The 964,158-nt window shown below is 44.7% G+C and overlaps 2 protein-coding genes and 5 long non-coding RNA genes across 13 annotated transcripts; 3 read left to right on the top strand and 4 right to left on the bottom strand.

Annotated features, from left to right (window-relative positions):
- The first annotated feature begins 131,992 nt into the window (after positions 1–131,992).
- On the top strand, positions 131,993–153,220 carry Gm32007. 4 transcript variants are annotated; one of them, XR_001785428.2, is made up of 7 exons: positions 131,993–132,420; positions 134,872–134,920; positions 143,771–143,861; positions 145,241–145,349; positions 147,412–147,590; positions 148,039–148,132; positions 153,075–153,220. It is a non-coding gene; the product is annotated as a predicted gene, 32007 (long non-coding RNA). The 4 variants fall into 4 exon arrangements; XR_001785430.2 differs by lacking the exon at positions 131,993–132,420 and adding an exon at positions 133,804–133,831; XR_001785431.2 differs by lacking the exon at positions 134,872–134,920.
- An 872-nt stretch (positions 153,221–154,092) lies between these two features.
- On the top strand, positions 154,093–190,962 carry Gm46956. 4 transcript variants are annotated; one of them, XR_001785218.1, is made up of 7 exons: positions 154,093–154,264; positions 154,720–154,885; positions 155,256–155,330; positions 170,453–170,626; positions 170,714–170,849; positions 190,576–190,745; positions 190,888–190,962. It is a non-coding gene; the product is annotated as a predicted gene, 46956 (long non-coding RNA). The 4 variants fall into 4 exon arrangements; XR_001785216.1 differs by having other exon boundaries at positions 154,093–154,885; XR_001785217.1 differs by lacking the exon at positions 155,256–155,330 and having other exon boundaries at positions 154,093–154,885.
- Positions 190,963–201,023: 10,061 nt separating this feature from the next.
- Plxna4 (plexin A4) lies at positions 201,024–644,673 on the top strand. The gene is made up of 32 exons (NM_175750.3): positions 201,024–201,912; positions 271,452–272,721; positions 292,321–292,503; positions 478,624–478,755; positions 538,047–538,147; positions 549,679–549,802; positions 551,397–551,550; positions 552,822–552,921; positions 554,593–554,707; positions 565,073–565,273; positions 573,487–573,583; positions 573,955–574,145; positions 578,100–578,251; positions 582,985–583,102; positions 586,991–587,127; positions 588,242–588,406; positions 590,852–590,945; positions 591,313–591,552; positions 592,047–592,193; positions 592,858–593,092; positions 596,827–596,969; positions 603,654–603,922; positions 606,462–606,528; positions 607,282–607,428; positions 610,706–610,865; positions 623,355–623,458; positions 624,057–624,156; positions 625,626–625,816; positions 627,037–627,206; positions 631,172–631,384; positions 636,265–636,415; positions 638,632–644,673. The coding sequence occupies exons 2-32, from the start codon at positions 271,537–271,539 to the stop codon at positions 638,725–638,727; spliced, it is 5,682 nt and encodes a 1,893-aa protein (NP_786926.2). The 5' UTR covers positions 201,024–201,912; positions 271,452–271,536; the 3' UTR covers positions 638,728–644,673.
- Positions 273,640–278,075, bottom strand: Plxna4os1 (plexin A4, opposite strand 1). Its single transcript, NR_040277.1, has 2 exons — positions 277,771–278,075; positions 273,640–275,243 (listed from the first exon to the last, which is right to left on the bottom strand). It is a non-coding gene; the product is annotated as a plexin A4, opposite strand 1 (long non-coding RNA).
- Positions 644,674–671,690: 27,017 nt separating the features above from the next.
- On the bottom strand, positions 671,691–677,114 carry Gm13850. The gene is made up of 3 exons (XR_868947.1): positions 676,903–677,114; positions 676,121–676,441; positions 671,691–671,876 (listed from the first exon to the last, which is right to left on the bottom strand). It is a non-coding gene; the product is annotated as a predicted gene 13850 (long non-coding RNA).
- A 53,039-nt stretch (positions 677,115–730,153) lies between these two features.
- 1700012A03Rik (RIKEN cDNA 1700012A03 gene) lies at positions 730,154–738,928 on the bottom strand. The gene is made up of 3 exons (NM_029587.3): positions 738,845–738,928; positions 737,486–737,883; positions 730,154–730,733 (listed from the first exon to the last, which is right to left on the bottom strand). Exons 2-3 carry the CDS (start codon positions 737,579–737,581, stop codon positions 730,437–730,439), a joined length of 393 nt encoding a protein of 130 aa, NP_083863.1. The 5' UTR covers positions 737,582–737,883; positions 738,845–738,928; the 3' UTR covers positions 730,154–730,436.
- Positions 738,929–748,285: 9,357 nt separating this feature from the next.
- Positions 748,286–771,218, bottom strand: Gm31894. The gene is made up of 3 exons (XR_377515.2): positions 770,502–771,218; positions 751,263–751,341; positions 748,286–748,712 (listed from the first exon to the last, which is right to left on the bottom strand). It is a non-coding gene; the product is annotated as a predicted gene, 31894 (long non-coding RNA).
- Between the last annotated feature and the right edge of the window lie 192,940 nt (positions 771,219–964,158).

Below are 964,158 nucleotides of genomic sequence, written 5' to 3'. Positions count from 1 at the left end.
AACAAGAGAGGGGTAAGGGCTCAAGGACTCACTGTGCATCCTTAAAATGCAGTAATGGTCAATGTATCATTTAGTTCATTACTTGTTTGTTCATTCATTCATTCATTTACTCATTTATTGACAGGGTCTTGTAGACTCACTGTGAAACCAGAGATGACCTTGAATGTCAGATTTTCTACCTCTACCTAAGGTTACAGGCATGCCCTACTGTCTTAGTCAGGGTTTCTATTCCTGCACAAACATCATGACCAAGAAGCAAATTGGGGAGGAAAGGGTTTATTCAGCTTACACTTCCATGTTGCTGTTCATCACCAAAGGAAGTCAAGACTGGAACTCAAGCAGGTCAGGAAGCAGGAGCTGATGCAGAGGCCATGGAGGGATGTTCTTTATACTGTCTTGCTTCTCCTGGCTTGCTCAGCATGCTTTCTTATAGAACCAAGACTACCAGCCCAGGGATGGTCCCACCCACAAGGGGCCTTTCCCCCTTGATCACTAATTGAGAAAATAACTTACAATTTGATCTCATGGAGGCATTTCCTCAACTGAAGCTCCTTTCTCTGTGATAACTCCAGCTGTGTCAAGTTGACAGAAAAATAGCCAGTACACCCCACTTTGGACACTTTGAGTGGTGCTGGGATGTAGTCAACCCAGATTCCCCCACTTGCTAGGCAGGCCCTCTACCAACTAAACTGTTATCTAGGAGCAAAAATGTCTGAACAATCCCAACTTAGATGCTTCTTGTATGTGGTCCTTTGACTGTTGTGACTCATGAACAACAGAGCTGTTCAGGCTCAGTGCTGAGGGAAGCCGCTGCAATCCCTGTGATGGGGGCTTCTTGGAGAATCCTGTGTCTCAGTTGACTGGCTGAACTGATACACCTAGGTAACGGTGGTTTTGCTGTCCCTGACCCAGGTGTGAGTCCCTTACCACAGGAGGTGTGTGGCCAAAGCATAGACAACTAACGTTCCGTACCTTCCAGGGTCCCTGGGCCCTACCCGTGTTTGGAAGAAAAACAGCCAGCAAATTCATTCTCCTCTGTCCAGCCGAAGTTGAAGTGACAAAGATGACAATTTATCTTCCACGTTGTGCTCTCCCTTTCTCCGGCCTCCAGCTTCAATATTGCTGGAGAAACAGGAAATTGCTTCAGTGTAGGAAGAGAAGCAAAAAACTCACCCATGTCAAAGATACCTCCCGCCTTCCCAGACCCACAGTCCTCTCTCGACCATGATAAAGTGCATTTGTATTTTAGAGGGTAACACGATGTCAAATCCATGTTAGATTCCAGGAAATCTGACCAGCGCTTGCTTTCAGTCTAGAAAGTTGGAAATTAAAACTGTTCCCTGAAACTCCCCCAAAGCAAGTCAACCCTAAATGGAAAACAGCTACACTGAGATTTAATGAAGTGCTTGGAGCGGCTCACAGTTTGATTAGGCCAGGCCTCCCGCACACTTCAAAGATTTTTTCCTTATGCAGGAAAATTTGACTTTCTTCACCTCTCTGCCCACCCTTCATGCAGCCTTCTCTACCTTGCCTGTGAGGACCCATCCAGCTGTGGTCTTTGTCACTTTGCTGAGAAGGCTGTGTGCTTTGAATATAACCCTGCCTCCCAAGGAAATTACATTTCCATCATGGCTTTTAAATGCAAATGTGCAAGCCAGAGGTCAGAGGTCCTTACTGGGGACCACTCTACTCTAGCTGTGCCTTAATGGACAGGGGCACTGAGTGGCTCACACTTGAGGAACCTCCCACAAGGTCCCTTCTTCAACTGTCAGGCCTGCTGGGGACCTGGCTACTGGGAGCCTTTGTTAGCACCCACAGTAGGGGTTGGAAGCCTGTGCCCACTTGCTCCCACCCTCTCCCTGCTGATATATAAAATCAAGGTCAAAGCCAGGTTACTGTAGCCACCTGCTTATTACCACAGCCTGTGCCACCCAGGAGTCAAGATGCCATTTTTTTCTGCATCTCCCAGCCCGGACCTCAATCTTAGCATCAAGCCAGGCTATAAAGCACATTTTCCTATGACTTTGCCCCTCACTCCCAAGAAGCGTGAGCACTAACCAAGCCTTAACAAGGAGCCTCACATACCACGTGGACTTGGAGCAGTGTTCATGATTTGTGTCACACACAAAGGGGGCGTAGTTGGGTGGAAGGCAAGCAAGACAGTGGCTAGCTGGAAGGTGAGGATTCATTTTGAGTTGCCTCTATGTTTTTTTTTTCAGCACCCACATGTTTTACTAGGAACCTAGAATAAAGAAGTACCCACTCCTCCCACACTAAAGTGCTTTATGTAGAACCTGAGGATATCATAGATCAGTGCCTGGAGCCCAGGGAGGCTTCCTTGCCACTGGACAGGAATGCTGTTGTAAACATTAGTGGAGAACAGCTGCCCATGATACTTTGGAGTTCCGGGCTAGGCTCTCCAGTATGGCTAGGTGCTGCCCTGGGATGGGCTCCTACCACTTGCTTCCCACCATTCTTGCCTCTGCTTACATCTGAGAGAAGTGCCATCCAAACCCTGCCACTGCCTTTAAAGTTCCTATGTTAATTCGGGTCTGCATAACGCCCACCCCCACCCCCCCCCACCCCCACCCCCCCCCGCCCAGAGGACCCTCCCTATCCCCAGGAAGGATTGGGGAGACAGCACAGTGAGTCAAGTGTTGGTGTGTAATTCCTTTGCTGGGAAGGTTCAGGCAGGCAGATCTGAGACTTGCTAGTGAGCCAGCCTTGTCTAACTGAGAGTTCTAAACCTTGACACTTTCCTAACATCCCTAGTTACCTACAACAAATGAATTAATCCAGTGAAACCAGGATCGCCTGGCCAGGGGACCGCGCCCTCTGGGAGGTGGAACCATTTCTAGGAAAGGCGGCTCACCTTAAGGCATGCTAAGGAAGCAGGCATGGTTAAACCTTTAATGAGGCACTGGAGGTTTCTTCCCCAGGATCCCTACCTCCAACTGAAGTCTCTTACAGAGCACAGCCATGCTGTTGTGTGAGTCCACCGCTTTTCCAAGTTAGAGAAGTGTAACCCTCCTTTCCCTCTTCTCTCTCCCTTCTAGGCACGCTTTGGCTAGCACTTTGGGCTTCACTCTTTGTCTCTGGTCTCTCTCTCTCCCTGCCATGTGGTTGCCAGCCATGCTGATTTAATTCAAAGATTATGGCTTCCCCAGCCCACATCTCCATTTCCCTCCTTTGGGCAGCTGTTGAGATTTACACCCTGTAAATCTTTTTTTTTTTTTTTTAAACTTTAATAAAAGTGTTCTCTTCAGATAAAACTTTGGATTTGCTTGACTTTCAAAAAAAAAAAAAAAAAAGTGGACAACCTCCGGAACACACCACCTGGGGTTGTTCTGAACTACACACATGCACAGACACATGCAGTGCGCAGCATACTCCATCCCCCTCGACAAGGTCTTGGCCTTGCAGATACATTCGCAGGGAGGCAAACCATAACATAATGTCAAATAATGATGAGTGCTGCATAAAATATTAAAGGCTAGAGGAACAGAGAGCTGGAGAACGGAAGAGCAGGCAATGGCGGGGGTGTGCTAACCTAGTCAGGTGCCAAAGACAAGACCCGAGAGAAGAGTCTTGAGTGTGGAAAAGAAGAATCCCGTGAAGACCTGGAGGAGGTGCGCTCTTAAGTTGGGAGAAGAAAGCACAGTGGTCCCGAGTCAGGAGCAAGTGTGATGTGTTGGGGGGCAGCAAAGAGGTCATCATGACTAGTGGTAAAATGGAAGCATAGAGAGGTAGGCAGGGTCACATCAAGGACAAGCCTCTGTCCCTGATAAGAATTGACTTTATTCTGAGAGTGACTAGTTCATGTTAGGGTTTGTACTCAGCCATCAGTTGATTTGACTCAAGTGTATAAAAAGGTCCCTCTGGCTCTGTGAAGAGCCATCAAACTACAGGTTACATGGGAGTAGGGCAGGTATTGGAGGTCCTTGCATTAGCCATTCAGACAAGAAGTGCTGGCCTGGACTAGAGCAAGAGCAGTAGAGAAAACCAGAGGTCAGATTTAGGATAATTATAAACAAGATCCAATACTGCATTAGATGTAAGGTGTGGGGTTTAGAGAGAAAAATGCAAGGACTCCCCCAAATTGGCAGAGTAGTCAACTAAGTGATCCTGTCATCTAATGGGCAGAGATGAACAACACCAGCAAGATGTGGGGGGTTGTGGGCAGGGGACAGGGATCCTGTTTGAAATGTCTGATGTTTAACATCCTGCCTGCAGTCCTGGCAGAGAGGCTTCGAGGCTGGTAGATACATATCAGTCCAGAGAGAAGAGACTAAGCTTTGGCACAAGGTGTGAGGGCATCTGGACAACCTGCCAACCCAGACAGGTGGGAGAGGATGACAAGACAAGGGTACAGACCAAGGGAAGAGCAGGACTTGACGGGGAAGAAGAAGCAGCCATGCTGAAGGTATCTGGAGGCCTGAAGAAGGTGAGTCAGCCAGAATGAAAATCTGGTCAGAACAGAGAAGAGGGGAGAGGTGTGGGCATCCAGGAAGTTCTTTTGGAAGGCTAAGGAGCTAGCCAAAGACAGCATGTTTGTGGGGAAAGTCTTTGAGCCACAAGAGAGCCCAGTGAGCACTAGAGCAGGGGGCGGCCCAACCATCCATTCTCATGCAGGCAAGGGGAGGCCAGTGAGAAGAGATGCAGGGGAACCAGTGGGCGTGGCCATGAGCATTAAAGGCCATACTCCTCTGATGAAGAATATCCCAGGCAAAGGCAGGCTAAAGGTCCCTGTACCTCTCCCTTCTTAAATAATTGGTCCCAGAAATCAGTAGTAGGGACAGCCACTGTGAGCCTGAGCATAGGCTGGAGGTGTGCTAAGTTGTAACTGTGGCCAAGAGTGAGATGCCTACACAGGATGAGGAGGGCGCCTTGGTGACACCCAGGAATTAGGGTTGTGTTTAACAGTGACAGTAATAGTGAGAATGTGGTTCTATGTTGAGGGCATGGGTCCAATAAATAAATGTATCACAAAATAGTGAAAGTCAGCTTTCTGGGTGTCAGAATTACAAATATGGAAAGGGAGAAAACTGAATTCTGGTTTGGAAGAGGAATTGCACATATTAATGTAAAATTATAGTTTTAAAGCATATATAGACACTGAAGTAGAGCTAGTATGTATATTTTGTATGCATACTCATATATGTATATTTATTCATATATGTATGCCTTGGCTCTGTCACTGAGGTCTGCTGGGAACACTAGTACCCTAAAATCACACAGCCAGATCTTGATGTCTACATAGCACTCTTCCCTAGAAAGAACCATGACTTCTTGAAGAAATGGCTAATCACAGTGCCTGGGCAGGGCCAACACAATCTGAGACCATTTAAGTCTTAAAATAAATTACATCAACAGGACCCATATGGATACCATGAGCCTGCCACAAACACACAAGCAAGTTTCTCCTAGGATTTACAGAATATTATAATAAAATGAAAATTAATGATGTTAAAAGGAATGATAGAATTATGAAATCATTATTTGGCAACTATCGTCATAATTCAACCCAGAAATACACAGGGTGTATTAAATTGCCTTCTATATATAGTCTGTTTTCTGTTGCTATAACAAAATCCCTGAGGGTAGGTAAATTATAAAGAAAAGAAGTGTGTTTGGCTCACAGATTTGGAAGCAGAAAGTCCAAACAGCATAGTGCCAGCAGTGACAAAGGTGTGGTGAGAGCCTATGTAGCAGATGGCATCATGGGTAGAGCACGTGCAAGAGAAGGAAGACAGAGCACAGAGGGAGAGGCAGCCGCCTTCTACTGATAACCCTCAGAAGAACTAACATGGGTCCCATGAGAAGCACCACAATTCCCTCTAAGGGCAGTGACCTCGGTGACAGCTCTTTCTCATATCACTGTACTGGGGACACATGAATCCTGGAGAGCAGACTCAAGCCACAGCCAAACCTCCCAGCTTAGCAGTGGCTGCAGCCCAACTGACAAGCCACAAAAGAAACAGGAAGCTTGCAATGAGCTGAGTGAAGCCAATAAATTGTAAACCAAGTGATCAGCACTGTATGGCAGTCAGGGATCCATTCGGATCTCCTCAGGTGTGTCCCTGTGACCCCTGTAAGAAAGCATCCAGTCTGGGGACACATCAGACCCAGGCAAGTGAGACACTGCTGCCAAAATAACTGCCCTGCAACTTCCAAGGCATCACTATCATGAAAACTGAGAGGAACACAAAGCAAAGAAACCCAAATATTGGTTTAAAATCAGAATTAGCAGAATAGAGAGTAGGTAAGTTAGAGGTCAATAAATACAATTTTTTTCTCATTTTGATGACAACTGTCGGTTAAATAAGTATTACAGCTTCTAAAATACACCATAGAATAGTACCATGGTCTCAGGGAAGAGAAATGCTTCTTTTGTGTTTTCTTAAATCATAAAGGAAATGGAATTAGTCACAACCCTGAGACTGTTGTTCATCACGGCACCATGAAGAGAATGAACAGGCAAGCTTAACAGAGATATATTTGTGAAACACAGCCAACAAAAGACTCATATCCTGAATATACAAAGAGTATTTATAAATCAGGAAGAAACAGAGCTGAGCAGAAAAATGGGCAAGAGGCTACCATGGGCATACTATGAAATGTTAAAATGTTAGGACTTCTGCTTCTTTGGTCAGCTGGATTTTGGAGACAAGTTTCATGTAGCCCAGGGGGGCCTCAAAGTGAATATGTAGCCATGCCTGGTCTTGAACTCTTGAGCCTCCTGCCTTAGCATCCAAGTGCTAGAGTTACAGATGTGAGCCACCAAGCCTAGCTACAGGATATAAATAAGTGACAAGCATATGAAAAGCATTAGCAACATTACTCATTAGCTTCTGCTTATCCTTCAGAATGGTAGAAAGAAGATGGGAAATGCTGACTATTGGCTGGGATGTGTGAAAATGGGGGGTCGGCACAATCAATGTGAGCAACTCTATTAAAACAGGACATATGTGACATCTGATCTATGAGTCTCCTACCTGGCACATTCAAGTAGCACAAGTCACGACAGCTAGCTTGCAAATAGAAACTGGAAGGGTAGGAAGACCGAGGTGTATGGAATATTATACAGTCACGCACAGTAATACAAATGGGTGGACTATGGCTACACACATACACACAGACGATGCTGTTGAACACAAGTCCACTGCTGGAGCTGAGAACAGAGCTCGATTGGTAGAGTACTTACTAATATGCTTTAGGCTCTGGGTTTGAGCCGTAGCACCGTATGAAACCTAGTGATGCACACCTGTAATCCAGCACTTTGGGCATGAAGGCCAGAGGATCTAAAGTTTCTTACCCTTGGCTACACAGCTAAAGCCTGGGCTATGTGAGATGCCCCCCCCCCCAAAGAAAAGACAAACTCTGTAGATTTGTGGGTAGTGTGGGTAAAGGATGCTTTTGTAGCAACTCTATTTCAAAACCAAAAATCATCACTAATGAATAGCAATGACCTTACTGTGTGTGTGCAGTTTCCATCCATGGGAGTAAGGGGATGGGGCTCCAGGTCCTGCTGATGGTTCAAGTCTTTGAGTACTCAGTCTGTTTGCTTGAGGTCTCACTACTCTCTAGGGCTGTCTTGGAACGTCTGGATTTTATGAGTGTGAGCAATTCCCTCCCCCCTGCCCAGCCTCCCGAATAGCCAAGGTCACAGACATGCATTTCCATGCCTGGCTGGTATATTTAATTTCTAATAATTTGTTGAGATTCATATTTACAGCTTACATTTTATGATAACAAGGATTGAAAATAAATATGCACAAGTTTGGGTTGTTCCTACATCAAGGATTGCCACACTCGATGACAATTTCAGTAAGCCCTGCTCCAAGCCATCTCTCTGCACAGAATATTTATGTCCACCACCTCCCGTCCCAGTAATCCTATTATTCCCATTTTCAGATAGGGAAACTGGGGCTTGGAGTTTACATAATTTGTTCAGAGTCTCACAGCTCGTAAACTGGACCTTAATCCTTCCCTCTGCAGAAGGCTTTCTCCCACCTACTTTCAAAGTCCCCTTTTGCGCAGCCCAGCCTGGTTCTATTCTATAGCCCTTGAGAGTTCCAATTGCTTAAACGCCGCTCCCCTGCCCCCCACCTCTTGTCTAGTACGCGTTTGTAGAGTATAATTCTGTGGGCCGAACCAATCGAAGCCCCTACTCTTCCTCACCTTACCCTCTGTCATGAGTGCTGCAGCAAACTTCCTGAGGTTTCAGGCAGAGGGAAAATGACTGCAGAGCCTCCAGCCTGTGGCTGATGCTAATTTTGCTCGTTGGGGTCTGTCAGACAATTTCCCTACTTCCTTTTTTTACTTCCCTTGAGTTCCAAGACATCTGTGCGACTGCGTGGAGCTCCCTCCCTCCTCCTGCCACCCAGGAAGCCAGAGACTGAGAGGCGGCTGAGCTGTGCGCCCACTGTGTCTGCCACCGGAGGGTGTCCCAGGTGCAGCCACTCAGCGGGCCCCAGGTGGGCCACTGGGGTACCGGGCCCAGAGCCCAGCCGTGCTAAATAAAGCTCTCAGGGCCACGTGCCTGCTAGGTTCTCAAGGTCTTCTGAGGTGAAAGATGGGAAGGAATGTAGCAGTTGGGCTGGAATTTTCCGCCTCTACTCTAGCAATTTGTTACTGGTGTATTGGTTTTCGAAGCTAGGCTGCTCAATAACACAGATACAAAGCAGCCCCGAGTAGGGCTGCGTGAAATATCACCAGCGCAGCTTCGGCCACCTGCCTTCAGAAGGAAGGAAGGAAGGAAGGAAGGGAAGGAGGGAGGGACGGAGGGAGGGACGGAGGGACGGAGGAAGAAGGACGAAAAGAAAGAAATCGAAGTCCCATAAATCTATACATTTTTCCTGCGTAATTGTGACCACAATCTCAAGTTGTCCTGAACTGCTAATTATTTGTACCTAGCCTTCAAACCTCCCCAACCTATTCCTTACTCTTGGAACATTCTGTTGCCCAAAATGCCACCATCTTCCTGTTGCCCGAGCCTGGCTGTCCATGGATTTCTCCTTCACCCTCTAATGCCCCCAGACTTCTAGAACAATCTATTTGGCCCTGACAGCCTTTTAGAGTCACGAGAACATAAGCCAATCCTTTGTTTTATAGACAGCTTGAAGACACATAAATAATGTCCTATGTGAGGATTACAGGGCACTAAAAAGGTTACAGGCAGTCTATAATATCCTACAGGGAAATCTCTATAAATCTGTAGGGGGTGGGGTGAAGGGCCAAGCTCTTCCGGTTCTTTCCATAATCTCTCGCTGCAGGGTGCAATAAATACTGTTCATTGTCACCTCCCTAAAAGTTAACACTTTCCCTCCTGACAGATCTTGAGTTTGTGAGGGTGACTAAGTCTCTTAGGAAGCAACCACCTTTCCCCAACCCAGCAAAGAATCTTCATTACGATTCTAAGCCAAAATGGTAATTCTACTTCCCTTGCCAGTGATTGGCTTGGGGCCGTGCATGTGATATTATGCTAGCCAATGAGGAGGGAGGGAAGTCTGCCTCATGTTTCTGGAAATGTTAAAAAAAAAAAAAAGAGGTGTGAATGAGGTTGGAGTCTATTTCCTCTCGTGGCCACAGACATCACAGCGTGAGTATACAAGATCTGTGCTTCGGTGGCCACGTTGTGATCCTGAAGACAGAAGCTAGACAAAGAAGGCAACAGGGAAAAACGATGGGAACCGCTTGCTGTATCATGATGTTAAGCTACAGAGTTAACAAGGCTTGCTTGGGACTTCCTGTTAGAAGAGTGTCGCTTGTTTTCCTTCTCTTTCGTGTGCTTGGATTGGGTTTCCTGAACCTTTCCTTGGAAAGTTTTTGACTGATATGGACCTGTGATAAAGATGCAGTGTCTCCCGTCAGGGCATCTGCCCCGGGCTAGCTTCATCCTTAGCAAGGATCTGGGGCTTACTAGCTATGGCAGTGACTCTTTATGGCCAACTTGACAAGATGTAGACCCATCATGCAAGCACATCTCCAGGCACGTCAGTGAGGCCGTTTCTTGAAAGGTTTGGCGGAAGAGGGAAGGCTCGCCTTGAATGTGGATGACGCCATCCAGGGTGGTTGGGGGCCCAGACTGAATCAAAAGAGAAAGAGTTGAGAATCGGTGTTCAGGCTCTACTTCCTGCCTGGGCAATGTGTGCAACATTGACCAGCTGGTTCATGCTCCTGCCGTCATGCTTTCTCTGCCATGACTAGTACACCTTCAGACCATGAGCCAAAATTAACCCTAAGTTGCCGTTGTTAGATATTTTATCACAGCAACACAAAAAATAATTAAAACACCAATGTTTAGTAATCTCCCTGGTGAAGTTTATCATGTCCTTAGTCAAGATTAGGCCTTTAATCTCAACACAAACAGTTTGTTAAATATAGTTTCCAGTCAGACACATGAGAAACATGAGGTGTGGGAGATGGGTGAATAGACATTTCTTCACGGAAGATGGACTGAGGACCTAGGAGCATGAAAAAAGGTGTTTGGCATCTGTAATCCTTAGGAGAATGCAAGCAAAAGCCACAAGTGGGTTGGGTCTCAGTGCTCTGAATGCATGGGGACCTGAATTTGAATCTCCAGTGTCCATGTACAAAGCTGGGTATTGTTGGTATTAGGACCTCCGAAATCCGAGACATCACATAGGCAATAGCCACAGTATTCCCAGAATCCACTTAGCTCCCCTCCCACCTTTACCTGTGTTACATCATCACCCACATATAAAGAAAAGGCCCCCTTTGATCGCTCTCTCTCTCTCTCTCTCTCTCTTCCCCTCTTCTATTTCTGCCACCACCTTGCCCCTCTCTCTCCCAATAAATCTCTTACACGTGGAACTGCTTTGACCTGGTGTGCTATGTTTAGACATTAGTCACTATTCGAACACATCAGGTATGGTGGTGTGTACCTGAGATTCCTGAAGCTGGCTGGTCAGCAAGTCTTGTCCAGTCAGTAGCTCCAGGCTCAGCTTCAATAAGGTAGCGAGAATGGTAGAGGAAAACAAATGATGTTGCCTCCTGGGTTACAAACAAACACAATCTCACACGAGATGCTATTTTACACCCACTAAGGTAGGTGTGAGATAGGAGAACTTGGGAATGGTAGGTGTTAGTGGGGACACAGGCAAATTAGAGCTTGCACATGCTGTCAGCCAGCAGATTGAATGGCGAGGTTCTAAGACTCAGCATTTCTACCCTCAAGAATATGCCCAAGGGAACTGAAATGTGAGTCCCTGTGAAACTTGAAGGCAGGTATTCAGAGAGCTGTTCTCCCTAACAGCCGTGGAGTAGGGGTATGACGGTGCTTGAGCCCTTCCAAGCATGGGCAAGGCACTGGGTTTCATCTCTTTCCAGTGGAAACAATTCAAAGCCTATCTGCTAATATGTAAACAAAATGGGGTGTATTCATACAGAGGAATATTAGTGAAAATGAATGAAATGCTGTCTCACGCTAGCACATGCACCATACTGTCCATTCGTTTTCTGTGAAATGTCAGAATAGGCAAATCCACTGAAGCAAAGTGGAGTGGTGCTTGTAGGCAGGATGGAGAGTAACTGCTGGAAGACACAGGGTTTCCTGGACATCAAATCAGGAGTAATGATGTGACCATAGAGGACACCCATTAGTCCTCACTCTTGCTCTACCTCTTCCAGGCTCAGCTCCAGAAGTATCTGTGCTACTTCTGCCCGGCCAACCCCAGCCAACATCAGCCAACCCCTGCCAGCCCCGGCCAGCCCCAACCAGCCCCAGCCAGCCCCAGCCAGCCCCAACCAGCCCCAACCAGCCCCTGCCAGCCCCGGCCAGCCCCAACCAGCCCCAGCCAGCCCCAGCCAGCCCCAGCCAGCACCAACCAGCCCCAGCCAGCCCCAGCTAGCCCCAGCCAGCCCTAGCCAGCCCTAGCCAGCCCTAGCCAGCCCTAGCCAGCCCTAGCCAGCCTGAGTATCTTTCCTCCAGAGTGCCTCCAAGGAGATTGCCAACAGACATCCAAATTGCTTTGAAATGGAAGGGTCTGGCTAAGGCTGTTGGCATGTGCTCTTGATAGCCTAAGCAATGACTCTAACACATAAAACCCTTCCTATAGCCCTGACCCATCCACTTTGCTAAAAAAATATTTTTTCTTTAAAAAAAAAAAAGATTAAATTTTCAGTGTAAGTGTGTGTGTGTGTGTGGGGGGGTAATGTACACAGGAGCACGAAGTGCCCTTCGTGTCCAGAAGAATGGGGGTGTCAGACCCTCTAAAGCTGGAGCTACAGATAGGTAGATGTTAGCTTCCAGACTGAGCAGGTGCTAAGGCACTAGACCCGTGTCCTCTGCAAAAGCAATATGTGCTCTTAACCTCTGAGCCACATCTCCAGCTCCTACTATGGATTCCTGCTACCAGTCCAAGTCCACCTGTGGGCCCCCTTGGCCAGCCGTGTTCCTATGCACACATGCGGTGTCTCAGCTGCCTCCCTTGCCTTACTTTGGTCTGGGTTACGAACCTCAGCCTCCACAGCTGCAGGCTTTCTCTCCTAGTACTGGTGTTGCCCACACCTTTCAAATTACTGTCATCTGTGAGTTTCATCGCTGGCTGTTTAGCTCTGCGCCTCCCTGCTCATTAACGGGTGGAAGTGCAAGACGCTCGCTCGCCATCATAGCAGGCAAAACAGAGCCTGGCTGCTATGAGCTCTGAGGGGGGCTGCACCCCGTGCCAAGAGCAGCAAGCCTCTGCTGAGATGGGGTGCTCCGACTATACAGGAAGAAAGTCTCAGCGTGCTTTTGAAGCTGGCTGGGAGGCAGCAGAGTCAACAGCAGAGAACTCTGGCCCTTTGGGTGGTCTTGCTCTTCCCCTTGGGCTGAAGGGTTCTGTCCCAGCCTATGCTAGGGGCTCTCTGTGCCCTCACCTGTCTCATTGTCTTCCTGGTCTACCGCATCCTTCCTAACTCTGAGCCGAGGCTTTGCAATGCCCTGGAGTTTCTGATGTTGTCTAGCAACCACTTGCATCTTAATGCAGTCCTTTATCAGTTTATTTCACTGTTGTGAACACAGGCTTAGCAGGTAGTTTAAAAAAAAAAAAACAGTGTCTGAGAGAAAAGTATGCTGAAAAACTGTGGCTTATATGAAACCATCAATATTAAAAACTAGGAGCTCCCTGACAAAGCTAACTTGCTGGCCTGTTCTGTTTTTAAATTGAGTCCTACCAATTTCATTAATATTTTTGCTTTAAACTGTTCTATTGGTGTACAATCTATATCCCACACCGTTGGAATCCCGCATCTGAAGCAGTTTGGAAGTGCCATTCAAGTGTATATATTTCAGCCTTCTTCACTGTTTGCAGAGGACTGCCCATCACCACCACAGCAGTGCTTAAATTTTACTTTTAATTGGCGCGCAGTGTTACAGTTTTCCTTATGCTACCCCCTCATTGTGTCATCCCCAAAAGAAACCCCCTGGTCATCAGCCATCCAGTTCTGTTTTCCACAAGTCCTCAACTGTTGGCAACCATAAGTGTGATTTTGGGCTCTTGCCTTTTCTGAGAAGTTCATGTTAATGGATTCATAAGATCTTTCTGTGACATCTTTCACTTAGTGTGACGGTCCCAAGGTCCGTTCATGTTGTAATGTTATCAGATCTTCATTCCTTTTTCTTGCCAGATATTCCACTAAATGGACACACCATATTTCATTGGTAGGTATTTGGGTGCTTTCCATCTTTTGGCTATTATGCATAATATTAATATGAACATTTGAATGACTGTCTTAAAATATTTATTTCCTTTTTGACATCTTAATTATTGATTTTATGTATGTGTTTTGTTTGCATATATGTATATATGCACCACATGTGCACCCACTGTCTATAGAAACCAGAAGAGGATCCTAGATGCCCTGGAACTGGAGTTACAGATAGTTGTGAGTCACCACATAAGTGCTTGGGACCAAACTCAGGTCCTCTGCTAGAGCTCTTAACTACTGAGCCATTTCTTAAGCCTTTGAGGACAAATTTATTGTGCAATTTTAGTTTTCATTTCTCATGGGAGTAAATTCTTAGGTACTTGTAACTTTGAGGATCACCAAGTAGTTTTCCAAGGCAACTGCACCATTTTACATTTTACCCCACCCCCACCCCAGGACACGAGAGTTGGAATTTCTCTACAGGCTCCTCAGTACCCACTAGCCTTCATTTCACTCACAGCCACCTAACTTGGTATGGAATAGTATTTTTGTTTACATTCCTCTGACTGCTAGTTATGATAAGCAACTGTGTGTTTAGTGGCCACTTGTATGCCTTCTTTGGAGAAATCTATTCATATCTTTTGACCACTTTAAACAATTGAGTAGCTTATATTACAGTTCTTTATATACACACTAGAAACTAATCCCTTATCAGATATGGTCTGCACATTTTTCTCCCATCCTGTGTGCTAACTTTTCAATTTCTTGTGGTCACTTGCTGGTCAAACACTTTTAGCATTTATAAATCCCAACTGTTCTTTTCTTCTTGTTTGTATTGCCTCACTCAAGACTGCCAAGACTTACTCTGTAATTCCTTCTAAGCCTTGGAGGCTTTTAGCTTTCATATTTACCTTAGTGGCCTGTTTTAAGGAAACCTGTATATATGAAATCAAGAACAGTCCAAATTTTGATTTTGTGTATGGTGTCTTTTGAGAATTAATGGAGACCCCTTTAAGTATTGTACTGTCAAGTTATAACCAATGCTCTGGCCACACACCCACCTCCTTGTTCATCTTATAGTGAACACGTACTTCTTGAGATATTGTTCCAGAAAGATCTGGGAAGAGCATGAAACCCAGAACTGACAGACCACAAGGCCAGCTTTGCACTGATCTGGCAGCATCTGTTTGTTAGCTGTCCTTTTCCCTCCTGGCTGGCAAATTGGGACGCCACTACACTGGGGGATACATTAGCTTTCTAACTGACACTAAACATAGGGTTCTTCCTCTGTGTTCTTGTTCTGATGAGTACCATCTTGGGACAAACGACTAAGTCACAGTGCTCCCCAAGTCATGAACACTATCCTAGGGTTGGTTGGTTGTTATTTTTAACCTGGGTCCTCCACTCACCAGTGTTTTCTAACACTGCTTATAATCACATTCAAAGGTTGTTAGCAGCATCCTCCAACTCTGCTGGCTCTGGGAAGGTTTGTAGCAGCCAGAGGCAAATGAATGGGGTTGATTGCAGGAGAGGCAGGAAGATGGTATGGAAGGGAAGACTGAGCCAACAGTGGATCTTTATAGAGTGATGCAGAACTTGAAGAAGTCAATGCTGGTCCTGCTGTGTTCCTCCTCCGCTCAGCATCTGACAAGACAAACAGAGCGAGTACACCTCTGACCTCTTTATGGGTGCCCCCAGGCTGCTACTGCTGCTACTGCTGCTGCTGCTGCTGCTGCTGCTGCTGGTGGTGGTGGTGGTGGTGTGTGTACCAGATATATGATTACTTCGATATCATCTTCTTTATTGTGCCCTGTCCTCTGATCTTGGCATGCACTTGCTCTGCCCAGTCCTTCAGGGAGGCCCATCAGCAGCCCCAGTGATCTGATCATACCAGTTGTAAGTCACCCAACCCATTCAGAGGCATTTTAGATAATCAAATGTTCATGTTTCAACTTTAGAGAAAGCTATGAGGATATCTCAAGGATCCTTTCTGTGTTAGGCTGGAGGGAGAGACAAGGCAAAAGAGAGATTCTATTGTCTATGTTACTTAAACTCATGCTGGCCTTTCTAGTCCACAGACCCCAGCCAGGCTCCCAGATCTGGGAGGGAATCTCACTAAGGTGCCTGGACTTGAACCTCTGCCCCAGTCATGGCGTTGTCCCATGCAGCCCAATCTAGACTTGAACAAGGAGTCATAATGGATGCCAAGCCTCAGTCAGCTGGGCAAAGGAGGGATTGGAACTAGGACCATTCCCTGCCTTTCTACGACATCACCCTCCTGTTCCTGCATGAACAATCTGCACTGCCTCCCCCTTACTTTCCCAGGCTTTGCTGTCTGCCTTTCTACTCTGCACCCCATGTGTTTGTCAGGAAAGCCAGACACACTTGGGATATACTTGTGGTCCAGTCATTTCCTAAGCTCTGAAATTGAATGAGCTCTGTCTTGCCTTAATCTCCCCATGCCTAAAAGGAGACTGGTGTGCAGACTGAGTTACTGAGAAAACCCTGTAGATAGTGTTTATAGGCACAAGTTTCTGTTTCTACTACTACCTGTTTCTGGCTGGCCTTGTCTACTCTGGAAACATCACCAGTCAAGCTCCCTCCTGCTCTCTATCCCTTTGTGGATCCCAGCTTCTACCCAGAGTCTGCTCTTGGACTTGTCGCTGTCCTCTCTCTGTTCTCCATCCATGGAGTGAAACAGAGGTCAGATCTTGGCCCTGGTGCCTCCCCACTGAGAAGTCCATTGATCTAGAAACCAAACTCCCATCCCTACAGATTCACCGCAGCTGCCCCTGGTTTGAAAACCTTGTGTGACACCTCACTGTAAGTAGTCATTGCTGTAGACCTGTGTAGTGAGCACAGTTTGAGTGAACACAGAAAGTAAGAGATAAATGTAATCCATGTTTTGTTTGTTTAGTGTATTATAAGGAAATAAGGAACAATAAGCAATTTAATCAACTTATGCACTAGAGCATTTTAGTGTCAGGTTTTGGAGTCAAATGTAGTTATGACAATGGTTGTGGCTTTAATTCTCCTTGCTTCAATGCTCACTTACTCTGGCTTCATGAGTAAGTATCTACTCTTAGGCATTGACATGTCTCCATCCTGCATCACCTGCTCTCTAGACCAGGATAGTTAATGGAATTAAATTTATATTGACTTTGTTGCAAGATTTCTCAGAGTTTTTTACTGCTGGTGTAATTGTTGAAGTTGACTGTGGGATACCCCTACCCTTCACACACACAAGTATATTCTTGAATATCTTGCTAAGAGCTGGGAAACCCTGCTTTACATTAAGCCATTTGACCGTTCACTTGACACTCCAGAGCCTGCGGTATAATATGAGGCAGGGGTATAAAGTCGAGGGATGGTCTGTAGCTATGGCTCATTTCTGTCTGAGGCAAACACAGGATGAAATTGAATGCTGGGTGTGAGATGAAATGTGGGTCAATGCTGCGTGAATTTGGTCATTCCAAACCCACACTGTATCCGTGATTACAAACTGGAATAAGCTGCCATCTCTCAGGGTAGCAGTAAAGAACCAGTGGTACGCAGAAAAGTGCTTAAACAGAAGTGCTTTAGTCAAGTAAGTGAAAGTGTTTATTTCTATAATAGCAAATTCAAAACTTGGAAGCTTATTAACACCATGCTTTGCCAACTGCTTCTGTAAGAATTTCATCTCTGTGACCAAAAACTTGAGGAAATCAGCCTAAAGGAGGGCAGGTTCATTGTTGGCTTACAGTTATAAAGGTCCCAGTCAATAGCTGACCAGGCCCATGGCCATGGCCATGGGGTGAGGCAGAGCAACATGGCAGGAAGGCACTATAGGGCGAAGCTGTTCTCCTCATGGTAGCTGGGGAAAGAGAGATAGAGGATGAGGCTGGAAACAAGCTGGTCTCACCATCCAGGGGTCCCACCATCTTCCAACAGACTACTCAGTTAGGACTGTTTCAGTGAACTAATCCATTGATTGGGTGAGAACCTCATGATCCAATAATCTCCTGAAAACTCCACCTAACCACTGTATGGGGGGGGGCAAACCTTGAGTTCAGAGATTTTGGGGATACTTCATGTCCCCCTTTAGTCTCTCCTTCCCCATCTCATATGGGTATCAATCCTATGAGCCCAGAAGTCCAGCCTTATGGTCTTATTTAACTCTGGTGGCAACCAGAAATTCTTGTCCCCATTAACAGACCCATTGGTTAAGACTTCAACATGTGGATGGAAAGAATCCGATTCAGCCCTTAGCTCAGTTCCCCATTCTGGCTAAGTTCCAGGTGCTCCATGCAGGTCTGCCTCCAGGGTGGGAAGGGGGGCTTCAGTGCAGACCACTGGGATGGGGAAACCTCACACTCATAAGCAGAATCTAGATTACCCATCACCCCCAGAGATGCAGACTCACAGACCCAACCCCAGAGGGTCTTGGGGATTAAATATGATTTCTGCACTCACTGTGCCACCTTGAACTAGATCTGAAGCTGCTTGTATCCTTATCACAGACATAAATCCTCAAAGGATCCAGCTCAGTGTGATGCTTAGCCCCTGATGTCTAAGAGGCAGGGTTTCATGCTTCCCAGGCTGGCCTTGAACTCCTTTTCCTCCTGCTTGCTTCTACCCACTCAGCGCTGGAATCGGAGACCTGTGCCATCATACCCAGCAAGAGCTCTGTTTGACTCCACCTAAGAACCAACACTACATCCCAGAGCTCCAGGTTATGTCTGATCCCATAGCTACACTGGGTAGATTCTTCCAGAATGTTCCCCCCACGCATTCATACAGGTGGAACATGTGCGTAAACAACAGGTGCAGCCAGGCGATTCCACTAATTATCACCATCTGCATGAATAGACGGAAGGGGGAAAAGAAGCCCGTGTGATAGAATTTCCCCCTTTTTGTTTTCTTATTTCTGGTGGCTTAAATATTGTGTTTGGTTTAAATACAGACATGATCCGACCACAAACATTACGGGCAGAGAAGCCAACACAGCCCACTCGTGGAGAGACTGTTGCTTGCAGGTACAAAATAAAAATAGCGCTCACTGCTTCTCCAGGTGTTCCTGCCTCTTCCTGCCATGTGTCACCTTCCTCCCACATAGGACTTTCTTGGAGACTGTTCACTCTCATTTTGGAGAGGCAGTCCTTGGAGGAGGAGAGGTCTGATGACTCCAAGGTCACAGAAAGTTAGTGAAGGGGGTGAGATGAAACCAGATCTAGCCACTGCTTCTGGCCCCGGGGCCAGCTGCACCGAGATGGTTCCTGAAAAAAGAAACCAGGAGCCAAACTCCAGGTCTCAGAGGCATCTTTGATCAGGTGATAAAGAATGAGCTTGGGAAAGAGATCCTCTGGATGAAGGGCATTCACACCTTCTGGGCCCTAGGTTTTGACTCTCCTGCCCTCAGGGATAGCAGGTGGGAGCCACCTGGGAACAGGTGTCCCTGCTCCGCTTTAGGGAAGTTGACATTTTAATCCGGTGGGTCCTGGGCAGATTTGCATGGGTTCTGGTGTGTTTACAGTTCTTTGCACCTGTTGTCTTCTCAGGTTGCCCAGGACAGACTCACCACTCTGCAAGGGCACAGAGAGGGGCTGGGTGTGAGGCTCAGCTGTCTACCGCCTCTTCCCCTGAAACCAGGAAGCCAAGATCAGGTGTGGTGCAGCTTGGGATGGGTATGCTGCAATTCTAGTTTATGCAGACTTGGAGGCAAGAAAGACAGACCTTTCTCTCTCTCACCTCTTCACCAGCTTGAGGGGTGGTGCCAGGCACAAGGATACACAGGCTAGGCCTGTTCATACAGACTTTTGAGAGAACAGTGAGAGGAGAGAGCCCTTTGCTGTGCGCAGCAGGGGTTTGGTGTACAGTAGGGGTTTTGGTAGGGGCAAACCCATCTCTCTAGAATCGGTGACTCCTGGAATGTGGATGGCCCATGTTCCTTAGAACCTGAGTCCTCAGGGTGGAGACAATGCATAGAAACCCTGAGCTGACCAGTTCGTCTGAATATGTTTAAACTCTTTAGAGCCTTGTCTTAGTCAGGGTTTCTATTCCTGCACAAACATCATGACCAAGGTGCAAGTTGGGGAGGAAAGGGTTTATTCAGCTTACACTTCCATACTGCTGTTCATCACCAAAGGAAGTCAGGACTGGAACTCAAGCAGGTCAGGAAGCAGGAGCTGATGCAGAGGCCATGGAGGGATGTTCCTTACTGGCTTGCTTCCCCTGGATTGCTCAGCTTGCTTTCTTAAACAAGACTACCAGCCCAGAGATGGTACTACCCACAAGGACCCTCCCCCCCTTGATCACTAATTGAGAAAATGCCTTACAGCTGGATCTCATGGAGGCATTTCCTCACCTGAAGCTCCTTTCTCTGTGATAATTCCAGCTTGTGTCAAGTTGACACAAAACCAGCCAGTACAAGCCTAAAGGACAGAGTTGGTGCAAGAGACCTGTGAAAGCACAAACATCTCTGCCTAGTTAAGGACCTGGAGCCTTATTAAAGGGTGGTGCCATCTGGTGATGGTACCCCTTGTTTTTGTTGATGTTGTTGCTTTCTTTTTTGTTTTTTAGTACCCCTTGTAATGAGACAGATTCCCCACCTCCACCCAGGGCAGTGGGAGAGCACACCTTGGAGAAGTTGCTGTTTTCACTGGGCGTGAGATGAGGAAGGAAGGTGACCAGCAAGGCAGTCTCACCAATGACTTGTTCCTTATGTAGGAAATCTATTAGCTTGAGGACATGGGCAGTGCTTCTCTGGGTCTGGAAGAACCCACATGCCTTGCCAGGTATGCCCAAAGCAGTGCCCTTTGGAGGAACTAGGCTGTAGTGCCCATCCCTGCCTCTTCACCCTTCTACCTGGACCTGCTAGATACAACTCCAAACACTTGTCACTTTGTTCTACTTTGCACTCTCTCTTGCCACATCTCAGTCAGGAGTCCTGCCTTTTCTCACACGACTAGAATCCCCTCTTTAATCTTTGGTGATAGGTGGAGCATGACTGGAGCGCCCAAGATTTTCATTTGTAAAATGCAGATGTCCACCCCTGTCATTATCTCTTCATCCTATGCTGTGGCCACAAATGCTAACAGATTCCCTCTACCTCTTCCTGGAAGAAAGCAGAGAACTGGCACAGTGGTGCGTGGTCTGCAGTTCCAGCTTCTTGAGAGGCTAAGGCAGAAAAATCAGTAGAGGCTAGAGGTTGAGAGCAGCCTGAGTAACAAAGTGAAACTCATCTCAAAACACACACACACACATACACACACACACACACACACACACACACAGAGAGAGACACACACATACATTCAGACACACACACACACACACACACACACATATATATATATATACACACACACACACATATGCACATACATACATACACACACACATACAAAGTGAAACTCACCTCAAAAAGAAACACATATACACATATACATATCCAGACATATACACATATAGATACACATGCATATATATGGACATATATACATATACATACATACATACATACACACACATATACACACATATATACACACCACAGAAATAAAGCAGAACTAATTTTACATCTACATGCAGGGGCAGAAAACTTGGCCACCTTTGAGGCTACCAGTCCTAAGCCCTGAGCCTTCCTATTGGCATGTGCGCTTTGCCCCTGCTGGGGTGTGGAAGCCAAGGAGGCATTAGAATGTCAGTGATCTGTGGGTTTTGCTACCTCAGCAAGGTGGGAAATGAGAACCAATTCCTGACTTTACTCTTTAAAAAAACAACAAAGGTCAAGGATAGAGTTTTTGCAAGAACTTTAAGCTCAGGACTCTGGAGACTATCCTGGTTTGCAGTGCCTGGCACATAATTCACATATTCTTTTAAAGTAATATTTTGATTAATTCTCTGGAAATTTTATGCATTTAAAAATTATATTCACCGCCAACTCTTCCTATATCTACTGTTATTTATTTAACCATTCAACTTCATATCCTTTTTCTTTTTTGTCATTAAACTCATCAGATTCAATGAGAGTGGAACCTTCGCTGGCGCTTGGAGTATATTTGACCTACGAGGAGTCATACCCTTAGAGGAGACAGCTAGAGCACCCTATCACAGAAGCTATTAATCACATTAGCTCCTCCTGGCCTACCCATCTCCACCACCATGCAGGGATTTTGTCCAGCTTCAGGTTTTACAGATCTTTCTTGTGTTGCCACAGTGCTGTGAGTTTATACGTGAGTTAACACTACCCTGTTGTGTCTGGAAAACATTGTTTTCTTGTAGCCATCCACAGCCTCTACTCTTGAAATCTTTCTGCTCTTTTGCTGCAGTGATATTTGCATCTTGGGGCTGGGGATGTGTTATAGGTGTCCCATTTAGGGATGCACGTTCCACATCTCTAACTCTTTATGTATTGAACAGTTACAAGCTGATGTGTTGACTTCTCTCTTCTGCAAAAGGAAATGTCAGGTACACTGATCTATGGGTACAGCAGTAAGCCACTAGGACTCAGTTTAATGATCATTTAGCAGAACAATAGTAGTAGGTTCTCTAAGGGTCTATGACCTATCTAGACAGAGGTTCTTGGCCTTGATATCAGTGTTGGGAACATGTTTTGTCTTGTGGCATGGGCCTTAAACCCAATGGGAAGGGTTTTACTTACTCCGTAACACTGAGGCTACTGTTGTACTGGTGGACATATTATTCCAAGTCAGTTGTTATTGTAGCTCACAGGGTTCAGAGATGAGTAAAAGTGATGATTCTTTTTTTCTGGTAGCGTGCATAGCACCTTCCAGCACTGTGAAAGCTAGCCGGTAGGAATGAAGTTTCAAGGTCAGTGCCACCTTAAGTTTTCCATATTCTCTGGCTCAAATATACAGTGTCATCAGCAATAGAGACTTCCTCTCACGTTCTGGAGTAGTGATTCTCAACCTTTCTAATGCTGTGACCATTTAACATGGTTCCTCATGTGCTGACCTCCAGCACATAAAATTATTTTTGTTGCTCCTTCATAATAGTAATTTGGCTATGGTTATGAATCATAAATATCTGTGCTTTCCAATGGTCTTAGGAGATCCCTGTAAAAGAGTCATTTAACCTCCAAAGAGGTCATGACCCATAGGTTGAGAACCACTGTTCTAGAAGGAACCAAAAGCAACGGCAGTATTCTGAAATGTCTCCAAACATTACATGAGGTCTATGGGACCCTACTAGTCAACAATTCAAAAGGAGGTAACCCATTCGTAGTACTGGGAGTTTTATTTGCTAGAGTGTAATGTCTAATATGGGCGTGGACTTCACCCTGTTACAAGGCAACTCCATTTAACCTCTTCCTGTGTACCTGCCTGTGTATATTTTAGGAAGTTTGTACAGTAGTATGTTTCTATTTCACTTTCCCAAAGGCCTTCAGTGTTCATTGTTGCTCCCCATATTATTCTCTACCTTATCCTTCCATCTCTCATTTGATTTAACCCTTCCAGGTCCATTATCCCCTTACAGGACTGCATTCTGTCTCCTCTCCTTGAGAGCCCATCTCCCATCATGGCCCATCACTAGTATCCTACAAAGAAGGTAGGACACTGGTTGCCCTGGTGATCTGGGACTGCCAAATCAGATATTCTTTCTAGGGGGTGTTAGCACTGTCTATAACTATCAGGAAGGACATTTGGAAGCTGCATGAGTAGAAGGCTCCTTGGGTTCTACCTTATGGTCTCCTCCTCCCTTGTCTAATGTGAGTTGCAGCCTGTAGCTGTAATAAGCCATACTTGACAGGAGTCCTCAAGTTTTGCCTTGAGTGTGTCAAGGGAACCCCTCGGATCTTACCTTTTTCAGAAATAAAACTGTTTTTGGTGGGCCACTGTTAAAACATAATCAGAGAACTGTGAAGGTGGGCAGGTAGAATCATTTATTACCTGAATGCACTTTCGCACTTTAGTTTCTATTTATTTTCCTCTCTCTCTCTCTCTCTCTCTCTCTCTCTCTCTCTCTCTCTCTCTCTCTCTCTCTCTCTCCCTCTCTCCCTCCCCCTTTCTTTTTTCTTTATTTCATTCCTCTTTTATTTGACAGGGCTTCATGTAGACATATCTATTTAGCTAAGGATGACCCCTAGTCCTCCTATCTCTACCTCCCAAGGGCTGGGTTTATAGGTGTGCGCCAATATGCTTGGTCTCTGGGCTTTTTTAAACGTTAGCATGTGACTTCAGTGAATTGACCTAAGACTGACTATACTGATCATGCAAATCAGGTGGCTCTTGCTAGGGATGTAGGATCGGTAGCAGACATTGTAGCAATTCTCTATAGAATGTGTCATGTAGGCTTTGAGCAGAGAGACAAGCCAGCTGGGTGCCCAGGGAAGTGTTACAGGTGGGAGGAGGAGAATCCTAAGTGAAGAGTGCACAGTTTATATAACTGTGGTTCCAATAGGCCTTCTTTGGAGTTGTTGGTCAGTGGGGTCCCATAGACCCCCAAACATAGTAGCAGTGGATCATAAGCCCTTTGGGTTTGAATGAACCTCTCACAGGGCTTACCTGAGATCATCGGAAAACACAGATATTTACATTATGATTCATAACAGTAGCAAAATTACAGTTATGAAGTAACAACAAAAGTAAATTTCTGGTTGGGGTCACCACAGCATGAGGTTCTAAAGGGTCACAGAATTAGAAAGGTTGAGAACCACCATAAAACTATTGCCATTGCTTTTACGTTACCTTTGAGAACTTGACGGTAAGAGTCCATTGCTGAAGACGTCTCATACAGGGAGTATGAAAAAACGAAGCTGGTAGTGCTTTGGAGCTTCATCCCTGCTGGCTAACTCTCGTGAGGCTTGAAGGTGCTGCGCATGCTACCAGAGAAGAAACGTAAATGCCTTGCTTTAAAGCAACTCCCCAGCTTCAGCAGCCACAGAAACAGAGTGAACTGGAGGAGTGGCCAATGGGTAATAGCAACAGGAAGCAGAAGAAGCAGATGACTAGGGTTTGGATGGCAATAAATTGACTATGACCTCCGGCAAGTTACTGATGATGATGTGTTTTTCCCGAGTTTGGTACCTTCTAAGTAGTCAGGTGTATATTTGACAAAGAGGTGGCTCTATGCAAAGAAAGGGCAATGAGAAAAAAAAAATGCACAATACCATCTCTGTCTAATGCCATGCTAGGGCTTAGCTTAGTGCGATACTAGTTTTCCATAGAAACGGTCTAGCTTTGTTATACTTTATTATGTAGAAATCCCTTACCCACAAGAAACCTGTCTTTACTCTTAAGATCTTCAATTGACTAAAGGATGCCCACCCATACTATAGAGGGTAATCTTTTTATTTAAAGACTACTGGATTAAAGTTAATCATACCTAAAAAATCATAAAATTCACCCTGGCCTCATTTTTCTTATAGTCTCCACACCCCAAAAGCTTTTATTATTGTACTCCAATCTATTTTAATATGAGGTAATGATTTATCCCAAACCTGGGAAGCCTAGTAGTGGCCAGACTTGGCATTGAGTTTGACTCTGACATTTACCATCTCCAAGATGGAATCTTCATTGAATGGTTCAGGATAGGGGACCATTCCATTAGCCAAGTCTGTGAGGGATGTGAACTGGGGATAGAAGATGAGTAAGAGACGGGTTGCTCAGAGTAGTTGGTTTTGAGATTATAACTAAAATCAGGATATATTTGTGAGTTGTTTTATAGTATGAAAGGCCAGTTCTAAGTTTCTGCTCAACGCACTAGCTTCCCATGATCCCACAGACATGAAGACTTCACTATCAGCATGTTGGCTCTATGAGCTTGAAAGCTTTCTAAAATATGTTAATTACTGAATTACTTACAGGAGCTAAGGCAACTCAGAAGAGACTCTAATGAAAACTCTGCACTGAAATTCGACAATGAACTTCACCAAAGAAATGAAAGAGTGACTAGGATTGATGGTATCATTGACCCGCACTGAGTTTCTACAAGGTCAAATAATAAAGGTCAAATAATAAAGGTCAAATAATGGTATTCAGACTTTGACCTATAGGGAAGGACACGGCACAGAAAACGTTATACCAGCAAACTTGAAGGCTCTTCCTATGCCTCAGTGACTTCCATGTCTACAGAGCATGCTTTTATTCCAAGCAAGATGAGCTAGTCAGTTAAATTACTCCACAACTGGATACACACACACACACACACACACACACAGAGACACACACACACTGTGTCATCCATGAACTTAAGATGTCATGGAGGTTTACAGCCAAGAGAACTATAACGTTTAGAGTTCACATACCTGGTGCTAGCCAGATATCTAGGTTAGACCATTTTCTAGCTAACACATGACCAAAACAAACGCCTTTTAAAAAGTATTTGATAGCTAAGAACCCAAGTAAGCTTGCACAATTGGTATCCCATTTAAACTCTGCCCCTGGCATCATCTCAGGATTCTGTTTGTGTATTTTATTTTCATGTGAATGGGTGTTTCCCTGCTTTTGTGTATGGATGCTTTGCCTATTTTATCTTGCGATTGAAGTTATAAAAGGTTGTGAGCTGTCATGTGGGTGCTAGGGACTGAACCTGGATCCTCTGGAAGAATAGAAACTGCTCCTAACTGCTGAGCCATCTCTCCAGCTCCAAGTTTGTTACTGTTTCCTAAATATGTAAAATGTGTATATTTTAAAATAAGCAGTTTTAAAGTTCTTCCTGTCTTTCTAGCCTATCCAGAACAGACCAATCACAGTGAACACTATTCTTGAGACCATCTAGATTGGTTAGTGCAGGTGCAGGAAGTAAGGATACCATTGTTAGTTTTGCTTCGTCTCATCTCTGTGGTCCTTGGATGTGCCTGGGCTTGTGGACAGGGAAGGACCTGGGCTCCAAGAGCAAAGCCAGATCTAAAGGCTTGCTTTCATCTCTTAGAGGTATCTCTGAGATGGTGAAGATACAGGAGGATATGCAGGAAAGGGGTTACCATAGCAACCCTTGTCATCGGTATGTGTATCTGGCCCCACTGACTACCTTTTTTGTTGTTGCTGTTTTGACCTCCTATTGCTCCTAAATTGCCTTTTCAAATAGGAGGAAAACAAATATTGGTGGTAACAAGGGTATATGAGCATGTTCTCATAAATTATACTGCAGCTCCTGGCCTGGCTTCAAGACGAGGGCCCAGAGCCTAGGCAACAGGTAGCACTTGTACACATGCCATTCATCATCCATGATTTTCGTGTGCCTCTTGGGCAGTCTGTAAGGCCCTGCTCATACCCATCTGTTCCCTGTGTGTTTTGATGCTGCTGTGTGTTACAGGTTACAGGGCTTCTCATTGGTGGAAGCCCACACTCCAACAGAACAACCAAAACAGAAGTTGCGCATTTGAGAAATCACATGTGGTGTTCTACATCTGTAGCATGGGACGTCATTGCTAAACCTGGCCAAGATCTGTGCTCAGGTGTGTGCTGTGGATGGATACAAAGGGAAGAGAAGGTTAGAGTGGGGTTATCCCAGGGAAAGGCAGGAGCTGAAAAGGGAGAGGAGAGAAGAATGGGGACTTGGAAGGAAAGACAGGGAGAAAGCAGAGAGGAAGAGGGAGAGACAAAGTCTGGGGATAAGCAGCATGCAAGGAGGGAGGGTTGTTCTAGGAAGGAAGAAGAGAATTTGCAGCAAAGCCAGATACAATTTAGTTGGGTGTGGGACAACAAACTGCAAACTGCCCTTACTAGTTTGTATAAGGAAGTAATTTTGATTTGGGCTCCCAAGTGATGGGATCTCACAGGTGGGTGACTGCAGAAACCCTGCCCTGTGGTAGTACAGCCTTTCTGCTTTACCATCCCTTTGGAACCATAGAGCCTGTTGGTCCTGTCTGCTGCCACTGAAGGCTGGAGAAACTGTGACAACCTGCTTGAGGCCCTATTTCCAGATGAAAGTTTCCACTTGGAGAAATTCATGAACAGATTCTCGGAATGGCCCCAGCTTTTTCCTTCTTCTTCATGCTAGGCCTGCACACCCTGAAAAGATTCTCATGGTCTTGACTGACCTCTGCCACTGTTCTATCAGCACAGGATCCTGTGGGGACGGCTCACAGACACATGTGAGCTCATGGGAACTGGGTGTGTTTGGCAGAGATGTTGCCAGATTGAGATACATCCTCTTCCATACTGTTCCCTCCGCGTTTTAACTCAGACTCAGGCTTGGAAGAAGGTTCTGGCAAGAACCTATATGCCTGATATGAAAACAAGATTCTGTGTGCTATATATAGGCACACAGGTGTTACATAAGAGATACATGTGTTATGAGCGTAAAATGTTCTCAGAGGGTCCAGACACATAAATCTATTTATCCATGGCTATGTGCATCTGTTTGCAAATGACCTGGTGGTCCCAGCCCTGGTATAGAGATTTGCTTAAGAGCCTGAAAAATGAAACACACTTGTCAACATGTTCTAAAAGCCAGTTAATAAAAAAAGAAAATGTCAAATTGCTTCCAAGTCAATCTAAGAAGAGTTTTTAAAAATGTACCCAGTGGAAGTTATTTGGGGAATTTCTATCATTTTATACTTAAAAACCCTTAATGACACCCTGTTGCCTCCAGTAAAAAGAAGTCTGGAACTATCATTCGAGGTGGTTCAGAGTCTTGACCTAAGATCATCATTCTTTACGATGGTGTCTCCATCACTCACACTACAGTGTTTATTTTTGGTAGCATCTTTTTGACCATGTTAAAAAAAAATCAGTTTCTTTGACAGATATGATTGACATGTACAACTGATTTTTGTATATGGTCCAATGTTGGGAGAGATAATGAACCTATGTATTTAACTGTTATTGAACAGCTAGTGTGGACTTGATTCTAGCCTGGAGATTTAGCAGAAAAGAAGACAAAGCCCCTTTCACATGGAGAATGTGTATCCTAGAGAAGAAGGCTCAGACTGGTACACGCTAAAAGAGATGTCAAGTGAGGATTTTGGATCTCCTAGGAAAGGTGGCTTCTCTGCAAAGGCAATGATGGAGTACAGACCTATATGTAATGAAGAGGCTGCCAATGAGACTGGAAGAAGCTATATATGGGGTTGAGGACCTTGGTTACTAGACAAGCCATTCTACAATAGGATGGTCAAAGAGGTCATACTATGACCCTGCCCATATGAAAGTCATAGGTCTTCCAGATGGGTCTTCTGTCTGAAAGAGACCTGACGGAACATGGAGGGAGTGTCACTCTTCTGCTTCTGCATATGAGAAAGGGAGGAATAAGCCTGAACACCTTTAGACATTTTCAATAGCGAAAATTTGTTGAAAACTAGGAAGACCCAGGAGGGTGAGATCCAGCCCGGTGAAGGGTTGCCTTGTGCCAGAAGGATCACACTCATCTCACAGACTGAAGAAGGGAGTTACAGAGTTTACCTATGATGACCACCCCCTTCCTAAAAGATGTGGCTTCAGAGAGTGGCTTAGTTCTCACCAATTGGCAACTTGTCTGGGGTGACTTTTTGTTCACTTGCCTGCACTGCTATGACTGTACCCAAGGTGGATGGGCAGCGCTCTGTGCTCAGCTGGTCTCCCGCCCCAACCCCAGACCACGTGGCCTTTCATACTCAAGGGGACAAAACTGGTTTATTCTTTGTGTGATGGCAGTGGGGTGAGCTAAGTATAAAACTGGCATTAAGTATGTCCCATTGGCCAAGGCACATGAGTCACGTGGCCACAGCCAGGGTCAAATTGAGAGAAGACGATGTAAGAATATGGACAGCAGGTTGTATAAGTACATGAATGTTGGTAATTGTTACCTTGTGTTACATATGCAAAAAAAGACCTCAGCTTCACTCTCCTGCTCTGAGGGCTGACAAACCCTGTCTGTGTGACCTCTGAGGTGTCTCTACAGAGTTTCAGGTAATAAGAATCCCATTCTGCTTAGACTATGGGTTGGTTGGTTTGTTTCTTTCTCTAGTCTCTTCTATGTGTGGCTTTGGGTGATTCTTAAGGGAAACACCTTGGTAGCTTACACAGACTTGTTGAACTCCACTCTGTATTTCATCTGTTTTCCTTATTCTCCTGCCAATTCCACTGTGATCAAAACATTACATAGCATTTTCTCCAGCACTTCCAGATGCTCTGCACCGGGAGGGTGCTCTCTCCCACTCTCCCTCCTAGTTTGATGGACATTTGTGAGAGATTTAGCAAAAAGTCATTTCTGCTTTGAGCAATGTTACCCGCATTGTGGTGTTAACAATTGTCCTCATTCTCAAAGCCTTAGAAAGCAAAAATCACTGCACATGAGGGATACAAACCACTGTGAGCAAGGATCAGAAGAAACAACCAAGTCCAGAAACAGAACCAGAACCAGAGGGCCCGCAGAGATTGAACTACCAGATAAAAATTTCAAGTAAGTAGGTTCAGGTTCTTGCTAGACAATACAGGGCATAGTCAGGGTTCTCTAAGGGAACATAACCAATAAAAATTAATATATATGTATATAGGCTTATATGAGTCAGGATATCTATGCATTACAGAGGCTGCGAACCCAGTATAGCTGCCCATTCCACACAGTTCTGGAGGCCTGGACAGAGAATGAAGGCCCAGAGCTGCAGGTCTTCAGTCCCTACTGGAAGGCTAAAGAAGCTTGGTTCTAATAGCAATAAAGAAAGGGAATAAGCCATTGCAGCATCAGAGTAGATGGACTTATCAGCAGGGAGATAAAGAAGACAGGCAAAACCAATAGCTTTTCCCAGGAAGCTGCTTGTATCTGGGAAGCTGTTGGAAGGTGCCACCCCTGGGGGAGGGTCTTTTCCCCTCAGTAGACCCTTCTAAGATGGACCCTTATAGACCCATGCAGAGGCATGTCACTTAGTTGATTCCTGATTTAGTCAACTTGACAAGCAAAATTAGTCATCATAGGATGATAGGAAAGTTAGAGACAATGATTGAAATCAGCTCATGAGAGCTTTGTGGGGAGTGGGTTTTATTCTACATCCACTGGGAAGTCAAATGGAGGCATCAAACAGAGGAGAAGTGAAGCCATTAAATGGGAAGGTTGGAAACTGGTTTCATTAAAAGAAAGCCAGACTTGGGGGTGGGAGGGAAGAATGGTAGATTGTCAGAGATCAGAGCAGAAGTGGGAAAGGACTTATTAGGCGGGTGGTGAGGTCTAGATAAAGTGGAAGAGGCTTGAGTGTGTGGCAACACAGCTGGCAAAATCCTGAGTTGGTAGATATGATCTTGCATCACCAATCTACCCCAAAGGTAGCTTCTTAAAATGATTAGCAAGCTATCACAATGTTTATGGTGGTTGGAAATCTACAGCAGTTAAGCTGGGTATTTCAGGGTCAGGGTCTCTTGTGAGATCATCAGCCTTCTGGCTGAGGCTGGAGTCAAGGCAGCTTGCTTCCCTCAGAGTGAGAAGAAAATGTCTGTTTATTTGCCACTGTGGAGGCAATAAACAAAACAAAAATAATAAAAAAATAAAAAATAATAAAAAAAAAATCACACAAAGAAAAAGTTGACTAACTGCCCCTGTGTATTGAAGAGCAAACTCTGGACCTTATATAGACTGGGCAAGTGTCCCACCCCTGAGCTGCAGCACAGTTCATATGCTGCAGAACCCCTGGGGTTCAGATATGTCAATGAATCAATTCTCCCATGTGCTATTGGTCACATAGACCAACTCTAGAACATGTGGAAAGAGATGACTCACAGTTATGAGTCCCCAGAAGTGGGGACAATGGAGGCCATCTTGGAAGCTAAGATCTTTGGTTATATAATCACATTGACTTTGCTGATTAATCTGATGTACAGGAAGAAGTGTATTTTTAGGCTTTTGGTTTGAGCTACAGTGGGAACCATTGCAGAAGCATCATATTGAAGGTGTGTGTTGGGGGAATCAATAATCCTAATTTCAAGCTCCTAACTCCATGATAGAATGCTTGACTAGCACACACAGATTCTCGGGTTCCAATTCAGTTTCTGCCAATAAAATAAAATAAAATAAAATTCTGACTACAGCTTCTGAAAGAACTCTAAATATACAAGAAATGTGAGAGTCACAGCCATGGGTAAAAGGCAGCTTGGGAACTGATAAGGTCATTCAGCTGTGGTCCCTTGGCCTTAATTGTTCATGTTTTGTTTTGTTTTGTTTTGTTTTTTAAGTCCATTTTTCCAAATCAGTATGTAGGAGGCAGTGCTTAGCCACTGGGATTTTCAAAGCTCCCAAGTCGTGCTGTGTATCCAAGTTAACCGCCAACGAGGGAGAAGGGAAGAGAGCCCAGAAGCCCTCCATGTGTGTGCGGATGGAGGACAACACGTGGTCCCAGAGGAGGAATAACATGCAGTATGGTTTCTTTTGCAGGGCTTGTGGACAGGCTGGTCTTGCAGCTTGGTTTGTGTGTGTGACTTTGCTGCAGGCCCACTAGATAGAAGAGTTTGTGCATGTCACATTCAAGCTATCGTCTGTGGTCGTGGAGAGCAGAGAGAATTGCTTTGGAATTTCAAAATGTAAAAAAAAAAAAAAAAAAAAAAAAAAAAAAAGTCTGATTCTATTTCATAATGCAATCAGACTTAATTAGACCCAAAGTATTTACTGAGTATTCCTCTGGCCTTTTTAATTACGGATACAAGTTAAGCACATTTGAGTCTGACACTCTTTAAGGCTGGCTGATTCTGTGCCGAGATGTAGCTGGCTTCCAGCTGGAAGAGCCGGAAGTCAGGCTGAAAGAGAGAAAGAGTGGCCAGTCCCACTTAGCTTCACAGTAACTCTAAAAGGTCAGCTTTTGCATGCAAAACGACTCTGGGCTGTCCAATATTAAATAGGTACTTGTAGATATTTTTTTATACTGTGGGCGTTTGTGCATTCACAGATTCATTTTCTCATCTGGAAGGCTCCACTGGTAATCCTACATACTCAGAACTTCCAGGAGAAGGTAGCTGGTAAGCTAAGAGATCAAAGGCTTTCAATCAAGTCCTCAGCTCTGCCAGCTGAGGCACTGGAACCGTGATCCACCCATACATTGTTTGTGAACCTCGATCCACAAATCTACCAAGTCAACTTTTTTTTTTTTTTTTAAGATTTCTTTATTATTACATCTAAGTACACTGTAGCTGTCTTCAGATGCACCAGAAGAGGGCATCAGATCTCATTAGGGATGGTTGTGAGCCATGTGGTTGCTGGGATTTGAACTCAGGACCTTCGGAAGAGCAGTCGATGCTCTTAACCACTGAGCCATCTCTCCAAGTCAACTTCTAAAGGGCTGAAAGATCTAGCACGTTGTCTAAAACATACCTGCACACCCTGGGCACATTCAAAAGCTGTAACTTGATCCAGATTCCTATCAAAAGAAGCCAAGATGCTCTGCATTTAAAGTCCAAAGATCTGGGTTCAAGATTCAGCTCTACTGACTGTCAGCTGTGAGCCTGAGGGCTGGCTGGCTGGTCTGTACACTGTGAAGTGCAGGGGATATGGGTCAGTCTTCCCTCTTTGGGAAGTCATTGTCTACCATGGATACTATCACTTTTGGTGGGGCAATGTGGGCTGGGGGGAAGTACACAGTTGTAAAGTGCCTCGTTTTGCTAATGTACACACTTGCTATCCCCATTAGCCCTCATCTGTGGTGGTTACACAGGTATCACCTGCCTTGGACATCTGTTGAGTTGATTTTTCACCATCAGGGCTTCTAAACCCCATAGCACAGGCCTCCTCTTTCTCTAGTACATTAAAAAATTTTTTTCTTTGTTTTTGAGAATTTTATAAATGTATACATAAAATGTATACAATGAGATATCCACCCTCTCTTTCAAACCTTCTCTAAGTACCCCCGCCCCCAATAACCCCTCTCACAATATCATCTTCTTGTTTGATGACCCATTAAGTCCAATTAGTGCTATGCATATGGCATGAACATGGTGCCATCAATAAAAAGAAATGATTCTACACCGGCCAGGCACTCTCCATTGCTGATAGCACCTCAGTAAGGTCTGGGATTTTGGCTGGCTTGATCTTGCATAGATAACCTCAGCTGCTGTGCATTCATGAATATGACAGTCATGCTGTGTCTACAGGACAGCATCTCTTAGCACTCCTCCCATCCTCTGAGTTTTAACGTGCTTTCCAACTCTTCCCTGATATTCCCTGAGCCCTTGTGTCCTGTTTAGGGCTAAGCACCCAGCCGCACATTCTCAGCACCTTGACCAGTTATGCGTCCCTCTGCTGACTCCTGCCTGCTGCAGAAGGAGCTTCTCTGACCAAAGCTGAGAGCAGCCCAGGTCTGTCAACGCTGAGAGCTTGGGGCATTCCTCTCTAGACAATCTTGACTGATTAACTCTGTCTTGCTTGGAATATCTGTTTTGTTTGGCATGTGGTTCTTTTTTAAGTTCAGTATCATGTTCTTGCATGTTTACCCATGGGTGTCTGGGTTTGTCCTCAGTGGTCACTCCAATCTGTATTGCATCACAAGTTTTTGGACTGCAGACAGGTGGCAAATTCTTTCAGCCTTGCTGAACAGATTGGAAAGAAAGTTCTCTCCATCAACGGGGGCTGATGGAGACTTCTTTCCACAGGGTATGGGTCTGAACAAGTCAGCCTCACTTATACAGCAATCTAGCTTTGGATGTTTGCACATGCTCTCCCTAGCCAAAGTGGGTATCAGCTACTGGGGTAGCATGTGTGTGTGTGTGTGTGTGTACACGCGCCCGCGTGCGCGCGCGCGTGTGCTCGTGCGCACACGTGGAATGGAAATATCCCAGAAACATTCCTTTTTGGTCTTTCATTCGAAAGAATATGTCTCCTTCAGCACACGTGCTGAGAGTTCAACAGTTCCCTCCTGTTCTAAGCCCAGGGACATTTGAGAGGATGAGTCATGGTCTAAATGCAGGAGCCGCCATTCTGCACTGTGCACACTTGGGTACCATCCCAGTCTGTGACAGTAGGCATGACTCTGGCCCCACAGGGAGGAATTCTGAGCTTTAACGTGGCATCAATCACGATCAGATATTTTTGGAATACTAGAAACTAGAGGAGTCACGTTGATGCTTCAGGGATCTGCATAATGAACACAGTAGACATGACGCTATTCTAGGAGACAGAGTCCTGAGTAGTAGTACTCTTATCTTTCACTAAATAGAATCCTGATTTAGGGCAAACCCTGTTGCCCTTCTAGACCTCAGAGAGAAGCAGGCTAAACTAGATCACCTTAATGTCCATTTCCTTAAAGATCCAAGGGGTAACTGGGAAGACAGTATTGGCCCAGTCAACAGGACTTAAAATTTTTATTTATCTTTCAATGTTTTCGCTTATCTGGAGAAGTGGAGTCGAGAAGAAAATATCCTGGGATAATTTTCTGGGTGTCTAATAGACACAGACATAAAGGGCAGTCAGAGTCAATCAGAAACCAGATGTGGGAATGGGAAGGAGAGGAAAGGAAAGCAGGAAGTAAGGCATCCCATAGTTCCTTCTCTAATCCAAGCTGGTGGATATTTGGAAAGGGCCTATACCCACACTGGGCACATACTAAGTGCTATATAAATATTTGCTAAATAAAATATAAAGCAGTGAAGTTATATTGGGCAATAAGGCAACAGAAAGCTGCTTATGGAAGATCAGTCTGGACGAGGAGGTTGGACTGCTCTTGGAGAGCCTGGGATGCCAGGATTAGGGCTGGGAGAGCCTGGGATGCCAGGATTAGGGCTGCCAGGGCTAAGGAGAAGGTGCAGACATTTCAACAGCATAGGTAAGAGAGTTGATACTCTAAGTTTGTTCTAGAGGTGCCACATGGGTGAGTTGACAGAGAGGATCCACAGAGATGTCATAACCACCTAGAGCGAGGATACTAGGCAGCATTAGGCATGACAGAGGAGACATAGAGGGCTGACTTTCACCGTATGGTGCTGTGTGATACTTACCTGCCAGGACCTTCTGCTCCCTAGTAGGGAAAGTGCATGAGGAAACTTTGCAGCCCTGGTTAGGGGTGGTGGTGATGAGGAGGTGGTGCTGGTGATGAGGAACAATTCCAGGAAGAGAAAGGGACAATGTAGACTCCTGGGACAGAGGCTCCCTAACGCCAGATAAGCGCTACAACATAGGTGGCCGCATTTTTCTCCTTCTCAGCAAAGTCACTGTATGGGAGTAAAAAATCTCACCTTCCGAGGGGCCATTCTTAGCTATAACGTTAAGCTCTCACTTTTCTTGTGGATAGGCTGAAATGCGTCTCCTACACTTTGTATGCACTTACTTTTTAGATTTATTTATTTTGTGTTTATGCATGTTTTGCTTTCAAGTGTGCATGTGTCTGTCCCACATGTGTGCCTGGTATCCTCGGAGGTCAGAAGGAGTCAGATCCCCTGGAACTGGATGGTTCCAGATATGGATGGTTGTAAGTCACCATGTGCGTCCTGGGAATTGAACCAGGATCCTCTGAATGAGCAGCCAGTGCTCTTAACTACTGAACCATTTCTCCAGCCACACCTTCACCTTTTTATAATAAAGCAACAGAGCAGGTGGTGGCAGACTCTGTTTGTCTAAATGTCCTAACAATAAAATAAGGGGTTGGTAAGAGTGACTTATAATCTAGATCTTATGCCTACAAATTCCAAAATGTCTAAGGAAACTGAAGTTAAACTAGCTACAAAGGTATATCTCTTTTTCTCCCCAAGTCCATATAAATAACAAAAGGTATTAAAATTTTTTTCATCCAGGCTGGTGGAATACAGTCAGGTTCCAATTATTAAAAGGTTTTGAAGCACACTAAATTCCTTAGGGTATGGGTGAGTAACATACAGCGAACCATCAGAGCACGGGAAAGTACTCAGCTTTCTGACTAATAAGGTGCAAATTAAGATAATAAAAATTGAGCCTGGTGGCGCAGGACTGTTATTGAAGCTATTCAGGACACTAGGCAGGAGAATCACCAGCTAAAGCCTGCCTGGGAGGCTCAGGCAGCTCTAGGCCAGCCTGGGCAACTTAGTAAGACCCTGCCTAACATCAAAAAGCAAAGGGGAGATCGCCTAGCATCAGCAAGGGCCCAGGTTCAGCCCTAGGACCCGAAGGGAAAACAGCAAAGGGCGGGATTCCATGCCATTCATGTTTAGAGTAGCAAACCTTTTGTATGACTAATAAAAGTATAATTGCTCTGTGTGGTGAAGGTGCAGAGGAATATTCAGATTGTTGTTTTTAAACTTCGGAAGGGAGACTGGACAATATCTCTCAAGTAAACACATAGATGACTCATCATCGTCATCAACATCATCACAATCATCATCATCATCATCAACATCATCACAATCATCATCATCATCATCATCTAGCAGTTCTAGCCTCTTAATTGGCTTCTGGTCTAGTTTCTCTTCTGTTGCAGTGGTAAAATGATGGAAACAACATAGGGAAAGGGGTTTATTTTGGCTTGTGGTTCCAGAGAGACAGAGTCCATCAGAGTGGGGAAGACATGGCAACAGGAACATGAAACTCACTCACCGCAATGCATCAGAAGTTAGACAGCAGAGAGAGAACAGGAAGCCAGCTCAGACTCGGAAGCCTTAAAGCCCACCCCCAGTGACTCACTCCCTCCAGCAAGGGACTAGCTTCTAAAGGGTTTCAGGACCTTCCCCCAAAGCACCACCAGCTGGGGAAGTACTCAGACGGGAGCCTCTGGGAAGACTTCATATTCAAACCTCAGCCTCTCCAATTACCAGCTTCTCACAGAGAGGGCGTTGAGACGCAACGATAACACAGGCATGCGCAAAGGTTGTAGGGAACTTCTCTACCAGTTGAGCTCTGCTCTGCTTGCTGTGTTTGGTGATCTTGATATTTAACTACAGTGATGATAAGCGGGAAACCTTTTTTATATTATGTTAAATGCAGTTTTGTAAGGAGCAAAACAAACTCTTGATGTTCAATGATAAAGTGATTTCTGAAAAAAATGCTGATTCATCCACGAAATGAAGTAATATGCTGCTAATGATATTACATCGCCAAAGAAAACCTATCAAATAAAAGCCATAAAGACAAGAACGATGTTTCAGTGGATTCTAATGAAAATATACATACTGGTCAACAATGCTTCTGGATGTTAGCAGTGTGCGTAATTTTCCTCTTGATATTCATATTCTCTGAAGTAAGGACATTATTTGAGTCATCACAAAAACTCATTTTCTAACCCCACAGAGAAAACGGTAAGCGCAACCACACAGGAGGTAAAATTGGAAACCCACACAGGTGCAACAAAAACTTCCTGGAACAAGTCTAAATCTTGGCATCCTCCTCAATCTAGCCTTAGGAAACTGGCACTGCACGACACGTTAGTGGAGGGTGGGAACCCTTGTATCTGGGTCGGATCAGAGACCGAGATTATGGGCTGTGAGCTATAGCACCAGGGTAGCTTAGGCATGTTGATAGAGCCATTTCTTTTTAATTTAAAAACTACACTGTGTGTGTGTGTGTGTGTGTGTACATATATGTAGGGAGGTGTGCATGTATCATGGTGTACATGTGGAGGTCAGGACAACTTAAGAAGTTGGTGCTTTCTTTTCCACTAAATGTAAAGGATTAAACTCAGGTTGTCAGATTTGGTGGGGAGCGCCTTTACCTACTGGGCTATCTCTCCATCTAGATAGAGTATTTTGCTTTGGAGCTTTTGTTTTGTTTTGTGACAGGAGCAGTGTATCCCTGGCTGACTGGCCAGGTTGGATTCAACTCACAAAGCCCTGCCTGCTCTGCTTCCTGGGCGCTATGGTTAAAGGCATGTGCCACCACAAGCAGCTTGCTGGACTATGTTATATCCTATGCTGTCTCCATCACTACTCTTTATTTTAAACTATTGAATATTTTATATGTGAATACTTTCCAAATACTTATTTAATGAGTGCCATGTAGCTTTAACCTAACCCTAGTTACCTGACTCTGAGATTCTGAGTTAATGGTTTCATTTCCATGAATATCCTTATACTCTGGATCTATGCATGCTTTGTGTGTGTCGGACTTCCTATGAGACGACTTCCTTCCCCCACCTCCATTATTGTGCACTGTCCCTTTGCAAAAATGAATTCAAATCATTCTCTGTGTATTTCTCTGCGAAGGAACACGAATGTTGTTTCCAGTCTCTTTCCTAGTCAAGGCAAAGCTACAATAGACATTTTCGATCATTCTGGAGTTCTGCTGAAAGATAGATTGTTTTAGGTGCTCTTACTGCACCCACACAGTAAGTAAATGTTTGGAGTGGATATGTTAATTTACTTGAGTACAGTAACTCATAATAATTTCTCTCTCTCTCACACACACACACACGCAGAGCTATCAAGGCATATACACTAAATAAATACAACAAAACTATAAGAAAACAGCAAAAGGTGCATAGATGTGTGTCAGGGGTGTGCATATGCCATGGTATGTGTATGTAGAGGTCAGATAAAGGAGTACTGTATTTAACCATAAAAATTAAAGGCTTTCAAGAAAAAGGGATTTAGAAATTAAAAGGTAAACATAATATTGAATTGAACTTTATAGCCAGTAAAAAATATGTTAAAAATTTTTAGAGATTTTTATGTTTAAAGTATGTGTTCATGTGCTTGTCTGAATGTGGGTTTGCGCATATGAGTGCAGTACCCATGGAGGCCAGAAGATGGAGTCAGATTCCCTACAGCAGCAATTAGGTCCATTGCTTGTTAGCTGCTATAGTACATGCTGGGAACTGAATTTAACTCCTCTGAAAGAGTAGGCTATTGTCTTAACAGTGGAGACATTACTCTAGTCCCTTGCAGAAGGGACTTTATACCCCTCCAAGTCTTTGGTTCTGCATATTTGCAAGTGATAACCTAACATTCTAAGCAATCTTGCTGATGACATCAGAACTGGGCATCTAAGTCTGACGGAAATCTGTGAGATGAAACAATGATTCCCATTACAGTGTCACCCTCCAGTAGGGCATTTTAAGTTGTCTCCCACAGTCAGGATGGAAGGGAGGCGAGTGTAGCCACATTCTGCAGGAGGGTAAAGGGTGTGCACAGGATTGCTTTTCTAACGGGAGGCTGCTGTTACACGCCGGGAAGGAGGGGGACACCATGCTTCACTGGCTTATTCCAACAGTATGTGGTTATTATGGTCCAGTGCCTGGGGCTTGTATATATTTTTGTTAAGGTGAAATTTCCTTTGTAATAGAATTGGTTCTAACAGACTTTGATCTATATGCATCTCACTTACCCATTCTCCCTCTGGCAATGTTGATAGCCCTTGCTCCCTTTCCAGCCATCAGCCCAGCCTTGTCTAAGGACCTTAATGTGCCTCTAATTTGTGACCACAAGCTCCCCAACAGGAATGTGCCCACGAGCCCCGTATCATGTTGATTTACCACACCCCCATCTATCACGGATGGCCTTACCCAATCCTCGTTTCCCAAGGTGTCCATTCTGTTGCTTTGGTTATCTCCTTGGAACTCTCCAGGTCTGTTGAGACTCAATTTTGACACACATTATAGATGATGAACCATTATGTTCTGGAACATTCTGAGTATCTGTATCTGTCTGACATGAGTGCTGCATCTGGCTGGACCGGGTAGTAAGTCGGAGTAAGAGAAAACTCAGTGTTTAAATGGGAACAGCTGCCAGCCACCTCGCCACAGTGTTTAGTGTTTAATGAATGTAGCCTAAAAGGAGCGTGTGCATGGTGCAACCCACTAAATCACCGCCGTAGCCTGCACAATGGCTTTTCCTAGACAGAGTCTCTGTAAATGGATGCTTTCTTCTCCAGAGTGCTTTACACATAATAAACACTGGCTGGATTTGTCTAATTGTTTTCCTCCCTTTCTTTTCTATTCTCATTCTGCAAGAAGGCACACCATAGGCTCCTGCTTATAGTGTTTCTCAAAATAGAAAGCTCTCTCTTCTAGACCGTTGTGCCTGCCTCGGTGCCTGGGATCCTGTTCTTCATAACTTCTATGAAAATATGACTATAACAGCTGGGGATATAAATTATTATCATTAATTAGCTTAGCCAGCACTTCGAGGTCCACAGGAAGAACAATAGAATGGCCATTCATCCAAGCAACACTTAACACATAACGATTTTAGCTTGAGTGAGGTTTGGGCTAAAGTTGCTTCTGTATATACCTTGCTTGGCCTAAACCTTCCTGTGTGCTGGTTGACCATGGCTTAACCTGATGTATAAGCCCACTCTTACAACAAGCTGCTGAGCCTCAGTCAATCCCTGCAGCTGAGCTTTAGCCAACTAAGTGCCCCCAACTATTCAAATGGATTCAAACAAGGTAAGGGCCAACCAAGCCTTAACATGCAGAGCTTTCTAAATCTCACATTGATCCCCTTTCTCTGGCCTTTGACACAATCTGCCCACGTGTCGGTGCAGAATATGTGGAGCTGTTTTAGTCCATATTGCTCCTGAATTCCATAATCACAAATCACATGTGAAGTGAGGTAACTGGGCTGGCGAGCTGGCTTAGCAGCTAAAGGGTGCTTGTTGCTCTTGCAGAGAACCAAGTTCAGTTCCTAGCATTCGTGTCTGGTGGCTCACAACCACCTGTAACTCCAGCTCCAGCTCTGACTCTGTCTTCTGGCCTTAGCAGGCATCCACCAACACACAGGCACATAAATACAAATAAATCTTTAAAAAGAAAGGAAGAAAATGCACAGCGCTGGCTTTGTAGTGATTTTTTTGTTAGCGTGGGAGCTCCGCTTGCTCTCACAGACTACTGGCTCAAGGCCATTGTCTGAACTCCACATCAGAGAGGTATATATTCTGGGGGGGGGACCTCCACAACTGATCTGGGGGGCAATAGCCTTGGGTTCTGACAGCCATTCTGTCCTAGCTGTGAGGCGGCTGCCCAGGTCACTTCCTGACCATCTCCATGCCTTTGACTTCAGTGTGAGAAGAGGGTAGAGGGGGTCTCCAAAAGAGGGGATGGACAGGATCTCCAAAGGCCTGAAAGAATGCAGGATTTTCATTTTTTTTCTTGAATAGTACCACGTACTATGCCAGGCAGGGGTACGTGGAGGGCACAGGATCTCTGTCTGCTGCACCATTGTCCTTTTTCCCTTAGCTTTCCATTTGACTGTTCCTGAGTTATGTCCTCAATAAAACCCAGGGCAGAGTTCTGTGAGTCTTTCTAGTGAGGAATCTTCCAGCTGGAGACTGGGAGCTTGTTATAAATAACAAGACACTCCAATTAGGAAACACAAAGAATTTTAGGAGTTCAGCTAAGAAAGGAGAACAAGGCTGTGTGTGTGTGTGTGTGTGTGTGTGTGTGTGTGTGCATGTGTGTGTGTGTGTGTGTGTGTGTGTGTGTGCATGTGTGTGTGTGTGTGTGTGCATGTGTGTGTGTGTGTGTGTGTGTGTGTGTGCATGTGTGTGTGTGTGTGTGTGTGTGTGCATGTGTGTGTGTGTGTGTGTGTGTGTGCATGTGTGTGTGTGTGTGTGTGTGTGTGTGCATGTGTGCATGTGTGTGTGTGTGTGTGTGTGTGTGTGTGCATGTGTGTGTGTGTGTGCTGGTGAGCTTGCTTCCTGAACCCCAGAAAGATACAGTGCAAGGTTTTTTTCTTTTTTCTTTCTTTCAAGATAGGATCTTAATACATAGCCCTGACTGCCCTGGAACTGACTCTGTAGACCCAGCTAGCCTCGAACACACAGGGATCCACCCGACTCTGCCACTGCTGGGGTTAAAGGTGTGTACCACCACTGCCCAGCACAGTGCAAATATCTAAAGCATTAATTGGCTCTTCTCATTCACCAGTCGTAACACTGTGCTTTTCAAACTTTCAACTTTTTTTTTCCATTTTTTATTAGGTATTTAGCTCATTTACATTTCCAATGCTATACCAAAAGTCCCCCATACCCACCCACCCCCACTCCACTACCCACCCACTCCCCCTTTTTGGCCCTGGCATTCCCCTGTACTGGGGCATATAAAGTTTGCAAGTCCAATGGGCCTCTCTTTCCAGTGATGGCCGACTAGGCCATCTTTTGATACATATGCAGCTAGAGTCAAGAGCTCCGGGGTACTGGTTAGTTCATATTGTTGTTCCACCTATAGGGTTGCAGATCCCTTTAGCTCCTTGGGTACTTTCTCTAGCTCCTCCATTGGGAGCCCTGTGATCCATCCATTAGCTGACTGTGAGCATCCACTTCTGTGTTTGCTAGGCCCCAGCATAGTCTCACAAGAGACAGCTACATCTGGGTCCTTTCAATAAAATCTTGCTAGTATATGCAATGGTGTCAGCGTTTGGATGCTGATTATGGGGTGGATCCCTGGATATGGCAGTCTCTACATGGTCCATCCTTTCATCTCAGCTCCAAACTTTGTCTTTGTAACTCCTTCCATGGGTGTTTTGTTCCCAATTCTAAGGAGGGGCATAGTGTCCACACTTCAGTCTTCATTCTTCTTGAGTTTCATGTGTTTAGCAAATTGTATCTTATATCTTGGGTATCCTAGGTTTGGGGCTAATATCCACTTATCAGTGAGTACATATTGTGTGAGTTCCTTTGTGAATGTGTTACCTCACTCAGGATGATGCCCTCCAGGTCCATCCATTTGCCTAGGAATTTCATAAATTCATTCTTTTTAACAGCTGAGTAGTACTCCATTGTGTAGATGTACCACATTTTCTGTATCCATTCCTCTGTTGAGGGGCATCTGGGTTCTTTCCAGCTTCTGGCTATTATAAATAAGGCTGCTATGAACATAGTGGAGCATGTGTCCTTCTTACCAGTTGGGGCATCTTCTGGATATATGCCCAGGAGTGGTATTGCTGGATCCTCCGGTAGTACTATGTCCAATTTTCTGAGGAACTGCCAGACTGATTTCCAGAGTGGTTGTACAAGCCTGCAATCCCACCAACAATGGAGGAGTGTTCCTCTTTCTCCACATCCACGCCAGCATCTGCTGTCACCTGAATTTTTGATCTTAGACATTCTGACTGGTGTGAGGTGGAATCTCAGGGTTGTTTTGATTTGCATTTCCCTGATGATTAAGGATGTTGAACATTTTTTCAGGTGCTTCTCTGCCATTCGGTATTCCTCAGGTGAGAATTCTTTGTTCAGTTCTGAGCCCCATTTTTAATGGGGTTATTTGATTTTCTGAAGTCCACCTTCTTGAGTTCTTTATATATGTTGGATATTAGTCCCCTATCTGATTTAGGATAGGTAAAGATCCTTTCCCAATCTGTTGGTGGTCTTTTTGTCTTATTGACGGTGTCTTTTGCCTTGCAGAAACTTTGGAGTTTCATTAGGTCCCATTTGTCAATTCTCGATCTTACAGCACAAGCCATTGCTGTTCTGTTCAGGAATAATATTTTATATTATTTGTGACTATTGAGAAGGGTGTTGTTTCTCTAATTTCTTTATCAGCCTGTTTATTCTTTGTATAGAGAAAGGCCATTGACTTGTTTGAGTTTTTCCCCTGTGCCCATATCTTCAAGGCTTTTCCCCACTTTCTCCTCTATAAGTTTCAGTGTCTCTGGTTTTATGTGAAGTTCCTTGATCCACTTAGATTTGACCTTAGTACAAGGAGATAAGTATGGATCGATTTGCATTCTTCTACACGATAACAACCAGTTGTGCCAGCACCAATTGTTGAAAATGCTGTCTTTCTTCCACTGGATGGTTTTAGCTCCCTTGTCGAAGATCAAGTGACCATAGGTGTGTGGGTTCATTTCTGGGTCTTCAATTCTATTCCATTGGTCTACTTGTCTGTCTCTATACCAGTACCATGCAGTTTTTATCACAATTGCTCTGTAGTAAAGCTTTAGGTCTGGCATGGTGATTCCACCAGAGGTTCTTTTATCCTTGAGAAGATTTTTTGCTATCCTAGGTTTTTTGTTATTCCAGACGAATTTGCAAATTGCTCCTTCCAATTCGTTGAAGACTTGAGTTGGAATTTTGTTGGGGATTGCATTGAATCTGTAGATTGCTTTTGGCAAGATAGCCATTTTTACAATGTTGATCCTGCCAATCCATGAGCATGGGAGATCTTTCCATCTTCTGAGATCTTCTTTAATTTCTTTCTTCAGAGATTTGAAGTTTTTATCATACAGATCTTTCACTTCCTTAGTTAGAGTCACGCCAAGATATTTTATATTATTTGTGACTATTGAGAAGGGTGTTGTTTCCCTAATTTCTTTCTCAGCCTGTTTATTCTTTGTATAGAGAAAGGCCATTGACTTGTTTGAGTTTATTTTATATCCAGCTACTTCACCGAAGCTGTTTATCAGGTTTAGGAGTTCTCTGGGAGAATTTTTAGGGTCACTTATATATACTATCATATCATTTGCAAAAAGTGATATTTTGACGTCCTCTTTTCCAATTTGTATCCCCTTGATCTCCTTTTGTTGTCGAATTGCTCTGGCTAATACTTCAAGTACTATGTTGAAAAGGTAGGGAGAAAGTGGGCAGCCTTGTCTAGTCCCTGATTTTAGTGCGATTGCTTCCAGCTTCTCTCCATTTACTTTGATGTTGGCTACTGGTTTGCTGTATATTGCTTTTATCATGTTTAGGTATGGGCCTTGAATTCCTGATCTTTCCAAAACTTTTATCATGAATGGGTGTTGGATCTTGTCAAATGCTTTTTCTGCATCTAACGAGATGATCATGTGGTTTTTGTCTTTGAGTTTGTTTATATAATGGATTACATTGATGGATTTTCGTATATTAAACCATCCCTGCATCCCTGGAATAAAACCTACTTGGTCAGGATGGATGATTGCTTTAATGTGTTCTTGGATTCGGTTAGCGAGAATTTTATTGAGGATTTTTGCATCGATATTCATAAGAGAAATTGGTCTGAAGTTCTCTATCTTTGTTGGGTCTTTCTGTGGTTTAGGTATCAGAGTAATAGTGGCTTCATAAAATGAGTTGGGTAGAGTACCTTCTACTTCTATTTTGTGAAGTAGTTTGTGCAGAACTGGAATTAGATCTTCTTTGAAGGTCTGATAGAACTCTGCACTAAACCCATCTGGTCCTGGGCTTTTTTTGGTTGGGAGACTATTAATAACTGCTTCTATTTCTTTAGGTGATATGGGACTGTTTAAATGGTCAACTTGATCCTGATTCAACTTTGGTACCTGGTATCTGTCCAGAAATTTGTCCATTTCATCCAGGTTTTCCAGTTTTGTTGAGTATAGCCTTTTGTAGAAGGATCTGATGGTGTTTTGGATTTCTTCAGGATCTGTTGTTATGTCTCCCTTTTCATTTCTGATTTTGTTAATTAGGATTTTGTCCCTGTACCCTTTAGTGAGTCTAGCTAAGGGTTTATCTTTCTTGTTGATTTTCTCAAAGAACCAACTCCTGGTTTGGTTAATTCTTTGAATAGTTCTTCTTGTTTCCACTTGGTTGATTTCATCCCTGAGTTTGATTATTTCCTGCCGTCTACTCCTCTTGGGTGAATTTGCTTCCTTTTTTTCTAGGACTTTTAGATGTGTTGTCAAGCTGCTAGTATGTGCTGTCTCCCGTTTCTTCTTGGAGGCACTCAGAGCTATGAGTTTCCCTCTTAGAAATGCTTTCATTGTGTCCCATAGGTTTGGGTACGTTGTGGCTTCATTTTCATTAAACTCTAAAAAGTCCTTAATTTCTTTCTTTATTCCTTCCTTGACCAAGGTATCATTGAGAAGAGTGTTATTCAGTTTCCACGTGAATGTTGGCTTTCCATTATTTATGTTGTTATTGAAGATCAGTCTTAGGCAATGGTGGTCTGATAGGATACATGGGACAATTTCAATATTTTTGTATCTGTTGAGGCCTGTTTTGTGACCAATTATATGGTTAATTTTGGAGAAGGTCCCGTGAGGTGCTGAGAAGAAGGTATATCCTTTTGTTTTAGGATAAAATGTTCTGTAGATATCTGTCAGGTCCATTTGTTTCATAACTTCTGTTAGTTTCACTGTGTCCCTGTTTAGTTTCTGTTTTCACGATCTGTCCATTGAAGAAAGTGGTGTGTTGAAGTCTCCCACTATTATTGTGTGAGGTGCAATGTGTGCTTTGAGCTTTACTAAAGTGTCTTTAATGAATGTGGCTGCCCTTGCATTTGGTGCGTAGATATTCAGAATTGAGAGTTCCTCTTGGAGGATTTTACCTTTGATGAGTATGAAGTGTCCCTCCTTGTCTTTTTTGATAACTTTGGGTTGGAAGTCGATTTTATTAGATATTAAAATGGCTACTCCAGCTTGTTTCTTCAGTCCATTTGCTTGGAAAATTGTTTTCCAGCCTTTCACTCTGAGGTAGTGTCTGTCTTTTTCCCTGAGATGGGTTTCCTGTAAGCAGCAGAATGTCGGGTCCTGTTTGTGTAGCCAGTCTGTTAGTCTATGTCTTTTTATTGGGGAATTGAGTCCATTGATATTAAGAGATATTAAGGAAAAGTAATTGTTGCTTCCTTTTATTTTTGTTGTTAGAGTTGGCATTCTGTTCTTGTGTCTGTCTTCTTTTTGGTTTGTTGAGGGATTACTTTCTTGCTTGTTCTAGGGCGTGATTTCCGTCCTTGTATTGCTTCTTTTCTGTTATTATCCTTTGAAGGGCTGGATTCGTGGAAAGATATTGTGTGAATTTGGATTTGTCGTGGAATACTTTGGTTTCTCCATCTATGGTAATTGAGAGTTTGGCCGGGTATATTAGCCTGGGCTGGCATTTGTGTTCTCTTAGTGTCTGTATAACATCTGTCCAGGCTCTTCTGGCTTTCATAGTCTCTGGTGAAAAGTCTGGTGTAATTCTGATAGGCCTGCCTTTATATGTTACTTGACCTTTCTCCCTTACTGCTTTTAATATTCTATCTTTATTTAGTGCATTTGTTGTTCTGATTATTATGTGTCGGGAAGAATTTCTTTTCTGGTCCAGTCTATTTGGAGTTCTGTAGGCTTCTTGTATGATCATGGGCATCTCTTTCTTTATGTTTGGGAAGTTTTCTTCTATTATTTTGTTGAAGATATTAGCTGGCCCTTTAAGTTGAAAATCTTCATTCTCATCAATTCCTATTATCCATAGGTTTGGTCTTCTCATTGTGTCCTGGATTACCTGGATGTTTTGAGTTAGGATCCTTTTGCATTTTGTATTTTCTTTGACTGTTGTGTCGATGTTCTCTATGGAATCTTCTGCACCTGAGATTCTCTCTTCCATTTCTTGTATTCTGTTGCTGATGCTCGCATCTATGGTTCCAGATCTCTTTCCTAGGGTTTCTATCTCCAGCGTTGCCTCGCTTTGGGTTTTCTTTATTGTTTCTACTTCCCCTTTTAGTTCTGGTATGGTTTTGTTCATTTCCATCACCTGTTTGGATGTGTTTTCCTGTTTTTCTTTAAGGACTTCTACCTGTTTGGTTGTGTTTTCCTGCTTTTCTTTAAGGGCCTGTAACTCTTTGGCAGTGCTCTCCTGTAATTCTTTAAGTGACTTATGAAAGTCCTTCTTGATGTCCTCTATCATCATCATGAGAAATGTTTTTAAATCTGGGTCTAGATTTTTGGTTGTGTTGGGGTGCCCAGGACTAGGTGGGGTGGGAGTGCTGCGTTCTGATGATGGTGAGTGGTCTTGATTTCTGTTAGTAGGATTCTTACGTTTGCCTTTCGCCATCTGGTAATCTCTGAAGATAGCTGTTATAGTTGTCACTGTTAAGAGCTTGTTCTTCAGGTGACTCTGTTAGCCTCTATAAGCAGACCTGGAGGGTAGCACTCTCCTTAGTTTCAGTGGGCAGAGTATTCTCTGCAGGCAAGCTCTCTTCTTGCAGGGAAGGTACCCAGATATCTGGTGTTTGAACCAGACTCCTGGCAGAAGTTGTGTTCCACTCACTAGAGGTCTTAGGATCCCGTGGGGAATCCTGTGTGGGCCCTTGCGGGTGTCAGGCGACTCCGCTGGCAAGGTAGCCCGGGGCTCGAGTGGAGCGGAAGGGGCTTGTGCCCCAGATCAGGCCCGGGTAGCCTGCTTCCCTATGTACCGCAGTCTCAGGTTCCGCGCGATTTGATTGGGGCAGGCGCTGTGTTCCACTCACCAGAGGTCTTAGGATCCCGTGGGGAATCCTGTGTGGGCCCTTGCGGGTGTTGGGCAAGACTCTGCTGGCAAGGTAGCCCAGGGCTCGCTTGGAGCGGAAGGGGCTTGTCTCAACTTTTTTAACTTGATGGTGATAAGCAGATTCTCAGAGAAGTCCTCATTTGTGTTTCTCTGTTTCTGAATAAGTCTGTGTATTCTTTTTATGTCCCAGAGAGCAGTCTCTAGTTGGAAAAGGTAGGGTTTTTAAGAGATGAGAGTGGACAGGCCAGGAAACTCCGACCCCTTGGGCAAGGTTGGAAGAAGGATGACACGTAGGTTGGCCATGGACAAAAGGCTACTGATTATATTTTTCTTGGGTATTTTTGGCAGAGTCAATCCCCCTTTCTTCATCTCTTGCCCACCCTTAGGATCCACACTTTACCCTCTGGGTACGTCAATCATGGTCTCACTCTTAGGGGCATCTCTGGCTTCATCCAAGGGAGATTCTCTAGGACCACCGTTAGGGTTTACATCTGAAGTGCCCCCAGGCACATGTTTGAATGTGGGCCTCTAGGACAAGGCTTTTGCCTATTCCTAGCTCTGGCTCCAGGCTTGCTTCTGATCTGTTTCTTTCTTCCATTTAATAATAAGGCAGTGCTCACATTTAGGGTGAGTGTTCCCTCTTTAGTTAACGCTTTCTGGAAACATTCCCAGAGACACACCCAGAGGTGTGTTTCCATAGTGATTCGAAATCCAGTCAAGTTGACAATGGGATTTTACCATCACCAATGCGGTTTAGACAGTTAAAAATTCCTGAGTGAAGGGGTCCTTGTGTAACCTCTGCCTCTGGAGGTAACAGCTGGCTCTGTGGAAGATCTGTCCCATGGAGTTTCAGTGGGAGTGAGAATTTCTGCAGATGCAAGACAGAAGAAAAAGTTCTCGGAACTGTAGGAAGGTGTAAGGGTGGTGGTGATCTCCTGGTAGTGTGATTTTTCCATCAGCCAGCATGGGTACATGTAAGCAGGATGGTGCTGCTCATACGCGTCAGGAGTAACATGGTGATTGTGGGCATCTTGTCTTCTGGCAGAGTATAACAAGTGCTTCTGGCAGGCCCAGAGGGTGACGTGTGCCTGGGAGGAGACTCTCCTCCCCCACAGAAGGTGCCGCATCTGCGTCTGAGCATGGAGGAAGGGTGGGAGCAGGTTCCTTGGAGCAAGATGCTGCCAGATGAATGACTCATGGATTTTTTTTTTTTTTTACCAGTATTGGAAAGTAGTTACCACCCCACCACTAATAGCACTAGACATATGCTGGTACCCAGTCACACGTTTCTATTGGGTTCCTGCTGTGTACAGAGGCGTCTCCTGCTTTCAAGTCTACAGTGATATGGGTGTCAGTGATGTAAAAGAAACAGAAGAAGGGATGCCTGTTCTTAGTGAGGTGGCAGCAGTGCACTCTCTAAAGCAGTTGGGCGTGTGAGATTTCTATTGTGACAGATGTGGTATTGTTCGTATAGAGAAACTGAGGCCCAGAGAGGAACAGATGTCAGCAGGATGCTCCTCCCACCATGTTGCATCAAGTACTTGGTGCATCCTGCTTATATCCTACGCAACATAAAATTAAGGAGTTAGAAATCCCAAGGCACCATGTCTGTGCCTGCAGAACACAGGGAATCCTGACTTGTCAGGGACAGACTCTCTGCTGTGTGTGTCAGAGAAAGACAATAACATCTCTGCAGAATGGTCTCACTCTGGTTTCCCTTGGCAGCCTGTCCTAGGGTTCTCTTTCCTCTTCTGCATAGTCAGCTTCAGCTTCTACAGAAGCCCCACCCCTTAGAGAAGCTGCAGAGGTGTACCTTAGAGATATGGGGATGCGCAGAAAATTCAGTTTTTGAAAGAGCTACATTCATCAATGTCCTCTTTTTTTTCATTAATTTATTTCTTTATTCATACTACAACCCAATCAAAGTCCCCTCCCTCCTCTCCTCCCAGTCGCTTCCTCACAAGCACCTCTAGCTATTACCCCTTCCTTTCTCTTCAGTGAAGGTGAAGCCTCCCATGAGTACCAGCCTGCCCAAGTGCATCCTCTCCCTCTGAGGTCAGACAAGGCAGCCCAGCTAGGGGAAGGGATCCAAAGGCAGTCAACAGAGTCAGAGACAGCCTCTGCTCCCATTGTTGGGGGACTCACATGTAGACCAAGCTACACATCTGCTACATATGTCCAGGGGACCTAGGTCCAGCCCATGCATGCTTTTTGGTTGGTGGTTCAGTCTCTGTGAGCCCCCATGGGCTGTTATGCTAGACTCCTGTCTGCAAGCATAGCAGAGTATCATTCGTAGTGTCAGGGGTTGGCTCTCTCCCGTGGGATGGGTCTCAAGTTGGGCCAGTCATTTGTTGGTGTCTAATTCCTTGAGTTCTTTTTGGATATTAGTCTTCTGTCAGAGGTAGGGTTGGTGAAGAACTTTTCCTATTGTGTAGGCTGCTGTTTTATCCTATTGATGGTGTCCTTAGTTGCAAAAGATTTTTAGTTTCATGAGATCTTATTTAACAATTGTTGATCTTTGTGTTTGAGCTATTAGTATTCTAATCAGAAAGTTGTCTCTTGTGCCGATGTATTCAAGGCTGACCCCATCTTTCTCTTTCATTAGATTTAGTTTGTCTGACTTTATGTTGAGATCTTTGATTTACTTGGACTTGAGTTTTGTACAAGGTGAAAACTATAGATCTATTGCATTCTTCTACATGCAGACCTCCAGTTAGACCAGCATCATTTATTGAAGATGCTTTCTTTTTTTTTTTTTTTTTTTCTGTTGTATGGTTTTGGCGTCTTTGTCAATAATAAAGTGTCCTTAGGTGTGGTGGTTTATTTCTGGGTTGTCGATTTAACTCCATTGATCAACCTGTCTGTTTTTATGCCAACACCAATCAGTTTTTTATTAATATTGCTCTGTAGTATATCTTGAAATCAGGGATGGTGATACTTCCAGAAATTTTTTTATTGTATAGGATTGCTTTTGCCATTTTTTCTTTTTTGTTTGAGTTTGACTCTCAAATGAAGATTCTAGCTACCGACTCTACATCCTGGCAATAGTCAGGGAGATCTCCCTGATGGCTGTGTCAAGAAAGGTCCTTTATTGGAAACATTTGTTTTGTGTGTTGTAGGACGTGATGTTCTTACTCAGCTCTGCATGTTCTGACTCTCTTTCTCAGTCTTGGCCAGGGATGGAGGGTGAAGAAACACATGTCTTCTCACCAAGGCTGTTTTCCACACCTGAGTTAGTGATTGGTCTTAAAAGGGCCATGCAGGGGAGCATCAGCCAAGGGTTCTAACCTCATCTCCAACTTCCTTTATGATCTGCTGGCTCACCTCACTCCTCAGATTTGTGGTTTCCTCAACCGGAAAGATGGAAACTTGTGGTCAGGATAGCTGTCTGATGGCCTATAGCACCCTCCTATCCCTGGTATGAAAGTACTGCTGGAATGCAGATATGTATGTAGGGGTGTGTCCCCTGATGCATGCATGTATAGCACAAAACAAAGTGTGCACAGCACACATGGATGGACTATGGGAGAAACAACAATACTTTCTGCACCTGGTAGTAAAGAGAAAGGAAAGAGTAAAGGCCCTTGCTGCATCCTACTTTCTCCTTTTGGTTGTTGGCATCAAGAAACTAAAGTCCTGCTACAACCAGGGTTAGTAATATTTTCTGTGATGCTGAAACAGCTACATCTGCACTGTCCAATATGGCAGCCACTAACAACTGGGGCCATTGAGCATTCGAAGTCAAGCTGGTACAAATGAGAACTGGTTTTACATTTTATTTATTTTCATTTATTAATACATGAATCCAAAGAGAACCATGACTTATCATATTGGACTATGGGTCCCTAGGGAATGGTTAAGCCACAGGTGAGAAGGGGGCTGAGTCACTGTGAGGAAAATCATCCATTTTCCTCCTTGCGAATTTCTCAGTAAACTTTACTTGTGTAACACATAACACTAGTATATGTAACTGGGCTCTTCCACACGATACCTGAGTCTGCATGGTGCTGTCACTGGGAGGAAGGCATTGACTGTCCCTACATGTGTACACTGGACTGTTACAAGGATTGAGAGCCATCCTCTTGTTAAGCTGTAACAATACAGCTTTCATTCTCATGGCATCCAGGATCTTCGCTAACATCCTTTTCAGGAGGATGAATGGAGGCAATTTGATGGTGATAATGGGAAACCCCAAAAGCACTGTATAAGTGTGTCAGGTGGACTGGACAGTGTTGGCTATCCCTACTGCCCTTGAGTATTTCTAGACAATGGTATTTCCAGGCAGCAGGAAAGCAGCAATGTAATATGAAAGCAAGAAAGTGCTTGTGGACGACTTTGGAGGGAGAAAGAGGAAGGAGAAAATGATGTAATTCTATTTTAACCCATGTATTTAAACCATGCTCCTTTCTCCTGCACCCTCTGCAGCTGCCTCACTGACTTTGGCCATAATGACTGCTCTGTCGTCCTTTTGGCTTTCACTAGACAGTGTCCCCAGTCTTCTGTCATTGACTCATCACCAGCCACTTCAATGTGGGCACAACAGGAACGTTCTAGTGCAAGTCCCAGAGAGGCAGTGGCAGGGTGGCAGGGAGGGGCAGTTTGCTTTGCAGAGTGGAACTAAGGGTTGATGGAGATACACTGTAAGCAGAAAAGCCTTACTCTTTGTAACTGCCATTATCAAAATGTCTGATGCTGGGTAACTTTTAAAAAAGAGATTTATTTAGCTCACAGTTTTTGGACAGTACCAATTCTAACAAGAGGTCCCCTGGTTGCATCATGATATGAACATGTGGGAGAGGGAAAGATACTGCAAGACAGAAAGCCCGGGAGGGGCATGAAGTGAGGCTTGCTTCTTTATAACAGCCTAGGGGAATTATGTTAATCCCTTCTAGGGCAAGCGCCACCACTGACCTTGTATCAGAAGTTCCATCATCTCTCAATATTGCCACACAGGGACCAAGTTTCCACATGTGAACCTTGGGGGAGGCACCATCTCTTGAGCACATCTGTGATTTGGAGGCTGCTGCTCTAGTGGGCACTTGGAAATGTTATTTTCTTTGTATCTGTGCACTATTCTTCCTCTCAATTTCTCCAGGGAGGGCAAGGAGGTGATAAAGTGGTGAGTGGAGGAAAGGGTTGCCTGTTCGGACCTCACACTCACTGTCCCTTGCCTCATCTTCAAAACCATACAGTCACAGTTTTGGCATAGACATTTTAGCATTTAAAGAAGAAAGTGTCTTGCTCTCCACAGATATTTCCATCTGTCCATTTCACATCGCTGGGAAGAGGCAGCTAGCTTTATGCTTGCTCAATTCCACCGTGCTTGACTCAGTTTCCCGATCTCTGGACTAGCTGTGTGATAACCTTCTTGTCTCTGGAAATGTTAAGAATCCTAAACATCAATAGCCCAGATTTCCTTCAAGGAGCAGAATGAGTTGAAAGTGGAACATGGCTTCCTCCCTGTGAGTTTTATGAGATCCGAGACAGAGTGTTCCCCACACTGTGACTGATTGAGGTCCCCTGCAGCAGATCTCTTGGCAGTGGCCTGCCCCGAGTCTGATGAGCAGCCAACTCAGAATGAAGACAAAGCACCCGCGAGCTTTGATGGACGATAGGCAAAGCTTCTCTTGAAATTGGTCTCTCAAAACAATATACAAACTAATACACAAATCAATGCAAAGTGTTTAAACTGCCAGGAAAACTCAGCCCATCTATCACACTTAAGAGGAGCTAGAGGCCATGGAGTTGGGCGATTGCTTGAATCCCCAAGGTTCCAGGGAAGGAATGCTTGGTCCCTCTGCACAGATGCCTGATTCAGCAACTTTCTCTTGAGTGTGGACCTCAGTAGGATATGAAATGGGAAATGAGAAAGAATTCCCATCTTCATCCATCATCCTCCATTGCTGTTTATAAAGATCTACATCTACTTCACCTGTGTGTTCCTCATTGGTTATTCAAGGGTAGGCCTAGACTTTGGGTATTTCCATGGAAACAGGGTCCTGGAACTGATGCCGGTGAATGGTTTGGGCTTTGATCGATAGCTGATATTGTTTGATTCTCAGCAGCTTCTTCAACAAGAATTCAGAAAGGTAATGAACCACAATCATCCTCTATATTCACAGATTTCACTAACCATGGACTAAAGATATCCAGAGAAAAATCCAGTCACCATATTCTCTCTTAGCCCTTCCTCTAGGAAATCAGGAGAACGGAGGCCGCCATATATACTTTTTTCTTATTTTCATTCGCAAACTTTATATGCCCCAGTACAGGGGAACGCCAGGGCCAAAAAGGGGGAATGGGTGGGTAGGGGAGTGGGGGGTGAGTATGGGGGACTTTTGGGATAGCATTGGAAATGTAAATGAGGAAAATACCTAATAAAAAAAAAGAAAAAAAAAGAGATATATTTTCTTCCAAGATGGCTGCTCCAACTTCTCCTATTTGAAAGATTGATTTTTTTCTATCATTCTCAAAGTGATTATCTTGCCCACCTTGGATCACATCTTCTTCCCTTGATAATCAGATTCATAGATTTACTTCAACTTTATATACCCTAGAGATTTCTCAGAACTTAAATTCATACCACACCTCATAGCCTGCAAAGCCTTTTGTCTGAGTGATTAACAGTAGCATCTCTGTTTAGTGGAGATGAGACAGAGGCTCAGAGTGGCCAAGTTGCCAGAAAGAAATGTTTGGAAGCAATGTGGACTTGTGCAGTTGTTCATTTTGGTCACAAATCAGGAACTATATGACTACTGCATAACAAAATCTGTGGTGCCCAAGGTACTTTGTAAAATGATTGTATGCTTGCACAGAACCTATATAATCCTTCTGAGCATCTCTGTGTGTATGTATATATGTGCGTACATATGTATGTATGCATGTATGTGTATATGCATGTGTGTGTGTATGTATGTAGTATATACGCGAGTGTATGAGCGTGAGCCCCTTTGCATATTCATGCAGTTGCCAGAAGAGGAAGTCAAATGTTTTTCTTAATTTTCCTTCACCTTCTTGTCTTGAGAGCAGTCTCTCACTGAACGTAATGCTAGTTATTTTGGGTAGGCTGGCCAGAGAATGCCTGGGATTTACATCTTTGTCAGTGCTGAAGTTATAGGCACGGGTAGATGTGCTTGACATCTATATTTTTTAAATATGAAGATTCAAATGCAGGCCTCATTCTTGCAAAGGAAGCCCTCTTTATCTACTGAGTCATCTCCCCAGCCCACCTCCTGTCTGGTTTAATCATTCCAGATCCTTATACTACCTACATCAATAGACACTGTGCACATACTTGTTAAACCACACTACTTGGGGAATACTGACAAGACAAAAGTCTGTACTCATTCCTCACAGACTAATTTTTTTCTCAATATCTTCAATAGGTAGGGGAATCTTTGGATAGGGAGAGCTTGTTGTTTTCCTGAATTCCTGTTAACGGAAGCTTGTCTCTGGGAAGGCCTTTACTAATGCCAGGCTCCAAGGAAAGATTTAGAATGTCAAAATTTCCTTTTTTTTTTGAGGTCACACAATGCCCCATTGTATGAATATTACAATCTTCTTGTCAGAAGGGCTTTGATTACATCTATACCCTGACAGTATGAATACTACACATTCCCCTGAAAGTGTGAGTACTACACATTACCCTGACAGAATGAATACTACTGCAGTGAATGTGGAGACACAAAGATTTGAGACCCTGATTTCTCTTCCACTTGGGTAGGTATCTAGAAGTGGAATCTCACCACAATATGGCAATTCCAATTTTAACTTAATATTTTTTACATTTTATTTATTCACTTATTTTGGTTTATTTACTCATCTATCTTTTTATTTATTTATTTTATGTGCATACAGTGTGGATACACACCTTCCATGAATGCATATGAGTAAATCAGAGGATAACTTTCTGGTGTTCATTCTCTGTTGCTACAGGATAGGTCCCTGGGGAATTAAATTTTGATAATCAGGCTTGGTGGCAGGTGCCTTTTCCTACTGAGCTATCTCTCCAGCCTTCCAGTTTTTAACTTACTGTGGACCCACAATACCTTCTTTCATAATGTCTATACCATTTTGTAATTCTAAAAACTGCTACCATGGGTTTACAAGGACTACCTGTAAGCTACAGGGCTACTATGGGAGGCAAAGATGCAGTCTGGGTTATACCATACTGGGCTATTGTTCAAGCCTTAACTTGCTACTTAACACCCTCTAGTATGCATGATCACTTGAGTTCAAGTTCAGAACTGTAAATTTAAATGTAAAAAACAAAACCCACCACCACCACCACCAACAACAACAACAAAGAAACAAACAAAAAAACCCAAGCCAACCCTCACTTAAATGCCCACATAAGAAACAATACACATTTTGAAGTAGTTTCCAAAGCCACAGCCATTCACAGGGCTGATTGTCACACACATTTTATTCATTTCCTTTTATTTAATTATAGTAAAATTCAGAATGTCTCATTCTGAAAGAATTTTGTTTCTGAGGATCCCAGGATGCTTTTAAGGGTATTTAAGATTCTCTGCTATATAAGATTACCTCCCAGTGAGAACCAAGACTCCTAATTCATGGCTTCTATATCAAGGTGTTGATATAGTGATCCCTACTGATGCTCACTCTCTGTGCTGGTTATGTTTTGCCAACTCGATACAAACTGGAGTCATCCAAGAAGAGGAAACCCAAGTAAAAGAAATCCCTCAGTCAGATTAGCCTAGAGCCATGGCTGTGTAACATTTTCTTCATTGCTAACTGATGGCAGTGATTATATAGTGATTATATAGATTATATAGTGATTAGCCCACTATAGGCAGAACCACTTCTGGGAAGGTGGTCCTGGGTTATGTGAGAAAGGCATATCTACAGGCCAGGGCAAAGAATCCAGGAAGCAGCACTCATTGTTGAGATGTGTTCTATTTCAGTTCCTGCCTCTGGATTCTTGCTTTGGCTTCCTTTGCTGATGAGCTATAGCCTATAAGGCAAATAAACCCTTTCCTCTCCCACGTTGCTTTTAGCCCGTGTCTTACCACAGCAACTGAGAGGCAAACTAGGATGGAAATTGGTACAAGTCGGGTGTGGCCACGAAGAACCTATCTCGTTTCATGGGAGTATTGTGGAAGTGTTTTGAACTTTGGGCTGGAAAAGCCATTGAGTGCTCATTCCTTAATGGGTTGTTCTATGGGAATTTAGAAGGTAAGAGTGCTGAGAGGCATGCAGGTAACAGATGCCTGGACTGTGAAGTTGCAAAGCAAAGTGAAAACTCTACTGGGGCTTTTTATGTGATATATTTGGGTTTAAAATCTTCAGATGTGAAACCTGTACTTCGCTGGGACCATCATTGGTAATCGGCTGGGGCTCAAGAGTCTGCCAGTATTATTGAGGAGGAATCTAGAGAGTATTTTCTCTTGGTCAGCACACAGAAGTTACAGTCTAGTAAGGGTGTGTGTGTGTGTGTGTGTGTGTGTGTGTGCAATGCTGTACATCAAGCTCAAAGTACAACTTAGCAAATAATGTATAAGAGTCTCCCATGAGGTGCTCATTTTGAAGGCATGAAGGCATCATGGAGAGCAGCTGAGACTTGGCACTGTGAGACACCAGCAGTGGCCCCTGGTGGGGATGAAGCTTCAATGGCAGACCCTAGGGTTGAAGGCATCATGGAGAAGAGCTGGACAATGACACTGTGTGGCAGGGTTGGAGTCCCTGTAGAGAGGCCAAGAGGCCACTCAATCTGAGTTTTAGTGGAGACTCCAGCGTATTTGAAAGGTTAGGGCAGTGGGATGAGCTCCACAGAAGGGAAGTGGAGCTTGCCTGAGCTTGTCAGGAAAGCTATGTGTGCGTTGAAGATGGCAGAGCTAGAAATGCAAGGCTTCTCAATCTCTTTGGAGTCCAGAATATCCTGTGTGAGCTCCAGATGCCACAGGATTTTATGTATACTGCTGGATTCTTGGTTTTTCCTTGGTCTGATTGTAACTGGGTCCTGATTCTTCCATCTTAGAATAACAAATTCTACAGCTTGTTTTTGATTTTGTAGGACCTCACAGTTAAGAGACTTTGAATTTTAATAAGGGTTTAGACTTCTAAAATGTTGGAGCTTTAAAAAAAAACCCCACAGAACTTTTAAAGCCAGACTGTGTTATATTGAAAGATTAAAATGAGCTCATAGGGACAAGGAAATGCTATGGTTTAATAGTGATTTGTGCATCAAATGACAAAATGTTGTGCTATGATGGCTAATTTTGCTTGGTAATTTGACACACCTGGGAAGAAGGACCATCAGTCGAAGAACTGCTCTCATCAGCTTGGCCTATGAATTTGTTTGTGGGAAATTATCTTGACCAATGATTTATATGGAAAAGCCTAGCTGACTGTGGGTACTATCACCCTCAGCCAGGTAATCCTGGGATGTATTAGAAAGCTGACTGAGCATGATCAGGGGAAGCAAGCCAGCAAGCCATGTTCCTCTCTTGTGTCTGCGTCTTGCCTTAGCTTCCCTTGGTGATGGACTACATAATTTGTAAGCCAAATGAACCATTTCCTCCTCACATTTTTTGGTCAGTCTCTTAATACAGCAGTTGAGAAACAAATTAGGACACACTCTGTTCTCTGATAAGTACATGCCCTACCTCAGGTTTTACCAAACGGTGGCCATGTTTCTCTGTCTTTCATTTACTGATAACTGATACATTTTGAGATACTCAGGTTCTTCTGAAGATTTGGGGTTGTTTGCAAGTACCAAATATGGCCCGCTGTCTATCTACTTTTGTGAATAAAGTTTTATTGGGACCCAATTCCATTACCACTTCATTTTACCAATTGGCTTTAGCCACTTCGTGATGTAGTGGTAGAGCAGGGCAGTTGCATGGATGACACAACTCACAGTGCAGGTCCTGCTAGGTTTCTAGCCCCCTGTCTAGTCCAAAGGAAAGTTGGGCTCTGTAAAAGGCTGGACCTATATAATGCAAACCACAAGCCTGATGGGAATTCACATTTTACTAGGAAAGACTGTGATTGTTAGGGTTAATTGTCAAGAGGCTCTAGGATCTTTTGGGAGATGGCCAACTGAGCAGGCCTGTAGGGTATTATCATTATGAATGGAATTGATGTAGGAAAACCCATCTTAATGGGGGGTGGGGGTGGGTGGGACCATTCCTGAGGCAAAAGATCCTGGACTGAGTAACATGGAGGGAGGAAGCATGTATGTGCTTACTGCTCTTTGTTGGTTATACATGTGATGTGACAGCTGCCACAGGCTCCTGCCTCTCTTCCCTGCCTTGATGGACTGGACCTTGGACAGTGAGTTAGAATAAACTCTTTCTCCCTTAAGTTGTTTTTATCATCCTGAGACACTCTAGATAAAGACTAAGTGACAAGTGAATATTTAAGACGAGAGAGGCATGGGGGCAAAGGACTAGAAGAAGGGAATTTGTGACAGTCCCCAGAGCCCCCAGCCCTCAGCTCTGCATCCTTGCTGAGGCTATCAGGCTTCTTTGATTTTTTTTTTTTATCAGCTCTTTCTGACAAAATTGCCTCTTAGCACAAATCACTTTCTATTTTTGTCCTCTGGAGTCCCAGATAATACTTTGGGAAGGCTCTTCACCTCCTGTGACTCACAGAGTGGTGGTGGATCAAACCTACACCAGAATCTAGCTTTCCCTCCTTTGTGCACTCGAAGCTGCTGGGTGTCCTGGCACCACCAGGAGAAGCAGGTGTGTGCTAAGGGGGCAGCTGAGCTGATTCAGAGAAAAAGTTGGTGAGAAGCCCAGGATCAAAGCCCCAGGGCGTGGACTCTGGCTCCTGACTGACAGCCACTGGCATCTTCCCAGCAGGAGCTCAAGTGGCCTCCAACCCTTGCCTGCTCCTGCAGCTGCAGTGAGGGGAGCTGCCAACCTTGGCCTTTCAGCCCCTTACACCTTTGAAACAGTTCTCTTAAGTCCACCTTGAATTTCCGTAGTAAATTTTTAATAAAAATAGACTCAGCATAATCTTTAGTCTAACACTTTTACCAGTAACCTATTAAAGGCAAACAGAATGTTTGGCACATCGTGGAATAGCATTTGTAGATGGAATTCGTAGTCGAATTCAAACACGTTTTCGATGAGAACTTCTGGCTCAAGATGATCGGCGAAACACATACTCTCACCTTTGCTACTGACGAGATGTCTGTTGTGGCAAGGAAATCAGGAGTGTGGCTCCTGCGCAAGAAAGGTCAACACCTTTCTGGAAGATGAAATAAATCAGGTATTTTAATGTATGCTGTAGCTAGGAAAAAATTAGAATATCAAGCCATCGTCAAAAAACAAAACCTGCAGCATGTAACCAGACATCAGTTCACACTTCATACCGGGGGATTAGAATCCTTGGGAAGAGATACAACGAGAAGCAAATCCAGGTCTTGGATTCTGTGTAACACAGAAGAGCATGCAGCAGCTGTTTAGTCCCCTTTTTAGCCATGAAAGGGTAATTAAGGACCTCAGGAATTAAAGGAATGAAAGGAGAACAGACCCAAGATAAACAGACTGACCTCCTCACCCCTGGAACCAAATTAGATCAGAAAAGTCGTATGTAATTTATACACTTGATTCAAGGGTATAATGCATCTAAAACTGTACATGGCTGTGCAGGCTGTAACTCCAGCCCTGGGGAGCAGAGCCAGGCAGATCTCAGGAACTTGCTGACGAGTTAGCCAGCCTAGCAGAAGCAGTGAGTACCCAGCTTAGTGAGAGAGCACATCTCAGTGTAATAAGGCAGCAGAGAACAATACGGAAAGACTGACTATTCTTCTCTGACCTTGACCTCCACATGTGTGTAAAGGTACCTGCAGACTCAGACTGACACGGTCCCCTCCCATACACACTACTGCATCCATGTAATGGAGAAAAACCAGAAAGGAACAGTTCTCAGAGATTTAAAGAATCTTGATCACTGAAATAAGTTTAGAACAAACTTGGTTTATAACATCAACAGCATATTTTAAAATATAGGGCAAAATCTATAGAGATATTGGGGAAAAGGTAAGAGACATGAGAATTCATCCTCAAGGACAAACATGCAGAAAAAGAGCTCCTAGACATTCAAAACAGAGGAAAGAAAAGTTTAAAAAAGAAACAGCATAAGGAAGTTTTCCAAAGAAAAAAAGGACCTTAATTTTAAGAGGACCTACCATAGTAAAGGAAAGACCCAAAGGAGACAAACGGACACTAGACACTTTCTTGGTAAATGCTGGAGTACCAAGGATAGCGTGACCAAGGAGCTGAAGCTCTGCCAGAGAGATGGACTAAGTCACAGTGATGGTGTTACACCCGCGGGACTGCTGTGATGAATGGCTTGGAGGTTAGGAGCCTGTGCTTCAGTTGTTGAACAGAGCGTGTCACCAAGACTCACCCTGGCAGCCTACAACTGCCTGTAACTCTAGCTCCAGAGGGTCCAGGCCCTCTTCTGGCCTCCACAGACACTTGCACTTGTGTACGCATACTCCCCTGCCCCATAAATGAAAACAAATTGAATCTTACGACGACAACAACAAATAAATTGGCAATTGGTTAGCTGCAGTCCTCAGTGCTATAAGACAATCCTATAATGCTTTCAAAGTTCAGAAATAACAGGACCTGTCTTAGTCACTGTTCTATTCCTGTGAAGATAAGAGACACCATGACCAAGACAACTCTTATAAAGGATAACATTTAATTGAGGGCATGCTTCTATAGGGTTAGTCCATTTCTGTCATGGTGAGAAGCATGGCAGACACAGGGCTGAGAGCTTACATCTTGACCTACAGACAGGCAGGCAGAGAGACAGTGGGCCTGGCCTAAGTTTTTGCTCCTAGGAACCTGCCTCCTTCAACAAGGCCACACCTCTTCCAACTAGGCCACACCTCCTAATCATTCCCAAATAGTTCACCAACTGGGAACCAAGCATTCAAATGAGAGCCTATGGGGGGGCATTCTTATTCAAATGACCACAAGACTTAACTTTGTTTTTCTATTCAGCTCAACTGTCAATCAAATATCTAGTCAAAATAATAGAAACATTTAATTTCCATTATCAGAGGCCAAGCCCAGTTCTGTACACATGGTGGGTCAGTGTTCTATATCCCTGGCCTCTCCATCTACCTTTCTCAGGAAGTATTTCATGATGTACCCCAGAAGAATAGGGAGGTAAAGAAAGAAAAAGAGAATCCAGGGAACACTTAAGAGGTAATAAAGCTGAAAGACCACCAGACCGGCCTGGGATAGTTAAGAAAAGTGGCCTGCAGTGGTGAGCACCTGAAGAAAAGGGGAATGTTGCCCTGCATCTGTGTGTGTGTGTGTGTGAGAGAGAGGGGGGGGGGGAGAGAAGGAGAGAGAGAGAGGTGGAGGGCATAGGACAATCTTGAGTGTCAGTACTCAGCCCCTACCTAACTCAGGAGCTCTCATTTGCTGCTGGCCTGTGAGCTTTGGGGCATCCTCCTGTCTCCTCCTCCCATCTCTCTGTAGGACTACTGGGCTTACAAAATGTGCTATTCTGCCTGGCACTACATGGGTTCTGAGGATTTGAACTTGGGGCCTGGTGATAAGCATTTTATACACTGAACCATCTTCCCAGACCCCAAAGGGAAACTCTTAGGGAAACTAATATCCTTGAGAGGATGGGAAATCTCAGGATCATAAAAAACTACCCACTAATCAAGCAACAAGAATTTGAAAATGCCTTTAAAAAAAAAAACCAAAAGATAAAACAAAAACAAAACCAAAGTCCTGTCCCAAAAGTCATTCAAAGAGGAAGTAAAATGTTTTATGATGCAAACCACTGCTGGACTGTCTGAAGGGTAACTCATTGAACTTTGAATGTTGGGACCATTCTTCTCTGAATGGTCTGGGTATTAAACTCTCAGATATGTCGAAAGGTTGCTGCATTAGTCCTAAGTGTTTGGGCAGTGGGCACTATGTCTATGTGATTAAGTGAATGCTAAGAAACAACTCAAAGCAGGGAGAGCAAGCCCATGAAATCCTAGAGGATGGAGAAGGACTCACAAAATATAAACCTTAACCTTATTACTTTCCTAGGAAAATTTGCCTGTAAGTAGGGACCAGCAAGGGAAGGAGCATATAGATTCCCACTCCACAGTAAGGACATCAAAACACTGACCAAAGGTCAGTGAATGAAGATATAGGATGTTTAATGTTCCAAAATATTGCCTATATGTAATGTTTTAAAGTAGTACATATCACTATCTATAAAAGGTAACATGAGACCACAGACATCGATCTAGGTTTTAAAGCAGGGAAGTTTGAGTTTAAATCCTTATATTTCATACAGAGGAGTCAATAGATATTGTTTAAAGTTGATAGAGCAAGAAATAGGGTTGTGAATGTTGTTTATGTTCAGCTAATAAACGCCAACCCCCACCCCCACCCCCGAGTTGGAGGGCCAGGAGTGAGTGACCTGAGCTCCAAGTTGGTCTCTGGTTTCATGACCCTCTGTGCTCTGAGCACAAAAATCAGGGAGTGGTCTTTAGAAACCCTGCCTGGCCTTCCTACCTCCCATATCTGAACTGATGGTCCAGTTGTCCTTGTTCTAAGATCCTTATTTGTACTGGAGACAGAATATTCCATGGGGTTCTATAGGGTCAGTGGAAGCCTAAACAATACAATTAAACAGTGTCAAAGTACAGGAGCTTTTAGACCCAAGGAGGGTCTACTGCCTGGCAGCAGAATATCTTATAGTAGCTGTGGAGTGATAGCTCTTAGCTCTCCTTGACTTTCCCAGGATGCTCCTCTCTGTAAGCTCTGTGATGGTTGCTTCCAATAAAGAACCATGGGCTTTACAGAGGGAAGAAGATGAACCAAAGGATTCCTCTGGTTTGCACAGATTGAAAAGTCAATGAGGAGACTGGGATGGTATTTCAAGCCTCTTAAGTCACCAGGGTGGAGGCATTTCACATAGTCTGTACTTAGAGTCACACTGTGAACCCCCAAACAGGCCTTCACTTGAGGACATGGTGGGCTTTCTTGGATGAGGATGGAAAAACCATCTCCCTAGACTTAAAATTTGTGGCTTGAAAATAATTCACTTTCAAGGATAGACCTGGGCCTTCAAAGATACAATGCAACCTCCTCCCCAGTCTAAGGTGATCCATGTACACCATCTTACAACAATCCCCAAAGCAATGGGGAATGATGTCAGAGAAAACAGCAAATTGCTTGAATAAAAACATTCGTCTTCAGGGGAGTCTAGAACTGTCATTCAGAAAAGACACAGTGATGCACAGGGTGTGGAAACCGGAGGAGAGACAGCAGGCTTGAAAATGTGAAGATGTGCATGAGACAGGCTCTGGGGGACAGAAAGCCAGGTGACATGCCCATGGGAACTGAGCAGAAGTTGGCAGGTGTCCCCAAGCTCTTGTCGAGCTCACATGGCTGATGGCCAGTTAGAGCAAAAGGAAAGGAAGCAACAGGGAGAGATGCAGGTCACCCAGTCCTGCAGTCAGAGTTGCCTTGAAGAAGCTCACGAGCACTTAATGTGAACTCAAGTGTCCTTCAGAGGACTTGAAGAAGAAAACCAAAAAAATAACTCCCAGTATTACATGGAAAAAAATGAAATGAGCTGATTCTTGGAAAAAAAAAAAAAAGAAATCTCCAAGCTAAGTGAGCATCTTTGCCATCTGAAGCTCATAGCCCAGTAGTGGGATAGGGAAAGTTTGGGGCAAAACTTGAGGTCCATCAAGTGTGAGTAATGCAACACCAGGGAAAAGTCTACAGAGGAAATTCCCTGCCCAGGACAGCGAGCTGGACCTAACAGCAGACTGTTGTGAGTGGCATCTGTCAGAAGGGCCACAGGAAGATGGGACAACATGACCAAAGAATGGAGAAGAATATTTCCTTCTACTAAAATAAGGATGTTTCGTGCTCATGAAATCTGGATCATAACTCTGTCAGTGGAAGGTTCAACAAGTCAAGAAAAGAAAATTCTAGCAAGAGTCTGGGGTATGTTTTAGTCTCCGTCTCTCCCAAGTGGCCCATTGGCTCTTACTAGCCCTGAGGCTCGGGGTCTGCTGTCTCTTCTCTTGTTGTCCCTTCAGTAATCTCATTTTGTAGCCACTCCAACTGGATCAGCATATCCCTTTGCATGAAATGGCTTCAGAAAGATTTTTCTTGGTGATGGTACTTTGGAGAAAACTGAAATTCTGAAGAAAATTATTAAATTTGTACAGTGGCACTGATAGCAAACTAGGTACCGAGTACTGATGACAGGAAGCTGACAAAAGCCACAGGACCTTTTGTGTGACTAAAGTTTCATAGACTTCCTGAGCACCCATGGAGGCTGTGAATTCCAAACTAAAAATTTGATTTTTTGTCTCTCCAGGGCCCTCTGTCTTCCTAGACTCTTTCCTTAGTGTCTCGGGATGTTGGAGCTTCTAGATAAGATTTTCCCTGTGTGTACAACTCTGACCAGCTCCAACTAATTCCTGGTCACGGCCAGAGATCTTCTTTCACTTAATATGCTCCAAAGTTCTAGCCCATGATAAGGCACTAGGTCTGGATTGAAGAAGGGCTTTGAGAAGTAACCTGAAGGCAGACTTTGGGTTGCCTTTTTCACTAATGGGCCTCCTGTCCTTCTAAGTTTTGAATTTCTTTTCGAAGTCAAAAACAAATGAAAACCAACCATTAACAACCTGGCCCAAGTAATGAATTAAACTCTGTTCTGTGTCTTGGCTGTCTCAACCAGGCCCTTGGAGGGCAAGGGCTGTGTCTCACTCACCCTTGAGCCCCTCGTGCTCAGGGAGTTGATAGACACATGATAAGTGCTCACATATAGTTGTTAGATGAAAAGGTAGTTGTGGACAGACATCTCGCTTGGTAAAGTGCAAGATTGGGACCCTGGGTTTAATTCCCAGAACTTGTGTAAACCAGTTCAGTGTGGTAGCATGTAATTGTGATCTCAGTGCTGAGGAAGTCGAGACAGGCAGATTCCTGGGGCTTCTGGCCAGCTAACCTAGCTAAATTGGCAAATTTCGGGTAATATAATATCTCAAAAGAACACTCAGACAAACACACAAAGCATCAAGATGGACGGATCTCAGGCTGACCCCTGGTTTCCACACCCACGCCCCACATGTATTACCCCTGACTTCACACACACACATACATGCACACACTGAAATCACAAATGCAACAAATAATTCACTAATAAGTTTAGTTCTCTGTTGTCAGTCTTGGTCCTGAGTAGATGAATGGAAGCTGCTGTTTTCAAATGAAAATTTGCCAGGAGAGTGCAGAAGTGTTCGCCCAACCTGTTCTCCCCTGTGGGTAAATCCATCCAAGGCCTTGCAGTGCAGAGGGAAACAGCAACACTATATTTATACATAAAAGGGCAACATCTATTTTATTGTCAATACCGCTCCAACAAAATTAATTTCCTTTGGGATTTTTGTATTTTAATGTTCTAATATTCTATCCGGCACACACTAAATGATGGCTTTCTTCCCTCTCTCTCTTTTTTCTTTATCTTTTTTTTTTCCAGAATGCCACTAATTGATAATTGCATGCTGGCCTTCATTTTATTTATTTATTTATTTATTTATTTATTTATTTATTTATCCCTCATTGCCACAGTTTTCTACCCTTCCCCTAGCATCCCATTTTAATCCTGTCTCCAACAGAGACAGACTCACAGGAACCCAAGAAAAATAGCAATACAGATGGAGCTGTAGCCAGCTCTAGAGAATGGCACCTGGTCCTGAGAAAGAGGGCGGGGAGGCTATGAATCTGGATGAGGCAGTGGGCTAGGCAAGGCATTTTAGGAAGGGAAAGAGAGAGAGATAACTGGTCCCCTTCCTGCCTGGAACACAGAGGCTACACAGTTCCCATTTTCTTCTCACACACTCCTGCCCACAAAGCTGAAGAGAGACATGGCAGAGCTTTCTGCAATTGAACACGAAGACTTGTTTAGATTCTATCTCTATGGACTGACAGAAAAGATTGACTGTATGGGCCTTCTGTTTCCCTTCTTTTGCAAAGCAAGACTTGCTGAGGCTGGCATAAGAGGGTCCTCTAAAACGCCAGCCTTGCAGGATCTCGAATCCTATAGAAGACAAGCCTCTGGGCTGTCCGGAAAGGATTATGTATGTCAGATTAATTGAGGTGGGAGGATCCTCCTTAACTCTGAGGTACTGTTTCATGGGTTAATGCCTTGGACTGAATAAAAATGAGAGGGTTTGCAATAGCCATCGTAGCTGTCTCTTTCCAAACTGCAGATGCAATGTCACCAGCTGCCTCATGCTCCTGCCACTGGGGAAGGAGGTGCTTCCCCTTCAGAGGAGAGCTCATCTGACAGATGTTTTATGGGTCTTGCCGAATATGTAGCAGGTCCATGAAAACACAGACACAAGTGCTTTGGGATACAGAGTCCATCCATTCTGTTTAACAGACATAAATTACTGACCAGAAGCAGCCATTTCTCCTCTTGTTCATCATCTGATGAAGGGGAGAGTTTTTATTTTCTAGATGATATATTGAGCCAAATGAAATGATCATTACGTCATTTCTATTGCCTGTCACCACTCACAATGAGATGGTTTTATAAGAAAAATTAATACTCCCACTGGAAGGGAATAAAGGGGTATGTGTGTATGCACATACGTGTGTGTGTGTTGAGGGTGCATGTATATAAAGGGTCTGTCAGAGAAAGATAAGGAGTTTTATTAATATTAGTTGACTGAGCCCCAGTATCATATACAGCACCAGGCATCCTTCCTTGGACTCTTCCCCAGGAGTGGCATTCTTGGGGAATGCAGTGGAAAGGAAGGGACTTAAAGGGTCCTTTTCAAACTCAATATATCGTCTTTAAAGACTAGGTAAGGGAGGGATAGCATGTCTAATGGAATAACAGGCATCTGGTGTTTGCCACAGCAGAAGGGAACCAGAAATGATATGGTTCAACAGGTTTTTTGGTTTTTTTTTTTTGGTTTTTTTTTTGTTGTTGTTGTTGTTTTTTTTTTGTTTGTTTGTTTGTTTTTTTTTTTTTTGGTGTGTGTGTGGGAGCTTTCTTGATATTTCAATGCAAGATTCCCAAATTCTGGGAAACCGTCTTCTTCTGGGGCAAGCCATTGGTGGGTTAATGACCTTGAGTTGAATTTAGAATGTAGATCTATGCCTCTTTCTGATGGCAGAGTGCATAGATGGTGAAATTATGAGTGGACTACGATGTTCCTGGCCTTAACCACATTAACTCTGAAGATGGCATTGTTCTTATCCTCCATTCCCGTTCCTGCTCTGGGACCTGAAGAGTGGAGGATCACTTGGAAATGTCTGTGACTTAAGGAGGGAGCAGCTGCCCCAGGGAATCCTTGTCTCTTGGGGAAATGGATTTTCTTCCCAAAGCGTGGTGGCAGCAATCTGCAGAGGAACCTTCACATGCCAGAACTTCTCAAGGCAGGAGGGCACAAGCACAGAACCAGTCTTGAGCAGTCTTCAGACCTGGAAACACAGAAGACAGACAGACAGACAGACAGACAGACAGACAGACACACACACACACACACACACACACACACACACACACACACACACACAAGATTTGAGTATTTGAAAGTAAAATGAAAAAAAAAAAGAAAAAAATCTAAACCACCTTGAGTTTCTTGCTGTGAGAACTGGATTGAATTATGTCTTACTGGACTTGGGGCCTCGTGGAGTTGTTGCATGATGTCTCGTCAGGGATAGATCTCATCTGCTGGCTTCTTACCAGTCAGCCTTTGGTTTAAGATTATAGATTGAGAACTGGATTATGAAATTTAGAGGAACAGATCAACTTATCTCAACCTCACAAGCTTCTTTTCAAATTCTGCCTGTGTTTACGAAGAGACAAGAGTACAGTAGGAGGGGAAACACCTGGTCTAAGTAGTTCTCACTATCTTAACACACAAATGCACTCACACTCACACACACACACACACACAAACACACAAACTTACACACATACTCATACACACACAAACATACAAACTCACACACACAAGCACACACACACAAACTCTCTCTCTCTCTCTCTCTCACACACACACACACACACACACACACCACACACCACACACATTGACTCAATGCTCATAAATGGGCTCTTTTTAAAGGCTTTGCTATTGCATACCCCTCAGGAGGGCTTCTCTCAGTCGACACCAACAAACAGAAAATAACTGTTGACAGGGTGTGGAAAAAACAGAAACCTTCCACCCTGCTGGTGGGAATGTAAAAGCAGCTTCATAGCTATGGAAAATAGCGAAACAGCAAGTCTGAAAAATTAAACAGCGATATGATTGATCAGTCCTACCTCTGAGTGCATACCCCACGTAAATAGGCTCTGAATGCACTTATGGTCATAGCAGCCATTGTCACAGCAGCCAAAACGTGGAGAACAACTGTAGGGTCCGCCCACAGACGAATGGATAAAATGTGGCATATCTGTAAAATGGAATATTATTCAGCCTTAAGAAGGAAGGACATTTTAACATATGCTGCAACATGATTATATATTGAGGACATTATGTTCTTCAAAAGGAGCCAGCCAAACCATATGATTCTACCAACTAGAATAGTCATCTCAGACACAGAAACGGGAGGAATGGGAATTGTTGTTAATGGGTATAGCGTTTCACATGAAAGAAAGAGAAGGAAAGACAGGAATTGATGATGGCTATACAGCGACAGTGTAGTTAAGGCCACTGGATTGTGAACTTCAAGCAGTTATTAGGCTGCTAAATTTTATACATATATTAACATATTCTGAGAACAATGTCTTTGGAGTTCATCAACTTGTGCTGGCCCTGGGATTTCATCCATGTGCCTTTCCCTTCCCTCTGTGCTTTCTGGATTTCCACATGGGAACAAATTGTCTCCTGTCTCTCATGGTGAGTGCTGGGGCGAGGATCTAAAGGCCCGGAACGTGCATAGTATATTGGGGAATGTGATGACAGAGACTTGATGTGGACTGGGAACAGAATGTGTCTAAGGTGACAATAGAAGCAAGCTCTCTCAAGGCTGCAGAGCTTTTGCTAAGCAGAAACCTGTGCTGGAAAATGCAGGCAGCTTTGCTTCCAGCATGGAGAAATTAAATATGGGACATTCTTCCCAGCTGGAGCCTTTGAGGAATGGAGACTACTACTGTTGCCCTGGTTAGTTGTGAGGCTGTGTCTCTGAGAGAAAGGGACCTCCCTCATATGACCAGGTCTTCAGAAACCACAGGGAGGTGGGAAACATTGAACACAGGCAGACCACCGTCCTCCAGCCCTTTGGTGGCATGAACAAGCGGGAAGCCAAAGCTAACTGGATTTTGGGATAGATATGCTCTGCTCTTTTGTATTGATGCCAAGAGGATGCAGGGCCTTTTTGAGAATTCCTTTTCAAAGTTTCCTCCTACACTTCTTCCTGGACCTGATTCTCAGAGTTCCTGAGCAGAGCTGGGGTCCAGCCCCAAGGAGCTAGAATGCAGTCAGGAGCGGAGTGGTGAGGTCACAGAAGAGAGAGCTGAAGTCTAAGTAAGAATGGTTCTTTGTGGCTAATGCACTTCCTCAACCCTGAGCCTGTCTGCCCAGAGGAAGCGATAGATTTCGTGGTTTGCCCCCGTGATTCCTTTGCTTCTGCTTTTGTCAGCTCCATTCATAACTCTGCTACCAAAATGTTAACGTCAGGAAGCCACCAAGCCTGAAACCACTGCCTTCCTAAAAGGTGGTTGGTGTCTGCTGAAGTTATATCTGTTTCCTAGTGGAAGCCTGTTATGTAGAAGGCTCCCTGGAGGAGTTTCAGGCCAGCTAACTGACACTTCTTGCTATGGTCTGGCTGGGATTTGCCTCTCCCCTCAGCGGTTCATGTATCAGAAGTTTAGTCCCATGTAGCATCATTAGCAGGGGCAGGGAGAGAAAGGGATTACTGACTTCTGTCCCTGGAGATGTTAAGGAGGAACAGGGCCCAAGAGTTCCTGAAGCTCCCTCACTGGAGGAAGAAGAAGAAGAAGAAGAAGAAGAAGAAGAAGAAGAAGAAGAAGAAGAAGAAGAAGAAGAAGAAGAAGAAGAAGAAGAAGAAGAAGAAGAAGAAGATAAAGAGAAATATCATTTTCAGGAAAACCCAAAGATACATCACATCCTTCCTTAGGGCAAATGAGCATCCTGGCCCTGACATTCGATCTGGGATAAGGACAGCCTAGAAGGCACCTGGCCCTTCTTTACGTCCACCATGCCAGTCCCAGGGATTGAACTCAGGGCCTCAGGTTTAGTGGCAAAGCCTTTTATTTACTAAGTCATCTAGCTGGCCCACGTGCTCTTTCCCTCTGTCCCTGTTTTCCACTCATAGGTCTTTCTTACTGATGACTGTAATTATGCATCATCTTTTTTTCCGTGGCTCCCCTGGGGACAGAATTTGGTTAGTATTTAAATGGTGGGAGGTCTGATCTAGGTCTGATCTAGATTTTGTAGCTGGGGTCAAAGCCTGGGAATGATATAGAGAATGCTTTTGATGGACTTTTGAGTAAAATATGTTAAGTTCATTTGAAGACTGGAAGGCAGGCAAGAGGAGGGGGTCTTCAATGTTAGGTTACAAACATTGTCAACATGAGAACAGTATGAGAGGGGTCTTCATGAGATAAGATTAGCCCCAAGGGTTCATCTTTGTGAAGGGAATGTGTGTCCTTATAAAATCCTCTGATGGGAGTTTAGATATTAAATGTGCACACAAGCTGTGTACTTGAACATATGGCCGTCAGCTCATGGCACTGTGTTTGGGAGTGGGAGAGGGTTGCTTGTTGGCTCCTTGATGGTTCTGACCTGAGCTCTCTTCTTCCTAATCCATCAGTGTGTATACAGGTCACATGCTGTAAACTCTCACTGCCCTTATTGCCATCCTTTCCCTCTATCGTGGTATCCCTTGAATCATGATCCCAAATAAATCTTTCTCTTAAGTTGTTCCTGTGGTAGGAAAAAATGACAAGTAACAAGGCCTTGGTGGAGGGATTGGGTTCCCCTTGAGATTTGACTTGGTCTTTGGCCACAGGTGAGTATAACACTCCTCCCCTCTGGTGAAGGCATCATCAAGACACCATTTTGGAAGCAAAGAACAGCCCTCGCCAGACAGCAATGCTTGCCAGTGCCCAGATTTTTTTGCTTCTCGGCTTCCAGTCCAGTGAGAAAGGAATTCCTGGTCTTTGTAAGTCACGGAGCAATTCGACTGTAGTTCTGTGTCTATGAATCGTGTTGGTGAGCTGCTGGTGGCTTTCTGAGACAATCTATTTCCTGAGGAGGGGTTTGAAGCAGACGACTGATCACGTTCTGCAAGCACAACCATTTATATATTAATTTCCTGGGTAACAGTGAAACCTCTCAGGGCTTTGGGTGAGTGAAAGATGCCTCCCACTTCTGACCACCTTAGGCAGGGCCAGATGACAAACAGGACATCAGGACAACAAAACGACTTCTGTCCCCAGGCGCAGCCATTACCCCTGGCCAGCTAGCAGAGACCCCTGAGTCAGAGGTACAACATAACTCTCCAGAGTCTATGCCCAGCAGAGGGTGTTGTGCTGGCCCCTTCATGGCCCTTGGATTGGTCTTTGTGATAACTTTGACATTTCTTTCACCCTCTATTTTCCTTCCTGTTGTGGTCATTAGTTGGACAGGCTACCACATGCTCTAAGGGATTTATGTCTTCAATCTACTTGGCTGTGCATCTTGGCTCATGATTTGCCAGCTGTGTGGGCTTAGAAATGTCTCTTAACCTCTCAGAGCGTCAGATCCTGTGTATATACAGCTAGATACCAGGAATTACAATTTTGCTGGGTGTAGTAGTGCACACTTGTAATCATGGAGCTTGGGAGGCAGAGGCAGGAGGATATCCCTAAGTGCAGAGCTAGCCTGGTTTCCATCATATGTTCTAGGCCAGCCAGAGCTACAGAGGATCCTGTCCCTAAACAAATAAGCAAGACTATGGCCTACATGTGCTCAAGGAATGCCTGTGTCTTCATGACCTACTCAAAAGGTGTCTCTGTTGGTCCGTTATTCCATCATTTTCAGGTTCAGGCAATGTGCACCTGAGGGTCTGGCCTTCCTACTATTGGCACTTCTGGTATAAATCCTCAATTTAAAGGCTTCCCACAGGCACTGCAAGGGATAGAAGGAAGACAATGTAATGTTTGGGTCACCTCAGGACTGCATCTCTAACTTTGCTTACATGTGCTAATGAATGCCAGAAATAAAATTTCACTCAAAGTAGGAGGCAGAAAGCAGGAGACGGGGCCAAGGAGATAGAGGGTGTCAAGCAGATGTGAGTGAGGGAGGAGATGGAGACCTTTCCCAAACACCCAGGGCAGTGGGAGGGAGAAGCCATGTCCTCCATCTGTCTCCACAGAGAGGCACATGTCCCTGCTCCCTGCCAAGCAGCAGCCTAGACAGACACAGTGGGGCCAGCATAGTGAGTAAGCTTGCTCCTTTTAAGACTAAAAACTTCAGACAGACAAGATGTTCTGAGACCCTTGGACTGGCCAAAGGCTTTGTCTGTAAATCTCTTTTGTCTTCTCCTAGTGGCTTATATTAGGAAGCCAGAAAAAGTGTATGTAAACCAGGAGCAAGAACAGGCAGAGCCTGGCCTGGTGGGTGTGGCTGTAATCCCAGTGTATCAATTACTTTTCTTGTTGTTGTAACAAAATACCCGAACAAAGCAACTGATGAGAGGCTTAACTTGGACTCCCAGTTCAAGAATACAGTCTGCCATGACCGGAAAGTAGTGGTGACAGGAGTTAGTCACATTGTATTTATAGTCAGGAGCTAGCAAGTAATGGGTTGCCTGTGCTCAGCCATCTTTGTCCTTTCTATGCAGTCTGAGACCCAGCCTAGGGAATGATGCCTCCCACAGTGGGTCTTCCCACCCCAGTCAATCTGATGTCTAAACTCCCTCCCAGACATGCCCCAGGTGTGTTTTCATAGTGGTTCAGGATCCTGCAACTTGGCACGTCAATATTAACTATCACACCCTTGAGAGGCTGAGGCAGGAGAACTGCAAATTTAAGGCCTGCTTGGGCTATAGGAAAAAAAAATAGGAAGAGGCTCTAAATCCTCTGCCAGTCAGCATCCTGATTTTACCCCAGAGCACAGCTTCCCCTACCTTTTCTTACCTCCTTACACTGCCCTCTCTCCTTTCCTTGGGGACTAAAGGAAAAACGTTCTTGAAATAAACGTTGCAGTGAAGGCTTCGGCAGACACTGAGTTCTTGAGTACTTGGAGAAGTTGCTTCACTCAGTTCAGAGACATTAAAGGGGTTCCTTCCCCTTCACTGGGTGGCCAGGCCCAGCCCGTGCCTTTCTGAGGATTTGAGGGGGCATAAATCAGATAGTTTTCTCCCTCCCCCCCACTCCCCAATTCTCTGCACCACCTGAAGCCAGACTTCAGGCTGAGGCCTCCTCTGGGTCCCAGAGTTGGGCATTTCTAGCCCACATCAGAGCTCCTTGGAAAGGAGTCTGGGCAAGGAGAGCTCTATCCATTTCTGCAGAAAATAAGGGTTCTTCTCGCATGGAGGAGCTTTACGCCATGAACAGTGAAGTGTGACGGATGCCTCCACTCATCGCCACCCTAAGCACCATGCATGCAGATGCCTTGGGGGACAACACATAAAAGGGCGTTTCAGAGAGGGGCCTAAAATGATGGAGGGGACACTGAGGGAGGGAGATGGCTTGCTCTTCTCAGCATTCCAGAACCTGGCACTGCTGGCTGGAGGCAGAACCAACCTGGTCTACTGCCAGCAGCAGATTTTTATTTGGTTTCTGACAAGCCCATTCCACTTCAGGGTAGCGAGCCTCAAACACAGCATCTTATTTCTTGAAATTCTCATCTGTTATGAGTCAATAATTATTTACCTTTTTAATACAGTTATAATCACTGCATACATAGTATTTTGCACTGTTTCCCCACTTAACACGATTTAAAAGTGAGTGTTTCCTGTTTAATGACACGGTTTTGAGTCTTGTCATTTAGGTATAAATGCATGTTGCTCATTAAATTTATCCCTCTTAATTGGTTTTGCCAAGCAATTCCCTCATTGCTGGACATTTGGGCTGTCTCCAGCTCTCACCATTATAAATAGAACGAGGAATGGCACCTTAACACAGAGCGATGATGATGAAGAGCCGAAATGCAGCTGACTTGATTCTCACTGGCAACCAAATTTAGAGTGCTTCATTGTTGTTCCTCCCTGAAGCTAGAGTAAACAGCTGCCTTGAAGGACGGCTGGATGATTTATAGGGAACAAGATGTGTTCAGCGGGTTTGTCAGTATCCCACGGCATTAAGGATATGCTTGTTAATTATCTGTGGTTAATATGATAATTTAGGAAAAACAACACTATTAGGAGTTCTCCATTAGGCAAAAGGCATCTCATTTTTGAGCAAACAAAGGCTCCAAAATGAATGACAATTCACCTCTGATCTGTGACTGGGCAGGGAGAACAGAGTGAATCTCATGTATTTTGACTTTCTTGCAGCACCCTGGTTGTTGTGGGTTAACAAAAGCTTCCCTTCTGGAAAACCCTCCCAGGCCCAGCCTCTGTCTCTCTTGTTGCCTCTGTACAGAGCCAGCCAATTCACTGTTGTGGGGCCAATCAGATTTGCAGGTGTCTCCACAGACCTTTGTTCCATTGGTTCATCTTAGGACTTTGTGGGGCAAGTGATAGTATTCTTATTTTTTAGGGTAAGAAACAGAGGTCCAACAATGGTGGGGAACTTGTCTGGGTTCCTACTGCCAGGTAGAAAGGGAGGATGGACAAAAGGACCAAGGTCTTTTAACTCCTTTCTCTAGTTTCCTTCCTGTTGTCTATTACCTAAGGTAAAGCCACCAGACAAGGACCAAGACATAAAGAGAGACTCATATTCATGTGGAAACATTAAACTCATTTTGGTCCCTCTGAGGGAGGATGTGTGAGCAAAGAGAGAGGGAGTCACTGGATGTCATGCTGGAGCCAATATCTGGAAGAGCCAAGGAGGAACAGCCCATCTGCATCCAACCTCATCGCCGTATTTCAATAAGTATCGAATGTAACTCATGGGCTGTGTTCAATCACTACCGAGTGTCACGAGTCATCCCCCTTCCATATTTCATTTTGGCTCGGACAGTGCAAACTCCGTCGAAGCCATAAAGAATACTTTTTATGTAGAGGTCATCTGCTGAGCCAGCATTTGCTGCACAGACTCCCAATTATCCTGTTTGGTGAGAGGCAGGAGTCATAGGATAAGTGGGGGATGGAGAAGGGTCCTCAAAGGGGCGAGGGCCCCACTCAAAGCCACATAGGATTAAGTTGTACAGTGAGAGATTGTGGTGTAGATGTGGCTTTCATATTTCATCTCCCCTCCCCTGTAATCTCCAAAATGACTTAGTCCTCTGTGTGCACGGGGAAGGAGCAGGATAGCACACGTCACAGCAGAAGTGGTCAAGGGTGCCTGGAGGTACAGCCACAGCCCACTGGAACTGGAGCTCAAATGTGTGGGATGTCACACTGATGGTGGTGTGGCCCCCGAGGACAAACAGAATAATCCTTTTCATAAATCAACCTCCATCCATGTCTAAGTGCTAAGTTGTTTGACGAGGCCTTGGTGAAGTTAGAAGAGAGATGGATTGGTCCTTGCTTCAAGTCCCTACTGCTGCATAGCTAAATAGATGGTCATATAAATAGATGCTGAAGAGCGTTGCATACTGCCGCAAAGCTAAATACATAACTTTGTACAGAGTCCCTTGTGCAGTGGGGGTGACTGTCATGTGCTATGTCCTTGCAGACTGGGAAGATCAGATGAGATGAATGCAGAAGTGTTTCAATTTGTTTTCCTTTTGAAACAGGGTATCACTATGCAGCCCAAAATGGGCTTGAAGTTGGGATGCTTTTGTCCCAGCCTCCCAAAAACTGAGTATCGGGATTAAAGGTTCACAGCATCATGCCCAGTCAAATGGTTCGATTTTAACCTTGTGAATCCCTCTTCCTTCCTGATAATTTGCTTTTGGCTAGTTCATGTAATCTTCTCGGCAGGGTTTTTCAGCTAGGTCCAGGGACTGACTGCTTCACCGAAGTCAGGCGTTGCTAAGCATGTTGACCTCTAGGCCCTACCAAAGACCTATGGAAATAGAAGCTGGGGGGAGGAGGGCGGTCCTGGGGCTCAGGGGTCTTCCCTTTTAATCTCATCCATGGATAATTCTTGGAGTGCTTTCAGTGATCTTCCTCTCTCTCTCCCTCTCTCTCTCTCTCTCTCTCTCTCTCTCTCTCTCTCTCTCCCTCTCCCTCTCCTTCTTCCTCTCCTTCTTCCTCTCCCTCTCTCTCTCTCTCTCTCTCTCTCTCTCTCTCTCTCTCTCTCTCTCTCTCTGTGTGTGTTTGTGTGTGTGTGTGAGAGAGAGAGAGAGAGAGAGAGAATATGTAGCTGTAGTAGGTGAGCTAAATGAAAACTTTTGAGTCAAGCCTTCTCAAGGGGCTTTAAGGTCTATGTTTTGGGGCTCCCCATACAGTGTAAGTGCACCATGGCTCTTTACCAGAGAAGCTTACTGGTGACCCCAGTATCTACCCACTGCTAGTTTTGTCCATTAGCTCCTGCACTGTCATTCCAGTTTGTTAGTCTGTATCTTTCTGGTGCGATCCTGTGGCTCCAGATGCCCTATCATAGAGTTAGAGGCCCCTCCCCGTAATACAGGGCTAAGTGAGTGTTTTCCCCCTTTGAACTAGGGGGCTCTACCAGACACCTCATTGGAACTTATTTTTGCAAGAAGGGCATCTGTTTTCAGTCCTGAGCTAGAGGAGGGAGACAGGCAGGCCGGGCGTGCTCGAGGGTCATAAGGAATGCCTGTAAGACAGTCTAGACTCAGGCTTGGGTCTGCTGAGAGCACTTCTGTGTGGAACAAACACAGACACTGGGTTCTTGGCTGACACTCACTCAAACTGACAAGACCCCATCAAAGAGCAAAACAGGTGAGGCTGGAAGAAGTCCAGCAGGCAATGAAGAAGGGGCTACTGTGCCCTTCTACTATCTCCAGGCTAGTGATGAGGAGAACAACTGGCTCATTCACCAGATGGGTTAACCTCTTAGTCTTGAGAATCCCATCATTCCTGAGAGTTTAGGGCCACCCAGGCCTTTCAGCTGAACCCCAGCCACACACAGAAGGCAATCCCTACTGTACCCCTAGCTCGCCAGCACCACTCTTCCCCCTCCACCCACAGTGACAGGCAGTGAGCGGCAGCGGATTTCAAGGCGGCCCTATGCAGTGCAGCCAGGGGAGGGTTGATTTCACACTTCGCTTAGCTCGTCGCTCTCCATGGTCCTGCACCACATTGGTCTTTCATTCACGGGGCTTTGTTCACCCTTGGCTGATCTGGCCCTTACCTAATTCTGAAATCTATTTTTCCTCTCCCCACCCCCGATTTACCATTGAGTTGTGTCAGTGTTACTGTCGACTTCTATATTTCTTTTACAATTCAGCCTTTTCTTTCCCTGTCATGGCCTTTCGGGTTTCTGAATGGCAGAGATTGTGAGAGCCGTATGTTCGCTCTCTCAGATACCCCAAGACTAGGGTCCACAACCGAAAGGGAATATGACCTGAACTAGGCCCTTGACTTTTTCACTTTTTTTTGTTTCTGTTGGCTTGTTTTGTTTTGTCTATAAAATTGGATAGTCTTAGCTGATGGCATCTCTACTCCTCTTTGTTGTTCCTGTTTCAGAGAAAAGGTCTCATGTAGCCCAGGCTGACCTTGAACTCATTACATGACTGAAGATGACCTTTGAATTTCTGATCCTTCTGCCTCCACTTTCCAAGGGCTGGGATTGTAGGCACGCACCGGGATTCGTGTGGGATCAAATCCAGGGTTCCATGCATAGCATGCAAGCATTCTACCAACTGAGCCAGACTCCCAATTCTCCTTCAGCTTTAACTTTCGTCAGTTCTGTGATTCATAGCACTGGACTGACGACGCGTGCTCAGTTTATTTTAACACATGTGAGAGCACTGCTATTAATCTGCTTTGTAGCAATAACAGAAAACCCTGGGTAGTTAACTCATAAGAGACAAGAAGTGAGGCTTAACTCCCAGTTCTAGAGATCACGGTGCAAGACTTGGAAAGCCCTTTGCTTTGGGCATCTGGTGGGCATTAGAAAGCAGTGATGGAGCACGCAGCAGAATGGAGCACGCAGCAGAATGTACTGTTCAGTGCATTGCTAGGAAGTGGGAAAGGGAAGGAGCATGGTGCTTAGTCCGGATCATCTCCTTCAAGGACATACTCCCAGTGATCTAAGGACCCCACACTAGGTCCTACCAAACCTAGGGACCTTTGGGAATATACAACATACAGATGATAGAAATAGTCAACTCATAAAATCTCTGCACAGAAAGCCTTTAATCTAATTTTACATTTAATTATGATAGTCCTGAGGGTGTCAACCATGCCAGCTCAGTGGATACCTGGGAGATTTAAAATACTAGCCTAAATTCAAGCTAAGCTTGAGATTAACAATGGCTGAAGCCCTAAATACTTGATCATTTTCTTTGTTTACCTGAGTGCATACCTCCCTTTCCTTTACAACATCTTCTGCTCTTTCTACTCAAGCTCCATCAGTACAGAGTGGGGGTTGGGACCCAGGTATGCTTGGCCCTGTGCTCTTGGCAACACAGACTCATTCTGAGACCCTTGTTGGCCACTTGTGTGCTTTTGAGTGAATTGGACAAAGACACACTTCTGAATTGCATGTACCTTTTATTTACAGCTTAACAACTCTACTTGGTGGTGCTGATAAAAAAGGAAGGGGTTGTTTAGATGAAGGTCCTCTATCCCTTTGTCACTGCCTGAGATAGCTGAATTCTCATATTGCCCAGGGGCCTAACTCATGAGACCATCCAAATGGCTTTGTATATCACAGTCACTTTACCGTGGCGACTCTCAGATAGAGCCTGAGCTGGCCTTTGTGCTTCTCTGGATCCCAGTCACGTATTTATATAGTGTTTTAGAAATGGATCGAGTATAAAAAAAATATGTCTATGAAATACACTCTGAATGCTGCCAGATTTCACAGCTGGAGCTGTATGTGGGAAGAGCCAGGCTATTTTCTGTGTGATTTTAATCACCAAACCTTGCTTCTTTTATTAGCCTTGGTCCTCTTTCTATTAGCACAGTCTTTTCTTTTTAAAACCCTGCATTCTCATGGTTATCATGGAGCAGCAGTTGTAAATGTTCCTGAACACATGCCATTGGAAGAAAGAGCGTCTAGACTCGGTCTTAAGCAAAACGTCCAAGAGCCCATCACTGCTAACAGCAGCTGTCTTCTGTCTTCCTGTGGGCTCCCCCCTCACTCTCTGAGCTCCAGCACAGGTCTGAAAGCCTTCTTGGTGGGTGTTGATCTTACTGCCAGAGAAAGTGGATAATGTGCTAAACAGTGACCTCTTGGGTATCTGACCAACCACTTTCAGCATTGAGGGGTTTTTCCGGATGGATAAGAAAGGAGATGAACAACTAAGAGGTTGTTTCCCCTGAAGGGGTCTTGACAGCTCCTGGCAGCCACAAGCCCTTTCTTTCCTTCATTGCTCTTTGCTCTCTGCCAACCACTCCAAGTATCTTTGGCAGGAGACTGCAAGGGGATGATGACCTCTGTGGCTGGAGAAAGAAGAGGGGTGCAGGGAAGTGTCTGTGTGAGTCACAACCACACCCTTCTCTTTCTCACTCCTGTTCAGGGGACTTGAAACATCCTGGTCCCAGGTAAATGTATCTTTTTAATGTATCTTACAGATGTGACCACCTCTACCCCAGGTAATGAACTTATGAGAGAAAAGGATTACATTAGAATACTAGGGCTCAGTGGGTGGGGGTCATCAGATAGTCATTTCTTGAAATATGCCATGGCAGGTTTACACCACAAAAATAGTGTTTTTGTGTGTGTGTGTGTGTGTGTGTGTGTGTGTGTTGTGTGTGTGTGTGTGTGTGTGTAAAATGAGACTAGCTAGTCTGGCTAGCAATGCCACATGATCAGATCTGCCTATCCCCCATTCTCCCTCCACAGTTCTGGAGTCACATGACCAGCTCTTAATGTGTTTGGGATCTGAAGTCAGGTCTTCATGCTTACACAGCAAGCACTTTCTTAATCAGTATACTGAACAGTCTTCCAGGCATGGGATCTTTTTTATCTTGAGAACTTGTTTGCTATGAAAACCACTCACATCCAGGCTGCACAGCCAGAACAATGAAATTCGAATCTGTGTGTGTCTGAGGTGTGATGATTTCAGAACTCAGGTAGTTTTAAGATTCAGCTAAACTTGGACCTGGGGGCACTTTCTAAGCTAACTCCTCATTTTACACAGCAGGGGGTGGGATCAAAGGTGTAGATTAAAGCTGCCCCCCACTCCCGCAAGAAAACAAAACAAAACAAAAAACCCCACACCCCCAAACCAAAAAAACTCTGGTAGCTTCCAGGGTGATTTCCAGACCCTAGGACAATTCAACTTTCTCCTACAAAGTTAAAGGATGTGCAGCCTCATCTCTGTACCATTTGGCCTCTTTGGCTCTCCCCTCTGTCCCACATTCCTTTACCTGACCCTTCTTGTTAGCTATCAAGCAGCACTTGCTAGGAACTGAGGCTCCACATAAGGCTCCTGTAGGAAACAAGAGTCCCTGCCCTTACCATGCAGAGGAGCAACATTTCCGATGGTTCAGGATTCCTCAAAGTTGGGAATTGGGCCTTCACTCCTCAAAACATCCTGGTCCTTCTGTCCCAGGGAAGCCCCTCATCTGTATACAAAAGGATGGCCAGAGAAGGCAGCGGGCCCTTCTCCTAAGAGGGGATGAGTAATGAAAATACTTTACAAAGTACTTTCACAAGCATGATCTCATTTGGGTTGATGACCCAGGGGCTCCTGAATGGAGAAAGGAGTGGGGGGCTTGGGAATTCAAATTGCATCTCCATTGTCTTGGGAAACCCTTTCCGGCAAATAGGAGTCAGCAAATCCCCACCTTCCCATCCCTCCTTCTCAGTCCAGGAGCATTTAGAACTAATTGAATCACCAGCTCAGCTAATGCAGCCTCCATTAAGACCACAATGTCCCTAGGGAGAAGCCATTGAAGATAAGTAGAAAGAGCCACACCCAACTCCAGGATCACCCCAGCCCCCCACTGCCTTAGTCATCTTAGTGCCCCATGGACCTGCCTGTCTGACCCCTTAGATGTGTGGTGGGAGGGGCTGAGAGCAGGAATAATTTATGTACTCCATTTATTTCCTTATCCCAAGGAAAAAAATGTAATCTTAGTAGAATTGATAGATATACATTCCTAATAGGTGATGTGTTTCTCTTCTTGGTTTTTCTCTTGAAATAAACTCTTTCTCTTTTGGGGAAATTGAATCACAAAGTAAATAGCTGACTGCCCAAAGGTCGGGGGCAGGGGTGGGGGGAGCTGGAAAGGTAGCAATAAAAACTTGGTGCTCTGACTTGTTAACACTCAGACAACAGCAACTTTTATCTGAGGTAGGATGTTGGTTGGGTTTACTTACTGAATTATGCTAGCCGTTGGGTGGGGTTAGGAGATGGGGTTAGAGATGGGGTGAGGGGTTAGGAGAGGGAAGCAATCACAGCAAGACAGGCAGTCCAGGTTCTGGGAGTTGTGGGTCTGATGGCCAGGGTTAGTGTGGGAATGCTAAACTCCTATGTGTAAACGAAGAGAGGGAACTGGTTAACTTGGGTCAAGTGTGCTTTATCTCCCACCAGTGTGTTGGTGTACATGCTGTAGTTCTGTAAAGGCTGAACACTTACCAAGTCCTTCCAGAGCTCTCTTTCCATGCTCAAGTCACCATGACTATATCACCATATACACACTGCACACGGCAGGGCTCCCAGGGCTCCTCTCCCATCCCCCACGCAGCTCTGTGCCAGGGATGAAAGCGTGTCTGATTTGTAAGTTGGCCTTTCAGTTTCACCTGGTCTGTCTGCGCTCCATCTCCACTGTCTGGATTTCCTGGGTGATGATAGAGCAGGCAGCCATCAGCCAAGTCAGTCCAGCGCTGCTGAGGGCCCTGGTGATTAACGGTCAGTGTTTAGGTCAGCGATGAATTCTTTCAGAGAGGTTTGAGCTTTCCCTTTTAAAAAGAGAACAACACATTTGCATGTTGCATCACAGTATCTTTTTCTGAGAAAGATTGAACAAGACAAAAAAAAAGCACACAAAAATAAAAATATTATTTGCCACCACCCAGGAACAAATACTGCAAGTGTTTCTTGCCAACTTTTTAACTAAAATGTGAAACACACACACACACACACACACACACAATACATGTATTTATATTCACACATATATCTACATAAGAGTACAGTCTCCATGATCCAAAGTGTACCCTCTTATCCAGAGTGGCTTTATTTTGGCTATATACCTATATATCTATTGTTTCACCAATAGAAGGGCAGTCTCAGAGATTAGAGTGGAGTTGAAAAATCAACTAGTGATGTCTCGGGTGTTCTTCATTGTGTAAGGACACTCTGTGACACCCACACAACACTGAAATTATCAAAGACACACTCATTAGAACATGTCCCTGAGTTTATTAAATGATGACAATGGTGTCTGTGTGTGGACTCCTTGCTACTGGAGCAAATCTAATCCTAAACCCCGAATCCCAGTGCTCCCAAGGCCTGGACTTTCTGTGTATCATATCAGTATTCAGAAAGTTCAGATCTGGGGGCTTTTAGATTGTGAAAACCCAACTGATATATTATATATGCAGTATGTGTGTGTGTGTGTGTGTGTGTGTGTGTGTGTGTGTGTGTGTGTGTAGGGGGTGTGTAGGGTGTGTGTGTAGGGTGTATGTTGACAAAAATGAAAATGAGGTGAAACTTTGAGTGTAGCCATTTTCAAAGAGAACAATACAAGGGGGAAGAACGAGAAAGGGACTCAGTTCAGTTTTCTTGTGGTCACAGGGAGAGGTTTTTCTTGAGTCAGATGACATTCCAGGTCTCAGACATGCTTTGGGAGGTGTGAGGGTTGTGGGGGTGGGATGCCAGCAACCTCAGTGAACATGGGCAGATTTTGGGCATCCCTGATGGACCTACTATCCCCTAGTTATGCAGACACATGACCTCATTGTCCACATCTGTAAAATGGGGCTAACAATGACATACCTAGAATGTTTATAGGCAGAGCCTCAGTCAAGGAGCAAGGGCAGGTATTTATTTGGAAGGTAGCCCAGGAGGTGAGGGGATGGGTCAGAAAAGCAGGTCCAAGCAAGGAGGAGGCATAGTATTCCTGGCATCTGCAGCCCGTGGTTGGGCCAAAGGCTCGAGCCATTGATTTGTGGCTAGAGTAGGACTTCTCTTAGGCTTAATTTGTAAGAAGTTTGTAAAATGGGCACAGATTCAGAATCAGCTCCAACAGAACCAGTGAGGTGAAGCTAGCAACTTAGCCCACCGAATGAACGCATGGAGGCCATCTTCCCTCAATCTTGCAATCGTTGACTTCTCGTTGGTGGCTTAGAATTGGCAGTGGGAATATTTACATCAGGTGCATGGGTGATTACCCCAAGTTGGATACTTGGAGATTTGGGGATTAACCGTTTGTCAGCTGCCCTCGAGAAATCATGCTGGGAATGGTGATCTGTCCTTCATATGGGCTCCTGTTTGGGGGTTGGTCAGTGCTGGGCCCACCAGGAGGCACATCATAGTCTAGCTAGACCAAGCCTTCTAAGGGGTTGATATCTCTCTCTCTCTCTCTCTCTCTCTCTCTCTCTCTCTCTCTCTCTCTCTCTCTCCTTTAATGTATGACCCCCTCCCCCACCCCAATCACTTAACTGCCTTTTACAGATATGGGCCAAAGTGTCCCCTTGGTCTCTTGCTCCTTCCCCATTTCTCCATGCCCACCCACCAGGAGCTGCCTGCCACTAAATTGCCATGCCAGCAATTTTCTCAGCCGCTTAAAAGGCCATCAAGACAGCATCAAACTGCCTGTACATGCTAAACCCAAATGGCTATGGAGCAGAGCCCAGAGAAGGATGCTAAATTGGATTCTATCAAATCAACATCAGCTGCGTGCAAGCCGCCGATAATGAAAGGCTCCTAACGATGGCGTTCATCTCTCTAAAGAGATGACGAGGAGCTGAGAATGGATGGCTGTTGGCTCTTGCTGAAGAGAGGTGGAGGCACCCAGGATGGGCCCTGTGATCGATGGCCTTTGGTGGTTACCAGCAGGAGGGAAGTCTGTAGCACAGGAGGAGGATCGTTCTCCATTCTCAGAATGGGGACAGATGTAGGAAAGGTATTGGAAATCCTCTGCACATTTCACACACACAACGCACCCCTCTCCCATCATGCCCTGCTCCCACTGGCCCTTTACTTATCCTCAGGCCTTCGATGGTGACTACAGTCAGGAGGAGAATAAAATGAATAGTCTAGGGTCTAGTTTGGGGTCTTTCATTTTCCACTTGAATCTCCAGCTTTGTTCTGGATTATATCTTCTTGACCTGTGTGTTCGTCTCCTATAGCTGCTGTAGAAAATGGCCACATACTCCTGGCTCAAAACAACATAGATTTATTAGCATATAGTTCTTAAGTGAGAGGCCTCATGAGTCCCGCCATGTACTGAATAGCATGTGGATAGGGCTGTGCTCATCTCTGAGGCCTCCAGGAAGGGTGGCTTTTTTGTTTTTATTTTCTAGCTCCCAGAGATCACCATCATTGACTCATGGCCCCTCCTCCATTTTCATTGTAAACATGACATCATGTCCTCCCTCCCTTCTATGGTCACTTCTCCATAATCTAGCTAGGAACGGTTTTAAGGCCTCTGATGATGAGGATGGATCAACTCGGACAATCAAAGGTCATTCTCTATGTCAATGGCCTTGTCTTCGACAGTATTGGCCACTTCACTTTGTGATATTAGGGGACACCTATGTGTGGGCATGTTTCAGGAAAGCTCTTGATTTTTTTTTCCTGTGTAGTGTGCTGAAGCTTTTTTGTTCACATGTTCACATTCCCTTCTTTTGGCTGAAGCGCCTGGTGATCAGGCAGTAGCCAGATGGGACCAGCATTCCCAGCCTGAGCTGCCATGGCCACAGCCAGGCAGCACCGAGGAAGTGGCATATGTGGTTATCGCTGCCAAGGTCTGTGCCAGCTGGAATGTGGAGTGAGAGGCCTGCTGGATGGGGCTGTCTTGAGTCTCCTTCCTGACAGTAGGGAAGCCAGTGATGGTGCTATTCAGTCGATGACGCTTCATGCTTTCAAAGTCACATCGACGAGGGGGCGTGTGCGGCTTGGTGGACCCATGCTGTAGACGCTGGCTAAGTCAGGATTAGTCAAGGACTGCCTTGTTACTGGTGGTTTCACAGCCAGATCTGGAACTCTGAATTTCTACCAGTGCTTTGCTCGTCTGCAGGAAGCATCTTGAGATGGTGTAAATGGCTTAGCTTGGTAGAGGGCTCAGCAAGATAGCACAGCATCTGTGCAGACAGCAGACAGACAGCAGGAAGCCGCACGTGCCTGGGTGTCTTAGTCAGGGTTTCTATTGCTGCAATAAAACACCATGACCAAAAAGCAAGTTGGGGAGGAAAGGGTTTATTCAGCTTACACTTCCACATTGCTGTTCATCTCCAAGGGAAGTCAGGACAGCAACTCAAGCGGGGCAGGAACCTAGAAGTAGGAACTGATGCTGAGGCCATGGAGGGATGCTACTTACTGGCTTGCTTTTCCTGGCTTGCTCAGTCTGCTTTCTTATAGAACCCAGGACACTAGCACAGAGCTGGCATCACCCACAATGGTCTGTGCCCTCCCTCACTGATCATTAATTGAAAAAAATCCTTGCAGCTATATCTCATGGAGGCATATTCTTAATTGAGGCTCCTTCCCCTCTGGTGACTCTTGCTTGCATCAAGTTAACATAAAACCAGCCAGTACATTGGACTTCTTGTCACAGGTAGTACTCTGTGCTCCAGGCTTCTCACCTGCTTGTGCAAGGTAAGATTTCTGTATACCACCAGTCACACAGTACTGTGTCTGGCAGGGTCTTGCAATGTAGTGACTGGTGAGTTTGTAGGACATCAAGAAGCCTACTTCCTACGAGTGTCCAAGGTCTCAGGCTCACCTTTGCTATTTTCTGACCAAGTCAACTCTTGACCGGTGTTAAAGGTGCTCTCCCTCCTGCAACTGGCAGGGTGAACCTTTGTGAGCAAGTCCAGGCTTGCTACTGAGAATCTTCAGAACTGCCTCACAGTAATCAGGCTAATGCTTGTGAATATGCGGCTACACTGGATCACAGGAATAAAAGCCATTGTCCCGGGGACTCCTCCAGTGAGTGAATGAGACCCCCCTCTAGTTCTCCTTTTGCAGGTGTTATTTCATAGGTGCATCTGATCACTGGCAAGTATTTCTAAGCACACATGATGTACTCACAGGGAACACTTAGAGCCTGCCATCTGACTAGCTTGTGTCCAAACTCCCACCTCTCCTACATTCTGCCCACAGGCAGCAATTCCTAATCACTAATTGGCCCCAGGAGCTGTGGGGAGTATGTGGAGAGAAATTGGCAGTGGAGTCTCTAGCAGAGGGGGTTTTGGGCAATTTACTCTATTTGTTTGAGTCCTAAGCTCTTCGTTTATAAAGAGGGGTGATGGTCATTGCAAGTTCTTATCAAGAGTCTGTTTCTGTATCAGGTCTAGAAGGTAGGGTCACAGAGCTCTCAGGCGTGGTTTGCACAACAGCATCACAGGGGTTAATTGTACATGTTGGCTCTGCCAGCTCTCACATGTGTTTGGTCACACATCAGTCTAGGTTTTGCTGTGCCAGTCCTTTTTAAAAAGACCTGATGGGCACATCAGAAAGCATGGCATAAAGGAGCTTACCATTCACTGTGATTGACAGCAAGGGGTGGCTGAACCCCACCAATTGAAGGGCCCCCAATAGGAGATGATTCTCTAAACTGCCCTTGGACTCGAATCTGCAACATGAACTCCTGGAGTTTTTTATCCTGACACACAAATGTACAACCTGCAGCCCTTATAATCATGCAAGTCAGTTCCGAAAAGCAGCCTCCCCCTCTCTCTATCCTTATCTCTAATATGGACATTATACAGCAGGGATATGATCATGCCAGTGACATAGATGGGAAAGTGAGAGAAACTGCCACCACAATCAGAAGCAAATATGTCCATTCATCTATATGCCCTACATTTCCCAGACCTCTGTGCATTGAGGTTGGTCATCTGACAGGACCATGGGCATAGGGACACATTAGAAGTGTGTCTGCCTTGGGACTGCCCACTCTCTTTGTGTTTCCACCGAGTGGGTAAGTAGACCTGGAGGAGGTGTCTGAGAAGAAGCCTTTAAATATCAGGAGCCTTGGTTCCCAAACTGTTCTACGGAAGGCCAGCTCCACGGAAGTAGGCTGTATGTACACAAGAAATACATCCTTATGGTAGGAAGTCGATTAGACTTTGAAGTAGTTGGTAGCAAATGGTATACATTGACAAACCATAGTCTAAAGTATCCCAGCCAGCAATGGGCAATTGGGAGTCCAACTCCAGAAATCTGGCTTGTTCCTTATAAGTTTCTCTACCAGGCAGCTTACTGGGCTGGTGTACTGGGCCTCAGTGAGACAGTGGATCACAGACTTGGCCCTTGGAAGCTTCCCCAGGGATGATAGTTACTTGTCTAGCAAAGGTTTTATTTCAGACAATGACTCAACAGTGACTCATAATACTGTTGTGAGCAAAATGGAATATCACAGATCAGCCGATGGGTTCCTTACTGGTTGCAAATCATCCCCAAGATATGTTGATTAATGAGTGGATGTCAACTAGAATGTCCCTTGTGCTAGGTCATAAAAAGCTTGCCTGTTCCCCCAAAGATCCATATGACATGTCTGTTTTCTTTGACTTTTTTATCCTGATACATGAAGGCATAAGAGGAGTGCTTAGCCAAGTGATAGATGAAGCAACGCTAGATAGGCGAGCTAATATGCTAGATGACAGAATGAACATTCAAAAAAGGTCTGGGCAGGCCAGAACAATGGGCTGAAACTAACAAGATAAAATGTAAGAGGTATAAATCAAAGCCCTGCCTTCAGTTTAAAAATTGAGTAAAGACTGGGTATGGGCTGTTCCGTACAATAGCAGCCCATGTATGAAAGAGTCCTGGGACTCTTGTTGTCTATTAGATGGATGTGAACCAGGAGAATGGCAGCCTTTTTAAAAATGATGAGCACTGGAGGCTGCATTCACGGAGTCATTGTGCCCAGACCCCAGTCTTGCATGGGAATGTATACTGATTGCTCAGTATGTGATGGGCATTGTGCTGGCTTCTGGAATAGACCAGTGAATGGCACACATCAGCCCTGCCCTCAGAAAACTGATGTTTTTCTTTTTAGTGATAGAGTTATTCTTTGAGCTGCAAGTAGGTCATAAGATCTCACAATCATGTGATGTGAGGAATGGTCTGGAAAACCAGGAATGAGAGAGATTTAGGGACACTTTAGAAATACAAAGAATCGCATCTTCTTACAAGCGTTACATACATTGAAGAGGGAGAGAGAACAGTAGTTAAGAAAATAGGGTGGGCCTAGGGGGTTGGGACTATCTTCTTGTTCTTTCCATTCATCTCCTCCAACAATTCCAAAGGTAGATATTATTTTTCCATTTCAGACATGAGCAAACAAAGGCTAGAGGCTAAGCCAGTTTGGATATGCTTTCAGAGCAGACAAGTGTCTAAGACAGGATCTAATGGCATCTCCGCTCATCCAGAGCTCCTTGTTCTTTTCTGTTTATCACCTGACTCAGCTCCCACCTGTGATGGAGGAAGACATTTCTAACATCTGCAGTGCTATGCTTCCTTCCTTGGGGATGTTCTCTGCAGAAGCTGTGAGTCTCCTGGGACCTCCCACAAAGGGTTTCTCCACTGATGCCTAGGGGGTAGTGGCAATGGAGGAGGCAGACTTGTGGATCATGACCTAGATGCTCCTTTAACAGAGAAGCTACCTCTAGCAGCTACACATCACCTACTTCAAATAGCTGATGCCTGCTCATCCTTCTGGCTTTAACCCAATATCACTAAGAAGTCTTTCCTTCTTCTCAGCATGCATTAGGTGCCTCCATGATGGACTCTTACCACGCCACTGGCCAGCTCAGTGTCTGGCTGAGGTTCTCTTAGGATGGAGCTTGGGTCTATCTTATAATCTCCTTTACCCTCATTACCCAAAACACAATAGGTACTCAGTACAGGCTGTGATAATTTACCCAGTCTCCTAAGATCTGGGGATTGTTTCGATGCTGCAAAAACAACCCGTGGGTCTTATACTTTGACTCCATGCCTGGCTTGGGTGGAGTTCACTGTAAGACATGGTGTGAGGACAGGACAGAGAGATGAAGGGGCTGCTGGGTCTCTCCCTAGAATCTTCTCTGCATCACTAGAAAATATGCTTTGCTGACCATGGAACCAGGACAGGCCAAGTGAGCCACCCTAGTGACCTTAGGGGTCACTTGGGCCTCTTTGTAGATTCTAGGCTGCCCTATGTTTCTTTCCAGTATTCTCAGGAATAGACCGTCTGGACCTAGGGACTATGAGTCATCACTTGGTTGCTCCCTGCGTCTCTGGCTTGACTCCATAACCATAGAGAGGTCTGGGTTAATGATAGGCATGGAGGGTGATGTAAGCCATACAGTAGAAACAAAAGCTCCCAACTGCTCTTTTCCTTCTTGTCAGAAAGCACAGTGGTGGACTTCATAATTACTGTCATAAAGGACCATGCACAGGGAAGGTCATTAGTCTCATGACTAATGAAACTAATATGTGAGAAAATCATTTTTCAGTGACAAGGGAAGTGTCAGATGAGGCAGGCCCAGGTCCCAAGTAGAGTTCCCAGAAAAAAGAGGGGAGGAATTCATTGGGTCGCCTGCCCTGGTCTTAGGGGAAAGGCTCAGCAGGGGTGGTGGTCAGGTTGCATTTTAAGTTCCTTCAGTGTGGGAGCTGCCAGTTAGGTCCCCTCTGCTGGGCAAGAGTTCAAATACCCCACTGAGAGAATGATCTGTGCAGAGGCAACTGAACTGAGTGGCCAGACACTGGTAATCGGCAGGATGACATCCTTCAGGGGACAAACTGGGAGCCACTCTGGATGCAGAGTCACCCTTTCTTCTCTTTTAAATGTATCATAGCATCTTTCACATGAAGAATCCTCTAGAGCCTTCTTGGGGCTCAGAGGGGAGATCTGTTGATCTTTCGGGTGTTGTTTTCTATTTGCTTCATCTCTCAGCAAGACAAAGGGATGCAGATCTCAGTAACTCGCAAATTCCTCAGTCAGCTCATCTCCATGTTCCTGACATGGAGCTTGGATGGAGCTTTCTCACCCTCAACCTTGACTCTCACACACGTGGTTACCTCACTCCTCTCCTCTCAAAATCCATTTTCTACAAGAAAGCTTCCTGTATAAATGGATGTGGTATATCCATGCAGTGGAATATTATAGAGCCCCTAAAAGAAGGTAATTTGGACACATACTCTAGTAGATGCACTCAAGACCAGTCTGAGTGAAGTAAGCCAAACCCAAAGGGATGAAGGGTGTCATTCCACTTATATGAGCAACCCAGAGTGATTGAATTCATAGAGACAAGATGCAGAGTAGTGGTTTCCAGAGGCTGGAGAGATGGAAATGGGAAGCTGGGTCTGGGTACAGAGTTAGCTGTGCATGGTGCCAAGAGTCTAAAAGTAGCAATGCTAGCTATACAATACCAAGTTGATACATTTTACATTATGTACATTTGCTATAGTAGAAAAACAAGGCTTTCATCTTCTAGTTTGAATCTGCAGTGTGAGTGGCCCAAGCTTTGATTAAACAGGTTGCGCTGTCTGACTTACTATCTCTGTGCACTAGGCTCCCACTTCTCACCCAAAGAGAAAAGTTTAGTGCCGTGTGAAGATTCAGACTAGAAGAATTTCATTCAATGGATAGCAAGCACACCCTGAACACTAAGTACACAGCATTGGCGTAACTGAGTACCAAGCACTTGGGTGACTAGGTATTCATCTCGGAGTAAAAAGACAAAGACAAGCAGGGTTTCTGAGTTAATCCAGTGTGTTGGATTTCCACTTCTTAGAACATTAAGTGGGTGGCCACATGAGGAGGACAGGGTGTGACCTCCAGCTGTATTTGCAAACACAAGACAGATGGAAGGCACACACTGATGTGGTTCAGGCCGTGGGACATCGAGGTACATCTTCACCTAACCCCTGGGATACCCTATGGATATCATAGCCTGGATTGAGCTAGCTAGGGCTAGGGCTAGGGATGGGATTGGGGTTGGAACTGGGGCTATGAGCTGCTCATTCCCAGCTTAGCCTTTTCTTCCTGTCTCCATCCTCCACTCCTTCCCATATTAAAGGCTCATTTGTCTCCTGCACTTCCCTGTTCCCTTCCGCACCCCACTCAGCCCAAGTGCTATAATTTATTCACAGTGCACATCTCGAGCCTGCTGCTCTCAGTCACTGATGCCATCCATATTCTGTCTTGCATTATTTAACTCTGGAAAATGTTCTGGCCCCAAAAATAAAGAGGGAGAGACTCATTAGTCTAGGCCACATATATTTCTAAGTCTTTGAAACTTCAGAGAGCTTCACAACCATTATTCCAAAATTTCTTTCTTTTTTTAGAACAGTGGCCCACGTGAAGTAGGAGCATCTTGGTTCCCAATCCATACCAGTCTTACCGAGTGGGCTCAGTCAAGGTTCTGATCCTTGCCCTGCTTGCCATTTGCTGAGCATGTACTTCATCATGACCCACATCTGATCAAAAACAGACTCATTGCCTTGAAGAGTCAGAGGCTCTTCCCCTTCGGTCTCAGCTAGATGGGACTCAGGCTATAGCTCCTGAACTTGGCTGTCTTAGTTAGGGATTTACACTGTGAACCGATACCATGACCAGTGCAAGTCTTATAAAGGACATTTAATTGGGGCTGGCTGTTAACAGATTCAGAGGTTGAATCCATTATCATCAAGGTGGAAGCATGGCAGCATCCAGGCAAGCATGGTGCAAGCAGAACTGAGAGTTCTACATCTTCATCTGAAGGCTACTAGCAGAATACTGGCTTCCAGGCAGTTAGGTTGAAGGTCTTAAAGACCACACCCACAGTGACACACCTGCTCCAACAGGGCCACACCTTCTAACAGTGCCACTCCCTGGGCTGAGCATATACAAACCATAACATTGACTCAGGTTTTTAAAAATCTATTCTCCAAAATTTAAACTCTACCTACTCACCACCCATTCCCTCAGCCCTCACCTGCTGGTTCAAAACCCTTCTAAAAATCTTATTGCTTATTGGATGGAGTCCTATTTCCTGCTATGGTGTCTATGGCTGTTGCCTTCTTCTCAGCTGCTTATCTGCCCACATGTTTAGTCCTGTGGAATCCTGGGCTGACAGTGATTCTCCAAGTAAGCCAGGTGGGTTTCCAGCCCCACGATTTTCCTCCTGTTGGTTTTTTTTTTTGTTGTTGTTGTTGTTTTTTTTTTTTTTTTTTTGGACACCTTTTTTTTTTCATTTTTTGTTTTGTTTTGAGACAGGGTCTTATGTAGTTGAGCTCAAACTGGTTATGTAGTTGAGTATGACTTTGAACTTCATGCCTCCACCCTTCAAAGTGCTGGGATTGTAGGCATACACTGTTAACTCCATTTGTGTAGTGTTGAGGAGCAAAGATTTGTCCATGCTAGACATGGAAATTCACATTCACATGCCAACTAAGCAATACCCCCATGTTCTGGTCTTTATGGTTCTTCCCTGTTCTTTGTCTGGCAGGATGTAGCTCACATCATGCCTTGGGGCAGGATTGGGTACCATTCTTCTTTGCTCCCATAACACCCTGCATCTACTTTCAACACAGTCTTTTCCGTGGTACAGAAAGAAATGTGTTTGCTGATCTATCTCCATTATAAGACATTTTGTTTCTTAAGAGCAGGAAACCAGCCTTCAGTCATTTTTATAGCAGCAATGCAGCATCTACAAAGCAGAACAAAGTATATGTGTGGTGGGAGTTTGAGAGAAAACACTATCTTTGATTTTATTCTCAGAACAGTGGAGGGAAGCAAAATGCCTAAGGATACAGGGTGTCCTAATAAAGATTGTGTTTCTTCTATCTGTATCGATCCCAGGAGCCTCTTCCAAAAATGTTTCACTGAGGTTAAGATGCTCAGTCAAGGTCACACATATCTGCCCAACATCTCCTTTAGTCCCAAGTTCAAGACTAGGGACACACCTCTGAAAGCAAGGTGTTTACTTGACTTAGAAAAAAATACTTCATCCAGGTATGTCCAACCTTTGCTATTGTGATATGATGTCATCTGTAGAGCTCACATTTGAGAACTACACAATCAAGTGACAGAAAAATGGCAAAAAAAAAAAAAAATCCCAACCCGATTCACAATGCTTTAAGTAAGCTTGTGGTTTTATGTTGGTCTATCTATACTCATTGCTATCCTTGATGATCACAATGTGACCTGGCTGGTAGGCCATAGGTTGGATACACTGAGCAAAATCACAGTTATTAACAGGACTCTGGATGACCATTTTAAAAATTAGTGTCCTTGTCCATATGGAATAGCTGGTGACGGATTAGGGAGGGATCAATGCAAACTCACCCCTTCTTTTCATCCTGGGGAGGAGAGAATGTGAATCTCTGAGATGTTCAGTGTCATCACTTGCTTCCCAGAGGTGAAGGAAGCAAAGGAACTGTGGGCCAGTGCCCAAGACCATCCCAGGAAGTGCACATATATGCTACAATTGTTTTCTCTGCTGCTCAAGGAGAAGGAGCAAGTGTTGGGACAAAACCTGCCACAGCCAAGGTCGACCAGAAGTACCAATCATCTTTCCCTCCTGCAAGGACACTTCATCCCTATCTATCCATAGACCTAACAAAGCAATCACAGCCACCCACTGGTTCCATCTTTTACTCAATCACCAACTGATTTCTCAGGTCCTGGTGGCAAAGCCACCGCCCCAGTATTAACACAGACTGTAATTACCCATTCTATTCCTCACCACCGCAACTCCGGTTTAAAGTTCTTAAATGGGCCAGATTTTACCATCTTCTTGCTGTGGGCATAAAAAGGACTGAGGTCCTCTAATCACTGCCTGGGGCCTCAGAGCAGCCAGCCATAAACTGCAATATCTACTCATTTATTCCTGTTCATTCAATTGGGTTCAAATTGCTCTGAACGAATTCTTGGGCTGCAGAAGAAGCTGTGCAGGCTTATTTTCATTAGCAGGGGGACAAGGAGCAGGGGGATGGGGAAAGAAAGGGAAGGGCAGTTCTCTGTGCCTCCAACCTTTCCCATCAGTCCCAAGGCTCATACCTCTCCTTCCATGCAGGAAACAGGCTACCCCAGGGTGCCTGAGTCTTATCTGTACAGAATGCTCACTTCCAATAAACTCCTGATTGAACAGGACAAGCATAGGAAGGAGAGCTACATCTGTGCTTTCCTCCAGCAGAGCTGTGTCTGACCATGGTTTGCTTTTTGTTTTGTTTTGTTTTTTGTTGTTGTTGTTGTTTTGTTTTGTTTATCTTTTTTATCTTTTTCCAGGAGCTGAAGGAGTTTTCTTAGAAGAAGAGTCAGGGTCCCAGTTAGACATGGCCTTTGAGGTTAACTGTGAAGTGATTCTTAAACACAAGTGGATTTTCTCTCTTACTTTCAATAATGTTCTCATTAGGACCACTCCATCCTAGCATCCTGGGCTGAAATGATGCTTCTGAGGTAAAGCCATTTGGTCTTTCTGCCTTGTGTTCTCTCTTGATATTCTATTTTGGTTTTACTGTGTAGGGAATCTCAGACATGACTTCTGTGGATTTCCATGATATAGCAGGAACACTTTACTTACTTCTCCTTCTTCTCCACCTCCTCCTTTTCTTCCTCCTCCCCATCCCATTCTTCCTCCTCCTCCTCCTCTTCTTCCTCTACACCCCTGTTCCATCTATCTGGTCCTCTCTGCCTATGACTTAGACCATTAGGAAGTCCGATCTTCAGGTCAGATGACCCTCATTCCATGAGTTCCATGAATCCTAAAAACATATAACTTAAGAGCCAGAAGAATTTCTATTCACCAACTTTCCACTTCTATTTAGGCAAGCAAATGACTTCTTTTAGATCCTCTCCAATTTCTCCACAAGGACTTCAGAATGCTTCTACCCATGTCACTCTGACCACTTTCAAAAGGGTTTGTTGTTCTTTTGAAGTTTTCTTCCAGGGAAGTGGATTGAACAACGATTGATCACACACCATTTTTCTCTTTCCCTGGCAACAGTGTGAGATTTTGGATTCAATACTCCCAATCCATTCAGCTTCATGAAGGAAAACCTGCAGTGGAGGTGAGGCTATGCTAGGAAGAATGCTGGGTTTGTTCCCAGAACACTTGCATTTGGGGCATGGGCATAGCCAGGTAATGAATGGCTGGGGTGCTGACCAGGGACAGTACTACAGGAGAAGCATAGTCCTAATGGGAACAAATGAAGCAACCAAGAAAAAGTGATGAAGGAGGATGGTGAGAATGGGATTGGTTTGAAGAGCCAATGTATGATGTGTGAAGTGGGGAGGACATGGTCAGGATCAAGAGTGTTGGAATGGCATCAATCTCACTTTTGTTCTTCTAGAAGGTACAGCTGATTTTTTTGTCATTTTATTTAATTTTAATTTAATTTTATTTATTGGATATCTTATTCACTTACATTTCAAATATTATCCCCTTTCCCAGTTTCCCCTCCACAAACCCCCTACCCCCCACTTCTATGAGGGTGTTTACCCACCCACTCACCCACTCCTGCCTCAGCACCCTAGGTACAGCTGATTTTTAAGGTGCAATTCATGGAACTGATTTCTGATGCTTTTCTCTTGAACCAACAGTTCATGCTTGTAATCACTGGCTCCAGACCTTACTGAGAACCCTGGATTTTGCAGGTTTCCTTCGTTTCGTCATCCAGCAGATAGAGAAACCTATCTAAAGAGTGAGCTCAAGGTTGCAGAGACAGCTCACTGTATAAGGCACTTGTAGTACAGGTGTGAGGATCAGAGTTAGAATTCCAAGTACCTTGGGAAAGTAAAGATAGGGGGACCCTGGGTAAAGCTTGCTAGCATAGTATATAAGATGAAGGTCAGTCTAGGAAGGCACATGCTGTCAGCCTCTGGCCTCTATACTAACATCTGTTCTTGAACACATATACACACATGTGACCATATACACACTCAAATTTGCATATACACATACTTTTTCACACAAAGGCATACAGATTGAGCTTATCATCTGGACAGACAACATGTTTCTGCCAACTCCAAGCCAGCCTTTATAAACAAAAAGATCTAGCTACTAATTTTCTACTATTTTCTACTAATACCATGTCAATAGTGCTGTAGATAAAAATGGCTGAAATGATTTCGAATGATCTCCTCTTGGCTTCCTTGGCATGGTTGAATGTCTTAATCGCTCAAGCACAGAGAAGCAGGGTCCAGCAGTAGACTCATCTTTTTGTTGAATGTCTCTTGGGTTCAGCCCACTGCTTCGACTAACAGCAAACACAGCTTTCTAGTGGTAATGGAGGCTGGAGCAGGCTTGGAGCCTTGTAGCTTGACGGACAGAGCTGGACACAACAGCAATCAGAAATACATCCCAGAGTGGAAGGCAGTGGGAAGACTTTGTTGACTCATGTTTTCCAACGCTCCAAGACTTCCTGGCAACCAAGCCTGCTTGGGCTGGTAAGTTGGGAACAGTGGCTTCCCAGAAGGTCCATTCCTGACCTCAGCAGTGTGCTCTGGGTATTAGACTTACGTCTCTTGGGGCAATCTTCATTGTCAGTCACTTTTCTTCTATTTTCCCCTGAATGTCTTGCTGAATTCCCCTTCTCATGGTTAATAATAATAATAATAATAACTTCTACTTAATGAATGATCTACATCCATACCTTCTTTTTTATAGTCTACAGAGAAGGTGGTTCCTATCATCACCCCATTTCACAGAAGAGGATACTGAGGATGGGGAGATAGTAAACCATTTATCTTAGATTTCTTAAAGAAGATAAAAAGAGTTGAGATCCAAATTTGAATTGGTTTAATGCCAAAGACTGTGGCCTGGCCATCATAGTAAAGCAGAATGGGAACCTGTGTTGCGAGGGATCAATGACAGATTGTGGGAAGCCGCCCCCACATTCGCCGTCACAAGATGGCGCTGACAGCTGTGTTCTAAGTGGTAAACAAATAATCTGCGCATGTGCCAAGGGTATTTCTCCACCCCATGTACTCTGCCTTCCCCGTGGCAACAACTCGGCCATGGGCTGCAGCCAATCAGGGAGTGATACGTCCTAGGCGAAGGATAACTCTCCTTAAGAGGGAGGGGGTTTCGCTTTCGTTTTGGGGCTTTGGGCTTGCTCTCTTGCTCCTAAAGATGTAAACAATAGAGCTCTCGCTCTGGCGCTCTGGCGCTCTGGCGCTCTGGCTCCTAAAGATGTAAACAATAGAGCGCGCTCTGGCGCTCTGGCGCTCTGGCGCTCTGGCTCCTAAAGATGTAAGCAATGGGGGGTTTGAGGCTTGCACGCTTGCTCCTGAAGATGTAAGCAATAAAGTTTTGCCGCAGAAGATTCTGGTTTGTTGTGTTCTTCCTGGCCGGTCGTGAGAACGCGTGTAAGAGTTGGTGCCGAAATCCGGGACGAGAAAATCCGGGAAGAAAAAACCCGGGACAAGAAAACTCGGGACGGGAGTTAACCATCACCGGCGCAAGGAAGATTCCTCATTCCGGAACCAGAACTGCGGGTCACGGTCATAAAGGTTCCCGCAAAACAGACTGTTGAGAAGGACTCAACTGCGTGAATTCAGAACTCTTCAGCTGGGGAATGGTGGTAATGAAGTGTTCCCACAACACAGACTGTTGAGAAGGATTCAACTGCGTGAATTCAGAACTCTTCTGCTGGGGAACAGGGTACCCGTAAGTATAGCTTTACAAGGTAAGTCTGGCCTTGAACTTTCTAACGAAATTCAAGACGGTCTATCAGAAGTAAAGTGGGAAATAGCTTTACAAGGTAAGTCTGGTCTTGAACTTTCTAACGAAATTCAAGACAGTCTATCAGAAGTAAAGTGGGAAATAGCTTTACAAGGTATGTTTGGCCTTGAACTTTCTCTAGTGTTAGAAGCCCTTTTGTTCCTTTTCACATGTTATCAAGTGGTTAAGGCAGGGCGGATTCTGGACGAAATTCGAGACAATCTATCAGAAGTAAAGCGGGGAGAGAGAGTAGGAGCAAAGAGGAAATATGGTACACAAAATAAGTATACAGGCCTTTCCACGGGTCTTGAACCCGAGGAAAAGTTTAGGTCAGGTAAGAATACCTGGGGAGAGATTAGAAGGAAGGAAAAGAAAAAAGAAAAGAAAAAAGATCAATTAGCGGAGGTCTCTAGGAGAAGGAACCTATACTCATCACTAGATGAGCTCAAGGAGCCAGTTCTTAGTAGTTCTGAATCAGATGAAAAGGCTATTAGGGCCTGGAAAGCGCTCTCCCGAGCAGGTGAAGCCACTGGACAACTAACAAAGATCGTCCAGGGACCTCAGGAGTCCTTCTCAGATTTTGTGGCCAGAGAGACAGAGGCAGGCTCTTGCAGCCTACAAGGTCTTATTGTCCACCCTGGAGTTGTAGATCAGGATTATAAAGGGGAACTTCAGGTTCTCTGTTCTTGTCCTCAAGTTGTCTTTTCTATATCACAAAGGGACAGAATAGCTCAACTAATAATTTTGCCAAGCCTACATGGCTGTTTTCCTTCCTCTGGTATTCCTTGAGCTGCCAGAGGGATTGGTTCTACTGAAAGTGATTCTTATTACTTAATAATGCCTTTAGATTGTTGTCAAATTTTATCTACTCATCAGGCCATTACAGGTCTGACAAATGGATGTCACGCATATTTCCTCCTTTGGGAGAAATCAATGTTTACATGTGTCCATTGACACCTGCTCTGGTGTAATGTTTGCCACACCTTTAACAGGTGAAAAAGCCTCACATGTGATTCAACATTGCCTTGAGGCATGGAGTGCTTGGGGGAAACCCAAACTCCTTAAGACTGATAATGGACCAGCTTATACATCTCAAAAATTCCAGCAGTTCTGCCGTCAGATGGACGTGACCCACCTGACTGGACTTCCATACAACCCTCAAGGACAGGGTATTGTTGAGCGTGCGCATCGCACCCTCAAAGCCTATCTAATAAAGCAGAAGAGGGGAGTCGAGACTCTACCCCGAGTACCAAGAGTGTCTGTGTCTATGGCACTCTTTACACTCAATTTTTTAAATATTGATGCTCATGGCCATACTGCGGCTGAACATCATTGTTCAGAGCCAGATAGGCCCAATGAGATGGTTAAATGGAAAAATGTCCTTGATAATAAATGGTATGGCCCGGATCCTATTTTGATAAGATCCAGGGGAGCTATTTGTGTTTTCCCACAGAATGAAGACAACCCATTTTGGATACCAGAAAGACTCACCCGAAAAATCCAGACTGACCAAGGGAATACTGATGTCCCTCGTCTTGGTGATGTCCAGGGCGTCAATAATAAAGAGAGAGCAGCGTTGGGGGATAATGTCGACATTTCCACTCCCAATGCCGGTGATGTATAGTGCTCAAGTATTCCCCTGCTTTTTTACCACTAACTAGGAACTGGGTTTGGCCTTGATTCAGACAGCCTTGGCTCTGTCTGGACAGGTCCAGACGACTGACACCATTAACACTTTGTCAGCCTCAGTGACTACAGTCATAGATAAACAGGCCTCAGCTAATGTCAAGATACAGGGTGGTCTCATGCTGGTTAATCAACTCATAGATCTTGTCCAGAAACAACTAGATGTATTATGGCAAATAGCTCAGCTGGGATGTGAACAAAAGTTTCCGGGATTGTGTGTTACTTCCATTCAGTATGAGAAATTTACTAGGGCAGCTAATTTGTCAAAAAGTCTTTCTCAGTATATGTTACAGAATTGGACGGCTGAATTTGAACAGATCCTTCGGGAATTGAGACTTCAGGTCAACTCCACGCGCTTGGACCTGTCCCTGACCAAAGGATTACCCAATTGGATCTCCTCAGCATTTTCCTTCTTTAAAGAATGGGTGGGATTGATATTATTTGGAGATACACTTTGCTGTGGATTAGTGTTGCTTCTTCGGTTGGTCTGTAAGCTTAAGGCCCAAACTAGGAGAGACAAGGTGGTTATTGCCCAGGCGCTTGCAGCTCTAGAACATGGTGCTCCCCCTGATATATCTATGCTTAAGCAATAGGTCGCTGGCCACTCAGCTCTTGCACACCACGAGGCTAGTCTCATTGCACGGGATAGAGTGAGTGTGCTTCAGCAGCCCGAGAGAGTTGCACGGCTAAGCACTGCAGTAGAAGGGCTCTGCGGCATATATGAGCCTATTCTAGGGAGACATGTCATTTTTCAAGAAGGTTGAGTGTTCAAGTGTCCTTCCTCCAGGAAAAACAACATGGGACCAGACCAGGACCCCTCTAGGTGATGAGCCTGGAAGGAGGTTATGTGTACGGCTCCTTTACCTGCACACTGGGGATTTGACCTCTATCTCCACTCTCATTAATATGGGTGGCCTATTGCTCTTATTAATAGAAAAGGGGGAACTGTGGGAAGCCGCCCCCACATTCGCCGTCACAAGATGGCGCTGACAGCTGTGTTCTAAGTGGTAAACAAATAATCTGCGCATGTGCCAAGGGTATTTCTCCACCCCATGTACTCTGCCTTCCCCGTGGCAACAACTCGGCCATGGGCTGCAGCCAATCAGGGAGTGATACGTCCTAGGCGAAGGATAACTCTCCTTAAGAGGGAGGGGGTTTCGCTTTTGTTTTGGGCTTGGGGCTTGCTCTGCGCTCTGGCGCTCTGGCGCTCTGGCGCTCTGGCTCCTAAAGATGTAAACAATAGAGCGCGCTCTGGCGCTCTGGCGCTCTGGCTCCTAAAGATGTAAGCAATGGGGGGTTTGAGGCTTGCACGCTTGCTCCTGAAGATGTAAGCAATAAAGTTTTGCCGCAGAAGATTCTGGTTTGTTGTGTTCTTCCTGGCCGGTCGTGAGAACGCGTGTAAGAACAGATGAATCCTTTCACTGGTCCTCATGTATAGAATGTGGGATCCTAACGTCCAGCTAAGTTACATGTCCATCCTCTCAGTGCCAACTTTTCTAAACACGAATTGCCATCCATTCAAGCAAGGCAAAATTGTTGAGAAGCAGCTGAGACTACAGTTTCTAGAGAGATTATATTTGGCTCTTACCCCACTATAGCATGTGTAATATACAGCATGTGTAATATATAGCTTTGAATAAGTTGCTAGATTCTTGTCTCTTTACAAAGTGGGAACATCTTGCCAATGGCTACCTTCTGTAGGGTTCACTTGTGAAGGTATACTTTCCTGTAAGGTATACCTTCCTGAAAGCATATCTTTCTATGGCCATATCTTTCTATGAGGAATGCCTTCCTGTGGGGAAATATATTTCTATGGTTCGTGGCTTTCTACTGGGCATATCTCTTTTTGGGACATGCCTTTCAAAGAGCATGACTTTCTATGGGGCATGCCTTCCTGTGGTGGCACACCTGTGCTAATTATGATTATGATTGTGATGACGTTAACTGGACACAAACTGTAGTCATTTGGGAAGAAGCAACCTCAATTGAGAAAATAACTCCATTGTATTAGTCCATTGAAAATTTTGTGAAATATTTTCTTGATTAATGCCTGATGTAGGAGGACCCAGATCACTGTGGGTTTTGCCAAACCTGGGGTAGATGTTTCTGGGCTGTGCAATAAATGTACCTGAGCAATCCATAGATAGTAAGCCAGTAAGCAGTATTCCTGCACAGTGTCTGCTTCGGTTCCTGCCTCCAGCTTCCTGCCTTGATTTCCCTTCATGTTGGACTATAGCCTGTAAGTGGACATGAACCCTCTCCTTCCCCAAATTGTCTATGGTCATGGTCTTTATCAAAGCAATAGAAAGGAAACAGGGACACCTTTCTATGGGATATATTTTTCCTTAAGGTATACCTACCTGTGCGGTATAAGTTCCTGTAGCATATACCTTCTCCAGCAGAAAGCATCTTGGAACTGGAATCAGATATTAAGATTCTATTTTCAATAATGACACATGACAGCAGCCTTGCTCAAACATTACCACTAACCCATCTAAGCTTCAATGTCTTTACCTGTAAGATAAGTCTACTAATTCTCCCAAGCGTTGGGATTTCATTAGAATCAATGAAGACAGCAATGCTTTAAAGAGGAAAAAGATCCATGCAAGAGCAAAGATGGGAACCAATGACTCATTGGGTCTGCTAAGTCCTCATGGAGTCACTCCTAAGCCATCTCTGTGAGGACATAGTGGAGAAGAGAGAGGAAGGGAGGCTTGTCTGATTGTAGAAAGGAGATGCACGCATGCAAGCGTGCATTTCTGGGTGGGGGTGGAGGACAGTCTCCACTTGGATGATGTTTCAGTTCTTATCCGGCAGAATCAGCTTCTCATCAGCATCTTCTCAGAAGGCCCTCAGCTGCAGTGGGAGGGCTTACTTCCTAACAATGTCTGGGTGCTGCTGGGTCACAGGAGTTGTGTAGATGTTGTGCTAGGGTTGACTCATGTAAGGACAATGCATTGGAGTTAAGTGTTGTAGACATTTTATACAGAACAAGTCCTAAGCTAGGGGCTTGTGTGGGGGCAGAGCTGCTTTTTAGGGCACTGTGGTCTTACAAGAGTCATGTGAGAGTCTATCTGTGTCCTCACCTGCATCATGTGGGTAGGCATCTACGTTATCATTTAAATCTTCTGGAACATGTTTTGTGGTGACACCTTTAACCTGAACACTCAGGAGGCTGAGGCAGATAGATTTCTGTAAGTTTGAGGCAAGCTTGGTCTACATTTTGAATTCCAAGCCAAATACACAGTGAGGCCCTATCTCAAAACAATTCTCCAGGGATGAGGATTCCAAACTTGTCCTAGGAAAACCAAACAAGCTTTCATAAATTTAATATTCCAAAAGCTTGGGTCCCCATCTCTTTTTAAAAGCTTAAGAAAAATGTTTTAAGTTTTTTATGAAGGGAGGAATAAAGTTTATCAACCTCTATCTGAGAATAGGATTCTTTTTCATGAAAGTTATTCTCACATGTATTAATGCCAAAAGTCGTGAAGTGACAAATTACTACATAAATTAAAACTTGACAACAACCTATTATAGTTTCAAGTTGGTGGAAGTCATGAAATTCTGGACCAAAATGTGGTAGCTAGATTCCCATATGAGAGAATGAAGATGGCCAGATGACATCATGATCAAAGCAGTGTATAGCTGAAAGGTTTTATTGTGACTGTGGTTCCAGAGGGACAGTTCATAATGGTGTTGGTAGGAAGGCATGGTGGTAGGCAGCTAGAGCAGGAAGCTGAGAGATCCTATTTTTAAGCACAAACAGGAAGTAGGGTGGGTAAACTGGAAGAGAGGCTATAAATGCCTAAACCCTGCTCCCAGTGACTTACTTTTTCCAACTAGGCTGTACCTCGTAAAGGTCTGATAACCTTCCCAAACAGTGCCATCAACTGGAGAAGGACCATGTGTTCAATACACGAACTTATGTGGCATGTTTCTCATTTAAATCACCCGATCACCTATACACACACAATGAATTCCATTGTAGGAAAGAAGCCTGTGTTAGGGGGCCCAAATCCTTTATAATGGGCAGTAGCCACTTATATTCCACTTATTACCTTCCAAATCTGTCTGCTACACAAACATTCTTATAAAGTGATTGGAGCAGTCACTCAGTACTTTGCTTGTAAAACATGGAAAATCCCAAGAGTTCCATGGGAAAGGAAGGTTTCTGTTTTGCTGTGTGTTTCTTTAATCTTTGTCCCTAGATTCTATTTCCTAGCTCCGTCATTTTTCATGCAGTAAGCTGGGGAGGGTGGAGGCTAAGACTTTTATTCTTCCTTGTCCTGCTTTCTGGGAAGTACCATTTATACATCTAGCCCTGGGGACACCCATGATGAAAAAAAAAAAGCTTGCCTCCTTCTTCTAGGGTCCTCAAGGAATCTATACATGGAAGGTACATGATCTCATCTCCAGTTCTAGAAGCATGAAGACAAATTGCATGCAATTTAGAAGAAAGCAACTTAGGTGATTACGAATGATGTCAGGGGAAAGAGCTGCACATAAAAGTGTCTGCTTAGGTTGTGGAGAAACAGCAGAAGGCAGGACTGTGGGAGGCGTTCCTCACTTGTGTGTGCCAGGCATGGAGAGCCTTTCCTGATACAGACCTCTAGTTGTTCTCACCTGACTTGGCCTCCCTCTGTATCAGTACATCAATTGCTTTTCTCATCACTGGGACCAAAATACCCAAAAGAAACAACTGAAAGGAAGAAGAATTTCTTTAAGTTCACAGTTCAGAGAATACCATCTATAATGGGTGGCAGGGGCATGGGAGCTAGAGTGGTTTGGTACATGACAGTGGAAGTCATCTCTCATGGAGTCAATCAGGTAATAGAGTTGAGTCAAGGCTATAGTCAAGGTATAACCATCAGGTTCTACCTACAGTGGCCATATCCACAACTAGGTGCTATTGCCCAAATTCCAAAATAATACTGCTGGCTGGGGACCAAGTATTTGGAAACATAAGTCTATGGGGGAATCATTTTATATTCAAACTGTAACAGTTTCCTCTCTTATAAACTTGATGAAATGATTATTCTTGTTGCTGGAGATTAAAGACATACTATATATTAATAATTGACTAGCAGGGTGCCTGATTATATGCTAGTTTTGAAATACAATAAATGAGAACCAGAAAGAACCTTAGCCTCATCATCAGTGCTTTTGCAGAGGCCCTGCATGCCATTCTATTACGCCTTTATGTTCATGTCCATACATAAGAAAGAAGAATGGAAGGCTATCGGATTCTAGGTCTTTCCTTGTTCCTTAAAAGCTAGTGCATTGGTGGCATGAAATGGAACATTCTTATAGCAAAAACCTTCCAAAGGTTCTAACTGACTTTGGATGTTGACATCAATGTGTAAAGACTTGTTATTCTAGGGGATGACTAGAGGCAGCCATAAATTCCTTAGTTCCTTCAATTCTCATTAGATATCTCTAGGTTTATGTGAAGAGAACTTATTACAACTTCCCACAGGTAAATTAATCTCCCTTCATAACCCCACTTGTGGATGCCAATGCTCTTCACTTCTAAGGAATCTCACAAGACATTTTTTCAATCAACTTCTATTGAGTCAATAATGATTATGTCTCTACCTTCTATTAATAAAAATCAACTGCCAGTCAGAGCTTTTGATTAGTCTCTGACCATTGTTTTCTCATTGGGCTATAAATCAAAACATGATGTTTTAATATAACTAAGCAAATTTATCTCCAACAAACTATTTCTGTTGTGTTTTTGGAAATACTGAAAGTTGCCCAAAGATTCTCCTGAGTACTGCCAAGAAGCACTGGAAACCATTAGGCACAAGACCAAGAAGTAGAGATGAGCTATGATGATGGCTTAGTTGGTAAAGCACTTGCCATGCAAGCATGAGTTCCCAAATCTTGCCTTTAAAGAGCCAAGTGAATGTGTGGTGGTGTGAATTTGCACTTCTAATATGGGGGAGGCAGAGAAAGTAGAGTTCTTGGGACTAGGCAGACCAGTAAGAGACCTGTCTCCAAACCAAAGAACCTAGATGGACAACCCCTGAGGAACAACACCTGAAGTTGACCTATGGCCTCCACATATACATGCACACATCTATATAGAGATGTACATGCATGCACATACATAGAGAAGATGGTGAGGATGAAGAAGCAGCAGCTAGAAGGATCTTAGTAATAACATGGTCCAATTTTTGACTTTAAAAGGAACCGAGGATTGAGGCATTTATCTATGTGAATGAATTCTCTTAGAGTTGGCCTCTAGACTGTTAACATGTCACTCTTTTCTGAGAATGAATGTGACATAGGGGAAGAATTCCTAGTCACAACTGAGCTGTCATCAAACCAGTTTGACCTGAAATGCCTGGAGCTACCACTCACATTTCTCATGCCATCCACCCTCTGCAGCTGGCCTGCAAAACTGCAGCTACTGTTCATTAACTCCCCTTAGCTCCATGGAATGGAAACACTAGAGACTTATATTATACCAGCCAGATTTATAAAGGTAAATAAATCTCCAACCCCAAAATGACCATGCAAAGAACACATTACTCAGTTAATATAAATACAAGCTGCATGCCTAGATTGGGCAAATATACCCTACACTACTCTATTGTCCAAATATGAAATCCCTAGCTACTTGAAGCTCCTCCAGGAAATGTGGGTCTGCTCCATTTTCAACCTCTTCTTTCTCCATCTTCTTTCTCTGTCTTCGGTCTCATCCTCTTTCCTTCCTTCTCTTCTCTTTCTAAAACTTTTGACTCTGCCTTTTTCTTCCACTGCCCAATCAAGGCTCTAGTCTTTATTTGGCCAATTAAGATTTTACCTGATATCACCCGAGTACATAATCTACTCCTCATCAGGGCACCCCTCTTGAGGGAGCAGAAAATACAAACAGCAATCCACAACATTTCTCTCTTGAGCTCCTCATTTAGAACCCTGTGACAACTAGCTGTCTTTCTCTGGGTAATAGTCTGAATATGAAATAATGTCCTAGAGGTGTGTTGAATGTCTGGTGCCCAGCTGATGGCACTATCTCAGGACAGGTTCTGGAAAGTTTAGGAGAGAGGATGTAGCAGGTGGAAGTAGGTCATATGGGTAGGGTCTTGGAGATATTTTGTCCTTGGCCCTTTCCTGTTCTGTTTGTTTCCTGGGTCTTCCTCTTTATTTCCTGGCTACCATAATGTGAAAAAGTTCATGTCACCAGGATGTTCAGCTCATCCCAGGCCCAAAGTAGTGCAGTCAGCCAAACACAGATGGAGCCCTCAGAAGCCATGAGTCAAAATAAATATTTTTGGCCAAAGTGCTGAGAAAGCACATGGTCTCTGTCATGAGTCTGACATTCAGAAGAGATGCAGACCCTGGTATTTTAAGGTTAGGCTGCACCATGGGGAGGAGTCTGAGCTCTGGAACCAGTCCCTTGTTTTCTAGTCACATAAGTTCCCTGATGTAGGTCTGTGTCCTTCTAAAGAATTATTATTAAGATAAATCCTATTTTGAGCTGGTGTTTGATGCTAGCTACCAAAAGAATCTTAACTAACAGGAGCCATAGGATTCATAAGTAGTGATATTGCCATGAGAACCCAGACCTTGGAACCTTCAATTTAGTGTTCTCTGTAGCATAACGTGCTGCCTCTCAAATATACACATATGTCCTTGGTGTAACTCTAATTTGAGTGACACAGTAATTATTAGACAGTGGAAGTTCTAGGGGAAAAATCAATCTTTTGTGGTTTTTATTGAAAAGTCTGTCTTTTAAATTTTTTGAGATGGAGAAAACAAAACCCACAATATACCTAAATACACTATTATATTAAATTAGAATAATGAATCCAGTTTACTTTAAAATGTGATAGTATAACACAATTTCTAAGGTGGATTTGCCAAAACTTCAAAATACAAAATAGACATTCTGTAGATTTTGAAACAACATTTACTGATATATTTAATAATACCACTTGGTTTTTCTTTGAGTTCTTACTGGGGTGCAAATGAATATGTATCTCCAGACAAAAGAATACACATTTTTTTTTCAAGGTGTAAGAGGGAAAATAAGGCTTTTACATTTTATGAATAGTTGTATTTTATCCGTAGAGATACTCCATGCAATTACTTGCAATCTCCTGAGAGAAGGAAATGGAAGGGTCAAGGGATGTTTGTATATTAGTCAACTTTCCATTACTATAGCAAAGTACTTGAGTTTACAACTTTTAAATAGAGGAAAGATTTGCTTTGTCACAGAGCATTGGAGGTTTCAGTCCATGGTTGGTTGGTGCTGTTGTTTTGGGGCTTGAGCTTGTCCATCATGACAGAGGCATGCTGCTCTTCATGTGAAGAGTAAGAAGAGGAGGAGCCATATTCTTTAAGGGTGTGTCCTCCTGTTACTAAGCGTTTTCTAGCTAGGTCCTACTTCAAAGATGTTCTTTTATCTCCCAACAGAGCTGTGTGTGGATTGGGAACCAAGCTTCAAACACAGGGACATTTGCTCCATACTCATTCAAACCATAGCAATGGGCTAGAGTTAACCCCGGGTGTTTGCTGCTCTCTAACCTTTAGCTTTGATTTCCAGGTAGATTTTGAACAAAAGAAAAATAATGCCTTGGTTTATGTGTTATCTTTATAACTTCAAGAACCTTGTACACAAATAGGTGTTTAGTAAATACCCACAGGAAGAAGAACAAAATAAGAGAAGAAAGAAGAAAAGGACCAGGGAGGAAAACATCGCTAGAATGAACAGTGTCCATGGGCAGCTTATTTGAAAACTGTCTTATCAAGAGTCCCTGGAACACATGTCCCACGAATTTCTGTGGTAAGTTGGGAGATTTGTGGCCATCTAGGCTGGAGTGAGGGGTGGTGGACTTGCCAGTGCAGAAAGGGAGAAGGATAGAGAAGGAGAGCAGGAGGAAGAAAAGGAGAAACTAAAGCAAAGTGAAAGGGAATGGGTAGGGTTGGGGTTCAGAAGCACATGGTGGGGAGCTCAGAGCCCTTGGCCCCAACCCTGCTGGCGCCTCCCCCCTGGCTCACAGTGCCTCCCCCCCCCCCCGCATCTGTCTCAAAACTTCCTCAAGGAACCTTCATAGCCAAAGAACACATCAGCTTCCTTTTAATATGTTATCGGGGCATTTGTACTTTAGTAGATTTTTTCTATAGGAATGACTTTGTAATGATGGATTTTTTTTTTTTTTTTTTTTTTTTTTTGCCACCAGTCAGCGATTGGTAAAGGTTTGCTTCTTGAAATGACTCTTGCTGAATGCCTTTCACTGGTCTCTTCCCGTTTCTTCTCACTTTCTCCTTCTTGACTCACCCTCTTCTGTGCATCATGTCTTCTGTCTGTTCCTTTTTCTTTACATTTACTACTTGATTAGTAAGCCAAGAATTAAAGACACCACCACCACCACCACCACCACCACCACCACCACCACCACCACCACACACATATAAAGTTCAATGATCTTGGTGACTGGGATCCAATGGGAATGGTTTACCAATAGGACTACAATGAGGGACAAATAGAGCAAAATAAACTGAGGGTGTTGGGTGTGCTTCAGACTGGTGGGAGGCTAACAACCAGTGGGAGTCATTGTAGAAGAGTTCACTATATCAAGAAACTACTACATTTTAATAAATATAGATAAGCATCTGTCCCCACCTGCCTGATGTTTCTGTTGCGGTTGGATGTAGTTGGTGTCTCAAGGGTTCACACACTGGAAGTGTGGTTCCCAGGATGGCAGTGTCCAGTGGTGTACATGGGTTAGTGGCACCAGAACCTTCATAGATGTCCAGTGATCTCCAGCAGGAGTAGTTAGCTTTTGTGAGGCTATATTATTTCCTCATGCTAAGCCAACCCATGTGTTGGGTCTCTTCTGCATGGGCCTAGTCCATCCTAAACTTCACTACCATGTTAGATTACAGCCAGGGAGCCCACACCAGAGGCTGAACAAATGAAGCCACTTGATCACAGCCTTCCATGAAGCCTCTTTTCATTCGAAATACCAACCCCGGTCTTTAATTTTAACAATGTGAGACAGACCAGAGATCCAACTTTCTCACCTTGGGCTAGTGCCTCAGTTTCCCTTTTAAGCGTGCATTTTATAGTCAACATACCCTCTATTTTGTTTGGCCTTGTCAATTACACTGCATAATTAATCTGAATGCATGCCTTGATAATATTGTAGATGACTCTGGTGACTCTGGTGACGGATTGGAGTCAAAATAACAAATGTCAAGTCTATAAATACCAAGGTATGGAACAGAGTTCCAGAGAGAGGCAGTTTGGTGGAGTTCCCTCTTGCCTCTTGTCCCTGTAAAGCTCAGAGAAATCTGTTTTGAGATGCAAAGAATGAAATTCTCTACAGAGATGTAACTGTTTGAGATAGTCCATCATCAAGTGATTGCTTCCAAGGTGCCCCATGGAGGTTGTTCAACCAGCTGCCCATGGCTTCTGCCCTCTCACCCTGGGCTTTGGCTGAGCTGGTGAGAGGCTGGTGTTGGTGAAGTTGATGGTAGGAGCCCTGCCTGCCCTGAGCTGGAGAAGGTAATACACCTGCTAAGTTGAGAGCACACTGTACAGAGATCTTAAAATCATTGAACGCATGGACAGAGGGCTCGGTAACACAGCATCCAAGGGAAGCAGTTTATCTCCTCTCTGGTTTGATTCCTGGGAGCATCTCAGTAGGATCAATATCATTCAGAGAAGGAAGTGAGAAGATCAATTGTTTTTATATTTATTGATCTGAGTCAATGCATGGCTGAGGTAATGGGATGGGAGGGAAACAGAGGAGAAAAGGTGGCCCTCAGGAGGTGGGAGAGTAGCCATCTATTGGAGCAATAGAAAGGTTAGGGAGGCCAGACCTTGCTCTGACCCCCTTAGAGGATGCCATGAGGGGCAGGCTCCTGTGAATCTGGGCTCGGGAGAAGCTTCTTTCTGTCCTGGGGGCTGGGGTCTTATTCAGATACCACAGAAATTTCTTTTCCCTGTTTTCTTCTAGTTTAGAGAATAATCATGTTTAATTTCAGAAAAGATGGCTTACAAAAGAGTAATACAGTAGAAAAATTAATTTCATTTGGTTTTAACTGTTCCAATCTTTTCTCTACATATGATTTAGGTAACTTTGCTAGAACTTACATGTATGATATCATATCTTGCTTTCTGGCTTAGTAATAAAAATATATTTTCCATGTTATTTAAAGCTCTTCAGAACATCATTTAAATAAGGCCCTTTTAAATGTAGAATAATCAGTATAGAAAAATTGGAAAAAAATAATACCAGAAGTATAGAAGTAAAATTAAAAAAAAATTGCCACCCAGAATGACTGCTATTGATATTTTAATGCTTCATTTTGATATGTACCCCAACGGAATTGTCAATCTTGCTTTTCACTTATGCTTGAAATAATATGCAGAAACTTAATTTATGTACTATTTGATCTTACCTACCCAATCCACTATCACTGAATTTATAAAGAATACAGTAATGACTTTATTTATATTTGGCTTTGACCTCTTGGGACATGGGAAAAAATAATATTCTATACAGCTAAATCTCAAGCGCTTAGAAGACACATACCCACCTCAGTGTGGGTAAAGTATGGGGAGGGTAAAAGTTCACAGCTGTCATCTTCCAGGAAGATGTGGAACATTGCCACTGTCACAGAGAGTCCTTAGCACAAGCGCTAGAGAAGAAAGGTGACTCCACGTCCTTCATTTCTAGTTTGCTTCTGGTGATAAAAAAAAATACCCTAGCAAAAACAATGCAATGGAGCAAGGGCTTATTTCAGCTCATATCTAAGGGTGCAGTGAAGCCTGGCAGAGAAATCAGGTAGTAAGAACGTCAGCAGCTGATTGGATTGCATCTACAGTCAGGAAGCAGAAAGGGATGCTGATACTCTAACTATTCCCCCACTCTCATAGCCCCAGATCCCAGCCAGGGAATGGTGCCACTCACAGTGAGCAAGCAGTCTTCCCACCTCAATTAACACACACACAAAAATCAATCCCCAGCAGCCATACCTGGCGAACCACAACCCAGGTGATTCTTGAATCTATGACACTGATAATTAATGCCAACTATCAAGATATGGTTTCAGACTCCCATTGCCAGTCTTTCTGTCCCCTGTTATAACCCTCAAACACCTCTTCTTAGGAAGTCCTATCCTTCAGTTTTCCCTTAGTCTGGTTCAGAATTAGGTTTTGTATCTAAAGTCGGAGTTTAGGAAGGGTTTCCCCTTAGCATGGGGGAGCGTAAAAGTTCCCTGTAGTTTTGACAGTAGAGCGAGGCCATCCATCACCACTTCCATGTTCTGAGGCCAAGCTTGCTATCATCAGACCCTGACAGGCAGGGACACAGAGGCCTGGTGCATAGAGGGAGATGAGTTATTCGTTTCATAAACACAGCAGAACCTTGAGAAGGAAACAGCCTGGGACGCATGTCACATGCCAAAGGCAGTTTAAAAAATTAACCACACCTTAAGTCATTTAATTCCTATTTCAATGATGACATCAGTATTCAAGTTCTAACAGTCATATTATCAGCAGATAACTTTACAGACAGTTCTCTGGGCCTTAATGTCCATAGGGAACATTTCAGTGGTCAAAGAAATTATTGCTAAAGAGGGACATGTGTTTGATGGGATGACCCTAGACCCTAGAGAGGATTGTATTAAAGTCCCTTCATCCTTGTTCACTGTCTCTTCTCATAAGGCTTAGAACAAAAAGGGAAGAAAATGTATATTTCTTGCTAGAGAGGAATGGGATCGGGGAGAACCTCATGCTAACTAGACTCCTAGTTCTATAAGAGCAAGAGATTGGCTTGTTCTGCCCCATGGCCAGTTTCCAGCTTAGATACAGGATAATGTGCAGGCACAGGGGATATCTTCCTTACCACCACAATTCATCTGGCCTTATTCAGCTTCAACACCCTTTTAAAGGACAAATGTATTTTAGGAAGGATAGTGAGATTTGGGACTGGAGCTAGTATTTTTTCATATTCTTAACATATTAATTTTGCTAAGTACCATTTAATATCCATATTATATATAAAAATGGGATATCTGATCTATATAATAAAGCAGAGTGACAGGATACACGCTGGTATGATCTGCCATCTCAGTGAAGAGCCAACATTTACCTGCATGGTGGATGCTATCTGCACTGTTTACTTATCTTTTGTGAAGTCTCCTGTTTGGTAAAGATAACCAATGTTGAACCAGGGCTGTAGTCTAGTGTGGGTAAGCCCCTAGATCCAACTCTCCTCACTGGAAAATATAAGATAACCACTGCTTTGTGAATATCATTCCCTAGACTTTGAAAGAATAAGTTCTTTTCTCTTTCTGAGAAGCACTGCACAGCATGCTGCTTCGTTCTCCTTGCTTTTGAGCACAAAACAAAAGACATATTGATGATGATTTCTGAGACTTGCTTCTTATTCAGCATATGGGTCTTGGATTGTCCTCATGGCTGTGAATAGCGGTATTACATTCATTTTTCACTACCTAATATTCTATTGTGTGGAATATACTGGAATTTATGCATTTGCTTTTCCCATCAGTGGATAGTTGGATATTTCAAGCTTCACTATCATTGTGTCTGGGAACATCTTTCCTCTTCTGCATGCCCAAGGATCTCTCTGGGATGTGTGCCTCGAACAGAGCCACTTGGCCTCTCATAGGTTCAGTTTTAACTTTTAAGATGTCTCTGTTTGTTTTTCAAAACAACCAAATAACATCATCAATCTTCTTTTTAAAAAAACTCCATTAACAGATGGGCATGGTGGCGCACACCTTTAATCCCAGCACTCGGGAGGCAGAGGCAGGCGGATTTCTGAGTTCGAGGCCAGCCTGGTCTACAAAGTGATTTCCAGGACAGTCAGGGATATACAGAGAAGCCCTGTCTCGAAAAACAAAACAAAACAAAACAAAACAAAACCCCAAAACCCCAAAACCAAACCAAACCAAACAAAAAAACTCCTTTAACCATCAGTGTGCTATGGTTTATTATGACTACTTACTGAATATAATATTTGACACACTGACCCATTTAGAAAAAATTATTTAAGAAACAAACATTTGTTCTGGGGGGCCATTAAAGAAGGGTTTTGTAATCTAAAATTTTCCTTTTTCCCCTTCCTTTTTATAGACGTTAGGCCTAATGCCAGATGCCCAAGGGCGTTGAGAGTAATATAAGGGAAAAATAAGAGGAGCTGGACTTACCACTTATAGAAACTCAGTTTGAAAGTTAAAGTGTAGGTAGTGTGTGTGTGTGTGTGTGTGTGTGTGTGTGTGTGTGTGTGTATTGAGACAGAGTTTATATCTGCCAAGCCCAGAGCTTGCTAAATCTCCACACTGACACCAGTCATTCATATTTTCCTCTACCTATTTCTATTTCTTTATTCCACTGCTCCATCATCAGAGAGCTGAAGCACAGCAAGCAAGCTAGATAAGGAGAAACGGAAGCATTGGCAGAAGTGCCATAAGAAAGCATATGTCCCTCCCATCTCCCAGAGTCTCAGACAGTGAGCAAATCAGAGGAGTTTTAGCCTAAAACCAGGATCAAAGGTGTCTTTTACAAAGACCTAAACGATTGATTCAAATGGAGGCATGCTGTTTGAAATAACGACAATGAAGAGCGGTTTGTACTAATCAAGACTAACAAGATAAGTCTTAGAACATACTCCATGTTTCATCCAGCAATAGGGGAAAGCTCTGACAACAAACAGAGTGTGCTTAAAAAGATTACAGGAGACAGGGAATTCTTTGATGACACTACTGAGCTCCATGTATTCAATGTTGGGGTTGATTGTAGTAATAATTAAAAAACTATATCAAGTACTTTATTATGTTATTTAATATGTAAATTGTACAGGTATATATAAAATCAAGTGTGCTAAAAGAAAAACAACAACATAAAACTTGGACTGGAGAGATGGCTTAGTGGTTAAAGTGCTTGCTGCTCATGCAGAGGACCAGAGTTTGATTCCCAGCACCTATGTTATATATGTCTCCCAAATGCCAGTGACTCTAGCTCCAAATGAGCCAACACACTTTCTTGAGATCTTCAGTCACCTGTGTGCAAGCGCGCGCGCGCACACACACACACACACACACACACACACACAATAAAAATAAAACAAATATTTAAAATATAACTGAATTATTATATGCTTTCCCTCAAGACGGCAATCAACATGGAAGGAGTAGAAAGACTATATGAGCCAGAGGTGAGAGAGGATGTCAAGGAGACAGTGTTTTCCTGACTCAGCAGGTTTTAGACACACATGAACTTAAAGAGAATGACATCACACATCAGACCTGCACATTCTCAAGATTGACAAAATCCCAACACCAAGGAGAGGAAGAGGACACAGATTACACACCTAGGCAAGAGGCTATGCACAAATAATAGCTTCTGGGAGAGGAAATCTCAGTTTTCTTCAATAGAACAACACTGGGTGTATCAACCACTCCCCAGGGCAGGCTCCATGCTCAGGAGTAGATGGCCAACACAAAGCAGACTCCATGTTTTCCAGTGGCTCCTTCCTTCCTTCCTTCCTTCCTTCCTTCCTTCCTTCCTTCCTTCCTTCCTTCCTTCCTTCCTTCCTCCTTCTTCTCTCTCTGTCTCTCTCTCTCTCCCTCTCTCTCTCTCTCTCTCTCTCCCCCTCTCTCTTTTGAGAGAAAGAATATGAGTTTGTTGGAAGGTAGGATCTGGGAGGAGGTGGGGGATGGGAAAGAATATTATACAAATATAGTATATGAAACTATCAAAGATCAGATTAAAAATGACCATGCATTGTTAATGCGTGAATGCAGAGTTCCAGGTGCCCCTTGTCTCCATCCTCTGGGCATCCTCATGTTCCTCAGCATTTGTTGATCTGTGAGTGTCGAGTGGTGCTTCCCTGCCTTCATAATTTGTAGTCTCATAATGGGTAGTAAGGGTGACGTTCCTGTCATATCTGCTTTACTTCTTGTATTTCTTATGGTTAGTATTTCTTTTTGTGCCTTTGCCTTTTTTTTCTGTTGAGTTTTATAATTTTCTAAACTGACTTACAAGAACTATTTCTATGAACCCCAGGCCAATTAGAGGGACTGTCTCAAAAAAACAGGGTGACTGGCATGGTGGTGCCTATATTTAATCCCAGCATTGGGGAGGTAGAGGCTGTGATCCCTGTGAATTCGAGGCTGGCTTGGTCTACATAATATGTTCTAGGACACCCAGGGCTACAGAGAGAGACCCTGTCTCAAAAGCCAAAACAAGCAAGAAAGCAAGCAAGCAAGCAAACAAACAAACAATCAAAACCATAATCAAAACCCAAGGTTGATTATATATATCCCAAACACAACCTCTCAGTCTGTAACATGTTACTTGATTGTATGTTTTCAGGGATGAGCATTTGGTATTACTTAACCCACTGGTGTACTCTTTCTTGGAGAAGGCAATTTGTCCATTCTCAGCATTCCTTAGTTGCCTAGAGTTCTTTGTGTAAGGTTGAAGCTCTGAAACACCCCCTTCTATTGTTCACACGTGCAGCCTATTGGTGTAGTCTTTATTCAGTATGTAATAACAACTAATGAAAGCAGAGGCCACGAATTTAAAAGGAATGTAAGGGGGGGGTATATGGGAGGGTTTGGAGGAAGGAAAGGAAAGGGGGAAATTATGTAATTATAATCTCAAAAAACAACTTAGAAATTAAAAAAGAAGCACTTACCAATGGATTGAAGCTAATATTGCACTCTTATAACATTTTGTAGCGGGAAATTACTGTGTATTATTAAGTTAATGATCAGAGAATTGATTTAAACCATCAATTCATGTTATGTCCAAACAACTTTACATTTATCCTTGGAGTGATACTTTGAGTCCCATTGGTGTAAAGGAAGTTATGATATTACAATAGAATCAGTTAAACTGCCGAGGAAACAAGGTGGATGACTTTGAAGGTAAGGCGCCTAGGGTTGACCTCTAACCTCCACCCCCTTTACAGATATGTGTGTGCACTCAGATATGTGCACCCTCGAGGACACATACCTCAACCACCATCACCCAACATGCAAAATGAAGTAGTTAGCATTTTTCTTATGCCTGTCTGTTTTTCCATTGCTTACTTTGGTTTATAAAAATAACCCTCCATATAGGACCTCTGTTCACCCTGCCACTGGGCACAGCCACTGCAGAAGTGAAACTTGGGGAACTTGACTGTGTTTATCCCAATGTTGCTGGATAAGTGCTGGGCTTCAGGGCAGCACTGAGGCACTGCTTCAGGGGTGGGAAAAACACAGTCTGAGATGTGAGAAAACTGAAGCTGGTGTTCCCTAACTTCCAGGTATCTAGTCGCTGCTAGAAAACCACATAGGGAAGTCGAGAATGAACTGTCGGGGATCCATGGGCCCATGAAGAGGTGGGGACCATTGGGGGCTGTCAAGCTGAGGATTGCATCTAGCCCAGGGCTGGGGCTGCAAGCTCCACCTTAGCTCATTGGCAAAGGTAGCATCAGTTTTCTGGGGTTGCAGATGGGCCTTCTGCAGGAGGTGTAGGCAGCATCTCTATAGGTGAAGGTCTGCTCCATACTCCCCATGGTGGATCTTGGTGAAAGAGACAGTCCTTGCCTCTAAACTGTTTATTGGTTGTTCATCGTGGGAAATGGATGCATACCTACCTCTCAGGGTGGGCCTGAGGTTAAATACCTTTTTCAGAGAGGAATGTCTGGGAAGAGAAGCTTATTGGCTAAACCCTCAGGGCTTCTAGGTACCTCATTAGCAAGGAGAATTCTGTTTTGGGCCTACATGATCACAGGTCACAATTTCTTGTGTGGGAAGTGTGCCATACATTCCAGGAAAGGAATTTGGCAGGAAGCAGGGAGCTGCCTACCATCTCAGATGTGCACCCCGAGTTTCTGGGGACTTAGACCCGCTCTACCCACCAAACTTCTTGGCATAGTTTACCGTCCCATACCTCCATGGTTTCTCCCAGATGTTTCTAACTTTGCCCACCACAGCTTAGTCCTCAGTGAACCTGGAATTTTTACATGTCCCATACTTCCCAGTTTCTCTTCATCCTTTTGTATGCAGCCAGTTGACTCTGGACTGTAAATCTATCTTTTCCCAGTGAACCTGAAATTCCATCTCTGTGTCAAGAATATGGATCTATGTAACAAATCTGGAAACCTGGTTATGCAAGTTCTCTATTTTATTTTTCTGCTTAAGGAAAATCTTTCTCTCATTCTTCGGAATCCGGTGGAAAGATTGTGGAACCAGTGTCCTAAGTCACAAATACCTGGGCCTTTGAGCTCTGACAATCTGTCTGTGTGAAGCTTGCTTACAAAAGAGGGTACTCCCGGGACTATGCCAAACCATCTGTCTGTGATGCCCAGGCTCCCCGTTCAATGTATGAAATGCCAAATCATTTATAGCCCGAGGCTATACTTCCAATATCCTTGTAAGTCTTGAATTCCCTAAGACAGAAGAACCATCTGACACAAATGTTAGAGTTTACCCAAGGACGAGAGAAATAGCAAGGTTGGCTTCTAAACCAATGCACTGGATGTGACGGTCCCAGGAGGGAAGTAGCCTAGTGTCAGAATGTTTCACAGACCACAGTGTTTTGTGCTGTCACACAGTAGGAGGAGAAAATGAGGCAGAGGAGAGATCATCTGTGAGATACCCCAGTGAAGTGTTTTCCCATCTAAACGTCTGCTTTTTGACAAACAACTTTTAGGATGCTTATAGGAAAGGTTGACAAGACTAAACTCAAAGACAGATGTGTCAGGTATGGGGAGAATCTACTCATTTCTCCTTATGACAGCTGCATATTGAGTACCTACTGTGTGCTGTTTATTATCCTAGGGGATGAAGGACACAATATTAAGATAAGTTCTCAACATTCTAATAGGAAGATGTAAGCACTTAACCGCTGGACATGGTCATATGAATAAAGTAATCTTAGGAATTAGTGATGCACTTGTCTAGAAGAAAAACTGATGTTGCTTAGGGGTTATGCCTAGAGAAGGGATGGTACAGCCCTGGGGAAATCTGAGGGAATAAGGTTCTAATTCTGAACCAGTCAGAAAGTGGTCTTATCATTAGATAAGGGGTTACAGAGGTGACCACTGGGCTGATGGGTGAGGAGGAGGAGGAGGAGTGACAGGAGGGGAAAAGGCAGGCGACCACCTACTACTTAAATGCTGTGCTCTGGAGTGTGGGCTCTGGTTTAAAGCATGGAAGTCACCAGAAGGTTTTAAACAGGGAAGTGAATTATGAGGGCTTAAAATTGGAAAGTGGTTGGTATTGTTCAAGAAGATGGAACAGTTCTGTGGGGACGTGGAAGACTAAAGCGATCTCTGTCAGCACATGTGACCCAGAGTCATTGCCTTAACGGCTTCTCTATTTGTTGGTCTGTGCGTTGATTGCTGTTTTTGTTGCTGTAATAAAATAATTGAGCAAATCAATTTCAAAAGAGGAACAGATTTGTTTGGGCTCCTGGGTTTAGTTCATGGTCACTCGTCCCATCTCAGTTGCTTTGGATCCTTGATAGCATGACACACTATGCTGATGTCCGTGCATGGTGGGGTAAGATTGATCACTTCATGGCTGCCAGGAAGCAGAGAACATGGGAGACAAAGCGGCCAGGGTCCCTAGATAGGCTTAAGTCACACCTTCAGTGACCCAACTACCTTTTATTGGGCCCCACTTCCTAAATTTTCCACTACTTCGCCAGGAGAGCCACAGACTGTCAGCCAATCCAAGTCCTTAACACATGAGCCTTTGAAAGACATCCAGAGCCCACAGCACAGCAGCCTGCCTCTAAAAGCCAGATGCTCTCAACAGTGAACTTTCTGCCAAGAGGGGCTTGGGGTGAAAAGAATGGAGCTTTTCAGGCTTGGGTGGAAGTGGAGTTTGCATGCCTCTGTGTAGTCTATCATATCTGCTTTACGGAGGGTATGTTTTGACCACAATATTTATCAGAGGATTATCCAGCTTTGTGTAGACTCCAGACTGTGGTTTCCTGTGGACTACCGATTACTCTCTTCTGACACCAGTGGTTCTTTCAAGGTCTCCCACTTTTCTTTTTTTTTCTTTTTCTTTCCTATTTTCATGTTGGGGATTGTGTCTAGGACCTGGTGTATGCTTGGTGCATGATAGGCCAGAATTCTACCCTACGCTAGTTCCCCAGACTCTGGCTTTTCCTGAGAAGCTGGCCATCATGGTCTTTCATTTTCTCTGAGCCAAAAGTATCCAGCAGGCCTCAACCCAGGCCCTTCAGATGAGCAGCCGGGACCCTGCCCCATCCAACACCCTCCTGGGTCTGTGATGCTATCCTCATCCACAGCCCCAGAGCAACTGGGCAGAGCTTTCTGCCCAGCATTCCTTTCCAGAGCTGCTCACTTCTTCCAGAAGCATCCTGCCTCTGCCTGAGCCACAGGATCAAATGCTCTCAGCTGCTCCAGCCAGTTGGCCTTCCCCTTCGTGTTACAATGTGCCAGACCTACTCTTGGACTGTCTGTGGTACAGAGGAGCCATGACAGGAAGATGGGAGACTTGAGTCCTCAATGCAGACTTGCTGTGTGACCTTGAGTATCCTTGTCCAGATGTTCACTCATGAAACCAAAGGATTGTACCATGAAGTTTTTGACTGTTGTGGTACTCACCTCTTCTCCCTCTGATGAAGTGATCTGGATACCATTCAAAAAAAAAAAAAAAACAAAAAACAAAAAACATTTTTCTAGATTTACTCGAAGGACTCAGCTCCAGTGGGTTATATGCCACAGAGCAGCATATTTGAATGCAACATGTTAATTTGTTTTGCTAGGCTTACTCATTTGACACAGATCTTAGAATAAAGCTCTTTCTGCCATCTGTGTATGTGTATGCTCAAACCATTTATTAACAGGCTATTGATTGGTAAGGATTCGCACTGATTTAGCATGTCGGCATCCAAGAAGCAGCACCAGCAAGGGTACTACTGAAGTGTGCATCTTTCCCGAGCACTTCCCTCAGAGCTGGCATAGATGCAGGTGTCTTCAGCCTGCTCCTGGCATTCTCCATTGTCAGGTTCACAATTGAGCCTGTAATGTACTGCTTTTTGTTAATAATCCTTCCTGCTTTTAGACAAACATTTTTATTTAGAAATAATTTTAGATTTAGGGATTCAGGTTTACTACAGCTTCCCTTAACCTCCTCCATACTTCTCTGACCATTGTCCTGGTGGAGAATTGGATACAAGTGTGATGCTCTTACTTAAGTACAGACTTCACTCAGAGGTTATCTTCTAATAGCATCTTAATATGTCTTAAGAGCCACTCCAGGAGCCATTTGGTACTCTGTTGTCCTGTCTCCTTCATCTCTTCTCATCTATGATGGTTTTCTTCTCTTTTCTTGTTTGTTATGTATGACCCTGACCCTGAGTACTGATAATGTACATAGAGTCTCAGTTTGGGTTTGTCTGATATTCTCACATGATTAGAACAGAGTCACAAGATGTAGTGGTCGTAGCCTGCTTGGACTCATTGTGTTCATATGTAGTAATCTTGCCCCCTTGGAGTCACAACCCTAATAGTGTTTGGAGACCCAACTCAGTCCCATTAGCATTCTTCCTGTAGAACAAGATCTAGGAGTGATGAATGTAGGGCCCCAAACTTGACTGTTCTTGCCTTCATTCACCTAAGTGTAGGGGAAGGGTTTGTTGAAACAGGGCTCTCGTTAAGAATCACTGGGGCATGAAGCAGTGTTACCACTGAGAATGTAAAGCAAAAAGAGTGAATAAGAAGCCGTTCTTACTAAGGATCTTGGTTGAGGCTCTGTGGGAAATGGATGGATTTTATTTTATGTCACTGAAAAATTGCCAAGAGTTGGGCAAGGGTACATTAGTCATCGTCACAGGGAAGTATTATTTGAGAATGTTGGAAATGGACAGCAAGCCTGTGACCCAAAGGACAGCCCAAGGATATATGTGAGTGAATGTGTAGATAATGTATGACTGTGTGTATGTGTCTGCTTGCAAGGCTGAGTATATGCATGTGAGTATGCATGTTTGTGAGTGCACTAACCTTTGCGTTTGTGTGTGTGTGCGTGCGTGCGTGTGTGTGTGTGTTTGACTGCTCAAGCACAAGAGGGGGGGGAAGAGTAAATTATATCCTGAATTTTGTGTATTCAATGAGTATGTCTCAACTCCCTCTGTGGAATGAGCCCATAATCCTGAAAAGGAAGAATTAAGTATAAGCTTTCTTGGGTGAAATATTAAGTGGTATGCCTCCAGAGGATTGTAACACTGGGGCTAGCAAAATTAGTGAGAGAGAGGTGCTGTTCACAGGCAGGAGGGCTGGACCTGAAGCTCAAGTCTAGCTTTGGTACAAGGTTGGATTAGTCTGCTGTGTAGATCTGAGGGACTGTAGACTTGAGCATCCCTGCTGCCTGTCTTCACACTTGCTGCTGAGGTACAGTATATTATACACTAATTAAGGCTGTTAATGATTATGGCAATCTAGTAAGTAATCTACAGTATTATCTTGATCTATCTCTGTCACACTCCCTCCATCGGGCCATTAAGGTGACAAGCTTCATAGAGCACAGTGTGCCCCTCTGTCAGCCTTCCTGGTGCTTTCCTCTCAGGAAGAGCTGGGAAGTCTCTGGGGCTGAGTCACTCAAGAACACAGCTGAAGGATGAGACTGACTGAGTTCCTCTGCCACCCAGAGATAGTGCCACTCCTGGAGCCTGGGCATAGGTGAAGGCTCCCTTGTATTTACTCCCTGGATTGATGAATATTTGTATTTCCGTTAGAATTCATATGCTAAGGTCTTTGGGACATAATCAGGCTTAGATGAAGTTGTGTTTGCTACTATCCTCATTGTTTTGACAAAGCAACTTAAAGAAGGAAGGGTTTATCTTGGCTCACAGTTTGAAGGTGCAGCTCATTATGGTGGGAAGGCATGGCGGTAGCCCCAGGAGACATCTGCTCTCACTATGTCCTTTGTCAGGAGGCAGAGCAGGATGAATTTTGGTTCTTGGTTCACTCTCCTTTTTCTTTAGTCTAGGTCCTCAGCCCACATGATCGTGCCACACACACTCAGAATAGGTCTTCATTCTTCAGTTAAGCCTTCTCTGGAAATGCTCTCAAGGACATGCCTACATGTTTGTCTCCTGCTCCAAATCCAGTGAGGATTACACTGAAGAGTGATGAGTACATGGTCATAAAGGCTTCCAGATGAGGTTAATATCTCTGGATTGGAGAAAGAAGAGACATCAGAGCTCTGAGTCTGCCCTGTGAAGATATAGGCAGATGTAAGCCTGGGAGATGGCCAACCCCAGGAACCAAAGCTGCCTACCCTTGAATTCTTAGCCTCCTGAAGTTACCCAAGCTACAGGACTTTGTAGTAGTAGCACTAGCCATCTAGGATATCCTGGTAATATTCATACACTGAAGGGGGACATCAAGTGAGCATGAAGAAGGTAGGCATGGATTCTTTATGAATATCCTTAGCAGCAGGTGGGTTTCTACACTTGGTTCTTTAAGTCAAGTGACACATGGCTCAGAGACGATACTGCTGTTTTCTGATATTTTATCCAACAGCATCCTCAGGCTGCTATGACTACTTGTCCCTTCTACCCTTGGGTGGTCATACAGTTTTGACAACTGATTTGGGAACCATAAATAGGAGGGAAGTAGGCTTCAGGATTTTTATCAGTCAAGAAGTCATAGATAACCTCACTATGGCTCAGAAGCTGAAGTTGGGAGCTAGAGCAGGGATGTCTTATGACTCATGATCCCAGTAGAAAGCATTTTCTCTTCCTCCCAGACATTGATTCATCATCTTTAATTTTGAATGGGGCATGCATATTGTATATCCTTTCAAACCACAAATCAACTTCCATCTTTTTCTCCATCATCTTCATCATTAAATCTATCATGAAAGAGCTATAGTGGCCAAGGACCATCCATTTCCCTGACACTCATGCTTAAAAGAGGATGGGATAACAAATGTCCTACTAGGGCAATGTAATGCCCTCCACTGAATGGGGATGTGCCTGTGTGGTCACCCAGCTTCTCTGCTGGGGAAGAAGCAGGAGGCTGGGGAGACCATTACTGTTAAGGCAGTAGTGAGAGGAGGCCAGGAGTAGATGTTGCTCTGGAGGGCTCTGAGACAACCAGGATGGTGGACTTTCTATAGCTGCAGGCCATTGTGTACTCTGCTCTCAGCCTGGCTAGATCTGTGGTCTGTGCCCGGAGCTGAGAGGCACAGCAAGCTGTAAGGAGTGTTTCATGTATGAGGTAGTACTAGCATCCATTTCTTAAGTGCAGAGCACATTTCTTGAGTGTGTTGACCACAGGGCAGTTCTTACTGATGCTTCTGCTTAACCACAGGGGATGATTAAAGGACCAGGGAGGAGGAACCATACCACTGAGATTGAGCCAACCTTGACTTGACTCTGGAGTCTGATGTGAAAAATCACAGTGAGAAATGTATTCTTATCTCAGGGCAGACTCTCTAAAACGATGATTCTCAACCTTCCTAGCCATCACCCCTACCCCAACCATATGTGTTGTGTTATTACTACATAACTGTCATTTTGCCACTGTTATGAATTGTGATGTGAACATCTGATATGCAGGATGATCTTAGGCAACCCCTGTGAAAGTGTTGTTTGACCCTGAAGGAGTCATGACCAGCAGATTAATAACCACTGGTCTACATTAATTTGAAGTGATTTCATAAACTAATACATGCCCTTATCTAAAGATGGAACACCTTGATTTTTAAAAATCCCTCTCCCTTTTCAAAGGCTAGTTGGACCCACTACATTGGTTATACAACTTACTGATGGATTGTGAGCCCTTTGTTTGTAGATCTTTCTTTCTAGATTCTGTGAACATTATTTTAATCACACATGCATGTGAACATACATATACACAAATGGATACAGAGACACATACACACAGAGGCACATACACAGACAGACATAGACACAAACACACACAGACACACAGACACACAGACACACAGACACACACACACACACACACACACACACACACACACACACACCAGTTCTAAACACTGGATTATCCAGAAAAGAGAAGTCCCTCAGCTTGACTGTGCTAAACTTAGTATTACAGTAAGGGAGGGTAGGAATCAACCAGACTGACTGCTATAATCAAGGTGTCCTTTTGGAGTAGATAGCATGTTTTAGATACCGTGGGAAAGAATTCTAAAATTGCATATTGAGGTTCCTGCTCTTAAGGAGTTGAGTTTTTGGGACCAGGCTCTCAGTATGTTGAATGTCAGGAGTGGGAATCCATGTCCATGTGTGCCTTTGAAAGCAGAGGCAGAGCCCTGGATGAGCTACTCTCACTCAGGGGAGATCTTTGTTCTCTATCCTGCTCTTTCTTTCCTCCCCTTACTCCTCCTCTTCTTTCTCCTCCTCCTCATTTCATTTGCTTTTTCTCAGGCACGGCACACCTACAATATTCAAGTCTTAAAACATTTCAAAGGGCAGGGCATCAAAATTCTCCTTTCCTATCCCTGGCCATTTAGTGCCCCTCTCTGAAGGTAACCAGCTTGTCAAGTCCCTTGTACATCCTGGTACAAATAGTCTATCACATATAAATATAAATAGTTTTTCCTTAATTTTTCTGTTAGTGACTAGTTAGTTCTTATTTCTTTTAGAGTTTCATACACAAATGCTATATTTATGCCATTCCCCCTTCTTTCCACCTCACACCCATCTCAGGCACTCTCATTCCCCACACTCTTTCTCAAATTTATGCCATCTTTGGTTTCGCGACTGGAGGTGTGTAAGTGTAGCCTTCTTGGGCATTTGCTGTTGCTCGTGTGTGTGTGTGTGTGTGTCTGTGTGTGTGTGTGTGTGTGTGTATTTAGGAATGATCACTTGGGAATGGATAACCGTTTGGAGCACATGCTGAGAGAAACTTCTTCCTCTCCCAGCAGTTATTCATTTCCTGTAGCTCTTCATCTAGGAATGGAGCCTTGTGAGAGTCCCACTAGCCACATTGGCATAGCAACTTGTATTTTGGCTGTATAGGTCTTGTGTAGGAGATGGTATTGATAAGATTTCATGGGTTCAACTTTCCTGTCATATGAAGAAGAGACTGTCTCATAGCATATAACCTGGTCCTTTGGTTCGTAAACTTTTCTGCTCCCTTTTTCAAGATGTTCTCTGAGCCTTAAGTACAATTTCCATTGTATCGCATTATACCTGCCATTTTACACCTAGTACTTTTCATCACCTGGCACTTACTATACCTCAGAGATCATTACACATCAGCAGAACGCAATGGCCCTTCTTTATAACCGCCTACAACAGTGGTTCTCAACATGTGGGTGGTGAACCCTTTGGGAGTCAAGTGACCTTTTCCACAAAGGTAGTATTTCAGATATCCTGCATATCAGACATTTACATTACAATTCACAACAGTAGCAAAATTACAGTTATGAAGTAGCAATGAAAATAATTCTATGGTGGGGGGTGGGTCACCACAATGCGAGGGATTGTATTAAATGGTTACTGCATTAGGAAGGTTGAGAGTCACTGGCCTAAAACTTCTTGTTTGGGAGCACAGAAGTTTATTTTGCTAGTCTCTTACTGATTAAACACTTAGATTGTATGTAGCCATTTGCTTGTAGAAGAAATGATAGTGATGAATTCTGTATTTATAGTCTGTGATATGTATAAGCATAGCCCTAGGTGGGACCAAGCATGCCCCCACCTGCATCCTGCCGTATTCAGACTCCCTCCTCATCAGCTTCAAGTCTTCATCTTTATCCTTCAGGCCTCCAGTCCTCCATGCAGGTGGTTCTTCGCTTTGGAATTCTCTTCCCTGGCCACTTTCAGACCCCTCTTCCAGCTCTCAGTTTAAAATTCTCCCTTGGAGAAGCCTTCATCCTCCTAGCATGCTGTATATGGGTAATCAGTCATTTCCTAAGATGCAGGTGGCCCCAAAGCCTGTATACAGCTTGGAATTGTAATAATTTTACTTCTTTACATTACATAAATTATTTACACAATGGAATTTGGAAAATATTTGATCATAATTTATTATGTTTAATTACAGAAATGTTGGCTTTCAACATCTCTGACATAATTTTAGATACATTTGGATGTAACCATTTCATATTGTGAAGGGATTATTACATAGAAAATTAAAGGGAGAAATTACAACAAATGAATCATTAAAATTTTTGTTGAATCTTGAGAAAACTTCTTTGTTGCATTTTGAAAATTGTGTAGCTATTTCATAAAAATGAATTTATTAATTTATAAATACGGTATACTTCAGCTAGTCCAATGAAATGTATTTTGCCATAGTTCATCTGATGCTCACATTCTCTTCTCCACAGTGAGATTTTTCTGAGGTTGATGGTGCATCCCACTATAAATTTTGTCTTGCAGCATGGGCTAGACCGTGGTCATGACTGCTGGTATCCATTGTCTGAAGAATCACACATCATGGTTGTTTGCATCAATATCTCTTTGGCTGAATTAGGTGTATGATTGACAATGCATATGAGAGGTTGAGTTTATATTTAAAATAACTTCAAAATGATGTCAGTCCAGTTTCCTCCTGAAACAGAAATGTTTGTGTGCAAAGGATACAGACTAGAGACTGTTGGTTTGATGTTAGCAAGGGAAGCAGGTTTTAAAGCATTTAAAAGACATTACTTCAATATTTTATTGCAAAGCAACAATGAAATGCTTTACAGGGTGGTTGTGAAGTGAATTTTGTTCTCCTAAAATTTCTGTATTGAAAATCGAACCCTGTATTGTTAATCTAACAGTAACCCTCAGAGTGACTGCTTTTGAAGTTCAAGCCTTTAACGAGGTCATTTAGGTTAAATGAAGTTATGCGGGTAGGCCAGAATCTAATAAGACTGATGTCTTTATTAGAACAGGAGGAGACACCAGAGTTGTATGGCACAGAAGAGAGGGCAGATAAGGACATTACAGGTTAGCAGTCACCTACAAGGCAAGGACAAACTCCTCAGGAAAAATCAAACCAGGCCTCATCTCAACCATGGTCTCCCAGACCTGTGACACACTAAAGTCACTGTGCTGTGCTATTTTGGTACAGAGGCCTAAGCAGGCTAATATTAGAGCCCAAGAAAGAAACACTCACAAGTGGGTGAAACCTAGAGGACAGTTTGTTGCTGACATTAGTGTAAAGGAATTGTCTATGTGGGCATGTATGGGTAGATGAACATTCATCTTCAGTGACAGGTGCCAAGTGCTGGCAAGGAAACCTTGGAGACAATCATGGGACACTTTTCAGAGTTGCTGCCTCTCCTGTCATCCATCTGAGGTGCCATCCTCAAGTCCAAGTTGGAAAGTGACTGAGCAGACTTGGACTCTAAAGTGCTAGGAAACGCGTCATCTACTTACTTTGCTCTTATTTTCCTCCTGCACAGCCCTGCATAAGATTATCAAGAAGGGATCTATCTTGAGATTCTTTAAGAAACAAAGCAAGACAAACTGAAAAAAATTTTCATTAAGTTTGAAACTAACGCCTGAGTCTAGTGTAGTGACAAGATTGTATTTAGCCAAGAGCTTTCAAGGTGGAACAGAGATAATGGTCGCAAAGTAGTGATGGTCTTGGTTTTAGAAAATAGGAGGTATTAGTCAGCCCAGGCTTCTGCAACAAAATACCACCAATTAGGTTATATAAAAAGCAGGCATTTTTCACATACTTGGAGGATAGAAATCTATACCAGGATGCTAGGAAATTTGGTTCTTGGTGAGCCCTGGCTTTCCTCTGTGTCCACCCAGGAATGTGCCCATTCAGTTTCTTTGTATATGCAGAGAGAGAGCTCTGGTCTCTTCATCTTTGAGGAACATTAGTCCTACTTAAATAAGAGTCCACTTCTGTGTCCTTCTAACCTTAGTTAATATCTTCAAAAGCTGTCTCCAAATATACAGGTTAGAGGCAAAGGCTTTAATGTGTTAATTTTGGGGCACACAGTTTAGTTTATAATCTCTAGTTACTTCTTTATTTATGTTAAGTCTCTCCTACCAATTGAAAGATCCCAAAGAATGTAATGTGTTTGCTTGTCAGTTTCATGATGGCCATGGCACTTTGGTCACTCGTATAGTTTGGACCTTAATTATCCTCCAGATGTCTATATGTTAATATCAGTTCCCCTAGGTAGAATTATAAGATCATCTAACATGGGGTCTAGTAAGAAGTCTTTAGGGCGTACTCCTTGGTAGTGTGCTCCTGAAGCAGACTGTGGGGCTGTGGCATCCCCCTTGTCTTTTGCTCTTTGTCTTGTGAAATAAGCAGTTTTACTCAACTGTGTTCTCTCACCATGATGGGCTTGCTGTCTTTGTACATGACTAAAAGTGATGAAGCCACCCAGTCATGATACACAACCTCAAAACTCTGAGGCAATGTGACTCCTTTTCTCTTTGTAAGATAATTATCTCAGTTTGTTATGGTGAAAGAAATCTGACCAATATATTGTTCTACCCCATCTACTGTGTGATCTAGCATACCATAGCTACTCCATGATATATATTGACTCATTGATATTGTTTGCAAGATAATTATCTCAGATGGTTTGTTAGAGTGAGAGTAATCTGGCAAATACATTGTTATAACCCATCTACTGTGTGTCTTAGGGTTTACATTGCTGTGATGAGATACCATAGCCAAGGCAACTCTTACAAAGAACAGCATTTACTTTGGGGTTGCTTACAGTTTTAGACGTTCAATCCATTATCATCAAGGCAAGAACCATGGCAGTGCCTAGGAAGGAATGGTGCTGGAGAAGCCAAGAGTTCTATATCTTGTTCTGAAAGCGAACAGGAGAAGACTGGCTCCCATGTGTCTGGGTGGAGGGTCTCAAAGTCTACTCCTCCAACAAGTCCATATCTCCTAACAATACCTGTGGGTCAAGTATATTCAAATCACCACACTGTGTCACCTAGCATACAGTACCTGCTCCATGATAAGTATTGGTTTATTGATATCTCTTTGTATCCTCTCCAATAACTGAGCAGTTTTTGATTTGTGAAACAATGCTAGAAATGGGATCTCCTACCTAAATCCCTGACACTTGTGTCAAAATACCAAATTCTTGGGAGGCTGAGGGCAAGAGGATTGCCAAAAGTTTGAGGCCAGTGACTACTGGGACATTTAGGGCTACTGTATAGCAAGGCTCTGTTTCAAAGGAACAAAAGCAAAACAAAATAGCAAAGCCTATACCAAGATGTTTGAAGGAACAGCTTCCTTGGGGTGGGGTGGGGTGTTGGAGAACAGGGTGAAGTAGCATTTGCCCATATCCTGCCTCCTGTATCCTTTGTGTTCATTTGTCTGTGGCCTTCAAAACCCTTTCAAATATAAAAGTTGAGGGATGACTTAGGTGTTCCTGAGGAATGTCAAGTCACTGCATACCTGAGGTCAGCTGCATTTCCAGAAGAGAATGAATCACAGAGAGCTGCTGACCTCAAGTCTCTGCTCTGCTCCAAGTGTACTTCCCTATTTGAGTGCAATGTGGGGTGACATCATGTAACTCAGAGCCTCTTAAAGCCTTTGAATGATGCTAGACTTGCTGCTGCTTCCCTGAACCTCACATTGCCTTACCAAGAAGCCTCATTACAAGGGGACTTTTAGACATTTGCTTAGCAACTTTGGGATAGAGGGGATGGTATGGGACAGCAGCTGGGGTGTGAATCTGTGATGTGGCCCCTGTATTCCACAGACTCCTAGAAAGCCCATTCTAGAGGTTCCACAACCAACACACTAGTCTTTATGGAGTGGCCCAATCCATGCAGTTATGAATCCAGGCTGTGAACCTCAGCTCCCATCCTTAGCACATCGTCCTGCCTCTAAGCTTCCTTTCTTCTTCATCAAATGGCCAAGGCAAGCCTAGAATGCTCTATGTCATCCAGAATGATCTCAAACTGCTGATCTTCCAACTTTTCACTTTTGACTGCTGAGATCACAAATGGTCCCCACCCTCCATTGTTAGTTTATATGATGCTGGGGATTAAACCTAGAGCTTTACCCATGCTAGACATGCATTCCACCAACCAAGATGCTTTCACACCCTGTGCATCCCCTGGTCTGCCCAGCCAATTTGTTTATTGTTGTTGTTTTGGTTTTGTTTTTCTTTTCTTTGGTTTTGTTTTGCTTTTGATCTATCTGCCCCTGAATCCTCCATCATTCTGAAGAGGAAGGCCAGCCTTTAAAGTAGTGGTTTTCACCTGTGAGTCTCTACCTCTTCGGGGGTCAAACAAACATTTCACAGAGTCACTTAAGACCAACAGAAAGCACAGATATTTATATTATGATTCATAACTAGCAAATTATAGTTATGAAATAACGACTATAATAATTTTATGGTTGGCAGTCACAACAACACGAGGAACTGTATTAAAGCATTGGGAAGGTTGAGAACCACTGCTTTAAAGCCTTTAGGAGGCTATAAATTCTTGAATAGACAGAGCCAACCTTAAATTCAGGGCCCTCTTGTAGCCATGCCATAGTTTCATTATATTTCAGTTTTATTATATCTATATTTCTGTTGCTTAGACCATAATGCCACCAACTAGGTATATTATTAGAGAGGTTTCTATTGGCTCATAGTTCTGGTCCAAGGTCAGGGTCTATATCTTGTGATTGCTGTCTTCCTGGCAGAGTTCCAAGATGGAGCAAAGTATCACATGACATATTTGTCCCTATGTCTGCTGTTCTTTTTTTGTAAAGCCTTAAGAATTCAATCATAGAGGCTCTGTCTTAATAGGCTTGTTTAATTCTAATTATCTCCCCCAAAGTCTTACTTATGAGTAAGCATTGTGAAATTGCATTGTTGCATTTCTTCACAGAGGGGGCTGAGATTTCAACAGAGAAAAGCCGGAGGGGTGTGGTCAAGCCACACCAAACCACAGCACCATCCTTATCTTGAGACAAAGATGGACTGTCTTCCTGGCACCTCACTCTGCTCTAGAGCTTTCCAGTAGTGATGATGCCTTCTGAAGCTCGGGGACCTCAGTGTCCAGCCAAATGGTCACTTGCTCTCGGATCTCAGAGGCTCCTCATTCCCCAGTGCCCCACCCCCACCTGCTTCCTTTCCTGTTATGCAGAGATGAGACGTGATCTTCCTCTCTTTGGAAGGTGCCATGAGCAATCATTCAGACTTTCAAGCTTATTGAAACTGGCCCTCACAAAATTCTTGCAACGTTAAATATATAAAAAATATTTTTGTTCACCCTGGTTGGATAAAGGTTGGAGAACTTGCCTGGTGGAGTCTTGAGGTGAAGTATGTGATGCTGGTTTTAGAAAGAGCCAGTCCTGGGAGCTGAGGACAAGCCTACGTATTTCTTCCTCCTTAGTCTTCTAGAAACCAATGTAAGCAGTGTCTACTTGCCAGTTTCTTTTCCTGCTTATTGCCCGAGCTTTTGTCCCCGCTGGCAAGAACACACTCAGGACAACCGGAATCTTCTGCAGCAAAGCTTTTATTGCTTACTTATCAAGAGGGAAGACCCCGAACGGGGAAAATGGCGCTGCTTATATAGCCTGCAGCGTGACGTTTCAGCACCTGATGTGGCGTGACAGCTCCTGATTCGTTGCTCACCCATCACCCCATTACTATGCCACGAGATGGGCAGTGACTAGGCGTGAGTTCACTCTTGCACTTGCGCATAAGGCTTATTTACTAGTTAGGCGCAGTGGAAGCCAGCACCGTCTTACAATGGTGATTGCTCACGGCACGCACGTGATTGCTCGCGGCATGGCTCTCCACACCTGCTTTCTGTGAATGATCTCCATTCTGTATTCTAGCTCAAAATGGTTTTGAATCTAGCACAGGATTGTCTCACACCTGTCAGTGGCATGTCTCCAAATAACTTACCAGTTCTTGAGGATAGAGGCCATGTCTTATCTGGCTTCCTAAGTCAAAGAACACAGTTTTTTTTTTTTTTTTTTTAAATCTATTTGAGTTTGAGCTGTGCTGCTTAGAGAAGGAAAATGTGAGTATAACATGACCTTGTCTCCAAAACATAAGCATCAGAGACATTTCAGTGTGGCACAGTGGTGGCCAGAATGAGGTATGAATGCCCAACTTAGGGACCCAGCTCAAGTAAGAGGCAGGTGGAGAGAGGAAGCCTCACAGAGCTCCCTTCAGAAGCTTAGACCTCCCTCATCAAGGTCTGCAATGTGAGGTAGGAATTAGGCAGAAAAGGAGAGTTGTCTGTACACAGTGGAGCATGGTAGAGGCCCAGTGGCACACATAAGGCAAGTGTGATTAAAACAGCAGCAATGCTCTGTTGGAGAACCCCATCTTAACTGCTGGTGCGGTTTACCTAAGGGAGTAGGGGACGGGTTAAATCTGCATCTCAGAAAGCCTCCTTTAGGGAAGTTGGGTTATGGAGATACCTGTCAAAGCTATCTTCCCCTGAGCCCTGATGAGGGTCAGAAGCAGAGAGCAGCTGGGGAAAATGTGTAAAGTACCTCAGAGGGAGAGAACAGGACCAGAACAAAGCTGTAACTTTCGCTGCTCAGTTACAAATAAACACTTTATGAAAGTCAAACCAAAGAAGACACAATCCACAAGGAACAGGATGCCAGGCCCCAGTTTGCTCAGTCACCTTGGGCAGATGCTATTTGTCTTCCTTTGTCTTGGGCAATTAACTGCCTTGGCTCATTTTCTCATTTTCAGATCTCTGAGCTCGGAATACTGTCCTCAGACCACTGGTCTCATTGTTTTGGTATGTTCCTCCCCTCCCTCCCTATCTCCCTCCTTCCCTCCCTTCCTATCTCCCTCCCTCCCTCTTTCTCTCTGTCTCTCTACCTCTCTCTCTCTCTCTCTCTCTCTCTCTCTCTCTCTCTCCATTTCTTTACACACCTCACCTTACACACTGGCTCCTCTCGGGCCCAGGATGATCTGTAGCTAAATGGAGGATGGGAAGTCTACTTGGGATGAAGGCTGTCTTGGCAAAGAACAGATATGAGTTTTCCCACCTTGGAATGCTCCCTGTATTGGGGCCTAGGGTCTCTCATTCACCCCCACTTCCAGTGAACCTAGAAATTCTGCACTGGGTCCTGAGCAAACAGATCTGGGGAGATGATTGGTGACTGCAAGGCACCACAATGGGTCCCAGATATTTCTCCCAGATCTTCAGCAAAATCCAAAAAAACTGAGAATATACAGCTTTCTGTAAGTTTGAATTTATTCTGCTTAAGAACTGACTTTATCCTGAGATTATTTCTTCCCATTTTGTGGTGTTAACAAGTCATTTTAAAAATGAAATGATAGCGATAACAGGATTTATTTTTAATGTGCTTATGTGGCAAAACAGAAACTTGGCAATCCTGTGTTGATCTACCCTCCCCCAAATTATTTTGAAATTTTCTTGACGTGCAAAGTCTGGAATCTGGGAGCCTTTGTGGTAGATGCTCTGCTCTTGTTTCAGGGGTGGCTAGCAGAGCACAGCCTGACCTGGAGCCAGGGACAACACGGGTTCACACCCAGCCCCAGGATTATGAGCTTTGGCTTTCTAAGCCATAAAATGGGCCAAATGTAAAACCTACCTATAGAGTTGTGAAGATTGAGTGAAGAGTGTGAGCTTTATTATTAACATGTGATGTAAAACCAGGGTTCTCTTCAAGGAGCCTGGGATGCTTTGCCACAGTTGAGTCATCCAACATGCCTCCCTCTTCTTTTCCACGTAGAGTCTTATAATAGGCAGGGACAGAAAGAGAAGGAGACCAGACATAGAAAGGGTAGTGAGCGTTTATAGAGCATGAGTAGTTGTTTCTGGGAACCAAGGAGCCTAGTAAATGCCAGCGTAGGACCACAGATACTCAAGTCCCTAATATAAAATGATACAGTATATGATTTGCACATAACCTGTGATGGTGGTATGCTTTAATCTGTTTCCAGGTTATACCGTAAGGAAAAGATGTATTTTATTTTTAATTATGTGTACATGCATGACTATATGCTCACAAGTTCAGGGGTCCATGGAGGCCTGAAGAAACCCTCAGATCCCCTGGACCGAGAATTCAGGTGGTTGTGAGCTGCTGGATGTGGGAGCTGGGAACTGAACTTGGGTCTTCTGCAAAAATAGTGTGTGCTCTTCCCACCGAGTCATCTCTCCAGTGTCCAGATTGCTTTTTAATACCCAATAAAATGTGGAATCTGTGTAAGCAACCATGCCTTTCTGTTTAGGGAATAGTGCCAAAGAAAATGTCTGTCCATGTCCATTACTCACATACTTTTTACGTGACGATTTTGATCCATTGTTGGCTGCACCCAGAAGACTAGAACTTGTCGATTTGGAAGACTAAAATGATGGACTCTAATAGGAGAACCAAAAGCAACTTCAAACAGCTGTCTCCACCCCTAAGAAGCTGCTTAGCTTTCTGTTTCTCCTTGTTATTGATAGGCCTGCTCTGAGCTGTGTTGGAAAGTTGGGAAAGTCTGTGTTAACCCCAGAGGAGTTCCTCCCTGCAGAGCCCCTCCCTAGCTGCCTCTCTATACCTCCTCACTCTGGGATGGAAGAGAGCTCCTGTGACACTCCAGCCTTGTTCCTGTGTACAAGGAAATACCACGAGATGGAGAGTCTTGGTGGCCAACCCAACTACATCTGGAAGGAACTACAATCCAGAAATGGAAGGCACACCCGTGAGATGTTTTTGCTTGGTTGAAGAGGGTGAATCTACTTCCAGTCAGAACCTTTGAGGTGGGAAGACATTAATCTACGTCATACCTTCTGCTGAAGGCTTATATAAGGACATAAAGGAAGCTTTTGCACTTTGCCTGCTTGCCCTCGTCTTGCTAGCACATCCATTCCTTCACAGACATTGGAGACCACTTCTTTAGGATTTCAGCATATACTAAAGACCAGCTAAGACATCCCACCCTGTGAATTGAGCAACTACTGGATTCTCGGACTTTCTATTCACAGCCAGCCATTGTTGGACTAGCTGGACTGCAGCCTGGAAGTCATTCCAATAAATCCCCACAAAAGTATATACACATATATGTATATATGCATATACATGTGTATATATGTATACACATATATGTATAGATATGTATGTATAGATACACAGATCTATACATATATATTAATTCTTTATATTAATTACACACACACACACACACACACTCACTCTATAAGTTCTGTTTCTTCAGAGAACCCTGACTAATACAGACCAGTAATTCATAGAAAGTTTTGGGACCTCAAAGGGAGATTGCTTTAAGTTTGAGGTTTGCCCTGCAGTGCTTACAGCTGACTTATCTGTATGTTGAGACGGGCCCTGCTTTAAGAGTGTAACTCTTCACATCGGCTCAGGCTTGTATCATGGATTCAGTCTTTTCAGGTATTGTGGTTTGAATGAGATGTCCCCACTACGCTTGGAAATTTGGGTACTTGCTTCCTCATTAATAGCATTCATTGTTTGGGGAAGCTTAGGATGTGTGGCCTAGCTGGGCGAGCTTCAAGGTTTCAGAAGCCACCACGTCATTCCAGGTTTGCTCCCTGCTTCTGCTTGAAGCTTGGAATGTGAGCTCTCAGCTGTTCTTGCCACTTTGGCCACCTGCTGCTGCCATAGTGGTGACAGACTCTTATCCTCTGGAATTATAAACCCCAAGTAAACATTTCATTCTAAAGGCTGCCTTGGTTGTGATGTTTTATCACAGCAAGAGAAAAGTAACCAACTTACAAGACAAAGAAGGGACACAATAGCCTGAGGCTTGAGACACAGCACCTCAGGATCTCAGGGAACACTCAGAAAAACATCCCCACTGTCTTAGTCAGGGTTTCTATTCCTGCACAAACATCGTGACCAAGAAGCAGTTGGGGAGGAAAGGGTTTATTCAACTTACATTTCCATACTGCTGTTCATCACCAAAGGAAGTCAGGACTGGAACTCAAGCAGGGCAGGAAGCAGGAGCTGATGCAGAGGTCATGGAGGGACGTTACTTACTGGCTTGCTTCCCCTGCCTTGCTCAGCTTGCTTTCTTATAAACCCAAGACTACCAGCCCAGAGATGGTCCCACCCACAAGGGGCCTTTCCCCCTTGATCACTAATTGAGAAAATGCCTTACAGTTGGATCTCATGGAGGCATTTCCTCACCTGAAGCTCCTTTCTCTATGATAACTTCAGCTGTGTCAAGTTGACATAAAACTAGCCAGTACACCCACCCAGAGAACCAAGCTGAACCAATGAGAGACCACGCCTCCTTTAGCATGAAGCTCAGCTCAACCACATACCTGATTAAGGATGGCCCTTCCCCCCGCATCCAGATGATATTCTTTCTTCAAGATTCCATCTATTTACTTCATTCACCAAACCCCTGAGGTAGCTCCCAGTGGCCCGTGCTGTGTCTGCTGTTGGAGATAGGATGAGAAGGAGGCTCCTTGAGACCCAAGACTTGGTCTCTTAAACTTAAGCGTGTGCCTCACAGAGATGCAAAATAATGAGAAAACACGATCCATCTTCCAAAGGATCATTTTTACTTGTTAATTAGGGAAGGAAAGGAAACAAAGCCACCTAAATTCTCAGTAATTTAAAATAATATTCTTATAGTAAAATAAACAGAACTATTACAGAATTAGGAGTAAAATTTGCATGTAGTTAAAAATTAAAACTTGAGATTTCAAAGAAATTTCATGGAAGTGGTTTTTGTCGTTTTTGGATACCATCCCAGAAACTTGAGAGTAAACATGTTAATTCTCTCCTGATGATGGGCACATTGGTTAAAAGTTTAAAAGTTCTTTCTGTGTATCACAGAAGGGGATAAAATAGTTTTAACAAGAGAAGAGACCTAATAAAGATGGAAGATTAGAAATCTCACGCTTGTGGAATACTGAATTTATAGATTAAACACTTGTACTCATTTCTGTTGCCTTCCCCGACTCCACTGAAGTGCTCATAAAGTTTTTTTTTTTTTTTTTAAGGCAAATAATGTTTGCAAAATTGTGTGAGGTAGAAGGCAATGAGCACATGACAAGTGACTTGACGGGAACAGAATTCTGTAACTATGCCAGGACAAGAAGAAACACATTTGTTTACAGCAAGAAACAGACCATAGGCATCCTTCCTGGAAGTCTATTTTTGCATACTTATTATGGACATGTGTGGTGGCTGCCCCTCATTCATATGCAGAGGCTTTATCCCTAAGATTATTGTATTTGTGCCTAGGAACTTTCACAATCAAGGTTAGATAGTGACATGAGGGTGGAGTCCTATGTTAGTTAATCTTGACTGTTAGCCTGACCTGTTTAGGATTACCATGGAAACACCCTTATGTGTATCTATGATGGCATTTTCAGAGACTTGAAAGGGTTGGCCTCTGTGTGGGTGACACTATTCCATGGGTGGGGCTACTGGGCTTTATAAAAGAGGAGAGCAAGTTGAGCACCAGCATCCATCTTCCTGTCACCAGCCTCCTCAAGCTCCAGCCACAGTGGTTCTCCAGCCATCATGGACTGTACCTTCAGACTGTGAGTCAAAATGAATCTTTTTTGAAATTGCTTTTGTTAAGGTATCGTGTCAGAAATGAGAAAAGAAACTAGAGCAACTCCTAATCAGATAAAACTACTTTTCTTATTAACAAGAGATAGTGAACTCTCTAAAGAAAAGCCATGTGAGGACAAAGCCAGAATACAGCTTTCTGACCCTCATTGGAAAGCAAAATGACTGCATATTAGTTACTTTTATATTGCTGTTATATGCTGCCACAATAAAAGAACTTATAGATGAGTTTATCTGGGCATATAGCTCTGGAGGGCTAGAGTCCCTGATTGTGGACCAAAGGGAGTAGTTGGAGTTCACATCTTGAACTGCGACCGAGCTACAGAGAGAACATAACTGAAATTGCAGTAGTTTTTAAAGCCCCAAATCCTGCCTTCAGGGACATACTTCATCCAATACCGTGCCACACCTCCTAAACCTCCCAAACAGGTCCATCAATTGGCACAAAATCTTTAAATTGCAAGACTATGAGGGGCATCTCATTCAAACTACCATAGGCCAGCACCTTAATCTTTTAGCCCCTAGAATTCTAAGAATGTAATTTTTCGTTGTGTATATCACTCATTCTATGATGTTTTGCCATGACAACTTAAGCAAAGTCATTGTGGTCATTGAGAGGAGAAATGGCTGAAAGTGTTTATAAGGAACATTTCAATTCATAATTCTCACTTCTAAGAATGCATCTATTCCCCAGAGCACATTTCATCATGGAATGATTTTTTTTTTCTGTCTATTGGGATTGATAGTTTTGTTGAGTATAGTAATCTGGGCTGGTGCCTATGGTCTGTCAGAGCTTGTAGAACATCTGTCTAGGCCCTTCTATTTTTCAAAGTCTCCATTGAGAAGTCAGGTGTTATCCTAATAGGTCCATCTTTATTTTATGTGACTTGGTCTTTTTTCCTTGTAGCTTTTTAAATAGCCTTTCTTTGTTCTATACATTTAGTACTTCGGTTATTATGTGTCATGGGGGGATTTTTGGTCCTGTTTGTTTGGTATTCTATATACTTCTAGAACCTGGATAGGCATTGTTTTCCTTTAGGTTGCAGGAGATTTTCTTCTACTATTTTGTTAAATATAGTTTCTGTGCCTATGACCTGGGTTTCTTCTTCTATACCTATTTTTTGCAGGTTTGGTATTTTCATGGTGTCCTTGATTTTCTGATTTAACATATTTTTTGACTGAGCTATCTATTTTTTCTACCTTGTCTCCAAGACTTGAAATTATCTCTTCCATGCCTTTTAGTCTGTTGGTGAGGATTACCTCTGAGAGACAATATCATGGAAATGAAAAGTAAAATAAAGGAAATAAATCTAATAGTGACAAGATAGAGTTGGGGGTGATCTTCAATATATTAAATGAAAATACTTAGAGATCGAAATGAAAGAGAAAAAGGAAATTCACAAGACTTCAATTTAGATTAAATATATTTAGAAAAGAAGACAAAATAAAGAGTCTAAAATTCTACATTCAGTCAAATTCTTAGACATCTCAAACATCTTAGGTATGTGACCTTTATCAGGAATTCAGAAAAATGGGCAAACTTATGAAGGTCATGTCTATGGCCTAGTAAGCTACTGTGCTGGAGGTGGGAATTCTGGAAAAGTGCAGTATCTCATTAAAAGACTGGAAAAGTATAGTATCTCATTAAAAGACCAATTATTCTACCTATCTTTATAGCATGGCTTAAGGCAAGTCTGACTTCATAGAGGTGGTCCCTCGGCCAGGTCAGTGACCCTGTGCCACTGGAATGTGAGTTCTCCATCCAGGCTAGAGATTTGAGTCTCTTGACCAGAAAGGATTTTTTTTCCTACTCTAATATCACCCTCTCTTAAGAGATAGCCCTACAATTACTTGGGAGCCAGAACAGAGACCAGACTCCCCAGATCCTTTGGCATCTCTGACCTCTAATCTCACAAGGAAGAGGGTGCCAAGAGGCTCACTGGTTATTCATAAAGAAGGTGATTTAAGGATTGATGGTGAAACTGACTCTGAAGCAGTGGATAGGGTGTGGAGAATCTAAGTAGGTCAGCTTTTGCAAAATTTGCTAGGAGCAGGGATCCTGATGTTCAATCTGTGGATTGCAAAACATCAAATCAACAACCCGTGAGTTATGTGGACCAAGTTCAAAACTTATACCAGGACTTACAGTTTCCAGGCTCATACATTCTTTCCAAAGACTGACTAACCCTCTGATTGGGACTTTGCATGAGAAATGGGACCTGAGTTTTGAGTCATTTTCTAGGCTATGAAGACAAGTTTGTGCCTGCAGTGATCTCTGGGATAGACATTTGACAATTTGCAGGGTTTATGATATGTTTCTCAGTGTGATAAAGACTTTGGAGAAATGTGGGCTCACCACCCTGGCATATGCTTATAGCCAGGAAGTAGAGAAGCCCATACTTTGCATATTGCTATAACTCCAGTGGGTGCTATTCCATGATCATCTCAGCATTACAGTGACAGCATTACAGAACCTCAGGGATGATGAGAAGGAAAAGCATTGGAACTTGGAAGCTCTGAATAGGATTCCAAGACTGCCCCACCCTTGATTATCTGTGCCATCTTGCCCATCACCTAACCTCTCTGCAATTCCATTTTTTTATTAGGAAGATGGCAATCTTTGACCTGTTTCCTGCGCAGATGCTCTGAGGACTGTGTAGGACAATGCAGGAGCAAGTACTACATAAACATTGAAGTTGGATGTGACCATTTCTGATGACAATATAAACAAAGAAGCCTCTTTCATTCTCTCCTAGCAAGTGTCTGCTGTGTGCTGGATTATAAGGCATATTCTGGAAGGCAAAAAAGCAAAAAACTGGCAGAAAGCAACTAAGCAGAATACAGAATGTCTTGGGTCTAAGGCAGGCATTTCTACCTCTTCATTTTTTGGTGTCACCTTTGGGTGTGGAGCCACGCATTCCAGAGATTGCTTCCTGCCTGATCTTTGGATGGCAGAACCTTTGCATAGGCAATTTGTTTACTGTTCTCAGGAGAGCCTAAGGATGCAAAAGCCCATGGATGAAAGAGACCAACCAGAAGGACCCTGGTCCTCCCTGTTTATTCTGTGGGACTTACTTCCCTTGGTCTTCTTTGATTGTTTGAAGGCCGCTACTTTGGTGGCATGAGATGGGCAGGCTGTCTCCTTGATCTTTCTGAACCTTTGCATCTGACTCACCAGTGATTGTCTTTTGAAGTCCATTTCTCCACCCCGCTTCCCAGTGGTACCCAGAAACATAGACAGCTGGTCATCATTGATGGAGTGAAGCTAGGGCATAGGAGCTTTAATTCTAGTTCCTATATATAATGAGAAAGGGGCCAAAGGGGTGACAAGCCACCTAGAGGTATGGGTTGGTTTTCTTTTACAGACACAGGACAGAAGGCTGCACACATGGCTTGTGATAGCCTCCCAGCTGGATGACTGTGCTTCATGAAATATGCTGGGCATATTCCTGAGGATTCTGCCTCAGAAAATCTCTCTGCTCCACATAAAGTCAACCTCAACATTTAGCCATGCAGTGGTTTCATCACTGGCCCCGACCTCATAGGCAGCATGCTAACAGCAAATGTTATTCCTATAGTCTCTGACCTCTCATGAAACAATGCTGCAGCCATTCAGACTCTGCAGCAACTGATGCTGGTGGTGGATAGGGCATTTCTAAGGGAACATCCTCCAAGCCTGATGTTCAGTGACCAGAGTCTCCCAGTTAGAGGTACTTCTGAAGCTGCTGTGGAGAGCAGGAAATTGATAATGTGTGTTTCTTAGCCAAACTATAGAATATTCCAGAATCTTATGGACCCATGTAGCTCCTAATTATTTAGATGGTTTCTAAGATGGATTATTCCATCCTGAGACATATACCTAACTACCCAGGGGACTGACCCTGAATTTCTTCAAGCTCTTTATAACACCCACAATAATTTTAATAGATAATTCTCATTACTGATGATGGCTATGATGAGTGGATACTTAAGTGCTCATAGTTTGTTTGTGATGTTAAATCAGAATAGGTGGTCTGGATTGGTGGGTATCTCTTTTTCAATAGACTTATCTTTCATTTGGGTTTCTGCTATAGCTTCCAGGTTCTTCATAACTATTTGCATCAAGGTAGCTGAAGGAAAAACATGGACCAGTCCCAGAACTTGGAAAAACCATTCCACTTCAAGGTCAGTGGCTGTGCTTAGAAGCTAGACTCTACTAAACTGATCAGAAGCAAGCCAGTTATTCGCAGTCATCTCAAAGATCATGGGAGTGGATGAGGTTATGAAGTCATGCATATTGAATGCTCTTTAATTTTAGATGATAATGTGGTCCTATAGTTTGAACATAGTAACCATCTAAGGAGCTTATCAAGAAACCCTGGCAACAGAGTGCTGCTATTGTCCTATACTTCTCTAATTATATTCTCTATATAGTAGTATACTACTATATATAGTAGTTTAGCAGTAAGAGTGTGGCTCCATTGTTTCTGGAATATTCTAGATCTTCTAGGAGTAGAAATAGAGTAATGAAAAAAATCACTATTTTATTTGTAGAGATTGCAGTTCTTAAATAGTTTCTATTTTCCTCCCTCCCTTCCTCTTTCATCCTTTCCTCCTCCCTCCTTCCTCTCTCCTTTGGCAAGATCTGACACATCTAGGCTGGTATGTAGCTTGCTTCGAATCTGAGGCTAGCCTTAAACTTCCAAACTTTCTGTCTCTATCTCCCAGTTTCTAAGATTAAAGACACGCACCATCATACCCATTTATAGGTATTTTTGTTAACAAAAGTAATTAATTCATAAACTTTTAATTTTCAGTATTTTTTTTCTATAAAATTCTCTTGAATTTTGATGTTGCTTACACACTAGCAAGCACAGATAACAGCAATAAAGCCAATGAACTAGAAGCTTGTAAGAACTAGCAGGAAGAACCAGAGACACCATTTTGTGTGTGTGTGTGTGTGTGTGTGTGTGTGTGTGTGTGTGTATGTGTGTGTGACAGCTAATCTTTTGGACATATATATGTATAGTAACTGTATTGTAGTTTACATATGTGATAAAATTACATTGTCTTCAGTTAGAATGGTTGGATTGTCGTTGCAGTGAAGACTACCAATGTCTCCTGAGCTATTCAGACACTATAATAATTTCTGGTCTTGGTATTATCTGAAAATGGTTAAGAACCACTGACATATGCTTCGCTCTTTTATAGAACTGTTTATTTTTCCTAAGGTTACAAAGCAGGAAAAGAAATCTTCATGAAGAAGGCTTTTTGGGACTTATTCCTTGCTGACATTTTCCCAGTGTTCTGAGTCATTCTATCTGAGCCATAGCTTGATAAACCGCCAAGCTCAGCAAGGCCCCAGAAACACAGCCTAACACATTTTTAACTTTTTCTAAATAATTCAGATCCTTTTCATGTATGCTTTGATATGAAGTCCACAGTGATACTCCTTAAATACATTCTTTCCTACCCACTTCTTTCATGTGGTCTGATTGCTCAGAAACTGCCCCTTACTTTCAACCTCTACTTGTCTTTTTCTCTCCTCTTTTGGCCACAACAAGCATCCAAAGGGCCCAAACATCATCTGGACCGGATGAGTCTGGAGGAGACAAAGACCTTGATCTAGAGGCAGGAGAAGCCGAGAAGAACCAGAGGAAGAGGGAGAGAAAGGTTAGAGATTGATGGTGGTTGTCCCATGTCTCTCTTGTCATCCTACTAACAAGACTGAAGCCTCCTGCTGGACCATGTCTCAGAGAGGCCATCCCTGGTCCCTTGAGTAGCTAAAATGAGAATCATTATGGATTCATAGTAGAACCATCTAAATAATTAAGAGTGACATGGATCAGAAGACCCTGAAATATTCCACACTTTGGCTAAGAGAAGGGCTATCCATGTGCTGGTCTCCATGGCAGCCTCAGAAGCATCTCTTAGGTGTGGGCTCTAGGCATTGGTTAGTGCATCAGGCTTGGAGAACTGTTCCCTTGGAAATACCCTATCGACCAGCAAGGTCAATTACTGCAGAGAGTCTGGAGGTTGCAGAATTGTTTTGTGGGAAGTAAACAACTACCAGGCATACTCAATTGTCAAATGATTCATTTAGCCTCCTTATCTACAAAGGACATTTTCCACAGCATCCAAGATGCCTAAAAGTGGACCAGTATTGAACCCTGTCCTACTATGGCTTTTCCTACGCATAAATACCTATAATAAAATTTTATTTCTAAATTAGAGTAATTAAGAGTAAGAATAAAACAGATTATAAAAATGTACTATAAGAAAGCTGCACGGGTGGTCTCTTCTCAAGAAATCTTATTGTAGTTTGCATAAAGGGTTTAGCACTAGCAGGGCACTAAAATGGTAGACAGAGACAAGGGAGGCTACTGTGCACATCTATAAAGTGCTATATAGGTATAAAGTGATGTAGCCTGTGACACTAAGAAACAGAAGGAATCCAGCCTATGCCTTCATGAGATACGGAGAAGAGTAAGCGGTTGGTAATGTGGTATCTTGAGCATCCTGGACCAATTGTACAGGTGAGTAAGGAGCTAAGTGACATAGCAGAAAAGCTTCCTGAAGGTCTCATGTTGTACCAGAGGCTGCAAATTGTCCCCCAATATTCCTTCTATTCTTCCCTTAATATGGGTGACTACATCTCCCAGGAGTCCTTGCAGTTTAGTTTGACCACATGACAAAATTTTAATCAATGAGATATGAGCAGAGGTAATATATGCAATATTTGGTTTCTGCCTCTAAGATGAAGCGTGACCTTCCTCCTTTTGTGCTGATATCTAGAATGTGTACCAGGGGTGATAACTGGATCAGCCATAGGTGGCCATAAGCTATTGATGTTGAGTTTCTCTTTGTGTATATGGAGACCAAGATACCAACTCATAAAAGACTGAAAAGAGCAGTCCAAATTCCTTCATCTACTAAACTACTTTAAATCCCATAATACAGTTCACTAGCCATCTTTTGGTCAGATAATCTGGAAGGCATTTGGAAAATTGCCTGCCAATATTTTAAATTTCATGAAGACAGCCTTGGTTACCTATAGGTACTCTTCCTATGTGATACTACTAAAAAACTTCTAAAAGACAAGGTGCAACTGCATAGGGGAGCTAAGTCAGCCTTTAAATAAAAGAAGTTATGTTCTGGCTTAAAATCTAACTTGTTTCTATTAGGTAGCCAGAGAACATGCAGTCAGGATTATCTTTCATCCTGGCATAGTGCTCTCTAGCCCAGGTCTTTGGGTTACAGCAGAATCTACCCTTCAATTTCTTGGCAAGCCTTTCCACATAGGGCCAGAATACTCAATCTCACCCTTAATGTCTAGGTTTGGTCTTCAGAGAGGGGCCATTTCGTACATCTTGACCTCTTCCTTAGCTATCCTTCCTTCTTCATGGTGCTTTGACTCACCGTCACTGTCAAGATGCATCTGCTCAGCTCAGTGTGACTCTCGGAGAGACCAACCATCAGGAAATAAGCTGATGCTGATGGTGGCATTTAGGATCCATGCATAATAGTGTCACTTGAGACAAGTCACAATGTGCTGCAGTAACAAAACCTTCTAGAGCACAAGGCCAGCATGATTCAGCAAGGTTTCTCATTTTAGCCATTCAAGGCACCTGGGATAACCCTCTCTAATGTGTTGACCAACAAGAAGGTTTGGGCTACTTTGTGAAATGAGAAACGAAACATGGAAAGTCATTTATTTTTGCCTTCTAATCAAAAGGACTCATCGACTGGACAAAACAAGTCATGAGGTCACTCCTGACTTCAAGGTGAAGAAGGATAGGAAGTACTGATAAATAGTGGTGGTGTCCACCACAGAGGTCATCTGAGAATGGGCTGAAGGTCAAGCATGCTGCACAGGATCATTCAGAGGTACAGAGAAACAAGAAGGATGGCTAGGTAAATTCATTATTTTCCTCTCCCTTTACAACTTCTATTTTCTGAGTAGATCTGTTATTTCCATTATAATGAGAATGTCTATTTATAATATACATAATTTTGGACATGTGTTGTATGTGATTATAATTACAAGTAAACAAATATGTATATACTGGGGGTGGATGCTCAAAAAAAGTTTTATGGGTAAGGCAAGCAATAGAAAATATTTGAAGACCATTGGCCTTGAAGAATAGAAGCCAGAAATTCTTAAGTGATAAGTGCTGAGGGACCTTTGGAAATAAGGCACCCCTTAACCCCTAACATGCGGTGCACATACTCTCATTTTCCTTGGCCAATTCTGAATCTCTTTTCAGAAGCTTTCAGGGTCAATACCTGAGATGTTCTTATAGAGCAGAGGCTATGGCAAAGTGAGATGGGGTGAGTAACTGTTCTTCCCGTTTGTCTACAGCAAATGTACAGGTATCTGTAGCCCTGAGCAGAGGCATCATAGGAGCAGCTGACTGCAGAATGTGGGGCAACCAGAAGAAAGGAGGACTCCTGAGGTGAGGAGGAAGACCAAAGAAAACAGAAGCAGGAAATCTGGACTGCTCCTGCCGCTACAATGGCTGGAAGCCTTTGAATGATTCACTTAAAAGCAGTTGCTAGCTGAAGCTGGCTATTGTAGATAGTGATGGGGAGGGGGAACAGAGAGGGGTCACTAAAAAGAAGAGAGAGGAGTGGGAAGCAAGGGAAGGATTGGAGGGAGAAATTAATATTAAAAAAGTTAGTGAACCTTACCATGGCAGCTATGTTTATCTTAGTCGAGGCTGATGCAGGAGGGTCCCGTGATTTCAAGGCTACCATGATGAGACCCAATTTCAAAGGACTAAGTGAGAAAAGGAAAACCAACTGATACCTTGAGGATAGAGAGTAAGAGGGAATGAATGAGTGTTTATGCATACGTGTGTGTGTGTACATACATGTGCATTTGTATGTTTGCTCACACATTGATGGGAGATGCGGTGGTTTTTCTGGTCACAGTGAGTGAGGCCTCCCTCATTGGGGACATGAAGAAACACTTTGTATCCATTTGTATGGCTGTCTGAAAGGAGATCAAGGAAGAGAGAGGGACAGAAGGGGAGGTGCCAGTGGGACCCATGTGAGAGATTGTATCAGGAGACAGGTCAGAAAGTATACATTGAAAATGACTCTTTATTCTATTCAAAGCCTGGTTCTACTGATGGGCAGTGTCCAGGGAAGCTGTATTATTCAGTATCACCCCTCTTATAATAAAGGCTGATCTGCCCCCAAATATCAACAGTGCTGATGTTGAGAGACAGATGGAATACATATTTTTAGACAGAGAACTGAGTCCATGACAGCCTGCCTGATGCCCCCTCAAATCTGTTGTCCCCTCTAAACTTAATAGAAGACCACGTTTTCTAAGGCCAGAATGCTTCCAGCTAAAAGCATTATTTCTCAGCACCTCATGAAATTATGTGGCTAGGTCCTGGCCGCTGAGATATAAGGGGAGAGATCCTATTTGAGGAGACAGTTGCTAAAATGGAGCCGACTTGGCTTGCAGAAGCAACAAGGGGCCATTTCTCTCTTGTGTTCCTTACTTTCTACTGCCGATAGGTGCCCTTGTTGATGGCAGAGCACAAAGTCAGAAAGAACCTTGGTCTATAATGGTTTCATGATGCCTGCAAACTGTGGACTCCCTCTCTTCTTCCAGATGAGAGAGTGCACCTGGACTATTAACATCTTTGTTGCTTGAGATTCCTATACCTAATTCTTCCTCTAGTGTTCCCAGGAAGGCTAAGATCTAGTTACCATTCACCCACCACCACCACTGTCATCTATCTATCCTGTCATCTATCTATCTATCTATCTATCTATCTATCTATCTATCTATCTATCTATCTATCTACCTACCTACCTACCTATCTATCTATCTATCTATCTATCTATCTATCTATCTATCTATCTATCTATCTATCTATCTATTTTAGATAAAGTCTCACTGAGTTGCCCAGGCTGGCCTTGAACTCACTCTGTAGCTTACACAGGTCCTAAAACTCATCACTTTCTCACCTCAGTTGAGACCACAGACCTGTACCACCAGGCCTGGAGAAGGGCTCTTTCCACTGCATCACACCTCATCTGGAGGCTCTATTCTCACCACAGCCACCTGTGTATCTCTGTACCGGTCACCCCCTCCTGCTAACCTGTCAGCCACCTTCACACAGTTGTCACCATTTTTGAAATACTAGGCCAGCCCCTGTCTTTGGTGCTATTGGCATTTAGCTCAGTCTCCCAGGTTGACACCCTGGGTTGTTTAATGAATTCTGCGCTTTGGAGGTTCACTATGGTGTGGGAGCAATAGTCAAGCTCTTTGCACTCTGATCCCTCGCAGAGACGTTCTGAAGTCATGACGGAGTGGGTCCTGAGGAATGCACGTGGGGCCCGCTGCTGTTGTCACTTTTGAAGTCTGGAGTTTTGTGGCGGTGCTTGGATTTGGAAGCGTTAAGACGTGTTTGCCAAAGGCTGGAGTTTTGATGTAGAGCGAAGGAGCTGTTACTTTGAGGGGGAGGGAAACACCTTTCATTTCTTTAGGGAAAGATAAGTAATGTAACTTTGCTGGTTCGCACTTCAGATCTTCTGGAGAGCAGCTGTTCCTTCAGGAATGGCTGGTCCAGAGGCGACATATTTAAGTTCGCAAACACCACACATTTCGATGTTAGACATTTCAGTGTTGCTAAAGAAAACCAAAGGAAACAGCCAACTTTCCCTCTTAGTTTGTCAAAGAGAGACTTTATAAAATTAAGTTGGCGGCTGGTAGAGAAACTGGCTCATTTGCCAGTCTCAGAGATGGGCAAGCAGGGTGGGTGTGTGCTTTGGGTTGGGAAGCCCGGTGATTGGAGGAGGGGCTTCCCCAGTCAGCAAGGAAGTGTCTCTCCCCCTCTGATGGAGACAGAGTGCAACTCCTGCAGGTCCTGCTTGCTACTGCTCACCCACCTCTCTAGTAGCCCAACTCTGCTCCTTTAGGAGGCAGTTATCTTCCCAAGCAACCAGGAAGCCACTCCTTCGCCATATGGACCGCTAATGCTTATAAAGATGCAGAAGGGGGTGGGGCAGGAACGGGTAGGGAGAAGAGCCTCCGGTGAATGAATGGAAAACTCTCCTTTGGATTTGGATGAATGATACCTGGGTTTGAAGGATTGCTTAGTTGGGTAAATTCCTTCTCTTAGCCTTATGCCCCCTGCTATCATTTATGCATGTTTTGGTTTGAGAATAGCAGAAGGCTGGATGCTGGCACAGAGATCTTGGATATAGTTTCAAGAAGCCATATCCAGCATTTTATCTTTAGAGGCACAGGGAGGGACAGGGAGAATCTTTTAGAAGAATTTAAAGGTCTTCTTTATGACTGTGAAGATGAGAAACCTGGAGATAGTTTTTCCCAATACGTGTCCATGGAGCAGCTATAGGGACAGTCTGGCACGTAACAGCAAAACGCCACTTACAATTGTCAGGGTCTGGTGGAAACTGAGGCAAAGAGAGTTTGTAAGGACTTGTTTCCCCTCCTCCATATATTCTAGGGAGGAGCAGGCTCAGTCAGGTCTCCTAGCATCTTGTTGAAGGGCTCTGTCAGTAGAAGAGTGTTGGCTACATCCTATCACTTTCTGTTCCGGCTCTTGGAAGTGATCCACAAAAGCCCTACTCCGTGAAGCTCTTTCTTAAAATAGTAAGAGGATGAACTTATCTGAAGGAATGGAAGGACCTTCTCTTAGAACTGGGCATAATTAAAAGTCACCCTGGTTTGGCTGGTTCACACAGGCAGATGGTAGAGAGAACAGAAGCCAGAAAATACACACTAACCAAATTAGCACTCCACTCATCTGTGCTACAGAGGAAAGGCCTCTCTCTTTTCACCATATAAGGTAAACAAAAAACAGGGCTCACTGAGCTTTGGCTCTTCATACTGTGCCATTCACGCTACACCCCCATAGGCTGCAGGCTTCCCCTTTTCACTCCAGGAAGAGGCAGCTCAGCATAGTAAGAAGCAACAGGGTTCTCTCCAAACCATTAGTCAGAGGTTCAAATCCCATTGCTGATACTTTCTAGCTGTGTGAAATTTGGCAAACTAACCCCAAAGATATTACTTATTCATATATAAAATGGAGCTGATGGCATTTATTAATTGGAGAAAACAAGAGCAAATAAACAATAAGTGGGGTACTTCTGCAGCCAGCACTCTTTCATAATATCAACCAACCCCATTCTGATGCTGTCCAGCTTTCAGCTAAAATGACAGTGGCCACAGGAGGGAAGGGGCCAGGGAGAGTGACTGTTCCAGGGACTATCCCCTTCACTTTGTTATTGTGTATCACCACATGGTATTGTAGTCAGGCCATAGGTGAAGGGAGGCCAGAGACATCATGCTACAGGGCTCTGATCCCATGACAGATCAGCTCGTGCACTGACAGGGTTGGGTAGGTCGTTGGTACAATTTGGAAGAAGGAAGTTTTGTTCTGACTATATATTTTACCAACCACTACTGAGTTCCCCCTACTCTGTGTCAGATAATGAGTTGGCTCTTCTGTCAAGGAATTCAAAGTCTAGGAGAAGAGAAAACCCACATATTCTTGGCACAGTTGAAAATACCACAATCATGGTGTGCCACCGTCTACTTGGAATGAGAGAAAAAGGATTGTCACTCCCGTGGATGCTGAGAAGGCCCAGTAGAGACAAGGGAGATTTTAGGAAGTAACTGAGGGGAAGAAGGAAGAGTCCAGGCAGAAGGGACAGCATAGGCTAAAGCTTTAGGGTGTGGTCTTGTTAGGTTGGCTTTTCAGGAAGGTGTCAGTGATACAGGGCTGCAAATATCAGACTCATCATAGAATGAGACATGAGTGATGAGTGAGGCTGGATCCCACTGTTTTATGAAATTTCAATATGAAATGTCCCTCTGGATCATGTTTTAACTGTGTGGTCCCAACCCGGTAATGCTATTTCAGGACATTCTGGAAACTTTAGGAGATGATGTCTATCTGCAGAGCGCTGGTAACACATCCCTGGGAGTGAATATTACTCCTGTCTCTTACTGTTTCTGTGTCCTGTGTCCTATCTGCCACATGCCTCTGCTGCTGTGACTTCCAGCCCAAGCACCCTTAGCCAAGTGACCATAGACTGAGCCTTTTGAAACCGAGAGCCAAAATAAACCCTCTTCCCTTTAATGAACTGTTCTGCCAGGTAATTTGCTCATATCAATGCAAAAGTGACTAGTATGTACCATGATGGGTGGGCATAATGTTTCTGTGTACTATGTAAAATTTATCCGTGAGTTATTCAAATGCTGATTTCTCCGCCTTCATATCTTGTTTTAATCCTAACATGGCATTGTAATGCTTAGGCCAAGAATCTCCTGTCTCAAGTTTGTGTAAACAATTTTTACCATTTATTTCCTGCTTGTCAATGAATGCTGATCACCCAATGACTGGGTAGAAGAGAGAGTAGGACTCGAGCTTCCACCAGCCAGAGGAAGAAACGAGAGAGAGGGAGATTGAGATTGGTCACCAGGAAGAGTGGGTCCAAGAGAGCACCATGGGAAGAAACATCAAAAGCAGAGAGAGTTAGGACAGTTTTAAACTGCAAGTATCATGGGCTGGGGCTGGGAGGTAGCCTGATGAGCATAGGAGGTTAAGGTAGATCATTACTGCCTAGTTATTGAGGTGAAGTCATAGAATAAGTGAATTTCTCTGTGTGGTTATTGGGGACTAGCAAAGGTTAATAAATATAGCTGCCAAATTAATCTACTGATCAAACTTAAATTAAAACAACTCATTTTCCAATGAGGACCTTTTCTGAGCTCAATTCAGTCCTGGAGACAGGAGAAGTTTCTGTCACTGGGTAAATGGTCAGGGGAGCTCCCTGGAGTATCTACTGGGCTACACCAGAGGGACTGGATCACAAGAATCTAGATTTTAAGGAATTCTAAAAGCTCAGAGGCAGCAGCTTGAAGGGCAGGTTGAAGCTACGATATGTGGAGAGTCTGGGAAGTCGTGGTGATGGGCGGCGATTGGCAGCAGGCCAACAGCAATCACCTCAATGCCTTCTCAGGTAACTAGAATCTCAGGCCACCTTCCTCCTATGGCACATAAGGCATAATACTTGCAGTTTGTTTCTTCTCTGGCCACTGAACTGGGTGATCCTTCAATGCAGAGACTATGTCTTAGTCATTCTCCCTGCACTTCTCGTGCTTATAGGGAAGAGGGGCAAACAGCCACAGACCCAAGACTGGTAGCCCAGATGCCTATGTAAAGGAACGATGTTACCTCTCTCTTTGTACGTTCCTGCAGGATAGTATGTGTCCAGCTGTCTTGTTACAGCCTCCAGTGTGGGGTGTTATGAATGTCTATCATGCCCCTTTGGGGGGGGTGCTGCTGCTGCTGATAGTGATGATGATGATGATGATGATGATGATGATGTGATAGATTACATATTTTCCTCTTTTCAGAACACAATGCATCTGAGCTTTACTGGGAACACAGGAGGCCTAATCAATAAATGTGAGTAAAGTGCCCTGATTGGAACCTCAGGCTAAAAGTGGCCACAGGCTCCAGGGACATTCCTACTACATAGCAACTACAGCTATTATAGCTATGAAGAGCTCCATGAAGACTCTTCCATCAGAGGTAGATACAATTCCTATCTCCTAGCCCCGTCATTATACTTTAGAACCAGCCATCTCTCCATCTATTAAATCCCCTCCCCCATTTCCCAGCCACTCAGATTTATAGCTGCTTTTCAGTTGTGTTATTTGCTGTTTCTAGAGAGTTGGGGTGAGTCCTGTCTGCCCCAGTGGAGTGGTAAGAGACCAGGGGTGGGGAGTTTAGTGATGAGAAACAGGGAAAGGTAGCAAGGCTGCTTTCCCTTAGACAAGTTGAGGCACATGGGCAACTTCTCCAGACTCTCAAGCTGGGATGGACTGCTCATGCTTCAAAAATCCATCTGCTGTGGGCAGGGGGAGGCCAGCTGCTGCTAGCTGAAGTGCTCCAGGCGTGGGATTCCCCACTGGCTGGATTACTGAACATCTTTGCTTTGGTTAGCCTGCTTACACTCTTCCTTTCAGTCTGCTTTCTCTCCTCAGCCATCTGAACATCGAACATCCTTTTCCATTGAGTTGGTGATTCAGAAATCGTCCAGGATCCTGACTGATATGAGGTTCACACCATCTGAAATGCCAACTTTTATCACCTATAACCATAGATGTGAGAGTGGATTTCTATATAAGCTCATCCCACGACACATTCTTGGTGATTTTTTTTGTCTAAATCTTTATTTCTCATAGTATTTATTTTTAAATATTTATTTATGATTTTACTTATGAATATGAGAGTATATGTCCACCACAGGAATGCAGCTGCGTGAGGAGTCTAGAGGGCACTGGGTCTCCTGCAATTGGGGTTCTAGGTAGTTGTGAGCATCATGATGTGAGTGCTTCGCAACAGGACTAAATGCTTTTAACTGCTGATCTCTCTCTCCAGACTTTATTTATGTCTTTTAAAAGTCACTTTATAAAGTCAATGACGGATGATTCTAAATATATGAGGATTTAGGAGTTGCTTTCTGATTAATAACACTTTGCCATGTAGCAAGCCCTGTCTCTTCCCTAATTGATTTCAGACTAAAGGGAGGGCTTCCTTGTGAATCAGGATGGTTTCATGTCAGCGGATTCCAGGCCCTCTGCTGACAGCCTCGGTGAGTTTGGATGTTCGGCTTATGCTGCAATAATGCTTGTTTTATAACATAAATCTGTTCCAGCACAGCTGATGGATCGGGGAGTGATTTGAGCATAGCACGATTTTCACGTCGACTCATGTGTGATTTAGCCTGTGAGAAACACTAGGTGAACAGAGAAAGTTGCAAACAGCTGAACCAAACGGCATCAGGATGTATCCGAGGCACATAACTGCTTCAGATACCAACCCGAGACCTCAGCTCGCTTGGCACTATAATCTGCAACCATCCATAACCAGGTTTTTTATTTCATATTTGATGTCAGGTAAATTTTCTCTTTAGTCAGGATCTTGAGTATCCTCAGGGTGGATCTATTGAGACATTGTGAAATCTTTGAGGGGTGGGGCTTAAGGAGAGGTTCTTAGGTCATTGGCAGCATGCCTTAGAAGGACATACTGTGATCCCAGAGTCTTCTGGGCCATAATGAGAGCACTTTTGCTCCACGATAACACTTGCTCTGGTATGCAGGCCTAACATGAATGAGACCAACTGATCATGGACTGAGACTTCCAACCAGAGTAAGTTTTGAGAGGTTGAGTGTTTTGGGTATTTGGCTGTGGTTACAGCAATCTGACTTGACTCCCATACATTGCGTTGTGGTAACCCACAAGCTGCAGCTGTTCTCGCACCCTTTCTATTAACAAATTAAGACTTTGCCAGAACAAATTGCTATCTTTACTTATCATAATATTTATGGATTTTTAAAGGCTACTTTAAATATACATTTTATTGATTTTTATTGGGGATGGGGCCCATGGTACAGCATGTGTGTGGAGGTCAGAGGACAACTTTGTGGAGCCACTTCTCTACCTCTCCCTATCTTTATGCAGGTTCCAGACATTGAATTCTAGTCAGTATGTACCAAACACATCTTAATAGCCCTTTAGAATCAAGTTTTGAAGACCAAGCATGGTGGCATATGCCAGTAATCTTGATACTTGGGATGTTGAGGGAGAAGGATCACAAATTCAAGGTTAATCTTGGGTCCACAGTGAATTCAAGGGTAGTCTGGGTTACGTGATACTCTGTCTCAAAAAGGTACCAGTTTATAAGCATAGGAATGTGTCATGATGCTGAGGTATTTCCATAGCGGAGTGGTCACCATGCTTACCAACAAATGTGTCCCGATGAGGTTTTTGAGTGTTATACCTTATGCTTCATTCCTCACGTAAGAATTATGGTTCTCAGCTCATAAAGTTTTGCCTGATGACTATGAGGAGCTTTCTATGTTGCATTATAGAAAAACTGAATGTAACTGGGGGGAGGGGGCCCCTGAGCCTCATTCTAATCAGCTGGGAGAGTCAAATAGTTCTCATTATAGAGAGAAGGGATCTTACTGAATGCAAATGATGGCTGATCTGACCACAGACAAGGCGATTTCTCACCAAACATGAATTACTTACAAAGAACACTTCTAAAAGCTGCCTCCTACTTTAAAGAACAGAAACCTGACAATATTTCAAATAGGCATATTGGGCTGATACACAGACCACGTTCTCTCTGTATGGCATGTCCTGGGATACATTGGCTGTGTTCAAGGACACACAAAGGGAAGGACTGGTATGTACTCAGTCTTTAATATAGAATATGTGGGCTTCAAGCCTTGCTTTATTTGGCATCCATGCCCCACTGCTCCTGTACCTCCATGTACCTCCTGAGTCTTACCATGTAGAAGATGCTTATCTGACACTTGGGAGACATCACAGACTCCCTGCTTCCCTGAGGGATCAGAGATTCTGATACAGGGAGCTAGACAGTAAACAAGCAGATCAACGTGCTTTCTGTCAACAGGATTACTGCTCTAGAGAAACACGATGCTAGAAAGAGGTCTTTGGAACAAGGGGGACAAGTGGGGGCACCCAGGAGAAAATAGGCAGTGCTCTCCTCTTTGTTTCTACAGGAGGGGTAAAGGGCAGAGGCTCCTGTTGCTCTGATTGATTGGTGAATCTGCTAGGGGTTGTTGGAGGGAGGGAGGCTTTTGTTCCCTGGCATTTGGGGAAAAGAAAACAGTATAGACAGGACTAGGCTGGTTTTCTGTAGAAGCCCATCTTGCTCCACCACCATGTAGCTTCCATGGTCTGAACATCATCTTCCTAATCATAGTTTCCTCTCCCCGCTCCTAGAACCCATTCAGGGGCCTGAGAAGGTTCTCTGAGGAGTCCTGTGTTATTTTCACAGGCTGGTATATCAAAGTACCAGGAACTGGATGGTAGGAAGCCATAGATGCCTATTATCATCTAGTTCTGAAGAGTAGAAAGTAGAAATCAAGGTGTCTGCAGGACCATGCTCCCTCTGAGACGCTAGGTAGATGAATCCTTCCTCTTTGACATAAGCTTCAGTGAGAGTTGTCAGTTCTTATGACTCTTGGCTTTCTCTCTGTACAGCCCCATCTCTGTCTCTTTGTACATATGACCTATTTCTGTGTGTCCCTGCCTGTGTCCTAACCTCCATATCTGAGTAAGAATACTAGTCATGTTAGATCAGGATTCATAACCTAATCTTGATTGTATCTGCAAAGATTTTACTTCCAAATAAGGTCATAATCAGGTACTCAGGGCTAGGACTCCAACACTTAACCTCCAACCATGGACCACACCTTTCTCTTGGTCCATCCCTCTTCCTGGCCCAAATATACTAGTACCACTCACACAATTCTTTTTTTTATATATACTTTTTATTAGGTATTTTCCTCATTTACATTTCCAATGCTATCCCAAAGTCCCCCATACCCTCCCTCCCACTCCTCTACCCACCCACTCTCACTTTTTGGCCCTGGCATTCCCCTGTACTGGGGCATATAAAGTTTGCAAGTCCAATGGGCCTCTCGTTCCAGTGATGGACGTCTAGGCCATCTTTTGATACATATGCAGCTAGAGTCAAGAGCTCCGGGGTACTGGTTAGTTCATAATGTTGTTCTACCTATAGGGTTGCAGATCCCTTTAGCTCCTTGGGTATTTTCTCTAGCTCCTCCATTGGGGCCCTGTGATCCATCCAATAGCTGACTGTGAGCATCCACTTCTATGTTTGCTAGGCCCCGGCATAGTCTCACAAGAGACAGCTACATCTGGGTCCTTTCGATAAAATCTTGCTAGTATATGCAATGGTGTCAGCGTTTGGATGCTGATTATGGGGTGGAACCCTAGATATGGCAGGCTCTAGATGGTCCATCCTTTTGACACAGCTGCAAACTTTGTCTCTGTAACTCCTTCCATGGGTGTTTTGTTCCCAATTCTAAGGAGGGGCAAAGTGTCCACACTTTGGTCTTTGTTCTTCTTGAGTTTCATGCGTTTAGCAAATTGTATCTTATATCTTGGGTATCCTAAGTTTTGGGCTAATATCCACTTATCAGTGAGTACATAATGTGTGAGTTCCTTTGTGATTGGGTTACCTCACTCAGGATGATACCCTCCAGGTCCATCCATTTGGCTAGGAATTTCATAAATTCATTCTTTTTAATAGCTGAGTAGTACTCCATTGTGTAAATGTACCACATTTTCTGTATCCATTCCTCTGTTGAGGGGCATCTGGGTTCTTTCCAGCTTCTGGCTATTATAAATAAGGCTGCTATGAACATAGTGGAGCATGTGTCCTTCTTACCGGTTGGAACATCTTCTGGATATATGCCCAGGAGAGGTATTGCAGGATCCTCCGGTAGTACTATGTCCAGTTTTCTGAGGAACTGCCAGACTGGTTTCCAGAGTGGTTGTACAAATTTGCAATCCCACCAACAATGGAGGAGTGTTCCTCTTTCTCCACATCCTCGCCAGCATCTGTTGTCACCTGAATTTTTGATGTTAGCCATTCTGACTGGTGTGAGGTGGAATCTCAGGGTTGTTTTGATTTGCATTTCTCTGATGATTAAGGATGCTGAACATTTTTTCAGGTGCTTCTCAGCTATTCAGTATTCCTCAGGTGAGAATTCTTTGTTTAGCTCTGAGCCCCATTTTTAATGGGGTTATTTGATTTTCTGGAGTCCACCTTTTTGAGTTCTTTGTATATAATGGATATTAGTCCCCTGTCTGATTTAGGATAGGTAAAGATCCTTTCCCAATCTTTTGGTGGCCTTTTTGTCTTATTGATGGTGTCTTTTGCTTTGCAAAAGCTTTGCAGTTTCATGAGGTCCCATTTGTCAATTCTCGATCTTACAGCACAAGCCATTGCTGTTCTGTTCAGGAATTTTTCCCCTGTGCCCATATCTTCGAGGCTTTTCCCTACTTTCTCCTCAATAAGTTTCAGTGTCTCTGGTTTTATGTGTAGTTCCTTAATTGACTTAGATTTGACCTTAGTACAAGGAGATAGGAATGGATCAGTTCTCATTCTTCTACATGATAACCGCCAGTTGTGCCAGCACCATTTGTTGAAGATGCTGTCTTTTTTCCACTGCATGGTTTTTGCTCCCTTGTCAAAGATCAAGTGACCATAGGTGTGTGGGTTCATTTCTGGGTCTTCAATTCTATTCCACTGGTCTACTTGTCTGTTGCTATACCAGTACCATGCAGTTTTTATCACAATTGCTCTGTAGTACAGCTTTAGGTCAGGCATAGTGATTCCACCAGAGGTTCTTTTATCCTTGAGAAGAGTTTTTGCTATCCTCGGTTTTTTTGTTATTTCAGATGAATTTGCTGATTGCCCTTTCTAATTCGTTGAAAAATTGAATTGGAATTATGATGGGGATTTCATTGAATCTGTAGATTGCTTTTGGCAAGATAGCCATTTTTACTATATTGATCCTGCCAATCCATGAGCATGGGAGATCTTTCCATCTTCTGAGATCTTCTTTAATTTCTTTCTTTAGAAACTTGAAGTTTTTATCATACAGATCTTTTACTTCCTTAGTTAGAGTCACGCCGAGATATTTTATATTATTTGTGACTATTGAGAAGGGTGTTGTTTCCCTAATTTCTTTCTCAGCCTGTTTATTCTTTGTGTAGAGAATGGCCATTGACTTGTTTGAGTTTATTTTATATCCAGCTACTTTACAGAAGCTGTTTATCAGGTTTAGGAGTTCTCTGGTGGAATTTTTAGGGTCACTTATATATACTATCATATCATCTGCAAATAGTGATATTTTGACTTCCTCTTTTCCAATTTGTATCCCCTTGATCTCCTTTTGTTGTCGAATTGCTCTGGCTAGGACTTCAAGTACTATGTTGAATAGGTAGGGAGAAAGTGGGCAGCCTTTTCTAGTCCCTGATTTTAGTGGGATTGCTTTCAGCTTCTCACCATTTACTTTGATGTTGGCTACTGGTTTGCTGTAGATTGCTTTTATCATGTTTAGGTATGGGCCTTGAATTCCTGATCTTTCCAAGACATTTATCATGAATGGGTGTTGGATTTTGTGAAATGCTTTTTCTGCATCTAACGAGATGATCATGTGGTTTTTGTCTTTGAGTTTGTTTATATACTGGATTACGTTGATGGATTTCCATATATTGAACCATCCCTGCATCCCTGGGATGAAACCTACTTGGTCAGGATGGATGATTGTTTTGATGTGTTCTTGGATTCGGTTAGTGAGAACTTTATTGAGCATTTTTGCATCGATATTCATAAGGGAAATTGGTCTGAAGTTCTCTTTGTTGCGTCTTTTTGTGGTTTAGGTATCAGAGTAATTGTGGCTTCGAGAATGAGTTGGGTACAGTACCTTCTACTTCTATTTTGTGGAATAGTTTGTGAAGAACCGGGATTAGATCTTCTTTGAAGGTCTGATAGAACTCTGCACTAAACCCATCTGGTCCTGGGCTTTTTTTTGGTTGGGAGACTATTAATGACTGCTTCTATTTCTTTAGGGGATATAGGACTGTTTAGATCATTAAGATCAGTCTTGATTTAACTTTGGTAACTGGTATCTATCTAGAAACTTGTCCATTTCATCCAGGTTCTCCATTTTTTGAGTATAGCCTTTTGTAGAAGGATCTGATGGTGTTTTGGATTTCTTCAGGATCTGTTGTTATGTCTCCCTTTTCAGTTCTGATTTTCTTAATTAGAATGCTTTCCCTGTGCCCTCTAGTGAGTCTGGCTAAGTGTTTTTCTATTGTTTATTTTCTCAAAGAACTAGCTCCTGTTTGGTTGATTCTTTGAATAGTTCTTCTCGTTTCCACTTGGTTGATTTCACCCCTGAATTTAATTATTTCCTGCAGTCTACTTCTCTTGGGTGAATTTGCTTCCTTTTGTTCTAGAGCTTTTAGGTGTGTTGTCAAGCTGCTAATGTGTGCTCTCTCTAGTTTCTTTTTGTGCTAATGTGTGCTCTCTCTAGTTTCAGAGCTATGAGTTTTCCTCTTAGAAATGCTTTCATTGTGTCACATAAGTTTGGGTATGTTGTGGCTTCATTTTCATTAAACTCCAAAAACTCCTTAATTTCTTTCTTTATTCCTTCCTTGACCAAGGTATCATTGAGAAGAGTGTTGTTCAGTTTCCACATGAATGTTGGCTTTCTATTATTTATTTTGTTATTGAAGATAAGCCTTAGTCCATGGTGATCTGATAGGATGCATGGGACGATTTCAATATTTTTGTACCTGTTGAGGCTTGTTTTGTGTCCAATTATGTGGTCAGTTTTGGAGAAGGTACTATGAGGCGCTGAGAAGAAGGTATATCCTTTTGTTTTAGGATAAAATGTTCTGTAGATATCTGTTAGATTCATTTGTTTCATAACTTCTGTTAGTTTCACTGTGTCCCTGTTTAGTTTCTGTTTCCATGATCTGTCCATTGGTGAAAGTGGTGTGTTGAAGTCCTCACTATTATGTGAGGTGCAATGTGTGCTTTAAGCTTTACTAAAGTTTCTTTAATGAATGTGGCTGCCCTTGTATTTAGAGCATAGATATTCAGAATTGAGAGTTCCTCTTGGAAGATTTTCCCTTTGATGATTATGAAGTGCCCCTCCTTGTCTTTTTTGATGACCTTGGGTTGGAAGTCGATTTTATTAGATATTAGAATGGCTACTCCAGCTTGTTTCTTCAGACCATTTGCTTGGAAAATTGTTTTCCAGCCTTTCATTCTGAGGTAGTGTCTATCTTTTTCCCTGAGATGGGTTTCCTGTAAGCAGCAAAATGTTGGGTCCTGTTTGTGTAGCCAGTCTATTAGTCTATGTCTTTTTATTGGGGAGTTGAGTCCATTGATATTAAGAGATATTAAGGAAAAGTAATTGTTGCCTCCTACTATTTTTGTTGTTAAAGTTGGCATTCTGTTCTTGTGGCTGTCTTGTTTTAGGTTTTTGAGGGATTACTTTCTTGCTTTTTCTAGGATGTGGTTTCCATCCTTGTATTGTTTTTTTTTTTCTGTTATTATCCTTTGAAGGGCTGGATTCTTGGAAAGATAATGTGTGAATTTGGTTCTCTCATGGAATACTTTTGTTTCTCCATCTAAGGTTATTGAAAGTTTGGCTGGGTATAGTATCCTGGGTTGGCATTTGTGTTCTCTTAGTGTCTGTATAACATCTGTCCAAGCTCTTCTTGCTTTCATAGTCTCTGTTGAAAAATCTGGTGTAATTCTGATAGGCCTGCCTTTATATGTTACTTGACCCTTTTCCCTTACTGCTTTTAATATTCTATCTTTATTTAGTGCATTTGTTGTTCTGATTATTATGTGTTGGGAGGAATTTCTTTTCTGGTCCAGTCTATTTGGGGTTTTGTAGGCTTCTTGTATGTTCATGGGCATCTCTTTCTTTAGGTTTGGGAAGTTCTCTTCTATAATTTTGTTGAAGATATTTGCTGGTTCTTTGAGTTGAAAATCTTCATTCTCATCTACTACTATTATCCGTAGGTTTGGTCTTCTCATTGTGTCCTGGATGTCCTGGATGTTTTGAGTTAGGATCTTTTTGCATTTTGTATTTTCTTTGATTGTTTTGCCAATGTTCTCTATGGAATCTTCTGCACCTGAGATTCTCTCTTCCATCTCTTGTATTCTGTTGCTGATACTTGCACCTATGGTTCCAGATTTCTTTCCTAGGGTTTCTATCTCCAGCGTTGCCTCACTTTGGGTTTTCTTTATTGTGTCTACTTTCCTTTTTACGTCTTGGATGGTTTTATTCAATTCCATCACCTGTTTGGTCGTGTTTTCCTGTAATTCTTTAAGGGATTTTTGTGCTTCCTCTTTAAGATCTTCTACCAGTTTAGTAGTGTTCTCCTGTATTTCTTTGAGTGAGTTATTAAGGTCCTTCTTGATGTCCTCTACCTTTATCATGAGATATTCTTTTAGATCCAGGTCTAGCTTTTCGGGTGTGTTGGGGTGCCCTGGACTGGGCGAGGTGGGAGTGCTGGGTTCTGGTGATGGTTAGTGGTCTTGGTTTCTGTTAGTAAGATTCTTATGTTTACCTTTCGCCATCTGATAATCTCTGGAGTTAGTTGATTTAGTTGTCTCTGGTTAGAGCTTGTTCCTCAGGTTATTCTGTTAGCCTCGATCAGCAGACCTGGGAGACTAGATCTCTCCTCTGAGTTTTAGTGGTCAGAGCACTCTCTGCAGGCAAGCTCTCCTCTTACAGGGAAGGTGCACAGATATCTGGCGTTAGGACCTGACTCCTGGCCGAAGATGAAGGCCCAAAACACGACCTGTCCCGCAGATGAGTTGCTTTGGCCTGTCCCAGAAGCTGTTAGCTTCTGTGTTCTACACTCTTACCTGTGCAGAATACTCTCAGAGGAGTCCTGAAACCAAGATGTCTGCAAGCGATGCTCAGGCCAAGTGCTCCCGGCCCAGGCAGACCCCTATCCTCTGGCTGGGAACGTGGCCGGATGTCTGGGGCCTGAAAAGGGGGCTGCCTTAGAAGTTCTGTGGCTCCAGTCTGTCCCAGAAGCTGTTAGCTTCTGTATTCCACACTCTGACCTGTGCAGAATACTCTCAGCGGGGTCCCAGAACCAAGATGTCTGCTGCCGGCACTCAGACAATGCGCTCCCGGGCTGGGCGGATCCCTATCCTCTGGCCGGGAAAGTGGCCGGACACTCACACAATTCTTAACAAACATGTGCTAGCCAGACTCCCTAGGAGAGCAAATTAGAAAGAGAGAGGTTTCCTTTGGCTCACAGTTTCAGAGTTTCAGTCACTGTCATTTGGCCCCATTGCTCCAGGCCTGTGGAATGCCAGGGTCACATGCTCAGTGAACTCATGGGAGAGTTCAACCTCCTGGTGACTAGGAAGGACAAGAAGGATTGAGGTTCAATCCAGATCTCACTGGACCTTCTTCCGCTAGCTAAGTCCCAGCTCCGAAAGTTTCCAAAACTGTCCGACGTGTGGAGAGCCAGCCTTCAACAGATGAAATTCTGGGGATGTTTGCCCTCCAAACCTTGGAGTACAGCTCTGGCTTCAGGTCTTTGTTGCAACTCCATTGCACTTCTACTTCAAGGGTCAAGGTCCTCTTATACTTTGCTCCCTGAGCCCTTGTTGAAGACTCTGAATTCTTTGTTTTTAAGATTTATTTGTGCATGTGTGCATATGTGTGGGTGCTCCTGGAGGCTAAAAGGAGGCTCCTGATCCCCTAGAGCTGGATATGAAATGGTTGTGAGTCCCTCAACATGATTACTGGGCACCAAACTCAGGTCCTCTTCAAGAGCAGTATGTGTGCTCTTACCACTGAGCTATCTTTCCAGCCCTTGAATTCATTCTGGTCTCATCTATAGTAAATTATCTAACCAAAGCCTCATCTAAAGGGTCTAGTCTAAAGTAGCTTAGCCAGGTAAAGGGCATGGCTTTTATGAGACCCAGTGTGGATCTGAACTTTCTTTTTGCCATTTTCTAACTGTATGACCTTGAATGAATTCCTTGTTCCTTTAGGGCTTCTGCCTCTGCATCAATAAAATGTGTATAAGAACAGCGCCAAACTCTTAAGTTGTTGTGAGAATTAAATGAAGCAGCTCCCGCGGAGTGCTCAGCATGGAGCTTGCACATTTGCTATTTCTGTTGTAAATACTGAGGACTTCGTCTTTTTCAAATATCTCTTTTTCAGGTAGTGCTGGGTCTGAGTTGTGGGTACTTCCAGAGGAACAACCATCAAAGCTGGGACACTATGGAGGGGCAGGACCATGTCTATGGCCAGAGGTAGACCCTGACACATAAAGGCATGTCCAGGGACAAGGCTAAGAGGTATTATCATCTGCACATGAAATTAGAGGCATATTGTGGTACTCACCTACCATTGTGCAGAAAAGCACTTTAATAAACTGACTGTTGAGTAAGTGTAGATTAAAGAAGTTTTAGGAGGAGTGACAGATAGTGTAAATAATTATGTAAAGTCAGTGGGTGGGGGGGGAGGGCAGGTGAGCATAGAGAGAGGTGGAAGAGCATGTAGCATATTTTGGCCAGTTCTTTCATTTTTTTTTCTTATGATAGTTACTGTTTATCAAATAAGAATTACTTACCAGATTGAGCCTCTATTATGGCTAACTAGAACCAGTTTAAGCTAACTTTAACAGGAAGGGAATTTTACTAAGAGAATACTGTGCATATTGCTCTTGAAGAAGACCTGAATTTGATGCTCAGAGATAAGAGTTTCATGGAATCCAAGACCAGAGAGGAGTAAGAAGGCTTCCAACTTCATTCTGCTCTGTCTCTTGTCTCCTTTCCTTCGATGTTTGTTCCTTTTCCAGACCTCCATTTTAAGACTAACTTGTTTCCTGCTCCCATCACAGCATTCGGTCTTATCAGCTCCTGATCCCAAGAGGAGAGAGATTAGCATTCCTTAGCACCCATCTAATGCTGAATCCTTAGGGGAAACATTGACATCAGCCTCTTGGTCAGCTGCCCAATCTGGACCATAAAGAAGTCATGAGCTAGTACTTTAGCTCTCACCTCTGCATATATAAAGACTAGAGATATAGAGGAACCTCACCAAAGAGGACAAGGATGGAAGCATGACAGCGAATAGCCCAACTCAAGTTGTGTATGATGTTAGATTGCTGTGACAAAATGCCAGGCAGAAACCACTTTATAAAGGCAGATTTATTTGAGTGCTGTGTCAGAGTGTTTAGTCCAGCAAGACAAGGGACGCAAGGCTGAGCAGCTCATCTGGTGGCAGCCTTCTGTGGTAGAGGCATCTTTTGGAGGATTGGAAGCAAAGAGTGCTTTAGGAAGCTGCCAGGGACAGCACACCCATAAGGACTAATTAGTTGCCTACTTTCTCTAACTGGGCCTCAACTCTCAAAGCCCCTAGCACCTCCAAAACTAATGCCACCCATCCAAAACATGAACCTGCAGGGGACATTGCAAATCCAAACTGTAATGAGCCTTTCACAATAAGGTGGTTTGCTATGTGTTTTGATAATGGTATTTTAAAAATCTTCACCACAATCCTACAAAGAGTTCATCAGCTTTTTCAATACACTGGTTTAGAAATTGAAGCTTTGGGGATGGAGAGATGGCTCAGTGGGTACACAAGACTGAGAACCTGAGATTGGATTTCTATTCACCACAAAAAAGGTAGTGGTTGCCATGGATGTCAGTAACCCTAGTGATAGAGAGTGGAGACAGGTGGTCCCTGAAGCTCCCTGGTTAGATAGTCCAAGCAATCAGGGATCTCCAGCTTCAGTAAAAGATCCTGTTTCAAAAATAAAATGGAGTGTGATAATGGAAGATATTCAATGTTGTTCTGGCTTCCACATGCACACATATACAAGTGCATGTTCATCTGGACACATGTGTGCAGATTTACATGCATGCATCATACACAAGTACACTGTTCTATGCATGCACACCTATATATACTAAAAGAATATGAGACTTGTAGTGACATCATTTGCTTAAAGGTGTTGTTATATAGGGGGTTTAGGATATTAATCTATGATTTAAGATGTTTTTAAAGCGCCCTGCATGAGTTGATTTTCCAATGCCAGTGTTAATTGGTGACTAAAGATGAGATAATTAATTCTATATTTTCATTTATAAATACAGAAAGAAAGAAGTTGCAAAGAAGTCATGCAGAGTCACACTAGCCTTCCCTGCTGTGAGTGTAGTGCACTTGACTGCAGTTGGCTACCCATCTCTCAAGTTCTACTCCACATCCCTAGTGCCCAGCTGAGACTCCATATAGGAGGCAGAACCTTGCCTCCTATCCTTGCCTCCTATACTGAGTCTTAGCTGGGCACTAGGAATGTGGAGTCTTATATATACCAGTATTTATTTGCAAGACATTTGTCTGTGAGGCTGAATCCCAGCCTGCAGATGGTCAGAAGAATACATATTAGGGACCAGCTCTCCTATTTTATCCAGTAGCTGATAATGGTACCAGAATCCTCAGAGGGAAGGTCACTGATGCTTCTGCTTAGAGACCAGACACAATCACTGGATTATCTGCAACTCAGGTCTGCCTGCCGAGTAGCTGGGCAGAAGTGATTTACAGAGGAATAATTCCCAACAAGGGAATCTGGTGACCTTATAAACTAAGAGACTGAAGCAAGCAGGCTCCTCTTTTTTCCAGGGTGGAATTAATTCCACCTAATTCTTTGCTGTACATTTGATATTTTTTCTAAGAAAGAAAATACAGATTCTAGCTGTCTGTGCCATTTCTTTGAGAGATTAAAACTACTAGTTTTAAAAGTATAGGAGCTACTTGAAGGAAAATGGAAGCCAGCATACTGGCTATGCGAGGAAGAGAAACAGTGTGGAAAGGGAGGGAAACTGGGAGGCTTACTTTAAAAAAAAATCAAAGCAAAGCAAAGCAAAACAAAACAAAACACTTCGATTTCTAGGCACAAAGCTCTTTTTTTGGGTACTTTTGAAATGTAAAATTTGTATTGGTGTGTGTGTATGTGTGTGTGTGTGTGTGTGTGTGTGTGTGTGTGTGTGTGTATGTTCATGTGTGCTGTGCCTGTAGGTGTGCTGTGCATATGTGTGTTAATATGTATGCCACGGCATATGTGTGTCAGAATGTCAGAGGAGAGCTGTGGAGAGTCAGTTCTCTCCTTCTACCTCTGAGTTCCAAGGATTGAATCAAATTACTGGGCTTACGTGGCAAGAATCTTTTCCCACTAAACCATCTTGCTGATCTTTGCAATTAAAATTATTATTTTATTTGTTATGTTTGCAGTGCAGCAGATCAACCCCAGGGTCTTGTGTATTCTAGGCAAGACACTCTAGCATTGAGCTATATCCTCAGCTTTTTTCTATTCCTTGGTGATTTGTTATAAACGGTTGATGGGATATGTATAGGAAATTTGGGGGTCATTGTAGAGAGAAATATGACTTTTCCCTGTGTTGTTGTTGTTGTTGTTGTTGTTCTGGAGGTTTCACAAGTACCTTCTGGTAGTATCAGGGTTATCACCTCACACACTGTCAAGCCACTTTGAGATCTCTTTGTTGGCATTTCTTCAGAGCCCAAGACTTGCATCAAAGGCTGATTCTACCTGTCTTGTACTCTGTTCTCTGGCTAAGATAGGAGGCAAGTCCCTGTCCCCTATTCTGTAACTACCCTGATAGCTAGGCATTTGGAGATCAGGGTTAGAGCTTGGAAAGAAAAAGGTACTTGGTCTTGAGTCTGAACTTGCCTTATAGTCAAAACAAACAGAAAAATAATACCTCCTGTACCGGCTAGTTTTGTGTCAACTTGACACAGGCTGAAGTTATCACAGAGAAAGGAGCTTCAGTTGGGGAAATGCCTCCATGAGATCCAGCTGTAAGGCATTTTCTCAATTAGTGATCAATCAGGGAGGTCCCCTTGTGGGTGGTGCCATCTCTGGGCTGGTAGTCTTGGTTCTATAAGAGAGCAGGCTGAGCAAGCCAGGGAAAGCAAGCCAGTAAGGAACATCCCTCCATGGCCTCTGCATCAGCTCCTGCTTCCTGACCTGCTTGAGTTCCAGTCCTGACTTCCTTGGTGATGAACAGCAGTATGGAAGTATAAGCTGAATAAACCCTTTCCTCCCCAACTTGCTTCTTGGTCATGATGTTTTGTCCAGGAATAGAAACCCTGATTAAGACACCTCCTAATATTTTCATTCCCTTTTAATGCATGTCTAACAATTTTTATATCTCAGTGCTGGGTCTTAAAAGCCACACTACGACCACAGGATCATTAAATGGTGGAGAAACAGAGATCACGAGGCCTTTGACTCTGAGGATTAAAGAGCTTTACAAGGAAGCTTTCTCTGTTCAGACCCTAAAACCTCCCTGTGGAACTATAAGAGATATAGACCCAAACCCCAGGTCATGTGAAGGAGATAGAGTGGCTCGTTGAGAGCCAAGCCCATTCATCACAAATGATAGACTAGGATTTTATACTTTTATCTAATTGTCTTTGACCATCTTTTAGAAAGAACTGAGACTCTGATTAGGTATAAAGGCAGAGGGTTAAACTAGAGAAAAATCATTCTACATTCTGGAGAGCTAGATTCTCTTGGACTTGGCCTAGGCAACTACTATAGCTACAAACATTTGAGTTTCTCCTATTCTTTTAAGGTAAGATGCTTTGGAGCCAGCCTTCTTGTTGATTTAGTTTAGAAGGGGTAAATTTGTCCAGAGGTCAATTTTGAGGTCTGTGTAAGAATAAGAGACTGTCAGCTCCATCAAGATTTCTCCGATGCATGATATGAAGTCTCTTTTATGCCAGGATGACCTCCAAGAAAGGGACATGTCGAGTCTCTAACCTAATTCTATTCTAATCAGGTAATATGTTCAATTACATGTCAAAGGTGTTTTCTTCCCCCACCACCCTCCAATGACCCCAAACAGTGTCTTAAAGGAAATAGGAATTCATAATAAAGTCCAAAAGTGATCATTGGGGACAACCAAGGATGCTTCCTGACACAAGGAATCTAGGTACTATTTATCTTGCTCTGCTGTCATAGAGAAGAACGTTACTCCAAATGTTACTTTCTGGTCTATAGCCACTGGAGCTCTGTCCATTATATACATACCACACAAAGCAGGACACAGAAAGGGAAGAAGACATCCCTCCTGCCTTCACACTTTTAAGTTGACTTGCCATTATCATTGGTATATCCTTGACCAAATGTTAATTGCTTTATTTTGTACATTAAGCCAAAATGAGAGACTTATTAGTAAGGGGACAGAAAAGAATGCGAGAATCAGTTTTTTAAAACTATACTATCTGTAGGGGTTGGTTCTGATGCATGGTCCTGATTCCCAATTGGTTCTTGTTTTGTCAGTAAAGAAAGCCATGGATCAATTGCTTGACAGACGGTATAGGTGGTACTTCTGGGTCCCTGTTAGAAAAGAAGCTGCAAGGACAGAGAACAGAGATTGCCATGCTTTGGAGAGAAGAAAATTGGGCAACCATGTGAGATCTCAAAATGGAGTGGCCACACAGGCCACTCTTATAGGTGGGTGATCAGGGAAGATTAGCAACTGAAGTTTAGAACAAGTGGGTAAGACTTAGATAAGATATTAATAAGGGCATGCTTTTCCAGGTGGTAGATTGTAGCACCTATCAATTGTGCCAAGAAGGCAAGTGAAATTGAACAACTGTGTGTCTGTGTCTTTTATCTGCTGATTCAAAGAAAACTGGAGGAGGACTGGTAGTGTGGTCTCTTCCCAGAGCTAAAGGTGGGTAGAGTATAAAATTACATGCAACAGCTATCAACAACGAATTATTAGAAGTGTCTGAAGATATATTTTTGTTTTGTTCTCTGATTCAAATATTTCTAGATAATTCCCGGAGGCTCCTTAATAGAGCAAAGGATATATCTATTTGTATTTAAATTGTTGGTAAATATTCTAAGCATTACTTGGGTCTCTCATTGTAATGTACATAGTTGGATTAAAATGGATAAGATAGTCTGTCAAATCTTAGGGTGTTTACACTTCATCCCTTTATTCAATGAATATTTGATTTAAAAAAAAACCCTTCTGTATACTACATATGTGCTAATTTCAGGACATATAAAGTCAAAGCACATTTATGACATTGAAACAAATAAACAAGAATAAATGAAATAAATATAAGAACAGATACCAATAAAATTGAAAAAAAGAGAAATAATACAGAAGATTGGTGAAACAAAAAGTTGATTGGTGTTGTTAATAAAACAGAGCTCTGAAAAGATTAATCAAGAAGGAAGAGAAGATATAAATAAATAAAATACAGACTAAAGAAAAAAAACCTTAAAATCAGGACTAAAATAATGACCACTATGAGTATATATATATATTAGGAAATATAAAATTCCAAAATTGGTCCAAGAATCTAGAGTATGGGATACAATTAGACCAATACATGACAAAGAAATTAAAATGGAAACAAATACCTTTTATTTATTTTCAATTCAACCACCTAGGACCAGATAGTTTTATATCTCTATTATAAGGAACTGTGAATTTTTAAAATACAAACTATATATATTTTAATTTTTTTCAATTTTTTTATTAGATATTTTCTTCATTTACATTTCAATGCTATTCCGAAAGTCCCCTATCCCCTCCTCCCACCCTGCTCCCCTATCCATTCACTCCCACTTCTTGGCCCTGGCGTTCCCCCTGTACTGGGGCATATAATGTTTGCAAGACCAAGGGGCCTCTCTTCTCAATGATGGTTGACTAGGCCATCTTCTGCTACATATGCAGCTAGAGACATGAGCTCTGGGGGTACTGGTTAGTTCATATTGTTGTTCTACTTATAGGGTTGCAGACCCCTTCAGCTCCTTGGATACTTTCTCTAGCTCCTCCATTAGGGGCTCTGTATTCCATCCAATAGATGACTGTGAGCATCCACTTCAGTATTTGCCAGGCACTGGCATAGCCTCATAGGAGACAGCTATATCAGGGTCCTTTCAGCAAAATCTTGCCGGCATGTACAATAGTGTCTGCATTTGATGGCTGATTATGGGATGGATCCCCGGGTGGGGTAGTCTCTGGATGGTCCATCCATTCATCTTAGCGCTAAACTTTGTCTCTGTAACTCCTTCCATGGGTATTTTGTTCCCTATTCTAAGGAGGAATGAAGTAGCCACACGTTGGTCTTCCTTCTTCTTGATTTTCTTGTGTTTTGCAAATTGTATCTTGAGTATTCTAGGTTTCTGGGCTAATATCCACTTATCAGTGAGTGCAGATCAAGTGACTTCTTTTGTGATTGGGTTACCTCACTCAGGATGATATCCTCCAGATACATCCATTTGCCCAATAATTTCATAAATTCATTGTTTTTAATAGCTGAGTAGTACTCCATTGTGTAAATGTACCACATTTTCTGTATCTATTCCTCTGTTGAGGGGCATCTGGGTTCTTTCCAGCTTCTGGCTATTATAAATAAGGCTGCTGTGAACATAGTGGTGCTTGTGTCCTTCTTACCAGGAACTAATTCCTGAAATTAACATAATATTTATTTAAAAAGTAGCAAGAAATAAAACTGTAACTAAAGTCTTAACTGACAGAGTTCACATAGCAAGGTCAAACAGGATTTATTCTTAGAAAGCATGGGTAGTTTAACTGCAGAAAATCTACCAATATTACTTACCATATTAATAGTTTAAGAAGAAAATTTGCATCTTATCTCAATTGATATAGAAAAAGTAATTGATAAAGTTGAACTATTCATGAAAAACTCTTAACAAACTAAGATGGTAATGGAAATTTCTTTAACTGCTGATTTCATAGCAAAAAATATGTAGCAAACATTGTCATTTTAGATGTTAAATGTATTTTTCTTTTAAGATTGAGAATAGAGTGCAGTTATCATTGCCTTGGTCTAAGACAATACAGAAAGACTGGCTCTGTAAACAGGGGAAAATCAGAGGTTTAAAGTCTGGAAAGAAAGAATTGGACATTAATGTTGGACGTCGATATCTGTCTAGAAAATACAAGACAAATGATTAGTATAAAGAAAACATTTGTGTCTCAGATCTACCTCGAATGAATAGCATTTTCTACAATAGCAATAGTCAAATTTAATATATTTTACAATCAAGCATTATCCTCATTAACAATAAAGCCAGAAGTAAACTTAAGAATAACTGAGGATTCTACAGAGAAAATGTTAATACTGATAAAATGTCTAGAGCAGTTGATGACATATGACACATGCTATGTTCAAATATAGAATTCAAATCTAGGATTTCAATATTTTAAAGATGTCAGCTTATCTATTACTAACCAATAAATGTATTGAAATTTTGAATAAAAGCTCTAATTTGTTTAAGAATGTCAATACGTCTGTATTCTACAACTACAACAACTCAAAAGAGGGCAGAAATAGATCTCTCCTATTAGGAGGGGCTTGAGGGATGTAATTCTATTTTTAATTAACAACATTTATAAAAATATAATAGTAAGAAAAAGTGAGTGTATGGTGTCCTGTGTCAGAATGGGAACTAAGATATTCAGTTAAGGTAGCTCAGAAATCAGTGAGGTCAAGATGGGGGATTTAATTAGGAGATGGGTAAGGCCACATATAGTGTAGAGAAGCAGTAAGCTTGATTCCTGTTAGTTCTGCATACAAGTAAACTAGACATAAACTAACAGAGAAGGCTACTCTATAAGGTCAATAGAAGGCTACTTTGAGACCTAGGTTAAGGAAACACTTCTACAGCAAAATTTAAGATAGTAGGAAGTAGGATATTTAATTATGATCACTTCAAAATTTCAGGGTTTGTCTTGAATGAGGGACACCACAGAGTTAACTGGCAGTGATAATTGAGATAACTGTGTCTAAAATTGATGAAAGCCTGTTATCCAGAAAGCATGTGGCATTCTTGTAAATCAATAAACAATGGATGACAATGTCAAATGAAAGATGGATAAGGTTATGGATAGACAACTCACAGATTTGGAAACCCAAAAATGCTAACCAGTACATACCAGGATGAACCAAATCTATCTTTTAAATAAGAATTAAAATATCACTTTAGCCTATGAGATAGAGGCAAATCAAGATGTGAGAGTATGTCCTGTGACCTGCACAGCTTGAGTCTAGAAACCCGACTGGCCTGGTGAGGGAATGAAGAAAGGACAGACACACAGACAGAGAAGCTGGGGTGAGGCAGGCTATGCATAATTCTGGTCAGGTAATAACAACTAGCACAGCCACACAGAACCTCAGCTTATATATTGCACAACACCATGAAGAGGAGTTAGCTGGTCTCAGGGGGAGGTCCTTCTAGTTGGCTAGTCTCAGACTATAAACATCAGGAGGAGAAAGTTGCAATTACTAGTTACTAGGTTTTTATTTTACTTATTAGTTAACTGTTTTATAAACATAGGTATGTGGGCCAAAGAAAGACCTTGCCTTTCTAAGCCTGACCAAGGCATTGTCAATTTTTCTTGCTCTGAGGCCTTGGTCCTTGATATAGTTGGCTCATGTCAAACAATATGCATTCACTCAGAGCTTCACTAGCTCAGCGACTTTACTCACTCCCTACAACTATGGAAAAATTAGTGTTCAGCTGGTAGGAGTGTATATTGCTACAGACATTCTGAAGGACAGCAAGCATAGCTTACTCATAAACATCCTACTTCTAAATGTATATGACATAGATTTCTAAGGGAACTCACAGGGGATCTTGGTGCCTATCAATGGGAAGAGAATACACAGAAAATGTGGCAATACTCTACATAGTAGTTAAAGCTTGTAGGTTGGCTATATATTTAGCAATATGGTTGGATATTCAAAAAAACAATGTTAAGGGAAAAGACTAAGAAGCAGATGAAACATACAATATTGTGTGTTTATACAAATTAAAATTCCAAGTGTATAAAAAGATTGACACTTTATAAGAATGCATATAATAAACAAAATAATTTCATTAAATGCATAGTAATAGTAGTCACTGAGTAGTGATCCCTTTGAGAAAAGGGAGTAAAGGGAAATAAGACACGAAGGAGAATAATAGAGAGAGACAGACAGAGAGACAGAGGCAGAAAGAGACAAAGTGATAGACACAGGCAGAGAGATGATAGAAAGAGACAGAAAAAGACAGAGATAGACAGACATACAGACAGATAGATAGTAGATAAATAGAATCAGAGATTGGCAAAGAGAGACAGAGAGAATGCTTGAATGAACCTGTCAGGAACTAGGACTATGGTTGAGTCAATTCTCTGACCCAATGTCTAGTAGACTAAAAAAGGAAAAAGAGATGATTAAATAAGGTCACCAGGACTTAGAATTTTGTAAAGGAGAGAGATGTACAATGATTTAGATTCGATAGAACAATTTTGCTCTTGGTAGAATACTGACATAAATGACAACTTAGTGACTACAACTAATGTGGGGTCTGGGAAGGTTAGGAGTGCACTTGTAGACAAGATATGAATGGGAGAGATAGAAACAATAATCATATATAGACATATACTCATAAGTATATACATAACATGAATAATACAATTCGCCAAAGAATAAGGAAGAATTAAATATGAATAGCTATGAATATATCTGATAAGAATGCAAAGGGCAGAAATGATCAGTCTTGAGAAAAAACATCTTGATTCGAGGGTAAGCTCATAGCACTGGGCAAGTGACACAGCCAGTGTATGGCCACATCTAGTTTTAGAAGTAGATACCATCTGACTGTGTAGGAAAGCATATTGAAGCTCTGCACAGTCAGATTGCAACATAGCTAGTACAACAAACGAGCTAATCAACAGATGAGAACAAATCAGAAGCTATTAGAAAATGTAAACTTCTAATTTACATCCTTAGAGTGGAAGGGAGTCCCTTTAAAACCAGCCCTGCCACCCTTTTTGAAAAGAACCATGGAATTTACATTCTGCCTCCAACTCTGAGGTGTAACGAGATGATTTATCATAGAAAATTATTGCTAGATCATCAAAAAGTAATGGAAGTTGTCACAGCTTCCCTTCTTAACGGTATTTCTCACTGACCTCCTTCCTCAACCCCCCCAAAATGAGCTAAAGGATGAGCAGGGAGCCAGCCCAGCCTGATGCTTGCTAATTGACAGAAGCAACCAACCATAAACACATTTTTCAGAAGTAAAGATAAATTCTGTAACTTTTTAATTAAAGCATAAAAGCCCATCGTTAAAGGTGCATAAATCACCAAGAAGCCTTTAGATCTTCACACTGTTTTGTGAGGTTGCACGCACATTTCCAGCTGGATTCACTCCAAACTCAAAGGCAACAGGCTTGGGAGCGGTAGCCAGGCAGGGCTGGGAACTGTGCTGTAACTGGTCCTGTGGCTGCACTCAGTGGGGAGAAACATGTGAGGATTCAGGTCTGTTTCCCTCTTAATCTCAGTCTGCCTTCAAAGCTTCTGGGAAGTTAACAAGATGACCAAGTAGCAAGAGACAAGACAGCTCTACGGAGAAACAATCCTATAAGGCGAAAACATTAAATGTCAACCCATTAGCCTGGGCTCCTCAAACTCGGCAGAATGTAAGAAAGACACTTGGAAACTATACTGATTCAAGAATTATAGCCAAATGTATGAGCTTTGGTTGGATCTTGGTTTTCCAAAAGCAAAAGCAAACCTAAGGTGACCAATGTGGTGACTTATACCTATAATCCCTGCACTCAGAAACCAGAGGCAGAAGGATTGCCACAAGTTTGAAACCCGGCTCGTCCACATAGGGAGTTACGTACCTGGTGAGACTGTCTCAAAAAAACCAAACCAAAAACAAAAAAACCAACCAAATGAAAAACTACTCTTATATTTTAAAAAATCCATAAAATACATCCCTATAAAAATCACCATAAAACACACTAAGAATAAAACACAAAAAAAAAATCAGATAAAACGTATGGAATTGTGCATGAAAATGATACTGTGACTGTATGGACAGCGTTTCATTCAAATTAGAGGAATGCTAAAATGTCTAAAGTAAGTTGTGTGACGTTTATAAAGGTGGAAAATAACAATTATGGTGTCTGAATAGCAATCGTGTTCATCTTGCTATTTTAAAAACTGTGTATGGACTCATTTTATAACAACGTGGGGGAAGGGACTAGCTTTTTCCCCTTGGAGTAGTCATCTGTCTACTGGTATTGTGATGGACTCCTTTTGGACAGATACGTCTGGATGAATGGTCTTCTGCTGTAACTTAGTGTCTAGATGTTATGAAACTATGCTTTTCCAAGTTTTGAAATAATATGAGCTTTAGGAGAGAGGTTGCTATTCAGGTCTTCATTCTGGGGCATGTGTGGTTTATCTATCTGTGTCCCAAGATTCAGATAACAAGCGTATAGTTCCAGTTACTGGGACCTCCCCGCCTAGCATGGGAAGCAGATGAACAATCGGTCAAATGGTCCCCCCAGGACAGTTGTCCCATCGAGAGGCTTCCGACCCAAATGTAACTAAGCTCTGTGTAGTGCCTAGGGTCTGCAAATGTGTTGAGAAACAAGGGCATCGTCTGTATCTCAATGTGATACCTACTGTTCTGTTCTGTGTGGGCAGCACCACTGAAGCTCTGCTGCAGGCAGTGGATATTGGAAGAGAAGGAGTGGTCAAGTCATGGAGCTGGCTGGATCAACTGTAGAACTTGATATGATAACTGAAGTCTAGACTTCAGGATCTAAACTCAGCAAAGATTTCCCTCCCTCCCTCCCTCCCTCCCTCCCTCCCTCCCTCCCTCCCTCCCTCCCTCCCTTCCGTCCCTTCTTTCCTTCCTTCCCCTTTCTTTCTATCCATCCATCCATCCATCCATCCATCCATCCATCCATCCATCCATCCATCCATCCATCCATCACCTATGACAATGTTACATCACTAAGTCAGAAAATTCCACACTTTCCAGCTCTTGTCTTTAAGGAGAGAGAAGAAACGTGGGAGATGGAGATCTATATTGGGCCCATCCCTGGATTATTAAATCCTCATAGGTGGAGAGGAAATCGTCTTTAAAACACCGTTATCTTTTCTTTTCTTTTTTGTTAGAAAAATTTGATGTATTTAACATAAATAATATTTAATATAAATAATGTAAAAAATTCACCAGAAAACTGCTCAGATTTTTCTTAGAAACAGTAAAAAAACCAGGCTAAAAGTAATATAATATATAATGATGTAGCACATTACATGATTTGCTATATATGTTATTTATGGCAGCACTTCCACTTCCTCCAGGAGCCACCAACTTCCTCCTTTCACTTCCCATAGGAAGTGAAGTGAACTCAAATCTTTTTTTTTTATTTCTTATTTTCTGTTTATTACTGCTATTTAGTCACAGAAAAGATTAATACTTTACAAGAAATGTCCTTTATCATATGCCATATAGGTATAATTTTATGTGAAGAGGAACTATGAGAGAACAGGCTATTTTTACAAGAAAATAAAGAATCAGAAATAAAAGAATTCTTCCACATAAAGATTTTAAACCAAATTATTCGTTTCAGAATACAAAACTTTCATTGTTGGAAGGAGAGAGGAAAACAGCAAAGAAAACAGTAAGACAGAAGATCAAGAATAAAGAACTCTTCTATAGAGATGCAATGCATATGTAGTATATACATATGGGCTGAGTTATCACAAAAGTACTCACGGATTAGAGTCAATTCTCATATAGTTAGAAACAGCACTTTCCAAGCAAGTGCAATTGGCCCAGCACTTTCTCAGTCTCCAGCTACATGACCAGTTAAAGTTGTGTAGCAGTCACTGCTGATGAGCACTATCAAGACAAAGGTTGGACAAGATGTAATTTTTCTCCTTGCTCACTGTAAAGATCGGTGCCTTTTGTAATGTTCTACAAGTTCCTCCATGGGGCTGAATTTCCACTGCCCAATGCAGTGAACAGTCTCTTTCAGCTGGACTTTAAAATGCCTGTTTTTCCCCTTGTACTTTTAGTGATTCTGAGAAATCATTTGGCGAAGATTCACTGTCACAAATGAAGAAGTCTCCTTCATGCCCTCTTTCTTTTACTTTTTTTTTCTTTCTTTTTTTTTATTGGATATTTTCTTCATTTACATTTCAAGTGCTATTCCTAAAGTTCCCTAAACCCCCCACACCCCCCACGCCTTGCTCCCCTAATCACTCACTCCCACTTCTTGGCCCTGGCGTTCCCCCCCGTACTGGGGCATATAATGTTTGCAAGACCAAGGGGCCTCTCTTCCCAGTGATGGCCGACTAGGCCATCTTCTGCTACATATGCAGCTAGAAACACGAGCTCTGGGGGTACTGGTTAGTTCATATCATTGTTCTACTTATAGGGTTGCAGACCCCTTCAGCTCCTTAGATACTTTCTCTAGCTCCTCCATTAGGGGCCCTGTGTTCCATTCAATAGATGACTGTGAGCATCCACTTCAGTATTTACCAGGCACTGGCATAGCCTCATAGGAGACAGCTATATCAGGGTCCTTTCAGCAAAATCTTGCTGACATATGCTATAGTGTCTGCGTTTGGTGGCTGATTATGGGATGGGCCCCTGGGTGGGGTAGTCTTTGGATGGTCCATCCTTTCGTCTTAGCTCTAAACTTTGTCTCTGTAACTACTTCCATGGGTATTTTATTCCCTATTCTAGGGAGAAATGAAGTATCCACGAGTTGGTCTTCCTTCTTGATTTTCTTGTGTTTTGGAAGTTGTATCTTGAGTATTCTAGGTTTCTGGTCTAAAATCCACTTATCAGTGAGTGCATATCAAGTGACTTCTTTTGTGATTGGGTTACCTCACTCAGGATAATATCCTCCAGATACATCCATTTGTCCAATAATTTCATAAATTTATTGTTTTTAATAGCTGAGTAGTACTCCATTGTGTAAATGTACCACATTTTCTGTATCCATTCCTCTGTTGAGGGACATCTGGGTTCTTTCCAGCTTCTGACTATTATAAATAGGGCTGCTATGAACATAGTGGAGCATGTGTCCTTATTACCAGTTGGAACATCTTCTGGGTATATGCTCAGGAGAGGTATTGCTGGATCCTCCAGTAGTACTATGTCCAATTTTCTGAGGAACCGCCAGATTGATTTCCAGAGTGGTCACACAAGCTTACAGTCCCACCAGCAATGGAGGAATGTTCCTCTTTCTCCACATCCTCACCAGCATCTGCTGTCACCTGAATTTTTGATTCTAGCCATTCTGACTGGTGTGAGGTAGAATCTCAGGGTTGTTTTGATTTGCATTTCCCTGATGATTAAGGATGTTGAACATTTTTTCAAGTGCTTCTCAGCCCTTCGGTATTCCTCGGTTGAGAATTCTTTGTTTAGCTTTGTACCCCATTTTTAATGGGGTTATTTGAATTTTTGGAGCTCAACTTCTTGAGCTCTTTGTATATATTGAATATTAGTCCCCTATCAGATTTAGGATTGGAAAAAATTCTTTCCCAATCTGTTGGTGGCCTTTTTGTCTTATTGACAGTATCTTTTGCCCTACAGAAGTTTTGCAATTTTGTGAGGTCCCATTTGTCGATTCTTGATCTTACAACACAGGCCATTGCTGTTCTGTTTAGGAATTTTTTCCCCTGTGCCCATATATTTGAGGGTTTCCCTCACTTTCTCCTCTATAAATTTCAGTAAAACACCCTTATCAATATGTTGAGTAGTCTTTTGAGAAAACTGAAATGGCATTTGGTGTAGAATGAGATTCGAAGTGATGCTGGAGATCACTTGACCATAGTTTACAGAGTGCCGACAGGCTGTTGGAGGACTCTGAGCTCAAAGTTCAGAGGCAAGTCCAGACTAAAATAGTTGGGAAGCCCAAAGCTCAATCCCACTCATCCCATGAAAGACAAGTACATCAGTTTCCTCAGACTGCTGTAGCAAAGTGTCACAAATGAATGGCTTAGACCTGTGTTGACTCACCATGAAGGCTGGAAGCCCAAGCTCAAATGTTGGCAGGGGGAGGATATGTTTCAAGCCCTTTCTCTTGGCTCATGGTGGTTCTTTGGCTTGTGACAGTGTGCCAGTCTCTCAGTGGGAGTGTCTGCATCTAAATCGCCATCATAATGACTAGAGTGAGAGGGGAATAGGAGCCCATCCTCTCCAGTATGGCATCATGTTCGCCAAATAAATAGACCATAACCTCTGTTCCAAACACTCTGAGGTACCGACTGAGAACTTGAAAATATGAATTTTGGCAGGGAGCAGGGGAAAGGGAGAGAGGGCAGGGCAGGGCATGGTTAAACCCATAATATTGAGCATGTAAGTGATGTCCTCTCCTGAGGTATCATAAGAAACTCATTGCAAGCTGCCTCCTGCCTGATGCTTGGAGCAAGCACAGGGCTCTTGGGCATGCTTTTCTGAGCCCTGTTAGTGTTCATTCAGTTTTGGAGTGTTCCTGATTGAACTTCTTTGTATGAGTATCTAATCTGGTTATGGGTAGTCCCCTGTTGTGTGCCCCTTGCTTGTCTATCTTAACAACAGAAAGAGCAGACCAATCTCCTGGGAGGAGGGGAAGAAAGGATGGGGGAAGGTAAAATAGTGGCTTTTTATCCTGAGGACCATGGCACATGCACAGGAGGACATGCAACTGGGGTGGCAATGGGAATGCGTTGCCTCTGGGCAGCCAGTGATGACATTTCTTGTTGCCGGGTGTCTTGGGACTGGAGGTGCCTGCTGATGGTCCCAATGTAGCCAGGTCACTCGGGGCTGGGCTGGCCTTGGAAGTGCCTGATTACAAACACCTATGACTTAACCTCTTGACCTTATCCTCCTGGAATATGGTCCCTTAGTGAAGGCAGTCACTTTGTGCTCCAGGCCTGTAGAAACACAGGAAACAGCTTGTTTGTGTAGCCTCATCTTGCTTGGAGTCTTTCAGCTCAGAAAGCTAATAGGCTTTCCCTTTTGAACCACTGACGGTCTTTCAATAGATTCCATCTTTACCTAAGAGGCAGGTGGAATCCATTTCTGTGACTTACACAACAATGTCTTGCTGGTTACCTAGGAAGGTGACACTACATCCATTTTAGTCTTAGAATGAGTCAGGATGTATCATAAGATCTAAAAGATGGCACATTTCTATAAAATGGATGTTTTTTTCCTCTTTCTATGAGTAAGACCTCAGACTTGTTCTCTGAGGCTGTGACTAACCCAACCAGGTTGGAGCTGGGGTGGGCAGGAAGGAGGTGACAACCAGCTGCCACACACTAATTTATATTCCACAACAGCCCATGTCGCGTGTCAATTGTGTGGGTAAACAGCTTCACTGGTGACAGATCACAGGGCCTGGAGATTTTTATCTTGTTAAAATGGAGCCTCAACAAAACAGATAAACTCTGTGCCATCTCTGAGAATTAATCCACGTGTGTTTGGTTTATCTTTTGAGATGTTTGCTATGGTGTCATTTGGGTCTCCATAAACATAGGTAGGATGCGTAACTCTTACTGATTTAATTTGCTTTCAGATGTATCTGGGTGGAGGACCGCCTCCAAACCAAATTATTTGAAAAAAAAAATAGCATCAGGGCAAATGAAGAAATATATATGACTAACTGAAGAAGGAAGGGAAAATGAGAGGGGAAAGCATGCTGGTGACGGGGGTGGATGGGGTGGGGGGGGGTCATTTTTGATTAAGTGTCTTAGCTTGGCTTTTCTATTTATCTTCCCGTGGCAGCGCCTGATCTAGTCAACAATGTGTAATTCCGTTAGCGTTATCTCTCGATTCATTTGAGAGGGGCTTCAGCCTGGACAGGCCACATAAAGGACAATAGTGTTCTGCAAGCTTCTTTTTTATTTCTTCGGCGAGTTCATTCCTTTATCGGCAGCTGACTTAAAGGCAACTAAAGGGGAGTCAGCTAAATCCTTAAGTGAGATTTTTAATGTAGGTTTTTTTTTTTTTAAGGCAAACCCAAAGCTTTCTGAGGGGAAGTTTCAATTAAATAAATGAACAATGTCTCCACAGCACGTGTAACTGATGGCTAAAAGTACCGTGGAGGAGCCTTAGTGTGTAAAGGAGCCTCAGTATTTTCGATTTATTTATGGAGTTTTAATGAGTGGGATTTTCATGAGGAAAGCGATTTGGGTTGAATGGTAGGATTCCTGGGTGTCTTCTAGCTGTGCCCCTCAGCATCCTTGTGACTCTGTTTCTCTGCCTGTACTCGAAGTCCTTCCTTGTCTTTAGCCCACCACAGAGATGATGCTGAGAGGAAGAAAGGCATGAGCCTCCTCAAGTGCCAGACATACCTGCGGAGGCTGGAGAGGGCAGGTGGGAGGTAGATACTGGCAATTCTCATTTGCTCATGCTAATGGGACACAGGGCTCCCAGGGAGAAAGGAATCCCAAGGATAGAGCCGGGCTCTTCAGTTCAATCCTTGCCTCCCATGGGGCCTTTTGCCTCCTGTGCTTGCCCTGTGTGGTTAGCTTAGCTTTTCTTCCCTCCCTTCCTTACCCTTGTGAACTGTTCCTGGAAATGCCTGCCAGTCAGAAAACAGGAAGGATAGACAGCAGGTGGAAGGAAAAAATGCTAGGTGTGTTGTAATAGACAGGTCTGGGAGTGCCTTGTATTCGAATATTTGTATAGAGCACAGGGAGCAGCAGTACTGATCCTACTTTCTGGGAGAGGGGTTGGGAGGTGCTGGAAAAAGCCCATGCTAGGTAACTTTTTTTTTTTTTTTGAGAGTGGAGCTGGGAATGACCGTGACAGATGCCTGTCCTCGCCATTACAAATTGTAAGAGGTATCCAAGGGATAACAGAGGCAGCCTTTTTTGAGGGTCCAACATGTGCCCAGTCTTGTGGCAAACCGCATTCTTTTTAAAAAGTGCTTCTAACTTCCAAAAATTGGGCCTTTATGAGCAAATTTTCTGAGCACGCCTAACATATGTACATGTATTTATTTATGAGTTATATATATATGCTATTGTAATGTATTATGTATAATATATGCACAACTGTATATATTTTTAAAGAACGAGGGACATAAATAGGGACAGAAGTTACACTTTCTCCCTGCATCCCCACAGAGCCGTGGGCAGGTGCTAGGTGCTCATAGCTCACTCTGGCAGTTTCCGTCCCCACAGGCAGCCTGCTTCACATGTAGGTGTTGGGGCTTCCATTTTGTAGATGAAGAACAGTGGCTGAAATTGTCTTAGGGATCTGTTTCATAAGGGGCAATAGCCTATGTCTCTGATGCCTGATTTGGGGTCCCTCCCTCAGTGTTGTTCTGTCCTTTCTACCACAAAGGCCCTGGAGCTCAGACATGAGTCCCTGAAGCCCACAGTTCCCCACCTTCTACATAAAGCGTCCACATTGGTCAAACCTTCAAGGAATAGCTGAGTGTTGACTGGCTCACATGGGTGTTAAAGAACCCCCATTCCTTTTTTGCAGGCATTCACTTTCCAGCCTCTCTTGCAGCATAAAATGGCCATATGACCCAGTTCTGGCCAGTCAGATACACAGGAGGTTTCTGAGATGTTTTCTTTGGCTATTAAGTGGGAGACCTCCTCCAAGAGAGTACCCCAATACCCCACTTCTCTTCCTTCTGAGTCTTAGATAATAATACAGAGAGGGGAAGGCTGGAGCTCAGGGCAGCCATTTTCTGGCCCTGAGAAATTAAGTATGAGAACAAAAACTTGTCAGGAATAAGTACTAGACAATCAGATGGAAGCTGCCTCTCGGTAACCGCAGAGTCCCTGCGCTAGCCTAAGGGACACCACGACCTTGTTGCTGCATGAGATGTAAGATGCTATCATCAGCTGAGCATCTGGATTAGTACTTTGTTACTTACCAAGAGCCTTCCTAAAGGATACAGCCTCTGTCTGTGAACTTCGTCTTCCACCTCCAACCCATTTCTTCCATTTCTTTCTGTATTCAGTCTACCAGTGCCATGATTGCTCTTGATGGCCAACTTGACAGGGTCTGGGATCACACAAGAAAAACAACTCTAGGGTATGCCTGTGAGGACAGTTCAGGAGCTTTAACCCCAACCTGGGTTTCCAGGTTGAATATAAAGGAAAGAGAGAGCTGAGTGCCAGGAGTCATCTCCTTGCTTTTTGGCTATGGATGTGATATGATTGCCCTGTCTTTCTTTTTATGATAAACTCTACTCTCAAAGTGTGAGCCAAAATAACGCTTCTTCCCTTCTTCTTGGAGTCACTTTTGTCAGGTGCCTTGTCGCCACAGTAAGAAACGTAACTTAATATAGAAAAGTTGTACTGAGATGTGGGTGGTTGATATGATAAACCTGATTGTTTGGTCTGTAAGCTTCTGGAACTACTTTGTGGGAGGAATGTGGAAAACTTTGGAGCTGTGGGCTAAATAATCCTTAGAGTGCTCAAGGCAGAGCTCAGCAAAGCATTCTGATTGGAGTGCAGGCCACTAGGATGCTGACAGAGTGGCAAACAGTATAAATTGTTCATGATGTTTCAGAGAAATGCAAGAACTATGTTGGGAAATGAGCTGGGAGCCAATTTGTGTTGGATTCTGGCAAAGAATCTGGCGTCGTTGTACCCATGGCCTGAATACTACAGTGAGACTGAATTCCAAAGAAATGGACAGAATTATTTGGTGTAGGAAATTTCAAGACAGAATAATAGATCATCTCTGTCTTGGTTATCGATTGCTGCATTTACCTAGATTTCCACAAAAGAGGAGCACAGAGTGAGCCTCAAAGATGCAGAACAGGAATTTGTGCCCAGTGAAAGATAAGGACAGGGTGTATTCAGACAAAGCATCTATAACTGTTAAGGAGATTAATGCCACAAAAGAGAAAGCTTACTTTTTAGTTTGTTTGTTTCATAGGAACAATAAGAAAATTGTTCTGGTGGTGAAATCCTACCTGTCAAAGGCTCCAACTTGTGAAAAGGCAAACTTGTTTGAAAGAAGAGAACCTGAACTGGTAATGCCACTGAAGGGCTCCCTGATGGAGAAGAACTGGTTAGAGAGAAGTTTCCCAAGGCCCATTCCCCAAAAGCATGGAAGCCACTCTAGTTGTAGTAGAAGGGGCCAGAGTACATCTTAAATTAGCACAGTGCTTGGCAACATTGTCTAGAATTGTAATGCTGGTCTTATAGATATTCAGAATTCAAGATTTCTAGATCATAGAGGCTTACCCCAAGGTTCCAGAAAGAACTGAGACCAGGTAACCTGTGTGAGGTTGTGTTTCCTACGAGAAGGCATTAACATTGCATTGTGCACAAATATGAAGGTAAATCCCAAATTATACTCGAGACCCCAGGATGTTGGAGGGAGGTACCAGGCCTGTGGAACAATGAGGAAAGCTGCAGGATTGGAGCTTGCCCAAGTAAGAAGCGCTGTGTGTTGCAGGTGGCAAAACTGGAGAGGCACAGCTACCCAAGTCTGTAGGAGCCTAGAGGATGTTAGCACAAGCCCAGATGTCTGGCATGGAGCTATTATTGTATTTGGGTAGTATGTTATTTCATAGGGGCTTGTAGTTAAGATCATGTATTCTTACTTAGAGGAAACATTGAACGTTACTCTTAAGACTTTGGGGACTTTTGAAAATGAACCAAAAATGAGATTTTTATTGTAAAATCAGCATGAGACTTTAGGGACCAGGGGTAGAATGTTAGGATTTAAAGTGACATGTTTGGGTGCCAGGTTGACAAGGGGTGGACTTGTGATGATTGGTCTTGATTACCAACTTAACATGATTTGGAATCACCTAGAAAACACTTCTCTACGAATGTCTGTGAGAGTCTTTTTAGGGATGTTTAACTTTAACAAGAAAACCCATTGAGAATGTAGGCAACACCACCTCCTAAACAGGGAGTGTGGGAGTGTGTCACAGACTGAATAAAAAGAAGAGGAGGAGGAAGCCAGCTGAACTCTAGCATCCATCTCTCTCTGCTTCTGACAATAGACACAATGGGACCATCTGCCCCCTGTTTCCATTGTCTTCGCTACAGCAACTCTTGCCACCATGCTTCCCCCATCATGATGGACTGTGTTCCCAAACTCAACTCCAAATGACTCTTTTCTTAGATTCTATTGGCTAAATGTTTGCTATAGTAATGGGAGATTGATGAATAGAATGGATTGGTTTTTAGGAAACCAGGCTGGGTTCACTCAGCATAAGAAATATTAGAACCCAATGATCTTTCTAGTATGATGGCTGATTTCTCCCAACTCAGCTCTGTGCTCTGCAGTTATGGGACTCTGTGTATTTGTATGTCTCTTATGGCTGTTTTGTTCCCTTTTCTTTTGTAGTTGTGCCTATACTGACCCTCTCATGGGTCCCCTAATTTTCTTCCTTTGGTACTATTATTTCCCTATACATCTTACCTCAGCCTTTGTGCCAGTTCTACCCTCTATTTTCTGTGACCTTTCCCCAGCTAATTCTTTATTATTCTTTAAGTCACAGCTCAGAGGTTGTCACTTCAGAACCATTTCTCTACCCTGAGAACCTCTTCCCTTTCTCTATCTCTACCATGCTTTCTTTTTCTTCATAGAACTTACCACCAACAGAAGATGCTCACTCGCTGACCAGTGTCTCTTCTACCTAGAATGTGTAACAGAGGAGCAAGGACCTTGTCTGCTATGGGTTCCACTTCATTCCTGGTACAAACACTTGCCACATCACAGGTTCTTGGGCATATTTCCACAACAAACAAATAGAAGAAAGGATGAATGGACCTGCTTCTGTGAGCCCTTGGCTTCATTCCACAGAGGAGCATTTCAGTGTTTATGAAACAAGGGTACTCAAGTACAGCAAATCCGTTTCCCATGCCAAGAGCTAAAAGTGCACTATCATCAACTTTCCACCATTTCACATCTTAACCTTAGAAGAGCACACATCATTGTCATGATTTCTTGTGGAGGTGAGCCTTATTTTTCTTTTTTAAATACTGGAACAACAGAAACAGGACTGGTAGGTTTTTCAGAAGGAATAGTTACAATGTGAACATGACTGTGTGACAGCTGTCTCTTACAGTCCCTCACTCTCGCATGGGTCCTCACGTCTCAGTCTCAGGACACTGTGCTTACAAGCTTACTGTCCCTGCCACCGCCCCTACTCACCTGAAAACCCTGAGGGGAGTGACTATGGCTGAGACAACTTTGATCTGTAGCACAGCGCCCTATGGTAGGCATCCCATGAATGTTGCTTGAGCGGATGATTCTGAACATGATATGAGTTATGCAAACTGTCCTGTTGGCATACTTTCCTCTACACTGACAATGAAGTAAAAAATCCTTATGGCCCCATGAAAATCTGTGATCTTTGGAAGATATTTTTATCATTGCCACCACTTTATCCTCTCTTCCTTTCCCTCAATTCCTTTCATCCTCCTTATCCCTTATGCCTTCCTTTCTCACTCCATTCTTCCCTCCCTCCCTCCTCTGACAAGACAGTATCATCTATCACTGTAGTGTCAATGTGCGGATAAACATGAAGACTCAGGAGGATGAGGATGATAGGGCCTGAAAAGAGAAGTTATTGGGGAGGAAACAGTGATGTAGCTCAGTGTTTCTTTCAGGAGAAGAAGTTGATGAGGGGCTGACAATGCTCATGGTAACACAGTGGAAGCACAGTCAGGAATAGTAAAGGGACATTTGGACTGTCCACTTGGAACTCCCGTGGAAGAAGCAACTTCAGATTCTTCCCAGAGAGGTTCATTTGATGATAAAGTAATTTCCCCAGGAGACAGGTGAGAATGTGACTTTTCAGGTGCTGAAGGACAAACCAGAGGAGGAAAGAGCAGCTGTTATTTACAGTTATCACAGTGTGGTCAGGTGTAGAACAACACCGACTCAGCTCTCCAGGCTTACAGAGTAAACTGGTATAAAATTACCTAGTTTCCATTACCAGAGTCCTCTCTGAGATGCTACGGTCCTCAGCTTGGTTCTTAGGGCTTTGTTGGCTATCGAAAGCTCCTAAGGCTAAAGGGAATAGGAGTATAGGGCTAGAAAGGATACTCCCTGGGAAAGGAGAGGATGCCAAGTAAAAAGGAAGACAAACCCATTTGGATCCTTACAGAAGAGACTGGACTTGAGTTACATGAAATGGAAGGTTGGTTTAGAAATTGTCTGAGCATAGTTTCCTGATCCTGTGATAAAATACCCCAACAAAAGCACTTCAGGGAAGAAGGGTTTATTTGACTTACAATTCCATGATTCTAGCTAAGTCAAACTTGCAAGAACTTAAAGAAGCTAATTGTGTTAAATCTACAGTCAAACACAGAGAGCCATTGATCAATGTGTGCATTTCAGTGCTCAGTTTACTTTCTTTACTCATACAGTCAGGGCCATAAGCCTAGGGAGTGGTGCTGCTAATGGTGGGCAGGCCTTCCCTTGTCAGTTAATGTAATTAAAATGTTCTTCTACAGGTAATATTACAGGTCAATTTGTTTTCCCAGCTTGTGTCATGTTGATAGTTAAACTAGCAGTCACAAAAACTATTACTTGAGAATTTAGAACCCTAGGTTATATAGGTATTTAGGGGGAATTGATGAAGAAGTTATTTCATACTGAGCAGCATTGACCGAGCACAGCTGGCATCTCTAAGGAAAGAGCAGGACAATTCATGTGGGGAAGAGACAGGCTTTCCTGAAGTGAAGCTTCTCCCTCCCTCCAGCTCACTCTCTGGTACTGTGCTTCTGACCCCATGCCTGAGTTCTATCCTTAGTGGTGATCTTGGGTGAGCTAATGGTTAGCTTCCTTAGATGTGACCTCATACAGATTGTACTACAAGTCAGTAGATATCTACTGAGCCAATGCCAAGCCTATGGCACTGTGACAGATACAAAAGTAGACACAAAACAATTAAAATGTCAGAGTACTAGAATATCACTTAGTCCAAATTCCAATTCCTACTTCATCATTACCCGCTTCCTTCCTGAACATGTCAAATGATGGAGCGCTCAGAGCCACTGCAGGGAATCTCTTCCTTCAGAGAGATCTGACTCTTAGAAAGACATTCCTCCCATGGAACCCAAATGGCTCTGCATAAACAAATTATACACATTGATCCTGCTTACATAGCTTATAGTTCTATGGAACTGATATTTCAAGTCACCCCTTGGCAGCCCTTCAAATATCTGAAACTTCATGCTTCCTTGAGTCTGACTTTCTTGAACAGTATTGGATGCTTTTATTGTTTCAAATACATAGAGATTTTAAATTTCCTTTTGAGTTGGGCCACTCTCCTCTGAATGTACTCTAATCTATTATAAAGTAGAAGGCCTTGGGCAGTGTGCATTAATCCATGTATGATCCATCTTAAAATGAAGCAGTGGTTGCCACTCCCTTTGGGACTCCACTCTCCATTAATGTACCTTACACAGTACTGACCTTGGCAGCCTCCTGTGGTGACTCATATTGAATGTATCATAGGTCTGTTTGCTGTCACATCTCTTTGGTACTTTATTTGCAAAGCTCTTCTCTACACCTATGTATAGGACCTTGGGTATATTCATATCAAGTAGTCAGTTTCTAAAAGCTTCCTCTAACAACTTAAATGCAGAATGTATTCTTCATTGCATATTCTGGTCAAATGCTTGCAGGATAAAGATAAGACTTTTTGTGGCAATTTGACAATGCATCCAAAAGACAGCAAGACCATTCCCTCAAAGGATTAAAAATTAGAATTCTTTGCTGATGACTTCTCTAAGAAGCATGGACTAAGGACACCCAATCTATCATTGCTCACTGTGAAGGACTACCTAGTGATCTGGTATGGTTGTTTGAATACGCTTGGCCCAGGGAGTGGCACTATTAGGAGGTATGGCCTTTTTGGAGAAAGTGTGTCACTGTGGGGGTGGGCAATTAGATCCTTCTCCTAATCATGTGGGAGCCAATCTTCTGTTTGCTTTTAGAACTAGATGTTGAACTCTCATTTCCTCCTGTATCATGTCTGCCTGGATGCTGCCATGCTCCCACCTGTAGTCTCCCCTCCCCCAGCCTGAAACCTGCTTGCTCAGGGGTGGAGCTTCCTGCTCATTCGTTCTGCCACGCCCACTGCTGGAACCTGCGGAGCCACACACATGCACCTTTCTACTGGACCAGAGATTATTCGGCGGGAATCAGGTCCCCTCCCCCTTCCTTCATAACTGAGTGTCGCAACAGTAAAATTTGAGCTTTGATCAGAGTAACTGTCTTGGCTACATTTCTTTCTCTCGCCACCTAGCCCCTCTTCTCTTCCAGGTTTCCAAAATGCCTTTCCAGGCTAGAACCCAGGTTGTGGTCTGCTGGCCGGACACAACACCCACCTTGATAATAGTGGACTGAATCTCTGAAGCCATAAGCCAGCCCCAATTAAATGTTGTCCTTTATAAGAGGTGCTTTGGTCATGGTGTCTGTTCACGGCAGTAAAACCCTAACTAAGACATCTGGTGACATACTGATGTCTCTCTGTCCTCACAGAGCTTTTTCAGCCTGGAAGGTCTCACTCTCCCCTAAGCGTCCTTTCCTGCCTCTTACTCCAAACTTCTCCCAGTTACCAAAGTCCATCTTTCTGACACTCTGTGTTTTCAAACACAGAAGTGCTTAGCTTGTCTTGGTTTTCCATTTCTCAGCACAATGTCTCCCACCAATGCCAAACTGCCCAATGAACACCGAATATCCCCAAATCCAAAGTTTCTCTACAGAAAGAAAAAGATTAAAGTATGTGTGTTCAGTATTTTTAGTGTAGTCCAGACAACTTTGATAACCATATCTTCTTTCTCCTCATCAAAGTCACTAGTCAGTGTATTAAATAGGATCAGTTCAAAAATTTGTATCCAAGGAAACATTCCTTCATGCTACCTATGATGCATCTGTGAATATTGTGGCAATCTAACCATTGAGTCCATTTGTCTCCCAGCCCATATCACCCCCATATTCTCTAGACTTTTATTCATCAACTGCCTTAATGCAATTCAGAAATCCTCTCTCATATTTCCTTTTTAAAAATGTTATTTTTTGAGGATTTCATACAATATAGTTTGACAATAATCTTTCCCCATGCCTTCCTCTCAGATAAATTTCCCCTACAACTTTGTCTTTTAACTCTTAATTTGTTTTTATTTCATGTGGATAGGTGTTTTGCCTGCATGCCTGCATGTACCACATATGGGCCTGATGTCTGTGGTGCACAGAAGGGGGTATCAGATCCCCTGTGACTGGGGTTAGGATTGTAGTTAGCCAACAAGTGGCTTTTGGGAATCAAACCTGGGTCCTCTGAAAGAAGAGCCAGTGCTCTTAAACTCGGAGCCATAGCTCCAAACCTCTCTTATTTTCTTTATCTCCAAGCATTATAGCCTTATTGGATCATGACATGAGACTAATGTAACAAAGTTTGCTTTTGTAACTGCTTTGGAGCAGATGTTAAGCAATGTTCTTAAATTCATGTGTTGCAGCCTAAAGCCCTAAACCCTGATGATACTTAGAGATGGAGTCTTTATAGGTGATAGGGTTTGAAATAAGGTCTTGTGTGTGTGTGTGTGTGTGTGTGTGTGTGTGTGTGTGTGTGTGTGTGTGTGTGTATGTGTATGTGTGTGAATCCACTTATGGTGGGATTAATGTTCTTATAAAAAAAATGAAGAAACACTTAAGATCTTCCTCTCCCTTTCTTTTTCTCTCCCTTTCTCCTCTCTCCACAAACCAAAGAAGAGACACATGAGGACATAATACAGAGTACTGTCATCACCAAGAACCTACTCATGGTAACCAGATCTCAGACTTCCAGCCTCAGAGTGTTAGGAAATAAACATTTGTTTCTTAAGCCCCCTAGTATGTGCCAAATGATAGAGACAACAATTCCAGCCTTACCTAGTGGCAGACCGAGTCTTGCCCTGAAACACTATGCTCCAGCCTTTGACTGAGGAACTTGTCAATTTCTAACCCATGTTTCTGTTTGTGGATTTTCAGAATTTACATTATTTTTCCTTTTGCAGCACTAGAACAATAGAGTAACATTTACCTGTCTTTGGTTTTCCTTCACCTCTCCCATTGGAAACAGTGCAAAACTTTCTTCCATTGTTATTGTTATTATTATTATTATTATTATTATTATTATTATTATTTTATTATTATTATTTACTTTGTCAAGTTTTTTATACCCATACATATATGGGTGTTACTTTCTTTGAGTTTACTAACCCTGGTAGAGAAGAATAGTTCTTTTTCCTTGACCTAAGATGACTTGCTCTGGTGTGGGAAAATGTCCTTCTGAAGTATCTACAGAGTTGATTCATGTAGTATCAAGAAGAAATCTTCAGGCCAAATTTACTGCTGCCTGGTCTTTAGGTGAGAAGATGAAGACTTCCTTACTGGGGTGGACGGCCCACTGTGTGACCTCCACTAAGGAAGAGCAGCTCAGAGCAGAGAGCAGGAGGGTAGAACAAAGGCAAGCCTGAGAATGATACAGATGGGGTGGAGGAGTGGCTGGCTGGGCTCGAGAAGCGAGAGAGCAGAGGGCTGGTGGTGTGATAAAGATGTTTTTAGCAGCAGTATTTTTTTGTTCATTTTTAAATGAACTGTTTTAAAAAAATAGAGAATGCAGTTCTTGCACATGGTAAAATTCCACAGAGAACAAAGGATATGCAAGAAAACAATGAAGTATGTATCCTCATCTCCCTGTTTGCTTTTTGGTGCAAAATTTCTGAATGTTCTATGCACATGCAGACATATATAGAAAGGCACACACTCTTCTGTATACTTAAAAATATGCAAATACATATACCTAGTCATTTTTTTCATGCGGTACAGAAACACACGTTTACTGCAATTTATTCAGTATTTGCACAGTATTCTATATCATGGAATTCCATAATTTGAATAGTACTAGTTAAAGTGGAAAAAACCAGAACTGATGCCAAACCCAGGACATTAATCATAAGTTTGAGTGCAGGGAGTAAATGAGAGGCGCCTGTGGAGCTTTGGATGAGACTGTTCCCCATAGACGCAGGCATCTGAAATCTTAGTTGTCAGTTGGTGCTGCTGTTTGGGGAGGTTTAGAGGATGTGGCCTTGCTGGAAGAAGTATGTCACTGCAGGGTGGGCTTTAAGATTTCAAATCCACATACCACCTAAAGTTGCTCTCTGCTTTCTGCTTGTGGTTTAAGATGTGAGTGCTCAGCTTGCTGCTCCATGCCTGCCTGCTGCTTAGCTTTCCCTACATAACGGTGATGGACTCTCAGCCTCTAAAACCATAAACTCCAATAAATATATCCTTCTATAAGTTGACTTGGCCGTGGTGTTTTATTACAGCAACAGGAAAGCATCCACGAACAGATTTACATGTTGGTCTTCCTGGGTAGCCTGAGCCAGGTAATGTCAATAGGCTTTGCTTTGATGTTCTGGTTGGAGAAAATAAGTCACAATCACTCGACAGAGCAAGAATACAGTCGCTTAAATATAGAACTTGGAAAAATAGCCTGTAGAAAAGTGTATATTAATATTCTCTCTAAAAGTGACACGCTGGCAGAATAGAAGCCATGAGTTAGGCTGGTGCTGTTGGCACCTCTGATAACTGCTGGATTCAGTCTGAATGGGTGTTGGAGGCTTGGTCCCCAGTAGATGGACCAGTACAGTGGTGGCACACCACTGATAAGAAGTGGAGCCTTGTGGGGAGTCCCTAGGTCACTGGAGTCTTTGCCCTTAGGAAGCATTGTGACTGCTCTCCCGAGACACCTGAATTAGTTCTTGAAAGAGTGTTGTTAAAAGAGAACAACTATGGTTGTTCCCCAGTCTCTTTGGCTTTCTACAGGTCATGTGACCTCTCCTCTTTGAGTGCTCTGATGATTACGGTGTTTTCCCCGTGGGACCCTTTCAAAGGCTGGGATAGTGCTGCCATTGTGCTCTTGAACCTACAGAACCAAGAGCTAAATAGACCTCTTTTCTTTATAGTTACTAGCCTTGGCCACTATATTATAGCAACAGAAGATGAACTAATACAGGTGGAATTTGTCACCTGAATGGCTGGCAAGGTGATATGAACCAAATACCCTTTCCCAGGCCTGTCATTGGGCCTCTCTTGTGCTATGCCAGGAGATGCTTAATAAAACCGTCCCTAGTTGTAATGTGTGCTTGTTGTGCTGTACATATTTCCACGGTGTCTTATTTCCAGGTGCCACCATGGCGTCACCGAATGCAGTGATGGGGAGAGATAGGCATGATTGGCTCTCCTCCATCCTTACATGGCACCACACATGATTGCAGCCTTGGGCCCTTGTTCCCCTGAATTCCATGGAATGTGTAACATTTGCAAGTCTGTCAGGAGGGGAATTTTAGGAGGGACTCCTCTAAAAACAAGGACTGGAAATGGACCTGGTCATGGGAACAGAGGCAGGAGAACAGGGCCTGTCACCGAGCCCTAGAGGGAGATATCGAAGGGGAAAGGACTAGCAAGGGTCTCAGAATTGACCCAGAACCTATCTGAGGGAGTTGTCAGGGCTTTCTTTCTCCTCTGACCCAGAATAGGCACGGTCTCCTTTTCTCCTGCTCATAATTTCATTTCTCCCTTTCCCCCTTTCCCCAGCCTCTGGGTTTTGGTATACATTGGGAGTAAGGGGTTGAAGAAGGGTCTTGTTATTTAGTTCCAGTTCATTCACTGGGTTGTGTTGTCCAGAATGTCCTTGAATTTCCCACCCTCGTGCTCAGCCTGCTGAGTGCTGTGCTTGCAGATGTGTGCCGCCACATCTAGCTCTGGTCTCATCCTTGTGCACGACTGGTGCAGCCTCCTGAGATCTCTACAAGCTTTCCAGGGCCGAGCAGAGAAGGCATAGGGACATCCTTGTGGAAAGTTGTGGGAAAGAAAATGAAACTACTGGCCGCTAGCCTTGCTCCCTGCCTCCTCCCCATCTTTACTATACCTTCTAGCCACAAGAAACGGCTGGCCCCCCAGTCTGTCCCTTTCACTTGTGGTGTGGTGAGCACCAAGATCATCTGCAGGTAAAGCTTGGAGGGAGAGGCCGCGAGGGGAATAGTGTTCTGCAGATGCAAGGTCTCACACTAGGGTCCCACTCAAGCTGGTTTCCAGAAGGCTCTCTCGGTCAGGGGCTGGAGCCAGACAGCTCATTAAAATGAATAGGACCTAGCAGGCCTTCTGCATCGCTCTTGGACGTCTCTGATTGCTGACAGTCTGGAACTGATGACAGCCCACTTCAAGTGAACACTGGACTCGAACGTTCTCCGTGTTTTGCCTCCCAGACCCTTGGATGGATTTTGCCATTTTTGTTTAACACATTGAGAGGTGCTGAGACCTTAACCCCAGAGTCCTGCAGGGAGATCCCACCAGGGTGTGAATAGGAGCTCAGCCCTGCCCCGTATTAGGAGAGCAGGCGTGAAGCATGCCCCCCTCTTCCTTCTTATCCTAAAGCCAAATGGGCTCAGAAAACAAGAGTAAAAGGCTAATGAGGCCAGAGCAATGATTTGTTCTCCATGACCTCACTGCATTGGATGCGCATTGCTGCGTGACACATCACCTCCAAAGCACTACCATAAAGCGCCGTCTCACCCCTGCTCTAGAGTGTCTTGGACTTCACTGAAGACTCCAAAGGCTAGATTCAAGTGTCTATACTTTCTGTAGAAAGCCATGAGTCCTGACACATCTGGACTCTGCTGTTTCTGGCCGGTAGACTTAGGCCATTTCTGTCCTTCTCCTATCTCTGCTCACACTACCGCATCCTCTAACAGTTCAATTTTACTACTGGAACAAAATGTCTGCCAGTCGGTTGAAAGAGAAAGAAGAATGCTACAGAGTAGAGAGTAGATCAAGGAGGTTATGGAGGAGAGAGGGAACACTGGGACCCTGGTTGAGGGACATAGGAGCTGTTTCTAAGCCCAGAGGACAAAGATCCCTTGTGTCTGTGTACACATGCGGCTAGATGAGAGTCATTCTCTTTACCTTTGTATATCTCCCTGTGGTCTAACAATCCATGGCAGAGCTGCAACACTGGCTGTGAGCAGCAGTATAGACAGGCAGAGGTGTCCTTAAGAAGCCACTGCATAGCTGGTAATACCAAGATGTTTTTTTCCCCACCAAATGACTGATGCATGTAATGAGGAACCCTGTGGAAAATAACATGGTCATCTCCTAAGTGCACTAACCACAGGTCAGAGGGCAGGGAACCCTTCTCATGGAGGAGACCCAGAGGGAGTTGACAGTGATGGCCAAAGCATGAGATGAGTAGAGAGGAGTTAGGGTCAGATGTTAATATCTGCAGTCATTTACACCCATGGGCTATGAGGCAGGGGCAGTTTGGGTCCCAAGACTATCACAACTATGCTAACAGGGATGATCCATCCTCACTGTCACAAGGGAATCCATTTCTCTCTGCAATGGCTCAGTACCTGGAAGATAGACCCATGTGTTCTAGGCTTAGTTAACCTCTTAGTGATGTGAGGGAAATATTCTTGAATGGGCTGAGAATCTGTAAATTGGCTGTTGATCTTTGAAATGGCAGTTTCCAAGAAATGCTCACATTGAGAACTGCTGGAGTGTCTGGAGGCCATCTGGTGACACACCTTGATAGCAGGGGTCCATTCTGTCTGTCTGCAGTTCTGTCCTGGCCCGGGTAGTTTGGGGACGCCAGAAACTGTTCTCAGTTACATTTGGGATAAAGTCGATAATTATGCTCTCCTGCAGGTGGCGCCACAATGTAGGTTTTCAAGCAGCCTTAGGCCAGAGGGTTTTTTATCCAGAGCACAGAGCAGGACCCAGGTCTGGGACTACTCTTGTGGGAAAGAAGTCCCTGCAGCGCTACCAGGCTCCAGCAATTTGTTTAATAAACAACCCTGGCTTTTATCAATGAAAACTGTGACCCTGTTCCTGAGCTGATGAAATGGTGGAAGCTAAGTGAAGGGGAAGTTAGGAGTCTTCTCTCGCCCTTAAACCTGGCTCTTTTAGTCAGCTATCATGAGAGATGAGCCAGTATGTTTCTCCCAAAATCTGGCAAAGGACCACAGCCAAAATCTCACAAAAATAGCTTCTTTAGAAAACAGGGCTCTAGGAAACAATGTGCCATTTAACTTCTTCCTCGGTGGCCATGGAGCCAGACACTGCCACCAGGCCAGTATGGTGAGTGACTCACAGACCCGTGGTGAGCAGAGAACAGCCCGACTGCCCAGTGTATATCTCTCTTCACCTTCATCAGCTGGTGGGGGCGGGGCGGGGGGAGTGTGAGAGCTCGGAGGGCTTGCAGCAAGTGTAGAAGAAGCGTGACCTGGACCACTACACAGAGCTGCCTTTTCCAGGCTACTAATTCATGGGAAGAGCCAGGGAAGCTAAGGGCTTGCCTCCCTGTATTGTACCCCTGGAGAAACAGATACTTTCCTGAGACAGGGAATGCAGACTCCTTTCATACACACTGCATTAGAGTTTCAAATCAGGCTCATAGGGCTTGTATTTCTTGTGAATGCCACTGCAATGAGAAGGTATAAATGTGGCGGGCACGCAAGGGAAGGCCACTGAAGCGCACACCTGTGCGAATGATAGTGGTGGTCAATAGTAAAGTCAAGGAGTAAGACAGTCGACCTTACCCATCCCCCCGCCCCCATCCTAGAGTTGAGGAAACCTTCAATAGGCCATCAAGTCTCTTGCTGTGGCTAGTTTGACCCTTTCTGCCATTCTTACAATGGTGGGAAGCTGTAACTGTTTCCAGCCTGCCTTCCCCCTGTGGTATTCAATAGAAGTCAAGAAAGGCAAAGGCAGCGTGAGGGAAGGCCCTATTAAGAAGAGGAGGACAGGCAGGGGCTGCACCTGTCCTTTGTTGGTCCAGCTTTCTGCACATTCTTTCCCTGTCACTGGCCTCTGTCATTACTCTTCAGGTACCACACAATGCTGACTCCTCTGAATGAAAACAAATGATTGCACACACTAGGCAGGAGATAAAGAACAATAAGCACATTTTGTTTGCTACCTCTAGAAAAAAAAAAGTCTGACTTCTGGTCCATCCATCAGGACACACACACACACACACACACACACACACACACACACACGCACTACAAGGGGCAGAAAAGACATCTAGGCAGGGTGACAAAGACTTGCTTGGATGATTGGCTGAGAAGGGCTTAGAGTAAGTTCTTACTTCCTCTCCCTTTGAGCATTTTCACATAAGTCCCCTACAGCCAACTGACAATCGGATCTCCTGTATCCTTTAGTGAAGTGCATTATTTAAGCAGCCTGGTGGGTTTTCTGTGGGGCTTTTAGGCTGTCACTTCTGGGGTGAGCCTGTTATGAAGGTGTCATGTGCCAATTTCAGGAGACTCTTCTGAGTGAGTTTAGGCCCTGGTGAGGCAAGCCTTACTAAGACCTGTGGGGACAGCTTCCTTTGATTTTGCATGAGTGTCTCTGAGGCGTCATGTCAGACAGACACTTGGCCCCGGGGCTCCCTTAGTTCTGGAAGGAGGATGTCAAAGCAGCAGCAACATGGAGTTATTGTTCTGTGTTTCTCTGGGCTTGTGAAACTAACTTGATATTGTGTGCTTATCTTGGGTCTGGGATCCAGCGTTTCAGAGAAGAGAGGAGCCAGATCAATGTATTACAGGGAGCTAATAAGATAACCCTTGCTGTCTTCTGGGCCATGCGATGCTCAGCAGACAACCAGAGCCTAACAGGGCTCCATGCTGTCTCCTGGAACACCCTGTAACTAGAGAAATGTCTGGCTGGCTGGCTTCTTCATGCTTACACTTGATTCATTGTGTCCTTCTGGTGGGAGCACTTTCAACAAGGTCCTGGGTGGTAAGTCCAACCCGACCCAAGTGTGCTACCTGCCCGGAAGCTTGTCCAACTTGTCACCTCGAAAGTCTACCGAGGGTATAACTTTGATGTTTGTGAAAACATTACCCCTATAAGAAGGGGAAGGAATTTATACCACTGTCAACCTTTTCCTAGTAAGCAGATTCTGAGAGGTTTTGGTGGGAGGGACAGTTATGCGCAGGAAGTGACTGAGGTTGAAGAAAGTGTCATGGGAGAGTGGGTCAGGAACCCCAAACCATAAGCTCCTGGAGAGGTCTTTCTTTGATGAATGGCTAGTCTTACTGAACTTGGCTGACAGAGCCATTTCCTTGAACTTAGCATGCAGAGTTGGGTAGACAAATAGGTGGGCATCCTTTTGAAAATTGTTTTATTTTTATTTATTTATTTTGGTCGTTGGGCTCATTAACTGGAGGGGGTCTTTGTAGAGATATTCTAGATAGTGCAGCCTCACCTATTTCCCTGCCTGCCAGATGCTCTCTCAATTTAAGCAACCTCTGGATTTCTTCCTTTGGGCTTCTGAAACTATTCTGATGTTGGCAATGTCTGGGTTATGTTTAGGACATGGCCCAGGACCTAGGGCTTCAGAGACAGTGAAGCAAGGTCAGCCTCTGGACAGATCAGGTTACCTAACAAGCTCTGTGGCATTGGCCATTCATTTCTGTCCTAGGACTAGAAGAAACCTTGGGTTTGGGCATCCTCTAGTGCTCTGTGTAGGATTACCTTGGTTGGTGGGGCTGGACAGGGATTCTAGGTTAGGAATGGATGTATGTTTGGCTGGTGTCTGTTAGGAACACCCAGAAGTGCCTCTGACCGCCTGCACCACATGCCTGCTTGGGAGTATGCCCCGATCCAAGTGCACTTGGTGGCACCATATATGCACCACTCTGCCCTGTGTCTCCACCGCCAGGGTGACTCGAGGAAGCCAAGAAGACCCAGGGGGTGTCTGCAAACGTCCACACTGGGGAAGAGCAGGCGGGCCAGTGGCGGCAGCGTGCGGGGAAGCGCCCCCTGCCCCCTCTGCCGGCCGCTCTACCTTGGTCTAGATGTCAGTCGCGAGCTCCGAGCCAGCTAGCGAGCCAGAGAGGGAGCGGCGGCGGCGGCGGCAGCGGCGGCGGCGGCGGCGGGCCGCGGGCGGCGGGGAGGGGAGGAGGCGAGGAGAGGGAGGGAGGAAGGGAAGCAGGGAGGGCGGGAGGGAGGAGAGGAGGACCCAGAGAGCGCCAGGCAGCTGGAGTTTTTGCAGCGCTTGGCCGGGCTTCAATGCACAGCAGCAGCGAGCCGCGGCGGCAGCAGGCAGCCCGGGAGCTCCGGCGGCGGCCGAGCCAGCGGCGGCCCCGCTCCCTGCCCCCTGCAAACTTTGCGAGCAGCCCGCCCGGGGGGCCGGGGACGCGCCTGGGAGGCTCGGCTTGGACTACGGCCGCGCTCTTGGCCGCCGCAGCGCTAGCCGCCGCCGTCGCTGCTACCACCGCAGCTCCGCGCCTCCCCGGGGAGCTGCCGGCGGCTTCCGAGGCCCCCCAGCCCCGGCCCCTGGGCACTGCCCGGCTAGTCCCCGGCCAGGGTTGGGGGCGACAGCGGCGCAGCCAGCCCCGGGCTGCCAGGGGGTGGCCGTCACTGCCCAGGGAGGCGCGCAGAGGATCGGAGAGCGCTCCCCGGCGGGTCCCCAACGTACTCGCCGCCGCGCCCGGGCAGCGGCCCGACCCGGCTAGCATGGGCGGCGCGGAGTGACGCCGCCGTGCCCGCTTGGCATCAAGGACATTCAGCCCGCGGGGGTGGGGACGAAGGGGGGCAGCCCCGCGTCGCCGCCGCAGCCCCTGAGAGCCACCGCTGTCGCTGCTTGGGCTCCGGGGCTGGATGGAAGCTAGGGGTGCTTGGAATTGATCTTCATTTCCTGACCTTTTTGTTGGACATTACGCCCACCTTGGACGCTGCAAGAGGAGCTGTCAAGCCCGGCAGGCTCTGATTTGGCCCCCTCCGTTTTTCTCTGCTGCTCGTGGCTTCCCCGTGCCTCGGTGGAGTATTTGCGTTCGGGGCTGGGGCTGGAGGAGGCAGCCACACGCGCGCACACGCACACGTTCAGAGGAGGGCGAGAGGCAGCGGTACAGGCACCATCTGCAGTGTCAATGCGGCGCTGGGGCTGAAGGAGGGAAACGCCGCGCTTCCAGGTAAGGAGCCGCCGGCCGGGCACAGGGCCAGCTGGGCAGAGCGGGCGGAGGTGGCGAGTCCGGTCCCGGAGTCCTCGCCTGCTCTGAGGCAGCCCACTACACACACACACGCACACACACACACACACACACACACACACACACACACACGCAAAACACAAATCGCGTGCGCGCACACACACATACTCACACACAGGCACACACTGCGCTCACGCACCTGCCCACGTCCCACCTGGACACCCGCGTAGGTGCATCGCAGCCGGAGCAGGGATTTCCCGTGTTCTTCTCCTCTCCGGACCTAGACTTCTCTTCCCCAGGACTTTCAGGGTGGGATTCAGTAAATGACTGACTCTCCTATCCAGCCTGGTAGGATGAGGGAACGATTTTGCTGTTTCTAGCTCCTTTCATTTCCTAACTGGTTTTTATAAGACAGGAGAAGTCATGGGAGGTCTTATGAGACCCGCCCAGTGCAATTGTGCCCCTTAGCTTTTTGGACACCCGGAGATTTTTTGCTTTTAAATAGGAGAAAGGCAGAGAGATATTTAAAGGGCAGAGAACTGGAGATCTTGGTGATCCGGTGCCTGGGAGGAGGCCACATAGGCAACTGGGGCTGCAGTTCTGTAGGGCGGCGCATATGGAACAGACTCTGCGATTCCCCAGTAAAGGCAGCACACACGCCTTTCCGAAGCGTGGCACTGCTTCCCCGGAATGCGCCGGGATTTCAGTCAGGGAGGGGCTTTAACATCAAAGCTAGAGGAGTGTTCCTTGTCTAGGGAGGATGCTGCGGTCCTTTAAGGAGGATCAGACCTTATTCATGTTGCCAGTCACCGGTAGACAACAAGGAGACAGGGCTTAAGGGACACATGTTTGCGGCCAACCCCTCACTTCCTTATCCTTCTGTGTGTATGTGAGGCAACTCCCCCCTGCGCCTTTAGTTAACACCTGTCACATGTCTTTTGGGGTGTGTGTCTGAGAAGTAGGAGGGAGAGTAGAGATGGATTTAGACTAATGGAGAAAGGACTGTGAAGACGATATCCACTTTATAAGGTATTTGGTCTATTAGTGTATTCTAGGTACCTTAGGCTACTAGTGTAACCCAGAGTCTAGATCCTCTGAATGCAGGACTGCCCTCCAGAAACCAATGGTTCAAGTTGTACTTCCCCAGAGTTCCCTGCCTCCACCGCCCCAGTTTCAGAGCCTGCTCATTTTGAAAGTTCCTAGAATGGATGGGAGTGTGTGTGTGTGTGTGTGTGTGTGTGTGTTGAAGTTCCAAAGGGCTTTTTTTATGGCTCCCCTATTAGAGTATCAGACAGACTTCTTTTGGGGCTCAATTATTGCAAGGAGAAGAATGGAAGAATCAAATAAATCATTATTTTAGGCTTGAATACATATATAACAAGTTTCTATGTTTCTATAGCTGTCCCTTTGTGTATTTTGTTGTTGCTTGTTTGTTTTTGTCATCCTGGCAAAAATGGAAATTGTTTCTATCCTCTTTATAAACGAGTAGAACTCCCTCCCACCCCACCCCACACACACCTGGCCAAAGTCTTTGGTTAGGCCTATGTGGAAGAGCAGATGCCCCCCCCCCCCGGGAGAGAAGCAGAATTCCTGTTGTGTGTGGTGTAAGCTGCCCTTTGATTGATTGAAAAAGGTATAAGCCAGAATAAAGGAAAGCTCTCCACAATGGGGAGAACCCAGATCGCAAAGAGACACTATTTTCTTTTTAAGAATGGTGAGTATGTACACATCTAGCTATACACTTGCATTCTTAGAGCCTTGCCAAGTGCAGTCAGCTTGTACAAGCTCAGGTGACAGGGGGTGTCCACTTCTGACTTCTGGGCTGTGACAGACATTGGCACATTTTGGCATGCCCATACTTGGAGTGTGTGGCTGGGAAGGACCCGTGTACACATACATATGGCTGTGGCACATGGTTTGTAACAGACAGTGAATTACAGTGACGGGGAGTATCTCTCAGAGAGGCATCCCCCCACCTGCCTGTGAGGGCAGGAAGCTAGGGTGCAGATCATCCCACAACAGACTTCTGTTTCTTTCTCTGCCTCCCTCTTTCCTTTTTCATACATTTTGCAGCCTCAGGATCTATCTGTCATTCTAATGCAAAGACAACTGTCATTATGCTGGTTATAAGCTAAGCACTGGAGCTCAAAAGAATCTGCACACTTTCTGCACTTGCTATTGGTTTCTGGGAAAAGATCGACGGTAATTAACATCTGTGTACGTTTGTATGTTTTGTTTTCATTTCCTGGCTCTTTTGCCCATCCCTGGAGTATACCGTATACTACAGTATCACTGCTCCACCATTCTTCTGTGGGCCTTTAAGTTCTCTGGTCTGCACCGGAGGGCACTCAGTTGCATGGTTTAGAAAAGGCCCAGGCACAAATGCTTCTTTTCGATCAACCTCATTAAGCTGGAGATTGTTCTGGAAGCATGCCTGCGAACACCAGGCCTGGATCACCCATGATCTGATCTGCTTCTTCACTAAATCCTGCATGGCCCCTCCCCCCTCCGAAAATGTTTTAGGGAGGAATTTTGCTCCTAGGCAGCCAATTCGCTCCGCTCTCCTTCCCTGTCTCTATTCTCCTGCTTCAGCTCTGCTCCCTGCAGACAGGCAAATCTGCATGGCAGAATCTGCCTACACTTGGCCTACAGATCCTTTTAATCACAAGGAGGGATGCTGGCAATTAAGTGGGGGTGGGGGGCTCCTGGGGTGGTAGCATTCCTACCTTGGGGAGAGAGCTCAGGGGGTTGGGTTAGTAACTGCTCTGAGCTCCTAGGTATTACTGGGCTTTGATGGAAAGAAATTATAGCAAGCGTCTCTCCTCCCAGCCAGCTAGGGGGCATTTCTTAGCAGCTTTAGCCCAGTCTTACCAGAGAAGGCACTGTACAGACAATGCACAGTGGAGACCTGTTGGAGTGGCTCTTTGACTGTGATGGGGTGGATGCTGTGAACCTACTGTGATGTGATCTTGGCTTTGATTACTCTGTGCCCAGAGTGTCACCCTCTCCTTTCCTCTTTATTTGTGTCCAGGGCTCCCTGATGGGAAACCAGTTCAGACCCTGGGCAACTGTTCAGGGTTCATTTCTTTCCCTTGACACCCCCTTTCCTCGTTCAAAGCCTGTTCCTCCCTCTCCATGAGCTTGTGAATCCACCTTTCAGCTTTGTGTTTGTATCCACCAGCCCATTTGTCCTCAGATGTGCAGCACCCCATGAAATCAATATAACATGAATTTAATGACAGCTGGATGATTAAATGTTATTTATATTTAAGAGCGGTATTTAAAAAAGACATCGTGCTAATAAATCAAAGGGCTGTTTGGGAGATGCACATGATAAGGGTAATTGCCCTAGAGGCTCCAATGAGCAATGCTTGGTCCACACAGAGCCCCGCAGACACTGTCTCTGTAAAGGCTAGTCCTTGCTCTTCCCTCCCCTAACACCCACCTGATCCCCTCTCACTGTCCTGACTTACTCTGGGTTTCCCTCCCACCCTCGCTTCCCAGACTGCAGACATTCTAGTTGTGACAGGAAGGTGGAGCCAGCAAGGAGACTGGAGCTGGCTCTGCCGCTAAGTGGGAAGAGGTGGATCTGAAAAGGGAAGGCAAGCAGGGGTCCAGATTCCCCACTGGAGGCCAGGTCCAGAAGAAGGAGGCTGCTTCTCCACAGAAACAGAATAGCTTCTAGAAAGTCCTGAGTGAGAGCCCTGTCCTATGATCATGCAGCATCAGCGTCCTCAGGGAAGCAGTTGTGAGAATAGTAGTTTTGGTTAGAGCCCTTATGAAAATTCAGGAACAGAAAATAATACTAATTATTTGTGAAGCGTTTGTGCAGCACTTCCTTTGAACTCAAATGATTTGAGTGCTCTAGATGGGGTTGCTCCTTTAATTCCCATGAGCACCCTAAGAGGCAGTGGCTACTGTAGTCCCTATATCCCCCTGAAGTGCTCTAGATGGGGTTGCTCCTTTAATTCCCATGAGCACCCTAAGAGGCAGTGGCTACTGTAGTCCCTATATCCCCCTGAAGGAACTGAGATGAGGGAGGTTAAGGACTTTGTTCCCAGTCACACAGCCACCAAGTGGTGGAAGCAAGTCTCAGTGCTAAGCAGTCTGACCTGGCTGCGAGGGTAGAGGTACTCAGTATGTTTCCTCCCCTTGCTAAGTGAGTGGGGGAGTGTAGTGAGAGTTGTACCTTCTCCTTTGGATTATCTCTGACCCCAAGCAAAATTTCCTATTCTTTGAGCTTCAACTTCCCTATTAGTTAAGGGGATAGAGTCTTACCCTTGGCTGATGGTAGAGTAGAAAGTTTCATGGGCTCTTTCTAGCAGACCATTCAGGTTGACTGTTACTTTATTTGGAAATTTCTATTTTTCCTTTGTAGAAAACACAAAAGGTGTGGCTAAGGGAATGAATGAAGTCTCTGCCTTTGCTTTGGATTTGGGGAATCTCCAGGGATGGTTGGGGTCTGGCTCTTTCTAGTGAGTTTTTCAAATTGCTGGTATTGTGGAAATGACACTCTCCCACTGAATGCTGAAAGTAGCCTGTAAGGTGGGGATTGCGGATTGCCATTTTGATGGCATAAGAACTTAGGCTGAGATGACAGTTAAAGATGCCTGAGGCCCCAGGTTGCTAGGCAACAGATGGCCAGTTCACTCTAAGGCCTGGATTCAGGCGATGACACTGCTCACAGGTGGTGCTCTGTAGTTGTTCTTTCATTCATTCATTGGCTCTCAGGATCTAAGCTTAGGACCTAAGCAGGAAAATATCATGTAATCGTAGGTGGAGGTTTGTGCCAATGGCCTGCATAGGGAGGGTAATCCTATAGCTGTAATGCAATTTGGAATTTAGAATAGAGAAGAAGTCGAGGAAGAAGAAGAGGAGGAAGAGGAAGAAGAGGAGGAGGAAGAAAAGGAAGAAGAAAGTGGAGAGGGCACAGGATGAGTGGAGACACTAGGAATCATATTAAGATATTAATAGATATACAATAGGGCCCTGGGAAGCTAGGTACCATGGTGGGTACATCCCACCCCAAAGTCAGAACTCTGCAGACTTGGCCTCTCTGGTGTGTAGACTCTTGGGCACCGAAAAGAGAGTGGTTGTGGAGTCCTTCTAACTAAACTTTTATTCCATGCATGATGTAATTTGCTTTCCCCCTCCCAGCGCCCCCCCCCCCCGCAATGTGCAGTGTAGAAACTTCTGATAAATTCGGGGTGTCTAGAAGATGCTTAGAATTTTTCACTCTGGGACCAGAGTGGGGAGACAGAAAGGACTCATATTTAAGCCAACAGGTGCCCGTGAGTTCAGAAGCACCCTAGGAGCCTGGGGCTATAAGCTGGAATATCCACTCCCCTCCACGGTGGCTTCCCCATGAACCAGGATTCGTAACAGCAAATTGGATTTTAGGATGTTTTGTCACTCCAACACAAAACACATCACTAGCTAAGAGGATCTTGTCTCCACAGTCAATGTGCCGACCCCAGCCTAAGCACAGTCAATTCCCCAGTTCTCACAAGAAAAAGTCTTTCATTATGAAGCAGGAGGAAAGGAGCCATTGAAGCCTGGTCACTGAAAGTACAGCAATTGTAAATCTTTCCTGCTCATCGCTGCAGACCAGCACTTCCGGGCGGACTGGCCCATGAAACCCTTGTAAGAACCAGACTCACTTCCCGCGGTCCAGGGAAGATCCCAGAACCAGAAGGTGAACAAACTCACTCTTGAGTTCGGCTCAGAGGCCATGAGGGGGGAAAGTAAGCAAAGCAGAATTGGTGGGTTGTTTTTCTTCATTTGGGTACCAGGCACTGGACTGGTTCTATTGAACCAGTCCACGTGGCATGTCAACATGGCAGATGGCAGGAGGTTCTTTTTCTCACTCTTCATCTCAGTCTTGCTTCTGGAAGGTAATACCAACAAGAGAGCAGATATTCCCAAAGTCAATTCTGTGGATGTGTGGATAGATGCTTTAATGAACCAAAACTTGCTAAGTCTAGTAGTTGGAGACACGAGGTATAAAACGAGATGATTCCTGCTGTAGGATGTCTTAGAGACTTTAACATACCGGCATGTCCCACTGTGGTGTAGCCCTGGAATCCATCAATATAAACACTGTCATGTGTGTACATATGAATGTCTACATGTTTTTTGTGTATGTGTGTCTATAAACATATACACATATACATGTTCATATGTATGTTTATGTATCTGCTTGTATATGTGGAAGCCAGAGGTTAACCCTGAGGATCTTCTTCAGTGGATCTCTGTGATCTTACATTTTTTTTTTTTTTTTTGAGACAGGGTCTCTCACTGAACCTTGACCTTTCCAATTTGGTGGGACTAGCTACCCAGCAAGCCACAGGAACTTCCTGTCTGCAGCCCTAGTCCTGAGATCACAGCGCATGTTGCTATGTCTGGCTTCTTTATGTGGGTACTGGAGATTGAACTCAGGTCTTTATGCTTGCATGTGAGCACTTTACTGACTAAGCCATTTCTGTAGCCTATGTTTTCTTGTGTCCTTTTTATTAAATAAATAGTTTCAGCTGAACTTTTATAACCAAGTCTTGGGTTCTGGTGACTGTGAGGTCTCCAGGTCCTCAGAACTGTATCTGTGGCCTCAGCATCTGCTGAGATATCCCCATACCTGCCCTTCCCTTTGTCCTTCCAAGGCAGCAGGATTTCTCAGGCATGTGGACATGTAGATTCATAAATGACCCCTATGTGTTCTTTTTGCTTAAAAGCCACTGGTGTTATAGGAAAAATAGGCTTTGGATATAGCAAAATGTAAATCTCAGCTTGATCATCTACCAGAAAAGGGACATTTGGAGAGACCAGCTTATGTTCAGTGCTACCAGTTACAAAATTAGGGGGTTGTTCTAGAATGGTAATTTTAAAAATATTTAATATAAAGTAGAGGAACTCCTTGTTCAACTGAAATTTTATATAAAACCATAGTGCCCAGGAGAAGCACAAACAGTATTGTTCTGGTTAAAAATGGGGATGCTTGGATTTGCCCCCTAGCCTGTTGTCCCTCACCCCTGATCTCAGCCTAGCTTCCCCTGAAGCTGATGAGACATCACTTTATTAAGGGATGGTCAGGCCCAGGAGCTGGACCTCTGTGGTTCCTCCTGCTGTGTCTGACAATAGAACCCGACCTTTGTTCCAAAGGGAAAAAAGCCAGTGATACCTTTAGGATAAGAAGGTTGGCATGAGTTGTCACATGGACAGGGGTAGGGAGATCGGGACAGAATGGCTGAAGCTGGAAACTGTGGGATAGGACATATATGGGAAAATGTATCAGATGAGTCTTCTGTAAAGAACTCTCCAAATTCAGAGGGCTGTGGCAGCCTTAGCCAACCACACTGTGGGACCTAGCACCACTCCTAGCTGAAGCCACATTAAGAATGAATGCTGGTATTCCTTAGGGCTATTGCTACATTGTTTTTGCTCTTGTCAGTGAAATCATTTTATGACTTATAATTAGATAACACTGATAAAATTATCGAGTTGGTCATATTAACGATAAGAGGAGATACTGGACAAGTATCAATACCTTTCCCTGATGTTGAGATATATTAGCCCCAGGAGTGCCTTCTTCAGTGGGATGTGGGGATCACAGGCACTTCTGCTCATGTGAGCTGATGGCACAGCTGCTAGGAAGGCCAGGATAGAAACAAATGACCTGTCTTCCCTCTTAGATTTGAGTACTGTGGTGAGTATTGACGTGTGGTACAATTGAGGGTATTTCTGCATAACCTATTTCTTTAAGTTGTCGCCACTAGTCAGCTCTGTCCTCTCTGATGTTTATTTTATTTTATTTTTTATTTTTTTAACTCTTGCACTTTGAAGCTCTTCTGAGGTCAAGCTGGGCAGAGGCTCAGTGATCACACAGTGCTTGTGACCTCTCTCTCAGCTCTCTTCCCCATTAGAGGCTGACCCGTCTTCCTCCCCTAAATGCTCTTGCCTTTATCTACGGACTGCTGTGAACAACTCACTGGCACAGACTAGGGTCTTCAGAGTGGCCTGCCTGAGGGCTGTGCTCCACCCCTGCTTGAAAGCACATCTTGTGCAATCAGGAACTCCATTCGTTCTCTCCCACAATGACAAAGAAGCTGTTGCCAGCAAGGGCAGTGTGACAATTGAAATCATGTACAACCTGCTCTCTGTATCCATGGGTTCCACATCTGTGGTTTCAACTAACTGTGCATTGAAAATATTAAAAACAATTGTATTGCTGCAGTTAGGCGAACAGACTCTTTTCCTTCTTATTATTTCCTACACAATGCAGCATAGCAACCATCTATGTGGCCTTCCCATTGTATTGGTGTTCAAAGTGATCAAGAGATGATTTAAAGTATATAGGGCTATAGGCCTATGCTGCATGTATGCAAGTATTACATCACTCTGTAGTCTTGAGTATCCGCTGAGGATTTTATCCATGAAGTGTGGGGTTGTCCTTGAACCAACTACTTGCGGATGCCAAGGGATGACTAGATTTCTTATGTCCTAGATTGAAAGGAACCATTTAATACTTCTCTTATACTCAGCCCAACCCAGAGTATCCTCTTTAGGTGATCAGTAAGTATTTGCTGAACGCATAGAATGAGGATAGATAGGGTGAGGTGGGTTCTTCATGTTGATGGGCATGGAATCAAAGTATTACTCTTTGTGTGAAACTCACTATGGGTTAGAGGCTGATAGACAGAGAGGGATGGCCAAGCTATTTTACCCAGAGCCTTCTAAAGACTAGTCCACTGGCTGTCCTCTCTTCATGTGTCAGTGAAATAAGTACACGGCCAATCATGTTCTGCAGATACCTTCTCTTGTGTCCTCTCTATCTAGAGATGCATAGCAAGTATATTAAAGGTAAAGGAGAAACCTGTATTGTTAACCAAATGTTTTCTAGTTTCTTTGGCAGAGGCTTTGTGTGGATGTATTTCAACCTGCTGACATCTCCTGGAATGAGGGTTTCATTGGATAGCAAACATTTTTGGGATGGGCATGTACTTCAGTGTTTGCTTAGCATGTGAAAGATGCAGGCCTTGTTCCATAACTAGAGGAATTGGAGAGAAAGATGATGATGATGATAATGATGATGATGATGAGGAGGAGGATTATGACAATGAAGGGGAGGCAGTGGCAGAGGCAACATTTTAGGAGATGCTGTCTCCTAAATGGAACACTTGTAAGTTCAAGGTCATCTTGGAGGGGACCATATTAGCAAGAGGAATCTACTGTATTGGAAAAGTAAAGACTAGTGAAGTCCAGATGTCAGAGATGCCACCCACCTCTTGTTCCTGTCATTTGCTTTTGAGAGGCTCGAAATGAACAGATATTTGGAGAACTAACTTTTGTGAGCATGACCATGGTCTGTAGGCAGGTGCCCACTTGTGCAGGGATTGTTTTCAGAAGTGGGAAAGCAGCCCTGGCAGATGATGGGCTTGTGTCCAACAAGTGGTACTCTCCTGTTGCACCTCATTGATCAAGGTGGATGTCTGCAAAGCGTGTGAGTAATGACGTTTACCTTTTCCATCTCCCTCAACCCCAGCTGCACTTAAGGAAAACAGACCTTCATTTGTATAGCTGGCAAAGAGAAATGGCCTTTACTAACAAATGAGGCTTGCATTAAGGCACACATCTCTAAATTGTGAATAGTTGAAAGCAGTTTTCTCCTGGGATATGTTGGGGAGCCTTGGTCATCCTCAAGGGGAATGAAGGTTTGTGATTGGACTGTAATTTTTGTGGCTTTAACCATGAAAGTGACCCAGAGGTTGTATTTCCTATAGAAGTCATTTTTCACCTGTTATTCATCTTACGTAGGTAAATGGTGTGTGTATACATGTGCACACAAGTACACATGACAGGGAGGGGGGGCGTGAACTGAAGTCCCTGGAGATTTTATAGTTTGACTGGTGAGAACATGATGATTTCAGAGAGTCAGAACATTGCAGTTAGAGAACCCAAATCATCTTGGTTTATCTTTAGATATTTACTGCCCACCCCTCTATCTGACTTACCATCCTTCTGACTAACAAGTAAAAACATTCAGAATATATTCTTAGTAAACCATTAGCTTCCATCAGCCCCAAAGCTAAGGATGTCATCAGATAGCATTTAAAACCTATAGTAGAGTTCCTCCCACGTTGCTGTATCCCACCTGCCGGTGGTCTCAATTGTAGTTGATGAAAGCTCTGATTCATGACTGCCTTTTGATCTGTGTTCATACCAGTTCATGTAACCATTTCCATGATAGACCATGTCAACCGAGGCCATGCAAACCTGTGTTTCCAGACCACACTCATATGTGGGTCGGTGTAAAGTATCTCTTTTAGCCTTGGGAGGGAGAGTTGTGTTTTGCATTCACAAAGGTACCCTTCCAGTGGTGTTTGGCCAGGGACATCAACTAACAAGCCACTTGCCCAATTGTTGGGCCTGCAGTACTCCCAGTCTGTATCTAGTTCCAGAGCGAATAACAGTTGCTAACACATACACACACCGCAACAGAACTCCCCTGAGACCCATTCATAACGCACCACACCAGTGATTCTATCAGCGTTAAACTGTTTGGTGACTGAGTTTAGAATTATAGGAATCGGGGAAATGAATTAGCAGTAAATCAAGTCCCAGCTGAGTTCAAACCCAACTGCGGTGAGTTTTAAATTTAAACTATCTTGCTCTGATGAAGCAGTTGTAAGTCAAGCGCCGGAGCTCTGTTGCTCTCGACCTAGGAGAAGCATGGCAGCCATCCTTTGAGGGAAAAACCCTAAGAACAGCTTGTATTGATTCCTAGTCATGTTGGGAAATTGCCACTTCATTTTTTTGTTATAAACTGTTGGCGCTTTCTCTCTCTCTCTCTCTCTCTCTCCTTGAAGTAGGAATCCTATTTGCAGGGACATAGCAGATGGGAGAGGGGCTTAGGCTCACAGGGGGATCATTCATCAGTTTCTTTGGCCCTGCCCATGCCAAGTCATACAGAAGGGGAATCCGGGGCTGAGGATGGTGTCATGTGTCTTGTTTTCCTGATTGGGACATATTTGAGTCTTCTTTCTGGGAGATTCACACAGACAATCAACAAAGAGAACAAACAGTCCGAGGGAGCAGCAGACTGCCATGTTGCTGGTGTCAGTTGTGGTATAATAAGAAGTCATTTACGTAAGTTACAAGGTCCTCTGACTGGAGCTTGTCAGAAATGTGGCTACAGTTACTTCAGGCTGATTTTTTTTTTTTTTGCTCTCCTGCAAAATAATCCTGTGTTTTCCATTTTCAGAGCAATTGAAGAAGAATTATGTGCTGGTCAGGGAATAGGGAGGCCTACTTTCTAAACCGATGTTACTGAGTATTCTCCAGTCAGTTCTACCTGGGCGACACCTCTCTTTCTGTCTCTTTAAAGCCAGGAACAAGCCCTTCTGCCCCTCACCTGAAGCCCAGGAGGATGAATATGGTCATGCATATTAAAGGCCCGACTTCAGGAAGCAGGATCTCTTTATACACAAGGTCAAGAGAAAATCAAGAAAGAGTGGTAGAATTAGACTTCTCGCCATGATTCCTGGTGAGATTACATGAAGTCTTCCATTTGCTGATCTGGTAAAGAGCTATAAAGGATTAAACAAACCCATTTGCCTGGGGCCAGAAAGAACAGTGCAGTTGAGACAGCAGGAGAAAGCAGGACTGGATGGGTTAGCATCAGAAACAGGGGTCTGGGCAGGGTGGGTCAGAGAGTTGTATCTAATGTCAGTCATGATCACTGGAGCTTGAGCTGGGCACTTTGGAGAAGGAAAGGGACAAGGTTTCCCTACAATCTCACTTCTCAGTGCATCCCATCCCAATGTGTGTTGCTATTTTAGCTGGAGAACTTTGCTATGCTGTTATAGGAAATGTTCCCACCTATCCTATGAGCCATTCATTCAGCCAGGATCTGCTGAGTGCCTACTATGTGCTAGAAACTGTGGAAGAATTGGTTGCACAGGAAAGGGCTTTTCCCACGTCTCTAGGGAACAGCGTATTATGGATATAGCACAGTGTGAACAGAATCTAGACGGATTGTGGGAAGGATGCGGGCAGAACGTGATCATAGAAATGAGGAGGATGTAGAGAATACCCTCTGCCAGAGGAGATGCTAAACTGAGTCTTGAAGGGACAGTAGAGCGGTGAGCATACAAAGGGAGGCCTGAGGTGGGCGGAACAGCATAGGGAGGCAGGGAGAGGATGTGAGAGTGCAGCCCTGGGGTCCTATGAAACAGTTCAGGGCAAAGTGGGAAGGAGTGGGGAGAAGCTAGGCCAAGACCTGCATAAATGTCCCAGGGAGGGCTTTTCCCTGTATGCAAAGGGTCAAGCTTTGGGGGACAACCCAAGGAAGAGAACCAATATGATCAGATTCTCCTGGAGAAAGGTCTCAATGGGGACGATGTAGAGAATGGCTTGAAGTCATGGTGCTCTAGTAACTCAGGGGAGACCTGAGCAGGAGCTGGTCAAAGTTAGTGAACCACATAAGAGAGAGGTGTGAGGAGGTCAAGTTAGTGATGGTAGCCACGGTGGCAAAGAGGAGAAGAACAAGAGAAGGAGAGTTGGGGATCCCTTATAGCTGTCTCGCTTGAACAGCTGGTGTCAAGTGAGATCCTTTATAGAGCTGAGATTTCTAGATTGGGGCAGGGCTGGGTGAGGGTGGAGGTGACCAGGACCCGTGGATATGAACGTCTTCTGCCTACCCGTGCTGGGCTTGTTTTTACCTGTGTGACTGTGGACTTTAAGAGCTCACTTTGGGGTCTGGAAGCAGCTTGGAAAGCTAGGAAGATGATGCATGGGTTTGTACATTTTTCGAATGATTCATGTTTTGAGTTAAACATGCTGTCTCGAGCACTTTACTTGAGATGCTTCTAACAGTTCTCCAGGCACCCACCTAGCTTGAGGAGAGTCCCACTATTTTTCTGTAGAAAAAAAATGACAGTCCTGGGAGGTTGAGCAGTACCCACAGGATTAAAGAGCAGGCTTGGAGGGAAGATGACAATGGAGAATGACAGGTCTTTGTTCTGCTCATTTTCTTGTTCTGTTTCTTGGTATACACCCACCTCCCCCATTGCTGTGAGTCTACATTCCAAGCACTATGGTCTAGTCAAAGAAGTTTCATTGACCTAAGAGATGACAAACAGATTTTGACCTTGCCCCTCAGGAATAATGGCTTGTCTGTCTAGTCCAACCTCCTGGGTGATAGTGAAGCATGATCAAGACAGGGTAAATTAGAGGGGTATGTGACGAGGAAGAAGTCTCTCATCCTGGGTCTAGTTTGCCTTTCCTGCTGAGAGTCAGGGCATTTCAACACTACTTAGAAAATGTGTGTTTTCCTAAAGATATCTCCAATAAGAATGTTAAAAGCCACAGACTACACTTATGTCCAGAGTGTTTGTGGCCCTGAGCTTAGTCTTGCCAACAGTCCACTCTCATTCCAAAATTCAAATGATGCACCTTGTAACGTCTCGTATGATTTCACTTACAAGATCAAATTCCTTACGTTTGGAGAAATAACTAAGCCAGTTCCTATATTTTAACTAAACTAGTTCATATATTTTCATTTAACTTTTAAACTTGGCTTTAAATTTTATTGTAAATTATGTAAGAATGTAGCTTAGAAAGCCACAAGATTATGTACACACACACACACACACACACACACACACACACACACAAGATTCATAAGATCAGGCTGCAGGCAGGCCTACGTTTTCTTACTTAGCATAATTGTGATTGATGGAAGACGACCCATTCTGTTGTGGGTAGGGCCACCCCTGCCTGGGCTGGTTGCCCTGGGTTCTATAAGAAAGCAGGCTGAGCAAGCCTGTCAGCAGCAGCTAATGGAGGCATGGAGTCTCCATCCACTCTTGCCTTCAGGTTCCTCCCTGCTTGAGTTTCTGTGCTGACTTCCTTTGATGCTAACAGTGATGTGCAAGTGTGAGCCAAATCAGCCCTTTCCTCTCCAGGTACCCTCCTTTTCTTAAGCATCTCCCTCATTCTCTAACCTTCACACTTACCTTAATAAAGCTACTCAACTTTGTTTCACTCTGGCCTGTCCTAAAATTCCCTTCTACAGGGAGTCCATGATCCAGCTTTAACTAAATGGTGGACCCTAAGGGGGAAACTCCTCAAGCTGCTATTGGTAGGGCTGGGTTGCAAATCATTGGAACCACCACTAAACAGTAGAAGCAAGTCTGCATAGTCAAAGTGACAGGATAGGTCTGGCTTGTTCTAGAGTGTTAAAGAACATTTTTTTATTGCTAAAATGCCTTTTAGGCAGGCCAGTTCCCATTCAAGGAGCTCAGGAGCTACACCCCCTCTGTGCTCTTGCTTCACACTGGTATAGTGAAGGCACTTGAATTAATATGCCAAGGAGAGCTTGGTGCCTAGTAGGTATTAAAACAGTGTTTGTTCCCTGTCATGTGCTCAGCATTCTACAGGAAGGGTTCCATTCTGTGGTCCCTATTCTCTGCAGGAGATAAAAAAAAGGGCTGCCGGTGAGATTCTGATTCTGTGTGTGTTCATTCTGAGGGCTCAGCGTAGGAACTGGAGAGAGCATGTCATTTGCTTTGAGTGGAGTTCAGAGAAGAAAAATACCAAACTTTTCGAGTCCCCTGTGCCTCCGTGGAAGATGATTGATCAGTCTTAGGTGAGAAGTGAAGGGCTCAGAGCAGGGTGCCCGATTAGCACAACCACTGTTCAAAACAATTCTTTAGAGCCAGGCTTCCAAGAGTTCAGCCCAGAGGTCGCCTGTAGCTGCAGAATTACAATGCAGCTGAAGAGAGGATGAAGGATCTACTATCTGCTAGATTACTTCTGGTCATCTTAGTTGATACTAAACATGGCTGACCTATGGGCTTCCTCCTGGAATGGAGCTGGGATAGGATCTGGGGTAGGGGTGCAGGCAGAGTTTTGGGGTACTCCCCTTTCAACAGGTCCACAGAAGCAACAGGATTTCTGGTCCTATCTACTCACGCCTCTGTAACCAGTTTTGTGCATGCTTAACTGTTCTCAGTATTTTGTGTGTGATGTGGCTGCACTTCGGTCCTTGGAAAAATCATTGGTTTCTCTGGTTTATCTGGTAGCACACGCTTTCCTTTCTAGGGGGCAAAGAGTAGGGCTTGAGACCCTGAGAAGGGAAGTAACATAATCGCAATGCTTGTGGTCAGAATAGAAGGAAAGCAGTGGACACACCCAGCTCTCCTGGGGAACTCTAGACGGCTCTTATGCCTCTAGAAGTGGGCATCTGAGTCCCACCTACAGCTCTCTCCAAACCCTAACAAAGGTACGGATCTCCACAGTTCCCTCTTTTCTTACATTGCCTTCTTATACTTCTTTTTGGAAGCTTCTCATTAACTAATGTGTAACTGGACATCCTCAGAGGGGAAACTGGTCATCTGGGGAAAGGAGAAGACTCAACATGAGACATTTAATGGTCTGGATCCAGTGTGCCAACCATGTACATCGTGTCAAATCGGATGGAGACTCTGGGCTGACACTGAGTCTCAGACTGTGTTGGTTGGAAGTGAAGAGAGCTAGTTTTGTTGATCCCAGCCTTCTCAGTGTTAGCTCCTTACTCAGTCCTCCTCATTTCCATTCCTCCTTCCAGGACTTAAGCAAGACTGGCCTTTCTTGGCAAATACTTACAAACGGTCTCATTAAATAATTTGTATAAAGTGTGTTTATGTTACTGACTGTCATTATCCAGTGAAATACTATTTTATTTGCATTAGGATTTACAGTGATGTAATCGCTCTTAGTTTTAATTTGATGGGGGCCCGTGTTGGTGCATTCAAGAGAGCCAGAGTAAAAGTGTAAGGCATATCACACAGCCAAATATAGAAAATGAATTCTGCAACTGTCAAATAAAATTTCCCCAGCACATATTGTTTTGAAAGAATGGCATTTTCGCCTAAAACTTATATTTGCAAACTTTAAAATACTGCCAGGCATGGAAAAGACTTTAACTGGCTAACCAAGGGTTTGAATGCTCTTACATTCCAGCCATTTCCTGGGTCCAGGCCTATTATTTTATTTATTTATTTTTCCCCGTGGCAGCAGTAGCTTACTTAGAGACTCTCTGCAAAGTCAGCCTGCCAAGAGTTTCCTGGTAAATTGCAATTTATTGACTTTATTTTGGGTATTTCCATTTACTTAATTGCACACTTCTTGAGAGCAACCATCTTCACACACACATTTATAATTCTCGCTGGACCCAACATAATGTTTGATTTTCTTCTCTCTCTCTCTCTCTCTCTCTCTCTCTCTCTCTCTCTCTCTCTCCCTCTCTCTCTCTCCCCCACCCCCCACAATATACTCACTGTGTTTTCTGAGCTTCAAAAGAGGAATATCTTTTTCTGTTGGCTTATTCTTTTATTTTTTTATTTTTAAGATGGGATTTTTTCTATGTAGCCCAGGCTGTCCTTGAACTCCCAGTAAACCTCCCGTCTCAACCTCCCGAGTTTCTGGGATTATAAGCATATGGCTAAATCCTGACTAACAGGAGTGTTTGAGTGGCCAGATGGTAGAGGGCACTGGCCCCCGGGAAACAGTGTGTACACAGGAAGTGGGAAGCAGTTTCCTAGGGGGATCTGCATGTGGAGATAGCTGCGTGCTAGTGTGATGAATCTATTAGTCATCCTTACTTCCCAGTGGATGGTGAGTGGGCATCCAGTGAGCTGGGGCTTGATCACACACTTACTGTATCTCCTTGGGGGTACAGGGGTGGGGGTGGGGCTGTTAGTTCTTCCTTTCCAACATGAAAACACCACTAAACTGGGCTGATTTCCTGTTGTCTTGAGCCAGAAAATTTTGAGCTTTTATAAACATCAAACACACACACAGACACACAGACACACACACAGACACACACACACACACACAAATATATGTGTGTGTGTGTGTGTGTGTGTATATATGTGTGTGTGTGTGTGTGTGTGTGTGTGTGTGTGTGTGTGTGTGTGTGTATGATGGTTGTAAACATCCAGGAAATAAAGAGATCTTTCTTAGAGGGCACAAACAGCTGCCCTTGGTGGCTGCTTACCTATTTTCAAGCCTTTCCTTCCCAACTCTTTTTATCTTCGGCTAAGAAAATATCAAGTAGCAGGCCTTTGCCAACTCACTTCCTATCTGTCTTGTCTGAGTCAAACACCCTGTTGGGGTTGGCAAGTTGGGAGCCTTTGCAGGGGATGATGGGAACACCCCCAACTCTGGTAGTGGTTAGGAAGGCTTCCTCTTTTTTCGGTTCTCCCTGTTCATTAGTTAGGGGTGACCCTACCTCTGACAGGGTAGTCATCACATGCAGGGGGTGAGTGTAGCAAATCCCAGGGTCAAATTTATGTGCATGGCGGGCTGCTGCTCAGAGGCATCAGGAATTAGGAGTAGCCCTGCCCACCTTCATTTTGGGTTACATGATCCATCTGTAGTCTGGTATTTTTTTTATCTATCTATATATGTATGGATATATGATATATGTATAGATATATGATATACATACACACACATATATATGCTTGAAATTTAGAATCTCAGCTTATTTTTATAATATTTAATTTGGGGTGGAGGGACTTTTTTTTTTTTTTTTTGATGGATTGCTTCAAACAATGGGTTATGCCCATCAGTGGGTTGAGCTTTACTGTAATATCACATGACTGCTCTTGCATTGTCTCATTTGACCTTCCCGAGTCCTGGAATTTGTCACCTGCAACTTTGATAAATGTGATTCTGAGTCTTCATTCAAATTGTTGATAAAAATGTGAAGCAGCCTAGCACCAAGGACAGAACCCTCGCCATGACATTTCCTGTAGAGCATCCCTCCGGAGTTTGACAAATAACCATTGAGTTACTGGTCCTGGGTCTGGGAGTGCCGAGGACCCAGCATACACTCCAGAGGCAGACAGACCCATCAGTGCAGCTGACTTATGCCTCACGGCCACAGGGACAGATTGTTTTCAGTAATGACAGATAGGTGACAGTTGTAGGCTTTCTTCCGCACTACCTGACACTGAAAGCAGATTATGAACTCATTTCTCCCCCTCCTGCCAACCTTTGTCTGTCACCAGACCCACCCCACTCTTACAGGTAAGAAAGGACATACTGTCTGTCTCAGCTGCTCGATCAGGAGACAGATTGCTAAGGCAGTAAGTCCTTCACCTCTCACCACCACCACCACCACACACACACACACACACACACACACACACACACACACACAAGAGGGTGTGGGAAATGCAGGTGCCAGAGGCCCCTTCTTTTGGTCTTGGAGTGAGGCAAAAATATTTTCTGCATGATCCACAGATGAGAAACTTTGTAATACACTGACTCGTGACTCTGATGAGCTTATCTGAGGCAGAGGCAGCAATACTTTAGATGCAGGTCCCTGTTCACCTTCAAGGGCAGTGGTTCTCAGCCTTCCTAATGCTTTGACTCCTTGATACAGTTCCTCATGTTGGGGTGACACTCAACCATAAAATTATTTTTGTTGCTACCTTATAACTGTAATTTCACTACTGTTATGAATCATAGTGTAAGCATCTGTGTTTTTCAATGGTCTTAGGCAAAACCCCATGAAAGGGTCACTAGATCCCCCACCCAAGGGGATCATGACCCAGAGGTTGAGAACCCTGTTCTAGTAAGATCAGTGTGTAGACTGCTCTGAAGGCTAGAACTCAGACATAATGGGAGTCCAAGGTACAAAAACAGTTACAAAGGGCTCTGTGCAGACACTTATGCCCATAGGGCAAAGATTCCTGAAGACAACTTCTAACCTGTCTTTGACATCAGTTTCCATTGAAAAATTCTTCCTAATACCTCTCATGCTCATTAGCAAATCCAGTGATGCCTGCTGAGACAGTGCAGTTGGAACTCTAAGTGTGGGCTCTGAAGGAGGCTTTCAACCCTTAGTTCGACAGCTGTGTGTGTGTGTGTGTGTGTGTGTGTGTGTGTGTGTGTGTATGCCCCTCTCTGATCACAGTGGTCCTGATGCCCATGAGTTAAAGTGGAAAGCTGAGGTAGCTTAAAACATCCTCTTTTTGCTACCCACAGTTTACACTACAGTCAACTATGAGTCAAATACACTAAATAGAAAGCTCAAGTTTAAAATCATGCAGCATTGTGTGTAGCATGAAATCCATGCCCTCAGGTGACTCATACTCAGGACGTGAGCAGCCTCTTTCTGCATTGTGTCTATACTGTGTACGCTGCCCGCCCATTACTCAGGGCTGCCTTGATATGGTTTTCATGGTATTAGAGCGCTTGTGTTTAAACACTACCTAAGCAGTCGTCTGATAGTATTTCACAGTGCTTATAACATTCATCTTCAGCTTGTCTCAACACAGAGGGATTGATCACACAGCCATAAGTAGAGTGAGTCACTACAGTTAGATATCAAAGAAGAGAAATATACCCAGGTGTATACTATATTCATTGTAATATATTGCTATACTTGTTGCATTTTATTATTACTTATTGTTGTTAATCACTTATTGTGCCTAATTATAAAACTGAAGTTCGTTATGGGCATGATGTACATATGCGAATAAGCAGTGTCTATGGAATTCAGCACTATCTACAGTTTTGGGTACCCAGTGGGAATCTTTAAATGTATCATTTATGGATAAGAGGGAGATTACTGTAATTTACAGATACCATGTTAGCATCTTTGGCTGTGTCCTTAAGTGTGTTGCTTATTTCTGCTGCTATCCAATTTCTCTATCCCTCAAAGGTTAAGTAATACATTAAGTACCACTGTGACAATTAAAGGACACACACGGGAACTAGTTTGTGTACGGTTTGGCATATATTAATTGTCCAATTGGTAGAAGCAGCCACAATGTTGTGCAAAGCTATTCCCTTCTCTTCAGACCTAAAGTTTGCTAGTTCTGCTTCTTGCCACCTTTTGTTTCATAGTCGCATCTATTTTTGCGCCAGGCTCCAGCAATCCTTGAGTTTCTGTGAACCATTGGTAAGAGGAGCACAGGTAGCTGTTCTTACCACATCTATTCTTGCTCTCTTCCTCTCTCTGAATACGACCTCTTAAAAAAGGACTTCAGATATTTATAGGGATTCCTTCATTTATGGAAGAGTCAAAAATTCCCCAAGAGTCTAGATTTAGCAGCCATGTTTACACAACCAATCTGGACTCCGCTTGGCCATTTATTTTGCCAGTACCAGCATGTAAGTGTACTTTATTTTTATAGCACTCACAGAGGTGATACAGATAATGCCCCCTCTCCAGCCATAGGGATGCTTATTGGCCTTTTTTATTCTGTTTTTCTACCCAAGACTCTAAATGTGGTTTTAGGAGAGAGAACACAGGAGACTCTTGGCAGTGTCTAACCACTGCTAAGTACTGCATAGACACGAGGCCAAGCATTGAAGGACGCGATCTGCTAATGTCTGCCTACAGTGAGTCCCAAGCCTGATACGGTGCACTGGAGACCAGAGAGGTGTATGTTCAGTGCGTGTGGCATCTAAAGACTTGTATGTGCTCAATGGCACCCAACAGGGATAATTATGAAAACACCCCATTTCTACTGTGTTCAGCCCCAGGTCCTGGTTTCCTGCCAAGATAACCATAGACCACATAGCAAGCCCCCCTGAGATTTTCCTGCACGGTTTTCGCAGCCTGTGGCCAGCTATCCAATCAGAATCCATTGCCCCGAGGCATCCTGGTTGTCAGAGAATGTTCAGTTCTCCCGGGCACCTCAGCTCTGAAAATAAGTGCCATCTCTTCATGATGACACACTTTTCGGCTTGGAACATTGGGCTACTCCCAGACACACTCTTACTGGCAGAAGAAGGAACCATAGGTTGACTGTGGAGAAAGATGATTAGCTGTGTATATTTGGAACGAAAGCTTGGAGAGCCTGATAACTCTCTCTCTCTCTCTCTCTCTCTCTCTCTCTCTCTCTCTCTCTCTCTCTCTCTCTCTGGTGTGTGTGTGTGTGTGTGTGTGTGTGTGTGTGTGTGTGTATGTTTTAAAGGTGATGAGCCCTCTATCTACAACAGTATAGCCAGATCTGAATAGGATAGTTTTTCCACTGCAGAGCATACCGTGTAGGAAAATTGTCCCTTCCATGCTCTGTTCTCCAAAGAAAACTAGGCATCTCCGGTACATGCTTCTCTTTAGAACCCCGCCCCAGGATTCTCGTCAGAGTCGTCCTAATATTCAGCCATCTACAGTGAGAACAGAAGAGCCCATGGCTCAGATAGCGCATTTGGTTTGAAAATAGTCACCATCTCCATGTCTGTCTCTATAGTCACCTGTCATCCAAATAGGGATCCTTAGACAAAATCAAGGAGTTACGTTTTGCTGTAAGCACACCATACAGTGTCCCCTTTGCACCTCTTCTTCCCTTTGTTTAGACAGGGTCTCTAATATGCTATATTGTCGTTTATTTGTTTATTTGTTTTACTTGTTTACTTTTAGATAGGGTCTCACTCTGTAGACTAGGCTGGAATTGAACTCACAGAGAGCTTCATCTGCCTCCTATGGTATACTGTATCCACCCGTGTCCCACGGGTGAGAAAGACATTTTCACACGTGCCATTAGCCGGTCTTGCCTCTTCTTGCACAGGGACGTGTTTCCTTTCTCTTCCACCACAATGATTTCTGCTTACCGAGTGCTGAGGGACCAGAGGGGACAGAATTCCCTAATGTTCAGTTAATATTCAGGTAAGCCTGTGAAGACCTCAATGTCACACCTTCCTTTTCTCTCTTCCTCTTTAGTGTTCTCTTTAGCATCTTCTGATCTCAGAGACAGACGTAAGGGAGGATGCCCACGAGGGCAGGGACTCTTACCCTCTCCCCCTTTTTACTCCTGGCCCTTATTGCCTGAGAAAGTCTTAGGTGATTCTAATTTTATAGTTACGTGAAGTAGGCTTATAACTCAAACATTTTCTGACTATAAATCCTAAAGGAATTTATTTTAAAACATCTCTTCAGCAATTATGTATAGTTTTACTACTTATTAAAGATGAAAGTAAATTGGTCACACTAGTAAAGTGGGCACACATGTTTATTTTTTTCAGAGAGAACTAAATCTTGGCTAAATATTTGATACTGTCAGACAAAGACCATTTTCAGCCTCTTTCAGATTTTATCAGTATTTTGATTTTATAATTAGCAGTGCAAAGACTGCCCCTTCCTACAGACACGCAATACAGAATGTCAGGAGTACACCTAGGCCCATTTTAGAAATTGTTGGAAATTCTGTCCTAATCTGAAGTCAAAATTCATTTAATGATTAAAAAAAAAAAAGAAACTTAAACTGGCAACTCAAACATCACTTTTAATAAATATTTATTTTTATTTATGGCTATGAGTATTGACATATGTACCATGTGCTTGGCTGGTCCCCACAGAGGCTGGAAGTGGGTAGTAGGTCCCCTGGAGCTGGAATCACAGACAGTTGTGAGCAGCCACAGTGTGGGTGCTGGGAACTAAACTCATGTTCTCTGCAAGAGCAGCAAGAGGGCAAGTGCCCTTCTCCAGTGCATCAAACATCGAAGTGTTTAAAAACCTGTATAGATTACTTTTAAAAAATTGTATTTTTTCTTTTTTGGGATGATAATATAATTACATTATGTCTCCCTTCTTACCCCCATCTCAACCTTCCCTTATATCTCTCCTTACTCTTAAAAATGTTTCGAACACAACACAATCCAAAGACAAACGAATTTGGCATTTATATGCTGAGGGTTGAGCGCCAGGAAATATTAAGTCTGTATTTTCCCTCAGCAGATTGCTGTGTTTTTACAGGATCAAAAAATGTTGTGGGCAAGGTTCATACAGCCCAGTTCATCATGCCCAGGACTCTTGACCCTGAGCTGCGATGCTTCTCGCAGCTCCTCCTTGGTGTCGCTGGACAGAACAGCATGGCCAGGCTAAGGTTTACATGCTGTGTGTTCAGACCCAATGCTGCAGCGAAGCTGCGTGATTTAACACAGGGAGCGCTGCCCGGCACACCTCGGATTCATTACATGCTTGATTTTGAATTAATTTTTGGTTGTTATGCTTCCGGAAACCTCTTACTGCTGCCAAGGTCTCCTCCACCTCCCACAGTCAATTATGTGGTGACCCACAGCACAAGAAGCTGGGCAGCAGGAGTAGCTTGTTGAGAAAAGCACAATGCTTGACTCGAAGAAGCAGCACGCCAACGTGGCGCTTCCGAGGGTGTTGACTGGTCCAGGGAGACTTTGCTAGAATTTCTGGAAGCTGACCGGGAAGTGACGTGTATCTCTGCTGATCCACCTGCCACCTTATGTTTCCCACTAGGTCAGCTGTCTCTGGACCCTGTGCATTTCACTTCACATGGGGAACCTGACAGGAAGTTCTGCCCCTGAGCTAATGGCTGTCACTCCTTTGCTCCTCTAATGTGTCAGGCCAGGTCTAAACCTGGAGATCTTTCCATAGTGCTGTGAGCCTCTTGGGAAAAGGCCTGACTAGTCATAATGTGGCAAATCGCTCGAGAGCCACCGAGAGCCGCCTTCTCCCTGTTCCCATGCTTCCTTTAATATATGTCCTCACTGCCATTTTCAGGAAATGTGGGCTTCAGGGTGAGTGGGTCACAAGCCACAGCTGGTGCCAGAGACAGAGCTCAGGATGGAGGCCCTGCTGGGTCATACATGTGCAGAGACCGGTGCCAGGGGAGAGGCAGGCAGACAAGAGGTTAGCTGTGTGTGAGCCACACACTTAAAGTCTGGCTTCTCCAGCAAGCAGAATGAAAAGGAAGCTAATTTCCATATACCCTCCCGGGGGAGGGGGCGTAGGAGTTGGGGGCGTGAGCGGTGGGGTTGGGGGGGCATTGCTTCTCAGTAGTCTTACCCAGGGCTAAGGAGCCAATTTTGTCCCCTGGCAAGGTTTGCCACGGGTAACGCTGGGCAAGTCGGGAAAAAAATTCTTGATTTCTAATTGCCTTCCAGCCTGCTGCATGGTCCACCTCTACTGGTGTTCCTTAGCTGGCTTTGGGGGCAGGGCTGAGGCACCAACGCACTTCATACACATAGGCATCTCTTCTAATGTTTAGCTCCAAGAAAGTGAAAACTAGGCGTTTGCAGCTGATAGGAGTGGGCCCCCAGCTGGAGTAAATCACGTTTCAGAGCTCACCTGAACTCCAATAGAGAGGCGAGTGGGTAATCAGAGCCCAGTTCATCTCAGACTTGCAAAGCCTTTCCTCTCAACAATTTCTAGAGCCTTCCTGCTCTGCTCAGAGGTGTGTCACAAGAAATGTGGAGCTGAGGAAGAGGAATAGGGGTCTTAGAGCCTCTAAGGCTGCTTTGGTCAGGCCCTCCAACCAGGCACCTTGGGGGTAAAAAGCACAGACTTTTGGGGTGACTAAGACTAAACCCCCAAACAAATGACTCTACTACAGAATCTTTTGGAGAGCGAATGTTCATTGAGAATTCATTCGGTTCTCAAGCTTGGTCTTAGTATTTTGAATACAGGTCTAGGAGTTAGGCCTTTGTACTGAAGTCCTGGGTAATTCTTCCAGCTGCGATCTTGGACACCATCTCTGAATGGCTTTCCCAACACCAATTAACTTCTGTTCTCCCTGCTGGTCCCATTAACTCTCACCAGTAACTTCTCTGTTGAAGGGAGGAGGCAGGGCAAGCACTTAGCTTCCCACCAAACTGTCAACTTTTGGCTGTGTCTTCATTGCATTCCGGACATTGATTTTACGTGTCCCCTCTCAGCAAACCTGTTAATAAGATTCTTTTCCTTCATCTCTTCCCTTCAGCCTCTTCAGCCTGGCCCCATCTCCCGATCAGACCTTGATTACATGTCTCATTGATTCCATTCAGCTATTTATTAATACACTAATTAGTATGTTCGTTTAAAGGAGAGTGACACTGTGTGCTTTTACAAAGTAAACGCACAGAGGTGCAGGTTAATGGGGGACTTCTGTTTATTTAACATTGATGGTTGGTGTGAAGAGGATTCGTTTTGGATGTTAAAAGGACACGGGAGGGTTTTTCCAGGGCTTAAATCACTTTAGCTGACAATCAGTAACACCCTTTGAAAGGTGACACCTAGAGTCATATTTCACTTTCCTTCTGTGATCTTAGTCTCCATGACTCAGTTAGGGAAACCAGGAGAAGGACAAAATGGGGCAGATCTGGTTAGACAGTCTTCTATAGACAGGTCTGATCTAGCTGGGTTGATCTAGACAGGTCTGATCTGTTTGTTCTTGGGCTGCTTGGTGTTATCAGGGCAGGTGAATTCTCTGACAACTGCCAACTCTCACTGGATAGTCTCTTATGGCTTACTATATATGTGATTTTGCTTCATAAAGATTCAGGATCCCAGCCTCCTTCTATCTTGTTGCTCTGCTATCTCTGGGGCCTCGTAATTCAATACTGGTTCCTCTGCGTCCTGCCAAGAGAGGAGGTACAGAAGCCCCCATTCCTATGCTTTGGAGATAAATTCTAAGACCCCTTGTGGATACCTGAAAACAGTTCTGAACTCTCTCTCTCTCTCTCTCTATATATATATATATATATATATATACTCTATATATACTCTATATATACTCTCTCTCTCTATATATATATATATGTATATATATATATATGTATATATATATACTCTATATATACTCTCTCTCTATATATATATGTATATATATACGTATATATATATATATGTATATATATATATATATATACATATATATATATACTGTGAGAGTGTGTCAATCTATCTGATAACTGAGATGGCAATTAAGTGGAGGTTACATTGAAGAAGAAAAAAACACATGATGTGACTTTTTGTCATATGTTTTATGTACTCGATTATTTAAGTCTGGAGAAACTTATGGATCAACACTGGATGCTAATATTTCCCTGAAAGAAGTATGGTAATAAAAAACAGAATGGAGAGAAGAAGAAGAAAAAAAAAATGGATTTGGACCTCTTTGGTGCCATTGGATGTTGGTAGCTAGGGGTTGGATTGAAACAGAAAGTTAGTTAGGCTAAGTTGTTTTACAGCTTAGATCCATCTAGGTGGCATGCAGACAGATGGAGGAACATGACCTCCACGTGAGAGGGTTGGTTATGAACTGTCACTCTGGTTGTCTTACTTAGGGTTGCTATTGCTGTGACAAACACCATGAGCAAAGCAGTTTGGGGAGGAAAGGCTTTATTAAGCTTATGCTTCCACATCACAGCTCATCATCAAATAAGTCAAGACAGGGACCCAAACAGGGCTGGAACCTGGAGGAAGGAGCTGATGCAGAGGCCATGTGGGATGCTGCTTACTGACTTACTCCTCATGGCTTGCTCAGCCAGCCCAGCGATGGCACCACCCACAATGAACTGGGCTCTTTCACAAGAATCACTAATTAAGAAAATGCCCTACAGGCTTGCCCCACAGCCCAATCTTATGAAGGATATTCCCCCACCCCTACCTCCAATTGAGGTTCCTGCCTTTCTGGTGAATCTAGCTTGTGTCAAGTTGACATAAAACTAGTCAGTTTAAGGGTGACAGAATAAAGGAGTCAGTGAGAGGGATGGAGAGGAGATTTAGAAGTGGGACTAAGTGGTAATTAGTGCAGCTGAGGGGCATGAGGAGCCAATAAGTAGCCAGGCTCCACAGAAGAGAGAGGTCAGCAACGGAGAACAGAGGATGTGGGAAAATGTGAGCTCTTTTTGCCAATTTGACTTGGAGATAGCTGCAAGGCCTGGATAGATAGAGATCTATAAAGTATGGGTATGTGTGCAGCCTGGGTGTCAGGGCAGGAGAGAACAACTGATGTCTAGATTAGGGATCTGTAGCCACCCAGTGAGAAAGAGAGAGAGAGAGAGAGAGAGAGAGAGAGAGAGCCAAAGCAATTTTGGGACCCTTGGCAGACAGAGTGGCTAGACTGCCCTCCTCTTTTGCTCAGTGACTGTGGGAAAGTAACTGTGTATAGCAGGCTTTCAGTGCCTTATGAGCACTAAATTAAGTCACGTTGTAGTTAAAATTCAAACTATGATTTTTCTAAGCTGGTTTGCTGTTCTTGGATATATGTGTCCCACGAAGCTTTTGCCAAGCAATATATACTGACCAATGGCTGCTCTCTTAATCTGACTATGCAAAATCTCTTACTAGCTCCAGGGAGCTAGTTCTCACTTAACTTTGAATAAAACTTCTCTGATGGGTGAGGGATAATAAAAGGACCAGGGGTGTAACAGAGGAAGAAACTTACCTCATGCTGTAGCTATGTCTGCATCTCTAGGCTTGGCCTCTCCTCAAGGGAGGGTGTTAAGAACCAGTGCCTTGTGGCTCACTCCTGGACATTCTGTCTCTAGAGGAAGGATCCTACAAGTTGGAGGCACTCTGAGTTCAGGTTGGTAATCCAAATTCCCTCACCTTTTCTCCTAGAAAACGGCCTCTCCCTTCTGAGGAAAGTCCTTGAGGAGCCTCCTGGGCATCTGTGGCAGAGCTAGGCTATCTGACATGGCATGTTATCCAAAGTCTGGACAGGATTCCAGCCTGCTCCTGGATCCTAGACTCAAACCCCACTCCTCATGAGGAAGTGGTCTATCTTCTTGATTTTTTTTTCCTTCTTTACCTAATCTGCAAACTATAATTCAGGTGTAACTCCGTAAGAGTGAGCTGGGAGTTCCTTTTTGAAAATACTGAATTATTTGGTTAATTAGTTAATTGAGTGTGTGGGTTTATGCATAGCACAATGGATACATGGAGGTTATAGTACAACTCACAGGAGTCAGTTCCCTCCTTCTACCATCTGGGTTCCTGGGAAGAAACTTGGGTCATCAAGCTAGGTGGCAAGTGTCCTCTGAGTGGTCTCACCAGACCCATGAGCTGTGAGTTCTAAAATCATTTTAAGAAATAAAAGAGTTTCCTAAGTCACACACTGCTCTACAAACAAAGCAAACCCCAAGGAGAACCTTAAAGATGTAGCCCCACTTAACTCAAGCGCTAGTTTGCATGAATGATAAGGAGGCCTCTTTGCAAGCTCATTTTCTAAGACAATAGGGCGGGTGAAGGAAACCTGCCCCAAGAGGTATTTCACAGTCCATTTATTTTGAATGCTTTATTTTCAGGGTCTGTGGACCGGAGTTTCAAAAAATCCTTGGAAGGGCCAAATATATCACCGTGTCTGTGTGGACTGTGTTGGGCCCCAGGGATTTACCAACAGTTACCAGGCGCCTCTCCTGGGCAGCCAAATTCAGAACCATTTCAGCATCTGAACTCAGCCGTGCAGTTTAGACCTCAAAGAGAGTTATAGCTCACTAAGTGTTCTGTATATGGGGTGATGAGGTTTTCTTGGACTGAAGTTTTCTTAGGTGTGGCGAGGATGTGGATACATGCTATTCATGCAGATTAGGAAAGAACAGATTGATCTTTTGTTCTCCGTGTCTGGCTGGGTATTTATTGGGAAGTGTTATCATGGAATTCTTGGTCTGGGTCGTTGGCCAAATTGTGACTGGCTGATTGGGATGGATGGAGGAGATATCAAACCCCAAACATCTGCTGCCTTTCAGCTGCAGTTCTCTGGCTGATGTTTCTGTTATCACTCTCCGTGGCTGAGCTCCCTCCTTCAGTTCTCTCCATCCAATAAACCAGCCCCAAATGCATGTAAAATGGTAAGACATAAACCATGATAACAAATAAATAAGTGAGTGAGTAAGTAAGTAAGTAAATAAATAACTACTTGCATTTGAAATTGCCCCTGGCTCATCTGCATATCGAAGAAATCGTCTCAGTCATCTCCCAATTAGAATTAAACTCTACTCTGAATTAATTTTGCATTAGAATTTAACTTGATTAAAGACAAGGACTGGGTGAGTCTTGAGCTCTGTTTCCTCCTGTAGCAACCAAGTGCATCTCAACAACCAGGGCTCTCTAACCCCTTCCCAAAGTCCACTGGATATGGAACGTGACATTCCTAGAAACTCTTTTGAGGCTTTCCAAAGCACTGCTTTGTCTGTCTCGTCTCTCTCATTCCCAGCAGCCCTGGAGCAAAGCCACCCATTGAAAGGGCTCTGTGTGGCTGGGTGTTCTCTTCAGTTTCATGTTTTGTTCGACAGCATTGGATCTGTTTGGGCTCAGACTCCCCGGGGCCGTGTGTACGTCAATGCAGTCTTTTTGTCCCAATTTGGTCATGGTGATCCTGGGCTCTGTAGTGGTGGCTGCAAAGAGGTGCTTTTGACTTTCTTGTCAACCCAGGGCTTGTTTGCAAGATGCTGCATAAGGTTGGGGACAGAGCCACACAAAGGCCAAAAATGTAGGCAAATCATTTGTTTCCTCCAAAACTAGGGATTGGATTCTCCTGGTGGTTGGGTTGGTGGAGTCTTGATGTCTACTGTCTCCTCTAGGCTTCCTGTTTGAATGTGTGTCCTTTGGTTCTTCTGTACTGTAGAAAAGTAGGAGGAATCCCTGGTAGTTCTAGGAGAAACCCTACACCCAGGTCCCAGCTTCTCTTCCTGGCTTCTGCCACCTCCTGGGTCCTCAGCAATGTCTTCATGTAGTCAGAAGAAGTAAATGAGATTACACTATGATGAAGGAGGACCTTGGTTAAGTGTGATGGCTAAACTTAATTATTAATTTGATTCCTAGAAAGAGGAAACCTTAGTGGAAGAATTCTTCATCAAATTGGTCTGTGGGCATGTCTATTGGTAATTTTCTTGATTGTGATGTAGGAGGGTCCAGTCCACTGTGGGTGGTAACATCCCTAAGAAGGTGGGCGTGAGCTGTATAAGAAAGGTAGCTGACTATGATCTTAAGAGTAAGCCAGTAAAAGCAGCACTTTCTCATGATCTCTGCTTTAGCTCCTGCCACCAGGTTTCTGCCTTTAGTTTTCACCCTGACTTCTTTTCGGTGATAACTGTTGTCTGGAAATGTAAGAAAAAATAAATAAATCATCCGCCTGCCTCAAGCTGCTTTCAGTTGTGGTGGTTACCACAGCAACAGAAAGCAAACTAGAACATTTAAGCAGTACTCAAAGAACCAGAAAATAAAGCAAAGGTGTACACAAGGAAGGTTTAAAAAAGCATTATCCTGGAGGCTAGAGGTGAAAACTCTGGAATCAGATACAGACTAAATTCACAGCTGGCCACTCTTTAGCTTGGACATTGACTTAATCCCCCTCACCCCACCTTCCTATGATGAGTACTTCTTTTGCGAAGTGGTGATGGTTCTACTTTCTTCACAGGTGAAGCAAGATATCTATAAAAGGTCCAGCCATGATGCTTGGCCTAGACCATACAGTGCTAAAGACAATGCTCTTGTACATCTTCCAACTTGAAAAGACATTGAACTTTAAACTCCTTCTGGTACTGGAATCAGGGAAACTACCACCATAGAGCTAGTCTGCTGTAAATTCAGTTTACCTTTGCAAGAGAGGAAATACTTAAAATGAATGCATTGGTCAGGATACTTGTAACTAATTGCCATCCATTCAGGCTCCCTTCCCTGAATCATGGAACCAGGTGGTCCACTTTGGCATTTGACTTGAATATGTTCAATTTGTGGGTGTCATGGGTTAGACCTATGATTTTCAAACCCTGCTTAGCTTGGGATAGCTGGTGAACTTTGGAAAATCATTCATTCCCTAGCTCCATGTCAGACTGAATGAATTAGAAGCTCCCAGGAGTATTAGTAAAATGTGAGCATGAAGAGCCTTCACAATATATATATATATATATATATATACACACAGAGAGAGATGTATGTAACAACAACAACAACAACAACAGACTGAATTTGAAAGAGAGCAAGGGTGAGCACACATGGAGGTTAGGTTTAGGAGAAGGAAAGAGAAGGGGAAATGACATAGTTACACTTTCAGAATCTGAAAAATTATTTTTTTAAAACGGGAGGAAGGTGAGTTTGATGATAAACAGTTTGGGAAGCTCAAGGCAAGGTCATAGTTCAGTATAAGGCAGTTTGTTTCCGTCGTCTCCATTAATGGTGTTTCTTCTTCCCTCTGCTCTCCAGAGTATCATTAAAAAGCTGAGTACTCAAGGGACGCTCAGCATCTGCCCCCTTCTGTTCCTGAAGCTAAATGAGTGTCTGGTTGGGAGTTAATGATGGCCCCTATTGGCCCAGTAGTACTGCATTCTGGAGATATTCTTACAAATGGCCTCCTCAATACTTCTACTTTCTTTGAATCTTTGAAACTTGACTAAGAATTGCATTCCTTCCTCTTGTATTTCCTCCAGCTCTGCTCTATAACTCTCTGGTACTGCCAACCTGTTTACCAACCCTACCAGGGCTGGTGAAGAGAATGGAAGATCAAGTTCATCTTGAACAATCCCAGGGAAGTGGCTTTCCATGTCTCTTCCCTTCATCTTCCTACTCTCCAAACCTCTGTATGAGGGTTCATGCCAGCTGTGTCCAGAGGCAGATATTATGTGGGTTCCTCTCTCACTAATTCCTGATTTTCTTCATTTCTTTCTACTTGGTGCTTGTTACTTTTGCTACGTTGGAAGTCACTGGTGTCTTCCAATCCTACCAGACAGTGTTACTGGAGGGTCTACTTCATTTTTGAATAACATATTCTAGGAAGCATTGTGCCCCACCCCCTTTTCTGTATCTCCTGGATAGGATTTAAATATTGTAAGTGGTTATATTCTGGAATCATGACAGCTTTGTTTCTACTAGATGCTGTGGGACTCAAGGGAAGGACTAGGGGCATTGAGTCTGTTCATTTCTGGAGATCTTCCAGGGTTTTGATAACATGGGTCAGGGTAGCCAGGATGTGTCTCCTTCTTGGCAGATAACACTCTCAACCAGGAGAGAGCAGTCCTTTGTGATAGGAGCTGTTGAATTGGCAGTCGGTGACCTTGGAGAGGGAAACTAGATTACCTTGATAGGTCTTTCATTCAGAGTTTGTTTCTTCCTGCTCTCTGGGAGGAACTAAGGTCTAAAGCTTAGCAATCTAGAAGTCATTGGTTCACATTGTACTTGTGTGCACTGTGTAAAGGTTGTCTTTGTTTTACTCAAATGCTGATTTCTATAGGGCAGACATCTGAGTATAGGCAGTCTTTGGTATTGTTATTTTTATGAAGCAACACCTGTCTCAGTGTTTTGTAAACATTCTTCCCCATCACCTTCTGATTGGTCAGTAGAAAGCTGATTCAGTCTATGACTGGGCAGATGAGATAGGTAGGTTGGACATCCCATCCCTGCCCAGGGTCCTGAGGTAGAAAGAGGGAGGAGGAGGACCACAAGAAAGGAAGAAAAGAGGTGGTCCCAAGGTAGAGGACCCAGGAAGAGTTGTGATGGACAGGTCACCAAGGGATTATCCAGGAGGACACACATGGAGCAGAGCAAACCAGGGCAAGACTCAAACTGCAAGTAACACGTGACTAGGAGCATTAGAGGGTTGGAAGAGCTCAGAGCCTGCTCAACTTATTTGGGAGCAAAAGCTGGGTTGCAACCCCCACCCCCTGAAAATTCTTCTACCCACATGGGCTGACTGATGTCCTAGAGAGAAACATGGCTAAGAGATGCCCTAAAACCTGGTGCCCTTCAATTTGATTCAAAACTAACCACTTTCAGATGTTCCTATTCATCAGAGCTCCAAGAGCCAAATCCTATTTTGTGTTTTGTTCATACCCATGGACTATTTTGGTGTGGCCAACATTTAAAGGTTAGAAGATTGCACGCCAAGTGTAGTTTGACAATTTTATAGAAATGCAGGCCTGTCTGAGAATACTGAGCTTTTAATTCTGAATCAGACCTCTCGAAAGACCTGGAGCCACTTCCTGGGGGAACAAGCTCTCTGCCTGCAGGGAACACAGCTTCCCCAACTTACTTGAGAACTTGGTATTCTCTGTCTCTCTTTGTCTTCAGCTCTGGGTTGGCATTTGAGTCTGAGTGCTGTCCATGTTGGAAGAATGACCTGAACATCCAGAGAAGGTATAGGTTTCCAGGCCCTATCTCCCAGGAACTTGGCTTCCTCATATGGGTTCCTGCTATAAGAAATTGTAGTGGAGAGCTAGTGGCCTAGAGCCCAGGGCATGGCTTGAAATGAGGAGTGAGTGTGTGTTCTCCACCAGGACAATCAAGAAAATCCCATTGAGGGCAAGGACCATACATCTATTTAGTACAGGGTCTAGAGTCCCATGTTTTGTGTGGACTTGGAAGATCCCATCAGCTGGGTTTACTCTCACACTCATGTATGTGGTCTGGAAAGTGCCACCTTCTTTGTGGTTGGGATGGGTGGGTAATGTTGACCTCACAAAAGCATCTCAGAGAACCAGTGGCTCTTTTTTTTTTCTTGGCTCTTTCATAATGGAAGCCCCCTGTTAGAGCAGTTCTGGAGTGGTTGGAAATGATTCCAGAGTCAGAAATGAATGCAGAAGTGTGACCCTGAGTGGCCAGAGGGAGCCAGGGCCTGAGAGAACATCCCATAGCAGGAGAATTCCTAGTACTTGGACTCTCTTGGATGTTTTATGGTCCTAGAAGCATCAATTTCCTCTGCCTACAATCTAGTCTTTTGCCTGTGGTGCTACCATTATATTTCAATCTGAATATTAGCTTTGGATATAGACAAGGTGCTGTTCCTGAATCTGTAGCTAGAGTAAGGCACCCTGTGCTTTCTGTAGAAGGCAAGTGTCTATAGGTCTGGCTCAGCAGGTTCATCACTCTGGAGAACATCTATACATCTGGGATAGTTGTTAAAGCAAGGACTCTCTTGGATGAGCTATTAATAACTGGAGTTATTAAGGGCAATTGGCCACATACCAAGTTTCAAGGTTTGTCTAGTTATAGATGATGTCGCTATTCTGCCCCAATCTCCTGCTCTAAAGTGATCCCACCAATCAGCAGAAATAGAACAATCTCCCTCCTGCTGGGTTTAGATCTAGCAGGTACCTGGTAACTTTGTAGTGGATGGTGTCCAGCAATCAACCAACCTTTCCCTACCTAGTAACACTGACTTTTCTTAGCTTCCCCTGCCCTATCACACATTTTCACACCTCAATTCTTACTTATTCTTATCTTCACCTTTCTTCTCTTCCTGTAAGAAAGGCATACATGGAGCTCTTCCGACCCCAGAATCACAGAAATTTAGCCTCTGCTCTCCTTTCTTATGGAAGAAAAGCTTTGCTAGGAAAGAGATCTGGACATGTTCTCTTGGAGGAGCCTTCTTGAAACTGTGATGAAAGAGACAAAGAAAAGATCTTGGGTCAAGTCATGGCTGTGCTCTCGGTTAGCAAGTATTGGAACCAGGTACCATGGCGAACATTAGGGATTCAGCAGTGAATTGGCAAACTTGACCTTACCTCCAGGAACTTAGTATTCTATTTCTGAGACAATTTCCCTCCAGTCTTCACTTTGCTGTAGTAAGGTTTTCAATCGACTCACTTCTGTGTTTTAATGTTCATGAGTTACAGTAGGGCCATACCCAAGATCTTATGAATTGACATCAGGAGACAGGGTCCTTTGGGAAAGAGTTACGGGGGGACTTTCATACAACTTGAGTGCACAGGATATCGGGAGATGGGTCTCCACTCTCTTGAATTCCAGGTATGAAGATTGAGAGGAGTCCTGGGATTGGATAAGGGAGAGGCTTTCTTTGTAAGTCTTATTGATTTGGAGCAGACAATTAATAAAAGAAGGCAGAAGCAAACAGGTCCTGTGGTGAGCTTTGCCGGATGTGGCTGGATCACTCTCCTCAGTAGCTCAGCTTTAGATCGATGCCAGGCTCTGTAATTTATTTATGAAATTATATAGCCCTTCTTCTAGTAACATTTTACTTTTATTTTATTTCATCTTCCAGTTCCCTACCGTGGACGCAGGAGTTATTTCCTCATAGGAAGTCGCCTTTTGACACTTATTCATATAAATGGAAGAGCGGATGGGGGAAAATAGCCATAGTGTATGGTAGACGTTTAGACCCAGAACGATGTGATTATAGTTTAAAGGTTTACATTTCCATTGAATCCACTTCCTAGAAACCTGGCAAGTTAACCCTTGTGGGCACGGTTTTATCCCTCAGCAGAACCAGTAATGACAATCCACAGAGTCCTTTAGGATCACCTGTCTACAGGGATGGAATGTGTCCCTCTTATTCTCTGCACACGTGAGTTAATTTCTGTGTGTCCTTTCTTTCTTATAGCACATCCTGGCTCATGTTTCCATAGCTCAGAACCTCTGTGTATTAACAAGCATCCTAGAGAGATTTCTCTCCAAAGGGTAACAGTGCCAACCGACCTCGCTTAGAGAATGTCTGCCAACACAAAGTAGGGTGTGCTCTCCTCAGGAGGTTGTTCTCCTTGCCTGATCATAGTGATGCCACATCTGGATGTATCCTCACACGAAGTCATCCCTCAGGGAGTTTTCTGGGTTAGAGAGAGGCCATTGTTACTCATTTCAATCTGAGATCTTTCACTGGAGCAGTGTCGTGACTAAGGGAGAGCAGGTGGACCTTTAGACCTCTCCCCTTTGTGAGTTATTCATGTTCAAACCTCAGTGTCACCTGACTCTTTTCTATCAGCTCTGTGCTTAGTCATTTGGCAAATCTATCATTCTGCTATTTGATCTCATTTCTGTCATCTGGATTTGTTTCCATTCTTGGACTCCTGTCTTGGTCTTCTGTTTGGGATGCCACACTTAACAGGAGTTCTGCCCTCTGATCCCCATTTTTGGGGGGTGGTAGAACAGTAGAATTTGGTTTTACTTCAGGTCCCTGGTATATCTAGGCCACCCGAGCAGTGTCAGGTGTGGCTTCCATCTTATGGAGTAGACTTAAGTCAAGTCAGATATTGGTTGGTGACTTCCATAAGCTTTGGGCCACCATTGCATTAGCATACCTTGAAGACAGGACACTCTTCTTGATCCAAGGGTTTGTGTCTAAATGAGTATTTATGTTTCTGAAAGACATTACCTTTCAAAATAATTTAAAATATTTTAATTTTATTTTATGTGCATCAGTGTTCGGCCTGCACATATATTTGTGTACCAGACGTATGCAGTATCTACAGAAGCCACGGTCTCTTTTCTCATTATTTGTTACATGTATATATGTATATGTATATATATTTATATTCCTAGATGTAACCTGCTCAGCTGTATAATGATTCTGGTATGTGTATGTCTTGAGGGCTGACTCTATGGCATTAGGTAACCAGTCAGTGTCTTGTTCCTTAGGGATGTTCAATACTCAGTTCAAAGCATTGCTTAGCTGCCTGTGGTTCTTGGCATGAGGTTGAGGCTTCATGGGCTTTTCTGCATTGACATTGACATGTCTCTTGGTTTCTTCTTTGCTCGGTTCATGTTTGGACAGTCATGTGTTTACATTTTGAAGGAGGGTTTATTTGAGAGAGATAAAAAAAGTCAGAACAGAATACTTCTCAGGTACTTTACATGAGAAAACAGGCAATAATGATAATGTGTCTTTGCACGAATAAACCCTAAGGTATGCCAGTGGCTGTGAATAATGGCCGTGAGTCGGAAAACCACATTCATGAAGAAATAGGCCATAAACCAAAATGCGTAAATGCCTGTCACTGTGGTTGGTAATTGTGGACAACCAGTTTTATAAGTGTGGGGTTCTGAGGCCTAGTCTTTAATAAGATCAATCAAAAACAGCAGAGGGTCAACACTTGCTTTCTCTGTTTCCTGAGCATTCAAGATCTCAAGAAATATTTTTTCTTTCCCAAATACAGATGCAGACAAAGGATAGCTCTTCATTTATTCTGCAACTTTCACTGTACTTGTATATAAACATGTGCTTACACACAGTGTCAACATTATGATAATGAACTTGCACAGATTTAGCAAATTTAGCAAGAAAACAATTGATAAATTATGCTGAAAAATTAAGTGGGGAAAAAACTTTTAAAGAGTTTAGTGCCTACCGAGCATGGGAACATTTTGTCTCAGGACCATAAGTGGCTGGCCCTTGCAGGGCCTGCTGAGAACTACATCAGTTCTTAAAATGAGGTGAGAATTATGCTGTGTTGCAAGAAGTTACCAGGTGCAAGAAACCCAATTCTATCAGGTAGAAGATGCTTTCTCTTTCTCTTCAATGTTTTCATGCAGACAACTATTTGGATGCAATGTCCAAATACAAAGATGTGCCATTATAATGAAGCACTAAAGCCACATGAACTAGAACCAGCTAAAGAGATAGATTTACAGGTCTTCTAGATACTCCATCTTGGAAGCACCTGCTTCTAAAATAATAAGACTTACTCATCCCAAGTTGAATTGAAGCAAAGCTAAAAATGTTAGCAGCAAATAGGGAACTACAGAGATTATATAGTAGGATTGAAACAAAGACTAAATCTAGAATGGACGAATACACCAATTTAAGTCTGATTTCAATAGGCAGATATAAAAGGATTCAGAAACAACCAAACAGGTAATAGAGAAAGTGAGAAATAGGGCAAAAGACATAGAGGCAACATTGAAAATGTCTTATGTATTTAATTGGAGATTTTCAAAGAGAGAGAAGTGGGAAATTGTTTCTTGAACAGGTAATAGCTGTATATTTTTGCAGAACTGAGGAAAAATATCAATGCAGACTTTCAAAAGGCTTACAGACTCTGTCTTAGTTAGGGTTACTGTTGTTGTGATAAAACACCATGACCAAAAAGCAAGTTGAAGAAGAAAGGATTTATTTTGGCTTACATTTCAACATTGATGCCCATCATTAAAGGAAGTCAGGACAGGATCCCAAACAGCACAGGAACCTGGAGACAGGGTTTCACTCAGAGGCCATAGAAGGGTGCTGCTTACTGGCCTGCTTTCCATGGCCTGTTCAGCCTGATATATTATAGAGTCCTGGACCACCAGCCCAGGGATGGAACCACTCACAATGGGCTGGGCCTTTCCCCATCAACCACTGATTAAGAAAATGCCCGACAGCCTTGCTTACAGCTCTCTCTTATAGAGGCATTTTTGCAACTAAGCTTCCTTTTTTAATAAGTGACATAAGACAGATCAAGTGCTACATGCATCCACAGAAGGGTTAGTAACCTCCATTTTTATGTTAAAAACCCAGGCTTTGTTGTAGAGTTAAATAAAATGACGTGTGTCTGGTGACAAAGACTAAACCTGGAGCTAATAGCAAAAGGATTCTGAATACATACTGACCAAAAATTAATTTAAGATCAAATGTCTAAGTGTCTTAGTTAAGGTTTTTATTGCTGTGAGGAATCACCATGGCCGTGACAACTCTTATAAAGGACACCATTTAACTAGGGCTAGCTTACAGGTTCAGAGGGTCATTCCATTATCATCGTGGTAGGTGACATGCGGGCTGACAGTGCTGGAGAAGGAGCTGAGTATTCTATATCTTGATGTACAGGTAGCAGGAAGAGAACTGAGACACATTTCCTCCAACAGCACAAGACCTGTCCCAGCAAGGCCACACCTCGTAATAGTGTTATTTCTTTTAAACCGACACAGTAAGGAATTCTGGGTGTTTCTAGCACTGCTTACCCATGTTTCAAGACATGACTTCACCCCAGCCTTGGTTCTGAGCTCACCATATGTGCACACACCTTCACGCCACACAGTGCTATGCCCACAGATGATGTCCACAACACCTTGACTCAGATTTGAAACTGTTCTATGGTATAGATTCTAGCACATACCAAACTTACCACTTCTTAGGAAACGTAATAATTTAATTACAGAAAACAAAGACCTACTGTTTTCCTTCCATCATCCCTCAACATTTAAATATCAAATTAGTATATTGTTGGATTGAACTACATTAAACAAATGAGCACACCAGTTCATTAGTAATACATTTCTTTTATCTTATGATTGGTAAAATTGCACATATGTTAAAGAACTCTTTTAAAGTTTTTGTAAATGATTTATTATCAGTAAATATTTGATTTGTATACCTATTTTTATATACTATAGTCCTGTATCATGCAAACACTTCTTCATTAAGATAGAGTCATTAGTGAAAAAAAATTTAAGATGCTCTGTGCTGAGGGGACATGCCTAGCACCTGGTGAGGCTCATACATTGTAGGTGCTCACTCATGTTCCAAGTAGTCTTGCAGGTGGCTCTACTCCACAATGCTTGTAATCTGTTAAAAGTCTGAACAGATACAAGCAATGGAAAGTGTGACCTTGTCCCTACACCTGCCCTGGCAGCTCCTGCTCACACTTTAAATTGAAAGTAGCAACCAATGCTCTATTTAAAGTGCCGTCGAAAACGGTACTCAAGTGTCTAACAGAGCTATTTCCCTGATGTGGGCAAGGTATTTATGGAGAGGTTGTTTTTCCTTTGGATAGGGGCCTTTATAACCAGAAGCCATTATATGACACCTGTATAGATGTCAAAAGAAAAACAACAGGAAAGAATAAAAGAAAAAATCCTACCAAACTACTAGTTACCTCCAGCTCTATCAAGACAAAAGAAAAAAAAATCTCCCCAGTTATTTTCTCCGTCAGGCCACGTCTCTCCCTTCAGCATCCAAGGATCACAAAATATGACCTGAGGCCAGGAAAGCCGAAGTAAGAATTGTCCAGTGCAGAAAGAATAATTGCAATTTCGCCATTAGCATTCCAGGACTGTCTCTCTCTGGGTTTGTTGCACCACCTCGGCTTGACAGCTTAATGGCTTGCAGGACAAGGAACATTTTAGCAGTCAGTTGCTACTCTGAGGGGGGGGGGGAGACTGTGGAGAGCATGAGGTAGAAGTCCCTAGAGAGGGGGTGGCTTTGCCTGGGAACAGAGGTGTTAAGTCAGGAGAAATGGTCACCAACTTCATCAGAGCTGTAGGTCATCAATGCTTCAGGAGAAGGGTGATTTGTGTGTGTGTGTGTGCCTCTAAGTGCTGTTGTGACTGCCTCCCTCTGGTCCTCTGTCTGGACAACTTTACTTTGGGCATCCTTTGAAATAAAGCTTTATTGCTTCTACTGATTAAATCCCCCCTCCCCCTGCACTGTTGACTCACAGAAAATGTTACCTTCTGAACAGTACTCAAATTCAGCCTTCTTCTTGCCTCCCTTGTCCTACTTTGAGTCATAAATAATAATGGTTGCAAAGTTTTAAAGAGATGCCTACTATACCCATTCTTTTGACCCAACGGCAGTTTCCTGTAGGAGCTTTTGGAGAACATGGGGACTCCTGAAGGCCCACAACATTGGGATATGTTTATGTATTCCTATGGGAGTGGACATCTGGCCTAGGTTGTCAGAGAGACAATGGAACATATTGGGTGGAACCTAGCAATGGCACCCAAAGTAGGAATTCTGCTGACTACAGCAGAAATGTGTCTAATGACATTTGTCATTCCTCCCTGATATTATTGTGATTTGTTTGCTGCAGGGTGGCCTATGGCATAGGGTTCTGCTTTGTTTGTCAACTCTGGATGGTCAAGATTTTAATGGAGGTGCTGGAAGTGTTCTTTATGATTGAGGGCCATTTTGCACCATCTGCAGGAGGAAGAGGATGCTCTGACTTATTGTATCCTAGAAGCCAGGTATACCCAGGCAGCCCCTGACACTTCTAAGTGTTTCTAGAGACCCATAGCAGAGAGGACTTGGTCCTGGCTGAGAACTCTTGGAATCAGAGAGGAAGAAGAGCATGGCTGATCCAGGTATGGTGACTCATACCTGTCATCTCAGTGCTACGGAGGCTGGGGCAGAAGGATTGTTATGGGTTCAAGGCCAGCCTCTGCTACAAACTGAGACCTAGTTCACAAGACCAGAAAAACAAAACAAAGAACAAAGGAGAGAACGGTCGACACCAGTCTGTTGTTGGAATCTCCAACCCAAGAAGCCTACCTAAAAACGCAATCCAGTTATGATTATAAGTGATAAGCCTAGATTGGGCAGATCTAACACTATACTAACTTATTCTCCATCTATAAGACCCTTTGCTATTTGTGGTTTTTCCTGGCCATGTGGTTCTGATCATCATGGCTTTCTCCTCCTCTTTTACACTCATCTCTCCTTCCCCTCTTGTCTTCTTCTTCTTTATACCTGCCCTCACTCTCAACCTCCAGTCCCACCTTTGCCCTCCACAGGCACTGGCCTTTATTGACCAGTTAAAATGGGGAGAAAGTTCACATGAGATCACCTGAGTATGTGATCACTGCTCCTCAGGGGCAACCCCTCTTGAGGAAGCAGAATTAACATCAGAATCCAAAAATCATCAGGACAACCCACAATACCCACTGGTCTTCTTCCTGGGGACATGGGCAATTCGGATATATTTGAGAGCTCAGTGACCTTGAACAATTCACTGCCAAACTTCTAGGATCCTTCACTAGGATTGGAATAATCTCTTAGATTTGTTAAGAAGATGAATCTAGCAAAAAATTATACAAATATGCAAGGTCCCTTCTACTGTTTGTAACCAATAACACAAGGAAGCAGCCACCATTATTAGACCAATTTCAAGTTGGCAAAATTGCTTTGAGTTTTACCTTAATGTGTTGTCTTAGTTAAGGTTTCGATCGCTGTGAAGAGACACTATGATCAGAGCATCTCTTGTAAAGGAAAACATTTAATTGGGGCTGGCTTACAGTTTCAGAAGTTTAGTCCATGATCATCATGGCAGGAAGCATGGTGACGAGCAGGCAGACGCAGTACTGGAGAAGGAACGGAGAGTTCTACATCTTGAAACACAGGCAGCAGGAAAAGAACTGTGAGCCACTGAGCCTGGGCTTGAGCATCTGAGACCTCAAAGCTTGACATCACGGTGACACACTTCCTCCAACAAGGCCACACCTCTAATAGTGTCACTCCCTATGGCCAAGCATTCAAACACTCGAGTATGTGGGGGACAGTCCTATTCAAACCACCACACATGTTAATTAAAGATATGCATCAAGCTGGCCTACCACTTCAGTCAGTGGTTCTTAAACTTGGGTATACTTCAGTTTCCTTGTAGACTTGAGAGATTCAGATTGCTGAAACTTGTGTCCAGAGTTCCTGACTCTGAAAAGCTTAGTGGGTCTGAGAGTGTGCAGTCCTAATCAACTCTCAGACATGGCTGCTCTGCACATGTTGAGAACCACTGATTCGAGCTTTGCAATGCATGAATCCTAGTAATTTACAATCCATGTCCCTCTCCCCTGCACACACAACCCCAGAGATTTGTGTGGCCTTAGATGCAGGGCCTATGGCTGGGAAGCAGCTAGGCTGTAGAGTTGTTCTACTGGGACTCCTGGATCCCTCAGGCCCAGAATGTAGGAGGCTGAGGCCTCAGTAGGCACTAATGAGGCCCTTGAGCCTTGTAGCAGAAGAGAGATGGGCAGGCTGGTTGCAAGTAGCAGCTACAGGGAAACAGATAGGAGCTAGGGAGGTTGGAAGGTCATACAAGACGTGGATCATTATAGGCCCAGAGATCTGCACTCAGAACATACAACTATTTCTGTGATATTTGTGGTTGTTGACACTAGCAGGTTTGTATTCTCTTCAGCAAGATGTCATAGCTAGCTTCAGCTGTCAACTTGACACACCTGGGAAGAGGAAACTTCAGTTGAAGAACTGTCTCCATCATTGGAGGGGCCAGCCCTCTGTGTGTGGCAGCATCCCTAGGCTTGTGGGCCTGAACTGTATAAGAAAGGTAGCTTGAACAAGCCAGGAAGAGCAAACCATTAAGCAGCATTCCTTCATGGTCTCTACTTCAGTTTCTTTCTTGGCTTTCTTTGATGATGGACTGTAACCTATAAGCCAAATAAACCCTTTCCTCCTCAAGTTCCTTTTTTAAAAAACAATTTAAATATCTTAAATTATTTGAGAATTTCACATATGAGTACTGTAGTTGTATTATTTCCTTCTCTTGCTTTCTCCCCTCCAACTCTTCCTGTATCTTCCCACTTCCTCCTGAATTCATGACCTTCTCTTTAATTATTTTCGGACACACACACATGTATATATGAATATGGTCTGCTGGGTCCATAGAGTGTTGCTTGCAGCTGTATTTGATATTTGACCAATATCAAATTGCTATTGGTCAATGTTTAGCACATCAAGAGAGACACAAACTGGAACACAAGGTCAGCTGGAGCAAAGAGGAAGCAAGGAAAGATTTTCGTTCAGCCATGCTTAGACTAGAGTGTGAGGAAGGGAGTTACTTGTCTCAAGAGTCACTTGTTAGGGTGACAGCAGGAACCAAGCAAGGTTCAAGAAGGGAAGCAAACAAAGGCTAGCCCTGCTGCCAACACCACCTGTGCATGCCCTGGCAGCTCCCCACCAAACCCAGAGACGCTTCCAGTGCTAGCAGTAGACCTACTACCTGCAGTTGTTAATGGCTTATTAAATGTACTAGGGATTATGCGCTCCACACTTGCTGGAGTTGTAGGGATGGATACTGTTTTCAAAATTTGTTGTATAGATCAAGAATATAAGTTTGAGAGATTTAGAGATGTGCTCAGAGTCATACAATGAGCAAAGGCCAGCCAGGCCAGCAAAGCCTTAGGAAAACTCCAGGCCTGTAATCCATTTACTCCAATGTTTACTGAAAACTCTGGCTCCTGCTTGGCTTGAATCAAGGAAGAGATTTTTTTTTTTTTTTTTTTTTTTTTTTTTTTGCCCTAGGGACACTGAAGTTGCATTCAATAGTCAGAAGCAACTATTCCCGGAGCTGAGCCATGTGTTGGCTTTAGATTAGCTCTGTCCAAGGCACTGTCCTTGAACCTAGGCTGAGTACAGAACTCTTGAGGCCTGAGTGCTTCCTCTAGGTGAGCACCCATTTCCTTTCTCTTTGAGCTGCTATGTGGGTCTTGATGTGGCTCTTGGATCCCAAGATGAAAGGTAGTGGCATCCTCCCCTCAACCAGGCTGGCAGAAGCACCTTGGTGAGCCTGGCTTTTCCAAGCCTGCTGCCACACACGCCCCCTTTCCATGTGAGTGACAACTGGGGAGAGCTGGGGAAAGGGAAGGCGAGGACAGTGATGGTCAGACGTCTCTCCCTGGAAGACCTAGAAGCAAGCAGCTTGCACTGGGGTGACGCCATCGATGTGCAGTATCCCTGCAGAGGCAAAGCTCTTTGATGAAGGGTTTTCTTCTCTGCTGGCTTGATAAATGATCCCTGGCTGTGGGAAGAGCTAAGCAGGTGGGGTGTGGTGGCCCCCACTGCCTGTGCGCCTCCCCATGAAATTGACAATAGAGCTCATTGCTTGGAGGGGGTCTCAAGTCAGATAAAGACCTTTTCATTGTTTTTTTTAGTTTGAGGCTCCCAGGCTTACTGGTGCTTTCCCTGTCATTATGGATTTGACCCCTTATTCCCAGAGGGCCTTTGGCTTCTATTTCCTTTTCGCTCTGTGCCTTTCTCTTCTCTGTACAGCATGAATTCTGAGGAAATGCACCCACCCTCTGCTGGGTCCTATAGCTATCCTATGCTATTTCATCTCAAGGCATTAGAATCCTGTGTCTGGCCATCTGACCAAAGCAGAAAATCTCCAAGAATGCCTTTAAAGGGGTCTTGGGCAAGGGAGATGGCTCAGTTGGTAAAGGTCTTGCCTTGGATGAGGGAGAACTTGAGTTTGGATCTCCAGAACATCTACAAGTCTCAGTGATGGCAAGAGACAGGCAATTCCCTAGCAATTACTCAGTGGCCAGCTATCCAAGTCCAAGTTCCATGTCTATGAGAGATCCAGTCTCAGACAAACGGTGAGATGCCTGAGAAAAGGTGCCCAATGTTGTGCTCTGACATCCACATGTCTATGTACATGTGTGTACATGCTTTCCTATGTACACCTGTATACTCACTCAGATATGAACATATGAGAGCATGTGTGGGCACAGACAGACAGAAGGACACACACACACACACACACACACACACACACACCAATCTTGATTCACAACAATGAATACATCCAAAGAATTAGAGTATCTTCTCCCAAAGCTGCTTTACTATTTCTGTTCAAAGAGATCCCTTCTATCTTGTCATTCTATTAGTAATTCCTAGGAAGTACAGTATCCTGCAATTATGCCGAGCATTTAGAAGGTGCCAGATACTGCAGAGTGTTCGTAGTAGGCATGACCTGTCCAGGCCAGAATGGAAGTCTGTTTTCTGACTGAAACAGCAGCAGCCTAACCTATAGTTCTACAGTCCCAGGCACTGCAGATTCCGAGAGGATAGAGATCACCGTCTTCTGACCTCTGTGGGACTTCTCTGTGGACTGGCAAGTTAGGGGAACTTCCTGTGTAGCAAGCAGCCTGACACCTGCAGGTGTGGGTGGGGCTTCCTGCTCTTTTGAAAAAAAAAAAAACAAACGGGAGTGAAGGGAGGATTCATGATGGAGCTCAATTGGCAGAGTGCTTGCCTAGCATGTATAAAACCCTGGGCTCAGTCCCTACTACTGCCTATATGCGCACAGGGACATATGCAAGTGTGTATGTATTTGTCAGGTCTTTTCCACCTTTTGTCTGAGATGGCCTGGAACTTTGCCAAGCAGGCTAAGCTACCTGGCTAGTAAACTAGTTCTAGGGATTTGCCTGTCTCCCATCTTGCCATCACTGGGGTAAAGAGAGCACACTTGTGACCATAGCACTTAGATGGAAGGTGGAATGGGAAAAACTGAAATTCAGGATCAGCCTTGGTTACAAGGTAATTCAAGGCCTACTTAGAATACACAAGGTCCTGAATCAAATACATAAGAAGCAAACAAGGACTTTCTTTCGTGGTTCTCACTGTCTTGATCTTGGGATCCTAGGATCTTGGACTTGATAAACCCTACTGCTATTTTCTAGTAGCATCCGATTTTGGAGATGGCGTAGAAGTCACTGCTGTTGTAGGGGCCTCTGGACAAGTTAATGTCTTGTGTTGACTGTGTGCTCACAGCCTGCCAGCCTCTCTCAGCAGCTAGCTGCCTCTCGTGTGGAGCCTCTGGGCCCATTTGCCCAAGGACCAGCAGCCTAATTAGTCTCCAGGTGTCTGCAGTCCCTGTAGGACAGTCTATATCTGGCAGGTTGACGCAGAGGAGAAGGTGTGGTTTGCCAGGTGTGGGCCCTGCAGATGCTGAAGAAAGCCTTGTCCTGCAGTTACTTCTCTCTGATGCTCCTCCATTCATATCCTGGGTCTATTCGCTGCGGCCAGGGATACAGCTGTGGGTGCTATGTGCAGAGATGATGGTAAGGGTCCTTTAGACTTCCCCTCTGTAATCCACAGTGTCTCCCTATGTCAATATTGGGTTAAAAAGTAGGATCATTAATCATACATACAAGAGGACAGAAGAAAGCAGTACAGTGGAGTAGTTTAACAACAGTCCTACCTGCTACCACAGCACTACAGTTACTCTGAAAGCACTTTTTGAAGCCTTTGTACTTGTGATTAACTCATCGAAAGCCTCATGCAACATGCCCTAGAAGAGCCTCATGTGACACCCGGGAGATCTGAGGCTCAGAGTGAAATTTGTCCAAGGACAGATGCCAAGTGTTTCTTCAACTTCTTCCCAGACTACTGTGAGAAACAGTAGAGAGGTAAGGTCAGAGATCCTGGGCTGAGCTTGAGTCTAGCTCTCTACTCTAAGTGATCCACCCTCTGTAAAGCCCAGTTCCTTCCTCTGTTGAAGGATTTAAATGGGACCTAGTTACTGTGGAGCTCAAGGTGAGGATAACTAAAGATAAGAGTCAAGTGTGCAGCCCAGGTTTAGAGTGTGGAGTGGCAGTTAGCTCTTGTTCTGTAGAGGAAGATGCTTTGGTTTCCAATCACAGCCAAAATGCCTTGCCTGTGGGGTCTGTAGACAAGAGATCAAGCAGGAATGCAGGGACAAAGAGACCGAGGTTCTAGTTCTGTGGTGTACTAGCCTTTGGGCTTCCTAGGTGAACTGGTAGGGCATGGCATAAGGAAATGATTGCCATTTAGGTAAGCGAGGCTTGTGGTTTGCTGACATATCAGGGAATCCCATCCCCCATGACCTCTGAAGTCAAAACTCTGCAGCTGGTGTGAGGAGGAAGGATGGTATGAGAAGGGATAAGTCCATTGAATGGTCTCAGGCACCACAAGTCTCTACAAGGTCCTTGCTCTGCGGGTGCCCCCCTGAGGCCTACCAGCCAAATCTCAGTCCTCCTGTGCCCTAATGAGCCAGGACAACCCTCAGCAGAGCAGGGATAGGGAATACGGTCCATGGTGCTGTGGAGATGTGCCTCCCACCAGGAGGAGGCTGTATCTATAAGCGCATCAGGACCTAAGGGGAAGTCCATCCTCCAGGAAGGCAAGCCACATCTAGTTCTCAAAATAGCCTCCTGAATGATTTTGATACCTTTTGAGAGAGACAAGTGTTGATTCACGTTGTGATTTGTTGATCCTGGCTGGGGCTTGTGGTGCAGATGATGAAGAGCTTGCACTAGGAGTCAAGGGTGACCTCTTCATTTTCTTATTGATTAATAGTGTTTATGTTATTTAATTTTCTACTCACACTGCCCTTGTAGGGATCTCTTACAGCCACTTGCTTGTTTTTAAAACCACGGGATGGTTGAGGTGGACTCACTCAATAAATCATAAATGGTCTTAATTAGCTGAGTTCCACTGTTGTATCTTATAAAATACTAGTGGCCAACCGAGAAGTGAGGACACTGGATCAGTCCCTCAGTCTCATGGTGCTGCCTACTCTCAGGTGTCTTTAGGGCACACATGACCCTGAGTATGTCAACTCAGCCAGGGTATAATTTTGTATCTGGACTCTTAGATATGGTTGCTTTCTTTCCCTTGAAATACAAGTGTATTTAAATAGAATACAGTAGTGTATTGTTTAATGATGGTGTATGTCCTGAGAAATGTGTCCTAAGGCAATTTTATCATTGTGCATGTGTTGCTGTATATACTATAATCCCAAGGCTACACAATAGACATAAACTACTTCCCAAGGCTACACAATAGACATCAACTACTTTATGTGGTATCTTAATGTCATTAAGAGACATGGTGGACATTGGATAGCAAAGGCTGCTGCTGACAAACATGGCATGCTGTTTTACAGCCAACTCAACATTTAATAAGTAAAAGGAATATACACTAATAATAAAAAGTATAATGAACACATAAAACAGGAACACAGTGACATCAATATCAAGCCTTCTGTCTTGTGCATCACTGGGTCATGGGAGTTTCTCAGCTCCATTTCCATTTTCATGACTCGTTGTCATCTGATAGCCTGTCATTGATGGACATGACTTTATGCGGACCATGACTGCTCTTTCTCCCTACATCCTTTACTATGGACATCACTGTGTTAAGACATCAGTGCCATTCTACCCATTTGTCCTGCAGGCAGGCTCTTCTCATATTCGATTCACAGTTCTCCCCTCGGCTGTCTCTTATCCCTTTCTTTCTGCCATGGCTACATTTGATGTGTCCACACCGGTGGATGACACTCCCAGATGTGCACATTATGACAAGGAACTTGGCTTCTGCATTGGGCTGTAGTAAGTGGGTACCAGGGATGGGACTTGGCAGGAGCGCTTCCATCATTAGACCTCCTTAGGCAGCAGGTCTAATGATGGAAGTAGGTGGTAGGATATAGACTATGTAGCAGGTTGCTTGGGAGCCCTGGATCAGGGTGGGAAAGGATGACACTGTTTATTGGATTTATCCTCATTTCTCTGCTCCAACCAAGAAAGAGAACAGTCCTCTATCTTTTCCTCACTCTGCCAACCATGTTTATGTTTCACCAGGAACTCCTGTTCCCTGGCATGCCTCGAGCCGTGGTATCCTTTTGCTTTTTTCCAGATAAGTGGGATAAGCCCATGAAAAGGCAGCCAATTTTTATTCCCCAATCCACTTTTCTCCAGCCCCTACCTCACCTCAAGGGATATTTTTCAATTTCTTTTTCTTTGTTGCCTGTATAGTTGCTCAAACAAACAAACAAAACACTGAACCCCTTATTTTGTTCTACTAAACAGTAGGGCACTGGGCTGAGGGAAGTGAGCTCCAGACTTCTGGCCTTATTCAAGGTTATGAGTTTGTGTGTCCTGATGGTGACTAGGCAGGCTTTGAGCAAAGGACCAGAAAGTGGCAGCCAATGGGGGAAGGGCTATTGAACACTCTGAGTCTACAGCCTGTGTGCTGAGAAGTTGGCAGCCTCTACCAAGTCCAATTCCCTGTGGTAGACCAGTTGTTGCAGTTGTTGCAGCTTCATGGACTAGCAGCACAAAGGAGAACAGATACCCTGAGTGTCTAATAAGAGAAAAAATGGTTTTCTTGTGGAGCCAACTTTTTTTTCTTTTAGTTTTGTTTTTGTTTAAAGTAAACACAGGGGAGTCCTGGTTTAAAAGGGATCTTTGAATTACTGGAAGATGTTTGGGGCTGGAATGCTGGAATGAGACCAACCTCTGTGGATTTGGGGGAACCCTTTGAAGAGAGGATGTCTGGAAACAAGCTAAATCCGTGCATGCCAAAGCTTTACACCCATCTAATTCCTAAATTCATGTCCTGCCCCAGCAGTTAGCTCCCTTCCTCTGGGGTTCCAAGCACTGTAAGGGTACTCCAGGGGACAATTTAAAGTCATCCAACACTGATCATTTGTGCTTCTCGCTGTGGTTGGGCACTTACACTGCTCTGTGCACTGGGCTAAAATTAGAAGTACTGCTTCTCCTCTGTGGGGTTTCCTTGGCTAATGGAAGTGGACCCAAACCAGATATAAACATTTCTGCAAACGCCAAGTAGGCAGTGATGAAGAGCAATGCTTGTGCCTTTTGCCCTATTAAGGGAAGGGCAGACTCCTTGGGCTTAGAAGTCAGGAATGCACAGTGGTGGTGGCTACCAGTTCTGTGAATTGCCCTATTTAATTTTACTCTTTACTACAACTGGGAAGATGGGTTTCATCACCATTTCCTTCTTATGGATCAGGAACCTGAATCATAGAGAGAAAGTCAATTTCACAGGCTAAAATCCTTAAGAATAGAGATGGAGAAGGAACAAGGAGAAAGGAATCCCAAGCAAAGAGGAAAAATATTAAGTCCTGCAAGCTAGAGGGCATAGGATGTCACTGAGCAATGGAGTGTCATTCTATTGGAGGCCATATTTGAATAGGTCATCAGTCCCTCTCTCTATAGGTGGCAGGGGTCATCTGAGTCTCTTATATGGGAAAGTGTTATCATCAGATAGCCTTTTGGAAAGAGTGGACTCTGGAGATGCCAAGATCGTTGAGAGCTGACTTCTACAGAGTGTTACAGGTGTGCTACATGTACGGGGGAGGGGGGGTGCGTGCATGATATGATGTTAATTTGGACAATGTAGAGAAGAAATGTTCCTTCATTGGTAAGAGGCAATAAACTTCCAAAGAATAAAGAAAAGCAGTCCACATTCCAGTTCCTCCAACTCTTGACCCACGAGAGAGCCTCTAGGCATTACCATCTCAGCCTCTTCTGTCTCTTTACCCAATTTCTTTGGCAAGAATGACAGTTATCTTGTAGATTGTTCTCATGCCAATTTTCTAGCATGGGTAAACATCTTTAATGCCTTCATTTATTGACTTGAGGGGCGAAGTTGGCACATAGGAGCATCTAGCTGGATGAAGCTTTATAGCAGAAAGTGCCCCGGCCTCAGGCTCTCAGTCCCATCTCACTCCACTTGTTCTTCTGTGCTGTGCGGTCTGAGAATTTTGAGTTTCTTCCTCTGAAAAAGGATTCTCTTTATCAGTGGGCTCCCAAAGTGTGGTCCTGGCTCCCCGTCCCAGGGTTAGCTGAGAACTTGATAGAAATCCCAAATCATTTCCCACTGTGGCTGTGTGGTTTTTACAGTCACATGACAGTATTCAAGGGTTGCAGTTTTCATTTCCTCAAAGGAATAATAACATCAAGCAGGTCTTTATGTGACTGCTGGACACTGGTGCATCTTCTTTGGACCAGTATCTCTTGAAGTCGCTTGCCCACTTTTATTTGCCTTTGTGCTTTTGTTGTTAAGTTGTAAGAAATCTTTACATGTCCTAGCTTCTGCTTCTTGATCAGTTATTTGATTTGCAAATATTTTCCCTCACTTTGTAGGTTTTCTATGGGTATTTCAAGGTGCAGTATCATTGAGATATAGTGACTTTATAGTTAGCTGCATTATTAAATAATGAACTTTAATAGATTTGCTCAGCATCACCAGTCAACTCCTTAATGTTTCCTCATGGTTTGGGTAATTCCTCAATCATGCTTCTTCGCTCTTTACTGATTACAAACAACACTGGGAGGGCCCTGCAGTTGTCACTGGAGCATAATGGGACATATCTAGTCGGAAACTCGGAAGACCAGGTCTCCTGTGCCCTGGCTCAAGGTGAGCAAATGTGGGGTTGTGAAATCTCTTGGCTTCCCCAGGCCTGTGTTCTCATCTACACAGGACAGGACTTGGCTGTCACAGCTTCCCATCCACTCTCGCTGAGTGGTAGAATATTTCACACGAAGAGCATTTTAAAAAATACGCTGCTATCCCCTGCAGACCACTTAAATCAGAGTCTCTAGCAAAGGGATCCTATTACCTGTATCTCTTTAAATTCCTACACCCCATGCATATGATGATTTCCAGCACAAGCTTTGAATCCCAAAGCCCACGCTTTATACATTATATTATATACTTCGTATTGATTTTATTTCAATCTCTGAAAAAATAGGAAAGGAAGATGTCCCCTTCTCAGGGCAGCAAATGAATTTATAGGTTCCATACTCACAGATTCAATCAATTCCACATTAAAATGTTTAAAAAGTCGTCTGGACTGAATATGTATAGACACGTGTGTCACAGTTGCCTAAACAATACAGTGTAAAAATGATCGACATAGTGTTTACATTGCAGTAGGTATTGTAAGCAATCTAAAGATGAGGTCAAGCATGCAAGAGATTGTGAGTATGTTATGTGCAAATGCTGTGCTACTTTGTATAAGGCACTTGAGCATCTCTGGATTTTGGTATGGGGCAGGGATCCTGCAGCCAAGTCTCTGCATGTGAGATTGCAGGTGACTTCAGTAGATACAAGGTAACAGTGGGGACAGGAAAGTAGCATAGATTTTCTGCTGTTTCATTAAACTTCTGGTACAATGAAAGCTAGTCACTGGTGCTGGTGGCATTATCATTCATCAGGGTCTGTCTCTATTAGTGTTCCCAGAGTAGAACAGATTTCCAGAACCAAATTCACTCAAATCTAAGATCCTGATGGTATTTAAGGAAGAATTCTTGATTATCCACTGTGGTGTGTCTTTTCTTATCAAATCAATGAAAGAATGGGAGTGTGTCCTTTTAGACCCCTCCACAATCTTCATGTGAACATGATATCTGATTTGTACATCTGTAGCCCAAAAACTTCCCAAGAGACCCAGTGTGGTGTTCTCAGCTGCTGCCAGAACCAGTGGCAACGAGAATATAGGAACCCGCAGAATGGGCCGCTGCAGGATCTGGTCATTGCCAGCACCATCACACTGCTCAGCCATTGTAGGCACATCATTGGCATCATTCCTGGGGGTCACAGAAGTCTCCAGCAGTGCCAGACACCACAGGCAGGTAGACAGTTTAGGGAGAAACCCACTTTCTTTGTCTAAAGGGTAACAGCTGAAAGTCTCTAAAGTCTCCAGCAGGCTTCCAATCACACCCAGGTTAGGTTTCTATGACTGCTCTTAAACTGTCAAGGAGAAAGAGATCATTAAGGCTGGCTATATCCAGCCATGATTAGTGGACCGAGATGCACACCACAGGCTTATTCCAACTGTGTTTGAACAACTCTTCGGATGTGGTCCTCTAGAGGATAAACACTTAAATAAAGCTGGAAAGATACTAGCAAGGGGGGGGGGGTGGTGAGTACTGGTAGATGGTTGCCTGGCAGAGCATGAGATCAGAAGCAGAGATTGCTTGTCTTTAAGAGGAATGTCACCTATTGGATGAAGCCTAACAAACCACTGCTATCACTCAGACTATACCTCTCTGGTGAGCCAGTTACCACAGTGTTCTCTCTCTCTCTCTGTCTCTGTCTCTCTGTCTCTCTCTGTCTCTGTCTCTGTCTGTCTGTCTGTCTGTCTGTCTCTCTCAATGCTGGAAGCTTGAACCCAAGCACTTCTTGTTACTTGCTCTGCACTCCAGGGCACCACCTTAAGCTAGTTAAGACTGTCTGTGTAGCCCACTGTCTCCATTACAGCTTTCTTGAGTTACATTGTTGTGCTGAGGATAAAGTCTTGTCACCCTGACTGGACTCTCGTTCCCTACTCTTTCTGAAGCAATTTGGGGTGCCTTGTAAGGTGGCTTGTGCTGATATCTGGAGCTTCCACATGGATGTCTTGATTGTGACTAAATTAGCTCTCAGAAGGCCACCTTATCTCCCTGTTCCAGAGGCTTTCTTTCTCTAGCCTGTGTGTGCAGGCTCCACCTTCCAGGGCCGTTTGAAGATGTTCAGATGGGGTCAGCTGAATGTTCCCATAGATGTTGGCTCTGCTACTCAGGCAATATGCTGGCAGGTGGGGTATAAAGTTGGTTTGGGTGAATACAAATATAACAAAATATGATTGGGTATCAATTCAAGCGGAAGTACAGGCCATTGGTTGGTTGCCTCATCGATTTTCACAGGTTGAGCGTTTGCCTCATTGATTTTTTTTTTTTCCTGTAAAATGAATCTTGTTCATCTGCTCTCTGGAGATTGCTTCATTTCTTTTTCTTTCCTTGTACCCGCTTGGCACTTTACTACATTGGATTGCTCTTACTTACCATCAATGCCAATAAGCTCTTTCTTAGGAGAATCTCTGTGACCTTAAAAAAGATCTTTAACCTTACTGAGCCTTGTTTTCCTTATCTACTAAATGGAGGTAGTAATTTCTATCTAGACTGTCTAGAAGCTCAGTCAGCTACCAGAAAGAATAGTTAGTGCCTGGTAGGTGGTAAGATTTGGTCAGTAAGAGAATTATCACCTTGGACATACATTAATACAAGGCTCAGAGCTTAGGCTCTACAATGGGGAAAGGAGTTCCACTTGAGGGGTGCTAAGATCCCACAACCTGGACCCTTGTCTAAAGATTGAGACACCCACGGTCTTGACCATGTTGCTTTCAAGTGAAGGGATACATCGTCATGATAATCCTCAGCCAGTGTGTTGATAACTGTCCATTGATATCTGATAGCACACCTCAAATAGGCATCTTAACTGGCTGCTTTCCAGAGCATCCGGGGAATAAGGGAATACCTAGAGTTGTTGTAACAAGTCCCGCTGTTTTCCAGTCATACCTTATTTCATTTTATTGTCACTTATAGTGAGGACACATTTTGCTATCTGCTGGGTTCCTGTGTCCATTTTTGATCTATCAGCACACCCTCAGTACCCCTGAAAGTTTAGGCTTAAAAAAATCTGGAGGAGATGGAAACCTCCTCTCACACCTGTAAAGGTGTACTGCCTTCAGTCTTAGTGATCTTCTGGGAGCCACTTTTTACCTGGATAATGGACACCCTGAACGTTTACTCCTTCATAGAAAGCTATGGCAACCTTAACAAACAAGCCTGTCTCATAAACCAGGACAGGAGTGAGTACTCTTCCCAAGACGGTCACTGCAGCACAGACACAAGAAACACCTTAGTGAGGCACTGCTGATGCTGAAGCCAGCTCTTTGGGTTTGTAGCCAGGCAGAGCCCTTGAGTTTGGGAGTGAGACAGAGAGATGTTCATCTTTTGTTCAGACAGACTCATTTGTTTCTGCTCTTTTCTCTACGTTTATTTTGTTTTTTCTTCAGGGTCTCATATAAGTGTGGAAGACGGGCCCCTCTCACAGGTGCTAAGAGAAAGCAGAAGTGGGTTGTAATAGGCATTGGGCTCTGAAGGGCTTGTTCCTTGGAGCCATGGTGATGGAAATCACAGAACTTCCTACATCACTGCTTTCAGGATCAAAACCAACATACATGTAATTCCCAAAGTGTTTATCATGAAATGGTCTTCTTAGAGATTATAGTAGGTGTGAAGCAAGAAAGGGGTTCCTTATACTTGCAAATTTGAGAAACCTCGGCTCACAAATTCACAAATCTTAAGAAACTTAACGTATATCCGTTTCCCAAGTCGAACAGAGGTTTTTTGTCTTTTTGTTTTTTTTTTTTAAGGCTGAGCTGTGAAAGGACTGTGGTTCTTCTTAGCATTATATTAGGATCATGTGGACTGACAGAAGGACATTTTCCCCACTCATTATGTGTTGACATATACATTTTTCCTAATTCCCCTATCCTTATTCCCATAAAATGGCAACTACAGGAGTTATTTTAAATGCAGGAATTTCATTGGAGGGAGAGCCTCAGTTATTTAAAATTAAAAATCAAATTACCCCATGTTGAATTAAGATGGAAGACATTATGTTAAGTGAAATAAGTCAGATTCAAATGCTCTCATCCTGTGTTCCTGAGGTTTCTGGAGCACCCAGACAAGTGGTGATGGGGACTTGGGTCAGGGAGGGAAGTGTGCCTGTGTCTTACAAGGACAATTGGAGTCACAGATGAACGGGTTCTGGAAATGGATGATGCTGTAATTGTACAATACAAGTGAATTCAAGACCTTTGAGCCACACCCTTAAAAGTGGTTGAAATGGTAAATCCTACACCATGTGTTCTTTAACCATCGTCTTTAAAACGATGACACAGGATGCATCCCTCTCTTAGCCTGAGTTCTTTTGACTTCTGTTTAACTTTCTTCAGCGTGGCCCTTGGGCTGACACTGTTTTCTACAATCCAGGCTGCTGTGCATGGGCTGAAACAATGACTTTCTGTAATGAGCTATATAATAGAAGCTGGGCACCTCTGTCTTTTTTTTTTTTTTTTTACATTTAATATTTATTTTGTTTGGAAACGTACAAAGTTTACAGAAGAGCCCGTCGTGCAAGGACATTTTACATTTATCTCTGATAAAATGGGAGTTTTACTATTCTTATTTCACAAGATATAAGCATAAAATTCTAGGTTCCTAAGTAAAGGATTATAGTTGGTGTCACTTTCTTCCAGCATAGAATGCTTAGTGCAAAGTCTGTTGCTGTCAGCCCAGGTGAAAGACCCTTGCTTCTCCAGTCTTTTGGTAGTGTAGGTTCACATGCCAGCCTCAGCTCATCTCAGTTAAGGAGAGTCAGTTTCTGACCTAGAAAAAGTGATGATGTTAGCACCATCCTCTTGGGAGCATTATATGCCATGCCTTCCACAGAAGTCAAGCTCTGCTCTTTGTAACCCAGTCCTCCTAGATGATCCTCGTAGGCACCACTGAGGATAGGATAGCCTCTTGAGACAACCTAGCTCTTGAGTTCCCAAACAGAGCTCTTGACTTCCTTACCCCTATGGCCTGTTCTTCCTCAGTCTTTTCCTAATCATCAAAATGACAGCACCATCCACTCAGATAGACACTCAAAGCCCTGGAGGGAAGATGAATGCCCGTCTCTTCTTCTCCTTTCATCTCCACAATCCCCATGCTTCATTTTCTTCCATGTCTTCTGGCTTAGGTCTGCCAACACTCCGTACTGAAACTCTGCAGGTCTCCTCTTCCATCAAAGTCCTTCTGCACATTGCAGCCAGGCAGAGCCAGGCAGAGCCAGCCAGCCCCACCCCCTTACTTTGCCCCTTCTCAGGGCTTCTCATGCTATTTGGGATAAACACAAACTCCTCTCCATGGTTCAGCCCTTCAGTATCTGCCACCTTCCTCTTGGGTTTCACAGTCACACTTCCAGGCTAGGTTTTTGTCATCTGGTCCTTAGGCCGTCTACTTTTTCCTTAGTGGGTTTTTAAAATTTGTATTTATTTATTTATTTTTTATTTTTCTTGGTCTTTATGATCACTTCTTCATTGGCCTAGAAGAATCTCCAAATCTTTGTATGGCTCTTACCCTCTGGTTATGAGTGTCTCTGTGAGCACTTTAGTGAGACTGTTTAGCTGATTGAGACCCCATGACCCCGACTGTAGAATTTTGTGTATAGAAAATAACCCTGCTCCTTTTCCTTTTTTTTTTTTTTTGTGTTAATATTATCTAAACCATCTATGTTTGTTTATTTTGTTTTCTCTTTAGGATGTGCACAACACGCATGTGTATATGGTGTTGGAAATGGGACCCAGAGCCTTATACATGCTAGGCAAGCACCCTACCATGAAGCTACATCCTCACTTCTGTCTCTTTCTTAAGGCATATGTTTGATAGGATCAAAGGCCTTGTCTCACTCATGCTTCCTCTTAGAAGGCAGGGTACTGGCACACAATGTGCAGGGCTGCACACATGTTGTTGAACAAATGTGCAAATAGACATGAAACATTGGTCCTACTTGCTGGTTGGCTTTGGCGTACCACCTGCTGTCTTCCTCCAAACTTGCACAACTGTGGCACCTCACCAGGTTCCATGACATGCAACCACCAATACATGCCAATGAAATAACACTTCTAAAGATTTCAGTATGCTAAAATGGTCTTCTCTCTTCTCAGGTAGGGCCTTGTAAGACTCATTCCTCCTACTTTTGATGTATAATCTCCAGTGATGACTCTGATCATTGCTTTGTATCATAAAGGAAAATAGAAACAACAGAAGCATTAATATGGCATGTTGGTCAGTTTTATGTCACCTTGACACAAGTTAGAGTCATTTGGGAAGATGGACTCTCAATGGAGAATATGCCTCCCAAAGATTGGCCTGTGGGGCATTTTATTGATTAGTGATTGACGTGAAAGGCCCAGTGCATTGTGGGTCATTCCATCCCTAGGCAGATGTTGTAGAAGAAAGCAGGCTTGGAAAGCCATGAGGACCAAGCCAGTGAGCAACACTCTTCCTTGGTCTCTGCTTCAGTCCCTGATTCCCCAACTCCCCTCAGTGATGGAGTGTGACCCGAGAGTTGTGAGATGCTTTTGGTCAGGGTGTTTTATCACAGCAACAGAAACCTTAACTAAGACACATGGGAATTTAGTGAGCCTTTCTGAGGCTCAGTCCCCATCTACACAATAACCAGAATGGGTTGGATGGGGACAATGACATGCTTTTGGAATCACGTGTGTTCAGTGTTCTTGAGTTACTTGAAAGCAAAATGTTACACCTATGAGTGGTGGCAGTCATGCAGTGGGTAGACTCCTGCACTACATGGGAAAGACTGTGAACTGGCATGTACTTCCTCCCTGTCTAGAAGATACCGTGCTTCTGCACATGGCGGTTGTGCAGAGCAGACTCAGCAGAGCCACTGGAAATACAGTGAGACCTGGTCAGCAATCTTGACTTTCTGTGCATCTGGCCTGCCTCTTGTGCCTCCTCCACTGGCACAGCTCTGAGCAGATCTTCAAAGAGAGAATTGACAGCATCCAATATCACCAGATGTGCCTGACCTTGCTCTGGGGCCTTCTTTAATTGTGAATTCTTGTCACCCCAAAAAGGGGAAGGGCACAGTCTATTCACAGGGTTGTTGCATGAGGGGGCTAGTAAGGTGGGAATGTTGGAAACAGAGTCTGGCCCTGACTTGGTGGTATAGGTTAACATTAGAGGTCTGGAGTATGCTGGCCTTCTTCTGATACTGGCACCTGAGAGGATGTCAGAGCTACTTGCACTGGGTTGGACATGAGTGTTGAGGTCTTGAATCAGAGCAGCTGTGATGACCACAGGAGATCCTCATGAGATCTGGCCTATTGATATCCCCTACCCCCACCCCCAGCGCAGGGAGGCTTACAAGATCTTCATGAGGTCTCACCCCTGGATTTATGTAAAAGATAAATGATTGTCTCAGGTGGAACTTCTCAATGGTGGCGTTGCCAATGAGTCACCAGTGTACCTGTGAGTAATGCCTGGCCACTAGATCGAGCACTGATGGAATCCCGTCTTTAGTTTGCCAGTCCCTCTTTACCTAGGGTGCAGGAATGCTTTTAAAGTCTCCCCAGGCAACATCATGCAGCACCAATCTGGTTTCATGTTTGAATGGGAGCAGGACAGAGGACAGGAGTTTCTGCTGCTTGTTCCATGGTGGCTTGATAAAATGTTGTGTCGGTACAGTGGGGTTGACAGGGAGAACGCAGCTGGGGGCGTGGGAGGGGGCAGGTAGGGAAATGTTAGATAAGCTGGAGAAGTCACTAGAAGCTGTAGGTTTCAGTTTAAGGATCTGTCTCTCGTGTGTGTGCCCACTACATGGGGAGAGGACTGGTGTCTTCCTGTAACTGGGGACAGAGCTTTAAAGCACGTGTCAGTGCTTAGGAGTAAGGAGAGGGTGAGTCCAGAATGACTTTACAAGGAAGTGACACACTATGCTGGCATTACTTAATCAATAGGAAGTGTTTTTAAAAGTCACTGTCGTCATGGCAATGGAAATGGTTTCCAAACTTTAGGGACCATAATCCACTGTTCTTTCTCCTCTGCACATTGCCAGGTAGTAGCGGTGCCTCGTTTCAAAACTTTGTTGCCTCCATTCGGAATTTATTTAATTTTTTTTTTTTTTAGGGAGCAAATATAACTTCGTTCAGCTTCCGGATGCAGTGGGGGATTTCTGCCAGGATTCGAGGCACACAGCTGAAATATATTTTGTGTCTTATGAGCTTTGCCTCGTCGTGGAATTAAATAGCACTAATTACACGGCTATAGACCGGCAAGGCAGACAACTGTTCATTTCCTGATTTCCTCTAGGATTGAAAAGGGAAGGGATGGATGGAGTTGGGGACAAGGAGGACATACGAGATCATACCACCAGACTGGGGGGGGGGGCAGTGGAGGCGCCGTCATCTGGCAAAGTGTGCCCCACTCAAGTCAAGTGCTCCTTCGCGGTACTTCTGTTTGGTGGGGCTTTGGAGTCTTTGCTTGAAGACTGTTGGGGCTGGAAGGCCAGTGGCTGTGTGACTCTGATAGAGGTGCCAGTGGCAGGGATGGTGGCAGTTTCAGGGGTGATGACTGGATTATCACTTTGAGAAGCTCTAGGGCCCAAGAACATGAACCCTCAGTTTTGAGTTCCTAAAACTCTGCATTTATTTTTATTGCTTCCAAACCTGACAATTTTCTTGAATTATGAAAGTTTACTTAAGGGTCTATGTTGTAGCTTGGTGGCAGAGGGATTGAATAGCACATATAAGTCACTGTGCTCAGTACACACACACACACACACACACACTCACACACAGTCTAGTTGGAAATGTGTCTGTTTGAGGAAGGGAATGTCTGTCTCTTTCTTACTTGTTAAGGGGATGTGAGTAGATGGGCAGAATCAAATCATGTGGGGTTTTATATTAGACCCACATGTGGTTCAGGACTTGCAGACCTCCTACCCACTTTCTACACAGTTCCAGAGCCAAAATAAAACAAAACAAAACTAAACAAAACAACAGGATGAACTCACAACATGTCCTTTGGAGCAAAGTAGAACTGATGAAGTGTCTTACCCCTTGGTCCGTCCTCTTGGAAGAGAAAAAATAAATTCCAAGGAGAGTGACATGGACCTACTTGACAGAAGAGGGCCCTGAGCTCTCTGCGTGTAGGCTGCAGGATTAAAGCATAGTTGGCATGCCAGGCACAACCCCAGTTTAGTTCGGGCAGCTGGGCAGCCAACTAAAGAAAGGTGTAGTCTCAAGAGAGTGACTCCAGCACTCGCCTGCCATCTGTAAAAATCACTCCTAGTCGTTGCAGGCACTACCATTGCACAGCTCTGCCTGGCACCCCTACAAATATGTTCTGAGGACCCCACCTCAAATCCAAGATAACTTTTGCTCTGAGAAGTCTGACCTTCCTCACTTCTCCTGGAGTTCACCAGAAGAGCAACTTGGGCACACTCCTTACCACCTGCTTCTAGAAAGACCAATTTACAGATGGGTGGAACTGACACATCAAGCAAAATAGGCAGACCATGACCTGTGAGGGCAGCTGTTCCTGATGTCTGCACTGTCCTGATTCATGGTGATTCAAAGAGGCTCCGGGGAATGTCACTAGCATGCACGTGGATGTCTGTGAGCTTAGAACGTCCAGCCTCTTTCTCCACCTGTGAGAGGAGATGAGGGTTTTCAGAGTGAGTTCTCATCCAGCAGAAAACCAGTAGACGTGGCTCCAAACAACCATAGCCAGATAGGCTGTGAGCCCGAGGCTTGAGGCCCATGTGGGCCTCCTTTCCAAATGGAAACCACTCAGCCATACAGGTCACGTGCACAGGACAAGTGGGCCTCAGGTCCCTTTCTGAGACCCAAATGTCTGCCATCTCTTACAATAGCAAAAGTGACACCACTTTGCTACCTGTCAGGATGTGTTGGTCACTTTCCCAGAATGTCACTCTGTTTCTGTGCATCCAGAGGCCAGTGTCAGTCTCTCTCTGAGGATGGGAAACCAACACTGGGATCTGGATAGCCAGGCAAGGGCATTCCTATAAGCTGTGCTGAGCAGCTGGGGTGCTGAGCAACTGGGGCAGGAGGCAGCCATCAGGTAGATGTCAGGCTTCAGCCGTGGGGTCTGAACCTCAATTCCTGGCAAGCCTGTGTCTTTAAACAAGACACTAGAAAGAAGCTGGCAGTCCTTTCCTGTCTGGATCAGGCTTTCTCGGCAAGTTCTGTGTTTTAAAATCTTCCCAGCCAGGCCTGGAGTAAAGAGAGCCATTGCTTAGTGAGCCCTCACTTCTCCTTAGCGTCCTGGTGCCTGGGATATCAAGGGCCACCACCAGATCTTAAGGAAGAATTTTATCAGAGGGGCCTAAGCCTTTACTGTGGATGCAGATGGGTTTGCAACCTGGGAGAGCCCCTCCAGGGGGTGGGGAGGAGGTGGCAATGAAATCCAGAAGGAGGCCTCAAGGTTAGGCCCGCTCTAGTTCTTCCCTGAGTGGGACAACTCCCCTCTGGTGGGGCTGAAGCTAAAAGCCCTGTTCATGGTAACATTTTCTAGAGCCCTGTCAGGGAACCCAGCCCTAAGGATTGAGAGAGAGAGAAAGAGAGAGGGAAGGAAGGGGAGAGAGAGAGAGGAAAAGGAGAGAAGGGAGAAAGGGATGAAGGGAGGGAGGGGTGATGGGAGGGAGGGATGAGGGGAGGGAGGGAAAGAGTCTATGAGCCAGCACAGAGTACCATGAGAGCTGAGCTTGGTGCAGAATTTCCTGCCAGGTTGGGACCCTCAGTCTGTGCCTGGCTCTCCATGACTCTTCCTCCTTCCTCTTTATACCTTTTACCTGTCCTCCCTTTATAATGTAGTTTTCATTTCCCCCTGCTCCAGAGAAAGCAGCTGAAGGAAGAGTGCAGCCCTGGGTGGGAAGCAGGCAGACCTGAGCATCCTGGACGTTTCCTGGGTTCTGGGTATACAGTGGTGACAGTTCAGGGAAAGTACTGTGACTTTCTCTTGAGTGTGCAGTTGCTTTGACGACCCCCATCAGACCCCAGGGATAATGATGACTGTACGGTGGTACCCACCTTCTCTGTCTTTTCTCACTTTATCCATGGGACAGTCACTTCTGAGATGGCAACAAAGTGGGGGGACAGGAAAGGTCAGGACTTGTCTATAAGCGAGGCAAACAAACACATGCAGCCTGGCTGGCTTGTAGGCCCACTGCAGACACCAGCCCACAACCAGCTGCACACCTGCATGTAAATATAGTTATCCTGGAAACAAAATGCTACAAAGTAACAACTTGTGGGCCCCATTTCTAAAAACCCAGAACTGGAAGGGAAAATTGCAGGTAGAGAGAAAAAAATTACTGCTTAGAGTAGATTAGAGATTGGAGAGGGCATCTCAAACAGATATGTATTTCTCTGTATTAGACTTGAGATCATTGAAGAAGGGCTAGCATTTCTTGCAAGCACACACTGCCTCACTGGGCCTAGAATTTGGGAACAACCATTAAGGAATATGGAAGGGTTTTTTTTTGTTTTGTTTTTTGTTTTTGTTCTTATTAGATATTGGCATAGTAGCCTGTCATCTCGCTGAACTTGGAACTTACAGGCTAGTTTTGGGAGAAAGGGAGGGAGCTACCATTATCAGAAGAGGTTGTTCCCTAGGATCATCAGCCCCATAGGCTACCTAAAGCAGAGACCTTGAGGTTCAGCATCTGGTGTGAGCCTCAGCTTTCTGTATGTAGTGTCTTCTAATTATAGTGATGTGAATGTGATAATAGACAGATCTACATCTGCTATGGAGATAGATTCCTGGTAGGCCAGGGACCATCCACACTCAGGCTCTACCCCATATGTCCTTAGAGTCCTATTTATCTCACTGGGTGGTTCAGACCAAAATAAAGGAACCAAAAAACCCCTAACAAAGTGCCTTAGTCCATTTTCTGTTGCTATGGTAAAGCAGCAGAGAGTGGGAAATTTACAAAGAGCAGGGGCTTAGTTCTTGTGGCAAGGAGGCAAGGGCGTCCAAGCATGTGACACAATGTGATGAAGGACTTATGTGCAGAGGGTGTCACTTGGTGACAAAGAGTAAAGCATAAGGAAGACTAGGTCTTGGTTCCTTTTCTTATAAAGCCTTGGTTGTTATAAGGGTCCTACCCTGATGACCTCATTCAATCCTGATTACTTCTCAAACACCCTACCTCCAAACGCCACCAACATAGTAATTTAGGGATTAAATTTCCAATTCACGAAACGTACACACATTTTTCAAACTATAGTGAGCAGACACTCATTGTTCCAAAGGTTGGCATGGGAATATCACCATGAAAGTGGCAGTCCATGAGGTCTACCTGAAATGTCACCAGGATAATCACTGACCATGTGGTCTAAATGGAGACTGTGTGAAAATGTAGACAGCAGGAGATGTTCACTGTAGCTGACAGGACACTGACATCTCCTGAACAAGTACCACATATTTTTGTCACAAAGTTAGCTTTCTTTCCATGTCCTTCCTGCATCCTGAAGATGCAGCTTCCCGGAACAATACTGTCTGCAGGGCTAAAGGAGGAGGTGGAGTTCCTGGCTTCTAATAATGGCTGAGTAAGTGGAGTTCTGCACAACTTCTCCAGGGAACAGCTACAGGCTCCTCTAGGAGACCCTCAGGCACTGGAGATCATGGTCAATGTGTCTTACTCTAGGGGAAGCTACCCTTTGTTCCCAGCTCAAGATTCTTCTTATGGCTCATACTCAGTTCAATTAGCAATCCCTTGCTAGGAAAAAGTAGTTACCAGGTGAATGAGCTCATAAATGCTGGCTTCTAGCAACTTGTGTCTGCTGTGCTCTTTCTTCCAGTGCAACTTTCTCAGGCCCTGATCCTTTTCCTTGACAGGGACTGCACTGGATATCTTGACTGAGTGAGAAAAGTCTAATTTGTAGGCCCAAGGTGACTTGTGACAGTATTCCAGCTGTGGACTGCTGGTCCCCTTCTAAATCATGTATGGACGATGTGGCTTCTCAGATGCATTTGCGCTCACGTTTTAAACGGACAAAATGGAGTATTTTAAGTATTTATAAGCCCTGGAATAGGTAGGGAAAACTAACTTTGTCAATCCAGACCTTTTTTGACCTTGTTGGCACAGCACCGAGATTTACTTCGAATTTTATCCATAATTGATGCCAGCTGCTATCTCATAGACTCTGCTGGCAAAGAGTCATTCATTTCTTCTTTCTTTCCTTCATCTTCAAACATTTATTACATACTTCATGTGTCTCAGGATCTAGGCTAAGAACTGGAGATAGTCAGTGACAAAAAAGCCATGATCTTTATTATTTAAAACATTTACTACATTTATTTATTTATCGTGTGTGTGAGAAAGTATTATGTACCATGTGGAAACAGGAGAACAATTTACAAGCATTTGTTCTCTCCTACTATGTGGGACCTAGAGACCGACTAGGGTGGCAGACAGTTAACCTGATAAGCCATTTTTGCCAGCCCATGATCCTTGTTCTTAAGAGACTCAGGATATTAGCAAGGACAACAAATAGGGATGAATTTAACCTTTTGTCATCAGAAAGTCTATGATGGGCACTGGTTACTGTACTAATACATGATCAGGGCATCTTAGATTCTTCCTGGGGTCAGAGAAGGCTTCAATTGAGACGTGAATGAAACCATGAACAGGTAGAAACCTTGGAAGGTTTGTGGGGGTACAGCCTGAACTTAGGGGAGCTGCATGTGGTTATGAAAGACTGTATACTCATGCTTACCCCCAAATCTTACTTGGGATATTTATCACCATGTGAATGGTCAGGGGACACATTCTCTTAGGCTTGTTACTTAATCTCATAAAAGAAGAGTCTGGTAGAGATATGTAGCAGTAGACATTTTAGATTTCTCTCTTTTTTACTTAGAATTTGCCCTGGTTAGTTTTGTCAACTTGACATGAGCTGCATTCATTTGGGAAGAGGGATAACAATGCCTCCACCACACTGGCCTTTGGGCTAGCTTATAGGGTGTTTTACTGGTTAAAGATTGATATGGGAGTGCCCACTGTGTATAGTGCCACCCCTGAGCTGGTGATCCTGGGTTCTAAAAGAAAGTAGGCTGAACAAGCTATGCCTTCACAAACCAGTAAGCAGCACTCTTCCTTTGTGTCAGTTTCTGCTTCTAGGTTCCTGGTCTATTAGAGTTCCTGTCCTGATTTCTTTCTGTGATAGACTGAGATGTGGAGACATAAACTGAAATAATGTCCCACCCCCAACTTGCATGCGGTCATGGTATTTCATCACAGTAATAGAAAACAAGATTCTTTCATTAATGACTCCAGAAAATGAAACCTGAACTAGCTTATGGAAAGGGGAAAGCTTTTGGCTCATGCGCATGGGTAGGACAGGCACCCAGATGGTGTCATGCACACCACCTAGATATCTATACTTCCTGAGCTGGGACCTGGGCAACTCTGCTTACTTCTGTTCTCTAATGGCGTCATTCTTTGATTATCTTCTTCATACCTACCCCGTTGGGTTACAAGATAGCCCCAGCAATCCATAGTCCACATTGAATGGTAGCTCAACAGGGTCATGGCGAACAATGAAATCAAAGCTAGGTAATGTACGTGAAGACAACTTGTAAATTCTGAAGGAATTTTGTGAGCTAATTGCTATTTTAAACTGCTCTATAATAACTTTCTTCCTGGCACTCAGGAATCTGAGAGGATGGTAGCACTTCATGAAAATTAGTTTGAGCTCTTCAAAACTTGCTATATAAAACAAAGGCAGTCCCAACTGCTTTAATCAAAATGATGATAAGCTTCTAAAAATGAGTTCCATCTCCCCTGAGACCACTCAGAGCTAAGGGGATGATTTCACAAAGAGGAGATAGTAGTGTGTTTGGGTTTGATTTGGACTGTGGGGTGACCTGTCCTCAGTCCCCTCACCCACCCTGCCCGGTTCAGGAGACTCTTCAGAATCTTCTGAAATGATTTGATTTTGTAAGTGGAAGAATCAAGGTTGGTACTTTTTAATTTTAAGATTATTTTAAAATCAGCTAAATGTCTTTTTGAATGAGAGTAATTAGAAGTATCAGACAGTCCTTTCTAGACCTTTTTTTTTTCCTTTTTTTTTGACTAGGAATACCAATAGGGCATTCTTGGACTAAAGACACCATTTACATGGTTAATATCTTAGGAGAGACACTCTCACCCTTTGGAAGACCCAGTTTTTCAGTCTTGTGAGATCAGAATAACCTTAGGTGACCCTAAGAGGTGGCTGTTGGCTCTGCCCATCTGTGGGTTCTGAGATGTGGTGGGAAGATTGGCATTGGCCAGGCCCACAGTGGTGTCTTTAGTGAGTTCAGCTGGTGCCCACATGCTTATCCATACCATGTCCACTTCTCTTTCTCTGTTTCTTGTTTTCTAATCAATCATTTTCCTGGGAGAGAGAGAGAGAGAGAGAGAGATAGAGAGAGAGAGACAGAGAGAGACAGAGAGAGAGAGAGACAGAGACAGAGACAGAGACAGAGAGAGAGAGAGAGAGAGAAACACACGCTCTTCATTCCCAGCATGCATTATTGTTTCTTGTGAGTTCTGCTCCCCTCCAGGAACAGTAATTTCACCATCCCAAGATAGAAGTGATAAGTATTTGAGATGCATAAATGTATCTTTTTTGGTGCCTAATAGAAGATGGTGAATGAGCTCTGGACCCTTCCAGCCCAGTATAGTCATGACTACAGTCCTCCTTGTCTGACCTGGCACTGATTGGAGAGCTGTGGATTGGCTGTGGGTCTGCAAGTGTGTACAGTAAGATGGGCCAAGTGGTTGGCACGTGGCATGCTCTGATACAGGCTCTGCTGGAAGTCCTCTCCCAAAGGGCTGGTGGCTGTGCCCCAACCTGCCTGTGCCTGTCTGTAGTGAGCATACCAGCCCCTCTGGAATTTGGCTCTTGGCAGAGCTGCAGTGAGAGCCCTGTTAGCCAGCAGAGCATATGGTGCCCGAATAGCTGTCACTTTCAAAGGCTGGGGAACAGATGTTGGAACAGGTTTCGATAAAGTCAGAAGAGGCCAAACGTGATAGGAAGAGCACTGAATGGGGAATCAGTGGTCTGAGCTCCCTCATCACCATCTTTAATTTATATTTCATTGATGGATGGATGGATGGATGGATGGATGGATGGATGGATTGTGTGTGTACATGTGGGGGTGCACATATATGTGCCAGAGTTAAGAACTTCAGTTCTTAACTCTCCTCCATGAAGATGAGGGCGTGGAGGGGCCTCTCTGGGAAACTTCTCTGTGTTTTAATTAAGTTTTTACTCTTTCCTCAGCTCTGGGCATTTTAGTCATGACTTCTCAGTAATTCTCTCTTCTGCCACATCTTCTTCCTGATTCGTGAGCGGTGTTTTCCAAACCTTATCTCCCTCATCCCCACTCTGGTTGGATACTTCCATTGTGGACACTCTCCCAAGAAGGTGCTTTTCTCCTAGCTTGGCATATCCTCTGCAAGTTCATGGTGTGGCTCAAATTCTACTCCCCAACAAGGTTTCTGATAGATAGCCTGCTCCTTGTTTCCTCTTCTCAAGTAAGAACTCCCAAAGTGTGCTGTCATATGTCACAGAACTTCATACTTCACCTTATGCAATAAGTCAGGCTCTACTGCCTTTTACATGACTTGACACGAAACTGACAACAGCCTGACACAGAAGTCCTACAATAGCTTGCCTGTGTTGTACAGGCTCTGAGTGTACTTTTGAACTATGTGGGTAAATATGAAGGCCCTCAGATTACAGGGCTGCTGTTAGGGTGGGGTTTCCTTCTGCAAGGGTCTTCTTCCTCTAATGTCATGCTGAGGTGCTCTTTCACAGAACTTTGGCTGATAATGTAAAGTCTTTATTGTTGTATTTTTTCCCTCTTTTCTGGGTGTTCAGCTAATCTGTGCTTTCTTCATGCTGGGGTGATTTCTATTATTTTAACAAGTTCTCTCATCTTATAACCCCATTGTTTTAAGACCTTGGGAGAATGAGAAATCCCACAGAGCAGAGATGCCCCTAAATAAGGCATTGGCTATCCCATCCCTTATTTCATCCAATCTGGAAGAAATGGGATTGCTGAAAGCTCATGCAGAAAGTACAATGAATAGAAGTAAAGGGAACTGCTAGGATGGATGGCAATTTTGTCCCTAGAGATGATTTGTTTGTTTGTTCGTTTGTTTATTTATTTTTAGATGGTTTCTGAATTACTTTTTCTCTTGTTTTGAAGAAAATTGTAGGAGGCAGAGGAGTCCACATTATAGGAGACAGAGGAGTCCTTAGCATTGGGGGCAGCCAAGATCTATCTCATTAAAATGATAGGAGAGCTCAGAGCTGGGTCATGTACCCAGGGGCGCGGGGCTGGTGACCTCTGCAGCTGGGAGGGCTAGGGGATATGGGCTTTTAATTTAACCTCACTGTACCTTCTTGTAGAGGAGGCAGGAAGGACAAAGAGGGTCTGGGACAGCAGTTGCAATGGGTGGCCCACAGAAGGGGGTCAGCCTTGGCAATTCTGTGTGCATAACAAGAAGTACAGCCCAGCTCTTGAGTGAGAGGCTGGGATCAAATGAGATGGTTAAAGACCGACTATCGACTACTTTGGCCACTCTGCCCAGTTTTGGTGGTAAAGTCCCATAAGCTGACATTCCTTAGGTGTAAAATTTTATACATTTATACAAATGTATAAAATGATCACATGCTTCTGTTGTTAGTAGTTACAGTTCTGGCCGGTAACAGTATGTGCAAATTAGGTATTTTGAGCAGAAGGTAATAAGAGTCTTCTTAAAAGACTGCTTTCTTCAGGGGGTAGAGCTGTATTTTTTCAGTTAATAACAATGAGATCGCTGTTACTATCTCTTAGGCCTAAGGGAGTGGGCAGGAGTTGGTCCAGAGACTGTGGAGACAGAGAACCAAGAAAGACCCCAGTACAGATGGCTCCTCCCTCTAGCTTTCTGTGAGTGCTGCTCACCTGGATCACTAACTAGGGACCAATAGCAGAGAACACTAATGCAGGGACCATGGGTGTCAAGTCTGTGGGTATAGAAAAGTGTAGACCTTAAATCTAGAAGGTCAGTTGGAAGACACTCACCGTGGAAGAGTTGCTAAGATGAAATGAGACAGTACCCAGAGATATTGGCCAAGGTATTGATGCAAAGCCAGACACTCAGTAGGCAATATTGCTTCCTATCAGCATCACCACCATCATCCTCACCATCCCCATCACCATGACAGTTATCAGCATCATTATTATTGATGAGGAGTACTGTGGCTGCCAGCTACCAGCTCCTTCACCTAAGCTGGCCTCTGGCTATCCCACGACAGGTCAGTTCCATATATGTACCAAATTCAGGCCAATTTGAAGTCACCATGATGCCCTGCCATAGAACACTCACAATTAAATCTTTTTTCTTTACTAGGGGAGACAGCCCTGCTGAGTCCTGGCCCCCGCGAAGGGACAGTTGTGCTGGAGTGCTGCTGTGTCTGCGAGGACCTGTGTCTGAGATGAAAGCCATGCCCTGGAACTGGACTTGCCTGCTCTCCCACCTGCTGGTGGTAGGGATGGGCTCCTCCACTCTGCTTCCACGACAGCCACCCCAGCTGTCTCAGAAGCCTTCCTTTGTGACATTCCGAGGGGAGCCTGCTGAGGGCTTCAATCACCTTGTGGTGGATGAGAGGACAGGGCACATTTATTTGGGGGCTGTCAACAGAATCTACAAACTCTCTAGTGACCTCAAAGTCTTGGTGACTCATCAGACAGGGCCAGATGAGGACAACCCCAAGTGTTACCCACCTCGGATTGTTCAGACCTGCAATGAGCCTCTGGCCAGCACCAATAACGTCAACAAGATGCTGCTTATAGACTACAAAGAAAACAGGCTGATCGCGTGTGGGAGCCTGTACCAGGGTATCTGCAAGCTCCTGAGGCTAGAGGACCTCTTCAAGTTGGGAGAGCCCTTTCACAAGAAGGAACATTATCTCTCGGGGGTTAACGAGAGTGGCTCAGTCTTTGGGGTGATTGTTTCCTACAGCAACTTTGATGATAAACTCTTTATTGCCACAGCAGTGGATGGCAAACCTGAATATTTTCCTACCATCTCCAGCAGGAAGCTGACTAAGAACTCTGAGGCCGATGGCATGTTTGCTTACGTTTTCCATGATGAATTTGTGGCCTCTATGATTAAGATCCCTTCAGACACTTTCACGGTTATCCCCGACTTTGACATCTACTACGTCTATGGCTTCAGCAGTGGCAATTTTGTCTACTTTTTGACCCTTCAGCCAGAGATGGTGTCTCCCCCAGGCTCCACGACAAAGGAGCAGGTGTACACCTCAAAGCTTGTGAGGCTTTGCAAAGAGGACACAGCCTTTAACTCCTACGTAGAGGTGCCCATTGGCTGTGAGCGCAATGGGGTGGAGTATCGCTTGTTACAGGCTGCCTACTTGTCTAAAGCTGGTGCAGTGCTTGGCCGGACCCTAGGAGTCCGCCCAGATGACGACCTCCTCTTCACCGTCTTCTCCAAGGGCCAGAAGCGGAAGATGAAATCTCTGGATGAGTCTGCCCTGTGCATCTTCATCTTGAAGCAGATCAATGATCGCATTAAGGACCGCCTGCAGTCCTGTTATAGGGGTGAGGGAACACTAGACCTGGCCTGGCTCAAGGTGAAGGACATCCCTTGCAGCAGTGCGGTGAGTGAGAAGGGATCTTGTGGGCCTGGACGGTGGGTGATAAAGACCCCAGCTTTGTAGCCTCTAATGGCATTTCAATGGGTCTCCATTTTGGGTCTCATTAATTTGGACTGTCACCAGCAAAGCATCTTTAGTATGAAGGCATCAGCTAGAGCTAAAATGTGTATTTCTTATAGGCACCTCATTCTGGTCTCTTGTTGGCTATGAGCAACAGGACAGCAGTGTTTGGATGGAAACGTGTGAGGTTGATGTTCTTTATATTTTGACCTGGTGGAGAAGCTTAGTAAAATGATGGAAGATTCAAGAAAGGCAGTTGCTAACATGGGAAGTCTTTTGTATTTGAGATAGACATGGGATTTCAGAGAATTATGGTTTTATTTAGCCCCTTGCATGTCTCTTAAAATGGCAAATGAGAGTAAAGGGGAGATAAAATGAGATCAACCAATTTATAAAATATCTTCTTTGCTCATAGTGCCATGGAAAAGAGGTCTTTCTTAGTTAGGTTTCTATTGCTAGGATAAAGACCACAACTAAAAGCAACTTGGGGAGGAAAGGGTTTATTTCAGCCTACAAGTCACAGTCTTTCAGGAAGGGAATTCAAGGCAAGAATCCTGGAGCCATTTATTTTGGGTGGTAGATGATATAGTCAAGAGGGTCTATGGGGATGTTATGAACTTGGGGAACTCTGAAGTGTTCCTAAGTGTAGGTGGTCAATGATAAACCATATTTGTGCTGTGCTCTCTCTCTCTCTCTCTCTCTCTCTCTCTCTCTCTCTCTCTCTCTCTCTCTGTGTGTGTGTGTGTGTGTGTGTGTGTATTGAACACTTAAACACAGGTTAGCTGGGGAAAACAGTAGAAGATAAGTATAGAGAACCCTCATACTTCTCTAGTGGAATGACAAGACTGAATCACTAATTGTGAGCAGAAATATATTTCAAATAGTTTCGGAGGTTGCCATAGTCTACAACCAAGTGTGTACATTTGTTGAGGTCCCACTTGCTGCATCACAACATGACAGGAGGATGCAGGCAAGGCAAGAGAAAGAAATAGACAGCTCATCTCATTCTTAACCCACTCCTACAATAAAAGAATTAATCCAAGCCAGGAGTGGTGGCACATGCCTTTAATCCCAGAATTTAGGAGGCAGAGAGAGGTGGATCTTTGTTAATTTAAGAGCCCAGACTGTTCTACCTAGTGAATTCTAGGACATCCAGGGCTATGAAGAGAAACCGTGTCTTGAAAAACAAAAGCAAAATAAAACAACAACAACAAATGAACCCACACACTAATCATCTCTTAACTATCTGACCTCTTCTTTTATTTTTCTATATATTCTGGGAGAGGCTATAATTGTGTAGACCCAGTGTATGTATAGGTCCCAAGGTTGATATGGGAAATCATTTTCAAACACCCTTCCACCTTACTCTTTGAGATTAGCGTCTTTCAGTAAAACACAGAGCTCAGCAATATGGCTAGTTTTGCTAGCCAGCTTGTTCAGGGGCCTTCAAGGCTGGAATCATAGGTGGGCTGCTATGTCCACCCAGTGTTTACATAGGATTCTGTAAATCCAAAATCAGGGTTCACACCTATATAACAAGTGCTTTAACCCCCGAGCTCCTCCCCAGACCTATTACCCAGGTTCTCTTGATGCTATTAAAATGCAATCAAATTTAAATCTATATTTGCATTTGGAAGGGAGAGAACTTCAACCCACAGTGCCTTCTTTAAAGATTCATTTTATATTTGAGTTCTCTGACACACTTGAATACAATGCAATACATATCTCCACCAATGCATTTACACACCCATGTGCAGACATTGCTCATGCCTGAAGATTGCATGGTAGTATAATCACCAAACAGATAGTTCTTTTGAGATCAGAGGGTTTGGGAAGTTTTCTCTGACAGTTTTCTTTAGAAAACTTACTAGAAAATTGTTCTGGGCTTGGCTTTGGGAAGCAACAGCATCTGTAGGGGTCCATTTGACTGGTATCTATCCTGTTCTCACTTCTGCCGTAATACAAAAGCCAAGTTCACCACAGAGGCCTACAGAGCAGTAGGTCCTAACACTGCACGGTATCCTTGGAGCAAACAGAGGGAGTACAGCTTGGCGAGGCAGACCAATGCCAGGACTGGGAGTAATGGAGCCAGATAACAAGCTTTTGATTTTTTTTTCTTTTGGCTTTAATTAGCTCTTTCAAGTTAGAGGAGAGTTCAGAGCTGAGAATAGGGAGGGGGAGGCCAGAAAGCGCACAGGGCTAGGGCTGTCTCCCAGCCAGGCTAAAGGAGGCCAGGCCAGCTTCTAATGCACAGTATCGGTTTCCTTTGATTTGCTTGATACCCACGTTCCTTTGCTCAGGCTCTCTGGTTACAATTCATTTGGGCTCAGCTCAGACCACACATGTCCCGGAGGGCACACAATGTCAGCATCAGCCAGACAGTCCTGCCACACTGTCCCCGGTGTCAGCTATGTTGGCATCCTGCTTTCCTGTGACCCATCTCCAGTTCTGTTGTTTCTTCCAGTCTAGAGACAGAAGGGACAAGGTGAACTCTGGAATCTTCTTTTGGCTCTGAATCTGGAGCTCCCTCAGGGTCTGTAAAGTGGGAACCGAGTCTCAGACCGTGTCTTAGTTAGAGTTTCTATTACTGAGATAAATGCCACAATCAGAGGTAAGTTGGAGAGAAAGGGGTTTATTCAAACACACAGTTCCATATCATAGTCCATCACTAAGGGAAGCCAGGGTGGAAACAAGAGCTAATTCAGAGGCCATGGAGGCGGCTTGCTCTTATGGCTTGCTCAGATGGCTTTGTGTAGCACCCAGGACCACTAGCCTAGAAGTGGTGGTAGGCCCTCCCTTATCAATCATCAACCAAGATAATGCACTACTGATGTGCTCACAAGCGAATCTTATGGAGGCTTTACTCTATTGAGAATTCTTCAATCTAGCTGTGTCAAGCTGACATAAAACTTATCATTGCAGTTGCTGTTGCTGGAGATAACCAAAGGAGGCTACAACTTAAGAGGTTGACTTTAAGGGTTTGTGTTTGGAGGGTGGGAATACCTGTGGGTTTTATTGTAGTTATAACTTGGAGAGTTTACAAAGGGGATATGACCAGAGATTTGTTTTGATTATACACTTTATTCTGATTATGAAAATTAGAATGCCTATCAGAAGATATTTATTGAGCTTATATGGCCTTTTCCATTTCCTGACACCTATATTTCTTCTCCTGAACTCAGAGCTGAGAGTGGTCTGACCCTGGGTCACTTGCCTAACTCATGAATCCAGAGCCTTCTGATTGCAACTATCAGAGAACTCAATGGTGCTTCTGCTTCTCCATGGGCGAGGAAGACTGGCTGTATTCATGTCAGAAGAGAGGCTGGGAACGGCCAGGAGTGGTCTCCTATGACTGAGTGGCTATGAGTATAGAAACATTTGCAAGTGTCAGTGCCTGGGCTGTGTTGGATATAGACACTGTGGGAGCTGGTGAGGCATCTTTAGGTGTTTGGGGATGGAAGCATCCTCCAACTTTGCTTTCTGAGCCTTTCTTTTCCTGTGTCCTGTTCATCTCTAATCCAAATGGAAAAAGGACCTAATAATGAAGGCAGTAGAACCTATACAATGCTCAGAAGATCTCATTGAGAGCCTAGGCATAAGAGAGCTAGAAAGATATGGCTGGGGTCTTAGGTTGTGCTGGGACTCAAGGAGTCTAACCTGAGGCCAATTTGTTAGGAAGGCATCTAGGAGGGTTAACCAATTTGATTTAATTTGTATTTCTGTAGCTTCTCACCACTGATCCTGGCTCTGGCCCCCTTTGTAGCCTACTTCAAAGGGTCTCTGCAAATCTCTGCTTATAGAGCACACACCTCTAAGGCTATGGGACCGAGAATCTACCTTTTCTGTCTTATGCTAGGACTCTGTGATGGCCAGCCTTTCCCACAGAAACTTGACAGTTCTAATATGAAATAGACAGCCCACTTTGGGGAGGACATTGTTGCGAGCTAAGGGTCTGTGTCCTTCATGAGTCTAGGGGTTGTCCTAGACGTGGCTCCCTACATTCTTCTCCCTCTTTAGTTTGCTGAGTTCCCTTATAGAGCCCTAGCCTCTGGCTCCAAGTAAGTCAAGGAGTAGAGAAAACATCTTAAATCCTGGGAATGTTTTAGGCAACTAGGCAACAGACTGGCCAAGATCAAGGAAAGACCTCAGTCTCCAGGAATGTGAAAGGGAAGTGGATCACTACACCCTGTAGATGGGACAAAGGTTGTAGTCAAGGGAGTGTCTATCACTCCATTTCCTGAAGTCTGAGTTTGAAACCAGCTGAGAAGCACCCGGCAGGACCAGTCTAGGGCTGATAGTGGGAAGCAGACACAGAGTGGATACAGACCACTTCCTCTTCTCTGTGAGTTTTGACCTCAGAGTGACCTTCTGCTAGGAAAAAAAAAAACCCAAAACCAAAAAACCCAAACCCAACCCAACCCAACCCAACCCAAACCAAACAAACAACAAACAAGTGGGTCCATGGGGCAGGGACTCTTACTTTGAATCATCACCAGTCACCTATCAGGCCCTCATACTGGGGGTAGACGGTGAGGACCACCACAGCTTTGCATAGCCCTGCCCTGCCAGTGTGCAATGTGCTTCATGCCCCTCTTTCATTGTTCCCAGAGTCCTACAGAGCAACAGAATAGTCAGGCTCCAATCCCCAAGGGCATAGAGGGACAGAGAGTCAAGCACTGAGGTTAGTATTATGTAATTAATGCTAAGTATGTTCTACAGTCTAGAGCATACTGTGTGTCTGAATCTCAAGCCCACTACTTCTCCCATAGCATGTCTCAGTGCAAGGCCAGTAGAACTTGTCTGGGTTGGCAAGGTTCCTGTGCAAGGACCATCTAGGAATGTGTGGTCCTAGACACTGAGTATTGGGTACAAATGGGACTCTCCAAGTTAATGCAGTCTGCAAACTTCTCCCAAGATTCCAGAGGCCTTTCTGGAAGAACTATGGCTGGGCCAAGCTCCCATATGACTTGAAGGTTTACCCACTGGCCTTACCAGTTCCATGGGGGTCCCAGAGGTACAAGAACAAGCTTCATTTTCACTTTCTGCCCAACAGCATACACCGTTGATATGAAGGAGGACTCCATCCCTACATGCTGTGTGATTCAACTGATTCCCAGACACAGCAGGTAGTCCTAGGAAGTAGGCAGGGTTATCCCCTTGCACTCATGCTGGCCTTGTGTCCCAGCATAGCTGGTCACTCAGGTTTGCCTGGCGCCTGAGATCCTGAACCCCGTGAAAACGAGCATCCGGAATAGCCAGGCAGCTGTCCCAGGCCAGCCTCAGCCGGTCTGCTTGTGCTGTTTTCGTTTCTCTGTCAGCAGGAAGCTGGACTCTGACTACATGGGTTTGTTTCCTGTTATGGTGAGAGGCAAGGGTTCCTCTCTTTGCTTGGCACTCACACTCCCTTGGTCCAGGAACTCCTCCTCTTCCACACCCTGCCCCCCTTCTCATTCCAACCAATCTTGTCAACACTACAAACCACTAAACAAGTTCGTGAAATAGGTACACATTGCAAGCCCTCACTCCTTGTAAGCCCTTTGAGTACACAATTTCCTTATTTAAACTTCAAATGCCAGTGGTAAGGCAACCCCAAGACAGAAGTTCCCTCCCTGCCCACCCCCATGTCTCCCCACAATGTAGCTCCAGTACTAGGCATCCAGGTCTAAAGGCATTCTTGGTCAGGAGGAATTGCAGTAGAAGTCCCATCTGGATCTTTTGAGGTCATGTGATGATGGCCAAGTCCTGGGGGATGAGCTAGATCTGGTGGGAGGAAGTCCAAGGTTGGCGTATGGTGTTCTCCCAAGATGCCACTTGGGAGGCCAGCAGGTCAGTGTGTGTGTGTGTATTGGGGGGGGGGGACCCAAGAATCACACAAATTTTAAAACAGACACATTCAAGAGACTCAGTCTATAAGTTTCTGAGCTATGACTTAAGGACATGGATCCTCACCCTGCTGAGACATTACTTTGCAGGTTCGGCACAATGTCATGCACACTGGTAAATATGCCCGCATGTGCACACAACTTCCGTGTGTCCATCTCCCCTCTTGTTGCTTCTCCTTGTCTTGCTCTAAACCACTATCTTCATGTTTCATCACCTCTGTTTTATCTTTGTGGCTTCTTTCCTCTCCTGCTCACACAGGACCCTCAGCCATGAACACGGTGATATTTCTCTCTCATACGTATACAAGTGTGTATGTGTATTTGTACACATGAGACTCATTCAGTGGGCATAGCACAGACTGAAATGGGATGTTGGACATCTTATCCATCAACACATGAATGTACCTCACCAATCACCCCAGATGTAGAGTTCCCTTTAATTCATTTCATCTACACAGGGTGGTATCTTGGCAAGGATGCTGGCCAGGGAGTCCTGACCTTTGGGCCTCAGCCAGCACCTGCTCATGAACTATCAAAAGGCCAGTAAACAGTTCCCCTTCTGCTCTAATTTTATGCTAAGGAAGGAGTTGGTGAGACAGTATATATTCCATAAAAAGCAAAAAAGAAACACACCGATGTTATTAGAAAGTAAGGGAAGGCCCTTAGAACCCCTTGATGAATGCAAATGATCCCAACCCCACCCTGCACCCCCACTTCTGGTTATACTGTCCCCGTGGTTTATTGATGGATTTACACCATCATTATCTTCTTTGGAGAGGTTTGGACTGTATATAACTGAGGTTGCATTCGGTGTCTTAGTCCCTAGGATGTGCTTGTTTGCTGGCCTGTCTTCCTTTCTCTATGCACACGTGATGGGGGCTCAGACACTGTGCCAGGAAAAGACATCTTTTAAGCTACACTCTTTGCTTTGCCTCTCCAGTGTCCTTTAATTTTGTAAGGCTGAAGGGAATGATCACACATCCACACACTGGCAACTGCTCTCATTTCGTTAACAAAGTTAGAGAAGGAAGAGACAACCAAGGGCACTTTCCTCATTCTATCTGTCCATTTAGGTCCTTCTCCCTAGTGAGTCTGGCCCCCTATGCTGTCCACAGACACACATCGGCATCCCTGAGAGCAAAGAAAACCAGTATCGTTCTCCGTGTCATTACTATGTCTCTGTCAGTGTTCCAAAATATAATGGGATCTGTTCTCCTGATTTATCCTGCATGCAGGCGACATTACCCAGACACACAGGCCGGAGGAGCAAGAGAGGAAGATACACGGCAACATGAGTGGAGCTAATAAAATTTATCCCCACTAACAAGGGAATGACCTACCCCATAATTCAGCCTGGTGAGCAGGGCCACTGCTTCCCTGTACCCGCCAGGAAACACACAAACTTAATCATCGTGGCAATCCTCACCTCAATTATAGTTCGAATGGTGGCTGTGGCTGCCTGCCTTAAACTCTGGGAGGGGGAGCAAGAGCTGGGATGGATGGGTGGTTTTGTATGGGATTTATCTGCCCCTGACAGGCAGCTGCTAGGGGCGGGTAAAGCTAAGGTCTAGAAGGGGATGGAAGCTTCCTGGTGGAGTTTGGCTGGTACTGCCCACAAGGCTGAGAAACTTCTCTGGGAGTCCCCAGGGGTCCGGTCGTTGGGGGGGGGGGGAGAGGCCACTAGATTTGCTCCCAGCCTAGTTGCCACCTGCAGAGATCTGACTCTCTTGCCAAGCTGGTTCATAGCTGTGGCCTGTGCAGACCTCCATTGTGCCATTCCCTGGCTACTTATTAGAGGGAGGAACTTGGGGTCCTCAGCAGCTGGGCTAATGAGGAGAAGGTCATGGGTCCAGCCCCCAGGTTCCTGACTGAGCTGCTCTCTGGTGGTGCTGCTCAGCAACCCTTTGGAGGGGACATGGCAAACACTTGATGTTGGCTATGGCCTGGCTTGCAGAAAGCATGTCAGGGTTACTGCCCCTCTCTTGGGAATATATTAGAAATTAGTAGTCATGCTACCCTATTAGAAGACTAGCTTGTTATCATGACTATCAAAAGACTCCTCGGATGCCCGATGACATTGGGCCACAGTTTGGTACCCAAAGATACCGAGGTTTCAACATTAGTATAAAAAGAAACCTTTGCTTTCTTTGGTTGCCTTGGTTTGTGGCTTCCATTGCTCCATAGGTACAGAAGTAGAATAATTAAGCTTTGGAAGCTGCCCCTACTCCCCACGGAGCTTCTGGGACACAATTGGCCTTCTTCTGCCCTGATATTTAGCCCCTCCCATCCTTTATGAGATTCCTGAAAGCAGGGCTCTTGATTCTTGGGAACCTTGGCTACAATTTGTTGGGTTGTTTTTCCAGCCCCCAGACACTTTGCACTGAATCCTTTCAATAACATATTTGTCTAACTAGGTTACTGTGGCTGTGTCTTGCTGCCTCTCCCTCCATTCCTCTGTACACATTCATTTTCCCTACAGTTCCATTAAAAAAGGACACAATAAAGAATCACTCTGAGATGATGCATTAGTAACTAAGTGGATGACTACAGTCTCCCCTTTCTGTTTCTGCTCTCTGTGTTCACAGCCTGGGTTCAGGGGCAGCCTTCACCTCTAACCGTACTTCTCTGGCTTCCTTCTGAGAGTCCAATGCAGTAGGAGACACAATAGAGCTTTCAGAGAGGGTTAGGAATTATGAAGGAGAAAGCAAAGGTTATGCAGATCAGTAAAGCCATCAAAGGGTTGGAGGTGTGTGTGTGTGTGTGTGTGTGTGTGTGTGTTATATCTTTGTTAGAGAAATGATCACTTAAACACATTTTACAGAATAACAAACAGCCTTCTCAACAAGGCTAAGCCTAAGCCTACCATAGTCTCCTAGAGTTCTTTCTAGGCTCCTGAGAACCCGTGGGAGCCCTCTCTGTTTACCCCTGAGGAGACAGAGTAGAGCACACACAGCCTCATCTCTAGGGGCCCATGCATGCAGTGCTCCAGGCCCTGGTGTATTTATGAGCACCTGAGGGGTCAGCAGCCATATTTGAGATATGGTTCCTAATAAGTGGGTGATCATTATCACCCTGTACTGCCGAGCTCCACAATCGGAGTCTGTATTTAGACATGAGCTATTACAGCTTATCTGATCAATACCTCCTTTAAAAAGAAATCCCACATGCGTAATTCACTGGTGCTGGGTTTCTAGCAGAGGCCTGCTATGGGCAGCTCCTGCTGTGTGTGTGTGTGTGTGTGTGTGTGTGTGAGAGAGAGAGAGAGAGAGAGAGAGAGAGAGAGAGAGAGAGAGAGAGAGAGAGAGCCCTCCCTTGTGTAGGTGTAATTAATGCAGAGGTTTATGGCTTGTGAGGATTCAGAGTTCCAAAGGTCTTCCATCCTAAGCATCCTAGGCAGCGGCTTACAGATCTCCCTCCTTTCCCTCCTGTCCTGTATGTCTTTATAAAGCTTCCACTTCCACCACTTCCACATTCTTTGGCAAATGTGGGCACAAGAGAGGAAGAACTCAAATTTGATCAATGGCCAGGGACTGTCTCAGCAGTGTTTGTTTGTTTGTGTCCAGGTTCTGGAAGTGGCAGACAGCAGAAGTCCTTCTTCAATGGTGAGCCTTGCTGTCCCTGAGACTGAAAGATGCCCACTCTAAGGCTGTGGCCTAGCAACACAATAGATGTGAGGGTTTTGGTTGTTGCTGTTATTTGTTTGTTTGTTTTGTTTTTCTAGACTAGAAATATGACTTGCAGTTTTCCCTGTAGCTTAATAGGTTACTAGGGCAGCCATAACCAAGTCTTGATTTTGTTTCTTGTAAAATGGGTTGGTTTAGCCTGGTAATCTTACTTTCTTCTCTGGTGTAGTACAAAAGAATGGCAGTATACTGTGTTCTACACCAAAAATAACAACAACAACAATAACGACAACAACAACAACAACAGCAATAGCAAAACACCATCAAGTGGAGACCAAGTCACCTCTGCATAGAGTCTCTGACTGTTTCTCCTGCATCTGGTGGCCCGGCCCTTCATTTTCTCCAGGGACACCTGAAATAAGATACATACTGCTTGTCTAAACACAGCCTAGGTCTGTTTCCAACACTAGAGGAGGACAACTTGGGGAACATCAACTGAGACTCTTGCATCTCTATATTCCTGGGACTTTCTTTAATGCTTGGTCTTTTATAAATATCTTGACACAACTTAGTAAGTGAAGATCTGTCAGTAGCCAGAAGCCTCCCCTTTTCTCTCACTCAAAATGAGGAGTTCCTCTAGGCTAAGGGACCCCAGTGCAGGCTTAGATGGACCCACAGGAAGAATTCGGGCAGCTTTCCTCCGTTATCTAATGGACAGGGGTGGTATCCCAGGGAAGGAGGGTGCTGTGGAGGTGCTCAGAACTTCACATGAGGTAAGGCAACACTTCTGGCCCCAGGAAGGGCAGAAGGGCTGGTTTGCTGCTTGTATAAGGTCTCTTCTGTTTGCTGCCTTCAGAAAGCAAGTGTAGAACCAGGTCTGGCCTTTCATTTTTCTCCCTGGGATCCAGAGCAGCCTGGCAGGTATGTCCATGGTCAGAGTAGCCGGCTGCATTCATCCATCACACTGGCTCACCTGACCTGCGCGAGTTTCTAGGCCAATGTGGGCTGTTTGTAAGCAGTGGCTGCCTGGGGTTAGAGGGGAAGCCTGTGGCTATGGAAAAGACCATGTCCCAGAGCTCAGCTAATTGGCCCACAGGGGCATGGACCTTCTGACCCTTACCTCGTTAGCACTGCCTTTGGACCACTGAGCTTTGGCCTAGTTCTGACCTTTCTGTAATAAGGGTTCACTGGGGTTCTGATAAAGGTAGGGCAACTGTGGGCCAGGGAAAGTTTCTCTGTGTGGCAGGGAAGGGGCTGTGAGGAGTAGACCAGGGGCCTGCCAGGGGTTGGCAGCATCTGGATCAGGTGCCAATCCCCTTCTTGCCTCACGGTCTTCAAGAATGACTGGGTTGGCTGCCGGCATGATGGTTGGGTCCTTGAGAGCTGATCTCTATACCTGAGGCTGGAAGGTGATTCTAAGGCAGTGGCTCTCAACCTTCCTAATACTGTGACCCTTTAATACAGTGTCTCATGTTGTGGTGATCTCCAACCATAAAATTATTTTTGTTGCTACTTCATAACTGTAATTTTGCTGCTGTTATGAATCCTAATGTAAATATCTGCTATACATATGGTTTTAAGTAACCCCTGTGAAAGGGTTGTTTGACCCCCACCCCAAAGGGGTCATGACCCATGTGTTGAGAACTGCTATTCTTAGGGGCTGAGGGAGAACCCCCACAGTTCCCCAGGTCTGCCTCCTCTACCAGCTCTTCAGTCTGGACTCCTCAAGTGGCTGCCTTGTGGTTCTGTCCCAGAGCCAGGGGACATTGACAGAAGAAGGAAGCTGGCAGAGTTTTCAGTCCCCTCTCAGTGGTGATGATAGAGCTTTTCAGAGTGCCAGTCTCTGCAGAGTGAGAGCAATTTCCCTGTAATTGGTAAAGTAACCGTAACTGCTCTGTCATTTGTATGTAGCGACACGTAATTGCACGGTAACCTTTGCTGCTGTGTGTGAGGGGAGCGTGGTAGGCTATTAGATTGTAATTTGGAGTGTCAGCTATGGCTTCCCATGCCACCTTACCATGGCTGCTGGTGCTCTGCAGGCCACTGGGTAGCTGTTGGGGGAGGGGGGCTTTGGCATTTAGGTTCACCATGGGTGGGGTGCTGCAATGTAATGACCTCTGTGAGATATCCCCAGGGTGCGGATTCCTTTTCTCCCCTTAGTGGGGATAAAGACCATTCTTCTATCTTTGAAAACACAGAAACACTAAGAAGGGAGTGAAGATGTGGTCGCCTTGGCCTTGCTCAGGCTTTTAGAGGACTGGGTTTGATTGAGACACAAGGTTTTGCTTTATGAAGAAATTGTTCCATCTTCTGGATCCAAGAGACCCTTCCTTTGCTTCTTCATTTAGCCTGCTGGGTCTAGTTTCTTACCCGAAAGCCATTTCTAGTCCCTTAGTCTGTGCAGCATTCCTGAGGTAGAAACCACACATCTCCTTAGCACTGCTGAGAAGATTCACCAAAGTTAGCCAGTTTGTCTTCAGCTGACAAGTAAGAGCGAGAGCTCTCACTCTTGTAGCATTTGCTGGGTGGCAGACTGAGTTCTGCATGGGTTAGATGACTGAGTGGTGGACTGTGTTTTGCATGGGTTAGGTGACAGAGTGGCAGACTGTGTTCTTCATGGGTTAGAGGACTGACTGAGTGGTGGACTGTGTTCTGCATGGGGTAGATGACTCAGGGGTGGGCTGTGTTCTGCACGGGGTAGATGATTCAGTCTTCATCAGCACTATGGAATATGTACTATTATCACAACTGCTATGTTATAAATGATGCATCTTAGTTAAATGATTTGCCCATGGCTACAAAGTTCAGATAGGCCAACCTAGTTCTAAATTGTTAACTACTGGGAAACCAAAGCTTTTACTTGGTCATCTATCTACCTGTTTGCCATTCTGCTGTCCAGCCACCAATCTGTTTACCTCATGTGTCTTACTCTGGCATGAAGCAAGCGTGAAGCTGAGAGTACAAAAATGCATAAAGCATTATCCCTGTCCTCAGGCTCAGAGTTGCTGTGATACAATGAGTCATTCTTCTTAACTTACAGCCTACATATTAAAAAAATTTAAATAAAACCTATTATAAAAATTAATTGCAAATAAATAAAAAGTAACAACAAACACCAGAACTAGCCAGAGGCAAAGTCTATACAACTTAACGAACTCATATCCTATTAGAGTTAGTATTCAGGATGGAAGCTGGGAAGAGTACATTAAATTTCTCACTTTCAGTATCAGATAGATTTTATGCACTTATCTACCACCAAAACCAAAGATCCAGGATGGAATTAGAACTATAATAACAACTGACTTTATATTCTTTTTCTTAAATTGTCTCATTCATGAGACATTCATCTCAGTCATTTCTCATCTTCTAACACTTAGTTTTTCTTATTTTCTAGCCTTCATGTTATATGGTATCCATGTGTATATTTGTTTATATCTATACAGGCATTATTGGCTGGATTCTATGCTGTTAGCTGCTGGAAAATCAAAGCATTTTTTTTGTCATCCACCCACCCATCTGTCTGTCTATCCTTCCATCCATCTACCCATCTGTTTACTATATATGCCTTATCTATTATGAACAAGGCACTAAGCTAAGGGTCTAAAGATGCTTACACCATGTTCCCTGGCCTCACTCTCAGCATCCCCAGAATGCACTGAGTCACTCATCTTAATTTATATCCCATGCATTCTATGAGGATTTTGGGGGACAGTAGAAAGAAAATAATTGTCCCTTTGGTCTTGAGATAGAAGACACAGGCTGTCTGTGTGTCTCTGGTCTGCCAGCATCGTTCCCAAGCAGCACCCACATTTATTCCCTTGTGATGGACCTTTTGATCTTCCTCTGTAAGAATGGCGCTCATTGGCTGGCCAGCCTAGCTGAATTGACCTACTAAGACCTTTATCTAGATATAAGGTGAAAAAGTGATTGAGGAAGTTACCTGATATTGACTATCGACCCCTGGCTTCTACATGCTGTTTAGTCCTATGTGCACATGTATCATGTGCATGCAAACACACACACACACACACATGCACACGCACACGCACACGCACACGCACACGCACACACACACACACACAATGGGGTTTCTGAAGAAGATATATCATGCTGGCTTGCAGCTGTAACATGCTATGGGCATTTTTGGAGTGACCAGAGGGAGAGGCCAAGCCTGGGCCTGCAGGCACAGCTAGACTCCTGATTACAGCCTAGTCCTGGCCCCAGGGACTGTGGCTCTAATAATACTATTAATGGTGCCCTGGGGAAGATCCAGCTAGGGTCAAAGCAAATACTCTGACCCTCATCATGCAGGAACTCAGGAATGCACACTGTTCTCACCTGCCCAAGACGTTGCCAATCAGTCGGGAGCCCGGCATCTGCACTGTATGAGAAGATGGAGGTCTTAGGACAGGGAGAATCTTCCAGATCCTTTCCTTGTGCCACAATTATTCCAAAGCTGCAGCTCAGGAACCTGCAGGGGCTTCTGTTCCCCACAGCCATCATGGCTCCAGGCTGAATCTTTACTCACAATTCCACAGAAGATAGCTTCCTTCACCAAAGAGCTTCCAGGTCAGAGGCTGCCTTTTTCTTTTTAAATGTTTTTTTATTAGATATTCTCTCCATTTACATTTCAAATGCTATCCCAAAGGTCCCCTATACCCTCTCCCCGCCCTGCTCCCCTCCCCACCCACTCCCACTTCTTGGCCCTGGCGTTCCCAGTACTGGGGCATATAAAGTTTTCTAGCCCAAGGGGCCTCTCTTCCCAATGATGGTCGAGTAGGCCATCTTCTGCTACATATGCAGCTAGAGACACGAGCTCTGGGGGTACTGGTTAGTTCATATTGTTGTTCCATCTATAGGGTTGCAGACCCCTTCAGCTCCTTGGATACTTTCTCTAGCTCCTCTATTGGGGCCCCTGTGTTCCATCCTATAGATGACTGTGAGCATCCATTTCTGTATTTGCCAGGCACTGGCAAAGCCTCACAGGAGACAGCTATAACAGGGTCCCTTCAGCGAAATCTTGCTGGCGTATGCAATAGTGTCTAAGTTTGGTGGCTGATTATGGGATGGACCCCCGGGTGGGGCAGTCTCTGGATGGTCCATCCTTTCATCTTAGCTCCAAACTTTGTTTCTGCAACTCCTTCCATGGATATTTTATTCCCTATTCTAGGGAGGAATGAAGTATCCACGCATTGGACTTCCTTCTTGATTTTCTTGTGTTTTGTGAATTGTATCTTGGGTGTTTTAGGTTTCTGGGCTAATATCCACTTATCAGTGAGTGTATATCAAGTAACTTCTTTTGTGATTGGGTTACCTCACTCAGGATGATATCCTCCAGATACATCCATTTGCTCAAGAATTTCATAAATTCATTGTTTTTAATAGTTGAGTAGTACTCCATTGTGTAAATGTAACACATTTTCTGTATCCATTCCTCTGTTGAGGGACATCTGGGTTCTTTCCAGCTTCTGGCTATTATAAATAAGGCTGCTATGAACATAGTGGAGCATGTGCCCTTATTACCAGTTGCAACATCTTCTGGGCATATGCCCAGGAGAGGTATTGCTGGATCTACCAGTAGTACTATGTCCAGTTTTCTGAGGAACCGCCAGACTGATTCCAGAGTGGTTGTACCAGCTTAAAGTCCCACCAGCAATAGAGGAGTATTCCTCTTTCTCCACATCCTTGCCAGCATCTGCTGTCATCTGAATTTTTGATCCTAGCCATTCTGACTGGTGTGAGGTGGAATCTCAGGATTGTTTTCATTTGCATTTCCCTGATGATTAAGGATGTTAAACATTTTTTCAAGTACTTCTCAGCCCTTCAGTATTCCTCAGTTGAGAATTCTTTGTTTAGCTCTGTACCCCATTTTTAAATGGGGTTATTTGAATTTCTGGAGTTCAGCTTCTTGAGCTCTTTGTATATATTGAATATTAGTCCCCTATCAGATTTAGGATTGGTAAAAATTCTTTCCTAATCTGTTGGTGGCCTTTTTTGTCTTATTGACAGTATCTTTTGCCCTACAGAATCTTTGCAATGTTATGAGGTCCCATTTGTCGATTCTTGATCTTACAGCACAGGCCATTGCTGTTCTGTTTAGGAATTCTTTCCCCTGTGCCCATATCTTCAAGGGTTTTCCCTACTTTCTCCTCTATAAATTTCAGTGTCTCTGGTTTTATGTGGAGTTCTTTGATCCAATTAGACTCGAGCTTTGTACAAGGAGATAAGAATGGATCAATTCGCATTCTTCTACATGATAACCGCCAGTTGTGCCAGCACCATTTGTTGAAAATGCTGTCTTTTTTTCCACTGGATGGTTTTAGCTCCCTTGTCAAAAATCAAGCGACCATAGCTGTGTGGGTTCATTTCTGGGTCTTCAATTCTATTCCATTGGTCTACTTGTCTGTTGCTATACCAGTACCATGCAGTGTTTTTTTTTTTTTTTTTTTTTGTTATTTTTTAATCATAATTGCTCTGTAGTACAGCTTGAGGTCAGGCATGGTGATTCCCCCAGAGGTTCTTTTATTGTTGAGAAGAGTTTTTGCTATCCTAGGTTTTTGTTATTCCAGATGAATTTACAAATTGCCCTTTCTAACTCAGTGAAGAATTGAGTTGGAATTTTGATGGGGATTGCATTGAATCTGAAGATTGCTTTCTGCAGGATGGCCATTTTTACTATAATAATCCTGCCAATCCATGAGGAGATCTTTCCATCTTCTGAGATCTTCTTCAATTTCTTTCTTCAGAGACTTGAAGTTCTCGTCATACAGATCTTTCACTTTCTTAGTTAGAGTCACACCAAGGTATTTTATATTATTCGTGACTATTGTGAAGGGTGTTGTTTCCCTAATTTCTTTCTCATCCTGTTTATCCTTGGTGTAGAGAAAGGCCACTGATTTGTGTGAGTTAATTTTATATCCAGCTACTGCGCTGAAGCTGTTTATCAGGTTTAAGAGTTCTCAGGTGGAATTTTTAGGGTCACTTATATATACTATCATATCATCTGCAAATAGTGATATTTTAACTTCTTCCTTTCCAATTTGTATCCCCTTGATCTCCTTTTGTTGTCGAATTGCTCTGGCTAGGACTTCAAGTACTATATTGAATAGGTAGGGAGAAAATGGGCACAGGTTGCCTTTTCATCGTCTCATTCGGTTCTTACGTTGGCCCTGTCTTGCTGTTTGACAGCCGAGAAAGGTGAACCTCAGAGGACAGTAGGAATAAGTTATACCTCAGAAACAGCCTAGTGGCTAGGCAAAGCCTGTCCTTTGACATTTTCTCAGTATGTCACCGTGAAAGCATCCCCTCCCTGGTGCTCCAGCTTTGAGGAATCTAAGAGAGGTCACGCCTCAGGACTGCTGGACAACCCCAGCAACCAGCTTGGTTAAAGGCCTGGATCACACCCTCATCACCTGGGGTCTCATCCAGGGGAAATAGCTCAACCTTGGGGAAGCCAGCCGTGGAGGGTGTAATTTTCCATTATGTTACCCATGAGCCCCGCAGCTGCATCTCCAGTCTCCTTTGAGCTGAAAGACAACACTAAGGCACTGAATGTGGATGCTGAGTGTCACAGGTACAGGTGAGGAGACAGAATCCTGCCTCCTGACAGGACCTGGCAGGGAGTCTTGTGATCCAAGATGAGCAGAATCCCCAGCTCAGACAGCCAGGCTGGTTTACCCCAGCTTCCTTCTGGTAAAAACATTTCCCACCTGGATGCCTTGCTGTGAATCGCTGCAGAGGAAGAGAATCACAAGACAGGGCACTTTCTGCCTCTGACTTCATGATGCAGTTGCCTGACTGTTTTTGTAGGTGGTTGTTGATTTGTTTGTGTTTCGCCCAGCTAAGGGGACAACTGTTTGATAATCCTGGCCACTCCAGTGCTCTTGTAGATGAAAGTGGAGAAAGCCCAGAGTTCTCCTTGCTCCAGGTTAATTAGGGGTGTGTGGATGATGGCAGCAGAGCTCCCTCTTTCCCTGTCTCAGGTTCCCTTGTGCCAATTAGATGATCATTCAGCTTCAGCTACTTGGAAGATGGGTCAAAACAGGCAGAACACAAAGTTTGCTGATAGCAGAGATCTTTGTAGCCTAACTTACGCTCAGAACATTAGGGGCGCAGATTCTTTGTGAACTGGAGTCAGCAATGTTTAAGGACTACGAGGCTTCTAGGCACCCCAGGCTGCCCTGGAAACACCTGGCAGGTTGCCATAGTTACATCTAACAAGGACTAGGCATGATATTCCCTTAAGCTGGATCTTTCTTCCTCCTGTCTATCCATCTTTTACCAACCACCTGTCTCCTTTTTCTCATTTTCTCATGATAGGCAGGAAGATGCAGGTGGGATACAATCTTGAAGTTTTTGTCATAAATATCGATGTCATGCTTTCTTCTTCTTGTTGTTTGTTTTGTTTTGTTTTTAATAAGGGAAGAGGAGAGTTTTGTTGCATCTGAGCTGTTGGGCCATGTAGCAGAGACTGGAGGTGACCAAAGGCACGGACATTTGTTCTCCATGTGGAAGAAGGGGAGACACTAGGGAACTTTTGGTGTTCAGTATATTCTCTCTCTATGATGCCTATTGCCACGCCCCCTCAGGAAGGGAATGAGAGAGCCCTAGGCCCTGGAGAGCTGAGTTGGCCACTTTCGCAGGGTTGTGTTGGCAGGAGCCTGCCTGCTGTTCCCCAGATGCCTCTTGCTTTGGCTGGCTTTAAGCCTTTAAAATAGCAACACCTTGTATTTTATTTCAGTCCCTTCTCTGGAAGGTCCAAAGACGTTTACAGGCCCAAGCGTGATAGGTTTTATGGTAGCCCATCAAAAGGCAGGGACTGTGTCCTTCATCTTTATAGTTTGAAAAATAAAAAAGCACAGGAAGACAGAGTAAGTCTTTGGAGGCCACACAGTGCTTCCAGGAAAGGAGAAGAAAGCCAGTTAAGTTCCCAGCACCTTCGAGAAGCCCGAGCTAACCGAGAGGTGCTGGAGAGGAGTGTGAGAGCGCTCACTAGCCACTGTAGAGGTCTTTACCCTCCAGGACACGGCAGAATCCAAAGGGGGAATCCATGGTTGGGTGGGGTCACCTATGTTGGAAATAACCGGAAGCCTGGTATGAGAAGAGTAAAGGTTGAGTGGAAAGATGGAAAAACTGGCCCAGGAGTTCTTCCTCTTGACCTTTGACCCCTAAAGGCTGTATATCCTGGAATTGGAGATGAGTTGGGTCATTGGCGTCTCAGGCTGTTGAAGAGCTCAGAGGTGTAAGTTGGTTTGAGAATGATGTTTGGGAAAACTTGAGACCAGGTGCCTTCCTTAAGGACTCGTCTATGACTGAGTATTAGGCTGTTTCCCAGGAGTTTATCCAAGGGGTTCGTTTATGTGAAACATGTTGGGGAGCTTGGTCCACACATCATGTTGTGGGAAAGGCTACCACAGGCATGCCAACTCTCTAGCTGCCCCTCTTTACTGTGCTCTGGGAGACAGGAAAACTGACAGCAACAGCATGAGCAGGTTCAAACCTTTGAAACCTCCTTCTTTGCTGATCATCTGGCCATGTCTCGCTGATCCTGCTGGCCACACTTTAAGTGTCCAGATGCCATTCTATCCCTTTGAGCTCTCATTCGCACATCGGCTCCAATGCCAGTGTGTAGACACAGTCTCGGAGGTCACTTCTCCCTGACACCAGACCCCAGGTGTTTGGGGCCCCTGAAGGGCGCTAACTCAGACCTTTTCCATGTGGCAGTGAAGATGGACAGTCAAACCCATCAGGATGGCATTCAGCAGGGTCGGAGGAGATGCTCTGATGCAAGGTGAGAGGCACCTCCAAGGACCTGTGCTGCTGCTATGGCCTTGCAGCTGTCTACTTGGAGGAATTTAGACCTTCTCTACAGCTGAGCTTCTCATGCAAGACAGAAGAAAACAAAAAATTAAAACCCGAAGGAATCAGAATCAATAGTCCATTGCTAAGGAGTCTTCTGGCTCTGGACTTCTCTGGCTTCACACTGGTGCAGTTTCCCACGTTGTTCTTTTCTAACTTTTCTCTCATTTACTTTTCAGCTCCTTACTATTGATGACAACTTCTGTGGCCTGGATATGAATGCTCCTCTGGGAGTTTCCGAAATGGTGCGTGGCATTCCAGTCTTCACAGAAGACAGGGACCGCATGACTTCTGTCATCGCCTATGTCTACAAGAACCACTCACTGGCCTTCGTGGGCACCAAAAGTGGCAAGCTGAAGAAGGTAGGAGTGAGATGCCACTGTTTTAGTTATTGTGGAGACAGTCAGTCCCCCACGGTATTTCACTGTCATGGGCCTGGCTCGAGCTGAGGAGATACGCTGTTGTGGAGGTGATGACAGTTGCATGTCCTTTCTCTGCCTTCAGTTGTAGGCTGTTGTGCGAATCAGGCTGCATGAGTGGATTGATTTACCCTTCCCTAGAGCTGGCATGCACGTGAGAATTGTTAGCCCAGCCATGCTAGGTGGATCCAAATGGTGTAGTCTATTCTACTTGGCCTTGTGCCCTTAGGCAAGGGCTCTATTAAGTCGAGGTGGCTGGAGAAGGTGGACTGGGGGAGGGCTGTGCCTGTTCCTCTTGTTCCAGCCCTTATGGGCCGGTGCATCCATCTGGAATTCATTCAGGGAACAGATGGAGCAATGTGCAGACCTGCTTGGGAGCTGCTAATGGGGCTAAGAGCCAGCCTGTGAGAGAGGGACACCATTGCTGAAGTAGAAGCAAAGAAGTGGCTTATGGATGGATGAAATCAGATGGTCTGGAGAACTTGGCGTGTGACCCTTGTCCTGGCATAGTGGGCAAGCTTGGCTCACTGGCAGTGTCAGGTGTGTTTGCCCATTCAGAAATGTTCTCAGCCATGGGTTCTCAGGGGGATTGGAAGTGGCTCTATTGTGTTTATCTCTGATGGGGTTAAGCGTCTTTCTAGCTCTGGAAGCCGGAGTCCTGCCTGCTTTCTGTTGGCTGGTTATTTGTTGCTCTTTACCTTGTCTTATTTAGTTTCCCTTGGCAATTTCCAAACACTATGTGTTTCAGACTAAGGGAAATGATGAAGACCGGACCTTGATCCCTCCTTTCCCTTTGATATGTCTTGGCATTAATGCGGAATGATCATAAGTGAGAACATATTCTATGTTAAGTCCAGAAGGCTGTGTCTATCCTACCATCTTATTATGTAAGATCACAGCAATCACTTCCTTCCTTGATATCCATGCATAGGTTGCAGTGTGGAGGAAGTGTGAGACAGGATCAGGAGAGAGTGGTGGGTGTCTAGAATAATTACTGAGTATCTGGACAAGAGAAAGAATCTGCTGGTAGAGTGCCATGGTACCCAGAAGAAAGCACACATGGACTGTGTGTGTGCTTAACCTCACACTCCATTTCCATGTCCTGTCAGTGGTGCCACATCTGAAAGAATTTACCCATTATCTGCACATCATCAAGAAGTACATGTCCTGTCTCCCTGCCCTTTTCACCACTGTGCCTCCTTGGGATTTCTATCCATGTACTGAACTGAGTTCTGTAGAAGCCCAGAGAATGTGCAGCAATGTATTGGTCCTCAAACAGCTCCAGTGTCTAATTGCTGCCACTTGTCTGCTTCTTCCTCTCAGGCTCCCTCCTGACCCATGTCAATCACTCTGTCAATAAGGGAGATGTGGCTAGCTTTTGGTTCTTTCAGACTGAGCCTTCAGGTTTTGACTGAGCTAGGAATTCAGACCTCCAAACTTGTTAAGTTCAGTGAATCCAGCGGGCCTGGGTATAACCAGGAAGAGAAGTCTATGACTTGTCCCGCAGTCAGAGACCCTGTGGGTGTCTCTGCTGGCTGGTGAGGACCCTGCTTTCACTATCGCTCACTTTGCAGGAAACGTACATTCTAAATCCCAGGGGCATGCTACTTCGTGGATCATCTGTGAGATGCTTGGCGTTACTGGGAGAAGGGGAAACCTTTGGGAGGTGGGACTGGTACAAGGCTTGACGTCATCAGGTCTTATCCTTGAATGGAATGACCCAGTCTCATCCCTTCTTGTTTTTTCTTTCTCTTTTGCTCCCTGACTCAAGTTGTAAAAATTTCCCCCATTACACACTGGTGCTATCATGTTGTATCAGCTTGCCAATGGCCCCAAATGATAAAGCCAAATTAGACTGGAACCTTCTAAATTTTGAGTACAAATCACCCTTTCTCTCTTAATAAGTTAATTGTCTTGGGTATTTTGGGAGAGTGATAAGACACTGTCCAAAACAACCACCATACACAATTCACACAACGGAGTGTCTATTGACTAGCTGCACTGGCTCCCACAGGGAGACTAAACACTGTTGAGGGTAAGTACACAAGCACTCTGTGTTGCTTTGACACTTTTTACTGGTGAGCTTCATCTTAGTACAGTGGAGAATCGACTTTCTTCATCACCCTAAAACATTGTTATCCATGGAATCTCAGACTAGCTTTCCAGACAGAGTAGCCCAAGAATGAGGAGTAATTTTATGTCATTTCTAGAGCTGTTTAGAGGATGTTGCCAGTGTCAGGAATGTGGAGAGTTCTTTGTGCATAATGGAGCAGTTATTCGGGAAAAGACACTTTTTTTTTTACCTTGGCTGCACTGTAAATCTGAAATGGTTTAGAACAGTGCAGAAGCCTGTCCCCCTGCCACTAAGGCTCAATGTCACAGAGCCCCATGAGGAACACAGCGGATGAGCAAATGCACAGAACCCACTCTTCTGGGGGCCATAGAGGGGCAGAGCCATGCATAGACAACAGTCAACACCTAATGGGAAACTTGGAACATTCTCAGCCACACGCAGGCTGGCATTTCCCATCTTCCCCTTGGATGCATTTGTGTAAGAACAGTCCAGCTTCAGCCACCTGGGATGTTAAATTTAATATCTACAGCAGTGGTGGGTCTGGTGAGGCATACTTATCTGAAAGCTAGGAGCAGGGGTGTCGCATGGGGGGAGGAACGAGCTGACTCTTCTGGGGGAGGGGGCGAGGGGGCTCACCATTCAGGCAGCCAAACTTTCTGCTCCACAGGTTCAGAATGGCAGCCACTTAATAGCTTTGCACAAGCCTGGCCCGTGCTTCTGCAGACTCAGCACAGTCAGCCCAGGGGACAGTCTGAGTTGGGAAAAGGAAGGTAGGGCTGCCATGCCTGTTGTTTGAAATAATAAAAAGTGAAAGTGGCCCGTTTGTTTATTTTCCTAGACAATAGAATTTCCCACCCCCAGTAGCTCAAGGTCACCACGCCCCCTTCTCTGCAAGAACTCTGATTTGCTTTTCCCAGAGGTTATCAGACCCACTGCCACCTTTCTGGGCAGAGACCCAGCCATAGCCGGCTGGAGGCTGCAGCTGAACTTTGCAGCAAGTTTTGTGAGCCACCGAGCCTGGGGTGTAGGAATAATGACAATCATACAGCAGCCATAATTATGGAGTTGGCGTCTTCCAGCCCTATAATAATCTCCGGAGTGTACAAGGGCCTTTCAGAGTTCTTTGCAGTATGACAGGGGACTCGAAGTGGGCAAGGTGGGCGGGAAGGGCTTGGACGGTTGCTGAGAGTAAGGGAAGTTGGCTGTGGGCTTTAGGGACCTGGGAGCTAGACTCCAGCTATCCATAGGCTGCCCTCGAGATTACTGACTTTTCATTTTGTTTGAAAGGTATGAGTTCCAATTATTTGCAGCCTTTGATGACCATAATTTTGTTCCTTGAGTGCACATCACATGAGGCAAGGGGAAGGGAGGTGAGAAAAGTGCCAATTTGGTTGTCTTTGTGTTTTCTGGTGTGTGTGTGTGTGTGTGTGTGTGTGTGTGTGTGTGTTTGTGTGTGTGTGTGTGTGTGTGCATTTGGCAGACATTCCCATGGTGAACATAAAAGGCATGTTCTGTTAAGAAATCTGGCATATAAATGCTGAAATCATCAGGAGGTGCCCAGGAACTCAGAGGAACCCACAGCCTGTTAAAATTTCATCTGCAGGCGAAATCCACGAAGCAAACACCATCTTGACTTGCTTTAGGTTGTCTGCGTGAAGGCTGGGGTATCTAGATTAAAAATCTGTTTGCTTAAATATCTCTGCGGCAATCCTTTCTGACTCTTTCTCTCTTTGCACCAAGCGATCATATTTTATAGCTGCTGATCAGCAGTGAATTACTGCCTGACAACAGGAGGAGAGGCTGACGTTCATTGTGAACAACAACATCATAAACTTGTACTGGAGGTGTGAGTCTGTCTTTCCCAAGTGCTTTCTGCTGCTGCGTGTTATACTGATCTCAGCTAAGGGGTGGGGCACCCGCCAGTGTTGGTTAATCAGAGCCCTGGCTCTTTCTGCTATGTGTGTGTATCCAAGTTTTCCCCGGCTGTGATCAAATACCTGCAAGAAGCAACTTGAGGGAGGAAAGATTTCATTTGGCTCATGGTTCAGGGAATACAGTCCACTGTGATTGGAAGGCATGGCAGCTGGGCTGGCTCTGTCCATGGCAGCAGGTGACTGCTTTCTCACATCTCTGTGGAACGGGATACATAGGAAGAGGAACACTGAAGCCCAGAGGTTTTCTCTTCTTCCTTTGTATTCAGATGAGGACCCAGTGGGCACTCAGGATTAATACTAGCCTCCTCAGTTAATCCCCTGTGGGGACACAAAGGTGCATATCACTAACATCCTAGGCATTTCTTAATCCTATCAAGTTGACAGTTAAAATGAGCCATGTTGGAGCCTGCAGCAGGATGTGTGTTTGAGGAGTGCATGCTCCAAGGCAGCTAAGCTGCCCAGAATGGGAACTGAGTGTGTGTGTCCATGTGGAGTCAACATGAGTGTAAAACACGCAATGCAACCTTCATTGCACTATCCCACAGATTGACTTTGTTATCTTACCTTTCTGTCCTGTATCTGTCTTAAACGGATGAGCTTGCATCCCCTGGGTCTATGGGGGTGAGCCAGGCCCAGGTTGAGGTAGCTCATGGTGTCTCACACTAGGTGTGATTCAGAGCACAGCTTCTCATGATTGAGCAAGTCAGGATGGTGTTGGCTTTATGGATTTTGCTGCAGATGACTTTTTTTTTTCCGAACAGGCCACGGTTTCCTGAGTTCCTGGGTACCTCTTGATGGATTCAGAACATGCCTTTTATGTTCACTAATGGAAAGTTTGTGTGGGGGATGCACACAGACAGATGCGCGCGCGCACACACACACACACACACACACACACACAGAGAGAGAGAGAGAGAGAGAGAGAGAGAGAGGGAGAGAGAGAGAGAGAGATGTATCATCTTAGGCTCCAGCCCTGCTCTGCTACTCCCTAAATACATCTGGGAATTCTTTTCAAATTCTGGACTCTGGAAATTTCGGTCTACTTTAATTAAAAATAAATCCAGGGGTTGGCAAGTTGTCTCAGAGGGTAATGGTGCTTGCAACACAAGCCTGATGACCCGAGTTCGAACCCTAGGAACCCACATTAAGGAGGAGTGAACTAACTTCAGAGCATTGTCTTCAGACTGCCACACATGTACCATGACACATGCATGTAGACACACACAGATACACACATACACACGTACAAACACACACACATTATAATCAATAAAATGTAAAATGAACCCATGTCCTATAGAGTTGGGCAGGTGGGTAGAAGTGTCTGGAAATCTAGTTTAGGGCTGGGGCTTTGGGCGTTGACCAGGAGCAGAGCAGAAATGATCCCCTGCTGATTCAAGTTTGAGCATTCAGCTTGGTTGTGCTGTGCACTTCTCCAACTTGAACTGCTACTGTGAGTTTGCATAAGTTAGGAACAAACAGGAAGGGAAAAAGGGATCAGGCCTGAGCTACTTCCTGCGTGGAGACAAATCCTCCTGGTAACTGTGTCCACAGTTCTGTTTTGCAGGTCTTATCCTGTTGCTAGTGTTAAACCTTCGTGAGTTTTAACCTAACCTATATACTTTCTGTACAAGACCTGAGGTTGAAGTGGCTGCAGCCTAGGATCCTCCACTGGGTCCACCTAACTAGGAACAGAGGCCATTCTGTCACCAGCCTCTGAGCCCTTAGCATCCCAAGCCCGGCTCTTCAGGATAATTTCACCTTACTTTGACATGCCTGCTTCTGGGCATTCCTCCCACCTCATCTTGATCTTCTTTGGTATGTCTTAAGCTTTCTCTTCATGTTGTACCCAGTCAGTAAGGAGACTAGCCAAGCTGGGGGAGTGCCCTCTCTGACATATTTTATGTGCTTGATACCATGAAGTCCCAACCATCCTTTTGTTATGAATATTTCCCCATTGTTTTTCTTTTCTTACCTTCTCTTATTTTTTTTATGACTTTGCCCATGGGCCCATCTACTTTCTCCGAAGGGATCTCAAGTGGTCATTTGGAAGTGACCGGGACAAGCATAGCATGCCTTTACTGTGGTCTCTGCTACAGCCTCCTTCAAAGCAGCTTGACAGCCTTGTCTGGATTTTGACACCTTCTCTCCTGGCTTCCTGAAAAATCATACATTGGGATCCCCAGCAAACAGTGCCTCAGGGGCACCTGTCACTCTCTTCCCCAGGGGATCAGTGTTAGGGTTCATGATTGAAAGACGGTGTTAGAAATGAGTTTTGTCAATTCAGAATGTATTGGTACACATGCCACTTGTTTGAATTGTATGTGTGTCTACACATTGGTGTGGGAAGATCCTGACCATCCATTAAAATGAAAAGACATTGGAATCAAAGAAAGTGCCACTGAACCATCCCAATTCATAGCACACATTCAGACAACTGATACACAGATGTCAGGCACACCGGTGACACATGCAATTGAAGAAAAATATTATGCTTTACAACAATATATCATTAGAAGGGAAACTAGCAGCATACCAGGAGTCTGACCATGTAACCAAGACAACAAAGATGGGAGCAATACATGTGCAGAGAAAGAAGAGAGAGGGGGCAGAAGTAGAGAGAAGCAGGCCCTCACCTGCTGAGGTTTTTTACTATCAGACTCTCAATTGAAAGAGAATAGTACCTAGAGGTTCAATACAGTGGAGGGTCTCAGCAAGGATGGAACCAGGAAAGAGCTTCATCTCCAGAAACTGTTGTATTTACTGGACTGAGTTGTAACCCACCTGCTGTTGCTTTCGTGGGGGCTCTGCTTAGCATCTCCTTGTTCTCTGGATGCATCTTTAAATGTGACCACCAGGCTTGCTTCTTGGCTGTGTTATGGGGCTTCTTCCTGGGAGCTTTGGTTTATTGTCAAAACATCTACAATGACTTTTAAAGCACCTTCTCCCACATTAATCTCAAACTTTCTCCACCCTCCTTTTTTCAAAAAAAAATTATTAGATATTTTCTTTATTTACATTTCAAATGCTATCCCAAAAGTTCCCTGTACCCTCCCCCCACCCTGACCCCCTACCCACCCACTCCCACTTCTTGGCCCTGGCATTCCCCTGTACTGGGGCATATAAAGTTTGCAAGACCAAGGGGCCTCCCTTCCCAATGATGGCCGACTAGGCCATCTTCTGATACAAATGCAGCTAGAGACACAAGCTCTACGGGTACTGGTTAGTTCATATTGTTGTTCCACCTATAGGGTTGCAGACCCCTTCAGCTCCTTGGGTACTTTCTCTAGCTCCTCCATTGGGGGTCCTGTGTTCCATCCAATAGATGACTGTGAGCATCCACTTCTGTGGCTCAGCCATTAAAGACTAGGCTCACAACAGAAATATCAAACTTTCTATCCCAGTCCAGGTGACAGAAGCATATTTCTGGCCTATAGTTGTGTAGAAAGCTGTCCCCAAACCTAGAGTCTTAGAACAGTATTGGTTACCATACAGTTTACAAGGATCAGGAAGCTAGATAGAGCTTAGCTGAGTCCTCTGGGTTATGCCTACTCTCAGGCTAATCACTGCAGTCATCTCATGACTCAAGGCCTGAATGGCAGAGGATCCACTTCTGGGGCCATTCAGATCCTCACTGGAGTTGGAGATGTTGGCTCTATTGTGTGGACCTCTCCATGAAAGCTGTTTACACAGGAATGAAGCAGAACAGTGAGTGCTTCATTGGTTCTCCAGATTGAGAGGAGAGAAGAGGAAGGATGGGGGTGGGGAGAGAGAAGAGAGAGAGAGAGAGAGAGAGAGAGAGAGAGAGAGAGAGAGAGAGAGAGAGAGAGAGAGAGAGAGAGAGAGAAGATTACTATCCCTTTGGAATCTGACTCAGAAATGACATCTTAGGTTGTCAGAAGTCCACCACTTGGGCTCACATCCAGGAAGAGGGTTTTCTATTAAGCCACCGAGTACCAGGAGATAATGGGGATTCCCAAGGGTCACTGTGGAGGCCACTTACCACACTAACACTGAAGGCTCAGCCACGGAGGGGACTGGAACCAATACGTTGACTCTTCAAGTAAAATTTTAGTGAAAAATGGTGGCCCAGGCTCAGCTCTGTCTTCTGGATGCTGAAGCTCTGACGGTACACACATAGAGAGTCAGAGAATGAGTGGCAGGGGAAAAGGCAAGTGTGCCACACTTTCCTCACAGGGGAGGAGAGGAGGGCCTAAGCTCATGGGGCAGTTCACCTAGGGGAGGGCAGCACTTTGGGAGGGACTCAGCCAAGAACCAATCTTCGAATCAACAACTCTGTTGCTCATAAAGATTTCAACTACTTGACTAGGGCTTCTGGGTTCTAGTCAGGTGTGTGATTGGCTGACAAGAAAGAACATAGGATGGGCACCTTCTAAGGACCAAGCACCATCCATTTACCTGTTGCCCACATATTTATTATCTGACCCTCAGCATTTCCTTTTATGGATACAGAGTGTAGCCTCCTTCTTGGTCATGTTGAAGGGTCTAACTGTCCCTCCTGTGGTCATATGATTTTATCTAAAACTTGCCCCTTGTCTCGTTTACATGGAAAGACCCTGAGCTTTATCCAGAGTTGGCTCTGATCTGCTTTAATTCTTGGCTGTGGGATGAGTCTCACTCTAGGACCCTGAAGGAGGTAGCCTGAAGGAGGCTCTTGTACCTGGTCCATATGTGCATGTTTACCGGAGGCTTGCACTTTCTCTCTGTCCTGCTCTGGTTTAGGCATCTGTAATTGATTTTCCTGCCTCTAAATTCTTGCCTCTTTAATTCAACCTGTAGAGTATGGCAGATGTGTCTTCCTGAAGCAACCCATTCCTCTCATTCTCCATGTTAAAAACAACAAACTTCACCTCATCTACTGCCCCTGGCCTGAAGCCCTGCAAAAATGGCCAGACCCAATGAAAAAAAAATGTCCTGCCTGGTGCTTTAGTGTGTCTCGGCTGGACTCATGCTTTGAGTTCACAAGGGCCCTGGCTAAACGTCAGTATTGAGGAAGAGGCTCAGTCCTGAGATTCAGCTTCTTATGCAGGGGATGAGTGGCATTCACATCCCGTTTCCTCTCTCCTTCCACTATGACTTCCTATTTAGGAGCTACTGTGCCCTAGCTCAGACCTTCAGCAGGCTGTGGTCGGCTGCAAAAAGGCTGCAAAAGGCTGTGGGAGGCTGGGGTGGGGAGGCTGTGGGAGGCTGGCAGAGGCTGGAGGAAGCTCAGGGAGGAGGCTCTGGGATAGGCACAGTTTTAAACAGGCAGCAAGCTCTGCTTTTCCTCTTACCACTGACCTTTGGCCTGAGATGTACTCAACCCTTGCTTGGTCTTTGCTTTCTTAATAAAACTCCCCCTCAGCATTCCATGGGACACTACGCTATGTGTGGCTCTTGCTTGTTTTGCCTGTGGCAGGTCATCCAGGGTCTCTTGTCTTTCCTCCTTTGGAAGTTGGATGCTTCTACTTAGTTGTGGCAGTGATGCAAGGATCTGATGTGTGGTCCTGGCTCCGTGTGACTGCTGGTCATTGTGAGCATCTCTCCTCATTTAGACAACCAGCTTCCTTGTTCTTCCTAAAGGCCCCACCTGATCCCCAGCTTCTTAGTATTTCTCCACACCTTTCAGGCTTTCCCCACTTTCATCTTCTACGCCCCACCATTCTGTTGCATTGTTCTGTTGCATGGAAGTCTACACAAAGGCCTTATCTTCACCCATCTGTTGGGACTTAAGTGGGATTATCAAAGTCTGAGACAGCAGTGCATGCTCAAGGTCTTCACAGACTGTGTGCCTGGAGGGGACGATGCAAGTCGGTGGGAATGAAAGAGGCTTCATCTAAGAAATGCATTTGTACAATCTGTTTTAAATGATCTATCTATCCATCCATCCATCTAGTATCTGTCTGTCCATCCATCTATCTAGCTAGCTAGCTTATCTATTTTGAGGCAAGATCTCAAAATGACTCAAACTTACTATGTAGCTGAGGGTGGCCTTGAACTTCTGATCCTTCTGCTTCTACTCCAAAGTGGGGGGATTATAGGCATGCAGTATCATGGCTGATTTATGCAATGCTGGGGATGGAACCCAGGGCTTTGTAGTTGCTAAGCAAGTATCCTACCAACTAAATTCCATATCCAAAACTTCATAGTTATTTATGTAAATATTTTTAAAGTCAACTGTATAGTTTTTAAGACTGCAGAGGATCTGAAAGAGCAATACAGTTTCCCACAACCCACTCTCACCGTCCTCTCAGGAAGGCATGACTGCCATCACTCAGGGTGGACTTCTCACACCCTCTGTTTCTGACCCAGGGCTGTGTGATTGTATTGCTGAGTCCATCTAATGCCCTTAAGATAAGTCAGTCAAAGATCAGGTCGATTAGAGTGGTAGGTGTGGTCACAGGGCTTACCTAGTTCCTTAGCACTACTCTCTGGCTACCAAACCATGGCAACCCTACTGCCTTTCCTGATCCCAACTTCTTTCTGAGGTCTTTCTCTCTTGAGTGTCCTTTCAGAAGGCTCTACCCACCCAGAGAGAGCTTCTGAGACTTTGTAGGCAGAAAACGCTTGCAAAGGAAAGGAATAGATTTCTGCTTCTCTACCCAGGAGGTCTCCTCCCCACCAAGATTGGTGGGAGTGGCTAGGGCACCGCTCACATTTGAATATCTTTAGGCATAGCTGGGCGGACATGGGAATACAGGATGGTGCTGAAGCCACCTTGCCACTGGCTCTCGGTGCTGTGTGTAAAACTTAAGCCCAATCCTGATGTTTTGTGCTTGTAGGTCTTCCTCATGGGACACTCAGATGTGTGCTGTTGTGCCGCTGGCAGTATGACACCTGGGATGCTCTGGGCATCTTGTGTATATTGTGGCTGTGAGTTTTGTGTGTCTGTGTGTCTTTTGTGTATATGTTTTTTGGCCTGTGTATGTGAGTGTGTGTTTTATATATGAGTTTATGTTTTGTGTGTAAGTGTGTGTCTTGTGTGTGAGTTATGTGTGTGAATGTGTGTACATATGTGGGTATGTGTGTATTTACATGTGTGTGGATGTGTGTATTTGTTGTCAAAAGGGATAGTACTTAGATACCCTTGGTCCATTTCTAAAGATCTGTAAGACAATAACTTAACTTTAACTTGATCTTTTTAAAGTAGTGCTTTATTAATTATTTGAGAATTTTATACTATGTATTTTGAACATATTCGATGCCCTCCTGTAACTCCTCCCATTACTTTCCTCCCATCCACTTCCACCCAACTTTGCGATTTCTTCTTTATTTGGTCTTTCTAATAAGTTATCAAAATTTTGTCCTATGATAATCAGTTTTATCTTCCCCACAGAGCATGGAATTTACCTGTGATATTTTATGAGAAAAAAAAAAGATTTTCCTACTACAAGTGTTCTTGATGGGCAAATAGGCTTTTAAAACATTGCATATGGTCATGATCATATCTAAATGTGTCAGATTAACATATATAGATGCATCTATTTACATACATATCCTTTTCAATACTGGAGGTTGAATGTGGGGCCTTGCACATAGTTAGGCAAGCTCTCTACCACTGAGTTATCTCCCCAGTCCAGAATATCTTATTTAGTGTTTATGATCCAATTTGTTCTGGGCCTTTTCCTGGTCATACCTGATTTGGGAAAGGAAAAGATGTTTATAAGCCTCACTTAGATATTCAGAGTCCTTCTTAGGTTCAGTGAGACTTAATTGAGTAAGATAAGATAAACCCAGAGTGACTTGACCTTGCATATAAATGGCCCTCAGTGCCCAGCTGGGTGGAGACCCCGTGAATTCTGTGACACTGGACCCCACATAGGATGGACACGGCTATCGTGGAAGGGATGTATGTTATAGTGACATTGCTTCCTTGCTTCAGCTAAGCTCTGGGTTTCTTGACCTACAGGCTTTTGGGTGGGAGGCTTTAGATTCGTTGAAAGAAGCCTGTGAATACTTTCAAAAAAATGAATAATCCGTTTCTAGAATTAATAGCCTTGTGATGAATCCATGTTATCAATTTGAATTTTTATTTAGTCACATCTTGATTACCGAGAAATTATGGGAAATAAGCTTCGACATTTGTAGCCGAGATTTCTTTTCTAAAAAGGAATGTGTTATTCAGCAAAATAAAATAAATTAAAAAAGGGCACGCTTACTGCCTTCAGATGGAAAACACAGCTCATTGATATAGTTGATACTTCTTTCTTGTTACATGTAAGCACTTTCTTTCATGAGCACACAGGGCCACCAGATTGCCTAAGGAGCTCTGGATCTGTGGATGTTGGAAACATGCATTTGGAGACTGACTATAAATAGTTACTCTTTCCATTGCCTGTTTGTGCTGGTTTGTAAGGGTATATCAGAGCTAGCTTAGGCTAAGTTAATTTGAGGTAGCAAATAACTCCCAAATTTATGTGACTTGCAACAACAAAGGTTATTCCCAACTTATGCTCATATGCACCTAGGGTTGGCAGAATTTTTGTTCCACATTGTCAGGGACAGAAAAGAGGACCCCGTGTGGGATCTGGCAATCACATGACAGAGAGAGAAGGCTCGGAGCTTCCTGTGGCTGTTATCGCTTGGAGAGTAGCATATCCTCTACTTCACCGAGCATGCCAGAGTGAGGAGAGAAGGCTAAGCCCCATAGGATGGGGCTTGCTGTGTCTGGGGTAGGAGGGTCAGGTGAGGACAGAGCATACTTTGTCAGCCCAGCTTACTATAAGTCTTAGCATCATGAACATCAGTCTTCAGGTTGGGAATATCTATGGTGTGCCAGGTGTTTCTGAAGTTAAAGAATTTATGGCTAGAACTAGAGAAAAACTTTCCGAAGGGGAGGTTAGGGTCACTGTATGTCATCCACTGGAGACACTGCGTTGCAGATATTTTTATTAAACCAATTTCTCACAGTGCGTTTGCGATGTACTTCTTTCCTTTCTGAAACTGTACCAAAATCGTTCATTTTCTCCCATTAGTCAAGCTCTAGATGTTTGCATCTCCCCAAATTTAGTTTTCCTTGAGATTGCGGGCATGTTCTGACTAAAATACAGTGATTAGATTGTGCCCAGCAGATGGCTTTTGGATAACCAAATTATCCAAATTTATTGAATCATTTCTTTTACCTACAATTAAATAGAACTCCCCAAATTAATTTTTCCTAAGTAATGCAATGTGCAAAGATTCTCTCACTTTCTCTTTAAACTGCCTCTGTTGACCGTGATTTCTAGAAATCCACTCTGGATATCCATAGGACACTCCCCTCCATGCTTGCTGCCTGGGAACCCGAAGCTCTCGGGGAAGCTTGAGATGAGGAAGTCACCTTGTAGACTGAAAAAGAGTGGATTTTTAGTTCTTTTGTTCATTTCTTGGACTACCAAGTTTATGGCCAAAGTATTATTTCATTTGCATAGGATCGATAGTGTCCCATGAAGCAGCAGAACAGTTGTGTCCTTTGGGACACTCACCACTGAGCCAATAGCAGCACTGCCAGGGCCTGGCCAATGACCACCAGTTCTCAGGAGCTGCTAACCTGCAGTTCAGCTAGGAGGTACCTCTGCTTCTTTCCCAGTTCTTCACAGTTTCTGGCAACATGCACACTAACGTACATGCTTACTTATGCATCATGCCATATCCTTGCCCCTCTTTGAGGATTCATCCTCATAAATATGCCCGTGGACTTGACTCCTACAGACCTACAGTCAGCTACCTAACCACATGACCCACAAATGCTCATGGACCAGGCACAGATCTCTCTCTGCAACTTAAGCCTGGGGATAATGCCCCTGGGCTCTACCCCTCTTGGAGGCAGGCACCATTTCCCTTCTACTCTCTCTGAGAGATTAGTGGCCCACCACCTAATCAGTTTACCTCTGACTTGCGCCCACTTTGGCCTAGAGATGATGACAGAGAGCAGCCATTTAGCTGCCAAATGCTCTGACAATAGCCCAGATGGACAGCATCTCCGACATCAAGAGTGGTTTCTTCTTCCTCCGGAGTGGGGGAGGGGGCAATGGGTCTCCCACTTGGTCTTTTTCAAGTGTTTCCTGCATCTGCCTTTAATTTTCATGCCTTTTGCTTTCTGACCCTGCTTCCCGGCAGCCAGGCTAAGTGTGATTCCCATAATTAGCTTAGTGATAATTTAATCTCTGGGTTTTAAATTTGATTGTTTTTTGAGGGACTTGGGTCTGGGGATGGGGGAAGGAGACCTTTGCTTTTGAATGAACTCTTTCTCTGTCTAGAGGCAGAGGTGAAGGAAGTAGCTGGGTGGATGGGGATGGGAGGGGGATACAGTGACAGACTGTGTGGCTCATGGGTAGAGTTTGGAGGAGAGGCTGAGATAGAGACCATTCTCTCTCTCTCTCTCTCTGTCTGTCTCTCTCTCTCTGTCTCTCTCTTTCTCCTGCTCACTCTTTTTAGAATTTTTCCCTTTCTTTGTTCTCATTTTTCCCCCTAAAAGTTCAAGGGCATGTGGGTATATTCACACACACAAGAGCTGTTAGCTGCTCAAAAAATAAAATAAAATAAAATAAAATAAAATAAAATAAAATAAAATAAAAATAGGAAAGCAAAGGTTAAGACTGAAGCATAAGGGAGGATTTGGGTTTGATTACCCAGCACTGCATAAGCTTGGTGTTGTGACACATACCTGTTACCCCAGAACCCGGGAAAAGGATGCAGGAGGAGCTAGATTCCAGTTCCATCTGGGAGACATGAAGCCCTCTTTTTTTTTTTTTTTTAAGCTTAAAATAGGAAAACGGTGCCTTCCTTAGGCATTCATACAATTGTTCTCTTAAGCTGCAGAAAGATAAAGACGAGCCAGGGGTGTCGCTGAATGCCATGCCACTGCCTCCCGATTCTAAGGCACTTAGCTCTGTCTAAGCATCTGCTTGGGTCTGTATCTGCAGCTGGCCATGCATCTGAACTGTTTATAGTCAAACCTGGGTGTTGTGGAAATCGTGTGACAGCTGGAAAATCTCAACTTTGTTTGTGGCTACACCTCAGGTTTGAGACAAATTGATTACATACATGTTCCAACTTTCTCCTCTTGTATGATAAAGCCATCGATTGTTATTTGTTTAGCTTGTGTGTGCACACGTGTGTAGGTGTGTGTGTGTGTGTGTGTGTGTGTGTGTGTGTGTGTGTGTCAAGGCCTGTGGAGGATGTCAGTTGTCTTGCTCCCTACTTTATTCCTTTGAGACAGGGTCTTTTACTGGTGTTCACTGGCCTTCTGGTCAAGCTAACTGGCACGTGAGCCCACAGATCATATTGGAGCTACAGAGGTTCATAGTCCATGCCCAGTTTTTTAACATGGCTGCTGGGAATCTGAACCCACGTCCTCCTGCTTGCATGCCATGCACTCTTCACTACTCCCCAGACCCTGTAGACTGTTTGTTTGCTTTTTATACAGCAGGAGAAAATATAAAAGAGGATAGCAAATATCTCTGACTTTCTTTGTATGGTATAGCTCTAAGGAGCAACTTCAACCTTCAGGGATATGAACAGCCGTGTGAATTGGGGTGAGGTAGGACAGCAGAGTGTAGGAAATCCTCAGAGGTCAGCATAACCAGGGGACAATCAGAAGCTCCAAATAGATGCCTTAGCCAGCCCTTATGGGGCTGGGTGGGAGTGGGAGTGGTGTGTGTGTGTGTGTGTGTGTATCCTAGGGAAGAAGAGGCCATGTGACTCAGCTGAGCAGCCCTCTGGGTCCCTGTGGCAGGGAGGCATTGTTCCTGGAACCAATGACCTGGGAGAAGGAGACAGGCAGAGCTCAGGAAGCTGAGACTCTGGACTCCCTCCTCCACTTCCCATAGCCCGGAAACAAGGCCCTAGATTTATAAGTTTATGCTTAATTAAGAGAACAGAAAAAAAAATATCATTTTGACTTTTAAGAATAAATGTAGAACAATCCAGACTAATTTTAATTCTCCCTCTAAAGCGTCAAGACCCCAGGTGGTGTGACCTTGACACAGTACTGGCCTTTTCCTCTGTGCCTTACCCTGTGCCTTACCCTGTGGGACCTTCTGCTGGCTAACTGTCTGCACTATCGTTCATCCTGGCTCTGTATCTTACCACCTTTCTTTGAAGCTTTGAACTCTTCACCTGCAAAAGTGCTGTCCACCCTACTCTCTTGCCTGTGACACTCTCCTCTCTTTTGTAACATCGCTCACATTGCCCCCCGGCAGAAGGACTTAGACCTTGGTGATCACCCCAACTTCTCAGTGTGTTTTGATTTCTCTGACAGCCCCTCAATTATGTGTCCTGGGTGATTCCCAGGAATGGCATTGATCAAACCGAAGGCCTTTGTTCTTGGGAATTGATTTCCTCTAATGTGACTGAAACTGACATGGGGTGGCCCTGGTGTGTTGAGATGTGAGCCTGGCCTTTCTTAGGTGACAACATCTATTTCTCATCACTTCCCATCCCCTTTAATAGCATAATATGCATTGCACTTTAGGGTGGGACCTACCTCCTAGAAATAGCTGCTTATTTTGTCCTTTTTTGCAAGTGTCAAGTCCATTCTCTTGAGTGACTTTCATGCCATCCTCCCTCCATCAGAAAGGTTTGTGGTTGCAGAGGTTGGAGCCAAGAAACCTTACTCCAGCTGAAGAACTGTCCTGGCACCATGACCCAGTGGTTGGAACCCTCGTAAATGTTTTACTCCAGGATCTGCAAACCGAAAGCCTCACTGTGACACATACTAAGAAACCTTGGGGGAACTGGTCAGCAAGTCACCAGCAGGGCAAGCCAGAAAGGGAAGCTTATCTCAGTGGAAGAACTTGAAAGTTTGCAGTTGTGACAAGTTTCCATTCTTTTCTGTAAAGGACAAGGGAGATTGTCCTCTTTGTTGGGCTTATATTATTGGCAGGAGGCAGAGCAATGGGCTCCAGCCACTTCTGCCTTCTGCCCACTGTTGTATCTATAAATACTCCACCACATAATATCCTGATGGGGTAGGGAGGGACTTGCTGGGACATGGGCCATATCTCTACAGTGAGAATGCTTGGCACTGCTTGTTCTTCATCCAGATCTTAGCAGTTCTGATCATCTGTGGACTTGCTGTGAGCCTTCAGCTTCATTGCCCAGGTCTGGGAGACCCTGGGAAGTTCAGGGTGTCCATGTCTCAGCTCCTTCAGCCTGCCACCTGCTGGCCACACTCTGGCCACTGCTCCTCATGGGCTTAGTGTCCCTCTAAGGGGAACTTTTTGCCTGCCACCTATGTTGTAGGGGCCAGTAGTGTCTGTCACTTCTCAGCTTGTCCAAGTGATGTTTCCCTGAGCACTCTGAGGCCCTGAGGCTGCTCTGCAAGATGAGATCATTGGTGCTAAATTTATCTCTGCTGACAGCCCGGAACTGGGTTCCAGGGCCCCTGCCTGGCTTGGGAGGTAGTCAGCCAGGAGGGGGATGGGTAGGTCTGCGGAATGATCTGCCCTAGCTTTTGCTGTGATCACTGTTGTCTGGTGAGAGGAGCTTTCTTTCTTCCTTAGACAATTCTTCCCGCTGTCTTTTGATCCTACGGGGTTCTCTGTATCAAGCGTTTGCTTTTCTACTCATAGCAGATCTTGGCAGCTTACAGGGTCAGTCTGAAGCTTAGGTAAGATGATACAGAAGATATTGAAAACAAAACAACACCACCACCACAATAAAACAAAAACAAGGGCAGGTTTGAGGAACCCTTTAGAGATGGGTATTTCATGTTTGGAACAATTGACCAGGATAAACATTAAAACTAACAAGCAAGAGTCAGTGAGGAAAATATTTCTGAGCAAGGCAAGATCTGGCTTTGTGCTTACAAAGACCTTTCTGTAGTCCAAGAAAAAGAAATGAAAATATGGAAAAAATTTGTTAAAAGCAAGTATGAGGGAAGGGAAGGGAATCTTAGGGGTGTGTGTGGGGGGGGAAGAGAAATGCCAGGTTGACTCCGACTGACCTCTTGGGAGATAGCAGAGGGGCTTAAAGCTAACAACTTCCTTGAGTTTCCTACTAAGCACAGGTGCTGAGAAACCCATGCCCACACACGTGGCTTTGATGCTTGGCTTATCAGACAAGGTTCGAAATGCTGCAGGTATGTCCTGCTGGGTGGTTTAAGATGGCACAGTATGTTTAAGAGTCTGGAAAATAAACAAGCAAGCAAATAACAAGGTAGGGAGTGCTGTACAAGGTGAGCCAGCACACATACGTCCTGCTTTGCTCTCCTTTGAATGCAGTCACTGGGAGCCTAACGCAGGAAGGGTAATCGGGTGGGTGACTGGGATCAGAGGGTGAGAGTTCTGCTCCCCCTGCCCCTCCCTCCATTTTGGCAAATACTTTAGAGTTCCAGGAGTTAGTAACAAGAGCTGGTGGGTCCTTGAACAAACCAGACCCCCAAGAACTCAAAGGGAAGATAGAGCTCTGCTCCCTGCCAGGGGGCTGAATGAGAGCTAACTTCTAGGTCATCCCTAGGGGTTCCAACAGAGGCAGAAGAGCTTTTCTGCTGGAAATCTCAAGTCAGTAGCCCCTTCAGGGGAGCCCAAGGACAAGGAGAGGGTGGGACCTGCCTCACCATGGACCAGCAATATGCTAGGTTCCTACTGCTGTGAATACATTTCAGGGGCTTGCTGAGTTAAGGCCAATGCTATTGTCTTACTGCCTAGAGGTCAGAATGCCACACAGGTGTCACTGGGCTAAAACTAAGGTGCTAGCAGGGCTTCCTTTCTACCTAGAGGCTCTTGAGGGCAATCTGTTTCCTGGCCTGCAACTGCTGGTAGAGGCCCTCACATTCCTTGGCCAGTGCTGTCCTGCTCCATCCCTAAAGCCAACAGCATTGCGCCTCTCCTACTTTCTTCCATTGCCTTGGCTCCCTGTGACCATAGCCAGGAAAAGGCCTTTGATTTTATGCCCTGATGTGATCTAAGCATGCCTATCATGTAGGGTGCTCTCTCTCTACCTCAAGGTCCTTAACCTTGTCACCTTCTAAGTCCCCTTTGATATGTCAGGTGGCATACAGTCTGTGCAGATCAGAGAGACTGAGGGGTTCTAGATTCTTCCCACCACAAGCAGAGGGTCCTATACAACTCCTGAAGAATTGCCAATGAGACTGTGAGGTTGGACATCTCAGGGGATGGACTTGAGAGACAGAGAGATAGTGGGCTAAGTTTTTACAGAGCCTGAGGATCCTGCCAAATTTTCTGTAGTTCCCAAGTATAGTACTTGAGGTTCTCTGATAGAAGCTAGATGAGAGAGAGTTCCCCCAACTTGTTGAGCCACGCAAGCCACCCTAGTTGAATCATTAGCTCTATCCTAGGCATTGGTCTCTTTCTTAGGCATTGAGTAAGAGTTCCCAACCTCTGTGGAGGTCTCATCGACTGGACTTGAGGTTTCACTGTATGTAGGACTGAAGGCTTTCTCCTGGTGTCTGGAGAGATTTCATAATGAAAGCTACTAGAATTCTCCCTGCTGTCCAGATTGCTTGTGGAGCAGCTTCTGAAGATCTGGGGTAGACAGTATCAGCAGGCAAGGCTGGGGATGACTGCTGCAGATAGTGTTCCTGTCCTCAAGGGGAGACTCCACTAATCCCGGTTATTTACTGTCAAGGGAAACCTGATGTCCATGCTCACATTGGCCGACTTGGTTTTCATTTTCTTCCCCTCACTTACTGGTGCCACTGCCATCTTGTAGTGACATTTACCACTAAGCGAGACATGGCGTACTAGATCACTGAAGGTTTTTGGTTCTTGGGAGGCAGGCAGAGCAGGTGGAAGGACTTATGCATCAAGACCCTGGGCAAGTATATTGGAAGAAGGACTCTAGACCACTTTCTTATTGAACGTAGGCCCTCTGTCTAATCTTCTACCTTGTTGCTGAGCCCTGTTTGGGGGATGGGTAAGTACCACTGACAAGTTGTGGATGCAGACTTCAATCACTGGAGTGAAGACTAACTCTGTGCCACTAGGTAAGCTCACTGCTGAGGCCGGTTCTGCTAAAGAGGCAGGAACCACTTTTAATCACTCAGGGCCGGGGAAGGGAAGAAAAGAGATGCAAAACAAAAGGAGAAAGCAGCTGCCATCTGCTGGGCCCTGGGTCACAACACTGTATACACAAACAGCGTAAGGATTTCATAGCAGCCCTGCGAGGTGAGTGGGCTGCTTCAGCCCTCATGAGGAAGATACTTTATATCCAGGTTAGTCACGTACCAAACTTCAAGGCCCATATCCTTTTGCAGACAAGGTAGGGGAGAAGGAGGTGGGGGTCAGAGCCCAGTATGGCTTTACATTAAATACTAATTTTTTTTTTTTTTTGTAGATCAAGTTTGTAGCATACAAGGGAGCCATTGGTACCAATACTTCAGTTAGGCTCCAAGCTGGATACTCTGGGCCTCTTGGGGTTTCTGAGCTCCAGGGAGGGAGGGGCCTTTTCTCTCAGTGCTGGTTGGAAGCTCTGGACTCTAGCCATGGCTTCTATACTCACAAGACTAAGTATACTCCGTTTCGGTCAGGCTCATGGAAAAATGGAAATGAGCATCTGACATCTTATGTAACTTCTTTTCTCCTCAAATGTGTAACAGTGTGTGCATAAATAGAGTGTATGTGTGTGTGAGTGTAGGGGGGTTGTTCCTGGAAAAGCTCAAGGGGACCTGCGTGCCGTTTTTAGCCTGTTATTTTCAGCCCTCTTCTGCCTCTCTTCTCCTCTCCCCCTGACTCTATCACTTCTGTAGTAAAAGGTACAGAAGTTACCAGTGGCCTAGTCCTGAAAGGAGACTTACAAGCGTCGTTGGCACTTCCAGCCACCTCTGCCATTTCTTCTTTTGCACATCACTCTGTGAATTCCCCATTTGATCTGGGATCTTTTGGTTGTGAGGTCTGACACCCTTTTCCTTCAGAGTTCACTGGGATTGGAAGGGCATGGCATTAACAATATCAAGGAAAAATGGTTTGCACAGAATATTAGATGTAGGTGTATGAACATTAGTGATGTCTTCAGACATGAATAGTATTTAAAGTTTTCAGTGCTACCCAGCGTGTGTGCGCACATGGTTGGAAGCCTTGGCAGATGGAATGTACATCTTTTTCTAGCTCTGACATAATTACTTCAGGGCCATCTTAGGCACAGTTGAAGTGAGGTGACTAGGGTTTGTGCCACTTTTTCCAGAGTTAAGGAGCAGCAGAGACGCTTCCAAATCAGGGACATAAAGATTGATCAGAGAATAGACTTTGGTATACTCAGGAAACCAGTTAAGAAATCAGTTGGAACCATGTGTGCATGAACACATGAGAGCTGAGCACGGCTATCTCTAACAGTGTTAATAGGAATAGGTGCTTCCTGAGGTCGGAGAGATTTGGAGCACCTTGACTTTACAAAGTGATTTGAGGATCCCATAGCCAAGAAGCCATACTTCTAGTGACCCCCAAATAGTGTATGCCACTACTTGGTCATCACTGTTGTTAATAAAAACGATATTTGAAGTATTAGAAAGTCCCAAACAACCCTCTCTCATGCCACCTACGTGGACAGTCTCTTATCTCTTAAGTGCTCATGGAACTTGGCTTAGAGTCTGTGTCCCTGAATCCAGAATCTTTCCAGACCATGGGCTTTCCAGACCTTTGTTGCTCTCTGTGTTAATTCTTCCCACTGTCTTGAAGTCCAGAACACATGTCTGGGAATCTTACCTCCCAGGGAGTCTTGGGGAGTGTAACTGATCCAGGTTTAGGAGTCACAGACTCAAGGAGCGAAGTTATCTGAAACAGGGCCATTCTATAACCACAGTTGTTCACGTGCACCTTGCAGGAGAAAGCAAATGAATTTGGCCTCAGGGTGGGGAAGAACCTGAGATTTTGTGTAGCTTTTGCTTAGAAGAGAGTGTGGCTGGTTCAGTTTTCAAAAGGAATGCCCCCTCCCCCTACTATGGCATGTGCATTGTAGTCTCTTCCCCTCCTACCTTGCTTTGCCCCAAGACCAGCTTCCCTGAAGAGTTGTGGGATGGATGGGCAGAGACACTATAATAGCTGATTCCTTGCTGACACAGGAGTTTGCCAACTCTTGCACACCAAAATCTTCTCAGGCTGTCTCATGTCTTCACCCTGTGTCAAGGAAGCATGCGTGTCTTACTTGGCAAGAAGCTGTTAAAGATGAAAACTAAGGCCAACTAAGAGGCAAGGATGGTGAGTGTTTGTCTAAGAAGTTAAAAAGCATCTCTGACAAGTGGTTTCCACAACAGTAGTCTCCGGGTAACCCAGGAGACCCAGGAAGCTGTGAATGGGCAATTGCATCTATAGTCCTGCATTACCCTCAGAGGGAGAGACATTTTGGGGTACTGTGCGTACCCTCTCTGCTATCCTAGCAAGTTCACTTATTTCCTCCCAACCTTAATTAGCAGGGCTGAACCCCCAAAAGGACCTCCTTGAAAAAGGGTAATCTGACCTCTGTGATCAACATGTGTTTTGGTCTTACTAATTATGCACACTGCTTTGGATGATTTGCATATATTAACTTTCTCTGTGCTCAGAACAAACTTACTAAGTAGATACACTTGTTAGTGCCACATGCCTTTGAGGACATGGAGGCCCAGTAAGGTTAAATTGCAAATATTAGCCACATGGGTTTAGTGATGGAGGCAGGGTTCAAACACAGGGTGTGATACAGATCGCAGGCTTGCCCCTATCACATCCCATTGGACTGGGCTGACCAGAAGATCTTAGAACATCAGACGTTCCCTGTCTTTAGGAATCGCCATCTGCTTGGCTGTAGCTGGCTCCTTCTCTCACACACTCTCACGGGGAAACACTGGCCTGAAAAACGTTCTCCATGTGCTGGCCTCCAGGTGGTTCCCATGGTGAGGTCAGAGCCAATGGTGGCACTGTGACCTGTTGTGACTCAGGTTCTTTCTAGCCTCTTTGATGCCATGCTCTCAATCTCCAAAGTAGCATCCCCATTCCCTCTAGCCTTTTCTTCACAAATCTGTGCTTTTTTAAAAGTAGACAAGTTTCTGGGGGTTACTCCAGCTTCACTGGAAAGGGTTGCCTCTTCTGGGTATTACACACACACATAGTTTTTGTTAAGAAGTTGGGTGGGTTGAGAAGGTCCTTGGATGACTTTTCTCTAGTTAGGAACCAAAGTGCTCTTTCTATAGACATCCTTTGGTCATGACACTGACAAGCCTTAAGGACAAAGATTATACCTTTTAGAGAGAGAATCCTTCCTTCATGTACCATCTGATCTGTAAGCTAGGCACGGAACCAATGAGTGTAATTTCAAATGGAGGGGTCAGATGGAAGGTGGAAGATGTTTTCAGAACTTTCTCTTTTGTCCTTGAGTTCCTCATAGAGCTTGGAGGACCCCAAGCAGCACAGTCCCTACCATTACATACCTACCTGCCTTGTAAGTGGCCTAGATTCATTCATGATATGTACCTAAGTGGCATATATCATAGTAACTAGGGGCCTTGAGTTTCATGTTGTAGATGAGGAATCTATTTGTCAGGATACTTGACCCAAGCAAGGCCATAGATATATAAGGGCTGTTGTTGTAGTCTGTGCTATTAGGTATGACCTGGAAGTGGGGGGACACATAGAGAGAAGATAATGATGAGAAGAAGGAGGAAAAGGCGGAGGAAGACTTCTCTAATGCTTCACATTACATCCTCATAGGAAGTGGATGAGATTGCTGGAGCTGGTTCAGCTCTTGGTGATTCCAACTAAAGTCAAGCCAGCCACTCTTTCCCCCAGCAAAATCTCCATCTATGAGAAAAGAGATCTTCTGATGACCTTTGTCCATAAGCAGATCCATTTCTACCTGAGAAACTCCCTAAAGATCCCCATGTAAGGCAGATATGATTGACAAACATGTTTTCTCATAGGGACCACAAACAATGTCTGCTGACCTTGACCATGGTAAGCCTGTATTAGTGGAATTCCATGCACCCTGCAGAAAATGAGGTCTCATTCATGGCCATTATCATTTGAGTCGCTGAGAAAAAGGTCGAGTTGGCAAGTGCATCACTTTTTTCATCAGATCTCCAGGGACATACTCATACATTTGAGTGGCAGGCTCTAGCTGGCTGAGCCGTGCTGTGTGATTGAGGGCCACGGGTCTCATTCACCTTGCAGATAAGGAATTCAACTGAGAGACGATGCTCCCTGACTCAAGCTTGGGCATGGGACTGGCACACCTATGGGTACCCATGATCAAATCCTCTCAGCTCAGGTCAGATGACATTTCACGGTGTGGCAGGTACACTTTGTTAGGAGCATGATCAGAAGAGGAGCATGATGATGAAAGGCCTTCGTTTTCTAGATGGTTCTCTGTTCTCTCCTAAATCTCCCATATTCTTGCTTCCCGTATAACCCTCTCAGGGTAAGGCAGAGCAGACTCTTCCTGAATCTATTCCCATTGTCATCGTTTGCATCTCAGCACCACGTGTATTGCTATTTTTATCCTGTACTAGAAACTATTAAGTGGGGGAGAAATGTTAATTGGTATTATTACAGCAAACTGTGTCCTAGTAACATTGAATTCAGAGGTAAGTTTCCCCACCCCCTCCCCTGCCTTTTAGGCATATACAAGGATTTTATTCATTTTGCTGACAGCCAGCACAGATTTCTTTCTTTCTTTCTTTTTCTTTTTTTTTTCCCCCTTCTAGTGCTGTGCCTCTTGGGAGAGGTATTCAGACCTCTGACACATACAGGGCAAGTTGCTGGGCCTCCGTTCTGAGTTCTGCTTAGATACAGGAGAAAGAAGTGGGGATGGAGGGAATTGCCCTGACTTTAAGTGCAGTTTTAACTACTGAAAGTAGACCAGAAGGAACAGCCTGGCTGTGTGGGATGCACACATGCTGTGTGGCTCACTGGGCCTTCGCGAGAGATTCTGGGCTGTGTGTGGTTTTTGTTTATTTTGGTAGCAGTAGGGATTTCAACCTTGAGCCTTATGCTATGAGGTATGTGCTCTACCTCTGAGCTACATCCCTAGCTCCTAGGCTACTTGCATTTATGGTCTAGCTGAAATAGGTAACAAGGAACCTTCAAGGTAGTATTCCCCCTAAGTCAGGCCGAGGAATGAACACATTAGAGACTCATAGCCATTTCCCTAACTTCCTGAGGTTGTATGTGGGCTGAGCCCAGGACACCTGGGATCCAATCCTGGCACTTTCCCTTCTTTCCAAGCTCTGTGGCCTCAAGTAAATCTCTGGCCTTGGTTTCTTCACCTGAAAATAGTCCCCATATCTCCAGGTTGCTGGTGGGGAAAGCATGTCTCACAAAGCACAAAGCAGAGGCTTTCTGAAGAGTCTTCCTGAATTCTGAGAATCTCAAACCAAGAAAATCTGCTAGAAGCATCAAGAGAAAGAGAGGCCCAAGTTCTAGTCCAGTCGTGTTCACTGACTGCATCAACCTAACTCCAGAAGCTAGGATCTTCTGAAACCTCTCCATCTCTTCCTTTTCTACCCTAAATAGATCAGTTTAATTTCTTGCTAGTTTAAAAAGGTTTTTTATAATGTCAACCAATTTTTGAAAATAATGATAACATTATATATACTGTTTGTACAAAACAACAACAACAACCCCAAACAAACAAACAAACAAACAAACCATGGAACAAAATAATCTGAGAGGCTAAAGAACTGCTTCCTCCTCTAAGAGTGCCTTCTGTACAGTTATGTGGCCTGGAGTTTAGATCTCAGAATCTGTGACAGAAGCCAGGTAGCCTGCAAACATCTACATGTCAGCCAAGAGGACTCCCGACAGCGTCCCCTGGCCTCTGTGTGTGCACAGGCATGTGTACCCACACCCTGTGTGCATGCACCCACACAAATTCACACACGTGCCATTAATTTTTAAAAGTTAAAAATAAATAGCCTGAAACTCTACCATATTAAAATAATATTTATCCTGCGTGTGTTCCTGTGCACCCCCAACCCCAATGAAAATGTACCTTAAATACAGCCACAGGGAATTCCACATGCAGGTATGTATTGATGGTTTCTTGTGAACATTTCCTCTGGTGACTCAGTGTCCTTCAAACCTGTGATTTCTCACAGTGGCTGACATTTCACAGCATACATCTTGCTTTTGTGTTCTTCATCATTAAGTCTTCTGATTTGTTTTTTTCTGGCTGGCTTGCTTATTACTTACCTTTTATCCCCATTCATTTTTCTTATGGGAATTGACTGCATTTTTTCCCATTCGCCCTTTCTGATGGCTTGAACAGTAGTTGCCTATTTTAACCTCACCGTGGTTACACTTGTGTTTTTGAGAGCACGGCTAAGACCATATTCCCTCAGCATCCACGTTAAGACCACACACCTCACATTGTGTTTTTATGTCTGTCTCCTCTCTCTGCTCTCCAAATTTTATAATCTGATCTAGCTTTTAGGGCCCAGAGTAGTAGTCTCACATTGTGATAATTTCAATCGTCGCTCATGGCAAGCATTGTTTTTGACATTTCTACATATGTAGTTGAAATCCCACCACATGTTTTTGACATCTCCACTAGAGTATCATGGCTCATAGCTGTAGGACATTGTAATTCCCCACCTGTAGCTTCTTAATTCTGATTTGTCTCCTGGTAGATTGGCATTTATTATTAAGCCACTTTCTCCCCATGAAGGAAATGCTCTTGGGGTCTGAGAATGTCATTCTGTTGACCTCATGTGTAAATGAAAACACAGCTTGGTATTTTTCTTCCCTCAAGCTTGTGAAATTGCTCTACAGTCCCTGAGCCGTGGGTAGAGGGGAGAAGCCTGGGGCGAGTTGGACTTTGATCCCTCTGTAGGTGATCTTGTTTCTTTCTGTCTGAAGGTTTATAGAACTTTCTTCAGATATCAAAACCACATTTCATCATATATATGTGGGTTGACTTAATTTCCCGTGCATTGCATTTCAAACGTGTCCTTCCTGTCTGCAGCTGTGTCTTTTCCCTTTTCCGTGCACTTGTTTCACTACCACCCTTGTTAAACTGTCATTGTTTCTCTTCTGTGCTGTTACTGTATTGGGGGGGGGGGAGGGAGAGAGAGAGAGAGAGAGAGAGAGAATAAAACTCATGATGGCCTTGAATTCACAATGTAGTGCAGCCTAGCCTCAACCTCACAACAATTTTCCTGCCTCAGCCTTCCGTATAGACAGGAGCCATCACTCTCTTCTCGGGTACTTCTTTGTGTGCCCCCTGTACCTGTTTTGGTCATTCAGCTCTCTCTTCTCTCGCCTCAGGCTCTCATTGACATCTGAATTTTGCACGTTTTTGGCTGCTTGCTATATTAGGGATGCTGTGGTTTCAGCAGCTCATGCCACCTGCACACCTTCCCCAGGTGCAGGTCCTTCCTTCTAGATAGAAGAGGCCAGATGACAGCTCACATTTGAATATGCTCTGCATGTCATTTACATATTGCTACTGTTGGGGGAGCCCAATTGCAAAACAGACTGACCTTGGAGCTGCTACTGCTAACTCTCTGACCTTTTAAAGGCAACCAACGTTTGCTGGCATTGTTTACTTTGACTTTATTTCTCAAACAAAAGTCCTCTTGAACCAAAATACAAATAAGAAAAATTCCTAAACATTTTTCTCTTCCTTTTTCCCCTTATAATAATTCTACCTTATTGAAGATATTTCCTGTGATATGCATTTTTAAGACCTGATATCTTTATGCTACTTTGGTAGCTCTTTTCTGTTTGTTCAGCCTTACAGGGAGAGAGAGGGCTGATAACTCTCTGGTGGGGCTGATGTGGCTCTCTTGTCTAAGATGTTTAAATCTCTCTCTCTCTCTCTCTCTCTCTCTCTCTCTCTCTCTTTCTCTTTCTCTTCTTCCTCCTGTCTTCTTCCCTATCTTCCTTCCTCTTTTCCTCTCCCCTCCATGTATATATATTTTCATCCTCACAGTTATTAATATTTGAGATTAGCAGGGATTCTTTTTTTCCAAATTAACTAGTTAAGGAAGGGAAAGATAACGGAGGCACAGAGAGCCTTTGGTGACACTGCATTTGGGGTTTAAGTACCACTTTCTTGATTTAAAGGCCCCCATCCCTCCCTCAGCAGGCAGGCCTTCAGTTATCCTGACTTAATTTGCTTTTCACAGGGCAGAACCTGACCCAGGGTTCTGCAACACCTAAAATTCTGAAAAGACATGTTTGGAAGGAGCCCTGGGAGGTAAGCTGTGTACGCTGCTAATTTCTCTTCCATGCAGCTGTTTTTGAAGATATTTGCAGAATTTATGATTTGAGTTCTTTTTATATTGTGTCTGTGTTATGCAACCGCCATAAGAATTTTGCTACTGTTTGCTCTTGTGGAAGTCACATACCAGGACTTTTAGAAGCAAGATGTGAAAATGTCGAATGGACATTGCATTGTGTATTTGCTGTTCTACCTAACTGACTGTACCATGTTCCGTAGAGCTGGGACCTTGTGTCTTATTACTGGCTAGGGTGTGGGTGAGTGGGCTGGATTGTGAGCCCTCATGTCTGTTGACTGTATGTTGGGATATGGAAAGACTTCTTGGTAAAAACATAAACTTGAAGGTTAGATATTTTGCAACTTCCTGAGCTCCCACTACCCACCCGTCTGCCCTACCAATGTGTCAAAACCAGCAGATAACTTAAAAATGACCCCCTTGGTCTTGGGTGTTATATGTTAAATGTGGAAGCCCCCAGTCCCGTCAGGCTCCCCAACCCCTCCAGCTGCAGGATTGTTTTCTAATCTGTGTTTTCTTGGGCCTGAGTTGAAGCCAGTCAGATTTGCTGACTGGAAGCCTGAATGAATGTCAGCAGGAGCGGGAATATGCATTTAAAACGTCTGAGGCAAATGGGCCACTTTCAAGAGCCTGGGGCTGGACCCTATAAGTCTCTTCCTCTGGACATCCTTAGCATCCTAATGTGCTTCGCCATGACAAAATCTACAAAATCAAATCTGTTCTAGCCTGCTTATTGCTCATTGATCTTTCCCAGAATCCCTCTCTGCACTGCCAAGAAAATCGCATCGTTCTGTTTTGCATGTGCTGTCATTCAATTTGCTTCCAGCACCTCGTCAAGGACAGTATGTGATCACATTGGGGTTCTGACATTAAGAGGACTAAGGGATTTTTTTCAACAACAACAACAACAACTCTTCCTGCCATTAAGAAATACCACCAGCAGCTACCACTTAAGCTTTTACTACATTAGTCTTTATGCACTTTTTAAATGAGGGGCTCTGTCTGAGTAAAACATGGTCTGCTCGGGTGAATTTATTTCCAGAGAAGTTCACATTCTTGTTCAGACTGGGGCCCAAAGGGTCAGGGAGCCTCCAGGCGGGGTGGTAGGAGGCGGTGTAAAGGTTGTACTGACTGCCTGTTTTGGTCATGCCGTTTAAGTGTACCCGCTTTACCTGGACCTGTGTAGATGTATGTGTTTATGGCTTCTAAGTTGCATATTTCAGGGCTGTAATTGCATCCTATGTCTCCACAACATTACAGACGTGAAGGGAAAATGAGGGCTTTGCACGTTCGTGGAGATGTAATTATGGTAATACGCAGGCCTTGTTTGCTATGCTTGTCCTGGGAGGCATTTAGCCCAGCTCTCTTCTGTGCGTACAGCTTTGTGAGCCGATGGGTTGGCAGAGGGACAGCTTGTAAAGTTGAATTTCCTGGGCACTGTTGTCATATTCATGCAGAATCAAGCAAACATCCCGGAGGTAGACCTTATAGACCTCACTAGTCTCACACATGCAGCTCCTCCATGTCCTAACCTATACCAAATCAAAGATCAGAACACTTCAGTTGCCCGAAAGTTCCCTTCAGCACCCTTCAGGAAGCAATATCTACACCATGAGGAAGTCAGCTCTTCTCCCCATCTTGATGATGCTATTTCATCATGAAAGATTGTTGATAGACTGGACCAGGGAAGTAGACTAAAAGTATAGAGTGCTAGAGACTTATCTCATCAAATTCTAACTTGCTTTTCTTAGTGTGAAGAACAATATCATGGTCCATGACACCCTACATGAAGTGTGGGGCCTCTGACTGGATCCCGAGACAGCAAGGGCTCTGGTGTGGATGTAAAATGTTTCTCACGGGCTCACATGTTTGAATAGTTGATCTCTAGCTAGTGGTCTTGCTCATGGAGGTGGTAGAACCTTTGGAAGGCAGGGCCCACCTGGAGGAAGTGGATTGTTCAGAGGGGGCAGGCCTTGGCTGGGTCATAGCTCAGTTCACTTCCTGTTCCATTTGTGTGCTGTTCTGGAAGGCATAAGGAGGTGTTCCTGCTAGCATGATGCTATGGATGGCTTGGTGCTCCTGCCGGCTGCTGTTCCTTCCCTATCACTGTGATGGATTGTGACACCACCACCCCCTACCCCCCAAACCACGAAACTGTCACCCCCAAAACATGAAATGTGATGAACCTCTTTTCCCCAAGAGTTGCTTCTTGTCAGGCATCTTGTCACAGCAACAAGAAAAGTAACTGACGTGGTGGGACATTGGAAGGTATACCAATAGTTCAGCTTTCAGTGATGTGAAATATTGACACATAATTGTTTTCCTTCGTGTAAAATATTAGATGCAGAATTAGCCTCTCACATGCAGAATTAGCCTCAGCTTCATGGATTCTCTTTGTAAGTCAATCAAATCCCCCATTTACATAATACAGACAACAAGGTCCACTGTGCACCGAAGACATGAAAGGTTGATGTGTGTGTGTGTGTGTGTGTGTGTGTGTGTGTGTGTGTTATATAAACAGGTATGGATGAGTCTCATGCACACAGGGGAGCAGAGGAAGGTGTATGGTGTCTACACTTATTCCCTTGAGATAGGGTCTCTTTATGAACCTGGAGCTCACTGGTAACAAGATTTTAAAAGGCCACGCACATTATAAATGCCAACTTTTTTGATGCTACTTGATGGCATGAAATAATATGGCTTCTTTGGTGCCTCTTTAAGACTCTATGAGTCAGTTTCCCCTAAGGTCTTCCAGGCCACAGAGTACAGATGGGCTTGAGGCATGAGTGGAAGGGTTCTGCTTGCCTGAAACTTTTGCCTGATTCATAAACACCTCCCTGGCTGTGTTAGTTGTTTTTCTCATTGCTATAACAGAATGCCTAGCAGAGGTCTAATTTGGCTCATGGTTTTATGGAGTACAGTCTATCACATCTTGAAAGGCAGGGCAGTGGGACTGTAGGGCAGCTAGTTATTTTATGCAGTCAGGAAAGAGAGAGAGAGAGAGAGCGAGAGAGAGAGAGAGCGCTCAACCGGTTTTTTCCATTTATTTATTTATTTATTTATTATTTTTAGCCTGTTACTCGAGTCCATGAGATGATAGCACCACATTCAGAGTAAGTCTCCCTCATTCAGCTAATCTTCTATGGAAATTCCCTCACAGACACACTCAGAGGTGTATCCTCGAGATAACTGTAAACGTTGTCAGACTGACAACGAAGATTAATATCACAAACTCACCCTTTGTCAATGTGACACCCAGACACATCACTTTTAATCACAACATTCCATCCCTAGTCCTTAAAGGCTCACGGACATCTCATAATTCAAAGCAAACCTGAAGCTCATTCTGAAGAGTCCTCTACAACTGAACAGTTTGAACGTTGTTCAAAATCCCCAAGTACAGAGGCTCTTCTGAAATTGAAGGCAGTCTCTTATACATGAGACAAAATAAATAAACCCTTCTTTAAGTTGCAGTTTGCCAGGTATTTGGTCATACATAGCAACAGCTGGGAAAGAAAACAATATTCATGTCCTTCTTCCCTCCCCCTGTCCTGTTTCCCTCCCCCCCCAACCCCCCACGCCCCAGCCCATCATGGGCTCAGTCTGTTAAGGGCTCCCCAGTGACTTGCTGGCTCACGGCTGAGTTGTTATCTTCTCGTCACACACTTATCTGGGCACGGTTAGAGCTCTGTAATAAAATTTGTCACCGACTTTAATCCCATCACTGTCCAGACCTGGTTGATTAGCCCCTCTGGTTGTTGTGGCTTAGCTCTACACCTCCAGCCCCGTCTCGCCCAGGAAAGACTGTGTGGCATTAGGAAACGAAGGCAGAGAAGAGGCAAGATAGGAACCCCAAACTGTCACAGTGTGGAAACACAACAACTTCATCTCCTTCCTGCCTGCTGTCAGTACTTTCTCAGGTTTATCACAGACAGGGACAGAGAGGTGAACCTTACCTTCATTCTGCTGAAATCTTACATGCTCTGACCTTCTTCTGAAATCTCCTGATGTGGGGGGAGGGGTTAATGGGCATGGGCGTTAGCCAAGCGAGGGAGCTGAGGGTCTGAGGGCTCATCTGAGTCTACTAGGAAGATGCACTACTGCCACCAAAAACTGGCTGTGGGCTTTCTGGACAGCATTTCCCTCCCTTCCACCAGGCCACATAGATTGTCCTGGCAGCCTTCTCTGCTTGCCTAACTCTCTTCACAGCTGCGCATTCCATGCAGATTTGTTGCCCAGAGAGAGCGGATGTGTAGAGAATGCAAAGTGGGGATTCTCCGAGGAGGGTGTTCACTCAGCAAACATACTGTGGGCTCCCAACAGATGTGCAGGCAGAGCATGTGTGTGTTGCCTAGGATGTGCACGTGTGCATGCCTGTGTGGGAGTACACTGGGAATTGGCATGTCTCCAGGTATGAATAGAAATAGTCCTTTGGTGTATGTAAGTGAATGTATATGTGAGTATGATACAGGCATGCGTATATACCATGTGCATATGTATGTGTATGTGTGGGGTGGGTATATATATATATATATATATATATATATATATATATATATATATGGGTGCATATGTATAGGTGCATGTATCTATGTGAGAATGGGTGTGTATGTATATGTTGTGCACATGTATAGGTATGTATGTGAGGGTAGTATTTATGTGTATGAGCATGATTTAGTTTGACACAATTCAATATGTATTGGTCTTCCCATTCTTTTTTTTATTTTATGCTTTGGGCTGCCAGCTGTCTCTCTCCAGTTCCCTAAAACCATACTTAAAGGCAGTACACCTCTGAGCCCCTGGAAAAACATATCCTCTAGAAGGAAATATTCTATCTCTACTGTGTAGGTCTCCAACCTCGGGCTTCACATACCCACTGGCACCTGTTGGAAAGGAAGCAGACAGCAAGGTGGCTGCTATGGCCCCCTAAGTACCTGCATCACAGGTACAGACAGAGTCAGATGATGCTAAAGACAGCAGGTGGCCCAGGCAAGGCAGCCTGTGATGTCTCTCAGAGAAGTCTATCACCTTGAGGCCTGGCTAAATCCATGGTCCAGCCAGAGGAAAGATGCATTGAGCTTACCCTGCAGGAGCTGTGGGCAGTGGGCTACTCTAGTGGGCAAGGAGAGGCCATATTCATCCACTCGGGTTGTTATATCAAAGAACCATGGAGTTCATGTCTGAAAGCACTGGCATGGCCACTGGGCAGACTGGAAGTCCAAGGTCAAGGTGTGAGCACCACTGGTTTCTCTTAAAGCCTCTCTTCTTGGCATGAGGATTGCTGCCTTCTCTCCATATCTACCTTCTCTGTGTGTCTGTGTCCGAAACACCTCCACTTGGAAGGATACCAGTCTTTTAATACTAGGGTCTGCCCTAATTATTTCATGTTAACTCAATTACCTCTTTAAAGGTCACTTCCAACAATAGTCATGATCTGAGATCCTGGGGGTTAGGGCTTCTGCATAAACTTGAGGCAGGCGCACAATCCCTCACCAACTCAGTTTTCTCCTCGACCCTTTTGGCATTTTTTTCTCTCCCATTTTTTTTCCCTAACCTGGGTTTTGTTAGTGCCAGCACATGTTTCTCACAGAAACCTAGCTCCTCCTAGATACATAATGAAGCAGCTTTGGCTCTGTGGCTTGCAAATAAACTTCAAAGAAAATGAAGAGATCTTGTTGCCATTTTAACACTAATAGGGTACTGAGAAGGCAGGGTGATGTAGAGCCAAGGATAGGAAGTCTGAGATGTGTCTTGGTTGGCATGTGGCCCTAAGTGACATCACCTCTCAGAATATGCTTTCTTTTGCCATCAGCAAGGTTGAGGGAGGTAATGTGTGTGGAGTTCCCGGGATATGTCCTGGCACATAGTAGGCATACTAAGCATCCTTGATTTTTCAAGGATCAACATCCTTGCTTTCTTCTGCCATCAGATAGGTTGAGTGAGGCAATGTGTGCAAAGTTCCCAAGACATGCCCTAACACATAGTAGGTACACTAAGCACCCCTGACTTCCAATTGCAGTATTGGTGACTTCTATAGTATACAGCATACAATATATGGTGAGGTTATAATAAACACATGGAGCTCAGTTGGCCACTGGATAAGCGAGTATCTGCTGTCCACACCAGGGAGCCAAGACTGGGGTTCTGTTCAGCACGTGGAAAAACCCTAATTCTATTTCCAAAGTAACCATGAACTCAGATGCAGATTCTGCTTACAGCAGACAGCATTGCCGGAGAGCAGTGAAAGTCAAGCCTAGCCTCAGCCTAACCTCAAGGATGAACTTCAAGCACCGTGGTAGGCACAAGACGGACTAGGAAGCTGGAGTTCCTGTACCTTGCAGGCTTTTTCCTTTTTCTTTTCAGGATATGAGTGAGACTCCTTCAGAGGCCTCGTCTCTTCCATATCACTAGATTTGCTAATGCAGTTCCTGAGTAAAAGGAGCTAAGGTAGGGCCTGAGTGGTCAGCATTCTAGCAAGCTCCTGGGGGTTACTGCTGGTCCAGGGACCATGTGTGGGACTCCTCCTGGACCACACTGTTCGTCCTAGCTTAGGCTTCCTGTCACCTTGTGTTTCCAGTCTCTCTGAACCTCCTGCTCTACAGTTCTGATATGAATGCTTTCCTTACATCCTTTGCTGAAATTTCTTTATCTTATACCTTCTTTGCATCTGCATCTGTGGATGAGAAGTTGTTTCTTTAGCCCATTACCCATCATTCTCCTTTTCAGTCTTCCTCATCATTTCTGAGCTCCTAGCTAAGCAGAAAAGGATAAGGCGATACCCAGCTCCCTAACTGGTGTTTGTGGTGACCCTAATTAGGAAAAAGGCAGATGCAAAAGCAGAATCATTCCCACTGCCCACCTCATCTTTGGAAGCCCCACGTGTCTCTATCCCAATATGTATCCATTCCCTAGTCCCAATTCCCTAATCACTTTGCCAGAGTAAATAATTGCTGGTGTGTGGTGACCCAAGGTCATCACCAATGGAGGAATGTAATTAGGACCTTCATTTCCGACCATCTTGGGAGCCTCCTTGCAGCTGATACTTGTTTCTCTGACCCTTGCATCGATGCTCATGTCTCCTGGCCCCTTCCCCTTCCCAGCCGAGAAAACTTGGACTGGAATAGAGTTGCTCATAGGCAGATAGCAGGTCTGCCTTTCTTTGCTTCTTTCTCTATGGGCATGATTGGTAGGACTCCATGGAGCTAGAACCTTGGCCCTCACCTGGCATGCAGTGCTCTGTGCATGTGGCTGTTCTCCAGGAACCATTTCAGGGAGGATCTGAGATTAGAAACTATCTCTACTGTGCCTTTTTAAGCATTTCCCTCTCTCCCTCCAACCCACCGTGGCTACCATTGGATTTTTCCTGTGTCAGAATATTTCACTTCCTTTCCTTCTTGCTTATATGTGCTTGGTAGAGGTGGGCATGTTTGAAGCTCCCTGTGTGGGAAAGGCCTGAAAAAACTTGAAAAGCATCGTAGAGGACGGGACACAAATGCAGGAGGCAGGTGGTTGGCCTTTCATTCCTTGCTCTTCCATCTCGCCATGCTGGTCTGATTCTTCTTGCTCAATGCACAGTGCCAGAATGCCTTGCTGTGGAAGATGATGACAGATAAACATTTTCGAGTTCTTTTGGAAATGGTCCCGTGGTCAGAGCAGGGGAGGAAAAGCATCTTCTTGCCTTCGTTCTGACTCCCATGGAGAAGCCAGATCCGAACTAAAAATAGAACAGAGAAAAGGCTGAGACCCTCTTGAGTGTCCTCCCAGTGTTCCCTTCTGGAATGGGAGGGGCTTGGTGGGGAAGGAAGTGTGATGTCATGCTTCGGTTTCTGATGCTCTGAGTTTCCTTTTAGGAAGAATGTGCACACGGAGGATAAAGGAAACAGCAGTTTGTTAATTTACGGAAGAGGGAGATCATTGGCTCTATCTCCAGGAAAGTACTTCCAACCAATAAACACACAACTTGTACAGCTCTGCCTCTGCGGTGTCTGACATGCCCAGTCTGTTCCAGGCTGCCGATGCAGTGTCAGAGCCTGGTTATGCTCGGTCACGTGAAGTCTCACTGGGCCCACAGACCAGCCACTTGCCTTCTTCTCCTAGACAGACTCTCCAAGGCAGAGACATTTTGTCACCTGCCCAGTCCACCAGGCACATCAAAGCACAGACATCAATTAAAAAAAAAAAAAAGCACATCTCCCCACCCCCACTCCCTTGTCATAAGAAAACAATGTAAGAAGCTCTAAAGATTCCACGTGGGAATAGACTTTTCTGTTTTTAAATACGCATTTTTTTTCTGTGTGTTCTTTAGCTCCTGGATTTTTCTGGGGACTGCATTCATCATCCCCGTCATCGTCTGGCTCCCAAATGCCTTCTGCGTTGCTCAGCACATGGGTTCTTGTTGGTGAAAGTGCTGATGGATACCACCATAGCTGTCCATGGTAATACAGGGAACACAGGAGTGTAGGGGGTGGGAGAGAGAGAGAGAGAGAGAGAGAGAGAGAGAGAGAGAGAGAGAGAATGAATACATATGCATACAGGTGGAGAATCCAGCTAGCCCAGAGTCATTCCCCAGCCAAGGATACCTGAGGCCTCAGCTGTAGAGAGTGAGCCTGACTTGGAGAGAGCAGGGCTGGCCAGATCTAGTCTCTCCATTTCCTTTGAGACATGGTCTCCTGTGGGGTGGAAGAACCCATCTCAGGTTTTAAATGTGTACGGTAGCAAGTAGGATCTTCGAACTCATACATTCCATACCTCACAGGCTAAGATATAAAGGCAAGGTGACCTAAAAGTGTCGGTATTCTTTCTGGAGGTTTCTAAACCTTGAGTGATTGGGTGAGTTTGAAACAATTAACCTCTGCTGGTATCCTGAGTGGTGAAAACAGAGACATAGCAACTGCTCTATATAGCTGAGCCTCTGGGCCACTAACTTGCCCAGAGCACTCCAGGTCAATGTAGAATACAGATCTTACTCAAGGATATGCAAAAACTAGTCTCGAATTCCTAAGAAAGAGCTAATGAGACCCACCACGGGCAGGGGGAGCTTTTGAGGGATGGTAAGGCTTTGATTCTATAGCAGGTTGAGAAGATTCTTTTGCTTCGAGAATGCTGGAGTGTTCACCTGATTCAGGCATGGTAGGGTTCTGGTCTTGGTGCCCCACCCCTATCCCAGTTTTATTTGAACTGAATGACTGGAGATGGGGAGGAAAAGGAGACAAAGGAAATGAGAGTCATTGCTGCTGCCGAGGCAGTAATGGAATTAACGGACCCTTTGAGCTCCCCATTAACAACAGAACTCATGTTTCAGAATCATTTATGGTCTAGGCTTTCTGATGCAGCCTGAGATAACATCTGCCTCTGTGGGAAGACTTGTCTGCAGGTGGGAACATTCTCCATCCTTTGGGAACCATGTGGTATGGATTCCTAGAAAACAAGGAGAGACTGGGGCTTTGTTGTTGTCTCTCAGTTTTAGGAAGACAAACACTAAGTAATGACAGCAAGGAACAGAAAAGGCCACATAGTTCCAGAGCTACATTCCAGCCCCATACCTTTAACAACTTCCTGTGTAAGCCTGAATGCACTCAGCTTCTGTGGATAGTTTGCTGATCTGTATGTAGAGGGACCCAAATGACAGTCATCATCTTCCTGGATGGGAGAAAAATCTGAGAGATAACAAGCAGGAGTTGGTACCCAAGAGGAATGGAGAGGATGGTGTCTTATTAGAGGCAACAGCATTGTCAGAAAACTTTGCTCTGTGTCCAAGCCCTGGAGGAACTGCACCCGTGGTTCTGGATGAAGACCTTACAGAGCTTGGTAGATGTAGGCGGCTGTATGTGACAGGCAAGCCCAGTGCCCCTTCACTCCTTGGTGGGGCCAGGTTTCATCCCCTCATTTCCTTGGAGTACAGTGTCCCTGAAATGATCATCTAAGGTAGGAGGTTTTGAGCCATTGGTCTCTCCTTGCTTCTGAACCCTTTGAATGGTGGCACTTGCTTTGCTGTACTGACTTGAGTTTAGATCCTCTTAGTTAGAGTAGTCTAGCTGCACTGTCCCACATCATTAGAAACCATGCTATTATCAGCTTACTAAGAACCCAAGTCCCAAACCACATGGATTAAGAGACCAGAAAGCTAGAAAACTATAGAAAGGGACACCAGTTAATGGCACAGCAGGAATGAGGAAAGACGTGGGCATCAACTCCAGACTCAAAGATAAGGCCAAGGTTGTACCTGATGCAGGGATTATCAATGTAGTAAGCAGGCTAACTTTGACTTTGTTGCAAAAATGGTATTCAAAGTCTGATCGTTGATGATAAGTCAAGGGCTTGCTGCCCGTATAATTGAATCCAGCGTAAATTACTAACCTAAATATCTATTAATTGTTTATGTCCTCAGTACCTTACTCAGGACCCATGGAAGATTTATAAAAAAAATAGAGGCACAATCTCTACTTTTGATGAGTTCATCAGTTAGCTATGGAGAATAAACATTTGTACAAGCTGAAGAGATCCAGGGCTGGCTGTAGACAAAGGGCATACAGAATTCAATCTGCACCTGAGAGCTCTTTGCCAGCTCTTTCATCTACAATTTCTGGTTCTTGGGAAATACTAGGACCCCACTCCCATCATTCTCTCCAGCTAAGGTCTCAGAGCCCGACCAGTAGTTATTTTCTCCAGGGAAGAAGCATTACCTACGCAAAGTAGAGCTGCATTTAAGAAGAGGGTGACCTTTAGATCGAAGATTGTTCTTTCTAAAATATCAAAGAATGTGGATTCCTCAACTCACCTCCATCTTACCCATCCTTCCCGTGCCTATTTTTTGCACCTAAGCGGATACCAAAGCTGGGTATCTTCCTCATTAACAACTGGAAAATCTGGGGGAAATGTGTTCTTATGTATATAGCATAATGCAGTTTTTGTAATGTAAAAATTCTACTACAGTGAATGTAAACTATTGATTAATTTGACAACCTGATCCAGTATTCCTAAAAACCTAATAGTCCTGTGCTCCACAGGTCAGCAGGTCAGCAGGTCAGCATCCATTGGGGATGGAAGCTCAAACAGGGAAGGGTTGCCCTGGTTGGTGCCTAGATCTCCATGTACTTACCAGAATCAGAAATGGTAAGTTGGGAGAAAGGCCTCCTTGTGTGTTTAGGTTCTTGTACTTAGTAGGGAGGCCCTCCTTCTTGAGATGAGCCTTCTGGTATGATGGGTTAGAGATTATGGCCTGTCTATATACAACAGGATGTCACAGCCCTCTTACCACTAAGCCTTTCTGATCTTCCATAGACCTTTGGAACCATTTTTGGTCCAGAGTACCCTCCTCAGCCAAAGGAACCCAAGTTATGCCAAACATCAGTACTTGCGAGATCAAAACTCACAAGCTCACACCTCCCAGGAGCAGGAATTTTGTGGGGACCTCTTCCCCAACTTTTGGGCACTTTGAAGCAGGAATATAACCATCATGTATTTGGATAATAGAAATGGAGTCAACGGGCCACTGTGACTTGGCCCTTGAGATCAGGAAAAGAAGGGATTAAAAACTAACTTAGTATCTCTGGCTGTTTCCTTCTGGGCTCTAGTGAGAGCCTGTTGAGTCAGCTCAAGGTCTCCAAGGGGGAATCATCCAGGAATGTCAGTCAAGCAGTGGAGCGGGGCCAGGAAAATCAATGCTGAATTCTAGATGCCAGCAGGGGAGGGGGAGAGAAGGCTGGGATGAGAACATTTGTTTGCAATTCTAATATAACAAAGCAACAGATCACTGGGCAAAGAAGCTAATGGAAATGTGCATCGTGGATGTGAGTGGGTGGGGAGGTGTGGAGGTAGGAAGTCCAGACTCCCACTTGTTAGGCAATTCTAAGGTGTTTGCTTGTGTCCATGGTAAAGTGTCCAAGGGGCCCAAAGTGCTCTTACACTGGAGTCCTGGGCTGGGATTACAAATCTCCCTAACACAGGTCAAGTGGCCTTTACCATTTTCCTCTGTGTAAAATGGAACCAACAGGAGTGAAACAGAGTTTATAGAAAGCCAACACTGGCAGCTGGAAAGGTGACTCTGGGGATATGGAAACAGTGGTTGTAGTATTGTATCACTATATTTGGTCCTTAAAGTTAGTTTCCTTCCCCTTCACTCTCGGGTGGAGGGGGGAATGTGAATGCCAAGAGTTGGAGAAGTTTGACCTGATTCCAGGTGCCACCTAGGCCAGTCTAAAGCTTCACATGGTTTCCTCCTTACAGCCCTCAGATTCAACCCATGGCTTCATCCTTTCATGTCTTTTTCAGTTTTCCTACCATAGAGACTTAGGAAGATGCTTATTAGCCAGGATATAGATTTCCACATAGAGCTTGACAGTAACAGTGCCTGAGACATACACAAGGGCCATTATAGCAATGCTTGGTGCTATGTATCTTTTACTGGGTGTATAGTACAGTCCCAGGTCTGTGCATGATACACACAAAAACCCATATAGTCCTAAGCAAGTGCAAGTCTTCAGTACTGTTATCCACTCATGGCCCCAGAAGATTGGGCAGCAGCATGACTGTTAGTGCTAGGGCCCATGCTCGACCATCTTGGTCTCTGCCCCACCTTCTTCCATGTAAGCTGCTGTGCTCTTGTTCACATGGTGTACAGTTGACCTGTGCCCACCAGAGCAACATGAATTCAGCTGGAAGAGCAGAGCAAACTATTCCCTTCTCCAGGAAAGACTTGTGAAAGATTGAAAGTTTGTTCTCTACTCCTGTCTTTGCTTTTACCACCATGTGAGCCTGAGTGGCCCTGTCGGGTATATCAAGTATGGGACTGTCTGAGAAAGGGGCACTGGAAGAAGCCAGTGGTACCCCAGGAAATTCTGGAGGTTGCTCCCCACCCCCATGCTTTTCTTATTCCTCCTGAGTGGTGATAACTCTTAGCTTGGTGGTTACCTGGTTATCCTGACCTTTACTGTGTTACAATAAGAAAAATAACTAACTCAATGGCTCTGAACTGGTCTGGCCATGAACTCAAGAAAATCTTCATAAAGTACATATTTCCCCTCCTTTTCCTTTCCTTTTTTTTTTAAATACAATATGGTAAAGTTTTAAGAGCATTTTGTGTGTGTGTGTGTGTGAAAAATGCTACCATCTGCTTATGAGTGACACTGTGTAGAGATGACATGATTTGCTCAAAGCTTCTCACTTCTGACTCACACAATGGAGCTCACTTTCCTCTCTACCATCTTCTATGGCAGAGGGCAACCTAATAAGTTTTATAAGTGGCAACTGGGGCTTAATGAGTAGATACCAAAGCTTGGACAAACACTCAGTTGCTGCTAGGAGAACCCTCTATGGGCCCAAGAGAAAGAATCAAGCTGGAGTATAAATCCCTCCAGATACAACTTTCCATTTGCTTAGGAAATCACATAGAAGAAGCAGGAGGCCAGGCTGGGTACCAAACTGTGTGGGTAAGGGCACAGGTGGCAAAGTGGGTTTAGTGGTTAGATCAGTAATGTAACCAGCACTAAGCTCTAGGAGATGACTTTTCGTGGACCTAGTGTGCTTTCTCTCAGTAGATGAGGATGTTAAAGCTATTGCCTTGTTCTTTTGCTCTTCTAGAAAATTAGATTAGGATACAGGCTTTACTGAGGGTGGTTCACAGAGAACGCAAATGTGGGAAATGCAGAGGATGTATGCAGCTGTAGCTACACAACCCTTGATAGACACAACCTCAGCCAACTCCTTAGCCAGCCCACCCAAAACAGCCCAACTCAGACAGCCACACATTTCTCTCACAAGATTTTTAATTTAATTTGAAGGTGTATTGCTCAGGATTAAACCCAGGATCTTGCCTTTTCTAGGCAAGTGCTCTATGACTAAGTTTATATACATAGACCTCAACACAGGTTAATGTCTGTTTGAACCAAGATGTGACATCAGGACCTATCCCTTTACATGGAAGCTAAAATCACCCATGATCAGAATGCACAAAATGCAGAATGTGGGCCTCCTTGCCAATCAGGGAGTCAGTTTCTGATCAGCACCAGCTGAGCAGAAGGACATTGCAGAGAAGATGAGATGGTTTGCTCAACTCAGAGATTTGAAGAAAAGGATTGAGTATGAGGTAGAGAGAGTTTTAAAACCAAGGACTTTCAGATCACAGAACAGAATATTATGGAAGACTGGGATTGAGTAAGATTGTGTGTTTTAACTCACTTAAACAACCTTGAATTGGCTTAGTTTGTTATCAGAAGTATTTGAAGAAAGAAGGGAGAAGTTAAGGCCTGGAGGAAATACATGGGGCAGAGCTCATTGGTGCTGGTAGGCCTGTGGCTCCCCACGTGCTTGCAATGGGATCATTCTGTTATTGTGCATCTTGGAATGGAGGTGCATATTTTAAAAAGGAAGCTATGTCAGAAACATTTTCATTTGAAAGAGGTATCAGTTTCAGAAATGAAGGGGAACCTGAAAGATGCTGCATTGTTGGTCTTCCTCATGTTCCTCCTCAGTGTCCTTGGGCAGCTATGTTTTCTTTTTCATCATAAGGAGGAGAAGTAAAAAGCAGGTTAACTAAGGACGTACATAAAGGCAGGCTGAGCCCAGGGACATGGGGCAACAGTGTCATGACCAGAAACAACAGCTAGTGGAGATGTTGGTGATATGTGCAGCGGGAAAAAGACGGCTGGCTGGCTGCATCTGTAAATCTAGAGACAGCCAAGAGAAGAGGGCATGGGGATCATGGTTGTGGAACTGTTGGGTTGTCTAATACTCTAAAGGAAGAAGGAATCCGCAGAATGATGGTGCAATTGGGCCCTGAGAAGATTGTTCTATTGATTTAGACCTTCAGTAGTTTGTTTTCTCCTTACACAGGCTTGGGACTTTGCAACCCCCCAACTGCAAGCAGTTCAGTACACAGCAACGTTTTCCCCAAAATTGAGATATAAGAAAAAAAATAGACCCACTTATAGTTTGCAATGTGACGTGTCCCTTTAAAAAGTTCATGCGCTAAAGGCTTGTTCTCCAACTGATGGCACCATGGATAGGTGACTGGATCACTGGGGCTTGGCCTTCATTCCTGGCTCGATCTGTGGATGGGTTCATATCTTAATTACATTATTTGAAAGTGATAGAGATGTAGGAAGTGGGGCCTGATAGGAGGAAGTGGGTCACTAGGAACATATTCTCAGGTCTTGTATTTTGTCCCTAACTGTTTCCTGTCATTCTCTCTGCTGCCTGGATGCTGTGGAGGTAAAAATGTCTGTTTTGCCATGCCCTTCCACCATGCTGGTCTGCTGTACTGTAGGTCCAGAAACAATGCAGCCAGCCAGTCAGCCGAGCTTTGACCTCTGAAAACATCAGCCAAAGTAAACCTTTCCCCTTCCAGTCGTTTTCCCAGGTATCTTGTCATAGTCATCAAAGCTATGACTAACTCACGGCCAGTGGGATTAGCCTTTGCTGTCAAAACACAGCCACAGTGAAGGGAGAAGCACAGGGCATCAGCAAAGCAACACCTTCCTGCTGGGCATGGCTTCCTGTTCCTCCACAGACTTGACAGGATCTGGACCTGGGAAGAAAGAAAATATGAAATGTCGGACAAATCTCGCTGTGAGGACCACTGGCCTGTGACTGCGGGATACAGCTGGTCAGGCTTCTTTGCAGAAAAAAGACAGCGAGACCTTTAGAGTCATGGGACTGCAGCGCAGGCCCAGCAAACAGACCTGGCCCTTCCTCTCATGATTCTTAAGCTGTGGGTGGCAACCCCCTTGGGGGTTGAATGACCCTTTCACAGAGGTCACCTAAGACCATTGGAAAACACAAATATTTACATTATGATTCATTACAGTAGCAAAATTACAGTTAATGAAGTAGCAACAAAAAATAATTTTATGGTTGGTGGTCACCTCATCAAGAGGAACTATATCAAAAGGTTACAGCATTAGGAAAGTTGAAGACCACTGCTCTAGCAATGGCAGGCCAGTTGATGATGCCTTACTTGGTGCAACAGCCTATACCTTTACGTCTGTCATACCATGGCAAGGTACATCAAAAGAAGGCACATAGAAAATTCAGCAGGCAGAGCATCACTTGTTAGGGAAACTGGGTTCCATGATTAACCACATTTTTTTTAACATCCATTTGTGAGGCTGACCTATGAAAGTCTAGAGCTGTTCTTAGTCATTATTCTATATACTTCAGGTAGGACCTGATCCATAGGGCACACTTTATAAGTATTTTCTAGATGCTAGGGGCATGGAATGACAACAAAGGGCAGCGTTGAAAAGAAGATGAAGAAGAAGGAGAAGAAGGAGAAGAAGAGGAGGAGGAGAAGGAGGAGGAGGAAGAGGAGGAAGAAGAGGAGGAGGAGGGGGAACAGGAGGAGGAGGAGGAAGAGGAAAGATGCCTTGTGGAAGCAGCAAGTTGGAATCTAGAAAGAGAATGTAGGTGGCAGGGAAAGTTGCCCATTTGAGAAAGCCAGCACTTGAGGCATTCCCAGAAAGACAGGGGGAGGGAAGGACATCTGTTAGGTCTTGGAAGAATGGGTTGGAGACTGGGATGTTCCCTCTCTCTTTCCAGGCCCCATCTCCATCCTTTCTCTGCTTGCTGACAGTCAATATCATTTGCACCTGCAGTCTTAGCAGCTATTGTCCTCTGCAAACTCTGTGGCCCTAGGCACCAAAATCCAGGCCAGTGACACTAAGCGCTCCTGTTTGCCCCTGACAGACCTTTGACTTTGTCCTTTCCAAGCTGGATTCATCTTCTCTTTGGTCTCTGTGTCACCCAGGCAACCCTGAAGGACAAACATGACAGTGGAGGGGCTGGGGCTCTGCAAAGGGAGAGTGAATCTCTGACTCTCCCCCAGCCTCAAATAGTAGGATGTTCTCTTACCTGTGATCTATTGATAGAGGAGTCCAGGAGCAGAAGCATCACTCTGACATGCGTCTTCACTAGAAGCTTTGATGGCATGTCACTTCCTGGAGCATTGGCACTCCTTGTCCTGGATGGAGCCTTGACATGCCTCTGTCCTTGCTAGGTTGCATCGCCTTTGGAACGATCCTTCTCTGACACTCAGCGTTTGCTGGCCTTGGGTAGACCATTCTTTTATAGATTCTCTGACTAGAGCCAAAGCAATAAAGAGTGTTACTTGACTGAATAGGGTTTTTTTGTGCTGTGTTAGAGCCAGGATATTTTTATACAAATATGATATGAAATATAAAAAGATATGAAATAAACTCTCAAAGAAGAGCTTTAAAAAGGATCTCATTCATTACTATCCTCAAAAAGCTGAGAGCTTCGTGGAACGAGCGCGTGGAAATGCCGTAGCCTACAACCTTGAGCCCCGTGTGCAGTGGACTGGATTTCCAAGAACAGTGCTCTCCCAGCTAGGGGATGGAAGCAGGAGCCGCGAGCGTTTTCTTGTTATTCTCAACTCAATTTAATAAGCATCCATGGAAGACTGTGCAAATTCAGAAGTGTTAACCATGACCCTGTCAGCTCCTAGCCCACCATGAAGCTCAGCGTTCTGAAATACAGAAAATGGAAGCAAACAATCCAGCCAAGATCTTATCCGTTAGCCTACAATTCAAGTGATGTGCAGTGTCATGGGGCGGATATTGTCAGAGGTGAGAGTGAAGCCCCATCGAGAGACTTAGGCCCTGCCTCTGTTATAGATGAGAACACACTATGAGACTGGGGCCATGTGCATGGGTTATTGCTGGAATGAGTCAAGACTCCAGCCTCTATTGCTATTCTAGGATTGAGGAATGTGTGTCTGTACTACTCCCAGGCTTGGCACATTTACACATGCACACAACGGACTGTTTATCAAGAACAAATTTTTAACGAATTAAATATGAGAATAGCTGTCAGCATACTTTGGGAAAAGAAGTTCATAGTGACATTGAACTCTACTTCCAGAAGCAAGTATTGTCCCTTGTATCAGTCCCCTTTGCTTGTTGCTCCTGGCTGCCTCAGGTGTCTGCCCCAAACCCCATAAATCCGGGTAGGGTCACTACAAAGAGTCTGATACAATTTTTAAAAAAAATCCTATTTAGAGACAAAAGTCCCACAGCAGCCTCTGTTCCCTGACCCCTGTGCAGTTAGCTTTTTCCACAAAGAAGGACCCAGTAATCACTGTTCATGCTGAAATATTTGATTTATTCTGTGGAGGTCCATTGGAGGGCCTTTTACAAAGGAAACTGTGGAAAAACATTTGCCTGGAAGCTTTGGGAATGGGATGGGCGATCAGAAAGAATTACGAGCACACACCCTTGGAATTGTTATCTCATTAAACCCATGTTCCATGAGTGTACAGATTTTCCAATGCATTTGGGTCTCTTGTCTCTGGACAATGAAATTGCTATCCTTTGCCACAGAATAAATTACCTGTCAGGCTCTTTTAAGCGGTTTCAGGGTGGTGAGTTTAAAAACAGTACATATGCTTTACCCAGCAGTGGGCATGGAGTGAGAGTCCTACCCAAAGTTGTTTTTATGTGCTGTTTGCTGCGTTGTGCTGGTCTGGAGTGATTGACTTCTTCACTGAAAGGCAACAGCTTCTAAGGACTGAGAGCCATCCCACTTCAGGAGGCTTAAGGGTATAGCTCTAACAACATATATCCTCATACAGCCCTAGGAAAGGTAAAGTAAGGCTAAAATCCGGAGAGTCTGTTGTTTTCTTGCAGGTTGAAGCTCAGTAGATTCTTGGCTGCCTTACTTGTGGGCAGTTTGGAGTGTGCAGATGACCCCACTACGAAGATAAATATATATCTGTGACAGCATGGCACAAACCCACACAGACGGATCCATCTGCATGCACACACAGAGTAAGGTTTTCCAATTAGCCAGCCAAATGCATTTATCCTAATCTCATAAAGCCTCAGACAGAACTGTACTGCTCATTCCATGTTAAGACAGTTTCGAGGGCTAGAAACCAGATGTTTCTCACCTGGGTAATCCCCGAGTCAGCAGGGCGTAGAAGTCCATGAGAGGTGGTGTGTGTGTGTGTGTGTGTGTGTGTGTGTGTGTGTGTGTATGTGTGCTTGTATATGAAAGAGCAACTGCTTAGGAACTTAAAAAGGAGAAGAGAAGAGAAAGAATTACTGACACAAACTTTGGCTGGTTGCCTATCACGTGACTCTGACTTCAGAAATTGAACCTTCACCAGTGGTTTGCAAAGGGTTGATTCTACAAGCAGTTTGAGCAGCAGAAAATGCCTCTCACTCTCTCACCAACATCCTTAGCAAACATGTCGCCTGAGGTGAATGGGAGGGGTTTCCATGTGGTTCTAAGAATGTTATGTGTATAATACAAATGTGTATCAATATTTGTGTATATGCATATATGTAGGATGTGTACATATCTTCACATACATCTGTCTTCATATGTTGTTGATCTATAACATGAACAGCCAAATTACACGTTCATATATTCTTAAAGTATGATAGCCACACATTCTGAGAGGCTGGTTTGCAAAGGATGAAGGTCACCACTGGAGCTCCTGTGGATAGCACTGGCAAGTACGGACTGCTGTGGTTTCTGGGGAGGCCTGCTGCATCTGGGGACCATGTGCTTGAAGCTCTAACACCTGCCAGCTGCAAGCATCAGGGCAGCTGGATCTAGCTGAGGGTGTTTTTCTGCATCTCAATTTCCTCCAGGTCAGAGATAAAAATGAGAATTTTAGTTTGTGAATGGTACCAGAACCTGGATGATCCAGAGACCGCTGGCATTCTTACCAAGAGTAAGGCATATTAGACATGGTAAAAATCACAGGTTCATACTTGCTGCTTTGAATGAGGTTTTAGAAGACACGCTAGTTCATTTCAGTGTTGACTGAAGAATTAGTGTAGCCACATGGTTCATATAAACCTGTAAAAGTCAAGTGGGCGGAAGACTCTAAATTCTGTCTGTCAGGAAACAATGGGGAACTGTGAATTTAAGACTGAGGCCAGCCTGTCTCAAAACTGAATGACTCTGCCTCAAAACAACAACAGTATCAAGCAAAGGCAAGTAAACACACAAAGAAACCAAGACAAGTCTCTCAGTGACGTCTGTCTCGGAGTGACCACTTCATTTAGAAACAGATCTCTTTATTTTGGTATTTAGACAATGATAAGAACTCGTAAGCCGCTGGGCATGGTGGCGCACACCATTAATCCCAGCACTTGGGGGGGCAGAGGCAGGCGAATTTCTGAGTTTGAGGCCAGCCTGGTCTACAGAGTGAGTTCCAGGACAGCCAGGGCAACACAGAGAAACCCTGTCTCGAAAAAACAAAACAAAACAAAACAAAAAAAACCAACCAAACAAACAAACAAAAAGAGCTCGTAAGCCTTACTTTATTTTTGATTGACAAATAATAATTGTATAATATCCTTATGGGACAGATGTTTTGGTACATGTATAGACATTGTGGAATGATCACATCAGAAAAGTGAAATAGGCATCACTTCAAATATATATACATCATTTCTTTGAGATTATAATACTTGAAATCCTTTCTTTTAGGTATATACACATTTATAGCAAGTCAGGAATGGCTTACACCTATAATCTCAGCACTTGGGCAGCAGAGGTAGGGGAATTGTTATCAGTTATTGGGTGGTCTGGACCATAGGGTGAGACCATGTCTCTCTCCCCTTAAAATAGGAAGAAATACACAGCATACTGTGTTGCTGCTAACCATATCAACTGTCTAGATACCTCCTAACGCAGATTCTGTGACTTTGAACCTGTTGACAAACGTTAGCCTCTTCTCCCGCTCCACCCTCCACCCTGTTTCTAGTAACCACCAAATTAAGATCTCTTGAAATAACCATCAGACAAAGAACGAGATCAGGGAGATTTAAAGCACGTCCAAACCTCCACAGAATTTTTGAGTTTTTGCCAGACATTGGAACTAAAACCAATCCAATTACTAGCAAGTGGCCAAAAATAATTTCACAGTCTAATATCAGAGTCCCTGCCTTAACACCACACTAGAAGATGCTTTTAAATAACCGCTAGACTAATGCTGAGATGATCTAGTTAGAGCAATCATCCTACACAAAGATTTCAACGAGCAGTTGAGGAGCTGGTGGTTCCTTGGCAAACTGGGCAGTTTAACAATAGCTGTGTGGCAAATAATGAATTACGTCCTATACATATAACCTCATCCTCTTTTGGCAAAGCCGTTTTAAATCATGGTGGTGGGAGGGGATGGGACAATTATAATACAGTAGATGAATATTAGTCATCCCTTACTATGCCAGATACTTTTAAATGGATTGTCATGAAGGCCACCCTGTGAGCATTAATTAACATTATCTCCATCACATAGATAGAGATAACACCCCAAGTGGTCACATACTCTAAGGCTAGTGTTACTCCCAGGATCTGTGGTCATAAGCATCCCTTAGCCCAAATTTACAAACACACTTTGATCCTGAGATGCACAAACCTCCACCCAAGCTGTTTGGCTGAGATGCATACCAGGGGCACAAAGATACCTCTGCAAAGGAAGGTCCACAGCTCAGGACTAGCTTCTTCCCTGAGCACCAACTCCATCCTTGGAGCACAACCAAAGTGAATGTAGCTCCAGGCACATCTAGGCACTCCTCCTTCCTTTGTTCATGGTGCTCCTCCTGTCTCTTATCTGTTCTACTGTGCATTCCTCCCACCTCTTCTACAGCTCCCTTTCTCCATGGCGATGATGCTATCGATGGGGCTTTCTGTTTGATGTGAAGAGTCCCAGCTTCAGTTTATCAGGCTACCCTCTCTAATCCATGTGCTCTTCTGCCTGTTGCACTGGGCAGCAGTAGTGGCTATACCACTTGTGTGCCTGTGTCACTGTGGCCATATTCTCTGGGCTTCTCTTTGTCTCTGGTGTGTGAAGTTAGAAGCATAGGGTTAATGTGTGAGCATGAAATAAGGGAGAGTTCTATGACAAATAGATTTGAAGACACCAACTAAGGGCTCAGTGGGCTAAAGGTTTCTGGGGCTAGAGATACAGGCCTCGGTTTTATTGCTTCAGATGCATCTCTTCCATTGGCGATCCTGAGTTTTACATAATCACATGCACAGCCTCCTTAACTCTCACGCATACACCCACACACCATCAGTTACTGCTGTTTCATTTGTGAGAATGTGCATTTATGTACACACACACACACACACACACACACACACACACACGTGCAAGCATACAAGCCAAATAAGCACTTACATATGCACACACATATATGCATGCATGTATGTGCACAGGGTTAGAGGAGAGGGAGGGAGAGAAGCCATATCCTCTCCTGCTAGATTTCAGAACAATAGAAGTTAATTTTATCAGTCCCCCCAATGGATTTATATCAGGATCACGAGAAGGAAAGGAATCCACAAGTATCTGGACCCTTGAGGATCTTCCTGCTTCACGTCTTGACCATTGAACTTCCAGGGTGTCGCCCCAAACTGTAGAGTAGATGCTTTTTATTAGTTGATGGCTCACTGACACAGTCTCCACTACAGGCCAGCACATAGCTATCTTTATCCGAGGAGTCCTGGCACAAACAAAAGGAGAGCCTGCAAAGATGCTCTTGAGCATGTTTTTTTCCCACTCGTGTACTAGGTCCAAGGTTGAGATGCGTAACACCCTTAGAATTATTCATGCTGGTATTTAGATGGAGCATTCAGGAGACCTTACAGCCAGAAAGCCCAGTAAAATCTAAGTCAGAGATGGTACACATTTTCAACAGGTCTGAGTTTGTCCATAGTTAATCCTTGGGATAACTTAGAAGAGAAGCATGGGGGTTTGCATGGGTATTCTCTGAAACTCATTTAGGGTTAGAAACGGCATCTCCCACTCCTTTGGCTCCTTCTGCTGTGTTTTCCTCAGAGCACATGCATACTCTAGAGGGGGTAGGTTTCCTAAGTAGACTGGGTCTATCCCCATTGCCTATACTCTCTAGGCAGACTTTCCTCTGCACTCCACCCCCCGGCTCCAGGATGGCTGGGTGAAGTAATTATCCCAGACAGCTGCACGGTGTTCATGCCATTGCCTTACCTCATCAGCCCCCCATTTTTCACTGAGCTGCTTAAAATATAAACCAGACCCCCTTGTCCCCAGTAGACAGACTCCCTTCAGAGCAGGTCAGAGTGCAATATGTCATATGTCATCTGATTTGCAGTGTGTTGGGGCAATTGCCAGATGGGCATGAGACAAAGGAGGGGTAGCTATGAGCATTGGAGAGAAGTGAGCTTATTTTTCCAGGGGACAGAATCTGCAGACTGACACCTGACCCAGCAGGTAACTTTGAAAAGTTTCTTGCCTCTAGGATTCATCCGTAGTGTGAAGAAACCTGTAAGTTGTCAGTCATTTTCCAGAGGCATCTGGGGGGAAGGCCCTGTGCTAGAAAGCCTTCAGGTCAGCAGTGACTGTAGAGAATGTTACAGTTGCTCCTGCCAACCCAAAGGCTGGCTCAAAAATGGTTGGAAGCTGCTTCTGTGTTCTCCCTTCTGGCCATTAACTGTGGCCTTCACCTCCCAGAAGCTAGCCTTTAACTTCAGCCTAAAGTTTGACAAGAGATGGAAATACTTAGTGAATGTGCCCAGTATGGCCATGCCCACAGGCTGGCTGACAGTCATGTGTATGCTCAGGACTCATCGTCACAAAGACAAATGTCCCCTGACATAGGTGGCCCCAATAGAGGTTCACAGTGTCAGCCACACTAATGTCAGGCTTCATCTTGGATTTCTATTTTACACCGTGGGAAGAATACTCCCCGCCTTTCCCATCCTCCACAAACATCGTCTTAATAACCTTCCTTCTCCTTGCTACCCTCTTCTCTGTGAAGGGGACTAGGGTAATGGGAGGGAAGTGGTGGTCCTGCAGGTATCTCAGGAGATCCAGTTCTCCCTCTTAGATAGAGCAAGGCCAGGTAGGGGCCATCACCCAGGCTGGGTGAAGGCTGTATCCACAGAGCTGATTGGAGCAGGCTGCAGTTTGAGCAACCGTAATAAGGAGCAGTTGTCATGGAAACAGGCTCTTGATGTTGTCCAGATTTCAGAATCTTTCCCCTCACCCCTCCTTGGTTATTTTCCTTCCTTCCTTGTTTTTTCCCCTGGGGTTATGGGTCTACACTGAGCAGGAGTTGTGGGCCAGCAGCAAGCATCTGCAAATCTTAGACAGACTTCAATGAGGAGGTGGTGACCTCAATGAGGAGGTGGTCCTGAATGGCCCAGAATCCTGAGGGAACACACATAGACTTCCTGAACACATCCCAAATATATGGGATGATGTGTTCAGACTGCAGAAGATGGCCTCAAAAAATGCTGTTTATGAGCTTCATAGGAGAAAACAAAAAGTGGACTGGGAACCTAGAGCTTAGATCTATGTCCTACCAAGAGGAGCCCAAGAACTGAGAAGCTGGCTGGAGGTTTTTGAACTACTATGCTTGAATTTCTCACTATGTTGTAAAGATCTTCATAGCACCTTGATTGCCATCCTCATCCCAGTTTTCCATCCATACAAAGGACTGGTTCTCAACTCTTTTATACCTTCACTTAGTCAAGGTCATGTCAATTCAAGTAGCTGAAGGTGGTCAGAACAAAGCAGAGATTGCCATTTAGGATAGCACCCTCACAGACTTCATGCCTTGGTGTTTCTGAATACAGAAAGATGGGCCTCATATGTCTCGATCTGGTTGCATCTGTCCCAAGGATGCTGTGAAGCTAAAAAGAGAAAGCAGATGGTTAACTCCTAGGAAGGGAGCAGGCATTACATAACAGAAGAAAGGAATTGTTGAGAATCCATTGTGAGACAACATTAGAACAAGAATTAAAAAGAGCCCCCACTGATTTGTGTCTTGGAGAATCTGAACTTCAAGTTTGAGTATTTACCTAATGATATAGATGTCTCTCTCTCTTTCCTGTATCTCTGCATAGGGAGCTGAAAAAAAGTCCTGGCTAACATGGCCTGGACAGCATGGACAGCAGTGTTTTTACCCCAACTAAAGAGGAAAACGTGGAATTCAGGGTTGAGTACAGACTGTGTCCCAAAGAGACCAGCAATGTTGGAAACACAGCATCCCAGTGGATGTTGGGAGTGCAAAAATGTGATAGCAAATCTGGTGCTGCCTAGGATTAGGGAACAGGAGACTAAATAACTCATCCAAAGTTGAGGAAATGTAGGAACAGAAGGAGAATAAAAATGGGTTGGAACCAGGCAAGGCTGTGTGGTGTTGAGTAAGTGCTCTGGTAGAAGGGTCCACAGTGTGGACTGGAACTCTTATACAGTAATTGCCTCTGGTAGGTTTTGAACAGGCTCTCACTGATTGCTTGGCACTGATCATCAATCTGTGGAGACTTCAGCCACAGGCTTTTCTCTCTGGGTATCCTTAGCTTCAGTTTCAACATGTTGGCCATTTTTGTTTCTAATTTTTCTCCTCTGCTCCCTCCACTGAACAGAATGAAGTTTAAAGCATAGAATTTTCCCACTGAGCAGTTCTTTCTAGAGTTCAGGGAGGCGTGGCATGCTATATGGGAAAGCCAAGGGCTGGTCCTAGTCCTGGCACCTCATTGCTTAGTGGGTCTTCTGTATCTCATTGCTTAGTAGGTCTTGTGTATCGCAGGTCAGGTCTGCTGTGGGACCCCCCCCCCTTACCTAGCGACAGAATACACATCGTTGTTAGGAAAGCAGTAAGATGCGCAGCTTAGTTTGTAGCTTAGACACTAGCCAGCCTTTCTTTGGTGGTGCTTATTCAAGCTCCAGAGGGAAATGAGCGCTGTGTATAACACTGACAATTTTTCTATTTTAGAGCACTTCTGTCTGAGGCCGCATGCTTTCTCTTTTGCTTCTGTTTTACTCGCAGTTCTTTTACCCCCAGCTGCCTGTGTGTGCAGCATTGACTAGCAACGAAGGCCACCGAAGCCTTTTCTGGGTGTTTAGGATGGAAGGCTGTGTCTGCCTTGTCCACTTCAGGGGCCCCAAAGGCATGCTTTTAGTATTGCTTTTGTTGCTGGGACAAAAGGATGGCATCATATCAGTTGCTGGAGCAACAGGTAACATCATATAGTTGTCAGAAAGGATGCATGGTTTCAGAGTCACAAACATCGCCTATGCTTGTTAGTCTAGTGAGAGAATGTTCATTGAATTTTGTAGAGTACATGCAGCTATCGGGGCTGGAGATGTACCTCAGTTGGTAGAACACTAATCTTGTGCATGAGGCCCTGAGCTCAATTCCTAGCATTGAAAAAGAAAAACCGTTTTCTGCCCTTATTGCCCTTGCGGTATGGATATTAGCTTATTAGCTATAACTGGAAAGAATTATATGTGTAAGAGAAACTATGCTACACAGAGTAAGATAGTATAAGCATTTTAGTGATGTGTGGATAAATTATAAAAAGAAATGTGATAATGTGATAATGAATAGTTTATTATAATTTCTTGAAGAGATTCTATAGAGATTAAAGAACAAAAACAAAACAAAACAAAAAACAACTACTCAAAGAGACTCAAAAGACCCAAGTTCAAATTCAGGCAAAGACATTTCAGGCTGTGTGACCTCTCTAGAATTTATCTGTAGAAATAACGAAGGTTTGGAAAGCTTGCTTCACAAGAAAGGGACACCATAAAATTAAAATGGGAGAATATTAGAAGTGCAATCTGAATGCTACTCACTGTTAGAAATGCTCTTCTGCCCCAGTACAGGGGAATGCCAGGGCCAAGAAGCGGGAGTGGATGGGTAGGGGTCCATTCACAAATGGTCATGTCTCCCAAACGCAAGAATAGCAGGGACCAAGCAGCAGGGATGGGCATAGGGAACTTTTGGGATAGCATTTGAAATTTGAAATGTATATAAAGAAAATATCTAATAAAAATGTGCAAAATAAAAATAAAAATAAAAATAAAAAAGAAATGCTCTTCTGGGAGTTTCCTGAATCTCCTTTCTTCCTCATTACCTCAGTTTCCCAATCTGTTATGTGGTAATTCTCTGGTCCTTATAATTAGACAGGCCTCCTCCCATCCTCTCCCCGTGTTAGTAAAGAAAAAAAAATAATAAATGGGAAAAGCTTCAAGTTCTTTGAAACCAAAGAGTGTAATAAATACCCTATATTGATTATGATGATTATATCTGGGACTAGAAAAATATGATTGCCTGGTTGCCAGTAGCAACCAGATAGAAAAGCAGGAGAGGAAGTTGCACAGAGAGGTTCCCTGGGAACGGCAACGGGTACTTTTCTTCTTAACCACCATCCCTGCTGCTTGGTCCCTGCTATTCTTGCGTTTGGGAGACATGACCATTTGTGAATGGATTTGAAGGGAGCTGCACAAAGGACTGGCTAGGGAATGCCATGCACAGTGGGTGGGTCTTCCTTCACCAGTCACGTGCCATCAGAAGCAGGAATGCTATCTTCAGCTGGAGTCAGAAGTGTATGGGTGGGGTGGAATGGGGGAGGCTGTCATTGAACTAGTGAAGACACTACCATAGTGAACCATATAGAAGCTTCAAAGGACAGGGACCAGTAATCATAGCAGGGGACAGCCTTCCAGGAGCAGTGTGGAGAGTGGAGACGCTATGGGTTTGACTACAGCTCCTTCCTCCCAAGCAGAAATGACAGTCTAAGGCAGCGTTGATTAAGAAACTGGCACACTATTATATTTCATTGATCTGAAGTATTTCCTGTGGTTTATATTTAGAGCTCTTGTTCTGCAACTGGTTAGTGCTGCTGTAGGAGCCTATAGAGCTTTCAGCCGATGGGGCCTGCTTGACGGAAGTATGCCATGAGGGTTGGACCTTCAGAGAGTATAGTCTAACCTTCATTCCAGTCATATTCCCTGCTCCCTGACCCTCTATGATGTGAGTTGCCCACTGTCGCATGCTCCCACCACCATGGTGAGTCACCCTGCCATGCCTTTTCCACTGAGTTGGGTGACCATTCTCTGTAACTCTAAGTCAAAATAAACCTTGACATCCAGCCTCAAGTTGTTTCTGTCAAGTGGTTTGATCACCCCGATGCAAAAGTGATCAGTACGCCCAGCCTCCCTTTCTGTAGTGAACAAAAACCTTCAGCCATGCCTCTGAACCCAGGTCCTCCATCTGTGTGTGAGAGAGTCCAGGGAACTCACTGCAGTCTGTGTTGAACACATGTTATTTCATATACCCTCATTAGCTCTTGGTTATGTTGTCACGTGGTTGACCAGTGAATGGCAAGGCCAAGCCCAGCACTCATCTTGCTGCATTCAAAGCTCGTGCCCTTTGTGCTACGATACTGAACTCTCTACCCTGCAGGTCAGAGGCCTAACAAGTATTTGATCGTTGAATGTTGAGACTGAGGCTTTTTAAAACAAGTATTAGAATCTAGATTCTCCTGTGGTCAGAAGTGTTCAAGTTTCTGTGCAACATCCCTGTGTTGGAAGGAAAAGGCATTTGCCTACAGAGTCAGGCAATTTTCTTCTCTTACCTTTGCAAAGTGAGGGCTGTGAGTGTTTTTCTGATCTCTGGTCACCAACCACTAATGAGGAGGGACTGAGAAGGTGCGTGTGTATTGGCTCTTCCACCCAAGACTGGGAAGTGAGAAACAAACAGGGTGGGAGGGATTATGTTCTGTCTTTCCATCCCTGCTGCAGAAAACCTGCTCTGGCCCCAAAGGTCCCCCAACTAATTGATAGAAACTGATCCTGGTCATATACTAATATGTAGATATATCACATTCACTCAGACAGTCTCTTCTCTAGGCATGGAAAGCCATTCTGATGTAGAGCAAACAGTGACAGCCGATGTCTCCAGTTCCTTTGCTCTATGCTTGGTGTTGTGGCCAGCACTTCCCATGTGTAACCTGATCTAAAGGCTGTGATGATCCCATGTAGCTATGACTCTATTTCTTTTTAACCTTCATTTTGCAGACAGGAGCACTGGGAGACAATCAACCATTGAGAGCTGTTGCTGCTGTTGGATTTGAGCCCAGTTTAGCTAATCCCAGGCTTGACTCATAAATACTAATCACTTTGCAAGTCCCACCGAATTCTAGGAGTCCAGGACCACTTCTTGTTCCTTCTCATTGTAGCCCCAGCCTGCTGTGTCTGTCCTCATCTAGAGTTCTTTAAATGGACTTCTTGCTTTCTACAGACCATAGGTTCCCAGTCATTATATATATATTTTTTTCTAATCTTATGGCCACCTAACCGCTCTGGAGAGAAGGTTCCAACTCCTTACCTTCAATGGGTTAAACATTCTTTGTCTGATATTCTTGACCCCAGTGAACTGAAGGCAGCTTGACCATAGACGGTTAGTAGTTGATTTCTTAATGTCCAAGCTGCACTTGAGACTTAGTGCAGAGTTCTGAGTGTTTAGATTCCCTCATGCCCAGGACCCTGGTTACTTACACCCTTCTCTCCTTTCTTCCTGCACTCCTCCTGTACATGCCTGAATCTCATAGGTTTAGCTCAGTTGTTCCCACAGTTGGGGTGCCTTTCCTCAGCTTAACACCAATTCTCTATCCTTTCAACTGACATCAGATCTAGTCTTCATTAGACGGCCAACCATGTCCATCTTGAACGTCCACTCATTAGCTCTCTCATTCATCTGACCTTGACTGAGTCTCTCCCATGTGCCCTTATCCTCAAGGTACTAACACCATGGGTACCTGGATGCTTTTAGCCGGTGTCTGATACCTTGATATGAATTTTTACTCGGAATAATGCCGTCTGTAGTGGGTCTTTTACTCATTCTTTGTTTTCAATAAAAGAAGGTGCTTCAATACGACCCATTTGTAAGAGGAGAGGCAGTAGAAGCAAGAGAAAGGTTGATTGTGCTACATTGGAAGACAGACCTTCTACCTTGAGAGAGCTGTGCTAAGACAGGGTCCTTCTTCCATTTAATTCTGGGGGACCATTACTTGGCCATCTGGAACCCCCTTCCTCTTCTGCCCTGTCTGCTGCTGGGAATTGAGTGTTTACTGATAGCAATGACAGATCTAAAAAAAAAAATGCTACAGAATGGCTTATAACAACCTGACTGAATAAACCAATATGACTTAGCAAAGACTATCAAGACTCTTCTAAAAGAGTGCCAACAACTTACTTGTACACAGCCCATGATTGAAGAGTGAGTTGTGTCTACATTTCTGAAGGGTAAAAGAAAGAAAGAAAACTGGAGGGAGGGAGGGAGGGAGGGAGGAAACATTATGGCATATGAAGTATCTTAGTGTCCACAAAGAAGTTTCCTTGAAACACAGCTGCACATTCATTTATAGACCAAGGCTGGCCTCAAACTCCATATATATCCAAGGTTGACCTTGAATTTCTAATCCTGCTGTCTCTATCTCCCAGGGCTGGTTACAGGTGTGTACCACCATGCAATTTTGTGTGGCACTAGGGCTCAGACTTTGTGCATGCAAGGCAAGCAACTGAGCAACACCACTGCACCTACACAGCCTACTTTCACAATATGTCTCTTTGTTCCCATCAAGAGGCAAGGACCTCCCTCCTTTTGCAGTGGGTATCTACTATCTGGGGCACATGTTTAAGAGCTTGTGAGTGGACAAGGCATTGTGTAGACTTTGGAGCCTTGTGTTGTCTGTGATCTGGGCAAGATTATTGTTTTTCCTTATCTTTGTTCGTATCATGGAAATGAGAAGTTTGGACTGTAGGATCTCTGGTCCTGTCTTCTTAAAGGTACATGCGGCTGTCTGCTCTAGAAGACTGCTCTATAGATTGTGTAGTGTGATGATTGGAGTCATTCTTTGAGCCTGGACAACACTGGCCAACTGTCTGACCAACAGGTAGACACGGGTACTTGTCCTCTTCCTCCCTCTACCCTCCCAGCCTTCTCAACTCTAATGCTGTAAGGATGTAAGGACCAACCTTTTCCCCACACCCATAGATGTATCCCTCCCATACACCATTCCCTGTTTGGACTCAGCACAGCCTTTATTTTTTCTTTTTCTTTTCTTTCTTTCTTTTCTTTTCTTTTTTTTTTAATTTTGAAGTGCCTGAGATCTAGGCGGACTGTAATTATGTAATTCTTCCTTGTTATTTTTTCTAATTGTTCTCAGAGCTGTTTCCTAAACTGATTGGAAACAATTGCAGACAGGGAATGAAGTGGGAGGTGGGCGAGGACCTGGCTGCTGGCCAGAGCCAGGGTGTCTGGGGGAGGAGGCAGGATCTTGTAGTGGAGATACTGGGGTGAACATGAGGGGACTCTTGGTACCCAGGCCGCATGAGCAGCTGAGTGGTGGTGGAGAATGCACCCATGGGGGTGCTGCCTCAATCGTTTAGAGCGTGTCTCCCTCCTGTTCCCTGGTTCCAGAGACCTGGCTGTTTTCCCTTTCCCTGCTGCCTTAGTGACGTGGATAAGCCTCCCAAAGGATTCTGCCAGGGGCCAAGAGGGAACAAGGCCTTTTCCTCCTGGCATTGAATTGTTTATGCTTTCTTGATAGGATAAAAATGTGCAACTCTTGAGCCATCTATAACCCCCAGAAAGCCAGGGAGGGTGAACTTGTGGAAAGATCTTGGGGACTTGCTAACTGGAGCCCAAGCGGTATGATACAGGGTCCCTGGAGGATAACCTGGGGTGCACAAGAAAGCTGCCGACTTTGTTTCTGAGCCCCAGGAAAGTGATCCAAATTAGTGTTCACTGGCACACCCTTACTATAAGGACAGCAATCTCAGAACCAGCAATCTCAATCTCCAGGTTCCTCAGGATACTCAAACAGTCCTGGGGCCAGCCTTCAAAACAAGGTGTGTCTGACTCAAAGTTCTTTAGCTGAGACTTGCCAGGCCAGCAGCTTCACCATTTAAGAGAAGAAGGTTGTCCAGACTTGTTGACTTTGGGGGGTGGAGGGTGGCATATTTTTGACGGGGTGATAAGGACTTGTTATTTCTGAGTGTGATAGGACAGCAATAGCTGTCCATTTGGTGTAGCTAGTACTCCTTACAGGCCTCTATCCTGTGGAGTTAGAGGGGGATACGAGGGATAGCAGCACTGGGGAGCCAAAGGTGCCCTCTGCCTGGAACATGCACTCTGTCGTGGCTTCTTTGGAAGCCTGGGATCCTCTCAACCTTTTGCTCAGCGCTGCTGCCTGGAGAATTCACTACTCTGTTTCTTTCAGTGCTTTGAGGCTGGGATGAGGTGGGCAGATACCCCTGAGGTCTTTTGGTTTGCAGAATCTCTTCTGTCTGACCTGAGAGAATGTACAATATTGCAGTATCTCCCACAATCACTCAGGAGGATCCTTAACCTTCTACCACCTAGAAAGCTTGTGAATGCCCTCAGAGGACATCTCTAGATGGGTTGGGAGCAGAGCCTCTCCTATGACCATTTCTTGTTTTATCTGCTGTGTTTGGTCTCCAGTGAATCCATAGAAGTCAGTCCATTCCTGGTTGTATGGCCTAAATTGTAAGCTGAGGGACCTTGTCTCAGGGCCAGCATTTCTGAACTTATTTTTCATTATTACTATCTTTCCCTTAGAGGAAAATTAAATTCAAATTCTTCCTAATGAGAAGACAAGCACATTTGCTGGAGAGGGAGAGCTTTGGAAAGCTTTATAAACCATTATGAAGGTTAAAATGCTGTTGTGCCTCACATTTTTCGACTTTGGGTGGGGTCTTCTACTGCCACCATTGGAGATACATACTCTGGGCTTTCCCAGAATTGATGTGATTTCTTTTTTTTATTAGATATTTCTTTATTTACATTTCAAATGTTATTTCCTTTCCTAGTTTCCCCTCCAAAAGCCCCCATCCCTTCCCCCTCCCCCTGCTCACCAACCCACCCACTCCTACTTCCTGGCCCTGGCATTCCCCTATACTGGGGCATATATCCTTCACAGGACAAAGGGCCTCTCCTCACATTGATGACTGACTAGGCCATCCTCTGCTACATATGCAGCTAGAGCCATGAGCTGATGTGATTTCTTTATAGTCTCATTTAACATGTAGAAAGAAGACTCTTAGTGAACCAGGAAGATGATTTCAGCAACCCAGCCTAAGGAATGTGTGGCAGGGGCCCCTACTCCCTCTGCCATGACAACCCTTCTGGAGTACCACTGTGAACTATGGAAGGGCTGATGAACAACAGTGGTGAGATCTTCAGGGTGACAGGGGCATCTGCAGTTCTCCAGGCATCTCTTTGACATGCCTCCATATGTGCTATGACCTCCCTGTAGGGAAACCTGCTTGGTCCTTTCCCCCAGAAGAAAATAAAGCTGGGGGAGGGGGAATCTCAGCAGTGGGAAGGTCAAGACCAAGAGGAACCAAAGCTGTGAGATGCTGCCTGCCTTCCAAATGAGGGAGCCTGGAGCCTCATGCCTGCACTTTATAAAGTGTTTCTTCAGTGTCAGGGCAGGGAGCATGGGCAGGAAGCCTGAGGGCCGCAGAAGCCCCGTCTGTCTCCAGTTAGAAATGGGTTGAGTGAGTCCCCAGGTTCAGACTCAGACCCCCATTGCACTGAGGTAAAGTTTAATGAAGCCCACAAATGAGAACCAGGCTTCTGGAAGTTGGCTGGGGCTCTGTTCTGGGCCCTCAAATTCTTTCTTCTTTGCACTCCAAGCCCCCTGCTCTCTGCCCTCTTCTTCATGCTATTGTTTGGCCATGAGTCTGCTCACCTGCCTTGCTCTTACTCACGTGGTCAGCTTAAAGTCAGGTCCTCTGATCAGGGCAGAATTGAGGGTGGTGGTGGAAGGAGGCAGGCAGACAGGGTAAGGTGGTGGAAGAGGAAGAGGAGGAGGAGGAGGAAGAGGAGGAGGAGGCAGAGGAGCAGGAGCAGGAGCAGGAGCAGGAGCAGGAGGAGGAGCAGGAGCAGGAGGAGGAGCAGGAGGAGGAGGAGCAGGAGGAGCAGCAGGAGCAGGAGCAGGAGCAGGAGCAGGAGCAGGAGCAGGAGCAGGAGCAGGAGCAGGAGCAGGAGCAGGAGCAGGAGCAGGAGCAGGAGCAGGAGCAGGAGCAGGAGCAGGAGCAGGAGCAGGAGCAGGAGCAGGAGCAGGAGCAGGAGCAGGAGGAACATGAGCAGCAAGATCAGCAGCAGCAGCAGCCAGGAGGGGTGCAGATCCAGCACCTAGACATTAACCCTCCTCTAGCCTGTGGAGGTCACCCAGTCATTCCCTTCCCTTCCCACCCAGGTCATAAAATCTGTTTCTAACTTTTAGCAATTCCCCTGTTAGTTCCAGAAACACACAATTAGCTTTAAAAGTGTCTCGAAGCTGTGGCCAGTTAGGAATTTATGACTTCTTTTTTTTTATTATTTTAAAGCTTTCCTTTAAAGTGGCTAATTAGGTGTATTTCTCCAATGGTAATTTAAAAAATGCTAATTGGTCTGCACTTTGGAAGGAGGAGAGAACACTTTCCCCTTATTATCTCAGCACCAGCGAGAAGCAGAACAAGGATTGATCCCGCCTGAATGGTTGGTGCAGCCTCTGAAAAGGGAGACTGGGTGCCCGCCCCGCTTTAGACTTGGTGAGGAGGAGAGGTTCAAGTGGGGAGGGTCTCAGGGGCCTTGAGAAGAGGCTGTGGCAGTGTCTGGAGGATAGTGAGTTCACTCTTCAGAGAGCCATGAGACCCATTCATGCAGCCCTAGGGTGACTTGCCAGGAGAATGGCTGCACCTTAGCACAGAACTCAACAGTGATCAAACCACATGCTAGCAGAATATGCCAGGTTAAAACTCATCTTCCCAGGAGCATTAGAAACTGTCTGAAAGGGGGTTGGAGTCTGAGGTCTATAATGTCCTCTAGCTCAGAGATCTTTGAGTCAAAAGGAGTACTGGAACTGAATTACGGAAGCCAGTGAGGTCGTCTGCCTCTGGACTTTCAAGACAGGATGGGGTTAACATCAAGTCTCTAATCCCAGGGGAAGGATGGGAAAAACTAAGCCTCATTGGATGTTATGAGGGAATACAGAACCCTCATCTCACTCCTAATGGATTCTTAGAATGAGTCTTTTCATTAATTCCCTTAGCCCGATCTGCTTGGATCTTGGACAGTGGCAGTGGTTTTCTTGGATTTGCATCTTTTTCAAAAGTTACCCCAAGATGATGCAGAATACAAGCCTAGAATCTTGGTCAGCTCGGCAGTACCAGTGTAAGAATTTATACTCCTCCATTTCCAGGCTTAGAGTGAGACTCACTGTTTTCCACTTGGGGCTGTAGAGTGCATTGGGTCCAGTTCTCAAAGTGACCTGGGGCCAGTCTCTTTAACATCTTGGTAGTTCTCCAAGGAAAGCAGGAGGGTCTTGGGTGACTTGGGTGCTTAGAAACCCAGGGCATGCTCTGGGAGATGGCTCAGATGGGAACACCATGAGAAGAGCACTACTGCCTTGGTGCCCTGCCTGCTCTACAGGTTTGGTGGTGATATACATGTTGACAGAACTGCCATGTGGTCCCTTTGGTCCTTGTGCTGGTGGCTCTTATCCTGCCACATCTGTGTGTTGCTATGTGAGTAACACAGTTATGAAGACACAGACAAAGAGCAGGGAAGAATAGCAAACATTTCTGCTGTGGAAGGGGGTGGAAGTTGGCTGCCGAAGCTGTTCACTATCTCATCATTTTATGAAGAAGAATCTCAGGAAGGGAGGCCAGGTCAGCTTAAAAATCCATGGCATGGGAAAAAGGAGAGTGGTGAAGAGTCTGACATTCTCTAGACTGTTTGTCAACAACAGCTCTTACCAGGCACCCTGCCTCCTCTCTTCAGCTTCACTAACCCTTGAGGGAAACCCAGAAGAAGCATCCTTTTGGGATGTGCCCCTGCATCCCTACAACTCTGCTCAGGGACTTAGTTTATCCATCAGCAAAAATGGGAAAAGGGAGAAGCCTTCCTTCCCTGCGTTCTCTGCATAGCAGCAGTGAGTATTCTGAATTTGGGCTTTTTGAAATCCCCCACTCCCAGATGAGTTTGGAAGTGTCATCGCAGCTCATAAGCTTTGGTCTGTTGGGAAAGTTCAAATGAAATAATGTGTCAATTCTGCGAAATAGAAATATTGAGTCAATATAATTTTTGTAAACAGGAAAGGGGATGAGCGATGTGAATCTAGTACAGCACAGAGATTGCCAAGCCCAGGGTTCGTACAGCTCAGGGATCATGGCTTCCCTCCACAGGGCAGATTTCATCTCCCTGTCATGCCTTCCTGCCTAATTCTGCAGCTTGCACATGGTAGGAGGCAGGGGATAGTATACACAGCTCAGGAGCTGCGCAGCCAATTCTGAGCCACTCCAAGGGACTCGGAGTCCGGGATGATAAATGTTCCTAATCAGAACCCACCACACAATCCGATTTACTCTCCTTTTCCTCTCTGAGCCTGGTTGGGTAGAGAAATTCTGGTTTCCTAAGCAGGAGGAGGGAGTTTCCCTCATGTGTACATCTTCTGGAGTGTCCAGTATTGTTTATCCCTTATGACCCTCTTTCCCATAGGGCAGTAATATAGCTACTCAATAGGGTTCTTACGGGGATAATAGAGATTAGGTGTGATCGGGAGCTCTTGGAACGGCTCTGAAGGTCCTTAATGAATTTTGCTTCCTGCCTCCTTGTAAGCCCAATAGCCAGCCAGCTGACAGGTGAATAGGGGACCTGCTTAGTGAGGTCAGCCAGGAGGCAGATAGGGAAGAGCATCATGCCAGGAGGCATGACCATCAGGAATCTAACTCCAGGAGGACTGTTGATGGACAGTTAGGGGTGGGCTCTTGTAGTAGCTGCTTGGAAGAGCGGCTAAGTTCATAGATTTTGGAATCAGGCGAATCTGCCTTTGATTCCCAACTTTATAGCAACCAGCTATGTGACTTTGGACATGTGAGACAGCCTTCTGTGCTTCGTTCCATGTCCCCGTGTTTGGGGAGGGTAGAACATCATTCTGGGAGAGCACAGAACCCCAGAATGTGCCATCTCTATTCACTACCCCTTCAAGGGACAAAATGACCTGTTATAACACATTGATCTCTCCCAGCCTCAAATGCAGAGCCATTCATAAAGGTACGGGGGAGGTTCCTCATTTACCCTGACTCCCTAGTCCCTTAGATGGGGCTTGGCATGTGAAAAACTGAGAGTTCAGTGGGTGAATTTGTCTCAAAGCATTAACATCTGCCTGTGACTGTAGGTGTGTGTTTGACAATGAGTTCCTTATAAAAGGCTCATGGTACTTGGAAGACATTACCTCATTGCTTGAGAGGGTTTAGAGACATCATTTGATCTACTTCCTAGACAGAGGACAAATCTTTGCTGGGGGTCATGTGGAGGCCTTAATATATATGAGGCTCAGGACCTGGTTGCAGAGGTTTTAATCAATTGCTCCCTCAAAAAAGACATTTCTGATGTGTGTGTGTGTGTGTGTGTGTGTGTGTGTGTGTGTGTGTGCGTGCATATGTATGCTCTTGGGTTCCATTGCAACAGTAGAAGCGGTCTGTGACCTGGGAGATATTTTTAATTGACTGCTTCTAATAATTGTCATCACTTTGAGAGACAAACACGAGCTATGCTTTGTGTTAGATATTTCATACTTTGAAGTTGTACAGTAACATATAAGGTAGTCATTTCACTTTGTCGATGAGGTTCTAATCAGAACTTTAATAAAAGGAAGGATTGACTTAGGATGAAATCCAGCTGGTGTGAACAAAGGCAGAGGTGGGCAAGATGGGGTTCCAAACACTCCTAAGTCTATGACACTAACACAGTTCCTCACATTGTGGTGACCCCCAACCATAAAATTATTGTAGTTGCTACATCATAACTGTTATTTTCTACTGTAATGAACCATAATGTAAATTTCTGATGTGCAGGATATCTGATATGATACTCACAGGTTGAGAACCACAGTTCTAGAAGAGCTATGGACATACCAAAATTGCTATAGCTGGGAGAACACACAGCTATTTGGTTCTATGCAACCAAACATTATCAATCTACAGATTTTTTTTCTGTCTCCCCAAACTGAAAAACTATATTTAACCCTCCATTATAAATCTCCATCTCTTTCTCCTGGTGAAAAGCTGGCAAAAGCCCAGCTAGCTGCCCTCTCCGGTCTAATGGAAATTTGAGCCCTACCATATAAAAGTGAGTGTGCTCCTACTCTGTCTTAAGTAAGAAAAAATTTCTGACCCATGCCATGTGAACCCTGAGGCTACACCAGATACATGGTATTAGAGATTCAGCTGATTTGAATTATCTGATTAACTACAACCATAGAGACAGAAAATGGAAGGGCACTCACCAGGACCTTGGGAGAGAGAAATGGGGACTGTGATGAATGAGTGTAGGTTTTCAGTCCAAGGAAGACAAACAGTTCTGGAGACTGACAACGCTGGGTTGCATAGAGCCAAAAATGTACTTAACTCCACCGACTTAAAGATGGTTAAAAGGACGACTTGATGTTATGTCTGTGCAGTAGTTATTTTTCTTATGCTGTGATGTCCTGACAAAACCCCTCTCCAGCAAGGCTTTTATTTAAGACTCCACAGCCTTCCCAGACAATGCCACTAGCTGGATCCAAGTGTTTAAACACATGAACCTTTGGGGGACGTTTCACACTCAAATGGCAGGGCCTGGAGAGTGAGGAGCTTCTCCGTGGACAGAGGAAGCACAGAGCAGCTGATGTTGCTGGGCCTTAGGTGGTCTGGCGAGGCAGTGCAGGGCTGAAGTACAAGGCACATGACCCAGGAGTCTGGGAGCAGAGACTCAAGGATTATGGTTTGAATATAAGTATTCCCACAAGCTCATGCCTTTGGCCATTTGGTCTCCATTATTAACACTATCTTAGAATATTTTAGAACATCTTGGAGGTAAAGCCTATTGAAAGGAAATGGGCTAAACAAATAACTTTGTGGGTTACATGCAGTGTACCCAATTTCTGGACCAAGATCCCCGCCCCCTGATTCATCAAGATGTGAGCAACAGTCTCTCTCCCATTGCCATGGATAGAAGTCTATTCTACTTCCATATTTGCCCCCCTCTATGACAGACTGTATTCCCTCAAATTGTGAACCAGCATAAATCGTTTCTACATTAAATCGCTTCTTTTTTGGTTGTTCTGTCACTGTGTGAGATGTTTCTAATACACCCACTGAGCCAGAAAAGAAAAAGATTTGGAAATCTGGAGGTTCTCCCTTCTATATTCGATGGGTGTCAGGAAAGTTCCAGAGATACAAAACAAATGTGGTAAAGTCATGACAGAGCAAGATGTATTCAATCTGAAAACCCAGCTCAGGTGAGTGGGGACCACTGGTTAGAAGTGCTCATACATAGACTAACACAAAGGCTCAAGACCAGCCTGGATCTGATCTCGACACATGGGCAGCTATAGCTAAGCTTATTGGGACTCTCCACTCCACAACCTAGTTGTGAAAATTATAGAACCCTCGGATGGAAGCTTGACAGCTTGTCACAAGTCATGGTGAATAGTGTGTGTTCTACTAACAACTGTGGCCCACAGTACATATCCAGCTTGCCCTTGATTGTACACAGCCTGTGAGGTATGGTTCTTACAGAATTCAGTAGCTTAAAATATCAAATAACAATTCCTCACATGTGGACATGAATACCAGAGTCATACGCTAACTTTGGTTGAGCTGCCTTTGTTTACACTTCTGCTGCAATGGCCAGGCTGAGTTGTGACAGGACAGGTCAGTCTGCAGATATGACAATAACTCTTATCTGCTCTTTACAGAAAATTTTGCTGACTTCTGGTCTAGTCCATTATTTTTTTTTCTAACCATGGGCCATAACAGCCAGTTATGGATCAACTTTGCAGAACACGACCAGAATGCTAAACAAATAATCAAAACAAAACATGAGAAGAATGGAAAGAGAACACCCAGCGCTTGTTTGGCTGCTTAGCCTGCCGTCATTCCTTTTGCTTAGACTCCAGTTGACTGCGCATGCTAATACTGAGAACGTGGCTTGGATGGCTTCTGTTTTGTATGATTTCAGTAATAAAACTGGGAAAGCTAGTCCAGGTGCCACTGAGACATTGACCTCTCCTACTCTGCTATGTGGGACAAGGTCTTGCCCCACTCTGAGACATCTCCAACACAATACAACACCACACCACAAAGCCTGGACCCAGAGAGGACCTGACCTTGATACACCCAATTTTCTCCCACGTGGAAAAGGTTCCCATTTTTTTTCCTAGTGAGAATGAATAAGTGAATGAATCAATGTTCACATTCAGGCAGAAGGAAAAGCTCATTCCAGGACCAAGGACACAGCTCCCTTCTTAACCCCATTGATTGACATCTGATAGTGATAAGGGATGTCTCTCAGACAAGGTGACAAGAAGCCAGATCTGAGAAACCTTTGTGTTTACAAACATATTGCCTAAAGTGTCACGGATATAATTGAAAAACATCAATAGCAATCAATGGCGACAAATCACCGTCCCCAGCCATTAAAAACTCAATCTAGGCCTGGAGGAAATGAAGGGGAAGAATCTATTGAGGACAGTCACATTGCAACACGGTCACAAGCTTCTGCTCCACCTTCCCTCTCTTTCCCTCTGTTGCCTCCATTACCTCCTCCCTGATGCTCATATTTTCACTCAAGATACAGGGGAAGGAAAGCCATAGATCTATACATCAGGCTTGGTCTTAGTTGTTGGGGACAATTAGACCGGGGCTCCCTGCTTTCCTCTCCATCCTCCCAGCTGTGCGCAGGGGTCTGCTGAATTTCAAACAGTGAGTTTTTGAACAAGAACTATGTCTCACATTCTTGAAGACACTGTGGCTTTCCCAACAAAGGCCTTAACAATCTGAACACAAAGACCACTGTGGCTGGCACTTTGTCCAAGGCAGACTGCATTATTCCAGGACTTTTGGGTCCATGCATTGTGGGTGAGAAACTTTCAGAGGGTCAAAGGGCTTTATTCACAAGAGGTTTTTGATCTTCACATTGATGCACACGATTGTGGTGGGAAGCAGACCCAGTAGCCTGCGAGACAGGAATGATGGGTTGGCATTGGGTTCTAGAATGGAGGTGCGTGTGTTACTACATTCTGTGGGACCAGTGTAGACATTGGTGGGAGAGGCTCTGTGGCAGAATGGGCTCTGATAGACAAGGAGGAAGACCTCTCCTAAATTCAGGTCACTCTGCAGCTTGCAAAAAGGGTGTAATCTTCTTTTAAAAAAGTAAACATACATCCTATAGCAGCATCAAGATGTGGGGTGCTAGTTCTAGGACAGCCAGTCTGGAGGACCAGCCATGTACAAGACAGAGTTGTCTGGGTGCTGAGCTGTAGGTGGCTATGGAGCGCTCTCTGAGAAAAACTGTCAAGATAAACTGAAAAGACAAAGAAGGAGAGATGAACACGGAGCAGCTGAAGAGAGAGCGACACAGAAATCTAAAGGAGGGAGATGTGAGAAACTACAAGAAAGAGAACAAGGACTCTGGGCTAAGACAGAGCCAGCAGTCCTGGAAAAACCAGTGGAGACCTGGGTGTGAAAGCATAGTGGGGGGGGGATGGGGAGGGGCTCTCTCTCTCTCTCTCTCTCTCTCACACACACACACACACACACACACACACACTCACACACACATGCACACATACATACACACACACACATGCACACACACACACACACACACACACACACAGAGACACACACAGAGACACAGACACAGACACACAGATACATCCATTCATTCATCCATCCATTGTATTGGTTGTTTATTCTTTGAGATATTTTTTTCTGCATACTGGGAACTCTTGTGTAAAAGGTAACAAAATCAAATCTTTGCTCTCAAGGACTTCATGGGCTCAAGTACCTCCTCATTCCTTACCCATGGAACAAAGCCTGCATCTGAGACTGCCGTTCATCTCAGAAGAGATGCATCGCCTCACTGGCTGACTATGGACTTTAAAGACACCTGGTAGAGCAAGCATCTGGAGAGAGGCAGAGGAGACAGCCCTAGTCTGAACTACAGTGCAGGTCTTCAAAGACAGGGACTCCACCTGACTCTTGGGCAAATGGAGAAAAGAGCATCCTGGCAGATGGAGGTTGCTTAAGAGGCTTCCAACAGGAGGCAGCTTACAACTTCCTCTGTGGCTCTCAGAGCCATCCTCCATGCTCTAGCTAGTAAGTGGGTGTCAGGAGAATGGATTGGCCCCCACACAGTGATGAAGCTAATGACTGTTCAAGGTCAGAGGGAGCTGACCTGTAGAGAAAGCAGCAAAGTCAGTCTTGAAAGTGTCTTTGGATTTTGAGAACAGGCAAGGCGCTCAGTTCTTTACAGAAGCCAAAATCCCTCCTTTTTGTCTTTTAAAAAGATGTAAAATTATTATTATTTTATGTTTATGGACCAATAATTAGTCCATCCATACACACACACACACACACACACACACACACACACACACACACCACATGCATGCCTGGTCCTCACAGAAGCCAGAGGACCTTGTTGAGACCCCTGGGACTGGAGTCACAGATGATCATAGGATACTATGTGGGTGCTGGGAACTGAGCCTGGGTCCTCTGGAAGAGCAGACAGTGCTCCCAACCACTGAACTATCCTGCCTATCTACTTCTTTGTCTTCCCACAACAGCAGATGCCGTCATTTTTTTTATATATATACCAAGACCTGAGGCATAGTTGTATATGTTCTGCACACTGAGACGTTTTCCTTTTTAGTGGCTGATTAGGAAGCACCTGTGAGTGTGTCACAGCAGTATGGGGGTGGAAGAGTGAAGCAATAGTCTGTGAAGCAGATAAAGGACTCCTAGGCAGGTGGCATCCATCAGTTATCCACCCATCCATCCATCCACCCGTTCATCTAACCATATTTTAGTTGGCTTATTTGAGAGGTAGTCACTGACTGTCTACAATACGCCTAAGTCCACGGGGAATAGAGAGGAATGAGATTCCAAGTTTGCAATTTCTTACTCCTGTCAATTTCAGCCATTTAACAAACACCTGGCCTCCATTCTTGGACAGCCTTGTGCCATTATAACAGAAGGGGACAGGAATCTCCCTGCAGGAGCTAGAATAGCATGGTGTCATAATGAATATTATGTCTGGCTTCTCTGGTGCTCTTTAGATATCTCTAAGGAGAACAGGATGATGGGGGGGGGCGGAATCTAGAGTAGCCTGCTGTGATGGGATAGGAAAGACCTGGATTTAATGGATCGTGTGACCCAGATAGGATACCTCCCTAGTTGTCATTGTGTCATTTGCAATGAGTAGGGGTCAGGCATTCTAACTGTCAAGGTCGCTTCCTTCTATGACATTGAGTGAAGTCACACTTGTTAGTGACACCAACCTATTGATCCGTGCCCAGCTGCTCTCTGCTCTTCACTTCCCTTCTTACCTCCTTTCTTCTCCCTTCATGATGCAAATAGCTCACAGGTTAATGCAGCCCCTCCTCCACCTGACTTTCCCGAGAACATTATCACCGGCCAACCTCTACTGTTCAATAGCCACCATTGTCCAGCGAACATTCAATGGTAATGCACTGGATATTCTGGTAGTCTGATACATGTGACAAATGAATACTTTAAATGTGGTCAGTGTGGCTGAAGAACTGCACTTTAAATAGCATTGAATTTAAATTTGTCTTTAACTAACTGTACAGCTAGTCACTTCCTTACTGGGCAGCACAAACTTTTCCTAATGGTCTTTGGTCATTGTTGAATGTATCTATCCATCCTAAATCGCTGGGTAAGAGCTTTGTAAGTGCAGTGGAAATTCCTTAGCTCCAATCTTCCTTGATTACTTATTCTTTAAGGGACTTTGCAAGCAATTTATATAATATTTCAAAGCCTCAATTTCATCACCTATAACTGGGTATGTTCATTATCACGCCTCCTAACATTATCATGGGTATTGACTGAAAAACTGAATGGATAACATTGATCATGGAGCCTGTTGCTTTGTGTATAAGTCACACTGAAGTATGTAGACATATTTCCATCTTTCTTCTATTAAGAGAGCCTAGTGTATTTAACCATTAGTATCCTTATGTAGACATGGAGACAACACCAGCTCTCTCAGGGTTCATATGGACATCCTTTTAACCTTCACTATCTTTGCCCATTTTTTTCTATATTTATGTGCCCTGGACTAGGATGGTACAAGTATGTTAATACATAATTTTAATGTGAACTTAAACACCAATTATCTTCTTTCACACAGACATATGTACACATACTTGTATGCATATGCACTTGAAAACACATACACACACACACACACACACACACACACACACACACACACAGAGAGAGAGAGAGACACACACACAGACACACTTCTCCCAAAACACAATAGCTTGTGATTTCATTCCTTCAGACACATATATATTTTTTGACTATGGCTACTGTCCCTTTGGGATGGGGAATAGGGTGACAACCCCATTAATTCCAGGCAGGCCCTTGTTACTTTGCAGGACTCAAACTCTCTTCAGACCTCCCCTATGGCCAACTTCATCTCCCCAGTGACATCTCTCAATCCTGCCCCAGGAATCAGATGTCCAAATAGCAAATGAAAGATTAATGCCGGTGGCCAAGATTAGGATGTGAATAATTTAAAGAGGGGAATAAAAGCCAGCTCCACTTACCAACATGGCTGCCTGGCAGAGGTCGGGGAAAGGGTAAGGGCCAACTTAGGGCCAGGGATAAGAGCTTATGCATTCCAGTGTATTGACCAGGGAGAGGGGTTGTTGTGATTGGTGTTGGGAAGAATTTGTAGCCGCTGTCAGCAAATGCACCCTTTGACATTCTCACCAATCTGGCGTCTCCTGCCAGTTTCCCATGTTTCTGTGGACTTTGTCAATCCTCTCTGCCCCTAAGGATACAGATGTCTCCTGGTGTATACTTTCCTGTTGCCTTGAACCTGCTGGGCTCCAGTAGTCCACATGACCAGGGAGAGTGGCTGATTGCATAACTTCTCTCCCTGCAGTTGGCAGATCACTTCCAGGGGATATAGAGTTTGAGACGAGGTGCAAACGGGGGGTTGCGTTGATAACTGTAAAATGAACAGATACTCTACAAGGGTATGGCTGTTATCCAGGAAGGAAACCTCTGTGTGGATATTCCCTTCTCATCTTGCTGCCAACCTTGGTCACCTCTCTGCCACCTCAGCCTCCTGTTAGGTTCACCACAACCTTCATTTGGATGGTTTGGGGTTTGATAAATATTTCCCCCTCCGGAAGTCTTTAGCAGTGCAACACAAAAGGTTACATGATGGATTCTCTCCATCACTTAATTGAAGCCATAAAAAATGAAAAGAGAGTTTCCAATAAACCAAGCCATTACTCACTGGTGGCTAGAGAGGAGAACCCGGGACAGAGCCCTGGGAGGCACAGCTGGGAAGCCCTCCAGCTCACTGTCTATTATGATTATTAATCACAACAGCAACAGGGTTCATCTGTACCAAGCTCCTTAATGAACTTGGACTCATGTCCTTACAAGGTTGTAGCCATTACAGCAACTGGGGTCTTTCCATTGCAAATCCCTGTGGGCTTTGTTGATTGGGATGAATGTGCAAGTAGATGTTCTTGTGCTCCCAAAATTATGAGAGATGTCTAGGGATGTCTAGGTCTGAGCTGTGAAAAAATTATATCTGCTGTGAGGGGCAGATTTGGGTGGTAGCTAATGGTGTAAGGGCAAAGCTGATGGTCACATGTAGACAGATGATTGTCATGCATCCTAAATGGATATAGTGAGTTTTGTTTGCTGGATGGTCAATATTGGGGTGGAAGTGTGGTGTGTATCAGGCTAATAAGTGTGCATGCTTTACACTGGCATTTTGTCAATTGCTACATCTTTCTGTTTGGGTTGAGGGTACATGGTAGGCAAGATAATTCTAGAATTTATTGTCTAAACCAGAGGGAGGAGCTCTTGTGGTCTCATCACCTCTCAGAGGCTCTTAATGCCATTGCATCGGTGACACTTGACTTCTGCATTGACCCATGGCAGAGAAAGATATTGACTAAAGGCAGGATTAACTCTTTGTAGCAGCCCGTGAGACTTGAGGCAGCATTAGAATCACACTGTGTAAAAGAACCAGACTGTCTTTTGCTGTTTCTCTGACTTCTCTCTTCACATCTCAAGCCATGCACATCTTGCATCAAACAGTTTTGCCTCTAAAGCCTCTAGATCTTTGTCCTCAGCATCACCAGTTCTTTCCTGTCTGCAGTACTCTGTTTTCTGAATGGCACCCCAAGGTGGGAGGGAGGGAGGAGGGAACATGGGCAAGAAGTCAAGCAGTGTTTCTCCTCTATGGAGTCCTCCCCAGTGTTCTAAGCTCACCTTCCCTTCCCATTGGTCCTGGACTCATAGCAGGCAGTGTGCTCAGTTGATAATAGCCATAAGAAATCACTGCCAGCTGCTTTCTTCCAAGGTCCCCTCTCTTGTACCAATCCTACAAAAAAACCAAAGAACTCCGTCCAACTCTGCCAGCAACTATATATAAACAGAAATTAATCCATCTGTAAGAAACCTCAACATGTCACCTGATCCTTATCAGTGCTTCATGATCACCTCCGAGGAAGATCTTATTATATTCAAAAGCAATTGCCCTCTATGCCAGTTGCACTAATAGCTTCTATGATATACATGCAGAATTTCATTTTCAGCACACGGGATGCTGTTGCCTCCCATTTGTCTCCTTCCAACTCCCTTTAATCTCTGCCTGAAGCACCCACAATCCCAATTTCCCACAAGACTTCTGTCTGCAAGGTGACTGTCCAGAAGGGCAGTGTAACATCCCGTCAATTGATATTTCTCCAGTACAGGCAGAGAGCCTGGCACATAGTAGGCATAGTGTCTATCCATCTCCCACTGATCCACCAACCCCACTTATTTCATTTTAAGAATGGAGCCAATGCCCAGAAGGAGAGACCTGGAACAAACCAAATAATTATAAAAATGTATGCAGCTACCAAGGCTTTGGAAGAGGTGAAGGGAGGGACTAGGGATAACTGGGAAAAGAGGATCCTCTGACTTAGAGTAGAAATCTGTAACTATCTGTGAGATCAAGTTGGTGATGATGAGCTTGAGTAGAACACTGAGTCCCAGGAAAAGCTCTGCCTGGGTATAGGAGGCAGAGAGGGTTCAGGAAGGGTTCCGGTGGGCAAGCCTCTGCAGATGAAGAGCAGAAGGAATGTGCTGAGTTTATAGGGTAACTCAAGGACTATGTCACATTCCATAATATCTCTGGTCATGGCTTTGAGGAATGTGATCATGTGGAGAGAGAGCAGAACTGAGGCCCTGCATCCTCAAAGGGAGCAGTGTGAACGAGAGAAGCTTCACACAAAGTAGCCCAAGCAGGAGGCCAGAATTTCTGGGTCTCTCCTTCTACAAAGGCAATGGATACATCATTTTGTATGCTATGACTTTTTCATTTGTATTCCTTATTATGGATGTAGACACAGCACAAACATGCATTCACCTTTAGATTCATATGCCTCTTACTTCGGTAGTAACAGAACTTGAAATCAGGCCCAAGCCTTATCATGAGTTGAAAGGGTACTGGGCTTTACACACACACACACACACACACACACACACACACACACACACACACAGTTGAAACAATTCCAATAAAACCCCATTTTTAACTTCTGTACTCTTTAGTGTCCGTAAATTGAAAGCAGTTTCAATTGGACATAGATTCAGAGTTAAGAGCCAAGCCCATAAAATATACTTCATCAGTTACGGTCTTGTCAATTGCATATCAGAACTAGTCTTTGATGAGGGATTTCAGGGCTGAGGCCCAAATAGGGTGGAGAGGTGCCAGAATCCAGTTCAATTGGTGGGAGTTGCCCATCAGTGATGGCGAGATGGAACCTCTATTTCTAGGAGGGCTGGGGCTTTCTTTACAGTGAGAGGAGAGATGGGAGCATTGTTTAGACAAATGTAGCAGCCCATTAATTAGAAGTTAAATGTCCCCCTTTCTCTGCCAGCTCTGAATACATTAAAGTGAAAGCATATGAGCTTGTTCCTTCATGTTCATTCTCTGCTTCTAAACGTTTCCTTATATTAAGCCCCTATGGCTCTATCACATAAAGGCATACATGACTAGGATGCTGGCCAAGATCCTGGAAGTCTCCTTAGATGATGCCAAGGACCCATATCCACTGAATTGATTATTACTCATGGAGCTCTGCGTCTTCGTGGAGTGGCATCCAAGGAAGGATTCTGGTCCACAGTGGATAATGCACAGAAGGATGGATAATGGCCTATTAGAAGGGAGAAGGTGCCTGCATCATTTCCATTCTTACAGAGATTAGTAAAAGAAGAACCATGATGACCTTCCCTACCAGAGCCTAGAGGACAATGGTGGTGGTAGGTGCCTATTTTGGTGAAGTATGCAGAATTTCACTTACACCTAAAGTTGAAAAAAGCCCTCCACGGCTTTCTTATCAAAAGGCTGTGCTCATAACCCTACTTCCATGGAATCAACCTCCTGGGTGTCCATTTGCACATACTTTTCTGCCTCTCACAGAGAAGAAAATGCCATGCTGTCAAAACCCTTCACTGCCCACTGGGGTGGAGGTGACAGTCCCAATGATTATCCCCCTGGAGTGGCTAGCAGTGAGGGTGAAGGTCTTCCCAGCTGTGAGTGTGACAGACAGGGTGACCTGAGGCCAGAGGCTCAGCCTCTCTGTGCTTCTTCATTGTGTTGGATAAATCCTGGAATAGCATCTTGGCTACATCCTGCAGATGTCATCTGAAAACTAGGATTACTGCTAGCTGGAAAGCTCAGAAGAGTGGCACCACGCTGCTCTAGGGGTCAGAAGAACTTCCAGCTTGGTCTTCAGAAAGGAAACATGAATACAGAGAATTGCCCAGGGGACACAGAAAAGAGGGACACAGCCTGCCTTTTCCATCTGTCCACCAGCCACTGTTGACCCAGCCTCAACAGCCTTGAGCAACAGGGCCACCACTGTTATGCATGGACCATCCTGGTATATAACTCTCTAATCTAGGATATAGGACCAATGTCTCTCAACCCAGTAGACTTATGTCAGGAAGAGGGCACAAGCAGAGGTTAGATACTTACCTGACCATGAAGGACATAAAGCACAGTGCTGGTTAGAGTCCCTGAACCACCCCTACTGGGCAAAATGCAAACCCTTTAGGTGACACAGGTTAGGGGGTTCACGGGGGCAATGCTAATGGAAGAGCTTATGCCTTGAGGTGAAAGACAGTGACCATTTACCAACTAGGGTAGAACTACTTCTGTGTTTTACCATCTATCCATCCTGATGCAAGCAGGATCAGATCCAGGAATAAGCAGTAGTTTTTCCACACTGTGAGAAAGATGATCAGGGTCTTGGGATAGAGTTTCATCAAGAAAGTAAAAAAGACCTACTCAGCTCTTTATCCAGGGTACGAAGCCAGTTTCATCCATGGATTCTTCTCCTTTCTAACTCACCAACTGATAAGGAATTATTAAGGAGTGACAGCCAATAACACCAAGGAACATAAGGTAGACAACTTGGGATCTCTCTCCCTCTCACTCTCTCTCTCCCTCTCACTCTCTCTCTCCCTCTCACTCTCTCCTTCATCTCTCTCTGTCTCTCTCTCCATCTGTCTCTCTCTCTCTGTCTCTCTCACACACAAACTCACACACACACAGAGACACACACACACAGATACATACACAGACACACACACACACAGACACACATTCACATACACACACACACTTTCTATGGAGCTTGGCCAAGAGATCTTTGTATGTGGAGGCTGTAGGACAAATTAGTTATGTATCCTGCTGTCCCGATGCAGACCATCAAGCTGCCGAGCCAGCATCCTGAGAGCATAGTGCAGAGCCCCCACCTCTCCCAGCCTCGAGTTCTTGACTGTGCAGCACAGCTGCCAGAGACCCCTTAATTTGGATGTTTGGCTCCAGCTGTCCAAACCCAAGGACATCATGTCAGCGTGTTTCTCTGCCGACTGTAAAGGAGCAGCTGCGTCTTCCAGAAGACCATCCAAGTCCATCACTCGTTAGGATGATTATAGTATTTTACTTGTAAGATGGTTCCGCCTCTTGGACCCCTTTTGAGATCCCATTCTCTTAACACAGAAGGACGATATTTTGAGATACAGAACATCTCAACAAAATGGTTTCAGAGATCATGTGATCAGACATACTTGTTACAGAGATGGTTATGAACGGTGAAGTGCTAGCTTTGGAAAGTGGGAGAGAAGCAAGCAGATAGGGACCCCAGCTTCCTTGAGGTCACCTGCAGAGCTGGTAGCAGAGCTGTAACCAAACTGTTCTACAAAGAATGCCCTTCTGTGTTTAAAGCTCAAAAAAGAAAAACAAACAAACAAAAAACAACAACAAAAACAAAAAACCCCACCAATGTCCTTTTTTGATTGGGAAAATACAGAAATATGTAGGAAAAACACCCTAGGTGCCTCTGCCCTGTGGACTTTCATATTACTTTTCCTTTTTATAGTAGTTATTCTCCTTTAAAATGTAATTTTGTGTTTGGATTTGCACTTTTGTGTGGTGCATGCAAATGGGAAAGTGAGAGACTGACTTCAGTTATTGTCTATCACACTCTACCTTATGGTTTTGAGACAGGGCCTCACCATTGAACCTGGGCCTAGAAGTTTTAGCTAGTCTTGTTGGTCAGTGAGCTCCAGGTATCCACCTGTTTCTGCCCCACAAATTCTCTCTAGAGCACCCCCATGCTCGGCTTTTGTGCTGGTTTTGAGGATCGAAGCTCAGGTCCTCATACTTAGACAACAAGCACTTTACCCACTGAGATAGCCTCACAGCGCCCCCACCCCCACCCCGCTGCCCCCTTGTTAATTTCGTTCTCTATATAAGAATATACTACATATGTGCCCCCCACCTATTCATCAAAGTATGTAACTCAACTAATTTTTCCACTTATTATAAACTCTTCATAAACATAATTGCAAACATCTGCTTAGTAATCTATTACGAGAATGTATCACACCACTTACTTACCTACTCTCCTTTGGTTTTTAAAAATATTTGTTACTTCTCCATTTCAAGTTATAAATAATGCTAATGTGGAAATTATTGTGCATAAAGCCTTGTGTTGTTTTAATTCTTGCATTGCAGACTGTTTCCTTTGGCCAGCGTCCCAGAAGTGGTATTTTAGGTCAGAGAGTATGAACATGTTAAGCGATTGACTATCTAGTGCTAAATTGCTTACCAAAAGAATTATTCCAATTTATGTTCCCACTAGAAAACTATGAAATTTGATTACATCTTTGCTAATATGGTAGACAGTCCTCATTTCTGATGTGTAAAAATCTGAGGCTTCTGAGTTCAAGAGCGGCTGTGAGAAACAAAAACTCGCAAATGAAGAGTTTCGATGAGCATTCTTAAAATTTTCATTAAGCTCTGAACCCACTCTGCAAAGCAAAGAATTGGTCCCACTTTATGTTGCTGCCATTGTCCTGTTCCTCAGACTGATGGTTGTACCCCATATCAGGAGAGATGTAGTGATGCTATAACATAATTCTCTAAGAGTAAAAATAAAACAACATGAATTGGTCCTTAGGCTTGTTTCTGGACGTAAACAGTTGATGTAGTTTGCCCATACTTATATGTCTGTGTAGATCTGTGAACATCTGTGAGAATATACACTTATGCTGCTTGCTGCTTATATAGACGTGTGTGTGTGTGTGTGTGTGTGTGTGTGTATGCACGTGTGTGTGTGCGCATATGTTTGTGAAGCATCTTTTTTTTTTTTTCTCAGAGTATAGAATACAGAACCAAAGGACTCAGGCACACATCTCCCCTTGAAATCATGTACTCTTGTGAAAAGCACCCTGGTGGTTTCGTTGTCTGTGTTGATGCCTTCCTAACTCAGTAAAAGGGTCAAGTCATTTCTGCCACACTTGAGGGGAGGGCCAGCTGAGAGGAGGAGCTTCTCTCATAAGACCTGGCAGGCAAGATCCACCTAGGGCAAGACTGAGTCTTTTTCCAGATGCAGGGTCAGGAGCTGTGACTGTGGGTGTCAGGAGTGGTGAGTGTGGGTCTCTCTAGAGACCACTTGCTGCCACAATTCGATGGCATAGTGGGAACATTAGAGATGAGTGCTTCTTTGAAAATGGGAATTCTATTTGGACTGGTCCTCTTTATATACCATAGCAGAAAAAGGTAGTCTAGAAAATAATGTTTGTTTCCAGTGTTACTGTCCACTCCATTTTGGTTTTCTAGAGCCACCTAGCCTACCACAGTAAGAGAGTGGGGGCACATTGGGAATACTGAAGAGGCTGCCATCTTTCTTTGTTTATAGCAAAGCCATTTAGCAAGCTGGTCTGGGAGACAGATCTCATTCTTGTCCTGTGTGTGACTGTAAGGACCTCACCTACTTTTTTGGCCACTATCTTCTAACCATGAAGAAGGATGCTAAATTAGGTGACTCATAGGCTCTCTCCTATTTATTTACTCTGAGTTTTATCAATTTCCAGTATAATAAAATAATCAAGTACTCCTGTAGAAGGGACATTTTGGTGGGAGTGGGGGTGGGGTGGAGGTACCCTTCATGTGATCAGAAGGCTCTGGAGTTTCAGTCCCTGGAGACATCCGGAAGGAAGAGAAGTTCAAGGCAAATAAGGTGTGAATGAGAAAGGGCCCAAGTTACTACATTCTCCCACACTGCAGAAGTGGAGGGAACAAAAGGAGCCTCCGTTGGACTAGTTTGTAACTGAACTCCATTCTGAGGAAGTTCTTGGAGTACGTGCTTGAGTGACTTATCTAATGTGGGCTTCATTCATGTGTCATAAAGGAAACGCTCACACTATTGAGAGGCAGGAGTGGCATCCTATACCTTTTAAATGAGTCAACTTGAGGCTGTGTCAGTCTTTGGATGGACAGAATGGCTCCCCATGAGTTGGTTGGCTCAGGCAGGGATCTAGGCTACCCCTGCCCCCCCCCCCCGCCGCCTTTTTTTTTTTTTTTAATTATGTGATTCAGCTCTGGGGCCTTTTGGACTGTGAAGTTGTCAGGCAGTCTGTGTCTCTGCAAAATGGGATCTTGGGCAGCTTTGTGGCTACGTTGAGTCATTGTCACTTCCCTGCCTCTCCAACAGCACTTTCCAAGTCGTGGGTCACAACCTCTTAGTGAGCCAAGAAGGTAGTGAATTTTTAAAAGGTAATAGAATAAAGAAGGAAAATATCAGTCTTTGCAGGTATCCAGGGGAAGGCTTGCTTTTCTGTAATACTTTGTTTTAGTTCTGTCTTCAAAGCCAGTAAAATCCCTATAGATAGGTCAAATCTCAACCAACAGTTTCTAAAGCAATTCTTGGAGGGGTGGAGAGAGGGGGAAGTCTACAGTAGTGGATCTTAACCTGTGGGTCAAGATCGATTGGAGGAGGTGCCAAATGACTCTTTGAAAGGGGTCATATATCAGGAATTCTACATATCAGATATTTATATTATGATTCATGACAGTAACAAAATTATAGTTAGGAAATAGAAACAAAGTAATTTTATGGTTGGGGGTCACCACAATGTGAGAAAATGTATTATAGGGTTTCAGCATTAGACAGGATGAGGAGCACTGGCTTAGAGGCCTGCGCATTCTCTGCAGTGTGCCTTGTTTCATGTGGGGACATGCCGTAGAACACATGACGTATTTGGGGATAGAAAGCTCTTACTCTTTCAAACATAGAGTCCTTGACTGTGGTTTGAACTCCCAAATCATGAGACCTACAAAACCAACATGCTCTTCTTTATAGACAGGAATAAGGAGGGAGAGGCACGTAGCTGTCACTAATCTTTCCAAGGCTGGTGTGGAACTGGAACTATTCATTTCCCTTTGTTTCCTGTTGTTGGGAAGACCAAGGAAGTTGAATCAAGGAAGGATAACGGAGGAGAGGGACAAGAGTCAGGAGCCAAGCATCCGATATGGCATCTCTTAAGCACAATGAGCTATAAAAACTGGCTTTGTAGTGGCTCAGTTCACTAGGTCCTGGGAACTCTAAAAGCTGAGGGTATACAGCTTGCTATCACTGTTTTAAAGCCCACGGCTCGTCTCCACTGTGTGCTGTCCTTTTCCTGGTTTGAAGCTTCACCTTTCAACAAGTAGCTATGAGAGCTGTAGAGGGAAAGAAGGCACATCTCTCACAGGGGAGTATACTACATACATACACACACATATACATATATACACACATGCATAAACACAAATATACACACACATACACACATGTGTACACATGTGCACACATGTGCACACACATACAGACAAATACAGACACAGATACATACTCATTTACATACATGCACACAGACACATGTACACATATATACACATGCATGCATGTGCATGCGTGTGCACACACACACACACACACACACACACACACAAACATACTGGGGTTTGAATGTCTGAATGTAAAATGGTTCCCACGAGCTCTTGGTGGCCTAGGTGGTAGAACTATTTTGGGGATTGTAGAAATTGTAGAACTTTCTGGATGTGGGACCCCATTGGAGGCCACAGGGCCATAGAGGAGGGGCTAGAAGGTTATAGCCTAGTCCCTTGCTTCTGGGCTGAGCTCCCTGCTTTTTGGTCAGTGCTGTGGCCATATGAGAACCTACCTCATGCTTCATTGCCATGGTGAGACTTTCTGTTGCCAAACCCTCTCTACCATAATGGATGGTACCCCGTAAACAGCGGGCCAAAAAAGAAAATGCTTCTCCTACCTCAAATTTCTTCCATTGGGTATTTCTAACAATAAAGTAACTAACTGGGCAGGAGAGATGGCACAGTGGTTAAGAGCATTGACTATTCTCCAGAGGTCCTGAGTTCTATTCCCAGCAACCACATGGTGGCTCACAGCAATCTGTAATCATATCACCTAACAACCAGTGAGAAGACTCATGTCACCTACCCCTGTACCCCCATGGTTTCATTCTCCCATGCCTCCTGGTCTCCTTGTCCCTGAGGATAACACAGTAAGAATATCAGAGGCATCTGGGTGTGATGGACCATGCTTTTAATCCCAGCACTCAGGAAGCAGAGGCAGGTGAATCTCTGAGTTCAAGACCAACTTTGTCTACATAGTGAGTTTCAGGGTGGCCAAAGCTACATGGTAGGATCTGTCACTGGATCAGGCTGTCACTGTTTCTAGGACTTCCCAGGGACAGTTCTAACTAATCTATGTGCCCTACAAGCTGATGATGTTACTACCATCCTTCTATTTCGGGTCAAAAGGAAGCACTGGAAAGTCACATCACCAGTCACCGTATACATGTCAGTCAAGCAGTGTGACACCAGAGTTCCAGTCTTCACTACTAAACTAATACTCTGTCATGAATGACCCCATGTCACTGGGTTCAATGCTAGATCCAGCCTGATAATATCAAGCAAGCTGCATTAGCAGTGTGGCCATCCTCTTCTGTCGTCCAGATGATGACAAGGCCCTCCACCTCTGTCTCTGTCTCTTCTCCAAGAGGTAGATGGCATAGACTCAGCTGCTACCCAGGGTCTCAGCCTCCTTCCCCCAGGAAGACCCACAGTGAAGGCTGGAGAATGTTGAGACTGTGGGAGTCTTCTATAGCTCTCTAGTCATCCTCAGAAAGCATTTGAGATCTTTCTGAGCGGAACACAGGCAAAGATCTTCAGAGGCAGCAGCACTGTGTGCAGTCTCTATTCAGTTCCCAGAGGGTCACAGAAGGCGCACACTTCTCTCTCGCTCTTGGGTTGGGGCCTCTGGGTTAATTCCACAAGGGGATCAGACCCTTGTTGCATCATGGAGGTGCTTGGGAACCATGGAAACAAAAGAAGTGAAAGAAACTCTTGTCTCACAACCACCCACAGAGCTCAGGGGAGTTCTGGTCCTGGGGAGTGACAGGCCCCCCCCTGCAGCCCTCTCATCCTGATTAGCTGCAAGCTCTGCTCCCTGCTCTGCTATATACTTCTCCTACAAATGCCTTTGGCTGCTCTGAGAACTTGAGCAGAGGTTTTCAGGGAAGGAGACTGTTTTAGGAATCTGCCAGCAGGTTGGGTGACAACTTTCTCCCTGCTGGTCACTCAGTCCTAGAGCCGCCCTCAAGGGTCCCCAAACACTCTCCCCCTTGTGTGTGTTTGTGTGTGTGTGTGTGTGTGTGTCTCCCACCAAAAGTGTGCAGGCAGATTTGCTGTCATCAGTTTCTGTGGGGTGGGAGAGGGAGGAGGTTGCTAAGAAAAAGGAGAAGAAAGGAAGCGGGGACAAAAGCCCCCATTTACACCAGGGCCAATTGGAAGATTCAGCTGATGCAGCAAGAAAGCATGATTGGGAAGAAGAAGTGAGAGGGGAATGATTTATGTTCCCTGCCTGAAGTGCCACAGAAGATTTTCAGGTGTCTCCCAGGCTGCCCAGGGACCTTTAGTAGCAATTAGAATCCCTAGCCCAGCCCCGGCCACCCTACCTCCTTCCTCCTCACCTGCCTACCGCGTTTCCCAGCTCTGCTTTCTTCTAGTCCCTTGGGCCTATAATTTCAAAATGTGTTCCTCCCTAGCAGGCTTTCTCTCCTTTTGTATATCTGGGTGAAAACAGGACTCTGGGACCAGAGAGGACACTATTGAGAGTTGGGATTCTAGAAAAAGATGATGCCCAGTTGGACATCTGGATACTCCAGCATGCAGCTTCTATTCTTGCCGGAATCTTCAGCTACCATGCATCCCTCGTGTCAGGTCTCTGAGTTGGGGTGCAGATCCGGTCCTCATTCAGCATGAGAAGGCAACTCTCTCTCTCTCTGGTTTTCTGTCAGCACTGTCTCTTGGGGTATTGATATAGAAAAGTCACCGGTTCATGTGACCATTCCCAGGGCAAGCTTACCCTCTGACTTTGAACTCTGTGAAGCTAGCCAATGTAACTCGGATGGCAGGTAGAGGCTCTGAATCATTCCTGGGAACAGTTTTTCCAGTATCAGCATTGGGTCAGCTACATTCTCTGTGCATTGCTAGTAATGTATAGGTCCTGAACGCTAGATCAGGTGGGAGAGAGTGCTCAGGATAACATGTAACTGGGTAAAGGACATGTAGTGTGTCTGACCACATTAGACTGGAGGTTACAGCAAGACCTGTAGCCTTCACTACACTGGGCCTGTCCTAATGACAGAGGAAGGGGTTCTCCCACTACTTAGCTGCTTTGAGTGAAGCCTTGTTGATGCAATAGACCGAGTGGTTCTGGGGAAATCTGCCCTTTGCCCTGAGCACCTGACAGGGCGATAGCACGAGAGGGAGAGAAACCAGGTATGGACTAGGATAGCAGTGTGCTGATCCTGGAATTAGAATTGTTAGCCTGCTGTCCCTCCCATTGGTCACCTGTATCAGGGCCCTGTCACTTACTGTTCTACACACGTTAGGTCAGTTGATACTAATCAAAAGGTAAAGAAAGAAGAGGCTCTGTGGGGCTTTTAGAACTTGGATTGAGTGTCTCAAAGCTCTCTGTCAGGTTTCTGTCCTGGCCCCTGTGTTAGGTAAACTGGCATAGATGTCTCCCTCCTCCAGCCATCAGGGTGTCTGTTACCTGTCACTGTTCACTGTCGTCAGTAATTTTGTCTGATGTAGCTCTACTGCTCCTGCTCAATTTGTTCTTTTTAATTGGCTGTGGACTTGGCAACAGGCACTCAAGTTTATTAGCCTTGTGTATAAAATAAGAATAGAGGCATTGAGTGGTGAGTGACTCAAGAGACCCTGTAAGTCAAGAGCATTAACTTTCTATGTGGGCACCGAGATTTCTGTTAGCCTTTCCCGGGTCATGTCTAGAATTTTCTGGTACATGGCTGGCTTTTCAGCTGGAAATATCTAAGACAGTTATGTGCAGACAGGCAAAGGGACACGAGCCATGACGAGGACGGCTTACCTTGATCCCCATCAATGCTGTCTCCTGAAGTCACTCTAAGGTCTCCACGTTTGGGTAGCTGAGGGATGCCAAGTGTCTGCTGGAGAATTGGCTGTTTGCTGACAATTACTCCTGACAGTTTGCAAGGGCTTATAGCTGGCCCAGATGTACGTAGATCCACCTGTTCAGGTGCCAGGCAGGAATGGCACAGGTTGTGATTATTATTGTTTTTATAAACCTTCTCTCTATAAAGATTCCCCACATTCTGTCCTCAACCACAGGATGATGCATCCTTCTTTACTGGCTTAGGATGCTCTTTGCCTGCATCCCATCTGCTTTCCTCTCCTTTGCTGCATCCTGGTTGAGTTCCATCCTTGTTGTGCTTATACCCTTCAGAGAAACACCAGCCCGACTCCCAGTAACTCCTGTACATGTTCTGCCCAGCATCATTCACAACTAAGCCTTTGGTCCTGAAGGCATACCAATGACTTTCTGGTTTTATGCTTTCTTGTTTGACCTTCTCAGCCTGTGTGAATAAGAGTTTGTAGCTCTGGCGTGCACACTGGCCATATGGGAACCTTTTCAAACTCTGATGCTGAGACTATAGCACTATTAACTCAGATCTATGCTTTTAAAAACTGTTTAAAATAATCATAGAGTTGGTCAAATTTTTCAAAAAGAAATTGTGCAGAGAGGTCCCTTGTACATTTTTCTCAGCTTTCTCCCTGTGGTCACATTGTGCAGGATGACGTGACTAAGGGTCTTTCTGTAAATCTACACTCGGAGCTGGGATGGTGTGTGCTGCATTGCTGGAGACCTCCTCTGGCCTGCTTGCACAGATAGCTATTTGCAGGGCTCACAAATGAAATTGAAAATAGACCAAACAATGTGACAGTTTTCTGCTGCTATTTTTTCTTCCATGAGCAGAATGTTCAGCATTATTTTTTTTTCTCTCTTTGTGCAACCCTGCAAGTGAGAAATAATCTGATTGGAATGCTGGCTGCTGCTCCCGAGAAGCCTGCTTTCCCCAGCAAAGGGAGAGGTTCCCAGGAACACATCTGGGCTCTTAGAGGGTGAAAGGGTTGCTGTGTGGCCAGTTATGCCATACCTGGGTACTAAGGAGTCTGGGAAGTCCATGGATCTCAATGTGTCTGTGGAGGCTGGCCTTGGAAATGCTGGTTTCTTCTGGGGGGATTTGCAAAAGTTTTAGCTGGAAAACCATCAGGCAGTGGTGTGGCCCCATGAACACAGAACGCAAAAGCGAGGGTACCTGAGACTCGGACGTCTTCTGTCTGAGGATCATTCAACTGAACAGCTTAGGAGTACTCTGGGTGGCCACTAGCTTGCTTTTCCCAAACTTTACAAATCAAGTCTGAGATGTTGTAAAAAAAAACAAGGGGGTGGCCAAACAGTAAAATGTTCTTCCATAACCTGGTGAGGGCTCTTGACATTAGCGTCACACAAGAGGAACAGGAATACCGTTTCCTTGCGAGACTTTACCCAAGGAACAGTGATTCTTTCCCTTACTTACCAGCTGGGTTTCGTCACCCACCTGTGCCTGTCAGGGGAGCTTGCTTCCTGGGATACAAAGACGAATGATGTCCTGATTGACGAGGCATTTGCCTCCCTAGGTCGGGTTTATTCTGCTTGCTCCGGAGGATCAGTGAGCCACTCTGATGTGTTTAGTCCACATATGCCCAGCAGATGTGGGTACCGGATAATCAGATTTAAAGGTTACGTTCGTTCTTAGTCTTCATCCCTGCATAGAAATAGTCCAGATCTTGATGGAAATTTCAGCTTTGTCGGCGAACACAATTTGTCAACACGTCACCAACATGAACACTTCCCATTACAAGTGTTAGTAATATTTCACTAAGTGTAAATTTTATCTCCTAAAATTCACATTCTGGACAGATACAGATAAGAAAAAGAAAGTCACAGTTAGGAGAAAACCCCTTTAGTTGGTGATAAGACCCTGATTTTGAAATTTCATCCTGGTAACATTTCTCAGGCTGTAGTTCCCTCCAAAATGATATGTACCCGTGGCCCTAAACCTCTGCCTTCCAAAGCATGCATGCATGTGTTTGGCAAACCTTCTCCAGCCCTGACCTGGAGTGCAGTGGGAGCATGAAGATGCTGCCTCCTCCAGGAAGCCCTTCATGATCTCTCTGGTCAAAGTAATCTTTCTCTATTCTGATTCACTTAGTTTCCCTATAATGTGACCCTTTACTCGCTGTTGTTCATTTGGAGTTTCTAAGTTCATGACCAAAAGAGCTGGCATACTTTAAGTACTCAATGAACGATATTATTTCTGTTATAATTTCTTTTGCTAAGACCTCATATGTCCTTTGGTGATGAGCACGACTGGAGGAGACTAGCCGCCATTTAAAACCTGCATAGGTGTGTGCTGACTTCAGAAGTTCATGCTTGGAAGAAGTTGCCTGTGCCAGGGAAGGGACCAAGAAAAGTTCTAGTAGGGTCTCTATATTTAGATGCAGCACCGAACAGGTGTTGTGGAGAGAGAACTAATGTCCAGAGTTCCGAGCCCTTCCTCCAGGTGAGAGTCCCTGAGACAAACCTGATCCTGCACCCAATGACAATTAGAGGTACTTGGCCTTTGTGAATTATGTTTTATATTTTCTGTGGGCCATTCAGGGGTGGGGTAATAAGATGCCCTTGGTGACAACAGCCCTGCCTTTCAAAATGACACTCAGCAAAGGGCCATCGTGACAAGAACACCTGCTCATCGCTCTTGCCCACATCCAATGGGCACAGGCTGGGCCACCCTGTTCATTAGGTCAGCATCTGTCCCGACCAGCTTGCGGCCAGCTGATGCTCATTAATCCCGGAGCCCTGAGCATGCAGGCCGGAAAGGGCTGAGCTTTTAGAGCCATTTATGGCTGTGGGCTCTGTGAGAGCTGCTAGATTGATTTATAATTGGGCTGAGGGGCCTCCCCGTGTCCCTGGAGCCCAGGTCTTAAACAGGGCCAGCCCAAGAGAGTAGTTTTGGCTCACTGGCTTCCTGAAACGGACCACTGTAGGGATGAGGCTCTCTCCAGACCAGCATGGATGGCAGCTCCACTGACATGATGCCAACACACTCCCTGGGGTCTCCTGGCCTGGCTGATGTGGGCATGGAGTTCACTGTTTGAGAGACCAAACAGGCTCTGCACTAGTGAGAACATAGTCTCCACTCCATAGAGCCTTCCTGGATGACCCAAGAGATCTTCTAAAATCACAGCATTTTTCTTTTTCTCCCTCCCTCCCTCCCTCCCTCCCTCCCTCCCTCCCTCCCTCCCTCCCTCCCTCCCTCCTTCCCTCCTTCCCTTCCTTCCTCTTGAGACTAACAATGGAACCAGCAAGGTAATATTTACTGACTGCCCAGTATCTGCTCAGCGTTGTGATGCTACATTCCAATATATATCCTTGTCCAACATGGAAAAGAACAATGATAAACTGAACAATGATAAACAGATGGGGAAACTGAGGTACAGCAAGCTAAATAACCTTCTTAGGTTCATGCCCTTGTAGAGGCAGCGCTCTGCTCTGGAGTAGATGGCTTGGGGTTTTTATATGGTTTCTTCCCATTGTTCTAGGCCCCCCAACTTGGCTTTATCAGCTTGGGGGCCATCAGAGATGAGAGCTTCCTCAGATGGATAGGTGTTCAGATGTGACAGAAGAAAGGAGTTGGGGATGTCAAGAGACTAGGGTTATAACTGCATTCCAGCCTCTGAACAGCACGCAATTTGTGGTTCTTTCTCCTCCTGCTCTGTGCCCTTTGTCACATGGGTGTCCTGACCACCACTGTAGTTTTATGATAAGTATACCAGCCTGCAGCAAATGGAAGAACTGTCCTTGACCCAATAAAACGGAAGTACAAATTAGTTGAGAACTTTCCACTTCAGGTGGTAGTTAATAAACGATTGGCAGTCCGCGTGTGTGTTCCATCCTGGACAAGGGTGAGTTCTGGCTCTCTCTCGACCTTTTGACTCATGGTGAGGATGGACACATGGGAAGTCTGATCCAGTGTCAGCGGTCAGCTCATCTCTTGGTTCTCTCTGGTGCGAGGTTGATTTGAGAGCATGCTGTGTAAGTGCCTGGGACTCTCCTGCTTGCTCCCTGGATTTTCCTACTCCCTTTTTTCCATATCCACACTCCTCTCTTTCTCCCTTTCTGCTGCTTCTCTGTCATCAAAGACAAATCTCACTTCCCAAACTGTGCGCCCAACTGTCTCCATTGCTGCAGGTTTCAGAACAGCCCGAGTGGCGGTGGCGCTTTTTTACGGCAACAGAAGCTGCTGATGCATAATTCAACAAACAATCCAGAAATGCACCAGAATCCAAATCGCTCACATCAGAAGGCTCTTGATGTTAAACGGTGTTTCTGAAAAACCCACTCCATTCATGCCGATCCCCACGCTTTTATCTTCCGGCATTTGTACAATTTTCGGGAAGACTGGTTACAGAGAGGAGTTTGAGCCTCCGGTGGATGGCTGGGTTTTCCCAGCAGAGAGCATGAACGATATGTGGTCCCAACTCCCACCCCCGGGCAGCTGTCAGAGTGACAGGAGCCTGGGGATGAGTCTGGTGTGTGGAGTCCCTCAGGGTCAGTTGAATGTGGAGCCTGGCCAGCCTCAGAGTTCTCATTCCAGAAAGGCCAGGACAAGCCCTGAAGAAACCAGTCACCCCATTCAGTCTGGGGAGACCACACCATATACTGGTTAAGAGCGTGGCTTTGAGCTGGGTGGCATAGTTCAGTTGGTAGAGTGCTTACTTTGCCACGTCCCACGTAAACCTGGCATGATGGTGCACCCCATGTAACCCTAGCTCTTGAGAAGTAGAGGCATGAAGTTCAGAAGTTCAAGGTCATTCTTGGCTCTCGAATGAGTCTAGGCTAATCTGGGCTCCGTAAGACTGTCTGGGTCTTGGCGAGGAGTGCAGTTTTTGGAAAGAACGTCTACAAGGTAAAGCCGGACTGTTACTAATCTATTCCTTTGACTTCAGGCGTCACTCTTAGTCATCCTGTGTCTTAGTCTTTGTGGCTATAGAATGTGAATTAAATGCCACTTACTGTACCTCTGTGGAAACAAAAGTTCGGTCTACGTGAGTACTATATAAGTGTTGGTTATTATTGTGCTAGAGACTTCAGTGGCTCTCAGGGGAAGTCCTGGATTCTTCATTCTCTTAGGACAGTGGTTCTCATCCTTTCTAATGCCGTGGCGCTTTAATATAGTACCTCCTGTTGTGGTGGCCTCCAGCCACAAAATGATTTTTGTTGCTACTTCTTAACTCTAAATTTGATACTGATATATATTTTCCAGTGGTCTTCTGTGACCCCTGTGAAAAGGGTGTTTGACTCCCCAAAGAGGTCAGGACCCACAGGTTGAGAACCACTGCCTTGGGCTATATCCTGCATTTCAACATGGGCCTGGCATGGCCCTCTTTGGTGGGTGTCTGACTCAATCCCTTGTGTCCTGCTCTGTCATCCATGGCTGGGACATTCCAGGGTGGGCTTGATGCAACCAGCTTTATATTTACAGGATACATTTGACCTACACCCTCTCAGGTCTAATCATGTGACCATCGAAAGCCCTAGGCCACATCTTCCTCCCTGGTAAGGCTCCAGGATCAGTTTATGCTCCATCATGCTAGGACATTCTTGGGGAAACTATTGTCCATAACTAGGGAGCAGAAAGAACAAAAGATCCCCCAACCAAAAAGAGTATAAGCTTCAGGAGTGAGGAGTCTGGCCCAGCACTGATGAGAGACTGCAGGCCTCAGATATGAAGTGTCTGGCTCTGCACTGAGGAGGGACTGGTTTCACCATGTCTCTTGGCCACCAAGGCCCTGGCACTCCTCACCAGGGTTCAGTGGCTCCTGACAGAATTTGCATCTGGTCTTCCTGCTTCTTCTTGGAGGTAGAGTCAAATGGCATTTTCCCATCTTTGCAAGGAGCTGGCATCACATCTTCGGCCTTATCTTGTGACCTGGCCAGCCACAGTTGCTAGGTGGTCTGACTTAGTTATTTTTCCTCTTGCTACTATGCCAAAGGAAATCAAATGAGAAGGGGTTTATTTGGTTCATAATTCCAGGTTGCTATCCATCACTGCAGGAAAGTTGAGGTGATAGAAACTTGAAGCAACTGTCTCTGTTACATCCACAGCCAACAGTGCAAAGAAACAAATTAACACACACATGCTAACGCTGAGCTTGCTCCCTCTACTCTCATATAGCCCAGGATCCCCAGCCCAGAGGATGTTGCTGCCCACGGTGGGTGGACCTTCTCACTGCAATTAACTTAATCAAAATAGTCCTCCACAAACATGCCCATAGGTCAACCTAATATAGGCAATTTCTCATTGAGACTTCTTTCTCAGTGACTCTAGATTATGTCAAATTGACAATCAGAATTAATCAGCAAAGGGTCTATCAGAGGCACCAGTGCATCCTGGTGTGTGTGTTGGTGGGGGTGGGAGGGTTGGAGGAACAGTCCTTCCTCTCTGTTTCTGCCATCACAGGCCTTAGAGATTTCATGTACTGCATAGCTCAAAGAAGTATGGCTGCCTGAGAAACTTAGCAAGGATGCTGCCAGGCTCCAGGCTGCTGTCCCCCACTTCTTCTTGTTGTACCCTTTTCTACAGAGTTTCTCCAGGTTTTCATTTGTATCCTCCTTTGATAGTATTGACATTTAAAGCAACTTCCTGCCTAGTCTGTCCTTAACTCTACCAACTCCTTTCTGCCCCAGATAACGACCAACCTTCCTCATCCTCCAGTGTGTGTACTAGCATATGAGAAACTGATTTTCTGTCTTGTACTTCCGAGAAGTCTGGAGCAGCTGCCAAGCCAGCCTTTATATTAGCCCCAAAGCACTTTTTGCTGTTGTTGTTGTTGTTGTTTGACATTTCTCCATCCCTTCCAAGTGGGAGAGGTGCAGTTAAATGCTCAAATGCCCCTCTTGCTGGCTAAGGTCTGCTTGCTGTGGGCCTGCAGGAGGATGAGATGTACATCTACAGGACCATGCAGTAGCCCACTGCTCCCAAAGGGAAGGCCACATGAGGATGTGATGGGGAGTTGGGTCCCCAAAGGCTGATAATTCCCAGATTGAGAGCTTAGTAGGTTGCTAGATCTAAGCTACTGATGGCCATAGAAGACTTGTGTTATAAGAGATCCAATAAGGGCAAGAAAGCATGGAAGGTGGGTCAGAGCAGTATGGGATAGGTGGACAGACTGCCGACTCCACACTGGACTCCTGTGTTGGGCTTCATAAATCCTCTGACTCCATCCTGAATCCAGTGGTGGCCTAAGCCCTTTGTGTTAGTTTCATTTTGGCCCCATTCTATATGGGATGTGACCTCTCATAGTCTGCTATCATTAGCAGGAGGTTAACAGGATTTGCCCAGGATTCCCCAGCAGGTCAGTTGTATAGAAATCAGGACCTGAGCTGTCTCCTATCAAATCAGTATGCTCGCTCCTAGAACAGAGGCATGGGCCCAGATCACGGGGACATTCAAGTTCAGAGAGGTGTCCCGATGCAATGTGACTTGTGCACTATCACCCAGCCTATTAGTTACAGAATTGGGGTTAGAATCCAGGTTTCCTAATTTTAATTTAATGTTTGTTCCACTTCTCACCCTTGGTCTGGTTCTCTGGTTCTCTCACCTGCTCCCTCATTAGCCAGGAGGAGGGAGCTCCCTTGATGCTGGCATCTGCCAGTGCCATCTGTACTAGTTCAGCCTGGCAGTCCCTAGAGGGTAGGACAGAGGCAGCCCTTCCCGGCTGGGCATCACTTCAGAGGCAACTTGGCTGCCCAGCACAGTGGCTGAATGGGAGAGCAGGTTTAGCATAAGCTGAGCCCATCCCCCTTTCCCCACCCCTTCCCATGTGTCCTGGGTCTCAGCCAGGGCTTGGAAAAAAAATTAAAATAAATAAATTCTGGGTGGCTGCTAGCCAGACAGACACCCAGGTTATTGGAGGATTGGGGAAGGTCAGACAGGGAGGCCAGTTAGCATGAGAAAAAATAAAGAAGACACTGTGGTGTGAATGGGTGGCCTGGGTCTTATGGGCTCTGTGCCTGGAATTGGTAATGTGTCTGGTGGCGGGGTGGCTTCTGGCTGCACAGCTAGGCTTCTCAGGCAACCCCAGGCTTTATATCCCCACTCTGAAGAGGGATCCATGTCCTGGCATCTTAGATGAATTTGGCTTCCCCTTAGCCCACTGTACTGGGCATTCTTTGCACTCCTGGGGTGTCTGGAGCCTCAGCCATGGGTACGTAGCACAGTCTTTCCTCAACACTACTATCCTTTCTTCTGTCTTTCCTAGTTCTGGCATCTCCAGAGAGTTGATACCATGTCTGATACCATTGTCCTCTCAATTCTCAGTTCGCTGTACAGTGGCCTCTGGTGCGATCTCAGTAACTACTTCTCAAGTAGAATAAGAAGATGCTGGGATAATAAGATCAGGAGCTGAGCAATGAGCTTGGTGGGCTCTTAGCCCTGGCTACAAAGCCCAGTTGCAGTGTGAGGCTGTGTTCTTCCCATTCATGGCTCTGCCATTGGGTTCATGACACCCTCTTAAGAAATCAGCCCCAACCAACAGTTCTACTGCATGCCTGGAAGTGTCTTCAGTGTTTGCCTGATAGCCTTATAAGAAGGGCAAACTTCTTAACTTAGAGCAGCAATGTCTGGCTGGGGAGTCAGAGTGATGACCTTCAGGAACCTTGGAGAGAGAAAGAAAGTGTCCCTATGGGTGAAGGAGCTGAGGGCCACCACTGAAATTGGCTATAATGATGGACATGTTACACAGGTACAGAGCGAGCACAGGTTAGCTGTGATGAGCCAGTAGATATCTCCAAGCAGTTGGTGGGGAATAGTCTTTGAAACCACAGAGCATGCAACTAACAATTAGAGCAGGGTTCCATCACAGTTTAATGTAACTGGTCTATGGGGTGAAGAGGGGCAGACAGGACCTTGCTGGGGAAGATTAGGTGGTCCGTCTTCTCAACTTGAGAAGAGAGGTTTCTATGTTGTTAGAGACCCAGACCTGGCTGCTCACCTGGCACAGAGGCAGCATATCTGAGTATCACTGAAGTTTTGCAAACAACAATATCCATGTGTATCTACTGACTGGCCTGGGGTCTTTGCTGTGATTTATTAGATATCCACAGTCTCTGACAAGGTTCCATTGGGATGGCCCAGAGCAGGTTAGATACTGGCTGTTTCCACAGCAGCTGCTAAGCCAGGCACTTGATAGCACAGAGGCTGAGCACTCCAACCTATATAGAAGAACAATGAGACCAGACAGCAACTTAAACGTCTTGGGCATCTGATACCCATCCAAAACGTCCCTGTCTCCTGAGCTACTTATCAGGGTATGGTGAATCTGAGCTGGGGACTCAGAGAGGAGAACTCTGGAAGTGAATGAAGGGTGGGCTGGGGAAAATACCTTACGCTTAAAAGACATATCTGAAACCATGAATATCTGAAAAGAATACCTCATGTCATTCCCACTTGGAAATATATCAGAACCTCATTTGTCCCCACCATGCTAAAGGCCCAATTTTTTTCTCCATGTTTATACTTACTTATTGGTTTCATAATATGGGCTGAGTGGGTTTAAGGACCAGAAGAGAACAGAACAAAACAAGCTCAGGTGGCTTTTGACACATGTGCCTGTCCTGGGTCTTTCACTGAGCTCCATAGTCTTCAGAGCCTCTATGGACTTCTAAGCCACCTGGTGACAGGGAACAATGTCATAAGCATTCTTGGCAGAAGGATGGCAATGAAAAGAAAGAGATAGGATTTGGTCTCCCAGGTCCCCACCACTATTGGTACCTTGAATTGGCTATATCCATCCTTCAGGTCTCTTCCTAGCATGCTCCACCTCTGACTCCTTCCTTGTGGCCACTGTCAGCCCTGCTCATTCATCGGTCCTCAGGTTAAAGGTTGGCTAAGGTCCTTCCCCCTCTCCAGGCTCAGGGTAAGGTCTTATTCATCCCTGTGGTTTATGTAGGGGAGCACAAATGTAGAATGAGTAGCTGTGAGCACAGAAGCCATACTGATGTCATCTTGGAAGGTGGCCACACTACCAGGCACACAGGCCACCCCTGTCCTGCTTAACATGAGGCATAGCCCATACTCTTAGATGGATGTACATCATCTTTCCAGTCAAGCTGCCTGGTTTCTGGGGGAGGACAGAAACAAGGCTCCGTCAGCCTTTTGTTCATTCAGAAGGAGAGGAGGGAAGGGGAGGGGGTCAATGGGGAACTCCTTAGACTGTAGAGCTTAGGAGAGATGACAGAGCTGGCCCTCTGTGTCCCTTACTGCCCCACAAGCCTCCTCTGCTCCCTGGCTTTTGAGTCACCAGCCAAGAATTTTTCTTTTTCTTGATGACATCATTTTATAAGACTGAAAACCCAGAAGCACAGAATGGAAAAAAGATGTCACAGCCCATCTCCTGAGCAACCAATGAGAGGGGAGCCTGAGCTGAGTGTTCTGTTCTCAAGTGATACACTGCACAGACAAGCGTTTCTAGTGGCCGCTCTGAGGGTGGGGTGTTCTGGCTACCCATGAGGAACAAAGATGAGTGGGTCACACTCTGGCTTGTTTGGGGACCTACTTTGTCAGAAGATGTTTGTGATAGCTGGGTTTGTAGCTATGCCTTCCAGTCAGAGTTCTGGGTAGGCTACAACTTGTCTGAGCTGCTTGGCACTCCATTATTCAGTTATTCCATAACTGAAAGGGCTAGCCTGACAAGAGACAGAAGCCATTTATCTATATCATATCTATTGGCCAGCTGACTGGTATTCAAGGAGTTGGTTATCAGTTACTATGCTATGCACCCTCAGCTCCAGGTCCCCTCATCTGTTCCAGGGCTTGGTATCCCACTTTGAAGTGTGAGGTAATTAAGGCTAGTGTTCCTCAATGTCTTCCTGGGTTAGAGGAGGGATTGAGACACAATCCCCTGAATCTCTTGTTCAAATTCCTACAATCCTGAATCCTAGACATGAGCCACTCTTGAAGCTAGTGTGCCCCAGCATGTAGGCCTGGGGACTCTAGGGAGTGAGAGAGAAGAGCTATGGGGCCCAACTCACATTGATTTATTCTTCAGGGGTTTGAAGGCTGGAGCCCCTTTGGGAGCAAAAGATACAAGGCCAAGGCCAAAGGAAATGGAATGATCACAAGCAAGTGTTCTGAACACAAACTGAGAGTCAAAGTAGTTGATAATGTCATAATGTTAAGCATACACAAAAAAATGCCGCTGTCATTTAGTGACTAAGCTTAGTTAATCCTGGGATTTATTAAACACTGCTTTTCTCATTTTGGTCTCAGGCAGAGAAACAGACTGACTGGATGACTTGGGAATGGTGATCACTGAAGACCCCAGTTTCAAGGGTTACCCCGTATCAAAGAATTAATATTGGAGAATGGGAAGAATCTCCTATTGGGGATTAGTTACTGATGTCAGTGTCATACTTATATGATGCTCAGAGAATTCAGGGGTGGCTCAGGCCACCATGACTGTCTTCTCACTCCTGTACAGGTTGGCTTTATTAAGGAAATACTAACCTGCCACTCAGCGGAAATTGATTGAAACAAGTCTGCAGTCCGAGGCAGAGGCAGTGGCATGTAGAAAGATGGAAGGGCAGAGAGGACCCTGGGAGCATCCAGCCTCTTTGGATCTATGCTGGAGACAGACTAGGATATGGAGAGCCTTAAATGGCCCAAACAGATTAGGGGAGAAGTTACAGCTGACTGTGCATAGCCTAGTGACTGGTAACCAACTCCTTGAATAACATTCAGCTGGCCAATAGAGGTGATGTAAATAAATAGACTACTGTCTCCACTCAGGCCAGCCCTTTCAGTTACTGCATCAAGTCGCCCCCCATTCCTTGACCTCAGATCATATCACCCTATGAAATGCTCCTTATCCTCACAGCAGCTCTGAACCATCTGTCACCCCTCACTCTTACTCTTCTGGCTCACTGTTGATCTAGCCTGTATGGCATTCCTTGTCTGGAAGCTTCTAAGCCACAGTATCATCCGGCCATGGTGGGGGTCTCCATCTTCCACATTTTCTCTGCTTTGTTTCTGCTCAGTTACCGAATATCCATAAAAGAGTTCATCTTTACACCTGCCTTCTACTCCAACATAGTTAATATGCTTTTGTATATGTGTATATGTATGTGTATATGTGTATATGCATATGCATGTGCTCTTGTGTGTGCAGGTGTATATGCACATATGTATATGTGTTGTGTGGAGGCCTGAAGACCACTTCATATGTTGTTCCTCTGAAACTATCTACCTTGTTCATTCACTTTTTTTTATCTCTCCCTCTTTGCCCTGCTCTCCATCTCCAGAGTCTCCTATTGGCCTGGTAGTTGCCAAGTAGGTCAGGCTGGCTGCCAGCAACCCACAGCGATCTGCTTGTCTCCACTTCCCCAATGCTGGGATTATAAGCATATGCCACCATGCCTGGCTTTATGTCACATGTGTCCTAGGGTTCAAGCCTTATCTTTTAAAGAGGAGCTCTTTGCCGACGGAGCCATTCCTTTAGCCCCTCTGCTAAGATGCTTTAACACAAAGTACCTTTTTTACTCAAAGACATCTCTAAGTTGAGTGTGAAAAAACCTTTTGTAGTGCATTAAACAATGAGCCTGCTCAATTCCACCATATCTCAAATGGTGGGTATCATACTCAAAACTACTCGGTGGGGGGTGTGCTTTTCGAGAATGCAAAATTCTCACTAAGTAGGTCTTGGGTGACACATGAGATTGGGCATTTCTAATGCGCTCCGAAGCTCTGGGTACTTGAACCATATACTGAGTCTAGACTAGACCGAAGTATGGTCTGTGAACAATGTGTTAATGGTCTGTTCAGGGCAGATATCAGAGGGTGAAGACTTGGAAATGCACACAGCACTTCGATATTGTTCGGGATCAGGGGGTATGCCCAATGAATTTGCATGCTGTCATTTGCTATTTTATTTTTTCTAGTCATTTGCTTGGTATTTGACAAATGTATCCTTCTACGAAAGACTGGAAAATTTTCACCAAATGGCTCTCTACCACAGAAAGTTTGAGAAGCCTCGGGTTAGAGAATACCTCTGAGACTTTCAGATGTTCTGAGCTCCCGGACAAAAGTACCCTGTCTAGGGCAACATATCCTGGAGACGGTAATCCCTGCTAAGGATTTCCAGCAAGGTTTTTGGCATCATCCCATCTCCCCCTGTTTTCCACGCTCAGTTCAGTGTTTCCTTTTCTGAGGCAGAATTCCAGTGATCTCAGACAAAGGTTAAGCTTATCAGGAGGGCTGTGCCAGGAAATGCCAGGAGACTGGGTGCCAGGTCACCTGTGTGCAAAGCCCTGAGGTGCCATCCCAAACCTGGGCAGCTCACTCTCTCCCTTCCCAGCGGGCTCTCCTTCTACTGTGGCAACCATCTGCCCCACTTCTGAGAGAGAGAAAAAACAGGCTGAAAAACAGGCCCAGAGAAGGCTTCCTGCCCCACTGGCTGGAAGGGGAGGGCTGGGTTAATGAAGCCAAGTGCAGTTATGAGGGGAACCGGGCCAGCTGGAGCTCTCCCAGGCTTGACCTGCAGTCCTTTGGCAGGACCCGGGCTGCTGGGGGAGTGGCTAGAGACAAAAACATAGTCTGGTTTTCTCTCAGCAGAGGAGGTCTTTGTTGCTCTTGGACTACTGTGAGCTGTCAGGCATACTGGCCAGCCCTGGTGGGATGACCCCGGGGAGTGAGGACTGGCAGGACTGGCGGGTCTTCTTTCAAACTTGCCTTCTTCCTCCCATTCTCCAGCCTTGATGTCTGGTCCTGAGTGGAAGAGCTGATAGACCCTTCTAATATTTAGTCATTCAGCCAGCCAGTCAGTCAGTCAGCCAGTCAGTCAGTCAGTCAGTCAGTCAGTCAGCCAGTCAGTCAGTCAGTCAGTCAGTTGTTGGTCAATCATCTAGGCTTTTTGTTTGTTTGCTTGCTTTGTTTTGTTTTTTGAGACTGAGTCTCACTAAATAGCCCAGGCTGCTCTTAAACTCACAATCCTTTCTCCATCTTCCCAAGTGCTGAGATTGCTGTTGTACACCACTGTGCCCAGCTTTCATTGCCTGTCAATAGACGGGGTTCTTTTTGCCTTTCTCTTCTGAGCTTCAGGGAATCCCCTACATAGAGCCGCTTCATGGATGATCTCACAATCTTTACTAAATGTTAATTAAAGTACAATCACTCAGAGAGCAAAGGGATCAGTGGTGAATAACTATGCTCCAAATGATCTCACATCATTTGCAGATCAACCACTCCAGCATTCAAAACTGATATGATGTTGATCAGGCCCAGGTTTAGTTGAGGGGTTAGATTTTGATGTGTGCTTATGATTTATTGGATGATCCTACACTGCTTCATCCTTCAGTTTGTGTAATTTGTGAGTGAGGTATCATGTTGGTCACAGGAGGATGTGCCATTGAGAAACTCGTGTGTGTGTGTGTACACATGGGTGTGCATCTGTGTACGTTCATGCTTTCCCCCTTTTATATAAAAAGAGATTCTACATATGGTGGTGCTTCTAGTGTTTTTTTCCAGTGAAGAAGATGAACGTTGCTAGCTTGTGGTTACAACCAGACAAAGGAAAGGTGATTGGACTAACTGGGGGTGGTGTTCTGCTGTACTAGGCAAGAACACATGTAAAATTGGTGTCAGCATGAGTGTCTGCCCGCCCAGCTCTAGAGGCTGGTATAGCTGTGAGCCTCCTGTTCCCTCTGGCTATTTAGAACTCAGGTCACTACCCAGCTTTACTAAACCAGTTCCTGGGGTTAGGTGTGATGCACAGACCCAGGGTCATATGCTAAGCTCTCTGATTGACTCAGGATCTGGCCCATGGCAGTGACCTCATTAACCAGGGACTCACAACATTGTGTGAAGCTCAACTTCAGCATACACATTTCCTGAAAAGGGAAAGCAAGGGAGTTAGGGGTTTTGAGGATACTTCTGTGTGCTATGCCCCATGTCTGCTAAGATACTTGAAGGCATCTTTTCTTGGCCTGGTACTAACCTCGCCCTGCCCTTCCCTTCAGAGGCAGGTAGCCCCAGGTTCCACTCACCAACAGTTTCTCTGTGGGTCTGTCTCCAACTGTCACCTCCATGGAGAAGTCAAACTTCATGAACTTACTGTGGTATTGACCTTGGATGTTGAAACTGGAACCGACAAGCCAGCGTCGTCCCCAGCGTGATCCAGGCTTGCATCATGATCATGTCTGAGTCCGTGGGAAGGGGGAAGGATTCTGTCGCTGTCTCTCTGCTTCCTTTGGTTAAGTAACTGGTCTACTGTCCCTGCCCTAGGCACCCTGTGGGTCACGTGGACACTGGAGTGTAGGCACAGTCACCTTTTCTGGTGTTTCCATGTACAAGGTTAGTTGACGCCCTCTCTGGAATACAGACATCTCTCAGACTTGGCTCACTGCTTTCCTTAGAGATGCAGGGATCTCATCTCTTTATGGCTTCTATGGCCAGTCATCTGGACACTGGGGCAGGGAATGAAGGAACCCAACTTACTGCAGTGGCATTACACAACTAACCTAGGGCTCACAATCACACCAGTCTCTAGAGGTGGAGGGTGGGGGGCAGAGATGCATGCTGAGGCCAAACATAAAGGCAGAGGCTGTGTTCTTTCCTAATACACCACACACACACACACACACACACACACACACACACACACACACACAATCTCTTTTCTTACATCTTGTTGTAATGACATGCCAGTAATGTCTTCTGCAGGGCTGATGTCTGGCACAGTTCTGAAATTCTCTGTGAAGAAAGCTGGGGAAGTGAGTGGCTAAGGAGGTGGGAATCCTTGGTGTCACATCCTCTCATGATTTCTACTAGGTCACTAGGAAAGAACATAAAATAAGAACATAAGAGAGGGCTGGTAAGAATGCTCAGCAGGTAAAGGCTACCCGCTGAGCTTGATAACCTGAGCCAGACCTCCTGGAGTCAAATGATAAACAGAAAGAACAAGCTCTGACCTACACGTGCGTGCGTGCGTGCGTGCACACACACACTGTATCTGTGTATATACAAACATGCATGTGCACAAAATAAATAGCTATAGTAAAACATCTTTTTAAAATTCAGGATAAAAGTATAAAATTAGAGACCACAGCACCTGAACACAAGTCAAAAGGCTATAGATCTGTGTGTCTGCTAGGAAGCACCACACTACACGTAGATGGTTCCTGTGAGGTATAGATACCATTCTTACTAGAATGTTCCTCAAAGGTAGACACGGATGGGTCAGGTTTCACTGCCATGAGTCCCCAGGATGGGGACCTTATTGGAGTGGGCACTCCCATGTTTGATGGTCTGCATCCTTGGGATTGAGATTCGGTGCAGGCCCTTGGCAGGTACAGAGAGACAGGTAAAGTAGGGACCGTGAAGGAGCTGAACAACATCATAAGCAGTTGTTGATAAATGATTCCCAGAGGTGTGCTTCAAAACTGGCTTTGTTTGCATTGAAGCGTGGCTGTGGGAATTCTAACTAGTGCAATGCTCTTAGAAAACAATTCACAAATATTTAGCAAGAGCCTTGCAAACAGTCAAGTCCTTTGAATTAGTGGTGATTTCTGCAGGAACCAACTGTAGATTTTCATCATTTAGGTATACATTTCAACATCACTTAGCATTTTAGAAACTGAAATTATGCTAGTCATAGTGGAACATGCCTGTAAACTTGGGAACTTGAGGCAGGAGGATTGCCAGTTTGAGAGCAGCTTGGCCTACAGAGTTAGTTCCAGGAGAGTGTGACCCCACTTAAAAATTAAAATTGATTTAAATACTATTTATAGGGAAATGGTTAAATAGATTTTGTATATTACACAGCCACTGGAAATTTAGTCTCTAAAGGCCAATCTTGTAACTGAGTCTCATGAAATAACATTAAGGGAAAAAACATGATACAATTAAGCCTTTTCTAATGCAGAAAGTAAAAACCAGAAAGGAATCTACCAAAACTCTAGCTGTAGCTGTATTGGGAAAATGAAACAAGATTTGCTTTATTATTTTTTCTATGCATACACATTTTTTTTTAGAGTTTCCCTAATGAGCATTTATTACTTCTGTAATTGAAAAATTTGGTGAGAAATGTTTTAAGATCGTGGGTCCTAGAACAAAGGCGTTTTAAGAGTCCAATGTCCTGTCCATCCAGGCATACAGCTAAGTGGCAGATTCACTCAGTAGCGAGGTGGCATTTTTCTGAGTTGGTCACCGTGTTTGTTTGGTAGCTCAGCTGTCTTATGTCACATGATACAGATGAGCCTTGAGGGATGGAACATGAAAGGAGCCCTAAGCCTGAGCCTTCCCCCACTGCTGGGCTGAGTTAAGAGCCAACAGCATTTAGTAGTTTGAAACTAAGGATGACGGAAATGAACTACATGGGGGGAAAGTGATTGTCTTTAAAGATGTGCATTCCCTGGGCTTGGGGAGATCACCCGTAGCAAGTGTGATGATTGGAGTTTGACTCCTAAGAGCCCCACATAAATCATAGATGGACATGGTGGCCTCTTTGTGATTTCAGCACCCACAAATCAGAGACCGGATCCAGAAAGTAAGCTGGCTCACTAGACTTGACTACTGGTTAGCTCTGGATTCAACTGAAAGACCCTGTCTCAAAGAATAAGGTGGAGAGTAATGGAGGAACAACCAACTTCAACCTTGGGCCTCCATACACATACCCACATGCCTATATGTGAACATGCATACACATAACAAACAGATACACATGCAAAACCAAACAAAAGAACTGCATAGCCATCTAAGGATAAGACACATATACATAGACACCCAAACAAGTTCATGAACGTGATAACATGCATCTACATTTGTGTATATGTGTATTTGGATGGGTGCATATACATGATGCACATACATACAGAGATGTGCACTCACAAGTGCACATGGTGAGCACCTTCTAATGTATTAGTAGCTTGGACAATAGCTAATCCTTGTGCAATGGAAAATAAGCACTTATTATAGGGTGTTAGCAGCATTGTCTTTAAACACAAAGGACAGCATATCATTGCAGTTCATTTTGATAGCGATAACAATGATTGCAGACTATGTCAATACTCTCTCTTTTATTAATGAGCTGATGCTGTGGCAATCTCCATTGGCGAAATGCCACACATAGCAATTTTAAAGTCTCCAGCCCTTTGCCAGAGTTGACTATGCATGCTTAGCGTGAGAGGCTAGTGATTGGATTTTCTGTTTGATTTTCACCTGGGTCCCTCCAGGTGAGTTTGAACAGCCTGAGTCCTCTGATCCAGGCAGAGACTGATCATGCCACAGGATACTCCTAAAGCTGGCATGATGTGGAACTCCTGTGTCTGAATCATGTGTCTCAGCTGCTCAAATATTACCCAAGCAGGCAAGGCAAACAAGCTTAAGAGGCTGGTGTTCCAGCCTAGGTCACTGGTTCAGACCCTGGAGACTAACGGTGCTCTTGACTCTGTCTTAAAGCTGCTTTTCCCAGGGGCTTCTGGGAAAGAAGGACAAATGCCACATTGCATTAGAGAGCATGTTAGTGTCTTCCCCTATGCCCCCAGGAGAGCCTCTGGCTTCCTTCATTCCCATCACTTGCAGCCTTTTTCTTTTCTTTTATCTCTCTGGAAGAAGGCAAATAGATAGAAATGTGAAGAATTGGTTGAGAAAGCCCTGACTGGCTAACGGGTTCTGGAGGGAATTAGGAGATCCATGGAAGACAAAGGGGGTGGCTTTTATGATGACCCCTCTGGCTACTGCTCTGGGGGTGTGGCAGGTTGCAAGGGACATCTGGTGCCCAGTGACCGTGGGCCTTGCTTGGGGCTCCTGGAACTGGCCTTAGACCTGTGTCAATGCTGTAGGGGCCTGGAAATCTTTCTCTTCTGATCTGATTTGGATTACACCAGGCACGACGTCTCTGCTTACTTCAAAGTATGGCTGTTTTCTGAAGTGGGATGTGGGCTTGCGGCTCAATTCTTGGTTTTATTAGTATCTAGGCCAAAGGTTACTAGGCTGTGTTCTTCACAATTATGCCTCTAGATATTAAATAGTTTATAAATGACTCTCTGCTTAAATATCTTTCTCTGTGTCTTTGTCTGACTCACCCCCTAATGCTAATCTTCATTCCTGCATGCTAGATGTATACTCCCAAGCTTTCTCATCCAATTTGAGAAATGTTACATAGCCTCTTCTCTGAAAGACACCCTACGCTCAATTTTTATATTAAAAAAGATATCTAATAAATTTAATGTTTCACTTTTTTAAAATTATTTTTTGAGATTGTAATTACAGCATTTTCTCTTTCCTTTACTCCCTCTAAATCCTTCTATACACCCCTTACTTATTTCAAATTCTGGCCTCTTTTTCTTTGTTGTTTTGTTTTGTTTTTTGTTTGTTTTTTTTTTCTTGGTCTCTCTGTATGTATTTGTTTCTCTCTGGTCTTCCTCCCTCTCCCTTTCTCTCCCCCCCTCTCTCTATATATTTATACATGTATATGTATATGTATATGTATATGTATATGTATATGTATATGTATATGTATATGTATATGTATATGTGTATATGTATATGTATATGTATATGTATATATAGGCTGACCATTTGGATTGGATCACAAATTAATGTGCTCTTCCCTGGGGAAGACATGTCTTCTGATTCCAGCAATCCTTAGATGCCTGTCAGTCTAAGGCCAAGGCCTCTTGAACTTTCCTCTATCTATGGTGGCAAATCCACTAGAGTCTACACTGTTCGGGTCTTGGTAAGGCAGGCAGCCATGTTGACGAGACTTCATGGATGTAGCTTCCAACTTTTCTGGAAGACCCAATCTCGCAGCAAACTTCCTTTTCCCGTGGCCCTTACCGTCTTTCTGCTTTTTCTTCCACAGTGATCTCTGAGCTTTCGGTGAAGGAGTTTGGTTGTGCTGGTTGGGACTGGGCTTCGCAGCTATGCGTTCTGATCAATTGTGGTTCTCTTTAATGGTCTCCATCTGTTACAAAGAGAAGTTTCCCTGATTAAGAGGGAGGACTACACTTATCTCTGGGCATAGGAATAAATATTTAGAATGCAAATAGAGATTATACTGCTTTAGAAAAGAGGTAGGATCTTCTCCAAAATCCAAACCCACACTCGCCTCAGGTAGCTGGCTAGGTTTCCAGGACCAGGCACAGCTTTCTGTTTGTTAACTGGGACTTGGAGAGCTGTGAGTTACCACCAAGATTTGTGTGTCTGTATTGTAACCTTAGGGTTATTGTGCCATGCTGGTCATTGTTGCAGTTCATAGTTACAGTAGCTGGTTAAGACTACTGATTGCCTCCCTCCTTTGGAAGCTTGCAAGAGGCCTTCTAGAACCATGAAAGCCAGTCCCCAGGAAAGAGGCTTTCAGGTCAGATCCAGCTCGAGTCCTCTGGGTGTCCTGTTTCAAATGCATGGCATCTTCAACAACAGAGACCTCTGTGGTTAACTAAGGGCAGTAGCATAGCCAACAATGTTTTAGGAGTCTCTTTGGCAACTCTGGCCAACAACTCAAAAGAGAACTTCTCACACCCAATGTGAGTATATTTGTTAGTCCATGGCTCTTGGGTAGAGTTTGTCAGCCCAGATTGAAAAAAAAAATCACTAAAATACACACACACATGTACACACATACTCACACACACAGACACACACACACATGTACACACACACACTCACACACTCACACACACATACACTGTAGCTGGGTAGGACTATTGGAACACACACATACATACACACACGTTTGTGTGTACCCTGACTTACACGTATAACTGTCTTCAGACATCTTGGTTTTACCCCTTCCTGTTTTTTATGTATTTGACTCCTGCCCCTCCCTAACTAGAGCCTCCCCTTGTTCCCCACTTCCCTGATTGGGTCACTTGGACCCTGCTATTCTCCTATCAAGTGACCCTTCGCTTGCATTGGAGGATTCCAAATGTGTTTGACTATGAGGCTGCATTTTGGATCACCTTAAATTATGTTTTCTTTTTCTTTTTTCCACTGTGAGGGACATTATTTCAAGCTCCCAACTGAGGGACACGTTAGGGTGTATAGCTCTTCTCCTCACTCCTCACTGTATGTCTTCAAGAAGTCATAAGACTTCAACAAGACCACAGATGTGATTTTTATACCCAAATTAACCTCCCCCTGCTAGGCTGAGACTTTGCAGGAAGACTCTCTGAGTCTCTAGCTCTCCATCAATATCAAGGATAAAAGCCACGCTTAGTTGGAACTTGCTATTGCAGGTGGCATACCCAGCACATGTTTGGCATATAGCAGCTATTCCAAGCCACTGTGTGAAAAGCAATTTTAATACAAACTGTGGCAGATAAACTTACCTTGTTGCTAAAAGGATTTGGATTCACCTTGGAAACATAGGCCTTCAACTTAGACTTAGGTTTCCACAATTCTTATTATGACCCGATCTCCTGACTAGCCCTTAACCTTGGCAGTGGGAAGTTCTGCCTAGTAACTTCCTTATTCACTGGAGTTGAACCAAGGGCACTCCTTCTAAGTCATAGCTCCTGAGACAGCCACTTTTAACATCACCTGGGGTCTTAGTTAAATATATGCATGCATTCAAGAATTCTAGCTGGGCATGGTGACTCATGCTTCTTCTTCTGGTAGTTGGGAGGCTGAGGCAGGAGAATCACCTTAAGTTTGAGGCTGTCCTGGGGTACATTGTAAGTTCTAGTTTGGGCTATAGAATTAGACCCAGTCTCAAACATGCACACACTCTGAGTGGGCACATGTGCATGCACATGTGTACACACACACACTCACACAATGGGGGAGGTGTGTAGTGTGTGTGTGTACTTGTGTACATACATGCATGCACAATATCTTGGTTACCTTAGACCTACCCTTTCTCATTGTTTACCTTCCCAGGATGGGATATTATTTCCTGTGTTTCTGTAATGCAGCAAGGTTGTTTAAAATCAGGATTGTGAAACTTTTTGAAGCTGACAGCTGTCCATACCTGAGCCTCAGCCCTGGATTTGAAATGCCACATCTTATCTGCTCCTTCTGTGGATCTTTGCAAATATCTGGGCAGTTTCTGTGGTACCACCCATCTGTGCTAGGCACCAGGGATTAAGCCAAGAAGACCTGCGCTATTGCAATGGAGGGAAAAAAACAAGCTCTCTGGGGGAGGCATGCTAGATAAATATGCCTCCTCGTTATCACCATGGGGCCTGGAGCTGCCCTTCACACATGACCACAGCACTGCAAATTCCACAGGCACCTCTCCATGGGGAGTTGGGCAATGGATAACAACTGTCAGGAGGCTTTTTTTCTTTGGTATTTTGGTTCATTAAAAAAGTTATCTCTAGTTCCCAGAAGTCCCAAGAGGATGGTCTGCTTTTACTCCTGGAATCCCATCTGGGGCCAGTTTCAGTGACTTCTGCCCAATCCTCAACTGGAACTGGGCCAGGAACATGGCATTACTCAGTGAACCTTGCCTTGGAGTGTGAGGGCAGGGAGTAGAGAGGGTGGTGTCTGGGTCCAAGATCTTGTTAGCCAGTAGTAAACACCAGATTTGAATTGAATACCTGATCACAACCTCCAAAGGTCTTGGGATCTGGTGATATTGTGGAGACTAAGCAAGCTAATCACTTCAATAGTGTCTTTCGTTGCTTATGAAAGCAGCTGACATAGGATGAGCTACATGCCTGGGTTCTGGGAGTGTGAGCTTTTTATAGTGCGGTCACTGGTAGATTGAGACCTTAGGCAAAACTGGGTGTTCATTACAAGTTAGTTCTTCCCTTTAAGAACACTTGGCTTGACTGACAGTGACCAAGCTCTTGAGGGTGTTTATAAGAGGATATGCACAGCCTCTGTTCTCAAAGATCACACAGTTAAGAGATGGAGATGTCTCTAAGGTCACACAGGGCACAGAGACCTGAGCATTCAGAGCAAATCCTTCAATCGAGCATGGAGGTCGGCACAAAGTCCGGGAGATACTAGAAGACAGAGCCACAGATGCTAGAGCGATGCTTTTTAAAAAAGGGCATTGAGATGCCATTTCCATTTCCTTCTTCCATTCCTGGGGTTTTACCAAAGCCAGGACATATCAACCAAGCTGTAACCGCTCCGTAGCCCAGACACCTGGCAGCTCCAGTTATAGAAAACTTGGACACCAAATGGTGTGGCTATCTGTTATAAAGCATTCTCTAATGCTTGCATCAGAACTTTTAGACCAGTGGATAGGTGCCCATTGGTGCCCATTTGGCATTGTGTTAGCTGCCATGTTGGTTTAAAGTAAATTAAAACTCAACAATTAATGCAGTTATGGACAGAATTCCAAACTTCAGCAGTGGTTCAAACACTATCAGAAGTGGCAGGGGTATATCTATAATAATATAAATCATCCCCATCCCATCTCTTTAAACATCATTTTATTTTACATTTTTTGAGACAAAGTCTCACTCTGTAGTCCAGGCTGGCCCCCAACTCATAACAGTCTTCATGCCTCAGTTTCCCAAGTGATGGAATTACAGGAGTCACTATGTCCAACTAGACATATGTTTTTGCACAAAATTTCTGAGACCCAGAGAAGTTAGCCCAAGTTAATATTTACCTTGGCTATTCTCCACAAAACTTCTTAACATATCTGACAGTTTTTCACAGAATGGGGAAAGGCAAGAATGCAAGAACACCACTCATGTAACAGGTTGGTCAGAGTCCTCAGGAGTTCTGGGGCCATAGAGGAGTTGGAAGAGTCTAACACACAGCACACCTCCCGCCCCCTCCCTACTCACACTCCTTATGTGGGAGTAGGCCACACTAACCGGTAACTTAGACAGCCATTTCTCAGAGCACTCTCTTCAGCCTGTGCCAGGGGTGATAAGGAGGTACAGCCTTGAATTAATCACCCCCACTCTGCTCCACAGCCCATCTCCAATTCTGAAATGGTCACAATAACCAATTCCATAGCTTCAGAACACCAGTCAGGTGGCACAGTGGGTGGGGTGGGGGGGGAGATAACCACTTTCACTCCATGAGGCAGTGAGCCTAAACAATTAGCACCACTCCGTGGCATGGGCAGGACGGCCAGTGTAACATAGATGCTTCTTATAAGAACACAATAATCAGGGAGCCTAAAGAGAGCTTTGACCAGAGCCCATGATGGGGGACCATGAGGGTGGAGTCTCCAAGAGGCAGCACATACACTGTCTCCTGACATCCAGAGGAGAGTACCCTGTTAGCACAAGTGAGAGGTTACTCCTAAGGCCCCTTAGGCAGCTCTCATAACAAAACCAAAGCCTGGGCCTCCTCCTCTCCACATCCAGTGGTTGTTTACACTGGCCAGGTAGTGCTGTTTTGTTTTGTTTTGTTTTGTTTTGTTTTGTTTTATTTTATTTTATTTTTTGCCATTCTAGACTGCGTGTGTTGTTGTGTTGTGGAAAGCTGTGCTTCTGTGGAGACGCTACCCCCTTTCTTTGCTACACTCAGCCCCAGGCTACTCCCACTCCAATCACCGATGCCAGCACCTCTTTCTGCTCACAGGAGGCTCATGGAGAGCAAAGTGCTTCTCAAGTAGAAAGCAGAATGGCTGGTGTGCTGGTGGTCACAAGGACAGCTAGGAAATCAAATAGTTTTCCCTGATACACAGCAAATAGCTGAGGGGGCGGGGCCCTCACTGGGTATCAGGAGCAGGAGAGGCTGATGCTGCAGACACTGCATATGGGTAGAGGCCGAACCTCCCGGCTTGAGGCTGGGCCCATCTCTGGGTGCTTCCCAGTGAGACACATGAAAAGGAGTCAGGGGAGAAATTGAGTTAATAACTTCCTTTTTTTTCCAATAAGAAAGAAATCAATGAATGAATGGTCAGTTTATTTTATATTATTATTATTATCATTATTTTTTTGGTGGTAATGATGTCATGTATCTCAGACTGGCTTTGAACTTGCTATGCAGCGTGCACAGATGGTGAAGTGAGGAGTGAGGTGCTGGAGATGTAACTCAGTGCCTGGTGCATGCTAGGTAAGCACTCTGTTGACTGTGTTACATCACTAGCGCTGTACCTCAAATCTTAACCTGTTAGAGGGAATGATTTTCCCCCCACTCTTGGATCCTCCTTTTCCTTCATTCCCTTCTTTTGGAACTTGAAGAAGCCTGGGTAGGGAGGCTTTGGGCTTCACAGAGAACACACTCGGCCTGTGCTGTCTTCTGAGAATCTATGGGGCCCAAGCAAAGGGCGTTTGGCTTAGAAAAAATGTTCCTCAGGATTGAGATCATTTGAAGCCATTTTGGGAGGAAAACGAGAGAATTTACTTATTTGGGGATCTGCTTCTTTTCCAGCTGGTCCCAGTAAGCAAGCCTAGTAAGCTATTTTATAGCATAAATATTTCATATTCGACAGCTTTTTCTAAATGACAGAAGAGAGGAGAGGGAGAGAGAGAGAGAGAGAGAGAGAGAGAGAGAGAGAGAGAGAGCATTTGCCATTGTCTCATAGAGAATATCTGGGGAATATAGTGTAGGTTTTTCCCCCTGTGTTTTGTTTTTTACAAAATTCATGAGGCTCGCGGAGAAGTTTTTGCTAGCATTCATGTTTGATGAAGACAGCAATGCAGGCAAGAGGACTTTCATAAACAAGCATTGCCAGAGGCACCTGCAGCGCTTCCCGCAGCTTGCAGGGAGGCAACTGGCCTGCCTGCGCTGAGGCGGACACGGCAGAACAGAGAGACCCAGGCAAGCATCCAGAAGCCTCAGGGCAAGTAGGCTAGGCTATCTTATGCTCAGACTGTGCCCTTTCTAACAGTCTTGGGGGCCATTTCTTCCGAGTCCACAGCCACAGGAAGGATGGAATGGATGGGATTAACAGTTGACAGATGCTGACTCCCTTGTAGGATGGAGCAGTTGAGGGGCTGGGGTGTCTCTTCTGCCTTACCAGTAGCTGATCAGCCCCTGAGGAGTGGCTATTATGGAGCAAATCCCTTCCTGGTAGCAGACACTTAACAGCTGAATTTATTTTTCATGTAGTTATTTCTTGCTGTAAGTGCCTTGCCTAACACTGTCGATTTTATTTTTGAAGTTTGAAGGACCCTCAAAATACACCCTTTAAGGGGAAGTATTTGGGAAAGCTGAGTAGGGTGTAAATGAGGAGAAACAGCTACTTACTTGGGAAGCAGTGGGTACTGGGACGTATTTAGCATCAAGCTCCTGCATGGAGTGCAGCAGATGCAGAGAAGAGCATCCTCTCTCCCATGTCCTTGGCTGGTAGGGCCTCACGGAATGATGGGTAATTTCTTTTAGCATATAAACTGCATAGACTGTTTAGCAAAGTTTGCCTAGCCCCAGGGCCCGTGCCGACACTCTTGCCGGTAATGGATAGCACCTTTCCGTGTCTTTCTGCTTCCTTCGATTTTCAAACCAGCAAAGCTCAGCTCCTAAAGCCCTGCCTACCTTTCATCTTCACAGCAGAATGTGTGTCAGGCACTGTGGGGTGGAGGGTCATTTTTGTCTTGCAGTTTGGAAGCTAAGACTCTGTGCCGCTCAGGCATTGTCTGAAGTCACCCCCACAGAGCTGGGGTTCACACCCCCTTTGCTTACCCTCTTGAGAAAAATTCTATTACATAAATTTAGTAATTATTTAGTATGCGTGTTTGCACACTGTGTGCACATGTGGCATGGAGCTGGTGTGGAGGTCAGAGGACAACCACGAGGACTCTCCTTCCACTGTGTGGGCCCTGGGGAGCATTCTTAGGTTGTCTTCCATGACAGTATGTATGTACACCTGCTGAGCCATCTTGTCGACCCATGAAGGATTCCAAGGACTGGCGGGAGGGGGTTCTCAGGCTTCCCTTCATTTCATTAGCTGTTTTCTTTCTAAATCCCATGTAAGTTCACCTTCACTCTATCCATATATGCCTGACTCTTAAGCTGCACTCTGCTTACCCGGATTGTGGTGCTGTTCCCACTGTCCTAACCAAACAGGGCATACCCTCTGTGCACTGCATCTTTACCTATCCTCTTCCCCATCCTGTCGGCTCCTTCTCAATTCAGATATCACCTCCCATGCCAAGCTGTCTTTGATCTAGCCCAGCGGTTCTCAGTCTGTGGGTCATAACCACATTTGGGGGTCAAACGAACCTTTTCACAGGGATCACATATCAGATATCCTGCATATCAGATATTTACATTACAATAAATAACAGTAGCAAAATTACAGTTGTGAGGTAGCAACAAGAAAGTTTATGGTTGAGTGGTTGAGGGCCACCATAACCTATGAAATGGTCTCAGCATTAGGAAGGTTGGGAATCACTAATGTACTCTGTCCTTTCTTCTCACCCATGAGCAGACCAAATCCTTCTTGTTCTCTGGGCCTTCCAGCATGCCAATTCTGTACAGTGCCATGGCTATTTAACCCGCTGCCTGCCATTCTCACTGGATTCTGTGTTGGGCAGCCACAGATGTGAACATGGTATCCACACTCCTCAAGTCCTGATGGAGTTGTGTACTGACAAACCCATTGTAAGTTGAACAGATCATGAGTCTCAACAATATATCCATTATAACGAATCTATCACGGCTCCCCTCCCCCCACCCCCTGAGCCTAGACACTTACATATACTCAGAGCACTCACCTTCACCCGCAGTGGAGCAAAGTCACTTAACACGCAGCCCAGTTGATAATGCGTTACATACCTAGAGTGATTTATTGACTGCCCTGCTGAAAATGATGAGCAGAGTGCTTGTGGGGGTGAGCTTTGACACCAAGTCCAGGAATCCTGAGGTAAAGGAAGTGGGGGTTTCAGTGTTTTGTTTGTTTCATTATTTTAATGAATGTAGTGTGATGCCCACAAAGCCTAAACTGTGAAGCATTGTCCTTCAGTGTCTCGAGGCTCTGCTACTTCAGGAAGGACAGCCAGCCAGACCTCTGTACTCTAAGGAAGGTTATCTCTGTGATGTTAACCATGCTGTATGAAATCCTTCCAAGAGTTGGCTCCGGGTGGAATTGGGGGTGGTTTAGACCTCTGGAGAATATTGAAAGGCAAGGAGATGACATGCTTCTCAGAGCACACCTTGTCACATGGGCACTGAGAGGTCCCCATGCCCACCCGAGTCTCTATCTAACTAGGATTTCTCATACCATCCTTCCAGCTGAGCCTCTGCTGGGAAACACTATGACTGAATGGCAACTAGAGATGTGAAAAGGAGAGGGTGACAACCTTGTCTTTGTTGGGCTTTTCTCCCACACACTTAAACTCTCTGTCAAAATCTCTCCCCGACTCCCATTCTTCTTTCCTCCCCTAAACATGGACAGGAACCTTGTTTGAAGGCAGAGGAGATGGCCTCAGTGACACCTTTCCTCTCCAGATCTCCTCGGTGAGATTTGTGAGCACATCTCTTTGCATTGATATAGAATTGCCAGATAAAAGCTACATGCTCCATGTCGATACAAGGACTTCACGCAGACTTACAGAAGTCATAGTATTTCTGTTTGTCTTGGGAACAGAGCGGAGTGTGTATGGAGTGTGGAATAGCTAGAAGCTGTATTTAGATTTCCAAGGTTTGGCAAGTGATACTCCCTTGGCAATCGTGGAGGAAGAACCCAGCACCAATATCAATTCCCGCAACTCACGATGGCTATGGGCGTGTTTATCTTTACAGATTTCTGATGGATGCATTCTGATACCCACCAGTGACTTCTAATTATCAACTCCTTAGCCCCAACTTCCCTCCAGCTCTCACTGGCTCAGACTTGGCATCTCTCAGCAGCTCCCTTTGACATCCCTGTTGTTTTGAGAAGGTTCCTGTCATGGAATATTAAGGCTCGGTGGATCATCCCCTCAGAACTGAGCGCGAGACCCCCCAGATAGGATTGCATGTGACAGGAGAGATGAATTAATCAAAATCAACAGCTCCTAATGAACACAAACGTCCGGGTGCTAATGGGAACCTTAAGGAGTTAGGCGTGGAGTGAAAGGCTCCGAGGCTTTCAAATGCAGATGTCCCCTAATAAATCACATGTTGGAACTCATCGCTTACTCCTTGGGTCCACTTTTAATGAAGACCATGGTGAGCTTGCTTCACAGCTAGGGAACGAACGGGAGCCAAGCCGTCATCTTCATTCGGCCCAGGTCGGCCTGGAATGTCTCATGATCACTCTCTGATGTGCAGTGGCTGCATGGGGCTGGACCGGCAGCTCTGCAATCAATCCCAGCTGCTGAGCTGTGGGACGGGGCCCTGCCACCTGAGCCTCAGGTTGGAATTATCTCTTATATCCCCATTAAACCCTGGCCCCCCTACCACATGGGAGAATTTACAGAGGAAAATGTGATTTTATTAAAGCCAGGGGACCTCCTTGACGGAACAGAAAGCCTAATAAGATCTATGTGGCTTTCTTATCTCGAGTGAAACTTTCCATTTTTCGCAGAGTCCTTTACATTGGCGCTGCTGCTGCTTCGTGTCTCCATTTCCACGGGTGCCTCATTATTTGGCCTAAAAAAATGCCAAAAAGCAGTTAGTAGCCAAACTATCCAACAGCTTTACCCCACTAATGAAGGCCCAGTGGCTGAGACTACATGTATTTTAATGTCTGAACACAGTGACTTCAAAAGGTGTGTGAGCTTCTTTACAGTTGTGTGATCTGGATTTCCAGAAGGGGGTGAAAAAAGAAAAGGCAGGCCCGACAAACGGGAATATCTGTGTCTTTAATACCAAGAGGAACCTGTGTCCAGGCATGTCCAATCTAGCCTCTGTGGTACTGTCCGGTGGTCTCAAAATACTTTTAAGTTTATCTACAATTAGGGAGACACAGCCTGACCATGGCACCCTGTATGGCAGGTATCAGGTACCCACTTTAACTTTCCTTGCCTCTCTCTGAATTTCTCTGAGCCTTGCAGAGAACATTGTGAGACTGGGCTGGGCCAATCACTGGGCATCGGCAGCGAGTTTTCCTGGACTCTCTGCACCATGGCTGACAAGGACCTCCTCTAGATTCGCATGGAGAGTCAGACTATGCTACCTGCTTTGCAGACTCCCGTTTCCTTCCCTTGCCTGGCCACACCATGCTCTGACCACTTGCGGAACTCAGTACTCTTGCCTGTGTCGAGTGGGAGAGTGAGATGATGATGGCAGCATTTACCAGCCACACCCTATTTTGAAGATGAGTGGGGATAATGCATGCTTAACCCTTAGGAAGTGCTCAGTATTCCATCATGGGCATCACACAAAAGCATCAGAAACACCGATTTCTGTAGCCCCTTTGGGTCTCTATGCCAGACCCTCTGCCAAGCCCACAGATAAAACTTATCTCCTTCAGAGCTCTGTCCATTTACAGGTAAGGATGTTGAGACTTTTAGAAACCATACAGCATCACACAGTGTGTGTGAGCCTGAATTTCATCTACCAGATGCGTATCTAGTGACTCCTGTGGGACAGACACTCTCCTGGTGCTGGATTTATTCTAAAAGCCACATTTCCAATTCATCCTTAGGGCTTCCAGGATTAAAATAGTGACAGGGTGAACATATGTCCTGCCACAGGAGGCTTCAAATCATACAGCAGGCACATTGGTTGAACTTAGAGACTCCCCATCCAGGATGGAGCCTAGCTGCAGTTGTAAATAAAGATTATGCCACAAAGAGGAGAGATCTTCCCTGGACCCATCCTAGCACACTAGAGGACCATAATCTACCAGTCTAGAGGAAAAACATAAGTCCCTGTAATGAAGAAAGAATGGGCGGTGTCTTAGTTAACTCTTCTAGTGCTGTGAAGAGACACCATAGGCTTACATACAGTTTCAGAGGGTGAACTCTTGACCAGTGTACAGGAAAGTGTGGCAATGGGTAGGCAGGCATGGCATTGAAGCAGTAGCTAAGAGCTCTGCACCCTTACTGAAAGGTAAAAGGCTGGGAGGGAGGGAGAAGAGGAAGGGAGGAAGGGGAGGAGGGAGGGAAGGAGGGAAGGAGGGGAGAAAGACTGGGAATGACATGAGCTTTTGAAACCTCAGAGCCCACTCCCAGTAGCACATTTCCTCCAATAATGCCACATACCCTCCAACAAGGTCATACCTCCTAATCCTTCTCAAACAATTTCACCAACTGGGGACCAAGCATTTGAACATATGAGCCTACAGGGGACATTCCCATTCAAACCCCCACCCTTAGTAGAAACAGGGCACAAACTACACCGTGTACAGGATTGGTATGGTGCATTTTATTCCATAGATTTTTAAAAATCCCTGAGGGTTTTTATATTAGTAGACTGCTCGATGTCATCATCTCTAGTTTGACCTCATTCTACTCCTTTAGGGTTTGGAAATTTATGCTCTCTGCTGTCAGAAACTATGTTTCTGTTCAGTACCTTGTCATAGCATGCTGTGTGGCATAGGCTTTCCCCAAACTATCATGAGGATAGTAATGGGTACCATGGGGAATGAGCAGAATGATAAGATCGAGGCTGAGACTAGAATCAAGCAAGTGTCCATTCAGAGATGATAACCAGTGATCAATCAGCAGAGTACAAAAGTTCCTAACTACCGTCTCGGAAAGCCCGATGACATATCTATCTAAACTTGCTTCAGAAGCCAGGTCTTCCTGAGGTTAGATCTCAGTAGTCTGTTTCCATGAAGCCAGATCCTCTTCAGGATCAGGAGATGGACCAGACTCCCTGTGTGAGTAAGTGGGAAGAGAACCAGTTCCTTCCTGCTAGGGACTGTTGTGACATTTGCTTGCTCTTGTACCTTCTGCACGCTCTATCTTGAGTGGGCCCCTATCTCCAAGTCCCCCTGAGACTCTGGGAGCAGGATGAAGCCTCCCAGGGCTCCCTTTGTGAGCTCTGTTCGGCTATACGCTCTCACATTGGAGAGGTTCTGGATCCTGGTGAGGGGCTCTCCAGGACCCATTTCCTGCCAGGGAGGTGCAGGGAGAGCTGTCAGACCCTAAAGGACAGAGAAGTGGAGATGCTGAGGCTACTTAGTTGGAGGGTGTCTAGGAAACAAAGGCATCCTATGTGCTGGGGAAGCTTTTCGACATTCTTGCTTGCATGCCCAGGGTTCACTCCCAGGGTCTCCTACACATCTCTCCAACCTCCTTGTACACAAGGCCAAGGAGTGTCATCAAAGCTTTTGAAAGACCACATCCCACCTAGGGAATCGCATAACTCTGGCTCTGAGTGCCCCTCGTCATCCCTGCAGGATGCTGTCTTCTACCCTCTAACCTCAGGCGAGGCTCTCTCATGCCAGAGACCCTGCCCAGGAAACCTGGGCTTGGGAAGAAAGTGCCTGGGTCTCTTACCTTCCACTTCCCAACCAGGGGAGGATTAGGAGGGAGAACAACCATTCTCACCTTGTCTCTTCAGCCTTAGATGCTTGTGTTCTCTTGCAGAGGGGTCCAGCTCCTGCTTGCTGTCTGGAACCACACAGCACATCACCTGTTTAAACGGTACCTACTGCTCAGGGGGCTGTACTGGACATCTTAGGCATCAATATCAGTTCTTTCCAGAACACCTATAAAAACACACTTTCTTTGATGAGCCTGTTATTGGCAGAGATGGTTTCCAAGCACTCACAAAGTGCCTGCCTGGTAGCTGAGGCTTCAGGAGGGTATTTTCCTGTTGACACTGACTATTGGTGCCTCTCTTTGGGGTATATTTTATACCCATGGGAACTCTCCTTGCCTTCCACACAGCCCCCTGGCTTCCTCCATTAGCAGAGCCTGTACAATCATTATCCTGCCCCCTTGGAAGGCTCCTTAGGTTTATGACCAGATAACAGGAGCCATCGACCCTGCTCTCAGTCTCTCTGTTCTCCCCAGGCCTGGGGAGCTCTCTGCTCACTTCATCTTTGTCTCCAGGAAGCCATGTCCTGTCAATTTGCTGAGAAGGGAAAATATGCTTATGATATCAGCAAGGGGTCTGCTGATGTGTCTTAGCAGGTTGCTGGCGCCTGGGTGGCTCTTGGGGCCTGAGAATCAAAGCAGGGGCTTAGGCCACTGGGCTCAGTGTTGTCTTTGTGGCTGATTTTGCCGGAGGGGAAGACAGGAGTTGAAAGGAGCTGTCTTGGTCGAAGGGCAGAGGGACTGCGGATCCTGTCTTCTCAAGCTGGGAGAGACTCGGGGTTCTATGTAGACGGCCCAAGCAAATTAGAGCAGGTAGACAGACCCAGGCAAGGAGCTGAACGCAGGAGTGTGAAGAAATGCCAGGGTGGGGCTTAGAGCAAGAGCGTGGGAAGCAGGGGAGCAGGGCGTAGCCCCTCACGTGATGCTGAACTTAGCTGTTCTTCAGATTATGCGTAAGGTGAATGCAAAGCCAGGGACAGATCTGAATTGGATTCCCAAGGTTATCGCTGGAAATCCAGTGTCCCCACATGCCATGTGGCTGACACCAGCCAATTTCGTCCTGGCAACCAGACAGTTCTGAGGGCTTTTCTTCTGAACTCTGCAGACAAGCGCGTGTCAGTTCTCCCAGGCTATGGCTTAGTCGGCTGCGGATGACTGAGATGGGCACAGTGCCCAGGACAGAGTCACATGTCTGTGTGCTGGGCAGGATGATCCACACCTGTGCACTCGGGGGTCAGATGCTCAGAGCCCAGGCCTGTGCACTCTCCCCTGATGTCAGGACAGGGGCAGTAGAGACAGAAGAAGGCAGAACCATGGCCCCTCCTCTGCTTCTCACATCCAGAGGGAAACCCCAGCATCTGGGCTGGCACTCGGACATCTGCTCTTCTGGATGCCGAACGAACGGGCTGTGGCAGGGAGGAGCAGGGCAGAAGGAGGACCTCTGTGCATGCAGAGACTTCTTCCCGCCCTTTCCCCTTTCCCTGGGGCATCTTGTCTCCTGGCTGCTTCTCTTGTTCCATTAGATCTTAAGAGTTGATTAAACCCTTTTTGCATGTTAACTTAGAAGGGGAAAAGCTAACCAGAACAACATACTCAAGCATGCTCCAATGAGCGGCCACGTAGGGTCCCTCCGCTCTTCCTCCTCATGGAGTCCCCTCTGCTTCTGACTGGCTCGTGTTGTGGGTATTTATTATAGTTTAGGTCAGCACTCTGCAGCGAAGCCTGCTTCCTCTCTTTTTATACCCTGATTGTACCTGGGTCTTTCTTATGTTGTCATAGGAAACTCCTTGTCCTGTAATCATCTCAGGGCTGCAATCTGAGCAGAAGGAAGAGGGCATAGGATAGCAAGCGTGGTGAAGAATTTCAGTTCTGCTGTCCCTAGTGGGAGAACTGGGACAGCCACTCAGCCTCCCTACCCGTCAACACTCTACCTAGTAACTGTGGTAAGACTCAGGTCCACCCAGGGACAGAGACTGGCTTTTGGCCATCCTATCTTCCTTGGATCACTCCTTCCTGTTTTTCAGCAGGACCCCGATGTGTGTCCCCTTAAACATTCCTCTTCTATGTTGTCATCGGTCATCAGCCAGACATGTCCATCATTTGACTGAGTAGTTTTCTATTGCTGTAATAAACAGTGGTGGAGGATATCTCAGCTTACAATTATTCTCCATCACGAAGGGAAGTCAGGGCAGGAAACCAAGATGAGAACCTGGAGGCATGGACTGAATCAGAGACTATGGAAGAATGCCGCTTATTGTGTCGCTTGCTTTGGCTTGCTCAGTTTATTTTCTTATACACCGCAGGACCACCTACCAAGGGATGGCCGCACCCACTGTGATGCACCGTCTACATCAATCATCAACCAAGAAAATACCCCAACAGCGTGGCTACAGACCAATCTGATGGGGACATGTTATCAGTTGAGGTGCCTTCTCAGATGACTCTAGATTGTGTCAATTTGACAAAAACAAAACAAAACAAAACAAATAACTAAACAGACATACTGAGTCACCCCTGATGTTTATCTTTATCGAGGGTTTCATTTCTAGGGGGCTTCAGAGCTGCCTTCCTTGGAATCTTAAAAGTTCCTCCCATTTGTATCCCGTTTGCAGAATTCAATAATCTTCCAGCTAATTTTCTCAGGATAGGTTACAACTGGCCCCTCACTGGAACCACAGCCCTTCACTTTCTTGGATAGCTACTCTTAATTTCCTGGACAGCCCCAGTCTAGAAGGTGGGCCAGAGAAAGAAACGTTGCTTATTTTCTTCTTTCTCTTTTTTTTTTTATATTATCTTAGGTGTTGTGAGGCACAGATCTTACTTGGCAGGACCTCTTGGCATGAGAAATGGGGCACAGATCTTGGAGTTCTTCATCTGACACTGTGCAGCAGTGGTTCCCAACCTTCCTAATGCTATGACCCTTTAATACAGAGCTTCATGTTGTGGTGACACCCCCCCCCAACCTAAAATTATTTCATTGCTACTTTATAATTGTAATTTGGCTACTGTCATAGATAGTAATGTAAATATCTAATATGATGATATCTGATATGGGAATCCCTGTGAGGGTCGAGAACCACTGCTGTGCAGTGTTTGGGTATCTGCAAGCCTGGATTTATCCTTTGCTACATTTACAAAGCTCTCCTTTCCTGGTTTTTCTATCCCTTAATTGGAGTCCCTGGCCATAGTTCTACTGAACCATGTACTTTAGCAAATATATTTATTACACTCTTTGTTTTAGAAGTGAAGAAACTGAATCCTGGGGGCTTGAGGGATGGCTATTATCAAGACAGAAGCAAGCCTACTATCCAGTTATTTAACTTCTATGTCAGCCACACTTGCCATATCACCTCACCAACCCTGCTCCATGCACCCACAGGGAAATCCAAGGACTTGGGTCATAGAAACACCAAGAAGTACAACTTTCCCAAAGCACTCAAATGACCCCCAGATGCTGAGATTTTATTGACTCGCTGCTGACCTCTCTTAGCCAACTACGCAGCAACAGAAATCTACTCATAGTTTGTTTTCTAACCCTTCTAATTTGATGAGAAGACATGATCATCATGAAACGCCCACATGTAGCTTTCTGGAGCATCAGAGGAAAGACATTCGTCAGAACGAATGCCCATCAAGGGGTGTTTGGCTAAATCTTTCTCCAGAACAACACCTTCATTGAGATGGATAGCAGCCCTAGGGTCTTGAATGATACTCACATATGCCACACTCTTATAGCATTTTCTGAGTAAAGCTGACAGCCTGCTGATTACTAGACACAGATGAAAACAAGGGAGGGTTAAACGGTATAACTGAGGTAACTTCCTTCAAATCACAAGCCGTTCAGTGTCCCCTCTGGTCGTCCAACTCCCAGAATTTGATCCCATGGGGATTTTTAGTAATAAGGAAAATCTCTGCTGTCGGGATGGAATGGTTGCCCTATCATTTGCTCTCAGTGAGAAGGTGGGCAGTGGTTTGACCTTCAGTGGACCTTTTGAAATCTCATGTCTCGACAGGTTTAACACAGTTACACCGATTTCCAACCCAGAAATGGATGCTGGAGCCTTGTCCTTTTTTTTTTTTTTTTAATAACCTTAATAAGCTGTCAAGAGGATTGGCACCCTCAGATGCCAATGACACCCTCAGCTGGGACGCACCCAGGCAGCTCTGCCTCTTAATGGCTCTACGTTGGCATTCCACCACTGCTCCATCACGGAGAGGACAGGATCACAAGCTCTGTGCTCTCACAGACTGGCCCTGCTCGCACCAGCTGCCAGGCCTTTGTGGAACAAAGAAAGACAGCGTGTTTCTTTCTTTTGTAGCCCATTATTTGAGAGTGGTGTCTATCAGAACATCCTATCATTAGCTCCACATGACGAGGTCTGAACATAAATATGTCACAACCGAAATGCTAATGGCTCCCTCCCACCACCATTGCCCACCCTTCCCCATCACACCCTCTCCCCACTCCACACCCTTGTTGCAGATGGAGCTGCCTTTCAGGGGTGACATCTGAGCGGTACCCCTGCCAAGGAAAACACTGAATCTGGTGAGTGCGAATGCTCTTCCCCACAGGCCCAGGGACCACCTGCTCTTCACACACTAGGCGTGATAAAGTGGACAGGCTCAAGCTGTTGCTCAAACTCTATCGTGGACCTCTGATAGAGCGAGGTGGCTAGCCAGCTGCAGTGAGGGCAGCAATCAGGGAAGGGGATATTCTAGGTAATCCTGCCTAGGCGCGCATCATACCTAGCTAAGGTCAACTTGAATTTCTTTGCCATTGTAGGATCTCTTACCGTCTTCACCGACTATGTCAAACAGCATGAGCTAATCTATATATTTCGCATGAAAACAGTGTAAGTGCAGGATTATCGTACAGTCTTTGAATTTACGAAAAAGAGTTGCAAACAGTGTCTCAAACAGATTTTTATACATTCATGTTCATGAAAGAACTGGTCACAGAAGTCAAAAGGTAAACACAGCCCATGTCCATTGAGAAATGAATGGATAGGCAAAATGTGGTATATCCATACAATAGAATATTATTCTGCTTTAAAAAAGGAAAGAAATTCTGAAACATTTCAATGGCATGAATGGATCTGGATGGTATTATGCTGAATGAAATAAGTCAGTCACAACAGGAAAGCTTGTTTATGATTATGATGCTGAGATGAGTCAAATTTTATAGATATGTAATAAGAGGGTAAAGAGGGTTCACATTGAATTTGCTTTGAAAATAGAAAAAAGAATGCTATGTATTTCATTAAAGAAATAAAGGCATATATCAACTTATTTCACTAATTGCAATGTCTGCATACAGATTTTCATGTAATGTTTAGTGTTCGAATCACAAGACATGTGTGAGTCAGAAATCTTTATCGTTTCCAAAGTAATAAATCATGATCTTTGGGCTCCATATTCAGAGCTCTTTCCAGTGTACCATTATGTACACATGACATAGTCCGTATGTAGGATTTATGTTTAAGTCATTCAGCTACTCATTACTTCCCTGAGCCAGTATTCATTGTAACTCCAGGGCAATTTTTTACTAACGCTTTAGGTAGTCACTACTGATGATTCAGAGTGAGCACATACATTGCATCGCACTTCTCATCTCTGGCTTTTTGTTTTGTTTTGTTTGAGAGAGGGTCTCAGTCTCAGGGTTGCTAATGCTGTGAAGAGACACCCTGACTAAGAAAACTCTTATAAAAGAAAGCATTCCATTTAGGCTAATTTAACTGAGGCCTAATTCAGTTTCAGAGGTTTAGTCCATTATCATCATGACTGGAAGCATGGTGGCATGAAGACAGACATGGTGCTGGAGAGGCAGCTGAGATTTGTCCATCTGGAAGGGCAGGCAGCTGGAAGAGAGAGTGAGCCACTAGGCCTGGCTTGAGTTTCTAAAACCTCAAAGCCTACTCCCCTATGACATACTTCCTCCAAGGCCACACCTACCCCAACAAGGCCATACCTCCAATAATGCCACTCCGTATGAGTCTATGGGTGCCATTTTCCTTCATACTACCATGGTCTTATGTAACCCAGGCTATCCTCAAATACATTTTGTAATTAAGAATGACTTTGAACTTCTGATCTCTGTGCCTTCTCCTTCTGATTGCACCGATTACAGCATACGTCACCATGCCTAGTTTTATGCAGTGCTGGGGACTGAAGCCAGAGCTTCTCATGTGCTTAGCAAGCACTTTATCAATGGAGACATATCCCTTGCTTCCACCTCTGCCATTTGACACTTGCATTGGTTTCTTGGTCTCGGTATGCTTACTCTGTCACTATGCTATGACCTTGCCAAGTCTTAGAGATATGTGGCATTGCTGTAGATAGGATGTCACCTTCCCTGGGTGGCTCTGGAGTTAGTTACAACCGTTACTGGGATGAGTGCTTGTGTTCTGTATTGTCTCCCTTGGATGCTGCTGCCTGGAACCATCTCTTTGGGTTTAGACAAGCACCCTCACTTCGTGGATGGTATTCCACCCTGGCCCTTTCAATGGATATGTACATCTTAGATCTTGCTGTCCTTCCACTTCCACCTCAATCTGAGTTGATCAAGTTTCAGTGCACCCAAATGATTTCATGACTTCGGTAGGGTCCATGGAGGTGACAAGGCCTATCACCAAGAGAGGACCCTTCAGGGGGGTCTTGTGGACTCACAAGCCACATTCTCTAAATGGATTTTCTTCACCATCAGCCTGGACTGGGAGCTGCTGAATATCTGTTCAGATCCTGTTGCGCTATTGATACCATTCAAGGAAAGAAGGGACAAAATAGGTGTCAATTTCTCCTTCTCTTTTTTAATGTCCTTCTTTCCTTTGAAAGATCAAAGGAGGACCACATACAACCAACTCTCTTTTTGTTCTTCACCATCCCCCATCATAATAGAACACAGGAGGGAAAATTCCAGCAAACAAAATTGTTCTCAGACATCTTTTTATTTCCTTTCAGTGGCTTTGATTGAGGTCCTATGGCTTTAATCAAAATATTCAGGGAGGCAGAGAGATGATTCATTTAAACTAACTCCTGGCCTCACGCGCTTCCTTTCCAAATGCTCCCACTTTCCTCCACACTCATCCCATTTTTTATTGTCTTTCCCCCTTCTTCTTCTTCTTCATCATTAATGTGGGTAGGATAAAATATCCTTCCAACAAAAGGAGAAAGTGAGGACAAGAGAGATATGGTTTTTTTTCTTCTCACCGAATAACTGCCTGCTGGCTCAGCCACTCTGCAGCTGACAGACCCCTCTCCAAACTCCACTGTCCCCGCCTCCTTCCCACTCCACTGAATTCATCCATCACTCTGGGCACGATGAATAAAAGGCCCAATAAAAAAATCAATCCATCATTTTTTGTGAGTTCATTTGATGCCTGCAGTGGAAACCCAGGTGGGCCCCTGGTCAGTGAATGCTCACCCCAGGCATCACGGGGCCATGGTAGCCTTTAGAGATAGTAGCCTGTCACTGGACTGGCACCATGGATGAGCTCGTGGCTGCCACCACTGTCTTTAGCACATCTGAGATGTTGTTTTTCTCTCCAAGTTTCCATCTGATTTTCTCTGGAAGGAATTCACTAGGCTCCAAGGCCAATAGCAACAGCTACCCCTGTGGCCTCAGTATGGCCAAGACTTTATGGGGAGAGGATGGAATGGAAGACTAAGGTCACCATATTGAAACAGCTGTTTGCACAGCTCCTGGTAAGCTGGTAGGTGGTACCCATTCCTTTGTTGCATCTAACATTCATTCTGTGAATGTTTAGTGAGATACTACACAGGGTTATGAAAATCATAGCTACCAGGAATGAAATGGCATATGGCACACATGGCCCTGTGCTCAAGCTGCATTTCATAGAGCCACATAACAGGTTGGAAATGGGGTGGGGAGAGATAGAAGTGGGTATGCCAGCCTAAAGCCTATACCCACTATAGCCAGCCCATGCAGACCTCTCTGCTGTGTCTTCATGGAATGTCTGGCCATAGTATAATAGTTTGAGGAATGTTTGTGATGCTTTTTCCTATGTCTGTCAATTTTTAGCTGGATTCTGTTTGATTTCATATTGTTTGGGTTGAGAGAGACACCACTGGACTCTGAGGCCATTGCTGGTCCTGTCATCTAGAAGGCCTGCCACAGAAAAGTCAGTTCTTCCCTCCTCTGCTGAAGAACAAATGGTTGTCTTTGTATTCTCAGACATTCTCTTTTTACACTGATCCTCATGGCATCCTTGTTGGGGTTGTGATAACAGAGGAACATCAGGGGCCTGAGAGAGATGTGTAAATTGGCAGAGTATCAGGGACTATTCCCACAATCTTTTTTGAAGTTCATCAGGAAACCTGACAGACCCTGAGAATGCTAACAGTTGTGTGTGGATAGTGGCCAGGTCCCTCCCTGGGTATTCTCATGTTGTGATCTCCACCACCACCTGAGCCTGGGCTAGAGGAAGGTCAGTTTGGGAAAACAAGGTACCCACATTTCCAGATGTGTAGCCATGGTCCTTAGAGCTATGGACTTTGGTAGGATGAGAAAGGGGATGCTGCTGTGTCTGTCACAAGTCCCTAAAGGGAATACATTTGTTAAATGTTATAATTACCCTTCCACAGCTGAACTCCATAGCAAATGAGAACTCGATAGCAATTGAGACCTGCATAGCAGTTGAAGCCATGCAGAGGCCCATTACTGTTCTCAAATGACGTATTCATTTAGATAAGGCAGGCAATTATACATCTTGATTAGACCACTGCCCTCAAGGGGATAAGGCATTTTTCAGATTGTCTCCTCCTTGTAAATAATGCCATAGGACTGTAGCTCGTGTCCCACATATCTTGTTTTTCTTCCCCCCCTTCTCTCTCTCTCCTCTCTAGACCTAGATAAAGGTAGAAATCACAGAGGTGTGTGCACTACAGACATTCTTCTCAACTCTTAGGGACAGTGTGGTATGTCTACATGAACATGGTGGATGTCAGGAAGGATAATGATAAAACCTTAGGCACATGTTTTCCTTCACTTTTCCGATTGTGCTTACACTATTTCTTTTAATGACAACCACAATCAAATGGGGCTAATAGGCTGACTATTAACGGCCTTGATTATTTTCTCCTTCTGACGTAGGACGGAGCTGCACATCAAAACACCCTAAGGTGCCTTGCCTACTTAAACACAAACCTGTTTTCAATACATTTTACAGATAAGAAACCCACAGAGCAAAGCCTGTGGTGGCTGTGCATACTTTTAATACCTGTGCTGAGGAGGCAGGGATAAGCAAGTCTCTGGAGCCTGTTAGCCACCCAGCATAGCCTATTTGGTGAGCTTAAGGCTGGCTAGACACACCTTGTCTTTAAAAAGTCCAGGTGGATGGTTTCTGGGAAATAACAGCTGAACTGTGTCCTGACTGACACACATGAAAATGTGTGTGCTTACACATGCTTTTACTGGTAGCAAGTGAACACACACACACACACACACACACACACACACACACACACACACACTCCTGTTTCTTCTTCTCAAAGAACATAGGCCACTGACCCAGGACTGCTCACTCAGGGGAAGGGTATCCGTTTAGGCAACCTCCTTTCATTTTCAAATGAAAACCCCAAGTGGCAGACACTTTCTACAGAGGACACACATCTGGCTTGAATTGAAAGTATAGGAGAAAAAAAAAAGGATTTGTGTGTTTCAAAATATCTGGATAATTAAATAACTTCACAGTACCCTTCCAGATGGTTGGTGGCACATGGATGCAGCCACAGAAAGACTTTGTTTTAAACTTTAAAACCAATTTAATAGTGGCAGTGGAATTTGAATCTTGTTCACAAATCCTCATCTCGACTGCCAGACACACTTACACTTACATGGGGTGTGTGTGTGCGTGTGTGTGTGTGTGTGCATGTGTGTGGAGAGAATGTGCTGTGGTCTTTCTCCCTGAATGGAAGGGTGTGTGTCCAGTTGCTTCCTGCCTTCTGGTAACACATTTCCCTGTAATTCCTTTCTCAGACTTTGGCTTAACAAAATCCTTCACTTTAACTTGGGCTCAGGCAGGCTCTGTTATTTATTTATTAGAGTTGCCTGCAGAGTTCTAAGACCACCGGGTGTACGCACAAATCCATAAAAACACACAATGCAATTTCCAAACACTGCAGTAAAGTCCCCCTGAAGAGTGCACTGTCGCTGGGGATGTTAAACCTGAAAAGATCGGTGATGGAGGCAGAGAAGGTTGGCTGGCTCCCTGTAAATTGAATGAGGAGGGAGAGGTAGGGTCTTTAGTTCTTCTTAGAGAAACATCTGAGCCCCCACATGAGCTCAGATAAAATGAGAGAGGCTCAGCTTGATCCTGTCTTTATGAGAACCTGGTGGGCAGACACCACACTGTAAGGCTCCTGGAATATTGCTATCTGGGTCTTGTAAGATTCTTAAGTGGACCTGGACTCAGGGTCAAGCTCTTGCACGTGTTCAGGGGTCACTGTGTACTAAAAATGTGGAAATTAATCCTCCTATGAAACTGGGGCAACACCCATGATCCAGGACAAGTCCATCTTCCCATGAGGCAGACCCTTGTGAGCAGCTGAAGGAGGCAAAAAGGACTCCATTTCCCTCTGCATGCCTCTTTCTCTTTCCTTTATATCCTGTCACCTCCATTGTGAACCTCAATGGAGGTCTTTGGTCCAGGAACCCTGTCTAATGCCCAGGTGACTCTCTGAGGGCCAAGTTCTGCTTGGTGGTTTACAACTGTCCTAATTCTATGACCCTTTAACAGTTCTTCACAGCATGGTGACCCCCAACCACAAAATTATTTTGTTGCTACTTCACAGCTGTAATTTTTCTACTTTGATGAACCATAGTGTAAACAGGTGATGCTACAACAACTTTATCTAGAAGTCCTTGTGTCCCTGTGTTCATCACTCTTTCATGTGACTCCCTGATGGGGTATTTTTGGCTCTGTCACATCTTGTCATCAGAGAAGGAAGGTTTTATGAGACCCACACACACAGAGGGAGAAATCCTTACTCAATTCCAACTCCATTGTGTTTTGCTTTGCCTAATAAGCTTTTCTATGTTCTCACTCTGCTCTTTGACCATTCCACTCCACTTTCACCTGAGTTCTCAGAATTTGCTTGTGCTATGCTGCCTGGCTCAGGGTAATCATCTAACTGTGGCCTTGCTCTGTAATATTTGTGTCCAAGTCTTCTGTTTGGTAGCCAACATCAGGCCTGTCCTAGGAAATTACCAAAGCAGCCACAAATGGGTAAGAGACAGCCACTGCTACCTGCAAGGATGCTTCTGGGCTCTTCATTTTGAAAGAGCGTAAGACTACAGGAATATTTAAAGAACGAACCTTCCACTTTTGTTTCTTAACAACAGCGTTGACCGAACACAGGAAGTTCATCTTTAATATCACTGTTTATAAGCTGCTTGGCGATGTTTACCATGGTTATAATTGGTATCATTAAGCTTAGGTGACATTATTAATGCCGCTGATTAAATTGCTATAAACCCAACTCTGCCATTTACACAAACAGCCATGTCTGAGCTCCTGGCATGCATATTTGAGCATCAGGGTGGAAGCGCAGGCCACGGCAGGCATAATCTGGGAGGAATATAAACCTCTTCATTTTTTACCTTTCTGTTGGTGCTTTAGAATTCTGCATGAAAATACTTTCACTTGCTACTAGCGGTACAGTTCTCCTTTCTAAAGTGACATACCAGTTCCATCAGCACAAGAAGCGCCAGGTATCCCTCTTTGTTCCCCTGTCTCAGAGCCCCTCCTACATCTCAATATGGGCATCCACGGCCTGCAGCTTCATTGTAACCCTGTTCTACGGTCTACTTCACCATTTGGCATATAACCATCTTTCTATCAAGCCTTCCACTTAACAAAGGATAGCTTCTTAGCTGGGCATTGACTGTCCCCACCAAAACTCATGTTGTGACTCAAGTGCCATCAGAACAGTATTAAGAAACCTTGGGGAGGTGACTCTGTCTTCATGAATGGGTTCATGTCATGGTAGGGAAGTGGGCTACTTTTTGATAGTCATCATAAGAGTGGCTTTACTACAAAAGTAAGATTGTTTTTCTCCCTCTCTCTCCCCAACTCTCTCAGCAGACAGACAGACAGACAGACATCCTATATATACAAGATGTACCCTGTCCATCTTGAACTTCCCAACCACAAAGTGCGAGTTACCCAGCCTATGGCCTTTGTTAAACATAGACTTAACTAAACCATCTCTTCTCCCAGAAACACATCCCATGCCACATCTCTCCTTTTTTCAGCTTTCCCTAGATCAGAGGCGTCTCCATGTCCATGGAGCCTGTCTCGGAGGCTCTCCATCTCTCTCCTTTTCATCTTCCCTATGTTCTCATTGTTTTCTCACTTGTGGCTGGAGCTCTTGGATCTAAGGTAGAGGCAGGCACGCGTCCGTGCTAGATAACTGCTAATAGAATCAGTGGGAGTCTGTTAGGCAGGGATGGTGTCATTGACTGGACACTTGGTGGAAATTAGGGACCATGATGGGTGTGTCTCTACCTCCCAGTCAGTGGACTCTCCCTTCTGGATAATAAAATCTGACAATAGTTGTCTTTGGGGTTTGCCATTTAGAGTTTCTATTGCAAGAAACAGTGACTGATCAGAATGTCATACTCACTAAAGGAATCTATAGGGGATGACACCAGGGCTCCTAGACTGACGGATAACTGTGGTGCCAACTGGCACCAAGTACAGCATTTGGGTCACTTGGGCAGCTGGAAACAGGATCTATTGCAGGCCATGTGAGCTCCTTCTGTGTGGAACTGTTCCACGTGGTTTCTTCTCATCTTGCCATGGGCTCTATCCTCTGGAGATAGGAAGGTTGGGGAGTCAAAGCAAAGAGTCCCAAGCACCATGGTCAAGAAGAGAGGGGACACAGTCATTTGCCGTCATGGTAGGGCTGCTTGTTCTTACCTGCCACCACAGTCTCCTATAACAGAAGGGGTTTCCCTCAAAGGAAGGACTGCTTGCTTATTGGATTCCCCTTGGACAGGGTGCTGCAAAGGGGTGCCTAGACTTCCTGAACTTTGTGCCAACCAAATTTCAAAGCTACCCAAAGACCCCCTGCAGGTATGCAGGTGTTGCAGAGTGCCACAAATACCTTCTTCACACTTCCCTGGTACTGTCTTGTAGTTAAGGTGCCTACAAGAGGGCCCTTGTGGTGCTCATGATTCCTTGCCTGGTTCTCTGCCTTTGCCACATCTGTACATGCCAGTTGCTAAGCAGAGGGAGGAGCTGGGACATCTTCCTTTTTTGAAGACAATCATCCCTCTCTGAAAGCTTTCCTTGTCCAGATTAACGACAACATCTGCAGAGCAGGGGTATATTAGGACACACACATGTGTTCAGGCATGCAGGGATCATTGGCCATGTCGCTGCCCCTATTTCAGTGACTTACGTGCGTGAGCACTCAACAGCACTAGCATGACGACAATGCATTATGACAAAAAGTTATTTTTATCAAAGGCTCCAGCCTAACACCCTCTGCCATGGGAATATTGTTTTCCCTGGTGGGAGAAAGAAGAGTTGTAGTGGCATAGTTGCTGTGGCTATGAGACCAGAGAGCAACACGTTGGCTCCAGATAACTGAGCCCTTGAAAGAGTTTTCAACCCCAGTGAGTTTCAAATCATTATTTGCCCTGGATAAATCAGCGGTGTGATCCATGTGTGTGGATTCCAGCCCATTCCTTAGTAAAGTGGCCTCGTGCTTTCCTTAGCCCCTGCTCCAGGCAAGCACAACTCAACTCTTGTCTGTAATGATTCAGATGCCATTAATTCAAACCCACCAGGACAGTTGCTCGTTTGATGTCCCCTTGGGGGAACATTCCAGGAGGTCCCACTCTTACTGATGTGGAACTCTCTGGGGGTCAGTGTGCATTGAGGACATCTGTTGGAGGTGGGGGAAAGAAAGAGAGAGAGAAAAAAAATCCCCTGGGCTCAGGCTCCATGAGGGAACCAGATCTGACTTGAAAAGAGCAGAGACTTGGAGGGGTAGCAAAGCTCTCCAGAAGCTCTCCAGACTTGGCAAATGCCAGGCGAAGAGGGCCTTCCCCTCAGGGAGCAGGACAACTGCTACCTCTTCTCATGACAAGGCAGGAAGATCCTCCCTGGACCACTGCCTTAGTTCTCCCCCCCCCCCCCCATATACGGAAGAGTGTGTGCTTTCTCTCAAGGACAGAAGCAACTTGTTCGTAGGCACTCATCAAGTAACTAGGGAAGAGGAAGCTGCAGATTACAACCTGGACTCATGTTAGTCTGATTTCTTTCTGTTTTAGTTTCTTTCCAGTGTCAGAATATCACCTAACCTAAACTTGCCGCACGTGCATCGTAAGATGTGATAATAGGTGTGTCAAACACAAAGGTCCCGGTGATTATAAAAAAAAAGACATTGTTTATAAATATTAGATTTACAAGCAACTTTGCCCAACATGTGGATGCTGTGCTGCATAGAACAGAGCAGGCAAGCCTGTGATTAAGTAATAATGATAAGATTACAGCAATTGGCACCACACTGATGCTAAGTTTATACCATAACAATTAGCCCTCAGATGTGATTTAATACAGGCAGAAGCACATACTTAAGAACGGGTCTAAGAACTACTCAGAAAGCGATCACAGAAAGTGTTCTGGGCTGGAGCCATAAAAATCGGGCCAGTAAACCTCCACCAGCCAACCAGACATTCTGTTATTTGATAAAACTAATAATGCAAAACTTATTGCTAGAGCAGAAACGTCATAAAAATGTAGTAAAAATAAACAAGCACATGGCTCTGGCAGACAAGTTGAAAACAAGTGTGGAAATTGAAGACATCAAAGGATAGCCAAGAAGAGTCTTGGCAAGTGGGAATGGGCGCTGTTCACATGTATTAGTGAAAATTCTTGAGGAATTTTGTGTGTTTTTCTCATGTTTGAGCAATATTTTGGGAGGCGATATTTCATACATCCTTGTCTCTGTACCAAGATTTTTCTCATCTCAACATTATTTTGTAACATACTTGGTTGGTGACGTCTGTCGCCGTGATGGTGCCTTTTAGTGGAACTATTTGATGCTTGGAAAAACAAAGTAAAGAGGGGAAGGCTTGAAGGTTATTTAAGCCTCAGAAGCATTCTTTTACCCGTATTCTCTCTGTTAGCTTCCAGAACATTCTGAAGGAGGAAGGAGAAATGTAACCCCACTTTAGAGAGGAGGAAAGGGAAACTCTGGTGGGTGGGAGATGAATGGGGAGCCCTGCAGGGCCCTAGGCTACACCATTATACTCCTGCCTGGAGCTTTTCTCTTTTGACTGAGGTGAGGTCAGAGTAAGTCGAGCCAAGGTTAGGACACAGCTCCGTTGATAGAGGACTTGCCTTTGATCTCAATCACTGCATAAAGCTAGGTTTGGTGACGTCATCGTGGACCTGTAATCCCTGAGCTCCAGAGGTAAAGGTAGAGGACCAGGAGGTCAAGGTTATCTATCCCTTGTTAGGGTTATTATCCCTGTTATATCAGCGGCAACACTACAAGGGAGAGAGAGCTACGTCCTCAGGCTGGACCTGCCGGCCTGATGAATGCATAGCTTCCCATGGTAGAAAAACTCTTTTCTGTGTTCCTTTCCTATTCAGATTCCACCTGCCCCGTGGGTCATTTGCGGTTCAAAGACCGAGGTCTAGTATTTCTAGCTCCAAATCCTCCTCTTCATCATGGCCTCATCAGAAGGACCGGCCTTCTGCAAACAGTCAGTGGCTCTATCCGCCGTTGCCTAGCAGCCAAAGAGGTGAGGTAGGAGGCCTCTTTTCCTAGAGCTCTACTCACAGTCTGAAGCCCACTACACAGCCTGGTTGGTACCTATAGGTCAACAGCTTCCATGGCTACCGACTGAGGCATCTGCCAGGCAGCAATGGACACATATATGTATGAGAGGGTCCTGCTCTAGGGCAGCCTATTAGAGGAGGAGAAAGGAGACTGCTGTTTGGAGTCTGAATGGGTTAGAGGCCTGCTTGGACCCTCAGATGGTGGCCAGCAGGGAAAGTGAGGATATTGTGAGAGGAATACAAATTTCTCCTTGCAGGGGCCTATTCCATCTGAATGCAGCCTCCTTGCCCTTAAATCCAATTAAAGGCCAATATTATGTCAGTGGAAATGTATGCCAATCCTAATATAGTCTAATAAGGCTTAAAATAGCACTCTGCTAGTGGAAAGCCCTGTGGTTTAATTTGATTCGCAGCCCAATAACAGGCTTAATAAGAGGGAATTGGCCCCCTTTTATTTTTCCAATGCTCTTTTCTTCTTTTCTTTCTTTGGTTCCTCTTTTTCTTTCTCTGGAGCTTTCTGGAGTGTCTGAGCACAGAGGAGGAAGGGCGAGATGAGTAGCCCTTTCCCTGTCAGGCTTGTATCAAACAGCCTCACGTTCCTGCTACCCGAGGGAATATGGATCTGGCTTAGGGCATGTCTGCCAGGCCCTTTGCTTGGTCCTACATTTGACTCATGCCACACCTGGACAAGATGCATCCTCTATGTTTCCTGCCTCCCACTGGAAATAAGACAGTAGATGGAAGACATATTTCTTGGGTGTACTCCCTGGATGAGAAGCCTCACCAGTACCTTCTTTATAGACCTTGCCTCTTAATTTTCTGACTAGTGGGAACAGTGGCCATTCACATTTTCAGTGGCCCACCATGGCAGAGTTCAGGATGTCTGGCTACAGATAAACTTTAGGAACATTATAGAGATTTATCCTGGGATTTGCCTGTGGCTCAGCCTTGAGCCAAGGATTCTTAACACTTCCAAAACAAAGTTAGTTCCAAAACAAAGTTTTGTTATTCAGTGTGTTTTTTCCAAAACTTTAATGAAATATAATTCATATATCATATAATTCATCCATTTGAATACAGTGTTCAATGGCTTTTATAGTTCAAGAGCTTTCATTACATTTGCAGAGTTGTACAGCCATTACCAAATTCAATTTTAGAATATTTTTATTAATTTAAAAGTGAACTCCATACTCTTTCACCATCACCCTCCAACTTACCATGCCTCCCACTCCTAAGCAGCTACTGGTCCTCTTTGGCTAGACTTGTCAGTCTGGACATTGTATACCAATGGAATTATATAATATGTGGCCTTTCATGTCTGCCTTATTTCATTCAGCATTATGTTACTGAAGTCCATCCACACATCTCAGTAGTTCATTCCTTTTGATTGTCAGCAATATTCCATTATGGGACTATACTACTTCTACATATCTACTCCTCATTGATGGACTTTTAGGTAGTTTGAACCTTTAAATTTTTTGACAGTGTCTCACATAGCCCAGGCTGGCCTCCAATCACTAAGTAGCCAAAGCTAGCCTTGAATGATCCTCTTGCCTCTGTCTCACAAGTGCTTGGATTACAGGCACATACCATCATACCTGACTTGACTGCTGTATCACATCTACTTTGAGCATGCGATGAACGATGCTGCTAGGAACAGTTACACACATGAGCTATAATTCATTCCTCATAGCTGCAGACATAAGAGTAGCATTGTGGGGTCATTTATCTGCCCATTTGAGGAAGACTCTGACTGTTTGCAAAGCAGATGCATTATTGATATGCATACCAGCAATGTGGGAAGGTCTTGATTTCTCTACATCTTTGTCAATACTTGTCATAGCCCAACTTTTATTGTGACCACCCCAGCAGGTGTGTAATGGAATCTAATCAGGGCTTTGATTTGCATTTTCTGAATGGGCCTGATATACTGTTGATCCAAACTGTTCTGTGAGTTTATAAACAACTAGATCTGAATTCAAACCTCATGCTAACATGATTTGGAAGGGTGAAACTAAGGATGAGTTATGTTCTCTGAGGAGATGCACTGAGAAAACTTGGTAGCATCCAGCATGTGTTTTCTGCCTTCCTCTCACTTTTCCCTGATTAGTATGCCCCCATTATAATGAGACAGTGGGCCAGAATGCTATGTATATATACTCTGCTAATTTTGCTATCATGTCAGAAGAAAGATCATAATTTTAAAAAGAAAGGGGGAGGGGCTGGTGATGATGGATTGTCCCAGTGCAAAGGAAAAAGGCTTTTCATGCCAAGATAAAGAAATCAGAACTCTGCTTCACACACACACACACACACACACACACACACACACACCCCAAAAGGAGAAGCAGAGGATGAGGAGTGACCTAATAGCCATTTTCAGTGTAAGAGGGTTATTATGAGGAGGATGGTGACCAGCTGTTCCCAGCTCGATGAAGGACTTCACAAGGGAAGGCCACTGGAACTGTGGGAAGCCGCCTGGAGCTTGGTTATTAGGTACAGCTCCTTTGTTGTCAGGGTCGTGAAACATTGCAGTGGGAATTCATCAAATTTCCTGTCCCCAAAGTCCTTTCCAAATGTGATAAAGTACATGTAGGGGTGTGAATGAGATGCCCAGAGGCAGGGCAGATCCTTCCACCACTCGTGTGTAAGCTCATGAGTGCACACACACACACACACACACACACACACAGTGCAATTCCTGACCCTACCCACCTCAGTTGCCCTCCCTGCAATCCTCTGCACATGCCAGGCAGCACAGGGCACCATCCCCTCATCCCATGTTTTGGCTGGATTGGGTTTCTTTCCCCTTTCTCCCTAAGTGCTGTGGGGGCGTTACCACTCCTCTCTATTTCAGTAGAGAGTGATGGGGTTTCTATACATAGCCGAGGCTTCTAACTTCTCTGGCAGCTCCTGGGTTGAAAGATGCTGTTAAGAGAGAGGGAGGGAAGAGCTAAGTAACTCCTTTATTTATTTTATTTTATTTTTTTTGAAAAAGCTCTCAAGAAAAGCTCAAATGTTTGGTCCCTCATTGTGACAGCATGAGGAGGTGGCCAGTGTAGCCCTCAGCAGATCATTCAGGCTTGGAAACGGAAAGATTCTGTGTTAAAGATGAGCAAATCAAGGGCGTGCTAGGGAAGGCCTAGGATGAGGGTCACAGAGAACATTTTCCATTAGGAATCATGGCCCCATACATTCTGTTTGTGGTGGGAACAGTAAGAGTTTCCTATCCAGCATTCTGCCTTTCTCCTATAGCAATTAGATTTAAGATGATAGCTCCGCCTCCAGGGCCAGAGGAAGGCTTCTATTGGCTCAATCTACAGGGTATTTTAGCCATTTTGTCTCCAGGGTTACCTAGAATCAAAATCCTTAAACTAATTAGTGTCCTGGGTTTCCCTGGCTCTAGAGGTTATAGCTATGTCGTCCTTCATAGTTTTGAGCTGCCCTTTCTTTTTTTTGTCTCTTGACCACAGCACAGATACTGATCCCTGCATCCCTGGGATCCTCTAGCAGGAGCGAGGGGCAGCTTAGAACCACTTGCCTGCAACAGTAAACAATCTCTTCAGTTTATGTTGGCATTGTACGAACATTAGGGTTTTTCTAGTGTGTTATGGTTTGAAAAGAGTGGGGAAGTAATGAGCCAGAAGAGACGAGGTTTAGAATGAAGAGTAGGTTAGCTTGCCTTCAGCTATCCGCTCGCTCTTATACGGTTGGATCTGTGTGCTCCTCTGGTCCATCTCCTTGGACCAGAGCAGCAGAAATGCAAATGGCACCTCAGAGCTATGTGTTTGACCTTGGGAGATGAGTGTCTCCATACTTGTACATAGCTGTGACCCACATACCTAAGTAAATAAGTTGAAGGGAGAAAGATTCACTTTGCTCGTACTTTCAGAGGGTTCAGTGGCTGTGGCTTGCCCCCTTTGGCAGGATATTGTGGTAAGGGATATTTTCTACTTCATGGAGGGTAGGAAGGAGAGTAAGGAAGGCGTAAAGGACTGGGTATCACCTTTCAAGACACTCCCCAGTAATCTACTTCCTCTAATTTCTCCCACCTCCCAAAGATGCTACACCCTCGCAGCAGCACCGCCAGCTGGAGATCAAGTATTTGACAAAATAAGCCTTCCTGGTCAACAATAGCAGTCAGTCAGCCATGGTTCTTATACAGAAGCCAGAGAAAGTGATGGATGAGAGCAACAGTCTACAGTTAGCGAGTGTTAACATTGGCTCCATCACATTCTCCCATGCACTGGGGCGATGAGCAAGGTGAGGGAGAAGGAGAGCCTTATATATCATACCCACTCAATAGAGTACCCCTCCCCCACTACCATCCCAAGGAAAAGCAAGGAGGCAAGTGAGACTTGTTGCTCTTCCAGTTCATCTTTTACCCATCCCAAGGATGGCTCTCAAATTCTAGTGTCACTTGTCTTCTGTCCATGGCTCTCTACTGGGGAAACTGAGTTAAGATGAACATGTGGGAAATGCTGTAGATGGCCATGTCTTCCAAGAACAGGTGCTTCCTGGGAAAGGAGATGGAGCCAGCCCAAAATGGTAAGATGCCTCCAGGTTGAATAAGGAAGTGTAGGGTGGAGTCCGATCTCTGCCACTGCCATTGCCATTCTGGGCAACTGTCCTCTTTCCCTTGCTAGTCATCCCATGATGTCTGAAGACTAAAGACATACCTCTCCTGTCCCATGTGTAATAGGTTCATTGTTGAGTTTAATATTTCCTATCTGGCCCTCTTTAATGGCTGTCTGGATAGCAAACTCTTGTCTCCAGAAACCCTGCTTCCTTGATTTGGTTGATTTCTTGGACCTTGCTCTGGGTCTGTTGTTTCCTCTCCTCTCAGGACATGTCAGGTATGGCTTTTACCTGAATTGGAGCAGGTTCATGCTTGTGAGACTCCAAACTTCCCAACATATGCCCCTCCTTTTGTATCTTGTTTCCAGTTTCCAGGTGATGAAACTGGCCTTGGCCTGGGTGGTTGTCATGGAGATGCATCCCAGCTTCCCGCCTCACACCGGCCTTTAAGCTTCTCTCAGCAACCTCTCTGGGCTAGACAAGGAAGAGAAGTCTGCCTTTGAGCTGTATTTCCTTTTTTTCATGGGGGATGGGGGTTTCGGCAGAGGACGTTAATGTCATTTAATCCAGGTTGTTCCACAGGGATGGGGGAAGGGGAGAGTGATTGTGCAAAAAGTCCAGGTAGTTTTCGATTTGGCTTGTTGTACTAGCTAATTATCTCAAGTAGTAATCAGAATAAAAAGAAAAACTGGAGCCTGGGTAGCATCCATGTTATTTCTCTTTTATCATGTTTCCCAAGCTCACAAAGGGAGGCAGTCTTCTTTCTCTGCCCTTTCCTTTTAATGTCATCTTCTTACTGCTGATCAAATCTTTCTGCCTAGTGATATCGCTGTCAAGGCTGCCTCACCTTTTCATTCAACACTCTGGATACAATCACATCAATAATGCCTGCCGGAACCTCAGCTGAGCCACTGCCTCTAGGAGCTTGCACTCATCCACATTTCTAGGAAACTCTGTGTGTGTATGTGTGTGTGTGTGTGTGTGTGTGTGTGTGTGTGTGTGTGTGTGTGTGTGCACATGTGCGCACTCACACGTGCATGTGCTTGTGTGAATGTGTGCTTATGTGTGAATGTGTGTGAGTGTGTATATTTGTGTGTGCACATGCATATGCATGTGTGTATGCGTGTGTGATGTGAGTGTTCAAATGTGTGTGAGTGTGTGTATATGTATGTGCGTGTGAGGGTGTATGTATATGTGTGTAGGTGTGAGTGTATATGTGTTTGTATGTGAGTGTGTGAGAGGGTATATGTGTGAGTATATGTGTGCCTGTATGTGAGCATGTGTGAGTGTGTGTGTTTGTGTATGTGCATGAGTTTGTGTATGTATGGATGTATTGTGTCTGTATGAGTGTAAGTAAATGTGTGTGTGTGTGTGTGTGTGTGTGTGTGAGTGCATGGTGTGTGTGTGTGTGTGTGTGTGTGTAATTTACCCAGAAAAGATCCCCAAGAATCTCAAAATACTTTGGACAGTGTCTTTTGTAGTACAGGTAGAAAGGGCCGCCTGAGCCTGCTACCATGAGCAGGTCAGAAACACTGAGGTTCAAAGTGAAAACATAGGGCAGTGTACATTACTTATAGTGTGTAAGGAATGAGATGGGTACCAATCTAGTGACCCCAAAGGGAAAGCATCTACGCTTCCTGACAGCTCTGCCAATCCCCCAGTGTGTTTGGAAAGCAGATCTTCCCCACAAATTCTAGTTACAGAATTCTCTCTGTAGAAAGACAGACTTAGCAATGGCAGGGGACTAGGGACATGGGTTATCTCTAGTTCTTCTATGACTGACCTTGTGAATCACTTTTTTTTTGTTGTTTCTCCGGAAATCTGAGTTTCATGAAAGCACTGAGGTATCTCATTCAGCCTTTCACCTGTCCTCTCAAGTCAGCATTATTTGGTGATGCTCAGAGCTGTCAATCAACTTGGACAAAGTCACACAGCAGCCAGTAATCATACCCATGCCAGAATCTGCTATCTTAAACTTGAGTGCTTCTCATGAGTCTACAGCTATCCATGGGAACAAGCGTTACTCCGCACCAAGGCAAGATTCAGATGGAAGGTCATTTCAAGGTCACCCCAACAAACAGCCTGCTGTAGCAGCCCTCTTGACCAGGAGTGATGGGGCCTTAGAGCTCATGTAGCAGATGGGAAAGGGAGGAAAAGGGGCTGAGTAGGAGAAGAGAAAACCTACTGGGAAAAGGAAGCCATGAACACAGTCCACTCGCCTGGCAGAGCAGAGGGTAAATGTGCCATGCTAAAGTCCTTTGAGCCAAGAGAAAATGTGTGTCTTTATCTTCGTCAGTACAATTTATGGCCCAGCTGGGCTCTCCTGTGAGGTTGGGGCTATTCTGGCACTGCCTGCAGGGTTCCTCTTGGGGTGAGACTCTTGGAGCCTCTGGGACCCTGCCAGCAGCTTCCTGTAGCCATGGTTATTGAAGAATGTTCCCAGTGGGATTTGGCTGCTTCAGCCAGAAGATTTAGGGGACAGATCTATGGGGTTCCCAGAGCAGTCAGCTCACCTGACCTGGGTGGTGGGTCCACCGGTTACATCATTTCCTTCCCCAATATTCCGACAGACACTTTCCTCAACTCATTTGTTCATTCTTTTCCTTCTGTTCAACACAGCATGCATGGTGGCTGCTATTACCATAGTGGGGGTATCGCATATCGTTCTGTGGGAGAGCTCAATGCACTGGGTATACTTGAGATTTCTTGCCCTTAAGAAATAAGCAGGAGCAAAACGTTAATGTTTAATGCATGTATAACAAGCACTGTGAATGTATAAATTGTTGTAGCTCTTTGTTTCTCAGATAGATTTTTTTTCAGTTGTTCATGTACTGGAATTAATGATGATCTTTGGAGTGCTGGCTTAGTACCAGAGTCAGTTAACCAATGTAAGGTAGCACTGGCCACGTTGGAGGTGTTGGTATTTACCAAATAGCCACCCTTAATGTGACAACAGTTTAGACTTACTGTTTGGACTTTGTTGACTATTAAATACTCAGCTCATGTGATGCTCTACTTCTACACCTATCCCCCAAAGGAGTGATTTTTAAGACCCACCCCAAAATATAGGTATACAGGTATTCACTTGTTCAGCCACTCACTCATTCATCACACCATCTCCATCAGCCACTTATGCCTATTCAGTTGGACGAATATTTATTGTTTACAAATTTATAGGGAGAACACTGAGGTAAAATGTTCCAGAAGGCACAGATAATCCAGCTAGTTTACAGCAGGCATCATTTCCCCTTTTAGGATGGGAGGTCTCCTCATCTCTCGGTGTGGCTTTCAACCCAGGATGCCTGCATAGCCTGGAGTTGGCACTATCCCTTCTTACATTGGCAAGCAACACCTCAACCCATCTCTTCCTTGTCACTCCATTGAATCCCAGTGCTGAGAAATGAGATGACCACACTTTGAGAACAGAAGTAAAAATAGAACCTGTTTTGATTGGCAGCTTCTGGGGATCCACATGCAACCACCATGCAGTTAATAGGACAGCTAAGGGAGAGAATTGGGAGACAGCTAAACACAGAGGAAGCAGCACACTAGACTCTCACTCAACAGGGGCAAGGGTTGACTACTTCAGGTACATCTGCACTATGGGATGAGACATTCTTCATGGTCCGTGATGGGGTGAAATGCTAAGAGTCAGTCCTTCACTGTGCTGTTCTCTTATCTACAGGAAACTAAGTTTTCTAAAGTCCTAGTTCCAGAAAAAGTAACAGAGCTTTATCATACCATGGCACATATAGAAAGTGACTCTCTGGGGCGCACAGTGGCAGACATCAGCCTCCCCAAGAGCCAAGGGGTATGAGGCAAAACCTCTGACATGGTATTCCTGTAGCCTATTAATAGCCTGTCTTCTGTGCCTCTCACACTCTTAGGATGAGCTCAGAGAAGAAAACCTGTCTCCCACGGCAAGAACATGGCTTTCAAGATGGCATCCCACCTGTTCTCCTGCCTGAGAAAAGAACCACAGTGTCATTAGAGAAGACACAGCTATTCATAGTGGCATTGGGTGTGACAATGATGAGTGTGGGGTGGCATTTGTGAGTCTAAATGATTCATCTGCTTGTGCATGTCACTGCACTGCGTGGCCCATGGTTTACCCTCTTCTGAGCCTCCTTTTCACTATTACAAGGATTGGCGAAGGCTCTTCCACTGTCAAGTGAGAATTTCAGAAAGCTCACTGAGAAAACATACATACTTTATTATGGACTAGTCCACCCGAAAGAACTTTCCAGACGGGCCTGGTGGCATAGGCTTATAAATCCAGTCATTCAAGGGGTAACGCAGGAGGATCGCAAGCTCAGGGCTAGCTCAGGCTACATAGGTCTTAAGATCATCTCCTAAAAACAGTTACACAACATTATATAGACTAAGTGGGTTGTATTTATATAGAGAGAAATATAACACACACACACACATAAGCTTGCAACATTACACTTTTTGTTTTGTTTGTTCGTTTTTTTTTTCATTGACACAGGACATTTTTATACAAGTGTATGAGTGTATTCCCTGCTCAACCTACCATCTTCCCCTTCTCCCTCCTTTGTTCCCCTAGATAGTTTTGATCCTACTTTCCCTCCACACATGCAGATGTAATCTTACGTGCCTATGTAAATTCTACGAGCCACAAAGAAAAGAAAGCATGCAGTATTTATCTTTTTGAGGCTGGCTTAATTTGTTAAATATTATTTCCAGCTATATTCATTTTCCTTCAAACAACATAGCTTTATCCTTCTTATGACTGAGGGAATTCCACTGTGCTCTCTCCACTGTTCCTCTGTGATAGACGCCTCCATTGGCCTCATACTTAGCCATTGTGAACAGTGCCCCAGGAGCCAGTGGTGCCCAGGGATGGTGTCATAGAGTCACATGCAGTCCTTCAGATCAATCCCCAGGATCAGTGTGGCTGGTTTATATAGTCAGTCTTTTGGGTTTTCTATAGGACATCTTTGAAAACTGTTTTCTTGACATTTTCCAAGGGTGTGGTCCTTGAAATGGACCAGATGCCTGCATTCCCTCAGAAACACCTCAGGGAAGGATTTGCCTATCCAGTCAGGCTTGGATAGCTCTTCTTGAGCCATGCACATGACTTAGAGGCTACCTGCACAACTCAGTGGCATCTCTGATCACCCTGAGTTAGAGAAACAAAAGACAGAACTCTGCTTTGGGGTAATGATTTCAAATGGATTAAACGACACACTTGCTGACAACATGGTTTTAAGCCCAGCTTAATTTACAAGAACAACAATAATCACAGACACTTCTTATTTTACAGCCAAGATGAATCTGCTTGCAACTCATTATATCCCTAGATTCTTTATTTGACTAATATAAGTGTGTTACTGTGGCTTGTGAATTCTCTCATTATTATCTGCTTTGTTATTCATACTTTTATCCAGTGTTATTATTTTTGTCTAGTTTCCTTTTTCTTTAGTTTTTCATAATGCCTCAAAGCTTTTGCTTTATTTATAATCAAACATTTCTTCATGGCAGAGACAATTTTGTTGACATTCCAGGGAGGAGGAAGGGTAAGGAACAGAGCTGGACTGGACTGTCTCCACAAAGCCGTTTCCACACCAAAGGAAAACCATGATGATGGATTTGTTCATGCCACTTCATGCCTGGCATGGGGCCCATGCTTAAAGCCCCTTGGGTGCAAAGCATCTAAAAATGGACAATGGTGTTTCCCAGAGTGTGTCTGAGTACTATTTTGACTAAGAAATACAGTCAGTAGCTTGAATGAACTCAGCGAAGTGACTATCCATAGCCCACATTCTTCAATAGATAACATTAGTACCAATTCTCTATGTGGGATAAATGGTTCCTAACTCCATTGGTGTGAAGACAAGGCTCAATACGAATATAACCTGGCTCTACTGAGCCTGTGTCTTTCTATTTCCTGATCTACCAAGATGTGACCCAGCTACCCCATAGCTCCTCTGGCATAGACAGAGGCCATGCCTTTATCATCATGGACTTGTAGCTTTTAACCATGAGGTAGAATAAATCCATTCTCCTTTTATTTGCTTTGGCCACACTGATGAGAGAAGTAACTACACCCAAGCTAGGCTTATCTAAGATGATCAGTATGTTAAATTCTTGCTTTGTTTCTTTGTTTTTTCCTTATGATGTTTTCAACTGAATATTGGTTATCAGTATTTCACCTGGTCATATATGCATGCCTCTGTGTGTGTGTGTGTGTGTGTGTGTGTGTGTGTGTGTGTGTGTGTGTGTGTGTGTAAAATTCAATTATCTGACACCCAGTAGATGCTTAATAATATTAAATTATTATTTCATCTTCCCCAAGAAGATTTAAAATATATTGAAAGAAGAAAAAGCTTCAAAACAGCAACAATAATCCACCAAATACCCAGGAGTATGCTCTAAAGGAACAGGGCAGGGGCCATGCTGAAGAGAGAACAAAACATGGGGTGCTTCCAGATGGAGAGCCGTGTCTATTTACATTCTGGGTAAAAGGTGCAAGCATCGATTTGTGTGTGGATGGAGAAGGTGTGAGTGAGCTGGTGAAGGAACAATGGGTCTGGCTGAATGAAGCACTGGCTCATGGGTAGAGAGAAGAGAAGGTGGAGACATCAATCAGGCCCATTCTGCAAAGGGCTTGAATCCTATTGTAAAAGATATAGGTTTGACTATATTTTAGCAATTCTAAAATACACGTTTTTTTCCCTCCCATTTTCAACATCTCTGAAACTGAGTGCATCTTACAATCAATGCATTGTCATACTTAATTGCTAGTGCTTTTTTTGTTTTTTGCTTTTTTTCTTTCTATTTTAGTAGTACATAAAATTATAGCATGGTGTACAATTGGTGCCTTAGTTTGGATGAAATGTGGTGTGTTAAAGGCTGCAAGGCCCAAGGATTGGAGAAAGCTTTCTGCTGCTATTTCTCCCCTTGTTCTTCCAAAGAATTGTCCAATGCTTATAAAATATGCTCGGTTGTCTTCCGATACAACTCAGATCTGACAGGAGACCTCAGACTTCCTAACTCCCCGGGGTTGTGGTTGAGACTCTTGACATCTACTTCTTCCAGCCTGCATCTCCTGTCTCTGCACAGCTCTGTGGACTCAACAGAATGAGCTTGGTGGCAGAAAATGGGACTTGAGGGTGATGCTCTCTTTTTCATGCCTTTTACTGCTCCTCATTTGTCTCTGTGCCCTCTTGTCTGTTTTTCTCTATTAAGCAAAGCTGTCTTGTGGGGATGCTAAATCCATGGGTCTCTCTGTTGTGGGGACAAGGGTAAGGAAACCCAGGCAAGTGTGACCCTCCCTTTTCCCCAGGAGCTGTTGGCCATTGGCCCTCAAGGAGAAAGGGATGGGGGTTGAGAGAAGAGTAGGGTTCAGTTGGCATGAATACTGACAGATAGATTGACTTCCAGTATCATCTTTAACCACACAGCTAAACTTTATTCAGGGTGAACAAGGGCTATATGGGTCTTGGGGATTGGGTAGGAAATACCAAGGTGGATATAGCTATTGGCTAGGATGGAGGCCTGGGAATGCTTCATTTACATAAAGAGGAATTTCAAGAACCTTCTTATCAGGAGAGAGAAAGTTGAACCTGTAATCTGGCTAAACACTATGTGACTGTCCTCAGAGGTGGGGGAAGTAGAGGTCTTGGCATTCTATGTTCCACATGTTGCTCTTTCTTCACCAGGCTTCACTTTATCTGGTGTTTGAAAGGACCAGATATAAGAACACCATTGCACTCTGCATCCCTTCACCAAGAGATCATCTGAGCCCATTGCGAGAATGGCAGGGTGGAGCCTCTCATCACAAACATATCTGTAGGCCTCCATTTATCTTCCATATCCTCCATATCCCTGAAAGGTGCTGTCATAGAGAACAGTGCTACATCTGAATGTCACATGCCTTCTCAGGGAGAAAATGGCTCTTTCTTTGTCCGTCTAGTGTTGGATGAGCAAAGTGGACAGCTGGACCATCGCTTTCCATTTATTTTTGAAGACAGGCCCTGTGTCTTACTCAATTGTATGTCTCCAGAGCCAGACTCTTGTCACCCTCTGATATTTGCAGTGTGGTCACTAAGCAATTATTGACTGAATGCTAAGCATTGTTTCTCTTAAGAGACATTCCAGGCTAGACTAGGAGGCTGTGTGGCTATCTATAGAATATCCTCCTATGGTGAGGGTGAGGATGTCAGATAATCATTGTGTAAATATCTGTGTAATTACTCTGCTGGCAGCCTTTGAAAGACAATTTGTCCTGAAAGCATGAAACAGCTCATGTCATGAAAAGCATAAAACACCATGTTTTAGCTGGCCTTAGTAGTTGATGGCTCTGATAACTTGATGCTTCCATACACAAGAGATTACCCCTACAAGGAGGGAAAGAAAAGAAAAGAAATGAATTGAATTGGCATTCATATTCAATTTTAAAGGGATCTGAAGCTACCTTGGAGTAGTAAGAGTTTAGAGGAGCCTCAATGACCCACAAAAGTGTCACTGTCTCCATTAGGGACTAAGGGGAATTTGGTGTTCACTGTTCTGTTCCCCATGCTGGCCACAGAGGCAGAATAGACCTGGGTCTCCTGGCTCTTATTCCGGTATTCTCTCCAAGACATACACAGCCCTCCATCCCACAATCCTTTCTGAAGCTGACATTAGCAGACCATGCCCTCACTGTAGTGCGCAGCTGGGAACATGGGTTCTGTGAGTGTGGAAGTGGCTGTGGGTTTGAGAGGCAGCTAGTTCCAGAGGTAAATAACAGGTTTCTACAGTGTCTGTGTGATGAGCAGCTGCTTCCCCTCGGCACAAGAATTACCAGGCTTAGCTTGCTCCTCTGGGAAGGACTTAGAACTGACAATCAGGAGAACATCCTTGCTTTGCCTTGTGGGGTTGGTGGTTATGGGAGCTGCAAGGGTCAGTGCAATGAGCCAGATATGCCCAGCTGCCGGAAATGACTTCTTGGCCTGCCACCACCACACATAACCCTTCTCTCCCAGTGTGAAGAAAACCCCAGTTAGTGAGCAAGGGACATTTTTGTCCAGCCTAGACATGCTCTCACAGCAGAGCTTCATAGTCCTTCAAGCTGATTACTTCCTGTTCACTTGGGCATGGCAGCTGCTTGTGTCATTTTGGATGGCTTCTTTCTCAGAGTTAGGTCAGGCAGAGAGTGTTCCAGATTTTAAACATTGCTTCTACAATATAGTTTAAGCTTGCTATAACTGGGGTTTATTGGTTGATGGCAGAGGGCTGTGATGTATCTACTGGTGGAAAAAAGCTTGCAAAGAGACGAGTATATCTCCCAGTCTGTCTAATAACCCCTTGAGCACCAGTGCTGAGCAAGAACGAATGTCTCCAAACCAGCTATAGCTGTACCATTTGTTTTTATATTTCTGCACAAGTATGCAAGTATTCACATATACAGTTGTAGGTGCTTTCACAGCGGGGAATATGTGTCTGACATTTCATGTGTACAGAACTCCTGTAAGATTTGATTTGCCTGTCAGTCTACCGTACATGTGTTCATAACAGGTATCTGAAGTATATCTATTCTGATTTTGCTCATGTGACACTCCCCCCCCCCCATCTTTCTAGGGGAGAAACTGCAGTGTCAGCCATGCAATAAAGAGAAACGGATTTCTATGGAGCCCTCCTCTGCCCCGCAGACACATTGCCACAGCTTTTATGCAGCATATTACACTGTGGTGAAATTTAGTTAATTTTATGGTTTGTTATTACAACAGCAGAGTGGATTGAGAGAAGCAGCTTTTGTTGGCTCCAAGTCCCACATTTCCTGGGTGTGAAGGGAGTGAGTAGAGGCAGGAAGCTGGCTGCGGTAGGAGACGAAGTCCACATAGCAGCAACGTGGCTGCTCTGATTGGCTATTAATTTTTAGACCTACAGGAGTTATTTCCGTAGTCAACAGAGACTTGGCTGCTACCCCTGTGGAATATAAATTTTGGTCTGGGAAATGGGAGAGACAGGCAGGACAATGAAGAAGCTATAGGTAGGTACACAGTCATTTTTGCTGAGAGGCATTTTGGTGAAGAGAGCTCTGTAGTGTGAACATTGTGTGTTCAAATCCCACTTTTACTTTCTGTGTGCTCCCTTGTCTCTCACCTCAACTTAGTCGTTTGCTTGATTTGCAAGAAGAGTGCTGGCAGGCCACTGCTGCTATTTGAATCTAAATGTCGTCCGAGATTCATGCATTAAAATGTGTTCTCTAGCCTGGAGAGGAGGGACTAGAACCTTAAGGACGTGGCATCTAATGGAAGAGTTAGGCCATTGGGAATGTGCCCTTGAAAGTGATGTAAGGACCTCAATCTCTCTTTCGTTTCTGGTCATTAGACAAACCAAACCCAGTATTCTAGCTGTAGTATAGAGACTTATCACAGACCCGAAGGTCACAGGGCCAACTGACAAGGGACTGAAAGCACCAAAACGATCCTTTCCCCAGTGTCAGCCGATTGCCTTGAGTAGTATAGTATAGTTACTATGCTGACACGAATCCAACCAGCTCCTCCCTACCCAGGAGGCCCACACCTTCCATGAAGTAAATCTTTAGGAAATGTACATCTCATCTGTATCCTCGTTGAGGAAACTCACAGAATACATCCAGAAACTTCTCAATGGAGAAAAGCAGAGTGGTCAGGTTATGAAATCAGGCACTTTTTGTCTAATCCATCTCCCAAGATCAACAACTTGAGAGGAGGACAGCTTTACTTGGCTTCAAAGGGCTCGGTTCATAGTTGGCCAGTCATGAAGCAGAAAATCATGGCAGCAGGAGCATGTTGACACATTGTTTACCTGATGCTGAACAGGGAGCAAAGGGAGGAAGAGAGAGAACTTGACTCACCATAGCCTTTTAAGTTATAAAGTTCATCAATGGGTCAATCCACTCATGAAGTCAAAGTTCTTGTGATCCTATCACTTTGCATAAGTCCCTCTCTGAACACAAATGCAGTGGAGATCAAGGCTTCAATGTAGGAGCTTTGGAGGGGGCATATGTCAGACCCAAACTAGAACAGATACCAAGTAGGGAGAGACTGTACATGCACAGATCCCACTGGGCATATTTCTGAAGCTCCTACTCCAAACCTCTCATCAGGCTATATAATCAAGAACTTGGGAATGATACTTATGGAAAAGGCAGAATCCAGAAAAAATGTATGCTGCTTGGATCATATGCTCAGCATGTTGGATCTGGCCAGGATTAAAGCCCGTTAGCTGATTGGGGGATAGACCATCAGTTGCTCTGGATGAAACAAAGCTATTGGCATACGTATTTGTGTTCCTAATGGAGCTAATGAAATCTTAAATCCAGAAACAGGAGTAGATTACTTAGAGAGCAGAAGCTCTTTTCGTGAGAGCATGGCTTTCCCTCTTGTTCTCAGCTGGGTCCTCAGTAGCTGCCATGAGCGGCAGGCAAGCAGATGATAAAGAATATGTCATCCCCACTTTCATTCCTCCAAGGTCTGGCAACGTCTCTCTCAGTCTGGGAGGCTGTTTATCTCTGTGCCCATGGTGTCTTCCTTCTCAGCAGACAGTAGCCCAGTGGCTCTGCTGGTCTTGCCAAAGGTATCAGCAGGCCCCCATCCCCTTCTAGAATGGGGAGACTGTCTTCACAGAAAGCAGCAAACCAGATAGAATATGGGCTTTTGGGTGCAGGCCCTAGAGTCACAGTGTAGAGATGCTATGAACCTGCATTTGCTGGGTTTGAATGAGAGGAAAACAATGTCTTTGTTTCATCAGTTGAAACTCATCATTTCACGGACAGTGTCAAAATATGCCAATTTAATGTAGGGTGGCCTTGAACTTTAATGATAAAATCAGGGCTGAGGAGGCTTCTATTTTAGTTCAGGGAGCCCCATGATGAAAGTACTAGAAACCCTCCCAACAAGGCTGAGTCATTTAAGGAAAATGAACTCTGTGATGGGGGCAGGGCAGAAAAGGAAGGTGGCATTGGGAATGAACAACCTCTGACAGAGAACACAGGCTTCCGAGTCAGCACATCATAGAATAATTAGACCTTGGCAATTGCTGAGCCACCCCCTTGTTATAGAAAAAGGAACACTGTTTATTTAGTGTCTTCCTTCTGCACTCAAAGGTTCAGATTGCTCATGATCCCAGAACCTTTTGTTTCTTTTCATAATTTTTGTTGACACATGTATGCGCGCGTATGTGTGTGTGTGTGTGTGTGTGTGTGTGTATGTATGCACACACAAGTGGCAAGCATGGGTGGGTGTAGGTACATTTGGAGGTGGGGCAGAGGACAACCTTAAATGTCATTATTCAGGAAGGAAGGCTGTCTGTAATTTTTGAGGCAGGATTTCTCATTGTCTCACCCACTGGGCTTAGACTCCCTAACCAGTGGACTAAGAGATCTTCCTGTCTCCACCTCGCTAACATTGGGTTTACAGACATGTACAATCATGTACGATATTTTTATTTGAGTTCTAGTGGTCAAAACACAGTTCCTGGCACTGCTTGGAAGACATGCACTTACCAACTGATCCTCCTCCCCTTCCCAGCCTCAGAACCCTAACTTTAACGTTGTGGTCTCTGTAGAAGTGGGTATAACCAGCAGCCTCGCAGACTGTGCTTAAGTCTGCCTTCGGCTTGGGATACAAACAGCCCAAGGAGGATGAACTGTTAAGAGATTAAGAGACAGTAAGTTGTATTTCAAAATAAAACTATGCTGACTAATTTTTTTTAATTAACAGAAGCAGTGCAGACTTTCACAGGGCTTAGAACACTTATCTCCAATGTTGAACTGTCAGGGTAACGCGCTGGCATTCTGGTTAACAGAAAGACCCGGTAACGAGAACCACAGAGCTTGCATTTTTTATTAAAGAGTTTGAAGTAACATCTGAAATAAATTAGCCCCTGTGGACAGCCACCTTGTTATAGCCAATGTTGGCATCCCAGCCACTGCTCCGTGGGCTGTCTGAAGGTAGGCTTGAAGAAATATCAGGGAAACTATTTTTCCTCTAGTGAAGAGGGGCGGGCTATTTGAGATCCTTGTGCTCTGCTGTGCCACCCATGTGGTCCGGCCCCGATGCTGCCCTAATGTCCTTTCTGAGCCTGAACGTGGACTTCCCACTGGTTACTATCAGGCCACAGGATCCAAAGTGTCTCTTGCTACAGTGAGCAAAATAGCTCACAAAGCACCAGGGGGTGATTCTTAGCAGAGGGTCTAGTTCTTCGTGAATATAAACATGAGACCGCTCTCTGTGCAAAAAATATGTCTACTTCTGTCCACCCCCTGCTGCTTCTGTATCTTATACCAGGCCATAAGAATTCTATTAGAGAGATGACTCATAGTGCAGAAATAAGAAGGTTGAGATGCTATAAAATCATCCCAATTATTAAATGCATCTAATGAGCATGCAAACGGTAACTAAATATGTAAGCAAAGCCCTGTTTGGTTTGAAGGACTTTAATAAATTAGGTGAGTTCTCTTTTTGGAGGAAAGGGGTGGCAGGGGTGGGGGATGTACGGAAGGATCCCTGAGTAATGCTAATGTTGCCAGGCCTCCCTTGAGGTGTTTCCATCATGGTTTACAAGGAAATGTCCTTGGTGAAGCCTTGGAGAGTATCTTCTTTCAGAATATCTTCCAGGAAGGAAATACAGTGTTTGCTTCCTTCTTTGGGGGAGTGTCCATGTTCTAGGTGTTCTCCCAGAGCCCCATAAATCTCAGCTCTCACTTTGTGGGAATACCAACCCTTATGGAACAGCACCTCTACAAATGTAGACAATTCCTTAAAGATACCCATCAGTGTTAGCTGCTGAGGACCAACTACAGCCAGGGATTGCTTTCTCTATTAGCAGTAGAAGTGCCTGTGAGCATACACGCGCACGTGTGTGTGTGTGTGTGTGTGTGTGTACAGACACAGACATCTCTCTCTCTGTCACACACACACACACACACACACACACACACACAAGCCACTCCCCCTTTTTCCTCCCAGGGGACTAGATTTCAGGACGAGGAGCAGATACATAGTAGCAGAGCTTCCTTTCACAACCACCAAGTCAAATTGGCGTCAGGGTGGACACTCCTTAAGTCTTCCTTCTGGAGACCTCTTCCCATGAACCTCTAGCAGCAGTGCCCTGCCTAAGGAAAAGCTCTCCTGAAGCCTATAAGTTGGACAACAAAGATCAAAAGAACTGTCCTTCCTAATCTCCAACAACAGACCAGAAACAGGCACTGTTCTTTCAAAATCACCTAATCCAGTGACTTTTGTGGTGAGAAACTCATTAATGTGTCATGAAAACATCTTAATGGGTCATAAGCAGAATTTTACTTTAGGAGAGGGAGAGAGAAACTGGAATATAAAGAGGAATGCTTGCTTCAGTCCATATGAAGAGCTGCCCCAGTTCGTTCACCCTTGCAAGTGGTCTGAATTTCTTCCCTCTCCTTGCAAGTGTGCATGAAGGCAAAGGAAGGCACTGGGGATTTCAGAGGGCTCTGGGAATGGACCCTTAAATTCACAATGACTTTACTCCTAATAGGCATGAGTACCTGAAGGGAATGTAGAAATTGTCTACTTCCCCTGCTTTATTTTACATAGATGACATATTCTCCGTGAAAGCCCAGTACAGGCCATACAGCTAAACAGAATCTACGGCCAGATTTCAACCCTTAAGTTTCCCTTCCTCTCTCTCAAGGTACCCTAAGTTTCTCACATGACTGTAGTGTCTCTGCTGTCCCTTTGGGTTGGCAAGGACAGTCCTGACTGTCTCCATGTCTCTATCTTTCCTGCAGTCTACATAGCACCCTTACTTCTGCCTATCCCCACTCCATAAAAGGGCCTAGGCGAAGTAAGATCAGAGTGCTGGTGCTTTGGGCCCCCTAAGGGGGAGGGTAGGGGGCGTGGAAGTTAGGCTGAGAGCAGTAGCCACCTGTGATGAGGATGATGAGAGAAATACTGCACACTCGAGGTTATTATTAGATTTAATGGCCAAGTAAGCAATTCACTTGGCCCTAACGGAAAATGGCTCCTGACAACTCTCTATGGTCACAGGATCTTGCGGGAGGCACCTGAGAAAAACGCTGTCATCTCTGCTGGGAGAAGCACATGCTGGGCTCAGGTGGCGGTGCCTCTTCTCCAGAAGCTCACAGCACAGCACGTGTGCTTCCTCCCAGGGCCTGCATCTCTGAGCAAGGGTGAGAGCCGAGAGTTGCCAGCCTGCAAGGTCCAAATGATTGCCCTTGGCAGAGGCCAAAGCTCTGACGCTGGCAAGGAAGAGGCCATGTGCAAGTGTGTGCTGGCCTCTTGGCCAACTCCGGTGGGCATGGTTGAGGGGCTGGAGCTGGGAAAAGCCCCTGCATCCATCTGTTTTTTGGCTCTCCGCTAAGCCCATTAGAAATGTATCTGCTTCCTGATTGCTCTTCTGTGCTATTAATTTGTAGCTGTATTAATTCCTGCTGTTATTATACAGCCAGGTGATGCAGAACAAAGCTCATTAATGTGGCCCAGGAGCAACTCCCCACACTTGGGCTGACTGACTCCTCCCTGCCGACGGGACCCACTCCTATCTCTACTTACTCTGTCCTGGCATGAGTGAAGTCTTGAACCTTGGAAGATGATTGGCAGGTCTCTTAGATGGCTATTTGGAGTTACAGGCAGCTAGTGAAATACAGGACAGGGGATTGTGTTGCTCTGGGAGTGCCCTTGGCTGGCCTTCCCCTTTATCTAAAAGCACGTGTGTGTGACCAAGTCACATTCATGTGGTGTCTTCTGGGCGTGGTGGGACTGCCTGTGATCTCAGACATCGCCTGCCTTATGTGAGCTCATTGACTCATGGCCTAGATCAATTCCACAGCTCAACCCAGGCACCGGTTCTCCTACCAACTAGCCAACCTCTGACCTTTCTCTGTACCCATCACCTCTAAATTGTTCACTGCTGATGTGCAAACAGTCTAGACAAGTGTGAGGGCGCGGGCCAGGGTGAGGAAATGGAAGCGGTGGTATTCTTATGTGCTCTGGGGACTCCAGAGGCGTCTGGAGTGGGTCTTGGAAGGTTGAAGCTTGACTCAAGAGACAGATTTGCTCACTTACAGTCAGACACAAAGCATTTATGTTTGACCCAGGGTCCAGGGATGTCTAATGTGTTGATGTGATGTCACATTGTCATCTGTAAAAGTGCCAGGCTCTGTCCACATCCAGGGTTTAGTTCTCGTGGAGGGTGGAAGATGGAAAGTACCATACTCACGCTCACCCTGCCACTGTGAGCCAATTGTTTCTCAGAGTCCCCCAATATTAGGAGGCTAGTACTCCTTAAGCTTATCACACTGTGCCTGTCTGTGACCCTTAAGCTTATCACACTGTGCCTGTCTGTGACCTTAGTTCCAGCCATGCTGGATGTCTTCTAGCCACCCAAACACCTGCAGCCTTTCCCATCTCCCTGTCTTTGCATACAATGTTCCTTTCACTGGACCGCTGCCTCTCTTTCCCACTGAAAGAATGTCCACGTGTTCCTTAAGATCCAGCTCAGGAAAATGCACTCTGCATTCTTTGCGTCCCTGCAGGCTCACAGCATTTTAGCAACACACACACACACACACACACACACACACACACACACACACACACACTGCAAAGTACCTCAAAAGTGTGTCAAGTACTGTGTGGTCCTGATGCCTAGCACAGAGCCGGGCTTCTGTAAGCCCCGTGCTACCTGGGTGGTAATGTCTCCCTGGCTTCTGAATATAAACTCTTCATTATGAGGGGCTCAGGGGAACTAGGTCAAGTTATCTTATAAAGTTTCAGGGACAGGTTTGGGAAATGGGTCACTGGGTAAAAATACTTTTGTGTGAAGACTTGAATTCAAATTCTTAGAGCCCATGTAAACCCAAGTGTGGTAGAGTGTACCCAATGTGTCCGTAATCCTAGTTATCATTGTCCTCCTCCTCCTCCTTCTTCTTTTGAGTAGATGGGAGGCAGAGGCAGGAAAACTTAGCTAGCCAAGTTTTCAGGCTAGCTAGCTTGGGATACAGAACAGAAGACCCTATCTCAAACAAGGCAGAAGCTGAAGTTGTCCTCTGATCTCCACATATACCGCCCCCCCCTCTCTCCCTCTCTCTCTCAAACACACACACACACACACACACACACACACACACACACACACACACACACACACACGGGTCGGGGAGAGACAGACAGACAGACAGACAGACAGACTCTGGATGCAGAACTAGAACCTGAGAATCCGTATTCCTGGGACTCAGTTCCATTTGTCCATCAGAACAGCTGGCTGTGCAGAGATCCCAGAAGCCAGCAGTCATCCACTTTATCTTGGTGGCCTTTGGTCCCTCTTGAGAGTGGCTGGTGCAGAGATCTGGCAGATTCTTCTTATTTTGGTAATTAAAAACACCCTGGTTGAGCAGGAAGCCTGTTGTGCAAACACAGCAAAGCAGCTGGAATTGGCTCCTAGCTCTGGGCAGTGCCACCACAATTAAAGCCTGTGCTTAATCGATTCTCTCTGGTGTCTGTGAAGGCAGTGTGTGACAGTCACTGCATCCCTGGGGTGTAGGGCCAGTGGCAAGGATATAGGCAGGCATGGGGCTAAGCACCCTGGTTGGAGCCCCCAAGGGTACAAACAGGAGTTACTGTGCATAGGAAGATACAAAAGCTCTAAGCAAATGTGAGAGGAAATCAAAGCAGTGGTGTTCCTGGGGACTCTGGGGACTCCAGAGGGGTCTGGAGTGGGCCTTGGAAGAGTAAGGTTGGAGCTTGACTCGAGAGACAGATTTGCTTGCTTACAGTCAGGCACAGAGCATTTATGTTTATTATGGTGCCCAGGGATGTCCAATGATTTTATGCTGTGATGTCATATTGTCATCTGTTAAAAGTGGCAGACCTCATCCATAGCCATTTTGGAACACATGTAGCCTATGGATCATAGGTCACACATTCCTGGTAGGTGTTTGCTTTGTGAATCAACAAAGGAACCCTTTGAGTAGAAGTCCTGAGATTCAGTGAACATCCGCACCCTGGCAGGGCTGAGACCACTGGGTTCTATCCTGAGGTTTTGATCTAGGAGGTTCAGAAGAAAGCCCAGACTACACATTTTGAATACATTAAAGGATGCTGATGATGGCAACCCCAGGGCTGTGTTTGGGGAGCCACTGTCCTGGAGAAATAAAAGCAAGCTTTCCCAGAGAACAAGCCAGTCCTCACTGTCTGAGGCATGCTTGGGGCTGAGAAGAGATCACCTTTATTGATCTGCAGTGGTCTCTCTTCCTGGGAGTTCTCAAGAGCAAGACAGGGCACAGTGCTTGAAAAGTACCCAGCAGCATCTAGCACATATTACTCAGTTGAAAGCAGTGGATTTTGGACAATGCTTCATTATTATCACTTTTGTCAGCTTGCTCTGCCGGTTTGAAATGCTCTTCTAGGTGGCCGCATCATTTTGAATCCACACCCCTGGCTTCTCTTTGAGGCAATCATCCTGTGAGACTGGATAGTGAGGGACTCAGTATGTATGTGAGTCTATGCAGCCTATCCTATCACCCCCACTAAATGCCTGGCAGACGCCAAGCAACACCTAGTCAGTCCGGAAGCTTTTGGAGCACAACTCCATGATTGGAGTTGGGGAAGTACCACTGGGGTTGATATCTCCCACACCTAGCAGCACACAAAACAGCATCCATTTTTATCACTACACGCTCTGCTGTGGTGTGATCACTAGTCTGTGAGCCAGCTCTCACTACCCCTGCCTCAGCCGTTTCTATCCGGAGCAGAATTTGAGGCGCACTCTCTAGGGATGGTTCTTTGCAGGCCGGATCATGCTAAGTGAGCTGTATCATTTTGAGCTGTGGTGATAGGGCACACTGTGTGCCAGCTGCCCAGGGACAGAAAGGTCATCTTCTAAGCCTTCCCCAGAGCTGCAGAAGAGCAGATGTGTTTTTCTGGGGTATTCCCTCAACTGGCACAACAAAAAGACTGCTGGATGGTACATTGATCTTCTGGTCACTGGCCAGAATTACCCAGCTGCAGAGATTTTTTTTTTTTTTTTTTTTTTTTTTTGGATAGCTCCAGAGTAGAAAATATACACCTTGGGTTCTGAAATCTAGCTGTTGTCCCATAAACTTTTCTAAAGAAGTTTCACCCTGCATCTAGGCAGGAGTATGTTAAGCCTCGTGGCTTCTGCTGATAATGTCTACAGTAGATCATGTCTACTACAGAAAATAGTGGTACCCACTCATCCTTGTATCTAAGACACCGGACCAAGAGACTTGGGCAGGATGAGATGACTTCCCTACCCTGCCTTTCCAGAATCTTGCACAAAATGCTCCTTTGTGTAGCCCTCCCTCAAACTTAGGAGCTTCAGTGATGTCATGAAGTTTGGAGGAGGAGGGCCACCACCCTATGTTGGGGGAGGGTGACAGAGGCCGAGAGGATCAGAAATGCAGCTGAGAAGGTGGCTCAAAATAGCTCATGGAGAACAGGCTTCTGCTTGACGAGCTGACAAGGATGTGCCTGGAGCCAAACGCTCCTCTTTGAATGTTCTGTCTCCTTCTAATTATGGATCTGTCAGGAGGAAGAGAAGCCAGCGCCTGCCTGACCCCTGTGACCCCTCACTTAACGTGGAAATAGGGAAGGAAAGCCCAGTCCCCATTAGCAGGGTCAGGCGCCTTAGGGCTGCCAGGACCAGAACTGGGAGCAGAATTCAAAGGCGCCTTCTGTCACATCTGGCACTCCACCTCTTAACTTCCATCAGTACTTGAAATTCTCTCTGCCCTTCCCCTGCCACCCAGAGCTCACCTGGGCCTTTTAGTAGGAACTGGGGTGTCCATGCTCTCAGAGTACAGTAGCCAAGGCTGGGACCTCCTTATCTATTATGTAGATGAACTAACTGGTAGGTGAGAAACTACTGGAAATTACTTCACCATGAGAGATGGGTTGTATGCTCCTTCGTCATAGGCAGGACAAAGCTGACCACACACTCTGAGGAATGTTTTATTTTTTACAAATAAAATATTTATGCATGAAACCTTTAATCCAAGGATTTACAATTTTGTCTAATTTAATAAGTAACTCATGCAAACTTGGGTTTTTATAATTGTCACAGAGTACTTGCTTACATGTCTAAAGACTCAGAGCAGTAGCACATATTGAACGTGCACCATAACGTGGTGACCAGGCTGCCAGTACAATGCATCAAAGCAGGCTCAACTTTCCGAGCAAGCAAAGTGTTTATGGGTCTTATTCTGGAAAAAGAATTTGTCTCTTCAGAAGATTTTGGAGTAGGTATGAGAGTTCCCTTTTTTCCTTTCTTCCTCCTCGCTTTCTTCCCTCTCTGATTCTCTCCTTTCTCCTTTTCTCCCATTAGCACTTCCTGTCTGTCAATTTTGTCCCTGAACAGGACAAAGACACTGTAGGGAAAGAAGAGGCAGACATGATTTGTGCCTCTGGGGAATTTACATTCTCACAAGCAAGAAGAAAATACATAACTAGATGTGGTTTCAAGTATCACTATAAAGAAAAACAAAACAATAAAAGTGTAATAATAAATAAAAACCAAGAGGGATGGTGTTAGAGGAATGGGAGACATTAGAGATGAGAGAGTCAGGGAAGGTGTCTCTGAGGAAAGATGATGTTTTAGTTCAGGCTTTATTGCTGCAAAGAGAGACCACAACCATGACAACTCCTAGAAAGAAAAATGTGTGATTAGTACTGACTTGCAGAGTTTTAGTCTGTTATCATCATGGTGGGAAGCACAGCAGCTTGAAGGCAGACATGGTACTGGAGGAGCTAAGAGTTCTACATCTGGATCAGCAGAGACACTGGGCCTGGCTTTAACATTTGAAATATCCAAGCCCACCCCCAGTGACACACTTCCTCCATCGATTCCAACAAGGCCACACCTCCTAATAGTTCCACTCCCAATTAGTCTTTGGGGCCATTTTCACTCAGACCATCACTGGCAGTGTTGAGGAGGCTAGGTGAAGAAAAGACAGTTGTGGGGACATAATACACAGTAACTATATCTGTGTATAAAGTTAAATACCTTGACTGTAATAAAGCATTTCCTTAGAAATATAAACTAGAGCTTTTGGTTCTCTTTTGCCCTCTTGGTCCTTGGCTCTCATGTTCTTGTCTGCTCTCTTTTCTCTATCTCTTTTCTTCCTCTCTCAGTCCCCTCCCCCTGACTCTTCTCCTAGCCCAGTTCAATCTGCTGGCCATGTTCATTCTTAGATTCTTCCAGATGCCTCTGGCTGTACTCTCCCTCATTTCTATGATAAAAATCCTTCTCCTCAACCATAAGAGAAATAAAGGGAAAGAGAGAGAGAGAGAGAGAGAGAGAGAGAGAGAGAGAGAGGAGTAAGACACTATGCATAAAGTATATTTACTGTGCATTATTGAATAAATTGTGATTCTTACCACCCCAAGATTATATATTGCACTCCTAACTCCTGGTACCTCCTATTTTGACTTTATTTGAAGTAGGGTAATTATAGATGTAATTAGTTCAAATGACATCACTAGGATAGGTCATTGTCTGATACAAAATATCAGATTCAAATGGAGATGTGTAATAATGTTTATTTATATTCAAAATTGGTTCTCTGTGTATATACATACACATATATACTCACATGTTCATTTTTTATTTTCTTAAAAAAATTGACCCATTTATTATGGAGACTACAGAGCCCACAATTGGCCTGCTGAGGAAGCAAGCTATTACTGTTATACTCTCAATCTGAGTGTGAGAATGAAAGCAGGAGACCAATGTCTCCATTTGAGAGTAGATAGGCAACACATATTCTCTCCCAGCATGCACCTTTTGTTTTATTCAGACCAGTTATGAGTGGCTGTCACCCATCTATAAAAGGAAGGGCCATCTGCTGTACTAGGTTCTTGACGCAGAGTTAATCTCATCTAGAAACATCTTCACAAAAGAACCCAGAATATTGTTTAACTAAACATCTGGCTTCAAAAGGACTCAGTCAAGCTGACCCTGAGGGACTATCACACAGAATGACTCAATTAAAAGCTTTTTGAAAAGGAGAGAGACTGGAAAGGAGGAAGTTGGAAGGCTGTTGTGCTTCTGGGTGTTGGCTTTTAGGGCATCTATCGCCAGTTCCTGGTGGATCTTCAAGGCTCACATCCATTCTTTCCCTTTCCACAGCCATCTCTAACTTCTAAGAACAGTGTGGAGATTAGTTATATTCTCCTCAAATGGCTGCGGTTATGGAGGGTCATAAGTTGGGTGGCTTGAGACACTGGGAAACTATTATCTCTCTTACAGTTCTGTAAGGCAGAAATTTGAAAGTAAGGTGTTGGCAGAGATGTATTCCCCAATCCCCAAGACTCAGAATGGAACCTTTCCTTGCCCCACTTGACTTCCAGCATTGGCTTTCTGTTTGTGGTATTCCTTGGCTTGTTCTGTGTTACTATATTCTGTCTTCATCTCCTCATGGCACTTTCTTATTACTTTAAGGATGCCAGACTTGTTGAATTTGGCCATACCTTAGTTACCTTATCTTATCTTGATCACATCTGCAAAGATATTATATACAAATAAAGTCATATTCACAGGTATTGAGTGAGACTCCATATGTATTTGGGTAACACAGCTCAAGACACTTGTCTCCAGGGGTTTTTCACAGTAGCCAAAGATATAACAACAGGGACCTTGGTTATTAAATTGGTAAGAATTGCATTTTTCTTTCAGTTATTAACAAACTGTAAGTGACCAGGCATCTTTAAACTTCTCAGAAGCCTTGAAGTATCCATGCCTAAAGAGAAAGTATATATGTGTGTGCAGGCGCATGCATATAAAGCAAACATGCACACACATGCACACACACTTGTCAGAGAACAATTTATTGGAATTTGATTTCTCCTTCCACTGGGGGCTTCAAGGGACTGAACTCAAGTCATAAGACTTGGTTAGTAAGTGCTCTCAACCACTGAGCCATCTTGCCAGATGTCCAACAGGGCAGCTTTTAAACTCTCAATAAGCCACTGAGAACATCTATATAATCAAACTGGAACACTGAGTGAGATTTGCTCTCTTCTCCATGGTGTAGCCAGAAGTTACCAAAAGAAAGGATAGGTAGGGCAGCCCTGTAAGCAAAGGCAAGTTGAAGTAAGTGTCTATGTAGCCACTGGTGTTGCTGTGGGAGTCTGTCAGTCAGAGATCCCAGTAAAAACCTAGGCAGAGAAGGAGCCTGGCCCTTCTGCTCTGTATCTGTTGGGGTGGGAATTCTTGATTGTAATCTTTTCCTGATGATATAAGGAAGGCCCATAAAGTGTATTCTGTTTCCTGTCACTCACTGACTGCCATTCAAATACCTTCCCAGGAATCTTCGGTGCTTCTATTTTTGGCACGATTCAGTTCTCATCCATTTTCTGTTGTCTGCCCCCCTCCCTGTAGCACCCATACAATCCTTCCAGAACAAACTCTGGCTTCAGGCAGGACTCCCATTAGCCCCAGGGGGGGAAAAGCATTTAATCTGCAAAATTACTTTGAACTTATCTGAAGGGGGCTCTTGGATTCATAGCGTGTTTTCAATAGCCAAATCTCATTCCGGTCTCCGTGGGAAGATGGGGGGAAGATTTACTCCAGCCATTTTATCCCAAGTAAATCTTGACTATCTCGGGTTTTACATTTTAACGAGAAACAAGCACTTTATAATAACTGCCCAGATTAAACTCCAACATACTTTCAAACCATTAACCTGAAGGAATTGTAACGATAAATTAAACATATTAATGATGCTGTACTACAAGCTCAAAATTTGTTAGGTAATTGTAGATTATTAACAGCCAACATGACTTATCATCATCTATCACTGGGGGAAAATGGACTAAGACCCTGATTACATGGCATGTACACCCTGACAGAATAAATACAAACAAAAATGGCTGTTAGCAGGAAAGGCAGACCCGTTAGGGCATTTTATGAAGGATTCAAAGCAGGCAGCGTTTCCCATGTGGTTCTTTCTCTCCCTCCATCCTTCCTCACTCCCATTCTGCTTTCTCCTCTGCTCCCCTTTCCCTTCTTCTTTTCCCATCCATTATCCTCACTTTCTTCTTGGAGCTTAGCATCCCAGTAGAGGATTTGCTACGAATATCCTTGTCTAATGTTCTCCAGTAACTTTGTAGATAATACAAGTGTCTGTAGACTCTTGTTATCCATTGTCTTGCTGTCTCTAGTTACCTTAGAGTTGCTCACTGTGGTCCAGGTCCTCACTGGTCCTCTGGTGGATGTTGCGATTAATTGTACCTGAATTTATTTGTGTTTTGTGTGGAATCACTATGTGCTTGGAGGAGCCACAATGAGAGGGGGCTCATCCTATCTTAGAGGGTAGGGTTTATTTCCTGTAGCTGCCAAGATACGGAAGAGTAATGACCACAATAATGATGGTGATGGTGGAGTTGAAGTCTTCCTGCCTTGACAACCTTGTAGATTTCGTCAAGGGGTTTTCAATCTTGGGTTGAGTCCTTTTCCAGAACCACTTAATCATGGTCACCACTCTGCGTTAGCAGAGTCTTCTTCAACCATGGCCCATGAGATCCTCCCAGAGGACTGCCTGGCACAACGACACCCTGTACCATAGAGTTCTTGGGAGGCAGGAGGACAATAGACTTGCACTGGAGAGTATCTGCTATAATGGCTAGAATAAATCCCCTCATCTTTCCATGTGTGGGATAGTTTTATGCTAACTTGACACAAATTAGAAGTCATTCTGAAGAAGCTTCTATAAACAAAACAAAACAAAACAAAAATGCCTCCATACGAGTGTAGCCAAACCTGTGGGGCATTTTCTTAATTAGTAACTGGTGGAGGAGGGCCCAGCCCATTGTGGGTGTTATCATCCCAGAGCTGGTGGTCCTGGGTTCTGTAAGAAAGCAGGCTGATCAAGCCATGAAGAGTAAGCCAGGAAAGAATACTTCTCCTCCTTCCAGGTTCCTGTCCCATTTGAGTTCTTGTTCTGATTTCTTTCAGTGATGGATAGTGATGAGGAAATGTAAGCCAATGAAATCCTTTCCTCCAAGTTGCTTCCGGCCCTGGTGTCTCATGGCCACAAAAGTAACCCTAATGAAGATAAGAGCGGAATGAGATTTGGCTATTGAAAACATGCTATGAATTCTAGAACCCCTTCAGATAAATTCAAAAATAATTTTGAAGGTTAAATGGTTTTGTATATTAGTTTATGAATTGTATTGATGGATATGAGGAGGGCCAGGTCAACTGTTGGGTTGGGAGTTGGTGGTTTAGGCTCCTTCTGTTCCCTCCAATGGACAAGTCCTCAGGTCACTGTCAGGATTGGAGGAGCTAATGCAAGGACACTTTAGATCATAGTCAGACCAGATGGATCAAGCGGTAGGTGTTTTACTCCTCATCAATACACCCACATCCTTATGCTGTGAGATCTTTAATCTCTGTAAAGAGCTAAGTAAATGCTCATTTTGCCTACCGTCCAATCATATCCCCCCTGCTAACACTGATAAGTTTGGATAAATACCAAGGGGCACAGTAATAAGAAAGAAAGGGACATGTGGATGATGGGAAGCAGAGAGAAGATAAGCGTGTGATGTTGTTTTCTGTGGAATGAACCCATGTGATTAGCCAACTTGACCTTCCCTTGGGGTCCCAGGAGCATACCAGTCCTAAGGAAGTTAACTAAAGAATATCTTAACAGCTACAGTGCTAACTCAGGACTCTCCCATTTTTCTTGGCTTTGTGTTCCCAGCAGTTATCTGGCCTCTGATTCCATGAATCGTGTATCAGCCCTAAGCAGTATGCAGGCACAGGTGATTTACAGCCATGTTGTCGGGTAGGAGAGAAGAAAGAGTAGACAAGATGAAGTCACAGGGACCACAGCTCAGTGGCCATCTGAGTTATGAGTCTCTGCTTCCATCCATATCTTCCCTCCCTGGATTCCCGTTATGCCACCATAGTGTCCCATCGGCACCAGAGAATACATTGATATAAATGGGCCCCACCTCCAACCTGCTATTTCTCATCCTAAGGTCTTTCTGCTTGCATTTTCCGAAGACAGCTCAGAGCAATGGGGGGGGGGGTGACTATGCTGCTCATTCTGAATGACCCTGCACGTTGCAGAAAACGGAGTCTTGGGATTTTGTGGCATCCGTTTCCTCCTAAGCATCCCTTCTTATTCCAGAGTGACCCAATGACTTCTTAAGTCCATAATACAGAATAGGCCACAGTTATTTAAAAATACATATGCCAGCTGAGGCATTTAGGAAGTAAAGGCAAAGAGCTTCCTGAAGCAGGGGTGCCGGAGAGACTCTGCTTCTTTGGGGCCCTGTGTGCTTTGGGGGTTGAAATGGCATTAGTGTCACTCAGAGGGAGCTGTGGTCAGGACACCCAACTGCTCTTCCTTTAGTTTTTAAAAATGATTTTTAAGTGTGTGTGTGTGTCTGTCTGTCTGTCTGTCTGTCTGTCTGCCCATCTGTCTTGTTGGGGAGGGTGTGGGTATGTTCATATAAGTGCAGGTACCCTCTGAGGCCAGAGGCACCAGCTCTCTCTGAGGCAAGAGTTGCTGGCAGTTGTGAGCTGTCCACCTGGGTGCTAGGAATCAAACTTTGATGCAGAGCAGTACTGATCTTAACCACTGAGCTGTCTCTCCAATTCCCCCTGCCCCTCCCTTCTGCCTTCTTGCTGTGTGGTACACACATCTCTTGCATCCTGATGTGGGCTTAAGGGAAATAATGCAGGCAGCCCTTTTAGGGAAGCTAAACTCAAGCAAGCCCTTGTCTGTCTGGCTTATAGATTCTATGCAAATTGGGTCTCAGACCAAAGTGCCTGCCTGTGAAGATGTCTAGCTTCCTCACACAGTCTCTTTGAAACCCCTTCCCCTCTGTGTTCATTTTGATTGAACAATGATTCTACTATGGTGATTCCTGGTTTCTGCTTGAGATCTAGAAGACGGAAACATGTGATTATCCAACTTGACCTTCCCTTGGGGTCCCAGGAACACACCAGTCCTAAGGAAGTTAACTAAAGAATATCTTAACAGCTCAGCGCTAACTCAGGACTCTCCCATTTTTCTTGGCTTTGTGACTGGATTCAAATTTGCCAAGAGCCTCTATTTGCTGCTACCTTCTTCTGAGGCATGGAACCCTGTACTATTAATATCCCCCACCCTTTCTCCTTCCACAGCTTCCCTTCTTGCTCATGTTTAGGCTGGGCAGTGTTCCCAGGGACTTGGGGCTGTCCTAGGGGTCTCCCCATCCCCGTACACACGTGTGCCCATACACACACATACACTTACACTCTTAGTACATGCATTGTATCTCTCGGCAGAAGACTTTTGTGACCCTCCTCACCTCCCCACCGAAATAGCTTTTATTTCTCGAGCATTTGCCAGGCTCTAACACCTGTCCTCCCAAACGCCCTGCTTGTCCATCTCCCTGCCTGCCTGCATCTCTATGTGCAAACAGGCACATACCAGCATCTAAGATGGCTGGGAGGAAACTGCCTTTCCAGGGGATCAGAAACACAAGCAGATGCCAGGAATGGCCCGTCATCTCTTATTCATAGTGGTTGTTCATCCCCTGAATCAGGCAATGTGTACAGAGACTGTCACCACTGGCATAAAGCACATCCAAGAGGTTGCCACTGGCAGCTCCCTGGGAATTAGACCATGGTTTTAAAAAACAAAACAAAACCCAACAACAACAAACGCTTGCTTAGAACTCAGACACGCTAGGATAACTGTAGATCTTACGTTCACACACACACACCCTGGGCTTGACATTCTTGCCTTCAGCAGCTTGGCAGATAGGGGAAAAAAATAACGGTTTGTTTTGCGTGTGAGCAGAGTTAACTTAGCCAACCCCTGGCAAGCTTTTCTCTCTGTCAAGAGAGCTGGAGGGAGGTGAGGACAGGCAAGTATGTATGAGGGCAGCCAGGTAAGGAGAGACAGAGGCTGGCTGTGATCATGGGAGGAGTGGATGGCTAACATTCTCCAGCTGCTCACAGGAGGCCATGAAAGGGCCTCCGGGAGAGGTGTGCCTGCCACAGAGCACAGAAGGATGGGGGAGATCTTTGGCAATAAGTGATGTGTGGTTGCTGGCTATTGCTGGGGACACTCTCATGTCTTCTGTGACTGGAACCATCACTTCAAGTATAATAAAGCATCAAGGATTATCCAGTGCAGGATGCTAACTGGTTTAGGTTCCCTGAGCTTCTGACTGAGTCCACAGAGTTTCCATGTCTGTCAAGTTCCCAGAGGTCACTGGAAAATGGCCAGGCCAGCACTCAGAAGCTCTAGCAGGGGATCCTGAAGCTTCTTGCTTTAAATTCTTCTAGGGTATCCCGAGGGATGTATATGAATGTGGTTTTCATACTGTATCCACCAAAAGAAACACTTGGACCCTCTTAGAAGTGGAGGGCGGGGAAGTTACTGAGACTCCATCTCAGCACCCCTCTCACCAGACAGAAGGGAAGAAGTGAAAGACGTGCTCCTTTGGTTTCTAGTCCTCTATGGGTTGAACTGCAGTCCCCTAAAAGAAAAGGTGAATTCCTAACTTCTGGTGTTCATGTACGATGGCTGATTTGGATATAAGCTCTTTATGGGTGGAATCAAGCTAGGATGGAATCTGACAGGCTCGCAGCATCTGCAGAAGCCAAAGGAAGCAGACATTAAGGCGGATGACATGGGGAAGAAGGGACATTGCCACCAGCCAAGGAACAGCAGGGCTTAGGAGTAGTCACAAGAAGTAGGAAGGGGAGGACTCTAGTGGCCTTTTTAGAGATGTGACCTCTCGGGAACCATGACTTGAGACTTCAGAATTTGAGTATTTTGAGAAAAGCCTTTCTGAGTCTGGAACCATCTGTTTTAGTGTAGTCAGAGTAAACTGGTATACACGGTCTCGGGGGCCTCTCTGTGTTGTGCTCTTTTGTTTGGGTGACTCTTTTGTTTGGGTCTCATGCTATGCTGTCTTTGAAGGGAGATGCTCTGGTTCTATATCTGTCAGCGCAGCTCTGGGTCACGCATCTGTGGAACCTTTTTACCAGGACAGTTGACTCCGTTGGGGCCAGGAATGCAGGAGCATGAGGGGGGCACAGGAGCAAGGTTGGAGTGACAGGGTCTCCTCTTGGTAGTGTGAGAAAACCTTCTTAGAGGACAGGTAGTCCTCTTAAGTCCTGTGGAGAAGCACAGGAATCTCATAGCCCTGGGAGTGCGCCAGAGGAAAGTGCTAGGTGATTAAGATTTGGAGTTGAAGCCCTGCCCCCCCCGCCCCCCCCCGGGGGGCATGAAGGAGTGTGGGTACAGGTAGCTGAAAGAAGCAGGCTGAAGGGTTAGGAATGACAAGACCTGAAAACTGCCCTAGGTGGCTCTGTATATTACAGGCTTCTTTCTTATTAGTGTTTCCCTGGACTCAGCATGCCAGCTGACCACCAGGAGTGCTTATTTGAAGTTCAAGTTCCCAGGTCCCTATAGCTCTGATGAGTGATAATCCAAAAGGAAGGGACCCCTCTGGAAGCTGCCCTGTCATAAACTCCACAGGCAGAGTGTTGTTGTCCAGTCAGTGTAAAAACCGCACTGCAGATGCTTCTCAGTCGTGGAAAACAAAAATAGAAATAAAACAGACAAACACATGCCAGCAACATCACCACCAACAAAAAGTCTCCCTTTCTAGATAAACCTAGGGAAGACAGAAAGGAGTAGATCAAGAAATACAGAGATCTCAAAAGCGTTTTGGCTAGCTCTCCTTTAAATCGTCTTGCTCAGGACCTCTGCTCCATAGGACACCTTGGGGCAGGGGGAGCTTACTGGACAGGTCTTCCCTCCCTCGTCCTGACCCTGGTGCCATCGGACTGGAATCAGCGGCCTGTTGCAGCTCTGCCACCTACTGGCTGCAGGAGGAGATGCAAGATTCAGCGGGGATGCCACAGGGGTTTAAAGAGCAGCTTCAGAAAACCACAAATGAACAGGCACGTGGGTGTACGCATGCATGCACACATTCGTAGCCATTTATATACTAAACATGCACATCTACACACCTCCCTAGCCAGGCCCCTCCCCCCAGTCTTGTGCAGCCTGCAGCAGCAGCTGGGGTTATCTGTTATAGTGAGCACAGATGTATTAGATTTCTGTCTTAAGAGACAGATGAGATGGGAGAGAGAAGAGAGAGGGAAAGCCAAGTTCATGATGATGACTAGATGCTTTAAAAGGTTCCTTCCTCCTTCCTATTTTCTGGGATGGGGAGACCAAGAAGCAAAGGTGTTAGTGGGAGCTGTGGAGCTCCTCCCTCTGTGAGATAGGAGGAGAGTGGGTCTAGAACCTTGACTCCCAGCCCCAGGGAGAGGAGCACTGATCTTCCTTCCATCGAGCCCCCAATAGCCAAAACAACAGAGCACAGAATAATTAGACATCTCTCCCCCTGAAGCTCTGGATTTGGAGCACTATTGCTTTTTATCCCCCTCCCACCCCCCGCGTGCCTTAGTTCCCCTGTAGTGAGTAGGGTTACCAAAGGGTCAAGCTCACTGTGACCCCCTCGGGTGCTCTGAATTCTGGGCAGGCATGTTGGCCTGTTTGATTAGAACGGCTGCCAGTTCCCCAGGGGCTATTCTGCCCTCCCCGCCTACCTGCCTTCCTTGCACACACCTGCAAGCCCACTTGTTGTATGTAGATGAACTTCTGACATTGCCCTGCCTCTGTCTATGACCTCATGTCACAACCAATCAGGATTGAGTTTCATTGACCGAGTTACCCCAGTCTGGAGGGAAAACAGATCACAGTCTTTCCCAGGAGTCAGATTCTCCTACTCTGAGAGATTGCTTGCTGGCATGCAAACTCAGCTGCCTGGCTCCTACCCCTCCCCACGCCCTGCCTGCTCTCTCTGGCTCTTCACTCCCCGACTTTGGCTTTCTTCCCTATCCCCTTTTGAAGCAGCTTGGATGATTGGTTGCAACCTGAGCCAGCTAAGGAAAGGGACCAACTAGGAGGGTCTCCGAAGCTGGTGTTCAGACAATGTGGCACTATCCTTTGCTTGTGGGGCCCCACTGTGTTCTCACCACTCTCATCTTGGCCACTGTGGCTCAGCAAGAGTTATCGAGTGAGTATTGGATACCACAGAATGTAAGCAATCAGGAAAGACTTGGTATATCCAAACTTGCTTAATTCACACAAAGACCAGTAAAGCCAACCCAATTCAATTCCATTCAACCCGACTTAATTCAACCTAATCTAACCCAACCTAACTTAGTCTACTCCAGTCCAATTGAAGCCAGTTCAGTCTCTTCCAGTACAGTACATTTAACCCAATGCAGCCTAATTAAATATAACACGACACAATAGTATATACCTAGGTCTGAGAAATGGTAAGATTTATAGCACCTCATTTGTTCATGCAAATTTTTCATTGATCCAAAGGGGGAGGCGGAGGACTAAAGAGTGGGTTTTCTGTGATAAGTCTCTAATGCTTTACTTGTGAACCTGTTGAAAGGAAAATGAATGTCCAGGCCACATGGTAATGGCAGTAGGCTTAGTGCACGAGACCTGGCGGCGAGCTGCAGTGGTAACAGGGGTTTGTACAGTCATTTCACATCCAGTTTTTTGTCACGCATCTGCTAGAAGGCTGGTACCTAAGGACTCTTTATAAAGCTGGCTCACCCCAAGGCTCTAAGGGCCACCTATGTGCTCTACATGAAAACCCTCTTCAAAGTTGGAGGTGTGAAACCACTGTTGAGTAAATGCTCTAGAGAGAAGTTTTAAATCTGTGTTTTAAAATCTTACTAGATTGTGAGAGTTCAGGGCCTCTACTCCCCACCACCATTCCATCAGGGGAGAGGGAAATTAAAATAAGAAACCTACCATTTTCCAGAAGCCTAAATTGATTAATTCAGTTTCTGTTGAGAACGGGAAGGTACTCCGAGCTTCAGGTAGACAGCTTGCTGCAAAGACATGTGTTATCACCCCAATGCAAACATGGAAACGTGACTGGGAGACCTGAGAGAGTGCAGTTGAGACTACGGAGAGTCCCAGCTCTGATTGTCTCACTTAGAGAACTTTGACCTGACAATGGTATGAATGTGGCCAGGGTTCAGGAGACATCACGCCTTGGACTTTGATCTGTGGCATTTCTTGGGTCAGATGGCCGTAGGCTGGTCCTCTCCTGTGATGCTTGGCCGGGTGCAGCCCTCATGCTTGAAGTCACATTATCACAACAGGAATAAAGCACGACTGCCGTGTGTTCTGTTACTAACCTGGTGTGCTAGGCTGTGCACTCCCTGCTTTTCTTGCTATAACAAGATGCCTCATAAAAGCATCTTAAAAATGGGGGGGAAGAACTACCCCTTTACCTTCATGGTGCTATGGCTCATTTTAATGTACAAATGCTCACTGTTCACCTACTATACCAGCATGAACCAAACTGGAAAACAAATGGGAAACTGTTTTCCAAATCCCCTCCCTGAAAATGAATTATTTTAGAAAAGGAGACTAGGAAGGTGACCAGCTAAATTCCCTTTAGATCTTCCTGTCTCTGATCAGGATTTGACACAGTAGGTGCTCAGCTGATGTAAACCAGGCAAAAAGAGACCCCCAAAGCCCATTCCTAATGGACCAAAATAGGATTTCACACTGTCGATGCTTACTGTTCGGTAAAGGAATGAATAGACTACATAAAGGACCCTCCCAGAGCCCATTCACAGTGGAGCAGTATAAGAGTCCTTCTGGTCCTGTCCCTCAAACCCCAGGCACAGAAATGCCACTGCATTTCCAGCCCTCTCCAGTGCTCATCGTGGGTGCCAATGGAAAAGTTAGGGAGGGGAGAGCCATGGAGGAAGTACACAGACTCCAGATGCACGCATAGGAGAGGGGCGAATCGGATAATCTTCAAGCCCCTGATGCTTTTATTTATATACACTCTGCACAAAAAGTGATGGCAGCCCATTGGAGATTGAGGAAATATTCACATACATAGAAATCCAGGAGGAGGCTATGTGACATGACACAACTTTGTCGTGTTTGGCTGAGGAGGAAGCTACTCCATCATGACTTTCTCGGGTCCACTCTGAGGGATGAGAAATCAAGAAGGCCAGTTAAAAGGTCAAACTGTGGACCAAGAGGGAGGGTTTCGTCACAGGGCTTGTGTTTTGAAGGCTTAATAGAGATGCATTTTTGCAGTTTGAGAACTCGGGAGCCTGTAAAATCTGGACTCACTCACCTCTTGACTCTCACCTTGTTCCCTCATTACATCCCTCCTCCCATCATCTCCCTTCCACCTTCTTGCTGATTAGGGTTCACTCTGGAGACCCCAAAAAATCAGAAAGGAGCAGACAGCAGCCCTCTAGTGTCAGGTACTGACTTGAGACCAAATGTCTGATATGCAAAGACCTAAGATCAACAGGAAGAAAAGGAACCAACCACACCCACAGTCCTCAGAGCATAAACCATTCTGTTTTATACCTAGGCCACTACAGGAAACGTGTAAACCCTGAGGACTGTTAGTGTCTGTGTGTGCGTGTGCATGTGTGTGTGTGTGTGTGTGTGTGTGTGTGTGTGTGTGTGTGTGTGAAGAATGTGTAGTTTTTGAATTTGAAACTCACATTGCTTTGGGGGAGGTGGAGAAGTCCCTGAAACAGTTTTAGGCAAAACTGTAAAATCTGTGCAAACAGAGATACTTTTTTAATTCTTCAAAAGAGCTTCCTACACCCCCACCCTGATCTACCTTGGCTTCTGTTGTCCTTTTTCCTAGCCTTGCTACACACACACACACACACACACACACACACACACACACATGCATTTAGTTTATGTGTATATTATGTATGATAAAGATAGACAGATTTATGCTTATTGTGATATAATTACATGTAGCTATATATAATTATAGATATTTATTGTATATAATTTTGTAATTTGGACCTCGGGAAGCATCTAACCTTATCATTTTGCAATGATTCCTAGAGAAAAGAGTAGTCTGAGACAAGGCTGCAGAGTTGCCAACAACTGGACTAGGCCACACTCAGGTTTTCTTCCTGGGTGGGGTCTCTCTCTTCACCACCGTCTTCCCTCTCATGAGAGTAACTCTCCTTCAGCAAAGCATTTGTACATTAAAAGATGCTTAACCCCAAGAAGAATGCCTCACTCGCTGGAATCCAAAGGCGCTGGTCATTGTGGAGGAGGTCTTTGCACAACTATGTCTTCCCATGAGCCATTTAAAATTTATGTGAATAAAGTACATGTCCCATTGAAGCTACCTGGCTTTTGGGAACTGAGACAACTTCTCTGACCTGTGTTTTCTTCACTATGGAACACATGCCCTAAGGGTCCAGGGCTGCCGCCTGCTGCAAACCATTAGGATTAAGAAATAACCAAGTGTCTTGGTTCTACCAGAAATATCTATGTCACAGCATAGAGTATAGCATACCTTTCCCAGCTCCTTCACGGTGATCAGCTGGGAAGCAGGACATTATGGCTATGTAGTCTGAGTCAAGGAATCTCCTGTGATAGCAACTTTAGCTTAACTCTGATAGTGTGCTGGGTCCTGAGCTAAAATCTCCTTATCCTTACCTCTTCACACCAGCCGAATGCGGTCGGTTCTCTTGGTGTTTGTGTTTCATGGTGAGGAAAACAAAGGTCAGAAAAGCTGACTCATTTCCCAAAAATCCATGCAGCCAGTTCTACGCAGAATGGTGATTGGAATTTGTATAGCTTATTTAAATCATTACATTATTTAATACCTTGGGAAGGCCCAGTGTGATTGCTACTCTCCGTTGCTCACTTGACTACATCTCGACTAAAACCCAAGTGGCTGGGCACACATACAAGGGATTCTTTTCTTAGTTACAGCATTTGAAATGGAAGTCCCACTTATAATCTGAGGCTTTTGGAGTGGGAAGATAGATACACCTGCAACCCAGATCTTTTTATTATTATTATTATTAGATATTTTCTTCATTTACATTTCAAATGCTATCCCAAAAGTCCCCTATACCCATCCCCCACCCTGCTCCCCAACCCATCCACTCCTGCTTCCTGGCCCTGGCATTCCCCCGTACTGGGGCATATAACCTTCGCAAGACCAAGGACCTTTCCTCCCATTGATGACCTATTAGACCATCCTCTGCTACATATGCAACTAGAGACACAAGCTTTTGGTTGGGGGATACTGGTTAGTTCATATTGTTGTTCCTCCTATAGAGTTGCAGACCCCTTTAGCTCCTTGGGTACTTTCTCAAGCTCCTTCATTGGGGGCCCTGTGTTCCATCCAATAGATGACTGTAAGCATCCACTTCTGTATTTGCCAGGCACTGGAATAGCCTCACAAGAGACAGCTATATCAGGGTCCTGTCAGCAAAATCTTGCTGACATATGCAATAGTGTCTGGTTTTGGTGGCTGTTTATGGGATGGATCCCCGGGTGGGGCAGTCTCTGGATGGTTCTTCCTTCCATCTCAGCTCTGAACTTTGTCTCTATAAGTCCTTTCATGAGTATTTTGTTCCCCATTCTAAGAAGGAATGAAGTATCCACACTTTGGTTTTCCTTCTTCTTGAGTTTCATGTGTTTTGCAAATTGTATCTTGGTTATTCTAAGTTTCTGGGCTAATATCCACTTATCAGTGAGTACATATCATGTGTGTTCTTTTGTGATTGGGTTACTTTACTCAGGATGATATCCTCCAGATCCATCCATTTGCCTAAGAGTTTCATAGACTCATTGTTTTTAATAGCTGAGTAGTACTCCATTGTGTAAATGTACCACATTTTCTGTATCCATTCCTCTGTTGAGGGGCATCTGGGTTCTTTCCAGCTTCTGGCTATTATAAATAAGGCTGCTATGAACATAATGGAGCATGTGTTCTTATTACAAGTTGGAACATCTTCTGGGTATATGCAATCCAGATCTTTTGAGGTGGGAAGATCTACCTTTAATCTGGGTGACACCTTCTGGTGGAAGCCTATATAAAGGACACGGAAGAAGGGCAACCTTTGCCTGCTTGCTCTTGCTGAGAACTCCATTCCTTTGCTGGCATTAGAGTCTACATCTCCTGGATTATGGTGTATTCTGAAGACCAGCTGAGATATCCAGCCTCGTGGACTGAAAAACTACTGAATTCTTGTACTTTCCTTTGATAGACATTCACTATTGGACTACTTGGAGCACAGCCCATAAACCATTCCAATAAATTATATATATATATTGCTTCATAGAGAACCCTGACTAATACACCTAGAAGCTAACACCAGCAATGTAGAATAAATGCTAGCCAAATGGATATGATGCTATTAATATGTTAATATAACATTTGCATATTATATGAGTTCATTGATGACTGATTCTTTCAGCCATAGACTCCTATGGCCCTGGTGACTTCCTCAGTGGATAGCCTCAGTTTTCACATCTGAAGTATGGGAGAAATAATTCCCACAGGGACTGCAACAATGCCAATGGGTTTTGCTCAGTGCCTCAGAGTCCTGAGATCAATAGTGTAATTGCTGTGAAACACACAGACCATAGTACCGCTGCATAAATAATTGTAATCACTGTGCCCAGTGACAGACAGGATGGCTTTCCAATATCTTATTCTAAAATGCATTTCTCTGCAATTAAATTCACAGGCTTTGGGCAGAATGAGCGTCCCACATAGATAGACACATAGTATTTGTTTTCCCTGCTAGGCCCTGAGATACTTCAATTCTAGCTCCTCCTTCTCCTCCAGGCGCTCCCTTGCTGAGGTCAGAAGTTACCATCTGACTTGAGTGTGTCTTTAGGCCCCCCACAACTGCGGGTGGGGGTGGATAACAAGTAGTCAAAAGAGTCTTTGTCATATCCCAGCCATCCCCTCCCTGCTGGAACCTGGGGCCCCCTGCTTTCTACATCTGTGCATTCCAGCTCCATCTGGTGATGTCATCCAGGCACAGGGACACCCTTCTCAGTCCCACAACTTGAAGTCAGGGAAGGGTTCTTCTCTACAGTGTCTTTGGGGACAGATTTTTCTGACTGTGAGCCATTCACATGCCATACTCCAGGGATCAAGAATTCCAAGGCACTCATTGGTGCCAAGTCCAAGAATTTCTTTCTCAGGGTGCCTGCTTTTTTTTTTTTTTTTTAAGATTGGAGAGAGGGAAACCTACAGGATTGTAGTAGAAAGAGGAAGCATACAAGTAGTGGTCTATGCGATGGCACAGAGTGCCAAGAGGCTCCAGTAATTTGTTACTGGACAGTAACTGATGTCCTCACAATGGCATGTGATACCTTTAGAGGCCTTATTGCCAAGTACAGGTTTGGAGCCAAAACTGTCAACTCAAGCCTGGAGTCACTCTGATATCTTTAGTACTGTAAGCCCTGTAGTCAAAAATACACAGACAGGAAGGAAGGATGAAGGAGCATGTAAGGAACCTTTACTGGGACCCACCATTATGCTGCACGAGATGCTTCATGAGTAAGATGTTCGTGGACAGTTGCTACAGCACATGGAAGGCTTGGATTCTGTCCTGGCATTCAGTTGGATGATGGAGGAATCTTCCATTTTTAGTGATACTTGAGATAGGTTTTTCAGTAATGTGGCACATGTGGTTGATAACTTGCCACCTTTTTGATGTATACACACACACACACACACACACACACACACACACACACACACCACATCTATATCTATATTTCACCTTGTTCGGGGCTTTTCAGTCTGTTACCACCTTAAAGCAACCCTCAGTTTTTCAGCCAGCAGCCAGGTGGCGCCACGTGGACCAGAGTGGCCCACAATGTGTAGCTATCATGTAGTCCTAAGACCAAGAGGTTGAAGGAGACAGACAGACCCCTATCTTTTTTTTTTTCCCCCCCAGGAGTTGCATTCTCCTCCTGCCCCATCCTGGGAGATTAACAGATTCATCACTCCTTTGTCCCAGGTAAACAGACCATTCTTTGCTACACAGCTGAGCACACATCTATCCATGCAAGGCAGTCTTCATGCTCCACAGAAAGACTGGCGCCCCAGCAGGTTGATGAGGCTGTTGGGAAAGGACCAGAGCAGAGCTCATCAGTGGGAGCAGATGTCGAGCTAATACACACTTGTCTGATGCTCCTGGGGTTATTTATTTTTCAAGGAAATTGCAGAACAGTGCCTATGGGAGGAGCAACAATTGGTCTCCTGAAGTTTCCCAAGGATAGCTGGAAGCAATAGAAGAAGATGAGAACCATATAGATCTGTGTTCCAGAGGTTGTTGGTGTTAGGAAACCTAGTGGTCCTCTAGGATGATGAGATATTAGCTTAGGGGATCATGATAGGGTGTCTTAGAACTCTGGGACCCTTTGGGGTATTTTCCATTATGAATGCAGTGTACATGTTTACTAGTTAATTTAGTAAGCATCTGTTAAGCAACTGGCATATACTGGCTGTTGAGGACCATGCAGGAAGCACTGTTTCGCTATATTACCATGCACATCTTTGGGCCTCATCTGCATCTTAACTCTAATCAAGCATACTGCTTCAACTCACATCCACATGTTCTCTTACTCCTAGTGATGAAGAGCATTTCATGAGGTGCACAGTGGCCCGAGATGGGAACTCTGAGCCCCATAGTTTATCTGAGGCCACCCAACAAATCAAGCACATGCTGTAGAAACTAACAGGAGGCAGAATGGTAGGGGTATGGATCGGTCAGTCCATGACTTGCACTGGAGCCTGGCTTCTGATCATCTGCCCTGGGAACTTTGACCCACTGGCATGGAAATAGAACATGCAGGAAGCAGAAGAGGAGGAAAGAAGTGGCTTTGGAGTCAGTTAGTTTGGGCAGATGCCACATGGAGGAAGTGATGGGAGTGGGTAGGATGATAAAAACAAAACATCCCTAATAGTGCCCTGGGGTCAGTTTTAGAGGCACTGGTGAACTGGGTAGGTTAAGGGAAGTGGAAAGTTGATTAAAGGAAGGTGTCTTAGTTGGAGTTACTATGGTTGTGACAAAACACCATGACCAAAACAAACTGGGGAGGAAAGAGTTTCTTTGGTTTATACTTCCACATTGCTGTTCATCATTCAAGGAAGTCATGGCAGGAACTCAAACAGGGCAGGAGCTGATGCAGAGACCATGGCAGGGTGCTGCTTATGGGCTTGCTCCTTGTGGCTTGCTTATCCTGTTTTTGTATAGAACCCAGGACCATAAGGCCAGGGATGGCACCGTCTACAGTGAACTGGGCCCTCTTCCATTGATCAGTAATTGAGAAAATGCCACATAGCTGGATCCCATGGAGGCATTTCTTCCGTTGAGATTCCTTCCTCTCAGAAAACTCAGTGCCAAGCTGACATAAAACTAGCTAGGACAGATGGGTATGGGGTGGGAGCACAAATGCAAGGCTCACTGCAGCTTGGACAGACTGGACTTGAAGGCTTTATGGTTAATATTCCACTGTTATTGAGAGGGAGCAGAGAGAGTATCCAGGAGGAGTGTCGTTTTCACTGAGGTTCTGTTCTAGGCTGATGGTGGCCATATGTAGAAAGATTAAAGGTGGAAATGACAAGGTACAGATGAAGACACAGCTCAGAAGCTTCAGTGATCAGCACGGATAAGATAGGTCTTTGGGCCCAGAGACTGGAGGACCAGAAGTCTGTGCAGACTGGTAAAGTTGGGGATGAATGGAACTTAGGTCATCTTTCCTCATCCGGGTCACACTTGTCATGTCTCTACTCTGTGCCCAGCTGTGTGCTAGCACCTTCTAACTTGAGTTAGAATTTGGCCATTTCAGATAAAACAACAACAAAAAGCAATGGTGCACCAGTTCAGGCAGGGGTCCACCCTTTCCAAGCCACTTCCATTTCCCTGTGCCTCTAGATAGACAGGAGTTCCTGGATCCCTGTGGAGAGTGCTGAGTGCCTCTCACAGCCAATGCTTGCTGTGGCCTTTGCACATTAGCCTCTTCATTACAGTAACTTTGCACATGGCATGTTTCTGTGTGTGCCAGTGGTGGACATATTTCTGTGTGGCACATACATATGGACAGAGAGCAAGCTTGGGTGTCGGTCTTCCGAAGCTACTAGTCTTGCTGTTTAAAATAAGGTCTCACTGGTCTGAAAGTGGCCAAGTAGGCTGGATCCACCTGTCCCAACGTGTTACCCCTGGATTAGAAATATGTACCACCTTGCCCAGCTATTTTTATGAGTAGATTCTGGGGATCAAACTCAGTTTTTCGTGTTTGCAAGGAGAATGTTTTATTGACTGAACGATCTCCCCAGCCCCAATTACTAGTTTTTATTGAAACATGATGGTTACCCCTTTATTATTTATTTTACATGCTTGGGGACATTATCATACTGACACAATGTCAATAATGATGGAGCTGTTATTATCCTGCTTTTAATAGGAGTGAAGTGACGCTTGGGAAACTTTGGGAGGATTGTCTCAGGCCACGCAGTTCCTAAGTGCCAGAGCCAGGATTCACAATGCTTGCCCATGGGCTTTACTGCTGTCTGCCAATGCGTCCTATCTTCAGGACTCTGATCTCTCATAGTGCGGATGAGCATGGTCCATCTGCCAGGCACCAGAAGGAGCTGATGCGTGTAAAGCACATGGCAGGGTACCTGGCTCGTGGCAGGTGGAGAATTAACTAACTGCCTATTTGTACTCCTTTCTGGGAGTGGGAGCAGTCTGTCCAGGCTCCCATGCAGACAGAGAAACACGAGGAATGGCCAACCAGAGTTTGTGAGGGAAGATTACTCGGGACAAAAGGTGGTAAATAACATCAAGCTTTCAAATCTGGAAGCCTGTAATGTACTCTCCTGAGGCATGTCTTGGACAGGTGGAATCAAGGAGATAATTTTAAAGTAGTCTGTATTTTAAATATCTCAGTCTGAGCTGTTTCTGGTCCTTGCTTTATATGAACCATGTTAACTTTGCTTTTCATTTCTTCAGATTCTCCATGTTCTATAGTTGAAGATTTTCTCTGTGTACCACTCATGCACATGTGTAGTTAGAGGCCAAGGTCCCAGAATTTTTTTCTTGATCTGGACAATGCAGGGGAAGAAGACCTAATGATTGCATAGAAGTCATCACTCAGCCCTTTGAATGTGTCTAATAGGAGACCCAAAGGGACCAGTTTTGTCGGCAGTGTTTGGTAAAGTGGATGTGGCGTGGGATTCATGCACACGCAGTGCCTGTCTAATTAATTGCTGTTTACAGTCTTGCTGTTCCTTTTGCGTTCTCTTTCTCCTGGCTAGGATCAGGAAATCAAAACAAAGAGCTTCATTGTGCTATTCTGGGGCAACTTAAATAGGATAAACATGGGTGTGGGGTCCAGGCTCACTTTCTAAGTTTCAGATCAGGGAGGCACACCACACCACACCATGTAGTAGAATTCACATTGACAGGGAAAGGGCCCAACTGCCTACCAGGGCCTATGTAGGGAAGCTCCAGCAACATTTTGCCCCTGGGTTCTTTCCCATCAGTGTAAAATAGGGAAGCCCTTCATCATGAGGGTAAATAAAGATGTCAGTGGGTATTTGTATTCACTCATTCATTCATTCATTCATTCACTCACTCACTCATTCACTTAGCAAACATCTTAGAAACTACTCTGTGCATGGTTCAAGGGTGCAAGAGATACGTTTTAATAAAGGTTTCTACATTCCAGGAAGAGGTCACACAATAAGCATAATAACCGAGTGCACTGTAGAGTAAGGCACAGGGCAACAGGAGCTGTGAGAGAAGAAAGGGGGGCGGAGAAGACAAATGAGAACTGGCAGCTATGGATCATGGGTAATTTTCAAAACAAAAGCCCTGGGGAAATTCAAGGTGAAAGTGAGATTTTTCTCAACAGATGTCTTTGGTTTGTAGTTCGGTGCATACTGGTAGGAAGTGGGTATGCAGGGCATGAGGGAAGCCTGTTTGGTAGTGGGTATACTTCTCAATGCCAAGAATCAGATGAGAACGTGAGGCCCCAGTTCACCACCATACAAAGCTGGCCTCTCCTCTCCACGGATAAAGAGGGAGTGATGGATCACCTTCCCCAAATGTCAAAGGTCCTCGGGTCTCACCTCAGACTGACCTCTCTGATGACCTCCTGCATCCTCCTCCTCATCATCACCAGAGTTGAAAAACCAGCCCTCACCACCTTTTGTAAAACTACACCAGGGAACTTCCAAAGGCTGTGTTTCAACTGAAAGCCACTTCTTTGGAGACAAAGCCTGTGTATATATGTGGGTGTGTTTATGTATGTGTACAAATGGATGTGTGCATGTGTGGTATATGTATGTGTATGATACTGTAGCACCTCATACTAGAGTTGGTTTCTCAGATCGTCCATTAAACTATGTCATTGACTCTGGCATTCTGTGCTATTGTTTTCTTTTTTTTCTTTCTTTTATTTGCTTCTATAGCCTGTGTGACAAGATGCTGAAAAAAGGTGACCAGGGCTATATCAACTAGCACCTGTGGTAATCGAATGAACAAACTACACACCTAGGATCCAATGGCTGTTGATGTGTCTTCCTGAGAGAATCAGAGCCCTATAGTGCTCGTCTGTCCTTGTTCCTTACCAAGTGCCCTCATCATGACTTCTGCCTCAATGATAAGGCCAGGCAACAGAGATAGCCAAAGTCATGCACTTGAGGCTTCTGAAAGGATGAGCTAAAGCCAGAGTCCTTCTCCTTCCTCCTTAGGTGCTTTGCTGACTAAGGGTGGGGTGGGAACATCTAGTTTTTTTACCTAGACATAGCCTAGCATCCAGGCAGGTATAGCTGTTCATGATGAAGCTAGAGGAGAATATGCAGGGAGGGAGGAGAGAGGGAGGTGCAGGGGTGGCCCACGTCTTCTGAGATGAATGGCACTGTTTGCTCATTAGGGAGATTATTTCAAGCAAGACGGCAGCCAGAACGCTCTAGTGCAAGCATCTGCCTGCTACTGGGAGACGATATTTATTGTTCAATCCTTCAATGGATGTAAATAAACAGCCCGGCCCAGATAATGTTCCAATAAACAAACAAGCAGCTGCCAGGAGCTCCCTGGATGGCTGACCTTTGTGGAGGCCACCCTGCTGATGTTTCAATAGCAGTCTGCCTGGCAGCCCAGAGACTCACTGTGCCAGGGATGGAGATAGGTGCCTTGTCGACTGGTGGATAGGCAGAGGGCCAGAAGGCTGGAAGGACAAGGGCTGGCTGCCTAGAAAGAGTCTGGGCTGGAAACTGACTGGCTGGAGAAGGAGGGTAGAGTAACCTGGTCTTCCAGTGTGTGTGTGTGTGTGTGTGTGTGTGTGTGTGTGTGTGTGTGTGTCCACTAAGCCACAATGGAGGGAATGGAGCAGTACATGCTCAATGCTGTAATAAAGGCTCCTGTATGGGCCACAACGAGGTGATGTTCAATTGTTAAGTCCTAGTGTGACCTCTCCAGTTGTCAATACTGAAGTACATCTGTGTATTTGGTAGTTAGCCCATTACCATCTAATTGCCTGCCTGCCACCTTCTCCCCAACAGATGTAGCTCCTATAGCCGGAAGCCTCCAGAAACCTGCTCCCACAGCAAGTGTTTTGACTGGTTGGTCTGATACCACAAGCAGATGTTATATATGTTGTCTAGCATCCAGGGTAGTAAGAGTCCTGCCGTGCAGGAGGCATGCCCAGAGTATGGGAAGGAAAGGTAGGAGTATGCCCAAAGGAGCCTAGCAAATGGGAGGCTGGATCAGAACCACGGCCATGCATATGAGCATCTCGACTTTCCTGGCCTGAAGGAGGCCATACCACAGGCTGAGGCTTACAGCTCCTGGACAGCACATGCATGAGGACTCTGAAACACACTGGGATATGCTACAGATGGCAGTTCCCTGGGAGATTCTAGTGTATTGTCATTAAGTAAAATCTATGCCTATCTTACCCCCAAGAGGATAGTCACCAAGATAAATTCTTCCTTCATTATGCCTCTTACATTGATTCTGTCTAGCAACTTAGAGCCCATTGTTGGGTTGCTAGAATGTAGTTTTCATTTACTCAACAATGAGTTACCAAGTACCAGCCATACCCTACAGTATATGAGGTCTGCAACAGAGATGACATCCACCCTTGAGACTCATACCAGCAGGGCTGTTTTCCTTATCACAGGTCTTCTCTTACTGTCAGCCCATGGAAGACAGAGCTTCATTCTGTAGCTCTGTCCCCATTGTTGATTTTTTTTTTTTTTTTTTTTTAGCTTTAAAAGCTTAGAATCTTCTGGAGGTTTTCTGGTCCCTTCTCTGGATCATGCATTAAAAAAAAAAAAAAAAAAGACTAGTGGCACACAAGTGCTTTGGGAGTTCTCTGTACTATTTCTCCATGCAGAAATATGTCTTTTCCTGTCTCTAAGTCAGTTCTACTTCTTTGGTCAAATTGCCTGAGATCCCATGGAGACTCATTATGTTAAAATACCTTTCCATGTGGAGCCTTGTCAAAGGCTTTTGGAAAAACTAAACAGCAAGCAGGCATGTGCTGATCTAGCAATTGGGAGAGACCTGAGTTCTAGGTTAGCCTGACATTGGCTTCCCAATGAACTTTGAGCAAGAATCAGATCAGTTTCCATTTCAGTCGATTCATCAATAAAGATGAGAATAATTATGGTGACAGTCAACATTATAAAAATTTTATGATCATCAGATGAGAGACTGATCCTTAAAAATATGTTGCAAGGTCTAAAACAAAAAATATAAGGGCTTATTATTTGGAAAATCCACAACCATGTCTTCATTAACTATGTGCATTCCTCCCCAAAAAAACTGTAGTAAAGTCACACTTCCTCTAACCAACACCTGGGTAATGTTTGTACAACACAGACTCCTAGAATGAAAATTTAAATTAGCAATAGGGCGGAGTTAAGGGTTAGGGTTTTAGGTCCAGTGTAAGGGTTCAGTATAGTGTGTAAACTCATAGAAACATGGACAGGTCTGGGTGTGATTTCATGTCCACATTCACTAGACATACAACCTTGGACAGGTTACTTAGCCACCCATGCCTCATCCACAAGCATGGGCAATATTAATATTGGTGACAGATTTGTGATATGTGAATGCCAGCCACATTGCCTAGTTCATGAAGAATACTTCTTATTTGTCTAGGTAGAGTCTGGAGAACTGGACGCTAGTCCATTCAATCCTAAAATTTAGGATTTTATACCAAACAGCCAATTCTATAATAAACTTTTGCTTATATCTTATGTCTGGTTCTCTCAGTAAGTAGATACATGAGTCTGTTTCTTTCTGTAGTATATAAAGCTGTGGTCTGGATTGAGGTAGAAGGAGAAGAGATACATTCCCAGTTGCTCTCCCACTCCAGCAGAATAGGGAGAGTAAGAAATAAAATAGGCCAGGTCTATGAAAGTTTGCCCCATTGGTATCTACAGGATCTTTACTTCTTTCATATGATGTCTATCACATCTAGTATGTCACTCTATCCTAGGGAGCAAGGAGTTAGACGTAGGTAATAAGGAATGCTGCTAAATCACTAAATCTAACTTCTAATGGGGATCAGATCAAGGGCATGGGATGGAGCTTAGTACTACCAGCTTTCCTTATGGGAGCCTGTGCTTTTCAGAAGCCCAAGAGAGTCAGAAATCAGCCAGGGTGCTCAGTATCACTCTCTGCTCCCATTCTGTGGATCCTCCCAGCTGGAGATGAAGCCTGGTTGGGCCACTGGCCACAAACATCACTCCATTGCCAGACTGGTTTTGCATGAATTTCTGCTTCCCACTGGTGGCTCAGCAGTGAATGCAAAAATGGGGCTCTAGGACATTGAGGTGTTTCCACTGCAGGGGGAGCATCACTCTGCAGAGCCTCTGCTGGCTTTCCTGTTATTTGTTTTCATGAGCATAATGGGAAATCAGCAAAGAGAATCCTTCATTTCATTTCTTTGTTCATTTGAAAAAATAAATGCCTGTCTCGAAAACCAAAAATAGATAGATAGATAGATAGATAGATAGATAGATAGATAGATAGATAGATAGATAGATAGATAGTGGTCAAACAATCAAACGACCACAAAATCAGCTAGCATCCAAGTTCAGGGAACTCATCAGAAACAAGAGAGTCTGCCGATCTGATGCATTATTTGTCACCAGTTTTGTTGTCACTTTCTATCATTTAGTTCCTCTGAATAACTCTTTTATTCTCCTTGATCTCTTAAGAGGTTGAAATTTATAAGGTAAAAATTAAAAAGGTTACATAATGGACAAACTCAGAATGTAATGTGTTCTCTAGTTTTGTTGTTGAAATCACTAACATTTCCCCACAGATACCTTGTGAAACCTTCTATTAGCAGTATACCATCAAGTCCTCTGATCCCAGAGCTCTCACCTAGCTACATCCTCAGGAGTGCTTGTCCCAACTTGCATAGATGGTACCATTCACATAGGGCAGTGCGCCTGCTGGATTTGTGCACTTAAACTTCAGATGGCTCTAGAGACTTGGGCCAGAGGCCAGAGGCCAGATGAGCATTGTGTACAGTTGGGAAGTCCAAATCTTTTCTAGGTTTATTTTCAGTGATGGTGTGGGTGGGACATCTCTTCTGGTGATTTCCAGATTGTCTAAATATTTCTAGGAAGGAGTTGGGGGTGGCCCAGGGATTATCATTAGATAATAAAATATCCTTGAAAGGTTGAGGATGGCTCATATCTGAGGCACAATTTTCTGTGATTTCCTTCAGTTGAGCCATGAATAGAACTTCCCAAGCTGTCTCAGGACTGATCATCTATTCTAAACCCTGAAGTGTAAGCTGCTGGCTTTTATGAACCAAAGGAGATCAGAGATGTGCAGCTTCTGGGATTGACTCCTCTCCCAAAACAGAGCAGTGATATCTTGGTAGAATTATCAGTGACTAAGCTCATATCCATATATCAAAAACATTTCTGCTAATAAATGTTAGCCCTTCTCATGCAGGTTGATCCTCTGATCTGAAGCTGCCTCAGTTACCCAACCTAGACCCTTCATCGTGATACCAGCCCCATACTCACCTCTAAAGGCCAGCACAGCCTCAGCGAACTGATCCTAGGGCATAGAAAACCAGACTCTTTACAAAGCTCATATTGGTCACTCCCCTCCCTTCTCTGTGAACTTCCATTAGTAGATCGCAGCAGGCTTCTGACACTTAAGTCTTTGGTTTTGGACTCTAAGCTCTGCAGAAACAGAGCTCTCTACTCCTCTTGGCTGTAGGGAGTGTCTCTAGGCTGAAGCTGGGTTGTGAGCAATACAAAATCTAAACTCATTGTAGTAGGTTGGATAAGATGTCCCTCATGGTCTCAGGCATTTGAATGTCTGATCCTCATTTGGTTGTGTTATTTGGGGAATCTTAGGGAGTGTGACTCTGTTGGAGGAAGCATGTCATAGAACCTGGCCTTTGAGTATGAAATACTTCAACTACTGCTAAGTTTGTTTTCTCTGCTTCATGTTTGTGGTCCGAGGTGTGAGTCCTCAGCCTCCCACTCCTGCCACCATGTCTACCACTTGCTGCCATGCTTGTCATAGATTCTTATCCCTCTGGGGACCATAAGCTCAGATAAGCTGTTTCTTATATAAGAAGGTTTGGCTATTTTTATCACAGCAACAGAAAAGGAACTGATATATTGACCTCACCTTTCCCCTCTCTCTTCTCTGCAGATCCGGGTTGATGGGCCCAAGGGAAATGCCCTCCAATATGAGACTGTGCAGGTGGTGGACTCAGGACCAGTCCTCCGGGACATGGCCTTTTCCAAGGACCACGAGCAACTCTACATCATGTCAGAAAGGCAGGTAAGGCTGTTGAGCTCTGCTCGACATTTGTCTTGCAACTAAATACTAGCCCGTGGCTCCATAGAAACCTACAGGAGCCAGCTGCAGAAAGGTGATTTGATTTATTTGGCTCAGTGTGTCTCCCTGCACTTATACTGCCTGGGGACTGGGACTGTGTATGTTGTAGTGGGAATGGAACATTTGAAATATGAAAATATCCACACGTCTAGTACAAATTCACTGGCTTCAAAATGATGATGTGGATAGGCTCAAAGCCAACATTTCCTACTTTGAAGAAAATCTCAAGGGCAGAATCCCAAGTTCTCGGTCAGATTTCCCCATGCAAAGGATAACCACTGATCAAAAGTCACATTTCTGGTCTGAAGAGGTTTGTGTGATAGCAAAGACTTGGTGTAGTAAAAAACCTCAGTGAGTATCACAAAAGAGCCAGGTAGATGAAGGCTTGAAAAGCATTCAGTGCAGAGAAATGAGATGATACATCATGTGCTTCAAGCCTTCTTGTCTACCTCCAAATTTGTGGAACCTCTAGAAGGTTATATGAAAGCCAGTCTGTGAACAGTGAGCACACAGGGATGGTTGCTGGCGAAGACTAAAGGACTTTGTAAGGTTAGGTTTGGTTCTGGAGCTTAGTCACATGCTAAGTAAATTGTTCATGGGTCCTCAGTGCAGACAAGTGACCCATTTATAGCAAGCAAATGAATATTCCCCTGAGCAATTCCATATAATTAAAGGTGTTTCCCATAGTCCTCTAACTCATTGCCCAGAGTGTTACATTCTACAATATATCACGGAACCCCCAAGTGTGACTAGGCAATGCTGCACCTCTGCCCTATTGTTTCTAGGGGTTCATATTGGAAGCTGTCCATTTAGCTCATGAATATAGATGCCTTGGTACTGAGTGACAGAGGCAGTAGCCATGAGGGACAGCTCTCTCTTTTATTCATCTTCATTTCTGGGCCTGAACTCTCTGGAGGACCCTGCTGACAGAGTCTAGATTGTTCTGCCGGTCCCAACTCCACAGAGTGAGGGATATGAATTCCACATTATGCCACCCACAGGACTTGTGCATTATGCCCTGGAAGCCTACAGCAGCCCCGCCCTCCATAGGAGCTTGATGACATCTTCTCTCAGTGTGGGTCTCTGGATCTGCCAGCTTCAGCAATACAGGGATTCATTGTGGTGTCCGCTGGAATCTACCGTGATTTGAGGATGGTGCAATGTTTTGCTCTGGGGTTGGATACAACTGACATGGAATGAACAGCTGGTGATGAATCCATCTTCCTGTCTGCATTTTTTTCTTTTCTTAATGTGATTCCCCATTCTTTACTCTTTGCCTAACTCTATGGCCATAGGAGATGGGGAGAAGAATGGCTTTCTTAGATGGAATTGAAATTTTTAAGAAAGCCCAACATGAATTACAACATCGAACATATTTCAACATGCCTTGCCTGATCTGAAACCTGGACTTTCTAAACCTAGCACTTAAAACACGAAAGGAGTTTAAAAGATGTGACAGCTAAATGCCTAGTGTGAGTGATCAGTCCTCTCTGGCAACTCTGAGGGTGAGCATCCCTCTGCCTTTGAAGAACCCAGCTGGCGACTTACTTGTCTCTGTGTTCTAAAGGTGCTCCAGTTGTCTCTAGTGTGCTCTCTCCCCACTCTGATTTGGTAAGGTGTTATGCTGGGAACTTGATTATGACATATTGGACAGGAAAGGAAGACAGGAGTGAAGACCAGTTGCCCATCCATTTTGGAATTGCCCTTCACGGGGACGGAACATGAAATCCAGAGGTCTCATTGCCTATGTCAACACTGGTATCCAGTGGGTTCCTGGATTCTTTGTGTAGCACATTAGTTAAGGGCACAGGCCTTGGCACCACAATATCTGAGTGTATTAGTTACTAGTAACTAATATGACCATATCCCTGACAGGAATAGCTTAAAGGAGATTTTTTAAACTCATGGTTCAAGGGATATAGTCCATCACGGAAAAGAAGACTAGTGTAGTTCAGTTCATTGCAATTGGAGCTTAGAGTGGCTTATTTATAGTGGGGTATCAAACAAGAAAAACAGAGCACAGGCTAGATGTGGGGTTAGGTTATAATCCTGAAAAACCTTCTCCCAGTCATTTTTTTCCCCACTAGCTTGGCCTCATGTTCCAAAGAGCTCAGAACCTCTCACACCAGCACCATCATCTGAGGGCCAAGTGTTCAAACACATGAGCCTGTGGGAGGTATTTCACACACAAACTGTAATGCTGTGAATTAACCCTTACGCTTCTATTTGCTAAATGTAGTATCAAGTAAGTTCTGGAGTTCATAAAAGATCAGCATCCTCTACTATCTAACAGCCAGAGCTCCAAACAAAAAGCAACATGACATATATAGCAAGCGTAGCCATGAGATTAATCCCTGGATTTCAAGGCAGACCTACCCTGTCTGACTAGTGTCCCTAGACACTTTGAGTTCCATCTTCTGATTTTCTTTCTCTCAAATGTGATTAAAACACTGAGCAAAAAAGACTTTGAGGGCTGGTGAGATGGCTCAGTGGTTAAGAGCACCCGACTGCTCCTCCGAAGGTCCGGAGTTCAAATCCCAGCAACCACATGGTGGCTCACAACCATCCGTAACGAGATCTGACTCCCTCTTCTGAAGTGTCTGAAGACAGCTACAGTGTACTTACATATAATAAATAAATAAATTAAAAAAAAAAAGACTTTGAGGAGGAAAAGGTTCCTCTCAGTTTACAGGTCACAGTCCACCATTGATGGAAGCCAAGGCAGAAGTTCAAGGTATGAAGTGAGGCAGAGATACTGGAGAAATGCTCTTACTGATTTGCTCTCTATTGTTTGCTCAGCTGGTTTTCTTAGGCATCACAGAACCTCCTGATGATGGCTGGCACTGCCCACAGTGGGCTCCATCCATGTACACCAATCATTAAGATCAACAACAAAAACCTCAGAGATGCAACCATAGGTCAAGCTAATGGAGGCAGTCCCTCTATTGGGTTCCCTCTTCCAGGTGACTCTACTTTGTGTCAAGTTGACAAATAATTAGCACACTCCCAGTCTTGGCTTTGTCATCTGTAACCTAAGCATGACAATGATGAGCAGCTTCACTTGAGAGCTTGAATAACCCAAGAGTAACATGTACTAGTCTTCAGATTACTATTTTTTCCTATAAAGAGAATAAAGACCGAAATATTCCAGAAGTATGTGAATTAATAATGTGAAATACCAAGGAGTTAGTTCTGAGATCTGCAGCCTTTTCCCAGAAGTCCTCATCTAATGTGTAGTTGAGGATCCATGGCCCATATGGGCTCTGTTGCATCATCCAACTCTGCTGTCTTGACATAAAGCTGCCGTTGATAACATAAAAATAAACAGCTGTGGCAGTGCACAGTGCTACTTCATTCATAAAATGTGTAGCAGGCAATAGTTTTACAAAACTTGAGTCAGTCCTTCGGTGGCAACACATTGAAAGATTCCCCTAGCACTGGTGGAGCTACCGTGTAAAGAGGCTCAGAAATTCAAGAAGCAAAGACGTCATCTATGAGCATCATTGCTTAGAAAAACCAGGCTGTCTTTGGATTATTGTTTCTAAGGTCCCTCAACCTCCTGAACTTCCTGTTACCTCTGTGGTTGCTGCTTCTTGATCACTACCTGGTGCCTTCTCTTTCCTTTATCCTTTTAGTGTTATATTATCATTTAATGATGGTAGGCAGTCTCATGACTTCACATCTCGTCTGATGCTCTCTAATCAGCCTGTCTAATATAGCTACTCACAGATATTGCCATATAGGTACATTCCATACACTTTCAACTTAACATGCCCAAGACCACATTTCTCATATTCCTCTCTAGCATTCCTCATTTGTAGTAATCTCTATCTTTCTTAATAGCAACCAAGTTATTCAAGCTAAAAACTTTATAGACATCCTTAACTTCTTTTTCAACCCATGACTCTACATCCAACATATCAGAAAAATTATTGATTCTTTAAGATACTTATAAAATATGATAATTTCCCTTATCACTGCTACCACTCTGGATCAAGACTGATATTTTCAATAGACTTTCTTTATTCTTTCTGTGACCACCATTATTTTCCCAAACTTTTCAAGGCAAATAACCCAATCTCTTAAGGTTTAAGTTAAAACATGTCATTTTACCAGCACTGACAAGGACCCAGAAAGCCTGTGAAGTCCTTCTACTCATGTCTGAAGGTTGTTTTTTGTTTGTTTGCTTGTTTTTTAAGAGTATTGGGTATCCCACCTTGAACTTGAATTTGCTATGCTAAGATGTGCCACTCTTCTAGTTTTATTCCTGTTGCTGTAATAAATCACCTAGACTAAAAGCCACTTAGGGGAAAAGGGAGTTGTTTGATTTACAATCCTAGCTTCTAGTCCATCACATGGGAATGTCACAGTGGCAGGAACGTCAAGTTGCTAGTCATATCTAGCAAGTCTAGACCAGAGATATAAAACTAAATACATGCTTGCTTGATTTCTTGCCAAGATCCCAATTTCTGCATGCTTACATAGTTTAGGATCTTTTGAGTAGAGAATGGTTCTACCCACAGTGGGTTAAGTCTACCCATGTCACTTAAGGAAGTCAAGATTATCTCTCCATGAACATGCCCATAGGTCAACATGCTGTAAACAGACCCTGATTGAAAAATCTTTCCCTAGGTCAGCCTAGATTTTGTTAAGTTGGTAATTAAAGCTAACCATCACACCCACCATTCCTAGTGATACTTTTTATGCTCTATATTCTAGAATTATCTGAACTTATCACCCTCTATCTCACTCTTCTCTCATACCAACTCTGCAGAATCAGGGAAGGGTGAGTAAGTGTTCCAGACAAAGAAATGCTCCTGATGACAGTCCTTTGCTGTGCCAGGCATGCTCATATCTGGGTCTTTGTTCTTATGATCCTCATGCCTGAAGTTGCCTCCAGGCATGGAACCCCAAGGCTGACTCTCTTCCAAGTGTTTGCTTCCAAGAGGTTCCCCTGAGATCCTCGGAAAATTTCAACCTGCTCTCCACAAGGTCCAACTACTACCAACTCCCCATCTTTATCTATTTCCATCTAGGCTACTTAGTCTCTTCTTATGCATGCCATGCACAGTATTTACTTGCATGTCTTTCTCCTTTAGAATGTAAACACTAGGAGAATAAAAATGTTGGCATTTCATCATTTAAGTTCATGTATGACTGGGCACCCCAGTCATAAGCTCATGCATTTGCCAACCTCTTGAGAAAGCCTGAGAAAGTTTCCCCTTGGCCATATGGTGAGAGGCTCAGACAGAAGCATTAATTTTGAATGTATGCAGCATGAGAACAGAAATGTTATTATGTTTTATCTTTTTAGTTCACTTATATATCATAGCCCTCTAGAATAATATCAGACACATAAGAATGTAGTACATATGTGTTAAATGGGTAAGAAAATAAACAAGTTGAGCTCCTCCTGGATTCTACGGCCTTGAGCTTCTTGTTTCAATTATGTTACTCTGACTTGTTCCCCTCACTGGACCCTCAAAGCTGACCACAAACCACCCCAGGGTCTACACTTTCCAACCTTATTAGACAGGCAGACTCACTCTTACACCTAGGGCAATAGCAATCTGAATCATAGCCCACTTCAGGGTTAAGAACCTGTGTCAGAGGGAGCTGGTAGTGGAGAATGCCAGCCATGATTCACCACATTTGCCGAGAGAGAGAGAGAGAGAGAGAGAGAGAGAGAGAGAGAGAGAGACTCTTCCACTCTTCTTTTGAAGCTCTTGAGATTGTGGCAGGACAGTTGCCTAATGGAACTTTTGGTTCTGGTGCTGTGTCTGATGAAAAAGCAAGAAGGAGGCATCCTGGTGAGCAGTGGAGAGAGAAGAGAGACTCTGGAGGCTGCAAGCAAGCTAGCTAACTTCTTCTACCACTGGTGTTTTTCTGTTCCTCTTGGCAAAAAAATCCAAGTTCTAGACTTGGGCCCTGCTCAAAGTCATCCTGTGATTTTCTCCTGATTCCCTTTGTGTCGGCCTCCACTGTATCGCTAAACTTGTGCAGTTCCTTCCAGATGAAGGACCTTGGCCATCTTCTCATGCCCAGTTGGTCATCTATGCATGCCTCCTTCTTGTGTTGCTGACTGCCTATCTAGAGATGATCTCCCATCCAAAACCAGCATTATGGCTTCTTCCTGACTTTCTTGTTCCTTCCACTGCCTAGTGGCCTGAACATTCCCTGTTGGCTTATTTTTTTTTCTCAGTGCCTTGGCATGGGAATCTCCAGAGGACTTTGTCTCTCTTGTGTTTGGAACTAGGAGAATGTTTTTCCTAAAGTAAAGGCCCTAAAAATTCCTCTAAATTCCTGTGCAGTTGCTGCCAAGGGCAGAATCATAGGCCTAAATATAAGGTACAATCCTTCTCTGGAGGCCCTGGGTACTAAAGATTTAGATGAGCTATTAGACACAAGCTTGGGGTAAGACCCAGAAAGTATTGGTTCTGTGAGTTCCTTACCAGCTCTGTGATGCCACTGCTGGGCCTTAAGAAATTCCCACTTGGGCATGTAGTAAGAGGCTACGGCAATAGGGTCTGCCTTGGACTCATCCTTGCCCATTCCCAAGCTCCTTTTGTGATGCTGACCTCTGCTGCCTTTGCCCCATTTACAATATATTGTATTCAACACTAGGGGAAGGAGAGCTTGGCAACCAGGGCAAGATTCTGTGTGCATTTTGTCATTGTGATACATAATGGCTCTATAGACACGGAAGATCCAGAGAATCTTTGTGCTGCAGGTTGAAGCTCTGCTTGAATTCCAGATGACCTCTTACCATGGGCTAGCTCTAAATGTAAGAAGAGATGGTGGGATGGCAGTGGTGAGGAAATTTCATGACAGCAGAGATAGAGAATGAAGTGGGCAGGTGGCTGTATGTGTTGAAGACACCTGTGTATGATATGCATGTCTGCTATTTCCTGGCTCTGTAACTCCAACCAATTTACTAGCTCCCTCAACCCCTTATTCATTGGATTCCCCAACAACTACTTACTAAGCATCTACTGGGAAGCAAGCATCCATGTAAATCTTAGGAATTCTGTGTGGATCCAGGGACCAACATCATCTTCTTTAGGTATCGTACTTTCTGGAAAATTGAAGGACTGTGTAAATAAATTGAATTATACCTAACCCTGTCTAGCTTACAAATGAATGAGAGTTAAGACTATCACTTACTTATTTAGCTTTGTGCAATTACTGGGGGATTACCTCTAATCTATTTTTCTATCGACTAGACTGGGCTGGCTACTTCCCCAGATGTGTTCCCCAAATACTCCCTTGCTCTTTGTGTCTTCCCAGGTTATGTCTGCTCCATCAGTCTGTCCTGGGGGCGCATTTTGTTCAGGCATGTGCTTCTGGTCCATCATATCTAATGTAGACCTCCTCTTCTCCAAGTCCTCTTCCTCCCCCCTGTTCCTTTTCTCTCTCCTCATGGTCCCTATCTGTGACTGCCAGCCTAATAACTCTATTCTTCCCAGTAATTGGCTGTTGCTATTTTTATTTAACCAATAGTTTTAAATTGGGCAGCAAGGTTTGTACAACAATGGTTGGTATTTGTGGGAATTCGCTGGTCTAGAGGCATCCAGATCTTAAGGTGTAGAATTTAGCATTTGAATATATAGCAGCACCAGACCAACCCACTATGTCAGGTAATAGTGAGCACTGTGGAAAACAGGCTGACTTGGGAGTAAAGTGATATCTCAGAGAGTGACAGAGATGCTCTTTGAAAGAAAGTCCACAGGAAACTGTTCCTGGGGAAGGGACCTTCTGAGCAAATAAAATGAGGTGGCAGAAGTTGACTGTTGGGGGAAGAGACATCCAGGCACTGGGAAAGACCTCAAGCTCTGAGGTTCCAAGAACATAGTAGGGTTGCAGTGAGAGAGTAGTGTGTGATGGTAGGGCCATTGTGGAGAGGGGTCACACAGGGACTCATTTGCTGTCTTTACAATAGGAATATAAGAAGTGGGGTCAATCTACACTTGCAGTGAGGATTAAATGAGATACATCTAGAGAATGCTTATCTTGACATCTGGTAGCTGGACGACACTGAGTACAAGTGGGTGCTTTGTTTGATTATTTGCAAGCTGTGCCATCAGTAGCCAGAGCTTTATATCTGTTTTCTCACTGTGGGCTCCTGTCTCTCACTCAGCCATCATTGCCCTCCATGGAGACTTTTTCCTTGGGGTGAATGAATGCACACGGCCAGTTGTCATTGTCCTTTGCCATAGCACACCTGATTATTTCTGTGTCGTTTATGGCTCTCTCATGACCCCCTTTTACCGCTCACTTGCATGTGTGCGTATATGTAAGTGCACAGACATACATGTCCACACACATATGTGTGTGTGTGTGAGCCTCATCCTTGCTGTGTGAATACTGTGCACACATGTGGTTTACATGTGAATCTCCACAGTCATGGAGCGAATGTCTACACACTAGGAAACTACTGTGTCATTTTACAAACAACAACAAGATGTTTTTGTCAACATCTTGTCAGGATGACAGGAGGGACTTGGGAGGAATCAGCAAGGCAGATCATGGAGGAGACAAGGTGATTGAATCAGGCGCCCTGGGGTTTGGGAACGACCCCAACAGGTGAAGAAGACCGTCTCCCAGTCATAGCAGGTTCTTTAGAGACCCCAGAGAAAGTGTAGATTTCTCTTCCACTCTTACCTTCTCTACCATCCCATACCACAGCACTTCCTATGTGAGGTCCAAGGGGCCCTGACACATGTTCCTGCTCTCTAGAGCTCTGCTTTCTGTATCTGAGCCATCACCATCTTTCATGGTGTCCTTTGTTTTACTGGCTTCTATTGACTGTGGGAGGCATCCAGGTATCTGGGGATACCCCTAACCCTGTCCTTACTCCTGACTACTTGCGTGGTGGAAAATGAAGCTACCCCAGAGAGCAAGATGCAGGAGGGCCATCTCTGCCTGACTCCTTCAACATGATCCAATAAGCAAGCCTTTAAGGCTGCTTTGCTCTGTCACATGTCACCCATTGCTCACGCAAAGCACCTACTCTGTGCTAAACACTGGTCAATGCATCTGGGTCATAACTGTGAAGGGATAGACAAATAGTCTTGATTCTGTCAAGAAGCACAGCCAACAGCCAAGAGGCAGTGAACACAACTGCGACCTCACAGAGAAGCTTAGCAGGTGATCAGAGCCTTGGAAGAAGGAAACAAAGCACGGGTGCAGACTCATAGCTCCAGTCGGAGCAAAGGCTATGATCTGAGTGTTCAGAAAAGGATGTCAGAGAATAGGCGGTATCCAGCATAAAGACAGGCAGCTCTCGGGTGCTCTTTTCCCCTTCTTTGTTTTGTGGGGTTTTGTTTGTTTGTTTGTTTTAAGGTTTTTGCTTGAAATTTTAGATGGAGAGATGGATAAGCTGTCTTGAAGGAGGGAAATGGTGAGGGGGCATCTTCTTATTGTGATTTTTGCCACACTGAGAATTTCTGAGGGAAGCATGGTTCAAGGAGAAAGTAGGATTGTAGCTCAAGAAAGGTCTGTGGGTCTGGAGAGATGACTCAGAAGTCAAGACCAACAGCTGTTCTTGCAGAGGACTTGGGTTCATTGCCAGAATACACTTGAAGGCTCATAATCACGTATAATTCCAGTCCCAGGGGATCCTACACCCGCATCTGGGCTTCACAGACACTAAGCACATGTGGTATTCAGACATTCATGTAGACAAAATATCTATTCACCAAATAAAATAAAAGGTTTTTTGTTTTTTGTTTTTTTGTTTTTTGGGTTTTTTTGTTTTTGTTTTTGTTTTTTTAAATAAATAAATAAATAAATAAATAAATAAATAAGGCCAAGAAACTCAAGGCTCAGGACTCCAAAGTCTATGGTGTTTCTGTCAAGTACCTCCCATCTCACAATGCATGGACATTTTGTTTTGTGCCTCAGTTGTCCCTGATCATATTCTAAGCCTAGTTAATATGAGCTGTCACAATCTTGAAGCTGATATTAAGTGTGATAATCTTGGATACTAATTTAATGGAAAATGCTATTGTGGAGAGTGGAGATAGGTGTTTTGTTTTGTTTTGTTTTGTTTTGTTTTGTTTTGTTTTGTTGGAGGTGCTAGGCTTCTGCAGAAGTGGTCCCTACTCTATCAGCACTAGGTCTCCAGGATGCTCTCACCTGAGGAGTGTTTGACAGTGATGCTGCCACTATCGCTCCATCGTCCTTTTCATTCCTATGGAGGACCCAAATTGTCAGTTCTAGTTTGTCTGGATGCCTGACACTGTGACAAGCTGGTTTGGACATTTGCTCCTGGCACCCAGACCGGGCTGTGTCTGATAGCTCCTGGGAGTGTGAACTTGAAATGTAGGCTGCAAAGTGAGTGACATGGAGAAGAGCCACCTCAGGCATTCACAAAGAGAAAAGCTGTTGCAGCCATTCACCCAGGCTCACGAAGGATGGAGCCTTTCCATTTGGTCTGTAATGGATCCCAAAGGCTCCAGTGTGTCATTGCTGAAATCTTCTCTCTTTCCCCTTGCTTTTCAATCAATGAAGAATGTCTCCATTTTACAATTTCTGAGCCTCAGGGAGCAGGAGGAGAGATAGCTTCCTCCACCAATTTCCAACTGTCCTCTGTGCTGACATCCTGGTTTTCCCGTTGTGCCCTAGCCCTTGAAATGGGAACATCCCCAAAGACTTCTCTGATCAAACACTCTCCTCCTGCCTGCTTCCCACCCAGGATTAGTGGGCAGCATCTCCAGAGCCATACAATAAACTGAAGCAAGAGCCAGGCTGAAAGACAGGTCCTTCTCATGAAGTAAGTTCTTTGCAGTAGTAAGCAATACTGTCCATAATTTTGTTTTGTTTTGTTTTTCAGCAAGGAAGCTATGCACCGTATTTTTAGAACATACCTTAGGAGGTTAGAGGAGTCCCTAGGGATGGTAAGCAAGATAGTTTGGAGAGAGTGGGTTAGATTAAGATCCACCTCTTCTTCCAGGGTAAGAAGGCCTCTTAATTTGGTCTCTGTTGATTCTAGCCTGGTACAGTTGGGACTAGAGCCCTTTTGCAACATCTGGGGTCTCTTGACATACACAGAATCTAAGGCAATGCCACCTCACCTCTACCCTCTCAGAGACAGAAAGGGAAGAATCCCTTCCCCCTATACTTTCCAAACAGATGTGCTTCTAAATAGCCAGTCATGTAGCAGAAAAATCTCTAGCATATAAATATGATGACTTTAGTAGCATCTTTTATAGTAGATGACTCCTGGACTAATCAAAGAGGTAGTCAGAGGCAGAAGTGTATATGAGCTGCAGTCCAAGGGGGTTCATGAATAGACTATGAACTTGGCTTTTCACCTAGGTCCATGGACTCTGATGCCAGAGCAAATTGTTCAAGTCATTTACAATCTGGGTTCTTGATGTTTTAGTTGCAAGCCTTAGCCTTTAACAGCTGAGCTACCACTCTAGTCCATCGTAGTCATTATTGTCATTACTAACAGAAACTGTATTGTTGGGGTCCAGGACACCTGAACAGACTTCTACCTGTGGCTAAAGTCTGGTTCAATTCCAGATACCAACCACAACCCAAGAGCCCTGCTTCCTTCAAAATCCCTTGGGAAATCTCAAGGTACAGTTCTTCATGTTACCTTCTAGGGTATGAAGTCTTGGTCTCCTGCTCTGATTAGACAAAGCCATGACACCTGAATAGAGGTCTGTGGATATTCTTGTTATTTTTTCCTTCCCACTCTAGAGAAAGTATTTTAATACATTTGAGTCCAGTTTCATTGGATTCTTAGATAAACTTCATCTAAGACTGAGAAACTATATTAGTTAGTTTTCATCTCTATGGTCAAAAACTTGACAGAAATAACTTAAGGAGAGGTGTGTTTTGGTTTCACAGAGCTCAGTCTAGGTTCGTTTAGTTCCCTGTGCTCAGACATGGCATCATGGCAGCAGCCATATTGGTAGAGGAGAGCTACTCACTTTCTGGAGGACCAGGAAACAGGGTGGTGGGGAGTAGAGAGGATAATATATCTTCCCAAGGACTTACCTTGGTGGCCTAATTTTTCAGCCAAGCCCCAGCCCCTGGTTTCCAAGTCCTTCCAAAAGTACCACCAGCTGGAGATACAGGCATTTAAAACATGGGCTTGTGGGGAGCACTGCCGATTCATAGCTGTAACCACAGCTGAAAGGAGTTTCTGGTGCCTCACCTTCTAGGACATTTAGGATAGATGGGAAAATGGCCTGTTGCCCTTCCCTCTGTCTGGGAATGAGATGCTATATAAAGGAAGAGCACTGGCAGACAAGGGAGGGATGTGAAAACAGATGAGATGGGAATTATAAATGTTTATACGATAGGCAGGTTCTGTACAGAAGTATGGCATGTGCATGTATATTTATATAAAGTAGAATTGCTAAAATGGCTTATGTGATAGAGGATGAGTAAACCAATGGCCACTTGCCTCATGGAGATGCTAAGAAGAAAGTCAGGGTTCAGTCCTCTCCCTCAGCAGTTCCAATAAGGCGAGGAAGGTCCAGAAATTTCATCGAAAGTTGCTGATCTTCAGTCCATAATGAAGACCAAAGAGGCTGAAGTCAGATGTCTGTGAAGGAGAGTAACAGCAACAGCAGCAATGGAGATAGATAATGTTCACCAGCAAGAAGCTAAGACAAGCAGTCAAGCAAAACCACTGTGTCCCTCAGACCTCCTCATAAATGATCAGAAGGTACTGTCCACCCTTGGGAAGGGTCCCTTCCCTTCAGTTAATCCTTTCTGGAAGTGCCCTGGAAGATATACTCAGAGACATGTCTCTTATCAGGTTCCAGATGCCATCAAATTGACAATCCAGATTAGCCATCAAGGCTGGTGACTAGGACAAGTGTTGACAGCTCTCTCTCCACTCCTGGGCTCCATTAAGCATCTGTCTCTGGCAATTTCCCTGACAGTCACTCCTTCTCTTAATTTGGTATAGGCATCCTGATACTTTGGTTCACTTGAAGTGCCATTCTTAAAGATAACCAGCTGAAATGCTATGTAAAACATCACAAGAGAGGACCACCATGTGGGTACTTGGGGCCTTGGGCTGATTATCTACTGGGTCACCTTCTGTTCTGGTGCGATTACCCAGATTTTCCGTGGGTTTGCGCTTGAGTGTTAGTGAGCTTTCTGCTGCTGTGACAAAACATCTGCAAAACTCAACTTAAAGTGGGAAAAATGATTTTGACTCACAATAGTCATAGTTTATTTTGGACTATGTCTATGCAGAACACAGTATCAGAAACAGAGAGTAAAGCAAAGAGGCTTACTTCGTGGTAGTTGGTAAGGAGGGGTGGTGACCACAGAGGAAGCAGGGATAAGAAATATCCATTAAGACTGCCAGCTCCTGAGCTAGAAAGATGGCTCAGGGGTTAAGATTACTTGCTGCTCTTCCCAAGGTCCTGAATTCAATTCCCAGCAACCAACCTGATGACTTATAACCATCTATAATCACATCTGGTGCAGAAGGCTACATAGTAAGTGAATGAATCTGGAGGAGGAGATGGGGGGAGGGGAGGAGGAGGAGAAGAAGAAGAAGAAGAAGAAGAAGAAGAAGAAGAAGAAGAAGAAGAAGAAGAAGAAGAAGAAGAAGAAGAAGAAGAAGAAGAAGAAGAAGAAGTGCTTGCTTCTAAGACCTTTCTCTCCCAGCTAACATTTCTTCTATCTTTCTCTTGCCTACACTATGACCCTATGAGACCATATTCCTCATGGTTTAATCACTGCTGAGAGGCCACACATTTGAACACTGCTGCATTGGGGACCAATCCACCAAAACATGAGCTTTGGGAGGGAGCATATTTTATATCAAAACCAGAACAGAAAAAGAAATGATAGTCATTAGCAGGATACATTATCTTTTCTGTTCCAAGGAAGCTGGTCTGGAGACTGAAGCTCTTGTGATAGGCCTGGGTCTATTAAGGTCTGTGGAGGATTCTGGGTGACTCATTTCCTTACCTAAAGCCCCATGTTTGGAAGGCTAGTACACATTCCCAAGCCTTTCTCTCCCTGTCCTCATTGACCAGAAGTAGTGAAATTCCATAAATTATGATCACCTGGCCCTGGAGTTCTCTAGGAAAAAAAAAAATCAGAAATCTTACAAAATACATTGTCTACTCAGTTTGAATATTTGAGATATTTTCAAGAGCAAATAGGTGCGTATTAATGGATGCCATTGTTCAAGATGACTGACTACACAGCTTTAATGTTGTCATGTGACTTTACCAAATGAAATATAAGAATAAATGGGCAAATTGCAGATGGCAGAACCATATCTCGTATGATTTCATGAAGTGCATTTAAGTAGTGCAAGAAGACAATGGAAATGTGAATGTGAGAGTCACTCAGTATTGGAGGTGGTGGTTTCCAGGGAGTAGCTAGTGGTAGAGGGTGGAATGAACTGGATATTTGTTTAAAGAAAGTTGAGAAGAACAGGGACACAGTGGAGGAATGGGAGTAGCCTGGGCTACACTGGTGTGGCCAGTCCCGTACTGAGCTTAGAGGTGGGTCAGAGCAGGAAATAGCATTTCTGCTGCCTGGTCCTGTTTTTCCACTGAACCTTTAGCAGGTTATTTGACCTTTGAATAGTCAAGGCTCTCATCAGCAAAGTGAGGCTATACATGTACCCATTGACTGAGTGGTTACAGTAAATAATTTATATAAAAAATATGCCTACAGTTCTGAGTGCCCTGGCCCATGAGGGATCAATCACTCTCAGCATTCAGTCGGTTGCTAATGGCTATAAGACTATCCAGATTATACTGCAAAAATTCACCCAAACTGTTTTCCTTCCATCACTTATAAGGTCATCCCCATAGCATTTGAATTTATTCTAGGCCTGATGGTTCTGAGTGCCACAAATAATAGAAAACAAACAAGTAACTGCCACACATCCTGAGTCAGTGGTACCATCCTATAGGGTATATAGTGCCAACCTCACTTCCCTCAGATATACAAGGCTGTGACTCAGTTTACCACTTGTGTCCAAGGTTGCCTTCATAAGTTCTACTCCCCTGCTCATAAGACCTGGAACTACATAGTCCTTGTTAAAATGCAGGGTCTCTGGCAGCAAAGGACCCTACATGTGTTAAGTGAGCTTGCCCCAGCAGTCCTGCCTGGGTACAGGGTTCAGCAGCTGTCAATCTGGCATTTCCCAGAGTTCACTTCTTGGAGCTAAGGAGCAGAAAAGAAAGTTTCTTTGATCAGATGCATCCGGGGAAATCTGAGTCGAGGAGATAACTCCACAGAAGCATTTCTTGAATGTTTAATGGGTTGGTATTATGAATCTGCAAGCTATGCTGACCATGTGGGAGGCGATGTCACTCAAATCTATCTGGCCTCAGCACTCAATTAGCCAGGAGCCCCGAGAGCTGAAGGTGCACTGATGGAACCTTGGTAGGGAAGACTCAGTTATCTTCTCTCAGCTCCTGTCATCTCCTCTCCCTTGTCTCTGTCTGCTTTTTCTGACTCTGACCTTGACCCTGCTCATACCTTACACTCTTCTGACTCTGGGCCTGAGCTGACTCTCAGATCACAGCACTGATGATCTCGGGGAATAAAAATCCTTTTCAGCAGATCCTCAAGATTCCCCCCACCCCCATACAGCTGGGCAGAGATTCTCCTTCCAGCTAACTAACATCTGGACCGATCAGGCTTCCAGAATCTCACAGGTCTCTGCATCCTAAGTTCCCTTTGGCTCTGAGCTCAACCTTCAACTTCAATCTATCACTCAGCTTCCCTTTCTAAAATGTATTCATTTAACTGAAACTGGTTGCAACTCTGTCTCCAACCTATGCTTGCCATTAGTGGCACAGCTCTGTCAGGGAGTTGCATCTTCTCGGATTGTTTTTACGTTAGGGATCATTGTTGATCATCAAATGTGCCACAACATCCAACAGTTCACATCAAAACGCAGGCCATCCAGGGTCCTAAAATTCACAATGACCTGAAGGTATTTGTTTATATATTATTTTCTTCCAAAAATAGCAGAGACCAACCTCTAAAACATCTAGAGTCACATTTTTCTGATCTTTTAAAACATATTATTTTATATGTATTGATATTATTCCTGTATGAATATCTGTGTTCTGTTTGAGTGTATGCCTATGTGCTTGTGTGTGCCTGGTGCCCACAGAGGCCAGAGAGGGCATCAGATCCTCTAGTTACAGATGGTAGTGAGCCATCATACGGGGGTTGGGAATTGAACCCTTGTCCTCTGGAAGAGCAACCAGTATTCTTATTTATTTATTTATTTATTTATTAGATATTTTCTTTATTTACATTTCAAATTTTATCCCCTTTCCTCATTTCTCCTCTAACACCCCCATCCCACCCCCTCTCCCCCTGCTCACTAACTTGCCCACTCCCACTTCCCTCCCATCCCTTACCTCTGTCATAGTACTCCAAGGTTGCATTTTAATCTTTAAAGACACTGAAAAAACAACCTAATGTTGTAAAGGAAGAGAACCTTACCACTTCTACTTCCTTATTTTTATTTTTGAGATTAAAGTATAATTATAACATTTCTCTCTCCTCCCTCCAAACCCTCCCATGGCCCCTGTTTTCATTAATTGTTATTACTTTTAAAAATTTCTATTTAAAGTAAGAACTTTGGCCTTATTTGTATTTCACACACAGTTGATATTTGTTTTGCGTCCACTTCTGGGCCGATATCATGCATGCTTGCTCGTCCTATAGCAGCCACTGACCAAGAGCAAAGCATGGAGCTCTGTGGGTACACAGTTTGGGGAGAAGAGCACCATAAGCCTTTCTGGATGATCCTGTTACACATTACAAAGGCTTTGTAGTTTATTTGTGACAGACCTTATCAACATCATAAGCACAACCTTTTATACAACATTTTTATGATGTTTTGCAGTCTTCTGGAAGGAACTTTGATTTATTTATTTATTAAATTTTTTTATATAACACAGATATGTGCTACTTTGGGAAACTTAATTAAGCAGTTTTCTTTTAAAAGAACCAAAATGTTCCTCGTTCATTGACCTTTTCAGCTCTGACAAGCAGCTGTCAGAAAATGCCACTTTTCTGATAACTTTGAAAAAAGTAAGCATTTCATCTTACCCTTCAGTATAAAGGTAATATAGCAACAGAGAGTAGAGAAGCTGGTCCTTGCAGATGAAGAAGGTGGGGTAGAGAGACCCCGGTGGGGGAAGACTGTTGGAATATGTTTTATCCCTGTATGACTTGGTGCAGATAATGAGTGTGCCACTTGAAAAATTTATACCTAAGAACTTTGAAAACATAGTCACAAAACCTTCTAGCTGCTTAAAAGTCTTCCAGATGCAAAACTTCAGAGTATTCGGCTCACTTGCTAAGATATGTGTAAGAACTCAGCGCTGTCCTATGAGTCCTAAGAAAGCTGACTGACACCAGGGAAGATGGAAAGCTAGTAGCCAACCTCCAACACCAATCTTTCCTGTAATTGGTTCATGGGCCTGAAACAATAAATAATTACCTTGGGTTTGTCAGCTTAGCCAGCCATGCCCATGTTTGTGTCTCTGTTTCTCTAAGGGGTGCCCTTCCCCATGTGGTAGCCATTGATTAAAAACTACTAAAAAATATTGAAGCCCAGCATGGGGTTTCTCTATCATTAGATGCCAAATGAAGAAGTTTTTTTTAAATAAATACTAGAACATCATTTCTACTAATATTAATAAGAATTTTCTTGGTGATGGTAAGAGGTATTTATTATTCGTTAATAAAATAAAAATTTTGATGTAATTTTACCTTTATGGAGATTGTTTTCAGTGGTGGTGGTGACACCAGAGATAGGATCCTGGCACTGGCAGATGTCAGGCAAGGGCATTTGGTTTGTGCCCAGAACTGTCATTGCCTTGTCTCATGTCCTTAAGTTCATATTAGATTTTAAAGGATTAAATGTACAAAATAATGGTCTTTTGTGTGGAGTGAGTATTTATGCGTGCATGTGTGATATGTGTGTGTATGGTGTGTGTACACATATGAGTACAGGTGTATATACCTGTACGTATATGCATGGAGGCCAGAGACGGACACAAATGAGTACAGGTGTATATACCTGTACGTATATGCATGGAGGCCAGAGACGGACACCGGATGTTCTTCTCTCTTCTGCTTGGTTTTATGTCCGCTTGACACAGCTAGAGTTATCAGGAAGGAAGTTGAGAAAAATGTCTTCATTGCATCCAGCTGTAAGGCATTTTTTTAGTTAATGATCAATGGGGGAGGGTGCAGCACATTGTGGGTGGTGCCACCCCTGGGCTGGTGGTCCTGGATTCTATAAGAAAGCAGGATAAGCAAGCCAAGGGAAGCAAGCCAGCAAGCAGCATCCATGGCCTCTGCATCAGCTCCTGCCTCCAGGGTCCTGCCCTGTCTGACTTCCTTCAGGGATGAACAGTGCTGTGGATGTGTAAGCCAAATAAATCCTTTCCTCTCCAAAGGATTTGGTCATGGTACTTCATCTCAGTAATAAAAACCTAAGTAATAACTAAGACATGTCCTATCACCTATATCTTAAAGAGGGATTTTTCACTGTACTTGGAGCTAGGCCAATAGTCAGAGAATTCCAGCCATCTTCCTGCCCCATGGCGCTGGGGTTACAAGCATGTACATGGTGATTCCTGGCTTGTAACTTAGCTGCTAAAGTCTGAATTCAGGTCTTCATGCATTTACGGCAGATGCTCTTATGCACTGAGCTGTCTCCAGCCCCAATGCTGGGCTTTCTCATGGCATTTCACACACATGTAGCAGACATCTTGCTCATGTTGACTGCCATTACCCTCCATTTTACATTGTCCTGTCATGCTGGCCCCCTTCTTCTCTCCAAATAGTCTCCCTTCTGTTTTCATGTTGGTGCATGTGTATTTAAAAATCTAGATGCATATGTAAATCACAAATATTTAAATATACCTTTAAGCCTAGGTTCTTCACATGAGAATGATCATAGAGTCAAGTGGGCTGTGTTGTTCTGACAGAGCCACACCTACTAGCACTGAAACCTGGAACTCAGTATGTTTATCATCTACAGCACAGGGGAAGGGGTTCCCTAGTCTCAGTGGTGGGCCTCTGTAGGTGAGCAGTATCAGGATGCAAACATCAGGAGGAGGAACCTGCAGCTGCTAGTTCTTGCACACACTGGTCAGTTGTTGGTAAACAATTGTACTTGGGCCAGAGGAAGAAGGCTCTGTCAATTCTGAGCCTGAGTCATATGCAGAAAAGTTTTGCTGGTACTTCATGGGTCCAAGGCCTTAGTCCTTCTGGCTGTGCCCAGGTCAATGATGCCTTAGAACTGCACTCACTCAGAGCTTCCTCTACTCATTCCAACTATGGATACGGGTTCATCAATAGCTTCTTCTCTAATTTTCACATCCCTGTTGGCCTTCTTCATTATCTCCTTTATACCAAGGCTTTGCTCTTCACCCACTGCTCAGGAATTTCTAGAGTCTGCTTTGCATCAGAGCAAAGGGAAAAGTGTAATTAGCTCCCGTCTTCCCAACTATGTGTCCTGTGCCCTCTAGCTCTTTGTATAGACCATAGCTATGGGCAATACATGGGAGATTCTCTCTTGCAACAATAATAAGGTACTTGATGAGGCTGGCAGCCCCATGTCAAGACACAGTGTTAACACTGGTGGGAAGTGTGTGGCCAGAATGATCCTCGAAATGAGAGGGCAGTGGCCATGAAGATGAGTCTACCAACCAAGGATCTCTCAATGTCCCCATCCCCACTTCCCGACCCTTAAAGGAGAGATACCTGTGGTCACAGCAGGGCCATCCCGAGAAGGGGAGTGAAGGGGTGGACATGGCTGTGAGGATAGAGACTTCGGGAAACATGTAAACTCAAGGAGAACTAACTGTCTTGGGAAGCAGGCTTCAGAGAGACAGCTCATTTAATTGGGAGAATAAAGGCTATTTAAACCTTTGGATAGTGGGTAGGAATCTTCTGGAAGAGCATACATTATTGGCTGTTGTCAGGGTGCTGAGGATGCCTCTTATGCATAGGGAGGAATTTAAGATATTCCTGGACATAACCTTATAAGGAGAGAGTTCATCTTGGTTGCCTGACTACATACTTCCTCCAAGAGGCAAAGGTAGACTGCCTGGGTTGGGATAGGCAGGCCTGGGGTATTGAGGGAGCAATCTTACTCCTGCTGATCTCAGCATGAGATTTCCAGGGTTTGGACATGCCTCAACCCTACTTTTTCTCCAGGCTGGCTCCCCATGTCTTCCACAGTTCCTCAGCCCCACATGCCAACACAGGGCATCTCTCACCCTAAGACCTCTATAAAGCCAGGGCTACCCTTTCTCGCTAGCTCTCCCATTTCTTATTCGTTTCTTTCTCCCCGCTTTTCACCTCGTTTCATTATTTGTTATCCCACCATCCTTCTTTTATCTCCATCTTCCAACCCCTATCCTCTTTGTCTTCACCTTCACATTTGTTCTCCAAGTCCCTCCCTGAGGAGGGAGGCAAAGTGTGTGTGTGTGGTTTTTTTTTTTTTGTCAGTCATGACACATTAGTAGGTCAAGAAATCAATTTGGTGGGTCATGAAATCAATTTAAAGGGTCATGACCAAAATTTTGTTTTAAATGGAATAAAATAAAATGGTGTCTATCAAGCATAGTGAAGATAAGTACTATTTGTTTTACTGTGTAGGCAGATGGCAATATGTCCCATGTTACAATGTCAAACATGTCTCTTGCATGAGCCACTGTCAGAATGAAAGGTGTGGTTGAGAAAGGATGCCTCACCTATGCTGGCACCCCATTGCTTTTAGGTTTTGAATGTTCTTCTCATGTTTCAAGCCACACTAATGTCATTTTCTTTGTTCCCATTCATTTTTATTTAGGTGATTTCTTAATCTCAGCAATTGGATTTGAACAACCCTCTGTGGATTTTTCATAGATAGCTATGGAGCAGGGCCATAAGGAATTGGGCAATCAATCAGTCAAGTGGCAAGCAGGACTCAAGTCTCTGTTCAGGACTTCTGAGTCTCCTTTCATTCGTGCACCAGATCAATACTTTCTAAGCTGTTACCACATGAAGGCCCAGGTGGAAAACAAGTGAATTTGTACATCTCTGTAAAGAAATGGAGGCCCCCTCAGGACCTCAGGGGACCAATATCTGTGAATGCAGTCTACTCCAGGTATTTTCCAGCTGTTTCACTGGCTAGTAGTATCAATAAGGAAGTATAATTATAACCTATTACAGTGCACCAATTCTCCAGTTGGGAAGCTGTAACCCATCACACTGCACAGCCTTGGAAATCTTTGTTCCCACAATTCTGTGCGGGTCTCCATGCTAGGGATAGCCACAGATGTACAAGGCACGTTTGGGCCCGCTAGGAGCTTCCTATTTAGTGTGTGTAATTACCATTTGCAGTTTACAAGCGATGCTGTGTGGTCTGGACACAGTCAGTCTAGAGATGATGAACACTTACTCTACAGTCTCCTCTCCTTGCCTTGACACTTGAAAGTCTCATTTGTCTCTGTGGGAGGTGAGCCCCCACCACCCTCCAACAGCCTTCCAATCTTGTTATTTCTTAGTTATAGACATAATGCTGGGGCAAGCCAGGAAGAGGGGGACAGAATCTGATGGTTCTCCAAATGCCAAATCCTGCTGCATTCACCATGTGCACTGAACAGGAAAAAAATAATTACTACCTTTCTAAAGACATGAGCATGAGTGAGCTATGCCCTTGACAGTGGTCAGCAGAGGAGCATCCTGCAAATCACTGCCACCCCCGAATAGAGCTTCAAGTCTCTCCTAGTGCCTTTACCTCCTTGAAGTCCCATGCCTTAGGCCATTAGCAAAGAGGCTAGTCATTATTAACTACTTGGCATTGACTGATGTCACTGAAAGGGAATTCTGGCCATGCGTGGACTGGTGGCAGGCCCTCAGTTGACCCCTGGAATTTGGAGTTTATTCTCCTGTGAAAAAGAAATCTAGTAGAGGATGAACAGAAAATCCCTGATTAAACATCCTAGCTGCAGAGAGAGAGAGAGAGAGAGAGAGAGAGAGAGAGAGAGAGAGAGAATTCAACAGCTTGGGATGTCCCCTATCCCACCCAACCACTTTTATTACAAGAATCTTGCCTCCCAGTCCCTCGATTATCACTCTTTAAAACTTGACATGAGAGAAGAAAGCCTTTCTCTTAACTGTGCCTGGGGGCTTTGTGCCACTGGTGGGAGTATGGGAGGGTAAGGCATGGAGGGTCTTCTGAATCTCTTGCATAGCAGAGGAGATTCCAGGATGTGGACTGCACATAAGAGACCTGTTGCTTATTTTGGGTTTACCCAACAGCTTGTATGGCACCTGTACCATGGCAATCTTTCTGCCTAGAAAATAACTCTTATTAGCAGATTCTGCATGTGTTTATTTTGTTGCATCAAGTCTGATCTTTCTTTTAAGTGAGATTCACTGTCATTTGGTGGTATCCTTTCAACTCAATTCAGTATGTGCTGCACAGTTCACCTATTAGAGGCACTGCCATGGGACAGCACAAATTTGATCAAACAAAGGCTTTTGTGAGTAAAATTTCATTGTAGCTTGGTCATCACCATATATTTGCATATACTGTGTGGCTCTGTTTACCACAGAAACAGGGTGGCATAATTTATACTAAGTCTAAAATATAAACTATCTTTACTATAACTCGATATGGCTTTTCCGGCCTTAGGGGTATATATAAATAGTAGAATGAAGTCGGAAACAGGGTCTTCATCCTCTGGGAGGTTATGTGTTAATGCGCAGAAAGACCCTAAACACGTAAAGCATATGCTGCTAACAGTTCCCTATCCTCTGCACAACCGCATAATATGTGGCCTTCCTCATATTATGCTTTGTCATCTGTGCAGGACACTCTCATATCCCCCAAGGAAATTCCACAATGGCTTCTGATGCACATACCCTACGCTGCATGTTCCTCCAGGGCACAGCCTGAGTCTTCTATTTGTCTTACAGCCCTCACATCCCCAACCCACCCACCCCTGTTGTGAGATATGCTTAGTGTTTTGTTCTTTGAAGATTTCAAATAAGCATTTGGTTCGTTCATTTAACTGAAGACTTAAAGAATGTTAAGCACTGATTTGAGGGGGTGGGAAGGACTCCTATGAAATAGGCTCTTAAGCAGTGCAAAAGACAATCCCAAATAGACCCTGAGTTAAACTCGTCAAATGAAAATCCTCCATGTCTCTACTGGCCAGGACCATGGTTTTGGCCTTTACATAGAACCAAGACACTCCAAATAATCAAACCATCTGATAAATGTGTTCAAAGCAAGATGTTATTTCTAGATACTGTCTGGACATTTTTGTTAAGAAAGAGGGCAGGTATCTCCTTCCTACTCAATGCTCTTAAATCCCACCACCACACAAAAGGAATTTAAAGAAAGAAATCAAGATGAAAACAATAATTTTCTGTGACAGGAGTATTTATATGGCAGCTTTCCTTCGATGAGCCCATCTGGGGTTCAGCACCTCCCCCTATGCCAATTCATAAATCAGAAAATGCTATTACCCACTGGTCATAAAAGAAAAACCCACCACCAATGCAGGGGGCTCATTTCAGAAGCAGCAGCCCCATTGCCTTGGCAGAAATGAGCTCAGAAAATCCACTTGGCTGACCAGAGAGGGGAGAAATGTCTTTTCCTTGACAATCAGTCTTTTTTCTTCTCCATCCCTTTTCCTTTTTGAAATATATAGAAAATGGGTCTACCTGCCACTCTGAAGAAATAATAATAATAGCTAACTAGATTGGAGCGGGGCAAAGGGCAGCCATGGGGAGGGCTAGGAGCCTGTGGGTTTCTTGGGCAGTCTTGCCTATTGGCTGAAGTCTGGTTCATGAATAAATAGTGTAGAGAGAACTGAGTAAGAGGCCACCCTTCTGAGCATGCGTCCTGAGCCCTCAGCAAGCACAGGCTGTGAGCCACCAGCACCTACTCCTACTTTCTCCTGCTTTTAAATAATTTTATTATGCAAAGGATAGACTGTGAGTCCTGTATATACTAAACAAGTGGTCTACCACCACTACAGTCTCATCCCTTATTGTTTTCATTTTTAACCCCTGGGAATGTGTGCTGGGATGGAGAGAGGACCTAAAGAAAACTAAAAAGTGAAGAAAGGGGAAGAGAGAATGGGACTGGAAGAAAGGGGAGCGCATCCGGGGAAAGAGTCCATTGCAGGATTCCCAGCATACATACACTGGATGAAGAGTGGCAAGAAAGTCAGAGAAACATGGGTATAGGAGCCGTGTGTCTCATGAACTAGAGGAGACCTGTGAGGTACAAAGAACATGGTAGAGAATCAGCTACTATAATATCATCTTTTTTCTGGCAGGTACCAGAAAGAAAACAACTGTTACAGAAAGACACTGGCATAACAGACAGGAAGAAGTAAACCAGTTGGCCCAGAAGGCTGTTGAGATGACATGGGAGGCCATCAGTAACTATCTGAGAGGGAGAGAATTTATATAGAGAGGAGAGCCAATGTGATGGTCCTGAGGAGTGTTATACTGGGTATATGCAAGTGCTAGAAAATGGCTAGGCAGAGAAAGGAAAGAAGAAGAAATGGAACCCCGTGCTGATGTAGAGCATAGAACTTGTGGACATCACTCCAGTAGTTCTAGAGCTGTGCTAGAAAGTCTAGAAAGTTCATGACTTTCTAATCCAATCCACCCAGATTAGCAGTAGTCAAGAATTATGAGAGAGGAGCAGTCCTTTTCCGCCTTTCTTTGTCACCTGAACTGACCTCTCATGGCCATCTAAGCCATTAGAATCTCAAGCACAGGAGACAAATGATCTGTGAAGCCACAACAAGCAGTAATGAGAGCTGAGGGTAACAGGACCCCAGTGTTTGTCTTGCAGAGGTCTGATGGATCAAGCTGGTCTTTTGCTAGATGTGTTAAAGTATGGCTTTCACGTGATTACCAGTTTTAACTGGTGCATCTAGTGATCTAGACATGATAAAGTGATGTCAACTATAGTCACAGTTCATGCCAATGTAGCTTTCTCGTACATGGAACCAGTCTACTTGAAACCTTTTATATCTGACTTCTTTCATTCAATCCAATGCTTTTAAGTATCACCTATAATGCTATTCCTTTCTTATCACCAATTAGTGTTCTCTGATATGGGTACACTCTGGTTTTCATTCACCAGTGGAATAGCTGAGTCTTTTTCCAGTTTGGAGTGATTGTGAACAGAGTTCCTTTAGATATTCTCATGTGAGCCTATATCCTTGGTTTCTCTAAGATTAAGAACCCAAGAATGGGGCTCCTGACTCATAGTATATGAAGCTAGCGGCCTGCTTTCCTGGCTGGGTGCTGTTTTAATTTTTGTCATCAATGTATAGGAATTTCAATTGTTTCTCATCTTTATCAATATATTGGTACCGTTAGATTTTTAAGAAATTCACCTCACTGGATATAGTGGCATAAACCTACAGCCTCAGCTCTTGAGAATTAAGAGGCAGGAGGATCAGTAGCTCAAGGTTATCAGTACACAGCAAGTTCAAGACCAACCTGGGGTACATAAGACCCTGTATCAGAAAAAAAAAAAAACAACTGAAAAATAAAAACAAAGCAAAACACCAGCAAAAAGGTACTTATTTAGTCATGAGGTTTAAATTATTATGTGTTTAATTTGCACTTTTTTCTTATGACTAAGGATTATAAATGTCTTCCATATGCCTATTTGCCATGTATATATCTTATTTGGCAAAATGGTTGATATTTTGCCAATTTAAAAATCATATTGTGTCTTATTAACCTGTGAAAGTTAGTCATCTATTCTGCAAAACCACCTTTTCTCTGATATGTAATTTGTAAATATTGTTTCACAATCTATTTGGGAAGCTTTGAGTCTGCAGAATAGAGGGTACATAGACAACCTCAGCTCATCAAGAATGAAGAACGTTTCTACTCTGAAAGTTCATCCTCTTAGTCACTGAGTAGCACTGACTCTGAATTGCCACCACACCAAAGGACAAAAAGGTGCGCCATCATTCTGGTCCCCTATCAGTTAAGATCCTACTTTCTCTACCCAAAGAGATTCAAACCCCTGAAGTAGCTACTGGAATCATCAGTGGAAACCCGACAGGGCCTGCTAATCTCCCACATAGACCGCTATTTATAGAATATTTCTCTATAAGTTGAAGGCACACCTTGTCAGCTCTTTGGTTTCCATAAAAAATGATTATTCATTAATTATAATCTCTTAACCACACATAAAACCCCCTTCTTCTGAAAACAAAAGGGGTATTCTTTGTCTAATGAAACTCTAATCTTATTTTAGTTTCCTCTGCTTAATTTTTGGCAGCCCAGTTAGATAAATTCTCTTGAAGTTGTTCACATACTTCCAAAGGAGGGGTCAGAAGATGAAGGGTTCTTTTACATGTTGAAGTTCTGTGGGTGGGATTGAAGACATGGGCTTTGCTTAAAGATCCTGTGTCATTTAAGGTATGGATGCTGACCCTTTGCTTTTTGGATCTTGGTGGGTTGAAAAAAATCTAGAGTTATAAAAATCCTTCCCATTTTGTCACCTGGCGGAAAGCAAGGTGAAGTCCAGGCTGTGACTATTGCCAGCCAGACACCAGGGAGTCTGAAGATCTTGATGAGTGCATTACCTAACAGCTTCATTCATTATCCCTACCTTCTAGCCTTTTTTATACACCTGAACCAATGCAAGATGAAAAAAATCAGGTTTGCACATCTGGTTTCAGTCAGCAAAGCTGTGTGCAATCCCCTAGGCTGAACTAGTCTATGTTATGAATCTGGATACAAGTTCAAAGGAAGCTTAGGTATATGTCTATGTACGTAAAAGATGTATTTAAGACAGACAAAGTATAAGTTAGAGAGCTTTTGGTATAATGTAGTATGTTGCATTTTCCTGTGATTGTAGGTCTTGATACCTCCCCTTTCAATAATTCTGAAAGCAAGGAATCATTAGAGTAGATGGCATATGCTTTATGTGAACATGATAGGGTTGGTCTTATACCCTCTAGACTGTTGGATAGCTTTGTGGTTGCTCTATGTAAACATTCATTCCATTACCATTTACCAAATGCTTGTCATTTATAAGATACTCGTATAGGCAAAGAAGTCACAGAAACAAACCAAACTCAGCCCATCCGTCAAAGAGTTCATGAGATTTAATTGTCATCATACAAACACACAAACAATAACATGATGAGTTAAGTATGACTGCAATAGTCACCACGTGATAAAGTGCTGGCAAGGCTTGTAATGATGACCGCTCATGAGCTGAGTTTCAGTGATGAACAGTTAATAGAAACCAGAGATAAAACAAAACAAAAACAAACAAAAAATTCTTGGTAGTAGAAGCAGAATTAGAAAGTCAAGGAACACTCTGAAATATTGTGATGTCTTAAAGCTTTGTGTTGTTGCAGGAATATTCACTACGATGTGAACTGGTAAAGGGTGCAGAGTCAGACAAGATTGGTTAACAAGCTGTGTCTTAAGCTCCAAGCTAACAAGAACCCTGGACTTGATCCCATGAACCATAAGGTTTCATTGACTGCTGCTGCTATGCTCAACTCATTGTGTTATCAGTTGTGCACTTGCATGATGACAGTTGATCCTTGTAAACTCTTGGAAGGATGGGATGGGTTTGATTTGTTTCAGAACCTTCCTTGCCTACACCAACACTTCATACTTGACAAGAATTCATCAAATATTTATCAAGATCATTCTGATAACATCATAGGTGCCCCAAATTACAGGGTTATATAGTTTAAGAATTTTTTTATTATCATCATGCTGGCTACTTATTTAACTTTCCAGACAGCACTGCAAGTAGTTTTTCTTTATTTCCATTTTGCAGATAAAAAACTAAAGAGTATATAATTTGTCTGTAGTCATGCAGCTGGTAAGGGATAACACTGTAATTATGGCAGCTTCATCAGAGTTAAGGGCCCTACTTAAAAGGCCTTTGGAATAGAGACATAGCAAGATAGGATTAAAGAATGCCTGTGATGTTGCATAGCCTTGGTGATGGCAGAATATAGGGAGTCAGAAGAGATGCAATAAGACAATTGCTTGAAATGGTTCATAGATCTTTTAGTCGCTGTAAATTGGTTGCATGGTGATGGAACACTTCAATGAGAAATGTAGGAAGAATACCTTTTCAAAACTTTCATGCGATATCCCCCCACTTTATAGTAAATATCTATGATCTAAATCTTATCCCCTTGAAACACAACAGAGACTTCCTATCCACATTTCTCAAATAGGGTCTCATTATGTAGCTCAGGCTGGCCTTGAACTCAAGGTCCTCTTTCTTCAACCTTCAAATGCTTCGAGCACTATTGGGATGGCTATCATGCCTAGTAACCTTTTAAGCTCCTACTTCCTGCCTTCAGGTAGTTTTACCTCTATCCTCAATCAATTCAACTTTGGTCCTTTTCATTTACCTACAGCCCTGTTTCTTTCTATATGACCAAATAAACTTGATTCCGTGGTTTAAAGATGTACTTTCATTTTTACACCATTTCTCCCCCAGACCTCTGCAATCTGGATTTTCTAATGAAACAATTCTCTTAGAAAGGTAACCTGGGACCTCTGCTTGACCAACCCTCTGATGTCTGGTCAGCTCTAATCTGCTTTGACCTTGCCTTGATGCCCACATCCATCATCTTATGGCTGTGATATTGACCTTAATCTAGATTCTTCCTGCACAGGACTCTGATCATCAGAAACCCAGTATAGATTCCTTGAACCTTTTAAAGAAGAGTGAAGAAATGGAATTTTATGCTGAATAAGCATTTAAGCCTCTGGAAATAGTTCTTTTACAGCATTTACAAATAAGCCACATATAAGTCACCATCATCAGAAGAGGGACACTGCTATTTGTATGTCCTCTTTTTTTCCCTCTATATAACTTATTATTTTCTTTTGTTATGTATTTGTTTAATTTCCTTAGCAGCAGGATGAAGTTTTATTGTGATAGACTTGATCTGTAGGCAAAATGATTAATTTAAAATATCAGTTAAGATGGGGTAAGGTATGCTCTACATTTTCATGGACTTAAATCACAGAATGTTTTATTTCCATTTCATTCAAATTTTCCTATCATCCTGACATCCTGTAGGGATGGCCTCCCATCTCAGATATGGTCTGCCTTGTTATTGCTTCTGGGAAAAGAGAAAGCTAGATATTTAAACAGTTTGGTACAGCAGTTATACGTAGATATTATCCTCACACCCCAATGGCCAAGAATATGGCCCCACATTCATTTGGGATGATAGAAAAGTCTGTTACTATACCTAGGAAAGACAGAGGACCAGAGTACAAATGACCACTGCTACTTGTCTTTACCACATTGAGAAGTTTCGAGGATTTTTGCCTCAATTCCCTAGTGGTTGGATGAGTGCTCATTTAATTCTGCATTGTTCAGGGGTGATCAAGCATAAACTCTTGTTAGAGCCAAGAACACACGCTAGTTCCAAATTGGGGAGGTATTTCAAATGCTAAAATCTGTGATGTTGCATATCAGCACTGGAATGTGAGGACAGCTCCTCTGCCCTGTACTTGATCTGCTGTGTATCAGGTTTCTTAGACTTACTGATTGGCAGAATTTTCATTGGGATGTAAATGTATACACAGTGTCAAATACAGCAACTAAATCTCCTTATTCCTATTCCTCTGGCCCACAAATTGGAGTAACTTCCTTGATGAGCAGGCTGTTAAGTGCCATTCTCTCTCTGTGTTTGGTTGACATGTCCATCTAAATTTTAAGCGACAACCTGTACTCTGTGTTTATGAGTCTGCACTGATTTTCACCCTAATGAAACTGCCAAGTAATTTTGGAATCACTGGAGAAAGTCTGGCTCTAGCCCCCAGGAGATAGATTGAATAACTAGTCTCTTGCTGACCTCCATCAGTCTGTAATTTCTAACCATCTTCGCCTCTCATCTCCGAATCTGTCCCTCTCTCCAGGTTCTATTTGAAAGCCATCTCCATGTTACATATAACTTAAGGAGTCATGGGCATACCAATTACCCATGAAAGAAGTGCTTGTGTGGCAGCTCCCTCAGTATGTGGTATGGAAATTAATAAGTATTTATTTTATGGCAAAGTTTAAAAAAAAAAAACTATAGGTAGTTTTTGCCATTGCTTTCCTGTATACATATATCTCTTTATATTTGAGTTTCTTGCCAAGTAAGCATTTAGGAAGATGGTTTGACCTGTAGAAACCTGAGAGCGAACAGAATGGATTCTGAGCATGCTGGTGTTCTCGATTACGCCTGTCATCCCCTCAAGCACGTTTCTTCATGATTTCCCATTATGAGTGAGGTCTCAGCACTGACTTCCCATAACATGCTGAGAGCAGCTCCCACCACTCTCTGCAGGCCTCCCTATTTACCCCATTCCATTCTCTCTGATGATAGAATATCAGACACCCCAGTGGTGTGTCCTTATTCATCCATATCTGGCAACCTCTTAGGGAAAAGGACAACAGGATGAAACCTCACTCAGGAAAAAAAAAACAAAAACCTAAAGATAAAATAAACTCTCCAGAAAGACAAGTGTGGAGAAGGGCAGCTGCTGGCAGGAAGAAAGTGACCATTCTTAGCAGAGAGGAAAAAGCACTGCAGAGTATCAGCACTAGGTCAACTTTTTGTTATTCCTTTAGTAAGACAATATTTGTACTTTCAGATATTGTACAGTGCTCTTTCCATATGTACCCAACCCAAAATCCAAACCACACCCAAGGACTTGGAGTTCACTTAGCCAGTAAAATGCTTGCCTCCATACAAGCTTGAGAATTTTTCAGTTTCCTGCACTCACACACAAGATCTCAAGGGCAGTATTGCTGGTTCTGTCCTAACGCTTTGCCTGGGTTCTCTCTGTCTTTGTCTGTCTCTCTCTTTCTCTCTAATACCTCCCTCCTTTCTTTCTTCCTTTTTTCTTTCTTTTCCTTTCTTTCTTTCTTACAGACCTTTTTGCATATATATAATATTTCCAGTGTCATGTTTTTCTGGGATTTATCTGTATGTGCAAATGTGTGTCTCTCTACATCTGTATGTGTTTCTGAAACATTTCCTTGGGCTCATTTTCTATTGATAGATACCATTCTTATTTGTTTGTTTTTATTTTATCTTACTTATTATTATTATTTTTTAGCTTCCAGTTTGTGTTGCAATTAGAGAAAGGAGAGAGAGAGAGAGAGAGAGAGAGAGAGAGAGAGAGAGAGAGAGAGAGGGAGAGGGAGGCAGGCTGCGAATTTGAGGGGTTGGGGAGTTTTGGGAAGGTCTCAGGGGGAGGATCTGTGAGGAGTTGGGAAGGAGAAAACATAATCAGAATACATTGTGGAAAAAAACTATTCTAAATAAATAAAAAACATGGCATGGTGGTATGTGCTTGTAAAGCTAGTGCTAGAGAAGTAAAAGACAGGCTAAGGTCGTTTGCACTTTCTGGGTCCGAGTAAAAGATCCTGTCACAAAAAAACAAGGTGGATAGGGCCTGAGAAATAACACTTGCCCAGTCTTCCATTTTATCATTATTCAGCTTTATCATGAATCTGAAACTGTGTTTATATCATGGACCTCCTTATGAAATACTTAAGAGAAATTTCTATATTGTGTACATGAACTAGGGGCACGCACTAGGTAGGTTCACCTGCCAAAAGGAACCACCCTATTTATTTCCTTGTGTAATAAATGTCTTAAAATAAAAACAAACAAATAAGAATACTATCTACCAAGAGAAAATGAGCCCAAAGAAAATGTTTAAGAAACACATACAGATGTAGAGAGACACACATTTGCACACACATATAAATCCCAGAAAAACACAACACTGGAAACATTATATATATGCAAAAAGGTCTGTAAGAAAGGTCAACTCAGGTTGACCTTTGACCTGTACATAAATGTACACACACACCGGGAGGTGGGTAGTGTAGTGGTAGTGTGTTTGCCTGGCATGCACAAGTCTTTATGTTTAGTCTCCAATACTGATAAAGAAAAAAAAAGCCTACCAACTTGTGAAGCCTAGCAGATGTGGTGATCCATTTTGCTTTAGGACTCATGAGTTGAATTGTTTAATTCCCTTCTAATCTATAATGTTTGCTTACCAGTCAGCACATCTGGATACAGTCCAAAAATAAAGAGCATGAGCTAACAGAATAATAATACCTCAGATTTACATAACACTTTCCTTGGAGAGACGCCAATTACTTTCTCAATTACATCCCACTGGCCCTAAAAGCGGGGTTACTATCCTTTGCTACTGACAGGGACAACTGAAATTTCAATAAGAACACTGAAGAAGAAAAGGCTGCATTTGTGTGTCTACCTCATTCCCAGCTATATCCCTGCAGATGGTGTGCCAGATACATGCCTTAATTCACTGAAGTCATAAAGAAGAAAGACGGTCAGGAACCTGTCTTCCAGGGGGTCTGCCAGTCTTACTCCTCGAGGAAGCCACTGTCTGAGATGCTCGGGGGAGTGTCATATTAACCAAGTTCCTGCATTGCATATATAAGCAAAAGCAAGTGATGGTTAGCTGTCTCAGCATCCTAGAGGGCAGCCGTTCTCAACCTGGGTGTTGTGATCCTTTGGGGGCATCAAACAACTCTTTCACAAGGGGCGCCTGACACTGTCTGAAAACACAGATGTTTATATTACGATTCATTGACAGTAACAAAATTACAGTTATGAAGTAGCAACAAAGCAATCTTAAAGTTGGGGATCACCACAACCTGTAGAACTGAATTGAATGGCCACAGCATTAGGAAGGCAAAGAACACTACCATAGGGTGAGCCTCTTAGCCCCTAAGTAAATAATTTCTTCACTTTCCCCACTAGCCACATTGGGTTTCTTCCAAGTAATTTCTCTTAAGTATTTCATAAGGAGCTCCATGATATAAACACAATTTCAGATTCACTATAAAGCTGAATAATGATAAAATGGGAGATTGGGCAAACTAGGTTGCAAACTACCATTATATTGGATCTAGGGAAGTAGGACAAAGGTGGGAGCTACGAGTGGCTCTCTAGTATCATGTTTCCCTCTCTGATATTTTATACACGAACTAGGGGCATGCACTAGGTGGTTCACCTGCCAAAAGGAACCACCCTATTTATTTCTTTGTGTAATAAATGTCTTTCCTGTGAGAACAACACTCACAAGAAGTCTGGGAGTCCCACGCCAGTCAGGTCATAGCTCAAGTCCGCAAACCATAGAGTGGCACCAGAGTTCATAAATTATCCTCCCCGTCGGGTCGATCGCATTTTTAATCAGGGTGTGCACATGAGCGCTAATGGCACTTGCTTACAGGATGAAGCTCCAGTATTTATCTTGTTTTAATTATATTAGAAAGCAGTGATATTCAATTAACCAACTAATCAAGCAAGCCAATCAATAGTGGTCTTGGCAGGATTCCCCACTGCCTGGTGGGGCTGCTTGTTGTGGGTGGTAGTATATGGTTAGAGTTGCGTGGTGTTAGCTTTTTCAGGCTTAGGTGGTCTTTCTAGGAAATGAGAGAAAGGAAGCCAGATTGTAGCTTTCAGATCAGCACAGAGACTCCAAAGCTTTTCCTGTGCCTGATTATGGTGTCTGCAGCAAGTTCTTAGGGAGTTAAGGTATAATCTGCTCAACTGTTTGTATTTGTTCTCCTAATATAGTTGTCCCAGTATACCTGTCTGATTGGTTCCAGAAGCCCCAGCGCATAGCGAATCTGTAGGTCCTCAACTCTTTTCTATAAAACAGGGTAGTATCTTCGTATAGCTTATACAGCTACCCCTGCATATTTTAAATCATTTCTACAAGGCTTACAATATCTAATGCCATAGAAATGCAAGAGAAATTCTGCACACGCTTACTAAAGATAGAGTTGATTTACTATTTCTGGTCTAAAGTTGGTTGGCTGTAGAACCCACAGAAACAAAGGACCAACTGTGCATTTAAAGTGCTGTTTTCCCTCATTGCAACGACTCGAGCTCCAAGATGCACGTATTCTAAGACAGGCCAACTACAGTGTATTAAATACATCTCAAGGCATTTCTGGGGAGGTAAGGTGGTCTCTTGTTTCACCACACTGTCTCCCAGAAGGCCACCACTGTGGAAAACCTCCCCCAGGAACACTGGGGCATGCGTGCGTGTCCAGACTAGTGAACGGCCAGATGCTGTGGTTCAGTGGCCAAGCTGTAAGATGGGTACTCCCCCCACCCTCATCCCTGCCAGGTACAAGCTGTCTGAAACTTGGGAGTGATTGATGGCCAAAGAGGGCAATGTTCCCCTGGACTGTACTCATTACTTCTTTAGCTCCATCAAATGCCTCTCATAAACATACAAGCTGCAACTGCACCTCCATGATGACCCGAGGATGGTCACTTGTTCATGGCTGCCCCCAATATCTGACTAGATGTGTGTGAAACTTATTCCAGGGCACAGCCCCAAGTGTCATTTCTCAGTTACAGGCCACCTTTTTCTTTGCAACAGGGTCTCTCACTGTCCTGGAATTCACCAAATGGGTTGGACTAGCTGGCTAACAAGCTTCAGGCATCACCCTGTCTGACTTCCTTTGACTGGTATCATAAGCACTTGCTGCCACAGCTGGCTTTCTATTTTTCACATGGGTTCTGGGTCTCAAACTCAGCTTCTCATGCTTGCGAGACAAGAACTTTACGGACTTACTTAGTTCCTTGGCCTATCTCACTGGTTTTTTGACTTGTAAGGGGGAAAAAAAAAATCAAAAACCAAGGTGGCATTTGCCCCTAGATGCCCTTAACTTTTTGTGGATATTAAGTAGTCAGGGTTTCAGAATTTGTCATTAGCTCAATCACAAAGCCGAGAGCCTTGATGAGAACACCTGTGGTCCCTTACCTATAGTTGAAGATGGCATTGGGAAGGGAGAACACCTCCAATAAAGATTGCATTTCCATGTTCCCATCCTATAAACTCACCAGAGCTGAGTGTAAGCCTGGTACAGACACAAGCTTAATTGCCCAGAAGTCCAGTTAAGTTGCAGGAAAAGGGAAGAAAGCAAAATGTATGATCACCAACTCTACCCTGAACTATCTCTTCAAATGCATCAACATTCCAATGGCATTCTTGGAGGGACATGGGAAACACTTGGTGCAACACTTGGTCTATGCTTGCACAGAACAGCTTGCTGTTGGTTCAAGAAACTGCCTGAGTCCTTCAGGCCTTGCACTTCTGTGAGGTGCCGACTCCCTACTGTTTTAGGCGAACCAGGTATTCCTGAAAATGTGTAAACATGATGGAGTGTGTGGGAAAGCGCGATATTTCACACAGAGATACATGAAAAAGAAAGGAATTTGAAGGCTGCTATCATTTCCAGGCCTTTGATGAGTTTCAATTCATTAAGAGTTTTGTAGGCTTGTTAATTTAATAAGGGCAAACAGGGCTCCAATGTCAGACAACAATCAGTAATTTGAAGGGGGAAGGAAAGGGACGAGAAGCAAATTGGCCATTACCTAGCACAGTGTTAATCAGAAGACCCTGGGAACTTTCAGCTTCCAAGTAATTCTATCAAACACCGAGGATCTCCAAAGCACAGTTCTGGGGTTTGTGTTGTTCTCGTTGTTGTTGTTGTTATTGGTTTTTGTTTATTTGTTTGTTTTCACTGTGGTGAGCAGGTCAGAAAAACAGACATAGTTGTATTGGATTTTAAAATTCAACTCCTCTCCTTGCCTCACCAAATACAGGTGCATCCTCTAAGCTCTCTCTTCCCCAGAGCTACATTCAGCTCAGCAGAGAGGACACCGTTACTCTAGTGCTGAGGTCTGCTGAGGCACACATGGATACAGAATCGAATGTTTGTCTCTGAATCATTCAGACATCCTCTTTTCCCCTTCTTCTTCCTTTCCCCTCATCCATCTCCGTGCTTCAGTAAAGACCCACGCGCACCTGCCACTTACCCTGTCTTCACCAGTAAGGCAGTGGCTTTGCGCTCACAGACTCCTCACACCATGTAGACTCGGTGTCCTATTCAAGCATCAAGTTCTTGGTGGCTGTTTGTAGGTAAGTGCCCATATGTGTGGCCGGTAGGGTTACTGTATGTAGCACTTTCACTTTACCCTGCCCTGTTTTCCCAAGACTTGTAGACCTCTATTTCCACTGCAAGGGCCTGAGCACATTTGCCTGTACTACACACCTTGCAGTCAGAGAGAGATACATGGTAGTTCTCAGTTTGATTTCTTCCTTTTGTTCAGTCCAGATCTCCAGCCCATGAAATAGTTTTCCCCATGTTTAGCGCAGGTCTTCCACCTCAGCTTTCTTCATTTAGTTCATCCCTCACAGACATGCCCAAAGGCTCACCTCTTAAGTGACTATAGAGCCTATCAAGTTGGTAATAAGTATGCACTATCACATGAGAACATATGATGCCTCTTTAACCCAAGGGGTGAATGAGTTCTAAATCATATACATTCTAGAACACAGTTAAGTTTGCCCAAATCTCACACCCAGTAGTCATTCCATTGTCACCTCTGGGCTCTGTAGGTTGATCGTCCTGAAAGATAGAGTCACTAATATATCTGCTTCGGAGAAAGCAGAAGGGAAGAGGACTCTGACATGACCTTGATTTCCAAGGATCAGTTATCAAGGAGCCCCAGAATTTTCAGTTTAATTAAGCTGATACTCAAGCTTTGGGTCTCTCGGCCTGGCTGCTGTCTCTTTTATTTTTATGCTTTCTTTGTTTTTAATGGTCTCACTTCCTCCATCCAGAATCTCCGTGGAGCAGGACGTTTGAAAGAATTACTAGGGACTACCATTTGTGTTCTTCAGAAGGCTCAATGTAGGCGACTTCGAAATTCTTTCTGCTGATAGGTCAGTGGTAACTGATGAAAGGACACCATAGATCAGTTCCAGACTTGCAATTTCCAAAGTGCTTTCTTTATACAATATCTCCTTGAACCTGCCTGCCATCTCCTCACTATTGGTAGAGAGATTTTCCTGAGGCAGGTGAGAGAGGTTAAATTGACTTCTCAAAGGTCTCACCGCTGATGTGTGGAATGCAAGTCTGCAGCCCAGATTTGGAGCCTGGGGCCTCAGCAATGACTCCAGAAGAAATCCTGTGTCTCATCTTAGATGTTGCTTTTAATTTCCTCTCCCTCAAAATCAATGCAAGCAAATGGCCAAGTTGGTAGGTTTTGAGTAGTATCGCCTTTCTGTCTTCTGGAAGACATGCTAATAGGGATGAAATATTCCAGCTAGCCTATTGCTATTGCTGGGATGCTCTCATATCAACCAAGGTAGGGATCATTAGCTCCATTTCTCAATGAAGATGCTGAGGCTGAGATGTCAGGGAATTTGTTCACAAATATTGAATCATGGGGTTGGTCACCTACATTGCTCAATAGTAATACACACTGTAAAGATTGCTACTCGCTCCCTAGGAAACTTATATTGCAATGGCTAGGTTATTCAAATGAGCAGAGCACATTGGTTGGCCTGTAGTCCCTCCCACAAGCCACATTAGCTTTGCTTCACTGGTGGTAGCTTGGGGTAGCTAGCTATGCTGACTTTTCTCTTCCATAAGCCTCTCCACTTCACATATCTGCCAAATAGACCTAGGCAGCAAAGGTCAGAAGGGCTCTAGAGTTGCAAGGAGAATCTCAGGCTCTTCCTGCCTGGCTTGTGTTTTTACCCACGGCCCTGTGTTGACTGTAGGTACATATTATAGTCTTGAAACTCCAATGGGCCAATGTAAAGCCCCAGAGGCTGCAATTGAAGAAATGGGGCTCTGATTTCTTGGAGAGAGGAGCTGGTTCCTCAGGGTCACTTGCTGTTCTCTGCATGCATCCTTGTCTAAGCCTCAGTTCCAGTGTCCCGTGTTTGTGTAAACTTAAACCCTTGACTTAGGGAGTTACAGATTATGAGTAAACTAGAACTAAGCATCTCTGCAGCTTTTAGCCCTTCACCCAACCCACCACCTCCCTCCCCAGGTACTTTATTGCACCGAAGCCCACAGGAGGTCCTTCCTCACCTATCAGTGGCCATCTGAAGCAGATGGCACCTCTCTCTTTGATCACATAAGGACTAACCCCAACAACAATATTAAATAATCAACTAATTAATTTAAAAACATGTTGCCCAGGGAACCAGATGGGGACATGGCATTGTCTTGCCACCCACTGAGCAGCCTGGGAGAGGCAAACTCTTTCCACTTGTGTCCCTGGGTCTTCTATTCTCTCCACCAAGGAGATGTATAGAAAAACAAGCCCAGTCCCAGCAGGCATCTCTGCCTGCTGTTGGAATGTGGGGAGGAAGCCCATCACAATCCCTTGTCAAGGGTCTATTGGAAACCAAGTTACAAGCAGTCACAGTGTGTTTCAGAACATCTGGGCTCCCATCCATCAGCCCAGGACATCATTAATAATCCACAGCCTAATGACAAAGATGAATATTGAAGTAGAGAGCAGGGAGGGTGGCAGTCTCAGAACAGCAAAGCAGAGGAAAGTGACACATTAGGCCTGCATCTATGTAACCTTCTTCCCACAACCAGGCTGGGCCTGAATGATTTATCGATACAGTAAATGGATTTTTATAATTAAAATTGATTTTTTTTGTTTTGTTTTAGTGTGGTCTAGAAGGGGCTGGGTCAAGTTCAAGAGGAGAGGCAGGGAAGGAAAGAGAGTGTGCTCTCAATTTCCCGTATGTCTTAGACTATTAGAGGTAGAAGGAGCCTCTCATTGTACAACTGAGAAAGCAGTAGTCTGGAGAGGCTGACCTACTTGGCCAGGCTCCAGAGGCAGGGAGAGACAAAGGCAGAGCTGGGGCTGGATCTCTGAGACACACTCATTTGCTTAGGATTGCCAGTGCAGACCGCAGACGAATGTGGGTCCACAGCACACTGCTGGTTGCTGGTTTACGTTTCTCCTGGGAGACATGAATAAGTACTCACCCCAGATATGGCACCAGTGGTAGATAAAGAAATTATTCTCCCAAGTCTAGCTTGTTGATCTAGTGAGTTTATGAGGGTGACTTACAGGAGGAGCATGGCTGACTTGAGCAATTGCATCACCATCAAAACCTACCCCAACTTGTGACTCTGAAGAGCTGCATCACTAGTTTCCTGCACAGCCTGGAGTCAGTCCCACAGAAGAGTTCCCCCTTCCCTTCCCTAGGCATTTTTATATTTCTATAGCCTCAGAAGGCACTCTGTGGATTTGTAAGTGTCCCAAAGGAGGGGCTCTTTCAGTTGGAGGCAATAGCTATCCAAAAGTTGCCCACTGCACATGGTCACTCGGTTCACTAAGGGATGCTGAGTTAGGACTGACTTGGCACCATGACTTTTGTGTGAGTATAGCGCTACTACTAAAAAGGATGAGTTCACAGGCACCCCTGGGGCTCACTGAGCAGTCACTGTGGTACTCTGCTCTGCCTCTATTGTCCATCTGACCCTCACACCATAGACCACTGCTCAAAGAGCTATGCCAGAGTTCTTCCAGGGTTTGAGTATATGCAGTAGAGATGCATCAACCCAGGCATGCAGGTCTGACCCCAACAGAGGCAGAGATAAACCTGTAGATGGGATGATGAAGTCTGTATGTTTAGAAATACACATCTAAGTCCATATATGATCAGACTGGGTTGCAGGCAGGCACGAGCACATATATATATATATTATCCTTGACTTCCCTCTAGAGAAGGCTCAGAGAGGGTGGCAGGATGTGGGTCCATATTCATTGCTGAGTCCACTAAGCCACTTCTTTTTATCCATTCTATCATATGGCTTAAGCCAAGAGCTCTGAGTCTTTCCCCATTCTTGGTCTTCATGTCAGGTTTCTTAGCAAATGCAGAATGCCAAGCAATCCTGGTGACAGTACTGTTCTCGATTCCCCATGTCCATTTAGGTGTGTCATGTGAAATAAGGATACATGAATGTGAACATAGTCATCAAAAGTTGACAAGAATGGGAAAATAGTATATTGCCTCTTTCCCTTTCCTATTTTAATAGACTATTTTTAAAAGTTGCTTCAGGGTCATCACAAATTTTAGCATAAAGAATTCCTATGACCTCTCTTCCAGCCCCTGTGGCCTTTCTGCTATTAGTATCCTCCCCCAGAGTGCTTTGGTAGAATTCATTCAGAGCTTTGATGCATCATTAGCACCCAGAACCAACAATTCATGCTGGAGTTCCTCGTTGCTGTATGTGTCCGATGGATCTAGATGAACATGTAATGGCATGTGGTCTTCAAGCTGATGCCATACAGGATAACTTCATTGCCCTAACAGTCCTCTGGCTCATCTTCCTCATTCTTCCTTCCTCTACCCAGAAGGACACATACTTGGAATCATACAGCCTGTCGTCTTTTCAATTACAGTACCATGTGTTTAAGGCTCCTCCATGTCTTTGTCTGAATTGAAAGCACATTTGCTTGTAGTCTTAAACCTTTATCAAGCTGTGTCTGTATCTTTAGCCAGTCTTCCAAGAAAAGCATCTTCATTGCCTCAAGTGTGCACACAGATGAATACAGATGTTTTAAACACCCATGTGCATCTAGTTCTGGTTTTCATTTCCACTTGCCTAGCTAGGCTGCTGCCTCCAACATGGAGAAGAGCCCAGATGAATAGAGGGTTTGGTGAGTAGAGATGAGCTGAAAGACCTCAAGGGTCCCTCTCACTTTATGCATAGATTCCAGCCCATGCTCTGATCCCCAAGGGATTGCTGCATCTTCTTCCTGGTGCTGTAAAAGGGGTGTCTTCAGGGCTAGGTACCTATGGACTGTGAAGAAAGCTCGGCACCCTTTATTTCAGCATCCTTTACTTCAGCATCCATTACTTTCACATTTGTGAGTGGATCACATGGCACTCTCACTGCAGATAAACACAGTTAGATGCCTCATAGAATTCTTTCATAAGTTACAGTTAAGAATGTACCTGGTTCTTTTAAAAATATTTTAATTAAACTGATGTATTTACTTATGTGTGTGTACACACATGCATGTGCATGTTGTCAGAGGACAACTTGAGAAAGTCTCTTCTCTCCTTCTACAACGTGGGTATCAGGGATTGACCCCAGTAAGTCTCATGGTTTTGCTCACTGATGAATCTCGCCATCTCATGTGCCCTATTCTAATTGTTTTCCTTTTGAATTTGTGTAACTGGCAAGCACCCTGCATTCATGGCTGGGTTATGTGGTTGACATACTGAAAGATTATGTGGGCCTCTTGGTATTTGAATTAGCTTCGTGTAGTCAGCCCATGCTTTGGTAGCCTTGTGTCTTGTCCTCTTCCTGTCTATTTGCTTGTTGTCTGGGTGAATATGGGTATCTTCTTCAGAATCACAAAATTCTGAGTGTTAGCATATGGAGTGATGCATATAAGGGTCACCAGGAGCTTTGTCACTCTCTCAGTTTTTGTTCTGTTGCTGTGAAGAGACATCAAGATGGTCATATCCCCTAATCCTTCTAATCCTTTCAAATCGTGCCGCTGTCTGATGACTGAGTTTTTAAGTATATGAGCTTATGAGGACCACTCTTATTCAAACCACAGTTGTCACAGGGGACAGAAAGAAGAAAGGTCAAACAGTGTCCCCATAAGCAGAAATTCATCAGGCTAGGTGCTTCTGAAGTCACAGAGACACAGGACTCTCACTCCTGCCCTGTGCTCTGCTCTCAGAAACAGCACAACATGAGCCCATTTATACCAAATCATGAGGGAGTAGGGCTCCATCCAGGTAATTTCTGAATTTTTTCTTAGAAAACAAAAAATGGCCGCCAAGTCAGAGAAGCCTATCTGTCACACCCATGGTAATGTGCCTGCCTTCTGTTCAGTGCTAGCCTCCTTTAGCCAGCATGGTGGCTACTCTTTTGCAGGGTGTTCCCATGTTCTTCCTTCCCAGAGACCCACAGAGCCAGAGAGATCCTCTAGGCTTTGCTGAGTCTAGTTAAACCATGTGTGAGAGGAGGACCAGCTATGCCTCTGTGGTGGAACTTTCTTATTGACTTTTTTGCACTAAATGACCCCTTGTCTAACCAAAACCACTATGCTAAAGAGCCAATTTTACCAGGCCCATGCTGTCCAAAAATGCCTTTAGTGTCTATGGTTCTGAAAGATTCTTCCTAAAGGCCAGGAAGTTGAGCTGGAAGAATCAGAGTAAATAACTTGCAAATCTGAGCCACAAGCTCCCAGTTCCCCAACCTGCTAAGTCTCCAGGGTCATGCGTGTTCTTCACTGCTGCTAGGTATGGCTCAGGAAAAGCACCCCACATCAGTGCTTTCGAGTCTCAGCTCTAGCATTTTGGGAGCAGGCGTAAATGTAGAGTCCTGAATTGTTGGTCATCAGTGGGCTCTTGTTAACCTCTGCTCCTTGACCTTTCCCAATTGAGGACCTAGGCCAGATATGCATCCTCTACTCAGTCCTGGGCAACAGCTTCCCTGGGACACATACCAGCCCAGAAGTCTGATGCTCCAAGAGCCATAATATCTGTTCCATAAGATATAATCGTCTAAAGTCTCTGTGATGACCTAGAGTCCTGCCTGGCTCTATAAGACAGAAGCTTATCTGGGTAAAAGTGTCCAGAATATGGAAAAGCTTGCAAGGGAACAGACTGCCCAACAAGCAATTGTAAGATATACTAGCCTGGGTCCCAGCCAACCCCAATGCTGTCATACCAGTGCTTGCAGAATTTGAAGCCACTGCTCTTCAACTGACTCAGGTAGAGTTGTTCCTTATAGGTAGGGCTTTCTTGCTACCTAACCTCTGCCATAGAGATAGATTTTCAGAGAAAAGAAACTGTACCATGCCTGGGAGTACTCAGAGGTCAAGGACAAGGTGTGAGTTAGAGTAGAGTTACTCACTGCCTACATGACCTTAAGCCAGTCATTAAGTCACTTAGCCCCTTTAACATGTGTCTTGACCTGTAAAATAGGGGCCACCATCCCTGACATGGCAACCTTGCCAGGTTGTGGTGGAGGTCACTCATGGTCATGACTGTGAAATTGCTTCATCAATCGTGAAGCTGTGTCCTGCTGCCTGGTGTAAATGCTAGCCCCACTCCACTCTGCCTCTGCTACCTGCTGGATCTGTCAGACAAGGACATTTGCTCCAGTATGTCCGGATTCTGCTTTCGTTGGGTAAGACCAGTTGTCCCAAACCCAGCTCATCATCAAGGTTGTCAGTGCCGGTTGGGAAGAAAGAGGAAGAATATTCTTTGGGAGAATATATCTCAGCTCTTAGACGTCCTGATTTTGTTAGACTCAGCTTGCCTGGACAAAGATATTTTTAATCTCTCTCTCTCTCTCTCTCTCTCTCTCTCTCTCTCTCTCTCTCTCTCTCTCTCTCTCTCTCCCTCCCTCCCTCTCCCTCTCTCTCCCTCTCCCTCCCCCTCTCTCTCCCCCTCCCTCTCTCTCTCTTTCTCTCTCTCTCTCTCTCTCTCTCTCTCTCTTTCTCTCTCTCTCTCTCTTCTCCCCTTCCTCTCTCTGTGTGAGTGCGTGCGTGCGTGTGTGTGTGTGTGTGTGTGTGTGTGTGTGTGTGTGTGTGTAGGTCAGACGATCATTTGCAGAAATCAGTCCTTACTATATGTGTCTCCAGGAATCAAATTCAGGTCTCTGGGCTGAACAAACACATTTTTAACAGTTTTGAAATTAGTTCTGATACTCAACTAAGTTTGTGGGCTCTTCAATAAGACCCTCCAGCTCTTGGCCTTTACCCCCTTCTCTAGCACTTTACAAGAGTTCTCCTTGTCCCCTTGAATATAGAGGATCCCTAAGGAGGGCTGTAGCTTGCCAAGCAGCAGCAGGATTGTCCGGATTCTGCTTTCGATGGGTAAGACCAGTTGTCCCAAACCCAGCTCATCATCAAGGACATATAATGCAAAGCAGCCCCTGGTGAACCAGATGTTGGATTAGACCAAGCTACACTCATGGTAGTATCCCAAGTAGACTTAACTGAAGAGGAATGGCAGCTGTCAATGGCTGACACTCATAGCAAGCTCCCCACCCGACACAGTTGGGTTTGCTTCGTCACTGCTGCCGCAGCCCTACCGTCTGCAGGTTTGTTTGCAAACCCAGCAGGGAGATGGCATCCTCATGTCCTAGTCACCTCAGGGACCACCAGACTTTGCGCCAATGCTGCCATGCTGGGCTTCACTGCCTGACCCAGGCCTGCCAGATGTACTCTGCCAATCTACGTCCCTACATGCTGGCAGGCACTACAGCCTCTTGTGCTTGGCCAGGGACCAGCTCAATTTTCTGTCTCAGACCCATGGCCAACTTTGTATTATGTCTGTTCACAGAGGTCACGGAACAATCAAATAGAGGAAGTCAGCAGCTGACCTTGTCCTTGCTTTATCTGATAGAATTGTTCACTGCCTTAGCCCAGCCTGCCCAGATGACACGAGGAAGAGAATGGACCCCCACTTAAAGTTCCTGTCCTTCAAAGCCGAAGAAGAATTTGACCTGGGGAGATGACTGAGTCATTAAAGTGCTCACCGTGCAAGCATGAGAACCTGTGTTCAGATCCTAACAGCCACACAAAAGCTGGGTGCAGCAACATATATCTATGTTCCTAGCATTAGAAGATAGAATCAGAAAGCCCCTGGGGCAAGCTTACCAGCTAGTCTAGAACTTGTGAGCTTCAAGTCCTATGAGAGACCATCTAGAAATATAAAGTGGAGAAATTACACGATATCGATTCCTGTATGCTCATACATGCATATTCAGGTGCATGTGCGTAAAAAGCTAGTGGGTGGAGGACAAAGGATATTGGCTGGAGAACTTGGGTCCTGGCTGTATCACAGAGCCCTTGTTATAGGGAGAAGGTCTGCATAGCTGAGAGCCTGGAACAGTCTCAGGGACTTGGTGGCTCCATCTGGAATGAGAGAGTAAAGCCATATCAGAGCATGTGTCTTCCCTGGCATGTAACCAGACACCACTGAGAACAGAAGTGGTCAGCCACTATAGGGTGCCTCTATCCACCCTTGAAGCTGATCTTTAAGCTTGGCCTTTTCACTTAGAGAGATGCCATCTATGCTGGGAGAAGCAAATGCCCTGGTTGTCCTGACTGTGATGACAGCCACTATTTATTTGGGTTGGATGTTGTGAGAAGTGGTGTTGAGTTCCTGTGCCTCTTATATGATTTAGTTTGCATAATATCTCATAATGTGGAGGATGATAAATTCTGGGCTGAGCTGGGAGTGGTCTGGCGAAAAGCTTAGATTGCAAAAGCTAGGTACCATCAGCTTCATGTCTTGGTTTCCAGACCTCATGGCTCAACACGGAGTCAGTGGGAACCACTCCCTCTGTACCTCCAGTGCACTCTATACTTCTAGATACTTCTTCCTCTCAGCTTCTCTAACTGTTAAAGTTCACTACTGAGAGTAGGGCTAAAGCTCCAAACTTATCCCTGGGCCACCCATATTTGTCTGCTGAGAACACCCCACTGGGCAGAAACAGGCTGCCTCCTGCACTCACACCCCATTGCAGCAGTTACCTATGACCTGGTGAGTTCCCTGTCTACTGGCAGCCATTTGTCATGTCCAAGGTACTACTACTCCAAGCTCTAATGAAATGTCGATCTGTTTCCTCATCTACATAAGATATAGAATAGGTATATTGCCTCCTACCACCTCCACCCACCCCGGAAAGTGAACCTCCTAAATGAAAGCCCTGAGCATCCTCTCAGCCCCACCTGCAGTGTGGTAAGGCCAGCCTCTGGTAGACAGAGGTGGGAGGTGCTGCTTATCGCTACCTCCTTGGGAAATGTGACCATTTTCATCACACTGTGGTCCTGACTGTCCTTCTTGTCCCACTTAGAGACAGGCAATCAGCTAAAACAGGACTTACCTGGCACCAAGGAGGGGACAGGTTTTTATTACCCTCATTGGACAGATGAGGAAAATGAAGCTAAGATTTGAATGCAGAACAGGCTCAAAAGTCTTTGAAGTTTCCATCCCATCAGGCTCGTCTAGTCTTGTCTCCTCACAGACATATTGACTCTTTAACTACGCTGCTGTTTCTGGTAATGAGAGATAAGTCACCATGGTACGCGACGGTGACTTTATAGTTTATCATCACAAGCTGTGGTCTTTTACTATCGTAGAATTCAAAGCATATGCCAGATGGGCCATCCTCCTACTTTGTTAAAGTCATAAGAACCAGGGCAGAACTGGGCATACCATTATGCAGACAGACCCAGTCCCCAGGAAAGGGATGAAGTTGGGAGAGATCCTGGAGCAAGGCACCTGGGGCTTTTTCCACTGTTCAGCTACTGGGTTATAAGGGATGGTTCTACTAGGAAGGACAACAGAGAGCCATTTTGAAGTGAGAACACATGCCTCGGGTCTCACAGCAAACTAGGGAAGAATGTAAGATGTGCATGCAGGTCCTAGGTCCCCACCCACCCTCCAGTGCTGTTCTAGCACCCCATGACTGACTGTCTAGTGAGGAAATGAACCTCCAGACACACCATCGTTGATTCTAAGCCTGTAGGGACCACAGCCCGAGGAGTCCTAGTCCTTGCCTAGGATCTTCTGTGGGGACCTGACTTGGTGGTATCATTGTCAAACGGTGATTCTCCATCCAATGAGTTGGTTAAATTTTCAATGGGAAAACATTTTGACAGACAGCGATAGTAGTCCATTGTGCTGGTCACAAGATGGACCAAGAGGAGACACTAATAAGCCATGGATCCTCTCCATAGCCCTAGAGCAGCGGTTCTCAGCCAAAACCGTATATTTATTTTCACTGATACTTCATAACTGTCATTTTTCTACTCTTTTGAATCATAATGTAAATATTTGTTTTGTGATGGTCATAGTGACCCCCGAAGATTGAGAATTGCTGTTCTGGATGGTTTGAAATCATATGAATGCTAAAAACAGAGCACAACTAAAGCTTGGATCCTAAAATACACTTTGTGGGCTAACACTTTTTTTTAAAGACAGGGTTTCACTGTGTATCCTTGACTGACCTGGAACTCACTCTGTAGACCAGGCTGACCTGGACTCAGAGATCTGTCTGCTTCTGCCTCCTGAGTGCTGGAATTAAGGGTGTGCATGCCACTACCTGACCATACTACCTAAATCTTCCAATGTTACCTCCTGCTAACAACTCCACTCTCTCTCCAGAAATTATTCTTACTACAGAAAGCTGCCTGTGCATATGACTGTGTGCTGCACAGTTCTCTTTGAAGGCTAAAAGGGGATCTGGCCATAGTGGCACACACCAGTAATTCTAGCCCTCAGGATGCTCCAGAGGGAGGACGAGTAAGAATTCACTATGGTGAATGGATAGTGAAAACCTGCTCCATGTATAAAATGGAATACTACTCCTCTAAAAATTACAAAATTTGCAGGAAAATAGATGGATGTAGAAGGCATGTTAGTCGAGGTCACACATAACCTGCATGCTCTCGCTTGCATGCAGATCCTACCCTGTAATATATGTATGTTTTATGTATAGATGTAAACAAATGTACATATGGATGGAAAACAAGAAAAGGTGAACATTAGGTGATGAAGAATGGTGCAGTGCCTGCAATGGAGACAAGTCGTGAAAGAGAATATAAAGCTATTGTTTTCCTAGTATTAACTTAGCCCAGGCTTTCACTGTGTACATGGAGTGGGGGGGGGGGCTAAGCACAAAAAATATATATATTTGATAGTCTAAGTATAAATCCAATGCAAAGATCTTCTGATTCAGAATGGCTATTTTAACTGTATAGATGTTCAATGGGATGTATAGATTTTTGAATCTGGCTAATCTTACTGCACTTTTTTTATGGCAAGTCCTTTACAATAAAGTCTAATAATAAAGAATCTGATCTGAGCCACGTATCAAGACCCTGTCAAAAACAAAATTTGAGTCATAAAATGCCTTTTCAGAATCACACTTTTTAAACTCAAAGATCAATCATGGCTATCTGGCCTTGCCAGTAGATATCAGACCAGTGTTGTTTCAGAGTACGGGGGTTTCACCATAATCCACCCTGTGGATGTACATTTAGGTTTCTCCAAATAATCATTAGCACAGTGAATAGCCATAGTCATGTGCCTGTGCTCAGGGCACTGCTGTTTCTACTGCAAAGACTGTGAAAGGGAGCCTTGTTGATCATTTATTTTAGGTTTCAGCCATTCCTGAGAAGCCATTCCTCAGAAATGTTGTACCCACACATCTGAGGCCAGTTCTCTTAGCGTGCTCTTTCATGCTTTAAGTGACCTCAGGGTACCCTGTTCTCATGCAAGGAACACACGAAGCCTGTGCAGGCACAGGTGAACCAGTGAGCAAAGACTTTTCCCCATCAGCATCCTGGGCGCATCCTACAAACAGAGCCTGGGTGGGAGCTGGTGGATTATGTGGTACCTTGAGGCAAGTGGGGAGTGGGGAGGAAAAAAGTTTAGTTGTCTTGACAGCATGCATGGTTTTTGTCATGTCCTAAAGCTAGCAGCACCTGGCTTCCTGAGAGAGGGACCCTTGAGGCTCACTCTGAGAAGTATCACTTTCCATGCCTCTTTGGGGCACAGTGGCTTTCCCAGGATCAAGTTACTTCTAGAAAGAAAAAGAAATTGCCTCTTGCTCCAACAAAGTGTATATCTAGTCAGGGATGTATGCAAGGAAAGATCAGGATTTTTTTTTTTCCGTGTCACAGAATCCACAGGTATGTGGAAAAACCACTGCTATGATCAGACAACACATCTGAGCTCACCCCTTGGCTGCTGACACATGTTCACATGAATGGACTGTGGATAGTTTCCATAGCCAGACCAAAGCTGGGGACAGTGGCTGAGTGACGCCCTTGACTGAGGGGAAGAGCAGTGGGTGGAGGAGGGACCACCCACCTATCCTGCTGCTTGCCACAAAGAGCCTGAGCCAGCCAGCCGAGGAGCACTCAGCATCTGCCTCCAGCTTGTCTCAGCAGCCCATGGGGAGTGGAGTTAGGTGTCCCTGTGCCAACCTCTCCTCCTCCCTCTCTTTCTTGGCTGCTGGAACAAAGGCCCCCATTGAGCAGGCTGGGCTTAGAAAACTCAGCCAGCAGGTCCCCAGCCCCAGCTCACATGAGTCCATTGCCTTTGTCAATGTCACTGGTGAGAGATGGCCGGAGCAGGAGCAGCACTTTGATCCCCAGTACAAAAGCTGCTTCTTCACCTGCTAGACTGGGCTTGGGAGGGAGTTCTTATCCCCCCACGACCCCAGTCAGCTTCTGCTCCTCTGAGTTTGTCTCTTTTTTCAGCCTTGACCTGAAGACTAGGTCAGCAAATAGCATCCTAGCTATAATGGTTGTGTCGGAGAGCAAAAGACCAGCATTAGTAGCTGCATGGCCTCAGATAATCCCCTGAAACTACAGAAAAAAGAGAGGAAGAAGATAGCTTATGCCTGAGAGCCCTTTTAGCCTGTTAGCCCTGAAAATGCCAGAGTGTTCATTCTTTCTCTTGGTTCTATTTTCCCTAAATGCAGGTGGGGCTGGGTAGGATGGGAGTGTGGTTGCTGGTGTTCTCTACTGGAGCGTGCTGTCCCAGGAAAGTGTCCAGCTTGCAGCTCCACCACAGCCCTGGAGATCAGGTCTCCTGAGACAACTGTGCAATGTCAGCATAATACAGTAGAGGACAGAGACTTGGACCTTTAACTTAGAAGGCCAATTTGTGATTTGAGGCAATAATTTGAATTTGAGACAGTAATCCAAAATGACTGATTGAAGGTAGAGTCAATATTTTTTTTCCAAATCAAGAGGTTTTATGTTTTAATGTCTAGGAGCTTAACAGGGACAAGTTTCGCTCATTCAAGTTTCCATTCATTACTGCAGCCATGCCTTTATGTTTGCATGCAGGCATGTATTTCCATCTGCATCCATTCTTGCATGCATGCATGCATGCATGCAGTCATACGCCTGTTCTCATCGACTGTGCCTGAGCTGAATACAAGGTGTGGGGGAGGGGTGAGATGACTTGTAGCTGTGTAAGATGCTGGGACAATAGATGAGCACTTGTTATTGGGATTTCACTCACACACTCATCTGTGCCATCCTGAGTAACCCTCTACCCTCCGGCATGAGGAGAGGAGAGGGGGCTCAGCAGAGTGAAGAAGTCGCCCACAGCACATAGGAAGTGGCAGACACAGTACTCAAACCCAATTCCCTTTCTTCCCCAAGCCCCAGCTTCTCACTTGTCATTGAGACAAAGCTATTTCAACCTTCATTTCCTTCTCTGATTATACTTGCCAAAGCCAAAGAGGATCCCTAGAGGAAAAAGAAATGTGCAGAAAGCAATCGCTGGTCTCTCATTAGGGTTCCCACTTAGTGCTGGCTTCTTTGCTTTCTGGGGATGCTGTGTTGTTGCTCCATCCCTGAACTCAAACAACCCATCCTGGTCCTACAGAAACAATCCTAAAGTGCTTTGAAAATTTCAATCCAAGTCCTAGGTATAGGTGTAGAACGACAAGTTCCTCAGCCCCCTGGGTCGTATGTGGAAAGAGCCAGCCATCTCTGGAAGACCCAATGGCCTGCAGCTCTGGCCTCATTACCCTTTCCATCTTTACCACAGCCAGCCAAGTGACCTTGAGGAAGCTGTTCAGCCTTTGTGGGCCATGACTTTTCCATTTGTGCAGCAGAAAGGGGTTCAGCTCTCTCCATGGTCTCTACCTAAGGATGATGCTGTGGCATTGAGGCACAGTTCATGGTGGGAGGCTCAGAAATGGGGCGAGGTGCAGGGATGGGCTGAGGTATGGGGATACAATTTCGTGAAGCTCTGCAGAACTCAAGGCAATCCTTGCCCAGCTTCCCAGCTACCACCCCTAGCTAATGAGGAGCGGCATATGTTGCTGATTCCGGCGCCTGCACTCACTCCTTGGCTGTCCAAGATCCCAGAGCAAACTGGCTTCCTATTAGGCATTTATTCTTATTAATAGCAGCAAATTGCAGCCCTCCACAACATCTGCTACTTCGCATCACAGAATGCTTCCTGGACCATTTGTATTAGGATTTTGTGACCAGTACTCAGAGACGGCATGACTTATTCAACTATCTGAAAACTGATCCTCTGAAGCCTGGTGGCAGGGGAGGAGGCTTTATCCAAGGTCAGCAATGCATCCATAGCAGACTGAAGCTCAGCTCTCAGCCTCCTGCGCTTCATGTCTCGAGTTATTATGCTAACCTAAATATCAATGACCTTGACCCCAGAACTCTTACTACAGGCAGAGGGAGGCTATGTTGGCATACTGACAAATTCGCTGTAAGGTCCAGCTGTAATTAGGAGATTTCAAAAGGCTCAAAGCAAACTTCTTCCCAAGGCTAGGACACCAGGAAGTCAGTCTAAATGGCCAATCTAGAAATCTGGGTTCTCTTTCCAGTGTCTTTTTTTTTTTGAGGGGGGGTATTTTTTTCACATGGCTGGATCTCTTACGATCTACCCATGCATAAACATAGACCTAAGAAGGTATGACAGACACAGAAGGACATGAAACCATCCACTGGACCATGTTGAAGCTGTGACAAATCTCTGACTATGCATCTACTACCACCAACCTCACTGTGGGTATGACTCTGATGCCCAGGATAGAAAGAGGATAACATATCAAAACCTATCTTTCCTCTCGATCTTCCTTCCCTACTACCTCTCACAGGGCTTTTGTGCCCTTCTGTAACTCTTTCCCCAGCACCTATGTCTTAGGCAGCTATTGCCACAACAGTGTGCATTATTACTAGGGTAATACAGAACCTAGCAGCACATGGTAGATATTTATTCTCATCCTCACATCCTTATAGAGCAATGCCATACCGCTGTTTCACTGGGTAGTTTGTGCTTCAAGCTGCCCGGACATCTGGCTGTTGATGGGGTTCAGATCTTGCTCCACACAGGTTCTTTGATGCCCAAGAGGAGTAGGAAGCAGGGACCTAGGACATTCTTCTTACCGAGATGCCATAAGCACAAAATAGCAAAGTCGAACCCATGAGCAAATCTCAAGCATGTACTGGTCCTGTGGTCACTGCCATCTCATCGATCAGGTCAAATCTTGAAGCTATGCCCAGTGTCAAAGGCAGGGAAAGTATATTCTGTCTCCTTGTTTTTCATGAGGTAACAGCAAGGGTGATCCTAAAAGGCAAACATAGGTAAACTGAGGTGCAAAGTAGAGTCCATAACTGCTTGGGGCCAGTCTCCTGACATTTGTCTCTCATACCAAGCAGCCAGGTTAGAAAGCTCCCCACTTCTAAGAAGTGAAGTGAGTTTAAGGGTACTTAAACTCCAGTTAAGGTACCTGGAGGAATTCAACCGTAGGTGACAGAGGGACTTCCAGGGACTCTGTGAATTCCTTTCATGACCCCAAGTCAGAAGAAACAAACCTAGAAATGTAGCCAGAGGCCACAAAGGAACGAAATGCCTAAGAAGAGACTGTGAAAGTTCTCCAAGACCCCGGCACTGAGATGCATGTGCACTGCTGAGCTAACTCGCTCCTAGAAGGAAAGACTTTCCTCAGCCCCACTTCCCTCACATGGGAACAGGAGACAGGAGGACAGCATGAAGGATGGCTCCAAGTGCCACATCTGTGCAGTCTGACAGCTCCCCAGGAGCTTCTTCGAGTTTCTTAATGGGTCTTCTTGCCTCTCTTTTCCTTTCTTTCTTTTCCTTTTTTTGTGTGTGTGTGACAATTTTGAAGGAAATTGGGTACTTAGGAAGCCTTTTGGACATTTAAATTAACTCCAGCCATCAGGCTCAGTGTAGCCACTGTGGCATTAGCATCCAATTATAAGAGTAGAGATGGAGTAATAACTCACACTTCGACCAGGATGTCAAATGCTTAAACAAATGAGAGATGCACACAGAGACTGTGCACAGTAGAGAAGGAGGGCTTCTGCATCGGAGTCTGCAGAGTAGCAGGCGCCCTTTGGAACGAGAGCTGCAGCAGACAAAGTAGAGCCCGACTGCCAGTGAAAAGCATCATACAAAGGGGGAAACTGGCAGGGATTGACCATCACCACGAGCCAAACCTTGTGAAACCATACCAATTCCTCCAGTGGGACAACTTCTAAGAATGGAGTAAGCTTGGCCAACTCAGAAACTTAGGAAAACCAAGGGCCAGGTGTTGAGAGCTGGGATGGGTCCTCTGCTTTGTTCTGTCACTCATCAGCTTCTAGCCTAGGCTACTGTTGTATTAAATCGGTGGGCTCTGGTCATGAGACTAGTGTGGTAAGGAAGGTGACAGTGACAGCAATGATGATGCTGATGAGGATGACGATTATGATTCTAATGATCAAAGTAGGGATGGGACAGAGCTCAGTCAGGGAAGTTCTTGGCTTGCAAACATGAGAACCTGCATTGATGCCTATCCATGTGAGACATCCAGTCACTGTAGATCCCTGGACAGCTAGCCAGCTCAGCCTACTCTGTGAGCACCAGGGCAATGAGAGACACATTCTCAAAACCACAACATCGAAGTACCTGAGAAGTGACAACCAAGTTTGCATATATGCACACATGAGCATATACATGTCTGAGTATGCATACACACACACATATATATGTACACACACATAAAAGTAAATGATGATACTCTTTAACATAATCTAAGACCAAGACAAAGTAGGCTATATTATTTAAGGAAGCTAACTTTAGTTGGAAAGGGGTAAAGAAAAGAAGTGTTCTTTCCAAGAAAGCAATCCAAAGAGGAAAAGTCTAGGGATGGAAGGAGAGAGGGAAGAGGGGAAGAAATTCTAGATAAACATAAACTTTGGAATAAAAGAAACAAAGCTGTAAAGTCAGAGACTATTCCCCATCACGTGAAACATCTGAATTCTGCGTCTCTTGGAGAGTGTGGAGGGAAGGAAGGTTCCGGATTGAAAAGCTGTGGCATCATTTCAAACCGGAAACAAATGCTAGGAGACGGTTATCTCCAGACCTTTGTCTAAGGAAGATGAAGCTGGGGACCTGAAAAGTGTGTGTCTATTTACCAACATTCTCAGACCATGTCATGAGCATTGATGCATGGCGCTGACCTGGAAGCTGAGCAGGTCTTCTTATGTCAACTCTGCTCTGCTGAAGATGAGCCAACATCCAATCTTGACCATTTCTATAGCATTTTAATAATGACTGTAAAATAGATATAGCATGAAATTAGCTATTTAACTGTTTCTGGGTCCTCATGGGCATTAGGGTATATATAAGTGGTATAGTCATTTATAGAACATTTTGTCTTTCTATCCTGAACCTCTGTACCCATTTCAATAGCAATCCAATGCTCCCTTTTTCCTTTCAGTCCCTGGCTGCCACCATTCTAACATCTCACTGTGAATCTCTGGCAATCTCATGTGTGTTGCGATGATTGTCTGTTTATGTAACATATCATCCTTAATGTTTATGGAGAATTTCTTCCCCTCTTCCCTCTCTCATTTCCTCCCTTCTTTTTTTTGACTTCTTGAGATAAGTTCTCTCTATGTAGCCCAGGCTGGCCTCTTCCTTCTCCTGCCTCAGCTTTCAGAGTGCTGAATTACGGATGTGTGCTCCCCAACTTCCTTTCCTTTGAAGGCTGGATACCGTTTCAGTGTGTGCACATACCACATTTTGTTCATCCATTCTTCTGGGTAGCTTCCATTAAATATAGTGAACAATTCTATGAACATAAATGTGCAAATGTGTCTTTGAGGCCCGTCTTACTCATCCTTTGACTGTGTATTTGGTAGCAAAGTCACTATCTCACATGGCAAATCTGTTTTTGAGGAATTGCTCACTATCTAGAGAAGACAGTGTACTAAGACAATTCTGTGCAGATCCCACCCCATTCTTGTTCCAGGAGCTACAGTCTCCCTCTGCTCTAATGTGGGGTGGTCCTGAAAAGGGCTGGGGCTCCCTCTCTGGAAGCACTAAAGGCTACATTGTAACCACATCAATCAACAACCTGTCCTGGAATCTAGTGGCCAGGGGAGGGACCTCAATCTTCTGTGGTCTCTGACACCATCTATCATTATGATAGCTTAGGTCACATTGTCATCTGATTTGTTCTCCCAACAGAAGTCAGCCCCTCAGCACATACACTTCTTTTTCACCTCTTCCTGTGGTCTAAATTCCCTCACTTGGTTAATTAGCATGCCTGGCACTGTAGCTTAAGACTTTAATCAGCGTGTGGTGCTTTTAATTAATCGTGTGGCTCTGCATCTGGAGTGGTTTGTGTTCCAGGGTCAGGAGAGGAACTGAGGTGGGGGGGGGGGAGGCAGCTTTATTTGGTGTCCAGTGTAGATAGAGATTCCAGACCCTGGGGAGAGAGAGGACTCATAGGGGCAAGGTGGTTGAGAAGCCATCTGGCCACCTTTGCAACATACTAGCAAGAGGTAAAAGGGAACCCAGGACTTTTGTGTATATATTTTGTAACTGAGATAAATGGCTGTACTAATTCCAGTTTGCAAAAGTAATTCTAAAGTGTCAGGAAAACTTCTGACACATTCTAGAATTGTCCACAGGAAGCAACCAAAGCTGTGGCTAGAGAAGATGGAGCCACAACAGCAGTGTTAGATCATGCTGGAGAGCAGGTTACCAGAGAGAGGGACTTCTGAGAATCCCTAGTCCCTGCCCTTCCCCAGGGAGGTCCTGCAAAGGGGAAAGAGATTATATCAATCCTTCAAAGGATAGCTGTTTTCTCTTGCCTATTGGAATTCTGGTATGGCTCCTTAATTTTTGCATCCATGCTTTAAAAGACTGGGGAACGTTTAGATCAACCTCATAAGCAAGTAGTAAAAATGGCATGATGCCTGGTTCGAACTAGCTGAAAGGAAGGTAAAGATCTCTGCCCTTTCAAAGAGAAAACTTTAGACTCCCAGGTCCTCAGGGTGTGTTTCTTGAAAGTCCCCAATGTCATGTTTACACATGCCCCTGAAAGTCTAACAGAGAGGAGTGCCTTGGATGAATTGGGTTTTGTCTAGACACTTAGAAGCAGCTGGAATATCAGATCCAAAAGGGATTCTAGAATGAGCCCATACCATTGCTTATTTTATAGATAACTGAAAAGAGACCCAGAGAGAATTGTTCAAGTTCATCTGGAGAGATGGGAGCAAAGCAGTAGCCAAGATCTAGCTCTCAAACTTTTGGAGATTAGATGTGTACCTGGTCCCGTATAGGTGTTTAGTTGAAATCAAAGAACAGCCTGGAGCTCATCTGGAAGCCAAGATAGGGTCTGAATTAGTCCAGGATGCTCAGGTAACTTGAGAGCCCTATCTGAAGTATGGACCAGTGAATGGCTTATGGGTTGATGTCACACTCAAAGAGGAACTAACATAATGAAAGAACAAAGAAGGGCTATGTCTGTTGCCTCCCAGTGTAGCTCCCCAGACATAGGAAGGCTCTGTGATGTCTCCATGACTTGGGAGAGTGGTCAGTGTACTGAGCTACAGGGGGTGCACATGAAAGCCTGTGTAAATCTTAACCATCACCTGTGAGGTGCTGGACCCCACACCCATTATGAATCCATTTTGTGGTCATATGCTTCAGGAATAGAAAGAATGGGAGCAGGGTTTAGCTCCATATTTAAGGGCAGGAAAACCAAGTCTCAGAGACAGCAAGGTTCTCATTGCTAGCAATGGCCAGCCGAGGATGCTTTGAACCTCCCTCTTCAGGCCCCAGCATCCTTTCCAACCAAACAGAAAGCGGCAGCTGTTTAAAATTAAGAGAAGAAGGATTTTATAATTCTGGGCTATTGACATTATTAAAAAACCACTTGCAAGTTATATTTAGAATGCAAAGGTTTCTGAGGTGTCTGGCTTACTCAGTGGCTGGCTCTTTCCTCAAAGTGGCATACCCAAGAACTCCAGAAAACACAAACACCCTGGAATCCCAGGAAGAAGTTCAGAACTCTAAGGCAAACCCTACAGTCCTGGGGTATACCGTAGAACTCGAGAGTATGCACCCCAGAAACCAAGCTAACATTCCAGAATCCCAGAACACACTCCAGCATCTCAGGGTATGCTCCAGAACTGCGGGGCATACCTTAGAGTGAACCCTGGAACCCCAGGGCCAGCCCTGGAATTTCCAGGGTATATTCCATGCAAGACAGATTATCAAACATGTCAATATGAAAAACTGGAGAGAGTGTTAGTTAAGTTTAGGCCAAGAAAATGCTTTTGATTGAACAAGCCATGATATTTTTTTTTCCTTTAAGCCCATGCAAAATATGGAGTGCCAGACAGGCAGCTGGAACCCATGAACACATGATTATGTACTTATGGTTCCCAACTCTCACCATCTATAGCCCCTTTTATTATATCTCCCCTCAGGGAGTCACATTTTTGAAAGATTCTGTCTACTAAACAAACTGCATTTATTAAGTAATAATATATTTCCTATTTTAATATGGGACACACATGAGTATGCATAACCACATAAAACAGCAACAATCCAATTTCCAATAGGCTTTTGGAAATATTGAAAATAGCTTACGAATCTCATTCCTACTCCTGAATCCCTAGGTGCCAGGGTCCTCTGGGTCGGGCACTATTATGCATGTGTTGATGTGACTAGAAGGTTTTTTGCTTAAGGAGGGGCAGAAAAATTAGTGGTAAGAGGAATAAGCTAAATTCCTAGCTGCCTGCAGAGGCAGCGATATAATTCATAAAACCTGATCATCAAACTTAATTATAAAGGCATTGAGGTCATGGGGAAATCACCTGGGCAATGAGAGAAATTATGATAAAATTCCAGGGGCCAGAGAGGTGGCTTAGTGGCTACTGATGCTCACTGCCAAGCCTGCTCGCCTGAGTTCTATCCCTAGAATCCCCATGATGGAAGGAGAAAATGAATCCTGAAGTTGATCTCTATCCCCCACATGCGTGCATGATAAATGTGTGCGAGTGTGCATGCATGAACACACACACAAATAAATGTGAAAAATACAGAAAATTCCAAATTCAAAGCCACGTCATAAGAGCAAGCCATAAAGGCCAAGGGGCGAAGCTGCGAAGAATGAGGAGAGACAGCTACAAAAAGATAGATAAAGGAAATGAGGAAATTAAGGGAAAGGAGCCCGTGGTGGGACTTGGAATTAATTATTAATTAATTCCAAAAGAGTGTGGAGACTAATTGAGCAGGCTCTGGTGCCAGTTTGACTGTGCGTGAGTTACAAGTAGCCCCTGCCAAGTGGACATAATTGTACAGCGCAGATGCTTTATGGAACAGCAGGGGAAACAGCCTCTGTACTCACTCATGAGCAGAGATGGTTCAGCCGGGTCAGCACGTACAATTTACTGTGTTAGTTCTCATGGTGGCTGTAGCTAGTTTGTCCTGCCATCTAGTCACCTAAAAGATTAGGCAAGAAGCCCTCCACTGGGATAAAAGTAGATAATATAAAATATCCCAAAATTTAAAAAAAAAAATTAAACTTTTTTTTTAAAAGAAGAAACTAGCAAAATGGAAAATAAAGACCAAGGTTATAAAAAGAAAATAAAAATTCCATCTGATCACGAGTGTCATCTTTAAATACCTACTACATAACTGGTACTTGGGCATCATGTAAGGCGACATCAAGGCTGCCATGGAGAACAAAGAAACTCAAACGATATTTAAGTGTGCGGAGGAAATGGAGGCATTTGAGCTAAGTGAAAATGTCATGTGGAACATTTTATGTTAACAAGCTGCTGCTGGAAGCGAATGTAAAGTCTCTGGGCTGGAGAGGAAGCCTCGAATCATGAAAAGGGTGTGGGTAGGGGGAAAATAGCCAGGCTGATCTTTGAAAGAACCGCAGTGAAATCAGTTTTTGGAGCAAGTCGGTCAACAGTACGAAGCAGGCAAAGGCAGAAGACAGCCACAGGGTAGATCCAGCACCTTGTTAAACAGCGAGGAGGAAGAAGAGAGAAGGGTGCTAGTTGGGGGCTCAGAACGCTCTGGAAAAAATAAAAGTGCTGAGACCTAACGGAAGGGGGGGGGTGAGAGAAAGTGAAACAAGATGGAGAGAGAATTCAACCTCACTGCTTTGATAGGAAGCAAATAGGCAATCGATTGAGTATTTGCAGAAATATTTGGGGGTGTGGGTAATAGGAAAATTTAAAAGTGTAGCATGTAAGTCTATTTTTATGGTATTTTATATGAAGTCAATGTGGCCTGTTTTCCAGATACATCTTAGATACATCTTAGAACCGAGAAAGTGGTTGTATCCTCAGGATGCTATGCAGTCACCTACTCCAATATGCCCCCCTCAAAGTCTCTTTGGTTCTGGGGCTCTAAGCTCCATTGCGCTCCTCTGGTATCTTGGGTGACACGATTAGATTTAGAATGGTAATCTTAGCTGTGAACCATCAGGACTCTGAAGATTGGTGACTGACCGTCTGGTCTTCGATGTGCTGTTCTAGCTTACCAGAGTTCCTGTGGAGTCCTGTGGGCAGTACCGGAGCTGTGGCGAGTGTCTTGGCTCAGGTGACCCCCATTGTGGCTGGTGTGTGCTCCACAACACGTGAGTACCATTGATTACTGCCTCCCGCCTCCTCCTGTTTCTTCCCAGGGGCTTGCACCCTCCTCTCTGTCTTCCTCTCACCCCATGCGCACTCCTTTCATCCTCACCCTTCCTTTCTTCCATCTGTCGCAAGCTTCATTGCTCTTTTGTTCGTTTTGGGGTCACTTTTACTTGTCCAGCTCCACTAAGATATATATGGCAATGGCACCATGGCATGATGACAGGTCAGAATATGGCAGTCACCCTGGCCATGACACCCTGAGGAAGCACAGAGATAGAATCCTGGACTTGTCCAACTTCAATTTACAGAGCACCCCTACACATCGTGACAGTACTTTCCCCCCTTGTATGTCTACTTTAGGGGGGACTCCATTTATTCTCTAGAAGACAGTAAATGTTAAAGTCATATTAAAGTGGAAATAAATAGTAACTTGATGACTGAACTGAGAGATGCAGTCAACTAGCCAGGAAAGAGGAAAGAACTGAAGATCATTGTTAAATTGTAATTAATTTTTATCTTATGTGTATTGGTATTTGGCCTGCATGTATGTCTGTGCACTATGTGTATGCTTGGAGCACTAGAGTCCAGAGAACAGCTCAGATCCCCAGAACTAGAGTTACAGATGTTTCTGAGCTGCTGTGTAAATGCTAGGAATTATATCTGGGTCCTCTGGCAGAATAGTTACCAACTGACCCATCTCTCTAGTCCCAAGATCTTTATTTTCCCCTCCTAACAGCCACCAGAGTTAGACCCCATCTGAATAGAATTTAGCCCTACTTTAGCTATGGTTGATATCTATGGCCACTTGAAACCTGGTATTCTCTGAGCTAGACACACACATTATAAAGTAAGATTTTAGTCTTCCCATTAACAACCTGAATTTCTTGGGACCAATGTCACTTATTGTAATTTTCAGTCATTTTAAACTATAAGAAATTGAAGGTGGGATCTTGTCTCTTTCCTCTTCCATAGACAGGAAATATTCTCTAGATTCTGACAGTTAAAAACACTCTCCTAATTTCTCATAAGTCTCTCCAAGAGAACAGCCAACTTTCTGGGTGTCGGACATAATGAGGCCTTGAGTCCTTAAGGGAAGGCCTGAAATGTGTTAGGGGTATTATAACAGAGAGAAATTGAGAACCATGGAGCCATGCTGAAATGCACACAACTCTAAGATAGGTTGGAAGCTGTGCTCAAGTGTACATCAAGGCCACTGGTAATAGTGCGGTGGAACCCAGCATTGCCCCTCCCCACACACCCACACAAAGGAGAATGGAGAGGCACATTTAGAATGCATACCAGCTCCTGTCAAGCCAGAAGAGTTCCCTAATGCTACCTTGTAAGGACAAAGGAGATATATTTCTTTTTCCTGCACATTAGAATCTCCCAGAAAAGGAATGAATGCATTCTTAACCTAATGCCTTCCTTGGGGACTTGGAAGCCACCTAGCTTACTGTTTGGTGGAACATGCTTAGTAGCTATAGCATTGTATTAGTGTTCCTCCAGGGCAAACAGAAAAGCTGACCCCTCCATGAAATCCTTTAGGACCAAAACACAGGTTTCTGTGTCCATGTTAATTTGTGTCATGATGCTATTCCGGCCTCAGATGGCACTGAGCTCAGTGAGAAGTTGCCTCCACGGCTGGGCTAAGCAAGTCTGAGAAGAATAAAAAAAAATCCCATACACTATCTCTATGGCCTCAGCTTCCCCTTTCTCTGACTCATATGGCAAAAAACAAGGGTAAACTAAAGCCAAATACTCAGGGTCATTCGTAAAGCAGGATATCCCATAGAGAAACCAGCAGTTTGTATCAGAATGTCCTAATGGAAACAGTCACAGACATGAATGCAATGTCTGACACAGAATTCAGATCCAAATCTCCCCAGCACTCTCCCTGTGGCCTGGAAAGAGGATGCGTGATTTGCCTACTTCACTCAGTTATAAGAGAATTGATAAGGCCAACTACTTGGGTCAGATGCTTTGTGGTTAGTAGACCCCTGGTAGGGTAGTCAAAGATCTCATAGGCTGCAGCAACAGTTGAGAGCTCCCAAGTGTCCTTCCTCTTGGGCTTTGGTAGACTCCAGTGATTTTCTAGATGGTCCTTGAATGGTGTGCTTGAATCCCTGAGGCTGTCACCATTTCAAGCTGTCTTTTCTTGGCTGGCAGATGTCCCTGCTGTTTCCCCTTATCTCCTTCAGCCTGGCATCACATCTCACCCCAGTCTGCATACTAGATGTCAAACCTTACTAAGAGCAGGGGCTGGACAAGGGTTGTCTTGTCTGCCGCCCAACACCAAGCTGCTGCTTCTGGGGCCTCTCTGCCCCAGGATCCACAGTGAGAACTACTATGTGGCTATGACAGGGGATCTTGTAATGATTGCTGAAATCAGTGCAGTCTAGTTCTCCTGTTTTGTACACTTGTGAGGCTGTGAGTACAGCTGATTTGTATTGTGTGTACTAGTGATATTCTATAAAGAACTGTGAATGAGTTAGCAAAGAAGCAAACCACTTCCCCTAAAAGGAATAGAGGGTCAGTCTACTGAAACCACTGGCCATATTCTTACCAATGAATTGATACATAACCTCATTTGTTCAACATCTGTATTGAGGTATCTTCCTCAGTAAATATTGTTAATTCATTAATGTTCAACTCGGCCAACAGAACTATAATTTCATACCCAGATGACATGCCTCATGATTTCCCTGCATATCCTTCCAGCTTGTGGGTTTACAGTTGGTTGAATGACGCTTCTTTAACATACACATATCACACCTTCCCTGTGTCACACCATGACCTCAGTGTGCTTAGGAATACTGGGAAGTAAATCCTTCAAAGTCAAACAAGTACAAAACTCGAAAAGTGTGGCACTAAGTAGGCCTCAAAGGACCCTCATTTATAATGCAGTTACTGAAACAGGAAGGCAGAATGTCACCTCTTCCTACTCTAGCTGGGAACATGTGACTTGAACCATTTCCCTCTCTGCATACTGTCATGAGAAACCTCAAAAATGCCACGAGGACAAGCTTCGGGGGCCACTTATAAGTGTTAACAGTTAGCTAGATTTGAAATATGGAATCTGCAAAGTATCGAAGGTTGGCCACAGCACTGTATGGAAGACCCTTGGCATCTACATTTGTAAGGAGGGAGAGCCATGGCTTATCGTGAAAACTCGAGGATGAGATGGATGATAGAGGTTGCTATGAGAGTCCCAGGACCTCAGCACCATCAGGGTGCTGCTCTCCATAGTATGAGTGGGTGACAAGGGCAGATAGGCAGGGACATTGAGCTGTACCCAGGGGTTTTGTAATCTCTTGGTGGGACACAGCCCATGAGTTCTCATAGGCCTAGACTACCAGTCACTGAACTACTCAGCAGGTCCTTCCCCTGCCCTCTCAGAGGTAATGACTAAGAATAGCGCCTGTGCATGGTGGGTGAACAAGGGCAGGTACTTGGGTCTCTAAGATACCTTTCATTGACACACAATTCTAAACTTATATGGAATCAAATGGATAGATGGAAGTGTTCTGTCTGAAAAACTTTAACATATGTAAACTCAGGTAGCCCAGGTAGACAACACCGCCTCCCTCTAGAAGGTCAGTACTACCTGTGGGTCTTGGTTCAGGTCAAACACAGAAGTTGCTCTTCCTGCCCTGCACTGCCCTGTCCTTTTCAGTGGGCACATCATGGACGTGTGTGATTTAGAGGCAACAAGAACGACATGGACAAAGCAAGAGAAAGGAGAGGGGTAGGTGTGAACAGGTAAAAGAGTGTGGGAACCAGTCTAGAGATGTTGGTCCTGAGAGGCTCTGCTAGGCAGGAAGCAAGAAACCAGCACTGGTAGCTTCAGCATTCCCTAAAGTACTGTGAACACACACACACACACACACACACACACACACACACACACACACACAAGTACATACTCATGAATACTTGGACACACACACATACACACACCCCTAAAACTAGTCCTACACTTTCTATGCTGAACACAGTGCTAGGCTCAGGGATGCAAAATTACTGTTATATTGTTTCTGCCCTGTAGCTTCTTGGGGACCAGGACTTTGGTGCAATGATGGGTTACAGGAATCAGCACGTTTATCCGGCTTCCATGCTGGGCAAGACTATGCTAACTGATAGCAGCCCTTGCCGCATGCCCCAGCAAGCTTGATCATCATGAAGCCCCTGGAAAAGAACAAAACAGGACCTTCCAAGTGTGAGGTTGAGTCTGCTTGTCTGTGTTCATAGTCACTTTTGACAACCTTTCCTGTGGTGGTAGAGTAAGAGTGTTTGTGTGTGTGTGTGTGTGTGTGTGTGTGTGTGTGTGTGTGTGTGTGTGTGAATAAGAGGGTGGGAGAAAGCCATAGAAAAGAAGCCAAAGGCACAAGAAGCCCTGAGGACAGAGCCTCTGCAAACAGGTGGCCCATGTCACTGAAAGAGCTGTTGTACCCGGGAGGTCACAGGAGGTTGTGGGCTGAGTAGGCTGAAGAGATGACACAGTTATTTCTTTCTGCGTTCCCTCCCTCTGCACTAGTGAATGTGTCAACGTGTGTACCTGCCAGCCCAGGGGTGAGGAGAAGTCCCCACACTGTGTTCTTTTACAGCCCCCGGCCCTGCCTGCAGGCCTGCCTGTCTTCCTAATGGCAAGGACGGCAAACAGAAAGATGCCGATGTATTCGGCCTGCAGTTTCCAGCCTGCATTCCCAGGCTTTCCTCTGTATGTGAGCCCACCTGTTCTGATCTGGGCAAAAGGGAATAAAACCAACCAAGCCCGGTCTGCCTTTGTCCCATCACAGCTGTCTCCTGTCGTGGGCCTGGAACACACCCTCCAGGCTTGGCAGGCCCTGAGCCCCCTCCCATCTTCCCCTGCCTTGGCACTATTCCCAAGCAAAGAATCCTATCTTAGTCTAGGTAGGTAACAGGATCCCACTGCCTGTGGCAGACCCAGCTCATTGATTGGCCCAGGCACTACCCTGCCTTGGAAGACTCGTGAGCACCACCATTGGGAAGATCATGTGCATAGGAGATGGCCTATGTTAGGAGAAGCCCCATCCCTCCCCAAGTGGGTGGCACAGGTGTTCTTGTAGTGTTTTGTCCACACAGGAGGGAGGGAGAAGAAAGGAAAATAGAAGGATAGTAAGAGATAAGAGGCTATCTGTGGACAGAGAGGTCCAGATTCCTTTCAAAAGGTCTGAGTGCTGGTGAGAGGAGCCAGCTTACAACCATGCTGTCAAAGCTGGAGGATGAGATGTGTAGGAAGCCACTTCTCAGATACAACTACGATGTCTGTGACCTGGTCAGTAGAGGCTGGGATTGGACCCCATGGCCTCCTTTCTAGAGCCCCTTCTCCTCTTTTCTTCCCCAGGATTGGAGTGCTTGGGCCAACCATTACAAGAAAGCTTTCCTTCCCTCCTTAGGGCAGCTTCACCACTGACTATGCATTGAGCCTGCCTGCCCACGAGTCACCTGGGGAAGTTCAGAGTGGTTTGTTCCCTAAGCAACATCTCTGATCATCTTCTAAGATGGTTTTACTCTAAGATATGAGTCAACCCTTGCTCCATGTCAGCATATCCCAGAGCCTTGTCTTGTTTCTTAACTTCTTGACCTACACCCTTAACCCTAACCTATGTCGAGGAATCTTCTAGGATTATATTCAACTCCATTCCCCATGGCTCAATAGTTACCCAGCTGCAAACTGATTTAAGAAAACTTGTTTTCCTTTCTTAACTCTTGACTCCTACCTTGTCCCCAGTGTGTGTGTGTGTGTGTGTGTGTGTGTGTGTGTGTGTGTGTGTGTGTGTGTGTGTGTGTTTCTGTGTGTATACACTCACAAGTTTAATAGATGCTTCATAATGTAAGGACAACAAGTAAAGAATGCCACCTCATGTAAATCAGAGAGGCTGGGGAGATGGCTTAGTCTATAAAGTTCTTGTCATGGAAGCTTGAGAACCTGACCTTAGATCCCTTGCACTTAAATAAAAAGCCAAGTGTGTCTATATGTTTCTGCAATCCGAGCATTGGGGAAGTAAAGACCGGGAGAATCCCTGGGGCCCACTGGCAAGTCAACCTAGCTGAATCTGTAAAATTCCCACTCAGTGATGAGTCCTTGTCTCAAAATATAAGTGGGTTTAGTAATCAAGGGAGACACTTTTGGTCCACATTGCCTTTGTTTTTATATGTGCATGCATGTATATGTACATCTTCATACATACATACATACATACATACATACATACATGTACAAACGTGCATACACAAGCATATAGCATATGAACATACAGCTTTATTATGGTTAGCTTACTGGCCTAACATCCTGGCTCTCCGGGGACATTCCAAAGAGCTGATTCTAAGGTTTAAATTTACACACACACACACACACACACACACACACACACACCAGAGGGCATACCAACAGACAGGACAGTGATAGAAACACAGAGAGAAAAACACATATACACAAACACACAGAGAGAAAGACAGAGAGAGAGAGACAGAGAGAGAGAGAGAGAGAGAGAGAGACAGAGACAGAGACAGAGACAGAGAGACAGAGACAGAGACAGAGACAGAGACAGAGACAGAGAGAAGAGAGGGAGAGGGAGAGGGAGAGAGAGGGAGAGTGACAAACCACACTGGTGCTTAGACAGAGGAGCAGCATGATTGCACAGAGCAGTGTTTCCCTGTACCAAGCCTGTTGTACCTTATGACACTAAGGACCTGAAAACACCAGGACATTGGATGAAGTACCTAACAAAGATGATCAGAGTCAATCATAGCCACTGTTTCAAGTGTCTCACATAAAAAGCAATGTCTTCCTCAGTACAGACTGTTGGAAATAAAATAGATCTTCCAGGATGCATCTTTGCCTTCTCTGGATCTTCTTCCTACTGCTCCTCATCTGCCAACTCCAGCTTACGACCTACCTGCTCTTTCATATTTGCTTGCCTCTGTTACATTGTGCCTGTGACAGCCCAGTGTGCCATGGTGGGAATATGTGGTAGAGAACATGTGGCAACTGGAAAGCATAACAACCCTGGTCTCATAGCCTCTTCAAAGCTCTTCCCCCATATCCTAGCTTCATTGTACCAAGCCCTATCTTCTAAATGTCCCTCCACTTCCTGATAGTACCATAGACCAGGAAACAAAGCTATAACACATGAATCCATAGGAAACATTGAAGACCTAAACAATAGCTGGGGTCATCTGGAAGACCACCTGACCTCCTCCTCCTCCTCCTCCTCCTCCTCCTCCTCCTCCTCCTCCTCCTCTTCCTCCTCCTCCTTCTTCTTCTTCTTCTTCTTCTTCTTCTTCTTCTTCTTCTTCTTCTTCTTCTTCTTCTTCTTCTTCTTCTTCTCCTTCTTCTGTTTCATTATGATCTAAGCACAGAGCTCCTACTGATTCAGTTCAAGCATAGGACAAGGTCAAACCATAGTGCTGAGGGTTGGAGACCATCTGATGGTGAAGATGGAAACAGGTTCTGATTTCTGAGCCCAGTGGGCCCACACTGAAGAGTCTGGGAAGACCACCTAGTTGTGATCTCTCCAGCTAGGAGGCATACCTGAGCCAGCCGATCAGAGAACCTGGTTTCCATGCTGAAGTCTGTTTGCTTGGCCAGCAGCACTGGGAGTTAATATTTCCCTGTGTGTTTAGGAATTAATTTCTACTAAACGTAATCACCACCACTCTCTTTCCCTCTCACTCACCCCCTTCCTTTCTCCATTCCTTTCCCTTCTAATTTTCCACTTGGCTGGGAATTCTCCAGCAGTGAAAGTTCAGGCTTAGGGGAGGGCGGAGGTAACTGCTTCATTAGAGAGGATAATCTCATTGGAGCCACTGGCTTGAATAATAACCCCTTGCAGAGGCCTGGGGTCTTTCTCCCTGGAGCTGTTAGAACCTCTGGTCTAGGGCTGTAAGGGCCCAGTGCACAGGAAGTAGAATGAGAATAGGAGGGAAGACTGCTCAGTAAGGAAGACCTTAAATCAGAGGCTAAGGGGAGGTGGGTCCCATTGGGGCCTGCTGGTCACCTGCACATCTGTAATTGGGACAGAGGCAACTTTAGGTATAAGAGAGACAAGTGCCTGAAAACTCAGTTGCATAGCATATGTTTTTTGAGTCTGCAAAAGTACCAATTCCCCTACATGAGAAATGGATGAAGCTAGATCTTGATGCCTCTATTGCAGAATGGAGAGCGATACCTTCCCACGTACTGGAGCCCTTGGTGGGAAGCAATTCAGGAGCTCATCTAAAGCCAGAAATTAACCCTTTTCACATTTCCTAACTCCGGCCTGAGCCACTAGAAAACCACAGTCCTCAAACAGCCAGGGGCTATTACCTTGACGGACCCCATAAGACATCAGAAGCTGCGGTCCTTCCTCTGCCATTATCCCATCACATTTAAGGTCAGTTGTCTGTGCTTTTAGACATGGTAGCCTCCACCCTTCTGAACCATGCAGGATGGTAGAAATGTCAAAACACCCCTGGTTCTGACCTTAAGCTTAACTTTCCACTGAGAGGGAGCTGAGTTCTCAATATGCTTTGACAGCTAGGAAGAAAACAAAGCTATAACCCATAGCATGCTTTCTCTCCCCTGTCCTTCCTGGCCTCTGAACCTCCCTCCACCTTCACTATAAGGAAAGCTGCTACAGCCTTCCCTTCTCTCTTTGATGTGCCCGATGGAACGTTCTGCATCAGCTGCAGCTTAGAGCCATGGAATGGGGAGTTAGGGAAGTGATGGGCTTACAATACCAGCTCACACTTGTGGACCACTCTCCTTATAACTGCTTACTGCCTTCTATCTCATGAAGTCTTTAGGAACCTCTCACTGTTTGCTACTATGTTGCTCCCATTTTCTAGAAGAAAAGACTAAGGCTTCAAGAGGTTAAGCATTTGGCCTTGGTGCTTAAAGCTGTAAGTCACGCATGGTTTTCTGTATGCAGTACTTTTCTAGAACTGCAGCAAGTTGCAGCCTTGGGAATCTGAGTAGCAGCAAACAACACAGGTCAGACCTGTCCCTGCTCAGCTACCTGTGCCCCCCCCCCCAACCTGAGATAGAGATAGAGCCCATCTATTCTATTTAGTGACTTCCGGTGATGTTTGGACAGGAAGCAGCTCTACCTGCTCCCCTAACACAACACACTCTTCATAATTTAATCAAAGATACCTTTTTCCAGATCTACTGATTCATCTTGAAAACAAGAACTTCAAAGTTGGGGAGTCAGTGAATAATTGAAGCCATACCCGTTCTCTGGGTCTGCTGCTAATGGGCATAATAACACTATTAATAGCAATGTCAGTTCAGACACTCTGCAAAAGTCCATAACATTAGCCTAATGGCTAAAAGTAATGGAGTCCTTGCTGAGGAGCTGGTAAATTAACTCCCAAGACTTAGAGTCAGACACTCTTGTGGCCAGTGGTTTGCTCCAGCAGCCCAAGGAATCTGTGGGGACTCCCAGACTCACTCCTGATGTTTCCCTCCTGATCTGGAGGCCTCTTGAATTCATGCCAGGGATTTCAGGATTGTCTAACAAGTATCCATGATAGTCAGGTGCTTTCTGGTGAACCTAAGAGGAATGGTGGAGAGGAAATGTTTAAAGAGCCTTAGTGGTATAAGAGAAGCAATAAGGCTAGGAACATGGTTTAGTCTGCACGGGGCAAGGTGGGAGGGTGGAGTTTGATGGATCTGTGCCCTCACTTCTTAGTCTGGAAGCTTCTAGAAGCTTAGCGTAGTTGTAAGGAGCAGAGGCTCTGAGTTTGCCTGGGCTTGGTATGGGCTCAGATGAGCTATGACGTGGATGAAGAAGTGTCTTACCATCCCCTTCTATGGTATTCTGACCTCTAAGACAAGTTGGACACAGGAAACATAAATAGTACAGAGTGTAAAACCTTAGCACCATGTAAGCACACCGTAACTAGTGGTTGTGATTGCATCATAGAGAGATGGGGTGACTTTCGTGTCTGCTTGGTGACCCCTTTCTTTTCTCATCTTCCTTCCAAGGCAGTTTTGGTTGTCACCTTTCGTGCTTTCTCATTAGTCAGCTAAACTCTCATCTCCAGCTATGCACTTGGAGGCCATGCGCCCAGCAGAGGCTAAGGTGTCTTCTTTTTTCCTCCAACTGGGAGGACCAGAGCTTCCTCTAGGACTAAGAGTTGGCCCACAGGCCACAGGGAAAACCCCAGTACCTCTAGTCCCTTCCTTTCTTACTCCACCCCCACAGCTGCCTTTCCAGAAGGACATTCTCCTCCCATGTCCCTCCCCATGTTATTCCCTATCCCTAGCTACTGTTTCCTTTTTTTCCCCCTCTTCCCAGACCTCCCTCAACAGCTCCTAACAACATCCTTTTCTATTTGGCCCAAAGAGACTAGCCATGCAGGAATGATTTCCAGATAGTCCCGTCTTATCTCAGCCTGTCCCTCTGGAGCACCTCACCAGCCTGTGCTTCACAATGTAATCCATATTCCAGAGCATCCAAATCCTGGCCTCTGGACACAACTCTGTATTTGTAAGGTTTATCTGGCTCGGGTTAAATGTTCTTCTCTGAGCTCAGATACCTTCATGCAGTGAACATGGGGATGTACACATTTGGGCACAGACTTTGGTTTTCTGTGCATCTTTCTCAAGCCCTTGTCAGTAAAGTCTGTTAAAAGCCAAGGCCACATTAGATGTGGTGCACTTGTGACACAGTAGCCTTTGTACAACACGGGCATTAAACAGTGACAGAGACCTTATGGAGCAGTTCCCCAGTGCCACAGAGATGGAATTCTGGTGCTCTACTGCTATGCTCTATTCCTTTTATCCCCTCTGTGCTCTCTCTCTCTCTCTCTCTCTCTCTCTCTCTCTCTCTCTCTCTCTCTCTCTCTCTTTTTCTCTCCCCCCCCTTTCCTACCTACATTTCTCTCCTTTGCTAGAATGTGTGCAGAGGATTCCAAAAGACAGAGGACAATGTTTCTTCTCTTGAGAATCTCTTCCTTTGTAGGAGTGGGCTACTTTTATCTCAGTAATTATAATAAAACATAAAACATAAAAAGTTTTAGACTGTAAGAAACTCCAGGGTGCTATAGAGAAATAAGGAGATAATTCATATCTGCCTGGAGTCAGGACAGAGGGATTGCAGGTACAAAAGAGCTAAAGTACTCTGTAAATCTCGATGGAACTGGATGGGTTAAAAGGTGTGGAAACGCAGACAGAACGGCATATACCAAGGCAAAACCATATATATTTTGTACTATACACATATATGGGAAGAAGTGAGGTTTGCTAAAGAGGGGTGCAGAGTGTCAGAGGTGAATGTGCTGTAGATTAGACTAAGACTCTTTGTGTGACTTTGAAGGAAGTGGGGGGAATTACGGTTGACTTGAGATTATTTTTTTTGGTAATTTTAGGGATTGCTGCCTTTTTCCAAAGCTAATCATGATAAAAGATGACCAACCTTGAAGAAGGAAACAAAATCAGCACTTCAGGTTTAGATAGGCCCCAAGAGCATCTGAAGATGTTTGCCTCTTTCTGGACCAATCCATCTTTGTGTGTCCTTGCCAGGTGCACCCGGAAGGAACGGTGTGAACGCTCCAGAGAACCCCGAAGGTTTGCCTCAGAGATGAAGCAGTGTGTCCGGCTGACGGTCCATCCCAACAACATCTCTGTCTCTCAGTACAACGTGCTGGTAAGGGGGGGGGAAGGTCAGACTCCGGGAAGAACTCTCCCCAGCAATAAGCACCAAGGCCTCTCAGGGGCGCCTCTCAGGGGTGGGATGTTAGCCAAGAAGTGTCTACTAGGGGCACAAGAAAGGGTAATGGGCAAGAAAATTAAAGAAAAGGTTCCAATCATCAGAACAAGGAAATGACCATACCATACCAAAGGTGGTCGAGTAATACAAAGTAAGGCTACACTGAGATTCCATCTCACTCAAGTCAGAATGGCAATCGTTAGGAAAGCAAATAAAAACAAATGCTCATAGAAATTTAAACGAGGGGCCGGAGAGATGGCTCAGAGGTTAAGAGCAGTGTCTGCTCTTCCAGAAGTCCTGAGTTCAATTCCAGCAATCACATGGTAGCTCACAACCATCTGTAATGGGATCTGATGCCCTCTCCTAGTGTGTCTGAAGATAGTGACAGTATACACTACATACATGAAATAAGTAAATAAATCTTTAAAAAAAATAAATTTAACCGAGTCTAGGCACTATGGAAATCAGCACAGAGGTTCTTTGAAAGACCAAAGATAGATTTCCCCTCCCCACATATGACCCAGATATAATACTCACTCCTGGCTATGAGATACTTGAGCAGTGATGTCTTTTTGTAGGACTATTAATAACTGCTAATTTGTGGACCCAACCTAAGTATTTGTCAACCAAGGGCTGAATAAAGAACTAGGGTTTATTTACACAAAGAAATCGTTTTCTTTTCAACCATAAAGAACACATCCATGTTATTTGAAAAAAAAAATGGGTGCAAAAAGATCATACTCTTAAGTGAATTTAAATCTGTCTTAGAAACACAAATACCATGTTTTCTCTCATTTGTGGGTCTTGGGTATTAAAGAGACATAACATCATATATTTATATATAACATAAAAATGGAAGCTCTAAGAAGGGAGAAAATAGGCCTAACAGGAGAGCGAGGGATGAAAAAGAAGATAGTGGAGCATGGGGTAATGTATGCAAAATACATTTTATATATGCAGGAAAATAGTATTGCATGACCAAGCATAATAAAAGGTGTAATACTTTATTATAATCAAATATTCAGCGGGTATACCTAACTACCTATTAACCAGTTTGAGATTAGTTGGTGTGCAAGTGAATATGGAATGATGGAATAAGACCATGTAGCAATGAGTGTTGGCAATGATCTCTTTATCTATAAAGGGAGCAGTGTAGGTACGTTGGGGGAATGGGATGCAGACCCTGACTTCTAGCACTAGGACTTTGGCGGTTAGTGTTCTCAATTTACCAGATGGAAGAGGTGTCCCATCAGCCAACCTGGTCCTGTTCAGAATTCTTCTAGCACACAAATCCCCTAAGTGTTCCCACTTTCTGGGACCAAATCCATTCCGATCCAAGTAGGTTTCTTGAGTCTCTATCTCTACCTCCCACTGCCTTCTCTACAGCACTCTTGTAACAAGCTGGTTTATGTTAATAATTCTTCTTCCTTTGTCTGTTTCTTTCTCTTTCTCCTGCTTTCCTTCCTTTCTTTCCCCATTTCCCCACCCACCCACCCTTCTCTTTTCCCCTGCCTGGCTCTGTGGTTCACAGCTGGTCCTAGAGACATACAATGTCCCGGAGCTGTCAGCAGGTGTCAACTGTACCTTTGAAGATCTGTCAGAGATGGATGGGCTGGTAATAGGCAATCAGATCCAGTGCTACTCCCCTGCAGCCAAGGAAGTGCCCCGGATCATCACAGAAAATGGTGAGCAAGTGGTCCCAGGAGGCAAAGTTGGGTGGCAGACTTTTCATTGTGCCTGGGTAGCAGAACTCATGACAGATGTGGGGTATTGATGGAGCCTAAGGGCAGGAATAAGTCAGAATGGGGAGTGGGCAGATGGCTAAAAGAGATAGGGGTGAGATTTTTCTCCTTTGCCCTTGGAAATGAACTGGTACAGTCCTTCTGTCTCAGCCCCAGCTTAGAACCAAACTTCTACCTCATCCTACATGAGGAGGAGCTACAGAGAAGGTAGGTAGAGGCAAGTCTAGAACAGTAGTGGTGTGTGTAGGTGGTGGTCTGCTCATTTAGCTAGGCTAGAGGAAGAGTAGAAGAGGGATGCTAGCCTGCAGCAAGGATATGGTGGGGCAGGTCCAATGGTGCCATGATGATTGCTTCACACTCACATGGCTGGGTCTCTGACTGTAGAGCACTTTCTCCCTACTCTCCCACACATAGCTGCCTGTTGCTTATAACCAACTATCCTGGGAAGGGTGTGAGTGGACACAGGCTAGACACACGTAATGGACAGGCTGGCTGGGTAGAGTGATTCCATGTTGTCCGTCCCATGTGGGTTTGTCACATTTATTCAGAGCTGGTTGATTAATGAGACTCTTGGGAAAGGCCGAGAACAAGGCTGGAAGCAGGGTCTAGGGTCAGAGCTGTGAATTAAACATGGGCTCCAATGGCTCCTTGGAGCCAGCTGAGGAATCTAGTATCTCTTACTCCATGGAGCCGAGTTCCACAGAGGATGTAGTATTGGGACCAGGTCCCTCTGCTCAGAGATGAGGTGAGCTTGTATGGGCACACATTTATACATATAGGCAATGCCACTCATGAACACTGGCAATGGTTTCCCCGAGGGACTACATTTTAGTCTTCCCTGGCTACTTATTATTCTGATTCCATGAGACTTTCAGGCACGGCTCATGAGGACATTTGACTGTGTGTGTGTATGTGTGTGTGTGTGTGTGTGTGTGTGTGTGTGGTGTGTGTGTGTGTGTGTGTGTGTGTGTACATAAGTGACTGGGGGGGGTGTCTAGTAGCATAACAGAGAAGGGAGAGTAAACCCAATTTGTTTTGCTTGTGTGTATATGTGTGTGAGGGATCCATCCTGGAACTGAATCTTGAGAGGCCTATGAAAGCTGACAGCATCCCAGAGGAAGTGGCTCTCTTCCCCAGAGTACATTACTGCTAATGGGACTTTGGCTTGGGTTTTGAACTTCCCCTGGCCCCCATTGGTGGGCTCTGCCTTATAGGGGACCATCATGTTGTCCAGCTGCAACTCAAGTCAAAGGAGACTGGGATGACCTTCGCCAGCACCAGCTTTGTCTTCTACAACTGCAGTGTCCACAATTCGTAAGTGTCCCGGTGTTACTCAGCTTCCTGTCCCTAGGGTAAAAGTTCATGCAAAGCTCAGAAGACCTCATTATGATTTCAAGGAACCACTGTATGGAGGCTTACAAAGGTGCATCCTTAACACTAGAAGATGGGCCTCTCTCCTGTACCTATAGTGTGAATGGAAAGAGACTAGAAAGAGACAAACTGGAGAGCATATGGCATGAGCCCTGCCAATCCCTACCCTAGGCATCTTCTCTGGCACAAATCTTCTACCCTGATTCCCTTCCCATTGTCTACTAGAGATGACAAAGGAAAGAAGTTCACACCTACACAGAGGAGAAACCAGAGAAGGGAGGGGAGCCTTTACATGTATTCAGGAGAGGTCAGAAGGTCTAACAAGTCAACTCAATGCCCAGCCACCCTGTAGGCTGGGTCAGGACTTAGGTTGATAGGTGCAAAAGGAAGGTGAAAAGGCAGAGTGGCTGAGGCCCTGCAATAAAGACATGGGAGCCTGGCTCTAACTTTGTTTGACTTTGGCATATCCTCCCTCTAAATAGTAATAGTAATCATGGACAGAAAATTAGCTAGGGTTGCAGAGAAGAATGTTTGAAACACACATGGCCTGACCCCCAACATTTCTGCATGTTTTAACATGCTGTTCTGCATTCCTCTTGTCACAGGTAGGCATCTAACATGACACTTGGGGGCTCTAAGTGGATAAAATAAATGAGGGCCTATGAAGGCTATCTATGAGACTAGAAGTTAGCTCATTTTGGGACCTCGGGAAGGAATCCCGACTCTTGCCCAGCCAGAGCCCAGCTGCTTCAACATCAGGGTTTTCTTCACACTGCTTGCCATGGAGTTGCCATGTCAACTCTTAATGGCATTCTGTCCATAGTTTTACTCATCAGATGGAGGGTTCACAAATTCATAAGACCACAGCATTCAGACCCTGCACTCTGCTGGAACCAATACCTGCCCAATTGCTTGGTCAAGGATTGCAGCCTCATGGAAGAACTTGATGTTTAATAATGAGATAGAACACCAAGAGCCTAGGAGAATCCCAGCACTGAGGTTTATAAAACAAGGGGCCCAGAGGGGCCGACTCTCCTTTGGTCAAAGGTTGGTCAAGTAGAGAAAATAGAAAGGCCTTACAGACAGTGGAACAGCCTGCCAGGATCAGCTCTGCCTGCATAGCAAGGCTTTTGAGCTTGGAACAACAGGAAACCATGTTGGGCTTTTTGAACAATAGAAAATTTTTTACAAAATTGCCTGTCTCCTGGAGGTTAGGAGTGGGGTTGGCAAGTGCTGGGCCACATAGTGTAAAGAATGCAGCTTCAGTAGCTTCTGCTGTTACCAGAACATTGGTGTTACATATGTAGCAGTGAGGCAATTTGAGTTAAAACCTGGTTTTGGCTTTGTCTTAGTTACTATAGACTCTGCTCCTTGTTGATCTCCTATTTAGCAAAGGACCAGATCAACAATGGCTGGAGAGGGAGGCTCACAGGGTTCCAGCTCTGACTGAGGAGTTCATCCCATGAGGTCTTGAGAAGGATGGGTTCGTGTGAGACTTTCATTTGTTCATCATTCAAGGGTCGTCTCTCTCAATAGCAAAATGTTCTGCTAGATTCTAAAGACAGCTTTGATGGGGCTGAGTTTCTAACATGTGTGCTGCTTCTCTGTGCCCAGATGCCTGTCCTGTGTGGAGAGCCCGTACCGTTGCCACTGGTGTAAATACCGGCATGTTTGTACTCACGACCCCAACACATGCTCCTTCCAGGAAGGCCGAGTGAAGCTACCTGAGGTAGGTGCCAGCAGTGGTGTGATGAGAGACATTGCTTGTAAGCACAAAACACAAATGCAACCCATCTATTGAGAGGAAAAACCAAGAGAAGCTCCTAGAAGTCTATTCCTCTCTCCCTAACCTTGGCTCTTCAGGTGTGGTGCATAAAAGCAATGGACAAGCTCAGCCCTGCACAGGTGTCATGGTTCTGGCTCAGCCCAGAAGGTTTGGGTACAAATATAGTGTATGAATATCTTCTGTAGTTCTTGCCTTCTTCCAAGGGAATAGGAAGGACATGAGTCAGACAGTCAGAGGGCCCACCCTGGCATGAGAAGCTGGCACCAGGCTGGCAGTCTTAACTACGTGGCTGGGTCTTGACCTTGGGGACAGGAACAGAAGAGCAGTTCAATTCCCTTGGAGGAAAGTGTCAAGGCTCCTGGAAAAACCCATCTGAAATCTGCCTGGAGCATGACAGAAGTCAGAGAAAATGGCTTTCAGGGTCTCTTCCTGCTCGCAACATAGTGAGCCTGAGCAAAGTTTTAGGAGCAGAAAGGCCATGGCTGATAGGAAAATGGGAACAATGGACTTCGTGGACTGCAAGTGCTTCTTGCAGGAGGTCTTCTTCTTCTTCTTCTTCTTCTTCTTCTTCTTCTTCTTCTTCTTCTTCTTCTTCTTCTTCTTCCTCTTCTTCTTCTCTCACTTGTCCCTTTCCTGTTTCTTTTGTGACGAGGTTGTCCTAGATGCTTCGAAAGGAAGATTAAAATAGCCAAAGAAAGCAAAGTAAGAGCTACCAAGCATCCCAGAAGATGTGACAGCATCTTCTTAGGAGAAGCACTAAATGGGAACTAAGTAAATAAATGTTTCTGAACTATTGACTGAGTCCCTGAGAGGAGGTTATTGTTTTCAGAACTCAAAACAGAATCCTGACTTACTAGTGGAAATGTAGCCTTTAAAAAAAAAATACCATTAGCTTTTTGTTTCAGGACATAAGCTATAGCAGAAATAAAGGATACAAAGGGAATGTATGCAACAGAAAGAGGGTCTTCTAGTCCCGGGCTAGTCATCTAAATGTCTGCTATTGTGGTAACCATTGCAAATGCCTGTGAGAAATCAATTGAAAAAGAGGAAAGACTGGGGCAGAAGGATTTTAAAAGCCAAAGGACTGGGGAGTTTTATACAAGACTGTCTCTTAGTAAAGTCAAAAGCATTACCCATAAAGTCTCACCAACACGACTACCTAAACAAGAGCTAGATTATAAACATGCCAATGCAAATGGGGGTAAGTATATGAAAGAGTCCTCAGCCCCACACAAAGAACTACAGGTAACTAAGGGATGCTGAGAATGTGAGGAGTGTACACAAAGTAGTTTGCCAACAGCAAAAGGTCAGCCCTGAAAACATGTGTGTGAGTAGCATATACACACACATACACACACACACACACACACACACACACACACAGTGACTCCTTTTGGAGCCTCCTGCAAGGCTCCGGCCACAGTAAACCTTCTGGAGCTCCTCGGTTCCCTTTCTTCTCTACCCTGAGAGGCGATGCAGACAGGGTCCTTTTGTTTAGCCAAGAGTGAGGCTGCCAGGTGGCTTTTCATCTGCTGTACCATCTTGCACCCCCAAGTATGCTTTCATCTCACCTCGTGCTGGTTTCGCTGGCTATCACCAGGGGTGTTGAGTTACTTTTCTTCCCCTGAACAAAGAGCACGTTCAGGTGAGCTTATTGGTCTGGAATGGAGAACTGGTGGAGCATTGTAGTTGTGCTATGAACAGCAAGTATTCAGGCATAATTACAATTATTAGAAATAGAATGTCCAGCAACATATGTCGTTTATAGTAACTATATCCCCGTTACAAGGGGTGGTTTTGTTTCAACTAATGATGGCATTGTGATAGCAACTTAGACCCTTAGATCAGTTGCCAGAGCCTGACCAGCAAATAGAAAGGGAGATGAGAGGAGCGATGAAGTGAGGAGAAAGCACACCAGGGTGGCAGCGTCTCCCTGCTTGCTCTCAGTTCTCTTCTCCCAGGAACTTCTAAGGCTTCCTGCTGTCTCCTGGCATGGCCTATGGCCATTTACAGAGCCGCAGGAGCCTCTGTCCTTGTGTGCCCTTAGAGTTGCTGTTTCCTCTATAGCCTCACCTGAACAGAGCCATCTGGCCCACACACTAGGTACTGATGGTTAAGATGAACTGCTATGGAAAACTAATCCATTGGCAAAGAGGTGGTCCTCAATGGGAGGCTGTCCTGTTATTTCTCATCAGAGCTGAAAAAATGTGAGTGATCTGTTACTGAAGCTATGTTCTCTGGGTACCAATCTAGAAGAGCTACACATGGGTGGGTGGGTCCCAGGTGAACCAGCTCAGAAAGGAGGTGCCACATACCACTTTTCCTCTTCAAGTTTAACTAGTGTGCTTCCTTCAGAGAACAACTGTAAGATCAGAGGAGATGAAATACACTCTGTTTGATCTGCTGTGTTGTACTTGAAAGGTTCTCCCAATGTCCACTATCACCCCAATAGCTCTGAGGTGTCCTACACTAGGACAGGTATGACAAACTCTGAGACCATAAAGGTCATGTTCATGCTAGAACTACAGAACCAGAAAGGAGGAGTCTCAGACTGCTATTTATTCTTGATGTTGAATGAAACACACCCTTAGAAATAACGGCCAAAGGCCTTTTTTTTTATCCTGGGCCTGACTTTGGAGAGAAATTACACTATCCCCCATTGTCAGTAATTCTGCTTTAATTCCATCAGACAGCCATTCCTGGGACCCACCTCTGCCATGCCTTTCACCTCCCTTGAGAAAACAAAGCCAAACCCAGCTCAAAAACTTGTCTCCAACCCATGCACACACACACCACACCACCCCCCCTTTCAGGTATTCAATTACTGGGCTGCCATTTCTCCAGACAACTGCACTTTCCATCAATCTCACCTGCCCCTCCCCCTTGGGGTTATGGGTATTTCCTTTCTGTATTATTAGTTCGCTCTCTCCATAAACCAGCCCATCGTAGATCATGCTAATGGCATTATAAACTTGGGGAACAGCAAGAAAATATATGGTGCATTACATCTTTGTATTGAGCATCAGGGGTCTGAGAGGGTGAGTATAAATTTGGGGAGTTGTTAGGGCTACTAGGGCTGGCTCCTGTTTGGAATTGATTGGGGGGAGCTTACGTGGTATTGGGGGAGGAGAAGTAACCTACAAATCATGTTTTCCTTAGCCATTCCAGATCTGATGTCCCCAAGAGCTTTGCATTCTCCCAGTATCACTGTAACAACCAGGAGAAACAGAGCTCTCATCTCGCAAATACACCAGGGGCTGTAAATCCACAAGCCTGTCCCCAGCCCCAGGCAGCTTCAACCCTGAAGGCAGTGTTCTCTTTCCCAACCCAGGAGCATTCTTTATGTCCTTGTTCAATTATTTAAATATGCTGTGAAGCCTCTTCGTAAAGGAGCCATTGGCAAGCTGGACATAGTGGATGGAATGGCAGCTCTCTGGCTTTCATACTGGCTTTGCTCTCCTGTACTCAGCACCCCTAGCCTCATGTTGTGCCTTTAAGTGGAGCCCAAAATATACAAGGGGCCAACTGTTGACCGGGAGTCATCTGGATCCATCTTCAGAATTCCAAGTTACTAAATATTTGCTTGTGCCTCCAGCCACTGTCCCTCCATCCCCTTGGTCTATTCTTACAACTGTAGAATGTAGCCACAGGGTGAAACAGCCTTCAAGGGAAACTGCTTCTTATTGCATGCATTCAAGGCTCCACATAATCTTGTCAAACACAGGTGTTTTCCATTCTGCAAGAGTTGGCCCTTTCAAATGACAGTTCAGTGAAATACCTGCTTTGAAAAGAGAAGGGCAGTATGTTTTTGAGGGAATCAGTATGGGGTTAGATAATCATCTGTGGCTGTAAATAGGACGAGCAGAAGAAAATATTGACTCACCATTTGTGAGTCCTGAGGTTACTGCATATTTGAATTGTCTTCATTGAAATATCAGGATGATGATATGAGTTGTGTTATAAAACAAGATCACACACAGGAAAGAATGTGCGATGGGGGTAGGGACTAAATCCCTGTACCAAGTTAACTACATCAACTAGAATTATAACAGTAGCACAGAATATCTACCATATCGAGCGTCTACTGCTCAGAGATACTGGGCTGAAAATACCAATGATTAAAATAATAAAATACTTCTCTACTGATAAATAGCTCTACCCCCTTGTCGAGCTCACTCACCCCTGCTGTTTACCATTAATCCAGTTGATTGGTATTTTAAATCCCACATTTTTAACTAACTGAGTAGATACTGATTTCATTTTGCTTTCCATTTTTTAAGTTAGCATGTAAAGAAATCTATTTGATCATCCTGTTCGTGTGTGTGTGTGTGTGTGTGTGTGTGTGTGTTATTCTTTGTTCTTGATTGTTTTGAGGAGATAATGTTATTCCTATTATAGAGATGGAAAAGTTGAGCTTCATAATACTTTGCTGTTGAATCTCAGATCATCTATGGAGCTAATACTGGAGCAAAGCAGAAGGAAGACGAGCCATTCTTCACATGTTACATCCATGACATCACGTGTGTCATGGCTCCTTACTAAGCTGTTCTCTAATCTTCTCCAGACAGCAGCTAGGAAGCCTACAATTTGCTTCAATTCTAGAGTTAGTGTCAGATGGAGTTAGTGTCAGATGCCACAGGTTAAATGGCTCAGTGCCACAAGTGCCACAAGCTCACCCCCAATTAGAATGCCCATCACAGGTCCCAACTATGCTCACTTGTGTTTTTCACCAACTGACTACTCCACAAATCTCTTCAAGCTTGATGCTTTGTTGTAATGGGTCACAACTCTCAGAGAAACATTTATTTGCATTCCTTGGCTATTAGAAAAGATGCTGCAAAGGATTCAGAGGAACAGCTGAAAATTCAGTGAAAACTGTCAAAAACAAGTTCTGTGGGGAGGGGCCTAGGGCTTCCATTCCTGCTCCATGTGAATGTTTTCCCTGGACAACCATCCAACTAGGAAGTTCCTGGCTCTTTCATGTAAGGTTGTTAGTTTTTTAAGGTTTATTTTTATTTTTTAGTGTGTGCGTGGATATAGATATACCAGAGGAGGCTGGAAGAGGGTATCAGATCTCTTGGCGCTGGAGATACATATGGTTATGAGCTGCCTGGTGTGGGTGCTAGGGACCAAATTCCAGATGCTCTGTAAGAGCAGCCTGGGCTTGTAACCAATAAGCATCTCCTGAGCGTCTCATGTGGAGTTTCTATGGATGTTCCTTTATGTAGACACGATTGATTAACTCCTCTTGAAGTTCAACCAGCCAGCGGACTTACTCCAGAGAACAGTTGTAAGATCAGAGGAGGTGAAATGTATTCTATTTGATCTGCAATGCTGTTCTTAAAAGGTTCTTCCAACATCCACTACCATGCGCGCTGGCCACTGGTAGTGAACTTAACCTTTAGTTCCTCTCTCTTCTGCAGTATCTGGAAAGATGCTCTCATCCCACAGGTAGCTAGCAAATAGACCCATTCTCAGATGAGCTTTTTCACTGGCATAAATTCAAGTATGGTTAAAAGGAGCTTATTGAAAACAACAGGAAGTTCTCATCCCCAGAATCATTCAGGAAATTCCAAGGGTTCTAGAAGCAGCATGCCAAGAACTAGAGGAAAAGTCCAAATGATACATTTCATATTACGTCCTAATCTCCAGAACCATAAAAAATATCCAGTCCAGACCACATCTTCATTTTGTGGGTGAAGGGAGGGTGTGGTGAGCATACCCAATGCCATTGGTTGACTAGTGAGTCTCAGAGTTTATGGCAATGTAGCAGCAGAATGTTACTTCTGACAAATAGATAGACCCAGGGGACCAGATAGATGCAGTGGGCTACAGTAATGGAACCACTAGGACTCCTTGTATGAGTACTACATGGTTTCCAGAGACCCATCTCCTTGGAGCCTTGGGACCTCCTGTAAGAGGAAAACAAGACTGTGGTGGATCTTCACCACAGCCCCACCTACTGCTCTGAGGCTTGGCTATTCCTTTGTGTTTTAGGTTTGTTGGTTGGTTTGTTTTAATGGTGGTGAAATACACAAATGAAAGCAATCCCATTCTATGGCCAGCTAATGACAGGCTCAGCTTCAGACTCATCCCGTGGGCAAGCAACAATCCCCAACTCTATTAATGATACTCTCTTATGCTTGCAGTCAGCAGCCTAGTTATAACTGTCCTCTGAGAGGCCCCACCCAGCATCTGACTGAACCCACAGCCTAACATTAGCCAGAGGTCAGGGAGTCTTGTAGAAGAGCTGGAGAAAGGACTGAGAGACCAGGAGTGGAGGATAGGGACTCCACAAGAAGACCAACAGAGTCAACTGACCTGGACCCTTGGGGGCTCCCAGAGACTGAACCATCAACCAAAGAGCATACACATGGGCTGGATCTAACCTCCCTCTTGTGCATATGTAGCAAATGTACAGCTTGGTATTCATGTGGGTTCTCCAACAACTGAAGTAGGGGATGTCACTGACTGAGTTGCCTGCCTGTGAATCCTGTTTGCCTAACTGGGCTGCCTCATCTGGCCTCAGTGGGAGAGGATATGCCTAGTCCTGCATTGACTTGAGATGTCATAGTGGGTTGGTACCTGGGTGGAGGTCTTCCCCTTCTCAGAGAAGGTAAGGAGGCAGGGGCTGTGTGTTTGGGGAGACTTGGGGAGGGCTGCAATTTGGATATTAAATAAATAAATAAATAAATAAATAAATAAATAAATAAATAGGGTCAATGCCATTCTAACTCAACATTACAGGGTTCTGCCTACCAGAACAGAACCATCTCAGGACTCTCAAGAGGAGAGGCCAGACAGAAGGCATGCCTCCATACTTGGCTCTCCTATTGCTTGGGGCACTCGAAGGCATTGAAATGAGTCAGGTCCAGTGAGAGAGACATGAAGTCTAGAAGGCTGGAATACTCTGATGGGAAGTGACATAATTCTGGTAAAGGTAGAGAGGCAGGAGTGGGCTAAAAGTGTCCTATAGGTCAGAGGAAGAATTTAGAAAAGAAAGAGGACAGAGCTGCAACCTGAGCTGAGAGAGGCAAGGAAAGAAGGAACCCTTGCTGGATGCTGGCTTTCTCTGAGCCATACCCATGGTAACTCATTCGATCTCCAGGACATACATTTGGAGGAAGAATTGTCATCCCAGAGTTAGGTCAGCCAATGACAAGAGCGCTCTTAATGAGTGAGCAGGAGGAAACACGGACTCACCAACTCAATTCTATGACTTCCCAGCATCTCTCTCTAGCCACAGAACCCCAAATGTCAGAGTCCCTAAGCCCCTGGGCTGACAAATAGTTTTTTTTTGTTGTTGTTTTTTTTTTTTTTTTTGAGGACTGTGGCAACTGACATTTCCCATGAGTCTATAGGTGGCTTTGCACCTGGCATTTTAGCAGACAGCAGGTCAGTCTGGGATGATAGGTGGGAGGAAGGGCAGGGTGGTGGAGATGGCCTCTTCATGCCTTGTTGCCTAGGGGAAAATTGCCGTTTTACATTTCAATTAAGCAGGGGCACAGGGGTCAAACATCAGCACTACTTAGAGGAAGATGTGTCCAGCCCATCCCTGGGCCTCTCCAATTATTATTAATGAACTTCCTCTCAGAACTGCCAACCTTTTTATATGCAAACTAGGCCTTTATGGGGCCACTGCTAATCAGGACTCATTAGAGCACTCCTAACAAGCTTCAGTGAGAATCTTACAGGGACAAGTGAGGAAGGCTTTGGCTCTTGCCATCTTCTGGACAGAGCAGGGCTCCAGCTCTGCTCAGATGGATGTCACTGCTCCATCTGGCTGAGAGATTCCATTCAGAGGGGGTTTTCCTCACCAGGACCTGTTCTTTCACAAAAGGGAGGAAAGATACCCATCTTCCAACATTGAGTACTTTTTTTCCTCACCCTGACTCAGTTTCTCCTTTAGGAAGGGGTCTGTCAGATTGTTCAGAGGAGTATGGAATTCCAGGCTCCCTGGGACTGATCATGGGTAGCAACACTCGGTTAGGGGTGTGGAGGTGAGAGGTATCGGTGTACCTGGCTCTCTCACCAAGTGTGAGCACAGGCCCAGATCTCTGCAAGGATGACTGTCCAGACTTAGGAGCAGATAGGTCTACACTCCCCCAAGGACTGGCACATGACTTCCAGTTCTTCATAGAACTGCTATCCATAGTCTTTCAGGCCCATGTATCTCCTATTCAGCCTAAGCATGAATCTCTCCAAGGAACCATTCCTCTTGCTTATCTATACCACATTCACATCTTGTCAGAGCATGCAGGACTAGATAGATAGATTCAGTTGGTGGGCAGAAATTGAGCCTCTAAGACTCACTATGTGAATACCTCATAGTTCCTAGATACCCACCTCTTCAAAACCTTAGGACTTCCTGTATGGGGAAGATCGAGGCTGTGGTATGTCCTCACCCTTAGTCTCTTAATTCCCTGAGACTTTGCCACTTCTCTGTTTTAAGTTTTCTGGTTGGTTGGCTTTAACGGCAGTGCAACACACAAATGAATAGACTATTCTAACCTATTTCAAGGGTCCAGATAAGTACAATCACACTGTATATCCAACCGCACAGTCCCCAACTGAGGCTCTCCCAGTAGAGCAACATTTACATTTCCCCTTATTTTAGATATCATCATTCTCCTTTCTGTCTTGAAATATGACTACTTTCTCTAGCTGCCCTGTGCACATGAAGTCATGCAGAATTTGTCATTGTGGGGCTAGCTTATTTCACTTAGCGTAATGTCTTCAGTGTTTAGCAATGCTGTTATGTGGGTCAGAATTTTCACCCCATTTAAGGATGGATACTTTGCCATTGTGTGGGTATGATATGCATAATTAGATGTATATATTGATGATAGAGATAGACATAGGGATAGATAGATAGATAGATAGATAGATAGATAGATAGATTAGATAGATAGATAGATAGATAGATAGATAGATAGATAGATAGATAGATAGATAGATAGATAGATGATAGATTAGATAGATAGATAGATAGATAGATAGATAGATAGATAGATAGATAGATAGATACTTTCATCCATCTACAGACACTTAGGATGCTTCTGCCTCTCAGCTATTGTCACTGATGCCACTGTGAATGTGGCATACAAGAGTCTGTCAAGTTTCTGTCCTTAGCTATTTGGGGGACTTCTGCAGGATGGGATATCACTGTGTGCTGTCCCCCATTCTTCTCAGGATACCCATTTCCTATCTAATAGACACAGGGATGTTGAATCTCAGTATAGAGGTGTAACGGATCAGAAGCTCAGTGTCACCCAGGGACATCTGTCAGTGACATAAGGAATCAGTGGCTCATTTGCTTTGAGAGACAGCTTCCAGTTATCTATAAGATCCCTCTAGTACCCTTCCCCACTGGTTTTTTTAATCAATATCACTCCATGGAGACCATCACTGTGTCTGAACATCCCAAGGAAGGACATGCTTGCTCTGGTCAGCCTGCTCAAATGTCATCTAGTTTGATAGTGCCTGGACAGAGGGAGGAACCTGGGGACAGTGGGACCTTCCTGGCACAAAGCAGAGTACCCACCATATCGTCTTCTGACTCTATTATCCCCTAAGCCCATCCTTGCCTCTCAAGTTAGTGCTGAGTATCTCAAAAGAAAGGGGCCCAGTGACTCATTTCATCCACAGCAAAGGTCCTCTGTGGTCCCAGGGCTAACAGTGCAGTTGCAGGCATCAAAGAGGAACACTGTGTATCTGCCCTGAGGGGCATTTCTTCCCTTTCAATCATCGTCAACATTCACTCAGAAGCTTCTAGACTGAAAAATCCACTGAATACCACTCCAGAATATTTCCAAATGCTTCACTCAACCCACATACTAGAGGCCCTCTCTGTTTCCCCAGCTGTGGTCCAGGTTTGAGTTCTATGGACAGAGCTGAGGCCCAGGCTGTTGCTTCCATGTGGATCTCCCCGTATGGCCAATCTGTCCTCACTTCTGGCTGCCTGGAACTTGGCAGGCAAAGATGCCATCAGTCCCTAGAGGAGCAGGATGCCCAAACAGCAGGGTCAGTCTCTGCCAAGGAAGGAAAGGAATTGGGAGGGGACCACAAGCCTGTTAGAGCATCTTGGGTGGTATAAACTGGCACTAAAATTAACCTGAAGAGGACAAGGATAACAGTGGCACTAAGACTTGAGATTTCTCATTCCTACTCCTTCCCTTATGTGGGCATGTGGCCATCTGGGGAACTGGCTATAACAGAACAAAGATCAACATCTGTGTAATGTTTGCAGAGGTCACTGTCCTTTTGGTGTCCCACATGCCGAAGCTGAGCCATGCCTTCTGTCCCCAGGACTGCCCCCAGCTGCTGCGAGTGGACAAGATCCTCGTTCCAGTAGAGGTGATCAAGCCCATCACTCTGAAGGCTAAGAACCTCCCACAGCCTCAGTCGGGACAGAGAGGCTACGAGTGCATCTTGAACATCCAGGGCATCGAGCAGAGGGTACCTGCTCTGCGCTTCAACAGCTCCAGTGTGCAGTGTCAGAACACCTCCGTGAGTCACTCTCCTGGCCCTGTTACTATGGCTCAATGAGCCCCATCAGCTCAGCTCTGCTGGGCTTGTTATACCATAGATCACTGGGATCCATGCCCACTGAAATTCTCTTCCTAATCCTACTCTTTCCTGTCCAATCCAGTCCCTGAACCTACGGTTTAATAGCTACCAAAAAAATCTACTAGCTGTGAACTCTGATTGTAGCCATTGTGTGATCAGGGTCACCTGCCCAAGACATACTCTTGGACCAGTATAGGGTTCTGGAGCCCTGTCTGTGGGCAGATGTAATGCTCTAGAAGGGAGACTTAGGCCCTTCCTTCTCACCTAGCCTGACTTGTGTTACATTCAAGTCCAGAAAAGCCCACCACTGCCATTAATCCTACACAAAAGCTGTGTCTTAGCAAAGAATGCCTGGGGACAGATCAAGTAACAGCATCAACCACCATTGTTGCAGTGGGATTGGCTTGGATCAGATGGCCCCTGCCCAGTGTGTATAAGCTCCATAGTTAAAGCTAAGTTCTGCCAGTGGGAGTCTGCAGCCCCCAGCTGCCAACAGCTGCCCACTGGATCCTTAGGGAACTGTGTCCCTGACTATGTGCCCCTTTCCACCCAGATTATTCCTTTCCTTCCCACTTTGCCTTCAAGCCCTGGTTCTGCTCCCCTTCACTCATCTAGGCTCTTCCCCTAGATGCCTAAGGTCAGCTGATGTCGGGTTAAGGACTTAGGGACCTATGATGTTTTCCAGCAATGAAAACCCACATGGTTCTTCACTGCACAACAGAGAAGCAGAAGTCAGGTGTAGTGCCTGTGCCTATAACCCCAGCATTTGAGAGATTGTTGCAGGATGGTGACCACAAGTCTGAACCTAACGTGGGCTACAGGAACTCTGTCTCAAAAATAAAAATAAAAATAAACAGAAAAAGAAAAAGAAAAAATGAGTGAGAAAGAAGAGGAGGAGAGGAAGGGAAAGAATATAAAGGCCCAGGTTGGGGTGGAGATCCAGGTTTGGGGAGCTGAGATTGATGCAATTTGGGCACCCTGTTTAGTGTCAAAATGTAAAAAGTATAAAATTTGATTTGTGGGCAAGTCTTAGCAGGGCACCTGAGAGCAAATCAAAACCCTAAAGCTGAGGCTCTGTTTGCTGCCAGGCAACCTGCCCCTGCCCAAAGGAGATTGACTTAACTCAAGGTCACACTGGTGAGAAGAGGCTTGCTGGCTTTAGAGTTCTCTTCTGTGTGTCATGCTGTCTCCCAACCACACATCTAGTTGCTATTGAGTAGGTAAACACAGTGGCTTTATTTGAGAGTGCAACTTGAGGCCCAACTGCAAAGGAATGCCCTGATTTTCCTTTAGGAAGTAGTCTGGGAACAAATAGGGCTAAGAAAAACACATATGCCTGCTCTGTGTCACTCAGCAATGCAGGGACTGATCTGTTTCCACAGCTTCTTGGGGTTGAGGGGGGTACCTCTCCTGCTTCTACGATCAGCCAGACTAGTTTCCAGATATCTGCAGTGTTCTAACCCTGCGAGTACAGGGGACACGAGCTATGTCATCAAATATCTTGAGCTCAAGCAAATCAGCCCCAATGGTTTGGCTCAAGTAATTCTCCCCCTAACAAGAAGAGAGGGGAAGCTGGGATTCCCCACTGGACTCCACAGATACAGTGAGATTTCAGGTCATAGAGAAGACAGGCTGTCTTCTTAGGAGAAGCTGCCCCAGGGTGTGGGAAAATGTCTGGAGTGAGGAGTCTGTGACCTTGGTCACAGAGAGAGGGTCACAAATGTCATAAGATGCCCCTGGGACCCCCATGCATAGCCTAACCTGATTTTATAAATCCCCAATCATACCTTCCTCTGTGCCCTGGAAATTAACTAACCTTCCAAGAAGCTGGTTTAGACCAGTGGCTTGCTCTCTTCAGTGCTGGACCAAAAGCAGGCTGGATTACCATGTCCATGGAAGGTCTTATCGCTGTGTCCTTCACAACCATCGACCAAGGGACACTTGCCCAATGAGCTCTTGGTAGTCACAGGAGAGTCTCTGGATATGAGGTTGATACTAGGGGGTGCCTAAGAAAAGGGTACAAGGGAGTAGGTCAGTATTGTCCCCTCCCTTTTCCATGATGTCCCATGAGCACTTGGTGCTATCACCCAGTCAGCATGAATGAATATACTACAGGACATTATGGGTGTCTGTCTTCTCTGTCTGATTCTAATGTCCAGGGTTTAAGGACTCAAAAGGTGACACACTCCCCCATGGGGACCCTTTCATCTAGAAACCCAGTGCTCCAGAGCCTGTGCTTATGTGTGCTTCTGGTGCAGGCCCAGGCCTCTATGAGCTCTCAGCCTCAGATGCTTCCAGATCTACTTCTGGAAAATGTGGACTCTTGTGGCTGGCTGTATACAGAAGCCAAGGCTCTGACCATCCACCAAGGACAGCATTGGGCCCTTTGGGGGGGCTTCAGAGACTCCACTGCTCTGTCCTCAGCCAGCTCTAGTTTCAGCCAGCTCTGAGGCATCAGGGCTCTCATACAACCTCAGCCACCTCTGCCCTCATGACCTTTTTTACTTTAACAACCCTAGTGAGAAGTCTCGGGCACTGAGACAGTAGGAGTGGTAACTTCAAAACAGATTCCAAGAGGAATCTCCTGTCCCTACTAGATCCCTTGGAATCCTACAGTTCAGGAAGGCTCAGCCCTGACTTTTCCCAGGAGCATCTTTGGGAGGCTGGGGAGATCAGGTAGATCCCAGGAGTTCATCTTAGCCAGGATGCCATGTAGCTTCATTAATCTGGCACATTAAGGCCGATGGGGGCACTTTCAGACCCACTGTTTGGGGACAGGCCTGGGGCCAGTGGCTATAGCTCCTGGGGACAGTGGGAGGAGCAGAGGAATGGTTGCAGGCAGCCACGGAGGAGCCGCTATAGGGATGCGTGGCCTACTTTAGACCAAGGCTCCAGGAAAATGTCAAGTGATGCTAATAATAGAGCCTGCCACCTCCTCTCACGCTGGCGGTCACGAGCATGAGTGGGCTGCAAAGGGCACCAGCCCACCGCAGTGCTGGTCAAAGAGGGAAGGAGGCCATGAAGCCAGCCAGAGCCCTGGAAATAGACATAGTGCCCCCAACCAGCTCCTGCTGTATTCTAGTGCTTTGGGGGCTTGCTTATTCAAACAGCAGAAGTCCCTAGCAGAATCTCTCAGCACTTGGGACAAGACAGTTCTGTTCAGAGACAAGAATAACTTCATGTAGAGGTCTTCCCTGGCTTACAAGGAGAGAAATCTGGGGGCCATACAACCCTAAGGGGATGAAGAAGTCATCACCAAAGAGATGGAGGTACACTAGCCTTGATTGAGACAATTAACCTCCTGGCCTTCAGGAGCCTGCAACCTCTCCTGCTTCCTGCATTCTGTGTCCTGTGCAGCCCGAACTTTGTACAGATGAACTGTCTGCTGATTGTAGAGAGCTATATAAATGCTAAGTGGAGCAGAGTGAGGTAGGTCAGAGGGATGGTCCAAGCTGCCCAGCCTGGGGACATACAGAGAGTTCCTACTGTGCCCTATCTGTCCCATATAGATGCAGGTCACCTAGACAGGGCAGATCTGCAGAACACAGAGAATTCCCCAGAGGCTCAGGACTGGTGGGGGCACCTGGGGTTAATGATGTCTACAGTATTTTCTAGTTGCAACCTCAGAAAATAGGAGAGAGAAAGAAAAGGCATTGCCCAGTGTATTTGATCCATGGAGACTTTTGTTTTTCAGTTTTCTTCAAAAGGCAAATGCACACAGACATGTGCACGCAGCAGAACACATAAGCAGTCTCATGTGCACACAGCTCCATATGTACCAAGTGTCTGGCACACAAACACTCAGTTCGTGGCTGCTATTATTATTCCCCATAAACATAAACACAGGCAGCACAAATAGAGTTTCACAGAGCATCCCCAGGTGTATACACTCAGATCAAAACACACAGCATTCTTCGGGGCTTTGAGCAGGTGACAGACGCTATGCTTCGAGCTCTGTATGTATTATCTCCAGGCCACATGGCAATCATCCAAGGTGTGTGATGTTTCTTAATTCCAACTTTCCAAACTTTGGTCATTTACTTGTGTTCATGTTTCTCTCTCTCTCTCTCTCTCTCTCTCTCTCTCTCTCTCTCTCTCTCTCTCTCTCTCTCTCTCCCTCTCTCCTTTTTTCCCTTCCCCCTATGTGTGTATGTGAGATATACATACATACGTACTCATACATATTAACATGTAATCATGTTTGCACACACAGACAATCTCATATATGCATAGTAAGAATTTCTTGTATATTCCTGAGTCATTTCAGAATCATCCTGAGGGGGGCCTGAAGACTTCACTGATATCTGGCTTAATCCATTCCAGTTAACACCTGCTGTTCCCACATTAGGTCCTGGCTAGAGTTGACTTGAGAGACATACAGAGGCTTCAAGCCGGACTTAGTCATCCCTGTAACTTTCTAAAGCTCAAGTCTGTGGATGTCCAGTGCTGCCAGATGTCCCTGCTCAGGTAGACCAGATGACTCTACCTAAGGCCTCCAGTGGGGAGTTTGAGTCCTTAATCATCTCACCACACTGGGGATTATAGGTCTGCAAAGAAGCAGAAGGGATGGAATGGGGAAGAGGAGACTGAGAGAGAGGTCAGCAAGTACCCCACTGCTTTCTCTCACAAAAGGGAGGTTATCTCCTCCTCTCTCCTCTGGGCAGTCCCTGACTCCATACCTCTGGTAGGTTTATTATTTTATTGGTCAACAGCAGAACCACAATGGGGAAAACTCTATAAAAAACGTCCCCATTTCCATACAATGGAATTGTCCACTTCTGAGCTAGGGCCCTGGGATTTGCACCTCACACCTCATTCTAATGAGAAATCCTTAGTCTGCTCCACATGGCTAGAGTGACACAACTTGGGGTGATCCAATGTTGTGTGACAAAACTTATTTTCTGGGGAGATACAACATATATGTCTCCTCACTCCAGATAGGGAACACATGACAGACGAATGTAAGGATACCCCCAGAATCCAGCTTAGAGAAACAATAAGTTTTATTGGGATTACTTACAGGAGTCTGGGTGAGGGATTGCTCACAGGGACAGAAATGACTCAAAGACAGCTGCATCACCAAGCCTACTCCAGCATGCGTGACTTCTCCAAAAGCTGGGAACCTGGAGCACACTGCACAGCTTGGAGTCAGCTCAGCAGGTTGGAGAGTGTCTTTTCCAGTTGCACGAGGTTGGTTTAAACCTCTCCCAGGCAGCTCTGCTGGTTTCTGCTTCTTCCAGGCAGCTGACTGGGTCTGAGAGTCTTTGCAGCCTGACTTGTCTGAGAGTCTTCTTTGTAACTTTATTGCTTACTCTGGGAGGGAGGGGCCCAATGAATATAGTCAGTTTTAGGGATTTCCTGATGATTAAGTTGACTTCTCCCACTTACAGTTTTACTTTTCAGTTACCCATGATCAACCACACTCAAAAACTATTAAGTAGAATATAACAGAAGTAAATTTTTGATAGGAATCCTCACCCTTTTCCCATTGTATCCATCCCATATATAGCAGCTGCCTGTTAGGTACTTAGCTAACAACTTATTTATCATGTTGCTTTTTATTTTTAAGTTTTTTTGAGACAGGTTCTCATTATGTATCCTTGGCTGGCCTAAAACCCACTATGTAGACCAGGCTGTCCTGGGACTCACAGAGATTGTCCTGCCTCTGGTTAGATTCAGGGTGTAGACCACCAAGTAGGCTCTTGGTTGTCATGTTGACTGATAGAAAATTATCAGCTTGCTAGAGAGGAGGGAAGAGGGGAACACGCACATACATTTGCAATATGTTGTAATTATTCTTTTTTAGTTATTGTTGTTAATCTCATACTGTGCCTGAATTCTACATCTTTGGTTTGTATGTGCAAAATAGGAAGAGCAGAGTTAGATCCTAGCTGTGGTTTCGGACATCTACTGAGGGCTCCTGAGTATATTTCTCAGATTTGGGGGATGCACCTGCACTGAGTCAAACCCTCTGCTGTCATCTCTTCAGGGCAAAGAGCCTTTGCCTTCTTCTCTGTACCCAGCAGGTGTCAGTCACAGATCTGCTGAGTGAGAATATGAACAATGTGCTGGGATCCTCACCAGACATTGCTGGCCTGGCGAGATCTCTCCCCAGAGATTCTCACCAGGCCAGCAATGTCTATTATCTGTGGCTCATTGGAAGTCCTGTGGCTAGCTTAGAGAAGGGACAGATTCTACCATCTCACTTACACACACACACACACACACACACACACACACACACACTCACACACACTCACACACACATACTCACACTCACACTCACACACACACACACACACACACACACACTCACACCAGTCTAAGTCCTCCAAAATTCAGCTCCAGGCTGAAAGAGCCCAGTGGATTTGCCAGTATGAATTCTAACCAAGCCCAGTGGATGCATCTTTTCAACAAAATGCCAGTTCTCAGCCAGTCCTGAACAGAAAACTTGTAACAATTCAATACCTGCATCCTACCCGCTGTGACAGGAAGGTCTGCTGGTATAGTAAGAAAAGTGGCAGGCAGTGCTACCCACGGCAAGCTAAGCTCCCTCTGTCTCTGCCTCTCTCTTCACTGACCAGTAATTGCAGTTGAAAGCAGAGCGGGGGCTGCCACACATGGAGCCTTCTTGCTACACCCAGCATCCCCAAGTCAGCATCTTCTTCCCACCATCCAGCCCCATCTCACTCAGGACCCACCCTTGCTCAGAGCACCCTTGAAGAGAGCAGGCAGTAGATCCGAATGATAAGCTCGATGTGAGGGTATCCTCCATCATTTCAGGGTAACGGGGTAACAGTGTGGTGGGAAGCATTTGAAATCTTTTTCAGATTCCTAGGCTTATTCTGCTGGCAGCAGGGACTGGGTGGGAGCATAGGGTACCCTTCCCTTCCCTAAAGCTTCTATGAGATCTGCTTCCTTCTTGTTATTCCTCCCCTTTGAGCATCACTCCTTCTTACTCATTGCTACTCACTCCCTCTGCCTGTGCTCAGTGCTCTCTCATTCTAGGTTCCTGGAAAAGAGACAACCTGCACTGAACGTTTTCTGATAGTTAATAGTAAGAGTTAGTTCCCTGTAGAGTTGCAATCAGACAGAGCCCATTGACCAGAGTTCTCTGGGCAGTCAAGACAGAACAGGGCTCTTTCCTGAACTAAAATCCTGCCCCCTCCTTGAGACTCATGGTATTAGAACTTTATCCAAGCTATTTCTGTGTTTCCCCTTTGAGAATTCCATACATGTACAATACAATATGATCATATTACCACTCCCAGTTTTCCCCTCCAACTCTCCCAGGAACACACACACACACACTTCCCAAACTCATAAATTCATTTCCTTCTCCTCTTCCTCTTCCTCCTATCTTTCTTCTTTTCTTAATAACCTAATAAGTTATTTTCTGCTATCCATATATGCATGAGTACAGAGCTATCTGCTGGGATAGCTTGGGCAACTTACTAGTGGCCATATCCCCAAAGAAAACAATCCCCTGCTACCAGCTTTTAACTGCTAGTTCCTCCTCAGTTGGTGGGGCCTTATGAGTTCCTCATCCACCCATACTACAAATAGACTTGTGCATGTCTTGTGCAGGTTGCCACAGCTGCTATGAGTTCATGAGTGTGGTACCCAAATCTTGTTCAGAAGACAGCATTTCACCGCACGCCTCTCCGTCCTTTGGCTCTTATATTCTTTCTATGTTCTCTTATGTTCCCTAGCCTTGGTAGGGTTCCCCTGGACATGAGAGTTGATAATCATGTTCCATTTGGGCCAAAACACTCATTATCACTTATTTTCAGTGCATTGACCAGTTATGAGTCTCTGCATGACTGTTGTGGTCTGTTTCTTGAACCAGTTCCCGCGCATGTACTATTACACAGATCTGTTCCTGTGCAGATATACTATTGCACAGATAGACTGTGCACAGATGTGTTACCAGTGAGGTATTCTATAGAGTCCCAGCCCCACTTTCTACATTATCATCTCTGCCCCTCAATCTGACCATAGATATGTGTATATATGTTCATAAGTATACACATATACACAGCCTTGGCCAGCCCTTAACCCTGTGTGCTCTTGGCTAAGTACTCAGGTCTCCATAGAAATCTCTGTAACAGCTTTTTCTCTGCTCTTCCCTCACCCCCTCTATCTGGCTGCAGTATTCCTATGAAGGAATGGAGATCAACAACCTGCCAGTGGAGTTGACAGTCGTGTGGAATGGACACTTCAACATTGACAACCCAGCTCAGAATAAAGGTGTGAAGAGGCCAGGGCTGGTGGAGAAGACAGGGCGGGGTGGGAGCGAGATAAGGGAGGGAAGGAGAGGGCGGAGCAACACTACATTCCTAGGAAGTTGCCATCTCTGTCATCTTGTCTCTACCTCCCAGCAGCTGTCAATCTCCCTTGGGCTTTGAGCCTTTCCTTCACAGACCTCGCTCGGTTCCATCCACTTTTGCCTGTCACTTCTTGACCCTGGGCTCTGTCCTGGGATGGCTCCCAGGAGTGGGGAAGAGTGGGTGGAGCTTGCTGGGAGGGATGGCTGAGACCAAATGGAGATTCACAGTTTCCCGGTGGCCACTTTCAGCCCCTCCCCATCCCAAAACGCCTCTTGTCCTTGTCTTCCAAAGTTTACCTCTACAAGTGTGGAGCCATGCGCGAGAGCTGTGGGCTGTGCCTCAAGGCCGACCCGGATTTCGAGTGTGGCTGGTGTCAGAGCCCAGGCCAGTGTACCCTGCGCCAGCACTGCCCTGCCCATGAGAGCCGGTGGTTGGAACTGTCGGGGGCCAACAGCAAGTGCACCAACCCTCGTATCACAGAGGTAAGCTGCTGTCCCACCTGTAACCCACTTCAGGCTGCAGAGCTACTTTATTATCTTGCCAGGGCATAGGCCTCTCAAGATAGGGCCTAGCTATGCTGTTGGTCACCTGCATCAATCATCAGGTAGACTTAGATGCTCTGACTAGCCAGCCATAGCCTCGGTCTCTTCCACAGCTTCTTCTGGAAGCTTAGGCTTGATTCAGAGACCTTTCCTTTACCCAGGAAGTTTGGAGACAGAAAGGGGCCCCACTACCTGTTAAAGTCTTAGTCTTCCCTCCTTCCTTCCATCTCCCTTCCTCCTGGCCAAACATTTCAGTGGCAAGACTGTGAAACTTTATCAGCAGTAGCATCACTAAACATTGAACACATTTGGTCCAGGGGGCAGAGCCCAGCTCTGGGCAGCAGCAGAAAACCACAACAGAGAGACACCAGTACTTGCCCCAATAAGACCTGAGCTGTAGAAGTATATCTGAATACAGTTTATGAGTCTAACTGCAGAGCAGAAAAGAGCAGGGCAGAGCACAGCACACAGGTAGTGGGGACAAAGGAGGGTCTGTATAGGTCTTCATCAGCATGCCTCACCTATACAGGAGTCTGCTGTGTCACAGAGAGTTCCAGGAACTGGCTTGAAGGCATGGTGCTTCCTTTGTAGCACACTTTGGAAACTCATCAGCCTCCCTTACCTCCTTCTTAACTCATCGCCATTCTGGTTAAAATCACTACCAAGAGTGTCTAAACAAGGGAGCTGCTGCCCCTGGGCTTTATATAGACATTTCTGTCTCCTGATCCCATTCCACACTTTTGACAGTGAGTCCACCTAAGGTATTTTCCACCAGGCTGGAGATCTTTGCTCTTCCCCTAAATATTTAATATATAAATATTCTCCAACATAAGGATCCATTATATATATATATATTCCTGCTATAACCTCAGGAACAGTGCTTAGCACACAGTAGGTACTCAATACCTCTCAGCCATGGAGGATGCAGATGGGGAAAATAGCTGTATCTGCATCTGTAAATCAGGAGGACTCACTGGCACCCATCTTTGCCCAGTTTTGCTAATGCACCAGACCCACACTGAGCAATGATGACCATGACCCTAGACTATATCTGTGTGATGCTATGGAGTTTTGCACATTTCTCTCCTATCCCTGGTTAGGAAGCACAGAAGCCTTGTTGGACTATGGAGGTTTTATAACCAAGCATCATAAACCATGTAGCTTGAACTATCACTATGCTGGAGGCAGAAGTCCTAGATCAAGGTGTTCGCAGGATTGGCTGCTTCTGAAGGCTGTGGAGGAACTGGTTAGACATCAACTGTCCCCATTTCATCTTTTCCTCTATACATGTCTCCAAAATGACCCAATTATAACACCATGATCACACCAGGATGTCCTAATAACCTCCTTTATGCTTAATGATCTCTGTAAAGACATGTACCTCTACCTACAGTCATGTTTGCAGAACTAGAATATTGTAGTTTGAATATGAAATGTCTTTTACAGGCTTGTGTGTTTGGACACCTGGTCTCTAGGTAGTGGTTGTGTTTTAGGAGATTGTAGAACTTTTAGGAGGTGGAATTAAGCTGGGAGCTATGGAGGGTAAACACTGGGGGTTGGAGCCCAACTTCCTTCTGTATTCTCTGCTTCATGGATAATGCCATTCAGCAAGCAGTTGCCATATGTTCTTGCCACCAGGGACCAAGCCCTGTGCAATGCCTTACCCACTGTGATCGATCTAACCCCCTTTACCATGAGCCAAAATAAGTCCTTTCTCCTTATGTTGCTTCTCTCAGGTATTTGGTCATAGCAACAAGAGAAATAACTAAGTCATGAGATTAGTTAGAACTTCCACCTATGAATTGGCAAGGTTGGGGGGATGAACATAATTAAACCCTTCACAGCTGTGAAGGTCAGGGTTATTATCTTCCTTTCCCAGGTAGAGACTATTGTCAGAGCTGTGGCTTTACAATAACCAGAGTAGGAAGAAAACGGTATTGTCTCCCAAAGCTCCTGAGTCTTGAATTCATGTTCTCCTTCACCACAGTGGTAGGGCATATACTGCTCTTGCAAAATGTGCCACTGGGGTCTTGGCTTTTATGAGTGTGCCCCTTTCATCCAGCTGAGGGTGGCCTTCAAACGGCATCCCTTGTCTGAGACCCTCCATCCTCAGCATTCCTGGTGATGTGGTTATCAAAACCAGGCCTTCCTCCAGGCCCCCACTTCACTGTTGTCTGTGGTGACTTCCAGGATGGAGGACTGGGTTGGGGGGAGGTAAATGGCCTTCAGCCTACTTTTCCACACCCCTATCTCTCCTTCCCAGTCCATTCACAATCCCGTGTCTTCTCTGTGGGAGCACTACTCTCACGCTGCTAACAGCTAAGCTCTCCCTGGGGCTGTGGCACTGGGTGACTCAGTGCATTGAAACCCATCAGCTGGATTTGCTTTCTCCTTGGCCTGAATCCAAGAAAATCACAAGATAGAGGTGACAAATTAAACAAATCGCACCATGGTGGGGGCTACTTAACTGCCTCCAACCTGGCATCAGCCTTCCAGGGGACTTGGATTGGTTCAAAGATAAAATCCCTCTTACAGGATGACAAGTTAGGGCTGGAACTCGGTGCAGGCACCCCTGCCAGGTGTCAGGAATGCACTGGGGACCCACCATCTGGACAAGCATTGGGGGAGAACCTAAGCACCCTGTCCTTGCCTTCCACACATCTGCCCACCTGATGTGAACGGAAATGGGCCAGTTTCTCCAATAAGGTTGTTTTCCACTGTAATGGGAATATGCGCATGTAAACTCACATAGCATATAAATGCTTACTTATGAGCATGTGTGTTCACAAAGGAATCTGTAAGAGGAAGAAAGTTGCTAGTCTTCAGTAAGTAAACAGCGCTTTCCACCCCCACCCCCCACCCCAGCCGCCCCAACCCCGGAAAAGCTGCACCAGGGATAGCCCAGTTCAATGCCTTTGGTTCTTCAATTTTACCAGCTATGCAGAACTGCCCTATATGCAACCCTTGCAGAATGGGGTAGAGGGACATTCTGGAAAGTACTAGAGACTCCTGTCATTCAGAATCTCCCACAATGACCTCACTACAGGTTGTAGGCGTTCAGAAACCAGGAACAGAAGAGGGCTTTCCTGTGGGAAGTAACAATTAGATGACTTTCACTGTCCACAGCCCCTACCTCAAAGCAGGCCAAGTCCTGGTTGCCGAACCCCTACATTCTAATTATGAGCTTTAACATCCATGGCAACATCTCTGGAGGGAAGGACAGTGGCTTTGACCAGCATACCAGGGTAAAGTCTAAATTAAAACCACTTCCATGAGAAGCCAAGGGAACAAGGAAGGTAAATGGTATGCCAAATGTTCAAAGAGAGACGAGTAGGTTGGCTTGGCTGCAACAGCCTGCTGCCATTGATAAGGCATGCAGGGGATACTAGAGAGATGCTTGCTTTAGGAAGCTGAAGTTCAAGAGAGGAGGAAGGGCTGTGAAGGGTGGGGAACTCAACCTGAATAGTGATTGTGAAGGAGATGTAAGAAGGTACCTTGAGATTTTCAGTGAAAAGAAATAACACAGAGACTGGACAGTTCATCTTGAAACTGAGTGGGATAGTCCTTAATGCATATGAATCTGGGTGGGCAAGAGAATTACATTTTATGCCAGAAGTATCTCCTGATTTTCTCTGTATTTAGTAACACTGCAGTTATATTCTCTTCTTCCATGAGATGGGATGATAGACCAGGGGTTTTGATCATGGCTCTCAGAGCCACAGAGAAATACAGATTCTTTACCCAAGGATAACACCTACTGCTAGCCACACATTTTCTGGACCTGTTGGAGGAACCACACACAGATGCAAAAGAGCCACACCCATTCTGGCCTCTTCAGCAAGTGGGCGGTGATGCTTCATGGGCCTGAAGAATCACTCCTTCTTCTCCCTGCAGATCATCCCAGTGACGGGCCCTCGAGAAGGGGGCACCAAGGTCACCATCCGAGGGGAGAACTTGGGCCTGGAATTCCGTGACATTGCATCACACGTGAAAGTGGCTGGTGTGGAATGCAGCCCCTTGGTGGATGGCTACATCCCAGCTGAACAGTAAGTGAGAGCTACCTGGGAGACGGAGGCAACCCAAGAGGGAGGGAAGAGATGACACACAGGCTTGAGATGCCCCTTATCACAATACTTGGGACCTGAAGTATTTTGGAGTGAGGATTCTTTTTCATACAGAGAGTGGTTTTTCATACATAAAGTGTTTTCATATACATAATAAGATATCCTGGGGATGGCCCCTAAATCTAACACAACATTTTCAGGTGTCTATGGGGCCATCTCTCTGCCTTCATTATTACTGGGATACTGAGATGCCATACTTGGGAGCTGTAGTCAAGGATGGAAATAACAGGGAGAGGGAGGAACATGGCTGCTGGCCTTGTGGGGTACAGAGAGGTGAGAAAGAGCAAAATTAAAGTCTGCCGGGGAGTGTGAATTCAATTCTCTCTATTGTCTCTAACTCTCCACGAGCTTTCCCATGGGAAGCAAGCCCTGGGCTGTCCTCTGTGGAGGCTGAAAATGAAATCCCGTACTTACTCCCAGGCCTGTGTACTCTCTGGCTAAATTTTCTCTTGGCGAAAGGTCATTCAACAGACGACCTTGACCCCTAACCTGCCTAGTGGGGGAGATGCGGTGAGCCACATCTGGTAAATGAGTAAACACTACTTTCCAGACCAGCAAACACAATCACACAATGCTTGGCATTACAGCAGAAGCTGTTTTCCAGCCTGCCTCACCTCACAGTCACCTATCGTCCATCCTGTGAGCATTAGATGAGAGCTGCTGGCACAGCCTCCTCGGGTCTGGCAGTGCCCTGAAATTGTGCTTGCTAGACTCAGTGATGCAGAACCACATAGGTGCAGCGTATGCCATTCCTCCTGATGGCCATCAGGAAATCTCCATGGCACCGGTAGCAGGTGGGATACTAATGGATTCACTCTGACTTGGAACCATCCCTCTCAGCTACCATCACTCAGTGACCCAAACATCTATCGGTGGCTCCTACAATTTCCTGAAATCAAAGCAAAGCCAACAGTTGCTGATACAGCATGGTGTGGGGGAAGCTTGACATCCCCTTCCCCCACCGTGGACCCGGCATCAACAATGTTATTATAAAGCCAGATGATTAAAGTGTTGCGATATCAGTTAGATCCATGGAGTGAGATAGGATGCTCAGGGCAAGAATCCTGACATGTAAGAATTCAATGTGTGATGAAGGTGACAGTTCAAATCAACAAGGAAAGGCGAGATCCTTCAGTAAATGGCGCTGGTTGATACCAGGAAAAGAGTAATGTCAGATCCCGAGTTCACATTAAACACCCAAATAAATTTCAGGTAGATTAAAGAGCTAGGGATACAAAAATGAAATGGAAAGATTAGAATGCAGGTGTGAATTCATTTGCTTTCATGAAGGGGAGGCATGAGCAGAAAAATAAATCATAAGGAAAAGATGAGAGGTTTTTGAGTACATTCAACTTAAAAATGTATACAGCAGAAATCAGTGTAAGAAAACTAAAAGTGAACGAAAGCTGGGGATACGGCTGCACCCGCCACAGTTAATAGATACCTTCTTCTTAACAGAGAAAGAAGCTTTATAAATAAAAGACAGTTATCACGAAAGAGCAAAGAGCAAGAATGTATAACGCACGAGATGCAGAAAGAACCAAAAACTCCTAAGAGCGATGACATGCAAATGAAAGCAAAAGAGAACACCTTTTAAAAGTTAATACTCAAGAGGCCAAAGAGTTAGCTCATTGGGTAGAGTGCTTGCCTAACTTGCAGGAAGCACTAACGTCAATCCCCAGCACTGAACCAAACAGGTGCAATCTCCCAATTAGATGGGCACAGACAGGAAGGTCAGAAGTTCAAGGTCATCCTCAATAGCGTTTGACTGTCGATGTGAGATGCTAGCTCAATAAAAACAAAACCAAAAATAAAAGGACGCACCAGATGCAACTGGCTTGCTTACTTGTGGTGGGAGGGAAACTGGGACAAACTTTTAAGAAGACGTTTGGATACATGGATTTAAAGTCGCAGCTGGAAGCTCCTTACTGCCTCAGGTGCATCCTGGGAAAAGAGACGAAGGACCCCCAGGAGCTCACCTAGATGAATGGATAAGCTTCTAGTTCAAACAGTAAGGTGAGACTGGGACTCCCACCACCCTGCTTTGGCCTTGTGTACACAGGCCTATCCACCCACAGGCTCACATGCATGCATCACACACATACCGCATGCATACAGTGTCCTTCCTCTCTCTCTCCCTTTCTCCCCCACTCCCTCTACCAAAAGTATCAAAAAGAAAAACAGAAAAAAAAAAAGGTTTCAGATGGCACTCTAAGTACAGGTCTATAATTCCAGCTATTTGGGAGGCTGAGGCAGGAGAGTCTCATGTTCAAATCCTGTCTCAGCTAGAGTGAGTGAGTTTAAGGCCAGCCTAGGCAGCTTAATGAGACTGTCCCAAAATCAAGAAAGAGAAAGATCAGAAAAAGGAAGCTGGAGATATAACTCAGTGGTAGGGACCTTTGACTCCTTGTTCAATTTCCAGTATCACACTCCATCCCCCACTGTCTTTAATCTCTCACAGTGGTTCTCAATCTTCCCGTGACCCTTTAATACAGTTCCTCATGTTGTGACCCCCAACCATAAAATTATTTTCGTTGCTACTTCATAACTGTAATTTTGCTACTGTTATGAATCATAATAAATGTAAATACCTGCTTTCTGATAGTCTTAGGAGGCCCCTGGAAAATGATCATTTGAACCCCAAAAGGGTTGTGACCCACAGGTTGAGAACCACTGGTTTAGCTAATACACTCCATAGTCTTTAGTCAATGCTTCTAGAACATTCCGCAAAAAGCCACACTTAAGAATGCTTATCACAGTTTTATTTATAATGGGATTAATTTAGAAGCAATGATAAATATGGAGAATTCATCAGTTCAAAAGGTTATTATACAGATGTTTCTCATCTTTACATCTCGTGTGGACAGGGTATGGACTGAATCCAGGGCTGTGTGCAGCCTAGGCAAGTGTTTACTTCTGAGCTGCATTCTCAGCCCTCGGCATTGTGTCTTGATAAACCTTTCATAAGTTGAAAACAGCATGAGATCAAAATGTGTTGTATATTCCTAACCAGTTACCAATATTGTTTCTTCCTGTATACCCCAGTTCACAGGAACCTGAAGCTTTCTGCCACTGGCCAGCGTCACAGAGAGTATCATAGAACACATGGCTAGCTCAAGAAAAGATCAAAATTCAAAGTACAAGATTCTAGACAAAAGTTAAAGTGTAAGATTGTAGACAAGAGTCTACAGACTTAACTTCCCTTTCATACCATCGTAAAGCTGGGATCTTGCCAGTTATGGCTTTATAGTTCATCTACCACCTCAGACAATTACAGACAGCAGACAGGCACACAGTCTAGGTATCACACGCACACACAGGAGACCAAGCAGAGTACAGCCTCTAATTAATTTTACGCAAGAGAAGCTAGTCCTTTTTTTTTTCCTTTTCCCCCACACTAAATATTTTTTTATTTTATTATTTTGTTTGTACACATACACACACACATACACACACACACACACACACACACACACACAAGACATTTCCTCCAAAGTTCTTTTTGAGAAACATAACACAGAAACAACAGTGTTGGGCATATGGCTCAGTGACAGGGGCTTGTGTGACATGCGCAAGGTCCTGGATTTTATCCCCAGCACAATAAATAAATAAATAAATAAATAAATAAATAAATAAATAAATATAGCAGCAACAACAAAACAAACAGAACACAGAGCAGAACAGCACTAAAACCTAAGGACCAAGCAAAAAAATCTCTACAGGACGAAAACCTAGAAACCAAAAAGTAAAAAATTAGTCTGTTCTGCCAGATAGATACTTTCGAATGCTAATGTAGCAGAACATACTGAAAACCAAGTTAAAAACCAGATAAGAAGTTGAGAGTGGGGAGAAAAATAACTGCCACATTTACAACAAATAAGAATGACTATGCCGAGTTAAGGCTTCACAAAAGACAGTTGGTTAGCACACTAGAGACAGGGCTTTGGTAGAGAAGTCAAAGGAAGGCAATTTTAAAAAGTACACACAATTATGTGCATTCTCTATCATAATCACTGGACTTAAAGTAAGATTTTTTTCTATAGCATATTGGGAAAAAAATATTTCAAAAGATTTTGACCACTTAGTCTTAACTAAAACAGTGGACCACTGATACAAATGCAAATTGGTACAACTTTGGGGGAAACATCATTGGGCCCTATGTGAACAAACCATTTAATCCTGTGTATTGCCTCCTGTGAAGTCTATTCTAAGAAACACATGATTCTCGGGTATGTGTATCTTGGCATATTTAGCTGGGTTTTGTTTTTTTTTTTTTTTAAGCAGGAGAAAAATCAGAATGTTTACACGCCCATCAATAGGACAATTATGACATACATGGTGGCTTAAACATGTATGTAATATTACAAAGTGGTTAGTAGAGTTGTATATGCAGAGCCTAGATGGAATCACCAGAGAAAGTTGTTAAATATAAACTGGTATTTAGAACAGTGTGTATGCTATGTTTTACATTTGTCTTTGAAATATATTTACATATACAAATAGATAAACTTGCATATAATCATGTATGTGCTTACTTGTTGATGTGCTCACTTGTTGAGCTCACGAAAGCCAGCTTCTGTCTCTGGGCCCTGCTGTGGGCATAAGCCATGGCTGGAAGCCCTGTGGCTCATGAGTTATCTCCTTTGTTTCTGTAGGATCGTGTGTGAGATGGGTGAGGCCAAGCCTAGCCAGCATGCAGGCTTTGTGGAGATCTGTGTGGCTGTGTGTCGGCCTGAGTTCATGGCCCGCTCTTCGCAGCTCTATTACTTCATGGTGAGTCCTGGATGTCAAAGGCCTTTCTGGGTGCAGGCCACAGAAATGGTATGGCCATCATCGCAGGGCAGAGCCTCCACCCCACCACCTACATTCATGGGAGCCCCATGTGAACAGGGTCTGAGTAGAGCCTTGATGTCTCAAAGATCTAGATTTAGCTTTTGTGCCTCCTTATAGGGCTGCAAGAAAGCTGCTTTGGCCCTTGGGTCCCAGCGTCTTCTGTGTGGCAAGGGGCAGGGTAACTCCTAGGAACATTGCCTAAACTCAGCCACTTTTCAATTGGGAGAACTCAGACAAGCTGATTTGCTTTTCTGCGCCTCAGTTTCTTTATCTGGACAGTGAAAATAATACTTGTATCTCTCACACAGTATGATGAAGATCATACAGTCTCCATCCCATGTGGTGCCATTCCCTGTATTAGCCACCCCTCACTACTCTGTCTGGCCTGGCTCCCCACCACTATCCCCACTTACCCTTATCCTATCATGAGCAGCCTCTCATCTTTTCTTGCTTACCCACCACCCTCTCATAACCTTCTTAACCCCTTTCTCACCTCTCTGGTACCTAATTGCAGGCCCCTTCCATTTCCCCTATTCACCCCCTGGTCCCCACCTCCCATCCCTCCACTCACCAGTATCCTTCCCATAATCTCACCAAGCCTTACCCCAACCACTGACTATTACTCAAGTTCCCTCTGGAACCTTGCAGAGCTGCAAAGCTGCCTGACTGGCAGCTAGAGGAAGAGGGTAAAGTCTCCTGGCCTAGATCCTCCCATTTTCCATTTTCAAGCTTCTAAAGAGCCCACATGGCTGACATTAAAAACCGTCCCTCCTTTGCCCCTTCTTCCCTCCTCGTTCTTTTACCTCCTCTTCTACTGACAACCTTTTAACAGCTTGACAGGACTTCCTTACTCAAGAAAACCCAGGTATTGTGTCCACCGTGGAGCAAGTTGTCCTTGAATCAGGGTACTTAGACAAAGTTTCAAAGAAGCAATGGAAAGGCAGTGTGTGTCTAGGTTGAACTCTGTCTTCCATGTGGCGCTTGCCTGGCAGGTACTTTCCTTAGCATAAAACTGACCCTGTGGACTCATCCCAAAAGACAGGAGTGAGGAGGGAAAAGAGATGTGAAGAGGAGGAGAGGAGGAGGAGAGACGCCACATGGAATCATGAACGGTAGCTGCTACAAGGCAAGCACAATGTCACTTTTATAGTTGAAGGGACCTTCTAAGGAAATGGCCTAATGCCACACATCCTCTAGGGTAGACATTCATGGAGGAAGAATGTGATGGACCCCAGCCCCTTCCAGTACCCCATATTTACTTAGGGATGAAATCTTGGAAGCTAGGTGTTTCCCAGTGAGAATGAAAAGCCGGGGTCCCTGAGAATCCTGTATAGTCAGGGGAAAAGACGGATTCACCTTCTACTCATGCTTCTGAGTGGCCTTGAGACCTCATTGCTGTCCCCTCATTAGGTGGCTTGTGAGATACCACCTAGAAAGCCCTCTCCTAGGGGCTCTTGGCATAGGTTTCCTCAAGCTCCTCTGGGGACTCCTAGAGCTCGGAGGGCTGCTGAGACCTTACTGGTGCCAAGGCGAGGGGATGATAGCAGGCATCCACAGGGATTTTCAGATTCTTGTGTCCTGGAACCAAGAATTGGACAGATGTGAACAGCTGCAGAAGCAGGGAACGTTTATTAGAGAATGATACAGTTCCAAGGGCAGAAGCCGTCTGGGACAGGGAGGAAGTTTACAAGCCTAGCCCAGAGTCCACAGTGGGGCTTTTATGTCTCATTTCACAGGCTTTGGGGGGCAGCTTGGGCTTTCTCACACCTGCTCTGTTACCTTGAGTTCTCTACCTAGTTTCCTGGATCTCAGGGGCTCAAATCTCCACAGATGAGGGACAGAGTTGTGGTATTATAATGACCTGTGGGTCATCTACAGATACGGGTGCCTCTGTGAGTCTGTGAGCATACTAGTGGCTCCACAGTTCAGGACACAGAGAGAGAGAGAGAGAGAGAGACAGAGACAGAGACAGAGACAGAGACAGAGACAGAGACAGAGACAGAGAGAGAGGCACAGAGAGAGAGAGAGAGACAGAGAGAGAGACAGAGACACAGAGATAGACAGAGACAGACAGACAGACAGACAGACAGAGAGAAACACACACAACAGTTGTCTGTGTTTTCAGCCCTCCTCTTTGCTAATGGGTTTTTCTCCCCTACTAATTTTACAGTATTTCATTCATGGCTCTCACAGGCTTTCTATCTACTTCAGGGACAAACGGGTTCCCCTCAGTTTCTCTCCACAAATCAAACCAGGCTCTGATGTGTGGGTTAGTCCCTCGAATGTCAAAGCTACAAAAGGCCCAGATCAACACTCCTGGCCCATCACCAGCTCTGTCCCAGGAGGTCTCCATGCTGGGAATGCTCCTTCTCCCTCTCCCTTCTAGTCTGTTCCTTCACGGAGCCAAGTGAAAAGCTGGCAAATAATTCAGACTTTGATTTCCCGTGCAAACCCACTGTGAAATATTTATGAAGCATGACTTGAATAATTAATAGTTTCTCACAAGTCTAAAACATGTTTCCATAACACCCTCTCCCACCCGGAGCAGACCCCTTCCAGCCAGTCCCTGCATCAACACCACAAGCAATGAGGCTGACAGCAAGCAGCCCTCCTTTCCAGCATTTGATGCCAGAGCTCCCCATAGCCCAGGGGCACAGAACCCCAACTGACAGACCCAGTGTTTTCTCTCTGGGGAGAGCAGTAGTGGGGCAAAGCTACCCTTTGGAAATAGCTGATTACTGTAGTTTACGGAACAAGAAAACTGTCATGGGTCCTGTTGATAACCATTTTGGGGCTCAGATCCCAATTATGTGACAAGAGAAGTTGAATATCTTGCCCACACCATGATACCAAAAGTCCCTTGTCCTTGGGTGTTCAAGCCACAAGACAAAGATTTCACACCTAGCTGAGGAACATTAGAGCCAAGGTCAACGAGTGTGTCCAGGTGAATGCCACCAGTGTCCCCAGTCTGGGATCTGGGCACAGGGCAGTTGGTTCAGTTTGCTGGTCCCCAGAGGAGGCTTCCAGCAGGAGGGCAACCATAGCCCTATGAACTCAGTGGGTTCAGGTTCAGTACAGTTCTGTTAGTGGGCTGTGGCTGGGGAAAGGAAAGAGAAGTCTTCATTTAAATGCAGATACAGGCTTCTCACCTGGGACTGGGGAAAGTTTTTCCATTAAAATGCTAATGAAAGAACAAACTGCAACTCCAAATCCCTCTCCATCTAGGGCTGTGCTCCCCACCCCCACCTCTGCCCAGCTCCTCACCTCCAGTCAGGGCAGGGGGCTTGGCAGGCCTGGGAGCTTCCCTGGGCACAGTCCTCACAAATCCCAGGCTCTGGCTCCTGGAGGGTGCTCTGGAGACCTTTGGCCATGGCAGGCCCCCTTTGCAGGCACCAGGAGGCTGTTTACTGGGGAAGTGGCTGGAGATCAGAGCTCTGGAGTCAGGTCTCAGTTACAGTACCTTTTAGCTAGGTGACCTTGGAGAACTTAGCGAACCTCTCTGAACCTCATCTATGAAATAAGTAATGATAGTCATTTTTAAGAAAACCATTGACTGAGTTAATCATAGATACATATGTGTCTCTCTCACTATAGATAAAACCTGTCACTAAAAACAAACAAAAAAACTCAGTACACAGAAGCTATCATGACTACTATTATTCTTGTAGAGATGAAAGCACTTGTCACAGAAGAATATAAAATGCCTTGCAGAGGCCTCATGAGTGGATTCTAGAGAGCTGCTCTTCAGTAGGGCGTGAGGCACTGCCTAGGGCCCATCCCAGCCTCCACCTATCCCAGCATGCCTCAGTCCTCTTCTTTTCTACACAGACTCTGACCCTCGCAGATCTGAAGCCCAACCGAGGACCCATGTCTGGGGGGACACAGGTTACCATCACAGGTACCAACTTGAATGCAGGCAGCAATGTTGTGGTGATGTTCGGGAGCCAGCCCTGCCTCTTCCACAGGTAACCTATGGGCCCATGAGAGGGGCCAGACAGGTAAAGCCCCCTGGGAGGGAAATGTGGGGTCCCACAGAGGTGGATAGGAACTGGCCCTCACCCAAGATGACTTTTGTGAGTCCCCCTAAAAGCTGGCACTCTTCTGCCTTTGTTTGAGGACAGTAGCCAATTGCTGCATTTCCTGGAAGGTGGGAGAGGTGTTGTGCTCCTGCCCACAGTTCAGCCTGGTACCCTAGTATCCTTTGCAGAGAATGGGGTACCACTGAGCATCCAACTTAGAACCAAAAGCCTCTTTAGGTCCAGAACCTCTCCTGCTGGAAGCTGCCTAGGGCCACCCCAGTCAGCCCTGAGCAGGTTGTCCCAGAAGGCTGAGGCTGAGCCAACAAGGGCAAGAGGCCTTCTGCCCAGCTGGGCTCTTCAGCCCAAAAGAATACACACTTTACCTAGCCAGAAGCCTGGAGTAGAAGCCACAGGGAACCCATTCAAGGAATGCATTGGAAAATGTAACCAATCAGAGCCAAAGCTCCCAGAGATAGGTGTGTTCCTACAAGAACTATGTCAGATTCAAAGTCAGATCAGCCTGCACCTTGCATTACTGCTAGCCAAGAAGCCAATATTTGGATTCTTTTGAGAGTGTTGAGGATGACTTTGCTCAAAGCAACTACAGAAGGGCTGAGACTCTCACGGGGCATAGGGAGAGCTGGAACCCAGTGCAGCAAGTTCAGTTGCAGCCTTTAGAGCTATAAGCCAGGTCTCAGGACTCAAAGAGTCACAGGGAGCAGGTGGCAAGGAGCTAATTCCTGCCAAACCCACTTCACAGGATTCTCACTGCAGGGAAGGAATGAGACAGGGAGGAAAGAGCATCACCAGACTTATGTAGCTAGATACTTGTGAAAACTGGGGCCAGGGTTAGGAGTAAGGATAGCCCAAAGTGTAGACCTCTTTGAAAGGCAGGCTCAGAGGAGCCTTTCAAAAGGTCTTTGTCTCTGGCTTGTGTACTCTCTATATGTGACAGTGCTCACCCTTACTTCTGAGAAACCGGATGCACCAAGAAAGGGGTTGACCTGGGACCACTGCTAGGCTTAGTACCTGGGAGCCCATGCTCTACCCTCCCTTGCAGGCGCTCTCCATCCTACATTATCTGTAACACTACATCCTCAGAGGAGGTGCTGGACATGAAGGTGACTGTGCAGGTGGACAGGGCCAGGATCCGCCAGGACCTGGTCTTTCAGTACGTGGAGGACCCCACCATTGTGCGGATTGAACCAGAATGGAGCATTGTCAGGTAGGAGGACCCATTCCCCACAACCTTCTCCCTTCATCTGGCCCTCCGTTTCTCTTTCTCAGACATCAAAACCCCAAGGGAAACCAAGCTTGGTGACAAGAGCCTATCACCCCAGTGACTTGGGAGACTGAGGCCTCTCTCTCTCTCACCAGCTTTCTTCCCATCAGCCCTGTTGTCTGCCTCCCTTTGTTTCTCCCATATACCAGACTCATCCAGGGAGGGCCTGGTCCTCATTTCTTGCTGCTTCCCCATTGCCCAACACAAATGCACTAAGCAAAATGACAAAGGAGGTGGAAGAGGGCACACAATGCTGCTATAGGAAGAACCCAGATAGGGAGTCAGGCACTTCAGTAGTCTACTGGGGCAAGCCATGGATCTTTCTTGGACCTCTTTCTTTAGGAGGATTCTCCTAGAGTATAAGAGTATAGCACCTCCCATCAGAGATGGACCTGCAGGCATTTGACTGTGGCCACTTTTCTATGCCAGGAGGACATTATCAGGGTGAGAGGGTTCCATGGAGGCTGTCCTTTCTGAGAACCCTTGAGATCATTGGAAAGCTGCTGTTCTGGGGTGCATGGGGGACACAGTGAAGACTTGGGGTGGGAAGGAACAGATACAGTCCATGCTGTTTACCCAACAGATGACCTTAGCAGCACCTTACTCCCAACCTGCTCCCTGCTCAGTGTCCCCCACATTCAGCTCCAGCCAGGAGGGGCCTGGGACTGGGGAAATTAATGAAGATAGAATAAAGAAGCGCTCTGCTCTGGCTAAGGCAGGTTGCAGCCCTTGCCAGGGGCGAAACTTAGACCAGGGACCCAAGGGCCAGATCTGACTGGATGCCTGAATTTTTGTAAATAAAATTTTATTGGCACATGGCTCTGCTCACTGGTTGTATTGTCTACAGTTACTTGCTCGTGACTGCACAGAGTTGAGTAATTGTGACAGAGACCATATGGCCTGTGGAGCCTGAAATATTTCCTGCCTGGTCCTTCACAGAAATAGTTGGACACCCTCTGCTTGAAGACCAGAGAGAAACAGCCTGGCTGGTGAGATGAGAAAGGCCATTGGCTGTCCTTAGCTAAATTCTGAAGGGGAAACAGGCTGTGAGAGCCATGCCAGGCCTTGGCCTCAGAGCCTGGTGATTCAGGAAGGTGACATAGCCCTTTGTGTCTCACTGAAGATGCTCTGGGACATTCATGGCCTTGTTGAGTTCCGTTTCCCTTCATATTGTCACAGAAATGAAGGTGTCATCTTCCTGGCACTCATCAGTGTCCCAAGTCACACTCATGCCACAAGGGAGGTTGGACACACATTCTGGACTGCCAGCATTTTAGCTTAGGTTAAAGAAATTTGAGGATGAATGGGACTCTCTCTGCACAGTGTGTACATTTGAGCATCCTATATGTGTCTGGGTTGTTTGGGGACAATGATGAGTTTATTTGAAACTGAATGTAGAATTAGTGGTTGGGAAGGCTGGGGACTTAGAGGCTAGATACCAGAAACTCATCTGTAGAAAGAATCCTGCAGGCACATCTGGAGGTGTATGTGTGCATGTGAGCACATGAGTGCATGCAAGACACACTCAATGAGAAAAAGAAGTCATGAGAACTTTAAAGTAGATAGATGTCTAGAAACCCATGTGAGTCCAGCTGACAAAGAATCTTAGCTACTGTGGTTAGAAGTGATTTACCTAAGATGCCTTGCCTTCCATGACAGGATGCTTGTCAGTGACTCCATTGACCAGCAATCAGTCCATTGCTTACTCTAGTCCCAGGAGGACACAGCCAAACACAGGGCTGCCCACCCTCTCCACAAGCTTCTTCCTGGATACAGAGCATAACATCCTTTGAAAGGCCACACTGAGCTAAATCACTTGAGTCCTCCTCACCCGTGTCTTGTGCCACTCCAGACCTCATTGAGTCTTAGAACATGTCACACCTGTACTCTTAGAAAAGGTCCTGGGCCATGGTTGTCACAGGTCTCAGCTGGACTGAAGCTACTAAGGAGGAAATCTGTAGCTTGGTTGCCATGGAAAACATGGTGCTTGGTGCTTGCACCCTGGAAGGTCTGCTGGGGACCACTGAGAACAAGACCAAAAGTGGTGAGGGATAGGGGAGAAGACTCTAGGGCTGAAACAGCCAACTCGAGTTTGGGAGCCTTAGAGAACTAAGAGACCATGCTGTCACCTGGGCCTCTGTGAGAGTTATACATGTTACAAACAGATCAGCAAGGGACAATGTGGACATCTGGTCACCACTGTCCTCCCTCTGGCCTTCTGAGATTCTTTTCCTTGTTATTGCACTTAGCTGCTCATTTTTGTCTCCAAGGACACAATTATGCTTCCTCATCCTTGTTGTCGTGGCTCATGCTGATGACCACTGTTGTCCCAGCCACTCTATCTCCTAGGCCTGCAGCTCACACACTCCTTTCTTTCTTTTTGGGCAGTGGGAACACACCTATTGCTGTCTGGGGAACTCACCTGGACCTCATACAGAACCCACAGATCCGTGCCAAGCATGGAGGAAAAGAACACATCAACGTGAGTCCCTTGGCAGGCCCTTGCCTACATACATGACTCATGTCATGGGAAACCTCCGTGACCTGGGATGGTGGGATGGGAAGTGAGCATGGCCATATTTACAGCTTTGGGGCTATAGGCCTGAAAGACCAATAATTTCCATTCCACCTCACTGTTCCTACACAGACTAACTAGTCATTACCACTGTCACATTGAGCAAAGCCATAGCTAGGAGACAGTCACTGGGTGCAGTCTGTAAGTAGCTAAGAGTATGGTCCTGGCTGCCTCCATCGTAATCTTCCCATATCAACTTGATGTAATACCAACTGCACACCAGGAGTCCTGGTGTGGAGACGCTGCTCACTGTTCGCTCCTCTGACTCCTGCAGATCTGTGAGGTCCTAAATGCTACAGAGATGACCTGCCAGGCTCCAGCCCTTGCCCTGGGTCCCGACCACCAGTCAGATCTCACTGAGAGGCCTGAAGAATTTGGTTTCATCCTGGACAATGTCCAGTCTCTGCTAATTCTCAACAAGACCAACTTCACCTATTATCCTAACCCCGTGTTTGAGGCTTTCAGTCCCTCGGGAATCCTGGAGCTCAAGCCGGGCACCCCCATTATCCTAAAGGTATTCCAGATAAGTTTTTCATGGCATTTCAGTTACCGATTATTGATGGTTTACTGGGAGGATGAGAGGGTACTAGTATATGTAATGTATTAACTTGCTTTATGTTATTGTCACAAAATACGTGATGCTGGCTACTTATAAAAGAAAAAAGCTAACTTGTCTCATTGTCCTGGAAAACGAAAGACCAAATAATCTTCCTGGTTCTTATGAGGGCCTCCTAGCACCACATGTGACAAGGGAACCAGACAGGAAGTCATAAAACTCCACATGTCCACATCTTAAAGGTCCCATTATCTCTTACCTAACAGTACTAGGGACCAAACTCATAGAATACCACATCTAACACATACCAATTCTTTGAACTTCTTGCTAATGGCAGCTTCTTTCCTGGTCCATCCATAAGATGAAATGTTGGGTAGTGGGCGGGCCGTGGCAGCCACCAGCATTTGTGGTTCTGACTCAAGGTTGGGGATGGTGGCTTTCCTGTTGTTCAGGGCAAGAACTTGATCCCGCCTGTGGCCGGAGGCAATGTGAAGCTGAACTACACCGTGCTGGTTGGGGAGAAACCATGCACCGTGACAGTATCAGATGTGCAGCTGCTCTGCGAGTCTCCCAACCTCATCGGCAGGCACAAAGTGATGGTGAGACTGCTGGCACCCTCCTTGTGTGTGGAACAGGCATGAGGGGTGCTGGATAGGGAATGGCTCACTGTATCTAGGCTACTGGATACTTCCGAGAGCACTTCCTGCCCACTGTGAGATTTCCCACAGCTCACCCCAGACTTGTGTCCATTGTCCTGCCCCAAGAGCCAGTTTCTTATGTATTATCACTCCCTCTGTCCTGGCTAGTGCAACAAGAGGAAAACTTTAGAGTGATAAGTAGTGTTAGGAGAGAGAGAGAGACAGAGAGAGAGAGGGAGAGAGAGAGAAAGAGAGAGAGAGAGAGAGAGAGAGAGAGAGAGAGAGAGAGAGAGAGAGAGAGAGAGAGAGAGAGAGAGGAGAAGAGAGAGAAAGAAAGAGATCTGGTCCATGATATAATTTCTGTATCAGATGGCAGGATGATTCTCAGGGAAGTCAGCTGGAGTTTTATCGCTGTGCTCACAGTGTAGTTGCGAGCTGTTTCGTTATGACGATGACAGTGTCTTCCTGACTCAGAGGGTGGGCACATTTTCTAGTTGAGGGGCAGCGGTGTTGGTGTCCACTGTCCATGCTCTCTCTGGGGAGGGGTTAGGGAGGGCCCCTCACTGGCAACCATGCTCTCCTTCAGCCTGCTCTGCTACCTTCCCTCTCTTCTCTGTGTCCACAGGCACGGGTGGGTGGCATGGAGTATTCCCCTGGGATGGTATACATCGCCCCAGACAGCCCGCTCAGCCTGCCCGCCATTGTCAGCATCGCGGTGGCTGGTGGCCTCCTCATCATCTTCATCGTGGCCGTACTCATCGCCTACAAACGCAAATCCCGAGAAAGTGACCTCACGCTGAAGAGGTTGCAGATGCAGATGGACAACCTTGAGTCCCGTGTGGCGCTGGAGTGCAAGGAAGGTACTGAGCATCCAGGTGCTGGTGCTGGAGTCTCTGTGTGCACATATGCACCTATCATAGGAGAGCATGCAGGCTGGGCAGCAGTGGGTAGTATTAGAGGTTATGTATGCATTCAAGAACATGTAAGTCACTGTATGCAGTTATATACATGTGTGCCTGTACTGTACCAACCAGCCTGGGCAGCATTTGGAGGTAATGAAGGTCGTGTGTGTGTGTGTGTGTGTGTGTGTGTGTGTGTGTGTGTGTGTACTTACATTTGTGTATGTAAGTGCCATAGCCTAGACAGAGCTGTAGTGGAGGGTAGTTATGTGTGTAAATGTACACATTTGTGTTTGTGTCTTTCATTTTACAAGCCAGCTGGTTAGATGACAGCAGCCAGTGCTGAAGGTTGCATATATCCATGCATGCACTTGTATGAGTATGAGGGGGTAGTATATATGTGTGTGTGCCTCCTGTTCACAGCCCAGCACACTGAGCTACAGTGGGTGGCCTCACAGACTGGGCATTCTAACTACAGAACCTTTCTGCCAGTCCCTGAACTTAGCCAGGGTCACAGCTCAAAGCCCTGTCTAGCCATCCGACATCGGTTTTCTCCTTACTCCTTCCAGATATGTTACCGGGATCATTTATACATCAAGCACAGTGTCCAGATTCAACACTCTGGCTTAGGGGCAAGGGGAGTTCACAGTCTCCTCTAGGGAAGACGTGGGGGGAGGGGGGTCTGTCTCAACATGATGCATGTGAGCAATCCCTAAGTTCTTGTCCATCAGCAGGCAGGGAAATCTGTAGGGTTGATCTGTGATTTCAAAAGAAGTGCGTTTCACAGCTTATATTTGAAAAATGTACACAAGCAACCATGAAGGGAGATCAGCAGTGTCAAACCCAAGTAGGCAGCTTAGCAAGTAGACTTCTATAACCCCAGGACATCCTTCTGTAAGCCACCCTGGGAAGAAGAAGCTGAGCTATTCCTCTGTGGGTACTATGCACCCAGTGTTAATCCAGCCTTGTACCTGGGCTCAGGATCCTGCAGATTGCCACTGGGGAAGTTCCGCCTCTTCTGATGGGGACTAGGCTCCATCCCATCTCCACATCCTTCAGCTGTCATCCTGGCATCTGCCTTGTGGGACTGTTAATTACTGCCTTTTATTATATTTACACTGCTTAATTTTTTTCTCTGCAATGTACTCTTCCCTCTAATTAGGTGTAGTGATTAGAATCTCTTTTATGTGAGGCAGGCATGAGTCTTTGAATGTTGGAGGTACATGGTGACTTCAAGGAAACTGCAGACACATCAATCCTGACTCCCTCCCTCTCCTCCTGGCCAGTGAAGCAGCCCGATCAGGAGAAGGCAACAAAAGGGAGGGGCGCCTGGCTCCCTGGGGAAGGAAGGCTCAGCAGGCAGAAAACCATGCAGTCCTACAGGAGACCCTAGGCTTCTGGCTGGGGACAGTTAAGCTGCTGGGACAGAAGGAGACATCTTACAGCAAAGGACATGCAGGCCTGGTGACAGAGTACTTTCCTGGATGCCAAGGCAGCTGCTGCATATTTATGAGGCAGCTTGGGCCCAGGACAAGGTTTATATAGAGAGTTCACTGTCAGCCATGAAGCTACCCACACCCATACTTGGAAGACATCAGCCCAGACCTGAGCTTTGAGTGTATTGTCACACACATGTGCAAACACACACCTCCACACTGCAACCTCACTGACATGCTTGCAAGGTCTTATACAGGCCCCACACTCACATGTGTGCACCCCACTCCTGCCCATGTATACCTCTCCACTGACTCATACAAACACAGACACGTGTTCTTTATTCCAGACATGCACAAGTTGGTCTGTTTATATTATTGTGATCGAATAATCCACCAGAACCAAATTAAAGGAGTACAAGTTTCCCTTCTCATGGTTTCAGAGGATGCATCCATCATGGAGTAGGGGAGTATGGTAAAATGCTCAACTGGTAGCTGTCAGAAAGCAAAGAAGAGAAGAAACAGGAAACATCCAGGCCCTACCTTCCAAACATCAATTCCTTCCCAACAGCAATGTCATATTATAAATCCATCAAAGGATGAGTCAACCCATTGATAACTTCTATCTAGTTGTTTCCAAAAATGCTCTTACAGACATACTCAGAGACGTGCTTCACTAATCACTTAGGCACTTCTCAATCCACTCAAGCTAGCAATTAAGATCAACCATCAGTGTAAGTTTGTAAGGCTTTGGTGACAGTGCATACCAAAGAGGCCCCCTGGCTCCCTTTACACACACACACAGTTGCTCACATACGTTGGCGTATGTATAGAAGCAGTAGGACACCTGTCTCAGATGTCCTAACAGGATGTCCTAACAAGAACTCAAGCATCCACATAGCAGAACACATACAGGGACTGTAGGTCTGCTTAGCAAGCCTTGGGGCTCTCCTGCCATGAAGACCCATGAAAACCAACAGATCTCATGTTAGCTCTACCATAGTCACCAGGAAGGACAGGTCAGGATCCTGTGTGTAGTTCAGGGTACTTGTGTCATGTTGACATGTCACTGTATCCCACTGGGCACTGGGCCCACTTTTTGATTGTCCCTAGAGTCACTTTGGGCCTATGAATCCCTTTTGAAGTACCAACGTTTATCTTCATCTTAGGTTAAAAAAAAAAACAAATTGAAAACAAATATTTTTAGGCAGCAGCCATGACTTGTTCTTTGTCAGTATGTGCCAATCAATACTCCTGTCAATGTGTACATGTATGTGCCTGCATGTATGCATGCAGAGGTATGTGTGGCCATGCACCTAGGAGAACGCCACAATTTAGCAGGATTGACAGCTGCACCTCTGAGGTGACAAAGGATGCCCTCAGGGGACACAGTGCCCAGAATGGAGTATGACAGCTTTGGCTCTGGGCTGTACTGTGTGCCAGATTTCCTAGAGGCCAGCTGGGTCCTTGTGACTCTATCCATCTGGAGGCCTGAGCTGCCTTTACAGACAGCACCTACATGAAATTAGAATCTACCACCAGATAACACAGCGGTTAGGTAGGAAGGGCAAAAGTGCCCCTTCATGTCTGTGCAGAAGAAATAGGTTATAACGACAGTTCCTCTGTCCAAGCTTTGTTTGGTTTCTGAGAACTATATGACCCAGAATTGGATGTTCAAACTCTTTTTTACTGGAAGAAATTGTTCTTGACTTTGATAAGGAAAACCAGTTCAAAGTTCTGCACTAGGCATAGACTCATCTCTCTGTCTTATCCACTCTGTCCTGTCCTTCTATATTTCCTTTCCCAACACATTTTACAAACCAGAGCCCTTCCTCTTTTGATCCCAATATTATCACAGGTCTGAGGGCATCCTTCCTGTCCTTATTCTGAGGAGTAACCCTTAGGCTAGCCCCAGCCAGCATCTCACAGGATTCTCAGATATTGTTCTTCAGGTGCTGTCCATCTTTCACTGGCCTGGATCTTTCCAAGTGGTGTAGGTTAGCTGGTTGGTGGGCACCAGGATGTTCCTGTTTCCATGGCCTCAATGCTAGGATCACAAGTGTGTACCGCCATGCCCAGGGAATGCATACACACACACTATATGCATGTGTGTGTGTGTGTGTGTGTGTGTGTGTGTGTGTGTGTGTGTGTGTGTGTGAACTGAAGGGATCCAAGCTCAGCTCCTCATGCTTGCAAGTCAAGCATTTACTAACTGAGCTGTCATCCCAGGCTCCTTCCTAACCAGGTTTCTCTTTGTGCCAGCTTTTGCCGAGCTGCAGACAGATATCCATGAGCTTACCAGTGACCTGGATGGAGCTGGGATTCCCTTTCTGGACTACAGAACCTATACCATGCGGGTGCTGTTCCCAGGGATTGAAGACCACCCTGTGCTACGAGACCTTGAGGTAAGGATCAGTGCCCACTCCCATATGCTTGTATTACAGTAGGGCAGTGTGCTGGTGACCGACATAGCCAGGATCGTGATTCAGAAGTGAAAAAAAGGGAGGCCATGGGAGATAGCACATCTTGCCTGAGGTTCCCCAGCTTATAAACACTAATGTGGTTATAGGGTCAAGCCACAGAACCTCAGAGTACACATTTCAGTAGCACTTTAGGGGCTCAGGGGTTCCAAGAACCCTTACAGGGTTGGATGAGTAGAAAGGGCCCCCTTCCAAGAAAAACTATACAAGTCGTTTTCTATTGAGTGATAGGACAGCATGATCAAGGCAACTTATAGAGGAAAGAGTTTATTGGGTGTTACAGGTTCAGAGGCTGAGTCCATAGCCATCACAGTGAGGATCATGGCAGCAGGCAGGCAAGCATGATGCTAGAGCATTGGCTGAGAGTACTTCTTGAAGCAACAACTATAAAACAGAGCGCTCTACCTGGGAATGGCACAGGTTTTTGAAACCTTTAAGCCCACCCATGCTGTCACACCTCCTCCAACAAGGCCATCTATCTTAATTCTTTCTTAACAGTGCCACCAACTGGTGATCAGGCATCGAAATACATGAGCTTATGGGAACCCTTCTCATTTAAACTAACCCAGTGTATACATTACCAAACAAAGAGGCCAGATAAACGCGGGCAGTTCATGGATTTAGATTTAATAAGCCACGGTAGAAAGGGTTTTGCTAACAAATCAGTGCTCCGTAAATGTATAAGGGACTTTACCATTTGATGCTTCCTTGGGAAAGACAAGTGGCACATGAGGAAGGGAAGTGGAAATGGGAATGATAAAACCCCACTCTCGTACTGCCATCAGGGACCCCCATCTTCTGAAAACATCATCCCACTTACTGTCTAGCACGCTATCTCACTTATGCAGATATTCAAATTGCACTCTGTTCTGAAAGGGCTTTGGAATGGCTTATCAAGATAAACACCAGAGAGAGGTGAAAGATGCTAAGTGAGGAAAACAGGACAAAAGAAGAATCCTGAGGGCCGATTGTTAGACGTTGACAGCCGTTAAAACCCCTACTTAGCTTTAAGTACCTTTCATGCATTCAGCCATCTGTCTTCCCTGGAGCCCTTTGAGTGGGTGAGCCCATTCTACAGGTGGGCAAAGTAAGAGGGCAGAGGATCCCAGTGAGTGGCTAGGCACACAGCTGATGGCCACAGAGCCAGAAGTAGAACCAAGGTGGTCAGACTTCACGTTTCCCTCTGGCTGCAAGCCTGTGTCCCAGAACTCCTGGTGTCCTTCAGGTCTGCTTATGAGTTAGGAGGAAACAGAGTGTACAGATGCAGCACTGATGGAAAATAAGATGCAAGTCAGGAGTAGGTACAGTTTACATACAAGGAAAACAGACCCTCTGCTCAGGGTTGTAGGTAATGATGTCGGAAGAAGTGTCTACATGGGGTCTCTCTGGATATAGCAGGCTGTGGCAGCACATACCACTCATTCACAATCATGCTTATAAGCACCCATGTTTCTCCACACTTGCTTGTTGGATGATGCAGGTGTGTGTGTTTGTGTGTGTGTGCGTGTGTAATTTTGAAATGAGAGAACAGGAACCTATCTCTTAGAGGAGCTCTCCCTGTCCCTCTGTCTGATAGACACCGTGTAGCACTTGCAGAGACTACAAGCAATGTCCCTACATTCTCTCTGGCATGAACCTGTGGTCTCTGTCAATGCGTACACCTGTGTGCATTCGTGTGTATACTTCTACATGTGTCATATATGCATGCACAAAGACACTAGCTATCTCAGAACGCTATCAATTGCCTTGTTTGGAGTCTTCATCTTCCCTCTTCCCCCTTCTACTCTTCTCTGTCTTTCATCTTTCCTCATCATCAGTTTAGTTTACACCCAGACACCAGACTACTGAAGACATAAAAGAGCATGTAAGTCCCTAGTTCAGAGAAGTCATGTGGTGAGCAGATAGGTAGGTCATTGTCTATATGCATTGAGTGTGTTACTCATGTATAGGCTATGCAGTTCACTTTATGGTCTGACTTCCTACCAGGTGGAGACTCTGGCATAGAGTATTACTGTAGGAAACATCTGAGTAAAGGACTGTCTGTCTGTCTGTCTGTCTGCCTGACTGTCTGTACTAGAAAGGAAACAGTACTACTAACAAGGGGAGTGATGCTCTATCTGGAGGCATCAGAGGGAATAAGCTAAGAATTCAACCAGGATAGGTATATAGAGTTATTTTTCTAGTTATTCTATTTCTTAGTTATTCTATTTCCCAGTTAGTATATTTCCTAGAAAATAATTCTATATACCTAGTTATTCGCTAGTTCAGAATTCTAACTCTCCATGAAGATGTAACTTTTCAATGCGGTTTTCTAAGCCCATGTCAAAATAGGGCCCAGAAATCAATTTTACTGTCCCTACATTAGCCTGAGTCTGTGGACCTTATGTGGTCTCATGCAAACTATTATTTGGTTGGTTTCCAACCAATTTTTGCTGTGGAAAGTTTCTCCTTGGTGTTCTGAGGGTAAAGGACCGCCCCCGTTGTTAAAAGGTGTGTTTTCCAACCTTTCAGCTGCATGGGACACATGCACACAGTGGAAAGTATGAAGCAAGAGGGTCACCTTGCTTTGGTTCATTGGAGTCCACATGAGGCAAGTGGAGGCATTTGAGGAAGAGACTTTCCTGGCCCTAACCACATGCTAGTGCTTTAAAAACACAGAGAACGTCAGTCACACACTCCTGGTCTTAACCCATCACTGGCTCCTAAATTCTAACCTATTGGGTTACAATTAAATTTTACTATCCAGTTTTATATGCACAGAATTCAACTAAAGTGGAGAACCATCTGGATAATAAAGAATATTTGGTTTCAGAATGACTTTGACCAGGGTCAGGAGAGGGTGGCAGAGTATGCAAGGGTGTTTCTGGATACACTTCTCCAAGATACTTCACCTCCATCTCTACTCTCTATTGAGTGGAAAGAGAGAAAGTGTCCACTTCCAGCACCAATACAGACAGTGATGTGTGTTAGATATCCTAGTGAACAGAGACAGACAGAAAAAAACACAACAACAACCCTGCAGTCCAGAGATCTAAAGAGGCAGGCAATAAAACCACTGCTGATTCTGTGCACATAGCATATGCCAATTACTTCACTACATTATCTTATTTAATGTTCATAAAGCATTATGAGACAGACCCTCATACTCTCATTTTATAAATAAAACAATAGACTCTGGAGGGGTTGGAGTTCTCTTCCACACCCAGTTACCATGTTTTCTGATTCCAGAGCCCAGGTTGCTGACCACAGTACCTTTCCTGCAGGAGGCTAGCCAAAAATGTCTCACCCTGGGCCCTGGCCAGGTACTTGCTGGCCATAGGCATATGACTTTTTTAAGGTGCAAGAGCAGCTGACACAGTAAGTTCATAATGGGTCTTCATGGCATAGGGTGACACATAGCTGGCACAGTGACCTCTCTAATTGCTGAACTGTCAATGTCCACCCTTCCCTTTGACAGACAGTCTGGGAATCTCAGTGACTGTGCAGACAGAAGGCCGAGTTGGCTTCAGACAGCTCCTGAGTCCAGGAATGGGGTAGACATGGTGGAAGGTGGTGGGGTGGGGCTTGAAAATGGAGCACTGCCCTTTAGCAGTAAGGTGGCCTGAGGACACGTGTGGTCATTTCTCTGAGGACCTGAAGGTGTGAGATCATTAGAAGACTCCATAGAAAGCATGCACTAACGTGCACCATACACAGAGCCCAGGAAATAGCATTTTCGGTTACCTTTAGTTCAAGTAGCAGAGGAATCGTTCTGAGAAGAGGTGGAAGGAGCAGAAATAAAGCATCACCTTGTGTGTGAGCGGGTGGTCACGGGTGTGGAAAGGAAGTCAGGAAGAAACAGGCAGGCAGTAGATTAACGCCTGAGCTGTGGCAGAGGGAGGCTACCATGTACTCCTTGCCAGTACTACATCAGCTCTCAAGGGATTGGGGAACTAAAGGAGCCAGGTGTAAGGTAAGCCAAGGCTGTGCCCTCTTGAGACAATGAGGAACTAAGGGAGTGGGGTTATGATGAGGGTCAAGTGAAGGCCAGGTTGGCTGGCTGGTACATAATGTATCCTCTTGGTTCTGTCATTCTCCTGTTCTCCTGTCTCTGTCTGAGAATTGTCCTCCCTAGGACTAATAGTGCAGCCAGAGGAATGACAAAGGACTTGCTTTGGGTGCAGACAGGCTTCCTCTCAGATTCCAGAATCTCCTGCCACCAGGAAAGCTTGCACAAGACCTCTGCCATTCAGAGGAGATGGAGACCCAGTGTGCCCTCTGTAGAGGAACCAAGCACATGGGACTGGCTTCTAGCTGACAGCAGCCTGCTGCCCATGCCTCTGCCTGAATCCAGAACACAGGGGTTTCTGAGTCATGGGAAGAATGTCTATTTCTACTATCGTCTGTGACTTGGGGCCAATAGGCTATCTCTATCTGCCTTTCTCAGTCCTTGCCAGTTGAAACATGGGGGACAGCAGAATAAAATAGCTGCTCTTTGTGACTCAGCCATACATCATACTCAGTTCAACAGGCCTCTCATGATTTGTCTGAGCCCATGTAATGTCCCCTGGCTAGGGTATGTCTGGGTCCATGGTCTAGTTTGGAGGAGCCTGAAGAGACTCTTGTCCTCATGTGGTCCCAGAAGTCCTAACAGATCCTGCACCCTAGAGTTTTGTGTGGACAAAATGAATGAATATAGCCAAAACAGTCCAAACAGGACTTGGCAAAGAGGAAAGTCCATATACATATTACCTCTTCCAACAACTGGACTTTTCTGGTGAAAAAAATTGACAACTAGTAAATGGCCAGGATTGAATCCAACCCAGGCTTGACCAACTAAAACCATGTTCTTCACTGTGACATACATGGCAGTCCTTCCCAAAGACCTGGGAGGCTGGGACATAGCTTTTAGGTTGCCTCCTTGGCACCTCTGTTAGTCTCACCTCCCTCAGCATATCCCCCAGGACTGAGCTCAAGAGGACAAGCACTTCTCAGCATTCCACAAAGGCACAAAGGCTCCCTATGAGGTCCAAGCCCAAGAGTTTTTGTTTTTTTTTTTTTGTTGTTGTTTTTTTGTTTTGTTTTGTTTTTTTTTTAGCAAACACACAGAGCAGAGCTCATGCATCACTGCTCAGCACAATGACTGACAGGTTCCCAAGACAGCTGATTTGTCCCACCCATCAAGCCACTGTTCAGATCAAAAGGCAGAGCAGTACCAGCTCTCTAGGTGTCCTGTGGCCCCCTCCCAAATGCCCAAGAAAACCACTTTCTGACTACCATTGAGTTATCATCCCTGTCCCAGTCAGTGTTTAAATAGTGCTGTATGAAGAGTGAGCCTGCTCTAGTGTCTGTCTTCTACATTCAGCATTTATCACTTTGCTATGGCTAGTAGTAGGTCATTATCAGGACAATGGAGCATCCATCCGTTCCCTTGCTGCTAAGCATCTGGGAGACACCAGCCTGTGGTTCCTCTGAATAGAGAGCCCTTTCTGGACATCTCCGTCCTCCATGCTCAGCTAAGTGGCTGCCATATGGCTTTCAATCTGATTGTACTCTTTTCCCAAAAAACCTAACCTGAAGAGAGGAAGGTTAAGTCCCTCCTCCCCTGGACTAAGAACAGCATGGTGCTCCTTAGAGACCACCTCTCCCTTTCCTAAAGTAGGTCCCGTTGGGTTCCCTAAGAGATAAATGAACTTGTGTAAGCTTACAATGTGTGGAGGTGACAGAGTCCGGGGGAGATCCAGTCCTCTTGATGGTTTGACCATAGAACCTTTGGAGTCAGAGGAGGAAGGTGGATGTTAGTTTAGCCGGGAGCCCTGGCCTGGTAATTCCTCAGGCAGGACACAAACCACAGCAGTTGTGGCCTCTCAAAGCTCCAGAGAATTAAAAGGTGCACTGGGACGCAGGCCTGCGTTAGTTCTGCATCACCATCAGGAAAGAGCTCAGCCTCTAGAGTCTAACATTGGGGGGTTCAAATTCTATTCCTACTTCTTGTGAACTTCGGCTAATTCTCCTGGTCTTAGCGACTGTGTCTCAAAACTGCAGGTACTTAACTACTTTGCAAGCCATGATGGAGGTTGTCTTAGTCAGGGTTTCTATTCCTGCACAATCATCATGACCAAGAAGCAAGTTGGGGAGGAAAGGGTTTATTCGGCTTACACTTCCACATTGCTGTTCATCACCAAGGAGGTCAGGACTGGAACTCAAGCAGGTCAGGAAGCAGGAGCTGATGCAGAGGCCATGGAGGGATGTTCTTTACTGGCTTGCTTCCCCTGGCTTGCTCAGCCTGCTTTCTTATAGAACCAAGATTACCAGCCCAGAAATGGTCCCACCCACAAGGGGCATTTCCCCCTTGATCACTAATTGAGAAAATGTCCCACAGCTGGATCTCATGGAGGCATTTCCTCAACTGAAGCTCCTTTCTCTGTGATAACTCCAGCTGTGTCAAGTTGACACATAAAACCAGCCAGTACAGAGGGTAAACAGATACTAGGCCCCATCATGCATGACAACTGAGAAGGACTTGGTTGTGTTAGCCGGATCAACTGTGTGCACAATAGAGGGGCCTGTTCTTCGGGCAGTTAGCGAGGCAGCCAGAAGCTCATGTTAAGATCCCAAATCTCCCCGCAGGTCCCAGGCTACCGGCAGGAGCGTGTGGAGAAAGGACTCAAGCTCTTCGCCCAGCTCATCAACAACAAGGTGTTCCTGCTCTCTTTCATCCGCACTCTGGAGTCTCAGCGCAGTTTTTCCATGCGCGACCGAGGTAACGTGGCCTCCCTCATCATGACGGTACTTCAGAGCAAGCTAGAGTATGCCACTGACGTGCTGAAGCAGCTACTGGCTGACCTCATTGATAAGAACCTGGAGAGCAAGAACCACCCCAAGCTGCTGCTCAGGAGGTGAGAAAGGCCTACGGTGGCCAGCTGGGGTCAGAGTATCCCCTACCCCAGCCCAATCCTAATGTACGGCTCGTGGAAGCCCTCAGGTTCACCAGGCAGGCTGCAGAGGGATCAGCTATGTTTCCTAAGGGTGATGCACTGACCTGTGAGAGGCCACTCCCACATGTTACCTGGGTGTCCACAGCCCAGTTCATCCTGTACCTGCTTTCCATTATATTCCTGACCTTCTGAATTGTACCATTTCCCCTGTCATTCTGGGTCAGTGATCAGTTAGGCCACGGCCTGGCCTCACCTAGGCCTGGACTAGAAGTAGAACAAGACCACAAGCTGCCCGTGAGCCCGTAACAAGAGCAGAATACAAGCATATAGACAGAAAGCTATGTAGGCCTCTGCCAGACCTGATGGGGACCTACATTTTAACAGGGAACTAAGTAAGTAATTAAAAAGTTCCCATTTGAGAAACAGGAAGTGAAAGTCTTAGGACAACTGACTCAGTGCAGCCCAGCAAACAGGTCCTGACCCCTGCCATAGGCACAGGACTTACTGCTGGACAGTCAGATGCTGTTAGGTGTCCTTATGCCTGTGGCCAGTCTCCTGACACAAGCAAGTCAGAGTAGGAGTGGTTTCTTGCGGCTCATGGTTTGAGGAAATACAGGCCATCATGGTGAGCAAGGGATTGGCAGCTTTGTGTCCAGTGGTTTGCTTCCTCCTGCCAGGCCCCATCACTTAAAGGTTCCATGACTGTTCAAAGCAGTGTCACCACCATCTGGGGACCCAGCGTTCAAACCTGTGAACCTGTAGAAAATATCTCCTTTGAACCATAACACATGTTTCTACCACATGTTTTGAAAACTCACAAGGTTAGACAAGTGTCAGCCCTGTCTGCCCTGGGACTTTGACTTGGTTAGAAAACCGCAGGTACTCCATTCTCGGCTTGCTCCCCTTGAACGATGAGCATATCGCTTCTTAGTTATTAATCCAATGTCCAGCCCTGTGGCACATCTGCAGTTAGAAAACACCATGAAAAACACCTGTCCCCAGCTTTCTGCTCAGACCACCCCATCCCACCTGACCTCTGCCCCGTGGTTTCCATGTCAGACTCCAGGCCTCTCAGGATTGCTCACCGGTGACTGGCAGCCAGATAGACTTAGTTTTCTGAACAGTTTGCTCTGGGATTTCTCTGGTGGGGAGGGAGGGCACTTGTGCACACAGCTGCAAAAGGCTCCAGTGCAGAGGAGAATCCCACAGCTCTGCCAGCGGCAAGGTAGATAATTTTGATTTTTGTTTTACTTTCGCTGTGTAGCCACCCACTGGCATAATTCTAGGGTTGCCGCTGCTTGCTAGCACTCCCACTGACAACTTCCTGGCGTGGTCTCATGGTCTCACTCTGGGGCTCTGTCTTCTCTCCTTATTTTCTGCTTGTGCTCCCGGATGCTTCTGCACTGTTGTCCCACCCCACCCCCTGCCACTTCCTTCTTTTCTTCTTGCCACTGGCTGCCCCCCCCCCCAACCTCCAACATTCTTCCTTCTTTCCCTTCCCTGGCTTCACTGCCAACCAGCAGCTATCTGGACACCTGGAGATTTCAGTTAACAACTAACAACTGTGTATTTAAATCCACCAAACCTATCAGGATGGGCTAATTTGTCTCTGGAGCTGGCCATGCTCTCAACCCAAGTTTCAACCTAGGCTGTCCACTTGCTACTGGCCCCATTTAGCTACTGGGCACTTGAAATACGGCCAGTGTGCATCCTAAATCAACAATGCCACCACAGCATCCACTTTTCCAAAGAAAACAATAAGAAGGCTTGCATTGTGACATGTTAGACTCAAATAAGTATTGCCTGCTGTTGCAGCGGCCTTTGAGGTAGGACAATGCTATGGCCCTCCTCTGTGTGGCTGCCAATGCTGTGGGTCTAAATAAGGCAGCAGGATTTATATGGAATACCTGGTCTCTCTATTGTGATTGACTTCCTATGTCCCGCTACAGATTCCTCTTTTCTTCCTATGTCCCACCTAACTGGTACCCCCTTGTTTCCTGTTCTATTTCTCCTTTCTTTCTTATCAATAGGGATGTGCCCATCAATGCATTCTCAAATTTTTCTAAGGCTGTTCCATCCAATAGGAAAACTTCTACCACATATAATGACTCAAATCTAAATTCACTAAATAAAGTGTGTAAACTTCAGCTCCTCAGACCCACTAGCCACATTTCAAGTGTTCAGGGGCCACGTGTGGCAAGTAACAACTGGACAACATAGGTGAGGACCTTTGCCATCACTGTGAAGTGGTATAGGATGGTACAAAGAAGACCCCCACATAGGCCATATGCATGCCCAGATGCCAAGATCCAGATTCCCAGACAGAGCTCTGTTCTCAGCCCCGGAGCCTGGCAAGCTATAAGATTCTGCTGTGTGTTAGGTTACCAGACTCTGAAGTCTGTAACATGCTGGCAGGTTCTCCCCCATTCTATCCAGCCCATGGCCTCTGACCAATCACCTCTTGTCTTCTTTCTCCCATCCTCTCTATGACTGATACCAGGACGGAGTCGGTGGCCGAGAAGATGTTGACTAATTGGTTCACTTTCCTCCTCTACAAGTTCCTCAAGGTAGGATGGGATGAGGACCAATTTCCAGCCCGTCTTCCTCCCCTATGTGTAAGCCTTTACCTCCTGGGCCTGCCCAGCTTTACAACTACTGTGTCCATTCTTTTGGAGCCTGATGCATCCAATCCACAAGAAATGAAGTTCTTTATTGTCAGGGAACTGAATTGAAGAGCGCTCCCTGTCTGGTCCTAACTTCAGAAACAACACCCTCTGTGGTTAGTTCTTTCCACATGAGGAGTACCACTGAGACGGTTCCATTTGGTCCAAAAGCTAATTCCCCAATTTTAGCTGAGCACACGTTACCTGTAAGTTCCTGGTGTCCTCTCCCTTCCCAACATCCTCTTCTTCCTCCTAGTACCAGACTTATGGAAGCTGATTAAGGATCCTAGAGCAGGCACATAAGGCATGATGCTGCAGATGAGCCAAGGATGTGCCTAGGAGGTGGAAGAGCAGAGCCGCTGGGCTTTCAGTCACAAGCTTCAGTGGACCAGCCTCTGCTGATGTGGTGGGGTAGGAGAAAGAGCAGAAAGGAGGGGAGGAGGGGAGAAAGGAAGGACAGGCTCTGAACAGGTGGCAAGAAGGAGCAGGACCACCTGGGTCTACAGAGACAGGGCCCATGCAAGTCTGAAGAGTACAGAAGGGGTAATGGGAAAAGGCAGCCCAGAAGCAGGCAGGACCAGGAAAGCCAGGGCAGTGGTGGTGCCCTGCATCTCTTGGCTCCCTGAGCTCTAAGCATGGGATTCTTCTCTCATGCAGGAGTGTGCTGGGGAGCCACTCTTCTCCCTGTTCTGTGCCATCAAGCAGCAGATGGAGAAGGGCCCCATTGATGCCATCACCGGAGAGGCCCGCTACTCGCTAAGTGAGGACAAACTCATCCGACAGCAGATTGAATATAAAACCTTGGTGAGTATCCTCAGTGCTCCCCTTAGCTCTGGCAGGTCAGCTCTCAAACCACATCTCTAACTTTATCTGCTGTAGGGCCCAGGCAGGGGCTCCCCTGTGTGTGCCCAACTCTGTTTCCGGTGGTCCATGCACCACGGTATCCCAGTGGCTCAGCTGTAGCTCAGTGACTCTTCAGCTGGTGCATGGGTGTGGTTCGAGACAGGTGCTGAATTGAATAGTCAGGGCCCAGTAGGAATGTGGGCGGAGGTCGTGCTGTTAGGGACAGATGCTCACACAGACATGTTCAGATCCTATGGCCAGGTAAGGAGATGATCCCCTCAGAACAAAGCTGTTTCCGCTAGCTGGGAGTCCATTCTGGTTTTTCTATTCCCCTCTTTCTAAGGGGCCGAGAATCCCAACAGATTGACTACTGGAGAACCCAAAGGTACCTCTTAGGCCTCTGGTCCCTCTCATTTTCTAGGTCATAGAAAAAAGTCACAGACTACAATAAAAATGGCAAAGATGGAAGACACCCTGCCAGAAATAGAGGCTTGAATGGACTTCTTAGTGAAAGAGAAATACATTTAAATGTTTCTGGTTCCACCCTCTGCCGTCCCCTTGCAACACAATCGGTTATAAGCACCATCATACTCTGTCCCCAAATTGCAGCAGCCTTTGTTCCTCAAGCCAAAAGATCGTGTCCAGCTAGTGTCAGGTGACAGACTTACAGAGCATGTAAAGAATTCAGTGGACTTTGGCTGACCACTCATTCAGTTGGGAACATCTGGAATGGGAGAGAGATGGGAGATGATTTTGCTTAAGGATGGCAGGATGGTAGGGAAGGGTGTTCCTACATGTGAAGGACTCCATCCAGTGAGGATGCAGGAAGACAGTCCTGCACCAGGACAGACAGAGCAATGGAGACTCCCACTGAGCAAATCAATGCAGAAGTGGGAGCTGTGGGAGTGTGCAGTGACTGGAGGAAGCGCAGGAGCTCTGAGTTTGCTGGTAGTGAACCTTGTCCTGCTGGAACTTGAGTTAGCACAACCACGGGAGTGCTCCAGGACCACATTACCAGGGAGCCTGCTGGAGTGTTAGACACTCACCCGGTTATCTGCCAGAGAGCTTGCCAGAAGACTGGATGCCTGCTAGGTTACCTGCTTGAGTGCTAGACACCTGAGAACTTGCTATAGAGTATAAGATACATACCTGGTTATCTGCCAGAGTATTAGATGTGTGTCCCCCAGGAGCCCAGTAGCTGTCTCCATGTCCCCCACTCCTCCAGGAGCCTCCTAGAGTGCTACACTCCTTCCCAGGAACCTAGCAGAATGTTAAATGTTCCCCGAAAGACCACCAGATGGCTAGAACCTCTCTAGGAATCTTCAGAGCAAGCACCAGGTGAGCGATTCTGAAGAGCCAGGAGTAGAAGACACGTTTCTAAGCCTGGGATCCTATCTTTCGTGAGCGAATGCTTTTTCTCTCAAAGATCAGTCCCGGCCTGAAAACATGCAAAGACAGTTCACCCTTAAGTATCCGTCTCTGCTCCATGATCCTTCCTGGCAAAGAGTTCAGACAAGGCCATTTTGCTGCCCAGAGGAGGCTGAACTGCCCATCAATGGCCTGGCAAAAGGACAACACGGTGGCCAGAACAGGAGGGAGGGATGTGGAAGGTTCTTAGAAGGAGAGAGGGATTGGCTGGCCCTCATAGGCATTTAGCTCAGAGACCCAGCCTCCCATATTTTCAGTTCAGGACATTTTGAAGGTGAGAGTGTGATTTTTTTTTTTAATAGATTCAGGCTTTTTTTTTTTTTTTTTCATTCCTCTTAATGGAATAAGCATGTTCCCCATTTGTGCTCATAGCAGTCTAGCTGCTAATGAGAGGCAGGAGTCCAGGGCCAGGGATCTGATTACCACCACATGGAGCAGGAGGAGGGCTGGTGTCTGGTTCTGCAAGCCAGATGGGGCTATTGGGAAATGGTTACTGGGAGGGGCCTGAGGGGTTAAGTTCCAAGAAGGAAGGGGACAGAGCACACTCAGGCTCTATGGACAGAGAAGTAGTTGGGAACCCTGAACAGCAGGACTTCTGTCCTCAACTCCCCCAATATCCAGGCCTTTCTGCCTGGCTCTTACACACCACTGGTCATTCCTGTACCCCATAGTTCCCTTCCTGTTCTACTGGGGTCCACCCAGGGGACCCTCAAAACATCAGCAATATAGAAAGAACACACCATTAGGATGGCTAGTGGACAGCTTTGAACTTCTTAAGGAAGCAACCAGCTGGCCAAGCGGTTTAATTGGCTTGCCTCTTTCTGAATGAGTAGAGGCTCTGCACCAGCAGTGGCCTCATCCGCTGACCAGGGCTTCAAGTTCACAGCCAGGGAGGCCACTCAGAGGGCCTGAAACTGTGTGTGTGTGTGTGTGTGTGTGTGTGTGTGTGTGTGTGTGTGTGTGTGTTTTAAGGCACCTTTTTATACTTAAAGAATACATTAAGTTCTAATAGATCCAGCAGCCTTCAATCATCCTGAAACGCTTCCCAAACCAAAGCTATTAAATCTTTTAAAACAGGAGCTCAGTTTCTCATTAGTACTGAGCATGTGTGTGAGGGTATGTGAGAGAGAGAGAGACAGACAGACAGAGAGACAGAGAGAGACAGAAAGACAGAGAGAGAGACAGAGACAGAGAGATAGAGAGACAGAGAGACAGAGAGAGACAGAGACAGACAGAGAGAGAGAGACAGAAAGACAGAGAGAGACAGAGACAGACAGAGACAGAGAGAGAGACAGAGACAGAGAGACAGAGACAGACAGAGAGACAGAGAGACAGAGAGACAGAGAGACAGAGAAGAGAGAGGTGATTGTGTATTAGAGGAACAATAAAGGGTGACACACAGAGATTGTGTTGGTGTTGGTAAGGGTCTCGGTGTGTTGATGGGTGTCCCCCTGCACACAGGTGTACACGTGAGACTATGCATGTGTGCATGCTTCTATGTTGTTCTGTTATAGACCCTTCTTCCTCCCGTCATGGCATGGTGTCATTCTTTATAGAATACTTTTCCCTTTGAGAAATCTGAGCATCTGTCCTAGTAGTGTGCAGTTGTAATTGAGTGTGCAGTTTATAATCCTGCAGTGATGTTGAAGACATGGTATCATCCTGTCTCTCTGGACAGGATGGAACTGCCCTGACCCTTCTATACCCAATCATGGAGAGAAGTCATTCATGAAGAATCTCAGGGTACTTTTGGGATCTGGGAGCCCTTCCTATTGTCCTCATTCATGTGACCTCTCCCTGCCACCCTCAGGTCCTGAGCTGTGTCAGTCCAGATAATGTTAACAGCCCAGAGGTCCCAGTGAAGATCCTCAACTGTGACACCATCACTCAGGTCAAAGAGAAGATCCTAGATGCCATCTTCAAGAATGTCCCGTGCTCCCATAGGCCCAAAGCTGCAGACATGGATCTAGGTAAGAGAGCTGCTTTCCAGGGCTATCGCCAAGGCTGATGTTGTCAGCTCCTTCCTTTGTTGGTCAACAGTGTGTAGATCTGGACTTCAGGGATCATAGCAGGAGCTTTAGATGGAGGCAGGCAGGCTGGATTTGCCTTTACAGTCTCCTTGGAATTGGTGGGAGCAGGTTCCGTGAGCCTCAAACAAGAGAGGGGCCAACGGTCATTAGGCCCCCTGTTGGTGAACCCTCCTGGCAGGGAATGCCCCTGCTCTGCAGTGCTCTGTGTGGCTGAGGGCTGGGATTGCAGGTGTCATATCTGAATGCAGGGATATAAAGACAAAGCTACTCTTCCAAATCCCTGTGGCCAAGGTCTCGACCCTGCCTTTGGTCCCTCCAGGCTCTCCCTCCCTTCTATGCTGTGCCTATAATTTTTGCTGAACACTCACAGCTCAAGGGATCTGGGTCAGCCACGGAGGATGGAGAAAGAGAACAGAGAAAAATGAGATCTGACGGATGGCCTGCTGTGGAGCAGGATGAGACTGTTTGAGGGTGCTGCGCAGAGGGGAGCCTAGCCTGTAAAAACAAGGGCATGCCACCCAGAGATTGTCCTTTGCCTGAATGCTCGGTTGAATGTCCTCTGAAGAGGCCAGGATGGAAAAGGGCAACACCAGCCCTTTTCCCTTTTGTTTGTGGCATCTGGCTCTGAGGCCTGGTGTCCCTACATCCTTGCTGTGTGACCTTGTCCAAATTACTTAACCTATCTGTTCCTTCCTTTCTTTGCCTACGAGGTAGAGATGATAACAGCAACTGTTGTTCAGTAAGCGTTCAGCGGGAGTAATGTAGTGAAAGCTTTTCATGTGGTGAACCTGGACCCTGGGAGAGGGAACACGTGCTGCTGTGGATGTTTGTGAATTCTGGGTACGAGGAGGGTTGTTGACTCCTAGCAACACGAGGGCAGGGTGAAAGACCCCCAGAAGCCCTACACATCCATCCACCCTCTAAGCTGGCTTCCACTAAGCTGAATAGGACAGATGGGCTTCTATGATTTTGCACAAATCCAGGGTGATTTTCACCCTCACCCGTCCCCCGAATTCCACTTCCAGCCACATTCTGATGCCTAAAGATCCCAAGCCTCAGGAAGTTCTGTTAGCTCTTTAAATGTCTAATATCCCCTCTAAACCCTGTCTCCTCCCACTAGGCTTAAGACTAGATGTGAACAGGAGCCTGTGCACCTCTTCTTGCAGTAGCGTCTCTAAGTGTCTTGTTCTTAGGGCACAAAGGAGGCTTTGCAGCAGGGAACATGGGTGTATATTCCATGCATGTATCCCACAGCACTAGTCCCTAGCACTCAGGTATATGACGATGTATATTTAACCTATATCTGCTGCCTTGAGGAGCCCCATAGACTAATGGAACAAAGGCCCCATTAGAGCCAGAGGGGAATGAAATGGCTCCAGTACGGAAAGTCTCTAGTGCTAATCTCTCTCAGACCATTCCAGAGGCCTCTCTAATGACTGAGTGGGAGAACCAGGAAGTGTCCACATTTCTTTTCTTACTTTATCTATGGGCCCAGGATGGGGCTACCTACCCCTCTGCTCCTCAGCACTAATATCTGTGAAGAGAGTTGATGCCTGGGGAAAGGTGATCGAGAGGAGGGGTGCTGGGAGATAAAGGGAGTCCTGAACGTGCCCTGTGCTTGGGAACACGGTGGCTTCCTAAGGAGGCAAGCAGTAGCCAACTCCACTTGAAGAGCAGCTCAGTTGCTACTAGGGAGTGGCTTCTCTGATGATACATTAGGAGCCGATTGGGTGGCTGTGTGAGCATCAGGCCTGATGGAGTTAAGGATGGGACCAGTGTTACACATCAGACTCCAAGCAGAGGAACTGTGTCCCTTCCTACACCTGCTGGCTATCCTGGAGAGATTGGGTGAGTCAATGGTTGCTGCTTATGACTGATCTTCCCTTCCTAGGGACCTCCCACCCTGTAAGTGGGAGAGGAAAGAAAACACCTGCTAGTTTTAGAGAATTTCTTCCCTCAGAGATCAGAGGATGCAAACCCATCAAATATGTCTTCAGTGAAGAAAGAGTGTCTCTTGTGGCATGTCTCACAACCACAGACATGACCCATCTTGAATGGAGGCTACAGTGTCTAAAGAAGTCATTTTCTTCCATCCTTTAGGAAAGAAGGGAGCCTGAGAGATGCTTAATCCCAGGGCCCACTGGAAGGTGGTTGTACTCTCAACCAGCAGACTACAGAGGCCCTAGAAAGTCCATGTCGCTCCAAGCAAGTGGGTCTCTTGTACTTCAGTACACCCTGTGGACGCTCATGTCTGGGTGCCCAGAGCAGAGTTTCTCACCCAATTTGGTGTTCTTGAGGTTGCCCCAAAGAAACAACACCACTCTGTAGCAAGGAAGTTACAGTGGGGATCCATAAACCAGTGTAAACTCAGGACTCACAATCTTACCAGTGTGAACCCAAGATGTGTCCCAGGAGAGGTAGGGTCCTGCTGTGTCTTCCTAAGGGCCTCCATGCTCAGCTCCACTATATCTCTTATCCCAAGGTTCCCTCCCTCCTTCCTTCCCTCCCTCCCTCCCTCCCTCCCTCCCTCCCTCCCTCCCTCCCTCCCTCCCTCCCTCCCTCCTTTCTTTCTCTCTTTCTCTCTTTCTTTCTTCCTTTCTCTCTTTCTTTGTTTCTTTCCTCCTTTCCTTCTTTCATTCTTTCCTTCTTTCTTCCTTTCAGATTAAAGCAGGAGTTTGCAGCAGCCTCCAAACTCTGTTTTTCTTCAGACCAAAACTAGTTGCAAAGCATTGAAAATGAAGCCTCCTCAGAGAGCCATAAGTCATTTCCATGCCTGCCCTTGTCAGGAGAGAGAGGCGAGGTGAATTGTCCATGTAGATGAAAGTGTTTTGAAAGCTTAAATCAAGGTATAAAGGGAGATGTCATTGTCACCGCAAATCAATCTATGCCAAGGGCCACCTGGCCACCTGGCACACAGACTGGGTGAAGTCTTGTCACACCATGCTGGGCAAAGTCAGCACAGAAGAGCACCCTCCACTTCTTATCCTTGAGCACCTTGCTCCCTCACAGAAGGGTGTCTCACACAATCTCCCTCTTCACTCCAGATGACCAGTCCCTGTCCCAGACTCGACTGAAAGGAAGAAGTCAGTCTGATATCCATCCCCAGCATACCTCTGCCTGACCTGAAATAACTTTCATCTTCCCAGCAGCCCAGCCTGCAGCTGCTGTCCCCGCACATCTACTCATGGCTTCATGGGTTGGAGTCCTCTCACCATTCCCTTCATCTCTGCATGAGCCATGTCCAGACCAAGAGGTTAAAGTAACTATGTGGGCAGTTGTGACTGGCAGGGATCCAAGGGCAACAGAGCCAATATCCCACTGTATAGTGGGATAGCGCATACCCATTCGGTGTTCTATCGCCCTCTGCCAGTGGGATGTTCCATACCGTACAGGAGATCTTCATCGTATTAGAAAAGGCAGGCCTCAGCCATATGACTTGGCCCAACTGTAGGCTCTGTATGTAAGTGCTCTAGTGTGTTTAAGCTGAGCTAAGCTAGGGTAAGCTGAGGGGTGTGTGTGTGTGTCTAAAGGGGGTTGCGTCTTGTACATAATTGAGCATATTGACCAAATGATTGTGGAGGCCAGCAAGTCCAAACTGTCTAAATTCTACAGGGTACACTGGAAGGCTGGAGGCCCAGGGAAGAGCATATGGCCATCTGCATGCAGAATTCCCTCTGTCTCAGGGATGGCCAGCGTTTGCTTACTATAGGTCTTCAACCAATTGAAAGAAGCCCACCCACATTCTAGAGAGTTATCTGCTTTACCCCAAGTCCCAGGATTTAAATCTTAACCTTATATACCTGTACCCCACAGGAAGGCTGAATATTACCAAGTGGCTGAGTATTAAACCCTGTCAAACCATAAAATTCACCATCACAGGACCCAAAGCAAAGGATGCAGGGTCTGCCTGGATTGCAGGCTCTTGGGATATATGGAATGAAGGATTCTCACAGGCAGATGTTTTAAGAATGTGGGGTTCTCAAAGCACAGTGTCTAGGTGGCACTCCACCCTGAATATATGAGCTGGTCCCATCAATTTACCACTCAGATTTGTTTGAATCTCAACTCTTAAAAAACTGTCCATCTTTAAGACTCTTACATATCCACTGTAAACCCCCTGCCAGGGGTAGTAGCTAGGAGACTAGGAGACTAGGAGAAGTTCATCATAGTAGCAAGGACGGGACGTTTTTCTCTGTGAGCTAAAGAACTCTTCTTGATACCTCCATCTACTTCCCAGAAGGGAGAATGTTTGCCTTTGACAAATAGAGAATCAGCAGTCCAGAGAGGCACAGTACCTAGGGCCATGGTGCACAGCAGGGAGATGGAGAGAAGGCCCATTTTCTCCCTGTAGTCTCCTCCCTAGGGCTTTCTTCTCCCTCTGTTACTGCCTGTGACCACCAGAGATTCTTCTGGTTTAAGTCAATGCTCTGTCAATAGCCCCTGGAACTCCGCCACCCACCCTGGCTTGCCGCTGAGGTCATTGTGAAAGGCTATACTTTTTTTTTTTTTTCCAAATAAGAAATCCCTGTATAGAATAAAAGATACACCCTCTTCTGAGTGAAATATAAAGAGTTCACGGCAGCTGTCTCTCCCCAGTTTGCATTTTCTGCTGGCTGATGGGAAGGACAGATAAAGATAATGGGATTTCTTCTTCTTCTTCTCCTTTTTTTTTTTTTTTTGCCTCCCCCCTTCTCTCTCTCTCTGGAAGGTGGAAGTATAACAAATTGGATTGTGAGCGAGTCTTGTCCTCTGTCACTGGTGCCCGGAACAGGGCATGGGCTTGTGGGCGGAGCTGTGGGCAAAGAGGATTCAGCCTGCAATTTTCTCTTGATACATGCATATGAATGCCAGGGTCACCTTCCTCCCTCCCCATGGTCATCAGCCGCCTGCTTAATTCTGTTTTGACCCAGAATACTGTCTAGAGCCACAGTGTATAAGAAATATTCACTGAAGCCCAAGTTGGTACAGTCTTGTGATCCCAGCTATGGAGGAGGCTGAAGCAGGAGGGCCCCAAGTTCAAGGTGGGTATGTCCAGGCTACAAAATGAGCTCAAGGCTAATCTGGGCAATTTATAAGACCTTGACTCAGAATATATAATGAAAATGAAGTCTATAGATACAGCGTGGCCATGGGATGGTGCTTGGTTAGTACACAAAAGACCCTGAGCTCAAAAGTCCCCTGAGCTGTGGCTGGGCTCTCTTTTGCCCTTCCTGCAACTTGCCAGGGCAGGGCTCACCACAGTTTATAAGACCTATGTAGCATTTCTATTTTAGAAATCACTCCTCTTAAGCCCTAAATTTCATAGACTCGTCATTTTCTTCTTGAGAACTTGCTGTCACAATAAATTCTTCTTTTTAACAAAATTGCTTTTGGTGGTCACCATCCCATCACTTGGCTCAGTCTTTTGGCTCTTCCCTGTGGTTTTTCAAACGTCTACGAATTGAACATAGGACACTGTGCATGATAGAGAAACATTCTCCTGAACTATATTCCCAGACCTCTTTTTACCTTTTATTTTGAGACATAATCTCCCCTAAATTGCCCAGGCTATCCTATAGCTTTCTCTGGAGCCCAGGTAGACTACGAACTTCTAATTCTCCTGCCCAACCTCATGAGTAGTTCAGGTTACAGGCCTATAGTACCATGACAAGTTTTTAGCCCCTAAGTACTCACTCCTACCCTCTAAGAGCGTTCCCAAACTTACTTGTGGTCCTTGCCCCACAGGGGAGTAGGTATGGAGAGAGTCGGGGCTCTTGGCTGGGTTGCCTTGGCCACACCTGATCATAGATGTACAGAAGAGAACCTTGTCTCCTCTCATAGGCTCCCATGGGTTCTGTGTGATGGGACAGAGTGTGTTTCTGGAGAGAGACTCTGTCACAAAGTCCAAGGGGTAAAAGTTGAGGGACCTTTTGGAAAGTGAGGCCTCTAGGCTCTGAGTTTCCTGATGTAGTTTTTGTCTTTCTTTGCCTGCCAGTACCAGCCTTTTTGAAGCCTCTTGGGATAAGAACTTCTGAGAGGGACCACAGGAGAGCTGGGCTCCAGGCTGTCACAAAATAAGAAGGACCATTGCCTAGAATATAATGACGAAATGAACTATGTTACTGTACCCTCCCCTCCCATGCGTGTGCTTGTGTATGTATACCCATGAGGGCATAAGCCTGCCTGCAGGCAATACTGCCAGGGCCAGGGCGGGACCTGCTGAGTTCTGTGACCCTGGGACTGGTTTACCCCTCTCTCTATAGTGCTTGCTGTTGAGTAGGTGGACCATGAGGATGCTGACTAGGAACACTCTGCTTTAGTAAAATTTAATTGGGGGTTTCTACCCAACTTTGCATCATTCAGTTCCCAAATAAAAGACACAAACCCTTTATATTTATAATTAGCCTTAAAAAGCACTAGAGCTGGGCAGATATCAACCCTCTATGCTGTTTTGTCTACTTCCCTGTCAAAGACCCTGAGATATCACTCACCACATTCCACCTTGGCCACTCTTATTCCCACTGGCCAGCCTTCATGGCCATTCTCTCACCATCCACCTAGCCCATGGATTTTTTTCCTCTGTTCACCTCCCTGATCTCCCTGTGGTTTCTCCTCAGACCCCCCAAGGCAGCCTGAAGCCCCACCTACTTCTCTTCTGCCCAACTATAGGCTATAGGCATTTTTATTCAACCAATAGTTTTAAATTGCAAGGTTACATAGAATCAATTGTTATAGGCTAGGATTTCCTCATCCCTGAAGGTCTCATCAGGGGCAAGTAGATCTTGAGGGCCAGTATTTAGCATTACAATTCATAGCAACAGAACAAATCTCAACAGCTCTCAAAGACAATAAATAACTCCTTCCAGGATGGCTGTAGGTGATCTCTTCTCCACTCTTAAGCCTGGATCGCCACTGCCAACCGCTTGTCTTCTCTAAGTTTTGTGTGTGTACTGTGTTCCCATCGTCCAGCAGCAGCTCCATGTACTTCTGGCTCATACGCTGAACACTCCTGTGATCTGTGTCCCAACCCCTCACTGTCTTTCCTTGCCTCTCAGATTTCTGCCTTAAAGAAAAGAGCCCCCCTCCCCCGCTGCCACTTTTGTATGTTTTCAGAGCCCTCTGATCCCATTGCTGTAAGACTGGCCTCCACTCTCACCTTTCGCCAACCCACGGCTATCAACTCAACCTCACATGCCATGGTCTGGCCTACTGAATCATATGGGCATGTTCTGATAGCAAAAAGTCCTTCTTTCATTCCAACCTCTTTATTCATACTTATAGATTCATCAAAATCACACGAGTGCCACACTGAACCAGAACACTCAGATCTTGTCAGCTAGGCAGAGGCATACAGTTCTTTTTGGTCCAGTTTGGTGGCCTTTCCATACCTGGCTCCTCTCAAACCGTGCTCCTTTCTGTCTCTATCTAGCCTCCCTGGCACACTCAGTAAAGGTGAGAGACTTGATCACCTCTGTCACCTGTCCTGCACTGGATTGCTCAGATCTCCATGCCACCAATAAATGTAGTTTGATGAGAGTGGACCCCTGAGACTTTCCATGTTTGACCTTTCAATATGGTAGTCACAGCAGGCTACTTTTCCAGATGGTTCGGTCCATGGTCTTATCTGAAGAAGATATTGTTGAGAATTACCTAGACTCAGGGTTCATGTCACTGACTGAGTTTGGCATATCATTCAGTACCTGGAGGAGGTTTTCCCATCACTGACTTCTAAGGGCAGCCCTATCTGGCTCAGTGTCTACCAAAAACACTGCCATTGGCTGTCTTGTCACATTGTTCCTTGGCTATCCTGACATGATTGCCTCATACAGAGCAAGACAGGGACACAAAGAGAAGAATTTTTATTTTTTATTTTTTGTTACATTTTACTTAATTTATTTTATGTACCTAGGGTGGGGGTATGGGAGCACATGGGTTCTACATCACACATATGGAAGTTAGAGAACAACATAAAGGAGTCAGTTCTCTCCTTCCACAGTGTGTGTCCTGGGGACTGAACTAAGGTTGTCAGGCTTGGCAGCAAGCACCTTACCTGCTAAGCCAACGCACTAGCCCAAGAATGGTTTTTTTTTTTTGAGTACTGATTTTTCACAGGGTATAGAAGATGCTCATCCGCCGCAAAAAAGAACCAGGGATTTGGAAATCTGAGCTCTTTTTCTCTTTTGCTGCTAAAAAAATTTCTAATGTTCAACATACACAAAATAAAGAGGGTAGACCCTCCCAGGGGCCTCCTGTGCTGACACACAGACAATGATGTATGTAGCATGGGGCCTTGGGCACTGCCCCTCATATCTTAGATGCAGGCCTTCTCTGTGTCCTAAGTTCATCTTAGTTTGTCTTTCCAGGTATTGAGTAAGAGTTCAAGGACTCAGTTCACAGATCAGGAACAAGCTGTTCATAGGACAGGGAGAGCAACTGGGAGTGGCTTTGACTTTTGATGTTGGCATCTCCTCAGTGCCTACTTTCCTCCCTAGAGATGAACGGCTCATACCTCCATCAGGGCAAGCTCATGGAATGGGACAAGAGCATCTAGAAAGCTAAGCCTATGTCCACACTTAGATTCTTCTGAGACATACCAAAGACATAGAAAATAAATTAGTATTTGTTTGGTGGAGAGATGACTGAATGAATGAACAAATGAATGAATGAAAGGTAGTGAATGAACAAATGAATGAGTGAGGTACAGTGAGAGCCCAGATGAATGACTGACAGTGCAGCTCTAGGAATCTGGGTTTTTCAACACGGTGGGCACAGGGCATATGGAACGGTATATGGATGGGAAGACAGAAGCCAGAGCCAGCCTCTGGGAGGCTCCAAGACAGGATGGAATGTTGTTCAGTGTGTACATGGAGTAGAAATTGAGTTCTCCAGTGGAGGCCAATGTGTAGACTCTGGCCAGAGAGACCAAGTCCTGGGAAGCAGTTTCCTTGTTGATACACTAAAAGTCTATCTAGGAACTTAGGGGTGCCCTTCAGCTGTACCCCCACACTCTTCTCCATCCAGAGATTAGCTCTGTGGCCAACAGATGGGCCTTGCTTCTTTGTTACAGCCCCAGAAATGAAGCTGCCAATGGCAGCCACCCGGCCCCCAGGTTCTCTTTCATCAACAGTGGATTGGGATAGCACATATCTTTATTCTTTAAAAACAAAAAACAAAAAACAAAAACCTTTCTGATAGTTTAGGTAAAAAGCACATAGCAAATTTTCTGTGTAAGAACTAACAAAAATAACAGACTTAAGGGCTCTGAAAGCAAGGCTAAGTACCCCGATTCATCTTACAGTCCTTATGCTGGTATTTAAGGGGACTAACTGAGATTAAAAGGCAATAGCTGCCACCTCCCGGGCACCTACAGATACACCTGCTCAAGCATGCGCCTGGGTTGGAGACTGTAAGACTGGGTAGCCCAGAGGCTTTTTCCTGTAGCCCTAGACCCTGAGACCAAGCACTGGCATCCATGTAAGTGTGTGTCTTGCCTGCCCACTGCCCAGCATCTGTACCAGAGTCTTGAATGTGGAGAAACACAAGGACATGCCACATTGTGGAAAGGGAAGCTCTAGGCCCAAGGAAAGTAGCCAGCAGCCTATCAGAGCTCCAAAGCTCCAAATGGAAGGTTTAGTCATGACAGCATAATTCTGGCAACAGTTGAGGGTACAAGCCCCTCCTTTTGTTTCCCTTCTTGCCATTCCTGGCTTCAGGTGACAGTGCCTGAGCTGTGTCAGCACCCATCCTCTGCACTGAGGGACTTCTCTTTTGGACCCTAAGTGACCCCAAAAGGGGTAGGGGGACTGTGAAGTTCCCTAGATGTGAACTCAGGGGGCTGATACACTAAAGCACAGCCCGGCGTGATGGCCTCTGCGTCTGGTTTCCTGAGCTGACCCGTTTTTTTTTGTTTGTTTGTTTTTTGTTTTTTTTTTTTCCCAATTGTAATGTTGATGGAATATGGGACGATGATCAAAGACCAGGTCACACTTCTCCATTCCCATAATTCTCTCTCCCAAGTTGCTAGCAGCAGCTCACAGTTCACCTCCAACTGTCACTCACTGCCCATCTGCCAGGGGATGGACATATACAAATGTGAGGTCTTCTTTTTATGATGATAAAACAGGCAACCATTACCAAGTCACACGTGCCCTTTCTTCAGTAGCTTGTGTGTCCACTTGTTCATTCATTGCATGGCTATTTGTCAAGGGCTTCCTGTGTCCTATGCACTGTGGGGGCCCTCCTGGTAGACATCCAGTATCATCAGTATCTTACTCCAAGGACAGTCTGTGCCCCTGGGGAGACTTGGCCTTTTTCTGCCCTATTTCTTTTGAACGGGGGCATGCAAACAGACTGACTCCCATTTGCTTACATAATTACTGGACAAGACTCACAACCATGGCTGCTGAATATGTCTGGACAGGCTGTGCATTGCACAACTCCAAGGGGAGTTTTGCAATAGAAATTTGACACTGCAGCCCAGAATCAGTAGCTCATTGTTATTTCACAGATGCCACTGAGACTGCTGTAGCCCTACAATCAAGGGCACCAGTATGCTTACTAACCTAGAGGACTGGAAGCTAGACCTCAAGGAGAACGTTCTCTAGCCTAGCTGACAGTCCCAAGTGCAGATTCCACCCTCCCTGTCATGCCTTGAAGTCTTTCTTGTGTTGCCCCCATCCCATCCATACAGCTTCTGACTCCGTGTGGCTTCATTCATTCTGTAAGCAGAAGACACCCACTGCCATGTCCCTCTGCACAGCTGGTCACCCCCATGGTCCACTGTGCTGAGAATCACCTGCTTGACCGGAATAGAGTGACTCCTCTTCCTCCGGCATGAGAGCTTGCAGGACCATGGGGAATATAAAAAGCAAAGCAAAAAGAAACCATGTAGCCTAATGATGGGGACATGGGCAGCATGTGCTGTACAGATCACTTCCCTCCTGCACATCACCCTACCTGCCCCAGGCCCAAATCACTATGAGCAATTCCATCAGAATCATCTGCAGGCCTCAGAGACAGGCAGACCCCAGTGACTTCTCCACTCCAGTGAGCAAACGGGCCATACTTGAACCATCCCTTTGAATCTTAGCATGGTGCAAAAGCTAGGCAGCAGGGGTTCCCCAGGTGAAGCAAGGCTGGGCTAGGATATCAAGAGCCCCTTTGCTCTTCCCTGGGGCAAGATGCTTCCCTTCTGGGCCTGGATCCCATGTTTGGTGGAGTCAACAGTTGTAACCACAGCACGCACAATATAAGAAGAAATGGAATTTTCTGTGCTTCACATGTGGCCAGAAGGGGAGGCACAGCCTGACCTTGGCAGGAGAGAAGCAAAGCAAAGAATCTGCACATGTGTCTCTGAGGCCCATAGGAAAAAAATTCTGACAAGCCAGACAGGCAGTGTTATGCAAGGGATGCCTGTATCTATTTGTATGCACTCTGAGCAAACCCAGTGTGCTTTGAACCATCAGCAATGCCAACATCTGTGATCCAGGAAGCATGGTATGGGCTACCTGAGAGTCAGACCGGCAGCTACTTGGCTGGGTCACATGTTACATTTGACTTTAAAAGGCTGTTACTACTTTCAGGTGTGTGCTCATGGGAACGGTATCTATGTGTATGCACACACATGTGTGGGTACATGTAGGAGAACTGCCATGCACATATATTTCCATGTGTGTATTTCAAGATTGTGATGTGTCCTTCTCCTTCCACTTGTGACCTGTGCTACATAAGACAGAGGTTTCTAGTTGATGAGAAGCAAGCTCTTATTCCTATCCCTTTGTGGGATCCATCAGTAAGGCCCTGGGGTGTAGATACTGAAGTGGGGGACAGGGAAGTGGGGATTTTACACACACACACACACACACACACACACACACACACACACACACACACAGTGCTGTCTAGTTTGGGGGTATAAGAATGGTCCACACAGTTTTTTACCCAGTCCTCTTCCAAGGGTGACCCACCACTCCTACAAGGCATATCATGGATGGAGAAAAGGTGAAAGGCTACATGAGTGAAACTGCACTACAGATTTCACCAGCTCTGGGAGTTTCCAATGTAGACAGTAAGCAGAACTGCCATGACAGTGCCACCTGCATTTGCCAGTGCTTTGCTGAGCCCTCTGTGTCCTGTTGACTTCTAGTTCATTCATCCCGTGTACACTGCGTAGTGATTCATGATGTTCTGGGCACTCAGAGGCACAAGGAGAACAGGTGGTATTGTTAATGCCCCCTTTCTTCTGACTTGGGACCAGAACTACTGCTCTGGCCCTCTCTGCCTTGAAAGTATCCAAATTTGTCCTCTTGGGGGAACTTGTGCTTACATTAGACTATCTGTGAATGCGTTCTGGAGATGGCATCATGTGATTCCTACATGAGACACACAGGAACAGGATACTCTCAGGAGGAACCATAGGGCCTTTCTGAACTGCCACCATTCTCCCTGCAGAGTGGCGACAAGGAAGTGGGGCGAGGATGATCCTGCAGGACGAAGATATCACCACCAAGATCGAGAATGATTGGAAGAGACTCAACACAGTAGCCCACTACCAGGTGAGCTGACCTCAGAAGCCAGGAGCTGTTTCAGTGGATGGCCAATTCCTTGGAAGCCATAGGTCTTAAATTACAGCCACTCAGAGTTAGACACCATGCCCCCAGTATGTTTCTTCACCAGCAATCCATGATCCTTGGTGTGGCATATGGTGAACCATGAGCATGGAGACCAGAAGGAAGGTGATAGGGGGAGCTCCAAAGGGAGCCGACGTCACTCAATCACAACCCTAGCTTCCTTGGAGATAGGATGCTGACATGCATGCTTCTTGTTGGGTGTGGAAAGATCCTTCAAGGACCCTTGTTGAGAAGGCCTCCTAAGCATGTAAGATTGGATGATCTCCAAAAAGCCGAGGGAAGGAGAAATTGAGGGAGCGGCTTCTGCCAAGAGTTGCTCCATATAGAACCCACAAAACTGAATGCAGCTAGAACTCAGGTCTTTGTCTTGTGTTATCAAAAGGGGAGGGAGTCACCCCTAAAGCTCAAGTTCCTAGCAAGGTGCTAATTGTCCCTCACTGCCCCGAAATTATCTTAATTTGTCCTTATTTCCTGGAGTGGGTGGAAAGTTTCATGCCCAGGTTCTTAGAAACCTTTCCCCTAGGTACCAGATGGTTCTGTGGTGGCTTTAGTGTCCAAGCAAGTGACAGCCTACAATGCAGTGAACAACTCCACTGTCTCCAGGACTTCAGCAAGTAAATATGGTAAGATCTCATCAGGTGTAAGGGGTGGGAAGTAGAAGCATCCAAAGCAGGTGTGGTCAACAAATGCCCTTTCCTAGGGATAGAGGATCAGGTCAGCTGACCATTGGGGAAAACAGCCAGAATGGGCCAGGGGTACCTGGTCCTAATTGCTAGCTCTGGGGCATAAACCTGTACTTTATCTGCATGAAAGGAAATGTAGGGCTTGGAACAGCTGCATTGGTCAAGGGCTTGCCGTGCAAGCATGAGGGTGTAAGTTCTATCTCCAGAGCCCAGGTTAAAAATGTCAGGAATGGTGGTATATGCTTGTAATCTTAGCTCTGGAGAAGTGGAGATAGGATGGTACCGAAAGCTTACTGACTAGCCAGCTTAGCCTAATGGTGAGCTCCAGGCCAGTGAGAGAACCATCTCAAAAAGCAAGAGGGATACACCTATGAAATGACACCCAAGATGGATCTATACACACACACACACACACACACACACACACACACACACACACACACACAGGGAGGAGAGAGAGGGGGGAGGGAGGGAGGAAGAGAGAAAGAGCAAACCTAATCTTCACAAGGTCATAGAGTCTATAAGGCTTAACTTTTCTCATCATCTCAAATCAAGTTCGCAATAATCTAGTGAATTAAATAATTATTTTTCCTTCTGTCATTTATATTAGTAAGTTATAACTCAAGAAGCATAGAGGTTGAATGATTGGTAAAGATCATACTGTTGTTATATAGTGGTGGAAAGGCTGCGAGGGGAAAGGGTGCTAGCTATAATGTCAAAGCTCCAGAGATGCCCTGTCTGTCACCACGTATATGCTTGGGGTCAAATGATCACCCTAAGCAGTGACATTCTACTTGTAAAGTGGGAATTAGGGGATAAAAGACAAATATCACCAATCATTTTGGATGATAATGAGGTGAGCATATAGGTGACAATGGGTGTGATAGGACCTCATCCTTTGCCTGTCTGGTCCCATTTTGCCATAACTCAAACTAGAGGAAGGGATTCATAAAGTAAGAGAAAAGAATTGGTCCAGGCCAGAGTGGGCTGGAGATGAACAGCTGCCCTAGCCAAGGCTCATTAAGGAACACAGGCTACCTGCTTTTACATGTGCAGTTAATTGGCCACACGCGCGACAGGACTTGAGAGCACGCTCAAGGAAAAGTGTACAAGAAGCACGAGATTATCGTTCTACAAATTGAATAATTAAGGGTTGACTCAATGCCAAGTACAGGAGTCGGGGCAGCATGAGTGGGTAGAACTCGCTACAGTTAATTCCTGGAGGTGGTAGGAAAGACAGAAGCCTTGCAGGGAATGTGCCACATGGAGGCAAAGTGGCAGCGCCAGCCATTGGCGTGAAGGGTCAAATAATAGTGGCCTTGGCTTGCGAGAGGAGTGTGCTGTGAGCTGTTGGGTATAGGCCTGTAGAGACTCACTCTTCCTGAGCTCTGCGCTCTTTACTTTGGCAGAGAACATGATCCGGTACACAGGCAGCCCTGACAGCCTCCGTTCCCGGACACCCATGATCACCCCTGACCTGGAAAGCGGGGTCAAGCTTTGGCATCTGGTGAAGAACCATGAACATGGAGACCAGAAGGAGGGGGACCGGGGGAGCAAGATGGTGTCTGAGATCTATCTGACACGACTATTGGCCACAAAGGTATGTGACAGGAGAGAGGTTGCAGGGAACGTGTGGGCACAGGAAAGGCCTTCATCTGCTGTGTGAATACTGGAGCTGAAGGCTGAGGAGATGGCTCAGTTTGGTAAAGAGCTTCCGATGAAAGTGTGAGAACCCAAGTTGGATAGCCTCAAGTCCTCATTGAAAAGATCATGAGCAGTGAACAGTGCCTTGCTTGCGTTGGAGAGACAGAGAAGGGAGACTGCCTGGCGTTTGCTGGCCAGCCAGTTTAGCCAAATATCAAGCTCCGGGTTCTATAAAAATCCTGTCTCAAAAAACTGTGGAGAGAGATGGAGGAAGACACTGGAGGTTGCCCTCCGGTTTCTGCATGTGCACACACGTGCACATACACGTACATCCATACATTCCTACACACCAAACAGACACAGAACTGCTAGACAGGGGTTAAGTGTGCACCAGGCCCTTTTGTTGACCTCCCACACCAGGCACTGTCTGTCGTGATCCCAGGGGAGCCTCAGGAGTGAGCTGCAGGATCCCAGTCAACCTGTCAGTCCGGGGATATCCCAGCAGACCTGAGTTAGCACACAATCTCAAGTTCTCTTCCCACCTTCCTCAGCACCCTGTCTCAGCTACAGACACCCCCACGTCTCTCCCCACTCCCCACCTTTCCTTAGGGAAGAACCACTTTTTCTCAGGGGTGCCATCATTAAGGCTGGAACCTGGGGCTATGTCTGTAGCTTTGGCAATGCTATTTCTAATCCTGATACTGGGGCTAATCCATGCCTGTGGTCTAGCCTTTCCCTTCAAGTCTGGGTTCTCTTCTTTCTCTGTGGAGCCCAGATCGTCATTAGCCAGGGTGGTTAGTGGCCAAACAGAACCAGCAGATTGTATTTGTCAGCTCTGACCAAGGCATGCTCATTAACATTTTAGGAACATGATATAATAGCACTGGCAGAGATATGAAACCAAACCCTATGGCTGGCCCTTGGGAAGGTAGTTTTGGCCCTTGTCCTGTGTCTTCTGTCTATGGTCTGTGCACAGAGGAAAGGTAGACCTGCCAAGGAATCGTGAAAGGGGAGAGTTGATGCACAGTGTCCCCGCACTCCCCAATGTCATGTTCATCAGAGATGCAGAGCACTGACCTCGATTGGCCTGTCCCTGAGATAGCTTTTCAACCCACCCTCCCACCCCCAGCTTAGATCTGCCTAGGCTGGGCTGCATCTGAATGTCTCCTTCTCCAGGGCACACTGCAGAAGTTTGTGGATGACCTATTCGAGACCATCTTCAGTACGGCCCACCGTGGCTCCGCTCTGCCGCTAGCCATCAAGTACATGTTTGACTTCCTCGATGAGCAGGCTGATAAGCACGGCATCCATGACCCGCACGTCCGCCACACCTGGAAGAGCAACTGGTAAGCAAAAGGGGCGGGGGGAGGGCACACATCTGCAGAGGCCAGTGACCTGCCCACCCAGGCCTGCTTCAGGGAGGCAGGCTTTCCAGAGGTGAGCTGGCTTCTGTCTACCTCCTAGCAGAGTCTCTACTCAACCCCAGGCTCTGACCTTCCCCATTGTCTCAATTCCCTCTCCTCTAATCTTTGTATCTTTCTTTCCAGCCAGTTATTCAGTCGACAAACTATGCTAATTCAATGAGCAAAAGCTCATAAATACCACCACAGCCAGGCACTGTGGCATCCAGCTCCTTCCTGGATATGGGGCAATATGTCCAATACTGAGGATCTTAAACTGCTTATGGTCCCTGCCCTGGGGGAAGCTGGTGGGTGAGGATGTGGGACAAGAGAGGCAGTTGTCTGTATACATGGACAAATACTAGCATGGAGAATGCATGTGTTGGATAGCATCAGTAGGGTTTTCAGGCGTAAGTGGAAGGCGTCTGGCTGAACAAAAAACATTTCAACCCCACCCAACAAGCTTATCTTTTCCTTCCCAAACTCCTTTCCCAAAACTGCCCAGAGCTACTTTGTGTTCCCTGGAGGACACAGGGTTTTCTAACTACTGACAACAATTCCAAGCATCTCTACGATGGGCCCCACTCTCCTTTGAATGCACAACATCCCCGCCACCATTTGTATGGAGTGAGTATTTCGTTTGAGGTTGAAGTCACAAGGCCAAACATCAGTATTCAAGACAGGATGCAGAACCTTGAGGAAATGGGGCTCAGTAAATATTGATGAGGCACGGGCAGCAGCGATGGCCTGCTTGAGCGTGCTACCTGCAGCAGAGCTAGCTGATGTTCATCCTCTAGACCGGAATCTCTGTGGCCTTTAGATGGCCCCTTTCTGGGCCACTCTTCCCCAGCTGTTTCTTCTGAAGCAGCATAGTGCCCAGTGTTGCAACTACTAGGATAGCAGTCTGCCAGGCTCTAAGGCACAAGCAGGCACCCTAATGCCAACCCCAGGGGCTCAGATTCAAAAACTAAGAAGGCAGAAGGCAGCTTGGGGTGTCAGTGCTATTCTCCTAGAAATTCTGTGTCCTTTCCCTCTTCTACTTCAGAGGATCACCAGCCCCCAAAGAGGCTTAGGCCATGAAGCAGAGTCCTTAGCCATCCTAAAGCAGGGCCCCTAGAACTTGGGTTCCATTCTATGTACCTACTCTGATGCAATAGATTCCTCCTCTCTAAATCCTGTTTGTGTGACTCTTGGGAGGTGTCTGAGGGGCAGCACCCACTTCCCCTCTGAGTCTACATCGCTCTGATGAGTCTTTACCTAGTGCTGGCCACCTTCATATGGGACAGATGCTCCACTGAGCCCTCCTACTGGTGTTAGCCAGGGAGACATGACTTTGCAAACCATCACCCTCAGTCACTGCCTCCTTTCTGAGTCATCCCCAGGTTGCAGATGCTGCCTAGAGACATGGACTAGGAACTGGAAAGCCCAGGAAGTAAGCACGCTTCACTTACTGTAGGAAGAATGACACCAGCTTCAAGTCCTTCCTTAGAAAGGCATCATCACCTGTCCCTGCCCTGATCCCCTGGTACCATGGACCATAAACAGTTAAAAATAATCAGCTCTATCTGTTTAGAGTTCACCATCCCTGCTGAGGGCATTGTCTTTTCATTCTCACCTCAAGGTGCGACTTGCCTGCCCCTCCCACCCCTTCTTCCCCCGTTTCTCCACAGGTTCTCTGTTAAATAACACTCCTTCCCATTTAGCCGAGTGGCTGTAATCAGCCGGAGATGAGCATCACCACTGATGTTAATAACATGCTAATATTTCATTAGGCAGGAATTTCAGTGGTGCCTCTGCTTCCTGTGTGGTGCACCTGCCTCACTGCTGGCTGAAGGGACAGGGAAAAACAGTTACTGCCACCCTGTGGGTTCCCAGCACCTCTCATCTGGCTGGGACAAGGGGAAACCAAAGGAAACCAAGTGTCTTACTCAGAGCTCCAAGCCCAGAAACCATGACCACCTTTTAGGAAGGTTAGAAAGTTACTGTGAGCCCCTGTGCTGTGACTCCGTTTATTCCCTGCCCTGGCTTCCCAGTAAATTCCCTGCAAATGACAAACACCAAATATTAGCAAACCTCAGTGTACCTGCCCCAACCCTGTGGGGCACTTATTGTAGAGACTTAATAAATGCTTGTTGATTGATTGGCAGCCGCGGATGTCAGGTTTTCCTGTATTTATGGTGTTTGTTGTTTGTTTTATACAGATGGGCTGCTGGCAGATAGAACAAGAGCAAAAAATATTGTTATCTGGTGCCTTGAAATAATGTAATTCAAAGATGTTAAGTTCTAAGAGGCGAGCCAAACACACGCGGGCATTGTAACTATCACCAGCCGTGAGCACAGCCACCAACACAACAATAAAACATCAGGGGAAGAGGCAGGAGGCAAAGAGGTGGGAGCAGAGAGAAAGAAGAAAGCCGGGCCTTCACGGTCCCCCTCCTTAGCGGCAGCTCAGCAGGCTGTGGGAGCTGCAGAGCTGGGCGAGCAGAAAGAACACAGCCCCAAAAGGTGTGCTCTGGGCGCCCCCTCCACCTTCAGGCCTTCTGTCTAGTGCAGTGACTACAGAATCAGGCCATAGTTTGATTTTTCTCTTTGTCTCTCTATGTGTACCCCCCTAAGGAGTACAGCTATGCAGTGTTTTAAAATAAATCAGTCATGGACCTTGGGATGTTTGAGCCCTAGGTTTGATCCCCCAAACCATTATCAACTATGTGTTGTGGTACACACATGAACCCCAGTGCGTGGGAAGCCGAGGCAGAGGATCCTCAGCTGCAGCCTGGGCTACATGAAATCCTGTCTCAAAACAGGGGGAATAGGGAAGTGGGAGATGGTTCAGGTGGTAGAGTGCTTGCCACCCATGCATAGGACATGAGTTCAGTCCCCAGGACCTATAGAAGAAGCTGGTCATGGTGGTGTACACTGGTGAGGTGGCACTAGAGAGACCGAGGCAAAAGGGTCTCCAAAGCTGTCTGGCCAGCCAGCTTAGTCCAACCAGTGAGCTCCAGGCCAGTGAAAGACCTTGTTTCAAAAGAACAATCTAAAAATTTTGGGGTAGATGGCTCCAGAGTAATGAAAGGAGAGGGTGACCCCAGCCTCCATATGTACACATAGGTATAGAATGACAGCAAGGAAGAGCAAACTCATCAAGTGTCCAATCAGAGAAGGCTCTGCAGGGGCTGTTCTCTGGGTAGATTTGTTACCTAGCTCAGTCCAGTGTTCTTTGCTCTCAATGGGAAGCGGTGTTTGTGTGCATTTGGCTGCTTTAGAATGCAGGGTTCCTGACCACAAAGGATGTGTCCCTACCCTTGTATTTCCTGTTGCTAACCAAGCTCACAGAAGACAGGAGGGAAGGAATGGGATGCTATGGGTTAGATAAGAGGTTGGTGCCACATGGCAGCCTGGTGGTTAAAGATCACTTGGTCATACCCACCCTTCATGACAGTTCCTTCACCAAGCAGGAAGTAGCCTGTAGCACTGGACAGGAAGCAAAGGGTGTGACTTCTGCCAAATCATACAGTAAGCTGTCAGATGCAAAATCTATACTCACCAATGGGATGGTCCCAGCAACAGGCAGATTGGAATACAGACCTAGATTCTGCTCTGTAGCATGTTCGTGACTGACTCCTACGCCAAAATGAAAGTACGGAGTCCCACATCACAACTGGGCAGCACATCCTCTCAGGTTTCCCCAGTGGTACATCTCTAGGTGAACCCCATCTCACTCCAATCTTGCTGATTTCCTGTATGCTGAATAGGCCCACTCCCCTGCCCGTACACTTTACTTCCCACAGCAGTCACAGATGGTTTCTAAGCTCTGTGAAATGTGTCCATTGTTCTCTCTCAGAATTCTACACTAGGCTCTACCCCACTACCCAACCACTCCTGACGAAAGCTGCTTCTTTCCCTCTATACAGCCTGCCCCTACGGTTTTGGGTGAATATGATCAAGAACCCTCAGTTTGTGTTTGACATCCATAAGAACAGCATCACGGATGCCTGTCTCTCTGTGGTGGCCCAGACCTTCATGGACTCCTGCTCCACTTCGGAGCACCGACTGGGCAAGGATTCCCCCTCCAACAAGCTGCTCTATGCCAAGGACATCCCCAGCTACAAGAACTGGGTAGAGAGGTGAGTATGGCCCATGGAAACCTGAGGGTGTCTGTCTGGAACAGAAAGTCCTCCCCTGCAAGCAGGCTGCGGCTTCCACACTAGTCATTGTCACCACTGTTCCTGCATCTGCAACACCCACAACTCATAGCCTCCACACTGAAGCAAGCACTGGGAATCATAGCAGAGGTTACCAAGTGGCCTGTCTCCCTATATGGATCTTTGTGACTGTAGTATTCTTTAGGCCCAGAAGATGTGGTCCCTGATTCCCCTGCCTCATACATATATCTACTACATGTGCACACATGCCGATCATATGTAACATATACATAGATCATCTACACATGCATTCAGTGTTCCATGTGTGCACAGGTACCATGAACATACACTGTATATACATGAAACCACAATATATACATACACACATCTGCAGGTCATCCATGTCCATTCACATCTATACCATACACACAGTACACATGCATGCATGCATGCATGCATGCATGCATAACATACATCTTCCCATTGATCCACCTACCATTCCAGCCCCCATTCCACTTCTGTCTCTACACACCTTGTCACGGAGTTGGCGGTGACCCCCTGAATGCTCCCAAGCTTTACTGTCCCCATTGGATTTTGTGCTTAAGTTTGGGAAGAGAGCCTCTTGCTGTCCTCAGAACCATTGACTGCTGTACTGACCCTACTGAGAGAACCTGATTGTTTTCTCCTGAAGCTGGCATGTGATAGGCTGTCATTTCTACTGTTACTAGTAGCAGTGGACTCTACTTTATCTGGTTTGGCTTTTCTTTGTTATTTTGCTGTTATTGCTTTTTTAAAGACTATTTTTATGTTCATTTATACCATTATTCATTATGACATTTTCTACATGAAGATCATGCTCTGCTTATATGTACTGCATTACCCCCTGCCCCCTTCCCAACCCTACCCCCATTTCCTCCGATTTTGACCCTGTCCCTAGTAACATGAGTCTCCCTCATTTACCATGTGCAGACTTTGTCTGTAGGAGCTGAGCAGAGATGAGCCGTTGGTGGTCCACCAGGGACCACAGCAGGGTGTGCCGTGTACTGAATGCCATCTATGACATGCAGTTTAGCACAAAGAAGGTGATGCATTGTAAGCATTTAAATACACCTTCTAAAGAACCCACATGGGCTCTGTGCCATGTATCTACCAGTGGTCATCAAGATCTCTGGCTTTAGATATAGGTGAAAGTAAAGCTGGCCCTGGAAGCAGCTCCGAGGGGAGGCTGGGCAGCTGGTGTCTCATGCACACACCCACTAAGCTGACATGGATGCGTCTGTGTGCTCCACTCGGAGTGTATCAGGCACATGGGAAACAATGGCCCTGACCCCTTCTTGCAGTTCTCACATCTTAGTATCTACCAAGACCCACAAACTGGAGTTGGAGGGATCAAGGAGTAAGGCCTTCATTCCTGCAGGTCTGGGGGACATCACTCATCCATTTCCAGAGGCCTCTGAAAGCCACATTCAGGGAGGAGGGTCATCACAGCATGAGGATCAAAATGACATTCCTGTCTGTATTTCCATCCTCTTACCATAACACTCCACTGAAGATCCCTTCCAGCTTCTTTCAACCCATCCCACTCAGATTCATGAGCATGGAAGAATCCAGGACCTTTCCCTGAATAGCAATTCCCTGAGCTCTGATGTGGGGCCCCGGGGGCTGGCATCCCACAGATGTTGGGCAAAGCTCAGCAAGAAGAGTGAACTGAAGTCATGGGCAGAGCCCAGCCTCTCCATGTTAAAACAAATGGCAGTCAGCAATCCAGGTTGCCAGGCCTGGCCAGTCCTGGTAATGGGGGGAGGGGGAGAGCTAGGGGACTTTCAGAGCCTCTCCGAAGAGGGGGCTCATTGTAGGCAGAAATTCTCTAAGATCAAGAAGGGGGTCAAGGCTGACCTTTCTGCTCTTCGTGTGCAGTCAGCTGATGAGAACACTTGTTTGAAGTTCATTGTCAGGGCTTCATTGCATTCTTAGCAATCGATAAGGCATCTTTGCTAAGGTCCCAGCATGAAGGCCAGCTTGGCAGGAGTGGGAAGAAGCAATTGTTTGCATGGTGGAGAAGACTCCATGCAGGGTCATGGTCAGGCTTGGGGGTGGGACGGACTGGTTAGCTGTGGGCTGGGCAGAGCCTTAGAGGGGATGGAAGCATTAGCTAAGCTCTGCAGCCTGGGGCTGAGAACAGGATAGAAAGCAGGTAACCGAGTTGCCTGTAGCCACTTGCCTCTACCCATCCAGAACTTCCAAAGATAGAGCCGTGTAGTTGGTCCATCTAGGGGCTAACAGAGGACCACAGACATGCCCTGGTCCAAACAGTCTCCTCAGGGCAAAGAGGAATATGAGAAATGAAGCCATACTGTGGATGACCTGATGACATATCAGGGACTGATATATGAAGACTGGAAGGGACATCCTAGCCAGCATATCACCCACCCAAGAGCTTCAGATGAGAAAGTTTGAATCCCTTTTATCACCCTTTCCACTCCTATTTTCCCAACCCTCTACAACGTCTCTGCTATCTCTTACACACAAACACACACACACACACACACACACACACACACACACACACACACACAATTTTCCTAAATATTCTCTTTGGAGAAATGCCTTACTCAAGTACCCTGCAGGAGGCAAACCATTGCAAGGGACAGACATCTAGCAACTTCTGTTTCCAGCATGGAAAGGGTCTTTTCTGTGTGCAGACAATAATCTCTAGCCTAGGCTACTATGTCACTCAGGGACCATGAACACAGCAGGGGAGCCTGTGCTGTTATAAGATGCCTGACAGTTCCACAGGCAGACAACAGGAGCAGCAGGAGCCTTCACTTCTGTTGACAGCTATGTCCTCTCTGTGGGAACCTGAGGTTTTCCATCCTACTGAGAGACTGGTTTTCTCCGGATGACAGAGTAGAACCAGGTGGGCACAAGCCTTGGACACAGCCATGTTCCACAAGCTGCCGGCCATAGTACTGGAAGTGAGAGAAACCGCTGCTCACACTTCTCAGGAATAGGACCGCAAAAATAACTTTTTCCTGATCCGTGAGGGAACAGTGGCACAAATCTTGGCAATGGCAAGGTCAGGACCCACCAGTGAAACCTCCATGCTTCTGCTGTAAAATGGAATGTTGGCATTTATTGGATTCAGATATGTTTTATTAGTTGCAATGAATGGAGTCACCTGCTGGACCTAACATACCTACAGCATCACTAACTCACCCAAACCCTGTATATTGGAGCACTGAGGGCATGTGCTTTGGGATGCAGTCTGCCTTGAGAATAACAATGTCTTCTAGGGTGAAGGAAAGGAAACGAAGCAGGCCAAGGATGTGGGTTTCTGAGGAGAGGAAGGCGGTGTGAGAGACATTGTGAAGGGCAGGAAGGAGCCCAGATGAGCCAAGGGCAGCCCATTTTCCAAACGTTCTCAGGTGCTCCCTGAAGGGTCTCATCACAGCCGTTGCCTTATTCTCACCTAGACAGCAAGCTAAGGGCCAAGACCTGCTGGCCAGCCCCCTCAAGATGGCACTCACCAGGCAGTGGGTGCTATGTCTCCTGCAGGGAATGGGTTTTTGAGGCCACAGGAGTTTCCTTCTGAGCACCCCTTCCTTGGCCAGAGACCAGATCTTTTTCTTCCCTGGAAGGAAAATGCAGTGGCAATCCCAGCAGACTGTGCCCCACAGCAAGCAGCCATCTCAGCCCTTACCTGCCTGGAAAGATTCTGGTCACAAATTAAGCTGTCATTCATTGTAGACCTGGAGCTGGTGGCTGGTAGAGCCCTAAAGCACCAATTATGACAGTCTGTCTCCCAAGTACTGGGCACTGTTGGGGACAGGGAGAAGTCAGGGAAGTGACAAGGGGATGGGGCAGGGGTACCCTGTCAAAACAGTAAGGGATATACGCATAAAAAGACACAGAGCAATGCCAGTGACTCTATATGGTCACCTTGTGAAGGAAGCCTGAGCCCTTGGAGCTCTGACAGTCAGGATTCAGAAAACCTTGAAGGAGTTTCCCTCATTAAACCACATGCTCACCTGCCATACCTTGTTCCTGCCCTGAAATCTCTTCTCCCTCCCCAGATTCTCGTTCGAATTCTGATGGCTGCAGCCTTGTAGCCCAGGGACTTGGTGTAGCATGGGCCAGCAACTCCAGGACCTCTTGACTTGCCAGTGACTCCCCATCTTTCCAGTTACCTCTTCTTCATGTCCTGCCACCTACAACCCCAAAGCACAATGCAGAGAATGAGAAAGTAGCCATGTTAGGGGCCCAGGGACCTCTTAGTTCCTCATTAGGAAACTGTGCGTCTCTCCTCTGGCGGGGGACTTGTAGGTCTGATGCATAAAATGTCAAATTGCAGAAATTAAAAATGTAAATGCTGGCATCTAATTAACCAGTTGACAGCAGTGCACAGCTGCAAGTGACAGTGACTGATTGCCTTCTGCCAGCCTCTCTCTCCCAGCAGCCTCCGCCCCTCTCTCTTAACCTCCAGAGAACACAGGCCATCAGAGAAATGCAACTGTTCAGAAGAGCCCTGCAGCCCTGCTAGAGAGGCACAAGGCATGCTGGAGCCCTGTGTCAGGAACTGGGAACAAAGTAGAAGCTCTGGGCCAGAAACCCTCTGACTCTTGGCTCTCTGTCTACCGCCCCACCCCCACCCCACCCTTGCGCACTGCCCATCTCTATATCTCTTGGTGTCTCCTGTATCAGAGCTGCAGAGAACTCTCCCTGGCTGTGACATGGAAGCCTAGATGGGACACTACCATGATCACCAGGTGGTCACAGCATAGACTACCATCACTTGGAGCTTCCGTGTCTCCTGTAGACTCTCTGTGTGATTCCAGTTCCTGTCTGTCTCCCACCCCTCACAGGTATTATTCAGACATTGGGAAGATGCCGGCAATAAGTGACCAGGACATGAATGCATACCTGGCCGAGCAGTCGCGGATGCACATGAATGAGTTCAATACGATGAGTGCGCTCTCAGAGATCTTCTCCTATGTGGGCAAATACAGTGAGGAGGTAAGCTTTGCCTTGCCCGGCCAGCACCTATACTGACAGAGATGGAGGCCATATCTGAATGCTTCATGCATGGAAATAGCCCCATGTCATGGAAATTCTACCATCTAGTCCTAGGACAGCACTGTGGGACTTAAAGAGGGCACTAAGGGTCATCCAATCTATATATTCTGCATCAACTCCTATTCTTCTCAGATATAAAAAACCATTCCATTTTTTCCTCTCCACCTCTTGCCCTAGGACTTGAACCCAAGGCCTCCCACATTCGAGGCAAGGGATCTACCGCTCTTTCTTTTGGGATAATCTCCATAAATTGGCAAGATTGATCTTGAGTTCACCTGTACCCCTAGACCCCAGCCTGGCCTTGAACTTGCCTTATGCCTCAACCTTCCAGACTGTCTAGGAATGCAGTATACCCCACCAGACCTAGCTTGTTTTCTCTCCATTATTGCCTTTTAATGTTTTTTTTCATTTTCCTCTCTGATCTAATTCTCTTTGAGCAAAGACTTCCTCACTCTTTTGGTTGACATTGTGTGTTATGGCATTCTGTGGAGTAGAACAGATCAGAGAATAATAGAAACAGAATAGGATGGAGTCAAATAGAAGAGAGGGAAATAGAAGAAAAGAGTGGACTAGGAAGGCAGAAATCGAGTGGGAGAGATGGGGGCTGAACGAATAGAACAAATAGAATGAGATGGAGTGCGTGAACCATTCATCATTGAGCTCTCTAGTTGGAAAACACTACCTTGGTAGCTGCCATCATGGGTGCTGCCCTTATTCAGGTTAACATAAAGGTGTGATGGGAGTTGCTTCGCTGTGTGGGCACAGGCCAAGTGGTTCAGGATCTAGAGTGCCTGACTGATAGCTGCCTTCTTGGAGCTGAAGCCAGCGCCCAGGCTCTCCCCACGCCCTCCAGCTTGGTCACCCAAGAAGTTCAAGAACCCTGTTAAAGGACCCTAGCAGGTACAAAGCCCAATGTCCTTCAGGCCATGACCAACATATTATATGACCCTCATGTTAACAGAAAGTAGCAGTGAGTGTCCCTTAGGGGAGGGACTCCCTGCCACCAGTCTGCAGACCAGTTATGGTCCAGGGAATAGCATCCCTGTTTGCGGCAGGCAAGTTAATAAGGATGTTCTGTGAGACAGCACTGTAAGACGCCTGCTTCATTCACCCTTCACCTACCAGAACACTTGTCTACTTTTAGCACCAAAGCAGTAAAGGCCAATGCCTCACCAACTCAGTAAGTAGCTCTAGCACCCCAAATTTAAAAAATCCATTAACTCGTCATGAAATCCAAACCCCAAAGAGCGTCTAGGTCTCCCTAAACTCATCCAGCAGATTTTGCTCTCCAACCTACCCTTCAGACCAGAGAACACCTTAACCTGCTGGTCTGGTACCTCCCGTGGGGCAGGCATTTTGCCTAGGGTGCTTATGTGTGTGAACTGGCTTTATCCACTACACCCAAGCAAAGCAGATGTAGATGATGGAGACGGAAGCATGATCCTTGAGGAAGACCATGCTTCACCCCAGGTCACCAGACTGGCAACCGACAGAGCAATGATTCAATGTCACATGTTCTGAGTCTCTGGGAGATCCCAGAAACTTTCCCACAAGCAGTGCAATCACCCATCATTGTCTTCTGCCAAGCACCTGACCTCAGAAGTAGGTAGCCACTATGTGCCAAATACCAATTCAACTTAGAGCCTTATTCCTTTAGGAATAGTTGGCTTTTAACAGACCAAGTTGCGCCAACTGGCTTTCCAAATGTGGATGTTTGGGCCTCGAGGAGCTGTTGGAGAAGCACTTGCTTATTTTGGAAGGAACAGTAGGCTCTGTTATTAATGGAAAAGCATAGCCTGCTCCCTCTGAGCTTTTCCACTGGCTACGGAACTCCCCAGATGCCATGGAGACGGTAGGTGACCATGGCTTCTCTGCACAGGCATCTGCAGCAGAGCTTCTCCTCCAGCCAGCTGTCTCTCACAGACAATGGGATGCACACACTATCCAGATGTGACAGTGTATGTGTTGGTGTCTGGTAACATGGGTGCTCCTATGCCTCTCACCCCTCCCTACCTGTGTCACTCAGGCTGCTTGCTTCCAGGACAGTATCAGTAGAACACTAATGCCCTGACAATATCCATACTATCTTTATGTACCCTAGAATCACAGGTACATATACTCAGACTGGTAATCTTGCACTTGTAATCCTTCCACAGATCCTTGGACCCCTGGACCATGATGACCAGTGTGGAAAGCAGAAACTGGCTTACAAACTAGAACAAGTCATAACTCTCATGAGCTTAGACAGCTGAGAACTGTCCTTCCAGGGCCATCCTGGAGGGAGGGACACACCAAGCCGTGCCTCAGTCTAGATTATCATCTTTACCAAGTGCAAGTTCCGACAGGCATCAGCAGCAATCCCCAAGCAGCGCCGTCTCTCCTTTCATTTCTCTGCCTCTTCTGTCTCTCCCTCCTTCCGGAGCCCCATCTCTTTCAGTTGCTCTGCCAGCGGGATTGGACCACACCACTGACCCTCCATCAGTTTAGGGATGGCCAGGCCATAGTGAGGTACCTGACCAGATCTCAGAGTCAGGCTCCCTCCCAGCTGCTCCTGGCCCCATGCATCAATGGCAGGGCTCAGAAAGGATGAGGAGCTGAGGACAGAACATTCCTATGCTGCTACTTCACCTTTGCTTTGAGAATCTCCACTGTGGTCCAAAACCTGGCTTCAGGAAGCAACTGTGAGCTCAGTATTATCTGAAGTAGGAGATATCACTCGGATCTCCCGTTCAACACACTCAACAACAAGAGGCCAGGCAGTAGGCCTGGGTGCTTTGTAACTGTGAGATAAAGGCCTTGCCTCCTACTGATGTTGGACTGGGGACCAGTGGAAATTTAAAGATGCTCTCTCAGGGGCCGCTGCCTACCTGTTTGATGTCCAGCAGCCTTCTGTCCCCTTCTAATATCCTTGGAGGCCTTCCAAATGTCCATACAGACCTTCCTCCCTTTCCTGTGAAAAGTCAGACAGGAAAGCTAACAGTTACATTCCACCATGGAGATGCTCCTACGTTACCTAACCTGGTTCCTAATAGCAGAAATGTAATACGGAGAGAGAGAAGAGGAAAAAGAATATCATCTATGCCAGAAGCAACAATGAGTTGTTCTCTATTCACCCCAAGTTCAAATGCATCATGACCATAGTCAAAGGTCCATTGCCAGAGCCTTGTGTGTTGTCTAGAGAAGGCATCTCCACGCTCCTTTGTCACCATCACCAACACTCACCGTGAAATGCAGAGTGCGTCAAGGAGATTCTACCTCCAGCCGTCTCCAAGGCTCCATTCCCCACTGTCTTTGAGAACTCCATAGACGGCCAGGGCAGAGGGCCCAGCCCTTGTCCCTCCTGCAGAATCTGGTGCCATTGCTATGCAGATGACTTTGTCACTAGAGTGTCCAGACCTCTGTGGGAATTGTTTCATCAACATCTCAGCTGTCCTTTCAGTGGTTCTTCCTCCTTATCCTTTCTGAAGTCATCCACCATTGGAAGAAACATACTTACACACAGCCTCACCAAGACAAAACAAGATGCCAGCAGCCTCAGCCAACAGCTTGTGCCTGGAAGGGACTGGAGAGCTGAGTGAGGGACCTGGATGGATATGGAGAACAGTACATACCACTAAACCACGGTCTTGACAGTTATGTCTCCATTGTGTCTTTCCATCTTTGGATACAGCATTTTGTTTTAGCCAGTCAGGCAAATGTGTACACAGAAATGTACCAAGTGGTTATGCCAAGAGGTGGTCTATTGGTGGGTCCTGGGAACCTACAGTCTTGCAGGGATCTTAGATACTTAGTGATCCAGTCTCCACCATAAGCAAGAATCTCTTTTGGCTTGTTGTTGTCCCACACTCATGGAGACAAGAGAGGCACTGGAGAAGGAGGTGTTAATAGCATTCCACAGTCTCGCCTTCCTTCATTCTCCATGCATAGCATGCCATTACTTTTCATCACTAAAATGAGCCTCACATGGGGCAAAGTCCGCCTGTCATCCTGCACCTGTAAGGACACTGAGTCCCTTTGCATACGAGAGAACAGGGTTGGGGGAGGCACCTAGGAACATGCAAGGATTTCTTATCCCATGTAGGATGCTGAGACAGTCCCCTTCTCTCTCCCCTGGCTCATCTGTCCAGTCTTCAGTGTCAGTATACTTCACTGAGTGGTAGTGTATACGGTAAGAACATTCTTCTATCCACAGCAAATCATGATGTTACCTACCAAGGCTGAACTGTGGAATCAGAGCAGAAGGCCCCATGTGGTGTTGCTGTAGACAAACAGCAAAGACACGCCAATGTAGCAAACAAGAAGAAGAGGCTGGGGAAAGATGCATTGGAATCGGGGAGGGGTAATGAAAAACAAAAACCAAAAACCAAAGGTTTTGGCAAATCAATTGCCAGGTGGAGACATGTAAAATTTCTATCACTGCGTATTGTTTTCTTCCATGAAGCCACGGGAGCTGGCAGGCTTTAGGGTGAATGTGGGAGTTCAGCAGGAGGAGCACCTCAGCTGCAAAGGTCTTTTTACACGTGTGAAGGGTTGGGGAGGAGAGAGACAGGAACCTATTTAATAGAGACTTGCAGACAGACAGAAGCTGTGTGTGTGTGTGTGTGTGTGTGTGTGTGTACATGCATGAGTGAGAGAGATTTGATTTAAGTTTTGCACAGTTAGAAAATTATGAACAAGCAGCAGAAGAGCTTGTGACTTTGCTGACCTTTTTTTTTTTTTTACTGGATGATTTTATTGTTATTATTATTTTGTCGGTACAGATTTTTTTTCATCATTTTTTTTTTGTTGTTGTTGTTGTTACAAGCAGAACTTCAAACACCTCAGAGAAATACACATATCAGGAAGAAAGAGGCCAGGACAGTCACATTTCCAGGGTCTCCTCATTTCTCTTGAGGGAGGGGCTTTAGTTAGATATTTTACTTAGTTGGCACTTCATAGGCAGTCCTGATGGCCTGCTTGGGGAACTCAGAAGTTGAGGCCCATGTTGCCTGTAAAAACCTTCCCTTTTTGCTGCTTGTTTGTTTGTTTACTTCCCATTTCTTCCATTTGCTTTTTGGTGCAAGTGTGATACATTTAAAAGCAAGTATAGGCAATGTTGTCCAAAATCTGTCAAACCCTCCCATTTATTCTTATCCAACTCCTACTTGGGGTTTTCTAGTTCCTCTTAGCTGCCAGGGACCCTGGTGGTCTGTGAGCTTCCAGAGAACTAAATCAGAGAAGCTAGGCCATGCAATCCAGTGGTGCCTTGTGCTCTTTCCAGAGTTCATTTGCAGGGTGTTGCAGAGCTGTCAAAGGTGGAACCGTTATTTATCCCCTGGAGTTTGTTCAGAGGGTATGTGGCGGGCGGGCGATAGGTAGTCTCTCTCTCACCTCTCATTCACCTCTACATCTTCCTATTCCTGACACCACTGGTCAAAATGGTACTGATCCCACATCCAAAATATCTGGCTAGGTGAGGATTTGAATCTTGTAGGCCGATTAGCAAGGAGCTCAATGGGGTCCTGAATGCAAAAGAATATGTAGAAGAAACCAAGGAAAGTATCTGCAGGCTGGTTGTTTCTCTGTGGCCTATGTCTCTTTAGGTGTGGGCATGGTCTGGTCATGTCTTCCTCCTTGGCTAAAAGGAGACACCCTAATGTGTCTTGGTGCCATGAAGTCAAGTTAGCCTTGGAGTTGGTTACTTCCTCAGGAAAATACTTTCTTGCCTTCTTCTTTCAATACAGTTTTAAACTTGGGGATGGAGGATAAACAGAGGATTTCCCCAGACCAAGGTACTTTGCAACCCTGTGAACCATGCATGGCCAGAGCCAGCCCCTGGAGCCTCCATGCAGGGAGTCCACAGCCCTGGAGTAAGCGTGTGGTGCCTCAATGGGGCCAAGTTTGCAAAGAGAGACACTTGTAATTCATTTTGCATTTCCAGGCAGAGTATCCAGGTCAATTCCCAGGAAGCACAAGCTACTCACAGACAAAATCTTTCTGTGCTCCCACCCTCAACTCCTGCTCCCACCGGGTTAATATTGATATAGTGCCCAGCTCATCCAGCACCCTAAGGTTCTAAGGTGTTTATTTCCCACCCCACCCCTATACTCCCACCCCCAAGTGCATGTCTGTCTACTGACTATACCCCACCCTGGCAGCTAGCTTCCTCCTTGTTCCTCCTTGAACCTCCTGTACAAGGAGCCTCTCCAAGGCTAAGTACTGATTCTGATATGGGAGTTGCTCAGAACTTTAGTCCGTTAGTAGTCAGTGCCGTCCTGACCCAGCTTTGGCTGCTTCCCTGAGTGATGGGGTCATCCTCCCCCAGCCAACACCCTGTGGGTCGTCCACCAGAGGAGCCACAAGCAATGATCTCCAAGATACGAGTGTCTGACACACTTTCCAGGACCCTGGGTGATGCTGCTGCTGTGGTCCCTTATGGCCCAAGCACCTCTCTCTGATAGAAATAAGAGAGCCTCCTTCCTGCCATGTCTCCTAGGACACCCCATTGACTTCACCAGACAGCAAATAAATGCATCATCTTGAGAAGGGCCAATACTCCTGTCATCAGGAACAAATTATCCTGATTGCATAGAACCAACTCAAGCATCATGCTTACAATTGAGCAGCTGAGGTACCATCGCAGATGGAGGTAAAGGGGCAGCTCCTGAGAAAGAGGCTGGGACCACCATGCAAGCTTACCCCAGAGCTCTGATGGGGGCCACACCCTCTCTCCCATTTAGAAAGCAATCACTACAGGAAACATTTCAAATATTAGGAGAGACTTTTTTGTTGTTGTCGTTTTGCTACAGATCATTGCTCTTCAATAATATTGCTTTAAAAAAAAAAAAAGAGGGAGCATCCAAGTTTAAAAAAACTTTTTTCAGTTGAAAAGACAGAATGTCTTACCCTGATGGAATCCCTTGAGTAGACTGATGGCTATTAGAAAGTTGAGCAGAACAAGCAGTTCCCAAGGAGTAAAGAGAAGGTCATGTTCTTGCTCCTCACAGAGATGGTGAGGGCTCTAAGTAGTGGGGTCTTTGGTTAGGAATCTCAAGTCCCTTCTCCCTCCTCCCTCCTTCCTCCTCCCTCCTCCCTCCTCCCTCCTCCTTGGGCTGCCCCTGGAATTTCTGAATCCTTCAAATTTCTTCTCGGCTTCCTTCAAACTTCACTGAAACTGATTTTAGGGGAACCCAAGCTCCCTGTCCCCCACAATAACACAAAAACAAGTGGACACTCAATTAGCCAGTTTCTTCCTCTTCTGCCCGTTTGTTTTGTCTATATCTTTAAAGTTAAGACTCAAGCACATGTTGGAAGGGCTCCCTTATGAGAGTGGAGTTCAAAACAGAGGGTACAGTTAAGCAGCACCCCAAAACAAAAACTTTGAAGCAGAGACCACTCCAGCAAACAGAACGAAGGAACATTCCTGTGCAGAGATCAGTTCAATTCTATCCAAGCAAGAGGTAAAGAGGGGCTGCGTCCTCATCTGTCCCTCTGTCCCTTCCCTGGCATTCTTGTCAGCTTGTTGCTGTATTAAACCTTCTGTTCTTTAAAAGCAAAAGCTAGTTTACCTCAAAGAATTGTACTTCCATTTGGAAACCAATGACAGGGCTTGAGAATGGATGATATTCCTCGTACCTCTCCCTACCTGGGCCTGGTGTCCTTGGGCACGTGGTCTTAGCTTAGTCCTGAGTTAGGTGCTCTAAGCAGGCACCAGGTCCCCAGGTCTGCGATGGGAAGAAAGGATTGTATGCAGCCTTTCTCCCTGCTTAGCATGTAGGGAACAAACAGCCTCTGTCTCTTCCATCAGGGTCTTGTCAAGTTACCATAGCAACCAGCAACTCCAGGTACCACAAAAGACAATGAGCTGAGGTGTGAGAGAGAGCATGGGCTTCTGGCCTGGTCAGAGGACCCAGAATTAAGGCCCAGATGCTAAGAGGGCAAAGGGAGGAGGGATCGAACTGGATGCATGAATGGGTGAAGAAGAAGCTGCAAGAGGCCTTGTGAGTCAGAGAGAAGCCACTGGCAGAGCTAGGACAGATCGCTTCTGTTTCCCTCACCGCTTACCCTTCTCCAGCCTGCCCCACCTCTATTCCAAACACTCTCACCTTGAATACCAACCTTTTGAAAGAAGAAAGCAAAATATGCCTTTAGACGACAGTGTTACCCTGGCCGCCAGGACAGGAGGATGGGATCTCTGAAAGAAAAAAAAAAAAAAAAAAAAAAAAAAGGGTCTTCTGGTTTTGATTTTTAAAACGAGTATCCTAGTAAGAATTAAAAAAAAAAGATAAAAAAGTTTTTCAAAGAAAGCCTATGCTATTTAAATTGGAGCCCAGTTGTAACTTGGTAAAGGCAGCTTCTGCACCTTTCTTATAATTAATTGTATACCTGTGTATGTAAATATAAGGCATTCCTATTTTGCAGTTCAGAACAAAAAAAAAAACTATTTGTAATATAGAATAAAGTTTATTAAAAAATAATAAAAATGCAGTTTGAGATTCGGGGTCTTTATGTGACTATGTGGGTAAGGTGGGTCACAAGTAGACTTTGGCAACCTCCACCGAGATGACACATGACACCTCCTCTCTTCAGATACCAGGGACCTAATGATCTGAGGGTTGTCTTTCTACCTAAAGCTTAGTTCTCATATAGGGCAGCTACGTGTAAGGTGGAGACTTTGCGTGTTAAGGAGTGGAAGCTCACTCTCACAATGTTGACAACAGACAATGCGTCCCCAGGGGCCTCAGCTCCACTCTGAACCTATCTCAACACAGCCCTCCAGCATTCGCTCTAACCACCAGAGTTGCTTTGCAAGATGAAACAAGGTTTGTTATTCAGCTCTAACCGTTCCTGGCAGGTCATGCTTTAGTCTCTCCACCTGCTGGCTGGTGTAGGTTACTCAATAAAGAGGTGGCCTTGGCCATGGTGGGTGATGAGAAGGGCAGGAAGGGACTTGGAGGAAGAAGCCCCAGGTGTGCCTGTGGTTTAACCCTTTAGCATCCCAACGCCAGAGAGTCGTTCTGGAATATGACAGAACTACTAAGGAAAAGGATCAACGAGGCTGGGAGGTAGCAACCTCTAGCTGACACAGATAGCCAGGACAAGAGAGTAACCCAAAAACACCTCAGCCATAGCTTGTGAATGGAAGGAGACACATCTGTGGCCTCCAGACCTGGGTGTGGGTTGCCCAGGCTCAATAGGAAAAGAAGCTAGTGATCAGAAAGAAAATGTTCTCTCCTTAATAAACATGGAGGATGGATAGACATATGTAGCTTGAGATGTCCTGCTCCACCCTATGCCTGCCATATCCTGTGGAGATTGTACCAGTGCAATCGTAAGTGTCACGAGACCCAACCACCACGACCGTGAGCAGACAGACCACTTCTTGGCGCACTTGTTTCCTTATTCACAAACGGGGGATTGTTCTAGCTGTACCACAAAGCCCAGAAAGGCTTTTATGTCTGACTTAGACAATTGATTGAAAAGAGATCTGGTGTTCCGTAAAAGGCCATGCAAACACGTATGGTTTTATTAGTCATGAAAACAACTCTGTACAAACACAAGTGGCTCAGTGCTGGAGCCTTAGTGACATTTAGAGGAGCTGCCTTAGTTACTCACAGGGAGGGGAATAAAACAGTAAATACTCACACCTTATGAAAAATATTGTCATTAAACTGGGATTCTTGAAGGCAGTGGCCATTACTCAGTTGAATGTTACCCTGCCTTACTTAGCTCAGGGACTGGCTCAAGGAGATATTCCTTCAACTGCGGGTGAATTGAGGGGGGGGGGAAGCTGTGGAAGTCCACTAAAGCTATCAGCAACTGAATTGGTCACGGAGTTGTCTTCCCACTGCAAGCAAGGGGCTCATTATTCTCCACAATGGACTACACAGCCCATCCCATGAGTACTTTATCTTCAGGATGGGAACTGCAGCTGGGAGCTGTCTTCTGCAGGGAGAGAACAGGTATTATCATCAAATTAGCAGAGCTGCTCCTGGCCTAGCAGAGGCCTCAGCTTCAGTACCTTGCACTTTCTTGAAACCCACCTGCCTTTTGTTTGAGCAAAACACCTTCCTTGAATGTGGAGGCAGAACGCTGTAGGGCTGCTGAGAGAACCCACTAGAACTAATGATACACGTATGAATTTTGGAGCCATGCCTAGGGATAACTGGTAATTTATGCTACTGTACCTTAATTTCTACTTTCCTTCCCTGTGTGAGCAATACAATGTCCCACTCCAATAAAGTACAGCTGGCCCACAACTTACTTCTAACCAGTGAAGTATGAGAGTTGGGTGATATAAGGACCTGAAGTGCTCCGGGAGTGCTCCCCCATCAACCTGGACAATGACAACATACAAAAGAGCCATAGGTGATCCAGGCAGGTATGCAAATTAAGTAAGAAATCAATCCTCTCTTCTCTGTGTATTAGGATGTGAGAGCACTTGTTACTGAGACATAACAGAGCCCACCCTGAGGTTTACTCTGAACAACACAACCCATGAAATTAACATTTCACCTACAGAGGACTGTTCTTTGGACCAAGAGGTCTATTCCTCCTCTTTCTTCTCTTCCCTCCTCTTCCTCTCCTCTCCTCTTCTTCCTCTTCTTCCTCCTCCTCTTCCTTTTCTTTGTCCCCCTCCATCCCTCCCCCTCTCTTCCTCTCTCCCTCATACCAGTCCCTCCCCCTCCCTTCCTCCCTCTTTTTTCCTCCCTCCTCCCACCCACAGGCTCTCATTATACACAGTCCAAGCTTGCCTCAAGCTCATTATCTTCCTGCTTCTGCCTCTGGAGTGCTGAGATTTCAGGTACTCGGCTCAGCCTAAGTCTATTGAAAATACAGCATAGACTATGCTTATGAAATGATTTCATTTTTGATGCTCCTAATTTTCCTGAGCTGGACCTGGGACAGATTAAAGATGAAGGAGATGGCTAAGAGAACAAGGGAGAGGTGGGAGGATAACTACTTAGGGAGAAGTAAGGGGGGGGGGGATATGAACCCAGTTAGATTGTGAACAATAACCTATAGGTGTCTATCATTTTTATTCTGATCCATAATTAGAAGCTGGGAAGCAGATGGCCCATCCTCACAGAGACCCCACTCTTTGTCCTCTTGTCCCAGCCTCTTCAGGGGCTGTGGATTAATTATAGATATGGTCAAGTGCAAGAATCACACCAAGTACAATTGGTCCCGAAAATGGCACAGGGATAACACTAAGAATGTCCACTATGAGACACATGTCTCTTAAGGGGAAAGACCTCAAGTTTGGGGGAGCATGCCATTTGCCAAATAGTACAAGAATGAATGTAAGAAGGTCCAGGCAAGCAATGCCAAGAGTGTGTATACCAAGTGTATTAAGCCCCAGCCTATAAAACCCAAAGAGGTCAAGCCAGAGATCCAAAGGAGTGTCAACTACAAGCTGCATCAACTTGCCATCTTCTCCCACTCCAGAGCTATGAAGCATGTTCCTGCTCTAATTCCCGCAGATCACAGTGTGCAGTCCAAAGACCAAGGCCCAATTTGACTTCTCTGGGTCAGGCTAAGGCTCCATCAGAGGCTTCCAAAGTCCTCCAGGCCTCCATGAAAGACCTTAGAAAAGGTCTCTGGAAATATAAGGACAAATGGGCTAATGTGATGATGTGACTCTACTGCCCCTGGGATTTTTTTTAAGGTGATTAGTGTCCTGGAACTGAATCTCAAGCACATACAAAAGAAACAGGGAGCGTGCTTGCAACCTAAATCCTGTTCAACATGATCGCCACCTTTCCAGGCTCTTGATGAAAGTGTGTCACCTAAAAGGACGGTGCCCCATTTTAGGAAAGGTGTGATAGTCCTTCTATGACAGGGAGGCAGAATTCATCCTTATTTTCCACTCACTGCAGGCATACTGATAAGGATCTTCGAATCCCATTCCACTAAGGAGCCATGACTTGGGCTCTTCTCTAATCATTCCCATTACACCTCCCCAAACTCCACTAGGCTACTAAGGCAGAGTTCCTTCTGGTTCCTCATGCTGACTTGTGCTGAGGCTGAGGCCCAGCTGTCTCTGCTAGGTAGTGCCACCGTCGTTGATTCATGTTTGCTATCATGACTCTACAGAACTGGATTGTTGGTGTATCCACGAGTGGATGGAGCTGCTGCTGCTGCTGCTGCTGCTGCTAACCTATGAACTGAAAGACTAATTTCCAGACAACACAGACTGGAGTTGCTCCAAAGAATCTTTCTAAGCAGGTCCACATCCCCCCAACCCCAATCAATATCCTTTCCTTTCCACTACCTATAGTGGGTGGTAGGTAGTGAGGGAGGTTAAAGAATTTAAGAACCATCATTATAAATAAGGTTTGGAAAAAATTAAAGTTACAGATTTTGGTCACATTTGTCCCCCTCCCTCAAATCCTCTCAGATCCACTCCTCCTTCCCAACCCTCCCAGCTTTGTGCCATCCTTTTTTAACCCAGCAAGTACAATTTGTGCTGCCACATGTCTTAGATATCTGGCCACCCACAGAAATGTGATTGAACTACAAGGCAGGATTCCATTAAAGAACACCCTGCCTTTACCCAGCAGCAATCAATTCCTTAGGTAAGGGTGGAACTCTATGTTTAACCTCCCCTCTCTATGCTGAGATTATATCTGGCTTGAGGTTGAGCAAGTCCTGTGTACTTTTCTACTATCTCTATATCTACTTACGGTTATTGACTTTTTTCATTTCCATTATAAATCAAGTCTTTTTTTTTAAGAAAAAACTGTTTATCTTTCTTCGAGAATTTCATAAATTTATGCAAGGTATTTTGACTTCACCACTACCTACACTCCCCTCAAACACACACACACACACACACACACACACACACACACACCAATTCCTAACTTCATATCCTATCCTCTTCTTTTGTTTTACATCCCACTCAGTCCACAGGTCCATCAACTGGAGCATGGACCACACCCCTGAAGAAAACTGACTCCTTTCCCCAACAACCATCAACTGCCGGTAGCTCAATTGGGGCTCATGAGCCCCCCCCATCCATTTTGGGACGTTAACTGGCTCGATTTTGTGCAGGTGGCCACAGCTGCTATGAGTTCATCAGTGCACTAGTCCTAAAATGATGCTCCTTTGCAGCACATCTCCTCAGTCTCTGGCCATTACTACCTTCCTGCCCACACCCAACCCCACCCCTGCCTTCTCACCATGTTTCCTGAGCACTTGGGGGAGGGAATGATACAGATGTTCCATTTGATACTGAGCACTGTACAGTCAGTTATTCTCTATTCTCTGATTGGTTGTGGTTCTCTGCATTAACCTCCACCCGCTGCAATAAGAAGCTTCTCTGATGAGGAATAAGAGCTTCAGTAATATAAATATAAGGATAAATATTTAAAGGGCAGTTTTATGCTCTGTTTATTTAGCAAAGTAACAGGAGTCAGTTCTCCCCTAGGCTATATGACCTCTCTAGCTATGGGTTCTCGGCCAGGTTTACAGTCCTAGGTCTGAGTTCTCTTCTGTGGATCATGCTTGAAGTATGATCACAAAATGGTTATAGCTATGACATTTGTGTCAGTATTTCACCTAAATTTTCTAGCAAAAACTTCCCCAAAGTTTTTGCTTAGCATGCTGATCATAAGACTACCTACCATAATTCTCCCCAAGCAACTTTCCTAGCTGTACAAATGCCAGCCACCAGAAAGCTTTCAGCTTAGCTTCAGCTTATTTCTTCATGTCCTTTAGCTAACTCTGCAATATCTTCAATAATAGGGGCTTACCACCTGGTTCTGGAATACCCCTAGCACTTGAATTTTTACTCAGCTACCTTTAGATTACCAGGAGTTCCTTTTTTTAATTTTTTTTTCCACACAGGAGGCCTTCATTCAAGATTCTTCAACTGTTGTTTGTACTATTTTTACAAATTTTTTCCAAATGTTAACTCAAGGGTTAACATTATATGATAAACCTCCTTGGTTGGACAGGACTGAAGGAGGCCCATGATCAAACATTTCAATCATATGATCTTGGTATTTAGTTACTCAGAGAATACTCTTTAAAAGACCAGGTGTGTTGATATATATATATATATATATATATATATATATATATATATATATATATACATACACACACACATATTGGAAATATATATATTTCCAATACTTGAGAAACCAAGACAAAAGGATTACCACAAGTTCAAGAGTAGTTTGGGTCACATAGGGCTCAACCCTAATGTGGGCTACATAGTAAAACCTAGTCTCAAAAACAAAACAAAATAAACAAGCAAAAGTTAGTAAAGTCCAATACGCATGAAGAATCTCATATCATATCAATTGTTCATTGAAAGTACAATACTGAATACATCAGCTTGTGTTTCTAGCTTTCTACAATCTGCATTCATTATCCATGAGCCACTTAACTATCTCATCCTGGAGTACTTCTGTAGGCCCACTACATATCTCTCCATCTGTTTGACTTAGCTGGTTCTAATGCCAAGGGAAATCAAGGATACATTATTGCCTATAGAGCCAACCACTCAAGCCAGCTCCCTTGGTCTGACAGGATCCTGAATGGTATTGTAGTAATTGCCACTCTATCAGCTATAACTGGATGCTGAAAGGGTTCTAACTGGACAGGCAATCTCCATCCTCAGTCCACTTTCTTGCAGAGGAGGAATGCATGCAGCATATTACTAGAGGATAACTTTCCATTCCTAGGACAAGAGTAACCTTTTTCTATTGTGCCTTTGTGCCTCCTACCATCCATACCTTCCATGAACTATTGATCAGGCTAAACAAACAATGACAAAAACTTTACAGGGGTACACACACACACACACCACTGAATTTGTATTTTGGTGAAGTTTGCCCTAGAAACTCTAGTTTAACACAATCTTGCCATATTTGTTTTGCTTTGAAATAGCCCAGACAGAACCCATGGCCTGCCTTTCTTTCATTCTGTCCCTTCCTGAGTATCTTTTTTACACTAAAGGATCCTGACTTAAATGCCAGTCTAAATCATGCTGATTCAATAGAGTCTCTTCTACCCCATAAAGATCATGCACCACCACAGGGCTCAGCAAATCCACTAACATCCCACACCAGTTCTGATGTCCCTGCTGAATTAACTTCCTTCTTCACTCTCCTATGAACTCCATTCTACCTGGACTCAAGAACTGAGCATAAAAAACCCACATCCCTCATGACCAATTCCCTCAGTAATGTTGTCTTCCAGTCTCTAATGTTCATGGGGACTTTAGCCAATAGGAGCCAAGTGTCCCTAATGGCTCATGTGAAACAGTCCACAAGAGACTTGTTTTCCTTGTATTCCCTCACATTATACAGTCTTTCTTTCAAGGAAGAATGAGTTCTCCCCCTGAATGTTTCCACTTTCACAGCCCTCAGACTGATTCCATCTGCCCTCAGCTCTCAGGCCTCCCAAGCCAGGATATGAATGCTCTTTCACTCCTTACTTAAATATTTTTCCCAATTCAGGAATTCCAGAGGCAAATTATGTCCTGATTGTCATACCCTTCTGTCCTGGACTATTATTGATAAGGCCCCTAACTCCATGCAAAATTATAGATTTTACTTTTCTCTGAGTTAAAGGTTGCCTCTGAGTGAGGGCTATTTTCTATCACTTTGATCTAGCTTTCTCCCACACTACTGTCCATGGATTCAACTCTTTGGATCCTAGGAAGGGATCAGAAGCATAGACCAAATCAGCGCCCTTTTCCTCTCACATTACTAGGAAAGAAATGGCAATCTCACCTTCACATTTTCCAAGTTTCCATGACAAATCTGAAGCTAATGAAGAGGATAACAACTGTGTGACCTTTTCTATTGTAACATCTCCATTATGAGAGCAGGCTCTTTCTAAGAAGATGGCTCAGCCTCAGGTGTATGTCATATCATTCACAGTAGGAGTCTTGCAATTGCCATCATAGCTTGTTTGCCAAAATATCCCATGTGTGCTACTTTTAGCTATTATGATTTCTAATGTAAACCATTAGTTACTTGGGGGTTCTCCCAATGACAGACCCCATGTATTAAGAGGAATGCAGACTCACAGAATTCCCCAGGAGCATCACCTTCAGATGGTGCAGTTGCAATTGCATATGTTATCTCCCATAGTAGGATCCAAAAGAGTACTCCTCAAGATTCATCAATCTCTGTCCAGGCCCCAACTGGCCTGTGACTGTTCCTAAGAAGTCTTCCTATGAGGGGTGGAAGAGAAAGGGGGAGAGGGAAGGGGGAGGGGGAGGGGGAGGGAGGAGAGAGAATATGACAAACCAAAAGCCAATTCTACCCAGATCCAGCCTGATGGACCAGTGAGTTTGTTGGGATTACTTATAAAATCAGGGGTGCTGAGTGCCTCCAAAAAGAAACTAGAGAGAGCACATACTAGCAGCTTGACAACACACCTAAAAGCTCTAGAACAAAAGGAAGCAAATTCACCCAAGAGGAGTAGACTGCAGGAAATAATTAAACTCAGGGGTGAAATCAACCAAGTGGAAACAAGAAGAACTATTCAAAGAATCAACCAATCAAGGAGCTGGTTCTTTGAGAAAATCAACAAGATAGATAAACCCTTAGCCAGACTCACTAAAGGGCACAGGGACAGCATCCTAACTAACAAAATCAGAAATGAAAATGGAGACATAACAACAGATCCTGAAGAAATCCAAAACACCATCAGATCCTTCTACAAAAGGCTATACTCAACAAAGCTGGAAAACCTGGATGAAATGGACAAATTTCTAGACAGATACCAGGTACCAAAGTTAAATCAGGATCAGGTTAATGATCTAAACAGTCCTATATCCCCTAAAGAAATAGAAGCAGTCATTAATAGTCTCCCAACCAAAAAAAGCCCAGGACCAGATGGGTTTAGTGCAGAGATATATTAGATCTTCAAAGAAGATCTAATTCCAGTTCTTCACAAACTATTGCACAAAAGAGAAGCAGAAGGTACTCTACCCAACTCATTATATGAAGCCACAATTACTCTGATACCTAAACCACAGAAAGATCCAACAAAGATAGAGAACATCAGACCAATTTCCCTTATGAATATCGATGCAAAAATACTCAATAAAATTCTTGCTAACCGAATCCAAGAACACATTAAAACAATCATCCATCCTGACCAAGTAGGTTTCATTCCAGGGATGCAGAGATGGTTTAATATACGGAAATCCATCAACGTGATCCACTATATAAACAAACTCAAAGACAAAAACCACATGATCATCTCCTGAGAAGTAGAGAAAGCATTTGACAAAATCCAACACCCATTCATGATAAAAGTCTTGGAAAGATCAGGAATTCGAGGCCCACACCTAAACATGATAAAAGAAATCTACAACAAACCAGTAGCCAACATCAAAGTAAATGGTGAGAAGCTTGAAGCAATCCCACTAAAATCAGGGACTAGACAAGCCTGCCCACTTTCTCCCTACCTATTCAACATAGTATTTGAAGTCCTAGCCAGAGCAATTCAACAACAAAAGGAGATCAAGGGGATACAAATTGGAAAAGAAGAAGTCAAAAATATCACTTTTTGCATATGATATGATAGTATATATAAGTGACCCTAAAAATTCCACCAGAGAACTCCTAAACCTGATATACAGCTTCAGTGAAGTAGTTGGATATAAAATTAACTCAAACAAGTCAATGGCCTTTCTGTACACAAAGGATAAACAGGCTGAGAAAGAAATTAGGGAAACAACACCCTTCTCAATAGTCACAAATAATATAAAATTCCTTGGCGTGATTCTAACTATGGAAGTGAAAGATCTGATTGATAAGAAGTTCAAGTCTCTAAAGAAAGAAATTAAAGAAGATCTCAGAATATGGAAAGATCTCCCATCCTCATGGATTGGCAGGATCAATATAGTAAAAATGACTATCTTGCCAAAAGCAATCTACAGATTCAATGCAATCCCCATCAAAACTCCAACTCAATCCTTCAAGGAATTAGAAAGGGCATTCTGCAAGTTCATCTGGAATAACAAAAAACCTAGGATAGCAAAAACTCTTCTCAAGGATAAAAGAACCTCTGGTGGAATCACCATGCCTGACCTAAAGCTGTACTACAGAGCAACTGTGATTAAAAAAAAAAAAAAACTGCATGGTACTGGTATAGCGACAGACAAGTAAACCAATGGAATAGAATTGAAGACCCAGAAATGAACCCACACACCTATGGTCACTTGACCTTTAACAAGGGAGCTAAAACCGTCCAGTGCAAAAAAGACAGCATTTTCAACAAATGGTGTGGCACAACTGGCTGTTATCATGTAGAAGAATGCAAATTAATCCATTCCTATCTCCTTGTGGATTAAGGAACTCCACATAAAACCAGAGACACTGAAACTTATAGAGGAGAAAGTGGGGAAAAGCCTCGAAGATAAGGACACAGGGGGAAAATTCCTGAATAGAACAGCAATGGCTTGTGCTGTAAGATTGAGAATCGACAAATGGGACGTCATAAAATTGCAAAGCTTCTGTAAGGCAAAAGGCACCATCAATAAGACAAAAAAGCCCCCAATAGATTGGGAAAGAATCTTTACCTATCCTAAATCAGATAGGGAACTAATATCCAATATATATAAAGAACTCAAGAAGGTGGACTCCAGAAAATCAAATAACCCCATTAAAAATGGGGCTCACAGCTAAACAAAGAATTCTCACCTGAGGAATAGTGAATGGCTGAGAAGCACCTGAAAGACTGTTCAGTATCCTTAATCATCAGGGAAATGCAAGTCAAAGCAACCCTGAGATTCCACCTCACACCAGTCAGAATGGCTAAGATCAAAAATTCAGATGACAGCAGATGCTGTCGAGGATGTGGAGAAAGAGGGACACTCCTCCATTGTTGGTGGCATTGCAAGCTTGTACAACCACTCTGGAAATCAGTCTGGCAGTTCCTCAGAAAATTGGACATAGTACTACCAGAGGATCCCACAATACCTCTCCTTGGCATATATCCAGAAGATGTTTCAACTGGTAAGAAAGACACATGCTCCACTATGTTCATAGCAGCCTTATTTATAATAGCCAGAAGCTGGAAAGAACCCAGATGCCCCTCAACAGAGGAATGGGTACAGAAAATGTGGTACATTTACACAATTGAGTACTACTCAGCTATTAAAAAGAATGAATTTATGAAATTTCTAGGCAAATGGATGGACCTGGAGGGCATCATCCTGAGTGAGGTAACCCAATCACAAAAGAACTCACATGATATGTACTCACTGATAAGTGGATATTAGCCCAGAAACTTAAAATACCCAAGATACAAGATACAATTTGCAAAACACATGAAACTCAAGAAGAATGAAGACCAAAGTGTGGACACTTTGCCCCTTCTTAGAATTGGGAACAAAACACCCATGGAAGGAGTTACAGAGACAAAGTTTGGAGCTGAGACGAAAGGATGGACCATCTAGAGACTGCAATACCCGGGGATCCATCCCATAATCAGCCTCCAAACGCTGACACCATTGCATACACTAGCGAGATTTTGCTGAAAGGACCCAGATATAGCTGTCTCTAGTGAGACTACGCCGGGGCCTAACAAACACAGAAGTGGATGCTCACAGTCAGCTATTGGATGGAACACAGGGCCCCCAATGGAGGAGCTAGAGAAAGTACCCAAGGAGCTAAAGGGGTCTGCAACCCTATAGGTGGAACAACATTATGAACTAACCAGTACCCCCCAGAGCTTGTGTCTCTAGCTGCATATGTATCAGAAGGTGGCCTAGTCGGCCATTATTGGAAAGAGAGGCCCATCAGTCTTGCAAACTTTATATGCCCCAGTACAGGGGAATGCCAGGGCCAAGAAGTGGGAGTGGGTGGGTAGGGGATTGGGGGGGAGGGTATGGGGGACTTTTGGGATAGCATTGGAAATGTAAATGAAGAAAATACCTAATAGATATAGATAGATAGATAGATAGATAGATAGATAGATAGATAGATAGATAGATAGATAGATAGATCAGGGGTGAACTGCACAGTGGCACCACTAAGAATCCCAGAACGGGTCTATGACTCACAAAAACTGTGTCACTGCAGTTCCCTGAACAGCTTGCAGACAGCTACACCCTTAGAAAAATCCCCTCTAACCTTTAGATAACCTCATGAGTATTGTGGGTTACATGAGCCTCATTAGCCTTATCCCTCTATATCATAACTTGGGAGGCAGAGGAAGGTGGATATCTGTGAGTTCAAGGCCAGTCTGGTCTATACAGTGTGTTCTAGGCTACACAGTGAGAAGCTGTCTCATAAAACCACTCTGCACCCCCCCCCGAAAACAACAACAACAATAACAGAAAAGGAAAAAACACTAAACACATGGAGATAGACTTGGTGCTGGCAAAGCATGAGGCCTTCCTTGGAGTTTACTTAATATATCTAGTGTCACTCCATTGGAAAATGCTGGTTTTCCCTCTCCAGGCATCTATCACTTCTCTTTCACAGTGGAAGTTTTGTCTAGCTTTAGCTTGTACAAGTCTTGTACATGCTGTGATGGTCTCTGTGAATTCTTATATGCATCTTCCCTGTTGTGTCTAGAAACCATCATTTCCTTACAACTGTCCACCACCTTCCTTCTACCTCCTCTTCTGCAAAGATCCCTGAGCCTTGAGAGGGAAAGGGTGCTAAAGATGTCTACTTCAGGTCTACCACTGTCTGCACATTGTTTACTTGTAGATCTCTGTGTTCAACTGCAAGAGAAAACTTCTCTGCTGAGATTTGAGCCACACACTGATCTGTGAGTATAGCAGTATGCTATTAGAAATCATTTTATTGCTCAGTTTTCCATAGTAGAATAATAGCAGTAGGTTTTCCCCTGGACAAATGACCTATTCAATCTCAGGTTCACCACTTTTTGATAGGTTATGCTCCTGATATTTATGCCACCATTGTGCCAGTGGACGCGTCTTTCATAGTTCATTATTGTAGCTCTCAAGGTTATACCTGTGAGACTGATGATTATGTGTTTCCTCCAGTGGTGTGTATGGGAACGTCTAGCACCATGAATGCAAGCTAGAGATGAAGCTTCCCGTTGAGCACCAGCTCAATTTCTCCAAGTGTTCTCTCCATGCCATAAGTACAAGATGGCTTCATCAATAAGGCCTTACCATCAAGTGGTGAAGGGTAGCTAATAGCATTGGAAACAGTCTATACTGTTTGGGAATCTTTTACTAACTATTCAGAAAGATGTAATCTACTCAGAGTACTAGGGATTTGGTAACAGATGATGTCTAGTTGGGGTATTGACTCCCTCAATGTATGGTTAATCTACTTAAATTCCATTCATATATAATATATGAAGATTCTAGAGTAGTAGGTTTCCATATGGTTTTTCAAAAGGTCTTTAGTGTTGGCTATCCTCCCCAGAGTCTCTCCTCTACCCTGCCCTCCCATCTCCAACCCCTTTATTCTTTCTGTTCTAATTTGCCCTTTATTCCTTTATCACACAATACTCTTTATCTCCTTCTTTGGGAGATCCCCAGTTTCTTACTAAACACATACATCAAAAGCAAAAATGTTAACCATTTACATATAAGAGAAAGCTTGTAATATTTGTCTTTCACCTCACTCAGACACTTAGGTGCCATCTATCTTAATATTTTTTAATCAATCTTGGCGGTAGGTTTGCTACCTGTCCCCGTGTTCCTGAATGAAAGACACACAGTCTTTATATTTTGATATATCTTAAATAGAACAATGGCTAGGCCACTTCCTAACCTCTACTCAGTTAATTCACCTCCCACCAATAATCCCAAGTTACCATTTACTAATTCTATATTCTACCGTGGCTGCCCTGGACCCAGCTGAACAGCCCTCTGGGCCACACTCTCCGGGCTCCTTCACATGGATGTTGTGTCTCCCTGTCCTCCACTCTTCTCAGGTATGGCATCTCCACTCCACACTCCCTTCCTTCCTTTCTTCTCTCCTACCCTGAATCCCCACCCTGTCCCAACCAGGGAATCCTCAAATCCTGCCTTTGTCTGCCCTGACCAGCCATTGGCTGCCAGCATCTTTATTTACCATTCATGACCAACATGGGGCAGGGTCTCTCAGTGTCTTACATGCAGACATGGAACTCTCTCAAACAAACAATTTTGGGGACCCAAATTAACATCAGAATATAAACAACATTAGGCCAAAACTACTACAGCTTATTTCTAGAATTATCCATTTACCTGTGAATTTTATAATTTCATTTTTTTCTTAACTTCTGAAAAATATTCCATGTGTCAATATGACACAGTTTCATTATCCATTCATCATTTGACAGACTTCTTGACTTCTTCCAATTTCTGGCTGTTATGAGTTAGAGCAGAGATGAACATGAATGAGCAAGTACTTCTGTAGAGCACACTGGGTATATGCTCAGGAGAAGCATAGCTAGATCGTGGTACATCCATTTTCAGTTTTGTTTTGTTTTGTTTTGTTTTGTTTTCAGTTTTTTTAATTAGGTATTTTCCTCATTTACATTTTCAATGCTATCCCAAAGGTCCCCCATACCCACCCCCCCCAATCCCCTACCCACCCACTCCCCCTTTTTGGCCCTGGCGTTCCCCTGTACTGGGGCATATAAAGTTTGCAAGTCCAATGGGCCTCTCTTTGCAGTGATGGCCGACTAGGCCATCTTTTGATACATATGCAGCTAAAGACAAGAGCTCCCGGGTACTGGTTAGTTCATATTGTTGTTCCACCTATAGGGTTGCAGTTCCCTTTAGCTCCTTGGGTAATTTCTCTAGTTCCTCCATTAGGGGCCATGTGACCCATCCAATAGCTGACTGTGATCATCCACTTCTGTGTTTGCTAGGCCCCGGCATAGTCTCACAAGAGAGAGCTATAACTGGGTCCTTTCAGCGAAATCTTGCTAGTGTATGCAATGGTGTCAGCATTTGGAAGCTGATTATGGGATGGATCCCTGCATATGGCAGTCACTAGATGGTCCATCCTTTCATCACAGCTCCAAATTTTGTCTCTGTAACTCCTTCTATGGGTGTTTTGTTCCCATTTCTAAGAAAGGGTAAAGTGTCCACACTTTGGTCTTCGTTCTTCTTGAATTTCATGCGTTTGGCAAGTTGTATCTTATATCTTGGGTATCCTAAGTTTCTGGGCTATTATCCACTTATCAGTGAGTACATATTGTGCAAGTTCCTTTGTGATTGGGTTACTTCACTCAGGATGATACCCTCCAGGTCCATCCATTTGCCTAGGAATTTCATAAATTCATTTTTTTAATAGTTGAGTAGTATTCCATTGTGTAAACGTACCACATTTTCTGTATCCATTCCTCTGTTGAGGGGCATCTGGGTTCTTTCCAGCTTCTGGCTATTATAAACAAGGCTGCTATGAACATAGTGGAGCATGTGTTCTTCTTACCGGTTGGGACATCTTCTGGATATATGCCCAGGAGAGGTATTGCGGGATCCTCTGGTAGTACTATGTCCAATTTTCTGAGGAACCGCCAGACTGATTTCCAGAGTGGTTGTACAAGTTTGCAATCCCACCAACAATGGAGGAGTGTTCCCCTTTCTTCACATCCTCGCCAGCATCTGCTGTCACCTGAGTTTTTGATCTTAGCCATTCTGACTGGAGTGAAGTGGAATGTCAGTGTTCTTTTGATTTGCATTTCCCTGATGATTAAGGATGTTGAACATTTTTTCAGGTGTTTCTCTGCCATTCGGTATTCCTCAGGTGAGAATTCTTTGTTCAGCTCTGAGCCCCATTTTTTAATGGGGTTATTTCATTTTCTGGAGTCCACCTTCTTGAGTTCTTTATATATATTGGATATTAGTCCTCTATGTTTTGTGGAACCTCCGCACTGATGTCCATAGTGGCTTTACCAGTTTGCACTCCCACCAGGAATGAATAGATGATCCCCTTTCCCCACATCCTCTCCAACATTGGCTATCGTTTGTTTTATTAATATTGGCCATTCTGAATGGGGTAAAATAAAATTTCAAAGTAGTTTTAATTTGAATTTCCCTGATGATAAAAGCTACTGAACAATTTTTGTTAGTAATGCGTTATTAGAAAAGTTTTATTTTGGTCATGTTTTCCCTTCCCCCATTTTCTCCCAGGTCCTCCCTCCCTCCCTCCCCACCCAACTTCATGTTCTTTTTCTCTTTCTCCAAAAAAAAAAGGAACACCAAAAGTGGAAATTATAACAAATAAATAATACAAAAAATACAAAAAGAATACTAAAAGCTCACTAAAAACAATTTTTTTTTCATTTTTTATTAAATATTTTCTTCATTTACATTTCAAATGCTTTTTAAAAGTGCTACTCAGCCATTAGTATTTTATCTCTTGAGAACTCTGTTTGGTACTGTACCTTGTTTTAAAACTGGTTATTTGTTTTATTGATAATGCGTTTTGTGTGTGTGTGTGTGTGTGTGTGTGTGTTTCTCTGTGATAACTCCAGATTGTGTGTGTGTGGTGATTTCTTTATATATTCTAGATAAGATTCTGTCAAATGTGTAGTTAACAATTTTTTCCCATTCTGTAGGTTGTCTCTTTGCTTAAATGATGGTGTCCTTTCTGCACAGCAGTTGTTTGTTTGTTCTATTTCATGAGATCCCACTTATTAACTATTGAGAATTGAGGTAAGTTATCCAAACGACTTAGGGAAGGAGCAAAGGATAGGTTTCCTTGTGGAATGCATCATAGTTACTATCTTAGTCAGGGTTTCTATTCCTGCACAAACATCATGACCAAGAAGCAGTTGTGGAGGAAAGGGTTTATTCAGCTTACACCTTCCATATTGCTGTTGATCACCAAAGGATGCAGGACTAGAACTCAAGCAGGTCAGGAAACAGGAGCTAATGCAGAGGCCATGGAGGGATGTTACTTACTGGCTTGCCAGATCCCACAAGGATGCTTATTCCATCGATGTGACATTCAAAACTGTTCAATTGGAGCCACATTTTCATCCTGGTCATGACAGAGGCCACTGCTGGGTCAGGGAAAAGTCTTGGACATATTGATAGCCATCCACCAAAATGGTGTCCTACCATGCACATCATCCCTAGATAGAAGAGGACTAGAGTTCTAGCTACATTAGCAAGTTTCCCTTGGGCTGTGCATTTCCCTGAGTCCCAGGCATTTTCTCCCTGGTGAGAGGCTGGTGAACACCATTTTCTTTTTTCTTTTTTTAATTTTTTATTAGGTATTTTCCTTGTTTACATTTCCAATGCTATCCCAAAAGTCCCCCATACCCACCCCCTCACTCCCCTACCCACCCACTCCCCCTTTTTGGCCCTGGTGTTCCCCTGTACTGGGGCATATAAAGTTTGCAAGTCCAGTGGGCCTCTCTTTCCAGTGATGGCCGACTAGGCCATCTTTTTATACATATGCAGCTAGAGACAAGAGCTCCGGGGTAATGGTTAGTTCATATTGTTTGAACACCATTTTCTAATGCAGCATCCTGGATATATGTTCAGGACAAAGAAAAGGAAAAGTGACTTCCTTCTGCACTCTTGCACCATTCACAAAGAAATCACTTTGTTTTGTTACATGATTCCATAACACCCGGTACAATGTGGTTGACTGCACGGAATGCCACGGAAATCCACAGAATGCCTTCCATATGTTTGGTCCTGTTTGGTCCTGCAGCTCTGCGTGCCTCCTGGTCTCCACTTCTTGGCAGCTCACTCTGACACAGCCCCACAGAATCGCTGACACTGAAGCCCAGCTGCCAGGGACTATGCCAATCTTCTCACTATTTCCTCACAGAGGCCTCACACCACTGGCACCCAGATGAGCCTTCTTGGGGGTCCCTGAGCAAGAGCTGAAGCCAAGCTGCAGGAAAGACGAGGCTCCAGAGAGTTATGGGGCTGTAATTCCATCAAGGGCTTCTGGAGAGATTGTAAACTTGCATCCCAAGCCTCCTCAGTTGCTGGCCTTTCTCTCTTTAGAATGATTTACAAGTCTATAATTCTGAGTCAGGATTGCCTCTTAGTTCACATAACCCAAGTATTTAAGTAAAACAGCATCAGGCCTTCTCTTGGCTTTCAGTTCCTCCCTCAGAACTAACAGGCTGCAACAGTGTCCTCTAGTGCTGAGCCCCAGGAGAGACCCCTTTTGTTTTGTGAGAGGAGAGGGATGTTTGTCGTGAGATGATATATGCAAATTTGAGTTCTACCTGAAACCAGTGGCCATGAAGGGCTTCTTGAGGACATGCAGATATGAGCAGAGAAGGAATAACTAACCTTTGATCTCTGTGGCTCTGGGCCATTCAGTAGACAAACATGAGTTGAGCCTTCACTGGTGTGAGTTGCATGGCAAGATGCATGTCCTGCCTGTTGCCGTGTGTCTGTTCTTCATATCTCACATGCTGAAGAATGTGCGTCAACATTTTCACCCGTGGCACAACCCTTCCTGGCCCAACACACCACCCTTCAGCCAATGGAATGAATATAATATTTGTGAACATGACATATTTGTGCTCATAATAAAAGAATAAAAGCTTCCTGAAGACAGGGCTGGGTCTGGCTGAGCTCTGTGGCAGGGCTCCAAGCATGTCTATTTTTTGAATAAAATATAAACATGGGAGTGAGTGAATGATCACACAAGACACCCTGAGAGACCAAAGCATGATGGATTGACTTCAGCAGAGATCCTGACAAATGATAGAGATAGAGGCTTGTCTGGAAGAGTCCCAGTCTTGATGATGAAGGCTCAGATGTCTTCCTGCCATCTTTCCTTTATGATCACCTATATTCCATATTTTTCATGGGAAGTTGTGGTAGCAATATCCTATCATTAGTCCTGAGGAATTCTGCCCTTGAGATAGAAACAACTAAACTAACTTCTTCATGTGTGCAGAGTCCTGGCTTCTCTCTCCAGCCTGGAGCCCACCGGGGTCCAGCACCCTCCTTCCCTCCTGCCCAGCCTTCCTGACTTCTGTCTGTGCCTGGATTTCCCCCTTAAGATATGCTCATTTTCTCATCAGTGGTGGCTGGTAACTATGGAAACTACAATTAAGAGGCAGCAGCCTTTGACTTATCAGAGACCTAGCTCAAATTCTTCCATATGTGCTAGGATGCACCCCTGTGTGAGTCTGAGATGATGCTCCTAAAGGCATCAGTAATAAAGGACCAGTTTCTCCTTTTCTAAATTTCTAATTCAACACAGTCCAATGTTTTTGTAACATACAATGAAAACAAATTAGGAATGAAATGGAAAGAAATAAATACACTACGTACATGCTCGTTTTATAATAATACATTCAATGGGCAATAGCAATGCATTTCTCAAATGCTGACTGTCCATTTCAACACTTCCTCATCATGTGTCATTACAGGTTTGTAGATAAGCTCCAGACCATGGATTCTCTCTAAATAACCCTGGCCTGGAACTCCTGGGAGTTAGCCTAGGCTACCAGCCAGTCTCCATCCAAACCTAGGTCCATTACTAGCCAAGCCTTTTGACCTTAACTTGGGTCTTAGGCAACTGACAACCCACTAAAAGGTCTGTGCTTGACCTCAAGCAAATATGTGCATAATCATCTACTGGGTCTTGTCATACCTGGAAGTGCTCTCCAACATCCAGGGATCTACACAGAACATAATGGAGCAGACTAGGTGTCACTCAGAGGGATTTCATAGAGTTTATGCTTCCCTCCAATTTCCCCACTTCAGCCTACAGGCCTTCTAGTCTGTCTACATGAACCAGTAGATTGTCATCATTTACTTTCTCTCTGACACGCTTTATAAAATCAAGACATACATTTGAGACAATAAAATGAGTAGGTATTAACATCTATCCATATCTATGTCATCTCTATCTCTACCTCATCTACATCTTCTATCTCTATCTCTACCTCCACTTATCTATCTATCTATCTATCTATCTATCTATCTATCTATCTATCTATCTATCTATTCCTATCTATCTATTCCTATCTCTTTAGTCCTGATCATGGCATAGAATTCATTCAGCACCCCAGAAAGTTCTCCTGTGTCCTTTCCTGGTATAAAGGTTTCTTCATCTGACGATTCAGCCAACTGTGAACTGAAAATATTTGGAAAAAAATGCCCACACGAACATGTCTACTATTTATTTTTCTTATTATCATTGCTCCATAAACAATACAGCTTGGCAGCTATATACACAGCTTTGCTGTACACTAGAAACCTTTTAATAACCTACATACCATGTAAGTATATGAAAGATAAATGTCAGATGTGCACACGTCCTGTGCCAATTTTAGAAAGGACTTGCCTAGGCAGCTTTTGATAGGAGATGTTCTTGGAGCTAATCAGCTTTTGGGGAACCAAGGCATGTCTAAAATATTGTTTCACACAGACCTATGGATCAATATATAAAATATGTCCAATTCTTCTCCCCCAGTGAGTCCTCAAACCCTTCTGAGTAAATCTTACTCCATACACATAACCTCCAGGCGACTACTCTTCTGATTTTTACCATCACTAAATGGTTTTGCACATCACTAAATGGTTTTTCACTTAAAGGCAGATGAACACTAGTCCATTACTTTTACCTGCCATACACATCTGTGACTTGCTCCAGGTTGTCTTTCCACTTTTTCTCTTCACTGCAGTTGTGTTACATTGTTGCTGAGACCCTGTCTGTCCAGATCTTTCTGTGCAAGTCTATTTCTCTCAGGTAAATATCTGATAGGGCGTCGTTCAATCACCAAGTAGATAAATATTTGGGTTTTCAAGCAGAGGACTATTTTCCCAAAGCAATTGAACAAACTCCATATGAAAATTGAGGTTGCTCTTAGGCTTTGTAACACTTGAATGCAATAGTCCTTCAAGTTAACCACTCTTTATAGATGCATGGTGACATATCTTTATGGTTGAAATTTACATTATTTTGTTGTAAAATAATTTTGGGGACTTCTTTATCAGCTGATCTCTCATTGGAATTTCTTCTGAAGAGCACTATTACTCTTCAGCCCTTAAAACAGTTGAATTTGGGGTTGGAGGGATGGCTCAGCAATGAAGAGCACTGGCTATTCTTCCAGAGGACTCTGGTTTAATTCCTAGCACCCACATGTCATCTCATGACCGTCTGCAACTCCAGTTCCAGGAGATCTGACATCCTCACACAGACATACATCTGCATGTATGCAAAACACAACACATAAAACAAACAAAATAATTGGATTTCTTATCCAACTACTTCTATTAACATCCTGAAATCTATGTCTTAACTGATCTTCTACATTCTTTAAATTATACACACACACACACACTTGGAATTTTATCTTTTTTATTTATTTTATTTTTTAATTGGACATTTTCTTTATTTACATTTCAAATGTTTTCCCCTTTCCAGGTCTCCCCTTTGAAAACCCCCTAACCCATCCCCCCTCCCCCTGCCTCTATGAGGGTGCTCCCCCACCCACCTACCCACTCCAGTCTTCCCACCCTGGCATTCTTCTACACTGGGGCATTGAACACCCTTAGGTCCAAGAGCCTCTCCCCCCACTTATGTCAAACAAGGCCATCCTCTGCCACGTATGTGGCCAGTGCCATGGGTCCCTCCATGTGTATTCTTTGGTTGGTGGTCCTGTCCCCACAAGCTCTGGGGGTCTGGCTTGTTGACATTGTTGTTCCCTCCATGGGGCTGCAAACCCCCTCAGCTTCTTCAATCCCTTCTCCAGATCCTCCATCAGGGACGCTCAGTCCAATGTTCAGTTGGCAGCATCCACCTCTGTATTTGCCAGGCTCTGGCAGAGCCTCTCAGGAGGCAGCCATATCAGGCTTCCGTCAGCAAGCATTTCCCGGCATCCACAACAGTGTCCAGGTTTGGTGGCTGTATATTTTAGGTTTATGAGCCATTTGCCTGAATGCATGCAAGTATACTGCATCTGTGACTGGTGGCCATGGAGGCCAGAAGAGAGTCAGGTGACCTGGACCTAGAGTTACAGACAATTGTAAATCACCACATGGGTTCCAGGAAGCAAACCTGGGACCTCTAGAAGAGCAGCAAGTACTCTTAACCACAGAGCATCCCTCTAGTTCCTGATTTTTCATTGTAAATAAAGTTTTTTTTTTAAACAGAAAACCAGCTCTGATTACAATGTGTGTAGCTCAGTGGATTGCTCTGCCCCTTTATGAGTATCATTTCTGTGCACTACTTAAAAAGTTGCTGCCTGTCTTCCAGGTCACAATGATATTTTTTTCTTGTTTCCTTTTAGGTTTTTCTTTTATCTTTCCCATAGTTGTGATACACATAAAACTACTTAGTGAGAGCTAAAGGGCGAAGCTCGCCCCCCACACACATGGATATTAATTTCTTCAGTTTCACTTCCTGAAAAGACCACCCTTTACCCAACAGAACTCCAGCAGAGTTTTGGTGTAAATCTCATGAGCATGCAGGTGTGAGTTCACTTCTAGATCATCTGTCCCATGTCATTGTCTGTTCTCTTTGTATCCCTAGTACACAAGCGTTAGTTCTACAGCCTATAATAACAATGAAAATCTTTTCTATAATTTCTTTTACCAGTATTTTTTAGTAGTAAATGTAGAGGTCTTGCAATTTTATTAGATATGTTCTTAGCTATTTGACATTTCTAAATATCAATAAAAATTTTACCATGGTAAAAACACATAATCATAAACTTAGGATCTCTGTTGCTTTTCTTCATTTTATTTTATATGCATGGGTGTTCTGCCTGCGTGTGCATCTGTGCACTATGTGCATTCTGGGTGTCAATGGAGGCCAGAAGGAGAAGCCAGATCCCTTGATACTAGAGGTACACGTGATTGTGAACTGCCACACGGATGCTGGGAATCAAACCTAGGTATTCTGGAAGAGCAGCCAGTGCTGTTAACTCTTTTGTCTTTCATCTATTTTTAAGCTGAAAAACTAAAAACTCTATCCACATTGAACAATAACTCTCCACTTCCTGATGTTCTCCCTCCCGGTAACAAGTTTCTAATGTCTGTTTTTTGGCTCTGACAACTTCAGATGCTGATGTATGTCAACATACAGAGGATGAAGTGCCTCTTGGTAACTGACTTATTTAAGTAAGCAAGTAGTCCTTTATGTTTATCCACATTGTGTTATGAAACAAGGTTCCCTTCCTTTGAAGTCTAAATAATGTTTCAGTATGTGTGTGCATGCACGCATGGATATGCACACGTGCACATGTGTGTTCATGCATGTGTTTATGTGCATGTGTGCACATGACACAAGTGTGTGTGTGTGTGTGTGTGTGTGTGTGTGTGTGTATGTCTGTGTCTGTGTCTGTATGCATGTGTATAAGTATCAGTGCTCTTTAAAATTCACTTTGTTTCTTCTTCCTGGGCATTGTGAATAGAGCTACATAAGCATGTGAACATCTGAGATCCTATACAGAACTCTTTTCTCTCTTTTGTCCTTTTTAAATAGATTTGTTCTTTGACAATTTTATACAGGAATACAACACATTCTGAATACTGATTCATTCCTGGGAACCCCCATGACTCCCTAAAATTCCTTTACTCACATCCATGTCTCTTTGTTCCATTTTGTAAGCCATGGAATCTTACTAAGACTCTCTGTATGACCAAGGCTTTGAAACCCATTAGAGACTGGTGAGATCACAGTGGGAATGAAACTAAAGACAATGAGCCTCTGTCTCTTAGACTCTATTAGTAACTAATAATTCATCAGGGAGAGTAGAGCCCTTTGACCCCATCCCCAGTCTATGACAGACTGTTGACAGGGCCAGTCTTGTGCAGACCCAATGCTGGTGACTGTAGCTGCCGTGGAGTCCATCAGTACAATAGCTCACATGCTTAAAAGATGATATCTCTTCCAGACCTTGCATTCTTTATACTCCCTCTTCTTGATGGTTCTTAAATCGATGAGGAGGTATTAATGTCTTATTTAGGACTGAGCATTTAGCTATCTGCTTATTTGAGAACATGAATGCAGAGACTAATGACACTTTGAGCAGCCATGAGTTGCTGCAATCATTGTTCATACAAGTAAAGACTTCAGTGATTAAGGCTGGGAGCAGAATTTCTCTATGGATATGAACATAGATATTTAGAAGACATTTTAACCCTGTGTCAGTTTAGCTAAACAATAGTAGTAAGTTTTCTCTCTAGGACCTTTGAGATCCCAGGCACTTCACTTTGACTTGGCTACATACTGAGCATCGATTCCTCCTGTGGAAAAGGTCTCATCTGATCAGTTTAGTTACTCCCATAACAGCCATGCAATTACTGGACAAGTAGAGTAATCTTGTTATCAGGCTGGTACAAGAGTCTGTAGGGTTCATAGATGGGTGAGAGCAGGAAAAGATGGCTGCATTAAGGGAAGATACATAGTAAAGCATAGCAAAATAATGGTTAAGAAGGGTAACAGCACAAGTGGAAAGGTTTAAGCAGAGTAAGGAGAGGGGGTTGAGGGAAATGGGAAAACAAGGATGGAGGCTCAGCCAAAAGAAAGGATATATGAAAAAAACATATGGAAAGCATCTTATAACTCAATTAAAATGAGATAAGAAATAGCTGTGTGGCTGCACACTACCACTCCTAGAAGCCCTGTGATATTCAATAAAAATATCAGTGCACATGTGGCATACTTCTGTATGAGTTGTTGATCAAGGATGCCCCAGGAGCCTTCAAAACAATACTGTTTCTTGCCATGTCTCCTGGGGGCCCATCAGAAGGTGTGCTGGCCTGGCGTGCAAGACAGAGATATTAAACTGGAATTGAATTGGAGCCTACCTGCTGTCTAACTTTTATACTGCCAGAGGGTGCTACACAGACTGCTGGGAGAGAAAATGCACCAATGGTCTAGCTGTGAACTATATAAACCATAGTATCCTTTCTTTCAAATACACACATGCACACACACACACACACACAGAGAGAGAGAGAGAGAGAGAGAGAGAGAGAGAGAGAGAGAGAGAGAGAGAGAGAGAGAGAGGCTAGCTTTCATAGTGCCAGAATGTGCTACACAGTCTGCTGGGAGAGAAAAAAAATACCAATGGTCTTACCTAGCTGTGAATTATATAAACTACAGTATCTGTTCTTTCAAATACACACACATCACACATACATATATGTATACATGTATAATGTACATGGGCATGTGGGATATCTGCACATATACACATACATATATATGTATACATATATCCATAGGAATTGGATTCTGGGTCCACATAGTAATTCTGTTTTTAATTTTTTTGAGGAAACTCAGCATTCTTTTTCCAGCAACACCGTTGTATACTCCCTATGAACAGCATTTTAAACATCTCATTTCCAGTTGCTTGTATCTATAAATACAACTGATATTTTATGTCTCAACTTTGTCTGCATTGATATTTGCTAAATTTAGTTAGTTTAATAGATTATAGATACTGTTGGATTATTTACAAATATAGTGTCAATAACTGTAAAAGATGATAATATTTTGCTGTTTATATCCAATGTCTACATCTTTTATTTCCTTTTATCACTGTATGGAAATGTGTGGTGCTGAACAGAAGGGTCATGCCCTATTCTCTTTATCCTCTTCCATGTTTAAAAGTCTTCTACCCTATGGGCCTAACTGGGAGAGTATGTGACCCCCAACTAGAATCTGAAATTCTTGGTGTTTATTTTCCCAGCTACCCAGCTACCTTTGCATGGGGGGGGGGCATTGATTTAGGCAGACTTCCCATGAAAAACAGAAGGCATTTCCAGATAGGCTCTGGGAAGACTTAGGGGGAGGGATAGCTATAATGGTATGTGTGGGACTACAAAAACCAATAAACAATGCAGAAACATTGAGAGATTATCAACACTAGGAAACTCTTTCCATGCTCAGACCTAGAGAGAGTAAGAGAGGGGATGCTTCCTTGGGGGGCGAATCTGGATCCTTGCAAGATGATCACCCATAGGAAGCTGAGGTCTTGGGAAAACGGAATACTCTGCTATCTCTGCACTAAAGTCAGAAGGAAGGAAGTGGAAGCAGAAATATCCTGGTTTCTTTCTTTCTTCACTCTCTTGTCTCCTATTAGAAACTTCCACTGGCCTAACCGAGGGAAACCAAAGGAAAAGGGGACCCTGGGAGATGAGTCCATAGGGATTAGGCCCTCGTGCATCAAAACAAAGAAAAAGGAGAAATGAGTGAGTGTGAGTAGAAGGATGAAAATAACTGGCATAGAGAGGATCATGTGACCTAGGCTTAGCCAATCAGGTCACATGCTAGACCTGGACTCTTACAGAACAAAGAAGCTAATACACACTTAGGACTAGGGACAGCACAGAGTCTAGACTGGAAGCTGCCAGTGTTGTTGGGGAAGAGGAGGCGTGAGTCCTCTACAAGCTACCCAATATCTATCTGACAATTTCTTTTTAAAGAGGACAGAGGTGAGTTAGCTCAAGCATAGCTAAGAAATTGATTTAAACATGCTCTAATGAGAAAGCTAATTTTCAGCCGGGCGTGGTGGTACACACCTTTAATCCCAGCACTTGGGAGGCAGAGGCAGGCGGATTTCTGAGTTCGAGGCCATCCTGGTCTACAGAGTGAGTTCCAGGACAGCCAGGGCTATACAGAGAAACCCTGTCTAGAAAAACCAAAAACCAAACACCAAAAACCAAGAGAGAGAGAGAGAGAGAGAGAGAGAGAGAGCTAATTTTCATGCCAAAAGTATTTCAAAACATCATACCCTTTCACTAAATTCAACCAAAAAACATTTACTGACTACCTAATATCATCCCAGCCAAGGCCAAATGTGCACTGTGAGGTCCTTACTGTTACTCACAATGCACTCAGCTATAACTAGAAGCTGTAACTCTGAGATAGTTAAGGCCTTAGAGTATTATGAAATATTTTTAGCATTAATTTTACATAAGAGTGTTCTGAGGAAGATTGGCTAATATACTAATAAACAATTTTTACGGTGAAATAATCATACACATTATGGAGCTGAATGAAAAACTTTTCCTGACCCTGTGAAGCACACCTTAGGGCTGCAAATACATATCATAATTAGAGTTGTCCACAACTTAAAAGAGTGTTAAGAAAAATCACACAGAAACATTTCCTGTGGAAGATCTTTCCAGAACATCAGATCACTTGGGACTGGAGAAACCTGGGGTGCCCTTCAAGTTTCTAAAAGTTGCTACAGACAAAAAGAATAACTGGTTATAACTGGCCATCAGAAATTAAATATAAAGAATGTATTTGAAATGAAAAAAATCAAGAATGACTTTCATCGATAATATTATTATATATTCTAAAAACCTCAGAGAAAGTCTTATGCCTGATCCTTGAATACTTGGCTTCTACTAATACAACAGTAATTGATGGCTGCTTCCAGGAGGGTCTTGTCTGTTTGGCTCCCATGATGCTGAAGACCAAGAAGTGCCAAGGTCTATGTTGGTAAGCTAGAGACCCGGAATTGCTGATGAATACATACTTCAAGCCCCAAAGGCAGAGGCTGTGCGACCCTAGAAGAGCAGATGCTTCATTTCAAATCTCAAGGCAGAAAAAGTGAGGCAGAGGGCATACCCTTAGTTAGCCTTGCCATTCTATTCTTTCATTCATTCTAGTCTTTAGTTGATTAGATGAGGCTGGCCCATTGAGGCGAGGTGCAAACCATCCACTTCAATCAGCCTACAGATCCAAATATTCATTTCATTCAGTTATCCCCTTAAAGACATACATTAAAAACTAATAGCCAAATGTCTGGGTACCCTGGACCCATTCAAGTTGATATATCAAGCTGAACACCACACCTGTGGTATACATACAGAAGTTCTAGTGGTTCCCTCTTTCAGGCAGTCTGGTGACACAGCAAGACACAGCTGATCTATACTACTTTAATACATCTACCACAAACCCTGTTGAAGAACTATTTCTCTACTGATTCCATTAAGCAAAAGTTTGGGCTGCCAGCAAGGTCTTTCCTGACCAATGTACTACCAAGTGATACCTATAAGAGAGACAGATCATCCCTGTAGATGGACTTTGTGGGTTCTTTTGGGACACTCTTCTTCACCCCTCTTCTACCACCCTTTCAAATCCCTAACACTAGGTAGGAGAGAGAAAAGGATAGAGGGGGAAAGAGGCCAACAATATCATTAAACAACTTCCTGTTGATTCGGGGCATTGAGCTCCTTGGGGAAAGTTTGGTCTTCATCTTCAGGATATTTAATTTCTTCTTTTCTCTCTCTGCACATTACCATTTGACAAATTGTCACAAACAACATCATCCAACCACCAATCACCAACCACAAACCAACCAACCAACCAACCAACCAGCCAACCAGTCACCCCTACAGGGGCCTTAGCATTTATATAACCTCTGAAAAGTCCCCATAGTTCCAAACATCACATAGTTGCAAAAACTATCTGCAGCTGGCAAAAATATGCCCCTGGTAGAGTAAGAGACAAATCATAGTCACCTCCTCTGAAACAGCCCCATACTTGGAATGAAAATGAAAATATATTTCCACCAGATTTTTGTATTTTTCAAAGAAATAAAAAATCTCACTACACATCCTAGTGCAATCCATAGATTTCCTGGTTTTATCACAGGAAGCCCAACATCCTGAAGCTCCATCTTGGAGGTAAGACCTGCCAACTTTTATCCATCTCTAGGCTATAACACTCGCTCTTTCTCCCCCCCCCCCCACCCCCATTCTAAGAAAGAAAGAGGAAACACTAAAGCTTGGTTTTCCTTACTCATGGCAGCTTAGGCTGTCTAGTTACTCTAAAAGACCACTTTTAGAGAGAAAAGAATATACTTTGAGTCCCACCTTTAGATTCAAGAAACCCATCCTTTTTTTCCAAGACAGGGTTTCACTATGTAACCTTGGTTATCTTAGAACTTACTCTATAGAACTCACAAGGTCCACCTGCCTTTGCCTCCAAAGTGCTGGGATGTGCCACCACCACCTGGCAATAAACACATCCTTAAACAAACATCCTGCAGTAGTTTGTGCTCTAACACTGTGCCTATCTTAAGGAAAGAGCCGCTATAAAGCTTCCTTGAGCTTCAGCTGACATAACCACTGTTTTGCAGGGGCCTGCTAAGGCCACTCTTTCTTAGAATCATTGTGTATTTCTCTAAATGTTCCTACCATAGTACCTGTTTGAGTTTTTCTTTCTTTTTCTTTTAAATGATGAGAACTGAACCCAAGTCCTTCTGAGAATGAGGCAAATGATCTCCCACTGAGCTATATTTACAGCCATTTGATTGGTTCCTTCTAAACAAATACAGTCACAGATGGGACTTGAGTTTGATACCTCCACCAAAGAGACTTAATTGTTTGCCAAGGTAGCTTCAGAGACATGCAATGTTCATCGGGAAAATATGTGCTTCCTAGCATCTCTGGGAGCCTCCACACAGCCTCCACCCCAAGGCAGCAGTCCCAGCAGAAACATGCTGAATAGAGCACTGGACAAAGGCAGGAGAAGGAGCAAGAAAAACTGGGAAAGACAACAAGGCATTCCCTCTCTTTCGTAAGATAATTGGGGCCTGTTCTATTACTGCTGTTGGTTTTCCTGCTTTCACAAATGAACACTGCCTCCTTGCACTCCGAGCATCTCAACAAAAAGAAACAGAGGTTCCTGAGTGTGTGATTAAGGCAGATATAAATCTTCCTTATAAAAATATGGTGATCTACTATGGTGAAATTGACTCTCCGTAAGAGAGCTGGGGAGGGGGGTGTGACCAAACGGACATCGTTCACCCTTGCATGTCAAGCCTATCCCTTCTTCCAGCCTCTGACTTGTATTATGTAATATTATGTAATTTGTATAATGAATGATGCAATTGGTCAGTACTTGTGTTGTTTTTAATAGGTAATACATGTACATGATACCCAGTTCAAAACGTCTGTTCTACAGATATTCTAGTCATTGGTATCCTTACACTGGATAGTCCAGCTTTTCACTTTGCAAAGATGACCCATGAGTGTTTCTTGATACCATTAGTTATCAGGTGGTATGTTTTCAGACAACGCAAGTTTGAACTCAATGAGCAATAGCTTGAGGATCTAAAGCCTGTTTGGCTACATACAGTGATGGAAGCAGAAGTTTTGCTCATTTGTCTATTTGTCTAATTGAACAGTCTCTTCCCTTTGAAATTCACACACGCACACACATACACACGCACACGCGCGCACACACACACACACACACAAGAGCTAATGGAGTAGAAGAAGAGCCCATGGAAAGATTGCTTCTACATATCACCAGCCAAATTGAGCCTGATTCCCAAAAGCCAGCAGTGTGCCACATTCTGGAACCTGATCTAGGAGGAAACCTTGAAAGAAAGGCCCCTCTACTATGGAGAGGTTCTCTTCTCTTGTATCATCTCCCCCTACACACACACACACACACACACACACACACACTAGCCTCTGTTAAGAGCTTCCTTTTGTGCACAGTGAAATTTTTGGAACTGCTAGGAACTTCCTCCTCTGGGAATGTTTTTTCCTTTTAAACACAGGATTCTATCAACTGGAATTCCTCTCCATGCAATTTCAAGACTCTAACTCAACCTTCTGGGACAAAGATAACAAGAGGATGGCAGGGATGGGACAAAGATATGCAATGAAGGCAACTTTCCAATCCTGGATCTATGAAACTAAGGATCTTTGGGGGCATGGGTTGTGGGTGAACTCCTTCTCATCCTTGGATCTTAAAAACATGGAACTGCAAGGCAGGGCACAAGCTAAGTGTACCATGGTATATTATGGCCCTGCATAAAATACTCCGTTAATTGAGGCTACAATATTAAAGACCCCCATGAAAGATGGCTATAACCCCCAATTCTGAGCCCAGTTAATTTAATAAGAGCAAGATTTCCTAGCTCCAATCTCTCAACCTAATCAGGTTTTCCTGTGGGACAGACAGAGTATTTAGCATGTCCTCTAAAAATGGGATCTCCATTGTTCTGGGCATAGAGAGAAACACTGATCTATTGGAGATGTGGGCTTTGCTCTCAAAAACTACATTATACCTAACTAAGCTATAACAAGTAAGAGTTACATAGATGATTTGGCCAACCTTTGCCAGTGGACAAAAAGTGTCACAGAACATTTTGGTGACAGATATTAAATAAGTAGACAGACTGTCATTGCTTCCTAGGGATACCTTAGAAAGCACTCAGCAAAGGCTTTTTGCAGAAGCTATATTAGGGCAGAAAAGTTGCAAATAGAAAATAGAAGGTGAGCCACATCATAAACAATCAGCTGTCACCCTGGCCTCTGAGGACATCCCTGCCCAGCTGTAGACAGTCAGACCCTGACACCCAAGAGAATTAGGACAACACCCCAAATCAACAACACTGGGAGTTTTGTGTTAATAGAACACAAGGCTGAGGCATTTGAGAAGAGAGAAATTCCACTGGGGGGAAAAATGTCCCCACCAGATTTTCCCATGGATAAACCTTGATTGATTACTAATGCGAGAGGGTCCATTTCCCTGTGGGTGGTACCACCCCTGGGCAGAGGTACTGAATGGAATAATAAAGCAGGCTGAGCAAGTCACTAGAAATAAGCCAGCAAGCACCTTCCCTCCGTGGCCTCCGCTTCTCCTGTTCTTTTCTTTTTGAAAATTCATTTATTTACTTATATCCCAAATGTTGCCCCCTTCCTGGTCTACCCTCACAGAGCTCCTCCCCATTCCCCTCCCCTCCTCCTCTAAGAGGGCAGCACACCCCCTGTAGCTCTCTCACACGCACCCTTGTGCACCAAATCCCTGCAAGATTAGGCACATCCTCTCCCACTGAGGCAGCCAGATATGACAGCCCTGTGCTACATAGGAATCAGGGGGCTCAGACCAGCCTATGTATGCTCTTTGCTTGGTGGCTCTGTCTCTGTGAACTCCTAGAAGGTCCAGATTAGTTGACACTGTTGGTCTTCCTGTGAGGTTGTCATCTCCTTCCCTAACTCTGCCATGGAGGTCCCCAACCTCCGTCCAATGTTTGTCTGTAGGTATATCCATCTGTCTCAGTCATCTTCTGGGTAGAGTCTCTCAGAGGGCTGTTAAGTTAGGCTCCTGTCTGCAAGCACAACATAGTATCATTAATAGTGTGAGGTGATTGGTGCCTGCCCATGAGATAGGTCACAAAATGGGCCAGTCATTAGTCAGCCATTCCTTCACTCTCTGCTCCATCTCTTTCTCTGTTTCTTTTAGACAGGACCAATTTAGGTCAAAAGTTTTGTAGGTGGGTTAGTGTCCTCATTTCTCCACTGGGAATCCTGACTGGCTACTAGAGATGGTCTTTTCAGGTTCCATATCCCAACTATTGTCACCTGCATTAACTCCTGGGAGCCTGCCTCATCCGTGGTTTCTGGGACTTCTTAGAGAATCCCCTCAAGCCCAACCCCTGGCAGCTGCATGTCCTTATTGTTCTTAACCCAAGATACTTGACCTGGTTGAGTTCCTGCCCTGACTTCAGCCAGTGACCATCAACCAGAAGTGTAAGGTAAATAAACCCTTCCCTCCCTAGGAGTCTCTTACTCATTCTGTCTGTCACAGCAATGGAAGGGCAGGGCTCCTATATGAACTCCTGGATTCCTGGGTCAGACCCTGTTATGCTCCGTGGAGCCTTTTTCTCTCTTATTTGCCTCATGATGCTGTCACCAGGCCCCTACCTGGCACTGGCAGGAGGCAGGTCCATCAGCAGATCTCAATGTAAGAGTGTCTGCATCCTTCTGACCCCTGCCTGCCCCTTCCTGTCACTTGTCTGCAGCTAAGTAACACAGATTGTCTCTACTGTTCCTTTGTGATGCTCTGCCCTCTCACATTCAGAAGAGAGAGGGAGGGAGAGTGGGAGAGGGAGAAGGGGGAGAGGGGGAGAGAGGAGGGGGAGAGGGGGAGAGAGGAGAGGGGGAGGAGAGGAAGAGGGGGAGGAGAGGGAGAGAGGGAGGAAAGGGAGAGAGGGAGGGGAGGGAGAGAGGGGAGGGAGAGAGGGAGGAGGGAGAGAGGGGAGGGGGAGGAGGGAGAGAGGGGAGGGGGAGAGGGGAGAGGGGAGGGGGTACAGGGGAGGGGGTAGAGGGAGCCAGAAACACAGAAGCAAATTGTTGCTAATGTTTCCTCCTCTCTCTCCAATAGAAGTGTTATTTATAAATATTGAAGAACCGAGTGCCGCCAACCACCTAAGTCCCACCGTTTGGTGGCTATAAGGCCCTTTCTTGTGTCTCCCAGGGTAGTCCTCCTGGAAGTGTGTGGGGAGACAGCCTGCTCTGCAACTAAGGATGCAGGCAGACCAGGAGCGACCCTCAGAGCTGCCCACATAGCTGTTCACCAATGGGACAGAGTCTCTTATTAGTGGGAGCCCAGTACCCACGCAGGAGTCATAGAAGAAGGCTGCCACCGTCAAAGGAGAGGTAGAAGGCAGGTGCCAAGATACTGGTTGAGAGGGGCAAAGGTACTAAAAGCAAACAGTATCACTATAAAGAAAACTAAAACTCACTCACACCCATCCCTGCCACCAACTCCAAGTAAGAGCTCAAGCTGCAGAATGGGACCCGGGAGGTACATGTGAGCCATACTATGCTGAAGCCATAAGAGAGGACATTCAGGTCAATGGGGACAAGGCTGGCTCTGATGTTGTCACAGAAGCCTTTGTGATTTATAAATCCAGTCAGGAGAAAGTCCAGGAAAGCAACAACCCTCCCCGAGTGGTGCTGCCATGCCTGGCACCAGAACTACAAGATGTCTTTTCAAGGGAAGGGGTGCTACTTTCAGGGCATGTACTGTGTGTACTCTCAACAAACAAAGCGGCCACGGGGAGCAGCAAGACAAGCTAACTCAGAGAACTCCTAAAGGCGCAGTGCAGGGGAGTCGTTGTTTTGGATCAAGCACATGAGAAAAGAGTAGATGACATCAGGGTGAAGCAGTGCTGGTATGGACAGAAAGGTCTGCTCTTATCCTGAAAACAAAAAGTTTTCGCCTTTCCTACAGATTGGAGCAGGATAGCAGGAAACAGGAAAGATAGACATGGGACTACAAATCTACGATGATAGTAAATTATGGACATCCATGCCAAGCGCATATAGGTGCATAGGCATGAGCCTGGGTCAGAACTTTTGGTTAAAACTGAAACAAAACAAAAACCAGTTATGGTCTGAATCATTCTATCTTGTACAGACTTGAATTGCCTGCAGTGGCAGCTAACTAACTAACAAACTAACTTCCTTCTAACTTTCTTTCTGTTCGTTCTATCTATCTATCTATCTATCTATCTATCTATCTATCTATCTATCTATCTCTCTACCTACCTACCTACCTACCTACCTACCTACCTACCTACCTATCTATCTATCTATCTATCTATCTATCTATCTATCTACCTACCTACCTACCTACCTACCTACCTACCTACCTACCTATCTATCTATCTATCTATCTATCTATCTACCTACCTACCTACCTACCTACCTACCTACCTACCTACCTACCTATCTATCTACCTACCTACCTACCTACCTACCTACCTACCTACCTATCTATCTATCTATCTATCTACCTACCTACCTACCTACCTACCTACCTACCTACCTACCTATCTATCTATCTATCTATCTATCTATCTATCTATCTATCTATCTACCTACCTACCTACCTACCTACCTACCTATCTATCTACCTACCTACCTACCTACCTACCTACCTACCTATCTATCTATCTATCTATCTATCTATCTATCTATCTATCTACCTACCTACCTACCTACCTACCTATCTATCTATCTATCTATCTATCTATCTATCTATCTATCTATCTTAGATTAATCCTCCAGTCTCCTCACACATGGTAGACAGTTTTCTACCACTAAGCTGTATCTCCAGCCCTTGCTTAAATTTACTCCTAGCTCAGGCAAGCCTGGAACTTGCAGTACTCCTGCAGAGGAGGAACATTGTGCCCTAATCCTTAGTACCTAGAATCACAGGCTTGCACCACAGGCCCAGCTCATCAAGTTATGCTTCTGCAGCAGACAGCTGCAAACTCTCTCTGCTGGAAAGAAAGGAAACGGGTTGTGAGCTACACATGCGCAATGAAGGCAGGTACAACGAGGAGACCAAGAAGTGGTGTGTCGTGAGCTCAGGGCTCCTGCGATTCCCATCTTGTCTTTTCCAGGCTTCCATGGGGTTTCAATTTTGCACTGAAAGGTTAGAAGCTGTCACTCTGCTCAGCCCTCAGCTGGACCCAGAACAAACAAAGCAGGCTTATGCCCACTGCTCAGTGCCTGCTCCTCCCTTCCTCCATCAGCCATAAGAGGCTGAACATGGAGTCTGGGTGTGAGGATCCATGAAGGGAATTTCAATCTGGATTAAAAGAATGTGGGGCTATCAAGTTAGTGGCTTTTTATCTTGCTCTCCATTTGACAGCCAAATCAATTCTTCCTTTTTGACAACCACTTCTGCTTTCCCTCTAATCGGCTCCCAGCTGGTGGAGAGAGTTCCTTTTCTCCTAAGCCCACCTCCACACCCTTGATTCAGTTTCTCGGGGGGGGGGGGGGGAGGAAGAACTAAAAGACTCTGCCTGCTAGTGGTCATTTTTACTCTGCCTGCTAGTGGTCATTTTTTTTTTTTTTTTTTTTTTTTTTTGCTTTAGGAATTATATGGGTCTAGTCTCAGGGAAGTCATTGTGGGAAAACATCTCTGGATGCTGAACAATTAATATGCCCTAGAAGAGAATCATCTTTAAATAAAGAAAAGGCAGAGGAAGGGTCTGGAGGGAAAGCACTACATGAACCTTTACCGTGTGTGTTGCTGCAAAGGGCACTTTACATACAAGGTGTGGATAAAATTGATTGCCCTCTAACTGTCCACCCCTCTTGCCCATCAACCAGCTGGTCTTCCCTTGCTCTGTGGTTCTCCTTCTTCTAAATCCTCACATCACACAGAAGCACTAAGAGAGAAATTCCCCTCTGGGTTCTCTGGGGCTTCTTGATCAGTCAAGAGAGTAGGTGGGTATAAGGAGAGAGGTAAAAGGCAGGGGTGTGTGAGTAGGCTGGAGAAGTGAGCCAGGAAGACTAAAATCCCATATACAACAGTAATAACTGAAAAGAGAGAGACAGCCAGGGACCAGGGTAAGAGCATTTGGGGCATGGAAGACAACTGGCCATGATTGCTGTGGGTTCAGGATTCTATTTCTTTATTGTACTTTAAGATGTGCAAGCAGAGTTGGGGTTTTTGTCTGTACTTGACTGCCATTTGGCCAATGTCTAGCTGAACCTCCTTAAGTGCTCTTCTCTCCCAAGATGTGGCTGTAAGGCTGGGAAGCTTTTCAGCAAGGAGGTATCCGAAGTGGTTTTGAGCCACAGGTACAAATTGCATATGAAACTTCAAAGTCCAACCTAGACTTCCTCGGGAACAAAGAGCACGGCTTTGCCTTGACTACGTAGCGATATGATCATGTCTGTCAAGAGACATAGGTAAGGCAGGTGGCAGCTGGGGGACACATCTAAGCAGGTCAGATATTGACATTTTCTCTCGGCTGAGAAAGGATTCCAGTTTCTTAGGAAAGTCGATTTTATTGAGGTTGGGATGAAAATGAATGTCTTTGCCTCACAAGGAACTATTTTTTAAGTATTTTGATTCAGTGATCTCTCATAATTCCACCTGGCACATTACATTCCAAGCCCTGCATTCTCCTGTAAATTGTAAGGCTGCCTTCCCTGCATCTTCTCCGTTTCTTCAACTTTGAGACTGCACCAAATGAGCCACATTGGGGCCTTAGGATTTATTTTGATTACAGATACATTTACCCTGTAATGAGATGAAGTAGTGGCTTTGTCCTAGTGGGAGTCTATTGTTAGTACTTGATGTTTTAAATTTAAAACATCTGACCTTTTAAACTCAATGAGTCTAGGAAAAGTTATGAATTTTTTAAAAAGTTTAACTTGTGATATATTAAGATTTTTTTTAAAGGATGTGTGTTGCGCTGTGTGTGTGTCTATCTTTGTATATGCACATATAAAGACATGAGTGTGCAGTCTGATAGTCAGGTGTTGTTAACCTTCAGGTGACTCTGCTAGGCTCCTCCCAGGAACCTAGCAATGGTGTAAGTCATCACGTGCCACCATTACCTGCCGCCACCAGGTGCAGGTGCCATATAAAAAGACTGCCCCCCACTCCAGCTTGCTTGCTCTCTCTCTGTTCCCCATGTTTCCACCATTTCTCTCTCCCCTTTTCTGCTCTTCTCTGTCTCCCCTTCACTGCCCTCACAGCTCTGCTCCCATCTGTCTCTATCCCTTCTCCAGGTCCTCACTCCCCTCCTTTCCCCCTAATAAATTCCCTTTATATGAGATCTGTTGCATAGTGTAATTTCTCAAGGGGACACCTTGGCATGGGCCCACCAAGTACCCCCTTGCTGCAGCTGCATTATATTTCATAACAGGTGATACTCCTCAGCTGGCCTTTACAGTTTTTGCTCTCCTTCTAGAAAGGGTTCCTCACTGGCCTGAGACTCACCAAGTAGATTAGGCTAGTGAGTCAGCAAGCTCAGTGATCCCCTGTCCCTGACGCCTCATCCCTACAAACAAAACAAAACAAAAAAGGACATCTGTTCTAGGCATTAAACTCCGCTCAGTCCTCATCCACCAGCCCAACAAAGACTTCTTTTGCCACAATTTGTCCCATCTAATTTGTTCCAACACTATTATAAAAAAATGTCATGCATCATGTAAAATCAACAGGCAGCACAGTCTCTCTCTCTCTGTCTCTGTCTCTCTGTCTCTGTCTCTCTCTCTCTGTCTCTCTCTGTCTGTCTCTCTCTCTCTGTCTCTCTGTCTCTCTCTCTCTTGTGTGTGTGTGTGTGTGTGTGTGTGTGTGTGCATGTGCTTCTAGACTTTCCTTTTCCTGTCTCATCCTCTTTCCCTTTATCACCATCTTTTTTCCAATGTATTTTAAGTCAGCACACCTGTCCCCAAATCCTTTACCCGGAGGTCATTACCTTGATTTCAAGATTATTTCTAACATTTCCTTTATTCTGAAGTATAGTTTACAAACCATGAAATGTATGTACTCTTCGGGCAGATTCACTAAGTACTGGCAAACACTTACACCTGCCATAACTCACATCACATCAACATAGGCACTGTCCTATAGCAAACATATACACCTGCCATAATTCACATTCACATCAACATAGACACTTTTTCACCATTCCAGGAAAATCTTCCCAGCAATTCTCCCATTTCACCCCTCAAGGCTACGCGCCTTCCTGACTTGCTCTGTAGTAGATTATCTTTGTCCTAGAAGCCTGTATGAATGGAACCATGCAACCACTCCATTTGGTACATTTGTTTATCTTAGGTGGTGTGTATCAAACCCAGAGCTTCACTCATACTAGTCTATTGTAAATTTAAAACAAAACAGCCTCTGGACCCTTTCAGGGTAAGGAATACCTGGGCATCTTCTCTTGTATGTCTACAGAAAGTGGAGTTTGCTCTATCATTATCCAGACTGAAGTCCCTGGATTAGTCCTCAAACTTAGCACTCTCGGAAGACTGAAGACGGGTAATGGAACTGCCCTGGCTGGGCAGGAGGCCTGGGGAAGCACTAGGCATGTGTGGGTGGAATGGGTCCTCTGTGCACTCCTAAAGCCTTTCCTTATTCTGTGGGAAGCATTTCCTGCAGCTCCATCATCACCTTAATCTTCTAGAACCTCTGGGATGCGGTAGGCTGATGTGCTCAAGGTCAAGAAGCAAGGTGGCAGGTGTCCAATTCATTTGGCCTCTCACGTACCCCCTTTTGGTCCCCTCTGACCCATTTGTTTGATGTGGGTGGCTGTGGCATTCTACCAGAGCTAAGCTTGGAGGACTCTGCAGAATTTGTGAGTGGTGAGAAACTGGGAACCGCCTTGTTTTCTTTGTGAGCTCTGCAGGAGGGATCAGGCCAGGAAGCAGCCCTCTGCTTTCCCTGTGCTGGAAGACCACCCGCCAGCACAAACGAGGAAGCAGAAGATAGTAAACAGACCAGATTCAGAGATGTGCTCATCAGCTCAATCTGTCCCTGAATGGTTTTGCAGCAAGATACTGAGAGTGTCAAGATGCAACCGAGCGGAAGGAACTAATCAGCGAGGCCCACTATAGTGTTGAAGAGTGGAGATGAGACATCCAGATGGCATCTGGCCCATACACACACAGCAGGGCATCCTGCCCTGCCTCAGACATAGGGGGCTATCAGCTTAGCTCAGCCCATTAGTTTCTTAAACGTGGATTTCTTCCATCAGTCACTACTCCCATGAGTTCTGGACTGTTGGACTATATGAAGACCATGACAGCAGTGGTGGTGATGATGTGTTTGGGATGAGAGAAGAACACTGAACACCAAAGTAAGACACCTTAAGTTTGTTCAATGCTGCTACATATAGATACTTACCTTCCTTTATGATGAAAATGTCCTGTCTAAATGGAAAATATGAATACAAAATGTACAAAATATATATATATATATACTATATACTATATATATTTTGTACATTTTTATTATTATATATGGTACCTAAGCTGCTCAGTATCACTGTTAAACCACACAGCTCACTGTAGAGGATCATTTGTTTCCCAGATAATCACATGACTGACAATGTTACAAATCCAGGATACTGCCCTAGCATTTCAAACCTGTTAAAAACTCTAGAAATGATTTCTACTGAAGGCATATGACTTTAACGATATTGGAACGTTGAAAAGTCCTACATCAGAACACCACAAGCCAGGATCAGTTATATTTATGAATCACTTACCCAATTTTAAGTAGCGATTGGCAGGTAGAGTGTGAAGATCTGAAAGAGCACAGAATGGAGGTTACTCATGTTGAGCCCTGCCAGCCCATGCCAAGTCTCAATCAGCCCTGTTGTAAAGTGGGGATTCTTCTGAAACTCCTAGTCCCTATCTAAGGGGTATAGGAGACTGTTGTAAGGAGGGAGAGACGGAACAAGTAAAGGGGGGAGGGGAAGAGTAGCTGGAGGGAACATCCTCCTTCATGGCTAATTGAAATTCACTGAATGTTTATACTTATTAAGGCTCAGATCTGGCCCTGGAAGGGTCGCAGGTGCAGAGATTGCTAAAGGGAAAAGTCCACACATTCCAAGCCTCTGCTTTGGAGCTAATAAGAATGCTAATGGAGGTGATTAAAGAGCGATTGATTACCAGGGATGAACTGAGGTGTGTCATGGGTTAGTACACATTAGAGCTGAGGACCATGTATCCTGGAGACAAGAGCCAAATTGTGCAATCCCTAGGTCCTCTTGATGGAGTGGTGAGCCTTGGAGCCCTGCATTAAAGGAACTCACAGCATCTGGACACTGAGAAAGCACCATTATTTGGAGACTAGAGATCAGACTGTAGAAGAGTAAGAACGATTTTTCCTATGTTGTCCTGATGTAAACTCTAAATATTGACCCTGGTTCTCCTTGGATATTTCATGCAGAAAATTCACAATGACCTTGGACTCCATCAGGTAATGTCTTGTCCTCACCTACTTCAAAGCAACAATATCCATCTTTTCTACCTCCCACTTACCTACTTCATTCCCTTCTTCTCTTCTGACACAAACACAAGAAGCCAAGGAAACAGCATATTTAGAAACTAAATCAAGAAGTGGTGTAGAATAAACATGCCCTCTCTATAAAAGGAATTAAGCACCCCTAACTAGCCAGGATAAAAGTCACACAATCCAGGCATTTTATTTATAAACCTTAAGTCTACAGTAAGCAAGTTTAGAGCTATTCTAACTTATTTCCTTACCATAGTGTCCCTTGTCACTTGCTGTTTTTCTTGGCCACATGCTCTTGGTCCATCTCCTCTCATGGCAACCTCCTCCACCTCTATGTCCTTTCTTCTCCTTTTTCTACCTGTGACCCTCAGCCAGGTAGCTGAAAATCCATCTACCTCTATCTACTGCCCAATCACAGGCCTTAGTGTTTCATTGACCAATTAATTGGAGGAGCAAGGTTACATAGTATCATTTGGTATATGTGAAGATCTCCTAGTCCCTGAGGAGACTGGCTGGGGTAACCAGATCTTGGGGGGCCAGTATTTAGCAATGAATACACAGCAGTACCAGACCAACTCCCTGCACCTGCCTTCTGAGCTCCGTGATGATTCATCACTGTCATGATTAATGTCAATTGTCACTGGACAGGATCTAAACCAACTAGAAGACAAATTTCTGGGCATGAGAAAGTTAACTGAGGTGGGTGGACCTATTCCATGGGATGGGGTCCAGGACTGAATAAAGAGGAGAAAGAGAGTTGAGCACCAGTGTTTCATCTCTTGCTGCTTCCTGTCTGTGGATGCAATGTGACCAATCACTTCAAGCACCACCACCATGACTTCTCCACCATAATGGACTGTACTGTCAACTGTGAGTCCCTCTTTCTTCAGTGGCTTTTGTTAGGTCTGTTCTAGCAATTATAAAAGTAACAAACACAATTCTATCCTTGAGAGAAAAAGCAAGCTGGGTGAGGTGAGTGTGTTAGGCACAGCCAGGAGGCAGGGAAGAAAGGACTATTTAAGATCCAAAGGAAGAGAAATGTCACAGCCCAAACCAGATCCCAGCGTTCCACGGTGTGGTGATTTGACTATTGTGGTAGTTTGAATATGCTTGGCCCAGAGAGTGGGCACTATTTGGAGGTGTGGCCTTGTTGGAGAAAGTGTGCCACTGTGGGTGTGGGCTTTAAGAGCCTCTTCCTAGCCAAGCGGGAGCCTGTCTTCTCTAGAGGCCTCTAGATGAAGCTCCTCCTGCACCATGCCTGCCAGGATGCTGCCATGCTCTGGCCTTGGTGATAATGGACTGAACCTCTGAACCTGTAAACTGCCCCAATTAAAGGTTGTCCTTATCAGAGTTGCCTTGGTCATGGTGTCTGTTCAGAGCAGTAAAACCCTAACTAAGACAACTATGTTGGGACTTAATTTCTCAGTGTGGCAGTGTTGGCAGGTAAGGAATACTGGGAGGGGTTTCCTAGGATAATGTGTTACATCAAGGCTAAGTTGGCGACCTGTAGGAGCTGACCCCCTTTTCTATTTTCCATATGCACCCATATGACACTATTTTCATCTATGAGGCAAAGCACCCCAGGCCTCTCACCGGGAGCTGAGGAGATGCCCGGGCTGTGCTTGAGGACTGCTAGCCTTCACCTCGCCAGAAGAAAACTCTACTCTGTAAACTTGCAAGGCTCGGTATTCTGTTGGGACAGGAAAAGAAAAGAAAGGAAAAAAAAAAAAAGACCAAGACATGTGGCATCCACCTCAATTGATGCTGTTTCAGGAATGAATCATTAAGGACTAACTCACTTTGCTCACCTATTCACATCATCTTTAAAATCCAAGCCTGAGTCTCACACTCCACATAGACTGGCTTTATTGTCTACCCTGTACTCCTTCTCTTCTCTGGCCATGTACAGAGTCCTACCAAGATCATCACGTTGCCAGGAAGAAGATTGGGGAGGTTCCCATGCTTGTACTGTTAAGCAGCTCGTTTCCTATAGGGCATTTCGAGGCTTCCTGACAAACCATCCTAACCCTGGACAACTGCCTACTCTAGGGAGAGGCCTGGATGGACAAACTCAGGAGCAAAGCCAGGAGAAGCGTCACATATGTGAACAGGGGCATACATACAAGAATGCCAATGCACACATTCACATATTTACACACACACCATATACACACATGTATCACAAACAACCCCGACACCATACACATCACACATACATATACCATTCATACTACACCTACACACACATATTTACAAACCATACCCACACATATACTACAAATAGCACACATACCACATACAAATACCTATCATACATACCACAGTAACACACACACACATACACACACACACACACAAACACACACACACATACACACACACATACACACACACCAGCTTCTGCCAGTCAATCTAACCTCTGTGTGAAACAATTCACAACAAGGTCATAGCCCAGTAAAGAAATCACAAAAGAATGCTCTGGAACTTCAGTCTGTTTTAAGCTCTGCTCTGCAGGGTCATCTGTCTCGCCATCTAGAGCACCTGGCAGTGCTTTGCATCAGGGAGCTCAGTGCTTGTTTGAGGCAACTTGCAATTATTCTAGTCTCCCCAGACACCACTAATTGGATTGTGTGATGGGTACTGTTACCTAATATGAAAATAGCTCCATTCCCCCAAAACACAGCGGCTCTTGGGATGTAATTGTTGGGGGAGACATACCTGTCAGTGCACAAGTCTTTAGGGAGGAGGAAAGGAAGATGTGCTAAAATGAGGAGAAACCAGAGGGAGCCACTTCCCAGGACAAGGGCTGATGGTGTGTACCTCTGACACAGAGCCAGAGAAAAAGGAGCCAGAGACACATAAACAGGCAAGGAGACTGAGGAATTCCCCAACATGAGATACAACAAACTGGGGCACAGGCAAAATTGGAGAACGGAGGCAGATGACCCTGAGGGCACCTGAGAAATGTGAGGACACCAACCTAGGAAGATTAGGATTTGACACAGCTCCTGGAGTCCATAGGAGCACAGGTAGGGTTGGCCTTGGCCTCTGAGTTCCACCAGTGCTCCTTCTACCACATGCTGAGATGCCACTATGACTTGGTCTAGCCCCAATAAAATGACAACTGGAGTTGAATCTCCAGATCTCCCAGTGGAAGGAGAAACCCACCCTTTGAAGGCTGTCCTCTCTGACCTTCACATGTGTGTGTTGCCTCCTCTCCCCCAATACACACACACACACACACACACACACACACACACACACACACACACACACACACAGAGAATGTAAATACATTATTTTGAAAGGTAAAAACTGGTTTAAATAGCAGAAAGCAGCCAGTGCTTTAGAAAAGAGTAAAGATGATCGAAGGACCCCAAACCCTCTTCTCCCCAAGGATTGCTATGAATTCCTTTAATTTGCTTCCATGCCTCCCCCCTCAGTCTTTCACATAGAGAAAAAACCAGAAAGGAAGTTGGTGAGGCTGAATGGGCATGGGAGTGGAGCAGAACACAGTGAGACCAGTGAGCAGCAGGTATCCCATCTCACAGGGCTGATAGGTACAGTCATCCACACATCCTCTTGATACTCCCCCACAGACTCCCAGGCATTCAAGGTGAGGGACAGAGACCTGTGAAGGCTAAGAGAGTGTAGGTTCTTTTTTTTTTTTTTTTTTTTTTTTTCATTTTTTATTAGGTATTTAGCTCATTTACATTTCCAATGCTATACCAAAAGTCCCCCTTACCCACCCACCCCCACTCCCCTACCCACCCACTCCCCCCCTTTGGCCCTGGCGTTCCCCTGTACCGGGGCACACAAAGTCTGCGTGTCCAATGGGCCTCTCTTTCCAGTGATGGCCGACTAGGCCATCTTTTGATACATATGCAGCTAGAGTCAAGAGCTCAGGGGTACTGGTTAGTTCATAGTGTTGTTCCACCTATAGGGTTGAAGATCCCTTTAGCTCCTTGGGTACTTTCTCTAGCTCCTCCATTGGGAGCCCTGTGATCCATCCATTAGCTGACTGTGAACATCCACTTCTGTGTTTGCTAGGCCCCGGCATAGTCTCACAAGAGACAGCTACATCTGGGTCCTTTCGATAAAATCTTGCTAGTATATGCAATGGTGTCAGCGTTTGGATGCTGATTATGGGGTGGATCCCTGGATATGGCAGTCTCTACATGGTCCATCCTTTCATCTCAGCTCCAAACTTTGTTTCTGTAACTCCTTCCATGGGTGTTTTGTTCCCACTTCTAAGGAGGGGCATAGTGTCCACACTTCAGTCTTCATTTTTCTTGAGTTTCATGTGTTTAGGAAATTGTATCTTATATCGTGGGTATCCTAGGTTTTGGGCTAGTATCCACTTATCAGTGAGTACATATTGTGTGAGTTCCTTTGTGATTGTGTTACCTCACTCAGGATGATGCTCTCCAGGTCCATCCATTTGGCTAGGAATTTCATAAATTCATTCTTTTTAATAGCTGAGTAGTACTCCATTGTGTAGATGTACCACATTTTCTGTATCCATTCCTCTGTTGAGGGGCATCTGGGTTCTTTCCAGTTTCTGGCTATTATAAATAAGGCTGCTATGAACATAGTGGAGCATGTGTCCTTCTTACCAGTTGGGGCTTCTTCTGGATATATGCCCAGGAGAGGTATTGCTGGATCCTCCGGTAGTACTATGTCCAATTTTCTGAGGAACCGCCAGACTGATTTCCAGAGTGGTTGTACAAGCCTGCAATTCCACCAACAATGGAGGAGTGTTCCTCTTTCTCCACATCCTCGCCAGCATCTGCTGTCACCTGAATTTTTGATCTTAGCCATTCTCACTGGTGTGAGGTGGAATCTCAGGGTTGTTTTGATTTGCATTTCCCTGATGATTAAGGATGTTGAACATTTTTTCAGGTGCTTCTCTGCCATTCGGTATTCCTCAGGTGAGAATTCTTTGTTCAGTTCTGAGCCCCATTTTTTAAGGGGGTTATTTGATTTTCTGAGGTCCACCTTCTTGAGTTCTTTATATATGTTGGATATTAGTCCCCTATCTGATTTAGGATAGGTAAAGATCCTTTCCCAGTCTGTTGGTGGTCTTTTTGTCTTATAGACAGTGTCTTTTGCCTTGCAGAAACTTTGGAGTTTCATTAGGTCCCATTTGTCAATTCTCGATCTTACAGCACAAGCCATTGCTGTTCTGTTCAGGAATTTTTCCCCTGTGCCCATATCTTCAAGGCTTTTCCCCACTTTCTCCTCTATAAGTTTCAGTGTCTCTGGTTTTATGTGAAGTTCCTTGATCCACTTAGATTTGACCTTAGTACAAGGAGATAAGTATGGATCGATTCGCATTCTTCTACATGATAACAACCAGTTGTGCCAGCACCAATTGTTGAAAATGCTGTCTTTCTTCCACTGGATGGTTTTGGCTCCCTTGTCGAAGATCAAGTGACCATAGGTGTGTGGGTTCATTTCTGGGTCTTCAATTCTATTCCATTGGTCCACTTGTCTGTCTCTATACCAGTACCATGCAGTTTTTATCACAATTGCTCTGTAGTAAAGCTTTAGGTCAGGCATGGTGATTCCACCAGAGGTTCTTTTATCCTTGAGAAGAGTTTTTGCTATCCTCGGTTTTTTGTTATTCCAGATGAATTTGCAAATTGCTCCTTCTAATTCGTTGAAGAATTGAGTTGGAATTTTAATGGGGATTGCATTGAATCTGTAGATTGCTTTTGGCAAGATAGCCATTTTTACAATGTTGGTCCTGCCAATCCATGAGCATGGGAGATCTTTCCATCTTCTGAGATCTTCTTTAATTTCTTTCTTCAGGGACTTGAAGTTTTTATCATACAGATCTTTCACTTCCTTCGTTAGAGTCACGCCGAGATATTTTATATTATTTGTGGCTATTGAGAAGGGTGTTGTTTCCCTAATTTCTTTCTCAGCCTGTTTATTCTTTGTGTAGAGAAAGGCCATTGACTTGTTTGAGTTAATTTTATATCCAGCTACTTCACCGAAGCTGTTTATCAGGTTTAGGAGTTCTCTGTTGGAATTTTTAGGGTCACTTATATATACTATCATATCATCTGCAAAAAGTGATATTTTGACTTCCTCTTTTCCAATTTGTATCCCCTTGATCTCCTTTTGTTGTCGAATTGCTCTGGCTAATACTTCAAGTACTATGTTGAAAAGGTAGGGAGAAAGTGGGCAGCCTTGTCTAGTCCCTGATTTTAGTGGGATTGCTTCCAGCTTCTCTCCATTTACTTTGATGTTGGCTCCTGGTTTGCTGTAGATTGCTTTTATCATGTTTAGGTATTGGCCTTGAATTCCTGATCTTTCCAGAACTTTTATCATGAATGGGTGTTGGATCTTGTCAAATGCTTTTTCTGCATCTAACGAGATGATCATGTGGTTTTTGTCTTTGAGTTTGTTTATATAATGGATTACATTGATGGATTTTCGTATATTAAACCATCCCTGCATCCCTGGAATAAAACCTACTTGGTCAGGATGGATGATTGCTTTAATGTGTTCTTGGATTCGGTTAGCGAGAATTTTATTAAGAATTTTTGCATCGATGTTCATAAGAGAAATTGGTCTGAAGTTCTCTACCTTTGTTGGATCTTTCTGTGGTTTAGGTATCAGAGTAATAGTGGCTTCATAAAATGAGTTGGGTAGAATACCTTCTACTTCTATCTTGTGAAAAAGTTTGTGCAGAACTGGAGTTAGATCTTCTTTGAAGGTCTGATAGAACTCTGCACTAAACCCGTCTGGTCCTGGGCTTTTTTTGGCTGGGAGACTATTAATAACTGCTTCTATTTCTTTAGGGGATATGGGACTGTTTAGAAGGTCAACTTGATCCTGATTCAACTTTGGTACCTGGTATCTGTCCAGAAATTTGTCCATTTCGTCCAGGTTTTCCAGTTTTGTTGAGTATAGCCTTTTGTAGAAGGATCTGATTGTGTTTTGGATTTCTTCAGGATCTGTTGTTATGTCTCCCTTTTCATTTCTGATTTTGTTAATTAGGATTTTGTCCCTGTGCCCTTTAGTGAGTCTAGCTAAGGGTTTATCTATCTTGTTGATTTTCTCAAAGAACCAACTCCTCGTTTGGTTAATTCTTTGAATAGTTCTTCTTGTTTCCACTTGGTTGATTTCACCCCTGAGTTTGATTATTTCCTGCCGTCTACTCCTCTTGGGTGAATTTGCTTCCTTTTTTTCTAGAGCTTTTAGATGTGTTGTCAAGCTGCTAGTATGTGCTCTCTCCCGTTTTTTCTTGAAGGCACTCATAGCTATGAGTTTCCCTCTTAGAAATGCTTTCATTGTGTCCCAAAGGTTTGGGTACGTTGTGGCTTCATTTTCATTAAACTCTAAAAAGTCTTTAATTTCTTTCTTTATTCCTTCCTTGACCAAGGTATCATTGAGAAGAGTGTTGTTCAGTTTCCATGTGAATGTTGGCTTTCTGTTATTTATTTTGTTATTGAAGATCAGCCTTAGTGCATGGTGATCTGATAGGATACATGGGACAATTTCAATATTTTTGAATCTGTTGAGGCCTGATTTGTGACCTATTATGTGGTCAATTTTGGAGAAGGTACCATGAGGTGCTGAGAAGAAGGTATATCCTTTTGTTTTAGGGAAAAATGTTCTGTAGATATCTGTCAGATCCATTTGTTTCATCACTTCTGTTAGTTTCAGTGTGTCCCTGTTTAGTTTCTGTTTCCATGATCTGTCCATTGGTGAAAGTGGTGTGTTGAAGTCTCCCACTATTATTGTGTGAGGCGCAATGTGTGCTTTGAGCTTTACTAAAGTTTCTTTAGTGAATGTGGCTGCTCTTGTATTTGGAGCATAGATATTCAGAATTGAGAGTTCCTCTTGGAGGATTTTACCTTTGATGAGAATGAAGTGTCCCTCCTTGTCTTTTTTGATGACTTTGGGTTGGAAGTCAATCTTATCAGATATTAGGATGGCTACTCCTGCTTGTTTCTTCATACCATTTGCTTGGAAAATTGTTTTCCAGCCTTTCATTCTGAGGTAGTGTCTATCTTTTTCTCTGAGATGAGTTTCCTGTAAGCAGCAAAATGTTGGGTCTTGTTTGTGTAGCCAGTTTGTTAGTCTATGTCTTTTTATTGGCGAGTTGAGACCATTGATGTTAAGAGATATTAAGGAAAAGTAATTGTTGCTTCCTGTTATTTTAGTTGTTAAAGGTGGCATTCTGTTCTTGTGGCTGTCTTCTTTTAGGTTTGTTGAGGGATTACCTTCTTGTTTTTTCTAGGGCGTTGTTCCCGTTCTTGTATTGGTTTTTTTCTGTTATTATCCTTTGAAGGGCTGGATTCGTGGAGAGATAATGCGTGAATTTGGTTTTGTCGTGGAATACTTTGGTTTCTCCCTCTATGATAATTGAGAGTTTGGCTGGGTATAGTAGCCTGGGCTGCAGTTTGTGTTCTCTTAGTTTCTGTATAACATCTGTCCAGGCTCTTCTGGCTTTCATAGTCTCTGGTGAAAAATCTGGTGTAATTCTGATAGGCTTGCCTTTATATGTTACTTGACCTTTTTCCCTTACTGCTTTTAGTATTCTATCTTTATTTAATGCATTTGATGTTCTGATTATTATGTGTCGGGAGGAATTTCTTTTCTGGTCCAGTCTATTTGGAGTTCTGTAGGCTTCTTGTATGTTCCTATGCATCTCATTCTTTAGATTTGGGAAGTTTTCTTCAATAATTTTGTTGAAGATGTTTGCTGGACCTTTGAGTTGAAAATCTTCATTCTCATCCACTCCTATTATCCGTACGTTTGGTCTTCTTATTGTGTCCTGGATTTCCTGGATATTTTGAGTTAGGATCTTTTTGCATTTTCCATTTTCTTTGATTGTTGTGCCGATGTTCTCTATGGAATCTTCTGCACCTGAGATTCTCTCTTCCATCTCTTGTATTCTGTTGCTGATGCTCAAATCTATGGTTCCAGATCTCTTTCCTAGGGTTTCTATCTCTAGTGTTGCCTCGCTTTGAGTTTTCTTTATTGTGTCTACTTCCCTTTTTAGGTCTAGTATGGTTTTGTTCATTTCCATCACCTGTTTGTATGTTTTTTCCTCTTTTTCTGTAAGGACTTCTACCTGTTTGATTGTGTTTTCCTGTTTTTCTTTAAGGACTTGTAACTCTTTAGCAGTGTTCTCCTGTATTTCTTTAAGTGATTTATTAAAGTCCTTCTTGATGTCCTCTACCATCATCATGAGATATGCTTTTAAATCTAGGTCTAGGTTCTCAGGTGTGTTGGGGTTCCCTGGACTGGGCGAAGTGGGTGTGCTGGGTTCTGGTGATGGTGAGTGGTCTTGGTTCCTGTTAGTAAGATTCCTCCGTTTACCTTTCGCCATCTGGTAATCTCTGGAGTTAGTAGTTATAGTTGACTCTGTTTAGAGATTGTTCTTCTGGTGATTCTGTTACCGTCTATCAGCAGACCTGGGAGACAGATTCTCTCCTCTGAGTTTCAGTGCTCAGAGCACTCTCTGCTGGCAAGCTCTCTTACAGGGAAGGTGCGCAGATATCTTGTATTTGGACCTCCTCCTGGCCGAAGAAGAAGGCCCAAAACAGGACCTTTCTCAGACACTGTGTTGCTTTGGCAGTTCCCAGGTGGTACAGACTCTCACCTAAGCAGACTAAATTCCTAAGTTCCTTGGAGTCCCGGGACCAAGATGGCGACCGCTGCTGCTGTGGCTTAGGTCGCCTCCCCAGCCGGGCGGGCACCTGTCCTCCGGTCCGGAAGGTGGCCGGCTGTCCCCGGCCCACACAGGGTGCTGCCTCAGCGCCTCTGTGCTTCTGCCTGTTCCAGAAGCTGTCAGGTTCTCTGGCGCACCCTCTCACCTGTTCAGACTAATTTCCTAAGTTCGGCGGGTCCCGGACCAAGATGGCGACCGCTGCTGCTGTGGCTTAGGTCGCCTCCCCAGCCGGGCGGGCACCTGTCCTCCGGTCCGGAAGGTGGCCGGCTGTCCCCGGCCCACGCAGGGTGCTGCCTCAGCGCCTCTGTGCTTCCGCCTGTTCCAGAAGCTGTCGGGTTCTCTGGCGCACCCTCTCACCTGTTCAGACTAATTTCCTAAGTTCGGCGGGTCCCGGACCAAGATGGCGACCGCTGCTGCTGTGGCTTAGGCCGCCTCCCCAGCCGGGTGGGCACCTGTCCTCTGGTCCGGAAGGTGGCCGGCTGTCCCCGGCCCACGCAGGGTGCTGCCTCAGCGCCTCTGTGCTTCCGCCTGTTCCAGAAGCTGTCGGGTTCTCTGGCGCACCCTCTCACCTGTTCAGACTAATTTCCTAAGTTCGGCGGGTCCCGGACCAAGATGGCGACCGCTGCTGCTGTGGCTTAGGTCGCCTCCCCAGCCGGGCGGGCACCTGTCCTCCGGTCCGGAAGGTGGCCGGCTGTCCCCGGCCCACACAGGGTGCTGCCTCAGCCCCTCTGTGCTTCTGCCTGTTCCAGAGGCTGTCAGGTTCTCTGGCGCACCCTCTCACCTGTTCAGACTAATTTCCTAAGTTCGGCGGGTCCCGGACCAAGATGGCGACCGCTGCTGCTGTGGCTTAGGCCGCCTCCCCAGCCGGGTGGGCACCTGTCCTCTGGTCCGGAAGGTGGCCGGCTGTCCCCGGCCCACGCAGGGTGCTGCCTCAGCGCCTCTGTGCTTCCGCCTGTTCCAGAAGCTGTCGGGTTCTCTGGCGCACCCTCTCACCTGTTCAGACTAATTTCCTAAGTTCGGCGGGTCCCGGACCAAGATCGAGAGTGTAGGTTCTTACAGCCTGGATGCATCCTCCTTCATGGCTGCATTACCATGGTGACGGTAGTGTGTCTGCATCGTTTTGCATACTTTTTCTACCCCCCTCCTGCGCTCAGAGGATATAGGCATCACCCAGAAAGAGCTGGGATTATTTCTAACCCCAAACTCCACCTCTGCCAGCTGTGTGACCTTGAGCAACGTTCCAAACTCCTTAAATGTCATCTTTCTCTTCCGGAAAAGGGAAGTAATACCGTCTCTCTCTGGTTCTTGGAGAGGATCAAGGAAAAGACAGAAACAGATGTGGCCTCAGCCCAGGAGAGTTGCTCTGTGAGGACTTTACTTCCTGAGTCTTGCTTTGATGGATCTGCAAGACTTAGCATTGCCATCGGGGACCCTTTGCCCAACCTGTGACATGACAAGAAGAGATGAGAGAAAGGAAAAACATTTTCCATGAGCTCATAAGACAGACAGACACCATGTGGAAGTGTTCTAAGGGTCACAAGACAGACACCATGTGGAAGTATTCAAAGGATCACCCATAACTCTATGGACAAGGTGACTGGAGGACACTGTGGTCCAGTCTTTAACTATAAGTATAAGGAGGGAGACAGTACAAGGGAGAAACTGCACAAAGAACAAAGGAAAGGGTGTCAGGTAGACCCAGTCCTGTGCCAGATTCTGGGTGAGCCAGGAAGTGGAGGGGCGGGGTAGATCAATTAGGCATACTCTGGTCACCTCTGTATACCTGAAACTGGGCTATGATTTAGCATGTTTGATGACATGTTTGTTATGGAAATCATCTAATGAACAACAAAATTATTATCTAACTGGAAACAGTACCATCATAAATATTACAAATTAGATTAGGTCACCTTTGCTTAATGAAACAAATAACATGGGTAATTTGAACTTCTGCTGTACCAGCAAGTGCAGCCCACTCGTTCTTCAAGACGGACCTGTTGATACAGGCATTTGTTTTAAGGCTATGTGGGATGGAGATGAAAACATCCTAGCTGGTCATCTGTCTGGCAATCCGATTGTTCTGATGAAACTCTCCCCAGGAGTAAAAGGAATCTGCATGTAGGATGCGCTTGCTATGTGGCCATGTAGGTGAGGCAGTTACTGGATGGTTCTGCCTTTCAAGGGGACTCCAGGCTTTCACCCTTCTGCAAAATCACCCCGTTCTCCTACTTTTCATTCACAGACTGAAATAGATTTTCACTTTGGGGACTTTTATCTATAGTTTGAGACAAGAACATTTTCTATGAGGACTGGCCAGAGTGAATGAGATGGTTTTCTTTATCATCATTAAAATGTTGAAACTCTACTTCAAATAATTTATTGCAGAAGAACCTGCTCCTCTCTCTTTCCATTACTGGCGGAGCACCGTCTGTCTTTTCAGTCTTTCAATCCAGCCACTGTTTGAAATAATCAATATTTTATTTTCAAACAAAAGCACTTAGGCAGTTTCGCTTGCACCAGCATGGAATTGGACAGCACTGGGGGTGGAAATCGCCTTTGAAACCTCAGCCTTTTGTTAAGATAGCTGTGTAAGGACTGGGGTCTGTGTATATTTTTCTTTTTCTAACCACAGAGGAAAACCTCTCTCCAAGGGTTTCTTGTAAATAAAAAAAATGCTTGGGCCATATAAATAATTTCTGCCCTTGGGATTTGAATGGAGGCATTAAGGCACTTGGAATCCTGACCCTCTAACATAGTGATTCTGGAGGCAGGTATTTTGATGTTGCATGGCATGAAAAACCCTGTAGAACAGCATACTAATAATTCAAAGTTATGCACCAGCACCTCACTGTCAGCTAAATGTGTTGAGCTTCCTCTGCGTTGCAGACAATGCTGTGTCTAAGGGTGCAATCTCAGTCTTCATCCCTAAGTCCTCTGAACATCTCAGCATATCAGAGAGACACTTGCACACCCATTTTTATAACAGCCATTATTTACAACAGCAAAGCAATGGGCTTTGCGTAGATGGCCATCAACAGATGGATGGGTAAAGAAAATGTGGTACATAAACACAATGGAGTTTTATTTGGCCATGAAGAAGAAAAGATATGTCATTTGTAGAGGAATGGATAAAACTGAAGGTCATCAGCTTAGAAAAAATAAGCAAAACCAAACCAAATGTGACACATATCACATTTTTCTTTCATGTGTGGAACCTAGGTTCATGTGTATATGTACAAGTACACACACATGCATGTGTGCACATTTGTGTGTCATTAAAGTAGTGAGGGCACTCAGTGAAGGGTAAAAGGAGTCTACAAAGGAGAGAAAGGGTAGAAGAGAAGCAGAAAATACTGACTAGGGGTAAGAAAGACCAAATATATGTAAAATTATCTATATATATATATATATATATATATATATATATATATATATGAGATGAAACATGAAAGCCAAAGAGAGTTATAAAGGATAAAGAATATGGGCCAGAAAGAATGAGATTTCAGTCATATTGATGAGCAAAGTACATTATCTATTTATAACTATCATCTATATAAATACATATGAAAACATAATAAAACTGATTATTTTGTCATAGTTTCTTAATACCAACTTAAAAATTAATTAAATCAAGTAATAATCTGACTGTCCATCCGATTGCTTTGCAATATTAGTCCAGAACACAATTATGGTACTAATAAAACAGGTCTTGAAGACTCCTGGATATCTTGGCTTTTTGCTTTTCAGAATACATTTTATTGTTTTATACAAAAATTCATTGAAAAAATGGGAATTTCCATCTATTCTACTCCATCTATTTCATCTATATTGCTCACCCTATCACTACCATTTACTAATATTTTGCATTAATATAGTGCATTTGTGAAGATTATTCCAATGTGACTTTTATCCTTTTATTTACATTTATATTTAGACAATGTTCTAAATGTTTTTGGTTTTTTTTTTTTTTTTTTTTTTTTGTCATTTTGGAGCTGTTTTATGACAATTAGATTCCAGGGTTTTTTCCTTTTTTTCCCCCTGAAATTGGCCATGATCAAAAATACAAAGAGAAACAAAATGTCATTGCTAAAGAACAAACAGGTGGTGGTGGGAAGACAAAAAGAAATCACATAGCTTTGGGAGGAGCCATACAAGCTGCCAGAAGAGAAAAACAATGGTCCTATCCTGTAGTCATGGGAACAAACCATAGCAAAGACCAGCATGACAAGGTATTTTGAAAGGCACAGTAGTGGTACTTACATCCTAGGAGTAACCATCAGTCACCCAACTGAACTTAGCGTTCACTCAGTAGGAGGGAATTAAGGCTGCAGCTGTAAATTTAGTCAACTACCAATGGCTGGTGATATCTGAGAATGAGAACCTGTCGTCCCTGGCCTCTGTGCAGCCCAGCTCTTCCATGGTGCCCAGAGGCTGTGGTACCCAAGAGTCTGAGCTCAACTCCAGCAGTTCTGTGGGGACCCCAGACTGTGCCTTCCTTACCCCAGAGCGGGATCCTGCTGTTTCTCACAGTCCAATGCCTGTTTGGCAGTGGACTGGGGTCACGGGACCCCCATTTTTTTTTTGTCTCACAGACAGTTGTGTGGCATAGGGGATATATTCTCTCTGTCTCTGTCTCTGTCTCTCTCTCTCTCTCTGTCTCTCTCTGTCTCTCTGTCTCTCTGTCTCTCTGTCTCTCTGTCTCTCTCTCTCTCTCCCTCTCTCTCTCTCTCTCTCTCTCAATATCTTTAACAATTGTTTCAGTATTCCATGAGACCTTTCCTCAATTTATTGCCCTTGTGGATTATATGGAATTCCTTTTGTTGTTGTTGTTTTGTTTTGTTTTTATTTTTTACAACTCAGTATTGACATCTTTTTAAGTCATCAAAATAATTTATAATAATTAAATGCCTCTTAAATATACATGATGTCTTCTGAAGCTAAAAGTAATATGCACTCAACCAGTTTTTAAAATCTATTTGGAACATTAAAACCGTGATAGAAGTAGAAAAAAAATCTCTTATGAAGTTCCTATGAAAGGAAATTGTGACAGGCTCCTGATTAGACAGAAACTGTTCCATCTCCAAGGGAGAATATATACAGTGTAACTGTAACTTCATAGGATGAATTGCGTAGTGTTCCTTCTTTTTCTATTTTTGTGGAATAGTTTGAAGAGTATTGGTATTAGGTCTTCTTTGAAGGTCTGATAGAATCCTGCTCTAACCCCATCTGATCCTGGGCTTTTTTTGCTTGGGAGACGTTTAATGACTGCTTATATTTTTTTAGGGGTTATGGGACTGTTTAGATGGTTTATTTGGTCCTGATTTAACTTAGGTATTTGGTATCTGTCTAGAGAATTGTTTATTTCATCCAGATTTTCCAATTTTTTTGAATATAGGCTTTTGTAGTAGGATCTAATGATTTTTTAATTTCCTCAGTTTCTGTTGTTATATCTTCCTTTTCATTTCTGATTTTGTTAATTTGGATACTGACTCTGTGCCCTCTCTTTAGTCTGCCTAAGGGTTCATCTATCTTGTTGATTTTCTCAAAGAACCAGCTCCTGGTTTTGTTGATTCTTTGTATAGTTCTTTTTGTTTCTACTTGGTTGATTTCAGCCCTGAGTTTGATTATTTCCTGCCCTCTACTCCTCTTGGGTGTATTTACTTCTTTTTGTTCTAGAGCTTTCAGGTGTGCTGTCAAGCTGCTAGTGTGTGCTCTCTCCAGTTTCTTTTTGGAGGCACTCAGAGCTGAGTTTTCCTCTTAGTATTGCTTTCATTGTGACCCATAAGGATGAGTATGTTGTACCTTCATTTTCATTAAATTCTAAAAAGTCTTTAATTTCTTTATTTTTTTTTTTTACCTTGATCAAGGTATCATTGAGTAGGGTGTTGCTAAGCTACCATGTATATGTGGGCTTTCTGTTGTTTTTGTTGTTATTGAAGACCAGCCTTAGTCCATGGTGATTTGATAGGGTGCATGGGATTATTTCAATCTTCTTATATCTGTTGAGGCTTGTTTTGTGACTGATTATATGGTCAGTTTTGGGGAAGGTACCATGAGGTAATGCACATATATACATACACACACACACACACACACACACACACACACACACACACACATATGCACACAGACACACACAGACACACAGGCACACACACTGGCTCAATTCTAGGATCACAGGGAGAATTAGCCAAGGTTCCTTGGTCTTAAGTAATGCATAGCAGATATGTGAAAATGGAAATTGAGGGCCTGTGAAATTAACTTGGATGTCAGAGTGAAAAACTGTTTTCTTTCTGCTCTACAGTTCTCAAGGACAAATACGCACTAGTCTTTCCTTCTGATAGTTGAGACCAAGTAAAAAGTAGAGGCAGATCTGTAGACTCTGTCTGCTTCACAGCAGCTTCCCTAGGTACAAATCCCCAAACCCCTGTGTTTAGGATAAGGTAATAAAATTCTACTCAGGACTGTATCCTGAAGAAGAAGTTGTGTCAGGAAGACAAGGCAGAACCAGCTAGGAGGAAGCTGATATCCCTCCTAACGAGTGCACAAAGGTTTGGACATGCCACAGAAGCTACATAACTGGAAGTGTTGTGGACTCACTTGCTGGAGATGTGAGAGAGACGAGAGGGTGAGGATGGTGTTGAGAGGGCATGAGGGAAACTCAAGAATTTCTGTATTCATGTATTTACATCCCCACCACAGCTTCCCTCCCCTCCTCTCCTCCTAGCCTCTCCGTCTTACCTCACCTCACCACCCCCCCATCCAGTCCTTCCTTCCCTTCTCCACAGAAAAAGGGAGGCCTCCCATGGTTATCAAACAGCCTTAGCATATTAAGTTGCAGTAGGACTAGGTGCCTCTTATTCCACTGAGGCTAGGCAAGGCAGCCCAGTTAAGGGCAAAACAATGCACTAAAAAAACAGCCCCTCTTCTCACTTTAGGAGTCTCGTATGAAGATCCAGCTGTACAAGTGTGACATATGTGCAGAGGGTCTAGGTCTACCACATGCATGCTATCTGGTTGTCAGTTCAGTCTCTATGACCTCCTATAGGCCCAGGTTGATTCTGTATGTTTTCTTGTGTTGTCCTTGACCCATCTGGTTCCTTCAATCCTTTGTCTCCCTCTTTCACAGGATTCCCCAAGCTCAACTTAATGTTTGACTGTCTGTATCTGCATCAGTTTCCATCAGTTTCTGGATGAAGGCTCTCAGATCACAGTTATGCTGGGCTCTTGTCTGAAAGTATAGCAAAATATCATTAACAGTGTCAGGAGTGGGCTCCTTCTCATGGCATAGGTCTCAAGCTGGGCCAGTCGTTGGTTGATCCTTTCCTCAAATTCCGCTCCATCTTTTATCCATGCACATCAGGAAGGACAAATTATGGGTTTTTGGCTGGGTTGATATTCCAATCCTCCATTGGAAGTCTTGCCTGGTTACAGGAGATGTTCCAATTCCCTCATTTCTAGGAATCTTAGCTAGGGTCATTCTCATAGATTCCTGGAAGTTTCCACTGTCCTAGGTTTCTAGCCCATCCCAGAGATGTCTTCCACGCTCTCCACAGCTCAAAACAGGTTTCTCCCAGTAATCTTTCCCTCCATCTTCCCCCATTTCATTCCTACTGTTCTTATCCGTCCCCTCCCCCAAGTCCTCTCCCTCCATGCACCCCCAATGTCTATTCTATTTCCCCTTCTTGGTGAGATTCAAGTCCTCCTGCTCCTTGGACCTTCCTTGTTACTTAGCTTCTTTGGGTCTGTAGTTTGTAGCATGGTCATCCTTTACTTTGTGGCTAGTATCCACTTATGAGTACATGTTATGCTGATCTTTCTAGGTCTGGATTGCCTCACTTGGTGTGATCTTTTCTAGTTCCATCCATTTGCCTACAGATTTCATAATGGCATTGGTTTTAATGGCTGACTAATACTTCATTGTGTAAATGTACCGCATTTACTTCATTCATTATTTGGCTAAGGGACGTCTAGGTTGTTTCCAGTTTCTGACTATTATGAACATAAAGCAGCTAAGGACACAGTTGAGCAAGTGTCGTGGTATGGTGGGACATCTTTTGGGTATATCCACAGGAGTGGTAATTTTCTCAGTTTGGTGGGGTAAATATGCTTGGCCCATTGGAAGTGGCCCTATTGGGAGGCGTGGCCTTGTTGGAGGGACTGTGTAGGAGGGTTTGAGGTCTTTTAGGGCTTAAGTTCCACCCAGTGCAGAACAAAGTCTCCTTCTAGCTGGCTTCCTTCGAATCCGGATACAGAATTCTTGGTTCCTCCAGCACTAAGTCTGTCTGCATGTTGGCATGCTTCTCACAATGATGATAGTGGACTTAACTTCTGAAAATGTAAGCACGGACAAATTAAATTATTTATTTTATATGGTGTCTTTTTTCAGCAATGAACCCCTAACAGAGACACTGAGGAATAGCCAAATTGATTTCCAAAATGATTGTACAAGCTTGAACTCCGCCAGCAGCGGAAGACTTTTCTCTTACTCCCCACCCCTGCCAGCATGTGCTGTCACTTGAGTTTTTGATCTTAGCCATTCTGACTGGTGTAAGATGCAATCTCAAAGTTGTTTTGATTTGCATTTCCCTGATGACTAAGGATGTTGAACATTTCTTTAAGTGCTTCTCAACCATTGGAAATTCCTCTGTTGAGAATTCTATTTAGATCTGTGCCCATTTTCAATTGGATTATTTGGCTTGTTGATGTCTAGTTTCTTGAGTTGTTTATATATACTCTACATGTCAGGCCTCTGTCAGATGTGAAGTTTATGAAAATCTTTTAACAGTCTATAGGCTGCTGTTTTGTCCCTTTGACAGTATTCTTTGTCTTACAGGAGCTTTTCAGCATCATAAGCTCCCATTTATTAATTGTTGATCTAGCACCTGATCAGGAAGTTGTCTCTAATGCTAATGTGTTCAAGGTTATTCCCCATGTTCTTCTCTTCTATCAGTCTTAGCGTATCCAGTTTTACTGAGGTCTTTGGTCCATTTGGACTGGAGTTTTGTGCAAAGTGATATATATGAATCTGCTTGCATTCTTCTCCATGCAAACATCCAGCTAGACTGACATCATTTGTTGAAGATTTTTTTTTTTACCCCATTGTATTTCTTTGTCAAAAATTAAGTGTCTATAGGTGTGTGGATTTACTTCTGGTTCTTCAATTTGATTCCACTAATTAACTTGTCTGTTTTTCTGCCAATACCATAGAGTTTTTATTACTATTGCTGTGTAGTAGAGCTTGAAATCAGGGATGGTGATACCTCCAGAATTTCTTTTATTGTATAGGATTGTTTTCACTTCCTGAGGGTTTTTTTTTCCATATGAAACTGAGTATTGTTCGTTCAAGATATGTGAAGAATTGAGTTGGAATTTTGATAGAAATTGTGTTGAATCTGTAGGTTGCCTTTGGTAGGATGGCCATTTTTACTATATTAATCCTACAGATCCGTGAGCATGGGAGATCATTCCCTCTTCCTGATATCTTCTACCACTTCTTGCTTTAAAGATCCTTGCAAAGCAGGTCTTTCCCTTATTTCACTAGAGTTACACCAAGGTATGTTATATTATTTGTGGTTATTGTGAAGGCTGTTGTTTCCCTAATTTCTTTCTTATCCCATTTATCCTTTGTATATAGCAGGGCTACTTTTATTTTTTTAGTTAATTTTAATTTTGTATCCAGCCACCTTGTTGAAGCATTTATTGGCTGTAGGAATTCCCTGGTAGAATTTTTGGGGTCACTATGTATACTATCCTATCATCTGAAAGTAGCAATACTTTGACTTCTTTGAATCTGTAACACCTTGATTTCCTTTAATTCTCTTACTGCTCTAGATAAATTTTCAAGTACTCTATTGACAGATATGTAAATAGTGGGCAACCTTTACTTGTCCCTGAATTTAGTGGAATTGCTTTAACTTCCTTTCTAATTTAATTTCATGTTGGCTATCAGTTTGTTGTCTATTGCCTTCATTGTGTTTAGGTATGTGCCTTGTATCCCTGATCTTTCCAAGAGTTTCATCATGAAGGGGTGTTGGATTTTGTCAAAGGCTTTTCAAAATCTAATAAGATGATCAGGTTGTTTTTATACTTTCAGTTTGTTTATTACATGTAGATTACATGATGGACTGCCGTATGTTGAGCTATCCCTGTACCTCTCGGATGAAGCCTACTTTATCATGTTGGATGATGTTTTTGATGAGTTCTTATATTTGATTTGTGAGTATTTTATTGAGTATTTTTGCATCAGTGTTCATAAGAGAGATTATTTTGACATTCTCTTTCCTGGTCAAGTCTTTGTGGTCAAGTCTTTGTGTGGTTTAGGTGTCAGGGTGACTGTGACCTCATTACATGAATTTGACCCTGTTCCTTCTGTTTCTATTTTGTGCATTAATTTAAGGAGTATTGATATTAACTCTTTTCTGAATTTCTGGTAGAATTCTACACTAAAACTATCTGGCCCTAGGCTTTTTCTGGTTGGGAGGCTTTTAATACTTGCTTCTATTTTCTTAGGGGTTATAGGTCTATTTAGATTGTTTACCTGATCTTGATTTAGCTTTGATTAAGTGGTATCTATTAAGAAAATCATTTATTTAATTTAGATTTTCCAATTTTGTGGAATACAGGTTTTTGAAATACAGCCTAGTGACTCTCTGGATTTCCTCAGTGTCTGTGGCTTGTCTCCCCTTTCATTTCTAATGTTGTTAATTTGAATATTCTCTCTCTACCTTTTAGTTAGTTTGACAAAGGCTTTGTCTATCTTGTAGGTTTTTCTCATAGAACCAACTCTTTTTTTTTCCCCATTGATTCTTTGTCTTGTTCTCGTTGTTTCTATTTTATTGATTTTGGCCCTGAGTTTGATTATTTCCTGCCATCTACTCCTCTTGGGTGTGTTTGATCTCCTTCTCTTCCTCTTCTTCCTCCTCTTCCTCCTCCTCCTCCTTCTTCTTTTTCTTTTTCTGTAGAGCTTTCAGGTATAATTTTAAATTGCTAGTATGAGAACTCTCCAATTTCTTTATGAAGGCACTTAGAACTATAAACTTTCCTCATAGCACTATTTTCATTGATTCTCATAAGTTTAGGAATATTGTGGCTTCATTTCCATTAAATTTTAGAAAGTCTTTAATTTCTTTATTTCTTCTTTGACTCACAGGTCATTGAGTAGAGAGAGTTGTTCAGTTTCTATGAGCATGTAGATTTTCTCTTGTTTTTGTTGTTGTTGAAGTCCAGCTTTAATGCATGGTGGTCTGATAAGATACAAGGGGTTATTTCAGTTTTCATGTAACTGTTGAGTCTTGCTTTGTGACTGAGTATATGGTAAATTTCAAGAAGGTTCCATGAGGTTCTGAGAGGAAGGTATATTCTTTTATGTTTGGGTGAAATGTTTTTCAGATATCTTTTAGGTCTATTTGAGTCATAACATCTTTAGTTCCATTATTTCTCTGATTAATTTCTGTCAAGATGACCCAACTAATAGTGATAGTGGAATGTTGAAGTCTCCCACTATTAATGTGAAGGATTCAATGAGTGATTTAAGCTTTAGTAATGCTACTTTTACAAATGTGACTGCCCTGCGTTTTGGGTGTAGATGTTCAAAAAGGAGATATCATCTTGGTGGATTTCCCATATCTTCATTGATTTTGTTTGGAAGTTTATATTAATCAATATTAGAATACTACTACTCGAGCTTGCTTCTCCTGTCCTTTTGCTTGAAAAACCTTTTTTCCAGCTCTTCATTCTGGGGTAATGTCTATCTTTGATGTTGAGGTATATTTCTCATATGCAGTAGAATGGATCTTCACACCAGTTCTCATAGTCTGTGTATTTTTATTGGAAAGATGAGTTTATTGATAATAAGAGATATTAAAAATCAATGATTGTTAATTTCTGTTATTTTTATGATAGTGGTGGTAAGAGTTCTGTTGGGTGGGGTTATGCTTCCCTCTTTTGGTTTTGCTGGTGTAAAATTTTTATTTCCTGTGTTTTCTTGGATGTAATTAACCTTATTGGGTTGCAGTTTACCTTCTAGTATCTTTCCCTATACCCTCCCCCTATCCTGCTCCCCTACCCACCCACTCCCACATCTTGACCCTGGCATTCCCCTGGACTGGGGCATATAAAGTTTGAAATACCAATGGGCCTCTCTTCCCAGTGATGGCCGACTAGGCCATCTTTTGATACATATGCAGCTAGAGTCAAGAGCTCCGGGGTACTGGTTAGTTCATAATATTGTTCCACCTACAGGGTTGCAGATCCCTTTAGCTCCTTGGGTACTTTCTCTAGCTCCTCCATTGGGAGCCCTGTGATCCATCCAATAGCTGATTGTGAGCATCCACTTATGTGTTTGCTAGGCCCTGGCATAGTCTCACAAGAGACAGCTATATCAGGGTCCTTTCAGCAAAATCTTGCTAGTGTATGCAATGGTGTCATCGTTTGGAGGCTGATTATGGGATTGATCCCTGGATATGGCAGTCTCTAGATGGTCCATCCTTTGTCTCAGCTCCAAACTTTGACTCTGTAACTTCTTCCATGGGTGTTTTGTTCCCAATTCTAAGAAGGGGCAAAGTGTCCACACTTTGGTCTTTGTTCTTCTTCAGTTTCATGTGTTTTGCAAATTGTATCTTATATCTCAGGTATACTAAGTTTCTGGGCTAATATCCACTTATCAGTGAGTACGTATCATTTGAGTTCTTTTGTGATTGGGTTACCGCACTCAGGATAATGCCCTCCAGGTCCAACAATTTGCCTAGGAATTTCATAAATTCATTCTTTTTAATAGCTGAGTAGTACTCCATTGTGTAAATGTACCACATTTTTTGTATCCATTCCTCTGTTGAGGGGCATCTGGTTCTTTCCAGCTTCTGGCTATTATAAACAAGGCTGCTATGAACATAGTGGAGCATGTGTCCTTCTTACCAGCTGGAACATCATCTGGATGTATGCCCAGGAGAGGTATTGCAGGATTCTCCAGTAGTACTATGTCCAATTTTCTGAGGAACCGCCAGGCTGATTTCCAGAGTGGTTGTAGAAGCTTGCAATCCCACCAACAATGGAGGAGTGTTCCTCTTTCTCCACATCCTCGCCAGCATCTGCTGTCACCTGAATTTTTGATCTTAGCCATTCTGACTGGTGTGAGGTGGAATCTCAGGGTTGTTTTGATTTGCATTTCCCTGATTATTAAGGATGCTGAACATTTTTTCAGGTGCTTCTCAGCCATTCGGTATTCCTCAGGTGAGAATTCTTTGTTTAGCTTTGAGCCCCATTTTTAATGGGGTTATTTGATTTTCTGGAGTCCACCTTCTTGAGTTCTTTATATATATTAGATATTAGTCCCCTATCTGATTTAGGATAGGTAAAGATCCTTTCCCAATCTGTTGGTGGCCTTTTTGTCTTATTGATGGTATCTTTTGCCTTACAGAAGCTTTGCAGTTTCATGAGGTCCCATTTGTCAATTCTCGATCTTACAGCACAAACCATTGCTGTTCTATTCAGGAATTTTTCCACTGTGCCCATATCTTCGAGGCTTTCCCCCACTTTCTCCTCTATAAGTTTCAGTGTCTCTGGTTTTATGTGGAGTTTCTTGATCCACTTAGATTTCACCTTAGTACAAGGATATAGGAATGAATCAATTCGCATTCTTCTACATGATAACCACCAATTGTGCCAGCACCATTTGTTGAAAATGGTATCTTTTTTCCACTGGATGGTTTTAGCTTCCTTGTCAAAGATCAAGTGACCATAGGTGTGTGGGTTCATCTCTGGGTCTTCAATTCTGTTCCATTGGTCTACTTGTCTGTCACTATACCAGTACCATACAGTTTTTTATCACAATTACTCTGTAGTAAAGCTTTAGGACAGGCATGGTGATTCCACCAGAGGTTCTATTATCCTTGAGAAGAGTTTTTGCTATCCTAGGTTTTTTTGTTATTCTGCATCCCTGGAATGAAATCTACTTGGTCAGGATGGATGATTGTTTTAATGTGTTCTTGGATTTGGTTAGCAAGAATTTTATTGAGTATTTTTGCATCAATATTCATAAGGGAAATTGTTCTGAAGTTCTCTATCTTTGTTAGATCTTTCTGTGGTTTAGGTATCAGAGTAATTGTGGCTACATAGAATGAGTTGGGTTGAGTACCTTCTACTTCTATTTTGTGGAATAGTTTGTGCAGGACTGGAATTAGATCTTCTTTGAAAGTCTGATAGAACTCTGCACTAAACCCATCTGGTCCTGGGCTTTTTTTTGGTTGGGAGACTATTAATGACTGCTTCTATTTCTATAAGGGATATGGGACTGTTTAGATCATTAACTTGATCCTGATTTAACTTTGGTACCTGGTATCTGTCTAGAAATTTGTCCATTTTGTCCAGGCTTTCCAGTTTTGTTGAGGATAGCCTTTTGTAGAAGGATCTAATGGTGTTTTGGATTCCTTCAGGATCTGTTGTTATGTCTCCCTTTTCATTTCTGATTTTGTTAATTAGGATGCTGTCCCTGAGCCCTCTAGTGAGTCTGGCTAAGGGTTTATCTATCTTGTTGATTTTCTCAAAGAACTAGCTCCTCATTTGTTTGATTCTTTGAATAGTTCTTCTTGTTTCCACTTGGTTGATTTCGCCCCTGAGTTTGATTATTTCCTGCTGTCTATTCCTCTTGGGTGAATTTGTGTCCTTTTGTTCTAGAGCTTTTAGGTGTGTTGTCAAGCTGCTAGTGTGTGCTCTCTAGTTTCTTTTTGGAGGCACTCAGAGCTATGAGTTTCCCTCTTAGAAATGCTTTCATTGTGTCCCATAAGTTTGGATATGTTGTGGCTTCATTTTCATTAAACTCTAAAAAGTCTTTAATTTCTTTCTCTATTCCTTCCTTGACCAAGGTATCATTGAGAAGAGTGTTGTTCAGTTTCCACATGAATGTTGGCTTTCCATTATTTATGTTGTTATTGAAGATCAGCCTTAGTCCATGGTGATCTGATAGGATGCATGGGACAATTTCAATATTTTTGTATCTGTTAAGTCCTGTTTTGTGACCAATTATATGGTCAATTTTGAAGAAGGTCCCTTGAGGTGCTGAGAAGAAGGTATATCCTTTTGTTTTAGGATAAAATGTTTTGTAGATATCTGTTAAATCCATTTGTTTCATAACTTCTGTTAGTTTCACTGTGTCCCTGTTTAGTTTCTGTTTCCACAATCTGTCCATTGATGAAAGTGGTGTGTTGAAGTCTCCCACTATTATTGTGTGAGGTGCAATGTGTGCTTTCAGCTTTACTAAAGTTTCTTTAATGAATGTGGCTGCCCTTGCATTTGGAGCATAGATATTAAGAATTGAGAGTTCCACTTGGAGGATTTTCCTTTGATGTGTATGAAGTGTCCCTCCTTGTCTTTTTTGATAACTTTGGGTTGGAAGTCGATTTTATTCGATATCAAAATGGCTACTCCAGCTTGTTTCTTCAGACCATTTGCTTGGAAAATTGTTTTCCAGCCTTTCACTGTGAGGTAGTGTCTATCTTTTTCCCTGAGATGGGTTTCCTGTAAGCAGCAGAATGTTGGGTCCTGTTTGTGTAGCCAGTCTGTTAGTCTATATCTTTTTACTGGGGAATTGAGTCCATTGATATTAAGAGATATTAAGGAAAAGTAATTGTTGTTTCCTATTATTTTTGTTGTTAGAGTTGGCATTCTGTTCTTGTGGCTGTCTTCTTTTTGGTTTGTTGAGGGATTACTTTCTTGCTTTTTCTAGGGCGTGGTTTCTGTCCTTGTATTGTTCTTTTTTTTTTTTTTTTTCTGTATTATCCTTTGAACGGCTGGATTCGTGGAATAGATAATGTGTGAATTTGGTTTTGTCATGGAATACTTTGTTTTTTCCATCTATGGTAATTGAGAGTTTGGCTGGGTATAGTAGCCTGGCCTGGCATTTGTGTTCTCTTAGTGTCTGTATAACGTCTGTCCAGGATCTTCTGGCTTTCATAGTCTCTGGTGAAAAGTCTGGTGTAATTCTGATAGGCCTGACTTTATATGTTACTTGACCTTTCTCCCTTACTGCTTTTAATATTCTATCTTTATTTAGTTCATTTGTTGTTCTGATTATTATGTGTCAGGAAGAATTTCTTTTCTGGTCCAGTCTATTTGGAGTTCTGTAGGCTTCTGGTATGTTCATGGGCATCTCTTTCTTTCGGTTTGGGAAGTTTTCTTCTATAATTTTGTTGAAGATATTTGCTGGCCCTTTATGTTGAAAATCTTCATTCTCGTCAACTCCTATTATCCGTAGGTTTGGTCTCTCATTGTGTCCTGGATTTCCTGGATGTTTTGAGTTAGGATCTTTTTGCGTTTTGTATTTTCTTTGATTGTTGTGCCGATGTTCTCTATGGAATCTTCTGAACCTGAGATTCTCTCTTCCATCTCTTGTATTCTGGCCTTGGATGGTTTTATTCAATTCCATCACCTGTTTGGTCGTGTTTTCCTGCAATTCTTTAAGGGATTTTTGTGCTTCCTCTTTAAGGTCTTCTGCCTGTTTAGCAGTATTCTCCTGTATTTCTTTAAGTGAGTTATTAAAGTCCTTCTTGATGTCTTCTCTCATCATCATGAGATATGCTTTTAAATCCGGGTCTTGCTTTTCAGGTGTGTTGGGGTGCCCAGGACTGGGTGGGGTGGGAGTGCTGCATTCTGATGATGGTGAGTGGTCTTGGTTTCTGTTAGTAAGATTCTTACATTTGCCTTTTTCCATCTGGTAATCTCTGGAGTTAGTTGTTATAGTTGTCTCTGGATAGAGCTTGTTCCTCAAGTGATTATGTTAGCCTCTATCAGCAGACCTGGGAGACTAGATCTCTCCTTAGTTTCAGTGGTCAGAGTACTCTCTGCAGGCAAGCTCTCCTCTTGCAGGGAAGGTGCCCAGATATCTGGTGTTCGAACCTGCCTCCTGGCAGAAGTTGTGTACCACTCACCAGAGGTCTTAAGGTCCTGTGGGGGGTCCTGTGGAGACCTTGCGAGTGTCTGCAGACTCCGCGCCCAAGGTACCCCAGTGCTGGCCAGTCTTATTTCTTTTCTTCACCCATTTGATTATATTTTTCTGTATTTCTTTAAGAAATGTATTCATTTCCATTTTAAAGTCCTCTATCTTCTTCATAAGATTGGATTTGAGGTCATTTTCTTGTGATTCAGTTGTGTCAAAATATCTAGGGTTTGTTGTAGTAGTATAGTTGGTCTCTGGTGCTGCCATATTGCCCTGGTTCTTGTTGATTGTGTTTTTATCCTGGTCTTCAGCTATTTGGTTGTCCTTAGTGCTAGCAGGCCTCTGGAAATGCAGGCAGAATTGTGGGCACAAAAACAGAGTGCAGGGGACTTGATGAGCCAGGAGCCTGGAGAGGGTTCCTACCTGCTTATCCTAGGTACAGGCAGCCCTTCTGAAATTCAGGCAGAGCCCAGACTAGCTATGAAAAAAGCTAACTGCTAGAGCCAGGGATCTAGCTCAGTCAGAAATGTGTTTGCTATGGTAGCATGAGGTTCTGAGTTCGATCTCCAGAACCCCACCCAAAAAAGCCAGATGTGATTGTATGTGTTTACAATTACAGCTTTAGGGAAAACAGGTGCAGGAGTATATCTAGGGATCACTGGCCAGTCACCGTAAGCTATTTGGTAAGTTCCAGGCCAGTCTTAAAAATCAAGTTTTATAGTGCCTGAGGAATGACTGGAGAGGCTGACCTCTGGCTTTCACAAGCATGTTCTCATACAAACATGCACATGTCATACACACACACACACACACACACACACACACACACACACACACATTCTGTCTTAGTTAGGGTTTTATAGAAATGAAGAGACACCCTGTTCACACCAACTCAAATAAACATTTAATTGGGGCTTGCTTATGATTTCAGGGGGTTAGTTCATTATCATCATGGCAGGAAGCATGGCAGTGTCCAGGCAAACATGGTGCTGGAAAAGGAGCTGAGATTTCTACATGTTGACCCACAGGCATCAGAAGGGGACTGTGTGTGATAATGAGCATAGCTTGAGCAAATAAGACCTCAAAGCCTCCCCAACCCTGCCTCTGCAGTGATATATTTCCTCCAACAAGTGGCACTCCCTATAGCCAAGCATTCAAACATATGAATCAATGGGGGGTCATTCCTTTTCAAACCACCACACAAAACACTATGCTAAAGGCTAGGGGAGATGGTAATATCAAAAGAAGATCACTGCCTAGATTGAGCACCCTTGTATTTCAGCTCACCAGGTGGGCGATGTGGTATTTATGCATCCAGGAGAATTGGAAGAAAAGGCTAGAATTCAGAGGATTCAGGGCAGAGTTCCAGAGCTATGCTATAGAAAAGATTAGAGTGAATGACCAGGAGCAGGGGTTAGAAGAGAAATGAACTCTTTCTCCATGACTGACCAAGCACAGAGGCAGGGAGGCAATCAGTGGAGGCAGAGACAGATGCTCAGGGAGGGGAAGTAGCATCCTTGGGCAGAAGCATCAGAGCCTAGGATGACTGAAGCATTTCAGAGAGAAGCTTGTGAGAAAATTGCCAGCTACTGCATTACTAAGAGACCAGAGGGGACAGAGAAGGAGAGGGCTTTTAGAGTCCTTTAACACGAATTGGAGAACAGGAATGGAGAAGTGGATGGAGGAGAGTGGACATCAGTATTTGGGGAGGCTTGAAGCAATGAAGGACATGCCTTTTCTTGGAGAACATGGGCCCAGAAAGATAGATTTGCTAAAAGATGTTGTTCAGACATAAAGAGAACAAGTGACAATATCTGTCCTTTAGGGCCAAACAGAAGAGCTGGCTCTAAAGGGGCTGCTAGGAGAATTGTGCTTCAGAACAGTCTAGGAATTGCTATAGTTGTCACCATGGCCACCTAAAAAGAAATGGGAGATGGGGAGAGGACTGAATTACTGACTTTTCAACAAGTTATCTATTTTGAATTTCATATGCCATAAAGGTATTAAGCATTTGAAATAGACGTATTAAAAATAGCTGAAAGTGGTGAGAAATACTGATTAGGGCTAAAAACCAGGAATAAAGGGAGTCTGAAGACTCCTGGGAAAGGTTTGAAATATCACAGCATCTTACATGCCATGCTGGGTGAAGGTGATCTCTACTGTATACACATGAACACAGGTACACACACGCACTTGACAGAAACAGGCTCTCTTTTTTGCAGAAGGCTTAGGTCATGTGGTCTGACTCCACTTGGAGATCACTTCATTAGTTGTAACAAGAGGAACACAACCACAGACAAAGAAGAGGCTCTGAGAGACCAGATCTTTTGGGTTTAGACTCCATCTTAGAGAACCTGACCTAAGGTTAACTAACAGACCAGCACCTAGCACCAGTTTCCAGGTTATTCACTCAACAAGACCTCCATCTAGCAACAGTTTCCAGGTTATTCCCCCAGTAAATCTGCACCACCAGGTTACAAACCTGCCCCTGACACTTCCCTTCCTAACAACTACTAATCAGGAAGAAAGCAGAAGCTAAGTTTATGGTTTGATACCCAACATTAGCCAATTATGTTAAAGGCCATAATGTCACCTCCCCCAATAAAATGTGTACCAGCTAGACACTCCCTTCATGCCTCTATAAGTACTTGCCTAATAGTAGGCTCAGGACTATGCCTTCCCATTCTGCTGTGTCAGGGTAGGCAGGGGGCCCAAGCTTGAGCCTGTAATAAAGATATCCTAGTGCAATTACATCAAAATCGGTTTCTTGGTGGTCTTTTGGGGTTCATGAATGATTCCTGACACAACAGGTCCTCCTCTTCCTCTTTTTTCTTCTCTTGGACCTTATCCATTTTTCAAGTTCTTTATGTCTTGTGAAGTAAAGTTATCAATGTATTAAGGAATGGTTTCATTCTCTCTGAGATGAAATGCTGGTCTAAACATCAAAGAGAACATGATTAGATAAGCCAGACAGCTCCACGGAGTGATAGAACTGTACAATTTTAAAACAGTGGTATTGACTTTGCAAGGACTCTTGGATTGGGTTAGCCATGCTATTGCTTGGACCTCTTGGCCCTGCAAACCATATCAGCACCAGGAAAGCCATAAAATCCTTGAGAACACTTTGAGAATTCCCAGCAGACACCCAAGAGCAAGCTTTTTCCCCATGGGACTATATTAGACTGTCATTGATTGCCTATTAACTTAGAGAGGAAGATTAGAGATAAGATTCCCTATCAGCATCCTTAAGACTTGCACTGTATTCTCCTGGTCACCCTATGCCCACAGGTGTATGGGCATAGGGTGGCCCTAAGACAAAAATGTCACATTCCTGAGACATGGGGTGAATGATTCCATTGCTGTCTTCAAAACGAAGCTACATCTCACAGCAACTCTCATCTCTGACTCTGCATATTGGGAAGGCCCTGCTTGGACTGGAATAATTGGACTGACGGACTGGAGAATAATTTAGGCTACTTCATGTGTTTCCATTTTAGATACTGTGCCTTAATGTTTCATTGCTCTGTAGAGGCACCATGATCAAGGCAAGTCTTATGCAGGAAAACATTTAATTGGGGCTGGCTTATAGTTTCAGGGGCTTAGTTCATTATCATCGTGGTGGGAAGCATGGCAGTGTGCAGGCAGACATGGTGCTGGAGAAGTAAGAGTTTACATCTTCACAAGCTTTCTGTTTCCAATGGTTTCCTTCCCTGTCTACACTTGCCTGTCATGGAACTTGCCCTGTAGAGCAGACTGGCCTTGAACTCATAGATCTGCATGCCTTTGTCTCCTAAATTCTGGAATTAAAAGCGTGCAACCACCACACCTGGACCTATGTTTTTCTTTAATTCCTTTCATTATACATCCCATTTCTGCATTGTAGCTCATTCCAGACATAGTCAAGTTGATAACAGAGAATAGCCATCACAGGTATCAAGAGTATTTTGAGTTCTAAAGTCAAATCTTCAAAACAAAGAAACAAAAAGTCAGATAACTAAAAATATGTTCTCTGTGTCCTGCTGTGCTGGGAACACAGATCTGGGAAAGAGGACTGGATCAGAGATGATATCTAACTCATTGACTGCCTGATCGACACCATTATGGAAACCTCACAGAGCTAGTGAGGTGAGCTGCCTACCTCAGACAGACTGTGATGTCTGAGGACAGGATGGTGACCCGAGGCCATATTTCACTCAACCATAAAGACCAAGACCCAGCACCAGATACAAGGTATGTGCTCAGATGCACATTTTGCATATTCCAGGTATAGAGGCAGGCTTGGAGAGGTTGCTTTCTGGAACAGAATTTTCAGAACTTCGGGGACATTCTAAAGGCTTTTAGAAACAATTCAGTCTGTTTAACAGAGCAGGCCTGTCCTGACCACTTCAACATGTTTGTTCATCTTCTTTCCAGAATTCCCTCTCACCCACCAGATTTGTTTGGGCTTCATGGCTCCTGGGGAAGTTGCTGGCAGCAAGGACCCACATCTGTCAATCACTTTCAGATGTGACTTCAGAAGCTCTGAAGGACATCTTTATCTTGACGATGAAGCCTTATTTGGGCACAATTAGGTTCTTCTGTTTGGGCTTGCAGAGTTGAGTTAGGACAATCTGCTCTTTGAAAGACTCTACCAACTGGAAAGGAACCAAGATCCCTTCTTGACCCAGACAGTGGGATTAAGTTGTGGGATGTTTTGCACATTCTCAGAGTTCTCCTGGCATAAGAAAACTGAAGAGAGTTCACTCTCAAGAATGGCTCTGACATCCAAACAGAATCTTGCATTCAGAGGCACTGGCCCACCATGAAAGTGGACAGTAAGCAGAAGCAGGACAGAGAATAATTTATCTCCTTCCCAGACAAGCCTGGAAAGCAAGCTTCACAATGCTTATCTCTCCTCAGTAGTCCTGAAACAGCAAGAGTTCTGGATTTAAGGAGAAAGAGCTGGGCCAGGAGTACTGGGATTTGAGTTTTAGCTGTCCTGATAAACACTGGCAATTCCAAGACTGGGGAGACAGAAACAGAAAGATTGAGAATTCAAGACAAGATTGTGTTGTATTAGGTTCTGTTAAATGAAAAAAGGAGAGAGGACAAGAGAGGAGGGGTGGGGTAAGATGGAAGGAAAGATATATTTAAGAAGCCCAAGGAAGCAATCTGGAAGATTTATGTCTCCCTCAAGGGCTTTGAGATTGGAGTATGTCCTATCTAGTGTTAGCCAACAGGGTTCTAGCCAAGAGCAGTTGGGGATTGAGTGCAGAACTTTCAGTCACAGTAGAATAACAGGTCCAGGACCTTGGTGATGCAAGTAAGGTCAAGACTGAGGGGTGAGAGGGGAGAGGACTGGAGCAGCATGTGGGAGTGGGAGTCAAGTCCCGAGCTTGAGTGAATGAAGAACAGAAGCCAAGAGACATAGCCAGGGCAAACATTCAGAGCATCAGCAGGAAGGACTGCTTGATTCTGAGGGTGAGGAATCTGTAGGCACAGGACCAAGAAGATAACTTAGCCATCCAAGCAACAGCAATGGGAAAATACAGGGTTCACCCAAACACTCAAAGGCCTTCATAAACTCTGAGATATCTATAATAACAGACTCGTGGCATATTAGAGAAAAAAATAGGCCTGCAATACACAATGCCACAAGTACTATGGATTTTAACACTCCTTGGGGGAAGGGAAGATATTCTAAGGAAAGATGATTATGCCATCCCCGTAGACTATCAAACTTTAAGATCCATGAACCCCAAGTTTTACATCTGGAGAAGGAAAAAGGCTGAGACTCTGGTGACAGCCAAAAGAGATGAGGAGGCGGGTGGTGTCTCTGTGAAACGGACTTCAGACAGTTCTGATGTGGTGGTTTGAATATGCTTGTCCCAGGGAGTGGCACTGTTAGGAAGTGTGGCCTTGTTGGAGTAGGTGTGGCCTTGTTGGAGAAAGTGTGAGAGTGGGCAATGTGACCCTCCTTCTAGCCAGATGGGAGCCAGTTTTCTCCTGGCTGCAGTTAGATCATGGTGAAGAACTCTCAGCTCCTTCTATGCCATGCCTGCCTGGAAGCTGCCATGTTCCTGCTTCGATGATAATGAACCGAATCTCTGAACCTATAAGCCAGTCCCAATTGCATATTGTCCGTTTTTAAGAGTTGCCTTCATCGTGGTGTCTCTTCAGAGCAAGACAACCATAACTAAGACATCTGGCAACTAGACGGGAGTAAAAAGGATTCTAGGTCTGTGGTGAGCAGGACTTGTCCAGGACTTCTTAGTTATGCATTATCATTTACCCACTATTTAAATTTACACTTCATGTCAAGACCCAGGAGAAGAATTTGGGGGCAAGGGGGGTGTTTGTCCCTGGACACAAATGCAGGTCAGTTAGGACTTAGCTGAGAGATACCTGTGTAACTTTATTTTTTAATCCTATTTTTAATGACAGTTTTTAAATGCTATAACCTCTCTTGTAGCCCACCATCCACCAGAGGTAGTGGAAAAGAAAGGATATGGGGGGGGGGGGAGGAGTAGACCTCTCTAGAAAGGTTCTTTGGAGCAACTCCCATCTGTGTTGTCTGGAAATCATCAGTTCAGCTCAGGTTAGCAGCCCCTCAATCCAGTCACTACTTCACAGAGACACCAGCAGTTGATTTTGGTAGTATTAGGTTAGCAAAAGCAGACAATCTAGCAGAGAAAGCCAGGCCTCAGCCTCAGCTCAAGTTAGCAGGGGGGGTCAGCATGAGTACCAGAAAAAGTTCTCAGCTGTGCATCTTTCTCAGGAAGCAAAGATCACTGAAGACTCAAGACACGCAAGTGTTGCACAGCTAGCTGTACCAGCAAGCCAAGCTCTGTCTCCATCACTCTGTGGAGTCCTATTTATACCCTCCTAACATCACATGTTCTCCATGTGTCTTGCCTCTCAGTATGTGCCTCTAATCAGCCTGAGTCCAAGAACGAGGCAAAATACGACAGCACAGCACCAGAAGGTTTTTGGTGATAGAGTCCCGATTAATGCACCTCAACTACACAATGTAAGGGGGACCATTACATGTGTGTTGTCGTTAGCAAAGAATCCTTCAGCACATGTCCTTTCATGTGCTTGCTTTAGCAGAACATTCTCTCTCCTGTTTCTATTTCAGTGAAACATTCCTTCACAAGTCTGACTTAGCCTTTCACACTTGTGTCCACTTTAATGAAACATTCCTTCACGTGTTTGCTGCAGAAAACACCATCTAACCAACTTTTCAAAGAACCCTTCATACCTGTAAAGCAGCTAGCTCTGTGTCTGTCCCTGACTCTTGGGCAGCAGCGGGGATGGGGGGGGGCTGTTGACATTGCTTGGGGTTCTCTGGTTGCAAGCAACACAACAACCACTCCTGCAGTCAAAAGAAACACCCAGAAGGTCAACCCAGGGTTGGGCATCTCACATACCCACAGCATAGCTACGAGTTCAGAAAAGGGATTGATAGTAACATCTATTCTGTCTGAAGATGGTGATGGTTTCTTCCGGGAGCAACCACCCAGGACAAAACAATTCTGTCCACTCCAGTAGCAAGTCATAGGAGTAAACCTGACAGTGACTTGAGCCCACCTCACTCTCTCTGGGTTTGTACTCTCACCAACTCAACAAAGTATGGGTAGTATTACCCTAAAATCAAATCAGGAGTCTAGAGCCAAAAGAAGGGGATTAACTGTTGGGGTGCAAAAAAAAAAACCCTTATACATGTCTTAAGTGTCTAAGTTGGAAGTGAACATTCACTTATTCAGTCAAGGGTCAGATGATACATACTTCAGTTGTTGTGGTCTTGTGATCTGGATGTATGTTAATTTTATCATCACTGTGACCAAATAACCCTGAGAAAAACAACTCAAGGATTAGGAATTATCTGGGCTCACAATTTTGGAGGTGTCAGTCCTTTGTGGCATGAGGGGCATGGCAAAGAACAGCTTATATCACAATGACCAGAAAGCAGAGGTGTGAAATACGGAAGAGGCTAAGGGAAGATATAGCCCTAAGGATGTGTTTCTAATAACTCTCTCTCTCCAACTAGGTCCCATCTCCTACCTTTATTACCTTACAATAACACTACAATAGTACTGTAATCCCCATCGAGGAATTAACCTATTTATTAGATAAGAAATTGATGATCTAATCAGGTCTTGAGATACTGTCTATATTTTCTTTCACTGTGACAAAATATCTGAAAAGAAACAACTTAAGGGAGGAAGTGTTTTTGTTGACTTATAGTTTAAGAGAATATAGTATACAGGCATGGTAGCAAGAGTATGAGGCCAATGGCCACACTGCATCTAGTCAAGAAGCAACTTCATTTCTTCCTTTACTATTGCCCAGCCTGGCATAGTGATGTCCACATTCAGGATGGGTCTTCCCTTTTCAGTTAAATTTTTCTAGAAACACTCTCATGCTGATTTTAAATCCAATCAAGTTTAAAATGAAGAGTGACCATCAAGCCTTAATAGGCACACCACACCAAAGATATTCTTTACTAATATTCTAGGAATTAAATCAAACTAGCAAATGATCAAATTAGGCATCTGTGTTAGGTTCATACTCAAGCACACCTCCTTAAATAATAAGTTCCACTCCTGGCCTTAAAAGGGTGAATGTGCAACCTATAGTGAAAGAATTAGTTCCATTTCACATTTATAGTCCTCATAGTCATAGTTCCAAAGTAGTTTAAAAGACCAACTTCAAAGTCTCCTCTGAGACTCAAAATTCTGAGAGCATCTATAAAATCAAAACCAAGTTACATATTTCAAATGAACAATGCTGCAAAATAAATATTATTCAACAAGAGGGGAATAGGTCATTGCAATGGCTAGTTTAAATGACCAACTTGACATAATCTGAAGCACTGGAGCAACTGTGTGTATCAGGTTGGCCTGGGGGTATTATCTTGGGGTCGGCTATCTTGGTTACATTAACTGAAGTAAGAAGACTTGCCCACTGTGGGTGTCACCATTTCCTAGGTAGGAGACCCTGGAGTACAAAAGAGTGGGAAAAAAAGCAAGCTGAGCACAAACATGCACGGACTGATTCATTCCTTCCTGATTTTGATTTTACTGTGGATGCAATGTGACTAACTGGCTCAGGCTCCTGTCATGATGATTTCCCCACAACTATAGATTATAACCTGGAACTGTAAGCTAAATTAACCTTTTTACTGCCATAAGTAGCTTTTATTGGGGGTATTTTATAGCAGCAACAGAAGTAAAACTAAGAAAAATAGAGAGATGGGAGAAAAGCAAGACTGTGTAAAAGGTTAATCCTATAGTATCAAACCAATCCCTGTAATGTGCCCTTAAGGAATCTTTCCTGCTATACAAGGGCAACATGCTTTGTTCCTTGCTAATGGCATTAATTTCCTTGACAATAATGTTCTCCTTCTTACAACTTTACTCTCTTTTTCTATCCAAATCATATCTTTCAAGTGTTTCTGTTCCTCCTTTTGCTCCTGATTCCCATTATTAACTTTGCTAAAAACATCTAAGACTGTCTTAAAATTTCCAGCAAAAGATAAATTAATCCAGTCATACTAGCCTCAATCTCGGATCATAGATCAAATGTAGGCAGATTATTTGCACAATGTGACATGTAGCCTCTAGCTCAACTCTCAGTAGAGCGTATGTTCCTGTCTGAAACTTCATGAGCTTGGTTTTAACTGTCCACACTCCTGAGAGCAGTCTTATCTTCTGAGTTCCTACCATAATAATCTACTGAGCTCTGTTCATAGCATACCATGATTGTTCTACCAAGTTTCTCCAAATTTTCCCAAATTCCTCCCATACACCAGCTCAAAAGATTTAAGAACCACATGGTCAGGTAACTCCCCAATGCCAATTTTCTATGTTAGTTAAAACATATTAAGTAGGGGAGCTGATCTATGTTCATGGTTTCAGAGATATTTGTCCGTTGTGCCAGTGTAGAACATGGCAGAATAGAGCAATTCACATCACAGTGGGTAAATATCAGGAAAAGGTATTATAAGTGATGACTAGGACAACAGAGCTCTCTGGACATGACTCCAGTGGCCAGCTGTCTTCAACCGGGACCCTAGTTATACTTCACTTCAGAGGAATACTTCATATTAGGACTCCATGAGTATAGAGTGAATTCATGAGGTCACTACAGACATGACCTTTTCATCTCTGGAAACATCTTCCCAGATACACCCAGAGGTGTACTTTGTTAGAGTCCTGTGCATTTTTCAATGTTACCAAGTTGGCAATCAAAATGAATCCTCACATCGAGGTAGCTTCTCCATTTTGTGGTCACAGTGTAAGAGCAGACACAGACAACATGTAAGTAAATGAGTATGGCAAGCTTTCAATATAACTTTATTAATTAAACAAGAAAAAGACTGGCTTGGATTCTGGTTTTCGTACCTTTTAGCATAGAGATGTTAAACAGAAGAGTAGAGACATTGAGAATAAACAGTTCTGTCCCCAAAAATCTTACTGCTTATCTAAGTGCACCTTTGTATGTGGAATGGACTCTGTTCCCTTCTCTCTGGCAAGAGAGAACATTTGTTCTGGTTTGAAGTTGAGGTATGTTATATATTTGGAGACTCATACATTGGGGTTTGTGTTGCCAAATGGTAGGTTTGCAGTGGATTTACTAGGTGCTGGGGGCTATGTTGTAATCAATATCAACCTTTTGATGGATCCATAGTATGATGACATGGGAGATATGGCCTAGTTGGAGGAAAATATGTCACTAGACAGTTTACCTGGAAAGAGATACATGTCTGACTGCATCCTATCTCACTGCTTCCTGTCCACTATGAGCTGAGTGGGCAGGCTCTACTATCTCCTGCTGTGATCAGCTTTGTTGCAGCCATGTAACAATGAAGCCAACTGACTATGAGCCAAAAGCTCTGAAACCTTTCTTTTCCTTTAACTAACCCCTCTCAGGTATTTTGTTGCAGCAACAGAAGGTTGCGTGAGATTCCCGCTCAGGGTACAGACTCTCTTTTCACTTTCACTCCATTAAGTTCTATTTCCTTTTTCTTTGCTTAACATGATCCTTACCTGTTCATTTCCATGGGGGGCCTTCCTTCATAAGCTTTGCATTGGCAAAGCTAGAAGACTTCCTCCTTAGCAGGATACCAGAAATACATTGCCTTTTCCCTCTTGATTACACTATCACCATGGGTTTCTCCATGTGGTACACCTGTATTTATTAAGTTATTTTTAAAAATACATATATAACAACCCAACTGCAGCCCCACTTGGCTTATCGCTCCCCATCCTTGGAGAAGAGACTTCCTTTGAGCTGGTTTTGAGCCACTATCATTCAGGAAATCAGGGCCTGAGGACTGGGAAGCCGTGGGACAGCCATGGCAAGGCAGAGGCCCAGGCCTCTTTTGTAACCACGTGTTTGGAGTGAGGCAGAATGCCGTGTGTTGGAGTGTTCCAGGCCTGGAGTGGGAACATATGGTGTGTCTCTGCTCATTCTACATTAAATCCTGACATTTTGCAGCTGTCAAGATAAAGCTGTTTATATGAGTAACATTGTAGTTTGTTTATAGGGAAATAATGTGCAGCACGTTATGATTAATCAAGGTGTCTAAAGTCTGCTGGAAGCTTCCACATAGATTTGTCTTCACCGCCACGACTGTGTCTCCCAAACCTGGGATTTAGTTGCCCTGGCACGCCTCCTTTGTATATGCTTGCTTACTCCTTAGTCCTGCACTTTCTGAGTGGCAGACAGCAAAGCCAAGGCACAGCAAGGCAGGGAAAAGCAGGACGTGGCACAGAATAAGGTGATGGAAAGGACCCAACTTCACTCTAGAGTCCCAGATCATCAGGCCAGTGTCGCCTGTGTGTGTGTGTGTGTGTGTGTGTGTGTGTGTGTGGTGTTTGTTGTTTTGTGTGTCTTTTTTCTGTATTTAGAATCCAAACCTCAAACAGACTATCATTCTGAAGGTCCAGCCCCACCACCACCACCACCACCACCACCAAGGGAGAACATGCAATGGCTTTGTTTTCTGAGGGAGGAGGTGATGATATGGCAAGAGATCAGAGTGCCTCAAGGCTGTATGGGCCTCAGGGAGTATCGAGTTCTAGAAGTCAGATGAATCCACCTCTTATTGATGTGGCCCTGAGTTCATATCTCTTTGTAGAAGGAAAATTGGTTAGAATGATAAGCCCCACACAAAGGGAAAGACCCTGATGTATGATCTCGCTCAGCTTTTTCCCCAGAGCAAGAACATTTCAACAGGAATGGTGTGGTTCAGTTAAGGGATGAGTGTTTTCCCCTGGGTTTGATCCCCAGTGTGGTACTGCTGAGTGGTGGTAGAACATACAAGAGGCAAGGTGCAGTAGGAGGTTGTAAGACTGACCACTTCTCACTCTGGCTTCCTGTCCTTCCATGATCTGTGCCTCTTGTACACACTCTAATCGGTGTGCTGTCATCTGCCATGATGCGAGACAGCCAAGCTGAGCCACATGGGCTTTCAGCATTTCAGACTGTGAACTCACTCATTAAACTTCCTTCTTTCATAAACATGTTGCCGCAACCATTTCAGTACAGTAATGAAAAATGGACTAATACAGTTGTTGACACCTGGCCCAAATCACTGTGTAGCCCTTTTGACATGAAGAAGCAAGATAAGACTATGAGGAGGGGCAAAATATGTAAGAAAGATCTAACTACATGGTGTATGTGTGGGGTGATACGGAGAGATTAGTCAGTGGTTAGGGTGTATACTGCAGTGGACTGGAGCTCAGTATCCAGCATCCAAATAGGGTTGCTCACAACTGCCAATACCTCTAGCAACATGGAGATCTGGTCACACATCCACACGAGTGTGCGCGCACACACACATGCAATTAAAAAACTTAAATCCTGCACATGTGAGTTAGAGGTGTGGCTCAACATTAAACCACTTTGTCCATCACAAACAAGGTCCTAGACTTGACTTCTAACACTGCCAAATGAAAGCAGGCCAGAAAGCATACCTTCTAATCCTATGATATGACTGTCCTAGCTTTGTCCTCTGGCACAACGTGGAGCTAACTGATTGTTTTTCCTCATAAAAACATCTTTCAGGTCTTGGTAGGCAGCCACCATATCCTGTATAGGCCAAATGGCACAGCTTCCATGGATAACCTTTCAGTGAGTAACTCTCTCAGTGCTTGTCATGTCCTGGGTCCAAGCTGGCTGCAAGTCCCCACTTTTTCATCTCCTTTAATTCCTGAGGTTCATCACCTTTGGAGGTGTGGTCTGATGCCATTTGAGTCATAATAGCCTTAGGATAATCAGCATCATTCTCAACCCTGACTTTCTATAGAACTTTTTAACAGCCTCAGAGGACTTTCCTTTCCTTCAGTCACAATTATCTATCCTCTCTAAACAGCATCCTGACATCAGAGCATCTTGTAAGTACCAGGCATTATTCAGAATCTGTGTGTCAAACACTCAGGTGCTGCTCCAAAATGAATGTGTGCATGCATGGGTGCATGCTAGGTCACACACGGGCATGCATCTTTATAAGGCATGCAGTGACATCCGTCTCTCTGATAGCCAATTAGTGAGGTGGATAGTCAGTCTCACCAAGGAGGCTCCTCCCAAACCAGAGCCCGGTGGCAGGGCCATGACCAATTAACTAATATATAACTCTCTCTTTCCTTCCCACCTCCACCCCCCAACTCTGCAGGCAATACAGAGTTAAGAAGCAGCTGCCTCTTCAGTCATGGAGACAGTTAATAGTAGCAGGCAGGAAATGGAAGAGGCTGCAGTGTGATGCTGCCACTTCTTGGGCATGAAATAGGCAGCTCACAAGAAGCAGGACAGAGAAAGAGGCATTGAGGGTAGAAATTTGCTGTCTGTGCAGAGGGTGGGTACAAAACTCTGGAAGGGCTATCTAGTCATCACCCAGTTTCTTCAGCATTCCCTCCCGACAATGGCCGCTCCTTGAATATGTTTCTAGACATTTCCACTTATGGACAAGAGCACATGGCCCAGACTGGAGGCCTGTGATCTCTAGCTCTGTGCAAAAGGGTACAAATGAAGCCATTGGAGGAACCTGGGTGGGACCAGTTTGTAAGGCAGAAGGGAAATTTGGAGAAAGCCCAGGGGTGAGTGAATGAACTAGCAGGGCCCAGGGATAGCAATTAGAGTGAAAAGATGCTAAGTTTGACACTGCCCGGGTCTCCTTTCTGAGAGGGTGAATAGATGTTGCTCTGTCTCCTGAACCGGATTACTAAGAGATTCTCCTTCAATTTTGTAAAATAGCAAAATCATAGAAGCTTTGAGCCTCCTCTGCATAAATGGAAGAAGATAGGAAAGACCAGAGAGCCAAAGGCACCCTGCAATAAACGCAGGGCACAGACAGACAGACAGATACCACACACACACACACACACAGAGAGAGAGAGAGAGAGAGAGAGAGAGAGAGAGAGAGAGAGAGAGAGAGAGAGGCAGGCACCCAGAATCTTCTAGAATCCAAAGGACTAGTAAATAAAGCCCACTGAGATACCCACATTCTCCCCCATGGCTGTCCTGCAGAGACAGCCCCCTTGTTAGAAATTAACATCACATAAGACAGTTAATTAAAGATGAGCTGCCCCCTTCATTCCTCAGTGAGTGAGTGGTGTTTGGAACAGAGCTGACAGCCTTACAGATGAAGGAGTGGCAGGGACCCCTCCCCCTGCAATAGTCCACCTGCAAATGGGAGGGAACTGGGGAGCACAGAGCCAATTCCTTCCTATAAACAAAATGAGAGGAGGTAAAAAAACCGTTTACTGAATATTAGGATCCACAGTTCGACCATTTGTATGTTTCGCTAGGATGGCCATGTCACTAAATGAAGCCTGAGGAATCCATCATGGGCAGAAAGCCTGGCAGTGGCTAGGTCAGGGGAAGGAAGGGGGCAGGGTGCTGGGTAAGAAAGGAGGAATAGAAGGGACAGATGTTGGTGCTATGGAGACCTACCTACCTCCCCATAATCTTCCCAGGTCACCCAGTTCCCCATCAAAGAATCTCTGTCACCTGTGTTGTCTTTTTAGGAAAAAGATGAAACCTTAGGAGTCCCAGTCTCCATCAGTTGTTTGCTTTTTTTGGGGGGGGGGGGCGGGAGATGAACAGATCTGTTACTCCTCAACTTAGCTATCGACTTTCAATGAAGGGTTTCTATCCTGGAACCCATGGGTGATAATTATTCATCACTAATAAAGTCCTTTCTCCTTTACCCTTGGAGCCTCCACCCAGCCTGTCTTGTCCATGGAGCAAGGTTGCAAGAGACACAGTGAAGTGACATCAGGGCAGATAGCTACAGATCAGCAGGTCAGGTGTAGGAGTGTGTGTGGGGGGAGGGGGGGATATGCAAATGTCATCTAAGTGGATGCTGTTAATCAGAGCCTTGCTAATGAATGCCAGGGCCCATCCCTCACTTCCCCCCCCCCTCCCCGGAAAGCCAGTTTGAACTTTAATTGTCCTATTGTCTCTTTCCCCTGCCTCTGAACAGAGGGAAGGCCTCAGTAGTGTCTGGCACTCCTTTGCGGGTTAGCCTCATGCTGTATGACTGCATGGGTGAGGGGTTTATCTTTCAGTCTCGGATGCCCAAGAACCAAGTCCTAAGTCCCACCAGAGACCCTTGTTACCTGGATCAGAAAACTGAGGCTCAGGACTGTCTCCCTGATTCCCAGCCCTGGCTCCATACCCACCATTGCTTTTGAACACACAAGGGAACCACAAAATCACTAGTAGCCATATGTCCCTTAGATAATTTCTCAGTTAAGAAGCTAACTCACTTGCAGGTGCCAGAGGGACTTAAAGACTTTTCAGTCTGAAGCCAGCCTCTTAGATATGAACCTATCACATGTTAGTCTGAAGCAGACAAAGAGCTCTGAGTATTTGCTATAGAGCACATTCTGATCATAGTTTCCTGCCCCACTGATTCTTTTTTTCCTTTTCATATTACATGGTCCTTTGGTAGCACCAAATGGAGGAATAAGGATTCAAAGTGTGAGGAGTAATATATATATGAGTATATAGTGTAAGCAATTGCTAGTGCCTCGAGGTGAAGGGCAAGAGCATCTTAGCTTTTACAGGGGCTGGATAGATTGACAAGATCTGGATCCAATAACCACAACCAACCATGAGGTCCACGAAGGACAGGATGAATAGCATTGTCGATGGAGGTCTTTGACCAGATTGGAGATGCTGTGCAGCTGCCAAATGGACTGGCATGATGGGGATTCTGTTACAAGTTCAACTGAGGACGAACTCGACTCTGCATCACACAGAGTCCAGCCTTCCAGGCGAAGCAGGAAGATGCCCGAGATGAATCATGCTCCCTGTCGGGCTGCAAAGATGCTATGTGTCCAGTCCTTGTGCTGCGTCCCATAGAGGGAGAGTGAAGCAAGGGCCTGAGGCCAAGAGTGGATGATCCACAGTGTTAGTCGTTAGGTGATTCTGCTGCTCTGCTCTCAAGGGATCTAGCAGCAGCTTGAACCATCTTTTGCCTCTGCCAGATGTACCAGGTGTGTGCTGCACGTAAAAGGTCCCCACAGCCACCCCAGATCTCACTCTGCTTTCCGGATCTTATATCTCTCTGCCATCTCTCATGTCTCTCTCCTACTCCTCTCTCTCATGTCTCTCTTCATCTCTCACTCCTTCTCTGTCTCCTTGTCTCCTTCTCTCCATGTCTGGCTACCTCTATCTCTCCCTCATGTCCCCTGCCCCCCGCAATACTGTCTTTTTCTCTTCTTTCCCCCAATAAACCTCTTACACTAGATCTGTTGCATGGTGTGATTTCTCAAGGGTGTACCTCGGCACAGCCCTCTGAAAGGTACCAGCCCTTGCCACAATTTATCCTCTCACACAAGTTATCAAAATGATGGTCAACATGATAGCCATGCCTGAGAGATAGCTTGGGGAGTGGGGCATAGTTTCTGCCACCAGGTACTGGCATCTTGTGTCTGTTTTGCTGTTTCCTGCATATGTGGTGACCTTCAGCAGGGTCCATGTTCTCTTGGTTTCCACTTTTGTAGAGTGGAGAGTAATAGTGTCTGTCATATAAGGCTGCCTGGGGAGTAAATGATTCATGCTTGTAAATTACGACAGGGCTTGGTCAACGCTACAGTGAAATAAAAAATTCTGATATAAATGGTCAAACAAGAGACAGAAGTGTTCTCCAAGCAGGTATTTCTCTATAGGTGAACTCAGTTGCATCATTTACCACAGACACGGGGACGTACCGTCTTTATGTCCCATGGTTCCCCCATATCTCTGCAAGTATCTCCATGTATCTGCCATCTAGGAAATAAATGCTCATGGCAAGATCTTATTTTCTTACTCAATTTTAAGATAAAATTAGGGATAACATTATCCTTAGGGGATAAATGTTAGCCTTTCCTCTCCCAATGCAAGAAACTCCCTACAGAAAACCTGTTTAAAACTCTTATTTAAAGAGACATCAATTTTTTTTTCTGACAAAGTATTCAAAACGATAAATAAATTGCCCAATAAGATGGAAAATTCATAGGACTGCTTGATATTTGAGTGACAGTTAAATACCTCATGAGAAAAAATAGTGATAGGTGACATGTCACCAATGACCTGGCCTTGCTTGCACAGGATCCAAAGGGGGCTTCTGCTGGAAGAAGGGCAAAGCAGAAAGGATTAGGGTGGGACAGGAAATCTGTCCAGTGCAGAATATTAATCTGCCCAATGCTGCAGTTATGTGTCTAGGGGGCCAAAGATCAAGGTCAGGGGAGATTCCAGGTCAAAGTCTCTCCTGCTTGGTATCAGTGAGACAGAGACTACTCCAGTAGGGAAAGCCTCATTGCTAAGGTGCACCTTTTGAGAATGACAGTGTCTACAACAGGTAGACATTCAGGCTACTGCCTAGGCTGATAGGCAGGGATTTCAGAATGAAATTTGATATAAGAAAGGAACTAGACAAGGGACCAAGGCATTGGGGCTCAGGGAAGGACTACCTCTTGCTGTGAAGAGATATGAGCGAGAAAAGTGCACAAGGAAAGGGTCCCGGGCCTGGGAAACAGGAGTAAAGATCACAGAATGGACATCAGTAAAGTAACTACCACCTTACAGTCTCCAGGGGCCTACATCTATCTTAACTGTCAGGAGGGTGATGCCAAGTCCCGACCCCTACCACTGAAAAGGGCAATAACTCTTCCTTCATCTACCCCTCTGGCTAAACTCTAGGCAGCTTTTGAAAAGAACAGGAACTGGAGGGGATAGAGACATTGTTGACTGAAAACTTCCACAACCTGGTTTGGACATGGTGGGGGTGCAGGTGGGGGAGGCTGGCTTCCAAAGCACACAGCCCAGAACAGTTGAAAACAAATTCTTCTATAGCACTATAGTATGGGACATAATAAGCTTCTCCCTTGATCCATAAACCAAACCTACAAAAATTGTATTAAAATGTGTTATGAGCATAAAAACTGACTGTGGGCTTGGTAGAAGTGAGGAGATACTGATCTGTGCAGGGCTCCCTCACTGTTGCCTATGCACCCTCCGACTCTGTGGTTAACAGGATGTTTTTTCTTTTTCAACATTCAGGCATTAAACCTAGGACTCCATGCATGCTAACCAAGCCTCTACCATTGAATGTATCCCCCAGTGCTGGCCTTCACTACCACATATTGCTCTTATGTACAATAACATATAATAAATGTGTATACTATAATGTATTGTGGGAAGACATCCAGGGGTTTTGAAAATAACTTTGCGAAGCATCTGGAAGACCCCCGGTGACCTCTCAGCTTTGGAGTAGCTGCCGTAGTTGCCATCTCCCCAAGTAAACATTTTTAGCAGGAAGCTGTGGGAACCTTTAATGCCTTTCTACCTCATCCTAGTCCAAACTTTGCTGAAGCCCTGGAAGGAAGCCTTCTGCCACCTTCTTGCCCATCCCTCCGGCACCTCTCTCTCACTGGGAGAGTAGAATGTTCAAGGGTCAGGTGAGAAGGTGGCTTCTTGGCCCTGATAAGGTGCTACACTTGTCTCTACAGTGGCTTTTACAGCAACCTTCTCCTCTCTGCAGTCATTTCTGCAGCAGGCATCTCTCTGCAGCCACTTCTCCAGCAGGCTTCTCTGGCCAGGAGGCTTCTCTCTGCAGCAGGCATCTCTCTGCAGCCACTTCTGCAGCAGGCTTCTCTCTGCGCCCTCTTCTGCAGCAGGCTTGTTTCTGCAGACTCTTTGCTTTCTCTTACTCACCGCTCCTCTAGAGTGACTCCAGATCTTGAACTAGAGGAGAAGATTTAAAGAGAAGATCTTTGAGTGTAATCTTCTTCTTCTAATTCTTCTAATTTGCCAACCATGAAGCTAATTTTAAAATCCTCTGTTTGACTTCTTGCCTTTTTTTAAAAAACAGAATTTGGAATTCATAGAGGAGGAAGATAATTAAATGACATTTTTTTTCTAGTCCCTCATAAAAGGGCACAGCGATATATTGGGATAGGTGGCAGACAATACTTGTGATTGAAAGGAAGGGGCCATAACAGTTTACCACATGTATCATCAACATAACAATATCTACCATACATTGAGCATTAACTGGAATCAGGCATGGGGCTGACGATTAGAATCCATTTTCCTTCTTAACCCTACCACAGCATTCTAGATGGAGGAATGAACACTGAGGAAGACCAGGACATTGTCTGGTGATTCTGAGATGGAACCCACAGGTAGGATAACTTCCCAGCCCACACTCTGAAGTCCCACCTGAAGGAAGACTTTTATTCGTGAGCCTCCTGCTTCATAAGGGGCACCCACACCATGTTTAGGGGTCGCTATAATAGATAGCCACTACAGGTAGGGCTCAGCTAGAGAGAGTCAAAAGCAAGATAAACCTAGACAAGAGCAGGTTATTCAGGTACCCAAATCACCACAATGTTGGGAAGCAGGGAAAGATGGGGCACTGGTTTCTAAGGGACTCACTCACACAGAGGTAGACTAAGGGGTCAACATTTGTAGAAATCTCTGAGGGATCTCACAAACTTGGGTAGCAGGTTCATCTTGCTGGCTTTACCCATTCCCTACACTAATAAGTTGACTAAAACAACCCTTTCCCTCATGCTTGGCCATGGACATTAGAGCTACAGTGAAGCTCGTTCATTCCACTCCAGCATCTTAGATGAGTGAGCTGGTCGGGAGAGGGGATGTCATCACCCAAAGGCGAAATAGGGATCGTTTTATCAGGAGCCCAAGAGTTCTAAGTCCTATCCCAGAGCTTCCTCCATAAACTCTCACAAAGCTTGATTTTTTTTTTTTCTTTCTCTCTATTTCTAGTTTTACCAAGATTTCTGGGCCATCATAGACTCTGGATTAGATTCCATAAAAAAATAGAGCCAGTGTCCACTCCCAGTTGCAGTCTTACAAGGTGGCTCGTGGAATTGGAGCCATGCTGGAAGAAGACAAAGGGCACATTCAGCTCATCATGGTGGAATGGTAAACCTAGCTCTTAAAACTTGTAGGTTATAAACAGACGATGGCAACTGTGACAGAGGAAGAGACGATTGATTTTCTATGTCAAGAGCAACTCCTAATTTACACACTTCATAATAGTCAATACTCTGTATCTCTAGAGACATCTATCCTAACAGCTCAAGGTGTGCCCGTACCCCATCTCCCTTTCTCTGCCCTGACACATAGCCCTTAGACCGCCAAGTGGCCTTGAAGAATCCAATAATCACTCCAATGTCAAAGTGTAAGACACAGCCAGGTCCCAGAACACTGTGCCCCAGCTCTCTAGGACTTCATAGCTAAGCCACCTCTGGGGTTACCTCATCATCCTGTATAGATCTCTGCCACCAAAATAGAAAAGATCCCTCAATCAGGATGTCATGTCATTGGAATAAGGAGAGGTGTGAATCTCAGCCCTGGACAGGCCAATTAATGCAGGGAGGTGCAAGGAGAAACAGAGGGCAAGTGTTCACAAAGGCTCTCTACACTAACAAAAGACCCCAACTCTTCCTCTCCCGGGATCCAAGCTTCCCTGCTGTTCTTTTAATAGAAGCATTTTCCCTGCCTCACCCCCACCTCCAAAAAAACCCCTCACAAATATGTTGTGTGAAATATCAGAACTAATTAGACCAAATGGTGCTCATATCTGTCACTGGTTTTCTGGGGGAGAGCAGCCTGTGTCATGGAGGGAATTTTATTAACTAATTAAGGGCCTCGTTTAAGGGGGATGCCCTGTTCTTGGGAGAAAGCAGGATAGGAGGAGTAAACCGTATAGTTTGATGGAGGAAGATGAAGGAGAGAGATGGAACACAGTGAGAAAGGAGATGTGGATGGAGTGGATTGATGTTGCGCTAAGTCCATGGGCTGTGAGTCCCACAGCTCTGATGGTCGAAGCAGGACAGCATTTGTTCTGAAATGTGAATGTACTTATGATACTAATTTAAGAAAAAAGAGGAAGATAGTATATCTACCATTGCTACTTCCTGACTGTGGATGTTACTGACAGTTCACCAAGGCAAAAACCAAGCCATAGCTGTGTTCTCCAAGTCTCAGCCTAGTTGGTACTGGCAGTCACCCCTAAATTTTGACTATAATGCTGTATGGGAAAAAGAAAAAGCTATCTATAGGCATCATTTAGGCTGGAAGCCTTTGTTTTTCTTCTCTAAGGAACATTTGGACAGAAATAAGAGAAAAGGAATCCAAGGATCTTGCAGCCAAGAGGCTCAGAAGAACGTCTAGCTGTGTCACAAAGTACTATTGCGTAAAAGGGATATTGGTGGTGTTTTGCATGTTTTGGCCTCTAGTTGTTACAACTGTTTGGGAAGGATTAGGAGGTGTGGCTTTACTGAATAGAATCATCGCTGGGAGTGTGCTTTAAAGTTTCAAAAGCCCACACTATTCCTCATTAGCTTTCAGCTGCCACTACAGTCCCAAGCCTTCCTGCCTCCCTGCCAGCTACCATGTTCCTCATTAGGATGGTCATGGATTCACCCTCTGAAACTATACATCCCCAATGAAAGCTATAAGTTGTCTTGGTCATGTGGTCTTGTCACAGCAATAGAAAAGTAGCTAAGACAAAGTAGGTTAATTCCCAAAGTCTAAAACAGGATAATTAGGGAGACTTTGATGCATGATAATGAAGACTTTTTAAATGATGATGACTCCTTCAGGGATAAAATGGGCTATCTGTTACTGTGAGTCAGAGCCAAGGCTACAAGGCATCAGAGAAGCTGAGAGAAGCAGTACCCTTCAGCCTCCTTGAACATTCAGAAGACCCAGGTCTGTAGATTTGGAACAACAATGGGTTATGTTTCCATTGTGGGCACTGAAGAAGGATTACAGATCTTCCTGAGCTGTAACTGAGCAAGGCACTGGAAAAGCCTGCAAGATCTCTTCCTCCATATGGAAGTAGTTAAATATGGAGCAGGATGAACAAGAATCTTGCATGAGCCACCATGTGGCTGCTGGGATTTGAACTCAGGACCTTTGGAAGAGCAGTCAGTACTCTTAACCACTGAGCCATCTCTATGTTCATAGCAACCTTATTTATAATATCCAGAAGCTGGAAAGAACCCAGATGTCCCTCAACAGAAGAATGGAAACAGAAAATGTGGTACATTTACATAATGGAGTACTACTCAGCTATTAAAAACAATGAATTTATGAAATTCTTAGACAAAGGGATGTATCTGGAGGATATCATCCTTAGTGAGGTAACCCAATCACAAAAGAAGTCATTAGATATCACTCACTGATAAGTGGATATTAGTCCAGAAACATAGAACACCCAAGATACAATTTGCAAAAAACAAGAAAATCAAGAAGAGGGAAGACCAACGGGTGGATACTTCATTCCTCCTTAGAATAGGGATCAAAATACCCATGAAAGGAGTTACAGAGACAAAGTTTGGAGCTAAGATGGAAGGATGGACTATCCAGAGACTACCCAACCTGGGAATGCATCCCATAATCAGCCACCAAACCCAGACACTATTGCATATGCCAGCAAGATTTTGCTGAAGGGACCTTGGTATAGCTGTCTCTTATGAGGCTATGCCAGTGCCTGGCAAATACAGAAGTAGATGCTCACAGTCATCTATAAGATGGAACACAGGGCCCCCAATGGAGAAGCTAGAGAAAGCACTCAAGGAGCTGAAGGGGTCTTCAACCCTATAGGTGGAACAACAATATGAACTAACCAGTACCCCCAGAGCTCATATCTCTAGCTGCATATGATGCAGCAGAAGATGGCCTAGTCGGCCATCACTGGGAAGAGAGGCCCCTTGGTATTGCAAACTTTATATGCCCCAGTCCAGGGGAATGCCAGGGCCAAGAAGTGGGAGTGGGTGGGTAGGGTAGCAGGGTAGGGGGAGAGTATAGGGAACTTTCAGGATAGCATTTGAAATGTATATAAAGAAAATATCTAATAAAACAATACTCATAAAAAATAAAAATAAACAAAAAATGTTAAAAAAAAAAAAAAAGAATCTTGCATGAGTAACTGAGTACTGCCTGACCCAAATACAAGGTGAAGGAGGTAGAGGTGAATAGGCCCTGCAAAGACTTTCCATGACTCTCACTTCCTTGACAGTGTCCTTTGTAAGGTAAAGGCAGTATTGGGAGAGAACCCAGAGCCTAACAACCTGGTTCCGCTGCTCTAAGAGTATGCTTAGTCACACCCCTATTGGGTCCCCTTCCTAGGCTACACAGTCCTGTGTTCACTGAACTGTGGGTCACTCCAACAACAACATTTTTTTTTTATGTAATTGAGCAGTTGCCATTCTGAAGGGACAGTCTTGACCTAGGCATGTTGTTCACTTGATGGAGGCCTATTTATTCTTTGGTCATTGTGTCCTCTCCTTTTTATCCCTTTCTTGTGGTTTGGATATAAAATGTAAACCTGTGTGTCAACTTCAACAGTCATTCTCATTGACAAGCTTGAATTCCAGACCTGAACTCCAAAATGGAATGGAGGATTGGAACACTTAGGGTGCTGGGAACAGGAGACAGTGCTGAGAACCAGTGTACCAATCCTTTATACACTGTTCTTTATGATGTGGGCAAATATGTAGCCCTCACTAGTTAGGCATGACCTTAGTTTCATTTGCTTATCTAAACTGATGACTGATGCTTTGTTCATGGGACTCATAGGAAGAAAGTCACATGCCAAGTAAGTGCCTGGAAGACACTATGGCACATAGTGTTTTTTGAGGAGCAGAGTTCCAAATGCCACTGGACACTGTGCCCTCCAAGCTGACATTCATTGTCCTCTTGTGGGGTTGCCTAGGTTACCTTTCTTACCACTGTGACTCAGCATCTGACAGACACCTCCCTAAAGGAGGAAGGGTTTATTTTGGTACCCAGTTTAGAGAGGATTCAGTCTCTCACGGCTGAGAAGGTAGGACAGCAGTAGACAGCTACATCATGGTGGGAAAGTGGAGCTAGGGATTCTCATCTCCACCCAATAGGAAGCCCAGCCATTAACCTCAAGACCTAGCACACAGTGATGAATCTACCTCCTCCAGCACGGCTCCACCTCTTAAAGTTCCCACCATCACCTAAGACAGCATCACCAGCAGGGACCCAAGTCTTCAAACACATGAGCCCTTGGGAGACATTTTACATCCAAACCACAAAAGAGGGATAAAAACAAGAGGCCCCAATGATCAAGGCCACCGTCAAGTGGGTAACATGCTTGGGTCAAGGCTATTCCTTCAGAATGGCAACTGCTAAAATACACCAAATAAACAAATGAACAAAAAAAGGGAAGTGAAGGTGATCCAAGCAAAATTGTCCCTGGAAATGGGGTAGGGTGGTCTTGCCACTCATGTGACTTCTGTCCTTGGCCCAGAGATCATATGACCATCCTTCTGGAGGCTGTTGGAAAGGAAGGGGCAGGCTCTTCCTGGGGTTCTGCTCTTGCTACACCAGAGGGCCCAATGCTGACATGCTCCAGGCTGCTTGCCAGCTTTGGGCTTTTTCCTCAGACCTTTACAAGACATCCTTTGAAATTTATCTAATGGATGGGAGAACTGACACGGGCAGCTTGGACCGGCTCAAAGTCACAGCATGAATGTGCGTCAGGCTTGGGGCCAGACCCTCCACTCCCACTGTTGTCCTGAGGTTCTCCAGCCTGCCTGCTCCCCATCCCACCTCCTAAACATTCATTTCTCTGGTCTAACAAGGCTGCTCCTGCTCTTTGGCTCTGCTTACTTTAATATACACATAGATTACAGCTACATTAAAGGAGCCTGAAAATACCAAAGCAGAACTAAAGCAATTATTATAATGCAGCCTTAACAGCAGCTGTAATGAGACAGAATTAAAAATGTGCCAGCATAATCACAATCCGCTGTTCCCAACGACCTTCCAGAACTGCCTTCATTTGGAAAGAAACATCCAGTCCTGAACTGTCAGATGGAAAGGAAAAATTCAATTGTGCTGCCCCATGGGACCAAGTCCCTGGCCACCAAATCTGGCTCCTCCACACAAAGGCATCTGTCCTGAAGCTGCCACTGTGGGTTACTAGCCATTTGCTCATGGCGGGCAGAGGAGAGGGACATGGATGGGGGGCTGGTGTTCTTTCCATGGCACCAAGGATGGTTTATTCTGCTTCCATTTCCTTGCTGCTGAGGCTAACTGTGCCACACTGGAGGGGATTCAAGTCTGCTTAGCATCTCACTCCGCTTTCTCATGGCACGTGCTATGTGTCACAGATTATACTAACTCATGCTTCATGCTACTACAGTTATCCCACAATAACCCTGAGACGTCTGTTGGCTTACCCCTCTACTTTATGAACAAGGAAACAGAAACTTAGAGACACTTGTGTGGCCATTCAGAGCCAGGACCCAAAGCCTTGTCTTCAAAGTCTGGGAGATTGTTTCTCATGATTTTCTAGAGCCTCTTGCCCAGAGGAAGTCAAAGAGAAAGATATCTCAATGCATTTTACGTTACTCGTTTTGATGTGAGGGCCCAGGCTGGAGGGGACAAGGGAAGTTGAGGATAAAGTAAGGAAAGGAAACAGGAAGTACCTCAGTGGAAAGCTCCTGAAGGTCAACGCACCCTTGCCAGGAGGCATGGACACGTGAATGAATAACAGTGTATGCTCGTCTCATGTCAGTATCCATGGTCCTTCCAGAGAGTTCAGCAATGAGGAAGCGAAGTGTCAGGTGACAAAGGAGCCAGGAGGTGAAGCAAGATGAAGGGTGGGCTTCTCTTCTCAGGTTACTCTTGGGACCACTCAAATATGGTGACTTGGCTGTTCGTTCACTAACCTCAAATTAAGCTTCCTGGCTCCACAGCCATAAGTAAACCTGACCGACCACTCACATCACTCATGCTTGGCTTACTTTGGAGTCTCCTGGAAGTTGCTTTGGGTTTGGTTTTCATAGTTCTACTTCAACATCTCTCCAGGTGAGTCGGTCCCCACCTATACAGTTGGACAGAAGTGATACAGACAGTAGGAGTGAGGGTGATGAGCTATTATTCCTTTGTCCTCGTCTAACTGGGCAAGCTACAACACCAGGCAGTCAGGCTTTTTGTTTTTGTTTTCTGTGCTTTGTTTTCTTACTCCAGCCCTACACAGGCAATGTTCTACAATACTAATGCTACAAACAATGCCCTGTGCAACCTAGTGCAAAAACAAAACCATCTCCCTACCGCTGGGCATACTGCACAGGTGTTGTGAGTTCACAGTGTCTCTCTGCAGCTGACCTGGACTTTGGCCAAATATTTGCCCAAGTCTCTTCTTAACCCCACCTACCATAGCTCCCCACTTGAGGTAACCAATGGCAAGAGTTCCTTGTAGCATAATAACTGCACAAAAGCTCATTGCCATTTCTGGGGACCTGATGTCCAAAGCTTATTGCAAACTCAACTGTTTTCTATAGTGAGATGGCTGGTCCCCAGCTCACCCTGCATCCAAGGCACACAGTGTCCTGGAATCTAGCCACGTTTGTCAGCTTCTCTGGTTGCCTTGGCTGCGGGAATGAGGTTCTTAGCAAGAAATCTTTCCTAGCTCCAACCAGTGGACCATCACAGACTCTTTGTGACCGTCATTCTTCACTTCCCATTCCCATTTTATAGAGTAAGAACATAGCATATGTATCCATTTGATTTAAAGAGATCAGCATCCTGTGCCCAAGGATTTAGAGTAGCAGAAACCCTCATCCTGAGGTCAGATGTGATCCCTGCTTCTATTGGTTTGTGTCTGTTGGTCCTGCTTCTACTCTTTTGTGTCAACAGACAGAGATGCTTATAGTCTGACGTATCTCATCCCAACTTCCAGGTCAAGATGAGTTTCCTTAAAAGGTCGGGGCATGACACCCCAAGCAAGGAGGGTTAAGAACTCTACAGGGTAAACTGAGGGAATTTGTTGTCAATTTTCTTGCCTGGTTTCCAGAGAGGAAAGAGGAGCCCATCCTCTAGCTGTAAAGGAGGGTCTGTACTTCAGCGGTGAGTGGCAGGCTCAGGGTGGGGAGAAATCTCTATGTGCTTAGAGTCACCATCAGCCAACTGACACATCTGTGCTATGACATCAAGAGTTGACTGAAGACAGGGCAATTCATCTTCATGGAGATTGTTGCTAAGGCTTGCATTTCAAATGTATGAGAAAGTTGTGACCGTTTGAAGAAATAGAAACAAACAACAAAAATGCCCCACACAAAAGGATTTAGTTATCTAATACGTTTTTATTGCTGTTTGTTGGTTTTGCTGACTTGAGATGGGCCTCCCTCTGTAGTTCTCTTTGTCTTTTCTGGAACTCCCTGTATGGCCATAATGTATAGATAGCAATCTTACCTCCTCAACTTCCAGAGTGCTAGCATTCTAAGTGCAAGGGAGTCTGATGGAAACTTGCACACAGGGAACAGACCAACAAACAGCATCCGAGAGGCCTTTTTCAAGCTCTGAGCAGCCCCTGCTTGTCCCCAGCCCAACTCTGGGTTTTTGCATTGGTTTTCAGACCCCTTGGGTACAGGCAGTTCCAGGCAGCTCCAGCCAGAATCTCTTCTCCTACCTCCAGGCGCTAATGAGATGCAGAGAGGGGTCTGCAGTCCTGATGGAGTCCTTTGCAACTTTTGTTGCTGCTGCTTTTGAAAATATCTTTCTCTAGTCCTCTGCCAACAGTTTGTTAGCACGTGGCCTGGGTGAGTGAGTGGTTTTTTTAGCCCTCAAGACAGTATGATGCTCTCCTCATCTCCTCAGCCTCCAGTAGAGACATCTCCAGATTTTTGTCCACTGTGTCCCTAGGCAGATGCTCTGGAGCCTCTCCAACAGCTCCTGACACATATACACCAGACCCCTCCCTGGCCCCAAGTCCAGGGAGCCAGGTGTTAAATCCCATACTCCACAGAAGCAGTCTTTCCCCATCTGTCTTGCAAAGGTGTGAATGGGTTGACAGAAGATGAAGAAGGGGGGTGGGGGAAGGAGCGAAACTAGCATCCCTAGCAACCCCTCCCATTAGAACAACACCATCAAAACACACACACACACATACACACTCACACACATGTGCACAATTAGTCAGCCAACATCAACCATAGCCATAGCCAACAAACTAACTCCAGACCACCTCCCACTCTGGGGTGTCTAGAAAGAGTTAAATTTGGACTCTGGCCTCAGCTGACCCAATATGAGACTCTTCATTCTCAGTACATAAACATCCTTTTGCAATTATTGCCAGTCAGCCTCAGTTTTCCAGAAGAGCAATATGCCTGTTCATACCACCTGTAACTTAACACCCAGCTCACACAGGACCATTTCTTTTCATGAGACTCAGTAGAGTTAAGCTTTCAAGTGGGCCCTTCTAGGCAGGTGTTTCTGGCTTTATCTGCATAGCCACGATGATCAGCCACCTACCTACTCCAGGAAGGCAGCGTCTGCCTCTATGTGGCTTCCCCTCTTCCCTGCCTTTGCTAATAAAGTTCTCAAACACACACTTCTGCTTCTCAAGCAAGCTACAATAAACCAGCCACATGCCATGAGCCACATGTGTACTGTTTGCCCAAAGCAGAGTACTCCCTAGCCAGGGTCACCTCATCCTGACCACCTCCCACTTCTGGACACGTATCCCATTCTCCTGAACCTCACTGGGCATTCATCTTCACTGTTCCATGTCGGCACATGTCTCCTCATATCCCTCTCTTTCTTCACTTATACAATAATGACGTGCTTCATCCTGAGTTAGTGGGGAGCTCGGGCTTCGGGGGAATTCTGCCTAAAATACATTTTACAATATTTATTTTGTGGCGTTGGTTCTATTTGGGCGAGTGTTTACATAGCATGCTTCCTTCATTTCTTCTTACCGCAAATTCTCGGCATCTATCTTGCAAAGGTGTGAACGGACTTGACAAAGCACAGAGAAAGGAAGAGAACAGAAATAATCTGCATGTTCTTACTGCCACGTCACAGCCACTATGTGCATACAGTCCACATATACCCCTCTACACACACACACACATACACATACACACACACACACACACACACACACACACACACACACACACACACACATTTAGCCAGTCAAGATACAGCATGGGCTAACACTTAAGGTCCAAAGAGAAACTACAGTTTATATGGTTCTTATAAATGGCATACCTTTTAGATTCAAACTCTCTTTTAAAATGCAAGTTTAATGAATGTCTGTCACTGCTAACCCTAATGCGTTTGGATCTGTTTATGGGACCGTATTGTGTAGTTACAACTATTTGGATAGAAACTCCTCAGCAGATCTCTCAAGCTTCTGCAGATTTTTCTGAGCATGCCCAGAAGACAAGGATCTGACTGCCCATGGCCTGGGTCTTTTCTCAGGGTTGCATTTGTACCAAAAAATCTTACAGAATTAGGCCATGGCTCCCTCTGGGACCCACTGGCAAGCTTGCCTCTTGCTATTAAAAAACAAAAAAGTAGATTCCCCAGTCTCAGCTTTCCTCAGCCGCAACACAAGCCCAGCACACTTACCACATCAGTATAGGCATTCCCATGGGGCATAGGGCACAAAGGGAACCCAGGCTCTTGTATGGTGCTCATGCTGATTGCTGTGTATGAGTTTCAGAACCCTTTATCTCCATCCCATATAAAACTCAGGAGTTTCATGCTTCCTGGAAGCTAGTAAGAAGCTAACATAGTACCCTCTGGTTAATCCCAGATCCCTCACAGACCTGACAGTCACTCCAATGGTTCTTTCTCCATATTTTCTCATAGCATGCTTCTCTCAGACTAAGTCAGCTTTATCTTATTTGGTATATCTGCTGTTTCCAGAGGAATACATTCAATCTCTCTGTTCTTGGTGGTTAGCTCTAAAGTCATCACCTTAGACTTTACATAATTTGAAATGAAACAAAATTTCCATCCTTTGGATCCCCACCCTACTCCCATCTTCCACAGTGCTTGTTGGGACCCAACATTTGAGTTCCCTCTTCATTTTGGTATGCTTGCATTGTGAAAGCTGCTGTTCATTTAGACTTACGAAAGGCTTACCTTTACACTGCTATTAGTTAGTCAGAATCGCTGCTGTCATTGGTTTTCTTGGGAAAATGGTCTCCCCAGTCTCAGGGGCTAACAGTGAGGGGGAGGGGTTACTCACTAGACTGTAGCACAACTGTGCAGGAGAACGCATACAGCCACTTCAGGCTTTAAATGCTATGAGGCTTATGAAGGAAGTGAGAATATCATATAATTTTGGGGTATCAAGATGGGTTGGAAAGATAGTGTGCCTGAATCTTTTGCACAGAAAACAGACTAGTGTGGCAGTGTCCACAGCATTAAAGAAGCCAGGTCCCCTATCTTGTGCCCTGTATCTCAGAGTTTCACACTTAAAGTATCTGCTGACACTTTAAGAAAGCGAAACTCTCCTAAACTCAAGGGCCAAATCAGTAAGTGTGTGATGTGCCTATGAGTTTCTGCTTTTCCTGAACCCCTTACTTCATCGGAAGGAGCAGAACAGCCACTAAACACACACACACACACACACACACACACACACACACACACACCAATATACACAGAGAAAAAGAGAAAAAGAGAGAGAATGTGTGTGTGTTTCTGTGGAGCGTTCCATAGCTACCCACCTATCCTTGCCACTCAAGGATGTTCTTGATCATTGTCTGACAGTGGGTTTACAACTGTCCATTAGGTCCTTGTCATCACTCCCATTTGGTTCTTGTTGCCATGGTAGCTGTCAAGAGGAGATAGGCCAAGGGCAGTCCATACATAAGTTCCTCTTCAGTTATCACCTATAACTGTTAAAGCTATGTTTGCTTCGTGTTACCCAGTGCCCAAGTGCAGTGCCAGGCTGCATACGTAGCAAGGTTGGTGGCATCAGCCACATACTGTAAAAACACCAAGCATTCCGAACTCTTCCTGGTGAGCTGTTCTTTCCATCCTTGTGTTTAAGTCTGGACCTTCAGTGTCCTCCCTTGACTCCCTCTGACACTCTCCTCAGCACTGAACTAAGCAAACAGGGGATGGAATATTGGTTCCTTCCTACATTGAAGGCTCTCTGCTTCTTTGGAAAAATGAAATAAAGTTTGCAGAGATTAACTATTCCAGTTTCAGCAAAGGTAGTCTTGCATGGGTCACTCATAGGAGATATTTTCAGACTTGCCCTTCAGAAAAATGACTTCTTTCCATCCACACAATCACCCAATTTAGAAAATAACCCAGATAGACATATGTAAAGAAAGCTATTCCATACACACATATACGTACATAGTCATTAACAAAATAACCATTGCAAATTGATTGAACTAGGTAAAGATTTGGACAGAGTCCAGCAGCAGAGGGTGGAGCTGTGAACCCTAAGACTCATAACTCAAGAGAGAAGCCAGGTGGTGCTGAGGTTCCACTCTGAGACCTCATCTCCAGTCCAGCCTTCAGCATCAGCTGCCTGTTCAGCCAAGGCTAATGAGTTAGGTGGAACTCAGCAGTTCTGACTCTCCCTGGGGCTATGTCCTGCCTATCCCTAGCTCCATTCCTCCAGTTTTTTGTTCCCTAAAGCATCCTCCAAGCAGAGATCAATTAGAAGCAGGGGTGAGAACCACAGAAGAGCCTGTGGGAGGAGGTCTGTGCAAAGCCCTAGAGTCCCTTTGTCTGAGGAATCAACCCTTCCTCTCCACTCCCCTCCAGCTCCCAACCTTGCCTTTAGAAGTCAGAAGGGGGCAAGCAGACACTGAGCAGGTGGCTCTGGCTGGTGCCTGGGCTGCTGGCAGGTTGAGAGGGAAGAGGTTTGTCAGCATATGGGCTCAAAGAACACATGGCCCCCAGTTCCTGGGGACAGGAGGGAAACAGGCAGGAGCAGATGAACTGCTAAGCAACAGGGTTGGTAATTTCAATCAGAGAACTTTCCAGTGATAAGAAATAAGGGAAGGCAGCCAGTAGGGGAGCATGGAGGGGAAGCTGAGGGACTTGGTGGCCCAGACTCTGAGCAAGGGTAGCTGTGTTCTTCTGGTTCCTTTTCAAAGTGAAAATTTGTCATAAATTTGAGGCTCTTGTTCTACCCCATTTGCTGGGAGAAAATAATGGAGGGTGATTATCAAAGTTGCCTCCTGGAAGGATGCCCATACAACTCAACATGTGCACATTGAAAGGACTTCTTACCACAGGATACTTGGTGGCTGAACTTAAACATGGATTTATAGATCTGTTGGGAGCCTTAGAATTTTTAAAAATAACACAGGAGACATACCAGAGTGTATACAGAGGTTACCTCCAGGTTACAGGATTCCAGAATGATTTGGTGTGTGTGTGTGTGTGTGTGTGTGTGTGTGTTTGGATGACTATTCTCCTCCTTCATACTTTTCTGTACGTTGCATGACTGTGTAATGTGTAAATGCAGCCTCATTATTTTGAAAGACTACATTAAATAGAAGCAGTGCAGATTAATAAAAGAAGAACCTATAGGGTCAAATGGTTCTGGAACCTACCATATGATTGGTAAAGTCCCCAAGGAAGATCTTTATGTCTGTTATTTAATTTGACCTTCATAAACATCCTGAAAGATTTGCTGTATCCTTTGCATAGAATTTCAGGGCAAGGCAACATCGCCAAAGTGACATCAATGGTGGCTGGCAGCGTGAGATTTGAACCCCACTGTCTCTGGCACTAGGTTGTGTAAGTAGTGGACACAGGGCTTATGGCTGCCTCTTGGGGGACCGTTCCTTCACATCACACAAACTACATATTAAACAGGCTATGGCAGGTGCTCCAGGGGTGTTTTAGTGGGTAAAGTTCCAGCTGTGCATGCATGAAGACTTAGTTTGGATCCCTAGCACCCATTTAAAAAGTAGCATCTTTCTGATATCCTGGTACTGGAGTTGGTGGGGAAAGAAGAGACAGAGACCTTTAGATCCCAAGAGTTGATAGGGAAGCCAGCTCAGCAACCAGTAAACTCCAAGTTCAATTGGAGACCCTGTCTCAACAACAATGACAACAATAATAAGAAAGTGAAGAGCTTACAAGAACACCCCCAACATTGACCTCTGGCTTCCTCATGAACATGCATACATGAGCACAAGCACAGCATGCACAAATGCAAACACACACACATTCACACTCCATACATCTACACACAATAAGATATAAGTAACAGTGAAAGTGCAAGGCCAGCAATCAAAGGGACACAGGGAAATGCTCACTCAACACTAGCAAGCCATGCTAATTATTGCTGGGCATCTTCTGCTGAGATGTTCATTCCTCAAACAGAACAGCATTGGTCACCCATGTGCTGATGGGAACTAGCATCTACTGGTGAAGGACTCATGTCACAGTCAAAAGTGTGTTGTGTTGTGCATTTTAGCTCTTTCTCATGCATAGAGACAAGGATATTGGTTGAAAAGACGAAGGCTGTTGAATATGGCCTGTTCCAGGAAAGGATGGTGGCTCTCACCAACATTGCAGGTAGTTCTCTCAGAACTCTGAATCCTCCCCCTAGACTTCCTGTCATGATCCTCCTCTATGGCATGCACTCTGGAGAACAGCTGAGATGGAACAGTTGCTAGTATGCCTCCTTCTCTGGGAACCCTTCATCCCACATTTTATACTTCAGATATAAAAGGCTCAGAGGCTCATGTGCTGAGGCGTTCCCAGCTAGTGGCATGATTTGGGGAGGTTCTGTGAATCTTAGAAAATAGGGCACACAGGGAGGAAACAGTCACTGGGAGCCACATCTTGCCCCATGTAGCCTCTTTCTTTCTAGACTCCTCCTGCCCTCTGCAAGTAGAACATCTGTCACATGTTCCTCCCATCAGGATATTCTAGTTTATCCATAGACCAAGGACCATTAAGCCAGGACTTGCAGATTCAATAGTCCCTGAGTTGTAATGAGTCTTTCCTCTGCCCCCATGAAGTTAATTATGTCATAGTTTGTCACAGTGATGTAAAGTCCACGACCTACACACCACCCCAGATACTTCTCACTGGTCAGCACACAACTTTCTGCCTTACTTCAGTAGTTTTAACTTGAGCTCCTTGTTCTCTAGGCATGTTTTAGGGATTCCATAAATACACAGAATGTATGCAAACATTATCTGTGTGTGTGTGTGTGTGTGTGACTTTCATGAGATATCCAGGAAAAGGTCAGATCCCTTCTTTAGTCTGAGTTCCTCTTCCACCCATGACTGTTCCTTCCTGCTCCTGCTTACCAATTTTCCTTTAAAAAAAAAAAAAAACAAACCAAAACAACTATCTTTCTTTTCTTTACTTCTTCACTTCCCCTCCCCCAATCTTCACTCCTTGTCCTTGGACTGTGAAAATGAAGCTCTGAGATTTCCTTTCCTTTGAGTCTCCTGAATCTCCTTTATTCTTGTACCCCACCTGCAACTTGAATCCCTCTCCTTTCTCCCAATGGCTTGTGTCTAGTTAGTTTGATTTTAATATCCATAAATAGCAAGAGCCCAGTTCCTCCAGGCAATCTCTGACTAAAGGTAGAGACCATGAATGATACCCATCAAACAGCCTGTTGGTTTCCTTATTGTTCATTTCCAAGAAGGCAATTGGTTGCTGCTAAGCTTTTGGGGACCTGGGACCTGATCACAATTTCTCTTGGCAGCAGAAGGAAGATGTGATCAGGAACAGAAGCCAAGAGGCTGCAGCACCAGCTCTATGCCCCTTATGGTTCTGCTAGACCCAGTCCTTTGCTCATGTTGGGGAGCACTGATCTGCAAAAACAAAACCATAACCCTCTCTCACCCGGTGCAGAGATGGGCTCTAACTGCAATGGTTTCGGGAGCTCCTGTGGCATTACCTAGACCTCTACTTTACAGTTCCCAATTAGACAAAGAAGGACAGATCCGGTCTTTTCTAGTTATGGGGAACAATAACTTGGAAGTGACTTCAAGTTGTTTCAAATGATTGTGCTGCTTCCAGGCTACACACATGCCCAGGAGTGACACACCTCACCATGTCCTGGATGGAACTCAAACCAGAAGAAACAGAAAGACAAAGAGGCAAGGTTGGCTCACATGTGTTTGGATCATTTCAACCAACATTTATTGAGTGTCCACTGGGCACTGGGCCAACCGGTGCTACACACTTTTTTTTTTTTCATTAAATACATTTGCTCTGTAGTGAAGGTAAGTAGCCAGCTATTCAGAGATAAGGGGGGGGGGGACAAGAAAAGGAGTCAATTTCTTGACCATTCCTTATCAGAGAACTTCTTGCTGTAGATGAAAATTAACAGAGACCCTACAGCTGGTCAACCCCAAGTGGGACATTCGTATCATGTCACATTCCTCCCTGAAAGGCTCAGGGATCTTCATGGAAGAGGTGACAGAAAGATAGTCAGAACCAGAGGTAGACCTGAAAAGATGGCTTAGTGTTTAAGAGCACTGATTATTCTTTCAGAGGACCTGGGTTCAAAGGCCAGCGCTCATATGGTGGCTCATAAGCATCCACTTGCAGGGTATCTAATGCCTGGCCTCTGAAGGCAGTGCATACATGTGGTACACACAAACAGAGGTGAAACACCCATGAACATAGAATTAAATACATCTTAAAAACAATAACAGTCAACAAGCCTTTTAATAAACAAGCCAGAGATAGTTTATAACATCAAAGAAATGGTGTTTTTCAGCTACAACAGGAAAGATGTACAAATGAACTTACAGCAACTATAGCTTCCCAGGATAGAAGAGGGAAGGTGAACACAATAATCCTGCCACTAGCTGAGGAGCTATTGCTATTTAATGGTTGCAGGAAAAGGGAGAATTAACTTCCTTTAATGAGATGCATCCCCCTGGTAGACGGGCCACACAAACAGTGGGTCCTCCTCGAAATAATAGCTGAGCAATAAAAACTAGGCTTGATGGGAAAGGAAGAGGAGAAGGGGGAGACGGAGGAGGAGGAGGAGGAGGGGCAGGGGAAGGGGGAGGAGAAGGAGGAGGGGAAGGAGAAGGGGGAGGAGAAGGAGGAGGTGGAAGAGGAGGAAGAGGAGGAGGAAGAGGTGAAAAGAAGAAACTTCAAAGTTGGGTAAGAAGGTGTAGAAGAATGAAAAAGATGGTAATGGGAGAAGTTTGGAAAGGGAGGTAAATATATCCAAAATGCATTGTGTGCAAATAATAATAATAATAATTAATAATAATAATAATAATAAAGAGAGAAAGAACACAAAAGAAGCACTAGTCTTAGGGGCCAAGAGAAGAGCTATCAATAGATTCAAAGCTTATGCTGCCACCAATGAATGATAGACTCATGTCTCAGCATAGCTACAAATCCTGAGTCTTCATAATTTTCCTACATAAGTATCCATCAACTAGAACATTCATGAGCTTCTCTTAACTAGGGTCCTATGGTAGGGAGTTTAGTGGGCTGAGGGCAGACTTCAGAGATTTAGCTGTCATTGATTCAGAAAGGGTTTATTTATAGTTCAGAGGCATAGAGTCCATTGTGGTAGGGAACGCACAGCAAGCAGCAGGTACTAGAACTGGCTGATGACCTTGTATCCACACACACAGAAGAAAAAAAAAAAAACAGAAAGAGAAGCAAGCCCGAGTCAGACTATAAATCTCAAAGTCAGCCCCAATTGGTGCACTTCCTCCAGCCAGGCTCCAGCCCATACATATTCTGTAACCTTCCTAAACAGCACAACCAGCTAGGAATCAAGTGTCCAAACATATGAGCTTATGTGGACAACCTCATATTCAAACCACAGTACTGGCTGTCCCAAATATGGTGTGAGTCTGGCTGGCTAGGGAGTGACAGACATCCATGACAAGAAACTTTTCGCGGAGTCCAGCTTGTTAATGGAGCCCAGTCAGGCAGCTGCAGGACAGAATGAGAAAATAAAGTCAGTGAGAGGAAGAATCCCCTTTTCATTTTCCATTCTGCTATGGCTTTTTATATTCCCTGTTAGGAAGGGTATGGGAGAGGAGCAGGAAAGGCATTGTACATTGTTGTGGGTAACTTGATCCTAATGAAGGATAATAATGGAGGGGAGATGTCTACATATGTTGGCTCACTTGGCATTACAACAAAGATGAAAAGAGCCCCTGATGGATATGAAATATTTAGGACCTAGGTTTGCTGAATCTCTGAAAATAAAACCCAAAGCAAGCTTTTCTTATGCTGATCACCCAGTTCCTAGAAAGCCTCCTTCAGTGGCCCATTGGGATTTTTGGAGCCTCCAGAAAAACTTTTGCAGCTACAAGTATTCTGTCTGCATCCTGATTTTCTCAGAGGGAAGATGAATGGCCTTCTGTCACTCATGGCGGGCCACCTGACCCTCAGAAACCTCTACAGGCTAAAATCAAGAGGCACTTAGAATAGAGCCACAAGCCTGTGGAAGCCATGCTCCAGGCTCAGTCCCTTGTACCATCCCTCATCCATACACTATGTAAGTGGTCACTATCCTGAGCCCCCTCAGACATCACAGGGAGAAAGACTGAGCTAGTTATCCACAGAGAAATGGCTTGTCTTTACTCTCTCCCTACACCCACAACCCTTTGTTCTCCTTCAACAGCCGTGCCCTATGGCTAGTCTCAGAACAGGAAAAAATCGGTGACTTGCCACTCTGGATGGAACCTGCTTTTAATTTCCAGGTGTCAGAATGTTTCAGTTTTAGCATGAATAAGCTAAGTCTCTTTAAATGGAGGAAGTTGGTCTAAAATCTTGGAAATCCTCTTTCCCCACCCCTCCTCCTAAGCTTTCCTCATCTTCTTCACAGCACCCTGCAGAAGGAATCTCTTACGTCTGTTTGGAAGCTTCACCTGTCAAATAGAACTGATTGGCCTGTAGCCGAGGTAGGAAATAGAAGGTAGAAGTTCCGGTAGGAAGTGGGGGTTCTGGGATAGAACCAGGCTCAGGGGATTCACCCAGGAACATGGAAGTCAGAAGCATGGGAGCTGAGCAGAGGTGACCAACCACACGTCAAAGTTTAGATTAGAAAATCAGGATGATTAACTGAGGAGCTAGTTAGAGAATAGCCAAAGCTTATGGTCAAGGTGTTTGTACATATAATTGAGTCATTATCCCAGGAGCTTGGGGCTAGGAGGGGGAAAAAATTCCATTTTATAGTACCCAGTGTCTGTTTAAAACTCCAGCTGCTGAGTGAAGAACAGAGCTGATGCATCTGGAGATGAATACCTACCCATGGGACAGGCATTTGGGTATAGTTCTCTTGATTGAACCTATCCCCAAGCCCCCAGCCTTCTTAGCTTGCATCCATCCTGGCCGCCACTACCTCAGAACAGAGATGATCTCAAAGACCAACTGTCACCCGAATACATCCTCATCCAGGATCTATCCCTCCTGGCTGTTTAGATTTTAAGGTCTTTGATAATGAGCATTGAAAGATGCCCTTCTTTTAAAAGAACTACAGGGGAAGAGACAGCTAAGGTGATGGTGTTTTCCCCATGGTAAGGTATTGGGTGGTCCATATGGGACCACATAAGACTTTGGTCTATTAATGTTGCTATCACAAAATACTGAAAGTTGGGTAAGCTATTAAGGATGGATATTAATTTCCTCATAATTCTGGATTCTAAGAAATTCAAGATCAAGGTGCTAACACCCAATGTACTTTCTGCCACATTTGGAGATAAAGGACATAAACACAAGAGACTAAGAGGGAAGCCCACTCTTTTATAATGGCAGTAATCTCATCAATGGAGAAAGAGCCCACAGGGCTCATTCGCTTCATGTGGTTCCACCCCTTAACTCATAACAGTGGCAAAAAATCTTGACATGGGTTTTGAAAAGGACCCATTCACACTTTAGCAACTATAGAAGGCTGAAGCTATGAGATGGGTCTGGATTAGAATAAATGGAAGTGAGAAACGGTGGGAAGGAGGAGTTGCCAACATGTAAAGGATTAATAATCTGTTATTCTTTAAACAGGCATTTGGTTTGCTTCTAATAATAATGAAGAGATAGTTAATAATCATCAGGCACAGTATAAGACTCTATCCTATTTCAAGGTAGCAAGGTAGACTGCTACAACTTCATGGGTGGTCGCAAGAGGCATAAGACTCCTACAGGCTAACACAGGAAGCCCTTGTTCACCACAGTAAGCAACAGCAACAATGTCAGCATTTGCACTTGGTCCCCAAGAGACACATTTCCATCATACCATACTCAGTGGCTTTGACAACTCCTATGCACCTTGTGGGTTGAGTAGCAGAAGAAAATCACGATTATCTGGAGAACTTGACCATTTATAGTGGGCTGTTCTGGGTCTACTTAAATATAACCACTAAATAGAGTGCTTTATAATCTACTATAACCTATACTTTATTCATATGTAATTTAAAATACAATACAGCATCGTAGAATATCAACAATTTTATTAAAGTAAGTCTATAGATTAAATCCTACCTCAAACAATATTTTCAGGATGTTGATATTTCTATAGTCTCTCCAATGCTTCTTCAGTGGCACATGATAGATCATTTCACTGTAATAAGAAGGGTGGGTGTATTAGTTTGGTCTTTCACTTCAATATGATTTATATCTTAATATACCTAAAATATATTGTGTTATATTATGATGTTACAAGTAAAAATATATAGGCAATATATGGATATATTAGTGAGTACCCTGTTTTACTTAGTAAATTTTGCAAATAAAAGTAAACATTTTAATGTTGAAATAATGCTTTTCATAATTGTGTGCATATAAATATATATGTACACAATTCAAAATCATATATATACATATATATATATATATATATATATATATATATATATACACACACACACAATTCAAAATCATGACTTACTTAAGAGAATTATTCAGAAATGAAATTGCTGCATCAAATGGTATGTGCTTCTTTTTAAGTTCTTGAGTCATTGTTTTCATTATTACCCAATATTCCTACAGAAAAACTGCAAAAGTCTCTCCTCAACACAAGATACTTTGAGCGTATGTGTTTATACCCACAGCTTGATAACTCTGCCTATAGTTAGGAAAGGATTTTTGCATCTTTAAAGCTTTATTGATGAGTAAAATTATTTTGCTTTAATGAGAATATCTTCCATTACTTAAAGAGCAGAGTGTTTTTCATATATACCTGATATTAAATTTCTTCTGAAATTATTTGTTTATTTTCCTTGCCTTTTCAATTAGAATGATTCATCTTTTATCTAAAAATTAATTTTAAGAGCTCTTTGAATGGTTAGTATATTTATTCTCTCATACAAATATTACAAAATGCTTTTTAATTCATCCTTTGCCTCTTTATTTGTTGATGATATTTTCATATAAACAATAAACAAATATCACTGAATTTATCAGACTCTTTTCTGCTTTCCAAAATATATTAAAAAGTCAGTATTTTATATTCTGAGATTATAAATTTATAGAAAATTTTCTTTTGAGACATCTGCTGTCTTAGTCAGGGTTTCTATTCCTGCACAAACATCATGACCAAGAAACAAGTTGGGGAGGAAAGGGTTTATTCGGCTTACACTTCCATACTGCTGTTCAACACCAAGGAAGCCAGGACTGGAACTCAAGCAGGTCAGGAAGCAGGAGCTGATGCAGAGGCCATGGAGGGATGTTCTTTACTGGCTTGCCTCCCCTGGCTTGCTCAGCCTGCTCTCTTATAGAACCCAAGACTACCAGCCCAGAGATGGTCCCACCCACAAGGGGCCTTTCCCCCTTGATCACTAATTGAGAAAATGCCTTAGAGTTGGATCTCATGGAGGCATTTCCTCAACTGAAGCTCCTTTCTCTGTGATAACCCCAGCTGTGTCAAGTTGACACAAAACTAGCCAGTACAATTGACCCCTTGTCAACTTGACACACAAACACATCACTAGTAAGCCTCAACCCTTACATTCTTATTCATCCCCAAGATCTAAATAACTTTAAAAGTCCCACAGTCTTTACATATTCTTAAAATTTCAATCTCTTTAAAATATCCATCTCTTTTAAAATCCAAAGTCTTTTTACAATTAAAAGTCTCTTAACTGTGGGCTCCACTAAAACAGTTTCTTCCTTCAAGAGGGAAAATATCAGGGCACAGCCACAATCAAAAGCAAAAGTCAATCTCCAACCGTCCAATGTCTGGGATCCAACTTACGATCTTCTGGGCTCCTCCAAGGGCTTGGGTCACTTCTCCAGCCATGCCCTTTGTAGCACACGCGTCATCCTCTAGGCTCCAGATGCCTGTACTCCACTGCTGCTGCTGCTCTTGGTGGTCATCTCATGGTACTGGCATCTCCAAAACACTGCATGACCCCTTCAGTCCTGGGCCATCAATTGCAACTGAGGCTGGACTTTCACCAATGGCCTTCCATGGCCTCTCACAGTGCCAAGCCTCAGCTGCTCTGCTCAACTCCTTCATGCCTTCAAAACCAGTACCACCTGGGTGACCCTTACACATTACCAAGTCCAGCCACAGCACAAGGTACAACTTTGGCTATATCTGGAACACAGCCACTGTGCTCTCAGAAAACACTTCTCAGAAGATGTCACCTCAATGATGCTGGTCTCTTCTTAATCACCGCTAATTTCTTAGCTCCAGCTAACCAGCATCAATAGTCCCAGTAATGCAAAGTTTTTCCTTTAGTAGTTCTGGTATCTTGTTAATCAGAGCTGATTCTTCAGCCCCAGCTAACCAGAACTACAGAATCTTCACAATCAAAACAGCAATGGCTCTGAAAAGAGTCTTTAATTTTCCCTCTGAAATTTCACAAGCCAGGCCTCCATCTTCTGCACTGTTCTCAACATTATCTTCCAAGCTCCTACACAACATCCTACAGAGCTCTTAACAACGAATGGATCTTCAAGACCAAAGTTCCAAAGTCCCTTCACAGACCTCCCCAAAACATGGTCAGGTTGTCACAGGAATACCCCACTCTGCTGGTACCAATTTGTCTTAGTCAGGGTTTCTATTCCTGCTCAAACATCATGACCAAGAAACAAGTTGGGGAGGAAAGGGTTTATTCGGCTTACACTTCCATACTGCTGTTCATCACCAAGGAAGCCAGGACTGGAACTCAAGCAGGTCAGGAAGCAGGAGCTGATGCAGAGGCCATGGAGGGATGTTCTTTACTGGCTTGCCTCCCCTGGCTTGCTCAGCCTGCTCTCTTATAGAACCCAAGACTACCAGCCCAGAGATGGTCCCACCCACAAGGGGCCTTTCCCCCTTGATCACTAATTGAGAAAATGCCTTAAGTTGGATCTCATGGAGGCATTTCCTCAACTGAAGCTCCTTTCTCTGTAATAACCCCAGCTGTGTCAAGTTGACACAAAACTAGCCAGTACATCTGCTTTACATTGAACTCATTGATTCTACAGAATTATGATACATTATGAAAGATAGTCATGCTACCACACATTATAACCATATATATGTTTGAAATTCACTGATCTGTTGTAAACACTGTTAAAACCAAAATCCTCTAAATTGTATAATTTAATAATGTAATAGGACCTTAAACATCAAGGGCAACATTCACAAAGCAACCAGAAGTAAAGTTTAAAAATCTACTTTCCCCAGTAAATGTTTTAGATAATAGGAATGTGCAACTTTGAGAAGAAAGGATTCAATCCTAGTTAGAGGCGGGAATCCACACATAAAATGATAGACTGCATTGCTTTTTTTTTTTTTTTCAACGCTAAGGATCTGCTCAGTGAGTTGGAACAAATCTGGGTGACTTAAGGGAATAGAGCTAACAAAACATGGTCAGAAATAACTAGAGGAAAAATTTTTGACTCATCAAAGAACTTTACCAAAAAGTTGCTCAGTGTGAGAACAGGCCACCTGAAAGGAAAATGGGGAAAGCGTATGAGCCAGTTACATCTCTCACTGCTGTGACCAAACACCTGATAAGAAGCAGCTTAAAGAAGGAAGAATTTGTTTTGACTCACACTTTGGAAAGGGATGGTGGCCATGGGGACAGGGAAAGCACGGTGGCAGGAATGTGAAGTCTTGTTGCATCCAGAGTGAGGGAGCAGACTCTGGACAGGAGATGGGATCCAGCTATCAACCAGACCCAGTGACCCACTTCCTCCAGCAAGGCTCCAACTTGGTAAAGATTCCACAGTAACACAAAGCCCCAAGCTGAGGACTCTGTGTTTGTATATATGAGCCTGTGGGAGCCATTTCTCATCAAAACCACAATAGAATAGGTTTTTTCTATTTTAAATAGCTGATTTTTCAAGGATGCGACATAAAAGACTTTCAGAACAAAAGAGGGACAGTTATTTGAAGGACATTTGTCTCTAAAATCTTGTCATTCATCGCATTGTGGTCTTAAAAAATCAATATCATAACTGCATTAGCATCCACACGCAGCCATGGTGGAATCCTCTCTGGGATATTCTGAAGGCAACTGAGCTGAGACATTGGCTCCTGGAACTATGGAAGCCATGGTCTGTTTTCCCTTTGACTATGAGGCAGTTGGAATGAGACACAAGATACAAAGCCAATGAAAATCGAATAGTTCCCACTCAGTCTTTTGCTTTTTAAGTATGAATCAAAGCACCCTGGGGCATCCCCAGGTCTCACTTTTGCCAGGTTTCTGCAGACAGGAAAGCATAGGGATGAGGTGTATTTTGCACCCTACTCCCCTCCGTAGGGTTTGGAGAGGAGAACTTCTTTTAATGCCTCCGTAAAATATTCTGAGATCCCTCGAGTTGCACTATTCAAATGCAATAGTTTTATCTATTATTTATCCTGGTAACTTTTGGAGAGGAACCCTTTCTGCCTTGCAAAGAAGAGAGGCACAGCTTTGAAGCAGCCCCCTTCGGGCAGCTTTCCTTTTGGAATAAGCAGTCGCCGAGAACAGGGAGTGAAGGTGGTGTCCTTAGGGGCTGGGTTCCAGTTATTTCAGTTCATTTTGTGTTACTGTAACAGAATACCTGAGATTGGGTAATGTGTAAAGAACAGTGATTTGCTTCCTATATTCCATGGGGCTGGTAAGCCCAAGTTGTATCGTTGCCCATGGTGAGTGTCCACATCATTGTGCCCTTCCATGGTGGAAGGCAGAAGGGTATTAGAGTAAGTGCATGTGCCCACAAGCACCTAGAAGAAGCAAGGGTGGGGGTGGCTAAATTTCATCCTTTTCACATAAACCTACTTCCACAATAAACAACCATCTCCTATGACAATGATGTAACCCATTCCTGTAGGCACAGGCTTCATGATAATCACCTCTTAAAGGTCCCAAATTCAACTTGGTTGCACCGGGGGTATCTTTGGTAAACTTTGGGAACAGATCTGAGCCACAGCATCTGTGTAAAAGATCTCATAGCCCAGGACGTTGGTTCAGCAAGTGGAGGGTCACTTGGGCCTCTAGCCAAGGCCCTCTGAAGATTTGCTGTTCTCATTTTGTGAGAAGCTTAGACAGAAGAGGACAGCACCAGAATCTGTCCTAATCACCACAGCCTCTCAGCTTTCTCATAGGCAAAAATAGTGTGAACACAAAACATGGAACAAGGCGTGGACAAAACAAGATGCTGCAGGCCTTATAATCACAAGGCTGAGTGAAAAAATAAAAAGCGAGTCACAGCAGAGCTCTGACTCCATGCATATAAAATGTTAAGGTAAGCTGTCTAATTTATGGCGTTTGAAGATACTGCTCCTCTTCTGGGCAGGGTTGGTACTAATGTCCAGTGGGGTCTCTAGGGTTTCTAGGATGCCAGGACTATTCTACCTTAAGCAAAGTGCTGGTTTCTCCAAGTGTACTAAATTTATGAGGTGAATTATTTCACATTTATGATTCATGTACATATATCTAATGTATGCTTAAATTCAAAACAAGAGGGAGATGATAACTTAAGTATTTAGCACGGGAAGTATTCCTGTGTGTTTGTCTTTCAGTTCTCTTAACACCCTATGTGAAGTCAGGAATTCTTCATTTCTATTCCAGAGAAGGATGTGGAAATTCTGTGAGATGATACTGTAGGATAGAGTCACTGTGATCTGATCAAGACTGTGTCTACCTGACTCTAAGCATAAGCTCAAGTTTTCACTGAACATTTTACAATATCCAGAACAAAATTATGCTTTGACCTTCAAAAGGAAAGGAGAGATAGCATCTAGATCAACCTGTGGGGAAGGACCCTTTCACTGGGGTCACCTAAGACCATCAGAAAACACAGCTATTTACACCGTGATTCATAAAAGCAGCAAAATTACAGTTATGAAATAACACAAAATAATTTTACGGTTGGGGGTCATCACAACATGAGCATCACAGCATTAGAGAGGTTGAGAACCACTGCTCTTGCCCCTCTTCCTGCCAGAGCTTCAACCCATAATGATAGGGAAATCTCAGAAGTCAGGGGATAATCCAGGTACTCAGAAATCCCTTGGAGCTATCCTGCCAAATGCAAGGATTCTACATGTTATTTATCTGTAACCATGGAGAGAGGGCTGGCTTTTCTGTCTTGCTCAGTAGAGAGACAGAGGGTGCTGAGCTCCTCAGTGGCCTTTCCTAGGCTCTGGGAAACACTAGAAATGTACTCACCTACCTACCTAGTCTCTGTCTTTAGCCTATAGAGACTCCTCCCACGACTTGAATAGAAGGGAATAAGGAAAAAATTCAAGCTACTCATATCTATGTAGGCACACGGTAACTTAGGCAGAAGCGTGGGCTTTAGACTAAATTGTCTTATTGCTATAAAAATGAAGAATGACTTTATCTTTGTAGAGTTTCATTAATCAAACCACCTTGGGGTAGTCCTTTGGCACAGCTACTGCTGCTATGCTGTTGGTCTGTTCTGAAAGATACGGGGGGGGGGGGGGTCTAGACACATTAGGTGCCCAGTGATGCTGCATCCCCTCAACTTTGCCGGAATGCCAGGTCCTCTCAGTAGAGTAAGAAAGTCCCCTCCCTAGCCCACTCTTCCTGTCCCCTGAATCCTAAGGGAGCTCTGCTTGTGTCCCTGTAGAACTAATTCAGTAGCAGGCCACGTCCTGTATCTGTCAAGTCCTAGACACATTCCTGGGAACATACGAAAACTGTCCTTTGAAGCTCTGCTAAATGAGAGCATGTGACTTGTTCTGGTCATAAGACCACAGAAGAGACAATGAAAGCAAGTCATGGCCAGAGCAAAGAGTGGGCTGTGAGTTCTCTGTGCCCTTTCTTCCTTCCCATAGGTTAATGAATGGCCCATGTTCCAGAGCACAGTAAGATGATAATGGTCTTCATTCTTAAGTTACCATGTAGAGGGCAGAACCTTTGAAAGAGGCACCCAACACAAGTGCAGAAAGGAACCTGTGTTTAAATCAAAGAGATTTCTTCCCCCACAGTATCACCTACCCCAATATAACAATAATCCTTTAGCTCTGCTTATAGTCTCTCCTCACTAGGACCCACCCAAACATTTAGAAAACAGACAACCCTAAGGGTCTCGTATCTCCCCATCTTTCCCATGTCTCTTCTTAACATGATTCTTTCCCATTATACAAAAATACATCTGCATATGGTCTCAGGGGAACCAAGTCTTACATTCACCTGTTCAGGAGACCACTCAGATTCTACATCTCAGTTGGAGCTGGTTGTTGCTGGTTGTGATGGAGATGGTAGTATGTGTGCATGTGTGATGGTTTGCTTTCTGAGCCCTAAGGCATTATATTTATTATGTTGACTGTAAACTTGACAAGTCCTAATATCACCTATGTCACAGATGTCTGGGCATGCTCATGAGCAAGTTTCTATATTGTGTTAACAGGGCAGGTGGCCCTGGGTTATATAAAAAGCAAGCTAGTAAACATTGCTCCTCCATGATCTCTGCTTTGATTCCTGCCTCCAGATTCCTTGAGTTCCTGCCCTCACTTCCTATCACTATAGCCCATAACTTAGAAGATGAAATAAACTCTTTCCTTCCCAAATTCCTTTTGCTCATGGTGTTTACCACAGCAATGGAAAGCATGCAGGGCACGCGACCTGAGGCTCTGGACTGAACGAGCTGCACAGCCAGCATTCCCCTTTCTTTGCTTCCTGTCTGCAGAAGCAGTGCAGCCAGTCACCACACACTCCTGCTCTCTCCTGTGCTTTCCCTAATGGAATGAGCTGCATCCCTTAAAACTGTAGAACAAAGTAAACTGTTTCTCCCCTACATTGTTATTGTCAGATACTTAGTCACATGAGTGAGAAAGTGTGTAATGAAGAAAGACAGACAGACAGACAGAGAGAGACGGGGGGAGAGAGAGAGATGGAGAGAGAGAGAGAGAGAGAGAGAGAGAGAGAGAGAGAGAGAGAGAGAGAGAGAGAGATGGAGAGATTGCTGTTGGGGGAAGCAAAATAATGGTAATAGATCACAATTACTTAAACTACTCCCAGGCATGCATTATTGCCAAACAGTCCTGCAAGTGGTCAGTCGTGAATGGAATCTTGGGCTTTGGTGTATAGAGGGTTATTGGGTGTTTATATAGATTTCTCTGTGGGACAAATCTACTTTAGATAGGGAATGTATGCTCCCCTCAACCCACAGTCATGAAAAAAATAAGGCACTGGGATTTCTCATATTTCCAACATCCACTTGTGAAAATGTCTTCGCTAGCTAGCAGAATGTCATTAAGCCTGGATAGAGTGCATTGTGGCTCTACTCACAGTTCAGCAGGTGGTGTCAGGTTTTCTGCTGCTGTGATGAAACACCATGACCAAAGCAACTTCATGGGGGTGGATAATGTTTTTTGCCTTACTCTTTCTCATCATTACTGAAGTAGTCAGGACAAGAACTCAAAGAGGGCAAGACCTGGAGGCAGGAGTTGATGAAGAGGCCATGGAGGAGTGTTGCTTACTGCCTTGCTCTCCATGGCTTTCCTAGGCAGCTTTCTTACAGAACAGAAGACTACCAGCCCACGTTTGGCCCCACTCATAATGGGTCAGGCCCTACCACTTCAATCATAAATGAAGGAAAAGATGCCTTACAGGCTTGCCAACAGCATCATCTTATAGAGACATTATCCTAATTGAGGCGCCCTTCTCTGTAGTAACTCTAGTTTGTATCAAGTTGATATAAAACTAGCTCAAACAGGTGGCATCTCCCTGAAGAAACCATAGTCAGCCCAGAGTGCTAGGACCAATAAAAGAGAACTAGCTGAAACAAAAGGGTTGGAAGGAAGATAAAAGTGCCCCAGAGCTCGGGCCAAACTATGGACCAGCCAATTCAGCATTTCCAGAAGTCAATGACAGTTAGATGGACCATTACTGGGTAGTATATCTGATCAATTGTTCCTGAGGTCAAAGACAACAGAGTCCATAAAACAGACAAATTAAAATGGCTAACAAGTTTCCCCTCACGATCAGGAACTCTTACTCAAATAATGCCTCACACTAAAATATAATTCTCACAAATAATTCCAAAAGAGGCCATCCATTCCTGGAGGGGAAGACTATTGATGAAGATACCACATACTTGAATAATAAAACAAGGGGAAATCAAACTCGCGGTTACTTGAAAGCTTCTTCCCTCCTGGCTAGCTTCCATGGTGCTGGGAGGTGTTATGCACCCTGCCAGAGAGGAGAAGTAGTCATCAATGTTACTCAGCTGTGACCTGGACACACTCCAATAATAAGTGACTTGCAAGACACAGTCACTGACACAATCATGGCTTCAATGCTACAGGAGTAACCTAACACTTTCTGATGTGATTTAAGGCCTGCTCCATGGGATACTTGGGACCATTAGTGGGGTGAAGAACATGTTGCTAGATAGATCACAAGCCCTATCCGAGAGCCTTACTATGATTATTCTGCTGAATAAACATATTATTAAACCTCTCACAATGACTTACTGTATACCCATAGATATACTCAACCCTCATCAAGAAGCTGCCCCTTACAGCAGAGGGTGATTAACAGAAACTCCCAAGTAGTCAGTGTGCAGAAAATAAGGAACTATAGAATGCTCAGTTCTAAATAGGACATCTGTATCACTTCCCTTTCCCCAAGGCTCAGGCATCACTGTGGAAGAACAGGCAGAAAGACTGTAAGAGCCAAGGCTATGAGTAACAACAAGGAAACCACATTTTCTAGATGCAACAGAGGAGATGCATGTACACTCATAGTAGTTGAGACAGCATGCACAAGACTTCTGTAAGATGGGCCCAAACAAAATCCAAGCACATAAGAGTGATGTGGGCACAAAGCCCCTCCACCCTCCAAATGAGGAATTATTGTCATTTGGTGGCTGCTGTGAGATGGAGAGAGTCAGTTTTCTTTAATGCTATAAACCCTGGCAGGTCAAGCACACTCCAGGGGATGCTCCCACACTCCAGATTATTTGGGCAGCACAAACTGGACTTATCAGATTTCAAAAATATTAAAGTTGGATGGAGTGAGTAGATATGGGAGGAATGGAGAAAGACAGATGAACATGACCAAAATATATTGCATGAAATTCCCAAATTGTTAATAGAAATACTATTTTAAAAAATGGTTCTCTACCTTCCTTTCAAAGATTTCTTTCACATCTTTTATGGTAAGTCTTACAAACATGTTTTGTGGTAGACATAGCAAAATTAAAGGTGAAACACAAATTACCATTCTTTTGCTACAGATACCACCAGACACAATGTGTAAGGCCAATGAGCTCACTGAATACATGCTAGTGTGTATGTGTATCCATTTGTGTGCACATACACATGTCCAAAGTGCATGCATGCAGAGTCTAGAAGAAGGATGTGAGACAACCTGACCTATCACTTTCCACCATTTCTTCCATGAGATAGGTATCTAGGGGAACTGGAAGTTCATCATATTGACTAAGCTGGTTGACAAGCAAGCTCTCAGGATCTGCTTGGCTTTGGTCTCCAGTTTTGGGGTTACAGGCACAAGCAGCCATGCCTGGCTTGAATATACATGTTTTTAAAGAGATGTGAGATCTCTACTTGAAAATGGAGAGAAGACGCTGAAAAGAATAACTTTCACCTTGTAACAAGAGCCAATGGTGGTACCCAGATACCCAGCTTTTAACTTCCACAGTCTGATGTGTCTCCAAAAGCATGTGTTGACAACTTAGCCCCACTGATGTGCCGACAGCTGAGGCCTGAGGAGATTCAAGGGCTCCACAGTGTATGTACTGCCCTGGTGAATGGGTCAATGCCATTATCATGTGAGTTGATTTCTTACAGCTAATTTTGGCCACTCGTTCCTTTTACCCTTGTTTGGACAGTTCCTCCTCGGGATGACATAAGATGAAAGCCCTCATTAGCTGCCAGCCTCTCAGCCTTAGACTTCCCAGCCTCTGTTCTGTGAGAAATGAACTTCTGTTCATTATAACTTACTCAGTCTAGCACACTTGACTATGAATTTGCACCTTTCTTTGGTAAACCACAGACAGCACACAAAAATTAACCTCTTACTTCAAATAAGACATGCCCATCTATGGCAGCTCAACCAACCTCATCAATACCCCATAGTGGAGAGCAAGTTCCTGCAGTCAGAGAATGCAGATTTGCCAAGATATCTACCAGTGTCAAGACCTGAACAAGCTGCTAGGTGCCAACCAAAGATGTTTAAAGAGTAATTATTGCAAATGCTTGCCAAGACCCAACGTGGAAGACAAAGGCAATATCCCTGCCTAATCCAAGTTTAGAACTGTTAGAATCTAAGAGGAGGGTTGTTAGGATTTACAAGCAGGATTGCTTAGGTTCTCTCTTTCTTTCTCTCTCTCTCTCTCTCTCACACACACACACACTAAAGATTTGTACCGTGATTATATATTCTCATATTTATTTATAATAATAAGACAGTGTATAAAATAGGATTGAAAAAAATTTAAGAACACCTCCAAAAGGATTACCTGCAGATTCTCAGGCACTTGAAAAAAGTTAATCATCGTGGCTGAGCCCGAAGTTGAGATTCAGGTAATACATAAAAAAGAAGCATACTTCTCATTACCTAATGCTAACAACTTTTAAAATAATTTATTAAATAAATCCTCAAGGCCATGTGGTGGTGCCAAGTTCTAGGAGAAATGTATTCTGTACTTATTTTCTGTCTAGGATAATTAATTGTAAATATATTCTGTTCTTTTCCAGCCTTCCCCTTCCTTCCTTCCTTCCTTCCTTCCTTCCTTCCTTCCTTCCTTCCTTCCTTCCTTTCTTCATTTTTTCCTTCCTTCCTCCTTTCTCCTCTTACCATTGTGCTTTTCAAAAAGTGCAGAAAAGCACAAACAATAATAAATTGCATGCTCCTAAGCCAGAAGTAAACTGTACTTGATTTTATAAATAAGATAAATAGAACAATTAATGCAAGGTGGAAACCTCTTCTCTGCACTTCCCAGATATGATCACTATCATCAATTTAGGGTGCAGTTTTCCAGTGATGTTTTATATTACATATACAGCTATAAATAGAATGTTATTAAGTTATGTGTTTTGTATAAATGGTGTAATACTGAATCTGGGATTCTGCAAGTTACGTTTTTCACTCAATATTATGTCTTTTAACTCTCTGCATTGGAACATACAAATCTAATTAATTCATTTGTTTAGTAGCAACCCATCACATGACTCTTGACAGTTCATTTATCTCTTTCCCTATTGAACATGTTATTCATTCCTAGTTTTCAAATGCAATGAATTTACTATGGATATTTTCAGCATAGCCATTTGCACACATGTTGGAGAGTGTTCCTTGATATATAGACCTGACCATAAATTCTTATGGCATTTCAATTTTTTTCTAGATTGCAGAATTTACATTAGATTGAGTAAAATATAGTGTATTTAAATGATCTTAGACTAATGTTTTCTTGGTTTGTCTTTGAAAAAAATGAACTGTCATGAGTAGGAGCATAGAATATTAGCTTATCAGAAAGAGGGCATCCTAAGATAACCAGTTTTCTCAATGGCTTGCAATGAGCCATGGGCAGTTAACATTTGGAAGTGCTTGGCATACCACAAACTTAGCAAACTGCCCTCCACTAACTAGAAGCCATAGGCACCCTCTAAATCCAATCCCCATCCCTACTTACAAAATCTCTTTTGGAGTGCTGCCATGATTTTTTTTTTCCCAGAGCTGAGGACCAAACCCAGGGCCAGGCAAGCGCTCTACCACTGAACTAAATCCTCAACTCCTGCCGCCATGATCTTAAAGGGTCTGTCTTATACCTAAAAGTACGTTTTCCTTCAACATCTTTCCTTAAAGCTTTTTTTTTTTTTTTTAATTTTCCACATGAAATTTCTACTGGCAAGCCTTCCACCTGTCCTAAAAGTCCTTGAATTGAGGGGCTGGCTAGATGACAGCTGGGGCCACTTGCTATTCTTCTAGAGGACCAGAGTTTGGTTGCCAGAACTGACTTTGTGGCTCACAACCACCTGTAACTCCAGCCTCAGGGGATCTGATGCCCTCTTCTGGCCTCCACAGGAATCTGCACGCATGTGCAGATACCCACACCCAGGCATGTACATATGCAAATGATTAGAATTAGGAGTTTTCAAACTGTCCAAAAATTTCTTTTCTGCCCTAAGCAACCCCACTGAGATTCTCTGTGTTCCATCATTGAGAGTAAACACAAAGACTGCTCATCTGTGTAAAATCATGCCTGACATACTCATACCAATCAGAAGTTTGTTCAGATTTAGTGGCTCCCAGTAGTGGTTGAGAGGCGTATATAACCAGTATGACTGAAGAAGTAGAGCTTGGCACTTCCTCAGTAGTGTGAACTGGGTGGCCTGAGGTAGACCTGGAGCCTGATAAAGGTTTCTTTGGGTTTTTAAAAGCTATACATTTGAATGCCAGAAGCAAGCAGTATTTCAGGAATTAAGTATTCCAATAATTATCTTTTATACAATCCACCATGACAACTTTCTAATGTTTAGCTGTCTAGTATTTTGATAAATAAGGATTGCCAATGAAGAAAATAAAAAAAAATAATGATTTTTAAAGTAAGGGCTCTCAGTGTTTGGAGATACATTTCTCTTTCAAGATTCCAATGCAGCCTTGTGAGTGGGCAGGGAAGGGTACAGTGGGAAGGAGGGGTAGGCCTCTAGGGCCTCCAGATTGCCTTAGTATCCTATTCTTGAAATTAACATGGAACTGTGCTAAGGGGATAGCCCTAAAGATATTCTTCGTGGCTCTGTGATACTTAAAATTCGGAAAGAACTTGAATGTTAGCAATAATCAACATGGTAATTTAGAAAGTCTGCAGCCTAAAGGCAAGATCCAGCCCTAGCAAAATGTTTCTCCTAAACCTGTTTTATTATCTATAAGAAGTGGATAATACATTTTTACCTTATAGAAATACAGTGACTAACATATTAGATTAACAATTCTCAAGCCATGGGTTTCAGCCCTTTGGGGTTGAACAGTCCTTTCACAGGGCTGACCTAAGACCGTCGGAAAGCACAGATGTTTACATTATGATTCATAACAGTAGCAAAATTACAGTCATGAAGCAGCAATGTAGTTAGTTTATGGTTGGGGGTCACAACGTGAGGAACTATATATATTAGAGATCACGGCGTTAGAAAAGTTGAAAGCCATTTTGCTAGATGCTATATCTAAGACAGATCCATAGAAGAAGTTTCTTGTGTATTTGTTATTATCAAAGAAGCTATGTTATAACCATATGGTAAAGCTCTTTGTGAACATTTAAAAAATGATGTTGTGGAAAACCAATAGCCCTATGGCACTTGGATGTTTATGGAGACTTTCAGGCCAAACCAAGGCTGGTCAGAAGATAAGGAGGTAAACAAAGAAAAGACAAGAAGAACAAGCATAGATGCTTCTTCTCCATTGGGGAAGAGTAAGAGAAAAAACAGCAAATGGCAAGAACTTCCAAATGAAATCAGAGCTCACCCCCTCCCCAGTCCGACTCCAGGTAAACAGCATTTTCCAAGAGTCAAAAGAGTGGGGCCACACACATCTGGAGGGCAAAGCTCTGCAAGGGTTTTCCAGTGGAAGCCTCAGCTAGGTGGGGGAGCTGCTCATTTCCATGGCCGCTGCCTCCTAGTAGTTAGCATTTATAGTGCGTGACTGCAAGCATGGCGTGCCTTCCAATTATGTTTAAAGGGTATTTGTGGAGCCAACTACCTGCAATTACTCTCCAGCTTTCCCCTGGGGATTTGCGCACTTTGGGATGATTTTTCTGAGGCAATATTTTTCTAGATGGTTAACCCTTGAGTTCGTGGTATTCCTAAACAACTGTGATTTGGGAATGGCACTAGCACTAGTGGGATGCAAGCAAGCACTTTTTCATAGCTTATAAAGCCAACGTGATAGAGAGATTGGCTGCTTGCTACCACCACAGGACCATTGGTAATGGGGAAATGTGACTGTTTTAGAAAGATCTAAAAGCTCCCTGGTAAAGAGGTTTAATGTCTAGAGAGGTTCTAAGTCCAGCTCTGTCTTGCTGAGATGATCAGCCCACCTTGGGTATAAACACAGATTGTAAATTGAGTAGGCTGTCCGGGCCCAGGAAGCTGAATAGCAAGACTATTTGAAAGCCATCACCTTGACTGTTTTGACTTTGAATGTCTTGAAATATGTTCCTTCTTGCTCCATTCACATCCACTCTACCTGTCCTTTGGCACCTCTTGATTTTTAATAAATGTTACAAGAGTCGCTAAGAAATAAGGGATGGAGGTGGAAAAGGGAGAAGATGCTTAGAGCAGAGATGCTTGAAGCTGCTGGCAGCTCTTTCCTCCCCAGAAGAAGGCCTGCCAGTTCCTCTTTTTGTCTCTGCCACCTTATCAGCATTGGCCAGATGGCCAGGTAGACACTCTCACATCCTACTCTTGACTTACAAAGGACTTCTTTGCTACAGCAGCAGCAGCAGTGACCATGTCTTTTGTTCCTCAGATCTAAGACAGTTAGGTAGACCAAAAGGTAATGACAGAACTCTGAATGACCTATCTGGGATGCCTTAAAAGTGAGTCATAAGCCACATTTGACTAATTGAGTTAGACACTGCCAGTCATCCGATGCTACAGATACACTCAGAGACGGAAGGGAATTTTCCCAGGAAGGGAGTGGGCTGTGTAGAGAAAGGGAAGAGAAGCTGCAGGAGGAGCAGCAAGTGCCTGTCTGGTCCCCAAGGAGACAAACATTCCTGCCATCGTCACAGGGGAATCTCTCTCCATACACCAACTCTTCCAGGAACGAGAAGTATTTTAAACACGGCAATTAAGGTAATAGAAATGCATTGGCTGATGTGGATGTAACTCAGAACACAGAATGCCGGAGGAGCGCAGTCCCATTCTTGGGCAAGTTTGAGTCAAGGTACTGGCAGATGCGACACAAGAATAGGCACTGCTCCCTCAGGAATCCCATGACAGACTCCCTGTTGCCAAGAGTGGAGTTTCCCATCACCCTCCCTTCCTCTTGTCAAAGGCTGGTACTGTGTGAGCTGGCAGCGGGCTGACAAGGTTACAGGGAGAGATCTGATATTTTATCACACTTCTGGGGCCCATGACAGACAGGCTCGTGTGGAGTAGGCCCATGGCCTCTTCTGCCTCCCTCTCCAACTATCCACCTCCCACCCCCTACCAGTGTGCTTCACACAGGCCTGCCAATCAGAGACAAAGATAAGAAACTGACTTGAGTCCTCCTCCCAGAGCCCAAGCATCGAAGGCAATTATGTGCGAGTTGGAGAGTCTTAGTGCTTGTCAACCTCGGTATGAGGCTTGTAGTGGAACTACACAGATGCTGCCACAGCAGCGTGTATGGCCTTCTGCAGGACACAGGGCTACTCTTAAACAGGCACCACAGATCACTGTTATGCCATTATGCTCACTATTAACAATGCACGACCATGGAAAGAGTCATGACTGTGGGTGGTGGGGCAGGCCTGCCACCCATGCACAGAGGCCAGCACTTGGGAGGCAGAGGCAGGCAGATTTCTGAGTTCGAGGCCAGCCTGGTCTACAAAGTGAGTTCCAGGACAGCCAGGGTTCTACAGAGAAACCCTGTCTCAAAAAACCAAAAGAAAAAAGAAAAAAAAAAAAAAAAAAGAAAACTATCAAGCCAGCTGCAGCACTCGGAAGTGGGCCCTGCACCTCACCTGAACAGCACAGTAGAGCTGGCCCCAGTGGCAGTGGGGTTTGTCTGTGAGCTGGCCCCAGTGGTGGTGGTGGGTGAGCTAGCCCCAAGACCATGAGCTGGGGAGAGCTGGCCTTGCCCAGCCCCTCATTTTCATCTGCAAGGTGGTAGTGTGGGTTCAGGAAAGATGCCATCCCACCCCCAAGCCTCCTACCTGCAGTAGGAGAGTGCGCTGGCCCAGAGAGCCAGAGAGCTGGAGAGCTGGCCCCACTCCTCACCTGAGCAAAGAGGGAGAGCTAACAGGTTGACCAATTCAGCTTCCACCCATGCCCAGATCTAGGGTTCTGAGGTCAACCACCCCAAAATATAATCCATCAGTGAACTGCTGGAGCATGTAGAAGGGCAGGTCCTGCTGATCCAAAGCTGCAGGACCTTCATGACCCAAGACATCAGAAGAGTGCCAGCAAGGATCCAGAATTGGTTGTATAGCAGAAGCCTTGAACCAGACAAATGACTCATTACAGTGAATGTTTGCAAGAAAAGCTGTTTAGACAAAAGGGTGACCCACCAAAGCTTCTACTACTAGCTGGTGTTTTCTTTTAGAAGAACGTTGGTTGCAAGGGTGGTGGGCGAAAGGATGGGAAGATGAGTGGGACTGGGGTGCGTGATGTAAAATTCACAAAGAATCCATTAAAAAAACTAGAAAGCCATCAAGCTGCACAGCCCATACTATCCAATGTTCTTCCCAGCTACCCAGGATGCAGAGTATGGATATGAGACCATTGAAGATAGCTTGGTAATGGCCCGTGAAGATGTCACTTAGAGCAGTCACCACAGGCAATAACATGCAGGGTCCTTTGTAAACTGAAAACAGATCGACCATCTGATCTCACAGTTTTCTACTGGGTATAGAGTCAAAGGAATGGAGATCAACATGTGACAAGGCATGTGTAGTCACAGATTCGTTTCAGCACCATTCACAATTGCCAAGATATGGAACCAGCCTATGTGTTTATCAGTTGGTTAATACATAAAGGAAATGTAGTATGTAAGCATAATGGACTATTTCTCAACCATATAAACGAATGACATTTTGTCATTTGTGGCAACATGGAGATTGGAGAACATTGTATTTGATTAAAAAAAAAAGTTAGGCACAGTAAAGTGAACATTTGCATGTTTTTGCTTAGAGGTTTAAAAGCCAATCTCACAGAAGGAGAGAAAAGAATAATGGTTATGGGAGCTGGACAGATGGCTCAGTGGTTAAGAGCACTGTCTGCTCTTCTGTAGAACCTGAGTTCAGTTCACAGAACCCACATGGCAGCTCACAACTGTCTGTAATTCCAGCTTTGGAGTTCTAATACCCACTTCTGGCTTCGAAGGGCACCAGACATACATGTGGTACACAGATAAGCATGCGGACAAACACCAACACACTAAATAAATAAATAAAATAAAATTAAATTAAATAAATAAGAAAAATTTTTAAAAAAGAATAATGGTTACCAGAACCAAGGAAGGTTGAGGGAGGTGGGAAATGGGGAAAGAAGTCCCAGCTACAGAGTGCAGTTGAACAAGAATAATCCCCAGTGATCTGTAGCAGAGCTGGGTACCTATGGTTGGCCGCAGCCAGCTACATATCTCAAAGGGACTAGTGGAGAAGAGGTTGGATGTTTCTGACATAGAAAAGAGGAGCTAATGTATAAGGTTATAGACATTCAGCTTACACTGACTGGATCATTACATACTATATGTCTGCACTGGGGGCTGGCTCTGCAAGCGTGAGGGCCTGAGTTTAAATCCCCAGCACCGGGTAACAAGCTAGGCATAGTTGTGACATTTGTAACCCCAACACTGTGGGTTGGAGGCAGGTGGATCCCAAGAGTTAGCTGGCTAGCTAGGCCAAATGATGAATTTGCAGTTCGGTGAGAGATTGTATCTCAAGGCAAAAAGGCAAAGAGGAAGATATTAGATATTCTGATGTGGCCTCTACATGCATGTGCATAGATGTGTACATAGATATACAACACACACACACACACTGTCATACTGTACTCCAAAAATATATTCAATCACTCTATGACAATTAAAAATAAAAAGATAGTTAAAAAACAAAATTACCAGGCTACAGAGTAGATCCTCCCTGTGATTTGGGGGAGAAAGGGGTCCAGGGGAAGAGGTGAGCAGGTAGAGGAGGAGAAAGAATGAGGGAAGGGTGTCAGGCTAATAGACAGAAGGAAGCTTTCCAGGGTAGGTGCTCCACCTGAAATGGGACAGACCAGTGCCTAAGTGACACAATCAATACATCCCTTCCTGTCACCCTTCCCTGTGGCCACAGCTGCAAAACAAGGCAGAATGAAGGCAACACACAGACACCGTGGTAGCTCATCAACCACAAGAATACAGAGACAACACAACAACACAAGACAATACCAAGCTTTGAGGCCCTGGGCCTGGATGGGTGACTGCCACTCCCCTGTCTGCCCCGGCTGCCTATATGCTCTCCCGTTAGCTCCTGATCCAGAGGGTCCTGCTTCATAAAGAATATAGGGTTCCCCAAAACTCCAGACTCTTTCACTGTACTTACTCAGGACGTCCTGAGAGGATTTCCCAACTCAAGCAGGATGCCCATGGCTAGAAAGAAGGGTGTCAGATTAGAACATACCTGAAGTCAGTGCTGTTGGCTCTCCTGAGGTCTCATTTCTTTTCAGAGTAGACTAACAATTCCTGGTATTTGATGGCTGAGTGTCACAATGTATGCCATTCAGTGGCCATAGACCTGCTCTAAGAACTCTCAAAAAATAAAATAAAATAAAATAACTCTAAGAGACAGATGCATTCATTCCCATTTTATGTGGCTAGAAGCAGGTTTGGAAAGTCTACACACAATGGATTTCAGTCAGGCCTCGGACTTCTCAACTCATGGCAGAGTGTTGAATCATTAAAAGGCCCCAGTGGCCCGGCACTCCTCACCCAGGGTTCCTGAGATCTGATAACACCTCTAGCATGGTGCCTTTCTAAACATTAAGGCCATTGCTTTTGACACTTTTCCCAGGGCTATCTTGGGGCCTCCAAGTGTCCCTTGGCTGTAAGGCTGCAACCCAGGGCAGTCAAACCTTGGCAAGCTGTGGAAGGAACCGAGCCAGGGATGCTTTGGCAAGAAGCCCGGGAGCACATCCTTTAATAGTTCGGGGTCTCCTATAAATATGCCAACTGCAAATCAGAGGCTCAAAAGCAAATCCCAACAGCGACTCAATTTCAGGGTCTGAAGCATTCTCAGCCCAGCCTTTCACATCAGCTCAAGTCCCCCCAGGTTCGCTGGCTCCCTCCATATAATCTACTGAAGCGCTGAGGCCCTCTCCACTAAACGCTGCAGCGACCAACTATGAAGACAGGGAGTGTGGCCAAGGGGTCGGGAAGAAATTTGGTAAGGTTGCCTGACTCTCAATAAATATTTATTCCCACTTGGGGAGCCAGGGTTGGACCAGAGCTCCCCCTGGGCTTCGCATGGAGAATTTTCTATGCTTCCAGCGGGGAAGGCTGAATGCCAACCTCTTCCCCCACCGTACCCTTGAAAACCTTGGGTGAGGCTAGAGATGCCTCTCATTCTGTGTAGACTGTTTGGTCTTATTGTCTCTAATCTGCATAATAAACTTCAGGGTGGACGCTGCTGTTGTCTTTTCCAGAAAGAACCTGTGGGTAAAGGAGAGAGGACGATGCAGACACTAGCCGAAGAGTCAGCGTTTGGCTCAGATCTGCTTGGCAGCAGTGTCTGAGCTCTTTCCTTCCAAACACCATGCTCTCTCCCTCTGGGTTGAGACCACAGATCTCTGCCAAGACTTGGTTCTCTTCCTTCCATCCCTCTCCTGGGCCCCACGAGGGGCCTCACTTTGCTGCCAGTATCCCGAATAGACCCTGTGAACCCCAGCCTCTTCAGTACCACCTGGTCAAGACCCCCTTGACCTGTACCTCTTACAATCTCACTTATTGTGTTTCCAAAGCAGTGGTCTAGGAGGAGAAGGCAACTTTATGAGTGAGAATGACGTAGGGTGATGAGGGCCATGGCTTATCAGTATTAGTTTGTCAATTGTATGTGAGGGACACTGGTCCCCTCAGCATGGCCTCCTCCCTGCTTGATCTCTTTTTAGAGACATATAGTAGGGAATAGTCATATCCTCTGCCTCCTCCAAGGTCACTGGAAGGTAGACGGCTATGAGACCCAGCTTGTCTAAGTCTCTGGGCGGCCACGTCTCACAGTAGCCAACAGTCCCATCTAGCACAGAGTCCCTGGGGCTTGTTGCCATCCACATGCTGAGCACCCCACCTCTCAGCCTGCAAGCCAAAGTAGCCTTTGCAGTGGAGACCAGGCACGTTGCCAGGGTCCTGGACGACTCTGGCAGTCAAGGACATTGCAGACTCTCTCTTCCACCGGGAGCTGGGGAGGCAGAAGGAACTTGGTTCAAATTCCAACTTCAGATGAGTTGCTGACCTTGATACTTTAGTTCTCTTTCCGCACACAATAAGGATGAAAATCTTACCTGATTCTTGGGACCTGTGAAGAGAGAGAGAAAGCACTTAGGAGGGTCACATAAAGAGCTTTTCTAAATGTCCTGACTCCAGGGTCCCTCTCCACCCAGCATTTGAACATATTACCCAGACTTAGTAAGGAGTCAAGAAATGAATTGGATTTGCCCCTGCAAACCACGGAACAGACAGAAAACCAACTAACAATGAAATCGCATGTGAAAGATAGCAGTTATAGGCCTGAGTTCTAAGCCATCCGTCAACACATACTCTGAGCACCCATATTAATATGCCCCTTATCACCCAACAACCAAAACTCTTTCCTATAGAAACTTTATTTACAATTGAGGAGATGGTGAAAACAAGAATGAAAAAGATGAAAATTAATTTAAAAATATACTGATCATCAAAACATGACTCTTGTTCATTTATTCAATGCACACATGCATACACACACACACACACACACACACACACACACACACACACACTTTAATCGTAATTGTTTAATGTATACCATGGATTGTATGGGAAACATGGTTGACTACATAGCTACACCCTCAAGATATTTAAAGTCTAGAGAAGTAGACAGATGAACAAATCAAAGTTCAAAATTAATTTACTCTCTTTTGACTTTGACTATTGAAAGCAGATAAGCCCTGTGCTATTTAAAAGGCTTTATTCAGAGATTCGGAGGTCAGATGCAAAGCTTTAAGCAGAAAAATGTCCGAGGTCTGAGTCCTGGTCTCCAGGAACTCAGAGCCTCAGAGTCCAAAGGCGGAGTTAAATATGTTTTGAGAGGGAGTTGTCATCAAAGAGATGGCAGAAGATGGTTTTGAAATTCTCATCTAAAAGTAGTTGGGGGCTCTGAAAAGACAAGTAAATAGATTCTAGGTGGTTGGCTGCCATCCCAGCAGAAGGGAAAAGCAGACAAGGCAACAAACCATCTTTACTAGTCCCACACAGCAGTGAAGGCAGAGGCAGAACCAATTAGCTCTACATTTGCTGGGTATTCACTGCCTCCGTTCTTCATAGAAGAGAAGTACCTGTTGTCTGTAAGTACCACCAACAGAATGCCTATACAGTCACTAGTGTCTAAGAAATATTCACTGAGTTAATGGGCCAATGACAACACAATTATTTAGATGAGAGAAGCCCTTGTTTCCAGTATGCAGCAGCATAGAGTTTTATAGGGAGTCTACAGTGCTCAGAGCTGAAGATCTGGTCTTCAGGTTCCCTTAGATGGCTTGTAGTCACCTTGAACTCAGAAGAAATGGGTACAAAAAGATCCAGGGATGAGAGTGAGTGATTTGCTTTTTTTTTTTTTTTTCTCATGGCTGTGGCAGTGCCTGACAGAAATAGTGAAAGGAAGAGAAAATTTAAGGGGCTCTCTCTGTGGTGGCATTAGCAGGAGAGAGAGGCTGTGCCTGGGCCCAGAAGAGGCAGATATAACTTTCAAGAGACAGTCCCTAGGGATGTATTTACACCTGCAGTGCCCTAACTCCTAAGGTTCTACCAGCCTTCAAAACAGCACCATGATTGGAGGACCAGGCATTCAAAATATGAGCCTGTGGCAGACATTTCAGATTCAAACTGTAACATATCCCCTGGTCCATGTCTGCTTGACTCCTGGAGGCTATCTTGACTTAGAAAATGTCTGTACTTGTGTGTTCTTCCTTAAGACTGCATGCTTCAGTGAATGTCACTGCCCAATCCAGTACCCTGGGAACTTAACCCCTCTCTCCTCCTTATCCACTCTCTACTCCTTAGTACCAATCAATCAGTGATGTTTATATAAGTACAAAGATGCAAAAATCTATCCCCCAACGTTACCACATTTCTAATAGCCAGCATTTCTGTTCTTGGCCTTCCAACCTAACTGTTTACATTTCTCCACCCTTCTTTTCCCAACAACTGCAACTCTTCCTGTTATGTGTTCCTGTGCAACACATTTCACATGTTAACCCTTCCTTTCCCAAACTTTGCCCTTTGATTCAGCCCTTTCACCATCCCAACTAGGGCAAACCTGTCTCCATGCTCCCTTTTATAACAGGATTCAAAATTGCAAATTTACAGCCCCACTGTCCAGAGGACAATATCAGCACATGGCTTCCTAGCCCACAACAGACAACTGTGTTCATACATCTAATGCAAGCAAGATGAGACAGCTGAATTTTATCTCATCTTCATGTCTTGCTCTGCCTCCAAGAATGGAATGGGTAGGGAATAAAGTGTGAACAAATAGTGAATTTTTATTTGCCCCAAGAGTAACAATTCAGGCAGGAAAGTAGAAATATTGAGAGGTTCAATAGCAGCAGGATGCCAACTGAGAGGAGCTAAGATATAGTTCAGTGCCCTTGGTGGTCTTCAATGTTCCAGCCAAAAGACTGTCAACAAGTCTTACAGCCCTAAGTTCTTGAAGGGTCTTGAGATGCCTGCTGAGAGTAGTCCACCACAGAACAAGTCTACAGAAAGCAGGTCACCACCAAAAAGTGGCAGGGGGTGATGGGTCTTCCATCTCTAGCCAATTTCAAAGGCTGATGGAGTCCCTACACTTGCAGGTGAAGCAATAGATCTCAAGGCTAGAGTGAATCTTGAAGCAGGAGCAGCATCGCATCGAATGGGAAAAGTGGTGTATTGTTACTTTTCTGTTGCTGTGAAAACATGTTATGACCAAGACAATTTATAGGAGGGTTTATTTGGCTTATAGTTCCAGTAAGTTAGAGTCCATGCTGGAGGAGACAGTAGTCAGCAGACATGGCGGCTATAATATCAGCAGAGACCTCATATCTTGAATCACAAGTACAAAGCAGAAAAGGTGTGGTGGTTTGAATCAAAATGGCACCAATAGGTCCATAGGGAGTGGCAGTATTAGGAGCTGTGGCTTTGTTGGAGTAGGTGTTGCTTTGTTGGATGAAATGTATCATAGTGTGGGGGTGGGGTGGGGTGCTTTGAGGTCTAAGAAGCTCAAGCCAGGCCCAGTGGCTCACAGTTATTTTCTTGCTGCCTGTGCATTCAGATGTAGAACTCTGAGCTATCTCTTTAGCATCGTGTCTGTCTGTTTGTCACCGTGCTTGATACCATGATGATGATAGTGATGGACTAAACTTCCGAACTGTAAAGCAGTCCCAACTAACTGTTTTCCTTTATAATAAGAGTTGCAGTGGTCATGGTGTCTCTTGACATCAATAAAACCTTAGCTAAGACAGAGAGAAAACTAGGAATAACCTGAGTCTTTGAAACCTCAAAGCCTTCCCCCAGTGATGTATTTCCTCCAACAAAACCATACTCCAAAGGGCAAAACCAACTGGGGACCAAGCATTCAAATGCCTGAGGACACATCTCTCATTCAAAGCATCACACATGGGAAGAAGAGTCCTAAAGTCACCTCAACTACAGGGGTCTCCAATTGTACCTTTTGTGCACCCTAAAATTCTTCTTTCTACACTTTCTTCCTCCCAGGACAACATCAGTGAGTCTTACCACATCTAGTTTTTTTCTTTCTTTGTTTGATGTAACACATTGAAATAGTCACGTGGTTGTCAAGTTCATCGTTTGGCCTCCCTAAGTCCATCTTTTTTTCACCAGCCTCCCAAGTCACAACACTTTATCAAGATGACAGCTAGTGTCTTCTAGTTGATTGTATTTTCTCTAGCTAAGTCCCCAATCCATTCCTCACAATGCCCTCTGAGCGACCTTCCCCAAACTCAAGTCTGATGAGACTGAACAGATCTCTTTCTTTGAGCATCTCCCACTATAGACAGTGAGTGACCCCATGACAGGGAGTCTGTACCTAGCTCGCAAAAGGCCAGTGATGAGCACAGAGCAGGTGTGTGCTGTGGCTGTGCCGCATGGGTGATTGAAATATCTAACCCATATGCTGCACCTGCAGCCCACTGGCAATTCAAGCCTTCCCATCTTGAGCACACGTGGCCTATTTTTAGCATTAGTGTTTTATTTCCCAGTGAAATTTGGTGCCAGCTGTGGTCACCTGTTTGATTGCTCTCTGTGCTCTGCCTTTAACTAGAAATTAATTTGGATTACTTAAGCTTTCTTTGCCCAGTGGAGAAAAACTCCGGCTGGGTAAATCCAAAGCCGCTGGCGATTTTTTTCTTTCTCTGTTTAATCTCTTTCTCTCACGTGCCAACTCTAATTTTGTGCTTTCTGGCTTCCTTCCCCCCTCAGTGCCTATCTCTAATCTGCACATCTGACCCTATCTCAGAGGACGCTGCCTCAGTGGATCTTCATCTTCCAATGCAGGGAAACTGAGGCCAGTCCTATGGAAGGGCTCGGCTCCCATTGCTTGGGAAGTCCAAGACAGCTCCACCAGTGGAAACCCAAAGAATACACCCTGAGTTCAAGTCTGTAGCCTTCCCAGCCCTTACCTTGCCTCCACACTCAGGAAGGTCAGCAGTTTCAAAGATCGAGGTCCAGCATGTCCTCTGACTTTAGCAGTGGGGACTAAGAGGTTGGCAAGAAAAGAGACAGGTACAGAGCCTGGTGCCTACTGAGGACCGAACCCAGGATCTCAAGCATTCAAAGGAACTCTCTACCATCCCCATTCCCTTTTGCTGCTGCTGTTGGTGGTGATACAAGCTCATGCTGTTTCAGATTGGACTCACTCACTGCCCTTGAATCTGTGATTCGTCTGCCTCAGCCTCACAAATATCTAGGACCAAGCTCTCTTTCTGAGGAAGCAGTTCTACCTGGTGTCCCTCCCGGCTAGTGAAACGTAAGAAGTGTGTCTGTCCTCCAGAGTCCTACTGAGAGTCCTACTAAGCTCTGCTGGGAGAGCAAGTTAAAATCCATCTGACTACCAGTGTTGACTTCTCTTCCTGTTCTCCATCCCTATTGGCCACCTGCCCTGAGCTTTCTTTTTTAATTTTTAATTTATTATTATCTTGTCTATATGGTGTATGCTTGCCACAGCACACATGTGGCGGTCAGAGGACAGATTTGTGAAGCTGTTTCTCTCCTTCATCTACACATGAGTTCTGGGAATTGAACTCAGGTCATCAGGCCTGAATGACAAGCACTTTACCCAGAAAGCCATTTCACTGGCCCTACCCCGGCCTTTTAACCAGAGTCTGTCTACACTGTATTCAGGATCCACAATGACATTGCCATGTCTCCATCAAGAAATCTTGCCATAGACCTAAAAGAGAGGAAAATGGGGGCACCTACTGATCTTATCTGCGATTTAGAGCCTACTAGGAAATTCAGAGAAGCCAAAGGCAAAATGTCTGGTGATCTGTCGCCACACTAGGAATGATGACTAGAAAGCTCAGAGCTTCCTGAGGAAAAGTGCTGATTTTTAAAAAAGAGTCTAGAATATTGACAGTTTTATCACCACTACTGACCATGTCTTGTCCCTAATATGCTCTAATTAGTGGCTCTAGTTATTGGAAGTTTAATCCACTTTAATTTGAACACTAGAATCCACGGGTTCGTATGAAAAATGTGTTTTTAAGCCATTTGCTTCATACTGTTGACTCATACTGAAGGTCTGTGAACCCCCACCAGCTGTTCTCAGTGGCTGGATGAAGACTGTGGACTTCTCTCTGTGCTGTAATTACCCTTAGTTCTAAATGTCTCAAATAGTTTTAATGCTGATGGTTTTTATAATGAAAGTAGTATGTGGTAACTATAGGAGTTTTGGAAGAGGAGCTAGGGAGATGGCTCTCTGGTTAAGAGGGCACGCTGCTTTGTTAAGAACCTGAGCTGGGCTCCCAGTACCCCTGTCAGGGGGCTCACAACCACCTGTTACCCCAACTCCAGAGAATCTGGTTCCCTCTTCTGGCCTACATATATACAGGTACACACAAACACACACAAACACACACACATGTACCTGTATACATGTATATGCATAACAAAATAAATTTTTAAAAAGAGAAATCTTAAAATACACATTAATTAATTTCAATAGAAACAAACAAACAAACAAACAAAAGCACTTTGATTCAGGGGCCAGTGAGACAGCTCAGCTGCTGAAGTCATTAGTGGTCAAGCCTGACAACATGTATTCAATACTCCAGAAACTTACAGGGTGGAAGGAGAAAACAGACTCAGCAACTTGTCTCTAACTTCCACATGGGCCTCATGCCATCAGCACTTGTGTGTGCATGCATGTGTGCATATACACACATATATACACATAAAATGAGTAGATATTGGGAAAACAATTCAATTCACTATTATTCAAATATACTATATGCAGTAATGGAGGTCTATTTCTATCCCATATACCGTCTTTTCTGTGTTTTAGAGGGCTGGAAGGGTAGGTAGAAGGATGGGTCAAGGTTGGGTGTGTGAGGTGTAGATGAGAGGAGGGGCGGAAGGTTGGTTGGGTGTATGAATGAGTGGATGGATGATGGATGAATGGATTGATGATGAATGATGGATGATGGATGGATAGATCAATGGGTGAATTGTTTATCTAATAGCTTGTCATCTGTAGGATATAAAATAATTTAGTTCCTTGCTTTATTCTCTTAATTTACACTAAGAACATTTTCTTAATAATTTCACTGGTCCTCTATTTGTTTAAGGTTTCAATACAGTTCATCAATTATTTTATCAAAGCTTTGACTGTTGAGTTTTGTAGCTTCTCAGTTCTTGACTTTGACTTATGCAGTTGGATCTGTTTGTGTGGACTCTAACAAGAAACAGAGTTGAGGGAAATTCTCCAACCAAGAGCCAGGGGGGTAATATAGTTGGTTGAGGTAAGGGATAATCTCAAACCAAGACCCATCTGAGCTGTGAATAGTGCCCCTGAGCGCTGGAGCAGACGTTCAATTGAGTAACTGTGTGGCCCATGCCAAAAAGTGGCCTAGGAGAGGCAGGTTCCTGACACGCAGGGCAAAGGATTTGGAATGGCACAGAACCCCCTATTCAACATAAGATTTGGCTGAAAGAAAACTGGAAATAACTCCAAACCACTTGACAAGGGAAAATATGATTTCATAAAGTTTCTTTTCTTGGATTTCTCTGATTGACAGTAGGGTGGAAAGTATATATTTATATTAAATGCAGCTTTCCCCGTCTTAGTTCCTCTTTCATGAGTTGTCTGTTATTTGCCTCGTTTTGCACAGAGGGCTCCTTTTCCTTGTTGATTTGTGAGTTTTCTGCATATTCATTACTTTAATTCCTTATCCTTCAGTCTGCAAAAATTTTGCTTAGGTTCTTTTGGCTGTTATTTCTTATGGCAAACCTACACTGTACAACTAGATCATCCTATGTTTTCCCCTGTAATTTCTATTAAAATATTGTTATTACATCATGTGTGTATGTGTATGTATCTGTGTATATGCACACATACATGCCTGTGGAGTATGTGTTTGTGTGTGTGGGGGGGGGGGTGCATCTGCGTGCATGTAGACATACATGCCTGTGTCAACAGCACATTAGTGGAGGTCAGAGGACATCTCACAGGAATAGTTCCCTCTTTCTATCACATGGATTTCAGGGATCAAGCTCAGGTCACCAACCTTGGCAGCAAGGACTTTTTCCTAGTAATCCATCTTGGAGACCCCCCCCCCCCACTTTGAGTTTCTTTTTCTATTACATTCCAACATAATAGAGCTCCGCACTGGCACTTCAGCTCTCCTCCTAAAGATGAACTGAGCAATGTGGGGAGGGGGCTCCTTAACTCAGCATACCAGACACTGCCGAATATCTTCCATAACCCCACATTAAAAGATCACTTCGAAGTGGTCAGATACACCTATCTTCTTGGTTGCAGCTCCAGCATCTGAAACTAGTGAGCATTTGTTGAACACTTACAGAGAGGATAGAAGGGGATGTCCTGGGACTAACTACCCCACTGCAACATGTTGCTTTCTCACCTGTGTCTATTCTAATGCCTGGAACACCCATTGCCACCAATATTGTTTGCATCCAGGAAGGTATTGTCTCATAGAATTGTAAACGCAAAGCTATATTCAAATGCTACAGAATATTTCTCTTTGATGCTGTTTTGATTTGACTGTGAAATGTTTCTCACAGGCTCACATGTTCGAAGATTTGGTGCCTAGATGGTTGTCTAAGTCAGGGTTTCTATTCCTGCACAAACATCATGACCAAGAAGCAAGCTGGGGAGGAAAGGGTTTATTTGGCTTACACTTCCATACTGCTGTTATCACCAAGGATGTCAGGACTGGAACTCAAGCAGGTCAGGAAGCAGGAGCTGATGCAGAGGTCATGGAGGGATGTTCTTTACTGGCTTGCTTAGCCTGCTCTCTTATAGAACCAAGACTACCAGATCAGAGATGGTCCCACCCACAAGGGGCCTTCCCCCTTGATCACTAATTGAGAAAATGCCTTACAGCTGGATCTCATGGAGGCATTTCCTCAACTGAAGCTCCTTTCTCTGTGATAACTCCAGCTGTGTCAAGTTGAGACAAAACATTGACATTGTAGCCAGTACAATGGTGGCTCTGTTTTGGGAGAGTGTGGAAGCTTCAGGAAGCAGGTCCAAGCTGGCTGAAGTTAATCACCATGGCCTAGGTCTTGAATTTGTAGTCCAGTCCTGCTTCCTGGGACATTGATTCAATGTTTCCATGTAGTAGGGAGCAGCTGTCACAGCTTCTTCACCATGGATTCCCCTGCCACCACGCTTTTCCAATCACAGTGGACTGTATTCCCTCAAACTACAAGCCAAATGCCTCTCCACTCCCTTGAGTTGCTTCCACCTGCTCTTCATTTGGTTACTATGGGGATGTAAAAGTAACGAATATATCTGACCATGAACACAGAGGTTAAACATCACAAAGACTGAGACATTCTGCCTCCCTTCACCTTAGCTCTGAAATTGACTTATGCTGTTAACTCAAGTGCGTACACACACACACACACACACACACACACAAATAAAGAGAGAAAACCCCCATCTAACCTAGATCATATTCTAAAGTGAATGTACTCAGGTCAGAAAACTAAGCTTTAGCAGGTCATATTCAAAGTCTTCCTAACAATTCTTCAAGTACTTTCTCATATATGAGAGCAATAATTACATGAGGCTTTATATATGAGGAGCAGAGACTGTGCCACAAAGCTCACAGTAACTAAGGAGAGAGGCTGCTATCTTCTCTATGCTAATATCATATCACTCCACAGGTAAGTCCTGGCCCCTGAGGCACAGCCCTAAAGTCAGTCCCTATGGGATCAATGTTTGTATAAGGAACTGCAATGTCAGACCCAGTCAAAGCTGCCACCTCTGAAAAACCAACAATGCTAGCATAGGAATGAATAGCACATGACTATCCTTACTGATCTAACACATACTTCCTTAGCACCCATCTGGGCAGTGAACACACTCAGCAATGGGAGCCTGCCAGGATCCACCACAGAAACTCAGTCTTAGTGGGAAGATAGCGTGGGCATAAACAGGAATGTTCACATTGATGGGAACATGAAAGATTGATCTGTAAAGTAAGTTTCTGAGTGTAAGATTACGTACGCTTTGAAGTTTATAAAAGGGAATCATCAGAAAAACCAGCTTCCCTGCCATTTTAGCAAAGTCTAATATCAGTTCCGAAAATAGAGAGTCTGGCATCTTGTTCACCTGTATATATTCAAGGCAGAAAGCAATTTACCTGGGGAGGAATTAGCAGCCACAGTCAGGATTTGTAAGTCTTCCTTTCATTTCTGCTTAACAAGAGAGAGATGCAATGTATTTGAAATTCATTATCCCCAAGGAGATAGACTTTGTCCCTCCATCTAATCCAGTCTGAAAAGATTAAAGTAAATTATGGGAGGGATGCTTAAAATATACTGGCCATATGCTCCGGTGTAACAGGGTGATGGGAAGAAAGGACCCCTCCTTGATGACTGATACACAGCTGACCGTCATTGTGTACAAACACAACCATAAGGTAAGATTCTAATTAATCTCCACCCCAACACATGCACAGATACCAAATAAATCCCTCCAGCAAATGAAGCCAGGAGTGAGAGCTAACGGATCACAGGTCCAATTTGAACTTGCTCCTGAGATTAGAGCTTTGCAATGTCCCTTAAAGGCTCCCCACAGCCCTGGCATCCTTTCGTTCTCCTCTCTAGCATCTCCCCATTCTTGGAGAAAAGGATGACCAGTGGGTTGGTGGACAGACAAGAAGAGGAACGCCCACCACATGCTTCCAATGTTATTTCCATCATCTTTTAATTATGTGTATATGTGGGGGGTGAGGGAGTGCATGCATGTGAATACGGGTGCCAGAAGAGAGTTGGATCCCCTGAAGCTGGAGTTACAGGTGGTTGTGAGCCACCCAGTATGGGTCCTAGGACATGAGCATGGGGCCTCTGCCAAAACAAAACGGGCTGCAAAGCACTAAGTCGACTCTTCAACCCTGCAGACATTCCTGCCTTTTTGACTTCTAAATAATATTTTCAGGACCTGGCTCCCATGAAGTAATTCCTAATGAATATGAATGCGTAGCTGTAAGTGTTGTTTGGGAAATTTTAAAAATCGAAAGCAACTTAAGTATTCACAAAACTTGGCTTTCTGCAAAGTCTGACATGCCAATGCATTGAACTAAAAGTGATATAGGAGTTATGTAAGGAAAGTTAATAGGTTTGGCTACACAAAAGTCTGCATGGCAAAAATTTATAACACTTTACAACATCAGAGGACAAATGGGTGTATTAAGATAACATATGTGACAATTGAGCTAATTTATTTGGTGCAAAGGGACTCTTTAAATCAACAGGACAAGAAGTTTCCTATAAAACATGGCCAAGTTTATACATGACCATGAGGAAAGGCCCCTGACACACAATTAAAAGAAGTGCAAACCACGTCAGTAGCTATGTTCAACTTCTCACATATAAACAAAGTAGGATCCAGTGGTAACCAAGGTTTAGAGAAGGCATTTCCCTCACTCATCTTGGCTGGAAGTATAAATCAGATTGTTTCTTCGAAAGATGAGGTTATAACCTACTAATTTTAAATCCTTCATTACAGTGGATTATGTTACAGGGGTTTAGCCTCATGCATACACTGCACAGGTAAATATGTAAATAAGATTATGTATAGTGGTGGCACTTATAATATCAGAAACCTATAGCATATTAAGTTAAGCTAAAGCTGCATGGTGAAACACAAAGCCAGTGTTAGAAAAAGTGACATGGCATGATATGGATAGATGTGGAAAACAATGTTCAAGATCCATGACAAAGACATTGATAAATAAAAATGCAAGTGGCGAAGGTGAAGCCTAAAGAGTATTGTGTATGATACACACATATGTACATAGATTTTCTCACGGGGCCGTAGGAAATGTCTTAAAGAATAAGGAAGAAACACAAACTTCGGAATTTCCAAATACACTAGAGAAGCAAGACTTGTATTTTATTTCATATTATTCTGGTCTATTTATTTTTTCCTCTATTATTACATATTTATCTTAGAAATGAAACTAGCCTGAACCACCTCTTTGTTGGAGCAATTATTTAAATATTAGGGATACAGTGGGACCCAGACAAACATGATCCTTTCTCAAGAGATAAAAAATAAAAGGAACTGAAAGGTCTATTACAGAGGACAGAAGTTTCTTAGCCAAGTTTCTATTGCTGGAACACAATACCTGAGATTAGGAAGTTTATAATAGAACACAGGTTTATTGTGGCTCATGGTTCTACAGGGTGGAAGTCCAAGAGCATTCTCAAAGCTTTGGACTCAGGACAGAAAGAGGAGAAAGCTGGTGCATACCCAAGAGAGAGAAGGCATGAAAGGACAGCCTTGCTTTACTACAAGCAAGCCCCTCTGGCAGAAACGAATTTGGGCTCATGAGAACAATGTGAATCCTTCTTAATTAGCTAATCACTCCTTAAAGGCCACAGAACTCTTCAGTACCATTACACAACAATTGCATTTCAATAAGGGATTCCGATATGCCAGCCTTAATGGGAACTGTAGTAATACAGAGAGAGGTCTGACCTTAAGACCTTTAAGCAACCCAGTGATCATGGAGAAGTGAGATTTACTCCTACAGAAAACAGACAGGAACTGGGTGTGGCGGTATGAAGTGGTCTGACCATTAGTGAGGGCCTTTTGGGGGTGGGGGGGCTGACCTATTTTCAGGTGAGATTGTGAGGACCCATTGTTCTCCTTGTGTTGATTTGAAGGGTCACCGGGAATCTAACGCAGGTTCATCCACTTAGGGTGGTTAGTGGCAGGAGTCACAGGTAGAATTCTGAAGACAGCTACAGCCGTCAGAAAGCTTCAGTGCTGGGAATTTTAGAAGTCACACGCCATCAAGGAAAAGGAAATAGACAGCCCTGGATAGTTTCAGACAGAAATGGAATCTGAGGCCCTAAAGAGGCTCCATCAGGTCCACCCCCAACTCCTCACTAAGCAGCTTCAGAAACGCATCTGTATTTGCCTGGGATGAGAGAGAAAGCAATGGCAGCAACCGAACAGATGGCACCAGAATGGACCTGATTATGTACTAAGATGTAAGATTCATTACCGCTCAATGAGGGGAGGAAAGCATTACCCGACGGCCGGTCCTGGAACAATTAACTAGCGATTTAGAGAAGCAGTAATTTCAGAATCTCACTTTCCGCCACGCATTGAGATACATTCCAGTTGGGTGGAAGAGTTAAGTGTTTTTCTTTTCAAACCTCAAAAATCTTGGAAAGACATTGAATCCAATACTTTCTGAATATCTAGAGGAGGAAAAAAAAATGGTATGGGCCTAGATGCTCTACTTGAATTAAAAAAACAAATAACATCTGTATTATAAAGTTGGCTTAAAAATGTAAAGCACAGAAGCAATCAGCAAACAGAAATATTGCTGCAAATGTAATGAAAGGCAGTAAATTTAATATTTAAGCCCCCAAATATTGATCAGAAATAAGCCTCTAAACATAGGAGAGCCAAATAAGCTGCCAAAGAGGGCAATGTAATTAATGGACAAAGATTTAAGATGTTTATTGCCTAGAGTATAAAAAACATAATTCAAACTTAAAGGCAGTGTATACCGTTTCCACTGTTAAATCAACATAAATTCTAAAATAATTCCTGGGCAGGGCTGTGTTTCTGTTTAAAATGTGGGAAGCCCCAAACTACACAACCATAACACATACAAAGGACCTGGTGCAGACCCATGCAGGCTCTGTGATTGCTGCTTCAGTCTCTGTGAGCCCCTAAGAGCCCTGCTTAGTTGATTCTGTGGGCTGTATTTTCCTGGTGTCCTTGACCCCTTTGGCTCCTACAATCCTTCTCCCTCTTCCACCGGTTCCCTGAGCTGAGTTTAATATTTGGCTGTGGATCTCTGCATCTGTTCCCATCGGTTCCTGGATAAGGCCTGATCTTGGGATCCTTTTCCTCCTAATGGACTGCCTCATCCAGCTTTGATAAGAGGGTTTGTGCCTAGTCTGGTGGTAACTTGTTAAGCCCCGTTTCGTTGACATCCCTTGGAGGCCTGCTCTTTTCTGAAGGGAAATGGAGAAGGAGTGGTTCTGGGGGAGAAAGGGAACCGACAGGGAGAGAAGGAGGACTCCAAGGAGTGAAGGGAGAGGAGCCACAGTTGGGGTGTGTTGTATGAGGGAAAAACAAAGAAAAGTAAAAGATGTGGGGAGCCCCAAGTGAGTTTTGAGGCTTCCCTAGGAACATAACATAATGGTTTGAAAGCCAAGGCACTGCAATGAAACCTCAATGTCCTAAAGTGCAAAAAGTGACAAGCTCCTCTCAAGACAGATGAGATCCTGTCTGTGAAGGGTCTCCACAGTTACTCCTGTCTGTGAAGGATCTCCACAGCTACTCCTGTCTCTCTGTGAAGGGTCTCCACAGCTACTCCTGTCTGTGAAGGGTCTCCACAGCTACTCCTGTCTGTGAAGGGTCTCCACAGCTACTCCTGTCTGTGAAGGATCTCCACAGCTACTCCTGTCTGTCTGTGAAGGGTCTCCACAGCTACTCCTGTCTGTGAAGGGTCTCCACGGCTACTCCTGTCTATGAAGGGTCTCCATGGCTACTTCTGTCTGTGAAGAAGCAGCAAGAAGAAAAGCTGACATAGATTAGAAGGCGCACTTCTCTTTTTATTCTTCAAAAGATGGCTTACGTGTATACAATCATGTATGTGATGCACCTGCTACCCCCACTCTCTCCTTCCAACTCCCCCTCACTCCAACCAAGAACAGATCTTACCTCCAACCTCATGTAATTTTTCTTTTAATAATTCCCTAATCAATGCAGCCTATTGCAGATAAGAGTGGGATCACTCACTGGAGCCCATGCAGCCTAAAAGTAGCCACTGCTTCAATGAAAAGAGAGTCCCCTTCCCTTAGTATCAACTGTCCCTCTTTCCTCCATGCTGGAATTTTTAACTGCTCAATCTTATCCAAGTCTTGTGGAACTTTCCCAAGCCACTGTGAGTTCATGTATGTAACAGCCATGTCATGTCCAGGGGCCAGCATTTTTTAACACTCCTCCCATCTCTCCTTCTATTTTATCCTCTTTCATTCGAACCTCACCCTCATCTACAATGCTCCCTGAGCCTGGCTTTAGAAGAGGGGTGCAAATGCTCCATCCATAGCTGAGCACTGATCATTGCTTATTCTTGGGCACTTTGAACAGTTGTGACTCTCAGTGTTAACAACTACCTGTCACAGTTTAACTGGCTTTCCACTAATCAGCACCCACACGTACATGCCGCCTGCACAGGCCCTTCATCCAATGAAAATGAGAAGTGGAAGAAAGGCTGATGCCAGAGAGGAAAAGAACACCCCTCCCCAACCCTGGGTGACATCACAACCTTCCCAAGTTCAAGACAGTGGTTTGCTGAAGCCTGGCCACATGACAGAAAATCTTAAAGGACAGGATGTCTACCAAGCACAGGGTAAAGTGACACCCCCCAAAATGGGAGCAGATAATGAGAGTGGAGGAAGATCTTCAAGGGGAGCACACCCCTAAAACCTGCTAACCCAAGCAGGGCTGTGACACAACTAACACTGAGGAGGTCCCAGCCCCATAGAGGTAGAGCCTTGAGTCCACGTGGAATGCCCGAAGCCAGCAGTGTACTTGTCCAAGGGGAAGCTTCAACATAGCCTGGGCTCTGCTGGAGAGAATTTCCATAGACTTCGCTCCTTGTACCGCAGCCTAATGGAAGGCATAATCTTTCCTGTGGAAAAATATTATTACCTGTAATTATTCTTTAAACCCAGTGCCCAATTAAATAAAGAATCAGACACCATCAGAAAGCAGAAAAGTGTGAAATAAGGGGAAAAACACTAAATATGAGGCTGAGAAATTAGAATAAACTATGAAAATGAACAAGAAAATACATACATACATACATACATACATACATACATACACAGCCCCTATTAAGTCATGGATTCGTGGGCAAAAACGTTCTTCCTGGGGCTGGAATGCAGTAAACAAAGACTGAGGAGCGGCTTGTTTGGGGTTTGGGTTGCTATGATAAAACACAATGTTCAAAAACAACTACAGAAGAAAATGATTTATTTCATCTCACAATTCTCAGGTTACACTATATCACTAAGGGAAGTCAGAGGATATCTCAGTGTCTAAAAATGCTGAGAGCAATTTTTAAGTGAGCTTACCAGAAAAAAAAAACATAATGTTTATGAGGTAATGTGTATCTTAATTAGATGTAGCTAGCCATTTCATGATGGGTGCATATTTCAAAATATCATGTTGTACAAGTTATTATAAAATATATATAATTTAGTTGACAAAAAGGATGATAATCAAAAAAAACCAATATAAGGAAAATAGGAAATTTGGCAGAGAGATGAAAGCTATAATGAAAGTCAAATGAGCACATTATTAAATCTTTAAAACGACCATTAATTGTATAAAACCCAAAATACTATAATGAATTACAGGGTTCATAACACATGTGATAGAAAAAAACTTGACAACACAAACACAGGACAGGAACAAGTCAGCAGCGAGGCACTTGTAATTTAACATTGTTCACAAAGCTGTTCTTTGAAAGTACGTATTTATAAATCAAATGAGTCACAGAATAATCTGCAGAGAAGTTTTATAACAAACACATGTATATTTCAAAAGCCAATAAACATGATGAAAATAATGTATTTGTCGCCTTTGGTATACTTAAAGAGGTGCAAGAAGGAAAACTGAGGAAAAGCATACAGCTTGAAAACAAACAAACAAACAAAAACACCGTAAATACCAAGACATTAGGCCTAAACTTAATCATTCCAATATATGCACTGAAGGTAAATGAGTAGCTGCTCTGAGTGAGAGGCAGAAATCATTGGACTGCGTAAGAAAACAAGACACAATTATAACCCGACTAAGGAAAACATTTTATACCTAAACATTTAGACTGGTTAAACTTGTAAAGGATGTACAACCCAACCTATACACCTGAGGCTATACACACGAGGCTCAGGAAACATAGCAGAAGAAGGATGGAAAGACTGCAAGAGCGAGGTGGCCGGGACAGCTGCTGTAAGGTTTGTCTTCTATATATGACAGGAACAACAGCAGGTGACATGACAACACAGAGGGAAGAAACCTCAGGTGGCCTAACCCTGAGATGAAGATCTACAATGACTGACAAGGGAGGGAGAATCGGTCTACTCTGGGAATGAGACCACGAGTTGATTATCCAATACCAAGTAATCAACCCTAAACAAGCACATATACATGGGGACACTAACTGGAATCAGCTGGTTGCATTTACATATTTATTCATATACGCATATACATAGCAATAATGACTAAAGAAATTAAATTGGGGAAATATGCCATGCAAGCATTAACCTTAACACAATTGTATCAACAACAGCAAAGTGACTCTCAAAACAAACAGTACTGGAGATAAAAGAAAACATTTTATAACAGTAACATGCAAAGAGTTAACATAACCATCTTACGTGTCTATATACTTTTACATTGAGCATCAAAATATACAAGGCCAAAAATGAGAGAATAGGTACAGACAAATATACGGCCATGATTATATTTTGAACTTTTTCTTGGTAATCTGTGGACAAGAATAAAATGAACTCAGGAAGACAGAGTAAACTTTGAAAACAACCAAAAATTTATAAAGCACTGTTGCAAAATATTTTAGAATGTTTTTTTTTTAACACAAATGAGATAAACATAAGTAGACCATATTGAGAGCCATAAAGCAATTTTAAATATGTATCAAACAACTGAAATCAAACCAAGTATTTCGTTTACCCACAATATATGCTTCAAATCAAATAATGCTATGTAGTGATTTGAATATATGTCTGTCTGTTCCATAATCCATAACAAATTTTAATTACTAATTCAAAACTGTGAAGACACGGGACCTATCAAAGGTAAGTAGATCATGGGAGATTCACCTTCACGGGCAGGATTGCTGCCGTGATTTCTGCTCTCCCTTGCTTCTTTTCTACGGTGTGAAACCCCACAGAAAGGCTCTGCCAAATGACACACAATGATTCTGGAGGTACCAGCTCCTAGAAGTGGGTGTTCTGACAGAGCAGCACGAGCTGAACTAAGACATATTTAAAAGATTTTTAAAGCTCTCCAAATATTCCAAACTTAAGCAATATATCCCATTAAAAGTCATGAGCAGATAAGAGAACTCACAGGGGAAATTAGGAGATGATGAACTGAGCAGTAATGAAAATACATCACATTAAGCTTTGTGCGGCCTGGTGACAGTGTTTATTGTAAATGGACATTTGTAGCTTTGGATATCTGTATTAAGAAGAGGAGAGGCCTGGAAAGCTTAAGCACACTTGCTGCTCTTACAAAGGACACAGGTTCACTTCCCAGCACCCACATGGTGGCTCACAACTACCTGTTACTCCAGTTTCAGGAAAACTGATGCCTTCTTCTGGCCTCCACAGACACCTCCGCACACACGTGGTGCACCAACATACCTCTAGGCACTTCTGCATGCAAATCAAATAAAAAAAAATATTTTAAAAAGAAGAGGAGAAATATAAAGCTGATTACTCATGCTTCCATGAGAAGACTGATAAAAAACCAAACAAGATAAAATCAAAGGAGGAAGAAGTGAATAATAAAAACAAGAGTAGATATCAAAGAAAGAACATACAGAGAAACCCAAGTCATAGTTAGGCTCTGAGAACAATGAATGGAAGTAACAATGTTGTAGCAATCCTGATCCAGGTATAAAAAGGGAAAGCAGAACCCCAGGAATGAGATAAACGCCATCACTACACATTGCATCTTTGTTACAAGGACAATAAAGGCTGAATACAGATGTCATCAAGTCAACACATGCCAAATGAATGTGAAATGGATAAATTCCTTAAGAACTAAAAAACTTTCAAAATTGATACAACATAAAAGATCTAAATAATAGAGTCCTAAATCTACCTGAAATTGAATTTGTAATTGGAAAAACAACTCTATTTAATAAAGGTTACTTTCAAATAGCTCCACTGGTGAATTGGGTCAAACATAAATAATAATAATGCCAGGTCTCACAAAGATCTCTTTCTTAGAAATAGAGGAGGACGCTGGAGGTTGGAAGGTTTAGGACTTGACAGTAATGAAAGGGTGGGGAAGAGAAACTGGTCAGGGAGAATGGAACCAAGCCTGAGGATGTGTGGAAAAGTCGTTTGGAAACCTACTCACTTGCAAGAAAGCTTGAAACTTACAAGATAGCTACTCCTTACTGGAGAGCAATCTGCAGGGCTGGATAATGCTGCTCACAGAAGCCATTAACTAAGTTATTAACTGAAAAACTCCAGGGCCAGGTTTGGAGGCTTCCTGTGAGTTGTTGCTCAGGGAGGCCCAGTAGCATCATGACTGTTATTAGGGCTATCCAAGAGCTTTCTGGTTGAATTTGAAGCCTACACTACACGAGAGAATTTGCACCCTATATGAAAACCTAGTGAAAAGCCCAAGGCTGGGGAAGGCATAGTCCCTAAGGGGGAACCTGCTAGTTTTGTTTTGCTATGTGGCTTTGTTGTCAAACTGCCTTCTAAATATTTTGTGTTTGTAACCATAAAGGGCTGCTCTCATCGTTGGTCTTTGCAGTGAGCAACAATGAATGCAGGGACTCACAGCTGGTAACAGTGCTCAAATTAAGTGACTGTTGAATGCTCAGCCCTAAGCAGGACATCTATGTCACCCCCTGTCCCCAGTGCTTAGAGAACATCGCTGTTGAGGGACTGCGAAGAATGTAGGGACTGGAGGAGGGGGAAGATTGGTATTAACTTCTGTCTTCTGTAGGCGGCTGCACTCAGGGACTCACAGTAGCTGTGGTTATCTGTAAGAGATCTGCACAGATGAGGGCCCATCAACGTCCCGTCATGATTGGACAGGAGATCATGAGCTCCCCCACCCCAGAGACGCTGTTGGCAGTTAATGGTGGCTGGAGGTTTCTTCAGTGGTGTAGCCACTGTTATGCTGTCTGTGCTCCACTAAACAATCCCCCACACAGGCTCAGGCAGGCAACACTAATTAAAATCAGTAGACCGAAAAAAGAAATAAATAACAACAACAAAAATTCCTATGAATTAAATCAACCAAAATAGACTAAAAATAGTAGGGACACTTACTGGGAAGACGGGATTCAATGTGGGGAAGGAAGAGAGAGTGTAATGGGGTTGGCAGAAATGACCCAAGGACATTACATACATGTATGAAATTGTCTCGAGAGTAATAATTTTTTTAAAAAGACCTTTAAAACAGAAAGACAGGAGGAAACAGTGTGTTATAAAATTATAACCTTGATGCCATATCCTAAAACAGATACAATGAAAGAACAAATATAGAACAATGCGTTTCATGAACAAGCTCACAAAATATTTTAACAGAATCTGGAAATCAAATCCATCAGTGTATTAATAAGTATATCATGAACAGCTGGGATTTGCTCCAAAAATACAAGGTTACAGCCATTCAACACAAACCCAATGTAACTCTCTAAAATAATAATAAAAAATAATAATCACATGATTCTTTCAATAGCTGCATTTGACAAACTTAAACATCCTTGAATACATTTTTTTAAAATACTCTCGGATGTTCTTTAAGACAGGAACTATACCTTCAAAAATATATATATATATATAGTCACTGAGTCTAGATCATCCCCACCCCTTGCCACAGGGCTCAGGTGGGCAGTCCATGCCTGATTTGACCCCCAGCTCAGGTAGGTAGAACACTTTCGAGATCACTCCCACATTGTTCCACGGGCTAGTGGGCAGAAAATGACCCCCTGTCCTATGTCACAAGGCTGACCCAACCTGAGAGGATTCCTGCCTGCTGCCACATGTCATTCATAAGATGACTCCAGACACCCAGAAGACGTGGGCACCACTAAGATGAGCAAATAAGTGATGGAGAGGTAGAAGAGAAAGAGAAGCAGAGGACGTGGGCACAGTGAAGAGAGGGGGAATGGAGACTCCAGGTTAGTGAGGAACAGCCTGATGTGAGTAGCCAGGGATGCCACTCAAGGTCATGATAAGGTCCTGACTTGTGCTATGACCAAGGACCATATATTGGTCCATGGCACGGCAGCAGAGGGGATTTGTTACCACCAAAGGCCAGGTGGATCTGCTCTGGGCTGCCCTCTTGTCTTAGGGCTGTGCAGAGCTGACCCTGCCCCCTCACCAGCTGTAACGCTCCGGGGAGCAAGTTCTGAACCTTGCCTGGGAAACCTAATAGAGCTGGCCCTTGGGTACAGGTGAGCTATCCCAGAGGGCATGCGCGAGGGAGAGCTGGCTCTATCCCTTGCCGGCTTCAGCACTGGGTGAGCTAGCTGGGGAAGTTCTATCGAGTTTGCCCTGGTGGCAAGGTGTAAGAGAGCTGGCAGTCTGATCAGCTCAGCTACCACCCAGGCCCAAATCCAGGGCTTTGAGTTGTCCCACTCCAACATCACCCCAACATCTGTGAATTGCTGGCACATGTGAAGGGACACATCCTACACATTGATAGCTACAGGGTTTCCATGACACAGGGCAACAACAGGATATCTGAGAGTAGTCCCAGTGAGAATCCAGTGTTAATAGTGTAGCAGAAGTCAGAGGTCTCAAAGCATTTGCAAATAAAAAGGAGTAGACAAAGGGTATACTATGGGACACACTGTGACACACTACAACAAGGTGCCAACTAGTTGCCGGCAGGTCCAGGCGAAAGGAGAGAGGTCTCAGTCCCCAGTCCCACCAGGGTCTCTCCTAGGCTGACCAGGATGGCGAGTGTTGATGGCCCAAAAGAAACACACTGGGAGTCTTGTCAAAGCAGGAGCTCAACTTTATGATATCAGCCTCTCACATATATAAATTTACAACATAGGGAGGGGGATTTTTGGTGGGGTAAGATGACTATATAGAAGGGGGAGGGTGACAGAGGGTATGGAGTGACTGACAGGGCCAATGGCAAAGCTCTACATCAGCAATGGTGGGGCAGAGGCAGAGTCAAACAGGTCGTGCTGAGTCACCCTGGTACAGAAGTGACTGCGGCAGAGCTCAAAACTCGAGCCAGGCTTAGGCTCTCCCAAAAGGCCTCAGAAACTCGAGCCAAGCTCAGGTTTGTCCTCAAGGTCCAAACCAGGGCTAAAATGGGTCCCAACAACAAGGTTTTGGTTTTTTGGTTTTTTTTCTTTTTTTTCTTTTGGCAAGTGAGTAGAATTGGGATGCAAGATGTAAAATTCATAGTCAATAAAACGTTAAATTTAAAAATTGCTACTAAGGGCTGGAGATATGCCTCAGTAAAGAGCACTGACTGCTCTTCCAGAAGTCTTGAGTTCAATTCCCAGGAACCACATGGTGGCTCACAACCATGTGTAATGGGAACTGAGGTTCTCTTCTAGTGTGTCTGAAGACAGCAACAGTGTACTCATATACATAAAATAAATAAGCAAATCTTTTCTTTTATTGTAGAACATGATTTTAATATTTTCAACTGTTAATATCCAACAAATAGAATAATTATTTTGAGATATATTTCATTGTTATGTCTCCCTTTTCATTTCTGATTTTATTAATTTGGATACTGTCTATGTGCCTTCTGCTTAGTCTGGCAAAGGGTTTTATCTATGTTGTTGATTTTCTCAAAGAACTAGCTCCTGTTTTTGTTGATTCTTTGTATAGCTCTTTTTGTTTCTATTTTGTTGATTTCAGCCCTGAGTTTGATTATTTCCTGCAGTCTACTCCTCTTGGATATATTTGCTTCTTTTTGTTCTAGAGCTTTCAGGTGTGCTGTCAAGCTGCTAATGTATGCTCTCTCTGGTTTCTTTTTGGAGGCACTTTTTGGAGTTTTCTTCTTACCACTGCTTTCATTGTGTCCCATAAGTTTTGGTATGATGTGTCTCTTTTTTAATTAAATTCTAAAATGTCTTTAATTTCTTTCTTTTATTTCTTCCTGACCAAGTTATCATTGAGTAGAGCGTTATTCAACTTCCATGTGTATGTGTGCTTTCCATTGTTTTTGTTGGTATTTAAGACCAGCCTTAGTCCATGGTGATCTGATAGGGTGCATGGGATAATTTTAATCATCTTGTATCTGTTGAGGCCTATTTTGTGACTGATTATATAGCCAGTTTTGGAGAAGGTACCATGAGGTGCTGAGAAGAAGGTATATTCTTTGGCTTTAGGATGAAGTATTCTATAAATATCTGTGAGATCCATTTGGTTCATAACTTCTGTTAGCTTCACTGTGGCTCTGTTTACTTTCTGTTTGCATGCTCTGTTCATTGCTGAGAGTGGGGTGTTGAAGTCTCCCACTATTACTGTATGGGATGAGATGTGTGCTTTAAGCTTCAGTAAAGTTTCTTTTATGAATGTGGGTGCCCTTACATTTATGGAAAGATATTGTGTATATTTGATTTTGTCATGTAATACCTTGGTTTCTCCATCTATGGTGATTGAGACTTTTTTTGGGTATAGTAGCCTGGGCTGGCATTTGTGTTCTCTTAGGATCTATATGAGATCTGCCCAGGATCTTCTAGCTTTCAAAGTTTCTGGTGAGAAGTCTGGTGTAATTCTGATAGGTCTGTCTTTATATGTTACTTGGCCTTTTTCCCTTACTGCTTTTAATATTCTTTCTTTGTTTAGTGCATTTGGTGTTTTGATTATTATGTGATAGGAGGAATTTCTTTTCTGGTCCAGTCTATTTGGAGTTCTGTAGGCTTCTTGTATGTTCATGGGCATCTCTTTCTTTAGATTAGGGAAGTTTTCTTCTATAATTTTGTTGAAGATATTTACTGGCCCTTTAAGTTGCTAATCTTCACTCTCTTCTATACCCTATTATGCTTAAGTTTCGTCTTCTCATTGTGTCCTGAATTTCTTGGATGTTTTGGGTTAGGAGCTTTTTGCTTTTTGCATTTTCTTTGACTGTTGTGTCAATGTTTTCTATGGTATCTTCTGCACCTGAGATTCTCTCTTCTATCTCTTGTATTCTGTTGTTGATGCTTGCATTTTTAACTCCTGATCTCTTTCCTAGGTTTTCTAACTCCAGGGTTATCTCCCTTTGTGATTTCTTTTTTGTTTGTATTTCCATTTTTAGATTTTGGATGGTTTTGTTCATTTCCTTCACCTGTTTGATTGTGTTTTCCTATAATTCTTTAAGGGGTTTTTGTGTTTCCTCTTTAAAGGCATCTACCTGTTTACCTGTGTTCTCCTGTATTTCTTTAAGGGAGTTATTTATGACCTTCTTAAAGTCCTCTACCATCACCATGAGAAGTGATTTTAGATCTGAATCTTGCTTTTCCAGTGTGATGGTGTATCCAGGATTTGCTATGGTGGGAGAATTGGGTTCTAATGATGCCAAGTACCCTTCGTTTCTATTGCTTATCTTCTTATGCTTGCCTCCCACCATCTGATTATCTCTAGTGCTATCTGCCCTCGCCATATCTGACTGGATCTTGGTTGTGTCAGAACTCCTCAGAGTTCAGCTGTCTCTGAGATCCTATAGTTCTAGTATCCTATAATTCTGGTATCCTATGATCCTGAGATCCTGGGTGTGTCAGAGCTCCTGGGAGTCAAGCTATCTCTGGAATCCTGAGATTCTGGTATGACCAAGCTCCTGGGATCCTGGGATCCTGGGATCCTGGGAGTGTTTGAGTGCCTGGGAGTGGATCTTCCTCTGGATATTGTAGGACTGGCTGCAGAGTTCAAGCCCAAGGTCTGCTCAGGGTACTGGCCCAGATTGGAAGAACTAACTAAATCTTTAAAAAGAAAATGGCTACTGAAAATTTAGCAGCTAACATTCTAGTTCATGATGAAATAAGATATGGAACAAGGCAATCGTGTGCACTGTCATGGCTGTAAGTCAGAGTGGAGTACTGGAGCCCTAGTCATAGCTGTAAGGAGAGATACAATGACAAACAGAAAATTAAGCCTAGGTTTATTTCCAAATCACAGTATTTGCATGGGATGAACTTGACGACACTAGTGAAATTATTGCAGACAGTAAATATGAAAGTATTAAGATTGTGGCATACCAGACTAATAACAAAATCACCTTTTTCTGTATTCTCAAAGTTAGAAAATAGAATTTATATATTGAACAACATTAAATTATCCAGTGCCTTTATAAAATGTAGGCTAGACCTGTAACAGAAACCATAAAACATCTTAAACGTCTTAAAAGATCTAACTAATTAAGAGGGTTAATCATGTTGATTGAAGAAATAACTCACAATTGTTAATGTATCCATTCTCCCAAAATTGGCCTACAAATTCACAACAATCTTACCAAGATTACTGAATTGGCAATAATGGAACTTTGCAGAATGCAAGATTCTTGCCAGAATTAGAAAGCTCATTCCAGTATTTATATGGATATACAAAGGACCAAAAATAGTCAAACACTATTAACAATGAACATGTCAGTAGGACTTATCCTATTTTGTTTCAAGAATTATTTTGAAGCTAAAAAAGTAGAGTTTGAACTGACATAACAGTAGATAAGTAGGTAACCAAACAGAATAGAAAGTTAAAACACTAGATCTAGATATATATGATCTGTCAATTCTCAACCAAGTCACCAAACCAAATTGAAGAGAAAAAAGAATGTCATTCTAAAAATTCATGCTGAAACAAATAAATATTTATGAAGGAAAGAGGGAATCTCTGTCTCTGCCTCCCTCCCCACAGAAATAAATCTGAGGAATCAGAAACCTAAATGCAGAAGCTAGAAACATAAAGTCTGTAGGATATAACAAAGAAACAAAAAAACAAAAACCCTGCCTGACCATATTCATAAGACAAAGATATCTTAGGACACAAAAAGAACTACTGTTAAGATTAAAAATCAATGAATTGGGCTTTGTAAAAAGAAAACATTTATAATCTATGAGGATACATTGTTAACAAAGTTAACAAGCCAAGGTCTGGAAAAGAATTCCCCATTGTACATGATAAACACATTGTAGCAAACTTCTGTAAACTCATAGTGAGCCAAACTTCATAAGTATACTTCATGATGGAAACATCCTAATTGCTCATAGGGCTTAAGAAGTACATTTAAAAAGTGTTTAGCAATATAGATCATGAGAAAAATAGGTGTGGTACAGGGATGTACAGTCCTGCTAGGATGACTTAAATAAAGTCAAATGGCAACTTGGAGTTTTAGCAAGGATGTGAGATGGCCAATGTATGTGGCTCTGCCATATTGTAAAATATGTAGTTATTTTGAATATCTATATCAAATTTAACTTACCTATCCTCTGATCCAGCAATTCTACTCCTGGGTATAAGAGACATGAAAATGCTTGTCACAAAGCAGGAGAAATATTTCTAAGTTGTCCATGAATGCTTGCTTCAGCTTCTTCCATAATAAACCCAACTTTGAAACAACTCAGTGTCCATCATTGGAAGCATGGATAATGATGCTGGAGTCATTGTGCAAAAGAAAACACCTGGCCCTAAGCAAAGGCAAACCACTTATATATGAAAAATGTGAGCAGGTCTCAAAAACACTAGGTTGGACAAGATCTGAAGCTTGACAAAAGAATCATTTCTGTTAAATCCCTTGAACCTAAAGGGCAAGAGCAGTCTAAGGCAACAGTGCTGGGAGCTATAGCAGTAGCTCCCATGAGCAAAGCAGGGGGGGGGGGGAATTACAGGTGACCCAGGTGAATGTCCTGAGTGAGCAAAAGACCCTTTCTCTTAGCCGGGGTATAGGTCTGAAGCTCGATCTAACAGTCAAAATGTATTATGCTGAACTCGTAAAATGAGTGCAGTTTATTGGATGCAAGTTACAGACGCTTCCATTCAAATGTTAATAATGCCTCTGGTAAGGGTGGAGGGAAACTGGTACTCTTATACATTGGACAATCATTTTATAAAGCATTCTGGCAGTATTAACCTAACAATGATTCAACTCCGTAGTTTTATCTAGGATAAATCTCAAAAAAAAAAAAAAATCCAAATAACAAACAATTGTGTGCACAGAAACCATGGTATCATAGCAATGATATGATCTGAAACACTCCAAATCCAATACCACACAGTAATTAAATGAAGCACGAGAAATCTATAGATAGAATATAATTTGTATTAACCTTACATATACTATATGTTATGATAAGCAGAAGATATACTCATCCTACAGCCTTTTACATTTTTATTAAAATATACAAGATATGAAGATTTGTTCCTAGGTTTCACTCAGAATAGTATCTGCTCCATATTTTTAATTTAATTTGTTTTCCTTTAATATTTTTTTCAGTTTTCCCTTAACATTTTTACAATGCTATAATTTTCTTTTCCTTCCTTCCTTCCTTCCTTCCTTCCTTGCTTGCTTGCTTGCTTTTTTTCTTTCTTTCTTTTTCTCACTTGAGTGGCTTTAACTGGTCTGAAACTCACTATGTAGACAAGACTGGACTCAGGCTCACAGAAATCCTCCTGTTTCTGCCTCCCGGGTGCTGAAACCAAAGATGTGAACCATTATATCCAACTAACTTGGTACATTTCTAATAAATTCGTTCTCTTTAGTTATCCACATGCTGTTCTTCTCCACTTATTTTCTCATGTGTAAGTTGTTTGTGTAGCATAAGAAATCTAGAGTCTATGTTTTCATTATTGTTAACAGAACCCAGCTTTACCACATTCTATATGGGATGGACCTCCTTAGTGATCCAAATGCTCTGTCATGTTATGAAACATGGTGTCAATGTAAAAGGTTAAATATATTTACTTTGTAAACATTTGAACATGGCAGCAACATTTGATCTCTCCTTAGTGAGACCCTGTTAGTCCTTTCTTTTGGTGGCTTTTCCTAAATACCTATTATTTTGTGGTATGGGGGAAAGGCACAGTCTGATACCCCATTTCTGGCCCATTCTCTCAAAGCTCTTAGTCAACCCTAACTTTGCTGGAGTCAAAGAAATACAGAGCCCCCATTTCCTGGGGTTGCCCCATCATTACTCTTCTCTTAGTGATAGTCCTTCAACTTAATGTCCCATTTCCAGTCATCAGACCATGGTTTTCTCTTCCTGCACCCCTTCCCCACCTTGACAGGAATAGATTCATTGGTTCCAGAGTTCCTCTCAGTCTTGATTTTACCTCATGCCGTAGACAACCACACAGACACTGTGGGGTCAGCCTGTGGAGCAAGCACAGGTATCAGGGACCCTGAGACTGACCTCTCTCTAACAGGGACGCTGGGATCCTTGTTCTCTACCTGATGCTGAGCTAGTAACAGCAACGAGAGGCTTCAGAGCCCTTGTGACTCCTATTCCTGCCAGAGCTATATTAGCCATGACAGCTTCCGGAAAGCCTATGAAACATCATAATCTTTCTTGTCTCCTGCAGAAGCAAATAGAGTTAGAAGAAGCTGTGGAGGTTGGTGAGGTGGCAGAAATGTCCCTGGAGAGCCCAGCTCCAGACAGCCTTCCTCCTTTGCCTGGGTCTCCCCCTCTGGGCTCACACCTTCTCTCAGGAGTCTGGCCAAGCGTGGTGCTGAAGGGGAGCTAAAGAGGTGACTGTAAATTGAAACGAACGTTCTGCTGAAAAGAATCATAGTGATGATAAATAACTTCATGGAGCTCTGGCGATTTAGAGATGACAGAGGGCTCATTCTCTCTACCCACCCTGGAGCATAAATTTGAGTCAGAGATGTGCCTCCCTCCTCCTAATCCTAGCAATGAGAGAGAGAGAGAGAGAGAGAGAGAGAGAGGGAGAGAGAGAGAGAGAGGAGGCAAGAGAGCAGCTCAAATTGAGAGAATCTCATTAAAATATGTCTCCTCACCAGCTATTCAATCACTAATTGACTTTTGCTTCTCGCTTTAATTTTGACGCTGGTGTCTTGATTAATTAACTCTGTCACCAAAGCCCCAGGGTGCCACAGAAGGACTCACCAGGAGTTTATCTCTCTGGGTTCCAGCCAGTTTGACAGGTAGGCTCTCCCTGACCAGCTCCCTGGATTATGGCCTGAGCTCAATTTGGTCCCTGGATGGTCACAGAGACACGTAATTTTCTCACTACTGGTCACCAGGCCCAGTCTGCAAGAAATGTCTCTGGAAACCTACATCGCCACCATCCTTGCTGCCAGTATAACAAATTCCCTTCCATCTTCCCATATGGATCGGAAACTCGTGGATGGAGAACGATGGCCAGTGGGAGAGATCAATCACCAGCTTTGTCTCTAGACGAGCCTCCGGGGGAATCATTTGTTCATTCAGTTATTCAGCCATGGAGGCATTCTGCTTGTTTTCTAACGGACTGTGTGCTAGGTTCCTCCGGGAGGAAAAGGATGAGACAAAAGGAAGTATGAATGGCAGCTCCTACTTGTAACACATGTGACTTTTGCTGAAGGGAAGTGACATGCTCTTTTAAAGATGGCAGCCAAGAGCTGACAGAGCCCAGTGGCAGAGTACTTGCCTAACATGAGAGGGCCCGAGGTTCAGTCCCTAGCACCACAGAAATAAATGTTTGAGTGTATGCATACATATATATGTACACACACACAATTGTCTTGGATACCAAAGCCAAGTCTCTTGTCCCTTCCTTCTAGACACGCTGGCACATTTCAAACATGCCCTAAACTATTATGGGGATTTTCCAGGAGGGGAGAGTCCCAGTTCAGATCCCAGAGTAGATGGGAAGGGAAAGAGTTAATGAAGGGATGGAAGAAAAGCTCCTAATTTATCCCCACGGAAGAGGCAGGCAGCTGCACATCTGTTGGTTACGGAATTTAGACTGGGCAGCCTGTGAGTAGAGCCACCCGCCATAATGTGGCCTGAAGCCTGCTCTTATGCACTCTACATTGGGCATCCTCAGATCCCGTGTGTCTCGGTTCACTTTTGTCTTCAGCTTATGTGTCAGAATAACAGACCAAGCCGGGAACCGCCTATTCTTGAGCCAACCTCACCATCTTGCTCTTTAATCTCTTCTTTCTATACTGGAAGAACACACTACACTGGGATTGATCCCAAAATTGACCCCGGATTGACCAACCCCTCCACCCCTTTTTTTCTATATTCTAGTGAAGAATGCTTTTCACTGGGCTTGGGTTTGGTTTACTTGTGTATTGTTTATTTTCATCTGTATTTACTTGAGGTAGCCTTGAACTCTGGATCCTCCTGCTTCAGTCTCCCGAGTATCAGGATTGCCATCAAACCTGGTTGCCTTTTTTCTCCTTACATGAAAGAGGAGAGAAAGCATAAGCCACCATTCTTTCTCTCTTCCAGCCTAGCTTCCCTGAGTTAAGATCTAGGCTCTCTGGGCAGTGAGTCGCTATGGTATTTTCCAATGTTCCCTTTAGACATCGTTGTCTTGGAGATGCATAGGGAGACATTTCAGAAGCTCCTGTCCAAAGTTCTGATTGCACTCTACAGATGGAAAGGAGAGCAGAGTAGGCCAGGCCAGAGCTGACTCCCCTGCCCACTGTGCCTCCTGCAGAGGATCCTGTTGGGATGGTCTTCTTAAGACTCTGCTCTAAGGAAACTCTTGCCGTGGGCTCACAGCAATGCAGGCTTTTCTAGATTGCCCTGTTTCTCACATCTCCTATTTTCATTCTTGGTCTATTTTGTAAACTACACAGTGCTCTACAACTATGTTCTTTTGTTGAAACAGAAAACAAAAGAGAAAAGGGAAAAAAAAAAGAAAAGAAAAAAAGCCTCTGTTGCTTCCTATAGCATTTCAAACAAAATCTGAAATGGTTGCTGCTGCAGCCTATGGGAGACTGCGTCACTGTGGTAGTGTGTTAGCCTGACTCCACTGACTATGTCAATTCCCTTGGCCAAAGGACATGGCACCTCTATGTCCATGCAGAAGCTTTGAAGTCATAGCCCCTTCTCTTTGCCTTCCTCTAGGACACCAGAAGTGCCCTTAAGTAGCTGCTGTCCATCTATACAGGTTCTGAAATAGAGACGGGCAAGCAGCCCTTGATGGGTATGTGATACCTGCTGTATACCTATCTCTTTATCATATGCTAAGGAGCTTTGGAGGCTATGTCTTAACATTTGCTCTGCCTAACTTGAATGATACATCCTACCATGCGATCTAGGCCCTGCCTCTAACCTCCAATATCCTACCTGCCGTCCCTACCCAACACACGCTGTTCCCTCTGCCTGAAATGCCCTTCCCGGGGCTTTGATGTGGCTGGCGCTTCATGACTTCAGATATTTAGTTTCAAATGTTCCCTTCCCAAGACTATTGTTCCTGAGCCCCTCTCTAAGGCAGTGCTCTATCTCATGATCCTGTTCTATTTTGATTTTATTGATTGTTCTCCCTCACTGGGAAAGATTCCTCCACAAAAGTTGAGATTCTGCTCGTTAGATTCACTGTTAGGAACTTGTTTACCACATCAACACTTCACACGTACACAATGAATAAATGTGCCTCTCTCTCCTAAGCTTTAAATCCATTTTCAGCCTCCAACTGGACCCCTCGTCCCAGAAATCCTCAAATGCAAAGGATCCTAATTCAATCCTCCTCTGATCCCTGATTAGCACCACATCACATACCCTGTCACCCAACCAGAAGCCTTAGGGCAGCTTTCCACTCCCCTGCCTCCACTCCTTTGCCTTCAATCAGTCCCCAGGCTGATTGTCCTCTCTAAATCTCCCTAATCCACTTTGCCCTCATTCCCACGCACCTGCCCTCACTCAGACCCTGGTCGCCCCTCTCCTGGATTATCACAATCTTTGCAGAACAGGGTCCCCCACTCCCCACAACCCCCTCCCATCCATGCTGTACCCCACCACCAGATTTATCTTTCTAAAATCTGATCATGTCGCTCCTCTGTTTAGAAGGATTTCTAAAGAGCTCTGGGGTAAAGCTTAACTCCTTGCAGCCTCCAGTTGTCTTTGCCTTCTGGCTTCTGCTCCTCTTGAACATCTCTCCTACCACTGTCTGAGTCTCCCTCTCACCCTCACACACAGAGTGGAACAGCAGCTGCATGTCAGAGTGGGAGTGTACTCTATATTCACACACACACACACACACACACACACACACACACACACACACATCCACATACAGCTAACCATCTCCTCTCCAATTGAGCTCTCTCAGTATTCCTCATGCCCTCTCTATAGCCTATCGTGCCTCCTCCCTGTCTTCTCCCAGGAAAGGTAAAATTAACTCTAATTATAAATATCAGCCTCTTTTATACTTAGTGCAAATCACTTTTCCAAGGCTTGCCATATGGCATTGTGTCTGCTTGGGTGGTGGTGGGGTTCAGGCTTGTCTCCCTCACAAGTCTTTCAGTTCCTTAAGGTCTCCCTCAACATTTCCTGTCCAAATCTCTAGTATGTCACACAGAATAGATAGTATGGGCTTGATTAAAGTGTGCTTCAGGGAATCCTGTGAGGTACTCAGTGGCTAAGAGTACTTGTTTCTCTTCCAGAGGATCCAGGTTCATTCAATTCTTAAAAACCATACGGCAGCTAATGATCATTTGTAATTCCAGTTCCAGGGATCTGACCCCCTGTCCGGCTTTCATGGGCACTGCATGTGTGTGGTGCACAAATATCCTGGAAGGCAAACATTCATAACATACGACAAAACGAATACATCTTAAAGTGAATAAATAAATAGATTCTGCTCCAGGAAACGAATATATCTTAAAGTGAAATGGAAAGCTAGACCGGATGGTATTCCCCATAGAGAGAGAGGGCAGTAGGCAGGCTCATGCACACATTTGCAGGATAGGATGGGAGAAAGAACGCAAGCTCTAGCTGGACTCGTCAGTCAACAGTGCTGTCTTCCAAAGCAAAGTGTGTGCAACAGGAAGAGGATCCAGAGCCTTCGCACTTCTTTATTAACTTGTGTCCATTCCCTGCAGCTCTTGGTCTATAGACTCTACAGATGCGTGTAGATCTCCCCACATGACTCTCAAAAGACAGACCACTTCCAACGTGACTTCCGCTTTAGACATTTGAAAGGCGAAGTCACACGGGGCCTCCATACCACATCACTAATAAACGATCAGGTTAGAACACAAAGTTGTTACTAAGCCCCCTCCCCAACCCCGAATGCCTGCAATAAGGAGATTAACCCTGCTTCTCGACCAGTAGTCCCTTTGGATTCCAGGGCTCTCTCCACCTGGGCTGCCTTTAATTGCTCCTGCTCCCTCCCTCTCCCTGCCCCTGAAAGGCCTCTAAGGGCAAACTCCAGCAGGCATGGGAAATGGAGACTCCAATCTAGCTGGGAGTCAGAGATAAACCCACACTTTCCTTTTAGGAGAATCTGGCTCCAACATAACACTGTTTGCCGCTCAGCATAACCCCTCCAGCGTTCTCGTTTTTGCCTAAATGCAGTTCTTAGCAGCAATGATGGCACCTGAGGGGGAGGAAGAAAAGGAGATTTAGCCCGAGAGCTGGTTTCATGTCACCTAAAAGGATTATTTTATACCATCAGAAAGATAATTCCCTTCCTACGGGGGAGGATGGATTAGGCCTCTCCTTCAGATGGGACTTCATGAAAAGATTATTTAAAGATTATAGGACAAAATGGCTACATCTGACAACATCTGCTAGGGCCCGAGTTTTTTGGCTGGCTGTGGAGTGATCATTATTAATGTAATTAGCAGAGTGCTGGAGTTGATGCTAATCTGCAAACTATTTGCACAAGTGTTCACAGGTTCCTGGTGTGGGGTTGCCTTCCATCTGCTGGCATTACTGCAAGAAGCACAACATGCCACCACGTCCAGGAAGTCTTCCCAGCCATCCTTACCATAATTGGCCGTTTTCCCCTCCAGAGTCCTGTTTCTCCAGGAGGGAAATTCCCCAACTTGCTGCTGCTCAAAGAGCTCTCTCTGCCTCTCTCTGCCTTTCTTCCCTGGGCCTGAAGCATGCTATCACCTGATGGTGCCATCTGCATAACGCCTTGCCCAAGAAGAGCAGAGAGAGCCTTCCCGGGCTCCTTGGGTCTCTGTCATCCATCTGGACAGGAGAGAAGAAGACCCTTTCAGGCCTCTGCTTGAAAGGCATTCTGCAGATCCACCAGCACACATTGTCCATACGAGGGATCTAATGACCAAGGAGCACATGGAGCAACTGGCTATCACCAGAGTTCTCTGGGTACTGTGCTGACCAGGGTATGTTGGTCACACCCAGCTCCTGGTTCTTGCTCATGGGTTTTATGGTAGACAACTTTGAGGAAAGCATTGAAGGATGATGATAACGGGTTGCAGTTCTCACAGCTTCTGAGTAGTCACACTATAGCAGGAGCAGGTACAGCCTTTGTGTGCAAGAAGACTGCCCCCCAAATCCACAGGCATGTTGGCTCAGCATGCTACTCATAGCAAACCACTCTTATGACTCTGACTTCTCCACACCTACCATATCAGTTCCCTCCCAGACACACAATCTACAGCCAGATCCCAGGCCTCCCACCTTCTCCAAACCCCAAACTGGCATACACAGGATCTTCTTTCTGCCTGGACCAACTTCTGTGTACCCCTTCTCTATTCCAGGAATACCCTCCAACTCAGATGTTACCTTTCCCATGAAGCTCTAGGTAGATCAGGGCATCCTTGTTTTCCTAATACTCACCCCAGAGTGCCCCTAACTCTGGGGTATGTATACTAAAGCAAAATCCTATCGTCTTAGAACCACCACTAATGGAAGGCTCTCATCGTAACCAGCCAATGGGAAAGTGATGAGTACCTATATATCACCAGGCCCACTCTGAGTAAGGAGCCAAGGAAACAAGCAGCCCTACCCTGAGGAGCCTCTATTCTAGGGGAGACAAAGAAAGGAGATCTCATCTATACACAAAAGTGAAGATATGTGTAACAAAGCTAAAAAGGAGTGGGAGTCAAGAAGCTGTGGGTAATAAGGGAGGAGAGGGAGAGAGCCAGACCGATTCTCTAAGGAGGTCAGAATGGGATGCACCAAAATGTGAAATCCAACCAGATGGAGAGTAGGTTAGCAATCACAGTATCTGCAGGGGGGACTTCCCTTATGGAAAAGAGCAGGTGACAGCACAAGGTAGTCCAGAAGCCAGATCAGGACTGTTGAAGTTTAGATTGTGAATGGCCCACAAAGTCCCAGGTCTCACAAGCTGGCAGACCTCCAGCAGGGCAGTAATGGAAGGTAAAGAAAGACTTAAGAAGTAGTGCTGCGAAGGAATCCCTTGGTTCACTGGAGGCATGAACCAAGTGACCAGTGGGTCCCTGGAGCCTTCCTTTTTCTCCCCTTTGCTTCCCCGACATGACATGAGTCACTTTGCTGTATCACATATGTCTATCATCATCTAGGCCTAACAGCAACAAAGCCAACCAACTATAGACAATAATGTGAGCCAGAACAGAAATCCTCACTCTATAAGTTGATTGTATTAGTTCTTTTGTCACAGTACTGGGAAGCTGACTAATACAGTGACTACCAGCTTAGACCTTTTCTTCTAGTTTTGAGAGACAAAAAAATTATCTGAAAAGGGTTGCTATAAGATTAAAATGTCTATGTTCAGAAATTATATATATATGAATATAGCCCTGCTTATTCATAGACATTCTCTCTGTTTCACACTGCAGTGTCAGAGGTAATGAGCAGTTACAGAGACAGTAGCCACAAAGCTGAGAGCATCCATGATCTGGTGCTTGATACAGGAAGCACGGATTAAAAGTCCTCCATTTGGGAATGAACAGCCAAGACTTGGATGTGGCTGCAGTGAACCAAGCCATGAACCAAGGGGAGGATGCAGTGGGAACAGGCTAAGTGGGGTGGGCAAGCAGCTGGTGGTAGCCTTTTAAGTTGCTGGGTTAAAACCCCCTACAGTGAGGAACCACTGCAGGACGACTCAAGTCTTGCCAGGATGGCTCTCTCTGGTCTGCCTCTTGGGAGGCCACTGCTGTGGTTCAGGAAAGAATAGTGCTTAGATCAAAGTAATTAAGGTCTGTGTGCTGGTTGATAAGAAATGATCTGGTTTGGCTATGCTTTGGGCATAGAGCCAATGGGACATTCTAATGGGCAGGGTACAGGAGCTGGTGGCGGGGGGAGGGGGGAGAATGTGATGGAGCAGTGGTTTTGGAGGCCAGCAAGTGAAGAGTAAAACTACGTTTGCTTTTGTACCAGCAAGGTAACTAGTGTCTGACAAGAAAGAGCTGGTAATCTAAGTGATCCCTGGATATGAACCTAGATTCTAGAAGAGCCTGGCTGGACCTAGCAATATAGCAGTGGATGGTATACAGTGGGTTTCTATTCCCAAGGATTTCTGTTCCCCAGAAAGTGCATGGAGTAGAGAACCAAGGACTGAGTCTTGCACAGTCCAGCTTGAAGAAATCAGAGAGGGGCCTGCAGCTCAGCAGTAAAGATGGCTGCTCCTGCAGAGGACCTAAGTTCATTGCCCAGCACCCATGTCCAGTGACTTGCAACTAATCGTACCTCCAGCTCCAGAGGGATCCAATGCCTCCATGAGTACCCACACACACACACCACACAGACATGCATGTGTATACCTAATTTAAAAATAAGATATATCTTTGCAAAATGAAAGAAAGCAAAGAAAAAGAGCAGTGTCCACAGGAGAGGCTAAACTGAGGGCTCACGGAAGCAGGTAAAATGAGTCCAGAGTTCAGGGCAGGAGGTCAGCTGGGGATGTTGTGGCCTTCTGCTGGTCCATACAGGTGGGGAAGCTTAGGGAGGAGGGAGAGCAGCACTGATGGGAGGGGATGAGGGACAAGCACCGTCACTGCAATCAGCGGTACCCAGGTCACTGATGGGTACTGTAGAGACAGGTTTAGAGGCAAGGCCAGGTGAGAGACGACGAAATTGAATTTCAGATAGTATGGGGAAATGGGAGATCATAAGTCTGATAATGCTGTCATGGATACTGGCTGGAAGGAGGAAAAAAAAAAACAAAACAGAGTATCTGTCAGGGGAAGAAGTGGGAGACTGCTGAGGGAGCTGGGACTTGTCAGAGGAGGGATACCTGGAAGGATCTGGAATACCCATAAAAAGACTGCAGAGTCCTTGTTTCTCATGTCGTTCTAGAATCTGCCGGCATGCACACAAAAGAGCTTCCACATCACTCTGCTCAAATGGTACCCTTCTTTCTCAACTCCACTGGCTTTTACTGTGTTCCCTCCTCATGTTTGGTACTGTTCCGGGCACACGGGGTCCACAAGAGAACACATCAGGCCTCTGCTCCCCTGCAGAGTCCATCTGAATAGGGGAGGGTGACAGGGTCATCCAAAGTCCAGAGTTCGTTTCATCTAACAAATGTGGATGAATGTACACAGCTAGCTGCCCATAGCTATCCACTGAAGCAAAATGCATCACCTCATCCCATGCCTATAGCCCAGCACTGACCGTGATACTCTTTGAAGGTGCATTTAGAATAGCTGCAGCTATTACAGTGTCTTATCCAAAGAAGCAACATTTAAAATATTTGTAAAATGAGAGAGAGAGAGAGAGAGAGAGAGAGAGAGAGAGAGAGAGGATAGATAGTGATGATAAATGGATAGACGGACAGACGGATAGATGACAAACAATATCCACACATGTGAGTTATCTAGCTACAATGACCAAATAGAAAATATCCACATAGCAGTGTTGTGAAAACAGTTATTCACATTCAAGTATGAATTCAGTTCCTTGTTCTAATTTGCTCTCTGTTGCTATGCGAAACACCATGACTTGGAAGAGGAAAGGTACACTTCCAGGTCACAATGCATCTTGGAGAGGAATCAAGGCAGGGACTCAAGCAGAAAGCTGGAGGCAGGCACTGAAGCAGAGATGGCAGATTACTGGATTGTTCTCAAGCTCATATACCCCTGCCTTTCTTTTATATCCCAAGCCACCTGCCTAGGGATGGTATCACCCACAGTGGACTGGGCCTTCCTACAGCAATTAGTCATCAAGAAAGGCCACAGTACACTCTGATGGAGGCAGTTCTTCATAGATTCCCTTTTCCCAGATATGCCAAATCAACAACTAAGAATATCTGTCACTTTCTCTTTTAACAAGAGGGCAGGTTTGTCTTTCTCTTGTTCACTGGAGTTTTCATGAAGGGGAATAAGTTGGATGTCTGTGGAGAATAACCTGGTTGTTGAGGGAGTACCAGGTAACAGTAACAGGAGATTGTGTGTCCTGACTCAGCAGTTGGTCCTGGTGACAGAGTAATAATACAAAACACAAATAGGAGGGAATGTTGGAGAGGTGGCACCACAAGGAGTTAAAGGAGAGAGAAAACGAGGTGAACATAACATAGTTAATGCTAGGTAGGGCCGGCCACTGAGCATATCCTTATAGCATATGTGACCTGGTGACTGTGTTCTGTGATTTTTTTTTTCCTAGAGCAACCTGGATATATTCACATTGGACTGGTTAGGTACTGAGGGCACACCCAAGAATGAATTCTATTGAGCTTACTTTGGTGAACCAATGAGTTTACTGGGGTGCTTACAGAAGCATTAGTCAGAGACAGCGGCACCACTGAAATAGATCACCCCAGTAAGTGTTGTGGGACAGTGGACCATGCCAGAAAACTTGGTAAGGTAGAGCAGGTGTGAGACCCAGAAACTCACACCTGAGATGGTAGGTGCTACTCTGCTCTCAGATTCCTGGCCTGGAACACGTGCCACACTCCCCAGGATGGTTGTACCCCAAAACAGAGCTCTCCATGCTAATGAGGTACCTACAGGCCCTGAGGGCTTAGTCAGTAAGCTTCCCTTCCCAGACATTCCTTCCCACAAAAGGTATTTAATCTCTGGTTCACCCTGAGAAGCTAGTACACATCCATTTTCCCCAATGAACAACCAATACAGAGTTTCGAACCATGGGTTGTCTCTTTCATCGAGAACCACCATGGGGAACATGGAGGACTTCACCTACAGAGCTGCTACCTAAATATACCTTAAAAGGCCCATTTGCATCCCCAGACAATTGCTGCTACCTTCATGATGAGCTAAGCCAGAGAGCTCCCAGCTTACTTACCTTCCCCCCTGGCCCCGGCCCCAGGCTAGTCGCCATCCTTAGCTCATAACCCTCTCTGCTCTCAGCTCAGCTCCTCGAATGTGCACACACACACACACACACACACACACACACACACACACACACACGTATTCACGCACGCACGCGCACGCATGTCAGACTGCGTTTTCCCACCACCGGAGCAGGGTCTCCATGCTTCCCTGAAGCCCAGCACCCAACTGCAGCAGCTTGGGGTAAGAGCACTCAAGCTCCCTGATTTTCACCTCCCCAAACACCAGGCCCATTGACAGGGCAGAACAGGGTCCCACAAGTGTGACTGCTGAGTCTCCAGAAGCTCCTTTCACAATTTGCAGGCACCTCTATTGAAGAGTCTCCTCTACCCAGCCAGCCACGGTTCATAGTCTATACAGCCTTAAGGAGGGACCCTGTGACTCTCGTGACTTTATGAGATTCCCAGGACTTGCAGGTTTTGTTAGCTTTCCACCTCTCTTGAGGAGTGACTGATTGATCTCAGAGGCAATAGCTTGATATAGTAGGGTGACTGTCCCAAGATGCATTGGAAGCCATCATCTCTGACACGTGTCAGAGTCCTCTCCAGGTTTCAGCAAACAAAGCTGTAATTAGATTTTGGTCTCTACAGTTGTTTTAATTAGGGGGTTGTCTATCTCCCATTTATTTTTCCAGCCCCCATTAGTACACAAACTTAACATCGTGCAAATGGGGCTAACCTTTAAATGACTTGAGTTTTGTAGCTCTGAGGGTGGTTTCTGCCTCCTTCTGCATTGAGGCTTTCTCTTGTAAAGTCAGACTGTAAGTTGTAAGACTGCAAGTGTGGGGCAGTTGTAAGCTGTACCCTCTGGCCTTGTATGTAGAGCTGGTTTATAGATTGAAATCCTATCATGATACTAATTTCTACATGATATCATGTCACATGATAGCCACTAGCTAAGGCCACCAAGGAGCTCGTTATTCTAACATTCCTACTTTTCCTGGTTGTACCATTTAGTTCCAACCAGGGTACCACTAGAGCTGGTGGGCAGTACATGGTGCAGACAGCAGGATCTACCCAATCTTGACACTGTGATGGTTTGTCTATGCTCAGCCCAGGGAGTGGCACTATTAGAAGGTGTGGCCTTGTTGGAGTAGGTGTGTCGCTGTGGGTGTGGGTTTTAAGACCCTCATCCTAGCTTCCTGGAAGTCAGTCTTCTGCTAGCAGCTTTCAGGTGAAGATGTAGACCATGCCTGCCCAGACACTGCCATGTTCCTACCTTGATGATAACAGACTGAACCTCTCTAAACCTGTAAGTCAGTCCCAATTAAATGCTGTCCTTATAAGAATTACCTTGGTCGTGGTGTCTATTCACAGTGGTAAAACCCTAACTAAGACAGATATCTTCCCCCATACTTATGTCCTAAGATCCCAGAGGATTTCTTTATTCTAATATTTTGTTTTGTGGTAATATGACTAATACTTTTTAATTTTTATTATATTTTCTTTATTAATACGTGTGTGTTCACATGCCGTGGTACGCATGTGCAGGTCAGAAGACAATCTGCGGAAGTTGGTTCTCTCCTTTCCTGTACCTTCCAGGCACCAAACCAGTGGCCAGGCTGGGCAACAGAAGCCTTTCCTTGCTGAGTCATTTCCCAATCTCGCTGAGTCATTTCCCAATCCCCAACAGTTTGTTGCTCTCATTTTAATCACTTAGAGCTATAGAATTTAGTAGCATTAAACAAATTCAGAATTTATCACCACTATTTATACTAAAATGCTTTCATCGTTTTCAACAAAAATTCCATGCTTACTAGACAATTAGCTCTCCAGGCCCATCCTGGTTTTTCTGTCTGTGACTTTTCTTATCCTAGGAAGTATACCTGAAAGAATTATAAGCAGATTCATTCCCTTTTGTGTCTATTACACCTGACGTTTTCGAAACCTACATGTCGTAGCTCATATTAAATGTTACCTATCCCTTTTATGGGAGGGTAATATTCCACTGTACACACACAGCCCAGTGTGCTCATTCATTTGGTTTTCAGTGGACACCTGGATTGTGGCTAATGCTGTATGACCACTGTTGTGCAGATGTGTGTTGAAGCTCCTGCCCGCATCCTAGGAGTGGAACTGCCAGGCTCTTTATCACAGTGGCTGCCCCACTATCTGTTCCCATGATGAAGGGAGGCTCCAGTTTCCCCACATCCTTGCCCACGTTTCCTATTTTCTGAGGTTCCATTATTATTTCATAGCCATCCTAAGAGGTGTTAAGTGGCAGCTCGTTTGGCTTGTTGCTTTGTTTTATTTGTTTTTTGTTTCCTTGTTTGGGAAGTAAAGTATTTATTTGTTTTGTTTTGTTTTGTTTTGTTTTGTTTTGTTTTGTTTTGTTTTGTTTTGTTTTGTTTTGATACAAGTCTCTCTGTGTTGCCCTGGTTGTCCTAGAACTCTGTCTGTAGATCAAGCTGTCCTCAAACTCAAGAGATCCATCGGCCTCTGACTGCCCAACCTCATTGTGCTCTTGATTTGTGTTTTCTCTGATAGTAAATAATACTGAGAATATTCCAAGCTATTTTTTAATCCAGAAGATAAGGATGAGCTGTCTATTTTTCAGTGGAAGGAGAGCATGTGACTCATAAGAACAGACTGCCTGCTCTGTGCAAGCTAAAGAATCCCTCTTGTGAAGTTCCTTTTGCTGGTGGTATGGGGACTTGGTGGAAAACACCTGTACAGTTCACACAAGCAGAAATGACAACTGTCTTGAACTCCCTGGATGGTCCAAGTGGGTTTCTGAATGTCTGCTGCAGATGGAGGAAACACTGACCTGTCTGTCCCTTGCTTTCTGCTGCTTTGGGGCTCCTAACCTGCATGTGACCTGCCTCCCTGGGTTACTGCTCTAATACTGTGGAAAGGAGCCAGGAAAGGATTTCAGAGATCCTCCCAGGCACTTAGACCTTGAGGATATGCTTGTCTAAAGCCACCATTGCCAATCACAATATGACCTGTAAGAGTTTTGCATCTGAATGGTGGAGTCACAATAAGAGCAACACTTCAAATGGCACTGGCTAGAGCTTCCCCAGAAGCTGGAGATATAACAAAAGCCCTTGAGTGTTTCTAGAACTGATGCATCAAGTCATGCCCCTGAGGTCTTTGTGGATCCTTTGGGGGAAAGTACTCATGAGTTTCTTACCATATCCCATCTCTTATGGGACAGGCCTTGATCAGGAAAACTCAAACACTGATCTGCGTGCAGTTGCTATCCTCTTTACCTCCTCTGGTGTCTCATACCATCAACCTGATCTTCCTTAGCTGGCTTGGCCTCATGCCCCAGCTCCACTGTACACTGACCAGTCAGGAATACCAAGTTTGTGATGTAAAAGTCAAATCTTCAGGTTCTAAAACCAAAGGCATTTCAAGGATCTCTGATACTTAAAAACTATGTAGCTGAGACTGTATGAGTAAACATAGATTCCTGCAGATACTCAGTAGGGTGGCTGATATAGACGAGACAGAAAATTGAGGCCTGGCATAGACCTGGGGCGATTGGATGCTGTGTGCTGGTGGTGGGAGATTAAATGGTACACCTGTTAGGAGCAGCAGAGCCTCACAAAGTTAAACAAAGAATTACTGTATGACTGCAAATTCCACTCATGGGCATATGCCTCAAAAGGATCGGAAGCAAGAATCTGAGCAAGTATTTGTTCATGTGTGTTAAATAAAAGCATCACATATAATAGTCAAATGATAAAAATAACCCATTTGTCTATTAATTAGTAAACGGATAAGTAACGTGTTCATGTGTTTATGTGTATGCATGTTTGTACACATTATGCATTTATATGCATATGTGTATGTGTGAATGTGATTTGTATTTCCTTGGTGGTTAACGATGTTGAACACACACATTGCTATTTTACTTTTATTTAAAAATTGTATTAATAAAATTGCTCTTTTGTGTTACAATCTACAGGATTCAGAAGAGATTGTCTAAGTTGACTCCATTATACAGCTTGGCTTTCTCTTAGATAGGGTTTCTATTGCTGTAAGGGATATCATGACCACCTCAGCTCTTACAAAAGAAAACATTGAATTGGAGTTTTAGTCTATTATCATTACGGCAAGAAGCATGGAGGTGCACAGGCAGACATGATTCTCGAGAGATACCTGAGAGGTCTACATCCAGATGAGCAGGCAACCATGTTTTAAAGTGATATCTAATTGAGGAGCAGATTAAGTGACAAATTAGAGAAAGATCTGACAGAATGAGTTAGAGATAGGATATGTCCAACTCACATGAGAACAGCAGAGGAAGAGGGGCTACTTAAGAGCAGAGAATGAGCAAGGGTTGGTGTGGTGGAGAATGGGTGGGTGTGGCAGTTGTACAGAGTCAGGTGACGAAGAGAACAAGCTAGACACAGGTGAAGGCAGAGTGAGCAGGAGAGTGAGAAGGAGCCAGAAGATTAGAACAGGCTGCCAGAGTTATTAGTGTGAGGCCAGGCAGAGCAATTCAGTCAGAAGCCGAGAAAAGCCAGATTGAATCAATCAGCTTGGAAGATTAGATTGTACGGAGGCTAGAAGCTTCCAGGCCTCAGTCTAAGGATAGTTGGAACAGAGAAGGAAATGCTTTGGGCTCAGCTCAGGGCATATTTCATACAGCTTAAGTATATCTCATCTCATCCCTTCATCTGAGGAAATAAAAATGACATCTATAGTCTGAGCCTCACTAAAGTACAGAGCAATCAAGAAAGACATCAGATAGCAACTTTGAGCTTCTATGTGTTTGTCTATGCATGTATATGCCCACATACACAGGTACACACAAAGCCTCTGTAGTGACTTCTCTTTGTACCAAAAATAAAGTAAAACTACATTCCCAGGGTGAGTAAACCCTAAATGACCTGGTCCTTGCCTGATTCTCCAAATCAGGACTATGCCCAACCTACTGTCCTGCAGCCTACTCAGCTCCCTCTTTCCTTAGAATCAGCTCTTTCTGCTTCATAGCCCTTGCTCGTAGTAAGCCCTGTGCCAAATGGACATGTCTACCGTGGTTCCCCAGAATTCAGTGTCTCCTCCTCCAGGTAGCTTTTCTGACCACCCTAATTATCTATCTTTTCTACGTCTACACTCTAGGCATTTGCTCTGTAGCATGTATTATGATGTGTTCAAATATGATTTATACTTTCTTAGTGTCAGACAATATGCAAAGCCCAGGGGATACAACTGAGAACAGAATCACATATCATCCACACTCTGTGGGAGCTTTTAGTGAAATAGAGAAAATACACATTAATTTTTAAGGAGATCACTAGCATGGGCGCATGATACAAAGTGGCAGGAGAAGGATGATGGAGCTCCTACTTCACAGCACAACTAAAGAGTGAGTGCTTGCCTGGGAGGGGTTGTCTCTGCTGAGAAGTGATGCTTCAGCAGCCATCTGAGGACTAGTGTAGGCTAGCCAGGCCAGGGAAAGAGGACCATTTTCCAGACAGAGGGAAGAATATATAGCAGGACAGAGCTAAGTTCCAGGTTGGCAGTTGGGTGGAGAGTGAACTGGATAGTACAGGCACAATGGGGGAGGAGCTGAGCTCAGAGCACCATGCCAGGACTCCAGACCATGACAATGAACCTGATTTACTTCCTCTACTCCTAGGAGGAAAAGGAAAGTATTGAAGAGTTTTAAATAAGAGATAGGTTTGTGGTCAGGAGTCACATGGTTTAAATTGATTTTTTTAATTGTTTGTATCTGTATATGGGGGTGTGCACATGTATGCAGTTGCCTCTAGAGACCAGAACAAGGCTTTGGATACACCTGGAGCTAGAGTTACAGGCAGCTGTGAGCCACCCTACCTGAGTGCAGTGACCTGAACACAGGTCCTCCTTAAAAGCAGTGCCCCACTCTCTTCCCCCACTGGGCCATCTCCCCAGCAACCCCAGAGTATAGAAAACATTTGGAAAGGCCATAGAGGAGCCAAGAGACCAATAAGTAGGCTTTACTGGTTTGGCGGGATGATTGGGATCTAACTGATTGCGTTAGAGGGCAGCAGTAACGACAGAAAGTAGCCTGGAAAATAGTTAAAATGAGGTCAACAGGAATTTGTGTTTGATTCAGCATGAGTGGTGAGAAGTGCTCTCAAGGATCACCCCATGTTTTCTTACCAGGAAACTGACTGGATTGTAGGGCTACCCGTGGAAACACAGGAAATTAGATGTGAGCCAACAAAAGGCTGTCTACCAGAGAAGTGTCAGCTTACTCTGTCAGACATGTTGAGGGTGTGTGTGTGTGTGTGTGTGTGTGCGTGTGTGCAATGTGTGGGTCAAGAATCAATGTTGGGTGTCTTCCTCAATGACTCTTCTCTTAATATTTTGAGACACGGTCTCTCACTGTAACTGAAGCTCTCATTGGGTAGACTAGTTGGCCAGTGAGTCCACAGGATCTTCATCCTCCAGCCCTGAGATTGCACACATGGGCCACACCTGGCTTTTGTGTGGTGCCTGTGATCTGAACCCCAGTTCTTCATACTTGTACAGGAAGCACTTTGCACACTGAGTCATCATCGTCTCAGCCCCTGGTTTTAATTTGGACTGCGATAAGTGGATGCACACACAGAGCCTCTGTGTAGACATCTGTCTTTCCACAGGTGACAGTCAGTGAAAGCAACATGAATGGAGCTGATACTGGCAGAGGCTGGGACTGCAGGTGTGGGTGGAGGAGTGTGCAGTGTCTGCAGCAGGAGAAAAGAATTCTCCATACAGAAGCAGTACTAATTAGCAACATGAGCGGCAAAGAAGTCAAGTAAGACAAAAACTGAAAAACCCCCATCAGACCACTGGTTACCTTGGGGAGAGCCATTTAATGTCAATAAAAGGACGGACAGCAGGTCAGCATAGCTTAAAGATAGGAAATCAGGGAAGCAAAATAAGAAACACAGATAATTGCTTTAGAAGACCTTGGTGGCAGGGCCTGAAGAAACAGTGCAGTGGTTAAGAGCACTGGCTACTCTTGCAGAGGACCTGAGCTCAATTCCAAGCACCCACTTGCCATCTCACAACTGTCTGTATTTCCAGTTCCATGAGATCCAACACCTGATGCTGACCTTTGCAGGCACTAGGCATGTACATGGTACATAGGCTGCAAAGGTAGACCAGGGAGGTAGGGTGGTAGCTGTGAGATTGGGTAGGAGCTGGAGAATGAGGTGGGAACTGGGAGATGGGGTGGGAACTGGGAGATGGGGTGGGAACTGGGAGATGGGGTGGGAACTGGGGGAAGGGTGTGGGAGATGGGTGATGAAGTGGGAGGCTGGGGGATGAGGTAGGAGCTGGGAAGTGGGGTGGGGTGGGGTGGGAGGTAGGATGGGAGCTGGGGGATGAGATGGGAGCTGAGGTATGGGGTGGGAACTGGGGGGTGGAAATGGAGCTGGGGGATGGGGTTGGGAGCTGGGGGATGGAGATGGAGCTGGGGGATGGGGTGCATGGAACACAATGATTCCCTGCTGGATGATTTTGGATTTTGTTCCATATGTTTTGTTGGCTTCAATGCTGTAATATATGGCCTAATAACAACAAAATTTTAACAGCCGGAAAAAAAAAAAAAACATTATCACATATACTGACAGTTCCTAAGAAAAGAATAGAAAAAAGGGAGGAAGATTACAGGACACAGATCCCTGGATGAGAGACATCATCTCTTACATAGCAGGGCACAGAAGCCAGTTGCTTTTTGATAAGAAGTTGAACACATTCCTTTTGATAGTTCAAATAGTCTTGAATGATTCTAGACCAATACTGTTGAGTAGAACTTATGCTCTGATGGAAATAGTCCATCTCTGTACCACGCAGCAAAGAAGCCTCCACCACCTGCACCTGTTAAACCTTTAAAGTGTGTCCAATGCGGTAAGGAACTGGATTGGGTATATTCTGTTGTTTTAATGAGTATGAATGCAAACAGGCACACATCTTAATGAGTGTCATACTGAACAGCACAGCTTCTAGACCAGATGCTGAGTGGGAAGGGCATGATCGAAGGAGAATATAGAATGTTTGGATTGGTCATCCCAGAGAATGAGAACAAGATAACAAGGCACAGAGAATTCTGGGTTGGGGGGGGGGGGCTCCTGTCCACCTCTGAGGATGGGTGAATGGTGACAGTGACATCACCTACCTTGTTCGGCTCACCTTTCTCCTTCTCCATTAATATGCTATGCTGCAAATGCAGTTTTTAAAAGGAACAAAAAAGTTCGTGCAGGGGTTTTCTTTCCCAATTGAGATAATGAAAAGAAAGAAGAAGGTCGAGGAAATTTAGGGCAAGAATAAAAGCGCACAGACCTGGAAACAAACCAGACAAACCAGTAAAAGAAGAGGATGCAGCCAGGTGTAATGTCACATGTCTGCAATCCTGGCAGGAAGAAGAAAGTTTTAGGCTAGCTTAGGCTATACAGAGACCTTGTCTCAAAACAAACGCATGGAACTTTATTAAAGAAAAATGCAATTATGAAATTTGCAGAAGATAGATGGAGCTGGAAAATATAATAGCAAGTGATGTAACTCAGGCTGAGGGAGATGTGACACTGCATATTTTTCACATATGCGGATCCTCTCATCCAATTTTTAAATATGTGCATCTATGTGGGCGTGAATATGGGTCTATGTGGGCGTGGATATGGGTCTATGTGGGCGTGGATATGGGTCTAGGCCAGAAAACTATCACAGAAGAAAAGGCTTTAAGGAGCAAGGCAGTAGGTAAAGCATGTGATAGGGATGTGGAACAGGGACCGCTGAGAATGGAAGAGCACAAGTGGGAAGAGAGATGGGCAGTGGAAGGGCAACCAAAGCAAAGCACGCAGATGCCATAAAGAAACCTGTTACTTTACACACTAACTAAAGAATACAAAGGCAAGACCTGGGGAGATGGCTTGGCCACTGAAATCTGTGCCTTACAAGCATTAGGGCCTGAGTTTGATTCCAGAATCCTTGTACAAAGAGCCAAGATGGCAGCAAAGCTTGCCATTCTAACACGAAAAGTGGAAACCAGCTGTAGTAGTTTAAATGAGAAGACCCCTCAGAAGTCTCAGGCATTGAAATTCTTGGTCCCCAGTTGGGGGCTGTTTGGGGGAGATTAGGAGGTATGGCCTTGTTACAGGACTTATGTCACTGGAGGGGGGTTTGAGGTTTCAAAAGACTCATGTCATTTTGAGTCCGTTTTCTCTGTTCATGCTCACGGTTTGAGATATGAGCTCTCAGCTGTTTCTGCCACCATGGCTTCACTCCAGCCAGCACCGTGGACCCTCTGGAATTATAAACTTAACTTAACTCTTTATCCTATAAGTTGCGCTTGGCTGTGGTGTTTTATCATGGCAATAAAGGGAAATGAAGATGCGGGTGGATCCTTCAGGCTCCCTGGGCAGCTAGTCTAACCTACTTAAAGAGACCGTTTCCACAGGGGGAGGAAGAGATGATGATGGTGATGGTGGTGGTGGGGGGATGGTGGTGGTTATGACAATGATGATGATAAAAGATGGGATATGAGGTAATAAGGACAATGCTTACCCACACACACATACTAATAATCCAAAGAAGATGCATAATTAGGAAAGAATACACAAATGGTGGCCCCAGTGATGATGAACACCTATTGTAGGAGAAGGTGAGTGAAACTAGGAAAGGGAGACAGAACAAGTGTCATTGGTAGATGTTCACTCATTAAATTTTGAGTGAGCACCTGCCACATCAGGCTTAGTTCTAAATAGTGGAAATGTAAATAGAAAAAGTCATATGTAACGTAAAGAGAAAAGTCAGAAAATGCTGCCTTCAAGGAAGCTAAATCCCAGATGGGAGATGGACAAAGTAGCTGAGCATCAGATCCGTGGCACTGTGACAGGGGAATGAAGACGGCAGGTGTGTGAGCTGTGGGTCTCCAAAGAGAGAACTGATCAGATATGTTGGTCTATGGGATATTAGAGAGGGGACTTACTAGAGATACTGGCCAGAGTGGCTGAAAGGGCCTGGAACTGGAGTGAGTAAGTGACTCTGGGATGCTGCTTCTCACTCTAAGGCCAAAGGTAGAAAACTAGGGAGTCATATGGTATGACTGTCAATCCAGAAGCTTGAGACATGAGAGCCCAGGGAGTTTCTGCAGTGGTCCTGGAGTCCAGAGCCGGAGGTCCTACTGTCCTAATGACTCCGAGGAGTGGAAGGCCGTAACTAAGTTTCCCTTCATCTACCACTGTGCTCTGTTAGTGAGAATGTCTGCACAAGGAGGACAGGTCTTCCCCACTCTGTCCATCACCCAACACTCCCTCACTTTTGAACACATCCTCATAGACACATACCAAGAACTATTCCTTAATCGGTTTTCCAGCTAGTCCTTAGCCCAGTCAGGATGACATCCAGAGGGACGACCGTTCTAGTAAGGAAGCTAGAGACATGCAGTGTTCACATCTTTAATAGAGGAGAGATGTCTAAAAGCTAAGTGACAGTTATTAATGGGTTGCCTCTAGGCTGCAAATCTTCCCTTCACTGTCTGCTCTGCTACAATGTGGGGGGGGGGGTGAGCCCATTCAGCCCCTCTCCTTTGTACCGAGTGTTGTGTTAGAAGGTGGCTCATATCCAGACAGATCACACCCGGCCAACACAGCCCCACGAGAAGAGGTTTATAGGGGGGGAGCGAGGAAGAAAAGGAGGAAAAGAAGGACTGAGGGTTGGGGTCTCTGCCTTTTATTCGGGCCGTGATGTAATCACATGTACCACCATGCATGGGTGAGGCATGAGGGTAAGGTGCACACAAGGAGTGTGTGGCGGTTGCCATGACAACAGACACAAGAGGGTCCTTGTCGCCTAAGGGTGACATCATCACTGGATTCATAGGTGGCCATAAAGCCGTTTCTAATGCCAACACCGGGAAGCTCGGGATGGTCATCTGAGGGTGGTGGTTAGCCTTCACTGTCAGTTTGATTGGATTTAGAGGTAGCTTAGAGGTGCACTTCTGGCTCTGTCTGTGAAGATGTTTCCAGAAAGGGTTAACTGAGGGGGAAAGACCCTCCCAGCCTGTGGGTGGCACTATCCTGTGGACTGATTCCCATGCTGTAAAAAGGAGAAAGCAAGATGAATACCAGCATTCATCTCACTCTGCTTCCTGACTGCAAATAAAATGTGACCATCCATCCACCTCACACTCCTGCTTCACACTGTCTCCACCATGATCAGCTGCATCCTCAAACTGTGAGCTAAAATAGACGCCACCTTCCTTAAGTTGCTTCTGTTGAGTATCTTGCCACAGCACAAGGAAAGCAACGACTTCAAAAAGTGAGAAAACAAGCAGAGCAGAAAGTATAGTGTGGGTATTGGGCCGTGTGGGGCTTCCATAGCGAAAGAGTCGCTGATGAGGAAGAGCTCTGAATGTAATCTTGAGGTACTGGGAAGAAGGCTAAATGGGTGAAGTACTTGCTGCCCAAGCTTGAATCCCCAGCACCTACATAGAAAGCTGGATATGCTATAGCACTCCTAAATTCTAACTTCTGAGAGGGAAAGAAAGGAAGACCCTGGGGCATCCCTGACTAGCCAGTGATCAACCCTTTTAGAGGCTTAATGAGAAACCCTGTGGAAAGCGATTGAGGAAGCAACCCACATCGGTCTCTGTTCTTCCACAGGAACACACACTGGCACAGTCACACACACACACACACACACACACACACACACACACACACAGGTACACACACACACACAGGTACACACACCCATGCATATACCATACACAAGAGAGAAAGAAAGAAAGAAAGAAAGAAAGAAAGAAAGAAAGAAAGAAAGAAAGAAAGAAAGAAAGAAAGAAAGAAAGAAAGAAAGAAAGAAGGCAGGGAGGGAGGGAGGGAGGGAGGGAGGGAGGGAGGGAGGGAGGAAGAATAGGAGGAGGGGAAAAGAGGGAGGAGGGAGAGATGGAGGAAGAGATAGATAGGGAGAGGGAGGAAGACAAACAAACAATCCAGTTATTGAGAAAGAGGAGCAGGTTCAGGTGGGGCTGATGTCCAGACTGTGACAGAGATGGAACAAAGAGGTGCATTAAATATTACCTTTTTACTTAATGATGTTTAAACTCCCGAGCAGGGGCCATGCCCCTGTTTATCATGCCTACACTGAATTCATGCCTTTGAATTGTTCCTAAACTGAGTACCTGTCACATACTGAGTGCAGAGTAAGTGTTTGACACCATCCAAATATTTTTATACTGGACAAAAAAATATTTACTCCATTATACCCTGCCCTCTCCCCTTCCCACAGCTCTCTGACCTGCATCTTCTCCGAAGCCTCCTCCCAGTTACTTAAAAGTTGAAGGGCTCACAGAAGACATGCCAGTGTGAGCCATCCGGGATGATAACAGCATTTTTTTTTTTTTTTTTTTGGAGAAGCCCAAGCATCCATATTCATTGTAAAGAGACTACGCATTCTGCTCACTTTTAACTTCTTATATCGGGATTTTGTTCTCCAAATTATGTTTCTAAGCACTCTCATCTTTACCACAGCTCTAAGAGTCATGACCACCCTGTTTCAATGTTGAGAGAAGCTAGGGGATCCTGCACCTAGGACCAGTCAGGGATTACAGGGCTCAAGCTATGTTCCTGATACCCTTCCTGGAGCTGGATAAGCTGCTGACCTCAAAAGGTCAGTAGCTCTGCTGCTTCCTATAATACCATACACCTTTTCCTTTTTAGCACCCCCTCTGGCATTGGTCTATATCGGCTTTCTTCACTGTAAAGCCTTCCTTTACAGCTATGGCTCAAGCTTGGCTGTGAGGGTTAGAAAATCCCACATCTCACCCTAGATCTGTGTTACTTCGGTCATCACTGTAACAAAATTACCTGGTAGACATAACTTAAGTGAGGAAAGATTTCTTTTGACTCACAGCTACAGTACGTCTGGGCCAGGAAACATGGCAGAGCAGATCCCTGGTAGAAGCAGGAGTGTGAAATTCTTATTCACATGGTGGGAGGGGAAACAAAACCAGGCTGGAAACAGGGCTGGGTTTTACTTAAGGTTCAGTGTCTTCCACAGACAGCACTACTAGCTGGGTCCCAAATGTTTTAACACATTAACCTGTGAGGTAGTTTCAGATGCCAACTGTAATAGTATCTTTGGAAGAGAGTTGAGGGACTGACAGAAAATGCAAGTTAGCATGTCTGACCCCAGCTACTCAGGACTCACCATTCCTTACAAAGGGTTGAACTTCTCAAAGAATGCCCTGGGTCACCCAGCCTTGAAGATCTGCTTCTGTCAAGGTGTGATGAACATTACATCTGTTCTTCCCGAGTCCTAAACATGTTCTGAGTGGTCAATGCTCTGCATCAGACACCATGCTACTCCTATTTTACCCAGAACAGAACAAATGCATTGGGACATTATAGCTTATATACCCAAGGTCATACCACAAGTAACTGGCAGGGCTTAGTCTGGGACCCAGGACCAATAACAAAGTATTCACTTCAACAGCTGTGGTATCATCATCACTTTTTGCTTGAGCAGAATGGAAGCAAATTGTATATTTTTTTAAAAAATTTAAATTAATTATCATCACCTTTCTTCTTTGAAATGATGGCAGAGCCTGCTTCCTCTAAAGGGATGTCTCAATCCAGTTTTGACAGCTGAAGTAAAGATCTGCATATGAATGACAGGGAATGGCTAGAGAATGCTGTCCAAAATGCTAATGTGCCACACACTGAGGGAATGCAACACTGAGGAAAGGGGACCACCATAGACCCCCACTGACAACTGGGGTCCAGCTTGGGGGTCCAACACCTCACCACTGTGAGGGGGTGGGGGAAAGGAAATGGAAACTGTAAGGGGGAATTTCATCAGACTATGCATATCCTCTTGTGTGTAGGATTTGTGCTCCAGCTGTGCTCCAGCTAAAATCCCATAGGTCACCATTCTGCTTCTAGGTATTCTGCTTCTTCTAAGTGGTCTCATAATGGTGTTATGGTTACCCAGATCTTCCTTCCCTGAACACGATACAAGTCAAAGCTGAACTGGTGAAGAAGAGGACTCAGAGGACAAATAGGGAAGGAGAATTAGGCTTCATTGGCCTACTTCATCAGGATCCACTGGGTGCCACTGAGGCAATTCTAGAGTCTTCCTGGCACCCAGATAAAGGGGAATATCAAATTTTTGTTACTTCTCCCAATATACATTTTCCCTAGAGAATAGAGAAGGAGATATCGTTGTCTTCGTAAACACATACATTTGATTCCTTTTTCTGGTACATTAGTCACTTTCCTCACTGCTGTGTTTAAATACCTAGCTAAAATAGCATCAGGAGGGATGGCTTTATTGTGGCTCACAGTTTCAGAGGGTAAAGTCCAGTACTGCTGGGAACACTTTGGCATAAAATGCTGAAGAGTGTGTGTCTGGTACTCCTCAGAGCAGACCTAGAAGGAAAACACCAACAAATATGGCAGAGGTATAGACCTCAGGCCTTCCTTCCAGTGACCCACCCTTCCTTCGCTAGACCTTGCCTCCTAAAATGTCCACAACCTCCCCAAAGAGTACCACCAGCTGTGGAGGACATTTTATATTTAACCTTTTTTACCTGATAAGCTTAAGCTGTGTGATGTCCAACTGTATTTTAGTTTTGCTGCTTTGATAATTTTCTGCAATAAGCTGTGTTGCAATCATCATCAGGGTAGGGTGGAAGTCCACTTACGTTTGTTTCTAAGAGACAAAGCTAGAAGTAAGCTGTCCCAAGACAGCAGTGGAGTGTTGTCAGCCTGCAGTACAAAGATGTGGGCTTCAGCAGACATGCCTTGCTCGGCTCCAAAAGTCATACACACAGGTCACGTGGTAGCACCTAGAATGGCCAGTGTGGTGGCCTGGGAATGCACTGGGCACAGAGGTTGCAGGAAAGAGACTGAACTGGTTCTGGGAGTGGGAAGAGTATTTTTACTCATCTCAAGCTACCGGGCAAAAGAATTAACCCACACAGGGAGCCAGCATATGATTCAGAGAATTAATCCCTCCCTGGCACTCGAAGCCTAGTTAAGAAGTTGCTTTTCCTTTGAAGGGAAGGGTGGCTTTTCAGATTATCACAAAAGAAACTGACTGTATTTAAAGAACATATATATGCCTGGAAAGTTGTTTTCAGTAAATTAAATTTCTGTATGCCAAATCCTACTTTCCAATACTTTTTTTATTATCAGATAAAGAAACCTTCCTGAGAGAGCCGTCATCCCACTCACGGGGATACAACACAAGCAAAATACAGCACAAGGGTTTTTAATATTGTGCTTTTAAAAAAAAAGAAAAAGATAAAGCTGAGAATACGGTGTAAGCACAAGTCACTCAAAGTCAGTTTATAAAATATCTGTGACCAGAAATATATCCTTAGCTAAAGAGCTTTATGGACCAAAAGGATGCTGCACAAAACCTGCCTTGGATACAAGAAACTACAAGGTATCTCTCTGTGAAGGGGTTGAACACTGAGTTGTCTCAGCCCCACACCTGGCCTTCTGTTCCCAAGACTGTAAAGCCTGCCTTCTGCTCCACCAGGTAGGTTCTGATTGCGTCAGAGAACAGGGGGTCCTAGAGTTGGGCTTGGTGACTGGAGGAGGAACTTCCTGTTTCTGCCATCATCACCCTAGCAACAGTGCTCTGTTCTGCACACGACAATGGTTCCAGTTTCTAGATTCTTCCAGAATGGCCCTTACTTTCAGTAACAGGCTGGAACAAACTGACATCAGCTCAAGTGAAACCCTGAAAATGTATGAACTGATTTTTGGCACTTATGTAAAATTAACTTAGACAAAAGTGCTAGCTTGTTCACCTGTCAGAGTTGCTACTACAGAATACCGTGGGTTAGGGAGGTGCTGACATAGCAGAAATGGACTGCCTCGCATTTCAGAGTTTGGAGTCCAACACTAGGGTGTCCACTGAGCTTTCTGTTTCATGCCTCTTTTCTGGCTTCTGAGAGTTTGCTGGCCATCTTGACATTGTGGTTTGTAAAGCATCATCCTGATCTCTGTTTTGTTTTGTGTTTCAATGGCTCTGTGTGTGTGTGTGTGTGTGTGTGTGTGTGTGTGTGTGTGTGTGTGTTAGTATGTGTATATGTGTGTGTGTGAGAGAGAGCAAGTGTGTGTTTGTATGTGTGAGAATGTGTATGTATGTGTGAGTATGTGTGGATGTGTGTATGAGTGCATGTGTGTTAGTGTGTGTGGATGTGTGTGTGAGTGCATGTGTGTTAGTGTGTGTTGGTGTGTATGTTTTCTCTTTATAGGATTCCTGAGATAGTTCAGTACAGAGCAGCCTAATAACTGTACTTTAACTCCCTGTTAGAGATCCTATCTCCAAATAAGGTCATATGTTGAAGCACTGGGAGCAAGGATTCTAATATATCTCTCTTAAGGACTTGATTTACCCCACAATCCTTATGATTAGACAGATTATATTCAGGCATTAGAGAGATGGGGATAGCAAACAATGACTGCTATGGGTGAAAAATATGGAAAGAGGCCATGGCTATAAAGGAGAGGACCATCTGTGGTAAGGGGACAATTCTTTATCTGTATTGAGACTGTATGTCATAGGATTATGACATTTAAAAATGAGCATGTGCAAAACAAACAAACAAAAAAAACCCAGGTAAACCTAAGTCTGTAATCAATTAAATTAATTGGATTGCTTCCATCTATTTCCTGGTTTTGATCACATACAGATATCATTATTGGGTCAAGCTGGATCCTGGGGACAAGGACCCTTCTTTTTTTAAATGCCTTCTAAAACTATAATTTTAAAAAACAATGTAGTCAGTGAAACATCTTGGGATGGTGTCCATTGGTAAATGCTTCTTTAGTACTGAAGAAGTTCTGGGTTCAGCCCCTAGTACCACCCAAGCAGACAAAGGAGTGAGTGAAGAGTCAAAACTTATAGTACACTTTCTAAGCCTCAGCTATCTGGCTGTTCAGAGACCCTTTGAGCATTTCCACTGCCTTCCCTTTCTTCCCTGACCCCAGGCAGGGGGCAGCGACAGCCTGCAGTGCTTAGCTCAGTTCCATCCTTGAGCTTCTAGCTCTCTCAGATTTTCAGTTCCCCAGCACGTGAGTACACCCTACAGCACTCTCTCTGTGAACTGTGTTTCTGTTCTCCTTCCCAGACCCTGACTGATAGACCCAGTCAACACAGTGGAGTATAAATATGATGCCGGGGGCTTATATCATGGGGGAACATTCTCATTTCAAGAACTATGAGTCCAGACTTCTGATTTTCCTGAGATTTTAGTTTGAAAACATGGTGTCTCATTCAGAAAGGAAGAAAGAAAGAAAGAAAGAAAGAAAGAAAGAAAGAAAGAAAGAAAGAAAGAAAGAAAGAAAGAAAGAAAGGAAGGAAGGAAGGAAGGAAGAAAGGAAGGAGAGAGAGAGAAAGAGAGGGGGAAGGAGGGAGGGAGGGAGGAAGGAAGGAAGGGAGGGAGGGAGGGAGGGAGGGAGGGAGGGAGGGAGAGAGAGAGAGAGAAAGAAAGAAAGAAAGAAAGAAAGAAAGAAAGAAAGAAAGAAAGAAAGAGAGAGAGAGAGAGAGAAAGGGAGGGGGAAAGAGGGAGGGAGGGAGGGAGGGAGGAAGGAAGGAAGGAAGGAAGGAAGGAAGGAAGGAAGGAAGGAAGGAAGAAAGGAAGGAAGGAAGGAAGGAAGGAAGGAAGAAAGAAAGAGGAAAGGGAAAAGGATGCTAGAATGCTGGGATGCTGGGAAGGAAGCTGATCTGTACTTGTTCTAGAAGTAGCACAAAAGGAAAAAAAGAAGAAGAAGCACAGACACTAGCTGGACATAGAGATCTGTGATCTCAGAACATGTGCAGAGAAGATAACATCTATAAACAAAATATTCATGATTGTTTAAAAAATCATAATGATTTTGTTGTTAATTATAAAAGCAATCACTGTACAGTAGTACAAAGACCACAAATACATATATAATCCCAACATACAGAGACTAGCACTGTGAATGTTTTGATATATACTGTGCCATAATTCTTAGGATATACAATAAAAACTCACTTGTCTCCAGTTTCATTGCTACACATGCTTGCCTGCAGCCTCCACTCTACTTGGAAGACAATTGTGGATGGCTGTTCACCCTTCTGTTTAGTTGGTTTTTGTTCTCCGTTTTTGAGCTGTCTGGATCAATTGATAAGTAAGTACAGACGTCAGATACAGTTAGAAATTCCAGCCTTAGTGCTCACAAGGAAAGGTGTGGGGAATGTGGCCAGTGGTAGTCACCAAAGAATATTTTTTCCACTTGTCATTCAAGCCAACTCCAATCCTAATGGACTCCTCACACTTCAGCAGCCTCTTGCTACTGGTTCTGTTCTGATCCCCAAGGCAGGAAGAGAGCAGAAGGCAGGTCTGGCCCTCTGTGGTTGGCTTAGAGCTGGAGGCAGGCAACAAAGCCCTTCCCAGCCAGGGGTCTTGCCCTAGCATACAGATCCACCTATCCCAAAGGAGGGACAGAGAGCCCTGAGCCTCTGAATGCAGTATTTCCTCAGCCAAGAAAACCATCCCTCTTCCTGTGCAGAGCAGTAAGTGAGAAAAAAATAAAATAAAAGGAAAAACTGATGGGTTGTCTTGCCAACAACATTCTGTTCTCAGAAACCTTAGAAACACAAGGTCTCAGGAACGGTGGAGCCCTTCACAGAGCCTGTACCTCTGTGTTCTCAGGTGATGCTATGTTGTGCGAACCTATCTGTCCTCATCATGTCTTCCAAATATGCTTTCATTTTATTTTTTTCTGAATGTAAAACAATTCATAGCCATTATAAGAGTCTGAAAAAACTAGCCAAGTTACAAGAAGAAAATGAGAAGCCAATATTCCTGTCTGCCAGTCAACACAACTGGTGTCACGTTTGGGCACAAATCTTGTCGTCTTTGTTATGTACGTGTGTGTGTGTGTGTGTGTGTGTGTGTGTGTTGGGATTATACTCTACCCATTGTACATGTTTATAAACATTGTATACGTTAGAAGCATGGTACGCGTTAAAACATCTTTACATATCTTACAATTTATCATTTGGTACAAATAAATGAACAAAACACATTAAACCTCACTGGTTTAAGATAATAATTATATTTGGTTTATAATTTTGCTTCAGGGGTCATATAGTCAAAAAGATGGAGGGATGAACTCAGCTCCTTAAGAGATAGCAGCAGCTGGGCGGTGGTGGCACACGCCTTTAATCCCAGCACTTGGGAGGCAGAGGCAGGTGGATTTCTGAGTTCGAGACCAGCCTGGTCTACAAAGTGAGTTCCAGGACAGCCAGGATTACACAGAGAAACCCTGTCTCAAAAAAAAACAAAAAACAAAAAAACAACAACAAAAAAAAACAAAAACAAAACAAAGAGGGAGAGAGAGAGAGAGAGAGAGAGAGAGAGAGAGAGAAAGCACCAAAGCCACACTGCAGGACATGCAGCTGGGACTGCCTTTGAGAAACCTATGGAAAACTTCGCGTGGCTCCAGAGTTCTTAAAGGCTCCTCTTCAGAGCTGTAATGGCCCAGATATGCCAATATAATGTGTCTTCCTCATTTGGCAAACTCATTTGTTTCTGAACTACTGGGAAAATTGATGCTGGTTAGCTGGAGCTAAGGAATTAGCAGTAATTAAGAAGAGACCAGCATCACTGAGGTAAAATCTTCTGGAAATTGTTTTCGGGGAGCACAAAGAAGCTGTGTTCCAGAGATACTCAAGGTTGTACCTCATGCTGCGCCTGGACTTGGTAATGTGTAAGAGTCACTCAGGTGGTACTGCTTGTGAAGGAATAAAGGGATCATGGAGAGAAGTTGAGGCTTAGCACTGTGAGAGGCCAGGGAAGGCCATTGGAGAAGGTGAAGCCTCAGCTGTAGTTGAAGGCCCAGGACTGAAGGGGTCATGCAAAGGATTTGAGGCTTGGCACCCTGAAGAGAGCCTATGAGAGGCTATTGGTGAAGCCTAGTTGGAGTGGAATACCCCAGTATATTGGAGATGTCAGTACCATGGAGTGATCACCAAGAACTGCAGCCGTAGTAAAGTGGATCAACCTGAGCTTAGAGTGCTAGAGAGGGCAGAGCTGGAAAAGTGATGTCAGCCCTTAGGAGTCCAAAAGATCAAGTGGAATCCCAGACACTGAAACAAGAAGCTGTAACATTGAAATTGCCTTGGAGATTCAAAGATGTTAAAGATGCCAGAGCCATGGGATACATGCTGAGGAAAGCTGCTAACAGGGAGTGGAACCAGCCCAGGAGAAAGCAGTTTGTTGCAGTCAACAAAGATGAAAAAGGAGTGGAGATCTGAAGACCGCTTTGACATCAACCATGGAGATGCAGAGTTTGGAGTTTGCCCAGCTGGTTTCCTGCCTTGCTTTGGAGATTACAGTTAATTAAGTTGAATGAATCTCAGAAGAAACCTTGAACTTTGGACTTTTAACATTGTTGCGACTGCTATAGACTATGAGGACTTTGAAAGTTGGACTAAATACATTTTGCATTATGCTATGTTTAAATATGGCCCCCATAGACTCATGTTTTTGAACAAGTCTATGGGGACCAGGGAGTGGAATGTGATGGTTTGTATATCCTTGGACCAGGGAGTGGCACCATCTGGAGGTGTGGCCTTGTTGGAATAGGTGTGGCCTGGTTGGGATGGATGTGTCACTGTGGGTGTGGGCATAAGATCCTCACCCTATTTGCCTGGAAGTCAGTCTTCCATTAGCAGCCTTTGGATGAAGACATAGAACTCCCAGCTCCTCCTGCGTCATGCCTGCCTGGATACTGCCATGCTCCCACCTTGATGATAATGGACTGAACCTCTGAACCTGTAAACCAGCCCCAATTAAATGTTGTTTTTTTAATAAGACTTGCCTTGGTCATGGTGTCTGTTCACAGCAGTAAAACCCTAACTAATACAGACACCTATGGAAAACTCCGAGTGGCTCCAGAGTTCTTAAAGGCTCCTCTTCAGAGCTGTAATGGCCCAGGTATGCCAATACAATGTGTCTCCCTCATTTGGCAAACTCGCTTGTCTCTGAAAGAGACAACATTATAAATGTCTTTATGATGAACCCTTCCCCTCCATAAAACTTTATGTGTACCTTGAAAAAAATTTTATTACACTAAATTATTAAAGATGAAGCTGCCAGATTCACCTTGTTTGGCTGAGATTTTAGTGGAGAAGGTGACTCGTAGCTTCTGATAATGTTGTCTTTTTAATACTTGCTTTGTCGGGGGGGGGGGGGGACGACACTACTACTCAGCATCACTATAACCTAATTCAGGATTGGTGTGATCTGAAGTGGGGCTGTAACCCCTTCCAGGGACCAAGAGACCTCCCGTTATGTCTGCCCTACAATCTCTGGTTTGCCTCTATTCCAATGAGGTAGCCATCTGTAGCTTTTGCCCACATCATAGAGTTGTTTTCAGGGTCCCCATCCTTGACAGGCACCCAGTTCTCCACTTCAGCCGAGTTGTAGTCAGCATTCCAGCTCTTCAGTCCTACCCTCTGAGCTTGGCTGACTCTCTAAAAAGAAAAGTAGCCAGAAAACCCAGGCCCGCCTCATTCATTTCCTTCTTCTACAACTTGGGGCTGTGCTTTTTTTTTTTTAATTGATTTCTGGTTTCTGTTACTTTCAGAAGTAAAAAGGAAGATCTTTTAAAACATAGTTTCTCTTTTCTAGTCATTATAAGCTTTATAATGTCATTATATCTTTAATATGTCATTATGGTCTTTATAAGTCATTACAAATTATAAATCTACTTTATTATCAGTAAAGCAAATGGAATTGCCATGCCAGCTAATAACAGCATCATGTCAACTGGCATCTGCAGGAGAACAAATCAAGAGAGCTAACAAAGAAGGGTGCATATTGCAGCTAAAGGGGAACTTGGGCAAGCTTCTCTTGATGGCCCGCCATTACACTTATAGCTCCTGAGCCAAAAGTTAGTCAGATGGCAAGGCTTGGCTTCAAAAGTGACTAGAGATGATAACCCCCCACCCCGAAAACTAGATAAGAGTCAGTCCCAGCCATATCTAAAACTGAAAATACTGAAAACCTAACTGACAGAGTTAAAGGACAAAGTCCAAGCCACAGTCCCAGCACAGTACTATGCAGGGCCAATATTCAGTAAATCCTTGGTTAGAACACCATTCCTTTCTGGTGCAACCAGTCATTTGAATTTCTTTTCTCACCTGTTAAATTGCCTTATTGAATACGCTTGGACAACATTTGATATTTGGGATACATTTTTCCAATGTTAGTGCTTTAGTTCAAATATCTAAACATTCGTTTTGTACTCAATGCCCATAAATCTGACACATTGTATGTATTAAAGCTCATATAAATTCCCTTTGTAAACATGCTCTCATTTTTCTTAAACCAGCCACATTTTATGTAGATTCATTCTTCATAGTCTAACGGGTGTAATTTTGATTTACTTTTTGTTCTTGTACTAGTTACATCTCTCACTGCTGTGACAAAGTACATGACAAGAAGTAGCAAAGGAGGAGAAGGAAGGGAGGGAGGGAGGGAGGGAGGGAGGGAGGGAGAGAGGGAGGGAGGGAGGGAGGAAGGGAGGGAGGAAGGGAGGGAGGGTGCAAGGAAAGGAGGGAAAACTGAAGGGAGGAAAGAAGGAAGAGAAGATGATAGAGAGGGGGAGGGAAAAAGATCGAGGGAGGGAGAGAGAGAGGGAGGAAGGGAAGAGAGTAAAGGAGGAAGGGAAGGAGGTAGGGAGGAAGAGCTCTTTTAAGCTCACAGTTTGAGGGTAGAGTTCGTCACAGCGGCAGGAGCATGAGGCAGCTGATCACATTGCAACCACTGTCAGGGAGGGAAGAGGGAAGGAAGGGAAGAGCACCCAGGTGCTCAACTTGCTTCCTCTTTTCTATTCCGTCCAGGGCCCCAGGCCATACGTAGACTGATGCCATCTGCCTCAAGTTGGCCTTCCATGCTCAGTAAAGCCTCTCTGAAAGCCTCCTCACAAATATGCCCAAAGTTTTGTCTCTTCTGTGACTCTAACCCAATTAGCCATCATAACACCTTTGTAAAGAAGAACCATCACATTAAATAGCAATACCAACCACACTTTGGGACAAATCCTTTACTAGATAAAGTCTTGATTTATAGTTGGCAACACAGAGATAACCACCATTCTCTGAAGAATTTGTTTCTCTGCCCAGTTTCTACTCCTTGTAGCCTCACACAGATTATCTTATTCATAGAGTAATGGATCGATAATAGAGGTCACAGAACTTTACAATTAAACAGCTACAACAGAGACTATGATAGGATAGCTGTCTTCTTCCAGAGATCTGGTATTAGTGCCTGTGAGTGTGTGTGGTATGTGTGAGTGTGTGTGTGTGTGTGTGTGTGTGTGTGTGTGTGTGTGTGTGTGTGTGTGTGTGGTGTGTATGTGTGTGTGGTTTGTGTGTGGTGTGTTTGTGTATGTGTGAGTGTGTGTGTATGTGTGTGTGGTGTGTGGTTTGTGTGGTGTGTGTGTGTATGTGTGTGTGTGTGGTGTGTGTGTGTGGTGTGTGTGTGTGTGTGGTGTGGTGTGTGTGTGTGTGTGTGTGTGTGTATGTGTGTGTGTGTGTGTGAGTGTGGTGCGTGTGTGTGTGTGTGTGTGTGTGTGTGTTCGTGTGCTCACGTGTACATGTGGGAGCCCAGCACGGCAGCAGTGTCACTGCTGGTGATTGTTGGAAGGAGAAACATTACCAGAGTGACACAGATTACTAATTACTTTATTAGGCAGTGAGAAGAATAAGAAGCTGGAGTTGTTTCAGCAAATTCTATTTTTAAGCAAATAATTGTTGGGTTTCCGATGCTCTAAATTAAGTAATTCTCCTGAAGACCTTGCTGGAGTCTCCCTCTTTGAACTCTGCTGGCTGGCAAGGAATTGCAGCTGGCTCTGGGATGGGCTTCAGATTTTGCCTATAATTATTATTTTCCCCCCCAAACACACTATCCTCAAAATGAGCTGTCTATTTTTCTTCCTCTCAGTAATTATGAATGGTTGTACAAAGCCATCCAGATTTTCCTTTCATTTTATAGAAAGATAAAATAAATGTGTGGCCAGATATCAAAGCGAGTTCTGCCGCCGGCCTTTGTGGCTTTGGCTATTGTATTCACCAGTGTCCTCTAGACAAATAGAGTAATACGCTGTATTTTTACTATAAATCATCAATTCACAGAGTTATGGAGAAGCCCCAAGATTTACACTTGGCAAGCTTGAGACCTAGGAGGGCTAATAGTGTTAGCCTCTTCTGAACCATCACGCCAGAGGACCAAGAGATCTGGCAATATACATGCCAGATTGGGCTGCAGACAGAAGACTTTCGTCCCAATGGCTTCCTACTCAAAAAGATATGCAGTGATCCTATCTTAAGCAATCAGGTGAGCCCTGTTCCTCCAGAAGAGGGCCATCCTCTTTACTCAGCGCACCAATTTCAATCTTAACTTCATCTGGAAATAACATCACAGACACACCTCCAATATGCTTAACAAATGTCCCAGCACCCTGTGACCCGATCAAGTTGGTATCTTGATTTAAATTTGACCACCACTAGCAAACCTCAGAACATTCTCCATCCTGTGGAAGTACAAGACATGGTAATACCCCGTAAGCTGAGCAAACAATGCTACACACCTCTGTGTGTCCTCAAGACATTGCCAAGGATTCATCCCTCCCAATAGCCCCCTACTAGGTACTAGAGTTTCCCCCCAATTCACCGATTGATTGCAGAGAGGATAAGAACTTGCATATAATCACACAGCCACTGAGCAACAGAGCCCAGTTCAAACTTAGACATTCTTGGCCCAGCTACTCTAATTGGGGAGTGCCACTGCCTGTCTGGGATAATGGAGACAAAGACAACCCGTAGGCATGAGCACATACGCTCTACTCTCTGGCTTATTTTTCAACCACAGATTCAGATGCCCCTTTAAAATGCCATGAAGGTGTTCTCATGTAATCACAGTCTCAAAACTAGCCAATGTTACCCAGAGCTTCTGAAGTCGGGGAGAAGGGACAGATATAACAATGGAAACACAAGACAGAAGTGGTTACAAATGAGGCTACTGAGTAGCCACACAGGAACCAGTACCCACACTGCATCAGTCCATTTATCCACTGCCTCCTGCCAAATCATCTCTACTCCTTAGATCACTTTGTCTGAGCTCTAGTATCTAACAGGATTTAAGTTGAGTGTATGGAGAAACAGGGTTTGTGATACTTGATATATTAGTCACTATGTGTGTGTGTGTGTGTGTGTGTAAATATATATATATATACACACAATATATATATACAATATACACTATACATATATACACTATATATATATGTATATATATATATGTATATATATATATATATATATATATATATATATACATATAGTGATTTTTTTTAGAGTGGCTTACAGGTTGTCTACCAACAGAAGGTCCAAGAAACCAGTAGTCTTTCAGTCCACAAGGTTGGATATCTCACCTTGTCTCCCATATGCACCAGAATCCCAAAGAAATAGGCTCTAATGCCAATGAAGGGATGGTTGCCAGTGAGAATGAGGGCAAGCAGGCAAACAGCATGTCTTCCATGTCTTTTATATAGGTGTGACCCAGATTAGTAGACCTTACCTCAGAAGATCTGGATTAAATTATTCAAATTATTTAAATAAGAAAAACCTTCCACAGGTATACCCAGCTGCTTGGGTTGTAGCTAATTCCACATGCTGTCAAGTTCACAACCATCACACTTGACAAAGGACCAGCAGTGTAGGGGAATTCTGGGAGGCAGGAGGGAAAGCAGGTATCCCATGAGAAGAGGACAGCCAGTTGGTGGTAGCAATGAGGCTCCAGGGCCAAAGATGGACAATGAAATGAATCAGTGGGCAGAACAGGGAGTTGTGGACTTTGTCCACATCAGGATCTTTTCTTTGCCAAATGCCAGAGGCACTACTTACACAAATCTATTCCTAGGAGTGAGCAGTCAGTGAGAGGCTAGGTCCTGAGTGGGAAAGCAGCTATAATAAGCTGAGAGGGTGAGAGAGGAAAGACTGCAGGCTTTTCTACAGGTATACATGGTTTTGGAAGCTACATGTCTTCATACCACTAGACAAGAAGGTCCCTTGCCTGGCTTACCTCATGAGAACCACAAGAAGCCACCCAGTACTGTACTTTGCAGACAATATTCAGAAAGCCAGGCAAACACCCTGGCCTTGTGGAGTCTCTTGTCTCAAATGCCAGGACTCTGGGCTGGGCATTTCTGCCCAGACTTTGACCTCAACTGTTAGAAAGAACAGGGACACAGCCTGTAATTAAAGTATTGGGACACATGAAATATTGCCATGCTTTTATCCCAAAGTCCAGGCTGACAGAACCAGTCCTGAAATTTCTAATCTCTACAGCCTCTGGAATTTCTAGCTATTCAAGGGTATCATGAAATGGCACAGGTGTTCCTTGGCCCAAGCAGCTCAAAGCCTTGGCCAGGTTGGCAAATATTTCAGCAGGAGGTTAGCAAAACCAGTGCCAACTTAAATGAGTCCCCTTGGTGGATCTGCAGGGGTCTGTGATTGCGCTGCAATATTTTATGTTGCTAGGTATAGAAAAGAGAAAGCCTTCTGTAAGGGCTCCATTGAGAAAGTTCCAGAAACAGAGATGGCCACTGCAGAAGGGGTACTCAGAAGCGCAGGAACCCAGGGGAAACTAGGGAAAGCATAGTTTTCATCTCCATTTAACAGTAATGCTATGGAGAATAGATACCGGCTTCCAAAGGGGAAGATGGGCTCGGGTCCCAGCCTCCAGGGTTCCAGTGAACTTGGGAAGCAGCTTTGTTCCCTGATGGTATTGGTGGAGGAAATCCATTCCTACTCTGAGCCCTCATTCCAGATTTCCTCAAGCAGGATAGGGGACAGAGACTAAAAGTCTCAATGATTGAATGGAGTGATGAAAATGGCCAGACCAGCCTGTAGGACATATGCAGCCATCCCTAACACTTTCATCCCTGCTCAGAACCACTGGGTTCTGGAGCAAGTGATTTCTGACAAGCATTTGTCTGACTGCTTTGAAGAAGAAAGTAGAGCCACCCTGACCACTGGATCCACCCCACCTAAGAGCCTCACCCAGAGCTGTTGCAGGCATTTCTTGTCTGAGCCTGAGACGTTCTGGGCATCTTTCTGTGCTCGTTCATACTTTCCTTATCCAGGAACCAGGCCTAGAGGAGACATACATGGAACTCAGAGAGGGCAAGAGTCAGTGGGCTCCACCACTTGAGACTGGCATTAAGCATATCCCTGGTGTTGATAGGATTACTGAGGCTGAGAGAGAATGGAGACTCCCAGGAGGCCCTTGCCCTGAGCCTGTGGGATAAGACAGCTGCAGCTAGCAGAGGTAGGAAGGAGTTGGTGGGTGTGCCCCACAGGCCCTGGAGGGCACCAGAAGCAATCTCACATGGTTGGCCTGACAACCTATACACCTCCCCCTGCAGAACCCTCTTCCTTGCTCACCCGTTAGCCCCTTCAGTATGAGCGTTGAGGACCAGAGATCATAAACTAGTGTATAACAGAACAATTTTTAATGTGGTGATGCACAAATATAAGGTTGGCTTTGTAGGTTCATGTCCTCCATAGCAGAGACCTCTGGGGCCAGGAATCTCTGATTGTGCCCTTTCTACAATCTTTGCCCTATCACTAACTGGGACACAGTAGGTACCAGCAAAATGGTTGCAAGAAAATGGGAGAGTGAGCCAATAAATCCCTATGGCTCACATATGGGCATAGTGCGTGCTGCTAAGCACTTGAAGAGGTTAGACACATATGGAGAAAGGCAGTGGGGAAGTTGTCTCTCCTGCCAGTGTCTTCCCCATTTCCAGGACTCACATCTCTGCTCCTGACATAGGCACACCTTGTTAACTCCTGCATGGAGAAGGCTCCCATTTCTTAAAGCGTCAAAATGCCTGCCTGGTTATACACCATTCCGTTCTTATAGTGTAACTCCCTTCTCCTCTCACCCCTGTAACTCCCAGCAGATTGTTGGATTATTGTCCCTGCTCCTACTACTCTGTCTTCCCTTGCCTGTTTTCTCACCCCTAACCAAATCCAAACAGCATCCCACACTACTGTCTACCAGCTCCAGATGCTGGGAGTTGCCCCTAAAAATACAGATGCCAGTGGTCTGGGCTGAGTCATTTATCTCAGAGGGCTTATTCTACAAGCCAATGTGCATTCTCTCTCTCTCCCTCCCTCTCTCTCTCTCTCTCTCTCTCTCTCTCTCTCTCTCTCTCTCACTCTCGCTCTCGGAGAAGATGAGAACCTCCTTACACAGCACCAGTATCCATCCTCCCAGAACCTGGTCTATGATTGACAAATTACATATGAGATAATTGTAAGGTAATTGATTAAATTTAACTTCACAAGTACCTAGTGAGTTCCAGACAATGGGAATTCACAAGTGAGGAGGTCACAGCCGACCACCACCGAAGCAAAGTGTCCTGAGTTAGTGGGGTCAGGGACACCCCAGCTTGCTACATGGGGCTGACAGAGTCTGGACCTCCTAGGGAAAGTGATTGTGACAAAGAAAATCATGCTTTCCTGCCCTTTGTGCTCTCCCTCTTCTCTTCTGTCCCATAGTAGTCAGTCTCTCTCTCTCTCTCTCTCTCTCTCTCTCTCTCTCTCTCTCTCTCTCTCTCTCTCTCTCTCTGTGTGTGTGTGTGTGTGTGTGTGTGTGTGTGTGTGTGTGTGTGTGTGTTAAAAGAGTAGTCCCGGTGCTTAGCACCCAGCATCAAGGACTTTGTAACTTCTAGGTCTCAGCCTCTCAGATGTGAGACAGCCACTGCTTCTATTTCAACATAATCTGATTTAATAAATTATTTTAATACCCAGTGGCTGCCTCATACTGAAGAGGCTGAGAGGCCGATAGGTGCTCTGTCCATGAAGCTAGGCACTTCAGCAGTCCCTCTGAGGCACTGAAAACCTGGAGGACTCCTGGAGAACCAGTAGTCCTTCGTCAGTGCTGGTGCCTGGGAACAGCGGTTCTGATGCCAGTGAAGATAAATCAACTTGGCCAAGCAAGCAAACGACAAATAATCTTGCCCTGTCTTCTGCTTGCTTGACCAAGTTGACTTATCTTCACTAGTATCAGAACTAGGGCGCCACCCACATTTGGAGGGTGGGTCTTCCCACATCAATTTAGATAATCAGAATGATTGAAACCAACCATCATGCCCCCTAGCCCCACCAAAGTCCCTTTTCTGCATTCCATCCACAACACTAATTTCAGACCTTCCACACTCACTCTACACTACAAATATGAGAACATGTCTTGCTTAAACCATTTATAGATTTTTTTTTGTCCATTTTTATATTAAGTTTCTCGCACTTGCCTGAACCTGATTCTAGCTAACATGGAAATAGAAGAATAATTAAGTCAGAAGTTTTAATAAATATCCAGAAACTTCTGAGGGAAGCTGGCTTTACACTGAGAAGAAATACCGAGCTGAAGGAAGTTCTGTTGAATCTGTTCTTAACAATTCAACATTAGCTTTAAATCCATGCAAGTCTGCTCCAGGCTGAATGGTTCTAGCCAGCACACATCAGTTACTTTTCTGTTCTAGTGGTAAAGTTCCATGGCCAAGAGCAACTGACAGAAGGAAGTGTTTATTTGCACTTATGGTTCCAGAGGGAGATGAGTCTATCCTGACAGGGAGCCATGGTAGCAAGCAGCCGATGTGGCAACTGGAGCAGGAAGCTGTGCGATCAACCACAGAGCAGGGAGCAAACCGGAAATGGACCAAGGCTATAGATCCCTGAAGCTGGCCAGCCCTGAAGCTCTCCCTTAGCAAGGCCACACCACCGACTAACTCCCTCAAATATCACCAGCACCAACTATCAAAATATGTGAGCCTGAGAGGGGTGTTGTCATTTAAACCACTACACAAACCAAGAGTTCCAGTGCTTGGCTCTGTGTCAGGGCACCCGAGAGCTGGTTCAAACGTGGAATGCCTGGTCCTGCCCCAGGTTTCTGATTCAGTTCAGTGTATGTGCACATCTCAATGGCTTCCAGAATGCCTGCTGCTCAGGAGACTGCACCTTGAGAGGTCCATTGTTCCAGACTTTTCAGAAACACACTTCCCCAAAGTCAGTTGTCTTGCATGCATTTCAGCTTTGAAACTCAAAGGAGGAAGTACAGTGATTTTTCCAGAGTGGGGAGCTTCAGGAGGCAGGAAGGGACTGCAGGACAGCTTGGGTGTGCTGAGCATCCAGGGAAGAGGAGATTTGTGATGCAAATGATTTACTGGTGTTCAGCTGGGAGCAGAAGGGATTTCAGGACACCGAGCCAAATCGAATTCATTACCTGACAATTAGCTCTAAATTAATGCAAGACTGTGCCGGCCCAATGTGCTCTAAGGAAGGAGGCCTTGACAGCTTGAGATGGGCAGGATCTGAGGTGTCAATCTCAGTTGGATCCTGGGGCACTCCCTCCTCTCGGTTTGTCTGTCAGGGTGTTCTGAGCTCAGAACACAGTCACCCCCCACTCTGGAGACAATTGCAGCCTCTACCACTCCAGAGTTAGCCTTCATTCACCCAACCACACTGCACCCCATCCAGGGCAGACTTGGGCTCCCCTGTCCTTGCACCCACAGGCTTGCTCCTCAGAGCCACCTCTTGGGACACACAGGCAGGCCTGCTGTTGACTCTTCAGTTGCGGACGGCACAGAATGAAGTTCCTCATATTTTGACAGAGTGAACGGCTAATTCAGTGTGTGTCCCATCTCCTCAAGCAGAAATTGCTCACGCGTGGAGGATAGACATTCCTTTATGAATTTCTTTATTTAATGGAGGCCTACTTTCCCCCTCTGGTTCCTTTTTCTCCTTTCCTCTTATTTTACATCAATCTCTTTCCTCCACCAGGTTCTCAAGGAGCCGCTGATGTAGTACACACAGCCATGTGACCACTGTATATGGTGACCTGTGGACAGACTGTCCCTGAGATTCCATTGACCTGTTCATTAAACAGTATGCAGCAACAGACAGGACATGCTGGGCTTTGGCCATACAAGCTCTTAGGGCAGCCTAAAAGACAGGACCCAAGGACCCAAGGACCCTACAGGCAGCATATGGAATGAGGGCACAGGGCGCTCTGAGTCCACTGTTTACCCATGTAAGCATCATATAAGCATTCCCACTTATGAGATTATCCACCCCTTCAGCTCCCCACAATCAGACTGGCTCTGTGATTTTCTGCTTGCCCATAGCTGCCTAATGACAAATTCATCACCCACATATCAGAGTCTCTGGCAGACTTCCTTTGAATAGGTAGCATTTTTAACTGGTTCTGACAAAGATCCTCGAGGTCTCTGTCTTTCTGTTTGGCTGTACTACAGCATCACTGGGTGAAAAGAAAGTCACGCCTCTCTCCACCCACTGGGCACATTTTCTCCAAAATTCTTTTGGAGAGAAACTTACAACTGCTCCAGAGGCATAGTTCAAAAGATTAATCTATATTTTAAAAACTCTTAGACATCAAATGAAGTGTGGCCACTACTTCCCAAATGCTCTAAATTTCCGGTCTTAATCGATTATGCTTATGGTTCTCAGAATGCCTCCCATTTTACAGACGAGTAGAGGGAAGGCATCACCAGGGCCTGAACTTCGGTCTTTGACCCTCAGCCTTGGATCCATTCCATCAGACCACTCCCTACTTAGTCCACCCAACCTAGCATGTCCAGATGACATGGGCTCAGAAAATGTGTGTGTTCTCAGGCTGACCTCATTGCCCATCTCCACTGTCACTGTCACCACACTTGGAACCCAGCCAAGGCACTGTCATGGGGGATAACCATGTCATAGTCATGGTTTCAACAGGTTCATCCCGGTTCTCAGAGAAGTACAATCAACAGGGTGAGGGTGTGCCCGTGTACACACATGTGTGCTTTTAGAACTGGCTCAGGTTTATAGGACTAGCACGTGTAAACTCTGTAAAGCAGGCTGGAAATTCAGGCAGAAAGGGATGTTTTGAGAAATACTTATTTTCCAGAAAATCCTGGTTGTATTCATACGGCTGTCAACTGATAGATGGCATCCTCACTTCCCACTATAGGAATGAGAGTAACCCTTGTTTAATACTTAATTAATTACTGAGTAGCCAAATAACTATAGAATACCATCACTGGGTTAGCATTTACTAACAAAGCCTGGACAATCAACACCTAAAACTGATTGTCACTGTATGTCAAATGTTGGTAGCAAGTAGATCTAAGTTCAAGGCTTCCCTTCTCATGAGAAACCCAGAAGTGAGAGAGTACCCTAGTGAGGTCTCTAGCAACGCAGGGACAGAGTGACTGATTTGGTAGCATCCCCCACCAGGAATATGATAGATGTACTTCAGCAATGGGGGTTCTGGTCCCCAACACAGCCCCTGAGGACCTCACACAGTATCTGCCCCTCATAACCGTGTCTCTGGTGCCATCTGGAACCAACTGGGTGTAGAATCCCGTGCTAGGGGAAAGATGGGTTCACATCATGGACATAGGGTTCAGATGTGTCCCAGGACGAGGGCTTATGTATACTCAAGACTGGGAGGTTAAACAGGGTAGAAACACTTCTTGCAGAGTTTGCCAGAGGTCCTCTTCTGTCACTTTGCCCAGAAATCCTGATGGTATGTGTGTGTCCATGCCAGACCATGCAGCTTCTGGAGTTCCTAGAGAAGATGAAACCAAACCAAACAACCTCTGCCACTGAATGGGATCTAAGTCCCCATGTGTGCTCACTACCTGTAGCTTCCTAAGCCCCGTGTAAGCTCCCACACTTTCCCTCGGCCTCCCCTGGAACAGTCACTTGGAATTGATGTTTCCTGCTGAACTTCCCCACATCTGATAAATAACACCTGCCATCCCCACTCCTTTCCCCCAACTCTGTTTATTAAACAACGTTCGAGATTTTTCTTCTCACATGATGGGTACTAAAAGCACAAAGCAAACCATCCATGCGGAGGGGATGTCGCCAGCCATCCGTGGCCTGGAGCCAGGTGGTAAGTGACGTTTTATTTGCCAAGGCCTGAGTGAGGCCAGGCAAGGCCAGGTGGGGCTGAGGCAGCCCAGCTTTCATAGAAGTGCTTGAATTTGGGGGCAGGCCAAGGGTCACCCCAGCACTGCTTTAGCCCCCTACAACCTTGGGTTGGTACCTTACCTCCATAAGTCTCCACGGGATGATCTGAGAATGAGATTTTTCCAACTGTAAAATTAGAACTGTGAAGAGGGTCAGCAGCACAGAAAAGCTCCTTACACAGAGTGAGGTGCGTGTGTGTGTGTGTGTGTGTGTGTGCGCGCGTGTGTGTGTGTGTGTGTGTGTGTGTGTGTGTGTGTGTGTGCATGTGTGTGTGTGTGTGTGTGTGTGTGTGTGAAGGGTCGAATTAAAAACGGCCACCATTGGCTCAAGTACTTGAATACTAGGTCCCCAGTTAGTTAGTGGTGCTGTTTGGGTCTGTGGAACCTTTAGAAGGTGGAAACTTGCTATAAGAAATATGACACTGACGTAGGTTGGCCCGATACCCTCCCACCACCGTGTGCTTCCTGTGAGTGGATGAAAATGTGATAAGTTAGCTTCCTGTGTAATGACTGTTGCCATAGCTTCCCCGCCATGACAGACTCTTGCCCTCATTAACGGTAAGTCAAAATAAACCTTTTACCTTAAACTGCTCTTAGCAGCTTATATAGCATGTGATCTACCAGTTGACATCTTATCCTTACTGTCAAAAAATCCCACCAAGCTTTGCAACCATGCCGTCTCAGGATCCCCCATGCTGGGGTCCATTCTGCTCACAGTTGTTCTGTGCCACGGTTGCTATATTAGGCTCATAGTTGAGGAGTTCCAGAAGGGTGACAAGAGCGATTGGTCTCTGCTCCACGAGAATCCTGGCCTCAGCTGCAAGAATGGCATACAGGCTGAGGGAAAAGGGCTCAGTAACTGAAGACTGATGTCACCTGTTCCGTCCAGCACCTGGCCTCACTGGGGGCTATTGGTCAGACACCCGCATGAAGCCTCTGATGTGACTCATAGGCTTCCTCATAGAATGGTGAGTATTCCATAGCATCCGAATAGTAAGTGTCTCACGGAGTTAGAGGATGCTATACTGCCCGGTATGAAGCCTGGTACATCACCTCAGTCTTTCCTGTGAGTCGTCTCAGATTCCCCACGTGAGAATCTGACTCCCTCCCAGGAAGTCCTACATTAAAGAAAGCAGGGAGGGTAAAGGATATTGCTGCATTCATATCTGGATGATGTCAATGAGTCACCAAATGAATGAAGAAGTTGGAGTTTTGAGCAAGGGATGGGATTTGGAAAGATGTATGTTCCTGGTCACTCTGTTGAGGTCAGTACAGGTGCCCCTTCCACACCTGCCTGCCTGCCTCCCTCAACCCTGAGCTGGCCTTGCCCTCATAGCTCTTGCCTTCCAAGAATGAATGATCTGTTCTAAGAACAGCACTCCCCAGGGGCAGCGTCCTCCGGATCTCTGCAGGATATGATCCACCCCCTGCTCAGATTGGCCATCCATGAGCTCACACGCTCAAGCTCCACCCCATGGCAAGGGAGTCAGAAGATACATTTTATCCATACCCCTGTGAGTCTCCTGTTGGTTAAAGTTGAGACAGGAAAAGGCTGTTATAGGGGAAAGACTTTGATTTGAAAAAGGAGTACCACAGGAGGAATGGATTAAAAACAACACAATTTCTCTACACCATGGAATCTTTTTAAACATAAAGATGAATGATGTCATGTCATTTGCAGGGAAATGGATCCAACTGGAGATAATCGAATTAAGGGAATTAAGCCAGTCTCAGGAAGACAAATATCTTGTGTTTTCTCTCATTTGTGGTTCCTAGATATTATAGATACATAAAACCAGTACGTATTGATGGCATGAAAGCAAATGAAAAACCATCTTGGGAAGAGAGAACTAGAGAGAGCAGGGAGAGAATAGAGAGGATGATGGGGCATGAGTGGGGGCAGGGAGGAGGATGCTCAGAGCATGCTACCTGTGGGCATGAGAATGGCCTCAGGCAACTCAGTGCAATGCTGAGCGGGAAAGAGTCCTGGCTTTTGTCTATTTGACGCTGGGTAAACATGGACATGTGATTTCAAGTCTATGAGACTCAGTTTCCCTATATAACAACCAGTCAGAGAGAGGGCATATGGACTAGTGAGTGGCTTGCTGTGCATCACTGAAGGCCAAGGGATGCCATGAGCCATGTCCCAAGTAGTCCAAGCCTCACCCCCACAGCCTTCCTTGGACTCCCATAAGCTTGGTCTCCTATTAGCCCCTCTGGTCCCTGCAGAGGACACTGCAGGCAGCTCTAGCCCACTCTACAGGGAGTCATCCAGGCAACATTTCCCTCTAGACTCTAAAGTCTAAAGCCGTCTCCTTGGAGCACAGCTGCCTCTAAGAGGGATGGGCTTAGAAGCCTGTTTCCCGTTGGAGATGTTGTTTAGTGTTTCTAATAGACACTGTTTGTCGCCCACTTAAAGAGTTTGTCACCTTTTAGACTCTGGAAACTAGGTCAATTCCCTCCAGAATTCACTGGAGCCAGGAAACCTGCCTCACTGTGGCCGTGAGGGGCCTCAGCAAGGAGAGAAGGCTTCTTAGCAAGACTCACAGAACTGGATGCAGTGCCCAGCACAGCCGCAAGGGTCATGCTCATTCCCTTAGCCATGACAGCCAGTGACGCCAGAGTTGTCAGGCTCCAGGTATATGTGCTGGGATGGGAGAGACCTTTACATAGAGCCCATATATCAGTATGCTCCTGGAAAGCAGGAGGGAAAATGTTAACAGGATATTAAAATATTTAACACCTCTAGGCCATATTTGAAAGGTAACCCAGGTATGATCTCATCCTTCATCCATGCTCTGAGTAAAGATTAGAAGAAGAATGTCCAGACAAATTCTCCCTTATAAATATTGATAGCTGGAAGTTCTCCTTTATGGCTAACTTAAAGTGTTACTGCTGTAAGTAACTGCTTTTAGAGTCATAAAGAATAACAAGGGTCTCAGCAAATACAAGCAAGGCTTGTACAGTCTTGGAATACCGTTCCCCCAGGGGCAGGGCCAAGTACTTCGCAGTTGAGGCATTTCCAGGAAGCCTGATTGCTTTCTGGTGGCATGGTCCCAGTGGATGAAGGGCTGTGCTAAGCTCAGTCAGCCTCCTTCACAAATGACCACATTTGATGGGAGCTTCCTCCACCCCTACCCCGCAAACAATGCAGGCAGTGGGGTAACTTAGTGCAGATTGTATAAAACCTACGGAAGACCCCATCTTACTGCAACCAGGAACTTTACAGCAGAGCAGTGCTCTGGGAAATCTGGATGGCTAAGCCTCCTATCTCTTCCAGTCTTTGGTAACTTCCCTGTATTGCTCATGATGGTCAAAACCTATTCTGCCTGCCTGCATGCCTGTCCATCATCCTCCACCTTATTTTTTGAAACAGGGTCTTTCACTGACCCTGGAGCTCACTGATTCGGCTACCTGGGGGGCTGGGGGGGGGGAAGGCTCGCAGATAAACACCAGGGATCCTCCTGCTGGCTCCCCACACTCCAGTGGGGGAGTTGCAGACACATGTTGCCCTGCCTAGCTTCTATACCTGGGGAATGGGGAGGGCTTTGAAATCCAAACTCAGGTCCCCAGCTTACACAACAAGCATTTTACCACTGAGCCAACTCCCCGGCCCCAAATCCGTGGTGTTTTATGGATGCTATCCTCCATAGTCATTTATTAAAATATTTCAAAGCATTTTCATAGAGTGCGTGGGTACTGTGTAAACATCAATAACAATTCTCTCACTTCAGGCCTGCCAGAGCCAGCAGCCTGCCATCAGTCACTTGTGGGGTACCTGGAAGGATTACACGGGTATACTCAGCTCCTCTGACTCTCAGGGAGGCTTTGGGCCAAGTCCCTTCCATAGAGCAGCTGTGGTACCATTGGTCATCTGCCTCCCATCTGGTGGTGCCCCAGCAGGAAAGTTGCTGGGTGGCAAGGAGAGCTCATAAACCATCAGGGAAGAGCGGTGACAGTGGTGGGCTGTCTCCGCAAAGACCCATGGGCCTCCACTCCACCTGGCTTACCTCGAACCCAAGTCCCCTGGAACTGTGGGCAGGAGCTGGAGAAGCCCTGACACCCATTCCTAGTCGAAGACCAAGACAGCTAGGAGAAGAGTTTTTCCAGATGTTGGCTCTTGGCTACTGCACACTTAGGTCTGGTTTGGGGGTTGGAGGCAAAGGTCTTCAGTGGTAGGGCAGAAACTCTTCGGTCCCTGTTGTCTCTAGGAAAGATTGGAGGGATGGCTCTCAGTTTTGACCACAGGCCATGAGTGAACCCAGGTCACAGGAAAGAACCATGAGAACCAGTCTCAAGGCTCAGAGTTTGACCCTGAGGCCAACCAGGTTCTGCTGCCCAGCCAGAAATGGCATCAACCCTTCTGTGAATCCTCTCCTCTCTTCTGATCTCTGCAGCTGATCTGGTCACGGGGACTTGGTGGAGTTCTACCTAACACCTGCCAAATCCACCTATTCAGGTGACTGTGCTCACATGGCGTCTCCTCTTCACTCTAGAAGCCTTTGTCTGAGGTACAGGAGGACAGAGGAAAGGACAGGAGGGGACAATAGGAGAGGCACAGCTCGTAGCTCCAGAGGCCCAGCACTGTGGTAGTGGGAAGAAGAAAGACAGGGGACAATGGCAGTCCCACAGAGGTGGTATGGAAACAGAAGGGCCTTGAAGAATGATACCCCAATCCTCAAACTAGCAGAACAAGAGTAGGTTGAGCACGTCCAGGAGGCTCTAGCTCCCAAAAGCCACCATGAGAAATATCAGGTCCCAAGGCCTCTTCATATAAGTGTGTCTGAGCCAGGAGTGATACAGTGGAAGAAAAGTCGCATTATCCAGTTCCAAGGATGCTCGTTCAGGATGGGAATGATCATGACCTTCCGTCCCTCCCTCATAATGCCTCAGCCTGGGTTCCCCCACCTCCCAGGCAAAATCCCCAGATCTCACCCACTGCCCTGTACTCCAGCTTGGTGTTCATGGTGAGCTCTCACAGGGACCTCCTTCCTGGGGGCCTGTCAGAGCAAGCTCGGTACACAATCAATGGAGTTTCTCGGCAGCAGCTGGCAAGTGCTTTCAATGAATTGGAAAATCTGGTTGATGTGTCCTAAAGTCTAGTGCTTACAAGAAGGCTTGGGTGTGGGAAGTACTTTTCAGTTAGGCCTGACTTTTCTGTCTCCCGCCATCCTCCTCTCTGTGCTCCAGAGGTTTTTTTTTTTTTTTTTTTTTTTTTTTTTTTTTTTAAAGTTAAAATGTGGCACATCTTTTATTAATATCTTGTAAGACATGCTTCCTCAAGTAAATGGTTCTTTGCCTTAGGGATCAATGTGATAGTTGGAGGGGTGCTTGAGTTTATGTGTGGGTCTGTTGAGGGAGTGGGGAGGAGAAGGATGCTGGGCCGGTGTTTACTGACGATGCTCACCTGTGCAAAGTGTGCTTGCATTTTATTACAAGTATATCTTGCATCACAGGTACACACGCATACAGCTGTGCCTCCTCTTGTGCCCTATTGAGACACCCAGTCTCTGGGTGTCTCAAATATCTATGGTCTGTCTACATGAACAGACAGGGGACCAGAGGGCTGCCAAAATGCCCCTAACTCACCAAGACCCCCTGCAGGTCGGGAAGTGTACTGGCTGGTTTGTGTGTCAACTTGACACAGCTGGAGTTATCACAGAGAAAGGAGCCTCCCTTGAGGAAATGTCTTCGTGAGATTCAGCTGTAAGGCATTTTCTCAATTAGTGATCAAGTGGGGCAGTCCCCTTGTGGGTGGGACCATCCCTGGGCTGGTAGTCTTGAGTTCTATAAGAGAGCAGGCTGAGCAAGCCAGGGGAAGCAAGCCAGTAAGGAATATCCCTCCATGGCCTCGGCATCAGCTCCTGCTTCCTGACCTGCTTGAGTTCCAGTCCTGACTTCCTTGGTGATGAACAGCAATGTGGAAGTGTAAGCTGAATAAATCCTTTCCTCCCCAACTTGCTTCTTGGTCATGATGTTTGTGCAGGAATAGAAACCCTGACTAAGACAGGGAGGTACATGTTTCTAAGGGTTCCCCTTATCTTCCTTTTCTCTCTTCCCTCTCTGGTATCTTCCAGAAATAGTCCCCTTCCTCCTGCTTCTCCACAGAGTCAGATAGAGAAGTATGCTTGACAAGAATTCAGAGCTGCAGTCCTTAAAGCAGAAAGGCCTAGAAACCAATGCCAGCCACCCATTCTGTGGATGGGCATACTGAGGCTCAAAGACACAAAGGATTTTTTCTCCTATGTGCCCAGAGAGGTCCTTGCAGAGCCAAGACCACAGCTTGGTTTCCCCCATCCTATCACACCACCTTGTCTTCAGTGCAGGAAACCTTCCTCCCACTCAGGTCAGAGCTGCGGTGTAGTGTTGCTGATGAGCATGGCTGTTCAAGGAGATGGTCGCAGCATCTGCAGGTGATGCTCACACTAACTGTCTCAAGGACATGGTGACCAGGTAGCCTTCCTCCTCAAGGAGCAGAAAGAAGGCAGCAGCAGGGATTGGAATGGGACGGTCTGCCTGTCAGTCAACCTAGTCCCCTGAGTCCCCCAGACATGGCTCTGGCATGCCAGAGGGCTGAGGCCAGTATGCTCTACGAAAGAACTGAGAGAAAGGTACAAACCCAGGCTTGAGCCCTGGAAGGGACTTTAGAGATGATCAATTTTTAAATAATCTCCGCTTCATATTCAGAAACTTGACACACAAGGGCTTGGTGACCTGCCCAAAGAAACATGGAGAGATCGCCAAGTTTATAAACCCTGCCCCTCCACCCCACTCCCACCCTATTAGGAATTGATGCTTCTCTGCTCCTCTGGGAACAGTCTGACCTGTGCTCAGATGAAATGCTAATCCTGAGCGACTCACCGATGTGGTCAGTACGCTCTGAAGCCCCGCCCCCTCTTCTCCGTTTTCTTCCCCAAGCCACTCTGCTTCCTTAAAGGCAGAACAGATGAGGAAGGCACACACACAGATGTGCCAGGATCTGCAGCTGGCAGGCTCGGAAGCCCTCTCTCTTAAGCATTGCTCCACCCTAGCCTGCACCAGTAGCAAAGAAGTAAAGACCTCGCGGATGAATGAGAACGGGGCGGTGGGAAACCCAATTCGTTCTCCAAGGACACGAGCGCCCTCTGCTGTTCGCATGATGAATTACGGATTCGGACTAAACCGCATGAACGCAGCAGCTAAGTCTCACCAAATCAAGAGGGTTGCAGCCACCACCACCACCACCACCACCACCACCACCACCACCACCACCAACAACAACAACAACAACAACAACAACAACAACAACAACAACAACAACAACAACAACAACAACACATAACTAAAGAAAAGACCAATAAAAGTGAGACCCAAAGTGGAATCTGGGAGGAGAAAAGCTGCCTGAGTTCTTCTATGTGGACCTTCGAGCAAAGTTCAAGGTCCTGCCCATTCCCCATTTACCCGCTTTGTGCTCCCCAGGTATTTTCTAGTTTGATTTCAAAGCAAGCTGTGTAGTGATTTGGGGGTAGGGGGAGCCTACTTACTCCACAACCTCTTGAGTTCTGAGAGTTTATAAATATTCACCTTGGCAACTTTGAGCACAGATCAAAGCTACAGTAGATAGGATGAAGGACTAGAACGCTGGGATACAGCTCCATGGCTGTCACTTCCTACTCGTGTTGGACCTTTCTGTGCCTCGCTCTCCTCATCTGTAGAATGGGTCTTCTGAGTCCTAGGGAATTCCCTTAGGTAACAGATGGTGCAGTTTTGGCAAGCCAGGGTGGAGAGATCCGATTCAGGCCCCCGACCCTTATCAGTTTTCTTCCCTGTTTTGTGAGCAGTAGTGAGGTAAAGGGGTTACAGAGATAGGACACTGTCTTGCTCCATTTCTCCACATGGGTGACCACAGAGCAAGGCCTCTGGTAATTCTATTGCAGCCTTGGCGATTTACTGAGCTCCTATTAGTAGGCAAGGCCTGCTGTGTAAATTCTGCGGGCTCCTGAGGACTGGTGCTCAGGAAGACAGGAGGGCACAGAGTAGAGATCCCAGAACAGCATAGGAGCCTTGAGATTGGAGCCTGGGAGGCCAAGGACAGGCCAGCTTCCTCTGAGTCTAGCATTTCCCGAGGCCAGCCCTGAAATGACTTTCCTTGTCTAAAAGGTCAAGGTCATGGGCTTGGGGGTGTAGTGCTGTAAGGCAGAGCGCTACCATGTGTGTCTCCCGACAGCTGCTCTGTCTCCTGGTCTCAGTGACAACACAGCCGTTAAGGAGACCTCGCCCGTGATCGGTGTGGAGGATGCGCGTACATTATCATATGATCATGGCATTCGTCAGCGATCCCTTTCCTATTTTCTGCATGAGGCTCCCTTATTTGAATGTGTTTCCTCAACAGAAATGAGAACTCTTCTTTGTCCCTTCTTCGGTCCCAGAGCTGTGGTGGGGCGGGGATATCCCAGGTGCATCTGCGAGGAAGCTTCCAGAGGGACCCAGAATGCTATTACTGAAGGCTAAATGTTCCGTGGCTAAAAGCTGCTGTAGCAATCTTGGCATCCACTCTGTTTGAATGGGTACATTACTGTAATGTCCCATTGCTGCCGTCAGCACGCAGAGGGCTGGGCTATTTGTAACCGCTGAGACGCCTGAGCAGCAACATAAAGATCAAATGGTAGAGACTTCCTCTGCCTCAGCTGAGACAACCAGGCTCAGGGCTTTGAATTTGGCCGGCCACCTACCTCAGAAGCTGTGGCCCAGGGCTTCTGGTGTGTGGGAGCGCTACGGGGAGAGGAGGGTGGTAAGACAGGGTGGGCTAGAGAGAGAAAATAAGGGGAGAGGGCAGAGGCAAGGTGTGGACCCAGGAGCGAAGACTTCGGCATAACTCCACCCCCACGCTCCTGAACCCTGTCCTGAAGCCACCATCTGCCCCCTATCCAGCCCCCTCTGCCCCTCAGATCAGGTCGATGACTTCAAGGTGTTCAGGAGAGCAGCTGCAGGTTTCTACCCCTGCTATCACACACAGAAGAAGATGCAAAACCAGTCGCTCCCCCAAGGTCCAATGTGGGTGCAGGGAGGGCTGGGGGACTTTTAGTGTTCTGGATGGAATTTAGAAGGTGAGAGGAGATGAAAATACGGTAGGAGGGATCAATATGTCAAGATCATGTTACCACGCACTCAAGGCTACTTCTGCCTTATGTGGCGTTAAACCTCCCCGCCCCACACACCACCACCACCACCACCACCCCACCCCGCCAAGTCGTTATGTGGTCTGGTTGTTCCTGTCCGTGGGTCCCCATCCACACCCTGGGAGTTCATATGAGCTTTGATCATGTTGATTTAAAGGGGCTTGTTTTCTTGGCCTCCTCTGTCCCCTCTGGCTCTTACCCCCTCTCTGCTTCCTCTTCCTCGGGGTTCCCTGGGGGGGGGGACTTGATGGAGACACCCCATGTAGGGATGAGTGCCTCTGATCTTCTCTATACACTGCCAGCTGACACCCTTATGGCTGTGTGGTGGTGTGTGATACCTCCCCTCCCCCGTTTACACACAGTCTCCTCTAGCCAGGCTGTGCCTTTCAGCCTAGGTGTGCTGGTGGCCACTTCACTTCTGTCCCTCCCGTGTCCTATCACATCACCAGGATTCTTCCCAACCCATACTCATCGAATTTACTTATTTGTGTGTGTGCACACACACATACACACACTTTTGTGCATGCACAAGTCCATGCACAACTGTACCCTGGTGCTTGTGTGGAGGCCAGAGAACAACTTAGAAAAATCATTTCTCTCTTTTGACCCATATGGGTCTGGTATTCAAACTCGGGCAGTCAGGCTTGGCAGCATCACCTGCTGAGCCACTTCACCAGTCCCTCATTCTTATATAATTATGGCAATTTATATACAGTGTAATGGTAATTACCTTAGCCAAGCCACTCTTGTGCAATATGGCAGCACTAAGTACAACTCTGGTGGTACACAAGCGCCATCACTATCTATACCCAAAGATTTCCGTCATCTATAACACAGCTAAACACTGCAAACTGTCAGTCCCCATTCCCTCTTCTGCGCTCCCCCATCATCCAAACTCTGCATCCTCCCTCTGTGGGTTTGACTTCCCTAGGACCCTCACCTGGGTAAACTCCGAGTCAATTCACCATCTCATGCCTGACTCATTTCACCTAGTGCAATGCTTCCAAGATCCATCCATGTTGTACCACATATCACTTTGCCGTACCAAATTTTCACTGATAGTCACATAGCCAATTAAGATCCCACTGTAAACCACACTTCTCCATTCATGCACCAGTGAGCGCCTAGATGATTCCAGGCTTCTAGCTATGGTGAATAATGAATGCTGCCGTAGACACAGGTGTAGGAGAAATTCCGTTCGAGTCTCTGCTTTCAGGTTTTCTGACTGTAAACTTAGGAATGGAAGCACTGGGCAGGTGCTATCTCCGCGTGTGTTTCTGAGGAGCTGCCAAAGTGTTTCCCAATGACGTCACACCATTTACACTGTCACCAGCCATGTGGGGCTCCAGTTTCCTCACGTCGGGACCAACACTTGCTAATTTCCTTTTATTTTTATTATTATAATTATGATGATGATGATTATGGTTATTCTTATAGATATGAATTTGATGATATAGGAGGAAGAGCTTGCAGGCTCCGCCTCTCTGTGATGATCTTGGAGGAGGAGCTTGCAGTCCCCGCCTTGGAGAAGGAGCTTGCAGTCCCCGCCAAGGAGCTTGCAGTCCCCCCCTCTCTGGAAATTTCATTCTAAGCTTGACTCCTCTCGACACAGAGGGCCCTTATTTGGATTGTCCTGACTTTTCAGCCCATTGAGTATAACCTATGTACTTTGAAGATTGACAGCTCCTGGAGGAGAGGAATTGTCTACCCATGGTTCTGAGTCCCATGGTCTCGTTCCCACTTAGCATGGGGAGAGGAGGGGAACCCTCAGGCAGCTAGCCCCACCTCATGAACCAAAGCAGACAATTGATCACTACCATCTACTTTGAACTGCACATTTCATTCCTCAGTCTAGCTGTCCCAGCCCTTCCTGTTGAAAGGACCTGGAAAACCGAATGACTTGAGGATAGCTTTTTGATACTTGGGAGTAAATAAATAAATAAATAGGATTGTTTGTTTACATTTAAGAACCCCAGAGCCCAGAGGTGATTAGAGGGGATACTGAAAGAATGAATTTAATCACAGAATCAAATCTCCAGAGAGGCGGGGCCTACAAGCTCCTCCTCATCCCCTCCTTTATGCTCCTCTGTGGACCTCAGCTGCAGAGTTGCTGCTGCCACACTCCCTGACATGTAACCACCATCAGCCTCTGCCCGCTGAAGGGCGTGGCTTCCCCTGGGGCGCCTGCGGAATTCAGGAATACTTGGTTACCTCATACAATCCAGCTAAAGTCACAAGCAAAGTTCTCAGCTGTTACCAAAACACCTAAAGCCCTAGCATTGCTAAGGGCACACGCTGCTGGGCCCTTAGGGGAGTTCAGGCTACTCCGAGAGAAAGCAATGGCGTGGGGGCAATGGCGGCTATGGTACCTGTGCGGTCATAGGAACAGCAGAAGGGCCCAGAAGCCCACTGACCAGAAATAGGCAGAGGCTAGAGAGTGGGTGCACACTCGGGGCTGCGGGGGAATGAAGCAGAGAGATCAACAGTAAATTCAACTGCGATAGGGCTGCCCCTACAATCGCCTCCTGGCTCCTTCTCTCCCCATCTCTCTCCCAGTCACTATCAAAGCAAAATTTATGAGGGGCTCCAGGCATTGGATATTCCTTGTATTTCAATCTAACTCTTTGCAATCTCAAGTGAACAGCTTGGCTGTCTCTGCCTGTCAGGGAATTTAAATTGCAGATGGGGTAGTGAACAGGCTGCCCTGCGCAGGAGCAGCCCCTCTGGTGAGCACCATCATCGCTTAGCAACGAGAAGTTTATGAGGCAGTGGAAAGTTCCACTCTGGAAAGTGCCCTTGACCCAGAGCATCTCCCAGGAAATGAGAGGAAGCTTCCCAGAGAAAGGCCCAGACAGATAGGAGGTCAGTTTGTGTCACAGCTGGGGTCAGGGAGCACAGCCGGGGGCGGAATCAGCTTCATTCTGCACAGCCATTGTGGAATGTGTCTTCTGTGACACGCAGTGTCTTCACCAGACTCCATGTCATCTTTGACATTCCATTGTTTCAGAGATTGTTTTCTAGCTAAACACGAAGTCTCTTCTCTGAGTCTCCTCCTACCTCACACGCCATCAACCAGTAAATATAGTAGTGAACAACACACACACACACACACACACACACAAACACACACAAATTGTCAACAAATACAAATAGCCAGTGCAAAAGAGAACCAGCCCACTGAATCTGCTCCTAGTTAGAGCTCAGTTCTCCATAGCATGTATATAATTATGAGGTCAGTCAAGCATCACCACACTTAACATTTTATTCTGGAAGTCACAATTGCCCCAAAGTACTCAAGCACATCGCCAAGGCATATCCTTCTGCTCAGATAATTGTCTTTGGGAATAAGAATGTGGGAAGCAGTAACCCTATGTGAATGGCTAGCAAATACTACAGATACTGATATTCCGTTGACTTTGGGTCATTGTATAACCCACATGCTCAACACAGGGAAAATCATCAGACACACCAAGCTCCAGCCTGAGTTTGGAAGACAATCAACGTATTTCTAGGTATTTGGTGTGGGTGAATTATATCTTCCCCTATAAAAAATATCTTGGAGTCCACCTGCATACTATAGAAGTGTTCTCATTTAGTAATAGGGTCTCTGTAGACAGAATTGATTTAGATAAAACTGTCTTTAGGATGAAGTAGGATGCCCAGTACGACTGATGCCCTTAGGAAAGGCAGAGCCACCATAAAATGGTGCAAAGATGCAAGAACACACACAATGATGGAGGCAGAGATGGGAAAACACGACAACAAGTAAAGGAAAGCAAGAATACAGAGGGTGGAAGAGGCGGCAATCTCTCTTGTAGGTCTTTGGAGGTACAATAGCCCTATGGACACTTTGGTCTTGACCTTCCAGTCTTCAGAAATGTGGGGCAATGCATTTCTAATGGTTTAAGTGGCCCCATTTGCATTCCTAGGAAATTAATCCAAAAGCTGGCATTCAGCTCAGCTGGTAAAGTAATCACCTAGTATGTATCTAAATATCACCTCTGGGGGGTAAATCTGAGAGCATCATAAACTGCAACATCAGCATTGGGGTAGGAGGATCAGGAGTTCAGGGTTAACTGCATAGCAAATTCCAAGCAGCCCGGCCTACAAGAGATCTTGTCTCAAAAGAGAAAGGGGGGGGGGGTGTAAAGTAACTAATCCAGATCCTCTGTCATTTTTCTGTTGAAGGGACCAGGATGATCCTATGTGGGCACAGCAGCACCTCGGGATGTAATAAAAATGGTCTGCATGAATGAAACCCTAGAAGAATGAAGACCAAAGTGTGGACACTGTGCCCCTTCTTAGAATTGGGAACAAAACACCCATGGAAGGAGTTACAGAGACAAAGTTTGGAGCTGAGACAAAAGGATGAACCATCTAGAGACTGCCTTATCTAGGGATCCACCCATAATCAGCTTCCAAACGCTGACACCACTGCATACACTAGCAAGATTTTGCTGAAAGGACCCAGATATAGCTGTCTCTTGTGAGTCTAGGCCGGGGCCTAGCAAACACATAAGTGGGTGGTGGGTGCTCACAGTCAGCAATTGGATGGATCACAGGGCCCCCAATGGAGGAGCTAGAGAAAGTATCCAAGGAGCTAAAGAGATCTGCAACCCTGTAGGTGCAACAACATTATGAACTAACCAGTACCCCGGAGCTCTTGACTCTAGCTACATATGTATCAAAAGATGGCCTAGTCGGCCATCACTGGAAAGAGAGGCCCATTGGACACACAAACTTTATATGCCCCAGTACAGGGGAACGCCAGGGCCAAAAGAATGGGAATGGGTGGGTAGGAAAGTGTGGGGGGGGGAAGGATATGGGTGACTTTTGGGATAGCATTGGAAATGTCATTGAGGAAAATACGTAATAAAAAAAAGGGGGGGGGAATGGTCTGCATGGGACAGAGTTGACAGCTGGGACTGTCCGATGTGACTCAGGATGCAGGGGCCTGGGTGAAGGCTGGGGCCTTGAATATCTTTGCTATTTGAAGCAAGGAAATGAATACTGTGTTTTCATGGCCCTGAGTGTTCAGTCAGGGGTGGAGCCGTCACCCTCACCTTATCCTCCTCAGATGCTGACTGGCCTGTCTTTTAGCCTGCACCGCCTCAGTGGAGGAATGAGCCTCTTCCAGGGCAAGCGCTACTCCTTATCCTTCTGTGTATCCCAGAGAGTGTCACATTATTAATAGTCGCCCAATTAATCTGTGGTAGATTGACACATGAGACACGAAAATACAAGAATCATAATTTCCCCAGAATATAACCAGGAGAAGTCAGACTTAGCCCCCTGCATCTCTGAGTTATTACCGCTGTGACATCAGTAACTTACTGGCATGTGGATAATTGTAGCTTTCCATTTAACTAATTCAGAATATGTTTATATGAGGTACTTGACCTCATATTCCTGGTGAACAATGCTTGCATAAATGAATGAGAGAATGTGTGTGTGCATATACACAAATACATACAACCATATATGTACACACACACACATACACACACACACACACACACACACACACACACACACACACGCGAGGATCTGGGGAGAAATGCCACTCAATAATGAAGATCTGACTTCTCAAAACTCAAAAACAAAAACCTCTGACCATCTCTGGTTAGTCTCCCGTCTGTTAGGTCTCTGAGTGTCCCATCTTCAGCTGCTTTCACAGTCAGAGATCTTCACAAAGACCTTGAGCTGTCAGCCACACTCAGCCCCAGCAGAGCTCTGGGTCAGCCCACCTCCTCTAGAGAGTCTTGCTACCTTATCGTTAATGCCCCTCAGCATCAAGACTCATGACAACCCATCCAATCAGGGACTTGGCCACCAGTAGTCATCTCCAAAAGAAAGGGAAACCCAAGTGGAGGTTTGCCTGAATGTCAGGGAGAGCAGAGCCTCACCAGCCAGTTGTAATGGGCGTAATAAGGCCACTTGAAGTACTTATTAAGTGTTGTCAGCATATTGCAAGATTTCTCTTTTCATATTGCACCTACCTGGCCTCTGGAAAATGATGGTGATATCTCTACCTGACTGGATCACAAACAGATGTCCTTTGCTCGGTAGCTACCACCCTCCTCCAGTGCCTAGTGTGAGAGGGCACAGTGACCTGAGATCCTGCGTTGGGGTTCCATCTTCTCTCTCTCCTCCCTCCTGTACAGATGTGAAGGGTCCTCAAGATCCCTCTCCATATCTCCAGCCAGTTCTCCAGTTCTCCCAGCTTCCCCATGGGGTGGTGCTCCTCCTCCCCCCTCCCCCTCTCCCCTCCTCTCCCCCCTCCCCCTCCCTCTCCCTCTCCCTCTCCCTCTCCCCCTCTCTCTCTGCACTTTCCTGTCCTCTCCTAGCCATCCTGCGTGCTTCTTAGATGCATTGCCCATGGGCTGCCTTGCTCAGAATTCAGCCTGTCAAGCTAACATACTGTTGTGGACAGATTGTTCTCAAGGACCATTGGTTGAATTATTCAATGATCAGCACTGTGTACACTGCATTGAGCCACATTTCTTGAAGCATTAATGTATTTGTCAAACTTTAACACGTCTCAGTATTACCTAGTCACATACTTTTGGGTTCCTTTACCACAATCACCCTCCATTTCTGATGAGGTATGGTTAGGGTGGCCTGTGGATTCACACCTCCAATCACATCCTAGATTTTGGCAATGCTATCTGCCCATTGACCCCACTTTGAGAACCACGTACCTGAGCACTGCTCATAAATGACACCCATTGCCTGCTTTTCTAACCTTCTGGTCATATTTATCAGAATTGTCCAAGGGAATATGAGTGACAAACACAGAAAAAATCTGGCTCTTCAAATCCTGTTGTTCCATGTGAAGTAAAAGAACTCCTACCCCTAGCTGGCAGGAAAGGAAGTAAAGGGAGGCCAATAGATGGAAAACAAGATGGGATGATCAACAAAGAGCGGCAAGGCAGTGCAGAACCCTGCGTCCTGGATCTGCAGCCTCTGTTCCAATCACCAAGCTGCATTTTGCTCACACCAACTGTAGGAGTGAGTTGGCTTCCAAGTGGCTTATTAGAGAACAAATTATTCCCTCTTCCCATATGAGTTAATCTGCAAGTCTAAAGTCCAAGCAGGTGCCAGAGTTATTCCTGCAACTGGCACCAAACTGCATTCAGAAAGATCAATTAGTGCTTGGTTAATGTGGCTCAGAATAGGATAATCTATATATTACCCAAAGGTGGTCTCAGTCCCTTCTGTGCCCCCTGTGTCAACCAACACACAGGTTGCCCAGCTTTTACCTTTGCAAAGCCCAGCATTTGCTAGGCACTGGGCTCTACCCCTTCATTTGAACAAAGTAGAAAGGTTGCTTACCTCTGTAGTTGGGAACCTAGAAAGACACCTTCACCCTCCTCTTCCTCCTTCTCCTTCTCCTCATCCTCCTATTTTCCTCTTTTTATTCCTGTCTTTTCCCCCCTACCTAATTATCCCTATCCCTCTGTCTCTTATTTCTTCCCTCCTTTCCTGAACTTTTCAGTCCCCAAACCCTTAGGAAAAGATGAAAAGAATGAGAGCCAGGGCACAGCAGGTTCAGTGAACTCTTCCTCCAGGGCATTGAAGCTCAGGGTACCAGGTCTAAGGCTGTGAGAGAGTCCTCTGTATGACAGGGGGTCGAGAAAATGAACCTTGCTTGGGATGTCATAGACACAGCAGGGTTAGGGCAAGTACATACAGGGGTTGTGGGTCCAAGAAAGAGGAACAGCTTATACAAGGTGGGGAAATAGCTAGAAAGCAGCTAGAGGGCCAAGTCACGTAGGAGGGGCATCCATGCTAGGAGGGGTAATAGTAGCAATAGAAATGCTGTATCTTGGCAAACTGATCAGTTTTTTAATGCTTTAGAGTTGTGGAGATACTTTGGTGGGTAGAATTACTGTGTAGGCATGATGATCAGAGAAAGTAAGTACCATGTAAGGATGAAGGCCAATCTATAATCCCAGTGCTTGGGAGGTAGTGCAACCTAGATTAATGGACTACTCAACTCATCCTCATTCAAGAAGAAACATCCTTACTAAATAAAGTACAAATAATTAAAGAAGACATTAAACACTAACCTCCAGCCTCTATATGCATACACACATGTACCTGTATATACCTATGCTCACACACATTTGAATACATATATGCACATGCATACACACACACACACACACACACACACACATGTACATGCTAAAAATAATTTAAAATTAACCAAGACTGAATTGTCAAAGAGAGGAACTACAAATATCAAATAGTAGAAAAATTAATTGAATCTCTGGTACGGGGATTTTTGGCATCTCTGTGACCTGTGATTGGATGGATGGATGGATGGATGGATGGATGGATGGATGGATGGATGGATGGACGGACAGACAGACAGACAGATAGATAAATTAATGACACAGATAAATACATAATAGGTTGATAGAATACAGCTGTATGACTATTTGTATCTGCTTAAAAATATACATGTGTTTATTTCTTCACTCTGTTCCCCAAGGGGGCCTGGGAGCTACCCCTAAACCAAAGACTATGCTTCACCTCCAGATCTTGATTTTTGTATCATTCTCTGCTGAAGGTGTCTAGAAGCAAGGCAGAAAAGTGCCAGGTGAGACTGAATGTTTTATTGGACCAAAAGTAAGGAAATGTTCAGAGAATGATGGTTGTCAGTACAGGAACACATTCTTGTTTGTAGGGTGAATATACCAAAGTGTTGGGGAGTGGTGATTATCACGCCAGCCACACACTCTAAAACAGTTCCAGGAAAACAAAAGCCTTTTGCTTCCTGTTTGTGTCCTTTCTAAATGATTGATATTAGTTTAAGAAAGTCATTCGAGAAACTAGAACAGCAATAGCCAGCAAAAGCCTTCAGTCTCCTTCAGCCAGAATTGTCTGGCCAGACTCCCAGTGAGCTCATCTTGCTCAGAGATGGAGTGAGTCAGCCTCACCCCACATGGTGAGGTCATCACTGCCGTGCCTTCCATGCTAAATATCCTGGGCAAGAAGAGACTGAGGAAGAGACAGTGGGTGCTGTGCCCTCTAGAAGCCTGTATTGATTTGAAGAAGGGTTCTGATCACTGAACTGATGAAGATGTCATGTATTATGTGAGTCTTAGAAATGGCAGCCATGTCCTGGCCTTTTGGCCTGCACGACACTCTACCCTTTCCAACTCCACTATGAAAGGTGTCCTCTTCCTTCTGCCTTGTACTCCTTCTCATGAGGAATCACAAGGTAGACTATTTTACCCAAAGAACATATTGAAAGGAACCATGCCTCCCTTAGAGCTTGGGCTTCTGCATGCTGGGGGCAATAGGTCTTTTTCAGATTAGCTTTGAATTCATTTCCCCATAGTATATATAAACACGTCAAGAAGAGTGTGATGCATGTTCATACTCAAGAAAGCAGGACTTAAGTTAAGGGGTCTGAAAACCACATCACAAGAAGACTAGGTAAGGTGAGCCATCTGCCTTCAATACTGAAGTAGTATCCCTTGAAAGATCTAAAGATATTAAGACCAGACCCAAAGGTGATAAACTAAAGATCAGTTCTGCATAAGGAAGGAAATGTCTGAAACTGGATCTGTCCAAGATGGCCAAGTGCCCTGTGTGGTCTAAGACCACACTCTGTCATGTCCATCTTTGCTCTGCTCTGATCATTGACTCTCTTTGTCTGTTTCCCTAGAGGCTTTGGGTCTTACTCGTGTTAGGATAGGCTGATCTGAGCTGGAATCCTAACTCTGAAGGGGTCACTGATGAAGCTTGCCTGTGGTCTCTGGCTTCTCTTAAATTCTAAGAGAAAACCTAGAGACAAGATGGGTCACCTGCTTGATGCCTAAGGTAAGTTCTTCTATCCATCCCCATCATACAGGTGAACGAAGATCAGGCTCAAGTCATGACTCCTCATGGAAATAGAAAAGACCATATTCTCCTTCCCACCTGACCCAGTTGAAGATGGCACAAATTCACCTGAGCCCCTGGAGATACACAGTGGGGTGCTCCAAGCTTTTCTAGCGTCACAGTTGACTTGGAGACAAAGATTAGGCTAGCATGAAAATTTCTAGACTTTTCCATGTAGAAAGCTGTAGAGTCCACCATATAATATACATGGCATGGTTTCAAATCTGCAGCCATTACTCCCACTGAAGTTGAAGTAGAAGAGATGATTGTAAGAACACAGGGCTTTTATGGCATGTGGAGATGATGGTGGGGCTTATTAGGTTGTCCCATTGGATACATTATTCTCCAGGGGGCTTAATCAAGAATTATATCGGCAAGATCTTATTTGATATTGGATTCCAATTTCCCCAGAAACATTCTGCCTGCTCGATTTGCAGCTTGGATGCAAGGCTAAGCGAACCTAGTGGCCAGGCCCTTGTTTCTCATGCTCTAAGACTTTGAAGGGAAGCCAGCTAAGATTTATTAGACATTTTTATTATCTAGCTCACACCCCACCCATATCCATTCACACAAATCACCTTTGCAGAACCAGTGAGATCTCTCCACCTGGCATTTAGAGCCTCTGTGTTTACAGAACAAGGAAGCCCAAAAGTTGAGAACTTCTGACAGCCATGGCTCTGTGGTTGTTCTTAATTTCTGGAAGCCCTGCTTACTTTAGCTCTGTTCTGTTTCTGCTATGCCTCCTGTTGCTAATTGACAGCCTCTCTCTGGGCATCATCTATCTCACCCCAAAGAAGCTCCCTGGACAGGAAAGGGCTTGAGTGCATGGTGGCTGGATGGGACTTCTCAATATTGGCATCCATCTTGACCCTGCTCCTAAGTCCTTGGTAACTTTTGGAAATCCCTTTCCAAGTCTCTACCTTTGTAAGCAACCTCTTATGATTAATTCATGGGGTGGCTGAGAATAGTAAGATACACCTAATCCCACAAAGCTAGTTGTCATGAATTTAAAGTCAGGTTTAGAAAAGAAGTTGGGAGACAGAGCTCTGGAAAACACTCCATCTCCATTCCTCATCTCACCAGTAAGGATAAATATTTATCATAAACACCCCAGGGTAAATATGATAAACACCCATTGAACCTGGTTGCTGGTGAGATGTGGAAGGGACCCCAGAAACCTCCCATCCTTGACTGCTCACCTGTAGACCATGTGACCATCACTTATAATCTGTACTGCCTCAGAGCTCGCCTCCTTGGACAGAGCCATTTCATCCTCAGGAAGATTTAGGCAATGAGCAGACAGGAGGAAAGATGCAGGAGGCCTTTTCTCTTCCTGACATCCATTATCCCAAGGGTAGAAGTGAAAGCTGCCAAGGGACTCTGTGGACCCCATCTTCTGCTTCTTTTGCACAATTTTGTCACCAAATATGTCCTCTATACTTCTATTCTCAGCCTGTTCATCTCTAGTATTCTTATTCAGAATTCACACAAGGCTCTGCCACTCACTACTCCCCCCACTTACCACAATAATCTGTCCAGAGCCAGCTCCCAGCTCATATCTCCCATGTGACCATTTTCTTCTTGGCAGATGACAACCTGGATATTCAGGACCTCCTCAGTCTCATTCGCTCTGAGCCACTGGTTAGCTCATTAGAATCGATAGCTAATGGGGGTGGGGGTTGTGGGGGTGAGGCCTGGACAAGGGACTCCACTTGTTCCCAAGATGCTGTTGATGCCTGGAATAAATAAAGACCTTGATACAGCCCAGAAAAGATGACCTGGAGCCTATAGCTGAGCTGGGGTGCTGGTCAAGGACCCACACTCCCCAGCAAAGAAGCACCATGCACTTGTGGAAGATGGGAAGAGATTCCTGTTACCATGGTAACAGTCAGACAGCCCAAACTGCTGCAGGCTGTGAGGGAAAGGCACCAAGAAATATCCTAGTGAGATGCAGGAATTCACCCACAGCTACTACGAAACCCACCATAGGTGTGGCCAAATCAAATAGTACCCAGGCTGTTTAACAGTTGGGGTCCATGGAAGAGCCCCTGGGAACAGGACTGTCATTGTCCACTCCAGGATGGGGATGTGTTTCTAGGTGTGATGAACACTGGGCTCATGTGATATCACTTTTGGGCAATGTTTCTATTTTGCGAGTAAAACAAAGGCATTGACTGCCTTAGCACAGCTGGAGTCTTGAGACTGCGGCTGAGGTAGTTGTTCCTCCTTCATGCCCCACAGCTCTTTGCCCATGCCTCCATTAGCACTAATTACACTGTGCTCTAATTATTTGTTTACATGTCTGGCTCTCTCTCAGTCAAGCAGCTTGTGAGCAGGGATGGCATCCTGTTCCTGTAGATTCTTAGCACACATCCTTGGCACACAGTAGGTGTTTAGAATGCATTTTCTGAACAAATGAATGAATCTCAGCCAAGGACAAAGTTGGGAACTTTAGAGTAGAACAACAGTGTGTACAATCAAGGCCCACCGGGCAGTTACAGATGTACAGCTTTGCACAAAGGGCCCACAGCTCATGACAACCGCCTGGGGAGAAATATAAATTCACCGTATAAAATGCAATGTCTGCTTGATGTATAGTTGCTGTTGCACCATGGTAAAGCTGGAAAGTCAAACTATCGTAAATTGAAGGCCTTGTATATTTTTCTAGGCAAATGACTATACCAAGCCTTTAAAAAAAACACACAAAAAGCATATTTAGTAGCTGTGCTAAGCACTTCATGGACAGCATGGGAGAGGACATCGCCTATGGGCAGGGATGCTACAGGCAGAGGAATGTCAATGAGAGAGCTATGAGAAGATCCAATTCTAGTGGAGACGTGGACCTGAACAGAAAATTGGGCTTTTCTAATAGTTTAACCAGACTTACGTCTTTGGTACGTCCCACTGGATTTCTCAAAGCAACAGGGAGAAAAGTTCAACAAGAGAGATTTGGCATTGGGTCACCACAGAGGAAATAAATGGTACTGAATAGGTAATTCATCGTTAATCTGAAAGGTGTGCTGTCCAGGGGATGTGACTGGGGGGGGGGGGGGGGACAGAGCTTGCCCTATACCACAGGTTCAATCCAGAATTTTACCTTTGTTGTAGTTTTGATACAACACATACCCCACTTGGTTCCTAGCCTAAAGGTTGGAAGGTTGTGGGACCTTTAGAAGATGGAACCTCACTGTAGAACATGAATCAGTGGAATCGGTGGGGTTTGATAGCCTGGCCACTCTTTCTCCCACTCTGTGACTGCAAACAAGATGTGACTGGTTGCCTCACACTTCTGATGTTCTTCCCTCCTGTGAGGCAGCAGTGAGGCAAAGAGAACCCTTTGTCTCCCAAGATGCTTTCTGTGTGGTATTTCGTCACAGCATAAAGAACGGTAACCAATACAACCCTGTGGCCGTTTCCTCAGAGTACATCAACCCTTGTTTATTTATGCTTGTCCTCCATCCTCATGTGGCTCTCCATCTTTCATCCACCTATGTACCTCATAAAGTTTGAAGTAAGCAGAAAATTGATCAAATCACTCATATATGCACTTAAATATAGAAGCTAAAGTACCATTACTGGAAAGGGACTCTAAAAACACCGTCTAGATCTCAGTACAGATGCCCCTCAAATTACGACAGCTTTGTACCCTGATAAGCCAATACATCTCATCTGTGGACCATCCAAACTCATGAACATAGTGCACCGAGAGGTCCCAGTTGTTCCCCTTATGGTCACGTGACTGACTGGAACCTGCAGCTCTCCGCTACTGCCCAGCATTTGAAGAGAGCCGCATAGCTCAAATCGCTGCTAGCCTGGCAACAGATGGTAATTCAATATTCACAATACAATTGCTGCTTGATGCATGTCACTTCAGCACCACTGTAACATTGAAAAATCCTGTCAAACCCTGGTAAGTTGAGGACCTTCTGTGCTTTTCCAGGCAACAAGCCTTTTGAAAAACCGTAACAGGTGGAATTGGGGCGTTTCCATGAGGGTTGGTCCTGAAGCAGCTCTGTGGGCTTTTGGCTGCCGGTTCTATGTTTACTATTACTGGGAGCTGTGCTTGAACTTGACCTCTGATACCACCTTTAGAACTAGTATATGAGCAGCAGAGGCAAACAACCCTCACTGTTCAAGCCTCACCTATTTTTTTTGTCAAATATGTTTGCCCTTCTCTGACACTTCTGAGACTTGCTCTCCATTGATTTTTGTTCACCTACTGGCCGTCCTTGAGCTGACTGAATAGAGCAGTCAGTAGCGTTGATTTGGAACCTACTCTTTCGGAATAAGAAATAATTCAGACAAGTAAACTTTGGCCGTACACCTCCCCTCTCTCAGAGGAAGGATTTGTGAAGGGAACTAATCATATCTGCGAGTCAAAAGGAAATTATTTAAAGCTGCTTAAAAGAACACGCTGCTCCTGGTAACTGGCAGTCAGGGCGACACTCACAGCTGATCCAAGTGTGGGGAGCAAGTGACTGGTGAGCTCTCAGCCCTAAATTAGACATCTATGTCACTCTCTCTAAGGCTCTGAGAACAGCACAGAAGAGGCAAGAATGTAAGAACTGGATGGAGAACGGGGAAGCAGTATCTTCTGGACCCAGCATGACCACCACACCCATTAACTCACAGCTGCCAGCATAAGACCTGCATAAGATCAAGCCAGTAAGCTTTCCAGCTCAGGCAGGGAAGGGCTCATGAGATTCCACCCCTCACTGAGGGACTATGAGACGGGAGGTGTTACTTCCCCCAAATTAGTCTAAAACAGATTTGAGCGCGTTAGTTCCAACCACATGCAATTGGTGACATTCAACCAGTTGCTACCTAAACTTTTAAAAATAAGTTTAGATCCAATATATTTTTCTCTTTCCCCTTTCCAATGAACTGAAAGCAGTTCACATTTCCATGTTCCTTTGGATAGCTGAAGATAGACGTAGGAGAGTGGGGTTGAGTGACCCAAGCCCAGGCACCTGCCCCTCAGTGCACAAACACAGAAACCAAGATGCAGAAGGGAAAGCCATTCAGAAAGCATGCTGTGACATCACTCTGTGAGCAGTCTGTCTGATGAACTCCAAGTGTTTTTATTTAGTTTCCTGGTCTGTGCTTTCGGTATGGTGTTTTCGTAATCATTAAGAGCAATGTCAAGGTCCTTCACCCTCTGTTTTGTCCTACAAGTTATGAAATGTCAGGTCTTACATTTAAATTTTTGATCCATTTGGAGTTTGTTTTTTGTCTGGGGACTAAGACAAGGGTCCAGATACAGCCTTTTGTGAGCACACACCCAGCTTCACAGCGCTGTTTATTGAATACTCAGTATTCTTCCCCCCATGGTGTGTTCTTGGCATCTAGAGTGAAAGCCAGTTTGTGGTGTTTGTGCACATTTATTTCTAAACTCCTTATTCCCATCCACTGGTCTCTGTTTCTGCCACAATCAAACTACTTGATTGCTGCAGCTCCGTCGCATGTCTTGAAGCTAGGAATGGCTTGTATTGCCTCACACATTGTTCTTTCTCGAGATTGCTGGACTTTCCAGTTTGGAGGTGCTGTGTTTGGTTTGGTTTGTCATTTCTTTGAGGGTTTGTGTGTGTGTGTGTGTGTGTGTGTGTGTGTGCGTTTTTGTTTGTTTGTTTGTTTTTATTAACACTATGTTTGCAAGCATGAGTTTGGGCATGGGCATGCCATGGCATGCTTTCTAGAGTTGTCTCTCTTCTTTCACTGTGAGTTTCAGGGGTTGGGGCTCAGAATGTCAACCCTGCCTGGTAAGTACTTTCACCTGCTGAGCCATCTTACTACCCTGGTTTGGCTTTTAAAACACAGACATGCTATGTAGCTAGCTGAGGCTGGTTTTCAATTATTTAGCCTTCTGCCTCAACTTCCCAAGTCCTGATATTATAGCCAGTCCCCTGGCAAGAGGGATCCACCACACCTGGATCCGTATAAATTATAGAATTATTGTTTTGCTATTTCTTTTTAAAATGACATTGGAATACTGATGAAGTTTATATCAAACCTATAGGCTCTTCTGTGTGATCTATTTGTGTTGACTTTAATTCTCTTGTCAATGTCTCATGGTCTTCAAGTTTTGACTCCCCAAGTTAGTTTATTTTTTATCATTCTTAATTACAAGTAGGCTTGTTTACCTTTTCCTTATTAGAGTATAGAAATGGGAACACTACATGGCCAGGCCTCCATCTCTGGCTCAGAACCAGAGAATGTCACACAGCCATTCTAACTGTACAAAAGTTCACTGAACAGTATAGAAATGAGGTTACAGCAAGAGTTGGGGTGGCTTCCTTAAGCCAACTGTACGATATTTTTATTTGTGAGTTAATTAGAAGAAAAGATGAAGAATAAACAGAGGACAGAAATGCAATAATGCACAGAACAGGAGAGCAACCTAGGGAATGCAGGCAAAGCAAAAAGGCCACCTAGGGGGATGGTAACTCTGTGGCTGATAGCAATAGCAATTCAAAAGCAGAAGTCATGGTCACTCCATTCAAAGCCATGGTGTGAGGAATTAATACACAGTTCTCCAAAGAAAGCATGCGACAATCATCAGAGAAATGAGAATCAAATCCATGGTGAGGTTCACCTCACATCTGCCAAGAGACTGTTTTTTGAAGAACAAAGCCAACTGCTAGTGAAATGCTTAGGGTCTAGAGCCCTTAGGTTATGTCGGTGGGAAAGCTAAGGAATGCAGGGTTTAAATTCCTCAAAAACATGAGAATGTCATAGAATTCAGAAGTCTCCTGAGTATTTACCTAAAAGAATTGAAATCAAAATCTCAGACTCATTAGCAGTCCCGTGTCCACTGTGGCGTTATTCACGATAGCCAACGAGTAGAAATGAGTTGACATTCATCTATGGTTAAATGGATACAGGGGCCAGGGTGGATCCACACATCCCCATCCTATGTAGCCTTGGAAAAAGAAAGTCCTGCAATGTGTGCCTATAGCAGGCAGCATGGCAGACAATGGCACTGTGATGGATGGAAAGAGGTGGTCACAGAAAACTGATGACTATATGGGTTATAGTTCAACAGTGGTTGTCTGGGACAGGCAAGAGGGAACTGCAGAGTTACTAACCAAGGAGTAGTAAGCTTTAGTTAACCTAGATGAAGCAGCTGTGAAGCTCTAGTGCAGAGTATTGTCTCTGTGACCAACAGCACTGTGTTGCATACTTAGAAATGTTGGAAGGTGATTCTCATATGAAGTGTTCTTACCACAGAAAACAGGAAGTTTTTAAACCACACTGTTATTGCAAGCTGGGAGAGAAGAGAGGGAGACAATAGATAGAACACTGTGTCTGTGACATATGCACGTACATTACATGTGTGCAGGTGCAGGAGTACACATCTTCATGTATGTCTGTGCATGTGGAGGCCAGAGTCTGATGGCAGGTATCTTCTTCAGTCTCTCTCCACCTTACATTTTGAGACAGGGTCTCCCACTAAACCTAGATTGTTGACTAGGCTGACTGGCCAAGAAGCTCTAGTGATCGATCCTCACATCTCCTCCAACTCAGCTGTGGGATTACAGGCATGTGCTACCACACCCAGGTCTTCAAGTGGGTGGCAGAGAGATAAACTCGGGTCTCCTTGTGCTTATCATTTTACTAACTGTGCTATATCCCCAGCCACAAGTACAAATAGAATTTGAAAAAAACTACTGCAGCTTCCCTGTCACCCAAACCTCTGTCCTTTTGAACAGCTCACACTGCACTGTTGGTTAGACAATCTAAAAATCACTTTGGACAAGTCATTTGAGACAGATGCTCTGTCTGTCTATCTATCTATCTATCTATCTATCTATCTATCTATCTATCTATCTATCTATCATTGTGATTCAGAACCTGAGAAAAACTTCAACACAAGACTTCTGAAAGGGTTGGGAGAGATGGGGGCTGATGGAAGTGTTAAAAAGTGGATCCTTGGGAGATGATCAAATGTAAATTAAGATAGAGAAACAGAAATTAATTCCCATTTTCAAAGGGCTTGTCATCAATGTATTGGATAGCATTCTGAGAATTTGTGTTAAGGATGTGAAGACTCAGAATCTGCTTCTGGGCAGGGAAATGGATTTGCACTTAAGTTCTACAGATGAGTGTTAAAAACTCCCTAGATTGTGAAGGTTGGAGGAAACAGAGGAGAGGGGATTACAGTAGACTGAAATCTCTTTGTCCGGAGGTATTTCAGAAAGGAGTCCTACCTAGACACATCAGGATTAATTCTGCCTTCAGTTAACACTCTCCCTTCTTACTGAGTCCCCAAGGCTGGGTGATAGACTGTCCTCTTGGCCACATGGGGTCTCTTTGTAGGAGCCATGACCACTGAGACAGCTACAGGCAAGTGCCAGACAAGAGCTTCCTCTGCAGGGCTGGGAGTTCCATCCAGCCTGTAGACTGTCTCCAAGATTTCCCTTCTCCCCAAAAGACCGCCTCCATGGCAGCCATATGGTGCCTACTGCTGCCAGCCACCCCCGGGCACACGCAGTTCCTACAGTAGAGAAGGAGAATCGGTTACCTGCAGGGATGCCTCCTCCACTGTGTAAGGTGGAGGCACAGGGGAGAGTAATTGATGCTTAGTTTTGCTTTTAAGCAACTGGCAGACATAAAGAATACAAAGACAGGGTAGATTGGAAGCAGTCAAGTTTCGGGAAGAGTTCCTACACGATCACTCTCCACGGGGCTGCTCTCTTCCCATATGTCTCCTGATACCCAAAGGGAGCACTCTCTCCTCATGACTGAAAAGCCAAACAAACCTGCCACTTGCGTTCCCATCACCCGGTCACTTGGGCACAGAGTGGCAGTAGGTGGCAACTGAATTAATGTGGCTCTAAAGTAATTTGAAAACGCCAAGAGTAGCAAATGATCACATGAAAATGCAAATCGTTGCTTATCTGGACTGCCCCGCAGATGCTGTGATTCATCATTGACTGTTCAGCTGGATTTCCAAGTGAGATCTCAGTAAGCGGGTGGAAAGGGAGGGCTGGCCACCTTCTGCCTGCAGAGATTTATAGCTCCTTTTATCCAGATGTAAAGCACCCGGAGTTGGAAGGAAATATTAAATGTATAAAATCTCAATCTATCATGTAGTCCTATTCGAGGAGGATCAAAGGGCACACAAGCCTGCACTTACACCCCCCCAGACGCCCCTCCCTCCACACATGCATACAGGTTTTGTGCAATCCAGCCATTATTTTGCTTCTTACCTGAGTTGAGGCAAATTCTTCTACCCAATTGTCAACTCACCCTTCAAACTACCCATCCATCTATCATGCACTCATTCAGTCATCCACCCACCTGTCCATTCATCTTTCATTTGCCTATCTATCCATCTGCCCATTCAACCACCCATTCATTTATTCATCTATTTATCCATCCATTCATTCACCTACACATCTACCACTTTCATATATATACACACACACACACACACACACACACACACACACACACACACACATCTATTCATCAACCACCCACTCGTTCAACCACTCACTCATCCAACCACACATTTTTCTGTCCAGCCACCAACATGTCCATACTTCTACCCATAAGCCCATCCATCCATTCATCCATCTGTTTATCCACCCATCTATCTACCTACTTATCCATCCATCTGTCCATTTATCCATCCATCCATCCATCCATCCATCCATCCATCCACCCACCCACCCATCTACCCATACATCCAGAATTTCTTTCACACATTTGATTATTTTAAAAAAATATATTTGTTAATGAATCCACCAAGGGTTCCCTGCTGGCCATAAGCCCAGTGCCTGATTTAGAAAGGGACCCACATGCTCCCATGGATGCCTATAATTGTGGCTATATAAACATCACAAATTAGACTCAGTGGGTTATAAACAGACAAAAATAACATGAAATTAGGAGGAGTGGATGATAAAGCCAGAACAGGGTGTGACAAGGTAAATATGATAAAAATACATTTCACATAGATATGAAATTCTCCCAAAATTTGGTAAAACATTTGTATTAAAATTGGGGTATCTCACCATCATCAGAACCCAGCACTCCCACTTCGCCCAGTCCAGGGCACCCCAACACACCGGAAAACATAGACCTGGATTTAAAAGCATATCTCATGATGATGGTAGAGGACATCAAGAAGGACTAAATAACTCACTTAAAGAAATTCAGGAGAACACTGCTAAACAGGTAGAAAACATTAAAGAGGAAGCACAAAAATCCCTTATAGAATTGCAGGAAAACACAACCAAACAGGTGATGGAATTGAATAAAACCATCGAAGACCTAAAAAGGGAAGTAGACACAATAAAGAAAATCCAAAGTGAGGCAACTCTGGAGATAGAAACCCTAGGAAAGAAATCTGGAACCATAGATGCGAGCATCAGCAACAGAATACAAGAGATGGAAGAGAGAATATCAGGTGCAGAAGATTCCATAGAGAACATCGGCACAACAATCAAAGAAAATGGAAAATACAAAAAATCCTAACTCAAAACATCCAGGAAATCCAGGACACAATGAGAAGACCAAACCTACAGATAATAGGAGTAGATGAGAATGAAGATTTTCAACTCAAAGGACTGGCAAAATTATGGAAGAAAACTTCCCAAATCTAAAGAAAGAGATGCCCATGAACATATAAGAAGCCTACAGAACTCCAAATAGACTGGACCAGAAAAGAAATTTCTCCCGACACATAATAATCAGAACAACAAATGCACTAAATAAAGATAGAATACTAAAAGCAGTAAGGGAAAAAGGTCAAGTAACATATAAAGGCAAGCCTATCAGAATTACACCAGATTTTTCACCAGAGACTATGAAAGCCAGAAGATCCTGGACAGATGTTATACAGACACTAAGAGAACACAAATTCCAGCCCAGGCTACTATACCCAGCCAAACTCTCAATTACCATAGATGGAGAAACCAAAGTATTCCACGACAAAACCAAATTCACACATTACCTTTCCACGAAACCAGCCCTTCAAAGGATAATAACAGAGAAAAACCAATACAAGGACAGGAACCTCGCCCTAGAAAAAACAAGAAGGTAATCCCTCAACAAACCTAAAAGAAGACAGCCACAAAAACAGAATGCCAACTTTAACAACAAAAATAAGAGGAAGCAACAATTACTTTTCCTTAATATCTCTTAATATCAATGGTCTCAACTCCCCAATAAAAAGACATAGACTAACAAACTGGCTACACAATCAAGACCCAACATTTTGCTGCTTTCAGGAAACTCATCTCAGAGAAAAAGATAGACACTACCTCAGAATGAAAGGCTGGAAAACAATTTTCCAAGCAAATGGTATGAAGAAACAAGCTGGAGTAGCCATCCTAATATCTGATAAGATTGACTTCCAACCCAAAGTCATCAAAAAAGACAAGGAGGGGCACTTCATTCTCATCAAAGGTAAAATCCTCCAAGAGGAACTATCAATTCTGAATATCTATGCTCCAAATACAAGGGCAGCCACATTCATTAAAGAAACTTTAGTAAAGCTCAAAGCACACATTGCACCTCACACAATAATAGTGGGAAACTTCAACACACCACTTCCACCAATGGACAGATCATGGAAACAGAAACTAAACAGGGACACAGTGAAACTAACAGAAGTTATGAAACAAATGGATCTGACATATCTATAGAACATTTTATCCTAAAACAAAAGGATATACATTCTTCTCAGTACCTCATGGTACCTTCTCCAAAATTGACCACATATTTGGTCACAAAACAAGCCTCAACATATACAAAAATATTGAAATTGTCCCATGCATCCTATCAGATCACCAAGGACTAAGGCTGATCTTCAATAACAAAATAAATAATAGAAAGCCAACATTCACATGGAAACTGAACAACACTCTTCTCAATGATACCTTGGTCAAGGAAGGAATAAAGAAAGAAATTAAGGACTTTTGGAGTTTAATGAAAATGAAGCCACAACATACCCAAACTTATGGGACACAATGAAAGCATTTCTAAGAGGAAAACTCATAGCTCTGAGTGCCTCCAAAAAAGAAACTAGAGAGAGCACACATTAGCAGCTTGACAACGCACCTAAAAGCTCTAGAACAAAAGGAAGCAAATTCACCCAAGAGGTGTAGATGGCAGGAAATAATCAAACTCAGGGGCAAAATCAACCAAGTGGAAACAAGAAGAACTATTCAAAGAATCAACCAAATGAGGAGCTGGTTCTTTGAGAAAATCAACAAGATAGACAAACCCTTAGCCGGACTCACTAGAGGGCACAGGGAAAGCATTCTAATTAACAAACTCAGAAATGAAAAGGGAGACATAACAACAGATCCTGAAGAAATCCAAAACACCATCAGATCCTTCTACAAAAGGCTATACTCAACAAAACTGGAGAACCTGGATGAAATGGACACGTTTCTAGATAGATACCAGGTACCAAAGTTAAATCAAGATCAGGTTAATGATCTAAACAGTCCTATATCCCCTAAAGAAATAGAAGCAGTCTTTAATAGTCTCCCAACTAAAAAAAGCCCAGGACCAGATGGGTTTAGTGCAGAGTTCTATCAGACCTTCAAAGAAGATCTAATCCCAGTTCTTCACAAACTATTCCACAAAATAGAAACAGAAGGTACTCTACCCAACTCATTCTATGAAGCCACAATTACTCTGATACCTAAACCACAAAAAGACCCAACAAAGATAGAGAACTTCAGACCAATTTCCCTTATGAATATCGATGCAAAAATCCTCTATAAAGTTCTCGCTAACCAAATCCAAGAACACATCAAAACAATCATCCATCCTGACCAAGTAGGTTTCATCCCAGGGATGCAGGGATGGTTCAATATACGGAAATCCATCAATGTAATCCAGTATATAAACAAACTCAAAGACAAAAACCACATGATCATCTCGTTAGATGCTGAGAAAGCATTTGACAAAATCCAACACCCATTCATGATAAAAGTCTTGGAAAGATCAGGAATTCAAGGCCCATACCTAAACATGATAAAAGCAATCTACAGCAAACCAGTAGCCAACATCAAAGTAAATGGTGAGAAGCTGGAAGCAATCCCACTAAAATCAGGGACTAGACAAGGCTGTCCACTCTCTCCCTACCAATTCAACATTGTACTTGAAGTCCTAGCCAGAGCAATTAGACAACAAAAGGAGATCAAGGGGATACAAATTGGAAAGGAAGAAGTCAAAATAATCACTTTTTGCAGATAATATGATAGTATATATAAGTGACCTTAAAAATTCCACCAGAGAACTCCTAAGCCTGATAAACAGCTTCAATGAAGTAAGTAGCTGTATATAAAATTAACTCAAACAAGTCAATGGCCTTTCTGTACACAAAAGATAAACAGGCTGAGAAAGAAATTAGGGAAACAACACCCTTCTCAATAGTCACAAATTATATAAAATACCTTGGCGTGACTCTAACTAAGGAAGTGAAAGATGTCTATGATAAGAACTTCAAGTCTCTGAAGAAAGAAATTAAAGAAGATCTCAGAAGATAGAAAGATCTCCCATGCTCATGGATTGGCAGGATCAATATAGTAAAAATGGCTATCTTGCCAAAAGCAATCTACAGATTCAATGCAATCCCCATCAAAATTCCAACTCAATTCTTCAACGAATTAGAAAGGGCAATCGGCAGATTCATCTGGAGTAACAAAAAACCTAGGATAGCAAAAACTCTTCTCAAGGATAAAAGAACCTCTGGTGGAATCACCATGCCTGACCTAAAGCTGTACTACAGAGCAATTGTGATAAAAACTGCATGGTACTGGTATAGCGACAGACAAGTAGACCAATGGAACAGAATTGAAGACCCAGAGATGAACCCACACACCTATGGTCACTTGATCTTTGACAAGGGAGCTAAAACCATCCAGGGGAAAAAAGACAGCATTTTCAACAAATGGTGCTGACGCAACTGGTGGTTATCATGTAGAAGAATGCAAATTGATCCATTTATATCACCTTGTACTAAGGTCAAATCTAAGTGGATTAAGGAACTCCACATAAAACCAGAGACACTGAAACTTATAGAGGAGAAAGTAGGGAAAAGCCTCGAAGATATGGGTACAGGGGAAAAATTCCTGAATAGAACAGCAATGGCTTGTGCTGTAAGATCGAGAATCGATAAATGGGACCTCATAAAATTGCAAAGCTTCTGCAAGTCAAAAGAAACTGTCAATAAGACAAAAAGACCACCAACAGATTGGGAAAGAATCTTTACCTATCCCAAATCGGATAGGGGACTAATATCCAATATATATAAAGAAGTCAAGAAGGTGGACTCCAGAAAATCAAATAATGTTATTAGACGCGTTCTCACGACCGGCCAGGAAAGACGCAACAGACCAGAATCTTCTGCGGCAAAGCTTTATTGCTTACATCTTCAGGAGCCAGAGTGCAAGAAGCAAGAGAGCAAGAAGCAAGAGAGCAAGCCCGCAAATGGCGAAACCCCATCCCTTTTTAAGGAGAATTATCCTCCACCTAGGATGTATTACTCCCTGATTGGCTGCAGCCCATCGGCCCAGTTGTCATCACGGGAAAGGCAGAACACATGGCGGGAAAACTGCCCCTGCATGTGTGCAGACTATGTTTACCACTTAGAACACAGCTGTCAGTGCCATCTTATAATGGCAAATGTGAGGGCGGCTCCTCACAGATCCCCCTTTTCTTTTAATAAGAGCAATAGGCCACCCATATTAATGAGAGTGGAGATAGAGGTCAAATCCCCAGTGTGCAGGTAAAGGAGCCGTACACATAACCTCCTCCCAGGCTCATCACCCAGAGGGGTCCTGGTCTGGTCCCGTGTTGTTTTTCCTGGGGGAAGGACACTTGAACACTCAACCTTCTTGAAAGATGACATGTCTCCCTAGAATAGGCTCATATGTGCCGCAGAGCCCTTCTACTGCAGTGCTTAGCCGTGCAACTCTCTTGGGCTGCTGAAGCACACTCACTCTATCCCGTGCAATGAGACTAGCCTCATGGGATATAAGAGCTGAGTGGCCAGCGACCTATTGCTTAAGCATAGATAACTATATATCAGGGGGAGCACCATGTTCTAGAGCTGCAAGCGCCTGGGCAATAACCACCTTGTCTCTCCTAGTTTGGGCCTTAAGCTTACAGACCAATCAAAGAAGCAACACTAATCCACAGCAAAGTGTATCTCCAAATAATATTAATCCCACCCATTTTTTAAAGAAAGAAAATGCTGAGGAGATCCGATTGGGTAATCCTTTGGTCAGCGACAGGTCCAAGCGCGTGGAGTTGACCTGAAGTCTCAATTCCCGAAGGATCTGTTCAAATTCAGCCATCCAATTCTGTAACATATACTGAAAAAGACTTTTTGACAATTTAGCTGCCCTAGTAAATTTAACATACTGAATGGAAATAACACACAATCCCGGAAACTTTTGTTTACATCCCAGCTGAGTTATTTGTCATAATACATCTAGTTGTATCTGGACAAGATCTATGAGTTGATTAACCAGCATGAGACCTCTCTGTACTGGGCCAAATAAGTTCATTTGCTCATTAATGGCTCTGAGGTCATGGAGCAGTCTCCACTTTCCTGACTTTTTCTTAATTACAAAAATTGGAGTATTCCAAGGTGAGGTAGAGGGTTCAATATGGCCTAATTTTAATTGTTCCTCTACCAGTTGAATCACAGCTTCTAGTTTTTCAGAGGATAGGTGCCATTGAGGAACCCACACTGGGTCCCCTGTTTTCCATGGTATGGGTCGTGCTGCCCCAATGGCCGCTATGGAAAACCCAGACCCTGTCTGTCTTGGTTTCCATTAGGTAAGATAGGCTCTATCCTTCCCTGTTCTTGATGTCCTAACCCTTTTCCTTCTTTATAACCCATCTTTGCCATGATATTTTTTGCTTTAGTTGAATACCCTCCCGATGGGGCGTTTTCATTGGACAAAATAAGGCCCAAATGCTGCATAATATCCCTTCCCCAGAGGTTAACCGGGAGTGGGAGCACATAAGGTATGAATTTCCCTTGCTGTCCTTCAGAGGATTCCCACGTCAAGGCAACGGAGCTTATAGTGGGACATGATTGATATCCTAGGCCCTGTAATGAATGAGATGACTCTGTGGTGGGCCATGCTTTGGGCCACCAATGTGTAGAGATTATACTTTTATCTGCTCCGGTATCAAGGATGCCTTCAAACTCTTTTCCATTAATCTTAAGGCGGAGCTTAGGTCTATCATTTAAAGATACAACCAAATAGGCAGAATCATTTCCTGAGGAGCCCATTTTCTTTATCTCAGGTCCTGCAGATTTCTCCCTGGTATTATCAGGGAGGAGCAGCAGCTGAGCTATCCTATCTCCTTTACTAATAGAAAAAACGCCTTTAGGGCTTGAGCACAGGACCTGTATTTCAGGGGAATGTTGACAATCCATAACTCCAGGGTGGACTACTAAGCCCTGCAAGGTGAGTGAACCCCGGCCGAGAATAAGGCCCATGGTTCCCGGGGGCAAGGATGGTATAGGCTCCACTGGCACCGGCTGAATACTCATTTGAGGCATTAATAGGAAGTCGGAGGCGGCACGCAGGTCCACCCTTGTGGGTCTTCCTGGGTCGCCTCTCTGACTGCTTCCTGGGTCCTGACAAACCGGTTCCCATATCTTTGAGGGCCCTGGGACCGAGGGCCCGATGACCCGTTTTTTGGCACATCAGTTGATTGACTATCAGGTGGGGGAAGAATTCTGCCCTTTATATCCCTCACAGAGCGACACTGGTCAGCTCTATGATAACCCTTGCCACACTTAGAGCAAAGAGTGAGAGTCCCTCCCTGTTTATCTGGAGCTCTGCAATCTTTCTTAAAATGCCCAGGCTTTCCGCAATTAAAACATGTCCTCTGATTATTTCTGCTCATGGAGCGGTTCTGAGATTGGAGGATGGCGGCCGCTAAGCCTGCATTGCTGAGAGGTCCCCCAAGCTCTCGACAGACCCTGAGCCAGTCTTGTAAGCCTTTGTTCTTTCTTGGGGCTATGGCCGCTCGGCACTCCTTTGTGGCTTGCTCATAGATTAGCTGTTCTATCAGAGGCGCAGCTTGCTCTGACTCTCCAAAAATACGCTCTGCTGCCTCTGTCATTCTGGCCACAAAATCTGAGAAGGATTCCTGAGGTCCCTGGATTATCTTTGTTAACTGACCAGTGGTTTCACCTGCTCGAGAGAGCGCCTTCCAGGCCCTAATAGCCGTGGAAGAAATCTGGGCATAAGCTCCCCAATGGTAGTTTGTTTGATCAGCAGAATAAGCTCCCTGACCCGTTAACAAGTCAAAAGTCCAATCTCTCTGCTCTGGAGTCAAAGCAGCTGCGTTTGCTCGGGCCTGCGCTTGTGCAGCTTCATGCCAAAGCGCTCTCCATTCCATATATTTGCCCATACTAGGGAGAGCGGCTTTTACAACCGTTTGCCAATCACCAGGAGTCATAGCGTGATTCGCAAGCCTTTCCACTTGTGCTATAGTGAAATTAGCACTGACTCCATAGTTACGGACCGACTCGGCAAGCTCTTTAATCTGTATATACGCTACCGGAGCGTGGACACGCCCACCCTCGGCTCCTTCAAAGACCAGAAATGCCTGTTGTATTTTCCTTTGTTCCTCCTTTGGAATGAACGAGTCTGTGCATTGCCTCTCTGTCCATTGCCTCTCTGCGCAGGGCTGATGCACTACGCAGGGCGGGGGCTCAGCATAGGGTGGAGGTGCACTATGACCTTGAAGCCGACTGCCAAGAGGCCAAGCAGCAAGCTGGCCTTTGCCAGCCGCTTTTGGCTTCCTTAACTGATTAGCTAGCACTTTACCTGGCTGGTACCCTTTTTTCTCATAATGAGCTGCTTCTTCCTCCCAGTCTGTTTCCTCAGAGGAGAATTCTTCATCTGCTTCAGAGCTACCAAGAGCTGGCTCCCCAAGCCCATCCAGCGATGAGCACAGGCTCCTTTTCCTAGAGACCTCCGCTAATTGATCTTTCTTCTTTTCCCTTTTTCCTCTTTTTCTTCTAATCTCTCTCCAGGTATTCCTACCTGACCTTAACTTTTCCTCAGGTTCAAGACCCTTGGAAAGGCCTGTATACTTATTTTGTGCACCATGTTTTCTCTTTGCTCCTACTCTCTCTCCCCGCTTTACTTCTGATAGCTTGTCCTGAATTTCATCTAGAATCCGCCCTGCCTTAACCACTTGATAACATGTGAAAAGGAACAAAAGGGCTTTTAACACTAGAAAAAGTTCAAGGCCAAACATACCTTATAAAGCTATTTTCCACTTTACTTCTGATAGACTGTCTTGAATTTCCTTAGAAAGTTCAAGATCAGACTTACCTCGTAAAGCTGTACTCACTGGTACTCTCGTTCCCCAGCTGAAAAGTTCTGAATTCATACAGTTGAATCCTTCTTAACAGTCTGTGTTGTGGGAACACTTCATTACCGTGACCCGCAGTTCTGGTTCTGGAATGAGGGATCTTCCTTGCACCGGTGAAACTCCCGTCCCGAGTTTCCTCCCGGGTTTTTTCTTCCCGGATTTTTTCTCGTCCCGGAATTTCTCGTCCCGGAATTTCTCGTCCCGGAATTTCTCGTCCCGGAATTTCTCGTCCCGGAATTTCTCGTCCCAGGTCTTCTCGTCCCGTCCCGGGTTTCGGCACCAATTGTTATTAGACGCGTTCTCACGACCGGCCAGGAAAGACGCAACAGACCAGAATCTTCTGCGGCAAAGCTTTATTGCTTACATCTTCAGGAGCCAGAGTGCAAGAAGCAAGAGAGCAAGAAGCAAGAGAGCAAGCCCGCAAATGGCGAAACCCCATCCCTTTTTAAGGAGAATTATCCTCCACCTAGGATGTATTACTCCCTGATTGGCTGCAGCCCATCGGCCCAGTTGTCATCACGGGAAAGGCAGAACACATGGCGGGAAAACTGCCCCTGCATGTGTGCAGACTATGTTTACCACTTAGAACACAGCTGTCAGTGCCATCTTATAATGGCAAATGTGAGGGCGGCTCCTCACAAAATAACCCCATTTAGAAATGGGATCAGAGCTGAACAAAGAATTCTCACCTGAGGAATACCGAATGGCAGAGAAGCACCTGAAAAAATGTTCAACATCCTTAATCATCAGGGAAATACAAATCAAAACAACCCTGAGATTCCACCTCACACCAGTCAGAATGGCTAAGATCAAAAATTCAGGTGACAGCAGATGCTGGCGAGGATGTGGAGAAAGAGGAACACTCCTCCATTGTTGGTGGGATTGCAAGCTTGTACAACCACTCTGGAAATCAGTCTGGCTGTTCCTCAGAAAATTGGACATAGTACTACTGGAGGATCCCGCAATACCTCTCCTGGGCATAAATCCAGAAGATGTCCCAACCGGTAAGGACACATGCTCCACTATGTTCATAGCTGCCTTATTTATAATTTATAATAGCCACAAGCTGGAAAGAACCCAGATGCCCCTCAACAGAGGAATAGATACAGAAAATGTGGTTCATTTACACAATGGAGTACTACTCAGCTATTAAAAAGAATGAATTTATGAAATTCCTAGGCAAATGGATGGACCTGGAGGGCATCATCCTGCGTGAGGTAACCCAATCACAAAGGAACTCACACAATATGTACTCACTGATAAGTGGATATTAGCCCAGAAACTTAGAATACCCAAGATATAAGATACAATTTGCTAAACGCATGAAACTCAAGAAGAACGAAGACCAAAGTGTGGACACTTTGCCCCTTCTTAGAAATGGGAACAAAACACCCATGGAAGGAGTTGCAGAGACCAAATTTGGAACTGTGATGAGAGGATGGACCATCTAGTGATTGCTATATCCAGGGACCCATCCCATAATCAGCTTCCAAACGCTGACACCATTGTATACAGTAGCAAGATTTTGCTGAAAGGACCCAGATATAGCTGTCTCTTGTGAGACTATGCTGGGGCCTAGCAAACACAAAAGTGGATGCTCACAGTCAGCTATTGGATGAATCACAGGGTCCCCAATGGAGGAGCTAGAGAAAGTACCCAAGGAGCTAAAGGGAACTGAACCCCTATATGTGGAACAACAATATGAACTAACCAGTACCCCAGAGCTCTTGTCTTTAGCTGCAAATGTATCAAAAGATGGCCTAGTCGGCTATCACTGGAAGGAGAGGCCTATTGGACTTGCAAACTTTATATGCCCCAGTACAGGGGAACGCCAGGGCCAAAAAGGGGGAGCGGGTGGGCAGGGGAGTGGGGGGTGGGTATGGGGGACTTTTGGGATAGCATTGGAAATGTAAACGAGGAAAATACCTAATAAAATTTTAAAAAATAAAATAAAATAAAATTGGGGTTTCAAGTGAGCTTGCCCACTTTCTCCTTTGTTTGCATTTGTAGAAATCCTGATCTAGAGAGAAATCTACATCTGAACGCTGAACTGGGGTTGAGTGTGTTAACAATGAGTTAGCATTCAAGGCACTGTGCCGTAGATGGGCAGGGAGTAGTTTCTACACTGCACCCTCTGTATACCAGCTGGCACTACACACTTCCTGACTGGTTACTTACCCATGCTCTACTTTTGGGATCAAAGAGAAGCTCACTGTGCTTCCTGAAGCGAAATCTCAGGTCTTCTGTGGTACCCAGCGCATCCTAGCATCTCCAATGAATCCCAGTATCTCCAGAGGTCCTTCTGACTCGTGGTGTGTCTTATCCTCGCTCTCTGAGAACTAACCAGTAAACAGCCACCTTAAATGCTATCCCACAGACAAGTGCCACATCCTGGCACTGCAAATGTGCAGAATTCCTGAAAAGGAACAAGGTTAAAGCCAGTGCTGGGTGGCACCCGTTTGTTGGGTCCCCAGAACAACAGAAATGTCTTATTAATTCTTTCTGAAGGCCAAAGGTTTGAGGACACAATGTTTGAATATGTCTGATTAGCAGGATAGTAGGTCTCAGATATGACCTCTGTGTATTTTTTCTACACATCTGTGGGACATGGATTTTGAAGGGCACATTTCTTGAAGGGCCAGCTCTCTGAATGCATTAGGGAAGCACTCAGCTTCCTAATGTACCCAGTTCCTAGTGGATCCTCAGTCTATTGCAGCACACATCCAATCTCTCTCTCTCTCTCTCTCTCTCTCTCTCTCTCTCTCTCTCTCTCTCTCTCTCTGTGTGTGTGTGTGTGTGTGTGTGTGTGTGTGTGTGTGTGTGAGCGCGCACGCATACCTTAGAACACAGATGTGCATGTGCAGGCTAGAGGCCAGCCTAAGTTATCACTTTTGAGATACCATCCACCTATTTAGTTTGGAGAAAATGTCTCAAGGGCCTGGAACTCACTGATTGGCCTAGGCTGAGCAATCAGAAAGCCCTGAGACCCACTGTCTCTGCCTCCCTAGCACTGGAATTACACACATACAACTTTTTGCTTATATGAGTTTTGGGGCTTGGACTCAAGTCCTCATTCTTAAAAAAGAAGGCACTTTGACCACGGAAGCATCTCTCCAGGCCCAGCCTCTCTGCCCCTTTATGGTGTTCTCACTTTTCTTTAGTCTGACTTCATCTCAACCGACTACACATGCAATCACCCCAACTACAATAAGGTACTGCAGCACTGGTAGCCTAGACTTGGACACACTCCTGGGGAAGTTACAAAAGACTGTCATGGGACTGACTGTAGCTCCAATCACAAGGCCCTGCATTTAAAATATGGTGTTCAAAGTCCATGTCTCATGGATGTATAGAAAACACTTCTAATGGGGTCATATCTGAGACCTCCTATCCTGCAAAGCTGACATAAAGCAGGCCATGCCATAGCAGGTGTTTCCCTACTTGCTAAAGGCACTGTCAGAGATGCCCCAGCCTGCTTCCCACTGTTAGCTCCTTTGACATGCACCAGACACAGAACTTCTTCTTTTCCAGCATAGCACTGTCCTCCAGGATGGAGCCATGCTGAGAAAACTCAACTCTTGACATCCTTCTCACACAGACACCCAAGAGGCCCTCAGACCTTACTGTGCTATTTCTTTCTTCCCATCTCCCCAGGGTGCTCCACAGAGACCAGCAGCTTTCTAAAATTGCTGGCAGTGACTAAGGCAGGAGGACCCACCCTATCCAACCCTCTGCCTGTAAATCAGGTAGAGGGCACAGTGCTTCAGTCAGCTTCCAGGATATGCAATTTACAATATAAAAGCCACAGAACTGCAGGCCTGACTCTGTGAGTTTTGAAAAATGTACCCAACACAATCCCATTATAGGATAGTACTGTGTTGACAGTGTTCTGATGACCACAGCTCCTTCCAGAACACTCGTGGGACCACAAAAAAGTTTCTTGGTGCCTCTTTAGAGTTAGTCACCTTCTTTTCCCTCCCTGAGATTGCTCCACGTGGTTTTTGTCTCTAAGGTTTTAGCTTTTGAATAAAGTCACTTAAATGAATGACTGAACCCACAGCCTTTTGTCCTTGGTTTCTTTCCGTAGGGAGAAGTATGTTGGATTGTTAACATTGTTACCTACAGTTCAGTTCTTTTTCACTGCTGGATAGTATTCAGTTATTTGCCACAGTTTCTTTGTTATCTGTCAAATGGATATCTGGATTGTTTTTAATTTGGAGCCAGAAAGAATAAAATCATTAAGAACGTGTAAGCACGTCTCCATGCCTTTTCTTGGACAAAATCCTTGGTGTGGTCTTGGGGTAAAACAAAAGCATGCTTCAATTTTAAAGAAACAACTAAGGTTCCTTCCAGAGTGACTGCACCACTGGTATTCTCAGCAGCAAGGGAAGGGATTTTCTGTTGTTTCATGTCTTCATCTACACTTTTAACTTGCAGTGGTAGTGATAGAAGTAGCTCACTGAAGTTTTAATTCGGATTTATTTTTTTAATTATGCACGTATTCCCATTATTTTGTGCCGCTGTTCTAACACAAATCTCTAATTTCTCCTTCTTGAGTAATAGCTGACACCCATTTCTTTATGGCAATAAATTAAGCTCTGATCATCCTGTCCAGGCTCTCAGCTTCCGCTGAACGTTGGTTTTTGAGGGAGACCCAACCATGAGTTGAGTTAGTCATGAAGGAGGTTAATTCATCTTGAGTGAACTATCCTGTCACGATGTATCTGGTCTTGCATTTTTAACCATTTGTTTTCTTGTTGATTTTTTCCCCTTACATTGAAAATAGCTTTTTTTCTCAAATAATATATCCTGATTATGGCTTCCCCTTCCTCTTCTCCTCCCAGTACCTCTCCTCCTCCCATCTGGGTCTATGCCCTTATGTTTCTCACTAGAAAACAAACAGGCTTCTAAGGATAATTTGTGGATTTTCCTAACGATTGCTGACATTGATCATCTTATTGATATGCTGGCTGTAGACACTTGTTCTTCAGTACAGTATCTATTGAGATCCTTTGCCCATATGCATCATATTATTATTTTTTATAAATTTTAATCCATGGACGTAGTACACCTCTCTATTAACTTACGTATTCCTTGATTTCTTTTAGTATTAACTTATAGTTTTAATTTAATTAATTTATTTAAGAATGCATTTTTACTTCTTTTATTTGTATAGCTGTGTGTCTGTGCCCTGTATCTGTGGTGCTGAGTCTCCTGGTACTGGACTTAAATGTAGTTGCATCTGTGATGTGGGTTCTGAGAACTAGACTCAGGCCCTCTGGAAGAACAAGTGTGCTTAATCCCCAAACCATCTCTCTGTCCCTTTGTTTTGCAGACTTTAGTAGCATTTTTTTTAATTTACATAAGTATTTCAGAGTTTCCTCCATTAACTGAGATGATTTTTCCACTTTTTCTGACCAAGCATTCCTGGGGCTTACTTTGCCAGTTGCTGAGTCCCATGACACATGACAGTTTTCACAAATAGTATTAGAGGACTTGCATTTAATAATATTTTATTGGTGACATGTCTGCATTCATGCCGAATGGACCAGGTTTCTTTTCTTGCAGTATGTGGTTGGATACTGTAAGATCAGGACTGAGAAAAAAATTTTTAAAAAGAGGATCCCAGCTCTGTGGAAGTAAAGTGTCTTTCAGTCAGAACAATGAAGGACAGTGGTCTCTTCTGAAGTAGAGATCGTGTGACCAGGTGAAGGGAGCTTGAAGATTTATAAGACAGAAAAGAAAGCCTTGGGAGTAGAAGATTCTGCACATCTGTTCCCCTGCATCCTCAGAGTTGTGCCAATACCGAGGGGAGACAGAGTGTTGATCTTTTCATGAGAAGTTCAGCATCCTGGATCCTACATCTTCCAGAAGCTGACAATGTTTTCTCTGTAGTTCTCAATCCACTAGAGGTCATTAACACTTTGAGAATCAGAGTAGTTTCCCTCCCCCGTAAGATGTGTTGAGCATTTTCTCCTCTTCCTGGAAGGCTCTATGTTAATTTCTCTTTGTTTGCTTAATGTTTGAAAGAATTCATTAACTATGCTGGTATTCTGTCTGGACTCCACCTCCACAATTTCCTGGCAAGGTAACTTTAGGGAGGAGCATACCTGGCTGTTGCCAGTTAACTGTGGGGGTAGAGTCCAAACAGAATACCAACAAACTGGATCTCCAGATTTGGGTTTGGGTTTTTATTTCGTTAGTTGGTCATTGGGTTTTTTTGTGTTGTTGTTGTTGCTGCTGCTGTTGAGTTCTATTTTTCTGGAAAAATATATTTCTACCCACAAATCCACCTCCTTACTTAATTAGAGCATTCTCAGGTTCCTGGTTTCTTCTTCACCACCCTTGGGCCTTTTGTGTCTTTCCAGGACTTGGTCCATTTCATTAAAACTCTCGGATTGACTGCCATCAAATAAACTTTCCCATCGCACAGCTGCTCTGCTCTATGCGATCTTTGGTAAGTGCTGCTGACAATCTGTCTTGTGTATCTGTTGAATTCGGTCAGTCAGCCTAGACGCTCACTGGGTTGGTTCATCTTTGCCTTTGTTGACAATGTGTTCCTTTGGTTTCCCTGATTTCTGCTCTTAACTTAGTACTGGGTTCTTCCTTTCCTTTCCTTTGGTCATAATGTGTCCTCTTTTGAAAGTTAACTTTTTAACAGTTTTTTGTCTAGATACAATGTGTCACAATCACATTCACCACACTTGACCTTCTCACATCCACATTCCTCTGACCCCTTGCATCTTCCCCACTTGCCCCCCTTTCCTTTTATGCCATTTTAGGTGGGGTCTTAGCCACGCCGCCACATCTTCATGATTGCAAAGGCCATCTCATCCAGCAGACCAAGCTCCCCCTGCCATCAGCCCCCCTGCTGTCAGCTCTTGCAGTCTTTCCACCCCATCTTCTGCAGTGTTCTCTCAGCCTTAGAGGAAGTGCTAGAGATATCCGTGTAGGCCTGAACACTCAACATGCACTCACTCTCAGCACTTGAACCAGCTAGGACTCTGTAAAAAGAAGTTTCTCTTGCCAAGGCTAGCACAGCTTTAGCCTAATCACAAATATTAAGAAGGCAATATTAATAATCATTACTAATGATTTACACTTCTAAATTACATTTATTTTCCTGGCTTCTTAAAAGGGAAGTTGTATCATTACTTTGAAAACTGTCTGTTTTTCTTCTATTAGTATTTAATGCTAACAATAGCCCTCCTGTCACTCCTGCTGATACCACTCAGTTCCTTTTCATTGTTCTGAAAATAAATCCTAGTACCTCATGATTCTTTATCTGACCCATGGTTTATTTTAAAATACTTTATTAACTCCTGGATACTTCAGGATTTTTCAGATATGGTTCTTTTGAAAGTTTCTAATTTAATTTGGTCATGGGCAAAATGATTTTTTATGTAAGTTTAATCTAAGATTTGTTTAGTCTTATTTTTATGTGTCAGCATATAGTCTGACTTTGTACACATCCCAGAGGCATTTAAAAGGAAGATACATTCAACATTCATTGGGTAAAATGCCTAATAAATATTAATAAGGTAAAGTTTGGTAATAGGACTCAGGACTTCTACAGATTTTTGTCTAATTGTTCTATAAATGTCTACGTCAGACTGACAGGAGTCTCTGGCTGTAGCTTTGAGACTTTCTATTGTCCCTTTCAGACTTATCCTTTTTATTTGTGTATTTCAAAGCTGTATGCCTAGGTGTATACTCACTAAGAACTTTTTATGTCCTCTTAATTCATTGATGCTTTGGGTCATTGCCTAATGACCACTGTCTGTGGTAATTTTCCCTATCCTGAAGCCCCAGTTGTCTGACATTAATAAAGGCAACTGTGTTTTGCGTTAGTGGCTCATGGCATGTCTCCCTCTCTTACTTTTTACCTGTCTTTGTCTCTACACAGACGTGAGATTGTCTGCTGGTTAATCTACTGTTAGATCCCATTTCCATTCAGCTTCTTAAAAGCAATGTGTGTTTATCGGGCATGTCTCTGAATTCATTTTTCTCATTTACATACTGGGGGCCTGAAGCAGATGACCTGTAAGCCTCTTTCTAACAGTCTATGGTCCTCCTACTATGAAGTAGCCCTGTTGTGGCCTCTGCCCATCCTCTTGTCCATACAGCCAGCATCCTCTCCTGTTGTTGTCTGTGCTGTGATTTAAGGACACCTCCAGTTGTTCTCTACAGTCTTGCATCTCAGGGGTAGTGAGCGGACTCTGTGCGGGACGGCCTTCTCATGCTCTCATATAAGCATGATTCAAGCCCATTGTCCTCCTAGGGTACTCCATATTGAAGAAACGGAGGAGGAGGGAGGAGAAGGGGGAAGAGGAGGAGGAGGAGGAGGAGGAGAATAAGGAGGAGGAGGAGGAGAAAAGGAAGAAGAAGGAAGAAGGAGAAGAAGGAGAAGAGAAGAGAAGAAGAAGAAGAGAGAAGAGAGAAGAGAGAAGGAGGAGGAGGAGGAGGAGGAAGAGGAGGAGGAAGAGGAGGAGGAGGAGGAAGAAGAAGAAGAAGAAGAAGAAGAAGAAGAAGAAGAAGAAGAAGAAGAAGAAGAAGAAGAAGAAGAAGAAAGAGACAAAGAGAGGCCCCATTTGCCAGATTCTCCCTTTCCATCAACAATTTGCCCCCACGCATGTTCCATTATCCCTAATTAACTCCAACCTGAAAAATCCTTCATTCCTCTCCCCAAATGCCACAGAGTAGAAGCATTTCCTTTCCTCACTCCATCTGTTCCTGCCTTGGCAACTGCCCACTGGATGCTGCACTAGACAATGCACAGCAGCTCAGGGCCCAGCCCAAGGAGAGGAGGAGTAAAGCCGGAGCCAGCAGAGGTTGCCAAACTGTCCATGTGTCTCTCCTCTTCAGTCTACTCTAGCCTGTGTCGACCCTGTGTTGGCACCCCTGTTCCTTGGGCCTGTGGTCTCTGCCATCTGAAATGGGGTGAGCCATTGCCAGAATCTCCTTAAACTCTGGGCTATTGATAGGACAAATAAGGTCACAGCTAAAGGACAAGAATTGGCTGGATTTAAGGTGGTCGGGGAGCACTGAGATAATTAGCTTTTCTATACTAGCAAGCTGCAGATAGACACTGAAACTTTCTTTTCCCATCTTTCAGGCTGTTAAAAGATACTGTGATCTCCAAGTTCACCCCTAGAGTTTCTTTGTGTCCTGTGAAGAAAAGAAAGCAGAGGGGGGTGCAATTGACTCCGTAGTTGCTATTTCAGTTTCCAGAGGAGCCCAGCTTGTTGATTGAAGAGATTGTTATCGTGTTTGGGGCTCCGTGAAGGTGACCTTCAAATCTTTTGCTAAACCAAAGGCTCCTTTCCTCCCTCCCCCTAAACTGAGTCTGAGAAAAACTTAGAACAGGGAGAGTTGGGGTACTTGAAGAAACCAGGCTCTCTGAGAAAGGCTGAGGAAGCAAAGGAGACAGGTGAGGAGTTTATATGCTGCTCCCCAGAGTAGGGGATAATAGACTCCTAGGATAATGATTGGAGGGGCTGCTTTAATAAGACTCTGTATGTGCACTGGACCACCCCAGGGAGCCAGTGGCTAACTGGCAGAGCTGGCTGGAGCGCTGGATTCATGTGCCTTGCATTGGTGCCTACAGATGTACTCCCTCTGCACTTCGGGACTGAGGAGGGGGACGCAACCTGCAGAACTCTAAAGATGTGGGGTTATTTGTTGGAATAGGGAAGGGAGAAAGTGGGGGTAGATCTGTGTGGACAGTGAATGTTCCAACCATAAGCCCACACACACATACACATGCGCACACACACACACACACACACACACACACACACGCGGGGGGGGGGGGACAGAGACACAGAAACAGAGAAGGAGATTTTTAAAGGGGAGAAGAGAATACACACAGAGGGACATAGACAACCTATGACCCAGACCTTCCTTCCAATAGCTTTTCTGGGGTGGGGTGGGGGTGGAAAGGGGGTGCATGTGTGCAGACACCAAAGGACAGGCTCTAGAATCATTCCTCAGGTACCCCTCGCCCTGATTTTTGCAACAAGGTTCCTCACTGACTTGGAAATTGCCAAGTAGGCTAGGCAAGCCAGCCAGCACACCCCAGGGTGAATCACCATACCCTACTTTCACCCTACTTTTCTAAATCCAGGTTCTCAGACCACAGTCTTACTATGTCTCAAAACTTTCCTGAAGGAAGGGGCCTGGATGCTGTCAGCCCCAGGACAATGAGCTAGACTGCCCTTTGTCTAATCTTCTTCTTGTCACTGTCCCTATGCCCTGAGACTCTCTCTCTTCCCTCTCCAAGTTCCTTGGGTGTCCCTCATAAAATCTCCACAAACACAAACCACAGAAGGCCTGGCTTTCTTGAGAAGTCCACTGCGAGCTAGCTGCCTTTCCTACAAGCTCCACTTTCCTGCAAAGCCATCCTCACAGGGTACCCGAGGAGAGGCTCTGTAAGAGCATCACTTCCTTACCACGAAGCAGTAAGGTACTTTCCTTCGATGCTGACTCTACCTTAAAGCCAGAAGAACCCTATTCCCCAGGATCCTCCATGGGGCCAGAGACCAGATTATAATAGTCAAGGGTTGAGTAAAGGTCACGTCTATAATGCTACCCTCTTATCCACACTCTGGAGACCCGGGTTGGCTTCTGGAAGCTGTGGGGAGGGGTGTGAGCTCAAGTTCATATGCTGATTTTGCTCAGTGGATATCAATGGCCTTCAGCAGTGATGCTTTTGGTAGCTGAGTCCTCTGCCAGCCTCTCAGTCAAATTACTGGTGTTATAGGAATCTGTTTTTAAAACTCCCTCTGCAAGTCAATAGAATGTCAATTTAGTTCTTCTTTTGTTAAGTCTGTATAATGCCTGTCCTTTTCTTTGCCTGTTAAATGAATCTCAGGGTCACCTCCCAGCCCTGCTCTCCTTCACTGTCCTCAGTAAGCCATCTGCCCTTGAGCCTTGGGGCAGTAAACTGCCTTATGTTCCCGGTTCTGTTTCCCCTCCTCCACAGTCCCCATCCTCACGAAAGAAAAGTCACCAAGTAACGGCCAGAGGGTGAAGGTCATAGCATAGCTCAGAAGGTGGAAGGATGGAAGCCTCGGTCATGAAGAGGCATCTGAACTCTTATAACCTCTTCTATGTGTCAAGATTCTTGAATTACAAAGATTGGAAACCAACTCCCTTAAAGGAGACGCTAGAGAACAGGAGCTAAGCAAAACCCTTGGGTTGTCCCAGCGGCATCAGTGTGTCCGTTGTGGTGTCATGTTGGGAAGAGCCTGGTCACTGGCAGAGGCACCCAAATGGTTTCAGTCTCCATTTCTATGCCCAAGATCTGAATCCCCAGCAGGCACCTCTAACAGTGAGGCTTGTACCATATGTTCTTCCGTTGTCTGGAAAAGGTAGAGATTCTGGTTATCTATCACCCCCAGAGTGCTCGTGGAGATCTAGGAAGCAATAAGCCTGGAAATAAACACAATAGTTGCTGAGGCTCAAGTAAGAGTAGTCGCCCAAGGGCATGTGTTAGAAACTAGCTCCCCTTTCTCCTGTCAATCAAAGATTCTTGCTGTTGCCACATAGTGACAGTCATAGAAGCCAAAAACAATACAAAGACTGCTCTTATATCCACAACTTAGTAGATCAATTTTCCACAACATAATTCTCTCTTATCTTCACTCACTCTGACCAAGGATCTCTAGAAACCTGAGCTTCAACCAGCTCAGCTCACCTCTGGGACTCAGGAATTCGCTTGCCAAAAGCAACTTTCTGTAGCTTTGACTGATAGGAAACCAAGACACTACTTGGCAAAATGAAGTTAATGAACTGGCTTTTCCATGAGTTGGCTGATAGTGTATTTCCACAGGGCTCCCACACGCAGGACCACACCTGGAACCACCTTCTGAGAAGGTCAGAGAGTTCTAAGGTCTTCTCTAGCAGACAGGAAATCACTTCAAGTTTAGGAACCACCTGCTTGATCCCAGAAGCTTCTATTGATAACATGGTTCCACCCTTCAGAACAGAGTTAGAAGATCTAGAGCGCCCCCTAAGGGCTTGTGAGCTAAAGGCTTCATCTACTAATGGAGCTGTTGGTGGAACATGTAGGAAAACTTGCTACATTGAGAGGTAAGCTCTCAGCAGTTTCTACCGCCAATACCCTAGACTTTCCCATGTTGCCCTCCATCCTTGTTTCCTATCTCTCTCCCATCCTCAGCTGGAAAGAACTGGAGGGCCATAGAGAGGGTGTTTGAATTGTTGTCCTGCAACCCATCCAGATTCATCCCAGATGCTTATTTCTTTCATCTAGCACCAAGCAGTAGAGAACACTGAGGTTCTATGGGTTCTGTGAGAGTCTCCTGTGTGGCAGGCACTGTCATAACAGTCGTTTATAGACTCCACCATTTAGTCAGGACCTCTAAAGGTCAGGAGTTCAAATGGCCCATAGTTCAGAACTCACCCAGGATCCCACATCTTCCAAGCAGCAGTGACAGGCTCCACTATTAATTGCTTTCTTCCCAGAACCATTTGAAACCCTGCTTTGAAGAAGCAACCAGGGTTGTTGCTCTGTAGTATAGGTGAGCAGATGAAGTCAAGAAGCCAGAGGCTGGTGATTGCCTTTGTGTCTCAATAGAGCAAACTTCTCATCTCCCTGGTGGGGCACAGGACTTTCCTGCCCCAGATTCTTCAAGACTTTTCTATAACTGTCCTAAAAAGTGATTTTCTTTTCCAAACATCTAAGGATTAAAGGCTTGCCTACTGCCAGGATGCTCTAGGACTTCTAACCCCCTCTAAAATCTTCCTGATGTTTTCAGTTAGGTCATCTTGATGAATGGTCCAAGGTGACTGGCTGATGGGTGGGCTACTGTCACAAGAGAAGAACTGACCCAGCTGAGGGATGGCCGCTGATGTCACGCTTCCCTGTAACATAAACTCCTCCTAAGCCACTAGCTCCAGCAGTATCTGTACCTATCAATGCTGTTAATCAGGAGGGTCTTGCCAACTAGACTATCAGCCAGCAACAGAGATGAGGCTGGTGTTTAGAATTGTCCTGGAATCAGATAAAAGTGTCAGTGTTCTACAGGAGGCTGAGGGACCCATAGTTGGGAGACCACAGATGCTGGGTCTGAGAGACAACACAGCTGACGGGGTAGTAAATCCACGATTCCTTTAACCCATGTCTATTCCTCTTTGAGGGAAACCAAAGAAGCCATCTTTTAACGATCACTTAAGTGCCTTCCCTTAAGCCCCTGTTCTCTGATGGGCAGAATGTACCAGGCTTCTAAGTGCTCCTTAACTTGATCATCACCCCTCCAGATCTTCTCTACCTGCTAATAAATGGCCTGTCGAAAGTAAAAGTCAGCCTAAGACACACGTTCCTGCAGAAGTTCACTAAATTGGCATATCCACACAGCATGCTCCGGGGTGAAAGAAAAATATACAACCCACACTTCTAATGACTTTTCCAGAAACCAATCAGAAATAAACGAGGTTTTTCTAGTACATAATCTGCATCTTAGCATCTTAGCACTAACAATGTTGCTCAGCCATGAGGTTTCGGTGGGGAATGGAAGTCCTTTTTTTTTTTTTTTTTTTTAATAAGAGAGCCTCAGCTGCACTTAATCAGATTAATCATAATCCTTGACTCACATGTAATCATTAGTCCATCATTCATTTACATGTATGCTTTTCACAGTGTGATAAGCACCCATAAATCTACCTGCCAACCAGAAGGCTGGCATTTCGGAAGAATGGCCATCACCATATACAGACATCCCATCCTTTCCCCTGACTTCACACACCCCTACCCCCCCAGTCTAGGTAACCACCATTCTCAAGCACAGATGGGTCCGTTGCTCTCTTACTACATTTTAATATAGCATTAATTAATTATATCCCTTTAAAGATTTTTCGTGGTGGTGGGGGAGCTGTTATTCTTGCTGTCTGGGGCCATTGGGGCTCAGACTCAGGGTATTCTAAGCAAGTGCTCTACCACTGAGCTACGTGCCTTACTCAAAGGTAAGGATTTTGTTTTGGATGTTTTGTCATTTTGAAAAGGATGTTGTACTTTATTCCATATTCTAGGTTTGTTTTGTTTTTTGTTTTGTGTTTTGTGTTTTTTGTTTTTTGTCTTCACTTACTATAGCTTTGCAGGTATCTATCCATATTTCTGTATATCCCAGAGTGTTGTTCATTTTAATGGCCGTGCAATACTCCCGTATGAGACTTTATAACAGCTTATTCATCTACATTTTTCTCCATGGGCATTTGAATTGTTTTCATTAATAAATAAAGCCAATTTTAAAATGTTTTAAGTAAACCCAACCAACACAATCTTCACACACACACATATTCTCAAAACAAACTCATTATATATATATATACATATACATATATATATATAAAGAACATAAAAAATTTCAATAAGAAGAGAAATTATCCAATAAGTCATGGATGAAAAAAAAAGTCTCAAATACTTAAGAAGAAAAATCCAAGCAGGCAGTAAGCATATGAAACATTCAATATGCAAAGAAATGCAAAATATAAGTATGATAAGCTACAATCTCATCCAACACAATGGCAGAAGATGAGAGTGTCTGGGCTGGGCTGTAGTTCGATGGTGGGACACTTATCCCACATTCAAGAGCTCCTGGGTTTGATTCCTAGCACAGAACAAAATGTAGAGATTAGAGAGACCTACACTACTAGGCTCTAGTTAACAGAGAAACTAGAATGGTTGGGTCTGCTGCTACTTCAGAAAACTGAAATTATCCATCCCAGTTGTACTCATGTAAACTAGATGCATGCTCTAACAATTCTAAACTACCCATGTAACCACAGAAGTTCTCACGGCCTGGAAGACACATATAGAAATGAATTATAGATTTCCAGGTGCATATAGTTGTCCTTTAGTATACACAAAAACTTTGGTTACCGGATCCCCTACTTTGGTTTCCAAATTCATGGACATTCAAGTTCCTTCTATAAAGTGACAATATCCATGCTTATCCCATGCACATCCTCCTTGAATACATTAAATCAACTCTAAGTTATTTATATTAACACTATGTAAGTGTGACATAAATATTTGTTTGGTTTATTACCTAGGGAACAGGGACAAACAGGGAAAGTCTATCCAGATGCAATTTAAGTACTTCTGATTTATGGCTGGTTGAATATATGGATGTAAAACTTGTGGGACTTGAGAACCACCTGCCCATGCTTTAATTTATAGGCATAGACATCCCTCAGCATATCCACTGCCAACACTCTACAATAGGGTGTGTGTCAAAGTTATTTCTTGCTCAAGAGCAACTAGAAAAGCATTCCCACCCTTCATTTTAAAAGTGTATTGTGTTCCTAGTATATCAATTCGAGTAAATAAGTATCTAGACAATAAAGGGTTTCTATTTAAATGGAACACATGGTGGTTTAGAAGCTACATGCCCAGCATTGGCTTACGTTAGTGCTTGGGACCACTGCTAACATTGTTGCATGTTCAATTCTCCTGGCCACTCTCCTCCCCTGAGGGTACCACTCTGCTAACCCTTCTGCTCCTCTTCATTTTGATTTCCTGTCTAGCCACATCACCTGCAATGCCTGCCTATGCTGCACATTTTACTCTCAGCCTTGAGCTTGACTGCAAAGCATTTCAGGATCTGCCTTCCTGTTCATTAGATTCTAAATTCACACTGCTATGTGAAGTTCATTCCTTTCCATTCCTGTCTTGTCCCATTTGCTGGATAATCACTACTTATCGATCCAGCCTTTGTCCCTCACCCCAGACTGTTGAGTTGTTTCTAGACACTACTGTTATGAAGTCTTGTCCGTGACCGAGGATTACTCTTTCCTTGCAGCTGTTCATAAAACCATGTTATAGCTCTGGACATGACTTTTGGAAAAGTGACAGTGGCGATTGAAATCTGGGATAGTAACTGCTGATGTTAATCCCATGTGTCGCCTGTCTGCTGTGTAGCTCTTTCCTCCCAACTGAAACGTTCCCTCCTAGAAGACAAAGGGAAGCAAGAGTAAAGACAACATGCAAGGAACAAAAAGGTCCTGAAAGTTACAAGATTGCTAATTTCTGGTGAGAAGAGACTCTCTCACAGGTCACACTGTCCACAAGTCCTACAGAGAACTCCAGGGACGTAGCATTCATGAGTGTCACCCATGCTGGGGTGGGGTTTTTTGGTGGCCTTTGAGTCCCACATGTTCCTGTAAGAAACCTTTCACTCATATGCCTGTATATAGCCCCCCAAAGCTCATTGGTTCTCTAGGTTGGACTTGAGCAGAATCATGTCTTATCTGGGGTGAACAGACATTTGTCAATGTCTCCACAGGAACAGTCACACACAACTGTCATGAAGCATTTTATCAGTATTACCTAGCTAGACAGTTATGAGCACAGGCAGGTCAATGAGGGGGTTGTGAAAAACAGCCAAATCCACATCCTTTTCATTGGTGTCCAACCTTTGACATTGTAACATGATGTCATCCATAGACGTGTTGGGCCACACTTTTATTTCCCTATGACACACATATCCCAAAGGCCACAAATTAGACACAACTGCTTATATTTTTGTTATATTTGTTTAGTTCTGATCACCTCTAGGGCCTTGCTCTAAAGCCTAACTGCACTTGAATGAATCTTTTAAAATGGGCAGGACCTGTTACATCAGTGAGCATTTGAGAAAACCAATGCATCTAAGAACGCCATCTGGTTGACTAGGTTGAGAATAACATAAAGAATCTTTTCAGTTCTGCAGCCAAAGAGAGCACCCACAGGACCTGAGAGGGAGGACTGGGGCTGCCAGGGACATCATTCCGTGTACCACACACCCATCCGCCCAAGATGACAGCTGGGTTGTCCTTGAGTGTTCCAGGCTGTCTGCCCCTCCCAGTTCACACATCACAATCTTCTCCTTCAAGGCCAAGTTCACTCTGCGGCAGAATGCCAGACCTTCTCTGTTCCCTATCCCACCACTGAGTAATGAATACCAGCTAAGTGATGGGCTGGTGCCAGCAACCTCCCAGCAAATACTCCCCCTGGAGCTGGATCAATAACACTTAGCCAATCTTTTTCAGCATGGCAGGCATGCAACAGGAAACCCAGACTGGGCCCTTCCCTGAGGGAGAGGCTGCTCTGACATTCCAAGCCCACTCTTGCAAGCTCCTGACTGCTCCCATCCTCTCCAGAGCAGGTTGAAGCAATGTGTGCCCAGAAGACTAATCACTCTCCATCCTCAGCCTGGCACCCCACTTCCCAATAGAATGTGACTCTTAAGCTCCATCTCTAGGGCAAGGTTCTCATCCTGAAGGTTCTGGCTTTGGAAGCCACAGGAACGAAAAGGGCCCTCTTCTGGATCCACTGGGAGCCATGAGCCACCTCATGAACTTAAGATGCTTAGATTTGGGTTAAGGAGAAAGAAAGAAGAAATACCTACACACAGGTGACAATATGACAACCCTGGTTATGTTTCCTATCTAGTCTAGTCACTGCCAGGTCCAGCCTGACCTCAGAGACCCTATGGAGACAAGGAATGGTGATAGCCAGCATCCACGGTGCTTCCTTTGTGCCTCTTCTGTTCTAAGCCATTTGCTTCAAGCTCAGTGGATTTTGCCTCTTGTAACTCTAAGAAGGGTCACCAGCCCTGCACGGAGATGAGAAAACTACAGCAACCAGAACTGAGGAGACTTGACTGGGTTCACAAAGCTGAAGAACAGTGAGATCAGAGGTCAAGCCAGCTGAGACAACATCCACGACTCCTCCAATCTACCTCGGGGTTCTAGAGGGAAGGTTTCCTGGATCTGAATCCAGTTGTTATTAATCCATGTTACAGTGGTTTCAACGCTGCTCCAAAGAGTCCATATGTTAAAGGTGTGGTCTCCAAAGTGATGGTATTGACAGATGCTGTGGACTTTAAGAGATGGAGCATAATGGAAAGTCCTTAGGCTACTGGGGGTTTTTAGACTTCCATCTCTCGCTCTCTCTCCATTTCCTGGCTCCTAATGTGAGCAGTTTGTTTCCCCCATGTTCTTGCTGCCAATCCATCAAGCACCCTCATTAGAAAGGGAAAGAAAATGGAGCCAATCATCTTAGACAAGCGTATGATTAGTCTTGGATCACATGTGCTAAATGAAATTCTCTTTACTTCATAAGTAGCCTGACTTGGTTATTTTGTTACAGTAACAGATAGCTGGTTAATATAGATGTGACAGGCAATGTTTCTAATCTATTCTCTTAGTCCCCTTTCATTATATGGAAATAGAAATAATACTACCCTCAAACATTATAAAAATGAAAATATAATAAATAACACACTCAGGCACAAACTACTCGTTTCCTCAAGGTGGGGAACAGGGCTGGAATCCCTTGATCATCACAGTAAAGACATCCTTTTGACATGAATCAGGAATGCCCCAGCTCACAGTTAGCATCCCTGATATTACAACCTCATGCCTTGTGGTGTCTATACCAGCCTCTACCTCTTGACACTTCCCTAAGGTCCTGGCCAGCCTCCTTGGCAGGGATGTTGTTTTAACCACAGCCCTTCCCTGGATCTGTTGTTCCATCCCCACCAATCTCCCTGGCTATAGCTGGCACCTGCTTGGGTGGGTGTCTGAGGAAATCCTCTGAACAGTAGCAGGGGTAGATCCTTCCCCCAAGGAAGGCTTGGCTGCATGAGCACGAACACACTGCTTTGCTCTTATACCCATGGCCAAATGAGCTTCATCAAATGGAGTTTCTAGGACAGGGAGGTAGCTCAGTAGTAAAGCACTTGCCAAGCATGCATGAAGCCCTGGGCTCAAAACTCCAGCACTTCAAAAGAAAGGCAAGAGTGATGACAAACTCACAGTACCAAAGGACCTTTCTCTCACCCCGAGGAGAGCACCATTTTTCGTCACCACAGATTCGGTGCTTCAGCCTTATCACCTGTATAACAAACCACCCCAAGATGAATCACTACACATGATGGCAACCATCATGTCCTCTCATGGGTTTAGTGAGCCAGGATTCTGAAGGACATCTCTTCCCTGTGCCATTGTGCCCAGGACCTTGGCTGGAAGACTTGATGGTGGAGGCAGACTGGCTCATCTGAAGCTTGCCTGGGATTTGAGGACCTGGCTCCCAAAGTGGTTCGTTCACACACATAACCAAAGGCAAGTTGGAGTGTGTTCACATGGTTCTCTTCACAGGGATTTGAGTGGTGTCCTGCCAAACCACCATAGATCACATGATTTATAGAAACTTACTTTCCTGAAATTCTGGAAACTTGAGACCAAAGCATGTGCAGAAGTGTTGCTTGTGGGGGCGCTCTTCTAATCTTGAAAATGGCTGTCTCATTCCTTATCTGTTCCTTTAAATGGACTTTCCCCTCCTTGTGTATCTGTATCCAATCTTCCTCTTCTTATGAGAACACCAGTTATACTAGGTTTGGGGCAACCCCAAGATCCTTTTAAGTTTAACCCCAAGGCCCTTTAGTTTAAGGTCTCTTTAATAATCTCATCTCCAAATCGTTACATTGGAGATCCTGAGGGTTAGGACATCCTGTGAACTGGTTGAGATGCAATTTAACATAATAACAAGTATCCTCAGGATTCAGTGGCTAGTTTTCTCCAGAATCAGTAATCTGAGAAACCAAGATGGATGCTATGATGTCTTCTGGGGCTGAGATCAGAAGCTACACACATTAACTCTATCTACCCTGTTGGTTACTCAGAGCAGCCCTGTTTGTAGCATGGGAGGATGGCATAGACATCCAGGAATTCTGGTGAGCAGTAATCTATGGATGCTGGCTTGTTTCAGCAATCACATGTAAGAAAATGCAAGCCTTCCGCCACACTTAACCACACCACAGAACAGCCATCTCTGAGGAACAGAGCTCAGAGAAAACCATTGTACCCCCAAGGGCCCCAGACACAACAGCTAGGTGGAAGCTTGTCTCTAATGTTTTGCCTTTTACTCGGACCATCCAATTCCTTTCTCAGGAAGCTGCTAAGCTTCCATCTGTGAAGCGACTTTAAAGTCTAGGCCCTTGACTGCTCATCTGCCATGTTGTAGGTGGGCAACTCTGTAGTATAACCTAAAAATTGGGGCAGTATAACCAAGAGCAGTGAACACTGATGGACACGACATTCACTCTTTGCCAGGAGCTGGTAACGTGTGGTGCATGGCATAGAAAAGTGCACAAGCGAAAAACCCAGTGTTAACAGTGACTATGAATTCACAGATCACATTGGACTCTAGTCACAGCAGAGGAAAAAGGGGTTCCAGCACTTTGGTGTGAGTAGATGTTGTTCCTTGTCCGTCCCTGGACTGATCACTCTATAGGAAACAAAATTGTGCTCATCGTAGCATCGGATGCTATTGTTCTTAGAGTCAAGATGAAGGTCTGACTCTGGATGATCTATAGTTCATTTACTGACTTTCCCAGACACAGAATAAGCCTAAGGTCATAGGTCAGTGCAAGAGCTTTGAGGGCTCCTGCCCTACTTCGTGTTGATGGATCTGTAATGGATCTGGTTCTGGAGCCTGTCCTGGAGCACTCCATGGGAGTACCAACCTTCTCCTCCTTTTTCCTTCCTCCTCTGCCCTCTCTTGTCCCTCCTCCCTCTGAGTTTTTCAGTGAGTTCCCCCTAGTCTATTTCCCTTACCTTCCTCCTAAACTAGCACTCACTGGCCCAAGTCTGAGGACCCAGAGAGAAAAAGGTTCATCCCTAGTCAGGCCTTCCTTTCATCAGAAATGTTGGGACTGGTTTAAAGTTCCAGAGCTCCTCCCAAGTAGAGAAAGGGGATGCCTGCAGCCCCAGCTGGCCACATCCCCCATTCACCTCATCCATCATCCCGACAGGTGGGCCCTTGAGAGAAGCCACAAGCCGGACAAGGGTAATTAGGATCCATTAAGGAGATGAGGCTGAGCTGCAGGAGGGGGACTATTCATTCAACAGTGCTTTCTTCTAAGTGGGGCCATCAGGCACATGGGACTGGCTCTCTGAGTTCCTGGGGAGGCTAAGGCAGTTGAGCGATGAGCACTTTGAGGACAGAGAGGCCTGCAGCCCATAAGCCTGCTTTCAGGCGCAGAAGGCAGGGGGGCTCTGGAAAGGAGCAGGACCTCCCAGCAGGATCCCACACAGGCACTTGCTTCTGACTGGAGGCCAGAGCTTCTGACTGGAAGCTCTGTAATCAGCTGCTTTCAGTAGCTTCCCCACAGGGTCATGCCCAGGGTCAACTTTGCCATCTCAATGAAGGCACCATACTGGTGCCTGCACACTTCTTCTGGTGCTGTCTCCAAAAGACCTTTGTCAGAAAGCATCCTTCAAGAGGAGTTACAAATCAACCTCTTAGCAGCTCATCAAGCCTTCCCTTCTGATTAACCTGCCACACAGGCTGGCCTCCCCTAGAGAATGGGAGAAAATCACAGGACTTTAATCAGATCAGAAAAACTAGAGATGAGGTAGACAGTGAGGTAATGGGAGGTGGGCAAAGGGATGAGGTCCTAAAAGCACTGGCTGCAGGAAACCAAAATCAGTGTCTCCCTTTCTCTTAAACCCAGACTGACTCAGCTGAAGGAAGGCAGGGAAAGGCTATTCCAAGTTATTGGGCCAATTCTGGAGTAATCTAGAACCTTTATATGACACACAGAGAGACATATACAGACACACACACACACACACACACACACACACACACACCAACTGTGTTCAAGGCCATGAGTCAGGGTTTCAGTCCCCAGAAATACTCAGAAGCTTTGCAATGGACTCCCCGTCTTACCAGTCAGTCTGTCTATCTGATACACTGAAAAAAGACAAGTGGGCCATAATCCAGATACAAGCAGGTGGACACTCATGATGGCAACAGTGACTCTTGAATTTAGGAGCTATACTCTGCCATGTACAACTGCTCCATACTCTCAGTGTTAGCAGTGCCTGCTATCCCACAGCTTACTAAAGCCGAGAAACAGTATGTCCCTAAGAGACCATGTCAAGGTCACCTAGCTTGTGAACAGCAGAGTCTGGATAAAACGAGCTCATTTTAACTGTTTTAGGCATCCACATGGTACACACACATATGTGAAAGCACTAATACATAAACATAAAGTTAAATAAGCTATTTTCATTAAAAAATTAAAATTACATGTGTGTGGTATGGTGTGTGTTTGTGTGTGTGTGCACATGTATGCACACAAGTGTTTGCTTGTACACTGTGAGAGAGTAACTTGGGGGAATCAGTTCTCCTCTCACACTATGTAGGTCCTCAGGATCAAACCGAAGTTGTCAGACTTGGTAGCATGAACACACTGAGCCATCTCAGAGGCCCCTGAACTGATCACACAGACACACACACAGACACACACACACACACACAGACACACACACACACACAGACACACACACACACACACACAGAGAGAGAGAGAGAGAGAGAGAGAGAGACAGACAGACAGACAGACACACACACAGAGAGAGAGACAGAGAGACAGAGAGAGAGAGAGAGAGAGAGAGAGAGAGAGAGAGAGAGAGAGAGAGAGAGAGGCAGAGGCAGAGGCAGAGGCAGAGGCAGAGACAGAGACAGAGACAGAGACAGAGACAGACAGACACACACACAGACACACACACACTTCCCCAAAGAAAACATTCCCCTCCCCAAATTAGTTCAGGACCACAGACAGCAACACAGCCCCATTCCACTGTGTTCTTGTTCAGGACCACAGAAAGCCACACAAACCAATTCAGCTGCACCCGGAGGAGACCCCTGGGGAAAGTTTCCTTCTGCTGTTTTTGTTTGTTTGGTTGGTTGGTTGGTGGTGGTGGTGGTTGTTGTTGTTGTTGCTGTTTTTCCTAAGGCTAGGACAAAGAGAGCTGAAATGAATCACAGAAGGAGTGCCTTTGTCCAGCTGCCCTTACCCCCTGCAGAGATGGATGATCATATAGCCAACTACTAATATGACCAGGGGAGTTAGGAAGAAAGAAAACACACACTCACTCGTGCGGGCGTGCACACACACAGAGAGACACACATAATTGTACTGAGTCATGATGGGAAGTATAAAGGGGACTAATAATTCAGACAGGCCAAAACTTCTGCATCTACAACAAAGCTCCCCAAGGCAGAATAGCGGTGAATGGCCACACACATTTGCATAATAAGCTCTTTGTTGTTCCCTTTGTTCTTTTTGTTGCTTCAACTAATTGCTTTTAAGCACTCTGTTATTTCCCCCTCCTCTGCAAAGAACCAGCCCAGTCATCCACCAAATGCTGACTTTTGCAGCCTGCTGCTATTTCCTTTATTTAAAAAAAAAGTTTATAAATGTGGGGAAATAAGGCAAGAGACAAAGCTCTTGATGGGGTCAGCCCCAGTAGTGGGAGCTGGTCTCTGGGCTGGCTTCACAGATTTGCCACCTGTATAATGGGACACTGTGGCAAGAAAGGCCCTGCTGTCACTATCTAGCATTTCTCAATGACTTTTAATGGGGCCTTTACAATGACATAAAATACTTATCCCTGTATTTTATGCATGCTTCTACAAGTCATGTCTGATTGGAGTATTGCACACACAGTGACATTGTGATACCATGTGATAAAGGACCCAAGAACCAATTGGTCATAGCCTATCTACTCTAGAGCTTATAGAAGCATCTTTAGCATATTTGTTGAATATGCTTCCTAGAAAAAGTGACAATCCCATTAGTCAGGTCCAGCCTAACTCTGGACTTCCTGAATTTGGCTGATCGTTCATGAAGATCTTTCTCTTTCATGAAGAAACAGAGGCGCCGGGCGTGGTGGTGCACGTCTTTAATCCCAGCACTCTGGAGGCAGAGGCAGGCGGATATCTGAGTTCGAGGCCAGCCTGGTCCACAAAGTGAGTTCCAGGACAGCCAGGGCTATACAGAGAAACCCTGTCTCAAGAAACAAAAAGAAAGAGAGAGAGAGAGAGAGAGAGAGAGAGAGAGAGAGAGAGAGAGAGAAAGGAAGAAAGGAAGGAAGGAAGGAAGGAAGGAAGGAAGGAAGGAAGGAAGGAAGGAAGGAAAAGAAACAAAGCCAAGAGATGCACAAAGACTTCTGTCTGAGTGGGGATCTCCATTGGTGAAATCACTTCTTTTGCAAGCTCTGGCTGAAGTCCGTGGAGCTGTCCTTGGTCCTGAGGAAACCATTTGTCCTAGTAAAAGAACTAGGGAGCTATTCTCTAACTCATGGCTCTCCTGCTCTCTGCCCACTTCTCCATTTCTCAAGGTGAACATCACTAATCTATTCCTAGAACAAGAAACACCCGACTTTTGCAGGCTTGATGGGCATTGGAGACCCATGAAGAGACAAGAGAAAACAAACCTTCATGGCTTCTGTGGTTCCATCTCAAATGAGACCCAAATATCATGCATACCCATTCCCATGTGGAAATGACTGATTCTCATAGTCTGCCTTGGTTGGCTCACTGAATATCTGTTCCCCTTTTCTGACAGCCTGTGTTCAGCAAGTTTAATCTCCAGAGTTCATATTTAAAACGGAAAGTCCCAGTTTTCCCCTCCCTGCATCTAATTCTCTATTGCAGCTCTGTGATGTTCCTCTCAGTGCCTCTCTCCTGCACCCATCTGGGGACTCAAGCCCTCCTTGGACTCTATGTTCTTCAATTATCAAGAAGATGTTTTGTTTCCTAGCCTTCAAGTAAAGCTCAAAGAGATCTGTGATCTAGATCTCTGACCTTGATAGAGCAGGGACCATTTACTGCCCACATAGACCTACCTCCTCTTTCTCCTTCTTGTCTTTTTATTTGTTTTTTCTATGAGACTATTAGTTGGGGAAAGTGATCTTCTACCCATTATCTTCCCTGGATCTTGATTGGCCTGTAGTAATCTCATTCTCACTATTGGGTCATGAAGAGTCATGTGAGATATACATATACATATACACACATACACATGTATACATGTACACATATACATATACATACACATGCACACATGTACACATACACATATACACATACACGTATACACATACACATATACATACATACGCACAAACACATACCACATACATACATACATACATACATACATACATACATACAGGCTTGGCCAGTGAAATGTTAGAGCAACAGTAAGGTGGATTCAAAAAATTCCAGCTGTGCAGTGATGGCACACGTCTTTAATCCCAGCACTTGGGAGGCAGAGGCCAGCAGACTTCTCGGTTCGAGGTCAGCCTGGTCTATAGAGTGAGCTCCAGGACAGCCAGGGCTACACAGAGAAACCCTGTCTTGGAAAAAAAGAAAAAAATCCAACTGATATAGACTGGCAGGAGGAGATAGCCCCTTTTCTTCAGTTGAAAGGTGTCTTGTCAAGACTAACAAGTTAATACTGACAGTGAATGAGTTAGTAACAGTGGGAGGAAGTAGATTACTTAACAGAGACTGGTAGATATTCACTGACCAGAAACTACCAAAAGTCTTGCTTTATAACTACAAAAACCTTATCATTTAACAAACATTTATTTGGTTTCCTGGTTTTTTTTTGTTTTTTTTGTTTGTTTGTTTGTTTGTTTTGCTGGAAATATCCTAAGTGGTGAGCACAGATTATCTTTTATTCAGTCTGTCTTGTGCACTTTGTCTCATTACATGTTGGGCACAGGCAGACTCTGCCCTTGGAGATGAGCTCTGCCATAAGGAAGGTGAGTACTTACTATAAAGGGAATATTGGACCCCACTGTTTATGAGGTCCAGTTCCAATTCTATTTCTGACAACTGTGGCAGGAGGAGGTGTGGGAAAGTAAAGCTTGTTAGCCTTGACCTTGGTTGCCTAATAAATCAAAGAACTCAATCTAGATCACCTACTCAGAACCAAAGCTGTGTAAAACTGGGACATACAAAAAAAATTGGTCTTGGTGTACCAAGATCTTTACTGTAACCCTGGCCAACTCATTAATGGCAAATGTATCCTAGACTATTGCTCCTATTTTAAAAATGTAACTACTTGTCTTCTTCATTATCATCTTCTTTTTTCTCCTCCTCCTCCTCCTCCTCCTCCTCCTCCTCCTCCTTCTTCTTCTTCCTCTCTCTCTCTCCCTCTCCTCCCTCCCTCTCTCTCCCTCTCCCTCTCCCCTCTTTCCCTCTCCCCTCTCCCCTCTCCCCTCTTTCCCTCTCCCCTCTTTCCCTCTCCCCTCTTTCCCTCTCCACTCTTTCCCTCTCCCTCTCCCCTCTTTCCCTCTCCCTCTCCCCTCCTCCTCCCCCCTCCTCCCCTCTTTCCCTCTCCCCCTCTCTCCCCCTCTCTCCCCCTCTCTCCCCGTCTCTCCCCCTCTCTCCCCCTCTCTCCCCGTCTCTCCCCCTCTCTCCCCCCTCTCCCTCTCCCCCTCTCTCCCCCTCTCCCTCTCCCTCTCCCCCCTCTCCCTCTCCCTCTCCCTCTCCCTCTCCCTCTCTCTGTGTACATGCATATCTCACGGAACATGTATGGAGGTTAAAGGACAACTTCTGGGATCTGGTTCTCTCCTTCCACTACAGGATCTGGGAATCAAATTCAGGTCACACAGCTTGAAAGGCAAGCATTTCTATCCACTGTGCTATCTTGCTGGTCCTGGGTCCTATTTTCTACATCCCATTCTATGCTCAACAAAAAGGCCTGTTCCTAAATGTTTTCATTTAAAAAAACAAAGTATGTAGCCAAAATAATGAATCTCTAATGGAAGTCTTTTGGATCTTATCAGATTTAAATGGAGCAATTTTAGAGCAGAATGGCATTTCTAAAATTCTACCATATCAGTTGCTAGCAATTTTTCCCACTGAAAGCAGTCTCTACTGCTTTTTTTTTTCTTTGTCAAGAAATGTTTGCACCTTTCAGCTGTCATGACTCACTGCCCATTTCATTTTCTGTCCCAACACAGATTGAGGCTGATTCTTCAGGTCAGGGTGTGTCTGTCTTCCCTATTCGACAGAGTATGAGGTGGTGATGAAGACAGAAGTCTTCTAGAAGGTCTCTGTGTAGCACTGAATAAAATCTAACCAACCCTTCTCTGACTTCAAGATACAGGACTAAGTACAAGTTGGCTTTGCCTCCTGCAACGATTTTTTTCATGGCGTTGTGGCTGCCAACTCATGTTGAGAAGCTCACAAACACAGGAGCTTTGTGCAGACCCTTGTTTCTTGGTCTCAGTTGAGGCTGTGTGTAGAAAAGCCAGTCTCATAAGGTCAGGGGGTGGGATGCTGAGAGCACAGAGCTATTGCTATGGAGACCAGAGGATGGTGGAAGGGAGGCATAGGATTCTCTGCTAAACCTTAATAGAGAAAGGAAGAAAGGCTCAGGAAAAGCTGGAGGATCACTCCATCCATCACATCAATCAGTTCACATTGCAGACAAGTCTCCTTTAGAGACTCCTCCCCCCATATCTTCCAATTTGTTCATCTCAATGGCCTGCCCCAGAGTGGCATGGTACTTTTCTGCCTGCAGTTATATCCAGCTCAGAAGCTTTGGATTTCTAGACTAAAGCTGGACTTCAGGCAGCTGGCAGAACCACTCTTGACTGCTGGGCATCCTTGCCAACCATCCATAGCTGTGGACATCTCACAGAGAAAATAGGAAGGACTTCATAGCAGGTACCCTGATACTCACAAAGCATCCGTGATGGGTACCCAAAGTCAATGTGAATACGTGCAACAGTGAGGATGGCGCCATAACCAAGTACCATGCATGGGCCAGTCTCTGATGTCCCGTAGAGATGCTAAGAAGTGTGAGTGCCGTGTTTACTCTGTAATGGACAAGAAGGACACATGTACAGTCCCCCAAACCCCTAGATACTCTGGCCTTGAAACTAAAATGTTGGGATAAGCATTGCAAAGGACTCTTTTAGGAGGTTCATTTTCCTAAACAGCTCATCTAGGTCACCTTAATTATCCATGGGGTGCCAATTATTGCAGGTGCCATGGTCCCATAAGGAATACATATTTCTTGTCCTATACCTGATGGACTCATAGCCTCTCAGAAGCTCCCTGTTAATGAGGAGTGATCACAGAGCCTGTAACTCTGGTTCTCTGGGCCAGTGAGACAGCTCAGCAAGTAGAGGCACTTGCGGTGCAAATCTGAAAATGTAAGTTAGATCGTTGGACCCCTCATAAAAGTAGACAGAGAAGATTGACGCCACAGCATTGTCTTCTGACTCTACACACTGCTGTGGCATACCTGCTCTCACTCACATCAAGTGTGCAACACAACCGAGCAAGCATGAAAACAAGCAACTCTGTTCTATAGACCTTCCTGGTATGATGGGCGTGTTTCCTATCTACACAGGCCAAGACATTACCAGCAGCCACATGTGGCTAAGAAGCATTGCAAAAGCAGCTAGTAGGACTGAAGAGCTTCATTCATAACTTCATTTCACTTTATTAATTAAAATTTTAAATCCAAGGACTTGCCTATAACTGTTGGCTATGCTGCCGGCTACAAGAGGATGTGAGGCCATCTACAGGCAATAGCAGGGGTTGTAAGTGGGTACAATGGGATACCCCCACTGCCAGAGAAACACTGATGGGAGTAAAATGTTTCTGGAGGAAGGAGCCACAGCTCTCCCTTCGCTAAGTCCCTTTTCCTGCTAGAATATTCAAGAAGCTGGGCTACAAAAACCCAGAGATGTGTAGGGAAGGAATTGTTTACACATATTCAAGTCAATACAAAAACTAAGAATAGCAGGAAGGGCTGGGATACACAACCAGCAGGCCTGGAGAACAGAGCCTAGAAACCCTTCATTTTCCTTAAGTCCTACAGGCACTTGACACTGTAGGAGCAACAAAGGCCACAATTAAACCCCAGTGTGTACACACGCAGAGATGTACATGAACTGAAACCTAGCTTGTGCTCCATTTCAGAAGGCCCTACTGGGAGGCCATCTCTCTAGGAGAAATGCCACTGTAGTAAGACCCTCTATTTTGTTTTGACATTTTCTTTCCTAGGAGGCTGAGCCAGAACTGAAGGTAGCCTTCCCTTCCATCACCAGGTAAAGCTGGGTACCAGGCAATTAGCATCTTGCCAGCTCTGGAATTCTGAAAGAGCAAGTGGAGTTTTCGTCTGCTTCTATGTCCTGACCTCAGGTTACCTGAGATTTCAGAAGCCAGTTAAAGGAAGGAAGCCTGGGTATCTAGGAGACACTGCTGTGGGACATGCATACATCCTAGGCAAGCACAGCACAGCAGAGAAACTATAAACATTGTGGGAGTGAGGGTCATTGGATTTAATGGTTCCTACCTTAAACCTGTAGGAGTATCCTTGATCTTTATAACACAGCCTACTGTCTGCTCACTCCCTAGAGAGACATGTTCAGGATCATCAATGATTCACCTTCAACACTGCTTCCCCTCACAGCCCATCAAATTAGTCAACAAGAGCTGCTGTTCACTTCTAGTCATTTATCTAGTTCTTCATCCTGGTCCCATTGACTCCATGAGGTCCACCCGTACTAGGTCCCTACCTCTTCTCCCTCATGCATCTTCCCAGCTTGCCAGGGCACCAGGCTAAAAGTCAAACTGCAAGATACCCATGCTTTTCTTTAAAATCCTAGTTCTGTACACTCCGAAGGATAATGCCAGATAATGCCAACATTTTTTTTTTCAATGTGTCAAGGAAGGACTTGAAAAAAGCTGATTCGGGTTCTTTCATTTCTCATGTCAAATAAGCCAGCCTCCATGGATCAGGCTCCAGACCAGCCATTCTCCCAACACTGCTGTGGATGTATTCCCCAAGCTTCACTTGTCCAAGCATGCATCATCTCTTCTAGATGATTGCTCTTCTCTGACCCACAAGTCCTTGTTCACCATCTGGGGCAACATTCAGGGATGTAGGTGGAGCCGGAAGCTAACATTCCTTTGTTCCCACAGTTCTCTGGGATAGATGTGCTTCTTTGGTCCAAGGTGGTTCTGTCCTTTTGGCAGTGAGTTCTGAGTTCTGCAGCTCAGCCAACTGAGTGATATAGGTTTTGGAGAAAAGATTGGAATCACAGCTCAATAAATGGACATGACTCAGCAAGGCAAAATTTACTTCTGCAGAATGTGAGCTGGCACATATGGTTACAATGGCCTTTGCCTTTCATTCCTAACACAACAGAGAACTTGGCTAGTCCTCATGGACTGAGGTCCAAACTTGGAATCTTTGTGTGATCTGCTAGTTGGGAAAGTAGTTTGAAAGAGTGTTGGGAGGGGTGGTTGACAACCAATCATTCTTAGAAGTTGTGGTAATGAGCCACAGTATCAGACATATGGATGTCTCAGAAGACAGATTATATCTAGCTCAACACACATACATTCTTTCACTAGGGTGGACATGAGGAGAGACACTGAACTCTTTACACTGTGGTACAAATGAGCCATCTGTAGGGGCCTTATTCAAAGATGGGATGAATATCAAGAGGTGACCAAAACCAGGACCCCTGCTGCCTCCACAAAATGTGGTACCACAGTATAGGGTGTACCTGTGTTACTTCAACACTGTCATTCAGAGCAGACAATTTCCCCAAGGCAAAGTTTTGAGAACACAGGGCTGGAAGAAGTAGCTGAGAGTGACCACTGTTGAGTGGCAAGATATCCACACAGCTTCAAAGTTCTCTTCCACAAATTTCTTGTGAAATACAAGAGGAAAAACAAAAGAGGAAAAGAAATTTTAAGAGAAGCCTGGCTAATACCAACTTTACAAATGGGATCAAAGAGAATGCCACCCACAGTAGGACAACCCATGCCCCGTGCTTCCCGAGGCTTTGTGTTCCCATGGAGATACAGCACAGCTTCACATCTGTATCATCCCTGACCCACAGGGACAGACAGGCAACCCAAATTCAGAGACATTTTACAAATTAGGTAGTTTTGCTCTTTACAAATATCAAAGCCATTTTAAAAAAAAACGTGAAATAAACAAAGAAAAAGCTAAAGGATGGAAGGAAGGAAGGAAGGGAGGAAGGAAGGAAGGAAGGAAGGAAGGAAGGAAGGAAGGAAGGAAGGAAGGAAGGAAGGAAGGAAGGAAGGAAAAACATAATTTCCTAACTGTCATGTATGATTCTGGACCAGAAAAATACACACTTTAGAGGACATTATTTAGATTATTGATAAAATTGGAATATGGGGTCAGCAAGATGGCTCAGTGAGTAAAGGCCCTTGCCACACAAGCTCGTCAACCTCAGTTCAATCCCTGAAACAGATAAGTAGGTGGAAGGATAGAACTGACTCTAAAATAGTGCCCTCTACCCACAAATGTGCACTGTGATATGCATGCTCCCACCACCACACATACACGCCACCACTAATAACAACAACAACAATAATAATAATGTTTTAAAAATATACATACAGATAATATGAATAAAACATTAAATATCAATATCATACTAATGTTAGGTGCCTTGATTCAGTCTTTGTGATAAGGTTATGGGGGGAAAAACCCTTTTAGGAAATATATATTAAATTATGAAAGCATAAATGGACATTATACATGAGGCTTACTCATACATGTCTCAGAATAGAAATGTTGGTTGTGTATGTGTCTTTAAAAAAGATGTAACATGGCAAATGAGATAAAATGCTAGAGTAAGCAAAGTTGGATAGACAGCATAGGCCCTCCTTTCTCTTTTAAAAAGTAATCTGTTTTCAATTCAAAATAAGAAATGAAAAACAACAGGATCTGAGAAAGAACACTTTACACAAGAGACACATAAAAGAATAATCGAATTCCACTTGAAGGAACTTAGACCAAGAATTCATACAACCAGCCCTGCTAAACTAATTAGTCACTGTGCTGGACTTAGGCAAAACCATTTCTTGGGTCTGTTGTCAAGTTTTTATTGGGGTAAATAAATGTTTGTTCAAGTTTCCCCAAGAAAAGTCACACAATGAGGTGTCACCTCTCCCTGCTTATCAGTTTAGTTGTCCTGTCTGAGACAATACCAGCCAATGACTGATAACTGTTGAATGAGGGGGAACTGCTAAGTGACTAGTTCTCACACCTAAGGACAATAACCAGGAAGAGTTCCCAGGCCCTAGGAGGCTGACCTGGTAACCAAGAACAGCACCGGACTTCATGGTACAACTACTATGGCTATTCAAGAGCTCCTCCCTCCAAGACCCAGAGGGGCAGGATCATGATTACTGAAAATAAGTCTGCTTAAGTCTATTCAGGCTGCTGTAACAAAATGCCAGAGTCCATAATGCTTGCTCCTGGCAGAATCATCCCATTTCTACAAGCTGGAAGAACAAGACCAGAGAGCACACAGTGAACCGACAGCTCAGTTTCTGGAGTAAAGGGCACACCTTGCTCTGTCTTCACATGCTGGCGGGAGGGAACAGATAGCTGTCTGTCTGAGACCCACTTTTCAGACACCAGTCTGACCTCAAGACCTAATACTATCCAAAGACCCCCCACCTCTTCAATCTCCCTCCCTGGAAGTCAGGACTTCAGTGTATAGATCTGGCTCAGATGGGTCACACACCACAACTAACCCAGGGCCTCCAGGAATTCTGCTTGTTGGCCTCAGAAACTTCAGCCTATGGCTATATCCCTTCATACTTCTAGATATCCAAAGTTTTATCATCCTGTAAGTGCCTTCTCTCTCTAATTGGGGCGACAGTTGCCATTCTTTATCCTTAACCCCTCTCTCATGGTAAAGAAAGAAATGTCATGAAAAGCTGGACAAAGGCAAGACAGTAATAAAAGAACACCTGACGTGTGTTTTTTTGACATATTTGTGTGCATGAGACAATAAGACAATACCTGTGATGTTAAAACAAAACAAAACAAAACAAAAAAACCTTTAGTCACTTAAATGTAGCCTGACTTGTCCAAGTTTACACATGTGACAAACACTGAGTCAGGGTTTGCTGATTGCCCAACATGCCAGGGACAAAAGAGAGATGCACAGAGTCCTTCGAGGCACAAGGGCTCTGGTCTCTGGACACCTCTTTCAGTTCTGAGTGTTCAGCTCTGTGCTCTCAACTGAGTCACTGAAGCAAGTAGCACCTCTGTTTCTCACATCTTAATAAAACATAGATGACAGGAAGATAGACCCCAGCCTGAAACTGTTGTAGGGGTAGAAGGAGTCAAGGGCACTCACAGACACCTGTGCTGTGTGCCCGGATGCACAACTAGACCCCTTAAACACTCCATACACATGTGTCACCCCATGTCTTGTCACCACACACCCCATGTCTTGTCACCACACACCCCATGTCTTGTCACCACACACCCCATGTCTTGTCACCACACACACTCTATCTTAGAGGGCCTGGGATATGCCTGAGTTTCTGCATGTCTACCAAGCTGCTGATGCTGGTGCTGCTGGCTCACAGACCATACGTCGAGTCATTAAGATGCAGAGCTTCAGGGGGGTGGGAAAAACAAAACTAATATTCCTGTCTACCACTCAACCACATACAGAAGATGTCTCCGCTGTTTAAAATGATGTTGCTTTTATCGCTGTAGAATATGCTAACGGAGCAGAAGTAAAGTAGAAAAGATATATATAATAGAATTCTACTGTGTTTAAATATAGCCAGACAAGGAGAATGATGGAGCCTATCAGATAGAAAATGGGGCACGGAGAAAAGACACACTTGTTAGAAAGTATTAATAGAGGATAGTTCTGGGGATGGAATTAAAGCACTTGATTTTTACTCCTTATAAGAATTTCAGTTTTTTTCCATTTTCTACTATCACCATGCAGTCCCTTTATAACATTAAAAAATGTATTTCCATCAATATGTGAATTCTCCAATTTCCTTAAAAAAAGAGAGAAAGAAATACGCCTACAGGTCACTCCTCTATAATCAAGGTTGCAGCTCCCATGGGACAGGATCCTTGGCCCCCACTGAGCTCCTTGAGTGTGTGTGGGGGGGCATCAGCTGAGGAAAGCCCCAGTACAGGCTGATGCAGTCCCCTCTAACACATGTCCCCAGCCTCCATGGACTTTTGCCACTGATCGTACAGCTTCTGGGGCACCAGTGACAGGATGGGAAGTGACCCTGAGCCCTGGAATAAGGCCAAACACTGTCATTGAACTGACTGTATGGCTAGAGGCTGGAGCAGTGCCTGTCACTCCCTGACTGACAGCCCCTGGATTAGCATTCCTGCTGAGTCCTCTGGCTTCTCCCCAGGGCTCCTTCCCTCCACACCAGGCTGTCTCACTCTAAATAGTTTATTTAAGCCCTGAAGATGTTGTCCTTAATAAGTCCTTCCTTCTTTTCCCACAGGGACATACTCGCCCTGATGAATCTAATTTTTAAGTGGCAAATAGGTAGAAAAGGGGACAGGCCCAGGGTGGACCCTGTAGCACACAGTACTGGTCATTTCCTAATATGAACTTGGGAAGAACTCTCTGACCTTACTTCTCCTTTGCCTTTGATATTCTGCAACCCAGACCCACACCAGGGACTTGTTAGCAGAGATCTAAAGGGGAAGGGTGTTTATCCGAGAACAGGCAGGCTCTCTGCTTAACCCTGGAACACAGCCCCAGCTAAATACACTGTCTTTTCTTAGAAGCCTGGGACCAGAATGGTGGGCAAGGTCTGTGTTAACATGGTAAGTATTACTGAAGAGGTAAATCTGGTACAGAGGGTTGGAGTCTCTGGTTATAGAGAAATTTGGTTAGTTAGCAATGAGCTGAGTTCTTCCCTTGATTATTTTTTCTTAACCTTAGGCTTTCTACACAAAATGACTGAGCAACATGCTAGAGTTTAATTAAATTCACCCCCACAGACCTCCTAGCCAATGCCTTGACCTGTTCTAATCTCGGTTCTCTATTATAATGTGGGACACAGTCAGTAGTGACCTGTTGGGGCCAAACGGTCAGATAGCTGACCAGGTACAAGAACAAATGACCTGGCTTCACAGGATACTGAAGGGAAAACGCCTGCTTCAGTACTTTCTTAAAGATCCAGACTTATGGCCTTCCCCAAACAGAGTTTAAAATCCACAGGAAAACTATCATGGCTGAAGCTTTTCCCACACTGTGGGCAAGCAGACCACAGTGGATGACATAGTCAATAGAGGTCACCCAAAGGGAAGTTTAGGAGCTGACCTGTCTATGAGATTTCAGTGTTTTTAGGACAAATCCGTGGATTTAAGGCATTCAATTCCAAAGCTGGATTCAAACTGGCTACATTGAGCCAGGACAAACTCTTCCCAACTGCAGCCCCCTTGGAAATGCTCCAGTCAAATTCTTCTCTGTCACCTGGGAAAGAGACACCTTGTATTGATCCAGCCTATAAAATGACATCTCCTCTCTTCTTATTCAAGTTTGCAGGCTTCCTCCTGATTTCAAGCTAAGGGATGGATAAGTGGTGGAGGAAACTACAACTACTCTTCAGAGGTCAGCTAGGTGGGGCCAACCTCATCCAGAATATTAATGCAAACCCATAGTCACATGGGCTACTGGGGTGGTTTGAATATGCCTGGCCCATGAGAAGTGGCACTATTAGGAGGTGTGGCCTTGTTAGAGTAAGTGTGCCACTGTGTGTGTGTGTGTGTGTGTGTGTATGCTCAAGTCTAGCCTGTGGAATAAGAGCCTCTTCCTGGCTGCCTACAGAAGACAGTATCCTCCTTGTAGCCTTTGGATCAAGATGTAGAACTCTCAGCTCCACTAGTACTACGTCTACCTGCATGCAGCTATGCTTTTCACCATGATGATAATGGACTAAACCTCTGAAACTGTAAGCCAGCCCCAACTAAATGTTTTCCTTTATAAGAGTTGCCTTGGTCATGGTATCTGTTCACAGCAATAAAACTCTAACTAAGACAGCCACTATGGGTATCATAATGCAAGGCCTTTTCTGTCTGTTGTCACACACACACACACACACACACACACACACGCACACGCACACGCACACGCACACACATGTGTGCATGCATGCTTTTGGGTAGCTAGCCAAGGAATAGAGGAAAATCTCCCATTTCTGTCCCATCTCTTTCCAGATTCATCCTCAGAGTGGCCACACACGGAGTCTAGGACCCCTCAGGCTGGTGGGCTCGGGCGAGTGGTACCTTTCACCTTTGCTGTATGACTGTTATCCAGACAGCCCCACTTTTGAAGGAAACATTTTTGATGCTAAGAGTCAGAGGAACTCTCAGAGAACCTTTGCCTGCTGCCTTGCCTCTGGGAAAAGCAGGCTGCCCCTGAACCATCCAAGGCAGATGGGAACCTGTCCTAGTTTTAAAGAAATATCCACAAGATGTGCCACCATCTCCTTAAGTAGTTAACTGTGTGTAAAGACCTGACCAGGCCAGATAGGAGAGTGCTGTACCACCACTGGAATCATCAATGGGGGAAATAAAAGTGACTCTCTCTAACTGGAACAGTGCTTTCTAGTTTGTGAAGCGCTTGCTACTGAGATTTTCCAGTTTTCAAGAAGCTTTTCACTTAAAGAAGCAGTTTTGTTTTTAATCGCAGTGCTGCGGGTGAAGCTGAGTTACAGCCTGGCCCTTTGGTGTCTGGGAAGATGTCTCACTCTACAGCTCAGGCTCTCCTCAGATTTATTCTGACACCCAGGCTGACCAGCCCTCGTGATCCTCTTGCCTTGGCCTCTATAATGGGCCACCGCATCAGGCCCATTCATCTCCAAGATTTTCAGTGAGTGGGTGTGTAATATAAGCTGCACAGTTGTGAGATAACTCCCAGAGGATTCGGACATCTATCTACTAACACATCCTGGCCAACCTCAATTCATTGCTCTTCATGACCCTGAAAATTTGGCCAAGACACTTGTCTCTAGACCTCATTGGTGGGTAGGAAAACTAAGACTCACAACACCAAAATAGCTTGTCCAGAGCAACACATTTATATAAGAGAACCTCTAGGAACTCAATCCCAGTCTTCCAACCTGCTGGTCTGTGCCTCCATCGTAGTTCCAGTCACAATAGAAGTAGGATAGGAAGGCCTATAGAAAGCTCCATAGCAAAAAGAGGAGCCATGAGCCAGCAAGACCTTAATTAATAAATTTAGCAAGTTCTTAGCACAATACATCACATCCAAGCTTTCAACCACTGGAAGGAGCAAGGGTACTGCAGACAGAATGTCATTCTCTCTAGTCAGAAGCAGAACAGATTGAAGGCTAGCCCAGCCAAGAGTGGCAGGAGAATGCTCATGCCTTTCAGAGCAGTTCCCAAGCTTTTCCGATGACAAAACCAAAAAACAAAACAAAACAAACAAACAAACAAAAAACTGAGGCTGTACTCAAGTCATGTTTTGTAAAATTAGAAACTAGGAAAAGAAACACCACAAATGACATCCCAAAAAATCCCTAGATAGCATCTCCAGGTGAGGGGCCTGAGAAACTGGATTGTCAACAGGTCCATGGAAGAGCCTCACTGGATGAGTGACTGTGTGCACCACTGTGACAAAATATCTGGCAAGAGCCACTTACAGAAAGAAAAGTTTACCTTGGCTCATAATTTAAGAGGCACAAACCATTATGGTGGGGAAGGCATTGTGGCAAGAAGTTCCTGGTGACACTGGGTCCACAGTCAGGAAACAGAGAGTGAGAAGGAAGTGAAGCTGGGCAAGACGACCTCAAGTCCCACCCCCAGTGGCCTAGTTCATTCAGCAAGGCTCCATCTCCCAAAGGCTGTGTAACCTTCCACCAGGTCCACACGCTAGGGACAGAGTGTTCAAACATTCAATGAGTCTATGGAGGGTTTCCATCCAAACCTCAATAGTCACCACTACAGAAGTATAAGGGACAGTGTCCTGGGACAGTAATGCTCAGCCAGGCACGGTACACGTTCATGTACAATGGGCCCTGGATCGGCACTTTGTCCTTCCAAGTTGTCTCCAGTTAGCTAGAAAGATCTTTCTAGAGCAGAAATTCTTGGGTTTTCCTGATAATAGTGGTGGTGTGGGTCCTGCACATCTGAAGCTGTGGAGTAGCAACTTGGTCCCTGTACCTAGAGGCTGAAAGTATTGTACATTTAGCCATAACAACTGAGAATGCTTCCAGACAGGGCTCTTGCACTATAGGGTGAAGCTGCCTTGGTGGAGAACTAGGAAAACACTGGTCTAGTGGAAGGTTAGAAGCCTCCCTGTCTTCTGCTACTGGTGAACCACCACAGAGAGTTTGCCAAAGCATCCGTTCCTCCATATGTGACAAAGGACAATTTCAATCTTGCACCCATGTCATGAAGGCAGATCCGATACCAAAGTTGGGGATGCAGACTCAAGCATCCAAAGGCAGAGAGACAAGACCATATTACCCCCAGACACCCCAAAGTTCACGTAACAGTAAAAATGTTCTACTTCTGTCTCTGTTTCTGTCATCAACTTCATGACACAAAACAACCCGGAGGAGGAAAGGGTTTATTTTGCTTACAGATTAGACCCAAGGAAAGCCAAGGTAGGGACTGAAGCAGAGGCTGTGGGAAAATGAATCTTACAGGCGTGCTGCCCCTCAGTTTCTATCTTGCTTATAAGTCCATGACCACCTGCCTATAGAAGGAACCACCCACAATGGGCTGGGTTCTCTCACATTTATCAGCAATCAAAAAAAAAAAAAATCTATCGACATGCCCACAGGCTAACCTGATGGAGACAATCTCTCATTTGGGACCTCCTCTTCTTAGTCATATCACCATGTGGAAAGGACTCACAAAAGTCATCAATCCTTCCCCACCATGATGGATTATGTCTCTTAAATTGTAAGCCAAGGTAAACTTTTCCTTGTGTAAGTGGCTTTTGCCAGATACTTCCTCACAAAGGTGCAAACAGTAGACATTGCAGTGAGGCTGCCCATGGACCTGTTGAAGCTACAGTTTCTCATTTGGGAGTCCTCTTTAACACCTCATAGAAGTCGCTTCCTTGACCCTTTCACCCAAACAAATAACCACCTGAGCAATCACTGTAGATCCTACCCAGGGCATTAGCCACTTTCACCAATCTGTGACTCTGTGAGTCCTCTCCACTGGTCCCTAATTCCTTCCATTCTTCCCTGAGAGGACGGGGGGTGATAAAAGGAAATCCCACAGGCCCCCATGAGGAAGCCATTTCAAGGCACTGACTGTCCTCTGGAAGTACTGTGCTGACTCACCCACTGTCCCTTAGCCTCCACCCTTCTTCAGTGCTGAGCCAACACATTCAGTGACCCTCCACCAACAATGCCTAGGAGGAGTGGAGTTTTATTCAAGGTATCAAATCCTGCAGAGTAACAAGGCCTTGCACACTGTTCTAGTGTGTGTGTGTGTGTGTATGTGGCGGGGGGACATCATGAGACTGTGATATCCCAGGGTTAAAAATTAACCAGCCTTTTAGCAGAGCCTGCCTACAAGTGCAATTTTCCTAAATGGTACACCTGCGAACAGAGGGTTTATGAATATGTTATAGAGCACAGATATGTAAAATACAGGTGACCCTCAAGTAACACAAGCACATAAAAGCTAAACCCAGCCACAGGCCAGCTTAACTTACACAGAATGCATAGTAGGCCAGACACAGCTGTGACTGTTCACCCACGTGTTTCTCACACTGACCCTAAGAAATTAGTATTACCATATGATTTTAAATATGGAAACTGAGCCTTACAGAGGTAAGCGCCTTCCCTGGAGTGCATAGCTCTTGAGAAGAAAATCTGGGAGTCAAATCCAAGGATTTTGGGCACCTGGAGGTTGGTATGCACATATCAGGTTCAGTCCCTCCCCACACCCAAAAGCCCAGAACACTGAGCAGAACACATTGTTCCCCACAAAAGAAGAACTGTGTTGTAGTAGGGAACACACGAGCTTTGAATTCAAGTTGTCTGCATTGGAAGCCTGGTTCCTCCAGCCATGTGGTTGTAAGTCATTTAGCTTCTTTGAGCCCTAGGTTTTTCAACAGTAGACATGTTTTATGTAAATATGCAATTATTTTAAGTAAAATATGAGTTAGGAACCAAAGCAAAGCATCCATGTTGTTCTGGACATTTGGCAGGTCTACAGTGAACAACACGTTCCTAGCTGAAGACCTTGTCTCTGAACCTGACTTCATCCCTCCTGTGCTACATCCAACCTCCAAATCCAGCACAGTACAGCACATCTTGCAAGAGGGCCCAGCCTAGTGGCTTTATCTTATCTTACCTTCCTTGCTGAATGTACCCTTCCCAATCTGCAGATCTGTCCCAGGTCCCACATCCACTGCCCCAACTTAGTCTGGTCATCCCTTCCCACATTGTTCCCAGCTTCCCAGCTTGGACCATGATGCATATCCTACAGGACAATCCAGCCTACTGTGTCTACCTGACTTCACCTAATCTATGCCATATCCAATTTTCAGGCCAACCCAACCAACACATCTGTGCTCTTTCCCAGTCTTCTGTGTTCATAGCAGATCAGAACTAACAAATAAGTACACACACCCAGATTTGGTCACAAAAATACACAGAATACAAAAGGTCAGGACTCCCCCCCCCCCAAATCCATCAGTCCTATAGAAATGTTTTTCAATGAGAATTACATAAATGGACTCCATGACATAGGATTTCAATAAAGAATAATCATATGTGTCATCAAAGAATTTAGGAGTTTAAAGAAGACACAAAGAAACTACTTAATTAATTTAAAGAGAATGAACTTAATGAGAATTAATTCCTGAGTGACACCCTGGAAAACACAAACATAAAGCTGAATAAAAACTATAATGATAATCCAGCATTTGAAAACTTAATTCAACAAAAGGATAAATGTTGACGAGAACTCACAATGAAATGAAGATGGAGTTGAAAACCTCAGCAACCCAACAAGAAAATTCAAGAGAAAGTCTTAAAAGTAGACTGGATCAAGTATACAATGGAATGTCAGGAATTAGACTACACAAACAAAGAATATGAAAAAATATAAACAGAGGAGAGGAACATACAGAAACTATAGGATACCATGAAAAGACCAAACCTTTTAGTTTTAGTAATAATGAGAGAGTAAAAAATCTCAGGTCAACAGCATAAAGCAGATCTTCAACAAGATCACAGAAGAAAACTTTTCCAAACTAAAAAAAGACATGCCCACCCAAATACAAAAAGCACACAGAAGCCCCTGACTAGCCAAGATAAGAAAAAGAAACACCTCAGAGTATACCACAGTCAAAACACTAAATATTCACAACAAAGAAAGACAATTGAAAGCTTAAAGAGAAAACAAACAAAGAAAAAAGTCATGTATGAAGGAAAGCTATCAAAATTCTCAAGGGAAGCTCTGAAAGCCAGAAGATCTGAAGCAATGAGCTCCACATTCTAAGAGACCTCAGATGCCAATGTATAGATGACTGCACCCTGTCCTACTACAACTGTACTGCACTGCTGTCTAGACCACTAGACAGCAAAATTATCTGTCATAACTGAAGGGAAATAAAATTTTTCCATAATGCAAACAGACAAAAAAGAATTAAAAAAAAAAAAAGCCGGGTGTGGTGGTGCACACCTTTAATCCCAGCACTCGGGAGGCAGAGGCAGGCGGATTTCTGAGTTCGAGGCCAGCCTGGTCTACAAAGTGAGCTCCAGGACAGCCAGGGCTATACAGAGAAACCCTGTCTCGAAAAAACAAAACAAAACAACAACAACAACAAAAGAATTCATATCCAGCAGAGAAATCCTATACTGAATGCCAGAGGCAGTGCTTCGGACTGAAAAGGAGAATAAACACAGCCAAGAAGTGCAGGGGAAAAGCCAATGAAGCTATAATTCCTGAAACACAAAGTGCAACTAAGAACAATGAGGAAAAATTGAATAGCTTCAATCAACACACATATTTCAATAATAACTTTAAATATTAATGGCTTTAAATCTACAATCAAAAGACACAGGCTAGTTGTTGAATGGAATAAAAAAAATAAAACCTATTTTTTTTTTATCTACAAGAAATACATCTTAGCTTTAAAGGTAGGCACCACCTTACAGTAAAAGGACAGACAAAAGTACTGAGTCAAATGGGACCAGCAAGCAAGCGGGCATTGCTATCCTAATATAAATGAATAGAGTTCAAACCAAAACTAATCAGAAAGAGATAAAGAAGGACATTTCATTCTAATCAAGGAATAACTACCATTATCTATCCTAATAAGACATTATCTTCCTAAACATATATGCACTAGATTCAAGTGCATTCAGTTTCTAAAAATCATATTACAGGAATTAAAGACACAGATTGACATCAACCTACTATTAGGAAGTGATCTCAATACCTTCTTTCTCCAATAGACAGGTCATCTAGACAAAAAACAGAAATAGAGAAAATCCAAATTAAATGGCATCAGACATCAAATGGACTTAACATAGCTATAGAATATTCCACCCAAACACAAAAATATATGTACATACATACATACATACATACATACATGCTTTCTACTCAACAGACCATATGCTGTGACACAATATTTTTATAATTCAGAAATATTTAAATAACTCTGCATCTTCAGACCATAATACAATAAAACTTAAATCTACAGCAAACAAATCTCTAGTAAGTACATAAACTCATGGAGATTAAACAATTCATTACTGAGTGACAGATGGGTCAAAGGAGAAACCATGAAAGAAGTTTTAAAATTTCTGTAATAAATTAAAACACAACAAAACCTCTGGCACAAATTAAAAGCAATCCTTTAAGGAAAAAAAAATACAGGTCAAAATGCCTACGTTAAAAAATAAGAAAGAGCGCAAATAAACAGCATAGTGATGTGACTCAATGAATTAGGAAAAACAAAAACAAAGCAAACCCAAACTCAGTAGATAACAAGAAATACTAAAACGTGGAAATCAAAGTAATATATGAGCTAGGAACAAAGAAAACAATACAAAAAGCCAATGAATCTAAGAGCTGGATCTTTGAGGAGAAAAAGCAAGATTGACAAACCTTTAGTCCAACTCAGCAAAAGACAGAAAGAGTTGACCCAAACCAACAGAATCAGAAATAAGCAGGCAAAAATAACAACAGATACCAAAGAAGCTCAGGATATTATGAGGGAAAACGTTAAAAACCTGTTCTCCAATAAAAATCATTAAGTAAAAAATCAAAGAGAAATAAATTAGTTTCAAATTCATTCAAACTACCAAAGTTGGGCCAAGAAGAGATCCAACAACTAAAATAGACCCATGACAAATTAGAAGAAACATAAATAAGAAGCCTTAGGACTATAAAAAGCCTGATCCCAGATGGACTCACAGCAGAACTCTCCCAGACTTTCAGAGAAGAGCTACAGCTAATACTCCTCAAATTATTCAAAAAATAAAAACAGAAGGAGCACTTCCCAGACCCCATAAATCCAGTATTATTCTAATACCAAAGCCAGATAAAGACACAACAACAAAGAAAATTAGGAGTCAAAATCCCTGATGAGCATTTAAAATTTTTTTAGTAATATACTTGGGAATAGAATATAACCATGTATCAAAAATCTTGATCATGATCAAGTTGGCTTTATCCCAGAGGTGCAGAAATGGTTTATCACACGTAAGTTATTAAATGTAATGAGTTACAGAGGAGACTTAGAGACAAAAATTGTTATTGCCCTGGCTGCCTCCCAGGGGTTAGAGGTAAGTCCCTATTAATGAAAATAACATGCACTTCAGACACAGGACTTGGAGGATCTGAGCTAGATCTGACTTGAAAGCCTTGTCTAAGACTAGCTTTCATAGCATAGGTGTTATGCAAGTCTCCCATGGAGGTAAGCAACCAGTAGACATACTCAGCTGTGATGCCTGTGAGCCATAACCATGACCAGCATGGGAAGATATGTGCAAAAGGGAAATAGCAGTGACCAACACCTATCTAACTGGACTTAAGGACCTCTCAATGGGAGGGAGATCATAAAACCTAGCTAAATACCTGAGGCTAGTGAGGTCATGGATGTTAGTGAGGAACCTAGTACTGCCATTATGAGACGAGCATAATTCCTAACTGCGTTCTGAATACTTTACACCCACAGATAAGCCTAGTTCTCACCCTTGATCAAAACAGCTTCTCTTTACAGCATACTGAGACCATTACAGAAAGCCACAACTGGTCCAGGTGCAGAGAACAGCTGATCCTGGAGTCTCGGGAGATGCTCCTACAACACAACTCCTACGGCTAAGGCTCAGGGATCCTCACCGAAGAGAGTGGAAAGATCATTAAACAAAGCCAAACAAAAACCAGAAGACCAGAAAGTTTGCTGTGAGATGTCTCCTAGGTATGACAATACCTCAACAACGTGGCCGCCTAAACAAATAATGAACAGAACAATACCTAAAATAGATACACTAACACAGGGGCAAGGGAGGGGATACAAGCCCTAACCTTAGACGAATAACTACAGACCAGTAAGAAATGCCAAGAGTGGGAGAAATAGCCTACCCCAGGGAGCAACTCCCAACCCCTTCATTTGATTATCCAATACCAACTACTCAACTCTGAAATCAATACTAAATGGACTCTGTAGGTTGTATTTATATGTGTGTGTGTGTGTGTGTGTGTGTGTGTGTGTGTGTGTGTGTACATGTAACAATAACAAAGATAAAGAGTCCACGAACTTGGGAGAGAACATGTGAAGGAGTGACATGGAGGGATTGAAGGAAGAAGAGTAAAAAGAGAAATAATATAATTATATTTGAATTTGAAAAAGAAGACCTCGTTACTGGTTGCTGTACAGAAGAAGACCCTCGCGCCCATCAGAAGGCACCTCCTCATCCAGTTGGTTCTCAGAAGATCGTCTGGAGTCACAAGCTGCTCAAATTCATGCTGATGGACACACAAACCAAAGACCTTATTGATCTCTGTGTTAAACTTGGCCCCATCACCTTCTCGTCACCTACTCCAGATGTGAGTAGTTGTTATATGGCAAAATGTTCCAAGCCACAAGTACCCCAGTGAACGACACATAGACAGATCACATCTCCCAGAGAATGTACTTCATAGACTTGACCACCCCTAATGTGCCTCCAGGGTTCTGTCCCAAGGACTATTTTGGTCCTATTGTATGATTTGAAAGGACTTGACTGATGAACATAAAACCTAATGTCTACCCCTGGAAGCCATTCGTTCAGTTTAGGGATTATACTGTAATATATTGCATCACTGATGAACCCCTCATCAGTCTTGGAAGTGAATGTCTTTGTGCAGGAATGTATGCCATGTCCTGTCTCCCCCAACCCCATTTCTTCAGATCTGTATGTAATACTTCTCTGAGGCCCGCCACACGGCCCCTTCAGAGCCAGGTGCCTGTACCACCATTTCTACCTTTTAAGGAGTTGGTGGAAATGAGGCAATGGGGTAGAAACCAGAGCTTTCTGGGTGTGCCACTGTCACTCTTGTAGCCTGGTCTAATTCCTACTGAGAGAGTCAGGGAGAGGTAACGCCCTGGGAAGCTTGCACTGAGTCTACAATTCAGCCTCCTTTAGAAAATGTACCACCTTGCTCTGTAGTCTCCCGATGTCATGGATACAGAGACGTGTCATTCCTTGCCTTGGGGAGAGAGAGGAATTGAATCAAGAGACACCACGTGGATCATCTTAACACTGTCTCCTATATTTAAAAAAAAAAAAAGAAAAGAAAAGGAAAGGAAAATGAAAAGAGAAAAAAGAAAAGCGCCCTACCAAAAGGCAGCCGGCAAATTAATTGTTTTCCTGATTAGCAAAAATACAATTAAGCCCCAAATGCTGCCGCTTGGGGGAAGGTTATTTGCATTTTTTTTCTGGGGACTGTTCTGGCCACTGAGCAATGACAGCTTCATTCTGATCCCTACAAGACTGGCCAAGAGAAAGAAATAACAGCACAAACTCATTATGGCCACACTATCTAATTCTTCCCCAGGGAAAGCAAACCAACTCTCAGTCAGACGGAGGGGCATAAAGGCAAGTAGGAATATTGTCACTGAATAGAAATGACAGCAATGAGGGAGTGGGCAGTGGGCAAGAGACACGCATTCCCAGGGTGTGTGTGAGGTGACAGAGGCCAGCGGGACGGCTGCTGACTTGTGGACAGTAGAGGTCAAATGTCAAATAGCTTCAATCTGCTCTGTGCAGAAACAACGTAGCCTGTCAGTGAATATTCCCTGATTTAGGAAAGGATTAAGGAGGGCAGAATAAAGGGAAGGAGGGAGGAATGAAAGGAGACAGGGCGCAACGGAGTGGAGTGAGAGCTAAACGGAGGTATGGAGGAAAGGATGGAGAGGGGAGAAAAGCCATGACTGAGGCATCTTCATGAAAACACACACAGGGAACCAGAGCCTAATACTCGGGTTTGAACATAACAATAGTAATTAATAACAATAATGCTTCCCACTTAATTGTCTGCTCTCTGCCACGCCTCCCCCAACAAGGCCATACCTTCTCCAGTAAGGCCACGCCTCCTCCAGCAAGGCCACGCCTCCTCTAACAGGGCTGCTCCTCCTAATTTTCAAATAAGTAAGCCTTTAAGAGACATTCTCATTCAGACCACCAAGCCTTCCATGATGGACTATATCCTCAAACTTTAAGCCACAATAAACTAGTTCCGTCTTAAGTTGCTTACTGTCAGACATTTTACTACAACAAAGAAAAAAAAAACTAATACACGTACAGTGCCTTGTCCGACGTCCTCACTCTGAGATGCTGCCTCCCATTGGAACTTGTTGGTACTTCTCCATTATCAGACTGTCTGCATCCCATATTTGTATTCAAGGAACTCTCATTTTATTTAACTGAAGAGCAAAAACTTATAATTTTGGGTCTTATAGCATTGTGGTATGTAAGTTCAAGAAATTCAGGGCTGAAGAATAGACCCAGGTGGGCCCAGGCACAGCCAAACCCACCCTGTAGCTAAGAATGTCCGGCCATAAAAGATAAAAAAGAGAGTGCAGGAACTAGCCAGGGCTATCAGGACGGGCCAAATGGCCATCTGGCAGGATGGCGCCTCCCGGGCCCACCATAAATCATACATTGACCAGGTGTCCTGCTGACCTCGAGAAGTCCAAGCCCTTGTGCTTCCCTACACCTTAGCCTGCACGTACTGCCCTGTTAATTTGTAATCACCCCGCCGACATATAAATAAGCCAATCATGTGTAACCTCGCAAATTCTTTCGGCTCCCCACTTTTGGTTTGTGGTTTTTGCCTTTATAAGCCTGTAAGAAATTTGGGCCGGGGTCGAACTCCTCTGCCCCCTGCGCGGTGCATGAGTTTCGACCCCAGCATGCTGGCTTGAGCACTCCTTTGTTGTTTGTGTGTTTGTGTGCCATTAAAGTCTCGTGTACTTACAGCGAGTTCGGTCTCAGCATCGAGGAGGGACTCCCCGTGGGGGTCTTTCATAACAACGGCCCCAAATCACAAGAGTGCTGATACAAAGGAAACAGCAAAGCACACAACATAGAAGAATCACTCAGTTCTGATACTTGATGGCAATGCTCCAAGTAATATAGGAAAAACAGTATGTACGGGCTTGGTAGTATCTTAACTTCAGGCATCTACTGAGGGTCTTCAGATATTCCCTCTATGGGTAAGAACTACTACTGTAAACTCAAAAGCAAATATATATCAAGATCAAGTTTCCTTCCTCCAAGAGGAAGAGGGAGAGACAAAGCACATGTAACAGGAACCCGATTCCTTCTGTTGTCTTCTCCACCTCACCTCCTCCAGGGACAGCCACAATTCACAGGAGCTATGTGACAGGCCATATAATTGCCGTAAGTGAAGTGGACGCTTCTGGGTATTGATGAGCTGGGATCCAAGAGAACACGGGCTGTGCAAACAGCTCGTCATCTTCTGACTTGAAACCTCAGTTTTCCACTGTGAAAAGCACTGGCCATCGTCTCACCCACCTCTGTCCAGAACTGACATTATGAATTCGTTAATAGAAGGTTCTGGAAATACTCTAAGAACCATGAAAAAGTGGAGAGGCTCTTGAAGGCAGGCTTGGAGAAAGGTATCATCCATGGAGGAAAAGGAAAAGAGGTCTTTTCCACCTCAGCTCTGTGGAAGAAGTGGGAGAAATCCCATCCCAGAGTTCCCTTCTGTCCTGTGGCATCAATCCACACATGGCTGCTGTCTTCACCCAACCTCCATCAACCATTTATCACATTACCATCCAGGAGCACGTGATCTCCAAGGATCAAGATCTCCCTGTGCTCCAGATAGAAGCTGCAGATCGTATCACTGTGAGCTCTATCAACGCCCCTGTTAAGGATAGCATGTATGCAACAGCATAGATAGATATCTCCTATGCTGGCCCTGGACAGATGGATGCCAAGGAGAAATCACACAACAGCATACACAGGCATGTCATCTCCCACAGCTGAGGCCACTGAAACCACATTCCCTCAGCCACACCCTGCCTTCGTTACTTTCCTGCCTGTGTCTTGGAGGAGCAGATCCCAAAGGGAGCCAATGTGGGTTGCATCTAGGAACTTGGACTCAGGAAGACCTAGGCCAGGAAGATGAGCCTGTGAAAGAGTACCCTTCCCCCACCCTCAGCCTGGAAAGGAAAATCACAAGAGACAAGGGAATGGCTTCTCTGACATCACTCAAATAGACACCCATGAACAAACCCAGCCTGGCTTCCAGTCAGGCCTCAGGGGCTAGGGCAACAGTTTCCTTCCAGGCCCTCCTCTCTCAGGAGCATTCTCAGCTAGATTCTAGACACTTCTTAGAAAGAGGTTGCCCTGTGTGGATCCTCTGTGCTCTCTCTTAGTTTCCTCTGTGGCTTGGTGTGAACCTGTTTTTCATGCTCACCTACTCTCTCAGGCAGGTTGTCTATTCCCTCCTCCCTCCCTCCCTCCCTCCCTCCCTCCCTCCCTCCCTCCCTCCCTCCCTCCCTCCTACTTAGGGTGGCTTTATCCTGTTCTCACTTTGTATCCAGAAATGAAAGATAAAAATAAGTTTCCCTGCATACAGCGCCAAGGGGAGGGGACAGGTGTGCAGAGTGACAGGTTGGTCCCACAGATAATAGGCTATTGTGCCTAGGGGGCTTCCTGTACTCTACAGAGCCCCTTCCTGCCCACGATCTCTTTTAATTCATGCATTTAATTAGCAGATGCTCCCTGGGGACATAGGAAGTGCCAGGTGCTGATGCAGGCAATGGGGACACCTGGAGGGCAGGTGAAGTCCCCATTCTCATAGAGTGGGAGCCAGGCAGCAGCTAAACGAACGTGATCCTTTTAGACAATGTCAAACAAACTGGGGAGCTGGCCAACAAGGGCTTTGTCTGTGTCACGGCAGGAAGTCAGCTCTCACACACAGACAGGGTGGTCAAGACCTCTCTAAGGAGGTGACATCTGTGGCAAAGCCCATAGAGATGGGCCCTCTCTGGTACTCTGGGGACCTTGTAGATGGAAAGCTATGAACATGAAGGCTCTGGGGCAGAAATGAACTTGAACTTGGCATGTTTGCAAGATATTTACAGGCTGCTCTGAGGGAGAGGGAGGAGACAGTGGAGGGGTTGACAAAGTCTAGGAAGCAGGTCTCAAATGTGACTGCCTAACATATCTATTCTGTAGTTGAGAAATGTGAGACCCAGGGAGGTGAAGTTACCAGTCCCATGGTGTGTAGACGTGACACTGGCTTTCTTCCTTGTGTACTGATCAGTGGCTCTCATGATGCCCCTATACCAGACATCTCCATGGACCACAGCCATTGGGAGGAAAGATCTATAAAAACCAGTCTTCTCATGCCTACACCATTAAACCCATCTTTTTTCAGCCTTCAAGAACTCACATTCATACATTTATTCAACAAACACATGTTATAGATATACTATGTGCCAGGACCCTTTCTAGACGCTGAAGACACGCCCATAAACAAAATGAATAAAAAACTTCTTCCCCCATAAAGCTGACATCTGAATGAAGAGAGTTAGAAAGCAAATGAACATCTATGAAAAAGTGCTGTGGAGAAAACAAGCTGGAGAGAGAGAGAGAAAGCAGAGAGAAAGCAGTGCTGGTGACAGGGCTCACACTTCACTAAGAGGTACAGGCAAGTGACAGCTGGCTGCACAGAGATCTGAAGAGAGAGAGGGGGGAGCCATAGAGCTACCTAGGGGAAGAGCATTCCAGGCGGAAGACATAGCAAATGTCCTGAGCAGAGAATGCTGAGTTTGAGAAAGAGGTCATGAGGATCCAGATGTAGAAGTTAGGTCCGGTCCTTCCTCCCAGCCCTATGCTCTCAGGAAAAAAAAAAAAAAACCTTCAGACCCAAAACATGTTTACAGAAACCTTGGCCATATAGCTAGGTTCTTCTCTGACTACATCATAACTTATAATAACCCACATGGCTGGTTACCTGTGCTCAGGTATCATGTGTCTGTCTCCTTCCATCTTCCAGGGCAAATCTCCTGTGATCAGCACTATCCCAGAATCCTTTCTGCCTCCCAGATGTCTCACCTCCTATTTCCAGTCTAAGCTATAGACCTAAGACTTATGATTGATAGATGCCATATCCATACAGAGACAAGATATTTTCTTTACACCCAGAACCTGCTACCCCACCAGTCTAGCTCCAACCCTATAAGTAGAGCCATCACTGTCTTTCAAGTACTTCCCACCCACCAAGCTCCTGGACCTCTATTCAATGTCTTCATCCACCCAGAGGCTTGGGTCCCAGCACAGCCTTGTTGGGAGTTTGGGATATTCAATAAGAATGCCAGGCTCCCAGCTGGGGCTACACTTCAACAGCAATAAAGCACCTTACCCTGCTTGCTTCATCTCAGCTCTTCAGATATTTTATGCATTACAGAGCAGCCAGATCTTAATGAAAGCTGGTTACATAAATTTGGACAAAACAGCAACAAAAGCACTTCTTATAGCAGGAGACATCAGCTCTTTTGTTTCATTGCTCTGGGCATGAAAGTGAGTTACTGCGGGCAGGCACTTCAGGAAGAAACATCATTTTGTAGCTTTTTACCTTACCACAGGGTACCGACTGAAAGGATCATTTACCATTAAAAAATAAAATCCCTTTCCAAATATCCTTTTTCACATTTAAAAAAAATCATCATCCATCAACGGACAGGTACCTGCAATCCTTATCAACTGCTTTAGAAGGCCTGTGTGCTACAGAAATCTCCTGGGATGATTCTAGACTTCAGTAGCACCTAGAAAATTTTATAAACATAGAGGTAGATGAAATTCTATACAGTGAAGCACAGAGAGATACAGTGGTATGTGGTGGGGACTGGGGTGAGTATGACCTGTGACCTGACGTTGGACTGACCTGGGCTCTGGTTTCGGCTGTGACGCTGACTTCCTATTTGGCCTGCATCCCTCTCAGGCAGATTAACCCTCTCACCTTCATCCAAGATCGTCAGAGATTTGGAACAACAAAGAACAGGGAGGTCTTAATAAAAGCTGTGAACCTGCAGCAGCACCTGAAACCAAGCCTCAGTTACCCTAGTCTACAAAATGGGAATGGTGTCTGACACCAAGTATGGAGATATTCAATAACCATTTTGAATTCATTAGTGCCAAATCGCCCTGTAAACTCATCACTATTAGGCTCTTGGTATAACCATATATTAAGTTAATAAGCTGGAGTTGGACATGTTTACTATAAAGAAATCCAGATGATCATGGTGCCACGTGTCTAAAACCCCGCCACTCTAGGGGTAGAGGTAGGAGACTCAAGAGTTCAAAGCCATCCTTGGCTATATAATAACTTTGAAGCCAGCCAAGAACACTGAGATCTTGTCTCAAATGAAGGGAGGGAGAAGCGATGTAAGAGGAAGGAGGGAAGGAAATAAGAAGGAAAGACACCAAAGGAAGGAAAAGAGAGGAAAGGAAGGGGAACTCCAGAGACATTGCCATCAACTAAAACATGGTCATAAATATTATGAAACTGGATTTTTGGCTTTGGCGTGTAGGCCTCCTAGAACACTTTAGCCTCAATCATTGGGTTCATTTGGGGCCTCCTTAGTGGCTCCTCTATCCAATAGGTTAGACTGCAGGATCCCTTATCCACATCTCTAAACAGGACCTGGTTGCAACTTTACCCCCCAAAAGATGGCCATCTGTTCTCCACAGGAAAGAAGAGAACTCCACTTGTAATCAACTGATCCCCTTACTCTTGGTGGGTAGACTTTGCTCTTCTACAAGGCAGCTTTTGTACTTCTTCCCTCACAGATACACACACACACATACACACACACACACACACACACACACACACACACACACACACTTACACACACACACACTGATGAACACATCCATGCTTATCTGTAAACACTCTCACACCTACACATGAGTGCACACAGGCATAACCCCACACCTTCACACACAGGTCCCCACACCTCTGCTTCAGAGGCGTTGGTTGCACACAGCAAGGTGACTGCGATTCCCTGTGAGAACTGTAGCTGCTGCCATTGCTGCATCCTGCATCCGGGGGAAGATGCTGGCAAGTCTCCCACAAATTGTCTGGAGATGGAGAAACTGCTGAATGCCCCACTGGAAGAATAGATGGGCAACAGATGTGTGTCCTTGATGCCCTTGCCCTGCTTACACCAATTTTCTTACTGAATTTTCTCTGATCCTAACACTTGAACCAAATGCAGGCAGATACCCAGGCCCTACGGAAATGGAGCTCAGGGTCCCTGATGGACAGACAATCCTTTCCACCCTGGACAACAGAATCCAAGCACTGTGCTTGGTGACTGAGTGCCAACCCACTGCTGTTTTAGATGGTCTTCCTGGGCCTCTGTTTCATACCAGCAATTCAGACCTTTATGCAGAGTAACAGGACTGAGACCACAGTATGCACTGGCTTAGTACACCAGTCCCAAACCTCCGGAGGGAACTCAGAACCTGTGCTGCTGACTGTCAAGTGATAAACCCCCTCATTTCTGTGTGGCTGTAAACTTGGTCTGTGTTCACTTTAAGTCTCACACCATCCTCACAAAGCTGTGTTTCTTGAACTTTAGTGTGGCCCAGCATCCCCTGGAGAGCTTGGAGACCCAACAGCTGAGCCTTTCTCCTGCAGCAAGCAGGTGATACAGAAGTCTTTGATGTGCTCTGGGAATTTGAGTCTTAACCCAACCATGAGCAGGTGCTGATGCTGGTGCTCTGGAAACCACAGTGTTACCTTAAAGTTAGATGTGTAGAGAATCTCCCCTATCAACTTTCTACAGTTCTTAAACCACGTATGGTGGCTAGTTTTATGTCAACTCGACTTGAGCTAGAGTCCCTAGAGAGTCGGAAGCCTCAATTGAGAAAATGCCTCAATAAGATCAGTCTACAGGCAGGCCTGTAGGATTTTTTTTTAAATCAGGGGTAAGGCCCAAACCATTGTGGGTAGTGTCATTCCTGGACTGGTGGTCCTGAGTTCTATACAAAAGCAAGCTAAGCAAGCCATATGGAATACACCAGTAAGCAGCACTCCTTCATGGCCTCTACATCACTTCCTGCCTTCAGGTTCCTGCCCTGCTCAAGTTCCTGTCTTGACTTCCTTCAGTAATAAACAATGGTGTGTAATCCTTAGCTTAATAAACCCTTTCCTTCCCAACTTACTTTTGGTCATGGTGCTTCGTCACACCAACAGTAACCCTAACGAAGACATCATGCACAGACATTGAGCTGAGCTTGACACTAAGTCAGATGCCTTATGTGATGGCTGGATGCCTCATTTCCTCCTCGAGATGAGCCGAGTGCCGGGAACCGTGAAGCTAGCCAGATCCCAAAGCTTCTGGAACAGTGGAGGATAGAGCCAGGACTGGAAATAAGAGCCAGACGTCAAGGCTCACGAAGAAGCTTGGCAGCTGCCGAGGCCCACTTCTGCACACAAGATGTGTTGACAGAGGTTATTCAGGATTGTGTGCCTGCACAATTGTTGGGAGCCGCGCCCACATTCGCCGTTACAAGATGGCGCTGACAGCTGTGTTCTAAGTGGTAAACAAATAATCTGCGCATATGCCGAGGGTGGTTCTCTACTCCATGTGCTCTGCCTTCCCCGTGACGTCAACTCGGCCGATGGGCTGCAGCCAATCAGGGAGTGACACGTCCTAGGCGAAGGAGAATTCTCCTTAATAGGGACGGGGTTTCGTTTTCTCTCTCTCTTGCTTCTTGCACTCTGGCTCCTGAAGATGTAAGCAATAAAGCTTTGCCGCAGAAGATTCTGGTTTGTTGCGTCTTTCCTGGCCGGTCGTGAGAACGCGTTTAATAACAATTGGTGCCGAATTCCGGGACGAGAAAAAACTCGGGACTGGCGCAAGGAAGATCCCTCATTCCAGAACCAGAACTGCGGGTCGCGGTAATAAAGGTTCCCGTAAAGCAGACTGTTAAGAAGGATTCAACTGTATGAATTCAGAACTTTTCAGCTGGGGAACGAGAGTATCCGTAAGTATAGCTTTACGAGGTAAGCCTGGCCTTGAACTTTCTAAGGAAATTCAAGACAGTCTATCAGAAGTAAAGTGGAATATGTTTGGCCTTGAATTTTTTCTAGTGTTAGAAGCCCTTTTGTTCCTTTTCACATGTTATCAAGTGGTTAAGATAGGGCGGATTCTAGATGAAATTCAGGACAAGCTATCAGAAGTAAAGCGGGGAGAGAGAGTAGGAGCAAAGAGAAAATATGGTACACAAAATAAGTATACAGGCCTTTCCAAGGGTCTTGAACCCGAGGAAAAGTTAAGGTTAGGTAAGAATACCTGGGGAGAGATTAGAAGGAAGGAAAAGAAAAAAGAAAAGAAAAAAGATCGATTAGCGGAGGTCTCTAGGAGATACTCGTCACTAGATGAGCTCGGGGAGCCAGCTCTTAGTAGCTCTGAAGCAGATGAAGAATTCTCCTCTGAAGAAACAGACTGGGAGGAAGAAGCAGCTCATTATGAGAAAAAAGGGTACCAGCCAGGTAAAGTGCTAGCTAATCAGTTAAGGAAGCCAAAAGCGGCTGGCGAAGGCCAGTTTGCTGATTGGCCTCAGGGCAGTCGGCTTCAAGGTCCGCCCTATGCGGAGTCCCCGCCCTGCGTAGTGCGTCAGCCCTGCGCAGAGAGGCAGTGCGCAGACTCATTCATTCCCAGAGAGGAACAAAGGAAAATACAACAGGCATTTCCGGTCTTTGAAGGAGCCGAGGGTGGGCGTGTCCACGCTCCGGTAGAATACTTACAAATTAAAGAACTCGCCGAGTCGGTCCGTAAATACGGAACCAATGCTAATTTTACCTTGGTGCAGTTAGACAGGCTCGCCGGCATGGCACTAACTCCTGCTGACTGGCAAACGGTTGTAAAAGCCGCTCTCCCTAGTATGGGCAAATATATGGAATGGAGAGCTCTTTGGCATGAAACTGCACAAGCGCAGGCCCGAGCAAACGCAGCTGCTTTGACTCCAGAGCAGAGAGATTGGACTTTTGACTTGTTAACGGGTCAGGGAGCTTATTCTGCTGATCAGACAAACTACCATTGGGGAGCTTATGCCCAGATTTCTTCCACGGCTATTAGGGCCTGGAAGGCGCTCTCTCGAGCAGGTGAAACCACTGGGCAGTTAACAAAGATAATCCAGGGACCTCAGGAATCCTTCTCAGATTTTGTGGCCAGAATGACAGGGGCAGCAGAGCGTATTTTTGGAGAGTCAGAGCAAGCTGCGCCTCTGATAGAACAGCTAATCTATGAGCAAGCCACAAAGGAGTGCCGAGCGGCCATAGCCCCAAGAAAGAACAAAGGCTTACAAGACTGGCTCAGGGTCTGTCGAGAGCTTGGGGGACCTCTCACCAATGCAGGCTTAGCGGCCGCCATCCTCCAATCTCAGAACCGCTCCATGGGCAGAAATGATCAGAGGACATGTTTTAATTGCGGAAAGCCTGGGCATTTTAAGAAAGATTGCAGAGCTCCAGATAAACAGGGAGGGACTCTCACTCTTTGCTCTAAGTGTGGCAAGGGTTATCATAGAGCTGACCAGTGTCGCTCTGTGAGGGATATAAAGGGCAGAGTCCTTCCCCCACCTGATAGTCAATCAACTGATGTGCCAAAAAACGGGTCATCGGGCCCTCGGTCCCAGGGCCCTCAAAGATATGGGAACCGGTTTGTCAGGACCCAGGAAGCAGTCAGAGAGGCGACCCAGGAAGACCCACAAGGGTGGACCTGCGTGCCGCCTCCGACTTCCTATTAATGCCTCAAATGAGTATTCAGCCGGTGCCAGTGGAGCCTATACCATCCTTGCCCCCGGGAACCATGGGCCTTATTCTCGGCCGGGGTTCACTCACCTTGCAGGGCTTAGTAGTCCACCCTGGAGTTATGGATTGTCAACATTCCCCTGAAATACAGGTCCTGTGCTCAAGCCCTAAAGGCGTTTTTTCTATTAGTAAAGGAGATAGGATAGCTCAGCTGCTGCTCCTCCCTGATAATACCAGGGAGAAATTTGCAGGACCTGAGATAAAGAAGATGGGCTCCTCAGGAAATGATTCTGCCTATTTGGTTGTATCTTTAAATGATAGACCTAAGCTCCGCCTTAAGATTAACGGAAAAGAGTTTGAAGGCATCCTTGATACCGGAGCAGATAAAAGTATAATCTCTACACATTGGTGGCCCAAAGCATGGCCCACCACAGAGTCATCTCATTCATTACAGGGCCTAGGTTATCAATCATGTCCCACTATAAGCTCCATTGCCTTGACGTGGGAATCCTCTGAAGGACAGCAAGGGAAATTCATACCTTATGTGCTCCCACTCCCGGTTAACCTCTGGGGAAGGGATATTATGCAGCATTTGGGCCTTATTTTGTCCAATGAGAGAGCAGCGTTGGGGGATAATGTCGATATTTCCACTCCCAATGACGGTGATGTATAATGCTCAAGTATTCTCTTGCTTTTTTACCACTAACTGGGAACTGGGTTTGGCCTTAATTCAGACAGCCTTGGCTCTGTCTGGACAGGTCCAGACGACTGACACCATTAACACTTTGTCAGCCTCGGTGACTACAGTCATAGATAAACAGGCCTCAACTAATGTCTAGATACAGAGAGGTCTCATGCTGGTTAATCAACTCATAGATCTTGTCCAGAAACAACTAGATGTATTATGACAAATAACTCAGCTGGGATGTGAACAAAAGTTTCCGGGATTGTGTGTTACTTCCATTCAGTATGTTAAATTTACTAGGGCAGCTAATTTGTCAAAAAGTCTTTTTCAGTATATGTTACAGAATTGGATGGCTGAATTTGAACAGATCCTTCGGGAATTGAGACTTCAGGTCAACTCCACGCGCTTGGACCTGTCGCTGACCAAAGGATTACCCAATTGGATCTCCTCAGCATTTTCCTTCTTTAAAAAATGGGTGGGATTAATATTATTTGGAGATACACTTTGCTGTGGATTAGTGTTGCTTCTTTGATTGGTCTGTAAGCTTAAGGCCTAAACTAGGAGAGACAAGGTGGTTATTGCCCAGGCGCTTGCAGGACTAGAACATAGAGCTCCCCCTGATATATGGTTATCTATGCTTAGGCAATAGGTCGCTGGCCACTCAGCTCTTACATCTCACGAGGCTAGACTCATTGCACGGGATAGAGTGAGTGTGCTTCAGCAGCCTGAGAGAGTTGCACGGCTAAGCACTGCAATGGAAAGGCTCTGCGGCATATATGAGCCTATTCTAGGGAGACATGTCATCTTTCATGAAGGTTCAGTGTCCTAGTTCCCTTCCCCCAGGCAAAACGACACGGGAGCAGGTCAGGGTTGCTCTGGGTAAAAGCCTGTGAGCCTAAGAGCTAATCCTGTACATGGCTCCTTTACCTACACACTGGGGATTTGACCTCTATCTCCACTCTCATTAATATGGGTGGCCTATTTGCTCTTATTAAAAGGAAAGGGGGAGATGTTGGGAGCCGCGCCCACATTCGCCGTTACAAGATGGCGCTGACAGCTGTGTTCTAAGTGGTAAACAAATAATCTGCGCATATGCCGAGGGTGGTTCTCTACTCCATGTGCTCTGCCTTCCCCGTGACGTCAACTCGGCCGATGGGCTGCAGCCAATCAGGGAGTGACACGTCCTAGGCGAAGGAGAATTCTCCTTAATAGGGACGGGGTTTCGTTTTCTCTCTCTCTTGCTTCTTGCACTCTGGCTCCTGAAGATGTAAGCAATAAAGCTTTGCCGCAGAAGATTCTGGTTTGTTGCGTCTTTCCTGGCCGGTCGTGAGAACGCGTTTAATAACACACAATCAGTGCTCCCTTCAGCCACACGTGGAGACACACTGAACATGGAGGGAGCCCCAGAAGGCTGACGCATAGACTTGCCAAGGACAGTCTCTAAAAGCCATCGCACTTCCGTGGGACCGAGTCTAAACCTTTATGGCGCCCCTTCACCTGCTTGCTGTGACTTGGTTTCCATGTATGTTAAAAAGGAAAATGATTCCTGTCACCTTAAGACCTCTGCTTGACTGAATAAAGAAGCAACATTGAAAAATAAATACCCACTACTAACAGCTCCTTGGTATAGAGTGTCTATAAATACCACCCCCATCATCCTTATTAGCGCTGCAGAGTCCTCTGAGTTCCAAGTTTTGCTCAGCACTTTCCAAATGTCATTGATGTCAGCAAGAGCTTTGAAAGATTCCAGAATGGATGTGTTTCCTGCAGATTTCTACTTCAGCCTTTCTCCTGGGAGTCTGCTTTAAAAATAAAATAACTGTTCTACTAAGTGTTTCTCCCATTTCAATAGCTCTGACTTCTGGTCCCAGCATCCCTGTGCCTGCCACCACCCAGAACCATATGAAGCATTAATTAAAAGCAAAACTAGAGCAGCGAGGCATGGTGATACATGCTTGTGATCTAACACTGAGGAGACTGAGGCAGAAAGGTCATTGCAAGTTAGAGGCCAGCCAGGGGCACATAGAAAGACCCTTCCTCAAAACAACAAAGATAGTGATAATAATAAATCATAATAAATAGTAATAATAGCAACAATAATAATACCAGGCCAGGTGATGGTAGCACACGTCCTTAATCCCAGCATTCTTGAGACAGAGGCAGGTGGATCTCTGAGTTCGAGGCCAGCCTGATCTATAGAATGGTTTCCAGGATAGTCAGAACTACTCATAGAAACCCTGTCTCAAAAAAAAAATACAGAAAAGAACAAAAAGAGACAGGGGGAGGGAGGGAGGGAGGGAGGGAGGGAGGGAGGGAGGGAGGGAGGGAGGGAGGAAGGAAGGAAGGAAGGAAGGAAGGAAGGAAGGAAGGAAGGAAGAACCTGGCATATTAGTGAGACATCAGTCTAATGTTGCTCTATTATTACAATTAGGCAAAGTCGCCCCTAAAACAAATACAGAGTCCCAATAAGAAGAATTGCATTAAGGAGATGAACAGGCAGGGCAACACCCTTTCAGGAGGTTGGGCCCAGCCACTGACAGAGATGCCTGGTCAGCCCAGGGTCCCACAAACCAGTGTGCTGGCTAAGACATGCGAACTCCATAAAGCCACAACAGCATTCCCCCACGTCCCAAAGCTCACAGGACCAGACAAAGGAAACCCCTGCTTTGCTTCTCCTTTGAAAAAGGCATCTTTTCAATATATTTCTCCTTCAAAAAGAAGAGGGAGTGAAGGCAGAGACTCCATTCTGCTATCAGAGTTCCCAGCCTGAGGCTCTGCAGGGTCCCAGCTCTTAAAGCCAGCCAGTAGCAAATGGAGCCCTTTAATAAGTGTCCAATTGGAACCTCTTAGTGCCCACCCACACAAGGAATGTATGTTTACCTGTGGGAAGCGCAGGCCATCTGCTTCGTCCTCAAGTCAGAAACCTTTGTCTTCATCCTGGCACTGGTAGACGTCCAAAGTCCCAAAACAGTTTCCAGAGACGGGGACAGAGAAGACAGGCCAGACCTCTCATCTCAGCAGTCTGGTCTAGGCACCACCTGACAAAATGACATCTATGGATTATACCCTGACTACAGTCGCCATTCCTTGCCCAAGAAAAGCATCCTTTAAAAAAAAATAAGGCAGTAACTTATGCGAGCATCCTATTCTCTCTTTTTTTAGCCCAAATTGGCAGACACCTCAAAACTTAAACATTAAGTAAGAGATACAGCTCAGGGGTAGAGCATGTGCTTAGCACATGCAAGGCCCTGAACTCATTTCCCAGCATCAATAAACAAATACTAAATAAGTAATAAATAGTCGCACAGCTCGTGAAAGTGGCTAGAGTCTCCCGGGTTTGGGTCTGATTAACTCTGCTACTGCTTTGATACGGCTCTGGGTTTTTATTCTATCTAATGAAATGCTGCTGTTGACAAGAAATCAGGCTCTGGGCTGACACTAACAACCAGTTTTCATCTGAGATGCAAAGGAACTGATAAAGTCTCTTTCAGATTTTTACAAAGTGTGTGTATGTGTGTGTGTGTATCCGTGTGTCTGTGTGTATCTGTGTATTTGTACATTAGTGTGCCTGTGTTTGTGTACATGTGTGTTTTTCTGTGCGTCTATATTTGTGTGTGTCTTTATGTGTGTCTGTGAGCCTGCATGTGTGCATCTGTGTGTGTCTGTCTGTCTATGTGTGTCTGTGTATTTCTGAGTCTGTATAATTGTGTGTCTGTGTCTGTATGCATCTGTGTTTTTCTGGGTCTGTGTATCTTTGTGTGTCTGTGTGTGTATTTGTTTGTCTCTCTGCGTGTGCTTTGTTTGTTTGACTGTTTATAAGAAAGGTCTTACATAACCCAAGTTGGTCTCAAACTCTATGAAGCCAGAGCTGTCCACGAGGTCCTCCTCTTCCTGTTTCCACCTCCTAAGATCTGGCATGGCAGGTGTGTGCCACTATGCCCAGTCACTTACAGTGTGTTAAGGAGCTGGAATCCCCAAACTCATTAGTGCACTGAACAACAGACCAACCTTCCTAACAGGGCTCTACGGAAACCAAACAAGAACTCTGACGCCATTTGTCTAATGTCTCCTATGCCCCAACCACCATAGCTGTCTTATTTCTTACAATGTTCCCAACAACCTCTGGAAACTAGAGAAAAACATCCCTCTAACAATTCCATGCGTGTCCCCTGGAAACCAGCTTCTTATTCAAGTCTTCAGAGCTCATTACTGGAGCTGAAATCTATACTGATGTCTCTGTCTAGAAGTTCACCCATCCGGCACTGCTCGTCTGGGCGGTGCTTTCCACCTCATACACTGGGTATTCTGCACTCACGATCCTACAGTGACCCAGACACAGTCTTTATACAAATAGTACATAGTGCCTAAGCTAGAGTGAGCATGGGGCTACAAACACTCTGCTCTGTGCTCAGAAACAGCTCTAAGGTGGGCCACCATTAGAGCAGCCCATTTGACCACTCACGTTGAATGGGAAATGGGTTAGGACTGATGGCGCTCCCTAGCACAGTCTACAACCAGCTAGACTCCCTCCACACCTGATTTCTCCATTTCCCAGCTACATGGGAAACCTGGGGACTAGGAAGATAGAATCATGAACTGGAAGGATTCCAGTCCCTGGGTGGTTTTGGGGGTGGGGACAACACTCGCTCCGCTCCACCCTTTTCGTATCTCACTAGGCTGTGTTATGAGGGAGAAATAGAATTTGTTCTGTGCTATAACATCTTTAGAGTATTGTCTTATGTGATTTACCCTCGTGTTTAGGTCTTTGAATAGATGGGAGCCACACAACTCTGCTTGTTAGGGTGAGGCTCCAGTCGTAAGAAGCCAAGGTATACAGCTGAGGCTGATATGTGGCTGGGGTCCCATGGCGCCCTCTTCTGGAGGGGCTTGGTATGTTCTCCACTGCCTTAATCAGGCCCTCACTGTTAGGGTACGAGAGCAAGGAGGCAAAGGCCGCGGTATCCACCCGGGTGTCACCAGCTACCATCAGCACCTGTTCTTGATACGGTGAGCTGTTCCCTGGCGCACCCTAACCTTTTTCAGTGAATGGCTTTAATGCCATTTCAGGCAGGATCCCCATTTTTTTAGAACAGGGTCTCATGATGTAGTCCTAGCAGCCTTGAGCTCATGGCAATCCTCCTGTTTCAACCTTCTGACTGCTTAGATTATAGGTGTGTGCTACCACACCCTATATTTGTCTGTGCCAGGAACGGGAATACTCTTTCTTCTCCTAGATTCAATGACCCCATGGAAATAAAGAAGGACCCTCCCCCAGTAAGAGCCCACCTTCCTTAAAGTGATTGTAGTCTTCAGATCCTGGGGAAATGTGTCCTCTCTTGTGTTTGTGGCAGGAGTCACACACACACACACACACACACACACACACACACACACACACACGAAGATCCAAGAGTAAAAGCAATACTTTTATCCAACTAACAGTGGGTGGGATAACAGTGGGTGGGTGGGGAATGAGGAGCAGGATGGGGGCAGTGGGCGTGTCCCAGTCCCTCCTGACACAGCTGGGAACACTGCTGGAAGAGCCCCAGCTCAGAAGTGTCCTGCTCACTGAGCCAGGAGTCCCAAAGCAATTACAATTCTGTTCCCTATTCAAAAGGCAATTTTCTCTGAGACAGCAAAAGGCCTGTGCCTCAATGTCCCCAGCTCTATAAAAATCAATGATTCGTAACGCAGAAAGCCAGCGGTGATGTTTCATCTCACCATTTTGCATACTCAAGGAACAAACCCAGGCTCAGAGACAAATAGGCCTTTCCTGGAATCAGAGGGGGTCTGTGGCAGAGGCTGATTTCAACATACCACATGGGGCCTGGTCATGCTGCCAAGGGCCCTAGAAAGATCTGGTGACAGAGGCTGGAAGACTTTGGGAGTATTCACGCCTGCGAATCTTGGGAACCTGGTCCTGGCAAGACAGGAGCTTCCTGCCCCTGAGTGTCCTAGAGAGCCTGCAGCAGAGGCTTAGACACTGGCTCCGCAGTTCAACCTTACACTGGCATCTTCAGGGATGACGGGATAACGATTCTGGCCTGCCCAATTCCTAGAGTGATTATGAGAATGTGACACTGTAACAGAACTCGAGAGTCAGTTCAGCCATGTTTTCAGAAAAAGAACTATTCATTGACTCTCATGCAGTTTCCGCCATGGCTTGAGAAGTGCCTGAGAACCAGAGAGTCAATGATGCCTTTCGCATGAGCAGCCTATCCTCTGCTGTATTGGTCAGCATGCCAGCCCATCCCCCAACCCAGCAGCTGAGGACACATGACTCACTAAGGCCGTTTGGAGCAGAGAGGGGGGGCTAGTCTTAGAGCTGGATACAAACTGTGGTAGTGAGCATCCTTCTCTTGGCTTGAGGTCACCCCTGCACCATCCAGTGACCTCTTCCATTCTAATTCCAAGGCCAGATGCAGGTGGTTGCCTAGTCTGGTGGACTGTCTCAGGCAGACCAGCAAGACTTGTTCATGAGCCTCTTACCCGGTGATCACCGGCAGCCACACTTCTATACACTTCTGAGCTTCACACCAAATGCCCTGAGATACATCTCAAGAAGTAAGTTCCAGGGATAGGTAAACACACTCATTCATCAGGAACCCATAACTTCCCACACAACTAGAATCTAGTTGGACCTTCTCCAAAGCTATCTATCCTTAGATACATTTACGGAGGAGACCGAGGTATGAACAAATTTATTCCAAGTGCATGAAAGCCCGTGAACAGGATGTTTGAGAGGCACCAGGAAGCCATTTGCCTTTGCCACACCCGAGAGTCTCCCGAGGCTCTACCATCGCATCCCCTCAGACACAAGGGCCAGACACACCCCACACAACAGGCTCATCCCCCTACCTCAGACAAACAGGCCAGACACAGTCCACACACAGGCTCATCCCACCCCGGAGCCTCTGCACCTCATTCTCTTCCTCAATGGAGCAATTCTCTCCTGATCGTTCCTTGTCTGGGATGCTTCTTTGTTATTTATAAAATGGTTGTTTATTCTTCATTTTAAAGTCCCAAGCTGTTCATTTTAGATATTTGCCTTGACGGTACAGCCCACCGAGTCATGTTCTTTTATCTCCGTGTCCTTGGAGGCAGAATCTTCGTTTTTGTTCCCTAGCAACTAGAACAATGTTTCACATGTGAGAGAAGCTTAATGAGTATTTGTTGAATGACTAAATGAGTGATATTATCTGTTTAGTTCTAAGATTCTCTTATCTGTTTGCTTATCACTTATCCCCCACCAGAAGAATGAGAATTCCCTGAGAGCAGAGGCCTCTCTGTTTTGTTCCCACCAGGGCTTCTTCAGTGCCTAGAATGGTATATGACCCATTGTAAGTGTTGAATAAAGAGTTGCTGAAAAACGCCTTCATCTGGGGATGCTAATACTGTTTCAATCAACAAACACTTTTACTTATCTACAAGAAGCATTTTTATGCCCACCCTATTCCTTCACCCCACCCCACCCCACCCCGTCCCCCCTGCCATCCCTGAGACAGGATATCACTCTTTAACTCTAGCTGTCCTGGAACCTACTACAGCATAGACTAGGGTGGCCTAGAATTGGCAGAGCTCCACCTGCCTCTGCCTTATGAGTCCTTGGATTAAAGGTGTGTGCCACTATGTCTGGCTAAGCAACGTTTTTAATAGGCATCGTATCTTAGGGTTTCTATTGTGAAGAGACACCATGATCACAGCAACTAATAACGGAAACATTTAATTGGGCTTTGCTTACAGCTCAGAAATTTATTTAGTCCATTATCATCATCATGGAAAGGAGCATAGCAGGCAGACATGGTGCTGGAGAGGTAGCTGAGAGTTCTGGGTCTGGACCAGCAGGCAGCAAGAAAAGAGAGGGGCACTTGGAGCTGGCTTGAGCATTTGAAAGCCCAAAGCCATATCCCCAGTGACACACTTCCTCTAACAAGGCCTTCTAATCCTTTCAAACAGTGCCCCTGAGGTAAGTCTACGGGGCCACTTTCATTCAAAATACCATACACAGTATATGGACCTTTTCCAAAGCTATCTATCCTTAGATACACTTACAGAGGAGACAGAGGTACGAACGAATTTATTTCAAGTGCATGAAAACCCATGAGCAGGATGTTTGAGAGGCACCGGGAAGAAGCCATTTCTCACCCAAACAGGAAGTCTTTAGAGAACGCATTGCATTTAATCAAATCTTAAAGGATGAGGTGAAGTGGGTGGGGGTCCCGAAGTTAAGGAATGGTTCGAAGGCATCCAGCCTGGGGAGGAAAGTGGTGGATAGGTGCCTGGGTATAGAGGGCACCAGGCCAGAAAAGTGGGGGAACTGCGATTATGGATTCTCAGCTGCAGGCCTTTAAACCGTTCGAGAAGGGACGATCTCTCCATTATTTAAAGGTCCTTTATAATTAAGCTGTATGAACACCAAACATTTATAGAACTTTAAAGTCTACGAAACAGGAAGTCCCTGTTTTTATTGAGACACATGAGACAAGAGTCAGAAATCACACACACACACACACACACACACACACACTATTCTTCAAGGGAGACTCTCACTCTACAGCCCAGGCTAGTCAAGAACTCGCTATGTAGCCCAGGTTTGTACTCAAACCCACAGTAGTGGTCTTCTAACATCAGCTTCTCAAGTGCTGGGATTCTAGGCATAAGCACCACACCAGGTAATGCCCTGATTTTAAAAACAATAATTTGTTCATGTTTCACTGGCCCTTGTTCACTTGCTAAGATGTATACTTTAAAAGCTGACTTGAGATGGCTCAGTAGGTAAAGTCACTTGCAGTCAAGCTTGCTGACTTGAGTTTGCTCCTCAAGACTCACACAGTAGGAGAAGATAGCTGACTCTTGCCAGCTGTCCTCTGATCTCCATGCACATGCAGCAGCCTGTGTGCTCCACCCTCAAGATTAGTAAGTATAAAAGATCGAAAGAGAACCTCTGTTTTGGGACGGGATGGGGATGTCCTAGGGGATTCCTAGGACAGTCGAACTCTTACTCTGCCTAAGTCTGTGATGACCGCAACATTCTTTATACATTTCAAGCATGAGACAAACCACACAGAGTAAATGCTGATGTCAGCTACAGACTTTACTAATAATGTATGGATATTGGATCACCAACTGTGGTCAGTGCCTCACTAACACAAGATGGCAACAAAATAGGACAGCAAGGGGCTGGCTGAGAGAGTGTGTGGGAACTTTAAAAACTGCCTGTCTCAAAGACAAATGCAATTTTTGAAAAATTACATATATAGTTACATTTTTCTTATATGCTTTCTGATCCTCAGGGTCAATCCTCACTACTGTAAGAAAAAGTTTAAATTTTAAGTACACCATTCACTAGAGGTTGTCTCGAAAATCCTTTGGGTTGGGAGATGGCTCAGTGGGTAAAGTACTTGCTATTCAAGCTTAGGGACATTAGTTCAAGTCTTCAGGACCCATGTAAAGCCAGTTACAGCAGTGTGTATCTGTAGTCCCAGCACTCCTATGGCAAGATGGGAAGTAGACACCAGAGAATCCTTGGAAGTTCACAGGCCAGCTAACCTGCCATATAAGGCAGTGAAACACAAGAGACCCAGTATCAAGGTGAAAGGGCTGAACTAACCTCTGCAAGTATTCACACACAGAGAGAGAGAGGGAGAGAGAGAGAGAGAGAGAGAGAGAGAGAGAGAGAGAGAGAGAGAGAGAGAGAGAGATGCATATATACCACACAGAGAGGGAGGGGTTTTCTTTCAGGGAGTAGGCAGCAGAGCAGAATGATAGCCAAGAGCTGACAAGGGTAGAACTTGAGACATGAAAGGCTAACCAGAAGCATGGCAGGCATGGAGAAGACAGGGTTATGGGTACAGGTATCAGTGAGGCGCCCAGGTCATACAGACATACTCACAGACATGTTATCATCTAGACATGTGTGGAAAACACAACTTTATAATGGAAGATGTGGTTTTTGGCCCCTTGTCTCCCCGCCTCCCACCACAGCACTGGAAAGGTTCTAGTGGCTTCAGTTCCACAGGCAGAGCCTGCCAGGTAAGTTGGTTCCTTCTAGACTTGTTAAGATCACATTGCCATGTATCATGCTTTCTTACTCTCTGTATTAGTAACACTGGAATGTCAGAAAAAGATTTTTCTAACACCACCATTTTTAGTTGTCACATAATATTCCACTCTAAGAATGCCCTGTCATTTACCATTCTCCCATTATTGGACCCTTAGAGTCTCCAGTATTTCACTGTTATAAACAGCCCTGGGATGGCTGTCCTGGGCCATAAATCTTGGTACACAGCTTTCATTATTTCCTTGAGGCAGATTCTTAGACGTCTGATTGCTGGGATGTTCCCTATTTTGATGGCTTTCACATCTCACTGTCCCACTTCTCTGGAGTCGTAATGGCAAAAGATAAACACCTGTGACAAGATGCATGTCACAAGATGCACCTGTGACAAGATGCATGTGCCGGGCAGGTGCATGGAGCTCCCGCTGACCAATCACAGAGCAGGCAGCCATATTCCCAAAGGCCAGTCTGGATCTTTATTTATTGTGGCATTCACTTGACTCCTTCTCTACAGAGGGCATTGACAGCCAACAGGGGGAGCTATTACTTTCTTTTGGAAATGTCCAGAGATGGGAAAGAATGGGTCTCACAGATATCCAAGACCCAAGACTCAGGAAACAAAACAAAGCATCTTTTCAGCATCCCCTACTGCCGGGCTCACCAGAAAACACTCAGGATGCCCAGTTCACTTTCACTTTAAAAGAACAATGTGAATACATTACATATGTGTGTGTGTATGTATATACACATATATGTATTTGTGTGTGGATATATATTCCAAGTGAGTCCATGCAATATTTAAGATACACTTATGCTAAAACCTCACTGTTGAGCTAAAAGTACAATGTCATAGGTAGACATCAGGATCTTTCTTTGCTTCTTTTAGCAACCCTACTTACCAGTTGCACATCAGAAGTCATGGAAAAGGCACCAACCACATAGCCCCTGAGGTGGAAGAAGGCACATATGAATTGAGAGGCGACAATGTGGCATCTGGTAATGAATGGAACCAGCACTTCAGCCTCGTGAACTGTGGTGGTTTGATTGAGGAAATCTCAACACAAAGACTCCATCTTAGAGCAAGCCACAGAGAAGTCAAGAGATGCCCTAGTGTCTCAGGCTGTGGACTTCATGGGACACTAGGGTTTAAGTGGGAGCTGCCATCACTGGCCCTGGAAGTACAGAGGGTGCGTGTAACTACATCAAGGCCATGTGTCTTTGCCCAGTGGAGGAGCGTGAAGAGGACAGCTGAGGCTACAGACCCAAAACGTAATTCTACCTGCAGACTGCCCTCTTTAAAGGAGTAAAAGAAAAGGATCTCTCTCTCTCTCTCTCTCTCTCTCTCTCTCTCTCTCTCTCTCTGTGTGTGTGTGTGTGTGTGTGTGTGAAAGAGAGAGAGAGAGAGAGAGAGAGAGAGAGAGAGAGAGCACCTCTGACAGGTCGTGCCTTGGCAGTCCTTTTCACAATAGGCTCTAAATTAATAGCCTCGGGAGATAATGGTTTGTAAAGCAGGAGTTTGTATGCAGCCAGGGGAAACGTTCTGCTGCTTATTAGGAAGCTATATTTATTTGCAGCCAGATTATGAGCAAACAAGGTTAAATACCACAGAGAGACAGGGACAGAGACAGACAGATAGACAGACAGACAGACAGACAGAGACAGGGACAGGGACAGGGACAGAGACAGAGACAGACAGAGAGACAGAGACAGACAGACAGGGACAGACAGAGAGACAGAAACAGAGAGAGACAGGGGCAGACAGAGACAGAAAGAGACAGGGACAGAGAGACAGAAACAGAGAAACAGAGACAGATAAGGACAGACAGAGATAGAGAGACAGAGAATAGAGACAGAGAGACAGGGACAGAGACAGGGACAGACAGAGAGAGACAGAGAGACAGAGACAGACAGAGAGACAGAGAAAGAGGGACAGAGACAGAAAGATAGAGAAGAGAGGCAGAGACAGAGGGACAGAGACAGAGAAACAAAGAGAGACAGGGACAGGGACCCCTTGGTGACACTGCCCCACACACCCTTTGCATGTAGGTGCTTTTCTCCTTGTTCTTTCTCCCTCCTTGTTTCTCCTTTGGTTATTTGTTTCTGCCCAATGCCTTCTTTTGATATATTTTTCTTCTCTCCCCTTGAGGCAGGAGAATGGCTAAATCCAAAATGAATGTAAGCTCAAGGAATGAGAGAAATGGCAGTTACTTCAGCAATGTCAACAGATAATTTTGTTGTGAAGAGAAACTAAGGCACAGGAAGGAGAAGGGACCCAGGATCCACTCTTTAGGATTGGGGGTCTAAGCTCCTTCTTGCGCACACAGTGCCCTCTCTAATGTACCAAACTTCTCATGGGCAGAACAGTGTTTGGTAAGTTCAAGGATTTCTTTTATGGCATGAATTATACAACTTAAGAAGACATATTAAGGGGCTGGAAAGATGGCTCAGCCATTAAGAGCACTGGCTGCTCTTCCAGAGGACTGACTCAATCCCCAGCACCAACAAGCCTACTAACAATTGCCTGTAACTTTAGGCCCAGGGAATCTGGTGCCCTCTTCTGGCCTGTCTGGGTACTACATAGACGTGATGCACATAACAGACTCAGGCAAAACTTTCAAACATACAAAAACAAATTAAATCTTTTTTACATTTTTAAATAAGCAAATAAAAAAGATCTATTAACTTCCTGACCACCCCTATCTCTGTGACCTTGTTTAGAAATAAGGGCTTTGTGGTTATAATCAAGTCAAATCGAAGAATAGACCAATTCACTAAACAGTGCCTTTCTGATCCAAAAAGGCCATATGCAGACTCAGGGTCACAGAAACAAAAGAAAGAATGTCACAGGATGCAGTGACCAAAGGGACGCTATCACCAACCAGCATGGAATGCCAAGGGCAACCAGTAGCCACCAGAAGTAGGAGAAAGGCTATGAACACATTTCCCCCAGAGCCCTTTGTAGGAACCAACCGTGGCGATGCCTTGATGTTGGACATCTGTCCTCTAGCCCTGGGAAAGTGCATTCTTCTTGATTTGCAATCCCTGGGTCTATGGTCTGAGGTGACTGTTCAAAGCCTTGGAAAATGAACAGACCTACAGCTGCTCACATAGCCACTCATACTAGAGGTAAGGTAGCTACTGAGGTCTACAGGAAGCCCTACCCACTCAGCTTACAGGGGCAAGAGGATAGGGCAGCCAGCTATGTTTTAGCTACAAAGTGTTACAAGACACAATCCTCACCATCAAGGTGTTCCTTTAGACTAGTACTTAAAAAAAAAAGCTAGACAAAGAGATGGTGAAGGGAATGTCATGGAAGGGCCTGGCTGACATTACTACAGATCCAATGGCTTATGCAGCTTGCTCTCCAGAGAACAAAAGGGCAGCTGGACTCTTCCAGAGTAGGACTACTCTTCTGATGGAGTTCACGTCCAAGTCTGGCCAGGCCACAGTCCCGAAGCCTATCATTCAGATGTGTCAGTGGGCTGGTAGCCACGGGGATCCTGGAAACTCCCTCCTGAGGCTTGTCTTACTACCCACCCATCCCTGCATCCCAGGAGATCAAAAGCCTGTTCTAGAGCTGGCCTGTGCGCCTTTAAATTCAAGGCCCCAAATGAGTTCAAAGGGGATACGAGACACTTCAGGAGACGATCTTCCCGTGTGTCTCTCAGTGGCCTAATCGTCCCTCTTTGAATACAAATATGTCCCATCCCTTTGGAGGTTAGCATCAGCTGTAACTCAGATTCAGGAGACCAGCCTGGCCTAAGCAGAGCCAGGGCCTCCCTTGCCACATAGGGAGAGTGTTTCTTACAGAGAGGGAATGTTCAGTGGCAGAGGCAGGCCTGAGGCAGTTGGCACTTCAGTTCTTCTCAGAGACTTTTACTCAGGTGAAGCCAGGCTTCTTCGCCACAGAAAAGAGTTTTAGAATGAGCCAGTATGAAACAGAATGACAACTTCTTAAAAAGAAGATTTCAACATAGGTCAAAAGAGAGAAAGATGCTTTAAAATTAAGAGAAACACAGATTACGAGACAGAAAGTGCTCTGGGAAAAAAGATAAGACCCAGCCAAGGTGGTTGTGGGCTTCTCAAAGGGCAGTGCTTTTGTGCCTTTACAACACCCAAAGGTGTGACTCTGTGGGTTCTGAGGTTGTATCTTCAGAGGGTTGCTAAGGGGAGTTACAGTTGTAAAAGCTGACATTGTGACCATTCAATGGTATAGTTAAAGGGGAAGTGTTTATTGTAGGCATGAGAGAGAGAACAGCCAGAGGAAGAGTCCAGAGTCCTGAGCATGGTCGGCAGACTGGATCCAGTTAAGAGAACAGCAGGAGGTGGCACATAGAGGGGGAGGGAGCTAAACAGGGGGGTAGGAAGGAGATAGGAAAAGGAGACAAAAAGAGTGAGCAAAGCTTAAATAGCAGGGTTATAAGGGTGATGAGTGGCTGCAGGGAGCAAAGCTAGTGAGCTGGAGAGAGAAGGGAGGAGGTGGGAAACCCTGCCCTGCCAAATGGACCTTGAAATGTGTAACAGGTACTTGTGATACTGAGGGAGCCTGGGGGCCAGCATGCACCCTGGGGTGCTAATAGGCACCAAGGATAGTCATTTGTTTGTCCCTCTGCCTCTTGGATTCTGGGGAAATGGAGTTTCCTTTGGACATGACAATAATGTTCCTAGTTCCCTGGGTCACAGCTGAGTTCCTTGTCTCCTGATCATGGAGAATGATGAGCAAGCAATCTGTGTGTGATAGAGAAACAGAGTGACAGCAGCTCCCTGAGTGACAGCAGTCCCCTGAGTGACAGCAGCCCCTTGAGTGACAACAGCTCCCTGAGTGACAACAGCCCCCTGAGTGACAGCAGTCCCCTGAGTGACAACAGCCCCCTGAGTGACAGCAGTCCCCTGAGTGACAACAGCCCCCTGAGTGACAGCAGCCCCCTGAGTGACAGCAGCTCCCTGAGTGACAACAGCTCCCTGAGTGACAGCAGTTTCCTGAGTGACAACAGCTCCCTGAGTGACAGCAGCTCCCAGAGTGACAGCAGCTTCCTGAGTGAGTGACAACAGCCCCCTGAGTGACAGCAGCTCCCAGAATGACTACAGCTCCCTGAGTGACAGCAGCTCCCTGAGTGAGTGACAATAGCCCCCTGAGTAACAGCAGCTCCCTGAGTGACAACAGCTCCCAGAATGACAGCAGCTCCCTGAGTGACAACAGCTCCCTGAGTGACAGCAGCTCTCTGAGTGAGTGACAACAGCTTCCTGAGTGAGTGACAACAGCTCCCTGAGTGAGTGACAACAGCCCCCTGAGTGACAGCAGCTCCCTGAGTGACTACAGCTCCCTGACTGTCAACTGTTCCCTGAGTGACAGGAGCTCCCTGAGTGACAGAAGCTCCCTGAGTGACAACAGTTCCCTGACTGTCAACTGTTCCCTGAGTGACAGCAGCTGTCACTGACTGACTGTCAACTGTTCCCTGCAGCAGGGGAGGGGTCTGGAAAATGGGTTATCAAGTAGAGTTTTACAGGGGAGTTTTTATATCCTGGGAAATTAGTGGATTGGATCCAGCTGAGATATAAATGAGTCATTGAACTGAGATAATTTGAATATATAGAGAGAATTCTGACTGGTCAGTGGGCAGGTGAACAGAAATGCAGATTCAGGAAAGCTCATTGCAGTGGAGGACAAAATAAACAAACAAAAACAAAACAAACAATACTCCCCAAAGCCCCCAGGAGGTTGGAGTGGGGTAGGGTGCAATGGGGACCAGGAAATAAGACTTTGACTGGTTTGGACTTTTGGGGTTTTAATTCTTCAGCTCATTGTGAACCTCTTGGTGTTGACTGACTGCTAGTGCCACCAGGATAAATGACACTTTTGATTTCCTTGGGTCTGTAACCTTGGCTAACTGTCTACACCGTGGGACTGCCTTGTTCCGGTTTTCTAGCAGTAGGGAGGCCCCTGAGGAGCCTTGAGGAGGCTGATGGCTGATAAGGAACAGTCCCACAAGATGCTTTCACTGTCATCAAAAGGCAAGGTCTTGTTTGTGACTGACTTTCTAGGACAACATCTAAGAAGGGGCTAAGAGCCTTGAGCATGCTCTATGACTAATTTAATACACTTATTTGGAAAGCCCCCTCTGCAAAGACAATATTGTCTCCATGTCCTCAATCTTTGGAGCAAGTGTGGTTGATTAGATTTGAATTTTGATCGACGGCTGGCAAGAAGCTGTATCCAGATGCTCAAGTGAATGGTTCCTCGCCCGTCCCCTTAATTTCCCTGTTTTTCTACCCCACCTTATTCCCAAGAAGAATTGGCAGGGAGAGAGAAAGCTAACACACAGGATCTGCTGGAAATTCACTCAGAGCCCTGGGGCCCTCTTCCATTTTGACAATGGCTGAGGTGTCTGATCTTAGCTCCTAGAAAATTAAAATGTCCTTTATATTTATAACAGGGACAATAATCTGCCTTAGGTTTTGAAACCCAAGCAGAATACAGTCAATTCAGCTCGCTTGTCAGATGCTAATCTGACCCTCTGATAATAAAGAAAGCAGAAGGGGGGAGGAGAGAAAGCCCAAAAGCCAGGGCTGTGTCGTCTGAGGATTTACTGGGGGTGGGGGAGGGGGCTTTGAATTAGAATTAAATATTAGGCGGTAGGGAAATGCAGAAGAATGGTCTGTAAGTGATACAGGAATGGGAGTAAAGAACCAGAGGTGGGGGTGACAGCTGGGTGGACTCAGGCAGAAAAGAATCAGAGGAAACAGAATAATAAGGCTGCTGAGTACATTATTAACCTGGAGTCAGCTTATGACTTCCTCTCCTGAATTAATACGGAAGAGGGAGGGAGGGAGGGAGGGAGGGAGGGAGGGAGGGAGGGAGGGAGGGAGGGAGGGAGGGAGGGAGGGAGAGAGGGAGAGGGACGAGGTGGGCGGGGCTGCTGAGGCAGGATAAAGGATGATGGGTTTCTTGGGCATCTTTTTATTTGTGTCTGTTTGGGCTCTGCTGGATGAGGGGAGGAACTGGTGCAGCATTAAGAGTTAACAAGGTGAGGGACGATGGGATAGCTAAGATAGCTAAGAGTGTCTGCCACAGAAACGTGAGAAACTTAGTTTCCCCAGCTCCCAGAAAACTCCACTGGATGGAAGCAGGTAGGTCCTTGGAGCTCACTGACCAGCCAATCTAGCCAAACTGTTGAGTTCCGGGCTCAGTGAGTTCCTATCCCAAAAATAAGGAGCTGGAAAGAACGCTCTGCATGAAGAGTTCTTTTTGTTCTCAGAGAAGACCCAGGTTTGGTTCCCACCGGCATCCATAATTACAGTTTCGGGGGATCTGACACTCTCTCTTGACCTCCAAGGGCATCAGGCATGCATGTGGTGTGTGTGTGTGTGTGTGTGTGTGTGTGTGTGTGTGTGTATTGACAGTGGATGTCTCCCTTGGTCTCATCCACCCCACTTAGTGAGGCAGAGCCTCTGGCACTAGACCTGAATTAACCCTTTCAGCTAGTCTGGTGATCCAGCTTTCTCTGGAGAGTTCATGTACCTGGATGTTTGGGCATGCTGGGTTTACATGCCACCTGGCTTTTGCATGGGCTCTGGGGATCCGAACTCTGGTCTTCAAACTTGCACAACAAGTATATTACTTGCTGAGGCATCTCCCAGTCCAGAGCTTTTCATCTTTACCTTAAGAACTGGACAGATCAAGAGGTTGCTCTGTTTCCAAAAATTAACTTTGCCCATGGCATAACCTTACCCTTAACCCCACAAGTGTCATCTTATTCTCTCTCTCTCTCTCTCTCTCTCTCTCTCTCTCTCTCTCTCTGTGTGTGTGTGTGTGTGTGTGTGTGTCTATCCCTCTATCTTTGTCTTTCTGTCTTTCTCTTTGTCTCTGTCTCTTGTGTTTCTCCCTTTGTTTCTGTCTCTCTCTCCATCTCTCTTTGTCGCTTGTGTCTCTGTCTCTGTCTCTCTGTCTCTGTTTCTGACTCTCTCTTTCTCTCTCATTCTTTCTGTGTGTGTGTGTGTCCTCTTCCTTCTGCTTCCTGACCACCACAAAGTGATCAGTTTTGTCCCGCTCCACTCTCCACATACTATTCTTCCTTTCCACAGGCCCCAAGTGACCAAGCCAAATTACCACGGGCAGAAGGGCAGAGACACCTGAAACTATTAGCCAAAAGCAACTTTTCCTGCATGCATGTTGTTCATGTCAGGCATTCTGTCACAGCAACAGAAAGCTAGCTGATCCACACTGTGTTGTAAAAACTTCATCCTGTTCTTTTCATAGGATGTGGTAGGGGAGAAAAAGGAGCCACGCTGTATACGGAAAGCCTATCTTGTTGTGGGATTATTCTGAATTATTCTGACTGTAAACACATTGCTCCTGCACATTGTACCTCAACCAGCAGCCCCACAAGTTCCTTCTTCTGAACATGCCCTACCATTTCTATGTGGCAGCCACCCAGTGCTGAAAGGGACTTTCTTGCCCAGGATGTTTCTCCTTGTTAAACAGTGCTGGCATGGTTTCCTACAGTCTATTAGTAATCTAATCTGAAAATAAAAATGCTATGAAATCTGAAACCTTTTATTATTGTTATGTGTGTTCACATGTGCATCTGAATGTATAGTGGGTTTGTGTGTGTGTGTGTGTGTGTGTGTGTGTGTGTGTGTGTGTGTGTGTGTGTGCAAGTATGCCTGTGCATGCACACATAGAGAGAGAGCATCTTCCTCTCTTGCTCTCCACCTCAGTTTTTGAGACAGGGTCTCCCACTGAAACCAGAGCTCACTCATAGGAGCTTCACTTGCTAGCCCAGGGATTCCAGGTATACAGTCCCTTACCTTGCCTCTTATACGAACTCTAGCTCTCACTTTTGCACAGCAAGTACTTTTCCTACTGAGCCATCTCCCTGCTTTCTCAAATTTAAAGGTTTTTGAGAGTTAATATGATGTCACAGGTGGAAAATTTCACACCTGACCTAGTGTCATCACCAAAACACAAGTGCTGTAAAAGCATTTAATAGTATTACTTTCAGAATGTATACATGAATTTTATAAAACATAAATGAAATCTCGTGTAGACCTGGATTTCATTGCTAAGTTATCTCATTATATACATACTAATTTTTTAAATCTCTGAACTGTAAACACTGGGAGAGTTCTTGTCCTAAGCAGTTTGGATACTCAACCTGTGTATCATGCTTTCCAGATCTATGGCCATTCGGTTAGATACAGTTTGCCATGTCCCTTTGAATCTTGGTCATGGTAACAAGACATTATCTTCCTTCCTTTCTTCTTTCTTGGGATCCATCCTCCACACTGCTACATGCATTAAGTTCATTACAGAATCAATGCACCCTCCAGCTGCTCCCTGCAGAGCAAGGGCTCCCCCACTGTCTGCATGAACATCTCCTAAGCCCTTAGAATCTCTCTGACGCCTCCAGTGACCTCCTAGCCAGAGCTCCTGGCTCATTCTCAAAACACCTACTCTATAATTCATTTTCCAGAGCAGAGATCATAGCATCTCCGTTGAATATTACCTCATGGCTCACGCCTTTAATCTCAGCACTTGGGAGGCAGATCTCTGTGAGTTCGAGGCCAACCAAGGCTACACAGAGAAACCCTGCCTCGAACAAAATTAATAGTAAATTAATAAATAAATTAATTAATTCCCACTTGCTTGGAATGAAATCCAATATCTCTCACAATTCTGCAAATCCTCCATGAAGCAGCTCTTGCCACCTCTGCAGCATTGTCCCAATCAGCCTCCCTAGGCCCAGCTCTAGCTCAACCTTCCTTACAGGCTTCCACCACCTTCTTGGCACACACTTTACCTGCTGCTCCCTCTGCTACAATGAGCTTCCCTTGCTCTTCACAAGGCTGTCTCCTTCTCACTGTGTATGTGTATTGGGGATCTTCTTTGAGAAGCTTGTTCACACCACAAACACACACACACATACAAACACTGTTCATATTTAATACAGTTTCCTTTTTTAATTATGATGTGTCAAATTTGCTACAAGGGGATTAGAACTCTAGATATTTATTATTATTTATCCTAGTATAATGTAATCTCCATAAGGACATGTCCATATGGCTCAAGAACAAGAATCTAGCCCATGTCTGTGCATTCAAAGTACTCAATAAGTATGTGTTGGGTCAAAGATCTCAAAACACCTAGTACCCCCTTCACTCTCTGAGACCCAGATCAAGAATCTAGTGTAAGATTATCTTTGACTTCAACACTGCTGGGCACAACAGGCACTGCCCACATGACAAACACACACACACACACACACATCCTTCAAGGATTCCACAGCCCGGGGAAGTGCCAGAGGAAATACCTACCCAGGATTTTCCCTCCTAGGGTACCTCTGTCCTCTGATGCTTGCCTCCACACAAAACAACAAAAGTCCTCCCTGGAGAAAGCCCAGTTATTTATCGAGCAGCACCTGCCACACAGAGTTAGTCCAGCCCCAGACTTTTCTTTTATGGCCAACCACATTTCAACCACAGCTGATGCTCCACCCAACCCTTTAGAACTCCTGAGAAACGCAGGGCAATAAATCGTCATCCTCCCAACGCAGAACGCAGCCTGGCTCCTGGCCACCACACCGCCGCCGCGCCGCCTGCCCACATATTTCAGAAGAAAGACTTTACAGAAACCGCAGATGATGCTGAACTTCAATTAGGCCCTGCTGGCAAATTAGTCACTCAGGGTGACATTTTCCAATCATGGAGCATTAACATCCACTCTAATTATGAAATTGTGGTGCTCACATGTGTAGGAGCAAACGAGACCTATGTGCCCAGCGGCTTGGGTGTGTTAAAACACACCTGTACACGTGGCCACATGCACACACATACCACTCGCACACATCTAGGATTGCAGGATTTTTCACTTCCTTAACATTTCTTAAAAGTGGACTTGGCACTTTGTTTAAGAGAGACGAAGCCACAGGACATAAACCTTTCCGTACCAGGGATACCCCTGAGCATCTAGTGGTCAAAAAGAGTTTCAGAAAACAATGGCTGCTGTGCTGATATTAAACTCCTCAGCCACTTTGCTCAGTAGAAGCCACCACCGTAGTCTATCATCAGAGTGCTCTGACCCGGTATCCATCAATGAGACTATGACATCCACCAACTCCCAGACAAGATTAGCCTTGTCTTCCATCAAGCATGTAAAATAAAATACAGTTCCCCTGTTGGGTTTCCCTCTCTGTCTTCCTTTCTTCTGGTATCACCTCAGCACACAGTCTTAGTCGGGTCCCAGGTAATTTTAGAAGCTGAAGACAACCCAGGAGCCCTGCATGCTAAGAATGGATGGAGCTATGAGCAGCGGCTCTCATCTCTATCCGCCCTCCGTGGCTCCGGGATCACGGTTCTGGTTGTTACCTCGAGTATGGACTTCTAGTCCAACACCTTTTCTAAATGACTTGTTCCCTTTCGAACTGAACCAAGACAAAGGATACCAGCCTGGCCCCTTATCTATGGTGTGCTGCCAATCACAAAAGTGCCACTGCAATCTCCCTCCCACTCCTTCCCTCTTTCCTCATCCCCCTCTCTTCTCTCTTGTCTTTCTCCTCTCTCCCCCTTTCTCCCCTTCCCCTTCCTCTCTCTCTCTCCCCTCTTTCCCTCCCCCTGACTCTCCTTGTCATCTCAGACTGATCTGCCCATAAAATATTTAGACACTCGTGCACCTGAGTCATATCTCTCACGAGATAAATGAGGAGGAACTGAAGATATAGACATTCCCAGCTAGGACCTCAGGAGAGACAGAGGAGCCACAGGAAGGGAGCCCCACCCTGGGTTTGTAAACCTCTGCCAAGATCTGACCAATCAAATCTGGCAAGTTCAACACAATTCACTGTAGAGCTCAAGGAGGGCTGTGAGAGACAGGAGCTGCCAAGATTAAGGAGGGCTGAGAGAGGCAAGAAAGCCATCTTCTGATGGCCAAGGTCATAAGTCTACTCAGCCACTCGCACTGGGGCAGTCTTCTAACAACCAAATGGCTTCTCCGTCCATTGTCTCTTGTTACCCTCTTAGTTCACCTCTGGAAGCTAAGTATGCCAGTAATGTGGCATGACGCCCACTCTCTTATGTGATTGTCACAACAATCCACCATAACATGGAAATTAATCTTCCAATTTACACACAAGAAAGCTGAAGGTCACAGAAGCCCAATGAATGGTTAGCCCAAAGTCACTTGGAAATAGCCTCTGACTACAATCCTGTTATCTCAAGTCCCTGTAGTGTTTTACTTGATGCTATATTTAGCCAAACAGCAAAGAAATACACCAGCTATCCCTAAAAAGCCACTAATCACCTTAGAAGGGTACCGCCCATGGTACCACTCTAATCTCAACTTTGATCACCTCCATTATGAATTCTTTTCCTTCAATAACTCTACAAGTTCTATGGAAGCTTCCAGAATTTCTTGGAAAGTTCTGCTCAGTTCCTGATCCTGGGAAGAGGTCAAAGGCCAGGGACAGAAACTCTCAGCTCCCTGCCTGAATGCTTGCTCTGTATTGTTAAACCTTCTGAGCCTAGTTCTACATTTGCTAAAGCAAACTTCAGAATATGGAGGTCCATTTGTTCTTCACAGACAGCCTAAAGGCTGCTAGTTTCTATGTGTGGACTTGGATGCCTCCCCAACTACACCTGCTATTCCCTTGGAAAGCACAGAGGCTTCCCATGGCTCTGCAAGTCTGCTCCTTCACTAGAGACACTCTAGACCAAGGATTACCTCCTCTGTATCAGCCCATGGATCAACCTTGTTGGAACCACAGCCACATACCTGGGCCTAATGATGACCCAAGGTGGGTACAGAGACAGATTCTATAACAACATCCTCCTTGGACCTGATTACATACTTATAGCAGGGGCAGAGGTAGATATTATATCTAGAGCTTCTATAGGGTGGCAATAAATACATAATTTTTTAAATAGCCTAAATAGTTTCCCAAAAGAAAAGGCAATGCCTTTGGCAGGGGAGAAAAAGTCAGACAATCACATTAGTCATCTACATATAAAGACAGAATCATAATTTTATCTTTCTGGGTCGTTGCTTGCTTGCAACAAAGTTCTTACAATCCAAGTTCAAGTAATAGTGGGGGAGGTAGCTAAGTCTAAGACCCTTAGCCTAACTCACAGTCTCCAAACCAGAGGTTTCTAGGGAAGGATGACCATTGGAGTAGTAAGGAGCTTGCCTAGCCTCTCAGAAAATATGTGTCTCCATGAACTGTTGCTCAGTAGTCAATATTGCATATCCTTGAGGGAGAGCAATGGCAGAAAATAGGAGGCATGGAAAACTTTCCCTCCAATTCTGACAATCCCTTACCCTGCTGTGCCTTGTCACCTGACTGCACTCAGGATTCTCCTTCTCTCCTGAGCATACCATACACATGCAAACCAAAGGAAGTCATCAGGAGGGAAAAGGGGAGACAAGGACTGAGAGATAAACAGTCATAGGGGCTGGCAATGCTTATACGAGGAAGGACAACTCCAAACCCTGTAGAACATGTATTCCTTTCCTACAAGCCAACTATACTAGGGGGCTTCCCACATCACAGCTGATGCTGTAGATAACAGTGGTAGACAGTGGTATGAGACAGCTCCAGGTCAGTATTTGTTGCATAGCTCTCCAGCAAATCCCTTAACATTAGTGACCCTCAGTTTCTTCCTCTGTAAAATAGGAGTTGTCATTGGTATATGTCTTACGTACTCACCATGGGGATCTATAAATGATGCCTTAAAATGATTAGACTGGAGCCAGAGAGATGGCTCAGTGGGACTCCAGAAAGTTCACATTGAAAGATAGAGTATGGCCCTCACTGCGTTTGGGGATCTTTGGCTGATATTAGTCTAAGAGGGAGAGAACAGACAGGGTCGGGGGCTGCAGGGAGACTGATCAACTTTACTTAAGGCAACTCAAGGCTTGTATAATTTGGGGGGACTAGAAGTAGGAATATACAGGACTGGCTGAAGGCTTGGGGTACTGAAATACCTTATTAGCATGGGGAAACACTTGAGGAATCTCAGGTTCTAGCATTTGAAATGTAAATGAAGAAAATATCCAATAAAAAGAAGCAAAACAAAACAAGAAAGGGTTCTTATCCAGAGAAAGGAACTTGAACCTATATCTTAACCAGGGCTATGTGACATTCTGCAGGTAGAGCTGTCAGGTTTTTGAACTCTCCAGACAAGGCCAGAGAAGGAGAAGCCCTGCCAATGAAGGGAGTCCTCCATTTTGGGCTGAGCCCCAGAAGGCTATCCAGACAATGGTAGACTTCAACCTTAATTAGCAGGGCAACAATAGACGGTAGTGTAAGGGTCTATAATCCCAGTTCACTCCTAAAAGGAGCTGGCAAGTAGAGGCAGGAGAGCCACCAGAGGCTCAGAGGCCAGCTGGCCTGGCTTATGATGCAGCAAAGAGATGCTATCTCAAACAAGGTGGGAAGTGAGAATTAATATCAAAATATTGACCTTCACCTCCTCAATGTATACACATATACAGCCTCAACAGGTGATCATTTAAGTGCACTCAATACCATACCCATGGTCCTATTATATTCCAATTAAAAGCTTCTTAAACCTCAAAAAGGCTGAGAAAGCCCAATATATAACATCACATTGTCTTAGATTCCAGAGTAATAAAAACTCCAACAAAGAACTGATGGCTTGATCTTTGTTTTCAGAACAGTGAAGCTCTTTCTCACTTGCCCTTTGTGACTGCCCTTTGCTACAGAGAAATTAGGTAGACTCCCCAGAAGCAGCAAACACAACGCATCCCTGTTTGTCCTGTGGGTTTCACTCACCTAGATGGATGGCCAGGAGCCACAGTGCCAGAATGACTCCCAACCCACAAAAAGCACTGCTACGTAGATGCCATGGGGATAGCATTAATACCCAAGCACAAAGGCCAAATAAAAAGCTTTAAGCCACTGAATGGCCTTTAGATTTCCAAATTGTCTATTTGAAGGAGCCTGCTAAGTGATGGTGGTTGCAGTCCACCTCAGAGAAACCTGTTCTTCAGAGCAAAGCTCGCAGGGCTCAGAGTCACCTCTAACTGCAGTGACAGCATTGGGGACAGTCCTATCTACAGTGGAAAATTCTAACAACTACGTGCACATTTACACTCGTCACTGTGGCCCGGTTTCCCTGAGCCGACAAAAGTGCAAAGTTCACAGTACTTTCCAGGTTTCGTCTCCAAATCATTGCCCAAGGATGACGGGTGAAATTAAGGAACAAAATATGTCAAGAGTTTTGCCCCCCACCATCAAGCAGGAAGCACCGCACTATGCCATGGCCAAGGGCAGCTTCTGGATTCAGTGTCCTTCCAGCAGAGCACATCCTAAGTCAGTGACTGGCCCAGGTCTTCCTCCCCCAGAGTCTCCAGGCATGGCCCTGTCTCTTTCCTCTTTTGACTCTTGAGCCTTCCCTGGTTTTGTGAGATTCTTTCGTATCCCTCCAGAACACCCTTCTTTTGCTTGAACCAACTAGAACTGATGTGTATGGAATTGTAATTTGAAATCCTTTCAAATTATGTTCACATGTAAAATATTCTTAAGACAGCAGTTGGTTTGGGGCATCAGGCTTTAGAATATACTTTTATCTATTAGAATATTCTTTTATTGAATGCAGACCCTCGATCGTCTATAATCTCCATTATGTAAAAGACATCTCTAAAAAAAAAAAGGGAAAGACGGCCACTGCAATGAGATGTCTGTTATGAGCTGAAAGACCTCTCCCTTGGCAAGATTTCTTCTCTTTGCAATCAAATCAGGAATGACCAAGGTGGGGGAGACTGGAGTCCACAGACAAGACTGCAAACATTACCTCCCAGATTCCAACCCAAGCAGTTCCTGTCTCCCTGATGCTCAGGAGGCAGGATGGGACCAAGGGTTTCTTGCTATTCCTCAGCTCTTGGGCACACTGTATGTCGGATCGCCTGCCTCAATAACCTGTGTTTGTGTGGCTTGGGGCAGGTGCTCAGTTTTAAAGTAAGGACCTTGAAAAAGGTACTTAAACCCCTGAGTGTTGGTACCCTCACCTTTCAAAGGAGACAATAACAGCCACTTTATAGGGGTCTTGTCAAACAAGATGTAAAATGTGTCGGTCACGAAGTATTCAAAAACCACGTTGATACACCAACGCCACTCTGTGCAAGAAAGTTAACAAGAAAGGGAGAAGTGAGACCAGTATAAAAAGTTGGATACTTTTTTCCTGAAAAAAAAATTTTTTAAAGGTTTCTTTTTTTTTTGTAAAAAGAGCTGTTATTACCCTCTAGAACTAATTAGAGAAATGATGAAA

The sequence above is a fragment of the Mus musculus genome, chromosome 6 (assembly GCF_000001635.26).
Source record: "Mus musculus strain C57BL/6J chromosome 6, GRCm38.p6 C57BL/6J".
In the NCBI taxonomy this organism is placed as follows: Eukaryota; Metazoa; Chordata; class Mammalia; order Rodentia; family Muridae; genus Mus; species Mus musculus.
Note: the sequence above shows the minus strand (reverse complement) of the source record. Positions and strands in the feature narration are given on the sequence as shown.

Excerpts from the sequence above, each read along its gene's own strand:
- Plxna4 (NM_175750.3), top strand. The coding sequence starts at position 271,537 with ATGAAAGCCATGCCCTGGAACTGGACTTGCCTGCTCTCCCACCTGCTG. Across the intron at positions 624,157-625,625 it reads GACTTCAGCAAGTAAATATG|AGAACATGATCCGGTACACA; the intron begins GTAAGATCTCAT and ends TTACTTTGGCAG. Across the intron at positions 627,207-631,171 it reads CACACCTGGAAGAGCAACTG|CCTGCCCCTACGGTTTTGGG; the intron begins GTAAGCAAAAGG and ends CCCTCTATACAG.
- 1700012A03Rik (NM_029587.3), bottom strand. The coding sequence starts at position 737,581 with ATGGATACTGACATGAGACGAGCATACACTGTTATTCATTCACGTGTC. Across the intron at positions 730,734-737,485 it reads TTCAGGAGCTTTCCACTGAG|TTCAAGATCTGGAGTCACTC; the intron begins GTACTTCCTGTT and ends CTTCTCCTCTAG.